The 1,075,893-nt window shown below is 48.8% G+C and overlaps 387 protein-coding genes across 387 annotated transcripts in view; 175 read left to right on the top strand and 212 right to left on the bottom strand.

The window, feature by feature from the left end:
* Positions 1 to 1,915, top strand: part of N7484_004745 (uncharacterized protein) — a gene marked incomplete at both ends in the record, with an annotated part of 2,523 nt that extends 608 nt beyond the window's left edge. Inside the window, one exon of the mRNA XM_057115165.1 lies at positions 1 to 1,915. This exon is cut by the window's left edge and continues 608 nt beyond it. Coding sequence (XP_056975305.1) covers positions 1 to 1,915 — 1,915 coding nt within the window.
* A 638-nt stretch (positions 1,916 to 2,553) lies between these two features.
* Positions 2,554 to 4,011, bottom strand: N7484_004744 (retrograde cargo receptor ERV46; the record flags this gene model as incomplete). The annotated part of the gene is made up of 3 exons (XM_057115164.1): positions 2,554 to 3,499; positions 3,564 to 3,744; positions 3,819 to 4,011. 3 exons carry the CDS (start codon positions 4,009 to 4,011, stop codon positions 2,554 to 2,556), a joined length of 1,320 nt encoding a protein of 439 aa, XP_056975304.1.
* Positions 4,012 to 5,984: 1,973 nt separating this feature from the next.
* Positions 5,985 to 8,042, top strand: N7484_004743 (putative nuclear RNA binding protein; the record flags this gene model as incomplete). The annotated part of the gene is made up of 1 exon (XM_057115163.1): positions 5,985 to 8,042. One exon carries the CDS (start codon positions 5,985 to 5,987, stop codon positions 8,040 to 8,042), a length of 2,058 nt encoding a protein of 685 aa, XP_056975303.1.
* A 252-nt stretch (positions 8,043 to 8,294) lies between these two features.
* On the bottom strand, positions 8,295 to 9,830 carry N7484_004742 (putative MFS transporter; the record flags this gene model as incomplete). The annotated part of the gene is made up of 5 exons (XM_057115162.1): positions 8,295 to 8,522; positions 8,575 to 8,647; positions 8,700 to 8,892; positions 8,942 to 9,516; positions 9,586 to 9,830. 5 exons carry the CDS (start codon positions 9,828 to 9,830, stop codon positions 8,295 to 8,297), a joined length of 1,314 nt encoding a protein of 437 aa, XP_056975302.1.
* A 968-nt stretch (positions 9,831 to 10,798) lies between these two features.
* On the bottom strand, positions 10,799 to 16,170 carry N7484_004741 (uncharacterized protein; the record flags this gene model as incomplete). The annotated part of the gene is made up of 4 exons (XM_057115161.1): positions 10,799 to 14,466; positions 14,572 to 15,420; positions 15,469 to 15,543; positions 15,600 to 16,170. The coding sequence occupies 4 exons, from the start codon at positions 16,168 to 16,170 to the stop codon at positions 10,799 to 10,801; spliced, it is 5,163 nt and encodes a 1,720-aa protein (XP_056975301.1).
* Positions 16,171 to 17,540: 1,370 nt separating this feature from the next.
* N7484_004740 (alpha/beta fold hydrolase) lies at positions 17,541 to 18,347 on the top strand (the record flags this gene model as incomplete). Its single annotated transcript, XM_057115160.1, has 1 exon — positions 17,541 to 18,347. One exon carries the CDS (start codon positions 17,541 to 17,543, stop codon positions 18,345 to 18,347), a length of 807 nt encoding a protein of 268 aa, XP_056975300.1.
* Positions 18,348 to 18,906: 559 nt separating this feature from the next.
* Positions 18,907 to 20,597, bottom strand: N7484_004739 (uncharacterized protein; the record flags this gene model as incomplete). Its single annotated transcript, XM_057115159.1, has 6 exons — positions 18,907 to 19,135; positions 19,440 to 19,562; positions 19,628 to 19,798; positions 19,854 to 20,015; positions 20,082 to 20,493; positions 20,540 to 20,597. The coding sequence occupies 6 exons, from the start codon at positions 20,595 to 20,597 to the stop codon at positions 18,907 to 18,909; spliced, it is 1,155 nt and encodes a 384-aa protein (XP_056975299.1).
* A 1,173-nt stretch (positions 20,598 to 21,770) lies between these two features.
* N7484_004738 (RraA family protein) lies at positions 21,771 to 23,144 on the top strand (the record flags this gene model as incomplete). Its single annotated transcript, XM_057115158.1, has 1 exon — positions 21,771 to 23,144. One exon carries the CDS (start codon positions 21,771 to 21,773, stop codon positions 23,142 to 23,144), a length of 1,374 nt encoding a protein of 457 aa, XP_056975298.1.
* A 330-nt stretch (positions 23,145 to 23,474) lies between these two features.
* N7484_004737 (HpcH/HpaI aldolase family protein) lies at positions 23,475 to 24,494 on the top strand (the record flags this gene model as incomplete). Its single annotated transcript, XM_057115157.1, has 5 exons — positions 23,475 to 23,488; positions 23,539 to 23,686; positions 23,737 to 23,888; positions 23,941 to 24,176; positions 24,232 to 24,494. 5 exons carry the CDS (start codon positions 23,475 to 23,477, stop codon positions 24,492 to 24,494), a joined length of 813 nt encoding a protein of 270 aa, XP_056975297.1.
* Positions 24,495 to 24,789: 295 nt separating this feature from the next.
* Positions 24,790 to 27,843, bottom strand: N7484_004736 (uncharacterized protein; the record flags this gene model as incomplete). Its single annotated transcript, XM_057115156.1, has 1 exon — positions 24,790 to 27,843. The coding sequence occupies one exon, from the start codon at positions 27,841 to 27,843 to the stop codon at positions 24,790 to 24,792; it is 3,054 nt and encodes a 1,017-aa protein (XP_056975296.1).
* Positions 27,844 to 28,501: 658 nt separating this feature from the next.
* N7484_004735 (lipoyl(octanoyl) transferase LIP2) lies at positions 28,502 to 29,386 on the bottom strand (the record flags this gene model as incomplete). Its single annotated transcript, XM_057115155.1, has 1 exon — positions 28,502 to 29,386. One exon carries the CDS (start codon positions 29,384 to 29,386, stop codon positions 28,502 to 28,504), a length of 885 nt encoding a protein of 294 aa, XP_056975295.1.
* A 443-nt stretch (positions 29,387 to 29,829) lies between these two features.
* Positions 29,830 to 30,636, bottom strand: N7484_004734 (pyridoxamine 5'-phosphate oxidase family protein; the record flags this gene model as incomplete). The annotated part of the gene is made up of 2 exons (XM_057115154.1): positions 29,830 to 30,444; positions 30,520 to 30,636. The coding sequence occupies 2 exons, from the start codon at positions 30,634 to 30,636 to the stop codon at positions 29,830 to 29,832; spliced, it is 732 nt and encodes a 243-aa protein (XP_056975294.1).
* A 454-nt stretch (positions 30,637 to 31,090) lies between these two features.
* Positions 31,091 to 33,886, bottom strand: N7484_004733 (ATP-dependent Clp protease ATP-binding subunit; the record flags this gene model as incomplete). Its single annotated transcript, XM_057115153.1, has 1 exon — positions 31,091 to 33,886. The coding sequence occupies one exon, from the start codon at positions 33,884 to 33,886 to the stop codon at positions 31,091 to 31,093; it is 2,796 nt and encodes a 931-aa protein (XP_056975293.1).
* A 524-nt stretch (positions 33,887 to 34,410) lies between these two features.
* Positions 34,411 to 35,043, bottom strand: N7484_004732 (RING finger protein; the record flags this gene model as incomplete). The annotated part of the gene is made up of 2 exons (XM_057115152.1): positions 34,411 to 34,725; positions 34,774 to 35,043. 2 exons carry the CDS (start codon positions 35,041 to 35,043, stop codon positions 34,411 to 34,413), a joined length of 585 nt encoding a protein of 194 aa, XP_056975292.1.
* A 1,306-nt stretch (positions 35,044 to 36,349) lies between these two features.
* N7484_004731 (SDR family oxidoreductase) lies at positions 36,350 to 37,150 on the top strand (the record flags this gene model as incomplete). The annotated part of the gene is made up of 1 exon (XM_057115151.1): positions 36,350 to 37,150. One exon carries the CDS (start codon positions 36,350 to 36,352, stop codon positions 37,148 to 37,150), a length of 801 nt encoding a protein of 266 aa, XP_056975291.1.
* Positions 37,151 to 37,614: 464 nt separating this feature from the next.
* N7484_004730 (uncharacterized protein) lies at positions 37,615 to 38,754 on the top strand (the record flags this gene model as incomplete). The annotated part of the gene is made up of 1 exon (XM_057115150.1): positions 37,615 to 38,754. One exon carries the CDS (start codon positions 37,615 to 37,617, stop codon positions 38,752 to 38,754), a length of 1,140 nt encoding a protein of 379 aa, XP_056975290.1.
* Positions 38,755 to 39,348: 594 nt separating this feature from the next.
* N7484_004729 (4-hydroxyphenylpyruvate dioxygenase family protein) lies at positions 39,349 to 40,740 on the bottom strand (the record flags this gene model as incomplete). Its single annotated transcript, XM_057115149.1, has 4 exons — positions 39,349 to 39,483; positions 39,545 to 39,902; positions 39,954 to 40,013; positions 40,079 to 40,740. The coding sequence occupies 4 exons, from the start codon at positions 40,738 to 40,740 to the stop codon at positions 39,349 to 39,351; spliced, it is 1,215 nt and encodes a 404-aa protein (XP_056975289.1).
* A 510-nt stretch (positions 40,741 to 41,250) lies between these two features.
* Positions 41,251 to 42,051, top strand: hmgX (the record flags this gene model as incomplete). The annotated part of the gene is made up of 1 exon (XM_057115148.1): positions 41,251 to 42,051. The coding sequence occupies one exon, from the start codon at positions 41,251 to 41,253 to the stop codon at positions 42,049 to 42,051; it is 801 nt and encodes a 266-aa protein (XP_056975288.1).
* A 673-nt stretch (positions 42,052 to 42,724) lies between these two features.
* On the top strand, positions 42,725 to 43,284 carry N7484_004727 (uncharacterized protein; the record flags this gene model as incomplete). Its single annotated transcript, XM_057115147.1, has 3 exons — positions 42,725 to 42,905; positions 42,977 to 43,206; positions 43,255 to 43,284. 3 exons carry the CDS (start codon positions 42,725 to 42,727, stop codon positions 43,282 to 43,284), a joined length of 441 nt encoding a protein of 146 aa, XP_056975287.1.
* Positions 43,285 to 43,949: 665 nt separating this feature from the next.
* N7484_004726 (uncharacterized protein) lies at positions 43,950 to 44,399 on the bottom strand (the record flags this gene model as incomplete). The annotated part of the gene is made up of 3 exons (XM_057115146.1): positions 43,950 to 44,100; positions 44,159 to 44,245; positions 44,323 to 44,399. The coding sequence occupies 3 exons, from the start codon at positions 44,397 to 44,399 to the stop codon at positions 43,950 to 43,952; spliced, it is 315 nt and encodes a 104-aa protein (XP_056975286.1).
* A 1,145-nt stretch (positions 44,400 to 45,544) lies between these two features.
* N7484_004725 (uncharacterized protein) lies at positions 45,545 to 46,822 on the bottom strand (the record flags this gene model as incomplete). Its single annotated transcript, XM_057115145.1, has 1 exon — positions 45,545 to 46,822. One exon carries the CDS (start codon positions 46,820 to 46,822, stop codon positions 45,545 to 45,547), a length of 1,278 nt encoding a protein of 425 aa, XP_056975285.1.
* Positions 46,823 to 47,319: 497 nt separating this feature from the next.
* On the bottom strand, positions 47,320 to 48,240 carry N7484_004724 (uncharacterized protein; the record flags this gene model as incomplete). The annotated part of the gene is made up of 1 exon (XM_057115144.1): positions 47,320 to 48,240. The coding sequence occupies one exon, from the start codon at positions 48,238 to 48,240 to the stop codon at positions 47,320 to 47,322; it is 921 nt and encodes a 306-aa protein (XP_056975284.1).
* An 895-nt stretch (positions 48,241 to 49,135) lies between these two features.
* Positions 49,136 to 50,311, top strand: N7484_004723 (branched-chain amino acid aminotransferase; the record flags this gene model as incomplete). Its single annotated transcript, XM_057115143.1, has 2 exons — positions 49,136 to 49,196; positions 49,245 to 50,311. The coding sequence occupies 2 exons, from the start codon at positions 49,136 to 49,138 to the stop codon at positions 50,309 to 50,311; spliced, it is 1,128 nt and encodes a 375-aa protein (XP_056975283.1).
* A 775-nt stretch (positions 50,312 to 51,086) lies between these two features.
* Positions 51,087 to 52,581, top strand: N7484_004722 (glycoside hydrolase family 76 protein; the record flags this gene model as incomplete). The annotated part of the gene is made up of 3 exons (XM_057115142.1): positions 51,087 to 51,192; positions 51,239 to 51,960; positions 52,012 to 52,581. The coding sequence occupies 3 exons, from the start codon at positions 51,087 to 51,089 to the stop codon at positions 52,579 to 52,581; spliced, it is 1,398 nt and encodes a 465-aa protein (XP_056975282.1).
* A 3,466-nt stretch (positions 52,582 to 56,047) lies between these two features.
* On the top strand, positions 56,048 to 60,071 carry N7484_004721 (uncharacterized protein; the record flags this gene model as incomplete). The annotated part of the gene is made up of 2 exons (XM_057115141.1): positions 56,048 to 59,048; positions 59,101 to 60,071. The coding sequence occupies 2 exons, from the start codon at positions 56,048 to 56,050 to the stop codon at positions 60,069 to 60,071; spliced, it is 3,972 nt and encodes a 1,323-aa protein (XP_056975281.1).
* A 484-nt stretch (positions 60,072 to 60,555) lies between these two features.
* N7484_004720 (uncharacterized protein) lies at positions 60,556 to 62,504 on the bottom strand (the record flags this gene model as incomplete). The annotated part of the gene is made up of 3 exons (XM_057115140.1): positions 60,556 to 60,975; positions 61,026 to 61,655; positions 61,716 to 62,504. The coding sequence occupies 3 exons, from the start codon at positions 62,502 to 62,504 to the stop codon at positions 60,556 to 60,558; spliced, it is 1,839 nt and encodes a 612-aa protein (XP_056975280.1).
* Positions 62,505 to 63,209: 705 nt separating this feature from the next.
* N7484_004719 (uncharacterized protein) lies at positions 63,210 to 63,773 on the top strand (the record flags this gene model as incomplete). The annotated part of the gene is made up of 1 exon (XM_057115139.1): positions 63,210 to 63,773. One exon carries the CDS (start codon positions 63,210 to 63,212, stop codon positions 63,771 to 63,773), a length of 564 nt encoding a protein of 187 aa, XP_056975279.1.
* Positions 63,774 to 65,136: 1,363 nt separating this feature from the next.
* N7484_004718 (uncharacterized protein) lies at positions 65,137 to 65,771 on the bottom strand (the record flags this gene model as incomplete). The annotated part of the gene is made up of 3 exons (XM_057115138.1): positions 65,137 to 65,268; positions 65,322 to 65,600; positions 65,664 to 65,771. The coding sequence occupies 3 exons, from the start codon at positions 65,769 to 65,771 to the stop codon at positions 65,137 to 65,139; spliced, it is 519 nt and encodes a 172-aa protein (XP_056975278.1).
* Positions 65,772 to 67,858: 2,087 nt separating this feature from the next.
* N7484_004717 (uncharacterized protein) lies at positions 67,859 to 71,439 on the top strand (the record flags this gene model as incomplete). The annotated part of the gene is made up of 9 exons (XM_057115137.1): positions 67,859 to 67,982; positions 68,054 to 68,069; positions 68,125 to 68,147; positions 68,197 to 68,314; positions 68,374 to 68,473; positions 68,530 to 69,976; positions 70,029 to 70,128; positions 70,181 to 70,966; positions 71,025 to 71,439. 9 exons carry the CDS (start codon positions 67,859 to 67,861, stop codon positions 71,437 to 71,439), a joined length of 3,129 nt encoding a protein of 1,042 aa, XP_056975277.1.
* A 541-nt stretch (positions 71,440 to 71,980) lies between these two features.
* N7484_004716 (uncharacterized protein) lies at positions 71,981 to 74,280 on the bottom strand (the record flags this gene model as incomplete). The annotated part of the gene is made up of 3 exons (XM_057115136.1): positions 71,981 to 72,025; positions 72,083 to 73,660; positions 73,855 to 74,280. The coding sequence occupies 3 exons, from the start codon at positions 74,278 to 74,280 to the stop codon at positions 71,981 to 71,983; spliced, it is 2,049 nt and encodes a 682-aa protein (XP_056975276.1).
* Positions 74,281 to 74,980: 700 nt separating this feature from the next.
* Positions 74,981 to 76,398, bottom strand: N7484_004715 (TDT family transporter; the record flags this gene model as incomplete). Its single annotated transcript, XM_057115135.1, has 5 exons — positions 74,981 to 75,130; positions 75,184 to 75,469; positions 75,523 to 75,819; positions 75,874 to 76,242; positions 76,310 to 76,398. 5 exons carry the CDS (start codon positions 76,396 to 76,398, stop codon positions 74,981 to 74,983), a joined length of 1,191 nt encoding a protein of 396 aa, XP_056975275.1.
* Positions 76,399 to 76,677: 279 nt separating this feature from the next.
* N7484_004714 (uncharacterized protein) lies at positions 76,678 to 77,706 on the bottom strand (the record flags this gene model as incomplete). Its single annotated transcript, XM_057115134.1, has 4 exons — positions 76,678 to 76,946; positions 77,007 to 77,046; positions 77,106 to 77,216; positions 77,269 to 77,706. The coding sequence occupies 4 exons, from the start codon at positions 77,704 to 77,706 to the stop codon at positions 76,678 to 76,680; spliced, it is 858 nt and encodes a 285-aa protein (XP_056975274.1).
* An 841-nt stretch (positions 77,707 to 78,547) lies between these two features.
* On the top strand, positions 78,548 to 80,140 carry N7484_004713 (uncharacterized protein; the record flags this gene model as incomplete). The annotated part of the gene is made up of 4 exons (XM_057115133.1): positions 78,548 to 78,729; positions 78,785 to 78,901; positions 78,962 to 79,520; positions 79,589 to 80,140. The coding sequence occupies 4 exons, from the start codon at positions 78,548 to 78,550 to the stop codon at positions 80,138 to 80,140; spliced, it is 1,410 nt and encodes a 469-aa protein (XP_056975273.1).
* A 595-nt stretch (positions 80,141 to 80,735) lies between these two features.
* Positions 80,736 to 82,817, bottom strand: N7484_004712 (Zn(II)2Cys6 transcription factor; the record flags this gene model as incomplete). Its single annotated transcript, XM_057115132.1, has 4 exons — positions 80,736 to 80,887; positions 80,945 to 82,586; positions 82,653 to 82,689; positions 82,744 to 82,817. 4 exons carry the CDS (start codon positions 82,815 to 82,817, stop codon positions 80,736 to 80,738), a joined length of 1,905 nt encoding a protein of 634 aa, XP_056975272.1.
* Positions 82,818 to 83,902: 1,085 nt separating this feature from the next.
* N7484_004711 (uncharacterized protein) lies at positions 83,903 to 84,289 on the bottom strand (the record flags this gene model as incomplete). Its single annotated transcript, XM_057115131.1, has 1 exon — positions 83,903 to 84,289. One exon carries the CDS (start codon positions 84,287 to 84,289, stop codon positions 83,903 to 83,905), a length of 387 nt encoding a protein of 128 aa, XP_056975271.1.
* A 2,094-nt stretch (positions 84,290 to 86,383) lies between these two features.
* N7484_004710 (biotin synthase) lies at positions 86,384 to 87,677 on the top strand (the record flags this gene model as incomplete). The annotated part of the gene is made up of 2 exons (XM_057115130.1): positions 86,384 to 86,593; positions 86,712 to 87,677. The coding sequence occupies 2 exons, from the start codon at positions 86,384 to 86,386 to the stop codon at positions 87,675 to 87,677; spliced, it is 1,176 nt and encodes a 391-aa protein (XP_056975270.1).
* Positions 87,678 to 87,942: 265 nt separating this feature from the next.
* N7484_004709 (protein-S-isoprenylcysteine carboxyl O-methyltransferase) lies at positions 87,943 to 88,957 on the bottom strand (the record flags this gene model as incomplete). Its single annotated transcript, XM_057115129.1, has 2 exons — positions 87,943 to 88,031; positions 88,108 to 88,957. The coding sequence occupies 2 exons, from the start codon at positions 88,955 to 88,957 to the stop codon at positions 87,943 to 87,945; spliced, it is 939 nt and encodes a 312-aa protein (XP_056975269.1).
* Positions 88,958 to 89,629: 672 nt separating this feature from the next.
* On the bottom strand, positions 89,630 to 90,967 carry dph1 (2-(3-amino-3-carboxypropyl)histidine synthase; the record flags this gene model as incomplete). Its single annotated transcript, XM_057115128.1, has 2 exons — positions 89,630 to 90,789; positions 90,853 to 90,967. The coding sequence occupies 2 exons, from the start codon at positions 90,965 to 90,967 to the stop codon at positions 89,630 to 89,632; spliced, it is 1,275 nt and encodes a 424-aa protein (XP_056975268.1).
* A 282-nt stretch (positions 90,968 to 91,249) lies between these two features.
* N7484_004707 (hydroxymethylglutaryl-CoA lyase) lies at positions 91,250 to 92,378 on the top strand (the record flags this gene model as incomplete). Its single annotated transcript, XM_057115127.1, has 2 exons — positions 91,250 to 91,501; positions 91,566 to 92,378. The coding sequence occupies 2 exons, from the start codon at positions 91,250 to 91,252 to the stop codon at positions 92,376 to 92,378; spliced, it is 1,065 nt and encodes a 354-aa protein (XP_056975267.1).
* A 3,217-nt stretch (positions 92,379 to 95,595) lies between these two features.
* N7484_004706 (uncharacterized protein) lies at positions 95,596 to 96,192 on the top strand (the record flags this gene model as incomplete). Its single annotated transcript, XM_057115126.1, has 1 exon — positions 95,596 to 96,192. One exon carries the CDS (start codon positions 95,596 to 95,598, stop codon positions 96,190 to 96,192), a length of 597 nt encoding a protein of 198 aa, XP_056975266.1.
* A 940-nt stretch (positions 96,193 to 97,132) lies between these two features.
* Positions 97,133 to 98,756, top strand: N7484_004705 (sugar porter family MFS transporter; the record flags this gene model as incomplete). Its single annotated transcript, XM_057115125.1, has 2 exons — positions 97,133 to 97,343; positions 97,411 to 98,756. 2 exons carry the CDS (start codon positions 97,133 to 97,135, stop codon positions 98,754 to 98,756), a joined length of 1,557 nt encoding a protein of 518 aa, XP_056975265.1.
* Positions 98,757 to 99,605: 849 nt separating this feature from the next.
* On the top strand, positions 99,606 to 101,372 carry N7484_004704 (putative carboxylesterase; the record flags this gene model as incomplete). Its single annotated transcript, XM_057115124.1, has 3 exons — positions 99,606 to 99,966; positions 100,029 to 100,307; positions 100,366 to 101,372. 3 exons carry the CDS (start codon positions 99,606 to 99,608, stop codon positions 101,370 to 101,372), a joined length of 1,647 nt encoding a protein of 548 aa, XP_056975264.1.
* A 191-nt stretch (positions 101,373 to 101,563) lies between these two features.
* On the bottom strand, positions 101,564 to 103,045 carry N7484_004703 (FAD-binding oxidoreductase; the record flags this gene model as incomplete). The annotated part of the gene is made up of 3 exons (XM_057115123.1): positions 101,564 to 102,387; positions 102,440 to 102,563; positions 102,617 to 103,045. 3 exons carry the CDS (start codon positions 103,043 to 103,045, stop codon positions 101,564 to 101,566), a joined length of 1,377 nt encoding a protein of 458 aa, XP_056975263.1.
* Positions 103,046 to 104,619: 1,574 nt separating this feature from the next.
* N7484_004702 (uncharacterized protein) lies at positions 104,620 to 105,096 on the bottom strand (the record flags this gene model as incomplete). The annotated part of the gene is made up of 1 exon (XM_057115122.1): positions 104,620 to 105,096. The coding sequence occupies one exon, from the start codon at positions 105,094 to 105,096 to the stop codon at positions 104,620 to 104,622; it is 477 nt and encodes a 158-aa protein (XP_056975262.1).
* Positions 105,097 to 109,479: 4,383 nt separating this feature from the next.
* Positions 109,480 to 111,101, top strand: N7484_004701 (Glycoside hydrolase family 1; the record flags this gene model as incomplete). The annotated part of the gene is made up of 4 exons (XM_057115121.1): positions 109,480 to 109,733; positions 109,781 to 110,253; positions 110,313 to 110,898; positions 110,963 to 111,101. 4 exons carry the CDS (start codon positions 109,480 to 109,482, stop codon positions 111,099 to 111,101), a joined length of 1,452 nt encoding a protein of 483 aa, XP_056975261.1.
* A 412-nt stretch (positions 111,102 to 111,513) lies between these two features.
* Positions 111,514 to 112,743, top strand: N7484_004700 (agmatine deiminase family protein; the record flags this gene model as incomplete). Its single annotated transcript, XM_057115120.1, has 1 exon — positions 111,514 to 112,743. One exon carries the CDS (start codon positions 111,514 to 111,516, stop codon positions 112,741 to 112,743), a length of 1,230 nt encoding a protein of 409 aa, XP_056975260.1.
* A 620-nt stretch (positions 112,744 to 113,363) lies between these two features.
* N7484_004699 (beta-glucosidase) lies at positions 113,364 to 116,018 on the top strand (the record flags this gene model as incomplete). The annotated part of the gene is made up of 3 exons (XM_057115119.1): positions 113,364 to 113,433; positions 113,511 to 114,117; positions 114,173 to 116,018. 3 exons carry the CDS (start codon positions 113,364 to 113,366, stop codon positions 116,016 to 116,018), a joined length of 2,523 nt encoding a protein of 840 aa, XP_056975259.1.
* Positions 116,019 to 116,768: 750 nt separating this feature from the next.
* Positions 116,769 to 117,873, bottom strand: N7484_004698 (pyridoxal 5'-phosphate synthase subunit PdxS; the record flags this gene model as incomplete). The annotated part of the gene is made up of 3 exons (XM_057115118.1): positions 116,769 to 117,398; positions 117,520 to 117,702; positions 117,772 to 117,873. 3 exons carry the CDS (start codon positions 117,871 to 117,873, stop codon positions 116,769 to 116,771), a joined length of 915 nt encoding a protein of 304 aa, XP_056975258.1.
* Positions 117,874 to 119,083: 1,210 nt separating this feature from the next.
* On the top strand, positions 119,084 to 120,090 carry N7484_004697 (dienelactone hydrolase; the record flags this gene model as incomplete). Its single annotated transcript, XM_057115117.1, has 6 exons — positions 119,084 to 119,095; positions 119,145 to 119,266; positions 119,317 to 119,390; positions 119,441 to 119,622; positions 119,673 to 119,935; positions 119,994 to 120,090. 6 exons carry the CDS (start codon positions 119,084 to 119,086, stop codon positions 120,088 to 120,090), a joined length of 750 nt encoding a protein of 249 aa, XP_056975257.1.
* Positions 120,091 to 120,255: 165 nt separating this feature from the next.
* N7484_004696 (Acyl transferase/acyl hydrolase/lysophospholipase) lies at positions 120,256 to 132,545 on the bottom strand (the record flags this gene model as incomplete). The annotated part of the gene is made up of 7 exons (XM_057115116.1): positions 120,256 to 123,173; positions 123,227 to 125,089; positions 125,145 to 125,836; positions 125,891 to 128,114; positions 128,168 to 128,388; positions 128,443 to 131,515; positions 131,576 to 132,545. The coding sequence occupies 7 exons, from the start codon at positions 132,543 to 132,545 to the stop codon at positions 120,256 to 120,258; spliced, it is 11,961 nt and encodes a 3,986-aa protein (XP_056975256.1).
* A 1,491-nt stretch (positions 132,546 to 134,036) lies between these two features.
* Positions 134,037 to 134,518, bottom strand: N7484_004695 (DUF3140 domain-containing protein; the record flags this gene model as incomplete). The annotated part of the gene is made up of 3 exons (XM_057115115.1): positions 134,037 to 134,238; positions 134,297 to 134,413; positions 134,490 to 134,518. 3 exons carry the CDS (start codon positions 134,516 to 134,518, stop codon positions 134,037 to 134,039), a joined length of 348 nt encoding a protein of 115 aa, XP_056975255.1.
* A 747-nt stretch (positions 134,519 to 135,265) lies between these two features.
* Positions 135,266 to 136,345, top strand: N7484_004694 (formate/nitrite transporter family protein; the record flags this gene model as incomplete). The annotated part of the gene is made up of 4 exons (XM_057115114.1): positions 135,266 to 135,544; positions 135,599 to 135,719; positions 135,779 to 136,135; positions 136,188 to 136,345. The coding sequence occupies 4 exons, from the start codon at positions 135,266 to 135,268 to the stop codon at positions 136,343 to 136,345; spliced, it is 915 nt and encodes a 304-aa protein (XP_056975254.1).
* A 918-nt stretch (positions 136,346 to 137,263) lies between these two features.
* On the top strand, positions 137,264 to 138,064 carry N7484_004693 (6-phosphogluconolactonase; the record flags this gene model as incomplete). The annotated part of the gene is made up of 1 exon (XM_057115113.1): positions 137,264 to 138,064. The coding sequence occupies one exon, from the start codon at positions 137,264 to 137,266 to the stop codon at positions 138,062 to 138,064; it is 801 nt and encodes a 266-aa protein (XP_056975253.1).
* Positions 138,065 to 138,477: 413 nt separating this feature from the next.
* On the bottom strand, positions 138,478 to 140,640 carry N7484_004692 (fungal specific transcription factor domain-containing protein; the record flags this gene model as incomplete). Its single annotated transcript, XM_057115112.1, has 6 exons — positions 138,478 to 138,895; positions 138,952 to 139,058; positions 139,121 to 139,676; positions 139,742 to 140,190; positions 140,271 to 140,367; positions 140,450 to 140,640. 6 exons carry the CDS (start codon positions 140,638 to 140,640, stop codon positions 138,478 to 138,480), a joined length of 1,818 nt encoding a protein of 605 aa, XP_056975252.1.
* Positions 140,641 to 142,222: 1,582 nt separating this feature from the next.
* Positions 142,223 to 143,368, top strand: N7484_004691 (zinc-binding alcohol dehydrogenase family protein; the record flags this gene model as incomplete). Its single annotated transcript, XM_057115111.1, has 2 exons — positions 142,223 to 142,779; positions 142,834 to 143,368. The coding sequence occupies 2 exons, from the start codon at positions 142,223 to 142,225 to the stop codon at positions 143,366 to 143,368; spliced, it is 1,092 nt and encodes a 363-aa protein (XP_056975251.1).
* A 314-nt stretch (positions 143,369 to 143,682) lies between these two features.
* Positions 143,683 to 144,384, bottom strand: N7484_004690 (uncharacterized protein; the record flags this gene model as incomplete). Its single annotated transcript, XM_057115110.1, has 3 exons — positions 143,683 to 144,183; positions 144,236 to 144,277; positions 144,331 to 144,384. 3 exons carry the CDS (start codon positions 144,382 to 144,384, stop codon positions 143,683 to 143,685), a joined length of 597 nt encoding a protein of 198 aa, XP_056975250.1.
* Positions 144,385 to 145,052: 668 nt separating this feature from the next.
* On the bottom strand, positions 145,053 to 146,704 carry N7484_004689 (Zn(II)2Cys6 transcription factor domain-containing protein; the record flags this gene model as incomplete). The annotated part of the gene is made up of 2 exons (XM_057115109.1): positions 145,053 to 146,153; positions 146,210 to 146,704. 2 exons carry the CDS (start codon positions 146,702 to 146,704, stop codon positions 145,053 to 145,055), a joined length of 1,596 nt encoding a protein of 531 aa, XP_056975249.1.
* Positions 146,705 to 148,775: 2,071 nt separating this feature from the next.
* On the top strand, positions 148,776 to 150,192 carry N7484_004688 (acyl-CoA dehydrogenase family protein; the record flags this gene model as incomplete). Its single annotated transcript, XM_057115108.1, has 2 exons — positions 148,776 to 149,951; positions 150,004 to 150,192. The coding sequence occupies 2 exons, from the start codon at positions 148,776 to 148,778 to the stop codon at positions 150,190 to 150,192; spliced, it is 1,365 nt and encodes a 454-aa protein (XP_056975248.1).
* A 186-nt stretch (positions 150,193 to 150,378) lies between these two features.
* N7484_004687 (transcription factor domain-containing protein) lies at positions 150,379 to 152,864 on the bottom strand (the record flags this gene model as incomplete). The annotated part of the gene is made up of 7 exons (XM_057115107.1): positions 150,379 to 150,596; positions 150,658 to 151,164; positions 151,218 to 151,483; positions 151,567 to 152,004; positions 152,058 to 152,372; positions 152,426 to 152,532; positions 152,652 to 152,864. 7 exons carry the CDS (start codon positions 152,862 to 152,864, stop codon positions 150,379 to 150,381), a joined length of 2,064 nt encoding a protein of 687 aa, XP_056975247.1.
* A 740-nt stretch (positions 152,865 to 153,604) lies between these two features.
* On the top strand, positions 153,605 to 155,023 carry N7484_004686 (uncharacterized protein; the record flags this gene model as incomplete). The annotated part of the gene is made up of 1 exon (XM_057115106.1): positions 153,605 to 155,023. The coding sequence occupies one exon, from the start codon at positions 153,605 to 153,607 to the stop codon at positions 155,021 to 155,023; it is 1,419 nt and encodes a 472-aa protein (XP_056975246.1).
* Positions 155,024 to 155,201: 178 nt separating this feature from the next.
* N7484_004685 (MFS transporter) lies at positions 155,202 to 157,019 on the bottom strand (the record flags this gene model as incomplete). Its single annotated transcript, XM_057115105.1, has 1 exon — positions 155,202 to 157,019. One exon carries the CDS (start codon positions 157,017 to 157,019, stop codon positions 155,202 to 155,204), a length of 1,818 nt encoding a protein of 605 aa, XP_056975245.1.
* A 1,903-nt stretch (positions 157,020 to 158,922) lies between these two features.
* On the top strand, positions 158,923 to 160,703 carry N7484_004684 (uncharacterized protein; the record flags this gene model as incomplete). Its single annotated transcript, XM_057115104.1, has 3 exons — positions 158,923 to 159,127; positions 159,183 to 159,200; positions 159,253 to 160,703. The coding sequence occupies 3 exons, from the start codon at positions 158,923 to 158,925 to the stop codon at positions 160,701 to 160,703; spliced, it is 1,674 nt and encodes a 557-aa protein (XP_056975244.1).
* Positions 160,704 to 160,873: 170 nt separating this feature from the next.
* On the bottom strand, positions 160,874 to 162,449 carry N7484_004683 (uncharacterized protein; the record flags this gene model as incomplete). The annotated part of the gene is made up of 4 exons (XM_057115103.1): positions 160,874 to 161,665; positions 161,737 to 161,997; positions 162,054 to 162,151; positions 162,218 to 162,449. 4 exons carry the CDS (start codon positions 162,447 to 162,449, stop codon positions 160,874 to 160,876), a joined length of 1,383 nt encoding a protein of 460 aa, XP_056975243.1.
* Positions 162,450 to 163,513: 1,064 nt separating this feature from the next.
* Positions 163,514 to 164,736, bottom strand: N7484_004682 (RTA1 domain-containing protein; the record flags this gene model as incomplete). Its single annotated transcript, XM_057115102.1, has 4 exons — positions 163,514 to 163,822; positions 163,879 to 164,267; positions 164,322 to 164,457; positions 164,512 to 164,736. 4 exons carry the CDS (start codon positions 164,734 to 164,736, stop codon positions 163,514 to 163,516), a joined length of 1,059 nt encoding a protein of 352 aa, XP_056975242.1.
* Positions 164,737 to 165,845: 1,109 nt separating this feature from the next.
* Positions 165,846 to 168,197, bottom strand: N7484_004681 (uncharacterized protein; the record flags this gene model as incomplete). The annotated part of the gene is made up of 6 exons (XM_057115101.1): positions 165,846 to 166,007; positions 166,062 to 166,860; positions 166,909 to 167,075; positions 167,145 to 167,675; positions 167,725 to 168,122; positions 168,170 to 168,197. 6 exons carry the CDS (start codon positions 168,195 to 168,197, stop codon positions 165,846 to 165,848), a joined length of 2,085 nt encoding a protein of 694 aa, XP_056975241.1.
* Positions 168,198 to 169,073: 876 nt separating this feature from the next.
* On the bottom strand, positions 169,074 to 169,544 carry N7484_004680 (uncharacterized protein; the record flags this gene model as incomplete). The annotated part of the gene is made up of 4 exons (XM_057115100.1): positions 169,074 to 169,182; positions 169,239 to 169,283; positions 169,333 to 169,406; positions 169,464 to 169,544. 4 exons carry the CDS (start codon positions 169,542 to 169,544, stop codon positions 169,074 to 169,076), a joined length of 309 nt encoding a protein of 102 aa, XP_056975240.1.
* Positions 169,545 to 169,803: 259 nt separating this feature from the next.
* Positions 169,804 to 171,466, top strand: N7484_004679 (uncharacterized protein; the record flags this gene model as incomplete). The annotated part of the gene is made up of 3 exons (XM_057115099.1): positions 169,804 to 170,253; positions 170,301 to 170,697; positions 170,748 to 171,466. 3 exons carry the CDS (start codon positions 169,804 to 169,806, stop codon positions 171,464 to 171,466), a joined length of 1,566 nt encoding a protein of 521 aa, XP_056975239.1.
* Positions 171,467 to 171,477: 11 nt separating this feature from the next.
* On the bottom strand, positions 171,478 to 173,428 carry N7484_004678 (Zn(II)2Cys6 transcription factor domain-containing protein; the record flags this gene model as incomplete). Its single annotated transcript, XM_057115098.1, has 4 exons — positions 171,478 to 172,557; positions 172,608 to 173,081; positions 173,128 to 173,276; positions 173,377 to 173,428. The coding sequence occupies 4 exons, from the start codon at positions 173,426 to 173,428 to the stop codon at positions 171,478 to 171,480; spliced, it is 1,755 nt and encodes a 584-aa protein (XP_056975238.1).
* A 350-nt stretch (positions 173,429 to 173,778) lies between these two features.
* N7484_004677 (amidohydrolase) lies at positions 173,779 to 175,370 on the bottom strand (the record flags this gene model as incomplete). The annotated part of the gene is made up of 2 exons (XM_057115097.1): positions 173,779 to 174,834; positions 174,894 to 175,370. 2 exons carry the CDS (start codon positions 175,368 to 175,370, stop codon positions 173,779 to 173,781), a joined length of 1,533 nt encoding a protein of 510 aa, XP_056975237.1.
* Positions 175,371 to 175,712: 342 nt separating this feature from the next.
* Positions 175,713 to 177,617, top strand: N7484_004676 (uncharacterized protein; the record flags this gene model as incomplete). The annotated part of the gene is made up of 4 exons (XM_057115096.1): positions 175,713 to 175,883; positions 175,946 to 176,625; positions 176,677 to 177,136; positions 177,192 to 177,617. The coding sequence occupies 4 exons, from the start codon at positions 175,713 to 175,715 to the stop codon at positions 177,615 to 177,617; spliced, it is 1,737 nt and encodes a 578-aa protein (XP_056975236.1).
* Positions 177,618 to 177,902: 285 nt separating this feature from the next.
* N7484_004675 (NAD(P)/FAD-dependent oxidoreductase) lies at positions 177,903 to 179,299 on the top strand (the record flags this gene model as incomplete). Its single annotated transcript, XM_057115095.1, has 2 exons — positions 177,903 to 179,008; positions 179,062 to 179,299. The coding sequence occupies 2 exons, from the start codon at positions 177,903 to 177,905 to the stop codon at positions 179,297 to 179,299; spliced, it is 1,344 nt and encodes a 447-aa protein (XP_056975235.1).
* Positions 179,300 to 181,702: 2,403 nt separating this feature from the next.
* On the top strand, positions 181,703 to 183,074 carry N7484_004674 (aromatic ring-hydroxylating oxygenase subunit alpha; the record flags this gene model as incomplete). Its single annotated transcript, XM_057115094.1, has 2 exons — positions 181,703 to 182,538; positions 182,600 to 183,074. The coding sequence occupies 2 exons, from the start codon at positions 181,703 to 181,705 to the stop codon at positions 183,072 to 183,074; spliced, it is 1,311 nt and encodes a 436-aa protein (XP_056975234.1).
* A 786-nt stretch (positions 183,075 to 183,860) lies between these two features.
* N7484_004673 (putative C6 transcription factor) lies at positions 183,861 to 186,214 on the top strand (the record flags this gene model as incomplete). The annotated part of the gene is made up of 6 exons (XM_057115093.1): positions 183,861 to 183,922; positions 183,978 to 184,089; positions 184,141 to 184,196; positions 184,249 to 184,679; positions 184,735 to 185,645; positions 185,699 to 186,214. 6 exons carry the CDS (start codon positions 183,861 to 183,863, stop codon positions 186,212 to 186,214), a joined length of 2,088 nt encoding a protein of 695 aa, XP_056975233.1.
* Positions 186,215 to 186,380: 166 nt separating this feature from the next.
* On the bottom strand, positions 186,381 to 187,364 carry N7484_004672 (uncharacterized protein; the record flags this gene model as incomplete). Its single annotated transcript, XM_057115092.1, has 1 exon — positions 186,381 to 187,364. One exon carries the CDS (start codon positions 187,362 to 187,364, stop codon positions 186,381 to 186,383), a length of 984 nt encoding a protein of 327 aa, XP_056975232.1.
* Positions 187,365 to 187,817: 453 nt separating this feature from the next.
* N7484_004671 (Zn(II)2Cys6 transcription factor) lies at positions 187,818 to 190,037 on the top strand (the record flags this gene model as incomplete). Its single annotated transcript, XM_057115091.1, has 2 exons — positions 187,818 to 189,491; positions 189,549 to 190,037. 2 exons carry the CDS (start codon positions 187,818 to 187,820, stop codon positions 190,035 to 190,037), a joined length of 2,163 nt encoding a protein of 720 aa, XP_056975231.1.
* Positions 190,038 to 190,262: 225 nt separating this feature from the next.
* On the bottom strand, positions 190,263 to 191,992 carry N7484_004670 (uncharacterized protein; the record flags this gene model as incomplete). Its single annotated transcript, XM_057115090.1, has 4 exons — positions 190,263 to 191,526; positions 191,586 to 191,699; positions 191,758 to 191,828; positions 191,891 to 191,992. 4 exons carry the CDS (start codon positions 191,990 to 191,992, stop codon positions 190,263 to 190,265), a joined length of 1,551 nt encoding a protein of 516 aa, XP_056975230.1.
* A 1,713-nt stretch (positions 191,993 to 193,705) lies between these two features.
* Positions 193,706 to 194,959, top strand: N7484_004669 (uncharacterized protein; the record flags this gene model as incomplete). Its single annotated transcript, XM_057115089.1, has 1 exon — positions 193,706 to 194,959. The coding sequence occupies one exon, from the start codon at positions 193,706 to 193,708 to the stop codon at positions 194,957 to 194,959; it is 1,254 nt and encodes a 417-aa protein (XP_056975229.1).
* Positions 194,960 to 196,630: 1,671 nt separating this feature from the next.
* Positions 196,631 to 198,497, top strand: N7484_004668 (arylsulfotransferase family protein; the record flags this gene model as incomplete). The annotated part of the gene is made up of 2 exons (XM_057115088.1): positions 196,631 to 197,128; positions 197,172 to 198,497. 2 exons carry the CDS (start codon positions 196,631 to 196,633, stop codon positions 198,495 to 198,497), a joined length of 1,824 nt encoding a protein of 607 aa, XP_056975228.1.
* Positions 198,498 to 198,690: 193 nt separating this feature from the next.
* Positions 198,691 to 200,190, bottom strand: N7484_004667 (glycosyltransferase family 31 protein; the record flags this gene model as incomplete). Its single annotated transcript, XM_057115087.1, has 2 exons — positions 198,691 to 199,047; positions 199,105 to 200,190. 2 exons carry the CDS (start codon positions 200,188 to 200,190, stop codon positions 198,691 to 198,693), a joined length of 1,443 nt encoding a protein of 480 aa, XP_056975227.1.
* Positions 200,191 to 201,598: 1,408 nt separating this feature from the next.
* On the top strand, positions 201,599 to 202,464 carry N7484_004666 (YoaK family protein; the record flags this gene model as incomplete). The annotated part of the gene is made up of 2 exons (XM_057115086.1): positions 201,599 to 201,806; positions 201,869 to 202,464. 2 exons carry the CDS (start codon positions 201,599 to 201,601, stop codon positions 202,462 to 202,464), a joined length of 804 nt encoding a protein of 267 aa, XP_056975226.1.
* A 277-nt stretch (positions 202,465 to 202,741) lies between these two features.
* N7484_004665 (uncharacterized protein) lies at positions 202,742 to 203,935 on the bottom strand (the record flags this gene model as incomplete). Its single annotated transcript, XM_057115085.1, has 1 exon — positions 202,742 to 203,935. One exon carries the CDS (start codon positions 203,933 to 203,935, stop codon positions 202,742 to 202,744), a length of 1,194 nt encoding a protein of 397 aa, XP_056975225.1.
* Positions 203,936 to 205,768: 1,833 nt separating this feature from the next.
* Positions 205,769 to 207,667, bottom strand: N7484_004664 (uncharacterized protein; the record flags this gene model as incomplete). Its single annotated transcript, XM_057115084.1, has 1 exon — positions 205,769 to 207,667. One exon carries the CDS (start codon positions 207,665 to 207,667, stop codon positions 205,769 to 205,771), a length of 1,899 nt encoding a protein of 632 aa, XP_056975224.1.
* Positions 207,668 to 209,059: 1,392 nt separating this feature from the next.
* N7484_004663 (uncharacterized protein) lies at positions 209,060 to 211,043 on the bottom strand (the record flags this gene model as incomplete). Its single annotated transcript, XM_057115083.1, has 3 exons — positions 209,060 to 209,994; positions 210,070 to 210,683; positions 210,766 to 211,043. The coding sequence occupies 3 exons, from the start codon at positions 211,041 to 211,043 to the stop codon at positions 209,060 to 209,062; spliced, it is 1,827 nt and encodes a 608-aa protein (XP_056975223.1).
* Positions 211,044 to 214,013: 2,970 nt separating this feature from the next.
* Positions 214,014 to 216,579, top strand: N7484_004662 (OPT family oligopeptide transporter; the record flags this gene model as incomplete). Its single annotated transcript, XM_057115082.1, has 4 exons — positions 214,014 to 214,619; positions 214,676 to 215,065; positions 215,122 to 216,402; positions 216,460 to 216,579. The coding sequence occupies 4 exons, from the start codon at positions 214,014 to 214,016 to the stop codon at positions 216,577 to 216,579; spliced, it is 2,397 nt and encodes a 798-aa protein (XP_056975222.1).
* Positions 216,580 to 216,877: 298 nt separating this feature from the next.
* N7484_004661 (GTPase domain-containing protein) lies at positions 216,878 to 220,631 on the bottom strand (the record flags this gene model as incomplete). Its single annotated transcript, XM_057115081.1, has 12 exons — positions 216,878 to 217,200; positions 217,260 to 217,523; positions 217,607 to 217,826; positions 217,885 to 217,943; positions 217,995 to 218,079; positions 218,154 to 218,514; positions 218,652 to 218,824; positions 218,878 to 219,056; positions 219,123 to 219,178; positions 219,227 to 219,726; positions 219,793 to 219,845; positions 219,902 to 220,631. The coding sequence occupies 12 exons, from the start codon at positions 220,629 to 220,631 to the stop codon at positions 216,878 to 216,880; spliced, it is 3,003 nt and encodes a 1,000-aa protein (XP_056975221.1).
* Positions 220,632 to 224,078: 3,447 nt separating this feature from the next.
* On the top strand, positions 224,079 to 226,463 carry N7484_004660 (GMC family oxidoreductase; the record flags this gene model as incomplete). Its single annotated transcript, XM_057115080.1, has 3 exons — positions 224,079 to 224,455; positions 224,509 to 225,632; positions 225,685 to 226,463. The coding sequence occupies 3 exons, from the start codon at positions 224,079 to 224,081 to the stop codon at positions 226,461 to 226,463; spliced, it is 2,280 nt and encodes a 759-aa protein (XP_056975220.1).
* A 405-nt stretch (positions 226,464 to 226,868) lies between these two features.
* Positions 226,869 to 230,172, bottom strand: N7484_004659 (acetyl-CoA synthetase-like protein; the record flags this gene model as incomplete). The annotated part of the gene is made up of 3 exons (XM_057115079.1): positions 226,869 to 229,002; positions 229,054 to 229,129; positions 229,194 to 230,172. The coding sequence occupies 3 exons, from the start codon at positions 230,170 to 230,172 to the stop codon at positions 226,869 to 226,871; spliced, it is 3,189 nt and encodes a 1,062-aa protein (XP_056975219.1).
* A 1,022-nt stretch (positions 230,173 to 231,194) lies between these two features.
* Positions 231,195 to 231,956, bottom strand: N7484_004658 (monooxygenase; the record flags this gene model as incomplete). Its single annotated transcript, XM_057115078.1, has 1 exon — positions 231,195 to 231,956. The coding sequence occupies one exon, from the start codon at positions 231,954 to 231,956 to the stop codon at positions 231,195 to 231,197; it is 762 nt and encodes a 253-aa protein (XP_056975218.1).
* Positions 231,957 to 232,055: 99 nt separating this feature from the next.
* On the bottom strand, positions 232,056 to 233,490 carry N7484_004657 (uncharacterized protein; the record flags this gene model as incomplete). Its single annotated transcript, XM_057115077.1, has 5 exons — positions 232,056 to 232,420; positions 232,496 to 232,644; positions 232,707 to 232,957; positions 233,028 to 233,413; positions 233,481 to 233,490. 5 exons carry the CDS (start codon positions 233,488 to 233,490, stop codon positions 232,056 to 232,058), a joined length of 1,161 nt encoding a protein of 386 aa, XP_056975217.1.
* Positions 233,491 to 235,388: 1,898 nt separating this feature from the next.
* On the top strand, positions 235,389 to 236,747 carry N7484_004656 (tyrosine--tRNA ligase TYS1; the record flags this gene model as incomplete). Its single annotated transcript, XM_057115076.1, has 5 exons — positions 235,389 to 235,506; positions 235,565 to 236,061; positions 236,113 to 236,179; positions 236,242 to 236,474; positions 236,529 to 236,747. 5 exons carry the CDS (start codon positions 235,389 to 235,391, stop codon positions 236,745 to 236,747), a joined length of 1,134 nt encoding a protein of 377 aa, XP_056975216.1.
* A 1,181-nt stretch (positions 236,748 to 237,928) lies between these two features.
* N7484_004655 (hexose carrier protein) lies at positions 237,929 to 239,692 on the top strand (the record flags this gene model as incomplete). The annotated part of the gene is made up of 4 exons (XM_057115075.1): positions 237,929 to 238,025; positions 238,086 to 238,193; positions 238,243 to 238,783; positions 238,861 to 239,692. 4 exons carry the CDS (start codon positions 237,929 to 237,931, stop codon positions 239,690 to 239,692), a joined length of 1,578 nt encoding a protein of 525 aa, XP_056975215.1.
* A 2,124-nt stretch (positions 239,693 to 241,816) lies between these two features.
* On the bottom strand, positions 241,817 to 245,190 carry N7484_004654 (EF hand domain protein; the record flags this gene model as incomplete). Its single annotated transcript, XM_057115074.1, is given in 2 exon segments — positions 241,817 to 245,021; positions 245,036 to 245,190. 2 exon segments carry the CDS (start codon positions 245,188 to 245,190, stop codon positions 241,817 to 241,819), a joined length of 3,360 nt encoding a protein of 1,119 aa, XP_056975214.1.
* Positions 245,191 to 245,726: 536 nt separating this feature from the next.
* Positions 245,727 to 247,601, bottom strand: N7484_004653 (putative MFS multidrug transporter; the record flags this gene model as incomplete). The annotated part of the gene is made up of 5 exons (XM_057115073.1): positions 245,727 to 246,070; positions 246,122 to 246,795; positions 246,848 to 247,026; positions 247,078 to 247,335; positions 247,407 to 247,601. The coding sequence occupies 5 exons, from the start codon at positions 247,599 to 247,601 to the stop codon at positions 245,727 to 245,729; spliced, it is 1,650 nt and encodes a 549-aa protein (XP_056975213.1).
* A 1,269-nt stretch (positions 247,602 to 248,870) lies between these two features.
* Positions 248,871 to 249,985, top strand: N7484_004652 (uncharacterized protein; the record flags this gene model as incomplete). Its single annotated transcript, XM_057115072.1, has 2 exons — positions 248,871 to 248,978; positions 249,041 to 249,985. 2 exons carry the CDS (start codon positions 248,871 to 248,873, stop codon positions 249,983 to 249,985), a joined length of 1,053 nt encoding a protein of 350 aa, XP_056975212.1.
* Positions 249,986 to 250,320: 335 nt separating this feature from the next.
* On the top strand, positions 250,321 to 252,248 carry bna4 (kynurenine 3-monooxygenase; the record flags this gene model as incomplete). The annotated part of the gene is made up of 3 exons (XM_057115071.1): positions 250,321 to 250,441; positions 250,753 to 250,967; positions 251,052 to 252,248. 3 exons carry the CDS (start codon positions 250,321 to 250,323, stop codon positions 252,246 to 252,248), a joined length of 1,533 nt encoding a protein of 510 aa, XP_056975211.1.
* Positions 252,249 to 252,544: 296 nt separating this feature from the next.
* Positions 252,545 to 254,386, bottom strand: N7484_004650 (WD40 repeat domain-containing protein; the record flags this gene model as incomplete). The annotated part of the gene is made up of 2 exons (XM_057115070.1): positions 252,545 to 254,179; positions 254,270 to 254,386. 2 exons carry the CDS (start codon positions 254,384 to 254,386, stop codon positions 252,545 to 252,547), a joined length of 1,752 nt encoding a protein of 583 aa, XP_056975210.1.
* An 817-nt stretch (positions 254,387 to 255,203) lies between these two features.
* Positions 255,204 to 255,854, bottom strand: N7484_004649 (cornichon family protein; the record flags this gene model as incomplete). Its single annotated transcript, XM_057115069.1, has 4 exons — positions 255,204 to 255,296; positions 255,363 to 255,429; positions 255,507 to 255,662; positions 255,754 to 255,854. 4 exons carry the CDS (start codon positions 255,852 to 255,854, stop codon positions 255,204 to 255,206), a joined length of 417 nt encoding a protein of 138 aa, XP_056975209.1.
* A 934-nt stretch (positions 255,855 to 256,788) lies between these two features.
* On the bottom strand, positions 256,789 to 260,156 carry N7484_004648 (putative ATP-dependent permease ADP1; the record flags this gene model as incomplete). The annotated part of the gene is made up of 3 exons (XM_057115068.1): positions 256,789 to 257,025; positions 257,082 to 258,485; positions 258,540 to 260,156. 3 exons carry the CDS (start codon positions 260,154 to 260,156, stop codon positions 256,789 to 256,791), a joined length of 3,258 nt encoding a protein of 1,085 aa, XP_056975208.1.
* An 823-nt stretch (positions 260,157 to 260,979) lies between these two features.
* On the bottom strand, positions 260,980 to 261,510 carry N7484_004647 (FAD linked oxidase N-terminal; the record flags this gene model as incomplete). Its single annotated transcript, XM_057115067.1, has 2 exons — positions 260,980 to 260,996; positions 261,069 to 261,510. 2 exons carry the CDS (start codon positions 261,508 to 261,510, stop codon positions 260,980 to 260,982), a joined length of 459 nt encoding a protein of 152 aa, XP_056975207.1.
* Positions 261,511 to 261,539: 29 nt separating this feature from the next.
* On the bottom strand, positions 261,540 to 262,076 carry N7484_004646 (FAD linked oxidase N-terminal; the record flags this gene model as incomplete). The annotated part of the gene is made up of 1 exon (XM_057115066.1): positions 261,540 to 262,076. The coding sequence occupies one exon, from the start codon at positions 262,074 to 262,076 to the stop codon at positions 261,540 to 261,542; it is 537 nt and encodes a 178-aa protein (XP_056975206.1).
* Positions 262,077 to 262,097: 21 nt separating this feature from the next.
* Positions 262,098 to 262,852, bottom strand: N7484_004645 (FAD-binding type 2; the record flags this gene model as incomplete). Its single annotated transcript, XM_057115065.1, has 3 exons — positions 262,098 to 262,363; positions 262,456 to 262,624; positions 262,673 to 262,852. Coding segments are annotated over 3 exons (615 nt in total), but the record flags the coding sequence as incomplete, so codon positions are not given.
* A 1,483-nt stretch (positions 262,853 to 264,335) lies between these two features.
* N7484_004644 (uncharacterized protein) lies at positions 264,336 to 265,236 on the top strand (the record flags this gene model as incomplete). The annotated part of the gene is made up of 2 exons (XM_057115064.1): positions 264,336 to 265,000; positions 265,065 to 265,236. The coding sequence occupies 2 exons, from the start codon at positions 264,336 to 264,338 to the stop codon at positions 265,234 to 265,236; spliced, it is 837 nt and encodes a 278-aa protein (XP_056975204.1).
* A 472-nt stretch (positions 265,237 to 265,708) lies between these two features.
* Positions 265,709 to 267,104, top strand: N7484_004643 (uncharacterized protein; the record flags this gene model as incomplete). Its single annotated transcript, XM_057115063.1, has 3 exons — positions 265,709 to 265,741; positions 265,848 to 266,311; positions 266,369 to 267,104. 3 exons carry the CDS (start codon positions 265,709 to 265,711, stop codon positions 267,102 to 267,104), a joined length of 1,233 nt encoding a protein of 410 aa, XP_056975203.1.
* Positions 267,105 to 267,770: 666 nt separating this feature from the next.
* Positions 267,771 to 269,862, top strand: N7484_004642 (uncharacterized protein; the record flags this gene model as incomplete). The annotated part of the gene is made up of 3 exons (XM_057115062.1): positions 267,771 to 267,792; positions 267,860 to 268,644; positions 268,699 to 269,862. 3 exons carry the CDS (start codon positions 267,771 to 267,773, stop codon positions 269,860 to 269,862), a joined length of 1,971 nt encoding a protein of 656 aa, XP_056975202.1.
* Positions 269,863 to 271,305: 1,443 nt separating this feature from the next.
* N7484_004641 (uncharacterized protein) lies at positions 271,306 to 272,746 on the top strand (the record flags this gene model as incomplete). The annotated part of the gene is made up of 2 exons (XM_057115061.1): positions 271,306 to 271,392; positions 271,445 to 272,746. 2 exons carry the CDS (start codon positions 271,306 to 271,308, stop codon positions 272,744 to 272,746), a joined length of 1,389 nt encoding a protein of 462 aa, XP_056975201.1.
* Positions 272,747 to 273,103: 357 nt separating this feature from the next.
* On the top strand, positions 273,104 to 274,144 carry N7484_004640 (uncharacterized protein; the record flags this gene model as incomplete). Its single annotated transcript, XM_057115060.1, has 5 exons — positions 273,104 to 273,303; positions 273,355 to 273,431; positions 273,486 to 273,569; positions 273,622 to 273,690; positions 273,744 to 274,144. 5 exons carry the CDS (start codon positions 273,104 to 273,106, stop codon positions 274,142 to 274,144), a joined length of 831 nt encoding a protein of 276 aa, XP_056975200.1.
* A 523-nt stretch (positions 274,145 to 274,667) lies between these two features.
* Positions 274,668 to 276,680, bottom strand: N7484_004639 (sugar porter family MFS transporter; the record flags this gene model as incomplete). The annotated part of the gene is made up of 7 exons (XM_057115059.1): positions 274,668 to 274,888; positions 274,967 to 275,036; positions 275,091 to 275,755; positions 275,816 to 276,326; positions 276,386 to 276,431; positions 276,484 to 276,559; positions 276,620 to 276,680. 7 exons carry the CDS (start codon positions 276,678 to 276,680, stop codon positions 274,668 to 274,670), a joined length of 1,650 nt encoding a protein of 549 aa, XP_056975199.1.
* Positions 276,681 to 277,458: 778 nt separating this feature from the next.
* On the top strand, positions 277,459 to 278,370 carry N7484_004638 (oxidoreductase, short chain dehydrogenase/reductase family; the record flags this gene model as incomplete). The annotated part of the gene is made up of 1 exon (XM_057115058.1): positions 277,459 to 278,370. The coding sequence occupies one exon, from the start codon at positions 277,459 to 277,461 to the stop codon at positions 278,368 to 278,370; it is 912 nt and encodes a 303-aa protein (XP_056975198.1).
* Positions 278,371 to 278,647: 277 nt separating this feature from the next.
* N7484_004637 (Zn(II)2Cys6 transcription factor) lies at positions 278,648 to 280,831 on the top strand (the record flags this gene model as incomplete). Its single annotated transcript, XM_057115057.1, has 3 exons — positions 278,648 to 279,098; positions 279,163 to 279,848; positions 279,911 to 280,831. 3 exons carry the CDS (start codon positions 278,648 to 278,650, stop codon positions 280,829 to 280,831), a joined length of 2,058 nt encoding a protein of 685 aa, XP_056975197.1.
* Positions 280,832 to 281,332: 501 nt separating this feature from the next.
* On the top strand, positions 281,333 to 284,828 carry N7484_004636 (C6 transcription factor; the record flags this gene model as incomplete). The annotated part of the gene is made up of 5 exons (XM_057115056.1): positions 281,333 to 281,662; positions 281,718 to 281,928; positions 281,980 to 283,254; positions 283,308 to 283,480; positions 284,034 to 284,828. 5 exons carry the CDS (start codon positions 281,333 to 281,335, stop codon positions 284,826 to 284,828), a joined length of 2,784 nt encoding a protein of 927 aa, XP_056975196.1.
* A 241-nt stretch (positions 284,829 to 285,069) lies between these two features.
* Positions 285,070 to 286,174, bottom strand: sod4 (mitochondrial 37S ribosomal protein mS42; the record flags this gene model as incomplete). Its single annotated transcript, XM_057115055.1, has 4 exons — positions 285,070 to 285,597; positions 285,651 to 285,775; positions 285,875 to 286,058; positions 286,127 to 286,174. The coding sequence occupies 4 exons, from the start codon at positions 286,172 to 286,174 to the stop codon at positions 285,070 to 285,072; spliced, it is 885 nt and encodes a 294-aa protein (XP_056975195.1).
* Positions 286,175 to 286,798: 624 nt separating this feature from the next.
* N7484_004634 (uncharacterized protein) lies at positions 286,799 to 288,049 on the top strand (the record flags this gene model as incomplete). Its single annotated transcript, XM_057115054.1, has 1 exon — positions 286,799 to 288,049. The coding sequence occupies one exon, from the start codon at positions 286,799 to 286,801 to the stop codon at positions 288,047 to 288,049; it is 1,251 nt and encodes a 416-aa protein (XP_056975194.1).
* Positions 288,050 to 288,367: 318 nt separating this feature from the next.
* PIG-S (GPI-anchored transamidase GPI17) lies at positions 288,368 to 290,117 on the bottom strand (the record flags this gene model as incomplete). Its single annotated transcript, XM_057115053.1, has 2 exons — positions 288,368 to 289,816; positions 289,878 to 290,117. The coding sequence occupies 2 exons, from the start codon at positions 290,115 to 290,117 to the stop codon at positions 288,368 to 288,370; spliced, it is 1,689 nt and encodes a 562-aa protein (XP_056975193.1).
* A 435-nt stretch (positions 290,118 to 290,552) lies between these two features.
* N7484_004632 (uncharacterized protein) lies at positions 290,553 to 291,332 on the bottom strand (the record flags this gene model as incomplete). The annotated part of the gene is made up of 3 exons (XM_057115052.1): positions 290,553 to 290,594; positions 290,657 to 290,900; positions 290,980 to 291,332. The coding sequence occupies 3 exons, from the start codon at positions 291,330 to 291,332 to the stop codon at positions 290,553 to 290,555; spliced, it is 639 nt and encodes a 212-aa protein (XP_056975192.1).
* A 438-nt stretch (positions 291,333 to 291,770) lies between these two features.
* N7484_004631 (hemolysin III family protein) lies at positions 291,771 to 293,351 on the top strand (the record flags this gene model as incomplete). Its single annotated transcript, XM_057115051.1, has 2 exons — positions 291,771 to 291,965; positions 292,026 to 293,351. 2 exons carry the CDS (start codon positions 291,771 to 291,773, stop codon positions 293,349 to 293,351), a joined length of 1,521 nt encoding a protein of 506 aa, XP_056975191.1.
* An 867-nt stretch (positions 293,352 to 294,218) lies between these two features.
* N7484_004630 (tRNA(Thr) (cytosine(32)-N(3))-methyltransferase) lies at positions 294,219 to 295,313 on the bottom strand (the record flags this gene model as incomplete). Its single annotated transcript, XM_057115050.1, has 1 exon — positions 294,219 to 295,313. The coding sequence occupies one exon, from the start codon at positions 295,311 to 295,313 to the stop codon at positions 294,219 to 294,221; it is 1,095 nt and encodes a 364-aa protein (XP_056975190.1).
* Positions 295,314 to 296,456: 1,143 nt separating this feature from the next.
* Positions 296,457 to 297,116, top strand: N7484_004629 (uncharacterized protein; the record flags this gene model as incomplete). Its single annotated transcript, XM_057115049.1, has 1 exon — positions 296,457 to 297,116. The coding sequence occupies one exon, from the start codon at positions 296,457 to 296,459 to the stop codon at positions 297,114 to 297,116; it is 660 nt and encodes a 219-aa protein (XP_056975189.1).
* Positions 297,117 to 298,232: 1,116 nt separating this feature from the next.
* N7484_004628 (uncharacterized protein) lies at positions 298,233 to 298,637 on the top strand (the record flags this gene model as incomplete). Its single annotated transcript, XM_057115048.1, has 1 exon — positions 298,233 to 298,637. One exon carries the CDS (start codon positions 298,233 to 298,235, stop codon positions 298,635 to 298,637), a length of 405 nt encoding a protein of 134 aa, XP_056975188.1.
* Positions 298,638 to 300,510: 1,873 nt separating this feature from the next.
* Positions 300,511 to 301,278, bottom strand: N7484_004627 (NudC domain-containing protein; the record flags this gene model as incomplete). The annotated part of the gene is made up of 3 exons (XM_057115047.1): positions 300,511 to 300,542; positions 300,608 to 300,929; positions 301,030 to 301,278. The coding sequence occupies 3 exons, from the start codon at positions 301,276 to 301,278 to the stop codon at positions 300,511 to 300,513; spliced, it is 603 nt and encodes a 200-aa protein (XP_056975187.1).
* A 1,397-nt stretch (positions 301,279 to 302,675) lies between these two features.
* On the bottom strand, positions 302,676 to 302,961 carry N7484_004626 (uncharacterized protein; the record flags this gene model as incomplete). The annotated part of the gene is made up of 2 exons (XM_057115046.1): positions 302,676 to 302,725; positions 302,823 to 302,961. The coding sequence occupies 2 exons, from the start codon at positions 302,959 to 302,961 to the stop codon at positions 302,676 to 302,678; spliced, it is 189 nt and encodes a 62-aa protein (XP_056975186.1).
* Positions 302,962 to 306,815: 3,854 nt separating this feature from the next.
* On the bottom strand, positions 306,816 to 309,440 carry N7484_004625 (uncharacterized protein; the record flags this gene model as incomplete). The annotated part of the gene is made up of 1 exon (XM_057115045.1): positions 306,816 to 309,440. The coding sequence occupies one exon, from the start codon at positions 309,438 to 309,440 to the stop codon at positions 306,816 to 306,818; it is 2,625 nt and encodes an 874-aa protein (XP_056975185.1).
* Positions 309,441 to 310,002: 562 nt separating this feature from the next.
* N7484_004624 (2-(3-amino-3-carboxypropyl)histidine synthase subunit 1/2) lies at positions 310,003 to 311,685 on the bottom strand (the record flags this gene model as incomplete). Its single annotated transcript, XM_057115044.1, has 1 exon — positions 310,003 to 311,685. One exon carries the CDS (start codon positions 311,683 to 311,685, stop codon positions 310,003 to 310,005), a length of 1,683 nt encoding a protein of 560 aa, XP_056975184.1.
* Positions 311,686 to 311,961: 276 nt separating this feature from the next.
* Positions 311,962 to 313,108, bottom strand: N7484_004623 (maleylacetate reductase; the record flags this gene model as incomplete). Its single annotated transcript, XM_057115043.1, has 2 exons — positions 311,962 to 312,509; positions 312,583 to 313,108. The coding sequence occupies 2 exons, from the start codon at positions 313,106 to 313,108 to the stop codon at positions 311,962 to 311,964; spliced, it is 1,074 nt and encodes a 357-aa protein (XP_056975183.1).
* Positions 313,109 to 313,624: 516 nt separating this feature from the next.
* Positions 313,625 to 314,942, bottom strand: N7484_004622 (WD40 repeat domain-containing protein; the record flags this gene model as incomplete). Its single annotated transcript, XM_057115042.1, has 2 exons — positions 313,625 to 314,504; positions 314,584 to 314,942. 2 exons carry the CDS (start codon positions 314,940 to 314,942, stop codon positions 313,625 to 313,627), a joined length of 1,239 nt encoding a protein of 412 aa, XP_056975182.1.
* A 417-nt stretch (positions 314,943 to 315,359) lies between these two features.
* N7484_004621 (glycoside hydrolase family 7 protein) lies at positions 315,360 to 316,830 on the bottom strand (the record flags this gene model as incomplete). The annotated part of the gene is made up of 3 exons (XM_057115041.1): positions 315,360 to 316,121; positions 316,170 to 316,553; positions 316,615 to 316,830. The coding sequence occupies 3 exons, from the start codon at positions 316,828 to 316,830 to the stop codon at positions 315,360 to 315,362; spliced, it is 1,362 nt and encodes a 453-aa protein (XP_056975181.1).
* A 138-nt stretch (positions 316,831 to 316,968) lies between these two features.
* On the bottom strand, positions 316,969 to 317,301 carry N7484_004620 (uncharacterized protein; the record flags this gene model as incomplete). Its single annotated transcript, XM_057115040.1, has 1 exon — positions 316,969 to 317,301. One exon carries the CDS (start codon positions 317,299 to 317,301, stop codon positions 316,969 to 316,971), a length of 333 nt encoding a protein of 110 aa, XP_056975180.1.
* Positions 317,302 to 318,504: 1,203 nt separating this feature from the next.
* N7484_004619 (alpha/beta hydrolase) lies at positions 318,505 to 319,801 on the top strand (the record flags this gene model as incomplete). The annotated part of the gene is made up of 2 exons (XM_057115039.1): positions 318,505 to 318,911; positions 318,985 to 319,801. The coding sequence occupies 2 exons, from the start codon at positions 318,505 to 318,507 to the stop codon at positions 319,799 to 319,801; spliced, it is 1,224 nt and encodes a 407-aa protein (XP_056975179.1).
* A 169-nt stretch (positions 319,802 to 319,970) lies between these two features.
* On the bottom strand, positions 319,971 to 320,280 carry N7484_004618 (uncharacterized protein; the record flags this gene model as incomplete). Its single annotated transcript, XM_057115038.1, has 2 exons — positions 319,971 to 320,193; positions 320,255 to 320,280. The coding sequence occupies 2 exons, from the start codon at positions 320,278 to 320,280 to the stop codon at positions 319,971 to 319,973; spliced, it is 249 nt and encodes an 82-aa protein (XP_056975178.1).
* Positions 320,281 to 325,572: 5,292 nt separating this feature from the next.
* Positions 325,573 to 326,511, top strand: N7484_004617 (alpha/beta hydrolase; the record flags this gene model as incomplete). The annotated part of the gene is made up of 1 exon (XM_057115037.1): positions 325,573 to 326,511. The coding sequence occupies one exon, from the start codon at positions 325,573 to 325,575 to the stop codon at positions 326,509 to 326,511; it is 939 nt and encodes a 312-aa protein (XP_056975177.1).
* Positions 326,512 to 327,253: 742 nt separating this feature from the next.
* Positions 327,254 to 330,127, top strand: N7484_004616 (protein kinase family protein; the record flags this gene model as incomplete). Its single annotated transcript, XM_057115036.1, has 3 exons — positions 327,254 to 329,179; positions 329,242 to 329,631; positions 329,696 to 330,127. 3 exons carry the CDS (start codon positions 327,254 to 327,256, stop codon positions 330,125 to 330,127), a joined length of 2,748 nt encoding a protein of 915 aa, XP_056975176.1.
* A 203-nt stretch (positions 330,128 to 330,330) lies between these two features.
* N7484_004615 (Mg2+ transporter protein CorA-like/Zinc transport protein ZntB) lies at positions 330,331 to 331,569 on the bottom strand (the record flags this gene model as incomplete). The annotated part of the gene is made up of 3 exons (XM_057115035.1): positions 330,331 to 330,600; positions 330,663 to 331,366; positions 331,422 to 331,569. 3 exons carry the CDS (start codon positions 331,567 to 331,569, stop codon positions 330,331 to 330,333), a joined length of 1,122 nt encoding a protein of 373 aa, XP_056975175.1.
* A 1,330-nt stretch (positions 331,570 to 332,899) lies between these two features.
* Positions 332,900 to 335,136, top strand: N7484_004614 (proline-specific permease; the record flags this gene model as incomplete). Its single annotated transcript, XM_057115034.1, has 8 exons — positions 332,900 to 333,441; positions 333,504 to 333,657; positions 333,713 to 333,803; positions 333,883 to 333,918; positions 333,978 to 334,038; positions 334,091 to 334,715; positions 334,773 to 334,861; positions 334,911 to 335,136. The coding sequence occupies 8 exons, from the start codon at positions 332,900 to 332,902 to the stop codon at positions 335,134 to 335,136; spliced, it is 1,824 nt and encodes a 607-aa protein (XP_056975174.1).
* Positions 335,137 to 337,005: 1,869 nt separating this feature from the next.
* Positions 337,006 to 338,127, top strand: N7484_004613 (putative esterase; the record flags this gene model as incomplete). The annotated part of the gene is made up of 4 exons (XM_057115033.1): positions 337,006 to 337,332; positions 337,394 to 337,485; positions 337,539 to 338,059; positions 338,111 to 338,127. 4 exons carry the CDS (start codon positions 337,006 to 337,008, stop codon positions 338,125 to 338,127), a joined length of 957 nt encoding a protein of 318 aa, XP_056975173.1.
* Positions 338,128 to 339,452: 1,325 nt separating this feature from the next.
* N7484_004612 (hemolysin III family protein) lies at positions 339,453 to 340,537 on the top strand (the record flags this gene model as incomplete). Its single annotated transcript, XM_057115032.1, has 2 exons — positions 339,453 to 340,001; positions 340,076 to 340,537. The coding sequence occupies 2 exons, from the start codon at positions 339,453 to 339,455 to the stop codon at positions 340,535 to 340,537; spliced, it is 1,011 nt and encodes a 336-aa protein (XP_056975172.1).
* A 183-nt stretch (positions 340,538 to 340,720) lies between these two features.
* On the bottom strand, positions 340,721 to 342,422 carry N7484_004611 (sugar porter family MFS transporter; the record flags this gene model as incomplete). Its single annotated transcript, XM_057115031.1, has 2 exons — positions 340,721 to 341,800; positions 341,883 to 342,422. 2 exons carry the CDS (start codon positions 342,420 to 342,422, stop codon positions 340,721 to 340,723), a joined length of 1,620 nt encoding a protein of 539 aa, XP_056975171.1.
* A 3,600-nt stretch (positions 342,423 to 346,022) lies between these two features.
* Positions 346,023 to 347,096, top strand: N7484_004610 (autophagy protein 5; the record flags this gene model as incomplete). The annotated part of the gene is made up of 3 exons (XM_057115030.1): positions 346,023 to 346,142; positions 346,205 to 346,637; positions 346,693 to 347,096. The coding sequence occupies 3 exons, from the start codon at positions 346,023 to 346,025 to the stop codon at positions 347,094 to 347,096; spliced, it is 957 nt and encodes a 318-aa protein (XP_056975170.1).
* A 323-nt stretch (positions 347,097 to 347,419) lies between these two features.
* N7484_004609 (NACHT and Ankyrin domain protein) lies at positions 347,420 to 351,244 on the bottom strand (the record flags this gene model as incomplete). Its single annotated transcript, XM_057115029.1, has 6 exons — positions 347,420 to 349,709; positions 349,769 to 350,329; positions 350,390 to 350,414; positions 350,473 to 350,667; positions 350,727 to 350,791; positions 350,856 to 351,244. The coding sequence occupies 6 exons, from the start codon at positions 351,242 to 351,244 to the stop codon at positions 347,420 to 347,422; spliced, it is 3,525 nt and encodes a 1,174-aa protein (XP_056975169.1).
* Positions 351,245 to 352,474: 1,230 nt separating this feature from the next.
* On the bottom strand, positions 352,475 to 354,837 carry N7484_004608 (SAM and PH domain-containing protein; the record flags this gene model as incomplete). Its single annotated transcript, XM_057115028.1, has 2 exons — positions 352,475 to 354,679; positions 354,739 to 354,837. 2 exons carry the CDS (start codon positions 354,835 to 354,837, stop codon positions 352,475 to 352,477), a joined length of 2,304 nt encoding a protein of 767 aa, XP_056975168.1.
* A 3,521-nt stretch (positions 354,838 to 358,358) lies between these two features.
* On the top strand, positions 358,359 to 360,517 carry N7484_004607 (Zn(II)2Cys6 transcription factor; the record flags this gene model as incomplete). Its single annotated transcript, XM_057115027.1, has 3 exons — positions 358,359 to 358,470; positions 358,529 to 358,732; positions 358,797 to 360,517. 3 exons carry the CDS (start codon positions 358,359 to 358,361, stop codon positions 360,515 to 360,517), a joined length of 2,037 nt encoding a protein of 678 aa, XP_056975167.1.
* Positions 360,518 to 364,746: 4,229 nt separating this feature from the next.
* N7484_004606 (uncharacterized protein) lies at positions 364,747 to 365,460 on the top strand (the record flags this gene model as incomplete). The annotated part of the gene is made up of 1 exon (XM_057115026.1): positions 364,747 to 365,460. The coding sequence occupies one exon, from the start codon at positions 364,747 to 364,749 to the stop codon at positions 365,458 to 365,460; it is 714 nt and encodes a 237-aa protein (XP_056975166.1).
* Positions 365,461 to 371,271: 5,811 nt separating this feature from the next.
* Positions 371,272 to 372,498, top strand: N7484_004605 (uncharacterized protein; the record flags this gene model as incomplete). The annotated part of the gene is made up of 1 exon (XM_057115025.1): positions 371,272 to 372,498. One exon carries the CDS (start codon positions 371,272 to 371,274, stop codon positions 372,496 to 372,498), a length of 1,227 nt encoding a protein of 408 aa, XP_056975165.1.
* A 635-nt stretch (positions 372,499 to 373,133) lies between these two features.
* On the bottom strand, positions 373,134 to 373,898 carry N7484_004604 (putative secretory component protein shr3; the record flags this gene model as incomplete). Its single annotated transcript, XM_057115024.1, has 2 exons — positions 373,134 to 373,732; positions 373,853 to 373,898. 2 exons carry the CDS (start codon positions 373,896 to 373,898, stop codon positions 373,134 to 373,136), a joined length of 645 nt encoding a protein of 214 aa, XP_056975164.1.
* A 392-nt stretch (positions 373,899 to 374,290) lies between these two features.
* Positions 374,291 to 376,600, bottom strand: rim8 (pH response protein PalF; the record flags this gene model as incomplete). Its single annotated transcript, XM_057115023.1, has 2 exons — positions 374,291 to 376,078; positions 376,136 to 376,600. 2 exons carry the CDS (start codon positions 376,598 to 376,600, stop codon positions 374,291 to 374,293), a joined length of 2,253 nt encoding a protein of 750 aa, XP_056975163.1.
* A 1,049-nt stretch (positions 376,601 to 377,649) lies between these two features.
* Positions 377,650 to 378,443, bottom strand: N7484_004602 (putative GAJ protein; the record flags this gene model as incomplete). The annotated part of the gene is made up of 2 exons (XM_057115022.1): positions 377,650 to 378,306; positions 378,441 to 378,443. 2 exons carry the CDS (start codon positions 378,441 to 378,443, stop codon positions 377,650 to 377,652), a joined length of 660 nt encoding a protein of 219 aa, XP_056975162.1.
* An 826-nt stretch (positions 378,444 to 379,269) lies between these two features.
* On the bottom strand, positions 379,270 to 380,090 carry N7484_004601 (uncharacterized protein; the record flags this gene model as incomplete). Its single annotated transcript, XM_057115021.1, has 2 exons — positions 379,270 to 379,868; positions 379,922 to 380,090. The coding sequence occupies 2 exons, from the start codon at positions 380,088 to 380,090 to the stop codon at positions 379,270 to 379,272; spliced, it is 768 nt and encodes a 255-aa protein (XP_056975161.1).
* A 167-nt stretch (positions 380,091 to 380,257) lies between these two features.
* On the top strand, positions 380,258 to 381,783 carry N7484_004600 (WD repeat protein; the record flags this gene model as incomplete). Its single annotated transcript, XM_057115020.1, has 2 exons — positions 380,258 to 380,511; positions 380,571 to 381,783. The coding sequence occupies 2 exons, from the start codon at positions 380,258 to 380,260 to the stop codon at positions 381,781 to 381,783; spliced, it is 1,467 nt and encodes a 488-aa protein (XP_056975160.1).
* A 169-nt stretch (positions 381,784 to 381,952) lies between these two features.
* Positions 381,953 to 382,468, bottom strand: N7484_004599 (uncharacterized protein; the record flags this gene model as incomplete). Its single annotated transcript, XM_057115019.1, has 2 exons — positions 381,953 to 381,979; positions 382,040 to 382,468. 2 exons carry the CDS (start codon positions 382,466 to 382,468, stop codon positions 381,953 to 381,955), a joined length of 456 nt encoding a protein of 151 aa, XP_056975159.1.
* Positions 382,469 to 383,237: 769 nt separating this feature from the next.
* CweA (uncharacterized protein) lies at positions 383,238 to 385,453 on the bottom strand (the record flags this gene model as incomplete). Its single annotated transcript, XM_057115018.1, has 2 exons — positions 383,238 to 385,222; positions 385,363 to 385,453. 2 exons carry the CDS (start codon positions 385,451 to 385,453, stop codon positions 383,238 to 383,240), a joined length of 2,076 nt encoding a protein of 691 aa, XP_056975158.1.
* A 1,578-nt stretch (positions 385,454 to 387,031) lies between these two features.
* Positions 387,032 to 387,553, bottom strand: N7484_004597 (uncharacterized protein; the record flags this gene model as incomplete). The annotated part of the gene is made up of 1 exon (XM_057115017.1): positions 387,032 to 387,553. One exon carries the CDS (start codon positions 387,551 to 387,553, stop codon positions 387,032 to 387,034), a length of 522 nt encoding a protein of 173 aa, XP_056975157.1.
* Positions 387,554 to 389,639: 2,086 nt separating this feature from the next.
* On the bottom strand, positions 389,640 to 390,683 carry N7484_004596 (NAD(P)-binding protein; the record flags this gene model as incomplete). The annotated part of the gene is made up of 5 exons (XM_057115016.1): positions 389,640 to 389,647; positions 389,704 to 390,004; positions 390,057 to 390,167; positions 390,241 to 390,551; positions 390,605 to 390,683. 5 exons carry the CDS (start codon positions 390,681 to 390,683, stop codon positions 389,640 to 389,642), a joined length of 810 nt encoding a protein of 269 aa, XP_056975156.1.
* Positions 390,684 to 391,175: 492 nt separating this feature from the next.
* Positions 391,176 to 393,718, bottom strand: N7484_004595 (Zn(II)2Cys6 transcription factor; the record flags this gene model as incomplete). Its single annotated transcript, XM_057115015.1, has 7 exons — positions 391,176 to 391,377; positions 391,433 to 391,491; positions 391,543 to 391,625; positions 391,673 to 392,080; positions 392,130 to 392,249; positions 392,301 to 392,553; positions 392,606 to 393,718. 7 exons carry the CDS (start codon positions 393,716 to 393,718, stop codon positions 391,176 to 391,178), a joined length of 2,238 nt encoding a protein of 745 aa, XP_056975155.1.
* Positions 393,719 to 394,103: 385 nt separating this feature from the next.
* On the bottom strand, positions 394,104 to 396,285 carry N7484_004594 (uncharacterized protein; the record flags this gene model as incomplete). Its single annotated transcript, XM_057115014.1, has 13 exons — positions 394,104 to 394,312; positions 394,372 to 394,452; positions 394,502 to 394,567; positions 394,633 to 394,805; positions 394,857 to 394,978; positions 395,027 to 395,293; positions 395,349 to 395,467; positions 395,524 to 395,578; positions 395,632 to 395,678; positions 395,729 to 395,918; positions 395,965 to 395,983; positions 396,041 to 396,160; positions 396,218 to 396,285. 13 exons carry the CDS (start codon positions 396,283 to 396,285, stop codon positions 394,104 to 394,106), a joined length of 1,536 nt encoding a protein of 511 aa, XP_056975154.1.
* Positions 396,286 to 397,392: 1,107 nt separating this feature from the next.
* Positions 397,393 to 398,441, top strand: N7484_004593 (oxidoreductase, short chain dehydrogenase/reductase family; the record flags this gene model as incomplete). The annotated part of the gene is made up of 4 exons (XM_057115013.1): positions 397,393 to 397,847; positions 397,907 to 398,018; positions 398,074 to 398,187; positions 398,241 to 398,441. 4 exons carry the CDS (start codon positions 397,393 to 397,395, stop codon positions 398,439 to 398,441), a joined length of 882 nt encoding a protein of 293 aa, XP_056975153.1.
* A 460-nt stretch (positions 398,442 to 398,901) lies between these two features.
* Positions 398,902 to 401,416, bottom strand: N7484_004592 (Zn(II)2Cys6 transcription factor; the record flags this gene model as incomplete). The annotated part of the gene is made up of 6 exons (XM_057115012.1): positions 398,902 to 398,925; positions 398,991 to 399,139; positions 399,220 to 400,498; positions 400,554 to 400,838; positions 400,890 to 401,265; positions 401,331 to 401,416. 6 exons carry the CDS (start codon positions 401,414 to 401,416, stop codon positions 398,902 to 398,904), a joined length of 2,199 nt encoding a protein of 732 aa, XP_056975152.1.
* A 2,571-nt stretch (positions 401,417 to 403,987) lies between these two features.
* On the top strand, positions 403,988 to 404,360 carry N7484_004591 (uncharacterized protein; the record flags this gene model as incomplete). The annotated part of the gene is made up of 3 exons (XM_057115011.1): positions 403,988 to 404,119; positions 404,190 to 404,254; positions 404,315 to 404,360. 3 exons carry the CDS (start codon positions 403,988 to 403,990, stop codon positions 404,358 to 404,360), a joined length of 243 nt encoding a protein of 80 aa, XP_056975151.1.
* A 753-nt stretch (positions 404,361 to 405,113) lies between these two features.
* Positions 405,114 to 406,036, top strand: N7484_004590 (cytochrome P450 monooxygenase-like protein; the record flags this gene model as incomplete). The annotated part of the gene is made up of 5 exons (XM_057115010.1): positions 405,114 to 405,302; positions 405,354 to 405,474; positions 405,514 to 405,602; positions 405,695 to 405,773; positions 405,804 to 406,036. The coding sequence occupies 5 exons, from the start codon at positions 405,114 to 405,116 to the stop codon at positions 406,034 to 406,036; spliced, it is 711 nt and encodes a 236-aa protein (XP_056975150.1).
* A 1,320-nt stretch (positions 406,037 to 407,356) lies between these two features.
* On the top strand, positions 407,357 to 408,468 carry N7484_004589 (GNAT family N-acetyltransferase; the record flags this gene model as incomplete). Its single annotated transcript, XM_057115009.1, has 4 exons — positions 407,357 to 407,501; positions 407,561 to 407,690; positions 407,806 to 408,375; positions 408,430 to 408,468. The coding sequence occupies exons 2-4, from the start codon at positions 407,577 to 407,579 to the stop codon at positions 408,466 to 408,468; spliced, it is 723 nt and encodes a 240-aa protein (XP_056975149.1). The 5' UTR covers positions 407,357 to 407,501; positions 407,561 to 407,576.
* Positions 408,469 to 411,372: 2,904 nt separating this feature from the next.
* On the top strand, positions 411,373 to 411,723 carry N7484_004588 (uncharacterized protein; the record flags this gene model as incomplete). The annotated part of the gene is made up of 2 exons (XM_057115008.1): positions 411,373 to 411,598; positions 411,647 to 411,723. The coding sequence occupies 2 exons, from the start codon at positions 411,373 to 411,375 to the stop codon at positions 411,721 to 411,723; spliced, it is 303 nt and encodes a 100-aa protein (XP_056975148.1).
* A 2,457-nt stretch (positions 411,724 to 414,180) lies between these two features.
* N7484_004587 (uncharacterized protein) lies at positions 414,181 to 415,123 on the top strand (the record flags this gene model as incomplete). The annotated part of the gene is made up of 2 exons (XM_057115007.1): positions 414,181 to 414,230; positions 414,289 to 415,123. 2 exons carry the CDS (start codon positions 414,181 to 414,183, stop codon positions 415,121 to 415,123), a joined length of 885 nt encoding a protein of 294 aa, XP_056975147.1.
* Positions 415,124 to 415,194: 71 nt separating this feature from the next.
* Positions 415,195 to 417,147, bottom strand: N7484_004586 (flavin-containing monooxygenase; the record flags this gene model as incomplete). Its single annotated transcript, XM_057115006.1, has 2 exons — positions 415,195 to 416,432; positions 416,502 to 417,147. 2 exons carry the CDS (start codon positions 417,145 to 417,147, stop codon positions 415,195 to 415,197), a joined length of 1,884 nt encoding a protein of 627 aa, XP_056975146.1.
* Positions 417,148 to 417,924: 777 nt separating this feature from the next.
* N7484_004585 (uncharacterized protein) lies at positions 417,925 to 419,271 on the top strand (the record flags this gene model as incomplete). The annotated part of the gene is made up of 4 exons (XM_057115005.1): positions 417,925 to 418,083; positions 418,145 to 418,286; positions 418,334 to 418,460; positions 418,509 to 419,271. 4 exons carry the CDS (start codon positions 417,925 to 417,927, stop codon positions 419,269 to 419,271), a joined length of 1,191 nt encoding a protein of 396 aa, XP_056975145.1.
* Positions 419,272 to 420,340: 1,069 nt separating this feature from the next.
* Positions 420,341 to 422,224, top strand: N7484_004584 (glycoside hydrolase family 47 protein; the record flags this gene model as incomplete). The annotated part of the gene is made up of 1 exon (XM_057115004.1): positions 420,341 to 422,224. The coding sequence occupies one exon, from the start codon at positions 420,341 to 420,343 to the stop codon at positions 422,222 to 422,224; it is 1,884 nt and encodes a 627-aa protein (XP_056975144.1).
* A 354-nt stretch (positions 422,225 to 422,578) lies between these two features.
* N7484_004583 (MFS transporter) lies at positions 422,579 to 424,203 on the top strand (the record flags this gene model as incomplete). The annotated part of the gene is made up of 3 exons (XM_057115003.1): positions 422,579 to 422,878; positions 422,950 to 423,228; positions 423,316 to 424,203. 3 exons carry the CDS (start codon positions 422,579 to 422,581, stop codon positions 424,201 to 424,203), a joined length of 1,467 nt encoding a protein of 488 aa, XP_056975143.1.
* Positions 424,204 to 424,305: 102 nt separating this feature from the next.
* Positions 424,306 to 426,751, bottom strand: N7484_004582 (uncharacterized protein; the record flags this gene model as incomplete). The annotated part of the gene is made up of 3 exons (XM_057115002.1): positions 424,306 to 424,404; positions 424,458 to 426,155; positions 426,206 to 426,751. The coding sequence occupies 3 exons, from the start codon at positions 426,749 to 426,751 to the stop codon at positions 424,306 to 424,308; spliced, it is 2,343 nt and encodes a 780-aa protein (XP_056975142.1).
* Positions 426,752 to 427,108: 357 nt separating this feature from the next.
* N7484_004581 (phosphate transporter) lies at positions 427,109 to 429,145 on the bottom strand (the record flags this gene model as incomplete). Its single annotated transcript, XM_057115001.1, has 4 exons — positions 427,109 to 427,503; positions 427,552 to 428,468; positions 428,522 to 429,024; positions 429,083 to 429,145. 4 exons carry the CDS (start codon positions 429,143 to 429,145, stop codon positions 427,109 to 427,111), a joined length of 1,878 nt encoding a protein of 625 aa, XP_056975141.1.
* A 538-nt stretch (positions 429,146 to 429,683) lies between these two features.
* N7484_004580 (uncharacterized protein) lies at positions 429,684 to 430,827 on the bottom strand (the record flags this gene model as incomplete). The annotated part of the gene is made up of 6 exons (XM_057115000.1): positions 429,684 to 429,733; positions 429,784 to 429,909; positions 429,960 to 430,160; positions 430,222 to 430,374; positions 430,433 to 430,566; positions 430,625 to 430,827. 6 exons carry the CDS (start codon positions 430,825 to 430,827, stop codon positions 429,684 to 429,686), a joined length of 867 nt encoding a protein of 288 aa, XP_056975140.1.
* Positions 430,828 to 434,980: 4,153 nt separating this feature from the next.
* Positions 434,981 to 435,238, bottom strand: N7484_004579 (ketopantoate reductase PanE/ApbA C terminal-domain-containing protein; the record flags this gene model as incomplete). Its single annotated transcript, XM_057114999.1, has 1 exon — positions 434,981 to 435,238. One exon carries the CDS (start codon positions 435,236 to 435,238, stop codon positions 434,981 to 434,983), a length of 258 nt encoding a protein of 85 aa, XP_056975139.1.
* A 1,516-nt stretch (positions 435,239 to 436,754) lies between these two features.
* N7484_004578 (uncharacterized protein) lies at positions 436,755 to 437,390 on the bottom strand (the record flags this gene model as incomplete). Its single annotated transcript, XM_057114998.1, has 1 exon — positions 436,755 to 437,390. The coding sequence occupies one exon, from the start codon at positions 437,388 to 437,390 to the stop codon at positions 436,755 to 436,757; it is 636 nt and encodes a 211-aa protein (XP_056975138.1).
* Positions 437,391 to 437,935: 545 nt separating this feature from the next.
* N7484_004577 (glycoside hydrolase family 78 protein) lies at positions 437,936 to 440,677 on the bottom strand (the record flags this gene model as incomplete). Its single annotated transcript, XM_057114997.1, has 1 exon — positions 437,936 to 440,677. One exon carries the CDS (start codon positions 440,675 to 440,677, stop codon positions 437,936 to 437,938), a length of 2,742 nt encoding a protein of 913 aa, XP_056975137.1.
* Positions 440,678 to 441,174: 497 nt separating this feature from the next.
* N7484_004576 (NADPH-dependent FMN reductase) lies at positions 441,175 to 441,866 on the top strand (the record flags this gene model as incomplete). The annotated part of the gene is made up of 2 exons (XM_057114996.1): positions 441,175 to 441,580; positions 441,736 to 441,866. The coding sequence occupies 2 exons, from the start codon at positions 441,175 to 441,177 to the stop codon at positions 441,864 to 441,866; spliced, it is 537 nt and encodes a 178-aa protein (XP_056975136.1).
* A 200-nt stretch (positions 441,867 to 442,066) lies between these two features.
* On the bottom strand, positions 442,067 to 446,498 carry N7484_004575 (ATP-binding cassette transporter YOR1; the record flags this gene model as incomplete). The annotated part of the gene is made up of 3 exons (XM_057114995.1): positions 442,067 to 443,431; positions 443,490 to 446,141; positions 446,217 to 446,498. 3 exons carry the CDS (start codon positions 446,496 to 446,498, stop codon positions 442,067 to 442,069), a joined length of 4,299 nt encoding a protein of 1,432 aa, XP_056975135.1.
* Positions 446,499 to 447,753: 1,255 nt separating this feature from the next.
* Positions 447,754 to 449,262, bottom strand: car2 (ornithine-oxo-acid transaminase; the record flags this gene model as incomplete). Its single annotated transcript, XM_057114994.1, has 3 exons — positions 447,754 to 447,939; positions 448,000 to 448,701; positions 448,786 to 449,262. 3 exons carry the CDS (start codon positions 449,260 to 449,262, stop codon positions 447,754 to 447,756), a joined length of 1,365 nt encoding a protein of 454 aa, XP_056975134.1.
* A 537-nt stretch (positions 449,263 to 449,799) lies between these two features.
* Positions 449,800 to 451,955, top strand: N7484_004573 (GPI mannosyltransferase; the record flags this gene model as incomplete). Its single annotated transcript, XM_057114993.1, has 2 exons — positions 449,800 to 450,012; positions 450,072 to 451,955. 2 exons carry the CDS (start codon positions 449,800 to 449,802, stop codon positions 451,953 to 451,955), a joined length of 2,097 nt encoding a protein of 698 aa, XP_056975133.1.
* Positions 451,956 to 452,514: 559 nt separating this feature from the next.
* On the top strand, positions 452,515 to 453,441 carry N7484_004572 (uncharacterized protein; the record flags this gene model as incomplete). The annotated part of the gene is made up of 1 exon (XM_057114992.1): positions 452,515 to 453,441. One exon carries the CDS (start codon positions 452,515 to 452,517, stop codon positions 453,439 to 453,441), a length of 927 nt encoding a protein of 308 aa, XP_056975132.1.
* Positions 453,442 to 453,689: 248 nt separating this feature from the next.
* N7484_004571 (uncharacterized protein) lies at positions 453,690 to 454,840 on the bottom strand (the record flags this gene model as incomplete). The annotated part of the gene is made up of 2 exons (XM_057114991.1): positions 453,690 to 454,349; positions 454,406 to 454,840. The coding sequence occupies 2 exons, from the start codon at positions 454,838 to 454,840 to the stop codon at positions 453,690 to 453,692; spliced, it is 1,095 nt and encodes a 364-aa protein (XP_056975131.1).
* Positions 454,841 to 456,433: 1,593 nt separating this feature from the next.
* On the top strand, positions 456,434 to 456,892 carry N7484_004570 (DUF3759 domain-containing protein; the record flags this gene model as incomplete). The annotated part of the gene is made up of 3 exons (XM_057114990.1): positions 456,434 to 456,449; positions 456,520 to 456,663; positions 456,723 to 456,892. 3 exons carry the CDS (start codon positions 456,434 to 456,436, stop codon positions 456,890 to 456,892), a joined length of 330 nt encoding a protein of 109 aa, XP_056975130.1.
* A 544-nt stretch (positions 456,893 to 457,436) lies between these two features.
* N7484_004569 (uncharacterized protein) lies at positions 457,437 to 458,192 on the bottom strand (the record flags this gene model as incomplete). The annotated part of the gene is made up of 1 exon (XM_057114989.1): positions 457,437 to 458,192. The coding sequence occupies one exon, from the start codon at positions 458,190 to 458,192 to the stop codon at positions 457,437 to 457,439; it is 756 nt and encodes a 251-aa protein (XP_056975129.1).
* Positions 458,193 to 458,750: 558 nt separating this feature from the next.
* Positions 458,751 to 460,480, bottom strand: N7484_004568 (uncharacterized protein; the record flags this gene model as incomplete). The annotated part of the gene is made up of 6 exons (XM_057114988.1): positions 458,751 to 459,308; positions 459,367 to 459,496; positions 459,548 to 459,674; positions 459,731 to 460,003; positions 460,053 to 460,337; positions 460,390 to 460,480. The coding sequence occupies 6 exons, from the start codon at positions 460,478 to 460,480 to the stop codon at positions 458,751 to 458,753; spliced, it is 1,464 nt and encodes a 487-aa protein (XP_056975128.1).
* A 750-nt stretch (positions 460,481 to 461,230) lies between these two features.
* Positions 461,231 to 463,032, top strand: N7484_004567 (fungal specific transcription factor domain-containing protein; the record flags this gene model as incomplete). Its single annotated transcript, XM_057114987.1, has 4 exons — positions 461,231 to 461,337; positions 461,391 to 462,085; positions 462,132 to 462,942; positions 462,984 to 463,032. The coding sequence occupies 4 exons, from the start codon at positions 461,231 to 461,233 to the stop codon at positions 463,030 to 463,032; spliced, it is 1,662 nt and encodes a 553-aa protein (XP_056975127.1).
* A 297-nt stretch (positions 463,033 to 463,329) lies between these two features.
* Positions 463,330 to 465,294, bottom strand: N7484_004566 (uncharacterized protein; the record flags this gene model as incomplete). Its single annotated transcript, XM_057114986.1, has 3 exons — positions 463,330 to 464,564; positions 464,612 to 464,771; positions 464,821 to 465,294. The coding sequence occupies 3 exons, from the start codon at positions 465,292 to 465,294 to the stop codon at positions 463,330 to 463,332; spliced, it is 1,869 nt and encodes a 622-aa protein (XP_056975126.1).
* Positions 465,295 to 465,783: 489 nt separating this feature from the next.
* N7484_004565 (phytanoyl-CoA dioxygenase family protein) lies at positions 465,784 to 466,748 on the top strand (the record flags this gene model as incomplete). Its single annotated transcript, XM_057114985.1, has 3 exons — positions 465,784 to 466,071; positions 466,125 to 466,557; positions 466,615 to 466,748. 3 exons carry the CDS (start codon positions 465,784 to 465,786, stop codon positions 466,746 to 466,748), a joined length of 855 nt encoding a protein of 284 aa, XP_056975125.1.
* A 550-nt stretch (positions 466,749 to 467,298) lies between these two features.
* Positions 467,299 to 469,855, bottom strand: hxB (putative molybdenum cofactor sulfurase protein (HxB); the record flags this gene model as incomplete). Its single annotated transcript, XM_057114984.1, has 2 exons — positions 467,299 to 469,697; positions 469,756 to 469,855. The coding sequence occupies 2 exons, from the start codon at positions 469,853 to 469,855 to the stop codon at positions 467,299 to 467,301; spliced, it is 2,499 nt and encodes an 832-aa protein (XP_056975124.1).
* Positions 469,856 to 471,710: 1,855 nt separating this feature from the next.
* On the bottom strand, positions 471,711 to 472,357 carry N7484_004563 (mitochondrial 54S ribosomal protein mL59; the record flags this gene model as incomplete). Its single annotated transcript, XM_057114983.1, has 2 exons — positions 471,711 to 471,752; positions 471,806 to 472,357. The coding sequence occupies 2 exons, from the start codon at positions 472,355 to 472,357 to the stop codon at positions 471,711 to 471,713; spliced, it is 594 nt and encodes a 197-aa protein (XP_056975123.1).
* A 311-nt stretch (positions 472,358 to 472,668) lies between these two features.
* On the top strand, positions 472,669 to 475,072 carry N7484_004562 (putative mRNA splicing protein (Prp39); the record flags this gene model as incomplete). Its single annotated transcript, XM_057114982.1, has 4 exons — positions 472,669 to 472,737; positions 472,812 to 473,027; positions 473,136 to 473,239; positions 473,686 to 475,072. The coding sequence occupies 4 exons, from the start codon at positions 472,669 to 472,671 to the stop codon at positions 475,070 to 475,072; spliced, it is 1,776 nt and encodes a 591-aa protein (XP_056975122.1).
* A 551-nt stretch (positions 475,073 to 475,623) lies between these two features.
* Positions 475,624 to 478,173, top strand: prp28 (mRNA splicing protein PRP28; the record flags this gene model as incomplete). Its single annotated transcript, XM_057114981.1, has 3 exons — positions 475,624 to 475,923; positions 476,000 to 477,957; positions 478,020 to 478,173. The coding sequence occupies 3 exons, from the start codon at positions 475,624 to 475,626 to the stop codon at positions 478,171 to 478,173; spliced, it is 2,412 nt and encodes an 803-aa protein (XP_056975121.1).
* A 651-nt stretch (positions 478,174 to 478,824) lies between these two features.
* On the bottom strand, positions 478,825 to 480,432 carry N7484_004560 (uncharacterized protein; the record flags this gene model as incomplete). Its single annotated transcript, XM_057114980.1, has 5 exons — positions 478,825 to 479,330; positions 479,384 to 479,556; positions 479,610 to 479,825; positions 479,878 to 480,265; positions 480,327 to 480,432. The coding sequence occupies 5 exons, from the start codon at positions 480,430 to 480,432 to the stop codon at positions 478,825 to 478,827; spliced, it is 1,389 nt and encodes a 462-aa protein (XP_056975120.1).
* A 362-nt stretch (positions 480,433 to 480,794) lies between these two features.
* N7484_004559 (uncharacterized protein) lies at positions 480,795 to 482,732 on the top strand (the record flags this gene model as incomplete). Its single annotated transcript, XM_057114979.1, has 6 exons — positions 480,795 to 480,807; positions 480,870 to 481,128; positions 481,180 to 481,532; positions 481,586 to 481,850; positions 481,899 to 482,200; positions 482,266 to 482,732. The coding sequence occupies 6 exons, from the start codon at positions 480,795 to 480,797 to the stop codon at positions 482,730 to 482,732; spliced, it is 1,659 nt and encodes a 552-aa protein (XP_056975119.1).
* An 86-nt stretch (positions 482,733 to 482,818) lies between these two features.
* Positions 482,819 to 484,591, bottom strand: N7484_004558 (fungal specific transcription factor domain-containing protein; the record flags this gene model as incomplete). Its single annotated transcript, XM_057114978.1, has 1 exon — positions 482,819 to 484,591. The coding sequence occupies one exon, from the start codon at positions 484,589 to 484,591 to the stop codon at positions 482,819 to 482,821; it is 1,773 nt and encodes a 590-aa protein (XP_056975118.1).
* A 2,348-nt stretch (positions 484,592 to 486,939) lies between these two features.
* On the top strand, positions 486,940 to 487,146 carry N7484_004557 (uncharacterized protein; the record flags this gene model as incomplete). The annotated part of the gene is made up of 1 exon (XM_057114977.1): positions 486,940 to 487,146. One exon carries the CDS (start codon positions 486,940 to 486,942, stop codon positions 487,144 to 487,146), a length of 207 nt encoding a protein of 68 aa, XP_056975117.1.
* Positions 487,147 to 488,557: 1,411 nt separating this feature from the next.
* N7484_004556 (M1 family metallopeptidase) lies at positions 488,558 to 491,506 on the bottom strand (the record flags this gene model as incomplete). Its single annotated transcript, XM_057114976.1, has 3 exons — positions 488,558 to 488,683; positions 488,742 to 491,109; positions 491,178 to 491,506. 3 exons carry the CDS (start codon positions 491,504 to 491,506, stop codon positions 488,558 to 488,560), a joined length of 2,823 nt encoding a protein of 940 aa, XP_056975116.1.
* Positions 491,507 to 493,948: 2,442 nt separating this feature from the next.
* On the bottom strand, positions 493,949 to 496,970 carry atg1 (serine/threonine protein kinase ATG1; the record flags this gene model as incomplete). The annotated part of the gene is made up of 3 exons (XM_057114975.1): positions 493,949 to 494,109; positions 494,166 to 496,776; positions 496,845 to 496,970. The coding sequence occupies 3 exons, from the start codon at positions 496,968 to 496,970 to the stop codon at positions 493,949 to 493,951; spliced, it is 2,898 nt and encodes a 965-aa protein (XP_056975115.1).
* Positions 496,971 to 497,946: 976 nt separating this feature from the next.
* N7484_004554 (putative phosphatidate cytidylyltransferase) lies at positions 497,947 to 500,693 on the bottom strand (the record flags this gene model as incomplete). The annotated part of the gene is made up of 2 exons (XM_057114974.1): positions 497,947 to 500,069; positions 500,123 to 500,693. The coding sequence occupies 2 exons, from the start codon at positions 500,691 to 500,693 to the stop codon at positions 497,947 to 497,949; spliced, it is 2,694 nt and encodes an 897-aa protein (XP_056975114.1).
* A 718-nt stretch (positions 500,694 to 501,411) lies between these two features.
* Positions 501,412 to 503,738, bottom strand: N7484_004553 (diphthine--ammonia ligase family protein; the record flags this gene model as incomplete). The annotated part of the gene is made up of 3 exons (XM_057114973.1): positions 501,412 to 502,168; positions 502,263 to 502,898; positions 502,951 to 503,738. 3 exons carry the CDS (start codon positions 503,736 to 503,738, stop codon positions 501,412 to 501,414), a joined length of 2,181 nt encoding a protein of 726 aa, XP_056975113.1.
* Positions 503,739 to 504,785: 1,047 nt separating this feature from the next.
* Positions 504,786 to 506,583, bottom strand: sebA (putative C2H2 transcription factor (Seb1); the record flags this gene model as incomplete). The annotated part of the gene is made up of 2 exons (XM_057114972.1): positions 504,786 to 505,915; positions 506,025 to 506,583. The coding sequence occupies 2 exons, from the start codon at positions 506,581 to 506,583 to the stop codon at positions 504,786 to 504,788; spliced, it is 1,689 nt and encodes a 562-aa protein (XP_056975112.1).
* A 1,444-nt stretch (positions 506,584 to 508,027) lies between these two features.
* N7484_004551 (uncharacterized protein) lies at positions 508,028 to 508,501 on the top strand (the record flags this gene model as incomplete). The annotated part of the gene is made up of 2 exons (XM_057114971.1): positions 508,028 to 508,156; positions 508,187 to 508,501. The coding sequence occupies 2 exons, from the start codon at positions 508,028 to 508,030 to the stop codon at positions 508,499 to 508,501; spliced, it is 444 nt and encodes a 147-aa protein (XP_056975111.1).
* Positions 508,502 to 512,887: 4,386 nt separating this feature from the next.
* N7484_004550 (uncharacterized protein) lies at positions 512,888 to 513,198 on the top strand (the record flags this gene model as incomplete). Its single annotated transcript, XM_057114970.1, is given in 2 exon segments — positions 512,888 to 512,913; positions 512,931 to 513,198. 2 exon segments carry the CDS (start codon positions 512,888 to 512,890, stop codon positions 513,196 to 513,198), a joined length of 294 nt encoding a protein of 97 aa, XP_056975110.1.
* A 3,645-nt stretch (positions 513,199 to 516,843) lies between these two features.
* N7484_004549 (thioredoxin-like protein 1) lies at positions 516,844 to 518,024 on the bottom strand (the record flags this gene model as incomplete). The annotated part of the gene is made up of 3 exons (XM_057114969.1): positions 516,844 to 517,606; positions 517,698 to 517,845; positions 517,949 to 518,024. The coding sequence occupies 3 exons, from the start codon at positions 518,022 to 518,024 to the stop codon at positions 516,844 to 516,846; spliced, it is 987 nt and encodes a 328-aa protein (XP_056975109.1).
* Positions 518,025 to 518,811: 787 nt separating this feature from the next.
* Positions 518,812 to 519,613, top strand: N7484_004548 (sugar O-acetyltransferase; the record flags this gene model as incomplete). The annotated part of the gene is made up of 3 exons (XM_057114968.1): positions 518,812 to 518,972; positions 519,078 to 519,477; positions 519,527 to 519,613. 3 exons carry the CDS (start codon positions 518,812 to 518,814, stop codon positions 519,611 to 519,613), a joined length of 648 nt encoding a protein of 215 aa, XP_056975108.1.
* A 651-nt stretch (positions 519,614 to 520,264) lies between these two features.
* On the bottom strand, positions 520,265 to 520,816 carry N7484_004547 (uncharacterized protein; the record flags this gene model as incomplete). The annotated part of the gene is made up of 1 exon (XM_057114967.1): positions 520,265 to 520,816. The coding sequence occupies one exon, from the start codon at positions 520,814 to 520,816 to the stop codon at positions 520,265 to 520,267; it is 552 nt and encodes a 183-aa protein (XP_056975107.1).
* Positions 520,817 to 522,122: 1,306 nt separating this feature from the next.
* N7484_004546 (uncharacterized protein) lies at positions 522,123 to 524,566 on the top strand (the record flags this gene model as incomplete). Its single annotated transcript, XM_057114966.1, has 4 exons — positions 522,123 to 522,237; positions 522,305 to 522,321; positions 522,397 to 522,507; positions 522,572 to 524,566. 4 exons carry the CDS (start codon positions 522,123 to 522,125, stop codon positions 524,564 to 524,566), a joined length of 2,238 nt encoding a protein of 745 aa, XP_056975106.1.
* Positions 524,567 to 525,429: 863 nt separating this feature from the next.
* Positions 525,430 to 526,192, bottom strand: N7484_004545 (uncharacterized protein; the record flags this gene model as incomplete). The annotated part of the gene is made up of 3 exons (XM_057114965.1): positions 525,430 to 525,524; positions 525,577 to 525,991; positions 526,118 to 526,192. The coding sequence occupies 3 exons, from the start codon at positions 526,190 to 526,192 to the stop codon at positions 525,430 to 525,432; spliced, it is 585 nt and encodes a 194-aa protein (XP_056975105.1).
* Positions 526,193 to 526,961: 769 nt separating this feature from the next.
* Positions 526,962 to 528,527, bottom strand: N7484_004544 (phosphatase PAP2 family protein; the record flags this gene model as incomplete). Its single annotated transcript, XM_057114964.1, has 5 exons — positions 526,962 to 527,707; positions 527,777 to 527,788; positions 527,851 to 528,344; positions 528,390 to 528,416; positions 528,466 to 528,527. The coding sequence occupies 5 exons, from the start codon at positions 528,525 to 528,527 to the stop codon at positions 526,962 to 526,964; spliced, it is 1,341 nt and encodes a 446-aa protein (XP_056975104.1).
* Positions 528,528 to 529,619: 1,092 nt separating this feature from the next.
* On the bottom strand, positions 529,620 to 531,412 carry N7484_004543 (cytochrome P450; the record flags this gene model as incomplete). Its single annotated transcript, XM_057114963.1, has 6 exons — positions 529,620 to 529,811; positions 529,880 to 530,008; positions 530,063 to 530,164; positions 530,220 to 530,981; positions 531,040 to 531,125; positions 531,184 to 531,412. The coding sequence occupies 6 exons, from the start codon at positions 531,410 to 531,412 to the stop codon at positions 529,620 to 529,622; spliced, it is 1,500 nt and encodes a 499-aa protein (XP_056975103.1).
* A 634-nt stretch (positions 531,413 to 532,046) lies between these two features.
* Positions 532,047 to 533,298, top strand: N7484_004542 (uncharacterized protein; the record flags this gene model as incomplete). The annotated part of the gene is made up of 3 exons (XM_057114962.1): positions 532,047 to 532,208; positions 532,273 to 532,757; positions 532,887 to 533,298. 3 exons carry the CDS (start codon positions 532,047 to 532,049, stop codon positions 533,296 to 533,298), a joined length of 1,059 nt encoding a protein of 352 aa, XP_056975102.1.
* Positions 533,299 to 534,003: 705 nt separating this feature from the next.
* N7484_004541 (putative GPI anchored cell wall protein) lies at positions 534,004 to 535,648 on the bottom strand (the record flags this gene model as incomplete). The annotated part of the gene is made up of 3 exons (XM_057114961.1): positions 534,004 to 534,031; positions 534,088 to 535,366; positions 535,417 to 535,648. 3 exons carry the CDS (start codon positions 535,646 to 535,648, stop codon positions 534,004 to 534,006), a joined length of 1,539 nt encoding a protein of 512 aa, XP_056975101.1.
* Positions 535,649 to 537,709: 2,061 nt separating this feature from the next.
* Positions 537,710 to 539,923, bottom strand: N7484_004540 (uncharacterized protein; the record flags this gene model as incomplete). Its single annotated transcript, XM_057114960.1, has 3 exons — positions 537,710 to 538,736; positions 538,791 to 539,458; positions 539,525 to 539,923. The coding sequence occupies 3 exons, from the start codon at positions 539,921 to 539,923 to the stop codon at positions 537,710 to 537,712; spliced, it is 2,094 nt and encodes a 697-aa protein (XP_056975100.1).
* Positions 539,924 to 540,227: 304 nt separating this feature from the next.
* Positions 540,228 to 541,652, top strand: N7484_004539 (uncharacterized protein; the record flags this gene model as incomplete). Its single annotated transcript, XM_057114959.1, has 4 exons — positions 540,228 to 540,368; positions 540,418 to 540,737; positions 540,809 to 541,263; positions 541,324 to 541,652. 4 exons carry the CDS (start codon positions 540,228 to 540,230, stop codon positions 541,650 to 541,652), a joined length of 1,245 nt encoding a protein of 414 aa, XP_056975099.1.
* A 691-nt stretch (positions 541,653 to 542,343) lies between these two features.
* On the bottom strand, positions 542,344 to 543,207 carry N7484_004538 (uncharacterized protein; the record flags this gene model as incomplete). Its single annotated transcript, XM_057114958.1, has 1 exon — positions 542,344 to 543,207. The coding sequence occupies one exon, from the start codon at positions 543,205 to 543,207 to the stop codon at positions 542,344 to 542,346; it is 864 nt and encodes a 287-aa protein (XP_056975098.1).
* Positions 543,208 to 543,571: 364 nt separating this feature from the next.
* On the top strand, positions 543,572 to 545,731 carry N7484_004537 (putative GTPase NOG2; the record flags this gene model as incomplete). The annotated part of the gene is made up of 3 exons (XM_057114957.1): positions 543,572 to 543,669; positions 543,734 to 544,475; positions 544,904 to 545,731. 3 exons carry the CDS (start codon positions 543,572 to 543,574, stop codon positions 545,729 to 545,731), a joined length of 1,668 nt encoding a protein of 555 aa, XP_056975097.1.
* Positions 545,732 to 546,595: 864 nt separating this feature from the next.
* N7484_004536 (uncharacterized protein) lies at positions 546,596 to 548,863 on the top strand (the record flags this gene model as incomplete). Its single annotated transcript, XM_057114956.1, has 1 exon — positions 546,596 to 548,863. The coding sequence occupies one exon, from the start codon at positions 546,596 to 546,598 to the stop codon at positions 548,861 to 548,863; it is 2,268 nt and encodes a 755-aa protein (XP_056975096.1).
* Positions 548,864 to 548,975: 112 nt separating this feature from the next.
* Positions 548,976 to 549,940, bottom strand: N7484_004535 (uncharacterized protein; the record flags this gene model as incomplete). Its single annotated transcript, XM_057114955.1, has 2 exons — positions 548,976 to 549,730; positions 549,805 to 549,940. The coding sequence occupies 2 exons, from the start codon at positions 549,938 to 549,940 to the stop codon at positions 548,976 to 548,978; spliced, it is 891 nt and encodes a 296-aa protein (XP_056975095.1).
* Positions 549,941 to 551,312: 1,372 nt separating this feature from the next.
* N7484_004534 (C2 domain protein) lies at positions 551,313 to 555,239 on the top strand (the record flags this gene model as incomplete). Its single annotated transcript, XM_057114954.1, has 5 exons — positions 551,313 to 551,675; positions 551,735 to 551,770; positions 551,827 to 552,201; positions 552,254 to 553,741; positions 553,806 to 555,239. The coding sequence occupies 5 exons, from the start codon at positions 551,313 to 551,315 to the stop codon at positions 555,237 to 555,239; spliced, it is 3,696 nt and encodes a 1,231-aa protein (XP_056975094.1).
* Positions 555,240 to 555,879: 640 nt separating this feature from the next.
* N7484_004533 (uncharacterized protein) lies at positions 555,880 to 556,899 on the bottom strand (the record flags this gene model as incomplete). Its single annotated transcript, XM_057114953.1, has 1 exon — positions 555,880 to 556,899. One exon carries the CDS (start codon positions 556,897 to 556,899, stop codon positions 555,880 to 555,882), a length of 1,020 nt encoding a protein of 339 aa, XP_056975093.1.
* A 3,169-nt stretch (positions 556,900 to 560,068) lies between these two features.
* N7484_004532 (uncharacterized protein) lies at positions 560,069 to 562,976 on the top strand (the record flags this gene model as incomplete). The annotated part of the gene is made up of 2 exons (XM_057114952.1): positions 560,069 to 561,233; positions 561,283 to 562,976. 2 exons carry the CDS (start codon positions 560,069 to 560,071, stop codon positions 562,974 to 562,976), a joined length of 2,859 nt encoding a protein of 952 aa, XP_056975092.1.
* A 292-nt stretch (positions 562,977 to 563,268) lies between these two features.
* N7484_004531 (TFIIH/NER complex subunit TFB3) lies at positions 563,269 to 564,510 on the bottom strand (the record flags this gene model as incomplete). The annotated part of the gene is made up of 3 exons (XM_057114951.1): positions 563,269 to 564,106; positions 564,175 to 564,415; positions 564,471 to 564,510. 3 exons carry the CDS (start codon positions 564,508 to 564,510, stop codon positions 563,269 to 563,271), a joined length of 1,119 nt encoding a protein of 372 aa, XP_056975091.1.
* Positions 564,511 to 565,797: 1,287 nt separating this feature from the next.
* On the bottom strand, positions 565,798 to 567,903 carry N7484_004530 (protein kinase IKS1; the record flags this gene model as incomplete). Its single annotated transcript, XM_057114950.1, has 2 exons — positions 565,798 to 567,799; positions 567,848 to 567,903. 2 exons carry the CDS (start codon positions 567,901 to 567,903, stop codon positions 565,798 to 565,800), a joined length of 2,058 nt encoding a protein of 685 aa, XP_056975090.1.
* Positions 567,904 to 570,402: 2,499 nt separating this feature from the next.
* Positions 570,403 to 570,621, top strand: N7484_004529 (uncharacterized protein; the record flags this gene model as incomplete). The annotated part of the gene is made up of 2 exons (XM_057114949.1): positions 570,403 to 570,413; positions 570,447 to 570,621. 2 exons carry the CDS (start codon positions 570,403 to 570,405, stop codon positions 570,619 to 570,621), a joined length of 186 nt encoding a protein of 61 aa, XP_056975089.1.
* Positions 570,622 to 571,734: 1,113 nt separating this feature from the next.
* N7484_004528 (acetate--CoA ligase) lies at positions 571,735 to 574,042 on the top strand (the record flags this gene model as incomplete). Its single annotated transcript, XM_057114948.1, has 6 exons — positions 571,735 to 571,761; positions 571,849 to 573,093; positions 573,149 to 573,409; positions 573,460 to 573,589; positions 573,642 to 573,916; positions 573,980 to 574,042. The coding sequence occupies 6 exons, from the start codon at positions 571,735 to 571,737 to the stop codon at positions 574,040 to 574,042; spliced, it is 2,001 nt and encodes a 666-aa protein (XP_056975088.1).
* A 720-nt stretch (positions 574,043 to 574,762) lies between these two features.
* On the top strand, positions 574,763 to 581,715 carry N7484_004527 (uncharacterized protein; the record flags this gene model as incomplete). Its single annotated transcript, XM_057114947.1, has 6 exons — positions 574,763 to 574,859; positions 575,082 to 575,303; positions 575,681 to 579,378; positions 579,582 to 579,818; positions 579,871 to 581,529; positions 581,602 to 581,715. 6 exons carry the CDS (start codon positions 574,763 to 574,765, stop codon positions 581,713 to 581,715), a joined length of 6,027 nt encoding a protein of 2,008 aa, XP_056975087.1.
* A 464-nt stretch (positions 581,716 to 582,179) lies between these two features.
* N7484_004526 (uncharacterized protein) lies at positions 582,180 to 582,921 on the bottom strand (the record flags this gene model as incomplete). Its single annotated transcript, XM_057114946.1, has 2 exons — positions 582,180 to 582,645; positions 582,704 to 582,921. The coding sequence occupies 2 exons, from the start codon at positions 582,919 to 582,921 to the stop codon at positions 582,180 to 582,182; spliced, it is 684 nt and encodes a 227-aa protein (XP_056975086.1).
* Positions 582,922 to 583,568: 647 nt separating this feature from the next.
* On the bottom strand, positions 583,569 to 584,582 carry N7484_004525 (intradiol ring-cleavage dioxygenase; the record flags this gene model as incomplete). Its single annotated transcript, XM_057114945.1, has 1 exon — positions 583,569 to 584,582. The coding sequence occupies one exon, from the start codon at positions 584,580 to 584,582 to the stop codon at positions 583,569 to 583,571; it is 1,014 nt and encodes a 337-aa protein (XP_056975085.1).
* Positions 584,583 to 589,284: 4,702 nt separating this feature from the next.
* N7484_004524 (uncharacterized protein) lies at positions 589,285 to 590,076 on the top strand (the record flags this gene model as incomplete). Its single annotated transcript, XM_057114944.1, has 4 exons — positions 589,285 to 589,392; positions 589,462 to 589,777; positions 589,837 to 589,898; positions 589,987 to 590,076. 4 exons carry the CDS (start codon positions 589,285 to 589,287, stop codon positions 590,074 to 590,076), a joined length of 576 nt encoding a protein of 191 aa, XP_056975084.1.
* A 1,088-nt stretch (positions 590,077 to 591,164) lies between these two features.
* On the bottom strand, positions 591,165 to 593,889 carry N7484_004523 (uncharacterized protein; the record flags this gene model as incomplete). The annotated part of the gene is made up of 3 exons (XM_057114943.1): positions 591,165 to 592,155; positions 592,211 to 592,785; positions 592,840 to 593,889. 3 exons carry the CDS (start codon positions 593,887 to 593,889, stop codon positions 591,165 to 591,167), a joined length of 2,616 nt encoding a protein of 871 aa, XP_056975083.1.
* A 1,379-nt stretch (positions 593,890 to 595,268) lies between these two features.
* On the top strand, positions 595,269 to 597,109 carry N7484_004522 (NRAMP family metal ion transporter; the record flags this gene model as incomplete). The annotated part of the gene is made up of 3 exons (XM_057114942.1): positions 595,269 to 595,910; positions 595,969 to 596,240; positions 596,296 to 597,109. 3 exons carry the CDS (start codon positions 595,269 to 595,271, stop codon positions 597,107 to 597,109), a joined length of 1,728 nt encoding a protein of 575 aa, XP_056975082.1.
* Positions 597,110 to 597,377: 268 nt separating this feature from the next.
* Positions 597,378 to 598,083, bottom strand: N7484_004521 (putative SNF7 family protein (Cta1); the record flags this gene model as incomplete). The annotated part of the gene is made up of 2 exons (XM_057114941.1): positions 597,378 to 597,962; positions 598,018 to 598,083. The coding sequence occupies 2 exons, from the start codon at positions 598,081 to 598,083 to the stop codon at positions 597,378 to 597,380; spliced, it is 651 nt and encodes a 216-aa protein (XP_056975081.1).
* A 1,607-nt stretch (positions 598,084 to 599,690) lies between these two features.
* On the top strand, positions 599,691 to 603,496 carry N7484_004520 (SAPS family protein; the record flags this gene model as incomplete). The annotated part of the gene is made up of 3 exons (XM_057114940.1): positions 599,691 to 601,688; positions 601,743 to 602,411; positions 602,819 to 603,496. The coding sequence occupies 3 exons, from the start codon at positions 599,691 to 599,693 to the stop codon at positions 603,494 to 603,496; spliced, it is 3,345 nt and encodes a 1,114-aa protein (XP_056975080.1).
* A 733-nt stretch (positions 603,497 to 604,229) lies between these two features.
* Positions 604,230 to 606,435, top strand: N7484_004519 (SET domain protein; the record flags this gene model as incomplete). Its single annotated transcript, XM_057114939.1, has 4 exons — positions 604,230 to 604,246; positions 604,320 to 604,871; positions 604,934 to 605,193; positions 605,249 to 606,435. 4 exons carry the CDS (start codon positions 604,230 to 604,232, stop codon positions 606,433 to 606,435), a joined length of 2,016 nt encoding a protein of 671 aa, XP_056975079.1.
* Positions 606,436 to 606,663: 228 nt separating this feature from the next.
* N7484_004518 (NADH-quinone oxidoreductase subunit NuoF) lies at positions 606,664 to 608,308 on the top strand (the record flags this gene model as incomplete). The annotated part of the gene is made up of 3 exons (XM_057114938.1): positions 606,664 to 606,921; positions 606,998 to 607,069; positions 607,151 to 608,308. The coding sequence occupies 3 exons, from the start codon at positions 606,664 to 606,666 to the stop codon at positions 608,306 to 608,308; spliced, it is 1,488 nt and encodes a 495-aa protein (XP_056975078.1).
* A 1,263-nt stretch (positions 608,309 to 609,571) lies between these two features.
* N7484_004517 (3-ketoacyl-coA thiolase peroxisomal A precursor) lies at positions 609,572 to 611,178 on the top strand (the record flags this gene model as incomplete). The annotated part of the gene is made up of 3 exons (XM_057114937.1): positions 609,572 to 609,791; positions 609,870 to 610,314; positions 610,380 to 611,178. The coding sequence occupies 3 exons, from the start codon at positions 609,572 to 609,574 to the stop codon at positions 611,176 to 611,178; spliced, it is 1,464 nt and encodes a 487-aa protein (XP_056975077.1).
* A 265-nt stretch (positions 611,179 to 611,443) lies between these two features.
* Positions 611,444 to 612,503, bottom strand: N7484_004516 (RraA family protein; the record flags this gene model as incomplete). The annotated part of the gene is made up of 5 exons (XM_057114936.1): positions 611,444 to 611,614; positions 611,676 to 611,774; positions 611,881 to 612,230; positions 612,304 to 612,379; positions 612,447 to 612,503. 5 exons carry the CDS (start codon positions 612,501 to 612,503, stop codon positions 611,444 to 611,446), a joined length of 753 nt encoding a protein of 250 aa, XP_056975076.1.
* Positions 612,504 to 613,257: 754 nt separating this feature from the next.
* Positions 613,258 to 613,590, top strand: N7484_004515 (uncharacterized protein; the record flags this gene model as incomplete). Its single annotated transcript, XM_057114935.1, has 1 exon — positions 613,258 to 613,590. One exon carries the CDS (start codon positions 613,258 to 613,260, stop codon positions 613,588 to 613,590), a length of 333 nt encoding a protein of 110 aa, XP_056975075.1.
* A 307-nt stretch (positions 613,591 to 613,897) lies between these two features.
* On the top strand, positions 613,898 to 615,929 carry dbp9 (ATP-dependent DNA/RNA helicase; the record flags this gene model as incomplete). The annotated part of the gene is made up of 4 exons (XM_057114934.1): positions 613,898 to 614,090; positions 614,147 to 614,223; positions 614,282 to 614,760; positions 614,816 to 615,929. 4 exons carry the CDS (start codon positions 613,898 to 613,900, stop codon positions 615,927 to 615,929), a joined length of 1,863 nt encoding a protein of 620 aa, XP_056975074.1.
* A 242-nt stretch (positions 615,930 to 616,171) lies between these two features.
* N7484_004513 (uncharacterized protein) lies at positions 616,172 to 617,758 on the bottom strand (the record flags this gene model as incomplete). Its single annotated transcript, XM_057114933.1, has 1 exon — positions 616,172 to 617,758. The coding sequence occupies one exon, from the start codon at positions 617,756 to 617,758 to the stop codon at positions 616,172 to 616,174; it is 1,587 nt and encodes a 528-aa protein (XP_056975073.1).
* A 574-nt stretch (positions 617,759 to 618,332) lies between these two features.
* Positions 618,333 to 619,668, bottom strand: N7484_004512 (tafazzin; the record flags this gene model as incomplete). The annotated part of the gene is made up of 4 exons (XM_057114932.1): positions 618,333 to 619,146; positions 619,205 to 619,297; positions 619,346 to 619,403; positions 619,470 to 619,668. 4 exons carry the CDS (start codon positions 619,666 to 619,668, stop codon positions 618,333 to 618,335), a joined length of 1,164 nt encoding a protein of 387 aa, XP_056975072.1.
* A 453-nt stretch (positions 619,669 to 620,121) lies between these two features.
* Positions 620,122 to 620,593, top strand: N7484_004511 (mitochondrial 54S ribosomal protein mL60; the record flags this gene model as incomplete). Its single annotated transcript, XM_057114931.1, has 3 exons — positions 620,122 to 620,162; positions 620,230 to 620,459; positions 620,541 to 620,593. 3 exons carry the CDS (start codon positions 620,122 to 620,124, stop codon positions 620,591 to 620,593), a joined length of 324 nt encoding a protein of 107 aa, XP_056975071.1.
* A 443-nt stretch (positions 620,594 to 621,036) lies between these two features.
* N7484_004510 (uncharacterized protein) lies at positions 621,037 to 623,220 on the bottom strand (the record flags this gene model as incomplete). The annotated part of the gene is made up of 1 exon (XM_057114930.1): positions 621,037 to 623,220. The coding sequence occupies one exon, from the start codon at positions 623,218 to 623,220 to the stop codon at positions 621,037 to 621,039; it is 2,184 nt and encodes a 727-aa protein (XP_056975070.1).
* Positions 623,221 to 623,510: 290 nt separating this feature from the next.
* N7484_004509 (shikimate dehydrogenase family protein) lies at positions 623,511 to 624,401 on the bottom strand (the record flags this gene model as incomplete). Its single annotated transcript, XM_057114929.1, has 1 exon — positions 623,511 to 624,401. The coding sequence occupies one exon, from the start codon at positions 624,399 to 624,401 to the stop codon at positions 623,511 to 623,513; it is 891 nt and encodes a 296-aa protein (XP_056975069.1).
* Positions 624,402 to 624,743: 342 nt separating this feature from the next.
* On the top strand, positions 624,744 to 625,664 carry N7484_004508 (shikimate dehydrogenase family protein; the record flags this gene model as incomplete). Its single annotated transcript, XM_057114928.1, has 1 exon — positions 624,744 to 625,664. One exon carries the CDS (start codon positions 624,744 to 624,746, stop codon positions 625,662 to 625,664), a length of 921 nt encoding a protein of 306 aa, XP_056975068.1.
* A 306-nt stretch (positions 625,665 to 625,970) lies between these two features.
* Positions 625,971 to 626,725, top strand: N7484_004507 (putative pathogenesis associated protein Pep2; the record flags this gene model as incomplete). Its single annotated transcript, XM_057114927.1, has 2 exons — positions 625,971 to 626,098; positions 626,152 to 626,725. 2 exons carry the CDS (start codon positions 625,971 to 625,973, stop codon positions 626,723 to 626,725), a joined length of 702 nt encoding a protein of 233 aa, XP_056975067.1.
* A 114-nt stretch (positions 626,726 to 626,839) lies between these two features.
* Positions 626,840 to 627,859, bottom strand: N7484_004506 (sugar phosphate isomerase/epimerase family protein; the record flags this gene model as incomplete). Its single annotated transcript, XM_057114926.1, has 1 exon — positions 626,840 to 627,859. The coding sequence occupies one exon, from the start codon at positions 627,857 to 627,859 to the stop codon at positions 626,840 to 626,842; it is 1,020 nt and encodes a 339-aa protein (XP_056975066.1).
* A 292-nt stretch (positions 627,860 to 628,151) lies between these two features.
* Positions 628,152 to 630,487, bottom strand: N7484_004505 (putative pentafunctional AROM polypeptide; the record flags this gene model as incomplete). The annotated part of the gene is made up of 2 exons (XM_057114925.1): positions 628,152 to 628,358; positions 628,412 to 630,487. 2 exons carry the CDS (start codon positions 630,485 to 630,487, stop codon positions 628,152 to 628,154), a joined length of 2,283 nt encoding a protein of 760 aa, XP_056975065.1.
* Positions 630,488 to 630,851: 364 nt separating this feature from the next.
* On the top strand, positions 630,852 to 632,880 carry N7484_004504 (Zn(II)2Cys6 transcription factor; the record flags this gene model as incomplete). Its single annotated transcript, XM_057114924.1, has 2 exons — positions 630,852 to 632,737; positions 632,787 to 632,880. 2 exons carry the CDS (start codon positions 630,852 to 630,854, stop codon positions 632,878 to 632,880), a joined length of 1,980 nt encoding a protein of 659 aa, XP_056975064.1.
* Positions 632,881 to 633,647: 767 nt separating this feature from the next.
* Positions 633,648 to 634,898, top strand: N7484_004503 (FAD-dependent oxidoreductase; the record flags this gene model as incomplete). The annotated part of the gene is made up of 1 exon (XM_057114923.1): positions 633,648 to 634,898. The coding sequence occupies one exon, from the start codon at positions 633,648 to 633,650 to the stop codon at positions 634,896 to 634,898; it is 1,251 nt and encodes a 416-aa protein (XP_056975063.1).
* A 2,719-nt stretch (positions 634,899 to 637,617) lies between these two features.
* N7484_004502 (uncharacterized protein) lies at positions 637,618 to 637,983 on the top strand (the record flags this gene model as incomplete). Its single annotated transcript, XM_057114922.1, has 1 exon — positions 637,618 to 637,983. One exon carries the CDS (start codon positions 637,618 to 637,620, stop codon positions 637,981 to 637,983), a length of 366 nt encoding a protein of 121 aa, XP_056975062.1.
* Positions 637,984 to 638,814: 831 nt separating this feature from the next.
* On the bottom strand, positions 638,815 to 640,195 carry N7484_004501 (D-alanine--D-alanine ligase; the record flags this gene model as incomplete). Its single annotated transcript, XM_057114921.1, has 3 exons — positions 638,815 to 638,988; positions 639,071 to 640,008; positions 640,105 to 640,195. The coding sequence occupies 3 exons, from the start codon at positions 640,193 to 640,195 to the stop codon at positions 638,815 to 638,817; spliced, it is 1,203 nt and encodes a 400-aa protein (XP_056975061.1).
* An 895-nt stretch (positions 640,196 to 641,090) lies between these two features.
* On the bottom strand, positions 641,091 to 641,600 carry N7484_004500 (uncharacterized protein; the record flags this gene model as incomplete). The annotated part of the gene is made up of 1 exon (XM_057114920.1): positions 641,091 to 641,600. The coding sequence occupies one exon, from the start codon at positions 641,598 to 641,600 to the stop codon at positions 641,091 to 641,093; it is 510 nt and encodes a 169-aa protein (XP_056975060.1).
* Positions 641,601 to 643,982: 2,382 nt separating this feature from the next.
* Positions 643,983 to 644,594, bottom strand: N7484_004499 (uncharacterized protein; the record flags this gene model as incomplete). Its single annotated transcript, XM_057114919.1, has 1 exon — positions 643,983 to 644,594. One exon carries the CDS (start codon positions 644,592 to 644,594, stop codon positions 643,983 to 643,985), a length of 612 nt encoding a protein of 203 aa, XP_056975059.1.
* A 1,321-nt stretch (positions 644,595 to 645,915) lies between these two features.
* N7484_004498 (uncharacterized protein) lies at positions 645,916 to 648,315 on the top strand (the record flags this gene model as incomplete). The annotated part of the gene is made up of 3 exons (XM_057114918.1): positions 645,916 to 646,580; positions 646,639 to 647,481; positions 647,529 to 648,315. The coding sequence occupies 3 exons, from the start codon at positions 645,916 to 645,918 to the stop codon at positions 648,313 to 648,315; spliced, it is 2,295 nt and encodes a 764-aa protein (XP_056975058.1).
* A 92-nt stretch (positions 648,316 to 648,407) lies between these two features.
* N7484_004497 (uncharacterized protein) lies at positions 648,408 to 651,757 on the bottom strand (the record flags this gene model as incomplete). Its single annotated transcript, XM_057114917.1, has 4 exons — positions 648,408 to 649,870; positions 649,926 to 650,283; positions 650,333 to 651,281; positions 651,333 to 651,757. The coding sequence occupies 4 exons, from the start codon at positions 651,755 to 651,757 to the stop codon at positions 648,408 to 648,410; spliced, it is 3,195 nt and encodes a 1,064-aa protein (XP_056975057.1).
* An 848-nt stretch (positions 651,758 to 652,605) lies between these two features.
* N7484_004496 (EXPERA domain-containing protein) lies at positions 652,606 to 653,646 on the top strand (the record flags this gene model as incomplete). Its single annotated transcript, XM_057114916.1, has 2 exons — positions 652,606 to 652,749; positions 652,825 to 653,646. 2 exons carry the CDS (start codon positions 652,606 to 652,608, stop codon positions 653,644 to 653,646), a joined length of 966 nt encoding a protein of 321 aa, XP_056975056.1.
* A 363-nt stretch (positions 653,647 to 654,009) lies between these two features.
* N7484_004495 (putative mitochondrial carrier protein) lies at positions 654,010 to 655,521 on the bottom strand (the record flags this gene model as incomplete). Its single annotated transcript, XM_057114915.1, has 2 exons — positions 654,010 to 655,413; positions 655,486 to 655,521. The coding sequence occupies 2 exons, from the start codon at positions 655,519 to 655,521 to the stop codon at positions 654,010 to 654,012; spliced, it is 1,440 nt and encodes a 479-aa protein (XP_056975055.1).
* A 692-nt stretch (positions 655,522 to 656,213) lies between these two features.
* On the bottom strand, positions 656,214 to 656,911 carry N7484_004494 (histone H4; the record flags this gene model as incomplete). The annotated part of the gene is made up of 2 exons (XM_057114914.1): positions 656,838 to 656,911; positions 656,214 to 656,515 (listed from the first exon to the last, which is right to left on the bottom strand). Exons 1-2 carry the CDS (start codon positions 656,845 to 656,847, stop codon positions 656,214 to 656,216), a joined length of 312 nt encoding a protein of 103 aa, XP_056975054.1. The 5' UTR covers positions 656,848 to 656,911.
* A 1,183-nt stretch (positions 656,912 to 658,094) lies between these two features.
* On the bottom strand, positions 658,095 to 660,512 carry N7484_004493 (protein phosphatase regulator GAC1; the record flags this gene model as incomplete). The annotated part of the gene is made up of 3 exons (XM_057114913.1): positions 658,095 to 658,191; positions 658,303 to 658,604; positions 658,659 to 660,512. 3 exons carry the CDS (start codon positions 660,510 to 660,512, stop codon positions 658,095 to 658,097), a joined length of 2,253 nt encoding a protein of 750 aa, XP_056975053.1.
* A 9,354-nt stretch (positions 660,513 to 669,866) lies between these two features.
* Positions 669,867 to 672,652, top strand: N7484_004492 (SH3 domain protein; the record flags this gene model as incomplete). Its single annotated transcript, XM_057114912.1, has 2 exons — positions 669,867 to 669,920; positions 669,995 to 672,652. 2 exons carry the CDS (start codon positions 669,867 to 669,869, stop codon positions 672,650 to 672,652), a joined length of 2,712 nt encoding a protein of 903 aa, XP_056975052.1.
* Positions 672,653 to 673,075: 423 nt separating this feature from the next.
* N7484_004491 (uncharacterized protein) lies at positions 673,076 to 674,522 on the bottom strand (the record flags this gene model as incomplete). Its single annotated transcript, XM_057114911.1, has 2 exons — positions 673,076 to 674,439; positions 674,501 to 674,522. The coding sequence occupies 2 exons, from the start codon at positions 674,520 to 674,522 to the stop codon at positions 673,076 to 673,078; spliced, it is 1,386 nt and encodes a 461-aa protein (XP_056975051.1).
* A 740-nt stretch (positions 674,523 to 675,262) lies between these two features.
* N7484_004490 (uncharacterized protein) lies at positions 675,263 to 676,864 on the top strand (the record flags this gene model as incomplete). Its single annotated transcript, XM_057114910.1, has 3 exons — positions 675,263 to 675,616; positions 675,675 to 675,923; positions 675,977 to 676,864. The coding sequence occupies 3 exons, from the start codon at positions 675,263 to 675,265 to the stop codon at positions 676,862 to 676,864; spliced, it is 1,491 nt and encodes a 496-aa protein (XP_056975050.1).
* A 523-nt stretch (positions 676,865 to 677,387) lies between these two features.
* On the top strand, positions 677,388 to 678,326 carry N7484_004489 (uncharacterized protein; the record flags this gene model as incomplete). Its single annotated transcript, XM_057114909.1, has 1 exon — positions 677,388 to 678,326. One exon carries the CDS (start codon positions 677,388 to 677,390, stop codon positions 678,324 to 678,326), a length of 939 nt encoding a protein of 312 aa, XP_056975049.1.
* Positions 678,327 to 678,802: 476 nt separating this feature from the next.
* Positions 678,803 to 679,003, bottom strand: N7484_004488 (acyl carrier protein; the record flags this gene model as incomplete). The annotated part of the gene is made up of 1 exon (XM_057114908.1): positions 678,803 to 679,003. One exon carries the CDS (start codon positions 679,001 to 679,003, stop codon positions 678,803 to 678,805), a length of 201 nt encoding a protein of 66 aa, XP_056975048.1.
* A 1,650-nt stretch (positions 679,004 to 680,653) lies between these two features.
* N7484_004487 (MDR family MFS transporter) lies at positions 680,654 to 682,726 on the top strand (the record flags this gene model as incomplete). The annotated part of the gene is made up of 5 exons (XM_057114907.1): positions 680,654 to 680,679; positions 680,739 to 680,994; positions 681,063 to 681,138; positions 681,193 to 681,503; positions 681,587 to 682,726. The coding sequence occupies 5 exons, from the start codon at positions 680,654 to 680,656 to the stop codon at positions 682,724 to 682,726; spliced, it is 1,809 nt and encodes a 602-aa protein (XP_056975047.1).
* A 1,450-nt stretch (positions 682,727 to 684,176) lies between these two features.
* Positions 684,177 to 686,144, top strand: N7484_004486 (uncharacterized protein; the record flags this gene model as incomplete). Its single annotated transcript, XM_057114906.1, has 2 exons — positions 684,177 to 684,483; positions 684,553 to 686,144. The coding sequence occupies 2 exons, from the start codon at positions 684,177 to 684,179 to the stop codon at positions 686,142 to 686,144; spliced, it is 1,899 nt and encodes a 632-aa protein (XP_056975046.1).
* Positions 686,145 to 687,133: 989 nt separating this feature from the next.
* N7484_004485 (uncharacterized protein) lies at positions 687,134 to 687,843 on the bottom strand (the record flags this gene model as incomplete). The annotated part of the gene is made up of 2 exons (XM_057114905.1): positions 687,134 to 687,482; positions 687,566 to 687,843. 2 exons carry the CDS (start codon positions 687,841 to 687,843, stop codon positions 687,134 to 687,136), a joined length of 627 nt encoding a protein of 208 aa, XP_056975045.1.
* Positions 687,844 to 689,406: 1,563 nt separating this feature from the next.
* Positions 689,407 to 691,008, top strand: N7484_004484 (uncharacterized protein; the record flags this gene model as incomplete). Its single annotated transcript, XM_057114904.1, has 3 exons — positions 689,407 to 689,585; positions 689,745 to 689,978; positions 690,033 to 691,008. 3 exons carry the CDS (start codon positions 689,407 to 689,409, stop codon positions 691,006 to 691,008), a joined length of 1,389 nt encoding a protein of 462 aa, XP_056975044.1.
* Positions 691,009 to 691,415: 407 nt separating this feature from the next.
* Positions 691,416 to 696,050, bottom strand: N7484_004483 (uncharacterized protein; the record flags this gene model as incomplete). The annotated part of the gene is made up of 1 exon (XM_057114903.1): positions 691,416 to 696,050. One exon carries the CDS (start codon positions 696,048 to 696,050, stop codon positions 691,416 to 691,418), a length of 4,635 nt encoding a protein of 1,544 aa, XP_056975043.1.
* A 2,459-nt stretch (positions 696,051 to 698,509) lies between these two features.
* On the bottom strand, positions 698,510 to 699,367 carry N7484_004482 (SAP domain-containing protein; the record flags this gene model as incomplete). The annotated part of the gene is made up of 1 exon (XM_057114902.1): positions 698,510 to 699,367. The coding sequence occupies one exon, from the start codon at positions 699,365 to 699,367 to the stop codon at positions 698,510 to 698,512; it is 858 nt and encodes a 285-aa protein (XP_056975042.1).
* Positions 699,368 to 700,602: 1,235 nt separating this feature from the next.
* On the bottom strand, positions 700,603 to 701,404 carry N7484_004481 (DUF3455 domain-containing protein; the record flags this gene model as incomplete). Its single annotated transcript, XM_057114901.1, has 2 exons — positions 700,603 to 700,710; positions 700,766 to 701,404. The coding sequence occupies 2 exons, from the start codon at positions 701,402 to 701,404 to the stop codon at positions 700,603 to 700,605; spliced, it is 747 nt and encodes a 248-aa protein (XP_056975041.1).
* A 1,365-nt stretch (positions 701,405 to 702,769) lies between these two features.
* N7484_004480 (U2 snRNP complex subunit HSH155) lies at positions 702,770 to 706,495 on the top strand (the record flags this gene model as incomplete). Its single annotated transcript, XM_057114900.1, has 2 exons — positions 702,770 to 702,779; positions 702,834 to 706,495. The coding sequence occupies 2 exons, from the start codon at positions 702,770 to 702,772 to the stop codon at positions 706,493 to 706,495; spliced, it is 3,672 nt and encodes a 1,223-aa protein (XP_056975040.1).
* A 9,455-nt stretch (positions 706,496 to 715,950) lies between these two features.
* Positions 715,951 to 717,130, top strand: N7484_004479 (C2H2-type zinc finger protein; the record flags this gene model as incomplete). The annotated part of the gene is made up of 3 exons (XM_057114899.1): positions 715,951 to 716,414; positions 716,481 to 716,959; positions 717,012 to 717,130. 3 exons carry the CDS (start codon positions 715,951 to 715,953, stop codon positions 717,128 to 717,130), a joined length of 1,062 nt encoding a protein of 353 aa, XP_056975039.1.
* Positions 717,131 to 718,606: 1,476 nt separating this feature from the next.
* On the bottom strand, positions 718,607 to 719,912 carry N7484_004478 (putative plasma membrane SNARE protein (Sec9); the record flags this gene model as incomplete). Its single annotated transcript, XM_057114898.1, has 2 exons — positions 718,607 to 718,666; positions 718,719 to 719,912. The coding sequence occupies 2 exons, from the start codon at positions 719,910 to 719,912 to the stop codon at positions 718,607 to 718,609; spliced, it is 1,254 nt and encodes a 417-aa protein (XP_056975038.1).
* Positions 719,913 to 720,315: 403 nt separating this feature from the next.
* On the top strand, positions 720,316 to 722,600 carry N7484_004477 (Sec1 family protein; the record flags this gene model as incomplete). The annotated part of the gene is made up of 4 exons (XM_057114897.1): positions 720,316 to 720,387; positions 720,435 to 720,630; positions 720,847 to 721,058; positions 721,110 to 722,600. The coding sequence occupies 4 exons, from the start codon at positions 720,316 to 720,318 to the stop codon at positions 722,598 to 722,600; spliced, it is 1,971 nt and encodes a 656-aa protein (XP_056975037.1).
* A 172-nt stretch (positions 722,601 to 722,772) lies between these two features.
* N7484_004476 (telomere length regulation TEL2 family protein) lies at positions 722,773 to 726,026 on the bottom strand (the record flags this gene model as incomplete). Its single annotated transcript, XM_057114896.1, has 6 exons — positions 722,773 to 723,253; positions 723,312 to 724,028; positions 724,076 to 724,595; positions 724,650 to 724,736; positions 724,783 to 725,133; positions 725,186 to 726,026. 6 exons carry the CDS (start codon positions 726,024 to 726,026, stop codon positions 722,773 to 722,775), a joined length of 2,997 nt encoding a protein of 998 aa, XP_056975036.1.
* Positions 726,027 to 726,355: 329 nt separating this feature from the next.
* Positions 726,356 to 727,914, top strand: N7484_004475 (NEDD8-activating protein UBA3; the record flags this gene model as incomplete). Its single annotated transcript, XM_057114895.1, has 6 exons — positions 726,356 to 726,399; positions 726,453 to 726,554; positions 726,610 to 726,615; positions 726,675 to 726,754; positions 726,801 to 727,106; positions 727,163 to 727,914. The coding sequence occupies 6 exons, from the start codon at positions 726,356 to 726,358 to the stop codon at positions 727,912 to 727,914; spliced, it is 1,290 nt and encodes a 429-aa protein (XP_056975035.1).
* A 272-nt stretch (positions 727,915 to 728,186) lies between these two features.
* N7484_004474 (DNA-directed RNA polymerase core subunit RPC40) lies at positions 728,187 to 729,430 on the bottom strand (the record flags this gene model as incomplete). Its single annotated transcript, XM_057114894.1, has 3 exons — positions 728,187 to 729,161; positions 729,221 to 729,325; positions 729,386 to 729,430. 3 exons carry the CDS (start codon positions 729,428 to 729,430, stop codon positions 728,187 to 728,189), a joined length of 1,125 nt encoding a protein of 374 aa, XP_056975034.1.
* Positions 729,431 to 729,821: 391 nt separating this feature from the next.
* Positions 729,822 to 731,458, top strand: N7484_004473 (NADH-quinone oxidoreductase subunit D; the record flags this gene model as incomplete). The annotated part of the gene is made up of 3 exons (XM_057114893.1): positions 729,822 to 730,487; positions 730,573 to 731,293; positions 731,352 to 731,458. The coding sequence occupies 3 exons, from the start codon at positions 729,822 to 729,824 to the stop codon at positions 731,387 to 731,389; spliced, it is 1,425 nt and encodes a 474-aa protein (XP_056975033.1). The 3' UTR covers positions 731,390 to 731,458.
* Positions 731,459 to 732,571: 1,113 nt separating this feature from the next.
* Positions 732,572 to 733,633, bottom strand: N7484_004472 (uncharacterized protein; the record flags this gene model as incomplete). The annotated part of the gene is made up of 3 exons (XM_057114892.1): positions 732,572 to 732,621; positions 732,725 to 732,985; positions 733,099 to 733,633. The coding sequence occupies 3 exons, from the start codon at positions 733,631 to 733,633 to the stop codon at positions 732,572 to 732,574; spliced, it is 846 nt and encodes a 281-aa protein (XP_056975032.1).
* A 636-nt stretch (positions 733,634 to 734,269) lies between these two features.
* On the bottom strand, positions 734,270 to 735,929 carry N7484_004471 (uncharacterized protein; the record flags this gene model as incomplete). Its single annotated transcript, XM_057114891.1, has 3 exons — positions 734,270 to 735,165; positions 735,218 to 735,295; positions 735,347 to 735,929. The coding sequence occupies 3 exons, from the start codon at positions 735,927 to 735,929 to the stop codon at positions 734,270 to 734,272; spliced, it is 1,557 nt and encodes a 518-aa protein (XP_056975031.1).
* Positions 735,930 to 737,228: 1,299 nt separating this feature from the next.
* On the bottom strand, positions 737,229 to 738,134 carry N7484_004470 (PhzF family phenazine biosynthesis protein; the record flags this gene model as incomplete). Its single annotated transcript, XM_057114890.1, has 1 exon — positions 737,229 to 738,134. The coding sequence occupies one exon, from the start codon at positions 738,132 to 738,134 to the stop codon at positions 737,229 to 737,231; it is 906 nt and encodes a 301-aa protein (XP_056975030.1).
* A 315-nt stretch (positions 738,135 to 738,449) lies between these two features.
* Positions 738,450 to 739,659, bottom strand: N7484_004469 (glycoside hydrolase family 12 protein; the record flags this gene model as incomplete). The annotated part of the gene is made up of 4 exons (XM_057114889.1): positions 738,450 to 738,696; positions 738,754 to 739,175; positions 739,233 to 739,288; positions 739,380 to 739,659. 4 exons carry the CDS (start codon positions 739,657 to 739,659, stop codon positions 738,450 to 738,452), a joined length of 1,005 nt encoding a protein of 334 aa, XP_056975029.1.
* Positions 739,660 to 740,602: 943 nt separating this feature from the next.
* N7484_004468 (glycosyltransferase family 2 protein) lies at positions 740,603 to 742,954 on the top strand (the record flags this gene model as incomplete). Its single annotated transcript, XM_057114888.1, has 2 exons — positions 740,603 to 740,902; positions 740,975 to 742,954. The coding sequence occupies 2 exons, from the start codon at positions 740,603 to 740,605 to the stop codon at positions 742,952 to 742,954; spliced, it is 2,280 nt and encodes a 759-aa protein (XP_056975028.1).
* Positions 742,955 to 743,098: 144 nt separating this feature from the next.
* On the bottom strand, positions 743,099 to 745,002 carry N7484_004467 (DNA photolyase; the record flags this gene model as incomplete). The annotated part of the gene is made up of 2 exons (XM_057114887.1): positions 743,099 to 743,535; positions 743,628 to 745,002. 2 exons carry the CDS (start codon positions 745,000 to 745,002, stop codon positions 743,099 to 743,101), a joined length of 1,812 nt encoding a protein of 603 aa, XP_056975027.1.
* A 549-nt stretch (positions 745,003 to 745,551) lies between these two features.
* N7484_004466 (uncharacterized protein) lies at positions 745,552 to 746,616 on the bottom strand (the record flags this gene model as incomplete). The annotated part of the gene is made up of 1 exon (XM_057114886.1): positions 745,552 to 746,616. One exon carries the CDS (start codon positions 746,614 to 746,616, stop codon positions 745,552 to 745,554), a length of 1,065 nt encoding a protein of 354 aa, XP_056975026.1.
* A 554-nt stretch (positions 746,617 to 747,170) lies between these two features.
* N7484_004465 (MDR family MFS transporter) lies at positions 747,171 to 748,957 on the top strand (the record flags this gene model as incomplete). Its single annotated transcript, XM_057114885.1, has 4 exons — positions 747,171 to 747,251; positions 747,311 to 747,648; positions 747,704 to 748,163; positions 748,211 to 748,957. The coding sequence occupies 4 exons, from the start codon at positions 747,171 to 747,173 to the stop codon at positions 748,955 to 748,957; spliced, it is 1,626 nt and encodes a 541-aa protein (XP_056975025.1).
* Positions 748,958 to 749,143: 186 nt separating this feature from the next.
* Positions 749,144 to 751,859, bottom strand: N7484_004464 (beta-glucosidase; the record flags this gene model as incomplete). Its single annotated transcript, XM_057114884.1, has 3 exons — positions 749,144 to 750,724; positions 750,781 to 751,032; positions 751,080 to 751,859. The coding sequence occupies 3 exons, from the start codon at positions 751,857 to 751,859 to the stop codon at positions 749,144 to 749,146; spliced, it is 2,613 nt and encodes an 870-aa protein (XP_056975024.1).
* Positions 751,860 to 752,556: 697 nt separating this feature from the next.
* Positions 752,557 to 753,458, bottom strand: N7484_004463 (peroxiredoxin; the record flags this gene model as incomplete). Its single annotated transcript, XM_057114883.1, has 3 exons — positions 752,557 to 752,994; positions 753,055 to 753,236; positions 753,293 to 753,458. 3 exons carry the CDS (start codon positions 753,456 to 753,458, stop codon positions 752,557 to 752,559), a joined length of 786 nt encoding a protein of 261 aa, XP_056975023.1.
* Positions 753,459 to 754,382: 924 nt separating this feature from the next.
* N7484_004462 (uncharacterized protein) lies at positions 754,383 to 755,470 on the top strand (the record flags this gene model as incomplete). Its single annotated transcript, XM_057114882.1, has 2 exons — positions 754,383 to 754,696; positions 754,765 to 755,470. The coding sequence occupies 2 exons, from the start codon at positions 754,383 to 754,385 to the stop codon at positions 755,468 to 755,470; spliced, it is 1,020 nt and encodes a 339-aa protein (XP_056975022.1).
* A 271-nt stretch (positions 755,471 to 755,741) lies between these two features.
* N7484_004461 (uncharacterized protein) lies at positions 755,742 to 756,377 on the bottom strand (the record flags this gene model as incomplete). The annotated part of the gene is made up of 2 exons (XM_057114881.1): positions 755,742 to 756,251; positions 756,303 to 756,377. The coding sequence occupies 2 exons, from the start codon at positions 756,375 to 756,377 to the stop codon at positions 755,742 to 755,744; spliced, it is 585 nt and encodes a 194-aa protein (XP_056975021.1).
* Positions 756,378 to 757,117: 740 nt separating this feature from the next.
* On the bottom strand, positions 757,118 to 758,813 carry N7484_004460 (FMN-dependent alpha-hydroxy acid dehydrogenase; the record flags this gene model as incomplete). Its single annotated transcript, XM_057114880.1, has 5 exons — positions 757,118 to 757,204; positions 757,275 to 757,348; positions 757,401 to 758,607; positions 758,670 to 758,728; positions 758,786 to 758,813. The coding sequence occupies 5 exons, from the start codon at positions 758,811 to 758,813 to the stop codon at positions 757,118 to 757,120; spliced, it is 1,455 nt and encodes a 484-aa protein (XP_056975020.1).
* Positions 758,814 to 759,614: 801 nt separating this feature from the next.
* Positions 759,615 to 761,043, bottom strand: N7484_004459 (uncharacterized protein; the record flags this gene model as incomplete). Its single annotated transcript, XM_057114879.1, has 3 exons — positions 759,615 to 760,166; positions 760,223 to 760,297; positions 760,351 to 761,043. The coding sequence occupies 3 exons, from the start codon at positions 761,041 to 761,043 to the stop codon at positions 759,615 to 759,617; spliced, it is 1,320 nt and encodes a 439-aa protein (XP_056975019.1).
* A 2,431-nt stretch (positions 761,044 to 763,474) lies between these two features.
* On the bottom strand, positions 763,475 to 764,983 carry N7484_004458 (uncharacterized protein; the record flags this gene model as incomplete). The annotated part of the gene is made up of 2 exons (XM_057114878.1): positions 763,475 to 764,869; positions 764,924 to 764,983. 2 exons carry the CDS (start codon positions 764,981 to 764,983, stop codon positions 763,475 to 763,477), a joined length of 1,455 nt encoding a protein of 484 aa, XP_056975018.1.
* A 1,519-nt stretch (positions 764,984 to 766,502) lies between these two features.
* On the top strand, positions 766,503 to 769,693 carry N7484_004457 (glutamine amidotransferase subunit DUG2; the record flags this gene model as incomplete). Its single annotated transcript, XM_057114877.1, has 5 exons — positions 766,503 to 766,733; positions 766,819 to 766,944; positions 767,000 to 767,677; positions 767,731 to 767,917; positions 767,973 to 769,693. The coding sequence occupies 5 exons, from the start codon at positions 766,503 to 766,505 to the stop codon at positions 769,691 to 769,693; spliced, it is 2,943 nt and encodes a 980-aa protein (XP_056975017.1).
* Positions 769,694 to 770,036: 343 nt separating this feature from the next.
* On the bottom strand, positions 770,037 to 771,805 carry N7484_004456 (Arginine permease CAN1; the record flags this gene model as incomplete). The annotated part of the gene is made up of 3 exons (XM_057114876.1): positions 770,037 to 771,104; positions 771,160 to 771,566; positions 771,628 to 771,805. 3 exons carry the CDS (start codon positions 771,803 to 771,805, stop codon positions 770,037 to 770,039), a joined length of 1,653 nt encoding a protein of 550 aa, XP_056975016.1.
* Positions 771,806 to 772,445: 640 nt separating this feature from the next.
* On the bottom strand, positions 772,446 to 774,170 carry N7484_004455 (uncharacterized protein; the record flags this gene model as incomplete). Its single annotated transcript, XM_057114875.1, has 4 exons — positions 772,446 to 772,676; positions 772,733 to 773,238; positions 773,301 to 773,985; positions 774,051 to 774,170. 4 exons carry the CDS (start codon positions 774,168 to 774,170, stop codon positions 772,446 to 772,448), a joined length of 1,542 nt encoding a protein of 513 aa, XP_056975015.1.
* A 954-nt stretch (positions 774,171 to 775,124) lies between these two features.
* N7484_004454 (cytochrome P450) lies at positions 775,125 to 777,126 on the top strand (the record flags this gene model as incomplete). The annotated part of the gene is made up of 5 exons (XM_057114874.1): positions 775,125 to 775,295; positions 775,376 to 775,956; positions 776,049 to 776,523; positions 776,600 to 776,907; positions 776,985 to 777,126. Coding segments are annotated over 5 exons (1,677 nt in total), but the record flags the coding sequence as incomplete, so codon positions are not given.
* A 1,361-nt stretch (positions 777,127 to 778,487) lies between these two features.
* Positions 778,488 to 780,117, top strand: N7484_004453 (putative salicylate hydroxylase; the record flags this gene model as incomplete). Its single annotated transcript, XM_057114873.1, has 7 exons — positions 778,488 to 778,534; positions 778,587 to 778,591; positions 778,654 to 778,730; positions 778,794 to 778,851; positions 778,907 to 779,645; positions 779,696 to 780,024; positions 780,077 to 780,117. 7 exons carry the CDS (start codon positions 778,488 to 778,490, stop codon positions 780,115 to 780,117), a joined length of 1,296 nt encoding a protein of 431 aa, XP_056975013.1.
* Positions 780,118 to 780,466: 349 nt separating this feature from the next.
* N7484_004452 (argininosuccinate synthase) lies at positions 780,467 to 782,313 on the bottom strand (the record flags this gene model as incomplete). Its single annotated transcript, XM_057114872.1, has 10 exons — positions 780,467 to 780,754; positions 780,809 to 780,884; positions 780,934 to 781,013; positions 781,076 to 781,564; positions 781,631 to 781,683; positions 781,740 to 781,883; positions 781,943 to 781,963; positions 782,025 to 782,066; positions 782,122 to 782,164; positions 782,299 to 782,313. 10 exons carry the CDS (start codon positions 782,311 to 782,313, stop codon positions 780,467 to 780,469), a joined length of 1,251 nt encoding a protein of 416 aa, XP_056975012.1.
* A 3,849-nt stretch (positions 782,314 to 786,162) lies between these two features.
* N7484_004451 (putative DUF21 and CBS domain protein (Mam3)) lies at positions 786,163 to 788,386 on the top strand (the record flags this gene model as incomplete). Its single annotated transcript, XM_057114871.1, is given in 4 exon segments — positions 786,163 to 786,428; positions 786,440 to 787,303; positions 787,355 to 787,565; positions 787,592 to 788,386. 4 exon segments carry the CDS (start codon positions 786,163 to 786,165, stop codon positions 788,384 to 788,386), a joined length of 2,136 nt encoding a protein of 711 aa, XP_056975011.1.
* A 270-nt stretch (positions 788,387 to 788,656) lies between these two features.
* On the top strand, positions 788,657 to 790,562 carry N7484_004450 (uncharacterized protein; the record flags this gene model as incomplete). The annotated part of the gene is made up of 3 exons (XM_057114870.1): positions 788,657 to 788,909; positions 788,970 to 789,185; positions 789,238 to 790,562. 3 exons carry the CDS (start codon positions 788,657 to 788,659, stop codon positions 790,560 to 790,562), a joined length of 1,794 nt encoding a protein of 597 aa, XP_056975010.1.
* A 375-nt stretch (positions 790,563 to 790,937) lies between these two features.
* On the bottom strand, positions 790,938 to 792,556 carry N7484_004449 (uncharacterized protein; the record flags this gene model as incomplete). Its single annotated transcript, XM_057114869.1, has 2 exons — positions 790,938 to 792,433; positions 792,535 to 792,556. 2 exons carry the CDS (start codon positions 792,554 to 792,556, stop codon positions 790,938 to 790,940), a joined length of 1,518 nt encoding a protein of 505 aa, XP_056975009.1.
* A 2,150-nt stretch (positions 792,557 to 794,706) lies between these two features.
* Positions 794,707 to 795,714, bottom strand: N7484_004448 (uncharacterized protein; the record flags this gene model as incomplete). The annotated part of the gene is made up of 3 exons (XM_057114868.1): positions 794,707 to 795,147; positions 795,224 to 795,562; positions 795,679 to 795,714. 3 exons carry the CDS (start codon positions 795,712 to 795,714, stop codon positions 794,707 to 794,709), a joined length of 816 nt encoding a protein of 271 aa, XP_056975008.1.
* Positions 795,715 to 796,237: 523 nt separating this feature from the next.
* On the bottom strand, positions 796,238 to 800,421 carry N7484_004447 (HECT domain protein; the record flags this gene model as incomplete). Its single annotated transcript, XM_057114867.1, has 3 exons — positions 796,238 to 796,360; positions 796,418 to 800,147; positions 800,225 to 800,421. 3 exons carry the CDS (start codon positions 800,419 to 800,421, stop codon positions 796,238 to 796,240), a joined length of 4,050 nt encoding a protein of 1,349 aa, XP_056975007.1.
* A 1,139-nt stretch (positions 800,422 to 801,560) lies between these two features.
* On the top strand, positions 801,561 to 803,272 carry N7484_004446 (Zn(II)2Cys6 transcription factor; the record flags this gene model as incomplete). The annotated part of the gene is made up of 2 exons (XM_057114866.1): positions 801,561 to 801,617; positions 801,692 to 803,272. The coding sequence occupies 2 exons, from the start codon at positions 801,561 to 801,563 to the stop codon at positions 803,270 to 803,272; spliced, it is 1,638 nt and encodes a 545-aa protein (XP_056975006.1).
* Positions 803,273 to 803,443: 171 nt separating this feature from the next.
* On the bottom strand, positions 803,444 to 805,050 carry N7484_004445 (hydroxyacid-oxoacid transhydrogenase; the record flags this gene model as incomplete). Its single annotated transcript, XM_057114865.1, has 3 exons — positions 803,444 to 804,450; positions 804,506 to 804,564; positions 804,629 to 805,050. 3 exons carry the CDS (start codon positions 805,048 to 805,050, stop codon positions 803,444 to 803,446), a joined length of 1,488 nt encoding a protein of 495 aa, XP_056975005.1.
* Positions 805,051 to 805,593: 543 nt separating this feature from the next.
* N7484_004444 (Bys1 family protein) lies at positions 805,594 to 806,184 on the bottom strand (the record flags this gene model as incomplete). The annotated part of the gene is made up of 1 exon (XM_057114864.1): positions 805,594 to 806,184. One exon carries the CDS (start codon positions 806,182 to 806,184, stop codon positions 805,594 to 805,596), a length of 591 nt encoding a protein of 196 aa, XP_056975004.1.
* Positions 806,185 to 807,458: 1,274 nt separating this feature from the next.
* Positions 807,459 to 808,940, bottom strand: N7484_004443 (arylsulfotransferase family protein; the record flags this gene model as incomplete). The annotated part of the gene is made up of 1 exon (XM_057114863.1): positions 807,459 to 808,940. One exon carries the CDS (start codon positions 808,938 to 808,940, stop codon positions 807,459 to 807,461), a length of 1,482 nt encoding a protein of 493 aa, XP_056975003.1.
* Positions 808,941 to 811,237: 2,297 nt separating this feature from the next.
* On the top strand, positions 811,238 to 812,912 carry N7484_004442 (uncharacterized protein; the record flags this gene model as incomplete). Its single annotated transcript, XM_057114862.1, has 3 exons — positions 811,238 to 811,331; positions 811,391 to 812,676; positions 812,736 to 812,912. The coding sequence occupies 3 exons, from the start codon at positions 811,238 to 811,240 to the stop codon at positions 812,910 to 812,912; spliced, it is 1,557 nt and encodes a 518-aa protein (XP_056975002.1).
* Positions 812,913 to 813,318: 406 nt separating this feature from the next.
* N7484_004441 (ceramidase) lies at positions 813,319 to 814,510 on the bottom strand (the record flags this gene model as incomplete). The annotated part of the gene is made up of 7 exons (XM_057114861.1): positions 813,319 to 813,481; positions 813,546 to 813,663; positions 813,719 to 814,000; positions 814,055 to 814,195; positions 814,257 to 814,317; positions 814,394 to 814,406; positions 814,461 to 814,510. 7 exons carry the CDS (start codon positions 814,508 to 814,510, stop codon positions 813,319 to 813,321), a joined length of 828 nt encoding a protein of 275 aa, XP_056975001.1.
* Positions 814,511 to 815,839: 1,329 nt separating this feature from the next.
* Positions 815,840 to 817,126, top strand: N7484_004440 (zinc-dependent alcohol dehydrogenase; the record flags this gene model as incomplete). Its single annotated transcript, XM_057114860.1, has 4 exons — positions 815,840 to 815,990; positions 816,081 to 816,454; positions 816,507 to 816,585; positions 816,642 to 817,126. 4 exons carry the CDS (start codon positions 815,840 to 815,842, stop codon positions 817,124 to 817,126), a joined length of 1,089 nt encoding a protein of 362 aa, XP_056975000.1.
* Positions 817,127 to 817,149: 23 nt separating this feature from the next.
* On the bottom strand, positions 817,150 to 818,807 carry N7484_004439 (putative C6 transcription factor; the record flags this gene model as incomplete). The annotated part of the gene is made up of 3 exons (XM_057114859.1): positions 817,150 to 817,443; positions 817,509 to 817,980; positions 818,005 to 818,807. 3 exons carry the CDS (start codon positions 818,805 to 818,807, stop codon positions 817,150 to 817,152), a joined length of 1,569 nt encoding a protein of 522 aa, XP_056974999.1.
* A 426-nt stretch (positions 818,808 to 819,233) lies between these two features.
* On the top strand, positions 819,234 to 819,873 carry N7484_004438 (DUF967 domain protein; the record flags this gene model as incomplete). Its single annotated transcript, XM_057114858.1, has 2 exons — positions 819,234 to 819,260; positions 819,319 to 819,873. 2 exons carry the CDS (start codon positions 819,234 to 819,236, stop codon positions 819,871 to 819,873), a joined length of 582 nt encoding a protein of 193 aa, XP_056974998.1.
* A 229-nt stretch (positions 819,874 to 820,102) lies between these two features.
* Positions 820,103 to 822,270, bottom strand: bipA (Hsp70 family ATPase KAR2; the record flags this gene model as incomplete). Its single annotated transcript, XM_057114857.1, has 3 exons — positions 820,103 to 821,777; positions 821,841 to 822,005; positions 822,092 to 822,270. The coding sequence occupies 3 exons, from the start codon at positions 822,268 to 822,270 to the stop codon at positions 820,103 to 820,105; spliced, it is 2,019 nt and encodes a 672-aa protein (XP_056974997.1).
* A 748-nt stretch (positions 822,271 to 823,018) lies between these two features.
* N7484_004436 (putative translation elongation factor EF-1 subunit) lies at positions 823,019 to 825,835 on the bottom strand (the record flags this gene model as incomplete). The annotated part of the gene is made up of 5 exons (XM_057114856.1): positions 823,019 to 824,226; positions 824,280 to 824,462; positions 824,514 to 825,224; positions 825,423 to 825,488; positions 825,607 to 825,835. 5 exons carry the CDS (start codon positions 825,833 to 825,835, stop codon positions 823,019 to 823,021), a joined length of 2,397 nt encoding a protein of 798 aa, XP_056974996.1.
* Positions 825,836 to 826,341: 506 nt separating this feature from the next.
* pan2n2 (poly(A)-specific ribonuclease) lies at positions 826,342 to 830,013 on the bottom strand (the record flags this gene model as incomplete). Its single annotated transcript, XM_057114855.1, has 3 exons — positions 826,342 to 828,445; positions 828,504 to 829,801; positions 829,885 to 830,013. 3 exons carry the CDS (start codon positions 830,011 to 830,013, stop codon positions 826,342 to 826,344), a joined length of 3,531 nt encoding a protein of 1,176 aa, XP_056974995.1.
* A 970-nt stretch (positions 830,014 to 830,983) lies between these two features.
* On the bottom strand, positions 830,984 to 833,459 carry N7484_004434 (ESCRT-0 subunit protein HSE1; the record flags this gene model as incomplete). Its single annotated transcript, XM_057114854.1, has 10 exons — positions 830,984 to 831,390; positions 831,437 to 831,601; positions 831,667 to 831,858; positions 831,911 to 832,549; positions 832,601 to 832,721; positions 832,787 to 832,885; positions 832,960 to 833,035; positions 833,116 to 833,150; positions 833,239 to 833,288; positions 833,372 to 833,459. The coding sequence occupies 10 exons, from the start codon at positions 833,457 to 833,459 to the stop codon at positions 830,984 to 830,986; spliced, it is 1,872 nt and encodes a 623-aa protein (XP_056974994.1).
* A 1,380-nt stretch (positions 833,460 to 834,839) lies between these two features.
* pakA (mitogen-activated protein kinase kinase kinase kinase STE20) lies at positions 834,840 to 837,463 on the bottom strand (the record flags this gene model as incomplete). The annotated part of the gene is made up of 4 exons (XM_057114853.1): positions 834,840 to 834,944; positions 835,001 to 835,335; positions 835,393 to 835,492; positions 835,559 to 837,463. 4 exons carry the CDS (start codon positions 837,461 to 837,463, stop codon positions 834,840 to 834,842), a joined length of 2,445 nt encoding a protein of 814 aa, XP_056974993.1.
* A 995-nt stretch (positions 837,464 to 838,458) lies between these two features.
* Positions 838,459 to 840,806, bottom strand: N7484_004432 (uncharacterized protein; the record flags this gene model as incomplete). Its single annotated transcript, XM_057114852.1, has 5 exons — positions 838,459 to 839,003; positions 839,058 to 839,228; positions 839,279 to 840,132; positions 840,186 to 840,594; positions 840,653 to 840,806. The coding sequence occupies 5 exons, from the start codon at positions 840,804 to 840,806 to the stop codon at positions 838,459 to 838,461; spliced, it is 2,133 nt and encodes a 710-aa protein (XP_056974992.1).
* Positions 840,807 to 842,572: 1,766 nt separating this feature from the next.
* Positions 842,573 to 843,677, top strand: N7484_004431 (SMP-30/gluconolactonase/LRE family protein; the record flags this gene model as incomplete). The annotated part of the gene is made up of 2 exons (XM_057114851.1): positions 842,573 to 843,294; positions 843,371 to 843,677. The coding sequence occupies 2 exons, from the start codon at positions 842,573 to 842,575 to the stop codon at positions 843,675 to 843,677; spliced, it is 1,029 nt and encodes a 342-aa protein (XP_056974991.1).
* Positions 843,678 to 843,947: 270 nt separating this feature from the next.
* Positions 843,948 to 846,257, bottom strand: N7484_004430 (uncharacterized protein; the record flags this gene model as incomplete). The annotated part of the gene is made up of 4 exons (XM_057114850.1): positions 843,948 to 844,099; positions 844,152 to 844,192; positions 844,694 to 846,013; positions 846,070 to 846,257. 4 exons carry the CDS (start codon positions 846,255 to 846,257, stop codon positions 843,948 to 843,950), a joined length of 1,701 nt encoding a protein of 566 aa, XP_056974990.1.
* A 570-nt stretch (positions 846,258 to 846,827) lies between these two features.
* On the bottom strand, positions 846,828 to 848,079 carry N7484_004429 (uncharacterized protein; the record flags this gene model as incomplete). The annotated part of the gene is made up of 4 exons (XM_057114849.1): positions 846,828 to 847,194; positions 847,261 to 847,319; positions 847,398 to 847,727; positions 847,786 to 848,079. 4 exons carry the CDS (start codon positions 848,077 to 848,079, stop codon positions 846,828 to 846,830), a joined length of 1,050 nt encoding a protein of 349 aa, XP_056974989.1.
* Positions 848,080 to 849,479: 1,400 nt separating this feature from the next.
* Positions 849,480 to 851,368, bottom strand: N7484_004428 (uncharacterized protein; the record flags this gene model as incomplete). Its single annotated transcript, XM_057114848.1, has 4 exons — positions 849,480 to 850,326; positions 850,385 to 850,735; positions 850,792 to 851,191; positions 851,263 to 851,368. 4 exons carry the CDS (start codon positions 851,366 to 851,368, stop codon positions 849,480 to 849,482), a joined length of 1,704 nt encoding a protein of 567 aa, XP_056974988.1.
* A 2,860-nt stretch (positions 851,369 to 854,228) lies between these two features.
* Positions 854,229 to 855,411, top strand: N7484_004427 (CAZyme family GH43; the record flags this gene model as incomplete). The annotated part of the gene is made up of 4 exons (XM_057114847.1): positions 854,229 to 854,486; positions 854,546 to 855,016; positions 855,107 to 855,192; positions 855,255 to 855,411. 4 exons carry the CDS (start codon positions 854,229 to 854,231, stop codon positions 855,409 to 855,411), a joined length of 972 nt encoding a protein of 323 aa, XP_056974987.1.
* A 3,211-nt stretch (positions 855,412 to 858,622) lies between these two features.
* On the top strand, positions 858,623 to 862,698 carry N7484_004426 (putative RNA binding effector protein Scp160; the record flags this gene model as incomplete). The annotated part of the gene is made up of 4 exons (XM_057114846.1): positions 858,623 to 859,025; positions 859,085 to 859,332; positions 859,390 to 861,667; positions 861,722 to 862,698. The coding sequence occupies 4 exons, from the start codon at positions 858,623 to 858,625 to the stop codon at positions 862,696 to 862,698; spliced, it is 3,906 nt and encodes a 1,301-aa protein (XP_056974986.1).
* A 614-nt stretch (positions 862,699 to 863,312) lies between these two features.
* Positions 863,313 to 863,579, top strand: N7484_004425 (uncharacterized protein; the record flags this gene model as incomplete). Its single annotated transcript, XM_057114845.1, has 1 exon — positions 863,313 to 863,579. One exon carries the CDS (start codon positions 863,313 to 863,315, stop codon positions 863,577 to 863,579), a length of 267 nt encoding a protein of 88 aa, XP_056974985.1.
* A 186-nt stretch (positions 863,580 to 863,765) lies between these two features.
* Positions 863,766 to 864,335, bottom strand: N7484_004424 (uncharacterized protein; the record flags this gene model as incomplete). The annotated part of the gene is made up of 1 exon (XM_057114844.1): positions 863,766 to 864,335. The coding sequence occupies one exon, from the start codon at positions 864,333 to 864,335 to the stop codon at positions 863,766 to 863,768; it is 570 nt and encodes a 189-aa protein (XP_056974984.1).
* An 843-nt stretch (positions 864,336 to 865,178) lies between these two features.
* On the bottom strand, positions 865,179 to 866,157 carry N7484_004423 (MBL fold metallo-hydrolase; the record flags this gene model as incomplete). The annotated part of the gene is made up of 2 exons (XM_057114843.1): positions 865,179 to 865,588; positions 865,641 to 866,157. Coding segments are annotated over 2 exons (927 nt in total), but the record flags the coding sequence as incomplete, so codon positions are not given.
* A 1,036-nt stretch (positions 866,158 to 867,193) lies between these two features.
* N7484_004422 (NAD(P)/FAD-dependent oxidoreductase) lies at positions 867,194 to 868,540 on the top strand (the record flags this gene model as incomplete). Its single annotated transcript, XM_057114842.1, has 1 exon — positions 867,194 to 868,540. One exon carries the CDS (start codon positions 867,194 to 867,196, stop codon positions 868,538 to 868,540), a length of 1,347 nt encoding a protein of 448 aa, XP_056974982.1.
* A 703-nt stretch (positions 868,541 to 869,243) lies between these two features.
* Positions 869,244 to 869,964, bottom strand: N7484_004421 (cytochrome b5-like heme/steroid binding domain-containing protein; the record flags this gene model as incomplete). Its single annotated transcript, XM_057114841.1, has 3 exons — positions 869,244 to 869,411; positions 869,524 to 869,650; positions 869,846 to 869,964. The coding sequence occupies 3 exons, from the start codon at positions 869,962 to 869,964 to the stop codon at positions 869,244 to 869,246; spliced, it is 414 nt and encodes a 137-aa protein (XP_056974981.1).
* Positions 869,965 to 870,951: 987 nt separating this feature from the next.
* On the bottom strand, positions 870,952 to 874,327 carry N7484_004420 (putative ubiquitin C-terminal hydrolase; the record flags this gene model as incomplete). Its single annotated transcript, XM_057114840.1, has 3 exons — positions 870,952 to 873,771; positions 873,854 to 874,054; positions 874,112 to 874,327. The coding sequence occupies 3 exons, from the start codon at positions 874,325 to 874,327 to the stop codon at positions 870,952 to 870,954; spliced, it is 3,237 nt and encodes a 1,078-aa protein (XP_056974980.1).
* A 333-nt stretch (positions 874,328 to 874,660) lies between these two features.
* On the top strand, positions 874,661 to 877,022 carry vps27 (ESCRT-0 subunit protein VPS27; the record flags this gene model as incomplete). Its single annotated transcript, XM_057114839.1, has 5 exons — positions 874,661 to 874,728; positions 874,831 to 874,963; positions 875,023 to 875,304; positions 875,360 to 876,131; positions 876,184 to 877,022. The coding sequence occupies 5 exons, from the start codon at positions 874,661 to 874,663 to the stop codon at positions 877,020 to 877,022; spliced, it is 2,094 nt and encodes a 697-aa protein (XP_056974979.1).
* A 479-nt stretch (positions 877,023 to 877,501) lies between these two features.
* On the top strand, positions 877,502 to 879,373 carry N7484_004418 (uncharacterized protein; the record flags this gene model as incomplete). Its single annotated transcript, XM_057114838.1, has 1 exon — positions 877,502 to 879,373. One exon carries the CDS (start codon positions 877,502 to 877,504, stop codon positions 879,371 to 879,373), a length of 1,872 nt encoding a protein of 623 aa, XP_056974978.1.
* A 373-nt stretch (positions 879,374 to 879,746) lies between these two features.
* Positions 879,747 to 881,524, top strand: N7484_004417 (cytochrome P450; the record flags this gene model as incomplete). Its single annotated transcript, XM_057114837.1, has 4 exons — positions 879,747 to 879,965; positions 880,026 to 880,223; positions 880,300 to 881,385; positions 881,465 to 881,524. The coding sequence occupies 4 exons, from the start codon at positions 879,747 to 879,749 to the stop codon at positions 881,522 to 881,524; spliced, it is 1,563 nt and encodes a 520-aa protein (XP_056974977.1).
* Positions 881,525 to 881,920: 396 nt separating this feature from the next.
* Positions 881,921 to 886,919, bottom strand: N7484_004416 (BTB domain and ankyrin repeat protein; the record flags this gene model as incomplete). Its single annotated transcript, XM_057114836.1, has 3 exons — positions 881,921 to 883,619; positions 883,671 to 883,788; positions 883,838 to 886,919. 3 exons carry the CDS (start codon positions 886,917 to 886,919, stop codon positions 881,921 to 881,923), a joined length of 4,899 nt encoding a protein of 1,632 aa, XP_056974976.1.
* A 35-nt stretch (positions 886,920 to 886,954) lies between these two features.
* Positions 886,955 to 887,350, bottom strand: N7484_004415 (uncharacterized protein; the record flags this gene model as incomplete). Its single annotated transcript, XM_057114835.1, has 1 exon — positions 886,955 to 887,350. One exon carries the CDS (start codon positions 887,348 to 887,350, stop codon positions 886,955 to 886,957), a length of 396 nt encoding a protein of 131 aa, XP_056974975.1.
* Positions 887,351 to 887,650: 300 nt separating this feature from the next.
* On the bottom strand, positions 887,651 to 889,565 carry N7484_004414 (MFS general substrate transporter; the record flags this gene model as incomplete). The annotated part of the gene is made up of 9 exons (XM_057114834.1): positions 887,651 to 887,747; positions 887,808 to 888,086; positions 888,144 to 888,386; positions 888,446 to 888,821; positions 888,883 to 889,034; positions 889,087 to 889,237; positions 889,291 to 889,308; positions 889,358 to 889,407; positions 889,462 to 889,565. 9 exons carry the CDS (start codon positions 889,563 to 889,565, stop codon positions 887,651 to 887,653), a joined length of 1,470 nt encoding a protein of 489 aa, XP_056974974.1.
* Positions 889,566 to 890,140: 575 nt separating this feature from the next.
* Positions 890,141 to 891,560, top strand: N7484_004413 (Clavaminate synthase-like protein; the record flags this gene model as incomplete). The annotated part of the gene is made up of 6 exons (XM_057114833.1): positions 890,141 to 890,195; positions 890,255 to 890,356; positions 890,416 to 890,584; positions 890,649 to 890,772; positions 890,826 to 891,253; positions 891,317 to 891,560. 6 exons carry the CDS (start codon positions 890,141 to 890,143, stop codon positions 891,558 to 891,560), a joined length of 1,122 nt encoding a protein of 373 aa, XP_056974973.1.
* A 367-nt stretch (positions 891,561 to 891,927) lies between these two features.
* Positions 891,928 to 893,334, bottom strand: N7484_004412 (uncharacterized protein; the record flags this gene model as incomplete). The annotated part of the gene is made up of 1 exon (XM_057114832.1): positions 891,928 to 893,334. One exon carries the CDS (start codon positions 893,332 to 893,334, stop codon positions 891,928 to 891,930), a length of 1,407 nt encoding a protein of 468 aa, XP_056974972.1.
* Positions 893,335 to 896,001: 2,667 nt separating this feature from the next.
* Positions 896,002 to 897,438, top strand: N7484_004411 (uncharacterized protein; the record flags this gene model as incomplete). Its single annotated transcript, XM_057114831.1, has 1 exon — positions 896,002 to 897,438. One exon carries the CDS (start codon positions 896,002 to 896,004, stop codon positions 897,436 to 897,438), a length of 1,437 nt encoding a protein of 478 aa, XP_056974971.1.
* A 1,139-nt stretch (positions 897,439 to 898,577) lies between these two features.
* N7484_004410 (uncharacterized protein) lies at positions 898,578 to 901,646 on the top strand (the record flags this gene model as incomplete). Its single annotated transcript, XM_057114830.1, has 3 exons — positions 898,578 to 898,823; positions 898,889 to 898,987; positions 899,058 to 901,646. 3 exons carry the CDS (start codon positions 898,578 to 898,580, stop codon positions 901,644 to 901,646), a joined length of 2,934 nt encoding a protein of 977 aa, XP_056974970.1.
* A 978-nt stretch (positions 901,647 to 902,624) lies between these two features.
* On the bottom strand, positions 902,625 to 904,836 carry N7484_004409 (WD repeat NOL10/ENP2 family protein; the record flags this gene model as incomplete). The annotated part of the gene is made up of 2 exons (XM_057114829.1): positions 902,625 to 904,561; positions 904,620 to 904,836. 2 exons carry the CDS (start codon positions 904,834 to 904,836, stop codon positions 902,625 to 902,627), a joined length of 2,154 nt encoding a protein of 717 aa, XP_056974969.1.
* Positions 904,837 to 905,212: 376 nt separating this feature from the next.
* Positions 905,213 to 909,840, top strand: N7484_004408 (uncharacterized protein; the record flags this gene model as incomplete). Its single annotated transcript, XM_057114828.1, has 6 exons — positions 905,213 to 905,254; positions 905,302 to 905,587; positions 905,653 to 906,639; positions 906,705 to 908,444; positions 908,504 to 909,154; positions 909,215 to 909,840. 6 exons carry the CDS (start codon positions 905,213 to 905,215, stop codon positions 909,838 to 909,840), a joined length of 4,332 nt encoding a protein of 1,443 aa, XP_056974968.1.
* Positions 909,841 to 910,205: 365 nt separating this feature from the next.
* N7484_004407 (uncharacterized protein) lies at positions 910,206 to 910,601 on the bottom strand (the record flags this gene model as incomplete). Its single annotated transcript, XM_057114827.1, has 1 exon — positions 910,206 to 910,601. The coding sequence occupies one exon, from the start codon at positions 910,599 to 910,601 to the stop codon at positions 910,206 to 910,208; it is 396 nt and encodes a 131-aa protein (XP_056974967.1).
* Positions 910,602 to 915,927: 5,326 nt separating this feature from the next.
* On the top strand, positions 915,928 to 917,304 carry N7484_004406 (putative integral membrane protein; the record flags this gene model as incomplete). The annotated part of the gene is made up of 5 exons (XM_057114826.1): positions 915,928 to 916,083; positions 916,144 to 916,180; positions 916,237 to 916,681; positions 916,749 to 916,816; positions 916,874 to 917,304. 5 exons carry the CDS (start codon positions 915,928 to 915,930, stop codon positions 917,302 to 917,304), a joined length of 1,137 nt encoding a protein of 378 aa, XP_056974966.1.
* Positions 917,305 to 918,066: 762 nt separating this feature from the next.
* N7484_004405 (uncharacterized protein) lies at positions 918,067 to 920,039 on the bottom strand (the record flags this gene model as incomplete). The annotated part of the gene is made up of 5 exons (XM_057114825.1): positions 918,067 to 919,341; positions 919,418 to 919,520; positions 919,580 to 919,624; positions 919,675 to 919,843; positions 919,931 to 920,039. 5 exons carry the CDS (start codon positions 920,037 to 920,039, stop codon positions 918,067 to 918,069), a joined length of 1,701 nt encoding a protein of 566 aa, XP_056974965.1.
* Positions 920,040 to 920,426: 387 nt separating this feature from the next.
* On the bottom strand, positions 920,427 to 921,131 carry N7484_004404 (peptide-methionine (R)-S-oxide reductase; the record flags this gene model as incomplete). Its single annotated transcript, XM_057114824.1, has 2 exons — positions 920,427 to 920,800; positions 920,870 to 921,131. The coding sequence occupies 2 exons, from the start codon at positions 921,129 to 921,131 to the stop codon at positions 920,427 to 920,429; spliced, it is 636 nt and encodes a 211-aa protein (XP_056974964.1).
* Positions 921,132 to 921,488: 357 nt separating this feature from the next.
* Positions 921,489 to 923,183, bottom strand: N7484_004403 (uncharacterized protein; the record flags this gene model as incomplete). The annotated part of the gene is made up of 2 exons (XM_057114823.1): positions 921,489 to 923,084; positions 923,154 to 923,183. The coding sequence occupies 2 exons, from the start codon at positions 923,181 to 923,183 to the stop codon at positions 921,489 to 921,491; spliced, it is 1,626 nt and encodes a 541-aa protein (XP_056974963.1).
* Positions 923,184 to 925,253: 2,070 nt separating this feature from the next.
* On the top strand, positions 925,254 to 926,621 carry N7484_004402 (GPI anchored serine-threonine rich family protein; the record flags this gene model as incomplete). Its single annotated transcript, XM_057114822.1, has 6 exons — positions 925,254 to 925,305; positions 925,359 to 925,437; positions 925,498 to 925,638; positions 925,697 to 925,855; positions 925,939 to 926,333; positions 926,449 to 926,621. The coding sequence occupies 6 exons, from the start codon at positions 925,254 to 925,256 to the stop codon at positions 926,619 to 926,621; spliced, it is 999 nt and encodes a 332-aa protein (XP_056974962.1).
* Positions 926,622 to 927,055: 434 nt separating this feature from the next.
* N7484_004401 (uncharacterized protein) lies at positions 927,056 to 927,942 on the top strand (the record flags this gene model as incomplete). Its single annotated transcript, XM_057114821.1, has 2 exons — positions 927,056 to 927,808; positions 927,871 to 927,942. The coding sequence occupies 2 exons, from the start codon at positions 927,056 to 927,058 to the stop codon at positions 927,940 to 927,942; spliced, it is 825 nt and encodes a 274-aa protein (XP_056974961.1).
* A 236-nt stretch (positions 927,943 to 928,178) lies between these two features.
* On the bottom strand, positions 928,179 to 930,408 carry N7484_004400 (WD40 repeat domain-containing protein; the record flags this gene model as incomplete). Its single annotated transcript, XM_057114820.1, has 7 exons — positions 928,179 to 928,228; positions 928,284 to 928,359; positions 928,417 to 928,617; positions 928,671 to 928,956; positions 929,006 to 929,942; positions 930,044 to 930,186; positions 930,404 to 930,408. 7 exons carry the CDS (start codon positions 930,406 to 930,408, stop codon positions 928,179 to 928,181), a joined length of 1,698 nt encoding a protein of 565 aa, XP_056974960.1.
* Positions 930,409 to 931,013: 605 nt separating this feature from the next.
* gem1 (ERMES complex Ca(2+)-binding regulatory GTPase GEM1) lies at positions 931,014 to 932,969 on the bottom strand (the record flags this gene model as incomplete). The annotated part of the gene is made up of 2 exons (XM_057114819.1): positions 931,014 to 932,905; positions 932,960 to 932,969. The coding sequence occupies 2 exons, from the start codon at positions 932,967 to 932,969 to the stop codon at positions 931,014 to 931,016; spliced, it is 1,902 nt and encodes a 633-aa protein (XP_056974959.1).
* A 982-nt stretch (positions 932,970 to 933,951) lies between these two features.
* Positions 933,952 to 935,392, top strand: N7484_004398 (SYLF and SH3 domain-containing protein; the record flags this gene model as incomplete). The annotated part of the gene is made up of 4 exons (XM_057114818.1): positions 933,952 to 933,994; positions 934,079 to 934,182; positions 934,244 to 935,301; positions 935,371 to 935,392. 4 exons carry the CDS (start codon positions 933,952 to 933,954, stop codon positions 935,390 to 935,392), a joined length of 1,227 nt encoding a protein of 408 aa, XP_056974958.1.
* Positions 935,393 to 936,885: 1,493 nt separating this feature from the next.
* On the top strand, positions 936,886 to 939,855 carry N7484_004397 (putative telomere silencing protein Zds1; the record flags this gene model as incomplete). The annotated part of the gene is made up of 3 exons (XM_057114817.1): positions 936,886 to 936,891; positions 937,122 to 939,563; positions 939,628 to 939,855. 3 exons carry the CDS (start codon positions 936,886 to 936,888, stop codon positions 939,853 to 939,855), a joined length of 2,676 nt encoding a protein of 891 aa, XP_056974957.1.
* Positions 939,856 to 940,636: 781 nt separating this feature from the next.
* On the bottom strand, positions 940,637 to 942,289 carry N7484_004396 (Zn(II)2Cys6 transcription factor domain-containing protein; the record flags this gene model as incomplete). The annotated part of the gene is made up of 3 exons (XM_057114816.1): positions 940,637 to 941,356; positions 941,445 to 942,167; positions 942,233 to 942,289. 3 exons carry the CDS (start codon positions 942,287 to 942,289, stop codon positions 940,637 to 940,639), a joined length of 1,500 nt encoding a protein of 499 aa, XP_056974956.1.
* Positions 942,290 to 942,843: 554 nt separating this feature from the next.
* N7484_004395 (uncharacterized protein) lies at positions 942,844 to 943,961 on the top strand (the record flags this gene model as incomplete). The annotated part of the gene is made up of 2 exons (XM_057114815.1): positions 942,844 to 942,962; positions 943,019 to 943,961. The coding sequence occupies 2 exons, from the start codon at positions 942,844 to 942,846 to the stop codon at positions 943,959 to 943,961; spliced, it is 1,062 nt and encodes a 353-aa protein (XP_056974955.1).
* A 994-nt stretch (positions 943,962 to 944,955) lies between these two features.
* On the top strand, positions 944,956 to 946,227 carry N7484_004394 (uncharacterized protein; the record flags this gene model as incomplete). Its single annotated transcript, XM_057114814.1, has 1 exon — positions 944,956 to 946,227. The coding sequence occupies one exon, from the start codon at positions 944,956 to 944,958 to the stop codon at positions 946,225 to 946,227; it is 1,272 nt and encodes a 423-aa protein (XP_056974954.1).
* Positions 946,228 to 946,349: 122 nt separating this feature from the next.
* On the bottom strand, positions 946,350 to 947,717 carry N7484_004393 (NAD(P)/FAD-dependent oxidoreductase; the record flags this gene model as incomplete). Its single annotated transcript, XM_057114813.1, has 2 exons — positions 946,350 to 946,545; positions 946,627 to 947,717. The coding sequence occupies 2 exons, from the start codon at positions 947,715 to 947,717 to the stop codon at positions 946,350 to 946,352; spliced, it is 1,287 nt and encodes a 428-aa protein (XP_056974953.1).
* A 191-nt stretch (positions 947,718 to 947,908) lies between these two features.
* On the bottom strand, positions 947,909 to 950,243 carry N7484_004392 (Zn(II)2Cys6 transcription factor; the record flags this gene model as incomplete). Its single annotated transcript, XM_057114812.1, has 6 exons — positions 947,909 to 948,388; positions 948,438 to 949,330; positions 949,386 to 949,693; positions 949,742 to 949,846; positions 949,893 to 950,123; positions 950,182 to 950,243. The coding sequence occupies 6 exons, from the start codon at positions 950,241 to 950,243 to the stop codon at positions 947,909 to 947,911; spliced, it is 2,079 nt and encodes a 692-aa protein (XP_056974952.1).
* A 503-nt stretch (positions 950,244 to 950,746) lies between these two features.
* On the bottom strand, positions 950,747 to 952,099 carry N7484_004391 (uncharacterized protein; the record flags this gene model as incomplete). The annotated part of the gene is made up of 4 exons (XM_057114811.1): positions 950,747 to 950,881; positions 950,940 to 951,228; positions 951,285 to 951,838; positions 951,893 to 952,099. The coding sequence occupies 4 exons, from the start codon at positions 952,097 to 952,099 to the stop codon at positions 950,747 to 950,749; spliced, it is 1,185 nt and encodes a 394-aa protein (XP_056974951.1).
* A 1,878-nt stretch (positions 952,100 to 953,977) lies between these two features.
* On the top strand, positions 953,978 to 955,771 carry N7484_004390 (uncharacterized protein; the record flags this gene model as incomplete). The annotated part of the gene is made up of 5 exons (XM_057114810.1): positions 953,978 to 954,163; positions 954,232 to 954,354; positions 954,409 to 954,459; positions 955,021 to 955,033; positions 955,095 to 955,771. 5 exons carry the CDS (start codon positions 953,978 to 953,980, stop codon positions 955,769 to 955,771), a joined length of 1,050 nt encoding a protein of 349 aa, XP_056974950.1.
* Positions 955,772 to 956,067: 296 nt separating this feature from the next.
* N7484_004389 (SNARE domain- containing protein) lies at positions 956,068 to 956,536 on the top strand (the record flags this gene model as incomplete). Its single annotated transcript, XM_057114809.1, has 3 exons — positions 956,068 to 956,093; positions 956,178 to 956,286; positions 956,378 to 956,536. The coding sequence occupies 3 exons, from the start codon at positions 956,068 to 956,070 to the stop codon at positions 956,534 to 956,536; spliced, it is 294 nt and encodes a 97-aa protein (XP_056974949.1).
* A 4,361-nt stretch (positions 956,537 to 960,897) lies between these two features.
* Positions 960,898 to 962,915, top strand: N7484_004388 (arrestin family protein; the record flags this gene model as incomplete). Its single annotated transcript, XM_057114808.1, has 4 exons — positions 960,898 to 960,959; positions 961,018 to 961,161; positions 961,222 to 961,540; positions 961,608 to 962,915. The coding sequence occupies 4 exons, from the start codon at positions 960,898 to 960,900 to the stop codon at positions 962,913 to 962,915; spliced, it is 1,833 nt and encodes a 610-aa protein (XP_056974948.1).
* A 1,161-nt stretch (positions 962,916 to 964,076) lies between these two features.
* N7484_004387 (PH domain protein) lies at positions 964,077 to 965,858 on the top strand (the record flags this gene model as incomplete). Its single annotated transcript, XM_057114807.1, has 4 exons — positions 964,077 to 964,193; positions 964,295 to 964,420; positions 964,487 to 964,579; positions 964,650 to 965,858. The coding sequence occupies 4 exons, from the start codon at positions 964,077 to 964,079 to the stop codon at positions 965,856 to 965,858; spliced, it is 1,545 nt and encodes a 514-aa protein (XP_056974947.1).
* Positions 965,859 to 966,408: 550 nt separating this feature from the next.
* N7484_004386 (uncharacterized protein) lies at positions 966,409 to 967,498 on the bottom strand (the record flags this gene model as incomplete). Its single annotated transcript, XM_057114806.1, has 2 exons — positions 966,409 to 967,036; positions 967,089 to 967,498. 2 exons carry the CDS (start codon positions 967,496 to 967,498, stop codon positions 966,409 to 966,411), a joined length of 1,038 nt encoding a protein of 345 aa, XP_056974946.1.
* Positions 967,499 to 970,359: 2,861 nt separating this feature from the next.
* Positions 970,360 to 971,441, top strand: N7484_004385 (lactoylglutathione lyase GLO1; the record flags this gene model as incomplete). The annotated part of the gene is made up of 3 exons (XM_057114805.1): positions 970,360 to 970,393; positions 970,453 to 971,199; positions 971,266 to 971,441. The coding sequence occupies 3 exons, from the start codon at positions 970,360 to 970,362 to the stop codon at positions 971,439 to 971,441; spliced, it is 957 nt and encodes a 318-aa protein (XP_056974945.1).
* Positions 971,442 to 971,894: 453 nt separating this feature from the next.
* Positions 971,895 to 975,174, top strand: N7484_004384 (transcription factor domain-containing protein; the record flags this gene model as incomplete). The annotated part of the gene is made up of 8 exons (XM_057114804.1): positions 971,895 to 971,981; positions 972,046 to 972,128; positions 972,271 to 973,254; positions 973,310 to 973,518; positions 973,573 to 973,705; positions 973,756 to 973,974; positions 974,032 to 974,187; positions 974,241 to 975,174. 8 exons carry the CDS (start codon positions 971,895 to 971,897, stop codon positions 975,172 to 975,174), a joined length of 2,805 nt encoding a protein of 934 aa, XP_056974944.1.
* A 212-nt stretch (positions 975,175 to 975,386) lies between these two features.
* Positions 975,387 to 976,864, bottom strand: N7484_004383 (uncharacterized protein; the record flags this gene model as incomplete). Its single annotated transcript, XM_057114803.1, has 2 exons — positions 975,387 to 976,650; positions 976,710 to 976,864. The coding sequence occupies 2 exons, from the start codon at positions 976,862 to 976,864 to the stop codon at positions 975,387 to 975,389; spliced, it is 1,419 nt and encodes a 472-aa protein (XP_056974943.1).
* Positions 976,865 to 977,226: 362 nt separating this feature from the next.
* N7484_004382 (uncharacterized protein) lies at positions 977,227 to 979,945 on the bottom strand (the record flags this gene model as incomplete). The annotated part of the gene is made up of 6 exons (XM_057114802.1): positions 977,227 to 978,243; positions 978,297 to 978,488; positions 978,537 to 978,642; positions 978,691 to 979,216; positions 979,269 to 979,455; positions 979,511 to 979,945. The coding sequence occupies 6 exons, from the start codon at positions 979,943 to 979,945 to the stop codon at positions 977,227 to 977,229; spliced, it is 2,463 nt and encodes an 820-aa protein (XP_056974942.1).
* Positions 979,946 to 980,979: 1,034 nt separating this feature from the next.
* nimX (cyclin-dependent serine/threonine-protein kinase CDC28) lies at positions 980,980 to 982,152 on the bottom strand (the record flags this gene model as incomplete). Its single annotated transcript, XM_057114801.1, has 4 exons — positions 980,980 to 981,235; positions 981,288 to 981,451; positions 981,514 to 982,022; positions 982,116 to 982,152. The coding sequence occupies 4 exons, from the start codon at positions 982,150 to 982,152 to the stop codon at positions 980,980 to 980,982; spliced, it is 966 nt and encodes a 321-aa protein (XP_056974941.1).
* A 1,059-nt stretch (positions 982,153 to 983,211) lies between these two features.
* gmdA (putative general amidase GmdA) lies at positions 983,212 to 985,095 on the top strand (the record flags this gene model as incomplete). Its single annotated transcript, XM_057114800.1, has 4 exons — positions 983,212 to 983,490; positions 983,546 to 984,427; positions 984,491 to 984,902; positions 984,971 to 985,095. 4 exons carry the CDS (start codon positions 983,212 to 983,214, stop codon positions 985,093 to 985,095), a joined length of 1,698 nt encoding a protein of 565 aa, XP_056974940.1.
* A 250-nt stretch (positions 985,096 to 985,345) lies between these two features.
* N7484_004379 (CDR ABC transporter) lies at positions 985,346 to 992,691 on the bottom strand (the record flags this gene model as incomplete). The annotated part of the gene is made up of 17 exons (XM_057114799.1): positions 985,346 to 986,462; positions 986,517 to 987,099; positions 987,429 to 987,531; positions 987,580 to 987,624; positions 987,682 to 988,135; positions 988,194 to 988,483; positions 988,532 to 988,780; positions 988,841 to 989,402; positions 989,471 to 989,548; positions 989,609 to 990,266; positions 990,334 to 990,381; positions 990,439 to 990,563; positions 990,766 to 990,888; positions 990,939 to 991,616; positions 991,679 to 991,904; positions 991,952 to 992,123; positions 992,176 to 992,691. The coding sequence occupies 17 exons, from the start codon at positions 992,689 to 992,691 to the stop codon at positions 985,346 to 985,348; spliced, it is 6,027 nt and encodes a 2,008-aa protein (XP_056974939.1).
* Positions 992,692 to 995,449: 2,758 nt separating this feature from the next.
* N7484_004378 (short-chain dehydrogenase) lies at positions 995,450 to 996,714 on the top strand (the record flags this gene model as incomplete). The annotated part of the gene is made up of 5 exons (XM_057114798.1): positions 995,450 to 995,525; positions 995,602 to 996,062; positions 996,125 to 996,305; positions 996,402 to 996,512; positions 996,581 to 996,714. 5 exons carry the CDS (start codon positions 995,450 to 995,452, stop codon positions 996,712 to 996,714), a joined length of 963 nt encoding a protein of 320 aa, XP_056974938.1.
* Positions 996,715 to 996,746: 32 nt separating this feature from the next.
* N7484_004377 (uncharacterized protein) lies at positions 996,747 to 997,659 on the bottom strand (the record flags this gene model as incomplete). Its single annotated transcript, XM_057114797.1, has 2 exons — positions 996,747 to 997,301; positions 997,444 to 997,659. The coding sequence occupies 2 exons, from the start codon at positions 997,657 to 997,659 to the stop codon at positions 996,747 to 996,749; spliced, it is 771 nt and encodes a 256-aa protein (XP_056974937.1).
* A 1,012-nt stretch (positions 997,660 to 998,671) lies between these two features.
* N7484_004376 (Transferase) lies at positions 998,672 to 1,000,114 on the bottom strand (the record flags this gene model as incomplete). The annotated part of the gene is made up of 1 exon (XM_057114796.1): positions 998,672 to 1,000,114. The coding sequence occupies one exon, from the start codon at positions 1,000,112 to 1,000,114 to the stop codon at positions 998,672 to 998,674; it is 1,443 nt and encodes a 480-aa protein (XP_056974936.1).
* Positions 1,000,115 to 1,002,234: 2,120 nt separating this feature from the next.
* Positions 1,002,235 to 1,003,001, top strand: N7484_004375 (uncharacterized protein; the record flags this gene model as incomplete). Its single annotated transcript, XM_057114795.1, has 2 exons — positions 1,002,235 to 1,002,494; positions 1,002,551 to 1,003,001. The coding sequence occupies 2 exons, from the start codon at positions 1,002,235 to 1,002,237 to the stop codon at positions 1,002,999 to 1,003,001; spliced, it is 711 nt and encodes a 236-aa protein (XP_056974935.1).
* A 459-nt stretch (positions 1,003,002 to 1,003,460) lies between these two features.
* On the top strand, positions 1,003,461 to 1,004,228 carry N7484_004374 (Serine hydrolase FSH; the record flags this gene model as incomplete). Its single annotated transcript, XM_057114794.1, has 3 exons — positions 1,003,461 to 1,003,470; positions 1,003,532 to 1,003,606; positions 1,003,678 to 1,004,228. 3 exons carry the CDS (start codon positions 1,003,461 to 1,003,463, stop codon positions 1,004,226 to 1,004,228), a joined length of 636 nt encoding a protein of 211 aa, XP_056974934.1.
* A 797-nt stretch (positions 1,004,229 to 1,005,025) lies between these two features.
* N7484_004373 (type I polyketide synthase) lies at positions 1,005,026 to 1,013,411 on the top strand (the record flags this gene model as incomplete). Its single annotated transcript, XM_057114793.1, has 13 exons — positions 1,005,026 to 1,005,196; positions 1,005,252 to 1,005,332; positions 1,005,383 to 1,005,446; positions 1,005,500 to 1,005,771; positions 1,005,822 to 1,006,164; positions 1,006,215 to 1,006,305; positions 1,006,361 to 1,006,431; positions 1,006,489 to 1,006,574; positions 1,006,624 to 1,007,308; positions 1,007,359 to 1,007,509; positions 1,007,583 to 1,008,567; positions 1,008,625 to 1,012,167; positions 1,012,239 to 1,013,411. 13 exons carry the CDS (start codon positions 1,005,026 to 1,005,028, stop codon positions 1,013,409 to 1,013,411), a joined length of 7,716 nt encoding a protein of 2,571 aa, XP_056974933.1.
* Positions 1,013,412 to 1,013,705: 294 nt separating this feature from the next.
* N7484_004372 (MDR family MFS transporter) lies at positions 1,013,706 to 1,015,640 on the bottom strand (the record flags this gene model as incomplete). The annotated part of the gene is made up of 4 exons (XM_057114792.1): positions 1,013,706 to 1,014,037; positions 1,014,099 to 1,014,827; positions 1,014,922 to 1,015,336; positions 1,015,416 to 1,015,640. 4 exons carry the CDS (start codon positions 1,015,638 to 1,015,640, stop codon positions 1,013,706 to 1,013,708), a joined length of 1,701 nt encoding a protein of 566 aa, XP_056974932.1.
* Positions 1,015,641 to 1,016,157: 517 nt separating this feature from the next.
* N7484_004371 (uncharacterized protein) lies at positions 1,016,158 to 1,018,478 on the top strand (the record flags this gene model as incomplete). The annotated part of the gene is made up of 2 exons (XM_057114791.1): positions 1,016,158 to 1,016,607; positions 1,016,661 to 1,018,478. The coding sequence occupies 2 exons, from the start codon at positions 1,016,158 to 1,016,160 to the stop codon at positions 1,018,476 to 1,018,478; spliced, it is 2,268 nt and encodes a 755-aa protein (XP_056974931.1).
* A 4,132-nt stretch (positions 1,018,479 to 1,022,610) lies between these two features.
* Positions 1,022,611 to 1,022,910, top strand: N7484_004370 (uncharacterized protein; the record flags this gene model as incomplete). Its single annotated transcript, XM_057114790.1, has 1 exon — positions 1,022,611 to 1,022,910. The coding sequence occupies one exon, from the start codon at positions 1,022,611 to 1,022,613 to the stop codon at positions 1,022,908 to 1,022,910; it is 300 nt and encodes a 99-aa protein (XP_056974930.1).
* Positions 1,022,911 to 1,026,980: 4,070 nt separating this feature from the next.
* On the top strand, positions 1,026,981 to 1,027,376 carry N7484_004369 (uncharacterized protein; the record flags this gene model as incomplete). Its single annotated transcript, XM_057114789.1, has 1 exon — positions 1,026,981 to 1,027,376. One exon carries the CDS (start codon positions 1,026,981 to 1,026,983, stop codon positions 1,027,374 to 1,027,376), a length of 396 nt encoding a protein of 131 aa, XP_056974929.1.
* Positions 1,027,377 to 1,029,828: 2,452 nt separating this feature from the next.
* Positions 1,029,829 to 1,030,581, bottom strand: N7484_004368 (GNAT family N-acetyltransferase; the record flags this gene model as incomplete). The annotated part of the gene is made up of 2 exons (XM_057114788.1): positions 1,029,829 to 1,030,085; positions 1,030,152 to 1,030,581. The coding sequence occupies 2 exons, from the start codon at positions 1,030,579 to 1,030,581 to the stop codon at positions 1,029,829 to 1,029,831; spliced, it is 687 nt and encodes a 228-aa protein (XP_056974928.1).
* A 973-nt stretch (positions 1,030,582 to 1,031,554) lies between these two features.
* N7484_004367 (ATP-binding protein) lies at positions 1,031,555 to 1,034,869 on the bottom strand (the record flags this gene model as incomplete). Its single annotated transcript, XM_057114787.1, has 8 exons — positions 1,031,555 to 1,031,799; positions 1,031,853 to 1,032,137; positions 1,032,189 to 1,032,392; positions 1,032,458 to 1,032,682; positions 1,032,741 to 1,033,047; positions 1,033,119 to 1,034,378; positions 1,034,438 to 1,034,724; positions 1,034,785 to 1,034,869. The coding sequence occupies 8 exons, from the start codon at positions 1,034,867 to 1,034,869 to the stop codon at positions 1,031,555 to 1,031,557; spliced, it is 2,898 nt and encodes a 965-aa protein (XP_056974927.1).
* Positions 1,034,870 to 1,035,864: 995 nt separating this feature from the next.
* On the top strand, positions 1,035,865 to 1,038,087 carry N7484_004366 (uncharacterized protein; the record flags this gene model as incomplete). Its single annotated transcript, XM_057114786.1, has 5 exons — positions 1,035,865 to 1,036,046; positions 1,036,113 to 1,036,356; positions 1,036,435 to 1,036,557; positions 1,036,616 to 1,037,132; positions 1,037,201 to 1,038,087. 5 exons carry the CDS (start codon positions 1,035,865 to 1,035,867, stop codon positions 1,038,085 to 1,038,087), a joined length of 1,953 nt encoding a protein of 650 aa, XP_056974926.1.
* A 581-nt stretch (positions 1,038,088 to 1,038,668) lies between these two features.
* N7484_004365 (uncharacterized protein) lies at positions 1,038,669 to 1,042,234 on the top strand (the record flags this gene model as incomplete). The annotated part of the gene is made up of 2 exons (XM_057114785.1): positions 1,038,669 to 1,039,957; positions 1,040,011 to 1,042,234. 2 exons carry the CDS (start codon positions 1,038,669 to 1,038,671, stop codon positions 1,042,232 to 1,042,234), a joined length of 3,513 nt encoding a protein of 1,170 aa, XP_056974925.1.
* An 892-nt stretch (positions 1,042,235 to 1,043,126) lies between these two features.
* N7484_004364 (uncharacterized protein) lies at positions 1,043,127 to 1,043,675 on the bottom strand (the record flags this gene model as incomplete). Its single annotated transcript, XM_057114784.1, has 4 exons — positions 1,043,127 to 1,043,268; positions 1,043,327 to 1,043,383; positions 1,043,435 to 1,043,526; positions 1,043,592 to 1,043,675. 4 exons carry the CDS (start codon positions 1,043,673 to 1,043,675, stop codon positions 1,043,127 to 1,043,129), a joined length of 375 nt encoding a protein of 124 aa, XP_056974924.1.
* Positions 1,043,676 to 1,044,188: 513 nt separating this feature from the next.
* Positions 1,044,189 to 1,045,529, bottom strand: N7484_004363 (isoaspartyl peptidase/L-asparaginase; the record flags this gene model as incomplete). The annotated part of the gene is made up of 1 exon (XM_057114783.1): positions 1,044,189 to 1,045,529. One exon carries the CDS (start codon positions 1,045,527 to 1,045,529, stop codon positions 1,044,189 to 1,044,191), a length of 1,341 nt encoding a protein of 446 aa, XP_056974923.1.
* Positions 1,045,530 to 1,046,131: 602 nt separating this feature from the next.
* On the bottom strand, positions 1,046,132 to 1,046,855 carry N7484_004362 (protein transporter TIM17; the record flags this gene model as incomplete). The annotated part of the gene is made up of 5 exons (XM_057114782.1): positions 1,046,132 to 1,046,173; positions 1,046,250 to 1,046,423; positions 1,046,489 to 1,046,539; positions 1,046,595 to 1,046,723; positions 1,046,787 to 1,046,855. The coding sequence occupies 5 exons, from the start codon at positions 1,046,853 to 1,046,855 to the stop codon at positions 1,046,132 to 1,046,134; spliced, it is 465 nt and encodes a 154-aa protein (XP_056974922.1).
* A 2,435-nt stretch (positions 1,046,856 to 1,049,290) lies between these two features.
* Positions 1,049,291 to 1,049,594, top strand: N7484_004361 (uncharacterized protein; the record flags this gene model as incomplete). Its single annotated transcript, XM_057114781.1, has 2 exons — positions 1,049,291 to 1,049,492; positions 1,049,515 to 1,049,594. The coding sequence occupies 2 exons, from the start codon at positions 1,049,291 to 1,049,293 to the stop codon at positions 1,049,592 to 1,049,594; spliced, it is 282 nt and encodes a 93-aa protein (XP_056974921.1).
* A 4,659-nt stretch (positions 1,049,595 to 1,054,253) lies between these two features.
* On the bottom strand, positions 1,054,254 to 1,059,119 carry N7484_004360 (uncharacterized protein; the record flags this gene model as incomplete). Its single annotated transcript, XM_057114780.1, has 13 exons — positions 1,054,254 to 1,054,560; positions 1,054,656 to 1,055,355; positions 1,055,685 to 1,055,821; positions 1,055,873 to 1,055,926; positions 1,055,977 to 1,056,012; positions 1,056,063 to 1,056,151; positions 1,056,201 to 1,056,235; positions 1,056,290 to 1,056,337; positions 1,056,396 to 1,056,508; positions 1,056,580 to 1,056,667; positions 1,056,726 to 1,058,339; positions 1,058,646 to 1,058,789; positions 1,059,068 to 1,059,119. The coding sequence occupies 13 exons, from the start codon at positions 1,059,117 to 1,059,119 to the stop codon at positions 1,054,254 to 1,054,256; spliced, it is 3,417 nt and encodes a 1,138-aa protein (XP_056974920.1).
* A 6,076-nt stretch (positions 1,059,120 to 1,065,195) lies between these two features.
* On the bottom strand, positions 1,065,196 to 1,067,017 carry N7484_004359 (uncharacterized protein; the record flags this gene model as incomplete). The annotated part of the gene is made up of 2 exons (XM_057114779.1): positions 1,065,196 to 1,066,856; positions 1,066,924 to 1,067,017. 2 exons carry the CDS (start codon positions 1,067,015 to 1,067,017, stop codon positions 1,065,196 to 1,065,198), a joined length of 1,755 nt encoding a protein of 584 aa, XP_056974919.1.
* Between the last annotated feature and the right edge of the window lie 8,876 nt (positions 1,067,018 to 1,075,893).

Here is a 1,075,893-nt window from a genome sequence, read left to right as displayed (position 1 = left end):
GGGTCGCAAGGAGAGCGTGGTCGCATCATCCGGAAGTGAACAGGGTTCTCCAGTCGAAGGCAAGCCAGAATGGCTTGATTCTGTTAGTACAGGAGATGACACTGATGGAGCTGCAACCGATGATAGTGCAGTACCACCCGAGCGGTCTGACAGAATAACTTCGGATGTTTTGTCGGCGCGTGACAGATCGCCTTCTCCTGGCATATATGAGCTTCCTCAACAGCCGAGGGTTACGAGACGATCAGTTACCGAAACACCACAAACATTCAGTAGCCTCCGAGCCAAATTTGATGTTCCGTTGGTCCCAGAAGAACAGCACGGTATTGAGCCTGCGCCTATGGCTGAATCTGAGTTTACGGTTGAAAATGCGGCAGCCTCCGAATTGGGGCCAGTCGCTGAATCCACGTCCATCTCTAAGTCTGAGCCTATCGCTGGATCAGAGCCTGGTCGCATGGTTGAGCTTGAATCTGAGCCTACGCTCACTCAATCTAGCCCCGCGCAGCCTCAATTTACTGCAACCCCCAAGGTTCTTGAAGAACAGCTTGAGCCGACGATTTCAATTCAAGTAAATGATGAGCCTGCTGAAGTAATCACCAAACCGGGTGAGCCTGTTAACGACGAGGAAAAGGGGTTCGGATCCTCGTTGGCTTACGCGGACCATGAGTACAAAAAGGCTGAAAACGAACTTGTAAGCAAGATTGAGCTGCCTATTGAGCCAAAGATTGAGAACACCGAAACTGTGTTGCATGAAATTAAGCCTGAAACCCCTGCGAATGACCCAATCAGCCGGCATGAAGCTATTCCTGTTAACTACGTTTCCGAGGCTGATGCTTTGGAGCCCAAAACTACTAAAGATGAATTGTCAGAGCTCAGCGAGGAACATGCTTCGTCCGAGCTCGACTCAATGAGTGACGATAAGCTTCCTGGCTCTATTCATATTGAAGCTGAGCCTACTGAGCCTACTGAGTCTGCTGAGCCTACTGAGCCTCCTGAGCCTGCTGAGCCTGCTGAGCCTACTGAGCCTACTGAGCCTACTGAGCCTACTGAGCCTGCTGAGCCTGCTGAGCCTGCTGAGCCTACTGGGCCTACTGGGAGTGACATGACCCAACCCGGCCAAGGTCAGGCTCAAACAGGGCCCCGATCATCCAAGGATGAGCCACTGGGTGACATCCTTGCTTCTGAGTCTGAAAATTATCCAAATCATTCATTTTCATCCACACCTGAATCTTTTCATTCCGCAGAGCCCCACTCGCCATCCGACTCAATTTCCACCCATGCTACTTCCTTGGGTTCTCCTGGCACGGTGCACAAATTTAAGATGACACATGACCAAGATTCTACGCCAGTTTATCCGACCACAAACACAATACCATCTGATACGGTCAACAACAGCGCAGTCTCTAATGTCGTCACAAATTCGACAGAGGAGTCCCCTATTATTAACAGATCTCAGACGGCTCGGGAAGATCCGCCTCGGCCTTCATTGAATATTCCGTCAACCTCAAGACAACCCAACCTAACATCTGCTTTTCCCTCGGACCTCACTCAAATGAGTTCCGAGTTCCGTCGCCGAGCACAGGCAACCAGACAACGAGATGTTTCCCCAATGCCAGCCCCTTCTAATATATACCAGCCGACCCCTGGAGAAGAATCCGCCTCGCTAATCTCCAAAGCTTTGACTCTTGTGCTGGTACCACCCATTTCCCTGTTCATCATTTTGCTCCATATCGCCGCCCGCATTGTCATCAACCCATCTGTCAATTCTACCAAGGCCATCTCTCAATCCGGGTCACAGTCATCTTCCAAAATCAACGTGCCCGAGGATGACTTCAGCTTTCCTCTGGAGCGTGAACCATCATCTGAATACGAAGATGCCCAGATGACGAAGAAAACTGATCCATGGGAACTTGACTAGCCTTTGGCTCTGTGACCATTATTTGTTTTAATATTTCCTTCTTCTTCTGTGTGACTTTTGCACTGTTACTGGATTTAATACTTCTCCTTGCTTGTATCTGACATGACGACGTCATTTTGTTTATGATTATCTGGACACCGGCCATGTACGGCTCACGGGTTGGACTTAAGGCATATGCCTATGACATTTGTATTCTAGCGCTGCATACCTAATACGAGACCTTGGGTCAGACTCTGATTATTTGGACATCAAATTTGATTTGTATTATAAAAATGCTCAGGTGGTCTTGCCAGAGACTTTCCCGGACAAGGCCAGTTTATACGTTTTAATTGTATGGCCTTCCAGCTGAGCTAGCATTCAAACCTGAGGCGATTCAGGAAGCTACAGGAGTTATGTAGGTACTGCGAAAAAGACGATTGCTATTTGATGGAGGGATACATACATGAACCCATGGTACAAAAAAAGAACAAAATCAATGTATATAGGTATCCCGAAAACGCCACAAGTGCCAACTTCACTTCGCCGCTCTCCCCATGCTTACAGACAAAAATGCCTAACGGCGGCTTAAACAGAGACAAATCGACATGTCCTTATTTGCCTTCTTTTCATGTGAGACCAAATTTAAGCACCAAATAGATCTAGTTTGAGTGAATCTTCTTAATGCGCATGCCACCCTCGTAGAGGCCACGATCTAGGGCCGCAGCAACTGTCAGGGTACCACCAATAATAGCACAAACACCAGTCAAGAAGCCTGTGAAAGACTTAGGGCGGGTCTCACGGTTTATCACCTTCATGGGAGAGATATCGTAATTGAAGAAGACACCGGGGATACCACCCGCAGCATGCAAACGCTCCTCGTGTCCGTCAGCAGCATCGTTTCCACCCTTGAGAGAGCGCTTGTGCGAGGTGACAGAGTACTCGTGGGCTTCAATGCTGCCCTGAGATCCATAGGCGAGGCCGTGGCTGCCGAGAGGAGCCTTATCATAAGCACTGTGGATGGCAGACGAGAATGTCGGGTCCCAGCCCAGAGGCAGGTAGGACGTCGAAACGATCTTCAGGAAATACATAAAGTTGAAGTCGGGCACGTCGGTGGTCTGAGAGGTTCCATCAAGTGGGTTGATATGGTGATCCTCGGTCCATTGCCAACGGTCAGCAAGCTCAACAGGTAGCTGGGGACCAAATCGGAGCTCGTGAATCTCGTGCGCCATTGTGTGCATGTTTTCGGCGCCTGATTGACTGTCCAGGAAATAATTTTCCAAATCGTGGGCGTGCATGTTCATGTTTGTGAAGCTGCGACCGGGCGCAATGTGGAAATTTCCGACCACTTTGTTGACTCGAAGGACACCCTCAATGCGACATCCCTCACGACGCTGGGCCTGCAGTTTCTCGCCGTATCCTTCCCTGGTGCATTGCTCCACGTTCTCTCCAATACCAAAGGCCCATGACTTTTGCGCATATGCCTCACGCACTTCGTCGCAAGTGTTGCAGCAGCCTTCCTTGGCCGCATTGGCGGGCGCGGTTGCTCCGTAGCACTCACCGCAATAGTTAGGGTCTAAGTGTTTGGCGGCATCGGCGGGGGAGTGTCTGTATGTCGCGTCAGTTGGTACTTTGGCGAGGCCCGAGCGGTACACCAAGGAGTGACACTTACAGATCCAATGATTGGACGTCAATGACCTTGCCTCCCTCTGCAGCAGAGGCCAGGCGAACCTTGTTCACACCGTGCGCAACGCCCACTTGCTGCTCACCAGAAACATCCATGACATCCAGTGTCAGAAGCTGGCATGGCAGCCGGGGGAACGTCATGTTCAAGTGGATCTCCATTCTCTCGCCTATATACATAGGCATTTAGCGTCAGTCGACTCTCCATAAGATCCAATGGCGTGTATGCATTTATGTCTCATACCTCTCGACTTGTCCACGATAAGCTCCGGGTGTATCACAATTCGGCGGTAGTCAGCCCACTCTCCCCAAACCAACCACAAGACGACTAGCAAGGAGGCAATTGTGATAATACCGCCGGAGTTGGTACGAATGCGCGCATCTTCGACGGTCTTGGCGAAGGCATCTAGCCTTGTGAATCGCGACTTTGCGGGCATCTCACCAGGCAATTGACGACAAAGGAATGAGTCGCCAGGCCTATAGGAATAGATGAGATTGACACGTAGTCTGCAGGTTAAAGAGAGTTTAAGTTAGCGGAGTCCGAGAAGAACGCGCAAGCTATTAATCGAGTAGCTCAAGTATGGTGATTGCGCCGAGGGATATGGCAGAACAATGTAAGGGGAGCCATGGTCGGGTCGTACCTGAACCGGATGAGATTATTTGAGTGCCCTTGGTGCCTGAGGAAGTCCCGGCAAGCCAGTCATGAAGCAGAACTGTTGCAAGCTGGTCCGTTCGATCTTGAATGTATTGGAATTACTCCATTCTGAAAGGACAGAACACAACCCCTGATTGGTGGGAAATGCTGACTCAGGGTGGTATCACATGACCATCTAACCATTCCTCAAAGAGGCCATATCTTCAGGTACTATTATTTAGATCGTTCAAATGAATCTTGTGGATTACAAATTATCCCCTGGTTTTCAGGTTACGCATATATAGCATGATATGTATTATATAATAAATATAATTCTAGAAAACAGGTGTCACAGTACCACTACATGACCCATCCGCCATTCGGTAAGGGATATTCTATGATGATAGAGGGGTGCCCCACTACATTTCCTATAGTGTACTTGAAAGGTATAAATTGCCGAACTTATGTCATTTAGGTACTATAGTGGTCTTCGGCCAGATCTAGGAATGCCAGATAAATTTATTGTAGTGCCTATTAGATAAGCTAAAGGTTTTTGATAGTTATCATATATCAATAGAAAAGGTTGCCTGGTTTCAGAAATCAATGGATATTTATTGGGACGCTCATCGGAGACAGTCCGCATCGACTGGGGTCGGAATATGGTTATCACTGGTCCATGCTTTGGATATATTGTATTGGGAAGTGAACTAAGCAAGACCATATAGAGGTGAAGCGCCATTTCTATCGTAGGGCACAAGAGAAGAGCGCACCGGCATCACCAGGCTCGAGCACATTATGTTTGGAGCTGTGTAGCACAAACCATGCTGGCGTCTATGCTGTCTATTCCGGGGCTGCATCTGGTACTCGGAAAGTAGGCATTATACAGCTGAAGCGCAACCTGGGGAAAGAACGGAAATCCAAGGTTAAAAATCGGGCCATGGGAAGGATGAGAGCTCTGCCGCCGAAGTTATATCGGACGAAAATATATATTAATCAAAACAGCAATACGTCAAAGCCCCACTTACTCGGATTACTCCCAGATCATCCAAGGAGAATATGATAAAGCCAGGTCAACATTCTTTCTGGAAATTGCAGCCCGTTATATCCTATCAAAGGGTGATACTGCATTCCGCACGTTCAACGGACACATGTTCAATTGAAACACGCGGAATTCTGGATCCAGGCCGATCCCGATCCACAAGACGGGGGTCCTGGTTGTGGGAGGAGAGGGGAAGTACCTAGATATGTAGGGCAATTCTTTGATCTTTCAAGTACCTTCATTCAGGCGCCTTGGATGCACCTGGGCAGGTATACATATGCATGTAATAAAGAGGATTTTGAGGGGTAGACAAGTGTGTAGCAGATACATTGAAATGGGTAGGGCCCCACATAGAAACGGAAGTCGCAGGTACCACAACAAACATCCGCCCTTGAAGTGCGGAGTCATGTAAACAGTAAACAAATGCCCCAGAAGATCCAATTTCCCACCCAGGTCTTTTCAACATCCTGACTATATCCTGCGACTGACTGCGCTCACCTTCTACTCATAATTTCTTCTTTTTTCAGGGGTTTTCGACGAATCGTTTTTAGCGCAGTGAAATCTTTCCTCAAGGGCACCGTCCCTAGAGTAGGGATGATGAACGACGTGCCCAGCGTGATGGTGAGCTCCCTTGCACATTTCTGGTCCTTGATCCAAGGAGATTGTGGTCGCATTAAAGAAACAAATAGTTCTGACTTTTCCGCGACCAGATCCAGCGACCCGACAGCCCAGACGATATGAACATGGACATCGACTCCGTGCCCGCCCAGCAACGCTCCTCGCGGAAGCACCTACGCAGCAGTGACGATGACGACAATGATCTAGATTGGAGCTCTGATGTATCTGGCCAATTTGATGATGCCGAAGAGCCTGACCTTGAAGACTGCAAGTCCCCATCTGCAAAGTCCGCGAAACGGCGCCGGTCCAACGACTGGCCGTTGCCGGACGAAGCAGCGGACTATGGAAGCAACGGCAGTCGAAGCTCGCGCAATGGAAACACATCTTTGGGACCCAACTACAAGGCCTCACCTCGAGCATCGCCCCGGGGGTCGGCTGCATCTCTGCGCAACAGACATAAGGCCTCTACCAACAGCCCTCGGTATCACCTGACTCGCCGATCTCGTTTCGTTGAGGCGAACATGAGCGATAGCGTTAGCGAGAAACCACCCAGTATTTACTTGCGCGAGAGCAAAGGGCCTGGCTCGCAGAATCGGGCATCTGGAATTTTTCGATTTGGCAAAGCAATCGCATCCGCTTTCAATCCATTCGGTGGATGGAGCAAGACCTCGCCTGAGAACGCAAACAAGTCCCCCCAGAAAGATGCGCTCACCCAAGCCGAGGAGGCCTATGCCAATCTCAAGCGTGCTGGCTACAAGGGGACGAATAAGGGATCCTACATGCAAAGCCAAAATGTCAACCCCTCTAGCGCCGACCAGACCTGGCAAGCAATTCAAGACAAAATGGGCTATGGTAGCCCCAAACGAGATGCAGGCTTCCAATGCACGCCATTGTCACCCATCCGCTCACCTTTGCGATCCCCATCAAAGTCTTCCAAGCGCTCGTCCTTTCAGGATCTACGTATTCCATTCATGAAGACTCACGAACAACCACCCGCGACATCTGCATGTCTAGATCACCCGTCCGAGGACTCTGAGAACCAGGGAATTCGGAGACAAAAGTCCCGCAAGGAACTCTCACGCGAGTCGAAGCTTCTAAAGAAGGTCAGCAACCTCGAGGATAAGCTGGAGCGTGCGCGTCGAGAACTTCGTCATATCAGTGGCAATGAGGAGCGACTGCCATCGCCAACCCTAGACTATCGACCCATGAGCCTGGAAATGGACCCAGGCAGCTACCCGCGAAAGTTTGTCCCAGGCGCACTTCCAACAGTGCCATCTGAACGTTTGCTAGATCAGCAGCCCGTGTCTCAATCTCCCGAACTTCAGGCCTTTGTCTCTGAGGAAGGAAGAGGTGTTTCGCCGGAATCTCAGTCCACGGCTAAGTCTCCAAAACGGCGACCATCGTCAATGGGTAAGGAAAGCTCTTCCCGCAAAAGGAAGTCAACAGTTCCTGAACCAATCGCTAGTCGGAAACCTCTTCAGCCCAATCCGACGGACCATATTGACGAACGCCCATCCGAATTCGACTACTTAATCGACGCCGGTCTACTTAGCCCCCCACGCTCGAAGTTGCAGAAATTCGAAACCGGCGACAGCCCGGGGTCCGTGGAACGCAAACGACATGACCATGGAGCTTCCGCGGCACAAGACGCAGATTCAATGCATAGAAGGTCTTCATATGTCACCCGAAAACCCTCTCCTAGCGCCAACCGCTCACCAATGTCAAAGAACATAAGATCACCGCCTCGTCTTCGTATGCAACGTAACCGGTCAGAATTGCGCTCCTCTTTCTCCACGACCTATACTACCCCAACCTTGAAATCGGATCCCATCGCCTACGACTTTTCTTCTCCCCCACCACCATCTATTGAAGCCCATCAAGCCTTTTATCTTCAGCCGCACCGCCAAATCGACCCAGATCATCCGGCCCGCGGTTCACCCACCAAAGCGCGACCTAGCCCAAGACGAAGGCATAGTTACGACATGGACATTCCGCCTGTGCCTCCTCTGCCTAAAGAACTACGAATGAATGCCATCAAGGTAACCGAGTCGCCCACCAAACCACACAACCCTGTCAGAGACTCTGCTCCGCCAGTCCTATCTCAACAGATACTGCCGGGTCTCAATGACCAGGCCTCGAAGGAAGAACGCTTCCTTTGGCCTGAGGATATCTTTTAGTGTGTGACAACGAGCAGAAGCTCGGTCACTTTTGAGGGGCCACTTGTGATTGCTTTGAATGATTTTACTCGCCAGCAGGTGATGTGATGAGGTTATGACTTTACATTCTGATACCCGGGATTTAGCTTGAGTCCCTGTCTTTCGTGGTTCTTGCGCTTCTAGTCAATGCATTAAAGCGATATGATTCAAGACAAGTTCGGTTCTTTAGTACTTTAATAGAACGCGTAGACACAATACAACGGCCAAAACAGTCTAATCCCGATGGAGCCCTGCATCCTTGGGGAGCAGCAACCAGCTCACGCCCGCAGCACCAAGCAACCCGACTAATATCGGCTGCAGCACTTTGACGCCGATCTGAGCCGCGATAATACCCGTAATTGCAGGGAATATGGATCCACCAATTTGTCCCAGCACAAAGACAAACGCGATTGCCGGTGACACAATCTCCGGGGCGAAAATTTTGGATCCAACTGATATGCCCTATGATAGTAGTTTACGTTAGAAAGGACCACCAAAGGAACACAAAACATACCGTAGCGAAGAATGGTCCCGAGAAGAAACCCAACAAGCTGACAGCCACAGCTTCAGTGATAATATTTGGGACTCTGGGTAATTGTTAGTAGCTAGTACATGTAGCAGAAGGGAAGAAGGGCTCACAGCCAGAACACCAGCTGTAGTCCAACGCATAGCACGGCGTATATGAAGATCATGCGTCGTTCTCCGAAGCGATGGGTTGGCTCTGCAAGAATTAATCGGCCGAGGAATCCGCCTCCGTAATACCCGGCAGGCACATATCCCATGTCTTTGACATCGCCGTTACGGACTTTGACGAGGTACTCGACCATCCATCCTACCAATGTCAACATCAATACCATCCCAAGCTTCAACAAAGGACTCACCACCGGCAGTAATCGCTGCGCCAAGAAAGAAGAAGAAGAACAAACTCAACAACCAAACACCCGGTGTACTTAAAGTAGCTTTGATCTCCCGTAGAGCATTACCCCCCGTAGATCCTACTCCGTCCATGGAATTCTCCTCCCGCCGCCTCCTCAAAGCCATGCGATCATGAAACGAGATCGCAACGAAGGCCATATTAGCAACACCCAACCCCAAAGGAAAGATATAAAAAAGATTCCATTGAGAGTCCGTATTAGCCGAAGCGACCGCCGTAGCGACAAACGGACCAGCTAGACATCCGGCCATATACATCGCATGGATAAATCCAAGCCAACGGTGCGCGCCACGTTGGGACGAGACAAAGGTATTGGCATGCGTATCATTGAACGCCTGACCAAGACTTGCAAGGAGGAATGTCACAGCATAGAGTGGGAATGGCGGGAGCCAGGTGCGGAGCACATGGGCCAGAATCTGGAGTGCCGCGCCTAGAGATAACAGCGCACCTAGATCAAGGTATTGGACGATAAAGCTGTTTAAGATAGCTGCGAAAAGCCAGCCGAAGAATGTGACTCCGTATCTATATCAACTGTTAGTGGCGGTCATGCGTGGCTGTGGACCTGGGTGGTCCACGAGTGTGGACACTTACAGTACTGCCACCATATTTGTGTCAATGTGGTAGGAGCGGATGATATAGGGTATAAGAGAGCCCAGACTTCCATCGTTGACGCCGGCAACGAAGAAGGAAACCCCGGCGCTGAAGATTTTTGGGTAGAGCCATTTTGTTGATTGGATTGGTTCGGATTCTTGGAGGATAGTTGATTCCAGTTGGGGTCGAGTATTTGCACCTCGAGCCTGAAGAGTAATTGTTTCTGTGTGGGTTTGGGTACTCATGGTGAAAGTTGAAAGTGACATGGGACTCGAAAAAAACGAACCTTTAAAAGAATAAAACGGAGGCGGCAAGTCGGGCCGTCTTTGCGCAATGGAGAACGTGGGGAACGGGGGGAAGTTTTGGGCGGGGCGTAAACCAATGCTACGAGAACGAGCACGGGAATTAATGCACAAGTTAAGTACGCGAACCATGGAGTTGTAACACCGAAGCGCCAGACATGAATTTGAAAAAAGAACATACACATGCCAGCTGACGGAAGACCTTCAAACTTTTCACCTGCAGGTGCAGGCCGAAATTGAGCGTCATATTAATGGGAGTTCTTAGCCCCAGCCTAGGCTGACTTTCACCTCCTAGGCCTTACATGCCCAGGTTTTCGATTCAAGCCCAGCGACACGCGATCATAGCTATTCAGCCCCGTCTACCGGTAGATCACACAACTTTCGTACCTATTCATACCATACGTAAAGGAGGAAATGATACCCAAGGGGACCACGCTGAATTAAAACGAACTATGAACGCGATAGTCGACACTCAATGCTTTTTTTTCTATGCCTTAATAGCTCACTTCCTGTAATGCGCCCAAGGTGTTGGTCATTCTTCTTTAACCTGTTTGTTGTTGTGCCAATATATATTTCTTGACGTGTTTAGTTCACATGTTTTCTTACACGGATCCACTATTAGTGGCACCCCGCTTTGTACCCCACACTTCAAAGCCCCGTTCGAGCCGCCATATAGTCATTGCTTGGCTCAAATCAACGAACAGATAATTGATTATATCGACTCAAGAGTTATGAGGTACACTATTATAACATATATAATACGCGGCTTACATGGCCCGAAAAGAATGTTGAAATGGTGCTAAGATGAGGTTCTAAAGTGGTTATGATAACCAGTATGGAAGAATACAAGGCTCGAGACAATCGAAGATTCAGATAGACATCTATTTCATGCACATTTCGAGAAAAAGCACCTAAACAGGGGACACTGCTTCAACCACCTTCGTAGATTCATCCTCTTCAGGCTTCTCAGGCTCCGGATCAGGCTCCTTGTTCTCCCAAGTATGAGAGGAATCAGAGCACTGGGCTCCAAAGCCGACACACTGTAGGCAGACATCGAAATCATAGCAGTCCTTGCAGTTCTGGTAAATATCACCCTTCGCTATTGATCGGGTACACACATCACACCAGCGATCTGCTGGGTCGTATTTGGCCAAAGAGCATTTGGTTTCGGAATCGACTTCGGAAGTTTTAACGTTTGCTGTGCCGATAGATCGGCCCACCAGGTCCATCACTTTGTCGTTCCCACTTCCAAGAGCCCACCAGAATAGATCTCCACCAAGCTCACTATGAGTAGGAATTTCGGACGTGTTCAATGAAAGCAAATATTCCACGGCTTCTGAATGTCCCGATCTAACGGCCAGGACCAACGGCGTGGCACCGTACTTATCCCTGGAATCCACAGAAGCATTCTTCGACTGTAAGAGCTTCATGACGGCGACATGACCTTTCAAAGCAGCGAGAGAGAATGGGGTCCGACCGCACTGGTCTTGAGCTTCCAGCTCGGGATTCGCATATTCGAACAACATGTTGCATGTTTCTATGTTTCCAGTTATCGCGGCCGTATGTAAAACCGTACGTCCTTTGTCGTTTGCAACCTCGGCATCAGCGCCACGTTGCAGAAGTAACTTGACTATATCAGGACTCCTCGTCGCTGCCGCCATGAGCGGGGTCCATTTGTCGTTTCTCGCTATATTGACATCTGCGCCGTTTTCGAGAAGAAGACGGACAATTTCAGTATATCCATGGACCGAGGCACTGTATAGCGGTGTCGCATTGACGAAATTTGGCATCGAAATGTCAGCTCCATTTGCCAAAAGTAGCTTGACGGCTTCTATATAACCTTTCGAACAGGCTGTATTGACCGAAGTCCACCCATATTTCTTCTGGGCATTAATATTTGCTCCACTATCGATAAGTAGCTTCAAAATCTCGGTCGACCCTCTGAGGGTGGCACAGTAAAGCGGTGTTTGCTTGTTCCTGTTTTCTGTTTCTAACGTACTTTCTGCTCCTTTCTCAAGAAGCATCTTCACAACCTCGACGTGTTCGTGATCCGATGCTGCATTCAATGGGGTCCATCCGTTTGCATCACTCTCTGTTAGGCTAGGCAGAGGATCTTGCGCAAGAAGAAGTCTGATCACCTCCGTATGACCATTTGAAGAGGCCACATTGACTGGGGTCCATCCATTCTTGTTTGGCATTGTGTAGTCGGCGCCCTTCGCAATAAGAGCTTCTACCACTTCAGTGTGGCCAGCCCAGGCAGCAGAATATAAAGGAGTCATTCCAGTAGTGTTCTTTGCTTCGATATCTGCACCGTGCGCAAGTAATAGATTGACTATCTCAAAATGACCACTCTCAGCCGCTGAGTTCAGTGGGGTCCATCCATTTGTATCAGTAATCGTAATATCGGCTCCTTTAGCCAATAGCTGCTTGACAACATCGAGATGGCCATTTGAAGAAGCAGCGTTGATCGGTGTCCAGCCGCTCTTGTGTTGAGCATTGATGTTCGGTCCCCTCTCTAGGAGAAGCTTCACTATCTCGCTGTAGCCACCGAGCGAAGCGCTGTACAGAGACGTCATTTTGCTTTTGTTAGTTGCCTCGATATTGGCGGTCGTTTGAATGAGCATTTTCTCGATCTCGAGATGACCGTGGTCGGCTGCTGCGTTGATTGGTGTCCACCCAGTATTATCCGGATATTCGAGGTCGGGGTTATGTTCGAGAAGCATCCTGACAACTTCAGTGTGGCCATTTGAACAGGCAACATTGATGGGGGTCCATCCATTCTTATTGGGAACGTCGCACTTTGCACCTTTGTCCAGAAGCATTTTCAACACCTCGGAATGGCCATTTAATGATGCACTGTATAGAGGCGTCATGTTGGTATCATTGGCGATTTCTATGTCAGCTCCATGGTCGATAAGCATTTTGGCCACTTCAATGAAACCATCCTCAGCTGCGCAGTTCAATGGGGTCCATCCATGCTCATGCTGTACATCTGTGCGCGCCCCCTGTTCAAGGAGATACTCTACAACCTGTGGGTGGTTTCTGAGTGCAGCGCTATAAAGCGGTGTCATTGATGTGGTGTTGGGTACTTCAATGTCTGCACCATTTTCGACGAGTATTTTGACCACCTCTAGATGGCCACTCTCTGCCGCGGAATTTACTGGTGTCCATCGAGCGCTGTTTGGGATGCTGATGTCTGCGCCTTTCTCGATTAAAAATTTGACGACTTCAAAATGTCCCAGGTCCGCAGCCACATTCAGTGGGGTCCACTGATCCTCTTGCGTGGAGACGTTTATATCGGGGCTGTACTCATACAGAAGTCGAACGAGTTCGAGCGAGCCATTCCGCGCAGCGGTATAAAAGGGTACTCTACCAGTGTTAATGGGGATCTTGATATCCGCACCCCTGCTCAGAAGCAATTCAACCAGCTCATTATGGCCTCCATCAACTGCTGCATGCAGTGGGGTCCATTTATTGATATGTTGGGCATCAATATTAGCTCCGTGATCAAGAAGTAGCTCAGCGATTTTGAGGTGCCCCCCAAATGCGGCACAATAAAGTGGTGTGGCCAAACGACGGGTTGCCGTTTCGATGTCAGCCCCGTTCTTCAGAAGCAGCTTGACTACTTCGTAGTGACCATTGAGGCAGGAGAGTGCAAGTGGCGTTTTCCCCTCATTATTCATGATTGTCAGATCGGCCCCATTTTCGAGTAGCCTCTTGGCGATTTCCAAATTTCCTCTTCCACAAGCTGCGGCCAATGCTGTCCATCCCATGTTTCCTTGTTCGTTGATTCTTCCCTTGTAATTGCGGATGAGCAAGTCCACGGTTTCATCCAAACCCATCCACGCTGCGTAGTATAACGGACAGTCTGACGTGTTCTGGGAATTCAAACGATCACCATCTGGCGTGCTTGGCGGAGATGCCTCTTCGTTGTCTGAGCTTTCACTGGTCTCTTCAGACTTTGTATTGGAAGCCTCTCCTTTGCCACCATCTTTATCATTCAAATCAAACCAGTTTTTCCATGAACCCCAACTGGGGTTTTCTGTACTGAAGAGCTGGTTCACAAGTCTGATAAATCGCTCATCTTTCATATTTCCGAGAGAAGCGTGCTGCTGCCATGAGCCAGCAGCATAGTTTCGAAAAGCAGTCAGCACATTTTTGCCTCCCTCCTCATCCGGGCACTCAGTCCAAACGTCCTCGCATTGCACATAACAGAGACACATGTTGGCAAGCAGTGTGCTTTGCATTGCTTCTCCGGAAACTTTCAAAGCCGAATTTATTTGTACAATTCTTCCTTGAGACGGAATGTTGGAGAGAAGGTATTGCTTGACCGAGAAATGCGCCAAGTGAACTGTTCTCAGCCCGGCCTGAGTCTCTGCCTGGGAAATTCGGATTTCTACCAGAGAACCACAGAGATCTAGGATCTCCGTGTTGATATAATCATCATCGACGTTGTCCGGAAGCTCGTCTACCCGCACTTCTTCGCAGTCATCACTTATCAACAGTGCTGCGGTGATTTCGTTCACCGTCAATGGCCTCAAAGCAAAAGCTGTCCAGCGCAAGAGCGAAATTGTCCTGTCTCAATCCTCTTCAGGCAGCTGTGAAATCTTCTGCCAGTTGCGCTCGTATGTGTGTTCAAGTCCAGTGGGCGTAGAATTGATGGCTTGTTCAATTTTCTTTTGACTCTTGCCACTGCGTAGACAATCCTCTTGCATTTTTACCCACAGGAACTGTCCATTGCAGCGATCAGATAGTTTCATCGCGATATCTTCTTTGGTAGCCTCTGTACGATTTGACAGCTTTTTGTTGACAATGCTGCGTGAATATATTTCGGTGTCAGAACGGACATCGTCGGGCCTGATCTTGTGGCGGTAGATAAGAACATCATCGTGATCGTCGTTGGAAAGAGAGTTCCGGATCTCTGGTTCATCACGACTCACGATAAGAATCCGCGTTTGTGTGCCTCCTACCGCATTTTTGAGGGTCTCCAAGAAATTGAAGACAGAATCGCCTTCGTCATTCTTCAGCCCATCGCCAGCCCAGCCGCATTCATCTAGCCCATCTATGATGAATGTACATTGAGGGATACTTTCCACAATGTCTCGCAATAGTCGGACTATGTCCCCACGGGTAGACTTCTGGCCTTGATTTGCGGACGCCCTCTGACGTATCAAGCCAAATGCAATAGCGTTAGACATTGTTTGCGAGATCCAGGAACGAATGGCGATAAATGGGTCCCGTCTGCTTTCGAAGTCCGATGAAAAGAAGAAATGACCGACTGGGGCCTTCGATGTCGAGGTCATGTGCTCCACGATTCTTGCACATAAGATTGACTTTCCAAAGCCAGCAGGGCCGTTGATCCAAAGCACTTTTGCGCGTTCGGGAAAGTGCGAGGAAGACCAATCCTGGAACCAATCCCGACTCAGGGCCCATTCGCAAGTGCCTTGGATCCTCTTTCCTGCTGATATCTCAAACAATTCATTTTGAGAATTGGGGCCGAGTAACCACGGGTGAAGATCACGTTTGATTTCGTCTGTTCAGTAAGTGGGGGAATCGCAACGGCAGGTGAGAAACAACAAACCTTCAATCTCATTCTCTATGCCACTCAGAATCTGCCCAAACTCTGTGATCCATCCACCTTGATCCATGGCGTTACCTGTTTGCTATGGTCAGGAAACGGGCAAGAGGGAAGTGTCGTCATGTAGCTCATACCGCTGGGCTTATACATATCTTCGCCTTGACCAGACTCTACAGGTTGCGAAGACCCATCATTAACTCGCCCTCCAGAGACAGGAACCAAATTATGAAGATTATCCACAAGAGAACAGAATTGGCCCACTTGCGCCATCTTCTTGGCTTTTTTTCTTAATGCCCAGCTAATCTTCTCCCGCTTCGACTCGTGTGGGGCAGCCGGACGACCTTGTCTCGGCCACAGTTGATCCCGGAAAGACTGACGTTGTTCGATGGGGGAGACAGGCCCTAAAGCAAGGTCATCCGCATAAGTGCAAACCCCTTGGATTGCAGACAATAATTTCTCAACTATTGAGTAGGTCCGTGGATCATCCAGCAGCTTGCTATGCTTCTCCATCAGGGTGTCCCCTTGCAGGCCCACAGCCTGACCCCATTTTTGCAAGCGTAACCTTTGCGCTTCGAATTGCGCGCTTATAGACCGAGACTCGATACCGAATTCCTTGAATGAGTCGAACTTTTCCACAACCTCTAGGCAGGTGCTGAACAACCCCGCCAGACCGATGATACCGACGGCAAAGCTGACTGGATCCATTGGAGTGCCAATTATCTATAACGTCAATATCAACCGATCGGAATGTCGACAGGGTCTTAGCGAATTAAGATTCGGGTGCCATCCGTGGTTGTGTTGTTATAAGATCTAAGTGGGGTCAGGCTCGCTTGGTACGACATTTATCTGCCCTCGGTAGAAAAGGGGCAATACGCCGGAAACATCAGCCATTGTGGATTTACCTTCGTATTCAATTATGATTGTTGCCGGGCTATGCTAAATGCTGACGTGCAGTAGCTCAGGTGCTCGGGTGTCGAGCGCTTCAAAAAGGTTCCCGTGGGCCTTTGCTGATCACCATCGCTGCAGAACAAAATTTAAGATGCATGTACATTGGCTAGACAGGGCAAGTATTTCCGATCTCGAACGATGACAGTTTCTGAGAAGGTATTACAAATCAGCATGTTCTAATGCATTTTCTCTAGGGGATGGGCAGTACAAAAGTAATCTTGTCGCAACTGAGTGATTGCTGATAAGCCCCTCTTATTGAGGGGCCAAAAAGCAAATTACCTTGTCATCCAATAAAGGCGATAGCTTCTCGTATGCGCTGCAAAGGTGAGCCTTGGGGTAGTGTATTGATTTCAGTACTCCGTGGGTAGCCAATATTGTAAAATTTGCCCAAGTGCCAGATTCGCATGATGTATGTTTTTGAGTATTCTACGCGGGGATTTCGAGGCTAATCTTCCGCGCGTGGTGTGTTGAAATAGGCCAATTAAACTTCGTACATTTCACTCATGCTGTACATCGAAAATGCGACTTATAATCTTATTTTGAAGGCAATTGGAACGTCTGGATTGGTTGATGGTGGCTTTACGCCAAGCAAAAGGATACTTAGATGTACAAATCCCACCGCGATACGGGTAGAAACCCTGCAAGCCATCCAAGTACGTTCCGCCCGGTGTCTTCAGACTTTTATCGAGATAGATTGGCAATGATTCGCCAGGAAGCTCGCCAATTCTTGGGCGCGCTTCTTCCATCTTGGCATGATCGTTTAATAAACGGTGATAGTATAAGATTTTACTGACTGATAAGCCGAGTGGCAAAGCATATCGCATCAAATGATCGTCCTTCGGGTTGCTCGGAGAGATCAAGGGCGACACTAATCCCAAGATTACAAACCTGCTCTCCAAATATTTTGGACACAGTTCAATGGAAACATGAGCATTGCCAAGAGGTCATTGCAGTCTTAAGCTTTGCCATCGAGATCCGGCGAAACGACTTTTCGCCGGGCCAACGTGATTTTTACCGTTCCCGTTGCCACCGCCCTTATTAATCTCAAAATGCATGTTTCTTGGGACAATTTATGAGATAATCCATTAATCACTCTCGTTCATCACACTCGTTGAATACAAACCAGCATGTCACTCACTTATGCAACGGTCCCGGTCAAGGTCCAAGGCGTATGCCTTAGTCTGTCTACAATCCACAGCCTCAAAAACGGACCACCAATTCTATTCTTGCACGGATTTGGCTCGTGCAAAGAGGACCTAGCTGATATCCAGCTTCACTCAGACCTGGAGCAACATGGGTTCATCGCTTTCGATGCCCCGGGCTGCGGGCACACAGAAAGTGACAAACTGTCAGCAACAGACATTCCCTTTCTCGTTGCAACAACAGAAGCACTCCTGGCGCACTTTAATATCGCCCAATTCCACCTGATGGGTCACTCAATGGGCGGACTCACTGCACTCCTTCTCGCACATCGCAACCCAGACCGAGTCCTGAGCTTCGTGGATATCAAGGGCAACCTTGCGCCCGAGGACTGTTTCCTTAGCCGGCAGATCTTCACCTTTCACTCGGATGATCCGGCAGATTTCTTTGAACAATTCATCGATCGAACTCGGAAGGCACCGTCTTTTGCTAGTCCGTTATACTCAAGCACCCTCCGTGCACGGGTGCGCGTTGAGGCGGTACGACCAATTTTTGAGTCGATGGTCCGCTTATCGGATGAGGAGGATTTGCTTGGAATGTTCCTTGGGCTATCGTGCCCGAAGATGTTTATGTATGGGTGGGAGAACCGGGGACTGTCGTATCTGCCACGGTTGAAGGAAGGGGGCGTGGAGTTGGCGGAGATCACGAAGAGCGGGCATTTTCCCATGTACTCCAACCCTGTTGAGATGTATACGCGGATATCAGTGTTTCTGAACAAAATTCGCCCGAACTAAGCCGACAAATTCTGTACATATCTTAGGTTGTCTCGGGATAAAAGATAGACTAGATTGCAAGCGCTTAAACTGAAGAGTCTATTGTACACTAGTTGCCTGGGGAAACCCCAAGATCGCAGCCGTAGCTGTATCTTGTCCCGGCCTTAGAATCAATGCTCCCCGGTCTATTCAATACGTACATCGCAATGTTTGCTTTGCTGCAGCAGCAGATCTACTGCTTTGATAAAACCAGGTATGCATTAATGCGCTTCAGTTATCTATCTTATCTAAGGAAGGTTTTAAAGAAATCTTTGATCAGGTGCGCAATGGATTGACCAGCGTGGTCAACATAGTTCTCGCATTCAAAGTCAGACCGATTCGACGGATCCCACTGCCCTGAATCTGTAGATATATGAGCATTTACGCACCGCTACTTCGTAAGTTGAATTCCCTACATTTATATCGAGAAATCGCATGGGGTAATCGAATTGCATGGAAGCTCAAAAAGACGTCACAGGGCTGCTACACCAACAGCCCGACACTGAATCATGGAATAAAAGTAGAAGCACCAAGTGCTTGCCTAGTAGAGAGAAGCCCAGATGATAGCTATAATCGGCGGTACAGCACCGATGATAAAATTTATGGAAAAGGTCCGGTGAGCCCCGTTTCCCTGAGTCACAACATCGGTGCTGCCTGAGCTGTTTGAGCCGGTTTCCTTACTCTGAGTCGACGTCTCGGACGCTGTGGCACTACCACTCAAGCTGCCCTCCCCCATGCTCCCTGCGTTGCCAGAACTACTAGTAGTACCACTAGAGGAAGCAGCAGCAGCAGCAGTAGCAGCCGCAGTAGAGGTAGTGATAGCACTTGTCGTCGTGCTTTGGTCCGTCACTCCAACGTCTTGCGGGAACTTGTATTCTTGGCAAGAATTATAATCCTCCCAGTCACTCGAGTTGTCATCTTGAGTTAGCCACAGTTGATAAAGTGTATCGTTACAAGGTATTATAGGAGAGTAGGACAAAGAGACCCATCCTAGATCCTCCATATCTGGCAGATAAATACTATATTGATGCTTATTAGACTGCCGACCGAAAGAGTCAGAAGTGGTTGACGAACCTGTTTAGCTTGCCCCAGATGTAAAAAGAAATTGCTGTTTGAATGGTTGAATAGACCTCAAGAGGAGTCTCTGTGTTCAGTATAACGCGCAGGTCCGTCTTTCCCAAGGAGCCTAGGCTGAGGCTACAAAATGGTCAGCAAATATAGAAAATGGAAACTTATTTAGGGGTTTTCTGGGAGAAGCGAACCTAGATACACCACCGTAGACCTCGAGTGTGCCGTTTAGCATGTGGAGATTTGGAGCGTCGAAATCAAGTTTTTCATCATAGCCGTCTTCGATGTTGATCCACAGCCCCTGGCTGTGAACAAGCTCGGTTGGTTCTATGTACCCTACCACTTCCAGCTTTGGCACAGATACACTGAAGGAATTTGTATATCAGCAGAATTATTGGTGCTCATGGGAAAGTAACCAACCTTTTCACCGCCCCTGCGATCTCAAAGTAATCCGTCTTCTCGAGAGATGGTAGGTCCACAACAATATAAGGGAAAACTTTGTCGTCGCCATAAATTTCACAAGTCTGCGAGCCACAGAACTGAGAGCTCACAGTCACCGTTTGGAGCGAGGAGAGGTCCGTACTGTCGCAAATTTGAGCAAAGTTCTACGACACGTCCACCGAGCAGAGAAGCAGAGTGCAGTCATACCTTGTCCAACTTCCACGGATTGACAAACTATTAGCCTCGGACAGTGATCTCAAATCGATCGCCCCACTATCCGACGACTGAACGAACTCCACATCTCCTGCCACCTCGAGCTTCGGTAAAGATATATCTCCAGAAAGGCCAAGGAGATGGATATTTTCAATCATTTCAAGATCAGGCATCTCAAACCGACTGAGCCCTTTCGGGCTGTCCTCGGCAGTGGAGATGTTTCCATGGAACTCAGTCATATCATTGAGGATAAAGTCGCCTTCGTAGTCAGACTGAATGATGATATTACCATTCAGCGTCGTACATCCTTCAAATAAATCAAGTTGTTCAGGGGTGTGTAGCTCAAGATTTATCAAGACGTCCTCATCCCCACCGTTAACAATGCATTCCCGTGCTTCGGCTCCAACTAACCGAGATCAGCAAAATCTTATAATAAGCCAAAAGAAACATACCAAGATATGACTCTGATCCGACCAAGGCGATTGCCAACAAAATATGCAAGTACTTCATAGTCGCCGATGGATAGCAATGCAGGAAAATCAAAGGCCAATAGGGAAATCAGCCTTTCAAATAATATAGCGCGTGGGTAGTCTTTCACTTACGCAGGAACAGTGGCTGTAATCGAGATTGCCCCATGCTACGCTGGGTCTCCACGGACCGTCTTGGCTAACTGTATATGGTGAGTGCCGCCAGAGCCTTTCGGGCGCCAAGACGGGGGTGGAGGGCTTCCATTCGCCAGGACTCAGGGACAGATGCGGCGTCTCTTGGCAGTCTTGGCTTTCATTTTGAATCAAGCGCCAGTCCGATATTCGGGGGCTCATGATCCAATGATGTTATGTCGTGGGGGTCAGTGCGGCTGAGAGAGAGACTGAAGTCATTTTGTGGATTTCTGATATTTGATCGTTGGCTATCTAAGGTAGAGACTTCATCGTGTAGTGATTGACTTGCCCTAGGAAGAATTAGACTCGAAATAGCACGGGAATCCAACTGCTGAGAGCTAGTAGCCATACCCCGACTATCATACCGACATGCCCGTTTCTAGGACCGAGAAATAGCATAGAAACCAGAAAGGTAGCTTGGGAGCCAGTAGTTTGTGCATGGGTATTCCGTGGTTGTGTTCAAAATGGCGTTCAAGGTGATGGGGAAGGCAGTAATTACTGACTCGGTGGAGAGTGAGGACAGCGAGACGCACGATTCAACGATTCCGTATCTGTCTCGTCAGGTAATTTACATTCCTCTGCCGAGCAGGCTGATCTGTGACCTAACCGAGACTTGCAAAAAGTAGAACCCAATCTCGTATGCTCTATGTCATGAAACTCAGAGATCCCGCACGTCAAAGTCGTGCTATTGTCGATAGCATTTAAGCTGTTTCCGGGATTTGTCTACCGAGTCCACACTTCGGCGATTTTCTCGGTCCCCGAAGATGACTCGGCATTTGAACAGTTCACCACTCCATTTGCGAACAGATGCGGGGACATCGGCAGTAGACACCAGATGCAAGGAAATCATGACAAAGATTGGAGATTTTTTTTCGCCGAGTCACGGTATTTGACGCAAATAATAAACCCTTGACATCGCTCGCTCAAATCATTTTCACTGTCTTGATAGATATCCCACCAGCGAGCGTATTTCTGCATAAAGCTTTCTCATTTCGACTACCAGGCTGTCACCAAAGTAAGCAAAATGAGTGGACCCAAAATCTTGGACAGACTTTCTGCACTCGATACCAACACCGTATCTGATGCCCTAGACTTCCTCGGTCTCAAAGGTGCCACATATGGCCTCCTCCCACTCTGGGACTGCCCAAAGATTGTTGGACGCGCCAGCACAGTCAAAGTGGGCCCGAAGACAGATGAGGCTCCTACAACCCATCTCTTGACCCCCGTTATAGATGCTGTCACAACAGACGATCGCATTCTCGTTATCTCTGGGGGTCTAGAGGGAATTTCGTGTTGGGGCGATATCATTGCCAACGCATCGAAAGTCAAGGGCATCCGTGGAACCATCATTGATGGCATGAGTCGGGATATCGATGGCAGTCGTGACGCCGAATACCCCGTGTACGGCCTTGGTGTGACCATGATCAGCGCACGCAATCGACTGGTACAAGTTGATTCGGGCACACCCCTGAAAGTACGAGGCGTCACGGTCCACCAAGATGACTATGTGATCGCGGATCGATGCGGGACTGTCTTTGCCCCGTCCGCACGCATTGAGGAGATTCTGGACTTAGCTGAGAGGATAGACCGTCGGCAGAACGGTATGGTTGAAGCCGTTCGAGCTGGCCGACCCGTTTCTGAGGTCATGCACGATAGCCAGTTCGAGGCTATTAACGTTAACAAGTCATCGCACAAAGTGAAGGCGGCCCAAGCTGTTAAACAAGGCCCAAGGGATCCTAGTGCTGAGGATCAAGAGTTGGTCGTCTTGTTTGCTGGCTCAGACACCCCTGCCGTCTCTGATGCACTTGACAAACTTGGTATCCCTGGACAGGCGCTCGGTATCATGCCTTTGACTGATTACAAAAAGGTCACTGTCGGACCAGCCTTCACAGTCCGCTACGTGCCAGCCAGTGATCCACCAGGAAGTGTTGGCGACTTCATTGACGATGTGGCCATTGGCGATGTAGTCGTCATCGACAATGGTGGTCGCACTGACTGTACAGTCTGGGGCGATATCATGACACAGTACGCCGGCCTCCGAGGCATCGCAGGTTCTGTTATTGATGGTGTCTGTCGCGATGTGAACCGTGCTCTTGAGGATGATTACCCTCTCTTCACGGCTGGACGCTGGATGCGAACGGGCAAGGACCGGGTTCAAGTCGGAGGTGTTAATGAGTCAATTGGTATTGGGAAGGTCCGGGTCAACTCTCGCGATATTGTGGTTGCCGATGCGAACGGTGTGGTTATTGTTCCGCGAGCTCGGGCTCGCGAAGTAGCTAAAATTGCACGACAGATTGAGGAGAGCGAAGTTGGTATCCGCGAAATGATTGCTGCGGGAGCCACGATCGCGGAGGCGAGAGCGAAGTCCGGTTACCATACGCTACAGCGGAAGGGATAGATCTGGAATTAAATAGGCATTGAGACAATTTCATTTTGGAAACAACACACAGAAAATTGAGGAAAGTCGGTTTAAATAAAAAGTTTAGGAACACATTCAATCAAGTCCTAGTCGCACACTTCTTGGGAATTGTCCTAATCAGGCTCATAGAAACCGAAGCTTCCTATTTCGAGGTCCAAGGGAAAGAAGCCCACGGTATATGGGTCAGTACCCGGTTATAGTGACTCAAAATGACTTTAAAATGAATTCCCACGCCAAAAAATCGAAGAGACACCTTTGCCACTGGTCTTGAGCCCCACTCGGCATATTGATGTTTGCCCGGTGCTGCCAATGCTTCTATCCGGGTACTTCTAGAGCCCAGATCATTCTTAGATGAAGAACACTCTTAGCATAGAGTATGCCCACCAGTCATGATGGCCTCTACACACAACCCACAGTTGCGTCTGCTTAATGCTCTGCGAGGTGGAACAAAGCCTATAATGACCTTTTTAGGGCTCCCCTCTTTCCGCACAGCACAAATTGTAGCCCAGACCGGCCTCGACGTTAGTATAACGCCTCTACAGTTTGGATTCCTTTTACTAAAACTGGCCAGGGAATCATCATCGACTGTGAGCACGGTCATATCAGCGATGACTCGATGCATAGCTCGACAGCCGCAATCGCAGCAATGGGAGTGTCGCCTCTTGTTCGCATCAGAATGACACACTCGGATTTGATTAAAAGAGCATTAGATGCTGGTGCACAGTAAGTATCTCACATGTCGAGATTTCAATGCCACTAACAATGATCCGAAAAGTGGTATCGTTGTCCCTCAAATCAATACCGCTGAAGAGGCCAGGTCTGTTGTCTCTCATGCCAAATTCCCTCCACTGGGTGTTCGGGGACAAGGCTCAGCGTTTCCAGCAATCGCTCATGGGATTGATATCCCGACGTATATGAAAACGGCCAATGAAACTATTATCACTTGTATCCAGATTGAATCAATAGGAGGCGTTGAAAACGTTGATGAGATCTGTGCTGTACAAGGTGTGGGTAAATATTTGTTCCATTCTACCTTAGTATGAGATACTCGCTGAGACTTATCCAGACATGATTCTGATTGGACCAAATGATCTTGCATTGTCCATTCTTGGCTATGTTCCTGCGAAAGGGAGCGAGGCTGAGTTTGTCAGCGCCATTGAGAAGATTGTGGCCGCGGCTAGAAAACATGGTAAATGGGTCGCCCGGTTGTCGAACAATGGCGCTTTATGTAGAGAGCATTTGAAGGTGTTCGATACTGTGGCTTTGAGTTATGATATTCGGGCAATCCAGAGTTGGTACACAGCTGAGCTCCAGGTTGCGCGGTCATAGCTTTGATATATGTTTACGGAATACAATAGAGCCATATTGAGATATCAGCTACTAGAATTCCATAGAACCGACATTACTAGTGCTTATCTACGTAGGAGGTAGCTGTGAAGCAATGTAATCTAATTTTATTTATATTTTGATGCCCAGCAAAATGTAACTTCAAACCTGAACATAATCTGGAGGCAGCCCTGTCCTTCTCATTTCCCGTGGGTTTCCATAAAGCTATTTCGCTATTATTTCTTTTCTTCTTCTTTTCAATGTTTTTCTCCATAGAAAGCAATGGCCTGACAATCTCTTAGATCCTCGACACCCAGCTTGCGATGTCCCCAAAGACTGGACTTTGCATCTCTGCCAGTTCATTCGAGACCCAAGTTTGAGCCTTCTGGAAGACAAGTTCCCACAGATCCTCAGAGTCCTGATGATCTCTCTTCAGCTTTTCCATGGCCAGCATGGTAGCGACAACATTCTTCTCTCGGTCCGTAAAGGGATCTTGTTTGCCAAAGGTCTGTAGTAGAGCAGTAACTTTGTCGCAGGTCTCATTCATACCATCTTCCATGACATCAAAAAACTGCTGATTCCAAACCCAGCTTCCCTCAAAGGTCTGTAATGCAATCAAAGAATGCACCTTTGAACTGGGGGGCTCAGGTGCGGATGTCTGGGCGTTCCCAAAAAGACCTGCTGCGGTTGGCGAGGAGGCAGGTTGACCGAACGAAGGCTCATTTGGCGAGCCTGAGGTAGGTGCTACACCGCGCCCAAACCTGCTGGTCTTCTTGTGTGGTTTCTGCTGAGTTGGTGGTGGCGGTGGAGGGTGTTGAACTGATCCAAAAAGTCCACCTGAAGAGGAATCAGCGCTTGCTGTCGTCTGGCCGAACATGCCTCTACCTGTTGCTGGTGCTCTTGGAGAGTTGCGGGCATAGTATCCCATGGGAGCACTGTATGTTGAAGCTTGGCCAAACGTAGTCCCGCTCGATACTGCCATTTGCGCGTGCTGCATCTGCATGCGCCCAGGTGGTGGTGGAGGTATTGAAGATGCTGGAGTGGATCGGGTATTTCCGAAAAGTCCACCTGAAGAAGGACCTGTGCTCACACTGGATAGAGCCATATGCGGTGTTGCCATTGCAGGATGGTGGCCAGTAGATCCAAACAATCCACCTGGCCGAGTGCTAGTGCTTGTTGAGGACTCAAATTCTTCGTCCTCAAATTCTTCATCAGGTAAGGGGGTTCCTTGAGCACACATCATGGTAGCATGGCCAAACCCGCTCCATCTAGAAGCAACGGGGACTCGCATTGTCCCTGCCTTATATTCCTTTGGCTCTTGGTTTCCAGACCCCTTGGCCAGATCAGGGTCGTTTTCCAAAGCAACGAAGGAACAGTACTTGCCCGTGATCTGGTACTTGATACCAAGGTCCTGACACTCACGAGCTACGATCTCCTTCTGAGTTTGTGAATGGAGCTGATTAAATGGGTTGCCACTGGCATCTTTCATGTTTTCCAGCCAGCCGTGTCGCTCTTCGAGTTCAACGACGGCTTTGCGAGATGCAAGCTGGTGAATCGTCTCTCCTTTCCCAATATCAGTTATGGGAATCCGCAAGCACAGAGGGCCCTGTTGGGATGTGGCGGTGAATATAAGAGAACGAGGGATTCTGTCAGATTCGGGATCCAGGAGGAGATATGCGGTTGTTCTGATGAATGGGTAAAGGGGAGGGATCTTGTGTGGGGCTTGGATGACCTTGGGTGAGGAGAACACGGGAAGTGTGTCCGCAAAAGCTCCTTCAAGATCCGAAATTGACTCTGGCTCCTTAAAATCATCGCTGAAGAGGGAAATGGGCGGCGCAGCAGGCTCGTCAGCACCACTGGTGACTGTCACTTCGGTCGGGGAAGGGCTGACAGGATTGACAAGTTCATAATCTTGATCCACCGTGTTATCGTAGTCAACCTCCAGTTTGTAGTCGTAGATATGAGGGGTGAGAGCTCCCTTGAGCATCCGGACGATACTTTTGTCTAGCTCTTCGTTCTGGAGTACCGACTGAGAAAATCCCTGGCCAGCCCGAGCAACACCTTCGATCAGGGCGTGGGATGCTGCATGACCGATACCCAGAGTGAAGAAGCGAGCGTTATGACGGTTAGAAGTCTCTCGAACAATTTGAAAAAGTGAATCTTGGTCCATTATCGCGCCATCAGTAAGCAATAAAACTTCTAAGTCTTTCCCTGGAAGGCGATTTTGCAAGGTAGCCTCCACGGCCGGCTGCATGTTCGTACCTCCCATATCAGCGCCAATACTATCAACCAGGGAAAGAGCCTCCTGGAGGCTTGATTTGTCATATGCTTTGCTGCCGGGCCATAGAAATGAATACCCTGTTCCAAAGGAGCAAATATTGAAGCACACCCCAAGAGGCAAAGATTTTAGGAAAACCTGGAGCGCATTTTTCAAAGTGCTGATATTGTCTTCCATGCTCGCACTTCGATCAATCACGAAAACTATCTCCGGCTTTGAAGGTGGTAAACTGAATTTGGGTACCAGCGTAGCCATCAAGGCTCGCTGGCCTGGAATCGTCGAGTGAGATTCGAGAAGCGCGCGAGGATTATCAAGTCCATCAGCTTTGGCAACTAGGACAAAGTCGCGTACCAGTAGAGCTTGGCACTTGTTGTCTAAACGCAGGGTAGCAGAGGCCTGAGAGGGCTCAAACCCACGGGCATCTGGTGCGGTAGAGGAGACTCTACCAAGGGAGACTCTGGGGGAGTGGCTTGGGGATTGAAGTTCTCGGATGACTGATGTTTTTTCCAGCTGGATATCAGCCGTGATAGAAATTCCTTCCAACTGAGCTGGAAAGCCAGAGGCTTGCTCGGAGGTTGGCATGGTCATCACGTTTTGATACCGAGGGGCAATGGAGTTAGGCAATGTGTAACGGATTCCGTCGACTTGTGCATCCTGCTTGAGTTCTCCAATAAAGGTAATTTCCAAAGTCACTTTCTCGCTGGCTGGAACATTACCCAGGCGGATGGTGAAGACGTCGCTTTCAGTGTAAGATTGATCCATGATGGCAGCTGACTCGTTTCTATCCACAGCGTTTTGGTAGTCAGTGTTAGCCTGTTCCTTGGATTTGACTTTGCTGTGAAGAAGGCGAGTGCCGACATGGCACTTGAAACCGACAACACTGACGCCATCGTAGAGAGGGAATCTGTAGGAAGCCTCTTCCAGGATACAGTTGGAAGGGTTGACAAAGGTTTGTGTCAACGTGGTACGAGCTGCGGTAGAGAAGATGGTTGCATGGGCTTTGAGGGAGACCTGGGGCAGATATTGTAAAATATTTCCAATGTACACACAACAGCCACAATTGACTTGCGCCATGGTGGGCGAGTGATGCTTTCTTTTTTTTTTTTTAAACAGTATATATCCACGGGTATTTCCTGTGTATCTGATTTGATTGATTCAAAAAATTGAATGGCTTGGTTGGAAAATATTGTCGAGGAACTCTGAAAAACCTGATTGATTTTGATGAAGAATAATGAAAAAGAATAAAGACAGAGCAAGAGGAAGAGCAAAAGGTAGATATAGACTTTTTAAAAGGTCCAGGCATCCATACAGCGGATCCGAAGCGTTCCCGCAGAGCTGTGCTCCGCCCGTTGCCTGGAGTTGCCGTGACTAATGCTTGTCATAAAATGAATTCTGATTCGAAGAGAGAGTTCAATATGACTCACTATTTGTCCGGCTCATTCTTGATTCTCGTAAACCAAACAAATGTGTTTTACATAAGTGGGCATACTGTAGATCCTTGTCGTTCAGGCGCCAGCTCCGGCTTTCAATTCTCCGGAAGCTCTTAGATGCGTAATTGACAGCAGAAGCCTCATTTAGGTTATTTTCTAATGCAGATGCCTATGCCTGTTACAAGAGAGGCAGCATGTTTTTTAATCAAAGTCAAATTCTACTGAGCGACATTTTCCAGACCGGTACTAGAGAGCGCAAAGTACACCAAACTCCATTTATATACATCTACAGTATACCCATCCTATAAACACCTCATCAAGTCCTCCTCCTGAACTTGATAGACCTCATCAATCTTCTCTCCAGTCTTATCCCCACAAGCAAAATCTCGATTAACCCGCTCAACAAACCTTTCCACAAATTCACTAGCAACCTCATCAACAGTCACCCCATTAACCCCAACCCCCTCCAAACTAGTAACCTCCTTCCCCTCCAGCCCACACGCAACAATCTGCTTGAAGAACCACATGGGCTCCTGCGTAACATTCAGCCCCACCCCAAAGCTACTGATATTGCGCCGCAGATGCACGCCCACAGCTGTGATCTTCTTTGGCATCGGCCCAGCAGAAGAAGCAGGGTCTTGAACCCAGACGCCCGGATCCTCAGTCGTGAATCCGTTCACGCCGTACCGTTTTAGTACATCGATGACGCTATTCTCCAGAACACGGATATGGCACCGGGGTGTTAGCCCCAATCGGCGGAGATCCAGGATCGTGTATGCGACCATTTGGCCTGGGCCGTGGTACGTTGTTTGGCCGCCGCGGAGGGTGGGGTGGTACTCTGCTTTGGGGCCATTGGAGCTGGAAGGTGTGAGGATGGAGCGGATTGGTTCGAGGGGTGGTGGGAGGGAGAGGTGGGTTGTTGGTGAATTGGGACAGGTATTTGAGGGTGGGAGATCGCGACGACCGGTTGTGTAGACCGGGTTTGGGGTGAACGTGATGATGGTTGGGTCTGGCGGTGGCAGGTGTGCGTGACCCGGGAGATTGGTCTTGATGTCTTTTTGCGAGGGTAGGGAGCCCGGGGAGGTGAGCTTTTTGTGTGTGAGGAAGCGGCTCGTGAGGGCTTGTTGGAGGCTGGACACTCGCGCGAAGGGCGTGGTGTGTGGGAGGTGGAGGTGGGCGAGTCTCATGGTGATTATTTCAATCGCGAATTTATTTAGAGTGTCGTCGGTATTATTCTCCGTGATTCATTGTAGATTTGGAGATTGGGTGATTTGGTTTCCCTCGGAGTTGGAGGTCAAGAGGATTTTGAGTTGCGGAGAAGCTGGGAGCTCTCCGATAAGATAAGTCATGACATATGTAGACTATGACGATCACCGAGACTGAAACTACTATGGTTTCTATTACGAATTGAATATAAAATTTGGCATTTCGTTGCTGATTGCATCTTACTTCATTTTAGTATGTTGATTGAGACATTGCATCATATAACAATAGAACAAAATCGCGGACACTGGGCTTTTCTGACTGGTCCCACTATAAACTCGAATTCAGTAATGAAAAAAGACTCGCTTCATAAAGCAATCAATAGGTTTATCTCAGATCTCCTTGCGGTGACAGAAAGCCTATCCAACTATGAGGAAACACCATTGACCAGTCCCTCGTGTTCATTCGCTGGGGGAAGCAAGATCCAATCCCGCACACCACCCTTCCAATCCGCAATGCGACCCTCGCGGACCTGGACGGTAACAACCCGTACGTCACTATCAATTGACATACTGGGACGGCGCGCAGTCAGATCCGTTCGCTGCTGTTGGCCAAAGAGGGACATTTCCTCCTCCTCAAACGTGTTGTTCTCAAGATGACGCTCCTTGCACCAAGACTCTTCCTCCGAACCAGGTTCCAGGAATCGCGCTTCTCCGGTGATAGTAGTGGAGATACTGGAGAGGGCACTGGTGTTCAAGTTGAGAAGTAGGCTTGCCAGTGATGAGCGGGTAGCGGCGGGTGGGGGAGATCCGTCACGCCCACCCTGGGGGTTTGGCGCACGGGTTGGCGGGCGGTGGGAGACCCAGTCGTGGACTAGCAGGGATAGGCGAGGGTTGGAGAGGAGGTGGTTGGTCTTTCGGGATGCGGGGTTGGTGGTCATGATGATGGTAGGGTAGGCGTCGAACGGGGTTGAGGGGAGGTAGGTGTAAGACATAAGAGAGATATGGGGAGTGAGCTTATCGTCACATGTTGCCAGATGGAGCTAATTGATGGGTACGGTCAGTATTGTTGGGGGTTTGAAATGGGAGAATGCGCTGGGGATTGGGAGGTCGCATACGAAGCGGGAGTTCTTCAGGCAGGCGACTACCTCCGAGGGCAGGCAAGTTGCCTCATGGGGGTGAGTAGTCGTGGCAGATGCCTCGTAAGAGAGAGGAGGGTTGATGGAGTCAGCCATGGTGACTGGATTGCAAGCTAGTTTGAGCTTAAGAGCGGAGGAGACCGGGATGGAGGATCGATCTGTCGAGGGCGGTGTCAAGGTGGGCTGAAGGTGGGCTGATAACAACGTCATCCAATTGGATATTTTATGAACAGTGCGGCTAAGGTTGAATCTACATTATCTTGTGGAAACCTATGGAAGTTCTACAGAGAGGCTCATATTCATATTAATATTTTCATGTCTTTGCATTCTTCAAAAACTAGGCTATCTTTACATTAATGAGGTTCGATCAGCTTCCTAGGCATATAAGCACATGAAGCCGACCCTCAGAATCAAATATCAACACCAACTCCATGTCATAACTCAGAAACATAGAAATAAAAAGTAATGTGATCAGAAACGTTTCGTAAAGTCGTATATCGTTCAAATATATTGAGCTTTTTTCATCGACCAGCGACGGGTGGGACCTCGTTTACTCATCGTAGAGATCCATATCGCCGCTACCATCCTCCATCTCAGCAAGAGCGTCATCTGAGTCGACCATTTCTTCATCATCGTCAGAGTCGCTTTCGCCAATCTCGTGGTTAGGCAGGACGTCGATGCGCCCATCAATCATGACCACGCGAGCACTTTCGCCATCTTTAATACTTCCACGCAGGATGAGAACGGCAAGGCGGTTGAGGACTTCCTTCTCGATAATGCGGCCGAGGGGACGCGCACCATAGGCAGGGGAGTAACCAGAGGCACCAAGGTAGTCCTTGACTTCCTCGGTACATTGGATAAGGACGTTGCGACCATTGTGTTCCAGACGCTTTTGAACCTCAGCCAGTCGTAGATCAACAATCTTGCGGATCTCCTTCCTGGTGAGACGGTTGAAGATGACAGTACTGGAGATACGGTTCAGGAACTCGGGAAGGAAGTAGTCACGGAGAGCGCCCATGACCAGCTCGCGGGTTTGCGGATCAATGCGGCCGTCCTTGGTTGTAGGCCGGGACAGGTACCCAGCACCCAAGTTGGAGGTCATGACAACAATGCAGTTCTTAGCATCGACAATGCGGCCTTGTCCATCGGTAATACGACCATCGTCCATCAGCTGCAGAAGAACAGTGAGAACTTCCTTAGCGGCCTTCTCGACTTCGTCAAACAGGAGGATAGAGAAGGGACGACGGCGCAAGCTTTCGGTCAATTGACCACCAGCATCATGACCGACATAGCCTGGAGGTGCACCAATCATTCGACTCAGTGAATGACGTTCCTGGTATTCGGACATGTCGAAGCGGATCATGGACTTGGGGTCATCGAAGAGGAACTCCGCTAGGGCCTTGGTAAGGAGAGTCTTACCAGTACCCGAGGGACCGCAGAATAAGAAGCTGGGAGGTGAGTTCGGATTGCTGAGACCAGACCGCTGAAGTCTGATTGCATTGGAGACAGACACGACAGCCTCTTTCTGACCGATGACAACTTTGCCAAGGTACTTTTCCATATTGAGCAGCTTGTCTTTTTCGGTAGTCTTGAGTCTGGTGACAGGAATACCGGTCCATCGAGCAACAATTTCGTTGATTTGGTCGGGGCCGACGGCATCGGCGAGGAGAGCTTCACCAGCGTCACCTTGGGCGGCACGACGCTCAGCATCAGCGCGGGCTCGGTCGGCCTCAAGACGCTCAATAAGAGTCTTGGTTTCGGGGATAGCGTAGTATTCGAGATCAGCCGCGGTGACGGTGTCGCCTGAGCGCTCTGCTTCGTCACGCTTGACCTTGAGGGAGTCAAGCTTGATCTTGGCATCTTGAACTTCCTTGCTGCGTTGCTTTTCGCTCTCGTACTTCTGGCGCATGGGGCGAAGTTCTTCGGCGACATTGGCTGCTTCTTGCTTAGCGGCTTCCAGTCGGGCTTTGGATGCCTCATCCTGTTCACGCTCCAAAGCGTGGATTTCAATCTGAAGCTGTCGTAACTTGCGCTCGAGGGTATCCAAAGCTTCAGGCTCAGACTCTCGAGTCACACGAACTGCGGCGGCAGCTTCATCAATAAGGTCGACAGCGGAATCGGGAAGACGACGGGCTGTCAGGTAGCGGGAGGCGAGAGTTGCTGCACTGACAATAGCACCATCAAGTATGTTAACACCGTGGTGGACTTCGTACTTCTCCTTCAGACCACGCAGAATAGAGATAGTCTCAGAGACTGAAGGCTCCTTCACCAGGACTTGTTGGAATCGCCGCTCGAAGGCTTGGTCCTTTTCGATGTACTTGCGGTATTCACCCAGGGTCGTAGCACCGATACAGTGCAGTTGACCACGAGCCAGCATAGGCTTAAGGAGGTTTGCAGCGTCCATTCCACCTTCGCCGCTAGATCCAGCACCCATGAGCAAGTGGATCTCATCAACGAAGAGGACGATGGTTTCCTTGGAGTCCTCGATTTCTTTGAGGACGCCCTTCATGCGTTCCTCAAACTCGCCACGGTATTTGCTGCCGGCTACTAGGGAACCGACATCGAGAGAGAGGAGTTTGCATTGGGCCAGATTGGCAGGAATATCCGCATTGACAATGCGGCGGGCCAGTCCCTCGACGATAGTTGTCTTACCCACACCAGGCTCACCAATGAGGACGGGATTGTTCTTGGTTCGCCGACTCAGGATGCGAATAACACGCCGAATTTCCTCCTCACGGCCAATGACAGGGTCAATCTTACCCTCGCGAGCTAAAGAAGTCATGTCGATGGTGAACTTCTTCAGATTCTCGCTCTCACTGTCCGCGTCTGCGGTCTTGGAATCCACGCGCCGTGTACCACGGATTTGCTGCACAGCAGTGTCGATTAATTTAACATTAGGGATATTTGCGTCAGCCAGGGCACGCTGGACTTGGGAGTCCTGAGCTGTAGCCTGGATTAAATGGTCGATCGCCACAAAGCTGTCTTTTTGAGTCTTTGACAACTCGGTGGCTGTGCGGATCACCTTAGCGAGTGCGGGGGAGACGCTGACAGACTCTGGAGGGGGGTCTTGACTCGGTAACCGAACCAGCAACTTCATTAATGAACGATCCAGTAGCTGAGGGTCACCGTGGGCTTTTTCCACCACTTGGCGGAAAAGTGGCGCGGTCGCAGCATCGTGTGAGGAGTGGCCGGCGGGTTGTTGATCGCCGGCATCGTCTTGGGAGGGATTTAGCAGTGCGACTGCTAGGTGGAGAGGAAGGATTTGGGAGTGGGCATATTGTTCGGCCAGAGCGCTGGAATCCAGCAAGGCCTTGTTAGCCCGGTCTGTGAATTGGGCGCCGTTCATTTTGAACGGTTATGTATCGGTATAATCAGTTGAGATGGGTTATGTGAAGGTAGAAAAGTAGTTGAATAAGTTGTGAAGATCAGTTCAAGGGAGATCGTCAGTTAATAATGGTCAGATGTGGATTACACGCCGATGATGTCGTTAATATACTTAACTTGGGCACCCGCTGATGCCTCATGACGCCACGACAACCGTCCACTGCGTTCCAGAAGATACCGGAACCACGTGAGAACCTTCGATGGTACAGGTTGTTTGATTGGTCGACACTCCCGCAAGCGGGTCCCCGCTTCCCATTAGGGTAGCTTATTTACTTGTCAAGCACTTTTATAGATCTGATAGCTTAATGATATAGAGTCTCTTACTATCCCAATGATAAGTGACACAACTCTATTTCTTCGTAATGAGATAATCGTTTCAAGCACCTCCCGAAACAACATCCATATTTGTTTACCGTCTCACAAATGATACATTTCGATCATTCTACAATGTTCTAGTCTCTTCTCCATTATACAACTCACCTAAACCTATATCGCCCAATGAACATGTCGCTCCGGTCGTCTATCTGGACGATGAGGAGAATTGCCATTTCCGGTAGTTGAACCGCGCTGGTCCGAGGGAAAGACTTCCTTCCTGCAAAGTGGACAAGTGGGACTTCGAGTAAGCCACCGTTCAATACAAAGATAATGGAACAAATGTCCACAAGGCAGGGTAGTGATCCTTTTACCGATCTCCGGAGGGCTGAGGCAGATGGCGCACTCCACTTCTAAATCAATGATTTGTTGATCAACGGCCGTCTCGGGCAAGGCGAGGAATCGATTGGGCGTCACAGGCTCCTCTGGCTGTTCTTCGGTTAGTAAATCTAGTTCCTCGTTAGTCAAATCTCTTACAGGTAATTCAACATTGAGTATTGATGCGACGTCCACTAGCCTCTGATAATACGCTCTGAGTACCCTTTCATCCCCACGGTTGGTCAGCTCCTCGACCTCCCTGTTTGAAACACCTCCAATCATATAGTCAAAAGCATCAGGGGAATCGACCACAAAAACGGTGGGTGAACTGACTTCAATCTCTGTGGGGGAATCGACTTCACTGTCTGTGTGATCACTCCCGTCGTTCGGAATCAACTCCGGTGTCTCTTCCCGAACGTCCTGGGACATCGTACTAGGTGATGATGACCTACCTACCTTCGACTAATGAGCTTTCTGAGACCTTTGGCTAGGAATTGGAATATTGCCGGAATAATAAGAATACTTGTTGACAGATATGAATCAGGAATGATGACTCGATACCAGGGTAGAATTGTTGTTTTTATATTCATCATTAATATGCACACTTCCTTCATTGTCTGTTTTCATTCTTTGTGTCCCTTTGAAAACAAGAGAAGAATCCCAATACCATCATGTAGTCATTACATGCATCGATCCAAGGTGTGATCCATAGTAGAAAACAAAGACAACAATGAATGAGCAGGGCCTTTCTAGGACTGAACAACCTTTCGCGTCGAGAAAAATGAAAACATCTTATAAGCTGAAACTTCAATGTCATGAGCAAGTCTTGGATATACTTCCATTCTGATTGTCTTTGTCATTTTGTCTTGGTGAGACCTTCCTGGCAAGAGGAAATAATTTTATCGAGCGAAGCTGAAACCAACCCATTGAAGGACCTAGGCATTCGTTTTCATTAGTGACTTGGCAAAAATGACTCAATTGATCGCAAAGGAGATATCTTCTATAGAGTTCCAATGTTGGAAGTACTATGATATAATTCCATTGAACTTGGCATACTATGACCGTCCCTGCGCATCAATCCGTTAAATGTGGGGCGATCGGCCAACTTCCACGCTATGAGATCACCAATCCTAATCGCACGTCTTCATAGTCAAGTTCTCTGTACCTTATTTAACCCAAAAATTGGATAAAATTCAATTGCAGTTGACTTTTAAATAAAGCTTTTTTTAATTATTATCTGGTCTGGTAGAATTGTTCTGGATCTGACATGCTGGTCTGGCCGTACCAAGACTGCTAGGAAAGTCATGACATCATTGGCTCCGCCTGCGCCCGCTCTAGTTATTTCCGGTTGATTGCCCGATGACTGCCCGGTGTTGTTGACCGGGGCAGCCAAATTCGGTGTGCAAGATCAAGAACAAGGTATCAAACCCGGCTTGCCGGGAGATCAAGTGGTCCTCACTGTGGCAACAGACCAAGCCCATAACAAAGTGGGTACTCCATTATGAGGTCATGGAGCTGACTAGAAACAGAAGGAGGGGTCTGCACAGCGCTTAATCAAGGCAGCCTCTCACAATACGGTTGACCTCATCCTCCGAGCTTAGTTTATAACTTACCCCTCTTCCCTCTCACTTCCCTCCATCCTACATCTCCTCAATCCTCCTCAAAACAATTACCTACACAACCTACTACACAACCTACACAACCTTTTACACTTTAATAACACACTCTATTCACCATGCCTATTCCCGTTCCCAAGGGCGAGCACCTCCAGGACCTCTTCAGCCTTAAGGGCAAGGTCGTCGTCATCACCGGTGCCTCCGGTGCCCGCGGCATGGGCATTGAGGCCGCCCGTGGCTGCGCTGAGATGGGTGCCGACCTCGCCATCACCTACTCCTCTCGCCCCGAGGGCGGCGAGAAGAACGCCAAGGAGCTGGCTGAGGCCTACGGTGTCAAGGTCAAGGCCTACAAGTGCGACGTCGGCAACTGGGAGAGCGTGTCAGAGCTCGTCAACAACGTTATTAAGGAGTTCGGCAAGATCGATGCCTTCATCGCCAACGCCGGCCGCACTGCCAACAGCGGTATCCTTGATGGTTCCGTCTCTGACTGGGCCGAAGTCATCCAGACCGATTTGACTGGTACCTTCCACTGCGCCAAGGCCGTCGGCGCTCACTTCAAGGAGCGCGGCACTGGCAGCTTCGTCATTACCTCTTCTATGTCCGGCCACATCGCCAACTTCCCCCAGGAGCAGACCTCCTACAACGTCGCCAAGGCTGGCTGCATCCACATGGCCCGTTCGCTCGCCAACGAGTGGCGCGACTTTGCCCGTGTCAACAGCATTTCTCCCGGATACATCGACACTGGTTTGTCGGACTTTGTGGAGAAGGACGTTCAGGACCTGTGGAACTCCATGATCCCCATGGGCCGCAATGGTCAGGCTAAGGAGCTGAAGGGTGCCTATGTCTACCTTGTCAGCGATGCTAGCTCTTACATGACTGGTGCCGATCTCCTCATTGATGGCGGTTACTGCGTGCGGTAAACGCATCTTGCACATAAAACGACTTTGAATTCTCGGCTGGTACCAAATCTTTGACGATAATGTTGCTTCGGAATAATGAATGAAGAAAAGCATATAATTTGCTATCTAACTTTGTGTTTGCCTCGTAAGAAGTAAAAAATGTAGCATACTACGCATTAGCCACATCGCCAGTATATTTAATCTGAGTAGCTATTTACCGCACCGTCGTGGCTACTGACTGGGTAACAAAGGACACAAAGGAATGTAAAGATATCTCCAGAGTCATATTCAATGGTGAATTATGAAAGGAATCTCTCAAAGGACCCATATGAGACTTGAATAGACAATGTTCAGGTAAAACATGGGCGTGAATAACACTAATGGAACTCGTTTGTAGCTCTGGTCTGATACTTTCCATTTAAAGAGGCGTCACCTTTCAGGTATCATAGGATAGAATCATAAGCGCCAAACTATGATCTGGCAATATGTCAAACAATCGACCTTTCGCACGATTCAGCCTTGGGGTCCCAGGAGGCAAATTCATGGAAGAATACCCACGATCAGTTAATGAGCTGAACCGCACAGAGGTCAAGTTGCTGACAGAGATTCTGCATTTAAACAACACCACTGTATCTCAAATCCAGCAAGTCCAAACCCTCATCAAAGCCCTTCCAAAACGCCTTCACCGTCAACAAGTGTCGTTGTCAGGTCTCAAGATAAAGCCTTCGGGACTATGTGATCTCCACCGACTCATGAATGCCGACGTGCTCCGCGATATCTTGAACCTTGTCCAGCGAGAAGTAACGCGATGCTTCCAGCCATTCGATCGACACCCTCAACATGTTATGCCTACCGAAACATATATTTTGAATAAGTTGCGTGCGTTGAAGGGGATGTGGACCAAGCCCGTATTAGGTAGCTCAGTAGCGGCGGGCGCCTGGCCGTACCAGATCAACGGATGTGCAGCATGCATGCTCGGTCATATTGCAGTTCAAAAAGAAATTGTTCTTCTGCTCCGTGTCGTACTGCAGAGTCGGACGAGAACGGGAAGAACTCATCGCCCACGGAGACTCATGATGTTTGTGGATGAGTGTATGAATCGTTTCTGTCATGAAGACACCGAGGAGATATTTTTGATTTCCAGCAACTTGGCGTATCGCATGAAAGCTACCCGAAAGGCTTGTAGCAAGGCCCGTGGTCAGGCGAGTCGAAAGGGACTTCGACCGAAGGATGGTGGGCTGGAGAATGTGCCGGAAACCTCAGCAGCAATTGATGGCCAAGACGGTGCCCATGTAGGAGACAGAGTGAAAGGTTCTCAACAGAATGTACCAACCCAGGGAACAAGGGTCTCCATGAACACCGAGGCTGAATGGACAGCACAGTCAGTGCCTGGGAGTTCGGGGTTGATATACGCCAGGTCTCCTGCTTACTATCAAAATATAGAGCAGTCGGATGACACTTACCTCCACCTTATGCAGTATGATATATCAAAGGCATGCAATGAACCTTTCTATAACCCTTGGCTAGGTGAGGAGGTTGACAGACGCGATCAGTTCGATGAAGAAGAGTCCAACGGTTCAGAAGATGAGTGCGATTCTTCACACGAAGCTAGTACATGTACATAGTCTTTTTTAGTCGAAAAAAAGATAATGTACGTCGAAGGTATTAAAAAAAAGAGAGCAAAAAAAGGAGAGATATGGTTGTCTCACCAAGTAGCCCAATTCCTTGTAACAGGACGGTGTATTCTGGCGACGCCATCCCAGGGTGAAAGTGTCTCTGCAGAATTGCTTCCCTCAAGGGTCACTTTCATTGCTTAGCGCCAAACAGCGTCGCGGATTACTCGCGCGAGTGAAGTGACGACCCCAGGATTCGTACCAGGCACCAGTACCTGCTGGTCAGGTGACCGAAGCAAGGTTGCGGACTTGGCGGTGAGCCTTCCACTAGGTTATCCATGACAGATTCTAGTTTGATGCCAATTTTTAATAGATACACCAATCTTTATGCTTACTACCATTATGCGGCACTTTCAGCTCCTGTCACTTAATACGACGCTGAAGATAATTATGTTCTCATGCACAGAAAATAAAGGTATCAAAATTAATCGTGAAGTAGATTGAAGATGCACGGTATTCGCTAAAACAAAACATCCCCTAATGTCCTCGCTTCGCAACCTTTCCAGGTCTCAATTCTTTTTCTGAAGCCTCTACCCAGTCTCAAACTTAAATCAAATTTCCACGAAGCTCTTGCTCGCGCTCAATGGCCTCAAACAGTGATTTGAAGTTTCCTGCTCCGAAGCCGGAGAAGTTATGTCGTTGAATAATCTCCATGAACACTGTAGGACGATCCATTAAATGCTATAGTTCCAAATTAGCAACGTCCTACCGTAGATAATGAACGAAGCAATAGCAAGCCTACCTTAGTAAACAGCTGCAGCAAGTAACCGCCCTCGTCAAAATCGATCAGAATATCCAAACTGCGGATTGTCTCAAAATCTTCATGCAGGACGAGCCCGGACTTCTTCAGGCGAGCCTTCATGTCGGTGTAATATGTCTCAGGGACCTTGATGAACTCCACTCCACGAGCCTTCAGGTTGGTGATGTCGCGGATAATGTCGTCGGTCAACAGCGCGATGTGCTGCACGCCAGCGCCGTTGTAGAAGTCAACGTACTCCTCGATCTGCGATTGCTTCTTTCCCTTGGCCGGTTCGTTGATCGGCATCTTGACCAACTCATTTGGGGATGACATGACGATACTCTTCAAAGCGGAGAATTCACTGGAAAGGTTAGTGTCACCTCTATCTTCAGTGAAGCTGTTTTGGACCTACGTGCAGATTTGGCTGTCGTCTACGGACCAGAAACGGTGGAATCCCAGCGCCTTCTCGTAGCTGATAAAGCGTCAGTATTCCCCTTTTTCACGGTTTACAAAAGAGATGGCTGTATATGGACTTACTATTCGCAAATCTTGTCCATCTCATCCCAGTCCTGGTTGCCAACACAGTGGTCGATCCGTTGAAGCTTCACACCAGGCAAGAATTTTGAAACAGGGTCCTCGGTGCCCGCTTCCAGACGGTAGCCGGGTAGGAAAGCGCCCTGGTATGTCTTTCGTTCGATCAAAGTGTGCGTAGTCTGACCATATGTCTGGATGGTCGCAACCTTGACTTGGCCACCCTCATCCTTGAGAACAGTGGGAGTGGAGACGGACTTTGCTCCGTTCTTGACGGCAGCGAAGTAGACAGCATCCACATCATCCACTTCAAATGCAACATCCTTTACTGCATCGCCATGTTGCTCGAGATGGTGGTGGATCTCACGAAGCTGGGCTTGTTCTTCGGTAGTGAAGCGGTCGATCTGGTCCAAAGAGCGGAGAGGCGAGGTGAGAATGAAAGTGATATCTCCGTTGCGAATAACATGGGAGCAGATAGAACGGTTTCCTGTTTCGAGGCCGCGGTAGGCAATACGCTCGAATCCCATTCGGGTGATGTAGTAGCTCGCAGCTTGCTTGGCGTTTCCAACATACCAGTGGATGTGATCGTAACCGCGGTAACTGGTAATAGAAGATGCCTCATTCACCGTGGAAGGAGGTGGAGTAGTGGAGATAGCCGAAGGAGCCATTCTTGTGCTTTGTCCTTTCGAATTTTCAGTTTTCCGTTGTGGTATAAGACTCTTCGTTGTGTGTTAAGATAAGATGAGAAGGGGTGAAGTGAGATGATATGGAAACGACGCCACAAGTTCTACTTTATAGGAACCACTAATACAACCTCTATTAACCGTACCGGAGAATTATGCGGATATCTTATTGCACCCATCATCATTGGTGCTATCATTGCAAGCCAAAGAGCCGTGCCCCAGCTCGGCTGCGGCCGCATCCTGAAATTCCCTAGAATAGCCGGTAACAGCCGGGCTGGATTGCTCGCGGATATTGGCTGCCCTCTCATCATGACTTCCTTATTACTTCCTTCTGCTTATTCTCCTAATTAATCTTTGCACTTCCTATCCTATTTCAATATTTTGGAATTTGAGATTCTATATTCTGAAGCCTCATTTCCTTCGCCTGGTGGCTATTCTACCCGTGGTAAACGATTCACAAACAACAACTTCACTACCGGAGTCGACACATACCATATGACATCAGTCGCAACTTCTCGCCCATCGTTAAGCTCTAACGATGCGGCTGTCCTACAAGCTTTGTTTGATGCCGAATCTTCGCCCTCTTCCGGAGTCAAAGTTGACTCATCACTCCCTCCATGGCCAGCAACCGTGAACCTGTCACAAGAAGACCTACTCGCGGTTAAGAATCGCGAAATCGAAGTCATTCGCGAGTTACAACCAAGCATGAATCCAACCCCCGAGAACGTACAATCAGCCATCAATAAATTCGATGATCTTCTTACTCAATACCCAACTTACCCGCCCGCATATACCAACCGCGCCCAGGCCTTGCGCATGCTGGTCGATCTTCAGTCCAAAGATACCAATGAAAAAACCGAGACCGACTCAGACGATGCCTTATTCACACCGCAGGCTGCAGATGTGTCTTCTCGAATCTTAGCAGACTTGGGTCAAGCAATCGCCCTCGCCACCCCCGCTTCACCAGCAGACCCGGTATCATCAGGACAAGCGCGGCTACTGGCTGATGCGCACACCCACCGAGGATATTTGCTTTTGAAAGCAGCGCGAGTAAAGAAGAGTCAGACCTTGCAGGATGAAGCTGTGGGTCCAGACCGCTTGCGAGGACTTGGGGCAGATCAACTCGAGGAGATGTCGAGCCGGGATTTCTTTTTGGGAGGAAGATATGGCAATAAGGTTGCGCAGCAACTAGCAGTGCAAACAAATCCGTATGCAAAGATGTGCGGCGCGATTGTTAAAGAGGCCATGAGGAAGGAATTCGAGGAATTTGAGGGGCAAATACAGCCCTCGACATAGCTCAGTTGCTTTAACACTTCGTAATCATTCTTGGCGTTTGGAATTCTGCATACAGCGATGATAAATGAAGCATTTCCCCTTTCAATAGTGTCCATCTCATCACTCCTCTTCATGCTTACAGACATCATGGATGTGCTTACGTGATGCCAGCATCCGATCAAGCTTATCGTGATCCGAAAACCAACTATGCGGGGCACTTTCTGTTCGGATTTATGTAGAAGTGACCAATGCAGGGATATGTTACTGCTATCGGTTTACCTCATATGCTACGTCTATAGCTTCTCTGAAGCCGACGGCCGGCGTATGACAGTGAGCCGACCCGGTTATGCCGACTTCGACCCGACAGGCATCGATATGGGAATCTCTCCGTGAAATTCGGGAAAGTTCATCTCACCTAGTAGCGACACAGTATTTGAAGTTTCATATTAGATTTTTTCGAGGTTAAATCATTATAAGAAGTCTGGGGTCGTGAACGTCCATGATTTTGTACGACTCGATAAGATCGGATGCGGCCGCGGCTATCGGACCGACGCATCCCCCACATGAAATAGACTGAGGGAACGGACCTTCAATGACATATGAGCAACTCCAATTTCAAAAACTGTTTCTCTACTTCTTCTTCAATTTCCCGCTATTATTAGATACCCAATTCCACAATAAGCAACCGCACATAATGTCATACGAAATCCAGTACGACACTTCTCTCGCCCCGCCTCGCGCGGCTGCCATCGTCAGTTTCATGCAGGAATTCTACCGTACCAGCGACACCGAGTCATTGCACGAGAAATATGTCGAAAACTTCACAGCCGATGCCACTCTGATTATGGGTCCGAAAGAGGCCAAGGGCACTGATGGTATGTTTCCGACCCGAACAAGCCGAGCATCCACTTCAGCTGCACTCCATACTCACCTCGGAAATCTTTAGGAATTCGTACTATTCGACACGGTCTCTGGACTCATGTTGCGTCACGGAAGCACACTCCCACTCGCATTTTCTTCGGCGGGGAGAATGAGATCATGCTCTATGGTGGAGTGAATTACCGTCTCAAGGCTGACCCGGAGAATGACGTTTATATTCCCTGGGCTGGACGGGTGGTATTTGCGCCGCAGCAAGAGGGTGAAGGTGTTAAGATGCAATTCTACCAGGTTTACTTAGTAAGCCTTTCTCAAGGTATCTTTATTCGAACTTTACTGACGGCATAGGATCCATCCGCGCAATCCGGCAAGAAATAGGTGGATTTGCATTTAGGGTATTCCCAAAATATGAATCTGAATGACGAATGAGGAATACAGATGCAATCAATTTTCAAAGGATATTTCCACTGGATATTTTCACTTCAAACATTTGATTGGTATTCAAGTCTGCCATGACTTCAAGTTTCAAAGATGGACAAGCTAGCCAGAAGCCACCATTTCTTCTTACAGTAGAGCTAAGGGAATTGTTATTTTGGTCATTTTTGTATCGAAGGATAGGGAACACACGCCAAGGAAGCAAGATACAGTGCAATACGTTGCCAGTTAGATAGTCATTCATGGGACATGGTATAGATATACTTACACAAATTTCCGGTCCTGTGGGATTCAGAATCGCTGGACAGGAGTAGGCGTCAGGACAACAGCCAAGCCGTGATCCTGATGTAATGCACCTATTATTTAGCGCAAGAACCGCAATTTGCACTACTCCCACTCAAATCAACACAAGTTCCAGAGCAGCATCCAGGCATTATACCACTACATGGGGGTGCTGTGCAAGAGCCACAGTGATTTAGGTCAGAGTTGGTGTTTTTGCATGATCCTGAGCAACAACTAGGCACTGAAGAGTGGCACTAATCGGAAGTCAGCTTATCTGCACCTGCATTGACCGGGTAAACTTACAGCGTTACTGCATGCTCCACAATTCAAATTGTTGCTGGACAAATCTCTGCAAGGTCCAGCACAACAGGCTGGTTGTACGCCTGTACAGGCATTGCTGCAATCTCCACAGTTCTGGACGCTAGTGTTGATATTTGTGCAATTTCCGGAACAGCAGCTGGGTTGCGCTGCAGGACACTGTAGATTTTTATTGTTTGCCCTCGCTATAAAGCTTGTAGACCTGATGACAGCTTACTGTGTTGTTACAAGTTCCACAATTCGCAGCATCGAGGCCAAGGTCGCGACATCTTCCAGCGCAGCATCCTGGAATAGATCCAACACACTATCAGAAGTTCATGTTAGCACCTAGACATTCAATCTTAATCGGATAGGATCATAATCAAGACATGTCAGCCTTACCGGAGGAGCTTCGCAAGATGCACAGTGAGCGGGGTCATTAAACAGATCGGTACATCCTCCGTCGCAGCAATAGACATATTGACCGCTGCACTAGCCAAGGGCGACGGATTAGTTCTTAGTCCAAAAATTTATGATCAAGTGTGCTCTCACAGTATTGTCACATGAGCCGCAATTAGGCCTGTTGCTGGAAAGATCAACACAATTTCCAGAGCAGCAGCTTGGTTCTATTGCCGGACACAGATGAGCCGTGCACGAAATTGAACATAATCCACAGTGAGTCAGGTTATTGCTCAAGTCCACACAGTTATTGGTACAGCAGGTTGGCGTTGTCCCTGTCGTACACTATCAAAGTCCTTGCAGTCAGTGAATCGAGCGAGCCTAGGACGATATAATAGTACTGGTGATCTTACAGGTATATCGCATGTCTGCAGATCATGTACGAGCGGTGTTTTTAAGCCCTTGGAACATGCAGACTCGGATGCAGTCTGGAAGTCTTGGGTTAGATCAGAGTCTCTTCAAGTTCCGTCACTTCTAATACCAAATTCTTCGTTAAATCTTCAACAAGTGTGTTTACTTACATTATCCCAAGAAAAGGACTCGCACTGAATCCTATTTCGGACATTCGGAAGAGGCTAATTAGCGACCACCGGGTTCGCAATGGTTCGAGTATCATGGAAGGTAAAAAAGACAGCTGTCTGTTGATCAGAAAACCATGTTCAAGCTTTGGGCAGAGAAAAAATGAAGATGGAACGCCTCCGAGTCATTGAACTCGGTCAGTGAACGATCTAATCTTACCACATATCAATAGCGAGGGCGTCAATAGCTTCGCCGTCTCGAGTATCGCCATGGCAAGTCAAACATTGTGGTATGATTATGATAGCCTCTCTCTGTCGTTTGAGATATTAGAAATTGAGGAACGTAACCCCGAAAAAACAAAAATAAAATCATGTTATAATGCACTGCTATCTTCAAAGACATCGATAACAAACAACCATCCCCGTGTCACAGCTACAAGGGGCAATGTAACGGTTTGTTGAACCACATCGGTAGTCTAGTCTCCATGTTACATTACCATGGACGCATTACCAAAAGCTTCGACCGTTGAATCAGTGGCATCTAAGCTTTCCTTACAATCCAAGCATGTAGAACACGGTGCTAAGCTACGAAAACCCCATTAGGCACTTTGCACGGGACCGATGTTTGATTTGGGGGTATTGTAAGACTATTCTGTGGCTAATATCGTCACAGGTGTCCTTGTACTCAACATAAACGTCTCCTCCGCCACCGTGACCGACACGTCCACTTTAAGCCAGTTTATGATTCGAAGATTATAAACATCAAAACTGGGGGTAATTGGCTGCACTTTCTCAAGCCGCCTTCCCGCAACACTCAACCCATCTGAATGAAGAACCATCTGAAGAACACTCCCAACATCAACCGTTTCTTCCCCCATGGCAACCTCCCAAGGAAAGTCATCCATCCTGCGAACGGCGTCCTTTAGGTGCAAATCCTGGATGCTAGAGTGGCCTCCAACAGACTTAGTGGGAATTGAACGAGCAGAGTTGGTGGGTTGGTTATAGTCTGCCTCAAGGGAGGCTCCATGGTATTTGACAAAGGTACATGTTTCGATAGAAATTGAGATAGAGGTAATCCAAGCTGTTCTTTGAACAGTCTTGATCTCCTTGCTCGTATCATTCCCTTGAACGATGATGAGGTTCAGGGGTAGAAACGCAGGGTTGTCAAGTTGAATCGTACTCGGAAGGTAAACTTCAACTTGGAAGTGGAGCTCGGGCACTTTAGAGGAACCGAAGCGTTGCTGTGCCCTTTGCTTCATAGACAAGTTGGAGAGACCAAGATCCGGGACTAAGCGATGGCCTCGAACTTTCCGCTTGAATATTTCCTGCGTGATCCCGAATTCATCAAACTCCTGCAGAGGTCGATGCCTTAAGGTGATCGGGTAAATTGAAGTGTCTTTCCTTTCGATATCGCGCTGCCCAGAAATGCTCTTTTGTAGATATCGCAGTTCGGCCTCGAGATAGTAATCGATCCACGCAGTCGACGTGGCTACACCACTCCGACCAACTGAACTGATGGTTCCTGGTAAGTAGTCATAAGAGATATCATATTTTCCGTATATCCTTCTTGGGGGATCAGGAGTAATCTCAGTTGTAAAAGACCAAGAAATGGGATTTCCGCCCTCCGGAATTTGTAGGGGACCTTGGAAGATAGGATAATGCTTCGCGAGAAGGACCTGTTCAGAAGCAACAGACTGAGTGGTCACACCAGCTGGATCTGTAGAAAATGAACCGCTATTGCCTGCACCAGACCGACTAGTCTGTATACGACCTCTCAAAAACACCTTCAGGTCCGCATTGGAAGTGTCGATGGGTGAGCAGCGAACCACATCGCCGATGACTGTGTCACCTGGCGCAAATGTCCAGCCCTCGGGCGCAGCCAAATCGATCCGGAGAGCATCGTTGCCCACCTTTACAAGTGGCATTCTCCTCAAAGGGGTTTGTGCAGTAACAGCCCCCCTTTAGTCTCCGGTAGACTGTAGATACGCTAAAAATAAATCGTGTGCCGGATCATTTGCAGGGGAAGTGGGGTAATAGTTCCGCACCTCGCCGCGATTGATTGGCAGATGAGACGAGCCTCTTCCATTAGGTATTGATGCTATTTTCCATTGGATGCCCAAAAGTAAATTGCGCTGAGCCTGGATATTAGGATTCGTCATTCTCCATGCAGAAATGGAAGCCTGTTCAGCTTCCCGTGTTTCTAACCAGGTAATCCTACCGCAAAACGAGCAAGGATCTATAAATTCGTGACTAGCAAATGATATCTATAGATGAAATTATGGTACAATCTTGGAAGAAAGCTTGAGGATAGAATATGCACGCAGCATAATTGGATGAGCTTTCAAGGCTCTACGAGGGTATGAAATTTCCGAGAACACAGGAGGAATGTCAAAGTGCGCCTCAATGCACTTGCAGTGTCTTCTCAGACAATGCCGTAGCCCATCCACCAAACGCCCCAAATCAACGGTCCCAACGATCCCAAGACCGCTGGGCCAAACGTCATTTCAAGTATGCACCAGATCCATACCGTCCCATATGCAGGCGCCTTCTTCATCACAGCGTAATTGGGTTGCTCATTTGTAATAGTAATCAGGTGCATACCCAGCGTCACCGCGACGGGTAGGAAGACAATGGTTCGGAGAGTCGGGGGTAATATCAAGCGGCGTAGAAATGAGAATGTAAATTTGTCTCGTGTAAGTGGGAGAAGGTAAACAGGCTGCGGATTCAAGAAGCTCCATCGTGGAAGCCGGAAGGAGACGATGTGGCCGTGAATGAAGTGAACAAGAAATGTGAGTAGAGGGAAGGTCGTCGTAACAGCATCCTTGACCAGGCGCGGAACATTCGTGGATTCGGCGTACATGTAGGCAGCCAGGTAGGCAAGAGTGAGGTGGAGGGTTGTGAGAGGGACAGAGAGCAAAACGGTATCGAGGAAGGGTGGGAGGGGCTCGTCGGTCTCGGAGTCGTCTTCATCATTTTTGTCTTTGGGTTTGGCACCTCCACTGTGGGGGATATTCTGTCCTCCGGTGTTTTTCACGATCTCACTGCTGATATCGCCATCGGTCTCCACCAGAGCTCCGGACGCGTCCACCGTCACGAATCGTGTCCCCGTGGACTGGGCAGACTGCCTTGTTTTCCTTGTTGATGCTGGTATAGCTTTTGAGCCTGCTATCTGGCCGCGGAGCTCATTTTGACGCTCTTCAATGATGTCATACAGTGTTCTATGCTCTTTGGAGCTCGTGGAGGGGTCGTCGCGTGAGGGGATGGAGAGAGGAATGTCGGATGCGGTGGCAATTGACTCGGTAGCCGCAGCACGGCGCTGCTTTCGATTTCGTGGAGGACTCATGGGTCGAGATTTTGGAGCTGTGGATCAAGGATGTAGAATTCAGAGATGCGTGAATTGATCACTGGGCAGGAGGAAAAGTGTGTGGAGCAAGGGACTCGGCGATAAACCCGGGGTTAAAATGGCACTCTTTGTATGCAACGCCGAACCAGTAGATCGATTAAGCGTGAAGAATTTGCCAATATTCAGTAAATTTCTCCGCTATGAATATGCCGGAATCGTTGGGGGGCGAATCGACTATCCAGATGTCCCAAACTGTGGTCAATTTGTGTGAGATCGAAGTGCACAGGTGTCAACTGAGACATTTCACTGTTGGTGCCTAGTTAACCAGGCATCATAAATATGCATGAACCATTAATTCATGGTCTATCCGAACCTGTCCACGGGTACATCTAAATATCCAAAGCTTTCCTCCATAGACTAGCGTTGAAGTAGTAATAGTGTGCAAATTTATCTGCATTGAATATTTTGTTGGATTTAAGTGGCGGGATATATATATGGAACTTGCGGTGAGAGTCTTACTACCCAGCCCTCATTAGCTCGTTAAAACAGTGAAAACAAGCTCGAATCAAACAACTAGAGGACATTTCAAGATGGAATCAACTTTGGAAGCCGAACAGCTTCGAAACACCTCAGTGGCTGAATCAGTCTCAAATGTTACTCACCGTTGATCTTGCTGATGAAAAGGATTTAGGTTGCCATTGGGCGTTGGGGAATGAGTGCCTGATAGCTGCCAAGGTGTAAGATCTGTCGGAAAAAGTGAATTACGAGGAAAGTGGCGGAAGTCAGACTTCCCGTCTCATGGCAGAAACGATTGGAGTCATTGTGTCACCAGAACCAGTATAAAAGCCATGTACCCCGCGGGTCCCGCAGATCCCCCATATCTCCATTCTCCACCATGTTTCCCCCACCACCTGCAGCTCTCGATTGGAAGGACATTGGCTTCAAAGTCCGCGACGGTAGGCTCATCCCAGTCCAAACGAGACTTAATATCTAAAAATTCACAGTTCACGGCCATGTCGAATGCCACTTTTCAAAGTCCGGTGGAGGCAATTGGTCTGCCCCGCAATTCGTCGCTTCGCCTTTCCTGTCAATCCACGGCATGGCGCCCGGCCTGAACTACGGACAACAAGTCTATGAGGGACTCAAAGCATTCCGCCATGCCGGGGATAAGAAGATCACTATCTTCCGCCCAGAGCGTAATGCAAAGCGAATGCAAAATTCCGCCGAGGTGGTTTCCATCCCACCTGTGCCGGAAGAGCTATTTATCGAGGCAGTGCATTTAGCCGTGGCAGCCAATGCCGAGTTTGTTCCGCCTCATGAATCCGACGCTGCGATGTACATCCGTCCTTTACTGTTCGGGTCTTCTGCACAGCTGGGCTTGAGCCCTCCAGATGGATATACGCTTGCTGTGTTTGTCATGCCGACCGGCGTCTACCATGGAGCTAGCGCAGTCGATGCCCTGATCCTCGAGGACTTTGATCGCTCCGCTCCTCACGGAACAGGCGCCGCGAAAGTCGGGGGTAACTATGCCCCTGTACTACGTCACAGTGATCGGGCGCGTAATGAAGGATTTGGCATTACGCTGCACCTTGATAGCGCGACGCGAAGCGAGATTGATGAATTCTCAACATCGGCGTTCATTGGGGTTAAAGGGAGCGGTACGGACGTTACGATTGTGCACCCCGATAGTCCCAATGCTATAGACTCGGTCACCGCCGCATCTGTGGGCGAGATTGCCCGGAATTTGGGCTTTCGCGTGGAGAAGCGCCGTGTTAGCTACGATGAATTGGCTGATTTCGACGAAGTTGTTGCGGCGGGAACAGCGGCTGCCCTGGTGCCGGTGCGGAGTATCACGATGCGGTCGAAGGGAGACAAGTTTGAATACCGTTCCGGATACAATAATGAGGGCGGTGAGGTCTGTGTAAAGCTCTTACAGAATCTACGCGGTATTCAGTCGGGACAGAAAGAGGATACATTCGGGTGGAATTTTGAGGTGCAAGCTCCTCCCAAGGGATGGACAGAGGATGGCAGCACTGAAAAGACGGAGTTCAGCGGCGCGAACGTGCCTTGATGATATCAGTGAACAGGTTCCCTTGTTTCCATACCAGATATTAAAAATGTTGTTCTGTGAAAGGGGAGGCCATACTCCAGGTCCTCCCTTCCGGAAAAGGGATAGACGTGACAGCATCGGAATGCGATGTTGCAGTGTATTCGTTTGCGGCCGCGAACCACACTAACATCTTTACCCGTGATCTTTCGAATTTGATTGGCTTGAACGGATCGAATCGATTCTCTCCCCCCAATGCCTGTTGCTTATCGATCAAATATCGCGACCTGGGAGCCCCTGCCCGCATTCCTCGCCGATCCTCACCGTAAACTCGAACCATGGAAGCCACGATACAATGACAGCTCAGGGTCACACCTCAACGGATTTTGGTCTGATTGCGGGCACATTTAACAGGTCCATTGTAGTCGTAGATCCCTATGCGGTTCATTCGTGGTACCTTTTTATCCACTCTTGGTCCAGGGCGGGAAGGCGACTCGAGGGATACACGCCTTGTTACCATGCCAGCACCCCATTGTTTTTGGAATGTGATTTACGATCCACAAGACCCCTCTTGTCGGCTAGACGTAGATGCTACGTATGGCTGCCTCTGGTTCTAGATTTCCTCTCTTTTCTAACCTTTTGCTTGAGAGGCAATCCAGAAGCCTGTGATACCCGTGCAATTGAATTTCAACCGACATTTTATTCGATATCCATACAACTGGAAGATAAGAGACAAACTAGGTGGCTCTGTTCCGATCAACTGCGAATCACCCTCCTATTATAACACATAACGGCCCCGATGCACATGTTCGGCTCTTCTCAGCCCTCATGGGCGAGAATATTAACCGTCGCTCTTGCGGGAGCATCAACAGCTCGAGCCGTTACATTGGACGTTGAAGATAGCGGTATGTGCACATGGATTGGGAATCGGAAGATACTTCCACGATTCAGTGATTGATTTCATCGCAGATTCCATCAAAATAGCCGCAAGACAAGTAGCCACGAACATGATGTCCTACTATACCGGAAACAGGCCCGGTGACAACCCGGGAAATCTACCAGATCCATACTACTGGTGGGAAGCTGGTGCAATGTTCAATGCATTGATCGACTATTGGTTTTATACAGGCGACGATAAATGGAACGACATTACCACGCAGGGTCTACTATGGCAGGCGGGCGATACTGGTGCTTTCATGCCCAACAACCAAAGTAAAACAGAAGGAAATGACGACCAAGCTTTTTGGGGATTTGCAGCGATGTCCGCTGCGGAACGAAACTTCCCAAACCCCCCCTCTGACAAAATGGGCTGGCTCGCCATGGCCCAGGCAACGTTCAACACACAGGCGCCTCGCTGGGATAACTCGTCATGTGGGGGCGGACTACGGTGGCAAATATTTACATGGAATAACGGGTATAGCTACAAGAACACCATTTCTACTGGCGGATTCTTCAATTTGGCTGCGCGTCTTGCGAAGTATACCGGAAATTCGACATACCAGGACTGGGCGGAGAGGGCTTGGGACTGGACCGAGGACGTCGGATTCATGACACACGACTATCACTTCTGGGATGGTGCAAGTGATTTGACCAATTGCACTGAGATCAATGAAATCGAGTGGACCTACAACAACGGTGTCTTCCTACTCGGTGCGGCGAACATGTGGAACATAGTAAGTAACATCACTCTCTTTCACTAATCAGCCCGACTGACTGCATGGCAGACCTCTGATCCCAAATGGAAAAATCGTGTCGAGAGAATTCTTGAATCGTCTGAAGTTTTCTTCTCAGACAACCCAAAGAATGTCATGTTTGAACGAGCCTGTGAGCTAGTCAACACATGCATGGTCGATCAACGATCATTCAAAGGCTATCTCGCCCGCTGGATGGCGGCCACCACGCAATTAGCCCCATTCACCTATGACACAATCATGCCCAAGCTCAAAGCATCCGCAACAGCAGCTGCAAAAGCCTGCGATGGTGGACCGGAAGGCACTACGTGTGGCCTCAAGTGGACAGAGCAGAAATGGGACACAACCACAGACTTTGGCCAGCAAATGGCGGCTCTCGAGGTGATCCAGGCAAACCTCATCACGAAGGTTGCTGCACCGGTCACTAGCGATGATGGCGGTACTAGCAAGGGCGATCCTAGTGCTGGTGGAAAGCCCCCACAGCCTACACCCGATGCGTTGTCATACCCCATCACAACGGGTGATCGAGCTGGGGCCGGTATCTTGACGGCCATGATGATGATCACTCTTGGAGGATCTGCTGGTTGGCTTATATGGGATTGATTGCTATTTACTTTCAATGGTTCGTTTCTTCAAGGGTTCTCCTTCGTTTTTATCTTTGTTTTTCTTTTACTGCAGAGGTCAACGTCGGCGTGGTGCAATTTCTTGCGCAGCGCTCGAGCCCTGTATATAGTTGTCGCATTCAAATGTACTCAGTTTGGTCATAATGAATATGGATCGATTTCTTCGAATATGATTATGGAGAAACAAAAGCACGTTGGTATTAATCGTAAGCTATAGAAATTAACCAATCCCGGGCATTTTCGGAGATTTTACCGCTCGCATGAAATTCCGCAAATTGAAATTGGAAATGCACAGCCGAGATAAAGATGAATGACGAAAAGCGGGGGAAATTATACGGGCTTTGGTCAGAGTGCTTTGGCACCTAGACCTAGCCAATGCCAAGGCACACAGTAGACAATGCTCCACACGAAAATATAACGGACATCTGTTTGGGTAGCCCTGTAGTAGACGCAACTGTGATTCGACAGCTGTCTTCAGGTCCTGATATCCGCACCACTCTACCGGGTCTCGTCTGACCAAAACAAAATTCGGAGATTTGACTGCCACCCGTGCCTGGAAGGCCCGGGATCACCATCAAGGCCTTCCCTCCCCCCCGGCCGCTTCCCCACAGGAAAAGGGGCTGGACTTTTATCTGGGTCGCTCGCTCGGCAAGTAGACGTCACGATATATACGGGGCAAGGCTGTTGCAGGGACTTGATTGCACACTTTAGCGAGGCAGGAAGGAGCAATGCAAATCTCCAGGGCGATGCTGGGGACCCATTGCGTGGCAGCGCGCATCATTTAACAGTTTTCAGAAGTGGGGGTGATGTCACAGTAAATAGTCTTGGCCCCCAAGGCCGTGAAATGATCGGCTTTCGAGCTATTCCTAGATGAGGCGGTAATCAGCGCTCTGATAGGGCCAGAACCATCGAATCTCAGATCGTGCTTGTTGCTAGAAATGGTCAATGGCTGCCACGTGAGATCAAACAGATTTCGAAATAGCCCGATGGATAGTTTGTATCTTCATTGTCGACCAGAAAGGTCATAACAAGGTGGGCTGTTGCTTTGGGGCTTGGTGGATCTAGCCGAACCAAGCTAGAGCCCGCGAAGGACCCGTGGGTTGGAGTTGGAACCTATCTTTGGATATTTAATGGACGCGCCGCTGGGTCTTTTTATATTTATAGAAAGGAAGAACTAATGATCGACGTTGGTATAAGTTATGCTCGCTCTATTATCGCGAACATGGATTGAACGTAGGAACCGTGGGGATTTATGCATCTTAGTAATTCATGCGGAGTTTTCGAAGTCCGAAAGACTGCATAGCTTAACTGTTAGGCCTGGCACGACCGATTTGAAACAAAGCTATAGAGGCTGTCAACAACATTAGGCTCAACAACCGAAGATGAAACACAACGATGGAACTTTCGCGAAGTACGAGATATTGGACAAGTGGCCTTGCCACGAACGATTTATCGCCCCAAGGTACAGGATGCATAAGGTTGCATATATCCACCCTGGATACAAACAGTAATGTAAGAGCTATACCGTGTTTCGCAGGGGAATCCTGCCCCATTGCCACATCGATTTCGTTGCCCCTTGGGTTTGAATCCCGGCTGGGATGGTGACTGCGTTTCTTGGGTGCTGATAGGTGTTTGAATTCTCACTGCCGGGGAAACCTGAACGTTCGACCAGTAATCATTATTCTCTCTTGCAAATGATAGGCTCCTTCGCTTGACCAGTAGTATTTCAAGAAATCCATAAATTATTTGAGGTCGTGTTGGCCGGTCGGAAAATTTATGCAGGACTGCGCCGCAAGTTGCCGTCCCTATCTATACATAGCTCCCTAGCTTCCGGTAGTCTAATCTATGGATAGCATGGGGTTCCCCAATGATTCCAACGGTCCAATGAAGGCCTGTTCACTAAGTGCGCCAAGGCAGATTTTGCTAAGCACATTGTACTATTTAGCAGTAGGACCCTGTTAGCCTCCGCATGAGGTTCCTGTATATGGCAGTTTGCCCGAATAGGCAAGGATTAGGATGAAACTGTCTGTGCTTGGGGGCAGATGGGTATTCGTCGGACTTTTGAAACCGATGGTGGAGTAATGGTTCTCCCGAGGGATTTGGAGGGATCGAGACGATGTCACAGATCGTAGATCAGGCAAATCCTGCCTACTGGAGAGGTTCCTGGATAGTTTCACACATCTCACTCAGGAGCGCTAGGGAGTGTAAATCCCGCCATCTCGAGTATGGACCGTGTCACGGTGCCACTTCAACGGTTAGTAATTAGAACTAAGTATACTTCAGTCCACGGTGGAAGTTCCACTTACCGGGGCGGTACAATATTCCCCGCAGTTAAGTGGTGGGTTCGCAAATAAATGTGGAGTCCCATATTTACCAAGTATGCAACTCGGTATTCGTGGCGAATCAATACGTACCCATTGGGGGCCCTGGCCCCTCAGGGCCAGGGCCGACAAACAAACATTGTACAGTCCAGAATGTTTCACACTTACTCCGTCCATTGCTGATTGTGAACTCGATCGCAGATCACTATGACACTCAACTAGGAAAGATCTCAAGTAGGAAAGCTGTCAAATCCCCCCGATCAGCAACCACATGGTGCACATGGCCGTGGGTTTGTGGCGCAAGAGCTGATGGATTTTAATTTGTTGTTTTGGATCTGACATGTTTCCTCATGCGTGTTAAATGAGTGGAATGTAACCCTGATTAGGATATAGGCACGCCGATCAAGTAATGTGTAGATTAAGCTGAGTGATACCACACCCGGCACATCCATCCCAAGAAACGAGATTATGCGATTATACGCGTTATGGGAAGTTTATAAGGATCAAGCGTCTGAGTACTCGAAATGGATTCTAGTGCGAACAGATGTATGCAAGGAAGGGTGTTACCCGAAAGGGAAGATTCGGCCCCCAATACGAACTGTATTGCCTGGCGTATTGCGGTATCCCCTTAGTGACACACAGAAGTGGGCCCATTGAGCACCTGAAGAGCCCAGCAGCTTTTTCCAATGATATCAGCGCTGTCTGCGTGAGTGCAGGTACTGCATGACTAGCCCCCAACCTAACAACTTCCCCCCTAAGACAAAAAACGCTTGCTCCCGGGGCTACTTTCAAACCTCCTCCTTCTCTTTGTCGACATCGAAGAACAAGCCACTGTTTCTCCCGTAAACAACCGCGTTCTTTGTTCGAGTAAGCGACCTTCGATAATAAAGTCACCATTGCTACTACGAATCCACATTCCCGGGACTATCGGGCCCCGATCGCCGGTAGGTGAAGACTCCACTATCCAACTCGAAAGAGAGACAGAGCGAGCGGACTCGACAAATCATTTAGAGACGTGAGGGACTAATGATCAATGACAGAAGTAGATCTACGAACGATGCTCCAGGGTTAGGATAACGTCCCACCCTCGGAGCGAAATCTGAACGGTGGAACCCAACCTCAAAGATGGTATCGCCGGTCACATTTCCGTACACTCAACCAAGCGAGGATTCCATCACAAAGGACAAGGCGCTGAAGCCCCTTCGTCCGCCACCACTGAGCCTCAAATCTGAAAAGAACTTCCAGCTGCCAAGGATCAAAGCCGTTCGCGGCAGCGTATCCGAGGCCGACGAGGGGACAGAAGTACCGTTAATGATCGAACTGGCGACTCATAGGCCAGCTGCACCTGACGCTTTGGCAGGGAGGTCTTACGAGTGGATCGACATGGATGTATCTAAGGATGCTTCTAAGAGCCGACCGTGGGAGGGCGACGTGGATCGTCCCGTGTCCCCTCCACGATCCCTCCGCACGATTATTGACTTGGACTCGCCACTGGGCTCCGACGAAGAATCCGATATTTCTCCCATCTCTGACGAGCGACCTGCAGACCACTCAAGTAAGGTTCTGGCTCGCTTCTTTCCGGAGTTGCAGAGCAATTTCGCGGTGATGGCCCCCGAAGGTCTGGATACGACTCCGAAGCCGAGGACCGGTCGCTCACGAGTTGAAAATGAGATTCAGGCGCGGGTGAAGAGCCTTTATCACAACTCGGGCGATAACCTTGGTCAAATCTTGGGCTCCCCTACCCCGTCCGATGAGAACTATCTAAATAGACCCGGATCGTCCGACTATAGCAGACAGACGTCGATGCAGAGCTTCGGGACTGATCTGGCATTTCGGAAAAACAAGTATCGAATGACCACCGATTCCTCCAATTACTCCCCAGTTCAGGCAGGGGTTTTCAACGAGTCGGCTTCGATGCGCCCGAGAGCCTCCAAACGGATGAGCGCAGCGGGACCGGTACCGACCCGATTAAACACCACGACCTCGAAGAATTCGAGTTCGAATCTTCGGGATATGAGGAATAAGCCACTCCCCCTTGCACCTCTCGTTGAGCCGATTTCGACCGATTCGCATCACAAGCATCACGATCATAAAAAGCCGTCCGCCCACCGTCATTCTTCACCACAGTGCACAGACTGCACGCCCCAGCAACACGTTCCCCACTCAGCCTACGCCAGTCGCAACCGTCAACCCCACCGGTGCCAAACATGCGGACATCGGGACAGTCGTCGCCGCGGTAGCCCCAACTCGCCAGAATATCGCCAAAATTCACGGAATCACCAGCGTCATGTGTCAACCTGGCAACAAGCTGCAGATGAGATGGAAATTGAGTTGAGTTTGGATGGGATGAAGAGGCGGTTGGTGTTGGAAGGCCCACTCCAGATCAGTCGCAACAATGGCGAATTGGTAGCGGCGCGGCCCGCGCCCCTGCCTCCATCCCAGAAACCTTACTCCGAATCGAACCAGACGAAGGGGAGTCGAACTGGGAGCGTCACTTCTCGACGGGATAATCTCGGTTCCACCAAAAAGGGCCACAAATATAACCGATCAAAGGACTCCACCGACTCCAACAAAGCCAAAACCCCCAAGGCCAAGGATGAATCAAAGAGTCGCTGGGGCGGGAACTCCAAAGAGGGCACAAAGGGTGATCTGCTGAAATTGAAAAAGTCTTTCTCAATCTCCAGGGCAACGTTCACCCGAAAGCAAAATCCGACACGGTCGGACCAGCATCGGCTGAGCACGTTGAGCTCACGGTCGGAGACTTCAGTGGACCCACAGGCCGATCATGCCAACCCGACTGACAAAACACGCTTGTCCCTTCATCTTTCACAATCGGATCCTAACATTGAAAAGATATCGGATGAGGACGATCCGTTATCTAACAAACGGGACGACCTCCTGCTCCAATTGCCCCGTTTACAAACTGATAACTTCGGGTTCAAGACTTTGCTCGACCAGTTTGCTCCTGACACCCAAACTGCCTCGGACAACCCCGCAAACTCCAAATCCTCCTCTCTGCAGACTGACAGCTTGGGCTTCACAAGCGTGTACGAGCAGCTCGCTCCTGCACGACGGTCTCTTTTGACCAGTCAAGTGCAGTCCCCGTGGCTCGACGACACCAGAGATGCCAAAGAAGTTATCCCGTCATTCACCCTTCGTCAGCCCATTGTAAGAGATGAAAAGATGGTTGCCACAACCAATAGAATGCGTCACTCTGCTTTCGTCTCCACTTCCAAAGCGAGCAGTGTGTACTATCCACCGGAGCAGGTCTATGAACTTGCCGCTGGACCAACATCTCCGGAATCCGTCAAGGCACGAAGATCTGCCTCCACTACCGAATTCAAGGTGACCTTCCCCTTGACTGAGATCGAAGACTCGATTGTTGAGATGATTATGGAGAAAATTACATCGCTCGATGATCTTTTCAATTTCGTCTTGGTAAACAAGCGCTTCTACCGCGTATTCAAGAAACGTGAACTGCCGATCATCAAGAGTGCGCTCTATCAAATGTCGCGACCTGCATGGGAGCTGCGTGAAATGAGCCCTCCGTGGACTACTGAGTGGCAACACGTTTTGGATCCAGATTCCCAGGTACCCGAGTACACGCCGTCTCTCTACCTGGATCGGTATGCTCAAGATATTTATACTTTGGCTCAACTCAAGTCCATGATTCTCATGCGATGCGCCCCTTTCATGCGCCGCGATACTGTACGTGGCTTGGCCGGATTAGACGACCAGCGTGCCGAGGAGGTCGACAATGCATTTTGGCGAATTTGGACATTCTGTCGCATCTTTGGTAGCGGCAAGGGTCGTGAAAACGACCTTGAAGGCCAGGTAGATTGGTTAAGAGGAGGAGTGAAGGCCCGGAAAGCCCAAGGCTCATCTTCCTCCATGACCGAGCCCTTTGGTATCAACAACGTTTTGTTCGAACCGCCCGAGGGATTCGCTCATGGCAACTATAGCGGCCTCACGCCAAGGGAGCTATATGATATGACTGAGATCTGGACCTGCCTTGGAGTTTTGGTCCAGCCCCTTCATGCGAAGTGCATTGAGGCCCGCAATGTTGGTATTTTCAATGGCATAGACGTGCCCGAGGACGACCCAGTCCGCGAGGAGACCATTCTGGGTAAGTCGAACGCCAAACACATGCGAAACAGGATGCTAACACTTGAGTTTAGAGGAATGGACATCCTATGTTCTCACCCTTGGCTTGTCCGCAGTCTTGATGGTCAGCTCTCTGAACCCTACCGAAACCACGGCCATCACCTTTGAAAGAGCGAACGCGGTCGGCCTTACCAAGTGGGACCTGACAGAAGGTCAGACCACCCGATCATCGTTCATGAAGGAAGCAGTATCGCGCGTTTACGACGACCGGGAACGATATTCTTTCAGTCTGCCCTCTGGCTCAGCCGATAGTCCATGTGAACTGCCATCGAACGAAGTGACGACCCGCGAAGAAGATAGCGAGCGTCGACAGGTATTTTCCCAGGAAATTCGAGTCCAGCGCCGTGAGGGAAGGAACCAGCCGTACGGGGGTGACTCCTTCGCAATGGAGCGACCCATGTCTACATACAGCACCATCCTGCACAGCCTCGGAGGTAGCATCGGAAGAATTGTCAACGGAGCCCCCTCTGTACCACCAGTACCCCCTCTCACCTTCGATCGGTCATCAACCTCAACCGGAAGTCGAAGCCCTCCCCCCCCTGGAACACCGAACTATGCGCCAGGAACTCCCCAGCATGCGCCGGGCACACCCACCCACTCCACTCCGAACTACATGCTTGGTACCCCAGGTCAAATACCCACATCGGAACCTAAAACACCCCTCCTCCGCAGCCCCCCACTCTCAGGCTCCTTCATGCCAGCCCCTCTCCAACCCCAAGTCCAAGACCCCGTCGACCGGGCCATTTCCCACATGGTAAATGAGCTCGGTTTCTTCGAAGATGACGTTAAGTGGGCCTTAAAAATCACCGATACTGGTGAAGGAATTAACGTCCAGGCTGCTGAGCAGCTGCTACAACAACAAAAGAAGAAGTCCGATCGGAATCCGTTCGTGGGTCGGGGACGGAACAATCATGGGAAGAACCCCTTGCTCATGTCTGTCATGAAGCAGCAGGGTACCCAGGAATCAGGTTGGCGATGGGCCTAGGGTGTAACTTGTGCCATCAATCTTGTACACTCTTTGCCACGAATTATCATGTGTTTTTAGTCTTGCTCTTAGCGATGTGCGGATGATTTGATTTCTTTTGTTGAACCTCATACCAGAATATACAGGATATCGGAATACAAAGACTTTCAAAGACGATTATTCTCTCTTCAATGTTTCCTCTCTTATGTACTGGACTTTACAGGCCAGATTGTGGATGATGGACCCCTCATTCAGTCTTTTCCACAGCACGGCCAGATTGCAAGGTACTTCTACAGAGAGCTGACCCATACAAGTGATATTAAAAAGTTTTCAAGAGCCAATTTTACGCAATCAGAAATTTCTCTTGTGTACTTCAGGTTTAGGCTCTACCAAGAGATGTTGATGATATTAAATACTTGAAAATTTCATTAACGTAAAGGAGTACCCAATCTTAGTGTATCATCGATATGCAAATCCCAAACACATACGAGCAATCAAAGTATTACTACTTGGCTTTCGCCTTTTCTTTCTCAGCCTGCTCCAATTCCATCATGTAACGCAGACGAGCAACCGCCTGCTCCAGCTCTTCTGGGGTAGGCATGTTGACAATCATCAGGTACAGAACATCCTCCCGGAATAGCTTGAACCTGTTGCCCTGTTCCTTCTTTTTTCTGTTGATCTTCTCTCTGAGTGTTTCACTTGGAGGTAGACCCTGAAGAGCCCGTTTCCTATCATTCCGTTCCTTGATTGAAGAGGCTGCTCGCTCAATCAGACCAGGCTTTTTCTTATGTGAGAACTTGCCGCCAGTGAGAGTCGAGATAAGATCTCCACTGTTGGCTGGGTGATTAGGGTCATTGTAACGTGAAGTAAATGGCTTTCGGTTTTCCTCAGTGATAGCCAGAGCAGAACCCTTGTGCTCATTTTCCTGTCTGCTGTTAGCTGCATTCTTTGGGTTTCGAGAGATATGACACTCACGAATTCGATCTGTCTTCTTCTATCAATGTACTCTCGAGCCCATGTTCGTCCAGTCTGGAATGTCGACTTGGCCTCCTTGCCCTCCTGTATGCGGAGCGCAACTCGGTCGATACGGGGATAGATCAGTGGTGCGCATTCTGGAAGCTGCATCTGGCCACGAGTTCGACCACTTTCCAGTCTGAAGCCCTTCATACGTGTCTTCCATGCGTTCATCTCGGGGTGTTCCTCGCTATTAGTGAATTTTGCAATGGTCTCGGCGGCGTCGAATCCTGCTGTAGAAGGTGCCGGACCCGCTTGGGGGTCGCCCTCCTCTCTTACACCTGATTCACTTACGTTGACCTGCTCCATTGTGAACATGTCGGCGAGTGGGTCCGAAGCGGCGCCGTTCTTCTTCTTCTTTGGCTTGGGAGGCTTCTCGGTAAACTTCATGATCATAGCGTATTGACCGCGCGGCATGAAAATTTCTTCATTAACCTTGTCCAGGTAGTTGGTTGTACGCTTGCGGATTTGAAATTGCATGGCCGTTTCCGCGATGATTTGAACGGCCATTGCAGTCAGAGCGACTGACAGCATGGGGGAATAGCCAGTGATGTCGGCTGCCATGACGACGACCTGTAGCCAAATAGAAGCCTGTTATGACGGTAAATATTAGTATACAGTGTGACGAGTAGTGACAGAGGGGTAACAAACCTGACTCGCTTTGTGGAAGTCACTGATGAACTTCAAGAACACATCCTGGCCAATACCACAGTCTTGCAACACAGGTGCATATGCACGGACGAATCCGCGCTTCTTTGCACCGGGTCTGCGCTGGGGAATAATCACCGGGCATGGAAGCTTTTGCTTAGGTCCAGGTGGACCTGCCATGGCCACAAGCTCACGGATCATACGTTGTGTCTTCTTCTCCTTGGTATCCGCAGAGTCTTCAGCATGGATTGCATCGGGGTCATCCTCGGTGTCCCTCCTAGGGAGCTGTCCAGGAACACCTTCAAGCTCATCGTATGCTGGCAATGCCTCGGACACCTCGTCGAGCTCCCATGCCTCCTCATCCCCGGCATATTCACGGTCCCTCGTTTCACTTTGGACAATACTGTCATACTCGTCTCCCGAGTCATCAGCGGCCTCGTAGGGATGGTTCCTGCTTTTCTCGTCCGGGTAGGTGGATTCGCTATGCCGCCCTTCGCCCGGTGAGTAGGCTGGGAGATCTTCGTCCAAGCTCAGATCTCTCAAGTGCTCATGGCCATCTGATTCACTTGCGGGGACGGTAAGAGGGGTATCAGAAGGGAAACCGCGAGGGGTATCATAAGCAGAAGAAGCGAAAGCGGAGGCAGAAGCAGATGCAGAAGCAGACGCAGAGGCTGAGGCAGAACTAGAGCCCTGCTCTGAAATAGAGTCTTTGTTACGGTGTCGGGCAGCATGAATGGCTTCAGAGGTGAAGCCGATGCCCGAGCCGATGAGTCTTGCAAGTCCTTTACCCATGGTGGGGGCCGTAAATGTGACTGTAGAAAGCTGTTTTTGCCAAACAGCAGACCTTTTCTATGGGGTGTTTTACATTCTTTATATAGAGTTGGGACGGGGGCTGTATTGCATAGGTCTATTTTCAGCCAGAACTCCCCCCATCACACATCACCCCCTCCGACCCACTAGCTTTTCCAGATCAGGGCACCAGGATGCTAATCTGCAGCAGGAAGATGGAGGACTGCATTTCCTACTGAAACGAGACAAGCCTTTTACAAGGATTAAGCGCTACGCCCCACCTTTTCTTTGTCTCTAGCGCTGCAGTGGGGCCATCTGATTGGACTATAGCAGTATCAGAATCCGCCCCCAATCTCAACTCCGTATGGCTTCGTCACCCTGAGATGATAGGTCAAAGAAATCGATTACGGTCTTTCATTATCCACTTGAAACCACGCATTCACGGCCCCCAACACCCTATATCCCTCATATTACACCGTCTCCCATCAGCCCACGATAGACTCACGCCGATCACTCTCCGCCCCCAAGTACATAAGTCACATGACTGGCTGCACAAGCGGCATGAATGCCCCGCCGTAATTTATTTGGCATCGCGATGCGGATTCATTGCCGATCGCCATTATCAACAATACCCATCTCCACTGCTAGTTGATATTAAAACTACGAAGTTCAATCGGGTAGTGTGGTCAACACTCCCCATACCTCAACATGGCTTCCCAACCACCGCAACAAGACACTTCTAGCCAACGAAGAGCCGACTTCGAAAAATTCAAAAACTACACAGCCTACACCTTCCTCGTCGCCTCACCAGTCCTAATTGCCCTCCCTCCCCGCAAACTAGACCACCTCACCGTCCTGCTCATTGGTGCTTTCGGCTTCTCTGCGAATCACGTCATCCGCGAACAAACCGGGCGCAGCATCGTCGAGCGGATTGAGTCCCGCATCGCTCGACCGCGCATCCTGAACGATCTTCCCTCTGAACGTGCGCAAGAGGTCCAGATGCGGTTGCGTGCGGCGCGAGAAGCACAATTGCGTGAAGGTGGTATGCCAGCCGATGAGTTGGAGAAGTGGAAGGCGTTGCAGAAGCAACAAGATCAGGGTATTGCGCAGCGGGTATGGCTGGGTGGAGAGAAGGAAGGATGGATGGAGAGGCGGATACAGGAGGAGCAGAAGGCTCTTGAGGAGGGTAAGGGGTATGGAGATTTGATTTCGGAGTATGTTTGGGATGTATGGAGTTGGGGGAAGAACAAGGAGGAAGAGGATGATGATTAGGCGAAATTATCACCTGATCACGACCTTCTATTTGCCGTTGGTGATTCAGCTTGGTCTAGCTAAGTTGGTCACTATTTGCGCCTGTCACTATATCTTTGCGCTTGTCTTGTACCAATACTTTGTCGAATCAGCATCGGGAACGGGCGTTTGGTCTTCTATTGCTGCATCTTAATCTTCACGTCATATTTCTCCACTCTGGATGACAGCTATGTCTATATTAAGCTTACAGTTTACAATCTATAGGGCTGAAGCCCAGAAGGAAGTATTTTCAGACTGTTTCATTCCCGAGACTTCGATATATGCAACGTGTAATGTAGACAATCAATTGTACAGGTCATATGAAAAGTAACAAGATATCGCAGATGAGAAAGTTTGACTTCGAAAGTAACCAGAAACACCATTGTGGCCATGACTCCACGCAGGCAAATCTGATTGACTCGATTGCGACGAAGTTGAATGTTTTTGCAGGCTTCTCAATGTAAAAAAAAGAATTGTCAACAATCATCCTGTCATAATAGGTCGTGAGTGTTCACGAGGTTAACTAGAAAAGCTGTTGTGGCCATGACTACACGCGAGCAAGTCCGTTAACCATGATTGTGACTTGACAATGTGAAATATAACAATGTAACTGACACATGAAGATTTAATCAATGCAGATATCAAAGTCCCGGGAATGAATCCCCAAACGAACGCAATCTTTCCAACCCATATGCCACCTGAATATCCAATCCGTTGTTTTTGTTTTCGACATCCTCCATTTGGGCCGCTCACTTGATAGTGTCACGGGGACCAGGGGAAACTCCGCGGGCTTGGATGAGGTGCACGCACGGTAAAAACCCTGGCCAGGATACGAGTTCTCAATCCAGATCCACACATCTCCCCTCACACAAAATATATGAGGGCCACGCTGCGCTGATCAAAATGGTAGAAATTTGAGAATTTGGTTGATTGTAGAGACTGATCGGGGCAGCGTGGACCTCAACAAAATTCAATGCCGCAGGTCCTTTGATAGGATCCATACGGTGACTGATAATTGAAACAACAAATCTTCTCAAGGACATGAGCCCCGAGCCGTCGACATCCGGCGCATCGGCGGAAATCCAGGTTCTACGTCCCCCCGGATGTCGAAGACGTGTCATAGTGGAATAATGGTTCGTGAGGAACCAAGGCCATTCTGGGCTCTGAGTGATACTCGAATTCAACTTGCAAGACGGTTTGACAGATTATCATCTGAACTTTGGAGCGGGCACAAATTCATTGCCTCGGCTCTCACACCTGTGGAAAAATAAGCATATCGAATCTAAGACCGAATAAGAGCAAAAGCACTTACATATGTATACATGCATGGAGTTCAAGTTCAGAATCAATATCGAGTGACTGGGTGTCCATGAATGGCAGATACTGGAACGTGGAATTCGTTCCGTACCCCAAGTGATGCATCCGATGTTTCATCCGATGAAAAGACATCGACCATTTTCACATCACCATCTGCTTCCTATCCAACATGTTAGCTCATCTTACACAGACCTTGGAAGAGTGAATACTTACATAGATGCCATTGGGTCGTCTTTGACCGTTCTGGTAATTTTCATTTGAGTTTCCACCATAGACTTGTTGACCAGCGGATTCATCTCGCTGGTCAAACTTGGGATGCCGATTCCCCCCAGCAGTCACAAGCCAGGCCGGCCTTGAACGTTGCTGATTCCAGGGGTGCCCACGGCTTCTGTCAGGCTGACCTGTGCCCTGGTACTTGGCACCATCGTGGTTCCGCGGCCTTTGGTACTGGCCACGGTTCCAGGAATAGTGCTGGTTGCCAGGATGACGAGGCTGTTGATTTGTTAGATTAAATGGGCTATCACTGTCGATGGAGAACCTCTTAAGATCACTTACGTCGCTACCAGAGGAGCCTTTATCCTCATGGACCAATGGTCGCCGCTCATTGGTAAATGCTAGCCCGTCATTGCTCCAGTTTTGCCAGTCCCTGCCCTGGCGGTTCATGTGATGATTGTAGTGATTCTGAGAATCTCTGTTATTCGTCGATCTTGTGCCATTGGCCATTTGATTTTCAAGATCTCTGCCGCCGCGACCACGCCCATTTCTGGGTCCTTGGTGGCGGTTGCGTCCGTTGTAAGGCATCTCAGATTGACGGTAGGGAGGCATCTTCGCTTGCTGGCGGACGCAATTTGGGTTCCAAGACTTTCCTCCCTGGGGAGTGTAGACAAGGGAAGCTCTTTCGTTGCCTCGCAAGAGCTGAATTTCGACTTCAGGGGTTCCCAGATTGATCTGTTTTTGAATTCCAATCAAAGAAACAATTTTGACGATTTAAACCTTTTGGGCTTTTTGAACGATTGAACACGCAAAATGGTTTTCTCAAGAATCAACCTGACCCCCTACAAGTTCAATCACTTCGAGGCAACTTGGAGCTTAGGCCCACTTGAATATGGATGATCCCCAAAGGAGTACTGGTGCAAGGGTGGATATGGTTTTTGTTGGCTGAACTGTGGATGGATGATCACAACCGAAGCTTCGGGCAGGGTGGAGTGGAATGACTTTGATACCAATGAGGGTTTGACTTAATGTTGGAGTGCACGAGACCAATGAATGGTCGTTTGACTTAGATGCACGTGAAATGGTTTTTATCTGACTTGACCTCTCGTAGAAGAGAGATGAAGCAAGGTGAAAAAAAAGTTGAGAGAAATGGGGCGGGGGAGGTGTATATATACTGATATCTCCGACGCTGGATTGGGAAGTTGATCTTTGGAACGAGGTTTTTGATATCTCGATCGAGTTTAGTCGCGGTATGGAGTGAGTCAACCAGCTGGATATAGACCCGACAGTCTAAATACAGCTCCTTTAGTCCAGGTTTAGCACCGAAGGTCTCGAAGTAGACCCGATGGCGTTGAACGGAAAGGCGTACTAAGCCACAAAGAGAAGTGAGAAAGAAGTGCACATTCGAGGCAAATTTAAATGAGTCATTTGTGTGTGATTGCTTCTTTTGTACTCGTTGTTTTCAAGGACCGGCCTTTATTCAATACATCCCAAAGACATAGGTGCTTGCATTTCTTGCTTTGTCTGTTATGCCCTAAGTAAACTTATGTTCCAAATGAAAGGCTCAGACAATGCAGGCTACTAGAACAATATTCATATTTGAATTCGAACAAAGCATACAAGAGCATAGCATTAGTATTGTCCTAGTTGGGGCCTTGTAACAAGAACAGAAAACACTGTTGATAAATATGAATGTCTTGGCCCGTAACAAGTGCCCTAGACTGTCAGTTAAGGCTGGATGAAAGAGCAGTCCAATCAGCGGTGGGACTTCTCATCACAGACAGCGTTCGAAACTGACCGGTGCAGTGGCTTGCATGGTGATTTGATTTTACCAGCCCTCTACGTACTTATTCGAGTAGGTGTGGTCCGAGGAGTTGCATACCAAGGTTCCCTAAGGTGCGGGAGCGCACGGGCAAAGCCGGGCTCGCTGCAGTGTTCCTTGGACGTGTATAACGTTTTGCTTATAGTTTTAATTATAGATCTACCCAAACCTTGAAACCTCGGCTGAAGCGACCTCACGTCGTACAGTAGCTATTTGGGCATCTACTTGGGTACCCCTCTGACCCCCCTTGTATATCTACATGGATACCTGCGTGGACTCGATGATTAGGTCTGATTCTGGTCTGTAGAAAGAAGCATGCAAGTTTCGCATGTAGAGCCGTTCTTTAGAATTGACTTTTTCCTGGGCACAGATCAACTTCCCTGCTTCCGCGATAAGCCAAAAAGCAGTCGAGATTCCCATGGACTGTTGCATCCCGCCAATCACCGCTCGTTCCCCAACACGAACGGGAGACCCCACTGGTGCCGTCATTGTCCCTTAGCTAGTGACAGCTCCAGGCCTAGATATGCTGCGGAGTAAAACCTGCTGCCCCTCCTTCCCTGATTCTTCCTTCCTTTCTTTTCTCCTTCACCTTTCCATCGTTTCCCCCAGACTTTTGTGTTCTGTTTTCAAGGTCCTCCATTCTATCTTTTGTATAGTTTGGACTCGGAGTCCATTGTTATTTTTGAGCCGATCTCTCCGGGATCCCGGGTCCACCATGGTGCTGATCGACAAGCATGAGTATCTGTCCGAGGAGGAGAAGCGCCTAAAGGAGGACCGCGAACGCACTCGCTATTGGAAGCGATGGGGCCCTTATGTGGCAGAGCGACAATGGGCGACCGGTAAGTCCGATCGGGGAATGTGGGATGTGGGCCGGGATCGAGCTAATGATCTCATCGTTGTCGCGATCTAGTCCGCGAGGATTATTCGTAAGTCGAACCACCAGAAAAACCTTCTAGGAGGGCACAATCTAACTCTACGCAGTGATAATGGTGATGCTTGGAGCTGTAAGTCAGCACAGTTTAGAATGGCACAAACTGGCAACTAACCATCTAGACTTTTCCCATGACCATGCCCGGTCGCGTACCTTTCGCTGGGGTGAAGATGGCATTGCTGGTGTCTCTGATACTCATGGAATCCAAAATATTGCATTTTCCTTCTGGAATAAGAAAGAGTACGTCGGTCGGGAGAAGTACCCACCTGGGCATGCCGAGGTACTAACCAGCACGATAGTGAATTCCTCAAGGAGCGTCTGTTTGGCCTGTCCAACCCTCAAGGTAACCACGGTGAGAGTGTAAAGGAAGCGCATTTCCATGTGGATAACACCCCAACGGTAGGGTCATCTCGAGTCAACTAGAGGTGACTGCTCTGACATGACCCTTCTTTTAGCATTCGTACATGAAGTTTCTCTACAAATACCCTCAGAACAAGTTTCCCTACGAGGAGCTGGTTGAGGAGAACGCGAAGCGATCGCGTTTGGAGCCAGAATATCAAATCCTCGACACCGATGCGTTCAAGGACAACCGGTACTGGGACATTTTCATTGAAACTGCCAAGGAGGGGGATGATGCGGACGAGCTGCTCTTCCGGGTTATCGCGTACAACCGTGGCCCGGACCCTGCTCCCTTGCACATCGTTCCTCAGGTCTGGTTCCGAAACACCTGGTCCTGGGGCTACGATAAGCAAGGTGAGAAACCAGTCATTAAGGAGGAAGGCCCAAGAGTTGCCAAATCCAATCACCACAAGTTGGGTGAGCGCTTCGCGTGCTTCGCACCATCCCCACCTGTGGGCTCTGGAGATGAGGATATCCAGCCGGAGTTGCTCTTCACGGAGAACGAAACCAACAATGAAAAACTATGGGGCACCAAGAATGACCAGCCTTACGTGAAGGACGCTTTCCATCGCTACATCGTCGATGAAGAGAAAGCCGCTGTGAACCCAGCCAAGGAGGGAACGAAGCTAGCGGCTTGGTATGCCTTTGACGATGGTGACGAGGTTCCCCCGGGAGAATGTGCGGTGGTTCGATTCCGTTTCTCCCTGAAGAAGAACGACTTCGTGGATGAGGAAGAGCTCGATGATGTGATTGAGGCGCGTCGCGCTGAGGCTGATGACTTTTATCAAAACATCAGCCCCCTCCCCATGAGCGATGATCTCAGAAATATTCAGCGACAGGCTTTCTCAGGAATGATGTGGTGTAAGCAGTACTACAATTTCATCTGGGATCAATGGAGTAATGGTGACCCGGCCGAGATTCCCCCACCGCCAGGCCGAAAGGGCATTCGCAATGAGCAGTGGCGCCATCTGCACATCGACGATATTCTATCGATGCCAGACTCATGGGAGTATCCATTCTTTGCCGCTTGGGACACTGCATTCCACTGCATTCCTCTCGCGATGATGGATCCTGATTTTGCTAAGAAACAGCTTGATCTAATGACTCGTGAATGGTACATGCATCCTAATGGTCAGCTGCCTGCCTACGAGTGGAACTTTGGTGATGTCAACCCACCAGTGCACGCATGGGCTGTTTTCCGCACTTTCAAGATTGAGCGCAAGATGTATGGACGACAGGATTTGGATTTCCTTGAGCGTGTTTTCCAGAAGCTGCTTCTGAACTTCACCTGGTGGGTCAACCGCAAGGATTCGGATGGTAAGAATGTGTTCGAGGGTGGTTTCTTGGGTCTGGATAACATTGGGTTGTTCAACCGCTCTGAGCCGCTGCCAACGGGTGGTGTTCTTGAGCAGGCTGATAGTACGGGTTGGATGGCTTTCTACTGCCTGTGCATGCTCAACATCGCCCTGGAGCTGGCTAAGCACCGCAGAATCTATGAAGACAGTGAGTCTCTCCATCTTATCCAACTGAGGTGACATCCTTTAACATACTTCAGTTGCATCCAAGTTCTTCGAACACTTCATTCTCATCAGTGATGCGATGACATTCCGCAACGGCGAGGACAACATCCAGTCCCTGTGGAATGAGGACGATAGGTAAGTTCTGACATACAGACCCCCCAATGAGCATATTGGCTAACCAGAGCAGCTTCTACTATGACGCCATCTCCTACGGTGGTCCATGGACTCAGCAGCTGCCCATTCGGTCCTTGGTGGGGTTGATCCCGCTGTACGGCGTGCTTACCCTTGAGCCGGAGCTGATCAACAAGTTCCCCTCGTTCAAACGACGACTGGAATGGTTCGTAGAGAACAAAGCCGATGTTGCTGAGCGTAACATTGCCAGTATCAAGCGACGAGGCAAGGACGACCGACTGCTCCTGGCACTCGTGAGCAAAGACCGCCTGGAGAAGATTCTGAAACGCATGCTTGATGAGACCGAATTCTTGGCTAAGCACGGCGTTCGGTCCATGTCCAAGTTTCACGAGGATAACCCCTACTCGATGGAGGTCAACGGTGAGACCTTCAAGGTGGGATACGTTCCTGGCGATTCGGACAGCGCCGTCTTTGGTGGCAACAGCAACTGGCGTGGACCGATCTGGTTGTGCGTCAACTTCCTCCTTGTTGAGTCACTCCTTCGCTTTTACATGTTCTATGGCGACTCTTTCAAAGTAGAGTGCCCGACTGGCTCCGGCGAGTACATGCATCTGGGCCATGTAGCTGAGGAGCTCCAGCACCGAATGCAGCATCTCTTTGCTCGAAATGACGAGGGACGTCGTGCCTGCAATGGTCAAAATGATCTTCTTGATTTTGATGAGCACTGGAAGGATTACATGTGGTTCAATGAGTTCTTCGATGGCGACACTGGTCGCGGTCTTGGTACCTCCCACCAATGCGGTTGGACAGGATTGATCGCAAAGATCATTCATGACACAGGGTGAGCTCAAACCACTCAATCTCCTTTGGAATACAAGTATATAACTGACTCTTTCTAGTATCAACTGCCGTCTCCCCCAGACCCCACGGGGTCCCTTTGCCGCTGCCTCCCACTACTTCGACGACATCTTCTCGCGATCCGGACGCGGCCGTGGAGTTGGCTCCAGAAGACCATCTGTCCGCCGCTCTTCCACAAACCGGTCTATCGGAAACCGGAGTGACTTTAACTCGACTATCGCAGGCGATGCCACCCCGGCGGCATCAACTATTTTGGACGACGAAGAAGTCATGAGCCCGGTCAGCCGACGCGGAAGCACGCCTGGCCTCTCTACCAATGGCGACGGTGAGCGTGAGGAGCACATCAACAATTACGTGGAGAGCCAGCTGCAACGTGTGCGCAGCTCCGCTTCAATTGCGACTTACGAAGACGAGCTTGAGACGCAGGCTGAGAAGGAGAATGGACACGGTCATTGATTTGGCCCTACATTTGGCGATTAGATCAGATTAGATCAGGAATCTCCTTTCGTATGTTATGTTACGCTTTACGGCCTACATTTAATAGATGTCATTTAGGATATCAGAGTTATACTTAAATCTGCCATATACCGTTTTGTATGCTTTGTTGAACGTGCTTGTATAACCTTAAGATACATATATGTTTATAGCGTAGATTTTGTCCTCTGGCTACGTGTGTGGACATCAAGACAGGAAACAGAAGATTGTCAGAATGTAGGTGAGACCCTTGTAATTGACACCAGTTTCTGATTGTACTGGAACGGCTCAGTGTCTAGAATACATTGAATTGAGAAGATACAAAGCGACAAAACCCTTGTCATTCGCCTGAGCCATGCATTAGAAATTCAGCCCCGTCGCAGCAAGTTGGTTAGTTGCACAATTATTGGTTGTGTTTTATGTGAAGCGTGAGACCAGTCCGGTGAATTTTGTTTTTATTGGAAAAGAATAAAAAGGGGAGTGGGACTTGGACTGGCTCATTTGGCGTTGTAACGTGAATCGATCATGATGTAGGAAGGAAAGCATCTGCGGGGAGAGAACCCTGGGCCTGATCCAAATGATGTTAGTAAAGTGTTTAGGGTGTGATGTTGAATGTGAGACTTACCTTCAACTGCTCAAAGTTGTTCCATGCGGCCTCAAGATTCCATCCGTTGCTGGAGAGAGCCATTTCAGAATACTGGATGGTCATACCAGACTTCGCACTGATCTGCAAAATCAGCTGTTCCTGCTGAACTTGGGTATCGGTCTTCCCAGGGCCAGGCGCACCGTATCCCTCTGGGAAACCGGGTCGAGGGGCAACGGGTACAGCCGGGTTAGCGGCAGGGGCGGTAGGAGGAGCCACAGCACCTGGAGCAGCGATAGCCTGAGGGATGGGCTGAGGGATAGCCTGAGGGATAGCTTGGCTCTCTGGGCTCCAAGCTTCATGTCCGCCGTAAGCGCGAAGGGCGAGGATGTCGTTGATAACTCGGATGCCACCGGGACCATTGCCAGGGCCAATGATGAAGCTTCGATCAAAGCTGCGTGTCTCCATTTTTCCGCCGAGACTCTCCTCGAACTTGCCGTGAATCATAACCAAGAGTCCACCGACACCAGTCGCGCTCTGGCCAGTTTGGTCTGGAAGTCCAGGGACTGGGTGGCATTCCACGAGGCACTCCTCGGGGTGAGTAACCATATCGCTGTGGCGAGTGGGCGGTAGAGTGCTCCACAGTTCACCGATCTTCACCTTGCCAGTGTAGGTGCGTGACATTCGTGCGGGGAGGTGGCTGATCTTCAGGAGGTTCCGACTCTTCTTGAGGTAGGGTTCCCAACTGGCAGTATCGGCCTGGGCGGCTTTGGGTGCGCTAGTGTTGATGTTGATAGAGAAACTCGAACCATCGTCGTAAAAGCTGTTGAGAAGTTCGGCTCGATTGCTATCGTAGCCAGCGAAGAACGCGCGAATGAAGTTTTCTGCGATCTGAGAATCATCTTGGAAGTGGGGTGGCTGGACAGGAATGGGCGTCTTCTTCTGGGCCGCCACCTCTTCCGGCGTGCGAACCTGGACGTTGTTCAGGGTTTGCAGTTTGGGATACCACTTCATCATGGTGTTCTTGAAACTTTCGTCGGTACTGAAAGGGTTTCCAGTCAAGTCCAGGAATTCAAGATCGCGGAATTTCCAGCGCCAGCCGATCAATGAGTGGGCATCCTTGAAGTTATTGTTGGAGAGATCGAGGTTCTTGAGGCCAGGAATTGTCACAGCGAGGGTGGTCACGACGCTGATGTTGGCAAGTTGGTTGTCCGCTAAGCTCACGCTTTCCACAGCCTCGCGTCTCTGCTTTGCGTCGGGGAATCCCATATTCCATACCTTCATCAGAGCCGGGAAAAACTTAGACTCTGTTGATGCTTGGTTGAACATTCCCATGGCCTGGAGATCTGTGTCGGTGCCCAGCTTGGAGAGATCAAGAAGTTTGGTCTCAGGGAAGTATCGTCTGGCGAGAATCGCAGTCATCTTGGATTTCACGTCCACTGTCTCCGGAGAGAGACCATTGGCAGCGCTTATCTCGCGATCAAGCGCCTCGGTCGAGGAAGGATCGTATGGGGCCACGGTAATCTTAGCTCCAGCGAAGGTATTGCCATTGATTTTGGACATTGGGTCTGCCAAGTCCGGTCTCACAGATACAATAAGTGCGTCACCTTCAACTCGCGACTAATCGAATGTTAGCCAGGCGCAAAGAACCTTGAGAATCACAGAGTCATTTAAGCCAAGAAATGACAAGAACCCCAGGAGGTAGCGACCGTCGTCTTTCCAGGAAAACAATATTCGACCAAAGAGCCAACGTCGGACCGGGTGCTTGTCGAGGTTTATATATGGTGGCCGCGATCTCGAATATTACAACATACCTTGGTGATTTTTGCGCGAGATCCTGACTTGAGTGTATTCATTCGTCGTTCGAGGTATGCAATGAGACTGTCAACACCATGGTCGCGTCTGGATGATGCCTTGCTGTTCTTCCAGCCACGGACGATGTATTGTTCCAGTCTGTCTGCATTGGTGTTCTTGCCTGATCGAATGCTGAACGAGTCCTGGGAGTTGGAGATAGCCTTCTGGATCGCATCGATGTTCCTGTCGCGTGTCTGCGTCCGACCAGATCCCGCGGATCGGCCTGCGGGGGTCCGCCCAGTGTTACCTCGGCCTCTCTTCGCCCCTCCACGCGCGGCGCTTGTATCCATGTCCATGTCTCCATCCCGGTCGGTGCGCGTTGGTCCCCGCTTTCGGATACCGCCGCGGTCTGCGCCACCAGAACGACGAGACTTCATGGTTTTCATCTTGTTGGGGTACGGTATGCAGCAGTAGGTGAATTTGTCGCAAATGGCAGGAGAATTTGGGAAGAAATGATCGGCCTAAAGACCTGTTGATGGATTGCGCGCAGCGCGCCTTGGTCAAGTAGGAGAGCTCGGTCGCATATAACGGATTGGGTGTTGGTGGTGTTTTCGAGAATGCGGTGTAGCAATGGAGAGCAGAAGGAGTACAAAGGAAATTTGCAGGAGAGAAATAGTGGAAAGTTAGGCAGCGAACCTACCCCAACTGTTACAGTGAATTCCTCGAACAAAAAAAATGACGTGCAGGTCACATGAGGCGGTGAATGACTCCCCTCGTGAGTCATGTGCTTCCAGCGGACCAATCAGCATCCAGAGTTTCCCATCTGTACAGTACTAGTCCTCTTTGGCTTCACTTTGTCTTGACTACCCAAATCATCTTCGCTACTTGTACTGACTATTGTGGATGGACCGGAATAATGGGTTCCTCTCCACACCGAAGGATCTCTCTTATCATCTGGATCTGGTGACTACGCGATCTTAAATAAACAACATTTGAAATCCCAAAGTGTCAGCGAAAAGGCTGAAAAATATATCTTCACCAGATCAGGTACTGTATTTGATTCGCATGTGCAATAAGTACCCCTATTATGTACAGTACCTATATAGAAACAATGAAAAAAAATTCCGACCAAAAAATACGGTCTTTCTATGCTCGAAGGCGCTCACCCTCTGTTTCATCCTCTTTCAGAGCCAAGTTTTGTAAACAAGGCGCATAGAACAAATGTCCACGCCACGCTCCTAGCGCTGTTCGAAACGCCACCAAAACCCACAATAACAGAACAGCGGCACTGAGAACCTAGAGAGAGTCATGTTAAAAGTGTGTCGAGGTTAAACAAGCATGGTACATACTGTTCCAAAGACCTTGAAAAACATGAGGTCCAACTCCTTTCCTAACTCCATTGTATTGGCTGCATAGACACCCAGCGGGAATGTAAATCCCCACCAGCCCATGTTGAAAGGAAAAGGACAACTGTATAAAACAGTCACAAGGGCGAAAACCAGCCAGATGAGCCCAAAGCTCCACATCAGTAGAGATATAAAGACGCCAAGTACATGAGCCATCGACCCGGCAATGGGATCGAGAATGTCGGAGTCTTGGAAGAGTTCCCGAGCTACTTTCCCAATATAGACGATACTGCAAGTAGTCAGCCCCCATTTCCATGGAAAAGGATAGCAAGAATATCTTACCCAAAACCACCAAAGCCTAATGGCCCCAAGGGCAGGAAGCAGCTCACGATGGCCTCGCGTGGAGGAAGCTTGTGCACCGCCAGTCGCTGATAGTAAATGACGAGTACTGCCAATGCTAAAGGTGTACCCATTCCCCATAGGACAAAGGAAACTAAAAGGGTTCCCATTGCGTGAGTCTTGTTAGGTAGAATATTGGCGACCTCTGCACCTACGCCGGCCGCGACGATTGTTGCGGCTATGGGTAGCAATTGAAGCGCTGTGATCCGGTCTAAAGAGGTGATATACTTTTGCGATATCCTAGCAGCCATAATCAGTGATGTAATGCAAAAAGGAGCTCAGATTGACCCTCACAATATAAACGACAGTGAAAGTGTCACCGAAGCTGCGGCGACAACATCCACTATCCATAATGCCCATACAAAAGACGAAGCCCATTCTCCCCAGCGGGGAACACAGACAAAAACCCACATCTCAATAAGAGTAGCGAAGCCCATGGGAACAGTCGCTAGGAAGAGCGAGTTTGTCGGATCTTGGATCATGACTCGCCATATCTCGGGATACAAGATGTATCGCACGAGAGAGGTGATGAAGGCCAGGGCGAAAATGACAGCATTCAACACGAAAAAGACAATGGAAATATAGAAGAGCACTGGCGAGGAGAATGGAATGGAATTAAACAAAACCGAGACAATTCCGGTGCCCATAGTGACTGCAAACCACCTACAGTCATCGTTAGCGGTTACTCGCCCGAGAGCTCATGGTATGTATGTGTCATGGATGCGCATACGATGGGCTGAAATTGCGGACCACTCGTCGCCAGCCGACATTGTATTTAGCTGGACCCTTAGGCACCACGGTCTTTTCAGATTTCGCCATTTGCGACTCAGAGCAGGTTTAAAGCAGTCGATGGAGAAGTTGACCTTGTTAACGGGGTTCCGAAGCTTGCTGAGATAATGGGCCCGCGGCCAACCCAGTGGATCCCGCGGGAGCCAAGGCCGAATCTACAACACGCGAAAAATTCCCGACAACATTGAACTCGGATTGTGGACATGAAAATCATAGTGAATATTTGAGAAGATAGTTCCAAATCTCTATAACAGCTTAAATAAATCATAACGCCAAAATGATTCCCGCTTTCCGCCTCATCCAAGTTATTTACCACGCGCCGACAATGCCAGCAATGGGAATGTCGATGCCACTCGTGTATGAGCTAGCATCGCTGAGGAGATATACATAGGCGCCACCTAGCTCACGCGGGTCAGCTAGACGGGGCATACCACCGTAGTACTGCATCTTCAGGTCCCAATCCGGTGCAGTCTCAACGTAGTATGTCATGGCGGTGCGAACGAAACCGGGGGAGATGCTGTTGACGCGGATGCCGTGCTTGCTCCACTCCATGGCGAGGGTGTGGCACATGTTGCGAACTAAGAGTGGATATCTGTTAGAATTGGTATGAAATTGGTCATTCGGCTTCAAAAACTAACCGGCAGCTTTGGTTGCTCCGTATGGCGCAGACGGGGCGGCCTTTTAAGTATACCAGATTAGCATCATTTCCCAAAGGGCTCTGCCGAAATAAAACTCACTCGATTGGGACGGTAAGAGGTCATGCTGGAGGTCATCACAATTGAGCCCTTGATGCCGAGCTCGATGAACTTGCGAGCAGCAATCTGGGCACAGAAGTAGGCACCATAGACCTATAGAATTCGTTAACAAAGGGCCTTCAAGTACTTGTCAAGAAATACTCACATTAAGGTTGAAAAGCTTCTCCAGCTCAGAGCGATCAAATTTCAAAGCAGGCTGGTGCTTGGTCATGCCTGCATTGGCTACAAGACCATCAATTCGGCCAGTCTCCTCAACAACCTGGTTGATAGCCTTCTCCACGCTCTCTTCAGAGGTAACATCAGTCTGAATGAAATTGAAGTTGGGGTAGCGCTTCTGCAGAGCTGCGAAATCCTCGCCAGGTTCCATCAGATCAAGAGAGTATACCATCTTTGCTGAATTAGCGAGGCACACCTCCGCAATACCTAGACCAATACCGCGGTTTGCACCGGTGATGGCAACAACCTTCTGGCCCAGGGTAATCTGCCAGTTGAAGTCCTTCTGCGGCATAGTACTGAGGTAAGGAGCAGGAGTTTCGACCTTGGCGGCATCAGCCGAAGAGTTCTCGGTAGCTACTGGAGGCATGGTGACGATGTAGGAGAGGAAAATTTTCCAGATGAAAGTCGCTAAGTGAATTGCCTAAAGATACAATGCGGAGAATGTTGACCGTTGTTGGTGGCATGCTGCAGCTTTAATAGAAATTCTTGGAGCATGATCAGCTCCCCGCATTGCCAAACAAGAAAAACCTCCACCCCTCCAGGTACAACCGGGCTTATGCTTACCCCGGGCTCGGAATTTTGCTTCGAATCGAGGCTCGGGTCGAGGCGTGGGTGGTTTAGACTTGCCGAATTCATCTGACGTCACTATACTGGGTTTCGGCCAGACTTGGGAATGCTAGACCCATTCTGGCGCTTATTAGATAAGTCAAAGGGCTTCTCATGTTACTTATCGATGGGCATGTCCGGTTCATCAATCATATGTGTTTGATGGGTCGCATCTCGGAGACACCCCGCATCAACCAGGGTCGGAAAGGGTATGTGCACTTGTAGAAACCCGTAAAAGGTACCATGGTGTATCTCAGCACTCGGAACTCCTGCGAGAAAGGATGTGTCGTATTGGCTGACAAAAGTCCCACGCGGGTGCCTCGAGACGAGACGAGCGGCACGCCAATAGCGATAGAGTTTGTGGGGACGCCGCATGGCTTCGTGAATTGCGGAGGTGGATCCTATCAACCCCAGTCTAGTACCGGATCAGGGATACCGTATGGAATGATGGATAGCCAGGTAGACTGCCGTCATCACTGATAGTGAAGCACGGAAAACTGATCGTCGGCCGTCGACGTACAAGGGTACATAAATATCCTGTTCGAGAGGTTCGACATGCTCCCTGCAGAATTCATTAAACACTATTACCCTCTGCTTCAATCATGGATTACTTCGACAATGAAGATACATCCGGGAAGGAGATCTCCTCTAATGAGATTGAACATGCAGTTGCGGATGAGAGCTGGACCCCTGAGGAGGAGAAGGCTCTGGTCAGAAAAGTTGATTTGATGCTGTTGCCGGTGATATGGGTCATGTACCTGCTTTCCTACATGGACCGTACAAAGTGAGTCGCAATCCGTGCCGTTACTTTTCTCATATACTCACAGTATCGTTCTCAGCATTGCCAATGCAAAGGTATCCGGAATGGAAGTGGACCTTAACTTGACCTCGAACGAGTATTCAGTCGCCCTGGTGGTGTACTTTGTAGGCTACGTTGTATTTGAAGTGCCTAGCAAGTGAGTCAGCTGTTTCTCCTGGACTACTCCAGCAGTCCACTAACCGTGGCTTCTCCATAGTCTCGTTTTGGCTCGCACTCGGCCTTCGATCTTCCTCCCTGCAATCATGGTTTTGTGGGGCGTCCTCACCTGTCTCATGGCCGTCATCAAGAGCTACGCGCACCTTGTTGTTCTTAGAATCCTCGTTGGAAGTGTTGAGGCCGGATTTGCGCCTGGTGTTCTCCTCGTTCTATCATCTTGGTATAAGCGCACCGAGCAGTCCAAGCGGTTTGGTGTGTACATTTCAGCTGCAGTTCTATCCGGAGCCTTTGGCAGTCTCATTGCTGCGGGTATTGTGGATGGTCTAGAGGGCGCCCATGGTCTTCGTGGCTGGCGGTGGTTATTTATTGTTGAGGGTGCTGCCACCATTGGCTGTGCTTTGATTTCCATTTTCATCCTTCCTGACTTCCCTGCTACCTCGAGAGGTCTGTCTGAGCGCGAGAAGCACATTGCTGTGGCGCGGTTGGCGACCGAGAACGTGACTGCGGTGACAGAAGATACTGCCCTCTTGAGCAATTGGGGTGCTGTCAAAGTTGCCGTGAGAGATTGGCGCACCTGGGTCTTTGTTGTTGGGTACATGGTAAGCACCCCTGTGGCCTACTCTTTCCCCCTTTTTACTCATCCAAACTAATCACCCTTCCTCACCAGGTTATTGTTGGATCCAGCACCCTCACCTACTTCTACCCAACCCTCGTCAAAGGCCTCTTCGGCGATGCCTCCACTTATAAGATTAACCTTCTCACCGTCCCAATCTATGGGGCGGCTTTTGTCGCCACTGGCTTCACATCATACTTCAGTGACAAGGTGCCAAACTGGCGGGGGCTGATTATTGCCTGCTGGTTGACCTTTTCTCTCATATGTTCGATAATTGTGTGTGCAGTCTACAACTACACGGCCCGGTATGTCTTGCTTGTATTGATGGCATGTGGTCTCTGGGCTACCAATGGAGGTACATTAGCATACGCATCATCAGCCTTTGCTGGCATGCACCCGAAGGCTCGAGGTGTCAGCTTGGCCTTGGTGAATGCGATGGGAAATTTGGCGCAGATCTATGGATCGTACTTGTTCCCGGACTCTGATAGCCCCAAGTATATCATGGGCTTCTCGGTCATCTCTGCGATGCTAGCGCTGGGAGTGGTTGTGTTCAGTGCTTTGCACATCTGGTTCCGCCGCCGCACAAAGTCGTATGTTGAGGAATGATTCCAAGATTCTTTGTCTTATTTTTGTTTGAGCTACGGTATATAATGGCCTCTGGTTTTAGGCTTTTTTACACGACGAATGAACATCATTTATATGGAAAATACATATTGAACGTAGTCCTATATACGTTGCTTTGTTGTACACATAGAAATAGTTAGGCTCTGTCACCTGGGCAGACCCGAAATAGAATACAATGAGAGGTTGGCCTGTGACTTGGAAAACCAGTGATCAAGTCCCTAAGTAGGTGATCTTTGTGCTTGAGCCTCGAGAAAGCAAGTCCCTTCAGATTTGAGAGACGGCACAATTTTCAACAGAGGATCCTAATCGCCTGTATTTCCGCGATATCCAGTTCCCAGTGAGAAAAGGCCACTCAGCGAATAAGTCATTGCCACTTTCGAGTGGAAATATAAGGCACGATCAAGTCCTTCGTGCACTGCACAGGATCATGAAGGTTCGGATAATTGGACCATTTTCCCCTATCCCATGGGCGAGATGAGAGTTTCGGGGAGATTGATGTATTCCTGGAATGTAGGAACCAATGAGGAAAAGTCTTTCATAAACCTCGGTGACGGAATGTTTCGAGTATCAATGTGTCTCATCTCATGAGATCATGGAACGAGTCTTTCCCATATTCAAGCTCAAGTTCCTTTCTCAGTGATTCCAAAGGCCAGCGAACTGTGCGCTGACAAGAATCGAGAAGTTCTAAAAGGGCCAAGCGTTCATGTGGAGTGTAGACACACATCCCAGCTGGAGCGAGCTAATTAGAAACTATGACCTATAGTGTCGAATTGAAGAAAGACTTACCTCCGAAAAGGGTATGCAAAGAAACGATATTTGCAGCATGATCCTGAGCACTCACTGATCGTGCAATTCCGCAAATGGTGTTTACGGATAACGTTAAAAGTTTCTGTGCCGCCCGGAAATCGTCCAGTCCTCCCGAAGATGGCCTGTGAAGGACTACTAAGATTCGGGCCAGGCTATGAATTTGCAATGCTCCTGCATAGGGTGCCGGGTGGACCCAGATTGGTGGGAATGTTTCAATAGTAGAGATGACGGGAAGTGGACTGTATTCGGGTGGTAGATGATCATGCCATTCCTGCAGCATGTAAAGCAGCTCACTTCCACGTTCCAGGCGACGCTCCAAGTCTGAAGCCTTTTCTTCCTCTTTTGACACGTAATTGACGCATTGCGCAAGCAAATATGTTGCTCGTGTTGCAAGTTCGGAGGCACTGAGTACTGACAGTGGCTTCTTGGGCCTCCAGAAACTGAAGACTCGACGTCGCTCGCGCATGGCAACCCAGACATCCTGTCGAATCCAAGCCCACCAGACAGCGGATCGAAGCCCTCCTGATTCACCATCGTTATCTTGAAATCGCTGGATCCAGAAAACGCCTTTTAAGTGTCTTTCCCAGTCCTGATTTGATCCATCGATCATTTCGTAGGTGCTGATAAGAAGTGCAGTGGCGATCAATTCATGACTGCGAGTGTAGGAGGAATTTTGCATGGCTTTGTTCAAGTAATGGAGGGATTCGTAATAATACTGGACAGCCAGGTTGCGATCGATGGCAGTCTCCCCCACTAAGGCAAGACCTAAACCTTCTGACTCATATTCTTGCAGTGAGCGATGGCGTGCAGAAAGGGCCAACAAGGCTTTCATCAACCCGGAATTTCGGAGAGCTAAATGTGGAACAGTAGAAGCAAAATGGCTCTCCGGATCATAAAAGTCCAACCACTTGCTTGCAACACGCACAAAATGTTGGAACAAATAATGTTCCAAAGGTGATAATTCGATTATAGACCCTAGACTCCACGATGATGGTGTACTAGATACCACCGGTTCTACCTCCGCGGGCTGTGAAGCCAATCGTCGCGCAATTTCCGGATTCTGCGGAAATGCGGCCGCATTAAAGCTTTGGCTCTCCCGAAGCGTTCGAGGCTGTAGATTGGAGCTATTGCGTGGATCCTCTCCAGTATCTACATGTGCATGGGAACCGTGCCGAGCAAAGTGCTCAGGGGGCGACAAAAGAAACCTGTCGTCCGCATTTGCCGCGTCCGTAGCTAAGAGTTCAAACCAGCTCAGGGGCGCAGCTCTTGATGAATAAGAGCTTTCTGTCCCCGGTGATGGAACATAGCCATATGGTGACCTTGCTGCTGAGACAACTGCACTTGCTGACCCAGGGTTTTCAGACGCGATCGTGCTGGTGGTAGGCCGCGATCCTAGAAGCGGGCTCTCCTGCTGAATAGGCTGTTCCTGATCGCATGCATCGACCAATATCTGAAGAGGCTGATGAATGGAACTTCGACCATTCATTTCCCCTACAACCGCAGCCCCCACAGGAACTTCGGATGCCGGCGGCTCTGCTGTAGCACGACTGTAAGGCGACTCCCGCGGTGCATATACACAGGGACGCTGGCCTTTAGCACAGGGGCCACACTGTGGTTGTACCTGATAGTCTAATTAGATCATTCTCTTGGCTTGATCGATAGCTTGTGGAGAGCGGCAAATACATACTTCGTCGCATTTGACATGTCGCCTCTTGCAGATTAGACTATATTACGCGTTAAAGGACATGAAAATGGTCAGATCTGGGGAAGAAACTGACCAACCAGTGGTCGCACGGAGCCCGCGACCTCGGGATTTGCGCTTTTGCCGAATGGCGCCCTGCGGCTTCGCCATAGCGCGATATTGGGCGCATCTAACGGTGAAAAATGATCGCGTCGAGGTCAGCGGGGGAAAACCGCACTGTGGGGAAGGTGAAACCTTGATCGGTGAGTGGAAAGTGGAGTTCGCGGCAAATTGCTTTGAAATTCGCGACAAGAACTGTACATTCAAAATTTGCCTCTATGAGGTTATATTTATATAACTGTGCGCAAATGGACTCAATGAGAATTCAGCAAGTTAATAAATTGTAGTATGATCGTTCAAAAATGCCTTTTCTCTCCTTGTGCTGTGTTACGGCAGACGACATCTTCTCTGTCAAGGAAAACCTTGGAAGTCGTTATAGCAGTGAAAGCACCGTGAATGACAGTCCATGTTTACCTAGTAAAGTGTTAACCCAAAGTAAGTACCCCAATAAAGTCTATACCCAGTTACCCATTGGACTTTGAGAACGCGAGACAGTCCACATAGGCGGAGCCTCGAGACGAGGAGCCGACAAAGAGCCAACGAATCACAACACTCATTGATCTCTCTTGCCATGAAAAGATCTAGCAAGATAGATAGATTAACCCTGTTCTCCACGATCTAGTTTGCTCTCCACATCTGGGGTATGTTCTTCCAGGGGTATCCGAGCGTCCTATTAAGATGACGTATTGATCATACTCGACATATCATAGAAGGGGCCGAGTTGGATGAAGCCGAACAAATGGGCTGCGAAGGCACACGACTTATCAAGCCATTGTTTGCTAATCAAATGGAGAAGAAAGCCTTGGGAAAGAGTGCATTCCAAACTTTCACAGCTTATGCTGATCGGGAGATTCCCATACGATCGACCCCCGACGTTCCTCCACAACCCCATGAATCTTATTCATGGAATTTCAAAATTGCCTTGGCCCTATGGCTTTCAAGCTTCGCACCACTAGAACCCATGAAAGCAGTATGTTTGGCTGTTAGTTGCTCTATGAAGGTGGAATTTGAAAGTAAATAAACTGACAAAATCGTTACATTAAAGTAGATACCAAGAAGCTCCATTCATGATACGTTCTGCTCATCCAGTCGTGAATAACCCAAGAGCCCCGTTCCAAATTATACCAAGATCATAATTATACTTTACATTCCTGGTGGGTCACAATCCTCCATTCGCCATCAGAAGCCTGACTCCACGTCGTATGCGACGTCGCCCGGTACTTCTTCCCATCTCTCTCTGCATGGACCTTGCATGTGACTGTCGCCGCCATCAAATCAATGATGAAAATTCGAACTTCATCGATCCGATAGGTGTCAAATCGGTGAAACGGAGCCCTCAACGCCTTTCTGAATTTGTCGTGGTCCTCCAAGGTGAGGACCTCTTTTTTCGGGAACAAGAAGTTGGCCTCAGGGTTGCTTAATTTGATTAATTCGGAAGCCGGATCGGCGCATGTGAGAGCTGTCCAGAGCGCAAGTTCTTTATCGGAGACTTCCTCTCGGATTCGGTCGTGGATGTCAGGCATTTTGAGTGGAGGTGGAGGTGGAGATGCGAATGAAGATCTAAGTTGATGGGCGATAGTTGATGAGCCGTGTGTCATAAACCAGCAGAGATTTGGAATACATACCAGAGTAGGACGGTGGGCGATATCTACAGGCAACCTTGGAAGACGCAGGTTAGGTGACTTGGAGGCTCTGACAGTTTTATTCAGTTGTACACTTGGGGAGCCAGGCAGATTAAATGACGTCAGTGGGATGACATGACGGGCTTTAATTTATTTTTGGCGATCAGCCACTGATTCGGTCATACAGGCACCGTTGTGGTCCTTGCAAGGTGTCTTTTGCCCCACGACAACGGCCAGATCGTGTCACGGTGGCTTGTGCCCGCGCGTCATTCTGCCACTGCGTCATCGGCCTGGTGATGCTTCATGTTGGCGATACCTGTCCCTGCTGACCGACAACCGATGCCTTTTTTTCTTTCTTGGTGGCATCTAGATGATGCCAGAGATAGGCTGTTATGACTCTACGACAAATAATCCAGTACACTTGAGGCATCATATTTATCAAGAAACCCCATGTGCGTAGAACGACTTCGGGGTGTTCCACGGTTCCAAGGTTGTCACAGGAGCGAGCAATCACAAACCGTGGAACCTGTCATGATGGCTGACCATGAGTGCAGTCAGAATCTCATTGTCTCTGGACGTTAAGTTTAACTCTGATGTAAATATACTAGTCCTGAAGTAAACCATAGCGCATGTCCCTTGATGGGGCAGATATGGTGAGAAACGGACTGTGTATGGTGGGGGCCCACCAACTCAACGTGGGAGGCCGGTTCCTGTTGAATAATTAATCCCCACCGTATCCATTGAATTAATTATACAGTTGACAAACCGAAAGTGAAAATATTTTTGGGCTGATAGTCTTCAGAAGAGAATATAAGCTAGACCTTGTTCACCATGCAGGTTTGTACGTTTTCTGCCTGAAAAGCTTTCTTGGCGTAAAATCTAGCCTCAGGCAACATAATATACTGTACTAATTCACCCGATACCAGTCCCCACAGAAAGGGTCCAAAGGAAAGCGGATGTGTGCAACAAATGAGCCCAAACAAAAAAGTAATCAGAGTATAAGTCATCCGGATTAAGCTCAAGGACCAATACAAATCACGTTGTAGTACATGCCTGCGTAGGCAAGGGAGGAGATCTATGATCGCCAGGAACAAATTGACCCTGATTGGTATTGCAAAATTTTGAAAAATACAAACAATCTTCTCTAAGGCTTTTTTTTCCCTTTTATAATTTTTTTTTTTTTTTTTTTTTTTTTTGGCTTTTATCCGATTGCTCACATGCACTTGCATCCCAACCTATCTAACCGAAATCGCCCCGAATGATGTCCGAAGCGAGTTGACTCGGTGACTATTTCGTACTCCAACCGAAATGATTCACCTAATTGCAATGGAATCTGGAATTAAACCCCAGATTTTCTCGGTAGAATATTATCTCCATAACCCACTCGCATAACGCGGCTATTCATTCTGGAGTTTCCCTTGAACCGATCCTGCACGGGCCGTCCTCTCCTAATATAATGCCGATCATTGGCCGGTGAAGGCAGTGGATCTCCCGCCTCTAATTCATGACGCAAATGGAGAGCTCAACGAACGCGGGTCGCCCACACTCAAAACCGCAAAAAGCAGTGAAACCACGCTGTTCCTGGATACCGGAAAATAAGCATAGACCAACCTCGGTTACCTACGGGCCGATATCGTTAGAATTGAGTTCAAGGTTGAAGATCGTGGTAAAAGAAAGGAATGACTCTCCGAGGGAAACCCACGAGAGCCCGTTGTAGAGCTTGCTTGTTGGGGCCAACGGGCTGGACTCAACCCTTTCCCTATTTCACCCGTCTTGTAATGTATTTCCGGTATGATGCCATCTGGTGTTCTGCAACACTTAAGGTTGGCCGTAAGATCCAATGATAATCATCAATCCGCGGTCCTACCTTCCCCACATGATTGTCGTAACCGTCGAGCCGGTGAATGTTCCCCTCCTTCGGCTCATCAACTCCGTATAATCGACTTCCTTTCCTCTTCTCCTTCCTCAAATCGATTCTCCCGCACATAATTCAGAATGTCTCTCCCCATTGCGCGGGGTCTACCACGGACCGTTCTGCGGTCCTACGGTACCGTCCAAGGTCCTCCCAGCGCTACCTCGCTTGCCGGCCGTATCCCCAATGTCCTGATCGAGGCAACTGCTGCGACAGCCCCTCGCACCAACTGGACTCGCGAGGAAGTTAGCCAGGTCTATAACACTCCCTTGAACCAACTCACATATGCATCGGTAAGTGTAGACCTAGTCGCTTACCAACGAATTGATGCCCTAATTCGTGCCTCGGGACGTCAAACGCTGTAGACTCGGATGAGCCTTAAACGCCCAAATCAATACTGATAGCGTATAGCAAGCATTGCACCGCAAATTCCATGATCCATCGGCCATCCAGATGTGCACATTGATGAACATCAAGACCGGTGGATGTAGCGAGGACTGCTCATACTGCGCCCAGTCTTCAAAACATAACACCGGCTTGAAGGCTACCAAGATGAGCCCTGTGGATGAGGTGCTTGAGAAGGCACGCATGGCCAAGGCTAACGGCAGCACCCGATTCTGCATGGGCGCCGCCTGGCGTGACATGCGAGGCCGCAAAACCAGTCTCAAGAACGTCAAGCAGATGGTCTCGGGCATTCGTGACATGAACATGGAGGTCTGCGTCACACTGGGCATGATTGACCAGGACCAGGCCAAGGAGCTGAAAGAGGCCGGTCTGACAGCATACAACCACAACCTCGACACCTCACGCGAGTTCTACCCCACGATTATCACTACCCGCTCGTACGACGAGCGTCTGCGCACTCTGGACCACGTTCGAGATGCCGGTATCAATGTTTGCTCTGGTGGTATTCTCGGTCTCGGCGAGACCGACGCCGACCGTGTTGGTCTTCTGCACACTGTTTCCAGCTTGCCTTCTCATCCCGAGTCTTTCCCTGTGAATGCTCTTGTTCCGATCCCTGGAACACCGCTCGGTGACCGGAAGATGATTCCCTTTGATCGTTTGCTCCGGACTATCGCTACCGCCCGTCTTGTTATGCCTGCCACTATCGTTCGTCTTGCTGCCGGTCGCATTGCGCTATCGGAGGAGCAGCAAATTGCTTGCTTCCAGGCTGGCGCCAATGCTATTTTCACTGGTGAGAAGATGTTGACTACCGATTGCAGTGGATGGGATGAGGACCGTGCGATGTTTGACCGCTGGGGCTACTACCCCATGAAGAGCTTTGAGAAGCCGGAGGTACCGGGTGCCGATAAGACCACTGCGACCCCACCCCCCACTGAGTCGGAGACTGCTGCGCCGGTCGCAGCCAGTGCATAGATCGATTAAAGACGTTTGTTTGGTTTCGCTCATGTTCACAATTATATGGTCATCTTGATGGTGCCGTCTCCCCAAAGAGACTCGCAATATACGGAATAGGATCACTCTGTGGTTTACTGTTCACATATCCAAAACCTCCTTTTCCAATATCAAACATTGTATTATACAGTAGAGCGTAAGTTATACAAAGAAAAAAGCCGAGCCTAGTCACGGATCCAAGCCGGTCTGTTCATGCTCGATTTTCAAGATCAAGGGTATCGATGTATCAACGAATCAAGGGAATTCCAACCGGAGTCGATTGCCTGTAGTGGACATACTCAGCACCGAAGAACTGAATCAAAAATCTCTCCTCGCCTATAAAGCCAAAATGTCAGCAACTCGCCACAGCAATGGAAGATTAAGAAAAGTCTCAACAAAGAAAACCACTCACGCTTAATTCTCGTCGAAAAGAACTTCCACAACACCAACGAGTACGCAAAAAAGCACACTACATTCCCAAGCACCAATTGAGTCCCCAACCCCCACCAAAAGAACCCAAAGTAGCTTGGATGCCGCAAAAACCGATATAACCCATGCGTAACAAGCATATGTCCCTCCCTATGCTCCGATTGCACGTGGTGATTGAAATTACTAGCCGCCTGCGCCATGGCAAATGACCTAATCAACTGGCCAACCGCCATGAGCAGCAATCCAACAACCAAAAGTAGCGGAATAGATGTCCCCAACACAGGCTCCTTCACATAAAATAATTTGCCCAGCGTAGATTGTCCAGGCCAGAACACGTGCGATACGATACATTCCACGATAGCGGAACCATGTGCGACATTATAGGCCCACCCATTACTGGACAGAAGAAAAGCATTCACGTCCGCGGCGCGCGTGTTATAGGTAGCCGTGGTGTAGAACTCGAGGAAATGGAAAACACTGAGTGAGGCGACGAAGAACGGGACGCGCCAGAGAGGCGTGGGAAAGACGATGCTTAGGAGGACGGTTGTCATGATTGTAATACCGAGGGACGTGCCGATAAAAAATGCGCGCAGGGAAATTCCTGATAGCGATTTCGAGCCTTTTGGGTAATTTGAGGGGTGGGTGTCTCGGTCTGCGGAGCTGTCCTCGGATTCTTCGGAGGGGGTGCTATCGCGTCGGCCTGGAACAAGGGAGGATGGATGCCATTCTTGGGCTGGGGTTGGGTGCGTGATTCGCTCCATTGGCCAGGAGATGTTGGGGTCGCCTTGAGTAGGCTCTGAGCCTGATGTGATGGAGTCGATTATGGAGGCCATGGCGTGGGGTCCAGGGATAGCTGGGTCAGGGAAGGTAGTCTGGGGTGTCGTAGGAAGTTGGCACTTGTTTGTGGTTGACCCTGTCGGCGAATGGCTATCGAGGGCCTCTTATAGCTGGGCTCATGCGCGATTCATTGTAAGCTGGGCGGTGGTGGAGAACAATCGGAACTTGGAGAGATTGTTGTTCTTTTTCTTTGGCAGGTTCCCCACATGGCGCCTCCTTAGCGCTGCCTAGATCGCCAGGGACTGTTAGGTGTTGGCGCTATACATTCTGTGATTTTATGATCTACTGTTCTGATTCATATTCTAATAGAACTATCGGAGCCCTTTTTGTCCAATGGAAACCAAGAAGGCGCAAATGATTTGCTCGTGGTTTTAGCGACGCTGTTGGACGCAATGATCTAGTACAAGCAGAGAAAAGGATTTCGTACTCGAGTGTTGTAGTGTCAATTGAACGCTTATCTTTGTCATATTGAGTAGGCTTTGTATTGTTTCAATGATGTTCGTGACTCCATTTCTCACTAATGTGATGAATTCGACTATAATCTTCAAGGTGGCATCTTTATTTCCCTATTCCGGAGGCCAGACCCGCTGTCCTATGCTCTATAGTTTCCAAGGCTGGGGAGGGTATATACTTTCATGTCATGAATATGGGCTAAAGCGCTTGGGAGATCAAGCTGCCCCACTAACAGCCTGCTGAGGCTTTGTGCGGCCCAATCCCTCCTTGGCATAGAAGTCCATAGGATACACTCCCTTATTTTCAGTGTCCCAGTTCTCACGCACACCAAGAGCAATAAGCGCCTCATAAGGTGTAAGCAAGGGGCGGGAAAATGCATAGCCCCAGTCGATGCTGAGTCGAGGACATGCGATTTGCACCCAGCATTCGACATCTGACATGGAAGCCAATTTACCCGGGAAGATCTCACTCAATAGTAGGTTTACTACAGGGATACCACGCTCAGCCAAATGACGCTCGATCATGGCCATGGTGTTGGGGTTTCCTTGACGGCCCAGTGAGCCCAAGATGATTCCCCATTTCTTGGCAGACTTTGCGGTAGCAATAGCATCGCGTCTGATTGTGTGCATCTCATCGTGATCATAACTCTCTCGTGTAAGAGTGCGCGAATATGGGTCGTATCGGTATGCGGGAATGGTGGGATTGTGGATCATGGCAGATTCGAGATGGAAGCGACCGTCTCCGAGATAGAGAATGACATCAATTTCGGTTTCAGAAAGCTGTGGGGATGTGCAGCCAAGAATCTCGCCCTTGGAGAGAGGCATGATTTGAGGAACAACAACGCGGAATCCCGCACGCTCAAGAACAGGCTTGAGACCATGGAGGGTAGCGTTAAATTGGATGGTACCGACCGTTGCGATGGTTTGCCCGGGCTTGAAGTTGCGTTCAAGAGTGGCAATCAGATGAGTGGTATCAATGCTGATGTCCACGAAGATGTATAATGTCTTGATTTTAGTCACATCCACTGGAATAAGACAACTGTGGGCGTAGTGAACGAGCAGGTCACAGCCCAGTGCGCGGGCAGTATAATCGTCAATGCAGCAAGCACCGTAGGTGACATCACCCATAATCAAAGTCTCTATGCCGGGGCAAAATTGTTGGAGAATATCGGAGATAGTTGTAGCGAAGATCAAAAGCCCCTCCGGAAATTGTAGAGCCACACGCTTGGCTTCGGATGTGCGAACACGATGAATGGTCTTAGGGATCTCGAAGGAGTAGTTCTTGGGAAGCAATTCAATAGCGGCTTGGATATCGGGATCATTCAGAATCTCTGGTGGAACCTGATTGAGAGTTCTGGGAGTTCGGCGGGGTGCAGCTAGTACAAAAGAAATTGATCAGCGCTGCTTTGCACCATGTATGAGGGAATATTGTATAATACCTTTTTGAACAGCCGTGGACTCGACATCTCCAGTTGTCGGGTTGGGTTGAGCCTGCGCTTCGGCAGTACGTCTACCGACGAACCGCTTCTTGGGCTGACGGAGTGTATTGTCCATTTCAGAGGTGTTTTCAAAGTGATGGAGGGGTGATCTGGATTGATAAGACGACTTTTCCCCCCGCGATAATCTTTTTTTTCTGCAAAGGCGGTGTGAGTGGTGGGACGATCACGGACACAAATACACGCTAGGCCCGGAAAGGCCAAGTGCTCTCCGCATCTCATGAGCTCCCCCTCTCAGTACTCTGTCCTTCTATGCTACTCCAGTTTTCCTCCTGTCCGACTTAGGATTCTTCCGATCTTCACACTACGCTGGTATCTTCTACTCATTGAGCTATCCACTATGCTAGCTCGACCTCGATTGCGCTTCTTTACGGCACTTCGATCGCCCATATCTACACGGCGGCTTGCGACCGAGTCGCGGCTAGCCTCGGACCATGTTCGCATCGTTGAAGTCGGTCCTCGGGATGGATTACAGAATGAAAAGCAGTCTATCTCAAAGGAGACTAAATTAGAATTGATTCAACGACTGGCCAAGACGGGCGTTACCACCATAGAGGCAGGGTCATTCGTTCCGGCAAAATGGGTGCCGCAGGTGCGAATTTCTGTCCGGCTGAGAACTCAGAAAATCACTAACGCTGCTTAATCAATCTATTTAGATGGCCAGTACTTCAGAAATCTGCGAGAAACTTCTTGTGTCGCCACCTTCTGCTCAACATACGATTGCCTACAACTACCTTGTCCCAAACATCAAGGGACTTGAAAGCCTAGTGAGAATCATGGATGACACGGGTGTTCCGGCGGACGCGACTGGTGTTGATTCAAAAGCTGCCACTACAACAGAGATATCTCTATTCGCAGCAGCCACCGAAGCATTCTCAAAAGCCAACACAAACTGCACCATTGCTGAGTCGCTCGAGCGTATCAAGCCAATTGTCACATTGGCGAAGGCCAGGAACATTCGGGTGCGTGGATACGTCTCCGTGGCCCTGGGTTGCCCTTATGAAGGTCCCGAAGTCAATCCCTCAACAGTGGCGGATATAACTGCGACGCTACTGGAAATGGGCGCCGACGAGGTTTCAGTCGCCGACACCACAGGCATGGGCACGGCGCCAAGGACCATGGAACTTCTACAAGCCTTGAAGGCTGCTGGCATTGCCAATACAGACTTAGCACTACACTTTCATGATACCTATGGGCAGGCTCTGGTCAATACGCTTGTGGGACTGGAACATGGAATTCGTATATTTGACAGCAGCGTTGGTGGATTAGGTGGCTGCCCATATTCTAAGGGTGCGACTGGGAATGTTTCGACGGAAGATCTCATCCATACGATTCATAGCCTTGGTATGCACACAGGCGTCAACCTGGAGGAAATGTCGCGCATTGGGTCATGGATTAGTGGGGAGCTTGGGAGGGTGAACGACAGCCGAGCAGGCAAAGCGACACTAGGTAGACTATCGGAGCAATGAAACACTGCCTTTCATATTCCCGATTACTTTGACTGGGCTTTTCATTTTGCAATTGATACAAAATCCACCTTCCCAGCTGTCGTGATATTGAATGAGGTTTCATCGTTTCATTGTTTGGAGAAGCTTGACTGAGCAGATTCTTTCAGTTTCCGAAAAGCAGATCAAATGTCCATAACTCTATCGGATGATGTTTAGCAATCGAATTTTGGTGATACATTTACAGCAAGTTTCCGGTATATTACTGGTTTTCCACTTTTACCACCAACATATTATTGATCCCATAAATTCCGAACCGTGGTCGCCCAGTAGAAAGAGCATTGAGATTTCTTGAACAGGACTGTAAAGGCTGGCCTAGGCTACCACAAGTCACATTGCTAATAGAATAACTTCCGAGGGAAACGAGAAAATGTTACAGGCTGTTCTTCCTGCACCTTCACCTGGCCCTTAAGCATTCGATTCTAGTGCCACTGGCACATGGTGATGTAGGGGCTGAAAGGGAACATTTTGGGTGAGGAGACCCAGGGCTGGTACAAACACACAAGACTCGGCCCCATTTAAGCGGACGCCTGAAGAGCGAACTATCAGAAAGTTTAACTGGATCATGGGTACTTTGACAAATTTTGAGTCTTTTTCATGATCCTTATTTATGGAGGAAAGTTCCATAAATTTCCATCGTCCCGGTGTTCAGCAGTTCCAGCAGGCGAGGGACATGGCCATGAGCCTTGGCTATGAGAGAGTGGCGGAGAGACCACCTAAGTCATTTCTGGTGCCGGATTGAGTGCTATAACTGCCGCTTGATCATCCGGATAGGACCTTTATCGTTTGCCTTTTACAGTGCCCGCCGATATCGCCTTCTATGTCAAAACATATAGAAGCTGTTTCAAATTATAAGCATACTATTACATATACTGATAGCGTCATGGCTATCCGTTTTGCATCTAACCAGATGTTAAATACTAGCATTTTAGAATATCAGTATGGAGGATACGAGGGCCTATAATGGGTTACGAGCTAAATCTGGTGCTATTCTTCTAACTCACTCGGACCTATACCTTTGCGGCTTCATTTACTTATACATCCGACCAAACGACCGCCACATATACCGAGACAGCTGATTGCTCTTTCACAAAATACTCTGAGTCGGCCTCTTGCTCATGGAGTGCCTCAATCACTGGTTCATCATCTGGCGGAAATCTTGCCTCTTCTACGTCTTCTTCGACCAAAAATATTCCAACTGAGTCGATCACATATTGGGCATTCTAGGTCAATGGCGGTGTTGTCTCCTTCACGGCGCCTCAGGCAACCAAGACCGCTGATGCTGCTGTTGCTCCCGCAAAGCCTTTGATTACCGCTGCACCATTATGCGCTGTAGCTGCAGCTGCCGCTGCCATGTTCTAATGGAATACCTAAGTTCTTTTTTTGTTCGTTCATATTGGTTGCAATCTATTCCAGATCGGGGGCGACGATTCAGTGGAGAATCTTTTGTCAGGTTAAGTGCTTATTTTCATGCTGAATGAAACATGTCATTATGATCAGTTTAGATGTAGAGTACCGCGACGACCTTTTTTTAACGTGTTCTACCGGCCATGTTGCAGAGGAGGCGACTTCCCCCAATGGTCAGAACATAAGAAGATGGATGTTAACAGCGTGATAAAGAGGGTGAGCGCAATGGAAGGCAGTTCTGATCAGCTTTGGAATTCATTATTTAAACATAAAGCTACTGCCATAGAAACGAAATCATCTATTCTAAGTAGGAACTAATCGTTTACGCTGTCTTCAACACGGTTTCCATAGCTTAGAAGCAAAGCGTGAATCTCTGGTAGTTAAATTTATTCCAAATCGGCTGTACGCTTTTGGGCAAAATGTTTGGGCATGCTAGGTACAGGAAAAAGCACGGCCCCCACGAAATCTTACTTGCGGGATCTTGGTCTCAGGCCGATCTGGTTCCTGGAAGAGACTAATAGCACCCACACAGGACCGGCCGAGTAGAATATGTGAAAGACCTGCTGATTTCAATGCCTGTTCTAATGATTGAGAGCCACTTGATGGTGGAGCTAAGGAATGTTGTGCTCGAGTTAGAACGCTTGGGTTGAATGCATACATGATACGCCATGGTGGGCATGCTAAAGAGTATTATTGAAAATATAATCATTTGTCTACTACTCACTACCGATTCATTCATCAGAATACTACGACTTAACCTTAGAACGGATACTCAAACACTAGACCGGCCAAATCAAAAATTGATGTCACATATGATTCGGGGTTGAAAGAGCCTCCATATGTTTCCTGACGTGGAAGGCGATAGCGGTGAACACTGTGTTGTTTGTTCATTATTTTTTATTGATAATCATAGTGTATAGTTGCAATTAATTATTGATGAGATAATTATCCAATAGAGAGAAAGGAGCTGTAAGCAGATAGAGTATATTTGTAACGATTCAGGGCCAAAAAATCCACTCATCAATGTATAGAAAAGCCTCAATAGTGTACAGTAAGGGTGTCTCCTCCAATTTAAAATCTAACATACAGACCAAAATCCCCGACTCATGCGTCAGAACATCCTAATTGCTTCACTTATTATGCCCCTTAACCATCTCGGATCTTGTCATTCACTCATTTTAGTGGTCGAAAACACCTGCCGGAATCTGTGTTCCGGCAAGTTATCTGTAGAGATCTGCTTCGTCCAAGTTGGGTAACTCTGACACTCGAAATACATTTTCTTATCAGCTTTGAAGCACTATGAACACTAAAATGGTTATTCATTGGTCCTTTCGAAAATTGATAAAAGCCATGCGTGCTGAATTAAATTAACAATACATAGCCTCGGGATATGTCCTCATTGTTATTTCGTGTTTCACAATCCCTTTCTGGGAACGTTTCATACTTTGTATTGTTGTTCTGATTCGGTACTAAATGCCTTTACAAATCTTCGGAAGGAACAATGAAGCACACAATGCTGCTGTCAGGCCCCGAAAGAAACATTGATCTAATTATTTCAAAGAGCGCTGTATTCTCAAGCAATCAAGCTTTTGTACTTTGACAAAGGGGAAGGTCAAAGGAACCATGTCACTATTTTCCAGGGAGCAAGAAGCATTGCGATTATAAATGAACCACCCTTCCGGCTGGAACAATAGCATTGAAACAACTATTTTGCAACTTTGCATCTCCAATAGAGTCATTTTGCATCGTCCATTCGAATCAAAGTTTCACCACAATGTTAGGTATGTTCACCAATCCCTTTGCGTATGATGTCGTGATCTCAATCGAAGTGGAAGACTTCCCCAAAGCCCGAAGAACCCTTCATAAGCTTCTCATGGAATGGAGCAGGAATCTGAAAGAGTTAGACGACCAGTGTGTCGCTGCGATTGCTGCTATGGCTGACATCCTACAGGAACTCGCTGCAAAGTTCGATATTATCAAAATGATAGCTTACGAAGAAGGTGCAAAGCCAGGGCGTTGCTATGGTTTGAAGTGCGATGTTATTAGATCTACGCTTCACGAGGTCCGGAGGCGGCTTGAAAAAGATCCAGAAAGTAGATTACAAATGGCAGAGGTTTTAGATATGCTCAGCAAGCACATCGGAAGACTATCGCTGAGTGGGTATACTGCTGAAAATGTTTTTGCGATCAGAATGGATAAAATGATCGATGTTGTGGGGAAGAGATTTCAAGAAACATGGCCTGAAGAGGATTGTGAAGGCGAGAGCAAGTTCCTCGAGCTGTATGCCATCTGGAATCGTCTTTGTGTGACTATGCCCTCTTGTGGCTGTCTACAATGCGGCAAGAGGCGGCTGGCGAATGCTGAGCGATAAGTGTTCGATTTCTTGACAGATTCTACTTAAAGCCAACAGGGACAGTAAATCTATTCTTATCGTTCTTTGGCATTTCAATGAATGAAGGTCTAATTCATCTGAGTTCAAAGTGCATGTTTATATGGTTGGCCTAGGACTTAGGATTGTGTGCACGAGCCTGGAGAATGCCTCGTCATACGTAGCATTTCAGATTTGTGAATTTTCGGAGATCCGACTTTCAAATATCTTCTCAAATTGGCGAGATCAGCCACCAAAAAGAGTTCCAATCAGCATGACTTCCCTCCGAGGAGTGGGTCTCTCGTATTACCGAGGACCGCCCTCTGCCCGAGCGCCAACCAGTTTTCAAGGCTCAATGCGAAGGGCCACCCCAATAGACCTAGAATTTTAAGTAATCACGGTACTTTTTGAAACACGTCTTTGAAAAAAGCATATATAACCTACTAGGCTTGGCTGTAGATCTAGAGAGACTGATACTGTACATTAGAGCGCTGGCCGCAACCGACCACACCGGCCGGGTCCACTGGGTAGGTTGTGGGGGAAACATAATTCCCCGCGTTTTACACACAAGCACAGAGAGTGGGATTCCGGGCACCAATTGCAATTGCGAAACGGTTGCGTCTTCATCGAGAATAAAATGAAACTATTAGCAATCGCTCACTATGGCGTCCGGGGTTGCATAATACCAGGGTCGCAAGGGTGGAATCCCCCGGAATTACAAGGGCCCCGCCAGATCGTTTGAGTGTGGCATTGATGTTGATCAACGGCGGACGCCGATGCCCGCACAAAATCACCAGCTTCGGTTACGTATGGTCCCGGTATGGGACCTGTGAGCCTAGGTTAACCTGTTAAGGACCAAAATTTCGCATATAGGGGCCCGCTTGCCACTTTATGCTAATTCTTTCTTTACTACATATACATCATCCTTAAAATAAGTCGCATCATGGGGCTCAAACCGTATATGGGCCTAAGGGGCAATGCCCTTCTCCGGGCGGCTGTCATGCTGGTCGTGTGTCCGACCTTCACCTGCTATGGATACAATATGAGTGTTGCAGGTGGTTTATTGACTCTCGAGACTTTCAATGCCCAATTTCCAAGAATGGATACACTGCATGGTGATGCTGCGACTAAACATGAGAACTCTACTATTCAAGGTTAGTGCGGCTGAGATATGGTTTAATTGACTTCGGAGTCCGGGCTAACACGTGGGCGTCATGACAGGCACGGTTATCGCACTTTACACTGCAGGAGGTATCTTTGGTGCCCTGTCCTGCATCTACCTCGGCGATCTTCTTGGCCGACGGAAGGTCATTTTCATCACCAATTTCATTGCTGTGATCGGCGCCATCCTCATGGCTTCCTCATTTCAATTTGCTCAATTTATTGTGGCTCGATTAGTCCTTGGTCTTGGAATTGGTGGTTATCTTGCGACAGTCCCGGTTTGGCAGTCAGAGATTTCCCCTTCACATAAGAGAGGTTCTAATGTTGTCACCGATGGAATTTTCGTTGGAATCGGTGTTACCAGTGCATTATGGATTGACCTCGGTTTCTATTTTATCAAAGGCAACTCGGTATCCTGGAGATTTCCGCTCGCCTTCCAGATTGTACTGTGTCTCATCGCTATGACGTTTATTATGCTCCTCCCGGAGTCGCCTCGTTGGCTCATCAAGGAGGGCCGAATCGAAGAAGCCCGGGAAGTTCTTCAAGCTCTTCTGGATGTTGGATCTGATTCAGAAGTCATCACAAATACTATCTACGAGATTGAAACATCTCTAGCCAAAGCCGGGGCTTCATCCTGGCGCGACATGTTCACTATGGGCGAGCAGCGACTTTTCCACCGCGCATATCTCGCTGCAACGGGTCAAATGTTTCAGCAAATGTGTGGTGTTAACTTAATCACCTACTACGCTACTACAATTTTCCAGCAGTATCTTGGCCTGGACGCTGTTCGTTCTCGAATTTTGGCTGCCGCGATGGGTCTGACACAACCACTTGGCGGCTTCCTCGCCTTCTACACAATTGACCGCCTAGGTCGTCGTCCTTTGATGCTCTGGTCTGCGGGCGCCATGTCAATATGCATGGCGATCCTGGCTGGCACAACTGGGCAAGAAGGCAATACGGGTGCTCTCGTGGTGGCAGTGGTGTTCCTATATGCTTTCCAATTCATTTTCACAGTAGGCTACTCGGGCCTGACATTCTTGTATGCCGCAGAGATGGCACCACTACAAGTCCGCGCCGCAGTGAACGCCGTCTCCACAGCCACTGTGTGGGCCTTCAATTTCTTACTCGCTGAAATCACGCCGGTCGGATTTGACACGATCTCCAACCGATATTATATTATTTTTGCCGTTACAAATGCGGCAATCGTGCCCTGTGTATATTTCTTCTTCCCCGAGACCAAGGGGCGCACTTTAGAGGAAATTGACGAGATCTTCGCGCAGTCCAAGTCCATATTTGACCCTCCCCGTGTTGCACGTCGTATGCTCCAGGTCCAGGTTGGCCAGGCACAGTCTGACAATGGCGATAACAACACTTCTAGCGATGAAGCTGTGAAGATGAAGGTATAGGTCCTTGTGATCCATCCGAGTACGGAATTGGTCTGGCCTACCAAAGTGAATTGAGTAAGTGACCTAGGGGCTATCTCCCCTCGTTTACACGACATTTCCATACCAATATATGATGAATGGGCTTCGACCCGAATGAACTTCTATCTCGAATGATCACCAAGCTTCTCTGGTGTCTAAGTAATTTATAGTATGAGGGTTTTCTGTAAGCGTTATATACTCCCGTTCAAAATGCTGATCATCGAGGTTTGAGGCCGACACTCATGTATGGCTTCCGGCCGTGATATTGAATCTTCTGACTGGTGGTGGGCGCTCGGGTTCAAAGTGGATACCGTCCACACGGGAATCATCACTAGGTACCTGTTCCTGTTTAGTACGTCATAACTCAACGACTTTATCCATGGATATGATTGAACAATAAATCAAACTTGGGAACTCATTCCGAAGCTCTATTATACTTATAAATGCGTAGATGTGACATCGGCAATAGATCTGGTCACCGAGCGCCGACACTCCCCGCATTCTATCCATTTCTCCAAACCCGGAGCTCCAAATTGCCGATCAGCTCGTCTCCTTCACCAATGAAAAGCTCCACTTGGCTCTTTATCTCGGCAACCATTATCTATAACGGATAAAAAGACCATAGCGGAATGGCGGAATGCAATCTGACGGGCGATAAAAGAGCAGCGTGTCCTGAATAGCGCAAAACCTGCAAAAATCCGATAATCTAGAGACCGGAGAGTTGTCTCGTCAAGACAAGTATACTTCATCCTCGTATTTGATCCGTGATTGAACGTCAATTCCTTATCTGCCCGTCCTCATTTTACGCCTTTCCGAACTCAAGACCACGAAATGGAAACATCTCGTCGCCCGTATCTGAAGGACCTCGCCCACCGTGGCGTCATCCAGGGTGCCACCATCTCACCTAGTGGAAAGAATTCGGACTTCTGTCACTACTTTGGCGGCGTTCGATACGCTCTTCCTCCCCTCCAGCGATGGCGACGAGCTCGCCGCTTGTCGTCGAATTTCAGCTACGGCACTAAACAATCGCCTGGTCAGTGCGACAGCGGAGCGGGGTTATGTCCGCAGCCCGGCTTCCTACAACTCTCACCTGAGAACCCGGACGCCTGGTCGGAGGATTGCTTCCAGTGCAACGTATGGGTTCCAACAGGCCAGCCCCCTCAAGGTGGATGGCCTGTTTATGTTTTTATCCGTACGTAAACACTCAGTCAATTCCCTATATCCGAGGGAGAGAGACTAATCTGCGAGTAACAGATGGTGGCTGGCTCCAATTCGGCTCTCCAAATGGCTTCAATGCGGGGGCATTGCTAGGCGAAACCGATTTCAATGCTGTGGTCGTCATGCCTGCATATCGCGTGAATCTGTTTGGATTCCTTTATTCGGCTGAGTTAGCAGATGATGCCGCGTCTGTCGGCGAAACAGTTGGTAACCATGGATTCTGGGATCAGAGACTGGCATTGGAATGGACAAAGGAGAATATTCAATTGTTCGGCGGAAACCCCGACAACATTACAATCTCCGGTTACTCTGCGGGTATGATCAAGCTTCTATGCGATCAACACAGATCCGAACTGACTTGAATTCCGAATAGGTGCCAATTCTGTCTTCCACCAGCTCGCATATGACCTCCGTCAACCAGATTCACAGGCCATCATTCGCCAAGCATGCATGTTCTCTAACTCACCCGCCGTGCAGCCAAAGAGTCCAGCCGAGACACAAATACAATTTGACCAACTGCTGACTGCGCTTGAAATTCCGCTGACTCTTTCTGGGAACGAGAAGCTGGCCAGGCTCCGGTCGCTGCCAGCCAAAGCCCTTCTCGACGCTGGGAAGACAATCGATGTGCATCAATTCAGACCTACTACTGACTCTGGTTTCGTCCTTCCAACACTCTTCGAGTCACTTGATAATGGCGAGTTTGCGCGCCGAATGCTTACTCGGAAGATACGCCTAATGTTAGGCGAGTGCCGCGACGAAAGACATTTATACGCTGTTTGGTTCCCGCCCAAGGCAAACACATTATCTGCACTCCGGACTCGTCTGGTCGCCGACTACCCCGAGCGGATTGTCGATGCTGTGCTCCCATTGCATTACCCTAATGGTCAATTCCCGTCTGATTGCAAGGACTGGGTCTCTGATGCCTGGGGGAAGATCTATGCTGATATGCAGGTTCATCATATGCAGCGTGGATTCATGCATGCGCTTACGTCTAACACTGGAGGTGTGGACGCTTCGAGCCTACTGTATAGGTATCGCATCGAGTACCGTGCCAAGTGTATGGATAAAGCGCTGCCCATCGAATGGGGTGTAACGCACTCGTCTGATTACCCGCTGTGGTTCTGGGGTAACGGAGATGTTCTCAACTCGACTGAGAAGAAGAACACATATGAAGCTTTGATAGGTCCCTTGGGCCGCTTCGTGCAGGGCCCGACTGCGGCTGGTCAAGATGGATTTGGCTGGGGAACTAGCGGGCAACAAGGCGTGCGAACCTTCAAGCCAGACGGAACGGTCAAGATTGAACGTGATGCAATGTGGTACGAGGGTGTGAAAGTGTGGAAGAAACTTAGACAGGCGGACCAGTCTAAGCCAAAGCTGTAAATAAAAACTCCTTGCTTAATTATAGTTACAGAACTAAGTCCCCGGTTGGAAATGCCCTCAATATGGAACTCCCGAGGTCTACAGGCGTTATATACATGCATAAAAAACATGACCAATGTAATATTGCAGTGAACAAAACAATCATCCAATTTCCCCAGTGCGCAGATACACTTCCCCAAGCCCTGAGCTGATCACAGCTTCCACTCATGCACATTTCTCAAACCAGTTGTTCCCGACTTGTCGTCTTCATCCAAATATCCACAAACACGACCCTTGGGATCCCATTTGCGCCGAATAGTCATCAGTCTTTTGGCATTATCATCGGCCCAGAACTTGGTTCGGCGGACCTGAAAGTCGGAATCACCCAGGTATGCTCCGACAGACTGTCGCTCAACCTTCTTCATCACATTCTTCACCCACGCTTGGCAGCGCGCATCGTCAGATTCCTCTTCCCAGACTGTATACAGCGCAAAGTAATGATCGGATTGCATGCTGAGAGCCATGTCTGGTAGCTTCCGGCGACTGCACGGGTTCATCGGATACCATAAAGCGAATGCTTTTCGATGGGGTAGGGTAGTGAATGCTTCCTCCAGTACCGCGGGGACATCAGCGTCATCTTTGATGTATGCATTTTCAGCACAGTAGCGGTGCTTTTCAGGATTGGCGCTTTCCTGTTTATCATATTGCTGTTCGAGACTATCTTCCCTGCAGAACCATTCATCAATGGCCCCACCGGGACGAGTATCTTGTGCTGGGCGGAGTGCTTTCTCTGCCTCTTCGGGAGTATCTTTCATAACAACGAACAGAATGAAGAAGCACATTTCCTTAGAGCCTTCTGGGTAGTGCGAGATCGCGGCAATCTCAGTGTCATTATCGAAGGTTTCCGTGATTGATAGGAGCCAGTCAAATGCCTTTCGGTATTGACTGATCGGGTAGACATAGCCCGAGGAACGGAATCCTCTCTTCGGGTATGGGATCAAGCTGAGGTGGAATTTGGTGACAACACCAGGGAAGCCTTTTGTGAAAATTAGTATATATTTTTTGATGAGTAAATACATTCGACATACCAGGACCAGCTCCCCGAGCCGCCCAGTACAGATCCTGATTCTGAGTCGAGTTACAATGAATTAACTCGCCCTCGGCAGTGACTACATCCAAACCCAGAACTCTCTCACATGCCCATCCCCAGTTCTGCTTCCAAGTCAGCAACTGATGTATTCGTAGTCAAGATCTCCCAAACCTACTCGGCAATTCCAGCCCATGCCACCCTGAAGCAAAAACCCGCCCAACCCCACATCTGGACAATGGCCACCGGGGAACATCAATCCATGGTCCTTGATCAAAGCGGAATTGAGCTCGCGGCCAGTCATACTCGGTGTGGCCCTTGCAACTCTTTTATCCGCATCAACATCCACCTGTTTGTAGTTGCCGAGATCAATCAAAATAGAATTGTCGCGAACACTCCACGCAGCCCAAGAATGCCCACCCGATCGAACTGCCACCCGGCACTTCATCTCAACAGCCATCTTCACTGCTTTGACGATATCATCTTCGCTGGTGGCCTTCACGACAGCGAGGGGGAATCGCGAGGGACGACGGTGATTGAACACGCGACCAACACGCGCCTCCTCATAGGCATCCTTAGTGGCGGAGTCTCTCCAAATTATCTCCATAGTGATGAGATTGTGCTGTGAGTGTGTTCTGGGGGGGTTGTAAGATTCGGATTTTGAATGGAAATTCGTGTGATCTGGGGTGAGGGGCTGGGTATTTGTACCACTCCGGTCCCCATGGTCTGGGTTCAAGGATCGAGGGCCAATTGAGACGTGGATGGGTGTTCGGGTGAGGCGCGGTGAGGGTCATGGATGTGGAGGATTCCCCGTGGGGTTGTGGTGCGTAATTGTGGTCCACATCCCGATGAGGGGTGTTGCGATTGCTACAGAACACAAATTGTTAAAGCGAATACAACACAGGTGTATGGCCCGGCGGTTTGGTTTAATCTTTCAAGTCGTTATCACCGATGCGCCGCCTGATGTAGCCGTAAGTATCTATGTTACACGTCTAGTAGATATGAACTGATGTCATCTCAGCAAAATAATTAAAAAATGATTCATAGTTCCAAGGTTGAACACATGATACAGACACATTATACAGGCAGCTATGAAGCCCATCAAGATTGAATTCCGAGTCTATGCCAGGCGACGCATTTGTAAAGTTTCAATTTTCGAGCTGGGCTAGCTTCAAAGCAGGCATTATACTAGCTAAAACAAAATCAGATCCGGGAACTATTGTACATGAACTCCTTGAAAGATTAGGGATAGAGAACAAAGGAAAGGCTAGTTTCACCCTATTCCGGCGCTAAAGTCCGGAAACCACCATGTCGTCTAGATTGCCCATGTAATCTATTTTTTGAGTCTAGGTGGATGTTTCGAACTCATAAGCACTCCAAGCTACCTCGGAGTGGCACCCTGGGCTCACTCGTGGAAACTTTGGAATCAGGGGGAGGCCATTTAAGAACGGGGCATACACTGCATCACCTGCCGGGGTTTCTGGGAATGAAACTGCTGAGTGTTTATTCACGCCATTATCGGCCTCGTCACAGGAGGACTGGATCGATGGTGTAATCTGTTGTACAACAGGTTTGGAGACAGCCGCTCCGATTCTTGGTGCCGTTCGATGTGGGTTCAATGGTGACCGAGTCGTCCCCAAGGAAATCTGCCGTAAACGCGATGGACAAACTTTCAAGACCAGTTTACCCCTCTTTCTTTTTTTCAACTCCTTGCTATACTTGCTTTGTATGGTACTCCAATTGCAAGTGCCCTGTATGTTGAATCTTTTCTTGTATTGAATACCGACATCTATCCAGGGCACTCCCCGAAGCCGCAAATCATGCACAAATAGGTGCTTTTCAGTGTCTCCTGCTAGTCTCCCAGCTTTGTGGTCTCTGGCCGTGCAAGTGCCAATTAGGTCCTCGAATGACCTCGGAGTTGTGGTATTACTGTCTCGGTCATTCACGGAGGTAATTGGTGGTCCGTCTGCAGGATCTTCGTGGCATGTTTCTTTGCTAGCGCTTGTTACAGATGGATGCCGGGCTGCAGGCAGTTGACCCAGACTGTTCTTCTGAAGCTGAAATTCCTCAATGACCGCGTTCTTCTCGTCTATCGCTCTGGAAAGGCAGTGTAGCTTCTCGGCATCTGTCAAAAGTTGGAATTGTAAGTATTTAATCGAAGTGGGAAGGAAGGTGAAGGTGTCAACTGCCAATATACTCACCGATAGCCAGTAGGTTTGCGATGCGAATGTATTCAGCCTTGACCTTTTGTCTCTCGTTGCGTTCTTCGTACCAATCAGATTGGCTCGGCACCTTGTTCACATTCCAATTCCGCTTCTCCAGAAGTTTCCATTGCCGTTTGGTGATAATGTATTCATAATCCCCCAAGCGGCCGCGATAGACGTCATTGGGGTGGTTTGCTTGACAGAAAAGCCCCGCTTGAATGGCCGATATGACTCTGCTCCATTTGATAGTGGGAGCATTGTGACTGCAGCCTTCTTGTCGAACCGCCACTGGGCCCGCTTGACCAATTTCAGTCTCCATCCATTCGTCAATCATTCTACATCGCGTCATCTCTTGGAGATTTTGAAGTACAAAACTTCTGTTGTCATCGGTGATGGCCTGGTAGTTTTTCGTCACTTTGTTCAAGAGCCCTGAGAAGGCTTCGTAACTGGGCATGAGTGTTGTGTAACTTTCCACTGCATGCCCTTCTGGACAACTTCCTAAGTCAAAATCGTACTCATGAAGCAGTCCTGCCGACCTTTGGGCTCCACTAGCGAGGGGATTGAGATCCGTCTCAGTGGGCATGGCGTACTTTTAATGGGTAAAGAATACCCCGTCCACATATGCCAAAGGCAGTTTGATTTCGAATGGAGCAACGAGCGGACCAGGGAGAAGTATGGAAATGCTAACAAGGTATTTATAATACACAAGAGCAAAAGCATAGCCCCTGGCCAAGGCGTGTATTTATGCGATTTCATTTTGTGCCTAAGGAACGAGCCATCCATCTGGCTGGGAGTCGAAAGCAGAAATCTTAGCAGGACTAAGCTTGTGTGGCTTATGCACACGCACCCTGGTCGAAGGAACGGAACCCTGTCAAGGAGGTGGTTTCAAATGTTAGTAGCCCTCTCAGTCCATTCTATCACAAAATAAGCATCCGCTACAAGGTGCCAAAAACGGTGACATTGCCGCTCAAATCTTCATCCGTATAAATATTCCCACGTTGTAACAACGAACACTGCAACTCGTTTTTCGATTCATATAACGCACATGGGAGAAGGTTTGGTGTCCCCTTGGTTTCCCCTGAGGGTTTTATTTGAAAAAGCAAAAACGAAAGTGAACAAAGAAACCAACGCCACAGAGCCAGCCCTGCATCTCGCGGAAGACGGCCCAGGAGCCTGGCGGGTAGACGTACACGTGGACTATTCCCCACCAAGAAATACTTGATCGCCGATCATTTGTAAGAATCTGTATACTGCTTCACATAATGCTGACTAGGATGCTACTGCTTTGGTTGGAATGAACATCGCCCTATTAATTTCGCCGATGCAGATCAAAGGTAGTAGAAAGTCTCTGGGAAGGTGAGATGTTGCAAAAAAGAATGAATGAAACGTAAACGAAAAAAGGGAAAGGGGAAAGGGGGAAAGGCAAAGGCCTCGAGCAGTTGGCTGAAAGAGCCATGTTTGGGGGCCAAACGAGAATTCAAGGACTATTAAGACAGGGACTCGAATTTGCCTGAGCAATCATTGGCTGATATTTTTCTGAGGTCAAATCCAACTCACCTCACCCATCTAGACTCGTCTGATCACTTGAAAATCGTACACGTTCTTTCATAGACTTTGTAAATATCACTCACCTAGTCAAGCATGACTCGTCCATGCATACTCCATCCAAATGAAGCGATAAGGAGTGAGACTGATCGCCACGGGTGAACCACTAGCAGCCTCAGGGCCACGTCATCAGGTCAATTTTTGATATGTCACATTCGACTCTACAGCTCAGCGGTCCGCCATTCCTCCTAAGCATCCTGGTCATGTAATGTACTTTTACCGCAGCGACCGTGGGAATATTCATATGGATCAGACATCCAAACAATATCAGCTTCTGTGCTCTTTCTCTGTCCTCTGCTTGTGCATGAGCATATCCTAGTCGTGTTTATTCGCCTCAAGCTATACTCACGGAACGTTCCAGTATTCATGGATGCTCCCAGGTAAGCACGCAACATCAAGTCCCGGACAGCAGATTTTGACATCCGCTTTGTGTCCCAGCCTACTAGGCACATCTCAGCATGAATTGTATGAAAGGTCTTTTGGAAACATCAACTCACTCTGGGATTCATAATAGGTCCCCAGTTATTACAAAGCCATGTCTACACCCGAGCTTAGACATCATGGATTTTGTTGAGTATTCCATGGCATCTGACTCCAAATCAGATAGCCAGATGCAAAAAAGACAGCCTCTAGTCCTCCTAGTATTGTTATACGGCTAAATAAATATTAATAAGTTGAGTAAGTCACAACTCATCAAATGAGGATTTTGCTTTCAAGCACAATCCCAGCAGTTCCTTGATGCAATGTTCAAAGAAAACGTTCAAGGGTATGAAATCTCCACGCTAGGCGCTGAGGGTTAGTATTACTGCCCATACAGATGGGTTCAGGGGCCTTGGGAACTAGCTCTGAAATCTTCCAAAATGCGGGCTTTCCTTTTTATAAGTCATCAAATTTACATGACTTCCAATTTTCTTTACGTTACTTCTTGGTCTACTGACATAGCATTGGACCTTTTACCAGGGATTTCCTAACTTCTTCTCAAATCCTCATCCCGATAAGCCTGATTCATGGGCATGCCAACAGCACATGCCTGTAACCAGTTCATGAGGAAGCCTTCTTAAATCATCCATCAATATCAAGTCGCCAATTAGGTACTAGAAACCGATCACTGCTATTTCCCCCGCCTCTTGCTTTTGGCAATGTCTACTCCTCGTCGCCATGCCCAGCCAACTAAAGTCCACAATTGACTAAACTAAGTTGTTGATTTATGAGTGATTAATGGTCAATAGGCATGAACATAACGTCACCTATCCGCGGCTAATGCGTGGACCCGAGCCAGAATTTCACGATCAAGTGGACATCTGTTAGGTAAACTGACCATCTGACCTATGGCAGTGAAAAAGGAACTATGGCACTAGAAAGTCTTTTTATCACGGACAGGCCGTATTTTAGGTTCGATATCACGAACTATAACGGGGCTTTTCCTAATGTCAATCAACCCTATCCAGCTGTACTAGATGATGTGGTGTACACATCTTTGAACCAAGACAAGATGCCCGGTCTGGCTCCAGGTGTAGCTACATATTTATCAAAGATCATCAATGGGTATGTTGCAGCCTTAATTATCCCTTCTGAAGAATACAAACGTTTACTGTGGGTTGAATATAGACGTGGATTCGAAATGTGGATTGTGTACTCTGATGGAGGCCATGTTGATTCACTACCGTTCAATCTTGGGTCAGGTAATAAATGCAATGCCGGCTCAAAAAATTGATATCTGGATATGCGGATTCTTCGCAAAGGAGCGAACTATCATTATGGCTGCTTGGGATTAATTTACTAGTTTTTTGCAACGGCAGAATGTTAAAGTGGAGACAGTTGTGAGGCTTTTATTTTGTAATTACATGAAAGTGGAACTCCATTCCAAATGTTGATTTTTACCCACGGTCGCTTATTATGCCTGCAAGCTCCTTGAAATCTTATTTTATTACAAAAGGTCATTGTCCTAGTGGTCTATGATGCTGCTTGTAAGATAGGACCTCCAAAGGCATGTCCAATGAATGGATATGTTATACCCCTCACGAAGGAAGAGAAAAAGAAGCCGAGGTGAGGCTTTGGGAAGTAGATTCATAAAAGTATTGAAACGGAGCCTGCACTACAAATTGATGGAACAGTAGACGTAGAGTTGCCTATTAGGGCCTTAGGATGGAGGGCTTTCTAGAATGCCACACCCTCTAAAGCCCAAAATAGACAGTCCCGATAACACTAATCTCAAACAAAGAAAATGCAAAACTTTCCCTTTGGAGTGACGCGCTCTAGAATTCAAAGCCTGGAATCAATTATCGTTATATGCAGAGACCAAGAAAAGGCATAGCGAAACATGACGCTGACGTTTGCAGGCGGGCCGATACTTGAGGGCATTGTTCGTGGGGTGGGTTATTAGACCAATGCAGTGCGAATGAGTGGCTCAGATCCGGGATCATAGGGATTGGGCTCTGCTTCGCAACATTTGTTGATCATCCTGCGCAAACGCATGCGCCATGAACCGAGGTGACCTTCTCACCATCACCAGTGATAATCCACTCAATATGATTGGGGCGGCCGAAGAAGCCAGCTCACAAGGAGTCGGTGTCACATCTACTCTTCCCTTCAAGCAAGATTTCTCGCACGGAATATGCTAGGTCATGTCCTAGTCAGCGGGCATTCACAGTAGAAAGATGCGTAAGATGAGAGTTCAGTGGCGCCCCGGACATTCTCCGAGGATGTGAGCCGAACCATTTCAACGCGCAGGTCAAGCAAGCAAACATTCAAGGAAAACCATAGGTAGCATCGGGTTTTCGGCAGGCATGCAGGGCGATCGGCGCCTTCATATGATCCCGGTCGCGACAAGGCTAGGGTAATCCCGAACAAAAGCCACCAGGGGAAAGGAGCCTTGTGAACCGCATCGGACACGCTTTGTCGTCCGGCCTTGGACTAAGCGTGGGACGGGATGTCTCTAGGGGGTTGAACCGGGATTCCTAGAGCTTTCGCGGTGAACGGGCCGGGCAACCGTTGCATCTGCCAGAGCCAATCTGACGCGCGATCGCGCAGTGGAGCCTGCCACCATCTGGGCGCGGGATATGCTCCGGATCGCGGAGAAAATTCCTGTCACGATAAGGAAGGTCTGAGCTGAGTGTTTCGCTTTTGGGCTCCCTTGATTCAGATACATTGTCGACACTTTCATAAATAAACGAATACCCAAAGGCATGGATTGAGGCGACAATCTCAAATTCTGGAAAGAAAATCGACCAACATGGGATCCATTGTGCAATCCACTCTACCGCCCGATTTCCTTTGGGGCTTCGCGACCGCTGCTTATCAAATTGAGGGTGGTGCTAATGAGGATGGTCGTGGACCTTCGATTTGGGACAAGTTCTGCAAGATCCCTGGCAAGATCGCTGGTGGCGGTTCCGGAGATGTGGCGTGCGATTCTTATCACCGAACCCACGAGGATATTGCCTTGTTGAAGGCATGCGGTGCTCGGGCATATAGATTCTCGATTTCATGGTTCGTTGAAAATAACTAAATGATGAATTGTCTTCTGACTGTCAAAGGTCTCGAATTATTCCACTTGGTGGCCGGAATGACCCCATCAACAAAAAGGGTGTACAGTTCTATCAGAGATTTGTCGATGATCTGCACGATGCAGGAATTACGCCGATGGTCACACTCTTCCATTGGGATGTCCCTGAGGAATTGGACAGACGCTACGGTGGGCTTTTGAACAAGGAAGAATTTGTCGCGGACTTTTCGCACTATGCCAGGGTCATGTTCGAGGCCTTTGGCTCCAAGGTCAAATACTGGATCACATTTAATGAGCCATGGTGTAGCAGTGTTCTCGGATACAACACTGGGGCCTTTGCACCAGGTCATACGAGTGACCGAAGCAAAAGTGATGTTGGCGACGGGTCAACAGAGCCATGGATTGTGGGGCACAATATTTTGATTGCACACGGAGCAGCAGTCAAGATCTACCGTGAAGAATTCAAAACACAGGACGGTGGTGAAATTGGCATCACCTTGAACGGTATGTGACCTGTGTTTCACAACACGCTTTCCTGGCTGACGATGGTCAAAATTCAAAAGGCGACTGGGCAGATCCATGGGACCCAGAAAACCCAGCCGACGTTGAAGCGTGCGATCGCAAGATCGAATTTGCTATCTCCTGGTTCGCTGATCCCATTTACCATGGAAAGTACCCAGACAGCATGATAAAGCAACTGGGCAATCGACTGCCAAGCTGGACTCCAGAAGAGATTGCGCTGGTTCATGGTAGTAATGACTTTTATGGAATGAACCACTACTGTGCCAACTTTATTCGCGCCAAAACAGGAGAGCCCGAGCTTGATGACATTGCAGGAAACCTGGAGCTTCTCCTCGAAGACAAAAATGGCCAGAGTGTTGGCCCTATCACACAGTCCCCTTGGCTCAGACCGTGCGCAATAGGATTCCGAAAGCTGCTAAAGTGGCTTAGTGAGCGCTATGGGTATCCCAAGATCTATGTGACAGAAAACGGAACCAGTGTGCTAGGTGAGAATGATATGCCTCTCGAGCAGCTCCTAGACGACGAGTTCCGTGTGAAGTATTTCCGAGATTACATTGGCGCCATGGCTGATGCATATACCCTTGACGGGGTTAATGTCCGTGCTTATATGGCTTGGAGTCTGATGGAGTATGTATTCCCCGCTTTCCATCTCGCAAAACATACTAACCATGGACTTTTTTTTTTTTTTTAGCAATTTTGAATGGGCGGAAGGTTATGAGACTCGTTTTGGTGTGACCTACGTCGACTATGAGAATGACCAGAAACGTATTCCGAAGAAGAGCGCAATGACTATCAGGACTATTTTTGAAACCCATATCGAGAAGGTGTAACTCACACATGCCAAGAATTTTTTATGATTTATCGAATCTCACAGAATTTGTTTCACGTATCCTTCCCCTTCTTTCTATTTTCCGCGTTAAACTCAAACTTGTCGACAATGAAATTTAAAATAGATCTTTCTCCTCGTTACATCTGGACAATTATCTGCTTTGGCTAACCTGTGCATATGATGCTCAATATCTCAAACACTTTTGAAGCAGATCTGGTTGGATCCTGTGCGACTAGCCCTATATTCAAGCATATCTGCCGGCCTTGTATGTAGCACCATCCGTCTCCGAACCTGCAGTTACACTGCTCAGAAAGTGAACATTTTGTAGAAAAGCCACCTCTCCACACTAAAATGCCGCATAATAAATATCTTTTCCTTACTAGGAAGATGCTTTGCAGATTGAATAGGTCATCATGAGGCTCTTCAAAAAGTTACGCCGAGTCATCGATAGAAAATTCAATACTAGGTCTAGTCCATCACACTCATATTCACATGCACCATCCGAAAGGACACACAGTGAAATCCAACAAGGAAGATACATCTTTCCCGCCGAAAGCGAACAGCACGAAGCCACCATCCTCGGCTTCCCATCTCGTTCTTCTCTCCCTCCCGACAAATACGACGCAGTTTGCATCGAGCTAGCAGAGCTCGCTACTGCCATCGCAGAATTTGAGCCAGTCCGCATCTATGTGCGCCCGGATGACAAGACCCTCTTAGATCCCCTGCTCCAAAACACCGGCAAGGATCTTGGGTGCGTGACCATCATCCCTTGCCCAATTAATCACTGCTGGGTCCGCGACACGGGACCAGTCTATATCCGTGACGCGACAGGCAAATTCTCCGATCGACGTTTCGCTGTAAACTTTCGCTTCAACGAGTGGGGTGGCAAGAAGCCAGACGGTGATGGGCTATGCTGGGGTCAGCGATGGCCACCGTTGGACGATAAGGCGCTCCAGGAAAACACGGACTTTGCACGTTGGGTCATAGATCATGACTTCGAGCCTGCCCCCGTGACTCGGATCGATTCCCCATTCCGTGCTGAAGGAGGTGCGTTCGTGACGGATGGGGAAGGGACATTGTTGATCACGGAGAGCAGTATTATCTGTGACATGCGCAATCCTGGTATGTCCAAGGCTAGGATTGAGGCTGAGCTGAAACGATTGCTGGGTATTCAAAAGGTCATTTGGTTCCCCGGTCGACGTAAAGTGGATATCACGGATGTGCATATGAATACCAAGGCGCGCTTTATTCGACCTGGTGTTATCGTCTACTCTAAACCTCATGACACGGCTGCCGATGTATGGAAAGACATCTCTGTGGAAATCAGGGAGCTGCTAGGTCGCGAGCGGGATTCAAGAGGTCGAACTCTGCAGATCCATACTATTGAAGAGCCGGATCCTCGGGGCTTGACCAATGGTGACGACGATAAGCTCTCGGCTAGCTATGTCAATTTTTACTTCGTCAACGGGGGACTGATAATCCCAAAGTTTGGAGACGAAGAGAGAGATCAGAGATCTCTTGAGCTTTTATCATCCCTCGTTCCCGATCGAGTCGTTCGGCAGGTATATACAAACGCCATTCCTTTGACCGGAGGTGCGTTGCATCGAGTGACCCAACAAGTACCATCTATGGTGATAGACTAGGAATCTTTTATCCAATTCAAAGATAATTCTAAGTAGTAGTTAATTTCCAGATATGCAAAAGCATTCTTGTCTGCGTACCTCGAAAAATGACGTGTGAGACTCGACAGTTGTCAGTGTACTGCTAGATAGTTCGGAATGTGTTTACCCGTTGGCACGGCTGGATTGTAAACCTTGGCTGGGCAGTGGTAATTGCAACCGAGCAAACCTTGGGACCTCTGCAACCCTCTGCATAGTTTGCTATTAGTTAACTAATCGTGTACGATTACTAAGTAACGTGGGTCTGCGGGCCGAGCAACCGATGTGAAGCAAGTGTGTGTAGGTCAGGTGCCTCCCGGCTAAACTTCGGGCGAGGGGATAACTCCGTGGCGCTTTGAGCAGGGAGCTCGAGGTCCACTTACGTCTCCCCCCGCTTGAGCTCTGTCGGGGAGATTACGATCTATCCCATTACTTCCAAGGTTCGATCATAAAAGGCCGTCATAATCCCCGCTCTCCTTGATCAGCAGCAATAGTCAAAAATTTCGCACTTGCCCTTGTCAATAATAGTGGTGGCTTAAGCATACCAGAACCTGTGACGAACTTAAATATAAACTTCCGATCTAACGCCAAAGAGCCTCAACATCATGGCTCCTATTGATGTGGAGAAAGCTATTGAGGAACTCACATTGGGTGAGAAGGTAGCCCTCACAGCTGGTAAGTTTCACTTCATCCTTCGACTTCTGCCCTCACTAACCCCCGCCATACAAAACAATGCTAACCTACCACAACAGGACGCGATTTCTGGCACACAGTACCCATTCCGCGCCTAAATATTCCCTCACTGCGCATGTCAGATGGCCCAAATGGTGTTCGTGGCACCCGTTTCTTCAACGGTATTCCCGCAGCCTGTTTCCCATGCGCCACCGCCCTGGGCGCAACCTGGGATGCCGAGCTGTTGTCGGAGGTCGGCACATTAATGGGCGATGAAGCGATTGCAAAGGGCACCCATATCGTCCTGGGTCCCACAATCAATATTCAACGATCGCCGCTCGGCGGTCGCGGATTTGAGTCTTTCTCCGAAGATGGTGTGCTCTCCGGTACTCTTGCAGGGCATTTCTGCAAGGGTATGCAGGATAAAGGTGTCGCTGCGACACTGAAACACTTTGTCTGTAACGACCAGGAGCACGAGCGAATGGCTGTGAACAGCATTATTACACAGCGTGCTCTGCGCGAGATTTACCTGCTTCCGTTCCAATTGGCTATGCGGATCTGTCGGTCTGCGTGTATTATGACTGCTTATAACAAGGTCAATGGTACACATGTTAGCGAGAATGAGTTTTTGATTACTGATGTTCTGCGAAAAGAGTGGGGATGGGACGGTTTGGTTATGAGTGACTGGTAAGTCCACCTTTCAACCAATGAACCCGGCGATTTCTGACATCTCCTTTCGCAGGTTCGGTACCTATAGCACATCTGACGCAATAAATGCTGGTCTCGATATCGAGATGCCAGGAAAGTCTCGCTGGCGTGGAGAAGCTCTTGCACACGCCGTTTCGTCCAATAAGGTAGCCCAGTTCAAGTTAGATGAACGTGTGCGCAACATCTTAAGATTGGTCAACTATGTTGAACCCTTGGGCATTCCTGAAGGAGCGGATGAGATCGCGTTAAACCGACCCGAAGATCAAGCATTAATGCGTCGCGCGGCCGCAGAGTCTGTGGTTCTGTTGAAGAATGAGGGTGCCACCTTGCCATTGAAAAAGGACCGGTCGCTACTTGTCATTGGACCTAACGCCAAGCAGGCTGCCTACTGTGGTGGTGGCTCGGCTTCCCTGGCACCTTACTATACTGTGACTCCGTTTGACGGCGTCTCAGCGAAGAGCAATGGTGATGTCAAATTCGCTCAGGGTGTCTATTCTCACAAGGAATTGCCCCTTCTCGGTCCCCTCATGAAGACCGAGGACGGCAAGACTGGCTTTACTTTCAAAGTATACAATGAGCACCCAAGTGCTGGCACAGAACGCACTGTAGTGGATGAGCTACAGCTCATTAACTCGCTTGGATTCTTGATGGATTATGTCAACCCTAAGATCAAATCCATGACCTATTATGTTGATATGGAAGGATATTTTACGCCTGAGGAGAGCGGAGTCTACGACTTTGGCGTGACGGTTGTCGGTACTGGCCGCCTGCTTATTGACGGTGAAGTTGTGGTAGACAACACCAAAAATCAGAAGCAAGGCTCTGCTTTCTTCGGCACAGCAACAATCGAGGAGCAGGGTGAGAAAGAGCTCAATGCCGGACAGACTTACAAGGTTGTTTTCGAGTTTGGCACCGCACCCACTTCCGATCTGGACACCCGTGGAATTGTAGCATTTGGTCCTGGTGGCTTCCGCTTTGGCGCTAGTCGTCGCGTCAGCCAGGAAGAACTGATCTCCGCTGCCGTGGAGCAGGCAAAGACAGCTGAGCAGGTTGTTATCTTCGCAGGTTTGACAAGCGAGTGGGAAACAGAGGGTTACGACCGTGACCATATGGATCTACCCTCGGGAAGCGACGAGCTGATCACCCGCGTGTTGGGCGTAAACCCGAATGCCATCGTCGTGATTCAATCCGGCACACCCGTGACCATGCCATGGGTAAATGACGCGCGCGCAGTGGTGCAAGCCTGGTTCGGCGGTAATGAGTGCGGCAATGGTATTGCAGACGTGCTCTACGGTGATGTGAACCCGTCCGCCAAGTTGCCGGTCACCTTCCCCCGTCGCCTGCAAGACAATCCGTCCTACGTGAACTTCCGCTCTGAGCGCGGCCGTGTTCTTTACGGTGAAGACATCTACGTAGGTTACCGGTACTTCGAGAGGAGCGATATTGCCCCCGCATTCCCCTTCGGTCACGGTCTATCTTACACGACCTTTACCCGATCGGACTTGAGTATCCAGACCGTTCCCGAGCAGGCCAAGTACTCCGAGTCCGGAGAACCTATCACCGCTGCTGTCACAGTTACCAACACTGGCTCCATTGCTGGTGCTGAAATTGTCCAGCTTTGGATTGTTCCCCCCAAGACTGATGTCAATCGCCCTGTCCGTGAGCTCAAGGCTTTCCAGAAGGTGTTCCTCCAGCCCGGTGAATCCAAGACCGTGCAGCTTTCTGTTGAGAAGAAGCTCGCGACGAGCTGGTGGGATGAGCAGCGTGAGCAATGGATTTCCGAGAAGGGTGAATACGAGGTCTTGATCACTGGTACTGGCGACGAAGAGCTTCGAGGTCAATTCGAGGTTGGCAAGACCCGATTCTGGCTAGGGCTGTAGATGCTACGACTAATGATGACGCTATCGATGATTTGAGATGATGTTCCTTGGGAATAGTGATATAGAATGAGATACAATTATGACACTATTAGGCTCTTTATAACAACAGTTTCCATTATTCAATCTTCAAATATCTTAGCAATGCCGGATATGGATGAGCCCGGAAAGATCGATCTCTGTTTTTGATTACGTACGTACGTAATGTTACGGAACATTACCCGCGCCCTTGGGAAGCAGGGTGATCCACAACGGGTAGTCTCGGTGAAGAGAATAGATGGCGAATTGCCTATTGGATGCGTAAGAGGGGCAATAGAGGGGCAAAGCAGGCTCCACGAAAAAGGTGGATCTTGGTGTGTTCTGTTGCCTATCGAAATCGATATCCCTCTTCAAGTCATTCCCCAGAGCGTTCGGCGATCGGTCGGAGGGAGGAACCTATCATATCCTTGCATCTTGTTTCTCCATACCTACCAGTGGCATGTATGACATCCCTTTGGGGAATGGGAGGCGACATGTAAATTATCATTGGGGCCATATGCTCCAGATCTTGGAATCATCTCGTATGAAACTCGATCTGGCCTGACACTCTTACAAGGTTTGCATGTTCATCTGATCTACCAATTGACTTCAAATAATCATAATCTCTAAGATTTTTGTGTATCATGCAAATAGATCGGCTCGTGACTCATGTACAGCGAATTTTGAAGGCCCGAATAAGACCGAACGTAAAAGAAACAAACATGTGAAGACAATCTACCATCCGCGACCGGCCAGCTTATCAGCCTCGGGCATCTTCTGCACATTAATACCGACCATGGCCTCGCCGAGGCCCTCGCTAACCTGAGCAAGAACCTTGGCATCCTTAAAGTGAGTAACAGCCTGCACGATAGCCTTGGCACGCTTAGCAGCGTCACCGGACTTGAAGATACCGGATCCAACGAAGACACCATCGCAGCCGAGCTGCATCATCAGCGCAGCATCAGCGGGGGTCGCAACACCGCCGGCAGCGAAGTTAACAACGGGCAGACGACCCTGCTCAGCTGCCTCACGGACAAGCTCGTAGGGGGCCTCGATCTCGCGGGCGAAAGCGCGGAGCTCGGGCTCAAAGTCGGGGCTGGACTTCAGGATACCGCGAGCCTTGGCGATCTGAGCATTGACAGTGCGCATGTGCTTAACAGCCTCAACAACATCACCAGTACCAGCCTCACCTTTGGTGCGGATCATAGCGGCACCCTCAGAGATACGGCGCAGGGCCTCGCCAAGGTTACGGCAGCCGCATACGAAGGGGACCTTGAATGTGGACTTGGTGACGTGGTAGACATCGTCAGCGGGGGTGAGGACTTCGGATTCATCGATGTAGTCAACGCCAATGGCCTCGAGGATCTACGCAGCGTGGGTGGTTAGCTTTGCGATTTTTCCTTTACCCCGCGACGGGAGCGTCGATCCGCCACTTCACTAGCGCAAAGTCGCATTGCGATCATTTCAAAGAATTTCCTTCACGTACCTGGCACTCAACAAAGTGACCAATGCGAGCCTTCGCCATCACGGGAATAGTAACGGCCTCCATAATCTCCTTAATCATGCCCGGGTCAGACATGCGGGCAACGCCACCCTCAACACGGATATCGGCGGGGACACGCTCCAGCGCCATAACGGCTGCGGCGCCGGCCTCTTCGGCAATGCGGGCCTGGGGAAGGAGAAGTTGTTAGCTGTAGATTCCAGGGAAAGGATTCGGAGAATTGCCTCAATGGCTTACCTGCTCAGCATTGACGACATCCATGATCACGCCACCCTTCAGCATCTGCGCCAGGCCAGCCTTGACAGTGAAGTCATTGCTGAAGGTACCGTTCTGTGCCATTGTGAAATGTGGGAAGTTGTGAAGGAAGGGGTAAAGGTTGGAAAAAGAAAGAAATAGGGAAAAAAATGGGAAGAATAGAAGGTAAGCTTGACTTTAAATTAAAAGTTAGACAAGAGCATGTGAGTCAACAGCGACAGAGTACCATGACACCTCAGGCCAATCAGGTGGGGAGTGCCCCTCGTGGAGCAATTGCCGTTAAGAGTGCAACGCACCTTCCATAGTTAAAAGGTCTGCGAGATCGGGGCCATCAAGGTTTAAAGTTACCCGAGGATACCGGCTTTTGCCCAGGAAACATCTCGTGACCGTATTCCTGACCTGTATTTTTTCAACGCCGAATAATCTGCGCATTCAAACCACCTAGTTCTGTGTTCGATTTATCAAGCTATACGACTCAGATCAATGTGGAAAATATTACAACAGCCGCCTTGGATCCTGTTATTCCAACTTTTGCAACCTTGCAACACGTGCAAGGGATGCGGAAATTCTTCCCAGATTTCCCTAGTGTTCTCCCAAGGTTTGTTATTGCGGGAGAAACAGCCTTGGAAGGCACCATAATCACAATTGAAGTAAATTAATCGTTGACTCCAAGGTTAAGTTCCAAGGGGTCAAGTCCCCGGGCGGGCGAGGTCTTTTCCAAGGTTTCGGGGACGTGAAGATTAAGTTGGTAACCGTTGTATACATATTGGCCGAATAATGGTGAACTCGGCCCAGATCAAAACTTCGGCTGCCCAGGACATGTATCTTTCAAAGCATCCGTTGCTTCCGAAATCCGATTCCAACGTTCGAAAATTGTTTATTTTCCAAGGTCTCATAAATTAAGCTCCAAAGCTCCAAAGCTCTTCTGTATTTTACCCCAAAATCGCTTTGTGAGGTTTGCTCAAGCCAAACTTGGAAAAGAAAGCTCGGGGACAAAACCAAGCAAGGCTCGCACGAATTTCGAGCTCCGGGCTTAAGAAGCAGACCGCAGCAAGAATGGATATCCTATAGACCGAGGTCGTTGAAATTCCAGATTGATACAAGAGAGATCGCTCGGTTGAAGTTACTGGACTTGGGTGGCGGAGATTAGTGTCGGTCTAGGACGCTCGGCCGAAGCAACATGAGGGACCAAGTCCATAGCTAAATCCGACGCAGGTTGTTGAGGGGTAGAAAGCGGTGAATTGTCAACTGTCAGGTGACAGAGAGGCTGCTCAGATATATAAAGCCGTCTGAGATGGCATGTGAGGTTTGATAATCTTGACCACTACCAATCAAAATGGCTTCTCTACCTTGAGTCATGTTGCTACAAGGGTGTTAAGCATGAAGGCGTTGCCAAGGGAAAGCTGTCCCAAATTGCTGGCATTGAAGCATACACCGTCTATCCTGAATACCAATCTACAGACAAGGCAATCTTAATGTAAGTGTTTGATTCTGCGGTGTGCTTAACACACACTGACTGTATCTTAGCTTGACCGATATTATTGGACATCATTTTATTAACATTCAGCTGATCGCTGCCCAGTCTGCCGCAAATGGCTATTGTGAGTCTTTCATGCCTGTGTAGGCAAGAAGTCACTAAGTATAATGATAGTTGTCGTGATCCCCGACCTGTTTGAGGGCGAACCCGTGCCACTGAACAGGCCAGGCGAATTTGATATGGAGAAATGGCGTGCCGGGGCATTCAACCCCAAGCGCATCGCACATTCGCCACCAAATGTCGATCCAATTGTTGATAGTTGCTTGACAGTCCTGCGGGGTACCTTTGGATGCAAGGTAGGATGGCCGTCCTCCATACCGAATCTCTGGTTATTAACCTTTAATAGACAATCGGGGCCGTTGGATATTGCTTCGGGGCGAAATATGTAGTGCGGTTCCTCCAGCCAAGCATAAAGGTAGATGTCGGATTCATGGCGCATCCTACCAACGTCACTGAGGAGGAGTTGGCCGCGATCAAAGGTCCTCTGGGAATCGCTGCTGCTGAGACTGATCGGTTGTTTTCACCCGAAAAATGTCACAAGAGTGAATTAATTATTCAACAGACGGGATTGCCCTACCAGATCAACCTGTATAGTGGTGTGGATCATGGGTATGTTTACTGAGAATCAGATAGCTGATCGAGATGACTGACCCTCATCGTGAATTAGATTTGCGGTGCGCGGTGACCTGAGTAAGCGTGTCGGAAAGTACGCCAAGGAGACTGCGTTTTTGCAAGCTGTTCTGTGGTTTAACGAGCACATGTGAATCAAGATGAGGCTATAGTTAGATTTAAGAACAGGTTATGCTTGCATGTTATTGCGCACCATTAAAATCACCAGCAAGGATAATGGCAGTCGTCAGCTTTCGCAGAGGAGGAAGTCTAATCTTCATAATTCCATTCACACTATCTACTTAGACTGAATGCGAATATTACCTCTCTCCCTTAACCAATCTGGGGAGCAAAACCTGCCCATTTGAAGCCTTCCGTAAGTACATTCCAAGTAACGTGCTCATCCCTGCCTTCTCAGCAAGATCCACCCATTCCGGAATAGATACCACTTCGAATTGTTCCCCTGTTCTAGTCTCCATTGCCTCTTGAAATTTCCCCTGTTCAAACACAAGTTCCCCAGATTCAAAACGGAATCGGACACCTTCGTTTCCTGCAGACAAGCCAGACTCATGCACAGCTTCCACAATCTGTTCCGCCACCAAATCCACTGAGATCAAATCAAAGCCCCCAGGCCACGACTTGGTGTCTGGGATCTTCTTCGTCTCTTGGGAATATCGCATGATGTTGCTCATCATATCGAGCTCCGGCGCATTCGCCCCTGAAACGCTGGATGGGCGGTGAATCCAGACTGGAAGACCGAATTGTTCACTAGCCCGCTCCAAGTATACCTCACATACCCACTTGGCTGCCATATAGCCATCATCTGGAAGGTTGGGAGGACTGTATGCAGCGAGAGACGATTCTCCAAAGCTGGGTAGGGATGAAAGTCTGGTAGCAGTCGCAGACGATACGAAATGGAAAGGAATGCGACGTGGCAAAGCAAGCTTCACAAGCTCCTTCGTAGACGCCACATTTGTCAATTTGAGAGATTGGTAGGTCTTCATGAAAGAAACATCAGCCCCATTGTGGATAATGATATCGGCGTGACTGAATATTGAGACTGCTTCAAATTCCGATAGTCCCAGCTTTGATGCCCCAAGATTTCCTTCGTGCACATGGACCTTTGGATGCGCAAAAATGTCGGGTAGTTCGTTGGGTGAGCGGCGGACAGCAAGGCAGTGTACGGCTTGAATCCTTTCATCATCCAACAAATTACGCAGAATCTCCTTCCCGACGAATCCAGTTGCTCCTGTGAGAACCACCACGCTGGTCCCGGAAGGCGCCTTTTGGTTGGTAATGGCAGGAAGGGTGTCTTGAGAAGATAACAGCAAGCCGTTGATTTCTTTTTCCCAATCGACAGGTGTTGCAATATTGGCAGATGATCGTTTTCCTACCAGAGAGGCCATGTCTTGCAGGGAACTCGCTTCAAACAGCTGATGTAGAGACACTGATACGTCGAGCCGTTCCTTGATCAAAGATTGCAAGTTAATGAGGGAGAGAGAGCTTCCACCACAATGGAAATACTCCGATTGTGATTGGATTGAGTGATGAGAGATGAGATCTTGAGGGATCGTTTCTTGCCAAAGCTGACGGAGAGAAGCCTCCAAAGGTAAAAGGCTGTCATTCTTGGTTTCCTGGCACGGGTTATTTGGAATGACCATGCTGTTGACGATCGACCGGTCCACCTTTCCGGACGTGTTCTGAGGCAGAGTGTCGATTGGAATTATCGCAGCTGGAAGCATGTATCGTGGAAGCGGGAGGTCTTGAACAAGCTGATCTAAAAATCTTGCTTGGACTTCGGTTGTCTCGAAATCATCCAAAACAACAAATGCAACCATAAAGTTTCGACTGGGATCCTCAGTGGAGGTTCGAGGGGAGACGATCACCTGCAGAACTTTGCCCTTGGAAGCCCTCAGGATTGTGGCCTCGATTTCCTCGACGTTGATGCGTATTCCGTTCAGTTTGATTTGATTGTCACCATTGATACGACCCATGAGAACAAGACCCCCATCGTCTGTCAGTCGAGCCCGGTCACCAGATCGATGAATGTTGACCCATCCTTGGCTTTGGAAAGAGGCACTAGAGTGATGGTCCAACATGAATTGCTCCTTGTTTTTGTCTGCATCGAGATAGCCCAAAGCAACACCGGCTCCTCCGATCACCAACTCACCAGGTATGCCAATAGGAACCGGATTCAACTTTTCGTCGACAATGTAGACCGAGTTGTTGGGCAAGGTATAAAGAGGCAGAGAGTTCTTTTCGCTCCTGACATCAAAGTCCATGTATGGGATTTCCACCGAGCTGCAGACTATTGTTGCCTCGGCTGGACCATAGATATTGATAAGTCTCAATTCTGGCTTCGCAAGACATTGAAACTCGCGCATCAATCCGTCGGAAAGAACTTCACCACCACAAATTGCAAGACTCCAAAGACTGTCTTTTAACTGCGAGCCTCCATGACGAAGCCAAGAGAAATACTCTGTAGGCGTTGCGGCTGTGACGGTCACATTCTCAGATTGAATGAGACTCGCAAGTGCTGCAGGACTAACCCGATCTTTAGCGTCAGCAATGACCAATGTTCCTGCATTGCTGAGTGAGAGTAGAATTTGAAGAAGGGACATATCCCAGGCACAGGATGATTGGTGCAATACCGTCTCCTTTGCTTCCCGAATACCCCAAGACTTGCTGACAACGTGAATTTGATTCGAAAATGCCGAGTGGTTGATCATAATGCCTTTGGGTACGCCAGTCGAACCGCTTGTATACATAACAACGGCTAGCTGTGTGGCCTTTGCCATGTTTGACGCGGGGATATCGGAGGTTTTCTCGATACAAGACACGTCAAGCGATTGTGTTGAGGCGTGCAGTTGGTCGATATCTTGTGCAGTGGTTGCATCAGTCAGGATCACACAAGGCGCAGTCTCGGAGACTATAGTTGATAATCGATGTATTCCAGACTTCTTGTCCAGAGGCACGTATGTTCCACCGACATGCCAAATTGCCATCATTGAGCAAATCCAATTCGCAGCCGGAGATTGGAAAACCCCGACAGCATCTCCAGGACCTACGCCTCTTTGAACCAATGCAGTTGCAATACTGGACACTCGACTAGAAAACTGCGAGTATGTGAGCTTAGCCCCTCCTGGTTCTCTCAGAGCGACTCGGTTAGGGTGTGATGCCGAAACATCGTTGATTCGATGAATTAAGGTCTCGGGCCATTGGCTCTCCATTTCACATCCTGCGAATAGTAAGCATTTACAAAAGAACAATGAGCTGCGTTTATGAGCTTACCTCGACCGACAGTCAAACCCCTCTCAATATCGTCCTTTGAAAACAATGGTGGCCAGAAAACCCTCGTGGCAGGATTCTGAATGAATGCTTGTAGGAGGCTGTGATAACTGCGAAGAAGGATTTCCGCATGTTGCATCTCATATAGATCTTTTTGAACCAGCAAGTGAATCGATGTCCCTTCATCACCGTTATCTAAAACGTCAAGATGAAGATCGTAGGAGATACCGCCAGTCGTCAATAAAGACCCACTGGCAACACACCCGCAAAACTTGCGAGATTCTGCAATCCCAGGACGATAATTGAAAGACACTTGGAACAGCGGACCGTGGGATGTAGATCTAGGGACACTCAAATCAGAGAGAATGACGTTCAATGGGATATGAGCATGTGAGAACGCCTGTTGAGAAATGGACTTTGTATCTTTTAACGCCTCTCCGAACGATTGAGAAGGCTTGCGATGGAACCGGATTGGAACAAGATTGAGGAACAACCCAATGCTCTGCATAACATCTGGATCCGTGCGATTACCATCTCCAAGGCCGATACATATGTTCTCCACATCGAAGAGTCGCAACAGAAGAGTTTGCCAAACTGCAAGATGGAAATGATACGGAGTAACTTTGAAGATGCCTGCGCAGTTTTTGATTCCATCTGAAAGCTCCTTTTCTAGACGCATGGAAACATTGTGCGTTCCGATGTCCGTAACAGTGGGCCTAGCGGGCACACGAGAGAATGGAAGTAGAGGCGCGACCGGGGGCATATCCGTGAATTCCGCTCTCCAGTACTGGAGGCTCTTTTCCCAGGCACCACTTTCATGATCACGCAACTGCCTCAAAGTGAAGTCGGGGTATTGAAGCATATCGTACGACAGAGACAGTCCTCTGTATGCCTTCTCGATGTCCGACCAGAATATCTCGAAACTGATGCCGTCCATGTTGATGTGATGGAAGCCACAAATTAGCCAGTGTTTATCGCCTCGCAGGGAAAGTAGCTGTATGCGGAAGGTTTCGCCATCTTCAATATTGAAGACATGAGATTTCATCTGATCTTTAGAAGTCTCAACCTCTTTCTCGTCACTGATCAAGCTGCGCTCTAGTCGCAGCGAGGACTTGGTCCAAACGCCCTGCATTCCTTGCTTGTCCTGACTCAGGAAGAAAAATGTTCTCAATGCTTCATGATGCTGGCCCACTGTTTCAACTGCTCGGGCCAAGTCTTCAATCCGCAAGTGTCCCGTTAGCTCAAAGGCTAGAGTGACATTGAATGCAGTCTGATCCTCAACGAATGATTTTAGAAAGTAGAATCGTGACTGTCCGTGCGACATGGGAAGGGTTCGTTGAATTTGTCGTTTTTGATCAAGATCAACATCTGTGACATCCTCAACAGAGCTTGCAGATGAAGATGCCTCATCATTCTGCTCCGAGCTCGAATCACCGGCTCGGGCAGATGTCACCGAACTTGCACTGCCAATATCATGTGATGGAGAATACTCCAAGTGGAAGGCCTTGATATCATCACTAGACTCTGAGGTCGGCGTATCCTGTGCAGACTCAGGTTCCAGGGAGCCTATCTGGGGTGAACGAGGAGGCATAGTTACAGGAGCTTTCGAGACAGCTTCCTCATCCTTCTTCACGTTAGGAATCAGCGTATCTTGCAGAAGATTGGCCGCCGACTCTAAGAGATCTCGAATTGATGCTGCATTGAAAATCTTCAGCACTGGCATATCAACGGCAATCTCCTTGATGAACCAAGATCGAAGTTCTACAGCGACAAGTGAATCGACACCCAATTCATCCGGACTCAAGTCCAGAATCGCTTTGTCCGGGTCGGTCTGAAGGGCAGATCGCAGTTTGATTGTGAAAACGTCTTCAATATCCGGTTAACCTTGAGCTCCTCTAGATTCAAAGAAGGGCCATCATACCTTGTAGAATCTCCAAAACCTCTTCCTTGGAGGTGGCGTCGAGCAGTTGCAGTCTAACAATAACTCCCGATTTGTTTTTCTTGCCCGTCGCAGCAAACGAGTTGGATTTTATTACCAAATGCTGGAAAATGGGATTTGCGACCCAGTTTTTGGACTCGTCCTCGTCAATCCTCAATGAACTACACAGCTCTGAGCTGCCCGTTCTTTCAATGCAGGAAAGAACTCCTTCTGCAAATACCTCCCGGAAGTCTTGCTCCGACATCCAGGTATGACCGACTCGGTATAGATATGATTGTTGGTCCATGTTCAGCTCTCGTGTGACATAGCCATTGCCGACAATGGCTCCGATGTTGATGGCGTACCCGGCTAATCCACGACTCCGACGCTGTGCGGCTAAGCTAGCCATGAACATGTTTGCAGCATTGTATGCGACTTGTCCAGGGTTTCCCGTGATCGAAGCCATAGACGAGAAAAATACCATGAAATCTAGAGTGTCCTCAGAAAAGAGCTCATCGAGCAAAATACTACCTTGAATCTTGGGCTGCAGAACTTTCTCAAGCCGAGGAAGGTCGAGATCTAGGAACATGGTGTCTTGGAGAACCATGGCGCCCTGTGCAACACCGCCAATTCGTGGCATTGAGTTGACAATCTGATCGTAAGTGCTCCTCACAGACTCACGGTTTGTAATATCACTGATATTGTTAGAATAGGGCATATCTCCAGATTTGAACACAGGAATGGCTTACTTGGCAAAAACGCGGACTGTGCATCCGTTCCCAGCCATTTGGAGTATCCAATTTGGGTCGATCTTTGGATTACGACTCGACAAAGCAATATACCGGGCACCTTGGCTAGCCATCCACTGGCATAGAGAAAGGCCAAGTCCTCCTGTGAGCCCAACGAGCCAATATGTTTTGTTTTTGTCGAATTTGACAATAGATGTCGCGGGGAACACCTGAAGCGGCAGGTTCTTATCCTCCCAGGTGAGGAGAGCCTGTTTACCCGAGCTTGGCTGGCTGTCGATAAGACCTGCAAGGGTGAGATTTGGAAGTCTGTTCAGATTGACGGGGCCCTGGTCAATTTGAACCTTAGACCACAAATTCTGTAGCTGGAAACCGACATCATCTTCTCCAGTCGGGCTAGGGGAGTAATTGGAATATTGCATTGTCAAAGTGCGCTCGGTTTCCAGTCGGCACTCATCTGGCAAGCTATCCTGAAGGCGCGACAGCACGTCATGGTCGCCAGCGAAATTGAACAACCTGACGACATTTGGTGGTGTCATTGCCTTTATTTCACGTCGCGCAGAGTTTTTGTGGATAAAGACCCAGGGCTGCGAACAGAACCTGTTCTCTGTGGTGAAAAGAACCAGCCGGATACCTCTTCGCGTTGCATGTTGTTCAAGCACCGCCGCCAGTGAAAAATCGGGTTCCAGGACAGCAATGGTACTTCCAGGGAGGATATTTCGGAAGAGCGCCTGGACAATGAAATGTGAGTAAAGACTTATCATCGACTGACGAGGTTCGTTCTTTGAGCTCCTGCATTGCACCTGCCAAGATGTTGGGATGTCTATGCAGGAAGAAAGAGTTTCCGAAAGTGCGACTACATCAACACCTGTTTCACACTCTTTTCCAGCAACCAGAAATAGATGATCTGTTTCATTGATCATGAGCGGGCGCAGCAGAGATTCCGTGACCTGGATTCGCACGCGACTGTCCGATGGCCCGGAGCACGGGTATTTTCCTTCCAAGACTTGATAGTAACCATCGGATCTGTCTACCACGACAACCGAGGACTTTCGCTGCACACTCTTCACAACAAGCCGTTTGGAGGAGTTATACCGGTCATTTCTTTCGGTGTGCAGTTTTAATCGAGGGATAAAAAAGCTCCCATCGCGCAAAGTGATCTGCGGTTCTCTGTACCACAAAATCTCTTGGAGGTGGCCTTTCTGCTCCCAGATGTCCGTAGCATCAAGCTGTAAGATCTTTCTGGATATAAGATCCGAATTTGCATCCTTTAGAGAGTGAAGGTTCATGAACTGCACTCTTAGATGAGGCATTTCAACCTGGAGTGTCCGTTGAACACCAACGATCATGTTGGCAGATGGGTTATCACCTTGTGCACCGTGACCGACCCATAGGATGTTTTTGCTCTTCTCGAAAAGCACTTTGAAACCTTTCAAGTTTTGTCGTGACATCGAAAGAAGAGCCGGCTCATCTAACTCAGACAAGCAGAGCACAGAGCCCATGACTCGAAGGTCTGCCGAGGAAATATCCGCCAATGAAGAGTAAAACACGATTTTCTTGTAATGACTGCCAATTGCGTGCCTTACATCCAAGGCTAATGAGGTCGTGAAAGAGCTTTGGCCGCCGATGATCGTCAATGATTCGATCCCCAGTGTCTCATTAGTGGGAGCTAAGGGGTTGCGCAAAAAGCTCAATCGTTGATCGACAGCCTGAGTCAACATTACCGAAAATGGAACGGGTAGACCTGGTGGCGAGTTTATAGAGACATCACTGCCTGAGAATCCAGCTTTTTTCATGCAATCATCCCATACCTCGGTGGATACACACGGTGACAAAGTACGTCCCTCGGAATGACCCATCCACCATGCTGGAAGTCCACCAAAGATGAGACCAAATTTCATCACATTTGGGTTCGTCAACTCCAAAAGCAACAAGTAGCCGCCGGGTTTGATGAGACGGCGGACATTGGATAGTGTTTTCTCAATATTGCTTGTCGCATAGAGCGCAAGTGAAGCAATCACCAGGTCATATGATTCTGGGGCATATCCTTGTTCTGTAATATCGGATTCAATGTCCAGGACTTTGAATGCCATCTTGGCCTGGTGCTCTTGAAACCTGTCTTGTGCCTCATCGAACTGACCATCCAAGATATCTGTGTAGGTGTAGGAAGCAAAGCCCTTGTTAATCCCTCGCAACACCCATTCAGTATTCTCCCCAGCGCCGGCACCTATACTAGTGTATGAGCAATGGGTCATATGCTGGGCCTCATTTTGAACTTACCGATTTCCAGAACATTAAGATGGGGATAGCGATTGCTGATCTGACCGCAGATTCGGGACATGTGTTGCAGGTAAAATTGGATTCCAGATGATTCAGAATAGAATTGGCTCAACATGTTGTCTTGCATGAGAATTTCAAGTAAGTTGACTTCCCCACGGACAATCAAAGGCAGTGCCTCGCCAACTCGCCTCATGATTTTCATATCAATGCTCTCCGGATATCTAGAGATGTTAGTTCCCTTCAGCAGGAATTAGGAAACCCTGAAGTAGAATTACCTGGAAAGCAATCGCGCAATGTCGGTCGCAGTGTCGTCACTGCACTTCGATGGGACCCAGGGGTGCTGGTCAGATTTCACGATTGAGACACAGTGGCTGGAATATGACAGAAGATGACTGTGGTGCGTTTCGACCGCTGCATTTTCGGACTCATCAATGGATAGGTGGAGATTTTTCAAATAGAAGTGCGCAACACGCTCCATTGCTAACAGCTCTGCTTGATTTGTGAATTCCACGTCGAAATCAATATCACACGCTGTCGCCTCTTCGGAGGCCCACTGAATCTCGGTGAACATTGGAACATCAGTAGCTGCTGTCAAAGGAGTGAGAGGAGTTGTGTGGAGCCCTTGAAGTTGCACAACTGTGTATTGGCCATCGGATGTGTATAGGTCCACATCTCCAGAAAGCTCGGAGAACCGAGCACTCACGACCGAAGAGTGAAATTGAAGGTTCGAACCAGGACCTGCCAATTCCAAGCAAAGGGCCGGGTTGATCCGGATGCTGTCAATCTTGGTAGGGAGGTAGAGAGTGCGCAGACGACCATCGCCAGGAAAGGAGTACGCTAGCATAATTGCCTGGATCGCACCATCCAGCGATCCAGGATGAACCAGCAAATGCCCTCCTGTGCTGCCTTCCATTGGAACCGCGATGTCCCCAGTAGCATGATCCATTTTCCTTTTCAGGTTTGAAAGCGCGTGAAATGGACCCGTGTAACCGAACCCAAGGTCGGAAACAAAGTTGTAAAATCGATCAGTCTCAACTTCCAAGAATGAATCCTGGGATTCACTGCCCAGTGGTAGATCAGTATAGCTTGGATTACCGAGAGTAACCTTGATCTTAGCAGAAGCATGCAGCGACATGTTTGAGGATCCTCTGTTTGCATCGGAGTAGCAGTTGAAGTCTGCCGTCACGGAGCCATCCTGCTCATCAGAAATGTTCAAAGCATATATAACCTCAACCCCGGCATTCTCTTCTAGCACCAGGGCTTGGCCAATGATGAAATCCTGCAATTCAATCAACTTAATTGATGGAATGCCGTAACGTTCATTCAAAACCTCCACAGCTGCAGATATATAGCCTGCTGCTGGAAACACCATCTGCCCCTGTACTTGGTGGTGGGTGAGCCACGGAATTTCTCGAGTATGAAGGTAGTTTCGCCACCGGATCTCTTTCTGTGTGCCATCTGCACATTGGACTCCGAGCAGAGAATGAAACTTCTCGCCGCCCTCTCGAAATTCTGTGGAGAGGCGAGATTCATGCCAGTAAACTCTATCATGATCCCATGCATAGGTTGGTAGTCCTGTCACAAGCCGCCTTGACCCACCTGAAAGGGTCGAGTTGTCAAATTTCGCAAAATCCACAGCATTTTCGCCGAGAGATATCCACAGTGCTCCGAGCGCAGACGCTAAAGCCTCTCTGCTATCCTTTCCCCGGTTACATGTTCCAGTATAGGGAATCTCGTTGCCAGAAACCTCTTGAATTGTTTGTAAAGCTGGACCTTTAAGTGCCGGGTGAGGGCCAACTTCGACCGCCATATCAAAAGGTCCGAGTGCAGCTGTTGCATAGCTCATAGCCTGTGAGAAGAGAACGGGATTGACCATGTTGTTGCTCCAGTATGTGTCCACCAGGCTATCAGTAACATCTTCGATGTTCTTCCCATAGACACTGGAGATCCATGTTGTACCAACATCCGACCGATTTTGGATACTGATTTTGCAATTTTGAAGGGCTTCAATATACGGAGCGGCGCACGGTATCATATGGTGAGAGTGATAAGCTTTATCAACTTTGAGCAACCGCGCAAATTTCTTTTCATCCTCAAGCACCTCCTTTGCCTCCTCGATGGCATCCATGTCGCCAGAAAGCGTGACACTGGCAGGGGAGTTGCTCGCGGCGACACAGATGCGCCCCTCCAAAGTCGGCATCTCGCAAAGTTCCCGGGCATCTTCAATGGACGTCCCAGCCGCCATCATTGCTCCTTTGACCCCATTGGTGTCACCGGAGTACTGCAAAGCCCACCCACGATAGTAGGCGATTTTGATTGCATCTTCTGCAGTGAGGTACCCAGCAGCATAAGCAGCCGAGATCTCTCCCGATGAATGGCCGACTACAGCAGTGAATACAATACCAGCCGCACGAAGTAGGTCAACCAACATTACCTGAATCGCCGTGCAAAGGGTTTGCGAGAACATAGCCTGACCTATGCGAGATGACGTAGCATCTTTCAGTATCTCGTCTTTGAGCAGCCAATTAGGGCGATGCTCTTGTGGGAGATTCTGAAGAGCAAAATCAAGGCGGGCAATACACGCGGCCCCCAGGGTTGACCCAAGCAACTCTGCTCCCATTCGGGCCCATTGAGCACCTTGGCCAGTGAATACACCTAGCAGCTTGGCACGTTTGATGCTTGATGTTTTGGAAGCCGGCGTAAAGTCCTCGGGTGACTGTGCAGCCCTGTCCAACTTGGCAATGAGATCTGGAACACCGGACGCTGAAATTGTCACTCGGACTGGAAGCGTAGAGCGACGACAGTTCAGAGTCCATGACAAATCGCGCAAATCCACTTTTGGCTGACCCTTTAGGTATGCGCAATATCTACCCAGCGTGGTCGCAAGTGACTTTTCTGACGAGGCGGAAAAGTTGAATGGTGTGAATGGAGGAGAAGTGGAGTCTACTCTCGCACTGCCATTTGAATCTTCAAAGGATTCCAGGATCGCGTGAGCATTTGCACCACCAAACCCAAAGCTGTTCACACTGGCACGGCGAACTACATTATCTGGGAGTTGGGGCCAATCCTGGGCCTTCTGTATGATTTGAAGATCATTATAGAAGGGTTTCACATTCGGGTTCAACTCGTTCAAAAGGAGATTGGGAGGAATGACACCATGCTGCAATGCCAGTGACGCTTTGATTACTGCCGCCAGCCCCGCCGTGCCTTCCGTGTGTCCAATTATAGTTTTGATAGATCCCACGAAAAGCGGCGGCTCTTCATCAGACTTTCGAGAATAATTTGCTTTAGGTCCGAAAAAGGCTGTGCTAATGGCTTCTGCCTCGACCGGATCTCCAGCAGGGGTTCCTTGAGTAACCTGTCAGTTTCAAAGTTTCCCATTGCAATTTCTAATTCTCAAGGACATACCTGTTCCATGGGCCTCGAAAAATTGAGGGCGATCACTAGCTTTGGTTATGTCAAGTCCCGCTCTGGAGTAGGTGGACCTGATCAAGTCCGCCTGAGCATGCGGGTTGGGCATCGTGATTCCCTTTGTTCGCCCATCTTGATTGGTTCCAGTTTCGCGAATTATACACTCGATATTGTCACCGTCGGCGAGTGCAAGGCTGAGTGGCTTAAGAACGACAGCCGCAATACCGTCACCTCGAGCGTATCCGTCTGCACCCTTGTCCCACATGCGCGATCGTCCCGTGGGGGAGAGCATTTTCAACTTACTCTCAGCGACATACTGCTCAGGGCCAAGGAGGAGATTCGTTCCAGCTGCCACGGCCATTCTTGTCTCTCCGGCACGCAAGCTTTGCACTGCTTGGTGCATCGCAACCAGACTTGAAGAGCAAGCGGTGTCAATGGTCATGGATGGACCATGCCAATTGAAGAAGTAGGAGATGCGGTTGGAGAGGATACTTCGAGCTGTTCCAGACGCGAAATATGCAGGAATGCTCTGAATATCTCTGCCTATGAGATCCGAATAGTCATTCGTCATCAAACCCACATACACACCAGTGTCAGAGCCTTGCAATTTCTCCATTGGCAGCCCGCCTGCTTCAAGACTCTCGTATACTGTCTCTAATAGCAGACGTTGCTGAGGATCAATTGCATTTGCTTCCACAGGTTTGGTTCCAAAGAACTGGGCGTCGAATAACCGGTGGTCATCCGAAAGGACATATGAGTGTCGGACATTGCTTGTTCCATGATGAGAGCTATCTGGATGATAGAAGGCGTCGGGATTGAATCGAATTTTGGGTATTTCAGTCAAGACATCTCGGGGATCTTTGAGTAATTCCCAAAGCTTGGATGGGGAAGTAGCTTCACCGGGGAATCGACAAGCACTTCCCACAATCGCAATGGGCTCCCCTCCTGTTTGACCGTTCATGGACATTTGAGTGTTGAGGTTTCGCAGTATCTCAGGTAAAAATTAATAGTATGTAAAACAATATTGGGAGTGGAGATACGGAAAGTGAAAGTGACAACAACAGGTAAAGTATCACTCTCGCATGGCCTTTATCTTGGAACCAAGCTGTGATGAGGGATTCATCTCAATATATCGAGGCTCTTGTAAATCACGAAACCTTGAGATTTCCATTCGGATGACCCTGAAACCATGTAAGCTTAGTAGTAGTAGTGATCCACTTCTTCCAGTCTGATCCGAACCGACATGGCGCTTCATACATGTGGAATCAAACCAGACGAATCAAATTGTTATACTCCCATATCAAAGCAGAATGGATACACAATCTGGGCTGAACCTGCGTCTGCGGGATCTTTCGCGCTTGCATGATGCATCAAGCCGCCTTGGCAGGTCCTTTAAAACCCTCTTAAACGCACGACTCAACAGTGATCAATTTTGATCTGGACGAAAGCCGAGACCGACTCCGACTCCGATTGAGTGGCTCTTGTCGAGGATGTGGTGACCATCTGAGATAATCATCTAATACACGACTTGATGATATGGCCGTGTTATGCTCTCGGGATTTGCTCTCGGTATTTGCTCTCGGGATTTCTAAGGGCTGGTTTGTATTGCCTATTCCCCCTCTACAGCTTGATAGCTTGATATCGCGATATGTATTGTAAACGGTCCGACGCCTTGTCAGGCACCGGATCACCATTTCGCGGCTGTTCTAGTGACCTGGTCGCCTCAGATTTTATTCCATCCTTAATCAAAAGAGAAGGTTGCTGGGTGGAATAAGGGTGATAGTGGAAGCACACATGGCCGCCAAATTTGTAACGCCACGCCCGAATCAGCTTGATTCTGAACGAAGGGCAAATTCTGCAACTCCACTACTGCGAGGAAGTACGGAAAAGGCCAATTATTCGTGTGACTTTTTATGGAAATAGGACACTCGAGAAAAGCAATGATGAAGCAACTTTGACTGAGGGCGCGTAGCGAAGTCGTTCGGCATCGTTGTCTTCCACAAATTATCGTGCACGGACAATTTGATAGAACGCTTCGTGTGACATCTTGAAGTCTTACAGTAGACACTTATTCTTTAACGTGTTTTGGCCTCATGGCCAGCTAGCATGTCATTAGGGGATCCAGGCTCTTAGACTCCAAATTGCAATGGCCACAAGCGATAGTCGAGTTGTCATGCATTCAGACCTGAGATCTGACCATGTATGTATATAGGTAACCAGTTTAGTGGCCATGATATTGGACGCATCCAAGATAAAATTTGTTTTGGGGACTGCATCGGCTAGAACGCTTGGGCATCCAAACAATGTACCCAACCACACGCACACTCCCAATGCGCCGCGTGAGGGAATGTCACCAAATCACGTGATTAGATGGCGCGTGGGACGGGGTGTGAAAGAAACAACGTGAACATATCCAATTTCTCTAGGTGCATAGTCAAGATCTCGTCCACGTTGCAATCTAGGCCTTCAACGCATCATGTCCCCAGTTCTTGAGGGACCGATAGCTTTTGCTATCGGGGTTGTGTTTCACGCCTTCCTCCTGGGCTAGGTGGCGTTTGCAGTAGGAAACCACACGTCGCATATGGTCGATCTCTGAATCCGAGTAACCGGATGGATCCTCGTCGGGGTTGTGTTCAAGGATTTGTACAATCTTCCGACCACTGTCGTACTAGTCAATCTTGACGTTCCAGGCCCCGGGGACAGAAATGTCTGATCTACCTTTCATGGCCAATGGTCTCCCCTGAATCGTTAGTCCATCCCGATGAAGTCGACTGCTCCTCTTTGAGCCAATCACGCAGTTCATTTGGGCTCATATTGACCAGGTCATTGAATTCCCTGTCAGATAGGCTCTTGTTAGTTCGGTTTTCAGGCTGATAAGGCCCGAAAGTTGAAGAAAAGACACTAGTCTTACCTGATCACGGTGTCTCTGTCTTTCACCATGCTTACTTCTTATTTTGAAAAGCAGAGGTCTTTGGTAGTAAATAGTCTACAGGTTGGTGGCTGCGATCATTGACAAATGCAAGTGCAGACCCCTATTGTAGCCATGAAATCTGTGGCAACACAGACTGGTTTTTGACGTCATGACATTAGCCTTTCGCTTGCCCCAGCTGTGCCGCACTGGGTATTGGCCATCTGAGTTCTCAAAAGCAAGGAAATCTCTGTTGTCAACCACTTCAACACAAACAAGCATTTCTCCTTGATCCGCGGAGAAAGCACACCTGGAAATGCGGCGCGCCTCGCCAAGAACGCCAAGACTGATAAAGAATGTAGATATCACTGGTCGCCTGGACCAACCGTGGAAGGATCGTCGCATTGCAGCTCCACAAACATCTCCATCACATCAGCTTACTACGAGATTCTTCATCTTTTCCCCAGGCCTTAGAAGAGGGCTACTGCGCGTACAACAACCAATATTTGAGCTTATCTATATCCAATGATGTTCGTAGCACTTGCCATGTGGGCCAAGTTCACATTTTCCTAATAGGCTAGCAAAAAAGGGAACGATTCCAGTAGGTACCCACTGCGGAGTAAATATGGAGTAATATATAAAAGGAGTATTGGTTCTACCAGCGCGTCGCGTGCCCCTTATTTTTTCTTACATCGGGTGTTTGTACTTTGGCGATTGTCTTCCTGGGTCTGATTCTAATCTACTGTAGTTGCGAAAAATATCGCAACTCATCAGGCGTTATGTCATTCGACGCACTCTCGCCCCGAGAGGCTATTGAGTCCGTCGTGAGGGCTGGAGTACACAAAGGCAACATGCGATTAGACAAGGTATTTTTAAGTTCTGTCTCTGCTGGTTGCTTGCTTTCATTTGCCTGTGGTACTGCTTTAAGCACAAATGCCTCCCCATGGTACGCGGAGAACGCCGCTGGATTGATACGCACAATCAGTGCATTGGTTTTCCCCTATGGATTGTGCATGATCATATTGACTGGTGCTGATCTTTGTACTGGGACATTCATGGTAAAATATATCCGCATACACCCTGTACCAGTCATAATGCTAATAAGGAGCCAGTATACTACCGTTGCGGCCTTGCAACGACAGCTACCCTGGTGGAGGATGTTGATCCACTGGGTAGTCACATTCCTAGGGAACTTGGCCGGAGCATTGTTTATGGTAGCTATCATCTTTGGCTGTGAGTAATACCTCGAAGACAATGGATGTTTTGGACCCCACCTAATTACCGATCGTTAGATGGTGGTGTTTTCGAAGCCGACCCATTCAAATCGACTGTCATTACATTTGCGACAAAAAAGCAGGTTACCCCTGACTTCCACATGGTATTTCTGCGTGGAATTGGTTGTAATTGGTTAGTTTGTCTGGCATGCTTTTTGGGCATGCAGGGACGTGATCTCGCATCCAAGATAATGGGCATCTGGTGGCCTATTTTTGCTTTCGTTTCTCTCGGCCTTGACCACGTTGTCGCCAACATGACATTCATTCCCCTTGCGATCTGGTTAGATGCACCGGGAATATCCGTTGGCCTGTATATCTGGAAGGGCATCATTCCCGCTCTGATTGGAAACATTCTCGGCGGTGGTCTGTTTTGCGGTAAGTGGAACATGTCTCGCTTCGGTATTGGCAGCACTAATAATGGAGCTAGGAACATTTTATTGGTATATGTATCTCCTGGATATGAATACCGTTTCGTTTCCTGGTTTGAAGAAGAATCGAGGTGAGACACAAGTTGGCACGCCACAGAGTTTCTCCAAAGAGGGGGATATTGAGGCAACTGCCGGCATCTCAAGCTCGCGAGAATAGTTCTTGAAGCGACATCTTATATAACGCTTGTTATCGCCGGGCTGAGGAAAGAAAAACGTCTTAATCTTTGATTGTCTTATGAATTGTAATTTTCGTTTTTCTCGGGGGTCATGCTTGTTAATTGCGTTGATTCTTCAAGATACCACAGGGCAGAGCGTACCAGTTTTTATGTTGCATCAATCACTCCTGATCTAGCCGAAACTAACTCAGTAGGTTGCAAATTGCATCGAAAGCTTTATTCGGGATGATATGCCTGGATTCGAGGTCTTCCGTTTTCATTTTAACAATGTAATCCATCGGTCTGTTCTCATTCCGAAATTGAAGTATTTCAATTGTCTATCATTGCCTGGTACCTAGTAATGCACTATGTCGCACCGTTAGTGTTCAAGTCTTCATCACCTGCTACTAAACTATACTCGAAATATATTATGCGTTTGGAATGCTTGTCCACACATTCGCTCCATTTTCCAAAGTCCACTGTCGCAGATCCATACTGATACCTGTTCAAAGGCTAAAACTTCGGTGGAAGTATGATTCGACTACTTTGAGACCTCGTAGGTGAGAACAAATGGAGACAAAACATGGCACACAGCTTTGTGGATCAATTGACCAATCACAGTGACAAACGGGACTTGGCAGCCTTAGGCGTGAAGCTTGACTAATATTTGTGCGAGGCAGGGGACCACGTCATTGGAACATAGGAACCATTGGACGAGATAAGATGCACCTTCTTAAATAAGGACGACGTCATCTCCCGTTCCGGTCCTGTTAAAAGCCCGTCCACAATGGCTGGCGCGCCTTTGGCAGGAAATTCCATGAGAGTGGCCCCTCGCCCCGCCAACCCCGCCGAGTCACCGAGTGACGAGAGAGATCCTGCAACGCTGTAAGACTCGCTTTTTCAAATCACACACATCAGCCATGGCCACCGGACAGCCCAACCTCCTCAGCTTTCCTAGCACAAACACGCTAGCGGAGCAATTGCGCCCTTACGTTCTCGCCAGCCAGAATGCTGCTCTAAGCCGCCACGATAGCTTCCGCATCGCCGTCTCCGGTGGCTCCCTGCCTACGGTGCTCGCCCGCGCCCTTTTAGCCCCCGGCAATGGCACCCCCGAAGATACCCCTCAGTTCTCCAAATGGCACATCTTTTTCGCTGATGAGCGTGCCGTGCCCCTCGACCACGATGACAGCAACTATCGCTTGCTGCATGAGGAGCTTTTGAGCAAGATCCCAGCGGAGCTCGGAGCTCCGACCGTGTACCCCATCAATACCGAGGCGGTTGAAAAAGATGATACTCAGGAACTGGCCGATCTGTACCAAGAAGACTTGATGCGGGTATTTGCTGCCAAGAACAGTGTCAAGCTGCCTATTTTTGACCTGATTCTTCTGGGTTGCGGTCCTGACGGCCACACCTGCAGTCTATTCCCTGGACATGAGCTCCTGCGTGAGAAGGATGCGTGGGTCGCAGCTGAGAACAACTCACCTAAGCCCCCGCCCAAGCGCATTACTCTTACGCTCCCCGTTGTTACATCTGCTGTTCAAGTCGCATTTGTCGCTACTGGAGCCGGCAAGAAGGATATCATGAAGGCTATCTTCGATTCCGAAGAGGGTCGCAGCCTTCCCTCAGCCTTGGTTAACCAAGGCGGTGGTGAAAAGGTGAGCTGGTTCACCGACCACGCAGCCATTGATGGAGTCACCTTCCCCCGTCGCGGCAGCCTGTGAAGGGAGATGTTGGTGTCTTGGTAGACAAAATAAATGGTAAAAGCCGGGTACTAGGGATTCATTACAGCCCTTGCTTACATGGGCATTTGGGGCAAATGATGTAAATCCCTTTTGACATTCTGCGATTGGGCGTGAGTCTGTGGTTTCCGAGCCTGACATGCAGCTCGAAGTATCACCCGTGCATAATATTATGTGCTATCTGCGTATTAAGTGCTGTTTTAAAAGGACGAATACCTATCAGAGATCTCGATCATAATCAATTAAAGTACCCTCAGTCAATTTTACCTTACTATCTTCCTGTTGCCAAGATTCGACGCAACTACAACTTTGCTAAATTAATTTTCTACTTAAAAGTCTACCCTATTCCCTAGGATACAAGCTATATTAAATCTTTCGGCAAAGGTTATCATTGATCAATTTTGCTGTGGAAAAGGAAATACAGGAAGCCAAGGCTCCGCTTGCGTAGCAGAATATCCTCCAGCCCATGGCATCAACCCAGCTCCCTCAATGCCTGAGCCGACAGCAGTATCTGCCGGTTGCCATGTCCACCCTAGATCTGACATGAACAGTGTCTGCAGCTCTTCAAGGCTTGCTTGTCCAAACTCAACATCGTTTGAGGCACCTGATCCTGGGCCCTCAGTAGGAGCGCCGGTGGTTGATTGATCGAGATCAGGGTTAGATTCAGGAATGACACTATTAGGCGCAGATGAAGTGGTTGCCTTTTCTGGGGCATGTCGTTCCGGTATAGATTTGCGTGCCATACGGAAAATAGATAATGGATTGAGCACATAGTCTGGTGCACTTTGGATTGGAGTACCAGGGAGACTTTCACTATTTGTAGTGTTAGCAACTTATGAATCTAGTTGACTACGATGGATTATATCTACCTTGGGTCTTCGTCGCCTGTTTGGTATGGGTCATCGGGAATGCTGTTCCGGGCGACTACCTCGGAACCGATGCCCGATCGGTCGAACATGGTCTCTGCTGCGGAACACTATAGACGAAATATCAGTTGACAATCAACACAAATAGATCCGACAGTGCTTAGCGACTCACTAACGAGTTTGCGATGACACTCAGAGATCCCATCAATTTCAAGGCATCGATATTGCTCTTTAAAAGTGGCAGAGTCTCCGCGGTGATTGTTTTTGTTTCTTCAGCACGGGGGTCAAGTATTTGGGTCAGATGGTATACCATGATTCGACAGCTATCATATGTAATAGTCGGGAGCCATGAATCTGCCAACGCTCTAGTCCCATGCTGAGCTGTCTGGCCAATTATGGTCGCCAATGCCCTCGCAGCATCGAATAAGACTTCTTGCAAGTGTCCCAGAAAAGCGTGTTGCTCTGGAGGAAAGTCGAAGGCGGCACGAAGTTTGTAAAGCGCCGGTGCACCCAGTCGGTATAAGTCGCATATTGTTTGATAATGCGCGCAATGTAATACGCAAAGAGCGCCAAGCTGAGCCGAGTCCTTTCGAATATAAATTGCATTCGGAGTAAATTGCAAGCTCGCCGGCAAGGACTCATACCAATTGCGACAATCACGGTCCAGAAGTGCAAATTCGGACTGTGCTTCCCAAGGAACCATCGCTTCATCGAGATGCTTGATATATCTGGGTCCCAGGTAAGCAAGTTGCAGCGAAAGAGAAGTCATGCCCAAGTTAGTCCAAAGGCTCACCTCAATACTCTTTTCCGAATTGAAATATGGCGAATAAAGTATGCCATCATTCCCATATTTGGCATCAGTGCATCGCTGTCGAGCTCACCTGGTATAAATTTCAGCCAGTTCCCAGGCTCCAAAGTCTCCGTGAGACATGGAATTTGCTGAATGAAATTCCTTTCGTTGCAGGGTAATTGGATCTTCATATCTTTCTCATCGACCAGAGTAAGTTGGTCCACCCCGCTACCAACAAGGGCATCCATAATATAACAGCTCCACATTAACCTTCGCCGGGACTCCCTGGCCGTGACAGAGGGCCCTACCTCAATATTCTGGCAAAGAACATCGGTATTGTATTCCAGGTTAATTTGGAGTGCTTGAGTCATTCGTGTTATAAGTCCACTAAGCATAAATGCATTTGCAAAATTTCCCATGCGGACGGCATGATCATGAAGCAGGACTGATGCCTATAATTTGCTCACTGTTAGATCTAGCTGGCAACATATGTCATGATACTTGAACTTGCCATTAACTTCTCGATGGTGACTGTATCAAGCGCCTCGAGAATTAGCTTTTGGGCGATCTTGGCCCATTCAGCTCCAGCCATAAGAACAGATTTTGTTGGAAGTGGAGACATTGTTTCACTGTAAGATAGTGCATGAAATCTTGAATTCGATGATCAGGTTTTGTCATCAAATAGAATATAGCAAATGGGGTCTGGCTTACTGGGCTCCCAGTGCACAAATTATGTGCAAAAGTGCATGGCTTTGATATCTTTTCGGGCCATCTTTGTCAAGCCTTTGAAGAAATGAGGGCCTGTGAATAAAGGCGAAGCACCGCAACGGGTGGATGTTGTTGAAGAACTCTTCGACTAAAAGCCCAATTTTGCTTCGGTCGGGCAAATGAGATGCAGTCAGCCTGATGAAACAACATTAGTCAAGGAAGTCACCACGATAGACTCTTAAATTCAATAGTACCAATGTAAGGGGCCAGTTGCGGGCTCTATGGACTCTTTCAAGAGAGATTGGCCAAACAGACTTGGGGAATGTGGAGAAATATGGCCAAGCCGCGTAGTTTCATGCTCTAGCTGATTGCTTGGGGACCGATCAGGGATAAGTGAAGGAGTTGAGATGGGCTTTTTGCTGTCTGTCGAGATATCCTCAACGCGCTGAATCCAACCTGGCTGTGAGGATTCTGAATAAAGACAATCATGACCTTTCTCTAGACACCTTCGGCACGTCGGTCGCTCCCCCGAGCATTTAGTTTTGCTTGCACGACAGGCCGTGCATGACCTATAAGTTCTCTTTCGTTTGGAACTCTCTGTTCTGTGTTTCTCAATTTCTTGAGCCTGTGAATTTGGGGAAGCCCCATATCCTGAGCAGACCAGCCGCAGTCGTGCACAATTTCCACATTCACCTGGCTTTTCGTCACATTTGACCTGTTTCCAAATGAAACGAAACGGTTAGACAGTTATAGGGCCAGCGAATGCACTGAAACAACCTACTTTCCGTGCACGGCAGGTACGACAGCCTGTCAATATTAGTATATTGATCTTCACACTTTACATATTCTTCACTTACCAAAACGTGAGCGTGATGGTTTTGGGGCAGTTTTGGATCTCATGCCTGTCATCAGCCATGTATTCACTTTGCGAGTTTTCCGAAATCATCAGGGAGGCATTTCGTTGAATAGGTGTCGGGTCATCGGCAAATAACGGCCTATCGGCTGACGTAGAGGCAGGTGGTGAAATCCATGTGCTAAATGACGAGATGGAAAAGCGGAGAATGCGGGGCTGGCGTTTTGGGTTCACGATCTACAAAACAAATCATTCGTGAACATGACTTTCCTAGTCTCTCACTGTCTCTTCAGTTGAGAATATCCATTAATACGTAGTGTATCTTTCATAATAAATAGTCAGACGTCTAGGCTTGGTCTGAATATTCATCTCAATTCTGGAAGTTGATCGATGGCCGGGGGCCGTATGTATATACATCGCTCACTTCCTCTGGTCTCTAGCTATGAAAACTTATGCCAAACACACACCTAGTCCACATTCAGGCCCGCATCCACGGGAAATATTTTTCTTGATTTGAATCCATGGCTCGTGGGTGCTATAATCTTCCAAAGTTCCAAAGTTCCAAGGTTCTATGACCTGGGCGACCCACTGACATCCGCAACAAAAGTACTTTGTCAAGGGCATTGGGCTACGCCCACCGCTATTTCCTAGAGTCCTGCAGATGCAGCTTCATATTAAAGACCGATTCTATCGAACTATGGAAAATTTCCAATCAGGCGAAGTTTCAGGTTCAGCGCTGTCGTACACAAACAAACGTTATGTTTTTCGCACGCACTGACAATTGGGCACCTGGACGCTTCGAAATACGGCATGCTTATAACCCTGAAATCTCCGAGATCCTATCTCGTCCAACTTATCTCATATACCAAGCGGGACGTTCAATCACAGGCGATACTTTTTTGTTGTGAGCACTGTTGTCCACAATGGAGTCCACCTTCGGAATCCCGCCTTCTCAGACGGTGATACTTCAGCATGAAGCTGGGGTCCTGAAAATAACCCCTGGCATGCCAGTGCCAGATATTGGTCACAACAATATGCTTGTGTCTGTCGAGGCAGTGGCTCTGAATCCTTGTGATTTCAAGATGCCTCTCAGATTCCCCACGCCGGGTCTCTGGGATGGTTGCGACTTTGCAGGCATTGTTGTGTCGCTGGGAAGTCAGGTCGCTGCTGATGGTCGGTTCAAACTGGGAGACCGTGTTTTCGGAGCGGTTCAAGGCTCAAAACAATCCGACCCCCAATCCGGGGCATACTGCCAATATCTCCGTGCAGATCCGGATTTTACGTTCCATATGCCGAAGGACATGTCCTTTGCCACTGCTACCGCTCTCTCGGGAACAGGAATTGCGACCCTCGGAGTTGCGCTATTTTGGTCGCTGCAGCTGCCAGGAAAGCTGGATGGTCCAGCCAGCAAGGCTGAGGATGTCCTGATATATGGCGGGAGTAGTACCATTGGGCTAGTCGCGATTCAAATGGTGAAGCTGTAAGTCATTTTTGTCTTGTCCTATAATGACCTCCTTGAGCTAACGCCTTGCAGCTGCGGCCATCGGGTCATCACAACGTGTTCCCCTCACAATTTTGACCTCGTCAAATCCTACGGTGCTGATCTTGTGTTTGACTACAATTCTCCAACTTGTGCGACGGAGATCCGAGCCGCAACTAAGAATGCACTTCGATTTGTACTTGACCCATTCTCGGAAGCCAAAACATTGCGCTTGTGCCAAGAAGCAATGGGTCGTACTGGTGGCCGGTACTGCGCCCTAGAGCAGTACCAAGAGAGTCTCTGTACGCGAAAGACCATAAAACATGAGCTAGTGATGGGAGGGGCTATATCCGGGGATGGTGTTGAGCTCCCAGAGCCGTATGGTATCCCGCCTCGCCCAGAGATCGGAGAATGGGCTCGGAAATGGTATCAATGTCTTCAGCAACTGATCACAGAGGGAAAGCTCAAACCTGTCCCTATGGAAACCATTCCGGGGCAGTTTGAGGGCATAATGAACGGGCTGGACATTCTCAAGAAAGGCAAGGTGTCTGGAAAGAAGCTTGTTGTTCCCATGTCAACTCTTGAGTAGCTACTTTATGTACAAGCCTATGAATGGATGATACAGAGTTTTGTTGGTTCTAAAGATTGTGCTATCACGTGCCCGACAGCAAATCCTTAAGGTTATTGTCTATACAAGAGGTCAAATTGTTTAACATTTTGTAATACCCCCATGCAGGGAATGGAAGATTAAAATTTCATGAAAACCATATAGTTCGAAGTGAAGAAACGAATGTAGAGAACCTCAAAGATGGGAGACGAATCATGAATTCTACTATGGAGTCACCAGCAATTCAGTTCCCCCTTCCACGATACCGCAACAACAGAGTGAGTGACCACTGACAACTAGCATTGGTAATCATAGACCATTCGAGCAACAACCGGCTCATTCTTCTGGGAGTTCTTCGACGTAATGACGTTACGGGTGAAGTATCGTTTCCCATTGATCATCTCAAACCCCCAAACCACTTGCGCAGTCCAATCCATCTTCGTGTTATAAGCAGCCTCATCAATAACCATGTTTGAGGAACATCCGTCTTCCAGTCCCTGACGAAGCACATCGTCCTTGATCTCTGCGGTATTTATGTACCGCAACAGCATGTTGATATCCCCAAAGATTGGAAGTGACATGTCTTGCCCAACTCCGTTTACAGGATAGGTTGTTTCACTATTGAATCCACCAGGATGGATGGTCTGCTTAATGTGCAGTGTCGTGACTGAGCTGATGTCAGATGAGGAGTCGGTTGCGCCTTCGCTGCTAGCGTCCGACGATGAAACCGACTGGCTGATTTGCAAAGTGAGGTTGGCAAAACGGAGGACCTTCCGGGTAATCCATGGTACACCTTGCTATTTTCGTTCAGCTATTTATGAAACGGATTCTTTGGGAGAATATGCATACCACAGCAAATATTTGATCGGGATCATCGGAGAGCTTCCTATTCTAAGATAACTGTTAACAGACTATCCAAGCACATTTAGCTCGAGGAAGCGTACCAAGCTCCATGTTCCAACAAGGTTGGTGACATTTTTGGAGATCGGAGTAGCCATGCTTTCTTAGATGTATTGATTTTATTGGGGCTTAAAAAAGCAGTTTTCATGGATTTTCGGCATTCATGAGAGGGGAGCCGGTTCAAATATCAGTACCCAAACTTCTGTGCGAAGCACATGTAAGACCTCATTTCGGACTCGGTATCGGTATCGGGACTTACGGGGCTAAAGCTGAATATTCGATTCATCAGTATATCGGACTCGGTGATTCATGGACTTCCATTCAGTTGTGATGTTAATTTGGAGAGGCACTCGGTAGTTTTTGAGACTTTTCGCCGTGTGGTCATATGCGAATATGAAATGCAACCACGAAAGGAAGCATGATCAAGGCTCAAAGTAAGTTGATTCTCTGGAAGGTCAAATGGATGTAGCTTTGAAGTTTGCTAGGGTACTGGGTTGCGATTATATCTCATTATCTAGCCAAGGTTCGTCATTATATTTTCTATTATCTTACCGACACACCAGCTTGAATATCCGACCATTTACTAGTAAATCCAACCAAGAAGCATACCAAGTAGACTTATCATGTGTCCACTGTGGACCAGTTTACTTATACCACTCATTAAATATTCTTGTGCTTGGCGCCCATGTTGGACAGAAATCAAATGGCAGTACATCCCTTGTCACACCACCACAAACCCTTTGAAGAGAGCCCGGACAAAAAGTTATCATACACAGACTGAATCATTCACAAGTTTTCGCAAACAACTCATTGTCTCTTTCAAAGGGATCCCACCCTCGATTTGTTCTTGGGTCATAATATGGTCTCGCACGGAACTCAAGGGGCCATTTGCTAAAACAGACGCAACAGGACCCGTACATCCATCCACGTCACTGCAAGGCATTCCCAGAGCCCGTTCAATTTTTGCCAACATATTAGTGCTCATGTCAATCCAGACTTGAACTTCTACTGTGAGGCTTCTCTCCATTTGGAATTGACCGTGCTGAGAGCTTGGCAGCAGAAGGAATGCAGCAGCGTCGGCGGGTGGAACGAGAAGAAAGAGTTGATAGAGCTGGCTAAATATAGCACGATATACGCGAATAAGATGGCAGTAAGCTGTAAGCATTCCCATGGAAGTGGATACATCATATTCTGGCGGTGATGAATTTGTCGTTTGATCTGATGAGGGTGGCTTGATCGTGCGTTGGCATGAATCATGAGACGATGATGTAGATTCAATTCTTTTCTCCACGCCTTGTGGGAACGCCCTCGCATCCTCAAACATATTTGGTTCTGCGTTTGAAAACTCAATACTTGGAATGAGATTTAAGGAGTCTTCCGATGCGCCAATCCCAGATTGAAGGATCTCTAAGAATTTTGTAGAATGGTCGAGCATGCGAAAGATGGGGATCTCGAGCTTTCCCCCCGGCGAGTTCATGATATCGCCAAGAAAGGCTGAGGGCTGCGAGATATCAGACCCAGACTCCAATAGCTCGAGATCATCGATCATCTCCAAGTTGAGCTTGAGGAGCCTTTTGCGCAAGTCGTAATTGTTTGTTGAGGTCAATTCAATTGTGCCAGAAGACCCTTGCTTCTCATTCTCAGCGACGGAGGAGATTCTGTCCCACGGAACATCCCAATGACTGTCCACGAGGGATGGGGGCCCCGTGTTCAAGAGTGCTGGGGGATCCGATGGCATAGACGACGTAGCACTGATGTGAGATTCATCTTCAAAATTGAAGGAAGGGTCCATTACGAGTGTATGGGACGCCAAAGGCTGATGATCCATGCGACAGTCAGGCTCGAAAAAGATGTCGTCGACTGGAGGCTGCTCATAACCAGATTAGTGATTTATCCCTCTCAAAGGTATTGCTAAATGCTCACCATAGGATAAACGCCGGTAGCCCAGGATAGCTGCTGCTCATTCCAATGATCGAGTTGAAATGGCGTAGAAGGGTAGGCAGCGGCCTGAAATCCCATATCCCCTGTAAAAGGGGGTAGAATCTCAGTATTCCAAGGTAAAAAGCTCTCTGAATATGCCCAGCTGTCGTATTTCGGGTGGTCAGACTTATGGAAGCTTCCGGATGAAGCAGGCTTTTTCACTTTCGAGTTGAAAGATTTGTGCAGAATAGGAATAGAATGTCGCTCGGAGCCCATGAACCTTGGATCTGGGCCCTCTGGGTAAGAGCAATGACCGCTTTTTGAAGATAAATAGTTTGAAGAAGGGTGGTTGACACTTGTCGTACACACGACCTGAGCTTTGAGACATCTTTCGCATGATCTGCCATTCACATGATCACGTTCACAGCGTAATTTGAATCCGCGACATCTATCGCAAGCTGACCTTCGAGATTGTCGATAATTAAGAGCTGGATGCATCTTGATTGAAAACTCAGAATAGGTCAACTGTTGTTTGGGGATAGTACTGCACAGGCGTCAAGTATATGTAGGTAACTAGATGTGGCGGAATATGCACCTTCGTGACAACCTTGAAATTCATAAGAAGTACCGATCCTCCGCCATATACTTCAGACATGACCAATTTGAATATGATCTACTTGTAGATTAGACCAAGAGAGAGGGCTAGCAGATGTTTACCTAGCTGTGTTTGAAATACATGGCCACGGTACTGGGTCTCTCAACATGTGTCAATGGCGGGGCCAGAACAAATTCTCCGCTTGTTTAGAAGCGCTTCCTCGTTGAACGTTACGTGCGATAAGTTTAACTGTTCTTTGAAAATCTTGAAATATCTTCTTTCCATTCGACTGAAAGACAGGAGAAACTGAACAAAGCGTGAAATACGGTTACGCGAATAATATTTGTAACCTATCAGCATCTACGAAGGCGGATGCATATCGAGTCCCCACCAGAACACAGATGACAAATTTTGACAGGAACCTATTCTTCAAAGTATTACACAAAGCAACGCATGTAAAGAAGCCCTGAGGGTGGATACACAAGGACAAGTGGTTTTCTCATATGAACGGGAAACAAAAGCAAAACTGATGTTATGGAGAAGACCAACTCAGGCCATTATGACAGGTTCAATTTATCAGGGATACCATGTGAGTTCCTGTATGACAAGAAAGCACTGACAACACATTGTAGAGAGCCCAGGGGTTTGGTTTGGGAATAGCCGCTGAAGTCGTACATATATCCCAGGCAGCCGGAAAAATTCAAATCAGAACCGACCAGGGATGGTGCTGGAAACTCTGTTGTGGGTTGACCTGCTAGATCGCCCATCTAGTATACGCCACTGCCCTTACGCCGTCGTTTTGAAAATTCCGAACCAACCGCGGTACTTGAGTTGTACTGCGCCTGTAGCTTTAGCCCAAACGGCGAAATGAGCGTCGAGGACAAAAATAGGTCAAGGCGCAAATAGATCGCTTGGCAGATAACGCAGTTCTTCCAATTCTATGGGTTCCTGATGGGCTCATTTCACTTGCGCGTGTGACACAGGGTATAAGATTAGATATCCTGGTTCTCGTGAAACGCCTCTTGCATTAACTATACCGTAGAGCACGTTGATTGGGCCCTCTTCAACCTTGTACTGTCTACCCGCGTGCAACGTGAGCTAGCCATGGCGCAAACGTGGGCCTGTGCCATGGTTAGGTTCGTGAATAGTTTGTTTTGATACTTGGTACCAACTCGTCGGAAACGCCCAAACGAGCTTTTTTACGTTGCTATTCCTGCCTAGATGCTGTATCACAGTCTTTTGCCATTATAGACTTGACAAGATTTGAAAATGATGTTGCAGATTGACGGCTGAAACATGTCCAGAAGCATTTGTTATCCAGTTCGCCCCTTTGAGTTCCTTCGGCACATAAGTGTGGTCGGCGCTCTGCTGCAGGAAAGCGAAATGAGGCGAATCACTTGATTAGGTGCAAATAAACACGTAGCAGTGCCATAAATCCTGGCTAAGAAAGCCCACATATCCAGTTGCCATGTACTATCTTGTATATGAGGTCTTTGACACGACTTCCTTCCAATATTGAAGAGAATGGCAGTCACTGCTAGAAAACAGTTTACGCTAGCACTGATTCTCGCTTGTTGCCATTGCTTTCATTGGGCCGAAGGAAATTCCAAATGTTGTGCATGATAACCTGCCCCTATAGCCCAAATCATGATTGACCAGGGGCTGCAGGCTATTCAGGGTAACAGCCCGTTTTTAGACTAATTTATCGAATGACTCCGCAGGAAGCGTGGATTGGCCAAAGCAAATATGCGATCAATATTCTCCTAGTACTAATCGCTACCTACTTTGCTCACCAAGAAACTCACGCGCTCGCATAAACACTAGCATAGATGCTGAGATGGAGAGGGGTGTAAGCCGAGGTCCGCCCAGCGAGAATGCGGGGAAGTCGACACTGGCTACTTTGTATGTGGAGATACACCGTGAAAGTATCATCATCAAACCGCGACAGAAAGAATCCTTCTTGTGGACAGCGATATGAATTTTGATTTACCAGCTGAATTAAAGTCTCACCTTGAACTCATAGATTCTTTTATCAATTCCACAATTCTTCCCCTCCAGCATTCTAATGACAACAACCGGTTCTTCGACCATAGACGAGAGCATTCTCGAACAGACTGGGACAATAAAGGCAATCCGCGCCCAGAATGGGAGGCGCTGCTGAGTCAAGCCCGTAATCTGAGCGATGAGGCAGGCCTTTATCGTTTCGCACTCCCCAAAGAATATGGGGGCGAAGAGCATCCCAATACGAATGTTTGGATGTCAGCAATTCGATACCACCTAGCCTCACATCCGGCATATGGAGGCGGGCTCGGATTGGCAAATGACTTGCAAAATGAGCATAGCATCGTGGGAAATTTCCCTGATATCTATATGATCCACCATTTTGGCAGCGAAGAGCAGCGCCGCACTTTGATTCCAGCTCGCTTGCGCGGCGAGTTTCGAACAACCTTTGGTCTGACAGAGCCGGACCACGGGAGTGACGCTACCTTCATGTCGACTATAGCTCATCGCGACCGTGGCGGCTTCGAGATTACCGGAATGAAGAAGTGGCAAACCGGTGCGCATAATTGTACTCATCTCATTATCTTTGCACGTACGTCTGGCTCACCCGGATCTGCCAAGGGTATTACTGCCTTTTTGGTTCCACGGGATACACATGGGGTTCGGATCCTAAGTTATGAATGGACAATGAATATGCCGACGGATCATGCAACGGTTGAGCTGGATCGTGTCTGGGTGCCAGAGACTGCCATGTTAGGATCCTTGGACAATGGTTTGGCCATTGCGCAAACGTTTGTGCATGAAAATCGTGTCCGACAGGCGGCTAGTGCCTGTGGTGCTGCGCGATTTTGTCTAGAAAGAAGCATCATACGCGCTCGCGAACGCAAGATATGGGGAGAAGGTAAAACGCTGGCGGATAACCAAGCAATTCAATTCCCGGTGGTGGAGCTCATGACTCAGGTAGAAATGTTGCGACTGTTCATACTCAAGACAAGCTGGGAAATGGATCGTCTTGTTGCGTCAAGTCGGGTATCAGGAAACAAAGTGCCACCATGGGTTGAAATCGAGCGCAACCTGAGTGACCAGGTGTCGATGTGTAATTTCTGGGCGAATAGGTTATGCTGTCAGGCTTCTGATAAAGCGATTCAGGTCAGTCTCCAATTATCTTCGCGCTGTTTGGTGGAAAAGGCTGACTGAATAGATTCACGGTGGGGATGGGTACTCACGCCATTACCCTTTTGAGCACATTTATCGACATTTCAGACGGTACCGGATCACCGAGGGGGCAGAAGAGATCCAGATGCGCAAGATAGCTGCATACATTTTCGGATTTATAGGACCAAAGAAAAAGCAGCTGGACAACGAGGAGAAGTTGAAGGCTAAAATTTGATGGTCTCGCCCACCAATTTTGCTTAAGACAATATTGCAGCATATTCGAGACAATAAATCACTTTTATTTGCATGGTATCTCTGGTAAACAAATCGCTGAAAATAACCGTCTATAGTCGATATAAGACAGCAATGAAAATCCGCAGTAGCACAAAATACTAAGAAAGAAGATGTCACTAGGTCAACATTATAAGACGGGCGGGGCGACAAATGAGTCCGGGATGCCCTCGAAAACCCAGTTGAGAGAGTCGAAAACTTCAGAGAAACCAGCCTCGCTGAAAAAAGCCCCGCTCTCATCAAACTGAGCTGGTAACATCAATGATGGGTCTTCGAGGGAAATTTCCTGTTGCCGGGCCATGGGTCCCGGTGCCGTGGTGATGTCCATATTTGCCGCAGCGGCAGCCGCTGTAAAATTTAAGTGTCAGCATGAACTATTGAACTACTCAAACCTAAATGGGTAGCCTACCTTGCATTTCTTCCATGCTCTTCACTGGACGGAACCGCTGTCGCCAGCGCCATACAGTATCGTAGACATGGCTCATACTCATCCGGCAGCGAACCTTCAGTTGAAGGCCATCTTCCCCAGCTGGCTCTGGGCCAGTTGCATTCCACATTTGAGCAAGAATGTCAGCAAGGCGGATAGGTCGATCGTGATCCATGACGCTGATCCGGCGAATAGCCGAGATAGCGCCATTGAATAACAACTTTCCGTGATTGAAGTCAATGTGTCTGTTGAAGCTGCTCTTCAAAAGCTTCATCAAAGCAAAGGCAGCGGAAACAATCATTTGAAGAATGTAATTGGTCGAATGACCAATAGGCTCGCTCGGGTCAGTTTCAAGGTCGAAAACCCGTCCCAAAAACGAAGTAGTTGCGATGAAAAGCTTGGCAAGATTGTCGCTCTGTGCGCTAGAGCCCAGGAAAACAAAATACCGGAAATGTAGCTCGGCCGCACGTAGGTGAATCATGTTAATTGCTTTTGGAATGTTAGCTGGGTTGTGGGACACGTCGAAGCCGCCGGAATCCTACCAGAGATTTCCTGTCCAAACTCAACTTCCATATCTCTCAGTTCACTCTCGAGTATCTGGACAACTACAAGCTTCTCCCTACTGGTGAATTCACCAGGATCAGGCTTGCTACTATAGAGAGCTTTGGTCACCCGATCACAGAACTTTTCAATACGCAACCGAATAGCAAGTTCGGGGGGCAGATGATAATCAGCGTCCTTCAAGGAACCAGGCTCAAGAGCCCAGTCGTACATTGTGCTTGGGGGTTGTCCGTAACCAGTCGCAACGCTTTCATACAATTAGCCAAAGGAAAAAAAAAAAGAAAAAAAGAGAATGCTTTTCCTTGTGCCAAGATGGCGGGGAATACATACTTCTGGGCGACCATGTTGCAGATAATCCACGTGTGCAAGCGATCCTTGAGTGCTTCGCCTTGAGCACCCATCTGGAATGTCGTGAACTCTTCAGCCTGAACTGGGCGGTGCAAGCCCAACTGCATGGCAATCTGCATCATCAGACCACTAAGCATAAATGTAGCATCGGTCCGTTGACTTGTGGTGGGAAGAGGCCATGTGCATAATACACACAGTGCTTTGACTACTCGATAATCTTGGGGGACATTGGTGATGGTCGACCACAAAAGACGGCTAAATGGCCCTGACAATGCACTCAAAAGACCTGGATCAGACGGGGATCGTCGACTAGCCACACATACAATCGTCCACGCCAGCAAAGGACAACGACCAAGATAGACCTCGGGGGGCTTTGGCAGATTCAGAAGCGGAAGAAATGGATGATAATACTTGAAGTATCTTGATATGAGAGTTAGCTTGGTATCATAACCCGCTTTATATGAGAAACATACTGTTCAAATAACCGCGCCACGCGCGCTCTTGATAGGGTAACATCTTCGAGTCTCCATGGTGTATTTTCGTCTTGTGATATGATAGAGCCAGATCTATGCATCGTGAGAGGCGTTGAGATAGAAGGATGGTTCTCTACTGGAACGGACACCGGGCGTGACCGATCGATCGCGGAAGATTCACGCCGGCGGAAACCTTCTTCTGAAGTCTGTGACATCTCATCACCTGTATGATGTTCACCAGTCTGCTCATGTTCAGGATTGGTTTCAAGTCGACGACGGAGATCAGCAATTTCTTTTTCCATTTCCGCATTGCGTCTAGGCATTGTTTAGTGAAATCCATAGTTGGGGAGGCCTAAAAGACATTTTACCTTCGCTTGGAAATACGTTTAAAGGATTGTTCAACTTTGCAATCAATGCCTAGCCTGCGGCAGCGTGAGCATGCCGCGGCAGGAGTTTGTACAATGTCACATCGTAGCTGATTATGGTCGCGGAAATATCAGTATGGCACCAGAGCAGTATTGGGTATAGGGGGCGATGTGGGCACGTCTATTTGGGGAAGTGGAACGAGGGTCGGAGAAATGGCATGTGGCTCACCTTCTGTTGCTTACACTCATTACAGGCCTTCCGGCTTCCACCTCGGCGCTTGCCCGTGACAGGCGGGGTCCTCTCCATCTCGCCTGATTCCGGGCTTCTCTGCATGAAATTAATGCCCGGGGTCGGGCGGGGAAGACTGGGGGACCGAAAGTCGCTTTGGGGAATCAAAGGTAGGCCACTCGGTGCCAGCATATTCCGATAGTCTAAGTCCATTGGGATCGGCCTTCGTTCGCCCGATATAAAACCCCATCGAACGTGAGCAATTTGCTCGTGATGTCTATCTGCCGGAAATCGGAGAAATCAGCGCAGGTGAGGAGGCTTTAAAAGGGGGAAACACCCAAGGATTCGTCGTGGTGGGGCCGCTGTCCGGATGATGATTTGATGGAATCAATGAGCGGCAGTCGGCAGTTTGTGCTGAGTCACCCTGAAGCCTGAGGCAAGAGCTCGCTCCAGGCAGCAAGGCGACACGGCAACAAGGCAAACATTTATGCTTCCCTAAGCTGCGGGATTTGCCCCTACATACTTGTGAATGATATTGTATGTAATTCTTAAAGTATTCAAATCCACATTTGTCGCTCGATAGATTGCTTTACATTTTTATCCGACTTTTGATCAGCTCCAAGCTATCTCATTAAAAACCAGGTCGTGTCTACGGTACAACAGACTGGACGGGTTTTTCTTTATAGTGAGGCTATCTTTATTCGCTATGGATCGGGCATCCCTGATCTTACTGTAGCCAATGATCGGTCAAGGGGTGACCATGTTGGCATGATCGAGTGGATCGAGTGGAGCAACCCTGGAAAATGAGGGGGAATCAAGGGATCCGCACATATGATACGCCGTTGCGACCGGAGCAAAGGATTTGGCCCAGGGCATCTGGGATCTTTTTGGTCTCTTCTCTCTTTTGAGAAAATGAAAAGTTCTTCCAGGCACTTTGCTTCACACTATCCGTCATGGCTCGACTAATACCGTTGCTTGCGCTCGCCCTCGGGGCGGCCGCATATCAGGAGCCGTTATCGTTCGACGAGGCCGAACAGCTCAGTAAGCTGCGCAGTGCGATCAAGAATGTTGTCGTGCTCGTCCAAGAAAACCTCTCTTTTGACCACTTTGCCGGTGGTCTTACCTATAATAGCAGCATCGATGGCTTAGTGAATCGAAAATATTGCAATCCAGCAAATATATCCATGCCCGACACATCCCGCCAAGTTTGCGCGGCCAATACCGCACAGAACATCGCTGCCGATGATCCCAATCACAGCATTTCTGGTATTAATATGCAGATTTTCGGATCATATCACCCTCCTGCGCTCGCAGAATCGTCCATGAATGGTTTTATCACGGAGCAACGACTTTCCTACCGACTGGAGCGCTTGCAAAAACAACAGGAGTTGGACAGGCCTAGCAGACCTGCAATACAACATGATGAAACACGAGGAATGTCACCAGAAATGATCGATCTACTCGAACGCGAACGTGCGGCTGAGGTCATCGATTATTTTACACCCGAGCATATTCCCGTCTTCAATGCGATCGCCGAGAACTATGTTCTCTTTGATCGATGGTTCGCCGCCGTTCCCGGGCCTACCAACCCTAACAGAGCATATCTCACATCGGGTACCTCCTACGGGCATGGCAGAAACGATGAAGCCTTCCTCAGATCAGAAATGCCACAAAGATCAATTTTCCAACAATTGTCAGAAAAAGGAATCAGCTGGACAAACTACGAGGAATCAACAAGATCGAGTCCACAATTTTTGCCCGACGCAATGTTTTACGAATGGACCGCAAAGTCTATCACAAGCAAGACAAGTGTGAAACCGATTGAGAACTTTTATCAAGATGCAGCCAATGGTGAATTGCCGCCGTTCACATGGATCAACCCCGAATGCTGCCACTATACTTCAATGCACCCACCTTCTCCCATCAATATGGGTGAGAACTATATCAAGGGCATTTACGAAGCACTACGGAACTCGCCTCAATGGAATGAGACACTGTTCATTCTGACGTGGGACGAGCATGGTGGATTTGCGGATCATGTGCCCCCTCCGATGAAAGTGCCCGCCGGTGACAGCCTGACATACACTGAAAGAGCTGCTGACGGCGGTGACTATACATTCCACTTTGATCGTCTGGGCGTGCGTGTTCCCACAGTTCTTATTTCTCCTTGGGTTGGAAAAGGTCTTATTCAAAACAAACCTGATGGAGACAGCGACTTTACCCACACTTCTATTCTAAAAACCCTCTCTGAGCTTTGGGACTTGGACATCCTTACACCTCGAGTGGAGTGGTCGCCTTCCTTCAAGCATTTGATTACAAGTGAATACCGGGATGACACACCCGAAAGGCTTCCTGAGGCAGCAAACTTTTAGGAGCAAGATCATACTGGCGTCAAATTATTATTATGTAAAATGTTTATACATTATCTTCAATCAGGATGGGGGTATTTAATATGGTATCACAAATCATAACCTGAGGAGAACGAGAAACCGGCGCGCGGGTTTAAACTTTTGGCGATTCAATAGTGAATCTGAGATGAGCGTACAAGTCTCACTTGCGGCCGAAGCCAAAGAATTTTGATACGCGACCTTGGGCTGAGTTCGATTGTTGTGTGATAGCAGAGTTGCGCGTGTTCACACGATCGATATCGAATGGATTCGCCTCATATGTTTCGATGCGCTCAAGCGATGTACGGGAAGACATCGACGACTGATTATCCACCGAAACTCTCACGGGCTCTGCGGCCTGCTTCTCCGAGTTTTCATCTGCGACTCCTTCGGTCTCTTCCACCTCGCTTGTTTCGTTGGCCTTCCGGTTCAATGCACGCATGAAGTCATCTGCCTCAGCAGCGTACTTGCACTTGCGCCGAATAGCAGGTCCATAACGATAGAAAATGAATGGGAAAGGGACACAGGCTAGCGAAAGGAAGGCGGGCACACACGATGCCCAGTGGATTCCCAGATTGTTGTACATGTATGTCGTGAAGAGAGGGAATCCGGCACCAAAGCAAGATCGGATAATCGAATTTGCGGCAAGGACAGATGCTGCGTAGATTGTGTACGCATCGATGAGATAGTTCATGATTCCCAAGAAGACAAATACCATGCCGAAACCAAAGGGCGCGGTAGCGAGCACACAGACAATCCATGGGATTGACGGGTAGTTCGTCCATGCAAACCAGAACAAGCCGATAGGAATAGCTATACCACCGAGCATTGTTGGCGGCAGGCGTGCTTCAGGAGGTGCGAATCCGTTGTGTTTGATGTGGATGCGAATGTAGCGTTTGTTGTCGTACATGTTCAGACCGACGGCGATCATCATTCCGATCATCACAGAGAGGAACGGCAAGCTGCCGACTCCTTCACTCCATCCTCTTATCTCCTGGAAGACAATGGGAAAGGCATCGAAAAGCATGTATAATGTGCCATACACGATCGCCATGTAAAGAGAGAGCAAAAATACAATAGGCTCGGCGAATAGAAGGATCCATGGTCGTTTGAGAGCAGTGGTGAAAGCGTCCCGGGCAGAAACCTTTCCGCGATCGATATCCAGCTTGCTGCGATAAACCTTTCCGGTTATTTCAGACAAGCGCTCTGCCCGCTTACGGAGCAAAACCGGGGCGTATGTCTCTGGAACGATAAGACTTCCCAATATCCAAATCAAACCTGTGAAGACCGCCAAGAATCCCTGCACCCATCGCCAACCAGCGTTCTCGCTCAGGAAACCTCCAATAACAGGTCCGAGGGTAGGTCCGAGGAATGGTGCTCCAGCAAAGAGACTCGTGGCCAACCCACGCTTCTCGGCAGGGAAGATATCAGCAATGACACCACCAGCGTTGGTAAAAGGGGATGAGCCAAAGGAACCGGCAAAGAAGCGGAGGATGATAAGGGAATATGCATGCTGAGCGCCGGCTGCGCCAGCGCAGAATGCAGCGAGTGAGAAGAAGGTGATCAGAAAGACTATCTGACGTCCAACAAGCTCACTCATAGGGGCCCAAAGCAGAGGGCCGACAGCAAATCCCAAGACAAACAAGCTCACTCCCAGCGTGGCGACTTCTTCGCCCACATGCAAATCTGTAAGCACTTCATTAATTCCACCTGCATATGCCGAGGACGATAGCGAGACTGCGAGTGTTGCAAATGCGACCAAAATAGTATATGTCCATTTTAGGCCAGTGGAAAATTGCATAGGGTTGCGAGGGTCATCGGGGATCCATTCAACAACAAAAGGCGAATCTTCGGTACCTGCGCCAGCGTAGGGATAATCGATTACTTCGGGTGTGCAAACGCCCTGGTCGGTCAGGATGCGCCAATAGGGGATGTGTTGTGGTCTTGGCGCCTCGGGAGAGCCTTTCTCCGCTGGAGACATGATGAATGCGACAAATTGTTAAACCGGTAGTGGACTGAATAGAGTGCAGGGCGGAAGGGTGGGCTCCATTCTTTAAATAAAGTCCACGATTAAAACAATCATGCGTAGATCAACCCATTGCCTGACCAATATTTTACAAATTTCACATACCGTATCAGCTGAACTAGATGGGTAAACAATTACGCTTTCTGATTTGCTATGCGCCGATATATTACCCCACTAGGTGGAGTGGGCTTGCCGCTTTTCCGGGACCACAAAACCATTCGGTTGTGTTATCGGCAAGCCGATCGATCGGATCTGTATGCTCAGGGCGACTGCCGTGTGCCTCGGCGCTGGCAGACAGTGTATGGTACAGATGTGTGACGGACCCACCTCGGGTTGATCTCTGCTCAGGTGCCGATCCATGTACTCTATATTCTTAGAGATAATACAGGGTTCGGAAGTTGCAAATTCAAGGGGGTGGCGCACAGCGTCTATTCGTGGATTTCTTAGTGAACCTTGGGCATTTGCCCGAGCCAAACGGCACTATGCCCTGCGCCCATAGATACTTGGAAGGCCTCTCATATTTAACACATCTGTCTGAGGTTGTGGTCTATAGATATCAGTGTAAGTGAAACTATCCAGGCAGGATGCTGAAGGGGGCAACACTGTTCGTATCTTTTGAGCCCTGCCCGTGGCCCAAAAGCCTAGTGGGTGAAGCAGCGAGCATGGGTGCAAATCGCCGGCAGCGTCTTACGGCGGAGCACATCCAACCTTGGAAGGTCCCTTATCTGAGATGCGAAAGTGGAAGAAAAAAAGGGTTCGCTGTATTACAGGTGGTATCCCGGACCTTGGAATGGGTCTACAGATACACTGCATATGAATAGGGTAGAAGACCTCAGGGTGGTCTGCAGCAAGAATTAAAAACGTGATCTTACGAGAAACCACCTGGGCACGTGGTTATCTCAAGTAGGCAGTAGGCTCTGAGTCAACTATTCTTCGCATGAATGTGGTTGTTCCCCGCACCTGATGTAGCAATGGAAGCAATAAGGTCATCGATAGTACTGCAGCAAAGGTTTTGGATGACTCGATGATTCGAACTGAGTAATTCGCGAAGATACACGATGTAGGTATATAACAGCCAATCATCGTTGAAATTAACCTGGCTCTCGACCTCGGGAGGGTTATATCTCTTCGTAGTTCTCAAGTTACTGTAGAACATGACATAATGGAAGATGGTTTCATGAAAGAGTGTTTAGTAGTTCGCTGTATCTATATGCCACCTTCAAGGGCATTTACATGTGCTGAAAATAAGCTCAGATCTTGAATGATCCCTGGGTGGTACTGAGTGTGACAAAGTGGGCAATTGGGATTAATGTACAAGACCATAGGAATATTTTATTTGAGTGCGTTAGTCTCTCCCAACTCTAGTGGGGTGGAAAACACAAAGAAGACTCCACTCAGTGTTAGTGTCAAGTCAAGGCAAATTCTAACTTTTTCCCTCCATGACACGCCTTCGGAGCCTCCGATCCGAGATCACGTGATCCATACAATTGTCCTCATGCTGTCAGTTTAAATTATTGATGAACTTCAACTTCTTGCTATATCTGGCCTCTACGTAAATATACATATCCAGGCGTCGATTTAGAGCTCTGGCAAGTAGTATCCTGGCGTGGATCTTGTTGTCTTGCCTTTCGGTTCGATTTACCTAATAAAATTCGTCTCCGCGTGTCGAGTATGTGGGTCGCCTGGCGTGACCCACTCTATGCAAGCGAAAGCGGAAATTCTCCAGATGCTCTTAAGAAAAAAAAAAAATCTTATCTCGTGAGCTCCCTCCCGTGCTATACCCTGATCGCTTCTGGACGCCAGTTCAAGCTCCTTTAAGCTTGCTTGACCGCAAATACCCCGGTCGCTGTGGGCCAAGATGCCTCCTAGGAACGTCACTTCGGTGGCGCCAGCCAACAGAAATTCGTCGACTTCTTACGTCTCTGGCATTGACTTCGGCAACGAGCAAAAGGTTTCTCAGGACATCAAGGTCGCTGATACCGAGCAAAATGATGGCGAGGAGTCAGGTCCCGGACAGCTGAAGCGCCGCCTCAAGAGCAGACACTTGCAAATGATCGCTATTGGTATGTCTCTACCAGTGTTTCAGTGAAGTTTCCTAGAACTAACAATGATTTATAGGTGGAACTATTGGAACTGGTAAGCACCGGTTGAGGATTTTCGATCGTCAATTATATACTAAGTCTATTAGGTCTCTTCATCTCGAGTGGTACTGCCCTCGCGGAATCCGGCCCCGCCGGTGCGCTGATCGCATATATCTTCATTGGTACAGTCGTCTTCTCTGTCATGGTCTCCCTCGGTGAGGTCGCAACCTTTATCCCCATTACCGGTGCCTTCACATCCTACGCTGCCCGATTGATCGACCCCAGTCTTGGCTTCTCCATGGGCTGGATCTATTGGTTCAACTGGGCCTCCACATTCGCTGTCGAACTTACAGCCACCGGAACGATCATACAATATTGGCGAGAAGACCTGAACATTGCGATCTTCATTGGAGTCTTCTGGGTCTTGATCACGGCTTTGAACTTCATGCCAGTAGGATTTTATGGCGAAGTTGAGTTTTGGTTCTCTACGATCAAGGTTGTGACGGTCATCGGCTTCATGATCTTTGCGATTTGCGTTGATTGTGGCGTCGGAAAACAAGGTTACTTGGGCTTCCACTACTGGAAAGAACCCGGTGCTTTTGCGACTCATCTTGTTGACAACCCGCCGTCCCTGGGCAAGTTCGTCGGTTTCTGGGCCGTGCTCATTCAAGCCGGTTTCTCTTACCAGGGAACTGAGCTGGTCGGTATCGCCGCTGGAGAGACCGAGAATCCCCAGAAAACCGTGCCCTCGGCCATTCGCAAGACCTTTGTCCGCATTGGTCTTTTCTTCGTTTTGACCATCTTCTTTATTGGCTTGGTTGTGCCCTACACCAATGACCGGCTCGCAACAGCCCAAACTAACGGCTCTTCCTCGCCTATGGTTATCGCGGCTGACCTCGCCGGTATTGCTGTGCTACCAAGTCTGATTAATGCCGTTCTTTTGACTGTTGTTTTGTCGGCAGCCAACTCCAATGTGTACAGTGGTAGCCGCGTTTTGACTGGCTTGGCTATCGAGGGATTTGCGCCCAAATTTTTCGCCCGCGTTACCAAGAAGGGTGTCCCCTACGTTAGTGTTGCATTCACCGCTGCGTTTGGTCTCCTTGCTTTCATGAATGTGTCCAACGACGCAGGAACAGTCTTCAACTGGCTCGTCAACCTCTCCAGTGTTGCTGGATTCATCACCTGGTCATGCATCAACGCATGCCACATTGCCTTCATGCGCGCACTTAAAACCCGGGGAATCTCACGCGACGATCTTCCCTATAAGGCGGTTGGCCAGCCGTGGCTGGCTTGGTATGGTCTGTTTTTCAATATTCTGATTGCCATCACCAACGGATTCGCCTCATTCATCGGTGGCTTCAATGTCTCTGATTTCTTCATCGCCTATATCTGTGTGATCATCTTTGTTGTGCTTTATGTCGGACACAAAGTGTGGACACGCTCAGCTTTCATCTCCCCTGCCGAAGCTGATCTTGACACTGGCCGAATCGAGTTTCAGAAGGAGATCGAGGTACCTCAGCCCTGGTACTGGAGTCTATGGGGTTGGATCACCAAATAAATAAACTAGCGTAGCAGTTCGTGTTGTGAACTTGCATTTTTAGTGTGCGACATGGTTATTGATGTTTGAATTGAAATGCATAATGTATTTACCATCAACAGCTATTTTATGATACTCTCTTCACTCCTGATTTCAGTCGTAGGTTCATCTTTTTGTTTACAGCACACCAGTCATACCCACTTGAATTGCCGTGCGGCAATTGACACGCCACCTAGTAGCGCTGTGGCCCCTGTACAAACAACAAGTGTGCCATAGCCACTCCCATAAACGCCATATGCAGAGCCTTGCCAGTTATCCGCCTTGAGCAACGCCTCACTAAGCGGTCCACTAACCAAATTACCAAGCCCTCTTCCGAACTCCATGAATGGATAGATGACGCTCACATCAGCTGCTGGGTTAGCCCGCCCAATTTCTTCAGCCACTCCAGCCCACGTCGCCGTATATCCGCCCGCCAGGAGTCCATATGCAACGCAAAAAAGGTAGAGGATTGGAACGTTCATAGCAAATCCCCAGAGGAAAAACACCGCCAAAACCGTGCCAACGGTTGAAATGAGGATACATGTGGTGCAATGGTAGCGATCAGAGAGAAATCCCATAATAACGGAACTAAAGACCCACGACAGATTGATCAATGTGACAGTGAGCGAACATACCACCTCGCTTGCCCCTAGGTTGCGGGCATAGGTGGGGAGATAGATTGTTGGCAGGAAGAATCCCAGTGCTTCGACAGTATTTCCAAGCTGGTATATGTTGTACTCTCTGCTGTATAGAAATCTCAGGTTGAGTCTATCATAGCTGGGTGTATTGGAAGGTGGCCGTCGAGGCTTGTGCCAGTAAAGGAACGGTACAGCCAGAATAAACAAAGTAACGGCAGAAACTCGTAAAGTCGTTTCGACTCCATATCTACCCAGAAGCCATCCTATAAGTGGAGGGAATATGACTCCAGAGACTCCTGATCCAGCCTGTGTACAGAATTAGCGTCACTTTCACACATATAAAAAGGCAATTTCGAAACTGATTATAGATTCCATACCAGAGAGATCCCAAATGCCAACCCTTTGCGTTTTACAAACCATTCTGACATATATAAAATAGATGGTGTATATGAGAAGCATGCACCGATTCCATAAGCCACCCCTTGGGCCAGAATAAGTTGTGTGGTGTTGGAAGCGAATGAACTCAGTGCTAGGGAAACACAGACAATTACAATGCCCACTGTTGAAACCCAACGGGCGATTCGGGGAATCAAAATCATCATCATAATCGTAAAAGGAGCAAGTAAGTATGCGATCCCCTGTTTGAATTGTTAATTCCACCAAACATAGCTTTGACTGGGAGCGAAAACAATACCATAGCACATGTTCCAATCACTGCTATGTTTTTAGATTCTTTGAATGGCTCGTGCACACTATAATAATCCTGGAAAACGCCAAATGAGAAGGCGTATCCTTGATTAGACATATGCTTGTTAAATTCCTTTCACTCATTCTCCATTTCTGGTTTGATTGACTTACCCCATACTAATGCTTCCAGCATAGTAGCGGCTAGAAGAAATAGCCATGCATGAACGCCTCCATCAACTTGAGGCAAATATTCTTCATTCATATCATCTTTCAACGCGGACTCCTTGTGTAGAGCACCGGGTGGACGTATCTGATATCTGTCGCTAAGTGGGCTGGTCCGACTGCCGCCAGAATCCCTTGAGCCTAATGAGGAATCATTATCCTCAGAATGTGATGAAATCATGCCGAAATGGTGCTGATTAAATGTCTCGGGGAGTGCAATGGTTCTCTATATAGAAACTTACGACACAAGGGAGAGGAAAATGCACAGGCTTGGATCGGCTTAGTAAATGACGAGGCCTCCACGGCATGCTCTTCCACCAGGTTGCTCCTTGGATACGTATCTCGGTGCCCGGGCGGAACCACATATCTTACATTCTATCACTTTAGCACTTGCTCGGCCTTATCATTTTTCGCCCAAAAATCTCCCATTCCAGGCTACATTAGAGTAAGGCATACTAACCTACGTTGGTGGACTTGACGCTTGGGCAGTTCGCGCAGGCTCTGGCACTGATCAGTGGCTCTGTGTCTGCTTCAAGGGCAGGAGAAGCAAATTTTGGGCTTTTCCTCCCTGGCTAAACCAGACCACAAGAGCATTGTCCTATTCTGCAGTTATTTCACCAGTCACAGGGACGAACCAAGGTTTCAGGAACCAGGAGTGGGTGCTGGGCGCATACCTAGGGATGGCAGAAGGCAATGGAATGTTGATCAATGCCACACACAACACCATCAATCCCGTCTTAAATCTTCTATTCGTCTTGAGGAAGACAGATGGTGCTTCGTTGGTGAAAAAAGAAAACCGCGCAAGGGGTGTTTTTAGCTATCAGATCGTTTCTTTGTGTCGAGCTATCTACAGCTATGGACTTCGCTTAGGAGAGAATTTTTGCGATTTATATATGTTATTAAGCCATGACTAAGTAGGCAATGTGTCTTGTCTCGATGGAATAGCAACCTTGTGAACTACTTTGCATCTTGAATATGCGACAAAATTTTGGTCCAAAGAAATCCCATACATTGCGCGAAGCGTTGAATATTGCCCATCACACCATCTAAGAAAGAAATAACTCTAAAAAACGCACATTCAAACACTGGCCTCCAGGGCCACGTATTCGTAAAATCAATACCTTTCACTCAAGCCATTCCACCTTGGCTTGAAGAATAGAAACGTTGCCGAGAAAGCAAATTCGTTAACAAAAGGAAACAAGAAAATATGGCCGTTGTCATCGTGGTGAGACCGCATTATGATCATCAAACATAGGCACGAGTGGGTCCCATCTCAAATTCTTCAACGCTTCTCATAGCCTCCTCCTTCTGGTGTGCCTGATCCTTCTGCATCTTTTTAAGAATCTTTTGTTGTTTCTTCTCCGCACGGCTGATCTTCTTGAACTTTGAACCTTCTCCCTGGAGTACGCGACCGGGATGAAGGAAGTTCACAGCAAAGAGAGCCAGCAGCATCGGTGAAGCATCAAAGACATATTCATATACCTCGTGAAGCAGAATAGGGTTTGTGGTCGAGTAGCCCTGGGCGTATTGAGCCAGGCGGAAGATAATACGAACCTTTTCGAATAGTCAGCTTTTTTGAAAAAATCTATACTGACATGCATATAACTCACTGTGATCATTGCCAGTGCAAAGTAGATGGTGTAGAAAAGGTATCGCCACGGGAATGGGCTGTTGGTCATCTTCTCCGAACGGTACCCCATGCGCTCCATTCCGATCATGGTTAGGTGAAGTTGGATCGTCAAAACGGTAAAGCCAATGATGAAAAGCTCTTGAAGTCCGATGCCACCCATGTAAATGTGGATTCCTAACAGGACCACATCTTTTTTGGTGTTCTCGCCTGTGGTAAAAGCTGCGCCAACCATCTGAACGAAGAAAGCAAAAATATCAAGACAGACAAAGATCATTCCAAATCGGCGTGCAGAGATGCCCCGAAGCTTCTGGTCGGGGATAAAAAAGTTGATCATGCGACCAAGCGTCATGTAAAGGAAAGCGTTAATCCCTGTGTGGAATTAGTGGTCGACCATTCACAAGCTCTGTCCAAGGATTTGCTCACAAATTGGGGCTAATAGGAAAAACATCGTGTATAAAGTGTTGATTATGTTAGAAGATTGATTGTGGGTTTGAATTGAGCGGAAGACGAATGCAGTGAGCTCCCACAGGCCACCCAAGATAATCACCAATGCATATTTCTGTCAAAATGTTAGCCACAGTGGCACTTGTCGGAACATTTTCAAGTCTCCTACTTTCTTATGTATGATCGCTTGGGCTACATGGGCCGAAGTGGTTAATCCAAAAAGAACGCAGAACAGAATGGCAGCAGCCAAAGATGGGACATAGTAAAGTTTCACTCCGCATGCATCTGGAGGTAAATACCCATTTTTACCGGCCACCATGTTGATGCATGTCGCCGTGGATGTGGCGGATGCCGTGGTGGTGGATGCCATGAGGCTAGTCGTTGAAGTAGCCATAACTGTAGGAGTTTAGATTGTTGATTATATGAAAATGAATGGCATTTCAGCTACAAGGTATATATACTGTCAATGATCTGGGGTTTTCCCCTTTTGGTTAGCTCCATCGTTTTGCATATCTACCAAGGTAGGCAGTAGGTACCTCAAAAAGGTGGATGGGGCCCACCCCATGTTAGACTGTTTTAGGACCGTAAGATCTCAAACAACGTAACCAATGGTATCGCGGGCTCATCGGGAATTTGTTACGTGGCGCGGTGCCAGACCTGCGTAGGTATAAAGCCCGTCCCGGAGCGGAAATGATTGGTTCATTCATTTACAGATCATGGATAGATCGTCACCAAGAAACACAATACGCTCAGTAATGTGGCTAGCCATCATGCGCCAAGCATCCCATTCCAGGCACACTTGCTTTCATTTTATTTTGTAAATGATACCTTCCCTTCCTGAAAGATATCAGCTAGTCTAGGTGTTTCGGAATCGCCTTTCGGCCCCAGTGCCTAACCAACACCGGTTTTTGTCGAATAGGAAACAGCAAGAATCGCATGGATTCCGATCCTTGATGTTTTGGGGTCCAGTAAAATCAGACCCCCAAATCATGAAAATGGCACTTTACCTACAAAGGCTTAGTGCAGTTGCCAAAGTCTTAGCGTTTCCTTTTTGGGTAATGATGTCTCCATCTATCGTGTTCGTTTCCGGCTTGCCATCCGCCCCGGGGGCCATGTTAAATAGAGTCTGGGATGAAGATCCATGAAGATCCCAACCCAAATCACAAAATCCTTTTTGTTTATCTAGTGTGCCTTAATATATCTATTTTAGTTCATCACTTTGGATTATTCATATAATCCTAAGTTTATCCGAAATACGCGTAGCTCTACGCAAGCACAAACAACTTCATTTACACGTTAAATTTACCCCTAACACGCTCTCGACTCAGGAAATATCCCTTTCCGGGACTATATTTTTTACTCAACAGTGATTTCCACAGGGCGCATTGCCTCTGTCGCTCAAAAAAAAGAAACCATATATTTGTTGATGGAAAACGGTCATTTATGTGGATAGGCTGTTCATACGGGGTAACCGCCTAGAAGAAATGCATTGACAATATAAGGTCATGACAAGGAAGACAAATACAAAAATTCTCGACGAATAAGCCACTCTTCAACTATTCCAGCGTACACATGAGGCTCATACACGCCAGTCAGCTCTTTCAATCGGCCTCCACCCAAGCGATATGGGTTCAGGCCCAGGTCTCGCATGAGCAAATCATTGTACTGTTACAATGGCTTGTTAGTCTCACCTTAGAAGAGAAGCGAATAATTACTCACATCAATGGCACCAACCTCTAATCCACTCCCAATTAACGATCCAAGGACACAGTCTTCAGAAATTTCTTGGTTCATAATCTCTTTGGGTAAATCCGCCAGGTAGAGCGATCCAGATTGGTATGATGTATTACCAGTAGAGACATTGTCAAATCCCCCGGTCAGAAATCCTGCAATCCACAATGCTTGCACCTCAGCGATGATGGCAATCGTGGAACCGAGAACAATACCGAGGGTTGCAAAAGAACGGTCTCCCTCGGCAACTAATTCTGGAGCAACCATGCGACGAAACAGGCGGTACTGAATAAACTTGTTCGGGCCGCTCCATGATGGAGCAGATTTCTCCAGCGGAACGCATCCACTATCGAGCAGTCTTTGTTTGATCGCTGGCTCGAGCGCCGAGTCAAGGGTTTGCCAGTATTGACAAAGTTTTTCAGTAGTTGCATCAAGAGGAACCTCAATAGCATTATGAGGATTATCGCTCTTATATCCAACCTTTTCCTGGGGCTCAGAGACAGCAATCCCGGACAAACCAAGGGTGAGTCGAAAGCTTGATGGGGTAGTCTTGATTGGGACAATCGGCTTATACCCAGTGGCATGAAGAACAAGATCAACGTTATCAATATTTCCTCCGTTGGTCATTGACACTGTGACACCTTGTTGTGTCCTTCCATCGTTTTTTGTAAATGGTTCTGAGATTGACTGGATGGTCGACCGGTAAACCTTCACATTTGGCGATCTGATTGTGTCCCACAGATCACGTTGGTTGGCAATACCAGCACTAGCACCACAGGAAAAGATACTATAAAATGTCAAAAATTGAAAGTATTTGATCCGAAGTATTTCCCACCTTTTGTTTGGTCGAAGAAGCTGCATCTTTGCATCTACATCATATTGTGCGAATTTCTCCATCTCCCAATCTATTGACTTCCACAGCCAACGCATCCACCATCTTCCAAAGGGATTTCCGTGGAAAATGCGAGCCAACCATGAGCCATTACTACTCACCTTCCAGTTCTGTATAGAGAGGCGTTTAGGTGCTTCATAAGAGCACGGGCTCAGATAATGAATGAACCTCGTGCTTACTGCCTTATCACTGGCTACAACATCTCCATTTGGAAGAGAGGATGTTGGAGGAACCATCCATGCTGGACCCGGGCTATTCGCTCGAATAATCCAATGTACCTCAACATGACTTTCCGGAGTAAACTTCAGATGCAATGTAGGGTCCTTTCGATGGAGTGTGGCGAAGAGATGAACTAAGTCAAAAGAGGATTTCGCTCCCCCATAAACAACAACAGACCGTACCTTGTTCGCACAATATTTCTGTGTCTTTGTGTTTTCCACAATCGCATCAGGCTTGGGGAGTGGCTGGTAATCCAAATTCGCGCGAGACCAGCCCCCAATATCCTTGGCGTGTATGACATGTGAGGAATTCTTCGTGGGGCTTTCGAGTCCATCCGTTTTCGGTAAGTTCGGAACCGAGGTTAGACCGGTTGCCAAAATTAACTTGTCGCATATTAAGTTGATGGTTCTTTCATGACCGGACTGACATCGGTCTGCAATAGCAACGTTGAGGCTCCATTGCTTGGTTTCGAGGCGACTGATACTGTTGACCTGATACCGGTTAGCCTGGCGAATATCAACATGATTCAGAATATTGAACCTTCGAATTCAACTTGATGTGTTTTTGGAGGTCCCATTTTGCGACCCATGAGTGCAAGTAGCGATTGATCTTCCAACCAGGAATAAACCGTGAGCCACCTTCGCTTTGCTCACTGGGGACAACATCGGCGAGAGACAGATCACTGAACTCATACAGGCCGTACGAATTTTGGCTGAGCAAATTCGGATAAAGTCGTTCCTCAGCCCAAGTACCTCCAATATCTGAGGCTGCGTCGAGCACGAGTAAGTGACACCCTTCTGTATACTTCACATCATAACCGTCCTGCGTAAAGCACGATGGAATAGTCTCCGGCTCAGCCGTGGGATCGATATTATCTCTACCTGCATAAGCACCCTTGACCTGTAAGTAAGTCTTCGCGGCAACAAGGCCGTAAAGACCTGAGAGGGTTAGTGCTGGGTCGCTTGGTTTGATGGGGGCCACGAACCTGCTCCCACAATCACCACTCGCTCCATAGGTCACTATTGGGAGACAAAATGAACACAGAAGTTTCCGATGGATACTTTCGTAGTCTGAAAGCAGACGCTTGCAGAGAAATCTTCAAAGGCGCAATAGGGAATCAATTCTAGTGAAAACAATGAATGGTCTTGATATTGTTCAGGTGGGGCCGCGACAACAATCAACCAACCTCGAGAGGAACAAATTGATACTTACCCCTGGCGAAGGCACAATCCATGAATTTGCTCTAAGGAGAGACCGTTTGTTTGTCTTGAAAAGGTGTGATTTTTGAGTATGAACCTCCCCTCTTTTTCGGATTCCAATATTCTCAGTTTTTGATTTCTTCTCCTCATTCTCCAGGAATGAAAGGACGGATATAAAATCAATTTATCAAGACCAAACCTCCAGAGTGCTCAAGCTTCTTTACTAAGACCTCAGTGGGCAATCAACATTGGTCAGGGTGCGCCACGACCTAAAGACCTGCCTTTGAATATATATCGCAAGATCTGACCTCGGGAGATGGGTGTAGGAACCATTACAGATAATCTATTGAATACAACCTGGGTACCTATCCATGAATTAAGATTGCCTTACCCATAGTAATTGCTATAGCCTTGAAACTGTCTGGGTAGTGCTGCGACCTTGAAGGTCACTCTGATCAACTGAGGCGTAGTTGATCCTCGGCCGACAAGCGCTCAGGCTTACCGAATCGGGCGTGCTCCACCTAATCAACTTGAACATCTATAGGTAGTCGAATGACCATTGCTACCTGGTAATAGAAGGTATGAAACAGTAGAGAAAATACATGAACATTCATTAAAATTCTATCTATATTCAAAAATGGCAAGCCATCGTCGTCGAAGGAAGTCGGTGGTTTCGGCATGGAGACAACACTAGAAAGGACGCTTCGCATGGCAGTAAATGGACTCAATAGGTACCGGATCGGTGTGCGAATGGTCACCAGGAGGGAGCAATGAGTTTCGACCAGTGCAGGCTGGGCCACTGTGAAAATTGAGTCAACAGGTATACCGAATGAGCATGGGGCTTGGCCCACTTACGTGAAAACACGGCAGTATTTCTTCACAGAGACAGTGAGAACCTCACTGTGATGAAATTAGAACTAGGAATATCGAGTTGGGGGAGATAACTCACTCTTGCTCGACTTCATGGCAATCATCCAATGGCACATCGATACCCTTGCTGTTTTCCATGGTTTCAATGCCGACCTATGAGCCATGTTAGCTCCCCGAAAGATGCGTTGCAGCCATATGAGGGGCACGTACCATTGTGCGTGTTGTATCCTTGGTTGCAGAGACCGAGAGGAGCATGAAGCTCAACAGAGCAAGTTGCTTAAGTCCGTACATTTTGGAAGCGCCGGCTCGAATGTCAATAGAACTTGGATTGGAGGATACGTACAGGAGATGCAGACATCCGTGGCAGAAAGTCCAATTTAAAAAAAATACATCCCTTGCTTCTAACAAAGAATAGGGAGAAACTCCTGCACAGGGTCGAAGGATCGGAATGTATGACGAGGTTTGACCCTTGACTTGTTGATGTAACTGTTAGCATGTATGCCGATCGCCAGCCTTCCCCACAGTTTCTCACTTCTCCCCTTCAACAATCATGCACCCTCATTCCAAACGACGCCGCCTTGCCAACGACGATCAATTCTTAACTACGCTGCATGGAGGCCCTTCCGGCCTGATGTCTCCACAGTATGCACATACTATGAATGCTGACTGGCCATCCAAACCACAGCAGGGCCATGCTCCTGCACATACACCCTCCGATTCCACCGACGGCCCTACCTTTGCCTCCCCACTTGGCACCACCAATTGGGGCCATGACGGGTTTTCGCATGATCCGGGATTCCTTGCATCGCAGGAGGAACTGCGATGTATGCTTTTCACGATCGCCCAGTCCGCCGCACCAACACGGGCACCGAGTCCAGATGAACACGAGCAGGGCACCGAGGCGCCGCAGGGCGGGGAACAATCACATTCACGACCGGCACTTTCGAATGCCCGTCGAGTCCAATACCTGAAGAACTACGTGGGGCAAGTTGCGCCATGGGTGAGTGAGCTCTGTGGAGCTATGGTCTGGACGCGACCGTGAAAAAGTCGGCTGATGGGTTTACAATGCAGCTCGACATGTTTGATTCCCAGTGCACATTTCGAGTACAGATTCCTGCCCTCGCTCGGACATTTCCTGCGCTTCTCAATGCTATTCTAGCCATATCCGCCCGACAAATGGAAAGGAAGGAAGGGACCCAGGACTCATTCGATAGCCTCGAGCTGTACCAGGAAGCGATACGCTTACTCAGTCCCTTGCTGCAGATGCGGGATCCCAAGGTCGTGGCAGCCTGTGTGCTACTATGCTGTCTCGAGATGATGTCTGCTCGTGCGCAGGATTGGCGTAAACACCTGGAAGGCTGCACTGCACTATTCGAGGCCTTTGAAATACACGGCTTCAGCAGTGGAATATTGCAGGCAGTATTTTGGTGCTATGTTCGAATGGGTGAGCAATACAATGAGTGCTATGGTTGAAATTGTACCTAACAAGTGTAGATGTATGCGGCGCGCTGATCTCTGATGGCACGGAAAGCACGCTCCTTCGCCCTAGCAAGTGGCTTACGCCGGATTGTAACGAGGATGATGCTGCTCGTTTGTTCCAAGCCGCTCATTCTCCGGATATGCACGCCAACTATGCCGTTTACCTGTGTGCGAAAACGTGCGAGCTAGTCTCTGACCGTACCCAATTTGTAGAATTGGGTGCCCAGAATGGCTGTACTGGTGAAAACTTTCATCGCCGCTGGCTAAACATCTGGGAGGACCTGCAGCAATGGATTGAGGATCGCCCTCCAGAGCTGCTACCAGTACACACTACCTCCACTAAGCCATTTCCGCATATCCTCTTCCTGCACTGGGCGGCCATTTCGTCCAATCAGCTTTATCATACTGCATGTATTCTCCTCCTGAACACGATGGTCAAGAGCATAAAGTTGAGACCAGCACCAGCTGTCTCTGCGCTATGGCATGCCCGTCGCATCTGCGGGATTTCCCTTGCAAACCCTCACCAGGGATGTTTGAACAACGCCATTCAGCCCCTATGGATTGCTGGTCGTCTTTTCAGTCACGTCTCAGAGCATACGATAATTATTGATATCATTCGCAGGATAGAGGCGGAGACTGGCTGGGGTGCTTGTTGGCGCATTCATGATCTCGAGTTAGCTTGGGGATATCAAATTCCGCGTCGCCGTCGGATATCTACCCGACGAGAGGGATGAGGATGGATTCCTTATGGTTCAAGAAAACCCCAGCCCTTCTCTAGATCATGCAATTGATCTCCGACATCCCATCCCGTGATCTCCCGAATGCTAGAAAATCCACGGATTATTTTTCGCTGCTGGGTTTCGTGTGTCATGCGCCGAGCTGCTGTCAGAAATGACGCCAGCAGACATGGATCCCAGCATTCGCGCCTCTCGTTGTTCAAAGCTATGCTGCAAATCCTCTGGGCATGCCACAGTGGTGACATTGTCGCGGAACGGAAGTCTGTCAGACGCGCAGTGCGCGGCCGGCTAAGTAACAATAGCAGCATGGCAGTATGGTATAGTTGATTGCTAAATATTCCAGCTCCATTAGCAAAAAGAACGACCGGGAAGTCTTGCACCGACTCGATTCCTTTATCCACCTCGAGTTCAAGCATGGGCTGGAATCCTTGCGGCCGTTCTTGATACCAATTGTCAAGCTCTTCCGCCAGTTTCATCCAAGTTTGAAGTGGTGGGCTTTGCGGTGATGGGTCTTCGTTATGCATAAATCCTACAGCCCGTGCACAGAGCCACAGAGGACGGTACGCGAAGCAAAAGGTGAAGGCAAATGGATCTATCCCAAATTCTGCATCTGCGAGATATGGGGGTGAAGGAGGAAGAGAGATTTGAAGATTGGTATCGGTGGCTAAAGCTGCCCCAAGATCTGCGACCAATGGGCTGTCAGTTCTATCTTCAGTAGATGGTAATGTGACGTTGTACGTACCAAATCTTACCAACAGCCAGTAGATTGCCGAGTTGAAGTCTCTGCCAATAGCATGTGGACTAAGAGCTTCAACGAGCTCTGTATCAATGCTCCTTTGCAATGACCAAGCCCTAGGAGTGTCTTCGATGCAACTTCTTGTCGCATCCAGGACATGCAAGAATGCCATGGTAGTGATATCCATCTGTAGGTTTGGGGCCTGTAGGGGGCCCCTGTCGATTTTACATGTTGGTTGTATATTCATCGATGCCCCAGAGACTGCTAATAGTGAATCCCACACCGGGTGTGAGACCATCGCTAGTTGCAAGCCCTGGATACCGAATGACTGCCCAAGGTCACATATGTCCAACTAAATAAAATTTAGCCTCTGATTGGCCTTTCCGTCTGATGTGAACTTACCCATGGTGCCACGTTATATCGGTAATGACGAAGCAGTTCTAGCGTTTGCGTTGGAGATGAATTTGATTGTGGATCATGAAGGCGAGGAGTTGTACCCGGAGAGAACACTGTGCCAATGTTGGGCAGCTCTATAGGCGTCATAGCGTGGTTCAGCTGAGCTTCCCTCACAATCGGGGAAGTTGTAAAATCCGACAGGCTCAAGTTGGGCTCCATGATATCAGTCCCACTCGATCCTAGCGCTAGCAATCCAGCCACTGCAGTTTCATCATTATCACTGAAAGCCCTGGTCCTGGATTGTGAAGGTCCATCATATGGCCATGTTGACAGGGCGGCGTCAGGAGCCTGTGGCTCTTTAGATAGACTCGAATTCGGAGTTTCGAGTATCGTTTGATCAGGTTCATTACCGGCAAATAGCGATTCCTCCCCAAGTATGTCGGCATCATCGCCTTCCTTCTCGGGGTCTTCATTGACAAACTAACGCTGGGTCAGCAGTGATTCTTCCGCAGTCTCATCAACCTACCCGAATCGCGTCATATCGAGCAGATGGAGTCTCTACTTCAGACGCTGGAACAGTTTGCGCATTCTTCGTCAAGAATGTCAGTTGGGGACCATACTGGCATTGGAAGTTTCGATCGATGCAGTTCCGACACCGCGGTTTGCCCTCGTCGCCTGTAGGTATTTTGTATGAGAATGTATATACTTATTCCAAATTCGAATGAAGATATATTCGATCACCTACATTTCCTGCGACGAATGCGACAGCGCATACATCCTGTTCGACACCGTGTAAGCCGCCGGGCGCTCTGTTTGTTATCCGACATGACGATGATTATGCCCAGGTGGGAAGTGCATGCGCTCAAACGAAAGAGGAAGGCCTAAGCACCATCACGTGGAGTCTAGGCCCAAGGTATGCTTCCAGTGCATAAGTGAATCTACTTCATAGATAGAATTATTTGGATTTGTCAGATATCACCGCCCGGATGGTCTAGTGGTATGATTCGCGCTTCGGGAAAGTCCCAGATTATGGAATAGTCTATTGTGCGAGGTCCCGGGTTCAAATCCCGGTTCGGGCCCATCATCAATCATCATTTCTTTTTGGTGAGTTTGCATTATTTTTGAACGATGATTTAATTAATACCCTCGAAAATAAATTTCTACCATTATCTGATATTTATACGTATGACCAACCCTCTCCAAGTTTGCCGCCAATCTTAGATTCTGGCACACGATCCTTGTTGCAACGAAGCAAAATCCCCTGTATGGCGTGCTGTGCTTGGTCAATGATCACTCTCTCTTTTTCTCTTCCACCATTTGCAATTTTTCCGTCTTCAACGAGGATTTCACCGTTGACAACGGTCATGTCTACATCACGACCAGTGCAACCATGGACAACAGTTGTAACAACACTGACCGCGTGTCTTTGGACCTCGGTGTTCCAAGGTGCAGCTCCAACTCCTCCGCAGCCATATGGATCGAGCACCACAAAATCTGCCTTTTTCTGCTCTTCGAGACTACCAACTTCGGCTTCCAGTCCTAGAGCTTTGGCCCCGTTGATTGTCGCCATTTCCAGTGCTGTCTCTGCCGGAATCAAACTTGCATCATTGTTCACCCCTTTGTGAAGTATGCCGGCCAAGTGCATCTCCTGGAACATATCATAATGATTCGAGCAAGGAGCCCCGTCTGTTCCCAAAGAAACATTCACAGGGGGGTCATGTGCAAGCATGGCTGGAACTGGAGCTACCCCGGAGGCTAGCTTGAGGTTCGATGTCGGGTTATGAGCCACAGAAGTCCCCGTGCTGGCGAGTAAAGGAATGTCAATTTCCTTGTCAAGGTTGACCATATGGGCCAGAACGAGGTTATGTGTTCCGTTGTCTTTACTTGACTCTTCGCTATGCTCTCCACAGAGCTTTGCATCCCGGATAAATTCCATGGCACTGCAATTGTAGGAATCATGATAGATGTCACGGTCCCTTGGAGCTTCAGCACAGTGCATGGTCGCCGATATGCCATGTGTGGCGCATGCTTCCCCTAATTCAAGATACTGAGAGATCGGTGCTCCGCGAGGGGTACCTGCGGCGGCCCAGACATGAGTTCTGCCATCGTGACTACCGTGGTATGTCTGGTGTGCTTTGACAAGTTCAGGAATTGACATGGCAAGCAGATCTCGATCTCTTGGATCCGATATTGACAATTGGCGATTAGTTTCCGTGAACTTCACTAATTTACCCTGTATGAATACTTAGCAACAAGCGATTGAGTCAAAGCACATACACCAGGTTCACATACCAGGCAGCCTCTGATTCCCATTTCTCCCACGGCTTTGCAAACCCGATCGAATCCAGCGCGATATGTCAACATCGGATCAAGGAAGCAGGTCGTTCCCGTCTTTAACATTTCCATTACTGTTAGGCGTGCAGCATTGACGCCATCATCGCCCTCAAAAACAGCTTCCAATGGCCATATCGCATCGCATAACCAATTATGAAGCGGCAAATCTTCCGCCAAGCCCCGAAGGATGGACTGAACGAGGTGAGCGTGTGTGTTGATGAGCCCAGGAATGATTATTTTGCCTCGACAGTCAACCTCACGCGCTCCATTCGGTAGGACACTAGGATATGGGCATTTTCCAACTGCTGTGATTCGGTCGCGATCAACTCGAATATAACCGTTGCATATTATCTGGCGCTTTTGATTGACGGTAATTATGGTAGCGCCATAAAACAACTTGCACTCTAGTGCAACAACAACGTCGGTGACAGCCATCATGAATTTCAGTATGTGTCAGAACAAGCTTGACGATCGAATTGGCAAGTATGCGCAATGCTTCGTTTTTGATGTGTCCCATTCAAAAGCCGGGGAAATCGGGGACCCCAGAACCTCGGCCGACGCTAGGCAATCGGATCCTTATCAACATCCTTGCGCGGATAAGGATAGTATACGAGATACAATCCGCGCCATGAGATATGATATAACATTTCGACAAATAGAACTGTTGCTGATTATCTTCGTGAGCTCGACGTAAGATGGTATATATGAGCGGCTGTCAGGGTTCAACTTTTAGTTAGTTCACTTATGTGGCTTCGCTCCGCACCCAGGACAATGATCATGGAGACTAATCGGCGAACGCCGGAGAAGGAGGACGCCAACACACCAGTGACTGTGTCATTTGAAGGCGACAGAAGATTCCAAGTTCTTGAAATTACGCCGATCGCCGAAACCCAATGGCAATATCTTCGCCGTTACTTTACCACATGGGAGGGATGGGTCGGCAATTATGTACTTGCACACCCCATGCGCGTTACTATATGGTCCAAATTTACTAACATCTATTTGTAAAGGACTACCTCTATCTTGTTACCCCAAATATTTGGCCGCTCAACAAGCGGTACAAGGATTACGAAGCACCGTTTTACGGCTTGAACGATGAGGTGCCGATCATTCTCACAATCATTCTGGGCCTACAACATGCCTTGACAATGATCGGATCCATTGTGTCGCCCCCTCTTGCCATTGCAAGTGGTGCATTCTATCTCAATTCAGAGCAAAGCCAGTACCTTGTCTCAGCAGCATTCATAACCACCGGCGTTGCAACAGCTCTGCAGGTCACTCGAGTCCATTTAACGAGAACCCCATTCTACATTGGAACCGGCCTACTATCTGTGGTTGGCCCTACATTTGATATCCTCGCAATCGCCTTTAGCTATGCGGATATGCGCTATGCCAATGGTACATGCCCATCCTCATCAGATGGATCAAAACTACCATGTCCAGATGCTTGGGGTGCGATGCTGGGTACCATGCTATGCACTGTCTGGATCCAGATCTTGTTATCATTCGTCCCTCCAAAAACGCTTAATCGTATTTTCCCGAAGATTGTCACTGGAACTCTCCTTTTATTAGTTGGAGTGTACTTGATCTCGAGTGGCATGGAAAACTGGGGCGGAAGTTCGAATTGTGATGGTGGAACAGGCTACTACAGTCTTTGTCCTGATACTGCCGCTCCGAAACCACTACCATGGTAATTATCTCTCCCATCCTCACACCTGGCAGAAGTATTAATGTATGATAGGGGAGATCCGAAGCTCATTGGGCTTGGCTTCAGCGTGTTTGTCACCATTATCGTCGTTGAGCTTTTTGGCTCCCCGCTAATGCGTTCTGCATCTGTCGTTTTTGGTCTCGCGATGGGATGCGCAATCTCCGGTGCCACGGGCTACTGGTCCCGTGATAATATTGATGCGGCACCAGTGGCAACTTTTCTCTGGGTCCATACATTCAAGCTGTCAGTAGATGGCGCACTGGTTCTCCCTCTTCTGATTATGTTCATCTGCGAGGCTGTGAGCTGCATGCCAGATATTCTCGCCACTGCTGAAATCTCCGGCGTCGATATTGATGGGATTGAGTTTAATAGCCGAATTCAAGGTGGAATCCTTTGTGATGGGATAGGCAGCTTGATCAGTGCCTTGGGTACCGGGCTGCCAATGGTCAGCCAGGCAGGAAACAATGGTGTCATTTCTCTTACCGGATGTGCCGTACGTCTTCCAAGCCATTATTTATTTCGTGATTACTGATTTTCTGTCTAAATAGAGCCGCAGAGCGGGTTGGTGTGCGTCGGCTTTTCTGATCCTTATGGGTATATTCGGCAAGTTCGGTGCAGTGTTCGGCTCCATGCCCCCATCGGTGCTGGGCGGCATGCAAGTGTTCCTCTACAGTACTATTACCGTCGCCGGTATCCGAGTGCTCAGCCTGGTACCATTCACCAGGCGTAATCGGTTCATTCTTACGGCTGCGTTAGGCATTGGCTTTATGGACATTGTTTCCCCGAGTTGGTTCGACAAGGTCCTGGATTATAGTGGATCAAATGTCAACTTGGAAGGTTTTGAACAAGGTATCAGCCTAATCGTGGAGACACCGTTCATCATCGCTGCTGTTGTTGGCGTGTTGCTGAACTTGATTCTACCATACGACGTCAAACAGACGGATGGGCTTCAACAATCAGCACTCCCTGCCTAGTAGTTACAATTGAATAAAATAATGATCAAGCTGCTTATATCCTTGTTGTACATCTCAACATCTGCATGTGCTCTGCACAACCGGTATATGAACACGGACCGTGATGCGGGCCGGATGAAATTCTACAGAACGGGCAGCCAATGGCCTGCCCCACTCTGGATGTCATTGTGGGGACGGGATCCAATACGGACCGTAGGGAATACATTGTCATCAAGCGGTATAAGAATCCGAAGGTCCAACTCGAATTGTTGCTAAAAACCACACTTTATTAACATTATCCTCGCAATGGATAAATCAGCGCGTATTGTTATCGTTGGAGCCGGTGCTTTTGGCCTTGGCACTGCTCTCAAACTCAAGGAGGAAGGATATACATCAGTCACCGTTCTCGATCGCTCGATGCCCCCAGTCCCAGATGGTTCGAGCAACGATATTTCACGCATAATCCGTTTCGACTATGGCGACGCTATATACGCCAAAATTGCCAAGGAGGCTTTTGACCTCTGGAAAACCCCGGAGTACTCAGATGCCTTTTACCAGACACCATGTCTCTGGGTATGTCAGGAGGGTACTCCCGAACAGCCAGTTCAACCGCGAGCCCAGGAATATAGCGCAAAGACAAAGCGTGTCTTAACAGAAATGGGCCAGCCATGGCATGCAGTCAAGAGTGTGGAGGAAGCTAAAGGACTGTGGCCAAAGCTCACTGGGAAGCTGGCAACTCCGGGCTTTGATGGATTTTACAACACATCTGCTGGATGGGCTGATGCTGGAAAAGCCATCAGTCGCCTTGCGTCTCGATGTGTTGCCGCTGGCGTGTCGTTCATCACTGGTCCGAGTGGTCAGGTCGAGGAATTTGAGAAGAACCACGATGGCAGCATCAAGGCTGTTCGCACTGCCAATGGTAACAGAGTCAACAGTGATCATTTTATCGTGGCTACTGGTGCATGGACTTCAAGCTTGGTTCCTGCCTGGAATTCAATGCTTGCAGCTGGACAAGTTGTTGGATACCTCAAGCTCACCCCCCAGGAAGTTGCTGAGTTGAAAGACATTCCGATTTATTTCAACTTCTCCACTGGTTTCTTCTGTTTCCCACCGCACGATGGGACTGGCTACCTGAAGGTTGCTATTCACGGTTATGGCTACACACAGCAGTCAACAAAAGCTGGCGTGTCTGCACCCGGTGCATCTGCTGTTGCCTCGCGGGCCAATTTTGTTCCCGAGGATGGAATGAAGAGACTTCTAGCTGGTATGAAAGACATATTCCCTCATCTCGCTCCGAGGGGCTTTGAGCGTGCTGGGATTTGCTGGTACAATGATACCCCCACCGGTGATTTTATCTTTGACTTCCACCCCGAACATAAGAACCTCTTCATCGCAACTGGTGGCAGTGGACAGTGAGTGGCCCAAATTGCCCAGCTCCATCACTGTCTTTAACACTCATCTTTAGTGCGTTCAAGTTTCTGCCAGTGCTCGGAAAAAATATTGTTGGAAGCTTTCAACAGAATCTTCCCCAGGAACTGCTCAACAAGTGGAAGTTTCCGACCCAGTTCAAGGAGGCGTTCCAGGGCGATGCATTTGCGGGCGATGGGAGCCGTGGTGGACCAGAGAGGAGAGAGTTGACGAACAACGAACGAAGCACTTTCGATGTTGCTCTTCGTGCGTCTACACGCCAGAGCAAGATCTAATCAATATTTCTCTATCGAACGCATACAGTGCGACTCCGAAGGTCATTCCCAAGCCTATGTGTATTTTCACATGCTTTTAAATGAGATGTTTGAAGATAACAATGCTGCTACTATACTATACAGTTTAGGAGTGCACATGTGATGAATTTGTGTACCAATCTCTCTTAGGTCAACCAGCGAAGAATGCTCAAGGTGCCTCAGCTGCAGGAGAGGCAAGAGTAGAAGTTACTTTTGATTTGAGTTCTATCTTTTCTCTTTTCTCCACTTTCAGCAGGTCTCGTGAGCACAGAAGAGAAGCTTTTGTGATATCAATTTAGCATCAACCGATACGTAAAATGCTGTACGCTAAACTTTTTGTCTCAAATGTTAAACCCAGATCTCAAAAGAGCTGCAGCTAAGGTATCATAGAGAAACCAACAGTACTACCACATTGCAGGTCATTGTGGACTTACGTGGTCGCAATGGGGAAGGGTGTGAGAAACAGATACGGGGTGCTTCCAACTGGTCGATTTTTGAATCGAGATAGATAATTCTTAGGAAGAACGAGATGCTTCGAAGCCCAAACGTATACCCATAGGGATTAATATAGATCCCCGGAACCAGTACTACTTTTCTGATAACAAAATGCAGCCAATAAAATCAGGCAACGTCTCTTCATGTGCAAGCATTCAAAGGAATCGGGTGCAGGGGAAGGTCATGCCTGATCTGGCCTGGGTTCCCCCGATTTACCCTGCGCCCCCCAACTCCTTAACCCATCGGCGGTCACTCTCCGCTTCCGCCGGCGCTCGGCGCGGTGGACCGCAATGCCAATTATGATATTTGTTCATCCCATGATTATGCCTTTGCAAGCCACTGGAATAGAAATGGTTGTAAGGTACGCGAGTGGCAAATCTCAGTGTCAGGGGGAAGCAAACAATGCCAAAGAAAGCTAGGTCGAAACCGAAGCCTGATACTCACTGATAAGCAATTGAACATGGGAGAAATCGTGTAGATCCAACCTGATGCTGAGCTCGTGATCAATTGATCCAAGCGTGTTTGAATCTTATGGCTGTGTTCTCTAGATAAGACGCGATCGTATATTAGAACTACAGAATTTCGCCACTTAATTACTTTGTCTCTAAGTTTTAGATACGATCGAGATGATTCAACGGCTCATGTGATCGGGGAACAGCGCGTCGTGCGGGGTGAATCATGTGTTGCGCCACAAGTCTCTGCCGTTCATTTCTGAGACAATCCGTTCAAACCCTGGGGCAGAATACACTAGTATTTCAATTACAATATGGAGAGCAACTATAATCGAATTTTTTTTTTTTTTTGGTTTTTTCATGGTGAATTTGCCAGGTGCGACCATGTCTTGATTGTGCTGGGCGACAAATCACCTACTCTTCGTGGACCTAAAATGGAGAATATGTTCCTCTCCATATCACGAGAATGCTACCTGACTTTCTCTTATATATAATTGAAATGATCTATGTGTTGCTTTGACATCTAAGTAGCCCAAGGATTGATCAATTGCACACTATTATCCATCTAATAATCATAAAAAAATAGATGGGGGTTTTGAGGCTTCAGTACTGGCAATCCTACACACCAGAGACCGCTATAAGCTACGCAAGTGCGAGGCTCTTTTCCCACCTCTTCCAAGAGACACTGTTCCATAGTAATGGTTGTGAGTAAGCCTTACTGTTTCCAAGACCTATCTCTGTGAAAGAGAGTGAATCGGGGAGACTCTACGCAGCCCATGCTTTGGGGTGTCTGTGGACTATACATATTACTTATCATGGATGGATTCATCTATCCAGCCTCCCCCAAGTAGATACTCTCATTAGGAAGTAACCTTGGGAGATGGGAATTTGACCGATTTACCACTCCCCGAATTATTTATAGAACATGATTCTTTGACTTTGGGGTCGTGTCTTCTGGCTCTGTAACATGACACTGTTGTCATGTTTCATTCAGAGTTGGTGTATCGAGGGTGCGCAGTGGTGGTGGTTGAAAGAAGGAGAGAAGTCCTAGAGTCACGTTCCTATGGTTGATTTGTAGCTGCGAATACGCTGGCCAAATCATATGAATTAGCACAGTTTCCCCTATTATCAAAGAGAATACGGTATACGGACCGACAAAGCGGGTGGCGTAGAGCAGAGACCCGGCTAAAATACCGCTCGCCGTGTTATCTCTTTTTGTGACATTCAAGTCCCGCAAAGTTGATTCGATAGTGCATGTCATTGACACCCGGAGCCAGATACAGGAGCCGATCACAGGACCGGCACCGGCTTCTAGCCGTGGGTCCAGCACCGATCACAAATGCCAAGCCTGTGCTAAGTATATATGATGCCCTTTCTCATCACCAAACCAGGAGATCAAAATCTAGAAGCAAGAGTTTTCAATTTAAATCCCCACGACATGACATCAATGCTAAAGAGCTATCTGGGTTACAGCGACCCCGCGGGGGACAAGGCTCCCCTGCAAAATTCCCTCGCAAGAGCTCTTCCGGCCAATTGGTACACCTCTCAAGAGATGTATGAGCTTGAACGACGAGCTATTTTCTCAAGAAAGTGGCTCTTGACCACGCATAAGCTGCGCCTTGCAAAGACTGGTGACTATCTGAAATACGACATCGCGGGATTCCCTTTCATCATTGTCCGCGATCGCGATGGGAATATCAACGCGTTCCACAATGTTTGTCGTCATCGCGCATTTCCAGTCGTCGCAGATGATGCAGACAGCGGAACAGCACGAATCTTTGCTTGTAAGTACCACGGCTGGTCTTACGGACTGAACGGAAAACTCGCCAAGGCACCAGGCTATCAAGAGCTGGAGGGATTTGACAAATCAAAGAATGGACTGTTCTCTATCCATGTTCATGTAGATGGCAATGGTTTCATTTGGGTCAATCTGGATAGTGCAGAGAAACCGGAAATTTCCTGGGAAGACGACTTTAAGGGGATCGACTTGCAGTCGCGATTCCAAGACTTTGATTTCAGCGAATACCAATTTGACCACACGTGGGAGATGAACGGCGACTATAACTGGAAGATTCTTGCCGACAATTATAATGAATGTTACCACTGCCAAACTGCACACCCTGATGTTCCATCGGTGGCCACCCTCGAAGCTTACGATGTTGATACGAAGAATGCTAGTATAATTCACCACCCTGGTGCCACAGAGGAGCAGATCGCCAAGGGCATGAATATTTGCAGCACCTACTACTTCCCGAATGCCTCTATGACTGTCTCGTGAGCTTGCCCTTATGCTATCATTCATCTTGTCGGAACATCTTTGCTGACAACCAAAAAGGCCACACTTCTTCTTCATGCAGCGCTTTGTTCCCATCTCACCAACTAGCTGTGCGATGCGCTATGAGGTCTACCGCCACAAGGGCTCAAGTGATGAGGACTTTGAGCACGTCAACCAGATGTTTAAGCGGATCATGGCCGAAGACAAACAACTCTGTACCGAATCCCAGAAGAACTTGAGTAACGGAGTCTTTGTCAACGGTGAACTTCACCCGAAGCTGGAGAAGGGGCCGCTTTACTTCCAAGGCATCGTGCGAGACCTTGTTACCGAGTTTCACAAGCGTGAAGAAGAAACCGGACGGCAGATTTGGCCATCCCGCCAGGCCCTTCCTACCACTGCCACCACAAGTCAGGAGGACATGGACTTCTGTACCAATTTGACCACCCAAAAGCAGGGGGCGGATTGCTCTACACAGGCTACCGGGTGCTGTGGGGGAGGATGTCAGACAGCCGGTAATCAGGCTCTTGCTTACTGATTGTGTTTTCCACGGTCGCATTTTGGCGTGATTTTGATGTTAGCGTTCATTGGCTTCTACCCGTTAGTCGTTCACGAATAATGTGCCACATTTTTATTTAGCTTATCACAGGCCCTTCCTATTTTTGAATCAAGCATTTAAGGTCAGTCATGCCTGAAACGATATCTAAGGTTTCTTTGAATATGAGACTTTCCCAGCAAAGATCTGCTATCAAGAGTGTAATCTGCGGGGTCCTTATCTTGACAACGTCACTAGAACTTCAATCAACCTTCTTGATTGGGAATGTCAGATAACGTTACGAAGAGATAAAGACCCTAATTTTGCTGGAAAAAAAGCATAACTTACTCACATATACGGAGGACGCCATTGGTACGAATCGGTCTCCTAGCATGGATCTGCGACCAAGATTCTGTATCGCGGCATTTTCGACTTAGTTGCGGGATAGATTTGCCCCTTTGAGTGGGTTAAGTTACATCGTAAGCCAAAATCCCGTACACAGACCGTTTCCAACCTGGACACTTGGTTCTGCGGGGACAGCCAGTCAAAGCCTGAACTAGCCCCAAATAGGCTCTCGGCGCGATCTAGAATGCGAAAACGAGACTTTCCCATCGCTATCGCTCCGTTCCCCGCACCGATCGTCATTGCCATCTCCTTCCCTCCAATACATCCTCTGACGTTATTTCTTTTGTTGCTAGCCCCAGCTATTTGTCTTGCAAGACTTAACCAATACATCATTCACAACATATTTCTTTTTCCATAGAATAACCTTTGACGTATTCAGACCATATGATGCCACGGGACGGCAATCGTGGTAGATTGCGATCTCATGAGGCTTGTCTTAATTGCAGGTAAGTCGCGCCTAGAAAATATTCCTTGTTTTTATCCTGATTCCTTGACAACTAGGAGGAAGAAGACGAGGTGTCCGGCTGAGAAGCCATCTTGCTCAAGTTGCGTTCGCCTCAATCAGCCATGTCTTTACACTACTACCTCCAAGGGCTCGCGCGGCGGACCATCGGTATGATAGTACTCTTATACGCTCTGTACCCCACAAACTAACAGCTTCAAGGCCGATCGGCTGGCATATCTCGAGGAGAAGGTCAATCTTATTCTCAGCGGCAAAGGGTAAGAGGGAAGACCTGAACACTATCTGTCTTTCAATACTAACGTTATGAAGATCAAGTCCTCCTGATCAAAACAAAGTCAAGCCGCAGGACAACCAAGAAACAAGCTACTCGATCCCATCAGGTCCATCATCGAACGAGTTCAGTGGTAATTTGAATGAGCCTTTCCTCGGGCTTGGCTTTGAAGACACGAAAGGCCATACCCCCTCTCGAGTTTCCCGGGCAATCGAACTCTATTTTCAATACTGTCATCGACAACCGATATGGTGCTTCGAACGGGAAGAAGTGAAGGATCCAAGCTACCTCTCTGAGGAACTTGTTTGCAGCATTATAACATTGACCTCGCGTTTCTCTCAAGATCGCGACGAGGTACAGCAATATGGGGATACCGCACGGACATTGGTAATGCTTCGTATCGCGAATGGGACAATCGAGCTTGAAACGATCGAAAGCTTGTGTCTTCTGTCCTATTCTTCCTTTCTAGGTAGGATTGCTCTATGCTCGACGGGGAACAAAGAAGGGACTCTGACAAATTCTAGATGGAAACGGACCACTTGGACGATTTCATCTCGGTCTCGCTCTCCAGCTTTGCCGCTCCGCAATGCTGGATCTTAACTCTACGTACGGGATCGAATGCCTATCTGCCGAACGCAAGAAAAGACTCTTTTGGAGCCTCCAGTCACTCGAACAGACTTACGGGCAAATGGGTGGCTTACTGAGTGTTCAAGCTGAGGTTCTACGTTCTTTTTATCTTTCTACGGGTAGCGAGCAGGTTATCGAGAATCCGGCTCACCACCCCCCGCCACTGCCTAATGATACGATCGGCTGCACAAGTTCATCCGACATTGGAATCTGGAATCTAGCCCTTCATTTTGGATGGGTATGGAATCGTGTCAGGAGCTATGTGTTTGACTGTGCACAAAGTAAGTTGACAGAGCCATGGCGGCATGACTCGATGTATGCGATGGTCTTGTCCGACCTCACTGAGCTCGAGAACAAATTGTCACTTTGTCACAGATATGACTCGGTCAAGTTCTATGAGCGTCGACCAGATGAACTACGGGTGAACCGGGATTATTGGGCCTCTTGGCTCAAGCTCCAATTTACCTATCACACTATTCTGACAGTGTTGAATCACCCTTTTCTTTATATTGTGGCTTCCCAGTACAATCACAAGTTGACGATTCCAAACACTTTTTGGCGAAGATCCTCAGAAGTGGTCATGCTACATGCCACCTGGATCGTTCGCATGATTGACATGGTCTCCGATAAGAAAATGCGATTAATCGATCCGTTCTTCGGGCACGCCGCTGCTATAGCTGCTACAGTGCATCTTTATTTCTGCTGTGCCGCCGATCCCAGATTGAAGTACAAGTCCAAAACCGACTTTTCAAAATGCAGGAGATTCTTGAAAAGCTTTGTTTCATTTTCCCCTGCCTGTCAAACCCTGGTATGCTGATCCCATTCTTACTAAGGGTCTTCTAATTAACCCAATATGTCAAGGACCGGACACTGGATAAAATGACACGCATTGCTTCCGGCTCGGATAAGGTAGACTTTGATTGGGAGCCCTCGAGGATTCATCTTAGCATTCCTCTGATGTGGGACGTGCTACAAATCAAGTGTTTACCAACATTTGACGAGACACCTACAGCCGGACTGCTCCATCCTTCTCTGATGCCTATGGTTTTTGAAGAAGATAAGGAAAATTCATCTTCCACCCTCGAAGTTATTGTCGCCATGTCTCCCGACATCACGGTGAATACTACCGACGGCGGCTCGGCCGCACACATACCACCTAAGATGCCCCGTATCGCTACCTCGGCGCCAACCTCCCCAATCGCTCCACTTGGCGACAAGCTCGTGGCCCCTGCTGACAGTCTTATGGCTAATACCCCTTGGCTATGGGCCGACCCTTCACAATTTGTCGACATGGAGACTCTTGGATACCCCGAGTCAGAATCAACGTTGGGTAACATTGACGGATTTTCCACATGGTGGGATTTTGGAAACTTATAACGAGTATCATATTCATTTCATCTCTTTTCCTACTTGACGAGAGTTTCAGGTCCACAAACTACCACTCCCAAGCGCTATCACAGCTTCTCAATGAAGCAAATATCTCTGACTAGTGCCCGGATGACCCCAACGCGAACAAGCCAAAGAATCTGAAAGCGCCCTCCTATCATGCCGCAGTGACCGTCTTCAACTTCTCCTGCAACGCAGCAAAATTCCTCTTCATCGCACTGTCGGTAAATTGAGCCCCGGTCACCATTGGATACTTTTTCAGTGGCCCTTGGATCAACGCATCCTTGCAGGGCTGGTTGAAGTATGCAATACTATACCTATCCCCAAAATAATCACCCGGCTCACACGGCGCCTTGACCCGATGAAAGGTGGACTTGAACCGATCATCCGACCAAGACATGAGTAAGTCCCCAATATTGCACACGATCTCCCCGGTCTTGGCCTCCACCTTGGTCCACTCGTCCCCGATTCCAAACTCCGTGACCGATTCGCGCCCCGGACATATCTCCAGCCCACTTTGCCCCTCTTTCTGGAAGAGTAATGTCAGAAAGTCCCAATCGGCATGTGCCCCAGCGCGATGATACACTTTGCCGTCCGCTTCCTCCGGCAGTGCAAAGTAATGAAGTAGTCGCATGGTGGTTTGAGAGTCTGGTCGTGCCACATCGTGGCATTTGATGAAAAAGTCTTCGGAGAATCCCAGACCTCGAGCGAAACATCGCATTAGTCTTTCTGAGACGCCCTGCACCCGATGCATGAACTCCAGGGAAGTAGTTTGGAACCCTGCGAGATGCTCGTCTGCAACCCATAACCCCTTCATGTTGTCTCCGTATTGCAACTGATAGGATTCCTTACTGTCTGGTTTTCCAGTAGATGGTCGAATCTGTGAGTTCTTCTCCCACCCCACATTGTTGGTATTCCAGGGTACTGTTTTCTTCGTCTCGTCTGGGAGCTCAAAGAAGCTCTTAGATGTCATGAACATGGATTCAATGTCTTCTTTGGAAAGGCCGTGGTCAATGAGTGTGAAGAATCCAACGTTCTCCGCAGCGTTGACTAATTCGGTGGTAATTTCATCGATGCGATTGTCGAAGTCCTTGAGAGAGATTTGAGGAATCGGGCGGTCGACATATCTGGTTTGAGCCATTTTGCGATTATTGACGTGACACAGATACTTGAGAGGGTTTTCGATGCAAGTAGAAGGTAGGGAGTATCGGTCCCATATAAATAGATCGATAGAGTAGTTACGTAGGGCTGTCATATTATTGAATCATGGTCTCGTCTGACCTATCAATCACCTCGGCCGAGGCGGTCGGCCGAGCACCCCAGGATCCACGAATGTCGTACTAATTACGAAGACTGATTACAACGTCGGGAATATTGGCACGGACGTTGAAAGCAGAGGCCGATGATTAGAACACTCTTAGTCTTCACATCTTATTCCATACGAGCATGTGAGGTGGGTTAATTGGACTTCGCCCTCTTCATCCTCAACCCCAGATAAGAAGATCCGCTGCTGCGTAATGCCGAGGATTAATTGGCTCTTGGCCCCTCTGTCATAGATAAGCCAACGCTCCCTTGTACATCTACTTTTACAAACATGATCTCCGGAGTCCACCGAAAGCGTCTAGCATGTGTTGAATGCACAAGACGCAAAGTGAAGTGTGACAAGATTCTTCCATGTCGCAACTGTACCAAGAAAGGAACACCATGTACTCGGCCGCGCGAGCGGACCTCGCCGAGCCACAGCGCTGCTCAATCCGAGCGCATTGAGCGCCCTATCCTGGCCCGGCCGACGACTGATTCTGCAGTAGATACTGAAGGGATTATTGAAAGGCTTCAGTCAAGGGTGAATGAATTGGAGGCGGCACTGAACGAGTCCAACGAAGCCTCTTCACGCCCTCGAATTCTGAGACCCGATCCCTCAGTCAACAGCACTTCGTTTTCGCCGGCAGAGTCACAGAGATCCCCTTTCTCTGTTCGTAATTCGGGTCATGTTGATGCAGAGAATACGCCCAGGGAGGTGGAAGATGCTGCAACAATACTCGAGTTCCTTGCATGGGGCCGTCGGAAAGACCCTACCTATCAAGATGAGATCGCAAGACAAAACAATATCGACCATTCGCCTGGCGATATACCCGCTGAAGACGTATTAGAAGATGCTGGCGTGTCAGGATTATCAGCAGCAGCCCTATGCCAGGCACTACTTCCGACTAAAATCAAGGTTTACCAACTCGTTCACTATCACTGTGACTGCCTGCTTTGGTATCACGGATCGTTCCATGCGAAAACCTTCCTAGCAGAGCTGGATTTATTTTATGAGAAAGACGAGGGTCAGATCACAGGAGCTGGAATTCGTCTACAGTGGATAGCGCTCCTCTTCGCCGTTCTTACAGGGTCAATGGCATGTGCGCCGAGACCGATATCTCAGTCTTGGGGTTTTCGCGACCGAGAGAAAGACACTCTATCAAAACGATGGCTGAAGGCTACAATAGCATGTCTACATCAAGCAGACTATATGGCCTGTCATTCTATCTACTCTGTTGAAGCAATTGCGACACTCACCATGTCCGCTCATATGCTAGGGCACTCGAATGGATTTTCGGTGCTACTAGCTTCGGCTGTTCGAATCGCACAAGGACTTGGTTTACATCAGCTGGATGAATCTAGTGATGCCTCACCATCTGGTCTTGTCGATCGGGAGATCGGCCGACGGGTCTGGTGTCAGCTCTGCATCCAAGACTGGTTTTCAATTCCCTTTACCGAGAGCTACTTAATCCATAAGCTGGGATTTGGTACAACAAAGCCTCAAAACTGTGACGAGGAAATGAATTTTCTGTCAGATGATCATCCATCTGTGACAAGCTATTCCCGTCTCTTCTATGACATTGCCGCTTTGATGCCAGGTCTACAGGATGATATCATCTCCTGTAATACTCTTTATACTCGATATGAGGAGGTACTGAAATATGATCGTCGTCTGCGCACGCTAGCCACCCAACATCTTCCTCGCTATCTACAGAATGTTCCGTTGGATCCTGATTGGCCATGTTACGTTCCATGGGCACGGAAAAGTCTCGCTATTAGCTCCGCGCACAAGGTTATCATGATTCACAGAAAGTTTTTAAGTTTGAGCTTTTCCAACCCAATGTTTGAATTCACGCGAAAGACTTGCGTGGCTGCGTCACGCACGATAATTAAAGAGCAGAAGGAAGCGAGTCGATGTGGTGGACCTGTCTTGTGGATACATCAGGCATTCAGTGTTACAGCAAGTGTAAGTGAGGAGTTCAACATGGTTCACACCTGCTTTAACTGACTGACATTCTTGCAGATTATTTTATGCCTGGATATGTTCCACCAATCGGTAGCAGATCGCCAATCATCCGAACATCAACAGCTGATCGAAGACGGAATTGAAATCCTATCGCATTGCGAATCAGACATGATTGCCCAGCGTGGTGTATCCCTATTGAGGGCGATGCTCGAGGCCGAGCAGTTAAGCAAACGCGGAAGATATCTTGTCCCTGAGTTGCGGAGGCCTTCAGTTCTCCCCGGTTCTCCGTCGCATGAGAATGGGCTTGACATCGCAGACATTATTCGAGCTTTTTATCAACATGATCGCGCAAGTTTACCTGGTCGGTCCAAGTCACTTTTGCAAGTTCCATCTGCTGTGAGGGCAGCAAATCATAGACATTGGTCTGAGATCACAAGTATTGAGCCGGCTGTGCTATCTGGAGTTGATATGATGGCACCGCTTGGTGTTGATTACACTGAAGGGTTGGAGGAGATTCTAAATCTAGCAACGAACTATCTGAACTGAAAACTGCATTTATTGGGTGATATGGGAATTTTCTGGGGAATATTGTGCTATGTATTGGGCCTGTGGCCAGAGATACCCAAAGGTACTAGTTAAATGCTGTATGAAATGTAAAAAATCACCGGCCAGCCGGTCCGAAAAATCAAGCTCCTTTGGAATGAAGAAAGAGAAAATATAAGAAAAGAAAATCTATGTAGCGCATCCCGAAAGACCGGGCGTTCAAGTCTATTAATTAGTCTTGCGTACTTGTGTAACGGGCGCTTCGTATATACGAGAGCCATGGACGAAATATTGCACAATGGCAAAGATGACGACAACGCCGAACACTAGAATCGACCAGTTCATATCGACAGGGGTCGGGTTGTTGGCAGTGGGGAAGAACGTAAAGATAATCGAAAAGCAGAGCCAGGCAACTGCAAATACGTTGATCGGCATTCCAAACCGACCAAGTGAGAAACGAGAAGGTGGTATTCCGCCTGGAAGGCGTCGGGCTCGGATAAAGGCCAAGATGGAGAGAATGTAAGTTGTGAAGAGTGCGGCAATCATGACAGATGCAACTGCGTTGAAGGCGGCGGTGGATCCAATATTGATCAAACTGAGCAAGACAGTAATGATAGTGGAGACCAATACAGAAGTGACCGGAACCTGGGTTCGGCTGTTAACATGCGACAGGGCCTTAGAAAACGGTAGAGCATTATCGCGGGCAAAAGCGAAGGTCTGTCGAGAGGCTGTAGCAAGAATACTGATAGCGCTGCAAACTTCCATCACAAGAATGATCGCCGCTACTCCATTGGTGGCTGCCATGGATCCAGTGGCATGCTGAACAGCGGGGATGAACGAGAACCCGCTCGCCGGGTCAAGCACGTCGGAAATGGGTCCCATGGTGTATAAGAGGGTAATGAGGATGACGAATCCCAGACTACCGTTGACCAAGGCGGTAGAGACCATGCACCAGGGAATGACAAAGGAGGCATTTTGGACCTCCTCGGCCATGTGAGTCGCAGCATCAGGTCCAGTCCATGAGAAAATCGGGGTCAACTGGCCCACGAGACAAGCTAGCCCCATGCTGGACCATCCACCCGAGTTTGAGAATTCTTTCCATACAACCTCGTTCGGGGCTTTTCCAGATGACATTCCCCACATTGTAGCTAAAACTGCGACAAATCCACCCAGGTGAAGGAACAAGATGACACCCTCGAGAGAGGGCAGAAATTTCGCACCGTATGTGTTGATGAGGGTTCCAACGGCCGCGATGGCAATTGTCAGAAGAGTCCCGTGCCAGCGGTGGAAGTCGTATACATAGCCGGTATCGCCGGAGTAGTTGAAAACAAGCAGTCCCTGGATGAGAGTACCACACAGGAAGCAGATACTGGCAAAAGCAGCTTGCCAGCCCAACACTGACAGCCATCCGGTGAGGTAGCTCAGGAACCGTTGCGCTCTTGGAGGGCCAAATTCGCTGACCCAGTGGTATTGACCAGCGGACGTCGGTGAACTGGAGAGTAGTCAGAACCTATTATGGATGCGTGGCAACTCATCAGTGGTAAGACGTACACAGAAGAGATCTCTGCCATCGAAATGACCGCAGCAAAGAATCCAACAAAGGAGCCGATGTAGACATAGATCATGCCGGCGCGACCGCCGTCAGTCAGGCCATAGGTACTCGTCCTACGGTTGGTCAGTATGCAAAGTCCGATGCGATCCGAGTTATCGCAATACAACTCACAGCAGAATCGACTCCCAGGTAGCCATCAGGGTCGTCGTGAACCCCAGGATCGAATAGAATCGGAAGTTTCTCTATCGCGGACTAGTCAGTTCATGCGCTCCACGCGCCTCCCCACACTCCAGTTCCAACGCACCTTCAACTGCTGGACCTTGCCCAGGCGCTGCATATCCCAGTCATCCTGATCTGTAGATTCAACAGCAGCCTCATGGGCTCTGAGCTCCTTGTCGCGCGACATATTTGCGTGAGAAAATAAGAATCAACGAAGAACCAAACTTCACAGAAAAAAAATTGGAGATCAGAGGAGAACAGGGGGTCTTGCAGAAACCGGGCAAATAGCCAATCAGCGACAATGGAACGGTGGGCGGCGCTTCTCCGGGTGGAGTTTAAATCGATTGATCAGCATATCATTTTTGCCTAGTTGATCGCTAGTGCGCTATGACGCATTTCCCGATTTTGAATTATTGGCTCCTTGTCCATGTCGTTTTAACGAGCGGGATTTTGACTGGAGTCTTTCCCCTCTTGCATGCGCATCCACGTGGAGCATTGATGCATGGAATGCTTTGACCAGGGCCATTGCGTGGTGCTGGCGTGGTCACACCTCTCGGTCAAAGGGGTACAGCAGCTCCGAGCGTTGCCGTGTCTGTGCTGTGGCGGGCTTGGCCAAGTCTCGACCAACTAAACTCGAAGCTCGATATGACCATTGTATGGATTTCAGGTGATCCACTAAGGACAACCATGGGATTCCGGGTGGCGCCGCCGGGCCAACTCAGAGGGAAATGCAGACTGATCAACACTTTTTCTTATCTTGAAAGATATGAGTAAAAGTAACATGTGAAAATGCAGGATGGATCAAAAGTGCAGTGTGTTTGTGGTATAGAGCTGTGCGCGCCAGGCGCGCAACACAGCCTGTTAAAGTTCTGACCTGAGACGCGAACACTCAAAAATGGGTTGAGACAACTCCACTTCTCATCAGTCTCTGGGTCAAGTCTAATAGTTAGTGCCATGTTTCTTAATTATTAAATGAATAGCTTTTCCTTGTACTGTATTCCGGATATATTCTTCATCTACCTCAGATTTATGGTAGTCGATGATAAGCGACCGTATGGAATAGCAATGTAAAACCTGTCCGCATACGCATCTATAGTATGTCACGTTAGTCCCACCCGTGGCTAAAATGGCTAGAGAATGACCGCCTTGCATAGTCAGTTGAAGTGCGATAGACTCAGGTTTGGGCAGAGATGAGAGCTAGAATCAAACTTGGATCTAACCATGACTGTCAGTCGCCGAGTACATAGTAGATCATGAAAAGCCTCCGTCATCCCTGGAATCTCTCCCGACCGTTCCTCCACTTGGCACCCTCTAGAGTAATACTGACCTAGGTCTTTGATCAAGTCTTCCAATCATCCAATGAATAAAAAGTAGCCCAGAGAGACCTTCTAATGATGCAGTGTCATTATAAATGGCTATCATTAAACTTAAATTAATACACATGGAGCTCCACAACACCTGTGCAGGTGCCTATCAATGCCGGTTGTGGTCCAGGCTAATCAGCATGCAGCATCACCAACTTCACGAAACCCAGTAGGCGAGTGTAGGTATAGATAAACCAGTTGGATGTTGATCCGTCAAGGTGAGAGATTCTCACTAGTGTTATCTTGAAAGCTCAATCAAAGCCAAGTCCTATTCCAAGGTCCGCACTCGAGGACTAAGGTCCTGGTCTTCAAGTCTAAGAATTCCCGATTTTCAAACATTGTTGTGTAGAATCGAAATGACTAGCCACAGCCTTGTTCCCATTCATTTTGTCGCTTGGCTTTGTTTTTGGACCCCACTGGGCAGCCCCGTCCAAGGCGGTGCAAAATGGGGGCGGACCCTGGACCCTTCACCATCGGCTTGATAAGATCAACTTCCAACATCTTATAGGAACTCCTTGAGGCAAGAAAAAATCAATATGCCACAGCATTACGCTGCTGGGAGTCCAGCCTTACAGTTCGACCTCGCGGCACCAGCAGGATGGGCCTATGCACCCGGCGACACTATTATCGGCAACTTGGTTCGAAAAGTACCAATTGTTACCCCCAATGCCACCATAAAACTATCCTTTATCGGTCGCGTTAAGGTCAAGATAACCGTACGGAGAGGAAACAATAACAGATCGGTTTATCGCGACAACTGGCAGCTCGTGGACTTCAACGAGATGGTCATCTTTCAGGGACCCTTGCATCTTGCCGAGGGGAGCAATGAGTCACTGAGCTGGCCAGTCTCTGTCAATATTCCATATGAGCCCATGGAGTACTGCAGACGAAACCATAGCCAGAAGTGCAGTTTCATCCCACTCGACATAGACCATCCTCTTCACCACATTTTGCCAGGGTCCTTCTATTCCGAAACTACAAGATGGGGGAGTAACCCTAGCTCATCCGAGATTGTGGAATATTATCTCCAGGCTCGCCTGGAATACAATTTTGGAGGAAACAAAACATCTCATGAAGCCATCCGTCCTATCACCCTCCGGCACCCAGTCACACAGACTAGTGGTATACCAAAAATGATCAAGCAACCAAGACTCGTCTCCACACACCGACTGCAGTCGGGAATGGAAGATACAGACCTGTCGTTCAAGCAGAATGTACAAAAGTTCTTCTCCTCGTCAAAGGTGCCTGCCTTTCATTTCGACCTGCTGTTTACCGTCCCGTCGTCCCTTCAACTGGACGACCCAACCCCAATGCCTCTGCAATTAGAGATCATGCCCAATCTTGAGAGAACCAGCGACAGCATCAAGGATGTTGCGCAAACTATCCGCATTATGAATATTGAAGCATCGCTCCGCGTCAAGACCCATTGTCTGTCAGCCGGAAACTTTACAGACTCGGTCCACGATAATGAATATGACACAAAGCTCGGCTTCAACCTACAGAGCATCATCGCAGCTCTCGATCAACCATTGGTCATTACCACCGGGAAAGGAAACGCACCCTTAAATCTCGGCAATCTGTTCCAACTGACTCTTCATAAAGCCGGTTTCAAAGCTGGAAACCAAACGTTGCCTTTGGACGCGTGGAGAGGAACCGTCATCGGGCCATCTTTCACGACATATAATATCCAGCATACTCACACACTGGAGTGGAAGCTTTATGTAGATATTGCAGGAGAGAAGGAGAAATACAAGATTTGGGCGCCGGTGGAGATCATTGCTCCGGCATGACTGAGCTATTGTTAGTCTTGTTCTGAGTTTCCCTTTTCTCTCTCTCACTTCTTTCTTTTTCTTTTTTTTCTTAGCTTTGTTGTATGTTGATATCATACCCAGATCAAAAGAGATTCGTGACCAGCAATGGCTATGATTAGTTCCAGGCATTAGTCAAGAAGAATTTGACTATCTGTTAATAAGGGGGCAGACAAGGGTAAAGGCGCACGGACATTCTGTCAGATTAACGGCATAGTCGTTGAATTAATTAATTGGCTAATTTGATGCCATAGGTTTTAGACTTGAGCATCCGTGACGGACCTCTACGGAGTATTATTTCCATGAACCCGTCTATCAGCTCCACAACTTGGCAAGATTGACAAAAAATAAACAGCTGTGGAACAAAAGAGAGACAAATTTGAAACGGTCAAATCAGCAGCCTCCAATATAAGTATTGGTCCCACTTGAAGAAAATCTAGAAGCGTATGTAGTAGACTCCGCTATTTGGTACGCGTATGTAAACAGTGTAGAAAAGTGGCTGAGTAGCTATGTGGCGCTAGACCAGTGTACCTAATGCGGTAAGTTAAGTCGTGACCCTGCGGGGACATCATCTCGCTACAATGCACCAAGACAATTAGTTCACCATTGCATTCTCCGGTTCTTGGTGTCCACTATATTTTACCCTGCGGAGTTAGTTGAAGTTGACAGATTGGAGCGCTATAGCCGAGTTCAACAGGAATGAACACAAGCTTATCCTAATCAGGGTTCCCCGCCCGAGTTGACTGATCGAAAGCAATCTGAACGGGTCCAAGTGATGGCGCATGATTGCGCATGAATGGCATAAGGGGTCGTAAGATGTGTATGCACAAAATACAAGGAAACTATTTCGTTTAGTTTGACTCCGCTCGTACTGCGTACCGCCCTCCGTTTTGGGAGTTCAGAACGGAAGGTAGGTGGAGACAATAGTTTCTCCTTTTCCCACTTCCAACCTTGGAAACTGAACGGATTCTCAAACATGAAATCTGCAGTCTTCCCTGTCATAAAAATTGTTCATTCATAACTTTCCTTTTATTTCAATTGTTTTTTTGCCTTAGCGACTCGAACCCACAGATATCCATGACGGCCAGGCGCTGCCAAGTGCCAACCTGATTGGCCGTAGATTGCCAAAACGAACCCACATCCGACACTTCAAAGCGCCACATCTCGCCGGTTGCAACGGAGGACGCGTGGGCGATGGCGCTACGGTCCCTGGGGTCTTGACGGGACTCGCTGCGAAATGAGACCCACAGTCCCCTCTGACTGGTCAACTCGATAAGTGGTTCAGTCGAGGACATCCACAGATAATCAAATAAACCCCGTCCGGGTAAAGGAAAACTGGTTCAAGTACGCAATCCCGCCAGACGAACTCCACCCTAAACTTGGCAAGTGGAAAACCTTCTATGGAACGCCGAATCAGGGTACGCACCGAAGGATGTGCACCACGTTTTGGGCTAGGGAATCTCTGCTTGCGGGGAGGCCCAGCAAGGGGAGGGTTTGTCCCGGATAGTCGGCGAGGCAAGGTTATGGAAGGGGTGGCGTCGCGAATATATCTGCTGAAGTGATCCCCATCCAATTTCCGCTCCGCTCCTTTTGACACTTTTTGCATCCCATACCCCCCTGAAAGAGTCGTTGTCGAGGACTTGCAATGATCCAATGTTCATGCGGGCTTCTTCCGCCACCCTGCGCTTAAGCTCTTGGCTTGGCCGCAGCGATCGACCACACAGACTCGGTTCTCGACGTTTATTACCGGCGCTTCTACTAGCCCTCGGAGGATTCGTTCTATTCTACCTCTTTGTAGTGCCACAACTTCTGAGATTCCGATTTCGACTTGGTATGAGCAGGTATGACTTGGGATTTTATGGATTTGGTCCTTCACGAACATACCACTCTTTCGACGAGGAGTCCCCAATTGTTGAGATTTCTCCGGCCGGTGCAAAATGCGACCAACGATATACCTTCCTTGCCCCACGGGGTGATTCCGTTCGACACCCGGGGCCAATGATTCTCGACGCCCAGGGCGAGCTTGTTTACAAAAAATACAATTGGGGGACGACTCAGGATTTTAAAGTTCAACACTACAAGGGAAATGATTACGTCACTTATTGGCAGGGAGATGAAGAAGACGGACATGGGCGCGGATCATGGTATATGGTACGGAATTGGAAGATTTCTTCTAATCTCTTATTGGCTGCAGGGACTAATCTTGGATTTGGGACAGCTCGATTCAACCTATACCCCTAAATACATTATATCCCCTGTTGGCATTCTTCAGGGCGATCTTCACGATCTCCAAATCACAGTTAATGATACCGCGCTCCTCACCATTTACGAACCCATCCCGGCCGATCTGACGTCCGTTGGAGGTCCCGAACTCGGTTGGCTTTACGAAGGTGTCGTGCAAGAAGTTGACATCGCGACTGGCGAACTACTATTCGAATGGCGATCGTCGCATGCCTATCCCCCTGAAACCAGTTATGAACCACTGGGCGATAAGGGTCACGAACGAACCCTCGGCTACGATTACTTCCATATGAACAGCGTGGACAAGAACGATGAGGGCCACTATCTCGTGTCTGCGCGACACACACATACGGTTACCTGCATCGACTCAAATGGTCAGGTACTCTGGACCCTGGGCGGGAAATACAACGAATTCAACGACGATGGCTTTGCAACTAGCTTCAAATGGCAGCACGACGCTCGCTGGCGCGGTCCTGACCGGATCACGCTCTTGAATAACGCGGCTAACGACAACGGAGACCTGTCTGCGGTTAGCCAAGGTCTCCTAATCGAGTTGGATATTCCCGCGCGCGAAGCCAGGGTAGTGACAAGATACGACCACCCGCAACACATGATGGCCGTTACACAGGGCAACGTGCAGTTGCTCGATACCGGCAATGTTTTGGTTGGCTGGGGCCATAGTGCCGCGTTTACCGAGTTCTCGGCCGATGGCGAAGTCGTCTGCAACACGCACTTTGGCGCATCTGCCTATTTCACTTTTGGCCGAACAATGTCATACCGAGTCTTCAAGGACAATTGGGTTGGTATGCCGGATACTCTGCCCGATGCCGCGATGGCAGGGGACAGCGTATTTGTCAGTTGGAATGGAGCGACTGAAGTCGCTTCATGGGCTCTCGAAGCCTGGGATGGGGACAGTCTTACAAATATGACATTTTCTGTTGTTGACGAGATTCCACGTTCTGGATTTGAGACTGAGGTTCCTTTCACGCCTGCCGTCACCTCTTACTTCCGTGTCGCCGCCGTGAATGCGAACGGTGAGGTCATCGGCAGGACGGAAGTTGCCTCACGAGGCTCGGAGCCCCCGACAAGCTTCTCTTCCGACCATCCGTGGGGCGTAACAATCATTATGATCTTTTCTCTTGGTTGTCTTCTGTGTGGATTATACTGCGCTGTGTTCCGTCGTTTACGGCGCCGCAGACCGGATATGGGCGGATTATACCAGCTGGTTACGCCCAAAGAGGATGAGGAGACTAATGAGCATGGCCATCTCCCGATCTAAGTCTTACGTGGGCGCCGGCGTCCTTGATACCCCTTGGCTTCTCATATAGAATTGCATATTTGTCCATATTTGAATCGAATGCATCTGTACAAACAATATCATGATCAATTTTCCAAACCTGGCATTTATCACATTAAACCTCGGAACCATGTCCGTCTATTGGGTATTAAGTACTGTACAATCTATAAACATTTTAAAAGATTCTCTTAATGCTAGGCTTCACCCACATCGGCGCCTCACACCTATTGTCATCGCGCCACCTTTGGATCCCCGGATTATCCCACCCAGCCGTGAGTTTATTAGGCGAGACCTTCTTCCCGGCCCCAAGACGTATTGTGCGAACAAACACGCATTGCCCAGCCGAATCCCAAGTAAATGAGAGACACGCATCACTATCTTGGCATGCTTGTCGACACGCGTCCAATGAGCCATGCGCTGCAGACTCCGGCGGTTCAATATGCCCGCCAAAGTCACCGTTGTCCCATTCGACTCGGTCTGGCAGTGCTCCTAATTGAAGATAATCGACTAGGTCGGAATATAGGACGGGGCTCTAGATTTGAAGGTCAGCATTCGTATCCGTGATGTCATCACCAACGGGCAATCATACCGTTCTGTCCCGCTTGCTCTCCCATTTAGCCAATCCCGTCATATCGGAGAACAAGGATTTATGCAAGCTGATAACGGGTTGACACCAGTGCTTGGCGTCGAAAGGGATCCCATGTAAAGGATGCGCATTAAACATGGGCCACAATCCAGATATGTTGATTCCTTTTTGATAAAGTGCAAATCCAAGTACCGAGTCTCCACAGCAGTCGCGATCCACCACTTCCATATAGCGTTCGCTGACAGAGGGCTCGAGATATTCTCCGTATTCTCCGATTTCACGCTCTGTCAGGATCTCGACGGCCGCTCTAGAAAGAACGAAGCCAGAGCCTCCATATGCGAACCATACTCTTTGTTCGTTTTCCAGCCAAAACCCTGGCGAAGGCGAACCGAAGTACAAGGGCACACCTGCATCAAACTGATCCAGTAGTCTAAACAGATTATCCCAAAATATATACGTATCTGTCTCGAGGAAAACGAACCATTCAGCGGTGGGATTCGCTTCCTTTGCACGTTCAATCATCGGCAAGAATTTGAAGCGATCTAGCCGCCAACCCTCCGCACCACCGACGTTCTTGTCGCCGTTTCGCAACGCTTCGTACATTTTGAAATCGGTGACATTCAATTGTTCAGCAAGGGGTGCCAGATCGGCGAGAACGTCGTGCACGCGATGTCCGTGGAGCTCGGTCGCACGGTCCGAGACGACAAGGAGGTTGGAGATGCAGCGCGTTACTGAGTTCATGGAGGCATCGATGCGGTCTGCGCTTTCCGTCGCGCCAGTTTTCAAGACCACCTGGACGCGTTCGAGAATGTTTGAAGGGAAGTCGGCGCATATGTCTTCCGCTGTAAATGGACCTTTCGATTTATACTTTTGAAAATGGGTGATTGTCTGCCAATTCCAAAAATCCGGTTCCGGATCATTGTTTTCCGCAGGCAATGCGGGTAATTGATGATCGAGACTTTTTTTCCAGCCATATGATGCCAAAAGAAGGGTTATGGACAGTGCTAGGAACACGGCTAGCAACTTAAATTTGGACAAGTTGAAAAGTCGCGTAAACGGCTTGGTGGTTTGGAATGTGGGTGTAGACATCATAGATGATCGGCGGGCATCGGCCCGCGATAAATATACGAGGTGATGCTAAGAGAGCCAGACTATGGAAGTCAATGAAAGGGCACAGTCAAGAGGGAAAAAAATCGTCGAGGATGATCGGCACGGAATGAAATAATGTGCAAATCAGAGCAGTAGAGGATCCAGGGTCCATAGAAGAGCGGATCCGGCAATGGAAAAGCTCTCCACCATAGGAATTAGCTTGATGGAATGGATGTGCAACGGAGAGGCATTGGAGCTTGGAAGCAGAAGAAGTCTTAGATTAATGTTAGAAGCTTCCGGTTAAGAATCCTTGGATAATTTCCCAAGCCAAGCTATCATAAACTGGATTCCAACTCATGACGAGGGCGATTGGCTCCATTGAGCCACATAACTGGTTCACAGCAGAGAATAATGGGTCTCCAGGACGCGCGAATCCACATTCATGCCAGAATCTTGGAATTATACCAATGTCATAGGTGGGAGCCGATTTAGTGCCTGGCGCGATTGGTTTAGCGCTGGAGGGGTTTGGTAGCCTGCAAGTTAGTCTATGCCTCCATATGTGCTACTCTGGTGCCTCTTTACACTAGGGACAATCACGGCAATGCGATACCGGTATTATCTTCCGGCACTAAAGCAGCCCCTAGGACGCCGAAGTGCCGAATCCGTGTTGTGTCGGTCAAGACTGCTACAGTAGTATCGGAAGCTGCTTGGATGTATTCTGCAGCAACAGAGCCACCAATCCTTGGCGGTTCACCTATCCGTTATATAACCACCGCCCTGGGCATACCGGTATGATTCTAGATGCAGTCTTCGTGGTCATCCCACTTATCTCCGCGCATGGTGCTTTGAGATTCCCTTCATCCATGTATCTTTCGCTCGAACGGAAGGGTTATCGCTGCAACATGCAGGCTTATCCCTCCGGTGAGCCAGGCTCGGGGCGATCGCCTCGACATTTCTTGGCACATTCGGGGTTCTGGTCGTTTCACGTTCGATTGCGTTAGTCGCACGGGTCCAGGAACCGGGTAAAAATCGGAAAGCTGTGAGCTATTTCTTTTGTATAAAGACCGATGTTTCTCCCGGGTTCTGCGACACGTTAATACTTCAGGAATGACTGCATCAAAGTCTCTATAATCTACAATCAGATAGAAAGGGACCTGAAGAACCGACAAACTCCGCACGGGTCAGCCCTACGGTAGTGGAGAAGAGTTTTCTTAGCCAATGTCGTGATTGAGCGGGAAATCGGTTTAGTTCGCCGCGGCAACTCCATTTTCCCATTCCACCGCACCTTTTTCCCCTCTCACGGTCTTTTATTCCCTCGGAATCCCCTCAAAGCCTCTTCCACTGTCACCTCAACCTCTCCAATAGACCCCCCAGCCACTCTTCGCTTTGCGCGCTCATAGGGACAAGAATGGAGAAACAAGCGGAGGCCCCGACACCGGACCTGGAGGCCAGTCCCTCTTCGGAGATGCGCAATACGTCAACAATCACGCGCCGATGGAAGCAAGAGTTGAACCCCAGCCATGCTGATCTGGTTTGTTTGCTCCTCTGTTTCTTGACTGGTCTGTGCGACAGCAGTGCCTATAATGCGTGGTCCTGCTTCCTGGGAATGCAGACGGGTATGATTCACCGAACACAAGCCCCCGAGAACACGTATTGACCTTCGACCTTGTGCGAGCAGGTAACACCATTTTCCTTGGTCTCGGTGCATCCAATCAGCCAACCAGTAAGCCATGGGGCTGGCTCAAGTCCCTCGTCTCCATCGCCTCCTTCTTCTCCGGCGCAATGATCTTCTCCATCTCCATGCGCTCGGTCGGCTCCCTCCGCCGCGGTACCCTTTTTGTGTCCTTCCTCGTGCAGACAGCCCTCATCATCATCGCCGTCGCTCTCATCCAAGCCGATCTCATCCCACACAGTTCGAATGATTCGTCCCTGGATGGTGGACCCCTGTTCCTAGAGCTCATCCCCATTGGACTGCTGGCTTTCCAGTCCGCCGGTGGGATGACTTGTAGTCGCGCGCTGGGATACAACGAGATCCCGACGGTCGTTCTTACAAGCGTCTACTTCGATATCGCGTCCGACGCAAAGATCCTCCAGAAGCCGACCGACAATGTCAAGCGCAATCGCCGTATCGGAGGTGTGGTGTTCTTGCTCATCGGTGCCATCGTGGGTGGCTGGTTGAGTCGCAGCAGCGGCGGTATGGAGTCTGCGCTGTGGATGGCAGCCGGGTTGAAGCTCGTTGCGGCCTTCGGTTGGTTGTTCTGGAAGGCCAAATAATTTACTAATATTGTCCCTCTTATATTCTTATGTGGCGCCTCTTTTCAACAAGCGAGAAAGTCCTTCGGGAAACGAATGAGCTAATTGATATATACATTATAGAAGAATAGCGTGTTATTAGACTTTGCAAAGATATACCTCGTCTGCTAATTCTATCAAAATCATATTGAATATCATTCGCGGCCCGCTAAACTCGCACTAGTATTCAGAGAACGCTCAAAATAAACCCACTCATGGCAGCCATCAATCTTGGAGTGTAATTGCTGTCCCGTGCATATCATAACCATCTTTCGGGCACTTCCGGAGCGTTTTCTTGCTCGAAATGTGTGATCTCCTTGCGTATATCATCCATTTTGCTCAGAGCCCGCAGCGTCAAATAATGCTCCGCACCAAGCTTGTTCGTCGAGATATCTATGATGCCTTTCTGCACGAACTGAGCATCATGCAGCCGCTCTTGCTTGAGACAAAGGAAAACAAGATTGTCCATACTAGCCAAAATGGTTGGATGATCTTCACCGAGCAGCTTTCTCTGAACCTCCAGTACATGCAGCTGCAGGGCCTCGGCCGCTTCCCATCTGTTTGAGCGCAAGAACATATCTATCAGATCATTCATACTATCCACCGTATTAACATGCTCGGGACCAAAAACCGCCCTGGAAATATCTACAACTTGAATCTGCAGTGTCTCCGCCTCTCGAGCACGAGCGCGCCCTAGCGCCAGAAAGACCTTTACCAGGCTCTTCATGCGCTCGAGAGTCGTTGGATTCCCCTCGCCGAGAACGTTGATACTTCCATTGACTGCTTCGCGAAGCGCAATCTCTGCTGTTATCCACTTTTCCTGCATTGCGAGTGCCGTGGCGAGATTACTGAGGCATTCGAGTGTATCTGAATTCTGAGATCCCCAGACTTTCTTCGAGCTTGCCGCAAGCTCGGTGTATCCAGCTTCGGCATCTTGGTATCGACCTTGTTTCATGTATAGCATGATCAACTTTGCCTGTCGGCGTAGGGTGTCGGGGTGCTCATGTCCAAGAATTCCTCTGCTTTCGGCTAGAACTTCCGTGCTCAAGGCTTCCGCCTTTTGCCAGTGACCAGATGAGTAGTGAGTTTGACTCATAAAGTCTTTGGTGGTGAGAATTGATGGGTCATTTGCGCTTAATTTCCTATTTTGCTCGTCCATTGCAACTTGCATCATCTGTTGTGCACCTGAAATATCCCCTCGTTGGAAGGCAAATGACGCAGTGTTGTGGATGAGGGTTATCCATTCCGTGAATAACTCGTTCGAGCATTCTCTTGGTAGGTCTGTTATTGCGGTCTGGGCGTGGGGGAAAAGTAGTTGACATGTCTCCCAGGTCTCTGCGGTAGGAGCTGGGAACTCCTTGCTGATTTTGGTAAGAAAGGTTTGCTGCCATCCATCCAATGCTTCATGTGCTTTAAGCCACTGCTTGATGCCGTATTGGACAAGGTTGTGCATTCTGAATGTCTTTCCAGTGTTTTCAACAGCAATTAAACAGAAGTCCTTCAACACCTCCACATCATCCTCGAATCCATCGACAATGGTGAATGAAGAAGCATCCGAGGCGTCCTCCTTCTCAACCCTGACCTCAAACTCTTCAATCTCAGGTTGATTTCGCAGAAGATATTCGGGAATGCCTTGCTCGTCAAAGAAGCTTGTCAGAAACAGAAGACCTGCTGCAGATGGTCTGATTTCGAGAATGTACTCGATTGCCAATTGACATGGTATGACTAGGCACTCTCTCATATTCACGTGATGTTGATCAATATCAGCAAGACTAAGTGCACTGAACTCGCTGTTGCACAGATCGTCGACATATCGCCCCACAGAATAACTAGCCCCTCGATAGTTGATATAAGCTGCTGCAATGACAATCCCGAGCTGTAGAAATAGGAGCTCCTCAAGAGCCATGCCGACCGTTTCGTTGTCTCTTTCCTGGTGTTTCAACTTCGTCTCCAGTAGGGTTTCAGCATAGGTCATTCTCATCGGATGGATTAAGACAAGATCTCCTCGTCTATCAAACTGTTCCACAACGTCGAAGCTTCGGGTCGTGAGAATAATCGTTCCATTTGGACACCGACGAAGAAGATCAAATAGGGAATCGGGTCCCCCAAGGCCTGTTTCGTGAAAGAATCGGGCATTATCGATGTGATCCAAAACAAGCAACCATCTTCCTGATCGCTGATTTTGCAACCAATCACACAGAATGCCAAATTTATTGGTTTCGGGATTCCTATACCCTGGAGCCTTGACACGTTCAGCAAGGTTTGCACAACTTTGCTGGAAGCGCGCTGGAGTGCGTGAGTTGATCCATAGGACCCATATATCAGGCGACTTCTCACGCATTCTGTATGAGTACTCGATAGCTAGATGGGACTTCCTTTTCAGTATTAGCCGTTAAGTCTCCCCCTCGGTAGTTCTTGACGAACCCTGTCCCACCTGCGCCAACGAATATCACTGGACGCTCTGTTTGGGAGGAGCATCTAAAGTGGACTTGACCGATGAGGCCTCCGACATCAACGAAATCTGGATCGCGCGGAAAGGGCACGGTGGAGAAAGGAGATGGCGTCGACTCAAGGTTTAAAGAAGACATCTTGAAGACGCTCTGGCTGCGCTCTGGTCTATGTGGAGTAGATACGGATACAGTAAAGCTGAAGGTGTTCTCCAGGGCATAGACCTGTGATAAGGTCACAAAATATATTTGGTACTTTTGTGAGGCATAAGGCAGTGGGGTGGATTCGATCTCAGAAATCTAGGCGGGCAAAGCGTCAATAAATACTCGAACCCAGTCAGCCTCAGCCTCATCATGTGACTGTAAGGTATAAAATGCCCCGCATCTCTGCAAGGATGCCCGGTTTAAGTTGCTTGTTTAGTGTGGTTTTGTGTTTCTCGCGTGCTCTTGCGGTATTTGCGCGTTTAAACCACACGCCTGAGGTTGAAAACACGTGAATATGAGCTTATTATATATCTATTGTACGAATTTAATCTTATGGGTACGACTACCTAACCGTAGGCCTGGGAGACGGAGATCGATAACTTCCCCGGTCATCAAAGGTTTTGAAAACTTCTTTGCGGGGATTGAAATCCAATTCCGATACGTCACAATCGTTACCAAGGTCTCGAAGGTTTTCTACAGAGCCAAAACTGAAGTTTCCAGTAGACGTTGGACTGAACAAGGGACGACGAGGGATAGGCGGGGATCTTGAAGGCATCGGAGGCGAATAGGCTTCGAAGCTAGCTCTGCCCTGGGGAAGGGAACGAAGTAGTCAGCACAGAGGATCTTTTGATTACTTAGAATGCACTTACTGGCAATTCTTGGGGGCTATCCGATCGGACAAGCTCCTTGGATGTAGTATGTCTGGACGTATTCCTGTCGCTCGAAATGGGTGTAAAAGACTTCTCTGTTGGTCTTTCCAGAGACCGCTGCTCTTGGAAGATAGAAACGTCAGACCGTGACATGTTGCCTTTCATTGTCTGAAATGAATATCGCCAGCCCACTCCAAGACCTTTGGTTCTCTCGCCTTCTGAGTATGGTGACTCGATACGGGTTTCTTCTTGTTTGTGATCTTCTTTTCGGAACAAATTCGACCACCTGTGTCCCTTTCTGTGTACTGAGGCATCAGCAGACAAGCCAATTTCATCGGTGTCTTTCGATTCGGATGATTCGCTGATAGATAATTTTGAGCTGTGTCGTTCTGGTTTTGTAAAGGCCTTAGTACTAAGATCGCTGAACCTTCCGCTCAGCTGAGTGAGGTTGCTGGACTTCCGAGTGCTCTCTGAGGCAGCAATGCTTGTCACATCACTTGGCGTCATGTCTTCCTGGTCATGAAAGTTTGTCACGTTATTGAAGAATGGCTTAATCATATTGCTCAGGTCCTGAAGGGCTGCAGCGCTCATCTGGACGCGTAGATGTAATCGATCGCATTCCAATTTTGAATCCTTCGAGGACACCGACTTTTGCAAGTTCTTGATATGCATACCAAGGGTATTAAGCGCCTTCCTAAGGTCTCCTTGACTAGCCGCAAGGGCGTCCCAACGATCTCTCATGATTTGTGCATCAATCAACTGTTGCTGGCTATCACTGACTGCCTCTTGTGACAGCTGGACCAAAAGCTCCACACCTGTCTTGACTCCACGAAGCGCGCGGCTCGTAGTCATCAATCTTGTTTTCTGCTCGGCAAGTCGAGCTGAGATATTTGTCGCTTGGCTCACTTCATAGACCAAATACTCCACAAATTGTTGAAGGTTCTTTATATCAATTGAGATATTCATACGCCAGACTTCTTCAGGGGCAATAGTTTGCAGAAGCTTTTTGGCGTAAACTGAAGCAGACGCAGCAGCATATCCTTTCCACGCATGGTTGCTGTGCGAGTCGGCATAATTGCAGATGCCTCGAATATGCAAACAAGGGAATTTATTTTCCGCACTCGCCGGCTCCTCCTTTGAGCATAGGACACCGAACTTCTTCCCGATATTATCTCTCACGCCAGCATTATTCGTGAGCTTGTCCGTCGAACCGATTTTCCCGGAATGTACTTTTATGCGATCATAGTCAGGACGCTTGGGCCGAGATACGAGCTTTCTTTCATCGACGGAAGAAAGACATTGAGAAGAATCGTGTTCGTAGTCAGCTATCCAAAGATGGTCGATACATTCTTGCGGTTTTTGATAGTCATCTTTGATTTTCTGTGTCTTGGTAAATGTTTTCTCCAGCAAATTGTATAGGTCTAAGCCTTCATCTAGCTGAACTGCAAGACCTTGTGTGCCTGTAAAGAGAGCCCGGCCTGCGGGTTCGACATGCCCGGAACGCTCGAATTCACCGGTCGCGGTACTCCTGTAGCGAATGATTTCAGTGCCAACCACAATATCCCCCAATCGTATGTCATTACCCAGGGTCGGTATTCCTCCCGCGATTCCCACGATGAGTAAAAGGCGAATCATGGGAAAACTGCTTCTCATGTCATCGGCTGCATCGGAGGCAGAATTGATGCCACACTGCGCATTTTCGAGGCATGTGATCAATACATAATGACTCCCGATGCGCCCGTAGGTATAGGTGTTGCGATCGCCCCGGGGAAGAACGAAATTTGTGGTGTCGAATTCCTCATCCAAGACTTGTCGGGCTGCCGTGTATTCTTTTCTGATTGCAGTGACCCAGCCGACAGTGAAGTCACCATGCGACGGAATCATTATGGGCAATCCCTTCGCCACGGGGATTAAGCGGGGAGCACTTGGGAAAAGGGACTGGCTGGGGGTTGTTTCCAGGTTTAAGCCAGGTGCAGCTTTCCCACGCAGCTAAAGCCATCTCGCTTCTGGCGCGCTAGGATCAGTGTGGAGGGAATCGCGCTCAGCCGCATTTACCAGCTAGAAGAGGAATGGCCTGTGACCAAGGTGCAGGTAATTGAGAGTCGGCCCGATCCTAAACCTCACTGATTCGTCGCCTTCATTTGACACGTCATGAATTGAATAGGGGTAAAGGTGGTTCGGGAGGGGCTTACAGGGATTCTACTATCAAAATGGGTTAGCGGTGCAGCAGGAATCCGGTGGGCTTGGGGCCAATTCAAGCCCCTCGGCGCCTAGAGCATTCGATCTTGTAAATCGAGCTCGCTTGCATCTTAGAAATCGGACATCGAGAAAGAGGAAACTGGTTTTGGCTAGAATTGTTTGTTTCCTGATGGTTGTCTGATAATTGTCCGCGGACGCATTAAGGCAACTAAATGGCCCCCAGATCCCGGCCAAAGAGGTGGAATCTTCTCACATTACACTATGCTAGAACATGCAGCATTCAATTGTCTCTCACGGGTCAATATTGTGATTATTTAAAGCGTTCTGTTATTGAAATGCAGAATTTACAATATACACCTATACATACACGTTGCCTGGTCTACATGTCCTCCTACCTCTGACCAATCACAACATCAGGAAGAATGATCCACTTCTCAAAGTCCCACTTTAACTCCTAATTCACTCAAGTGCGAGTGTATTAAAACTACGCCATGATATTTGTATACTGTAGTTTCCTATTTATCTGATATAAGCGCTTCACCATGTACAATGCTGTAGTGCAATTAGGTCCAGATGGTTAAAATGATTGAAATTCTGTTATCCCTGTAGCCATTTACGATATATATTCCTGCTTGCCATTTGGAATGCAGAAATATTCTTTTCTATAAACCGCTTCATTGAAAGCTCTTGCAATTCCCAAAGTAATATTACCTGACTTTTCTCCCGGTAACGCTGCTTCGCTGCTTTCTAATCCAAATTCTAGAAGACAATTCGAAAATCAAGGATAATGATACAAGTAACTCCCAGGGCGTCTGATAGGTCTATTTCGACTAGGTAGCATGATGAAGATGCTGACCGGCCCAATGATATTGACTGGATCGGTAATTAGGGTGGGTCTCAGTGAATCGGATCACCGTTGTTATTCCCTCCAGTTCGGAACCTCCGGGATCTCCTCCGGTGATTCATGAGCCATTCATTTCCATGGAACCTGGTGAATCCAATTTTATAACACTATACTATATACTGCAACCATGTCTTTTTACACTCCACGCCTCTAGAGTAATATACCAGGGCAAACTATATGACGGTACCCTTCACCTGCTTCTTATCGACGTTGAAGTTCTTCCACATGAGAATGGCTGGAATACCCAGTACCAAGATGCAGGTGGACGCAATGCAATTCATTCGCTGCGAATAGCCCCAAGCATAGGCAGCGGCGTCGCGAATCGGAGACCCAACTGGGTACTTCAGTTGTGTAACGAAAGTGCCCTTGTAGATATCCTCAGCATTAGCTTGCTGATCTGCGGGGAGACGGCTGCGGAGCGCCCCAAGAAATGTGTTATTGTAGATCGCGGCGCAAACAGCATATCCGATCGAGCTTCCCACATTGTTGAATAAACTGATCAAGGAGAGTGCCAATGGAATGCCTTCACGATCACCTCCTGCCATAGCAGCCATGTCATTTCCAATGACCATAGTACCACCGGCAAAAGCAATAAAAATTTGGCACATGATGATATATCCGATGTCCTGATCAGCACCGCGGAAGTAAATCATCAGACCTGACCCAAGCATCATGAGCGGCAAACCGAAGCATAAACATGCCCACTTGAAATGCTTGGTCTTGTAGATGTACAGTCCCATGATCACGGACCAAAAGCAAGAGCCAACGTTGTAGGTCTGCATCAGATAACCAGCCTTAGTGTAGCCGAGGTCATATACAACGAGCAGGAATGCTTGGAAGTATGTGTCCCATAGATCGAAGTTGAAGAATAAGACAAGACTGAGCAGACAAGCACCAGCGATAGAGCGATTTTTGAAGATTTCCCACCGAATGAAGTGCTTCCGAGCAAAGTATTTCTCCCAGACACCGAAGGCAGGGAAGAGACAGATTCCAACTACAATCATGGCGATGAATTTGGCACTGGAGTATCCAGCGAGGCCGTAGGATGTCAAGCTGAATGGCAGCAGAAAGAGAATAAACGCAGCCATGATGATGCAAGCACCAATTACTAAATGCAATTGTTAGCAAGATGAGAAGAAAAAGACAAAAAAAGAGAGAGACAAGGTCAAAAAGATGAACATACCGTCAAACTCGTGGATATAGTGAATAATGGATTGCCAAGTGGTCCGGCCACTTGGTTCTCTCTTGAACACCCCCAGCCTCTGGGCTTTCTTCTCGTAAAATTTGAAAACAGCACACAGAGGGACAAAGACAAACGGCTGCACAATGGCAAAAACTCCAAATCCCCAGCGCCATCCTGATGTCTCGATAAAAGAAGTCACTGCCAATGGAGCAGTAAAAGCGGTGCAGATGAATGGGGTTGTGGAGAAAGCAAAGGCCCAGGCTCGGTTGCGCAACCCGGTGGTATCCGCAATGAAAATTTCCAAAATGAGATAGATGAAGTAGTAGCCAACCCAATACAAAGTGTATCCAGCAGCGAACGAGTTGGGCCCATTGCAAGCAGCCAGGATAACCATACCAATGAGATAAATTACAACCGAGACGAACAGACCCTCGGCACGGCCCCACAAATTCAGGGTCTTTCCCAGCGGTAGTTTCAACACGCCTCCCACAATGGCCGAGGTAATATAGGCCGTGGTGACCTGTGGTCCAGCATCAAATGAACCTAATACATATTGCGACAGGTTTGACAACATAGTCTGGTGGAAAGCCAACATGAAGTAGCAGACCCAAATCCTAATCAGATTGGTCGAAGATTAGCGCTAGTCCGTTGCGGGGAAGACCCCTTTTTCTTTCTTTCTTTTAAGCCACAACGTACCAGCCATAGATTCCGAACACGACCTTCTTGGTATAGACGAGTGCAGCAGCCTCAGCTTTCTGAAGACCATAATCGGCATTTGCATTGATCTGGTCAGGGTGTGCCTGAACCTCCTTTTCATCGTGCCACTCTAGAGATTCCTCACCCGGGAGATGCGATATGTCGTTTGCAGGTTGTTCTTGTTTAGTAGTATTATCCTCATAAACTGGAGTTGGTAGAAACGATTTTGAGGTCCGGCCATTTTCATCGCGGCCCCGGATAGTGTCGATGACACCCATATTGACGGGAGAAATTTGAATATCCCCAGTGAATGGTGTCCCGATGATCTATAGGTGAGATAGAACACCAGGGCGGGTAAAGCGAAAGGTCGACCAAGAAACAGGCAAGGAGGAAAAGATCAGCCTTTATGCCTATGATTTGGAAAATGGTCTAAAACTGGAGAACAAGTTCTGAATTCGCGCTTAACTCGGTTTCTGGAACGGTCTCCACATCGTTCTTTTTAATTCGTCTTCCGGGGCGTACGAGCCCTGTCGGAGTGTGGCGGGATCAGATAATTGAAACAGAGTTTGAGTTCGTTTTGGCCCATAATTGACTGCCAATCATCGGCGACTCCGAGCTTTCTTTGATGTACAGTAGAATATGGTGTGCCGATCTCGGGTTCAAGGATCACGAAATTGTTGTATGCGATCCCTTCCCTTGACGGAAATTGCTTGGTGGAGAAATTCTACACATTAATCGATTACTGTCGTTTGGGCGCACTGTCTTTGCTCGCGACCTCTTACAGTACAGTTGAATGGACCAAGCCGCAATTCATGTCTGCTTGTTCATTTTTAAACTCTTCGGCCCCCACAAACACAATCTCTCTACAAGGTTGGCCAGTACTTAATTATCTACCTAAAAAGGTATCGGATGGATCATCACTGCGATAATTTTACGTGATTGGATTGCAAGCAAGAGAAACTTTATGGGGGTCGTATACACCACTACCGCCACGGTCCGACCGTTATATGCAACCGGAAGGACTCCCATGGTCGCGCAACGTCAATTCACTGAAAATTCTTTCTTCCATGGTACAAGCCTTGTGCTAATCGATTATCTGATCGTTCTTATCTGATCTCAGCGTGGCGGCAGATCTACAATCTGGTGAAAAATTACGTACAGTACTGCACTTTGATTGACATCATGATGATCGAACCTCGTATTCCGTACATCTGATCTCTCGTCTAGCCTACTCACTGTAGCATCACCATTCTTGTCGTGTTCACAAGTCACTTATAGAGCCCCTGCTTAATGTCACCCCTGTTTCTCCTAAGAAACGACGATGCACTTTGCTTCTGGGTGAGGGTGAGTAATGTCTCGTTAAGACTGGTCGAGTAGTTTCCTGTGCGAGGATGGGCTTGGGAATCGATAGTGTCGAGTGATCACCAGAACTGATCTTTGGAGAGTTAAATTTATCTGATCTCATAGGTTGAAGGGACTCAGTTCTGTTGAGAGGTCAGGTGATGCTCTCTGGTTGCCTGGATTCTTGCTTGTCTCTTGTTTCTTCTTGTTTCCTCTCCTCTCTTCTATCCATGTCCCAATAAAACAGCTTTCTGTTCGCTCCGTCCCTTCTGACCCCATTACTGGTGTTCTTCTTCTCTTTCCCTCGCCTCGGGCGAGTCTCCTCTGATCTTTCCCCAGCGATTCACGCTGATAAGTTTAGAGGTGGGGCATGAAATTTCAGATGTTTATTGCCTGATAGCTCCCCAGCCAACCATATCGATTGAGTGGCTGACACCCTGGAGTTCAACCCGTTGCATTGATACCCCGTTGTTTATCAAGCCGTTCCAATGCATGAGAAAATGGCTTAGTCAGATTCTTCTGATACAATAATAGGTCCGCTTTTGATCAAATACATTCGCTACTGAGCCTGGGTAATAATTACTTGGTAGCTGGCTCGTAGCTCGGAGCATCAATGAACATTTCAACAGGGTTCTTAGTAGAATGGGTATCTGAGCAAAAAGGGTCTACTGCCACATGCGAGCCGCTGTCAGCAACATAGGAATCTGTAAAAGCATTGACCATAATGAAGAACTACATTTCGGCTTCCAAGGTCAACTTACATGACCTGGATCGGGCCATTGAGAAGACCACATCGGGTAAGCATGCTGTGATCACTGGCATCATAAGCCGAGGCGTGACTCACTGTGACTCATTTAGGCAGCCATTAAAGGACACCATTTTATCAACCTGGGTACGTCGTGCTTGGGAATTCCTAAGATCTTACTGCAACTCTTACCCTTCCGTGTTCAAAAATACCCTAGAACATGAGCTCATGGGTAGAAACATTCTCAACGATCCGACCCAGCACGGTCGGTCATAGCATTCTCTTATCATGGACGGTTAGCTACTGGAGTCTTTTTGTTGAATGGGTGCCAGCCGGCCGAGAAATCAGGATCTTTTCCAGTCACATACAAATGATGCGCTGCGTGACCTTCGATTGAGAGTCTGTTGAACCAGAAAAAGCAGCCAACCGGGCATTTCAATTCAAATGGGTAAATAGGACCGAACTTCGATCGGCTAGAAACAAAATACTGGAGACCCAGCACTGGAGCCATTTTTGCCGAGCGGAGTCAGTCTCTCAAAACGGGATCTAGACTGCTCTAGATCATTGCTCGGAAGTCTTTTAACAAGCAAGAATCGCTAATCTCTCAACACAACCATGGATACTTCTATGAAAGTATCGAGGTTCTTCATGAAATCATGCGGAGATGCGTCGGAATCCCGGACAGAACGAAGATACGCCCCGCCTTTCTCCCCATTGCCGAGATAAACACGAGTGAGGAGCCAATCCCAACGTACCCAGGACACTGGAGATAGCTTATTTCGGAGCACGCTACATGTGTTAGCCGCAATTGTGCAGAATCTTTCAACAGAGACCTCGTGGCGGATCTATGAGTCGCCGAATAAAACAACATCTATTCTCAACGACGGCCGATGTTATCACATCACCTATTGGTGGTCGGATAACGCGGCATGGCTCAATCTAGGGATTTTGAGGCAAATCGATATGGTCACCGTTATCATACCTGGCTCAAAGGAATTCACCATCCATCGATAATTCGGCTTTTCGGCCCAGAGCTCGAGTACGAGAGTTCTCGCGCCGCTAGACGGCATATGCACGATGGCAAAGAGTATCTATAAATTAGGGCGTTTTCCCCAAGAATTAAACAATCAGTCTAGGTCTACTTCTGATTCTAATGACCAATATGGCGGACGGACTGGAGGATAGTCCCGTCTGCACGCCTGTGGAGGACATGAACATTTCAGAGAAAAAACAGGATTTCTCGTTGACTGAGAAACCGGACATTCATGATCTTGAAGTTGCTAAAGGCTTTGTGGCTGAAAAAGATTTCGAGGGACATGTCACAGACGTACCCCTTGGAGAGGGTATTGTCCCCGATGATGATGACGAGTTCATCGATCCTCGTCTAAAGGATTATCCCATTCCTTTGGTGGCCAAAACGGTCGACCTTCGCAATGACCCAACGCAAGTCCATTTGCTTTGTATTCTATTCATTATCACATTCACTAACATTTTACATAGGGAGCCAATCTTAACCTTTCGGTTCTGGGTCCTATCCACATTTTGGGTTCTCACTGGTTGCGCCCTCTCTACCTTTTATTATTTCAAGCCTTATTATAACAGCATCACCAGTTATGCCGTTCAATTGCTGGCCTGGGGAATGGGCGACGCTATGGCTCGATATTTGCCCACGAAACAGTTCAGCTTTTTTGGATGGAAATGGTCAATGAATCCCGGTCCTTGGAATGCAAAGGAGCACGCCTTAATAATCGTTGCTTATTGGGGTAGTGTGAGTGTGCCCTCACTTCTCTCTGCATGCTGTGTCGCTGATACAATTTGATATAGTGCTACATGGCCATTGGATTAGGCCCCTTGTCTGCCATCGAGCTTTACTACGGCGAGAAGCTCAATGCTGGGTGGTCGATCTTCTTCCTACTGGCCTCACAGACAATTGGATACGGCTTTGCTGGTCTGTTTAGGGATGTCCTTGTACGACCACCTTCTATGTACTATCCCGGTGTACTGCCCAATGTCTCTCTATTCAACGCAATGCATAGTAGCCCATCGGCAACCAAGAAGGCCTTAAAGTACTTTGCCATCGTTGCCTGTCTCACCTTCATTTATGAGTGGATACCGGAGCTAATTTTTCCACTTTTGGGATCACTTCCATTGATTTGTTGGTTTGGTCATGGCAATTGGAAAGCGTTTGTCTTGGGTTCAGGTTACTACGGATTTGTATTTCACCCTATCGCACCATTCATATACAATGAAGCCGTGCTAATTCATGATAGGGCATCTTGGATTTCTCTCTTGACTGGAACTACATTAGCTTCATGTATCCATACTACACCCCGCTCTGGTCGAGTCTCAACTCTGGTCTCTTCGCCATCTTCTGTATCTGGGTACTTTATCCAATTATATACTTCACCAACACGCTGAATGCGCAGAATTTCGCCCCCATGGATACAGGTACCTACACGGCAAATGGCAGCACTTATGACGTTACGGCCATCATTGATTCCAACAATCAAGTGAATCAAACCGCATTGGCTGAGTATGGATCTCCCTACTGGTCTCCGTCATATGTGTTCTTTTGGTTCTGGACTTTTGCGGCGCTCACAGCTTCGCTGGTCTACGCAATCCTGTGGTACGGAAAGTCAGCGTGGATCGGTATAAAAGATGGCTGGCAGAACAAACGCAGCGATTATGATGACCCTTATCTCAAGCTCATGTCCTTCCGAAAGCGGGTGCCTCACTGGTGGTATTTGACGTTACTTGGTATCTGTGTGGTGATCGCCATCGCTCAGGGATATGAGGGTAACATGAAGCTTGACTGGTGGGGACTCATAGTTATCTGTCTCTTTTCATTCGTGTTCACCTGGCCCAACGGTATTCTATGGGCCGTAGCCAATATTCAAGTTGGTATGGGTTCTTTTAGCGATCTGCTTGCCGGGCTCATGTTTCCGGGACAGCCCACAGCGGTACTTTCCGGCTATACCTATGGGTACTGTGTGCTCGAGCAGTGTCTCAACTTGATTTCGGACTACAAATTTGGCTTTTACATGAAGATCCCGGAGCGGGAGATGTTCTGGGGTCAGCTTTGGGGCACCGTTCTGGGTCCCTTTATCAACTATGGCTTCATGCAGCTCATTGTCGATCGTGAGAGGCCCTTCTTGATCGGTCAGCGCACTTCTGCGGCATGGGATGCAGTCGAGACCCGGTACTACTACTCCAGCTCTATCATTTGGGGCATCCTGGGCCCTAAGACCTTTTTCAATGAACGGTACCCCTGGGTATACTATTCCTTCCTTGTCGGTGCTCTGTCTGTTCTTGCGGTCTGGTTTGTGCAGAAGTGGAAGCCCAAGTGGGACATGGAGCGTTGGTTCAACCCGACATTGATGTTTTATGGGGGCTTCCTGTTCCCAAAGTATGAGACGGTGAACTTTTTCACTTCTTTGTTGGCTTGTATTTTGTTCATGGGCATTCTTCCACGGTACTGCCCAGTGTGGTGGCGCAAGTACAACTACTTGACTGGTGTCGGTTTAGATTGTGGAACACAGTTGATGACTTTGGTAAGTCACATCCTTCCCCTTCTCACGTCTGGCTAGACTCTCATATTTGAACTTTAGATTTGCATATTCGTCGTCAATCTGCCTAATCTAAGCTTTCCTGCCTGGTGGGGGAATAACGCTGATGCAACAGACCGGTGCTTCCCGCCTGCAGATCTACCTCCATATGTGATGAACTGATCGAGAGAACAAAGGAGAGGGGGCTGTTCTTTTTAACTTGGACGTGTGGTGCTTACGATGTAGTGAAAGTATATTAGCAGAGCAGTCGCAATGACTTTCTATCTTCTTTTCGGGGTTTCATTGTATTTCCTGCTTTTTCACTGTGGTAGCTCCCTTGTTAGGGTAATAGTACGGAGCCGTAGATTCATGGTTTATGTACCACGCCCATTGGATAAGTAGATCAGTTGATTGAGATTGGCCAAGGCCTGCAATAAAGATTACAATAAGACATATTGAGCGACACTCTTTCCCCTTGCAATCAGGGTTCTGGATTGAGCTCCCGCACAATAGTCTGGGCCCTTTCCAAGATGTCTTCTGTCGCCTGAAATCGACATCTAAGCGCCTCGGCTACTGTAGTCGCTTTTTCCGCTTCTGAAAGACGACCTTCAACCGCAATCACAGCGTTCAGGTCTCTCACCAGGCATTCTACTTCCTCAGTGACTTTCCTCTGTAGCTCATTGAAACACTTATCAAGGGCCTCGATATATTCTCTGCCAGCCACATTAGAGAGATTGGCAAAAAGCATGGAATGCGTCAAATGGTCATTCATGATGTTTTTCCGGCGTCTGTCACTTCCCGTTCCTAAAAAACGATGAGTAAATGATACGAAGTGCAATACATTGTACAAGGGTCTGACAAACCTCCTTCTTGGTTGGTCCTGGCGTATGCAGGCTGCATCAGGCCCGAAATATACGAGCTGGCATGCCCATAAGCCATGTCTCGCTTTGTGTTTCTATAGACCAAGTCAGAATAGTGTTTGCGATAACCCATGGTTGGGAACTCATACTGTGAAATTTGCTTGATCTTCTGCAAGGAATTCATCACATGATCTTCAACACATTTCTTTCTGAGATCCATGCTTCGTTGCAGATTTTGGAGGGCGCGCGGTGCAAGATGGATATGCGCTATACGAGATTGTCAGAGAATCATTCCATGACACCGATTGCTGGAGAACCAAGCTTTGACGTTCAAAAGAGTAACAACTTACCATCAATTGCTCCGCGGCATCTGCTGAAAACGTTGAAGGAATTATTCGCGAAGGTCGCTTCCTGCATTTGCAACCAATTCTGTATATTGTCCCAATTGTGGATGAGCTGATCCTGGGCTGGTAGAAGTAGTTCGTTATTCCAACAGCGACCATTGGGTACAGCCGCGGTCGCATGTTCGCCAAAACGCCGACAAAAGGCAGTATACGTGCCATGGGCCCACTAGTGATATGATTAGAGCTGAAGTTCATTGTCAAGAAATCCGGCGAGGAAAACTCACGCCTGCCCATTCGCGGCTGATCCCAATACTTGCTGTCGTCCAGTGGGTTTGAGATCGCCCTAAAACTCTTATTAGAGACGTACCGGACCTCACTCAGCGAATGAACTCACTGATCATGCTAGTAATATATTCGTCGTAAAGCCTAACCAACCTCTGGCGCAAGATATGAGCCAGCCCTTGATTTGAAATGAGTTCCTATTCAAAATCAGAACACTCAAAATCTTGAAATAGGCTACCAAAGGCCTAGTATGCCTTTAGGTTGAAGATACCCGTTGGAAATCATCCTGCGCATTTTCTAGAACCTGTCGAAGGATAGAGGCATTTCCACCTGTGACAGAATCCGACCCAGACAGAGCCCACTGACGCAAAGATAAGAGCAGGGCTGGCACTTGATGATTCAAGAATTCCGATGTTGAGCGCATCAGGGCCTCGGATGGTACGAGTTGGCAGTAGCGGCGCAGTTCTCGAATCCCTGCCAGGTCAACGTACGCCTCCTCCTCATTGTTTCCGCTATAACGGTATTGGGAATAGAGTGTGTTGCTAATACAAAAAACCCTGACATTTTGATGTCTTGCGATGAGACCCTCTGATACTTGTAAGTTTCGCCGAGTGATGAGAAGTCTTCTCATACTAATCAACGACTTGGTAAGCAGACATCGACCCGAGCATCTTGCAATTTTTGACTTACTCGAGATTTAGCTGTGTTTCCTTCTCACTGCTACATATTCAGCAAAAGAGATTCCTCCATACTGGCATAAGCGACCTACCGTAGTTCGAATAGTTTGACCGCAAATTCTGCTCGCCTCGTATTAGATGCTCGCCGTGCTCTAGACTCGGTTGATTGAATTTTCTGTTGGACAGCCTGGATGTCTTTATTCATTTCCTTTACTCGACGAGCATGTGCGTCACCTGTACGAGATACTTCTTCAGGTGAAATAGCCTTAGAAGACAGATCAGTAAGCACATTCCTGCTGGGTGAGCTGCTTCCAATACCTCCGACTTTGTGCAGATGATCCGTCGCGGCTGATCATCTCTGCATCTTCGCATAATGTCTTGAATCGACGGGTTTGTGCAAGCTCGGTCGATGTCGACCACAACAAAAACTTCATCACAGCCATGAGAAAGATATCTTTCAGTCGCTTGAACTCTGGCAAAGTTCAGATCGCTGAAGCCTAGTACAAGTAAGCGAAAATCATTACGCTGAGAGGAAGATGACCTTTGGAATTGGGTTTGCATACCGGGTAGATCAGCCAGCACTAAGCCAGTTTTCAGAATGGGTGACTTGAGATATACTCTGGAACAACATCAGAAATGTTATTAATCTTGCGAATACCTCACGTACCTAATCAACTTGATGAATGGCCAAAGCGCCGGTTTACCTTCACGAGCATTACTGCCGGTCAGCATGTCGAGGGTGTCTCTGCACTCCTCTATATCACCAGCAATAACAGAGTATTCGGTCGCATCAAGCCCACCAGGTCGGTGTACCAAGCCAGCAGAGGCCCATCGCTCTAACTGTGCGAGAAGACTGAAATGAGCCCCATCGTAGTCTTCCGAGAGGTGCTCCATAGTTAAACCTGGCTGGTCATTGAACAAAGATTGGAAGGTTTCCCAGACTCTCTTGGCGTCATCTTGACACTTTGTTTGCTCATCATACGACTTCAACTCCTGAAAAAATTGGGGAACATGGCATTGACGGAAGATTGTAAGAAGCTCTTCTAGGAGGTTTTTCATCTCTTCTGAGGTCATGAAGTCCGCTTCAATCGTGTAAGGCCCGGTGTGATTGTCATCAATATGCCGGAATTCAGTCACGACGCAGGTGCAAGCCACACCTTCGCTACTCTGTAAATCCTTGTAAATAAAACTGCGTGGTATATATGAGAGATTAATGAGGCAGATGAAACATACTGAGCGTGACAAGCTTTTTTGATCTAGCAATGAGTTTATCAAAGAGCTTTTTCCTAGCCAAGAATTAATATTCAAAAGATCAGTAAATGCCATGAGCAAAGAACCATACCAACACCAGAATCACCAATGAAGCCCACAGTTCGAGTTTCTGGATACTCAAACATGCTCATTTTCTTAGCCTGTTTAGAGAGGCTGTGAAGAGCAGAAGAGTGATCTTGGTTCAACTCGGAGAGTCTCATGGTGTCTGCCAGAAATGCTAATTCGCTTTTGACTGCTTTCAACCCATTTTGAAGTCGGTGATTGTAGACGGGAGCAGCAGGAAGGGGCTCTTCACGTATATCAACAGTTGGTGCTTCAGCCGTTTCATCACTGCCGCTACTTTCGTCACTATCTGAGTTTTCTTCATTCTCGGAGGCATCGTTCTCAGAAAGAGGAGATTCTTCTCCGTTAGTCGAGACAGGAAAAGCCCCTGGAACACTTGAATTGGCTTGCGCAGAATTTGAAAATATCGAATGATTTCCTCTGAGACTTTGCCTACCATGAGATGAAGATAGAAACTCAGGCCCTGGACTTGGAGAAGCATTATGCTGCTGTCTATAAGTTGAAGGCGAGCTACCCGGGCTTAGCCATCCATTTTGTGACCTAGATGGAGTGGAAAGCAGCGAGCCTGTGGAATCGTTGAGACTCAAACTCTGGAAGAGAGGGATCGATCGCGGAGTTTCTGGGGTCAAAACTGAGTTTGCTTCGTTACTGCTGTCTCGAGATGATGACGAAGGGGTGAAAGCCACTGAAGATTGTGAGCTGATTGAGAAGGTAAATTCAGAAGATGGCACGGCCATTGTAATGTGAATGTTTACTGAAAGGTATCGAACAAAATGATTTTCGCCCTCAGCTAGAAGGGAGTACCAGGTTATAAGGGGTTCAAGATGGTTGGTATGTACGACGGACCCCACATCCTCGAGCAGGCTTTCTTGCTGCTAGTAGACGCGCTTGTGGGCTGTACATTAGCGCCGTGTTTCATCCACACATTGGCTCCTACATATGCCAGAAATGGTTCTTCTCGGGAGTAAATGAATTTTCTTTTACTGACTATAAAGTCAAAGCTAATTAATGCAACATACTGTGGGTAATACGGATCATCTTGAACGACAGAAAAGATGTCGAAATTTTTGTGGTCCATGGAATCATTTTGGCCCCCATTAGGTAGCGGATCCATGTGCATTCCAACCCCTGTGAAGGCGAAGCAAAGAACACTGTCGTAAGAGCCAATAAGATCTACGGCTCTAAAATTGTTCGTCCTTTTGCCATGAAATGCGTTCTGAATCCCGGAAATGGCGGCAATTTCGGAAGAATTAGGAACTCGACTCTGTAGTTAGCATATTGGGCGGCTGGAGACTTGAGGAATAGAAGATGCATTTTTCTGCCGCCTGCTTCAAACTTGAAGCACAAGCCCCATGGAGGGCGCCTAATGATAGGTGAGTTTTCATTCGCATCTATTTGCTATTAGGTTGGTTTCCCAAACACCTGAGAATATTGCGACCAACTGGTTGGGGACACTGAAACGTGAAGACCAAGGTATTGCGGACCCTCAGTCTCTTGAGATCCAAGGTAGTGTTACAGACCTAGATATTGATAAAGGTTCACGCAAGACTTATAGGCAAACCGGAACCAATCAACTCAGCTCACCCAAGAACATATTGATAGCATAATTTATAGACCATTCGAAACCGATAGAAGGCCAGATTCGTGGTAGCATCTCAGATATCATTCGATAGTAAATGTTGGAAGGAAGAATAGGTCCTCTTTAAATTATAAAAAGATGAGGGACAAGTAGGTAGCTAGGGGCGCTTTACTATTGGACATCAAGCAATCTAACTCTTTGGCTCTGACTTTTTATCTGTTCTGTTTCCCATAAATACGTGACAAATTAAGTCGTTGTGGTTAGCTTTATTCCAACACAAATACGTCGGAGTGGTGCATATAGGGACAGCATTTCCAAAGCTATAATCAAGGAAGAGCATGCTGTAGGGCATTATGGTCAACCATCTATCATATAGGTTATATCTTGTTTCCATCGTACTATCTCAGGGTGTTCCGTATTGTTTTTATAACGATTATATTTGGAGACAGGGCCGAAAAGGGCTCGTTGGATGTTTTATGTTGCCATAGGGAATGTAAGAGATGAACTTGAAATACGTATTTGAGGCTCTGATGTAATATGTACTACATAGAAACCTATCATAAGCTTCCTCGATATGTAGGCATGGATCTGAATTCAAAGCTATTCCCGCTCGGCCAGTGGATTTAATTAACGCGTAGTATTAATCTCAACGTCAATTCTATATCCATGCACCGGTCAATTGGGCATTACGGACTTGGAGATATTTTTCTCTTAACAACTGTTTGTCGAAAGGAGTGTAGTTAAAGCATATGCGAATTATCTGCACCCTTTTTCTGTGGAATTCATTCGAATCTGTACTGAGTTAACTATGAAGAGGCTCCGTGGATCTTCATATACGTAATTCTAAGACGGACCGTCGGCCGTCTTATTGTAAACCCGGATAGTCTTCGTTGAATTGGCATCATCTTTGCAAATATTCTCACGGGCGTTAACAGCTTGGCCGATAAACCTCACTCGCTGTCGGAATCTATTGAATAGAACATTGGAGATAGTCGTATGAGTTGACCGGGTTGTATACAATGTGGCTGTGCGACCTCTCGTCAGCCTAGTACAGATCAGCCTGTGTAAGCCACAAGATTCGAGATTTGACCAGCTCAAAATTACTAGTTTTAGTGTGTTTTAGCTGGCTTCAAGCCGCTAAGCCATTTATAGACTGGTATACCGTTATCAGTCAAAATCTCATCAAATATTCTCACTTTTCTCTCGTACAGAAGAAAACACCCCATGCCTGACTACCATTGGCTGCACCGGGTAAATTCCTGTACTGTAATTTGCTGATGGCCCTCGGTGATGCCGTTAAGGTCTCAATTTTCGGTTTGTTTGGTTTTATTAATTTTTTTGTTATGTTCTTTTCTTATCTTGTTCTGTTTCTTGTTCATCTGAACGAAATCTTGAGTTCCTGCCTAAATCCAACGTATTATCTCTTCATTTTCTTCCTCGGTCAAAATTACATGGTGCATTTACGCTTCTATTGGAACTCTACTTCGTAAATAGCCCTTTATTCCTATAATGCAGGCCGAGTGAAGTCCGGATCGCAAAGGCAGGTTTACATCAGCCTTAGGGAGGGGAAGACTATGCTTGGCATTCGAAACGTGCCGTAACTGAGGCGTAAAATACGTAGAGGTATTTAGAACCGAACATCTGGGGCTGCGGGGGCAGCAAGGGAAATCGGGATTTTTTAGACGACCCGAAGATACCGAGACGTGGCTAGCGTGGATTTGTTGGCGATCCCCTCCTCCTTAGCGATATTTTAAGAACAACCAGCAGACGTTGAGGTTTCAGCTCAGCCCTCACCGAAATATCCGCTACGTAAACGTTCCTAGACTATAATTTTGGACGAGGCAGCAGCAATCAAGAATTCAAAATCAAGTTCTTGACGAGTTTTTTTCTTTTTATAACAGTAGAGCAGAGCAGCATCTCTATGTGGATTCTCAGCCGTTCACACACTTAGTCTTAACAGACTAGTGGTTACTAGTAGGTCGTCGTTTCAGCCAGCCTCCCGGCGAACCACGAACTAGGCTGAAAGGGGGGAAGGAAAAACGCCAAACTTCACCACTTCAAAAATGTGGCTTGGTTCGTGCCAGAGGTTTGCCGGCTATTCCGAAGGTCCCAAAATACAAACAGATCTCTCAGCGGGGTTTATCTGTGTTAAGACCGTGTCCTCACTTTTCCTCCTTGCGTGCACTAAGTGCATAATTCAACGCTCGATATTTATTCGTTCTCGTTTCTCTACGAAGCGTAAAGAGGCAAGGTAGTCTTTTATTGAATTGTATAAACTCATATCACGGCGATTGGAAAGGAAATAACATTTTTGAACGTTTCAAGAAGCAACAGTTCAAACCCCGTAATCTAGATTCTCGTCGGTATAAGATAAAACAAATTTTAGTCCGGGAAGGGACAAGTACAAATTGGCCGATATTATGTTTCCTACCTTATTCCCCTTCATCCTAATTTCTCTTTGGTTCGCTTCTGTTCTGGCATCGTGATAAAATCATCTATCTCAAAATCTGCTTGACAGACCAGTTACTTCTCTTCTGTCTTTTCGTCATACATCTATCTTGAAAGCAAAATCACAGTCTGATTCTCATTGTGGGCAACAAGCAACATGGCAGAGCTTCTCCAAGAAATGTCTTCATACACACCACTTGAAGCTGCAATTCCTCCAGTGCCTACAAATGAGATTCTGACTGATCTTCAATGGGAGACACTTCTGGCTTTGGCTGATACTGTCATACCATCTGTCCGCGTAAGTGGAGACGCTTCGTCCAGCCAAAAAGCTGTCACAGACAGCCAATTTGAATCTGCTGTGTCGAAACTGGCGGTAAACATCAAGGCGTCCAACGCTACAGACGTAGCCAGGGCCTATCTGCAAGAAGATGTCTCGTCTCTTCAAGGATTCAGAGATGGTCTGCAGTGCCTCTTTGCAAACGACGTCCATGAAGAAGGCCGCAAAGGACTGTGTATGATATTGGATGTTCTCAAGTAAGTCATTTGTGTCGTGCGACGGGAAACTTTGACTGTTAAGCATCCTACAGCACTCGCGCGGGGGCACTTCTCCTGACTGGTTCGATGATTCCAATCCAAAAACAACCATTGAAAGTCCGTGAACAAATTTTTACTGCATGGGGGTCTTCTCGATTGCCCCCTATTCGTCTCATCCACAGATCTTTGCTGGCCATGTTCAAGAAGACATGGATGATATCTAGCCCTACATTGCCGATCGCTGTGGGAATTCCTCGGGTTCCCGTGCACGGGAAGCCCGCCGACGGTTTCGAATACGAATTTCTACAGTTTCCCCCAGGCAACGACCTGGAAATCATCGAAACAGATGTGGTGATTATAGGCAGCGGCTGTGGAGGTGCTGTCACCGCTAAGAACCTTGCTGAAGCAGGTCATCGCGTTTTGGTCGTCGAAAAGTCATACCATTACCCATCGAGCTACTTCCCCATGGAAACCAGCAAAGGTCTTGTGAACATGTTTGAAGGAGCGGGCTCAGCTCTTACTGATGATGCATCGGTTGCCCTCTTCGCAGGTTCAACCTGGGGTGGTGGCGGCACGATCAACTGGGCCTGTTCACTGCAAACCCAAGCCTTCGTACGCAAGGAGTGGGCTGATTCAGGCTTGCCCTTCTTCACGTCCGCCGAGTTCCAGAACTCCCTGGATCGCGTCTGTGATCGTATGGGTGTTAATTCGAAGCACATTAAACACAGCCGGCAAAATCAAGTCATTCTAGATGGTGCTCGAAAGCTCGGATATGATGTCGATGTCGTTCCACAGAATACTGGCGATGAAGAGCACTACTGTGGATATTGTACAATGGGATGCGCCGCGGCAGGCAAGAAGGGACCAACTGAAACCTGGCTGGCGGATGCAGCAAAGGCTGGTGCGATCTTCATGGAAGGTTTCAAGGCGGACAAGATTACCTTCACTGAAACAGGTGGATTTTTGAGCAGAGAAAAGATTGCCACTGGTGTGGAAGGAACCTGGACCCCGAGAGACTCGTATCTAGTCCCGGAGCAGGGCAATGCTACAAAACGGAAGATTGCGATCAAAGCGAAGAAAGTGATAGTGTCATGTGGCACTTTCAACAGTCCTCTTTTACTTCTTCGTAGCGGCTTGCAAAATTGGAACATCGGTCGAAATCTTCACTTGCACCCAGGTACGTATTTTCAATGGGTTGTTCAATGGAATATTTCTAACTTTTTGCATAGTGCTCTTTGGCGCCGCCGTCTTCGACGATGAGATCCGACCTTGGGAGGGCTCTGCTCTGACCACTGTGGTCAAGGATTTCGAAAACCTTGATGGCCGAGGCCACGGTGCTAAGGTCGAAACAACCGTCACACTGCCGCCACTTTATCTCCCAACCTTCCCCTGGCGTGATGGACTCGATTACAAGATGTTTTGTGCCAATCTAAGCCACATGACAAGCTTCATCTCCATCACCCGAGATCGAGATAGTGGGCGGGTCTATCCAGATCCCGTTGATGGAAGGATACGTGTACAGTACACGCCTTCGGCATTCGATCGACAAAGCGGTCTGGAAGCATTGATTGCCAGTGCGAAGATAGCATATGTTTCCGGCGCAAAGGAATTTCACACTTCCTACGCAGATATGCGACCGTTCTATCGATCCGAGCGGACTTCAAAATCCGACGAATTTGATGAGGGTGTGAATGATCCGCAATTCCAGAAATGGGTTGATGAACTCCGTCTGAAATCGCCTCTCAATGTCGAGAAATGTTTCTATTCCAGTGCACACCAGATGGGAACATGCCGAATGGCTAGCACTGCAGCCAAAGGTGTTGTTGACCCCGAGTGCCAGGTCTGGGGCGCCAAGGGGCTATATGTGATCGATGCATCGATTTTCCCAAGTGCTAGTGGCGTGAACCCAATGGTCACCAACATGGCTATTGCTGACTGGGCCAGTAAAAACTTATCAAAGAAAATGAGGAAAGAAGAAAGCGCTGAAGCCCCGTCTGCGCGGCTGTAGCGAGATCAGTTGGGGAATGTAAGGGGATGGCCATGATTTGCGGACTTAATCAAATTCAATTGTTACCATATGAGCAGATGTTGATATCTTTGAATCATTTCTACCTTCGAAATTTTTGTTATTGAAATTCTGTGGTAATTTCACAATATATTTTATCGACCAGTTATTTTGGAATGTGACGTAATATCATCAGTTGATGAATGTGTCGCGAGGCATTGAACTATTATCTAGGGACGATTGTGCCCAGATGAGGGTTGAGATCCAATGAGTCAAATACTGATGACAGTTGAGCAATGAAGGCTTTATGCATAACTTTAATTCATCATTTATATGTTAGGTCTATCAATAGTTGCCAGAATCTAGCTTAGCCCCAGGTACTTCGATTGAAGCGTCAAGAATACATGCTCAAAACTTCCATTGTTCACACCAATGTCTCATCAACTGGGGTGAAACCGCCTCCATCTGCCGCATAGTGGAGCTGTACTCTTCAGTGCGCGTTGTTGCAAACGAGTAAGCGTTTCCGGCGCCCGTGGCAGCCAAACGGAACGTATCGAGCAGCTTCACCGCAGGATTTTGCTCCACATCCCCAGCATGCACCTGGCTTTTCTCCAAGGCATCTACCCATTCCTTCAATGGCACCACTTGCTTAATGCGCTCGCCATAGAACTCGCGCAAAGTGGGTACCAGATTTGGCCAATCTGTGACATTCTTATTCAACGCATGGAAGTACCCGTGGAACTCATCCACAGACACAGGGGCGGTCACCCCAGATACCTCCAGCACCACATTGGCAACGTCCTCTACCGGCACCCAGCCTAGGTGGCCCATTGCGCCCAGAGAATCAGGCAGAAGTCCGAGGTAGACGGAGCTGCGCACCAAGCTGGGCACCCACTCCTGTGGATTCCATTGGCCTTGTGCTCCACGCGGACCACCAACCTGTCCGACCCGAATGATGGCTCTCGACACGCCAGATGAAGTAGCTGCGGCGTCAAGAATCATGCTACTGGCGAGTTTGGATTGACCGTATCCCGTTCCAGCGAGAGACCAGTCTTCCAGAGCAGTTTCCGGCACGACTCCGTTTGGTTTCGGCCAGTGGTCCACCGTGCCTACGCTGGAGATGAAGGTGATTGGCACATTTTTTTGGGCACGCACAACAAAGTCGACTAGGTTTCGAACTCCGCGGAGGTGTGGTTCAAAGGAGGCAATCGAAAGATTAAAGTTGACGGGCCAAGCGTTATGGATCACGCGGTCTGCCTCTCGTGCGAGTCGGTCGTAATTATCAGCTGCCAGACCGAGTGTCGGTTCGGCCAGATCAACCTGGAGGAATTCGGCCCGCGTGAAGTCCGTCGACAGGCCTCGGGATGCACTCGCCTCGGTTTGGCGGGCCTGGCCGTCGGCGGCTCGGTTCAGACAGAAAATGTGGCGTACTCGAGGATTCGCTATGGCTATGTCCAGTAGGTAGGAGCCTATCGTGCCGGTAGTACCAGTGATGATGAGGACTTGACTTTCGTCAGCGGGAGCGGGCTTGTTGGGGATAGTGGCTGGGAGATTTTGGGTGTATTTGTCCACCAGGGCGCGACAGACTGCGCTATCATCCGCCACGGCGGCGGCGGAGGTGGGGGATGATACAAGAGAGTAAGCGTATTTTGCCAGTTGCGTGATCGTGGGGTAGGTGTAAATGGTCCGCGGCTCAAGGGCGGATTCACTGAACTGCACACCGGCTGCCGCTAGACTGACGCGAAGGACCCGTGCCAGTTGAATTACTTGGAGTGAGTCAACACCCGCAGCAAAAATATCATCATCCATGCCCAGTGTAGGTAACTTGGTCACGCTCTGTATCGCGGCGTGCACCCCATTGACAAAAGCTGGTTGAGATGAGATATCAAGGTCGACTGCCAGGGCCGTCACGTCACGCCCGACCTCGAAGATCTTCTCAATATCGCTCTCGTAGACCTTGACCGTCATGGCACGTTGAATGGTACCCTTTCCGGCGCGGGGAAAGGGGCGTTCCGGGTCCGATAAGAAGATATATTCGCGAGATATACGGCCGTGAGCCACTGTCTCGATATTGACTTTCTCAACGATGGGCCAGATTTCATCAATGAACCGCTGTTTATCTTGTTCAGTCTCAGGAGGCTGGACCGGCTCGATGAGTAAGGCGGCATGGAATTGTTTGGTACCAACAACCTGGGCACCAAGGACTCCCGCGTGGCCCATGACGGCGCCTTCAATTGTTGTCGGGTTGAGCTTCTCTCCGGTCGAGAAGACAATAATGTCATCGGCCCGACCCACGTAGGTCCAGTGGTTAGCCAGAGTTGGGTGCGGTCGGTAAAGATCCTTGGTGCTGAACTCGTCTAATTCAGGGAAGACATAGAAGCAAGCCTGCAGCCCAGGGTGGTCCTTATTCTGACGAACAACGACTTGCTCATATGTTCCATCACCGAAAGGTCGCCAGTCAATGCCTATCATCTCCGTCGGGATGATAAACCACGCCCAAAGAGCGGGATCAGGCTGTGAGTAATAAGTGAAGTAAATATATCTGTTTAGCTTTAGTATTTTTTGGGTCAAAACTTGCATATAGGTCACTTACTCAGTTGAACCTATGGCATTGACCAAGTGAACCCCCTCGCTTAGCAAGTGGTTGGCTGGGACGGGAGCTACATTGCCTGCGACGAAAGAATATCGGAGTTAGCGCAGCGCTTCAAGATTCCTGTATGTAGTGAGACTAACCTCCGGCGAATCCTGCAACATTCAGCTTTCTAAGCTCCTCTATGGCCACCGGCGAGCGCGACATCTGTTCCAGTGTAGCTGGGGGCATGAGTGTCCACCCCGGGTTCGAGTTCTGCAACCAGTCAACAACATTGTCGCCGGTGATCGGCACCGATGGGTCACGGAACGCAATTGGTGCATTATAATAAAAGCCACACAAGGTTGAGGTCATGATACCTGCGGTGTGGAACAGAGGGAAGATGAGGAGGTAACGGCTATTCTCAAAGCTGGTCCACGTCGGCAGCCATGGCAAATTTCCCTCATACGGCGGGACGGCCCGGTGCAGATCGTTCAAGGCAAGCTTGCCCTGGCTGATGACAATCGGCTTGGGAAGGCCGGTGCTGCCGCTTGTGTGCAACACTACATAAGGGTCCCATTCAGCCTCAGCGAAGGTCTTGAGGTATGGAAATGGCGCCACCTCCTCAGCAACCCATTGTTCCCATGGTGCGATAGCCTCACTCTCCATGCCTGGTCGCCCATCCACCCATGGCTTAACCAAGGATGCGTACTGAGAATCATGGTATAGTAGGTTGCAATTGGTCTTCTCGAACAGGTTTAGCTGGGCTTGAACCGAGTTACGTGGTGAGATGAACAAGGCTTGGTAGCCGGCCTTAACTGCACCGACCACAAAGACTGTGTACCGCGGATCCTCTAGGCCGATGTAGGCGACAGTGGGAAACGTCCTGGGTTCCGGTTTTCCGCCTTTTTTAATGAGCATGTGAGCTACATAGTTGACGGCGTTGGCAACTTGAGCCCAGGTGATGACCTTCCACCCATCGGTAGGGCGGCCAGGGGTCCGTGGGATTGAAAAACACTCGGCGTCTGGAGTTGCGCTGGCCGTCGCGTCAATAACATGTGGCACCAGACGCTTTCCACACTCTCCTCCATGGAGAGGAGTGACGGCTGGATCCACAATCGTTCCAAAAACGTTCACGCTCATTGTGTATGCGTCCTCCCAGTTTTTGGCGTTCGAGGTGAGCCGAAATAGATAAGATGGACTTCGAGGCTATTTATTCCATGTTGGTGGATATCGACCGCTGGCGCATGTCCAGCTGTCAAACATTTCAGCTCCGCCAAGTCAATAGCGTTCTCCAGTCAAGGTTAGCACGGATCCACTGCTCTGTGTGTCTTTCGAAAAGTGGCATGGGTTGCCGAGCATTCGGTATAAGTACAGTTGGTTGACTTCAGAATTACTAGCGCCAGTGTGTTTTAACTACTGGCGTCCCGCTATCCCTATTCCATCTTAGCGTATCCCTCCATAGGCAGCACGTGGATGTTCTTGCTCAATATTTCTCTTTTCCTGACATACGCTGATGTGACTCTTGGTTCGGGCTTACTGTGGCGTACTTTACCTTCTATCGGTTCCCCTTATCACGTATCTTTCAAAAACGCCTTGGCTTTTTTACGTCCGCACAGGAGCACTGAGCATGAGAGTTCTCAATTTTCTTTCTTTTCTCTTTGTTATTCTCTGCTACAGCCCATACTGATATGCAGGAAGAAATATAAATAGCATTACGATCAAGAGGGAAGAAAATTTAGGACAGACGAAGCTTAGATACTGCAAGACGGAAGGGTATTTCTAATTCAGACAAACATACTTTATCCCCTAGTTGTAAGTACGAGTGTCTGAAGCCCATTTACGGTATATTCTACCCAGAGCTAGACCTGTGCAAGGCTTTAACTTCTTGAAGGGCATGCAGCATCAAAATATCGTGGCGAATGTCGCGCCGAGGATGTGACTTAATTGGATATTAAGGGTACAATCTCCGTATGGGAGATCAGAACCAGAAAGGCGGCGTGAATCATACTCGCAAAGGTATTTTTTTGGTACTGAATTAAACCTGCGCTACGAAACTCATTAAACATGAAGTCACTGGGTTATCGCAGCTTCCCCGGGATCCTTCCGAAATACTTCAGGCTTCAACAACAGTGCGCGACCTTTCCGAAGCTATACGACTACGTTCATTCCACGCGTGGAAATGGGGTATCCCGATAAGCGGGAGGCAAAATACCCTCTAATGCCGCTTTTATCTGAAGCGCCAGGGTGCGTGAATGCCATCGGTGCTGTTGCGTGTAGCCACCCATGATCCAGAAATTGTCAAGGCCTAGATGGCGCTTCCACATGCCGCGGATTTCGCCTTCAGAGTCAATGCTCCATGTTGCGTCTAAGCGAGATGCGATCTCTCGAGGGCCCAGAAGATGTTTAATCCCATCATCTACGCCACTGGATACCCCATCAACAGCAGATGCGCTTGCCAAAATCTCTGCGGCAGTGTCACGCACATTCGCATCGGCGTACCCAGTGCACCAAATGATAGCATCTGCGTCAACGCAGCTACCATCAGAGAAACGGAGGCCTGTCTTCGTATACGCGACAGGCTCGGCATTAGCCTTGATACCCACCTTGCCCTCTTCAATCAATTTGGTACCACCAACGTCGACATAATGCCCACCTGCGCGCTCGAGCAGGTTGTGTATCAAGGCGCAGTTGGGGTCTCGACTATCAAGGACAGGAAACCCAGCTGCCTGGAGAGCTGCATAACGCTCTGGCTCTGCTGATGCAAACATTGCAAAAAGGTCACGCCCTAGTTGACCCTCTATTACTGAGGGCAAGGATAGGAAAAGTTTATCTGCAGCTGCAACACCGCCATCATAAGCACCAAGACTGCTTTTGTGACAAACATAGTCCAACGGAACGATATACGTTGGGGAGCGGACGTTCATTGTCGAATTGAGACCTGTAGCATGGCACTCTTCGAGAATATCGAAGGCTGTATTCGCGGACCCGATAATCATTACGGTCTTGTCTACTCAGTGGAAGCCTCATAAGGAACTCCTTTGCAGATTGCTCACCTTGACACCCTGCTCCTTCAATGCCGTAGCATTCTTGTATTCAGCTGAGTGGATGCTAATGCCCCTATAAATTTCTCTGTTTGCTATAGTCGGTAGATTGGGCTTTTGCGATCCATAACCCGTCGCCAGGACAAGCTGTTTGGACACTGCTGTCCTCTTTCCATGTGGAGTTTGAAAGTTAATTTTCCATCTCTTCGCGCTCTCATCATACTGAGTGGATTGAATCTTAGCCGAAGTTATCATGTTGAGATTGAACTTTTCCACATATTGTTGGACCTGCGACGCCAAGTTCTGCCGTGTAAGGAAATTGGGAGTTCGGAGCTCTTCACCATACTCTAGTTCTTGTCAGCATTTCGTTTTTCTAGACTTGAAGAATTAATTTGAACAACAGCATGGAACAGCAGCCTTACCCATATAAGGCATATCGCAGACTGAAGTCGGAATATGAAACTTCATGCAGTCATATCGAAGAGCCCAATTGTCACCGACACGGGGATTTTGCTCAGCCAAGAGACTATCTACGCCCAGTGCCTTGAGACGGGCTGAAAGAGTGACGCCACTGTTCGAATCAATATTAGCAATAACACACTATGGCAATGGCTTCTAATTGTTCCATCTTACGCGTTTCCACCGCCAATTATGAAGACGTCCGTGTCAAAGCTCTCTGCATTATCGAGTTGCCTTCGAGGGGACCGAAGCAGTATCTCATCCTCGGGTTGTATATCCAAACTCTCGAGCCGAGTAAACAACACCCAAATTTTCCACACAACTTTGTTGTACCCAGTGTCTTTCACCGGCAAGAGCATGACCTTTCCACGGCAAGTTGTAGCTGGCGAGCTGGTTTGGAATACAAGAGGACAGTCAATGAATTGCTATCGAAGTTCAAGTTGTGAGGTCAACTATTTGCAAACTAAATCCAGTAGGTTCTTGTGTTACACTTACAAGTGTTGGCGTCACTGGCAGGAGCATAGCCGACCCATCTATCTCGATGCCTTTTGAAATGCCTCTGAGCTTTGCCGTTTCCAGCAGACCGGCTGCAATAATACCTGGAGTATTGAATGTACGCAAGTGGTAGGTTAGAGACAGCTGGTCCTTCCAGTATGCCTGGTCGGCATAGAAACAACTCTCCAATGTTTTAGCATCATCAACAGCCAAAGCAGCGTTGAAAATATCCAAAACCGCCCGCGCTTGGCTCGTTGCTTCATCACTTGTCATTGAAGTGGAACCGATCAATCCAGGGGCAAGGGTGGGAAGAGGCTGCTGGTCCATCATTTTGCGCAGATCTGCCCGCGGTGGGTACTCTTTGTGACAGAAGGACTTTGTACCGGCTGTCATGATATCTCAGTCTCAATTGTACTTAACTCATTCCACAGTCCATAGAAGCGCAAGACTTACTGGTAGCCATGATTCAATGTTGATGTCGAGCGTGGAGGGTCACTTGTACCAGGAATTTCAAGAGCGCCTGTGGTGTAAAGTGTGAGAGAAAGGTCAGCAAAGGTTGCGTAAGATCCGTCAACTGCCGATACGCATTCCTGACTATTAACGCATGACACAGAAGGCGGTATTAATGCGACATGGAATCTTATGATTTCGGGGACTACCTCACTCCGACTCTGAGCCGTTTCTTTTTAGGTTGATTCTCGATAGACTGTTCCTGCTTGTTGGCGTGATACAAGGTATACAAAGCCCCCCGCCATGCCCCTCACAAATGCCTCCCTCCAAAAATGGGCTCCACAGTTGGGGCAGAGGAACCAATTACCGTAGGATTTTAATGGACAGTACTTTTGACACCTCGGGTTGTGCCGCTGCCGCAGGATCCATTGATCCCACCTCGCTTTTTCCACGACAACCAGATCTGAACAATGAAAATTCCTTCCAGAGGTAAACGGATCGCCCACAGCTTTGAATATCTTCATATCTCATACCATTTGCAATGGCTTGTGCAATAGCTTGGGGTAGATACTGTTTTGTCTTTTTTTTTAACTTTTTTTGGGATATTCTCACGTACCGTCGCCCCTTAGGCCTTCTCCGGTTGGAGTGCTGTGGAGTTCAAGGCCGACAATCCTCTCGATAATACTAGGGGAGATTTATGTGATGAGAGAAAAAATGATTTGCATCTTCTTGAACTGTTCAGCACCAACTTGGGGGATCTAGATACACTATTGCTCACATGCCCTTGTGTTCTGAAAATGTCACAGAGATACAAAAACATTGCTTGGTCGCGACAACCTTTGGAATGGGTCACTGAAGCTTATCCTTATACCGCTTCTGCTAGTGGATGCTGTCTCCATTCCTTGGTTTAACGGATGATTGAGATATTAGGAGATTAGGAAAATGACGTTGAATGTAAGAAATAATATTTTATTATAAGCTCGAAGAATCATGTCCTAGGTGATGTTACTTGACTCTCACAGAGCTATCATATGCCTATTCGGGAGCTCGCCACTGAATATCGGCGTCTATGTTTGTGATGAGTGTAAGAGAGACGGTGGATGTGGGAAATGGCTGAAGCATAAATAAAACGGGACGTTCACTGACATGCACTGTAATGCCACCTGGGCCCCCATATACACCTCTTATCAATAGTTCAGTTTGGGATAAGATTGAACTGCTTGGCCAGCTGGGGGCATAAAAAGCCTGATCGGTATCGATATACCGTATTGCTCTACTCATTAAGTATTGTTGTCGTGATGATCACAATAGAGAGCCTAGTGTGAGAGTAAATACTACGTGTAGCCTTTAGATACCAGGATATGAACTTGATAGTATCGCTCAATACATGCGCCTTGTCTACTTAATGACAATTAACACTGCATCGCTGTCAACCGATACACAAAAAAGGGGTTTACTTCCCAAAATATCTACGAAGAGGGCTGCGGAACCTCGATGTACTGCGGAAAGCTTCCGGAAACCCCTCGGAAGTCTCCGAGTATCATGGGCCCAATGTTGTTACCACCTGACACGTTCCTTGATAAAATCCCGTTAGAGAATCGTGTCATCAAGTATGACTCATCTGTGACTGCAAGATATCTATACAAATTCATATCTAGACAATCTTTACATGACGCAACTGTTGATACCCCTGCTTCTACCGCCTGTGATTCCTACATTATGATTGGCGTATATTTTAATCGCCGGCAGAGACGAGGGGTTCTGCCATTTTCTGCCATATTTGACCGCACCTTCTGAGTCAAAATTACATTCGGATCAAATATTATTCCGCTGGTCCCACTTGAGAAAACCATCCCACCATCCCACCAGCCATCCCTCTCCCTGTGCTCACAAGTATCATACTCCGTCGCGATGGAACTGACAGCGAAAGAACGATTCGACCTCATTCGCGAAAATCTCGCGGAGGTTTTGAACCCCGAGATCATTGAGGGCATCCTCGCGGAGGGCCGCAACCCCCGTATCTACTGGGGTGAGTCAGTTTAGATACACAGGCATTGACACCCTAATTAACCTTTACTTGACATTAGGAACGGCCACTACCGGAAGGCCTCACGTCGGATACTTCCTCGCTGCTTTGAAGATCGCTCAATTGCTCCGTGCCCAATGCGATGTCATCGTCCTGCTTGCCGATATCCATGGCTTCCTCGATAACCTGAAGGCACCGCTTGAGCTTGTCGAGAACCGTGCTCAGTACTACGAAAAGATCATCACGGCGATTCTCCAGTCTGTCGGCGTCCCCACTGACAAGTTGACATTTGTTCTTGGTAGCTCCTACCAGAAGAGCCCCGAATACGTTATGGACGTGTACCGCCTTTCAAGCTTGATTTCCGAGTCCGATGCTAAGAAAGCTGGCGCGGAGGTCGTCAAACAGACTGACAATGCTCCTCTGAGTGGTCTTCTGTACCCGGTGCTCCAGGTGCTAGACGAGGAGCATCTGAAGGTTGATTGCCAGTTCGGAGGTATGGACCAGAGGAAACTCTTTGTTGCTGCCACAGAATGGCTACCTAAGCTCGGTTACCGAAAGGTATGGCTCCTATACATTTGAGGATGTACATCGGCTTACGAACAAATTTAGCGCGCGCATCTTATCAACCCTATGATCAGCGGATTGAAGGGTGCTAAGATGAGTTCTAGTATTGAAGGTAATTCCTATCTGGTTTAGAATGTTCCGCTAAACGTTGCTACAAATACTAACACCCAACAGATAGCAAGATTGATCTTCTAGACTCCGCTGATAGCATCTCGAAGAAGATTCGCAAAGCGGAAGCAGCCCCTCGGGTCGCTGAAGACAACGGAGTTATCGCACTTGTGGAATACGTTCTCCTGCCTGCCGCCGAACTGAAGGGCAAGAAGGAGTTCATTGTCGAGCGAAGAGAGCAGGAGCCATTAATCTACACTGATATCAAGCAACTCACAGCGGACTACACCAATGATATCGTATGTTTCATATCTCTATATCATTCCCTATCATGATAACTGACTTTCTTTTAGTTAACGCCACAACTCCTCAAGCCTGCTGTGGCAGCGGGTCTGATCAGCCTTATGGCACCTATACAGGCGGCCTACGAAGCCTCCGCGGAATGGCAGGAGATTACTTTGAAGGCCTACCCGCCCCCGGTTGTGCAAAAGAAAGTAAAGAAGGTCAAGGACAAGGGCACTCGCTTCCCAGGTGCCCCAGCCCAAGACCAGCCTAAGGCCTCTGAAGAATAGCATCTCGGATAGGCTGTACCTATTACGTACTTATCAAACCAAATATGATTCATCCCGAAATTAAGCGACATGACACATTCCAATTACTGGAGGCCATTTCTGTTCATAAAGGAAAATCAAAACTCAAACGCAAGTTAGCTAACGCTTCGAAACAACATCCATTCAAAACAGAGGTGGACTTTGAGCACAAACCTCGGGATAAAGAATGCACTTAGTTCCCGATTATACCGCAGAGTAGAGCTGGCGAGGGTCTCGACGGAATATTGGCGGAGCATTGGCGCCAAGTATGGCCAAGAACCTTCAATTCGGGGCCTTTGCGCCCGCTTAGTAGGGTCCAATCGACTAGCCTATGCGGTGCCCGTCCAATCCATGCCAAGGCTATCGCAGAGTTACCACAATAGAGACCTAAGCCACGCTGTGCTTTGTATTCCTCGCTAAACCTTCCATTATCATCGCCCCCATGAAAGTCAACATCTTGGCTCGAAATTTCATGAGGATCGGCAAGGCATCTTGCTAGCAGACTATTTTCCTAGCCATCCATATTGTCCCTCGGTTCTCGTCTTTGATATTTCCAATTTGTGAATCCCAATGGGCATAAAACACCCTGAAATCTACGCATGCCCCATGTTCAAAAGTCGCAACTTTATCCTTTTAGCTTAAGCAAGCCTTCTTTCCAGATATTGGCGTTGCAATCCCACCACGACATCATGGATATTAACCATGTGCCATGCATTTTGCCCCAATTTCACGTCTTGGCTGGAAGCCTAAGGAATACTGCTATATTGGCGGTTGATTTTTCTATCCAATCAATATGCTATTTTTGATGGACCGTAGCAGCCAATGACGCAAGCTAAGATGTTTCCCCTTAGACGCGGTTCATGTGCAGGGTGTTAGTGAGTTTTGGACCTCGATTTCAGCCTATCCTGGTGCAGTTACACTATGAGGCGGAGTCGTCGGATGTCCTTGATGAGCCCCATTCCCCAAGCCAGATCCCCACATGTATCTGGAGCCTTGTGGACATAAATACGGGGTATTCCGAAGTGGTTGAATGTTTGATTTCTTCCTTGCCCATCTTGCTTTGAGTCTACTATATTCGGCTTTCCAATCTTTTGGCACGGAATTATCTCATAAGTTCACCACAAAGGTCTAGGAAGCATTGGACCAAATAGTGAACCCCCAACATGTCTTCCCCTCGATTTGCCGGCTTGTCTGGCAAATGGCTCATGAGAGCTGTGACGGCTTGTGCCACAATGGGATTTTTATTGTTTGGCTATGACCGTATGTTCACTACACTCACATCACCCCGAAGAGTACTCACATGAATTCCAACGTATACAGAGGGTGTCATGAGTAGTATCATCGACGCCGACCCCTTCAATGATATTTTTACCGCAACCAAGGACAATTCAACCATGCAAGGTGTGGTCACTGCCATCTACGAGCTAGGTAAGCGTCAGATCAACGATATTTCATAACATGACTGACCACGTTGCAGGATGCCTTGGAGGAGCCATTTTTAGCTTGGTCTTTGGCGATTGGCTTGGACGGCGCAAATCAATCATGCTCGGTGCAACTGTCATGGTCATTGGCGTAATTATCCAGGTCACTGCATTCAAGGGCCACGTCCCTCTGGCCCAATTTTGCGTGGGCCGAGTTGTGACAGGTGTTGGGAATGGAATGAATACTTCGACCATTCCAACCTATCAAGCTGAGTGCTCGAGATCCACCAACCGTGGTCTTCTTATCTGTATCGAAGGAAGCACAGTCGCTATTGGCACACTTATCTCTTACTGGATAGACTTTGGGGCCTCATATGGTTCTCCGGATCTCACCTGGCGTTTTCCGATCGCCTTCCAGATTGTTTTTGGTCTACTTATTATTGTCGGAATGTTCTTTCTTCCGGAATCACCTCGTTGGCTCTTTATTCAGGAACGATACGAGGAGGGTGAGACGATCATCGCCGCGCTTGCCGCTCAAGAGATATCTCATCCTGATGTCCAGCTTCAAAAGACTATTATTTTGGATTCAATCAGAGCGTATGTTCTACAATTACATCCCGACACTTGGAATTCCGAACCGCGTTCTGTCAATTCTCCGATACTGATTTTCATAGTTCTGGCCAAGCAGCCAAGTCGACGCCGATGTCTGCTGTCTTCACGGGCGGAAAGACGCAACATTTCCGACGTATGCTTCTCGGATCCTCTTCTCAATTTTTTCAACAAATTGGCGGATGTAATGCTGTCATATATTACCTTCCAGTTCTTTTCAAGAAATCTCTCAACCAAACGGATTTCATGTCAATGATTCTAGGTGGCGTTAACATGATCGTTTACTCGATCTTCGCCTGTATGTCTTGGTTCTTGATTGAAAGGGTCGGCCGTCGTAAGCTTTTTCTCAGTGGCACCGTTGGACAATGTCTATCAATGGTTTTGACATTTGCCTGCTTGATCCCCGGTACACCCGGACCAGCTAAGGGTGCAGCGCTTGGTCTATTCATTTACATCGCCTCGTTTGGGGCGACCTGGTTACCTCTTCCTTGGCTTTATCCAGCGGAAATCTCGCCAATTAGGACCCGTGCGAAAGCAAATGCTCTATCTACTTGCACGAACTGGACCTTCAATTTTCTCATTGTGATGGTCACACCAATCATGGTACGAAATATTGGCTGGGGTACGTACCTGTTTTTTGCGTGCATTAACGCTTGCTTTTTCCCCGTCATATACTTTTTCTATCCCGAGACTGCTGGTCGATCGCTGGAGGAGATCGATGTGATCTTTGCAAAGGGGTACTCAGAGAATATTAGCTATGTGCGTGCTGCAAAGGAACTACCCTTTCTCTCCAATGAGGATATTGAGCGAGCCGCTGTGCAATACGGATTCGTTCCTGCAGAAGCTGGCGTGACGCCGACGGCCTCTTCTAGCAATGAGGATATGGAGAAGAGTTGATTGGAAGCCGGGTGAGATGTGTCGCGGGAGTGTATATGTATGCGACGTGGCAATATATTTATTTCCCGTTTGGCCTTTTGAAACATTAATGTCGTTTTCCAAGAGAGCCGTGAACATGTGAAATAGCCTTATAGCTATGTATTGTGATGTGTAAATCTGTGTTCTTCGGGAACAAAACGCTTTGCTTTTGTTTTGTTCTCTCCCTCATTCCACCCCTTTGCCCTTTCCTGGAAGCAGCGCGGTTAACCATTGGCTCCCGCAAAACACGCTCAGCTCCACCACTCCCGTGTGTACGACAGTGTGGAAACAAAAAAAAGACAAAAAAGAATGACCAGACTGGGGCTCGATCCCAGGACCTTATCGGTGTTAACGATACGTGATAACCAACTACACCATCCGGCCAATTGATATATCACTCTACGGAAACCACCTTTAAGTAAATACGTGAATTTGGTGACGACCAGCCGCTAAACCTAATCTCATAATTCACGAGGGTGCCAACGAGATGCGATAACCAACTACACCATCCAGCCACTGACAAACCTTGAAAAGATCTCACGTAACTTACTGCTAGTCATGCGTAATATGACTTTTCTAGAGATTATTTGAAGCAGGGAAGTGAAACAGATATCACACCACATCCGGAGTTGCCGCATAAACGACCAGCTCCACCGAAGGAAATTCTTGGGTCATGAGTCTACTTGAAATGCCGTGGAGTCCAACTGATCCTTTGGAGAGTACCGAAGCAGATTCATCGACCAAGGAGCAGTAGGGTTCTTCACACAGCCATGGCATTATAGAGACTGATCCTCCTTTTCTCCTTTTTAACTCACCCTCCTTTTGTTTAGGCTGTTCTTGACTTGTTCGCCTTTTCTTTTCCTGTGATGTTACGGGAGAAGCCTACATTTCCTGATCAATAAGACATGGGGCTGAATACTGCTGCATAAACCTACTGTATTATCCCGCCTGATTTATATGCGAACCTCTGCCAAAACCTAGTATGAGGGGTTCTAGGTGGATTTCCCATGCTCTCTTTTCCAGGAATTAATCTTGACGACTTCTGCTTGGAAAGTTTATTATACCCTTTCCGCCTAGCATAGTATCTTCTTAATAGATCTCATCTAGCATTATCTTAAATCTTTCTCTAAGACAGACCTCGGATATTCCACGGTGGTTTAAGGTCAAGATTTTTTTATAAATCTATACTATTCAGAATGAGCATATCAAGGGCTTAAAGACCGGTATACTTATTAAAACATACATTAAATTTAATCGTTAGTTAGCGGCTTATTTCTGTTTTAATATTTAGGCTCTAGGCTAGGTGTGGTAAGGAAGGCCGTAAGGTCTTCGAACTTGAATATGTGCGGTAATAAGTGTCTTAATATATCCATTGAATTTTTACCTCAGATCTACTCCCAGGTGTACACATATCTGTAAATGTCCAATACAGCCCCAATTAACCTCCTTCAACATTCTCTGCAATCTCCTCCAGAGAATCCAGGACCTTCAGTCGAAGTTTTAGAATAGCGATCAAGTCACCTTGCGGGTTGGAATGCAAAATCTGTCTTGATAAACTCTAGGGACGAGATAGCTAGGGGGGAAGGTCTCTAATATTGTGAGTTTCTGAAGCAAATGTGGCTGAGGCAATGCGTGATCAGCTGCCAAGACGCGGTTCTCTCGTATAGATCCGCCGTGCTCTCGACTATAAAAGTTAGTCCTAGTAATTGAGTAATTAGTGTCTTTCCGCGACAGCAGCTGATTGGTGATTTCAATCCTTAGTTAGGTGATGATGATCCCGGACCGGTTCGTCTGACATACATTAATACAGCCGCGGGGCTCATGAGGCATGTTGTCTGTGAGCTGCGGTGCTTTTGTCAATAAAAGGTAGCTACAGACCAAGCAGCTGCTCAATACTCGTGGTGCCAACAGGTGACTTGAAATGACAAATCGTAATGCCCGAAAGGGATCAGTGATTCAGTGGACTATGCATAGGTTCGCACAACCTGGGCAGCCAGTCTTACAAAATTCCCAACCAAAGCCCTGGAGTGATTCCGAAGAAAAATAAATTCACAATTCTTTTAATGTACACGGATCGAAAGTTCCAGAAGAGTACCTGGGCAGTACTCAAAAGCTAGCCATTTCTATCCAACTAGCCACAAATGCCAGCCGGCGCCCCTTATCAGCTGCCATTCGACGGGCAAACTCGTCATAATTGAGTCTTCCACCGTTTCCACCACGTTCCTTGGCTTCGCGCTCGACCTGATTCAGGTATGCCCAACGGGCAAGGGTTCGTGAGGAAGGCCGACGAGGGGTGCTAGTGATTCGAGGTGGAGTGGGCGATCTTTTTGGAGGGGGAAGAGGCTGCATGGGAGAGGGAGGGAGAGTGAGTTTGGGGGCGGTTTCTTCAGCTCCTGGAGAGGACAAGTGGGGTGATGATGGGGCGGGCAGTGAGGTTGTGCCATTGGGCTCAAGGCGAAGTTGTTCTGGGAGATCAGAGTTTGAGGTATGAGAGGGTGATTCGGTGCCTGGCCCATCGGTGATGACTTGTGGCTCGTCGCGGAAAGAGAGCCGGGGGCGGAGTGTTTCTGTTTCCGGACGAAATTGTGGGAGGGTTGGATCATAGTCGTCAAGCTCATCAATGATCGGCCTTGAATCCTCATCGGAAGAATCACTGTAAGACGCGGCATCGGAAATATCGAGTTGGCCATCCGGATGGGAGGAGCTGGTGACCGAAGCAGTGTCGGAGTCATCAAAAGACAGATCTTGGCCATGCTCAAATTCACTCTCGGGGTCGGCAAAGTGCGTAGGTTCAATATCATCATCCGATGCCACCGCACCCGTAGACGTAGGTGCAAATACTGGTGCTATAGTGGGACTTTGCACAGCGTAACCGGCACGTTGCAGCAGTTCATCAAGAGACCTTTCATTTGTAACATCTTGAAGGTCCTTCTCATCTATTGCCTGTTCAGGTTCCTTGAGAGGTGGCGGGGGCGGGGGAGACATTCGCACGAGCTCAATCTCATGAGCCCACGTCTTGCGATCCGCACGGGTTCGATAAACCTCCATGAGCAGATCTTCCTTTTGTTTGAAAAGGAGATCAAGAAGCTCATTGAAGCCTTGCTGCGTGACTTGGTACAAGATCTCCTTACCGGCATCTCTTTCAACCTCTGGAATCTCGAAGCCACCCCATCGCTCACCAACGGGAATGCTCCTAGAAGATGTGGACGGGTTGGATCGAACGTCATAGTCGTCAGTAATATCATCCTGGAATCGAACCTTGGAAGAAGAACGTGAGCGAGGTGATGGTGGGTGTGAGTCGATTGGCGATTCATCTATCGACTCGTCGTCGCTCAAGTCGTCGAAAGTAGGGTCTCGTTGATATCCTTCCGGGATGGTGGCGCCGTCTTCCTCGTCGGTATAGAAAGCGCGACGTCGCCAGCGTTCGTCAATTCCATTTCGGCGGGTTTCGTCAATTCTTCTTTGATCTTCTTCGCGCATTCTGTTGTACACTGTTGTCACGATGCGGGCCCTATCGATCGGATCGTTGATCTCCTGAGGGGGTACATACGTTCCGAGGGCCTCAATAATATCCTCCTCACGAATATGCTCTGGTGGTGGCCAGCTGCCACTAGCAACCGACGACCCTGATTCATCCGAGTCACTGCCATCTTCATCTTCATCGTTGTCCCCACCACCTGTTTGGCCGCGCTCCACGATGGACCGACGACGAATCGACACAGTACCTGGGAGCTGCAAAGTAGATGGGAAAATCGGCCTCGTTCGACCGAATTGTTCTCGAGCAGCAGCGTCTCCCACAACCGAGTGTCGGTCCCCAGTATCGTGACCGTCTCGTCGTAGGATTCCACCATTATCGGAAATTTCCATGTCACCCTCAATATTAACACGCTTTCCTTCACCAGTTCGCGAAATCTCACCAGACGGAATGTTACCAGGAAATGCAGAACTAATGGGCTGGCTACCAAGAACAACATCGCGAGCTCCGCCTTCAAGGAAATCATCTTCCATGCCGGCGACCATATCACGGGTAAGTTCTCTACTGAGAGTATAGTACGCTCGGAAGACTCGAAGAAAGTCCTTTCGCTCGACATACCCATCGCCGTCGATATCATAACCACGGAAAACACGTCGCAACCGCTCATCATTGCTCTTATTGTTAAGACTGGCCAACCCCTTCAGAAATTCTTCAAATCCAATGAGGTTATCACCATTGGTGTCATAAAATGCAAACATGCGATCGTAAATTAGACTTGGTGGAGGTGGTCGAATAGATGTGTTGGGCACAAAGCACCGATCAAAAGTCTTTCGATCAATGGCCATGTACAGCTTGTTAGGATCATCTGCCCATTCATAGTTTGCAAGACAACGGAACTGGTCCCAAAGCGCATCAAGCTCAGTATTTTCAAAGTTGGTCTCTCGGGTTAAGCGTTTCGCCAGCGGCCGTGGAAGGCTTCGTGGGAGCATGGCAGGTTTTCCAGGATACCAGACAGGTTGTGATTGACGCGGATTTCCCAGGAACGGCGCTGGGATTCGAACCTTGTAGAACAAGTGTGTTTTGATGTGCACTTGCATTGCCTCACATGTCTCACACAAATCATAATCAATGCAGTTGGCACACCGATAGCGGATGCCCTGAATAGGCATGGCTCCGCAGCTATTGCAAGTGACACCTCGATGAATGTAGCCATCTCTGCGTGCCTGGTCCTCCGCAATGTGATACAGCAAATTGAGCAGGTTTTGGCCTTCCCGAGTAGGCGATCCATCGTTGTTCCCATCACGCCAAGAGAAAACGCTCTGGTCGTCTACACCTGCCTCTCCACCATCAGGATTCGGAGGAGCCACGTCGGGGAAAGTCGACGTCGAAAGGGTGACACGTTCGCCATTTTGTCTTCGCCGACGCAGTTCATCTCCGTAGTTGTTATCGGCGTTGAACCGGATAAGCGCCCGCTCGATTCCCGCACTTGAGATTCCTCGTCGTTGGAGCTGCTCAGTCAGGTACGCCCGCTCGGGCGTGTCTTCAGGAAGGGTATGTGAGGCGGGGAAATCAAGTGCAAGGAAAGATTCCAGAAAGGTGTCCTCCATCATCTCACGCATACGCTCCGCATGGGCAGGCGGGACACCGACTTCCTCCATCAGTTGGTCACGGGTTGCTAGCAATGATGGGAGCAGGCCGCTCTCCACACGCCGACCATCTTCTGTCTCGATCCGAAATGTTCCGTACACACCATTCTGACGTTCCAGTTGCTCCAGATGAGTGATTGCCCGGTAAGAAGGGGTTTCTGTGATTGCTAGCTCCTCGGCTTCGCTTCGTCTGGTGCGGCGCACGGCGCCTCGGCGGCGGAGGGGGCTTGTGAGGTATTTGGCGAGACTACATTGTTATGAATGTAGAGAAGGGCGTAGGCTGCTGCAACACCGGTGAACAGGTACAAGATAGGTCGATACCGTGTCAGTGACACTGGCCCGGAGCGCGACTCGGACATGGCGGAGCTTAAGCAGATGACAGCTGCAGGTAGGGTGTCACGGTGAAAGGACAGTCATAATTCGATGCCGATCGGGATTTGGTATTTGAAGAATCGCAGGAGACACAACGCCTCAAACACTCAGTATTGAGATCGAGGTTGAGGTGTAATGAAATTCGAACTTCGTGGAAGATGAAACGTCACGGGGGCGGAGCCCCAGAAATTAGGTGTCACATTAGTTGACTAACTACATGTGCACTAAACTTAGCTACTGAACACACACACCCAATACGAGTGTAATTAGTTACGCCGTGAAAGACAACCATTTTATTTTCGCTCATTAAGTCAACATTGGAAATATTATATTTCTGACACACACCTGCATATTGCAATCGATCATAAACAATTTTCTATGCTCAGACCTAGTGTCAGGGAGGGAAGCATGCAACAATTTTGGGCTATGAGTCTAATGCAAAGATTGACCACTCAATTATGCAACGCTGAAAACAGAGAGTATCATCATTATGGACAACAATAGCTTTGACAAGAATGATTGATTACCGTTTGAGTTTGGCTTCATTCATAAAGCAGGCGCTGAAAAGGGCAAAGAACACCACAACAGTTAGAAAGCTAAAGCCCTTGTTAGTCGCCCAGGCATAGCAGTTGCGGACAATCTTAGAAATCTCCGGATCCAGCTTATTGATGTAGTTAAGACTCTCTCGAACTCCATTGACGATTTCATCAATGTTTTTGCTGTCATGTAGGTCCGATTGAAGCCGTCCTCGTAGAAGCTGTTGAACTAGACCTGATGACAGTGAAATCCCTATAACGGAACCCAAAGATCGGAATAGGTATGAGCAGGCTGTAACGACTGCCTGATCCTCCATTGTTGAATTTGATACTGGGAACACATTAGTAACGGGGGACTTTGCATGACATACACAAAACTCACTCAAGCCAATCAAAGTCGATGTGACCCCGGTTCCATTGCCAAATGCTGACATGACCATTCCAACAATCATGCCGATAGTGCTCGTCATGACGCCGCCTGAGAAAAAGTAGATCAAGAAGCAGCCCGAAGTCAAAGATGAGTATGCTGCAATCGTGAGCCAGTAATATTTCCCTGTCCACTTCATGATGAGACCAGCGAGAATCGACCCGGTTGCACCGGACAGAATGCTCGGTAATAAGCGCAAACCAGCGCCAGAGGCAGATACACCATCAACGGCCTGGAAATAAAGTGGGATGTAGAATAGAACGGCAAACCAGCCTCCGAAGCTGAAGAAATTGCAGCAATAGAGGGAGAAAAAAGTGCGGTTGAAGATGATGTGGCCCGGTGCAAAGGGCTCAGCTGCGACATATAGTTCCACTAGCACGAAGAGAACAAAGAAAATCGCTGACAAGCTCAGTGAAACGATAGTTAGTGGCATCGTCCATGACACATTGCTGCCACGATCCAAACCAACTAGGAGGCCTAGGACAGCACCGACGAGGACAACCGCGCCAAGGAAGTCAACGCGCTTTAGCTTCGCCTTCCAGTCTGTGTTTTCGTGGGTCGGAAGCTTGAGCATAAGGGATACAGCAACAATAGCCAGGACGCATATGGGAAATTGTAACAAAAAAGCCCTGTGTTCCGTTGATTAGAAGATTGTCATGGATTTTGGGTAAATCGACATACCAACGCCAGCCGATGTAATCAACTAGGATCCCTCCTAAGGGTGCGCCCGCGGTTGATCCAGTGGCATAGACGAGATTGATAATGCCTTGCCAGAGACCTCGGTCGCGCAGGGGAACAAGGTCACTCATTAAGATACTGACAACAGTGGTCATACCGCCACCTCCAATTCCTTGGAAAACCTAACCCCATGTTAGTCGAATACGTCGAAGGGCTGCTTAATATTGACATACGCGCGCCGCAATCAGCTCATAAATATTACGTGCAAGCCCACAGCCTAGATTTCCAAGTCCAAAAACGGCGTAGCCAAAAAGCAGACATTCCTTTCGGCCAAAGATATCGCTTAATTTTCCGTACAGCGGTTGAAATGAGGTCAAGGTCAGAAAGTATGAAGTGGCAATCCAGCTGGTCAAATTGAGAGCTTTCAAATCACTACCAATTTGTCCATAGCTGGCCATAATGATGGTTTGGTCCGCAGCTGACATGAATATCTACACGTCCATTAGCCGACGACTGTGTGAGTTGGCGGGGAGAGCCAGGGCATGGATCAGGATGGTCTTACACCTAATGAAATTGCCGGAATAAAATACTTGAGCTGTACTTGAGCATCTGGAAACGGCTCCTTGGCCTGATCCTCATCACAATTTCTTGGTTCTGCCCATTCCTCCTGGGGGATGTCTATTGCTCCAGTAGTGGCAGTGCCGTTGCCGGGCACCAGCAACGGGGAGGTCTCGGAAAGGACACGCTCAGACGCCATGATGGCAACACAACTGCCACGGATATCTTCACACCTTTAAGCGTACAGTGTCTGTTTGAGTCGCAATTGTGAATCAAGAGGAAGAAACACTGATTTATTCATAAATCCTCACTCACGTGGTGATAAGCGGCCTTCCCCCGCTCGTCAGAACGCGAAGAGTAGTTGATTGAACCAATGAACGACTGCAATTCGTCGCATTTCTCCCCGCTTGCGTGCTCAGGCCCCGTCGGCAAATTTGGGCCGGATAAGGGACTGATACAACGCCGTTAGCTCGGCTGCCAATAGTCCACCTAAACACCGCGACAATTGAATACCATTTTTCCTTTATTTTCTCCCGAACTTGATGGATACAGCAAACAGAAAAACAAAAGTATCGGCACCTGTATGTGATTCTCCTTGCAGAATTTTGCATTAGAAACGTGGGATTTGCACATCTCAGTAGGAAGTGTGGGACCGCAACCCCACCTATCATAATCGGTGTACGATGTAATAGAAGATAAACAACTAGTTTAAGGACCGACCATGTACGGGTTTTCTTTCTGAAATATTGCCTAACTCATAACTATTGACAGTTTAACTGAATAGGGGCAAGAAAACGCGACTCAGCAGGTATCACTACTCATTTACCTTCACATTAGGTACAGCAATCTTAGTATGATCGGGTCTTGAAGCAGCCGAGTGTGAGTCAAGACGTAATCATCTAGGTATTAATTCGAAAATCATACTCTGAATTTAGAAATACTCCTAGATGCTGAATGTGGTTATCAACCGACACTATGTGGTGTTCAATTAATAACGTCCGTAAATAGTAGCCTGATTGATGATGCCAGAAGCGATGAGCATTACGATAATTTCCTTCGATAGACTTGAAGACACGAGTGTCTGTGTCTGCAAAGTATGCTTCGAGATTGCTATGTTATCCCCCGACGGTATATCCGTGAGCTCTTTCACCTATGCCGCGAAACCTTTCAAAGGTGAATGGGTTCTGAGAAATACTCTCGACTGGAAAAGGATGACACAATCAAGTCTAAGATGAATCTTCCAGTCATATAGTTTACTATTGTAGTTCAATATCCTATAGTGTTGCCCATTCCTCTAGTTTTCAGCTCAGATATTTTGCATAGGTGCCCAGGGAGCAGTTTGTCTTTCTCACCTTTCATCCCAATAGATCGTTCCCTCTCACCTCTTCTTTTCTCACGAACGCGTCCTCGCTCCTCACATTTTCACACGCCCACTCTTCATCAATTAGTATGTTGACAGCCAAACAAGATGTCCACCCTCACTGGAGAACTACGGGATCAAGAATCCGAGATAGTCAACAATTTCTTGAGCTCAAAATCGGCAATTTTTGCCAAACTGCTGAAGGTTCAAGACGAAGTAAGACGCGCCGGATTCTGTTACATCTCTGTGTTATGATTCAAGCCTGATATATCTCTTAGGTATGGAAGTGTCCTAAAGCCGATGAATACTTCAGGAATCAAAAGGCGCGTGCTGTTCAATCCGTGTCCGAAGAACAAAAGGCAGGTTTTTTCAATATGATGACGAGGATCGGTGACAACTTCCAAGATCAAGAGAAGTTGATCCCTCCTCCGTGGAAGAGAATGAACTTTGATGTTCTTGATCTTTGTATGGCCCCTGGAGGCTTCTCCGCTACGGTCTTGAAATACAATCGTTTCGCACAAGTGTGTGCCATCAGTCTACCCACGAACGAAGGTGGACTTGAGATTTATCTTCCAGGCTGGCAGGAAAAAAAACGGCTCAAAGTTCAAATGTTGAATCTCGCCATGCTTTCCGCAGAGCTTGGGTTTCCGGACTTGGCCTCAGCGGATCAACCCTCGACATCTAAGTTTTCGAATCATATACCGTATGCAGGACAAAAATTCGACTTGATTTTTTGTGATGGACATGTTCTTCCTTCAGCTGATCCAGAACAGGATTTGACGTCCCAGCGTAGACTTGCAGATGCTCAGAGTGTCATGGCATTGCAAAGAGTCAAGTCTGCCGGGACCATTGTGGTGCTTTTGCACCAGGTCTACAACCCGCGGGTTTTGCGGCTTCTGGAAGCATTTGACAGATTCTCCCAAATCACACTTTTCAAACCGCCCTTTTGTCACGCAAAAAGGACTTCATTCTATCTCGTGGCGAAAAATGTGGACCCTCAACATGAGGTCGCGTGCCGTTTGATTCGGGATATGAGAAATTCATGGAGGCTACGTACGGGCAATGCTTTTGGTCTAGAGATTCCTAAAGATCTCAAGGAGCCACAAGACGAAGAGGAGTCTCTGGAAGGTATCATGCAGTCATTTGGAGCGAAATTGATCACCCTCGCCGAGCCTTTATGGAAGATTCAGACAGAGGCTATGGAGAAGGCATTCTTGCGATGAAAGAAATGATGCTGGGGCGAAAAGTGTATAACTTAGGGAGACTGACCGGAATAGTATTGCTAATGAATAATACCATTATTAATTTCAAGCGATTGATGTGCTATTATGCTACTATAATGTACGTCGAAAAGGGACTAGTCCTAGTTAGGACAGATCTAGAGCCTCAGGCACAAAGCGGGTCAAAATGGATGACTAATCCCCGGTCGATCGATTTGGAAAGATCACTGAATCAGGCAAGGGCCGATACCGCACCACGTGATTGAGGTGTGTTCCGGGGTTCTCCAGCATTCAGGAACCTTGCTCTGCTCTGAACGAATTTCCAATCCAGCTGCATCATGGCTGCTGTCACCCCCAAGCAGAAGGTGGTTGTGGTGGGCGCGGGACCGGTTGGGTCCTTAGCGGCGCTCTATGCGGCTTCCCGCGGCGACGAAGTGGAGGTATATGAACTGCGCGGAGGTATGTGTCGAATTCCAGTCATTTGAGTTATTTCCTATTGCGAGAGAAGAGCGCAAGAGAATGCAAGTCAATTTGAGCTACCAAGAAAAATCCCTCTTGGTGGTGCGGGCTACATCCTGCCGATGACAATGAATTAAAATTTATTGCCATTCGATCCGGACTCCCATTGCGACATCAATTGATTGGCTTTGGAACCAGAAGCCAAGCAAGAATGGATTCTGCGTTTCCAATGCACCCTGTGCCTCGTGTCATCCCGCGAAAATTTCCGAAGAAAAGTCAATAATTTGTGCCCCTGCGTTCCGTCTCCGTAGATCTCCGTGACCCGACTACTGTGCCGTTGAACTTCACCAAGTCGATCAATCTGGCTCTTTCAGAGCGCGGAATCAACTCTATCCAAGAGGCGCACCGGGACGGACTGGTTGAAAATGTCCTCCGCAATACGCTCCCGATGCATGGGCGGATGATCCACGGCCGAGACAACGGCGCATTGTGGGAAGCCGCTCAAGCCTATGACATTCACGGCCGGGTATGCACATCCATGCACAATCCAATGATTTGCAGCCCCCACGTAACACTAAGTTCGGCTAAATAGCTAATCATATGTGTTTAGGCGATCAACGCGGTTGACCGTGGCGCATTGAATAATGCGCTTCTCGACGAGCTAGAGCGGACACCCAACGTCAAGCTCTTCTTCAACCACAAACTAACTGGCGCAGACTTCTGCACCAACAAGGCCTGGTTTGAGCGCCGCATTCCAGGCGACACACCCCAAGCCGATGATCTGGGTATCGCAGGTCGAGTCCCCGAGATCGAAGTCTCCTTCGACTGCCTCATTGGCGCAGATGGCGCTCACTCTGCCAGCCGTTTCCACATGATGAAATTCGCGCGCGTCGACTACCAACAAGAATACATTGATACTCTGTGGTGCGAATTCCGCATCCCACCCACTGAGCACGGCGAATTCGCTATTTCTCCGAACCACCTACACATCTGGCCAGGTCGCGAATTCATGTTCATCGCCATCCCCTCTGCCGACAAATCCTTCACATGTACCCTCTTCGCGCCAGCCGCACACTACACCGCCCTTCAGAACTCCCCACAAGCTCTCCAGGCTTCATTCGATGAGCATTTCCCTGGCGTCTGCCCCGAATTGATTGACCCACAAGCTCTGGTGGAGCAATTTGCTGTCAACCCGCACTTACCCCTCATCAGCATAAAATGTAAACCGCACCATTACAGCTCTAGCGTTGCGATCATCGGCGATGCCGCACACGCCGTACTTCCATTCTATGGTCAAGGTCTGAACGCCGGGTTGGAAGACGTGCGTGTACTCTTCGAGCAGTTGGACAAGCATGGCGTCTACGATTCGGATACGAGCGTGTACACCCGTAGCGTGCGCCGACAAGCCGCCTTCCAAGCGTATACCAATCAGCGATGCGATGATACATATGCCATAAATGACCTCTCGAAGCAGAATTACCTTGAAATGCGTTGGGGTGTCAAGTCGCCGCTGTATAAGCTACGGAAATCAATTGAAGAGACGATTGACCAGCGGTTGCCCTTCCTTGGGTGGAAGACGCAGTATGCGCGTGTCAGCTTTAGTAACCAGCGGTACTCGGAAGTGGTGGCTGCTGTGCAAAGACAAAGTGAGCTACTGGGCCTGGGTCTCAGCTCGGCTTTGGTTGTCGGTGTGGGCGCTTTGGCTCTGTTGCTGTTGAAGTACCCACGGGAAGCTTCGCCCTTCGGATTTGTGCGGTGTGGCTTGAAGCAGCTGGCGAGATCTTGGAGAGAGATTGTGCACAGGTGAGAGCTAAACATTATATGAAAATAACTCGCATTATCGAGTCTTCAGCGTTGAAACTTGTCGACTACATTTGTACCTTATCATGATAGACTTACTTTCGGCACTTGTTTGTGCCAAAATTGACCTGCTGCAAGCCGTTTCTGAATATCGCTACGTGAAATGATCTTTACATCACTCGTGAGGACCAACATAAGTCCAAAAATTATGCAATCACCATGAAAGGAAAAAAAATACCAAAGATGGATTTTCAACGCCGCGAGGCTGGTATAAATGCCCAACTAAACCAAAGAAAAAATAGCTTAATCCCAGTACTTGATCAGGCCGTCCAGACCACCAGTAACCACCTTGCTTGTTTCTTGCGGATGCCAGTCCAAACAGGTAATAGCGCCACCCTCTTTCCCACCAGCCAGAATCTTATGATACATCTTGCCAGTCTTCCAATCCCAGAAACAAACATAGCCGCCACTATCACCGGAAGCAAGGAATTGACCGTCAGGGGAGATCTTAATATCAATTCCATAGCCGGCGTTATTGTGGCCACGGAAACTCTTCTTGCGGTTTTGGCGGAACTTATCAGTTGCCCCGTAAACGACAATCTGGTTATCGCCTGATTGGAAAGCGACGTATTTTCCATTGGGATGAGGTGTAGCACGAGTAAGAGCGAACATGTAGGGCTCTGCGATGAACTTAATGGGCACGGGAATACCATATTCCCACGCACGCAGCGACTTATCATCCGAGGTGGAAATGAAGCGGCGGTTATCGTCAACGAACGTGATGGTGTTGACAGCAGCCAAGTGGTGATCGTATTCTTGGACTAACTCGCCAGAGCGAGTATCAAACTGCACAATCTTCTTGTCGGACATACCGGCCAGGAACTCGTGCGAGTGTTCAGGACTTGGGTTGAAGCGCACAACGTGCGGCGTTTTACCTGTCGAGAACCGGCCCAGACATTTCCCGTATTCCGTATCCCATAGCTTGATCTGTCGGTCGTAAGAGCCGGTAAGGAACGTCTTGCCTGTCGGGTGGAAGTCTGTGTCTGAGATGGCCTTCGAGTGGCCTGAGAAAGTACGTAACAGCTCGCGCGAGTGGTATGCATCCCAGATCTTGGCTTTTCCATCGGCGGCAGAAGAAAGGAGCAGATGTCCTGAGCCAGGGAAGAAGCGAAGAGAGGTGATGGCTTTGGTGTGCGACTTCCAGGTGTGGACAAGCTTCTTGGGCAGGTAGTTCTTGATACTGCCAGGCTCCTTGCGCAAGTCGATATCCAAGTCCTGAGGAACATGCATATATGTACGACCCTGGTAATCGGCCTCCTCTGATCCGTGGAATTCGGTGGTCTCTTCCTTGGAATAATCGCCCGCGTAGTCGGTGGCCTCTTTGCTCATGGCCGGCATGAGTGCCGCCGGGGCGGAGGTCTCATCGCCTTCTTCCACGTACTCCTCATCGCTTGCTAACTCGCGCTCCTCATCCGACCCAACCTCGATATCCTCGTATTGTTGTTCAGTCTGGTATTTGGCCCACGGACCTAGGTACGCGCCTTCGCCCTCGACAATACTCGAATCGCCCTTCCTTTGCCGCTTTGCGCGCCATGCAGCAGACGCCTCCTTGGGAATTTTCATCTGAACGATGTCTTTGCCACCATATTGCGCAACATTGTCCATATTTCCCACGAACTGATCCGGGCGAGTCGGGTTGCGGGTATATCCCAAGCTCTGGAAAGTGCGATGTTGCGCAGCGAAAGTAGACTCACTAATAGCAGCTTCCTCGGCGAACCCAGTTGGGACATTTTTGCGCTTGATACCATTTCCAGCGCCGACGGGTTTGAATGGGTTGACGGGTCCTTGCGAAGGTCGTGTGAGATCATCGTAGGTGGCGTTGTAGGTGAGGGCTTGCGATGAGGTGTTGGCGAGAGTCATCTGCATGTGTGCTTGATCCTATGGGATTGTTAGTATTATCTGTGCACCAAAAGAGAAGGACCTTCAGGGTTTTGAATAGAAAATAGGGATGGGGGTAGGGGACCAAACCTCTGTATTGACTTCTGGTGCAGCAACGACCTTGGTTGCGGTCGTCACCGAGACTTTGGGCACATTGGCAGTGTCATCATCGCTGGAATAATACCCAGCACCTAATAAGCCTGACATTGTCAATATGCGTGAGCGAAGTTTGAGAAAATCAACCTCGATCACAAGATGAAAGTTAACGGTGGTGGTTTGGCGGTGGAAATCTACGGTTTTCGGCAGAATTCCCGAATGAAGACCGCAAAGCGTAGTTTATGACCTCAGATGCAAAGACCAACCTGCAACGTAAATGATAACTTAGCAAATGCTTTTTTCTTTTCTTTTCTTTTCTTTTTTTTTTTTTTTTTGAGGAAAGAAAAAGCAAAAGCAAAACAGACAATTACGGTAGACATGCGCCATCTATATCCTAACCTGATGAAACAAAATTATATGGACCAAACTGGGTATCGTACGCTTTCATTGCCAAACCGCTCGGGAGGTATATACAGCTCACAGGCCGAAAGACATGATAAGATAACACAGGAGGACAACAAATCATGGAAATGAAGTACAAAATGAACAAACACTGAACAAGACGCTGAGGGGAGTACGAGAGCCTCTTCCAAACGCCTGCACAAGCAACCAACACTCACACCACCGGTAACTCTCTATCGTCGCCGCACCCGAGGTCCAGCCCTCTATCTCAAGAATGGAAGCACAATTTCTCTCATATAGGGCATTAGTCCATCCCTCCTAGATAGCCAGGGTAACAAATGGAATCGTCAAATCGTGGCTGCCCAAATAACCTGGTCGCATCGTATCTTGCAGACGGTCGACTTTAGACGCGGGCATCGATTGGGAATGCTGATGCGGATATGTGAGGGAATACAATGCCGGCGAATAATGTCTTGAGCTAGCGAGAACGACCATGGCGCATAGCATTATCAGTCTTATCGCGAATTCAGTGTCCTTCGTCGCGAATCAGAGCAACAATCATGCTGTAGAGGTAGAAGAAGAACATCAAGAGGCTGAAGCCGAGTTTGATGAACGATTCCTATTAAACAAACGGGTTAGTCACCATTACGTGCCTGAGAGAATGACACAGGAGTTCAGGACTAACCTTCTTGTGCACATTCAGCTTGCGGAAGATCTCAGTCGCATCCAGGAGGTGCTGGTTGTCATAGATCCTGGAAAATAATATCTCGATTAGCTCTTCGGCTACACGTATTGATGGGAGAGCTCAGAGAGCGGCGGCAAAACATACTTCTTTGCGTTGAAGGCCAGGAGAGGCAAATTCAAGAAGATAGCGAGCCAGTAGCCATTAATGACGAAGAGGAAGGTCAGGAAAGCGTGAACGGCTGCTTCGGGGATAATGTAGGCGTTAAGACGGTTGCAAAGGTCGATCGGGTTGATGTAGTCACTGTGGGAAAAGGGGAGGCGAGAATTAGTCAAGCTCAGGAAACCGCCACAGATCTGTGGAATACTACGCAATTGTGGAAGAGAGAACTCACCACTCCAGATCACTGTACATAATCGTGAAGAAAACCTGAAGGAACAGGTTGACGGCATTGATCAACACCGCCAACAGGTAGAGCCACGCTTCACCAGACATTATGGGCAGAAGAGTCGGCGAAGAGGATTGAGGAAGAGGAAAAGACTTTTTGAGAGGGTTAGCACCGATGCAGCAAAGGAGGTGGTAGATGCAAATGTTGGGGGCTGCTTAAGCGGAGCGGAGCGCAGAGCCGGAATTGGAGATGATTTTTGTGGGGTTTGAGGGCCTGAGAACACAGAGGAACCAAGCAAAGATATTCGGACGGAGCGCACTCACAGATCAACACCTGCGTGATACCTAAGCTCTCGGGTGGAGACGCAGACGAGACGCAGTGCAGGGAAGTGAGGAGGTGGATCGGGACCGTATTATTGCAAAGTATTGGGTTCGTTGGATTAGCGAAATCGAGCCAACCTGAACGGGCGGCGGTGGGCAGCAACTGGCGCGGGCATTAGCGTCATTGGGAAAAGTGGAGGGGCTGGGCAACCACGTACTTCGTACACAGGAAGCGAACACCAAGCTTTGGAAGCTCCAGACGAGAATTATGATGAATGAAATGAGCTGTGATTTCCTAGAGATTCCTGAGAATTGCCCAGGTGGAAAAAGGGGGACAGTTAAGAAGCTCGATGAGCCGCGAAAAATGACGTCGCACACGTGTTCTCGGATGCAACCCGTGTGTAGACTTGCTTTTCACATGTGGAATGTAGCTAGTGGAAAATGCTTAAAAGTTTTGATGGGTGAATATCGATCATTATATGACTACCAGTATGTACGAACGGGCCCAGAGCTTAGATTATATACATAAATGGAGCCGCGTTCTTTGAAAGTCAGAGCGGTCGCGATATTTGACATTCTCATACACCGTAGCTGGCTAGACACCCAATGCTCTAAGCAATAATTCCTCAGGAGAAACAAAGACATAACGCCCGAAATCAATACATCGTGGGGGATGGAAAGCCGAAAGCGATCGACAACGTTGGGTCAAGGCCCTCTATGCCTACCGTTTCTCGACAAGCAGGAAATGCATCGCTGCGTATGCAATTATGATAAAAGCCCCTGAAATGACGGCAAGTCCAATGACATCATTCCAGTAGGCGAGTGTGTTGAAGCCAAATGCGCTCAGGATCGAGGCACCGGGCACTTCGATGTCTAAGCCGTACTTGTGGTCGATCAGTGTCAGGAAGGTGACTTCGTTCACAATGAGTGCTTCAAAGCCATAGTGGAAGATAGAGAGCTATGCTGAAGTCAGTAATGTACGAGAGAAAATTCGGGGTATAAAGGTAAACCTACACTTTGCAACCACAGAGCGGACGAGGGAATGGCATCATGATTCAACAAAAGACCGGCGAACAGTAAGCTGAACAGCATTACCAGGCTACCAATCAAGTTGGCAACGCCACCATCACGGAACACAATACCGATAAACAAGCAGATGTTGGCAGCCGCAAGGTTGAACAGAACCAACACCAGCATGAACCGAAGGAATTCAGGCCATGCGGGGATCAGCCCGGTCATGGGGTAGACAATAATGCCCATGATGATAGGTGGGAGGAGCCGCAGGGGCACAATGTCGAAAACGACCTTGGATGCGAAGTAGGTGACCGGATGGTAGTAGCCATTTGCTCGTTCTCGAACAAACAAAAGCCGTTCAGTTGAAAACACCGTGAGACTTGTCAAGGTGCTGAATCCGAACAAAGCGAGAATGAAAAAGAAGAGACCAAGGCGGTTCTGGAAACCCTTTATATCGTCGGTCAACCCATAGAAAAGGAACCCCGAAAGCACAGCGAGAAGTATGGAGATTGCATAGTGGGTCAGCATCAGCATCGGGTTGCGGTAAAGATTGCGCCACGTGCGCTGTGACAAAATCAGGAACTGTCGCCCCAAACTGATACGAGCAATCTTGGGCGGTGCAGAACCCTGCAGATGAGAATTCTGGGACCCATTAGCAGCCTCAGCACTTTGAACAGCTGTTACAATCTCATCGTGGACCGAGTGGAAAACGTCAGAATCAGCGTAGCTTGCAACGAGAATATCAAGGTCGCTCTGACCAGGGGCTGGAGGTGGTAGCTGATCCGGATCATCGAGGATCTGTGGGGGAACGTTTCCTGGTTGGCGAGAAAGACGCAGCCATTGTTGCGTATTCTCGGCCACATCGAGCGTGGCATCTTCTTCATCGGTCTTGGGTGTAGCCGGGGGCTCGAGATCTTTATGGTCCTTGCGGCGGGAGTAAAGCTGACGATCTTGCTGTTGCTTGAGAGAAACTCGACGATTGTGTTTGGGTCGTCGACCTGCCTCGGTGGTGCTACTAGAATTCTCCTCGATGCTGACATTGGATACGCTAGCAACGGACTTGATAGCCCTCAGACTACTCGAGGCAGTCTTGGGTGGCCGTCCGTCCACGGAACCGACTTCGTCAGTGTAAGAGCGTGAAGAACCGGCATGCATAGTCAAGTCGACGAGATAGTCCGCAATGTTGAAACCTGGTGGGCATGTATACCCAATTTGGTCGAAATACTGCTGACATGTGGAGAATGGCCCAGAGTAAACGGTTCGGCCACTTGCAAGCAAGACAAGCCGGTCGAATAGGGCGACAATGTTTGAACGGGGTTGATGGATGGTGAAAATGACAGTGCGATTATATGTCTTGGCCAGAGTGACCAAGCACTCAACCACGTTAAAGGCGTTGTAAGCATCCTGGAAGAATTGATCAGCTACGGAATCCCTGTCGCAAAGTATTGTTTAACATACCAATCCACTGGTGGGCTCGTCCAAAAACAGAATGCTTGGGCTAGTGACGAGTTCGCAAGCTATACCAACTCGGCGTTTTTCACCGCCAGAGATGCCGCGACCGCTACCTTCTTCCGATCCAATTAACTGGTCTTTGATATGGTAGATCCCCAACTGCTTCTCGACTTCCAAAACTCTCTGCTCCTTAGCCGCCAGACTCATGTCCCGGGGTAGTCTCAAAAGAGCACTGGTCTGGATGGTCTCATGAACGGTCAAGGTTGGCAGCATAGTGTCCTCCTGGTCGACGAATCCAATCATGCTCTTGTAATCATTGTCACTGATTTTTTCTCCGTTCACAAAGAAATTACCATGAACTGCCCCACGCTTGTTCTTGCGAGCCAATATATCGAGGAAGGTCGTTTTTCCAGCACCAGAGGCACCCATGATTGCGGTAATTTGTCCTGGGGTCGATGCACCTTGAATACCAGAGAGAATCTCCTTGCCATTCAAGTAATACGACACATTATCCCAGTACAAAGATGCAGGACGGTGTTCGGCAAGTAACCTCGCACTGTCATCGTCTGAGTCATCCGACAGGGACAGGCGCATATAACCACGGTTTGCGGCCCGGCGAGACAAGTACCACACAACCAAGATAACAGCGACAACGAAAAGTGCACATCCAGCAATAACACTGGCAATAAGGGGGGTGTTGATCTTCTTGATGGGACGCTGATAGCCTGGGAGATCAGTTTTGTACAGACACTCTCCAGAGTCACAAGTTAAGGAAATAGTAGGGTCGCCGAAGACTGCACTGATGAGGCCGTTCATTTGCGGCTCGGAGAAGACACTTTTGCTCCCTTTTGTGTCGGAAATGGTCTGAAAAGTGGCTGGGCCTTTGATAACTTGGTCGAGAAAGTCACCGAGGTCGATGGATCCGTCCTGGCCGCAGAGGAACCGGCCCGGGACACACTTGCACTGGACATTCTCACATTTGTAGCTGGTGGTGTTGGTCTCAAATCCGGTCTCCATGCCCCATTCACAGGTATCTAGACCACAGTAGAAAGACTCCTTTTGGTCCACCCAGAATTGAAAATTGCAGGTATGGTCCTCGGCTTCACAAGAGAAGGTCACCTGCGGCTTCTGCTTCCCCAGTTGGTCAAGAATCTTCCGATTGGTGACATCGCACATCTGAAAGTTCTGCTTGACAGTAGAGCCTGACTTATAGCACACGCCATCTTGACCTTCGGGCATCATCGCGTTACAAGCGCTATCCTTTTGACAGACGTTGCAGTTGACACCGCCCCAGCCATCCTTGCAGTCACAGGTCGCGCCGGTTCGTGGCGGACGATTCTCACCATCGGCGAGTGAGCCACAGGTAGGCACAGAGCAGTCATCTCCTCCGAATCCAGCGGGACAGGAGCATTTGCCATTGAATTTGTTGCAGGGAGCGGAATGGGTGCAGTTGTAAGAGTCTAATTGGCAGTTGAAACAGGGAGGGCAATCGGCAGGTCGGTCATCGAAAAGGGAGACGGATCGATAGAAAAGATTTGCGTCGGAGAAATCCTCCCATGCTGCTGTAGGGATCGCCTGAGAGGCAAGCGCAATCCCCAGGATAAATGCCGGAGCTGATCGCATCATGAGCGGAGGATAGGTTAAGTACCCCGTTCCAAACAGCTGCAGTACCGGCGATCAAAGTAGGAATGCGAGAATCGCCGGGAAGGATTGATGGCGAACCGAAGTTTTGAGCATGGGTTGGATGGGGGAAGAAGGACTAAGTGCGGAGTGAAGTTGTAAGATGACGATGACGCGGGCGGAGAAGCTGCCTCGTTTGCCAGGAACAAGCCCGTGCAATCAGCCACACTGTGATTGGGGGTTTGTTTGGGCCTCTTTCGTGCAGGTACCTGATCGACATGAACTTATACTTTCAACATACCTTCTGTTTTTACAATATCGTATGCGTGCCCTTTGGACCATACATATGTTCGACTTGAACTTGTCTCGACGGTTGGTTCCATGTGGGGACTCCACATAACCGGCTTCGCACCCGAGGATACGGAGTAAGATGAACCCACTACGAGAAAGACCAGAGCGATGGAGCTATGTTCAATCTAAGCAATATTGACGGAAACTGCCTGTTTACAGTATCAACCAGTGAACAATGATTTACACGACTGGGCTTGGATTCTACGTGGCTTAGTCAGGTTCGGTCTCCAAGGCTGTGACTGCGCCGCTGGAAATGTTTTCTTTTCTCCCCAAAAAATCGAACCACCCCCCAAGATTAACAGTGTCCCATCAACAGCTATCGGCTGTAGTAGATACAAAACTGGATAGTTGGCGTCACAGTCAGCCATATGCTTATCGAGTTGCCAAACGCCTAGATGTAGGTTCCACTTAAACGATGACGATCGGTGTGACACTCTGCCTTGAAGTAAAGTCGCAAAGGTCATGCAATACAGTTCTAGAACCCATTTATGACTGCAATTGTTAATCCAAGAATTGAACTCCCGGAAATTCTCGACGAATCAGGTTGAAATATCGGTAACTCACTCCTTAAGTCATAATGCCACATATCACTACCAAGTCCACTCCAAGTGTAAAGGCTCTCACTAGGGTCATGCTTGCGCTTGATTTCAAGAAGTCGATCGCAGTTGTCGCCATAGAGATCGAGCTTCCATGTAGAACTGAAAGGATTTCCTTCGTTCATGTAGGCACCCGTATTAGGGGCCCATTCTCTCCAAAAAGGCTCTTTATATGCCTCATACCACTCGGCACCCCTTTGCAAGGACTCATTCGCGTCACCAGTTGCATTTATCGATGCTCCATATATCATGGCATGTGCATACGTCTCACGCCAGGCCGGGAGCACACTTCCACGCATCTCTTCCGGGACGTTAGCGGGACCAAGGCCAGCTTGCAGACCGAATAGAAGAATCGATCCAGGACCATCATCATTGTCAAAAATTCCTCGAAGGTATGCGATCAAATCCATTTTGAGGATATCTGAAAGCTCGCGACGGCCTAGGAGATGGCTTGTGATAGGCTGACAACTCCGGCATTGATACTCGAGCCGGAATGAGTGTAATAGCCCTTGGTAGTAGGTGCGATCAATGCGAAGTTCAAAGAGCTGCCATGCGTCACATTTTTGATCTGGTCTGCCAGCTTACTGATGGTGACGTTCATCTCAGTAGTGGTCATGTTGAAACCAGTCAAGCTAATAGATGCAGCGGCACCTGGGACAGTTTGATCCAGACCCAGTAGAGTCTCGACATTCTCCTTTGCGAGGGCAGTTATAGTGGCCGTGAGACCACTATTCATGATGTCCGGAATGCAGGAGACCACATGAGCCAAGGCATTCCAAGATCCAGTCTCGCTAGCATTGGACTGATATCCTGCGTAGAACTCAGGGCTGCCTGTAACCATGTTTTCAGGGACGGGGTGTGTCTTCAGAACATATTCAGTTATCACACCAAGCTGCCCTCCTCCTCCGCCACGAACAGCCCAGAAAAGGTCTTTGTTTTGCACAGTCTTTGCAACAAGGCGACGGCCTTCAGTCATGATCCCAGTAACCTGGTAAACTTAATCTGATTCAAGGCCATAATGACTAGACAGCCAGCCGTGACCACCGTTTTGGATCAAGCCACCAAGGCCAACTGTAGAGTCCTCGCCACCTGCGATAGCTCTGTTCACGATGTTTGCCGCAAGGCCCGCAGAGCCCCAATTGTTTCCACTGCCAAGTACCATCACGTCTGCAGTCTCGTTGCAGCCAGGTAGTTTCCAAATTGGTTTGTGCTCGGCGTTCTTAATTGTGAGACCAAATGGAGATCGAAAATGCACCGGTGGAACTAGATATTGTTTAGTGACGACATTCATGTTCATTATGATCGAGTTCCCTACCGGCCATTCAGATCGTGTCCAGTTCCCTTCACAACAATACGAATATTGCGCTGGAAAGCCCATCTCATCGCAGTAGCAATCTGCATTTCTGTCGTTGCATTCACAATATACTGTGAAAGGCCACCAATGGTGAATCCCCTAGAATTTGTATATCCAGTCGCACCTGGCGGTAGACGGGAACTGTTGGTGTAGATCGGGTAATCGATACTCTCCGGTCAAGCAGAGTGGTATGAAGCATAAGTCCAATGGCTCTTCACATCGGTGTAATTTTCTGGTGACTGGAATGGATTGCCGGGGTAGCATGACGATGCTGCAGGGGAATTTCTGAGGAGAGTCCCCTGTAAGGTGTGGCTAAGTGCATTCCATTCGTAGGTAGATTGCCAGTTCGAGTCACTGGGAGAAGTCTTGCAATCTGGGCTGGCAGAAAACGAATCTGAAACTGTTGGAAACTGCCAATGAGCTCTATACTCCATTAGTCAATAGTGTTGGATCAAGGCCAGGAGCGGAATTCAAGGGTCTCACTTATGAAACAAAGATGCCTAGAACTCTATTATGATGTAAGATTATCTAAACTAGAGCTGGTCTTAAGTAAGAGCATTAGTATACCTATACCTTTTCATTCGGGCGTCTTGTGTGCCTCATGTTATCCTTATATGCATCGAGGACATGCATACTAGCGCATTGGCGGCACAGGGAGGCCTATATACGCGAGTCATTGGTTTGTGGGGATTTGAATGGCCCCAGGGAATTGTCATCGCTATATTAGAATTCAATAGATCGCTTATCATCGATCTCACGTGAGCCGTGTACGCACGAACTATAACTTGCGCGTGGAAGTGAATTTCTTGTCAAAGTTCTATTCAATCCTTTAACCACTGACGCATCGGATCTGGCCATCCTTTTGTTTCAATTTCTCGCGCTTTTGGTTTGCCAGGATTTTCAAGTCCTGTCCCAAAAGGCACAGGAGTTTTTCCAACGTAATAGTTTGAAAATGCCAGGGGGATTGTGGGACTAAACACTACGAGAATTTGCCATTAATCCCTGCTCTAGAGGACCCATAGCGAATATGTTTCACCGCGTGGCATTGACAGGGGAAAAAAAACTATAAAAATAGACGTGAACCGTACTCGTATTTTTGCACATCCACTATAGTGGGGCCGTATAGACACACGGAGCAACTCCGCCTATCTTCCAGCTAACATTATTTTCATCTTCATGCTATACTTCATTTGAAGATGCCAGGTCAAATACTGATGCAAATCTTATCTTCGAAAATGTCAATATGCAATTGCACGTCGTATCTCAGACCTAGAGTAGGAGACAAAGTCGTAACAAGCCTTCAATTGCATGCCCAGGCGTTTCTTGAACATTTCTTGATCTCAAGTTATCCGTTGATGCCTAGATATCCATTTGTGGGTAGATTTTGTGGGTTGGGTGGCTTCAAGAGGGTCTAAAATGCCAAGTAAACAAGCCACATTCTCTTACTATGTCGCCGGTTGCCTATACATATTCTTCAGCATAAGAAAAAATTAAAGGGGCCTATCATTGTTAAACATGGTCCTTAAGATACCGAAAGGATCAAAAACAATATTTATACCTGAAGTCCACGAGAGATCTGCGAGCTCAATTGCTTTGTGCTTCTCAATGATCCAGGGCTTGTGAAAATCAGTCGCCAGAATGATCAGCTCGATCGAAGTGCCATCAATTGATACAAATTTAGCTTTGTTTGCATCTCTCCGTCTACTCTGGAGTCAAAATGCTCTCTCAGCTTTTATTTCTCTATTTTATCTACATTGCACAGGATCTTTGTTCTTTGATATTGTTCACCACATGCTCCACCATTGCAAAAAGTCGTCCCATCCTCTTTTCCAACATCTGGCACGAGTTCACCGTTACCACCACCTCTTCTTCACACGCCATATGCAGTTCGACAAAAAGTACCTTCGACAGAATCAGTTTCAGGCATTGCCACTTGAGCTTGTACTTCAGATTATTGGAACAATTCTGGGGTATATCTTTGCCACCTTAGTGACGCCCACTACTCTGGTGTGGACCACGTCAGCTCATCTTTGTTTCATGATTGGCATTCAAATCATGAGAACCGCCTTTGTTATTGTCATGAGCGGCCGAGATTCGAATCACCTTGTCTATGAAATTACACCCAAGGACCCCAACTGGATTTTCGTTGGCCCAGAGTTCCACGCACTCCATCATGTCTACCCCGATCGCTACATTGGCTCGTTCGTCAAGATTCTCGACTGGATATACGGTACTGCCTATACATTCAGAGGCAAACGCTTTGTGATCACTGGAGCAAGTGAAGCATTTGGCCAGGCAATTGTGGCAGAGCTCAAGCGTGAGGGGGTAGACAGCATTCAAAGATTACAATTTGGTATTGATTGGGACCATGATAACTTTGAAAATGCGATCCCAGCGCTTTCCAATTCCGACGTTCTGGTCCTAGCCCACAATCTCAAAGACTATGCTGCAGGTGAATTGGACTGCAGGTCAGCTATTCGTCTCATCAAATTATTCAAGAAGCATAAAGCCAACAACCACGCTGGTCCAACACTTCCAGAAGTATGGTATGTTGACAATGAGATTGGGTTTCATTCTTCTTGGGGAAATCTACAGACTCCTTACTCTCAGTCAAGCCAAAAATATCTACCGCATGCTCGCTCTTTTTATGATGACCCCGATATACTTTACCGCCACATCGTCTCATCGCCGTTTGACTCGAGTGCAAAGTCTGGTGTTTCAGCCGCAGCCCGCGAAGCTAGTTGTGCAATTTGGTGGATCCGAAGGGGTGCTAGATATGTGATAGGAGCATGTAGAGGAACTGCCTATTTGAATTACTTCAAATTCATTCTTTGCATTCCTTATGCGCAAGAAACTTTGAAAGATGATTCCGATAGAGCCAAAGATATATAGCATCGCTTGTTTGGGTGACAAACCTATCAATTATTCCAGATTCAATTGGAAGCATTCACTTAAGCTTTACATAAGTATCTTTGAGTACTATTCCAGGAGCCTTTAGTATCCAAGTCATGGCTCTTGCACGCTGTACACACACCTATGACACGTGTATCATGTGACAACCAATCCAAATATTCGAGAGTGGACACTCCACGTGATGCGGGGATCGGGCCAAAGCCCGAGATGTGAACAAATTCCCTTTTTCCTTTCAATTCCTTCATAACTGGAGAATTTGCATTTTGCAGAAGAGCATAACCCACAGAAAATTTTGCGATCTCAGAAATCTTTGTGTGGGGTCCACCTCATAAGCCGACATTATGGTGAAGATCGAAGAGTTCGCGGTTGAGCAGGTACACTCCCCGCATTCCTGTATGACTCGGCTTTCTTTTCTGTTCTTTTCTTTTTCTTCGTTCACGGAGATACCGTTCGCCAAAGACTTTACTAAAATTTAACTAGTGGATGGACAAATATGAGACCACCGCCAAGTATAATACAGCTGAGACCTGCTGCGCATCCCTCTCGATCGACGATCTCCGTGAGCTTTCCGAGGACAAGGACACCAACCCCTTGACCCAGCTTCAATCCACCAAACTTACTTATGGTGCGATCAGAGGCTCCGATAAGCTGCGCCAGACTCTTGCCAACTTGTACTCCGCGAAGACACCCACCCCATTACCGAAAGACAATGTTTTGATCACGGCTGGTGCTATTCAGGCCAACTTTCTAGCTCTGTATACCCTGGTTGGACCGGGAGATCATGTTATCTGCCACTACCCAACTTACCAACAGCTTTACTCAGTTCCCGCATCTCTGGGAGCTGAAGTGAGCCTCTGGAAGTCGAAGGAAGCTGATGGCTGGAAGCTCGATATTGAAGAATTGAAAGGACTCATTCGTCCGAATACCAAATTGATCATTATCAAGTATGCCGTAAAATATACGAATCATATTGCTTGAGCCAGACTAACTCTATTGTTTAGCAATCCCCAGAATCCCACAGGAGCAATCGTCCCGCGCGACCATCTCGAAGATATTGTTGATATTGCCCGCGAATCTTCTATCACCATTTTGGCCGACGAGGTGTACCGACCTATTTTCCACAACATTAGTCCCATGGACCCGCAGTTTCCTCCCTCGATACTCTCTCTTGGATACGAGAACACCATTGCAACCGGTTCCACCTCGAAAGCATACAGTTTAGCTGGGCTGCGCGTGGGATGGATCGCATCGCGAAACCGGTCGATCATTGAAGCTTGTGCCAGCTCTCGAGACTACACTACCATCTCCGTTGGCCAGATCGACGACGCCGTGGCCAGCTTTGCTCTGGCACCGGAGTGCATCCATAATCTTCTCCAACGAAATATTGACCTTGGCCGAACGAATCTTGAGATTCTGGAGAAATTCATCGAGGATCACCGGTGGGCCTGTTCTTGGGTGAAGCCCCGTGCTGGGACGACTGCCTTTGTTCGGTTTAGCAAGATGGGGAAACCGATCGATGATGTGGCTTTCTGCGAGAAGCTACAGGAAGAGAAGGGAGTTATGTTTGTACCAGGTAGCCGGTGCTTTGGAGGAGGGGAGGACTTCCAGGGCTATGTTAGAGTTGGATATGCCTGCGAGACCGATGTGCTCAAGCAGGGTCTTGATGAGCTCCGAGAGTTCATGGACGAGGGCTATGAAGATGTACCGGCGTTGAAGAAGAAGAAAGCACCACAATAACCATATTTGATGTGACATAAATATTGCACAGACAACAGAACCTGTTTCAATATTCCGTCATAGTGTCTGTGCGGAGAAAATTACGGCAAAGCCCATCAATGGAAAGAAAAATATGATGGCATGCCTTGTGGATTACTCAAGTCTATCAGACCAGCTGAGCCATGTGAAGGCGGTACTTCTGTCTTGCTCCGCGTCGTGCACAGACAAAGCAACAACTTGTCCTGAGATCTCGATGTGACTTGTTTCCAGGGAAATATTCCTTTTATGCAAAAGAAAAGACAATCCATAATTGATTGATTTCCACGTAGTCGTTAAAGATCCCACTTGTAGCAGTACTATCAATGTGGGGCGTAGTACAGTGACGCGTTTTAGCACTATGCCGCTCCAGCCGGATCGGCGCGAAGATGCCGAGGTATCTTGGCAATAATCTCACCTGGACAATTCGCTATCTCTTTGTTGTTTCATCGCTGGCCCCCATCAGTCGTATTTCGTTATTTTCTCAAGCCTGTTGACGAAAGTTTACCCACCCGCCGCTCTTGAATCCGTTTGCCCCATAGGGGTACGACCTTGCCACACCAACCTTATCTATCGTTTTGGACAAAGAGCTTCAACTTTCAATCTTCCAAGGTTTGATCCGACAGCTGAAAACTGGCCATTACAGCCAAAATGCCGTTGCCTTTCCTGTCTGGTGGGTATAAATTGCTCATGAGTTCTAAATAAAGATCTATCTGCTAATGTTTGCTCTCGGCTTACAGATGTGCCTTTGAGCATTGCTCTGCCCGCGGCCGCAACAGCTTTAGCATACCTGAACGCGAAGCATTCACTCTTCTATGATGTTAGCCTCCTTAAGTCAATGTTCAAGATGATGAAGAAGAGGAACTCAGCAGAAAAGAGCGATCGCCTGAACCTCTTCTATGTCCTCGAGAATCACGCCCTCTCCCCCAGCACCGCCGACAATGATTTCATCGTTTATAACGGCCGAACATGGAGTTTTCGTGAAACCTATAATATGGCCCTGCGCTTTGCCAATTGGTTCAAAAATGTACACAACGTGTGTTCCAAAGAGATTGTTGCCATCGACTGCATGAACTCATCCACGTTCTTGTTCATGATTCTTGGGCTCTGGAGTATTGGGGCGGTTCCTGCCCTCATCAACTATAATCTGGCTGGCAAGCCTCTAACCCATTCCCTCAAGGTGTCAACTGCCAAACTTGTGATTGTGGACGAGGAAGTCCGCAATAAATTCACACCGGAGCTGATGGAGTCATTGGCCTCTCCAAACTTCCGTGATGGGAAAGGCCCGACTGATGTAGTGTTCCTGACTCCCGACGTGGAGGCCCAGGTCTTGGAGATGGCGCCAATGCGGGAGGAAGATACGGCTCGTGCTGGTCTACTCCCGCGCGACATGGCCTTGTTGATTTATACCAGCGGTACCACGGGTCTTCCCAAACCCGCAATCGTCAGCTTGCACAAAGGCTGGTCCAGTACTTGCTTCGTAGGAAACTGGATGAGTATGACCTCTGCAGATCGCTTCTTTACGGTATGTCCCCCACCCCGATATTGGAAAATCGAAGCCCAACGCTAACTTTAAAAGTGCATGCCTCTGTATCATGCCTCCGCAGCCCTGCTTGGATTCGTCGCCACCATGCATGCAGGCGCTACACTGATTGTTGGTCGCAAATTTTCTGCACGTAACTTCATGAATGAAGCTCGTGAGAACAACGCAACAATCATCCAATATGTCGGCGAGACTCTTCGATACATTCTCGGCGTGCCACCCCAGATCGATTCGGTCACGGGTGAGGATCTAGACAAGAAGCATAACATTCGCATTGCATTTGGTAACGGCCTCCGTCCTGACATCTGGAATCGATTCAAGGAACGTTTCAACATACCCACCGTTGCCGAATTTTACGCTGCTACCGAAGGCACAGCCGGGGCTTGGAATCTCTCTTCGAATGACTTCTCAGCAGGCGCCATTGGCCGGAATGGAGCTATTGGAAACTTCATTTTCGAACGAAACTCTGCCATTGTCGACGTGGACTGGGAGAACCAGGAACCGTGGCGTGACCCGAAGACTGGCCTCTGCAAGAAGGTTGCTCGAGGCGATCCTGGTGAGTTGCTATTCCGGATAGACCCTACCGACCCTAGCGCAGCGTTCCAGGGCTACTTTGGGAACTCCAAGGCTACCGAGAGTAAGATTGTGCGCGATGTCCTGATCAAGGGCGATGCATTCTTTCGCTCAGGTGACGTGATCCGATGGGACAAGGATGGTCGCTGGTACTTTTCCGATCGACTGGGCGATACTTTCCGGTGGAAGAGTGAGAATGTCTCTACCAACGAGGTTGCCGAAGTCCTCGGCTCTCACCCGGAGGTGCACGAAGCCAACGTCTATGGCGTGGCTCTCCCGAATCATGAGGGTCGTGCCGGATGTGCGGCGCTGGTCTTGAACCAGCAGCTAGCTAGCGGTAACGCTTCTGGTCCAGCACTGAAGCCCTCGCCTGCCACGCTTGAAAGCATTGCGGCGCAAACCCTAAAGAATTTGCCACGCTATGCAGCTCCGCTATTCCTTCGGTTCATGCCCGAGATGCAGTCGACTGGGAACAATAAACAGCAGAAGCATATCCTGCGTACCGAAGGTGTAGATCTAGCCCAGGTCTCGAAGAACGATCACCTGTACTGGCTGCAGGGCAACTCTTATGTTCCATTTGAACAGAAAGACTGGGATCGGTTGAATGGTGGCCAGGTTCGACTGTGAGCTTGTCATTGATATCGAAGATATAGCGTATTCTTTGTTTATTTGGTTATTTTGGGAACTCTTGTTCTTACAACTCTTGTTCTTACAACTCTCAGCTTTTGTATTTAGATACCCTCCCCACTGTCCTTAATGACATGTCCACAGTATTTTCACCATTTCCATTTAGCCGGCGCAAGTTTGCGCGCGCGGTTAAGTTTTTTATTTCAACTATGTCCTAGGATGTCGATGTGGGGCTACGATTCGATGGGCTATTGGGCGTTTTATTTTATTTCACATGGAGGAATGCCATTCCCATTACAGGAATTACTGATTAAAAGCTATCGCACTCCCCTAACAAAGAGGTCCCCCAACATGCCTTACACTCGAAGAGTGAGGACCCAACAGAGACACAGAGACAATCAACCGTGTAAATAAGTATTAAACAAGTCAAGATTGATATCCGCCAAAGAATGGATACAGTAGGTCGCAAGGGAAAATAAAAGGGGCCGATTACCGTTCGAGCTAGTACCGAGCTAGCAGTCAAACAACAAAGAACGAGCAGGGATGGCGTAGTGAATTTTCCGTCAGACTTTTAGATACTGATTGCAAGATGTAGATACTGAAGTGGCGTGAGCCTCTTCTTCTCTACTTCCCACAAATCGTTTCATTATGGGATCCCATGGAGCCCGAACCAAGAGCGATTTCCAGAGCTTCAAGGCGAACCCAGAACTCGGAATACAGAACTTGAGGACGAACTATGAGAAATGACTCTGTACAGAGGTCATCATTCGGAAACAAACACCTCCAGTCTTCGTGACCACACTGACAATCCTTTGTTCATGTAACTCTCCCATGCTGCCATCACCTCATACCGGCAAACGAGAAACTGAAGTCGGGAATCTGCTCATAAAGTGTCAGGTGACCGTTAGATTTTAAGAGCAGGAAAGTGCAGAGTCCAGAGGGTGCGCGAGAAGAGAGGAGGAAGAGGAAGAGAGGAAAAGAGCGAATTTATAAAAGACGACAAACACAAAGTGCGAGTCAGTCACTTTCTTTGTTTATCTGCAATCACACTAGTGCAAACCAGTTGATCCTGTGCAAATGTTTGCTTTCACTGTGGTTGTCCGTTTAGCATCGCATCGGATTTAAGCTTCGCCAAGGAAAGACCCGCGCTCAAATCCGAGGGGGACATTCATTACGATTGATTAACACTTGATACGCAAAACAGTAGAGACCCCGGACTCACAAGGTCTGAGCTTCAGTTCATGCTAGATTCACCCTGCAGTTGCCATGCGGAGGTGCGGAATTATTATGGGACGCGTTCCGCTAATCCTTCCCAGGTCCCCGCAGATCTGCAGATCGGCTATACTTGCTTTGCTTCTATCCCTTTCCACCTTCGACCCTGCATCATCTTTCCCCGTTAGACCTGGGCACCTTGAATGGACTATTTGAAGCCCTTGGTTCATCATGAATGCCGAGGAAATGAAGCTAGAAGCTTCACGGCACAATGATACCTCTTCTAGCTCGGAGGAAGTCCAGACAGATTCTCCTCTGGTATGTCTTTCACCACCATCAAATGCTGGGATGCTAACAATGTCCTCTCCAGCATTGGCCCTGGCTTCGCAAACATGTTATATTGATTCAATGCAGCTTCTTCGCTGTCTGTCCCGGTTTCACAAGCTCTATCTTGATTCCAGGGACCAATGATGTCGCTCAAGAATTGGGCATCACCTCCCAAACAGCAACCTATCTTATAGCAGTCCATGTCCTCTTCCTTGGGCTCGCACCATTCTTCTGGATTGTTTGCATGAATGCCTATGGGCGCAGACCAATCCTAATTACAAGCATGCTATTATCCTGTTTCGCTGCTCTCGGTGGAGGTTTCGCCAAGACGTACGGCGGCCTCATGACAGCACGTGTATTTCAGTCGTTCGGAATCTCAGCAGGCTTTGTTCTACCAGGCGTCATTGTGGTGGATCTCTTCAGTGCAGAGCAGCGAGGGCAGAAAAATGGTATCTGGGCACAAATGGTGTCGATCGGGGCGCCCCTCGGTGGAGTGATCGGCGGGCCCGTGGTTCGGTATGCCGGGTGGCAATGGGTGATGTGGTTGACTGCAATAATGAATGCTGTTCAAGCAATGTGCTTTATTTTGACATGTCCTGAGACATCATACAGTCACCGGAAACATGGACGCGCCCGGCTTCAACTACAATATGTCTTGGAGCCATTTTTGATTCTTCAAGCGCCGCATATTGTTCTCGTTGCATTTGCCTATAGTGTGACTTTCGCCATTGTTTCTGTGGGGCTCGCGACCATTGTACCCATTGCACTCGAGAAAGAATATGGATTTGGTGCGGTCGCGCAAGGGCTGTTCTTCTTCGGGCCTTTGATTGGCGCTGTGATCGGCGAGCAGCTAGCAGGCCCGGGGAGCGATTGGATTATGAAGCGAGAGCGACGACGTGCTGCTGTCGCTATCAACAACAGGCCAGAATATCTCGAGCGCCGTCTCATAGTTGGTCTTCCTGGGGCTGTTATGGCAGTCGCTGGGATCTTGATCTTCGGCTTAACACTGCAAAATCATACCCACTGGATAGGGCCATGCATTGGATTCGGAGTAGCAAATTTTGGGTTGCAATTGGCTACGACTCCCCTGAAGACTTATTGTGTCGACTGCTTGTCCTCCCATTCGGGTTCTGTGCTTCAACTCATCAATGCCATTCGCCAGATTATTTCCTTCACGGTGCCCTTCTGGAGTCCCGAACTGGCGGATCGCCTTGGCTATGGATTAGGGTACGGGATTGAAGCAATAATTTTGGCTACCATCTTCACGGGCTGTCTCCTGGTGTTATATTGTGGTGCCTCTTGGAGAAAATCATTGTCAATTAAAGGGCTCGTAAAGGGCCCCTAGTGTTTATAACAGCATGAGCCAAATGTTCAACATAATTTCAGTCAATAAAAAGTACTCGGAGAAGCCATGATCAAGGTGATCATATCAAAAATTTCCGAATTGTGTCATTGGTCTTATTTAAAGTCGGTTAAAACAAATTCGGGACCCAATGGCGCCGCAGATTAATTACCCGCCAAAGCTGGGGTTCCCGGCTCAACTCCGATGGCATCGGACGAGAGCGCACCGATGACAATGGCGCGGGGTCTTGTTGGCCGATCTCAAGTGGATCCATGCTCAACTATTAAACAGCAACCAAGAATTTCCGAAAAACTGACTTAAGTTCACAATTTCGAAGAAAAGAACAAAAGAGTCGCAAACATGTCCATGAACTTTGATGATTGCGGCGTTGTCCGCGAGGGATTCCCCCGCCCGTTCCCCAACACCCCTTCCAATGTCCTTGAGCAACTCCGTATGGATGGCAAGGTAGTCGTAATCACTGGTGCGGCGGATGGAATTGGATATGCCGTAGCGGAGGCTATCGCTGAGGCTGGTGGTCATGTGGCATTCTGGTATAACTCGTGAGTGATAAATACGGGCTCAATACATCGATGTGAACTGACAGGTGGTAGAAATGATGTTGCAATCCAAAAGGCGAAGGACTTGGGTACTTCGCACAATGTGAAAACAGCCGCCTATAAAGTTGATGGTGAGTCGGTAAATACCCAGGCATTGAATACCGGTATGCTTATTCTGAATACAGTCTCTGTCTCCACCGACGTCCAAGAAACCATTGCGAAGGTAGTAAAAGACTTTGGCAAAATAGATGTTTTCGTTGCGAATGCAGGTTCGTTGCAAGAGTATCTCTGACTGAAACTTAAATTAATGATCGTGGGCAGGAATGGCTATCTCTAAACCTATCTTGGAGCAGACCCTCGAGGAATATCGGAAACAGATGTCTGTTAACGGTAAGGATATTCCCCGATGAACATCCTGAATCATTGACTAAGTGTTTATCCAGTCGATGGTATCGTCTACTGCGCAAAATATGCCGGTGAAATATTCCAAAAGCAAGGCTTCGGCAACCTGATCATCACATCAAGCATGAGCGGACACATTGTCAACGTGCCCACTGATCAGCCTGTGTACAATGCCACCAAAGCATATGTTACTCACTTTGGCAAGTCCCTTGCCCGTGAGTGGCGTGAGTTTGCTCGAGTGAATATCGTTTCACCAGGCTTCTTCGATACTAAGATGGGTGCTAGTGGGTTTGCTATCAATGAAGCATATCGGATGTCCGCCTTGGGGCGCCAGGGCCACACCAAGGAAATCAAGGGCCTGTACCTGTATCTTGCTAGTGATGCCTCCACATATATGACAGGCAGTGACGTGCTTATCGATGGAGGTTATGTTTTGCCTTGAGGCATATATTTACGATTCTGAACAAGAAAAATTACAGACATCATATTGATTTCAATCATTACCGTTCCACTTGGAAATGCAAAGAGATAATTTCTGTTGATATGCATTGATTGGGTCTTCAAAGATACATAGATTGTGTGCAAGTGACTTAAAGATCCACCCGGCATATATGGGCAAAGGTCCGGTCGTGGAATGTATGAGTATCCCATTTTGCGATCAGTCGGCCTCCTGAGTATTCATTGCCTACGACTTTTAGGGACTACAATTATTCTCCTTTATAGAATAATTTGATAATATATTTGTAACATTCGTATGACTTGGACTAGTAAGCTAGATGTAAGTAACCAGAACTATAAAATTCACAGAGTTTTTAATGAAAGGGCTAATCCACTAATTTGATACATCTTGGGTGCAAATTATGTTCAAAATGAGATAATTTGCCTTCATGCAGCACAAATAAAATCCAATTAAGAATGGTTCCAGTCTCCAACGATAGTGAACTAGTCAAACCATATCATATATCTCAGGCATGCTCAATCTGCGAAACGCCAATATCGAGATCTTTGACATCCGAGTCTTCGGAAACATCAACCGAAATTCCAAGTCGCCGCCTGATATTTGCCATTCTTATCATATCAGCTTCCCCTTGGTTACCCCCGAAGATCTTATCCATTTCCTCTATACCAATGCCCCGGGTCTCTGGGACAAAGAGATAAACCCAGACGATAAGGAAGACGCAAAATGCTATATTTACAAGTAAGCCTTTATCTTAAGTGAAAACAGATAATCAAAACAAAGGAAAGGAAAAGAAAAGAAACTTACCAAGGAAGAAGTAGAAAGTGCCAAATTTGATAGCACCCAGCATCCTTGGATAGATCAATGCTACAATGAACTAGGCTTCATTAGTATTGTCACCACAAGTTCATAATCAGCACACGTTACTCACGTTGCTCAGCCAGTTAGTGCCAATGGCCAGCCCCACAGCTTGTGATCGAACACCAGGCGGGAAGATCTCAGAGGGGATAATCCAGTTAACACAACCGATGCTGAAGGCAAAGTTTGCGATATAAGCCCACACGAATGCAGCACAAGCCCATCCAGCAGCCGGATGACTCCCCCAGGACCCATTGTATACGGCGTATATTGTAGCAACGAGCAGTTGAGATATGGACATCCCAATGCCGCCAACGATCAACACCTTCTTGCGACCCCATTGGTCCATGAACAAGATAGCAGGAATCGTAAAAACAAAATCGATGATTCCTACCACGCCAGTTGCAAGCAAGTCAACTGACTCACCAGTCATGCCGATATTCTCGAAGATTTGGGGTGCGTAGTAGATAATAGCATTGATACCTGTGAATTGTTGAATAAACTGCATCAGGCATGCGATGAATAAACGTCGGTTAAGATGCCGAACTGTTATAAGGGACTTGTACCTCTCCAGAGTTACCTGGAGCGATGTTATTGCATGCGGGTAGAGGACTGAAGTTGTCTCGCGATCGAATTGCACCGCTGCTTTGATTTCGAGCAACTCGAGTCTGATGCGGGGGTCTATATCTGGAACACGGCGAATACGGAGCAGTGTTGCCTCTGCTTCCTCTTCACGATCTATCATGCGTGTTACAAATGGCAAAATACTTGTTTTGTGGACGAGACTGGGAAACTAACCTTTCAAAAGCAGCCACCGGGGGCTGTATGGCAAAAAGAATGTACCCACTAATAGTACCAAGGAAGGAATACATTGCAACGCGAGGGGAAGCCTCCAAGCGATTGGAGACTGACCATCCCCCGTTCCTCCAATATGCTGTGTGCCGTAGTCGATCCAGAAAGCAATCATGATACCGAAAGTAATGCTGAGTTGTTGCAACGAGACCAAGCTGCCTCGAACATTCGACGGAGCCAACTCGCTAATATATAGCGGGATAACCATGGATAGCCCACCAATGGCCAGGCCTGCGATGAAACGACCAACAAAAATCATGGAGAGGTTTTTGGCAGCAGCTTGGATGATTGAACCGACAAGGAAGATACAGTTGGCGAGAAGAATGGACCATCGACGTGAGAGGCGGTCGGCAATAGGACCATTTGCTAGTGCACCAACCATGGCTCCCAGAGTAAGGACTGCTACCATCCATCCTTGAAGTGTTGAGTTTGATGCAAGAAGGGGGAATTGTTTGCCCTGAAAAGGGGAGGTTAGGCAGGTGTGCATTGATGAAGTGGAGAATGTCAGTCACTTACAAAGTTATTCATCACCAAGACTCCACTAATGACACCTTGGTCGTAACTGAAGAGCCGTTTAGTATGGCTCCATAAACCTAGTTGATTATAGCTCTTACCCAAAGAGCATGCCACCGATACTAGCAAAGACCGCCATGAATAATATGTAAGGCTGACGCAAAAGTGCCCGGATACCTAGAGTATTGGTGACTTAGAATGGAATCATATCCATGATGAAGCTTTTTCAATACTTACCAGTCTCTCCATAAGAGATAGTCATTGCCGCCGCGGCTTCTGATGTCGTAGGAGACACCATTGTGATAATAGACCTCTCGTGGGAAGATCTATTTGCAAAGCAAAATAGACAGAGTGATCGATAAATTCCAACTTGGAGCCCATGGCGGAGATGCGGAGGACTGTCAACGTAAATATATGGGGCTGGTCGGGTGCTTCCTCGGCATCAAAACCTGGGGAAGGCCAGAACAACGCGTCGCAAACAAAGCACGTCGGAGCAGAATTCGCCGACAAACGACCACCTACACTTCTCCCTTCTGAGAAACAGTCATATGATAGGATTCATTAGACATAGTAATGCACTCCCGTTTCATAAATGCCAAACAACTAAAATGTTCCCATAGGCTGATGATTTCATTTGAACAACATGATTTCTACCACAGCAGATAGCCATTTTAGCCAGAGAAATGCCTGCATAATTTGTGAGATTGTTATAGAGTATATCCGCTATTGTCTTTTTCTGTCGCCCGTCTCCCATGTATAGAGCAGGGAAATCGTCGGGCTGCAGTGCACCGATGAAAGCGGAGCAGTCGGGGTCGGGATGACGCCGATGTATGTAGCATGATTCAAAAAGCAGTCGCCCAGTCTGCCTAGGAAGACAGTGGTCCGGTGAATATTGTATGTCAAATAGAGCTTGAGTTATTTTGCTTACTTGGGCATTGAAATAACATGACTTCTCTTTCTTGACTTGCTTCTCTGGGCGCAATCAACCTTTCGGTTCGCCATAGCTCTCCTCAAGCTTTTCCCCGCACTCCCAGGTTCATAACCCCACAACGACGTACCTCATTCTGCGCAACAATATGGCCCCTACAGACGAGATCACTGAGCGTGAGGCTCTCACTTCTCGGGTCGTCCCCTCCATGGTGTTCAGTGACGGCAGTCCTTCGTCGATGACAGCTGCTCCTAAGGTCCCAGTCGAGAGTGACCCTTCAGTCGGGGCTCAAAAACGCTTTTCTGTCCGGGGCAACGCAGTTGTCACCGGGGGTGCTGGTACTCTAGGTCTCCGATCCTGTGACGCCCTCCTCGAACATGGGCTGGAAGGCCTCATGATCCTTGATATCAACCCGGCCAATTCACAGAATGAGATCGCCCAAATGCAGTCAAAATTCCCGCATGCTAAGATTAGCACTCAGAAGGTCGACGTTACCGATGAAGAAAGCGTTCGTATTGCAATGGAGGAGACTGTCAAAGAGCTTGGATCTATTGATACACTTGTTTCGTTTGTTGGTGTGGTAGGATGTGTTGATAGTCTTGATATGCCCATCGCGCAATGGCGGAGAATCCTCGACATCAACACCACAGGCTCATTTATTTGCGCTCAGGCGGCGGCTCGACACATGGTGAAGCAAGGAACGGGCGGTTCGATTACATTTGTGGCATCGATTTCCGCGCATCGCGTCAATTATCCTCAGCCTCAGGTTGCGTACAATGTCAGCAAATCAGCACTCCTGATGCTTAAGAGCTGTCTGGCTGCTGAATGGGCTAGGTATGGTATTCGGACCAACACTGTTAGCCCGGGGTATATGGACACAATTCTAAACGAAGGCGATGGTATTGCTGAGCATCGGCGTATTTGGGCTGAACGGAATCCTAGTGGTAGAATGGGAAGTCCATCGGAATTGACAGGCACGATTGTCTTACTTGCCAGCAGTGCTGGCTCATACATAAACGGTGCGGATATTGTCGTTGACGGGGGTGCCATTGTGCTTTAAAGCATGCCTGAATAGCTAGATCATTTGAAATTTAGAATACTGAAACCATCTTTATTTAACAACTGCGAAAGCCGAAACTATTATACGGATGAGGAAATTTGACTTGACAATTATGAAGACCCTGTTTCCACTAAGTGGGTAGTTCTTTTAGAATTGCCTTGCTACTTATGCTTCGGTGCTTCCCGTCGGTCGACTGCACTCCGACACTCCCGCTTCCACTTCAATGACGTGAGGCACTCTACTATGCAGGAAATATTTATGCATGTACCCATTCAAAATGCCGAAAATCACGAGCAAAGCATTAAGTTCATCTGCACAGCGAGCATGCATCAACTGTCAGAAGAGAAAAACTCGGTGTTTTCGACCAGAGAGTGGACCATGTTCCTACTGTACAAGGAAAGGGAAGACGTGCAGTTTCGAGAGTCCACCGGATCGAACTCCATTGACTAGGAAGAATCTAGATCTCGCTGAACATCGGTGCGCTCAGCTCCGATCACTCTTGCGCTCGCTAAACCCAGATGTTGACATCAAAGCTGCTTTGGAACAATTTAGCTCTGAACCAGGCGTTGCGGATTCGTCAACTTTAGAGAGAAATATAGAGCTCACTCCCGATAGCTACGAGTGGTACGAGGGGTCATTGTCTCCAGAGGAAGCGTCGCCAGACGGTGATGACGCCATCGCCACTGATGGGATGGCCACACTTTCAACAAACGACTCGGGCTACTTGGGTATGTGAGCGCAGGCTCACTCCGGAAACACAGACATCCTTCGGTTGACTAACATGTTTTTCAGGGAGTAGCTCCGGCTCACGACTTTTGGAAGAGATAGACCCCACAATCACAAATAGGACAAGGCAAAGAGGGCGACGCAGATCTCATCGAAGGTTTAACCGACCGGGAATCCCACTTCCTGAGTCCTCAAGTTTCGCGATCTGCCATGCTACTAGCCATCTAATCGATGCTTATTTTCAACTCTACAATAACCATTTTCCCATTCTGCATGAGAAAACATTCCGCGATAAGGTCACGGCAAGCCAGCAACAAACCCCGCCAATCTCCCCATGGCGTGTCACGTACTACATGGTCCTTGCTATTGGTCACTGGGCATCGAGCAAGGAGTCGGAGCATCAACAGTCAAGATTCTATGCGGCTGCACGATCCAGCCTTTCGATACAGATGCTTGAATCTGGAACCGTGGAAACGGTGCAAGCATTCTTGCTCATGGGGAACTATCTCCAAAAGAGAGACCGAACAAATACCGGCTACAACTTCATTGGTCTTGCATATAGAATGGCGATTGGGTTGGGCTTACACCGAGAGCCTACTGGGATAGAGGACACCATTGGACATGAGAGGCGACGGCAACTCTTCTGGACCATATATTGTTTTGAAAGTGGATTCAATATCACCACCGGTCGTCCCCCCACAATTGTGGATGGGTTCATTGACATTCGACTTCCAAGGAATGTTGATGATAAGGTAAGTCAAGTATCCTTTTTAGTCAAATTGGAATGTATCTGGTACTAATATTGACTGGAAAGGCTATCGCATTAACATCGCAAGTTCCGCCGGAGGTTGACTATCCAACAACGTACTCAGCAATCATCGCCCAGGCTCAGCTAGCCAAGCTTGCTGATGCCACTTATCACGAATTCCTTCTAGCCAAGACCGCTGGAACTCGAATTGAGTACAGACTAGCCGAGTCTATGGAACGCGATCTCTTCTGCTGGTATAAAAGCTTGCCAAGCTATTTTACTTCGATGGATGTCCCCTCGTGGTTTCGTGGGCCACGAGCTGTTGTCCTCTGGAAGGAACAAAATTTGCGGATTCTACTTTGGCGTGGCAGTCAAAGACAACACAGCTTTCTACCGACAAAGATAAACGCAGATGAAAAGTGCCTAAATGTCGCTATGGATAGTATCCACGACATTGCTACATTTTGCACTGTTCACGAAAGCAATCTGTATCAAAGCCTGGCGTGGTACGCCACGTATTTCTTGTTGCAGGCCACATTAGTCCTCGTGGCTGGTTTTCTTGACAAAACTTCCCCAATCCAGCCAGAGTCATCCGAGCTGCATCACTCAGTCTTTCAATCTCGAAACTGTCTCAGAATGCTAGCTGCTAGAAACAAGTCCGCGGCTCGCTATCTGGAGATGCTCGATCTTATTTGCAGTCAAGTCCAGTCCCCGGTTCCGGAGTTGGAGCTAGATCAATTCGCATATGACCTTTCCCACATGCCGATGGGGGCAAGCTTCGGTGACCCAGGGAGCGATATGCCTGGTCATGTACAGAACTTTGTTGATCTGCCAAGTGAAAATGATTTCATGCTTCCTGGAGAAAATCAATTCACATTGAATGATGATGATACCACTGATCCAAACCTGCGCATGCTTATCAACCAGGTTTCTCAGGATTTCACCGGGAGTATGCCTCTTGATCTTCTTTTCAATGAAATCGGATGAACTATTCCGCAGAAAATAGCTAGAGACCATTTTCTGTATAACAATGCGACAGTACCCTATATTCTAAGGATTTTTTGTTGACCAGCCTTTTCCCTGGCTCTAGTAAACGAGATTCAACGGAGATAAAAAAAAAGCGGAGACCGAGCATTGCGGGAGCTTCACATCTCTCATTTTTGCTTGCTACCCCTCCAACGCCGGACTTCGCACAAAGTGGACACTGAAAACCTTGCCTATCGGCATTAGGCGCGATATTCTACAATCTCTCGCACTTGCTTTTCCGGATACTATTATTAGGCTACATTACCCATGTCCGAGCCTGTTAATAACCCGGACCCGCTTACTGCGGAGACCAGGGCACCTAAAAAGCGAACACGGGTCCAGCTTTCATGCACCGCATGCCGGTTTCGAAAGTAATGATCCATAAGCATAAATTCGGGGCATCAAGATACTAATCAAAACCACAGGTTGAAATGCTGCCGCACTTACCCATGCACCAACTGTATGAAGCGTGGCGAAGCGGCATCATGTACTTATGTCGGTCGCGGACCTCGAGCCAAAGCCCAGCATGAGCGCTCTAGTCCAACACTTGTTCAAGATCGACTACAGCATTTGGAGAACCTGGTTATGTCGCTGGCTCAACAGCAGAAGCCCAGCGATCAAGTTACTGACTTCAATACTGGATTGCCACAAGATATCCTGGGCTATGACACGCCTCCTTCGGCAAATGACCGTGAAACTAAATCATCGCCTCGTGATACAGGCACTTTGGTTATTAGTGATGAAGGCACCAGTTACATTGATAGTGCGAACTGGCGTGCTATTCTAGAAGAGGTCTGTATATTACCGGTACTTGGTTGGTGGAGAGAGGGCTGACTTGGATATTCAGATCAATGGAGTGAAGGAATATTTGGACGAACAAGAAGAGAATTCTGACAATGATGCTCCTGAGGAGGATCCATATGATGATTCCTCACCAGTGCTTCTGCTTAGCATGTCGAGGAAGGTCACCAAGCAAGAAATTCTTGTCGACATTCCCGTACGATCGATTGCCGATCGACTAATTTCTCGCTTTTTGAAAACATTTGAACCATCAATAGGTATGTCAAAGTCCTTTACAGAGGTTGAGTGTGTGCTGATATGGGAAATAGTTGTCATCCATGTCCCAACATTTCGCAAGGAATATGAGCAATTCTGGAACAATCCTCAGGACATGTCATTTACTTGGATTGCATTGCTGTATGCAATCATGGCCTTGTCTATCTCTCTCCTTCGTCGCAGTGAGGAGCCATTTCCTATCAGCGAGGTGGATCCGATGAGCCTGTGGGATGTTTTCCGCAGAAGAGCTTCACAGTGTCTTGTCCAGTCGAACTACTTAGTTCCTGGAAAATACAAGCCCGAGGCGGTCTTCCTCTATTCACTTTCCGAATTTCTTCGCACTCAGGATACTCAGATTGGAGTGTCATATCTCCTTGGAATTACCATTCGACTTGCGCTGCACATGGGCTACCACCGCGACCCGAGTCACTATCCCAGCTTATCCGCATTCGATGGGGAAATGCGCCGGCGTTTGTGGGCAATGATATGTCAACTCGACACCCTGGTCTCATTCCAAAATGGTCTCCCGCGAACCGTACAGCCTTACTACTGTGATTCTGAGATACCTTCCAATCTATTGGACACCGACTTTGACGAGAACTCCGTCCAGTTGCCACCTGGTCGACCGGATGAAGAGAGGACGGCTTGCTCGTACACACGATCAAAATCACGTCTCATGGCAGCCTTTGGGCAGATTTGCGACTCGGCCTATACGCGAGAGCCAGTATCATATGATGAAATCATGGCAATGAATCGTCGTCTCGATATAGAACACGATCGACTGCCTTCATTTTTCCGTGCACGACCAATGTCCCAGTCTATGGGCGACCAAACAGATCTCATACTATGGCGGTATAACCTGAATCTAATCTACCAAAAATCCCGTATCGTCTTGCACCGTCGGTATATCAACGAGACACATGGTAAATACGCCAATTCGCGAAGGATCTGTATCGATGCGGCCAGTGCGTCGCTGCGACACCATGCTGATATCTGGAGCGAGTCATTGCCAGGTGGACAATTATATTCAGAGCGTTTCCTACTCAACTCCCTTCAAAACACCGACTTTATGCTCTCCGCTATGGTTCTCTGTCTAGTGCTGTCGCATGCCAACGACAGTGGAGATCCTGCTCGATTACAGACGCGGGAGCACAAGGAACTCCTGCTGCTATTGGAGAATACACACAAAATTTTCAAGCAGACTCCACGGCGGTCTACGGATACCCAGCGGGCATTTGTCGCGCTGAGTATCATGCTTAGCCGAGTGCAAGGCCGCAGCCTTGAAAGTCTCACCTCAAATATCGAGGAGGATACGAGTACAATGGAGAGTACGTATTCCCCTAATGCGGTGTATTAATTTCACTACTGACCCTATAAGTAGCTCGAAATCTATTTCAACCAATGCCCACGATCAACCAACAGCAGTACCCGATGGTTTCTCTGGGGGACATGCAAGCTACTAACACAATGTATACTGACGCTTCCGAGACTCCGTCATATTCTTCTCTGGGTGTGATTGACGATATGCTTAGCACGCCTGCTCAGTTAGACTGGGTATGTTATGGCTTTGGTGCAGTACATTAAAGGAACAAGCTAACCTTGAGGATTTCTTTTTAGCGTCTGTATGATGGCCGAATGTATGGTTTTGACACAGCTAACCAGGACAACCTGTGGTCGGCCGGGCCTTGTATTGATTCCAATGGTGTGGAGTTTGCTTTTCCTCCCAATATCCAATAGAATCGCTTGGGTAGTGCCAGACATTGTTGCACACATCTCTGCGTGGCTTGATGACTCCTACAAAAATATATACCAACTATTCCGACCATAATGATAGTATAAGGTCAGAAGTTTAATCTGATGTCGGATAGGTATCCACACTATTTAGTACCTCATATAAGCCAGTCCTAAGTTTTGCCTTAAGTGTATCATTTCGGTCGTGATGACGAACCTTGAAATCCGGATCTTATCTCTTCTTTCTGCTGGTATAGTGCCCAGCCTCGGCCGCAGATCCCGACCCGTGGACCGGGGAACTTTTTCAATTCGTACCAAAACCTCGAAGCTTCAACTCGAGCGACACACCGCAGAAACCTCACTCCTCTTACCATAGACCACCCCTCCACCTCTCATGAATCCCACCCGGGCTTTGCGATTTCAAAATCGCACAATCACCACCCTAGCACGGCCTCAATGCGCCTCGCTGCGAGCAGCCCTTCCAACCAACACAATCTTGAGGGAACACCAACTCCCCTCACGCCAGTTATCACCGTCATGCATATACCAATTCCAAAAACGATCCTTCAATCTCTCATCGCTCTCCTCATTCCTACCCTCCGGCAACAATAACGGCGACAACTCGCCAAAGCGCGTCCTAAAGGCCTCCCGCACACTTCCCTACTCACCCGCCCCCCTCTTCAAAGTGATCTCCTCCGTCGAAGCGTACTCCGAGTTCCTGCCATTCCTCAATGCGTCAACAGTTACAGCGCGCGACCCCCAAACGGGTTACCCGACGCAGGCATTCCTGACTATTGGATATGGCCCGCTTAGTGAGACCTTTACTTCGCGCGTGGATTGCGATCCCTCGAAGGGAGTTGTGGAAGCACGAAGTGGTGCGAAGTTTGGGAAGCCTGAGAGTAGTGCTGGTAGTAGCAGCTCGTCGGGTCTTAGTAGCTTCTTCCCCGGAGCGAATGAGGGGATCTTCGAGTACCTCTCTACGCGATGGGAGTTGACACCACTTGATGTGAAAGGTGGATCGCCGCAGACTAAGGTGAACTTGAAGGTGCAATTTGAGTTCCGGAATCAGTTGCATGCTACAGTTATGGGCGCGGTGGAGGATCAAATGGCCGGTGTGATGATTGAGGCGTTTGAGAAGCGAATGAAGGAGAAGCATGCGGAAGGCCAATAAGCATAGATGCCTTGGATACATTGTATCGGCGCTTTGTACATTATATGTGTTTTTCTTTGTACGGGATAGAGTACATACAGCCCTGGAAATTATAGAAAGATATAGACCATGAGTGCCATGTTAATTTCTATGGAGATCCGCTGTACAATTTTGAAAACAAAAATTTAGAAATGAAAGGGAAGAAATAGAACATGTTAGTATATAATACAGATTATCCAAACATCAAAGGGGGTTTATCCGCTCAGGACATGCTCAGACTCCGAGCTTGGGCCATCGAAGGATTCGATCGCATAGAGCTGATAGCGTTGTAGTTGTCGAACACAACGTCCCAGTTAATCCGATCCCACCAGCGCTCCAAGTACTCCGCCTTGCCGGCAATACCGTAATCCATCATCCAGGCGTGCTCCCAAGTGTTCACGCACAGAATGGGCTGCACATCAATAGCACCGGGGGCTAAGCTCTTCTGGTTCTGGGCATGAGCGCCCATCGAGCCGGCGAACTGGTTGCCCAGCTGGGTCTCGGGGGTGTGGGTGGCCATGTCGACGGGTTGGCGCCGGGAGTGGGCGGCCGGGTAAGGGGAGCCGGCGTTGTAGGTGCAGAAGATCTGCATCATGCCCTCGCGCTCGAGGTTCTTGGCGAGCCAGACGAAACCGGGGCCGAACATGGAGTTGGCGGTGGCCAGGAAGTCGAGCTTCAGGGACTCAACAGACGAGCAAGTGTCGACGATGTCTCGGGCGAACTTCTCGGGGATCTCAGTAGTTTGGGGGGACTGCATGGTGTTAGACGACAGTGTACACTAGATGCACGGGCTGTAATACTGACCAGGCAGTTGAAGAAAAAGTGGTTGTTGTGAGCCATGGAGGCGTAGTTGAAGACCGAGGCCATCTCCGCGCGCCGGGAGTACTTGACCAGCAACTCTCCAGGCTTAGCATCCGCGTCAACGGTGTCTGTACACAAATTGAATCAAATCAGTATTCAATTACACGTATATCCATTGAAAGAACCCGTCAGGCCATTCAATTGTCCGCAGTATGAGCTGGACCGACCTTGTGTCAACAGGTTGAGTTTGTCCACGAGGAGGCTCTGGTATTGGGTCCAGGCGAAGTCAAAACCCTCCGGTGACATGAAGTCCGGAATACCATTCTCCTTGTAATATTTCTCATTCTGCAATTGAGGGATGCGATGGAGAGCACGGGTCTGGAAGCGTGGGAGGGCGGAAGAGATAGGTGTCTGGAGAGCAACGCGATCAGTTTCTATTTGCGCGACGGGGGCAAAGGATGCAAGCCAGCCGATCATACCTGGACAGAAGCCGCGCGCAGGGCGGGCCGGGCAAGTCGGCTAAACATAATGTGAGATAGGTGAGTGGACTTGATCTACTGAGCTTTCCCAAATCTCGAAGAATTTCCCTCCCGACGCACTTCTCCATCGGGACTAGCGTGGCTTATATCATCTGCCCACTTTGAACCAATCAGAGGCCGTCCAACTACATCTGCATCTACCAGTGTTTCTCTAAGCGCCCATCTATCGTCCAGTGGGTCATGCATTCTTCAGGGGAAGGATCTAGTTTAGCGCCCATCCTACTATGATGCGATCATGTAGTCGAATATGAAACTCACGAGCACTAGCTTGGGCTCCCGGCGCGTGCCCAGAATAGATTATATGGAAACTGGGAAATGAATGGGCACTGACGAGGCTTCTTCTTTGTACGAAGTCGCCTGATTTTATTTTCTGTCTCCTGTTCCCTTTCAGTTTCAGCTTATCGTTACTCTCTTTGTCTATTCGTCTGTCGCTATCATCCTGGATTTTATCTAATATCCTTCTTCGTGATCTGTTGCTTCTTGTCCTGCATTTGAACCAGATATCGGACAAGCGGTGATCATTCCTTCTACTGATTCTTCAGATATCTCCGTCAGACAGACAGACTACTCTGGGGCACATCTATACTGCCAGACCACGTTCGAAACGCCATCATGGCTAGATCCGCTGCCGATACCATGGCCAAAGGATCATTTCTTCTCTTTCTCTTGACTATCATGACTTCCGTGAAATCAACACATGCATTTAATGGGTTTGAAATTCTTCCAAGAAGCGATTCATGTCCCAGTTCATACGACTCGTGTGGAGGGAACGTCCCCTCGGACTTTTGTTGTCCGTCATCCTCAACCTGCCTCGTTCTCGACAACGACACTACAGTCCTCTGCTGCCCATCCGGAAGTAGTTGTGACTACATATCACCTATCACTTGCGATATCCAAGAGCAGAACGCCACTACTCACCCAAAAGCCTCCGTCAAGACAACACTGCTCGATGAGAGTCTCCCGACATGTGGCAAGTTATGCTGCCCATTCGGATATACTTGTGAGAATGACAGCCTTTGCCACATGACAAACTCAACAACCGAAAGTACAACTACAACTACAACTTCAAGTACCACAACTTCAAAAACATCAACCTCAACAGCCTCATCAACCACCGATCTCTCGGCCTATGGTGCAACCTTCACACCAGTCTCCTCGTCCATCTCTTCAACATCGCTAAACGCCGACTCAACCTCTTCTTCCAACTCAACCATCACCACTTGTCCCTCCTTCCCAAGCAAAGCAGTAATAGCAGGCTTCTTCCCAGGAGCCCTATTCGGCGCAATCGCTGCACTTCTGATATCAACGTGCGTCCGCCACCGCGCGGACAAGAAACAACTAGCGAAAATAAACCAAGACACCAAAGCAACAGCACACAACTGGTCCAGCCGATCTTCCTCAGGCGCCGTTCTCGGAATCTCAAGCCCCATAGCCTCAGAGGATGCATCCTACCGCACAGACTTCCTCCTCCGGAACCCAACCGACAAGCGCTCATCGATGAGTTCCCGGTCCATGCGTTCTATGCTAAACCGTTCTGGCTCTCGGGTTCGCAGTCTGTTTTCGACTGGTGTACCTGGACTAGACAAAGACGTGCCTCCACTTCCTACCGCATCGGAGCTTCCTGTGCAAACGAATCCTGTGACACCGCCTAGACAGCGTGAGCCTAGTACCGAGAGTATCAAGGTGTATTCGCCACCTGCGGTGTTCATGCAGTCGAGACGGTTTCTAGGGCCGGAGCCGTATCCAAGCCGTATTGCGAGGCCGTCGACCACGTTTACAGATTTGGTGCAGGCTGTTGGGTTCAATAATGAGTCGAAGGGGGACCAGTCTTTCAAAGTGCATGAAGTGAGGAAGATTACCTGATAAAGTTGCCCTCGGAGATTGTAGTTGAAAGCTTGGTTCTCACGTTCACTTTTGATTTGATTTAGCATTTTGTTTGGTGTACAACATTTGCGATTGTTTTAGATATTTTCCTTTGTTCATATACCTGTTCCACATGTTTAATTTGGCAAAGATTTGGTACCTCAGTACTAACAGTGTTCACTGCTCAGGCAATCGTGTATTTGCACAGCCAGTGTAGCCGGGATAAGAGGTGTTAACTTATTGAAATTGTTCGGCGGAAGAAGTTGGATTTAATTGATGTATACATATAGCTTCTAGATGCATGGGGAATGAAATGATTTACTTTGCCGAAGCCTTTCTTGCTTTCCATCCTGCGACAATTCGCTTCAGCTCCTTCAATAACCCAACAACTAAAGGCACACCAATGGGACCCAAGAGAGGCAAATATACTGCAACCTTGTGCTCATCTGGGAAATAGACCTGACCAACCATGCTCTTTTCAAAAAAGCTACGCTCTGCTTCAGTCTCAGCTACCCGTGCACTGGCAAGAGCGGCAGCAAAGCGGCCATCTCGAAGATAAGAGCAAGTAGCAGAGAGGTGGATCAGGGTAGTGGAGACCGAGGAAGCGACAGTAGCTGGGATAGGAATGGAGGGAAGAGATTCTGTGAGACGGGCTAGAGATCCCATAGTAGATGACGCGGAGAGAAGGAGAGTAGCGGCTCGGACACGAATGAGGGTTTGAAGACGGAGAGGTAGCGAAGAAGGGGTAGTGGGTGTGCCCAAGAGAGTCAGCAGTTGGTGAGAGAAAGTCATGAATGCCGGCCGTAAAGAATCTTGTGTGAGGTGTGTTGGGTTTGACGGGCCGCCCATACTTGCGGACAGTGTTGGGTTCAGAAGAAATACACCACCCCACTGCGGCACGATCCAGCTCGAAGCCCGGTTCTCCTTCACGACAAGCGGGGATTGAGACGGGGCTGGCACATAAAGAATGAAATTGAGGGTTGGGCCGCTGCCAATGCTAGGATTGAGAGGCCACTCGGCAGCATTGATGAATGCGCTCAAATCCTCCTTCTTCAGTGTCCAAGCAGCTTCGGTCTCGTCATAGACCGGTTGAGGCGCCATAGGTGAAAATGTTGCATAGAGCTGAACCTGAGTATCGATTGTAAAGTTGCTGATGGGAGCAAATGCATGGAGAAGAGGGGATAGGTACTCCTCGACAGCAGCCTCAATCTCCCAAGATGATGGCACGGAGCCAGGAGTGAACAGCGAGAAGGACAAGTGATACGTGTCGGCGTATTTCATGGATCGACGCAGTCGCCGGCTGATGCTCTCCGAATCAAAGCCAGCTGTGCCACTTGAGAGAATGTGGGCAATAGTTGCCTTCTCCTCGCTATACAATCCTTGGAGCTCCTGCGCAATAAAAGCCGACAGAGGCGGGTTTGAGGAGGATGGAAGAGGAACTTGGTTTGGTGGGTAGAATACATCCAGCTGTGTAGTGTCTGCATGAAGTTCTGATCGAGGGGCGGCCAAATCATTCTGGGGGAGCACCCGAACAGTCAACGCAATGTCCGCACCTTCTCCGACTTGATCAAAGCCTCCAGTGCTCTCTTCGCCATTGGAGGGAGATGCGCTGGTGTCATTCGCCAATTTGAGCCGCAAGTGGTGCGCGGCGAATTCATTGAGATCGTCAAGGGTATGCTGTGTGGTGCGGAGGAGGTGCTGGGACTCGGAAATCTGCATTGCAGGTGCTGCAACATGGATGTCTAAGGGAAAGACAGGGCGACATGTCTAGTCATGGGATATTAGCCATCTTATTGTTTATCGCGGCCACCCTGGTGAGGTGCTGTACCTTGCCATCATCCCAATCTACCATCTCCTGAATTGGTAGGTGTGCCCGATAGATCGATGTTGTCTTCCACCATATTGGAAATCCGAGAAAGATGATCACAGCCCAAAACGCAGCAATTACTCGGAATCGCGTCTTAGTGGCCTCGAGGGTCTCGGGGGGTGGAACGCGCTGGGCGCTCGATTGAGGGTTCGACACGGCCGAAGCCTTCGGAGACTCGCTGTCTCCATTTTTGGCGGTCATGCTAGGGACATGCTTTGTGCCGTGAACCAACACAACACTCAAGCAGTAGAGAGTGAACGAGTGTTGTTGTTGTCAGGGAAAGGTGAACCTTGAAAGGCGGAGAAGGGACCAGGTGGCGCCGGTTAAATCATTGTCTACCACTAAACCATCAGGACTAATTGAAACATGTTCCTATGTATATGACATGTCTGTGTAATCAAGGTAATATTTATTCTAGTTGGGGTACAAAGAATTGAATGAATATAATTCCTAAATAATATACGTCGCTTTCAACGCTCGGGAATGGTACATAAGAGTTCGTATGACCCTCAATCGGGTAGATTATTCAGACTAAACAGTATTCCACGTAAATCACATAGGGTATCTTAACATATAACGCCGTTCTAATGTGGCGGTCAGGCCTTTTGGCCATGGACCTTGCAGAACCCATCTTCCCTAGTATTCCTTCTCGAAGATTTTTTGGATAGGTTTGGCAGCCTGCATTGCAGAAGTCAGTAATGAACAACGAAAGCAAGACTTGAACAACTGCAGGCACATACATCAACGAATTTCTCGAGGTCCTGGTCCAGATTGGCCAGATCATCCTTGCGCTTCTTGTTCTCGGCGATCAAGGCCTGCTTGTGTTTCAGCAACTCCTGGCGAGCCTGCTCGAGTTTCTCTCGCTCCGCATGCTCGTGGTTAATGCGCGCAATCATTAATTCATGCTCATTGGTCTCGCGGTGCTCGGGGAAAAGTTCGAGGAATTCCTCGACAGGTATTAACGGAAGTGAAAGGTACTTGTGGCTGTTGCGCGAACATTGTAATTAGCAAAGAAAGTTTCACAGGGATAGGAGGTGGTATGCAAGGCGCCGAGTACACTTACTCGTAGGATTCACAGGCTGAAATCTCGCCACTCAGGTGTTTCTGCTCGTAATACAGGTTCTGCAACTGGAGATGTAATCGGTCGATCTCCTGGCGGGCCTCGGCGGTGGCTTGTTTTGTGTCGCGCACGCGGAAAAGCACATCACGGTTCTGCCCGCGCAGCTGGGCGAGAAGGGCAAAGAGGACCTTCTGCTGTTTCGAGGCAGCCAGCGATAATTCATGGGCTGAGGTTCCGGCGGGGATGGAGTCTGGATTCAGTAGGGCTAGGAGTTGTTGGCATTGGGCGAGAGTCTCGGCGCTGGTGCTGAGCACGGGCAGCAATGACTGGTCGGTGATGATCTCGCTGATAGCCATGATTTTTTAATTCGTGGGGGGTTCAAGTGGCAATTAACCAGGGAAATCTATTCAATGAAGAGAGTTTTGGGGGACCGATCAGACTAACAAAGTGGGGAAGGAGGAAGAAGTGGGAACGAACGGATCAATCAAATGACGGCACCGCTCAACCCATGTGAATGCTGGGCCGAGTGTGGTTGGGGAAGACTTTATCCCGAACTTTTGGTCTTTCTTCCTTTTCCGTTCTCACCCCACCTTGCAGATATGTTGTGTACATAGGGGACTCGCCGTTTTCTCTCCTTAAACTTCTCAACGGGTTCAACGAGCCACCTCTCACTTCTCCCTGAACCGCTCAGCTTCCCGGATCACTCCGGCCACCCCCGTTCCTGAACACAACCCCGTAACCCTGGAGGTTCTCGGATTGACGCTACACGAATACTCCCCTGGCTCGCCACAGCGATGGCCTGCACAGCATCTTCCATGACAGTGGAAACATATCCGGAGGGGTTGGAGGCGGAAGGGGCCCACTCGTCCTCTGTCGCAACTCCCACCGAGGGAACTGGTCTCCTGCGAGACCGACACCGAAGACACTCCTATCATGCCCCGAGGAAGCTTTCCTGTGATTATCAAGATGCAGATACAGTCTTCATCAGGGTGAGAATCACCCTCGCTTTTCAAAGAAAGTCACCTGTCTCTAACATACCCTCTCTATAGGTCGAACTCTTCCTTGCGGAACTCGAACGCCGAATGCACTGGATCGAACAATACCGCAAGTCCCACATGGATCAGGTCGACGCCAGCCTCAAACGTGGATATGCGACTTTGGAAGCCGTACGTGATCAATGCTCCATTGCATCTGGTGAATTGATGGGCAGCGGTAAGAAGCGGGCCAAGATCTTAGTGGAGACTTTGGAGGACGGATACCATGAGGCACTGGCGACCAAGGAGACGTTGGAGCAAAAAGCACAGGCGGGCGTCCGATTGATGGAGTCATTCTTGTCAGAGCTCGAGTCGCGAGCGCACGCCGTCCGGGATCGCGGAATATACGGCACCCTCGATGACGGGTGGAAGGCTGTGGATTCCAGCCTAGTTCACGCCCGTGAGGTGGTTGACGAAGGAATGGAACGTGCTCGCCGCGCCCGGGATTTGCTCCGGGAGAACATTGAATCCGCTCTTAGTCTGGCTGAGCAGAAACGCTTGATCACTTACTCGGATTTGCCCCATCCGTGGAGAGTCAACCCACATATCCTGAAAGGATACCGTTTCACGACATCTAAGGTTGATTGCGTGTGCTCCGTCTTCTCTTTCTCGAATGAATGGGTCAACATCTGGTCCCATGTTGTCGGTCTTCTTATCGTCCTTGCTATCGCTTTCTACTTCTACCCGCTTCACACCAATTTCCACCTCAGCAGCAAAGCCGACGTGTTGATTGCTGCAGCTTTCTTTGCTGCGGCATGCAAGTGCTTGGTCTGCAGCACCATCTGGCACACAATGAACAGCATTGCCTCGCAAACTTTGATGGAACGCTTTGCTTGTGTGGACTACACGGGCATCTCCATGCTGGTAGCCGCTTCGATCGTGACCACTGAATACACTGCTTTTTACTGTGAGCCTGTTTCGCGATGGACGTACATTCTTCTCACGTTTTCCCTGGGTATCGGTGGTGTCATCCTCCCTTGGCACCCGACCTTCAACCGCCATGATATGGCTTGGGCCCGTGTGGCGTTTTTCGTCACACTTGCTTTGACTGGATTCGCCCCCCTGGCACAACTATCTTACACCCGCGGTTTTGAATGGTGTCTCTACTTCTATGCCCCGGTCGTGAAGAGCATTCTCGTGTACTTCGTCGGTGCCTGTGTCTACGCCTCCAAGATCCCCGAGCGCTGGAAGCCCGGTCTGTTCGACTATGTCGGCGGCAGCCACAACATCTGGCATTTGGCCGTGCTAGGAGGCATCTTCTTCCACTACCACGCCATGCAAGACCTGTTCGCAAATGCCTTCCAGCGTGCGCAGGGAGAATGTCCTAATCTGACCTCATGAGCGTGTCCTTTTACATATTGGATTGACACTTGCATTTACATTTTGCTTCTTCATGTTCATGACAAATCATGACAACAAAAATACGGGGATAAACGAATGGACCCCAACGTTTCTTCTTTTGCTTCTTAGATCTGGATTTTTCCGACGGTCTATACGAGGTCTGTCGATATCTTATAGACATTTTTACATAAGCCTTGACCAGATGGTCTTCGGTTGCATTGGGGGAGTTGCTTGCACATCTTCTTCGTTATTTTCTATTTCTCGAATCTCTCCAAAGTACATTCCCTGGGAGATTTGCCCCTGCTCGGTTGAGCTGCCTGGCTCTGATAATGCCCAAGTGGGGGGCCTGCATATTCATTTGAGTTCTTGTATTTACTTTGCGGCATCGGCCGACGTTTCGGTTTTTTTGATTTTTTGTCTTGTCATAATTTCTACTTTGCTAGACCAGACTATCTTCAATTTAGAAACATTTCTTTGTCAATCCAATGCTTGGCATTAGACAAGCATAGTTCTTCTCTTTCATTGGGTTTGTGTGTATGTTTCAGGGAAACCAAAGTCTATCAAAACGAATTCTATATGCAAGTATTTTATCGTCAAACTCGTAAATCCATGGCTCATATGTATGCTTCCGATGACTATAAACCTCTTGGGTATTCTGTATTGCGGAAATACCCTTTTTTCCAGAAGTCAAAGCGCCGAGTGGCCTGTTGGTCTTACAGGGCAGGACACCAACGCCCAACATATATGCAACTGACTGTGGAAGGCACAGCCAACACTGCCGTTGAGCCATCGGTTTTGTGTTGGCAAGAGTGTCCAATTCCCTGCCAGGGGTGTTCAAAATGGTGTAACGGAGCGCGACACCAAATCTCACTCAATATTTCCAGCATTAGCAACATCACCGCCACGCTTGCGGAAATGACCTTGCATCCAACAGCGGTACATCTTCAGCTTGGTAGAACGGTTCACAATGAGGCGTCGATCAGCTCCTAGATGCTTGACCTCGAATGAGGTATTAGCCTCCGCAAGCTGAGACTCCGAAAGAGGGTTCTCCAAATCGACCTGAAGACCCTTCTCTGGTGTCCATCGACCCCACATCTGGACCAACTCATCGTGATCAAAGAAATAAACACGGGTACCATCACCGCGAACATAGAAGTTCTCCTGCATGTAGCGACCTTTCTTGAAGCGCACCTGTGCCAGATCTCCACGTCCATAATCACGGAACAGGACTTGGCCACCGGGCTTCAAGAGACGGTAGATATTGCGCAGAGCAAGGTCCCACTGGTTCGGGTTTAGCGCGGAGAAGATAAAGATCAAGATGATGACATCGACAGAGCCCTCAGTCAGACCAGGCGGCAAAGAGTCACCGTTCTCGTCGGGCACCGCAGCAGCGTCCCAAACATCGGCAACCATGTACTTCGGATTATACTGGTCACTCTCCCGCATGACCTGTACAGCATACTTCGAGAAGTCACAAGCATGCACCTTCAACTGTTCGTTTTCATTATTCCGAATCAGGGGAAATGCAGTGTTGCCCGCTCCAGCGCCAACCTCTAGCACAACCTGGGGGCCGGCGTCCTTCTTCGTCACCTCTGCCAGCACCGGGAACTCCTGCTGCAACCATTTGCGGTCCTTGAAGAAGTTATCGGTGTTGTTCTTGTAGAACAGATTCCACCACTTGGCGGGGTCATTGTTGAAACGATTTTGGTCGAAGTCGGAGACGGGCGCAGCGCGCTGCTTCTCGTATTGGACCTCGGCGAAGGCTTTGAACTCATCGTCGGGCTCAACGTGGTCCCAGGCATTGAACTCGAAAACGTTGTCACCCTCTTCTAGGTAACGGGAGCCAAATTGGAACGGGTCGGCGCGCTTCTGGTTGTTGGAGGGGTCGTGAGAGCGGGAGGGGGGCACTGTTGGTGGTTGGACATTCTCGATGAATTTGTGAATATCTTTCTCCGATGACATTTTTATTTGGCGCGATGTATTAGCGAGCGTATGAAAGGACGAAGAAAGAAGGAAAAGTCCGTTGGAGAGTGGGCTTTGAGTGGCGCGGGGAAGTCCAAAAAACGAAAATCTACAAAAAATTTAGAATGGATCGGCGGGTACCTGATTATGTCAGCTCTTATCGGGACTTTGGTTATCTCTCCCAGAGGCTATTGATTAGGATCTATAGATCATGATGTAGGTTTCATGACCAAAAAGTAAAGTGGAATTTGGGCATAACCTAAGTGAGTTACCTGGGAGTAGCCTCGAGGGCAAAAGAAGAGTAGGGATGGCTCGGATGGAAGGTGTAGTGAGAATAGCATCGTAACAAACATGCGGGGGGATTGTGAATGGCATCGTGGAGGAAAAGGGCTGGACCCACCTCACAAAGATATGAGCATATCTTCCATAAAGGGAAGATCAAGGATCAAATATAACTGCTTAACCCTCGTGGCTAAATAGCACGAACACTGCAAGAAGCCTTCAATTGGATTTCATCGCCAACGAAGGTGGGGGCACAAGAGAGAATGCCTAATTCGATCTGTATTGTGTCCATTCCAAAGCACGAGCTTCAATGAGAGTCTGCCTGCCTGATTAATATCTTCTACTCCAATAATATCATTATTATACCCTGTCCTAGTACATATATTGGATGCTGATGATCACTATATCGTCGTTAATCTACATTTGGTTAGTTTCGAGTTAAAAGACACGTTCTTGCCTCAGGCGTAAATGCTGACATTATCTACCAATCAGCATGACCGGGAATTTGGATGCCTGCAGCAGCCTCATTGTCTTGCTTTGTTGTTCCCTTTCTTTCTTCTTAACATGTCGTCGTGACTGAATCACTTTATCTGGGACAGGTTATTGTTGATTTTGCTCCTTTGTAGGAGTCTGATCAACTGGAGTGTGGAATTCTCCCACTTGCTGGCCTTATCTTGCTGATCCATTGAGGCTCAAGTGTCCCAATCCTTATTGCGCCCATCCAAAGCGACATACCATAGGCTCTTCAGTCTTCGTTCTCTTATACTCTACAGACTTTGCAAATCTTTTGACTCTTTCCTTTTCTTTAAACACTTTTCTTCTACGCCAAAAGCAACAGAAAATACCCTTCTCAGCCCCGCCATGTCGTTCCTCTCGGGCCTTTGTGGCTGCTTCTCCCACGACCATGCTTCCCCGCACTCTTCATCTCAACCTGAGATGCAAAGCACCAGACAGCACCAGAGTCACACCCATAATGGTATCCAGACTGGTCGCTTCACCCTCTCCGGCGAGGGCCAGTTCATTCGTGCTGCGAGTCCCAGCGAACCGGATTGGCACGGACCTCCGCCGGCTGACTCGGACGGAGGCTATGCCAGCGTGGTTCCACTTCCACAGTACACGCCACGACCGATGAGCATCCACGAGAAGACTCTCGAAGGAAATATGCGTGATCCTGCGATCTCTTCGGACTCCAGTCCATATCCCGCCGACGAGAAGAACCGCAACCTCTACGATGAGGATGTGAGTTCTGATGGCGCTTCTACTTTCTCGTATCCCAGTAGCTATGGTAATACATCGACTGCGACCCGAGAAACTCCGCCGCCGCCGTACTCTCCGCGGCACTCGGCTATGCTGTCGAGGTCCAGGTCTTTCTCTATTTCATCTGCTATGGCCGTGACCATCAATCCCCCGCCTATGGCCAGGGTGCACGGTGGCCATGGCGCCCGAACGACGGCACCTTCGTCTGAAGCGGATGATGTCTCTATTCGTCGTCATCGGAGGGTCTCGTGGGAGAGCCGATGAAGAAGACGAGAATATCAAACCATCAACGCAACATACTACATATTCTTTCGATTTTATCCGGCATCATTGTCATCTTTGTATTTGAGCCGCATATGATACTCGAGCTGGACTCATGTGTCATGGCATTGCTGTGCCTTGCTATCTTTGCTTATACACGCTAGGTTGGCTCATTTCACTGTTTGGTGACAACTCACTGCATACGACGCGACGATTGGCACATCTTTTTTTACGAACGGAAATATGGGGTATATTGGGATATTTAATAATGATGATAGATATGGCGGCATCGGAAACCCTTGTCAATATTGTGGATATATAAGGATACATAGTGTATACCACCACTACCTAATAACGAAATGCCTACTTCAATCAAATCGAATCACCTTCAAATATTATCAAACGGATTTCAAACATGGCTAGAAAAAATCATATCCAGCACGAAGGTATACCGCAAAACGAAGTTCGCGGAACCTGCAGCGCCGCCTGCTTCTGTCCTTGTGTCCGCACCTCCCCAAGACACTTCTCCACGGTGTGCTTACTTGAGGATCTCAAAACGACTAGATCCTAATCATTTTCTAATCGCGAGCAGCCCGAAGTGCTCTCAGACAAACCACGCACGTATGTTAATATATCACTTCTCGATCTAAAACCCGAGCTGGTCTCTCGGGCGATCAACTGGGAAACTACGTTACGACACTGATGAGCCTATAGCGCTGGAACGGCACACCTGAGATATATGTCAAAGATCGGAGCACTTTAGTAATGGCCGAACATGACGATAAGCAATCCTAGGGTTGTATGTTTATTTGATTGAATGGTGGTCCTGCTAGATCCAATCGACCTCAAAAACTGCTTCTCCGCCTATTTCTGGTTCAAACGGTCGTGAATTACATGCAGGCTTCATGCAACACTGCCCTAGGGCTCACAGAGTTTCGCTTATTGGAAGTGTGCCACGCATCCCTAGATTGGGTTGACTGGAACATCTCAGCACCCACACATGCCTATCTAGAGAGCTCCACAGCCTTGGTGTTACCTCGATACCCCAAATCTGCCAGCAGATCAAGCTTAGCCTACAGACAAATATTCCGCTATACCGCCACTCTCGAATATATCAAGATGCCCGAAATACCTTCTTCGACCATCAGAGTCGGTGACTTCATCCTTCTTGAAGGTCGGGCCTGCCAGGTCATCAGAATCGATGACTCTTCAGACCAGCCAAAATACGTCGGCGTGGATATTTTCACTAATCAGCTGCGCGAGGAAACCGCCTCCGGATCGATTATGATGGGCCCTGACTTCAAGTACTATCGTCCTTTAGACATGTCGGATGGTTTTATAACCGGTATGGATGACATGGGCACTGTGAAGCAAGAGATACTTGTTCTAGACGTGTCGAATTTGTGGAGTCGACTTGTACAGGCGTTTGAGTCTCGTCGTGGCCCTGTTTGGGCTTGGGTTCTTACTGATAAAAATAAGGAGCTTGTTGTGAATTTTGATACCAAGCTTAGACTTAGAAGGTGAATTATTCTCAAATATTTCCAGATATGTCTAGCTATGCACTCGAACTGGTACAGCTTAGGTTCATCTTGCCAGACGAGAAAGTATGCACCATATTTAAAAAGTGTACCCAAGCATGTTCAGTTTCGTAGGACGGAGTGTCTTGTTTGAATGTTGACACTTAAAGCACGCAATTTTATGGTCTTGGAAACCTTAAGAGATACCGGACGCTTGTCTAAGCATACTTGGTTCACGCTTGTGTATGCTTCATCCAGATACTAGGGCATATATAAGGATTTTGTTTTTGCATGGAAATTTCTTGGCTAGACGGTGCCTTGGAAGTATTGTTCTCGGGGGAAATATTTCCAGTAGGTGATCTTGAAAATCCAAGGTCGATTATGATGTGTATAAAGCCAGGGTAAGGATCATCAGGTTTAGTCGAAAATCCTTTGATGTATTTATGGCGTCCAGAATAGTACAGTATGTAGCCATCGACGAACAACGCATCAACCCTAAAAAGGCAATCCGTGTCTTGTTTCACCAAATGAGGTCATTGACCCCATTCTCGGTGCCAGCCAAGCCAGTAGTGTCCGTGCCCTGATGAAAGCTCGTACCTCGAAATGGCGATCTTCTGAGAACCATGCTGTCCTTGCTTTTGGGCCGCAAAACTACTGTACATATCTCAACTGTTTCAAGGCTGAGCCGCAAAGATGCACTGAGGTCCACTCCATAACTTCACCCAAACAATCGGGATCCGCCTCGTAACACAGGCCAAAATATCAGGTTTTGCCACCTTAAGTTCCAAGTTAGTTCATGCATAGTCGGCGGGCTGTGGAGATGATTTCCTTTAACTGCTGTCCTTGCCGATCGCCCACGCGTCTGCAATCTCCGATGGAAATCCCGATCTTTATATTTCCTCGACGATCTCTGCACCTGTCAGCGAGTGGTATTTGAGATTCGGAACCCGGAATATCCATGGCCCTTTCCCCCTGCATCCCCACCTAGCTAGGCTCCCCGAGCGGGTCTCGGATGGATGCATCATATTCATGGCTGCAAGGACTTTGCCGTAACCTTGTTTTAAAGGACCCGGGTGGAGCTGATTGTTCTAGAACATCGGCTTTTGTTTTTATGGAAGTGTTCCTATACGTCAAATTCTATGAAGGGGTGCAGATTGCCAAGATGGACCGGGACAAAGCTGAATGTAAGTGCGGTGTGGCGCTGGATGGAGCGCGTATACATGTATGTTTACCGCCCTTTGGGGAAGAATGACATAATCGTTGTCCTTGAGTGATGTAGATCGATCTAGGCTCAGGTCGCAAAAGGGAATCCAGAACGCCCGACAATATTATTCGATTAGTCAGTGAAGAGAGAAGAGGGAGGCGGAGTAGATACATGTAGTGCTGTGCCTGGCCTAAATAGGAAACCGGCATTCGATCCAATCGGGCAATACTGAATGAGGCTCAAAAATGACTGAGTGAAAAGATACGTCACACAACTCTCGTGATATTATTATCTGGCTTCTGAGCATTGGCGTTCCGGCGCTTACATGATCATTGCAGTGACGGTGGAGAGACCTGGGGAAGAATAAGAAGAGACTGATCAATGGAGAATGAGTGTATTGGAAGATGGGTTGGCATAATATCCTAGGCCATATGAGTTATCACTTCCATCTACTGTTCCACTCAAGCTGTCCGTCTCTTGGTAGATTTTTCTCGTGTACGTTATAGCCTTTGGTAAATAGCAGAATTGAGGAAATATAGATCAAATTGTTGATCATAGGAATGGGAGAGACAGGACCGCAAAATTCATTGAAAACCAACCATGCTTGATGCATATTAGTCATGATTCATACACTAGGGAATCGCTTTGTCTAGGACATTCAAATATACTAATTTCCTTAACTGATCTGAGCATTAGAGAAATCCATCTCTGCGAAAACATTAGCCAAAAAGTCACACAGTAACCCACCGGTACTGGGAGCAATCATAACTTACCAGGGTGGTCCGCCTTGAACTTCTCCAAAAGCTCCTTCTTCTTCTGTTCATCGCTGGTCAAGCCACCTGCCTCCTTCTGGCGCTGATCGTACATCATCTTCTCAACCATGGCGCGGGTCTCGCCGTCGAGGTCACTCAGACTCGAGTTCTCGGGTGTAATCTTGGTGACATCGATCTTGGGTGCGCCCTTCACAACATGAGGCCACCACTCCACTTTGTTTACTTTGTCAAGGTGGATGATGACTTCCTTGCCCGGAGCCACAGAAGTTGTCTCAAGGGTCCAAGATGATTCGTCGACAAGAATGGGGTGGGGGAATTCGCCCTGAACAAATAGAGAACTTAAGCGTTAGCCGATGATTGGATTGTCCTGGGGAAGTGGTTGACAAAGAGGATAGCGGGGGCAGGGTAGCTGAAAGACCCACCTCGAGAATAGGCTCTTGGCCTTTAATTGCAACGCTAATCTTTGACTTGGTCAGGGTCACCACCATGTCCCGGCCCTTGATATTGGAAGGGATCGGCGCGGACACCTCAAGGTCGCGAATGGTCTGGGTCCATTTGTAAGGGAGCTGGGCCTGCTCAGCGGCCTCGCGAGCCTGGCGCTCCTTCTCCTGGAGATCGCGTTCAGCCCGTTCGGCCGGGGAGAGATTCTGGTCAGAATCGGCAGAGGACATGATGGAAAAGGCTTGTTGATGGCGGGGAAGTGAGGTTCGATGCGAAGCTTGGAATAATTACGGGTGGGGTGCCGAAGGGCCGCAGAACCCTAATTTGTGATTGGTCGCCTCGTATCTTTTTATGGATCCCAACTTTATACTCCCCAGCTATCAATCTCCATGAAATCGGAATCTGTCACAATGATTCTAGACCGTATACATGTCTTACACTGTGGAACTGGATTCCAGCCTCTCCCATTCGGGACGCATCCCGAGCGTCGGCCCACGCCATACATAGCCGCGCTATACGCGTCCCGTATTCCCCGCCTCCTTGCATGAAAAGCGATGTAGACGTCCAAGACAGGAGATCGGTTTTGACAGATCCTAGAATGAACGACAGCTCGGCCGGCCCTAACGTCCTTGTCAAAGGGGGTAAAAGGGGGGCAAATCCCCTCCCGATTTGACTGATCGGCAAACGGCACGGAATGCTGTCAAAAGAGAAATGGTCTGCAGGGGGAGCCGATCGGCATTGAAGTCGACACGAACTGTTCCGAGGGGCTTTCTGTGTCTTTCTTTTTTCTCAAATGCTTCTTTGCCGCTAAATGCCGAAAGGATTCTGCTTACGACGTACCCATAGAATACGCTAGCCGGTCGCCTGATTTCACCTGGGTGCAGGTGAACCTTCACACCGCTTGTAGCAATGGCATTGTTGGCGATGGCGTAGCTGAAAGATGCACAGGTCAGTTGTCCCGACTGTTGGTCCGACGAATGGGGATGCAAGTCAATGACGATCACTGTACTGTGAGTGCTATCTACAACAGTCAATGTATGCATGCGACATTGACCGAGTTCGTTATTGACTGCAGGCGAAAAGCGTGCATTGAGAAGAAAGTAAATAGTGGCAAAATCGAGATGAATGAAAAAAAGAAAAGAGAAGGAAACTAAATGCCGAGGCACCCGGTGCTTCATGTGTGTGAAGGTTCTGAATCACGTATAGTCATTGAGTAGGAAATCGATTCAATTTCTGGCTTGTGCGTAACGATCGACCAGGGATGTTCCCTCGGATATGCAAGCCGCGCCTCAAGTCTCCTTTCTAGGAGATCTTCATTCAACAAAACCAGAACCAAATCAATGACAGCAGATAACAAACAAAAAGAAAAAAAAATCGATTGAGCATGATGCGCAAATGCCGTCCATATCCTCGATACCCCTCCTTCTAATCCGCATCAGATTCACAACTCCATAAAACGAATGTGGCCGTGGAATCTGGGTGTGCCCCATGCTTCAGTCGCCCGGGATATGCAACGCCATGAAAGAAAATGATATAGACAAGAAATGAAAAGAATGTATCCATCCTGAACCCCCGAGGAACTCCGTTCATATTGCATAGCGACCGTGACAGAGCGTTATAGTGGAAATCATCGGCCCGAGGACTGGCTTTGCTGGTTTGCCCTTCTCTTCTCTTCCTCTATAGTCAAGTGTCAGATTATTGCTCTCACTCCCTGCATATGACATATCATATGTCATAGATGATGGATTTGGGGAGTTCGCGATCATGGTCATACCTCGGATTTGCTGAATCTTCAAGTTGGTATCTTCCATCAGCTGGGCCCAGTGTGCTTGGTAGGACTCGACACTGTCGAGCGGCTTGCCGTCCTTGCCGACGGGTGTTGGTTTGACACCTTGGGACTTGACTTGATCCATTGTAGAAGATGTGTGGTAGAAGTGGATTGGAATTGTGAATATGAAAGGCCTTCACAAGAGATGAAGATTGCGTCTTCAAGTATCTGGTCCGAGACTGTGTTGGAAATCAAAAAAGTCCTGAGACCCCAAGGCCCCTTTATATACACATGTGGAATCCAGTGACAGTGTTAAATTCCAAAATTCCAAAATCCCAATTAAATTAAAATGATCGAAAGTGGAAAGAGATTCAAAAATCATTAAAACATTAAATCCAAATTAAATAATCGCGAATGTTTGCTCTGGGGCAGAACCCGGTCACGAGTGTCACAGCCGCAGAATATCTCCATTTTCTTTTTCTTTTTTGTTTCCACGATTTTCACAGCCGCTTACGACCATTACGACATTCAGGTTGGGCTTAGGCTGAGTTGGCTAGTCCTCCTTGGGAAGGGGGCAAGGCTGGTATTGTTGGCCCCAGCTTCACCGACTCTCCTCGCGCCCCTAGATTCGTCCACGGTAGAACGGTCCGCATAACCTCAAGGTAAACCCGGGCTGATCCCGGTTCATACAGGTTATTGGGCATAAAGTGGACAGCCGTCATTGGTCGTTTCAAGGGGGAAAAGTCAGAGTAGACATGACAAAGCCAGGGGGGGGGAGCTGTCCAGTGAGCTTGAGGGTCAAAGCTGAGATCTCATTTCCGTGCAAACCATAACCAAAGCAGAATATATCATCATCACTAGCGGATGATACTAACAATCCTGATATGGATTAGAAAAAGAAAAAACCAACGAAGAATCAGGGAATAAGGAACCCAGTAGAGTGGCGCCTTAGATGTGCTTCCCCACTCTTCCTTCTTTCCCCTCCAACACCCCTGGAACCTATAAGAGGTTGATGTCAGAGCGCAGGCTAGTGACTGTGCGTGCTGTGACAATGGAAAGCTCAGGTAACCCGCAAAGTCCACCACATCCCAAGGGCACCTATAGGATACCTTCCTGAGGAACCGCACCCCCGTACCAATCGGGGGGCTTTGTCACCACATCCGCGCCAGCCGATCTGATATCGGGAGCCTAAGGGGGAAAAAGGGGGAGGGAAATTCTAGATCAGCTCCAGGTGGATAGCTCAAGTTCCAAGGATAGTATATGGTCCCCCCCGGGTGGGTACTGCAAGGCCAAAGTAGAGGAAACCGAGAAAGGGGGGGGGCCAAATACAATAGAACGCATGATAAATGCAGCCGTCAGCATAGTGGTACCCGGGGAAGCGGATTGGGTTGATCCTTAGAGATCGGCGCTCGGTCCGCTCGATCGGTTGTTCTCTCTGATACAATCATCAGCTGTCAAGTAAGTCGCTTAAACACAGCCGGCGCGCGTCTATTGGTTAGATTACTCTATTCACCGCCGATAAGACGGTCCGTCGCAAGGCCGGGCTGTTGCATGCTATCCCGTTTTTTAATTGTTTTATGGTATTTTATTCCCTGGAGGGGTTGAGTCAGAACCACGTGGTGGCACGCATGGTCACCGTTGTTGTCCTTGACCGCATCATCTACCCAAGTGCACCCAGACACGTACTCTGACCTGAAGTCCGAGTGCAAAGGGGTCATTGGGTGGAATTGATGTTGGCACGTTGCGGTATAGGACACGGACCTGTGTATCACCGCTGCCCCCGGCTATCAGATGACCATCTTGATGCCCTTTGTACGTGCCTCATGCTTGTACTCCATCATGCTTTGATAGCCGATCTTTACCTGACTGCTGGGAACTTGACAGCACCGCGCACCGCTTTTACTCCGGTTATCGCCAGTTAACTATGCAGGGTGGCTGCGTGACACTCGCGTCGGACCTTCAGTACGACACTCGCAATCATGTCCGTTGTCATAGGTGAAGACAAATAGAGTTTCCGAAACAGTTCCATTCTTCATTATCGTGAGAATCTTGCTTGCCGAGGGTGTAGTCTTGCACTGATCGGCTAACCTTTGATTATTTTCTACGTAGATACTCCGGTGTTGACCACGCAAACCCTGTTAATGTGCAGGCTCTTGGAAAGATGAATATAGCATTGTCTGTACATCCAACATCTATAGAGGCCAAGCAGGACGGTCAATTTTATACTATATTATACATTCATGTACCATCTACCACCCGCTCTCCACCGACGGAAGCCAAAACAAAGCCCCATGGAAGAATCACAGAATCCCATGCGGGCCCAACCGCCCGGCACGACAGGCGGTCAACACCGAAACAAGTCAAGGGGCTGAGTCGAAGGTCCCTCTAGTGTCGGGGAAGTCTTCTTATTCGAGCGGATGGGGCGGGTGTGCCAGCAACAAAAATACCGTGCGGGCTGGTACTTTTGTCACCTATGACAACACTTCCTGAAACCATCATGGTTTTTTTCCCCAAGGAAACATACGTCGCCTACATATCCCGAAAGGTCGCTGTTTGAGGACAAAGGACGAAAGATAGAAGGTAGCCAGGGAGGCTAGGTCAGATGCGGTGAGACCAACGGTTCGGCTGATATCGGGAACATGCCAAATGAGCCCAAAGTCTGTATACTGTAGACCTATACAGTATTCAAGACCTCGAGCCTCAGGTTATGGACCGGAGTACACATCTCCTACATTCCACCGCCATGCCACGTCAACCAAGAGATCCATTCGACGGCCCACAGCCTCCATCACAAGACTCATCGCATGTTTCTCCGATATTGGCCAGTCCAAACCGGTATTCTGATTCCTGAAGCAAGAGTCATTGTGCCCGATCACCGCTACTGCGTCATATGAGTGACAAATCCCTGATAGAGTGACAAAAGTACTGATCGCCCGGAATCAAACTTCCCCTTGTGCAGGCAGAAGTACAGCCGTCCGACTTTCGCGGCACTTGGGAGGGGCCGTGGATGACTTCTCGATTTGGATTAGTCGGTTAGTACAGTCACTAGGATTCGCATTGAACCCATGATAGGGCCATGACGGGGAAACGGGTAGACCATTTAATTTACCGGTGCATGATGCTGATATCTGCCAATTATGTAACCGACAGTGGCGGATCTGATCACCTCACCGCTGCAGGGTGAGTTAAAGATAGGCTGTTTTATAGAGTGAGTATTAAGGTCACATTCAGTGGCTTTCGAAGGTTCAATTTTGGGTACTCATCAGCTTGAAAGGCACAATATAAATTTTCGGACCAGTATTGGTCGCTCTCCACTAATAGATAATGACAATACTAATATATGGCCCTGTGAAATAGCTTCCTCCTAGTGATGAATGCTGATGAAAAATATCTGGTCAATATACGCCATGCCCTACCCACTCTAGATCACACACTCTGTCGGGGTTAACCAGCCTCGAACAGGATAAGCGACATGAAGACCGAAACGAGGACGGATAGAGGAAAAGAAAAAGATACATCGGAAAAGTAGCTCGGTGCCTGCGTCCATTGGCCAGCCACGTCGTCAGACCGATTTGTGTTCCTGCAAACCCGTAGACCTAAGAGTAGAGCGCTCAGGGCATCCATCTGCAGCTCTGGTCCGATTCAAAAGGAGGGGTTGGAACAGAAGGGGAGGAGGAATTTAGGGTGGAAGGGAAAAAAATAAATTAGAAATCCGGAAATGCGCCCCGCCATGTTGCAACGCCTGGTTGATCCACCATGAAATTCATTGGCTTGATCCGACATGCATGACTCGCTTTGCGTAAAGTGTCCCACGATGAGAGGAAGTAGATTTGAAGGTAAAAAAAAAAAAAAAGATAAATATCAGGAATGAGTACCCGCTGGCGCCGTGATATGTGGTAGTTCGCTAAAGAAACCGAGATCAAGACAGACGTAAAAAAGAATAATGTGACGGACAGTGGATGATATCAAAGGGATATCTGGACCGGTAGAAGAGTGACTCTATTCGAACTCGTAAAGTGGGGTGATATAATTGGTCCCGGCAACGAATAGAGAGGATCCCACTTCGACGTCTGAGTCCACAGGCGGTTCCAGAGAACTGCTAGGCAAAAGATCATCGGACTCGTGATTCTCGATGGGTGTGACAGGGACTCCATCGTCCGGGCCATGCTCGATATATTCGAAGAATTGACCCGCAAACTCGGCCACTTCATTGGCTACTTTGAGTTCCAAGATACCCTCTAGCACCTGCATGTCCCTTTTCCACTTGCGCTCTCTGCGGGCTTTCTCCTCCTCTCGTCGGCGGCAAGCACCATCACGAGCACGTACTTTCATGCAGTTTGGGCACAGATAATTCTCTTCGCAGTAGGTGCACTTGCAGGGAGGGTTGGCGGTCACGCAGTCCTGACAGACATACACCGCACACGCCTTGCATTCTCGGAGGGAGCTTGAGCACCGCTGTCGCTGATCCCCGTGGGAACGGTACTGCGGACAAAAGAAAGATTGACAGCCTTGCCACCGTGGCGCCTCAAATGTGGACTCAAAGTACGAGGAGGAGGGGGAGGATGACCCCGAATGATTTGACGGTGGTGCGGAGAAGGAGCGAGTGGGATTGCGAGGAAACAGAGACGGGTCGCCGGTTGGAGGGTCCGATAGATTGTCATCTATGATGATGTCTCCCTGTTGGTCCTCGATGAAACTGCTATTGGTGGAGTCAACCAGCCGCTGAGTGCGGAAAGGAAGATCAAATCCCGAAACTTGGTTAAATGATGCGTTGGGAGATGGAGGGCTGACCGCCGATCGGTTTTGAATAGTCATTTTCTCAAATGCGAGGTCCCGGTAGCCGCAGATACGCAGACGGAGACCGCGGAGGTCATGCTCGATACAAAGTGGCTTGGAGCAGCTTTTGCAATGAACCTTCCACTGTGGCGAGTCGTAGCAATCCTGGCATAGGTTCCGGGGGCATGGTGAGACTTGCCGATTGGGTGGCCCTAGTAACCACTTCATCATGGCGAGGTGTCCGGTTTCAAGAGAATAATCCGGTTTGCTTGGGTCGCCGTAAGCGTACTTTGGGAATGTCTTGCTCCACTCGCTGACGGTGTACTCAAGGTCCTCCCAGCCTTGATTACGAGGCAAAGGTACAGCGCGCACTTGGTCCACGTCCCGACTAGGTGTGCCGATGCTGATGCCCCCACCTCCGGAGAAGATAGGTTCCGTGCAACACCAATGGAACTTTAGGGCAGGATGTGACGTCGGTGCTCCTCCATGGAACAAGGGAGTGTTGTCGAGGGGATTCGCGATTGGATCCTGCATCGAGCTAGGTGAGAGTGTAGCCCCGGGAGCCCACCAGAAGGAGTTGGGGTTTTGTCCATCGTGTTGTTGTTGTTGATGATGATTTCCGGTAGATGCACCGGAGTTTGTGCGGTGAAGATAGGGCCGCTCGTAAGCACAACTGGCACACAGAGTTCTGCGGCATCCCACGCAGTGCATCAGGATACTGCATTGCTCGCATCTTTCTGCGATATCCTCCAAACAACCGTCGCATTTCACATTTTGCACAAACTGAGTATGGCTTCGACGAAGATGCGCAGGAGTCATTTTACCCTCACCCATGTCAGGCCCTTCGCCTGTGCCAATCGCCTCTCCGTTGCACCCCGTGTCGCAATTTTCCCAGAGTTTCCCATCATCTACACGAGGGCGGTGTATAGATGAATCCACTGGTCCAATCCAGTTCTTGCATCTCCAGAGTCGATCGAATACCACCCAGACTTCTGGGGAACCTTGCGGAACACGCATGGAGACATATCCGCGCCTGCGAAAACACCTGCCAGCAGGTGTTGTACACCATGCAGTATCCGTCCAGATTCCTAATTTGTGGCAGAGGTTGACGAGTTCATGAGTAGGCTCTGAATCGGAATCCTTGCGCAATAGCGACGCAGTGAGATAAGGCCGGCGACGATGATGGCGGCATCGATACGCGTAAAGGCTCTTGAGCGCTAACCGTTTAGTCGCTGGGGAGCTGCCGACATTTCTTTCCATATCCACGTCATATTGCAATCCGAACATCGTCAGATATGGGATGATGTGATACTTGAGAGAGACATTCTTGCAGCCGCGAACGGAAAGGTGCTCTAGATATTCCCTGCGTGCATGCAACACCGTCGAAATCAAAATCTGACCTGAGACGGCCGTGTTATCCAGCTCCAAGCTCCGGAGGCACCCGCTGAAAGGGATTACCACATGCATTAACAGCTGATCTAGGGCGTATGGGCGGGATTGGCGTTGCGTTTCGAAGTCTGACATGCCCGGAATGATGATCCGGCTGGCCGGCAAGCTGCCGGATGGGTAGAGTAGACGAAATGAGAGGGACCTCCATGCGATCGGGTATGAGCGAAGGAACGTGCGAAGGTAGTGCGACGTGTGGTAGAGCTTGATGATGGTGTCGGTCGGAATCTGGAGTAATAGGGATTCTATAATGGGAGCATTGGTGGTAATCACGCGCTCAAAGAGAGATAAAGGACGTTCCACGGAGAGGACTGAATTCTGAAGGGCAGTTTCAACCAGCTGCTGTGGCTCTTTCTGGGGATCGATGGCCTGTTGCTCTGCCATGATGCCGTGGTGGTCCATGGTATGGGCCGCGAGTACGTTGAAAGTCTGGGGTTCTCGGTCTTCAGGTCGAAAGGTCCAGGAACGCGAGATCGCGAGTCGGTAGCGTGAAGGCGCAGCACATCATAGGATGCAACGAATGGCTTAGAAATAAGAAAAATCACATCTCAAGATAAGCCACCATGCAAGGCCATCAGACGTGAAGTATAATCGATATGAGTGTGGGATCGCAAGGGCTCGCGGAATCCCAAGGGGGAGCGAGGGGGGAGAGAGAGGGGAAGAAGGATAAATGAGGAGTTGATGGAGAGAAGGCCCACGAATTCTCAACCCGAAACAACTTGACTTAAACCTGGAAAGGAAATAATGATTCAAAGCAAAGATGCAAATCAAAGAAAAAAGAAGACAAACTTTCCACTTTCTTACGGATGCGCCCGTTGTCGTCATGTGATGCTCTATGATCTAACCAGGAGGGTATATTGCTTCACGCTATATACATGCGAAGCCCCTTTGAAGATATATCATACCTCACTAGTGAACTAGTGTATTCGTATGTACTTGATGTCCATAGATTGACATAAACCGGCTAATGTCTCTCGCCTGATTCGCCAACCGTATACCCCCTGGCAATACCCTTGCGCCCTTCCTTGACCAGCGTACTGTCCGACTCCTCCTCATCGTATCGAATGTCAAAGTCACTGCCCAACCCCTTCCAAGTCCGTTGCGACCGTAGAAATTCGGCCCCTGGTGATACGGCACCGCCGATCATCGCTAGATCGCCCTTAGCCCGCCGGGCCAGCGCCCTAGCAGCGGAAGGCCCAGACGACCCATCGATCGCGGCGGAAGCGCGGGGTGCGGGATCCCGCATCGGTCGCGAATGGGAAACGTAGCGCCCAGTACGCAGATCGAACTCGGGCGGTGCAGACTCGGGTTCCGACATGCCATCTTCCTCGTCCATGGTTGCACCGTTTGATGTCTGGTCTGCTTCGTCTGACTCCCCATCCGGCTTGTCGAGGATGGCTTGAAAGTTGCTTTGCCAGGATCCCGTCCATACTCGTTCGTCGTCACTCTTCAGCGCCAGCTCTAATTCGAACGGTGTGATCACTGGCGTAAAGAAATCCTTGCTATCGACCAATGAGCTCTCCCAGCAGCCGATCACCACCCAGCCACCAATCTCACTGAAATTAGCGATTTTAGCGGCGTTAAGTTTGCCTACGACAAACATGTAGCTCTTCTTGCCAGCGGCGGCAATTTTCTCTTTCACATGGTCCACGATGCCCATGTAGTTCTTGACACTGAGCGTGTTGATTAGGATACCCCAGATAGGGACTGTCGTGAGGCGGGTAATCAGGGCATATCGCCGTCCCAACAATGCAGCAGTAGATGCCGGCAAAGGCTTGACATGGTTGTTGCCTGGGTTATTGGTGGGGTAGATATGAATAGCAGCCACACGAGAAGCAAGGGTCAAGAGAAGAGCGGTTGGTGGGTCGGAGATGTGGAACAGCTGCCAACCGGACAGGGTATCGGGTGCCTCCCTGACGGACTCAGGCACAGAGCGATTAGGAATGGCTGACGAAGGTTCATGGATCACCTCTGTAGCAAACACATTGCTGTATCCATCTTCGACGAGGCGCTTATACACGTCCTGAATATGAGCGGCGTAGGTGACATCGGCTGCGATGATGACTTTGGTAGTCGGATCCGTATAAGTCGTCTTAAAGGCTTCCACGACGGGGTCTATTGACAGTGGCTTGTTTGTGAAAACATATATAACTGGCAGCCTCGCAGTTGGGGACAAGCAAGACCTCCCGTAGTGCACCGCGACATCAGCATCCACATGCTCTGCTGCCACTTCATCCACGCAGCACGTACCGTAGGAGGTGTCGGCCAGGATGTACAAACGCGGCGACCAAGTCTCCTGGTAATCTACAGACAGCTGAGACACACCCTCTGTTATATTGGCTTCCGTGCCGGCTTGACAATTTGCCTGTCCCGCACTTGTCCTATTCGCGCTGGCGACCTCGTCTGAATTAAGGCCGCGGCTGAGAAGCTGAAACACCCGCGGAGCATCCGGAAGCATATCATCGGGAAATTGTAGAGCGATGCGCTTGTATCGGGCTTGGCGAATTTCCGTCAAGGTGCGTTCGATGTCGTACGTGATCGAAAGTTCGGCATCGGACAGCCGCTGAGAGGCATGGATTGGGGCGACAGGCTCGGTCAATTCAAATATGCGGTCGTCCGGAGTGGACAGCACCGGAGCTGCCTCCATAGTACCCATTTGAAATCAATAAGTTGATGTTGGTGTTGGAGGGGTAAAGACGGGAAAATCCAAAATTTTGTAGAAAAAAAAATACGATCCCCCACTTCCCCCGCCGCCGATAACCATAATTATGGATCAGCCCATTGGTAAACGCCCAACACGCCACTTTTTTTTATTTCTTTCTCCATTTTTCTTGACATTAAGGCCAAATGGTATTTGATAAGTTAAGAGGAGCAAGACTTATGTTTGAATGGTGTCAAATTAATATGAATGCATTTATTTGATCTATAGGTTGGCACTTGCCGGCTCACCCACCCAGACCCTGCGAATCAACTCACGAATCGGAGCCCGCTCAATCGCGCGTGGGTTCCAGTAAGGGTTAGAGACAGCAATATCGGCCGCCTTATCAATATCTTCCTCCTTCATACCAAAGTCCTTTAGGCCACGCTTGACCTTCAACTTGGCCAGTAAGACATTGAGACCATGGATTGCGTCGCCATTGCTGTCTGGCAGCGCATCTGCAAGCTTCTTCATGGCCTCCGGAATATTAGGCGCATTGTAGGAAATGGCGTGAGGAAGGACAGCGGTGTGGGTCTCTGCATGAGGGAGGTTGAAGCTGCCACCGAGAGTGTGGCACAGCTTGTGATGAATGGACATGCCCACGCTACCGAGACAGGTGCCGCAGAGCCAGGCACCATAGAGAGCCTTAGAGCGGGCAGTTTGAGAAGACGGGTTCTCAACGATCTCAGGGAGGGCGGATGCAAGGGCCCGAGTACCTTCAATAGCCATCATGGTGATGATTGGGTTGGTGTTGCGGGCGTAGAGCGCTTCGACTGCATTTCCAAATGGATTAGATCAGTCTCTTGGCCTTTGGGCAACTACAAAGTGATATTCAAAGCTACTTACCAGCATGAGCAATGGCATTGACTCCACTGGTGGCACTCATAGCCGCTGGCAGGGTCATAGTCAAGTCCACATCGTAGATGACGGTACCAGGCAAGATCTTGGGATCAGAACGCGTCTGCTTCAATCCATTGGCCGTCTCACCCAAGATGGGAGTCATCTCACTACCGGCATAGGTTGTGGGAATGCAGATATGAGGCAGGCCAGTGCGAATACTGATCGCCTTTCCCAGACCAATGGTACTTCCACCACCAATAGAAATCACCGAATCAGCACCCTGTGCCTTCGCATACTCGAGAGCCTTGTCAGTAATATGTGTTGGCGTGTGCATAGTAGCCTCGCTGAAAATGCCAGCCACTTGGCCCTGGAGCACATCCTTGACGCTCTCGGCCTGGCTAATCTGCTGGGGTGTCGACAGCACCAATGGAGACTTCACCTGCAACCGCGCGATCTCCTCAGGGAGTTTCTGTAGTGTCCCGCTGCCAAACACGACGCGGCCGGGGTTGGGGTTGTACTCGAAAGAATCCATTTTGAGATTTATAGTATATGGCCAAGACCATTCACGGGCGAGCCAATGCAGTCTTATAACCGACTAGCCACCCCACACCCCACCGTGATCCGACGAACGTCATACGCTACCGTGGGGCCGTGGGGTCTACCATCGGCAGTTCGAACTGAGCTTGGTTCCGAAGTTGAGTCGATTACGACCGAAGAACTAGATTTGAATTGCATTTTGGAGCTGAATCCGATTAATTGAAGACTGAAGACTCCATCCTCGGCATTTCCTCGTGGAAGAATTGTTTGATGGCCTAAAGATATTTCAAAGCTACACCCAAAAGAAGTGCGGAAATCCCCGGATACTTAGTTGACTATTAGTTCAGCATGAATAAGCATTCATTTCTCGGATATAGCTTACCCTAATTATAAACCCGCGGACATGACTTGACATTGCTACGAATGAAACACCGGATGGTCTAGGTTATTTTTTATTTCGCTTTTGGGTAGTATTCTAATATTCTGCAGGTGGGTATCAGATAATGCAGCATTAGTCCATATCGGCAAAAGCCATGACGTGCGCACCGCTTTCCTTGCGGTTGGATTTCTTCTGCTTCTTGCGCTCCCGCGCATTGGGTTTCTTCTTCTTCTCCCGATCGCTGTCATCGGAATCATCACTGTCATCACTATCATCAAGCATATGCTTCCCACCATCCATATCATCTTCTGCACCATCGGTTGCGACAGCTTCATGCCAAACCTTGACAATCTGCCCTCCGCCAGAAACCATGCGTCCCTCGACATCCCATCCCAGCCCCACAACACCCTCAGTCTCGTCATGCTGAACCTCTGACACAACCTTGTTCGATCCAATGCGCACAAACTTGACCAATCCATTGGCCAGACCAGCGGCCACGAGCTTGCCATAACCCAGATCATCTGGAGCAACAGACATTGTATCAATGGATTCGCCACCATCGTTGCTTCGCTCAACATAGATGCGCTCATCTTGATCATCCCATACGCCCTTCTCCCACAGCGTAATGATGCCGTTCGAGCCACCCACGAGCAGCTTCTCTCCGCGGCTGGTCCCGCTGCTGGGCAGTCCACCCATGTATGCGGAGCTAATCAGTTCCTCCTCCTGATCTTCACTGCGCACAAGCACACCTCGCCGTAAATCCGTCACTGCCAAAGTAGTTCCACCGGTTGTGACCCATTGCTTGCTGAATCCGGAAGTGCTGGTGTCGGAGGCAGGCAAAGGGGTCAAGGAAGAGACGTAGTCGTCGTGCGGGTGATGCGACTGCTCTGGTCGAGCGGAGACCTTGGAGTAGGGAATTCGCAAATCGTAAAGGTGGAGAGCGCTGGAGTCTGTCGCAAGCAAAAGGGTCTGGGGGGAAAGAGCGTGGATGATAGTAGGGGCATCGACAGATCTAATAATACCCGAGCCGTAAGTTAGCTTCATTGAATCTCACAAACGTCAATGCCTGTCGCATTTGCGGAGAAAATTACCCTTTCTTTTCGAGCGGAATTACAATCTTGTTTTCCACCTGGCCTGTCTCAGACTTTGCAGCTTTGACGAGCCCATCGGTACCAGCCGAATACAGCATCTCTCCATCTGTGCTAAATCCCAAGGACCGACAGCTACCCTTGTGCCGTCTTGTCCGCCACATGGTGTCGATATGACCCTTGCCACTGCGAATGGAGGAATTGGACGCCGCATCATCGTCGCTGCTGGCGTCTTCGGAGGGCAATCGGAATGTCTGGACATGACCCGAGGCTAGACCCACGGAGACTACAGGTTGTCCGGGGTGGATGGCCTGTGTGAAAAGGTCCGAGGAGAGCGGAAGTGAGCAGACCGTGTCGAACATGGTTGCGCGGGAAGTGTGACCAGTCCAAGGGTCACTAAGTCACCGAGAAAGACCAATGCTTTGTATTTTGGGGTGTTTATATGTTGTAAGTGTGAGTTCTTAAAGTTGGTGAAGCTTAAAGCTTCCGTTTTTTCTTTTTAGCGGGCCGAGGATCTTCCGTGGTCTTATCCAAGGTTCAATGACATCAACATAAAACCGTTTATTCTCTGATGTTTTCCTATGTTTTGTTCAATTGCGACAAATGAATAATCAAGCCAAAAAAAAGATACTGAGAGACTCGCTCTCGAAGAAATGAAGTTCAAAAAGTATAAAACAAGAAAAGCAAATTGCATCCAATACATCTCCAATCTCTTCTCCGCTTTGTCCCGTCACACCCACGAAATGGGTAGAGATTCCATTCTGGCCGACATTTCAAACTTATGAAGAGTAGGTGGATCCGATAGGACCAAACTTGATACCCGAGAAGACCACATTGGCCGAAGCAGATGCAGACTCAATGGTGCTCGGCGCGCCAGATGAAGTAGAGCAAGTACCACGGGCAACACCAGGGTCCGAGGCGGTCGCGTCGGTCGGGTAATCACTATCCAGCCAGAGCATATCGGAATAATGGTCATCCCACAAACTCAAAACAAGCACCATTCCTTGCTCTAAACCACTGCTCATGCCAGACATACCGCCGTGCTGGGCAAAGACATCCTCATCCCCGAATGCGGTCTTCTGCGCTGTGCAAAAGTCCGACGTGATCGAGTTTCCGGAGACGCCGCTAACATCGGATGCCGAGTTGGCAATCACTACACCGTCCTGCACGTAGATACGCTTGATCTCACTGAGTGTGCCGGTGTCAGTGCCGTCATCGGTGATGAACTGCGTGACGACCGTCATCTTCGAGTTGGTATCAACGACCTTGTCGGGTCCGAAGAAGCTGGTGTTGCCCATGCGGTAGGGGTTGAAGTCACATCCATCTGGATCGCATGTTCCACCGTAGCGGCTGCTTGAGTAGGTACCACCGCAGTCATCTTCTTCACACATGGTCTGGCCGGCAGTGTCGCAAGGGTGGGGTGTCAAAGCGGTGGAAATGCTGTTTGCTTCCCAGACGTCCATCTCTGCGCAGCAAGAGCCGTGATTGCCGATTCCCGAATTGGAATCACTGGTCGAGGGGACCCAGCCATCCACGTTGCCCTATACCAGTTAATATATGAAAATTTTTGTTATCGAAGCTGGACTCACTTGGCCATTGATGAACTTCAGATCCCGAGGGCACTGAGAATCGCAGTATCCAGTACCGTACTTGGCACCAGCAGTGTTGTTTGCGTACTGGGACATACCTCCATCTGAGTCCATGGCAACAAAGTAAAGGGCGCCGTTAAGTCCGCAAGGGAGATTGGAAACATCCACATCAAAGGTGAACTCCTTGTTCAAAAGCTTGAAGATCTGATAGGTGCTGTCATCCTCCATCAGGTATAGACGCGAGCCCACGTTGGAGCCGGTGACAAATCCCAGAGTCAGCGCATCAGCATCGGTTGTCACACCGTATGTGGACTCATAGTCTGCACCATCCAGGGCGCAGTTTGTGGCACAGGTAGTGTCATCGGGGCAAAGGGTTGCATCCCACTATTTTGAATTCAATTGTCAGTTGTTATCATACTTGCTCGATCATCATAGAACAACATACCGTGTTGCCCGTGTAGCAGTTCGTGTAATCATCGGTCGAATGCACCCAACGCCAGTTGGAATCGATAACAACTGACCCAGACTGCTCAGTACAACTACCGCTAGAAGTGCACTCCTCCCAGGTCAGGGAAGGATGGGTCTCGGTAGTATATGTGCCAGCCTGCTGGGCACGAGCAGCTGCCATCAAGGCGGAGAAAAGAAGGGCCCGTTGAGCCATGATTGGACGAATTGGAAGGAAGGATTGTGGTCAATGGATTTCTGGCCTGCAGTTGAAGAACAAAAACCCAGGATGCGAAGATGATACTCCTTTATATAACATTTGCCAGCAGATCCGCATCTGTCAATTCTAGCCATGTCAAACCCAGACAAGTTCTCCTGACACATTGACTCCGACATGACGGAGCACCAGTCCGTCGCCGAATTGGTATGGACGAAGACAAGAAAGGCCTTTCATCAAAAGGACGGGGACATCCAGATTGGGCGACATCCGTGTCGTGTATAGATTTGGATGTGGACCCTCCTCCATGATCAGGATGGGAAGGATCATCGTTAGGCTCAATAGATGTCTCGTCAGGGTCTCATGCGGAAACAGGGCGGCTAGTTCAGGACTAGTGGTTTCAATATCCACCTTAACGTACATCCGCATGGGCAAAGGCTCTTTCGATGTAGCTGTGTCGATGGTCCGCATTGTTCTCGCAATTGCGTGGATAACGTCAAAGATTTTGAGTATTAGCTTCTCTCTACATCTTCCAAGATCAAGTCCTGTCAATGGTCTCTGATTGGACTCCACGCGGTTGGCTTATGTGTAGTGCCAAGTGTCATGAGACGCATATGGGGTGGCTGAAGCCCCCCGAGTGCCACTAGATTCCATAACTGCCGAAAGGCACACATCGACCCACAGACGTAGGAGTATCCATGTCATTTTACTTTCTGGAACAATCAGAGACTTGGAGAGTTGTTCTGCATGACCATTTAGGAATAGGGCGTTTCAGATGAACCAGACCCCTCCCGGATAAGATTCACTGGGTACACGGAAAAACTAGCACAACCGGTCCTTCAATGAGAAGACGAATTCTTAGCACCACCAGCCGCCGTCAATCTTTCAACACGAAACAGAAAGGTTCTGACGTGTAGAGAGGCTCCATACACCAAACTACTCAACGCCACAATCAAGGCACAAACTTAGAAGGGTACCTACATCGGTAGGCGTCAAGCCCTGAAAAGGCTCTGTATACTGCTGCGGTCAAGTCACCTTCAGAAAGATCGATGATATGTAGAACTCTACCCAACCAACAATATGTCTGTCAATTTCAGCTCATATGCTGTCGTGTCCAGGAGAATACATTTCCTAATGCGTCACGGCAGTTTCGTTGCATTAGTTGAAGTAAAATCGAAGTAGCATGTCTGTCACTTGACTTCTGGTATTTGAGAGAAGGATCTTCATACAAATTTCCAGAAATTCCGTTGTCGATCCTTGCCTCCAAGAACTGGAAATGCTGCCCAATTTGGATTATGAGTTCCTGGGCGCTGGTCCTTTAGGCTGAATTCCGTAACCTGGGGAATCGATATGGGGATAGTGGCCGTCCATGGAAACATGATTAACTGGAGCTTCTGGAAATTTCCAACCATTGTGTATCTGGACAATCTTGTCCGGGTGACTTACTATCAACAAAGAAGTAACATATTTTCAATGTTTTGATCCGATGACGTCTTATCAGATCCTTATCGGCCACATGGGCCTCGGCCCCATCGGGCTCAGCTTTCTCTTTCATCAGTCACCTCCTTAGCAGCGTCGCACCGCGGGATCACGGTACACTTGCCCATTACTCGCTGCATATTACACCAATACAAAGTCAATCGGCTGTTACCGAAGGGTTGTCAGCAACTAACCATGGCCCTGTACCACCAAACCGTGGATTTCCTCTCCGACTCCTGGGCCAACCAGAGAACACAACTTCCCTTGCTAGCAGTGACTGGTGCTTCATTCACATTAGGCCTGCTACTTCGGTCCCTTTTGAACCGTGATGAGCCCCGTGCTGGTGTTCTTCCTTCCCCGCGCTCGACTCTCCTAGAGGGGCTCTCGGATGAGGAGAACCGCAAATTGCCTCTTCCTAACGATAACCTTCCTGGCGCGCGCGATGTTAACAGCCCATACGGCTCGCTCCGGGTATATGAATGGGGTCGCGAGGAAGGTCCGAAGGTTTTGATGGTTCATGGTATCACCACTCCCTCTATCGCGCTCGGTGGGGTGGCCCATGCGCTGGCGGACCGGGGCTGCCGTGTGATGCTCTTCGATCTGTATGTCTCCTCGCAACCACTCAGTCCTCAACTATCCCTTGGCCCAGGACGATTGCTTACATATAATGCTTAGGTTTGGCCGAGGATACTCTGATTCGCCGGCGGATCTCCCTCATGATAATCGACTTTTTACCACACAAATCATGCTTGCTCTGGCATCATCGCCAATCTCATGGACCGGTGCGGAGTCCGGAAAATTCTGCCTCGTCGGGTACTCCCTTGGTGGTGGAATATCTGCCGCATTTGCCTCATATTTTCCATACCTCCTGTCTTCGTTGGTGCTTCTAGCTCCTGCTGGCATGATGCATGACTCCCATGTTAGCTCACAGGCTCAGCTTTTGTACTCCAGAGGCATCATTCCAGAGGGTGTCCTTGGATATTTTGTCAAGAGGCGGTTGAGAGCAGGGCCGTTGGTTTCCAAGCCTAAGGATGGAAAGCTCAATGTATCAGATGCGCTGAATCAGGAGGCCCCTAGCGAAGTTGCTGCAGAAGCCCAGGTGCTGTCACGGGAATATCCCCATCTTAACGTGCCAGCTTCAATTGTGTGGCAAGTCGATCACCACCATGGCTTTGTTCATGCATTCATGTCTACTATGCGTAATGGTCCCATCTTCCGCAAGCATCAATGGAATAACTGGGCACGCCTTGGAGAGTACCTAAGCGCACAAAATGGTGGCTCGTCTGAGAACCGGGGACCCAAGGGTTTGCCGAGTGATAAGGTTCATATCTTGTGTGGCAACACCGATGCCGTTATCGTCAAGGACGAGCTTGTCACAGATGCTACGGCTGCCCTTGGTGGAAATGCAGTATTCAAGTTCTACGAGGCAGGACATGAATTCCCCAGCACTAGATACGAAGAGGTGGCGTCGTACATTCTGAAGGTGCTTTAAGATGACTATTGTGGCAAGGTCGTTCCTTTGAAGATTTCAGACATTTATATTTTCTACCGCGTTGGATAGACTAAGAATTACATATATAGACAAAGCAACATTTTTATAAACACAGGATATCAAGCTTGCTTCCTCTTTTCTCTCTCCTCTCCACCTTTCTCTTCGTCCCCTACTTTCGGCTCTTCATGATCTCATCCAAAGCGTTGACTTGGCTTGCTAGCCCAGCAAGATGAGTGGATCGCTCCGCAGCAGCTGCACCAGCGTAGTATGGCCCCTCCGAAGCTGAAGCCCGGGCAAATCGGTCAACGCTGCTGTGAATTGCGCGTGGGACCTGGCTGACATTGCTCTGGGTAAGGGCAGTAGTGGTAGCGGTAGTGGTGCCATTCTGAGCGCTAGGTTTCCAAACATCTTAGTTATCATGACCACCTTCAAGCCGATAAGAGCACTACTTACGTGGTGGAAGATTCTGGGCGAGACATAACTGCAAATCGTCTTGTTGTCTGAAGAATTTGGAGATTGGCGGAATTAAAGAATCGACGATAAGATCGAACGAATGCAGTGCAGTGATATAGATACTTTGGAATGTCTTTGGTAGTGACGATGTTTGAAACTCTGTTGGATGACGATCACACTATGAGAGCGGGGCTCTCTCCTTTTATACAAAGGATAAGGCCTGGGATGAGGCTATGCTTTAGCCCCAGGTATGCCTTGGACACACGCGAGCTCTCCAGAAGCTCGCTTCGTGGTATCCACATGGGGACAAGAAAAAAGCCCCAAAAAAAAAGAAAATAAAAGCCAAAAAGGAAACAAACGAAGCTAAGCAAAGAAAGGAATGATGAATGGATCATCATCTCGCATCGAAAGCCCACGACAGGCTCCACAGGCCATGACCCCTGTGACACCATTCCGCCGTCAGAGTCGAGGCGCCTGGGGTTGTCCGCATGAACGACTGTCTCGTATGCCCCAAATTCCTGTTCAGCGGACGCTAACCCAAAGTAAAAATAGCGTGGGAAGTGCATACCCGCCAATCCGTTTGAAACAGGCGACGAGGCGAATACGATTGGCCCGGGCTCTGCACCATAATGGGGCTACGAGGCAGGTACAAGTGTTCGATGCAGTAGCGTGAGCGAGCGGGTCCTTCCAAGGGCTAGTATTCAAAACAGTCGGCACATGGCCAGCCACATGTTTCAGCGCGGGATTAAGCTAGATGGAGTATATGGACCGTGGAATGAGGGAAGGGATGGGTGTTTTTGCCGGAAGTCTACGCAGGTTCAACGGTGATCATCGGTGAGAGATCTAACAAGGGTCCCGTAAGGGCAAGGGTAAACGTCATCTGAAAGAGCCTAGATGGTCGATTCAGGGTTGGCGGTAAATGCGCGCGTCTCGAAATGATTTTCGCATGGGATGTACACCCTTGCAAAGACCTGTTGTTTTGGATTTGGATTTTCAAATTTTTGTAATTCTGTTTTCATAATTAGAACATGTCGTGGGACCAACGTGGTTGATCACATGGAGATTCTGCATTAGGCCAGGTAATTTCGAAAATAATTATCCTTTGACTGTTGGTCAATCTAAAGGCAGCTTAGGATTGGATCCATTCTCCCGGCCACGCGCAGAGTTATGCTTGTTCATTTCCCTTTCTTGCAATAGCGTAGGATGATCCCTTGCGAGAACACGTACTATACGTTGGAATTACGGTCCAGGCGGAGATATGTACTAAGAACGCTGGTCCATACCAGCCACGTATTCTCAGTATTCATCGCCTTACGAATCATTGAACTCATTCTACACAGCCATAATACCAACCACCGGAATGCGAAGACGCCGGAACAGTATTAGTAAAGATCGGACAACACGCGACAGCTCTGCTTTAGGGCGAATCAAGGGCTCTATCTCCGAGAAAAGGGGTAACACGTGGATTGAAACTCATTTAATCTGCGTTATTTGTGTACTGTACCGTATGACGAGTCAAAACTACGGCGTGGGAGTTCCCGAATATAGAAAGTATCAGCACAGATGAGGGTGATGGCCAGCCAGTCAGTGGCGCTTGGTCGAAATCCTTCCTTGGTACAAGCTTGTCTTTTTAAGGGCAGATCAATGGCCCAGCACCGGGGCACCGGGCACTGCATTTACGAGATGAAGTGGAAACGAAGTGGGGATAGCCGAGTGGCTGAGCATCTTTACCGGGTTTCATAGGTCTATCTCCCGAGATGAGCAACTAACAGGCCATGATTGGAGACCGATGAGGGGGAATGGAACAAAAGCAAATACTGGCCCCAACCTCGTTTAGGCTAGCGGGTCGCTCCCATTGAACTTGATTGTCGGATGCGAATTCACTGCCGAAGTATGCAACTGGATGACCACAGTGACGTTCAGATGATGTCCTGTGCGGGATAGCAAAGCCACAAAAGCCATATGGGAACCGGTGTTTCAGATAATAAAGTTGCTTCTCCCACGCGTTCTAAGGGGAAAGCATTCCAAAGCGAGCAATGTTTGACGACGTTGTGGGTCCATGCAAGGCACATCTGGTCCAAGCTCCGGCAACCTTATCTCCTCATAGGGTCAGCTCCTCACTGCGCCCAGGTCGATCTCTTGGCTCATTTTATCATTCGTATGGGGCCTTCTAAGCACGGCGAATCAAGTGGATCACCTGAGAGGAGCTGGTGATCGCTCAAGCTGACGTTGGATGCTTGGCAGATACCAGCTGGGTGCTTTGTACCACCTTGTCCCGAATCGCCGGGTTCCCGCCACTGCGCGCCCGACGACAGCCCTAAAGACTGCGCTATTTTACATCGTGAAAAAAAGCAAAAAAAAAAATGGCTTTGGTGGGTCAAGTGAAATTGCCCCCATGTTTTCGTAAAGAAAAAATTCTCATTGCTCAGTTTTCTACCTATCACAATCAACAAAGAACCAAAATCGGATCCTGGCAAGGGATAGGTAGTCAATAATAGTTCGCAGGGCGTCGATCAATGCAGCAATGATCGCCCCACTGGCCCATCCCTTACAGGAGAGTTTGCTCAGCTTAACGCTTTTTCAGTCTGAAACGAAACTCTGAATCTCCCTACTTACAATCGGTATGGATTCCGAAGAGCCGCTGCATCTTGTTGCCCTCGCAACAACTTCATCTTGTGAATATACAGTTTCAAGGCCAGATCACCACCGGAAATAGCATCTAGTGCGAGATTAATTAAGTACACGACTAGGGATAAGTTACCCCTGTTGCTTCACTTCTCAAACAGGGCATCTTTAGCGAGCCCTTGCACAACCTTGGAATGGCAGCGCCCACCAACGGCCCTTTACGAATCAGAGAGCAAAGAGGGGAGGAGGGACAAAAAGAAAGACAAAGGAAAGAAAAAGGGCGTGGATTTTAATATCATTGGAGATCGGGCAGGCCGATCCCCCTCACCCACGTCGGAAATTAGGTCCAGAAGCCAATCTGAAACACGAGCCAAGGGATCACACGCTGTGGAAGTAACGCAACATTCACAAGTCAAGTCGCTAAACTCGTGTTGACGGCATGGTTTCTTTTGCTACCATAATCTATTTGGACCCGCGCGTGGACTCTATAGTCAGGCCCACAGGCAGCGAGACTAGCCTAATGCAGGAACGCCTTCTTTTACGTCCATTTAGCCTGAAGCTTCATAGGCTGAAACGTTAGCTCGTATTTGGCAGAGATTGACATATCAAGTGAAACCAAACATACTTGGTACTCCATAGTTGCCAGCCTCGTGCCTTTCGGGTCGGGATTATGAGAGTCTCCTACTTGAACAGGCGAGGCAACCTGACAAAGGCCGCGTCAACGGAAGCGGAGCACCTTTTTTCTTTTTGGTTTTGCCAGGTGGAATGACTTCACTCAAGACTGAGTGCGGATTTGATCAAGTCTGGAACATGGCTGTTTGAGAAGCTGAGACTGGGCCATGGGGATCGTCTCTGCGGAAAAGCTGGCATAGGTAGCTACTCCCGAGGCTGGATATTAGCAATCGGGAATGCTCTCGTCAAGATGACGATAGGAGATCTTTCAGGGCTCCTGTCAGCCCAAATTCTTTCTATGTTTCGGTTTTTAGATTAGCAAATCAGACCGCAAGACGCAGATAGAACATTTTTAGTGACTAATTTCCAGGGGACGTAATTCTGGGAAGAAAGGTTGTTAGAATTAATGAAAATTCATATCTATCTACCCATTACCAAAGTTCCAAAACGATATCACAACTCAACTCTCTCCCAGACTGAGGCTCTACGCAGATAGGCTATCCCATGGGTGATATTATCAAATAGGCAGCCGAAATACACCCAGGCATTCGATGAAGTTTATCTGAATAGAGCTTCGTATAAGGAAACTATATGAGAGAGGAACAGAGACCGAAGACCAATTTATGGAGCAATACCCTAAATATGTCGCTTTGGTCTTATTAGGCAGAAAAAAGGGTGTGTATACTCGATGCATACATATATCTATCTATATTTATCCCTTCTATGGTTGCTTTCTTTGAATGTTCATGGGCTACAGTATTTTTGTAAATAATTGCCCTAACGACGTTTGTCCTAAAATTGACATTTTACTAGGTGCTCAGTAGCATTCCTTGTTTTCTTGAAGATGCTTTGTTCCTGCCCAGGGTCTTACATCTCAACCAACATGGTCACCTCCATACACCTAGGCATATGAAGGAGATATATATTGGGGACTCGGGACCCCCGACTCTACTATTCAAACATCTGCTATTAGATAAGCTATCAAGAGACCATCAAGATGTCACAATTTGAAGGTAATTCTGATTTCATGACTAAACAACAAATATCCAGAGCACTGGCTTACATGGAAAGTTATGGGACCGAACTCCAAGTACAGTAAGGGGCAAGCGATAGAAACCTTAGAGGCCTGCAGAAACGCATCAACAATCTCCGTTAACGAGCCATATATGATGCTACGGTGGGTTGTTTGTTACCCTCAGGAATCTATGGACAACTGATGGAATATTGGGCATGGAGAACAAGATGTGCCAAAATGATACTATGGTAATATTGGAACTGAACAATTGCATAGCTTGAACATGAGCAAACATGATAAACTTAATAATAACACATTATAATTCTGTTAGTGGATAGGCTTCATTCGACCTGGGGTTGTTTGTGTTCGGTGAACTTATTGAAAGAAGACCAAAAGGTTCAGGGCGGGATGTTCCGCTTATCTCCGACCTCACAAGAATTGCTTCTGAATATGAGTCGCCACCTGGAAAATTAAGAAATGTCTAACTTTGTCCCATTGGAGAAGAGTAGACCAGAAGGCTTTCACGCAGTCAAATTCACACTGGAAATGAACTCTCTCGGACTAATATGATGGTGAAACTGAGGAATCAACCTCCTACACTAGACAGTATGGTGGGCCCCAGCCCCAGGCCTTGCAAGGAACTCTCATCGGAGTAGTCATGGGACTCCTTATATTCAGCGGCTTAAAATTAATTCTTCACAGACTACTTGGACCATATTGTACGAAACTTGTTATCTCCGTCATGTTCATTTTGAAGTCTGATTTTCTAAGATTTCAAATGCTTACTGTACATGTAGTCGAAGTCAGTACCGCCATGACGTAACCGCATCCGAGGTCGAGCATGATCGGCATGCGGCCAAAACCTGGATTAGACGGCCGAATTTTTGTGTCGCTTTCACCCCGGAGAACCCCAGAGTGTCAAAAACTTGAAATAAACAACCTTGACCCATCTGTGGGGGCAACTAAGTGAAGACCAGCTTACCGGTGCGCGTCGCCCGTCATAGTCATGGGGATGCAGTACGTTTATCACAAATCCGTTGCCACATTTCTCCGCGCCCTTGTTCGACCCAGACTGCATATTCATCCCAAACCAGATGACACAGTATACGTCCCATCTCGTGATGAAGGCCGAACCATCAAAACCAATATATACGGAACGGAGGAAGACAAACCAACTCCCGTCCTTATCAACTTCTGTGGTAGTGGCTTTGTTCTCCGCACCTTCGGCAATGATGACGAATACTGCCGGTTCGTCGCAGACAAGACCGAATACACTGTGATTGATGTTCAGTACCGACTCGCGCCCGAGAACACATTTCCAGCTGCCTTCAACGATGCTGAGGACGTTGTGAAATGGGTACAATCGCAGCCCGGTCGCTTTGATGCTTCCTGCATCTCGCTTTCGGGGTTCAGCGCTGGAGCCAACATCGCGCTCGCGGTAGCATCATCATCAGCGCTGTTTGGTGGCGAAGAACACAAGAGCATTTTCAATACCGTTGTTTCCATTTATGGACCGACTGACATGGCGCTACCAACTCCAGAGAAACCGTTGGTGGATTCCTCCAACTGGATCATGAAGAAAATATTTCCAAAATTCTCCCAAACTTGTCATAAATTGCTCAACCCAGGCAACGTTGATGCATACGATCCCCGTATCTCCCCTGCCTTTGCCGATCCGCACAATTTCCCAAACAATGCATTGTTCATCACGGCATCACAGTGTGCATTTGCTGTCGAGGCGGAGACTTTGTCTGAGAAAATTGATGGCATAGATGGAAAGGTCTCATTGAGTCGTCGAATGGAAGGATGCGCCCATGGTTGGGATAAGGAGGCCATTCGTGGCTCCTCTCAGTGTAAAGCGAAGGATGAGGCATATGCATTGGTAGTGGCGACCCTGCAAAGAGGCGAAACAGAGGTCGCAAAGGCCAGGGAAGCAGTGGCCTGATTTGATACCCTTGAGTTTAGATCGTGTTGTCGTGGAGGACATTCCACTCCATGGCGTGTATTGTATTTAGCCAGAATTACTGTCTTTTTAGATTGATATTAATTGCCAGACTTGTCAGGCAGCAATCCTCCCGTTCCATGGTTTAAATTGTTGCCTTGTGCGTACTCTTCCCCATTGCAACTCTCTGTCCCTTGGTAATCTTCCAATCAACTGGCACGGGCTCCTGGGATATCCCTCATATATTAGCCATGAAGGCCCATGTCAACTCCTTTCCTTCAATGCGCGTATTTGATTTGCTTCATGACCATTCTGGATTGATTCAGGGTGTGGTTCTCGACACTCCATGATGCTTTCGTTAAGAGATGTGAGCCATCGGCGTTTTAGAGATAATGTTGAACGGAACCTCGTCACAGAAAAAGGGTATGTATGTTGCCCCACCTTCAATGGCCTAAGTGTGAGACGTGGAGTAAAGCGGAGCCAGAATGGGGCAAGCAGCTGCTACCAAGTGCAGGATTGGTCCCCTCATTTTGCGGCTCTAGTGAGCATTTCTTCATACACCCATTTACTAAGCCTCCTCAAACGCGTCTCCGATGAAGTTAAAAAAGGCAAAAATAATAGCGGGTAAATATAGACACTGAGTCAGATGCTTTCCACATGACCGCGCTAAAAGTACGCTATTGGAATACGAGAAGAAGGCAACTTTTCCCTTTCATCTCCCACAGCGGCTAAGATCGATATAGCCATGGCATCCACCACGTACTCAGAATTATGCGAGGAGATATACCAACGAATCACGACCAAGCTACAGGGAACACCCGAGGACGGGCGCCGCTTCGCCGCAACAGGGACAAGCAAGGAAGTGCTGAATGATGATCTCCTGCGACGCTTTTTTGACAGCCTTGAACTTCCTGACCAGAATTTGAGGAACGTCACTTCTAATCAAGATCATTTGATCCAGAGGGTTGCCGAAAGAGACCTGTATGACTTTTTGGCCACTTTAATGTACATCACTTGCAGCATCCACGCCGCGCGAACCTTTGTGACCGAGCTTGTCTTTCACGATGTCTGGCCCGCCGAAATATACAAGCTACCGGTGAAGCGCAGTGTATTAGCCGATCTGTTCCAGGAAGAAGTTACGCCGGACAAATTCCTTGAGCATCAAGCTTGCTTTTGCCCGGTGGTGATTTTTAAGGGGAGAGAAACCCCTATTGAGAATCCAGACAGACAGCGTCTTCCCTATCTTGAGGAAACCTTCCTCAATGAAGGCTCATTTGGGGCAGTATACAAGGTTAAAATTGCCAAAGGACACTTTTACGATCCTACTTCGAAATATGCCAACGCCGATCCGATAGAAATTGCGCGCAAAGATTACATCCGATCTTCCCGAGAAAATAGAAACGAGACCCTCATCATGAAGCAAATTTTATCTGCAGAGTGGTCTTGTAAAAATATTGTGGAAAGCTACGGCAGCCTTGCAGTCGGCCTAGCCACATATAGTCTATTCATGCCGCTTGCCATGTGTGATCTGTGGGCATACATGATGCAATACACACCTCAGAAACCCGAGAAAGCGGCAATTATCAAAGCGGCACAGGGCCTTGCCAATGGGCTGAAATTCCTCCATACTGGGATCACGATGGGTGACGGCGAGAAGCTGGTTTGTTATCATATGGACCTCAAGCCCAAGAACATTCTGGTATTTGTGGAGGAGGTAGATGGAAACATCCATTATGTTTGGAAGATCAGTGATTTTGGCATGTCTCGTGTGAAAAGTGTGAAAACAGAGAAGTCCGGGCTGCGCAGCGTGGGAGAGAGAAACTTCAACGGTCCCTTTGTTCGGCGTGAACAGCCAGAAGACGGATCTGGAACAATGAATCGTCGAGAACAGTCAACCTACCTTGCACCCGAGTCTATCTCTGCGAGCCGAAATATGAAGACTAGCAGTGATGTTTGGTCTCTTGGTTGTGTCATTAGCGTCTTGTTCGCATATCTGGAAGGTGGCGCCGCTGGAGTGACCCGCTATTCTGATAATAGAGTAGCCCATGCAAAGGCAGAGGGCTATGATCGCTTCTTTGTCAGGGACGGAGGATTCAAGCCCTTTCAAGTCAATCCGGAGGTCAAGAAATGGCATGACTATCTGATTGTGAAAGCAAGACAGCGAAACCCCAATGAAGGAGCCGCTGTGCGACTGATATTAGAATATCTCGAGAACGAGGTCTTTAAAGACCAATCAAAGCGATGTAGCGTGTCTGCCGTGGAACAAATCATTCAAGCAACAAGGCTGAGTTACGAAAACCTGGAGAGACCACCAATGGTTGTCCAGAACATGCCGACAAGGTCCAATTGGATCACGAGAATATGCAGCCAACTCTTCAGTGCCGGTGGAGAAATGAGCCATGGTGTGAATAGTAGACTTGAGAGGATGTATCTGGACGACAATGAGCCTTTCAAAGGATGTGAAATCTCCCCAGATGGGCAGATTGTTGCCTTTTGGACTGACTTCAAAATATCCATCTACACATGCAATTCATTGCCCGTAGCAGAGGCGAATGAACCAGTACCGGTGGTGAAGTCAGCAGATGAATTCACAATATCTGACTGTATCTGGAAATCTGTAAGCGTGACAGATAAGTACCTGATAGCATCCAAATCAGGAGGGAACTTCGAGGTGAGTATCTGAGTCTCCAGTAAACTCTGAACTGCTCTCAAAATTTCTCACGCTCCTTCCAGTGCTACGTTTTCGATTTACAAAAAGGCCACTCGCCGGGCGAGAACCTTCGATACTTGCATCATACCTCTCTGCAATCCCTCCCAGAAATCAAACGACTAGCTCTCTCTCCCGATAGCGAGACCATCGTATTTATTTTGCGTGATCCCAATGATGAAAACAAGCCGGGAATGTTGTACCGTGCTCCAGTCCGTTCAGTGGAGAACTGTCAGTACCAATGCCAATTAGATTGGCCTGCATCAGATGCTTTACAGCTGTTTTTTGCAACAAATGATGATATATGGATCATCTTCCGCCCGCATCTTATTTCCCGTGACTGGGAGCACAAAATCCCAATCCTTCATATTTGCCTTAAATCAAAACATATAGATCCTCTCACAATTGAATTGCAAGTAAGTGGTTGCCATGAGAGGCTATGGAACCAGTTTGGCCGACTTATACTAATCGAGAGTTAAGGGATTTGACATCACCAGTACTGTGGGCATCTTTACGACCTTGGCCCCCTTCAACAAAGTCCCCGACGCCTGCGCGGTTATCACTCGAGAAGAAATGCTTCATATCAGGAGTCTCGACCCAGAGAGCACGATTCAGTCGGCCGCGGCAGATATCCATATCTATCGAGTATTGAAATTGATGATGGGCTGGGATGATAAGAGACTATATGCTGTTGGGAAACGGTCCGCTAATCACAAAATGCTCCTGTTGGAAATGTCAATGCCAGGGCAAACGAGAAGTTTAGTGATCAAAGAGCTTGCCGAGCTCCCAGGCCTTTCCGATGATGATGCATTTAGCGAGCGACTGTATTCTCAAGGAGAAAAGAAGTTCATTCTCCTTGCTGCCCTTACGAACGACAATCGACGAGCTATATATAGGTTCCGAATTATTTGAGTGAGATACAATGGAAGAAGCTTCAGTCTAGGGCGGAGCTTGTTGTGAGTTTCGTCAATTTCTAGGTCATTTGTATCATGGGCACGTTCTTCTATGTAGCCAGAATTTTCAGATCAGCATTGAACAAATAACATTCCATCCTCTATTTGCTTTCTCCCTGGTGAGTATGTCCATCAAGGCATGATCATTCCATCTACCATTTTTCAAGCGTGAAGGTTCTGGAGTTCCGTATCAACAGTGCTTGGTCCTGTAAATCGTCGCATCATAGCCTGAAAATTCCGTTGCGGAGCCGTCTGTCCTCTATCCGTAAGTCTGGGTAGTGCAACGCTATTGCGGTGCCCCAGCAAGTAGTAGATGAGGAACGTGAGGGCAGTCAGCCCGACCGAGGCAACGAAAAATATCCATATCATAGATGTCCCGACAATGGAGGAATTGACTTGGTCCATTGCGAAGAAATTCATGCCAAACATGGTCTACCGCAACATGTTAACGGGTTGAAGCCCTTTTCGGAAAGAAAGGTTGGAAAGCTACTGACTGCAATGAATGATGGCGGAAGATATAATAAGGATAGTCTGGTGATGAAGACTGCCGACTTGTTCAATTGGTAAATCTGCTCATTCTGCTCGGTCGTGACAACTTGGTCGCGAAGCAGGAGTGTATCTGCCAAAAGTCGGGCGACGGATTGTACTCGCTGCTGTAGATCCATGGAGGTCCGAGAGTGGGTACAACATTTTCGACGATGATTCTTCAGAATTTGTAGCTCGGATTGTGCGCTTGGTGACTTGTCTATTGAGCCGATGAGTGCAGAGAGCTCATCGAGCACATCTATCGCGCCCGCCAGTATAGTTGGCATTTGAAGAAAATCGCCTTCAAGTTTGGTCAGTACGTTGAGGGTATTGTATTTCAAGCTCAAAGGTTCGTCAATGAATGCGGCATATGTCGTTTTGGCTAGAGGTAGGAATTGGCGTTCAAGTTCCAACATGCGTTCTCTCCATGCCGGCAAATAAGTTGAGAACAAGACCGAGTGAAGCCAGAAAGGATTTGTCAATTTTTCGGAGCTTGCATTTTGTAGAAGTTCAACCGCTTTGAGGAATGCCTTTGACCGGGGAGTCGGGTTGATCAATATGAACGTGCTTTGCGATGTAGCGGAATCATATTTATGGTACAGGCCGGTTTGGCGGATCGTCCACTCTCTGACCTTTGCCTTGTACTCGGGGTATCTGATCGTGTAAGATATCTCTGTTTCTAATTTAGTGACTCTTCCGAAAACCCCGGGGAAGTGGTACTGTTTTACCTATGCAAGAGCCAGTGCGAGACTCGGTGTATGGTACACAGAAAACTTGCTCCAGGTCCAGACCGTATTGACTGCGCTCAAAAAAAGATAAAGGGAGCTGCCAGAACTCCAAGTTGATATTGTGCTGGTTAACGAGCTCCTCAAGCATTGGTTTTGTGATCTGCAATGGTTGCCAGGAGTTTACCTGGCAAATCGATCTTGTTCGTGTTAGCCAGGGATGATACCAGGCTTCGTGAAACTCACATCAAACGACACGAGTATGTGTGAGATTCAAGTTTTTGGAGATATGCAGATAAATTATCCAAGGTGAGAAACTCATGTTTCTGACACGAGGTGGCTGAAGTCCCGGCATCTGGGCCAACATCAAACACCTGAACTGGTTTGTTGATTTTATCAAGGCAGCAGTTTTCTATAGAAGTCATGCTTCTGGAAATCCACGTTTAGTGAACAGGTAGACCAAATTACATCAAAGATGAATGGATTTATTTGAAGGTAAAAAATCAGTCATTGTCTCGTAAGGCGTTTCTGTGCGCCATCCAGGGGGTGACCTGCGCCTCATGCTACATACTGCGCCTTGGCCCCGGGCCCCACGTGTACCACCTTGCCATCCCGCTCACTCTTCATCGCTCTCGGTTACCACTCGGGCTGGCCTGGAAGGGTGTCAGCGCGCCAAAGCATTGTTACATATTAGGTAAAAATATCTTACACGAGCTCGATCTGGGTTATAAACATGTCAGTCAAAGTCTATACAATTTGAATTGGGATCACCGCGTACAGCCTCAACTCGCCTCGGCGCAACAAATGAATATTCGTCATTCTGCATCTGCTTGAATTCAGCCTGACAGCACAGGAGCGAGTGGATCTATGGATACAAACCCTAATCTTGAAATCCTTCACATCAGGAAACAGCTCCCGCAGCCGTGCTTCAAGTCTTTCCTTCCTGAGATAGTGAGTGGTCGTGTTCTGTCGAGTCGGTTCTTGTACAGCTGCGCCCGGCATACTGATCAAACGGAATTATAGGACGCGGGGCCAAGCAGAAATCATTGACCTCCCGCGAACTCATAAAGCAAACTCTGCGGCTGAAACAAAAGGGGAATTCGCCCAGGTGGGCCACGTCACGAACGCACGGTATCGGCCAAAGAGAGGGGAAGGCTCAGGGTCTATCTGTGGCGCAGCCTTATCACCCAACAAATACGAGGTTATCTCCGCACTGTTCTCGGAATGGAATCACCATCCACCTATTGGTGCTCCTCCCCCGCAAAAGAAATTATGTCTCGGGGTCGCCCGTGTGTCACCCGGGTGCAAACCCTGATTGGTGGCCTTGAGCCGTTGCAGATAAAACCTGGGGGCCCATTCCTTGTCCTTCTGGAAGAAAACCATGATCAGAAATATGCAGCTCATAGTCGCCAAATAACTGGATTGGCACATTCCATTGCCAACGAAGCAAGGGGGAATGAACTGTCAATGTCACTTCAAAAATGACACCGTCACTCGAGCTACGCGAATGGTCATCGGAAAGCGTGGCTGTGCCTCTGCCAATCAGGCTGTCCAGCACTGTGGTCGGTGAACAGCCGGTAGAGAGCAGAGAGCAGCGGCCTGATTTTTTGAGTCCAGAGTCGCACCAGCGAGATGTTTCCAATGCTCGGAGCGTTTCAACCCAAGAAACCCTCGTAAATTCAGTGGATGAGGGCGGGTTCAAACGACGACCTGAACAAATAATACTGGTCGGTCCTCGAGAAGACAGAAAGGTAAATAGAAGGCTCAAGGGCATTCATCTATTCATGATCACAATCAATGCGACGGTTGGAATTGGCCTCTACTGGCGAGGTGGTCAAATCCTTGAGCTTGGGGGTCCTTTGGCGGTTGTATTGTCCTACTTTCTTGTGGGGTGCTTGGTATGGGCTGTCATGCAGGGTATTACCGAAATGCTATGCATTTGGCCAATCCCAGGTGCCCTCTCGGTATATGTCAGCAAGTTTGTTGATGAGGAGCTGGGCATCGCTGTTGGTATCGCATACTGGTAAGAACATTGCAGAGCCTAGCAAATGCTCAAGATCAGAGCTATGCTAACCACGACTACAGGTTTACGTACTCAATGTCTTTCTCCTCGCTTCTTGCAACGTTAGCAGCTGAATTCGACTACTGGCATGCCTTTGAGAGTCGAGGCGTGCATGCAGGGTTCATTTTTCTGGCAGTTCCAGTGACACTGGTTGCTGTCAATATGCTCAGGATCGAGGTGAGTTCGATCACTGCGAATTGGCTGAACGGAACAATCTTAATAGTCTGTGTAGTCATATGGTCTTTTAGAGGTGATAACAGGATCTTTAAAGATTACGTTCATGTTGATCATCTTCATTTTCTTGATTTTAATCAATAGGGAAGGTAAGGAGATCTCACTTCCGTTTATTGTCACTTGGTAGCTCGCTTGATTCCCTGAAAAGACAGTGCTAAGTTCTTCCAGCTGACCCAGATACTGGGGCTCCACGTGGTGTTGATTGTAAGTACATCTGGCCTTCGGGATACTATCAAAACGCTCATCGGCTTTTGAATATAAAGATTGGTCCTCGCCTACCACCTTTGACGATTCAGCTGCCAAAAATTGGCCAACTGCGCTATTGTAAGTCCTATGCAATGAGACCAATGCCTTCAACTTACTGAAAGGCCTGCAGCATGTGCATATCAACCGCAGTCTTTTCATTCGTTGGCGTCGAAGTTGTTGCTTCATCTGCCTTGGAAGCCAAATGGCCTCAGCATGACACCGACGAAGAAAATTCATCAGACAACCGCTCAAGCCGTGACAGCCCCCTGGTTGGAAGTGGCGTCAAGTTCTCAGCCATATACATATCCGTCCTTGCAACAGTTGCATACACCCTGAGCGGATTTCTGGTAAGCATTGATATTAAATCTGACGATTGCAAGTTACCTCGTGTGACTTGGGAGAGCAAGAATACGGATTGTCAAAATCCCGGCAGTCATTCAGCTTTTGTGATGATCGCCGCAGGCTCTAAAATCCCACATTTAGCGACCGTTTTCAATGTGTTCCTCGTTTTCACCTGCGCTTCGTGCGCTGCTACGAATCTCTATATCTCCTCGCGCGCGTTATTTGGTCTCACCAGCCAAATTAAAGGGGGCAAAGGCCAGAGATGGCATCTACGCATCTTGGCAAAGCTTGGTAAGACAGACCACCGGAAGGTTCCCCGGCAGGCCGTAGTACTTTCCGCTGTTGCATTTTGTTGGATTCCATTTTTGCAGCTTGTTCGGGGCTCTAAACAAGCTGAGACCTCTATTTCAATGGTAGGATTCGCTGGGACATTCCGTTCTGTTCATCCGACAGCTGATATCCGTCTCTAGTTTATTGAATTTCTCAGTGAAATGGCATCCGTTGGTAACCTGATTGTGTGGGCCTGTGTTTCTCTCGCATTTATTCGTTACCATGGCTGGTCAGTAGAAAGAATAGTCCGATCCACGATGGCCGCTAACCGCTACCAGTACCCAATTGATAATAAAAAATCCAGAGTACCTTGACCGAGAGGACGTTGCCCAGGTCGAGCGCAATAGCCGCAACTACCCATATCGCAGCCACGGTCAGCCCCTATTGGCCTGGTTAGCTTTCGGGGGCTGCTGGATTGTCTTGCTTGTTATGAACATGTCGCCATTGTGGAGTGGCTTTTATCTGCTACCTTTCCTATCATCTTCTTTGACAGTAAGAGAATGAGACTTGCCGTTGCGTCTTCCAAAAAAGGCTAATGGATTTTATTGTCTAGATTGTGGTTTTTTGTGGAATGTGGGTATTGCTAAAAGTGCTTCGAGAAGCGAAGTGGTCTTTCGTTGACTTATCACGTCCCCAGCGAGTCGCTGCGATATTGCGGAGCTTACATGAAATGCGCGCAGCCACGATGACAGACAAAACGCCATCACACTGAGGGAAGGGGTTCAAACAGACCTTATGCCCAGTATGAGATTCATACACATAATCTTGAGAACAATGTATTTTATACCCAAATTTAGTATAGTGCACAGTGCCATCAGAAAATGAAGATCCGCGATGTCATATCTCGTGGCTGTACATAAGGCTACGACTTCCTTCAGAGCCTAGCATGGATTCTGTATAGTCTTTCCAACAACATTGGCAATCGCCACAATCCACAAGCTCCGTCGCGCAATTTTAATCGCGTTAAGCTATGAGTGAAGCCCAATAAAATATATGATAATTGCGCGTCAATCGCCCACGCCCTGAATTCCGCTAATTTCTTCCCCACATCCACCTCCCATAGTTTTCCTCCTGTTCCTTAGATATGGAGCCGGAGCCATTAGAAGTAAATTGAGGGTCTAGCATGTCGAAGATAAAAGGGGAGCGATAGAACGCAAATGCTTCTGAATGTTTTGACACATATCTTACCTTTTCTATCAATATTACCTACAATCTTCTCATCAGCGAATCTCCTCATTCAAACCATTTCCAAAATTTGATGAGTACTTTGTTAAGGTTGAACCTACCTGTAGTACGCATATTCTATAGTACTGTACCATTAAAAGAAGAGTCTCGACCAAAGGCATCAGGTAGCTTTATTTGAACGATATACTAACTGGGGACTAGATCGGCTAAGCCACCGGTTCCTTCGAGTCATCAAACTTTTGTCAAAACATCCTCCGCGGTCCATATCACTTCGACCTCAGCAGAATTTGCTTGGCTGGCGCTCTCGGCTTTCTATTCAACGATAAAGACAAAGAGGGAGGCAAGACCGGTTAAAGCAGTAACCCTGCCAATGGTCCACCGCCACAAGTTCTTTGGAATAAATCACGAAATTAAATTAGTTGACTGTAAGAATTTTGGAGATGCTGCGGATTCAAAGTCCACGGCTATATTTGCTGGTACCGATATAGACTAAACTGACTAAACTAAGCCATTGATGGTGGAAGTGACATTAAATGATGCACGGGAAATTTCGTAGATCGTGAGTGGCTAGTGGCTAGAAGGTGGCGCTGACGGCGAATGACTAGAGTGGGATTGGGCCCCCTAACTGGGCCCATTCTTGCCCTCGCCATACAACATTGGACCCTGGATTTATTTTAGGGCGCAGCTCACTTGGCATTTTAGCATTTTAGCCTCAGGGTCTCGGGCGGAGTAGAAGCCTCGGCGAATTTTCTATACGATGATACGTCGGCTGTTGCTTGGGTTACACTTTCGGGCGCTTGGCGAGGCTCCAACTGGTGATTGTTCGGGGCCTATACCCAAACTAGACTAATGACCCAACGCTATTGTTGTTATTATCTAGCGGCTTTATCACGCCATGGTTGTGTCATAAGCGCTAAATCGCCCGGGGGCAAACAGTGGCATCAATCAGGCTGCCAATTTCATAAGCTCGCAAGGCTGCTCAATTGGTCAGCCAATGCTAAGCCCCTGACTCTGAACGGAAACTAGTCTCGGGCCAATTATCATGGAAATTCCTGTGACTTCGATGATACGAAGTGGGGGTCAGACTCAAGTGAATTCAATTTTTAAAGAGGCTCTGGTTCCTGGGGTTCCTGAGTCTTAGCCGAGTAGTTCCAAGGTTCTTTCACTTTCACAAATTCCTCGGTCATCATGCGACCAGCAACACCCATGAATTCGATGGTGTGTGCCTGGGTGCTGTGTGTCGCCTTGTTATCAACGTTCGTCTTGACATTTTCTCTCCCCGATTCGATTCCAAGTGCCACGATCGCAGCCGGTCGCGATGATATCACCACCTTAAGATCGCGGGCCGAGGATTCTTTACTACTCCGAATAATGCCATTAGGCGCGTCCATCACCAATGGGTATCTGTCAACCGGGCACAATGGCTATCGGAGTTGGCTTAGACAGCAGCTTCGCTACAAAGGCTGGGAGGTTGAGATGGTCGGGAGTTTAAGGAACGGTACGATGCTTGACAATGTGAGTGATCACCAAGTTCAAAGAAAGATAGAATGGAATCTCACATATTTTGCCAATGCAGTTCAATGAAGGTCACTTCGGCTTTAGAGTCGATCAACTATCAAAGGAAGCTGCGAAAACAACCCCCCAACAGCCTAATTTGATCCTGATCAAGTCAGCTTGTCCCTTCTCAATCAACAGGTATTCAAGAGCTAATGTACCTGCAGCGCTGGCACCAACGACGCCTTGGAAAATTACAAAGTTGGCCTCACAGGAGATCGAATGAGCTCTCTGCTAGACTTCCTCTTCCAAGAAGTTCCCAATACGACTATCATTCTCTCGACACTATTGCCAAACAAGAAGACGCCACAAGTCGTCGAATGGATCAGTGATCAGTATCGCGTACTTGCTGCCAAGCGTCGCAAAAGTGGCGATCGAGTCGTTCTGGCTGAGATGAGCTATGCTATTCCCTGGAATGAAATGGCAGACGCAACTCACCCGACAGATGCTGGGTATAAGATAATGGCATCAGTTTGGTGGGCCGCAATCGAGGAGGCTTTACAGGAAGATATGATCCAGCGGTTCAACTACACCATGACAGCTAAGCTGGAAAAGTCGTTAGACAACAGCACCAGCAATCCTTTTCTACCCTCCTACACGGCTCCTCCTCAGCCTACCAATACGAATAACGCAATCTCTTGTTTTCCCCGGCGAGTTTCGCTTATAGTGGTGGCTCTTATGGTCGGTGGTAAGTCCCAAAGTCTTTGTCCCCGCCTTTGAATTAAGCTGATAGCGATAGTGATGGCTTTCCTGTGAGACGCGGTTGCCCTATCGACCTTGGAAATGTTTACGCGATGCCTTTGATTCAAGCAATACCCTAGAAGTTATTGTATTATCTTTTTTTTTCCGAATATAAATCTTATATTTTTTTTCAAGGGCTTTCTCATGCAAAGTGTGAAGTCGATAAGGAAGGATTTCGACATCAGCAGACTAGAATAGACTAGTCCTTTTGAGAAGTGTCATTCCAAATTAGACGGATCCATCGACCAAGCTGCTTCCTTTTTGTGTTTTTTAATATACAGTAATGATGGATGTTGACACTAATAAACCTCGCAAGTCCAATTCTTGATTTTCACATTTTTGTATCAAACCTCATTTGTATTCAGATTACCATTCTCGCTGTCTCCTCTTCAGAATGCGGTCGATTACGCGATCGCCTGTCTTGACCATCTCCGGGGCTGATGTAATGGACATGGTGCTACCAAGACCAAGGAAAATGCATTGTCGCTGCTGCTGGGCATTTGCTACACAAGCACAGCCTCAGGTCACATACACCTTCCCATTGTCCGAATGAAAAAATTTGCTGCGGGAATCGATATCTTAGGCTTCAATACAATCGATCTTTCTTCGAGCAGATATAAGAGCATTAACTCCAAGACTTAGTGGCCCGCAGTGGTTGTTCCTTACTGCAACTGCTCTGGATGGCAAGGGCTGTTGTTTGTTGGTGATGATGTGGAAAGCCTGATAAACAACCTATTTCTTGACCTTGATTCTATTCAGGCTTCCATTCCAGATCTAATTTTGCAGTCGTTGTGGGGAATATCCTCACCCCAGCTCGATTGACATGGGTTGTCTCTTACCTGATGTTGTTTCAGCATATCAGATGTATTTTGCCCATTTTTTGCTAACTTAACCTTTGTCTAATCATTGACTGAGATATATTTTCTGCTTTTCCTCTTCAATACAATATATCTGTGTTGGCCAAACGCGGTTTTCTTGTACCTGGATGTGGTGATACAGATCTCCACATTAGGATACAGCCAAGGGGGACTGAAGCCCTAACAGCGTTGTCCACAGATCGTGACGGAATAGCGGTGACTGAATTTCCATATTTGTTTTTCAATATCATATTGGCAATTGTGTAACACGTGGATGCCATGTAGCCTGGAGTTGAGGTTCTGATAGGTCGATCACTTCACATTGGTGACCGGCCTGCATGGAACAGCCCCTAACGTCCAATAACCAGGATCCGCTGCCCCTGGTCAGCATGATCCCCTGAACCAACCCACGAGGCTGAGTTCGAGACTCAGGTCCCTATATTTTAGTTTTGATCATCCCTGCTCTCCAAAGACCATTCCATAATGCTACCATCACCACGTCAACGAAAGCAACCATCGCCTCACGTAACGCCAGCGAAGAGCCAATCACCATCCCTACAGCTAAACCTTACACCTGCTCAACGTCTGTTGTCATACAACGATGTCCCAGAATGGTACTCAGACAACCGGTACATTCTCACAGGCTACCGCCCAATCTCAAATTCCACTCAAACTTGCCTATCCAGTCTCTTCTATCTGCATAACGAATCAATCAATATCTACTCCCACCTGATCCCCGCAGTAGCATTCTTGCTTGCTGAATGCACACTCTACCACTACCTTCAAACGTGGTACCCCCACACTCCACTGCAGGACCAGATCGTCCTCGCGTTCTTCTTGCTGACAGCGACGATCTGTCTGGGGATGTCGGCGACGTTTCATACACTCATGAACCATTCGGAAGATGTCTGCAATCTTTGGTTGCAGCTTGATTTTATTGGAATTGTTATTCTGATTCTGGGTGATTTCGTTTCCGGTATCAATATGGTTTTCTATTGTGAGCATGATTTGAAATGTATATATTGGGGGATGGTAAGTGCAAATGCCGTCTGAATAGATAACAGTATGGCAGAAGTATAGATGCTAAACAAAAGCTTGTAATTTAGATTGGGACGCTTAGTGTCGTGTGTCTCATCATACTTGTGAACCCAAGATTCCAAGGCCTCCGCTGGCGCACTTTTCGCCTGGGGACTTTCATGACGATGGGCCTTTTTGGTGTCGCACCTTTCATCCACGGCATTGCCCGTTTCGGCTTCATGCAGATGATGAAGCAGTCTGGGGCTCCATTCTTTATTGCCGAAGAACTGCTCCTTGCACTCGGAGCTGTTGTTTATATTGTCAGTTCTCACATGAATTGCGGCATTGAGGAAAATTCGCTAATGAACCAATCGATACAGACACGCGTACCGGAGTCTCTAGATCCGGGGAAGTTTGATATATTCGGATCCTCTCATCAGATCTTTCATGTCTTAGTGGTGCTTGCTACGACCTTACATCTTGTCGGGGTGCTATCGGCATTTGATTACAATTACCACAATCGGATTTGTGGACTTTCTTACAACATATAGTCTATGGTATAGATTAAAGATCGAAGAAAATGAGTGAAAAGGACTCGCAATGTATGCATGCATTCATGAAGCTTGACACCGTGTCAGCTCAGTCATAATCAAAATATCGCATCTATGTACGGCTCTAATGTATCTATACAAGAGTTTATAAAAAGAAAAACAGAAAAACAAAAAATCAGGTTCTTAGACCTTCGCGGTGCTCTCATCGGAGTCACCTTGGTTCTCTTGGTGAACAGCTTGGTCCTTAACTTCAAAGCGGAACTCCTCCTCCTCTGCGCGAAGAATCTCCTTGAGCTGCGCATTCGCGCGCCAGACAGGCTTGCACTTAAACAGGCGGTCAACCTTCTCCAGAGGGATACCGGAGGTCTCGGGAATAAGGAAGAAGGCAAAGAAGAAGGCGAGGAAGGAGAGCGACGCGAAGAACATGTACACTCCGTATCCCATGGCGGCGAACATCTGCTCGGTGAAGCGAGAGACGAGGAAGTTGAAGAGCCAGTTGCTTGCGGTGGTGCAGGCCTGGGCGAGGGAACGGAAGTTGGGGTCAAAGAACTCAGAGTTGATGACCCAGGGAGTACCGTTCCAGGTTGGGGTGTAGACAGCAGTCCACAGGTAGAAGAAGAAGATAGCGGCAATACCACTTCCGTCGAGGGAAGTGATGTTGTGCTTGGTGGGCTCAACAATGTAGACATAGGCACCGATGACCCACATGCAAATGGAACCAGTGATGGCACCGACGAGCAAAAGCTTGCGGCGACCAAATTGATCGACCAGGAACAGCAGCCAGATAACAGTCATAACAGCCTTAACGACACCAAAAATACCGGTCATAATGTCGACAGTGTTGGTTTGGACACCCAGAGACTTGAAGATGGTGGGGGAGTAGTAGTTGATGGCATTGATACCAGATCCGTTCTGCCAGAAGAAGAGCATGCATCCCAAGAACAGACGGTAGCAGAGGAGAGGCCGGGAGCGAAGAGCCTGGAAGGGTTGCCAGAATCCCATACCAACGGTGGCCCGCTGTTCCTCGATAGCGGCATCAATAGCAGCAACCTCTTCGGTGATGTAGATGTCGCTAGCAGTCAATTGGCGGATCCAGCAAAGGTTGTTCATGGCTTGCGAACGCTTGTCATGCAAGAACAGCCATCGAGGGGATTCCCGCATCCAAAGAGAGCCGAGCAAGAGCATACCGGAGGGGATCAGCTGAATAGCGAAGGGAATCATCCACTGCTCGCGGTCTTCAGGAAGATGTTGCTCGACACCGTACTAAGCAATCAGGTGATTAGCGACGTAGTCCTCGAGGGGAATTTTCCAATGAATCAAGGGGCATTCCGAGACCATGACTCACATTAATCCAGAAGCCCAGCATACCACCGATCTGCCAGCCAAGCTCATAAAGACCGACGAGACGACCACGAATGGCAGGGGGAGCTAGCTCAGCGAGATAGATAGGAACAATGTTGGAGGCGACACCGGTTCCCAGACCGGACAAGACACGACCAGCGTACAGCATACCCAAACCAGTACTACTGCTAGAACCGGTCTGGAGAGCAGCACCGAGGATGAAGACAGCTGAGGAGATAGTCAAACACCACTTGCGACCAATCCAGTGGCTCAGGGCGTATGTAAGAAGGGCACCGAAGAAGGCACCGGCGATGAAGAGTGAGACGATATTTTCACTGACCAGGTCCTGTCCTGCAGAGGTCAATTCATCTGTGCCGAATTCCTTCTGGAAGGATGTGAGATCGATAGTAGTACCAATGAAGGCACTAGTATAACCGATCATGTTGGAGCCGCATGATGCGATGGCGGCGAGAAGGTAGACACGCCAGTTGTAGACGCATGACGGCGTCGGCCGGTCCTCGACGAGATGGAGGATACCACCCATGGCTGTTTGGTGTTGAACAGCTTAAGGAAAAAATTTTCGGAGTGGTTGGGAAGGCGAAAAAAATTTCGACTTTGGGATGGATAAGGAAGAGAAAAGATGGGACGGGAGCCAGGCTAAGTACGTCTCATTCCCCAGTGGGTTGTGGGTACAGAAGGTGTGTGGAAATCCTCTCGCTGACTATCCCCACAACCTGTGTTGCGTAGAACCCCATCCTCTGGGGCAGGTATGGGGTTCCATAGTGAGGCTACGCGACCTGGGAGGCGTGCTAAAATTCCCACGGGGTGGACACTGACCCCGGGGTAGCGTTTTCCCCGGTGGAAACATTCAGCCGGGGCCAACGAATTGTTGATAGTATATATCTAACCCGGAATCCATCTTCCATGGTCATGATGACCTCAAACGACTATTTTGCCCTTCTATGGCCATGCCAGGCACCATTTACTTCTACAGTTTTTGGTTTTTTGGATGTGTTGTGATGCTTTCACGTCGAGTTGGCGGTCCTATATATTTAGCCAAGAGGACTTGAGGAATTTTCCCCCCATCTTGAGTTTACCCGTTGTCCACAGAGGAGGGGCGTTGGGGAATGTTGAGGGGACTCCCACCGGTGAACGCTCTGGTTCGCCACATGGTGCGTAATATTGCATGAAGAGGGTCGGGCATATCCTTTGTCCCCGGATCAGACGGGTCAGGAATTGTGGAGAGCCAGGAACTCTGTGGGAGTAAAGGGGGAGGATAAGGGGATTGTAGAGGAACCAAGGGGATCAGTGAAGTCCCGCTTCATAAACCAAAACCCCGGGCTATCATTTTGGGGGGCACATGGGTTTGGGGTGCATGAAAATTCGTCACTGGCGTCCCTTGGCTGCGCGGGGAGAACCCTTAACCACGGCGTTACGACGGATTGTCGCCGAGGATTCCATGCGGAAGAAAGGATAAAAGCACGCTAAACTTTATGAGGAGGGTCACTGGGTAGTCACGTGAGGCATGGACCACTCTTCCCCCTGGACGTCTCTCTCATTGGCTTGACGATCGTGGAGAAGTCTTCTCCATGCCAAAGTCCTTTTCTCCATGATTCATTGCCAGGATAAATTCATAGCTGACATAAAGCCGATCTCGGGTAGATTTCAGGCTCTGGGGATTTCTTTAACTTTCTTTGACCTTATCATCATACGTAGGCCGTTAGATATTGGAAAACGCCACCGGTGTATAAACCTTATCGCCAATCCACTCGGTGAGGACGGGAGAATATAGAGCCAGGGAATAAAGTATTCCAGCTAATTAATGTCAGCCACAGAAATTCCTTTCTCTTTATTCTCCCCCGAGCCGAGGAAAATAGCTGTTGGCATTAGTCTTGTAGAACCCCATCGAGCAGCTCTGAAAGCACCAAGTGGATCCGACTGTGCCGGGCCCCGTCTCTTGTCATCACCGGTGAGGACACTTGGCTAGGTTGAATCGAGGTCAGATGAATAGCAGAATTTTCTGTTGGCCAGATCCTGTACCATGTTTCCAATCAATGACTCTAGTCGGCACCGGTGAAGCTTGCTCGAAGCGGCCCGAGAAAGTAAGCTTACTTCCAATACTTTGAGAAGATGTTTTCTACTGTACGGCCCGGAATGCCGAAGTGCCCCCGGGGCCGTGAGCTCCGTATAGAAGCCGGCATCCGAGCATTTTAGAGTCCCAGCAACAGGCTTAAAATGCCGCGTGAAAAGATAAACAATTAGAAACTATACTTGCCGAGAGTATACTTACTTCTAACTCTATACAGTTCACATCTTTCAATATAGTACATGCATAATCTACCACTACCCACGGTTCGAGTGATAGCACCGGTGTGACTAGAATCCAGGCCCTGTTAGCCAATCCATGGATGATATGCCGACGCTCGTGCAGACTCGAGCAAGGTATCTAATCATCGGTGAATTTTATCTTATACTGTTCAGTACTCATCACGGACCACAAGAAGGACCTGGGGAAAATGCCATACCCAAGAGTTGAGATCTCGCAAAGTCAGGATATATATATTTGCCCCGGACCTCAGAGCCTACGCAGATGAGCTGCGAATCCCTCAACCTTAGTGTGGCCCCAGAGGTCCTCGAAATAGATACCTATTTAGGCAAGAGATGACCTCATATAATCAGGTCAAATAAGATAGAAGCCTTCTAATTGGCATGGGCATTTTATAGGGCTACAGCACTTCAGTATTGTATAACAAATGTGCCCTGTCGTAAAGTCTTTTGCCATAGCCAACGTTTGAAATGGCCAGAGATATCCGTTGCGCAGCGCCACCAGTCATAAGAATGCCAGTGATAATCTGGAGCTAATGGCATGTCGCTTCTACTGGCTCCAGTGATTGAGTGTGAAAAGGCTCCTCGGCTTTGGCTGTCTCTACAGGGGTCAGGCTCAGAGGTCGGTGGCATATATTTCTCCTATCCGCACGCGAAACCGGGGAATGTTGGAGTTAGTTGTAATTCCTTAAGAGTACCTAGCTATCTATGTGGTTCTTGCCTCTGTCTAGAAAGAAACCAGACAATGAATCCCCTTCTCTAGTAAATGAATTTACCAAGCAGCCGGGCTAGACATGGCAATCGGCAAACTCCATGTGAATCGTACGCTTCAGCAATGGGAACTGTCTGCGCGATTGACGCAGGTACCGGACTACAGGACTTTATTACCCTTTGACCTAAAAAGGTACTACAAACATCAAGATTGACATGTCTGGAGCGGCTTTGCAGCAGAGAAGATGAAAAGCACAGATGATCACTGCCTGCGACCAGGGCCTAGGCGCCTGCTTCGTATGTTCTGGCGACGCAGCTGCTCCATGAATGAGTGTATCTCGCCTTAAGAGTTCCGATCAGACTTCGTAGACCGAGACTCGATGTGGATCTGGTCAATAAGACCAGATGTTGCCATAGACCAAAAGCCTGTGAGCGACGAGTGTCCGAAGCCTTCGATTATGGCTTTATGACAACCGGAGTATTCCTGCATCAAGTTGTTTCCTCTGACTTCATGAAATAGAAATTCCGGATAAGTATTGGAGGCTGATCAAGTGCATCGTGGACGACGAGAAGAGGAACGCGATCGGGAAGCTGTTGCTGAGCTCGAGACGGTCGCAAACATTACGGATTTGAAGAAGTTGTCGACAAAGAACACTGTGAGCTCAATCAAAGAAAGGGCATCCATTCCGTATATACATGGACTGTATATTAGGACACATTGTGGTTGGGAAGTTGAATGATGCAGGTGGTGCTGAGCCAGGGGATCTCATGTTATCCCCACAATCACGTGTGGCCGACCGTGCCAACCACCAGATACGCTCCAAACAACGTCAACATCATTGAGATGAGCCAGATCGCTGTCAAATCGCTCATAGAGCTTTTATGGAATAAAGTCAATCCAGACCATGAACTCCCCAGCAGCGGGACAGACACAATCTAGAAGCCTTGTTGTTTGATGGGACGCGCCTTGCTCTTGTGGATCAGTAGATCACATCGACTGGAAGACTGATCAGTGGTTTGTGAGCTGCCCGATGTGTGAAGATCATTAGCTGATATCCAGCTAGTATCACTATAAAACACACAAGCTTGTCTGTGGGCCCGGCCCTTCATGGAGTCCCAGGCCTCTCCTGTGGCTATCCAGCGGAGCATCTGGGATGGGCGGATACCATTAGAGATCGTTCTAGCACCTTCTGAGAGCCGAACTTACGACAAGACTGATCCATATCTTGTATGCGTCTTTGCAATACCCAGAATGGACTCCCTTCAGCCGTATTGACGGATGTTGTCTAGGTGGCCTGTCATCGTGTCTCGTATCTCCCCTCGCTGCTCCCAAGGCTTCGAGCATTCTTCTCAACCTCGTTGATCGAGCCCAACTCCCAACATCATGAAGGCTGGTTTACCTTCGAAGGTGTGCCTCTGAAATGGCATTATCCTATTGGCCTATTATTTGACCTGTATGCCGGCGCAGAGCCCGCCACGAGGAGTAACACCCCAAACCCTGACCCGCAAGAGGATGAATCACCGCTTCCATGGCGCCTGACCGTCCACTTTAGTGACTGGCCCGTCGAAGACCTCGTCAGGCTGGATCCAGATGGTATGGTCATGAATGACGCGTTTATAAACAGTGTGAAGGAAGCGGACTTCCTGCGCAACGGCACCGCAAAAGGCATCATGAGCCTTTCCAAGGAGGACTCTTCAGGCCTTTGGAAGGCTGTAGAGAATGGTAATATTTCTACACCAGGATCAAGTGCCTCACTGACTTGTGATTGCTCAAATAGTGGACCTCCCATCTTTCCAGCGTATTTCAAACACCCTTCTCCCTCCATCATCGCAGCCATTTCGCAACGTACCTGTTCGCATCTTCCTTCCACTTCCACCAGATGAGAATTCCCCGTCATTGAAGGTGGTGCAAACGCCGCTTCCTCCGTCTGTACCAATATCAAGTGTCCAGGCCAGTCAAATTATCAGCGCGCGGTCTAGCCCAAGTACGCAGCCTCAGACGGTCGGAAGTGTCTTGAACATGTTGCTTCCAAATTTGTTCCCAAGCCGGCGTACGCCAGTACTTGCAAAGCCTGTATTACACGGTGCGGTACTTCCTATGTCTGCACCAATTGAAGAGGTGGTCAGGTGCTCTGCGTATGGAGATGGCTGGGCCTATGTCGTTGTTCGAATGATGGGTTAGAATTCTACCAATTTAAAGTGAATATGTAGAACCTATAATACTAGTTTCTGTATATTGAGTAATGAGTAATGAGTGTTACCCGGTCTATCCCGTCCCAATCTCCCAACTCGATTTACTTGTGAGATGACTGCGTTGAGGATAATAAGAGAATGGATTAAAATTGACCTCGAATAACTCAACCTAAATAACACCTACCAACGAGAGCTATCATCGCTAAATCGCTTCATTCCAACATGATGCCTCAGCTCATCAGATCCAAAAGGAGAGCTTGGAAGGCGGGTATCCATCAGTGCCAAAATCAGGAAAGAACCAAAACATATACACTAAACGTCTATGTACGGATTCTCACTTCCGATTAACGTAGATTCCCCAGTAGTCTCCGGCTCAGAGGAGTCGGAATCATCCTCAAAAATGGTTGTTGCACTTTCTCTTCCACTCCGTTCGGGAACAGGGCGCAACTGCCCTTCCTCATCAAACCACAGCGATCCGAATGGATTCTTTTTCGCAAGATATAAGGCCGTTACTGGTGTTTCCTTGTAAAAGTCTTCGGGATTTTCAAAGTCACCCTTCACTGGGCCGTTCTTCTCATTGGGAATCTCAAGAGATAGGTCGGCGCCAGCATCGAGAAGTATGCGAAATAAGGGCTCGCGCCCACGCTCAGCGGCAAGGTGCAGTGGAGTCTTTCCTTCGCCACTCGGAGTATTCACATCAGCACCGTGCTGAACAAGGTACTCGACGAGAGACGCACGCGGAACAGGCGATGTTGCTGCTAGATGGAGAGGCGTCTCAGCAGAGGCCGAAGCTGTCAGCTCATTTATTGAGGCCCCGTTGCTGAGTAGTAGTTGAATGTATTCGGCAGTGCGGTCGGATGAGATTTCCGGAACCCCCGTTCCCGTATAGACGGTCTGATGGAGCGGTGTCCAGCCTTGGAGAGACATGGCTTTCACATCTAGACCCTCGTCTAGCGCCATCTTCAAAATATCGAGGCAGTTCTGGTTGGAAGGCGGGGTGAGGTGGAGGATGGTCTCACCCTTTGCTGTCTGTACATCGATTTTGGCTCCCCAGTCGAGCAACAATCGGAACATGACTTTGTTGCCGTTCATAGCAGCGCATTGGAGCGGTGTAAATCCCTGCGATGTACGAGCTTCAAGATTCGCGCCTTGGTTCAGAAGCTTACTCACAACTCCAGTATGGACACTGTAGCGGGCCTGTTCATGGAGCAGGGTCTCGCCTTGTTTGTTCCAGACGTTGATATCAGCTCCACCAATGAGGAGAAGATCAAAGGCAACCCAATGTCCTTTCCATGCAGCATACTGCAGAGCTGTAGGACCCGAAAGTGATCTCGCTTCTATGTGAGCACAGTGCTGGAGAAGCAGGGAAATGGCTTCGCAATTGTCAGTGTTGGCGGCCAATTGCAAAGGAGTGAAGCCTTCATCGTTCGCAATGTCAATGGCAGCTCCTTTTTCCAAGAGAAACAAAATGATTCGAGGACGCCGCAACTGCACTGCGATATGAAGAGCAGTATTGCCAGTATCTGGATTTTGTAAATCCAAGTCTACCTTGTGCTTGACCAATAGGGGGACTGTAGACTCATCGGTCGCAGTTCCCACGGCAGCATGGAGGCTCGAATCCCCCCTGTTGTCCACTTTCTGTAAGTCGATGTGCTCCGCGAATAAAAGCTTCATGCATTTCCGGTGACCTCGTATGGAAGCGATATGCAAAGCTGTCTGGCCCTGGGAATTGGTCGCATTGACACTGCCTCCTCTTTCAAGCAAAAACTCCACCATTTCATCGTTGCCTTGGTGTACCGCACAGTGTAATGGTGTTACACCTAAGGCATTCTCTTGGGCATTCACATTTGCGCCCTGTTCTAAAAGCCGCTTGGCTTTCCCGGGAACTCCGAAAAACGCCAGGTAGTGTAGGCCGGTCCAGTCGTTGGGATACTTTCCGAGGCCCAGCTCTGATGGCATACTCTCAGCTCTCCCTCTTTCGTAATCCAGGGGTGGCCTTCTCCAGAGAAGCTTGTTGAGAAAAGTTTTGATAAGCACTTGGAAAGTCTGCTCATCTTCATCCACTTCTCGAGCATGCAGACCCCAGTTAGCTGCAGCATAGTTGACGAGGCCTTTGTTCACGATGCGTGATGAACCCATGTCGGTATGATAACAATCATCTACCACTTCATCGGGACTAATTACTGATAGGCAAGCTTCCGTAATATCTTTCTGTGCTGATGGAAAGAAGACTCTAGCTGCAGAGCCCTCGAGGTACTCCTTCGCCGTGCGATGAACAAATCGAACAGTACCAGAGACCGCATCGACAGACAGAAGCCCCGCGGTCTGTATCTGCAAAAAATGCTCAAATGTCATTGAATCTGGCTTTGAATGGGCATCGTCATCCACAGCACTTCGAAGTTCAGCGACCGACAGCGATCTAAGTGCATAAAGAACCCAATAGACATAGCGGGTTGCCGATGGGCTGTGGCTGACAACTTGTTTCATTGATTCGCCATAAGCTTCTGCAAGGTTTTCAGGAAGGTGAACGAGGGCTCTTTCAAGTAGATTCCGATCGTTATACTGAGACAAGAGATCAAGATGAATTTTGGCCAAAAGAAATCTTTATCAAACGTGTTAGCATGGTACTATTACATTAAAGGGGTTTGGAAAGGGACTCACATCCCATGTGACTTCTCCACCACGGAATGAAGAATGTCATCCTCAATTTTGAGATCTGGATTCTTTTCTCCGATGATGTTGCGTATACTGCTATCCGATTTTGTACGAGCGAGGGTGTAGAGTCCAATATCCTCCGGTGGCGCTAAGACGCTCACGTATCCAGAACTTTCCAGCGACTTTGTGCCACTCAATTCTCGCAGCGTAACAAGAAGTTGGGCATGCTGCGGAAGTTTGTGCATCCGACTTAAGATGCGGTCTTTGTCTGGAAATGTATCGAGCCCATCAAGCACTAATAGTACTTTCGAGAAACGATTAATCTCAGCCCGGATGGCGTTTTGGTATGCCTTAGACGAAGCGCTCCCTTCCCTAAGAGCTTCTGCATTATACAGTGAAGACGTTGCATAGGACAGACTGCGCTTTCGGAATACCAGTTGGGCTAGAATGGTTTTTAGGAGATCTATGGATGATGCTTCTTTCCCACCCTCGCCTTGACAAAAGACAAAGACCGTCGCAACATCGGGTGAGGTAAATGTCTTCTGGAGAAAGTCGATAATCGTGGACCTGTGACCATTATTAACTTCTAGACCCTAGAGAAGTGCAGGCATGTTATATAATACTAACGATAAGAATGTCTTGCCCGCGCCCGCTATAGGTCTAGCATTAGTATGAAGTGGAAATATGTAAGGAGGCTTCGGAAGACTCACGAGGCCCAACACAATACAAAGTTCTGAATCCTCCTATCATCCACTGTCTAAAATTTGAGTTTTCAAATATCCAGGAGCAAGATCCCTGTTGTCGTCGGTTGCAAAGATCCGCGAGCGTGATGAAGTGTTCGGAGGACAGTCGACTCGTTAGCCCAAGGGCCTCATCTTCGAACTGCTGGTCATTTTTTAGGCCACCTAGGAAGTCATTATTACACTCAAAAGAGCAAATACTTTATCATCAAAGACTGGCTTACTGGTTTCCACGTCACGATGTCGCTTCAAATCGCCGCGAATCTGCTTGTCCAACAAAGCTCGTTCCCTTGGAAAATGAATTAGCATAACAAGCATAAAAACGGGGTTTATCCTTCTCAATGGGATCTTACTCGGAGTCAGGCTGCATAGAAAGGAGGAACATAATTTTGTATTGCTCGAATCGAGGAATATAGGTCTTGTCTAAGAGGTGTTTTCGGAAGTAGAAGGGGCTCACGCCCCCAGGTTGGAAGTAGAGCTCTAGAGACTTCATGGTTAATCTGAACCATGACAGGAGCTCGCTCAGCGCTCGAAGGCGCCCGACTGCGACGAACCATTTCTCTTCGGCCCAGCTGATCTCGTCTTTGATGCGGTAGAGAAGATCCAATAAATCCGTAAGTAGCGATAATGCTCGGATAGAGGCATCATGTGAGTCTCGTCCAGTGTTCAAGCAGCGCATCCCAACTCGTGTGGATTGGGCGGCCTGAACAAGGCTGTCGCGAACTGCAGACACATTTACCATGATGCCTGGCGACTATAGACATCGAAGCGAGTCAAGCAATAGGCAAAAGGATGGTCGTCCCGAAGGCGATGCTAAGGAAAGAATCAGGAGATCAAAACTCAATAACGTACCAGGCTCGGCACTAGTCCATGCTTACTCAATAAATCATAGGTGTTATCGTGGCTGTTACTAACATCCACCAACATGGTGCGGGCCCTGCGCGGCTGGAGGGGTAACGGCGTAAGGTGATCCTGCACCTTAGCTAGCCAGCACTGATTAATTTTTCTCCTTTTTTTTTTTTTTTTGACTGGGTCGTAATGGCGGCGGCTGGCATGTGTTCAAAGTTTCGACCCCAGACGGTCAAAAAGGGCGCCGGCATTTGAGCGGCCAGTTACACCAAGGCGCTCTCTGACTATCGCTTGTCATCACGCCAATCTCAGTCTGGAAAGACTCTCTGGCACAGTGCTTTTTCCAGCGCTAAGCAGAAATTGTCCACGAGCACCAGACCAACAATCATCCTGGGCTTGTTCTCCTTGGCTAAGCGGAGCAGCGGATGAGTGGATCCTATGCACTGTGATCACCCCCGCGATGCATGGCGAGGAGCACTGGCCCACTTATGCACCAGTGCCCGTACATGACTTAGCGCCCTCGGGAAATCGCGCATACTTTGATAACCAATGGCAGCCACAATCACGTAGGAAAAATGGAGAAATTCCAGAACGTGATACGAGCTACAGTAGTTGAAACTACCAGTTCAGGTTCTTTGCGGTCAAGCATCATAAAATCTAAATTTTATTAGCAGTATCTGTGAACGTGAACGGGGACATGTATTAATAGCCATTGATTACTATTTTTTAATATCAGAAAATTTTGTCGGTGGTTTTAGCTCGGGAATTTAGTAAAATGCACAATCGCTCTACACCGCTACTGCATTGTTGGAAAATGATTTCAATGAGTGAGAACCAGCTCTGGGTTGAGATTTTTGATACTATTGTGGTAAATGTTTTGAAACCGTGAGGTTCACATCTAGTTGAGGGGTAGCCCAGCACCCCTCAAGTATATTCGTAAATAAATGCGCCTGGTGGCTTCCTGTGCCACTAATGCTTAATAAGATAGGAAATTCATAAGCTCATCAGAAGGCTTTGCGCTGTAACAAGAAGAATGAACACATGAGAGGGTATATTGTGCAAGTGAGAAAAAGAGGGTAGGAAAGTCATGTAAATAGAGTGTCATATGAGCCACTTAAAGCCTTTAAATGGCATTGCCGTTGACATTGAGGGATGCACCACTTTCGCGACCTCGGCGAAGAGCTTTGGCCAGCATGAGCTCGCGCATCCAATCGATGCGCTCATCCCGGGTCTTTACTGCGAAGTGGTGCGACTTGGGGCCGTTGTTAAAAATCGTCTTCCTGTCAGCGAAAGCTGTGCTCGTGGGAGACGGAATCAGCGAGAAAGCAAAGGCTGTCCCTCCACGAGTGTCATCTGTGCGCTTCAAGACAGTCTTCTTGAACGCGGCGGTCAACTTGGAGCTTGAGGCAAGCGATGAGCAAGCCACAGCGTAATCATCGATGTCAATGTACTCAAGGGCTTTCGAATCCTGTTGAGCAGCCTCCTCTGTTGTGAACATGCCAAGCTGGGTGCCCCGCAAAGCAAAAGCGTGCTCATTCCATTCGTGTCGCAGAAGACGGGTGGTTTTGCGCTTCTTCATCCATCCGCTGTGGATGATGTCGTCTGTGGCTTCACCAGAAACGGTGAATGGGTTGAATCGGTAGTTACCAGCACGGGGAGTCTGCTCCAAGTCCTCTGGCGTCTCAATGGGCGTCATCATCCGGCCCTCATCAAGACGGCCTAAGGGATGGGAAATCTTGCGTCTGTGGTTATCAACCTTAGTAGATTCGGGTCGATCAATTGGGTCAATCGCTGTGCGATGAACTCCATTTCCGAAACGCATATCTGGGGGCACTGATTGCGAAAAGTTGCGCTCGATAGGGCCGAATGGAATCGCAGTTATAGGAATATCCACATCAGACATGGGAGAGGATTGTCCATAGTGGGGGTCCTGGCGATAGTAGTCCGAGGGTGAGAAGAGTTCAACATATGGAGTCCTGTTTTTTTCAGCGGAAGGCTGCTGGAATGGTGCCTTTTTCCGAAGCACTGAAGGAGTAATAGTGCGTTGACCAGAGAGAGCGCTAGCGCTTCTTGGTGATGGGCCATGGCCGCTCGGGATGCGAAGCCTCGGGAGATTGCGAAGGTTTTCGGCAAGAGTACCGGGTGAGTCGGCCTCGGGAGAAGGAAAAGTATCGATTGGGGGAGTTGCGGGATCACACGCAGGTTGCAATCGGCTCAGGCGTTGGAAGTTTAAGAAGTTACGCACGTTCTCCTGCGGATCCCGAGGCTCGACTTCATGGAGCTGCTTTTCAGACAAGGGTAATTCAGACACTTGGTTTGGACCAAGAACATCCGACGATGCGACAATAGAGGGAGTTATCTCGGACTTGGGAGTCTTGATGAGGTTGCGGGCGCACGACGGGTTTCCAGGATCGCCAGTGATGACCATCGGGGTACCAACAGTCTCGGCAGGAAGGTCCTGACCTAGGCGGGTGAGCCGGGCGTATTGTTTTTGCCACTTGCGGCAGTCCTCGCCTTTTGAGCACCTGTGAAGCTTGGGGAATGCCTGCTCAATTCCAACAATAGAGACTGAATCATTGGGACCAAGAGCTCCTGCGCGGCGGCGTCTTCGTTGACGGCGCTGGTGAAGATCTTCGTTTTCCGTTTGGGGCGAAGTCGCTTCGCAGGCTACTGGAGTAGCACTGCAGCTTCTGGAGCCCACGTCGGCTGTTGTGGAATGAGGGGTTGGCTCTCGTGAGACAGGCTCTGATGGAAGGGCTGGTGGCACATCGTTCGAGAAAGCGCCGTGGCGGAGGCTTCGAATGCAAGCCATCAATTGATGGCGCTTGCCAAAGGAGTGAATGTCAAGCTCCTTCAGGTCTTCTTGCTGAAGTTCCAATAGGATTGTGCCAGAAATGTCGTTGATAAAGAACTTCTCAATTACACCTTCATCAAAATTCAGCTTCTGCAACCAGCTGACAACATTCTGAGGGTTCCAACTCGCTACCCGTGTCTCATCAAGGTCTGATGAGTCTTCTACCACAGTCTGAAGTGGCGTACTTGGATTTGGTACACTCGGAACAGGTGTGTCTCTTCGCTCAGGCTCGAAGGTAGATGCGGAGGTATAGTAAGGAATAGCATCGCTGACTGCGTCATCATCGAAGATCAGATCGATTTCAACTGTTGACTTGATGTCCATCGACCCGTTTGACATGCGAAAAAGATGAGGACCTTCCGGACCGGATATTGGGTTTTCATCAATGTGAAAGTGGAAGGCAGTCAGTCCAGTGGAGTCGGGAGTCTTGATATCATCAGGGGTAGAAGCGGTGGTTACACTAGAGGTGTCAAGCTGTAAAGAATTCAATGAGCCATTGTTGCCTGAGACAAGGTTTTAGATTCAACGCATACCGAGCGAACACTTCGTGAGGAGTCGTCCATAGATTCAGACTGGGAATCAGAATCAATGTCTGTATCCCAAATCTCCGTAGACACCGACGGTGGGCTCATAGGACGAGTGGGCTTTGAGGTGAATTGCCCGTTCACCTTCGAGCGGATGTACTTGAGCGTGGCACGGTGATCACGTTGAGCAGCCTATGTTGACCATTAGTAAGATGCAAATGCGAGGAATATAGGTAATAGAATACCATTTTGGGGACAAGAATTTGCGAAGGTATTTAGGATAATGTTCTGCCCTAGAGGGTAATTTGCATGCAAAGTTCTCGGCTCCAGCAATAGGCGCTAAGAGCGAAGTACTTCGATGCCTGGCGTTGGTAGAGGAGGTTCTCAGACAGGGCAGCCTTGTCTGTGTAATGAAATGTTAGATAGTATATAAAATACTAAATTGGAATTTTGTACAATAGAATTCTTGAAGTTGGGAATAGAGATCTGGATTGGGGTGGGCCCTGGGTATAAGTAAGAGGACAGTTAACGAAGACGGAAATTTCCAAAAAAAGCTCACATTCAAAAATAACTATGAAGAGGAGTTCGGCCAGTGAGAAAGATGTGACGAATTGTGTATGGCATTGCATAGAGTGACTTGCGACTGGGGTTGTCAGAGAACGGTTGAAAAGCTACCCCCCAGGCCTTGAAAGCGCTTTGATTGGCTGCCTTGGAGGAGCTCACGCATTCCTAAAGGATGGTTCTATTCTCTCGTTGGATAAAGATTAAAGCTTAGGGCACGGTTCCAAATTTACCATGCGAGGGATAATCCTGCGAGAGGGGGTGGGAAAACCAGGCGAAAGGCTTACGGAAACAGCGCTACTGCAGTGATGGCCGTTCGGCACGCATCGATAGGCTCTGAAGCCCCGACTAGACAATCCCCACCCTAAGTTGGGGTGGCAACGTCCAATCATATCCAATACTTTGTCACATTAGCGCTAAGGCAGCTGGCCGGTTGTTGATCACACGGTGAAAAGTAGACATAATTGATCAAAACGGGATAGTTAATCGTCGATAATTATAGCAACAAGATCGAAATTAACCTTCATTTCTACTGACCGCGTCAGACTGTTTCCAGAAATAGAGCAATTGAGGGGAATTAAGACTCACTGACGCTTGAAATACTTGGCGTCTCGTTGCCACTGCGTGCAATAAATTATTGGTGATCATTTTGTTAGCGGTATAATACAGAATAATAGACATGAAAATATTTTCCTTGTCGCAGAAATTCTGCGTTGCACGGTTCCTAGAATTGTGATCCGTGGGGAGCTCGCACCCGTGGACGGCTTGATGTCCGCCCGGAACGATTGTGAAGTTGACTGGTCACGACAATCTAGTCTACAATCTGGATTCCAACGCCGTCTTACCGAAGGGTCGCTTACTCGGGCTCTTAGACTAGTCTATGTCCACTCAAGCCTGCATACATCATGACGTACTCGGAACAAAAACGTGCTACAACACGTGCTCATTGGGCATTATTTTCTTCAAAACCTCCGTTGGGCATGGTCTTTTTGTCCCTAGAGATACCGAATGAAAAAGTGTCCATCCAATAACAATATTGGTTTTCCAGCCAACTCTCTTAACTAGTCGAGATCTGGATTAGATGAGCAGGATGCTACGTTGTGATAATTCAAAGAGTAGATGTGTCTAAAGAGAAATAGTTTCTACTGGTCTAGATACGTTATGTATCTGGACATCATCTTAGCGTGCTGTCAACTCCGTACCTTGAATTCATTCGTGCTCCTGGCCGTATTACCATGAAGCTTCTGCTTGATATCTGAAAAATGACAATAGATGGTCAAATAATATATGAGACTGATCTACTCAGACGTAATTTCAATTTGTTCCCTGATTCTGTGCAAGGTCGGAAGCGAAAGGCATACCTTGGAATTTGAAAACACTCGGATCAGAAGATAGCGTCATCACAAATTGTGTTAAAAGCTGAAGTCTCATGTTGAATCACTGAGATATAGGTAACAAAGGATTCTTATTAAACTATCCCTGTGATGTTGGGGTTTAACCCGAGAGGTAGTTCTGGGTATCGGCAAGCGTGAAATTGCCAACGACTTAGCCTTAGCACTTGCTATGACCAAAGCTAATCTTTTCAGATCAAGTGACAGCGCCCATCGGGATGACCTTGGAAATCCTCCACCAACATTGTGATGTGACATTTCATTGGGTGGTTATGCAACGGATGAAACCCCCTTTTCCGACAAGGGAATAAAAGATACTAATTATGGACCAATAACTCAAAATAGAAGCTATAGATTCAAGTGTCTGAATATAGATCAAAATTAGGGTCACTTTACTGACTTTCCTTTTCCTAAGTGAGGGAGTTTATAAGATTTATTAATAGCAATTTCAGCCAAGAAAGGTTGAGCATATCAGCTTCACTAAGAAATAAAGGGATAATTAACACAGTTTTCGGATACCACTGGTGATATTGGCGGTTAATTCTTGCTAATTAAGGATCTTCGACTGCAGGTGCGCAGTACGACCGTCTTCAAGGTTTCCCCCGCTCGTGTTGGTTGGCTGTGGAGCTCCCATTCTGCACGACTATGGGTCCCGAACCGCTAAGGGCTTGAGGAGAGTCAGCCAATCATACCCTAGAAGTTGAAGCTTGGCATGCATCGGCTGCCGCCCCGTCACGATCCAACTCCACTGTATGTGCCTTTCGTCACCAACTGTGACCAACATTCTGGTCCAAAGCAGTTGGTCCCAGCACCAACCATTTGGCGGTCTACGCCAAATACGATCCCACAATTTTCTCTACTCACTCAATCTAGTCCCAGGTCTTTTGACTTGCTTTTTTTTTTTTTTTTTTTTTTTTTGACGCTCATTAAAATTGGGAGACACCATTGTGTACCAGTAGTGTTTGCGGGACAGATCAGATAGTCGAAAGGCTGGAGAGAGTGGATCAAGCGCACGGACAATGTGATAGCAAAAAAGCCTGTCGAGCTAATAAGCCGTCACAGACACAAGTAGCCTATTACATGTCGAGATGTACTATCTTGTCTGCAGGCTCGGACCAATGGCCCACCAGACTATCACGAATCCTACCCAGTCACTGAAATTGAGGGCTCGGGCAGCGATCCAATCCACTTGTGCATGTCAACCAACAGGAAGCAGACCCCTGCTGAAAATGTTCCCAAATTTAGTCCAGGTTTGGTGTCATTTGTCCCAACTGTAGATCCCCACCCATGTTCGCATATTCGCTGGGTTGGATCGACCAGTCCTCGCCTAGCTTGTCAAAAAATAGAAGCATCGTGAGATGCAGCTCAGATCGCAGATTAGTCCTTAAAGTCCTCACCCTCCGAGTATATCATGATGAAACAATCCGCCTTGGTCCCGTCTGTCCCAAACACCATCTCTCGATACTAGGTATCATCCTGTCTTTGATAGACAGGATAACGAGCTAGGTCTCGTCTGTCTTTTGGTTTCCTTTCTACTTCCCCTCTCATTGCCATAAGTGCGAACGAGTAGCTCCGCTGGCGGTTCTTCAATCGTTTGCCAGAAATCTCTCGCCGTCTGTTGACCAGATCAAGTCCATTGTCGCCATTTCTTCACTTTGTTGCTGGTAGCCATTCAAAATGCCCACTTCGCGCTCATCTACCACGACGGTGTCAGCGCCAACCGCCTCCGCAAGTTCTTCGGAGCCACTTGACAGGAACGGAAATAAACTACACAAGCGTTCACGCTCCGGTGGGTGAGCCACAAATGAGATTGTCGAGATAATAGAATCTAATGAGAAGTCTTCTAGGTTGCTTTACCTGTCGCTTGCGAAGAAAGAAGTGCGACGAAGGTCATCCTACTTGCAAAGCTTGCTCCAACCTCTCCCTAAAATGCGAATACAAGCGACCTATGTGGTGGGCCAGCGCAGAGCTTCGACGACAGCAGAAAGAGCGCGTAAAGAATAATATTAAGCAAACCAAGACTCTGGAGCGAAGAGGCTCTCAACACCACGGTATGTTTACAGACCAATTTATCACAAGTCGTCGGCCCCTTTTCTCACTCTTTTCTACGTTTAGATCGCGCTATAGGTTCTCTCTCTCCTTCTATGATTGGCGAATACGACTTTAGTCGTCCAGGACCATGCCTACCCGAAAACTTTGATCCTTTCGCCCTCGGGACCCAGCCGCCTATCCTTCCCCCGGGGTCCTACTTGCCACAATATGCCCCCTACGAGGTGGACGTTCGAACTGAGCGACAGACATTTGTCAATGATGTACCGATGAGACATGACTCGTCTGTTTCGACATTTAACGCCATGGGGCCCCCGCAACTTCATAGCACACTACCCAACTTCCATGGAGATGAATGGCTTGAAGAAGAGTGCTTTAATGAAGTTGAACCTCATGATACATTCGATTTTAGCACGGAGCCCGTGATGCAGGCCCAGGCAGTGGTACCGCCACCGCCCTCATCTTCCCTAAGCACTGCAAACATCCCAGTTGAGGACCTTGATAGGCCCCTCCTGGACCACTTTGTCAACCACGTCCTGCGCATGATTTTCCCTATTCTCGAAGTCCACCAGAAAGGTCTTACTCGCGCAAAAGCTATTGTTTCTGCACTTGAAAGCAACAAAGCCTACCTTCACACTTGTTTGAGCGTTTCTGGCATCCATTTAAAGAACAATGTTGGAATTGTATCCGATGAAATCGACCATGACATTATGCGACATCGATATGAAGCTATCTCAGCATTGTGCAAGGCTCTCAACAGCGATACAAACCATGAGCAAATTCTGGATGCTACTTTGGCAATGATTTTCTTCCACTGTTCCGTTGGTGGACCCGAGGATTGTCTACCTGACATCCCCTGGAACGACCATTTTCAAGCCGCGTCAAATTTGGTGAACCGCCTTGAGCTCCCCACTAAGTTATTACCACCGAGTCTGGAGTGTTCGTCGGGTACTCCGTTTAGCATGTCCCTGACAGCATGGATTGATATCCTGGGATCCACAATGATGGGAACTACGCCTCAATTTGCCCATAGCTACCGCACCAAACACCTTAATGGAACTTCTTCTGGGCTTCGGGAGTTGATGGGATGTGATGACAGAGTCATGTATCTCATCGCTGAGACTGCTTGCCTCGATTCGTTGAAGGCTGAAGGTAAAGTTGACGACATTACTCTCTGTCAACATGTTTCTGCTCTTGGTGCTCAACTGGAATACACTGAGCCCGCCGATCCAAGCCTGGATCACCCGTACACATCCGCTAGTACCATTCGCGCAGACCAATTGACAAAGAACATGACCACTATTTTTCGCCTTGCAGCTCGCATCTATCTATGCAGCCTTGTTCCCGGCTTTGACCGAAGTCAAAGCAGCATTGTTGCTCTTGTGTCCTCTATCACCGCTGCTTTGCAGTACATCCCGGCCGGCCCCTTTGGTTTTGATCGCTCACTAGTTTGGCCCCTGCTGATTGCAGGTGCTTCTGCAACTCCAAACAGTGACTTCCGTACTATCCTTTGGGAGCGTGCAGCAGCCCTCGGCGGTGATGTTGGGGACTTTGGCAGCTTTGGTCGCATGTTCCGCATCGTTCAAGAAGTCTGGAGACTCACGGATGAACCCCCAATGGCATCGCTGAGCAACTCCGAAACCAATGAGAATCAGCCTATCGCAACTCGAAGCTTTGCTCCGACATCTCCCGAGGCTGCTGCATTTGCAGGGCGATCTATTAAAAAGCAGCAAGTTCACTGGCGGGATATAATGACTCGTAATGGATGGAAGCATCTGCTGATCTAATTATATTTGATGTTTTTTCCTTCAAGGAAAAATGGAGTAATTGATTTACTATACAGGGCGGCGCTTTGATTCCCTTTTGTTTGATTTTTCGTTAGTATCTTGAGTCTCAGTCTCTCTTAGGAGGATGGAACCTGGATATTGAACAGGGCGTTTGTTTGAGATGAATATGTCTCTTTGGACACCAGTCATTGCTGGAGAACAATCAAAATTTTTGGAAAGTGCCCAATACTTTGTGATTCTCTTTGTAGCCTTCCTCCATTGTGCAGGCCCCATGCCGAGTCCTGAGACTAGTGCTCGGTAGATGTTAGCCAATATTATTTTCCGATTTGATGCCCTTAAAAACCAATTTGGATCGAAAGGCCATCATCCAACATCTGTTTTCAACAGGTCAAAGGGCTGTCTTTAATTCCCTTTTTCCGAGCATGAATTTTGGCTTCTTTTCAGCCGCGGTAAGGTTGAGATTACTTCCAATGCTGTCCTCCAATAACTCTCATTGTACGAGATTGCGGCACATTTGGACCGCTGTGAAGTGGGTATTTCCCATGTCAGACAACGGAGTTCAATGAAAAATTTGGATATCCAAGGACTGCCCTGATTCAAGATGACCACGGGTGTTCTTGTACCTTCATGGAGAGATTATCTCTCGCCGTAAAACAAGAGACCAACTCAGTGCACTATTGGTATGTGATTATCTTTCAATGTATGTTTCATTATTCCGTATGGATCTGAAGTCAGCCAAACTTTGTGAGTATAATTCCAGGGCCCCCCATCCAGCACCTGATACACTGCATGGGACTGGCCAGTGATGATGCTTGCTCCAAGGATATACATGCAGGAAGCCGGGTTTGTACCTAGGCTTTTCTCATGACTAGTTAATAGTCGGGATTTTCCATTTTCAATCTCCAGACTTAGTGTTTGATGTGTGGTTCCCAGGTGAAGTATCTAAGAGCCACGGGCGAGACATTACTGTGTCTTCTGATAATCACTCCCATGTAAGAGCCTGCCGACTCCACTCCAATCCTTAGATGAAAAAGCAACTTCATTGTTCTCAGTTTGGGGTCCTACGTGAAGCATTCTGTTAGTTCGTGAGATAGGGAGTTTGTGGCTAAAAATGTCGTCATACCAGAAATCATGCCCATGGGATTTGGAATACCCGAGTAAACTTCTTTTGGAAACTTGACTGCCTAAGTTGATTGACAATGATATCCATGAATGCTCACGGTATCCTTCGAGGTAGCATCCTTTAGTTGAGTCCAGTCCTCATTGGGACGAAACAGTATGCCACTGTCAGATAGACCAAGTTGACATTTCTCTGTATAAATGCATTAGAAAAGGTACGGATACCCCGTGAGACTGCTTGGGTGATTTTGTTTCCAAGAATTCGAATAATGAATGCTCCCTCCAGCCTAAAATGCATTAAATAGCCTTCTAGCAGACGCAAACTTTTAAACTTGAAACGGGTTGATAATAAAAATATAATTGATCGGAAGACTCGACGAAAACTCATGATCAGGACTTCACCTGGGTAGTCCATGTATCTTTCGGGAGCTTTGTGGCAAGTCTTTGGATGCATCGGTTGAAATCCTCGACTGGGTTGAAGTAGGATGAAGAAGGTGATTTTTAATAGCAACCTTGGCAGTGAAACGGGTATTAGCCAGTGAGCTCAGTGAATAAGACCGTCGTTCTACTCTTATGTGTTGTTCGAATGTTTAAAATCTCTCACTTATCTTCTCAGGCTGTGTTGATAATCTAGGGTTGCTCTGAGAGCATTGGGTGTAGCCCGCCTTTAGAGCTTAGCTAAATTGTGTTTGTCGTCAGGTAAGGATTTCATATACTCAGCTCCACACCTGAGATGCCCGTTGAGCGTCCAGCCTTCACTGTAAAATGCTTTGGGTGTAGAGCCCATAGGCCCTTTCGAATATTTCGGATAGGATACCTAAGCAGATACAGAAAAGCCCGCACCGGGAAAAACTTCAAGGAAAGGAGAATCTAGGGTGAAGCGGAGAAATGCATCGTTGCTCACATTTTAAAATAACCATGAGGAAAGTTCATGTCTGTTACCTTGGTATCCCGAGGTAGCCGCTTCCAAGGTTCATTTGCCAGTTCTGCTTGCATGATATTTTTCCATGCCATGACTCTAGACAGCAGAATGGCTATTTCGGGATAACTCTGGCGGCACTGCGTGAAGATTTCAATCTGATCAAGCTTCTATGTTCCAATCAATGAATAGATGCAAATGCAGTGTGGACCAAGAATACAAGACGTGAGCCATAATTGGTCTCAAGCGCGTGTTGTCGAGGCAACTTGTTGTTCCCTTTGCAATGCTCATGGCGCGTACAATAGCATGTAGCGCTCTGTTTCATATCAGGCTTGAAATAGCTTTTTTTAAGGTAGAAGAAGCCGGCGCTTGGAAGTCTCCCTTCAATTCCCTGATGAAATCTATCTCGCTTGGATATGAGTGGGTTATTGGTCAAATTTGGTATATTGAAGTCGCGTCTTCATTTATGGTGCTTATCTGTTAGTCGCCGATGGCTATAAATTTCGGTTGGTTTATATTTGAAATAAATACTGCAGGACATAGCAGGAGAGCCCTCTGAAGCGGCGACCTTATTTGAAACCCAACCCAGCGCGTGGCTCTCCTGGAATCTTTCACCGTTTAGAGTTCTCTGCAGGGGACAATAAAGTGTAAGTACTATTTTTGGCAGAGTGTATTAGCGAGAGTCCCTCAATATGTGGATTGACCTCTTACTGTGAGCGTCAGGATTCAAATTATTCTTTTTCTCCATTAGATTGAATTGCACGATACCTATGCATTAGGGGTATGCGTAGAATCCAAAGTCTCATCTCCTTCAAATTCTCAAAGTCGAAAGTAAATTCTTCCTCTAAATTATTTCTGTAAAGTATTCCAATGTTAGAAGGCTCTAACTCTATTGTGTGACTGTCTAGTGGAGCAGTCACGGCCATTGTTTGACTGTAGTTGTTCCTCTGTCGATTTATTTATTCGACATGAAGAAACAAGAAGATCATTCTCGCACTATTATTAGTACATAATGTTGCTTGAAGACATTCAGGGGTGGAAGAACGGTGGACTCAAAGGCTTGGCAGTCTGTTCTTCAACTTCATCGCTAATGATCCTCGTGTTTCCTTGTAAATGTGGCGGCGCGGGGGCGAGCCGCCCTTTGAGTGGAGGAACCGCGCGCTTTAGTCAGACCCAGCCATGATGGGTGAGTAAGCCGTGAAAACCCCTGGAGACAATATGAAACACACTAGCAGGAGTAGCGATTGTCTGATGGGTTCCTGAGGAGCATGTAGGCCTAAACAGTGCTTCAGATGGCGCCGGACCAGGTTATTAATCGCCGATCCTACTTCTGAAGACAGCCACGCGGCAGGAGGAATCCAAGATGAGTAGGATTTATAACAAGGGGAAAACCCATAGAACTCTTGGAAAACATTCTTTCTCTACAGACCACACAGGGGCTCACAATCTTCAGCTGGACTGAAATTCCACGCCTTTTGTCGCTCGCACGGTGACAATCTAATTGAGATCAACATTAATCCCATAGGCCGGGATTGTTGCGACCAAACTTATCTCAGACGGGCTGGTCTCCCCCTTATTATCATCCTATTTTTTTCTCTAGCATTTTTTTCTTCGTACTAACATTGGGGGCAAAGCTTTGGGCAACAAAAAGGTAGGAGAGCACACAGCGACCTGTGCCCAGTGGTGAGCGCTAACCCTTATGCAGATTAGTCCCAAAGTTGATTTCAATACATATCGATCCGTATCATTACAGTCCGGCACATTTGATACGGTACCGTACCGCTCGTTCCGTACGATACTTCCTGGTCCCACTCGAGGCCCCATTGCTCCGCCGCCCATATAGATCGACTTGGGTCCACGATTTCTCATTCCACCAACTTTGGGTCTCTCCTTATCCTCTTATCCTGTGCCACGGGATCCTGATATTCTATTTCAGACCCCTCTGGCCTTTTAACTTCTCCAAAAATTTCTCTTTTGACCGTCCAATCATCCCCCTATCTCCTCACTATTTACACGTCCATCAGTTGCGTCGTGCATTGACCCTCTTAAGCACTGGGCGCACTCTGTCGTCTTCCTGCACAATTTCCCTTCTCGACGCCCTTTGTCTTCGGAGCTTCGGGTTCTCTTCCTATATTAATCGTCAACTTACCTCTCTGCTGTCAGTCATTTTCTGACATCTTGCCCTACCACCATGGCTCCGAATAATAAGCCTGTACTCCCCCCTCTCAAGACACCTAAAACAATGACGTTCCCTTCCGAGCTCAGTCCCTTCACTGCCACTTCCACTTCCACTTCCACGCCTACCATAAAGCGTGAAGATGGATTTAGCGAGCCAAGCAGCATATCATCACTCACCCCGCCATCTTCCTATGTTGAGTTTCTTAAAGCTCTCACACCGGTCTTCGAGACTCCTATCAGTGCGGGTCCAGACTTTCGGCGATTCAACTACGAGCAAATCAACTTTGAGCGAAAGCGGCGTCCTTCTCCAATCTCGGTGCCATCCAACACAACAAGTGAGGGCCCCAAAACTACCAGTGCCGCCTTCCAACCACTATCGCCTACGACCAGCCAAAAGTCTGCCACAAGCCCGCAATCTGCAAGGCTCCCCACCACCCTAAGACGACTCCGCATCCCCACCACATGTGTCTACTCTCCCCTTAGCGACTCCCCCGGGAGCGTACGAACACCGGGAAGCGCACGTACACCTGGTAGTGCACGCACGCTCCACTCACCATTTGGGTCATCGGATTGGAAAATTCGCTACATCGAGACACCAAGAAGTGCTGGCGGAAAGTCGGTCAGTGTGCGCCAGGTTGTAACACGAACCGTGACATACAAACGGACGCACTTGGAGCCTCCACCAAAGGGAAAGAGACGCAAGACCGCGGACACTCGGGACGAATAAGTCCCAACTTGGGAATGCATGCTTTTTTGAGGGGTCAAAGCAGGTTCTGGGGTCTCTTTCCTTTTTTATCTTTTTGATAGGTCTTGGATGATTCGGCGCAAGTGACCTGCCTACTTTACGCGACTTGCGAGTGGTTAAAAGCCCAAAATCTCGCCCTTTTTCTTTTTACGACTGGTTCCGGCCGTGTTTATGACATTGTTAGAATGATTTGCATTCTGTTTCGCCATCTGGGTTGAATTCGATTTTTGGTACTGCCTAATTGACTCCTTCGCTTAGCCGGGGTTTCCTTGCGCGAGGGAGCCTGGATCAGATGATGGAGCATGGAGTTTGTGGCGTGTTTCTAGCTTTGTCCAATGTTTGTTGAGCTTTATTGTTGGTGGCGGAGAAAAAGGGCATGCAAGGCTGATTCCTTGTACTTGTGGGGCTTCTATTTGGTGCTGGAGTTTATTTGGGACCTAATTCAAATATCACAAATGAATTCTTCCACAATCTACCAACTTTGTGCTTTTGCTCATCCTAAAGGGCCATCCGAGATCATCTACTTCGTGCTGATTAACATAGGATAATAGGTCTCCTATTTCCTGGCTTGAGACCAGTGGCTTGTTTAAGTCAACGTTTATTTAGCTGTTCGTTATTCAAAATTAGAAGTATAGACACGGACGCTCCGCAAATATACAACCATTGACGTGGCTCTGCAAGGCAGGGTAAGTCGATACTAGAGGCTCACCGCATATCCAATTCGTAGGGGCATTGACGGACCCAGGATGCGTTGGTGAGGTCCGTGGGCTTCTACGAGGCCGATTTGAGATAATGGAAGGATCTCAAAAGCATAAAAGGGGATCTTTCTCATCCTACCGGAAGAGAGAACGTAGGAGCCCCAAAACAGATCGACGCATCTGGGACTGTTCCCACGTGTCAGCCGCATTAGCTGGTGTTGGGAACACTACTACAAAGACGCGAAAACCAACAAAAAGCTAACGCACGAAGGATACTAACCGGATCGAGATTGAGCTAATGCACATACATATTATAATTCCGAGAGGCTCAACCCAGGGTCAGTCAAGTCGGAGAATACAAGTCGTGTTCTTGTTCTGTTTTCTATTTTCGCCAGCCACAGGATTCACTACCCCAAGCCAAGGATTCGGGATAGCAGATGGTGGATACTTGGGCGCTTCATTGATTAAACTATATGGGAGTGCCAATCCTTCCAATATGCGCTTCCAAGGTTCACGCCCTCTATAGGCTACAGATACCGCTGACCGAGGGAACGAGACACACAATGCGCGTAAAACCCTCCTCTTATATTCCTTACACAGAATTCCAGCTTTATTGAACCCGATTAGACCATATTCCCAGCAGCTATTTTTTCCTTAACTTTAGGTTCATGGATTGAGTAGGACGCTGTGTCAGGAGGCGCAAGGCATTCTTTGTATTGCTATATGCCGAAGCTAGCAATTTGGATACCCTGGAGGCGGCAACGAACCAGATCAGGTAAATTTTGCGCCACGAGGCCTTATCCCTGTTGAAACAATCGAAGTGCATGGGATCTAGCCTGATAAATAAACCCCTTTACTTGAGCCGCGCATCATACCGTTGACTCGAAGGATTTTGTCCAGCACAGAAATCCCGCCCCTGATCTTGAAAAATCCAGAAGTCAGCCAAGGTAGCGCCCCTTGGGTACTTTCCATAAGCCACCGCCCCCATTGTTTTCATTCTGGACTGGCGGTATAGAGGTTTAAGGCCGATGAAGCCCGATTTCATGGTTTCTGACATTGTTGCGTATCGTATGTAATATATTAGTAAGTTTTGTATGTATTACAGGATCGTTTATACGTATTTAAACCTGACGAAAGGATCGGGGAATACACAAGTCAAGGAGACATGCATCTAGGATCACGAGATATAATGTCACTTTTGCCCTTACTGGAGAACTATGAGTGTATATTAGACTTACAGTTTGAACATTTAGAAACCCCCGCAATGAACCTTGGGGATACCCATGGGTCCAGCGCCCTGCTTATGAGTACTTATTATCACTATAGATAAAATGAGCAGAATTCTCCATTCTAAATTTGTGGACGAAGTAGGGGTTAAGCTATGCGCAAGCCATGCATAGATTCTACCATTGTACCGCAATGAAGCATTTTATTTTCGGCAGGGGTTGAACAGTCAGCCCCAGTAGGTACCGACAGTATGGTAACAAATGTTGATAGTATTATCGTAAACCTGCATATTTCATGTTGATCCTATAGCAGAATGGCAGCAGTAAATTTCACCTTTGGGAAGTGGTAAATAACAGTGACCCTGAATATCTTACACACCTGTCTCGAATGTGAGCGCAACGAGCCGCTAACAATCCCTTGAGGTCCGATTCCAGGTAAAAGACCGACGAAGTGTGGTGGGCCTCCTGACCTATTGAACTTTCTTCCCCTCTCACGAACAGACAACGTGAAGGGACAGGCCAGATGGTACGAGTAACGGTAAAAAAAGTATCGCAAAAACAAAGAAGCCCCATATTAAAACTTCTGTCCAATCATAGATCATAGCCCTGTTACGTCAGTCCCACGGCCCGCTCATCAATCTCATCTAAGCGCCGGCGCTAATCTGAGTCCGACCTAGCGTGTGACCTAGCCTGTGACCTAGCCTGTGCTTCGAGGGAGGAACCCGCAATTATTTCGGCACCATTGGTTCATTTAAGTGGGGTCATCACACGGAGATCAGCTTGTCAAGGATGCCACCTCGGGTTTTCATGGATGCGATTTGCCTCTCGATTACATCCCTCCTGCACCTGTACATACGGAGGGGTAGACTATTTTTAGGCACCCCAGCATGGCGGTCGGACATTAGGTTTTGTGCTTCGCATTCCTTAGTTTTGACCAATAGGCGATCGAGTATGCCAAGTTGAAATCGAATCACTGAGCACCGGACAGTATTCAACAAATCACCACCAATGTTTGGACATGATGATTGCAATGGTTTGACCAAGTGGGATTCTCTATCATTGGGAACGCTGAATGCATGCACAAGTGTCCCGTCACAAATTCCTTCATGCAATTGAAGCACATACAGGCACCAAATAGGGAGGGGGTAACAGCGGCCGTCACCAAAGCTGCAGCAGTGATGTATACATTTCTCGTGAAGACTCCATTTTTAGAAACGCTGGTTGCATGCAAGGACCACGCTCCCGGTACGAAGTAGACACCCTATGTTAACAGACGTCATCTTTCTAATTTCCACCTTTCATTGATCGTCCACGACTCAAATCTTAGGCTGCAAGATTATACTCGTATCCAGCTAGCACCGAATCCTAGTGCCTACAGTAGTTATCTTCTAAGCGCTGAACCGGGAGTTTTCTCTTGGATGGTGCAACTAAAAAAAACCCCTGTAACAGGATTTGTCCCACATGTACCCCAACACTTTGGTCCGAGATCTACGTGCAGAACCCCCTACTTGATAGCAAAATTTCTATTTTTGACATCCACTCCAATTTGAACCTCATCTATTCCAGTGAACATTGATTTTGCTCTAATGATCACCGGCAAATACGCTGTTTGGGCGTTTTGAATCTCAATCAGTGACGCCTAGGTGTACATTTCCACCGAATTGTATAAACAGCATATTCATAATCTAAATGAACCGAGGGAATTCGATTTATGGTTTTTGACGCTGCCAAATTTCTGGAATGACTATGTCAAAATTGACTACATGTGACAAGTTCTCCAACAGAGAAAACATAGGAACGCTAGTTGTGGCTGCTCACGGGCGGCAAGCCCAATTATAATAATAGCAATACTTGCGTTGAAATGATTTCGGAAAGCAACAACGCTACGAATGCGAAACAACCACTGATTTTTGAATCTGGTGGCACTCCAAAAATATCTCCAGGTAGGTGGGTAGCTTCCTCCAATTTCGAATGGTTCTTCACATTGGGTTAGCTGTTACCTGCATGCTACGGAACGGAGCTCTCATAGACTAGCGCATGCCCCGCTTGATAACCCTGTTGAGATATACAGGGCTGCATATCTGTATTTTATATATTGTTTCCAAGGTCTATCTATTACGTTGATTGGCTTTCGCTGCACTGCGCTTTTAGCCCTGAAAGGCATTGGACCACTCACCTTCTCCTTTTCACCAGAACTCTGTTGATCATTCCCTCGCGCGCCCTCGTCTACTATTGTAACCACTATTTTTGGAAGCGAAAGCCTGTTTTACTGTTAATTTTAGATATTTTGATCCCCGCATTGCGTTGAGTGTGTCGTACATCCAAAGCTAAACGTTTAATTTTCTTGATGCTCTTCTCGCCCCATTATTCAATTCCACGCCACAGCGTCGTTGTGATAGCGCAATATGTGTATCTTGATGCTTGTTTCTATTTTTGTGTCCAATCCAAATCATCCAGCATGGTTTTTCTGTTCTTAAAACCACACATTGTTTCAGAACATGGCCTTCAGTATGATACAGTATCATACCATATCCACTGTCTACACATATCTTACAAAACCTCACTGGCGATTAATTTCAGTTCTAAATTAGGATATCATTTTGATTCTTTGACTTAATCATGTGCCATTCTCGATGCGCGGGCCATGGTATTGTAATGAAGACGAAGCCGATCATTTTGGCATAGCAGCGGCATTGCGATGCCACATACTGGGCATTCTTGCGTCACTCCGAGAACTCATTACTGATGTTATGTTCAGAATATACCATTTGCTTATGTAAAGTTTATGTCAGTTTATACGGCAAGTGAGCCTTGGATACAGAACACTTCTGACTTACAGGCATTGATCTATACGGCAGTCAATCAATTTTCCCGAAAGAAAGAATCTCTCTGCGCGCGGAGTCTTTCTAAGAAACCCCAACATTTTAATGATTTATGAAACGACCTTGAGGTTATATTAGGAAGTATACGTATGAATGGCTGGTCATTGACTCGAACATGAAGGTGAGCGAGGGCACTACTAAGTATACTCCTCATAGACCAAGCTTCACAGTAACTGATTTTGTAAAGAGCAGCCAAATATTGGTGTCCATTTTGGCAACATTCAGCTGCTACGTTCATTGTTTCAAATTACCACTACGTAGCCCCCAGCAAAGAAAGAAGATACTTTTGATCATTTTGTTGATTTTGACATTGCTGTCATCAGCTTGAAGCAATTCATTGGAAAGGGAGCACATGGGAATGCCAGCACAGGATTGGTTACTATAAGATGCGTCTTCGTCACGTTAGATCACACTGCATTGCCAAAAATAGACCATTCCGGAAAAACCATGCGGGGTCGAACATCATTTTCCAGCCGGAAAGCCCTTCAAAGACATGAAGTCATCGGGGATATGTAGTGTCAAAAAACCAGGAATAAACTTGAAATGTTGAATGGCATTGGACTCATATTCATATTTGCTTTGCCATCGGCTCAAAGACTGAAGAAAGAAGTGGCTTCTTTGGCTTCGGAATGAATTCTAAAATTAGACGCGGGGCAGGCAGAACCATGCGAATGGTTTACCCCTGCGACCTCAACAAATAGCAGACGAGCGATCGTAGCTAAGTCTTACTTGAAAGGGTAAAGATCCAAATTTTACCCGCCCATGTTTGAAGCCGGCATGGAGACATTTGAGTGGAATCCCGTGATCGACCCGCCAATTCCCCTCCTTCCTCCAAGCCCGTAACACCTCTCATCTCAACTCAGGCCGGCTCACTACGTGTCTCAGTAATCCCTTCTGTCAACCGGTGCTAAGCCCGCCCAAGTACCCTTCCCGAGTGTGTGTTCCGTGCGGCCCCAACCCGAGAGACTTTTTTCCCGGACCTGCATCATGTCTCGAGCACCGCCCACCTTCACACCGGACAGCGAATTCGCGGACCAGAAGACCCCTCGCGGTTTGAATGGTAGCTGCCTCTCTATCACTGCACTGGCTCGATTCGAGTTTGAGGCTGGTAAAGGCAACGAAGGCACAAAGATTTTGATGATTGAATGGGAGGATGATGACCTGAACCGATCTGCAGCAGAGGGATCATGGCATGTTTCGTGGACCGGCAAGACTACGGTTATCCCCGCCGATGATCGACCAAGTGATAGTCTCCGCCGTTTTTACTTCCTTCTACCGCCCAATGTCACCATCCCACCTGTTGTCACCTTGTCCTATGAGCCCCGCGCCACAGCCGAGACCGGTGACACTCCATTTGTCCCCAAATCTGGCCATGATAGCTTCCAGCTAAATCCATTGCCCGCCATTTTTCCACCCGAACTCGGCGCCACTGGTCGTGCGGCTGGCAAAAAAGGCGTATTGCATACAATCTGGGCAAAGAAGCGCCTCCGCGTTCTTGATCGTGAGATTGAGGAAGAATGCCTCAACAATGTCGAAGGAGTTGCCCTGCATATGGCCGTACAGGAAAAAGAATGGATTGAAACAAATTTTGGAGTCATAATTCGCGGCGGCGAAGTTGTTTCGACCAGTCACGACCCTTCGACTTCCACATCCCTGCACCCCACGGGCCCTGCGACGCCAGTATCTCCCGTCAGTGGGAGAAAGTTGACCGACAAGCTCAAGGGATTGAAATTGCAAACGAGTGAGAAGGACTTGGCAGTATCGGGAAATGACAGTAAATCACCCACCTCTAGAATACCAGATCTCAAAGACTTAACCACAAAAATAGGCTCGGGTCCAAACACAGCCCACTTGCTGTCACCACAATCTCCTGATGTCGCTGTATCCTCTTTCAGCTCGTTTAGCAATGTTGCAAGCAAGCAGGAAACTCTCATTCCAACACCAATTACCAACCCCACGACTACTCCAAGCACGCTGACAAACCCAACCGGTGCCGAGGGGCTGAAGACTATTGCGCATTTCCCTCCGTCATCCTTGCAAGCAGCTCAGCAAACTATTGAGCAAGGAGGATTCGCATCCATGGACTCGATGGAATCTTTGGATTCGATGGTTCCACTTGTCCGTACCTCCAGTGGGGAGTCAGAAGATCTCTTCGCCAAAGCACTCAGTCCTCGCTCCCCTGACCTCCCTCGAAGCCCATTTTCATTCCGTTGACATCTTTCATTTGTGGCACCATCTGCCAACCCCTATCCCTTGTCATTTTCCTCATGATCTGTCTTATGATTCCCCTTCTGCGATGTGACGACATACTCCATCATTATACATACGCTACATCTACTTTCTTTTTTAGCCTCAATCCATGCATACATTCGCATCTCATGTCATTTCCTTTTACCCCATTTCATATCATTTCTCGTATAAAAATACCATTATAGTGAGCCACATGGAACCCCGTGTACATAGACGAGACCGGGCCGCACACCGTGCGGATTGAAATATCGATTTTTCCGCTCCTACTCTGCTTTTGCTTCCCTATATTCCGGTTCAGTCATATCTCTTTTTGATTTTCTCGCAAGGTCAATTGAGGTAGATACGAAGAAGCCATCCCACAGCAAACGGGAATCACATGACCATTGCTCAATGCAAACCATCGCTTCACTGTTAGCCATAGAATACAACTGTTCAGACAGGACAAGCCACCACTACCACCATCGGCCATTGTCGGGATACCCAGATACTCATCCGATCGCAACCAAATAATATTTCCAGCGAATGCGAATAACAAAACCAACACAACATAATCCAAAGAAAAGACCCGAAGAGGATAAGATTACTCAACAATCAAGAGTCTAGTTTCCCTTATTCTTCTTCTTCCCTGACTTGGTCTCGACCGCAGACGAAACGGCCTCCTCTTCCTCACCCTCACTATCAGTCTTCTTGCCCTTAGCAACCGACTCATACTCCTGCTGATCCTTCAGCTCGGCATACCACTGCCCAGCCTGAAGCACAAGAATACCAACCAGCACGAGAGCAAGAATGGTATTACTAGCACTCAGCACCTTAAGCGAGTCCTCGCGGCCGAGGATCTGATCGCGCTCTTCGGGGCTAGTGGCAAGCGCGTCGCCGTATTTTCCAGCAGAGGCGAGGCGCAGACCCTTGACGATGTTGGCGATGTAGACTGTCACGCCGCACATGTAGAGAACGAGGGAGGCGCCGTCGAAAAGCATGTTGGATTCGGAGGGCTTGTAGAGCTTAGAGATGAGGCCTGCGAGGCCGAGGAAGATGACAATATGGAGAATGCGGGGGATGAGAGGAGGGCTGGCGTGGAGGAATTGGAGGTGCGCTTCTAGGTAATCATAGTGCGAGGCCGGGGTAGGTGTTGTGGACCACAGGATTGGGTAGTCGTAAGGGAAAAGGGAGAAGATGATTCCAAGGAAAAAGCATGTTGCTGTTGTGAAGAATTAGTTGTCAATGTTGCGTTCAGTGCGGTTGAGGTGGGATTGAGCTCGAGGACGTGATGATCCTTTAGGATTGGAGGTAGGCATTTGAGGACCCGAGGGGAACTCACGGCAGACAATCAGGAAGGTCGCGAACGACCCGCTTGTGAGGGGCATGGTGAAAATGATCTTGGATGAAGATCGTGGAGAAGCTGAGAGGAGAAACAGGGGGAAAATGAGGTTGATGGGTAAGCGGAGTTGCCAAGGGAAAATCGCTCCGAGATACCGATAACGCTAATCATTATCAAATTGGCTCTGATAGGCGTAGATTAAGTAGTTCTACCATGAATAATAATGTGGACAAACTGATTGCTCCGTATAACAGATTCATAGTTATAGTACAGGGTCAGGTTGCAACGCCAATCAGATCACCAGCGCCGGGTGTCCATAAAAAAAATGCGAATAGTGGTATCTTCCAGAAAATTTCCCAGCCCCCAAATGCAAAATGTACATGTTGAAAATGTGAAATAGAGGTATCAATATAATAAACCCAATAATAATAGTATGCTTTACCGCTGGTATCGGGGTAATGACTCGTCTGCATGCGCTGTGCCACCCACGAGTTGATCGTCTTCGTCGAAAACCGGGGCGCTGGGGCCCTCGCCATTGCTCTCCTCAGGTGGTGCACTAGGAGCGCTGACCTGCTCCATTAATCGCTGGCGTTCAAGCTCTAGCTTATCATCACCCGGGCCAGAAGGTTCACTGGGCTCAGGGACACCGCCATTCGCAACCACGGTCTGCAGTGATGATGCAGACGGGACATGAGACATTACATCTGTATCCGAGGACACGTGCTGATAGTCCTGCAGATGATGATCTTCGGGCAAGACTGGCGCGGTCGGCACCGCCAATTCAACTGATGACCCTGCTTCGTCTTCGTCGGGCGGTTGACTGGGTAGGAGTGCTTCCTCGTGGCGTCGGATTCGAGTCTTTTCATCGACAGGCTCTTCAACTTCAGGATGTGCAGTCATGGGCCCAGGAGGTGAGAATTGTTGTACGTAGTCCTCAGGATACTCTGCCCAAGCTTCATCGAGGTACATTTGTTCCTCTTGTCCATACTCTCCAGGACTTGCCTCAGCCCACTCCTCCGCATCTCCATTATTAACAGGGTTCGAAGATATAGGAGCTGCTTGAGATGTAGTCGATTCGGCAGCAACAGACGATGTGCGTTCAATGGTGCCCTGACCACGTTTGGAATCTTTGGTACCAACAACCACTTCAAAGGCTACGGAAATGACGCCTTTCTCTCGACGGATTCGATCCGTATCGAGGATATTGCCCGCCCAGTTGGCAGTGATAGCGCTGCCTTTGGCATCCGCCGGATTCAAAATTTGTCCACTGGGCGAAAATGTGCTGCCACCCGAAACCATGTTGAAACGTGGGATGAAGCGATCTGGGGAAGTAATTTTACCACGCAAATCGACCACAATCTCGACATAATAGCGAAAGTTGATCATGGCACCCGGCACACGAGTGATGGTGGGGAATGCGTCTTCAGGAACGCGAATCGAGGTTTTCACAATAGCAGTCAAGTTAGTAGGATCCACGATCAACGGCGCAAACGACTGAGATAGGTCCTTTCGGAAGGTGCTGCTGTTGCGAGTAGTTCCGAGGGTCAATCCGCCGAGCCCAGTACGAGAGCGTGGGTAGCAGTCTTCATAGACTGGTTTTTTTCCATTCGCGTTACTTCCAATGGGGATGGACGGGTGGAGATCGATGCGGCCCTGCCGATATAGAGTAATAATGATACCATGCGCACTGCGCACTTGTTTGCAATGATTTATGGTGACTTTGATAGGCAGCGTATCCCCCGGTAGCACGCCCGCGCGCAGAACTTCCGCCTTGGCGGTTATGGTTTTCTCCGAAACAGAGGGGGTCACACTGCGGCCTTCGCTATTTCGCCCCCCACCTGTACTTGTGGATGAGCTTGGGTCGCTAGCGATTTGAAAGCTCTGGCTGCTATTGCTAGGTCGGCTGGAGGAGCTGACATTGCTCGGAGACGGACTGAGTGGTGGTCGGTGGTCCACGGAGCCAGCTGCGCTGCTGACCGGGGTATCTATGGAGGAGGTGTCGGGGGCTGCTGTGGTGTCGGAGGAGGGAGATTTGGTTTTTGCTTTGGATCTTGATCGCTTGGAAACGGGTTCCAGGGTAACGATGCGGGCTTTGGGGGCGGGGAAAGGGGCAATGTCGATGTTTTCAAGTAGATTCACTCGTCTTCGGCAGGTAAGTGTAGGATTCATGGTGGTCGGTCGGGTAAGGGTGGATGTGAGTGCATAAGCGACGGTGCCTCGTTCGAACTAGACAATGATTAGCATGACGCGGTTTCACGCGACTCCGAAAGCAGGACCACTCACATTAATGCTGCTGGGTAAAGCGTATGGGGGAAGCGTCATCTCGAAACGAAACTTATAGATGCCCTCTTTTAGGCGGCCGTCACCACAGAGTACTACTTCATCTTCAAACAGGGTCGCCAATCCGTTGCCCATGTATTCTGCACCTCGTCGGCCACGCCCGGGGCCAATGAACCCAATATCCGGATTGGACTCCCCCGCCGGCACCGCGTTCTTGAAGACCTTGACGTAGCCATGGAGACAGATAACAATATGTGTAATGCGCACTGGCCGCAGCACGGTCACAATGACGGTGCCTTTGATGGTATCCCCTGGAAAGTATGAGCGCCACGGGTCATCTGGGTCGATGTAGAAGTCGGTGATGCTTCGATTGCGTGACCCAAGGGGAGAGCGAAATTTTGAAAGAAAGGAGTTGGTTTTCCGGCTGACCGGCGGGGTGGAGGACGTGGGAGGAGGGTTGGAGGACATGACACGCAGCCGCTACTTCCTGCATCCATACAATATGGCGGCACTAATGAAGCAGGGAGGAGAGGAAGACCTCGAAGGCGAGTCACGAGTGACTAAGGAAGGATATAAGTGAAGCCCCTGGCCTGCACGTTTTGGTGGGGCTGGGCTGGGGTCGGACGGGGGAGGAGTGACTCGAGTAGGCAGAAGGGCAGGCGAGATCGATTCAGCGACACGTCCAGCGGCAAATGGTGCAGCGTGAGCCTATAGGCACAGTTCGGTTCCAAACGCCACGGTATGTATCCGGGTGTCCACACGCGAAATAAGAATCCCAGGTCCAGAAGAAAGGAATGGGTCGTTATGCTCGAGGACCACCGAACCACATTGTTTCCGGTCTCACCAAAGCGCACGGTTAAATCGCGAAAGTTCCCCCGGAAAATCGATAGGGTTTCGATTGGCAGGTTTCTGGATCGCGACGATGAATGCCGACTGAAGTGATTGATGATATCGAGGAGATCGGTGGTGGTTCGAATGGAGAGGGGGGCCGAGACGTGAGGCTCACTCTCGAGAGGGGGCCAGACTGAAGTTCGGGAGAAGAGGCGCGACGGACGGAATGTGGGACCAGGTGTGGCGCACGATGTCAGGATTAAGGAGGTGTATATAGCAATCAGAGAGAAAGGGAGGGGGAGAAGGGTGTGAGGAGAGAGAGATTTGGTCGATAAGCGGAGAAGGACGAGACCCAGCGATTCTTAAATTGGCAAGTCAAGCTTCTCGGGAAAAGGCACTAGCCAACTACAGTCATGGGGCTTTTTGGTATGGATCACTTGGTCATGATTACTCCAGGTTTATAATCGCATTTCTTCGAATTACTCGAGCGTCCCCATTCCTATGTCGGGGATGAAAGGCGCCCCAACCTGCAACAGTGGTGAAAAGCTTAAGTCGGGATCTGCTGAGGAGAAACCAAATGGTTGATTAGGCTAAGCTTTTTCACTCTTTCATCCAGATTTCCACCTTTCAGTTAGTACTACCGCGGGTATAAACATAAATCGTAATCATCATCATAATCCGCATGTCTACTCCAGCTCACGCAGCCCCCCATCCACGTACTCGTCTCCATAACATTCATGCAGTACCGCGGCGACCATTTGCGGGTCTTGGGCCAGTTCACGCAGATACTGTTCCAGAATACACAAATTATCCGTCCACTGCAACGCTTGCTGCCTGAACCCCGCTAACTCCCCCTGCAGCATCAGCACCCCTTTCTTACACACCGAGTCGCCCAACCCCATCTCTGCGACCCGAAGCCGATGTACTTCTGCTGCGAGCTCGGCTTTCGTGACCAGTAAACTCTGGCGCGTGTCGATCCCGACTTCATTCTCACCCTCAGAGTCAGATTCGTGTCGTTGCGCAGTTTCAGCTAGTGCCTTTTCCCACTGGGCACAAGATTTCTTCACTTTCTCCACTTCCGTATACACCCGGGCCAACTGCCGCTCCCGCTCGACCTTTTCGTCACTTCCGAAGCTCCAGTACCAGTTGCCGCTGCCGATCTTGTCAACTCGGATTTGATCCTCGTCAAGCAAGGCCTGGATATATTCTTTCACTTGGATACTGTTGATAGATGCCACGGCAGGTAAGCTCTTCTCGAGTTCTTTGAGTGTGTAACAGGTTCCCGTGGTCTGCAGGTGAGTCACAATCAATGCCAGTTTGTCGGCCTTGGACAACTTGGGTGGCTGGTTCACCTCAATAGTTAGAAATAAAAAAATTAGATAGAACTGGTGACGCGTCAAATCGACCGTTTGTATTCGTTGTGTTCATCCCACACCAGGCATTTTAGTCAATCGAACCTAGGCAACGGGCCACGTACCATGATGTCGTAGGATGGGGCACGACCCACTGAGGCGTTGCCGTCTGAGGTTCTACCTTTCCTGGCTCGGTAGGGAGAAGCTTGGAGGTAAGCTTTCCCGCTTTAGGATAGACATGGGGTGGTTAAGCATTCATGGGTGGAGGAGTGGAGGAAAGCCAAGTTTTCAAGTGGCTTGTATTTGGGAAATCTGCTCACCTCTCCACCTGTGGATTAAAATCTCCGGTCTTCCTTACGTTAGCAACGGGGGGGGTTATTATTTTCGATCTATGTATTTACTACTACGTAGTATACTACGATTCAATATTAAGTGGTCCGAGCCTAAAATCTGTACTCCGTGATTTGCTTCATAATGTAGGCGGGGTTTTCTAGCGCTAAAATCGACCCGTCATCGAGAGCGCACATCCCAATCGACCGTTTCGTGGGCAATTTGGAGATGATAGGCCACACCTCGGGATGTACGCCATCCACGCCATACTGCCCATGGGCTTAGAGTCGCCTCGCAGCAAATCCTTGACCGTCTGATTGATTTCAGCATGTAACGATACAGATATACCCCGGCGCAGTCAAGCGAAGCGCCCAGTGGAAACCCGCATGGGGCATTAACAACCAAGCTACCGTGGTTTCTTTCAACCACATGCAGGTAACTCTGGCGTTCTGGCATATTCCGGGTGTCCGCCCGTCTCTGGTTCGGTACATAAAGTCCATATTAGGGTGTTGACCGAGTATAATGCGATCCTCTGGCATCTTGAGTCGCTTAAGCCCCGCAGATACCAGCGTCACATCAGGAGCATAAGCAGATAGTGGGATAAAAAGCATACCCATCCTCCAATCAGGCAGGCCCCTTTCTCTTCTGCTTTTTCTGCGGAGAACCACTTCTTTGTGTCTCCTCCAGTATAATTTCATGCTCTGTCTGGGGTAATATGTGACTCTCGCCCTTCTCCACTGCGTCCCGCGTGTCCTGGTTCAGGGCGGAAACATCTTCAATGGTACTTGCCCTCAGTCTCTTTCGCGAAGACCGGGGGTCATTGCCTTCATCTTCACTATTCCACATTTCCTCTGTCAGAACCATGTCTCCGTTTTCCCCAAGCTGTTCTTTGGCCAGCTCCTCCATCAGAATCCCGACTGCAAGGAGAGCAGACTCGTCCATACTGTAGAAATTGTGTTTCCCACTGTCGCGAAGCTTGTGTGTATAAAAATCGGAGGAATAGGCGTGCACTGCCGTCAAAATTTCGGAGCTCGGGAGAGGGCGATCGGCGGGGAGATTTTCATGTGCGAAATACGTAGATTCATCCTCCTCAATACTTTTCAACTTTTGCGGCATATGTCGATACAAGACCTCTTCGGGGCGGAGATCGCGACCACCTGAAGACTGTGTATCGCCCCACCGTGTCGCCCTCGGTGCCAGGAATCCATTGAGGTTGACGCGACCTGGAATCGTCAGAAGGTATTGCTAAACTTCACGTCCCGTGCGAAGACCATACCAGCAACAGAATCATAGAGATTGGCGATATGTCTGAAAGATTTGGAGTTCCTGTTGTCGGAGGTTGACAGGTCAAATCTCACATGAGATCCAGCCCTTTCTCGATTTTCATCTCGGTGGATCGAAAAATCCTCTGCAATGTAATCTTCGGCGCCAGGTTCTAGAGACATGTTCCTGGAGTTGCCGGTGCATCGCAAATGCGCCAGACGCAGCGGTAGCAAGAAGAGAAAGTCCGGAAATATGATGCGCCGGCATAACCTTAGTCCGATGAGGTCACATCAGCTTATCGCCATCTCCGCAGTTCTATTCCCTACTCGTGTTGATTCTCGATGATTGAATGAATTCCTTTCTTCTCAACAGAGCCCTCGGGACTGTAAGCTCAAATACCTTCCATGTCGCCCAAAGAACCCGGCTAGTACACAACCTCGAGCCTGCGCCTGGGATTCGATTCTCCAGCCGCAGAGCCCCGCGAAGGAACGAGTCTCGAGATGATGCCACCCCTTCTGATGAGGAACACGACCTAACGGAAGATGAGATTGCCCATAAATCTGGCGTGAACTGCCTGGCAATCGATAAATTTGAAGGCCGATAGTACGCCTGATCTCCCTATGATATTTCAATTGAGCTCTAGTTTAACCAAGACCGAGTAGTATGCTATCTGGAGGGGCAGATCCAACCATTCACCTTTGGGACCTCGAGACTAGAGGATCAGAACTCAATCACGTCCACCAGTCTTGCGCTTTGGTTAGCAAGTCCTCGCATCCGGATGCGCACACCCATGCCATCACTTCTCTGTCCATCTATCCCTTTGACCCCGAACCATCTACCATCTTCTCGACTGCCTACGATGGCACATTGAAGCTTTCAGCGCTGCAGTCACCAGCCATAACTCCTGTTCATACATTTAAATTGGATTGTACACCATATGCGCACTCGTTCTCCTCTCAACCTGGATCCACGCTGCTGGTCGCAGTCGCAACGTCCGATCCAGCCGTTCGCCTGGTCGACTTGCGGTCTGGTCTTGCAGCCCATGGTCTGCCGGGCCACAACGCAGCGGTACTTTCGGTGGATTGGGCTCCACATCGTCCCCATCTTTTGGCCTCGGGCTCCGTGGATAACCGGGTGATCATCTTCGACGTACGCCGTGGCGGCCATAACTCTGCCATTGCGACTTTGGATATGGATGATCCGGTAGGACTAGCAACTCCAAGCTCAGGCTCTGCAACATTCTTCGAGCCCCGACCGGCATTCTCTCGGCATTCTCGCGCTCACAATGGTGCTGTCACTGGTGTACGATGGACGTCTAATGGCACCCATTTAGTCACCACAGGTCAGGATTCTCGTATCAGAGTTTGGGATGCAGCAAGCGGCGCAAATACATTGGTTCATTTCGGGCCTCGCGTGCGCAACTCTACCTCATCATATCTTGCAGAGCGGGCTCCACTGGTGATACCGAAGGGATTCATGGCTCCGGGACACGAGACCCTTTTATGGCCCAATTTCCATGAGCAGGATGACCGCGGTGAGATCTTTATGTTTGAGCTTCGCGACGGGACATTCGTCAAGCGCCTTCGGGTCCCTGGTATCGCAGTTGGAGCCCAGGCCCGCGGCCGATCGAGTGCACTTAGCGCGGCGCGGATCAACGATCTAGCTTGGCGCGGGAATGGTGGGTCAGGCGAGGGACTAGAATTATTCTCTGCTCATGGCGACGGGACTATCCGTACTTGGGTATCTCGTGAGCCTGACGGGGAGCCCACCGAGGAGGAGGAAGCAGCACTTGCTGACCGTAAGCGGAAGCGCGATGTACTGGATGAAATCTACCAAGGATTCCTTGAACCAGAAGCATCTAGGGTACATATCTAGCAGTATATGCCCGCAAATCAAGAAAAATAGAATCACAATTGATCATAAATCGTTAATCATACATCGTAAAAAGCCACTAGGGCTAAGCTGACAAGTCCAGCGATAAAACAGAATCCTCCCATAAAATTGTAAATATCAACGTAGCGATCGGAGCACTTTTCATCAGCCCCTAATACGTGGCCTCGACGCCAAAGAACTGTATGAACCGGTCAGTAAAAACCATTTACCGATTGAATGGGGAGTCAATGATCCGTACCTGATGAACCCCGATCTTTTCATCAGCACCCTCCTCCAACTTGCTTTGCCCAGCAAGCTTGTCATTTTCATTCCGATTAAAGCCTTGGTGCTTGGTGTCTCTGCCATCCGAGCGACCAGGAACATTCATGTGCACTCTCTTTGACTCGACTGTAGTGGGCAGTAGATCACCAGTTCCAGTAATCACTTCGGCCGTCTGTCCACGGTCGTGGGTGGAACGCGGAATATCGACCGCATTGTCTACGTCCATGGCAGTAGTAGGACGAGCTCGAGCATCGTGGTTGAAATAAGAGGGTTCGGTACGTTGGTCTGGACGTGGGATTGAAGGAATGGTATTTTGTTTGCCAGCGTTTTGGGGGATTGAGGTGCCCGTTGGTGCCATGTCCGTCAAGGAGCCTCCAGCATTGGCGTTCGATTGTTGATGAACCATTGTGTAATGACTATAAGTTTTGTGGATGTGTTGTGTAGAGGGTTATTTGAAGGTGGAGTGAATTGGCTAGTAGATTAATCTTTCCAAAAGAATACTAGACAAAATCCCTAGGTCACAAGAACATGTTTATATGATTTTCGAAGATCATAGTTCCTGCATCTATGATCTGACATCACGGCTAACTTACCCGGATTAGTGTCATGAAGCCATGATGATATCACCACAGAAGTGTGGCTTGGCCGAAACCAAAGTATCGGTAACTGAGCCGCCTGTCAAGGGGCGCCTAGAATTCTTGCGTAAGACGAGACGAGGGAACAGGGCACGAGGACAAGGACCCTTGATTGGCGGAATGTTCGAAATCAGGAAATTGACCAAGTTCTGAGTTGGTTTGGACGAACCGGATGCAAAAGCGGATTCCGTGATTGGTTGATAATTGCGGGGAAGTGGAACTTAATCAGGCAGGTTAGAGCTAGGATTTGTGATTCTCCACGGGCTGTGCACGAAAGTTGTTGCCACGAGTCTTATGAAAGAGGAAGTTTGAAAGTTTGGGTCGGCATAGTTGCTACATGGAGAAGGATTGGGGGTGTTTGTTTAGATGGAAAAATCAAAACTCATATTTCAGACGTGTTACCTCATTAAGTTCGGAGAACATTCGGCATTAATGAAGAAATGGATTGAAGCAGAGGTACACGGTAATAGGGAAAAGAGGACACGAAAGGAAATAGTACAACAAGTTGAAATGATTGACAGGGCTGGTCGGGCCAAGATCTTACAGGATGAAGGCAAGGACACCGGCAACGGCAGCGGCAGCGGAGACAATACCACCAGACACGCGGCTAGCAGCACCGGTGAACATGACACCCTTGGAAGGAGAAGCATGGGCAGAGCTGGAGGCGAAAGCACTCTGCTCAGGGGAAACTCCGGTGGGCATGTTCAACCCGTGGCTAGAAGCAGGGGTAACCATAGGCATCATGGAGGCAGAAGAAGAGGGGGTGGCCATGGGGACATGGACAGGGATCTGAGAGTACATAGCAGCGGGGGCACTCATGGAGCTCTTGGCAGCAGAGTAAGGGTAGCTCGCGTAGGGAACGTTGGAAGAAGAAGAGCGGGCAGGGGCGGAGAATGACATGATCTTGGGGTCAGACCCGGACTCCATGGGCACAGCGTGCATGGGGACAGCGCTAGTCTGGACAACCTGCGAGACAACAGGGACCTGCTGGTAGACTGTCTCGGTGGCCTGAACCTGCTTGTACTGGGTCTCAGTCACAGTGTGGACGACCTCGTGGACCTGAGCGGAGCACTCGGGAACGTGCTCTTCCTCAGCACGGTGGGAGGGAGGAGCAGGCTCAGAGGGCGCAGGGATCTCATGGTGCTCGGGGGCCGCAGGGGTCGTGTGGATCTCGGCAGGAACACCGGCAGCGTGCTGCTGGTCAGTGTAGGTCATCCAGGGCATCTGGGGAACCTCCTCGTGGACGGTTTGAGCGGGGACCTCGTGGACTTCGTGGACCTCGTGGACCGGTGCAGGGGCCGGGGCCGGGGCCGGGTGGAAATCCCACGAAGACGGGTGGACAGTGGTAGTGTCAATCTTGACAGCGTGGTTGTCATCATGATGCTCATTCACATTGGTATCAACACCGATATGAGTGGGAGAGCCCCAGTTGATACCATCATCGTCACCGGAAGGGCCGCCCATAGCAGTTCCGCCAGAGACGATGGGAGGAGAATAATCGTCATCGTCACCACCTTCACGGTCAGCAGAATCAGGGGAGTAGGCACGACGGAAGGGGTGACCGAAATGCGGCGCAGGATAGACGTCCTCGTGCTTCAGGTCAATGGAGTGGTCATCTTGATAATGTTCGTTCACGGCAGTGTCGGTCTCCACGGTGATAGGCATGTTGAAGCTCTGGCCACCGTCATCTCCAGAAGGACCGCCAATGACAGTACCGCCACTGTGGGGGTAGAGACCACGCTTGGGGAAACCAAAGGGAGGGTGAGAAGGAGGAGGGAAAACATCTTTGTGCTTGATGTTGATGGAGTGATCATCTTCGTAATCCTCGTTCACATTCGTCTTGATGTCAGCAGTCTGGGAGATATCCCAATTGATACCCTCATCATCACCGGAAGGCCCACCCATTGCGGTGCCTCCAGCAATCACGGGGTAGCCCTCCTCTCCCTTGGGCCCGTGGGACTCACCACCGCCGGGACCTCCCATCGCGGTACCGCCAGGGGAGAATCGCTTAGTGAAACCATCAGCTGAGACCTCAAACTTGTCGGATGATTCACCGCTGGCCTTGCGGTAGGGAGCGTGACCACCAGGGCCATTGGGAGGACCAGCAAACTGGGGAGGAGGGTGGAACGGAGCAGCCTCGATGACAGGGCCAGGGTGGATGTCCTTGTTCTTCACGTGAACGGAGTGGTCATCCTTGCTATACTCATTCACATCGGTGTGAAAGATGCCAGTAATAGGCATATTGAAGGTCTGACCCTCGTCATTGCCAGAAGGACCACCCTCGGCCGTGCCGCCGGAGGGCCAGGAACGCTTGTTGAATGGGCCAGCTCCAGGGCCATCCGCATGGCCAAATGGGCCAGCACCGGGACCAAGAGCAGGACCGGGACCACCGTGACCGAAGCTGGGAGGAGGGTAGATGTTCTTGTCCTTGATCTTGATGGAGTGGTTGTCCTTGTAGTGCTCATTCACGTTTGTGTGAGTGTGAACGTCCGCACTGTATGGGCTAGTGAAAGTCCCATCCTCGTCTTTTCCAGACGGACCGCCCATAGCGGTGCCACCAACATGGGCAGGGTGGAAACCAGCCGCTCGTCGCTGGTGAAAGCCATTTTGGCTCATATCCATCCCATTCTGTTCCTTATGTTAGTATGAATACGTAGTGATAAACCGTCTGTACTCACAGCGCCTTGCTCCATGGCCTGGACCTGGACAGCAGCCACCAAAAGGGCCAATGGAATACCACCAATGAATCCCTTCATATTGACGACTTTGAAGATGTGATATTACTGCAGAAATCAAAAAGGGTATATCGTGGGACTTAGCAACAGTCCAAAAAGAACGGCTTTGATCAATTGATACAGGAAAGATAAAGAATGGCACGATCAGTCGAGAGAACTCCCTAATATCCAGACAAGAAAGAATTCCACGACGGCTGAGGCGCTGATTATGGCTTTAGTACTCCTTTGGCATTCATGATCACCAGGCATCGATTGCATGGCCGGAATGTGTATTCTCAGCCAGTAGCTGAGCCCAGATTTTTGGTGCAGGGGAGCAAACTCATCGAGAATGTTGGTGAGAATGGAAAAACAACATTTCGCGGGTTTGCAATGGTAAACACAAGCCGAATAGGTAGGTTGGGTACGTTGTGCTGCGACATTCCCCGGCATTTGGAGAGGGATGAATCACCAGGGGTTCGGTCGGTATTCTCGAGGGAGAATACTGACCAACCAGCTTCTCCTGTGTAGCTTGCATGGTTACGATCGCCCTAGTTTCCCGTGCTCCACGATGTATCGAATAGGCCAAGCCTTCAGGTTAAGCCCATGTCGTGGGCCTGAAATGAAAGGGGTTGAACTATGGCAGGTACAGACTGGCCTCTCATTCGACGTAGGGCGCGGTCTGCCACGCAACATGTGTTGCAGGAGTAGGCCAGAATTCCATATGATGTCAAGCAAGCCTCGATTTAAGGTTGTTTAGGTTACTGCAGTGCAGATTTGTAAACAATGCGACTAGGTGACAACGTATACAGCAGCGCTGGCAGACCTGGGCATTTAATAAGCTAGGCATGGCCAGAGCTTTTCGTTTACTTGGAAACTGGAAGCTGTATACTCCTGTTTACTCTTACGACCCTTAATGTCCACTAGGTGAATAAAAAGGGGAATGTATCCCGTCTTCGACATTCCCCTCCCATCGCCCTCACTAAAGAGGACCCAACGGGAGGCGAACTTCCTATCGAGGATTATTACTCTACAGAGCCGATCAGTCCCGAAAGACCGAAGGCAACAATCGCCGTGGAGGGTGTCACAAGACAGGACGATGGTCGTGGCAGGCTCTGATGCTTTTTTGATGAAGAAGAAAAAGACCAGAGGATGAGAATTTTTCGCGCGTTTTTGTAGTTGCTCGTGATCACGTGGGCGGGCCGTCGTTTCTCCCGACTGTGGGCCAAATGTGGACCCTTTCACTCTTTTACATAACACACATGCAAGTCGACCTGTTCCTACTGGGAATGAACTGACTTGATCACGTTGTGGCTCCAACCACTGTTTTCAGTAAATGTACAATGTGAGACTCGAGCAGGCCGCTCACTCTTCCCGAAAACTCTGAGCTCACGAGCAGGAAAGTAACGCAATCAGCACTGCCACACCGAGAATCCGTTTGCGCGCAAAGGCTCAATGTCTCCAAATACAAAGGAAAATGGGTTGACCATGGTTCCCCAGGTCAGCTAACGGCTACGAAGGAGTGACTGACCAAAAGGTCGACGATGTAAAGTAATGACAATCTATACTAGATAATCAGCATAAGGCCTTCGTTCTGCTGCGCAGTCGGTGTGCACTCACCAATTAACCTCCAAGTGACGTTTGCTCATCACTGGACTTCCAAACAGCACCACCCACTGCATAAGTAATTCCCAAAGCAATGGCGATCATTGTCCCAACAGTGACGACGGCAATGATGGCCTTGAATATCATGCGCTGTCGGGTACTCAAAGATTGTAGGCATGACCGAGGCTTGACATTGCCTTCCCATAGCTTGGATCGTCGAGGGCTGTCACTGCGATAGCTGTAGGGTCCTGCATTTTCAAGATCTCGCAGCCCGCTGCGGTTGCGACTCGCATTTTTTGTCTCAAAGGTGAGCTGTTCGTAGGAAATCGTGGGCGTGCCATGCGAGTAAAACGGCGAATATGGCTTAGCGCCGATCGACGGGTCATAGTCCAGAGAGCGGGTATGCTCGATCTCAATTCTGGGGGTCGACTGCACTGATCCAGAAGGCGATCGTATCTTCGGCGTAGGGATTTTCTCGTCGTTGCTCTTGATGGACGCGGCCACCTGGGCCCCAATCACCCCAAGGCCATGAAGACTCATCGCGTCGCGTGATAGGTAGTTGGTGGATGGTTCGTCCAGATCGGAAGATCCGTGGCAGATACTTCCTGGACGTCCTCCGGCTAGACGGATGCCTGAGGGGGTCGAAACGTCCGTTTGTTGTGGCAGGTGGGTTGGAGCTGGTGTCTAATGAGTGACTTGGGTTGGGGATGGCTGTTGGGAGACCCTCATACATAAACAATGTAGTGACAACCTGGAATGCGCTCAAACCCAAGCGGATTGATCATTCAAGTGACGAAAACAGACAAGTCATAATACTGAAATGTGAAAATGGGCATGTGGTGTGGAAAGAACTTTCACTCGCGACTACCTCGTCCTTTTACCTTACAACATGTCTTTCCTCACCTGATCCAAGTTAACCATCATTTTCATTCAATGCTATCATAATTACTTCTCACTACGACCTCATTGTGGCGATCTCAACTACCATCCTTCCATACTTGGTAGCTTTGTTTTCATCCCTAGATCCAGATTTTCCCGCCACCTTGCGAACATTCCAAGCTCCTGGAGAAGAAGGGATCAACTATCTCTCCAGAAAACAGAGCCTGTCATTGGCGGACCCGTATCGGAATGCCATCTCATTTGTCAATCTCGATGTCTCCTCCTTTTCCAGATCATCAGCTGCATTCGGCCACCTGCTGGCAGTGCGGGGGTCGCCGGTCAGTCTCAAATCACTGCTTCTTTGCCTGGTCTGCAGAAGAGGTGCTTCATCTGCTGTAATAGACCTATGCTTTATTCATTCCAAATGTTCACAAGATATTCGTCCGTGCTCGCCCTTGCCACGCAGTACATTTCAAGTCTTACTATTCGTCCTCCGGACCAACATATCCTGTTTTCGTTCCTTTTCAGCTGATTGCAGCCTGTAAGCATAATATATTGTGGCTGTGCCATGTGTCATGGTCGCAAAAGAAATTATATAATCGGCACTGCACCTTCTGGTTCCTGTTTGCGTTCTGTTCTCCGTCCGTTCAGCAAGTGTAACACACTGGAAAGTGTTTAGTCCACAATACCGAAGTACCTCATAACATGATTATGGTGATCAATCCTTTGTGTCTTTTGTGACCTTATAGCAATACATGCAAGCCTAGGAAGCTCTCATATCTGTTTTCCCTGCATATATATACGTCTACACGCTAGTAGAAGCCACCAGAGAACGTGTCAACTTTTGAGATGAACGCTTCTTTCACGATAACGTGCTCTGTAATAATTGCATGAAAAGAGAATATTGGCCTGCATGTGCTAGCAAGCTCAACAATCTTACCCCGGTGGTTTTTACCCCTTGAGAGCTGAGATCAAAGTTCCAGTTGATGTTGTAGTCTTTGTGCATGTGCACCGATATATATCCGTGCGGCACTCACTACCAAGGTACGCTGGAATTCCAATCTACCAAGACCAATTAATTTTTATATTTACATTTCATAAGGTTCTCAAATACATTTATGTAGGAGATATGGATCATAAGTCTTCTACAAGTAATCTTGTAGGATTATTTCTTCATAATAATTCTACTGCTTAGTAGGCATTCAAATGGATGCTGACCTTGGTACAGGCAATCCCGGATGTCCAAATGGGCCCAAACACCCCAACTCTAAGTATTGGGCGATGGTAGCATTCCGAGTAAAGAACCTTCGGTCGAAAGTCTGTCCAAGTGATGTAGGTATAGATTGAAAGATTTTGCCATCGTTGAGCTCCCCGGGTTGTAAAAATGGCCTTGGCTGATGTGCATATGGGGTCCTAGGAATGTCATATCCAAGCTTCCAATTCAATGACCGCTTGTACTTGAAGGTTTCCAAGATCTCGCACATTCAGATATTGGCATATTTCCTCGGATTTACTTTCAAAGGACTGGAAGGGGCTCAATTGGCTTGGTAGTTATTGACACTACCATGTGACCGGCGCTAAGGGCTACGTTGTATGTCATATTGGAACCACATGAAACAACACATTCCTCAAAATTACTTCAAAATTCGGTCTTTCAGAAGTAGGTCTCAAATTTGATCTGTAGTACCATATGATGTGCCATGAATACCAAAGCTTCAGTGTCCAATGAAACCGTGCCATAAGCAAATTAACAAACTGCAATGGTCAGTATTTCTGTTGGTCAAGAATCTAAAGGTCATGGGATCACCTACTTCCAATAACCCCGTTCACAGGAATATCAATCGACGTCGTATACGAAGCAGCATCACTTAACAAGTAGACATAAGCACCGCCAAGCTCTTGTACCTCAGCAAGCCTCGGGAATCCACCATAGTACTTAAGCTGTTGCTCCCAATCAGGTTGCTGTGGAACCCAGTATGTCATAGCAGTGTTGACCAGACCAGGAGAGACACTGTTTACACGAATGCCGTGCTGAGCCCACTCCATGGCAAGGGTATGCGTCATATTGCGGATGCCAGCCTTCGACGCGCCGTAGGGGGTGGACGGGACGCGCTGCCAAGAGTTATTTGAGGTTGTGAAACAAATGCCAATCATTTTGACGTACCTTGTTGGGGCGGTAGGAGGCCATGGAGGCAGTAAAGACGATCGCCCCCTTGATGCCAAGTTTGATGAATGCCCGGGCGGCACACCTGGCCGTGTAGAATGCTCCAAATAGCTGATCCATTCCCTAAGTTAGCCAAGACCAACAACGGAGAGGGGGAGAAAAAAACACAAGCAAGGTGACCCACGTTCACGGAGAAAAGCGATTCAATTTCCTCAGTCGTAAAATCCAGTGCTGATTTGTGATTTGTCCGTCCTGCATTGACGACCATTCCATGCAGCGCTCCAGCCTCCTCGACAATCTTGTCCACTGCTGTCGAGATGCTGGCTTCTTTGGTCACATCGGCTTGCAGGGCAAATAGTTGGCCTGGGAAGCGTTTAGAAAGCGCGGCAAAATCGCCGCCCGTTTCGCCGATGTCGATCGAGTAGATTCGGGCAGCTCCATTCACGAGACAGCTCTCTGCGACACCAAGGCCAATTCCGCGGTTTGCGCCGGTAACTGAGAATCGAAATTAGAATTCATTCCACCCAATTTAAATTGTAGTTACTAACTTGCGATGACCTTGGACTCGAGTGCGATCTTGGTCTGGGGCTCCGAAGGAGCTGACTGCGCTGGAATGGAGGAAGACATGATATGGAGTATTGATTTCGACTCAGACAACTCGAGAGAGCTTTTTAATTCCGATAGTCTAGAGATTGGCTCCCCGCGATTTTAAACTACAGCTTCGGAGCTCATGATTGAGCTGTCTAACGACGCGGGGTAACATTGGGCCCTCGCCTCGAGTCCAAATTGTTGTACAATGACTGTCATATCAAGTTAAGATCGGTAGTTCACTAGTGAGCTGAGCGCTGATTGGAACCGACAAAGTGGGGAGCATCGTGGACCTCGAGTCGAGCACATCTGCCCCGCACGGAGATGGTCCGACGTAATGACGGCATTGGTTGAGCAGTGATACCATTGGGGTAATAATATAACACCCTTAACACCCTCAAGTATGACCTACAATATCTATGGTACAATATCTATGGAAACCTACATGGTTGTTTATGGGGAATGTTTGCAAGGTTCTTCGGAAATATATGTACAGATGCAGTATCGTTGTATTACTGGTGATAATATCGTTCAATCCATGTCAACATCACACTCATCATCGTTATCGTAATCGCCCCAGAATTCTTTCAAGTCTTCGACTCGCCATGCAGTTGCCCATCCAGTCTCATGCTCGATCTGAATCAACGTTTCCACGATCGCTGCATGCTCAGAGTAGTGTGACATCACCTTTCCGGCTATCCAGAGAGGTTGGAGAGCATTTGTCCAACAGCCACTGTGTCGCAAATTAGTATATAACTTGTGTTGATTTATTCAGAATTGTTGCTTACTGGTGCGCATTGGAAACAGAGATAGCACATATTTGCCGCGCGTGCCATAGAACCGACTTCTTTAGACTAGTCAGCGAGAAACATGATATCTTTAGAGAGGTGGGGCATACCGGCTTCTTAGGGAGATTCAAGGTCTTAGGCTTCCGTTGTAGCAATAGAAGAGCACAAACGTGATAGAGTTGGTTGCCAGAGACTGGGTGGCGTTAGTAAAAACTAAGTGTTCTCAGGGTTGGTACCTACTGGCATCTCCGTTGCCATATAGAACCGTTGGAAATGGTCTGTTTCTTCCTGTGTGGTCAGGTGTAGCAACAGGAGCTGTAAAAACTGGTTTCATCTGGTTGGGTCGGTTCTCATACCACAGCTCTGCATGGCTGAATACCTCTTGCCAGCGGTGTACATATGAATACCCTTCTTCACCTGTAACGGACTGGCAGGACGTGCATGGATGCGGGGCTTTTGATCCATTGCCGAAAAGAACTCCAAGCGTCTCTGCACAAAGATAAACGGTGTAGTTGGCATAGGTATCGAAGTTGTTTTTTGCCGAAGACAGGAACAACAAAGATGCCTCTACACAGCTCATATCGCGAGGCCTCCAATTATGGATGGGAATAATTGTTTCTTCCTCTGAAATAAGGCCACCACAGAGGTCTTAAGCTATATTAGTGATGATTCAGTAAAAGTTCTGTACGAGACATACCCATACGTGCAAAGCACCAGAACAACGCCTGTTCTTCCTTGCCAGAGAAGCCATTGATACCAGCCGCCTGAATGAGATAAGCGCAGCCATCCAGGTGGCGGCGCCATTCTTTTGGATTACCTAGAGTCGATCAATATTATAATAGCGAGATAATTTAGAAATCAACCTTACAGCTCAACATCTCCAACACGCACAAAATGACACAAGAGGCAATAACAGGAGTTGTTTTGTTTTCCAACTCCGGCAACAGAAGATGTATAGCTTCCTGATAAAGTGACAAGCTTTCCGACTGAGACTTTTTGTTCTGCAGCCTTTCGAGTTGTCGCGCAGATAGCGCAAGCATAGAGTAGCGGAGATGAGGTGCAGTCTTGGCCATTTGAGGGAAAGTGGAAGCGAAGTGGTGATTATTATCGAACATATCGAGCTTTATTCCATTAGCAAGCGCCCAGCAGCTTACCCCGGGGATAAGTACGCACCCACGAGCATATTTCGTTCAAATAATTCTGCCACAGCATATGTTCCCGTTCAGGGGAAAGGTCAATGAATCTACCGGGTCTTGAGCGCCGGGGCTCTCTTCCTGATCTGCTGAAGGTATCCGAGTCACTGAATGGAGTTGGTGTATGAATGTGAGAAATAGATCCTCGAGGACTACACAGACTTGTTACGTCCGGCCTTGCAGTCCACAGTTGACGATTTCGCAGAGTCGTATGAAGAGCCTCATAAGTGGAACCAGGAAGAAAGACATCATTGGTAAAGTCCGCTGGATCAGAGAATATACTATGATTGAAGAGCGGCGAATGAGATTCATATGAGCCCGGCACAGACGGCTGAAACTGAGAGCTCTGCGTTAGATTTCGGAGTGTAGTGAGGTCATCTATCACAAATTCCGGACTGGAGTTCAAATAGGCATTGGAGGAAGCGTCATCATGCAGAGAAGGCGGCTCAAAATCACAGTGGAGATCGTTTGCATAGTGACCCTGGCTAGTGGCTTCAAGTGGGACAGTCCGACTAACATGTTCCTGGTTGTCGCCATTGCGGACACATTCGTGGCTGGGGTCTTGTGGTATCTGCGAGCGGCCAGATAATGGCGGAGACAACCCCTGGATTTGATCGGGGCTGGTATCTGGAGTGTGAGTCGTATCCACAGCCACGTAGGTCTGGTGGTCTTCAGGGGTGACATTGAATGTGGGCGCAGTGTCGTTGCTCTTTGTGGATGGCGGAGACAAGCCACGCTCTTCTGACCGATCGGGATTTAGACTCAGATCCAGGACCGTCTCTGTCTCAATTTGACGTTTAATACCCCGCGAGCGGGGCAAATTTGACAAGTTATTCAAAATCTTGAATTTGCTTTGACGTTTGTTATTGCTGACAGCCCCTCCTTGGCTCATGGAGGGGTGATCCGATTCCAACACCTTAATATTGGCATCACGGAACGAACCAAGCATGCGCCATTGACAGTCTTCGCCGCGACGCTTACAGCCCGTGCAGGTCGGCTTAGCTTCATCACATTTTCGCCGTCTGCGACTGCAGTTGAGACACCCAGTTCGCGTGCGCCTCTTGCGCTCTGCCAATCTTGTGCCATGGGCCATGTCTGAGATGGAAGACGAGTTATCCTTGTCGGTATCGTTACACAACAGAGGACTACTAGGGATTATGCTGGCCATTTCTGCAAGGAATATACCATCCTAGGAAGTGTTTCTGGGGGTGTTGATGGGTGTCAAATGACGGATGACGGATGCGAATAAAATTACTCAAATGGGAGCGTTTAAGCGCTCACTCGGGCCGTTCGTATGGGGAAATTCATGTTATTGGCCAACACCCCGAGTCGAGCCGATTTGTGGGGATTGGACGCGGGGGTTTCCCGAGACGTGGGGACACGGCAGAAAGGGTCGGCGTCCCCAATGATGAACTTGGCTGAGATATTACGTAGGTGGATAACGGGGAAAAGCAGAATTTCATGTTCAATATTAAGTATTACTCAACATGTTGCGCTTCTTCAACCCCAGCTTCCGTTTCCTTGCCGTAGGCGATCCGAGAATCTACATCACCAGCCATACCCATAGATGGGTTCCAGTAAAGTTTGACCTTTTCGCCGGTGAAGAGCTTGTCAATCTGCTCCAAGGTGAGATTGCGTGTCTCTGGGTAGAAGAAGTAAATGAGAGGGAGGAAGCAGAAGTTGAAAACTACCCAAAAAATATTAGCGAGACTGTTCGTTGTCAGATGTGGGAGAGTGGCTACGTACCGGCAAAGTAGATGTAAGTTCGGTATCCAATGTTTGCGATACTGACGGGAGTAATTTCAACAACCAAAAATGTACAAATCCCTTTGGCTCAGGTTAGCAAGTGAATGAAGCGCAGCTAAGAATTTCTTACAATTAGTTGCAGTAGCAAGAGCTGCAGATTGGGTTCGGACGGCTAGGGGCGAATATTCTGCGGGCACTGTCGTAAGTCTTTATTAGCACTCATCCCGCTGCATAAGAAGATTTTTTCTATGCAGCACATACAGAGCCATGGAATAGCTAGCAGTCCAACAGCGAAGAAGAAGTTGAATAAGAATAGCATCACTGTTGCAACAAGACCTGCTGCATGGCCACCGTTCCAGACGGTGCCTGCCAAGATAGCCATGCAACAACCTTGTCCAACCACCGCGAACATCATTAGTTTTCGCCGACCCAGTCTACGCTTCATTAGTGAAATGTAGGAGATAATAGGAACAAGCGCTGCATACCGATCAATAACCCAGATGGGGACCAAGGAAGAGAAAAAGTAGGCAACGCCGTTGAACCCTGACAGGAGTAAGGCAGTATTATGAGACATTCCCACCGAGTTCTCAAAGATTTCAGTTGCATACTAGTTCAGGGTCAGTCAGGACTCTTTGCTCATTGGCGGTTGACTCACGTAGGTAATCAAATTGATTCCCGATATCTGCTGCATCATCTGTCCGCCCATGCCCAACAGAGTCCGATGCAGGAATTTTTGGTCGCCGTTCTTGAAGATAAGTTTGAATGAGCCTTCAGCCGAAGCTTCCGTCTCTTCTCTAATTGCTTGCGAAATTTCCCTGACGTCGATGCCGACAACGGCGTCGTTCTCATCGATTTCCTTGGCATTGTCCTGGAGTCTCCATATGATATGGCGGGCTTTATCTTCGTTACCGTGTTTCAAAAGCTGTGACAGTGTTAGTGCTGGCCATACCAAATTGGTTTGATAGTGTTTGTATTACCCAGCGAGGAGACTCGGGGAGGAACATGACCCCAATGAAGGTCAAGATGGCAAAGAGAATTTGCAGGGCGATGGGGAAACGGAATTGGACTTCACTCTCAACGTAACTGAAGCCGTAATCTGTATTATGATCGAGTCAGAGTCAACTCATCTACCAAAGACTCAGTCCTACTCACCAACCCAATAGGACATCATGACACCAAAGATGTTGATTGCCAATTCGATAGCCAGCTGAATCGCTTGTCAATAATGCGCTCTCCGCTGCGGATTTCAAGACAACATACTCCTTTACCACGACTTGCGGCCTTACTCAACTCCGAATGCCAGACAGCTAAGATCGGGTCAGCAGTGATTCAGCATTGTTAGGAAGTGAGCTCTTACGGATAGTACTTGTATTGAGACCATTGCCAACTCCCGCAATGATGCGCCCAACAATCAGTTGAGGGATTCCATAGGCACTGCACTGGATAGCAGCACCGATACTTAGAATGACACATCCAGCCAATATACACTTGCGTCGGCCAAGTTTTTCGCCCAATATCAATGAGATAATTGCTCCCACGAAGCAACCCTGTTCAAATTAGCTTCATCTGATAGAAACTCCATTTCCAGCGTACAATTTCGTAAATAGCGACACTGTTAGAGAAGTCATAGGTTAATATGAATCAGTGACTGAGTTGGCCAAGCACTTACACTGTTCCTTGCAAAGATGAGCTTCCATGACCAGTGGATGTAGTGTCGATTTCGGGAAATCTTGTAGTGAACGCATCACCACTCAACAGACCAGACATAACACCCTGATCATAACCAAATCTATGAAGTGATGATAAGTTGAAATGCCATTTTTGTCCTCGCATTGTCTGTACTCACAGCAGAAAGCCGCTACCGGCAGTGGCCGTAATGGCCCAATGCAAAGCCCGCCCCGTGAGGAATGACATGACTAGGTCGGAGAGTGAAATGTCTCCAGAGGAGTTTAATTTAAAAGTGACCAGGCCAGAGAGGTCCTAGGCAGAGCACGTAAAATAGGAACCACGTTTATTCAACCGTGCTATATGACAGTGGGGCTTTTCAGCTCTTTATAGCATGTATAGAACTACTATCCGGGCTAACTCCGCAAATCGGTGGCGCCACAAAACATGTCGTAACTATGGGCCCGGGAAATCTTAAATGCCCCAGGGATGACGCCGTGTTTGAAAAGCGGGAAAGGTCCGTAACGCGGGTGTAAATGGGGAATCCCCGTTCAGGGAATTATCCCGCATCAGCCGAGAACTAGTGCAGTTGACTTGCGTAGGGCTATTCTGGTCGTGTGTGCCCTGGGATCCAATTTGCAAAACTACGAAGCGTTCTTAATATGCCCATGTCATGAAAAGGTCCCTCTATCCATCCAAGCCTTGAGGAAAACCTGCTTCCACTTAGAGTAGAAGATTGACAAGGACAAGACACGCGTGCCTGGGCCGAAGAGAGAAGTGGGTCGTGCCGAGTCATGGACTCGGCACCGGCTAAACCATTAAAAGCCTCAATTGCGCCAGGGCTTGGCGTTTGGGGGAATTTCCCGATTTGTAAATGTTAAGCGCCTGGTTACCACGGTTTAGTGAAGCACAATTCACTACTGATCCCCACAACTACGACTTTATTCCCCATGTTAAACCCCAATCCCCACGGTTTCGACAGGCCTTTTACCATGAAGAGTAACTCTTTGCACTCCAAAGTCGCTCACCACTACTACCAACACCCATTATCATTCCGATCGGTGCCAGCACACATCGGCATGATTTGTTGGGTTCGGGATAGAAGACTTGAAAATATGGAGACGCGGACAAAATCATTTGGTTCTGAAGCGTTCCACTGTGGTCCCTACGCTCGATTCCCTAGTTAGGTTCTATCTAACCGCTCATCTCTAGAGCTGTCACTTGATGGGATGTAAAAGGCTTTCCTTATATGAGGTGTGCTTCCTCGTCAATCCTCCCATTTCTTTTTGATAGAGCAATTTGACCCATTCAATCTCCGTCCATTCTCCTTCGCTACATATACAATAATAATTCAAAATGGCTCCCGCTATCTCCCTCGACCACACCTTACCCCCGGTTGTCCCCGAGTCGAACGAGACCCCAGCTGCTTTCGCGCCTACCAATGACCTGTTCTCCCTCGCGGGTCGCACAGTTGCGATTACCGGCGGTGGCCGTGGTCTAGGGATGACATTGACCACCGCTGTCCTCGAGGCTGGTGGCGATGTCGCTTGTATGGATCTCCTACCTGAGCCGAGTGCAGAGGAATGGGTTGCCGTTCAAAAGCTTGCGAAGTCGAAGGGCCTGCAAGCAACCTACAACACATGCGACATCACCAATGAGGAGGCCACCGAGGCCTTGCTAGAGAAGATCGCGGCCGATGGAAAAGCTCGCAATATGCCTTTGCGCGGTCTTATCACCTGCGCTGGAATTCAACAGATGGTCCCTGCTCTTGACTACCCCGTTGACGGATACCGCAAAATGCTCGACGTCAAGTGAGTCTTATGCGATACGCCGAAAAAAAAAAATTCTAATCTAACGTCTAAACCTCCAGTGTCCTTGGAACATTTATTCCCGCTAAGCATTTCTCGCGCATTTTGGTGGAGGAGAAAGCTCCTGGGAGTATTGTGATGATTGCCTCGATGTCGGGCCAGATTGCCAACAGGGTATGTTGAACTAAATCCATGCACCGAGAAACCCCATATACTAAATTTCCCACAGGGGTTGACCTGCACTGCCTACAACTCATCCAAGGCCGCTGTCCACCAGATGTGTCGATCGGTCGCCCAGGAATGGGGCCAGCATAACATTCGGGTCAACACACTTTCTGCCGGGGTAAGAATGTCATGAGATCCATTTTGAAGAGCCATCACTGATATTTAGAATAGTATATTCGCACTGCTATGACAGACGCTTTGCTCAAGGAGAAGCCTGAGGTAGAGGAGACATGGATGCGCGGTGCTCTGCTCGGTCGCTTGGGTGCCCCCGAGGACTTCAAGGGTCCCACCATCTACATGCTCACTGATGCTAGTGCCTGGATGACTGGTGCGGATCTACGCGTTGACGGCGGACACTGTGCCTCGGCATAAACCATTTGCACTCGATGGAATGATGAAATAGATGTGACATGCCTTTCAGCGTTATAGAACGGAATGGGTGCATAGGAGGGGCACATCCGATTTTGAAAAAAAAAACGAATTTTAATGTAAACAAATAAGGAATTCATATATCTGGATTACTACTATTGCATGGGCTTAGCGAAATGACTCGCACATTTTCATGCTATTTTGGACAAGATATTTTATGCGTAGAATATGTCAAATCCGTAAAGCTCACAGCACTCATATGGACCTTGTCTATCTTCATGTCACTTCGTTACTGTTTTGAGTGGGTTGACTCGGAAGCTTGAATCACTAAAACGCGCCCACGGTTCAAATAGAAAGGTATTATAAATATTTTAGTATTGACATGGATGATTTCAAAAATGAATCAGGGCTTTCAACAGCGTGCTGATCGATCATCGTGACAAGTCAGCCATCCGAGGATAATTCAAGGATACCCCAAGCATTTCATCTATGCTGTTTGTCTATGCTCCTGTCATTATCAGAGGCCCATTGAGGAAGAAAATAATGACTTACCAGATCCAATAGCTCAGGTGCGATGTGGGAGGACGGAGCTGGGGAATTCAAATAGTCAGGCTGAGGTTGAGGGAAGTTGATTGCCTGGTCTATGAGCATTGCGCCCCCAAGCTCAGGCCAGATGTTTAGGTTTGCACCAACAAAAGGATCTATGAAGTATTGAGTTAGCTACGAACCGCTTTATATGATTTGCACGACAAGTCATATTGCTTTCCAAGATCAATCATACCTATTAGAGACTCGACGGCCGGTTCAACATTGAATAAATTGGCGGTACTGGGCACATCATTTGACACGGGAGAACTTTGTTCGTTTTGAAGTTTCTTAAATACCACATCAATCGCTTGGATTGTGCTGGTACATTTGGGGTACGAGTCGCCTGCTTCGGACCAGATGCCATGTGACGTCTGAAGGGCCTGAATGATCGCAGATTTGACGGGTTCTGTCAATGGTCTTGACTTCGGGTTGTTTGTTGGGTTATTTGAAAGATCATGATTTAGTTCTAGGCAGAGGAGAGTCGTTCCCAATAAGGTGACGCCTCTCATAATAGGTGATCTGATCTTCCATCTCTCACGAAATAGGCGGCCTCCAGGTTGTGTTTCTTGATCCATCAATCGTTGGTACTCAAGAATTTTGAGAGCGGCTCCAATGCAGGTGCTGCGAGAGTATGAATACCGTTCATCAGTCCTCGAAGATGCGAGGTATCGATAATGCAAAACACATCTCGCTTTTGCAAACAAGGTTACAAGCTGGATACGATGAAGAATGGTCTCTGATGTATCCATGAGAGACTTGCTTAAAGGTCGCTCTAGTAGAAATTGTGGATTCTCCAAATACGTGTCAAGCAGGAGTTGGTCCAAACGCATGACTTCTGCATAGCTTGGCCTCCGAATCGAAGTTGAGAAATCAGTGATAATGCCCAGGACCATAGTCAGTTTGTTCTTGGCGACTAGCCACTGGCAGGGTGTCGAATACGAAATGGGGCGTGATTGCGGCAGCTCAGTCGTATCTTCATCAAAATCACTATCCAAAAGATTCCGTGGAGGTGCTGTATCTGACTGGAACTCTCGCAGTAGCCGGGGGAGCCCGACGGACAATGAAAGCATTACGTCAAGATTTGTAATCATCGCCCAGACTCTTCGTCTCATTTCACCTTGAAAAGGAGAAATGTGAGGGAAATGAGATGCGTCACGGTGGTAGCCCATGCGCTGGGCCATACGTGCAAGAATACCCAGAATAATCACGCCGTTCACCTCACCGTTTCCCATTTTATTAAACTGGGTGTTCAGAGTAAAGCATATGGTCTCAATCGTATGCGGGGGACAATCTTGGTATCCGCCAAGAACCAGGCATTGGTTTACCTTCTTGTCAAACTTTGCGATCAGCTCGTTCCGATTCTTCAAAGACTCACCCTCGCTTTGGAACATCAACGCAAGAGACATTACACCATACAACTTCCCAATCCACATGATGTGAGTCCCAGTATTATTCTCCCAGAATCGATCATACTGTTTCCAAGGGTCAGTCATGTTCCGATGGCTTCAAAAACCGAATATGACCTACCTGTCTCAAAAATGACGGGCCATGGAGCACTAGATTGCGAAGTTTAGAACAATATGGAAGAGAATTCAAAGCGAAGAAGTGTCTCTCACATGGTATAGATGAATAATTAAAAAAATCAGCAACGAGTCTGTCGCAGGTTTCTCGCGAGGGTAGCTCTTCCAGGATTTCTCTATGGGTTGCAGGCTCACAGTGGGGGAACAGCATATCTGACGAGTTATGCAGGAAGTGTGTTTGTTTTGAATTACTTGACACCTCATGCTGTACTGAGTCCTTGAGCTCGGTGATCTGTTGTTCGAATTAGCCTTCACTCAGCTGGTCAGATCCTCTTGGACTCACCCCATCTAAGATTGCGGTCCAGTGTGTATCTTGAACATATGTCGTCTTGCTATCTTGCAGTGATATGTGACCAAATGAGTCGGATGGGTCACTTGAGGCCTCTGCTTCAGCCTGTGATGTTGCCTTGTCTTCGTCCCCATGGGGTGGATTCTGACTTTGGACCCGGACAGGGGTCTTCTGGATGCCGGCATCATCCACAATACGCGAGATCAACTTTTCCAGCTGCCCAATGCGCTCTGGCAAAGTTGACTTGGCTGATGGTTGCTGCTCTTTGGTGATCCGCCCCGTCTCGCCTGCGCCGGGGGGATATGTGCAAGACAGGGAAAGACCTCGTTGACTACAAGCTCCACAAGGGTGGTTTCGATCACATCGCAGTCTATCAAATTATCAGCCTTTAGAATTCACACCAAAAATAAACATTATTTAGTCAGCGATCCATACTTCCTCCTCCTGCACATGTTGCATGATAATTGAGGCTTATCCCGTCGCCGACTTGGGGGCGGCATTTTTCGCCTTGACTCTGTCATGATGCCGATCCCCCGATTGGAAAAAATACTGCTATTCGATTTTCGGACTGTTGCTGTCGGCTGATTTCAAATGTTGCTATGAGTCGAGTAGGAGAGGTGTACTAAAGGATTTGCGAACGAGGTGGGGGGCTTGATCGTCCGACCGTCCGACCGTCCGACCCTCCGCTCCGAGATTCCCACGATCGCGACATATCAAATATGATTTATCACATTTGGCACGAGTTTCTATAACGCTTCTCCTAGGTACATTCTCGTGGTAATCCATGAAAAGGAACCATCATAAACTACGTAGATTGAAGACAAAAGGTTGCTTCTCAGCAGTTTCGCACGGCTGACAAATCGTCAACGCAGCTCAATATGAGCGAGGAACATTCCAATACTGAAATAATTGCATTCCCGACATCAGCGTGAGATATTCACCAGTATGCACCCAGAAAATACACGTCTACCTCGCGTCAGGAAAGTGAATGACGACATCTATCCTTGGCTCAAAAAGACCGAATTCGGCGACTTGCTGGGCCTCGAAACCACGCGCAATGATCGCCGGTATATAGGACCATCCTCGCCTTCTACTTCTATTCTTCGCTTATATAGAATCACCAACTTCATAAGCCCAGCACAAGGATACGTCTTGGGGTAGAGAAATGACCACCATCCATCGCAGTTGAGACCCCTGGATTTGCCGACAGCAGACGTATCATGTCCATTTCAAAATGAGACTCATCTGATCCTTTGTCCCGCCAACTGCGTGGGCAGGAAGGTGTCGCTTCATACATTCGCCGCTGGCATCGCGCCACCACTGTCTGTTTGTGATGTGTCCTATGGCATAGACGCCAGGATTACTGGTGACAGCACAGATGGTGCGTGGCCATGCAGCCCATTGCGTCTGGAAGCGGCACGGTATGCGAGGCGCTCAGAACCTTTGTCATGTCAGCATTTAGCTCCGCCATGATACTTGACAAACTCGACAGATTGGATTTCAATTAGTGCCCGTGTTATCATGTCAGATCTGAAAGCTGCCGCTGGTAATCGTACAATGAGGAACGGCACGATTTATTCATTTTGGGAGGCTCCATTTTCGAGCATAGAATTCCTCTTCCCCTCTTTTCAATTCAGACCTTCCCCTCTCTCCTTGCTGTCTCTCATTCCCACAATCCGCATTATCTCATTCCAGCTCAGGTAGTGATTTGGACCACAAGACTAATAGTATGATCTTCGCCTGGCCTGTTGTCTGTCATCGACGGAATCCTCGTAGCCAGTGAAGGCGGCAACGCGGACTAAATCCAGACCTAATGATAGTAAAGTTAGTGTGGCAGTTGAGGTGACCAACAAACTACCATGGGTATTGACTGTCATATCGAGGAATATTTTCGACTTGGTACAATGCTTGGGGCGTTCGGCTGAGATTATCTTGCGGTGGATCTATTGCCTTTTTATCATCAATGTGTCCTGACAATTACTTCTCTTGTGGTTCCAATTGCTCAAGTGTTTCTAATTAGAGTGTATGCCTGCCATTGGAATTACACGTGAAGCGGGAGAAATGCCAAATTGGCTCTTGGAGTGGCCAAAAGGGAAAGAGTCCTACCTAGGCAAGACGCGAAAAATCGAGCGAGGTATAAAATTGGACTGTAAAAGAGGATCCACATGCAGGGGAGCTACGATGATGTAACGTTCGAAAGGCGACTAGTTCATCGAATTAAACGGCTGCCTGGCTACTGTAGATAAATATAACGTCGGTCTCAAAATTGGAAACGCAGAATTTGTTCACCGCCCTTATCTTTCACTGCGATCGTCATGGTTCCCATGGTTGACAAGGCCCCGATAGTCCCATTTTCGAGACAAGAAAATAGCATCATCGTATACGTAAAATTTCTTTGGGCAACATCCTACTCGAGGACTCGGAGAGAAGGTCGGAGATTTCCGAGTGGGTTCAGCTGAGAACCCAAATGAATCTAGACGATCATATCTCACAGCCCTACCCGAAGGCCACGCTAAGCTCCGCCAAGGGTTTTACTGTGGCGCCACATGACGTGTCTGAGAACCACTTATAATGGAGAATCCGGAAACATCGGCAGGAAAACTGGAGGGCTGATGCCTAGGCTTGCTACTGTGATGTTGTCTGGTCTAGGCAGACGGCAAAAAAATCTTGTTTGAGCACAGCCAATCGTAATCGACGACCACGATGGATATGATTTGTTCCGCAGGTGGAGCTACGTAATAGGCGCAAGCTGAGCTCAGGAGAATCAGCCATGGAGATGTTCTTCAGAGCGCAGTACGGAGTACTCCGTACAATACAAGAGAGGTTTACGGGGAACCAACCAGATAGAAACATGGCTTATCATGTGTAAACCTTCGCGAGGTGGTTATCGGAATCCAATGGCATCGGTTGCAGGTACACGTGGAGTGGCATCAGGTGACCGCCCCCACTGCTCAGGGATTGTGCACAGACCACTAAACAAGATTCCCCTTAAAAAGGGGTTTCTCCATTTTCTCTTGGCCCTCTCTTGGCTGCCAAGATCATTCCTTTGTTCATAGTTCCATCACCCAATTTCTCGCAAATTTTTCTACAACATGTTCGACGCTATCAAGACCTGGTTCTCTGGCCGTGAGGCTACCGAGGAGAACAAGTGGGATGCTACCACCGTGCAAATGCAGCAGCCTAACAGCCCTGCCGGCATGAACGAGACTGTCACCCAGCAGCCCGTATGTCTTTCCCATCTTTTGACAAAATGACAAGCATTGAGATTTCAACATGCTAATATTGATTTCGCAGACTCCTGAGTCCATGAACGTGCACATTCGTGGTGGTGGTGAGGGTGAGGATGTCTGCTGCGGAGTGTGAGTACCCCTAACCAAGTATGTCGTCGTGAAGTATTACTGACGATGATTCTGGTTTAGTTGCGCTGGTCTCTGCTGCTTCGAATGCTGCGAGTGCTGCTGCTAAATGCTCTATACCCATAGCCAGATTGGATAAATGATTTATTGGTTCCGCTGGGCGGTTTTCAATTCATGTACATCGCTTATGCGACATATGATGCAAATATGACTTTTACATGTTTACCATACTTCTTGCTAATCAGAGTAACCACGTAACTCATACGATAAATTCTCACAACGCTAAAAATTAAACCTATAAAATAGCGTTGGTGCTTCAGCATCTATCTACCATATGGCGAAGTCAAGTCAGGGGTTAGCAGGAATTGGGTTTCGGGGAAGGGAATTAAGGTTGAGCATCTGGACTCAACCTTATCAAACTGCAGTAGCCAGGGTTTTCACTGTACGCCACAGCATACCAGCCACATATCCCTTGGGCTCGGTCTAGATGTTAATATAAACGATTGTGGAGACAGCGAGGGTAATACAGATCTGAGTGGATTCAGAGTGATTTTGGCCGTCTCAGAACATACTGTACGTAGTCAACATCAGATTTTCCAGCAGTCAACTTCAAATATCTTGCAACCTTCCGCTAACCGTTTGGAGCTTTAATTTCTAGTCGATGTTACATTGGCTCTGTATTTTCCTCCCCAGAATCCAATTTCGCCTTTTAATATTGCCACACTAATACCATATTGCTATTTTTGCAAAGATGACGCAACACTTGACTCTCTCATAAGGGTGTTTCTAGGATTCATGATTAGAATCGAGATTTTGACATATCCTCCGAGCGCCAAGCGGCTGATGTTTTTTCTATCCAACAATGACACGAAACTCTCTGGCAACTCTAGTTATCTCGATTCGTAGTCTCCTGAAGGAGCGGATCGAGCACCAAGAGGTCCTTAGGAAATTGATACGTAAACGTATAGCTAAGGGTATCGATAAAGAGCACCCAGACTTCTTCGACCAACTGATGAACGAAAATGATAAGGCTAAAGCAAAGCAACTATTCGTTGAGTTCCTAAGAACAAATGAAAGCTCCCTCCTTATTGCTTGAATTTAGACAACAGCCACTGCACTAGCAGGTATCACTTACTATGTCCTAGAACGACCAGAGTGTCTTCAGGCGCTACAGGAAGAAGTACGCAACTGCTTCACCAGTCATACAGATATTGACGAGGCAAGTACACGCCCTTGACTTTATGTCAATGCTGTTATCAAAGAGACCCTGCGTATATTTGTCCCTCTTTCTATAAACGTGCTGCGCGTCAGTCCCGGTGCCTTTGTGGACGGGCATTACATTTCCAAAGGGGTAAACTTTTCGCCCTTGGAAAACTAGATAAATAATTCTAGTTGTACCCGAATTTAGGTTATCTGATTTAACTGATTTCTACTTCGACATAGACCATTGTTTCCGGCCACCAATACACGCTTGGACACCATCCCAAGTATTTCACTGATCTGGAGTCGTTTCACCCGGAGCGTTGGCTACCTACTGATCATTTCCTCTAAGATTCCCGTTATGCCGGTGACAATCTTGAAGCATCAAGACCCTTCTTGGTAGGCCCTCGAACCTGCCTTGGAAACGACCTTGCATATTCCGAATTGCGTCTTATCTTGACCAAGCTTGTATGTCCGTTTTACTGGGAGACTGTCAAGGAGCTTGACTTCGGCAAAGAAGTGGACTGGGCTCGAGATACTATAACACAGTTTCTGTGGGCAGAGCCAGAATTGAGGGTCAAGTAAACAGCACAGGCCCAGCCAAACTGACCTCGATAGAGACTAAGAGGGAAGATTAAGGCGCCGATCGAGTACCACTGCTTGACTAAGATGTAACCAACCGGTGCCAACCAGGGGTGATTGATTTACATCCAAATGTTTTCTTCAATCAGTACGCAGGGATCATGCTTGAACTTCCCAGAGATTCTTTTTCTTAAACTGGTGATTCACTACTGTTAGTAGAATTATTATTTTACTATCATGCTCAGCTTACTGTGAGGGATGAATTAGTAATTCTTCAACAGTCGATAGAAAGGTTCGGGGTAAAAACTGCCATAACGCAGGGGCTTCTAGGCATTTTTTTCTTCCATCAAACTGTCTCCCGGCGACGGTCTGATTCGTGTACCAAATAGCTCCCCGTGCTAATTTACACGGTAACTTCTCTGGCGGTGACCCTTTGTTGGGCTGAAATCGCGTGACAGAGAGACCGAGGTCATGTGCGACGCCTTGGTTCCTCCTTGCGTAAGGCGAGGGCTACTGTAGGGCACTCACCGTCTTCAGTTACACGGCTGGTTTCATTGATGAGGCTGCTGGGTCATGGGTCTGAGCGTAAGCCGGCAGGTGCCGGTCCTCTGTGGCGTTTTATTGTCCTGGGGTCAGCGATTTAACCATGCTCATCGTGCATCTAAAATTGAATAAGCTATGCGCTCTACTAATATAGACTGAATATGCGTATTCAATATCCATCTTGATGTAGGACCGGGAACCGAGAATCCCGAGTTGTTATCAAACATGATCTTCAATGCGTGGACGATAACACCAATATGAAGACCCGCCTGTTCCGCTCCAAGCAGCCAATACCCATTGCTCTCCGCGACAACCTGCCGAATCGCGCGTAGCTGCCCCACCTCGCCCAATCTAACCCGATGCAACCTGTCCCCGCAGTTCCAACGAGAGAAGGGGCTCTCAACAATTTTGGGTATATTGGAAGAAGCCACTAGAATATACAACATCCCTGTCGGTACATCTGTACTAGCCCAGTTTGGCGTCTCCTGCTTTTGATTCAAATCAAGACTGGGCCACGAGAATGATGCACAGGTATGAGTTGTGCGACAAGGTGCCCGCCCCTAGCCGGATGGAGCTGCCCAATCAGGCTAGTGAAGCGCCAGTTGCGCGCCTCAGATAAGAAAGTCTGATAGACCGGTGGAGTGTCATGAACACAGCTATATGAGTCTCCTCTTTCTCCTCCTTGGAAGCTGACTCTCAGAAACGACTTCACTCTTCAATTTACAAGCCAGACCTCTCTTCCTCTCACGCCCTTGGCAAGACATATAGATCTTCATTTTACTTCTTCTTATCTTCTACATCATTTGGTGATTACACCTCTCCAACTCTCCTTAGATGGCGGTTTTCTCATTCTACCCACTCCTACTCCATTCACACGTTTATACCATATCGCTGTCCCAGCCCACTCGCAGATCCAGTAGACCCAGTACGCGGATATCTAAACCCATACTGTGAGCTAGTCGACTTTGATTTGCGAGACCGTAGTGGCAAGGCAAAGACCATGTCAATCGAGATCGTCCCGATGGCTGAGGCCGATATCGCGGGTGTTGTAGACTGCGTGCAGAGGACCTTCGCAGATGATCCCTATTTCCGGTGGGCATTCGATGCAGCCAAGGTACGAGCTACCAAAACTCCTTCCTAAAGCGACAGCGATAGCAAGGCTCTCAGCAACCATATTCCGATCCACGCTCTGAATTTCCAAGGAATTAAGTAACCAACGCCTTGTATAGTTTAAAGCTGAGCGAAATGCAGCTTCGATCGCGGCTCATCTACAGTTCAGCTTCAACTGCGGCCATCCAGTTTTCGTCGCGAAAGTGAGTCGTGCTGCAAGCGACCTCAAAACCGAGCACGAAATTAGATTAGCCCCAGGCACTATTGTTGGCTTTAGCTGGTGGACTCCCCCAGAAGATCCCGCCCTTCCCCAGACGTGGTCCGTTTGGGCACAAGAATGGCTCCTCTCCTTTCGTCAGCTCATGTTCAACATCCGCTTCGCCGGCCGTGGCGGCTTGCATGTTCGCCGATACTGGCTTTGGAAGAAGTTGCAAAAGAACGCGGTAGATGATCTCTGGACTGACCCCCGGGGCTATTATTACTGTAATCTGTTGGGTGTCAGCTCTCAGGTTCGCGGTATGGGGGTTGGTAAGCGACTCATGGAGACGATTCTGCGAAGGGCTGATGAAGAAGGCATCTCCTGCTATCTCGAGAGCTCAAAAGGGTTTCCCAATATTTCTATATATGAGAAGATGGGATTTGAGCTCAGCAAAGAGATCAGATGCGATGACGGCGGCGATGTTTGCAAGGTACGTTTTTCATGAAATCCGAGGTTCTTTGGCGACTGACTGGAGCTGCTTCAGCTTTACGGCATGACTCGCAAGCCCAGTTACAAGTCCTAATGATACGAATGACGAATTAACGTGAATGCTTTTTTCGATGCAATCGTAAGGAGGATGGGAGATTGACCACACAGCAATGGAATTGCGAGATCCGTATGAACTAACTCCAGAATTTTTTTCATTTTCTTTCTTTGATTAGTTGTCACTAAATTGAAATTTAAATCCGGTTTTTTATGAATTTTTACGAATTGACATGGGCCTAGCTGTATTTGTCCAATCGTATCAATACTCAATCGACTAATAAATGCAAGGATACTTTTCAATGACTAAATGAACCATTTGAGGATATTCACGGTGCTTGTAATTCACATGGGTGGCCAAGATTATTGACCTGGATCTCCGCATCGTAAACCGGGCGCTTAGAACCAACTCACAAGACGTCCACTAAACCAACCAATTTGAACACTAATGTGGGTGATATAACATTTCACCACTTCTGCAAGTGCAAGCACATTCTCACATCTGCTCTATGTACTTCCAAGTTCCACATTCTCAGAAATTCCTCCCCTGTTCATCACTAACCTTGTCGGCGCCAAAACCACCCCCACTTCTCTGGGTGCAAACCAGACTCAATGCCACATTCATCCAGGAATCACGGGTGAGCTTGACTCGCGATGTTGGTGAAAGGCGCGTAGCCCTGGAATGAAGTATTCCGCCCCCATTATTGCTCCACCTTGACATGGTTTTCCAAGGCGCCATGCTTTTCACATGGAGGGCATGGTTTTCTCAACGGAGGAGCTGTAACAACATAAATAGGGTCTTTCCCCCCTTCTTTGAATTCAATCCAGAGCTCCAGTGCTTTCATCGTCCTCGCTTGTCCTCCAACTGTCAGATTTTGTTCTTCACATCCTTTTGTTTTGGTGGGATACACATCAATCTACGCCTACAGATCTATACTTCGCCACAGGCATGCCTTCGACTCATCAACGTCCTGGCTGTACCCCATCCGCTATTGCATTCATCGAATGCAATATATCTCAAGGTACCACACCAGCACGCCTCTCACCATTACACCTCGCATCAGCCCGCTCCATGTACAACGGACTGCTCTATAAACGGCTTAGAAAGCCTTATCCCTCCTCCAAACTATCGCAGCTATAGTTTCAAACACATTCTGCGACCAAATTAATCAAGGTGAGTGCTCCAGCTTATTGCACTGCATCAAAAATACGAAACAAAATGGCCCACCTCTGTCCAGCCCAGCTTTGAGAGTTTATCGTCTGCTTCGCCCAAATCAGCGACAAATTCAATATGAAAGCAAAGGTAAACAAAGGTATGTAAAGGTGAAAGAGCCTGCGATCCATCAGGCTATCCATATTCCGCCGAAAAATCAGAATTCTCAATCTCAATCAGAAACAACGACATCTGGAGGGGTATACTCTATGAAGAAGAACAGACATCAGTTCTCGGCGTCGATTTTACCGGTATGTTATACAGTCTATTAGGACCACCCAGAAGCTGATGAACTCCCATGTACCATCCATCTCATGCACACCACATTTCCGACAAAAACCGACTTGCGATGTTAGACCTCAAAATAAGACGTTCGCAGTTCGTGCTCTTGAGCTCCAATCCCAGTATCACCGCTAATATATTATCCCACAGCCTCCACAATGCCGATTCTCCCGAGCTTTACATGCGGTTGAGAATTCTCATCTATTTTAATCGCCGACAGTGGATCACAGTAGGTAAAAATATTTCCCGTACTTAACGCACCTTGTTATTCAAGACTGACCGGGAATAAAAAATTTAGTACATGGATTGGCTCCGTCCATTTGCTCGGATGCGGGCGGAATAGTCATGAGATGCGACTGGGGTCATGTGTCGATGGTTCTCGGGTCAACGGCCGGTTTCTCTTTGTTTCCAGTCAACTGATGTACCTTTTTTCCTTGTTTCATTGGCTCTCCTATTGGCTGTAAATGTTTTGTTTTATGTTTTTTTAAAAAAATTCGTCTCCTGTCTTTCCTTTTTTTTTTTTTTTTTTTCCTTTTCCTTTTCTCTTGCCCATATCTTTTTTCTGTGCATATCATGTCTCTTGCGGGGTCGTCTGCCATGGTCTGTTGATGCAGTCCAACGGTTGGATTTTCTTCCGATTCGAGTCATCGATGGTACATTGGTATCTACACCAATCGGATATGTGACTCAGCCTCCAGCCATGGATCTTCATCGCGAGAGTACGTCTCCACGCCGTTGAAACAATGGGAGCCCCACTGCAGGCAGCCTTTGTGAACAGATCAATTCTCACACGGCCAATCAGAAGCAAGGACAGTGACAAGCTTTGACTAGCGACCGGAAAACACTGGATCTGATTCGGATTTTCTGCGTCAGCGCTGCTATTTCTGGACGGAAAATTTCAATTTTACTCTCAATATGTCAATTTGGATTGGGTGCTGAACTATCCAATGTAATTCCAGATGTAGTTTAATGAATTCCGCATCAGCCAACTCCTCAAGGTCCGCGTGGCGGATCAGCAGAAGCGAGAAACTGGGATCGAATCAAAGCGATTGTTCCTGTCGGTCCGCAGTGCCCTAGAGTCGAGAGCCAATCGCGTCTGCCGGTCGACCCGTAAACTGTTCAAAGAATAAGACATTGATCAGATTGCGAATATGAGCCATCGAGGCTCGCGTAAGCCTTTTCATGTCGCATATCCCTGCTCTTTGATTTTCATTCCCGTTATCTTCCCATTTCCCCTCTTCTACAGTTTCCCTTCTCCAGTCTACACGAGACCTTATCCACCCTGTACTTCGATCGGATACGAACTCCCCGCCATGCACTGACCAACGCCTCACGCCCAAGTATACACCACCACATCACCCAATTCTGGTCGAAATCAAAATCCACCTTCGTCTTCCAATTCCTCCATAAAAACACCACACCTCGTTCGCATTCTCTCCAAATCTCACCATGGGTCTCACTCGATCCGCCATCATCGTTATCGTCCTGGTTGGCTGCTTAGGCATCACTGCCATGGGCGCCGCCCTCTTCCGCCGCTACAACCCGCTGGAGGAGACTGCACGATCCGGCGATGCATCCCATGAACAGAACCAATACATGCGCCAAGTGCGCATAAGAAATTACGGACATATGAAACGAGAGTCGCTGGGTGCCGCGAAAGACCTAGAGTCGCGATGTAGGTTACTTCATCGAGTCTGCTGATCAGTGCCGCTAACCGATACAGATACCTCGGAGGAAGCATCGGGTTATTACCAGCCGTATGCGCACGAGTCACGGAGCCCATCCACGAATGTTGCATAATGAAAAAAGCAAAAATCGAAACACGATTATCATGACAGATACTTTATGGGAGGTTGGGCTTATTCCCAGGCGTCGGAAAGGGAATCAACGGTTTGGCAGGGTCCAAATCTGCGATCGCTGTTCTCTGAGGATTGGGGTCCAGTTCATGGCAGCATGGTTTTGAATCCGAACCATTCGGGATAAGATTCGATCGGTCTCTTTCTTTTCTTTTTTTTTTTGCTTTTTCGTTTTGAAGCGTTTTGTTGACTTGCATATTCTTTGTTGATCGCAGATTATGTACTGGGGAAGTCCCCCGGGTTTATGGGTGCATCTCTTACAGTGTGTTGGTTCAATATCATTAAGGATTTATGTTGATATTTTCAGCACAGAGATTCCTGAACTACGCTTTCCATGTTCTATGGAGTAAATTTGGACCCGCCAATCCCCTTGAGAAGTCCTATCGAAGCTCTATGACACAGCAGCACGCTGTATACTTCGGTTCCTAGGTTCGAGTTGGATGGATCCAAAAATCGGCCTCGGCGTAAATGACGTCAAAAGGACGACCAATTTGGGTATCCAATAAACCCAAAGCCAGAAAAAAAAGGTTCAACTTATAAGTTCCATTGACCGTTTGCAGATCATTATTTTGTGGAGATGTCGGAGCAGGTCAATCCACTGCAGCCTCTAGGCAAAGCCCTTTCTCTGGCCCTATGGAGCTTCACATCACAATGGGTCCTAGTTCCGCAAGGCACAGGAACCGTCCATGTTGTTCTCGGTCGGCTAGACTACCAGTTCAACGGTTTTTGAAATCTGGCCAAAATTGTGTGGATATACACTATTGTCTTTTTCAGCTTGTGTCTGACATTCTATCTCCTTCGCGCATTGAGTTATCCAAAGCATGTCCGCCATGAATCGCGCAGCGCACGAACCTCATTGAGACGTCCTGTTTTTTGTGCATCGCCATCAATGTCTCGGCCGCCGGTGGGCCGTGGGGTATGCCGCTAGAGTCACGTCAGTCCACGCCTCCAAATCCCCGCTATAATCATCGAATACCTCGAAGGTGACGCCGGGCTCTCAGTCGCAGGAGTCAATACAGTCCTAGTCATGTTCCAGCACTCCAGTCAGCTCAACAGCAGACAAAGTCTTTCAGGACATGATTTTCTGCGGGCCAGTCGGGCAAGGCTCATTCGCTCTCCAGGTATTGGGCGAGGCAGTACAGGAAAGCTTTGGGGCGCACCAGATATTATCGGGCTGATGAAAGAATCCATGTGGCTTTTAACGTGGGGCCACGGCGTGTTCTGGTGGTGCTTCGCCATCCTTAGCATAGGTCATACACTCGGTGCCCGGCCGCGTGGGGGGCGGAAACCCCCTTTCACATTGGCGGTGTGGTCGATCATATTCCCGTGGATACGTTGATTGGACATCTTTCTTTGACCCTGGATCTATTTATAGAGCCGTGATACTAACATGACACCGTAGGGAGTGTTCACAAACTCGGCCGTTGAACTTGAGGAATATCATGGATTCCCCACGCTCTTGCTGTTGTTTCCATCGGTCTTCTACTGATTGTGCAGGTGAAGTGAGTTGTCAATTAGCTCTTGACTATTCGAGGAATCATCACCGGTCGCATTCTCGGTCTTGAGCATGGTGGAGGGGAAAGGGTCTGGACCCGTTACCGTTAAGGGGGGCATATGATGCCTGAAAACTAAGTTAAGAGCCTGATCGCCGAGATGACTACACAAGGCTGCCACTTTCTTAGTTTTGACTTTCGACCTGAGGCAGCCTAGGATGAAACCTTCATTTCAGCTGCTCCGATGGCGAGGTTAAGCCGTTTGGGGCTGTATCGTGCGACGGCTTTTGATTTGATCGACACAGTCTCAGCCAAGCACAGCTCCACATTTACCCAATGGTGAAGTCAAAAACGAATACGGCTGAGACGTGTCCCAAGACGCTAACATATTTGGAGAGGAATAACAAAGAAATGACCGGGTTTAAGGAGAGCTACGCATCGGAGTCGGGATTCGCAGGGCTGAGGCGTTTTGCGTTTAGCCCCAAAATCTCACGCGATGAATGACGCCAACGATTCGGGATCGCACAGTATGCTCATTTCGGTCGAATTTTGGCCGCCTATTTTGAAGGAACAATCCAATCGTGTGTCCGATTTCCACGGAACCTTGTATGGGATCCTTTCTTATTTGCTGACCATGCCTCATCAGGAAATCTTAGCGTACTCGGTCGGACACGGAATTCGCAACTAGCCGATTGCCCCCACATCTTCATGGTTCGTGCGCGCGAAAACATACGAGTACGGGGGCGAGGCCATAGTGGAAACGCTTATTTATTACGGAATATGTCTTCGTGTCGGTGAAGGAGAAAAACTCTCTCTTTCCTCTCTGTGCATGACACCTTAAATGGATTTGATCTTTCGCTAGCGAACAGATCAGAGCAGTCATGATTTTCAAAATGCAGGAACCCATTATGAGCTCCAGCTCCGTAGTCTATGACAGCGACACAGCTAGCGACGAACGGTATGAATCTGCCCCGCTATCACATTCTTTCCAGAATCTAGTTTCTAATTCAATGCAGACCTCCATCGCAACCCACAAGAACCAAGATTCATGCAAATTTCAAAGTGGCCCGCCCGCCCCCAAAATCATCACTCCGTCTGGCCCCAAAGCTCCTCCTGCAAATCCAACAAGTTGCGGTCAATCATCGCCCAGTCCCGGTTTTAGAAATATGGCAACCACCTTTCCGCAAATCAAAACTCACGCGGGAATTTCCCCAGCGGCCTAAATTAAGATCTGGGGATATCTACGTGACCAGCAATGAACCTTATATGATGCATACCAATTCAATCCGAAAGGACTCGACCAATTCCTCTGAGAGTGAAGAGGATTGCAATACTCCGCATAGGGACATTATTGCAGCTTTGTGTCAATCATCGACCGGCGAGACGCCGGCATCATCTATTTACTTTCGCAATGCCCGGTCTAGTTGGCAAGGCAGTGTGGGTACGGCAGGATCGGAGAAGACGCCATGTTACCGATTTACTATTAGGAATGATCAGGAGGGGGATCAAGATTCTGGAAACCGCGGAAGGATGATCTTGCAGTGGGAAAAGAGAAGTTCAACGGGAAAAGATAATGGGCCTGATTCGGACCAATTCGTCTTGTTCTTGATTGATCGGACTGCGAGGAGGAAAAGTCGCCTTGCCACGATGACAAGGGGCGGATTGGAGATTCTTGTGCGAAAGAGCTCTATCATGGAGCACCTCCAAATATGCATGGATTTAACGGATCCTCTACCGGCTACAGGCGATGCTAGTGCCCGCGAGGCATTGGAGGCATGGTTATACACAGAGATCCTCACGCTGGGCGTGTGGGTTGCTCAACAAGAAGGATGGCATGGACTGGCTTCATGAAACAGACTCGGTTGACATATCACGACTTTAACGATACCAAATAGAATTTGATTAGCGATTATCTTGATCACCTAGTACGTAGCAATGCCTTCCTCCAGAGCCTTGATCTGCAGCGCCAAAAGACGCGAGTAGTATCTGCACAGTGCCAGGTTTCCACCCATAAACCAGAACCCAGGGTGCCCGCTGCGTTGCCAGATGGTCCGGAACTCACCCTCCGCATTCAGCCCCCACACATTGCCAACGCGATCCGCGACCTCGTCACCAAAGATGATGCGCGCCTGCGTTCTCATGTTCTGGTATCCCGTCGCAAAGACAATCTCATCGGCCTCCAGCTCCGACCCATCGGCGAACCGAATCCCATTCGCCAGAATCTCACTAATCTCCTGTCCCTGTTTGACCTTCACCTTCCCATCTACAATCAACTGGCTTCCTCCCACATCAATGTAATAACCACCTCCACGCTGGAAGTACTTTAGCAAAAGCCCCGCCTCCATGGGACCGCGATCGACCTGGAAGCCTGCCTTTGCCAACCCTTCAAGTGTCTTCGCGTCGTTCTGGTTCACGGCCTTCGTGACCTTCGTCTGCTGCAGCTTGAATAGCTCGGGCGCCACACTCATCAAATAAGTATCCGCATCTTCAGTAGGCGGCGCCGCTTCATCATAAAGGCCCTTGAGAGCGATCTCAGTAATAGAGTTGGACGAAACCACACACGTCGAACTTCGCTGCACCATGGTTACATCATAACCCTTCTCATAGTAGTCTTGAGCAATATCATGACCCGAATTACATGAGCCAACAACAATGGCCTTCTTGCCCTTTTGTCCCTCCTTTGCGCCAGGGAACTCGGAGCTGTGGCAGATTTGATCACCCTTAAAATTCTCCATCCCCTTGAAGGTGGGCAGGTTCTTCTTCCCGGAGTGTCCGGTGGCCTGAATTACATGGCGTGGGTGGAAAGTGCGTGTCTCAGTCGAGCCATCTGCTTTCGTGCGCTCTAAGACAACAGTCCATTGCTTTGCTTTCTCGTCCCAAGATGAGGACTTCAACTCGGTGCGGACCCAGACGTTGAGTTCGAGTAGCTTAACGTAGGATTCGAAGAACTCCGCTAGTTTATCTTTGGGCGTGAAGATGGGCCAGTTGGGTGGGAAGGGAATGTATGGCATGTGATCATACCACACTGGATCGTGTAGAACAAGTTGGTGGTAGCGATGACGCCAGCTATCTCCGATTCGGTCTTCTTGGTCAATTACCAGGGTGTCAACATTCAGCATCTTCAGACGTGCAGCTGCAGTCAGACCTCCTTGGCCGGCACCTATAACCAAGCACTTGTTAGCTCGGTTTCTCAAATATCTGGTAGTTGTTAGTGTAGCTCTATACATACCGACGATGAGAACAGCAGGATCTTTTTCTTCATAATTTTCACTCGCAGTACGTCGATCTTGCCAGTTCGTTCGGCCCTGGTGTGCGCCATGCTGCACTCCAACGGGTCGGTGGCCATTAACTAGTTCCTCGTGGCTGGTGATCTCGTTAAGAGTTGTGAAGACGGTGAAGATCTTCCACTCCTCTCCCTCTTGGGCAAGTCGTACAATGCCCCTGCCGTTACCGAAGCCCGTAGAAACTTTAACAAAGAACTCAATTCCGTGGACCTCACCAAAGGCATCAATCGGGCCATTATGCGGTGCTGTAAATGGAGAGGAATTGTCAAGCTCAAACTTGATGACCGAAGGGCTTTCAACAACAAACTTCGAGAGAGCTTCGGCTCCTTTCAGCGTCCGGAATTCCCATGTGAGACAGAGATGATCGCGCCAGTAACTGTTATTAATGAACAGCGACGCGAGAGCTGCAGCATCCTTCTTCACAATGCTACTGTTGACCTTCTCGATCACGTTACTAGCGATAATCTCTGGTTTTTCGGGCGTGGATGTGCACGTCTTCGGCAGAACACCGATAGGGATATCGCAGGAACCCGGTTCCACTCTATAGCGTGAGGGAAGGCTGGGCTGTGCCGTCACATCAATGGCCGTCATATTTGAAAGGTACGGGTATTAGAGTGTTTTCAGAGGGAAGAGGTAGAGAGAAAAGTGTGGGATAGAACCAGAAAGCTGAAAATGTGCGCCCGTATTTATGTGTGATTATGTGAAGAACCCCGCACGCGTGGAGTAGTGGAGTGGCTTGTACACGGTGTGACCCGCGTCGAAACTTAGTCTTTTCAGATTCCAAAGCTACTTTTACATTTAATTGCAGGGGGTTTGGCAGGATCAAGGCGCTATAGTCTTTTATATGGCATTTAACCTTGATTGACATAAGGCTGAGCCGAAGGTTCAGTGCCCCGCATTTAATCAATCTTCAACTAGGCGAAACCTGTATTGCCACCTCCCCAGATTAGCAATACGATCATGACAGTACAACAAGCAAGAAGTTCGGTTAATTGGCAATCGTTCGTGAACCTATAAATGGCGGGGAAATCGGCGAAATCGGCGATCGAGATTCTTCCCGCTAGCACTACGCCTGTTACCAAAACATTATATGTGGCTGACTCAAACACATATATTCCCAAATCATGACCCATTTCCAAGGTTGTCTTGCCAGAACCTTGTGATTCGTGGGCTTTTCAGAGCGCTATTTGGAGTGATTGTGTGCAGAATGAACGAAAGTCGGTCTCGGGAATCGGTGTCGGTGTATTCCCATGGATTTGCCGGTCGCATTGGATAGTACAAAAACCACCGCTCACGACTCCATGCCTCTATTCGGTAGAATGCGCTGCACAACACAATCCAAATCAAACTATCTGCACACTCTTCAAAATGGTCATTTCTCAATTACTCCAGTCTATAAAGTCGGTCACTTCGTCCGGTCGGGTCGATGTAGATGAGCTACAGCGGGCGCAACTATCCCAAGCATGCGATCAGTTGAAGAGTCTATGCGAATCTCCTTTGGAGAAGACCGTCAAACTTCTCTTTGCCGTCGGTCCCTCCCTAGCTTTGCCTCGTGTTAGGAGGGACAAAGTTAATGAAATCTCTTTAGGGCCATCAAGCAATGGCAATTCGCTTGGGAGTCGACCTCAAGCTCTTTGATGCCATCGCCAACCGTTCATCCAATCAGGAAGGTGGCAGGGTCACCATCAATCAGATTGCTGAAGATGTCAAGGCAGATGCTAAGCTCGTCGGCATGTTTCCAGGACTTCAGTCCAAACTTTTCGCTAATTTGAAATAGGGAGAATCATGAGATTCCTAGCGTCAATGGAAGTTCTCAAGCAAATCTCCTCTGATATTTACCTATCTACATCACTCGCCGAAGCCTACATCTCGGCATCCCCGCTATCAGCAGCGGTGATTCACTTGTAGGTTCAGTCAGTGGTAAAGACGAAGACATTGCTAATGAGTAATAGCACCCACTTCCACACTATCCTCTCCCGGCTCCCCGAATATTTCGAACAAAAAGGCTGGAATAATCCAGGCAACATCGACGATGCCCCATTCCAGGTAGCCATGGGTACCAAGTCTCGTTATTTCGACTATCTGTCTTTAAAGCCGTACTACCAAAACGCATTCAACACAGTGATGGCATCATCATACCGTCGCGGTGAGAAAAGCTGGTTCGAATTCTTCCCCGTCAAGGAAAAGCTACATAGTGAAGATCCCTCCTCTGTCCTCCTAGTTGATGTCGGAGGCTGCCACGGAAAAGATCTCCAGATCTTCCATGAGAAGTTCCCCGGTCTATCAGGAAGACTTATCCTCCAGGACCTGCCACATGTCATTGAAACAGGGGATATACCTGCCTGTATTGAAGCGCAGGGATACAGCTTTTTCGATGAACAACCCGTCAAAGGAGCGAAAGCCTACTATCTTCGCAATGTGCTCCATGATTGGCCAGATCAGCAGGTGGTGCAGATTCTGTCCAGAATCCGTGAGGCGATGAGTCCTAGTTCGCTTCTGCTGATTGAGGAAAAGGCTATGCCGGAGATGAACGTTCCCTTGATGGCTACTATTGGTGATATGAGTATGATGGTGTCGTTTGCAGCGGCGGAGCGAACGAAGAATGAGTATTGTGACTTGTTGAAGGAAGCAGGATTGGAACTATCCGGTTTTTGGGAGCCAGAAGGGGCGAGCGCTTTGCAACCTGCAGTTTTCGAGGCAAGAACTAGCCAGTAGTATACCGAGGGAGCTGCATGTCTGGTTTTAAGGTTTTCGAACTTTGCTAGCATGATAGCTATGTATGAATGAAATTGCGATGTTGTGATTATTCAATGAATTGTGTTATTTTCAAGTGATCGACCTATAAAGAATTTCAAGAATTAAGGCTTGGAGTTCGCGAGTTTGACGGTTTGGCTAGATGCACAAATGCCCTATATATATTTCCTACTGCACCCCCAAGGTCCAATGCCAACCTCTAAACAGACCTTGCGCCCGACAGTTGATGCTATTTAATGTTCCAAGTTGTATATTCTACTCAATTTATTGAAGAAAACAAGTATAAGCCAATGCTATACTATGGAATCTCCATCACCTCAACATACAATTTGAAAGGAAATTTTCAAAATTCCTGATATGTAGCAATGTCAATTTTTGGGCAGCAGACAATTTTGCTTTATGTAGCATTAGTTTGCTGCACATTACATGAACCAGCATCATTGGTCTAGTGGTAGAATTCGTCGTTGCCATCGACGAGGCCCGTGTTCGATTCACGGATGATGCAGATTTCTTTTTTGTCTTTTGCCTCAAATTAGCTCCCGGGACACCCGGCAATCTTCTATTTTTATCTCCCCCCTTAATGTACCAGATGGGAAGTCACACCGAAGGAATATTAAGCTATTGAATACTAACGATCCTAAGACCGTTAGACCTTGTACAATGGTCACGCTGAGCAACAATTGTGCCTGGAGAATTGATTTTTCATCGCTCTAGACCGCCATTAACATGCCGGTAGCCAGGAACGAGCACCCGCTAAGGTTCCGCCAGCAGGCGTCGTAAGCCCGCTCGTATTGGAGAGACGCGTTCCCGGAGCCACTTGTCCAGCTTTTCAGTCATCTTGGCAGGGCTGACGCAAAAAGTGTCGCCACTATAATATGCCTAGACTTCCGCCCAATCTGCAGCTCGCGGGGAAATCTCGCGTGCCTCCTTATCCGCCCCTGGGACCATCCTGCGTTCGCGTTCCAGCATCGAATCAAAAAAATGCTGGATCCCAAATTGACTATATGAAATTAACATTCAGGTATTCGCCATGAGTCGAACTAGACGCCAATGGCTGGGCTTCTTCCTGGCACTCTTCATCATATCCATGCTCTATCGGCACCGTCACTCATTGAATGAATACCATGCCCAACAAACAACGCCCATTAATGAACACATTGCCCCTCCGGATGCACCTAGTCCAGATATTCCCAAGCCAGACTTCCAAAATCCCGATTTTCCCAGCGAACCGCCGCTTGATAAACAATCCCACAACACCATTTGGAGCCGGCTCCCTATCCGCCATCTCGTCGTACCTTCCTTACTCCCGCCGACCCAATCGCGCCTCGGTATCCCAAAGATCCAAGCAAGCGAATCGAGCTTCTCTCAAATCACCACTTGGTTCCAGAAGAGCAGACAGGCGGCAGTCAAAGAAGCATTTACCCGATGCTGGGATTCATACAAGTGGCTAGCGTGGCAGACCGACGAGCTTACGCCCATGAGCGGCTTGCCTAGTAATGGACTTGGTGGCTGGGGTGTGACGTTGGTGGATAACCTGGACACATTATGGATCATGGGAATGCGATCGGAGTTCGACATAGCCGTGAAGGCCGTTGTCGAGATCAATTTTGAGACCACCCAGTCGTCGGAAATCAATACGCATGAGATTAATATTCGCATACTGGGTGGATTACTGGGCGCATTTGATCTCAGCGCCGATCGCCGATTGCTGAACAAGGCGATCGAGGTTGGCGATATGCTTTATGCGGCATTCGACACGCCGAACCGCATGCCGATCACCCATTGGGATCTGCACCGGGCCGCACGGCAGGAAGAGCAGTTCGCCGAAGAGATGGTCTCGGCGTCAGAACTCGGTTCCTTTATTCTTGAATTCACAAGATTGTCGCAATTGACCAGCGATCCAAAATACTTCAACGCTGCACAACTGGTCATGGAGATACTCAGCCAGTTGCAAGATTTGACCAAGCTCCCAGGAATGTGGCCGGTCGTCCTGAATGCCCGAACGGAAGTCTTTGACGGAGACTTTTTCACATTGGGTGCTGAGGTCGATTCTCTGTATAAAACATTGGCAAAGGCCGATATGTTACTTGGAGGCCGATTTCCCGTGTATCGCAAGATGTATGAGAGATCGACACGGACCGCCGCTGGACACAGTCTCTTCCGTCCGATGACTCATGATAACAAAGACATTCTTGTCCCAGGGTCAATTCGTGTGATGATGACCCAAAATGGAAAGTCTCGTACGCTATTGGAAAGTCAGGTTCACCACCGTGCCTGTTTCACGGGAGGTATGTTCGCATTGGGAGGAGCACTCTTCAGCATCCCAGCCCATCGCCAAATCGCGAACAAGTTGGTCGATGGCTGCATCTGGGCTGCCCAGTCTATGCCTCTAGGTATCATGCCCGAGGTATATGAGACGATTCCGTGTGCTTCCCAGAACGACTGCCCATGGAACGAGTGGCATTGGAAGCAAGAGGTCTGGAAAAGCGTGAACAACAGTCCAGAGCCAGATCCCGACATGGACATTGATGCCTATATCCGGGATCATCATCTGCCAAAAGGCTTCATTGCCATCCCCGATTCTCGTTACAATTTGCGACCGGAAACCATCGAAAGCATGTTCAATCTTTATCGCATTTCCGCCCGCGAGGACCTGCTCGATACCGCCTGGGGCATGTTCGAATCTATTCAAAATACCACTGAAATCATCAATGGCAACGCTGCCCTCGCCGACGTCACGACTCCGACCGAAGACCCAGTTCACATTGACTCCATGGAAAGCTTCTGGATGTCCCAAACATTGAAATACTTCTATCTCATGTTCAGCGCACCGGATGCCCTCAGTCTGGATGAATATGTCTTCAACTCTGCAGGACATCCTCTCAAGCGACCGGAGACGGAATGGATACAATAGGTCTCCACTCTTTATATTTTTCTTGCTCAATTGTTTTATTCTTATGACGGTAAGATGCATGTACATAGCGTGGGTGTTAGGGCCTGTATACATATCCAGGAAAGCTTTGCATTTGATTCGCTCAGAAGAACATACCTAAATGTATATTCTTCAACGCCAGAACTGATGAGATGAGGATCAATCACTGGCAGCAGTTGTTGATGTAAGAGTAAAATAGAGTTCCGTCAGGTCTTGATCTGCTGGCGAATCGCCGTTTTTGGATCTTATCAATTCCCCGGCCCCTGCCGAGACCGACAATCCCGAGAAAATTCCCCCACCTTTTCACGCTCTTCATAGCATTGGCCAGTCTGAAGAATGGAAGGAAAGGACCCAGATGCGGAGGTGCTGAAATCCCATAACCAAAACTCGTCTGAAGAGGCTGGTCCGGATGCTCCCAACATTCTTTCCGATGATACCGACAAGTCTGGGGAATCCGGGGAGAATGCCGAGGATAATGATTTCACCCCAAATGAATCATCGATGAAGTCCAATTGCTGGAAACCTATTATCGATGCGTTACTATGGGCGCCGCCATGGTGCCGATGGCATAAAGAGAGCCCACCCAAGTTTGGGATGCCATTAAATATCCTCTTTGCCTTTGCTGGAACGTTTACGGTATGTTCTGGACCAAAGCCGATCCCCACATATCCACTTGCGTGGTGGGACATCACTGATATGATCTTTAGGTTGCCAATCTTTATTATGCACAACCTCTTTTGGATACACTTGCTAGCTTTTTTGATGTGTCTCATGAGCGAGCATCCCTAATTCCTACCTGCAGCCAAGCTGGCTATGCAACAGGGTTAATTCTTCTCTGCCCCTTGGGTGATTTGGTTCGGAGAAGGCCTTTTGTCCTTCTTCTGACATTTATAACGGCGACTCTATGGATTGGCGTGTGTATCACCAATTCCTTCAATGCATTCCTCGCTATAAGCTATCTTTCTTCGGTTACCACTGTTACGCCGGTAAGTAGCGAAGTAGCGGACAAAAGCATATTTATCTGCATGGATTCCCCCTCCTTGGCTTGAACGTGTGCTAACCATATTTCACAGCAAATCATGCTTCCCCTGGTGGGAGACCTTGCTCCGCCAGCTCGACGCGCAACGGCATTATCGATTGTGTCATCAGGACTAGTCCTAGGCCTACTATTCGCACGACTCCTTTCAGGAATCATCGCCGAATACTCTTCGTGGAGAAACATTTACTGGCTATCCCTTGCACTGCAATATGCAATCTTCATCTTGCTCTGGGCATTCATGCCAGATTACCCACGAACCAACACCGACATCTCCTACCTAAAAGTCCTAACCTCAATCGTGCAACTATTCGTTACCTCCCCAGTCCTGGTATACGCCACATTCATGGGATTCTTCCTATCGGCAACTTTCACCAGTTTCTGGACAACGCTCACCTTCCTCCTATCTGGCGCACCCTACCACTACAACACAGTGACAATCGGACTGTTTTCGTTAGCAGGTCTAACTCCAATGTTTCTCGGTCCCTTTTATTCCCGATATGTCATCGATAAATTCGTTACGCATGTGTCTATTCTCATTAGCTTAACTATCTTGCTTACTGGAATCTGCATCGGTGCGTATACGGGTACATTTTCGGTGGCAGGCCCCATTCTACAAGCAGCGTTGCAGGATTTTGGTCTCCAGATGACGCAGATTGCGAACCGAACTGCTATATACAGTGTTGCGCCGAAAGCGCGAAGTCGGGTCAATACTGCCTATATGATTGGAGTTTTCTGTGGCCAGCTTATGGGAACTGCAGTTGGGAATCGAGTCTATGGTGAAAGTGGATGGATTATGAGTGGGTCCGTCAGTGTGATCTTTGTTGCGGTCTCATTTGCCATTTGCATGATACGGGGCCCGGCTGAGAAGGGATGGGTGGGATGGAGCGGTGGCATTCGGATTCGTCAGGTCGAAACACAGTAATTGATGTCAAAAGTGCTAGACAAAATATAACAGAAATGTTTCATGGATCTCAGTAGTGGCCGAATACTCGCCACTTCTGAATTATTTGACAATTACTACCTTCTATACGTCAAAGGCAGCTCTGGGCGGATCGAATGCACTGCCATCAACAAACGAAGGGAGATCCCAAAAATTCAACGCATCCAGTCCTAGATCAGTGAACTAGAAAAAAGTTAGTCATCTTTAAGAAATATTCAAGAGTATAGATGACTAACCATAAAGTCCGAACCTAAACTAGAGCCAAATGTACTCTCAGGCGTCCAAATACTGGATTCACCCATGGCGGTTTGTAAGGCCCCTTCTTCGGTGACTTGGGACTCGGAAATGTGTTGCTCAAGTAGGGTACGACAAGTCTGCATGCTGACCATAAATGCTTCACGAATATGGGGCCAATCCCCTTGCTCTTGACGGGAGACTGGTTGAACTTGCGCCAGAACTCCTGCTAGCAGGCAGTACCGTTTCATACTCGGGATGCCCGCCTCTAGACCGGTATAAAGATGACCCTTGATACGTTCCAGTGCCTGAATGAGCGGAAATCGTGCAGCGTTCGCGATTTGGTCAACTGCACTCGAAGTAAATGGGGGAATCCCTTCTGGGTGAGCGCCAAATTCTTCTTCGAGTTGTGTGATCAGCTCTGATGAGATGACGATCATTACATCCAGGGACAAGTGTGCTTTGAACAATCCTGATCCCGAGAGAGCAAGTCGCTGGAAGTCTTGATGTGGTTGCTGATCTGTGTCTGCGAGGCCTTCTGGCATCTCTCCATATGAAGCCATCATAAGAGCGGAGTCGAGACTGAGTTTTCGGGCGAGATAGAAACGGGGGTCCTTTGCAGCTTGAATGGTAAATGGTCGATAAAGGTTCAACAAGAAACGTCGGAGTAGAGTATCCATCAATTGGTAGTGAAACTGGGTGGGTCGGTTCTTGGATCTTCTGGTACTAGTCGTATAAGTACGAAATAGTGCTGCCATCTCTTTACAGGCCGAAGTCAGTACGCTGCCTAGCTGCAACGCGGTTTCATAGAGCTGTTCCCGACCGCACTCGTTGATAGTCCTTGCGACTTGCAAGCGGATCGGAAAAGACCGCAAGAGCAAAATTTGCAGCGAAGAGTCTGTGAAGAAATCTTGAAGTTGAATCGGAGGTAGGATTGTAGTAGAGGGATCGATATCCTCGTCGTCGATATTAGCAGGTGGTCGAGTGTCGTAATCCGTTTCAGCAAGTAACGGTGGCATTGCTGCATCAATGGCCAGCTGAATATTAAGCTCTATTATGGTAGCCCATATCCGACGCCGCATTTCACCATCAAATATCGATATTGTTGGAAAGTTGCAGGGATCACGATGTAGTCCCTGGCCGACCGCTTGGCGCAATAATGCTCCAGCCGACATCCAGTTCGATTCCTTATCCATCGCATAAGTTTGACGGCAAATAAGAAGCAGACAATACACTTGCAAGCCCTCCAGGTTTCCAATCTCCTTCGAAAATGGACCGGACAACCACCACTGTGCCGCATACACCCAGCGCTGGATCGGCATACCGAGCTCATTCAATGGCCCAGGCTTGCAATGGAAGACGGACCCGATAGCAAGGATCAACAGAAGCTTGAGTAAAAAGCCCCTAGACGCTGATTGAGGGTCTTCCCAGAAACTTTCAAATTCTTGGTTAAAGGTTGGAACATGCAAGATGCGATATATCATCCCAAGAGTGCGTAAATAATGCTGGACCAGCTGGTCGCATATTTCCCTCGGAGGCAAATCACTCAATAGACCTGGCGCGGGATCTACCAGCTGCGGTGCTTGCCGACTCTTAATACGATATCTCAGCTTGCGGATATCTGTAAGCGATTTGCTGATGGAGTTGTGTTCACTATCCGTATAGCTGGCTGTGCTTCGCACTTGGCGTAAAACACGGAACTGAAGCAAGTCAATAGAGTGAAGATATATAATGATCAAGGAAATTTCACCTGTTGAAACACAAGGGCCCAATGAGTCGTACCAAACAGCTTGGTTCTTCCATTGTCGCTTTTGATGCGAGGTGCTAGGGGGGAAATAAATGTTTGGGGCTGCTCCGATCCTCTAAGTCTGCCAGTGACGCGATCAACTTCTCCACTCAATTGCTGAGTATCTTCATCCTGGTGATGGTCTTGGCTACCGTGGGCCTTGTTTTGCTCCAGATCATGCACGCGATTCTGCAGGGCTTTAATACTGCGTTCAAGTTGCGCTATTCGAGCACGGTCGGCAGAGCTCCGGCCAGCGCCCGAAGAAACATGTTGTTCATCAGAGTGCGACGAAAGATCATGCTCACTAAATCGAGATGACTCTAGCCTAGCGTCCAGTGCAGCTTTACCCTCGTCAACATATGCGCAGTTCAGCGAGGGGTGAGACTTGATGCAGGGTCCACATGGCATTTCCCGGTCGCATCGTACCTTGCGCCGTCGACATTGCTCGCACGCTAGCGCAGGTCTTCGGCGCTTTCGGGGATTTGGCTGGGAAACTTTATAGCCGTTCATTTTCACAACTCAATCGCGGAGTATTTTGTTTTGAAATCTATGAGTATTCTCAGTTTTGTAAGTCGTGATCGTTAGTGTCGCAGAATTCCGGCCAATTCCGGCAAACTGCGGGGAATTGGTGATCGTTGACCGATCGCCAATGTCCCATCCAATCCACTTTTATTATCGATAGTTCATCAATTAACCTCTTGCTCCATTATTGTTAGTCTCTTATGATACAAGTTTATTTGAATGTCAGGGGTATCTATTCACTATGTTCATGTGAGCCGTATATATCCAGAAGCCCACCCTTTACCCCTTTTGCCCATAACACCAAAAAGACCCAAAGAAAGTACAAAGAAATATGGTAAATAAGGTCTATCCGCCAAAGGACATGGCGCGTTTCCTTGTGGATCTCCTCCGAATTCCAGCCTCTCGGCTCTTGCGTCCCATGCGACCCAAGGCCATCGTTTCAAGAGTGTAAGGTTTCCCGCCCCAAAGAATGTTGTTGCCCTTCTTCTGTTGAAGAGGCGGAATCCAGAAATGTGTCACAGCAGCCCCGATGACCATACAAGCACTAAAAACAAAAAGAACAATGCCGTGGTGGCGAGTCGATACGTCTCCGAGACCACCGCCGAACCGGTAGTAGGTGGAGAAGACTTGGACAAGGATGGAGCCCAGCTTGCCAGCGCCTGCGCTAAGTCCGTAGCAGGTAGCTCTATAACGAGTAGGGAAAATCTCGGCGGGGATCATGTAAGTTGTTGCGTTGGGACCTATGTGATGTTAGTTGAAAACCGAGGGAATTGAAGCGTTGACCCTACCGAAGTTGAAAAGGATCTGGCCGAGAATGTATAATGCAACCGAAGCAGGCGGATTGTTGATCAGACAGACGAAGATGCTTCCCAATGCAATGAAAAGTGCTGCTAGACAGAGGAAAGTGTATTTTTGCAAGGCAACTCGCTCAATGCGATGGGCGAAAACAATGAGCAGGAGACCGCCGACAAAACTGCCGATGTTCAGAATCACCAGAGCGCGGATAGAGGTCTGGAAGAACATGTCGTAAACGCTAGCTCCTGGGCGAGAGTCGGTCATCCAGTATGGCTCTGATACTGAGATATGTAGCTGGCCCCATGTCTTAGCCAAGAATTGGGGACTGGCAAGACTGATACCATAGAAACCGAAATCCATGAGCAGCCAAGCCAATGTCGTACCAGCTAGGCTGCGCCAGTTTCCTTCTGTCCAGAAGTATCGAATAATATCGGATTTTGCGAGCCGCCAGTGTGAGTTGAGAGTTGCCGGTGGCAAGTTACTGTATTCTTCATCTTCATGAATGGAGGAGCTGGCCAGGGAAGAAATGGGTGGGAGCTGAATCGAACTGCCCATGATAGAAGTAACGTTTCCAAAGCCCTGTGCATCGAATCCGGGGCTGATAGAAGGCTCGCTAAAGAGAGTGGTGGCATCGAACTCCGCGGTGACTGGGTCGTCGTCGATCTCAACGAGGTAACGAGGGCTCTCGGGAATGGCAAATCGGAAGAGAATCGCAATGGCACCGGGAACAACACCAATTCCCAGAACCCAGCGCCACATGCTGTCGACGCTGCGAGTAAGATCATCGCTGTTACTGTTCCTACCGACCGCGATCACGATTAACGAAACCAGATTGCCTGCAATTTGGCCCAGAGGCTGCATGAAGAAGACGGTGGCCATCATGCGGGCGCGGTGCTTGGTCGGAGCAAATCTATGGCTTTGTCAGTGATCTAGATGGAATCGCGTGGCAGAAACTATACGTACTCTGATGTAATGACAGCACTGAGGGGGTAGTCTGCTCCAACACCAATGCCGACACAGACTCTCCACCAGATCAACCACGTAAAAATGCTCATACTGCCGTCCTTGCCTTCGGAAGACATGACCACCCCGAGCGTCGCGGTGATCAGCAGCACCAGTTCAACACCGTACATCTTCTTTCGCCCATTCTTGTCCGCCAAAAATCCAAACAGCACCATACCGAGCAACGTTCCGGCCAAGGTGGCAATGTTGATGCAAGTCAAACGAAGCGAGGAGGTATCGTCTTGCCAATAGACGTAGGAAATCATCGGAAGGGCCATATTACTAGCAAAGAGCTTTGAAAGCACTGTCAGTGGCCATTTCCTTTCGGAGTTCTCATAGTTCCAACTCCCACTCACAGTGTAACCATCCAGGAAGAAGCCGAGACCGGCGACGAGTACGACAACCCATTGATAGCCTTGTCGGTCAATCGTTTCATAGATCTGTCGCATGCGCACATATCGATCCTGATTGTCAAGAATGTCAAAACCACCCCGCCATGCCAACCGCACCGAAGCTGCTCACCTGTTCATGATCGAAATCCCGTGCTCGATCGGTCTTGTACAACCGGGCATGAAACTTCCCCATGGTGAGCTGTTTCCCCTCAGGTTCAAAGGATGGAAGAGATTTGCATGGCAGGAAGCAGTATATGTGCTTCTCCCATGCAGTGCGGGGCCAATCGGACTGGCACGTTGAGCCTCGAGCGGACAGACCCCTGTTCGCTCTAGCGCAGGCTAAAAGAACGAGCAGGGCTCCACTTGCCGATCCAGCCAAACCCATTGATTCCTCGCTCCACGTGCGGGACTCCAGACGACTGAGACGCTGTGCGGGAGCCCCACATTGCTTGGAATCCACGCTTGACTTGACCACGTTGGGGCAAACACAATGGTGCCTTGTCTATTTAACTTTCTGGGAATCGGATAAAATGGCATTTTAAATAATAGAAAATTTAAATAAAAAATCAGAAAATTAAAATCATTGTAAAGATTTAATCTAAGCAAATGAAATGCTCGTATAATGGTATCACAGTATCACAATATGTATCACAGTATCACGCATTACGCCTCACGCCATTGACCCCGCCATGCAAATTTATACAAAACCGAAATTATTAAAAAGAAATTATTCATCCAATCGTTAGCTCCGTTGACAGCAGCTGGCAGAAGCTCTTGCAATCTAGGAACCAAGTAAGCGATCGCTCGGATCATCCGGGATTTAGCACTTACCGTCGTCGTCCAGGAAATGGATCGTTAAATTCCGCATTTTCATGAGGATGTCGAAATTCGGGTCCAGCTCTAATACGACTGGCCGCCCGGCCTTTTTGGGTGGTTTGACACTCGCAACGCAGTTGACTAGGATACGTTAGAAATCAAGTCGATAATAATGCACTTGTCATACTTACGTGGAATGGACACATATCGCTTGAGCTCTTTGCGCTGGGAGTTGGCAAAAAATAGCATGACTCGTTTGCCATTATGGCCACGAAGAATTCGGAGATTTTGACTGATGCATTCTTCGCCACGGCCCTTGGATTTGGCTTCGGCCATGCCGCCGATGAACATCAACTTAGAGCAGAGGAGAAGCTCTTGGAACTGTGCGCAGTCTGTCCTATTGTCAGCCTGATAATATTCCTGCGGGGTGGCAAATTCGGGTCGGTCGCATACCTTCCCAGTTCTCAAATTTGTAGGATAATTGAGTCATAAAGACCACCTGGGCGGTTTGGACGGTCTGGTGCTCGAGGAACGAGATTCGGAGAGGATATTCTGCGGAGTCTTTGGGGTGCTCAAGATGCGGAACTGGCAACTTGGTATTGTGAACTGCAACGTCGCTTCATGAGCCTTGGTGTGCAGTGCAGAGCTTTTTCTCGGGACTTACACGCATGCACGAAGGGAGTTTGTTGACCGAGACCTCCCCCGAGCTCGAGACATTTCAAAGCCCCCGTCGAGTCCTTGCAGACATCGATGAAGGTATAGCGTAGCTTAAAAAGTTGGCCATTCTTGACAAATGATCTGCAGGAATGATTAATTCGCGATCAGAAACAGTGTGGGGGAGGATCGAAGCACGAACATCGTCATATGTGGGTTCAGTTCAAGGCGTATCACATCTTCGTATAACTGCCATGATTGCTTTCTTGAGCCGGGGGAGGTCGCGGGGCTTTGGAAGAGGATACTGGTGGAGGCGGACGACACGGTGGAGGTTGAGACCGTGCTTTCACGACGCGTAGTAGTGCTTGCCCACTCCTGAAAATCTGGAGAAACTAACGAGTTCATGGCCGCTGGCCTCCTCGCTGCCTTTGGGGGGAGGGTTGGAGAATCGCGATTCAAGGCAATGTCACATCTGCCAGGGTAGATCCCATATCAGATTGATCGAAAGGAACCATGACATATTATTGTTCCCGAGGCCGAACAATGGATATATGAATGAGCGTGATAAGCGCTGCGGGACTCCCATCGACAGCGGGTGGATCTCGGAGGCGAACGTGCTGAAATGGCTGGCCAGGAGATCTCCCCGGGATGGATCCACTTCCAACGTATGTTATTCCCATGTGGCATTGCCTTTCGATTCAAGACACTGTCATTTCAGCCTAGACCCGGTAATTGTCGATGTCGTTCGAATACGACTGTCAATTCAGGTATCTGGGCATGGTCCAACTGCCTCTGTTGGGAACTCCCCGACCCTGGATTTCCCGATCATCTAGAAATTCGAATTCTGACATTTGGGTTTACAGATCCCATGGGTCTTGCCTCCGACCTAAGAACCATTATCCAGGATTTTCCCGAATCATTCTCGAAAAGATCTGGAACAAATCATGCCGATCGACACGTGTGGTCATAGCTTTGAATGCAAAGAGGCTGACTCGTAAGGCGCCTAAGGGAGGGGCGATGTGCGCAATGATAATAATAAGTTCTCATTGTGCATCGACTTAAAAAAAGCAATCTAGTCATTGCCTTTGTCCTTGCATGGTCACTTGTGCCCGAGTCTCCTGACATGGAGTATCCTTCTTCCATAGGGTTGATACCGAACCACGTTACCACGTATTCCAGAAGATTTACCACTGCGTAACAGCTGCCAGTTAAACTTCCACAACCACCACGCAGGGATTGAATCTCATCTCCACCATAGCAACATACCTATCAATACACGTGCGCGGCGTGACCCCGAAATGTTGGGATGCGTCCACCTTATCGCCAAGTTCTCCCAGCCACAGGACCGGAATAATCTCGCGTGTTCGGTGAAAGAGATCTGGATGCTGAAAGACCGACCCTCGCATTACGCCAATTGCTTTACATACAGGGACTAGATATCCACACCCCAAAATGGGGTAGTCTGTCCGGCGCCACATGGGGCCCGGAAGGACGGGGTTGAGACGCATGAACACTGCATCCACCAGGGGCACGCAGGTAGCCACGGTGCTCCAACCGATCTCCTTGACACTCGTTTAAAGTGGATAACAATTGATCTGTGAGCTGCTGGTAATTCCTAGTAGAGCTTCTTGGGCCCACATTGCCATCGTCATCCATAACGCCTTGGCGACCGTGCCTCCGACAGTGCCGAGAGTAGTTGTTTCACCGAAGAGCTCGACAATATGCTGCGAGCTCTGGCTCTAGTCTCCCCTTTTTTTGGGGGTTGATTAACGATGACCCTCATAGTGTCGGCTCGTTTGCCTGCGTTTCTTAAAGCTTCCCGTGGAAGTCGCTTTCGGGTAGGTTGACCCGCCAGGCCCATCACTGCCCTGCCGACGGGGCAAAGTATGCCCGAGGTACTCCTGGCGAGAACTGAGGCCATCTGGGAAGACCCCCTTAGCGAAACATACAAAAGTTCTGTCATAAAAACGCATTCGAAACCAGCTCGGAATGAGAGCTTGGCAATGCTGTCCGACAAGGCGCAGCCAAGATGACCACATACGCCATTTGATCACCATTCTTGTGCTCTTGACCACCGCATAAGCTTACTGAGAAGAGGTGGAATGGTGTGGGGCTGATGTTTTGGCATGGATTCATGGCAGGTGCCGCTACTCGGTTATAAGCGGCATTCTGTGTTTGCAAAATCCCTGCTATTTACCAGCGACCATAGATCGTATAGATCGCCGCTTGCATCTTCTCACCCGCGACACAACAACCCCAAAGCCGTAGCTCATGATTTCAAGAGATTAGGGTTCATAAGTCGCTATTTTGACAATATGCCGCGGGGTCCTGATCATTGCCAATGATTGGCCTCATTAGTCAAATGACACACGCAAGGCGAAATCACCAAGATAGATATAACTGCGCCCCGCGAAGTCTTTCTTCAGGGCTTGGCAGCCCCGGAAGACTGCTTGATTCGGTAGAATCTGCAACTCCCATGTCATACTTGTCGAAGAGCCGCTTAAGCCCTTCAGGACAAATAGGCTGCAATGCGTGGTTTTGGATACGGTCATGCTTCTGAGAATTTCAGGCATACGTAAAGGTCAGCGTGGTAGATCAGTCGACACGAAGCAATGATACAGCTAGATCAGCACGCAGTCATCCAAGTGGCTAAATGTTTTGAAACATGAGAGAAAGAGCGCGAGCCATGATCCAAGGCACCCTCTTTTACGCCTTCTGGCTTACCACAGGCAGCTACAGAGTCGATGACTCCAGAGAGGACGCTATCTTCAATAACCGATGGACGCTTGTCAAGATATTGATGACTGACTCTGTTGTTATCATGGTGTCACCCCCAAAAAAGGTAGAATTTGGGGGTTTTAAACACGAAATTAAGCAAGACATATTCATTTGTCGACACCCTACAATCCAAGGTACCAAGTCGCAATTACCAAATTGGGGGCAAAAAGTTGACCTTGGGAGATGATATTATCTGTAATATGGGGTAGGGAATTTGACATGCTCTTGACGTCAATATACACATACAAATGAAACTAAATTCCCTTTATGATCAATTTGTGTTTACCCGGACACCTTTTCCGAAGAGGCTCTTCCGAGGAAACTATACTATTCCTCACGGGACTGATTTACCACGGCCTCTAAACCTCCGACCTAATTTTATAGCCCGAACGTGACTTGTCCTTTTGCTCCATGCCGTCTAAATATATGAGCCTAGGGCTGGAGCAATGTGGTTTGAAGGCGTTTTTTATTTTGACTATACTGGGCCCTACCGCGGCTGAAAGTTCGGTCATCTCTCTCTTCGTTTATGGTGCTGACACGCAGTCCCTGATCGGCTTGGTTGTCAAGGTGAATTATGATCACCATGTCCTTCCTAGATTACCATGGCATGATATGCTGATAATTTGATGATTATCACGAATCCGAAAAACCAACATATGGCATCAATTGTCTATTCGGTCCCAATCTTCACATTGTGGAGTGCTCCCGGGCTTTCTCTATACGGAAGATCCACAAACGCTTGAGTGGGCATTGAAATCGCCATACGCTTCGTGAGCTCGCTAACGAACGTACTTGCCAACAATAGACTATAGTGCTGTTCACAGGCATTTAATATGCTCTACTGGTGGTAGCACAGCTGCTGTCTGCACTGAAACAATGCCTGCTAATGGCTCAACTTCGGTTACTAAATCTTTGACATTGAACCAATGTCAAGTCACTTTCTTGGCAATTAATATTACCGCTGGTCCTACTGCGACGTCGAAAATGCCACCGCTGCATCTATGGACACCACCTCATCGGACACTTCCAGTGGGTTTGCGTCAGGGCCTTATAGTGGGGATGCGCCTCAGATCACGGCACCTCTGGAGGCAATCTTGGGTAGACTGGTTGTAGGACTGGTGGCCTTTGCTTTGTAAAAGCATTTCTTCAGAACAAGGACCTTCACAATTTTGAGGTTCTTGTACATGTCAAAATGATGCGATGTGAAGATATCCTGTTGGAATAGCTGAAGGTCTTCTTGATATCATGTCGATTTAAACGGATCTAAGAGGCCGAACCGCACTCTTTAGATCCGGACCTGTTAAGCGTCAGGATTTCGACGAAACTCACAATAAAGCTACTGAGACACTTGCAAAATATATTTACATATAGAATATGAGGACTCGTGAAATCGACGCCGAAAATGACAGCTTTCGACGCCAGAAACGGCCTCCTTTCCATCCGTAACTTTGGAGGGCGAGCCGGCGCTTCACTGCCCGCCGTCCAGCACCCATCACTAATTTGCATCCATCTAGCGTTGTAAGTCATCATCCTACGGACCCTGATCGTTGGCGCTTGCTCGACTCATTCCATGTGGATCCCGCCTAGCTATTATACCTCCTTAACAATATTAACTACAATGGTACCATTTGAGGCTATACTTTCTAATATTACCGATATATCGACACCCGTGGACAAGAAGGAGGGGCAAATGGGCTTCAACGAAAAGACTGAAATATGTATGGATCAACTTGAATTTTTGAACCATCGTATTTTCAAACAGATAGCCAGCGGTGTAGGTTTAAACATATGGATTTCCAGGATGGAACTTCGGCTCCCCAACAAGATTTTCAATCTCCATCAAGTTCCCTTTCTCATAATCCTGGCACATACTTGGCTTAAAGGCTGTGTCATTCGGATCTTGGTGCATAACTGCATCGACGAGATCAGACTGAAGAATCACCCCATCAGCCTCAGCGATGGCCTGAATTTGCATCATCATAGGTAAGATCAAGTCGTCAATGATGTGCTGACTCATTCGCATCCGCGGCGTGTCCATCTGGAGAATAGAGGAAATGGGGCTCATTGAGCCGTTGTATGCAATCTTACGCCATCGGACCTTTGGGACGTCAGGCTCATAGATAACATCAAGTTTGCCATGCGGGTTGTAGATGTCAACATATACCTTAGCTAATTGTTACTTCAAACTTAAAGTAGCCCAAATTCAATGGCTTTAGACCTTCAGGGGCCCCGAAAAAGGTAAACCAGACACTTTCTCGTGATTCAAAACAATCCGCACCGTCGAGGGGTCACTGCGGTTTCGCAGTCGTGCTCCACAAGTATTACACCTCTTGAAGTATAGATTAAGGTATTTCATTATTGGCTTTTTTCATTCCTGAGTATGAAATCAGATATTTGTTTCTCAGCCAGGCTGGCTTCTTGCAAGAGGTTTTCAATCTGAGATGCAGTTTCTCTAGCACCTTTTTCTTCCTCAAAAAAGTCATTATTACCACCAGCGGGCCTGAATAACCTGTCAGGGGCCCTATGCACAATACTCGCCAAAAATTCCCACTTAGATGGCTTCTGTGCATGTGCATTCAAGAGTCCTCGCTTCCCAATCTTCGCTTCCAGCGCGTAGGCCGATAAAAAGCCCATGTCGATTTATCTAACAGAGCATGGCTGGCATCAAGAATACTTGTCGGGCATATTGCCGATATAAGCGGAAGGTTGCATACATTGAACACTTGCGAGTCCTCCTCATGTGTAACCTAATCTTGTATAAAAGAACTCTGGCCATCGTACTTCAATCTTAGACGAATCAAGTTGGCAAGTGTACCTCCAATATAATCCCGGATATATATCTCATCTGGTATGATTTCATGTCCACTGGCAGTATGCTTCGCCATCTCTTTCAATTGTTTGCGAAAGACATCAAGGGCTGTAAGGATGTTGCAAAATATAGGCGATGAGCAGGCTATTAATGGTGAGTAAGGACGCGTTAACAAACGGAAGGTGAGTCGCTCAACACGCGGTGTGTCACCCTCGCGCACGTTTTCGTCCGACTTTGGGGGAGACCCCACCTACATGGTTTATTTTCTTTCACCGGCCAACAGCCTTTTAAAGTCCATATTGACCCGTGGAGAATACTGCCGTAATATAGGGCTGGTGATAATTAGGAACCAGGCCGGAGCATCGTCATGAACTGCGAAGTATCTACACAAAGAATCAGGCTGGAAATTAATTTGACCTTCTCGTTGTATATATAGCCGCACGTCTCCCTGTGAATAAATAACACGTTCACACCTCTGAACTACAAACACTCAGGTGGCATCGAACTCCGAGTATTGGATATTTATGAAGGGCTTATTGAATCTTGTTTGGTTGTCAGTATTCCCTGAGGGGATGAAATTATCCACGATTATGTATTTGATGTTTTGGGAATGAGAAGTTAAAGCAGTAGATGATAAAGAGGATATAAGCAGTCCGAATCTATGGATGCAATAGAACTATAATACAAATCTTTGAATAAAAACCCCAAAACAATAGTGTCCGAGAAGAAAGCATCCAGCAGACTATTATAGAGCAATTGCAAGGCCTAACAGACCAACAGCACCAGCAAAGCTCATAGCGACACCCGCAGTCGCAACGGGTGCCCCTCCAGTCGAGGTAGCAGTTGAAGGCGAAGTGGAAGCAGAAGCAGAAGCAGTAAATGTCTCGGAAGTAGAAACAGTGCCAGTGGCCACTTTATCGCTGGAAGTAGCCCCTGTCTGAGTAGCTGTGGCGGCTGCTGTGTTGATAGCAGAAGTAATGGCAGGCGTAGCATCTCCAACCGTAGTCGCGTCATCAGAGGCTGCCGAGGTGGCACCAACGAAATTCTCAGCAAAGCCACCTTGAGCGGAAGCCCAGGCTTTCACGCTGCTCGGGAGAGCATTGTACCAGGCTGGTAGGGTGCCGGCTTCGATCTCGCTGACGAGCGAGGAGCGAGAGGTAGGATCCATGATTTCCTCGTACCATGAAGCAGGGATAGCGGTTTCCAGCACCGAGAGGATAGAGTTGGGCACTGATGATGTGGTGGTTTCGGCCGGCACGGTGAGGCTTTCGGCGAGAGCCTCTAACTGCGCCATATCATCGTCCGAGGCATCGTCCGAAGCGACGGGACTAGCCAAGGCTGGGCTGAGGAAAAGAAGGGCAAAAAAAGTCTTGAAATGCATTTTTGTATTTTGAATGTTCTTTCTGGTGAGATGTTTAGATCAAAGTTGAAATAACTGGAACTATGAAGATATAGGAGTATAAGAAGATACAATATGTCCCAAGGTAGGCTAGCAATCGGCAAAAATGACCAGGACTCGACCCTTCTGCGCCCGAAGGTCAGGATTCAGAAGACCCACTTGAAGCAACTACGATCGCTAGCCGCAAGCCCAGGCCCGTGAAGGCCCTTTCCGTACCCAATCGGAGTTTAGTTACCATATTCAAGCTCGCCTACTACTTCTCCCCCTGAACCCACTTCCAATCAAAATGACACTCATTTGTCCCATTGAACGCCATGATTCAGACTAATCTTATCCATATCCAGATTCAGGGAATGGGACACAAGAAACTAAAAATGGCAGCCGTGTCGGAGAGCCCCTGACCGGGTCTCCGACGATTCTTGGTACAAATAAGCAATTTTGAGGCTGCTCTGCGTCAGGCCCCTGAAAGTTAAATTCTTCAGATACAAATTATACTATTTAGGTACAGGGACATATGGGGTCGGCCATCAACGTATAGGAATCTCCGTCGGATCACCGCTTGTATCCTCCCGGAACAGCGTGAGAAGTGCCTTCGGCGGCCACTTTCTCGGGGTATAATCACAGTATATCTCGTACTCACCGGACGCAAATTGGATTCCTTGCTCCTCCGAGGTATCGCCATCATGCCTCTGTCTATCCGGCAAAATAACATAAGCTGTCGAATTAGGGGGAATGATCAGCTGCATGCGGAATTTGCCGGGGCCGTCCAATTTCCAAGAAGATGTTATCAACCCATACGGGCTGTCGTATTGTGCCTCTGCAGAGGTTATGCCGCCTCCAGGCACAGGTCGGACGAGAAATTTCTTCCAGCCAAGCTCCGTGGGACTGATACCACCAACGGATTGATGAAGCCAGTTAATGATTGATCCCAGTGCATAGTGGTTAAAGCTGGTCATCGTTCCTGGGTTAATGCTGCCATCGGGAAGCATGCTATCCCATCGCTCCCAGATAGTCGTTGCGCCCATGATAACGGGGTAAAGCCACGACGGACACTCCCTCTCGACGAGCATGCGGTAAGCGATTTCGGGTTTTCCCGCCATGTTCAACGCGTGGGTGACGAGTGGCGTACCAGCAAATCCAGTTGACACGCGGAATCGAGCAAATTGGACGCGTCGGGCCAGGCGTTCTCCGGCCACCCTCACCTGATCCGCGTTCTCAAAGAGCTGAAAAACGATGGCGAGAGAAAGAGCCGTCTGCGTGTCACAAGCAACATAGCCAGCTGGGGTTATGTATTTCCTTTGGAACAGGCCCTTCAGTCTCAGGTAATCGGATTTGAAACGCTGCATATCTTCTTCGTGTCCCAGTATAGCCGACACTTTGCTCATGACGTGAGTGCTGTGAACAAGATATGCGTCTGCAACGAGGACACCATCTGTCGCGCCATTTCCAGCGTCATCCGGTGGAGCGGAGGGGTCCAACCAGTCCCCATGCTGCCACAGCGAATCCGACCACAATCCATCTGGCCCGCGACGACATCCTTTGTCAAGCCACGACGTCATACTATCATACTGTGTCCGAAGTATCTTGGCATCATTCGTGAATTTGTACAAAGCCCAGGGCACCAAAACCGCTGCATCTCCCCACACAGCCTGTGGAGGGCGGGCCGGCTTGGTCAGACATACATCCGGTACAATCATAGGCGGAACACCACCTCCCTTTTCCTGCTCACAGGCAAGATCCTTGAGCCAATCTCCCAATATCCCTGCAGTGTGGTACAAATAGGATGCCGAAGGACAAAATACCTGGATGTCTCCTGTCCATCCCAGTCGCTCGTCGCGCTGAGGACAATCCGTGGGAATTGACAAGAAGTTACCTCTCATTCCCCAAAGCGCATTTTCGTGCAATTTGTTCACCAGGTCGTTGGAGCATGTGAACCAACCAGTCCTTGACATATCGGTATGCATGACCAAAGCAGTCAGATTTGAGCTCTTGAAGGGATTGATCTCATCTTCAGGGGTCCAGCCATCGACCTGCACGTAGCGAAACCCATGGAATGTGTAGCTAGGCGACCACTCCTCAAGCTCCTCCCCTGAACAGATGATAGTATCGGTGCATTTGGCATTTCGAAGGGGGCGGATTCCCAACTCGCCATTCTCGAGAACCTCGGCATGCTGAAAGGAGACTAGATTGCCTTCAGGTTTATTGAGTGATCGAACACGTAGCTTACCTACGATATTTTGACCAAAGTCCACTAAAAGCTTTCCGGTGGGACTTCTAAATATCTCTTTAGGCTCGGTTTCTTGGATGATCCGAACCGGAGGACTCTCTGGTATAACCAGTTGCTCTGTAGGAAACTGCAAGGTTCGCACAGGCGTCCATACTGACTGAGAGTTGTAGCCAGTGGAGCTCCATCCGGGTTGCTCTTGTGCCATGTCGTACACTTCACCGTCATATATCTCGCTGCTGAGAATTGGACCGACGCTGGATTCCCAGGTCTCATCTGATATTACTGTGAGAGGCTCTGTGTCATCCTTGAAATTGATTTCCAATTGCGACAACAGTGCGAGGTCTTTTCCGAATACGAAGCGGCCTTCACGCCAAAGCCGAGACGCATACCATCCTTCGCCCAGTTCGACTGCGAGAACATTGTCGCTCTGAAGCAACTTGGTAACGTCAAAGACTTGGAAGTTTAACCTCGAATGGTAGGTCGTCCAACCTGGCGCCATGAGATGATTGCCCACGGGAACTCCATTGATGAAAGCGTTATAAACTCCATGAGAGGTGATATAAAGCCTGGCTGAGCTAATTTCCCCTTTGTCTTTGGGAATTTCAAACGTCTTTCGAAAGCGGGGTGGGCGAATAGGTTCATCCGATTGGACCACTGTGGAGCTGGAGATCATCTTGGCTACCCAGTCTTCCCTTGACAGCAGCGAGGTCTCCACTGTGGACCAGGGAGACCATTCTGTAGAGCTATCAACACAGACATCGTTTCTTGTCCAAGCTCTCACTCTCACAGAAGCCTTGTCCCTTGACTGTAATGGCTCGTCCGGCCATTCAATTAAAACAGACTGGTCACTTTTGGCGGAGTAGGATTTGGTCACTCCATGCCGATTGATTTCCAACTCGTATTCTGCTTGACTCCAGGCGCGAATGGATCTGTCTTCGTTGCCAAATTTCCAAGAGATGCGAGGAGTTGGATTGCCGATTCCAAACCCATCGACACGCTGATCGAAGGTTGGTGCATAGATAAAGATTCCTCGAGTAGGCATGTTGCATCAACTTGGTCCCACGATTTTTGTTTTTGGCCTGGCAGGGGACCGGACCTGCTTTAAGTGCTTTTTCCTTTTACTTTTACCGTCGCGGGGTATTAGTTCACGAGCTTACCTATCCCGGGGAGACATCTCCGTAGCAGTCAACCAATAGAGGCAAGAATGACACAGCATCCAGGGTCTTCGGAGAGGCCAAAGCGAATTCTCCACCACTCATCGATCTTGTTCACTTGGCGAAGCTCATTATTTTGCAAGCCAATTCCGCTTCATCTTGGGCCATGATAATTACCTTCCCTTCATAGATGACATATGCCTTAGCTTTGTGGCGGATCCACGTTAGACTATCCACTCCGCGGATCCGCGGACCGTAAACTATAAATGTGAATCATGTTCTCTCCTACACCGACACCGACTTGAATGATAAGAGACTGCATACCTCCATTGATAAATAAAACAACCCTGTCACAAAGCCACCGTCATCGGGATACACCGTCCAAATGCCACCAAAACACGTCGCCATTGTAACATGCAGCACCCGCATTCCCCGCCTGAACCCCACGATAACGCAATACATCCATGACGTCCTTGCCTCGGATCCAACAATCCCCACGCGCAAAGCAACCTCACCATCCAGCGATGCCTCACCGGACACCGATCCCCGCCACATAACCCTGACAATCCTCGATCTGGCCGCCCAATCCCTCCCTCTCTACGATGAATACGTCATCCCTGCCAGTCTTCCACCCACGGACCCCACGCCACACTACTCCAAAGAACACACGCGCGCCTGGTCAAAGGTAGTGCGCCAATATGATGCCTTTATTTTTGTGACGCCGCAATATAACTGGAGCATCCCCGCCAGCCTTAAAAATGCCCTAGATTACTTGTTCTTCGAGTGGAAGGGTAAGCCGGCAGGGATTGTTTCGTATGGGTCCCGGGGTGGAGGTAAAGCGGCAGAGCATTTGCGGGGGTGTTGAATGGGTTGCGGATGCGGGTTGTCGGGACTTCAGTCGGGTTGCCTGTCAAGTTTACTGGGTTGCCTATTGGCAGATTGACAGAGGTTGAGGAGCGGGTTGAGATTGATGAGCGGGATTTAGAGGGATGGAAGGAGGCGGGGGTGGAAGGGATGATGAGGAACTTGGGAATGGAGCTGGTTTGTGAATTGGATAAGATACCTGGGCATGAATAGTGCCCAGGTAGATGGGTCGGAATCGTGTAATACTACATGTACAAAATGTTCAAGGCTGGATGAACATGGTATATTCTCATGAAGAATAGAGATTATTTGCATTTTGGGACGAACTCATATATGCTCAGTAAATATGTATAAGTTGGAATCGATAAACTCCTTATTATGTACTCTCCCCCTTATTGCTCGGGGAAAATTATTCAATCCTGGGTAAGGATATCCTGTCGCGAGATGCCGCTGCGCTCACACATAGCACGGAAAATACCATCCGACTTATCGAACAGCGCAAGCGGGGTATCCATCTCGGCGATCTGGCCCTGGTCCATCACACAGATGCGATCGTAGTGGATGATGGTGCGCAAACGATGCGCAATGCAGAGCAATGTCTTGCCCTGGAATCCCTGAGCCATGGTGCGCTGGATCTTCTGATCGGTTTCAAAGTCGACGGAGGATGTCGCTTCGTCGCACACGATGATCCTTGCATCGCGGACCAGAGCTCGAGCGAGCGCCATGAGTTGACGCTGGCCGAGAGAGAAGTTCAGACCTTCTTCGTCAACGGGGGACTCGAGGGTCAGGCGGTTGGTTGGCCGGGGCTTCGCGTCGCTGGCTGTGACGGGGGTTGTGGTTCCGGTGGAGGGCTCGGGGAGGACTGCTTCCGCATCGACACCGAGAGTGTCTTCACCAATTAGGTAGGCTCTGCGCAGGGCAGACCACAGTTCCAGATCGGCATGTTCGTTGAAGGGGTCGAGGTTGGAACGAATGGTGCCCTTGAAGAGAGCGGGGTCTTGTGGGATAATGGCAAGACGGGAGCGAAGATCATACAGACCGATGGTGGAGATGTCGACTCCATCAATTTGAATGGTACCTCCAGATAGTTCGGTCAACCGGAACAAAGCAGACATGATACTCGACTTTCCGGCACCGGTTCGGCCGACAATACCGATGCGCTCACCTCCCTGTACGTCCATGCTGAGACCCTTGAGGACTAGAGGCAGTTCGGCTCGGTACCGCATCTGAGTGTCCTTGAACTCGATGCGGCCTTTCTCGGGCCAGCTGGCAGGCACCTCAGCTAGGTGCAGGGGAGCTTCTTCCTCCAATTCGGTACCGTAGTAATGAACGCGCTCGGTGGCGTTCATATCGTTTTCTACCTCGGCAAGCTGACGAACAGTAAATTGGAGCATCTGAGCGATGGAGAGAACGTAGGACAAGATCAAGCCAGAGATACTGGGAGAGACGTTGAATCGGGATGTGACAACCAAAACACCGATCACGAAGACCATGAGGGTAGCTACACCGTCAAGTCGGACACTGAGCCAGCGTTGATTGGAAAATGTCAAGAAGTATGCACCGTTCATCACATCGATGGAGTCGCGAATGCTTCGCTGAAACTGCTTTTCAACGCCGTAGGCACGAATACATGCCACGCCGGAGATAGCTTCGCTGAACCGGGCATAAACGCTCGATCGAAGGACTGCTTCATGGCGTTTCATTTCCCGGGCGGATGCACGGTAGTAGTTGGAAGCGAGGAGGAACAGAATCACAAGAGGGACAAGGGCGATGACGAACTATCAACTGTTAGTATATAGTTTCAACTGTTTCCCGTCAGTCGATGTTGGAACTTACATAGTAGAAGTAGACGATAATCAAAACCATGACAGAAATAATCATGGTCATCGTCAATGCGTACATACGGATCGCGTCCGAAAGTTCATTGTCCATGACTTGAACGTCTTTTGAGAAGCGATTGGTGATACGACCAAGGGGAGTAGTGTCGAAGAACGACATCGGAGCGCGCAGGACACGGGTCATCGCACGCTGAAGCATCGTTCGGCTGGAATTCGTTCCGCATGTCGTCATGTAAGTCGAGAAGATGAACATGATGAGAACACCACTAACACCCAATGCAGCGTAAATACCAATGTATTCGCCCGTTGAGAACGAGGGGTATTTATCGGAAGTCCAATATGAAAGCCACAAGCTGGTGTAGATGTTGGCTACGTTCGCAAGAGCCAAGAAGAAAAGAATCACGATAGCGTTTAAGGAGCTGCCGGATGCACGGATGTAGGCCTTCCATACATTCCAGCCCACCGATGATGTAGCCTTCTCTTCTTGCTGCATCAGGACGCCCGCTGGCTTTGCCGTTCCAGCTTCCTTGGGGGTTGCTTCTTGTGCTTCTTCTACTTTTTCGCTGGCTTCTTCGGCCTTTTCGGATTGCTCATTCGAGTCCTCCTGTCCAGATGTGGCCATAAGGCGCTGGAACAACTCGTTATCGCGCATGAGGTTGTCGAATGTGTCGACTGCGTGAATCCGGCCTTCTTCCATGACCACAATGCGGTCGCATCGGTTGAGAACGTGGAGCTGGTGGGTAGCAAGGATTCTGCATCGGTCTTTCAGTAGCCCACAGATAGCCTTGTCCATGATGTGGCGGCCGACATGAGCGTCAACAGCAGAAAGGGGGTCATCCATGAGCACAAGCTCGGCATTGAAATAAATGGCCCGCGCAATGTTAAGACGCTGCTTTTGTCCTCCAGAGACCGTGATACCACGCTCACCAATCTCAGTCGAATCACCATTGGGCAAAACCTTCATATCCGGAACTAATGCACAAGCATCGATCACGTCGTTGTACCAAGTCTCGTCATACTCTTTGCCGAAAAGAATGTTGTTGCGTACGGAAGTGTTTTGGATCCAAGCGTACTGTGGGCAAAAAGCGCGGGTTGTACTCATTCGTACATGGCCCTCAGTGACACGCATATCACCAGCCAGAGCGGAGAGAAGAGAGGTCTTACCACAGCCGACCGTTCCAATAACTGCCAATAGTTCATTGCGACCAATCTCGAGGCTCACATGCTCCAATTTGAATGGTTCCGTTGGTTGTTCCTTTTCCGTAATTTCGTTTTCCTTGGCGGCTTCCAAAAGTTTTGCAGCTTTCTTGTCAACCTTGCCAGTCTTTTCCTCTTCGGTCGGCAAACGCTCCCACGTGAACGAGGCATCTTCGATTTCAATGGCGTTATGCATATCCTTGATCTGTTTGATATCCTCCTTTTGCTCTTCGGCGAGCAAGAATTCCTGGATACGATTCAGAGCAGTCACGGCATCGGTGACCTGACCGAGAACCATGGGCAACATGTTGAGTGGCATACGCAGAGAGTTGAACAGTGCAAGCGAAGAGAAGATGTTAGCCGGGTGAAGATCATGGCTTGTCAGAGCATAGGTGATAAAAGCCAGCATAGAGGCGAAGGTGGGAATCGACATCGACACACATAGGATGGCATTGCGAACTGCCAGAAGGGTCTGGATGGACCGGATCTCGTGGGTGCGAATTTCTTTCAGGCGGCCGAGGAAGCTGCTTTCCCATCCAAAGTATTTCACGAAGCGCACAGCTTGTAGAATTTCCTGTGTCAGGGATACACGCTGATCGGTGACCTTATTGATGGCTTTTCGGCGCATCACCAGGAATCGAACCGCAAAAGTGAGGAAAGGTATGCCAAACACTAGCAACGCATATCCCGAAAGGCAACTGACGCCGATGTTGACAAGGAGCAAGACCAGAGTCACGATGACCGATATAGGGGCTGTCCACACCATGTGGAACATGCCAGCGGCAAGGTTGATCCGGTCGACATCGATACTCATGAGCGCAATGATGCGGCCGTTACTCCATCCACGACCATCACCTGCCACTCCATTTGCGTCCCCTGCAGCTTTGGGGTCTTTAGCGGCAGGCTTCTTATTGGGGTCCTTCTGGAGAGCTTCCTCCTTGGCAGTCTCCAGAGCCTTGACCTCTTCTTCAGTCGCCTTTCCACCGGCTTTAGCACGCGCGGACAGTTTCATGGCCTTGTTGAAAACCAGAGAAATTAAAACCGCACGTACTTGACCACCAACCATCTGACCTCGATACAAGAATTGATTAGTACACAGACTCTGCAGTGCCTGCATAAGACTGATCCCGACAACAAACCCCATTCCGCGGCCAATGTTTGGGGAAGGAAGACCAGTCTCCTTCGCCTCCCAGGCCTCCGTAGCAAATGCAATTAGATACCGCGTTAGGTAGGGCGCAAAGACCAACAGAAGCGAACTGAATAGCTGACAGATACCGCCAAGTAAGAATTCGAAGCGAAATGTGTCGTAGAGCGCGGCGGTAAGTGGCCGTTTACTCTTCGATGCCGTACGACGTTCCAATGCAGCCTCGAGTCGACCTGATATAATATCGACGGTACGATCAGGGTTCACTGTCCAGACATCTTGAAGCTCAAGAGGACGAAGATAACCAACCTAGACATCATGTCAGCCCTTTGAAATTCACGTAAACGAATAAAAAAGACTAGATTACTGCTAGCACAAACTTACATTCATCAAGGGCGACATCCATTGAAAATACACAACGCTAAGAAATGAAGCGCCATACTCTTTTGAGGGGGTTCGTTCCTCTGGAACAGGTGGTGGAGTCTGCCATCGTAAAGGATTGAGTCGCTTGTACCATTTCTTCTTCGTTGTTGATTCCAGGCCATCAACATCCAGGCCCGGAGCCTTGGGTTCTTCACCCGACGTTGATCTAGCACTTCTAGCCTCGGCTGGAGGCAGTTTTTCATCCACGACCGCTACTTGCGGCGTGGGATCGGGTGTAGCCATAAAAAAAAATACTTCCCAGGCGACAAATCGACAGAAAAGCGAGTCCGGTAGGAAAGAGGAGACAACAAACCCCACGGGCAGAAGGATTTCAATCCAAGATAGTCACGGCCTATAAAAGAAATCTAAGCCCCGGCTTTAGTGTTAGCGCCGAAAAAAAGTGGTGGGGCCGATAAGCTGGATTCCGATGTAACTGAAACCGGAAAAGCATGGAATGAATGTCGAAGAAAGAGAGCCAAAGGTGGGAAAATGCGATCATAAGACAGCATTCGGTGAGTGGTGAGTCAGGCCCATTATCCGGTAAACTCTGAATTACATCGGTGGACATGCACGAAATCCTGGATATTGCACTTGATTCGAAAGCTTCTCGGGGAATTCAACGGGAAATTCAAGGTCCGAGAGTGACACTTGTGGAGTTATGCCCCAATACATTATTAATCATCTAGTATCGATAGTCGCTAACAAATCACAAAAGCCGAGTTTTTTCTACGGTAGCTAGTATCAGGGTTTCGGAAGGGTTCCATGATCGACTGAGGTGGACCGTTTGCTCCATTTGTCGTTCCCCAAATATTAGTATCTTACAGACCGGAGCTATGCAACGCATATTTTCTCCCAGGTCATGTGGAGACTAATGAAGAACAATGAACAAAAGTATAGCATGATTAAAGAGAAGGAAAAGAAGGAGACCAGTATCGTATTCGCATTCGCTACGAATTATCCACGGTAGTGTATCGGGAATCGGGGAGATTGGGATCCCGTCCCGATATGTAACCTGAAGCGAGTCATAATGCAAAAAGCCATCCCCTAAACCCCTTTGCGCGAACTTTGCGAAGAAAGTGAGAAGTGGAGCTCGTGGGGTTATGGATCTGGCTAAGCTCTTGCCATTTCAGCCAGTCACGGCAGCTTTGTTCGCCTAAAACCAACGGGATTGGGCCCACCAAATCCGCCACGAGGCGCAACCGAGCGCAACTTGCCGGTTGTACTCCGTACTCTTTTTTTTGCTTACGTAAAAGTTTCTTGGTACGTGTTGCTCGAATTCGAAATCTTCTGATTCGCTGCCGATAGCTATCTTGGCCGTAGCCGAGATGGCAAATCGGCCTATCTTTGTAGGTCTATATTCCATCGTGACATCGTGAAGGCAAAAAGCCGTCTGAACAAAATAACTGTCTATCAGTTTTGTGTGGCATGTCGAGCTCCAAGCACCATTGTGGTAAATCATGGTGGGCCCACACCCGGCTAATGACCCAAGTCGAGGTCTCTAGTTCTCGACTCCAATTTTAACCTTCTTCTCTGGGGGAGGGATCACGTGGTCCTCAGCGGCACCCTTCAGGTTCGGCAGCTCAATCACAGCCTGGTTGATAATATCCAGGGCCTGCTTGATCTCCTCCTCGGTAATGACTAGCGGTGGGGCAAGACGGATAATGTTCTGGTGAGTCGGCTTGGCCTAAAGATACATGTAAGTTAGCTCTCTTTTCATGGATCTGACGAATCTCTTCGCACGTACCAGCAAGCCCTTTTCCTTCATCAACATGCATAGGTCCCAGGCCGAGTGACCGTTGGTCTTAGACTCGTCAATGACAATGGCATTGAGGAGACCCTTTCCGCGCACAGTCTGAATAAGTGGACTCTTGAGATCCTCCAGGCCTTGACGGAAGATATGACCGAGCTTCTCAGCTCGCTCCACCATCTGTTCCTCACGGACAACTTCCAGAGCGCGAATGGCAACAGCACAGCCCAAGGGGTTACCACCGTAGGTTGACCCATGGGTACCAGGCTCGATCGTGAGCATGACGTCTTTGCTGCCTAGCACACATGAGACAGGGTACATACCACCAGAGATGGCCTTGCCCAGGAGGACAAGGTCTGGCTTGATTCCGCTCCACTCGTGACAAAGGAGCTTTCCGGTGCGGGCAATACCAGTCTGGATCTCGTCACAGATCAAGAGCACATTGTGCTTATCACACAGCGCACGAGCCTCCTGTAGGTAGCTCTCATCTGGGACGACGATACCGGCTTCACCCTGGATGGGCTCGACGAGGAATGCCGCCAAGTTAGGCCCAGCCTGCTCAAAGGCCTCGCGGAGGGCGGCCTTATCGTTGTAGGTGATAGGTTTCTCGGTACCGGGGATGGTACACCCGATACCAGGCAGGTAAGGGCCGTAGTGTTCACGGGATTCCGGGTCGGACGACAGTGAGATGGCGGCGAACTAATGCAAGGAACAAGCCGGTCAGCCTCCAATTATGCATACGTCATGTCTCACCAGGGGATGGAATGTGGAGGGGTAACTTACTGTCCGACCGTGGAAGTTGTTTTCCGCACTCAGAACGATCGCTTTGTTCTCTGGGATTCCCTTGACCTTGTAACCCCACTTCCGAGCGATCTTGATGCCCGTCTCCACGGCCTCGGCACCAGTGTTCATAGGCAGAACCATATCAAAGCCAAAGTAACTGGTGACAAATTGGGCGAAGCGGGGGAACACATCATTGTAGAAAGCGCGCGAGCTTAGAGTGACTCTCGATGCCTGCTCAACAAGAGCCGCAATCAATTTGGGGTGGCAGTGACCTTGGTTTACAGCAGAGTAGGCAGAGAGGAAGTCGAGATAATGACGTCCTTCGGGGTCCCAGACCGAAGTACCCTGAGCACGGGCAAAGACCACGGGCAAAGGGTGATAGTTGTGAGCAGCATAGTCCTTCTCTGCCTGGATGGCTTCGGCAGTCGAGGCAGCATGGTAATGGGAGAAAGACCCGTTGGACCCGTTGGCGGCCATGGTGGATTTTGCGGGGGAACTAAGAGGGGAGATCTGTAGGGAAGGTTGATCCACAAGAGAGAATAAGATTCGGTACAACACTGAAAAGATCAGAGATGTAGAGAATCAAAATATTTTTGTCAAAGAAAGAAGAAAAGGAAGCAAGGGGACATTATGTACTTCCGACCGTGGAATTGGCAGTGGCGTATAGGTCCGCCGCTATTCCCCTAAGTGCAAGTGCCTTTCCCTTAAGTGCAGGTTGTCGCGAGCTCTTTCATCCCTCCACTTCTACTGTTCCCTAAGCGCAGGATTACACGAGCGCTCGCGCATTTTTGCTTCTCGTCTCCATCATATTACCTATCACAATACCAATTTCTCCAATCAGCTCGTTTCTGTTACCGGCCCGGCCATTGACTCCCGCGGTCGCGTTTTTTTTCCTGGTTGATGTCATGCTCGCCGTCGCGGCATCCATCATGATAATCTGAACCCGCGTCACGGACCAGTAACCGGCGTAGGATTGGTCAAATTTATAACTAATAGCTTTCATTGGTCTCAGTTATGCCTTCTGCACACACTTCTTCCCCACGACACGTCGCTGGCACCCCGGCCGCCAACATCCTCTTCTTCCTCATCGCCTTCCGCCTTATCAATGCGCTCACGATTCGCACATTCTTCCAGCCCGATGAATTCTTCCAATCTCTGGAGCCGGCATGGCAGATCGCCTTTGGAACAGGTGTGGACAATAAAGACCAGGGCGCTTGGATGACATGGGTGAGAACGGGATGACAAGTCGCGCGACACGTCTCATTGCTGATCGCGTTTTGAAACAGGAATGGAAACACCAACTTCGATCCTCCCTCCACCCTCTCCTTTTTGCTGCAATTTACAAAGTGACCGATTCAATTGCGTCCGTTTTATGTGCACCCTCCACGCGCGCCGAACTTCTCATAGCTGCCCCGAAAACCGTACAGGCCGTTTTGTCGGCGTTGGGCGACTTCTATACCTGGAGACTTGCAAGTCGCATCTATGGCGAGGATTCTCGTGGCGCATGGGCGGCGTTGATCGCTACCATCATTAACCCTTGGCAATGGTTCTGCTCGACGAGAACTTTATCCAACTGCCTTGAAACAACGGTTACTATTGTCGCATTGAATAAGTGGCCGTGGCAATGGTCAGCTGGCTCGCCTGCTGACTGTCATGCCGGAGAGAAGGCCAAAACTCAGGCTCGCCAAGTGCTACCGGGACTTCGCCAATGCCTGTCATTGGCGGCCGTCGCTTGTATTCTTCGCCCAACTAACATCATAATTTGGATGACCTTGGCTGGACTCGCTTGGCTTCAGGTCTCCTGGAATCAGCGTACTGTTCTTGTTCGAGAGGTTTTGCTTTGTGGGTCTATGATATTAGGTATATCGGCCGTGGCAGACCGATTGTTCTACGGGATTTGGACATTTCCTCCCCTGCGCTTTCTATACTTCAATATCACACAGTCACTAGCAGTGTTTTATGGGCGTAACAATTGGCATTATTACGTGACGGAGGGCTACCCACTTTTGCTCACCACATTGCTTCCATTTGCTGTCTCGGGTCTATACCTTACAATGACCACCCGGGTCTCAGTATCCTCACATTCGGAGAAAGTACAAGCTGCGACCCGAGTACACTTGGCTACAGTATGTATCTTGATGCCATGTGTGCTATCCCTTATATCGCACAAGGAAGTCCGCTTCATCTACCCTCTGCTCCCATCTCTCCACATCCTGGCCGCACCCCGTTTAGTCCAATTCTTTTGGCCAGCCCTCATTTTCAAATCCCAGACTCCTAAGAGACTCACTCTTCTCTTTATTCTCCTGGTCAATGGGACTATCGCGATATATACGTCTGTGTACCATGCCTCTGGCCCACTGAATGTGCTTAGCTACCTCCGTGGCCAATATGAGGTTCATTCATTGCCAAATAAGAATCAATTTGGTCTCGAAGCCAGAGTTACAGCCGGGTTTCTAATGCCCTGTCACAGCACCCCTTGGCGGTCTCATCTGGTCCACCCTATTCATGCATGGGCCCTCTCCTGTGAACCTCCAGTCGACCTTGATGAGACACAAAAGGCTGTCTATCGTGATGAAGCCGACCAGTTCTACGATGACCCAACCCATTTCCTACAAGAGAATATGGCTGGCGGGTTGCGCTACCTACCTCGCCAACCAAGCTACGTGACTGGATTCCAATCTGCGAGTCAAGGTCTCCATGAGTGGCCCGATTACCTCATCTTCTTCGCCCAGCTGGAGCCAACGATGCATAGCCTGGTCCGGGGCTCTTATGCTGAATGCTGGCGTACCTGGAATACAGCCTGGCATGATGACTGGCGACGCCGCGGGGATATTGTTGTCTGGTGCCTCGACCCAACTGAGCAGGATGTGTGGCGTTCGCAAAAAGAAACAAGTCTAGACCAAAGCCACTGGACCTCCTTTGGTCTAGACATTCTTCCATCATTTCCAGACTATTCCTCATTTTCTTTCGCGTCCCTACGGGACTTTGCTGGGTCCGGTTTCTCGTCAAGCTCCTGGCCTTGGGTGAAACAGTCTCGCACTGATACCTTCTTATCACATTTCCGGCAGAAGGGTTCCGGTGTGCAAGATTGGTTTTCAGCTTGGCCGGAATGGCTGGGCGGCTCGTCTAAGAGGAAAATCGACAAGCGGGAGCGTGCACTCTGGGAATGATTGCAGGCCTCTTGGCTTGAGATAAAGAGCAGATTTCAAAGTTGTACATTTATTATATTAGTATTCTGCACATTTGAGACGATTATTAGAAATCAGATATGTATCACACCGTGCCCTCTCTCTTGTTGAATCCTAGACTTTGAATCAAACTGGGAATTTCAAGTGATTCACCTAAGGGGAAGCCCTTTTCTAAGATATGAAGATCTTGTCATGCAGGCTTCTGCACTCCCTACTTTGAAACACCTTGAAAATTTGGAAGAAATTTTCCTTCAGGCTCTACAATTTGAAATTACAGATCGGGTGTTGACATAGATATACTTGAATGCTCGATAAGCTTGGTGTTATTTGGAATTCAAGAATGCCGAGGTGACAGCTCCCCGAGATCTCGGTAGTTTCCGTGACCTCGGGGAACGGCATGACGCACCTGCTTTCGTATATACTTTAGCCCCCCACACCAAGGCTTACTGGTGGAACACTATTCTCACTACGTCCTCATTAACTAGCATATCAAATAACCCCTGCTATGAGCGTCACAATCCATCCAAGGGAGCCTCCCCCAATGGGTGAGCTGGCAACCATCATCCAGAAGTCCCTAGAATCCAACTTCGCGAACGCCACAGCTCGTGTTGTGGACTGCCCAGACCTACGCCAACCCCCTTTCAACCTCGCTGCGGCCGGTCTCTCAGGAAACCCATGTATCGCCGATATTGGTGGACAGGCCAATCTATTCCCACGCCCAAATCTCAATGCCAAGTACTCATTTCTGTCACTTGCAAAGGATATGCAAATGTCACCCACCGGGGGCTCTCTGATCGGCGCAGGCGCGGCTCCGTTTCACGACCTCGGCCATAATGCCGAGCTCGCTCCGAATGTTTCTTGGAGCTCGGAAGCGGATTTACCGGAATTTGATAACCCATCTTCGTTGAGAATCATTAATAACACTCGGGTTATTGAAGTTGACCCCGAGGGCTTGTCATCGTGTCACCATGCCACCAGTACAAATTGTGCGCTTATGATGAATTTGTATGGGTCAACTGGTGATCCGGGTCCAGTGCTTAAGGTTTCGGCGAGAGGACGAACTGGTGATCAGAACTTCACCAACTGTATTCGTCTTGGACTTCGAGATTACTATGGGAATTCGAATCCGATCAGTCTTGGCGGGGTATTTCTTCTCAAGTCTGGCAAGGCCAAATTTCATATTATGCCTGACTTTCCAGAAGATCTACCTTTTCAAGATCGAGAGCAGTTGGAGAAGCGTTGGCTCACGTATCATGTATTTGATGCCCCTGTCGTGTGCTTGACCGTAATGCATAGTGCTGATCCTGAGAGCTTGGGGTTGCGGATGGAACACACCCATTGTTTTGATGCTGAAAGTGGTCGCAAAGGCGGCCATTATCATTATGATGTTCCTGATGAGGAAGAAGTCGAATATGAGGCCTATTTGCATCCTGCTTCTATACTTTATAGGATTGATCGACCAATTTGATTATAGGTGCTGACTTGGCTTGAATGAAAATTGAAAAGCAGGCTTTGTGCAGCTCAAAGAAAATCAAACATAAATAATCATACGTATCCCGAGTTCCCAGGTAAATGCCCAATTTATGCCTACCTGGGCATTTGACAGCTCGCTATATAAGCACTTGAATAATATACAAGTTTGGAAATACTTAGATTCACCTTGACTTTGGTTTCAATATTGCAGACCTAGATATTCAAATATAAATCAATCAAACTTCACATGATATACGCACATTCCATAGAGCCAATAGTCTTAGGGTTCCAGCTCGTTAAAAGATAATGTTGACACCCGATATTCGGGTTATTTATTTGCCCCGAATAATCCTGGCAAGCATCATCCGAATAGGTCCAACACTGACCAGCTGAGATAAAATAGGACCCGGGCACGGTAAGTGTGGACGATCCGCAACTCTTATAGCCACTGTGGCCACCACCAGAATACCATTGGCACCACGGGTCAGGGCCACTATCGTCAGTGGTCAAGTCACCTCCGCTTAAGACTAAACATCTAGTCCTTGTGTTGGTATTGAACCCTCCAACAACATAATAGCCTGTTCCACCTGCATCGCAATTGGATTTGTCATATATTGCTATAGACCACGTATGTGTCGCCGAGGCCGCGGAGGCTGTTTCGGTCACTGTTTCTTTCTCTTGCGATGACGTAGTCTTTGTTGATGAGGGGGATGACTTGGTGGATGTCGTGCTTGTAGTCTTTGATAAAGTGGTAGTTGATTTCGTGGAGATCTTGCTGGTCGTTGATGATTTGGAAGTTTTACTCGTAGTCGCTGCGCTCGCGGCTTTTGCGTTGCAATTGGAGATACAAACTGATGAACTACAGTATGCCGAGGTAGTTCCACACCGACCATCAATTGAGCACTGAAGAAAGGTCAGTTCATTTGGTACTTTGTATTCATTTCATGAAGATCACTCACACAATCCTCTGAGACGCAAGGGTTCAGAGAAGCAAGATTGGACTTGGACATATCAGCAGGTCGTACTGTTCCTGGTACCTGGGGTCCGCATATAGCGTGCGGAAGAGCAACAGGCATAGCAGGAGACCCGGGACTCAGACAAATGAAGGCTCCTTGATACAAATTGTCACAGCCAAACCAGGCATACACATCGGAGTTGTACTCTTCGATCTCGGCCACCGTGATGTCGAAGGCCTTGGCAATACTGGCACAGGTGTCTGCCGCTAAAACAGTGTAGGTGTAGCAGATACCATCACTACCTGCTACAGGTATGGTACGCTTATCGAATGAGGTATACTTGGTAGAAAGAAGACCACCGGGAAAGTATGCGGCAGTGGCAGTCGATACCAGTATGGCACCCAACGCCACGAAACGACTAATTTGTGTGTATTTCATTCCGAAGGACCGTTGACTTTCAGTATTTTATGAAGTGCAAAGAGGGCGCTATTTATACCTCAGCCATTGGCTGGCAAATTCTGACTGCTACATCGTTTAACATCATTTTGGATTTCCGAGCACTAGACTAAGAAGATGATATCAAACATCTTCTGCACGTCGAGGATAGAGTACAAAGGCAGTGCCATTATTAGGTCTGTAGGCTGCATTTAAGGAGACAAGGAGTTGATCTTCCCCGGGGTAAACAAAGAAACGATTGCATACATGCTCTTCTCATCCTTTGTTCCTCCGCTACCTGTGCGGCAATTGGTTATACCTAAAGTGGTCCTCAATAGGAGTCCATTAGCCCGGAAATGGGTCTCAATAGGCTTCGTTGAAGATATTTTGACCTTGCCACCGAGGCCCAAGTCTGAAGAAAGGCATGCAATCTATTGGGGTGCCAAATAGGCTTAGTCTGAAACGACGTGCTTCGCTCAAATAGTGCCTGGGAGCCTGAGGCCTTTTTCAATTCGAGTATTCGAATTGACCAAGGCTGAGCACAATGGGCATTGATGTGATACCAGAAACTTGACCTCCAATCAAAGTGGAGCATGCACCCCATCTAATGTAAACGTGTCCGATCGACGTCGATGTGCAACTCATTGGGAAAGTTAGCACCGCTTACCCCGCTCCACACCTAAACGACTTCCAATCGCTTGTATTACCTGCGCCACATTCGAGGTCCTCAAACAATAGTGTGTGATGGACCCCAATACATGGAATTTTCAGCAATTGGACTTTGTCTTTGTTTGGCGTCCTGTTCGGATTGTACAATCTACCGTATAATTAGAATTGACTATCAGATCATAATTCATAATCCGTGTCATGGTGTTCTAAGACAAGGCGGTCAATCATTTCTGAAGAGGGAGAAGCTTGTTTATCTTGGCGCCGAGTATTTTACTCCATCAGGTCGGTAGCTCCCGGCAGCTCACATGGCATGGTCCGCATCATGTACGCTGCATACCTTAATGCAAAATTTACCACGCGCAGCTCAGCCACATTGTTGAAGTACAATGTAGACATGGCTGCGAGGTAGTCGACTCTTCGTGTTGGGGCAGAGTACACCGCTAGAGCCTTAGCTAGCGAAAGTAAAAGGACCTAGTAGCTCTTTCGCCCCACCTAGGACAAAATTACCGCTTGAAATTCCCTTGATTGGATGCCACCACAGCCACAAAACCCTTGCTCCTGATGTAATGACTGACGTGTATCTGAGAGATGGTGGCGCCTTCAGAGAGCTCCGTAGGCTACCAATACCAGGACTCAGTAAAGGTGATCTACTGTAATAGGTTTCGGGTGTTTACCATCCAGGCGCGTATAGCCATTGGGAGGTCCCATTCAATTCAGCCACAAACCAATCATTCCTTCTGAGCATGATGATGGTGAAACGGTGAGGTGGCACTCCATAGTAGTTGGGGTGATTGGCCCGTTTGCACGCCTATTCTGAATGCCCCTCCTATATGAACCCCTCTTCTCCCTCCTTTTTTGTCTTTCTTCTTCATCCTCAACAATTCTCACATCACCCTTTCACTCTCTATTCATCTTTCATCATTCATCATGGGTTGGTTCGACGGTTAGTATTCCAGAATTCCGCTCGTCTTGCATGCCAAGCTGTCAGCAAGATCTTAGCTTACCTTAAATAGGCGATTCCGATCAGGCTCAGGCCCACGAGGAGTGGCAGAACATCCCCCAGGGCGAGCACGAGGCTAAGTTCTCTCACGAGCTGCTTGCCGGTGCTGCCAGCTTCGCCGCTGCCCGCGCTTACGAGAACCACGTTGCTGAGAACGGTACGTACCCTTCGACCCGTTACCCCCTACATTTTGAACATGGCTGATACTTTCGCTAGGCCAGCCCCCTAACCACGCTATGGCCAAGGAGCTGTTGGCTGGCTTCGCCGGTGCTTTCATCGACCGTGAGGTCGAGACTAAGGGACTGGACTTTGTTGACACCGAGCGGGCCAAGTACCAGGCTCGGCAGCACATCGACCAAGTTGAGGAGGAGCAGTTCCAGTACTAGAAGTGGATAATGTTCTATGTGATTATGAAACTCTGAGAATATCATGACAATCGATGAAAACAATCAGCAAAGTATAATTGTAAAAGCTGTCGTCCTGCTCAGGCTCGGATTGTCTTGACAAGTAGGGAATGACATACTTAGTAGCAATACGAGCGGCATGACTCGCGCCATGAGTATGAATTGACTGTAATATCCATCAATTGGAGGACTAAAATCAATTCCGAGACCGATGGAAAGTGCCCACATGGCCGCGATGACCGTCGCTCCTGTCAGAATATCCACTTGCTTTTTTTTGCAGATCTTTTCAGACCCCACGAGCCCCGGACTATCTTTCTTGATCTTGTAAATCATACCCCGCTTAGGGTAAGAGACCTCAACCAGAGAAACTGACTTTTATTAGAGATGAGGCTATGAGAATATTCAAGTCCCATTGAAAATTTTTAGACGCTACGTAGTTGTTCGATGCAAGAACGGCAGTAACAGTAAGGTTGTAAGAATATTTGACACAGAGACTGCCTTCTGTTGTCTTTGGCCCTATCAGGTCTCAAATTCCATGCGGCTGGCTCGTATTGCCATACACGGGGATATCAAGAGAAGAGCCTGGATCATCAAGATTCAGACGTTCAACTCTGTGAAGCAATCTCACCATGGTATCGATCCACAATCCGAGAACTGTAGGAGGAAGATAGGTCCAAATATCACCGCAAGTACCCAACAGCGATTTGATGTTTGCACGCACAAAATCTTTAATGACGGCATTGTTTGAGAGTTGTACTTGCTGGTAAACACAGCAAAGGAGATGGTATGACGGCGGGGTTGCTTGGAGCTCTTGGAGACGCTTGTAAAGATGTGAAAAGATGACCATGTATTCCTTCAAGGTTGGAAAATCGGCAGCCTTGAGTGAAGCGAGTTCTGCTGTGAGCTTCAAATGCGTGTTGAAGAGCTTGTATCGAAGTTCATAAAGCACCACTTCCATGAAATGATCGGCGTATGCCAAATTATCTTTGTTTTTGTTGACCTTTTTCAAAATATGTGCCGGCAAGCCAGCGGCTAACCAGCAGCGCGTGTGACAGGAGAGCACATGCCAATATCCCCAAGACGCGTCCGTAGTTTTAGGGTGAGGTACGGTGGTGTCTATCAGCTTCTCTAGGCCGTTCTCTCGGAGGGCAGATTTCACACCGGCGAGCCACTTTTCATGAAGTGGACCCACGAGGACAATTGGACTGGCGAAGAATTCGTATTCCATCGATTGGTTCAAGGCGGTTCCCTGGGTGATGAGCTCATTCAGTGTATCAGCCATTATTGAAGATTTGAGTGCCGATTTAAAGAGGAACAGGGTGCAAGTAAGATCGATGTTTTGTAAGAAGTTGCAATATTGACGCGAGTCAACGTAGAGCAGCGCGGTGCGAGTAAACATAAGATATGTGAAAACAAATTGTATGAATTATATAGAACCAACTGACTGAAATGAACCCTGCAAACGTAAATTCTAAAAAATATACAGCAAACATATTCACTTTTCGGGGAAAGGGATTCACACCACCACGGGCAGTCTCGTGAAATAGGAAAAAAAATTACAATTAGAAGCTCAGGTTCCGAGATCCTTGCGAAACCCCCGTGAGTTGAAGCATTGGACAGTGAAAAGAGAAATGAGACGGGAATCCTCAAAGGCATTTGAACCTCGACAGTTGAAACCTCAGGCCCTGCTACAATAGAAACCACCCACTTGATAGGAAATAAGCAACACGTTCGAAATCTATCGGTAGTAGCACAGGAGCTAATAAAGCAGCACACTATGTCGTTGAAGTCTAATGAGCTTATTGACCGATTTCAACAACTAGCTACATCGAAATCTAGATTAGATCACTTTATCGGTAGAGCCAGGGCCGGTCGTGTTGACATGCACCTGTGTAATAACACCCACAGGGGAATCATCACCCTTAAAACCATCATGATCGCCATACAAATGACCCCTTTCAATTCCCTCAAGTGTATGGTTTCTCGTCTCCGGGATTAAGAACGTGACCAGCGTGGTAAGTAACATTACACCAGAGAATAGGCCGAGTACACCTGAAAGACCGATCGCATCTTCAACGGTCCCAAAAGCAAATGCTGTCAGAATAGCGCCGCATTTACCAGCAGCGGCAGAGATACCATGGGCTGTACCCCTAACCCGTGTTGGAAACACCTCTGCGGGGATCAGAAATGTGGTTGTATTGGGACCGGTTGTGAGGATGAACTGGGAGATCGCAAAAATTGCCATCAATCCTCCAGTGGAGGTGTGAGCGCCAGGAGAACTGATCCCAGCCCAGATCGCGTAGAGAACGCACACAGTACCACATGTATATAACTGCTGGCGGACTCGGCCCATAAAATCGGGGAGAAAAATGCCAACGTAAAATCCTGGAAGATAGCCCTGACAACTAATCAGCAACAACTCAACCTCTTTGAGACTTCAAGGGGGAGATGCCTACCGCAGCCTGGACAATTATGTTACCAATGGCGGTGTTATAAAGGGTCTGCCACGGAGTGGCTCCTTTGGCATATCCGATTCTGGTCAGGATCACACTTTGGTTGAGGTTGATTCCGTAATATGCAATATCACTTGATTTCGTTAGTCAGTATATAGGAGAATTCCTAAAGGAGCAAACTCACAATAGGAACCAGGAGGCTGCAGTTGCAATGAGCACTTTTGCGTGCTTCCAGTGACTAAAGTATTCTCGGAAATCTCTCCATTGTTGTTTGAAGCCCCGTTTTTGCCCTGTATTCTCATCGCATACGTCTACGAAAATGTCAGCCTTGGCCATGGCCTCTTACCACGGGGAGAGGGGGACTGACATTGTTTGTATGGCAATGTCTCGGCGATAGTCAACCGGGCATAGAGCGTGAAAACAGCAGGAATGATGCCAATGCCCAGCAATAGTCGCCACACCCACTCGAGGTGATTTATATTATCGGCAACCGAGCCCTCAAATGCTTTAAGTAGGACCAAGAAGACGATACTGGCGGCGATATTTCCAAGGCCAATATTCGAGAAAACGGCCAGTACCTGGATAGCTCGAGAGCCAAACGGTGATTTCTCTGCAGCCAGCGCAGAGGAAAGCGGGTAGTCTATCACCAGTCAGGATTGTACTTTCTCTGTTAGTAAGGCCCTGCTTACCAGCTCCGATCCCCACGCCGGTCACAACGCGAAACATCGTCACCCAGGCGGTTACTGATCGTGGAGTCATGCCTTTCCATGGCAGCAGAATCACCAGTAGAGTTCCGAAGATAGTCAACAGCAACTCCTTCCCATAGATTTTGTGGCGGCCCCAGGTATCACTGAGCACGCCAAAAAGAAGTTGGCCAATCACCATACCCAGACTAAGGCCTCCTTTGATGACATCGCTATCGACTGCAGAGACGCTGCCATCCGGGAAATAGAGATATCCCAGAATCGGGACCACTTGAGCATATCAGCTATACTCCTTACTGCTAGGTGATATCAAAATCCTTACCTAGTCCAATTGTCAAGTTAAGATAGCCGTCTGCGAAGAATCCCACTCCCGCAGTGATCATGAAACGCAACTTAGCTCCTAGAGAGGCCATTGTAACATTTCAATAAATGACGATTGAGAAAAAGGTTCAGAACAAAACGAGGAGACAAATGCAAGTGGCGAGTTCAGGACTTCGTGGTCGAGCATCCTGGCTTCTAACAGAGCCCAGATAGTGTCGCACGTTTTTATACTTTGGGAGTTGACGGGTGTCACTTTTGACAAGGATGCTGCTATCGGTGAGAAGTACCGTGTCAAATGCCAAACCTGGAGAGTTGGCTCAAGGCATGAGAAGATTCGATATTCAATGAGAAGGAAGAGATCCACCACGAGTAGGGCAAATGCACGGAAGGGAGCCGATCAGAGAAATGAAATGTGGATCTGCCAGTCATTGGCTGCCATTGCCCCCACGTGCCGTCGGCCACTTGCCGTGCAACTAAGCTTATAAGTCAACATCGGTGCGAAGTCCTGTGGTGATTTCCTGTCCTTTCGCTTCTCTAATTAAAATACAGCCCTAGACGCAACGTCATACTCATTGCGGGTTCCCTGGTTGGCTCCTTTGGTGAGACCTGATATCCTTATCTCTTATCGCCAGGCACTGGGACTTGCCCCGGTCGGTTGGCGGAATGGATGTATCGCTGCCCTCACCACCCGCTGTGAATGCCTTGCGTGAATCATTCGGTGATCGCAAACCCCCGGATATAACTCGTAAAATCACGGCATGTGTGGCATGTCGCAAGCAAAAAGTGAGGCAATCCGCACCCATTTTGGTGAAGGGCGCTAATGGAGGATGTATTTAGATAAAATGTCATATGCGAGACGGCCAGGCGCCATGTTCTCGGTGCAAGAAAAGAGGCCTTCCGTGCACTGTCAACAGGAGCTTACAGACCCTTTTAGAGGAGGATGTGACGTGTGTTTTTCCGCCTCAACTGCAAGGCTGGTATCAGCTGACTGAATCCTTCTAGATGGAAAGGTGCCATGGTCCACAAGATCCGGCGACTTGAAGAGGCTATTGCAAAGATCGCAAACAAAGTCGATATACCTGAATTGAAGTCACAAGTTGAAGAGCACCTGGAGTCATTAAGTCCGCCCGTGGATTTGACCAATGCAGAGCCATCAACCTTCAGTCCTGAATCCCATCACCAGTCTCAGGCTCAGGTTCAGGTTCAGGCCCCTAGTCATCCAAGGGATGATCGCGAATTACCTCGAACTTGGGAAGTTGTTATGGATCCTCGAGGGGGCCCGGCTTCTATCCCGGCTTCATGTCTCTCGGATAGCGCGAGAAGCGCACTGCCGAACAGTTTACCCAACACACGCCGCCCAGACTTAATATCGACTGGATTGATTACCTTACGACAGGCGCTGGCTTTATTCGAAGAATACCATCTACGGCTGGATCACTTTCTGTATAGAATACTGGGCGATCACATCAGCTTAGACTCGGTCAGAGTGGCTTCGCCCCTGTTAACTGCAGCAGTCTGTACAGTTGGGGCCCTTCATTCGCAGTCCCTGGCCCATTTATTCGACATTTGCTATAATGAGTTCAAGAGCCTTGTCTCGACGCAAATATTTTCTCGGACTGCGAACGAGGATGACATCAGGGGGTTATGTATCGGGGCATTCTGGCTACATGAACTTTCCTGGGCATTGATTGGAAATGGTATGTCACTCGAAGCTTACACACGACCGGGGCCTAACAAGAGCAGCTGTACGAGTGGCATCAGATATTCACCTCCACAGTGGAATTTACAAGGCTCTAAAGGGGGATAGGGAAGGCTATCTTCAGGTTCGGCTATATTACCTTGTCTATGTCTGCGATCATCATTTTTCGATTGCATACGGCCGACCACCAATGTCTCACGAAGGGTTCATAATCAAATCTGCGTCTCAGATGCTCCAGACAGAGCATGCGACTGAGGATGACGCTCGTCTCATCAGTCAAGTCCATGAGTGGTCGATCTTAAGTCAAGTATTTGACACCTTTGGCGTGGATGTAGATACGGCAATCGCGCCCCAAATAATACCTCAGCTCCGTCGTTACTCTATCGCATTGGACACATGGCTCGCAGATTGGAACGAAAGATTCAGAGAGAACCGCAACGTGGGAAATTATCCACAAAAGGGCGTGGGCTTTCATTTCCACTTTGCCAAGCTCTATCTCTGCTCTCATGCATTCCGGGGTATGCCTGCAGCCGAAGCCACCACAGAATGGTTCACCCCTGAATTGGAAGAGATCGCCAATGCTGGTGTACTTTCAGCCATGTCTATCCTCCGTGTGATTGTTTCCGACGCAGAATTTCGATCCTTCATGAATGGACTACCATTGTATTTTGACACCATGCTCGCCTTTGCCATGATTTTCTTGCTCAAAGTTGCCACAAAATATGCCATGGTCATTCGAATCGACACTGTCAAAATACTGTCTTTGGTCGCGCAAACTGTGGCTGCATTGCGAGAAATAACTCGAACCATGCACCGGCAACATTTACTCGTTGCCATTGCTGAAGGTCTGGGGCGGTTATTATCCAGATGCCAAGTACCCCCTCAAACATCTACAGACGCCATGTACCATCCTTCACCGATGGTGGATCCAAATCCTCAGTTTGATATGGCCTGGATGGAGAACATGGCGAGTTTTGATTTTCAAACACACTTTCCTGATTTAGATGAGTGGTGGTTACATTATAGTACCTCAATGGGCCCCCAAGTACCACGTGGATAATGGGCGGTTAATCAGGGGGCGGATCACTAACTCAATAATGAATTTGACAACCTAGCTATCCCGTACATGTCTATCAAGGCCAAGGCTAGATAACCCGATTGTTCTTTCGAAAACTGAACTACCGTTTTGGTTTGAACATAGGTAAATATACTATCTGGGCAAGGCTTGAAAACAGAGAAAGCTCAGGCTGACCAATTAAGAACAAGATCAAAGATATCATAGTTCCTCCAGCTCTTCCCATTTGGAATTTTATATCCCACTGGCTTCGTCATGAGAACTGGAATATGCTGCTCACTCAGGCCTCCATGTGATCGCAATGGGTGGTCTTTCAATTGTGAAAGATCATGATCTGCTTTTTTGCTCCCCATCACAGCATGAGACTTGGAAATTACAACGATGTCAGCCTCCCGATCAAAAGGCATTTCGTATTTCTCAGCTGCATCTTCTCGGTTCAGAGCCTCTTCGATCTCAGGGAGCGATTGGCAAAAGGAAAGCATGGATTGAAGCTTCGAGATATCCTTCAAATAGACACGCACGAACGACCCAAGTGCACCATGGTGCCGCACAAAGGGATCTGTGATAGGGCAAATAACCCGACTAGCGTCGGGACCGAAATTTGCGTTGAGAGCTTCTTCAAGAAAAATCACATTTGGTTCACCCGACTCATTCGACTTTTGGTTCATCCCGTGATCGCCAGTGACGCCAACGACCGGTGCCAACTCAATCAGTTTCTGTAAACGTGCGTCAATCGCACCCATGAACTCATCCGCGTCCTTGCTTCCAGGGGCATGCTTGTGCTGGATGTAATCCGAAAGAGTCAGATACAAAAAGTCGGACCTCTCTTCCTGCAGGAGCTTGATTCCGGCATCCAACACGAACAATGATAACTCTCCGGAGTATTGGCTTGGAGCCGGCTGCCCGAGCCACTTTTCAACATCTTCGATTCCATTCTCTTCAAGAGTGCAGTCTGCGGCGCGCTCGGCAGAAAAGCAGATTGCACCTTTCAGGCCATGCCCGAGGATTTTGCGCAGTTTGTCCTTTGCGGTGATGGCCCCAATCCGTACACCTCTCTGGAACATCTGTTCGAGCAGGGTAGAGCCTCGTAATAGTGAGTCATCCGTGATCATCTTTACCTCGCCGGTTTCGCGATCGAGGAAGAAATTTCCTGCAATTCCGTGGCATGATGGCGGCGCGCCGGTGATAATGGACACATTGTTGGGATTTGTGAATGAGGGCATGCAGCTTTTGGCTGCGGCATGGAACCCATTTTCCACAATGCTCTTGAATGTAGGAAGAAGGCCTCTCTTGAATCCAGAATCCAGATACTCTGGGTCGAATCCATCGATACAGACAACAACCGTTGGCTGGGTTGGGATGTGATATTCCCTGGAATGGAGGGTGAACTTCGACCGTGATTCTAGGGATGATTAGTCCTTGACTCTGGGTTTGCTCTATAACACTCACCGAGTAGGCACTGGAATGCAATATCCTCGTAGGCTTCGAGGGGAGATACTATACAATCCGGATCTTTGGCCAAGTCATCCCAGCGCCGGACTGCGAGTTTAGCTTGCAGCCATGGATCTTTCTGTGCCTCAAGGACTTCCGCCTCGGTGAATCCTCCACCCTAGTATGAATCAGCCAATATTTAGCAAACATGTAATGTGCCTTCATACTTGAAAACGTAAGGTTCGTTTGCTAGTCTCACTCAATCCGTCATGGTAAGTCTTGTCGGTGGCAACAAGATACCGCTTGGCCATGACATGTGCCCCGACTAACTTGCACACTCTCTCACTGAATCCAATCTGGCGCAGATAAGTCTCGCCCAGGACCTCATGGCTCATGCGGCCGACATACTGACCGTCCGGAGTGATCATCTTGTCCATTTTCTCTGCGGCGGGAATGAAACGCCCGACATCGTGTAACAATGCAGCAAGAATAACCTCCGGATCGTTGGTGTATGCCGTCGATTTAGTTGCAAGATAAGCACATTGAAGTGAGTGCTCTAGCTGTGTCACTCGCTCTCCAAGGTAAACGCCTTGCCCTTGAGCATGAAGGAAAGCGAAGAGAATCTTGATTGTGGCTCGGGTATGCTCTTCAACAGATCTCAGAGTCCCTGAAGCTTGAGGAATCGACATCTTGAGATTCATTTTGACGCTTCTCAGCTTTGTAGACGTAATATTCTGGTTATTCAACTTTAGTTGTGATGTCTGAGTGACCCGACCATTGAAAGCCTTCTAATAGCAAATGGCCAGAGATCATGGCAAGAAGTCCGTAGTTCGCTATGTTTGAGAATGCACGTGCAAATAGAGATGATATGATTCATCGGCCCCTCACCTCGACATGTTGAATCTCAACGAATGGAGGGCGGCTTACTCGTCGGTGCGAAGCCCGGTGGTCTGTGCGGTGCGGTAGGAACGCCTATGCTTCTATGCAGAGTGGAGACAATCCGAACCAAAAGAGGCAGTTATGGCTAGAGGAGCTTGCGAAACAGGGGATTGGCTCATTTGAGCAGTCGTGCGATTGTGCTTGGTAATTAGCTCACTTGATCATTATATATAAAGTCTTCCCCCAATCACCGTACTTCTCCGTCTCTCAAGTCGACGTTCTTTGACATTTCGACCCCCATAAGATTCCACATGAATGCCCTCACTCCAGAGCAAGTGGCCTCGTACCACAAAAACGGTTATCTTCTTTTGCGTGTCAATGAGCATCAGCTTGTCGATCCGATCGCTTTGAAGCAGTGGACCGAGGACATCAAGGGCTGGCCTCGCGTCAAGGGCAAATGGATGCCTTATGACGAGATCAACATTAAAGGCGAACGACAACTCATGCGTACTGAGCGTTTTGTCGACTTCCACCCACAGTTTAAAGAGTTGGTTTGCGGCGAGAAACTCGGCGAGATTCTCAAGGCCGTCTCCGGTGATGTCAGTACTGGGAAGAAACTCCGTGTTGTGGTCAAGCTTCTAACGTCATATAGGATATGCTCCTCTTCAAAGACAAAATCAACTACAAGCAGCCTTTCGGCAATGGCTTCCAAGCACACCTCGATGCACCGGCTTACGACCATATCGGTCGCATCGAGCACGTGACAGCTAATGTCGCCATTGATGCTGCCACCCTTGCTAATGGATGTCTGGAGGTGGTCCCTGGTTCACACAAGATGGATGTAGAGTTCGAAAGCCATGGTCGAATCAAACAGTCATGGGAAGCTGCCCATGAGTGGATCACCATTCCGCTGGATCCTGGTGACATGCTGATCTTCGGCTCGCATCTTGCGCATCGCTCGGCAGAGAATAAAACCAGTGAGAGCCGTTCTAGTCTGTATGCCACTTTCCATTCGAAGAAGGATGGCTTGGACTTGCGAGAAAGGTACTATAAGCATCGAATGGAGAATTTCCCTCCAGAGCATGGTGAGTTTTTTGAACCAGTATCGTTATTTGGGGTAACTTTCACTGATGCAATCTCAGAGCGCGTGGAAGGCAAAGATTATTCGGCTGGTTATCGCACTTATGGGTTTGCTGCACCGTTTACTCGTGCGAGCCAAATCGCTTCTGATGCTCCTGCTGCCGCTGCTATTCCTGTCGTGTCTCAGCAGTCGTAATTGACAAGCTCGAGATCGAGGAGAGTCGCCTGGGAGTGGTCGTTTGTACTTTCTTACTTAGGATGTTATTTCTGAAAATCCATCGGATGCGATATTTTTCACCTTCAGAAACAGCTAAGATCAGACGGCAGGCACATCGCCTTCGTTCAATGTCTTTATTTACTGCTTTTTGCTTCAACGTATCCCCGATACATGCCATCTATTGAGCGTGGTGGTCTTTCAGGCGCAAGGATTGTGCCACATGTCAGTCAGTCAAAGGACTGAGGTGACATATGTCACCTCTTGGTCTACCATAGGCCAGTAGCCTTAAAATTCAGAGCCTAATTCTCCCAGATGCCTTTGCTCTGTGTAACAATTTAACCTTAAATTGATGTTAATCGTAACCTCACGTCTTTCCTTCCCATTTGAGTCATTTCCAAAGTATCACCAGAGTGACCTTGACTCTACTATGTACAAAAACAAATACATCTTGACATCATCAAGAATATCCCAACATATCCGACATGACAGACATCGCCTTTGACCAAAATAGAGACCAGATAATGTACTCTTAATTTTCAAAGGTTGGTATAACAACATCTCCCACCATGATCGTCCGGCGATCTGGCGGGTCCGAACCAAAGGCCTCGGCCTCTTGATTTGGAAGAGCGGCATATTGACCAAAGTTCACTTTGCCATCCACATTCCTGGTTTTCGCGAGAGTCGAAAACGGCTCGTCACGTCTCTGTCCAGTGAACTGATCGATGCACACCATCTGGCAGCGCTGGCATGCCTCCAACACATCCATGCGAAGCTGATCTGGTCCAATGCGCAGAGAAGACCAGTGGTCCTCAATAAATGGTTGCTCTGCATCACCCATTTGAACAAGCCGTTCGGCGACGACAATGTTCCCACGGAATACATCGGCGGAAACGGCTTTGCTTGCACCTGATTTGCCTGCTGCTTTGATGAGTTCATTCACGCGATTGACTGATGAACGCGAGACCACCAAGATAGGCATCTCATTGGATAGTAGAAGAGGGCTCCGTCCATTATCACGGGCTGGTGGTGGAAGGTCAGGTGGGAAAGAGCCCGGCATAAGGAGCTTGCGGAATTTGTTCCTCCATGTGCTGGACATACGCGTCGGTCGGGAGAACCGGTCCGCCGTTTGGCTGGGAAATCGAGCCAGTGTGCATGGGACACCAAGGAAATCGGAGAAAAATGCCGATACTACTGGTGAGGCGTAGGCATGTAGAGAAACCTGATCGCCGCATACCATGGACCGTTTTGTAGTATTTGGGCAGAGAGAAGTAGATATGAGAGTTGTATCCTCCCATCCAAGAGAGATCTCGAGACTTACAGAGTCGGTCATGACACCGCAGGTAATGCGGAGGACACCACGTTCGAGATCAATTGATGGCCTAATCAGTGCCATGCGTGGGTATCTTTTCTGGTTTAGCGCTGCACCCGTTCCTTGGTGGATGAGGCACCACTCTCGATCCCATGCTAGCCCCTCTCTCTTCACTTCCCATCGTTTGCCTTCAGGGATCTTGAAGGCGCCACAACTTTTGATTGGGAACACCGAAAGGCTTTCGATGTAAAAGTGGCGGCCGACGGAATCATTCTCAGTGGCCGGGTCCACGGAAACAACAGGGGGCGCATTCTCCACATAAAACTCCGCAATGAAATCAACAAAAGAGTCAATGTCTTTCATATTTGTCATTGCACCTATGCTCACTCGTAAAACTCCGGTGGGCCGACCACCTAGGATGTCGTTATCATCACCGCAGCGCAACCCTGTCGTATAATGACGACGCAGTTCCGTGCCCGTCCATCCAAGCGAAGAGGCCGTACCGCCAGGATTGCAAACCGAGCCAGTCCTTATTTGAATATTCTGTACAGTAGCCAATTTTTCCACCTCTGTCTTGGGGATCCACTCGCCCTGGCTGTTCCTTAAATTGAACGCCAGAATTGGGCCCTGGGTGAGGGGACAATCATACGTGGACGAGCTAGGCTGATATATTTGGCAAACATGCGTTTCGTTCCAATGTGATAGGATGGACAGGCGGTCGTAGAGGCGTTTGGCCAAAAATGCAGTATGGGAGGAGATATTTGCCATCGACCCATACAAACGTTCATGGGTATCCATGGCAGCATCTAGAGCAATGATATTGTGGAATGGAAGGGTGCCATCCTCGAGGCGCTCGTGGAGGGAAGTCTCCTTCTTGGCATGCCATTGGGCACCAGCGGCTACAACCATGTCAACGGTGCCTCCGCCGAAGTACTTTCGTCTTTCAAAAACACGGGCGGCGCTCTTCCGAACTATCAAGGCACCCAAGTCTGGAAATCCAAAGATCTTGTAAAAGCTCAGCGCCGTGAAGTCCGGGGCCGCAGAGCTCAAGTCCAATGGCGCGGTAGATAACAGCGAGGCTGCATCAAGTAATGTAAATACATTTCCTCCATTGACGGCGGCGGCCGAACGGATCTCCTTGCACCATCGAAGTGGAAGGCGGCGGCCGTTCAGATTCGATTGCGCGGGGTAGGCAAAAAGTTTGGGGGCTTTTGTCTCGGATGTGGCCAATTCTGAAATCCAAGCATCTACCTTGTCATCTCCTTGCAGGCACTGGTGACCGAGATCCGCAACTTCTCGCACGCCGACCAAACTAGTGTGGGCATCAACATGGTAGCCATACCAGAAACCCCGATGGTCGGAGTCTCGGATCGAGTCCGTCACAAGCTTAATGGCTGCAGTCGCATTTGCAACGAAGACCAGATCATACTCTTCTGGGTCTGCGTTGAAGAAGCGGAGAACTCGGAGTCGAATATCGTCTGTCCGCTGGGTGGAAAGTTGCGACGATAGTGACATGGAATGGGGATTGCCAAAAAGATTTGAAGTCATGTCTCGGGAAAAAGCCTCGATCGTGGACTTCGCATAAATTGTTGTGCCAGCATGGTCCAAATAGGTCGTTTCTACAAAAGGTAGTGGCAATTAGTATGGTATTTCATTCAGTCGGTGAAAGTGGCGTACCATTTAGTAGTGGATATTCTTGTTCCCGGATGGTATCCACGTCCGCAGAGTAGCCTTGACAATAGACCGTCTGGGGCGGGTTTGGTGGGTGAGTTGCCATCTTCGCCGGTGAGAGATGGACTTTATGCCAGGTGCTGCCATTTAAAAGGGATCGAACGTGCCCGCGGGGTGCACGAGGCTTAACGGTGTAAGCGGACGACTTTCTGCGACCCATCCGCATGTATGATGCAGGAACCCCACTTGGAGATCACTGCGAACCAAACTATATATACCTGGACAATGTAAGCCTAGGAACGGCCCCCAGTTAGTTTCCAACTTCATCAACATTTTCGACAGTTATAAATAATAATAGAATATGCCAGAAATAGACTGCATCTTTGTATAACCACCGAGGGTAAGATAAGACTGCTTCGAAGGGGGAACAGATAAGACGGAAAACCAACTATACGGACCTTAGGATAGTATGGGGGAGACGGGGAGTTCCGATGAGGGGGATTGGCCGCTTGTAGATCACTTGGAACTGAGCAGGAGTTCATCAGAGAACTGTGAAGATAATGCACAGGGCACTCCATTGTTCTTATAGCGTGGAGATGCACCTGGGCACTAGTGCTGGGATCGCAAAACCAATTGAACTCGCTCGCTCGATCGACAACCCATGAACGCCCCACGGCATTGCCACTGCGAATGTACAGTAGACGAGATCATGTGACGATGGACCCCATGGCGGGGAACCGCGCGGTGGAAAACTGTCATGACCGGGAACGTCCATGCACGGCTCAAACATGCGGGCACATCTTGTCAGGCTGAGAGGGGGCCGTGGGGCGCCATTGTGGTGGATGCCAGGTGGGTACGCAGTGGGCTCCGCCGGTCAGATTCAACAGGCAAACTAGATGGCGCAGTTCGAGTACAATGCTCCCGAGTTCTCGAGCCAACCAGAGACCGGAATTGCTCATATGCAAAAGTATATCACCCTACATAACTAGTCTGTGACCAAGGATCACGGCCGTGACAGAATGGTCAACGTACTTGTAGTTCCCATTGACCACACGAGCTGGTGGCGGCCTGGGACAATCTGGTTGTGGCCTATAAGTCGTCAGCTTACCCGCCCAGCTCAGGGTCGATATGCAGTTCAGGCTAGCCTAAGAATATAGTCCTGTGATTGGGGCCATTGACAGGCATCGAGCCGTGTGGCCCCATCCGAGGTCATCCACAACAATGGCATTGTGTGCAGGGTAAAACAGAATCCCATGTGGAAAGAGGTGTCTAGTCACGAACTATTGATCGTGATGGTGGGGCATTACAAACGCCAGGATTCAGATAGCGCTGTTTTGACGGAGTATTTGGGGGCCGTCTGGCCGTCTCTTGCAGATCCTTGGACTAATATCTGCCTGGCCTATACCTGGCCCGGTATGTCGGTAATAGACTACTGTGCATGGTGCGCAGGTATTGCTTTTCCCTCGAATCCTGCCGCAAGAAAAAACTGGTTTTAGTATGAACTGCGAACCTAGATTCAGCTACCATTACCTCGGGATCAACAAAATATGGAAAGCCTCGTTTAACCGGGAATGGGTGCCTTCTCATTACGTTGCACTGTCGAGACCCACGAGTTCCAAGCTTCCAAGATTGTTGGAAACCCATTGCCAATTTTGGTGTGAACTATGATGTAGATTTTCCCAGCTGGGTTATGCACATGGAAGCGAGACAGCCTTGACAGCGGCTGTTCGGGTAAGTTCAAGCGCTGCGCTCACGCATAATATAGTACAAGTGTGATAAAAATGGCGCAAAACCAAAAGATATAACTCCCATCCCAAACCCCTGCAATGTTCACACAGACACAGACGCTTCTGCCAACCTGTAGAAGAACACGGCAAGGCGACATTGAAATAAATGGGTAACAGGATGACTCCAAAGTAGACAAGAAATTATGAGAATTGTTTTCAGCCCAAATATCCGTTTTACCGCTTGGGCCACTGGCGCCAGCCACGACCATGACCTCTCTGTGGAAAGGCGTTAGTTTCCATATGATAAGCACCGCCACGAGATTACTTACCTGCTTCCACAAACGGATCATCTCCGGCATCTCCACCATCGCCTTGCGACGATCCTCGAGTCTGGCCTCCATAGTGCGCTCCCACTTGTGACCCTTGACCTTCTGGCCAATACCAGTACCCTTGATACGCAGACCACGCTCAGCCAAACGTGCAGCTTTGTATTCTGTCGATTTGATACCAGGAGGGAGTAGTTGCTCCACGTTGTATTTCGCAGCCATTTTTACAAGGTCGGCCTGTTGTCGTAGCCCGTATCGGGGACCGAGCCACTTGCCGGTACGGAAGATCTTTTGGGGCAAGAACGGGTTGCGAGCTTCGGGGTTATTGTACAGGAGAGCCTTTGCAGGAGAGAAGGCCTCGGGATCAGGCTTGTGAGCACCCTTGACATCACGGTCGGGGGTGTACGGTGATGGAAGGGTTTGTTCGGAAGCTTCGCCCTCCGGGGGAGTTAATCGGGGTGCAACGAGCGCGGAGTAAATCTGAGGAGGATAGCGGGCGAAGAAGTTGCGGAGGCGGATTGGCAGATTGCCCACGGTACCCACGTTTACCGACATGGTGGGCAGTTGAATTAGGATGGTGTTGATGTTTAAAAATGATTAAAAGTTGAGATCGCGAAATCCCGAGAGTTGCAGCCTGAAGGCCTTTGTGCCTCAGGCATTAGTATTTCCTAATTCGTCCATTGTTCTGCTTTTTCATCGCTCTGGTTTCAGCCCCCTCGGCCTCCCGTTACCAACACTCTCCATTGTTATCAACACCCGTGATTTATTCATATTCCTGGCATATATTTGTGCACTCTGAGCCGCTTGTCTTGCGCGCGTCATCTTGTGCGCGTAATTTTCACTACGCATATCACTTGAGGCCCACCATGGCAGACTATCACTTTGGAGGTTCGGAGGAGGAGAATGCGGAACTACGAAAGCTCGAAGCGGAGTTGGTGAGCATCCCAGCGCGTCGCGTGCCCCGCGCAAATCATTTCATTATTTAGGCATTTGCTAAATCCATTCCTAGGTCGACGATCCCGATAACTTCGAAACTTGGGAGAAGCTCGTGCGCGGCGCAGAGGCTCTCGAGGGTGGCATCAACCGTAACTCTAATCCCCAAGCCATTACCACCGCACGTCATGCCTACGATCGCTTCCTCGCCAAGTTTCCGCTCCTCTTCGGATACTGGAAGAAGTATGCAGATATGGAGTTCTCTATCACGGGCACAGAAGCTGCAGAGATGGTGCGTGAGATCGTCTTCTATTTCCCGTGTTCCTGTCAAGAATGGAGTCTACATCAATTCCATGAAAACGAATACTCATTTCGTCGGATATCGCTAACTGGTCGTTAGGTCTATGAAAGAGGTATTGCTAGTATTTCTCCATCGGTTGATCTATGGACCAACTATTGCGGCTTCAAGGCCGAGACTTCACATGATGCCGACATTATTCGAGAGTAAGTACAACGAAGCTATTTTCCTTCCCTTTCCCTGTAACCGTTATCAATGCAGCTCGCGATCGCTTGGGACTTGATGTGGTGTGAAGCATGACTATGTGCTGGATAAGCAATTCTCTTGATGATGGGTGAGACACTGTCGCCTGACCATCCGGACTCAAGTGGTGTTTACTTCTCACCCATGGCTTCATTCAGGCTGCTTTCCTTCTCTTGACCTCGAGACATGATCTTTTCTTTCCTTTGCCCGGATACCAAAACCAAAGGACAAGTGTTCTCGAAGCACTTAATGCCTCCCCCATTACTCACCCATCGTTGATTTTGGATCTGTCACCACAACGGCAGAGATGACCATGATGTTTGCCACACATTTCTTCCTATCCCCTCCCATTAGACCCCCCACCCCCATGTTAAGAGGATCTAATATGCTGACCTGGAAACCTAAACAGTCTTTTCGAGCGTGGCGCCAGCAGTGTAGGCCTAGACTTCCTGGCGCATCCCTTCTGGGATAAGTACATTGAGTTTGAGGAGCGCGTGGAGGCTCAAGACAAGATCTTTGCCATTCTTAGCCGTGTTATTCATATCCCAATGCACCAGTACGCACGATACTTCGAACGCTATCGCCAACTAGCACAAAATCGTCCTCTGGCAGAACTCGCATCCGCAGAAGTGATGTCTCAGTTCCGTTCTGAGCTGGAGGCTGCTTCATCTCAGGTTCCGCCAGGAGCCAAGGCTGAGGCTGAGATCGAGCGTGATCTGCGGTTACGCGTTGATAACTACCACCTCGAGGTCTTCTCGAAGACTCAGACAGAGACAACCAAGCGATGGACCTATGAAGCCGAGATCAAGCGGCCTTACTTCCACGTGACAGAATTGGACGAGGGCCAGTTGACCAACTGGAAAAAGTACCTCGATTTCGAGGAATCAGAAGGCTCCTATCCTCGCATTCAATTCTTGTATGAGCGCTGTCTGGTTACCTGTGCTCACTATGAGGAGTTTTGGCTTCGCTATGCCCGCTGGATGACCGCTCAGTCTGGCAAGGAAGAGGAAGCTCGGATTATTTACCAACGTGCTAGTTGTCTTTACGTTCCAATTGCGAACCCTGCTATTCGTTTGCAGTATGCCTACTTCGAGGAAATGTCGGGTCGCATTGATGTCGCCAAGGATATCCATTATGCTATCCTTTTCTGCCTCCCTAGTCATGTTGAGACCATCATCTCTCTGGCCAACATGTCCCGCCGGCATGGTGACCTGAATGCTGCCATCGAAGTCTACAAGACCCAGTTAGATTCTCCTGAGGTCGAGATGGCTACTAAGGCTGCTCTTGTTGCCGAATGGGCCCGCCTTTTGTGGAAGATCAAGGGCGCCCCCGATGATGCCCGCAAGGTGTTCCAAGAAAACCAGCAGTACTACCTTGACAGCCGTCCTTTCTGGACAAGTTATCTTATGTTTGAGATTGATCAGCCTACTAGCGCTACAACCGAATCGGTCCAATACGAGCGCATCAAGAAGGTCATCTCTGATGTTCGGTCTAAGAGTACATTGCTTCCGGAGGTCGTTAGGGAACTAGTTGAGATCTACATGGCATACCTTCTGGAGCGAGGCACCCAAGACATCGCTAAGGAGTATATGACCCTAGATCGTGAGGTGCATGGACCACCATCGGTGGCTGCTGCCCGAACTGGTGGTACTGTTGTTGTTCCACCTACCCCTGCTGATGGACAACCCACTCCTGTCCCCATGCCTCAACCTACCCCTGAACAGGCGATTGCGGCACAAGACCCAGCATATGCATACTACCAGCAGACTCCCGTCAACGCTCAACCTGTTGCCTAATCCATCTGACATGTTTATTTATGACTCGTTGCGGAGGCTTTAATCCCCTGCTTCTCTTTTCCCATGGTTTCTCATTGATACCTAATCTACCAGGGTGGGTGACTTTCCTTTCACTTAGCATCACGTTTTTGCCGAACTGGCATTTTTTTCTTTCACGATTCCGTTCTAGGTTTCTTAGCGATTTCTGATTCGCCGAAAGGGCTTTGTGCAGCTTAGCTCTTGCTTCCAATGAATCTGTGTCCCATATCTCTGAGCGGAAATGCGTAAATAATACACTCAAATCGGCTGCTCCCAATCATGCCGCGCAATCTAGTAGCTTCGCGCCTATACATATTGTTTGACGTATTTTCAGTGCAAAAGCTCGTCCAAATGTGTAAGCGTTATGCTAGTAGTATGATAGTCACGGTTGCTAGAGTATTATTGTAACCTCATGGTCCATCTGTGGAACTGCACATGTGGTACGTTTAGTTCACCGTATAAATTCGATATGCGCCATCTTGAGATTCGACCGGATCTTTCACATATCACTTTGCGCTCACAACCGCGCCACGATGGACGACATCGAGATGAATGGCTCAAACGAGGCTCCTAGAGCTCCTCCAGCTCCTCCACCAGATCCAATTGAGCGCCCTCCCTCGCCACCACCACCACCTCCGGAGGATTCAGGTGCTCCTCCGCCGCCGCCAGATGCTGCAGCCCCTCCACCTCCTCCAGATGACAGACCACCTGCGCCACCTATTGAAACGACCAAAAAGAAGCAGGGGTGGGGATCTAAACGGCCAGCTCCGGCTCCATTAAGCGTGGAAGATCTTATTCGCAAGAAAAAGGAAGCAGAAGCTGCGGCTGCAAAGGTACTGTCTTATCTTAAAGCAAAGTTTCGCACCTTGATCTTTCGGACCTGTCTCTAACTTAACTTATTCTATTTAGCCGAAATTCTTATCCAAAGCGCAGCGCGAGAAACTGGCGCTAGAAAAGCGGGCGAAGGAGGTAGAGGCTGAGCGGCAGGCCAAGGCGCAAGCGAATGGGGCTGATCGAACTGGGTCTTCATCCCGGACACCATCGATCATATCAGAAGAAACGGGCAGTGATTACAGGAACTCGAATGGTAGGGTACCAACAGGACCACGCGCAATGCGTGGGGATGCCCCATCAGGACCAGCTGCTATGCGGGGCCGCAATCACGACATGGACCCTCCTCCGCCTCCACCAAAGGGAGGGAAGAAGTCTCAGGGTGAAAAAACTCTTACAAAGAAGAATGAAGCCGAGACAGAGGCAGAATTAATCAAGAAGCGATACATGGGAGCAGAACAAGCCTCAAGCTTCTCAGCGCAAAAGAAACGCAAGCGCACTACAGACAAAAAGTTCAATTTCGAATGGAATGCCGAGGAGGATACCAGTGGCGACTACAACCCATTGTATCAACACCGACAGGAAGCAAATTTCTTTGGACGAGGCCGCTTGGCTGGATTTGGGGACGATGTTGCAGACAGTTTGACGCGCAAATACGCGCAAGCAATCCAAAGTCGGGATCAAGAAGCGGGCGACATGCGCGCGAAGGAAATGCTGGACATGGAGCGCCGTCGTCGTGAGGAGAGCACACGACACCAGTTGGACAAACACTGGAGTGAGAAGGAGCTGAGCCACATGCGTGAGCGTGACTGGCGTATCTTCAAGGAAGATTTCAACATCGCCACAAGGGGTGGCAGTGTACCCAATCCGATGCGCTCATGGAAGGAGAGCCAGCTTCCTCCGCGCTTGCTAGAACTTATCGATCGTGTTGGTTACAAGGAGCCCACTGCTATCCAGCGGGCTGCTGTTCCAATCGCAATGCAGTCGCGTGATCTCATCGGTGTTGCCGTGACGGGTTCCGGTAAGACTGCTGCATTCTTGCTGCCACTTCTTGTCTATATCTCGGAACTACCTCGCCTTGATGAGAATGAGTGGCGCAAGAACGATGGGCCCTATGCTATTGTTTTAGCTCCTACTCGTGAATTGGCCCAGCAGATTGAGATTGAAGCCAAAAAGTTTACACAACCTCTTGGTTTTAATGTCGTTAGTATTGTTGGTGGTCATTCACTCGAGGAGCAAGCCTACAGTCTACGCGATGGTGCGGAAATCATCATCGCTACTCCGGGTCGTCTGGTCGATTGTATTGAGCGACGAATGTTGGTCCTTAGCCAGTGCTGCTATGTCATTATGGATGAAGCAGATCGCATGATCGATCTAGGCTTTGAGGAGCCCGTTAACAAGATCCTCGACGCTTTGCCCGTCACCAACGAAAAACCCGACACTGAAGAAGCCGAAAATCCGCAAACTATGAGCCAGCATCTTGGAGGCCGTGACAGATACCGCCAGACTATGATGTACACCGCTACCATGCCAGCGGCCGTCGAGCGTATTGCTCGGAAATATTTGCGGCGTCCTGCCATCATCACTATTGGTGGTGTTGGTGAGGCCGTTGACACAGTTGAGCAACGCGTCGAAATGGTTCCTGGCGAAGACAAGCGGAAGAAACGTCTTGGCGAGATTCTCACGTCTGGCGAATTCCGGGCTCCTATCATCGTTTTCGTCAACATCAAACGAAACTGTGATGCCATCGCCCGAGAAATTAAGCAGATGGGCTTCTCTTCGGTTACTTTACACGGTTCCAAAACACAAGACCAGCGTGAAGCTGCCCTTGCCTCCGTCCGCAGCGGTGCCACGGAAGTATTAGTCGCAACTGACCTTGCTGGACGTGGTATTGATGTCCCGGATGTTTCCCTCGTCGTCAACTTCAACATGGCCACATCGATCGAAAGTTATACTCACAGAATTGGTCGTACCGGACGTGCAGGAAAGAGTGGTGTCGCCATCACGTTCCTTGGTAACGAAGATAGCGACGTTATGTATGTCTTCCTTTCTTTATTCTTCGTGGTATGCATAAAATCGATACTAACCAGTCTATTAGGTACGACCTTAAGCAGATGCTCATCAAGTCACCCATTTCCCGCGTTCCCGAAGAACTACGTAAGCACGAGGCTGCGCAGTCCAGGCCCAATCGCGGCCCCGGAAAGAAGATCGAGGATAGTTCAGGGTTTGGTGGCAAGGGCGGCTGGGCTTAATGGCCCCGAAGTAAATCCTTACTGCAACACGGACTTTTCAGTTATGAAACAAATGAATATGAGGTCAAGAAGCCGATATTCTAGAAATGTAGGGAAGCTACCTGACCTAGAAAAACCTGAAAGGAGCGTCACGGTCATTGCCCTCTTTCGCCAATTTTTTTGTACTTTTATTAAATGGATACCACTTTTATATCTTCGTGAAATTAGGTAAAGGGTTAGTTTGCAGAGGATATATTCATGATGTGTATACGAGACACCGATTTAACTCATGAGGAGAATGCCTTCGAATCTTCAGTCTCACATCCTTGTCGCCTTGCCAGGTGGTGTCGAACCCCAAACGGACTATCTCCACTTCTGTTGACTACTTGCAGTCTCTCGCCACTAGAACGTAAGGATATGAGTAAAGTATAGTTCTGTTAGACTTGAACATTTTATGTCATTTTTGATTAGCCCTATCTCCTTCATCATGGGCAGGTAGGTGCCTAGGCAGCTATCTGATACCTTAAGCGAGAATCCTGTATTCATCGCTATATTTTGTATGCCGAAGACCAACCTCTGCATTAGTCCCCAGGTCAAATTCATCGTAACCAGGCCCTAGGAGTGTGCAGAAAGCCTAATTTGCAATATTAGCTTAACGGTAATTTTTACCTCTCAGATCCTGGAATCCTGCGGCTTCAAGATCATTCTCAATAAGTCCAGGAAGGGCAATATGATGTAATGAAACCTCCTTGTTACTTTTCTTGATCTCTTCCGCAGACGGGGAGTCCAGGTGCCCCGCAGGATCTGATTCACGGCCTGGCTGAGGAACGATGCATTCTCAGTGTATGTGATAAAACCGGCTGCGACGGAGATGTAGAAGATCCCGGGGTAGTCCTGGTCGTAGAAGCGGAGGTAGAGGGGACGCTCTGCGTCTGCTGCAGCCAAAGAGTCGTATTCGCCTGCTTCGCAACCTTCTGGCAAATAGGATGAATCAGTTGACCATCCAGTTGCTGCAACGAACATTTTCGGTTTTAGGACTGTGCCGTTGGTGAGGGTCACACTGTCGCCATCGATGAGTTTGATGCTGCAGCCGTTGTGGATTTTGAACTGGCCGTTTTTGTATGCAGGAACGAGGTGTGAACGAAGAATGTAGCCGACTTTGGCGGATGCGCCCTCATCTGCAAGTTGTTAATAGGAGCGAATATTTGATGGAGATGCAAGAATGACTTACGGAATGGAGGTCGCCATTCCGGTACTCCTTGGATCAGAGCCCAAATAAAGTGGATGAAGTATAGGATGGAGTCCACGACAAAGATTGGTAGAATTCGATATAAGACTCGGCACAAATGCAGGTCAGTCCATCCGAACCTCCATAGTGATGGCCACCACATGTCAGGAGCACCCCTATAGATTATTAGCTCAACACGCGAGAAGTTCATGCATTGTCGCTCGCGTACCAGTGGGGAGAACGTGCAACTACGTGCACATTTGTTGCATTCTGGGTGAGACAGGCTTGCTGGATAATATCCATAGCCGAGGGACCTGCGCCAACAATCAATACATCCGAGGTAGGAATCTCCTTGGCCTCACGAATGTTGTTGTTGTGTATGATAGGGAACGTGGCTGTTTCCTGGCCCGGGAATTTGGGCATATAAGGAAACATATTGTGTCCACTAAGACAAGTTAGTCAATAGTCCAACGGTAACTGAGATGGTATTTTCATACGTGCAGACAAGAACACTGCGCGTGTAAATGGTCCGAGAGACGGATTTCTCCAACCCCTCCACCATGGGACGAAGGTCAACCTTGTGCAGCATCGGCTTGATCATTTCGACGTGAGTTATATCGTGCTGCCATAGCACATGTTGCTTGAGGTGGAATTCTTCAAAGTATGCTTCACAGAACTCCGCAACTTGGTCTCTCGATGCTCGCCTCTGGGGCTCTCGTCGAGGAAACTTGACCCCATGACATTCATATTCCACGACCAAATCCTGAAGAGTTGAATATTCCGGAATATGACCGGTCCAGATACCACCTGGAACTGCCTGACGCTCTACAGCGAGGACCGATAACGGCGGATCATCTCTGAGCAGGTTCCGGAGAGACACCATGCCTGGAAGCTGTTAGCCGCGGGAACCATATTTTGGGATTCTCGGTATGAAAGACTTGCTCACCCGAAGGACCAGCACCAATGATGAGAGCATCAATGGGATTGTCTACCGAAGTACCAGCATCACCTGCAACCACCTTGTCGACGGTGGTGGGAAGTGGTATTTTCATGGTGGTTGGGCCTGCGGGGTTGGACAGTTCAACTTCACTTCGGAAAGCCAGAGAGCCAATTCAATATTTATAAAGCCCTGAAGGTATGTGCGACTCTCGGATTTAACGATGCACTTCGCATTCGCATAGAAGAACGCCAAGTGGTGGTCCACCCCACCCAACAAAAGTACTTGCAGGCTTTCCCACTTCGGTTATGTATGCGACCTTCCCTTGCAAGAATGGCGCGACGCTAACGCCGCAAGTGTCGAATCAAGGTTTGGGGAAGTTAATTGCGGGAACTCCTGCCGATAAGCCTTAACTTCAGGGGGTCAAGGGCGTCTTCAAGACCCATCCGTGGCTGTCCCTTGTCATTCACATTCATCATGAGGGAGATAGGTGGGTTATGAGGAATTCCTCTTTCCATGCGTGGTAGCGTCGGGGAGCTGACATGGTTTTAGTCCCGATCAAGGACGATGCGACCGTATTGGCGGCGCTGGGTCACAAAGAAGAGCTGAATCGCCAATTCACGCCCTTTTCCATGGCCGCTAATGCCATCATTACTGCCAGTGCTTGGGTAAGGCCCCCTAAACTTCCCCGCGATCTTGTTCTTCATCCCTTGAAAGTCGCGTGGAAACTAACTCGTGCCCAGACGGCGATCATCGGAACGTTCATTACCTCGATCTATAATGGCGGTGCGGCAGGAATGATCTACGCTTGGTATGATCTGCCCCCGGACGAAAGTGCAACTATGTGCTAATGGAATACCAGGATCGTGGATAACTTCTTCTTCCTCTTCATCGCGTTGTCCATGGCCGAGTTGACCTCGGCTATGCCAACTGCTGCGGGGGTTTACCACTGGTCGGCAGCATTAGCTGGTCCCAAATACTCGCGACCGGTTGGTTTCCTGACCGGATACTTCAATATGCTTGGATGGACCCTCGGATTGGCTTCCTTATATTCGGTCGCCGGTCTCGAGGTGACGGGCTTGTATCAGCTCTACCATCCCGAGTACATCAGTCAGCCATGGCATGTGTTCGTGGTGTTTGTCGTTCTGAACTGGTCCTTTGCGGCATTCATTCAATTTGGCAACAAGATCTTACCATATTATACTAAGTTTGGATGTATGGCATCAATGTGCTCCCTGCGCGAAAGAACTATGCTAACGCAGACACAGTATTCGTCAATGTCGGCGCCTGGTTCACTATCATTGTCTGTCTCGCGGTCCTTCCAAAATCGCATTCTACTAGTTCCTTCGTATGGACTGAATATACAAACTCTACAGGCTGGCCAACGGGCATGAGCTTCATTCTTGGACTGGTTGCTCCAGCTTTCTCAATCGGTACGATTGATAGCTCCACGCATATGGCAGAAGAAGTGCCGAACCCATCAAAGAACATTGCCAAGACGGTGATGATCCAATGGTTTGGTTCTTTCGCAATGTAAGATACTCTTCTCCTTCAATTGTGATCCTACTAATACTCGAGAAGGGGTTTCTGCCTCCTGATCGCCCTCTTCTATGCAGCCGGCGATCTGGACACCATCATGACTGCCTCCGAAGATAATTTCCCCGTCGCAGGTATCATGAAAATCGCGTTCGCTGACACAAGGTCTGCATTCGCGTGCGGTCTTGTGATCTTCCTCGCTGCTATTCCTGGATGCATTGGAGCCCAGATTGCGACCGTGCGATGTGTGTGGGCATTCGCCCGCGACGGCGCTCTGCCATTCTCTGATTTCTTCTCCAAGATTGATGAGCAGAATGTGATGCCAGCAAGAGCCAATATCTTAATTAGTAAGTCTTAATTTGAAATTGCACCAGGTGCTATCAGCGCTAACATTCTTCTCTTTTTTCTCTAGCGTTGATCAGCACTGCGTTGGGAGCTCTTTACGTTGCCTCGACAGTGGCGTTCAATGCCCTCGTTGCTTCGTACGCAGTCATGTCCTCGACTTCCTATGGTATCGCTATTGCCGTCCATTTCTTTACTGGGCGCAAGAGAGCTGCACCAGGCTGGTTCTACCTCGGTGATGGAATCGTGGGCTATGCCGTGAATGCGGTCGCTCTCATCTACATCTTTGTCTCAAATGTCTTTTTCTGCTTGCCATATGACCGTCCACCCGTCACGGCGACCGATATGAACTACACATCGCTTGTATCTTATGGCATGGCGATCCTGGTCGTCATTTGGTGGTTTATTGGAGGCAGCAGGATCTACAAAGGACCGAAATTGTCCTCGGAAACATACGAGGTTTTGGAAAGGCTGGCAGATTCTGGAACGACTGTTGAAAATGTTCAGGTGCAACCAAGAGAAAAAGCTGACGCTTGATATAGACAAGGATGAAAGATTCTATCGCACGTTCGCTCACATAGTGGATATAGAAATAAGAAATGATCGAATATAAGATCGCATAATCAAAAGAGAACAATGTCTTGCGGGTAATTCTCCAGGAATATATCCCATCGCTCGGTCGCACCGGACTCCCAGTATGCATGCATGGCTTGGCGAGCGGTTTCTACGTTCCCCATTCCGAATGATTCCATTTTAGCTATCCTCTGCTCGATGATCTTTCTCTGGACTGGATCATCGGTCTCGCATCCGACCGTGAAAACCGGCCACAATGTCAGAATATTCGATGATGATTCTCGGGGAATCATCTGGATCGTTTCGATGACCATATGGACTGCATAGACAGCCTTGGTATGGTGCTTGGGCAAGTCCTGTACACGACGGTACAGATGAAGAAGAGCCGTGTACAGAAATGCCCGATGGATACACTGCATTTCCACGGCTCGTTTCCTCGTCGCTGGATCAGGGTGATTCACCAAGGACGGATGAGCCGTCCGATTATACAGCGAATAGATCAGATTCTCCATGTCTCGGATTTCATCTAAGCTTTCTTCTCGCACTTGTGTATCGACCTCCTCATCTTCGGAATCGTCGTTCACGGCCATAACCCGCGTTCTTTTTTGCTGGATTCGCGCCATTCGCCCAATGCGCGAAATAATCGGGATCAGATCTAGCGAGTAGCCTGTCCATTCGTCGATGTAGGTATCATCGTCGTTGGACGACCAGTATCGTCCGCCAGGGTTCGAGCTCTTGCGGAGACCGGAGACACCAGCGAAAATGTCTAGTAGGGCATACCACTTAATCACGAATGTCTCCAAGGGGGTTTTGGTGTCTTCTTCGGATGAGGACTGGAAGGCGGATAGAATCAACTTGTTGGCGCCCGAGAGATGTATTCGCCATGTGCTTAGATCGCCAGAGATCACGTCTGAGGTGCATAACGCGAGAGCCGTGCTGATGGTTTCCAGTTTTCCGGCTTGTTTGGGATCTAGCATTGCTCGTCTCAGGCCATTTAGAGCTGCATTGGTAAATTTGGCAATGCTACTTTCCATTTGGACGGGCATGTTTTCGTGTCGTCGAGCGTAGTGGGAACAGGCACATGCGAGGAATGCGTTTAGGAGATGTGGATTTGACATGGCGGACTGGAGGAGGTCTTCTCGTAAAGGGTTTCCCGTTAGTGAGAGAGGGAAGATCACGTCGGCGGTTGTGTTGATGTAGTGGTGGAGGAAGAAGCGACTTTCGGGTGAAGAGCTGAGCTGCGCGGGATTGTTGGAGAGTGCATAATGTATTCGTTGCGTAAAAGGAGAGATATCTGGGAAATCAGGGTGTCCGTATCGATTTTTTTTCTGTTGATCTCGCTTGTTGAAAGGATATCGCCGAGCCAGAGATTGCGATAGCGTGGTAACTTGACTTGCATCGGTCGATGGTTTTCGTTCTGCTAATCCAGGTTCCGTAGTATAAATCAGATCCCCATCAGTATTAATCTCGCTTGGTATAAATCGTGAATGCTCCTGCTTGGCCCATTCTACTGAGTGAGTCGTGCCTAAATCAAGGACACTCGCCCCCATTGGCATTGGGCCCTCGAACATCCATTCTCCCGAACTTGCGCTCGAACTAGAGAGTGTAGAGGGCCGCCGATCGGGCGGTATTACCTGCGAAGAGGCAATACTAGCAGAAGCATTGACTGCCTCGGGTGGACTTTGAGAATCGCTCTGCGATTCACTCTGGCGACGGTTCTTGAACGGTCTCCCGCCCGTCCAGGAAAGCTTGAACTCATATTTGCACTTTTCTGGTCGGTGTTTACATCGAGTGCAAATTGGTTTGCCCTCGTCACACTGCATGTGCATTAGCCATTGTTCCCATTGTTATCCCCTGTACAGCGTGTGCGCCGGGGGTGTTAATCCTTGCTACCTTTATTCTCCTCCTTTTGCACTCCACGCACCCCGTCCTCATTTTGGAGTGGGGGCGGATCGACCGAGTGGCTGTGTGGCCCTCGGGCAAACCCGCAGAATCCATAATGAAGATCGCACGGGCATCAGCTGGTGAGGTTTGAGAGATTGTTGTCTAGAGTGATCTGACTCTCTCCCGGCCGATTATCTAACACCTGGTAAGATTCATGGGTAAACTTCATGATTCCAGAACGGCAACTTGCGCCCAGGCATTCGAAGCTAATAGTTGAAGTGGAAAGGATAATCGGATCGTAGGCCAATCAAACCCTGGGGCGGGCGGGGGAGCTGCATGATTTGATAACGCGCCAAGAACAGTAATTGGTGTGGATAAATGAAGCAAATCTGGTTGGCGGTGATATCATTGGCTTTTCCCTGGGTAAAGGATGCAGCCTTTCGTTAATCCAGGGTTCACTGTCATATTTTTGGGACCGTACCAGCCATTGTTGGAAATTGATGCATCAGATGGAGTCCAATGAGACTGGGACACGGGTTAATAAGCGACCAGTCTCTTCCACATTAGCCGGGAATTTCGATCCGAAGCCTAAAGGCAACACGGAGCATACCCTCCATCGACGTAGCCTTGTTCAGATCAGACGTGCCATCTCTTCAAATGGAAGGAGACTTGTAGTCTGCGCCGTCCCGTACCCTTCATGGGTCACGTGCTTCACTGCCCCGCTGTCAACGATGCTGAATTTCCAGTTGTTTTAACACTTCCAAGGCTGTTTGCAGAAATGTCGATGATCTCAGCAATTCCAAGATACCTATTGAGCTAGGCATTGTTAACTTTGAAGTTGGAGTTAGTTTTGTCGGTTATCGGATATTGAGATGAGCTAAGTTGAGAGCTAGTGGGACGAGGAAGCTTATAAGACTGAAGAGGCTCCTTCCACTCCACATTAAAATGGATTTTCCCCATAGTTTGCCTCCCTTGCCAATGTCCCTTCAATGCAGTCTTGTGCCACTATTCACTCTATTTCATTGGTTATGGACTGGTGGGATCGCACCGAAATACCTGTTTCGGTATAGCTCGGACGCGGCTCTGAAGAATCGCACCGAGATATACCTTAAGGGAAGTTGTCTCGAGAGATATGTAGAGGACGCACAGGTGTCATGCATTTTCGAGGAAAGCCACTTCACGTGCATGTTATCGTTTCTCAGATTGGCAGAACCAATTTCCCAGACCGCTGCAACGCATTCCTCCAGCATACATCTTCATGACTATCTACAATCGCCCAAACTTCCAGGATGATATTCCATTGTCGGCTGAAATTCCCCAAATTATACCTTTGGACCTTTCCCCACCACTCAACCCATGGCTGGCGGTCGACAGCTTCGCAGGCGGCGATAAAACCAGGCCAGGACATGGGAGCTCCATATCTCTGGTCCTGCATATCGTACTCCTTGTTCTGTTCCGCTATAGTGAGATTTTCCCAGACATTCAAGACCTCCAGCTGGGGATCGATAAAAAGGTGATTTTCAATGGCTCGGTAATAAAATATCAACAAGGCGCTATGGAATGCGCAGGCTTGTCGGCGAACGATTTCGAGCATGCTCATTGCTGCTTCAGACTCTGCTAGGTGGCAGTCGTCTGTTGCTAAGTTCCAGGTAAGTAGCTCGGCTCTTAGAGCGTTGCGTGTTTTTTGAAGCGAGATGGGTATATCTTGGCCGCCATGTCTTGAAAGAGCCTCTGCGATTTGGCATGTTCGATGAAGAAGATTGCCTAAGGTCGGAGTGACTCCGTAAATGTACTCTATGTGAGTATCACTGCTGCTGAACAGTGGTTTCTCAAGACGCCATTCATCGGTAATCTGGGTCACCTGAAGCTCGGTTGACGTGGTTCGGCCAAGGAGAGTCAGAAAATGACATATACTATTGACCTGCTGACTTGGACATTTAGAAGCCTTGGATTCGTGACACTCTCGTAGCTGTCGGCAGCCTTTCAGGTGAATCGGAAAATCGGCATCCTCGCCCGTTATAGTCTAATTTGTTAGCGTATCTACTCCGTCAGAAAACATCAAAGCCACTCACATCAATCGTCACTAAAGATAACATTGCGGTCATTTGAACGGTATATAGATGTGAATCATCGCTATCGATGAGCGCCAGTTTCAATGCTTGCAGAGCCTTGGTTCTATGTCGAAAGCCCAGACGGTTAAACTTTTCCGATCCACCAGTGAGGTTCCGAAGATGAAATGCAGCTGACGATAGTAGCCCATGAAAGATCGCAGTTGACGCCGTAAATGATGGCGCAGGATGTTGCGCGAGAAAAAGATCGGGGCGCCCTTCAAGAGCGAACGGGACGTAAGTTGTCCGCCATGGGTTCCCAGGATGAAGGACTGGTTGAAGAAGACCAGCGACATGATCTTTATAATGATACAAGAGAAGTGAGATCTCTGAGTCTTGAAAAAGAGGCAGGGAAAGCTCAGAATGAGGTGTCGATGGAGAGCTAGATACAAGACACCTGGGTCTCATGAGGAGTTCACCGTAATCATCTGGATCTATAGCAGACTCGCCAGCTATGTGAGCGCTGAAAATAGCGAAAGATCCCATACACACCGTGTTAGATGGTGCATCGATATTATCAAGCGTCGACAAGATCTTGTCGACTTCTTCATCTGGCAAGTATATCGAGCTGGTCCGATCTACGAGGGTGAGCACCTGGGTACCTTATGGGAATCATCCGAGGCATACCTACCGAGCACAAGACTTCTGCGATGAACCTTGCGGCAACCTTCTTGCTTTCCCGTAACCCAATACAGATTCACATCATAGCCAGCACATTTTAGACCGGATCGCTCACAAATGCCACATCCATTCTCTTGGCGTTCATCGCATTTCGTCTTTCGAGACCTGCAGGTCCAGCATCTGCACTATATAAGCTTCAACGCTAATCACTGTCCTCCATACGGATGGCATACCCCGTATAAGTAACTGATTTCAACTTCTTCGGCCGGGCAGGCCTAGTGGAGCGTAAGCGGGGCTTGCTCGGGCGGAGAAATCGGGTTTGCAGGTCCATCGTGGAGGGACTGGTTTACAGGCCAAGGCAACGGAGATCGGAGGGGAAATCGATTTCGTGAGCTTATCATGCCCCCGAAGTCTTGAAGTCGTAATCGGCTTATCATGATAACGGCTGGCGCTAAAATGCGGGCAGGAACCAGCTAGGTATGATTGGTGATTGATAGTACTTATGAACACGAGTCGTTCGGAAGCGCTATAAACCCCCTTCATATACCATGCCTGCCCGGCGATAGGAAATAGATTCATCATTATACTTACGCAACATGCATCTTGCCCTTCCTCCCGTGAAAAGAGAACCCAATGCCCAGAACGGGTTCAAACCTTTGTCCAAACCACTACCGAACGATGTTCAAAGCTCATCAGAAAAAGCCAGAACAACCTCTGGGCCATTCAAACGTCTTGCTTCTTTACGCTCCATCCTTCCCAGATACAAATTCTAGGGTAAGCAGCCTCTTTGTCAATCATCAATCACTCCACCTTATATTGACAGCTTTGAATAGAACTCCGGGGGTTTCCTACATTACACGCATTACGATGATATGGTGCATCGTTTACTGTGGCGTTGGCTGGGGAAAGGTTTAGCGTATATGAATTAATAACATAGATTGAAACAACCGTGATAGACGACAACGAAGGTTTTTGTATATTGTTGCCTTGCTCCCGTTCAGAGCCAAGATGAAGGTTTAACTGTAGATCTATGCTTGATAAGAAAGAGTGGAGGATAAAGCTCCGACAGGGCCAACAGACACAGCCCGTGTGCTACTGTTGAAGTCTGACTCAATAAATTCAGACACGTAAGACCCGAAAAAGACCGCCAGCTCCGAATTAATACTTACATTAATTTCACAACTTACTCTGGAGGTACTGGTTCTTGCTCAGCCAGGACTCGACATCCTCGCCGTCGCGCTGGATCCAGTTGACCTTGGCGCGGATGGCGTCAAGGCTCTGTTCAACGGCACGGTCGTATCCCTGTAGAAAAAAAGATCAGATATGCAATGGAAGAAGAAAAGTGTGGGAAGGAACCAACCTTAGTATCCTTAGAGTCGAAGAAGGCCTGAACGTCCTTGAGCTGGGCTTCAGTGGCGAAGGCACTGGTAGTCATTTGCACGACAGTACCCAGCATACCGAGGGACGGGGGAAGGCGCTGGTAGACAGTGTCCCAGTTCTTCTGGAGCCAGGTCCAACGAGCCTGAATACCGGCCGTGGAGCCGCGAAGACCGCCGAGCGGCATGTAGATATCCTGGTTCTTGACCTCGTCACCCATGGCCAGGTCGAGAGTGCGCTGGATGAGAGCCGGGTCCTCGGAGGCACCGAGGCAACGCAAGGCAGTGGTCTTCTCGTCAGAAGTAGGGGCATTGCGGAAGCGGTCCAGCACAACTTCGTACTCCTTGACGCCACCGTGCTTCAGAACGATGGTGAAAACGCTGCCACGAATGTTGGGGTGAATGGCGGAAATGTCGCCGGCAGCAAAGCGGCCGAACATGTCCTGGGCAGCCTTGATGACAACCGGATCGTCGGCCATACCGGCGGAGCCGAACATAAGAGCCTTGAACTGCTGCAGGATGTGGTCATCGTTCTCAGAAAACTCCCAGCCCAGCTCGTGAGCCTTGGCGGAGACGAGCGAACGCTGGAAAGCCTTGAGCGCGTCCTTAGTCTTGGCATCCTCAAAGAGCCAGGCACCACGCAGGGTGGCGATACGGGAGAGCATCTCAGTCCAAACAACAAATTCGGACTCGGTATCGAGACCCTGGAGGAGCGACAGCAGACCAGAGGTCTTCTGGAAACCAGAAGCAGACAGAGCACCAGAGTCGGCAATCATACCAGCACGGTCCTCAACAGTGAGAAGACCATCACGAGCAGCCTGTCCCAGCTTGCGCAGGCGCTCGGGAGAGTAGGAAGTGCGGTAGATGGCGGAGTGGTCGGCATTAAGCTTGTAGAAGTCCAGATCAGGGACCTTGAACTCACCCTCACGCTCAGTCAACATAGTAGTTTCATCGACGGAGTCCTTGGTGCGCAGGCCGAGCATGCAAGGGTAAAGGACCTTATCCTCCTCGGGGCGGACGTCACCAGTACGCAGGAAGCGGTTCTGCTTCAGGCTGATAGACGAGGTTTCTGGGTTTTCAGTGACGCTAAGGACGGGGAAACCAACGTTCTTAGTCCAGATGTCCATGACCGACTGAACAGGCTTGCCACTGGCGTTGGCCAAAGCAGCCCACAGATCACCAGTCTGGGTGTTGCCGTAGGCATGCTTGCGAATGTAGTCACGGACACCCTGCAGGAACACATCCTCTCCCAGGTACTTGGAGATCATGCGCAGTACAGACGAGCCCTTGGAGTAAGAGATAGCATCGAAAATCTGGTTGATCTCATCGGCGCGCTTCACAGGGACCTCAATGGGGTGACTGCTACGGAGCGAGTCGAGCGACAAAGCGCCCTGGAGGTTATCAATGACATAAGTCTGCCACACCTTCCATTCAGGGTAGAACACATTGCAAGAGTACCACGACATCCAGGTCGCGAAACCCTCGTTCAACCACAGGCCATCCCAGAAGTCCATGGTGACCAAGTTACCGAACCACTGGTGAGCCAATTCGTGCTGGACGGTCTCGGCAATACGCTCCTTTCGGGAGGCACCGGCGTTCTTCTCGTCCAAGAGCACATCAACGATACGGTAGGTAATCAAACCCCAGTTCTCCATAGCTCCCGCGCTGAAGTCAGGCACGGCCACCATGTCCATCTTCGGCAGTGGGAAATCATTGTCAAAGGCCTTCTCGTAGAAAGCAAGGGTCTTAGCGGCGAGCTCCAGAGAGAAGCGACCGTGTTCGATATCCTGGTCGGGGGTGGCGTAGACGCGAACTGGCACTCGGAAGTTGTTGGTCTCAACATAGTTAAGGTGACCCACGATGAAGGCAATCAGGTAGGTCGACATCTCGGGCGAGGTGTTGAACTTGACAGTCTTCTTACCACCCTCAATATCGGTCTCGGATGCCACATCCATGTTGCTCAGGCAGGTCATGCTCTTGTCTGCAATCAGGGTCACGGTGAACTTGGCCTTGAGAGCGGGCTCGTCAAAGCAGGGGAAGGCGCGGCGAGCGTCCGTCGGCTCCATCTGAGAGGTGGCGATGTACTTGGTCTCACCATTGTGCTTGTATGAGGAACGGTAGAAACCGGCCATGTTATCGTTCAGGATACCAGTGAAGGTGAGCTTCAGCTGGGCATCGGACCCCGCAGAGAGGGCGTGGTTGAACTTGATGGTAGCGGTCTGCGCATCCTTATTCATGAAAATTTCCGGCTTCGACTCTACTACTGTGCCTTTCGACAGAACGGTTGCGCTGTGGATATCGATCTCGTTGGAGTTAAGGGAGATAAAGTCGGTGTCCTCAGTCACCTGCAGGCTGAACACGGATTGTCAGTGTCACAAGCTCCCTGTAGCTGTGCATGCTTTCCCATTGTGGTTACATACTCAATAAGGACGGATCCTTCGTAGGTGAACTTCTCAAAGTTGGGCTCGAGGGTCAAATCATAGTGCACAGGCTTCACGTTGGTGGGCAGGACCTCACGGCCCTGGACATTGGTCGAGCCGGAGACCTCGTCACGACGGGAGTGACACATTCTGCGGTATGAACAGTATCTTTTGGAAGTTTGGGCGAGAGGATTGGAGCGCGGGCGAGTCGGTCTTAAAGTTGTCGCAGACCGAGGGGCGGAGTGAAAGAGGGGGAGGGGGGATCTGGCGGAAAGAAGCGGTGGCTTTGCTTTTGAATGAAGCAGCGCACGCGTGGAGAAACGTCGCATTAGGCGACCACGAATCCCCTAGAAGGGTTGAAAAGCGGGAAACAAAAAGAAGGTGGCGGGGGATAAGGCCCAATAATAATACAGAATGAAAAATTATATAGTACAATATTAATTGAACAATGAAGCATAAAGGGGAGAAATCGGTCAATTCGGAGAACAATCATAAGGAAAAGAATGGATCCGGCAGAACCCTGTCCGGGGCAGGCGGTGACGCTCGTGGATCTCTTATAAAACTCAGTCAATTCGTCCTTTCGATTTTCCTTCCTTTAACAAACGCAAGTTTAAACCAGCGCATGCCTTGATATACCACGGCAGATGACTGTGGGCCAGTATCTTCTTCGAAGAACTGTCCCGTCTTGCAAGACTATTTCTCCACTCAGTTTGAGGGGCTCATGATAGCTTCCGCTACATGAATGGGCATCCATAGAAGCATTGGGACATTTCGTTGCTAATACCCTACAATCTTACAATACATACGGAGACTTGAGTCAGCACAAAGAAATTGTATTCTAAAGTCGTCCTAAATCATGCCTATATGGGTTTATGTAGTCTTGTCGTGATGTAACGCCTGGTTCAATAGTCGTACAACCATTTTTGCCCACTTCTTCGTTCTTAGCAAATAAGGATCCCCCAATGACTGCTCAACGAATTTTCTCTGGTGGCAGTAAAATGAATCCAACCCACTTGCTGAAAACTCCGTCGGAGTCCGTGATACTACATTACTCAATGTTCCAGCCAGTCTCTGCGTGTGTGTGGGACCAACCATTCGCATCTGCAATTGAAAAGAACGGGCACATCTAAAGAGTACATAAATCACTCCCAGCCGTTGGGCACCCCTGGCACTATAACCATACAAAAATCTGCTTGAAAAACCACTTGATCTACGCCCATCCTAGCAGGAAGGCGTATGCTGTATACATTGCGATGGCTAGAAAAATGGGACTTTTGGTAGACATGTTCGAGATAATACTTTTCACCACCGTTCCTTATACAAAATCCAGCTCCTATTCTTTCCCTTTAGTTCAAATATCTATTCGCATTGGAATTGTCCGTCTGAGTCATCGATTATTTACTTTGGGATCGCACTACCCCATTCGAGGTAGTCAGCTATGCCTGCCATGGCGATAAAATTACCGTTCACTCATATATACAGCGATAGACCGAGACTTCCATAGAGCTGAAGAACGGTACCTGGCGTAGCAAAGACATCTGTCCTAGTCACCCCAATTAAATAAGTGGCGTGGCGCTGAAAACGCCTAATCTGGCGAGGATTGTCGGGCGACGCTTTAGAGACATATCCTTCGTCTTTAAGATGTTACGTAATCCATAGGCTTAGGGTTGAGTTTATACTAACTATGCGATCGACCAGGACTCGAGTTCTAAATCAAGTTAGCCCAAATCTAAGGAAAATCTGAGTTAGTGGTTCGGGCTGAATCATCCAAATAGATCGACAGGGTCTAAGCTTAGAGTGGATGACAGGTATCATGATCACAACCGACCTTTGGGTCCAAGAATGACAGGGACAATAACAATCACAAGATTTTATCAAAGTTATGCTACCTTCGCGCTTTTCAGCTTGAGCTATTGTGGGGGGGGTTTCCAATTTTCCGATTATATTACTGCGAAACTGTACGTGCTCACAGTAACTATCAAATACCGCTGCCTGCTCAGGAGCCAAATTAGAAGCAAACTATTACCCATAGAAATAAATCACGCCATTGGCTCAGTGTTTTACTTCAGATGATGCAAAAAAGCGACATTTATTGTGTTGAGCGACCTATGAAGAGGGGGCATTGATTGTATGATCGCATAATCACCTCATAAGACTACAAAACCACCGCAAAGTTTCTATACTGCCTGGATCAACCCAAAGGAATTGTATATCGAAATCATTGATGCGACATTATTGTGGCTACTTGATCGGGGATACGATGCTACGCAATGTAAGACAGGAAAAGGAGATTTCAAAGATTACCATGTCTCATCTAAGCATCACATATATGCAAGTAAATCCACCAATTCCATTCCAATTCTGATCTCCAGTCATGACCAAACTCCCAGACCTAGTGCATCGAGTTCAAAAAAGACAAAAACGATCATACAATGATAAGATGGCCAATCTGTATACCACAAGTCCAGATAAACGCCGGTAAAAAACCAATCCAGAGCAAGAAAAATAACCAAATAATAACAAATTCAAAGCCAAGGAAATGAATGAACTCCTCTTCCCCTGTGCATGGGATATATGGCGGACGCAGTAAAGTTTCAACATGAATTGAGGGCATCATAGACAGTGTGGGGTGACGTAAAGGTCACAAGTAAGGAGGTGAAAACAGACGAAAAGGACGTCTGGCCATGGTAGATTATACATGATGAACCAAGGCATTGGGGAGCAACAAAACGGCATGAATTGCTTTGTCATCGAGATTAAGGGCTATAAGATCACCGAGGTGGTGTAGCCGCTGTGGCGTGTGAGATGGGAACCAAATTGGAAGACGGCATGCGACCACCACCCAGAGAGGCCGTTGGCGCCGATGAGCGTTTGGAGAGGACAGCGAGCTTTTTACGGAGAGATGTCAGGCGGCCACGCATGCTAGAGACCACTGTTTGAGATATTTAGCACTTGACCATGTTTGACGAAACAACAGATATCACTCACATTTGACGACAACCTGGCGATCCTCCCCATGCATATCGTCCGAGGAAGTCTTGTCACTTCCGTTAGAGGCTTGATCACCCGTGACACCCGACGCCGACTGCGATCCGTCATCCTCAAGAATAGCCTCCAACATACGGATAGCAGTAACGTAAGCAATCTCACACCCGGCGAGGTCTTCACTAGTCAACTCGTTGATGGCCGCAGCCCGGCTCATCTCCAAAGCCCGGTCATACATCAACCTCTCGGCAGTAACTCCAGGGCTGACGACAACATCGGCTGATCCGTAGGAAGCCGCAGTAGATCCGACAGAACGGTTATCTGGGTGACCTGGATGATCGAGTGGCAATCGCCTTTGCGCTTCGATAAGCTTCAGTCGAACAAATTCGGCCTTCTCTAGCACTTCGTTAAACCGGCTTCGGACCCACTGGACAACGTTGTTTATGCGAGTACCGGCTAGCACGCTGGTGCCATCGCTTCGGTTCGAATGATCTCCATAGGAATCTTCTCTGTTCTTCCTTGACCACCAAGCCCCTGCGATGTCCATAGACTTTGCAAGTAATGCCAAGGCTTTGACGTAAAGGACCAGTGCTTCTTCAGAAAGAGTCACAATAGCGTCAACCGTCAAGCCATCATCACCAGAGTCATCAGCATCGGTAGCTTCATTCGGCCTCGGGGGATCAATGTTCGCCGAAGGTGCCAGCGGGATAAGCTGCTTATACTTTACTTCGGCGAATCCATAGACAACATCACTGCGGGTTGCACATTCTTCAATCACCGAAACTGTCCTGTAGTCTTCATCGAAAGCAGCGTTGGTCTTGGGGCCCTCTCCCATAAGCATCAGGCTCGCTTGAGCAGCTGGATAGGCTGGGAATGGGTTATAGGTCAGAGGTGGCGACCGCCCTCCTTTGGTGACGGCCATCGGAGGCGAAAAGCCCATGCCGAAAAGACGGCCACTGGCCATGTTGAGAGCTTTGGAAATCGCCGATGTTGCCGATGATGGGCTCTGTCCATACCGGCGCTCGTATGAATGTTGTCGCTGGTGCGTTGAGTCTGCTCGGGCACGGTTGGAAACAATTTGCATAGCTTTGGAAGCATTTCCATGCGGAGAATTTGATGATACGGTTGGCAGCCCTTGGGTGGTTGCACGCCGAGGGGGGCCACCTGTCTGGCCCCGGGCAAATCCACCTTGAATGCGTGGACTGTGCGCAAGCTCATCGGCAAAGGCATTGACTTCAACCGCCCTCTTTTCCACAACAACATAGTCTCTCTCAAATGCCACTTCTTGGGCCGCTCGTTCGTTTTCGGCCTGGGATCGGTCCAGTTGTGACTTGGAAGGCCCCGAGTACGTATTCCGATTTCGTTGTCGATCCATCGCAGTGGCCGCAGCATTTCGATCAACAAGCTCCTGTCGTCCAGGAGCTGTAGCATGAGTAATTGCGCCTGGTCGTTGCGGTGGAGTACTACCACGGGGATGCTCCTTAGAAACGCCTGACGCCGGCCTATCTGCACTCCCTGCCCGACGAATCGGTGAAGAGCTCAATGGGGAGTCTGTAGATTTGCGGCGATTGATAGATGCTCGATGGGGAGGCGGATACGTCATAGGCTCTTCTTGATCCGCAAGATACGGTGAATCTTTGTCGGATCTTGGATCGGGTCGAGGTTCAACCCTGTATGGTCTCGGCTCATTGAGGTCCTCTGTAGAGAGGCGTCGCGGCTGGGGTGCGTCGTCGGCCACCAAACCGGGGATAACATCAGTTATAACATTATTATTGAAGAATTCTGGGAAGTTTAATCGTTCCACCGGGTTACGCTTCAAGAGGCCCCGTATCAGCTTCTTCATGTTATCCGAGGCTGGGTTTTCCTCTGGAAATCGAATTCGATCCTCTCCTTTTTCAATCCTGCGGAGTAGCTCAACATGGTTTGTGGCGCGGAATGGAGGTCGTCCTACGACCATCTCATAGAGTACGGTTCCAACAGACCAGAGGTCAGCTTTGGCATCATACTTCTCGTACCGAAGGATTTCAGGCGCCATATATAGCGGGGACCCGCATAAAGTCTCTGCTAATGAAGTCGCTGGTAAGGACCTCGCAAACCCGAAATCGGCAATCTTGAGCATCGGTAGAGACTCCAGACCTGTAATCGGCTCGTAGGAATTATCGCTACCTTTGAAAGGAATGACTTGGGCCGTACCACTCCGGTACGAGGAAGGTGAAGGACAAAGTAGGAGATTTTGAGGCTTGATATCGCGATGAATGAGGTTTCGATCTCGAAGGAACTGTAGTGCGCTAGCAAGCTGTTTCAGAAAATGTCGAGTCACGACCTCGTTTAACGCTCCGCCTGGTGGATTCGGGTATTTGGCAATCATATCGCGAGTATATCGATGACCAGCAAGGGTATCACGGCGTTTAATAAAAAGTGATAAATCTCCCAAAGCACAGTATTCCATGACCAGATGGATATGTGAGGTGGATTCGTGGCAATCGATAAGCGCGACGATATGCGGATGGTGCAGCCCCTTGAGGATATCGATTTCGGAGGAAAGGTTATCTTTGAGCTTCTTATTAAGCTTTGACATGTTGACAGACTTGATGGCTACAAAGGTGCGTGATTTCTAGTATATTCTCAAAGGTTAGTGGCAAACTCAAGCAGCTTCTCAAAGGATCGCCATTCATGACTCACAGTATGAACACCCTGATAGACTGTTGCAAAGCTCCCTCGACCGATCTCATCGAGTCGTGTATATCGCCCGATAGACATCTCGGGGCGGGTGGACTCACGAGACTTCCGGGTGTGTTGGGAAGTCATGGCTGTCACAGAGCAGCGGGAAGGCTGCCTTGATACCCCACAAAGAAGCTATGAGGACGATCCGAAGTCAACCACCCCCCGACTACAACTACCGCAGAAGTACTGAAGACGGCTGGCGCAAGTAGAGGCCCATCAGGGGAGCCAGGATGGAGAGTGAAGCTGTAGGTATTCCTTGAAGGATGGAAGGACGATAAAGCAGCAGAAGAGCGACGGTGGAAAGGAGCCGAAGGCGGCGCTATGGGACGAGGCCGGTTCAAGCGGCTCAGTAATTATGATACGGACTGGGTTGATGAAGACCCCAGCTCGCGATCTAGAGGATAAATGGTGTATGCACGTTATCCAGTAACGGTTCAAAACACCCGGGAGGCAAAAGTGGTGGGTGTATAGCAGCTTGGGGGGGGGGGTTTCTGCAATAGGATATAAGGGGGAGAAGGCGAACCAAAGTTGTGGAAAATGCAAGGTCTAATGAGAGAGAAGGATGATGTGATGATTGAGGCGGGAAAGCTAGACCCAAGGACCGTGAGGGGTGTGACCGCCAAACGGGAATCAGTGTGATAGGGCGAGGGCGGTCAGGAGGGGTGGGTCACTAGATCTGATGAAATCAAGTTGTCTCGGTGAGATAATGATAGAAAGAACAAGAAATCAAGCAAGAAGAAAGATGTAAAGTGATAAATATGGGAACAAGGGAATTCAGGCAAAAAAGGGGGAAAATTAGATCATGCAGGCGCCCAGAGAGTACTCTGATCCCCAAGGTCACTAAATATGGGGAGTGATAACTGATTGGACGCGATTAGATAAAGCCCGAGATCGGCACGATAACGCCCCCCAAAGCTTATCGCTTGAGAACGAAATGGAGTAGAGAGGGCAGTTGAAAGAAAATCGTCTAGATTGAATCCATAAGTCGTTATGTAGTATACAGAATTTACAAAGGCAGATTCCTCCGCCATTCTATACAAGGATCCACTATCTCCACGCATCAAACACCTAAGCCCCGCACCAAGAGCCACAGCACCACGGGCACCACGACGTTATCATTGCAGCCAGTGAGGATCGCCTCGGTGGCGCTCGTTCCACCTGCCGCTAATCCGGCCTTGCAGAGTGTCCAGAGCCAGAACCGAACGGTCGAGGTGGGTGCCTCGACCCATTCGCTGCCAGCCACTGGCCAACCTCCCACCATCAGCCAGGCACGAACAGCCAACAATCCAACACTGACCGCTACCACAAAAGCCACACTGCCTTCCAGCGACTTTCCCCCGCCCCAAAACCATTTCAATCTTCCGTAGCGACGCCCAATAAGCGATGCGGCTGCATCGCCCATGCCAACACAGATGACTCCACTGACCATGCTGGCGTCGCGCGCAGGCACGTCCCAGCCAACCCAAGGGCCCTGGTCATTGCGAGCAAGATCAGACAATGATAACCAGAGTGGAATAGAGCATCCGATTAGCAAAAATATATGCGAAATAATGACAGGTCCTCTGTGGTCCCGCCCGTCTACATATGGCGCCAAGAAGTATGTCAGTGGCCGAGAGATGGGAGGTAGCTGGGATGCCCGGAAGAGATCTAGGAGCAAAAAGATTGAAAGTACCAGTCCCAATGCCAAGGCGCAGAAGGTCGGATCCACAAACACCGTAGGCAGAAACATCAACACCATCATCCCATGAAATACTTTGCGCCGTGTGTCAACCTCAGCGACCGAGCTGAGCTGGAACACCACTGCCAGTCCCATCACCAGTACCACGATGCAGTATGCACTCAGTAAAAGGCGAGTGTTGGCAGGTCCGAAAGTCGTCTGTCGGAGATGTTCAATCCGCCCGAACCAGCAAGCTGCATCTTCCAGGGTCGCATCCGGGCGCGGTGGCAGTTGGATCCAATACTCCAGATTCGTCATAAGCACCCAAAATCGAACTGCAGATAGGTTGCCAAACAAGTATCCAATCGCCCATCCGAATGGATCTTGACCTTGCAAGGCCTGCTTAGCCACATATATCCGGATCGGCCCCAAGATAATCACTAGTGAGACAGCGTATATGTAGAGTGCATATAACCACTTGCGGACTTGTGCTTGAGGTGCAGTCAGCGATAAGAATGACGCGAGCCCAGGCCCCATCAATTTCTTCCGCCGTCCACCGGGCGTAGTTCGGACCCGTTCTTTCTTCTGCACAGCTTCATCCAGGACGGAGATCGTATGCCGGCGGCGCTGTCGCTGTCCAGCGCGATAGTGCTTTTCAAAAACTTCCTCGGTAGTGACATTTCCTACTGCGGACATTGGTTCAGCCGAAGGGGCTTTTTCACGCATGATTTTCGCCTTGCGTGGCGTGGGAACTGCACCGGGCCCATCGCTGTCCGATGTAGGCTCATCGGAGACGCCGGTTCCGCTTAACTTCTGACAAAGACGGTGATCCATCATATTTATGAATCGCCTTGGCGATTGCGAGCCGCGTAGAGAGCGGCGAAACTTCCAGCTAGGAATACGAGCCAGTGCAACCTCCCAACGTAGGACATCCCGGCCTAAAGCAAACATGCACATCCCGCCTAGCCAAAGCAAGGCTTTCAAGATCTCCGCCTGGGGCGATGTCGCAAACAAATACAAATTCAATAATGCAGTGGTTAACAGCTGGAGCTCGGCTGGGAGAATGCTGGTTGTCAACAAAAAGTCTAAAGTGGGTATCAACGCTTGATGCAAAGGAAAAAGAAGAATCAATGTTTCGGCATCGTGCCCGCGAAGCGACAGCGGTTTGGGAATCGTAGAGTCAAGAGAAAAGTGTTCCGAAATGAGAATAGGCACCAATGTAACCATCCAGTGCGGGAGACTCAAGCCATTGGACCAGTTGTGTAACGGTATGACGGGTGCGGGGATAGACGAGAGACTGAAGATGATGTTTGGCATGATCAGGGACGGACGATAGTTCGCCAGCGATATCGAAACAAATATCGGAATGAGGATCGGGTACAGGAGCGGAGCGGGATCGAAGCTCGAGGGAACATTGAAGAATGGACGTTTAGATGGTCCATACGACTTGCGGGTCCTTGCAATACAGACAATGACAGGATATGAAGCATACAACCCGAGGAGCAGGAGACCATGGGTAATGAGCTCTGTACCACCATTAGTATAATCCAAACAATTCGCCTTTTGAAATTCACCATACCTTTTCTCCATTCCCACGCAAGAGAGTGAGCTTCTTTCCTTAGTAAAACCACCGCCCCAATCGACAAGAGAAGGACTGTTTCCAACAGCCGGCGCAAGATCTCAATCCGCCTCTTCGCCTTCAGCTGCTGAGCCTCGGCTGCCTCTCCCTCCGCCTGCTTTTCCTCGGAGCTTCTCCGGGAACCCCGACTAGACTGTCGTGCAAGTGAGGGCCACGGATGTAATGTAGGCAACCAAGCATCGGAGTCGACGAAGCCATTTCCGCCGGAGCGCAAGCCCTTACGCGGCCGAAGCGGCGGCGCAGGAAGACCTCTTAATATCCCCGTACTCTCATCGTCTGCTTCAGTACCGCTGTCGCTGGGTGTCCGCGAGGACTTGGAATAGGGAGTTAGAGGTTGGAGACGGTCGCCTTGTTCAGAAGGGGTGCGGGATCCGAGACGTCGGCTATGGTGGTAGGGATGTGGAGAACGAGTGAATTGTCGCAGATCTTCGGCGATTAATTCAGAGCTTGTGGCAGGTGTGCTACTGCGTGTGAGCACTTCCTGTTCCTCCTGGCCCCGCGGTGAATTCATAGCGCCATTCCTAGGTTCATGGGTACGTCATCCCTGGGGAGAAGATAGAACGGTAGACGGAAAAGATGAGAGGGATATTCAGAGATGGGGATGTTAGCTTTGATCCCCTCGCAGATGTGAAAGGAAAAAGGCTAGAAAAAGAAGTGAAAAAGTATAAAGGAAAAAAAAAAGTTCGAAGTGACATCCGAAGCAGAACGTGGACGTTGTTATCTTTACTAAACGCGGAAACGGATTCTGCCTTATCACATGCTCGGGCGCACTTCGTCATTGCAACTTGTTTTGCTTCAAGGGTTTATCAGAGCAATAGAATGAGATCGAAGCACGTCACGTTGCGTTTCCTTGATCACCCTGATCGTTATTTCTTTGCCAATAGACAATACCTCGAGGATCAAGATACTGTTACCCAACATCTCAGCCAAGACGCAACGTTCGACATCTGACTGAAGAGGCTAGTCTAAAAGGAACTTACGACTCTTCTATTAGCATACCCTATGTTTCTCAATAACATGCTATTGGTTGCGAATGAGACTGGCAGGTCCCTCAGTGGCCTCATACAAATGCACTGTCTTGATCGCAGGTCCACAGGTGTCCTTTTCAATGTATTCAGCTCATCACAAGCTTGACGCACCAGTAAATGGTTTCCAAGGTATATTTCGAGTTCTATGTAATTAGTTCATCATTTTCATCATTCAAACTCCTTTGCGACAATGGCCGCTAATCAAATTGAGTCATGCTCGTTCTGTATAACCACTGCAGCTTTTAATGGTTGCCCTTCCCGACCCCAAATGGACCGGCATGGCACTACCTGGCCTGGCCAGAGATCCTCAGCCACAGGTTCTCTGGTGTAAAGAATCGCCTGGGAGATACCTTGTGTCTGACAGTGTGTGCTTATAGCTGAGCGCACTCTGTCTTCCAAGGAGCCCAAGGATTCGTCGTTGATATACTCTTGGCAAATATAGCTGTATCTGCCATCGATAGTCGCAGAGGTCGAGTCCTGGTTGCTCTCCAGTTGAGCTTTTTGACAGCGGCTACCCAGGCCCTGCCATTCGATATCACTGCCTCGAGGAAGCTCATCAACTTCGACGGCAAGGAATGGCGAGATAGTAGGAGTGTCTTCGTCAAGAACAGAGAATTTGGGCAAAGTGGCAGAAACAGCTTCAGGGACGAGCTCATCCGCCCGGCCTCCATACTTTATGTCCCACGCATCAAGCTGTGGGCCCTCATCTGAGTCGTCATCCTCGGCATCATCAGGCCGTGTATGCATCTTCTTCCAAAGATGCCACGCCACCTGGGCTTGGGTCTGAATGTGCTCCCCACCCGTCAAAAATGCAACGGCTCCTAACCACCAGTCCACTTCCAATTCTTCACCAATTCGCCACAGGTGTTGGAGAGCCAGTACGGCCCGTAGACGGTAATCCTCGAGCCACGACTTTCCTTCGGTGGCCACCTCCATAGAAGCCGGTTCAAGGGGGAATCTGACCAGCAATGTAGACTATTCTGCTCTCGTCACGTAGAGGAATAGACATAGCTTGGGAATAGGGGCCGATATTTGCTGGGGCCCAATATGACCGCGATTGAACGTGGAGGCCCTGGCGCCGATTGCGCGATCCCAAGTTCACCACGAAGGAAACCATCACCTTCACATTGGACGGAAGTGAATCACCACATGCGACGGTGACTCGGGCAGGGGGATTGGGTTTCTTGAATAGCGAGACGTAAACATTATTCATCAGGGCGAAGTCTGCCATTGAGCGCAGCAACACTGTAGCAAAGACGATGTCTTCTGTCGAGCGCGTTCCCGAATCAGCAGTAAAAGACTTCATCGCAAGCTGCACTTTGTCGACAATTGCATTCATCTGCTCACCAGCATCAGGGCCAGCCTCTGGGGCCATCAAGTTCGCCATCGTCCATGTCGATGCAGATCGATAATAAGTTGGCTCGCAGACAGACCAAGCAGGCGCTGAAGCCGTATTCTTGCTAAACATCAAATCTGTGTCCGCTAACTCCGGCTCAGTCAATGCAACAGAGACATCCTTCAACGCAGCCGTAAATTGTGCATCCAAAAAAGCCGGCCTTCTCACATCCTTGGGCTCAAGTTTCTTCTCTCCCTCCTCCGCCAACTTTGGGACGCATTTCGCCCCCTTCAACTTCAAATAACCAACACCCCCCTCTCCACTCCCAACGTTCCGTCCCTCGATTTCAATCCTACTCTTCCAAAGGAAAGAAGGTCCATCCAGCGCCAAAGTCTCATACTCACCTCCCCTCACCCAAAACCGCTCCCTTAATATCCTCCGCCGCCGCAAACCTCCCCATCCCCCTTGTCATTCGTCTCCGCAATACGCGCCCTGGGTTCCCAGATCCAGAAACATTTTCCCACAGATACCCATCGTCCAATCCACCCGACGCAACCTTAATCATCCTAGCATCGCACCCCACCGCCGCCATATCCTCAAGTAAGCCCGCCTCACTAACAGCGAGGGGATCAGCATCGCGCTCAACCGGCGCCGGGAGCGAGGGATACTTCCACAACCAAGCGAGCGGAACAAGACCCAATCTACCAGCAATATTCTCGATTCTTGTCCGCTGATACGTAGACAAGATAGCACCAGCCGAAACAGCATTTGCTTCGGGATGAGCTTCCATCACCCGACGCAAGAGTGGAACGAGAGATTCGGTCTCGTCTGTTGTAGTTTCAGCTGCACTGGATCCACTCTCAGCAGCTTGGTCTGCGGTATCGTGTCGGTACACTCTGGAGGTATCGACTGCCCCGCCAGTGATGGCAGCACGGTAAAGTGGGATGCCAAGCGCGGATTCATATAGAGGGATTACGCTGTGACCGATTGTTTGGTACATGAAACTGTCTATGTCGGCTTCTTCGTCATCATTTTCGGCTGATTGGGTGTTTTGCCTTAATTCTGGATGTAAATTTGCTAATGCGACAACTTTGTGGCCGTTGCGGATGCAGTGCAGGATGGAGTAGAGGGAGTCTTTGCCGCCTGAGATTAGGGCGATGACGTTTAAGCTTTGAGATGATTGAGACGGCATTTTGTGATTGATTGTAGGGATTAGGAAATATTGGATGTCTTCAAGGTTCAATCCATCTGCCCCGAGCTGTGTTGGTCAATGTGATGCATGGGGGTTTTTTTTGTTCCTCCCCGCCTTGTCCCTCTTATCGATAGCGTGATAAGCCATCTAGTGCCACCAGTTGCCAAGTTACCGCGTTTTCTTATCACCTAGACCAATATCCTTGTGGGCAGAAGCCATAAGAGAACCCAGGGTTTCAATACGTTCTACTAAGGAGACCAATATAGAGAGAATTATGCTTGTAATTTGATGTTGCTAAATCCACACCGGATGAAGATGACCTGAGACCAACACAAAAGGGCAAATGCAATACAAGAAGGGGTATGAAAAATGGGGGGATGATGACAAGAATAAAGATGACAAGAATAAGAAGGGTGGCCAAATTAACTTATACACGAATGTGACCAGCACAAGAATCAAAGACAAAAAAGCTCGAAAAGATATTACATCGAAATAAACAATTCAACAGATGAACGAAACGGAAGCGAAGTGAAGAAGTGTAAAGGATGAAAGATGGAGATTTTGAGGGGGAAAACAAAACCAAAAACCAGGATTCAAAAGCCCCAGGGCTGAGAGTCGAACTGCCCATGTTGGTTTCGTGTTGGTTCAGGTGAAAGAGAGAAAAAGAAAAGGACAAAAGAAATGACAAAGGAAATCGAACACCAGATCCTGCCACCTGTTCCGAAGGGACAGGATGCCATCTATTTTGGTTCTTTTTGCCTTCCCCTTTCATGGATTCCGAACGCCCATGAGTAGAAAGAACTTCTCCAAAAAACAGCCCTCGGGCGTGTTTATCCCCGATTTCCGATAAAGAGATGCAAAGAACCAAAAAGGTGTCATACACCGATGACCATGTTTCCGACACCAGTGTAAATGCCCGCGGACGCCAAACCCAATGAAGACACGATTGAGCTTCCTTAAAAAGACCCAGACCGAATGTATGTTATTATAAATGCAGTAGGAAGCTCCTGGTCTCATGAAAAATCATCAAAGCCCAAGACCAGAGACTTAAGCCAAGTCACGCTTGCGCTTCTTGACCGATCGCCGGTCAGGGCTGGCCTCGGAACCAGTTTGGGATTCGTACATAACGGCCCCCAGGGCACCGGCGTCGTGTTGGTCATCGTACGACATGGCCTCACTCGAGTCCAAGACGCCCATGACCATCGATCCGGCACCGTGGGTTCGGGCGTGCTGAGCCAGGTTATCACTGCGGGAGAACTTCTTGCCACACTCGTTGCACTCGAAAGGCTTATCCTGAGTGTGCAGCGAGCGGTAGTGGCGCTTGAGGTGCTCCTGGCGACGGAACCGACGAGAGCAAAGAGTGCAGACAAAAGTCTTGGATGGGTCCTCGGTCAGAGACTGCTTGCGGCCGCGACGGTTGACCGACACAGGTGCAGGCTCCGAGTCAGTGCAGCAGCTGTCAGCTCCCGGGGAGTGGGAGTGGGCCGTGGACATGTGCTCAACCTCTTCATCGATCTGGACGTTCTTGCGGGCGGACTTGCGGTTGCTACGCTTCTTGGTCTTGGGCTCCTCCTCATCGGCCTCGGACTGAGCCGACTGGTTTGACTCGGTCCAATCGAAGGACGGCAAGCCGGTGGGAAGGACGAAAGTCTCGCTGTCATCCGAGTCCTCAATGCTGTGCTCGCTGAGGAATCCGTCATCCTCAGCCAGATATTGGTTCATCCGCTGGCGCTTATCACCCAAGTAGACGGCATTGGCGGCCGGGTGGAACTCCACCAGGCGGTTGATCTCATCATCCGAGTCGAGGTCCGAAAAGCTGTCAAAGGTAGGGAGAGAGCTCAGAGGGTCCTCGGTTGACGAAGTGTAAGAGGGAGACGGGTTCTCATTGACGGGGAGCGTCACAGAGGCGCTGCCCACAACGGCACGAGGCTCCTCTTCTTCGCAAGAGAGGGTCGGCAGGGGAGGGAGGTCCTGGGGGGTGTGCACATTCACCGACGGCTCAACTGTGAGCTGACGGGGATCGCAGAAAGAGGCGCCAGGGTGCTCAGCAGTCAAGGTCTGAGATTGGGAGAGAATGTCGGTGGGGACGGGAGAGGGGGAGGGGGAAAGCGAGGGGCAAGAGTGGGCGGAGAGCAGGTCCGAGTGGCTGGCAGTAAGTGATGGCGGGTGGATGAACACTGTTTCCAAGATTAGCATCTATCATATTTCGATCCCCCTTGCATGTGACACTTGGGCCATTATGCATGTAACTAAATTTTTGACATCTCGAGTCGGTCGATCACTTACCAGGTGTCATTGGAGGCGAATCAGTGCGTGTCCAATCCTGGTTGGCCAGAAGCTCAGTGTGCACATCAGTCTCGCACCCCTCCTTGACGCCCTCCACCTTGTCAAAGCCAAAGAAGCTGTCGTGGATCGGGGTGTGCAAGGTGCCATTGGCAGACGGGGGGCTGCTGATGGAGCTCCCAGAGGACGACAGTGGTGGCGTAGATGGGAAGCCGTACATATCGTGGCTCAGGAAGCGGGTGTCCAAAGGCATCAAGGCGGGAGAGCCTTGCTGCACAATAATGGAGGGCTTCATCTGAGAGGGCTGGGGCGAGGCAATTGGAGTCATGCTCATGGTAGCACCGCGGAAGGCATTGGTGGTGGCCATCTGGTGCATATTCATGGCCGGAGCCTGGTAGATTGGTTGCTCCATCCCCCGGGTCGCGTACTGCGACTGTCCATACCACGGCAGGTCTGATGGCTGGCTGGTGTAGTGGCCTTGTTGCTGTGTTGAGTTATCGTAGTATGCAAACGAAGGTTGTCCATGCACCGGAGTCGGTGTCACTGTGTAAGTTGAGTCCATTGTAGAAGGCTGCTGCCCCTGTCAGCCACAGGTTTCTTTCCCAATTGATCTCGTTCTCCCAACGTTGATATACATACCTGTGTGTATAGGAATGCAACCAAGTTGTATTCCAAGTATTAAGGTAGAGTAAGTTGAGGGACGAATTGATGGAGTGTCCTTTTCACGATAAGTAGAAAAGAATGTATGGGATGAGGACACGAGAATTAGGTGTAGTAGTGTTCAAAGGAAGGACAGGATCCTGTAGATAGGAAACCGGAGAGACAAGGGAAGGTGTAGTCCAAATAAGTTGCTATAAACCGTCCCAAACCCAAAACAGTCGAGAGACAAGGACTAGTGGGAAAAGGAAAGAAATAAGAAGAAAAATAAGAAATAAAAATCCCAAATCAAAAAATAAAATAAAGAGAGACACGATATGGACAGAAAGGAAGGGGAAAAAGGGAGAGCAGCAGCGGTGGGTTAAATGAGTGATCTGCTCTTCTACTTTTGCCGGGTACATACAAGCAGAACGGAGTGTGGGTCAAGACCTTTATTTGATTTTAATTATGAATTTTGGGAATTATGTTACGGTATTTTTGGGGACAATCATTTTTTGAAAAAGGAATTAAAAAAAGAAAAAGAAAATGGTATCAGTCTGGGGCGGGATTAGCAGCGTGTAACTCAGGACCAGTGGGGCGTACTTACCCAAAGGGACGGGCACTGGCCCGCCTGTGGGAACCCACATCGGTCGGAGCGCCCAAATTGAGAGTGGAGTCAAGAGCACGAGTGGTGTTACGCGCTGGAATGCGGAGAGAGGCTGTGCTGATTTAATTTCACCGAGCCCAGCATTATCGATTGTACAAGATAATCCAAAAAAGCAATAGAGCGAATAACGAGTAGACAATAATGATTCTAACCGCTCTACCCCCCACGTCCCTACCTTCTCTCGCAGATCATTTGCAGAGAACCGTCCTGTCAGGCACACCGCGGTCAAGCCAAAAATTCGGGATGGCGTGGTGTGGCCACGAGGTGCACGACGATTGGATCCAAGATGGTGACAGCGGCAATCAGTTTGCACCTCTTATCAGCGAGAGGCGGTTCCACCCATAACACCACACCAATGGCCGTGTCCCGAAGGAATTTGGGCCTTTCTTAGCCCCACGCGTGTCCCGTCTTCGTCATTTGGCTGCCAGGGCATGTCCACCGCGATCGACAATCTGAATCACCTCGGAGGCCCATTTCCCCCCCAAGTCCTTCGACCATGCGATCATCCTGTGGAAACCTTCTTTTCCATGTACTTTGGGTGCGCGCCGAAAAGAAGGTTTATCAATGCCCGAACGGGCTCAGCCATTCTCGTCGCCTGCATGAAGGTTAGGCCTCATCGCTCATTTCCTGCCGATCAAGACTATCAACGGTGGCAACCAGCGTGCGACCAGATCGTGAAACGGCCGGCATTGGCTCATTCCCAATGGCGCATCTGTTCCACCCTGGTCAGTTTCACATGGCCAGCCAAAAGTACAACGGAAAGACTCCTCGGTGCAGTGTGATGGCCGAGAAGCGTCACTTACCAGTCCAGGATTTTATCAGTCCTTATAGAGTACGATCCTATCAAAATTCTACCATACAGTATACGACATCGCTTGTGTGGGAGGGGGGGTGGGGTTTCTCGTTCTCGTATTGGAACTTAGCCGTTCGTTCAGCTGTAAGGGCTCAAGATCTCCAGAAAGATGAATTCAAAAAGGCAACATCAAAAACAAATCTAGAAATATCCACCTGTGATGTTGTCAAGTTGCGTGGCCTACTGCAGGAACAAGACTGTGGAGGCACAAGCCGAATAAGAACCACAACGAAGCTTACTGCTTTTATTGGCTGCACCATGGATATCAGCAAGGCTCGAAATGCAGTCATTGTTCGCAAATCAGCGTGGCGACCGGAGAGATAGTTCTCATTGCTGCCAATCCGCTCATCGGATTGGCTCCAGGGTCCCACGCTCATGCATTCCATGACATCGCGCCTACAGACTATAGCTGGACAGTCCCTGCTGCGATACTGGACAGCTCAGTATTTTGGGTTTTTCCCAAACTGGTGATAATGATTGGTCTAGGTACATGTCGCCAAGTGATGTGTTCCGATTGCAGTGTGATGGCACTTGACTTCTGATCGGTAGATCCGGGGAACGCACCACTGTGATCCATCAGCATGGAAAATCCGATACATCAAACTTCTTCATCACCTACACCTGCACACAGCGCCACGCAAGCAAGGTCCGGTGCCAATCTCTAGGTAACGCAAAGGTTGTGGCACAATGCTAACATGGGTTCTGTTTTTGAGTCGCGGGTTAAGTTTGCCAGAAGTTTGGGTTATTTCCACACCAGCTCCAAGTTACCCACATAAGAAAAATAAACAAACCCATCTCCAACACAAGAAAAAAAAAGTTAATACCAAAAAAAATGAAAATAAAATACCATCAAACAAAACCGATATCTTCGTCAAACCAAACCACTCACTGCATGCACGCCCTCGAGTCCAGAACCAAAAAGCATCGAGTCGCCCATCATTTCCTTCGGGGGCCCGTCCGGAGTGTGCATCAACTGGGCACCATTGGCCGCTTCTAAACATAGCGCGCTCCACATCTTGGCTGCCGCTATCCCCAGCACGGACAAAAGTGTCGGACGGGATTCCTTCATCTTCCGCTACCAATCACAGCTTATCATCTATCCAAGTGGGAAGTCACGCCGTGAAAGTGGGAAATTGGAGATGGATTTCCACACACAGTTGAGCCAATTCCATTCGGCTTGATCGCCTTCCAACTCCACTTGGATGGAGGTCCACAATTCATGAGCCCCGTGGATTGACTGGGGATACATTTTCCCCCAAGCGATAGGGTAATACTGTACGTAGAGCCATGCATGGAAGGCTGTCAATCCTTCTTCGAGAAATCCAATGATCCTGAGCTAGCGATCTAGTGAGAACCAGCCTTGCGTCGGAGGGGAAGACTATTCCCGCATTACGATCACCAAACCCTCAGTGTTGCCTGTACAAGGCACACTACCTATGCATAGAAAATTAAAGTTGTGATCATAATTTTTTATTCGCCACATGAGCAATAATTTAACTTAGTTCACGACTGTGATGGATGAATCGATTCATGCGCCCAAAAATTCGTTAATTTTGGCTTTGCTACTATTGCAGGTGCTATCGCCGTTGCCTTGGCCGCCACCGTTGTCGCACAGACAGTAAATTCCTTCTTGACCACGGGGCAGCCAATACCAGGCAAAAAGAGAAAGAAAAAAAAAAGAAAGGAAATATTAACCCTTAGAACCCGACTACGCCAACGCTATTGAACCGATATCGTGCATCCAGATAAAGATAAAACCCACTTAAGGCAAAACTCACCGGTACCAATATTAAGCTTGGAATGACCTCATCACACGGCAAAAATCAACTAACGTACACTACTACATAGTAGAGCTATAAGCTACCCCAACACTGGAGCCAGGAACGGGAAGAGCCATGCATGTGGCTATACCGGAACGAATGTGCGGACAGTCTGGATTTGCCCGGTGGAGTCAGAAAAAGAAAAACTGGAGATAGCGCACACGCGCCGACGGACGGGCGGCTCCTAGCCCCAAAGAAATGTGTCGCGGAAGGTCCTCCAGAACAGCCGAGCGACTCAAATGCGTGCAGATGGAGCTTCTTTGTGGACATTCGGGGATAACACGGGTGAGCTTGGAGCTCCTATGCTTCAGTGCTTTTGGCGCAGATAGCGGTCTGTCAATAGTGGAAGTCTTGGACCGAAGATCCCCATTCCCATTGATCCTTTACAGTTAGTTCCCATTGCCGAAGAAGCAAACTGCCTGTGTCGATTGGAAGAAAGAAAATGAACCGGAGCTATCCATTGGGAATGATTCTCGTAATCACAATTGGAGACCTCTTGCCCCCCGACCAATCAAACACCTCATGGGAAAAAAGGCTGGGGCTCTCGGGGTTTGTGATGCCACAGACCGTTGGCGATCATCCTATGCTTGTATCCGACAAAAGACACAGCGCTGGAGAGATTGATAATAGGATGCATACATACGTGTGTAGAGAGGACAAAGTACTGGAAGGCAAATTTGTTCGAGGCATCATAAAAATAATTTGAGCTGTCGAGTCTAGGCAAAAACCGTTATAACGGGAATCGGTCGGACCTCGAGGGTTGATGTGTCGGACAGCGTTGGCGCAAGGGTCCAACGGAAGTGCACATCGCGTTTCAAATGATCCCCGTCATTGAAAGCTTTTGAGCTTACGCATCAAAGCAACGCCACCACGACTCGTAGGACTCGTCGTCTGGACTGGTCGAACGTATGATTGACGCCAATTATTCAGAGCGATGGATTTATTCGCATTTGCTCGAATCAAAGACCCGCATTATCGCCATTACGGAAAACAAAGACAAAAAGACAGCCATGTGGATCTCTGAGTGGCTACAGGAATAGCATTGCTATACGTATGGTCTCCGCCAGGTTCTTTCATACGGACTACACCATCCGGCCATCCGACCAACACCCTTGCACCAATCTGATGAATAACGGCTAGAAGTTCGCTGCAGGGCCTACGCTATGATGGTGCCATCATGAAAATCCGAACATTTAAAACATGGTGGAGTGTATATGGAGTCCCGAATACAGTACATACTTTATAGATCATCATGCAATATCTCATGGTTCCAAGGTTCTGCTGAGTAACTGGGTCATGCTATCGTCCGTGATCGTCTGCAGGCATCCCTATCATAAGTTGGTCCTGAAACAGAACGGCTACCAACGCAACCATGCACGCACTGTACTTGCCGAACTTCTTCACGTTTACAGTTAAGGTTGAGAATGGATTCTAAACTTCGACTTTACTGAACTTTGTCACTCCTGCTAACCGAGAAAGAGTAACTTCTCCCGACTCGACTTGGAACACTCCGTATTTCGTACTTTCTTGGGAAAACCTTGGGAGATGGTATGCATGGCCGGACCCATTGGCTTTTTTGACAGTCTGCAGATCTTCCAAATAACAGGCACCTGGGACCCATGTGCAGCCTCTCATTCGCAAGAAAACTGGAACGGAACTCCTTCGAATCCCATAAAAATGTGGAGAGTAGAATACCACCGATACTACTACACTGTATTAGGAAGATTTTCTTTTCTGGAGGAGTAATTTCGGTCGGACCTTCCCGCTCCCAGGTAAGCTTGAAATCTGAAACACCAGGTTAACCCATTGCTAGTGGCTTCGACGGTACACGCGTTTTCCAGGCCCAAATGGCGCTAGCGTACGCCGGGGTCTTGGCTGGCCGCCCCACGCCCGAAAATTCGAGACCCTCCATAGCGTTATTTCTAATTGTCTACACAGGGGACTCTATAGCGGTGTGAAGGCCCTGTGACTATGGATATGACAAAAGTACCTCTATAGCATAGATCCTACTAAGCCAGAAGAATTATAGCATATTTTTGGTGGGATCAGAGCCCAGACTTGCAGTGAAACTACCACGATGCATGTCTGACCAGATTAGGAAATGTGTCAGTAGAAAGTCTACATACATCATCTTACACCACAATCATGAGAACTTAGAATGAGATTTTCTTTTTCTTAGAACTCTCAGCTTACGGTGCTGGTCACCTGTGAACGCTCATCAGACATGTCTTGCATTGGATGGCCCAGCCTCCACCAAACGTCTTGACTCGCCACCGTTCGATATTAATTTGAATGGAAAGGTGTTCGTCCCCGGCTACTACCTCGGGCGCTAGATCTCAATCTATTGCAACGGTCTCTAGTCAAATCCTTCGAATGGTTTGGCTTTGCGCTCAGGGCGCTCTCCGGAACAGCCGTCCCTACTCGGCTAACGGTGGCAACTCGGGGACAGTTTCACCACCGAGCATGTGTTCAAAACCAAATTAAAATGGAACAGAGTTGTATCTGCACCGGCCCAAAATAAAATGCGGGGATACGACACGAGTTTCTCGGCTAAAACCAAGTTCACGGACAGTGATCCATGGGACCGCAGAGTACACCGGGGCCAAGAGACACAGTATCTTTTACCCAATCGGGGATTTCGTCTGCTACTCCCATTATTTGGGTCTGTTATACGCACCAGGTACGCATGAATCCCGGGGGGGCCAAATTAATTGACGGCCTGTTCCGAAGCCCTAACCAACCACACAAAGCTTGAGATAACCCGCACATGTAAACCGAACCAGTCTTCGGTATCGTCTGTACTCCAACTCCAGAGAAGATTAGCACAGTCGATCGCCCAAACTTTCTTCGAGGTGAACCTTGGGTGAGACTGGCTCTTGCACCCGACACCATGCCTAATCGGGCATTTAGTCCTAGGTGTGCATTTGGTACAGAAGAGCTATGATCACCCTGGTATCCTATGGCGCTTGTAACTTGCACTTTTTTCTTGCTAAGTGGTCGAGCCAATATGTGCCCCAGGAGGATACCGCATTATTGACGGAGGAAAACCTACACTTTGACCTCCCTGGTGCCATTGTGGCGGCCAGGAACGTGGACAATGGGAAGGATTCTTTCGGTAAGATCTGCTGTCTATCGCAACCAAACATCCCTTCCGTACGGGGAAATGGGTGGGCTGCACTAATGCTGGTTCCTCGGCATTGATCCTGCTAGACCAATCGAAGTTTCTCGACTTTGTTATTTTCCCACTATTCCAACTAGTTTGAGACTCCCCGCAAAAAAAAAACCGCAATCTTCAGGCACACAGAGTTTGTCGGAATTGGTTATTTGTTTGCTTTTGCGCGGAAAGCTTCATTACTCCATAGGGACATAGTTGGCTTATCTTCTCCCCACTGGTTCCAGTTATGAGATCCGCGGTGGACCGCAAATCACACACCAGAAACTCTTTTCCGGCGCTTCTAGAGTCGGTTCGCAATTATTGTTCTCAAGCTTAATGAGGTTCCCAAAAATGCGGAGAATACGGAGAATACGGAGAAGGGATTTAGCAGCTTGTGGCAAAAGAGATCCTAAGCGTTCCTGGACCTGAAATTGTGCATTAGTGCTCCCGATCCCATGCAGGCTCCGAGCCAACAAGGTGGCGTACTTGGTCCCCAAAATTCGCTCACGATGGGGCAACCTGCAGTATGCTATCTCTGCCGGCGTAAGTCTCCGCATCTCAAAGGTGCAATAAACCCGAAACGTGGTACCTGGGGGCCAGCCCGCTGAACCACACGAACTGTGCACTGCTATCCTGGGAACCGATTCCGTGGGTTTGACTTTTTTTTGACTCAGGTACACTTCTCTTTTCACTCGCCCCCACCCACGGAAATCCGTATCGTGCTCCGTCCGCTTTTTACCCACGCACACGATAGCTGGTCCTGGGTCAAGTACTGGAGCCCACACCATGCAAGTCCCCGGTGTAATGACGAGATTCCCGCCTCCCAGCCGAAACCCTATCGGGCCCCAGGCCACTCGGTGTCCTTTTGAAGTCATTGCGCAGGTACCTTGTGTGTCTTGTCTCCAGCGCAGTCCTTGGGTCGGCGATAGCATATCCGGAGCACATCCGATTTCGGACACTGGTCCCTTTCCCTTTCACCACCTAATCGGAGCAGATCATTACTCGATATCAATATCACCTCCGTCCCCATTTATTTCTGTGAATCTCCCGACCGCAGTGGAAACTCCATGATACCAGCCCTAGCTTTTCATCGAATCACAGTGCCAAACAAATGGCGCTGAACAATTCTCCGAAGGGTGCGCCCACCTGGAGAAATTCCCGTTCCTGTTTTTTGGTCTTGTGCGATCGAGATCGACCACCCGACTCCATTTCTTATCGGATAGTTTTGCTCCCACGCGGCTCACAACCAAGGAAGTGGCTCCTGCAAAATGCATAGTCAGAATCTACCGGAAGCCTCAGACGACCCTCCGATTAATCTGCGGGTATTTGAGTGTACGTAATGATAAGAGATAGGTGTTGGGGGATGGATTTTTTTTTTTTCAACTGGACACACCTTCAATGGCAGAGACTGAAGAGAATCCACTCCCGCAATCCAGCGTGGCGATTAGATTGCATCCGCCCAGAACTGAAACCAAAATTCAGGTCCTGGTCTGAAACTTGGCAGCCGAAAACCTTCGCGCATGATTAGCGTCTGCCTTTATTTACACTTTTTACTAGATACGCTAGAAGGGGGTTAATTAAGAGGCGAGCTAGCGCTGAAGAAAATTTCCTTCTTTTTCCCTTCTGGAAGGTCGACTACGCTGTACTAACGCTTAGTGTGAACTGTGGCTACTATACGTACTGCACTACTATAAGCCTCTCCACCCTTCTTCAACGCCCTCACGCTCCTCCAAAGAACACATAGCCATTTCTACACGTGCTCAGGGTGGTGGGTACACCACCAGGCAGCGTGTGCCGGGGCCACAAGAACACTGGTTGGATTCCTCCGCTCGTGTCGAGGCGGATACAAGCGGGTCTGCCCTCGCCATTAAACGATAGAGCAGCCAAGAGATCCTCATTCAAACAGCCACCAACATCGCTTACCGGAGACACAAATCGATTAGCCAATCGTTGGGTCTAGCACGGGATGCGGGATCGTCTAACATGATTCATTCAATGAGTAATACACTACAAATCGTACCCCGTATCTAATATAGGACCGCCGACATCAACAGACCTTGGCAGAAAGGCACTACTGCCAGTTTATTTGTTTCAGCAGCTTTCTCATCCGTGGATCACAGACCTTTGTGGCATGATAGATCCATAACTGCAAAAAGGCACACCACACCACATCTCCATTCTCCAGCCTAGTCTCCATCCCATCCCCGCTGACGATGTTACACCACCGTCGAACCTAGAGTGGATTCGCGGCGCAATTGGAGAAATTTCAGCCTTGCCTACGGAGCTGCACTTACTGTTTATGGTGACCAGCGCGGCGGACTACCGCCGAGTTCCAGAATGCATATTCTTCATACAGTATCGTTATGAAGCGCCGAACATGCCGAAGCGCCGAAGCCGTATGCATCCGTTCTTCCAATTGTCCAAGCCGGGCCGGGTTCGAGGTGGATTTGTCGGCCCGCGATCGATATCTCGGATCCATTTGATCCATGGATCCTGTCGCTACTTTTGGCTGGTCTGTCGTCACCTGCTGCCTACGATGCATCTATCTGGTCGAGACGGTATCCTTTCACCGGAAAGATTTCGTCATTGTCCGTATTCCGCGGGGAACGGGTACCAGAGACCGTGACGAAATTTCAAATACAGCTTCCAGTGTTCGGCGGAGCTTGTGCTCCATATAGTGGAATAGCTTTGCGTCCAGGGTCCTCAAGAATGGGTCCAGGTCGCTTCGCTTCGCCTGAAACTCATTTCCTGCGAGCTGGTGCCTAGGGCTTGGCGGAGAGCGTACGAGTACGAGTGATTATGCGCGGAATTTGAGGTGAAAGCGGTTGAGCATCACATGCAGGTGTTTTATGCTTAATTTCTGGTGTTGCGGCGCAGGTCCCCAGCTAGCCCTAAGGTTTTTCCTTTGGTTGATTATGTTTGCAGGTCGACCGGCACGATGAAAAATCCAAAGCTAATTCTGATATTCTGATTATTCCAGCAGCTAACAAAAATCAACATGGCCTCAGGGATGGTTCTGTTAAGATCAAGCTCCATTAGGAGTCAGTCTCTTCCTATCATATGATTCCATTATCCTCATCACAGGCCAAATAATTTTTATGGAAAGAAAAAAGGAAAGCAAAAACACAACAGAAAAAAAAAAGTTGCAGTCCTTGCTTGATTATGTAATGATTATCGGTTATTCTGCGGGCTACGGAAGAGCAGATAATCCGGAATTCTGCTATAAATTTTCTTTCTCGGCGGCGACATTTCCTCCTTTCTCTTTCCTTCTTCGTGCGGCGGCGCGACTAACATTACCCGTGTTGCTTGGACATCCTTTCAGTGATGTAACCAGGTGTCAGTTGCGCCACAGAAGAACGGAATTGCACCCTTCTCCCACTTTACAGGTCTCTCTTCATTTCTCACAAGCTGACCTTCTGAAGGCCTTTTGGGTCTGGGATCGGACATACCATTTACATAGCCCTATATCTATTATTGCACGTAATTTTTAGTCAAAGCAATGGACGAAAAATTTTTCACAAGCATATATCCCCTAAGATGCCCAGATTGCTCTGTAGCGCATGCTATCATTGTCTTTGTCGCTATTAAATTCCTATTACCGAGTCTAGCCTTTGCATTTTCCTCAAGAATATCAAGAAGTTCGAAATTTTGATCCTTTTGAGTCCAACTACCATGCATTGTCATTTGACTCTTTACTCCCCAGGCTCATCGCCAATCTTCTCCAGCTTGCCCATTGAACGCTTCTCACCGGAATCGCCAATAATGCGGACCCGGTCAACACGCAACTTTTCGCTATCTCCATCTCCATCCACGAAGAACAGAACCAACGAGGTAACGTTCTGGAACTTAACAAAGCGCAAATCAACCCGAGCAGTTCCCGTCTTCGCATCCCAGTCCTCTTCCTTAATCTCCACAGTTTGCACCGCCGGGATATCGTCCGCCTCATCAAATCCAAGCACATGCGAGCGGTTGACATAAAGCTTGATGGTCTTCGGCCGCATAGGTGCCTCGTCGTCATCCTCATCAGCGACCGCGAAAGAGGTAATGTGCAACGAGTGCACCTTCAGCGTTGACTGGAGCGGGATGTAAAGCATAAGCTGCTCATCCGTATCACTCTCCACCCAATCTGCCTTTCCTTCGGCCTTGCCCTTGCCCTTGCCCGCAAGGCCTGATGGCTTAGTGCCTTCGAACAGCACGCGTGCCTCACCCCGCTCGTTGTCCCGGTTCAGAAGCTCCAGTCCCTTCGGGTCGACTTGGTCGGTCACGTCTGAGTAGCCCTTGGCTACGGTGGCACCGAACCAGCCGCCGCTGGATTCACCATCGCCAGCTGTCGCACCATCGGACTTTGTGGCTTCGGTGGCGAGTTTTTGAATGACTTCGTTTAGGCGACGGGGGTCTGCGCCGGCGACGGTCTGGGTCTTGCGGCCGTTCTCAAAGACGATGAAGGTGGGGTATCTGTATCGTAGAAGTTAGTGACAGGTTATTATTTTGCTCGTAGATCCTTCACTCGTAGGCTCAAGTCACTGAGGAAAGGTAATTCACGTACGCTCGCACGCTATACGCCTGCGCCAGGTCCTTCTGCTGATCACCGTTGATCTTAGTGAATGTGATTTGATTCGGGCGAGACAGCTGGCGAGCCAGTGAGTCGTAAACAGGAGCGATAGCTTTGCATGGTCCGCACCAGTCGGCGTAGACTATCCGGGAACGGATGAAAGTCAGTCAAGGATCTTGTTGGTGTTTGTTCGATGCTGGTGGGGGTAGGAAGGGATTCTCGTGCGGGGCGGTGTTGAGACTTACAATCGGCGACGACAACACGGGAGGAGTTAAGAAGGGTGTTAAATTGCTCGTTTGAGGATATGTTGATGACCGACATTTTGAAGGGGTGTGTTGGGGCTTCGAGTGTGAAGGTGGTGGGGGAAGAGGTCGAGGTTGTTTTGCCCGGATCCTTCAATATGTCATCAATCTTCCGGTCAACAGAGCTTAATGAACACCTCCAATCCGCCTGAGGCACCACACTTCGTTTCTTTCACATTCTTGATATGAGGCGAAGCTTTGGGATTAGTTTGTTGTTTGATCTTAATGGTTCTCAAGGTTCCTGACTCAGTGATCACCTTCGGTGTCCAGGTCTCGTCAAAACATATATATCCGTCGTTATGGGATAGACACTCCCTCGACCTCGGGACCTTCAGGGCGGGAGCAAATAACCTTTTAAATTTTCCATAGCAACATTTATAAGTACTAGACGCAATAGAGAGATATATTGCACCATATGTCAAGACCGGATTGAACCAAGAACAAAAAAAATCGGAAACAGACAGGAAATCCCGAGCCCGAGCACTTAAGGCCCGGCCTAAACCCTGGCTGGAGTACAGTACGAATGCATGTATAACAAGTCACAGAGATACACGCCAATACCAGATCCAATCGAAGCTAACTTCGATTCAAGACCAACAGTAGCCCAAAGTAAAATATGTACTTCATAAAACAACTTCCGACACCTGCTGCCTGACCTGCCCGATCAGGAAAATCAGAGCGCAATGGGATCCACATCAACGCCACAGCTCGACCGGCGTTCAAGTATAAGATCGGAGTGCGCATCTCATCTCAAACCCAGTGAATTTCAATTCTTTGAGTTCGATCCGATTTTTAACACAATCACAATGACTAGCTCCAAAGAATGGGCCAAAATGCTCCGCGGTGAGCTGTACATGCCATGGGATGAAGACCTCCAGGCCAACAGAACACGCTGCAAGCAGGCATGTGATGAGTTCAATACAGCAGGAAATGTCTCTCGACGACGAAAGGTTGAACTATGGAGAAAGTAAGATCTGACCAGCGACAACGAAGCTCCCGGTCTCATATCCATGTCGAATCGGGGCTTCTATTCAACATTAATATAGACCGAATCGCGCTGACTCTTACCAAGTATAATCGGAGACACTCGTCCCCTCCCACAAGTAAATCCGGACCCCAAAGAAGACGAAGAACTTTTCGATGAAACAGATCCCGTTGTCGATGGTCCCATCTCCGTGGACCATGGTCTGAATTTCAAAGTGGGAGCTGGCACATTCCTCAATTTTAACCTGCTAGTCTTGGATACTTGTCTTATAACAATCGGTGAACGGGTTCTCTTCGGACCGAATGTTTCGCTTTACGGTGCTATTCATCCACTTGATCCTGCCGTTCGACAGGGAATGAAGGGACCCGAGGCCGGGAAGGAGATTCACATCGAAGATGATGTGTGGATTGGGGGAAGTGTGATTGTTCTTGCGGGTGTAAGAATTGGCAAGGGTTGTACAATTGGGGCGGGAGCTGTGGTAACAAGGGTGAGTTGGTACCTTGCACTACTTTTGGTGTGGATTACTGATTGTTTAGGATGTTCCTCCTTTCCATTTTGCAGCTGGGAATCCGGCTCGAGTCATTAGGCGGATCGAGAGTAAGATGAACCCCGAACAGTGCTAGAGATTGCATTGAGATATAAAGAAGATATACCAAAGGCTGGATAGATAGGCCGTTGGTTACCGATAGCTCCCTCAAAAGGCACAATATATACTATCCGATCTGACGTTCGAATATTACCCGGGAGCTTCGGGCCCATTTGAGGCGAGCCGAAACATTAGACATGGATTCGCATGTTAGCTATTCCGCCAGATAGAAATAGAGACAGAAAGTAAGGGAAACCGAAGCCCCAAAATCTCGAACAGGGTAGACGGGCAGCGATGTCATCAGACTATCATAGCCTCATCTATCGCCGAAAAACTGACAGATAATATGCTCACATGCCCACGTGCTATAGATAGGACAAGTGGAGACAAGCAAGACACCCAGTGGCATATGACCCAGACACAGTCTCAGGATCCGGGCGAGAGAAGAAAGTCATGCTGTCTTGTCTATGTCACTGGGTGTCGAATGCGGGTGCTTGCGACGAACTCTGCGAGGTTCCGATGGCGTTCCCATGATACACCGGAATTGCAGAGCCTCGGGGTGGCCATATCGGACACATGGCAACCCACTTAACACCTCGACAGTTTCAAAGTGAGTCCGTCTGGCTCCGATGAAACGGCAATTTGTGTTGAATGAGCTTCAAGATAAGACATCTAGAAGCCTGGCCCTTCAGCCATCTTCGGCAGCAAAGAGGATTTTCATGTAAAGACTACACCCCACGCATCCGATGACGACCTCTCCATGATCCATACTTGACTCCAGATGCGCCTCTGTCACCGAGAATCCTCTCTCATCCCCACATCGGCAGCCACGATACCAGGAGCCGTCCTCCTCGTCATAATCCATGTCATCTAGATCCACCGTCTCCAGACCCGTATGGAACACTTCGGTGCTGTCCTCCGCAAACTTTGAGCGGTTTAGCCGAAGCGAGCGATCGTATTCTGCACGCAACTGCGGATCGGAGAGTGTTTTGTAAGCCGATGTAATCTCATCGATGGTATAAGATCGCTGATCACCCTTTGACGAGGGAAATTTCGAGGTTGCAGAGGCCGAACTTGCGGTGCTCGAGTGTTGTGCGACGGCGCCGGCTTTATCTGGGTGGTGTTTAAGGAGTGCTTTGTGGTAGGCGAGTTTGATCTGCAGATTCGATAGGGGGGTGGTAGAGTTGCTCGAGAAGGGGAGCTCAAGGACCCGGTAATAGTCGACCGACGACTCGGTCATCATAGGCAGTTGCCCTACAGATGGGCCTCTTCGAACGGGCGTCTTCGAACGGGCGTCTTCGAACGGGCGTCTTCGAACGTTGGTGAAGCGGGGTTCAAGGTGGAGGGCGGGCGAAGAAAAAAATTGAACGGCGGCAGCTGTAGTCAGCAGGACAGCTCGTGGTTCATGATTTGGAAATAAAATGTGATCAAGGCCACAAGAGAGAAGCTGACATTTAGTTGAAGAGCCTCGGATAGAGCTCATTCCCAGAGAAGGCAGTACAGAAATACGAAAATTGGAAAAGTGAAGATTGAAAATTGTCCAAGATATGTATTGATACTAGGATGTTCGTCGTAAAATAGTCCTGCCGCTCAAAGAAGACTGAGCACCAGGGTGGAGTAGACGCAGCCCTGCTAGAAGCTGTTTGGTTTTGATCTGCCACGAACGAACGATAAAAATCACCCAAGAAACGTCGATGCCATTAAATGGCACCTCGCGGGTTATGTGGTGTTGCTATAGAATATAGTAGAGCCCTGAAAACAGTGTGACGATCCTCACATTACAGGATCGAGGCACTTTTTCAAGGGCTCGTTCACTCTTGAGAGTGTGAAGTTGAAGGAAGAGAAAGAGAAAACGAAAATCGAAGAAATAGCAGAGCGCGCCATAGGGCACGTGACACATCACGTGTGACCCTCCTATTTTAGAAGGAAAATTTCACTATCGATAGATTTCTTTTTCTTCTTTACACTTTTTCGAACGCATAATCAACCTCCAATTCCTTTTTATCATAGGATGGCAGGTCATATTGGCGTACTAGATGAACTGGGCAGCATAAATTTCCTCGACGGCACAGGTTGGCTTCGGCTGGCTGAGTTGCAGTGGGCGATGGTATCCCCTGCTGTCCAGACATTCCCATCTTTGGACCCAAATTTGTAGACGTAAATTGATCTCAGTAGGAAATTGAGTTTCTAATATAGCAGACAATACTTGTTTACTTGGAAGATTCAAAGACGGATTCATGGTTGAGCCAGAACCCTATCCCGGTCTTTGTACCCGCGATACCGAGTCTTACTCTCGGATCTCTCTTCTAGAGCTGTTCTAGAAGCAATGTCCTTGGAGAGGTGACCAGTGGAGCTATCAATAGCGCATCCCTGAACCGGCCGCGCGTAGTTAAGCTTGGAAAGTATTTGGGACAGAATGTCCGGGGTTGCAATGCCCCTCGCAGATGATTCGGTACTCCCGTTCTCCGCCTTGAGACTTTTTCCTCTTTCCCCTATTCATCATCCTTCACGTACTGTGTGTACGCTGTCCACTCCTTTCCTTCATCATGCCGAATGGCATCAGTAAGCGCCAGCAGCAGCGCAATGAGAAGGCCCTGGCCGAGTTGATCCGGACCGTCCCTGGCAATGACCGGTGTGCCGATTGTGATGCCCTGACCCCAGGTTCGTCTCTTCCCCGCGAAAAGCCTCATAGAAGACTTTGGGCTGACTAGATTGTTCAATCATATAGGATGGGCGAGCTGGAACGTACGTTATTCCATTGATCTCCGAAATTCACTCCTTCCCCTAGAAATGGTTGTCTGATCTTCGTCTTTTGTATAGATGGGTCTCTTCCTGTGCATGCGGTGCGCCGCAATCCACCGCAAGTTGGGCACACACATCTCCAAGGTCAAGTCTTTGTCGATGGATACTTGGTCTGCGGAACAGGTTGATGTGAGTGAACCTATAAACTCTAGGATCGAAGTCCCAGAAACTGACGCCACCACTTCCTGGCCAGAACATGAAATCCCATGGCAACCTTCTTATGAACAAGATCTACAACCCCAAGAATATAAAGCCGCCAGTTCCGACCGACATTGACGAGGCCGACTCATGCATGGAACGGTTCATACGACAGAAATACCAGTACCGGTCGTTGGAGGATGGCAAGCCCAAGCCTCCTAGCCGGGAAGACTCTAGTTATACCAAGCGACACGAATCGAGACGCGATGAATACAGCCGTGATGAATACCGACGCGATGAATCGAGACGGGCTGCATCACCGGACAGATCCCCCGAGGGTTCGCCCCCTCCACTCCCGCCGAAGTCAGGCAAGTTTTTTGGGTTTGGACTTCGGTCATCCTCCTCGACCTCGAACCTTCGTCGATTTGGAACCAAGAGGGGGTCGCCGGCCAATGACCAGCGGCCCTGGTCTCCGCCACCCTCAAATAAGATCACTGGGATGGGAGCACCGGTTGCTGATGTGACGACTGCCTCGTTGGAAGCGAAGATGGCAGCGCTGCAGGAGTTGGGTTTCACCAACGACCGACGCAACGAGATGGTCCTCAAGGGTCTCAACGAAGATTTGGATCGGTGTGTTGAGACACTGTCGAGACTAGGCGAAGGAAACCCCGACTTGATCCGGGCCTGGGCTGCGAAGAAGACAGCTCAAACAAGAGCAGTATCCGCCACAGTGCCTGCTGTCGCCGTTTCTAGGCCAGAAACGGCAAACAACCCTTTCGATAGGGCTGTCTCGAACCCTGTTCCTCAACAATCGCAGCCTGCGCAGCCCACACAGCCGAGTTCGTACAACCCATTCGACCAGTTCACTCAGCCACCGCAACCTATGCATACGCCCCAGTCGGCTCAGCCTTTGGAGAACTCTTTCCAGAATCTCCAGGTATCCCAGCCCTTGTTCCCGCACTCCACTGGTGGATATCCAAGCCAAGCTAGCTCCATGCAGCAGCCTGCATACCAGCAACCGTATACCCCGCCGGTGACAGCAACGTTCTCTCAGGGTGCTTATGTTTCCTCACCCCAGCCTGTGGACAACAACTATAATCCATTCTTTCAAACAGCGCCTCAGCCGCAGGGCGGCATGGCCAGTCAAACTTATCCCAACCCGAGTGCCGCGCAGAACAATCCATTCTTTAACACAACTGCGCAAACCCAACCACAACAGCAACAGCTAGCACCGCCGGTGCCGACAATTACGGTGCCTCATCCGCCTCAACATGCAAATACTATGCCAGCGATTTCATCCAATTCGCCATTCGGCACATCTCCTTTTGGATCAACGCCTCATTTCCAGCAGCAGCAGCAGCCCCAGCAAGTTCAAAATGCTGGCCAGGGTTCTTTTAATCCTTTCCAGCAGTCCATGGGACCGCCAACCCCACAGAGTGCAGGTGGTTATCCGAATGGCCTCCCGAACCAATACCACCAGCAGCAACCACAGCAATTGGCACCCCAAGCCACTGGCCACATGGATAAAAACAGCATTCTTTCTCTCTATAACCTCGCTCCCTCGCCCAGCAACGGAGTTCCCCCACTTCCGCAACAGCCCCAGTCTCAATTCCAGCCCAACGCAGGAATGAGCCCTCTTCCGCCACTTACGCACTCTCTCAGCTCCACTCCGCAGACCCAGCCCGGATCCAACATCCAAACCCCACAGCAGAACACTGCAACCCGAAACCCATATGGGCCTACTCCCGGCTCCGGCGCTGGTTCGGGTCTAGCCGCCCAAGCAGGCGTGAATTACCAATCTTCCGGATTGGGCATCGGAATGGGTGCCAACGGCACCGCAGCCTCTGCTCCCGCTCCCGCTCCTGCTTCGGCAATGGGAATGGGCTTTGGCACTTCAAATCCCTATGCCTCTAACCCTAGTCCCTTTACTTCGGTAAACCCGAACATGCCTAGAACGCATATGAGCCAGCCAAGCGTCGATATCAACGGACTGCAGAATGGCCGACACAGCCCAGATGCTTTTGCCAGCCTGAGCGCGCGCTATGGTTGATTTGGATACCAAAATGATCAATAGTCGGACTTAGTCGACGGGGATGCGATGCTATATGCCTTGGGGGGTTCTTTTCAATGAGACGAGACGTGGCCATGTACCATTTCCTCTTTTGGTTTCTTTGCAAAAATAGATTGGGTTCCTTTGGTTCATTTGTCAAAAGTCAAGCCGATATGGAATGCTTGCAAATACTCAACTAATGATATGGATATAGATGGATCGACGAGACGTGGTTAATGTACAAGTACATGGTTTTGCGTGCATCTTGAGATTTGTCTGGTCTATTCTATTTCACTCTTTTATAGTTTCTTTTCTTATTTTTGGGTGCATCTTTCAGGGCTGTATATCATTTTATTCATTATATTTCCACTGATCTAGGCTGTTCAAAGAATCTTAAGAGCATTTGAACCTTGGACCAACTGAAGACTCTGGAGTAAAAGAAAGAACCTATGTGGCTGAAATAGATGTATGTTATGAATTGATTTTGAAGTTCGATCAGTGATTATTGTAACGAGAATTTTCACTAAGCTAGGGCTAATATGATGGGCATAATCTAGAAGGCTACTGCGAGCCATGTGTTTGTCAATTGGGTAAAGATGAAATTGATGCGTTTTACTTCCTAGACTATCAAAATATGACCAAATGAGATCTCTCAGTGTCAAAACGTATCTACCCCCCGAATCATAGTTGGTAATTTTGATGTTTGATAATCAAACGTTTTCTCCCCATTCGTGATCATCCCATATCCTCATCCTCATTATTCCATCGCATCATCATACAATCATAAAAACTAACAAAAATCAAAACCATAAATAGAACAAAAATCCCAAAACAAAGACCACCGCTAAACCCAAGGTTCAAGGCTATACAGGGTCCTTAAACGACATACGCAGGCCGCCGACTCCGACTTGAGCTCCGATGACGATGATGCCCTCCACTAGAGTGACCACGTCGCGAACTGTGACTCCGTCTCCGAACAGTAGTCTCCTTAACCACAACCTCACGCTCACGCGAATGCAAGAAAAGAGCCAGGAAAGCCGTCCAAGCAAAGAAGACGACCTCCATAATACCCATCGCAAATGAAGTCTTGAGCATAGCGCACGTCTTGTCAATGTGCAAGTGGTAATCGTTATGGACACTTTGTCCATACTCGCCGAATGGACCGAGAGATACCCAGACCGAGCCGCCGTCCCAGTGTGAGCAGCTCTGGTTTGCGATGAAGCGGAGCTCGTAGACACCGGCGATGAGTGCGCCCATGAAAAGGAGGTCCACGAATGACACGAAGAGGGCCGAGCGCTTGGTTGCTGAGAAGCGGATTAGGGTATCGATGGCCCAGAAGACGGCAATGACGCTGACGATGAAGATGACGAGGATGTAGGGGGGTGTGAGCATGTTGGCTTTGAGGTAGCCATGGACGAAGTAGGACTGATGATCATTGCGGTGTTAGTCTTTGGATACATTTTGGTTGGCTGATGAGAGACCACGGGTGTGATCGCTAGCCAGCGCGCGACTTGGTCTCATCTCGAACGAGAAGAATTTGTATTCACGTACCATGATGCCGATGATGGGGATCAAGAAGGTGATCTCCACCAGCCGGTTAAAAATGAAGAATATACTGCCAATCATCCTGCCGAGTGCCTCGTGGACAAGGGGTAAGATTGAGTTTGGATCTCAGGAATGCGACAAAATAGAGATTGCGAAACGGGCCGCTGTCGCGTCACTCAAGTATGTCGAGACCGAGAAATTGATGTTGTACTTTGTATAGGGTGGATCTCACTCTCGGGCACCTCACATGCAGCTTCGAAGCGCGAGTGGATTGAGATCACAATCTGCAGAGCACGAGAGAGAGAATATGTAAAGAAAAGAAAAAGGGAGAGGGGTTGGAAGCGCAAAAGAAAAAAGTGTGCCGTCATCTTGCGCTGACAGCGGGGAAGAGGCTGGGCGAGTAACCGTGCATGTTATGGGTGGCTGGGACGGCCAGCGTCAAAGTGCCAAGTTTTGTTATGAGTTTATTGGTTCAACGGACTAATTTTGACAGTTTGCCCTGCACTGAGCTGGTTAGTGTACCCGATCGTATTCCTTTAATTTATGACCTGCATCTGATTGACTGTTGATCACATACTTTACATGCGGTGGGTTGGAGCGGCAACCAAAGATCCCGCCAAGTGGAACCAATGGATCACCAAAACCCAATTGGCCATTAAGGTTGAAGTCAGGGAAAATAGAGATGAGAATATTCAATCCCAAATCAAATGCATATTCTAATGCTTATGAAACGCCGTCTAACATATTCATACATCAATCTCATTGTATCCCGAGTCAATGTCTCAAAAAGAAAACAGACCTTTGCGCCGAGTCATGAAACGGAGGGAGTCTATAAGCTCTTTAAATTTCCTTACACCTCCCGACTGGGCGCATCGGTCAATGATCGATCTAGGTGATCATGGCTGACAATCACGCCCGGCGGTGGACTGATAACACCAACCGGCGCAGTATGCACCTGCGACTGATACGCGTTGGGATGGTATGCGGTATTGGCATCAAACGAATTGCGACTGACAACCGGATTCTGCGTCGCCGCGTACCCTGTTTGCATCTCATACCCATTGCCGACGTCATCTTCGCTCGAAGACCAGTTCCCATCCGGATCATGGTCATGCGCGCGACGAGGATACACTTGTGAGGTATACGGGTTGCCAGGGTTGTACCCCGATGTGCCAGGATCAAGCTGGCCTGGGGATGTAGATCGCCCACGCATACTGGGCCCATTCAAGCGTTCTGCCTCAGGATTGCGCAAAGCAGTCGTACTGTCACTTAGTGCGCTGAACTTCGCTTCGATTGGGGCAGCTGGCTCGGTGCCCCAGGTGCGGATCGGGTAGGCCCGGCCCTTCCGCCAGGCCTCGGTGATAGGAGGGAAGTATTGACGGTAGGAGACTATAGCACAGATGACGCCGAGAAGCGAGCCGGTGATCACATCGAATGGATGGTGGCGGGCGTCCATGATGCGAGACACGGCAACAAGGGTTGCGGCAAGGATCGGGATGGTGACCAGTAGGGTCTTCCAGGTTTCACCCCGGTTGTCCATAATATGGAACTTGCCGCCTAGCCATAGAGATGTGTAGAACAAGCCCGCGAAGGAGGCTATAAGGACCGTTAGTAATGGTTCTCCCAAGTAAGTCTACATGGTAAGTGTCAGCGATTGCGACTCACAGCTGCTATGACCTGTACGCAACCCGAATTAGTACATTGTTGCCCAGATACCCCAATGGTCCATGCGAACGTACCTGATGGCCATGACCGAAATCCATCCTTGATCAACTTTGCCTCTCCCGTGCAGATCGTGGAGTTGGACAGACCATACGGCAGCATGTCCAGGCTTCCGTCGCGCGGCTGGCACCGGTCGATCAAGTCCGGACGCGGTTTCCCACATGCATTCTTGAGCACTTGTGTGATGAGGAAAGCCAGTGCCTGTGATAGCAAGAGACCTAAGATCCCACAGTTCATCTCCCACAAGCGATCCTTCCAGCGCCATGGACCGCGCAGCTTGCGCTTTCCGGACGCCGGGTCCAGAGGCTTGTGGTGCGAAAACAGGCCATCGATGAAGAGGGTATAGATAATGATCAAGACGAGAGGGAAGAGGCCGGAGATGCAGAGGGCATATTGGATGGGAATGCGCTCGTGGACGGCGTACGGGTATTGGAGGGAGTAATTGCGGAGGGAGAAGTGCTGGTGATATGGTTCAAGGGAGTCGAGGATCCAGAAGCCGATGACACAGGCACTGTTCAACGGTTAGAGGAAAGGCTTCCAGGAGGGGGAGGCCTACATTAAGATCACGTAGTCGAAAATGTAGCTGGAAGAAAGTTAGTGAAAGCGGACTTCGCGGGGAAACACGAACTTACGAGATGACTACGCGAGGTCGGAGCGGTCGCTTGGAGAACGGCAATTTGGCCGGAATCTCCATTTTCAGGGTAGAGGAGCGAAATCAACTCAATCCTCCGGCAAAGAGAAAATTGAAGTTGAGGTTGATCGCGTGTGCGAGGTCCGCTTTAATAACACGACGATCGAAATGTACCGTAAAAGTAAGAGGCGCATCTTGGCGACTTATACTATTTTCTGCGTATTCCAGGCACCTGTTTCAACTGGCGAGATCTATCCTATTTATGGCTCGGGTTCCTGTTACTGTACCTGATTCCTGGTTCCTGGTTCACAGTGGGTCTCTTGACTGCGCATTCAACCCTTTGGCCCGGTCCCGACTTTAGACTTCCTCATCAAAAGCCGAACTTTTTGTAGATCTTCAACTCATCCGATCCACCCCCATAGAATCCACAAGACGTGTGCCCTGCAACCGTGCGTGCCTAATTCCATTCGTTCAACGCCGCCCATTGGAGCCCGATCCACAACTAGGCAACATGGTTATTAAAGGGTCCAAGCTGGAAATTGCTGCAGCGCCTCGCGAAACATGCTTAACTTCGAGGCTATCGAAATGTTAAATGCCGCTTTTCCCAGAACAAAGTCGCTTTGGTCATTGCAGATGGTATAGTCGATGCTATGTCTGGATTCCATGCCAATGATAGAGATGGTACTTGGTCAGTCATTTTTGTTAATTCTGTATGAATTCTGTAACTTGAGGATCATTTGAAAAATATGGGATCTCATGAAAAGGCTAACAGCAGTGCCATCAGGCATTCCAAGGTCATAGCTGGACTCACGAACGCAGAGAAGCATGGTGTGATGGCTCTGGGGGTCATGCTGGACATGTGGCTTAGTTAAGGCCTACGCCACCCAGTCTCTGGCTTGACTGCCAAGCTTCATATCTCAACGGAACAACCTCCGAGATGCATTGGACCAAACCAAATTCAATATTCAGTCGCATTCAAAGGATCGTCCAATAAACTTTCACCGCGAATCTACACGACAAGGAATGTCAGCAAATTTCTTACAACAGAAAACTCGCTTATATACAAACTGAGCGGAATTAACATGGCTGAGATCATCGACTCGTTCATCTCATCAGTATACTCGAACACCTCCAATAATTTGACACCAGCTCATCTCATGCATTAGTACGCCGGCGAACATTGCAAGGCCACCCCCACTGCATAACGGTGAAGTGGTTCGTCCATTCCCACTCTTTCTTGGGATCCGTCAGCTCGAATTCAAAGTCCCGAACCATAGTGGTGATAAGCTTGGTGATCTCAAAGTGAGCAAGGTTGCGGCCGGGGCATTGGTTGTATCCCGCTCCCCACTATGGAGAAAAAGTCCATTAGCACGACTGACTGATCAACCGAGAACGCACTCGAAATGACTACTTACGTGAATGAGGAAGGAATCCATATTTGTCGTCTCACCCGTAAGCCAGCGGTTAGGGTTGAAGGTGTTGCAGTCTTCACCAAACAGCGCTGGGTTCCGGTGGTAGACCCAGGGATTAACGCTCAGAATGACCTAAAAGTATTCGTCAGTGGATATTCGAGAACCAGCAGAAAGGCATCAACATACGCCTTCTTCGAAGTATCTGTCTCCAATGGTCATTCCACTCTTTGGCACAACGCGTGGGAGCGGACTAGGAACCGCGCTGTGGAGTCGGTATATTTCTTTGATCTATCCAGGCTATTAGCATGGAGATTCATGGGAATATGAGGAGTTGGGAGCATACGCAAGCTTGAAGGAAGCGCAATTTTTGTGCTTCGTTGTACTGAACGATGGGGGAAAGTTCTCCTTGAGCCTGAGCAGCATCGATCTCCTCGCGGAGGCGCTGCAGATGCTCGGGGCTGCGAATGAGACAGTAGGTCAGAGCCTGCATAGTCGAGCTGACGGTGTCTGCCCCAGCACCGACATTAGCCACGGCAGCGCCGAAGATCTCACTCTCCGCCATGCGATCCGGGTATTTAGCACGGGTGTCGAGCCATTGCTGCATCATATCCTTGCGCATTTTAGGGTTCTCCTTGCGCGCCTTGATAGCCGCAAGACAGGTATCGAAAATGTGCGAGGAAGGCTGAATGCCTAGACGGCTTAGGAGCGGGTTGCCCAAGGTGAGATTGTGGAGCCAGACGTAGTGGCCCATCACGGCGACATAGAGAGCGAGGGCTCTGGTGTTGGAGATGGCATTTCCGATATCTGTACCAGTCCCGACAAAGCCAAAGGATTTGGAGAACGTGACCTCGCCGAGAACATCAAATGCATAGAAAGTGAACCACGTTTCGAATTTGAAGGGCTTGCCGGCTTGAGCGTGTTCCGCCATGGCATTGGTGAACAGCTCCAGGACGGCATCGACATATGGTTCGGACTTGATGATGTTGGAAAGAGCATATCCCGAGGCAATGTTGCGATTTTTCTCGATGTGTCGCTGGTGGTCCAGCTCAGACATCTGGTTGACATAGTGATAGTCTGGAAGACTAAAGATGGCATACCATGGGCCCTGTACGGACATTAGGTTCCATTGGTGACGCCTGGGCAACTTGGGACTGGCATAGTACCTTTGCAATGTTTGCATGCAGGAGCTGTCTCACTGCATCCGGGTGGGACACGCTAACTTCATTTTCTCGGATCCGCACAAAGTGTCCTATCGTATGATGAGCACTTCTATTCCCTCACACGGTCCAACCCGAGGGGTGATATACCATGCTTCTCATGTAATTTGAGTGTCGCATCTTCCAGGTGGCCTTTGTATAGCTGAGCGACCACCCAAAGACTGGAAAAGGAGCCCCAGAACGGACCGGGGATATCCCTAATCGACGTGCAGCACCGTCTAAACACCATCCGAACAATGAGCGCCCCGACAAGCACCACACCCCATGTGAGGCGGGTGTTCAGCGAGGCTATTACATCAGGAATCACGAGTGGGGCCATATTGCCCAGGAATGAATTCTGAATTCCTTCGACTCAAGTTGAAGAAAAACAGAACAAAAGGAAACCCGACGCTTTTCACAGGGGGTTCGTAGTTATAGCCGAACCCCACATGGGGAGAGGAGTGATTGCAATTTCCCGGCCTCTGATAAGTCTGTGGAGGGCGAATCAGTTCCGTGCATAAATTGCACGGAGACTCGGAAGAATCCAGAGCCTCGTCGGAAAGAACCAATTCCAGTGCATTTGTGCGCACTATCCCGCCCTTGCGGCGCTCTATGCTATAACCAGGTTGGGGAAGCAACTAGATCGCAAAAATGTGGGCGTTTGTGGAGGCGCTGCTTCAACAAGAGCCAAACATAATGTTAGCAGCATTAGTGTCATTCTTAGTGTGGCGTGCAGGATGAATGGAACCGAACACTAGAACTAAACGGGCAATCTAATTCGAATATTGGGGCCATCGTGGCAATGAGATCCACTTTACGCGGCCCGCAGACGTTCCCGTGGGAAAAAGAAGACAAGCATTGTCTGTCTCGATGACAAGTTTCTTTCGAATCGATTTCATGATTCTCCCCTGGAATTTCTCCACCAATGCGCCTTTGACCCTCTCATCCATTGAGGTGGTTATCTCAGTGCAAAGATGGCTTCAGAGGATATGGACAAGGATCGCGGGCGATCTGCGACCATAGGCATGATCATTGTGACAATAATATCCACCATAGTCGTCCTGGTTCGTCTATACGCCCGTGGGATTCTAATCCGGGAACTGGGCTGGGATGACTATCTTATTGTGATCGGACAGGTACAAGCTTCTCCCCCTGGAAATTTTCATCTCGCACAAAGCTCATTCCTGTTATGCAATGTAGCTACTCGCCTGGATTGACATGGCACTATCCATCATGGTTGTTCATTACGGGGCTGGCGAGCATCTGGCGGACCTAATCACTGATCCAGCGAAGATGGTCAAAATGTACAAGTGGCTCGTCGCTGCCCAGATGGTATACTTTTGCGCCCTCTGGATCTGTCGAGTCTCTGGTTTGGCGTTCTATGCACGTCTGAACCCCATGCCTCAGTTCAAAGTGTACATGCGACTGGCATTTGCCTTTGTGACTGCTGTATGGGTAGCGCAGACGCTCATTATTGCGCTGCAATGCATTCCACTCCAGGCATTGTGGGATTCGAGCATCTCTGGGAAATGTCTGACCTCGACACAAGTCTTCCTCTCGACCTCGATCATGACCATTATCTGTGATTCGCTCATCTTAGTATTACCGGTGAACATTGTGCTGAAGTTGCAAGTCAATTTTGCTAGAAAAGCAACTCTGCTCTTTGTTTTCTGCTTTGGTGTCTTGTGAGTGAACCCTATACTCCCCGATTGATCTTCTCCACTAACGTCTTGGCTTCTAGTGCGATCGTGTGAGTACAGTACCGGAAGTTCGAATGGATAATCCCTGAACCAATAGTTTACTAATCTGAATAGTACCTCCGTCCTCCGCATGGTTTCGATGATCGTCGCCCTGGACCACCCAACCGACGTTACCTGGTACTTCTCCGTAGTCATGGCCTGGAGTACCTCTGAAACTTCAGCGATGATCGTCGCACTCTCATTGCCGGCATTAAGGGGCTTGTTTGGCGTCCTGCGAATGAAAACCCGCCCTACCGACCAGAGCAAATCAAACGGCACGGGCTCGATTGGCCTTGCACCCGTCCCACAACCCCAAAAGCGAGTCTTCGATGGCTCGATCCATCACAACACCGTTGATATCGATACGCAAAGAGGTTCAAGTCAAGAGGCCCTTTGTTGGGATATGAAAGACGCCAATAATATCCGAGTCATGGATACAGTTCATGTGGATATTGACAACAACTCGGACCGCCATACACAAAATTGATATTAATGATTATATAGAAACGAAGATATCATTTAATATTAGGTTGGGACAATTACTAATTCCATACCACTTTGCACATATATTCCGTCATTCTAAACGCAAAAAGACATCACTGGATATCCGTCGTTGACAACTCGATTGTGCGACGCAAACAACGTCCAAACGCATTTTCCAAAAGTTCCCAGTAAATTTCCTCGAACTCTGATCTTATTAACACGGTAAACCCTGATATTCGTGTTACTCTCATCGAGGTTGCGTCAGTCGAACCCACAACTGTGCCATAGCTTCATACAAGCAACAGCGGGAGATTGTTAAACGGATTTTTTCCAGTGATACGTAGAACTTTTTTTTGCCAAGGTACAGCCGTATTTACGCCAAGTCAATCTATATGCGCAAGTTCTTTCATTCCGACTAATCAGATGTGGGAGGAAAAATGAACTTGAAAGGAATGTATTGGGTTGAAAATATACTAATACAACAATGGAGAAAGGATGTCAACTATGCACTGGACAAGGTGAAATCCCATACCAGTATAGACAGACATGTCCGCCGAGTAATTTAAATACCCAGTAGCACAGACACCCGAGTTAAAAGCCATAAAAGACATCAAGACGTTTAAGCATGAGGCATTAATAACCTATACAAGACAATGAAACCGCCCATTATTTTACCAGAGATGGACTATCGAAAAGGAGCGCTGTCCATTTAGCACTTGGTAATGAAGAGACCCAGACTAGAAGTAATATTAGTAATAGTTCACTGCCATGTTGAAGGGAGAGGAGCACTCACGGAGAGGGGTTCCAGTCGTTGAACCAGTAGAGGTCAGTGGTACCGGCCTCGGACATCTCATAGGCGACGGTCTCGCCAGCGGGGCAAGAGAAGGAGGAAACAACGTAGCTGTTACCAGCAGAGATAGTGATGTCACCAAGGTCCTCGGAGACGGAGGGAGCGTTGTTGTAGGTGGTGGAGCTGCTAGCAACCTCAGACAGCTTGGAGAAGTCAATCTTGCCATCACCGCTGAAGGTGTAGTCGGAGGTCTCGAGATCGGCCTTCTGGGGGAACATGAAGACCAGGTTACAGGTCGAACCCTCGTACGAGGACGGGATGTCGAAGTTGAAGATGGTCGAGACGGTGTCGCGAACAGTGCCGAAGTACTGGGTGCCGTAGGCGGTATCGGGGGTAGAGGAGTTGATGGGGATGATCAGGTGGGGGTACTGGTACTCGCCGGAGGTGAGGGTGGTGGCACAGCTGCTAGCAGACGACTGGGTCGCGGTAGAGGAGGCCGAAGACTGGACTGCGGTGGTGCTGGGAGCGGGAGCGACCATGGAGCTAGTGGTGGGTGCCACGGACTCAACGGGGGAAGCGGAGGTAGAGAAACCACCGGCAGGTGCGGAGGGCTGAACGCTCTGGGAGGGAGAGGGGGCAGCAGAGGCGCTGGGGGTGGAGCCACCAATAGGTCCAGAAGGCTGAGCGCTCTCAGAAGGAGAAGAGCCGCTAGGAGCCGGTGCCTGAGAGTAAGAGGGGGCAGGAGAACCGCTGGGAGCGGAGCCTGCACCTCCACTGGGAACAGGAAGACCGGGAGTGGTATTGGCGCAGCTGCAGTCAGTAACCGTAACAGTGCTGGTCACATAGATAGGCGAGCCCGAGAGAGTAGCAGCAGACGGGGCAGGCGCAGAGCCAGCAGTGGGGGAGCTGTTGACCGGGGCCGGGGCACTAGGAGCCGAGGCAGCAGGAGAGGTGTAGACTGGAGCAGGGGAGCTGGGAGCCGGGGTAGCAGCAGAGCTGCTAGGGGCCACCGGGATGCTGGAAGCAGAAGCAGAAGCAGAGGGCTTGGGCGACGACGAAGCACCGGCACCGGAGCCAGAGCAAGAATCGGCAGTAAGCTCGATGTTCTTGCACATGGTCACGGAAGTGCTGTTGGTAGTGTAGATGTTACGGCCATTGTTCTGTCCAGTCTCACAGGCAATGAAACGAGGGCTGTTGTGGTACTCAAGGCCACCGTTCGAGTTGATAGAGAAACCAGTGGTGGCATTGGCACCAGTGTCACACTGGAACTGTGTAGTCTCGCCTGGTATACGTTAGATTACCGTAGTTGATTCATCTTTTATAGGTACTCACTAGTAACGATGCAGCCACGGCCTTCGCTATCAGTGATAGCACCGCTCGAGTTGATGCAGAAGTCCGCAGCAGACAGGCTGTCGTCACCGAGACGAACCTGACCATCACTGAGCTGGCCAAGGGATCCGGACAGACTGCCGGAGGCAGTCAGGTGGAAGCAACAGCTATCGCTGCGGCCAACGAGGGCATTGGTGCCGGCCGCGAAGGCAGCGATGGCGAAAACGGTCTTCATGATGCAAATAAAATGCAAGGCGGAGAGGCTTATTGAACGAATGAACGCAGCACTCTTTGGTGGAAAAGACCGTGAGACGTTGTACTTAGTTTAAGTACGTGTCGCTTGTATCGTAGTGAAGTAACAAAGCCGAGGGTCTTTGTCCGGGGGATCTGGATGGATACTTATAACGGACAGTGGATGGGGCCACAGCGTTACGAATCAAGAGATTCTCCAACAAAGCATGGCATAGGTACCCATCCGGCGTCATCCTCCGAAAGGAATTAAAAAATAGAAACAATTTGATGTCAGCATATCCGAATCGAGTATTTCCAAAGCCATTGACCGTGGGTATGGGTGTGGATCTGTGCCTTACCTCGGACAGCAGGTCAAAGAAAGTCCGTACCAGCCGAGAGAAGCACCCGCTGTGACATGGTAGACGTCATTTGGTAACTAAGGTCCATTACCATATATGTGGAGAAAAAGCCATGCTTCATGCTCCACTACAGTGGAGCACCACCTGCTGTTGGACGCTGTTCTTTCGTGTGGTGGACCACAGTGGCCTATCATAAGAGCCATGTGCGAGATCCCCATTCTGGTCTGGATCACGGTGATTATGTACGTTGCACAGTAAACAATGCTGCCAAGGACAACGCAGGCAGCGTGAATTGCAGTGGCGAATGAGTTCCCCCGACCACGGAACCCATGCAAGATGCGTCTCCCTACGAGTAAGTTGCAACCGGTCAAGTCTCGGATCGGACGGCTCAACAGTGCCAACATCCATGGGTTGCCGGTGAGATTCTTGCTTTTGATTGATCCCCGTATGTCTACGTTGCATGGTTGGCATCGAGCAGGAAAAAGGTACAGAGGAGCCTTAATTCTGAAAAGCTATCAATAAACAATGGTTGCTTCTTCCCCGGAAAACCAAGCTGAGAGCTCTCAAGGCAGATAGCCAGGTCAATTTTCGACTACGATCTGAATGATCAAACTTTTCACACACCCAGATTAGGCTCCACGATTGCTCACAATGGCGTGGGAACCCCGAAAGACCCTGCAACCCTGCGAGATTGGTGGAGATGTGCATCTTGTTAGTATACCATACCACATTGGACTAAGCGACTAGAAAAAAAAAGTGGGCAGATGAGATACACAGCCTCGCTTTCGCCTATCGACAAATAATCATAACGGGAAAGATGTAATAAACGATTGCAATCCTGCTGGGGCCTGGAAAAGTAACAGGATTGGATCGGAGATTGTGAAGCCGGGACTTAATCATCGTTGTCCAGTGCGCAAGTGGAGCCCCTCAGAGTTTGGTTAGCCAACAGCAATGCCGGTTATTTATATTCCTCTGGTTGAACCCAGGAATGAATCACTTCTGGCTAGGCACACACAAAAAATGGTGTATCTTTCGTGGGTTTTGGCAAAACAGGCAAAGAAGTTCGAGAGACCGTGATAGGTAACATTGGTGATGTTGGTGATATTGACATTTTGAGCCACGTCACGCAGAGTCTCGATGGCTTGGGATAGAAGATTTGCATGGAAGATTTCGTAAGAAGTACACGATTCGGGACGCGTGTCCATGCCCCGATTGTCAGACTGGCGATCGGACGATCATTTTCCTTCGCTCTAGGCTTCTAGAACAGCCCCCAAAAATCAAGCAAGAGATTTGCAATTTGAAAAATCTGTAGGGTCCATGCGGTATGAGGCATCCTGTAGCTTGGTTTCAAACTCCGGGGCCCCATTGAATTCAGGTACCAGCCTCCTGCGATTTCGGCGACCGATTGCCACATTATGCCTCATAGACAACAACAAAAGTAAAAATATCGATACGACGCCACCACAAGCTGCATGCCATGTATCATAGACCCCGGTTTTCCTGTTGGCCGTTGCGCTAATGACCCCTCATCGCGCTACCGATGCCAGTGCCAAGTAAATCCGCCTGCAGTGTCGATCGCACCGGGTCTGAGCGGATGTATGCGACTGACAGGGCGAGAGCAATGTCTTTACATAACACTTTTCCAGCATATGCGTCATAGTACTTGGAATTATAAATAACGATGCTCCGAAATTTTTGATATCTGATCATATCGAAAGGAACGGTGAATCTAGCTCTGCAAACAAGGAATCCCAGTCGAAAACTAAAGTCGGATCCACATTACTGTCAAATTTCTGCCAGATGTCATCGAAAGTGGGAAGAGTCGGATCCAACCGGTTGTTCTCAGCACCGTCACCACTGAAGGCGGTTATGAACGTTGAACCCGTGCTCAATGCAGACGGTGATAGCTGGTTTCCATTCTCCATTTGATCCGTCTTGCCACTGGTCTCCGGTAAAGTGACCCTGTTCTTCCAGAGAACGGCATGGAAAGATTCCAGTATCCTTTCTGCAAATGGTGATTGATCCTTGGCCTCTTCTAAAATCTTAAACGCATGGAAGATTTCCTCTCGTCGTTCCCGATCCTCGTCCGGTTGAAGACTTTTGTTAAGACAAACATCCATCAACAGTACGATAATCGCCATACAAACACAATGCAAAACACCAGAAAACTTCAATCGTGCAAGGACAAAAGGTATCAGCTCTTTTGATAGAAGCCGCTCTGTTCGAATAGCTGTACGCGCCGCCTGTAGACACGCCTCCCGTGAGAACGCGAGATCGGGATCCGTTGCTACCCGAGACAGGTACGGAAGATGAAGTCTGCATCGTAGTGTATTGATCAGAGAGTTGATGACATAACGTTGAATAATGATTCCTGCTTTTTTTCGTGGATCCGTTTCTGGAAGTTCACTCGCATCGTAATCAAGGGAAAAGAATCGGGGCATCTCATTGGTGATATTGCATATTTGCACATCGATATGCCTTAATTTTTTATAGTCACGAATCACCAGCTCAGGTTCAGAGAAGGGGATGCTGTCAGTAATCTCACGGCACAATTCTGCCAGTCGAATCCGCTGAAGACAGTATGACATTGAAGTCGGCTGGTCTACCGGCCTGGCACCAATCGCTCCGTCGAGAAGGTCTTCGTCATCTATATTCAAAGGTTTTTCCGTGGCCATGTGTCGAGGATTAACACTATAGGTTCCTTTTTGTGGGCCTGTAAAAGAGGAAAATTGCCTTTCCGCCAGAAATTTAGACAGTATCCCTCAATCATCCTCAAGGAAAACATACCAATCTGTCCCAACTAGATACCACCACACTCTCCTGCCTATCTCCGCGTGGATTGTATCTTGACGATATACACCAGAAATCGCATTATGCGGATGGTCAATTCGATGCAGTTGCAGATGACGAGCTACTGTGATGGCTGTGGAGAAAACATACCATGCCTGCGACGTGATTCCAACGAGGTTTGTTATGAGAAAGGCCACAATAATCATAGCTTGAATATCTTCAAGGGAATCTGAGCCCTTGAGACGCGAGTACTCCAGTACTTCAAGGGCAAGTTTCATCCAGATAGTGGCCTGCTCATTCGCTTCCTTGACAGAGGAAAATAACGGTAAATGCATGTCACGTTCTGTCCAGAAGAAAGTGGTGCTCGCGAGAATTGCCAGGAGCAATGAAACATGTCCAATTTTGACAGAAGCTTTGTGATTGAGATTCTGGTAGAGTTCATCCACAAGTTTCCGCACCGAAGGAGTGTGGACCACATGGTGAATGTAGGTGATATCGGTGAGGTATTTGTCGACCATAAGTTTGGATTCCTCGTAAAAGGGAAGCCAAATACATTTAGTTGCGCAGGGTGACTCAAAACCACACTCAGCAAATGGAGCAGCAGCAGCAAAGGCTTGTTTGATGGTGCATGTTTTGAACTCTATATCACTTGCAAGGAGGGATACCTGTAGAAATTCCCATCAGTAGTTTCTTCCAGTGATTTTTCCCCATATGTGGTCGGCAGAGCATACTGTGGAAACCGGATATGTAACCTCCCCCTCCAACCATTCTACATCAGTAGCCGGGGTGGTTTCGGCATTCAAAGGAGTAGGGTATGCTTTTTGCCAAGGCCGAGGGGGTGATACTTGTTCACCCGCACCTCCTGGTTCTTTCTTCTCGATCACTATATCCTCCAATCGGCGTAAACGTTCTAATACATCGAGCTGGAAGGTACTGGTCAGTGCGTCGGGCAATTTTTCCACGTTGTTGACAGCTTTTGCTGGGCCATCCAGTTGGCAAGGAAGACCGCGGCTCGTGCAATTGGGACAGGGAAACTGTCGGCTGCATCGTAATTTTCGCGAACGACAAAACAGACAAGAGACTGGGCGTGAGCGCTCTGATCGGGACGAATGTTTTTCAACGCGTCCCATTATCAATGCCCTTTTAAAGCTTGCCGAAATTTTGCAATAACCACCGGTGGGCAGAGAAGCTGGTTGAGGTAGAGTTGAAAGCCAATCAGTAAGCGGTGACTTCCCGCGGAAGTTCCGCGGCCTCGGTTTCCATCTATATCACCCGTGTACTGAATGCACATATAAAAGCCATGGGACATTCTAAGGTCCAAGAAATATAGAGAGTACTCTAAAGCTCACATTCAGCTGTGGTCTATTACTTGCAGCTTCCAAAATTCTTTTTTTTCTTCCACCCAATACCTCCAGGGCTTGGCCTCACCTCCAAATGGACGCAGTCATCTCTCAAATTCACACCTTGGCCCAATCCGCCGATGATGCGGGTCGATTGGACATTCAAAAGGCTCTTCGGGATATTCAGATGGATATTCAGTCTCCACAAGATACGTTAATGGAGTTCGGAAACTCAGTAAGAGTTGAAACTCTATGTTCTTTTCTCTCATCACCGACACGTTTAGAATCTTCTCATCGCTATGCTCCGTCTCGGGGTAGACCTTGGAGTTTTTCGTGACCTGAGCAAGACCAATGGGTCTTTGACTGTCAATCAGCTGGCTCATATCTATGATGCATCCCCTACCTTTATGGGTATGATGAACATCTTAAAAGATCTTCACTCAACCCTAGAACGTCCTATCGCTAATTTTATCCCAATAGAAAGGGTTCTTCGCTATCTAGCCTCTACGAATATGATCATGGAGGTTGGTATCAACGAATACCGAGCAAACAAGATCACCTACGTTCTAGCTGATCCTAGAGGCGAGGGTATGGCTCAACACGGGTAAGTGGTGCTTTCTTTTACTGTCCTCCCTCTGGGCCATCAAATACGGGAACCGTAATAATTTTTCTTAGATTTGATATCTTTGGCCCTATAGCTCAAGCTATGCCCGAATTTTTCATGAAGAGAAAGTATCAAGATCTTACCAGTAACACGGATACGCCATTCCAAAAAGCTTTCAACACTAATCTAGCCTGCTTCGACTGGCTCATTCAGCATCCCAAGCATTTTGGCTCTCTCCAGAAAGTCATGACCGCACTTGAAGGTGCGGAATGGACTGTTGGTTTTGATCTTATCAAGTCAGAGGCTGAAAAGATCAAGTCCATCACCCTGCAGCCATCTGAGAGGCCATTTCTTGTGGATGTTGGTGGTGGTCATGGCCATCAATGTGTTCAGCTGGGAAAGACATACCCCAACCTTCTCGGTCACCTTGTCTTGCAAGATCTGCCCGAGGCAGTTGACAGATTGTCCCCAATTGAAGGAGTTAGAGTCGAAGCCCACGACTTTTTCCAGAAGCAACCCATCACAGGTCAGTAGCTGTTCTATTCTTGCCCTAAGTTGATCTTTGCTGTAGTTGATCTCATAATAGCTTACACCTTGGTAGATGCAAAATTCTATTACCTGCGAAGGATCATGCACGATTGGCCCGACAAGGAGGCGGCTTCCATTCTTCAGAACATTGGTAGTGTCATGGCCTCTGATGCTCGCATTCTGATTGACGACGTTGTCTTACCGGACACCGGTGCTCATTGGCAAGCTACCATGGCAGATTTATCAATGATGTTCGCCTTTGGAGGGAAAGAGCGATCGAAGAAGCAATGGGATTCCCTGGCAGAGTGTGCTGGTCTGCGAGTCGAACAGATCCACACTTATGTTGCCGCCAGCTACACGTCCATTGTTGTTCTTGCTCGGAAGTAGTATTACATACGAACATCGGGAAACTATTTGCTGATGAATACGCCGGGGTCAACATATATTTACTAAATCTCCACTTATATTCAGTTCCAATCTATACTTGCCTGTGGATTTACCATCAATGTTTAGTTGATTCCATTTAGCACTTCAGCATAGATCAAAGTGTTACATGTAAATCTAATATTGGCTAGTCGGAGCAGACATAATACCGTTCACGGATGGAGCCCTGGAATAGATAAATGTAGACAAACACTAATGGATATACTCCGGCGAAGCCAATATCATAAGTCTATGTGTGAATTCGGAGGTCCATTGTGCTCCATGGATACGACCTAGGCCAACCCCGTACCTAGTCTTGACATTGTTTTGTGGACCGAATGGAATAATCTTAGGACGAGAAAATATGATTCAAGTCAAATAAATCTCCAGGGCTATCTAGCTGGAGGTTTCCGGACGCCGTTTCCATTACAAAATTGAGTTTCCGTGCGTTGTCCAGGTGGCTCTAAGAGCTCTCTTCAACACACGCGTGCACTCGAAGTACTGGATAGGCATTCGTGAATATGGATGATAAACGGGGAGTTTTTAAACGCCATAATAATAATATATTTAACAGATCCTTTCAGGGCTTGAGTTATGCACGAAACGCAAATGCAGTAGCCTCAAATAAATATTGTACATGACACGATAATATCAATCACAGCTTGCCACCAGTGATCTGCTCACCGAGCTGCTTGACTCGGTCCTGAATCACATCCCAGCGGGCAGTCTCACTCCTCCGGGTCTGGTTGACGATGCTCTGCACGGTTTGAGGAGTTCCCAGGTTCCAGATATTCTCTCCCTGCTGGTGGTCGTTGCGCCAGGCCTCATTCTCACCTTCGGGGAACACACGGTCGATCTCAGCAGCGAGCTGCTCCTCGTTGACGATGAAAGTACGGGCATTCATATACAGAGATTGCAGGTCCTCTTGTCGCTGTGCATCCTTCTTTTGCTTAAGTGCCTCCACCCGCGCCTTGGAAAGAGCCAGACGCTGCTCCCGGTTCGGGTCCGCTAGGGCTGCGTGTCCCTTTGATTGCATCGCCTGTACAACCGTTGATCGAGTTAGGCGCTCATCTTCTGGCTCAGGTTGTTGAAGAACACGCTCTCGTCGGTTTTGGCTCTCGAGACTTCTGTTGAAAATGATTTCCTCTGCCGATGTCTTCCGCTGGTACAGGGTTCGGAGACCCTCCCGGAGGTGCTGTCTGCGCAGAACCGCCATCTTGAGCTTGAAGGCCTGCTTCTCAGGGTCATGACTCTTCGGGTTCACCTTGCGCTCGGTTTGAGGGAGGGGTGTTGCGGCATCGAGATACGCTTTGCGCGGCTTGTCGGCACGGCGAGCTGGGAAGAGCTCACGAGGCACAGGGAGCGTACCCTTGACTCTGGGCTTGACCGGGTTACTCGGCTGAAGAATTCGAGGAACATCGATGAAATGGGGGGACTCGGGTCCGACTCGAAGATTCGGGGAGGTCGCGAAACCACGGACCTGCACTCTGGCAGTCCGGCTGTTGCGGAGGGCAGACATGCTGCGCCAGTCAATTCCGTTGAATCCGCCCAAAAAGGCTAGTTTTGCAGAGCGAAATGGAAAGAAATACCAGAGAGAGATTCAAATCACGATGTATCCGGCCCGAGAGACCGTAACAATGACCGCTTGGAAAGGAGGGTACTCGGAGAAGCAAAGTCGGGAGAAACAGAAGCGATTTTGCCGTGGTCCGTGCACCGCGATTTTTTCTTGGCGCCAAAAAAAAATAGTTCTTTCCGCCTTTTTTTTTTCTTCTTCTTCTCTTTGCTCTCTGCCACTCTTTGTGTTTGGTCTGCGCCTTCGAAAAATTTTCCGAAGGTCCAACCCCTTTTTTTAATTACCTTCACATTACAGGTAGTCCATCATCATGGGTACCGGAAAGAAGGAGGCCGCCCGTAAGGTGCGGCAAGGAAAGCCCAACGATGGCATGGGCAATGTCAAGACGAAGGGTGAAAACTTTTACCGGTATGTACAAGCCATGTTTCAGTCGTGGTCAAGTGGAAGCGCAACGGACTAACATGACTTCTAGTGATGCTAAGAAGATCAAGACCTTGAACATGTTCAAGGATGGCAAAGCTCAACGCAATGCCCATGGTGAGATCACCAATGCTGCCTCCTACCAGTCTCGTGATGCTCCCACTGCTCGCATCGAGCCCAACCGCAAGTGGTTTGCCAACAGTCGAGTCATCTCCCAGGAGGCGCTCACCTCCTTCCGTGAGGCTGTTGCTGAACGGGCTTCCGATCCTTACCAAGTCCTGCTCAAGACCAACAAGCTCCCCATGAGCTTGATTCGGGACAATGACACCGTGAATGGAATCAAGCAACATCAAGCCAAGATGGAGATTGAGAACAACCCCTTCAACGATACCTTCGGACCCAAGGCTCAAAGAAAGCGTGTCAAGTTGGGCGTGACTTCTCTGGAAGATCTGGCTGGTGAGACCGCCAAGGTTCACGACAGCTACATGGAGAAGATGGACCAGGACGTAAACGATGATGGTACTCCCATTGTCTCTGCTGATGTGGGCTCCAAGGATGATGCTATTCTTACTACTGCCCGCGAGTCTGTCTTCTCCAAGGGTCAGAGCAAGCGTATTTGGAACGAGCTTTACAAGGTTATTGACTCTTCCGATGTTGTCATTCACGTTTTGGATGCTCGTGATCCCGTTGGTACTCGTTGCCGGAGCGTTGAGAAATACATCCGCGAGGAGGCACCTCACAAGCATCTTATCTTCGTGCTGAACAAGACCGATCTCATCCCGACCGGTGTGGCTGTAAGTTTCAACTCTTGCTTCAATTCTTTCCAACCCCTTCGCGTTTTATTGTTTTCATTACTTCCTTTTTTTTTTTTTTTTTTTTTCCTCAATCGGCCTTCAGGCCGTGCCATTGCTAAGTCAAGACTTCTCCTGCGATTCTATGTCGCGTTTCTCTCAATGGGAGTCTGTCTGTTACAGCTTTGGTAGATTAACACTGTCCCGCACCGACCTTCTTTCTGAAGTTAGGTTGACGAGCCTTCGTCTTGAAGGCTCGTCGTAAGGGACAGATGTGTCTTGTTTTTGAGTTGAGCTCTGCTTCTGCCTTTTTTGGTGGCTTAATAGCTGAGCTCTTAGTAACATCCCACACATTTCTTGCTTTCTTTTTTTTTTTTTTTTTTTTCATCAAATTTTCTGGTGACAATTTGCTAACATGGCATCTTTACCAGGCCGCTTGGGTTCGTCATCTGTCGAAGGATTACCCGACTCTTGCTTTCCACGCCAACATCAACAACTCCTTTGGCAAGGGTTCTTTGATTACCTTGCTTCGCCAATTCTCTTCATTGCACTCTGATCGCAAGCAGATCTCTGTTGGTTTCATTGGCTACCCTAACACGGGCAAGTCTTCCATCATCAACACTCTTCGGAAGAAGAAGGTGTGCACTGTGGCTCCCATTCCCGGTGAGACCAAGGTGTGGCAGTACATCACCTTGATGAAGAGAATCTACCTCATTGATTGCCCTGGTGTGGTTCCGCCCAACCAGAATGATACTGAGGAGGACATTCTTCTGCGTGGTGTCTGTCGCGTGGAGAATGTAGAGAACCCTGAACAGTACATTCCCGCCGTGATGCGCCGCGTGCAGCCACGCCACCTGGAGCGTACCTACGGTATCAAGGAGCCTACTGACGCCATTGACTTCCTCAGCCGACTTGCTCGCAAGGGCGGTCGTCTGCTCAAGGGAGGTGAGCCTGACTTGGATGGTGTGGCCAAGATGGTCATCAACGATTTCCTTCGTGGAAAGACTCCTTGGTTCACCCCTCCTCCCAAGCCTCCTGTTGGCGAGAAAGAGACCATGGAAGGCCGTGAAGGCCGCCTTGGAGAAATGGGTCGCAAGCGTAAGCTTGAGGAGACCGAGACCGCCCCTGAGGCCGCCGACGATGGCGAGTCATCGGATTCCAAGCCTAATGAGGAATTCGAAGGCTTTGAGGAGGATGATGACGATGATTCTATCGCCAATCTGGAGATCAGCGACGTGGAGAGTGGTGAGGAGGACTGAATGAGTCGTATCCCTGCACACCAAATCTCAAAACCTTAACCATCTGAGATGGCTTGCGCAGCTCTTGAGATATTAGAGCATACGCGCCCACCAATTCCCCTCCGCAGTCTCGTGTCAAGCCTACTTTCAAGACTTGGTTTCAACTGCCCGAAAGAGAGGATTTGCATTCTCACGCAACGTCGTGTCTAGTCAGACAACACTGGTTATCAGTGCAATGTCTGAGCTCATGAACGCTCGTGAAAGGTGCATGCCAGATACGGCCCTGGTTGAAGTCTGTCATAACTTCGAGGCGTCTCATGGCAATCTAGATACCCCCGTCCTTGTATGGATTGAATCACAAAAATTTTTCTCTTCCACCTTGCAATATCTATATCCACTTCTCACTGTAGACTATAAACGTGGTACATTACCTATTGTTAAAATGAATACCCACGACAATACTCGTCCCCAATTCTGACTGGCCTTGAATTAGGCTGGAAAAGGTGTAAAATCTATGGTAAGCGTCCACACCTGGGCATGGACCCATACATCACTTGAATGAAAGATAGTAATAAACGCTGCTACATGATCTTCTTCGAACCCAAAACAATCATTTTATCTAAGATCTACGCATCTTGACCTTGAGCTTGCACATGTTGCATTTCATGTAGTAATTAGGGCAAATGGCTAAATTGGTGGATGAAGTAGAATTAAGCTCCACTCCGCGGGCCTCGGATGTTATTAGAAGGCGTCGTTCGTAGGAGGCGCCTGCATGTTTTTGGAAGGCTGTCGAACCAAAGTTCTCGAACAAGAAAATGGAACAGATAAATTTATCTCTTTTGCTTCTTCTGCACTAGAAAAAAGTACATCGAACCAAAATACGCCATGTCTTCAAGGCGTCCAATTTATCTAAACCCCGCCGCCGCCGAGGAGCGATGCGATTACCCATTGTCCACCGGTGCTACTGAATTCCACAAGTCACTGCCCAAATATGCACCAACCCCACTGGTATCATTGCCAGAAATTGCAACTGAGCTAGGTGTCAAAGCGGTTTTTGTGAAAGACGAGAGCAACCGATTTGGTCTACCTTCATTCAAGGTTCTGGGTGCATCATGGGGCACATTCCGAGCCCTTTCTCAAAGCCTTGGATTCGACTCGGACAAGATTACTTTGGAAGAACTTTCGTTAAAGGCTAAAGCAAGCTCGATATACCTGGTTACTGCGTCCGAAGGCAATCATGGACGAGCAGTTGCGTATATGGCTAGGCTACTCGGTATTCAAGCTGAGATATTTGTCCCCCGGTCCATGAGCGAGGGAACACGTAATCGCATTGCGTCGGAGGGCGCAAAGGTCTCTGTTGTCCAAGGAACATACGATGAGGCAGTAATTCATGCCTCAAACAAAGCCTGTGACGGACAGGTGCTGTTGATCCAGGATACTGCTTTTGAGGGATACGAAGACGTCCCCGCTTGGATTGTGGAGGGGTATTCTACCCTGCTGAACGAGACCGAAGAGCAGCTGTCCCAGCTTGGTCTGTCAGCCAACATGATGGTCACACCTGTTGGGGTTGGTAGTCTTGCTCATGCTGTAGCAAGACATTGCAAATCAAAGCACATGGCCATGGTTACCGTTGAACCTGACTCGGCTCCGTGTTTGTCTTCCAGTCTCCGTGCTGGGCATTCAGTTGCCGTCCAAACATCCGCTACTATTATGGACGGTATGAATTGTGGCACCGTCTCGACTACAGCTTGGCCAGATTTGCAGCGTTCTGTTGATGCCTGCGTGACTGTTTCGTCGTACGAGAGCCACTGCGCAGTTCAGTATCTGACTTCGAACTCGGTACCCGCTGGCCCATGTGGTGCCGCGTCCCTGGCTGCACTGCGGCGTCTTGCGCGAGAAGAATCCTCGTTGTTGACCAAAGACTCCGTGGTGGTTCTTCTCAGCACAGAAGGTGCACGCCCCTACCCCATTCCTAAGGATGTGTCTGTAGAAGATGCTGTGGGCCTGACGCAAGCGCTCACTCAAATCGACTCTTCCAACCCTACTTTATCTGTGAGTGGCGGAGCAGGTGAAAGCGAGATCGCTGACTATTTGTCGGCATGGTTTGCACATCGCGATATTGAGTACCACCGTATTGAGCCCGTTGCAGGCCGACCCTCTGTTGTTGGTGTACTTCGAGGAAGCGGAGGAGGAAAGTCGCTCATGTTCAACGGACACGTGGACACAGTCAGTAACTCAAGCTATGAGCAAGGCGTGGATCCCCTATCAGGCGCCATGGGGATTAAAAATGGAGAACCAGCCATTTTTGGACGAGGATGTCTGGATATGAAGGGTGGTTTGGCAGCCGCGCTTGCGGCGCTAGCAGCGATCAAAGCCAAAGGTCACCATCAAATGCCTCGAGGAGATATCATTGTGGCTGCTGTATCAGATGAGGAAGACGCTTCCCAGGGAACCCAGGACCTAATTGCTGCTGGTTGGCGGGCTGATGCTGCAGTCATCCCTGAGCCAACCATGGAAGAGATTATCACTGCGCACAAAGGATTCGTATGGGTTGAAGTTGATATCTTGGGTGTTGCTGCACATGGCTCGAACCCTGTGGCAGGGCAAGATTCTATCATGCATGCTGGATGGTTCCTCCAGGCTCTTGAGGAATATCAAATCCATCTGCCGGAGGATGATCTTCTAGGCAAGGCATCTCTGCATTGTGGTCTGATTCGAGGAGGAGAGGAACCATCTTCTTATCCCGGCAAATGTACAATCACAGTTGAATTCCGCACAATTCCTGCGCAATCCGAAGCATCTATTCTGGAGGATGTTCGTGGACTTCTTCGCAAGGTTTCAGAAGGAAAGCCCCAATTTCAATACAATGAGCCTCGCATCACAATGTCGCGTCCGACAACAAAACTTTCACGGGATCACCTCTTGGTGCAGATGGCAGTCACCTGTGCTACTTCGATATTTGGAAGAACCCCTTCGGTTGGAACTGTCCCATTCTGGTGCGATGCAGCTTTGCTGGCTGAAGTCGGTATTCCATCGATTGTGTTTGGTCCCGCTGGCGAGGGTCTCCATAGTAAAGAGGAATGGGTGCAGGTGAAGAGTTTGGCTCAGATGGAAGAGATATTCATCAACTTGGCTCGGGACTTCTGTTCCTAGTTGAGGCAAGCATTGATTACGTTCTAAAATAGACAGATAGATGCTTGAGCCTGATATCATGCAATAAAACGTTTGGAATTTTCGTGCCACGCTGATTCATAGAAATACATGACTAGTAGCCACCAGTAACTTGCCACTCACGGGTGTACCAGCTCCCCAAACCCAATGCAAAAATAACGAGGCTACCATCACGAATAACATCCTTGCCAATCTTCATGGCTGACCGCATCCCTTTCTGGCCACCAATCAAGACCCGCCCTCCGCATAAGAGCAACTCGCCTGTAACGAAAATCATAAACGGATTCTGGACCGTGGCAGGCTTCGGCGGTGGGCTACCAAACACTGCAATAGATGATGCGATGATAAACAGAAGGTAAAAAGCTACGCCCAATGCAAAGGCAATGTGCAGTGTCTTCCATGTCCTCACGCTCTTTGGGTCTTCCTCTGTTGTCTGGAAAGCTCCGCCGATCATGTTTGCAAGGAAGGGTGGCACGCCTAGAGAGGACGCAAGAAGTGCCGCAGTCGAGAGTCCAGGTCCTCCGGCTCCTTGGGCTGGCATCCCGCCGGACCCAGGTGCTGATGGAGGCGCGTTGGGGTCACCGGGCATACCGGGCATGGGCATGCCGTTTAGGAGGGAATTGAGAAGCTTGAGAGTGGGGTCCTCTAAATCATTGGCATCGGCATCTTGGTTCTGCTCAACTGCAGGCGCTGCTTGTCGGAGCATCGCACGGAAGGCATCCTGCTGTGCCTGGAGAGCCTCTACGGACTGCTGGTCCTGCATGGATGGCTGGCTCTGGAGGGATGGGGGAGGAGAGGGAGAGACGGCGGGTTGGGGAGGTTGAGGAGAGGGTGACGCCTCTTCGCGATCTGATTGAAAGACGTCTGGTCAGCATCTGAGGCTCTATATTCTGATAGACACGGGGTATTTTTTCTAGTCGTACCTGATTGCGGGGTGCGACCGCTTAGACTGGTGATCTTGTCCAGACGCGCGGAGCCTCCCTCCCTGATTTTAGCCTCACGGCGCTCACGCCGTTGACGAGCAGCTCTCTGGGCCGGGGATTCATCATTTGTTGACATCTCGGCGTATAGATGTGAAAAGGATAGAGGTGGCTTTAATTTTGAAAGTCGCAACGTTGGAGATGTGGATCAAACTGGCCGGAGGTTGAGCAAAGCGAGCGGTACGTGATCGCGATAAGAAAATCAATTTGGCTCTTCAACCAACACCCCTACGCTCTAGAAAACCTCCGTTTCTACCACTTCGCCCAAATAAGTCATTTTCTATTCAACATCTAGCTATATCTGTTTTGTAGCTGTTACTCACTTACTGCATAAGCTGTTCTTGCCCGGGCACTTGGGCTTAGCGACCGAGTAGCCCAACAGCTATCCCAGTGCGCACCTCACACAAAGACGTCACCATTGCACTACATACACTTCAAAGCATCGGATGATATGAAATTCCTTCCAAGTTATAGTAGTCCTGAAGGATCATGGACCAACACCAGGCTCACGAACCTTCATGACATCGCCTCTGCATATCCATCAAGTACCACAGGGCCAACTCGAAGGCCGCTTCATCATCATAGATCAGCATTCAACAGTGTGATGCACCAATAAAATGGTCGCTATCATGATTCTTTGCCCTTACTGAAGCCCCTGAATCGGTAGAAGATGATCTGATCACTAGTTTGTCGATCTTTGAGCTGAGACGTGAGGGTTTCATTGGACAAATGCTAAGCGTGTACAACACCACAAACAGCCGCGATTTCATAGGCTACAGATGAAAGTTTTCTAGCGACCAGGGATTATCGTCGAATGTTTCCACGGCCAAGCAAGATTTGCATCGGTGTAGATGAGCATTGAAGTCACAGCTGCGCTGGTGACATCATGTCCTGGCCTGATCCCTTGGCGATGATGATGATCAATTATGGATAAGACAAAGAGATCGATACAAAGAATCAGTCTGCAAGTGTGCCACCGGGCATAAATTCAGGTGTAAAACGCATGGCACGGAGAGGATGCGAGTAGATAGACAACGTAGTAAGTGACTCACATCGCGGCCTGGGAAACCCACGGCCAAGGTGTTAGCTCAGATCTGTACAGTAGAGACTAATTGCAGATGAAACACTCGAACGACAAATGACAGGGCAGTTGACATCGTCATAGGATTTTCCGGGTTGATCCCACCGATGACGTAGTTCTGGGGAAGCTCTCGGCCGCTCCGTCCGCCCAACTTGACAAAGTTTTGTTCTACGTGTATTAAAGGTCCATGAGGCTTGAAGCTTTCAAACTGCACATATTCTTTTGCGTGATCAATTCCTTGAATCACGATCGACGTGGGGCTGTGAAGAATCCAATCTCTCGTCGCGATCTATACCTATGACAGCCCCCTCGAACTAGCCTGCCATACTTCACAGCTGAGAGCAACTCGGACGACCAGCTTTCCGCACTCATGGCTGAAGCTACTGGGGGGAAACGTGGATCGCCACAGCGGCATCGGGTTGGAGAGCACTGGAGTGGTGCCAATCCTGTTCCGACTGTTCAGAAATACGTCGAGAACCTTGACCACGAGAAGAAGGAGCGTGATCACCGAATCGGTGAGGAGAGTCGGCAAAAGGAGGATCGACTGAAAAAACAACAATGGGAAGATACTCGCGGTGGAAAACATTCCGAGGGCCAGGGAGATGCGGTTGCTCACAAAGCGCGCGAGGTCTCCAAGGCCAAGATGCGCACGGTGACTGATCCGACAACGGGGAAAGATATTGGAGTTGAGGATCAAGATGAGACGTCAATGGAAGCTGTTAAGAATCCGATGGTGTGTATAACTTTCAATAGAGTTGTACCGGAGATGTGATCTCACTGACGGGAATATAGTTGACGGTGCCAAATGCCAATATCGGACAGCCGACTGTAGGGACACCACCACAAGAACATCAACAACGCGTGCAATACTAACTATATATCAGGATGTGAAAACCAGTCCTGATCAAGAGCTGCCAGAATACAAAGAAAAGCAGGACATCACCGCGCCTCCTGACCCTATCGCCGAAGGAACAACATCCGATGTGCCAATTCGTGGTGAGAAGACCAATGTGCTCTTCCATCCCACACCGACAATCACCTATGCACCCATGTTCAAGCAGTTGGAGAAGCAGGCAACGAAACTATGCATCGGTATCCCCGTTGCTATCATTGTTCTTGGTAAATTCTTTGGCGCTTCTCTTTGGGGCCTTATCCCCTTGGCTGCATGCATTGCCAGCGGTGTATGGTTATGGGTACAGGAGGTCATCCGGAGTGGCAAAGAGATGGAATGGAGCAGTGAGCAGATGCGTGGTCAGACCGTATGTAATCTCCACCTAACGATAAGCGCCTCACGAACTAATTATATCCCAGGCCACCGCAAACCTTCTTCCAGAGTCTGTGGAATGGATGAACTCTTTCCTCGGTGTGGTCTGGGGCCTCATGAATCCCGAGATGCTGACTCCAATGGCCGACACAATCGAGGATATCATGCAAGCCTCCGCTCCAAGCGTCGTTGAGAATGTCCGCATCGCCGAAATCGACCAGGGCAACAACCCAATCCGTATCCTGAGCATGCGTGCCCTCCCGGATGAGCATGTTCAAAACCTCAAGGACAACATTCATGAATCAAATCTGAAAAATAAAGACCCTCAAGAAGCCGCTGCTACCGAAGAAGGAGGCAGCTACTACAATATGGAGGCTTCATTCGCCTACCACGCCAAGCCGAGCTCCGGCACAGCTTCTTCCAAGGCACGCAACATGCACATGCAGCTCGTCTTCTATCTCGGTATCCGTGGTTTATTCGGCATTCCTTTTCCCATCTTCGTCGAACTGACTGAACTAGTCGGTACCGTCCGACTCCGTCTTCAAATGATGCCCGAGCCGCCTTTCGCAAAGGACCTCACCTTCAGCTTGGTCGGCATTCCTCACGTTAAAGCGGGCTGTGTGCCCATGCTCCGACGTGGAGTCAATATCCTCAATTTACCTCTCATTTCCAACTTCGTGAATTCCTCTATTGGCGCCGCTTGCGCAATGTTCGCGGCGCCCAAGTCTATGACTATGGATGTGAGCATGTTGCTGCAGGCTGACGATATCCAGAAGGATACTCTCGCCATAGGTGTGATGTGGGTTCGTATCCACCGAGCTGTCGGTCTGAGCAAGCAGGACCGTCGCGGTAGCGAGGGCGGCGGTAGTGATCCGTACATTAACCTTTCGTTCTCGAAATACGGGAAACCGATGTACTGCACTCGTGTGATCACGGATGACCTCAATCCTATCTGGGAGGAGACTGCCGCACTCCTTGTCACGCCGGAACTGATTAAAGCGGACGAGAACTTGAGTATTGAGCTCTGGGACTCGGACCGTAATACTGCGGATGACATCGTGGGCAAGGTTGAACTGCCTATTCGGGAGATGCTTCAGCACCCGAGTAAGATGTACCCGCAGGTATCCAAGCTACAGGGTCTTGACGAGGGTAGTGAGATGCCGGGTCAATTGCACTGGGAGGTTGGGTACTTCGGGAAACCGAAGCTGCGTCCTGAGCTGCGGACCGATGGCAAGAAGAAGGATCTCCCTGAAAATCTCAAGGGAAATCCAACCTTCGAGGATGAGAAGGGCACTATCAATAATGAGGAAGAGGATGCCGTTATGCATACACCTCCTGATCCTATCTGGCCGAGTGGTATTGTGCACATTGTCGTGCACCAGATTGTTAACCTCCAGCTTGCCAATATCAAGGGCAGTGATGGAAACCGCAAGGGCAAGGAGTACGAGCCTGCAAAGCCTTTTGGAGAGAATACGGAAGAACAAGGTGGTGATCTGCCTACAAGTTACTGCAAGATCATGCTCAACGATCAGCTGGTACGTATCCGATGCTACAATTCTGGGATACAAAGTAAATTGATGCTAACCATTTCATCTGCAGGTCTACCGCACACGCCCTAAGGCCGTGAGCTCTAAGCCAATCTTCAACGCTGGAACCGAGCGCTTTGTCCGTGACTGGCGCTCCGCCGTCGTGACGGTCACCGTGCGAGACCAGCGATACCGAGAACATGACCCGATTCTAGGTGTAGTGCCCATCAAACTATCCGACATCTTCCAAACCAGCTCCCAAGTCACACGCTGGTACCCTCTCGACGGCGGCGTCGGCTTTGGACGCATCCGTATTTCCCTCCTCTTCCGCCACGTGGAGACCAAGCTCCCACCCACTATGCTCGGTTGGGACGTCGGCACCTTCGAGTTCGGCGAGAACCGGATTATCGCCAAGGACTACGGTCATTTGTCCAAGATCAAGATGCGCACAGGCGGAAGTACAGGCAAGGTTCCTCGGTGGAAAGCACACACAGAAGGCAACGATGTGATCTACGATACATCGGACGAGACCTTCCGTGATACTCTCCGCCTACCAGTGAAGCACCGCTACAGATCTCCCGTCGTCTTCGAATTCCATACGAAGGGCAAACGTGGTGCAGCAGCCTATGCCGTCCTATGGCTACAGCATCTAGTCGATAACGAGAGCACTGAGATCGATATCCCAATCTGGACAACTAAGAGCGGCGCCCGACTCACTCAGAACTACATCACGGAAGAGAACTGGCGCGCAAAGGAGGTGCCCGGCCTCGAAGACCTTACTACAGTCGGTCGGCTGCAATTCAACTGCCACTTTTCACCGGGTATCGACGAGTCACACGAACGTTTCGTCGTCGATAATGATTCCCGTGAAACTTTCGAAACATGGGAAGCTTGCGTCTCACAGGGCGTTCGCTCCCGCAGTGTCTCTATCGAAATCCCCGAGGAAGTCCAACAGAAACATGAACAGAGTCTCATCGACTCCCGTGATGTCCTGAAACATGCCCCTCCTAATGAACGTCGCCAATGGATCGACCGTGAAGGTCATGACTGGAGTGGTGCTTTTGGGCATGATCCGCGCGCGTACACGGATTCTAAGGGCCGAAAGGTCGCGGAGCCGGGGCAGGATAAGCCGCCTCATGATCCTGTTACACCGCCACCGCTAAAGGGACAGCCATCTGCGCGACAGGATTCAGCGAACGATGAGGAGCAGCATGATGAACACAGTGACTCTTCGTCATATGAGTCTGATCATGAGTCCTCATCCGGAGGACCATCTATTATTAGTGGGAGTGCAGCTACGGCTAGTTCCTCAAAGAGTATGGAGCAGTCCAATAAGGCCAATCGGAGGAGTGAGCAGCGGCAGCAGCGAGGGCTGATGCAGTGGAAGCCGGCTCGGAATGCAGCTTTTGTCAAGGATGAGGCGAAGTTTGCGCTTAGAAAGGTGAAGAAGAAGGTTGGGGCAGGTGGGCTTACGGGACGTGAGCCGGATGTTGAGACAGAGACCTAAGGGGAAACTGGACATTGATGTCATTTTTTAAGGGGCTCGTGCGATTTCCTACCCTACGTGGAAGTATAATTACCATGTCTTAGTACTACTGGTCCTCATGTGCCGATCATGGTTCTTTTTTGGTGACACTAAATGGCGTTCTACGGCTGTATTTAGCTTGGTTCCTATAGTATACGATGACGACATGTTTCGGTTATACGCTTTTCTAGACTATACTGCTCTATCACATCTAGTACGGAGTTTATACGTAACATCATGTTTGATGAGCATCTCAATCATGGCCTTGGACCAGTGGGACTTCCTAACTAGGGAACAAAGAAACCCAACGGTAAGAATCTTGGCTTATGCATCCCCCGCTTAAGCGAAGGTTTAGTGCCGCTGCGTGATGACGGAATCGGGAGTTTAAATGCGTCAAAGTGTATTCAAAGAAATTAAATTGTTCTCTAAATGGGATCCATGATACCCTGATGATCGGGTTTAAGAAGATGATTTATCATTTATCGCTTTAAAAAAAAACAAGCCGACCAGCGCCTCTAAATGAAGAATATGATTCCACAACAATGGTATATATGCATCACCATTATGCATGCGTAGATATGTGAGTCATAGTAAGTTCGTGAGTCTTCGGCCCCCAAGTGGGCTATTGATCCTGAAAGGATTGGGTTTCAGGTTTTGGTTCATCCACAGTGGAGGCAGAGGAAACCGACGGGGTTTCAGGTGTCGCAGTCGCGGAAGAAACACTCCCAGAACTGGTAGTGGCAGTGATATCGGTGTTGATGGGACCCAAAGTCCATTTCCATTCTCGGCGACGCTTGACCCGTCCCTGGGGAGTTTGCGGTGTGGAGCAACCACCGTACTGGTCCGATTCCAATCCATCGAGCAGTGCGACGGCGCGCACTTGCCGCTCTGTACGCATAGTGCGTCTTTTCTTGCGTTCCAGCTTCGAAAGCGTCGTTTTGGGCATTCCTTCGTCGGCACTAGCTTCGTCTGAAGTACTAGACTCTGACAGGGACTGGTTGGCATCTGAGTCTTGGGTGGAGTCGCGTGGTTGTGTTTCTGGCCCCCGATTTGCCTCGTGTTGTTGCACTGCCACCTTTTGCTTTGCTTTCTCCTCTTCCTCGTCGCGCACGAGATCCAGATGCTGCGCCGTGTAGCGCTCCGTCCGAATTTCTTCCTCTAGTGGGACTCGATAGCTGACTTGCTTCTTGGTGGGAAAAAAGACTCGGCGGGCGCCTGCGCCCCCGGGTCCATTGTTGGCCCCTGCGGAGATGGACCCAGATCGTCGCCGTGAGGCTGTGTCGAGAGGGGAGTTGCGCAAGATGCTTCGTACCCCTAGGGGAAGTTGGTAAGGGCGGTTGTTGAAGGGATTATTATTGTTGGAAGAGTGGTGCACATAAGGTGAGATGGGTTTGTTGGAGGGAAAGCGGTGGCTGGGGCCCTTGGAGGGAGAGCTGGTTGCGGAAGCGGGGGTTGAGATATCATAGGCATTTTTAAAAGTATTTCCAACGGTCGGTGATGCACCTGGGGCAGATGTGCAGGAGCGAGAGAGGCCGGTAGTTGACGATCCAAATGTGCGAGGGAGAGAGGTAGTTTGGAGGGTGAGTTTGGGCCGCGCGCTAATGGTTGGAGGATCACCAGCTGGTGAAGGCATGCAGGACATAGTTGAGCATGAGAGTCTCACGTCGGGGGCAGAAGGATAGAGAGTCATGAGTGTCATAGAGAAGAGGGGAGGGGAAGGAGAGATTATAGGATTATAGTAAGAGGCGGGGGTTGACGGAGCCGGGCTAAGAATAGTTGGCGCTTCTGCAATGTGACGAGAGGTTAAGTCTCCTCTTTAACAGAGAAAATAAGAACCACAGATTAACCACGACGCAGCGGGCTACTCAATTAAAGTAGTCTTGTGTCATGGAGATCTTCTCGGCGCAGGATGAATTTTTTTTTTTTCCTGCTGGCAGTGGATTTAGAACTATTGACGCCACCAACCAGCCCGGTCGGAGATGGCGATCGGCCCTTGGATTCAAAAATAACCAAACGTGGGATCTCTGGGGGCCAACTTGGTGATTCCTGTTGATCTCGTCGTTTCTCTGCGGTTTCTGATTTCCTCCATCTAGCAATCCCCTTGATCATGATCTCCTACATAGGCATTCTGAGGATCAAAACAATCCCCAACCCATTTAACGTTCTATTTAAAGATCTGGACACGAGCCCAGAGCAAAGTGGGTCTCTCCACCGCATCATCAAATGACATGAAAGTAGCCTAATGTGATATTCTTAGTTCTGCTGTCATTGGTTGACTCTGTGCCAAAAAGGTTAAGGGCCACGACAGGGATCTGGTGTAGGTCGCGCTCTTGCTTTTTTAATTGCTCGGAAAATCTCTTTAATCTATGGCTTTGTCTTATTTGCCTCTTGATCGCCTGGTCGACGGCTGATCGTATCTCGTACTATGTTCATCTCAGCTTTTATCATCAGCTTTCGCATCAGCTTTTCGCATCTCAGCTCTTCGAGCCTCAGCCTTTCCAACAGTGGCAATGTGCGCCATGACCAATAGTTGTACCAACGGCGCCAACCTTTGTTGGCTTGTAAGATACCACGGCACCTCGCACTCCTACATCTCCCGACGATCACGTCGGCACCACATTCCTCAGCCAATCTGTCCCCCTGTCTCATCCCCGATGGCTTATTGGGTCTGAGATCAGCACATAAACCTTATTGAAATCCGCCCCATCTTCTAGAAGAACCTTGACTACCGCCGTTTTTTGTCGCGCTACGAGTCATGAAGCGCCATGTACTCTGTAGAGCGGCCCCTTCGGGATGCGGGGTTTGTATCGTGAGATCCTGGATGTCCCTTCATTCCCGTGTTGGATCGCTTCCACGACCGAAATACGCTCGGGTCAGCTTGTCGTAGCACCGCTCGGCCCCTCCGATCAAAGCCAGCATGTCCATTCTTTGTCCAACTCGCATGACAGAATGACCCCAACGCCCAGGTGGACATGCATTGGGTATCGTCGCCTTTCTATTCCCGATAGTGCGTGCTACCTCCAGTGAAGCCAATTCGAGGTCATCTGCGAATTCAATCTAAGACCCTAGTCTAACCCTGCATGACAATGTCACCTCGCCTGTTTTCACTCACTATGAGAGTCCAGGGTTTTTTCCAGAAGCTCCCGTACTTTGCCCGCCCGGGCAGTCACGCACATTATCACGCATCGTAAGAGGTAAGCGTTGCGAATACTGCACAGTTGCTAAACGACCTTTTGGCCCCATGTCACCGTTCCAGTGCTCCTAAATTTGGCCCGCCATGATGTCATGAGCAACATGGAGAATACGCATTGCTTATGTGCGTATTTGCGTGGAGGTGGATTTCTTTCGGATATACTCATTCGAGAAAACACCGGGTTCACTTATTCATGGGGAAGCGTTGATGGGTCGAGTACTTATTTCCGGTATCGAGTAAGCCCTGTCAATCTTTGGATATTCATCTGTATATGTGGATATCGATTTCAAAATGGCCAGCCTACTCATGATGAGCTTTCCAACTTCAAGTTGCAACCTTATGAGACAGATATTGCATTCAAAAGTAACTGCTGTGTCATAAGTGCACTTGTTTTTTGTGGGATCCCAGGCATCCAGTGGTGTAGATTTAATCTTGAGCCAACGTGAAAAGAAACCCGCACACAATATTCTTAGCTTCTGACTAGGATATGGAACACATGATAAATCGAGAGTCCATAGGTCTGGGACGAGGTGCATCCAGAGTCTGATTTGGCCGCTCCGAGCCAATTATGCATGTAAGGAGCAGTCAGTATGTGATATCCATGGATAAGTATGCATACGGGTACACAATCAAAGGCCCCCATGCATGTGGGTTTGGACCCTGACACATCATCATCAATTTAGGTTTGATTTGCGATATACGCGAAGTGATTGCCTTGTGAGACTTGTGCCTATAATTATGATGGCTATTGAAGGTTAGCAGCCCGGGGGCCTAACCCTACTTGTGACAACATCGGATAAACTGGTCCATGGGTAAATAGGCTCAAAACCATAAATGGAATGGTAGGAACGGCTGAGGTCTCGGGAAGTCCCACCCCGATTCACCCATGGATCGGGAATACCATTCTGTGTCATCCCGATATGGTGGTTCTTGGTTCAAACACGAATCCGCCCTTACCTAAAAGTGTGCTCTCTTGCAACTTGTCAATGATTATAGGGTTATGGCTGGGTAAGGTCGGGCGTTCTTAAACTCCGAGAACGTACCTACCAACGTATTCTTATAGACGCGAACAGGCCAGGAAACACCTGGGCAAATCTGGATATGTATGTACTAACCCTTCGGTAACCTTAAAGGTTAGGAATTGGAACATTGGGATATTGAGTACAATGTTGTAAATTGCAAGTAGATAAATGAAGGCCTATTGCTCCCATATTATGAGATCAACTACTTTCAAGTAGTTGCAACACTCAAGGATACTATATATACTGAGAACCAGAATTGGTGCTCTGGTCCAGTTCGATGTTGCTTACAAGGTTTGGACCGAACGATTGAATCAATACCTGAGTACGCAAACTTTAGGGGTCCTATATATTCATGGCTTGGGCAAATACTGAAATAGGATTTGATTGTGTTTTCCATTCTACTGAGAGTTCGCTATGGTCTGTACTTCCGGTGCAGTGGGGGAAATGAAACGGCTGTACTTTCCCAGCCTCCTCGTACAACTATCGTGATTGGCGGAGACGCGCGACCAAAACATTCCGCGCCAAAACAAAACCATCAACACCCCATCCACCTCCACTTTTCTCCCACATGAACCACCCACCCAGGCTAATTTAATATGCCTCTTTCCGACACCAGTTTGACGGTGTCTGACTTCGACCCTGAACACGAAGCATTGGCGTCGACCCGAGAGATCGGTAGCCCTCGCCTCCCCAACATGCTTCCCGATATGGACGACGAACCCGACTGGGCTGTCAACACCTCCACTATTGACCGCGCATTCCCCGAGTTCTCTCAGCTACCCTCGGAAGAAGAGGCTGATGAGGAAGAAATGTTCGATGACAACAGTGAACCCTCAATGGAGCTAGGACGCGGTGTCGGCAAGTCTGGGCGTCGCCTAGACGATTCGCGAGACTCCGTGATGAGCTTCCAGAACAGTGTCCGATCTTCCTCTCCCGCCGTGCGCGTGGAATACCCTACCCCACAGAAGAGCATGCCTGCTCGTTCGAACCCCAAACGCGCCGTGAGCGAGAATCTCCGGAAAGATGCCCAATTGCGACGGGCAAACCAAGCCCAGAAAGAGCATATGATGAGCCCCCAGGTCTCCAAAAGCCAGCGCGACCAACGCCGCACCCTCTCCGATATGCACGCCAAAGTCCGGGACAACTATGAGGGTTCCTTTTTGGGAGATGAACGCCCTGCCCCGGTTGAGAACAAGTCTCGATCGACGCGTTTTGGTAACGTCAATCAATCTCAAGAGATCGCCGACGCGATTGAACGCGTCTCGCGGGAAGCATATGCGAAAGAACTTCGCAAGAGCAATTCTGCAGGTACTCGCCGGCAGGTTGCGAATGCACCACAGACCAACAACATGGGTGATACCATGACCCGCAACTCTTTCCTCCTTCCCGACCTCCCTAATATCTCCGAACTGGTTTCTGGTGTATACGAAGACGGCACCCCGGTTTTCTCGCACAGACGCTCCACTCGCTTTGTTTCTCCTCCCCATGATAGGGCTGATGTATCTCTGACCCGTGAACATATGCCCCTCGATGCTGTTCCTATCCCCGAGGACGAAAAAGCTTTGTTTGTTTCCCTCCGACTCTTGCAGGACAAGGTCTCGGAGCTTGAGAGGTTCAAGTCTGATGCAGAGAGGAGGATCGAGAGCTACCGCGAGGAGAACGCATCACTCAAGGCGGGTAGATCTCGGCACTCCGAGAAGTACGCAGTAGACGATGGAGAGAGCAAAAAGGCTTCCAAGCGGATCGCTAATGAGAACCAAAGTACGTTTTTGTCTAATTATGTCCAATGTTTGTCGGCTAACGAAATCAGAACTCGAAGCCGCCAACATCGCCCTCCAAAACCAGCTTGATATCGCGGACCGGAAGATCCAGGTACAAGAAGCTGCAGTGAAACGCCTGAACCAAGAGAGAGAGTCAGCAATTTCCCAGCTGGGTGTGGCCTACCTTGAAACTCGTGAGCTCAAGGCCGAGAACGAGGATTTGAGACGAGAGAATACAGAGCTCAGGTCTCAGCTGAGCCAAACATCTGGCAAGAAGTCTCGCGAGCAAGAGACGGCTCGTTCAGACGAGAGCCTCACTGGTTCCGATGCCGATGATAGCGAAGTGTACACAGAACGTAGTGCAGACATGAGCCGCAGCACCAGAGACCTCACTTCAAAGAGTGCTCGTTTGAACCCCAAGTCCAAACGCCATGACGACTCTCGTTCCAAGATTTCTACCCAAGTGGACAAAGAAATCTCCCGACTGGAGAAGGAGCGTGCAGAGGAAGCCCTCTTCTCCATCGACGTACCCACAGGCAAGCGCTCTTCCAGGTCGGGCAAATCTGATGCCGCTCGCCAAACCGAATCGAGGAGCATCAGGAAGCAACCCAACACTGGCAAGCAACGGGTGAAGCGGGTTGTGGTGGAGGACGTGACGGAGGCCACTGAGCAGAGCAAGGTCTCTTCCCAGGTTGAGGATCTCACCTTGTTGACTATTCTTGATGAAAACGAGATTGCTCGTCTCCGCAAGACTTTGGAAGAAGAAAGATTGTCGCGCAAACAACGTCGCTCAAGCGCTTCGAAGGATACCACCGCCGAAACCGTCAACACTACCCGCCAGAGCATCCTGAAGACCCCAATGCCGCGCAAATCATCTCTGCGCGAGCCCAAGCCCCAAATTCCCCGACCCGCTTCAGCGATTGGTGATGTCACTACCAAATCAGGCGTTACCTCAGATGGTGAAAGCAGCTTGGTTGTTCCCACAGCAGAGCGTCCTAGACGCCATTCCGATCATTCGGTCACATCCATGTCCTCGCAGCGCAAGAAGCGCCGAAACATCGAGGACATGACATCTGCTTTTATTCTTCCGGACATTACCCTCAGCCGTGTCGAGCAGGCTGCCAGTAACCCGACCCGCCTCCCAGAAGCCGATCAGCGAGCCTTGGACAACCTTGCGCACCACGAGGGCAAGAATTGCATGATCTGCAAGAACGTCCTTCCCAACGACACTTGCAACCATGAGCCTGTCAAGGTTACTAAGCCCATTCCTGTTTCCGAGCGCATGCCTAAGCCATCTCTGTACAACGAAGAGCCCACCATGCGTCCTTCCCAACCCCCAGCTGTCGCTCTCGCCACTGTGCTCAAGACACTTGAGGATGAATTGGCTCATTTGAAGATGCAGCTTGCTACATACCAAAGCGCTTACAACAATCTAGATGTGTCGCTTGGAAAGCGACAGCGAAAGACGCTCTTGGAGAAGATTGAGACTGTTTTGAGGGATATTGATATGAAATCTGACCAGATTTATGCGCTCTACGATGTTCTTGAGGGCCAGAAAGGTGGCCATGAGATAACGGAGCAGGAAATGGAAATGACTTTGGAATCCATTGGCGTTGATATGGCCGCTAACCCGGATGTGACGGGCACAACCAATAAGTCATCGCGCTTGGCAGAGTCGGATGATGAAGATGAACTGCCCTGGGAGGGCATTGAGAGCACCGCGGAGCTCACTGGACGTACTTGAAGATTGGATGTGGATTAGCATTGAAGGGTGTATTAGCGTTATCTTTTCAGGTTGTAATTCTACCGGTTGCGAGCCTTTATTCCCAACCATATTCTACTCGCCTGCCGGCCTATTGTTTGCACAAATGTATCGAGATCAATTCTTTCTTCACATTCTTTCAATCCACGTATGGAAAGTAGGTATTTGTTTAATTTTAAAACAAAGTATTCAAACGCCGTCGCTATGTGCCATATACTCCTGATGAAAAAAAGACAAGTCCCAACCACAAGAATATCCTAGTTCAAATCCTTTATCATTCCTCACCCGCCGCCATCGCAGCACCCGTCGTCGCAGTAGGCTTCAGTCCCAACCCCGAGGTAGCAGCCTCTCGCTGTGCAACCTCCTCCCCAATGAAACACCCCAATCCTGCAAACGCCTCCACCAGCGTCCGCGAGTAATACTCCCGCAGATCATAGCCTCCAGCTGCCACCCGAGTATCATTCTTCACACGATCAAGATAGGTTGACGGATAAGATGGCTGCAAGGTATAGTAATCCCGCTTCTCAGGCACATACCCCATGAAAGGATCGTATGGCTTCTCCGGCTCGGGCGTCTTGATTTTCCGCAGGCCCTTGATAAGCCCACCATCAGATGGCCCGGCCGTATCGGCAGTTGTAAGCGACGATCCAACCCGCTTCGTCTCACTGCCACGCAGCGCAGCCTGCTTCTGTCGAATGCGGTCCTCCTCGCTACGTCGCGCAGACGACTTCTTCAATAGCACCTTATGTCCTTCGCGTGCGATCGCTGCAGCGTCGGCGCTCGAACCAGCCGCAAGACGTGAGATCATGTCTTCGCGTCCGGCATGCATCTCGCGGCGCTCGTTCTCGAGTTGCTCGCGCGCGGCTTGGCGGCGGAGGCGAGCTTCTTCTTGTTCTTGGGTCATGCGTGCTGCAAAGGATGATGCTTCTTGTTCCTCGAGGGCTTGGTTTGCGCGGATGGATTGCATGTTCACTGAGGCGTATTTCTGGAGCTGGGCTTCGGTTTTGGCGACATCGATGCGGGTCACGAGGTTGGCGATCATTTCTTCGCGCTGCTCGAGAAAGTCGTCGTAGGCGCGTTTTGAGTCGAACTCTTCTTCGCGACGGTTAAGACTGTTGGATTTCATGTGTTAGCTTGCGAACTTGGGTGTCTTTTTGCTGTGAGAGGGTGGGTGGCGAACATGTGCATCACTCGCCGCCTGATATCAACCTCCCGCTCTACACCGATGTCCTCGAATGTCTGAGCCCGGAACCGGGCCTTGCGAAGCGTCTTTCGACATCCTGCTACTGGGCAGCTGGATGGACCGGATGAGAAGATCCGGTCAACGCAGGACTCGCACATCTTGTGATAGCATTCTGGGTTGATGAGGAATCGCATGTTCGGGTTGAGGTACCGCGAGGATTTGCAGACAGGGCAAACCTCTAGAAAAGTTGACTATTAGCATCTAGGTATTCTCAAAGGCTTTTCGGATCTTACCATCTTCATCTCGACGGTCGATCCCATTTTTGGAGGCCATGGCGGGAAATAACGAATGAATGAATGAGAAGATGGAAGCTTGGGACTGATGAATGATTGTAGACCCACATTGGTGCACGGACCACTCAGCCTCAGGCCTTTGTCAGCCTTTTCCCCCTTTCCTACTTCTCGGGTTGTTCACTTGTGAACCTGGCAACTCTTTCCGAACCCCAAGGTTATTCACCTCGGACTTGACCCTTTCAAGCATCATTGCCTCACACCGAAATATAACCGACTTCAACTTCCCTGCACCTGCAAACCGAGAAAGCAGCATATGACGAGCTTCTCGAACTAACCAAAGGATATACTTGATGACATTGTGACAGTCAAGTCAGCTGCTCGCCTGATTGTAACAGGAGCGAAGGGCGTGATGCGGGCCTCTTGGGTCGGTTGCTGGCCATCTGGATGTGGCATCGACTCCTTGAAGCAGAGTTTTGTGTCCAAATTGGACTATGGATCACCTGTGCTCTACTACACTGCCTACTTCTGACTGCGACATCGCAAACTTGAACAGCACATCAGTTTCCTCAACGGTGAATAACCGAAAACGATCCATTAACATCGACGATCAACCAAAGCGAACGACCGGCCACTCAAATCTAATTGAGACCCAGGTAGACTGGCTCACCTAGACTTTGGTCTAATGGACTCTTGTCACTTCCGTTTGTTCTCTTCCCTGTAGTGAGCGGAATTCATTGTGTTAGAATCTTCTAGCACATCATGGACATATCATTCTTTGGTATGGATCATCCAACAAATTCCAAGATAGAACTCAAACGAGGGAATCTCTGGCCACATCACCATCTGATCCCCATGCCGCTCTTCTTGGCCAGTCTGTACTGTGCTCGCCTGTGCTTTTTGCTGGGTAGAGTACTTACGGCTTGGTAAGGCTGGGCTGCCGGGATCTGACTAAGTGGAGATATGGTTATATTTTTCACCCTCGACATCCATGCCGTTAATATTTTATTTTGTTTTTCAAGCACGGTTATTGGATTGAGGAATTTCATATACTTCACCCATGTGAAATAGAATATAGGTTGAAGCTTCACAAAACATAATGTATAATCTATTCACTGTTGACTAAGAATTTTCAACTCATCGCTATAGAGCTTGAACAATGAAAAACCTCGGAATATAAGGATGTATTGTGGTTGTAGGGAATTGTACTCCCTGGATTCTGTGGGTACAAATTATGTTATTGTGGTAATTTCGCTGCACCACAGGAAAAGGATATCATGAGAAGCAGAAGCATGCAGGGTCATCATTGTATCGAGTATCGTCCCGCATTTTAGAGGCCGAGGGTCGAGTCCCCGGGCCAAGTGCACAGAGCACCAAGACGCATACCAACCCCGACGACGAGCATATGCGCTATGATAGCTAGAGCTTGAATCCGAGGGTCGTGTGCACCAAGAGTTATCGCAGCAAATAGGAGAAGAGGGTAGAGAATCCACGGTTTTACGGAAAGAGGTGAGCATGGGTGGAGAATAGAGACGACTTTGATCAAGAATACTGAAAACTGCAGCCCTGGTGATGATATGTACGCTGTCAAAAAATCCAGCGACGGAAATCTGCTCGGGGGTGGAGGGAGAAGTTGTTGACGAGGTATTTGTTGCTGAGTATGAATGGATTCATCAGGGCTGTGTCTCGTCGGGGATCTGGGCGGTGAAGTAGAGTATCTGGGGCGAACGACAATATCCTGATCGGGGCTGAGTGATGGCCGGCCATCCATGACTTCTGACCCAGAGGGCGAGCTGGCCCCAAACTCATTTGTGTCGAACATTGAGTCTCGTCGGAATGCCACGGGACTACGAGGCATTTTTTTGGCGGGCGAAAGGGCTCGTCTGTCCATAGAGGGCTGGGGACTATCGACAGGGCGAATTCTAGCCCCAGTAGGCAAGTCGGGGCTAGCTGAGCTGTTTCTTTTGAAGCGAAATTCATTGGCATTGGCACCGGCTTGAATCCCATTCAATACTTCATCGGCGGTGGGCCGCCTGTCAGGGTCCACAGAAAGAAGCCTTTCTAAGAAGCTATAAAGCTTCTCTGGAAGGTCAGGGCGCTTCCTTCGAGCTTGATCGAAACCGGCCCAGCTGGTGATCTCCTTGCGCAGTTGGTCCAAATCTTCTTTCTCCTCATTGATGATATCGGCACTCGCATATGGAAGTTCTGCAAAACACAGAAAATAGAGAATCATGCCCAAGGAGAAAATATCGGATTTAAATGTGAAGTTGCCGAATGGCCCATCTGGGTATTCGCGTCGAAGAACTTCAGGCGCACAATATGACAATGTCCCTGTTGCACCGGTTGATTTGCGCATCGCATTTTGTGTTTGCACCTCACCAAAGTCACTCACCAAGACTCGCATACCATCCGTTGTTTCATGAAGGAGACAGTTTTGAGGTTTCAAGTCACGATGAATGTATCCGTTGGTGTGTAAATGACGCAACCCAGACGTGATATCTCGGAAGAAGGAATAGATCTCATCCAGCTGCAGCATACGGGGCCCTGTAGGGTTCAGGTCTGGTTCGCCCTTGGATTTTCGTCGAAGGCGCGCTTTTAGTTGTTGGGCGGTGGTTGACGTCGGCACAGAGCCACAAATATAATTGTGAAGATCACCAGAATTGCAGTATTGCTGTAAGATGAAGGCACATGGTACACTGGGACCAAAGACATTTATCTTGGCGTTCTCCAGCCAGACATGGCGATACGAGACCAAATTCTGCTGGGAAAGATGCTGCAAGAGTTGGACTTCGCCCAGGACCTTCTCTAGCCATTCATGGTCGTCGCCGACAGGAACACGCTTACAGGCATATTGTCCAAGAGACACACCATCCAAGACATGCTTGACAAGCAGCACGACGCCTTTTCCTCCTTTTCCTAGCACTTTTTCCTCCACAAAGAACTTCTTGAAGTAATCCTGACTGAATGCGGCAGATGAGATTCCTTGAGACGTTGTCGAATAAGAGTTATGAGAAGGAGCACTAGTAGGTCCGACGCTAGCTGATCCATCCGGAAGAGCCGGTTGGACAAGGCGAAAATGTGGGGAAGGAGGGGTAGAGGATCTTGTAGAGCTTGGAAGGCTGTTGTCAAGCATGCGGAAGTAATTCGGGTTGACGAATTCCCCTTCAGGGTCTGCATTCGCATGTTGCCGACCCCGACTGCTATCTCGCATAGGTCGGTGACATAATGGGCAGTTTGAAAGCTCGACATCATTCTCATGCGTGTCCGCTGCATTGCGGAGAACTAGCTGTTGGGAATCATGATCATAGACGACCACGGAGTCGTTGTGTCGGCTAGCTCTCGGTCAGTCAAAAAAGCAGGAAGTAGGGACGAGTACTTACAGCACAACATCAAGATTCCCCCCATTATATGGTATCATAGACATATCGTCCGGCATGGTTGCAGGAACATCTCGAGAGTGTGAGCCTAATCATGCTATTTGGAGATGACGAAGGTGGGACCCCACAAGCAAGGGCGGTGAGACCCCAGACAATGAGAACCATGGAAATAGGATGATTGAATTCCACACCGCCATCGACCTGTATGAGTCTATGTAGCTCACGCCTATCCGAACGAGCTTACTATCGCGATTGGAATGAAGGTTGGGTGAGGTGTGGTAGTACAACAGCACATAGTTGTTTTTTTGCTTCGTAAGTCGCTACAGTTTTACGTAAGAACCAATAAATGTCAGGCGAAGAGGATAGCAATTCGCTTTATTAATACTATAGAGTCTATGCCCAGCCTTGGTTCTCACCTGATAATGCGCAATGTAGGGTCCATACCTATCCCCTCCTTCAAATCAATCTCACCAATAGCAGTCAGTCAGCTTTCTCATTTATCAGACTACATTCTCTTCCGTGATGACAATTTCTGTAAAAATTTCACAGTTGCCGCAAACATGATACAGTATAAATAGACAAAATCAAGTATTAGAATTCGTTTTGAGACCAGATTCTCAGTGGCCACGAGACATTACCTAAGATAGACACTGGGGGGAACAGGAGAGATCGTCTTTACTTGTAAATTCGCATATGATATGTCAATGATCCATCGACAGAAGATCCAACCCCGTGGGAGTCCGACGGAATGGAAAATACAGCATTGGATGATCAGTACTTTTGCCCTCATTTATAGCGCCTTCATGTGACAGAGACCCAAAGCACTGGAGGTATCTAGGGATGGGAAAAATGAGCTTTTGTTGATTTTTTGTCATATGTATGTGATTATTTCTTTTCGTAAGTCCTGTTAGTGAGAAAGCATTAGCAGGAAATTTGATGAAGTGTCCACCTAGGTAAGTGGTTGATAGAAAGCAGTCCTCGGGATATCCATTTGTATCATGCTTGAAGCTTTCATCGTCGCACCATTACTTCAGCCCGTGTTGCGATAGGTCTGCGGCCTAGAAAGGTGCTTCACGCCCATAGAGCTATCTAAATAGAGCATACAGTCACTTTCATTCACACAGCATGTATTTGTTGTATCACGCAAATTCACTAAAAGAGTGAGGCCGAGCCAGTATCTGCAATTGGTAGATCAGATAGTCATGGCGAAAGCAACAGGCAACACGGCGTTGCAGGTGTATGCCGCAGGGAGCTGCACTAGAGTGATGTTGCAGTCAGTGATAGGGATCTACCGATCTCTCTTCATTCGTGTTGCTAATTGCTCTTCAGCAGCGATATGGAAGAGGTCAAGTTGAGCAATTTGCCATGGTGTCCAGATCCACGCTGCTATAGATTGTTTAAGGCATGTCCTTCGAGCCCGGCGGAGGGTGCCCTATGTGGCATAGCGTGGCAGACATTGATGGATCTTGCATTCGTTCGGCAGAACGGGCCACATTGTACCGGACCGACGCGGAATTCATTCTTTCCCGAGTGTATTAAGAAGTCTCCAAGTGTGCCATTAACCAATAAATCGGCATCAAATCAATCTGACTCCATAGATTCCAAGGAGAATCGGATTATGGAATGATTGGGGCTCCATTCAAGGAGATAATACGGTCTTTTCTCGGTGCACCACTATTTGCTCGCCGAGCCCACAATGAAAATACACAGGTGGACTTGCCCCACGGTAGAGCAATTCTCGCGGGCTTTATTGGATATTGAGATGGCAGGCTTGTAGTGGGGGGCCGGTGAGCTGAGTTTACCGGGCGTATTTTATTCTGGTTCCCGCATGCATTGCCATGTCAAGCCCGAGCCCGAGGCTGCAGGAAAAGAGGGTTGTTGGGGCGCGAAGTGGGATGTGTGGAGCTTCTTGTATTTTTTATTTTTCACTTTTGCCTTCAGATCATGTCGAAGGGCTGCAGGCGGCAGAGAGGTGCAGCTCGTATTCCCACTGATCTTCGTGAACTAAAATCATAGGATAATTAAATGTCTTGTGAGAATGCTACATTGGCAACCTCTGGGTGTTACAGTAGTAAAGAAGTCCACCCACTTTTAATTGGGTCCCATCTAGCAGTTCACCCAGAGCCCCATTGACAATGCGACCGATGATCTCCGTGATCATAAATACTTATTTAAGAACAGGGAAAGCTTGCCCGTCCCACGTCGTTCCCTCCCCCCACAATCCCACAATCCCACTGTAATCTTACAGTTGTTTCGAAGCCACAACCCACCAACAATCTTTGTGTAAACTAACAAACCTTTTACCATACTGGTCTAGGATGGACTCCACTGTGGTGCTTAAGTGTTTGCTAGCTCTTAAATGTGATGAGGTCAATATAAGACGGAGAGAGGTTGAAAATGCCACGCGACCATGAAGCTATAGATACACCCAGTGAAAGTACAAAATAAACTTTTGACTTTGAATTCAAATCACACACTCTGCTGACTCAGCCCCCGCAGACATGCACGGGAAATGTTAAGTGGGATGGGTTCTTCAAGGCGTACTGGCTTCAAACATCATGAAATCATGGTTCGTGGTATTGACTTTTTCAAACTACGTAAGGAAAGCAAGCTTGAGATTCAATGACATCGCAAGTGGCGAGATCATCCGGATGATAGACCTAGGTCCACGGTTAACAGCACGGATTGCCAAAACACCCGATCCCGTTGCCCCAGCTGTTGCTGACCACTATGCGACCTACCCGACCCAAGCGAAGCGCATGCCAAGTGGTGCCTAGGTAATCTGGCCGATCGCTTCGGACAAATGGTGTTGGAGGACGATTGACAGGGGGGGGACGAAGGGAGGGGAAGTGGTGCTAATTGTTGACCTTTCCCCGGAGCAACGGAAGAGTCCTGTCCAGCCCCCGCATGGCCGAAGTCAAAACTACGTTCTAGTGTTTTGCCCATACAGGCGGTTGGTCGGCATTTCGCTCAATCCAGCTGAGTTTTCCGATCGTGCCTGGCTGCAGCATCCAATGTCTCGACTAGAGTCTGCATTCAGTAAAGTCCGCATTCCTCATCCACCGGGAAACGCACGGTCCACACCGCATGAGGCAGTTGGGCGCGCTAAGCTCCATTTAACTAATAGTTTTGTATTGTCAATACATCTTGTTTTCCATTCATCAACACTATATAGCGGGCAGGACGCATGGCCAGTTGTGATAATAATCTTTACTTCCTTTGGTCTATACAAGATACCGCTGAAACAAAGAGCCCCTGAGAGCGCCAGGTAGATCTTACCATTGATACGAGTTGCATATATACCGGGGATCAAAATTACCTAGCCAAACAACCCAGCCTTTAGAAGGGAGCCACTTATTCCGAGATTATCCTCGGCTTCAATCTTGGATTATCAACATATCATATTCGGCTATTCGAGATACTGAGACCCATGGAATCATGGAATTTCCAGCTACAATAAACGTCCCAAAGTTTTGAGAGCTAATCCAGCGGTAATATTGCCCTGTAAGCGGCATACTAGCTTCCTACCCGAACCAGGCGGGGGGACTTCCCCCACCCGAAAATGTAGTGACAGCGCGTACGGAAAGGTATTCATGGTTGGGTCCATCTCCACCTGCCCGGTGCGATTGTGTGGGCAATGGCCTGAATGGACCGACTACTAAACCGCCGCGGATCCCCCGTGGTTTATTTCTCTGCTTTACTCCTCCCCTTTCTCTCTTCCCTACTCCGTAAGCCGCCCCGTCCTCAGTGAGTTCCCCCTCCTTTCCCACCGAGAGCTTATTGATCCATTGTGCCTTCCATATTCTTGGAAATTGTTCTGACTCCCCACCTCTAGAGGTTTGCGTCGCTTCTCTTTGACTTCATTTCCTGTGCCTAGAGGCCCACAAATCATGTCGACTGCCCCTAAACCCGCGGTGGTAAGTTCCCGTCTCCTTTGTTGTTGCCTCACACCGCTCCAGACTCTTGGGTGTCGCATCGGTGGCTAATTCGGTCAATCCACGCAGGTGCACGAGGCCCACGAGGTCGACACTTTCCATGTTCCTCAGGCTTTCCACGACAAGCACCCCACCGGTACTCATCTGAAGGATATCGATGAGTACAAGAAACTCTATGAGGAGTCGATCCGCGACCCCGACACCTTCTGGGCTCGAATGGCCCGCGAGCTGCTCACATTCGACAAGGACTTCCAAACCACCCACCACGGCTCGTTCGAGAACGGCGACAACGCGTGGTTCGTCGAGGGCACCTTGAATGCCTCCTTCAACTGCGTCGATCGCCATGCGTTGAAGAACCCCGACAAGGTGGCCATCATTTACGAGGCCGATGAGCCCAATGAGGGCCGCACCATCACATACGGCGAGTTGCTGCGCGAGGTTTCCCGCGTGGCTTGGGCTCTGAAGAAGCGTGGTGTGAAGAAGGGTGACACAGTCGCCATCTACCTCCCCATGATTCCGGAGGCGCTCATTGCTTTCTTGGCCTGCTCGAGAATTGGTGCCGTACACTCGGTCGTTTTCGCCGGTTTCTCCTCTGACTCACTGCGTGACCGTGTCCTTGATGCCGACTCCAGAGTCGTTATCACTAGTGACGAGGGCAAGCGTGGCGGCAAGGTCATTGGTACCAAGCGCATTGTTGATGAGGCGCTTAAGCAGTGTCCCGATGTGTCTACCGTGCTTGTCTTCAAGCGAACCGGCGCCGAGGTCCCCTGGACTGCCGGCCGTGATATTTGGTGGCACGAAGAGATTGAGAAGTACCCCAACTACCTTGCCCCGGAGCCTGTGAACTCTGAGGATCCTCTTTTCCTACTTTACACCTCCGGTTCAACCGGAAAGCCGAAGGGTGTCATGCACACTACTGCTGGTTACCTGCTTGGTGCTGCCATGACCGGAAAATACGTGTTTGACATCCACGATGACGACCGCTATTTCTGCGGTGGTGACGTGGGTTGGATTACCGGACACACCTACGTTGTCTATGCTCCTCTTCTCTTGGGCTGTGCCACCGTTGTTTTCGAGTCTACCCCCGCTTACCCCAACTTCTCCCGTTACTGGGATGTCATTGACAAGTATGACGTGACTCAGTTCTACGTTGCCCCTACTGCTCTGCGCTTGCTGAAGCGGGCTGGCGATGAGCACATTCACCACAAGATGAAGTCTCTCCGTATCCTGGGTTCTGTTGGTGAACCGATCGCCGCAGAAGTGTGGAAGTGGTACTTTGAGTCCGTTGGCAAGGAAGAAGCCCACATTTGCGATGTTGGTAAACCCCTTATACTGAGAGAAAATGCGCACGTGCTGATTAAATGGACAGACTTACTGGCAAACCGAGACTGGATCCAACGTTATTACACCTCTGGGTGGTATTACCCCCACCAAGCCTGGCAGTGCCTCTTTGCCCTTCTTCGGTATTGAGCCCGCTATCATTGATCCCGTTTCTGGCGAGGAAATCACTGGTAATGATGTCGAGGGTGTTTTGGCATTCAAGCAGCCCTGGCCCAGCATGGCCCGTACCGTCTGGGGAGCCCACAAGCGCTACATGGATACTTACTTGAACGTGTATAAGGGCTACTACGTAAGGCACTCATAGCTCCCTTATGAGGATTGAAATTGACCATTTTCTAGTTCACCGGAGATGGCGCTGGTCGCGATCACGACGGCTACTACTGGATCCGGGGCCGTGTGGATGACGTTGTTAACGTCTCTGGCCACCGTCTCTCTACTGCCGAGATTGAGGCTGCTCTTATTGAGCACTGTGAGTATTTTCTGACAAGAAAAGACCAAGAATATTCGCTAACTTTTCCTAGCCATGGTTGCTGAGGCTGCTGTCGTTGGTATATCTGACGAGCTGACAGGCCAGGCCGTGAATGCTTTCGTAGCCTTGAAAGAGGGCAATGAGACCAATGATCAGGTGCGAAAGGATCTGGTCATGCAGGTCCGCAAATCAATTGGCCCCTTCGCCGCCCCCAAGGCCGTCTTCGTTGTGGAGGATCTTCCCAAAACCCGCAGCGGAAAGATCATGCGTCGCATTCTGCGCAAGATTCTCAGCGGCGAGGAGGATAGCTTGGGTGACATTTCTACAGTAAGATATCTCACATCTTTGTTTCTTTTTGTTCTATTTGAACAATGCTAATCTGTTCCATAGCTTTCTGATCCCTCCGTTGTGGCAAAGATCATCGAGACTGTCCACGCTTCTCGTCGGAAGTAAGAGAATGCTCAATGAATTTTACGATAATAATGTCTGAAAAGAGTGAGTGTCCTTGGATTCTATATTGTGTAATGGTCGGGGTTAAGTATACTAATTGCATGGCTTGCTTAGTAGGCTCGATAACAAACTCTCGGGTGGGAGGTTGACTTTTTTTTTTTATTCCGTTTTTGAGTTTCCCCTTGATGTATTTGAGATTCCCTACTAGTATCATCAGGAGCCATGTGATTTTGATTTTATCTAGGATTTGGTTGTTTTTTGTTGTAGTGTGTAGTGTAAACGAATGATATGCCTCTACTGTGAGAGGGAAGTATTAGTTCATTCCACGTCCTTCTCAATCCTGCTCATTCTCAACCTTTCGCGACTTTCCAATTTTGACATTGCAACCTCGGTACGTAAGATCCATAGCGAAAGTCTAGCCCCTCGCCACACGATATCCTGCACCACTCCGTCTTTGCATGCATCCATGTACGAGTGAGTGACGGTCGAGTCTCCCGCATCCGAGTCAGGCAGCAACCACGTGACGGATCACTGTTGCCCGTGCTGACATAAGCCTACTCCTGCCTTCAGCAAACTTGACTTGATTTCTGTCGCGTCTCTCCCTTCTCTTTCCCCACGCGCCATCCTCGTTATCACACCCATCGTCGACGACGTTTTCGTCACCCTTAACTTGCGCGAGCCTGACCTATGCACTCATAGCGTCCTCAGCTCCCGACCGACAACATGTCTTTCTTCGGAAGTGGAGGAGGGTTCGGGCAGAACAACCAGACCTCCAACTTCGGGAGCTCTGGATTCGGCACCAACAATAACACTGCAGGAGGTAGGTTTATCATATCATACCCTTGCGATTCATTTTCCCCATTGCCCTTTCCAATCCCCCTCGTTCCTCTTCATCTGTGACTTCGTTCCGCCCTTCGGTGCTCTCTTCTCAACAACAATTCGGTGCTCCTGACGTCGACCCGCCATGGCCATGACACGCGCAAGGAATCAATCCTATCTTCCAATTATGAAATCCTTCGTCAGGCCTCTTCGACATACCCAGCGGCTCTCCTCGATGCTCAGCGACGCCGCGACAACAGAAAGAGTTGCGAGGCCCAGCTTGAAACCAGTCTCTCTGACCGCGATCACCCCTACCATCTAGGCTTTGGATCAACCGGAACCCCAGCATTTGGATCTAGCAATACTGGAACCGGAACTACTGGTGGTGGCTTGTTTGGTAGCAACACAGCCAGTAGTTTCGGCGCCGGTTCTAGCACCAGCGGAGGTACGTGCTCAAGACAACAGAGGTTTGCGATTTCGCTCTTCCGGATTTCCTGAGGTGCCTCTGAATCTTCTTCGATCAACCCTTACTCTTCGCCCTATGTAATATGTATACTTGGTTGCGCCTGAGAGGTACGCTCCATGCGTGGTTTTCTGTGCCTTCCCGAGGGTATTTGACAACGGACGCTAGCGTGGATCGGCAACCTGAAGATTTCCGTGGAGCTTGAGTGGTCCACACACAAGGATTCCCTCGTCCGAATTGAGCTGCTTCTGTCTTGCACTTTTTTCTTTGTCTCCATTGTTTCATCACTGAGCTTAAATTTTTTTTTATCAAAAAAATTTTTCCTCTTCCCTCGAGCTTACTGACCTTTTCACGTATAGGATTCGGTGCCAACAACAATAATCAATCTGGTTCACTCTTCGGACAGAACCGTCCTACGAGCTTCGGAGCTACCAACACAACTGGCGGTGTTTTCGGGAACAACGCAGCTGCTGGAGGCAACGCATTTGGCTCTACCGGTGGTGGATTCGGTGCTGGAAACACAGGCGCTTTTGGTAGTAACACCAATACCGCCAACACAAACGCCGGTGGAAGTCTTTTCGGCAAAACTCCCAGCACAGGATTCGGCACCTCGAACACCGGCAGTGGCTTTGGTTCAGGAACTGGCTTCGGGGCAACAAATACTGCTGCGCCCGGCGGAGGCTTTGGCAGTACAGGTACTGGCACTGCTTTCCAAGGTGCCCTACCTCCTTGTGAGGGTACCGGAGGAACGCCGTTCAGTGCCTTTACTGAAAAGGATACCAACACCAGTGCGACCAACCACTACCAGAGTGTCAGTTTTATGCAACCATATAGCAAGTTCTCGTTCGAAGAACTAAGACTTGCTGATTATCAACAAGGCCGTCGGTACGGCAACGGAAGTGGTCAGGCTGGTGCTTTCGGCTCCTCTGCCTTCGGTACACCTGCTACAGGTGGGTTTGGATCTCAGCCAGCCACTGGCTTCGGGGCCAGTGCAACTCCCTTTGGCGGTGCCGCAGCTACGAGTGCACCCTCTGCCTTCGGACAAACACAAACTACCGGCGCGTTCGGCTCCACTAACTCCAACCCACTTTTCGGCGGAGCCAAGCCTGCAGGTTCTTTGTTCGGAAACACAGGAACCACGGCCGCGGCCCAGCCCTCTGCGTTCGGTACCGCAGGAGCAACCGGTACAGGATTTGGCAGCAGCACTGGAACCGGGGGTTTTGGCAACACTGGCAGTTCCTTGTTCGGCCAAAACCAGCAGCAAAACAAGCCTGCTTTTGGTACCACAGGCACCACCAGCACTGGTGGCTTTGGCAGCGGTGGATTTGGCTCTCAGCAGACAACCACAGCTTCCAACCCCTTCGGTAGCGCAACTGCTACAGCCTCGCCTTTTGGCGCCCAGCCGCAGACTGGAACGAATACTTTGACCGGTTTCGGAGCGCAGAATCAAACCCAGAACAAGTCATTGTTCGGTAACACGGGTAGTACTTTTGGTGCAAACAATACCCAGCAGCAATCCGGGTCCACAGGCTTATTCGGAGGCGGTGCTGCTGGTGGAAACACCGGGTCTCTATTCGGACAAAATAACCAGCAGCAGCCACAGCAGCAGCAGGCTCAACAGGGCGGTACCGGATTGTTCAATCAATCAGCCAACACCGGTGGTGGACTCTTCGGCAGCCAAAACCAACAGCAGCAAAAGCCCGGTGGTCTCTTTGGGAGCTCTACAGGCACTACTGGCGGTGCGTTCGGTGGTGGCTTCGGTGCTAGTCAACCTCAACAGTCCACCGGTGGTGGGCTTTTGAACAACACCCAAAATCAGCAGCAGCAGAAGCCTAGCCTCTTCGGCTCAACAGGTGGCACAGGTCTATTTGGTAGTACCCAAAACACGGGAGCTCAGAACACTGGTGGTAGCCTTTTCGGAAGCCAGAGCCAGCAGCAGCAGCCGGCTGGTGGTAGCATGTTTGGGTCTTCGCAACCTACGCAGGCTCAACAGCCCCAACAGCCCGCCCCTGGTAGCTTCACTTCCTCCCTCCTTGAGGGGAACCCATACGGTAGCCAGTCTATCTTCTCGGGACTGCCAGCACCCAATGCGCCGTCTCCTGGTCCTCTGGCCACTCCGCTCTCTTCCACTATGAAGCAGAAACAGCGAACCCCACTACCTGTTTACAACATGACCCCCCATGCTGCGAACCGTCTTATCACTCCCCCTAAGAGGAACCAAGGCTATGGATTCTCATATTCTACTTATGGATCCCCCTCTAGTGCGGCCAGCACGCCTGGCCTAGGTAACAGCCTGTTGGGGTCTGGGCCTAGCAGTGGCGGTCTGCGTGGCAGCGTCAATGGCAGTTTCGGGCGCAGCTTCAGCAAGAGTTACTCCACCAGCAATCTTCGCAACTCTTTCAACCCGGATTCGGATAGCATTCTATCTCCCGGTGCCCTGCAGGTTGGCAGCGGTCGTAGTAACGGCAGCAGTCTCAAGCGTCTTACGATCGATCGTAGCTTGCGGAGCGATCTCTTCGCTCGTCCCGCCAGCACATCGCCAGCACCCATCACTAATGGCGAGGATGCGTCCCAGCCAGCTGACAAGCTGAAAAAGAAGGTCAGTTTTGACTCGCCGAGTGTTTCTGGTGGTGAGCTGGTTCGCGTGGAGTCTAAGAGCCCGGAACCTACCCCCGCAGAGCTCGGATTCCTTCGTTCTACTCGCAAGAGTGGCAGTCTTAACGGCATCGATGCCATTGACCGTCCCGAAATGGAGTCCGTCAGTCGCGATCTTGCTGTCGTTCCCGAGAATAGCGAGCCCGTTCCTGCTGCCGTCAAGCATGTTACCGTTCCTACCGGTGACCCCAAGCCGGGTGACTATTGGATGTCCCCCTCAGCAGCGCAGCTCCAGAAGATGAGCCGCGATCAGTTGAAGCGCGTTGTGGACTTCACTGTCGGTCGTCAGAACTGTGGACAGGTCACTTTCAATGGTGTTGTCGACCTTACTACCGTTGATATCGACAATATCTTCAATGGTATTGTGGACATTGGTCTTCGGAAGATCACTGTGTACCCTGAAGAGTCTATCAAACCCCCCATGGGTAAGGGACTCAACGTACCTTCCACTCTACGTATCGAGAACTCCTGGCCGCGTGGTCGTGATAAGAAGAAGCCGTCCCCCATCACCAATGGACCACTCTTTGATAAACACATTGAGCGTTTGATGAAGGTGACGGATACCCAGTTCATCGACTATGAGCTTGAGACTGGTACCTGGGTATTTACTGTGCCTCACTTTACCACATATGGACTTGACTATGATGAGGATGAAGAAGGTGAGAGTCTTGATCAGAGCACTATGAGTGCAGGCCCTGACAATCACACTCCCAAGGCCGACCACCCCATCAGCTTTGAGCAGTCCGCGACCTTTTCAATCGACGAGTCGTTTGTTGGATCTATGGCTGGTATGGATGATGACACCTTCGATTTCAAGAAGCACAAGTTGGTCCCTGGCTCTTTTGGAAATCAGGCTATGGCCATGGAGGACCAAGATATGGGTTCTGAGGGTGAGACCGAGTCTTTTTTAGAGGAAGGCTCCGCGGGTTCAACTACTGAGCATGACGACGACGTCACCGAGAGCCAGCAATCTGGCGACTCGATAGTTGGATCTGATGAGGAAGGGGATATGGACATGGCGGGTTCTTTTCCCAGTCTTCATCGCACCGTGGAGCAGGACGATGACCAGACCAGTGTTCTGGAAACCACCCAGCCTATCTTCAAGCCCTTTGGCACACCACCCAAGCCTCGTTTGAACCTCAGTGGCGACTGGACTGAGCAGCTTCAGCGAACGATCAGCCCACGAAAGCAAAATCGTGATGCTCTGCGAGAAATCCAAGCTAATGCTTTCACCGACCGACATTTCTTGAACGAGGAATCACCATCCGAGAAAATGGCATCTCCCAAAAAGGGATTTACCAACAGTATCGACCTGATGAATTCGCTATTCCAGCAGCCACCAAAGAAGCAAAACGCAGCTTCTCAGCTGAAAGCTTCGAAATCGCAGCCCAAAGGCCTCGAGGTTCGCTCCCCTACCATGCTTTGCACTTGATTTCCCTTCCATTATCGACGATTCATCATTGCCCTGTGTCCATACCTCATTCTTTGTTTTCCCCTGTCAATTTTTACCCATCTTGTATCTAGCACCTCCATTCCCCATCGTCGCAGATAGTTGACCAATTTGAGATCACATGAGCTAAATTTTATTCTCTTTCTTCCGTACAGTGGCCTTACAACAAGCAACCCAAAACATTCGCTGATGATACCACACAAATGGACGAGAAGGACTCTGCTTTCCATGAGTCCTTCAAACCCCGCTGGGGTCCTATGGACACCATTATCTGTGCCAAGGATGACCTCAACGAGCCTTTCTCCGACACAAACACTCGATGGAAGGAACGTTATTCTATCTTCAGTGAGGCGAGAGATGTCACAATCCTAGGCTACAATCCACCAACTGAGGTAATTTTCCCTTCGTCCCCATGTCGAAAACTACGCTGATTCGGAACTTAAGTCCACGGAAATTCTTGATGTGCAAAAACAACAGTCTACCATTCAGCGGGTCGATGGGATACCCTTGGTCCGTCTAGCCAAGATTGATCTTCGTCAGTTTGCGTTCCAGGCGGCCCCGGAGGAAGAACGGTTGATTTGGCAGCTGGCCAACATTTTGTTCAACGATGAGATCGAGGACGACATCTCGGCCGGTGTGCCTCCGCAATTGCGATCCAAGTATGCCCATCGGATTAAGAAGGATCGGTTGACCCGCCTGTGGAAGGGCATCATTCGTGATCGACACCCTCATGATCTAGACCATATTCGCTCGCCAGAAGAGCGCGCTGTTCACCTTCTCTGCTCTCACCGAATCGAAGAGGCTTGCAAAACTTTGGTTGATAGCCACAACTATCATCTGGCCACCGTTGTGGCACAGATTGGTCGGGATGCCACCTCGCGGGCCGATATGGCCAATCAGATTGAGGTCTGGCGCCAGAACAATGTCCTTTCTGAAATGTCCGAGCCTGTCCGAGCCCTCTATGAGCTAGTTTCCGGCAATGGACTTCGCAGCGAGGGCAAAGCGGGCGGTGCTCTAGAAGACCGAGCCTCAAGCTTCGGTTTCACCGAGCGATTCGAGCTGGATTGGCTGCAGGCCTTTGGTCTGCGTCTGTGGTATGGTATCACCGAAGATGAGCCTATCGAGGCCGCCGTCTCCAAGTTCCTTGACGACCTAGCCACGGGCCTCGAGCCTGCTTTCCCCCACCCGGCGCAAAGTGCCAACACTCGTACTACTGTGCAGCCTGGCTCAGACACTCTTGGCCGTGAGTCCCCGTTATGGGTTATTCTCAAGGCATACTCGGCCGCTAGCGGAAACACAAAGGTTCCTGCCACTGAGCTCCCTGCGGCTCTGCTCCCCCAGTCTTTGTCTGGAAACCTTTTGACCAATCGCTTGTCCTTCCAACTGCATCACGTCCTCTCTACTGTCGTGGGGCAAAACAACGCGATCAAGATTAATCAAGTCCAAGTCGACCATCTGGTTTGGGACTATGCTTCGGAACTAATCGCCGGTGGAGATGTTTCCTCGGCTCTCTTTGTTCTTCTTCACCTGTCGCGGCCCGATGATCGTAAGCGTGCTGTGCAAGAAAGTCTTGCCCGATATGGCGCAGACCTTCCCGACCCCGCATCTCCCGATGGCTCTGCTACTGACCCTGCCTGGCTCCACATGACTGTTGATCTTCAAATTCCCGATTCTTGGCTTTGGGTTGCCAAGGCCCTTGCTGCCCGTGATCGTGGTGATGCCATCCGTGAAGTCGACTGCCTTATTCGCGGCAAGCACTGGAATGATGCCCATGCTACCTTCTGTCGCATCGTTGGGCCTACGACTGTTATCTCGCGCGATTACCACACTCTGGATAAGCTTGTCACCGGTTTCGGCGATGGTCCTGAACGCAAGATGCGTGGCTGGGCCTCTGGCGGTGGTATTTACGAAGACTTCCTGCGCCTGGCCACTGCACCCCGCGGTAGACGTGACCCCACTCGTCTGACTCGCCTTGTCAATGCCTTGGTGGCCGTTGGTGGCCGTGTTCGCGATGGTTCCGGCATGGACGGCCTGGAAGAGCGTGTTGCTTTCAAGGAAATGAGCCGTGCCTTAGCCGGCTGGATTACCCATGAGGATGTTCAGGTCAGTGATTACCCCAACTCTTTGCACAAATTCCCCATTTCCTGTTTACAATCTTACTAACTCACCTTTTAGTCCGTCGAGTCCTCTGCAGTTCTTGGTCTTCCCCTGACTGGTGATGCTCGCGTCCTGCAGACCGTGGAGATGAGCCGACGTTACTACGGTGTCGTTATGGCTGGTGGATTTTAAGGTGATCTTGAAAAGATAAGCGGAGCATAGATTTATCTTGATTTGACGTAATTGTCTCTCCATGCCTTTGTCATTTTTCCAGCATGTTTCAGCAATAATTTCCTTTGTACCATCCCCAACGTGAACATGTATTTTATTCAGCCAATTCTATTGCCAAAAATATTCCACCTGCTCCATTATATGACAGAGTATGTCATCGTAGATCTACCTCAGATTATGCAGCACACTACCGTGACTTCCTTGATGGAGTGTCATCAGTCCCCACGGCATTATGTCAAGGTGGAGGACTTTGGCTTTAAGGAGATAACAGTATGGAAGAAAGAGGATATTGACACGTATTAAAGATTGAAAATTGTTATTATTCTGTCGTGGGGAAAATTTTCAGGGCCTAAGTTGCCCCAAACTCATTAATACATGTATTGGAGGATTTGTGCATCTTTATGCTATATCGAAGAGACACATAATTAATCTCTCTTCTCCATCGCCATGATTGAATCCATATTATCAGGCAAGTCTTCACCACGGACGGTGTCTGTCAACAAGTTCAACTGTCCAACAAGCTGTTTCGTTCCGGCAAATAGTTGAGATAGGTTACTTTCCAGGGCCATCATAGTCATCTCCATAGACGCAATGGCCGAAAACAGCGGTTTGCTGAAGTTTTCAGGACGAAGAAGATTTGCATCAGGGGCAGCAGCAGTGAGCAGCACGGTAGGCAGGCGAAGTTTAGGCGCTCTAAGATAAAGAGGCAGTGGAACCCCGGACTTGATGGCGCCTGATAGTGTCGTGAGAAGGAATGTTACGTCATGGGACCTTGAGTCCAAGGAAGTCATGAGCCTTCTGATGTCTTCGACCCACGATTCCGAGGATGTTGGGCCGGTGAGATGGAATGAATCCGCGATTTCAACCAATGTTACGGAAAGTTGAAGTACACTGGGGATAAACTATATTAGGGCTTGCAGCAATTGAAATAAACAAGGAAAGAACGTACTTTCGCGCATGCTCGGCCAATTTATCGTAGGTGACCCTGGGGAATCTCCCCCCAGTGGTAGGTTCCCAGGCAAAGTACCAGGAGTGCTGTTTCATTGCCTGTAGCAGAACGATTTCCTTGGCAAGCACACGACTGCGTGCTTTCTCTAGGACTCTCCCGAGACTCTTCTTGTCGCTATGGTCTCCAGCCAGACCTTTGATTGGTATCGAGTTTGTCATATACACAGAGCTATAATAATGTGCGAGAAGATAAAGAAAAGATGCAAGATCTTGTCGGAAGCAAGTCTTGACTGTGGTCACAGACGGAAAACATGTAAAAATAAAAGCAACCCCGATACCACCCACAACAGCAGCCAGTCGATAAGGCGACAGCACGTACAGAGCGTGGTATTCTTGCCCGTTAGACTCGAAGAAGATGAGCCCGACTTTCTTTACCTGAAGTGGATTGGGTACGGGGGCTTTTCCTATGGTTCTGGCATATCATGTGATGGAAGTGCCGCCTGTTTTAGTTAACTGACTGAGTTAAGCAACCACTTAAAGATCTCGATTATTCAGCGAGTGATTGATGATTGGGTAAGTACATTTGTTGGCCTATCCTTTGGATTGAGATCAATAGTGACAATATTTTTTGATCTATTATTGTGACATGATCCCCGACATGTCCTTGCTTCCTTCCCAATATTCTAAGTCTCTTCTCGTGGGTTGGTTAACCGGTTCTTATATAAGGTTCAGATCAGGCTAGAAATACATGAAATGTGTAGCATACAGTACAGAATTCATTTAATGGTAGTCACCATACGTTTGAAATATCATCCTTGCTCGCAGACTTTGAATGACCACAAAAGACCCGTAAATTATCATCCTACCTACAGATCGGTCTCAATGGCGGTGGGATCCACGCCAACGGTAATGTATCCCACCATACCCTTGCTCAAATCATTACCATCAATGGGAACAACCGAGATCACAGGGCTGTAGCCACCATCCGTGTCTTCACTGAAAACACTGTCATTGGCATTGGTCGTGCGGTTAATCTCAGTATGAGATGCATAAGGCTCTAGAGCCATTATCTTCTTTTCGAGCTGCTCGTCGAAATAGATCTGACCAGTGCTAACCGTGTTACCATATGCCATGGTACCATTGCCGCGAATGGTCCAATCAGTGTGAACTTGGACGTGGATGTGAATCGCTCTTTCAATATAAAATCCTGGTGGAAATGTTAGCCTAAACGGCGGGCCGGTAAAATGACAGGGGAACCAACCGGGGAAAATAGTCTTCATCTCCATCATGCCATTGTGATCGGTCGGCCACATTCCACGCAACCATGTGGTATCATCGGTGTGGAGATCAGTGGTGCCAATGTCAAAGTCCGTGACGTTCAACTCGTTCAGCAATGTCTCGAAAGGCGTGTTGGGAGAAAGCCCAGTGAAGCTGGAGTAACTACCAGTGGCATTGCAATGCCAAAAGTCGACTAGAACCCCTTCCAATGGCTCACAGGTATTCATGTCTAGAACACCAACATCTAACCACAAAGGCACGCCAATTTGGTCTTCGGTCATATCTTGACGAAGTGTCTGGGATTGCGGCCAAATATAAGGGCCCTCAGTCACCTCAGGTGTCAACACGCAGGTGTCATTCTGGATAACATCGTAGTAGGGTGCTTCCGTCTGAACCTGAACGGTGGTGTTGTGGTCGTGGGATCGCTTGTTGATGCTTCTGTTCCAACGCTTCTCGTTAAATCGAGCAACATGTTCAGAGCATCGAGTAGATAAGTCGTGGCGCCGATCAACCTCTCGCTTTGAGATTCCGTGATGAGGGCCTGGATGGGCGAGAGCTACAGAAGCAAATCCGGCCAGGGCCACTAGCTTAGAACAGTGCATAATGAGAGGATACAAGAGAATTTTGGGTGTTTCTGTGCAATTCAAGACGGGGCCTGCTATGACAAGTATTTATGCGTCTGCAAATATTGTTAATTCAACACCTCTGGCTCGCTCATCCTATCTACAGCGATCTACATTTGCGTAAGCCTCTGGGGCATTCTGGCTTGGCATTTTATGATAGATCAATTATGTTAGTGCCTTTATCATCTTGATGAACATTAACTTGGAATAAATATGGAGACGCTTGGCGTCCCTAAGGTCTACGGATTTTAAGGTCCACCATAAACCCCGGGATTTCGGAATTACGAGGAATTGACGAATTCTTTTTGATTAACCTGATAGGCTTTTTCTTGTAGTTGGAGTAACAGGTTCCTCGGAGGTATTTAACGGTTCTGGTCGGGGATATACAGCGATTCCAAATTGGGAAATGTTTTAGTGAGTTTGATAGATGCGCACATGCACTTACCCCCGGACTTGCGAATCCCTTCCAAGGTTCTTTGGTTGTCATTTAGCAGAGTAATCTGAAAAGACATACCTACTGTATATTGGCTAACTCGGCAGTCTCCCAATGTACCTGGTGAGATGTTATTACGCGGCCGGCACTTGGCAATTCCATAGTGATGCCGATCCCTAACTATGTACCGAGTCCAATTTTCGGGGCCTGTGGGGCAAAGACTGGATATCACAACCTCTTGCGTCATGGTAATTTCAAACCCCCTACAGTACTTTGTGAATTGTGGATATGTCTGACTCGAATGTACATACAAAACCATGTATGACGCTGAAGAATCCCGAGTCAGGCTAAACATCTACATGTTCGAGGGTATCATTATGGGTTGCCCTTGTATATTGGGCTAATTGGATTGATCGCGGTTGGTCTATTTGACGGTGTCTGAGTATGGTATAAATCAACTTGAACGGTAAATTAGTCGAGGAGGAGAAGTGAGACACGTTCAAGGTTGTGCAGCAATACCAACTCAGTAGTGACTAGATAAAGCGTCTTGTAGGAAGCAGGGTTAATTGGACTTTTCTCAAGCCAGGCTCCACCATAGGCCCTTACCGTCAAAGGAAACCCCAGATGTGGAGGGCTTTTAGGCCCTTGGTTAACCTGGGGAGATCCGCAACGCGCATAGGGGAATTCTCACATCCTAGTAACCATTCAAAGACTGGGTTTCAGTCGAAATAATCTATACATCAGAAACAACAAGTCTAATCAAAATTAAAAAGATGAGGGCCTGTTTTGATACTGACCGAAAATCTTATTAATTTAGCAAAAATCGACGGCTGGCGGATTCGAACCGCCGCCTCCGAAGAGAATTGATTTCTAGTCAATCGCCTTAGACCACTCGGCCAAACCGCCTTTGATGAAGATTTGCAAGATATAATGCTATCAGAGCAAGCAGCAGGGCTGTATCATAAGCGACCAAAGTCACGTTGCAAAAGTTTGAATTGAATATTTTCCACCGCTTACGATATTTGGCCATCCATCATACGGCTATTTGTCGCGCTTTGGTACGACACGTGTTTGAGCGCTTGTTGTCTTTGAATTACACTATTTAGAGGCTATTTCGGTGCTTAGATGCCTCCAATTCGCACCTCTGACCATCCTTCACCCCCCGGTGAGAATGCCCCTGAAGGTGTAACTCAAAATGACCCACCACGCCGCCGTCGGGAGCTAGATGCAATTACTCGGACTAGAATCTGTACTCTCAGGACTACAGCCGGATGGACCTACAAACAGATTCAAAAAGAATTTCCTCAAATTCCACATTCAACACTCGTTTCTACTGTTCATAAGGAAAACAAGCGAGTCCAAAATGCAACGTGTCCGCGATCTGGTCCACCGCCTAAGCTCAACGAAGAGGATAAAACTAAGCTTCTAGAAGCTGTCGACAAGAATCCCAATATTAGCAACGAGGAACTTCTCGCACTAGTCGATCATAAGGTTAAACGACAGTCGATTTGGCGTGTTCTTCGCGAAAATAGAAAGCAGAAGAGGTTTGTCACTCATTCCGCCCAACTACACATCAATAAAACATTCCAGTTTCATCGTACGTTAACAGACATGAATGTAATCAGACTCGGGTTCAACCAATACTCTTCTAAATGAGACGTAAAGCTCAAAACGGCTGGTCGTTCAAATTCTCCTCTGGTCGAGCTTTTTGACGATACTCGTTTCGTTTGGGCTCTCTTTCCAGGTCCCCAAATGCCTCCGAATTTTGATGTAGCCGCTACAAGATCCCATCCTTCCTAGTTGTCAAATCACAATTAAGAAAGGCCAATTTGCCCTAGTGAAACTTATTAAGGATCAAGGCTGCATAATTCTTGGGGTATTCAATATAATTTCGGCATTCCGATCATACTATCTTGTTACTTTGAGAAGAAGAGAAAAAGATGGAAGGTGAATAACTGAATGGATACCTACAGACACAGTACTATATTATACTATTAGGTCTGGGCAAGTGGGCGGTTTTACGCTGGTCTCACTATACCGCTTTGGGTTTAGCTTCTAATGTATGAACCCTGTGGGCCTCCTTCCTGACCAAAAAGCCCTAGATTTCAAAACAATCTTGGGGATTAGATTCATACTGGAATTAATAAAAAAAGATACACCGACGGCTGGCGGATTTGAACCGCCGCCTCCGAAGAGAATTGATTTCTAGTCAATCGCCTTAGACCACTCGGCCAAACCGCCTGTTGGATGAAAAGCAGCCGAGATTGTGCGTCTGTGAACGTGGCAATAGGATTTGCTGCAATTTCTAAGCCATTGGCTTGAGTGTCTACGACATTCAACTGCCAGATCCTACAAGTACCTAGCCCTTATCACAGATATTTAGAGCAGGAATCAATCACCTCAAGGTGTTCTGTCGATGCAACTCTATCATTATGAGGAAATCCTCTGCCTAGATGAGATGCTTCTAACAGGCGCAAAAAAAAGTTTTCTTAGGGGGATTCTGAGTAGATGAGCTGCAGAGCCCGAAAATCGCGTTGGTAAATGCAAAATTCAATGGGTTTAGCAAAAAACCGACGGCTGGCGGATTCGAACCGCCGCCTCCGAAGAGAATTGATTTCTAGTCAATCGCCTTAGACCACTCGGCCAAACCGCCTTTTGAATAAAAGACTTTTCAGTATTGACAATATAAGGTAAAACGTCTTGAAGCACTACACTCGTAACATCCGGTTGCCGCATCCTCTGGTGGAAAATACTCCTAAAGGCAAACTCCCGTAATAGGAAATTTATGATGAATAGTTCCTCTAGTTCGAAGCTCAGTGTTATTACTATAGTCGTTCAACCTAAAACAGGTGGCATTATAAGTGTGAATCTAAATGAAAACGTCTAGTGCTTTTGGACTTGAAAGTAGGTGTACTTAGTTGTGGTCCACGACAAAATATATTTCCTTCATATCCCCGCCGGTCTCATAGATGACCTTCAAAAGCAAGCCCATCTACGTATTATAGGTTTGTATAGCCATTTTACTAACTGAATGATTGATCCCAAGCTCTGTTAGACCTCGTGTGTCGCTGCCCCTTTCATTCCTCGTCCACCCAGTCCACCTTGTGTTCTAGATGACATGATTCTGGCCAAGACGATATTATTATGCATGAACGGGAGTTGCTTGCCCTCTTACACTCTACCATGGCTGCAAGCCCTTCAAAGCGATCCTAAGAAGTGGCTCTTAGGGTGGATTTGGACTGCCCCGGAAAGCTGTTGACATGTCGGGAACTGAAAAGTGTCCCTTAAGTGCGAAAAGAAGATATGTGGAGCTCAGTAGATGTGTACAAATTCCTAGAGCCACTCCAATTGCCCCACTAAGTCTTCTAAACACCTTAAGATCATACATGGATTCCAAAGTTAGTACTGTAGCGTTTTTTTTACAGTTGGCCTGTTACTCTGTTATGATTATGGATTATCTAACCAATACTCGAAATTATCTTCATCCAATAGGCGGTTTGGCCGAGTGGTCTAAGGCGATTGACTAGAAATCAATTCTCTTCGGAGGCGGCGGTTCGAATCCGCCAGCCGTCGATTTTTGCTACCTTCATGGTGTGTGAATGTTTATATTTTGCTATATCATAATGCTCTGACAATTTCCTATTCTTTTTGCCCAAGTGTATGCAGCTCATAGCTTAAACCAAGTCTAGGCTTCTAGGCTCATATCCTTCACGGCAGGTGGCAATTCACGTCTTAATTAACTCCCATAGTTTGTTTAGCCATTCCATGACTATTCTATTATTGTATGCCAAAGTCCAGACTCAAAGGCGTAGCTATTCAAGCAATATCACTGTTTCAATGATACGCGACGTTCATCTTTCTAACATAGAATAGTAAACTAGTGCTGTGGTCTATCATCGGATGGCGGTTGGGAAGCACCCGTAGCACCATGTGGCTTGAATGCGGCGAACTGCTCAAACTATTTTCAGAAATCTAAAAGTTAGAGTTCAAACCCCAAGTATGGTTTCATTAAGGCTGTCGAAATACAAAAATTCTACTTTTCTGCGTATTCACGACAATCATACGGTCGACAAGTATATACAAAGACCAGGCCGGGTGGGCCTGCGGAGGTGCTGCGGAGCACGGCAGATCAAATTCTCCAACTCCAATTCCTCAACTTCCCCCATTCAAATCCCGCGCTTCAACCCTCCTCGACCAGCAGAGCAGATATATTTCAAGGTTACTCTTTGATTCAGGGACTATTTACCCATGCTTCGCCAAATATTTGCAGCCGCCCCGTCGGCGCGACTCGCGAGCCCGATCTCGACCGCAGCCTCCAAGACCCAAATCAGCCAACAACCGACATGGCGTCTTATTGTACGATAGATTATCCAATATTACTCTTCATTCGCCTGAACAAAGAAAGCTAATCAATGCGCTACTTAGAAACCCTCCTCAATCTCCTGCAGCCACCGCCGATTCACCACCACATCCCCAGCCCGCTTCACCACCTCCGCAATCCTGAACTACTCCTCTCCCTTCCGCCTCTCCACCGACAAACACGCAACTCTCTCTGAATTCCCAGAAGATGATCCCTACAGTCAGTACCCGCCTAAGCGACAATGGCCCCCAGACATGTCGAAGCTCTCGCCAAAGCACCAGTTCCGACTCGAGCGTAAATACCGCCGGCGTGCGGCGCTGAAGTATGCGCGGCCAAAGTTCATCAAGATGGTCACTTTGGCTCAGTGGATTATCATTGGATGTATGTTCTGTGAAAATGTGACTCTGGACTAATCTTGGTTACTGACGTGGTGGTTCTAGTTGTTGCTGTCTACGCGATCCTGTTTATGAATTGGGATACCAAGGGCACGCCGTTTGATGGGGTAAGTGCTTCTACTTTTTCACCCTTGTCCCATAGAAATATAGGAAGGCGATGTTGAGCTTTGAACTAACCACGCGTTCTTGATTTAGATTCGAGAGAGCTTCTTCTCTGGAATCCAGGCGATATTCACTAGCCCCCCGCCTCGCGGTCCGGGGAAGAGTTCAGACGAGAAGAATTGAATGGGCGGTTAAAGCGGTGGAGGATGCTCATATCTGTATATGGTCGATTCTCCGTATATTATTGTACAATACTATTTCGTCGCATAAAAATACATCACTATCACAATTCTGCTCTCAATCATGAGGCAACATATTGAGCCTCTGCTTGCTGGTCCCCTAAACCAGCTCGCGATTCACTTGGAGTTCGCTGGTGAATTATTTGCTCATTGCCACCCTGGTCCTGTGGTTGGCTTTGTTGATCTTGTTGGTTGTCCTGTGTTTGTATTTGTTCTGATTGAGGTTGCCTCAACCTTATCAAACAGACATTAGATCTCTATCCAGTGCATTGTAGGAGAACAACAACCATACATCTGACTCCGTGGACTCTCAACAGATTTATCCTTCCGAGGCCGTCCAGATCTTGGTCGTGATTGATTGTTGACGCGCTTCTTTTGTGATCGACAAGTAGACTTGATCGTCGAGAGCGGGATATCTGGATATGCTTTGTGGATGCGGCCATAAGACCACTGAGCTGTGTTTCGGAGTTCACAAATCCGAGTCCGCATGTATGGATCAAGTTCTTTACGCTTGCGAGAACTCATAGTAGCAGTGGTGAAAGGAAACCTAGATAATGGTGGTCTTTATCATGAGCGCGTCAAGATACGGATGTTCTGGGGCGGTGTGGGGATTCATAATTTGCTGGTGCCACAGTATTTATCCCAGTATATAGCATAGTAGAACAATAATTTGTTAGGAATTTATACTGCGGTTGGATGGGCAAAATTCTAGTATTAATCCAATGACGTGTCATCAATTCTCATTTCTGTCATCGATTGTCATGAGCATATCCGTTCGAAACTATACAACTCCAAACAACACCACAAATGCCAACGCCTGAGAACCAAAGAAAAAAAAAAAAATCTCAAAGAGACCTCAACAGGGCTAATTTGAGCCAGCACCTAGGAGTACTGGTACAAACTCCTCTGTAAATGAACCGTAACGCCAAGTCATGAAACGTCGAAATGGATAGACATGTTGAAAAGGGGGAGAGAAGACATAGGAGTGAAAAGAAATTAGAAAGCCAACAAGGAGCTTGCATGCTTGCTTGATTAGAGCCAGCTGCGTAGATCACTCGAAGGTGTCAATGGGCTATGGGCAGCATGGTTATCCGGGAGATTGAGAGGTAGATTCAGCGCCAGCTCCAGCTTTGGTGGCTGCTCATCAATCAGACCCTTCTTGGGGCTGCCAGGTGCAGGCTTTTTGGGCGACTTAGTAGGAGAGCCAGGCTCCCCAGAGCGAGGAGGTCCCTCACGAACCAATGTGTATGGCCAGCCATCCTCCACTGCCGCGGCAACCCAAGTGCGTAGACATTCATGGACAGAAGAGTAGAACTTCTCCTTGCACGTACGCATGGTACCACCCATGACCTTCTCAAACCCGGAGGCTCGAAGCTCAGTGCGGAGCTGATTGCGCTGATCAACCGTAGGGAGGGAGGCAATAAGGCCGTTGAGAAGATCGAGGTGGGCGGCCAAATAGTTCGTGGCATCCCACTCAACTCCACCCACATACGGAGCTGCGGGAACAGGTGGCCGAGGTGGAGGAAAGTGTCGCTGGGAGAAAGGGCGACTGTCCACTGGACGTTTTTCAGTGAAAGGATCGTCCGACTTGGGGTCTGCCTTTGGCAGTGGAATCACGTTCAGATGGTGCAGGAAGATCCAGAAGACTTCTTTCGTGACATTTGTGACTTCTTTGCACCACACGCGGTATGGTCGAGATTGGTATATATTGGCAATGAAAGATACCTGCTGGTTGCCATCAGCTGGTGACGGGTCACGCAGGTAGCCCAGAAGTCGCTCAGCACGCTTGACTGGTAACTCGCCAGGTGAAGTCGTGGAGAGTTGAGTGAAGAGGAGATTGATGATGATCCCTCGAGTTGTGAACTCGCTGGGACCCTTCTTCTCCTCGTCAAATAACATCTTCAACAAGGCAGGGAAGAGTTCAGCCTCGATGCTCGTGAGGTGTGCGAGAGCGATGGAGGTCGTGCAAAGACCTTTGAGGCAAAGCAGAGCTTCGTGGAGAAGAGTATCCTCATGATCCTCCCTAATGGAAAATTAGCTGGAAGTCTTTGAATTCGACTAAAGAAAACACTGCATACCGCCACTCCATCTTCATAATGCGGTAGATGAGCTGTACAATTTCATCCATTCCGCCTTCGGTAATGAACCCGTTGACCCAGCTTACTGTTTCATTGCGAAGCAGGAGACGTAGTTTATGCAGCTTGCCCACTTCAATTATCTCCGGTTTTTGGATCTCTCTCAGATAGTGCACAAAGTCTGATGGGTCAGCGGCGGTGTCTACGACAGCTGCCTCGGAGAGAGTCGCAGTCGAGCCACCTGGATGAAGAGTTGTGTAAACACCCACGGGTTGGGAAAGATCCACCGATCGCGGTCGAGCAAAAGTTCCACTCTCTGGGCGGGCCTTCTTGCCGGGAGACGAAGAGCCCCTGCCGAATGTGAAGCCACGGCTTCTAGACCGCGACCGGGAACCCTTGCGATCCTGAGATTTTTGGTCATCTTTGGCCTCCTTTCCACGTCCGCGGCGACTGTCAGAGGTACCAGCGCTGTTGGGGGCACCATTCTCCGTTCGGTCCTTCTGGATAAAGTCAACTTTGATATTGGTGTCAAGGGAGCGCATCTTGTCTCGCATATTATGGGGGATATTCCTCGCATCCTGAAAAGCATTAATTTGAGAATCATTCCAAGCACTGTAAGTCAACAAACATACCAATAATTTTTCAAACTCGCTTTCGACATCCTTGGAGTCGAGATGTCGGTGAACATCGGCATCTTTGTCTTTGGCATTGAACGCCGAAATTGCAGCCTGCACACGCGATAATCTCTTGGGGTTTGCATCCTTCTCGGGAGACTTAGGTGCCGGAGGCTCAGGTGCCGACATTTTCCTGGCTCTCTCCAGACCGTGACCCTTAGACGAGGCACTATCCACTCGGTCAATCGCGTTGCCATCATTCGTGGGCATGCGCTGCAAAGATCCCAGCACATCCTTCGCCTTCTTGTTGGCCGCAAAGTTCTCTGACTTGGGCCGCGGTTTGCTCTCGCTTGCTCTGGTCAGGGATGGTTGGTGATAATCATAAAAGTTTCGTTGCTGAGCGGGGCTGTAGCCCTTAGGTGTGTAGAGGGAAAGCTCGTCCGCGACACTCCGGTGCCGGTCTGCTGTTGAGTTCTGTTGGGACTGATTTGCCTGTTGCTGATACGATGGAACCGACTCTTGGGACCAGACTGGCGATGGCATACTGTCAACCAGATCAGTTGGGCTGCGGTTCTCTTTGTCGCGGCTCTGCTTTGAACCATCCTTGCGGCCCCGCTGTGATCGTTTCAGAATAGCTGAAAGACTGTTGTTCGATTTAGCCTTCTTGGGTTGCATTTCGTCGGATACTTCGGGCTCCTCGGATCTTCCATCCTTTCGCTCCATGTAGCTTCTCAGCGACTTCAGGGAGACGGCACTCTTCGTCTTCTTATGCAGGGCTCCTTTACCCTCCTTGTTACCGAACTTGGTGGTTGGAACGTGGCTATCTCCGGTATCGCGGTTTGGGATGATCTCGCCGAGTGGCAGATGACCGGGGGCGGAGGTAGGCTGCTGGGTCCATGGGAAGGGAACGGGATCGGATGATTGAATCGGAGGAAGCTGGGGCGGCATGGCATCGTCTGCGGACTGATTTCTCTTATGTTTTGACGAAAGCATGGCCCGGAAAACGGACGATTTGGGAGCACGGTGGGCATCCTCGAAAATCTGAGGACCGGAAGTAGAAGGAGCCATTGGTATCACCGTTGACCAGCAACTGTGGCATGTTAGAATATGGACCAGCCATCTCGAGGACGCGGGAAGCGACAGCGGTCAACTCACGGGGATGTTCTCAATGCAACAACAATAAACAAAAATCAAATCACGCCAAAATGAAACACCAAAGCGCAAACGGGTCTTCAAGATACCCAAGTCGAAAGGAAGCGCAATGCAGAATAAAAGGACAAATGCAGGCTTGAGAAGGATAAAAAACAAAGCCGGGCAGCCGGGGAATTTGAGTGTCTTGCTACCAACGGCCACATCGAGGATCAGATCCCCACTTTGATTTGGGTCCTAATGACTAGTACAGTGAGGCGATCCTTGGGGTTGGTTGGATGGCGGGTGGAGGAGTAAACAACGTGCGGCCTTAGTTGCACCGGGCAACGGGCGTTGGCGGTGTACCCAAGTCGTGGACATGTCACTCTGCATATCTGCATCTCTGCATGGTCTGTTTGGGTTGGCAGGGTTTCTATGGTTTCGATCCCCCTCATTTCCCTTTCTAGGGCTCTTGAAGTGTCCTTGCAGATGGTTTGCTTATGGAGGGGCTCTAGATTCTGTGTCTTAAAGACAAATATTCTAGCGTGAACTACTACTCCCTTGACGATATATGAAGCCACACCTAGGGAGCATCTGGCAGAATATTCAGAGGTCCATGAACTATTTATTCCCTGCGCCTCTGAAACACCTAGGCATAGAGCAGCCCAATTTTCGCGTCATATGACGGGACCACAATATAAGCGCAATGGCAGCTCGCGTGCGCGCCCTTTAACCTTGGAAGTTGACATCATATGCCGTTATCGCAGTCCTGTTTACAACATTCTGACGGTACCACTCCACGATTGAAGGAAAGGCCCTCTTTTCTATCACGGAAGATCCCTCATTGTTTGATACGCTGCATTTGACAGTCTTGTTATAACCTCGGGGGGGGAATCGAAATCTGGATTCGTTTCCCCGCGGGTGGAAACGCGCGATCCACTGCCGTTTGCGAACGCGGGGCATTATGTGTACACTTCTAATAACAGAACGCTCTCGGCCAGATATGGGTCCCTATTGAAATTCTTCTGCTCATCAAAATTAAATTGAGACATGCTTAAGGCAGCATTGTTCTTTCGCGTTTTCCCTTACGTATTGGTTTACACGGTGAGGATTCGGATGGTCTGGGCAGGACCCGCCACTTTTAGACTCATTGGTTCGCAGCGGGAACCACACGACGTCGTCAAAAAGTCGGGCAGTTTCGGACTCTCCAAAGGTACCTGCTCGGTTGGATATATACGCCTTTCCCCCGATTAGCTCCCGATTCTGCAAGGACTCTATTCAATCTGCTCGCCCACAAAGTCAGTTGTCCATATTTAGCCATGAATTGCCCCTCGCGTACCGATGACACTCTTCAGCATCCGGGCTGGAACCAGAGTCCGCCACCATTCAGTCCCGATATCACCACGCGGAATGACTTCAATGGTATCGCCAATTCTCGTGTGCACCGCAAGAATGCCACCGGCACTGGCACTGCAATAGGAGACGACACATTGTGCATTGACACGCAACCGATCAGTCGGCAAGACTCAGATCCCGGGACGGAAAAAGTCCCGGACGGTGAGGTGACTGCGGCCTCGGGGTGCAAAACACCCACGAGAGCCAGCGGATCACCTCGCCGTCCTTTCAAAGATTATATCTCTTCTAATGCCCTCCACTGTGCTCGCAGTCTGGTCAAGTTTAGCCGTTTCATCGGACCTGGTTTCCTGATTGCTGTTGCCTATATCGATCCGGGCAACTACTCCACCGACGTTGCTGCCGGTGCACAATACAAATATGCATTGCTCTTCATTGTGCTTCTCTCCAATCTTTTTGCCATACTCTTGCAATCGCTCTGCATCAAGCTTGGTTCCGTGACTGGTCTAAACCTGGCGGAGAATTGTCGGGAACATCTCCCTCGGTGGTTGGTCTACATCCTCTATGGCCTTTCTGAAGCCGCGATTGTCGCTACTGATATTGCAGAGGTACATATCCTATCCCATAAATGATTGTCATTTGAAACTTTACTTACAGATGAAACAGGTGGTTGGGTCAGCAATTGCCTTGAATCTACTCCTAAAAATTCCCCTCGTAGCGGGTTGCGCTATCACCTTGGTGGATGTCTTCTTCCTGCTACTCTTCTGGCGCCCCAATGGTTCCATGTGGGGACTACGCTTGTTCGAGTTCTTCGTCATGGGACTGGTCCTGGCGGTGGTCGTTTGCTTCTGTATCCAGCTTTCTCTCATCGAGGACCAATCCGTTGGGGAGGTTTTCCGCGGGTACCTCCCTTCATCTGCCATCGTACAATCGGAAGGGTAAGTGTCAAAGAACCGTTCTAACACAAGAGAATGACCTAACCTTGTATTCTAGTCTTTACCAGAGTTGTGGTATCCTCGGTGCCACTGTCATGCCCCACTCCCTCTTCCTGGGTAGCGGTGTAGTTCAGTCTCGCCTGAAAGACTTTGATGTTACCGCTGGGTATGTGGAGTCAACTGTCCCTCTGGGAAGCAACGGCGGTGAAGTGGAGTACCGACCAACCATCCACGCTATCCGAGGTTGCATGAAGTACTCGATCATCGAGCTGTCGCTGTCTCTATTTACCTTCGCTCTCTTCGTCAATAGCGCTATTCTCATCGTGGCCGGTGCATCCCTTTACGATGTTCCCGGCGGTGCTTCCGCTGACCTCTTCGGTATCCATAAGCTTCTTTCTTCGTCCATCTCCCCCGCTGCTGGTCTTATCTTTGCTTTGGCACTACTATTGTCTGGTATCTCTGCTGGAATTGTCTGCACCATGGCTGGGCAGATGGTGAGTGAAGGAATGCTCAACTGGAGTATTCGACCATGGCTTCGCAGGGTCATAACTCGCTCTATCAGTATCATCCCCAGTATCATCATCGCAGCCGCTGTTGGAAAGGACGGATTGGATAAGACCTTGAATGCCAGCCAAGTTGTTCTTAGCGTCATTTTGCCATTTGTGTCCGCGCCACTCATTTGGTTCACATGCTTTAATCGCTACATGAGTGTCCCCGTTGAGCAATCCAGGGAAACCGATGGCGAGACTGAGGTTGCGCAAGTCTCGATGCGGAACAACCTATTCACCTCCGTGATTGCCGTCCTGGTCTGGTTGCTCATCGCCGTCATGAATGTCGCCCTACTTGTTTTGATCGGAATGGGCAAAGCATGATCTACATATTGTATTGCAAGCGTTTACTATACCCCATACATAGATAGCTTTGCCAGCTCATTTTTACTGCATGGAAGAAGCGAATAGATAAAATCAAACATTTTGAACGCTAAAAATGATCATGGTAATCGCATAGTGTCAAACATATCCTTGGAGCCGAAACGGACGTCTTCACTGCTCTATAAAATCCCAATCCAACTCCATCACCCAAGACCTTGGACCTATGAACTAAAGAACCAGGTAATCCAGCTAGAATTGTTGGATGAGGTTATCCAAGACCGCCAGCAGCCTCTTTGACTTTGGCCTGCTCTGGTGGCTCATCAATAAATTGTGGTGGCGCAACTTCATCCTGTAAGAAGCTTGGCATCGCATTCTCACCCATCTCTGTCTCAAACATCGACTCCTCCCCAAGCGCCTCCAGCTCGGCATCCAAATCTGCCTCATCGACTTCCTCGGGCAGATCATACGCCCGAGATATACTCTCCTGGATCTCATTGCCAACCTCCATCAAATCCGCCATCTCGTCCTGCATACGCTCGATCTGGTCGATGTCCACCTTGCCATACTGCTTCTTTAGCTCCTTGGTCGTTGTCTTCATGGCGTCGACAGTGGTCATCACGTTCTTCAAGTTGTCCTGCATCATGCCTGCTTGCTCCATGTTCCATGATTGTTGGGAGAGCTGGTCCCGCTGTCCCTCGTATTGCTTGCGGCGCTGCAGCACCTTCAAGGCTTTCTGGCGGAGAGCATTTTTGCCGGGCCCGTCACGCATTTTGGAGAGTTTGGCTTGGTATGTTGCGAGTTCGGAATTAAGTGCGGAGAGCTTTACATCGATGCTGGCGACGCGGTCGTCTACCTGAGTGTGGGTAATTTGTTAGCTGGTTAGATAAGGTGTTGGGACTAGAACTCACCTTGCTGATTGCACCGTCTAGAGTGGGCTTGGGAGCCGCGCTCTTGGTGCCAAATAGGCGATTCATTGTGACCGACTGAGATCAAGCTCAAGGGAGGGGTAGGAGGGGCGGTTGGATGGATGAATGTTTATATGTTCCCGCTCACCAGCCTCCCGATCTGGCGATAGTCAGCTCTTTATTGGAGCGAGATGCGCAAAATTGCCGGGTTGATGTGCAATGAGTAAATAGGTAGCACTCAAAACGATCGGCCACGTTCACAGGCACCGATAATGATAATGCGGAGGGCCCGACGTCAGATTAATGCCTTAGTGCCTGGGGCATTAACTACACGTGACTAACAGCATTATAAAGTTGGGATGAAGTAGTCGTACATGAACGACCTATATTACTGATGATATACGAAGTGTATTATGACCATGGATCTAGTATATCCACCTGACATGTATGAAATTATCAGATGGTGGTCATCCGGTGTCCAACTTGGGAGTAGATTGGGCAGCGGGACGTACTGGGTATCTCGCCCCACGCCAGATCTAGCGAGAACGGGAGGTACGCGGTACTCACACGCCTAGGCCATTCAGTTTCAGATGATCTCGAGATCGATAACTGATCAAAATTAGCCCAACGAGTTAGAGGTCCCACATGAACAGGTCTTAATAGCTGACTATATGCAACTATTAAAATTCTCCGGACTTGGATTAAGCGCACGAGGTGACGCCTCCGACTCTGCAGGGCCCGGATGTGGCCTTAAGATTTCTACCACAATCCGATGCCAAGGGGACATCGTAGTCCCCCATTTCTAGAGATTCCAATCAAAATTTCTTGTTATCTTTAGGATAGGACCTTTAGAAACCACTCATATAACTTTTAGAGATTTTGTATGAGAGTTTAATGAATTTTAATGGCTCTAGTCGTAGATATAACGTTGCTTATCTGCCACTGGTCGGGGCTACGATCCCCGCGCAGATGATTACATGTGTGTGCTGTTAAGTCCGCCCCTGCACTCGTGCGAATCCCTCTAACCAGCTTCATCTCTCATCCTCTCTTGCGCCCTTCCCCTTTCTTCCTGGATGGACCGCGCCAAGAGAATATTCTACATTCTCATCGTGTGAACTCTCTCCCCTCTTCGTTATTTCTTCACTCCTCCATTTCTTCCCCTTCCCGCCCTCCCAAAACCCACACCGGAGGGCAACTGAATTCCTCTCTTCGTCACTCACTTACCAAGGTATGTACGTCTCAAAAATGTCCCTTCTGGTTACTTGGTCTTTCCCTCCTGCTGTCTTGCTTCTCCCCACCTGATTCTGCCATATCTCATGGGAATCGGATCCCGTGAGATCTAGCCGCAGCTCGGGTGCACACACCATCAGCGTCGTCATTGATGCAACCAATCCGGACATCGCGCTGACCCCCCGAATCAACAGCGCAAGCTTCACCCGATTTTATACCCTTTCGAATTTCTGGACTCTTTTCCAGTGAGAATCAAGTTTCACCCACCCCCACTTTCCGCGACAGCCCTTGTGGACAACGACGGTGGTTCACCCTGCGGAAAAATCCATTCCTTCCCGCATCCTACAGCCAACGCCCGTGTACCATAGACCGCTCCGTTACGATATTTCGGAGACTTACGACTTGAAACGTCCCATGAATCGTCCTTTCCGGCTATATACTTCATCATGTTCTGGCGTTTTGGGGGATATGCAAGTATCTCCAGCATCGATACCCTTCTCGAAAAACCCGAGGTTACCGTCGAGGAACTACTGGATGAGCCCGAGATCATCCAAGAATTGAAACAGCATAATACAAAACTCATAGAATATCTGCGCGAGGACCATGTCTTGAAACGGCTTATGGACTATGTGACAGCACCGAGCTTGGTGAACGAAGATGACGACGATGATGAAGACAATGCCAATGAGAAAGATACTGCCAAAGATGTAGGCTCAGCAGAGCAAACGGACAAGAACGACAAGGACGAGGAAAAGGAGTCGGATCCCTTGAAAAGTGTTTTGGATGCGGACGATCTGGAGAGGGTCGAAAAGTCGCGCCTGAAGCACGCCTACGTGGCCTGTGAGATTCTCTCATCAGAGACATGGACCATTCTCGAAACAATTATGGAAAACCCGGCCTATCTGCGCGACTTCTGGGGATTCCTCCGGCGACCAGCGCCTCTTGACTCTCTGCAGGCGAGCTATTTCACCAAAGTGAACGAGACGCTGCTTGATAAAAAAACGGAGGAGATGCTGGATCTATTGAAAACTCTTGACGGAATTGTACCTGCTCTGCTGCAGCACATTGATAATCCCATGGTCATGGACCTCCTGCTCAAGATCATCAGCCTGGAAAAGGCAGAGGGTGGTCAAGGCACTGTTGACTGGCTCCGGTCCCAGAATTTGATTCCTACTCTTCTCTCGTTCCTGTCTCCGGATCACCCTGCGTCGGTCCAAACATCCGCAGGCGACTTCCTAAAGGCGATCATCACCATCTCTGCAAACGCGACACCCAATGATCAATCGTGCATTGGTCCGAATAGTCTCACCCGCCAGCTAGTTTCCGCAGAGTGCGTGCAACAACTCGTGGAGGCCATGCTCAAGGGCGGTAACCCATTGACTGTGGGAGTGGGCATTGTGATCGAAGTTATTCGCAAGAACAACTCCGACTACGATCCCGAGCACCTCGGAAGCCCTGAGTCAATGCCGACGCCTTACGACCCAATCTACCTTGGTAATCTTCTTCGCGCATTTGCGAAGCATATCCCCGACTTTATGGCTTTGATCCAGAGTCCGAAACACACCGTACACGACGGAAAAACCTTTAAGACCGTCGAACGAGGCCGCTTGAATTCTGCATGGGGTGGAAAAATTGAGCCACTAGGGTTTGATCGATTCAAGACTTGTGAATTGATGGCTGAGCTGTTGCATTGTAGTAACATGGGTCTGCTCAACGAGCCCGGTAGCGACGAGTATGTCCAGCATCGGGATGCCGAGCGTGAGCGATTGATCAAGGAGGGATACTTCAACCCGCTTCGGGATGAGCAATCTGGCATGGAGTATAATGATACCACAGCAGACTTTACCAATGGATCAGCCCTGGATTCTGGATCCCCTGAAGATATCAAGGGTACATACATGGCTCGCGCCGGTGAAGAAGAAGGGTTCGAGGATGTTGGTGCCTCTGGTGTGCTGGTTGGCGAGAAGGAAGGGGAACAGCAGGCCAAGAAGGAAGCTACTCCTTTGGAGCAGATCGCAGCAGCACAAGAGGACTCGGCTGTTGAAACCCCTTCCACCTCCTCTCAAATCACCCCTGAGCCTTCCGAGGCCCCGTCATCCGCTACCGGTCTAGCGGATCAATTGAGTGAGATCCAGCTTGAGAGCGAGCAACAAAAGCCCGCACAAGTTGAAAATGAGCAACCTGCGGTCTCAGCTGAGCCGGAAGATGTCCCGCCGCCGCTCTTTGCCTCGAAGGAGCAGCCTTCGGAGCCAGCTTCTGACCCCGTGAATCAAGCAGAGGGCTCCTATGCCATTACTGAGCCCGTTCGGGAAACCAGTCACAACGATGGTGGTGCCGAAGATCCTGCCGAGCAGTACATTCAGTATGATACGGATGGGCAGCCGGTGGTTGGGGACTACTTGAAAATCAAGTTTGTTGAGAACAAGGTTGTCCCGACGATCTTGGTGAGTGATATGTGTATCAAATGTCTTTTTCACCTTATCTGATTGTATGTCTAGGGTTTCTTCTTCCGATTCCCATGGAATAACTTTCTCCATAATGTTGTGTATGATGTGATTCAGCAGGTATTCAATGGACCCATGGAACGTGGCTACAACCGGGCTCTCGCAATCAACGTTTTTGAAACCGGCCTGATCACAACCGCCATCATCGAGGGCCAGAAGCGCAGTGATGAGGCACAGAAGACAAAGCAGATTCGTCTTGGCTACATGGGCCATTTGACACTTGTCGCTGAGGAGGTTGTTAAGTTTAGTGAACGCCACCCGCCGGAGCTGCTTTCCCGTTCTGTCATGGAATCAGTCCTGAACCCGGATTGGATTGACTACGTTGAGCAGACGCTTTCCGAAACTCGGGAGCGAGACAATGCCATCTTGGGAGGTGTTCGCCCAGACATGTCAGTTGGGTCTCGCCAAGCAGCTATCAGCTCAAATCAGGGATTCAGCAACTCGAATGCTCTCGCTGAAGCAGGTCTAAATGGTGGGATTGGTGGCTCCACTTTTCAAGGATTTGATCTGAACCAAGGGAGTGCTTCTGGCGGGACATTTGGGGCTGGCGGTCCCTCTCTCTTGAGTGGGTTTGCCAGCTCGAGTGATGACGACGAGGATGAAGATTTGGAGGATCATGAAAACAGAGATGCTGCCAATGCCGACCACGGCGATTCCGAGAATGTGGGTACCCTCCTTCCGACCAAAATATGACGAGCGATTCTCGACCGATGTGCGCGTATGCTATTCGTCCACCCTCTCCTTCCATCACCCCCAATTTTGTAATAGCATCGGTCCAATGGCCTGGATGATGCTGCAAGGTGGGCGATGGGAGCTTGAGCAGAAGGCGAAAATGCTGTGGGTGACCATATGCTTGGTACGCTACGCTTTTCACCAGAGATGTATTCATTTCGCCTGCGACTCTTCTGCGTCCTTTTTGTTTCTTTGTCCATTTCTTATATTTTTGGCATAATCTCTTATATACCCTGGTGTTGCGCATTTAAAATGACGTGGTGCCTTGCCAAATTCCAGGGAACCGCTGTACAATTGTTATATGGTGTGCTTGTTCTGAGCTGACATGAGTCTTCTAGATATCCATGAACTCCATAAGCCAACCGATTCCAATTTTGCCCCCACCTCCAGCTCCTTTGAGTACTGGTCCATCCCGCGCTCGGAGACAACTGGCAGCACGCCTAGCAGCCCAAAAACAGCAAGCGGCTGAAAATGAAGATGGAGAAGGGGCGGACGACAGGGTCCATGAGGCCGAGAGCAGAGACTCCCAGTGGCCGAGCAACCCATTCGTCATTGCCGGAATTGACGATGATGCCGAGGGAGGTAACACTGCGTTCCCCAATAACGACTTTGGATCAAATGCCGATCAGACCTTTGCTTCGGGGTTCCATGAAGGCGGGTTCAGTCCCCCAGACACACTGTCTAACTCCTCTGATGAGGATGGCGACGGCCATGCAGAGGCCATGCGGCGACGTGTTCGTGTACCCCTTGAGGTTGACGAGGATGACGACGACATGGGTGAAATGGTCGGGCCGAGCGCCACCGGCATGATCGATTCAGACGAGGAGGAGGATGCCATCATCAACGAATCACTGGGTTACTCCAACCTCCCGCATCCCAATCGATACACCGGATTTCGCCGGCCACGGGCTGTGAGCTCCCACTTCGATGACGAACAAAATGATAGCAGTGATGGTGAAGATGACGGGCTGGTGGAGATCCTAGTCCCAGGCCGCAAATCCTCTACTTCAAATTAATCTCGGAATGGCTTGCCTGTCTTAATGTTACCCCTTATCTACTTTCACGTCTGCATTTCCGCGCCTTCTTTCATCATTGCGTGCATACACGATGATCTTCTTCAAGTATTAGGGAGAATTGCATGGGTACTCAGGTATTCATTTTCTTTTCTCAAATTGTTCTTACTGTTTCTACATACTTGGCTGGTTTGGGATGTTTACGTGCTGTTCTTATGGCGCGGCCTTTGTACATATTTTCCATATCTGGTTAATCTCTGGGGAGGACTACATCTGATGACCGTCGAGTCCGTCTGCATGGAGCTTATTATGTGTTTCTTTTGATGTCGAGCTGTTGTGTGCATCATGTGGTGATGTTTCATGGGTTTATGGCTCTGATGCTTTGGATCCGGTGGTTGATATCTTTGTACGATATGTTCGGACTAGAGAAGTGAATTGATGCTTTGAGTTCATGCATTTATCTTAAAACTATCATACCTATTGCTGCTATTTACTTATAGCTATCGTTGGTGCATTCCAGAATGTTGTTGTCTCCATCGAGTATGATGAACCATTGCCCAGTGTCTGCGGGCAAAAAAAGTGGGTCGCACATCCCGCCGAATCTTTCAAATGTTCACGATTCAATGATATCACTTCATGTCACTCCTAGTTGTTGATCTACAGAAAACACATTCAGCTCGAGTCAAGAAGACATTTTACAGTCGAGAAGGTCTTAAAAAGAGCAGTTGTTGGAGATATGGCTTCCCCGCCAGAGTAAGTACTATCAAGTCATCCTAGATTCCAAGACATGTATGTCATTTCAAGAATACTGCTAATATAATGGTAGAGCAATAAAAAAAGACCCCCTGGAAGCCCATACACATCTCTTAGAATGGGTTTGCAGCCAGGGTGGGCACATAAATGATAGCGTGTGTATAGCCCATGACGACCAGCGCGGCGTCCATCTCCAAGTGAAAGCCGACTGGCCCACAACAGTACCAAAGGAGACACGGGTAATCAATGCACCGCTAGGCGTGACAATGTCTTACTTCAACGCAGTAGACTACAGCTCCGCGAAGGGATCTTTCTCTTCCCATGGCGTGAAGCTACCGCAGGCCTTCATTGATGACGTGGGATTGGCAGAGACCATGACTTTCTTCCTCATCGCCCACTTTCTGCGTGGAGAGCAAAGCTTTTGGTACCCGTATCTACAGACTTTGCCTCAGCCCGGCCAGATGACGACGCCGCTGTTCTTTGGCGAAGAGGATGTGGATTGGTTGCAGGGGACGGGAATCCCGGACGCTTCGGTATCGAGATATCGGGATTGGGACAAGCAGTATGATTTGTCGATCGAGAAGTTAGAGCAGGCTGGATTTGAGGGTTTCGAGGCGTTTACTTGGTAAGTTTGCATTGTATACTGTCTATGGATATGTCCATCGATGTGCTTTGCTGACTTTATAGGGACTTGTATCTCTGGGCATGGACAATTCTCACCTCTCGCGCATTCTCCGCAAAGGTGCTGTCAAGCGCTGTAGAGGACGCTGATCTCCCGGAGGAGGGTATCTCAGTGCTTTTGCCGCTCATTGATCTGCCTAATCATCGACCATTGGCAAAGGTCGAGTGGAGAGCAGGCGAAGAAGATGTCGGCATGATTATTTTAGAAGATGCCTCGCCAGGTCAGGAGATTTCAAATAATTATGGCCCGCGAAACAATGAGCAATGTATGAAATTACCAGTCAACCTATGTGATGCAGCAGTATCAGCTAACGCAGACAGTGCTCATGAATTATGGATTCACTATCACCAACAATCCAACTGACTACCGCATTGTAAAACTGGGCGTGGCACCAGACAGTGCACTTGGCGAGGCGAAAGCTCGTCAGATCCAGATGTTCCCTCAAATAGCCGCGAAGACTGACGACCATTACTACATCTTCAATGTGTCCTACCCACTTCTCGCACCCCAGGGTCCTATGGAGCACGCAATTATCTCACCTGCTCTGCTCAATGCCCTTACAATCATGGAAGCAAATGATCGAGAGCGCAAGAAAATCCTGATCGAAGAAACAAGCATCTCAATTCAAGAAACCTACGGTACCAGCCGCAGTACACTGGCAGCACTTTCTCAGACCTGCCTTGAGCTCATCGCGCACATTCTCCAGCTGCAAGCCAGCGCTCAAGACCTGCCTTCAGAGCCGGCAAACCTCAAACAGATATTTGCAAAAATCTACCGCGAAGGTCAAATAACGATAGACAAGACTGCACTGATCATCGCGTCTTGGACTATCGCTCGGGCGCGGGAGCATGAACGCGACGAGAGCTGGGAGGGTACCAAGGCTCTGTTGAACGAACACATATCGAAAATCCCACCTGGAACTTTTTCTGATGAGATTTTGTCTCGGACAAAGGTGCGCATTATCGAGCGGCAATCACTTATCCCGAAGAACGGTGAACTATTTCGACTTGCAGAGCTCTTCCGCCTCCTGCCGAAAGACTTGCAGGTACCAAGTCAGAAGTACTTCATAGGTCGTGTTGCAAATGGGCCATGGAGTACAGATCCACAAGTGATGTTTGCTCTCGCAATTAACTTCTTGGTTGCAACGGCCACAACTGAAGACCAGGAGGTACAGCCTCTGCTTTCCTCGCGGTTGACTCAATGGGTGGAGTTTTTGATTAATGTGTACCCATTGCCCACGGGAGGTGCTGATGAGCGCGTCTCAGCTGCTCAGCAACTTCTACAAGCTCTCTCGAAGGACAGAGATGGTTTCCTTCAATTGGCTGAGCAGGATGGAGTTACCTGGTTACCCTCGGCTAGCAAATGGTTGTCTCCGGATTGGCTACAGTGGGCGTGCATAGTGGGCGATGCGGAGCGGGTGTTAATTCCCGTTGAGCCACTGCAGGTGTTGGTGACGGACGAACCAACAATGGCGAAGCAGGCAGTGCTATATGTGCCGCAGTTATAAATTAGAAATAGGTTTAATATGAGAACTATACAGATTTTGCCAACGTCACACATCCCAAATAGGAAATGGCTGACCAATACACAGTCACATGATCTTAGTCCAATCACAACGCACGTAAAGGCGGATCGTTCAGCAGAGCGCAGGAATTGCTAATTACCGCGAGCTCCCCCTTCCCTCTCTTCCATGACCGCTTGACCCTCAGCACCACACAGCTGTCAATCCGCCATCATGATATCCAGAGCGGCGGCTCCTTCCACTTCCTCCCTCTCCCACCTCTCGACCCGCTCCCTCCGCGCCCAGGGAGCGGCCGCCCGCTCTTTCGCGTCCGTGCAAGAGGCTCCTCCCGTCAAGCACTATGGCGGACTCCAGGACCAGGACCGCATCTTCACCAACCTTTACGGACACCATGGCGCTGATCTCAAGTCGGCAATGAAGTATGGTGACTGGCACCGGACAAAGGATATGGTTCTGAAGGGCCATGACTGGGTGGGTAGACTTATGAAAGATCATCCGGATTGGGCGGATGGGACGAGAAATGATGTGCTGATACTTTCAATTGCAGCTCATTTCCGAAATTAAGGCTTCCGGCCTCCGTGGCCGTGGTGGTGCTGGTTTTCCTTCGGGATTGAAATACGTAAGTTGGAAATTGAAGGGTCCCTTGGGTCCCTCAATTGCGTGGAGAGTTAACTCTTTTCATCTAACCATTCTCATTTAGTCATTCATGAACTTCAAGGACTGGGACAAGGACCCCCGCCCGCGGTACTTGGTCATCAACGCTGATGAGGGTGAGCCGGGTACTTGCAAGGATCGTGAGATTATGCGCAAGGACCCCCAGAAGCTGATTGAGGGTTGCTTGGTTGTGGGTCGTGCCATGAACGCCAATGCCGCCTACATCTACATCCGTGGCGAGTTCTACCACGAGGCGACCGTCCTCCAGAAGGCCATTAACGAGGCCTATGAGAACGGCTTAATCGGCAAGAACGCCTGCGGTACCGGTTACGATTTCGATGTCTACATCCACCGTGGAATGGGCGCCTATGTCTGTGGTGAGGAGACCTCGCTGATCGAGTCCATCGAGGGCAAGGCTGGCAAGCCCCGTCTCAAGCCCCCATTCCCCGCTGCCGTCGGTCTGTTCGGCTGCCCTAGCACCGTCACCAACGTCGAGACCGTCGCCGTCGTCCCGACCATCATGCGCCGTGGTGCTAACTGGTTCTCGTCTTTTGGTCGTGAGCGTAACGCTGGTACCAAGCTGTTCTGTATCTCTGGCCACGTCAACAACCCCGTTACCGTTGAGGAGGAGATGTCTATCTCCCTGCGCGACCTGATCGAGAAGCACTGTGGAGGTGTCCGTGGCGGTTGGGACAACCTGCTCGCCGTTATCCCCGGTGGTTCCTCCACTCCCGTCATCCCCAAATCTGTCGCCGACAACCAGCTGATGGACTTCGATGCCCTCAAGGACTCGCAGACTGGTCTGGGTACGGCCGCTGTCGTTGTCATGGACAAGTCCACTGATATTGTCCGTGCCATCTCCCGTCTGTCCACCTTCTACAAGCACGAGTCCTGCGGACAGTGCACTCCCTGCCGTGAGGGCAGCAAGTGGACTATGCAGATGATGCAGCGTCTGGAGACCGGTAACGCCCGTGAGCGTGAGATCGACATGCTACAGGAGCTCACCAAGCAGGTTGAGGGCCACACTATCTGTGCTCTGGGTGAGGCTTTCGCCTGGCCTATCCAGGGTCTGATTCGTCACTTCCGTCCTGAGCTGGAGGCCCGTATCCGCGAGTACGAGAAGGAGCTCGGTGCCGCCCCCTTCGCTGGTGGCTGGAAGCCCGAGAGCCGTGCCGAGGGCAAGTTGATCTCCCCTGGCATGTAAATGAAAAAGCTCTCCCTTCACCTCTTGTCTCCACCTTCTCTCTCCGCCCCTCCACCTTTGTCTCCCAAAAAAGACGCAGGAACAGATCAGTTATTTCCCCTACACAAACTAGATCTCTCTTAGATCTCCCTTTTCTAGGCTGGTAATGTGTAAGTCCTGCCAGCGAGGGAGGTTGTCTCCATATTTCCCGATTTCCTTATACCTGTTCGATCCCATTCCTGTCGCGTCTAGGTTCTTTCCTTTCATGTACAGTCGGTAGCAATTGATGCATTTTATGTCTTTTATTCATCCTTGTAGATGTCTCTTGTTCTAAACACTCAGGATGATTAAGGTTTAGTTTATATTGATTATTTCACTTCCTATACTGGAGCAAGCTCGCGACTAGGCTCTTTGTGGCGGCCTACGCAAACCCTAGATAGAGAGGCTCTATCGACTTTCCTAACATATAATTGATTGGCGGGTTGCAAGCCTAAATTCGATCAGATTGCCTGTTTAGTTGAAATATCGCTTCCAATTGTAGCCTTACTCGTCCTCGGTATCTACTTTATTTTGCCTGACATTATCCGAATCCCCCACAACCCTTAACGTTAATATTCAACTTGTTGGTAATTTATCAACTATCATGTCCTAGTTCTACATGTCTGCAATATTGATGTGATGCAGCTCATGTCCTTTCCCATTGAATGGATGTTGAACCTTAGGGTTTCGACCTTTAAGCCTTAACAAGAATATGTAAACAAAGACATAGCTAGCTATCTTTTCGGGTACGAGAAAATATTTTCAGGTTCCTGTGGGTGTTGTATAACCCACTGGGCATTTGCCTTTATAGATGATGATGAGGAGATGATAAAGTACTAAACAGTGTATTTTCACCTGCAGATCCTGTATATGTTTTTGAAAATATGGGAAGCCCGAGCCAACCTTTAATGCCGAGCGAGCCTAGGCTTGGTAGCTTCTGTGCTTCTATCAGAGCAGCTGCAAATCAGTAGAAGAGGGTGTGAATGGGATGAGGAACGTTGCACCTAGTCTGTTAAGACTAGGGCTGCCGAGGGTTTGACTTACCCATACAAGTATTTAATGAACACTGATGACATAGGATCAGCATGGCACTGGAAACCAACTACGTAACTAGCTGTGGACTATACTCCGGGCGTGCAGCGTAGAGCTCGGCGCACATGCTCAGAGTGGGCCCTTCAGTCTGGTTCACATGCGATCTCTCACCACCACGTGACCCCGTTGACATGGCCTCCGGCCGGAACAACCATGGTCCGATGGACCTCGGCTCTTCTGCTGCGTGAGCAGCATCGGCGAGCTTGCAACAAGGGCAGTACCACCGAGTCTCAAAGCCTACTTTATAAAAGAGGCCCCATCCGGCATCGTCGAAACCTATTCTTCTTTTCTCCCGCATTTCTGGCCCCCCAGGTTTTCCCCATTTCCTCCAAACCCCATATTCCACCATTCCTCTTTGACGTCATGTCTTCCGGTATGTATCTTCCAGCAAGCCCGACTTAGCAAATACAGTGGCGTTCGCGAGAGAATTCACGTTGACAAGAATTCACAGCCCAGCAGCGCCTGTCTCAGGTTTCCTCCCACTTCGGTGGCAAGAAGGGAGCCGCAGCCTTGACTGAGAAGCACCCCGATGATATTGTTGTCACATGCGCCCTCCGCTCCGCTTTGACCAAAGGCGGCAAGGGTGGATTCAAGGATACCGCTGCCGCTGATATTCTGGCTGGCGTGTTCAAGTCTCTTATTGCCAAGAGCGGTATCGACCCCAAGGTCGTGGAAGATGTTGCCGTTGGCTCCGTCCTCCCTCCCGGTGGTGGTGCTACCGAGTTCCGTGCCGCTGCTCTCGTGGCTGGTTTCCCCGAGACCGCTGCAGTGAAGGCCTTGAACCGCCAGTGCTCCAGTGGCTTACAGGCTATCGTTGATATTGCGAATGCTATCAAGTCCGACATGATCGAGGTTGGTGTTGGTGCCGGTGTTGAGAGCATGTCCTCCCAGTACGGGTAAGTACCATGATCAGAGAGCCCTTTATTTTTTATGGAAACAATTCTAACATGTCACTTCCTAGCCCGGGTGCCGTTACCGAATTCTCTGACCTCCTCGAGAACCACCAAGAGGCCGCTAACTGCAAGGTTCCCATGGGTGTTCTCTCTGAGGACATGGCTAAGGACCGCAACATCAGCCGTGCTTCCCAAGATGCTTTCGCCGCTTCCTCATACCAGAAGGCCGAGAAGGCGCAGGCTGCTGGTCTGTTCAAGGAGGAGATCGTCCCTCTTGAGGTCAAGTGGACCGATCCCAAGACTGGTGATGAGAAGACCATCACCGTCAAAGAGGATGACGGTATTCGCAAGGGCATGACCGCCGAGTCACTGGCCAAGATCCGCCCCGCCTTCGCTAAGGATGGCTCCATCCACGCTGGTAATGCCTCTCAGATCTCCGACGGTGCTGCCGCCGTCCTGCTGATGAAGCGTTCCACCGCTGAGCGTCTCGGCCAGAAGATCATTGGCAAGTACGTCTCCGCCAGCATTGTTGGTGTCAAGCCGCTGCTCATGGGTGTTGGCCCCTGGAAGGCCATCCCCGTTGCTCTGGAGAAAGCCGGTATCACCAAGGATGATGTGGACATCTTTGAGATCAACGAGGCCTTCGCTTCCCAGTGCGTGTGGTGTATCAATGAGCTTGGCTTGCCTGTCGAGAAGGTCAACCCTAAGGGTGGTGCCATTGCCTTTGGTCACCCTCTAGGCTGCACCGGCTCCCGCCAAGTGAGCACGCTGTTGACTGAGCTCAAGCGCACAAACAAGAAGGTCGGCGTGACCAGTATGTGCGTTGGTACTGGCATGGGAATGGCTGCTGTCTGGGTGGCCGAGTAAACGGCACACCGTACCATTATAATACCCTTCATAGCGGTTGGACCTGTTTTCGTCCACATCTTCTTCTGATGTATTAAATAGCTAGATACCACGACAGAATGACATATATTCCATTTCATCTTCCAAGATTGAGAACGCCTTTACTCCGAATTCTTCAATATTAGTTGTACAGTAATGAGTAGGTGGGTATGACGGCGGCAGGATTGATACCCCATGTTGCGGACACAAAATGAACAAAAATATAAATTCATAGTTGGTTAGGGCTCTATGCTCGGAACTTCTTGAAAGCATCTGTGACGCTCATTCCCTGTGCCACGGCATCCTTTGCCCGTTCATCCATACTGATCAATTTCGGCATGAGCTCTAAGACGGCCCCCAGTAAATCGCGTGGAACAGCCACCACTCCTTCCATCGGATCGCAGAAAATGATATCACCCTATAAGTAGCCAGTTTAGTCTACTTTGGGCTATACCAATGCAAGGGTAGTCATAACTTACCGGGGATACAGTAATTCCTCCAATAGAGATGGGCACATCGCGCGCGGCAGCCTTAGCTTCAGCACCTGTGCCGACAGTCGAAGTGGCACGCGCCCAGATCTATAGGTTATTGTTTAGTCTCAAATAGTCATATAGGAGATGTATAGCGCAAATTAAATCAAAAATTTTGGAAGAGTAAAATCCCTTCTGCAAACGAAGAACTCACCGGAAGCCCTGTGCCTTGCAGCTCCCTCAAATCTCGCACTCGCCCACTCACAACAGCAGCCTTGATACCCAAAGCCCTCATTCTCGTTGCCATGATACCGCCTGTCACAGCACAGTACTGCTCATCTGGCTGTTCTATCACAATAATGGACCCCGCGTTGGCCGGGTCTGCATCCTGGAAGTCACCTGCATAGTCTACCCAGTGCTTGCCAGGCGGAAAACCATGTTTATCGGGGTTTTCAATTGCAATAGCTGGCGGGCTATCGCTCTTATTGAGGAACTTGAATGTAGTTGCTGGAGCGGCGATCTTCCGCGCTGTGTCGTTTCTTCCGGTTATCGGAGAGAAGGGGGCTGTCGGACCGTTAGTAAGGAATGTAGATATATAGAAAAATGTTATTTCTGTCTCAGGTCAACGCTTCCTTACTGAGACCGGCCAAATATCCTGCTCGTGGTGCGGTGCCCTCTGGTGCTGTCTGCAGCTTGAGCAGGGCGTCAGATACCTGTGCATTAGGCGTTAGATTGAATTTTGAACCAATAAAAAAGTTAAAAAGCTTTCAAGGGACTTACATCACAAGCTGTATAATTTTCGATCAATGTTGCGAGCTGTTCATTGAGAGAAACCATCGCGGTTGCGGGGTGCGGGGCGGCAAGCCGAGGGTGTTGAATGAGGTTGATGGAATATGTATATACCCGTGGGCCCTAGAACTTGAGATGTTACAAAAGGAAGAAGAGATTAAAGGCTTGAAGCATTCAATCATAGATGATCGTACTGCTGATCTAATTCAGCACATGCGCGTTCCGGATATCGGACTACGACATCATCGGCCCACCCGAGGATATTCTCTGTCTTCTAAGTCCGAGATTTTCCGGAGCAACTATGTCCTGCTCAAATAGCTTCAAAGCATAAAAATCAAAGAATTTGTTGATGTATTTGATAACAGAGCCACAGCTTTGGCCAAAAAGTAGCCAAATTTGGCGTTGACCGCAACAAGCACACAATAAAATATAAGTACGACTGTCATCTAGCAAGGCGAATGAGCTCCAAGTGACCAAGAAGCCACTGGAGGTTGAACCGGCTAAGCCTGATCAGAAGCTAGGCCTACAGTCTCTGCTGAACTATGTGAAGGATAATACAGGGCAGCAAAATGTGAAATACTTGCCAGTGGGCCGAACTACTGAGGGCTATATCGACGAAATCGTCGCTTACACCAATGCTGGGTTCAATAGATGAAGTAGTGGGTGGTATGCCATCAGGTTGTTATAATTGAATGAATTATTTCATTAGCACTCGTTTTGGGGGGAGGGGGGTATCTCATATATGCTCGTTGCGTCTATTGGTAACCAGCAGTTAGTGTATTACTGTAGAAATTAACTAGTGATGGTCATTGAAAATAAGATCAAGCCTTCCGTTGCCCATAAGGTTGATGATCAGTCGGATACAGCCCCGTTGCGATGTGATGATGCCGCGCCATATTTAAGGTGGAAGCGGGGCTACAAAGGTTCTTGCCAATCAGCATTGATGATTGGTATGGAACTATTCAACAACATGATTCCAGGCTTTCAGCCTGCTGCCAGTTCTTCTGGACTGAGAAGCCTTCAAAAACTCCTAGTCAGTAGTGATGACCTTGCCCTTGAACCTGAACCCAGCATCTCGCACGGCACTCTGAGCTGCAGCAAGATGGTGCTGATGCACACCTGTTTCGACTATTGATAGGTTGCTGTTTTCTCATCGTATCAACCACGCCATTTATCAGATCAAAATATGGCTGCTACAAGAATAAAAATACTGTATTGACATACCATAAAGGTCTATTTGAACAAAGTGATATGAAGCAAAAGTTTGTCTGCATGGAGAATGGTGTTTCTTTTTTTCCGCATTGGGCCATGATTAGCTGAGTCAGCATGTTAAAATCCTTGACCGCCCAGAAAACCCTGGAAAATCTCACCGCCCGCCGAAATTTCCCAAATCAAGCAAACTACTGTCTTTCTTCTGGAGTTCAAACAGCATATCAAACAACATGAAGCGCAAACTGGATGCCAACGATGTTCCTTCTCCCGGGCCTACGGGCACAGAGGAGCAGCAACTTGATTTCGAAGCCCTTGGGTTGGACCCGCGACTGCGTCAGGCCCTGATCAAAGAAAAGTTCTCCACGCCTACTCTCGTGCAGGCAAAGGCCATTCCGCTGGCCCTCGAAGGAAAAGATATTCTGGGTGAGTGGTTCTGGCGCTCTCTTTTGGCCTGGTAGGCCTGTACTAACAAAAATTAGCTCGTGCAAAGACTGGCTCCGGCAAAACTGCTGCCTATGTTCTTCCTGTCCTCCAGGCTATTCTCCAACAAAAATCTGTATGTCAAATCTGATTCTCGCAGTAATAAGATCAAATGACTGATTGCATGGAAATAGAATGACCCCACATTGAAAGCAACCACTGCTCTTATTCTCGTTCCCACCCGTGAGCTTGCTGAACAAGTCCAAAAAGTTGTCACCTCCTTCACCACTTTCTGCGGAAAGGATGTCCGATCTATCAACTTGACCCAGAAAGTCTCCGACGCTGTGCAGCGGACTATGCTTGCCGATTTCCCTGATCTGGTTATCTCCACACCAACCCGAGTTCTTACCAATGTCAATAACTCCGCTCTGTCGCTTGAGAAACTCACGCACTTAGTGATCGATGAAGCCGATTTGGTTCTGTCTTACGGATACGACGATGATATCAATGCTCTTTCCAAGGCTATCCCCCGTGGAGTACAGACTTTCCTCATGAGTGCTACCCTCACTTCCGAGGTGGATGCTTTGAAGAGTCTGTTCTGCCGTAGCCCGGTTATTCTGAAGCTCGAGGACAAGGAAGATAAGGGCGCTGAAGTCAGCCAATTTGTGGTGAAGTGAGTTTTGAATATTTTCGATTGGGTATCCAACGTGCTAATGGTAATATGACAGGTGTGCTGAAGACGAGAAGTTCCTTCTCACATATGTCATCTTCAAGCTGCAGCTGGTCAAAGGCAAGGTTATCATCTTCGTGCACGATGTGGACCGATGTTACCGCGTGAAGCTTTTCCTCGAACAGTTCGGTATCAAGAGCTGTGTACTGAACTCAGAGCTTCCCATCAACTCCCGACTACACGTCGTCGAGGAGTTCAACAAGGGCATCTACGACATCATTATTGCTGCAGACGATCAAGAGATTATGGGAACCGCCAAATCAAGCAAGAAGGTTCCCGAAGTTATCGAGGAGGACGAGGAAGAGGAGAAGGAGGAGGAGAAGGAAGAGAAGGAGATCGGTTCCAGTGAAGACGAGGAGGAGGAAGAATCCACCAACAAAAAGTCTCGACCTGAAAAACGCCGCAAGATGACCAATAAGGAAAAGGATTACGGTATCTCTCGCGGTATCGACTTCCAGAACGTCGCCTGTGTCCTCAACTTTGACCTCCCATCCACTGCGAAATCTTATACCCACCGCATTGGACGTACCGGTCGCGCTGGTAAGGCTGGCATGGCGCTCTCTTTCGTCGTCCCGCTGGAGCAGTATGGCAAGCACAAGCCGACCTCAATTAGCAGCGCCAAGAAAGATGAGACCGTCCTCGCTAAGATCACCAAGCGCCAAGGCAAGATGGGCCACGAGGTCCGACCATACCATTTCGAAATGCAGCAGGTCGATGCTTTCCGCTACCGTATGACCGACGCCTTGCGCGCCATCACTCGGCTTGCGGTGCAGGAGGCTCGTGCTCGTGAGATTCGCCAAGAGCTTATCAAGAGCGAGAAGCTGAAGCGTCATTTCGAGGAGAATCCAGAGGAGCTGCGCCAGCTGCGTCACGATGGTGAATTGCGGGCCGCTCGTGTGCAGGCACATTTGAAGCACGTGCCGGAGTATTTGATGCCCGCCAAGGGACGCAAGGGTATCTCGAAAGAGGATGTTGGATATGTTGGGTTCAGGAAGACAAATGAGAACCGAATCCGCAAGGCGAGAGATCATAACCGGGCGAAGGCCAAGGGCAAGAAGCCTTCCGGCGGGAGGGTCGATCCTTTGAAGACATTTAATCGGGGTCGGAAATAAAAGTTGATACTGATAAAATTCGGCGATTTGGAGGATGTTAGGATCCATGCTATGATACCATTGTACAGTTATATGGAACAAAAAAATAGGAACCAGTACAGAAATATCTTTTTATTGATCAATATGTTTTGGCTATGCACGAAACCACCATTTATGCACGCTATAAATGCAAGTGTATCACCGATTCAGAAATTGGTAGTTGTAGCTGGATTTGACCATTGAGACCTTTAAGATGTGTCAGCTCAAGGAGGGCTACGCATGCCTTTGAGAAGGGTCCGCGCCCGGTCCAGCCCTTCTTTTCCAGTTTCAGCCTGCACTGCCTTTCCACGGTCATTTGCTCGATACGTGCGGATATCTTGATGCACCGACAAGGCCCTGTATACGCCAGCCCCATATTTGTCGACATCCCTCCGATATTCACGCAAGACCGGCTCAAGAACAGGTGAGATTGTTGATCCTGGGACATGGTCCTTCAGCTCATCTGGAACCTTGATTTCCCAACCAGGTGCGAGGTTGAGCGAAACCACGTTTCGCCAGGAGTGGTTCCACTCAGGGCCGTATTCCACAGGGTCTTTTCGTCCTTCGGGATATTCTGTCCACATTGGTAGTAGATGGATCCAGTCAGAGCATCCTTCCAGGTCCAGCCATTTAAGACAGAAGGTGCTGCGAGAGAGCCGGCGGAGGATTCCGGCTGCCTCGTATGATGATGGGCTGGTGCGGTCCGCTAGAGAGTGCATCAGGGAGGGCACCAGCAAATAGGGATGATTGCTTGGGCAGGGCCAGTAGGCTAAAGAGAGATGAGTAATGGTTGGTAAATCAGAGAGTAATGTCACAAGCTCAGGCCAGCTGGCTGAATAACTGTGCGGGTGCGCGAAAGAGAGGTATTTCAGATTCTCAAAGCGCATTTGTTGGCCCATGGAACGGGGAATATCAATATGTTCAGTCTCATATTCGGTGCCATCCCATGAATCTGGTACATTTTCCTCGGTTGCATTTTTAGATGCAAGGTCTGCTGGGTGGGTAACCCGCAGGGTTTTGTCTAGCTTCTTGAACGACAACCAGCGGCCTAGAGCATTGCTCAGGTCGAGCCGTTCAGGCATCAAATCTGTGTTAGGAGTGTGAACCACACTGCCTTCCAACTCTGCCCTTGTCGGGAAAAGTGCAGTGAGTCCGTTCATGTAATGTGCCAGCGGCTCTTCCTGGCTAAACTGAGCCACGTAGCTGAGAATGGCCACCTTGATATGTCTAGGCAGCTGAGACAGATAAGGACCATCATATTCCACGTGCCATGCCCAGTTCTGGGCCATTGAAGCCAGAACAGCATGTTGGAGACTGTCTTGTCTTGGGAAGGCAGCCCCGGGTAGTCTTTGTAGACGGTGGATTTGTTCAAGGTTGTTCATATTATCGGCTTCGGCATTTGTGGATGAGTCTTGAGCCCCATCAGTGTCCCCTGTGAGCCAACTTGTCGGTGGCGGAGGACCTGGAACCCTACGAGGCGGGCGCGCACCGATCAGAGTACCTGCGTTAGGCCGAGGGCGCGGTTGTGAAGGCTCAGGAAGCTCGAGAATGTTGCGCAAAGCTGGTGGCACAGATCTCTGCGATGTGAAGGAGCGAAGTGAGCCGGAAGAAGAGTTTCCTGAGATATTCCCTTGTGTACGCCGTAAATGGTCGATTAGGCCATTGACTGATGAATCGTCCGTAGAGGCCTGCGCCCTCGTGGGACTGACAACTTGAAACCGACCATTGTCATTCGCTCTTGACGATGCGAGTGTATGATGCGGTGTATTTGTTGGTTTTGTATATAACGATGTCCTGTGCTTTTTTGGCATAGAGACCGGACTTTCTTACACAGGTAAACTAACCGGATTATGTGTTGCGGAGGCGAGGCTATGAGATAATATACCCGATCATCCAGCCTTATCGCTACCGCCCCCACATTCTAAATCTCCCAGAGCCAGGGTGAGTCACATGTGAGTCATGTGCTATAAAGAACTACGCGCTAGACATGATCCTTCGCCTTTAGTTCCACCCTCTGGCTTCGCTCAGCGCCTTGTGCTGACATGTTTGACTGGCGGTGTATTTCCGCCGGAAAGTATATGCAAAGCAACGGGAAAGGGAAAATCACCTTCATGGGAATAATAAATGTCTACTTCCTTCGATCCTGCTCTGTCAGGTCAGTAGTAAAAAATAAGTTGACTTAAGACGATGTCTCCACAGGCGAAACTATGTCCTGGTAGGTGAGATACATGATTAACCAAGGCTTCAAAGCACCTGAGTTGTAGTCATTCAGGCGCTCTTTATTTCCAGGGATTTCTTCAAACTTGAGCTATGAAACCTGCTATCTTGAACCATAAAATCTATTGAATCTTGTACACTATTTACATGTTGATATACAGTTTTGGATCAGATATCTCTAACCCACGAGTCGTCTTTCATATGCCCTTCTCGCTTAGGGCCTTCCTCAAGCCATGTCTCCACAAGTCCCTCCTTAGGGTCTTCGTCTGGCAAGCCACGGGATTTGCGTACATCCAGTACAAGGTTGCGGATCTTCAGTGTAACTTCCTTGCGTAGCTCCACAGCTTCCTTATTGTGCAACAGCTCGTCACTCAGTACACCGACAGGCAGGTCTCGAGATTTGGGATCCGAGGCTTCCACCTTGGATTTCAACTTCTGCCAGCGCGATCTCATGTCCCCAAAGACGGCTTCAGTGTCGACTTTCGAACCAAAAGTTACATCGACCTTCTTGCCTGGCCGAGGCAGGAATCGAGGGAATTCTCGACTTTCATGCATAATTTGATCGAATCCTTCGATCCACATCGGAACCACGTCCGGACACTCCTTTGCCTCCAAAATGAGCCGTGCAACACCCCATTTGAAGTATCGCATGGTCTTGCGCGGAGATTGATGGATCTTGCCTTCGGGGAAGATGTGAACCCAGGAATATGAATTGCATGAATATGCGGAAGGCGCTAGATGCGCATCGTCCCCGTTGGTAGTATATGCGACGGACAGGTCGGAGAAGGGATCAACGCAGACGTTTTGGAGGCTGTAGTGCTGAAGTTCGGGGGCAGCGCGGTGGTGATCGACGGGGAAGGGACCCTTTGACAATAATCGAATAGCCTCAGTGATGGCCGGTTGGCCGAGTCCACCGAATGGTGAATGAAGGAGACGGTGTGTTGGTAACACTTGTCCCATGGTAAAGAAAAACGACAGTGGTCTGCAGTGTCTCTGGTCAGTAATAGATCACCAGCCAGATTTCAGCTCTCCGGGCGCACCTGGTCTGGTAACAGATATCGTGGCTACCGAAAGACCACCGTTTATTCCAAAATCGAGGAGGTAGTATCCCCCATAACAACGGATCGTCCATACTGTAAATCCCAACAGGCTGTCAGCTGTTTTCGTGTGCTAATATGTACCGAGGCATCCCATCGTTGAGGCTATTGAATGAAACGTACACACTGATATGGTTCGATACTAACGTGATAGCAAATTAATTAGCAATTGCACCGACTCAACTGAAACAGAATGGTGGGGAAGTACCTGTGATTAAACCTTTCGTTCTTTGCGATAGATCCCGCCTCGAGTCCAACAACTCCGTGAAAGCCTCAACGCCATGCGCATCAGCATTACACAGGCCCGACAAGAAGGCGCGACATAGTCCGGCCACACCCCACATCGTCGTGTTGGACATTGCCCGCCAAGGGAGAGACGGGGAATCACCCGTCGCGTCGGAGTCCATAGTGTTGAATGGAAGGACGCGACTCTAAAAAAAATCCATATATCGGGCCCAGACGGGCAAGAGACAAGCAACTTTGGTCAAAGAGCGCCTTGCCTGGTCAATTCAGACAGAACTGAGCAAAGAGGAGAGGAAAGTAGAAGATCACTTCCCGGCAAAATACGTTCATCCATCGGGATCACATGACTGAACCCGGGGTAAGTCGTGAAAATTTAGGACCAAAAGTCATGGCATTCTGGTCATTAATATGTAATAATATTTGTTAAATACCAAACTGTGAGTCTTAGTATGTATTCTAGACAGTTTACCATCCAAACGGACGAGTATTTTGGTGTCAATTGTTGACAGTAAATGGTGTTGCTACAAAGTATACGACCGACCGCACGGGCCAATTGCAACTCCGACTTCGAGCACGATTTTCGCCGATTCAACATTTCTCAGCATCATCACCTCAACATGTTCAAGCCCACCCAGTCCCTATTTGGAGGTCTTCTTTGGTATGATACACGTCCGATCAGTCCCGTGACGCCTTCGAAACTGACAAAATTCTTTTCCGACTAACAGGAAGACCCCGTGGCGCCTCTCTTCGCCTCAAAAGGCCCGGCAGCGCAAGCGCTTGCGCGCTGTGGACCGCGTCGTCGATACCGTCAGTGCCGCACTCGCCCGGAATGGTCAGAATACCAAGGCTGTCGAGCGGTGGTACAGGGAGATGCCCCGTGAGGAGGAGATGCTGCCCAAGGACAAGTACACTCTCTTCGACAAGAAGGAGAAGAACTACCGGAAGAGCATTCACAGTATGCCGGCTCCTGGACTGCATTTTCGATACAATCGTGGTATATTACGGGCTGTTCTAACATCTTTCTTTTTCTTTGCAGAGCTGCCCAAGTGGACTCGTGTCAGTCAGCGTGTGAACCCTCCTGGATTCTAAATCTTCATCGAGTCGACTTCCCCTACTTTTATAACCGAAATACCCTCTACGGCTCGCCAATACGGGAACTCGAGTCAGATTTGTATTATACACCCGACGCTTCGCCGCTATCATTGCATTCAATGGCTGCTCGGGGCTCAAACAACATTGGAAAGATCCGGAGTTTTTGGCAATTGCGAAAACGCGGCCGCTCTGACAGAGGATGCCGCCATTTACACATGTTCTATTACCCAGCGCTTAGATCAAATTTTTTCTCACAATTCAATTATTGTTCAAAAAGGAATGTCACTTCAGCATTCAGCCCTTGGGAAGCTTCTATGAATAGGAAAAATGGTCATGTTAGGTAACGATATCAGACAAGAAGAGACTACACGTCAGATCCTTCCTTCATACTATGAACGAATGGACAAGAGCCGCCGCTCTTGGCGAACTCGAAACACGGTTTAGGTTGGTTGTGGCTTTTCGTGAACTTCCCGGTTGATCACCTTCAACGATGCACGGCGACAATATTTGTTGACATTTGTGGCGACCTCTTTCAATCGATTCCGGTTGACCCGGCCCTCAAATAGGGCTTTACGAAGACGATATCCTCGACGAACTCTCTGCCAGTCATCAAGCTGTTCTTGCCATCCTGCGCCTCCTTCGTACCATGCGGTTTTTTGCTTGGTTGACATCTCGAATCCCTGTGGCGGCTTTGGCAGGATCCAGCAGGCGGGGTCAATATGCCCGTCCGGTGGCTCTTCCGCAGAGTCCTCGTAAAGTTCTACTGGGCGTATGATATCGGGAACTCCAGAAACCCTTCTCTGTTGATTCACCGCGGCGCGCCAACAGTCGATTCGGGGGGTATATGCTTTTTTCCGTACAATATCGGGGTACTTCGGCTTGTGTCTCAGGTCTGGCCCCGGGTAGGGGAAATTGTAGCGTGGGTCGCCCTGATTTCTTCGTGCATCGTTTGAGACTCTTGAGACGGGGTCAATTACTACCCAAGTCTCTCGGTTCAACCAGTGGTTTGCGAGCAAGGTGAAGTGGTACGGCTTTTGACCAGGTGTCGTTTCGTTGAAGACCCATATCAGTTTTCGGTCTAATTTATCTATCAGCTTCAGCTCCCAGTCACTCGGCTCGTCATCAGCTGTGCTGCTGTCCCTTAAAATTTGATACTGCGAAAGTCGATGTTCTGAGTATTTCGAGTGGTGGCTTTCTTGGTCTTGCCAGATGTCAAAGACAGTATGTCTGGCACATGCATTCAGCGAATCATGAACGGAGTGCCACATATTTCCTGAGTCCCGTGGTACCTCGAGTATTTGGTTAAGCCGCGATGGTACGGTATGATACAAGTGCTTTCTTTCATTGGCGACGTTATCTTCAGATAACAAAATTCCTTTCCTCACAATGCGTGGTTGGAACGCAAGCGAGATATTCCCAATAGATTTTTGCAAGCGCTGGCCACTTTTCTTTATCTGTCCCCCTGACACGCCTTCTGACAGACCCTGCTCTGAGACACCTTGCTCTGAGATCAGACTAGCCAACATATCTGTAATCGGTGTTCCAGGAGGACCGGATGAGTCTCGCAGATCATCCAACACTGACTTCGCGGCTTTGACCTGCATCTTAGCAGCCCAGATTTGATGTCTTCGAGCGTTTCTACGACGAAATTTTGGTGCTGTTCGGCGTGCAGGGTCCCTTAAGGCCTCGTCCCTTTGGTGCACAGCTGGTAGGTGCTTGGTTACCCTAGGGCCGCCGGAGCCATCAAACTGTACCAGATGCGAGGTATCTTCATTGCGAGTTGAATGTCTCCACAGAGATGTTTCCCGCCTGGTAACAGTATTTCCTTTCAAGGTCGAGCATTTTTCATCATCAAGAGATGCAGTTGATGAGTAGACGTTTGTCCTTGCGTCACACCAGACAATATTTTCCATTCTTTCTTCGGATGTCCCAGGGCTGATTCCTGAATGTCTGTATCTATGTGCTTCTGGTGCCAACAACAACACCATGCTCTCCTTTTTACCGGAGATTCTGCAGTAGTGATGTGGAGGCGGATCGGAATTCTCCTCAAGGGGAACCATTGGTATTTCTGCCAACAGAACTTGATCGTGTTCCGGAAACTGGAGTAATGCGCCGTGACACTCTGCTCGTGGGCCCGGATTCCAGATCGCATCCGCTGGGGGTGATTCATAGCTCAACAAAAACTTTGGCAACCATCTCTCCCGTCGTCGAGCCTTGCGTCGAGCCTGAAGGGCCTCCTGGCCAGGGTCCCACCATATCCACTGAAACTCCGTTCTCGGTGTTTCCCAAATCGTCCATTCTCGTACCCTGGCGAATAATCTGCGGAAGAACAGTCTTTGCTTTTCGCGGGTTTCAAGGGTGACCCAGCCGTACCATGTCTTTGCAAATCGAATCTGTGAAGATTTCCCTTCTGCTAGCACCTTGCCTTCTGTAAACGAGCGAATAAAATTCCCAGCCTTCCAAATCAGAACAGACAGAATGAATATCCCCACGGTTCCCGCAAATAGCTCCACGAAAATTATTGGATCAATGCGGGCATCCGTTTTGATTGGTTTGGTGGATGGCCCTTTCTGGGGGCGAGGAGGAGCAAATGAGTGGTTCTGTCGAATCGATACAGGTGCCATCTGTGGAGCGCGTTGTCCTCTCAGCGACAAGTAAGAATATCGAACATGACTTCAGAAGGAAATCAAATGTGAACTCGAATATGGCTGGAAACTCTTGTCCACGATTCTCAAGAGAGAAAGCACCTTCCCCAATACCTTCCAAGTTTGACGGGATCTATAAACATTGTGTTCAATGAACATGGCTCCAAATCAACACGAATTTTGAATTGAGAAAATCAGGAAAGTGTTATGGTCCCGAAATTTGTCTGACATTATCTATCTAGCGAAACTCTCTAGAGCATTACCCTTCTCTATAGCATTCCGGCCTTTTCCTTCTGTGCCTTCTCTCGCTCATGCTCAGCAACGGCCTCCACCATCTTGTCTTTAGGGGGCTCAAGACCAGTCCAGAGTTTGAATTGGTCGTATGCCTGAGCTAAAAGCACTTCGACTCCAGTAACGGATTCCCAGTCCTCGTGTCTTAGTGCCACGTTCAAAAGTGGTGTCTGCCTGGGCTTGTAGGACATCTCAATGCAAAGGCCCTTGAGCCCGAAGATCGAGCCAAATTGATCTTCGGTTGTGACATGTGCAGGAACAGTTCCAATGACGACGTCGGGCATGCGAGGTAGATCTTGCAGGTTTGGAAGGATGGTGATATCAAACGCGGGTGCAAAATCTTTCTTCACTTTCTCAGCCACGGACGCTGTACGATTAGTGACGTAGATGTGCTCGATGCCAGCTTTATACATTGCGTACAGTGCAGCTCTGGATGCACCCCCGGCGCCAATGACCAGTCCAGCATTTGGCTGTTGCTTTGTTTTCGTCGAGTAACTGGCAATGATGGTATGTAGTCCAGACCAATCGGTGTTGTCGCCAAGGATCGTACGATTTTCACCACTGCCCTTGATCACAAGTGTATTGATTGCGCCAATCAATCGGGCTGTATCAGTCTGTCCGGTGCAGTACTTATGGACATGTAACTTGTGTGGCATAGTCACACTTCCGCCACCGAATTGTTTGTCGAGAATCAATCCTGCAACTTCATCGATGCTTGGCGATTCGCGGATATCGTAGGTGAAGGGTAGGCCATAATGTTTGAAGCCAGCATTGTGAATTGTTGGTGAAATGCTGAACGAGATTCCACTGCCGAAGATGTGGAAGTCGGTGGGTGAATTGGCTACAGCTGGATTACTTTGCTGGGCCATTATTTACGTAGGGATCTGTGCAGGAGGGAAGTTTGAGCTGAGAATAATTGCAGCACAACAGCTCAATATTTGTGCGTAATGGTGTACCACATTTCAATATCGACTCCAACATGATCTAAACAATGGGTCCGCTTCGGTTATGGTTTTAGCCTTGATTAAATCACCCCTCGACAAGTCGAACCGCAGTAAACAACTTCACGCCGGATATGATCAAGTCCGTTTCCCGATTCGATCCCCACTGTATTAAGAAGCTTCTCCTGTCAGCCATTGTAGCTGGAGATTACCAGGCGCATCAATAATCACAATCGCGCCCATTCTTCCAGAGTCCGCATCACTGAAATCATGTGGCAACAACAAGATATGGCCCTACACCTTGTTGGAGTTGGCGTCACACATTCAATTGCACCTAATATGCACAACTATATCGCAAAAACGCTCGGTCTTCCATGGACCTTCTATGCGACCGAGTGCCCGACAACAGAAGAGCTTGTCGATCTGGCCAAGAGCCCTACCACAGCTGGTCTTGTTGTCACGATGCCCTACAAGAATATCATCCTGGAGCATCTTTGTGAGCGGGATGAGCTAGCGACCATGATCGGCGCTTGCAATAATGTTTACTACAAGAATGGCAATCCCAGACGGCTCTGCGGTACCAATACGGACTGGCGAGGAGTCAAAGGCTGTCTCTTAGAGAAAGGACCAGAGGAGGGAAGGCCATCTGCAGCATCCCCCGCATCGGCCTTGATCGTTGGGGCTGGCGGAGCAAGCCGCGCGGCCGTCTATGCTCTTACAGAGCACCTCCACTGTCCCACGATCTATGTTCTGAATCGTGATGAGGATGAGGTTGTCAATCTCATTCGAGATTCACAAAAGCTTCCAAATACTCCAAACATCATTCATGTCAAGGTATTGGAGCAAGCAGAGAAATTGCCGAGTCCTTACTATATCGTTGGCACTGTGCCGGATCTTGAGCCCAAGTCACCATCTGAGCTTGAGGTTGCTTCTATGTTGAAGCATTTCCTTTCGCGGGCGGAGAAGGGAGTGTTGCTTGATATGTGTTTCAAGCCGAGAAGAACTCGGATGATCAAGTTGGCAGAGCAGTTGGAATGGCCTTGCGTTGAAGGAACCCATGTCATTGGATATCAGATTGAAGAGCAATGGCGGTTATGGGCCGGGGAGGAACTCTGTAAGAAGTTGGATCGACAGGGCGCATGGGATGTTCTTCTCAAGGCTGCGGAGGAAAGCACAGGAATCAACTTCTAGTAAATTGAGAAAACAACATTATACAGATCAATTGATTCCAAGCTTATCGCGTACTCGAGATCTTCTCGATAGTTCAAATGACCCGTCTTCTGGTTGCACGCTTGAATTATGAACCCGTGAGTCGACCCCGTCTTAGTCCACGTCGCCCCGCCATCGGTAGATGCGGGGTGGCGATACATCTCGTCGGTAGAGACATTTGCCGATCGATAGCGGATAATCCGATCCTCGGATAACCCCCGCAAAAGGGATATATAGACCAGGGGTTTCTTGTTACTGAGTGGAAATAAATCAGAAATTCAAAGCATAATGGTCGACCTACATTCTCTGCCTGCGGGTACTTGGCCGCAAAACGCCATTCGCAACAATGGCCCGGATAACTTGGTGCTCGAGCGCGCTAAGCTGCGTGAACTCGCAGAGGGTTGGCCGTGCTACCGGTACGTAAACCTATCCAGTCAAAAGACAGACAGTTTCTCACAATACCAATCAGCGACGCTTGTGAATGGGAGAACTTCGAATCAATCTTCCATGAAGACGCGCATGTATATACCACCTGGTCTGGCCGTGTGCACTACAAGGACTTCATGGAAGTTTCCAAGGCCGGCATGGACAAGGGTGCTTTCATCATGCACCGCTGCCACGGAGTGACAACCGATATTACACCTGATGGAAATCGTGCCATCACCAAATTGAAGGCGACCATCACTCAGCGGTTCACCATTGACGGTTGCGAAGTTGATGCCGAAGCTGATTGCCGGTTCTGGTTCTGCTTCGAAAAGGTCGACGGACGTTGGGGAGCTCGGTTTGTTCGTCACTGGTATGAGAAGGATAAGCTCATTCCTGTCAGCCCAAACAAGATCCCCCGGGTGGACGAAGAGAAGCTCAACTCTTACCCCGAAGGGTATAAATGTCTGGCGTACTGCCAAGAACTCACTATGGGTGTGAAGGTGTTGATGGATATGCCAGGACACAGGCGACATGTTGGAACTATCTGCGGAGACAAGCATGATCTTCTATATAAATTGTCTAAGGACTGGCTGGATGGGAAGACCATTGATGTATAGATGCAAACAGACATGAAATGATGGCTTGAAAATTGTGAAATGTGTACTGGACACGTATTTTTAAGACCTGCACATGTCTTTGAATTTGTGATTAAATCTTGTTTGCGTCTCTGTCTAATTCAAGTTTAATCTCTCTTTCAACTTCTTCCATGCCGCAATCCCTCTGGTCGCATGCTCATCAGGGACGTGCTGGCCTTCGTCCGACATTGTTCTGGAGAACAGCTCCATAGATACAGGACCTTTATATCCGAGCCCAAAAATGATTGTTTTGACTACATCTTCCACCGGCATGTAAGCTCCACGGTCCGTCTCATAGATAAAAGTCCGCGCGTTTCGCGACCAGCTCATCCGCGCCGGTTGACCATCCACGTGGAAGGGGTGACCTGGAACAAGAGGTGATTCCATGCGCTCAGCATCAACAACCTGCATATAGAAAACCTTCGCAACATCGACTTCCTTCACTAGTCTCTCCATTGAAGCCTTCAGATCGGCATCTGCGTTGGGCGTCTTGCCTGTCGGAGAAGCCGGATCCGCCCATACCCGACCGGCAATATTGAAAGTATCAAGACACATTCCGAAGTTCGGACGATCAACACGTTTGACTACATCCCACACCTTCTCCCAAGTATCGACATGTGTGCTCCAGCACAGATTCTCATATGCGAAGCGCACCGGAGGATCGACTGCGGCACCCATGTCTGACACTTCGCGCAGGTCGGCAGCGATGATATCAAAGTCACCGGTCAACTGCTTAGCCGGTAGGAAGTTGGCAGGGATTTGAATTGTATTTGTGCCAAGAGTCTTTGCAATCTTTAACCAGAGCTTCATCTTCTCGATTAACTTCGCATGTTGATCCCTGTCCTTGAGACCTTCGTAGAACAGAAATGGCTGAAGTCCGATAATATCGAGACCACGGCTTTGACACGCGGAACTGACATGTTCCGATGCTTGCAAAATGTGCTCAGAAGTTGGTGTATCGTTTCCTGAGATCTTGCGCGCGGCGTATTCCAAATCTTCGTAGAAGATCTCGATACCTTTAAACCCCGCTTTGGCGGCTTGATCGAACTTGTAGTCGAGGTCGTGCAACCAAGCACGCCCGAGGGACACACTCATGATAGCGGGTTGGTAAGTCATCTTGTATACCGAAATATGGAACGGTGGTATTGTTTAATCGGGCTTCTGGTCGATCATTTTCACGCAAAGATTACATTCTTTAAAGCTGTTGTTAAACCTGATAGCCTCGGGTAGGTTAAAGCTTTTCCCTCGCTCTCGGTCAAGGTCATACCCGTGTGCTGACATCCTAATGACGCATTTGAATTTCTAAAAGGTTTTATTTCAATTATTCGTCTTGAATGGCTATCTCAACATTGGAATTGCCATTACTGTACAGTACACAATAGATTGGCCGTTATCGCAGGGAGCAGACTCATTGATGAACAAATCCATACTTGATGGATTGTTCCCGAATCACACGTCGCATAACATGGACCGGTGCAGGCCGCTTCGTAAACATTTCATACTGGGCGATGCCTTGTTCAATCAGAACCAACAGCCCACTCACAACAACCCAGCCTTTCGATGCACGAGGAAGCATCTGCTCCATTAGTTCCGTTTTGAAAGGACCATAAGCAACCTAGGCAAAGATCAGTTTTTGACTTAAATTATAAACATGATGAAAGAGCTTACCTCGACAAAGACACCGCCTGTCCGGCTCTCAAGCCACTGGTCCGGAATTTGAAATACCACCGGGTGCTCACTACCGATTTGGAAGGGTGGAATGCAGGGCACGACGATGGTTGGTAACCGGAGATCTGCGGGCCATGAATCTGTTGACCGAAGAATATCAACTTGTAAATTAACACCAGGCTTGGATTGAGTCCACTTGTTCCAATAGTCTGCGAGCTTTTGCGCATTCTCGGGCGTGCGATTATAAATGCAAATCCGTTGAACGCCGAGCTCGTAACAGGCATAGATCGCTGCGCGGGCCATTCCTCCAGCGCCTACGATCAGGGCTGTGGTTCCATCCCGCACTGCGTTGGCTGGAGAGAGATGTTTGTCAATGCAATCTCTAATACCGATGTGATCGGTGTTGTAACCCTTCCGGATGGTGACCCGCGACCCATCAGGCTGGACCTTTTGCTCTACGACAACTGTATTCACAGCCTGCATGTCGTTTGCATCTGGGGTGATCTCATCAATGAAAGGCAAGATTGCGGATTTGAAGGGAAGAGAGATAGTGACACCACCACGGTCTGCATCATAGAGAATCTCATGAACCGCAGAAATGTTATCAGCCTGCATCGTGTCGTAGGTATATGGTAGTCCACAATATTTATATGCTGCATGGTGCATTTCTGGCGAAAGACTGTACTTTACACTCTGTCCAAAGATGGTGAACTTCTTCTTGGGAAGAAGGAAAAATGCAGTCATTGCTTCCTGCGCTTGCTGCACAGTGAGTCCATCGGACTGCAAAGATGGTGGGAACACTGGTGATAAAGTAGGGTTCAAGCAAATTGAGGTCCGGCCGAATGGTCCCGTGTTATATACAACGACAGGAACATCCATGATGGTGGCTGCCTCTTTAATAAAGGGAACACATTGAAGATTATCTTCTGGAAATTTGGATTCACCAGTGATGCGAATTGCATCAAGTTGCAATGATCGTGTCCGTTCACGGAGAATCGAAGGCGTGAGAGGATTTCGGTGTGATCCCACTGGAGTTTTCTCATGAAAATCAGAAATGATTTTGGTAAACCCCTTTGAGGAGTTCAATTTTGCCACAAGTTCAGCACTGCAGTCGAGCGGTATGACAAGGATGTCAGGAGCAAGGCGAACAATCATTTCCAGTATTTTCTCATGAGTCCTGGAATCCAGTGATTTGGAGGAGATTGCCGCCACATCAATAATTATTGCAACGCGAGAGTGCTTTCGCAGAGTTGCGATTTGCCGAGATAGCCTAACTGCCATTCGAGTCGAATGTATATCCTGGGGCGTAATTACTAGAGCGATAGCGTCGGCACCACCTTCTAATAAGTCCAAATCCGGACTTTTCTCATCCAGCCAGGATAGAGATACTTGCAAAGAAAAGGTATGTGATGGAGAGAACAGGTCCGCGGAGAATGTCTGAGGGGAAAAATTTCCAAATATCCGACGTAGAAATGCTACGACCAGACGCTCTGTTTCCTTGAGTTTGAGGTACGCCGGCAGGGCCTGATCAGGCTGTCCCTGAGTGAGGTTAAAAAAGTCAAAGTTGGAGCACGACTCGAAGAACTCATTGCCCAATTCGAATATTCGATCGAATTTCTCCGGACTAGTGGTGACAAATTGCCGCAGGTCTTGCTCATCTCGTCTCACATATACAATGGGATGCCGTTGGGCAAACTCGGCCAGAAGCGTCTGTTGGGGGCGACTGGCAAACCCTCCGAGGCCAACTATGACACAATTTTTATCGTATTTGGTGAGGAGTTCTTGCGATATCTTCAGCTCGAGCTCGCGATATTGGGCCAGCCCGTGGCAAGCAATGAACTCTTGTGGCGAGGATTGAACTTCTTGCTTGAAATAGAAGTCGAAGTCTATGAAGCGTCGTCTCAAGGCGACTGACGCTATAATCCCCAGTGTTTTCTTGCCGGCACCGAAGAATCCTACAAGCAAAAGCGTAGCATGTGGATCATAGTTTCGATGGAATCTTCGAGCCTCATCTGTGGCCCCCAAGGGAGGACATTCGGAATTCCCATGAGTAGCCGAGCCGACAACAGAATTCATCTTGAAATTGACTTTTGATATAGCAGGTGCTACCTCTCGAGAAGAAATGATGAAGCTGAAGAATCTTCATTCAGCTGCTTGAACGTTGGTGGGGTTGATAAAGAGTTGGAGATAGTGTGTGTGTGTATAAGGACTGTTGCCTGAAGGACATCATCCTATCATTTTTTCCGATTAAATCTCGTTCTGCACTCGTGGAAATCATAGTAGGTTTTCGCCGTCTTTGCCAACGCATTTGCCGTTGGATATCGTATTGTAACCCTTCGGATAAAGTCGTCACCGATCACGTGAGTATCGCCACGCTCGATCCCGAAGATTCCAAATGCGCAGATGTATATGCTTAAAGTCATGATTGAGATGCATCGTGATGTCGAACCCACGCTCGTTGAAGCGGCAGCGCATTTATCGTGCCTGTGATCAGTGCCGTCGACGCAAGTCTAAGTGTGATGGAGAACAACCCGTATGCTCCATCTGCAGCCAGGCCAATCGAGGTTGCACCTACGAGGCAGGAGGGGGTCGACGTGGGCTACCATCTGGCTATGTGCGCAGCCTGGAGATATTTCTGGGTTTTATGCTCAAAAATGTTCCGAATAGCGAGAGTCCAATGCATAATCTACTCCGAGATTCGCGGGGCAATGGCAATTTCCTGACGAGCAAGCTTGGGAACCAGTCAGCCTCTTTTTGGCGAAAGTCCAAGCTCCACCGAGATATTTCCCAACTGCTTACCTCTGGATCCGAGGATAGCGCTTTCGATGATCAGGAGTGGGAGCCGGTGGAGCCGCGGGACCAAGAAGGACCTCTCGATGATCTTGATACCACATTATCAAATCCAGAACACAACATACCTGAGACCATTCAAGAGCTCCCAAACCCAATAAAACAGCCTCAAGACTTTACTGAAGCTCAAATACCAGAAAACACATCTGACCTGGTGGACTTCTACTTCACTTATACACATTGCTGGTTTCCTATACTCGAACGCCGTTCGGTCCTACGCGCTATGCACCAGAGCAATGGCCATCCCTCTCAAGATTCTTCATCTCACATGGTACTATGGTCATTGATCACCTATGCATCTGCTATGAAGGGAATTCCTAATACTGGGGCGCTGCACTTGTTTTCTCTCCAGCTCACCATTGAGCAACAGACTTTGGCACGATGGGACAGTCTGGACGTGGGTCATATCCAGGCTATGTTGATTATTGCCTTAATACATATCGCTATGGCAAATATTAGCCAAGCTTGGACGCTTGTTGGTCAAGCCTCGAGAATGCTAGCCACCTTACCCCTGTCAACAGGGAAGGCTCGTTTGAATCATACCATTAATGGGTGTGTCCTTCTAGACAACATTCTATCGGCCTTGCTGGGCCGGGCTCCTTGTTTTTCTCAAGAAGAGCAATCAGCATGTGTCCCGGTGGAAGAGGATGATTTGGAGGAGTGGGATGTCTGGTCTCCATCTCGCCCTAGTGCGGACGCATCAGGACGGAGAATACCATCCAGTCCATTGCGAGCATTGAGCACATTCAATCTTGTTCAGCAGCTCATGCAGAACCTATGCCAAATATTATATCAGCCCCTAGATGTTTCTCGCGTTGGAGATCTTCTGCATGATTTACGACAAAAACAGAGCATCATCTCACGAAGCCATTCCTACGACAGACGAATCCATGCCAGCCCTCCTCTTTTGATTCTTCACCTTACATCAGCATTTACAACACTGTCATTGTGCCGTAGGTTTGAGCCGGTCTCACCTAGGATTACCGACCTATGCGTTAGCACTATTAATTTTATACTCGATACTCTTGATCATTATCGTGAGACAACCGGTGCAGTCGGCTCCTCGCCGCTCACCCTTTGCTTTGCACTCCAATGCCAAAAATGTCTCGACTTTTCAAATTTTCCCGGAAAAGAAGCGATGCGAACTCGCATTTCCAGGTTTTTATGCCCTCTTAAAGCAGACCCCTACGAGTGGAATAATCACCTTGAACACCTGAATCCGATGCCCTCAAGTGGGCAAGGGACCCGGCCACCCGGGGTTCTGAATGGGCCGGTACCAGTACCTAGCATTGAAGATATACATACTTCAACTAGATCGACTACCTTCCAGCCTCAACAGACATCATCTGTCCTGGGTCTGCCAAGTCTCTCGGCATCCGCCGAATTCCCAACATCGCACTCCCTTGCCAGGCCAGGTGACGCCGAAATATACGATGCATTATTTGAAGAAATGGTTATATCATTCCCTACCAGCAGGTATTTACACTCTTCCCCCGGGATTGTACTTTTACTAATTAGTTCCTAGACAAGAGCCTTCTTTCGCGCAAAATCTAGGTTTTTACGACGGAGACTTGGATACGGACTTCCTGGCCCAGCTCCAACAGCTACCAGCGGACTGAAGCCTTCTCATCAAATGGTCTCGCAGAATATTCCGGAATCAGACGATACCCTGCAAGCCTTCTCCTCAGATGGTCTCGCATAATATTCCAGAATCGGACGATACCCTGCAAATCTCCTCCTCGATGGTCTCGCATAGTATTCCAAAATCGGACGATACCCCACATGATGCAACGATCCACATGAGGGTGCATATTACCCGTCGGCTAAGCCTAAAGCCGAAGCCGGGGTAGACGTTAAATGAATTTATCCATATACCTCCAAACTCAAACGAGTACAGAAATTCCAAGGTCCAAGCTAATCTTAGTGAGCCTTTGAAAGACGAAAAAATGTTGAATGTCAAAAAGTACACATCTGGATTGATCAGTAGTGGTGTAGCGTGCTGATGCAGAATTATTAAGGGGCATGGTCCCGGCTTTTACCAAGTAAAACCCCGAAAGTCGGCCCCGACACGCCGACTCCGAGCACTTCATATCCAACTCCAGATGTTCTTCTGCCTTGCGGACCGCCCAAAATCAGGGATCTTAGAACGGCTTATTCGCTCAGGTACCCAGTTGTGGAATTATTCCCCGGTTGCTTGGCACTTATGCCAGCCTCTGAATGCTTCAGCAACATGGGTCAACAGCCCCCGGGGCCACGATGGGTTAGCTAAGAATATAAAAGAGAGCTATAATCCGGGTACCTAGGCAGCAATAAAATTTGACTATTCACCACCAACACTGTCTACCTAATACTTACCCAATCAATTGCCTCACAAGGTCCCTTTGCCATGTCGCATGTTCAAATTGCAATTATAGGCGCTGGGCCTGTCGGTCTAACGCTCGCCCGGCTGCTTCTCAACAATCCCAGCCTCAACGTGGTCGTGTTTGAATCAGATGGGTCGCGCAATTCTCGCAGTCAAGGTGGAACTCTTGATCTGCATCCAGACACAGGTCTCGAGGCCCTAAAACAAGCAGGCCTGTGGGAGGAATTCACGAAAAATGCCCGTTACGATGGAGAAGCCTTAACTTTCTGCGATAAGAAGCTCCAAAAGTACGTCCGTCTGTCCGGTGCAGAGGGAAAATCCTCTCGCGGTCGTCCTGAAATCGACCGAGCAGCCCTCCGCGCGATTTTACTAGACTCTATCCCCTCGGAGATGATTCGTTGGGGCTGTCACCTGCGCGCAATCGACGAAAACCACGACTTGGTTTTTGACCACGGCATCGAGTCTGGATTTGATTTGGTGGTGGGGGCAGATGGTGCCTGGAGCAAAGTCCGCAGCTTGCTGTCAGATCAAAAGCCAGTGTATTCCGGTATCGGTGGATATGATTTTAATATCCCCAATGCCAAAGAAACAGCCCCCAAATGCTACGAACACACCAATCGGGGCTCGCTGTTTTCTCTCTCCGATCATCGGGCAATTTTCAGTCAGCAGATCGGAGATGGTAGCTTATATATAACTTGTTGGAGCCAAAGGCCTGAAGACTGGATGCAGACCGGCTCATGTGACATTCTCAGCCCTGAATGTATCAAAAAGATTATCAGGGAAGAATTTCACGACTGGCATCCCGAGTTGCTGGACTTTGTGGAAAAGGGAGATGATATTGTAGCTCGCTCATTGTACATGCTTCCTGTGGGTTGGTGCTGGGAACACCGCCCTGGTATTACATTGATTGGTGACGCCGCTCATGTCATGACACCTTTTGCCGGGGAGGGAGTCAATTTGGGCATGCAAGACGCCTTAATGCTGTCACAGGCTATCCTTAGGGCAACTAGCTCATCAGCACCTACTGATAAACTTCCGGCTGAGATCAGGGCCTTTGAGGAAAATCTTTTCGTGAGAGCAAAGCGGACAGGTACTCACACAATGGACATGCTGAAGTGGATGATGCTTACTGATGGCGCACCGCGGAGCACGATTGACAAATTCTCTCTACGCATGATGACTTTCCATGATAAGACTTTTCTTGAGCATTTGCGGTACCCTTTTCTTGCTGCTTTGGTCAAAGGATACTTTTCCCTGTGCAAATTATGGTATTGAGAAGTTGAGAAAAATCTCAGTACGTTGGCCGAGGTTTGAGGGGGTGTTTCTTCATGGGGAGTTTTTTGTTTTTTTTTTTTGACCCAACTGATACTACATGGAGACTAAACCAATCTGACTCTGTTATTGTCTTCTCTCGGTAGCCACTTCCAAGATTTGCATGAAATCTTGGAAATGCAAGAATGTGATATCTTCCCAACACTCCTCATCCCACGACGAGTACATCCTTTCGCCCGGGTTCCACTGGAGCTTGGTCTCCGTAATGATATCAAAGTGATATATCATATTATTTGCTCGAATTATATCCCCAGATCCGTTCTGAGGTAGGCAACAAGATATAAAACGGTGAAGATGACTATCACATGAACGAAGATTCAAGTTTGGTTGGGGCATTCTCTGCACTCCGCTCATCTGAGTCAAGGATGATCCATGTTGGGGGCATCAATAGAGCGGGATGAACAGCGGGTCTCACATACAGATTAAAGACAAAATAGAGACCAAAACACGCTTCAGGCATCAGATGACGATGGCTCCTTCCTGATTGGGTAGTTTTGGCCCACACCGCCACAGTTCTCACCAGCCACTCCTTGCATTAGCCACTTTAGACTGCGGCTGGTGTTGTGGCGGTGCGACTATTGACTCCCGCCGTGAACTAGAACGAGCCCCTGGACATATTTATATTTGATCGACACTGCAGGTCCCCAAAATAAATCATTGCAAAACAAGGTTGGTTTCTCGCCCTTTTCTTTTTGGTGGGACTTGTCCCGGCTTTGGCGTAGTCTGCATATGTAAAATATTCCTCCCTGTTGAAGATGACGATCTTGCCCGCTACCGCATCAACCCTCCGATTTACTGGGAACCTGGTGCTCGGGGTTAAGCAACCATGCGATCAGAGATTGCATCACCCGCTGCGGGGACAAATCCGGAAACTAGTTCCTGGTCCGTGCCAGATCGGCAAACTGATCGTCCAGGCCAGTACCATGACCTTAGAGGCGGATCAAACGCCAAGAAAACCACGGGCACGTATCAGGGTGGAAGGTTTTCCCCTCGTGGACCAGTAAATATTCCACGATCCTAGTCCAGGGCTCTAGCGCACACATGGTGCGTGCAGGATCCCCCTCCTGGGTTGGACAGAGCGAACCTAGTGGAGAGGTCTCGACCTTTCTCCCGGACGGGCTAAGGGTGAGGCTGATCATGCTAAACTGTGGCTAGTGTGATCTCATCGATAGGATCTGTCAACTCTAGAAAAGATTTCTGTCGCAAATCCCAGGCAACACCTTTTGGCTCTTGGGCGGTTAGCTGCAGTATTAGCTCAAGAGGGCAAGAAGTTACCGGTAGCTGTTTGTAATATTGGAAGCTTTTGTAAATAAGGTCTCGGGGAGCCCGACAGAATGGAGATCGCTTACTCATTCAAGGACCACTTGCCACAGTTCACCGTTAGGTGTGGCTTGCAGTCTCCCTAGGAGAGGCTTTATTCCTGCAAAGGATCTTGCGGTCTGCTCTATCCCTCCCTTGATGCGGTCCAACCCGCAGTTCCTATTATGGACTGCTATTGGTGGACTTGCCCAATTTATGATATGACTCAAAACATGCTGTTCAACTCGATGAACCTTTTGAAAGTGAGGCAAGCAGCAGTCCATAGTTTCACGCCACCAATATTCCCTTGGGCCCTGTGACAGCTGCGACGGGCCGTAGACGGTTCATGAAAGGAGCCGAGCGGGATTCGATGTTGAGCTTCTAGCGGATCCGTGCACCGAACTATTGGAAAAATAACAAAGAAATTACGCCTAGCAAAACCCTCAGGCCCCCACTCCACCTATCTTCTTTTCCCCTGCACCTTGGAACGTCAATCGTGCATGCCAAGGCGCGTGTCAATCTGCACAAGGCTGTCCATGGGTGAGGATTCGGTCAGCTTGCATGAAAGGACGAAGTGATATCTCGTGTGGAGAACCGGTTATTTGCTCCAGACTGATCCACTCACTAGCAGCAGATCCTCCTGCAGCGCAACCTTGGGACTTCTCAGATCTAGTTTTCTCCCCCTGCACTTGTCGATCAAACACCAGATCGTACTTCCCCCCCCACTGTTCGTGTTTCTTTTGCCGGAACGTGCTGCAGCAAGGATTCTTGCAGCTGCCAAGCGAACCCCGACTCGGCCGGAAGATCTCTTCCGTTTTTCTTTAATTTCTTGTTTTCTATTGGTCTCATTGACGATTTCTGAATTCAGATTTATGAATTTCCTTTGGTATTACGGCTGCCTTGATGGGCCCCATCCCAGGAACCTGGTCACGAATGCGCCAATCGCGTGGTACTTTTGCCGGTGGCAACTAGTGTGCATAGCGACCCAATACCTAATCTAAGATATGGATCCTAGAGATCTACAATATCGGAAGTCTCGGTTGGTGCCGGAAACTATATGAAGCCCGAACAAACCTTCTTTCCATGAAGATTCTCAAGTCAATTCTTCTCATATCTTCATGGTCACTTGGTCCTAAACTCCAATTCCCAAAAGCATAATCACTTCAACCGTTCACTCAATCTACACTTTCTACTTTTCTCCACCCTTCTCTGAATATCTCATACTTATACTTCAAACTTCGTCCTCCATTGGTGTTCAATCAATCCAAAAAAGATCTTGTGAATCTTGAAAGCCCAAGTCGCACTCTACTTCCTCGACCATCCTCAATAATTGCGTCCCATATCTATACGATCATCCAATAAGATGGCTTCTCGCGAGTTCAGCCTCTCCTTCGAGGTTGCTCCTCCGGCCTCCGTGCGCCCCAGTCAAACTTTCACCCTCCCCGTGACGATGTCAGTGCGTCCAATTGGAACACCCTCTCAGAGCGTACATGCCCTCGTACTCAATGCATCCCTACGGAACGAAGCTGGTACCGCCGCTGCTACAGGGTTAACTGGCAGCCTGACAACAAGCGTTTGCGACAGTGCAATGAGCGGCTCCGCCAAATTCACCAGCCTAGCCATCTCAACGCCTGGCAAGTACCGACTGCGCGTGATGCTAGCCACAGCGTCGCCAAATGGTATTGTTACCAAAGCATTTGTGGATTCCGGAATAATTACTGTGGCATAATGACCAAGTGGGTCCCTCTTTTTTTGAATATTCTATTTAGCTTTGCAAATTCATCCGCTTTCCCTTTTCCATGTTCCTGGATCCGAGACATCTACCCCTCCTCACTGCCTTTCCAAGCCACTTGCTGACTTTGATAAACTTAAGCTGATACCTGACTTCCCACTTTGCAGCGGCTTACCGCTCAAAACTTTGATATCACAATGGTGGATCTCGGTAGGTGGCAAGCGGCGTGATAAGGCGGGTGAGATGAAATGTCGTTATTGGATTTTCGCTGTGGAGTTTTCGGTGTTTATTCTTGTTTTCATCTGATGATCCTCTTTCTTTTTACTTTCATGACTTTATTTGGGTTAGACATTCCTTGTTAGTCTTCGGTGCCGGCCCTTTATTGGTAAAAAGCGAAGGCTAGGACCGAGTATTTAGTTTCTTCTAGATTAGTTGGACCCTGAGAATAATGGATCATTACGTTATATTTGTGACGTGTTTTACAAGACAGACTGATATTGTTGATAAATTGATTGATTTTTTTTTCTTTTTTGAAGAAGATAAAAAAGAAAAAAAAAAGTTTAAGCAAAAGGAAAATTCAAAATTCAAATGAAAGCGAAAGCGAAAGACCTGATGTGAAGAAGTGATGGTACAGCTAGGATTTCTATGGTTTCACTCGATTGTAGGGCATCGACTCAGAACAAAGACTTGAGAAAAAAAAAGCCTACTTGATGCACTATTTACCCCAGATCCCTGAGCTTTATTTGTAATTGCGGGTTCCTATTTGTAATTCGCACCTTTCCTCTGCTTCTCATTTCTTTTGGTTCCTATTCTATTTTGTTTTCCTTTCTATTCGGCCGAGCTGCCAAGCGTACTGCTGTAACGCCGAAGTTGTCCAAGTTCCTGCGCCGACCCGAGTACATACTGCAGGAAACTGGGATAATCCATACCCACACTCTCAGCTGCAAGGCCCATGAGGCTCATCTGATCATCGCGACCAGGACGTCCAGGCCCTGTGATATTCTACACCAACCTGCAAGTCAGTACTTTCCCAATTGTGTACCAGGACTGCGTTCAAAGGGCAAGATGATTCTTCCGAACATACCGGCTTCATATTGATATCAAACAAGGCAAATTTTGAACCTGCTTTGAATCGTCGAATATCAATGCGCAACGGCGCAGTCGTGCCCAGCAGCCCGGCTACGGTCTCGCATTCTTTCATGATATTCGTATACGCAGGATCCGCTCCAATCTCAGTCGCAGTCACTGCGCGCGAGTTCGCCGTCACCGCAATTCTACCGCTGTATGGCGCAATTCCATCAATATGGTTGAAGCGGGTCACAGGCGGCAAAGCCCAATGGCTTAAATGCCGATCTAAATACTCGAAACCCGGGATCGGCTCCTGAGACGGTGGCATGATCGTGACTGTTCCCTCTTCCCCGGTGAGATATTCTTCCAGCAAGACACGGGGTGACTCGTTGAAGAGGTGTGCCACATGTTCTGCTAGCTCTAGAGCGTTTTCACAGATCTTTACACCGTGACTACCCCGTCCGCGAATGGGTTTCGCAACAATGGGATAGTCATCTTCCTTGATCAACGATAAGACCTCGTCAGGTGTTTTCTGGACCGATTGCTGCGCTTGTGCGTGTCCAGTGGAGCCATTGCTAATACCCGTCGCTATCCGTGGATCATCTACAGTCCATGACCTTGGTAGATTGAGTTCACCATGCTGACGGAGTAGCTCATTCGTAAATGATTTATCATCAAATCGATCCGCACAAAGTGGAGGTTGACCAATAACTTTTACGCTAGACTCGAAGGGAGTCAATTGCGGGGACGTCTGCAACGGGTGTTCTGCGAAGAGGACTGTATTGGCCCAAAGATGCGTTGCGCCTTTTTGAATCGCGGAGATGATTCCTTCTTGGGTATCGGGAAAGCACCACTGATTCTGATCTGCGGGGTCTGGAGATTCTACCGGCGTCAGAATCGTAGTTCCGACGCATTTCAGCGAATAGGCGACATCAGCGCCAGAATCCCGATAGCCTGGTCATATCGAAGATAGTTAGCGCCTCTGATTTCCTTCGGGGCTCCAATGCCTATCTTGGCATTAAATGCGAAGCATAGATTGCGTCACTGTACCTCCCGGTTTGGGGGGCTTGCTTACACCCCCATACATTGGTGGGGGCAAAGCCTGGTAGAAAACGGCGACAACAGGCTTGGCGGAGTCCATTTTGAATACAATTTGGGCAGAGAAGCACCGAATCTGGCTGCACGCGCTGATGGAATCGCGCTGGAACGTAGCTCGCCGTACGTTAAGTGTGCAGATTGTGGGGGCCGAAATTGAAAGCGGGTCGGCTTAAATTAGGCAATCTGTAGGCAGGTCGGAGGGCAAAATTCAAAGCCCTTTTGTTTGACGGGTGTATAAGGTATTCATTTCATGTTAAGTAGAAGCTAGACTTTGCGTGAGAGTTTCCTCAGGTTATATTCGCTGATTGTTATATACTGCAATGACTCGGAGAAGTGCCGATAGTCGGAGGTGGGGCTGACTCGTCCTCGGTACTTGGATAGCCCTGATGGTCAAAGTCGGATCAGGAACGGAATTACATTTCGAGCGAAAAAGTCATATTAAATGAGATCTGTGATTCAAATTTTTCACACTCAGCACAGCTGGGGATATATTGATCTGTCACATGGTATATAAAGATATCTGAAGCGGAAGAATCCAGCACCGCTGATTCAACGAAAACGGTAGAATAAAGTAACAACCAGCACACTTAGGTGAATAGAAATCGAAGACAGCCAGTTCGTTTTCTTTGAAGAAAAGAAATGATTAAATGACTAGAGTCAGACAAAGCGGACAACACGGTGCATGACAAGTCATATCATCCCCGGGCGCTGATATACATTAGTCGATGGCGCGCTCAGGGGCGCCATCATATCAGAGGATAAAAGAAACATATCGGCTTCATGGTGGTTCAACAGTTGATTCGCACCAGTGCCTGGGGTTCAAGTTTCCATGTTGGATTCAATTAGAGCAGCCATGTTTGGTGATCGGCGCTAAGAAAGGGAGTGCCACGACTGGCGATGGGAAATTCGTAACATCAAAACCGGCGTCGATGAGGCATTCAGCTATCTTTTTCGTGGTTACGGAGCTTCTCGATACCGTCCCGAACTGTATCGCGCACACTGAAGCCACCGAACAGCCAGTCATTTGAGTGACGACCGTAGTGGTTGACTGTGCCGCTATAGCGACGATAGTCATCGCTATTCTTCTGAGTCGGAGTGGGTGCCCGCTTGGGGAAGTCCGCCTTAGGAGACTGGGGTGATGAAGGCTCGGGAGACATATGCACAGAGTCGGTGGAGTCACCACACTGATCAAAGTAGTTCATTTCAGGATTGCTCCGAGGAATATAGTGGTTGTCCAAGGAAAGGCTGTGATTGTGTTTGCGCTTAGGAATATCGATTTCAGGTGATTTGGATCCCGATCGAAATAGCTTGGAGGTTATTGGGTTGGAAAGCCGGCGGTTCTTCTTTTCGTTGGAGCGTTGAGTGCTGTGTGAAGAGCTTGTGGTGGAAGAAGTCTGAGATGCAGAGCGCTTTGGGTAGTTACCGCTCTGGTGGGAGTGAGAGCGCATTACTTGAGGAAGGGAGAGTGGAGAGAAAATTTCGGAGGGAGAAGAGGAGGAAGATATAGGGCCAGATGGAGTGGGAGTTTGAGTTCTGACGTGGGAACACGAAGATTATTTATCTGGGAATCTGTCCTCCCTCTTTCTCCGTCTAGGTGATCGTCAATGCCCTGTAGGGCAACCAACCAGATCACAGCGGGGTTGCTTCAAACCTGCGCTCGGGTTTGTCGAGGACCAACAGCGCCAATGATAGCTCGTTCACTGGGTCCATTCAGCGGACCGGTCCTCCAATTCACCAATCGGACAGGCTGAAAGTGAGCCTGCGAGCCCACTGGTAAGGTTTAGCGGATGGCCGTCGGTGAGAAAGTCCCAGATTACGGGGAAGCCGACCTTCACGGACCAATCCGAGATTGTGTCTGCCTTGGAGCCTCCTCAAGGAATCCTCTGACTCGTTAAGACCCCGCAGATTCACCGCTGATTGCATCATCACGGGCCACGTATCGTGTCCTCGTGAAATCCCACATTGATGTTGTCCCACGCAGAGCTGCATCTCCCTCTTTGACATCTCAGTCTCCATCCAGTACCTTGTTCACGGGCACGCCGTGGGTTGCATAACTCTCACCAGCTGAGGATTGTGGGCCATATTTATTTTTCGACAAGTGGAACCGGACTGCCGAGCTGCCGACCAATACAATGCCGGGGTTGGTGGTCGCCCCGTGAGCCCTGCTTATCAGTTGAATGATTACCAGTCCAATCAACATTGGACAATCCCAAACAAAATCCATTCTAGCGACCTTCCAGAAGGACTTGTGACCGAAATGCACGGGTGCCCAGTTGAGTCACGGCCCCCACAACCTGGACGCTAGCCAAGACACGGCTGAGAGGATAGGAAATCGGCACAGCAACTCCGAGTGTCCAGTGAATGACGCACGATGCAGAGTTGAAGGGTTCTTCCTCAGTGTCAATATCGATTTTTTATCCTTTCAGATCCAATGTTGAGCTTTTATTGTACGATATTTGCGGGGAATGTCAATCCGGATTGTTGCCATTGGGACCAGGTGACTCAATCTATTTACTCTAATATTCTGAACCTGCCTGCAGAGCGCCAGCTGGGTCATGCATGAAGAATGTGGTCAGCATTCCCTTTGTATCACTGACAGTGACCATAGTCTCCTGCATGGTGTGTCAAGCTTTACTTGATCTACTTTATCTACATTATGTCAATTTTCTTTGGTCAAGCCTTCAAGTCCATCCCCCTCTCACCCCTGAATATTGATCTGTCAACCCTCTCAAAAACCCTCCGAGGAGTTAATTTTGGAGTATGTAGGTTTTATCAGGCGATAATATTTTTCGACGCTGGATTCTCCATGCACAAAGGCTATATGTGAAGGAACATCGCAGGCCAACTGCTAACACGATGCAATGAACATCTGCCCACAAACACAAACACAAACACAAATTTGGACCAAACAGAGCCCCCTTGAGCGGGAAACAATTTATTCATTGTGATCAGTCTTGAAGGATCTCTATGTGACCCCACATGTGGCGTCACCAGTGCCGACCGGGTATACAGGTAGCAGTAACTGTCGCAATCTCAACGATCGTACTAACTTAAAATGTGGCTATAAACAAACACATCAAATTATCCAAGATGTATACTTCAAGAGCTCGATGTAACCTAGACTCATGTCGTATGGACCTTCTTGGGTCTTTCTCAGGAACCCTATCATTCAACAACCGTGGTATATCATGGGAAGTTATCCCTAATGAGGGTCTTCTCCGTCTAGCCAGATGAAGCAAAGAGTGCTCTTTACGCGAATTCAACACCCGCGACGGGGAAGTGGCAGCCCTGGAGGGCACTGGCGGTTTATGTAGTATAGGAAGACACTGGAGACACTTCAGAAGTTTTCACCTGCCAGATGCCGATCGTACGCTACGAGTTTTGATCAATATGAAGACTTCAGAATACCCAAGGGCTATTAGGTCTTCCTTGAATTTCCTTCTTCATCGGCCTAGTCACGTCTGCAATCTGTGGAGATATAGCTAGCTCTATGAGTTGTTGGGGTGAGTATATCTCAACTCATCATTCTACAGGTACACCCTACATTTGACTCACACGAGAGGAGCTGGAGTCCTCTGCCATTCTCTACACTCTTAAGGTGTACTTATTCTGACTTGTTTCGTTCTCCTACCTCCAGGCTTTGCACGGCTTCCTATATACCATCACTGATATCATGGATAAGGATTTACTTTCTGAACGCAGAAAAGATTACTGGACCAGCCAGGTATCACTCGGATTCATATCCTGTTTAATGCTGCATTTTATCATCCTCAGTCTCTTTGAAACAGTATTGAAACACGCCCAAAAACAAAGATCCACCTTCAAACAAATCATTCCTCCTTCAAACTGAAAAGACTCGCACTCGGCTCTCTCCACGACCGCGGCTGCGCAGAATGCGACCTCCTATGCCTCTTTTCAGCAACAAATTGCGGCGAATCGGCCACTGAAAGGGCGCCCCTTCTCTCAGTCACCATCACCGGCCTCGCCGACAGCCTTGGGGGCATCCAACCAGAAATCATGGCCTGATCTCCAGTATTCAGCATTGTCGGCATGACAAACAGGGACCGAGTTTTATCGAGCGGCGGTCGACGAATCAGCCGCCGAAGCACACTGCGATGAACATGCTTCCGAGCTTCAGCGGCTGACGCAGAACCTGGAAGATCGTCGCATCGTGGCTTCTGTATAGGGCGGGACCAGAGGCGGTGCACACTTCGTGATGGTGTCCTGACAATCCCTGCCATGTCGGCATCATCAGTGCCTGGTTCTTCCTCTGCGATGAGAGGAACGACAGTGGACTGTTGAAAGGCCCACTGTTGGCTAGCGTCAGTGATAGTTATTGGCTTGAGATTGCGAATCTCCAGGTTGGACGGAGCGCGCATGCAGAGCTCGGAGCCGCAGTGGGGCCAGGAGTGGTGTCTGCGGTGGTGCCGAAGGTTCGGCATCGTTGGGATTCGTTGGAAGGGTAAGTAGTAGGTGTAGTAGGATGAAGGGTTGTTATCCAACCTCCATTTTGAATGGAGTATATATTGTCAAAGTTTCTCACTTCTTCCAGGTATTTCTATCTGGATATAGGTTGGTAGATTAGTTCTGCCTGGCAGGGCACGACATTATAAATCGACGGGCTTTGGCTGACGCCCGCCAAGTTTCTACACGTGCCAGGCATTGTCTCTTTGAGCGCCCGGGTGATATATCATTTGCAGCCTAGGGTGACCATGAATTTCGAGTTTTGGAGGGCTGGGTGGATCAAAAGAACTCTGAAATGGGTATCTCGTAAACCTTGGCATGATATACACCGCCTGAGGGTGCCTATGTGAAAGATATATATGTAACGGATGAACCTGCACGGTGAATAGCGATTAATGAAGGATTGCCCAGGTGGAACGTAGTTCTATGTCTATATTACCAATAAAAGCACATAAATCAGAGCCCCAGGGGAAAAAGACGTGGCTTCAGTTAAATGGTGCTCGTATTTATTGAGGGCACGAATCCGAGTCGCGGAAATGACCTCCGAAGATGACTGGGTCAAGTGGGTGAGGTTATTACGGCGGACCTCATGACTATGGTACACTGCTAGGGCTGTGGGAGTATTATTGGACTGAGACAAAGATGATCTACTCAGGCACTAAAACGGTCGGCGAATTAATTATAGTAGCGAACTAGCACCTGTAGTCGGGAATGATCGTGGCAAACCGGGAATAAGGTCAAGGGCTATCTACATTAAATCAGGGATCCTGACATCAACCAGCACCAAGTGGTCGAGCGGAAACTCGACTATTTCATCTTCCTTGGTCTAGTGGTCATGATTTCCGCTTGTCATTAACACCGATAAGCGCGGGAGACCGGGGTTCGATTCCCCGAGGGAGAGGTTTCTTTTTGCGTTTTCTTTCCACTTCATGGAACATGTCTTTTTATTTTTTCCCATTTCGAAAATATTATCTGTCAAACAAAATTAGAATCATGACTAAGTGGAAGTAATTCGCTGAAAATCCTTAGAAATCCAAGATATACTGTAAATCCCGCCCCCTTTGTACCACAGGATTGGGGGCGGACACGGGTTGTTTATTGATGATGGGCACTGCATAAGTATGAAATGTCAATCATGTACAAAAATAAGCTGATCTGCATCTCCGAGCCTTGCCACAATGCACCTCGAACATGCAGGGTCCACAGCCCCTGTGCCGCACTTTACTTCTTATAATAAACCTTTATTCCTTTCTCTGTCTTTTCTCTTCTTATCATCAGGCATTGAGTGTGCTATGTGCTATGTTCTTGTCAGAGAAGATTCGTGCACCAAATCAATGGGCCTGGGTTCGGTCCTTTGCTCCAACTCAGCGCTACTATAGTGCAACAGGTGACGATACAGATGAAGCAGAGCTAGTTACAATATCCAGCCAACGGTCTATTCTCCCGGTCCCCCAAGTCGCAAAAAGAGAGACGAATACCAAAAAAGATCCGACTGTTATTGAGCCTTTCCTAGAGGAAGCGACAACTTGCAGCGACATAAACAATCCCTCAGAAAAACCCGCGTGGATTAAAGGTGTATACCTTTGTGCAAACGCAACCGCCGTTTTACTGCTACTAAATGTCATATTGGTTTCCGTAGCAGGCGGACTGGCATCGAAAAACTCAGGCTCTGGAGGATCCTCAAATTCAAAAGTTGTGTACAATGGCAGCTGCGGCATAACAGGTCAATGGAATACGGCACTTCATTTTATTATTAACGCTCTCAGTACCGGCATTCTGGCAGCGAGCAACTACTGTATGCAAACACTCATCGCTCCAACCCGAAATGAAATCGATCTGCGCCATGCAAAGCGTCGGTGGTTGGATATTGGTGGTTCCAGCTTCAGAAATCTATTTGCGATACCGTTTAATCGTCTTGGGCTTTGGTTGATTTTGATGATTACTGCCACCCCTTTTCATCTACTGTATGACCCCACAGTTACAAAGTCTGCCAGAAAAGAGGTGTGCTAACGTATCTCACAGGTACAATTCTGTCATTTTTGAAAGCTTATCCTACAATGATTACTGGACATTCGTTGGACCGTCTGATTTTGATGCTCAACAAATACGAAATCTGACTACTCCTGGCCTGGAAAAATGTTTTGGAACTCAAGGGAGCGGCATCTTCTTTGGCGGATTGGACGATAAAGGTGACGGCCAAACCATCGGTTGGGATAAAATAACGCAACTCGTCTTGGAAGGGAAGAGCGAGGCAATTTCCACTCAGCAGTGTTACGACTACCGCGAGTCATCAGATGCAGGGCATTTTCAATCAGGGTACAAGGGCCTCATTCTCCTATCGAGTGATCTGAGTATGGAAGACGGAGGGGATAATTCCATTCTTTGGGATCGTGGTACAGGTCAACAACAGTCAGTCATAGCCTCGTCGTTCGCCAACAAAGACACCTCGAACCCCTCATCTCCGGAATGCGACGTGTCATCTTATTATCAGGACCTGCCTCTTAGCGGGTGTTTAGCGTTTGAGGGCAAGAAAAACTGTCAACTGCTTTTCAATCCTACAATAGGCGTGATCATTTCCTTGACTACGCTGGTGAAGGTAATTACGATGTTTCTTGCAGCCAGAGTTCAACGGTCTCGGGCACCTCCTCTTCTTACGATAGGCGATGCAGTTGCATCTTTCCTAGAGAGGCCAGATAGCATGACGAAAGGATTATGCTGGGCCTCATTTCGCCGCATTAAAAAAGACTGGAAGCGCCATCATGCATCGTCGAACCAACCACAGCCCAGAGTATATGGACATCTATCATCGCGGAAGCATTGGAGAAGGGCATCTAGCCCTTGGGCTTGGCTAGCCACCTCATTTATGTGAGTCTTTATGTTCCTATGTTTAGATTGAATCTAATATTGCCTAGTTTTTCCCTAGGCATCGGCTTGGGCATTGGTGGTTCGGGCGGTTCAGTGCCATACTTCACATTGGACATGTTTGGAGGTCTATGGAACTCAGATGAGAATATGAAAAATTTCGGACATTTTGTCAGCGTGAACTCCTCAGAGTTGAAAGGCGTGGTGACAGCGAACAGCGTTCAGTTGGTAGTCACAGTCGGCTACTATTTCTTTAACAGCGTGCTGACTAGCATGCTGGCATCTGCGGAGTATAGTTCCTATGGGACTGAACGGAAGGCACTTCGCGTCACTTGGCCCGTCAAAGGTAGCAAGCAACGCTCATCATACTGGTTGAGTGTTCCCTATAAATACGGAATCCCAGTCCTGCTCCTCTTCACAGCAATCCACTGGCTTGTCTCACAGGGTTATTACTACGTTTTAATGATCCCTTATGGCGCAGATGATCAGCCCCTGTACCAAAAAAAGATCAGTGCAGTGGGGGTCTCATTCCTGCCCATATTTATCGCCGCCTTGCTTGCCTTCATCGCGGGCATTCTTTTGCTTTCTTTGGCCTTCCGGAGGCTTAAGTCACTTATTCCACTGGCGGTTACCTGTAGCGCTGCTATAAGTGCGGCCTGTCACCCACCCGAGAACGTTTGTCTCGCCAATGCAGCCCACAGCGAGTTGATCTGGGGAGAGACGAGCTTGCCACGAGATTGCGTTGATGATGAGAATGACGGATGCGAGGTTCGGGGGCATTGCAGCTTTACTCCACTAGATGCAAAGCCGCCTTCATTGGAGAAGTTGTACAGTTAGATATTTCGGATCCACCAGCTTTGCTTCAATAAATACTGGCTCAGTTCAATGAAATTAATTAAGCTTGTTTGCTTTGATTACCCGACAAAGAACTAAACGTAGAGGAAATTGGTCTTCCCTGGAGAACACCCAGGAATTCTTCTCGATCTATGAGCCCAAAGAAAGTCAGCAGAGCACAGGATAATTATGAGAAGAAAATCACCTTGAGTAGTCCGAAAAACTATTGAAATGACCCCTTCTCGCTCCACAAGCGTATTGGTTTTAGGAGTCCGAGCCATAATGTTCATCATATCCAAGCTTATTCCACGAGAATACGGTAACTTCGCAAAATTGACACGAGTGTTTTCCTTCGAAGAGTCAGGACAATTCGATGGAAGAGACATAGTTAGCCATTTATTGGGGACACCATCGTCCCAACGCGCAGAAAGCTGTGTTATATTTCCTCTGCGCCAAAGTTGGATTTCAGCGCCACCTTTGCCGGATTTCTTTCCCAGTATATTGCTTTTTGTTGAAAGTGAAAGAATTCGCCTTGAGTAAGACAGTTCGTACAATGGAGAAAGGGCGCTCATAAACGCACGCGAGACAGACTCGCTGTTAAATGTGATGATTGCTGGTCCTGTTTTCTTTTCGCAATGCGAGAACACGACGGGTTTGTCTGCAGCGAAGAGCTGGTTTACATGAGAAGAGACATAATCCGTGTAGGAGGCATGAGGAAATCGGACGCTGAGTGATGAGTGCTGGTAAACATAGTCCATGTCACGATAGAGGTAATAGACGTCAGAATACCGCCAGGGCGAGCTGTTATGGAAAATGACTGCAGCCTTGTACTGCTTGTGCTGGGTGCCTGTGTCGACAACATCATATATGCGGCCAGAGCTGCTGGATTCTGACCATGAGAAGTCTGGCTTGAAATTGATTTCCATAATAGCTTGTTCGAAGTCTTCGGCACCCTGTTCAGTGCTGAAATGTAGTCCCACGCCTATGTTTGGTGCACTGTCATCGTAAAGGTAAGAGTATAGGACGTTATAGTTGCCATCAGTCTTCGATCGTACTTGGCAAGCATCGGACCACTTCAGAAGTACCTGGCGCGACAGATTTTCGCGATTTATTTGAACACGGCTATGGGGCATGAAGAGTTCGATGCATCGTGGGTTTCTTTGTGCTGCGCACGGACTAATCACCATTCTTCGAGTACAGCTCCAAGCTTCGCCAAATGACCGTTCGAGAATCCGGACTTCGCACGACCTGATTATCATTGGTGGGTTCATGGGCTTCATGTTCGGAGTTTTAAGGTGTTCAAAGACCTCCACTGAACCTTTGAAAATGACACTTTCGGTGAACTCTTTCGAATCGATCGGCTCCCTCTGCCATACTGCGTCAAAATAGGTCTTGGGAATGTGAATGAATTGACCCAAATCTGCTTCAAACTGGAATGAAATTGAGACGGTTGTGTTATCGAACATGAATGGTACTGGTTCTGAGATTCGGGCCCCGGGAGAACCAGTCATATTGGCATTAGCAAGATTGATCAGCGGTGGTAGGTCATCGGGTATAACTGCAGAATAATTAGCGATGGTTTTTGTTCGAAGCTAAATGAATTGGAAGCTTACAGACTCGCTGGAGGCAAAGGGAGCCACTCTGATTGCAGAGAATGATTTTGGGCTCACTTTCGCCATCCTTGGTCGCTAAGAGGAGCATGTACGGGGCACCTCTGGTGCGTATTCGGAATTTCTTAGATCCTATCCCTGCATTGACAAAGATGCGAAAGAGGACCCTTTCTTCTTCACTACCAGAATCTTCCTGGTTGACAGCTACCCAGCGTGCATTTTCGAGTCGGAAGAAATCCAAGCTGCTTTCTGAAACTTCTTCTGGCTGAACAGGCTCCCAAATATCCAAGTTCTGGGCAGACAAACTCGAAGGCTCGGGGATATCTAAGGACGAGTACTGAGAAAGCTCATCGTTGACGCCCTATATTTCAATTAGCACCGAAAGACACATGTCGATTGCGAGTAGCTACTTCGGAAAGATCAGAGATCGTTTTGCGATTTTCATCAGTCAACAAAGTGGGAGAGCTCTCGTCTTTGAGAACAATCTCATAGAGAAGGTACGAGGCTTTAAGGAGATCAACATAAGCCTGTTGTGAGGCGGACCTAGAGTCACTCGACATAACCATACCACCTCGAGCACTAACTAGGTTATTTTTGCCGCAGTTGGCTAGAGTAGCGCGTGCCTTCAATAGCCACCAAGTTGCAATACGAAGCCAATCCCTTGCGATGAGTCTTCGGGCCTGAAGCTCCTCGTTCACCGAGGATTCGAAAACCTTCAATGTATCCTGATCAGGCTTGTGCATTTTATTTTGCGGCACATATCGTATGGGCCGAGCAAGCTGTTCCTGGAGATGAATCTGGCGTAAGTGCTGCATTGCACTCGTGACAGCCTCCATAACATTCTCATGACCAAAATCAGCAGACGATGTCTCGTCAGAATTACCCACGCTTTGCCTTTCCTGAAAATCAGAGGCGTTTTCCCATAGAATTTTGTCAGACGCGCGGCCATCAATAGAGCCTTCGTAGAGGGCTCGAGAAAACTCAAGCCTTTCCATCAACCTTTGAGAATGCGAGCGACTCTGCGTTGAAGGTGATGTCGGGGCGGTTCCGCCACAGAAGTAGCCATCAGATCCGGACATTACAGACTCAGATGATGTAGATGTATGTTTAGGCCGACCGGAACTTCGACGTTCTTGCCCTTGAGAGCTGCCTGAAGCCAGGGAAGACACTCGAGGAACAATTTGGTGGGACAAGTATGAGTCTACAAGATCGTCGTAATCCGTAGACACACCACTCCTGATGCTCAGTGGTGAGACCACCAAATTTGAATCGCGACGAGAAGCTTCGAGGGCGAGCAAAGCGTGCTCATCGTCCTTCATTGCTTGTACCATTGTCTTTTCGATATCGGCAAGGGAAGAGCTGAACGATCAATATTAGTGCTGGTATGGTTCTGGAACAGTAGTAGCTTACTTTCCAATGGGGCTCATACACAGGCTCAGATTGCATGTGTGAACGATAAGCTTAGACCTGATATCTTCAACCTGTGCTCGCTGTGTAGACCACTTGATTCTTTGCCAAAAAACCTTTCCCTCTGAGATTCCCAGCTCTCGATACCGGTTAAGAAGTCTCGTCAACCAAGTCAAGGTTTCAAAGCAACCATTCAGACATCGCTCCAGTATCAATCGACGGTCTTCGTTCATTTGCTCGAAAAATGCTGTATGGGAGATAAAGTCATCACTCAGGGTTCGCATCACACCCTGTAGCGATCCCAATCGCGTAACGAGGTTGCGAAACCCATCGGGGGCATCTTTCGCGAAAGTCTGACACTGATTGTAGACTTCCCACGTTGCCTTTGTCAAGGCAGGGATATCAGTGATCCGGAGATTTTCTTCCATGATGAAAGGGAAGTAAATATAGATCGTTGCAGAGCAAAGTTTGAACCAAGATTATCGTGCACTTCCCCGGCTCATCTTTGAGCAACACTGGGAATTCAGCTGAGGTTGTGTGCCCCGCTAAAGCAGCCCATAAGGCAAGACTGCAAGACTAACGCAAGTTATCACAATGTAGGCCGAGTGGGATGAAGGATTGCTGCAAGCTCCCGGGCGCAAACCAAGTTTGAGGAATATGGAGGTGATTCAAGTTCCTACGAGAAGATGTAGCAATAGCAGGCGGAAAAGAGGGGGAGACAAATCTGCTTGACTTCCAATCAAAGAAATGATTGTGTTCCTCTGTCATACACATTAGGCAGACCGAGAAAACAACCCATACCCTGGTTGATTGCTTCTTCTGGCGTCTGCACCGCCACCGACCCTCATGAACTTCAATGTAAGAAAAAGCACATTCTTGACATATAGCTGCGAATTCAACTGACGTCTCTTTGGTTAATTGCATAGAAAAGGCGCGTTGAGGTCATGGACCTCTTTGAATCTCGGAGCCACGAGGTATAGAGTTCTTGAATTAGACTGGAAGAACAAAGAACTGCCGAAGAACGAGTAGTGTGAAAGAAGACGGCTGCGATAGACCACACAAACCTGGAATGGAGCATTTCATCTTTCATCTATTCGAAATCTTTGCTCTCCTTTCATCGTTGTCAAAAGTATATAAATAAATGTGATATGATCACAGTCAAAGTGATGTTTACATATTTAAACTGTGTTCCAGGGACGGGAATGATCCCTAACCTTAAACCTCATATACTTCAATGCAAAACTCCACCAATATCACCGATATTACCAGCATCGCCATGTCCTCAAGCTTCCAATTCATCAGAAACCAGGTCATTCGATCTCGCATGATGTACCCAAACCTTTTCCCGACGCTCATCATGACAGCAAAGAAGTTGCTAGCCGTCTGCAGAGCTAATCCAAGCTATGTCACACCTTTCGCGGTAAGTACCCGGACACCTCAGGCACCACAGATCAAGCTCCACCAGAAATTCAAACTAATTCAATTTCCCCTTTAGCTCGCCAGCGCCGTCTTCGGCTTCACCTTCTCCCCAGAAGCCTCTCGCTGCAGACCTTACTGTAACACCTACTTCTCCAAGATGACCGACACATTCTCCGTGGACCTCCCCACGGTCATCTGTCTCCTGTTTTCCCTGGGGATGATGCCAACCGCCTACTTCCTCACCAACTACCTCCTCCCCGCCGATAAAACCAGAGGCCGCGACCGCTTCCTCTTCGCCTGGCACACTTACGATGCCCTGACCCACATCTTCATTGAGGGTTCCTTCCTTTGGGAATGCTTCACTAGCTGGGCTCCCGTCGCCGGTATCCACAGCACAGAACCCTTCTTCCTCAACCGGCCTGATCGCAATTACGGCCCCGCGTACGGAACCGGCCCCGCTGCACGTTTGTGGCAAGAATACGCCAAGGCTGATCGTCGCTGGGCTGGTGCTGATATTACGGTCGTGTCGCTGGAGCTTCTGACCGTTGTTTTGGGTGGACCGGCTGCTATCTACATCTGTTATCTGATTGTGAAGGCCAATGGCAAGCTTGCGTCGCAGGTGCGGGGGGCTATCAAGGCTAAGCTTTGGTTTGCTTCCACTGTGCTTGCAACTGCAGAGCTGTATGGAGGGTTCATGACCTTTGCGCCGGAGTGGTTGACTGGCTCGACTCAGCTTGCTACTCATGACTTTGTTTACAAGTGGCTGTATCTTTATTTCTTCAATGGGCTTTGGGTGTGTATCCCCCTTTGGGTCTTGTTGCAGACTTGGAACGAGATGAAGGCTGCTTTCGTGATGAAGGAGGGCGTTGAGAAGTCTGACCACCGGAAGAGACATTAGCAACACAAATAAGGTGATGGAACTATTGCCTAGTCTCGTCTCCCTTTTTTAAGGAACCTTTATTGATAGAACTATGAAAATCGTGGATTGTGTGACATGTTTGATTATTCTCCGAGTTTGTGTATCGCTTGGGGTTGGTATGGACATTCGGGCTTGTGTTACTTTCATATCATTTAGACTATACTTATTAGCGAAGTCGTGAATTGCTCTGGGAATATCTCACATAGAAAAACTAAGATAGACGTAAACTTCATGATATACTGTACACGCTGATATACTGGGCAACTTGGAAACCATACAAAATAGTGCTCCCCTGCTCATCCTTAAAACCATAGACCAATGCAATTGCAGTTTAGTACCTGCTTACACCTTGTGCCCTCGATCCTTCTCCCAAAACCAATGGTAGAAGCTCTTCCATTCCGCGGCCTCATCTTGAACATAATCACCCACCAATTCAGCAGTCTCATTGATCTCTTCCGCCACAGGCGAGATCTTCAGCCCAGACGAGGCATCCACACCATGTCCAGCAGCAGCCGCAGCATTCGAAGTCGCGTCCACAGCTACGTTACCGGAGTGATTGTTCAACACTTCCTCGGCACCTTCCTTGGCCCTCTCCGCGAGATCACGAGCTCCCTCAAGTGCAACCTCGCTATACTCCTCTGCCTGTTCCCGAGCACGCACAAGCAGCTCCTCAGGCGACGGGTAGCGGCGCAGAAGCGTCAGAATGATATAATAGCTCTTGACAATAGAGCCATACACAGCGTCCTTCGCTAGCATAGTGAAACCGTGCGAGAAGAACCCCTTGAGAACTTCACCAGGCAGACCGGCGTAGAGTGCGGGGATACCCTCCGCACGCGCGATAGCGATAACATTATAGACAATCTGAGGCATAAGGGCAGACAAAATGGTCTTCCCTTGGCCTGGCTTCTGCGACTCACCAGCCATAGCCTGAGCACGCGTCTTCGCCAGCGAAAATGGATAGGTAATTGATGATGCCACTGATTTACTCAACGCAGCCATCAAAAATGTTACCACGGCGGACGGTTTATCTCTCTTCGCACGCGGAAGAAGTGCACGTTTGAACACCTCATTCAAGAAGAGAGTAATCGACGGGTTCAATGTCAAGATCAATGATGCCGAGTATCCTGACCAGAACCCAGCTAGACCCTTCTCCTTTTTGATTTGTGCTGCGATATCCGCTGTTGATGGGTCATTTCCACTGGAGCCCTTTCGCGCAGCAGTCTGCTTTCTGGTGACGATGTTCGATAGCGGTGTCGTGAATAGCTTCGAGAAAGCACCTGCTACAATTCCGATTACAAGTTCGTCTAGGATAGGAAGGACAATATTCTTGGTCTTTGCTGCGCGGGCAGGGCCAAGGCGTGCGGCGATACGGCGCTGTCGGACGGTTGTATAGGCAAGGAAGAAGAGGAACGAATCGAGTATTGATTTGCAGGTGTCCTGTGCGAGACCGGGATAGAGGCCTGCAAGACCTTGATCGAGGTAGATTTTGTATGCTGCGTCGAGAATACTGGTATACTCTTCCTCTTCAATACTGTCATCATCTTTCTTGCCCTTCGCCCTTTGTTGGGTTTGTAATCGCGCAACGATGACACTGAGAGGGTAAACGACGACATTGGAAACGGCAGAGCCTACGGCACCGGCGACTGCATTGCCTAGGACTGGAAGGGCAGGTCCGCGGAGGGCTTTGGCTTTCCAGTCTTCGCTTGGGCTATGGCTTTCCCAGCGGTAGGAGGGGTGAAAGGCATCCTGTGAGACGATGTATGTTAGGAACCTGGGACAGATTGATTAACTTCAAAAGGGGAGCAGGTCATGGCATACCAGCTGAGACTCGTAAGTGAGTTTGTATTCCGCCATGATGAGGGTTGGCGTCGAGATGGGGTGGTGATTACGACTCCTGATTCTTGAGGTATAGCTGCTTATTCCCGACCGGGGGATCTCAGATGTTGTTGTTTGTATTTTAGTCCACAGGTCTAGATTGGAGCTAGGATACAGGACATAAGTGATATCCCATCCATGGATATGAAGAAAAACCTTGGCTTTTGCAAGAAATACACGCAGTGATCAGAAGCGGGCACGGTGCTTATGGGAATGGAGAAAGTACTCCATGGCCGAGGTAACTTGCGATCCATTACATCATGCCGATCATGTGGTCCGTGCCAATGGGCTGATTCTACCCACGCTACGGGATATACAGGATGCAATCAGTTCATTGCGATGAGAATTAATATTACGTGGGAAAGCATTTAGGATATTCAGCCGCAGGCATTCATTTGAAACGAGCTCAGCGAGCCTAGTTGATAACTGACTAGATCAAACCTAGGACCAATTCCCATAATTGTCGCACCAAAAAAAAAAAGAAACCCATTGAACCCTGATCTTCCCAACCGTAATACCCGATCAACCCATAAAATAAATCAAAATGTAGGTTTCCATATATCTTTGAAATGAAGATAAACAAAAAGCAACCGTCACACCGTTGAGCGCGTTAAAGAGACAAGACAAGAAAAGCCAACAAGCATATCCATGAAGTTAGACATGGAAATAATCTAGCCACCAAAACCGTACAGGGTACGGCCCTGGCGCTTGAGAGCGTAGACAACGTCGAGGGAGGTGACGGTCTTACGCTTAGCGTGCTCAGTGTAAGTGACAGCATCACGGATGACAGACTCCAAGAAGGTCTTGAGAACACCGCGGGTCTCCTCGTAGATCATGGCAGAGATACGCTTGACACCACCACGACGAGCGAGACGACGGATAGCGGGCTTGGTGATACCCTGGATGTTGTCACGCAAGATCTTGCGGTGACGCTTGGCGCCACCCTTGCCGAGACCCTTACCGCCCTTGCCACCTGTGATAGGATATTAGTATGAGTATGAAGGAGTAAATGATTAAAAAAAAAAAAAAATAAGAACAGGGAAATAAAATAAGATGTTGATGAAAGCGACAGCAAGGTCAACTTAAGGGTCGAAGAAGGGGGAGGGTTTCCCAGTTGGGTTAGAGTTGGGATGCATGTTGGCCTAAGGCACAGGATCGGGACTGGTCGCCACCAATTATCGGCCGCCAGGGGCATCACCAACTTCAACCTCACCAACGTTGAAATTCACAACAGCGACCGTGGGGCAAAAGGAACGTAAATTCAAACGAGAAAAATAAATGGAATATAAACTTACGTCCGGACATATTGGCAGAGATAAAATTAGTGATGGATTAGACGGGCGTTGATGGTTGAGAAGCGATGGTGTCGATAAACGCGTCGACGGTTGGCGATTTAGGGGATGAAGAGAAGAGAAAAAAAGAGAGAAAGAGCTAGAAAGAGGGGAAAGGCGGGAATTAAATACGTGGATGACTACGCGTGATTTTCGGGGGACGGGGGGAGGGGGGTTTAGGTAAGCCATTGGTTTTACATTCTGCAATGCGGCGGTGATTGGCAGGTGGGCAGGGAGGAAAAAGGGCGTTATGAAGGGCTGGATTGCGAACGCTTCCCTGGGCCATCACCCGCGTTGTGTCAATGCAGCGGAAATCATAATGTCTGTTTTCGGTCACGTGACTGATAAGCCCGATAAGAAACCGCCACCTCAAACTATCTACATGCCACAGCAAGGATGGGGGTGCAATGTCTGTACTGGTGTACGCGTCAAATGCACGAGGGGTTGGTAAAATAGATCGTATCATTCTGTGATATGCTCTAATATGTTGAATCTATCGAAGGAAACGGGGTAAAAAGAAAAGAAAAAAATCAAAGAGTACTCCAAGTATAGAAGAGAAATTACTATACTTACCAATCTACGGTGGATACAACCTTGCAAAACCATTGATCAAAACACATTCATTCATATCCCTCATGCAATCAAGATCACGTCGCTGCTGGGCTGTAGCGAACATCCTTATCCTGCAAACCATATCTCGCTATTCCATCACTGCATCCTGTCAAATATGTGGTCCCAGAAAACGCGAGAAAGGAAAATAAGAAAATAAATCAAGCACTAACCCCGGAACACCATGCACGCAATGAAGAAAAGCAAAACACAAACACAATGCATCGAATAAAAGAGGCGGGCGAAACTAAAAACTTTTTTCGGTAAAAAGGTGGAAGATCTGCGGATCAGGAAGAAGTGAAAATGCCTCGTGGGGGGTGGGGAAGAGGGGCCGAAAATAAGGGAATCGTTAACAGTCGTCATGCATAATCAAAACAAAATATCGAAACGGAAACCGCTTCATATCAAACGCGAGTCAATGATTTCTTCGGCGGACGAAGATCATAGTCCTCCACCAACACAGCCAACGTCCCAAAAAGGTCCCCGCGGTTTATTGTACATCGCAGGAAACCGAATCGTTCACATATACCTATGAGATGGAAGACGCTGGAAGGCCTTCAAATACCACAAGAAAGAGAGGAGAGATATCCACCTTGCGCGAAAAAAAAAAAGTCACTGTGCGCCAACCCAAGCCGTGTGTGCACCGGCCATAGACGGAATGGAAAATGAGTTGACCGAACCCATCTCAGAGAAAGAAAAGTCGAATCCACTTCAACGAAACAGTCAACGTGATGAAAAAAAAAAAGAAGAAGAATAGGATAGGCGAGGAAAGAAGTAGCCGGACTCCAAGGCGGTTTATCGAGCACTTTATGTCACTCACCCTCTTATCACAGGCGACGACGGAGAATCGTTCATGAATCCATTTTGCAGGGTCTGATGGTACGGGTACCGGTGAGACATGGGAGACGGTGAGCTGCGAGGAGAGGTACGCGAGCTCAAGGCCGCCGGTGACCGTGCACGGGATTCACGAGGTGCTTCAATGGGGGGTGACTCAAGAGGGGCCGGTGAGCCGGGAGATAGAGGGGGCGAGGGTGTTGCCGATGGAAATTTTCTGCCGGTCTCCTCACCAGGAACATTCACGGTGAATGTTTGTTTCGTGGTTGAGGACTTGGAAGAGCCATACTGTGTACATGTTAGTGTCAAGATTTGCGACATTGCGAAGGATGAATGACTTACAAAGCAGTACTTATCGACCAACTCTTTGTACACCGAGGACTCGAGGCAGGGCTTGCTAGAAACCAGTGAGGAAGGCTTCGGATTTTCTGCTGGGGCTCCGTCACAGGATTTGCTCACTGGAGAAGACTCGCCCCGCAAATTGTCTGAAACCTTCCTAACCGGCTTAGCATCAACATCGGTAGGCTGCCCGGATCGTGCTCGTGTCGTCAAGGTTGTTCGATCCATAGGAGGTTTCGTGCGCATGGCCGCAGTCAACGAGGCGCCAAAGTCGTAACGGTTACCAAATGCCTGAGGACTAGGCTTCTCCCGACGTTTCGGGGGGCCGCATGTGTCCATATCATCCGATGAAACCTTGGTCAAAGGCGAGCCTTTAGGATCATCAAAAGGGTTGGAGAAGGGTACGTTCTTGATGATCTCTGGGAAATCCCCAAAGGATGGCGGCATCGACTGGGGACGAGTGTGGGAGCCGGTGAACGTCCGACTGCGGGGAAGTGCTGGTCGGGATCCACCTGATGGCTTGCTAGAGGTGGTGACCTTTGGCGCCTTGTGGAAATCGACCTGGAAGTTCATGCCATTATTGTTGTCCCAATACTCCTGGCCATCGACATTATAGCGAATGCAGATGAAGAGAGTCTTGTTCTCGAGGTTGGCCTGGTCGTTCAATTTGATGTCGAAAGAAAACCGATCAGACCCATCATGGGCATGTTTGCGGCGGACATCGTGGCAGAAAACTGCACTCACTTCCGAGATGGTTCTCCAATAATCAAAGGTAAAGCGGGCAGCCACATGCTTGTGGTACGACAAGTTTGCCACAGCAACCGAACCGACTAAGACATTCTTATCACCTGAGAGGAACAACCGTTCTAGACGAACAGGGATTGTAGCACGAGCCGAGGAGTCCTTGGGGAAATTGGCAAGCCGGAGCTCCCAATCCCATGAAGGGCCCTGGTCTTGCTGCTGTCTAAACGGAAACTCGCTTTCGGTGTCATGGTCATCGACTGGGGATGTTTCAGCACTAACAGCCAAAGGTCGGTCAAGCTGCAAAAAGTGACGAATGTGTTCCAACTGCGAGTCGAAGTGCACTGCCTTGGCATACACCGGAGTACCCGGCATGCTGGACGGTCGACGCCGAGCCGTTGCGGGCCGGAGGGCCGGCCGAACCAATTCGCCCGACTTTTTCCGAACCATCATGGGCTTGGGTGAGGTCTCGACATCACTATCGTCGGGAGAGCTTGTCAGTGCCTCCTCATTGCGTAAAGCAACTGCGGAAATTGCCGAGTCTGTAGATGATCGTGAGTGGGAGATCTTTCGAGCAGTCTTAGATAGTCGCAAGTGATTGGGTTTAGTGTTCAGGGTGGGTAATTGTGGGTGTGGTTGACTTGAGGAGGGCCGAGCCTCGGCCCCGCCGGTTACAGGGCCCATTCTTTCTGGAGATCCTTCCTTGCGTTGTTCAATGGCCTTGAAGGCTGCCTCAAGGTCCTCCAGCTTGATTGGTGATTGGTCAGGTGACTCCGAGTCTGAGTTCGGGGCTGATTCGGGGGGCGAGATTATCGCCCCTGGTGGGATCGCAGCATGGTTCAACGGGGGCGGAGACTGGCGGAGACTAGCATGGGGGTCAATTATGGGGCCAGTCAACCGTGCAGAAGCGGGAGTATGCACGGGGGACTTGGAGCTGGATGGGCTCCTCCGGTGGCGCCGAACATACGAGGTAGAGGAATAAGATCGTGAGCTTTGTAGCCGATCTGAGGCAGAACGACTCAACCCAGGTCTCTCTGGCTGGACGTCTGTTGCAGGCCCACAGAATTCAACGTGTTGCACAGCGAGCAACGACTTCAATGGTGCAGTGTAGGGCATCCGGCCGACTCGTGTGTCTCAACACAAGAAGGGCAGAGAGATTCACAGAATACTCGATATTGGTTTCAAGGTGAAAGCATCAGATGCTGATCAGATCAGAGAATGGGGTCAGTCATTGCTTCTTTTAATTTGACGGTGTGGCGAGATGGCAAGTTGGGAGAGAGGCAAGAGACACAAATAGTACGAAGCAGGGAACAGCACGGAGTAAGAATTGTAATGAACAGGGGAGAGGGAATGGCGTGCAGGGTGAATGCAGATGGTAGTACTGGATGGCAAGAGGAAGGCGCGGTCCAGGAGAGATGAAAAGTATCACAGCACCTTCCAAGTGACACGGAATGGCGAGAACCGACTGGTTGAGAAGGCAATGGGCGGAGGTTGCAATTGAGGGGCAGGAAGAATGGAGTGGAAATTCAAGTGGGAGGTATAATCGGGAATGCTGGAGTACATAAAGAGCTTATCAGACGTACCGTGTAGTATGCAGCCACCTCAAGGTCGTGATAGTGGCGAGATTATCAATGTCCACGGTTCGGAGAGGGAATGAAAGTCCGAAGTAACAGGAATGTATCAAACAAAGTACAGAGAAAGATAAAAGGGAAGAAAGAGGAAAATTATATATCGGATTGGATGATTTGGATCAATGATCACCTCACCCCGGTACTTCAAAAGTACCCGATAAGTTCGTAATGTGGAGGGGCGAATCAGATTTCCATACCCGGGACCGTTGGGAAAATCAAGACAAATGATTTAGCGAACCCAAACCCACTTCCCTTATGAATCCCTGGGGAAAGGTAGAAAAGGAAAAAGGGGAATGGTTTTCTGGGAAAGAAAAGAGGAAAAATCGGAGATAAACCAGGGAATTATAGCTGCCTTTTGCATAAAACCGCCGGGGGGTGGGAACAGCGTAGGGGCAAAAAAAAAAAGTGGACCAAGATAAATAAAGACGGTTTACAAGCGCCCATTGGCAGTGCGTCTGCTTTGCATCGACTCCGCTTGTTACTGTCAGTGCGTCCCGTATAGCATGGTTAGGGACACGCCAATGTGGAGACGATGGAAGTCACTTCCAAGAAAATAACTTGCATTTGATTTTTTCGGTTGGATTTTCTTTAGTTCTAGACTTTTTCATCCCATTTCCCATTTGAATTCAAAAACGCCCCATGGAGATACTAGTACTATACTCCAACGACCAGGTACCTAATCGAGTCTACCCTATAGCGCGATAATTTGAGGTTATATTATTTCTCATTCAACCCTTTTCATCGGTGGCGCGTCTGACCAAATGTTGGGTGATCTCCTTAAAAATGATCTCGATTATGTCTTCTCTACGTAGGGGCTCCGCTCACTAGCTTGATAAAGCATTTTTTGTGTTCCCTGTTTCTGGACTGACGTACTGCAATTGTATCACCCTCTCTCTCCGCGGAATGCGACCGGGGTAGAAGAGAAGGATTTCAACGGGTAATCAAACTGTGCAGGTTTAAAAAAAATAAAATTTAAAAATGTTGTTTGAGATGCCTTATCTAAGTCCTTTGCAAAAGAGGTCCGATCCCCCCGATTTTCACCCCTCCACGTCCATTGGTCTAGAATCAAACAACGATGAATTTTTTTTTCTCTCTTCCTCCGGATCCTGCGATACAATTGATAATACAAATATAGAATTATCCTCAAAGAATGAAGCATCTCACTCTGACTCCGTTTTAAGGGCCCCGCCGGATTCATAGATTCTCCCAGAATCCGTCAAAAGTTTGATCTGACTCGCCCCCAAGGCGCTGGGTCTGCGACCGCGGAATCGCATCGAACCCCCAAATTCTAACCAAGGAAGTCAATTGTACTACAAATCCTAATTTCTAATGAACTTCTTAATCCATCGGAGTTATCTAAAGTTTTGATCTCACCATGTAAGGAGGACGTCCACTTGACCTCTGCAGTGGGACGCAACACTGGATTTTCTCTACGGTTTGCCCTTTTCAGCCTCGAGGGGCTACACAGGCGCTCGATTGGAATGGAGGGGCATAAAGTGGCCCAGGCATGAAATATTTCTCAATGACATGCATAAGTGTAGGACATTTCATTGGGGTTATCTTGTTCAAAGCCCGTGGAGTGGATCGACATAGCAGCGACCTATGCACTCCGTAGTCTCCACTTGAACGTGCCGCGAAATCCGGAGCCCATGGGGCCGAACCCATTGCCCACATTAAATGACTACGAATTTTAGTCAGATTACATGTACATCTGAGATTCTCCCTGCCAAAGACATCCTCGCTGCTTATCATGTTCGACCGGATCCCACTTCGTACCATTGACTCATTCTGGCTCTGGTTCCAGGGTTATAAAGCGGCAGTGGTAATTCCACGTCGCCGCGCCGGCGATGCAACAAAGTATATGACGTCAGACTGCATTTGACAGGCCCGAGGGTTGAATCTTTTCCTTGGTTTATCCCCCCTTGGCGGGGAGGTCTGGGCCTGTTCCCCAAGCGTATCCCAGTTTTTCATGCAGCTCAGATTGTTATGTAGTATGTCTTCTCCCGTTGACTATGCAACATCAGGGTTCTAAAGAGGTTCGCGGGTGTCCCGGAGTACTATCAGCCGCAGTGAGAACATCGTGCTTCTTTAATTCTTAATTTCTTTTTTTCTATCGCGCTTCTCAAGGTCCCCAATACCTGGAAACCGTTTATCAACCCTGGCGGGATCCTAGGTTGCGAATCAATTAGCTTGTACCAGGTACTGCCGTTATCTACTATGTACTGTGGAACGTGATAAATGGAAGAGACCCAACAGGGGCTACCGCGTACCACGCCAAAAAAAAAAAAAAAAAAAGCTCAACGTAAAATCATTAGTATCGTTGGATTTGCTCGGGAAACTCTATTCCGTGTTTCACGATACCACAAGCGCCCGGACGTTATAGATACCTCCTCGGGAGGCGCAATGTCTCATTGTAAAGTGGTCATAGATTGTACTATATTGTTGAATTTACTTGACACACTATAATTTTGAAACTGTCCTGCGTCTAGATCAACCAGCCCCTTTGTTACAGAGATTTTCTTCTTTTGCCACCTTGAGTGGCAGTAAAGTGTGGTGGTGGCTTTTGGGATTTCCCATAACGCTAAGCCTCAGATTGGCAAAGCCGGTTAGCCAATAAGTCCCACTCGGAGTGGATCAGGGGAGCTCGGCTAGACTAGTAGTAGTCAAGAGGAATGGCGCAAAAAGAGTCGAGACTCTGGAGCGCGTTCATCTGACGCTGCCTTTCTACGATCTCCCCCGGCCTGCATAACCAAGGCTGCTCGTGATGTTGATCTCTCCAGATTTAATTCCCCTTGTCTCTTCCCCCTCCATCACCCCACCTATCTTGGGGTTGTCCCGCAGTTTGTACCGCAGTTTGTGATCAATGCGTCCCTGGAACACCTAGCTGGAAAACATCTAGATCGCTCGATGACGGTGATCTGTGGATGGGTCATGGCTGATAAGGGTCCCCTTTAGCCAACCCCGTCGCCTCGGTGAAGCTGCAAGGTTGCAGAAGGTTTCCGACCATGCTGTACCTACTGCAGACGATAATGCTCGTTGGCTGGTCTACCCCCTGATTTCTAACCAAAGTGATGGAATCCTCCGTGCACTTTTCGTCTGCTGTCGATTTTCAACCAGTTGACCTTGTTTCTCAGTGATCTTCTTCAACGTGACCATAACTTGGACGTTCACAAAAAAAAGAAAATATAACACAAAAAACCTGCCTTGTGGCATTGGCGCATTGGTCGCATGTATGGCACCACTAAATAACGCCTTGCACCCATGCTAGATTCATTCGCCGTGCAACCCCAGTAAGGTGGTCGAAGCGCAACTCCGAGCGGTCGGACCAGGTCCTGCCACTACCGTCTTCGTTCCTCGGATTGGTAGCTGAACCGGAGAGTTCAGCCTAAGATCTTAGTTTCTGACCTCCGAGCGCTTACTACTTACTCAACATGGTCTCAGACTATCTTGCGATCAAGAAGCTTTCGGGATTGTATTTCATTGTACTCTTTTTTTTTTTTTCCCCAATGAACCATAGCAGGATCTTCACCGCTACATAATCCAGTCCCTCAATGACCAACCCTCTTGTCATTTCCAACCTCTTTCCACTCACCGGCACGGCCTTCGATCGCTATACGGGATTCGGCTTGCATGGGCGGTATGGTGGCTGAACCTTGAATGGAAGCTCCCTTCGGCATCCAACTTGCCGATTCAATGAAATCAATCTTCCTCTCCGGAGATACGCAAACAAGAGCTTCTTCTCCCCGGCGTCATCCACTTTGAGCATGCAAACACCCCGCAAAATCTGGTCTGGCCATCTGCCACCAGCTCGCCACAAAACTGAAATTTAGATAGCTAGATGAGCAATCGTACCAGCCAAAGAAGTTCCAATCGTCATTGCTATTGGTTCATCACCTACCCCGCGGGGAGCAGTCTATTCTCGGGCTTCAAAGATGCACACGATTTGACTTCGGATATGCGAACCCCGCAGAGGGATGTGATCCGGGGTTAACGCTTACTGCGTGCGGCTCCCCTGCTCATATCTGTGGGGATTGTGGACGCGATTCGCGATAGTAATAGATCTCGCGAATGGGAGCACGCGCTGCTTAGCTGTTGGCCCTTAATGCCTTATCTCGGCTTCACGTCAATGGGAAAAGTCGGTGTGCACCCCGAGTCATTGCATTGGGAACTACTTGTACTTCTGGCTATGTATTCTTCAAGGTAAATTTGTCCTCAGCGTTTGTCCTCTGTCATTGTCTTCGGAATCCCTGTTACAGAGCTATCGGCGTTCGGGGAACACTCAGTCGTGAAATTTCCCTATCTACAGTACTGGGGCGCTCATTCTGATAATGCATTATCTCGCATCACGCCAGAAAATGAAAATCCCCCCGCTTGGCGCCTTGTATGCATTGCATCGCACACATGACCATCATTTACAACTTGCAGGGATGCTGACACGTTGTCGCCAGGGTTATCTAGGCACAACTGTTGATTGCAGGGTGTACGTAGACATGGCCCCATAACACAACTTGGCGAGAACTAAATCTCCCAAGTTTCAAAGGATGTGCACTCAGGCGCTCAGGGACCACCGTTTCTGGTCTGTGCGATGAAGCTTTAGAGAAAAATCCGAAGTCAAGTCGTGGATGTGCAACCCCCCTCGTGTGGGTCTCCCCACATCCTGTACCACAAAATAGTAACATACCCTTGCTGGATGCCTCACATACTGATTCACATACTAATGCACGGCATGCGAAACCATCCAATTGTGATAGTCGAGGTCGGTAGCAGTCCAGACTTACTGTGCCGTAGTCAGTGCGTATGATCCCGCCCATATAATTCGACGGCTAGCGCATAGACAGTGGGGCCGGTGGCTGCAGACATTAGGCAGTGCATTAGCGCGGTGAACTGACAATGGCTTCTGCATGTTAAGAGGTCAAAGCATGGCGTCATCTGTTTCGAGCAGGGTTACTTAGAGCTAGTCAGCTATCTCAGGGGTTATTTTGATTTTGATTTTGAATCCTTTTCCTCAATTTGCAAGTATACCCCGAAATTATCAAAGCGGAAAGCGGGTCCACTCTCTCTTAACGTCCATGTATACTTCCTTTTGATAATGGTCGGCTTGTCTAAAAGGGTATTCCTCGCCGCTATCTCACCCACCAAGGTTCCACCATTCGTATACTACCCTCAGACCTTGCAAGCGGCACCAAAGTAGCTCCCAGCTTGGCTATTGGTGATCATTGATCGTGTGCCCCGACCACAAATTTCACGATTTTCGCTAAATTGTCAGGTAGGGCGAGATCTGCAATATCCATTGACCCTAAGTATTTAGGGGAAACCTTATCTTATGATTCCTATACTTCCTCATATAACTGCCAGGAGAAGATTGAGTGCTAAGTCGCACATTGACATTACGCCTGCTTTATTATCCCCAAGCCTCGAAACCCGCTTGGCGGGAAAGGCGCCAGCCAAGAAGGGCGCCACTGTCGGCCTATAACGCCCATTGAATCGAGTGGAAACAAGCCACTGTTCCCAACAAACCCGATAACTCGTCCAGGACGAATCACACTCGTTGCGTGTAAGTTAGGAATCCTCGGTGGCAGTGCCATGGCGCGCTTGCTATAGCTGGCTTTCTCATTACTTTGCTAGCGCCGCAGTATGTCTCCGATTAATGAAGCTTGCTATTATAAGAATCTACTACCTAGTATCTTTGTTTGCTTTATGGGCTGTCGGGTCGACCCGGCGCAATTGCTTTTTAATATTTTCACCTAACCTATATCTTATCTAGTAGAAGTTAATTGAATGCATGCCATAATGACATATTACCTTTATAGGTAGATGTATCATTTAGTGGAGGAGTCTACAGGCAAGGAGTTCCTCGGCCATTTCTCATCATGATCTACTACCCGAACAGGTACGACAGAGGATCAGCCCCTTGTGGGGTCTGGGGTCTGGATGTGGGTAGTGCTCGACCCTCTCTACCCTTGAAATTGCGTAGCGCTAAACGTTCTTGATGCTCTGGTGCTTTACATACGCAGGCAGACCCACCCCGGGGCTTACCTACCACAAGGATGGCTTTCGGGAACCCCCACATGGATGAAGCCGAGATTCCTACCTGCCCAACTAACTACCTTGGTTGCCTATTGAGGATCACATCTCTAAACTACTTTTGTTAGAAAGCCCCGCGGAGACCAGACAAGTTGCATATGCCCTGCGCCCCCATCAAATTGCGGGGTGCATCACCTCCAATGCCAGTTCACATCGTGCTTATCAACCTGAGACTAGAGGAACCCCGCGAAGTTGCCAACGCGCCATCAATACTCGACGTCCAAGCACCGGCCTGTACGCGTCACAAGAAAGCGGAATGCTCTGGAACGCCTTCGAGAGGGTTTGAGCCATGCCTCATCGCAACAACTGGTCGCTTTCCCCTCTTTTTTCTTTTTGGATTGTTGTCCCTATGCCCCTCATTTTCAACAGCTATCATGCGCTCCTCTTTCTGTCTTGTCAGCCACATCCGAGTTTGACGATCAGACCGGCTTTCCCTACCCCGGGTGTATCTCAAATGGCCCCCAACCCCTCCTTTCTCATGGTGCAAACCAACCCTCCATGCTCTCAGCTCTGCACTTCCCCGCCCACACGGCTGAAGAAATCCCATTTCACACCTGCATTATGCGCCGGGATATCCGTGCTGAATGACCCTCTGCAGATATACAGCAGAGCCCCGGATGCACCGGTAACACAGATAAACCTCCTAGCAAAGCACATGACATGCCAGTTGCCAGGCTATAGTTCCGGCGTTCCGGTCTGGAGCGTCGAGTTTCGAGTATCTGAGCTGCGGGGTGGAAGGCAGTGTAGACGAATTTCCGCCTTGCAGTTTCAGTGTATGGATTCCGTTGTACGGGATATCCTACCAACAATTACAGCTCAAAAGATTTGACTTGAAGGCAAAAGGACTAGAGCTAACTATAGAAATGTCACCCCACTCCTGTGAATATGCAAATACGGATCATCCGTACATGAAAACCATGCGCTCGACTTCCCCTTACCTCCTCCATGTCTCTCCCACTTCCCTTTGTTGGTGGCTTGAATCTTCGTCCTAGAGACTGAGCTGGCCAGAGCCACGACCGCCACTTGGGACGTGCTACGTTTAGGAAAAACTTTATCGGCAATCTCGCCCCAGTGGCGAGCGGTCTGCAAAGCTCCGGTCGTTATACACAGGGGTCGAAGCTTGAAGTATCTTTCTTGTCACTGCGAGGTACTGTGTGGCTTTTGATGTGGTCGGACCCTCGTCGTCCGACCTGGGCATTGAGGGAACGTGTTTTGCATTGCCGCCACCACTGATCTGCGGCAAGTCAACCAGACAGATTTTTGCAGCTCGGCTGGTCGTCAATAATAGTAGAGAATGTTAACGGTTCCGAGGAATTGAGAAGAGTTTTATTTTTGAGTTTGGGGCCGTGCAATTGCATTTTTCGGTGAGTAAACTGATCTTTGAGACATTGCACTTGGGCCCCTATCATGAACCCAACTATGGACATCTTGTTTGCCCCCCAGTAGCATTCTTCTTTGTTAATATTTTTACTCAATTCATACCATTTTGCAGCTAATACTCTATCAGAAGCGCTACCGCTCCAGATGAGGTATGGATGATAGAGTTGCAATTGCAATTGAGTGATCCTAGTTTTAGGTGCGAGTCTTTGTGTGGTCGTCTTAGGATGTGACTAGATATATCTGGTTAAATCATACTCCCGGCAAATTATGAATTGTGTGAAAGCCAAACATCACCAAGCATATCGGTGGAGAGCCCAGACAGCCTTACAAGTTTCAGGCCTGGATGGGGTTTATCCTGGCTTACTCCATTCATATTTGATTGCTGTGCTAAGAACGTCTCATCAAATGCTGAGAAGCGAAAATATTCCAGTAGCGTCAATTATCGATTTCAGATACCTTGGAAATCTGGTAAGCTTGCGAAATTTCGATTTGAGGACATCTTTAGCCCTAGATATATACTGCCCAAATGGCCGGATGGTCGGAATTGGGTAGCCAGTCAACAAAGCCATGCCTGGGTATCGTATGCAACGGTGGTCGGGATATCGCAATTCAATTTCCATCAAGGATCCAGTTGTGCGACAAAGGTGCAGTGAACGCCTTGAGAGCGAAGCTGGGTTCACCCTGGAGAGAATGACCGTTGTGAGTTGGCGAAATATGCTGCTATGCCTGACTTTATATATTGTATAGGAAAGTCTGCATGTGAATCACTTGAAAAATAAAATCATCGGCTTGTAGTCTTTTTCTTCCATGAGCGACCGCAGTTCGTGCCCTGGCGTATTGGGTTGCTGAGTTGAGCTGCCTCGTGGCAAGGCCCACTCGATGTGGTGAGACCACACAGACTGGTTTGTTGCCCAGCATGGTCTGACAAGTCTCTTTGAAGCAAAGTCGTACTTTGAGAACTGATTTCACCAGATCATATCTAGGAAGCTTCTGGATGACTTTCACGAGTGCTAGAGGCTTCGACCATGTGGTGCAGTGATGAATGACAGTCTCAAGGGGCCAATTAAACTGTGACGCAATGTCGGACGATGAAACCACAACCCAACTCTTGCCGACGGGAGCCGCAAGTCAGATTTGACAGAAGAATCGTGGCAGAAATTAAATAAAGCCAATATATAAGGGAAAAAGCAAAATGTCTCCCGAGATGAGAGTTTCCATAGTTGAATGATAAATGATGGAATGAATGCGGGATCACGATAAGCTTGTGGAGATCATTTCTTTTTCCCACTTTCAAGTTTCCACCGCCTGATCCGTGGTTTCCCACATCCCGTTCCCTGGATCTGGGTGATTCAATATACAACACTCATTTCTGCTCATGTCTCAGCAGGCGCCAGGGTTAGCAGATCTAGAGAAAGAGCTGGGCTGCTCGGTATGTGCGCGAAATTCTCCTTCTAGAAGCTTTGCATTCCTTCGCCCCTTACGTGGGACTGACGCCTCTTACAGATCTGCACGGAGCTCCTCTACCAGCCCCTCACCCTCCTCGACTGTTTACACACCTACTGTGGCTCTTGTGTGAAAGAATGGTTTACCGCACAAGGGTCGCGCCGACAAGCCGGCTCCTCCCCCAGATTCACTTGCCCTTCATGCCGTGCTGATGTGCGCGGTACCCGCCCAAATGCCACCGTGACAACACTTTTGGATATGGTCTTGATGGCCCAGCCAGATCGTGGCAGATCGGAAGACGAGAAGAGGGAGATTGCGGAACGGTACAAGCCGGGGGACTCTGTCTTCCCACCACCGCAAACAGAAGCGGAAAGCTCAGAAGATGAGGAAGATCAGCGACTTCTGGAGGAGGTTCGCGATATGAGTCTTCGTGAGAATCGGACACACGCACGTCGGGAAGAGCGCCGCGAAGAACGGCGCAGGACACAACCAGAAAGCCACCGAGGGAGGAACGACAACTCCGAGAATAGGCATACGGATGATGGGAGGTCTCGGCGGAGGCGAGAGGAAGAGGCGGAACGGCAGCGACGCATAGCTCGAGCTCAGGATGACTCTGAGCATACCAGACGAGTTGAGCATCAGTCGAGTTTGCGATCATTGCTAAGCTTATCATCTGAGACGGAGACGATGCAAGAGGAGATTCTGCGGCAAATTGTTGAGGAAGGACTGCTTAATGGTATTGACACTGAGAATCTTGGCCCTGCACAAGAGGAGGAGATTAGTGAGCGGATTGCAGCTGTCCTTCGTCAGAGGCAAATGCAACAACCGAATTCTCGTCCAGCGCAAAGGCACAGACAGTCACCCGAAAGCAACCACCGTTCGCATGGGCGGTCGAATTCAGCCCACAGACCAGCCGAAACAACCACCACATCTCGAGACCATGGTGATAGACGACCGCCTATATCCAGACCACATCTACTTGGCTCAACTGCACCCCACCCGCCTCCAAGTCATCACCGACGGAACTCGGAACAGGCCGGTGGCACTCGGAGAACGTCACCCGTTAGAGTGAACCAAGCATCAAATTCGGACGACACTTTGCGACCTGCAGTTCGGTCTTCGAGCGATATGACAAGTGAGCGCCCTCGTAGCTCTCATAACGGAAGACCAAGAGTAGAATCATCTTCGCAGCGGCCACGTCGAGCAACGGAAACAGAACAACCTATCAATGATGTATGGACAGGTGGAGGGAGAGAACGGGCTTCCGCACGACATACCAACAGTCAATCCGCCACGGCCTCTCCTACCTCTGTAGTGCCGTCGAACTCATCTCATACTTCAATTCCACTCGTTCCTAATAGGTCTGATCGACGATCTAGGCCAGCGTCTTCGCGATCAAATCCTCCTCCGCCTTCAAATCTGCAGTTCACTGAGCCTTCCTTCTCATGTGATCGCTGTGGGAAAGCAAATATCCAATATGACTTACACAAGAGATGCCTCAAGTGCAAGGACGGAAACTATCATCTTTGCTTACCATGCTACCGCTCCGGTCGGGGCTGTCTTCAATGGTATGGTTTCGGTTCAAGTGCGCGGTCGACATTTGAACAAATGCTGGCCTCATCAAACGGCCAGCCAATGCCCATACGCGAAGGTGGTCACATACTCCACTCTTTCAAGTTACAGCGACCTTCGGATACTGCTCAGATCACCACAAATGGGGAGATGCAAATGACAAATGATAACCCGGCCCGCCGCCTGGAAGCCGGGCTATTTTGCGACATTTGTATGTCTTGCACGAATGAGTGCTATTGGAAGTGCAGCCAATGTAACGAGGGAGATTGGGGATTTTGCAACCGTTGCGTCAATCAAGGGCGATGCTGTACTCATCTCCTGCTGCCGATTCGTCGTCTAGCTGGCACCCCAGCCTCGTCTTCTCCATCCACCCCGACGGTTGCAGCGAACGGTCCGCCCTCTGTCCATGCTCTAGAGGCCTACAAAATTCTCTCATTCTCCACTAACTGTGACATCTGCACCTATCCAATTCCAGCATCGGTTACGAGATACCATTGTCTACAATGCAATTCTGGTGACTATGACGTCTGCACCAATTGCTATCTCAAGCTCGTGGCCACCTCAAAGATCAGCAAGGAGAATGGCCACGGTGGCTGGCGCCGGTGCGTGGCAGGTCACCGAATGATCGTCGTCGGTTTTGAAGACCATCCAGATGGCCAGAAACGGTGCATCACGAGACATCTAGTTGGTGGCCATGCTCTTCAGGATGAGCATGTCAATCGATCACCTTCTTCATCACCTGCCGCCACTGCCCCCATCGCATCTCCTGAGTTGGGTGTTGGTGACTGGAGCTGGAAAGAGGGTCACGATCGTCGCAAAAAGGCTTCTCGCACGCGGGCCTCCCTTGCTTCTTCCATCAGTAAGACGCATACGTCAGACGGGGATCCTGCATCTCAACACACAGGCACCCCCACACCTCAGTATGCCCCTGCTCTTCGTCGCTTCCCACCCGATGGAGGTGTTGGCCTCATAGTCCACGCACTGTGGTCATATTACCCCGAGGAAAAGGATGAGCTCATGTTTCCGCGTGGCGCTGATATCACTGAAGTTGAGAACGTTAATGATGACTGGTTCTGGGGATGCTATGCCGGCCGTACCGGACTCTTCCCTGGCTCTCGCGTTGCTCTTATGGGAGAGATTCGCTAAATGGCCATTTTTACATGGTTGATAACTTTGAACTTTACGCTTTAATGTTATGTACTTTCCATGAAGTTATGATCATGATCACGATATGGATGAATGCATGTATACTGAATCAATAGGAGCTATCTTTCCAAGACATTGAAGCCCTGCGTTTTTATAAAATGGAAATACTGAATACGCTGCAATATGAATGTGGCCTCTAGCATCGATACCTCAGGCCTAGATGGTCATGAGCTTACGGGTTGATTGAAATAACCAACTGTTTTTTGTATTTGTTTCATTCAAGGCATTAATTCATACTAAAAAACAAATCTAGGTACAAAACATTAGACAAATGGGTGCAACGATCGATGGCGGCAACCCCAACCCAACCCATAAAGCATGAAAGTGTACAAAATATTCATCAAGTCATGGGACGAGGTGCGACTACTCCAATAGAGCAACCATCAAGCGCTCATAGTCACCCGAAGTCTCCCCACGCACCCGCTGGATCAAGTCTTTCTTGAACTTATGACGGTAGGCACGCTTCACTTGATCTTTGTGATCCCGATTCCAGTGCAAACGCACAATTCTCGTGACAAGAGCCTCGTCCTTTGTGCCCATACCCGCCATGCATTCCTCGAGCAGAATAGCATCACGCATAGCAGGATCCGTCGCAGTCCGCACCATGTGCACGTATGCCTTCTCCATATGACCCGAGTAATCCTTCAAAATAACCTTTTCCAGCGAAGTATGATACCTCGCGCTCAACTCATGATCGATGGCCCGAAGCTCCGCATCCGACGAAGACGCCAAAATATCAAGTGCCTGATCCTTCTGCTTCGCATGCACAACAGAAACCTTAGCACTGATATCCTGGGGGTTGCAAGGCATCGACTCCTCATGTCTTCTAGCCTCCAAAACCCGCTTAAACAAGACAGCAGTCTTCATCGACAAATCATCCTCAACATCCCTTGTGAGATGACGATGATACTTGCGCTCATAAGCCGTTTTAATAGCGTTGAGATCCGCATTAGACCGTCCAAGGAGCACATCATTCATCAGCCACTCCTTAGTGCCAAGACCTACAATCGACTCGCGCGCACACTCCACATCGTAATTTAACGGCCCCTCAATCACGGCCAACAATCCCTGGCCAAAATACCCGCCCGTCTCGGATTTGACATCTTTGTACAAATCGCGACCGATATGCTGCGAGTATGTGGCGCGCACTGCGGCCATCTGGAGCGGGTCTAGACGCGCTAGTACTTGAATCAGTGCTTTCTCGTCTGTGCCGAATCCTTTCATGGCTTTGCGTAGGATGTCTGCTTCGCGCCGGAAGTCGCCTGGTGCTACTTGGCCGGGTGCGTAACCGAGAGATGGCATTGCCGGTGCGCCATATGAGCCCATGGGTGGTGCGCCGGGTGGTGCGCCGTATGCGCCTGGTGGTGGGTAGCCTGGTGCACCACCCATCATGGGAGGTGGCCCCGGGGGCGGCGCATAGCCTTGAGGTGGTCCTTGGTTGTAAGGCGCTTGGGTGGGTGGAGCACCATATCCTGGCTGTGGTGATGGTGCGTGGTGATACCCGGCTGGGGGCTGAGGAGATGGCGCATGGTATCCTGTGGGTGGTTGGGGGGAGGGCGCGCCGTAGTAGCCCTGTTGCGGAGGGGGTTGGCCGTATTGGCCCTGGGGAGGATAGTGGCCTTGTGGCGGAGGGCCCTGGGGTGCACCGTATTGCTGCTGAGGGTAGGGAGGTTGTTGTTGGTAGGCGTTCTGGGGATAACCTTGGGGAGGAGCCCCGTAGGGTGGTTCTAGATCATGCGCGTCAGCTGGGTTTATCGATCTGCGGGGCAGGTGGGGTGGGGTACTCACGAGACGGGGGATAATGCGACATGATTATTTGATTAGTTTGATGGAAAGAATTCCAAACGAAGAGCAGAAGATGAGACCCTGAGTTAAATTAAATACGACAATGGTTCTGGTGCCTGGTTCCCTCGTGTTCTCTAGTGTGGCGCAGTCAGCCTAGTGGGGTGTACAGCCCTGTGGATGCTTTTCTGGAAAAAGATCTGACGTCAATGCCCAGCCTTCTTAATCAGCCACTTCTTGACTTGAATAGGTATTCATTCATGTACTTTAATAGCAGGGTCATGTGAAAATATGACCAGTGCTATGGTTGGCATACAAACCTGGGTGGCAAACCATGACCGACAAACTTAGATCTCGGTCATCTAGACGCAATCACTCTCCGTTGTTTCAAATTCTACTAATAATTTCAAAGTCAGGCTGTTTTGTACAGATATTCTGCTTTGATTGGGGGTTTTTATTTTTTACTTTTTCTTCTTCTTCTAGCTGCACTTAATCACAGTGCATGGCTTGAGCTGACCAGATGAACCAAGGCGCCATAGAATAGGGATTAGTGTGCTATTATCTTGAACGGAACACCATTGATTCGTTGAACCTTAGGCTTGGATTGAAATCACCGAAGAAGTCACACAGGAAAGCAGCCAGTGGGGTTATTGCAGTGATACAATTTGCATGGTATTATGCTTGAATCGAGTAGGTGACAATTGTATAAATGTTAGTATTCCTCCTTTTGTAGATGGTATTTCATCACATCTCCCAAAAAGCCTTAAGATGAAGAAGCCAACTTCTCACACACTCCAGCAGATTCACATTAGGACTAAACCTGGTCTTAATCGACTCATAGCAGAGTATGATGCCAAAAAGAATGCTTATGCGGAAGAGGAAGCACGTTTTCAAGCCAGCCTTTTGCGCCGTTGTCCTGTTAACTTATGGCCCGGAGGAGCTCATAAAACTGCGTGTCCCCGACCCATTCTCATCTTTAGGGAGCATCAGAACCAGCTTGAAGAATTACATGAGGCGCTGACTGCTGGCATTACGGATATTGTCGAAAGATGGTGGACAGATCCGGAGGCACGCTTTCCAGAGCGCATGCCTCTTGAGAAGCAGGAAGAAGACCTCTTGAAAGTGAGTAAACTGAAATCGGGCTCTTTTTCTTTGAAATCGCACTGAACTTGCGATATAGTGGATTGATGAGCAAGTCCCCGGAAATGAGGCGATGAGATATCGCGAGCGTCGGGGCTCGTGGAGACCAGACTTTCTCGTTGAGGATGCGATTGGGGAGGATGGCTTAACAATGGAAAGGTTCCGTATCACCGAGATTAACGCGCGGTTCTCCTTCAATGCCTTCATCCTTGGCACGCTTGCACACGAGGGTCTGCGTGATATGGGAGTGGGAGGCAATGGCTTGGAATTGGCAACCAACCCAGAAAGGGTAACCTCAATTCCCACCGATTCCAAATTAATGCAGTTTTCTAACTTCATTAGTTGCTTAATGCTATCATCGGGCTCTTTGACCCTACTCGTCCCTTGCACCTTCTAAAAGGCGAAGAAAAGGGAATGGATATACACTTGTTCCTTCATGTCATCCAGCAGCGTTTTGGTCTCACAGCCAGACTTATTACCCCGTCACAACTCAGACTCTTGCTTCCACCTAACAATAATGGTAAATATAAACTCTGCTGTGTGGTGGAAGGTGAAGACTTTGCTGCCTTGGAGACCAGTTCTGGTGAACTTGTAGAGGAAATTCACCAAGTCGGTCTCGAGCTACATCAGTCTGAGCTACTCGCACTAGACCCCGAGATGTTGCGGCAAATAAGTGTGCGCTGTTTCAACGATATGCGCTCAATTCTGCTTACGCATGACAAAAGGATGCTAGGTATCCTAAAGCAAGAACTCAAGCCACTGGTCGCACGCGGTGTGATTACACATGCACAAGCACAGATTCTCGATCATGGGATTGCAGACACCATCCTCCCAGGATCGGTAGATTTGCAACGCCTTATTGCGCTCTGCAGGGAGATTCCGGAATCACGGGATCAGTTTCTATTGAAGCCCATTCGCAGTGGAAAAGGAGCTGGGATTGTCTTCGGCGATGAAGTGGAGCCTGAAGCGTGGGTATCGGCCCTGCAGCTTCAGTTAAACCCGCAGATTGTTGCCGGGGTATCCTGTGTAATACAGCGCCGTATCACCCCGCGTCTATATGGGCTTATTTTAAACTCATCTGGTGTCCGGGTTCAGTACCCTTTGATCGGAACGTACTTTGTCGTACATGGAAGGTTGCTCGGTCTTGGAGGGTGGAGGAGTAGTCCTGATAAAATCTGTGCTGTTAGTCATGGGGGATCCTGGATATGCTCGGTGATGTATGAGAATTGATTTGGAAATTTTAGAGCTGGATTTTGTGAGGAGTTGGCTTGATGGCACTTGAAAATTTCGGTCAATTAGATACTGTCAATAGGCAAATTTATCCCCTCAACCGTATTTTCACCTGTAGACTAAGTTGAGATCCGTATAAGTCTGTGAGCCTTTGACTCACAGATACCATTGAATCTTAGCATTGGTTTGAAGCTAAAGATCAGCATCTCACTCTTCGATGTACTCTTCAAAGCCTACCCATGGCCTATATTGAGAAATTTGTAACCTGGTGATTGGGTAGAAGGCCCATTCTGTACACGGTCTGGGGCGCACATGTGCTGTTGTGATGCATGATCAGCTGAGCTAGATGCAGCTCCACATCATTGTTTTTGCGAAGGCTTCTCCGTTGCATGTAAATATTGGTTGCAGAGTTGGGCCAGCAAACCCAGTCGATAGCTGCAAGGCGTTCCTGTACTTCCAAGGGCGATTCAGCTTATCACGCAAGAGATCATCTGTGGTCGTGAGAATCTACTCAAACCCAAACATGCAGAGAGTTCTCAGTCTCCCCACGAGCTACCGGCGCATAACCCAAGGCTCACTTACGCAGTTCAAACACAGCTGCGTAAAAAGTCAATTCATTTCAAGTTTCGCATTCGCTGTGCCTCGTCTTGTAGCACCTCATCTTGCATCAGCTGAGCACGTTCCTCATGTTCGAAATGCTTCTGAGATTCTTCAAAAACATGGCATTCTCAAGATTAGCCTGCAATTTGAAGACCAAGATAGCAAGTATCTCGAAGCTTTGATTCTCAACTTCCACAGACGCCACGGACATGGACTGCCTATATCGCACAGTGCCACACGGGGCTGGTTCTGGGATGTACGCCCTAGCAGCACCAACTTCCAGACCAAAAACCATCGCGCTCGATCGGAGACCATGGAAGAATTTCCATGGCACACAGATTGCAGCTACGAAAATCCCCCACCGCGGTTCTTCGCCCTTCAAATCTTGCAGCCCGACCGCTGTGGCGGAGGCACACTCTCCGCCATGAAAGTGAAACAATTGAGCCAGTTTCTCTCGCCGAGCACTTTGAGCGCCCTGTTCCAGCCAGAATTCAGCATCGCCATTCCACCCGAGTTCATCAAAGACACCAACCACCGAACGATCATCGGCAGCATATTAGCAACCGATGGCAAAACCCGAAATATTATCATGCGGTACCGACGGGATATCATTACTCCTGTGAGCGACCGGGCTGAGAAGGCGCTAGATGAGCTAGAACGCGCTTTGCAGCAGCATGAAGTGCAGTCGCGATCAGTTCTACACCTCACTTCTGATATGCTACCCGGAGGCTCCATCATCTTGCTAGATAATCGGCGATGGCTGCACGCACGAAACGAGATCAATGATCCCGAGAGACATCTCCGTCGAGTTAGATGGGATTCGGTAGCATTCCCTGTGGAGGCAGATATGAAAGATCCATAGTCACCGAATGTGTTGAAGGCGTACGTCATAATGTTGATCAAGGGGTATTGATAAATTTGAAGTCTACATAATTTCACACATCTGATAAGGATATGCCCCAATCATATGTTGACATCTAGAGCGGCCTAATGTACTAGATAATTGTTTAAGAGTTTTGCACCTTAAAATTTGGACTGGCAATCAATCTCATATAGCAATAGGTTTCTATTTTAGGACTATCGTGTACAAGCGTCTGTCTTTAGCCGTGTGTTTAGAGAACAACACCCCCCTCCCCCCATGGAATGCAGCCACTTTCACTCTAGATCAACTATGCTACCCTCTCCGCCTAAATCCTGATAGACTAAAGCCAAACAATCTAAATACACACTGGGATTTAAAGGCTAAGATCAGAATAAAACTATGCTAGTGAGCAAACACAGAAAGTTCAAACAGGATCATAATGCCATGAACCTGCATGGCAAATCTGGATGAAGGCTTCATGGAGCCTTCATATTCAAGAATGATTCACGAACATACCCTTCGCCGCCTCCATATTCCGAATATAGACGTTGCGCAGCGGATCTACCAAAGGCTTCCAGAGTCGACAGGTCGAGAATCTCCAAGACGGTAATCTCAAGCCCGATCTTCTGTCGGCACCAGTTGCGCAACTCGATCGCCACGAGCGAATCCACACCCATACTAGAGATGGATCGGGAAATGTTGACTTCCTCAACTGGTAACCTGCTAGTAGTAGTAGAATATTATCCCCACCACCATACATACTAGGACAGATGTGAGCGACTTTACTGAGCCCTCAGGATTTCCTGATCGAATTGATGGTAGTCTCGTGATGACCTTGTCTAGTCTCGAGCTGTTGTGAATTCTTCAAAATCGCCAATTATTCTTGCAAGTTTAACCACTCTTTCCTACGAAAATGCCATCCAGAATAGGCCTTTCACTCTTGAGACCCTCTCAATGAGCTTATCCAACAAGAGTGCATACATGACGAGATCTATGCTATTCTATATGACTGATATCATCTTGATATCGGTCGCAATGCCTTGAAATCATGAATTATACAGCAAAATGGGGGTTTCTTGCTTACTTAAGCGAAGACATCGACCTTGAGTGATTTCTCTCTGTATGTGTAATTCCAGTATTCCAACATTCCTGCCAGCCCCAAAATCAGGCCAAAACACAAGATTAGTCATCCGAGCTCGGGGCGACTGTCAGTCGCCGTACACACGGGCCGGGCCGAGTCTCACTAGACTTCGACAAATTGACCCAACCCCATTGGGCCCACCAAAACCCATTGGGGTTGGGGGCAAAATTTTGAAGTTGGGGCCGGATGCAGAGCATAGATAATGGAGATCTGGATAACGGAGCTCAAACTTATTTGGGCACTAAATACTAGCTATTGAAGCCAGAATACAGGTCAGTAAGCTTTTCCCCCTTGCTCATAACTATTGACCCTTCAAACTTGACATTTCCTATCACATTCCAACCCTCGGAACTTTGTTGCAGCCAATGGCAGCATGTAGAGTATTTCAAGAGTTAATATTTATAAAGAAGGGGTGCCCTCGTGCTGATCTATTTTTTGAGTATGCTTGTTCAATGTTGTAACCACCACATGCTGATCTTTCACGGTGTGGATCGCGAGTCATGCCTGAACATAATGAAGTTTGACAAGAAGGGCTAGGCATAGATTCCTTGATTGACCTCTAGGTTCGTTCCTCAGCAACGGACAGCAACAAATATGTGTTTAGGAACAAAGATATAGTTAGCTACGGGTCACATCATTACACAATGACGATCCGCTAACTAATTACGAAAAATTTGAAATTAAGCTAAAATTACCAGAAAAATAGGAAGGAGAAATTGAAGAAAACCTTCCCTGAGGCTCAGTGATCGTGTTAGTCCTGCCAATGAAAATGATAAGCAGATATCTGGGGTCGCTAGAAGCCAAGAGTAATGAGAATACTCCCATTGCTTCTGCCATGAATGGTCAGCGCCTTACATTGGCTCGCTCAATGACATCTCCAAAATCAGGTCCTCGTTACGGAACTACATGAATCTACCATTGGAACTTTCAATCAAACCACACGCAATGTGTTCAGTCTTCTTCTTGGTCGCTATCTGCAAGGCGTTGGTGGCGAAGGTCTCCTTGCCCACACCGGCGACGTAATCGCAGATATTCAGTTTTTATATACTAATTTTATGAACAAGTTTCACGCGCACCGAGCATTTTTCTTCCTGTCCAGAAATGGCCATGATATTGCAAGCAAAACTTGATTCCATGAGGAAATCCATATTTAGATCATCCTTTTTGGGACTTTTGCTACTCTGGCATGCTCGGTCTGGAAAACAACTATCTGTACGTCGGCTGGAATGCTCTACCGAACATATAAAGCTCCTTTTCTGTCTTACACACAGTGAGAAGAAACAAGGTCAGCACACAACTCGAATCTGTCGCCTTCCAAACCACACGGGAACCATGACACTGGGTGAAGGTTCTGGAAGAGATCCACCCCGGTCTAGCAGTGGTCAGAGAAAAGGTAGAGAAAAAACGGACGACAATAAACCAACTAAATTTGCACTGGATGGACGTAGTAGGATGTTATTTTGTGCGCTGACCACTCTGAGCCTTATGACTGCTTTGGACGGCACGTCAATATCCGTTGCCTTGCCCGTAAGCGACAGATGGCATCCATCAGGCCTTAAACGGTCATGACTCAACAGCTGATCTAAATTCGACAGATTATTTCATCGGATATCGGGGCAACAAGCATCCAGGCTTTCTGGACTGGAACTTCCTTTCTACTTTGTTCTGCAGGTAAAAAACACGAAGAGAACCTTTCTGCAAGCACACCGTCTGACCGAATTTTAGCCTTCCAACCTCTATTTGGGTCCTTCTCAGACCATCTGGGACGTAGACTGCTTGTTTGGGTGGGAATTAGTCTTTTCCTTGTCGGGGCCTGCGTTGCAGGGACTGCTCATAATACCACCTTGATGATCGTCGGTCGCTGCTTTCAAGGTGCGGGTGGCGGCGGCATTATGACTTTGACTGGTCTCGTCATCGCAGATGCCGTGCCCTTGCGACATCGAGGTACATATTTTGGACTATTCAGTGCCATGTGGAGTTTGGGATCTGTTTTGGGACCAGTGATTGGAGGTGCCTTTGCAAAAGAGTCGTCTTGGGTAAGACTTCCAATGTTTTCATTGCCCGCCTGTATCGCTGTCCACCATCAGAAGTCAGAGCTCATAATTCTGTCGCTGTTTAGAGATGGATCTTTTATATTAACTTCCCGTTCATTGGTCTGGGAGCTGCTTTGGTCGGCGCCTCGTGCGGTTCGTGGCCTCGAATTGATCATTCGTTTCGGAACTGGCGAAAACAAGTCGACTTCATCGGAGCCGCTCTGTTCACAACGAGCATCACGTCCTTTTTAATTCCGCTGACCTGGGGCGGGATCACGTACGAATGGGACTCATGGCATACAATCGTGCCCCTAAGTATTGGCGCTGCAGGCTTGTGCATTTTCGCAGGGTACGAATATCGAATGGCTTCGAGGCCACTTATTCCTCCAAGTCTTTTCGGCAACCGCACAAGCGCAATATCGTTTGTTGGCTACACTATCACTGGGATCCTTCTTTGGAGCAATCTTTATTACCTTCCTCTATACTACGAGGGTGTGAAAGGATTCAGTCCACTTCTATCTGGGATTGCCATGTTTCCCAACACCTTCACTGTTGCACCATCGGCCATGATTGTCGGACTTCTTATTGCCAAAACCGGCAACTATAAATGGAGTGTTATTTGCGGATGGATACTGTGCACCCTTGGTATGGGGTTACTCTGTCTTCTCAAAACCGATACCAATACAGCCACCTGGATATTCGTCAATATCGTAGGAGGGATCGGTCTGGGGGCAATCATCCCGTCTGTTGCTTTCGCTGTGCAAGCATCTGCTTCAGCTGAGACATTGTCAATGGCTGTGGCCATGTCAACTTTCTTTCGGACATTTGGCCAAACTCTCGGTGTGGCTATTGGCGGTGTGATATTTCAGAATCGCATGCGAACCAATCTGTCGCGATATCCTGGTTTGAGTGATAAGGCTGTTGAGTACAGCCAGGATGTTATAGGAATAGTTGATATTATCAAAGGCCTGGAGGAAGGTCCGCAAAAACATGCCTTGAAGGTAGCCTATGTCGATAGCCTGCGCACTATCTGGGCTTTCTGCTGCGGGATTTCAGGCATAGCCCTGACTTTGAGTCTTTTTACCCATTCGTATGATCTGGACCGAGAAATGGTTACAGTTCAGGCTCAGAAAGGTACTGCATCCGGTAAGCACGCATCACTGCAGATACCGAGAGGGGGACTTATATGCGCCAATGATTCACTCGAGAGGCCAAAATCCCTCTAGGATGGAAAGAACCAAAGACGCACGCATAAGCGGGTGCTGAATGACCAAGAGGAGTCAAGCGTGTCCTAGATATATATCGTTCTGTTCCGGGACATATATATATTGACTTATGTACCATTAGCATGTATTATACACCTGACAACTACAACACTTGTCCTTGCTCACTACTTGTATATATCTTACCTCCGTAACACCTCCATGGCCATCACCTACGGTATTACTACTGTCAGCAGCGGGATGACAAACTACGGAGGTTGGGACATCTCGGGGCTGTACTGAAGAGCAGGTTAAATTCACAACAATTCCGTGGTGTTTTTATAGGCCCCTGAGATCAAAGTATCAGTTTCACGACCAGAGACCTGAGAGACATCACACAGTTTAGGCCTCGCCAAAACCTATCGCAAACCCGCACTGGGCGAGGTCTACTGTCACTCCCGTAAGGGTTCGGGATAACATTTATCCGGTTCTATGCCCTCACTACTAGACTTCTTCGTTCACACCGTAACAGTGAAGTAGGATCGCGGGAGAACTCTCATAAGTTCTCTAAAAATTATATTACCATTAATCCAACGGTAGCGTATCCAGTACGCTACTTCTCCGTCATCACTCTTATCCTTATTTATCCTAGGACCTTAGTCCTAACACACGTGCTAAGTTACGTAGATTCACCTATCAGTATTAGGACTAGAAAGAGTCTAAAGCTAACGTTACGTCATACCGTAAACTCACTCCTACTATAAGTGACGGGTATAATTATATAAGAAGGGGATGTGCTTCATAGGTTTGCATTTACCTCTAATTGGAAATCCTTAGAGGTTTGGTTATAATTAGCAAGAAAGCTTTACGTAGTGAATTAATCGATAAATTTTCTAACTTAAGAAAATACACTGTTATGGAGTAGCGCGTGACGTTACTCGTAATGAATTACGCGGTAATATGGGTGCGTACTGTACAGTAGCACTCACTGTAATATGGTGGTAGGCATGCTAATCTCTATGATTAGCATTTTGTTCTTTTTTGATTAGATCGGTTTTAGCCTACCCAGCCAGTGCCATAGTAAGCACTTGGAAAGCAAGCTTAGTAAACTACAAGCTGTCAGTCATGGAAAAAATAAAGTGTAGTGGGTTCCGCATAAATGACGGTGGAACAATGTTTCACAAGGGCCGGATTCCACACCCTTCCTGGCAGCGGCTACCTTCCTGGTGGGGAACTATACAATCTACATTAAGGGTTTTCTTGGCAGCACATGAAACACTCACCGTACCAACCTGACCCTTCAATGTTATCTGCTTAAGCATGCATTGTGTTTTTGTTCGTGTCAGGCCCTATACGGGGTTTCGGCAGTTTAGCAGTGGTCGTTGGGACAGGGTTTAAAAAGAGTGTAGATCCCGGTCGATTTACACGATCCAAATCAGACCAAAAGCAGTAGCACCGACTTTCATCCCCCAACATGCGTGGGACTTTCATTCTTTCTCTGCTTTCTGCGGCGCTGGGTGCCTCTGCTGGTCTGACGACTTCTAACCTGAAAACTCACGTCGATGTGCTGGCACTCGACAGTGCCTTCAACCCCGTCAAGGAAGCCTACTGGACTGATTATCCACACCACCGTCGCACTCCTTTCGCGGTATCCCCTGATGGGAATTCTGCCTACATTGCGTATCTGGATTCTAGCGAGACCGATGTTCATATTCAGCAGTTGGACCCTACGACTTTCGAGGCTACGGGCACGACGGTGACCGTCTCTGGTGGAAAGGAAGGTGCGACAGCCCAATTACCTGGTCTGTTTGAAATAACAAGAAAACATCGTGACTGATTGGAGTATATAGCCGGAGGTCTTGTCGCTCACAATGATGGTTTCGCTGTTCTCGTCAACGAAGCTATGCCTTCGGGCACCACCAATGCGCCGCCCAGTGATACCCCCGTTGCTGTCTTGTACCGCTACACCGATGGAAAGCAGACTTGGAAGACTTGGCTGGGTGGACCGGGAGTGCATGCCTCTGATGGCCTCTCTTCCTCCCCGGACATGAACGGTGACCTCGTCTACTCTGAAAGCGAAGAGCTCTACGGTGCATACTTCGTTGTCACCGATTACACTGGGGACGCCTCCGGTCACTACGGTGACAGCATCCAGTACGTTACCAAGGCCGGAGACCTGGACACAATCACCGGTGCATCAAGCTCCTGGGGATGCAGCCACAACACCGGTATTGCGTTCGAGGATGCCGACCAGGCTCCTTTCGCCAGTATCTGCGCTGAGGACCAGGGCGCTATCTGGCTAAACACTAAGGGACAAGGCATGATGAACGATGGAGTCAAGATCTCCAACGAGAACACCACCAACGGTGCCTCTGGTGAGCCCATGGGTGGTATGTCGGGTAGTTACAGCGCGCTGGCTCGCTTTGCCGACACCACTAAGTACATCTTCGCCTGGGTTTCTCGCGGTGCCATTGATGTGACCGAAAACACCTGGATGGGCGATGGTTACACTCACGTCAACAACCGCACCAACGGCCGCAACGTTGCCATCTCCCTATTTTCGGACAAGTACACCAAGGTCGGCGACCAGGCCACCTCGGTGGTTGGCACTGAGGATGGAGACAGCCAGGTCAACTGGGTGACTCAAGGATCGAATGACTGCTCCAATGCCCACGCGGCAACCTTCGGCACCAGCTCGGCCCTGATCACCTGGGAAGAGATCTCGGACCCGATCTGTGACTACATTGCGATGGGTTGTCGGGGACAGTTTGCAGGCACTTTCTTCCAGGAGGTGAGCTCGGATGGTAGCAAGGTTGGTGATGCTTTCACCAGAAACGATGTCTATATTGCAGGTGACATGGTCACTATGTCGGATGGTCGTATTTGCTGGCCGTATGTTAGCATGGAGTGGGACCTGTCGCAGGCGGTTGGGTATGGTACTACTTCTTCCACTACTAAAAAGATGTCTTTTGCTTGCATGGGCACTGAAGAGACCACCAACACCACCACTTCTGCCGGGACCACGACTACTGCTGCTGCCACCAAGACTGCTGCTGCTGCTGTGGAGACTACTGCTGCCGCTTTGGAGACTACTTCCAATGTTAGCAGTGTTGCTATTGCGACAACTTCTGCTGCTGCTGTCGCCGAGACTCCTGCTGCGGCAGAAACCACTGTCGCCGCCGTTGCGACCATCACTTCCGCTGAAACTACTACTTCTGCTGCCGCTGAGCAGGCTGAGCAGGCTGTGCAGGCTGTGCAGGCTGTGCAGGCTGTGCAGGCTGTGACTACCTTCGCTACCCAGTCTCGTCAGTCTTCGAAGCCCAGCATCGTCATGGCTACCCCTAGCAGCGCTGTAACTGCCCAGGCCATCCCAACTGGCAGTGCTCAGGATACTCTGGACTTTATCCGAGCTGTTTTCAGATACCTCGTCGGCAAAAAGTAAGCGCTTAGTGGTTTCCTGTATACTGCGCCTCCTTATACAGTAAAGGTTGAGCCATGTTTCTCCTAGCTTCGCCTTCTCTCGTTTTCGAGCTTGTCTTAGAATTTTCTATAGCCCACGGTAACTCGGTTGAATTTTATCCACAAAATCATGTAACGTTGAGATATAATGTAAATTTGATTGTGTCAGCGCGTGGCACTGGTGGACCAGAGGAGAAAGGGAGAAAAGAGTGTACAAGTACAGGTTGTGAGCTACACGAGTACGAGGAACGACAACCAGAACATTTTCTGTATTGTGGGAGGTTTGAGAGAGGAAGAAGGAAGAAAAGAGAAGCTCTGATTCATCTACAGGAGTAGTCACATAATCTCTGATATTGCATTCACTTGAAGGCCCAGCAGACTGATTATGGAGACTGGGTCTCATTTTCAATAGATACGGCGTATATTGTGGAGTATTCCGATTGCCTGATTCTGATTTCACGGGAAGGAAGGAAGCTCTGATCATAAAATCAATTGCGCACAGAATATACAGCAACAATCCACTCCTGTAACAGCCCACCGGTCTTGGTTGAATACAATCAATGAGGTAGAGAAGATAAGTCTGCTAGTAGATAAAAAAGGCGGAAGCCCGACGGAAGTGAGGCTGAAAGGTGAGTAGATTTGATATCTAGTGAGAAGGAGAAAAGAGGGGGGTTATGACTGTAACTGCAGCTATCTGTGAAAATGACCACCACATAAAGCAAACCAGCTTTTCATTGGTTCGCAGTGCATCAAAATATCAGGAAGAAATGACCCTCGACAAGGATTATGATGGCGAAGCAACGTCTGCAAGGCGAGAGGGAGTGAGGCTGATACTCCATTCCCCAAGCTGAGAGAGTACTGGTGTACCCATGATTACGCCTTGGCATGGGATCTTAGCTGAGTTACACGGAGCTCCTTAGTGGCACCGGAAGAGCCAAGGCCCAGAAATGCAAGCAGAGAATATGGCGATCTTTAGCGTAAACGAGAAATCGTGGGAGGATCACGATAGATGACTTGCGGCCATAGGAAATCTGCAAGTAACGAATGTAATCTAGGATATAGCTCGTGAGCCGAAACCCTCGTCCACCCAACTTCCGATCCAATTCCATTATCCGGCTCATCCTGTGCATCAAACCATTGCATATCAAGCACATTCACGTAGGCCATCGTCCTAAGATTATCACCAGGTGTCCATGCATCTGGTGACGAGGCTTCTAGGACAGAGTCTAGGGCCTCTTTATCCACGACGACAGGGTATCCTTGTCGGACAAAAGCGGGACAATATTCCCCCTGAAGAGATTTCATGAGATCCCGGTGGCGGCTAAGAAGGCGGGAAAAATCAGCACTTCGTTTCCCCATAAATATTTTAGTTTAAATCGAATAGGAAGGGATCATAATTCATACCGCCAGACTTCCTCATATGAAGAATTGTCTAGCGAGGGGTCCGATTGAACATTCCATTCAAGTTGGCCTAAAAGGAATTCTCCATCGCCATTCTTGTTCTCCGTCCTAGAATCCAGTAGCCGCATTTTTGCGAATGCTTTCATCCGCTCAAGGAAACTCTCCCACCGTGTATCATCGTCGTAGTAACATGTACGGTAGAAACAGAAGCCCCATGAATTTTGGCGTTTCGTCGCCATATCATCGCGGATGCGGGTGGCATCCGTTCTGGTAGTGGCCATTGTGTACTAGACGCGAGGTGGTGGATCAAGAACTAATAAAGGACTGGCGTCGGGGATACATATTCAGCCTCTTAAATACTTGTTATCATGATTGGACAGTTGGCGACACGTGACCGTAACTCCCTCTATACGCAGCTGAAGTAGGAACTCGAAAGGTCTATAAGGACATTCATTACCGCATATGTATTTAGTTCTTCGCGTTCTATCACATATTTGTTGAGACATTGTTACTAGGAACCTATAGTTCTAGCTTCACTATTCAATTTCGTGCTTAAGACAAACTAATTTACAAGGAGAGTATCCTTAGTCTCTAGTCTCTCGACTTAGTTCTTAAGTATAGCCTGACTTAGCGCACTACCTGGCACAGCCTCATAGGAATCTACTCATAGATCCGGGTCTATATGAAGCCAATTGGCAACGGTACGGTTGCGACTGAGACTTGAGGACGAGCCTTGAGTCCTTGACTTAGCACCGCGTAACATAGTGTAAGGTGTCAAAAAATTGAAGGTCTCAAGCGAGAAAGGAGAATTTATCTGTTATAGGTACATTTTGAGAGCATCAGTTTGTTGGTTAAATGTGCGATCGCCGTTCGGGTTGCACTCAATAGAAAAGATTATCGAATTTTTGATACATTTCAGAGGGGATCCCCACTTCTGCCCGATTTGGTAATCGAAAATCTTCCCGCTAACCCATCTAAGTCGAGAGTCGCATTACCGAGGGGTCAATACGGCAGTCTAGCGACGAAAGGTGACTTTTCACGCGCTCACACCTGGCTTCTCACCCTACCTATTGCACATTCACCCTTCTCACTCCCGATCGCGTGACGCTAAAGCGGCTCTCACTAACTTATCACCCTGGTGATACCCACCGAACTACTGGCCGCACTTAAGCAACACGCCGGTTAGTTACCTAGTAGTACGGCGGTTGACTGCGAATCCTAGTTGTTGTATTTTTTTTATTCCTTTCTTGATCCTTTGCCGGTGTTCACTTCAAGACTATCCTTTGCGGCTCACTCGCTATTGCGAAAATCATATTGTAGATCTCAGGATAATTCAATCTGTCATGAATATAATCCTCAGAGTCCAAAGACCTGGTTCTATTCTTCCCAGGTCCCCAAACTGGGTACAAAATATAACGCCAGCTTTAAAGCTTCTCGAAAAGAGAAGAGATTTAATTCAGTAGCTGGTATTAGAATATTTAGTTTGCTCTTTTTGTCAAAAAAAGCATATATTTAATCGTCACAATAGGACCCTCGAGGGTCGTATGCAGTTATAAAATAGGCCACGAACTTCCTGTGCTTACTCCGGTGTAACTCGTTCATGCATAGCGAGGATCTGATATCGATGGTGAAAGGCAATATTATGAAATGAACTGGTCGGCCACTTTTACAATGCAGAACCTTCAGCAAAACTTGGAAAATTTAATTCTCTACCTTGTTCCTCTCCGGTAGCCCAGGTCCTGTGAGAGCCCATGGCATTCGACTACTAATACCCCGCAACCTTCCACCCTCGCTTCATACTCTATCCTGTCTCAAGCTAGATCCCTAAGGATTCATTTGACGCAATGCCCACGGAAACTTACTCGTTGGCAGAGGTACTGGCCGTCGCCAAAACGCACCCCTTCTATAACCCGGATGTGCAGTATCCGGCAGATGCCAAAGCGATCCAGAGAATTCGGGAGCTCGTTAACGAGCAACCGGCGCTCAATCTCCAAGATCAGCCATTGCTTACTAAGAACATACTGTAAGACAATAGTTAGAAGAATGCCAACGCTCAGAGATCCATTTCACACTCCCCCTCTCTACCACCGCCCACCCACTTTTTCATAGCTGAACGAAAAATTTTCAGCATCGCATTCTCCCTTTCTGACATTACATGTTTGCTAAATACTGATTCATTCAGGTACAAGACAATCAAACGTCTAACACATGATGTGGACTCGCAAAATACCTATCGACATAGTTCATACACGAGCATTACAGGTGGTGGCTCCGGGGGGATCCCCATGATGTTCGCGGTAGACGTGCATGAAAATCGTCGTCAGAGAGCTCAAATGGGCAAGTTTCTCAGAAGATGCGGTGTAATCGAGCCTCATGATTGGGTGCTGTCTACTCAGTTAGCCGGTGGCTTCTATAGGTGACTAGATCCAATTCCAATAGATATGCTGTCCCTTCTAACCTTGTCAAAAAGGGCCCTCGATCTCACAACAGAACTCATCGAAAATGCGGGAGGCACTATTCTGAGCGCTGGAAGCTATATGCTACCTGCGGAGGTTGCCCAAGCTCTAGCTGATTATCATGTCAACGTTCTATCTGGTGACAGCAGCCAGATAATTCGAGTGGTCAATTATATCTCTACGATGACACAACAAAATCGCGATCGCATCAATATCAATAAGATAATCTACACCTCCGAGCCGCTTACTGGTCCCCAGCGAGCATTCATCAAAAAGGTCCTTGGCGACGTGAAGATCTTCTCTATCTTAGGTAGCGCTGAGGTGGGTCCTTGGGCGATCAGTATCCCCGATCTGATGAAGGATCAAGATCCTACCAGTACCACCGACTTTATCTTTGATACTCGCAATGTGCTGGTTGAGATTTTCCCTTCTTCAGCCTTGCAGGATACATCTTTGCCTAGTCTAGATCCAATTCTTGATCCGCTGCCACAGGGAGAGTCGGGTCTTATTGTCCAGACATCCCTTCAACGGCTACGCAATCCGGTCGTACGCTATATAGCCGGTGACATTGGTTCTGTACATCCAATCCCGGATGTAGCCTATGGTATGATCCCTGAAGCCGAATACCTGCGTGTACTGCGCATGCAAGGACGCGACCGTCGCTTCAGTTTTAAGTGGTTCGGTAACTACTTTGAGTTCGAGAAGATTGATTCCTTCATGCAGGTCAAAGAACATGGCATACTTCAATGGCAAATTATCCTAGGCCAATTACAGACCTCGCCACAGGTGACTCTAGAAATGCGATTGTTCAGATCCTCGCAGGAAGAGTATCTCTCCGATCAGGCTCTTATCCAGGGTCTGATGTCTTTCTTTACTGTATTTCCTGAGAACGAACATCTGTTTCGAGTCGTGTTTCTCGAGGACCTTGGGGGATTTGAAAGAAGTGCTACTGCGGAAAAGATTATTAAATTCGTGGATCGTTGCCATTAAGTGATGGAATGGAAACTCGGGATTAAATTTCAATATAGTCTGATTGTTCATCTATTAGTCCTGCTTGTAAGATGGAAACCAACGAGTAAATCAAAAGGCCAGCCTTGGGATGCTATAACAATATTGTACCGCAATTATCATTGTATCATGATGCACGTAAACAGATATCCTCCGAATTAGTATACTCTTCGCAATAGAGACCGCGAGGTCAATGCAAGTCTTGAATCATGAATCCACCTGCCCGTAAATGCTGGATTTGGGTCTGACAAAACAGAAAAAAAGTAGAGTCAAAGATGAAAGAAAAAAAACACATGAAAAAAAAAAAGAGATAGAAAAAGAGAAGCGTTGAGGGTATCCATAAGTCATGCCAATAGTGTGAAATCATATGCATCATAAGTAATCATCATTTAGACGCTGGCGGTGCGTCTCTTAACCTCACTCGGCTTCTGTGCATATGCAATCAACATACGGAATCCAGTTCCACGTTGCTGACATTCGCGAAGAACCTTGCGGTCGTTCCACATGCCCGGATCATTGTCCCCGGTGTCGGGGAGCACAGGATCCTCGTAGCACTTCGTATACCACCACCGACCGACACGTGCCACAATCTTGGCGATTGACTCGTCATTAGCGGCGGAGGGTGAAGGGTCTGACAAAAGATCCCCCAGAGAGACACTGGTGTCATCCGAAGGCGACGATTTTGAAGCCGTTCGGGTGCTCTGGCTACCCGTCGTTCCAGTAACTGAGATAGCTGGGAGAGAGAATCCGGTTGAGGAAGTTGTTGCTGTTGCCAAGAAGGATTTGTTCGATGAAGAAGTAGTTGAGTCGGAGGATCGAACGACCATGCCTGCAACCGGGATTCGCACCATGCATCGGCGGAGATTGTCAAAGCCCTGCGTGCCTAGTAGACGCTGAACATTATCGCTGCTAGGCTTGAGGCTAATGGCTGGGTTGGCGAGGCAGGTCATTTCCTTGAGTCGTCGGACGGCTTTACGGGTGCGAGGACCCATGTTCACCATGTCCCGGTCTAGGAGACTCATTTCCAGGTAACCGCCGGCGCGAAGAACACGTTTACATTCCTGAATAATGTTATTCTGCATCGCCTCGGGGCTTGCTGCAGGAAATCGCAAAACGGTCGCGGCGAAGTAGTCTTTGGGAAACGGCAGAGGGTTTTGCAGACCGGCGTGATAGACCGTGTGGTGGTTGGTAGGAGGCTGCCATGCAGCTGGATGGGGCATCGCTGTAGAGACTGGTCGACCGCTCAAGCTGTATACCTCGGCATCGGGGTAAGTCAACGAGCAATAGAAAGACCAATCGTCGTTCCCGAGTCCATCAATCACAAGGATTCTTCCATGTGTTCCGGTCTTGACGTGGTTGTGTGCAGGGCTGAAAAGGACACGCCCGAATGATAGCCAGCGGCTGGTCATTAACGAAGCAGATCGCATATTAGTACGGGTCACAGCGTCCCAAGCTCGCTCTGATGAGCCCGGTATGGATTTGCGATCATCGCGAGATTTGGGTTCAGGACTGGAAGCTGCGGCTAGAGACTGAAGAAATGTCGATTGCTGCTCTTGGAACTTGCCTTGGGGAGACTGCACAGGATGTTCTGGGCTCCGAGGCTCCTCGTTCTCTCCGTAGCTGGCAATGAGGTTACTGTACGACGGTTGAGTTGATGGAGAGAGTGAATAATGCAAAGCAGACGCAATTCTAGAACGACGCAGACGAACCGAATCGCTACTGGACCGAATTGATGCTTCACCAGATGCAGAGGGGCCGGGGTGAAGGGAGTTTGGATTGTTCAATTCGTCCTGGAGAGCTCTGCTCGCCATAGTGGCGAATTGAAACCTCTCATCATCCTCTGGCTTGTTAGGTTCATCTGGCTTTGATTCATCTGGGGAAAGGACATCAATCAAATCATCATACTCCTTCCAGATCTCATCTTCCATAGGGGCTGTTTCTGGCTTGGGAACTACAGCTGTCACTGCTTCCAGAGGGCTGCTTGAGGATGGAGAGCTCTTTTGTGGCGAAAAATGGATAAACTCGTGAGCCGAATAAGGTCCAGCAAGAAAGTTCAAGGCGCTAACCGTCGCAGGTGCACTAAAGCCTTGTGTGTAATTATATCCCCAATCAGGCGGCTGGCTCGATGGAATGTCCGCTTGTTGCTTCCAAGGAGAGTCGGTAAAGCTTGGATAGTCATGTGGACCTTGCTGTCTATAGGCTGGTACCGATGGCGGTGATTCAACGACACTGAATGGACGAGAGAATGATCGAGTGGCCGGTGTATGTTGTCTATCGCGCCTAGAAACAACTTTAGGGATGCGACCCACAGAAGCCAGTCGTCTAGGTCGGCGATCCTCAGGGCTACTTTCAGAGTCCAGATCCATCAGATTGCGATTGAACATTGCGGTCTTCGGGGAAGAATGTCCTTCCTTCTCAAACTCGCCATGCATCTTCGGTGGCGAAGGTAGTAAGACGGACGGATGTCTTTTTCTAATATTCAGGCTTGCTGGTACCTCTACCGCTGGTACGAAGATTTCCTCTTCTGTAGGTGGCGAGTGCTCGATATTATTGATTATGTCGTCAAGTTCATCGGAGTCGGCATCCACTAGTGCATAGTGGGCAACAGGTCGGGTCTTCGGCGCTGGTGAGATCGCTGCATGGAGCTGGGCAGTGTGGGAAACCGATGTAGGCTCAGGAGCAGGGGCTTTAGGCGGTTCAGAGCGGTTTCTTTGGAATAGATTCCACCTAGAATTTTTCTCTTTCTTGTTGACTTGCTGACTCTCTTTCGTGGTCGCTGGTTGTTGCTGATTCGACGAGCCGGCGGTGCTTTTTGGGATCTGGACAGGAAGTGTTGTTGATGCAGCACTCGATAGAGATGTTTGAGTCTGACCGGCTTCTGGATTTATATACACCTCACGCTTCTTCCCTTTGGCCACTGGCATGCGCGACTTTGGTGGTTGCGGACGATCAGTGACCTCGGGTTTTCTTTCTAGACTCTGGCTCCGAGCCGATGATAAGGTAGTGCTCGATGCAGTAGGCAGCTTCGCCTCATTCAGAATATCTGTCGAGGTTGTCACCAAGGAATCCGTAGATTGAACAGTAGAAACTGTGAGAGGAGTCGGACGATGCAGGCTTGATGATGCAACACTAAGGCTGCTCATGCTCTGTTCGCTTTGGGTTCGTGAAAGGGTCGATCCACCACCGCTGATGATCACTGGCTCAAGGCGACTTGAGAGAAAATCGTCGAGTTCCAGATCCGGGCGACTTGACATACTTCCTTTACTACTAGCAATTGATCGCGGTGCGCTTCGGGTTGTACTCGTTGATCGGGTCCTGGCACCGCTGCTACTGCTTGCACTCGCTTTTCTCCCGCGCTGGCTGTATTTCCCGTATCCTTCATGACCAGTCCCTGCTACTGGACCCTTGCGTACTGGTGGTCGATTCTGTTCACCAGTGTTGCTTTCCATTTCTGGTTTCGATTTTTTGGGGAAAAGGCCAAATCGCTTGGGTGTGATGGGCTTTTTCGGCTCACTATTCTCCTTGGTAGCTACTTTAGGGGGGTCCTTGACCAACTTAGGCGATTTGCGAGTCATTACCGGGGACCCTGCTTCGCGCGATGGAATTCGAGATATGTCCTTGGATCGAAAAGTGTCCACTGAAGTGGCAGCAGAAGGGTTTGCAGTTGGGTAGGGCTGAGCCGCCGTAAGAGCTCTTTCCATAGATTCCCGTCTCTTGTGGCCCGTGGTCTTAAGGTATGGCAGATTGCTTTGAATCACTGGTGATGTCTCCAAATTCAACCGATGGGTGCCATCTCGGCTTGGTCGTGGTGGTGTTTTTGGCACACTAGCCTCGAGGGCTGTGGGGTTGACAATCCTTCTTTTATGCACGTTGAAGAGTTCTCGCTCGGCTTCCTCGACTTCCTTTCTGGCCTTTTCTACATCAATGTCAGAGTCTTTGGACGGAGAGTCCTTCGGACTAAAGTTCACGGACGACTTTCTTGGAGGCGGGCTGTGGGGAGGACCTGGGGTCTTTGTAGCAACAGGCTTGGGTATTTGTTTCGGTGCGGTGGATGCCACTGGACTTGGGCCGAGAGACCGTTGAGGAAGTGCTGTCCGGTGTGTTTTGGGCTCTCGTCGATCACTCTGTGCACTTTGAGGACTTGCATGTGAAGAAGGCGGCGAGAAAAATGGCAGTCTAGTGTGGGATGGGCTAGGCTGTCTTAAACGTCCAATTTTGCTTGAGTGCATAAGCCCCGGTGAGTATGAGGACAATGAGGTCGGCGTTGAACCACGACTCCACATGCCCGGGGACTCAGAGTACCTTGTCGAAGGGCTGCTTGCGGATGGAAAGGAATGTGTGGGAGGAAGGTTCTGAGTATTGACAGTACGGAGGCTAGCCAATTCTGCCGGGCCAGTCTTGGGCGTTTCCATGGCACTTTTCGGCGTCTTGTCACTCGAACTTTGTGAAGATGCCGAGGCTGACGGCCCAGCTGAGTATGCATCTGGTGTAGAATGTAACCTAGGATCCTTCATTTCGTTCGGTTGGCTTTCTTGCGGGATCACCAGACTGAGCTTCTGGGCTTGGCTCTGCTCCACATGCTTTCCTATCAACGGCGCCTTTCTGCGCAGGACATTTCGGGTCCTCTTAGCCGGTGGTGGTTTCGCTTGGTAGCTGGGCCTAATTGGCACAAATGCTGACGGGTTCGTGATATCTAGAGTGGAGACAGAGGGTGGAATAGGTTGGACTGGGGTTTGAGGCGATGGCGTCGACGGAGGAATTTGGAATGTCAAACCGCCAGTACTGGGCCGCGGTAGCAATGACAGTCGTTTTGAACGATTGTTAGATGGTGCCGGTGCGGGGATCTGTCTACTCCCCTCTGCACTGGAGAAAGATGATGCGCGACCTCGAGGAGTAGAATTGACTGGCCTTGCCAGTGGAGATCTTTGAAACCGAGATGCATTAGGGATGCCAGAGTTGGACGGCGGATGTGATGAATCTGCAGACGATGCCTTCGGCGGCATACGTCCAGAGTTGTACGACATGGTGTGACCGTGATTGGAGTCTCCAGTTCCCATGTTGAGACAAGTAATCGAATAGGTACATATGCATTGAAAACGTAATCATCACGCTAGTGTAGGGTATGTCGATGGCCCTAGATGTATGCATGAGCTTCATAGGTCTGATGGGACGCCATAGTATGTGACGAGGGTTCAAGACTACTGACGTACAAAAATCCAAGTCGTTACTTCCATGCACCGGTCTCCAAGACTCCGTATTAATAGTGGAGACTGGAGATAGCAGTGGATATTCGTATCTCGAAGCCAGCACACAAACTATAAAAAACGCAACTAAAAACGCAATTAGAATCATTCAGACGTGTCCGACAGATGTCAGATAAAAGATTGAAATTCACCGACTTTGTTCTGATCGGCGGAGCTGCAGCTGCTTCGCCACAGCCCAGAGCAATGTGGCATGAGAATTTCAAGCCTCGGCCACGTCAGTGGTAAGTCCATAGGAGCCTAAAATAAGTAAGATTTCTTGCTTTGATCCCATAGCATGAAATTTTAGGGAAAGAGAATAAGAAGAAAAGTTTTCAGATGTACTCCCGTCCAGGTTTTGTATTGCTGACTCGGGTGTTTCTGCCCGTTGTGGGGAAAATCGAAAAAAATACTCTTCCACATATAGAATGCCGATGGTTTAGGGATTTTCCAATACACGTCCCAGTACAAAGCCACCATTGGTGCACAAAAGGTACGTGATGAGTCGAGACTTGCACGGGCTAGACCTGTAGGAGACAAATCCTGAGCCGGATCGTGCAAGTCTGAAGCAACGGCCCCAAAGCCCTCCGCTACAAACCTAATCCTATCACCGTGACAAGATTGCGCACGGAAGCTCGCATGGGGGAGACGGCCCACTCGAGGCCTTCCCTGGCTAGAATCTACTATCGTTGGTCGGACGGATATGTACTAGGCAAAAGGGTTTCGGGGAAAGGCTATCAGCGGCATAGTTCGACATTGGTTGCGACAGTGGCGGGGTGGATTTGGGTGGCACGTTCGAACATTCCAACACTTCAAATGGTGCACATTCAAACCAAATCCTCCAGACGTTCAAGCTGAGCATAAGAGATTTGGTAAAGCTTCTGACTCGAACTGTCCTGTCAGGAACCAGAGTATGTTCACCGCGTTTGCGTCGCCTCTTTGACAACTCATCGATCGGGGACGCCGAACCCGATCTTACTGCACGGCGATCCATCCCTATTTGCTTTTATTTTTTGCTTTTTGTCGTGTGCTTATTGCTCAGCGCACAGTCCTAGTTTTTATTTGATTTTAGATTTTTCCTTACTCCAGGACTCGGAGATTTTCCAAACGTGGTCGCTAGGGGTCCCTGCAAGACCGGTACTGGTTGCAGGAGAATCTGCAATACGTCAATGAGACCTGTCTACTTACCTTGGAGTAGACGCAGTCACAGGAAAACGGGTTGCTTCGGATTATGATAAGCCAGATTTCATTTCAAACATCATGTCTCGATTAATCTATAAACCGTTATCCAGAGTCTGGTACGAAGTGGCCCGTCCCGAGGCCTTGACCAGGGAACATTCCCTTGACTCAATCCCAATAAAAAGAGATTAGTGGGGGTCGTATTCTCTACCCTATTAAATATAACCATTATGATTGTTGGGATGCCATCAACCAGTGGTATACAACGTACGACCACAAGGCCCTAGCCTAGCTGGGACCGCTGCAGCGGGCTTGCCTAGTGGGCTGTGATGCTCCACCGGGAAATCCAGCAATGAACGCCCCGGACTGCGTTGATTGACGTAGTTAACCGCCCTATATTCTTGGCCCCACCCGCCACCATTGAAGAAATGGTGCTTGGTGGCCTCGGATTCGCTGGACTGGCCTTCCATCCAAGTGGAGCCCGGCGGTAAACGCAGTACTGGCTAGGCTTTGGGGAAATGAGCCAGGGTCTTTGCGCAGACACTTGCGCCGAGTTACGAGCGTAATTGTACTTATGCGTGGGGACTCTCTAAATCCGCCCTCTCGAGCTCGGGAGTTTTTCTGTCTGTGGGTTCGTCGATCCCGAACGCCGATCTGGAGGGGCCAATCCGCCTTGGGGCGTGCGGGCGCAAGAGTGGCCAGCTGCGATGCTGCAGGAACCGGAGGCTAATGCACTTTTCAGCTGACTTCGCAAAAGGAAACACTGATGCTCGGTGCTTGGCCCTTTTTAAGGATTTGCGTCTTGCGATTTGAGATTTGCGATTTGCGAGCGGCCAGGTGATATTGTCAATCACTCCATATGATGTGATCAGGGCAAATTAATGGCAGTGATGAGATTTAACTTCCATTCATTCACATAACACTTAGCAAACCATTGATTTCCATAGCATCTTGGTTCAAACGCCCCGTAAAGACCTGAAATATGTAGACACAAAAAGAAAAGAAAAAAGATCTGATTTTAATAACAAGAGAAAGAACTAAAACATCAGCAATGCTTGAAATATTCAAGCCGCAGTCGCAAACCGCTTCTTGCGCGCCTCCGCAGCCAATCTGTCCTTGTCATTCGGGTTCTTCTGGCCATTCGAAGCGCTAGCTCCATTATTTCCACCGCGGCGATTCTGGTCATCTCCACGTCGGTTACGGTTGCGACCGTGATCACGACGCTTACCGCCCCGGCCACCTTGACCACCTTGCTCAGTGCGAGCCCGCTTGCGCGACTTCTCATCAGGGAGCGCCTGATCAAGGCCCTTCACACTTGCGCTAGCAGCGCTGTCGCCTTCGGTGGTAGTACCAAAGCGCTTGGCGCGTGCGAGCGACTTCTCAGCCTCCTTCAATGCAGTCTCCGAATCCTCGATGATGCCAAACTTCTCGGCACGGGCCTTGCGCTTGCGCAACTCTTCGTCCAGCTCGGTTGCAGGCAGACCACGAGTGTAATCAACAGCGGGCTTCTTCTCGGCCTCTGCAGCGATTTTTGCGGCAGCAGATTCGACGTCGCCGGTGGACTCCACCTTCAGGTCGTCGGTGGCAGCAGGATCAGTGTCGAGTTGCTGGTTGGGAACGGCAACCGGGTTGGCGACAGCGCCCTTGCCGCCAGCAGCAATGGCGTTGGCGCCTGCCTCAGTAGCAGGCTGCTCGGTCACGGCGGTCTCGGCGGGTACGTCGTCATCCCAGTCGATCACATCCTCTGCAGCGTCGGTCTTGGAAGCTGTGGCGGGAGCTGCAGCGGGAGCTCCCGACGTCTTCTCGTCGTCCTCCTGGATGCGGGCTACTAGATCGGCCTTTTTGCCGGTGTGAGCAAGGGAGCGGGCTTTAAGGATCTCCACAAGCTCGGCGTTGGTCTTCTTGCTGTAGTCGGTGGCCATTTTGTGTGATTGGTTTGATGGAGGTGGAATGTGATAGGAATTTGGGGTTTGGTGAAGAGAATTGGTTCGGAGGGGTGCAAAATTGATGTCGGGGGTATCAATACTAGTTCGCGATCATAATGCGACAAAAAGGCTGGTCGAGAGTGAATAAAACCGCAGTGAATGCACAGCTGGGGATGACAGATGTGGACGCGAGCAGTCGCGTCGTTCGGGGATTCCGGTCATGTGACTGTCGCCTTTTGACCCCGTAATGAACGTCAACATTCGCTCAAATATTTTTAATAAGTAAAGAAATCTTTACCGAACAACATTGTTTTCTATTATTTTCATTACTCTGGTTTACGCATCTGAATAATTTTCTTATTTCATAAAGGCTATCCTTAGCCGGAAATGACAATGTCAAGCAATTGAGTTGACAACTCAGTCCTAGATAATCCATGTGTCCCTCGGCCACCCCGAGTGGAGGGAAGCATTGCCAACATGTCTGCATTAGAGAACAATATTTTCTCATAGGTTTTATATTTGAGGCAAACTCAGGTCCAAACGCCACTGCCAGCTTAAAATTTTTCGTGCAATAAATTTGTGCATCGCCACCTAAACAGGGTACCAAGCTGTAGTGTGCTCTGCTGAAAAAAGTCTACAACGTCCGTGCGATCTGACTCAAGATATGACAGCTGTTCAAGATTCTCAAACTGGAAGGTTAGTATCTCGGCCACAAAGTTTAACGAAGTGAATGCCCGGTTTACGAGCGGTTGGGTCATAGTAGCACGCGCTGCGCCACATTCGGAACCATTGTCCTGCGCCACCTTGATTCCTTGATTCCTGAGGCACCCACTCTGGCGCTAGGCCCAAAGCGAGAGTATGATATGTACCATGCTCCATAGTAGTATACCCCACGGTGCTTCTTTGACTCGAAGTACTTCTTTGTTGCTTGCAGTCTGGTGGCTGTGCGCAAAAATGAGTAACACAACGAGCAGGGACTTTGATCATGTTGATAAAGGCAAAAATGTCAGTTTCTGGAACCACCTTGGCACCCAGGCATGCCACAACATTGGAGGGCATATATTGACATCTTAAAACTTTACATTTTGGCCAATTGCGATCAACGACTTTCAAAAGAGAGCTTCATGGATAAATTCTAATCATCGATTCTGCAAATACTTGAAATTGGGAATAAATCAAGGATATCATATAACTCTGCTTCAGAGCGATGCTCTCGTAGGTTGCAGGGATCATCACCCATAGAACCAGTATTCTGCTGCATATTGGACCTCAATAGTCTTGTTCAATCCAGCACAGGTTGATGGCGCAGATCCCTGATATGTATTGACACGGTAAACTTTCTGTATCGACGTTAGAATTTAGTAATATCTACAATCTTGATCAGGTATGTCTCACCTCAATGCCGTTTCCAGAGCAGTTCCCGGGTTTTCGATCAAGTTCCAGCCAGGCAACATTTTGGCATGTCGAACTGCTAATTTGGGGTGCATCCACTGATGCATTCTTTGTGGCCACCACCCAGTCCTGACTACCACTTAGCCTCAAGTCAAGGACAGGATATCCTGCGGCATTGAAGTAATGTTCCCCGATGATGAGGTCGGAGGAATTTGTGGTGTGACTCAAGAGCTCTGCTAGGAAAGCAAGCGATCCAGTTGGTGTCTCTCCGAAAACAGCAGGCATCTCATGCAGCAGAGTCAAAGATTTTGCTGCAATGCAAGAGGCATCGAAAAGGGTGGCTGCTGCACCGACGGATACGGGTATTGCGGAGGATGTAGAGTTTTCGCAGGTGTAGTTCTGAGTTCCCCGGCCAAGAGCAATGTATTTGAGATTCAAAGCTGTTGTAGGCCGAGGCAGTTTGATCGCCGTACCATTTAGTGGGAGGACTGCACTTGAAAGGGAGCATTTTCCTAAGGTAGTATGGTCGAGCTCGTTGGAAATTCGAGAAAACGTGGACGCTAGCCTCAAAGGGCCAGGGAGTGAAGAGACACCAGCTACTCCTACCGTCAAGAGCAGGAGGATAGTCTGAAGTGTATTCATTGTGGTGAGGGCTTTTCGAATGATAAAAGCCGAGTTCGATGGTGTGTTCCCAGGGACCGAAAGCTGGTCAAGAGAAAGATACTCTATGGGTGACGAGAGAGAACAGAGTGAAAGGTGGGAAAGAGATGTTGCTCATTAAATACGAAGAACTCTCTATATATTCTGGATGAAACAAAGAAAGAAACGAAGTCTCAAATTTGGAAAGTTATGAGTATCATCAGGCTGACTTGATATCCCACGGAAGTCTATATTAAACCCCATGACCGTGGCTTGCTTTATTAATCTGCCTCACCGGGCATTTAATTAAACTTATCTGGTTTGCATCGAGAAGTTTTGTCTGACTTTTTACGCGCTGATAAACTGGGGGTGGCTCGGAGCTAAAGATCCGAGGGTGCTAAAATCGGCCTCTTTGTTGGCTGTTGGGGACCCTTGCAACGAATGAAAAGCTTAGCAGTCATACTAGATGGATTCAGACCTGAAAGTCACAAATATAGTATTGAGTTCATAGCGGTCAGATTGTTTCCCGGTTCAATGTAACCATATCGTGCAGTCAAGCATAGATTACATCCCCACTTAAGGGCTACACTAGCCGCCAAGGTGCATCGATCAAAGCCTGGAGAGAGAGACAGTCCCGGAAGTTGTGAGCCTGAGCCTGATCTCAATTAATTCTGCCAAAGTATTTCAGATTAGCCTTGTCTTGGTGGTGATACGAGTCTTAAACACGGGCCTTAGACGTCACCGATATGGATCTTCTACGTACCGTGATGGCTCCAATGTTGCTGTTTCTATCATGTATGCCTGAGCCTCAGGTTGGAAGTCATTTCCCTACAGGTTATTCCTTAAGGTGATAATATTCAGATCTGGAGTTCTATCAACGTGCAAACTGCGCAATTTTATTCCCAAAATAGCAATTCTCCACTCACTGATACACCCAATGTGTGACATAAATAGTCTGTAAGCGCCCTCGGAGCGCCACAAACACCCAGATGACACCTTAACAGCCATTCTGCAGCATCAAGAGTACATTAAAGTCAATTTGGGACTTACTTGGAGACCTGCTTCAATTCATCGTCATAAATGTGTGGGGTTCTTCTCAATTACAAAGTAAAGTAACTGTTGACCGCAACCATGTAGAGATGACTCAACCAAAGCTAGCAAGTCACGTGATACTGCCCTTAGTCATCCACCGCGACTTGACCGGGCGACGTGCTTTTTGCACGTCGCCCGCGCCGATCCTCAGTCACACAGCTTCATCCCATCTTCGATGCTGCCGTTTACACGGTGCCTACTCCGAATGTAGCTGCGGTGACTCTTCCTACTACATTTGCGCGATAATATTTCCATCCGTACACCAAAGCTTTCACCATGTCTGACGGTAAGTTTTCTGCGCCCGCCTACCTCAACTGCTCAGTACTGACCCCTACTTCAGCCGATCTTGAAGCCGTCCGCCGGCTCCAAGCCGAGCGCAATGCTGCTGCTGCGGGCAAGAAAGGTTCAAGGACCTTTGATTCGTCTAGCCAGCGAACTGACAATTCGACCAAGGCCTCCCTTACCGAATCCTTTGATACCACTTTATACGAGCGGGACGGGGCAGACAGGTTCTCAGGCTATGACACCTCTATCGCTGTGAATGGCGACGATGAAGAGATGGAAGACGCGAATGGAGGCCATAACTTAGTCGGCCAATACACCGCAACCCGAAGTCAGATTGATGAGATGGCTCACGGCAACGGAGTCGAGGAGGAGGATATCATGCTGGGCCGTGAGAAGGCTGCACGAATCGCTGATCGGGAGACTGACTATCAAAAGCGTCGATTCGACCGAGGCCCTCTGACACCGACGCGCGCGGATCCCTTCGCTGCCAACAACCAAGCGAATGCCGAGGGGGATGGACAGACCTACCGTGAGGTTATGGCTCTTCGCGAGCTCGAAAAGGAGGAAGAGCGAGTCCAGAAGTTGCTTGCAGAGAAGCGAGAGCGTGGGGAAGATGTCCCTGAGCACCAGGCTTCCCTCAAGATGGTCGAAGGCGATATCGAGAAGACCGAGGCTGGTGCAGCTGGCGAAACGGGCGGTAGAAAGCGCAAGAAGCGTTGGGATGTGGCATCAGAGCCCAATGGAGAAGGACAAGCTGAGGAATCTGCCGAAGCAAAGAGCAAGAGATCTCGGTGGGACCAAACTCCTGCCCCTGGTGCTGCGGAGGAAGCCCCCAAGCGTCGCTCACGATGGGATCAGGCGCCTTCTCTTACTGATGCCACTCCTGTTGGCAACCAAGGACTTGCTACTCCCATGCATCCGTCCCAGGGTGGTGCTTTGCAACCAACCAGCTTTGGAACGGATCTTTCTGGTCGAAACGTCGCTTGGTCGGATGAAGAACTTGACATGATGCTACCCACAGAAGGCTACAAGATCCTGGACCCTCCTCCAGGATACGAGCCGATTAGAAATCCTGCCCGCAAAATGATGGCCACACCAGCACCTATGGCTGGCACCGTTGGTGGGTTCATGATGCAAGAGCCTGAGAGTGTTCGCTCTATGGGTAAAGAGCTTCCAACCGATATCCCTGGCGTGGGTGATTTGCAATTCTTCAAGCCGGAAGACATGGCCTACTTTGGAAAGCTTATGGAGGCTGGAGACGACAGCTCTATGAGTGTGGAAGAATTGAAAGAACGAAAGATCATGCGATTGCTGCTCAAGGTCAAGAATGGTACACCACCCATGAGAAAGACTGCGCTGCGTCAACTTACAGACAATGCTCGGAACTTTGGTGCTGGTGCCTTGTTTAACCAGATCCTTCCGTTGCTTATGGAGAAATCATTGGAAGACCAGGAACGCCACTTACTCGTCAAGGTTATTGATCGAGTGCTCTACAAGCTAGATGATTTGGTCCGACCTTATGTCCATAAGATTCTTGTCGTCATTGAGCCATTGCTCATTGACCAAGACTACTATGCTCGTGTTGAGGGTCGGGAAATTATCTCCAACCTTGCCAAGGCTGCTGGTCTCGCTACTATGATCAGTACCATGCGCCCCGATATCGATCACGTTGATGAGTATGTGCGAAACACTACCGCTCGTGCATTTGCCGTTGTGGCTTCTGCCCTTGGTATCCCCGCATTGCTCCCATTCCTTCGCGCCGTCTGTCGCAGCAAGAAGTCCTGGCAGGCCAGGCACACTGGTGTCAAGATTGTCCAACAGATTCCCATTCTGATGGGCTGCGCAATTCTACCCCACTTGAAGGGCCTTGTCGATTGTATTTCGGACAACCTTAGCGATGAACAAGCCAAGGTTAGAACAGTCACCGCATTGGCTGTTGCTGCTTTGGCTGAAGCTGCCAACCCTTACGGTATCGAAAGTTTTGACGAGATCCTGAACCCTCTTTGGACTGGCGCGCGCAAACAGCGTGGTAAGGGTCTGGCCGCCTTCCTTAAAGCGGTTGGATACATCATTCCCCTGATGGATGAAGAATATAGCAACTACTATTGTTCTCAAATCATGGAGATTCTAATTCGCGAGTTCTCATCGCCAGACGAGGAAATGAAGAAGGTGGTATTGAAGGTGGTATCACAGTGCGCTAGCACGGATGGTGTCACTGCCGGATACCTCAAGGAACACGTCTTGACCGACTTCTTCAAGAGCTTCTGGGTGAGACGTATGGCCCTTGACCGCCGGAACTACCGTCAGGTGGTGGACACTACTGTCGATCTGGGCCAGAAGGTTGGCGTCGGCGAGATCCTAGAGCGGGTTGTCAACAACCTCAAGGACGAGAGCGAGCCTTACCGCAAGATGGCTGTGGAGACTATTGAGAAGTTGATTGCCTCCTTGGGCGCTGCAGATATCTCCGAGCGATTGGAGGAGAGACTCATCGATGGTGTTCTGTATTCATTCCAGGAACAGAGCATCGAGGACATTGTTATTCTGAACGGATTTGGCACAGTGGTGAATGCCCTTGGCACTCGATGCAAGCCATATCTCCCCCAGATTGTCAGTACCATTCTCTGGCGATTAAACAACAAATCTGCCACCGTCCGGCAACAGGCAGCCGATCTCATTTCGCGCGTTGCGATGGTTATGAAGCAGTGTGGCGAAGACGCCCTTATGGGCAAGCTTGGTATTGTTCTCTACGAATACTTGGGTGAAGAATACCCGGAGGTTCTGGGCTCCATCCTAGGTGCCTTGCGGTCTATTGTCACAGTGGTCGGTATCAACCAGATGCAGCCTCCAATTCGTGACCTACTGCCTCGCTTAACACCCATTCTTCGTAACCGTCACGAGAAGGTGCAAGAGAACACTATCGATCTTGTTGGTCGTATTGCCGACCGTGGCCCCGAATCCGTCAATGCTCGTGAATGGATGCGAATTTGCTTCGAGCTGCTTGATATGCTGAAGGCCCACAAGAAGGGCATTCGTCGTGCAGCCAACAACACTTTCGGCTTCATCGCCAAGGCTATTGGTCCCCAGGATGTTTTGGCTACCCTCCTGAACAACCTTCGAGTTCAGGAGCGTCAGTCCCGTGTCTGTACCGCTGTCGCTATTGGTATCGTCGCCGAAACTTGTGCCCCCTTCACTGTGCTTCCCGCTCTGATGAACGAGTACCGCGTTCCGGAACTTAACGTGCAGAATGGTGTTCTCAAAGCCATGTCCTTCTTGTTCGAGTACATTGGTGAGATGGCCAAGGACTACGTCTACGCCGTTACTCCCTTGCTCGAGGACGCCCTCGTTGATCGTGATCAGGTTCATCGACAAACGGCGGCCAGCGTGGTTAAGCATATTGCGCTGGGCGTCGTCGGACTTGGCTGTGAGGATGCTATGGTTCACTTGCTCAATCTCGTTTTTCCCAACATCTTTGAGACGAGCCCTCACGTTATTGACCGCATCATCGAAGCCATCGATGCGATTCGCATGGCAGTGGGTGCCGGTACCGTTATGAACTATGTCTGGGCTGGCTTGTTCCATCCCGCTCGCAAGGTGCGCGTACCATACTGGCGGTTGTACAACGACGCATATGTGCAGGCCGCGGATGCGATGGTCCCATACTATCCCAACGTGGAGGATGATGGCATGGATCGACCTGAGTTGTTTATCATCGTTTAAGGCCGATTTTAATGGGTCATTTTCATTTGCTTCTCTTTGCATGACGCATAACTATTCCAAGGTTTTCTTTTCAAGGAGCTTTATGTTTGCTAGCCGGTGTTTTTGAGTTTTTTTTTTCTTCTTTTTTTCTTGCGGGACGATCGAACGATCGGCGTGATGCTGTATATCAAGATGTAAAAGTCACTAGGAATTTGATTCATAAATGATCAGCACAGATCTGGACTTGGTATCTATTCGGTGTATTTGAATGCCCAGGTAGTAGAAAAGAAAGACTTATACTGTACGAATCGAGGACTCAGTGATTCCAAGGTTGCTAATATTCAATTGGAATTGTTAGAAGACAGATGCGTCATATAGGTAGCTAAAGATATATAATTTAAGCTGCACTGGCAACCTTGGGATCGCGGATCTACCTAAGCTGTTTTATATACATCAGTTATAGGGAACCTGGAGGTGGCAATAGTCGCACACCTGAGCGATGCGAAGACAAGTTTAAGAAAATGACCAGGTAGATGAAAATGAAGTGAGTAACTTGAGCATAAAAACGCCACCGATTTAGCAAGGCGGTTACAATATATAGATCGAGATGATAGTCTTCAACTTGATCTAGTTCGCTTAAGAGTCGATCGCTCCCGCCAGACCCTGGAACAATCGACGGCCAAGCATGACAAGGCAAATTTTTGGGTAGTGATCGCTCGTTTGACACGACAATCACTGTCAATCCTGACTATCTTCTTCCTGTCCGGGGTGCTCAGCTCTGGGGTTTCGACGTCTGCAGAGCCATTTTGGTGGCTGCACCAGGATCTCGGGATTCTGGGGTATACAACTCCAACGAAAAATTATACACTACATTGTATCCAGCCCATTCACTTGATTACGGCCGAGAAGGCAGACACATTCTCTTCAGAATCTGAACACAATTAGGGGAACTCCTCGCCCCCTATCTTCCATTTCTCCGAACAAGAAAAGAAACACATTTGCCACCAGAGGATTTTATCGCAAAAATAGAAAAACAGCGCAATCACAGGAGGGGCAGGGGAATTGGGTATCAGAAATCAAGATACTCCAATTTTCCTTGAAATTTCGATCTTTCATTGGAGGTTTTTTACTTTTTTCTTTTTTTTTTTTTTTTTTTTTTTTTTGTGCAGTTTGGGTTTACCCACTAAATCTGTTGCCGCATACTTGGGGGGGGAAGTGGGATCAATTGAACAGAGTGCCAAGAAGCGTCAAATGCCTAAGCTTGCCGTGGGGACGCTTGGCGCATGAAAAGCCGCGTAAGCTCTCCATCGGACGTCAGGCGTGCCCTGTGGGGACATGCGCGAAAATCCATGGACGAGGTATCCAGCCAATAGGCGGGGTTTCAGACCCTGGTGGAAGTGGCTTGCAATTATAAAATTCTAAGATTAATGGGTTTGATTGACCATAGTTCAATGTTAGTTCAATGTTAGTCCCAAGGTTATTAGTTCAGTATAGTACAGTGAGGCATAGGGTGGTCCTTGTGGTTCTTAGTTTACAGGGATTTCCATTGCCCTGCATATGATTTCTACAATTCTAACTGTGATCTACGAAGATCTTAGAACCGGAAGATATACCATATACTGCAAAGCTGAGAAAACCAAATGCAAGAAATGATTAATAAAAATATGATACACTTAAAAAGAAAAAGAAAAAGAGATTCCATCCCGTGTCCTCGGTATCAGAATATGTCGCTGGACACACCTTCAACACAGCCTCCCCCTGAATTCGTCCAAACAACTTCCAATCATAGCTCACTCCCTGCACCGGGGAATGGAGAGGATACTCTCTACTGTACTTTGGTACCAGTCTCCATATTACACACAGACCCTGAGATAAGGGGGGAAGAAAAAGAAAACATATGCCTGTAACACAATCAACACATTGGGTCTCCATCCAAAATGCCCCTCTCATGGCCCCCCATCACTCCCCCCCTCCCCCCTTTTTTTCTTCGTGGCTTTTTATTTTTTTGGGCGGTGGATTTTCAGGGTCTACTGTCCCCATTGGGCGGCACGCTGGGGATCAAGGTTTAGAGTTTGGCTTTATTCTAATTTTTTATTTTTATTTCTTTTGCGCAGAGTTTGGCGGACTCGATATGGATACCTACATACACAGTTTTCTTTCATTGCCCGCCATTTTGTTGATAGCGCAGCACACGGCTGGGGGGTGGCTTTTTTTTTTTTTTTTTTTTTTTTTTTTTCTTTTCTCTCACTTTTAAATTGCGCGAACCGAACTACTCCATTCTATTCAGACCACTTGGACCATGGATCCGGAGAGAGTGTTCATGTTGATTATGCTTTCTGTTTACTAAAATTGTGGGGGCGTATGTAGGATGAACGCCAAAGGCGTCCTGAGCCCCCACCTCGTATATCGTATATGTACTGCTTCTTTAGACGTTAAATTGTCAAGTATATGTTTTCTTTTGCGTGATCGAGCGGAATTTGCGCTGTTCATGATGGGTTGTTTCTGATGCAGTTCTAAGCAAGGTCTTGGTATACGTATATATATATCGTACGGGTGTGCCTGTCAAGTATGCGAGATACCGCAGGTTCATGTGAGAAGCTCCGAGAGGTAATGGAGAGCTTCAAGGCCAATCAGAGCCAAGCAGAAATACAAATCTCGCAATAGGACAGGGATCAGGGATTGGAGAGGGAGACGCATTGACTAGAGTCTGCTCTTATCCCGCGTACTGTTTATGAGTCCGGGCATTTGTACAAATATTGAAAAAGATTCAAGTTATAGATCATGACCGGGCCAACTACTGTAAACATGCCTTGATACATTATCAAGTGATAATTTTGTTGCAAGGGACCAAGACCCTGCATCAAAACTCTCATGACGGCAGTACATCCAGCATAGGCGGCGAGGGGCGTCATACTCTAGTGGACCAGGTAGCCCTTTTTCGCCCGTTCCCCCCATTTTAATGAGCTCAAAGATGTCATCTTTCATCCATTTCAAGACGCGGCTCGAGTGCATCCACTGGTAATACAGTACATATAGCCCCCAAACGGGACAACAAATGACATGTGCCAAGGAAGATACGATCCGCTTCCTGCAAGTCTGTGCTAGGGGGTAGCTTGATCCTGATCCTGTGTAAGGGTGTTAAGGCTAGGTGCAGAGAACAAGCGATATTGGATGTGGAAGGGGTTGGTAACACAGTGCCCACGTTGTGTCCGTTGTACAACGCACACCGTAAGTTATGGGATTAGGGTTTGATTTGCTTGGTCCAAATGCGATCGGAAACATGAACATCAACCAGTGAGAGCTGACTCAAATTAGATGGCGGGGGTCAGCTCGATAGCCACGTCGGCATACCTACAGTACATGATATACTTGTAGATATGCTCCATACCTAACTTGGAGCTGTATACTGTATTCCAAAAACGCAAGATGACATCGCGGGCTGCGTACCCCGAGGTTATCCGTGACCATCCCAAACCTGTGAATCCAAAGCGAACTCGTACGTAATGGGCCGGGTCGTGGAATTGTCCCCTGAAGCTTACTGCCTGCCAGATGTAGGATAGTAGTTCATTCGGGGGTCCTGAACTCGGGACGAGGTGGAAATTGAATAGGACGTGTTACTTGAAGTAGTTTAGCCAGCAATACTCGGTCGTCCATTGCGATCTCGAACGGTTGGGGTGAACAGGCCTCGTGCCAGAGCCAATCAGAATATGAGAAATTCCGATAGAGCCCAATCCGGGAGGAATTGGCCGGCTCGGATCCACTTCAGATGCGGGCGTTTCAGAGTGTGATTAGCGTTGACCCTGAGAGTGGCAGTGTTCTTAGTGTGAAATGTGGATCTCCACAGGATCGCACGCAGGGATCATGTTCCTCTGTAGGGGACCAGCCCTTGATCCCCGCAAAGCCCGTTGTGTTAGTCGCCTATCACGTCATAGGCGTCAAGCCACCTTTCCCTCCCCTCCTTAGCATCCTTTTGCACGTACCGTGATAGGATTTTGGCATTGTGCATACTAACATATGCGTTATAAAAGCCTAAATTTATAATGGAAAATCATCACCGAGGGAAATGACGCACGAACCACAATATCCTCCCCAAAAACAGGGACTGCACAACCGGTTCATGTGGTTTTTTTTTGGGCCTCTTTCCCGGTTTAGAATGGGAATTGTGGTGGAGGGAACAACAATGTTTCTCATACCACGTTAACCAAGACAACGCTGCACGGGACGAGCACGCGTCAGCTCGCAGTGGAGACACGAGATATATTCCGAGTCGATTGGTCGATCATGTGGTGCCAAGCTCGGCTATCGACTATCTGCCGTGTGGTGGGTCCGCTTACCCCAATCCGGCATGATGTCGACACTGGTTCGAGGAGTCTGCACAAACACAAGAATGTGGATGAGGTGGATCTGGTCTTCCCGGTACAGTCCATAAATCACAAAATCCATTAAATCCCACAATCCACCCCCAAGTTAAACTATACGGAATAACCCCTTCGGGTGGATCTTTTGGGGATTCCGGTATCGGGTGTGGATTGGACAGAAAGGGGAGAGAGACGGGTGATCCAATCACCGCTTGATTAAACCGCCATCTGTTCGAGTCCTCCGTCATATCCTGCTTTTTTTCCTTTTTCGTTTTTGATTTCCGATTTTCTTCTGAGTGGAGGTGCCCAACTTTACCTTTTAACCAATTTAGCCGGCCGCGCACCCGCGCCAGACCTTCCTCCATTTCTAGTGGAGATTTCGATTTCCTGGATCAGCTGGAAAAGTGTGGTTCTAGTCCATGTTTCATGGTTTCTTTTCTATCTATAGAAACAGCAATTTGTTGGCGATAGCGGTACAAAATTAAGTATCAGTCAATTAAAAGCACTAGTGTACATAGAACTCTCACTTGAGTATATACCAAATGCAACGTCGGTCCGCTAATTAAGTCCGAACGGTGATGTGCACATGAGAAAGTCGGATTTAGAGGACAATCTCTTTGACGATCTGCCGTGTGGACACCGCCAAGATCGGAGCCCCGTGCAGATGACAGCCCTTTGGTGTACAGAGTGCGACTTGGGTTCCTGACCCCACTAGTAAAGCCTTCAGGTTACATATCGACATGTCGGGTGACTCGAACTTCTGATAAGGAAACCTTATATGAATCTTTCGTTATGCATCATATTAATTGCACCGTTTCGTGGAGGCGTAGAGGCACTGTAGATGAGGGAGATTGATGCTCTGTTGGCTGTAACGCCCCCTGTTGCTTACTGCCTGCGAAGTGGGTCCTCTTGGCCCATTTCTCGTAGGGCGGAATTACAGTATGACGGTCTTGTTGATCATCGTCATGACGTCGGGCAGATCTGGGATGGATGCAAGATATTCATTACACTTCTTCATGATACGCAATAATCTGGGATATGCGATATGTCTTTGATATCCATATGTTGTCGCATGCTCGACCCCTCCCCATTCCGGGGTGTCCCGCATTTCAGTTTTGTAAGCATGGGAGTATTTCTCCGACAATTCAGCGGGCACGGTGACCGCCTTTTTTGAGGTGAATTTTCAGCGCGTTTCTCGGGAGTTAAGGGTACCAAGGAGGAAAGCCGGGCTTCCGAGCTAGTTGTCCTTGGGGAGTTTGGGGAGTCTGAATTTGAGACGCGTCATGAGAGTGAGCCGTGTTACAGGCTGCACTGTTCCTGATCCGGGCTAGTGGAGGAAAAGCGGTCAGTTAGGGATTCGACCTGGCAACTTACACGGTTGCCAAGTCTCCACCACCAAGCCGTGTTGCATGGACCTCTTCTTTTCCCCCTATGGGAGTGAAAGGAAAAAGAAAAAAAATTAGAAAAAAAAATCGAATTTGAACAAGCCGAGACAAAAGATCCTGACATTTGATCTTCCCCCCAAACTCTGTTTTTCCGGCTGCGTGTAACCCATGGCTATGGTTAGCCCTAACGGTCTTTACTTTTTTTTTTATACTTGCATATTAGGTTTAGATTGTTAGAGACGAGAGATGTCATTGTTTGAGATATACTGGGGCAGGCTTCGTAAGTCAATAGTGGACTTTGTGAAACCGTGGGGGGCGAAAGCACCCCCATCCACCCACGGGCTCTCCTATTTTACCATTTGGCATCATTTTTTTTTTTCTTCACAATGAAAACAAGTAATCTCTCCTATTCAAATGATGCAATCCGTCCAGTAAATCCTACCGGTGAGATATCGAGTGGGCCAGACACGGGATGGCTTAAAGGGCGGTGCTTGTTTTTTTTTTCCCAGTTCGCGCATTGACAAAAAGCCACGAATGGATCAAAGGGGGACAATAATCTCCCCAAGCGCGTTCTGGCGCTCCAACCCGACAAATGCCTAGATTCATCGGCTTCCTCGGCCAGACCCTAAAGGGACTATTTTTTTTTTCTTCTCGTAGCGTGGGAAATCGATCTCCCCTTCCCGTAGCCACTAGTGAATGGAGAACCGCTCCGGAATAGTAGGAGACACAGCCCCCTCGATAAACAAACTATAGAGATGATCACAATATAAAACTTTGGTTCGACTTGTAGACGGTATTGGGGTCGTTTGAGATCAGTTACTCCAACTAATGTGCTCGGGTTTGGGATTAGGGACCCACGGTCGCCATCGAGGAACGGTCTTTTGACCCATGGCTAGAGTCAGACTTTCCGCATTCAGCGAACCTCATGGTTCGGAACTCAAGTCATCCATGGATGATAAGTTTTTTTTTTTTTTTTTTTTTTTTTTTGTGATAATTTTTTAGAAAATCGTCCTAACCATGGAATTGACAAGCCATTCGCCCTTGGGATGAACGGTAATGCGGAGAGGCCAATGGAAAAGGCGCTGATAGAAGCCACATGAAATTGTGTGAAATAAGGCCCATGGTTCTGACAGGAAAGATGATTTCCGATGGCTTCCTCCCGGGGCGGTGGCTGTTTCCTGTGATCCCCGGGCTACTCGGTTTAGTTCGGGGTACGAGAATCTACATTTTGTGAGTATACGCCAGAGTTTACGGACAAGTTGAACCATGAGAGTCAAAAAGGTAAGGTTCAAAGTTAATTCTCGGGAGAGGAATCTTCAGCCTCCCTCGGCTACCTCAGATCCCTTGTGATCACGAAGCTTAGCGGATTGACTGGTCTCGGGGATTTCAACCTCGGGGACCTTGGCATTGACTTTTTTCTCCAACATCCCGTTGCCACGGGCTTTCGACTAGTCCCACCGTAGAGAGGGGTTAAACCACAATGGACAACATTTCACAGTAGGCAAAGCACTTATGTGTGATGAGTCCGATTGTAAGCCCAAAGGTCACATCTGCCGCGCTATTGCAGGAGCCGCGCCGCTAATGCCCCCATGGCGGGATGTGCTGGTCCGCCCTCTGACGTCGGTGTTCAGCTGCCCCCTCGGAGTAGGCCATGGCTTGGGTGCAAAGTGATGGCAAAATACGAGGAATGACTCGTTGTACCTGTCCCGGACTTAATCCCCTTTCTTCCCCGTCGCACGGTTGACCCTGCTACGGGTCGTATGGCGGCAAATGGTAGGACCCGGAATACCTCCAGGAGAAAAATCCGGCATTCCGTCATCACGACCCGACAATAGGCTTGCGTTTCTCCCCTTTGTACAACGCCCATGGGAACACGGTGTAACGATTCTCTCTCCAATGTGGACCGGAGTAAGTCCGACATTACTGTCTATTTTTTTTTTTTTTTCTATTTCCCTTAGTGGAATTTTTGGCATCGTACATCCTCCACACTGTAACTGGGTCGCGATGAGGTAAGGCTAGATAGAAACTCCGAAACAGTGTCCCCCTCCAACGTCGTCATCATGCACATTCTTTTCCATTTTGACGCGTAGGAGAAAAAAAATCGGTAAAAATTCCTTGACCCTTTCGCAGCTCCAGAGAATGGGAACGGATCAGAATGCGGGCGTCAATAATGTACAAGCTATTGATTCGATAATTCGAGTTGGGGGGTTTGAAACCTAGTTTCGAGAATAATGATTTCAATTCAATGAATCTCTTCAAGTAAGGTCTCAATGCGCTAAACCTTCTTTGGCCCGTGTCAAGAAAGCCCCTCCTTTTGGGAGAATCGTCACAATCGTTTTTCCTCTTTTGCCTCCCAAGTCTTGATCCAATCATGCGGGTTCCAAACTAGGTCGTGGGGCTTTCCTCCCACATTTGGGTTTGGCTGAGAAGAGCCATGGCCCAGTGGCCAACCCTAACCCGAGAAGGGGTTCAAGCTTCACTGCATCGTGCTCCCCCCTCCCCCTAAATCGAAATTTGCCTTTGGACGCATCATGTTATTTGGGAAAAAAATATGTCAAGGGAACACTATCCTCTCATTATATCATATTTCCTCCATGTATCAGCCAAATCTATGTAATAAACTGGTAAAAGCATCAAACTCACCCCGGAACGGGTATACCCTTTGACGTATCGTTGGGATCTACCACTTTCCCCGCTACTTTGAAACACCACACCAGGGCGAACCTTGGTCGCTGCATCGTGAGTTTATTTCTTGGCGTCCCTTTTCTTTTTAATCATTTTTGCCTTATCTTGCCTAGCGTCTCCATAGACACGGCACAGGTGGACTAGTCTGTGCGGGACATTCCCTGACCAAATAGTCTCTCCTATATACTCCGTCACAGTGAAAAACCCACCCAAGCTGAGGTCACCGACTGCTTTTTGGGTCCCATGATTCTGCTTCTGTTCTTTAATTTTAATTTGGCTCCAGTTTACACTTGTCCGATCACGGAGAGAAGGGGAATTCTTTTTTTTTTTTTTTTTTTTTTTTTTTGCCTCTTGACCTCGTACGTATTCGACATTCTTGCGTCGTGTTGGATAAGGATTTCTTTAGATCTTCCATTCCTCAGCCTAATCTGGGAGGATTGTTAAATGTGTCGAGTATCATAGAACTATGGATATGTAATTCCATTCTATCTTATTGACTGTATTAGGACCTGAAGAGTCGACCAAATTAAATAAAATTCCTAGAAAATCAAGAGGGTCCGAGGAACTGGTTCCCGTTCGTGGAGCCACTTTTGACACTAAAGCAGTCCAATCCTGCAAGATAAAAATAAGAAACCGAATTATTTGAGATTATGGATTTTATGGGGACTTGAGTAAAATTACTGTATTATTTCCAAACGATCTGCAACCGTCCCCGAGGGACGTCGTCAGTGGCACTGGAGTGTATCGTGCACTATGTCCCTTCTTAAGCTTCGCCGATCCCCTTCCCCAGACTGTTTCTACCTCCTCCCCCTTTCACCTGCTTTTTATTCTTTTTTAAATTTGCATTAAAGTAATCTGATCTTCGGGCTTATCACTTTCTTCTTTCTACCTTTCATCTCTCTTGCCCCCTCAGATCAACACAGTCGATCAGTTTGCATTTGGACTCCCAACCTTCACACTCTTGGGGCGACAATCAACCAAAGAAAACAAAAATCCCTTTCAATCGACGCGCACATTCGGCTCGCGATTCTACGCGACCATATTCTCCATGACGATGGTCATTGAAAACCAGAACCGCCAGTACGGCGGCATGAGCTTCGACAATGTCTACCACCACAATCCACCACAATTTACAGACCCCTGGGCTACCGCGCATACCACCTCGCACTCGACTCCTCCTATTTATGCGACATCCATGGGCAACAGTGCCAGCATCCCCATCAACCCCGTCAAGTCAGAGGAAGTCGGCCGACCAACTGCCATGTCCATGCCCTACCCCAACATTCCCGTGTCAGCACCGTCGCTGGTGCCTGGCAGCAACTACACAGCTACCGGCTACGGTCCAGAGGTGATGGCAATGCAACACGACGTACCGCGCACTGGTTTCGAGCAGGCACCCACCTACACCACAGCTCCCCCCATGAGCAGCTTCGCGCCCTCCAGCTATGCGCCAGTGAGCTACGCTCCCATTCACCCTTCCCAGTCCCAAGATGCTCGCCGCATGTCGCATTCGTAAGTTCTCCACGGTCACATTTCACAGAATTACAAGGTTACATTTCTGACACGTGAAATATGCAGAGATGCTCGTGTGGGCTCCTCCCAAGCTCAACCAGGCGCTCCCACCTTCGGAGACGCGCTCGATGCCAGTCGAGGAATGGTGGCACTCAGCCAGGATTTGACTCCCCGGAACATTTACGGGCCTCGCGGGGCCCGCGGGTCGACTGATTCCTACGGTTTCCCTTCAACACACTCATCCGCTTCCTCAATTTCCTCAGGCGGCAACTACCCCTACTACAGCGCCTCCGTGGGCTCTGTGGACTCTTCCGTGACCGATTACAGCTCGAGCACTTCCGAGTCTTATGAGTCGCGCACTCTTCCCCGGCCGACTAGTCTTTTGGCTGGTAGCGCGCCCTCCGGTCCCCAGTCCATGATGAGCCAGTTCAGCTCCAAGATGCCCTCCAACACCCAAAAGAAGCACAAGTGCAAGGTCTGCGACAAGCGATTCACGCGTCCGTCTTCGTTGCAGACACACATGTACAGCCACACTGGCGAGAAGCGTAAGTTCTTCCACCGCGATATCACCCCAGACAGACACTAACAGAACTACAGCATTCGCTTGTGATGTTGCAGGCTGTGGACGACACTTCTCAGTTGTCTCAAACTTGCGTCGCCACAAGAAGGTGCACAAGGGCGAGAAAGACACCGGCTCCCAAGACGAAGACGAGTAAATTTCTCGCTCAAAACACGCAATGACCTTCTATTCTTGTACTCAAACGATTCAACTCGAGTCTTTTGAACGCTCTACCCTTCCCTACCAGCTCTGCGCGAAAACGAACGCGCCAGATATCCCTCCCACCCCACCATCTATTCCGACTACAGAACCCGCCCTTGTCTTCTGTCGAGTTTCATCCAGATCAACTGCGTTGATCTTGGATTAATTGTACTCGTGCTCCTCATTGTACAACACCGTGGATCTCATTTCTCATTTCTCATCTCTCGTCTATTCATACGCTACATACAGGGCGTTGGGAGTCACATATACCCGTGGACAGGATTCTGTCAAATTCTGGGTTTAATCGGATACGGTACAAGGGCCCTGGGAAGGGTGAGCCATTTCTGTGACGCATTTTCACTTTTTTCCTTTGTTTATCATGTTATGACCATAGAGGTACCGGCTGGTTTGCGTTCCTGGTTGTTTCTTTCTCTTCTTTCGCTAGACACTGGGAGTCACACTGTTGTTTTTGTTTTCGATACCATGGGCTTGTGATGATTCAATGCGTTCTCTATTCTTTTGGGACACTTTCTTCGTCTGTCTTGTTTATCACTGCAGACTTTTTTTCCTTCTAGTTTTCTCTTCTTCTCTACTTGCATCTGTTTTGCATGTTAGATTTCCTTTTTTCAACTATGCTTGTCGCGTGTGCGCGATCAAATCATGTTTCTCACCCTCCTTCCGCTTGGTTGGCTTGATGGTTTGACTTTTTGGTTTTTTTTATGAGGGTCGCCCTTATCCCACTGGGTCTGCGTTTCGAGGATTGCACTGGTTGTGCAATGGGTTGGTGTTGGATGTGATACCCGTGGCATTGGTGCGAAAGCGCCTCATCTGTTTGACACTTTATTTTCGGGTTGATTCTGGCGGTTGGCCTATGGTTATAGAAGCCCGCTGGTTTTAGTTCCGCTCTACAGTCGCTATAGTAAAGATTATTGTCTAATCCACAATCGAGCGCTCAAGGCAAATTCAGATTCATCTGGTTCTCTGTAGATTGTAACCGAAAAAGGAAATGATCTTCATATTCCATCTTATAGTTTCTTGGACATTGTTCTATGTAAATCAACGTGTCCAGTGCAAGCCAGGAATCTCACGCGGACATCATCGATCATGCATGAACAAGACTACTAGCACCAGTGGGTTTTAAGCGCTTTTTTATTACAGGGTTCTAGATTGAGTGGCTGACAGAAATCAATGAGGTAGCATAATTAGTCGAACGACGGCATGAAGGGCTTCAATTATGCACAAGAAGATAGAATTAGGATACTAAATTCATAGTCTAAATCGCCGTCTCGGGATCCTGCTAATATCCAAATTGCAGGAATAAGAAGAGCCAGTCCTAAACGCCATGATTTGTTGATGTTTCGCAATGAAAAGGAGTTGATGATTAATGAGTTGCACAGCACCAGGCATATCCAAGCTCTACCCACAAGTGGGCTTAACGGATCCGGTCCAACTTGGCCCGGTTCATGGCAAGTTGGTCGTCGACGTAGTCGCTCTGTACAGATTAGCGTCTGAACTACATGCTTTATGGGAGCAATGGCACTTACCTTGCCTGTGATGCGCTCTAAGTGGCGGTTCTGCTCGTCAAGCTCACGACCAGTGGCCTTGGCCAAACCGTTCAGCCGACCGGCGGCACCACTGAGAAGATCCAAGTTCTGCTCAATCTCATCTTCCATGGCCTCATCTTCGCTATCGGCCTCAAACTGGTACTTGGCACGCTCGGTGACACTGGCCTTCTTGGGCTTGGGTTGCTTCGAAGCCTCGCGGTCGATATCACGGAACATCCGATCCATTCGGGCATTGCTCTGGAAGGCTTCCGATCGGGTACCATCGCGAGCATCGCGCTCCTCACGGTGGGTGTTGAGGATCCGCTCATCACGCTCCCGACGGCGCGAGGCACTGGTGAACGGATTGGACACGTGCACAGCGAACATGCTCTTGTTCAATGTCTTCAATTCTCGTGCCTTCTCCTCAGCGAGACGTCCCTCAACTGTAGCCATATCCAAGCTCTGCTCCGCACCGTGGACCAGCTCACCCTGAGCACCCAGACGAGCCAGAGTAGTCCGACCTGTCTCCTCAGCCTGGGCCGCCACCCGAAGAGCATTCCGAGTCGATGAAACATCGCCTTGCTTAACGTGGCGCATCTCCTGCTTCGTCGCCTGGACAGACTCCTCTTCCTCTTCCTCCGCTGTCAGCTGGCGGTCCTCAAACTTGGCCATGCTGTATTCGTTGCTGCCGCCACCGTAAGCGGGTTGATTCCCCTGTCCTCCCTCGCTGTAGGGAGGCGGCGCAGCGCCACCTGGGCGCTGAGCGCGGTCCCTGGCGCCTCCAAACAGTTCATTGCGCGCCGCATCCCCGGCGTTGGGATCATTGGGGTCGGAGCTACCCAATCCTCCGTAGCCACCGGAACCATACCGGGATGCCGCTCCGGCGCCAGCGCCGGCGCTGCCACTACCGAAGCGATCACTGCCATATCCACCTTGATTACCGTAGGCGTTAGGAGTGTAGCCGGAGTACTTGTTGTCCGATGGGATGTTGTGGGGCCCGTTGCCGCCAGACTGGTCGGGCATAGGTGCCACACCAGCGTTTATCTTGGCTTTGGTGTAAGGGTCTGTGGGAATAGGCTGGGCGTAGGGGTTTGAGTTCTGTGGAGGACTCTTGTTCTTGCGGGAGCCGAACAGCGCACGGCGGTTGTTGTCATCGTCGCCATCGTTCTTATCGGATTTCTTGAAGAAGCCCATGGTGGGGGGTTGAAGAGATGCTTTTTTTTCTTGGTTGCTGATATTCGAAAAAGTCTGAGTTGGCCGAGAAGACGTCAATCCGAGAGCGAAGGGAGAAATAAACTCGTTAATCCAAGAGAAAGAACCACAGCAAGAGAAATGGGAATTAAGAATCAAAATGTCAAACAGTGGTCAGGGGAGCTGCAGGCAGTCGAGACCGACCTGTAACTTTGGTTATTGTATTATGGAAGAATACACACATTAAGCATCGAAGACACGGTGGCAATCTAGGGGCTATGACAGTACAAAGACAGCCGATCGTTTTGAGTCAGCGGGGCTAAGCCACAAGCGGCAACTTCGCCATCCCCGCGTTATTTTTGGTGTTGACGTTGTTGCCTGTCACAGCCTCCTTTTCTTTCCAGCGATGGCACCTCAGGGAGATGCTGACCACTGCAGAGACAAGGCCCGCAGGGATCTGCTGGCCCTGCTCGAGGGCGTGAGTATCACCTCCCGAGTCCCTCAGCTCTTTCTAATGGTGTGCAGGCTCGGGGAAAGAAGAACCTCGTTATCAGTCAGGAGCTAGCCGGTCCAGTCGGCCTGTTCGTCAAATTCTCCGTACTACAGGAATATGGTGTAGATCGAGTATTTTTGCTGGAAAATGCGAACATAGACTCATCTCAGCGCAATGTCATATTCCTCATCCGGGGAGAGAAGGCGCAGCATGTGCGTATTGTCGCAGGTAGGTGTTGATATGACGTTTCCTCTTGATTTATGTCCGTGGTTGGTGTATACACAATTCTTTTCCGGGACATCATTAGATTTTCGCAGACGAATCTTCTACTCGGCGAATGCTTTTCAAGTTCCCTAGAATGAGAGCAATGCCCATATATTGGCTTTCATTCCAAGTTAACTGTCGATGAAGGGTCATCAGAGTGGGCTAACAATTTCTTTTTAGAACAAATCAAACGCCTGCAAAACAATGGGAACGTGGAACATGAGTTCTTTATTTTTTTCACTCCCCGGCGGACTCTCATGAGCAATGCCGTCTTGGAAGAGGCTGGTATCACCGGCGATGTCAATATTGCCGAGTTTCCGCTTCATTTTTTACCGCTAGAGCAAGATATTCTCTCACTAGAGCTGGATAGTGCTTTCGGGGACCTTTACTTGGTATGGCATCTACCATAAAAGCAGCTGGACCCTTATTGACAATAGCTACAGAACAAGGATCCTGGATGTATCTTTCATTCTGCCAAGGCGTTGATGGGCATTCAACAGCGACACGGCTATTTTCCACGTATCGTCGGGAAAGGTGACAACGCACGACGATTGGCAGATCTTTTGCTGCGCATGCGCAAAGAGCTTGATGCAGAAGAAAGCTCCGGGTTGACAGATCCGTCCGCACGAGGGCTACTTCCCAGTGCTAGCATCGAGAACCTTATCATTATCGACCGTGATGTGGATTTTGGTACTCCGCTTCTAACGCAACTCACATACGAAGGCCTGATTGATGAATATGTCGGCATCAAGAACAACCAAGCCGATGTTGACACCAGTATTGTGGGTCAGGGACCAGCGCCACAGGCCCAAGAGTCATCCAAGACGCCTCAGCAGGCAAAGCAAGGATTGAAAAGGAAAATCCAACTAGATGCGTCCGATCAATTGTTTAATCAGCTGCGAGATGCAAACTTTGCTATTGTGGGCGACATCTTGAACAAGGTAGCTCGCCGCTTAGAAACCGAGTATGAAACCCGCCATTCTGCGAAGACCACAAATGAACTTCGAGAATTTGTCAACAAATTACCCACCTATCAGCTGGAGCATCAATCTCTTCGGACCCACACCAATCTTGCAGAAGAGATCATGCGTCTGACCCGCTCCGAGACCTTCCGGAAGATCCTGGAGGTGCAGCAGAACAATGCCGCCGGAGCCGACCCCACATATCAACATGAAACAATCGAAGAGCTCATCGCTCGCGATGCGCCCCTGAAGAGCGTGCTACGACTGCTGTGTCTTGAGTCATGCATGGCCGGAGGCCTTCGTCCGCGGGATTTAGAAAACTTTAAGCGCCAAGTTGTTCAGGCCTACGGACACCAGCATCTCCTCACTTTCTGGGCTCTGGAGAAAATGGAGCTCCTTCAGCCCCGATCTTCTGCAACCACTATGCTTCTTCCCACATCTGGATCCCAGGCGGGCACAAAGACTAATTACGGATACCTGCGGAAGAACTTACGCCTGGTCATTGAAGAAGTTAGCGAGAAAGATCCCAACGACATCTCTTACGTCTACAGTGGATTCGCCCCACTCAGCGTGAGATTGGTACAGTGCGTACTGCAAAAGCCATATATCTTATCCCTCATCAAAGGCGGAGCGCCTACGGCATCCATAAATAACGCTAGCACCGCCTCTCCCGGCTGGCTCGGATTTGAAGACGTGGTCAAGAGTGCTCGCGGATCCACTTTCAGTATCGTCCAGAAGGGCGATGACAAGGCCGTTCGGGCCCGCCAGACTCTTAGTGGTAATAATACTACGAAGGTGGTGTATGTGTTCTTCCTAGGTGGTATTACATTCACGGAGATCGCTGCATTGCGATTCATTGCGGCCCAAGAGGCGCCGCGCCGGAAGATCATCATTTGCACGACCGGTATTATTAGTGGCGATCGCATGATGGAGGCTGCTATTGAGAAGCAGAGCTTCGCGAAAGCCGAGTAGCCTCTATTACCACATCCATCTCTGATCGATCTAGCGTTTGTTATGGGTAGTTATTCTTATGATACCATTTTTAATCTTCAAAGAGTGCATAGTCTTTACATTTTGTTTGTCACATAGCGTAGTATCTGCAGATTATCTTACAAGATGATTTCAACCGTCAGATCAACGTGACTCAGTACTTGAATCCAGCATTGACACCCATCAAGCGGCCCTGATACCGCTCCGTGATCTCCCCAATTCGAATCATTACGCCAGCAGCTAAAGTTCGTACCTGATCCTGCGTATCGGCAGGCGTGTTGGAGTTCGATTTACCCGGAGCAGCAGGTGTGTTGTCGAACACCTGAGAAGCCCACTCACGCAATTCAATCACCTGATTCGCGCACTCTGTAACAAGGCGCTCTTCACCGTTCGATCCAGAGGCAATGTTCAAGTCTATTGCTGCGAGAAACAGGGTAAGAAGTGCAGCAGTGACTGTTGGATCATTGGATATGGGACTTGTGTGTAGAGACAAGAGTAGCGAGAGAGTGTCGTGGGTAAGACCCGGCAGGAAGGTAGAGTGTGGACCAGAGGTAGTGAGAATCAGGGAGAGAGTTTGAAGAAAGAGGGTGAAAATATGGGGAATCATGAATGGGTTGTGAGATGACACGGATGAGCTATTGTCGAGGGTTAGCCAAACCGAATCTTTCACCTCAGGGAAGGAAATATACATACGAGGAAAATTGAAGCATCATCACGGTAAATCGGCTGGTAAGAGGGTAGAAGAAGCCCTCGGCAAGAACCTTGTGAAGATCCTTTGCAACGGACTTCTGCCGCTGCGCAGCGCGCTGCTGGCGTTTCTTCTCAACTTCCATGCGGGTCGAGAAAGTGCGCACTTTGAGTGCATTTGGCCCTGTGACTGCATCGGCTGCATTGGCCGCCATCGGCTGTAGCGACGCTTTTGACATTTCTCTGGTAAGTGCTGAGATGGGAGAATCTTTGGATCCTTGGAACATGGCATCTAATGCTGGCGCAAGGCGTTTAGATGGGAACGAAGTATCTTGCAAAGCAGGAAGACCTAATGCTTTAGCATCGTCTTCTCCATTTCCGGAAATTTCGCGGGCGCTAAGACCGAGGGCCGTGAGCACGGCGGATCGCTGAACTTGGGACAGATCGCCTTCAAAGAAGAACGCTGCGAACCAGCGAGCCATTTTGAGGGGCTGGGAGACGATCAAGGCAATCATACTTTGCAAACGGGCTTCGTGGAATTGTGGATGATTGCTGTCATTTTGGAGACCGACAATTGTCAAAGCTAGCTCCTCGACGTACTCGGCAAGCTCGCTGCCAAATTCAATCTTACGACGGATCAGACTCGGCGCGGTGGTGATAGCGAGGTGATAACGCTCGACATTTTCGTTGTCTCGGAGCCATGTGACTAGGTCACGGATGTACCTGGTGGATGTTAGATACGCTGAGGGACGAGTGTCTGGATGACTTACACAGGTGCCGTTGGCTTGTTTCGTTGTACTAGCGTTGCATCTTCATCGTCATCCTCCGCATCATCATCAGGCTTCTCGTACGGGATGAGGTCCTCATCTTCTGTTTCATCGTCCTCATCCTCATCATCGCTGATGACCTCTACTATTCTCTGGGGACGTGAGGGCGGTTTAGGATTTTTAGCTTTCGAAGGAGCAGATGAGGGTTCGTCTGTCTTCAAAAGAGATTGGATGGACTCAAAAGATCCAACATCATCTCGAGACCTTATCAGGCTCAGATACCATTGAGTTTCTGCGCTCCGCATCTCTTCGAGGTCGAACTTCATTGATTTACCAGGCTCCTCCACAAGCTCAGACATGCCCGTTCCAACGATCATGCCCATTAATCGTGCTCTATTAGAAGACGCGGCAAGTCGATTGGAGATTGCGGTCAAAAAAGCCCCTGAGCGACCGACCTCTTTGATTTGAGAAGGACCAAGTCTACTTAGACGGCCTGCTGCCAGGAGAATGATTTGAGCATTGGCTACTTCATGTTAGTTTGATAAGCAGCATAAATTTGGGTAGGACTTGAGCAGACCATCGTGTTCGCGGTCACTATTGTGATTAATAGCAAACTTATCACCAAAGTGCTCGAGGGCGCGAATTATCAAGGTTTTGAGTGCATCTATTCATAGTCAGCGGATGAAAAAAAGCATGTTCAGCATACTCACCATTTTCATTATCATAAGTTGCTACAATGGCTCGATTAATACCAACTGGAAAAGCTGCCGCGAATCGGCCTTTTGCGAGCCAGTCTGTGATCTCTTCTTTGAAGTGTAGTCGATCACCAATGATTGTGGACAACAAAGTTGCTGCTCCATTGATAATATCCGTACATGCACTTGAGTCATTGGGATAGTCACATAGGCGAATTGATGAATATTTGATGGGGAGATCTAGGAGAATGAGTTGAAGGATAGTGAGCTGTGCTGATAGCCTGAGCTTATCAACAAATAAGCTGAACCTTTTGGAGAATGACTGATCGCGGAGAAGACTTGCATAAATCTCAGGGACCAACGAAGCTGAGAAAGATTTAGAACCTATGTTCAATAAAGCTTGCAAAAAAAAACTTACATGAATAACCCAGGCTGAGAGCTCGCTCTGTTAACGTGGCGACAAAAGACCAACCGCTTTCGTCATTGACATCAAGCTTTGAAATGAAGTGGGAGATGTTCACACCAAGCCATGATGCATAGCGACGGCCATCCCCAACCCAAGCGATAGAAGATGATTGGATTTTATTGGCCACTGTGAACGCCTCTGCTGCCGTGGACACAATCTTCCCGGAGGCAACAAGAGACACAAGTTCATTCCACGAGACCTTTTGCCGAGTATGATTATCATAAAGAGACGAGTTATCACCATAAAGACGGAACAGAAAGTCCTTGGGTTCCAACAAAGCAGCAAGAACAGATAGAATATCTTGAATAGCTGAATGACTGTTCGAGCCTTGGATTTGCTGGGAAGATGCTCGGGCAGATAGGATGAGAGATCGAAGGCGAGCCACAAGAGAGCCAATACCAGCAACACTGCTCAAGCAACGCAATAAAGCAGCTCTGATTTTTGTGCTTTTGAGTTTTTTGTCATTTCCCACAACAGATGCCCAGTGATCCGGAATGGTGGTGCTGACTAAAGTCTGGAGGATCTGAGCTGATACAGGACCAGGGACTCGAATGTCAACATTGAGTGATTTTGATCTATTAAACGGATCAAGTGCAGCTAATGCCGTCGAGATCTGCTCCGAAGAAGGCTGAGATTTCAGCACATCTATAATCTGATTCGGAGTCAGATCTTCATCCAAACCAATAATACTGGAGGGTGTAAGGGCATCGCTGCGACGAGTTGTTTCAACTGTTGCCAATGAATGATCCGGTTCTTGCTTGACGGTCTTGATAGCCGTCAAAAGCCCATCCATACTGACTGTTGCTCGTTGAAAAGATAGGTTCATGATTGTGGCATCGGATGTCTTGTATGCGGGTTTGTCACGTGTCGCGTCCGCCTCATCAAACACCGCATTGCATCTCCCTCCGCCAACGCAACTTACACCAGGACAGAGTCACGTCAATAATTGATATCACCTAAGACTCTGGGAACTTAAATCATCTCATTTCAGAATAATCCTCGCCAGGCTGCGACCCAACATCAAGAAACCGACTCTTAGCGCCAAGCGGGTCTAATCACAGCAGGCCAGAACGGTCAACCCACGCTCAGCCAACTGCTTAACCGAGCTCCCTTCTTTTCAAAATGGCCACCGCTGCTTTTGTATCTTTGGGTGAGAAAGGCCGGTGGTAAGTTTGACTTGGACCATCTAATCTTTACTACCATGTTAATACAAGCATAGGAATCACCTGTACAAGGTCCTATCCAAACCTGGCCCTTTTAGTGATGAGGACTGGGTACCAGGACAAGGGACGATAAACACCTTGGAATCCTCCAAAATTCTGTGAGATGATAAAGACTTGACAAATCTTATCCATTAATACTAATGATGACTATAGTGTGATGTTCGTCCTGTTATAATTATATCAACCCACGACAAGGTCGACGACTAATGTGTATCTAGTGGAGCTGGTGGATTAGGCTGTGAAATATTGAAGAATCTCGCCCTCTCAGGGTTCAAAGATATTCATGTCATTGATATGGGTAGGTCTATTCGTGCAACCTTGCAAGAACATTTTTACCGACATAGAACCCGCAGACACTATTGATATCTCAAATCTTAACCGACAATTTTTATTCCGCCAGGCTGATATCGGCAAGCCTAAAGCAGAAGTTGCTGCTGCATTTGTGGAGAAGCGAGTAAAGGGAGTCAACATCACGCCTTACGTTGGCAAAATCCAGGATAAAGATGAGGATTACTACATGCAATTTAAAATCATCATCTGTGGTCTTGACAGTATTGAGGCTCGCCGCTGGATCAATTCTACTCTTATCGGAATGGTAGACTTCGAGAACCCCGAGAGTCTCAAGCCTTTGATTGACGGCGGAACTGAAGGTTGGCATCTCTTGAAACTTGTTATTTGTGAATACACATATTAATTGAGGGGCTAGGATTCAAGGGACAGGCTCGTGTGATCTTGCCAACTCTTTCATCATGCATTGAATGCCAGCTTGACATGCATGCCCCTCGACCTGCAGTGCCTCTCTGTACCATTGCCACTATTCCTCGTCAGCCTCAGCACTGCATCGAATGGGCGCACCAGATTGCCTGGCAAGAAAAGCGAAAAGATGATACCTTTGACAGTGATGACATGGAGCACATCTCCTGGGTGTATAATGAAGCTCTGCAACGAGCTCAACATTTTCATATCCATGGCGTGACTTTCCAGATGACCCAGGGAGTAGTGAAGAATATCATCCCGGCCATCGCATCGACAAATGCTGTAATTGCAGCATCCACGACATCCGAGGTGTTGAAAATCGCCACCTCCTGCAACCCATATCTTGATAATTACATGATGTATGCTGGTGAAGAGGGTGTTTACACCTACACCTTCGAGGCAGAGAAGAAAGAGGATTGCCCCGTGTGTGGCAACCTTGCTCGTAAGATGGATGTGGATGCAAACATGACGTTAGGCGAATTTATCGAAAGCCTCGGCGAGAAGGCTGAAGCTCAGTTGAAGAAGCCAAGCCTTCGGACAGAGGAGAGGACACTTTACCAGCGTTTCCCGCCTCAGTTGGAGGAGCACACAAGGCCGAACCTACGACTGAAGCTGTGTGAGCTAGTTGAGAACGGCCAGGAAGTTGCAGTCAGTGATCCAGCCTACACGATCGACTTCCGCTACCGGCTTCACTTCAAATAAAGAACTCCAAATTTTACCATTCCTTCCGACCAAGAAGGATTTACAATGCCACGATGAGATGTCTAGTTTCAGTTAACTCTTAGAATTCAAAGACAGCTAGCTGCCAGCCTTCTGCTCTAACAACCAGGGTATCCGGACTCCGGTCTCGTAAGACCAACTTTTAGACCGAACTTTTCGTAAATGTACAGCTCAAACGAAGCCAATTAAAACATGCCAACGCCAGTCAAATGCATTATATAAGTAGCCGCCGCGGAATGAATGTTTCCAAGGCCTTACGCCATTAGATCATTCAGACCGCGCTTCCACCGAGCGCATTTCAACTTCAGAACCTTAACGGACTCCAGGAAAAGAGTATCACTCTCGAACTGACCGGAACTTTCCACGTTGAAAATGAAATGATCCCGCACACGGCCCAGCTTCACCTTACCCTGGAACTCCTCGTGGCGCAGGCACTCTCGGCTGACGGTGTCGTTGAAAGCATCCTTGACGACGGCCTTCTGCTCACCGGCGTATCCTTCATATCCGCTTCCAGCACGCGAAGCCTCCTCGGAAGTGACAGGCTCAAGGCCAATAACGCCCTTGGGGAAACACTTGGCAAACTTTTTCGCATCCTCGCCAATAATCGGGCGCAGGATTTGAATGTCCGGCAGGAGACGGTAGGACGCAGTTGCGACAGGGGAGAACTTGGCGTGATCGGCACCGATACCCTTCACACAGTGCAGCTCCATCTCGATTTTCTGACCGGGGCGCATCTTGGCGATCAGAATGTCGGGCTGGACAGCGCGAATCGCACCATCTCCGACAAAGTACTGTTCCTGACGACCGACAGGGCTGAAAGTGAGATGCTTGGAGTAGACATGAGCGTTGTTGTATAGCTTGCGAGGATCGGTCTCATCTTCGGCAACGTCGGTGTTCTGGGTGCACTCGATGTCAAGTTGCATCACGACGGTGTTGAAGTCGGTGAGTTCAGGGGCCGCGGATCCATCATCTCCGGGGGCCTTCTGTTCCCATTGCATCCAGTTGATTCCTTCCACGGATCCCTTCAGTGGGATAAGTCCAAGACGCTGCGCCAGTACCTCATCTTGAATGACGGAGGTGTTGTTGTGAACGTAGACAGTTTCGATTGCCAGGGTAGGGATTTCGGCCATCAAGATACGGCGGAATGCATTGGCGACGGCGGCGTCAAGTCCGATCAGTGAGAACGAGGCCTCGTACGGGTCATTGCGGTGGTATTCGACCTTGAAGTCCTGTGGTGGGGCATTGTAAGCATAGCTCTTTTTCTTCGCTGCACCAGAGGTTGACATACTTTCTTGAACTGATCGAGAGCCCATCCATGCGATTCTCCAGGCCAATGGCCCGGGAAATCTGTGGATGGGATGTTGGTAACAGTCTCTGCGTTGACACCGATGATCTAGGAATGGTCAGTCCTACGAACGGTTAGGAAAAATTGTGCATCGGCTGTAGTACTCACACGGCGACGTTGCAGCTCCTCCGGCGACGGAACAAGAGGCGCCATGGTGTGAAGGGTGGGGTTGGACAGTGAAGATGAAGATTGAAATTTAGAAGATCGGCGATAAGAATAATTTCTTGAGGTGATTTTCTAGTATATGCCTGAGGCAGGAGTGAAACGAAAGTCTTTCCAAAATTTCGACATATTACGTCGTATCCGCTGCCGCACTTGCGGTAATTTACGAAACGTTCTGTCAACCAACCAGAATTGGGCTGATGACCCGACAGCTCTTCACGTGACTGTGCCAAAACTGGAGCGCGACCTCCATCTTCATTATTGCCAGGTTCCTTTCCCGCAATAGCTAAGAGCATCCACTTTGCCTTGTTGGATGCGCCTGGATTGAGGAGCCCGTTCCGTCTTTCCCTCAATTGGTCCATCTCCCCTCTAATTCACATCCATGGCCGCCTCCTTCGCTCGCCTGGCGGGCAATGCGCCCAAAAGACTCTGCCTCCGCCCCTCCACTTCTCTTCACACATCTGTGCCTCGATCTCGCTCGATAGCCACTACCGTCTCTCGCCAACATGCCGAAGCCACCAGCTACCAGGCCACACGACTGATTCCGACTGACCCGGCCTTCACTTCCCTGGCCAACAAGGGGCTTCCCGAAAACCCCGACGCCGCTGCTCTCGAGTCCGAGGCGGAGGGTATCAATCGCAAGATCCGTCACTACACAGTCAACTTCGGTCCTCAGCATCCAGCTGCTCACGGTGTGTTGCGATTGATTCTGGAACTCAATGGCGAAGAGATTGTCCGCGCCGATCCCCACGTCGGTCTGCTGCACCGTGGTACCGAGAAGTTGATTGAGTACAAGACCTACATGCAGGCTCTGCCTTATTTCGATCGATTGGATTACGTCTCCATGATGACCAACGAGCAGTGCTTTGCTCTTGCCGTCGAGAAGCTGTTGAACGTTGAGATCCCGGACCGTGCTAAGTGGATTCGTACTCTGTTCGGCGAGATGACCCGTATCCTGAACCACCTCATGTCCGTCCTTTCCCACGCCATGGATGTTGGTGCTTTGACACCTTTCCTGTGGGGTTTCGAGGAGCGTGAGAAGCTTATGGTGAGTTCCAGAAACCACAATGACTGGTTGAGAGAGAATATATAAAAAAGAACATTCGCTTACCGAGGATTTCGTTGTGACTTAGGAATTCTACGAGCGTGTCTCCGGTGCCCGTCTCCACGCTGCCTACGTTCGCCCCGGTGGTGTGTCGCAGGATTTGCCTCTCGGCCTTCTTGACGACATTTACCAGTGGGCTACTCAGTTCGGTGACCGTATCGACGAGACTGAGGAGCTGCTTACCGACAACCGTATCTGGAAGGCTCGTACCCAGGGTGTCGGTGTTGTCAACGCCACCGATGCGCTCAACATGAGTTTCACTGGTGTCATGCTCCGTGGTTCCGGTGTTCCGTGGGACATCCGTAAGTCGCAGCCCTATGACGCCTACGACCAGGTCGAGTTCGACGTGCCTGTCGGTGTCAACGGTGACTGCTACGACCGTTACCTGTGCCGTATGGAGGAGTTCCGCCAGTCCCTCCGCATTATTCACCAGTGTCTGAACAAGATGCCGGCCGGTCCCGTCCGGGTTGAGGACTACAAGATTTCCCCGCCTCCCCGTGCTGCCATGAAGGAGAACATGGAGGCTTTGATCCACCACTTCCTCCTCTTCACCAAGGGTTACTCTGTGCCCCCCGGTGAGACCTACTCCGCCATTGAGGCCCCTAAGGGCGAGATGGGTGTTTACCTTGTCAGTGACGGCAGTGAACGTCCTTACCGCTGCAAGATTCGTGCTCCCGGTTTTGCCCACTTGGGTGGCTTTGACCAGGTGTCCCGTGGTCACTTGTTGGCCGATGCTGTCGCTATTATTGGTAAGCTTACTCACACGAACTGTGTATTGACAATTGCTAACGTTTGAATTTTTTTAAGGTACCATGGATTTGGTGTTCGGTGAGGTTGACCGGTAAAAGCGCCTCCGCAACGCAATAATAAAAAACAGAAATGGAAAAAAAGGAAGAAGACGAAATGACCCCCTTTTCCTAGACGGCGGTTCCGCCATTATGGGGGGTTGAAATCATGCAAGATGGATATCCCATCTATATGATCATCTTTGGACCCCTCAACTCTCACCCAGGTGTACCAATTTTCCCATGTTTTCTTCTCATGGCGTTGTTCTATTATGTCTTGTCGTTTCTCTCTTTTGTCTCTTTCTATTTACCCTTACCTCTCATAAGCCCTGTGTATAGTGAACTCGATTCTTTTGAGACATGCTTGTTCAAAGTATATATCCCGTATTCGAGTTACCTCAACAAGATCGTAGACCATCATTATTCATGGGATTCCGGCTAGCTTTTCTCGTGGCCAGGATGTGGTCCAGAATTGGCAGAGGCCAGTTGCGTTTCTTTCAGCGATAATACCTTGTTAAACCGGTTCGGGGAGCTGGGAGGAGGGGCTTGAGACTGCATGAGGATTACCTATGAGGCTGGGAGTCCTCTTGCTGTGACCTAACTACGCGTGTCACCTGGGCACAAACTCGAGAGAAGTTCACTCTTGCAGGGCATGAAGCTAGTTTAGCATAGTGGTACATTGGATTGTATTCAAATTATGCTCCCTGTGACTCCGAAAATTGATTTCAATCCTTTGAATTAGTCGAAGCAGTCCAGTATAATCTTCTTCGTACTAATCATTTTAACCATTGAAAGAAATGCTTGGCGTTATGCCGAGACATTAATGCGTGAGAGTTTCAGCAGCGATGAGAGTGAGATCAAATCTATCCCTCGTCCTTATCTGTCCGCTTGTAATGTTTCAAGTTCAAAAGTGCTAAGATCTGGTTGATTTGCATCTTGGATTTGAAGTGTTCTAGAGTTGACCTAACAACTCGAGACAACTCAGATATTATATGTCGTTTGAAAACGCTTAGTACTATGTCCACTTGTTCGGAATATGAGCGAATGGAAATCAATATAACACCAACTCTATAATATAATGATACTCCAAAGCCCCACCGAGACTAAGATACAAGCTGAAATACAAAAGACAAATACTGAATAGCATCGCAATCTACTCCCGGTCTCACTCATACTCACCTCACCAGAGCTATCAAGTGGGCTTCCAGGGGGCATTTCCAGACCCTCCTCAGCTTTTACCTTCTATTTAGCTTCCACCCCCTGCTCTTCAGCTTCTACCGCCTCCTCGCTGACTGTCTCATTAGTTACTGGATCATAGAATTGATCTATTGATAAAAATTGATGGTCAGCATAACTCAAGATAAAGATCAGAGTAAAGAAATTGGTGTAAATCACGTCTGCCCACATAATTGATATGAGGAATCTTTACATGTTTCCCATAATAAACACGGTTCCATACGGCATAGCCGACCCCCATGTTGATTTTCAGAACCTCATCTTGGCGTTCCTCCTCCTCCTCCTTACCCTTTCCCCCCTCCTTCGCCACGGGCTCTTTCCAAGCGTAATTCCAACTGAATCTGTCGTAAATATCTTCAGCCAGCATCAGCCGGAATATCGAGAACCTTGGCCTCAGCCAGACGATATACACATTGCGAGCTAGATAAATAGTTAGCATAGATAAAGGAAGGAAGAAAGAAAAACTCACATAAAGTCTTTGCAGCCTACCACATGAGTGTCCATATATAATCCACACGGAAGAAAATTGTTACCGAGCAAGACCTCAAGGAAATCTTTGACTGTCTTGCCTTGTTTCCTACTGCCCTTGCCCTTCCTGGCCGCTTTGATAGGTATATCGTAGCCGTGTATTGCTTGTTTGTGCATGCCCTCATACGAGAATGTTTTTAATAGCAAAAATCCATTCCAACCACTTCCCCCTTCAAGTGCTTTTCCTTTCATGTCAAAAGCGATGAGAAGTCCCCTAGTGCCAGCGGCCAAGTACGCAGTATCTTGTGCTTGTTGATGCTGGAAAGTCAACTTCATAACAGTGTGATTCGAAGGGGTGGTATCTCCCGAATCTCCTAGATTTTCTCCTTTATATATAACCTCGACAGAAAGTTTTGCAACATTCTTGGCTCTTATGGACTGGGGGATATCCTCTATTTTCGTGGGCTCCCATCTCGTTCTAGGAGGCTCTTCAGGAGGAGGCCCAGCAGGAGGCCCGAGGGCAGCTTTCTTTGCTGGTAGTCCACCACCCTCAGGAGGGGAGGCCGTTCTCTTTTTCCCGGGTACGAGTGCTGCGGCCATTTTTATATGTCGTTGGTCAATATACTTTGAAGAGTCTCTTTTTGGAATATTTAATCGAGCAAGGAGTCTTATGTATGTAGATATGAGAATATAGCTATAGATAAATCCAACAGTTGACAAGAGCAATCTATTTAAGCAGTTGTCGGTCTTTCAGAGGATAGTCAATATTGAGAGTACCTAGATGAGGTGTTTCAGCATTCGCCACAAATAGGTCGAGTAAAGAAGTAAGGTTATAGATCATCTTGAAATGAAAGGATGGAGAGTATTATCACTTAAAGTAAATATAGGATTGAACGTTCTTTGTCTACCAGGCATTCTTCTGCACTAATGACATGGTTATCCTCTAGGTAAGCATGCAATATTGACATCTACCTGCGTATAATTTAAGATGATAGTTGACACCATGGCGGCTTTATTGCATATAATTAGATCAAGCCATTGTTACATCTCCGGATGTTGAAAGGGACAAAGGGTCCTCAATTACTTTCTTCAAGAGACTTGAAATGGCTAAATTCTGAAAGATCCCTCCAGCCACTGTCTAGGTAAGCAAACGAATAACTCAGGCAGGAAATGATATTTCACGTGTACAGAAAGTGTAAATACGACAATGAATGTTGGTTTAATCGCACATCATGACTATTTCGAGGATTTTCCAAGTTCAAACAGCGTCTGATCGTGAGTGACAGTACTGTTTACCACACCAACATTCCGACTGTAAATCTCGACGCTTCCATCGGTACCAACACCCTGGAAGCTCATTGTCTGGTTGAGGCTTCCGAAATTATAGATCGGATTTGTCGTTGTCAGGTCATCACTGTAGTAGGACGCAGTACCTGCTTGCGTCGTTCGCAAACTAGAACCAAAGCTAACACCGTCAAGTGATTTTTCAACCTTTGAAAACTCCGACCCATCCTTTTCAGCCGATGCATCCAGTACTGATGCCTGGACACCATTAGGGAATACGGATGGACCCAGCACATCAAAAGTGAGCGACCGGCTGATGTTCCCGTAAATACCAAGTTCCTCCCCTGTTTCAAAATACCACCAGTCGCAGTTGAAAGGGTATTCATATGAAAGAGAATATCCAATACTGGATCCCGTTTTATCGATTCCAGTGGTCTTTTGGATGGTCTTTTGAAACCACCCGAAATCTAAAAGTTGATTGAAGTTTTCGTAAGAAATGTCTTGGCTCCAAGAGACCTCCTTCTCCCCGCTGGATGTCTTAAGTCGGCTGGTGATAAGCAGCGATCGCTTTGCAGTCGTCGTCTCTGTGAGCGTCTCGTTCGTGCCGGTAGAATTGGTTGAGACAGAGCGCGTGATGTGTAGCGAAGGAAGCGGGTCTTTGATAACTGGCATGGAGCCTGTAGTAATGTGGCCTGCTTCGTCCTCGAACAGGAAGATTTTCCCAGTGACATACCAAGAATCAGTCGTCGTGTTTGCTATGGTTGCATATTCTCCACCGTGGTCATTGACGCTAACAACGACCAGATCAAAAGTATGAGGCTTTCCATCGGAGAGGTACGGGACGAAGGCTAATTACAGCGTCAGTTTCGTTGGTTGACCCTGGGAATAAAGAGCACTTACGTGTAATGTCAATCTCATGCTCTCGTAGATCGAATGCATCGATACCCACGATCGGTTTCCAGAATCCAGGAACAATTCCTGTCCTAAGTTAGCAACGACGCAAGTATGCTCAAATGATTAAAGACGTACCTCCAGTAAAGATGACCGGGAATGGCCACGACACACCAGCAAGCATTCCGTCAATGAGGACCTGGACTTCCCGCCATGGTCCATCCCCATACAGGACCGGAGAAACATCGACAAAGGTATCGGTATCAGATGAGAAAACATTTTGATACCAAAACTCCTCGTCGGCCTGTCCACAAGCAGAGATACTGATCACTGCTCGCTTAAGATTCCGAGGTAAAGTGTAGGATACAGCAGTATCCTCACCGGGCAGCACAGCGACACTGCTGGAATTGCTGGCTCCAAGCAGGCGAGAGATTGGCAAAATCTTATCCGCTGCAGCAGGGGTGTCTGGAACTGTGAAAAATGTGGCTGTCAAGGTAGTATTCAAGATTCCCGTGTACTCCGAGTTGACAATATTTCCCAAATCGAATATGATCTTTTGTGGTTCCTTCCACAGCGGTAGGTACTGGTGCATCTCCTTGTTGTATGTGTAGAAGATTCCATCTTGGGTTGGCTCGGCGGTAGATGTTCGCCATAATTCTGTCGAGTTGAAGTACATGATAGCCAGACGGTCATACTGTCTGGAGCAGTGTGAGTAAGTCATTGCGAACGGTGAGCTACATGCTACTGGTGTGTGGGATCAAAGCTTACCTGCCCCTAGATGTCAAGTTAAACTCGATCACCACTCTATTGAAGTCGCAGTCCGGGGGTGTATAGTATCCTGTGCTGTCAGATTTTGTCTGTGTTTTCCAATGCCTTCGTAATAGACTAAATGCTCTCACCAACATAAGGGTCGCCATAGCTATTTGCGAAATCATAATCCATCAATGTTTTCGTAACAACGCATCCATATTCATTCTTCCCATGCGTGTCTGCCGATGCGGTCAAAACAGGTGGATAGACCTGAAAATCATGCATTTCTCCTGAACTTGCATCGCTTTTTCTCTTTAAATGACGTTGGCCACCTTTCGCTGCAACAGCGACAGCAAAAGAGAGAGCCGTCAGACCTCCAATTAGAGGGTGTATCAGCATTGTGTTCTGCGATCAACTCAAGAGTCCCAATATCAGAACCTTCAAATCGCTCTGCACATAGTCAGAACAATTTTCGAATCGTAAATTGCGGTCTCTGCTTCATATACCCGACTAGTACTACCTAAAAGACATGAGGACTAGCTATCGCACGGGAATCGTGCAACGTTTTCCTCCAATGGAATCCGAGCTTCAAGGAGCTACGTAACTGAACATGACGCACAGACCCCATTTACTCAACAGTTAAAGCCTTTTGTGCGACTGCAGGAATCAATTGGATGACTGCATTAGGCGTAGTGAAGCCGATACACGCCAGTGCTCGGCAAAGGAAACAAGCATCGGCTGATGCGCCACTGATACCCCTCAAAAGTGTCACCAAAGCCCGTCGATAAGAGCTCTCTTCATCAAATGCCGGCAATTGTCTCCTTTCAATCAATTTACTCCGTCGGTGATCCGGTCCCCCTCACGATAACCTATCCTCGGTAAAGATCGTCTACTTACTAAATCTCGTGACAGGTAGCAATCAATAGCGATCGCATTTTAGTCTTTCTCAACTTATCGCCGTAGTAGTCTGCGAGATTACAAAACTTTTGGTGGTGGCTGTGGACTAATTACGCTAGGCTCGTACTAACTACTGAATGTCCAATCTATACTGTAGACTCGGACATGGCAACCTTGAACCTCGGGAAAAGACAATTGATGAACCAGTTGACTGGATTTACTCAGCAAATGCCAAGAATCAAAGAAATCCCATCCTGATCCTGTTTCCAAGAGCCAGGAAAGACAAAAATTGTGAAAAGGTACAAGAACCAAACAGTATCGTTCAACGGCTTAATTACCCGAAAGGTGAACGGCAATTCTCCGAACTATTCCCCTATGATCGCCACTTCACCTTCCCAGTAATCCAACACCCCACCCCATCCCCACCATGTCTAAGACAAACCGAAATCTCGGACGGCTTCCCCATAGCCCAACCTTGTCTCATACGAACAGGTTTCTCTGTGCCGGGGTCGACGATCCCATTCTCCACAAGCCCGAATAATAACGCCGCGGCTGCTATACCCGTCGCTGGGTCCTCGACATACCCCACCGACCTGGGAAACTGCCGCGCCTCGATGAGTTGGGTCGTGGAGTCGAGAATGATGTAGGGATATAGGCCTGTCGATTCGATCTGCTCACAGACGCGTCGGATAGATTCTGAATCCGGCGTGATGTTTTGCAGGATATCGCGATTCTTCAGTGGGATCAGGGTTTTTGTTCGTGATGTGCATCCGTTTTGAACGGGGTATCCTGGTGCGAGATCTTCTTCTGTGAGGCCGAGGCTGGAGAGGATTTTGGGGATATAGCTGTGAGATAGCTCTTCCACGGTACCCTTTGGCTGCGACACGAGGATCTCGCAGGATGCTAGTGTTGCGCCGGGAAGGACTTTCGCCTCGACTATACCTGATAACGTAGATATGCGAAGGAGATCTTCAGTCGAAGCTGCGACTAGCATGCCTAGCTGGTGCAGAAGCCAGATCGCGCCTACAGTGGCATGTCCGCACATCTCCATTTCGTGGTTTGGGACCCAGTAGCGCATTCGATAGTGACACTTTGGGGTTGTGTCTGCCGGGGCAGGAAGGATGAAGCCGCATTCATGGCCGCTCTTCTGGGTAAGGGATTGCATCTCTTCTGAAGTCAGATCTTCCGCAAAGAATATCGTGGTTGGATTTCCGCTATCACTCTCGTTATCAGTGGAGTATGGGAAGACTGAGAGGTCGTAGGCTTGGATCTTTTCCATGAGGAATATTGCTTCTTGTGGGGTTTGTGAAGAGAGCTTTGCGGATTATTGAGAATTCACAATGTAGTGCGGGGATATAGTGAGTCATAGCAGCTATGGATTTAAGGTTTCGACATTGAGCACCGGGGATGGCTAGCTCTTGGGTGAAGCTATTGCTCTACGGTATGAATCCTTCGAAGGGTGAACTACAAGTTCGTATTGCGATCACAAACTTTGGCCAAGGTTCATGTGGATTAGTTGACCTGATCATTAATCTGGTCACGTTTCAATAGGTCGTAAGTAATTAGATGCTAAATGTACATAAGTCTAACCATCTCATGACTTCTTAATGTCAATGGACAGCTCTGATACCCCGAATGTGACGTTGGCGTTCGAAGAGAATGCTTCGGTACCAAACTGGAAAATACCCATGTAGTCTTCCTTTGACGGATAGACACTTCCTGATAGGGTGTAGAGATCTGTAATCAACGGATAAATATCCCCCTGGAACTGCTCCGTCGTCTCCGAGGCAATCCACGTCAGGACATTCTGGCTGTTGCTATTCGTGCCACTGTAGAGCTCGCTGAAGGAGATGGTCAGCAGGGAAGACTTGCAGGAATCGAAACAGAATGCGACTCACAATACTGTGCCATTAATCGTATGATTTGTGACCACACCTTCCGCATACCCGATGGGATCGGTCGAGGCACCAAACCGCGCAAACCACACCATGACCTCGAAGTTGGCGCTGGTGCTGTTCTGGGCAGTGGTCTTGTCGCTGTCGAAGAACATATCGACGGCAACATTGCACTGAAGGGATTCGCTGTTGAGTGTGGATAGGTCGGAGGACTCAACAACGGTGTTGCCCACGCCGTAGGTCCAGTGGAGAGCAAAGTCGATCTCCTCCATTTTGTCAAGCGCCAGGGGTAGGACATCTTCGATCTGGATATTAGGGAAGGCGTGCACAGGTTGGGTCTCGGGGCCCGCTGCGAATTGCCAGGTCACCGACCAGTCCGGTGCTGTGGTCTTGGTGGGATAGGTCTCATTGTTGAAAGTGGTCACCTGGGAGTGGTTAGCGGAATGGGCTATTTTGAAACCAGCCTGAAACAGCGGACTTACATTCATGCACAGAGCACCCGTCGTTGAGTCGGTAACACCCCACTGGTTGGGATTGACTATGAGATCGATCAGCGGCAATCCCGACGATCAACGATCGGAATGTGGATAACCACAGAGCTGGGGAAGACCGAAAGAGGAGAAACTCACGTGTATACTGCTCTCCTTGTGACGGCGGAGAGATACCGTAGGATAATTCACAGTATTGGGTGTTGGTGAGGCCATTATTCGTGGTGCTTCCAGAGCCTCCAGAGCCACCACCTGTGCTGCCTCCTGAGCTGCCTCCAGATCCGTCCGAGGTGCCGTCGCTACTGAACAGCGGCTTTTGGCCGGTCGCCGCGAGATGCGCGTCAATGCCGGCCAGGGTGCCCACGGAGCCTCCCAGTGGGATGGCGAGGAGAACGGCGTTAACTAGTAATGTGAGAGCCATTATGTGTGTGATGGGAGGAAGAGCGCTCAGAGGCAAAAGAAAAAGCCCAGGACTTGGGAGTGACTTGTTATCAGCATGGCTGGGTACAGCCGCATTGAGTTTAGCGGCAGGTACTAAAAGCGGGAACCGTACCGTTACTGTACCCTTGAATCACGTAGCGCAGGGAAAATTGAGAAAAGTGGAGCTTAGCGCCACGCAGTTGCCCCCTGCGTATGTGCTACTGAATGCGGTGACGATAAACACATGAGCCCCGCAGCTTTTTGGACCAGTAAGATCGGGCTGATCTTCTCTGTATGTGGCTGGAGTAAAGAACAGGCCTGGATCTGCATGACCAACAAATTCTATTATTATTCGGAAGAGGAAAAAAAAAAAAAAAAAAAAAAAAAAAAAAAAAAAAAAAAAAAAACACCACCCACGGATCCGAACCAGGCAACCAGTTGGATTGGTCAGGTAAAAAATAGAAATCACCACACCGGGTGGATCAGGGACCACGAATTGTGTTGGAAATCAAAAAGAGATTTTATGGCCCGATAGAGCCTATGAGATCGAGAGACCGGGCAATCATGACGAAAGCGGGTGAATCACAACGCGTGATTAGGGTAACATTACTATTTATACTGGATCAATGTGGGATTGGGATCAGGATTACGGGTCTCAATGTAATCTAATTGTGGGCTAAGCCTCCCTCCAGATCTGGATGATAAGACTTTTCGACTTCTAAGCTTCTGTCCCTGCTTCCCTGCCTCCCCGTTACTTTCTTCTCTTTCATCACTTTCTCCCCAGCTTTCGGGGGTTGGCCACATTCGTTTTGCCCTTTAAAAATACAGATTGGTCTCAAGTCTTTCTTTTGACCTCCAGAAATCCTGCATTCCATCCATCTTATCTTGACCCCCCCCAATTCGATCCTAGCGCATTCTTGCCATTCTCGGCGTGATCGCCCACCATGAACGGGTCAACGGCCACTCTATATGGCCCGGAGGAAGAGGAGATGACCACCCTTCATGGGAACCAGGGTTATCGAGGCGTGAATCCGACTAGCCCTAGCACCTTCGACTTTCAATTTCAAGATATTCCGTCTCCCAGGCCGAGAGTCCCATTTCGAGCTGGCCATACCGCAAGTCCTCGATACAGTCCGCCCGAATATGCCTCCCAGGGCTGGCTCCAGCCGACGCCTAGAACCTCTGACGTCCCCGAGGCATGGGTGAACTCTCCCTATGAGTCTCGTTCGACATCGCCGACTTTGGTATGTTACCTTTCACTGTCCGCCCGGTCGCGCGATCAGCCCACCAGAAACTAACGCACGTGATGGGAATAGTATCAAAATACCCCGGTCCAACAAAGCGCCCAGAGTTTAGCGCCACTCGTCAACGCACCCGCCTCGCCAGGGTTTGCTAAGGAGTGGGTACAGACTGGTGCCTCGTCGATTGCGCGTATCAATGACCGCGACGACGCAGAGATCTGGAAAGGATGGAAGCGGTGGATCTTCTTCCTCACCCCATTCCTCACTTTTGGAAACACTGGCATCTATCTGTTCTATCTCGGTTTGCGGATCTACTGTATTATCCAAGCACAGAATGTCGCTGGGGTCAGCTATGCCGGTGCCTGGGTCTTTGTTGCCATTGAGATTGCTGTTGCCATCCCCTCCCTCATGCACAACTGCTGGACAATGCTGGCGCTGAAGAAACGCGGTCGCGCAAGGCTGCGTTTGACTGGAAACGATTGTCCGACCGTGGATGTCTTTGTGACCTGTTGCGGTGAGGAGGATGAGGTCGTGCTCGATACCGTTCGAGGCACCCTCGACCAGGACTATCCGCAAGACCGATTCCGGGTGATTGTGCTCGATGACGCCAAATCCGCAACTTTGGAAGAATCGGTCAACCAGCTCTCCGCAGCCCATCCGAACATCTACTACATGGCCCGAGAGAAGATTCCTGGAAAGCCCCACCATTTCAAGGCGGGTAACTTGAACTACGGTCTGGATCAGGTGCACACTCTGCCAGGAGGCGCCGGCCAGTTTATGGCGGCGCTAGATGCTGATATGATTCCCGAGCAAGAATGGCTTCGCGCGGTGCTCCCCCACTTGTTGGTGGAGCCTAAGATGGCCCTTGCATGCCCTCCGCAACTCTTCTACAATACCCCTGCATCCGATCCCCTTGCCCAGAGTCTGGACTTCTTCGTGCATGTCATTGAGCCAATCAAGGATGCGCTCGGCGTTGCTTGGTGTACCGGTTCAGGCTATGTCGTGCGTCGCGATGCCTTGGAGGAGATTGGCAATTTCCCTCTTGGCTCCTTGGCAGAGGACGTCGCAACTTCGACTTTGATGCTTGGCAAAGGATGGAAAACCGCGTACATTCATGAGCCGCTACAATTTGGTACCGTTCCCGAGGACTTTGGTGGTCACTTGAAGCAGCGCACTCGATGGGCCATTGGAACTGTGGACACGGCTTTCAAGCTGAAGTTCTGTCTTTGGGGTGATGCGGTTCGTCAGATGAGCTTTGCTCAACGTTTCTCTGGATTCCTCTACGCTACCTTGAGTTTGTACACTCTTCTGCTCACGGCTTCTCTGTTTGCCATCCCTATCATTCTCTTGTGGGGCAAGCAGCTTGTTGCCTACGCCAACCAGGACGAGCTCCACTGGCTTATCTGGGCCTGTTTCGCGGCAACCCTGAGCAACCGTCTTTGTGAGTTTGCGCTGTTCATTCCCGCGGGCTACAACACTGGTCAGCGTGGTTCTCGCTACCAGCTGTGGATGTCGCCCTATATTGCTATTTGCATCGTCCGCTCTTTCATGCTGCCCAAGTGGCTTGGTGGCCAAACCCAGGCCTTCAAGCCCACTGGCTCCCTGGGCTCTACCCTTAACGAGCGTGACCCCAAGACCCGCAAGAACTTGTTTGTTCGTTTGCGCGTCATTCTCTTCAACTACATGGCTCTTTTCCACTTTGCATTCGTCTATGTTACACTCGTGGCGGTGGTCATCTCCTCTTACCGTTGCTTCGCCGTCGCGAGTGGCTTCAAGGGCGTTGTTATCTGCTTGATCACACATGCCTTCTGGCCCCCATTGACGTTCCTCTTCATTTGCACTTCTCTATGGACACCCGTCTCCTACGCCATTGATCCCCCGTCGATGCCGGAGCGCGAAGACCTCTTGACCCGTGACCCGAAGACTGGAGTGGCGCACCCAACCACCAAGAGCAAGAAGATTGCATTCGGTGGTCAGGCTGCCTGGTTTGAGCTTCAGTACACGGTCGCCACGGTCGCCACGATCCTGATCTTTGTTTACTCCTTCTTTTGGTAAATCATTTAATGTATGTAATGTATATCACATAGGGCATGCGGAGTTACGATACACGAATTTGAGATCATGTACCAAAGTCTTCCTACAAGAGTCACCACTCACTTGAAAATGGGGGATCATGTTCTCATTCTGTCTATATATCGTTCATTTTTCTGTTTTCTGGCGTTTTGGAGGCTTCTCATCCATGTCAAATCTTTCTCTCCAAGAACCATTCATGACTTCTTTATCCGCTCCATGCAATCCAACATCATACGCATTTTTCATGCTATCTAGACATACTTGCCGCCGTTGATCGAAATCAAACATGGGCTTCGGATACGTCTGTCCGTCCTCTGCGGAACCACTTCCATCCCCCGTAACCCGACATCCCCACTTCTTCTGATCGGCAATCGGCGCCTTCCAAGGCTCATAAATATACTTCTTGTCAAACTGCGCTAGTTCGGGACAATACCGCCGCACAAAGTGACCCTCCGGATCCCACTTTTTCCCAAACGCAATCGGAGAATAACAACGGTAAAATTGCGCAAAAAAAGCCGTGCAGGAAAGCCACATCCAATTCCCTATGTTACAAGCTGTCTCATCTATATTTATCTGAGCATTAGTATTCTAGGCATCCATGCGGGAAATGATTTTGGCGGGTGTGGAGAAGCCACCCGGAATTGGAAGGACTCACGATCAATCAGCAGTTCCTCAAATACCTCTGCACCTCGTTCCCAGCTTACGTAGCAGCCTCCACGCGTCAGAAAACAGGCAACACTATGTCTGCCGAGATGATGAATCCACCCTTCTTGCCTCAATTGCCGCATTAGTGCGTCAATCCAGGGAAAGCCCGTGCGCCCTTCTTTCCAGCGAATAAACCACTGTTCTGCATCTTCGGAATCAACGGTGTACCTCCGGGTATCCGCCTCGGGATCGGCGTCTGAGTCCCCGTCTACCAGGTTCTTGGACTGCAAATGCCAGTCGATCAGCCTTACGACGGGATTACCATACGTCGTGGCGAAGGCAGGACCCACTGCGGCCTGTGCAGCAAAGTACATATCTCGAAATAGTATTTGGCCAGGGAAATTGGTCGGGATCGACGATGTGGGCTTATTTTGGGCTTTGCGCTTTTTCAACACATCTTGGACGTCCCACCAGACTTTGCGCACGGAGAGAGAACCGAAGTGATGATGCGGCGAGAGGAGGGTGGTGGACTGTGGCTCGAAGTCTGCAGGTGAAGTTTTAGGCTTCTCAAATCGACCGATATATTCTTCGTTTTTGATGGACTTGGACAAAAGCTTCAGCGCCTCCGTCTCTCCGCCCCGATGCGGTGTCGTTACATTCGAGGCTTTGATGCCTATCTCTTCGAGCGTTGGTACCCCAAAATCATTCTTCGGACCCATAATGGCAGTATACTGCTTATCCTTGCTGGTTCGATGTTCCGCATTCAAGTCAGGCTCTGCCTCAACGCCGTCTTGTGTGATATTGTCCAGCTTCATCTTCTCCCAATCCCACGGATCGGGAATACTTGCTGGTGTATCCAAAGGCTTGTCGGGTTGCCCAGAATTGATCTTCTCAGCAGCCTTCTCCACTTGCGACATGCTCATCGTCGCCTTGCCCCCATTCTTTGCGACCAGCTCGTCGGGATCAAACAGATTTCTCCCCATCTTCACAATTACCTCTACTCCAGCCTTCTCTGCTAATTGCAGTACCTCCTCGTCTCGTGCTCTTGCGTATGAATCTGTGTCCTTCTCAAAGACTAAATGCGTTACTCCCCACGCCTCCCACAGTTTCGGGAGAACGGTCTGCGGCGCCTCGCGCACTACCCATAGCTTCTGCTTGGAGTTGAGCTTCTTGTAGGATTCTGAAAGATCGCTTTGACATTCTAGTAGAAAGCGCCAGCGATTCGGGCCTACTCGGGAGCGATAGACATAGTGTGGATCCCACGTCCAGATTGGAATGAAGGTTGAGGGTTTTAAGGCGAGAGCGGCGTGCAGAGCTGGGGAATCGTGGAGACGGAGATCGGTGCGATGCCAGTAAAGGACCACCCTGGACGGTGAGGATGGCATTGCCTCAGATAGTTAGTAGATCAATCGACGAGCAATTAATCAATGTGTGAATAAATTTTCAAATTAGATCGGGATCGGGCAGATCAAGGGAAACGCCGATCTTTAATTTTCCTAGATCGTGAGCTTAAAATCCATGACGTCAATTCGTATGCTCCTAGATCTCCAACTCCGGATATTTAATCTGCATCGACATCCCTTGCTGAATCTTGATTTTAGTCGAAAGTCTAGAGCAGTCTATAAACTCCCCCTAATGCTCGCTATTCGCCAGTCCCAAATTCCCCAAAACATTATTCTTCACAGCCAACAAATATTCCTCCACAAATCCGGCCTCATGAAAAACCTCATTATACCCCAAGCTAAGATGCAGCTTTTCCCTCCATGTAAAGCAATGAATTACCAACGCAGCCGTAATATTCGTATCGTTGAACCTGACAGTCTTCACCTCCACATCTCCATACCTGTGGCCCAAATACCCCTCCACAACCCCAAGACTATTGAAGTACGGCTCCGACGCAACCGGGTGCTGAGTATTAGGATCCCTCATCTTTCTCAACATCTGCTCAACAAAAACCCCCGCACAAAGAGCGCATCGCTCTCACCTGTCCACGATCGCCCATAGTAATCTTTCAATGTCTTGGCCAACTCGATCCACGATGCATGCGCTGGCACATTTAACGGTAATCCAAGTACACGATGTGAAACCGCCTCAGTCGACCCATTACTCGGTGCAGGACAATATTTCCTCAGGTCGAAGATTCCATACGACATAAAGCGTGATGCAGCTGAATGCGGATTCCGACACACCGCCTCTTCGATCACAGAGGCGTTGATGACTGGTGCCACGGTTAAGCCACGCGCACGGATCGCAGCTAGTACAGCGCTCGTTTCTTCGACTGTGAAGACAATTTCGCTGCGAGCTGTATCACCCGGCATCATCTGTGGGTACTCTTTTATCGTGAACGCTGGTGTCCCATCACTGGTTGCGGTATCGGCGTGTAGTGCTGCGGCTTGCACATCCCAGTTTGGATCCCAGTCTTTTTTCTCAGGCATACCTACCACCTCATCGAGTGATGGAGCCAGGTGATGGGCTTCTTCTCCTGTAAAGGTAGTTACTGTAGGAGATGGGCTCGCTAGCTCCGAGAGGAGATCGTGCATGAGCCACAATGATCCATGTGCATCCCAGCGCCAATGCGATGAAAGAAGTGCGAGTTCGTTGCTTTTCGGGAACCAGTAAGATGTTACTTGTGATGGGGCGATTTGAATAATTCCCCCATGAAGGAGCTCATATGCTGAAGGGACTTCTTCTACCACGCGGAACGTGGTAGCAGCCCATGACTCTAGTGCCCCTTCATCGCGAATGGGGTAGTACCGCTTATTCTGACCGCTTTGGTCTAGTTCGGTTGCGATACCCGGGTGTTGAAATCGAACTGCTTTCCAGGCTTTGCGGAGTTGGGGCACGATGTCGATTTCTCGTGGATAAGATAGTTCTGCGCTGAGCATTATCATCCAGTTTTCACGGCCGGTAGGGGTTGTCAGGTTTTTGATTTGGTTGAATAATTGTTCGTGTACGTCTAGGGGGGCTTCCCAGTAGTCTTTTCGTTGTGTCCATGGCATGGTTGAATGATTGAACTATTGCTTGCTGGAATGGTTTGGGGCTTTAGGATGAGGTGAGGTTGTTTACACGTGGTGCTCTCCTTGCTGATTAGCCCCATTTAGAGGGGTAGGTATGCCAAGCAGGCCGAACATCATATCGTGGGGGCGATTTAAGTAGTAAGTTAGTAGAAACAGAATTGCAGTGGTTGTAGATGATTTATATGGTTGGTTCTCCAATTATTGATCAATCTAAGTACCGTTAGGCCACGGCTGAAGGTCCGTCTTTACGAATGCTGTCTTGGTTGCTCTACAACACAACAGGCATTATGACTGCCAAGATATTCTCGAGGAAAGCGAGTTATAACTGGTTAGAAACTCATATTATTGCTTAGGAGTAAGAGGTACATGCAGCTAAGACGAGTGACTCATATGTCAAAGCGCTGTATAGAAGCGGGTCCAGCGGATATAACACTCCGGCGGGGATCCGGGGATTGAAAACATTTTTCTTTCTTTGAACCAACAACCACAAACCACAAATTCTATCCGCCTGCACAGGAAAGCCAAAACCTGGTCCAATGGCCTCAGATATGGAATTTATCGAGGCTCCCCCTCAGCGGGGGAAGTTGCGCATCACTGCGATCATGCTGGCCCTGTCTGTAAGATTAGCGTTGACATTTTTTTCTTTTCCCGTTCTCCACACTAAACAAGACCCTAGTTATCCATGTTCGTCGCTGCACTCGACCAAACAATCATTGCGACTGCTATTCCCACGATTGCAGCTAAATTTCACTCGGCTGCGGGATACACTTGGATTGGCGGTGCCTATCTTCTGGCTAATGCAGCCGGATCCTGTATCTGGGCTAAGCTGTCGGATATTTGGGGGCGCAAGCTTATTCTGCTCATCGCCGTTGCCTGGTTCTTTATCAGTTCTATTATTTGTGCTGCAGCAGTTAATATGCAGATGTTGATCGCCGGTCGTGCGCTGCAGGGTATTGCGGGTGGAGGACTCCTGCAACTGAACACGATCATCATTTCTGATCTTTTTAGTGTTCGGTATGTGCTGCAATCTCGAACAAAACAAAACTGAGTTTTACTAATACGCAAACAGCCATCGGAGTCTCTATCTGGGTTTGATGGAGGTCATGTGGGCTTTGGCTGGTGGTATTGGTCCGCTGCTTGGTGGTGCATTCTCAGAGTATGTCTCGTGGAGATGGAGCTTCTGGATCAATCCCCCCATCTCGGGGCTCGCGTTCATCCTTCTGTTCTTATACTTGGATGTGCACAATCCCAAGACCGGAATCGCGGATGGGTTCAAAGCGATCGATTGGTTCGGAAGCCTGTCGGTCCTCGGCCTCACACTGATGCTTCTTCTGGGCCTGGACTTCGGAGGCGAAACATTTGCTTGGAGCTCGCCGCAGGTTATCTGTCTGATTGTGTTTGGGGCTCTGTGTTCCTTGCTTTTCATCTATAGCGAAAAGCGGCTGGCAAAGTACCCCCTCATGCCACTGGACATCTTCTCCCACATCTCGAACGTCGCCACCTTGGCAGTCGGGTTTGCGCATGGATTTGTAAGTTTTCGTGGTAGCCAGATCAAAGACATACTAACCAAAAGTAGGTCTTTGTTGCGGGAGAATATTACATTCCTCTTTACCTGCAGTCAGCCAAAGGGGCATCCCCAATGCGGTCCGGTGTCTTGATTCTTCCTCTTGTTCTTGCTGAAGCATTTTCAGGTTTGATCACTGGAATGATCATCCACCGAACAGGAAGATATCGGGAACTCATCTGGATAGGTTTTGTCTTGATGACCATCGGAAATGGACTGTTGATTCGCCTGGATCCCTTTTCCTCTCTAGGAGAGATTATCGGGTACCAGCTGATCTGCGGAGCCGGCGCTGGACTTCTTTTCCAAACTCCGATCATTGCTATCCAAGCCATGGTATCCCAGGATGACACCGCAACGGCGACGGCTACCCTCGGTTTTATCCGTAACATGGCGACGGCTTGCTCGATTGTCATCGGTGGTGTTGTGTTCCAGAATAGTATGGGAGAGAGAAAAGCGAGTCTTCTGGCTACTGGCATGTCGGAGACCTTGGCAAATCAGATGACGGGTGACTCCGCTGAGGCGAACATCGAGTACATCAAAGACATTGAGGATCCTGCGCAGCTGCTGGCTGTTCGGGAAGCCTTCGCGTGGAGCATGCGGAATATGTGGATCTTGTATACTTGCATGTCAGGCTTGGGTGTCATCTGTTCTTTCTTCATTTTGAGGACTCGGTTGAGGGAAGATCATGTTGAGACTGTTACTGGGTTGAACCGTGAGAAGGAGCCCATTGTTGAAAGGCTCCCGATCCCGGCGGAATAGCGGTTTTGGCTTGCCCAAAAAAAAAGTGTATATGATTAAGAAATAAGCTGTGGAGAGCTGACAACGTACATAAAATAAGAAAGAGTCGAGTGCGACAATATGCGCCCTTTAAAGTACAGAATGTCATACAAAAATATACCAAGAAAATAAAAGCAGAAGTGGTAGGAAGGAAGGAGAGAATAATTCTCAAGAAACAGAACATCCTGCACCAACTGAACATAACACGGGAAGATCAGCAACACTTTGGCCAATCCAAATATTGACTCCCTCGCCGTCGACAGGAGCCATCCAGTCCTGCACGACCACGTCCCAGACACTAAGATCCTTGCGGGTAATCTCGAGCGTCACAGTCTGACTTTGACCAGCCGCCAGTTCCTCGGTCTTCTCGAACTGACGGAGCTGACGAGAGGGGGTATCAAGGCCCAAGCTCGAAGGAAGCTCAACATATAGCTGCGCAACAGCTTTGCCTTGCCGACTTCCCGTGTTCGTGACAGTGACATCGACCGAGAATGCGACATCATATAGGGCCGGATTACCACCCTGGCCTCCACCAGCACGCGCCCCGGGCTTCTGTGTAGTATTGTAGCCATCTGGGTAGGGGTAGGTATCCGAAGCAGTGATCGACTGGGGATCAGTGAGGTAGGGGTAGAGGTAACGCCAAATGCGAGTAAAGCTCGTTGATGACCATGCGACTTCAGAGGCATTGGGAATAGAGTTATTATATTTTGGCGTAGCTCCTTGAGAAGGTCTCGCAGGTGGATAAGTGCTGTCGATTGCCGTTACTACTGACAGCGAAGGGCTCGAGAAGTTGAACGTGGTGTATGACAGTCCATGGCCGAAAGGGTACCTTGGAGTGATGTTGGCTTGGAGAAAATGGCGGTAATCGATATAAAGGCCTTCAGTGAAGGTATCCTGGATTTGACCGAATGGTTGGTCGATGATACTCACGCTATCTGGATAGTCAGACTCGCTTTTGGGGATTGTGTAAGGCATATGACCGCTTGGACTGTAATCGCCGAAAAGGATGTCCACTAGCGAGTCACCGGCTTCCTGACCCGGGAGATGGGCCACGAGAACTGCTTTGACGGAGTCCAGCTCAATCCACTCCTCCATCACGATTTGGCCGACCGTGTGAATGACTACGACAACATTGGAGAACTTCTCCGCCGCTGCTTTGACCAGGTCATCACCGTTGTGCCAAGCATTTAAACCAGCCACAAGTCGGTCGCCCGGGTTGCCGTCAACGGTGATAGAATTTTCCCCAGAGTCGGCATTAATGAAGACTATCGCAATGTCGTCGGCACTAGCGGTGACACTAGACGGGAAAGAGTCTGTGATATAGAATGTGCAGTTCTGGGAAACATTTGCGATGGCCTCTTGGGGCGTGATGAGATATGGCAGGCTTGCTGAGCCACTACCCCATCCCATGGTCAAAACGCCCTTGTCGCAACCTTGATCGGTGCATGAGTTTAGTCCACCTGAGTTTGCGCCGGCATCGGTGCCAAACACCTTAAGTGAATCATTGTGGCTTAAAGGGAGTATACTGTCCTCGTTCTTTAGAAGGGTGATGGCCTCACGCGCAACAGCTCTAGCGGTGATGTTGTGGTCTCCTTGCACATTTACGTATTGGTTGACAACACCAGTGGGAGAGAAGAGAGCACCAGGATAAAGCTCGCCAGTTTCGGCATCCGTGTTAGACGAGAAATTAGGCAAAGGGTAATCTTCATCCTGGCCAAATTTATACCACGTAGCGACAATTCGAGTGACCTTGATGGGAAAACAACGTCAATGCCTGCAAATTGCTATGAACGGTCTCAACTTACCATGTCGTTGAGGCGGTCAAGCGGGACACTGCCATTGAGAATAGACCGTGATAAGTCATAAGCCCAATAACTGTCTCCAAACAAAGGCACAGAACCGTCGCCTGGCATAGCCATGTCAAGTCCAGCAAGCGCGGATCCCACGCCACTATAGTGACCCAGCCAATCAGTCATGACAAAGCCTTGGAAACCAAGTTCATCCTTCAGGATACCATTCAAAAGCTTGCTGTTCTGGCTGCAAGCCGAGCTATTGACCTGGACGGGATCAGATTGGGTTCGAAGGCGAAAAGACGAATACTTACATCATTATAGGCGGTCATTATTGAGCCCACGCCAGCACGAACCCCCTCCGCAAAAGGCCAAAGGTAAAGTTCATGTAGAGTTCGATCATCAATATTGGACGAATAGCCCTTTGTAATAATGCTGCTCATCCGGTACATCTCTTGCTCGTATCCAATAAAGTGCTTCAATGACGCGATAGCACCGGTGCTCTGCATGCCCTTAATAGTTTGAGCACCCCCAATGGCTTGAAGAGCTGGGTCTGCGCCAAAGCCTTCCCAATTACGACCTCCTCGAGGCTTGCGGCCGAGGGGTCCAACGACTGGACCCAATTGAACGTTGACGCCCTTGCCTCGGGCTTCCTCACCAATCCCAACACCCCGATTATACATTAGTTCTTTATTGAAAGTCGCACCGACTGTGAGGCCAGGCGGAAATGCTGTGATGTGGTCTGTCTCCCGGATTCCTAAGGGAGAATCCTGTAAGCACAGATTCGGGATGCCGAATCGCGGTGCACTTCCCGTCTGTCCGACGCAAGGCCCCATAAAGAACCCTGTTCCAGTGGTAAGGTTGACCTTCTCTGCTAATGTCATATTGCTGACAACCTGGTATGCTTTCTCATAGGCATCTGCCCAGTCAGACACCCACCCGCCATGCGGGGTTGGATAGTACGGCGGTGACGCATAATCGCCATCGTCGCGTGAGTGCAGCTGTACGGGTTTGGATTCTTCATCTGTGACAGGGGTTGCGGCCAGCAGCTGAGGCAGCAGAGGCACAAGAGCCAGATGAGACCAGCGAGTCATGGTGTACAGTGGGGCGTTTGCGTGCGGGTAACAGCAGGTTAGGCTCGACGTCCCGTCCTGCACGACTGGCAGGAAAGTCGCACGGATTTAAGTTCGATCCGATCCAGGGCTGCATAGTTCTTCCTCTCCCGTGACGAAAAAAGGGGAGGGGAATTTGGCAGATCCACGTGCCATGCATTAAATCAAGTTGTCACGATCCTGAACGGAGTAGATCGTCACTCGATGCAGGTTGAGGTGCAGTTCGCTTGCATAACCGAAGTGATAGTCTGTGACCAAAATCTCGTAAGTGGTGGATTATCTATGTGCTGTGGGCCCATATGTCGGTTTGTTCCTGGCAGAACGCGGAGCCAGTGACGATCTTCTCTCCCCGGATTATCATTTCCCAAAACAAATTCTTCAGGGGAAGCCAACGATAAGAATTGTAGTTATGATGAACCACTGCTAGGTGCCTTTCCGAAATTTCTCCGATCAAAATTACGCTTCGAGCTAATGGAAAAACCTTTGGTTTGCGCCATTCTGATCGTCAGATGGCGCAGCGCAGCTATGCGCCCTATTGCCGACGCCACTAGTCCGACCGAGGTAATTGGTACTATGATCCGTACCCTCATGTGATTAGGTTGATTTTCTGCATTGCAACATAACTCGGAGGTTGATAACGCGTTCAATTGTTTTACAGGCGATATATCGCGATCTATTTTTAGAACTTGGTGTATCGCAGGTACGGCTTGACCTCTCGGACCTCACCAAACTTCTTCTTCGCATCAGGGGTCGAGACCGATGGGGGGACGATCACATCATCGCCCACTTGCCAGTCGATCGGAGTGGTGACGCCCTTCTTGTCACCCGTCTGCAGAGAGTCGATCACACGCAAAACCTCAGTGGAGTTGCGACCGGTCGACGCAGGGTACATCATGGTCAGGCGGATCTTCTTACTAGGGTCAATGATGAAAACGGAGCGAATGGTGAACGCGATGCCCTTCTCGCTAATGTTGTCCAAGTCTTGCTGATCAATCATGTCGTAGAGGAAAGCCACTTTGCGATCGGCGTCGGCGATGATGGGGAACTGCACGTCAGTCGAGGCAACTTCGTTGATATCCTTGATCCATTCGCCATGAGAACCAATGTCATTGGCGCTCTGATGTAAGGGCCGTGTTAGCGAAAGAAGCTCTCTTTAATGCCGATTATGGAAACCCACCAAGCCAATCATCTTCACGCCACGCTTCTCAAACTCATCCTTCATCTTCGCAAAGGCGCCCAATTCGGTCGTACAGACGGGGGTGAAGTCGGCCGGGTGGGAAAAAAGAATAGTCCAGCTGTCTCCAATGAACTGGTGGAAATCAATCTCGCCCTTGGTGGTCAAAGCCTTAAAGTTGGGAGCTTATATGTGCCATTAGCATCCATTGACCATAACTTGAGCTCCGATTCCAAATTACCAATTGATCCCAGGCGCAGACGCGGCTGTTCCTGGGCGGAAGCCGCGAGGAACCGACGAAGGGCCGGCTGAGCGCGGGGCAGGGCAGAGAGCCTGGCCCATGGGGCAACACGAGGAGCAGTACGAAGGGCACGGAAGGCCATCTGAGGGGCGATAATCGAAGCCATGACTGTGGTTGAATTGAAGAAGTTCCATCCCCGCGAACAACCAACTACATCATCGAGGAGATTATCTCAGCAAGCACGCAAGAACGCTCTAACCGCATTAGGAAACAAGCTATGACAACGATAAAGCCGTGGAATCCAGATCGGCTGAATTGTGATCAAACAAGGCAAAGGCTGGATTCATTTGCTCGGCTTTCTCCTGTTTGCTCCTGTCTTTATCCCCCATAAAGATGCGGCATTGGAAGTATCAACGTTTACGCAACAAAGTACTCGGTACACCAAATGCAATGTCATTAGCTTCTCGCCTTTCCCTTTGCTTATGATGTCCTAGAGGAAGTCTGTGGGTGGCAGCAACCTAAGACATAAGAAAACACTTTACAATTCATTGCCTTCATTTCAGGTTTGAACACAAAGGCTGGCGAATTTTAGAGTGGGTCGTAAATACAATACCACGGTAGCTGGATCGCGGGCCGTCCTGTGGAGCAGTTCCTGTACACAAGGTTGACACCTGGGCAGAGTTGAACCCCCAATCCCATGAAGGATCATTACGGTAGCTTCATTATATAACACTCTATATTTTTGTTTTATACAGCAGAGCTTACAGTATGATGCCGAATCTACTCACGACAGGGAAGGCTTCGGGGGTAATCTTAGTCGCGAAGATTAGTGGAAATGCACGTACTCAAATAGTACAAAATCGCTGTTGTCCAAAAGTGTGCACGGCGCTTGGGATGATCCACTTTTTCCTCAATTAAATTGAGTTTCAGGTTCTGACCATTGGCGTTGACTGTCTTCCCGCTACGCACTAGCCTCCCCGCTCGACACCCGAGAGCGCTAAGTTATGGAACAACCTTGGCCCCCAATAAATAGCGAACAGCGCCCACGCAAGTCTCGTCTGTGTGGAATTTTACGCTATCCTCCGTCCCGATGGCTTCCACGATAACCAGTGCCCCGAGTCCGCTGACCACCACATTCACACCACCGGCGGATTGTTTCACGGACTCGTACCACATGCAGTGGTGGGATGGCGTGAACTATTACACGCCAGTGTCTGCCACTTACACGTGGTGGTGGGTTAGTCTGGGAGCCAGGGACTGGAGTACATGTTTTCCATCAGGCTTTGCGACAGCGACAACGAGCTATTTTTCGCCGGGCTTGTGCCCATCGGGCTATACAGCTGCCGGTTTATCAGAATTCTCACTCGATAGCAATATTGAGACGAGAGCAACCTGTTGTCCTAGGTATGGCAGTCCGCAACTTGCGTCGAATCTGTTCAATGGCGCATTTGTTGACGTAATTCTGTGATTAGTGGCTACAATGCTCAAACTGGCGACGCTTGGCCCTGGTACTCTAGCAACCCGTGCACCTCTTCCAATACCAACTCGGATTCAGTCTACGTATACACATTCAACGGCGCGGTGACGAGCGAAACAGGGACATTTGGGATTCAAGGAAAGGGTATCTCGATTCGTTGGCAATCGACTGACTTTGTGTCAGCAACATCGACCTCAGAAACCTTAACATCAGAAACATCGGCATCAACGACTTCGACATTCAATGGTTCAACATCAAAAAGATCAGTATCAGCGGCCACTAGCGCAGTAGGCGTTGCAGCAACTACAACCGGCCAATCTATGAGCAATGGACTTTCGACAGGCGCCAAAATAGGAATTGGCGTTGGATGTGGAGTTGCAGCCGTTATAATTATAATTGTGGCTCTTTTGGCCTATCGAAGACGCAAGGGCAAATCAGCGCTAGTCTCCGATCAGGCTATGGCACAGCAGTCCGGGCCACCCGTCGAGATATATACACCGGCACTTTATGGGAACAGCCCGCCGTCAAACTATATAGACCCGCGATGGCAGGATGGAATCTCACGGTCTGGGGGCTCTGAGCTAGCAGGGTCCCATCCACCTATAGTGGAGTTGTCATCAACCAGAAATGCCGTGGAATTGGACTCTAAGTATATGTCGACGGAGGTAGACAACCTGCGTCAATTTCAAAGCAAGAGATAACGGTCCAATGGAGATACATTGGGTAGACTACGGTAGTGGATACTAATTTTATGAAAGCATAACATATTTGCAAAGACTGCAGATTATATCCATAATAAAAATTAGGGCCGTAATTCTCGACCTTTCAGATACATGCAAACTGTATAATCTTCCACGTATTACTCCCGAGATTCGTAAAACATATGAAAAGAGGCATCCGAAGTCATCATGTAGAGTACTAGAGTACAGTCTTTTCCACAAGCAATATCAATGGCCAAACATAGGGACATGCTTATAGCGCAAGCATAGCAGCAGCAAATGCAGCCCCACCGAGAACACTACCGGCAGTGGCAATAGGCGCCGCGTTCATCGTCGAATCACCAGACCAGGTAGATGTAGCTTCTTGGTTATCACGGTTGTAGTCACTTGTGGACGCGGACGTCGGGGTGGCCTCGTTGGTAGCCGGGCCAGTAGTGGTATAAGAACGGCCCGAAGACACAGCCGCCGAGACAATGCTTGAGTATCCGTTCGCGGAGAATGGAACCCGAGTGATGCAGGTGGGTTCGTTGCTCCAGCTCACTGATGGGCCCCCGTAATCGGTACCGCTGCAGAACGGGAAGCAGTCCGAGAAGCTGACATCGGTGTCACGGTACTCATCGTAGTCCATCACACAGCAGTAGGGATTGTTGTCTTCCTCCACGGACAGGGATCCGTGACAACATCTATCGTTGCCGTTGTAGTTAATTGGTGTCCATTCATTGGGACAGTTGGTAACCAGTCGTTTTCCCAGTAAGGCATCGCCCTGGTTACGTTAGTTGGATGTTTGGTGTAGAGTGGCTTAAAGGGCTCTTACGAGGTTGAAGCGGGCATTTGCAGCTACTGCGAGCGACAAGATTGTCGGGAGAACAAGGTTCTGGATGGAAGGCATTTTGGCTTGGAAGAAGCTTGATGTCAATTGGACTGATGATTGCAAGTGTGATGAGGACCTAATGGCAGGTTGACCTCGTAGGTTTTATATTGTTCAAGGGTAGTCAAAACACCAATCTAGGAGGCGTGGAAATTCTCAAAATAGATATGTCATATTCAGCTAAAGGCGATATATTGAGATATCTCTACAAGGGCAGGGTTGTGGTACGAGGGAAGATCCGGAAAGTCCTAATGAGTATGGGTGTGGAGGAACTCCTTACGGGTGTCCATGTGGCATTGAAGCCAGAGCGCCAATTTACGGGCACTATAGACTGGCCAATGGCGAACTACTTATTTTTACATCTGACAAGTTTGACATGCAATTGGAATAACTTGTTGAGATACCCCTTGGATTTTGCCGATCATTACTGTATGCGATCTGCAAGGGACCTTGAGTAATTGAAAAGTCCCGCTAGGGCGTTCGACAAAATCTCGGAGGATGTAGATCGGATACTAAGCGCAATGAGAACCCTTGCTTTGGTCTAGTCATAGGACCTATGACGTATGATTATCGAATTGAGGGGTTTTAGCTGTGCCCGGACTCTACGTTGCTTATACGTAGTCCCGAGCGAGAGTATCTATAGAAGTAAGGATATGGTGCTACAGTAGGTAAGGCGACCGTGAAATGCATATTACTACCAAGAATTATGAAGTCTCCAATGCTACTGAAAACATACAAGAGATTCAAAATCAAAGAGACATCTAAAGCTTTGACAAATGGGCCGCCCGACAAGCTGCAAGGTTGGAAGGCCCGTCGAAGATCTGTTGTTCTACCAGCCGGGTATTGACCTAGAAGCGGTTATTAGCGAGATCGGTACAGAGTGCCGTGTGAAATCATATTGAACAGAACAGTACTTACATGTTGCATTCCAAGTTGCTCAAGCCTCTCGACACCAAGGAGTCGCATGCAAGTTTTGGTCTCGTCAGCCAAGACTAGAGAACATGGTCAGTGAAATCCCCCGGTAGGAACAGATTTCGAACTTACTCTGCAAAACTCTCCTGACCCCATCCACACCCCCAGCAGATAGGCCAAACAGCGCAGGTCGCCCAATGCCAACGCCTTTTGCACCCAAGCACATGGCCTTGACCACATCAGTGCCCCTCCTGACTCCTCCATCCACCCAGACTTCGATTTTGTCAAATACTTCAGGGCAGTATTTCCGGATTTCAAGTAGAGTGTGCACGACCGGAGGAGAAGTATCTAGAGATCTGCCACCGTGGTTTGAAAGAATCATGGCCTTAACTTGGGGCCTATGCAAGGAAGCAATGTAGGCATCCTCATGTGTTTGAACACCCTTGAGAATGACAGGAAGACTGGTGTGTTTCGCCAACCACGCAAGAGTCTCTGTCCATGTCAGAGTGGGATCCATCCCGGCAAAGGCCTTTTTATCTCGAGCTTGAGCTGAATCTCTTGGGGATGTGTCCTCTTCTGTGATTTCATCAATGACATTGCCGCCACGCTGATCATCTTCTCTCTTGCCCATCACCGGAGTATCAAGAGTCAAAACAATAAACTTGATGGCACTCAGTTTGTTGATTCGAGCAATCATTCGCTCGCTTTTAGTCCGATCTTCTTGTACGTAAAGCTGCCAGCCAAACACTTGTTCTGGGGAGGCGTTGGCAACAATCTCCTCCGGCGTCATGGAGGCGCTGTTGGAAATGATTTGCAAAGCACCGAAGCTGCGACATGCCTCTGCAATTCCTGCTTCGCCAGATGGGTGTCCCAGACGGGCCTGAGCCGCTGGAGACACGTATATAGGCATGGAGACGTTATTATCTAGCAGCTTTGTATCAAGACTGCACTTTGCGCAGTCAATGAAGATTCTCGGTCGCAAAAGGATGGAGCGGAAGGCCTCTGTGTTCAGGCGCTTAGAGATCTTGTCATCGGCAGCAGAGTAGTAGTATGCCCATGCCTTCTTGCTGATTTTCGCTGTGGCCAACTCCTCGATTTCGTCCATATTCAGAAGGCTCTCGACAGAAGGATAATCAACAGCTTTCTGTGAAATGGCAGATGAAGACTCTTTCTTGGTAACCGTCGCCGGGTCAATAGTACCGAGAAGAGCCTCAGGCTTGAGATTATCTTCCAAAGTGCCGGTGGGGTGAACTGGGTCATATTCCTCAGTCGCATCTTGGCCTGCGAGCTTGAGGATGATATTTGCACCCCCAGGGTGGTCAGCAACAAAGTTGGTCACCTAAACATGATTTGAAATGTCGTTAGGAAGATCAAATCTCATAGCAGCCGTTCTGTCCTCACATCATAGACCTTGCCATACAGAATGACCCAACAACTCTTGCTGTTATTGTGACTAGCCACTGCAACTCGGTTAGTCAGGCTGACACTTGAAGCATGTAGAGAAGGAATTGGGATACCTTCGGCAGCGTCGAATACTTTCCCCATATTGAGAAGGCACTGCGGTAAGCCAGTTGCGCTTTCAGAAGTGCCCCGAGTCGCCCTTAAAAACCAGTAGCGGTCGGAGTACTCGCCGACACATCGGAAGCAAAAGTGGGGGTTGACACCAATTGTGGCTGGAGAACTTGGGGTCAGAGTGGGTCTTTTACCTTATTCTCTGCACTATCCAATAGACGGCAATGTTTTAGCGAAAGATAAGCGGAATTGATGTTACTTCCGAGGTCAACTCTGGTCAATTCTAGATCATGTATTAGTCTATGCCATATAGAGACCATGGATCGGTTTGAAAAAAGTCTTGTCAAATGCTGGCCCACTCTATCTACAGATAAATTGGCGGTACATTAAATGGTCGGATTCTCAGAATCGATTAGTATTTGAGCTAAAATCTCCTGCCTGTAGTCTGCCGTGAAAAGGTTCAATGGTCTTCATTCCTGGGGCTCTAATGCCTAGGCATCTTTTCATCCCGAGCTGTAACCCCTGAACCTCAGTATTCGCGTCTCCACCTTTCTAATGAAGTAATCCAGCACCTGATTTGTTAGGTGTCCGGCTTGGTTCTCCAGGTCAGATCTCGTAATCAACTAATACACAATCATTATTTAAATATGTGTGCTGTATTGCAGATCTCAATCAAGCGAAGGGGATATCTGCGGATGTCAGTTGAGATCAAATTGTAGAGACTTGAATCTTGAATTCGCACATTCTCTACATTGAGCCTGGTAAGATGTCGCAGAGGAAGATAGAAGCTTAAGCATGTCTTATTCGAACTATGGATATGTTTTCACTGTCCAATTAATCCTTCAGAGTGATAGTAGTGGTCACAATCTCCACCGGCTTCCCGTCCGGGGTCTCAGTCGTCGCGAGGGGCACGGTCTCCGTGGTCTCAGTGGTATTCGCAGCTAACAGCGCGTTCAGTCCCTTCCTCTTCTGCTCCTCGGTAAGATTGGGGTTTTGTCTGATAGCCATGACTTGCTCCTTGAATACCTTGCGCTCCTCTGCTAGCGCACGGACTGCCTCTTCCTCTGCTTCAGCCTCCTCGTCGTCTTCCCCAACGACTTCACCAGCTTGGAAGTAGAATGCATTTTCCTCTTCCTCTTCCTCCTTTAGCCTCTGCTCTTCCAGCTGCTTCTGCAGCTCTTCCTGCAGTCGCTTCTCCTTCTCTTCTCTTGCTTTCCTCTCAGCTTCCATGTCAACCTTCTCCTCTCCGATCACCTGCTTGTTCTCATCAAATACGGGCCTGAAGTACTCCGTTCCAATCTCATTTCCGTTCTCGTCAAAAACGGGCTTCGAATATACTGCGACAGCCGTCTGGGTTTCAGTCGTTCTTTCAGTTTGTTTGAATATCTTTTCCAATTTTAGCATTAGCCACATTCAGGAAGCTCATTTCGGGAGATACTTACGCTGCGGTGGAACGATGGAAGTTTGTGAAGCCTGAAAGCGGCTCCACCGTAAGCGACTACACGTGCTATTTCCTCCTTTGCAGGGTCAGCTTTGAAAACAGACAATAGACAAGACGGGGATGTCAAACCTTTGTAGCTTTGTATTTTCTCCATCCCTCATTGTTGCTCTTGGAAGTTGACGAGCCATTGGTCCCGACCTTTGCAATACCAGTGGCTCCAACATCAAATCCTCCGCTGGTATCTCGGTTATGGGCACTCGTCATAGTAATGGCACATTCTTGAGTCGCCCATGTTTTTTTGATAGCCCATAGTCCATAGTCTTTGATATAGCTACGCCACTCCCCGCTGGCGAGTGTTTTCGCGTTTTTCTCTACCCATTCTGTGATAATGTCTCTGCATGGAGTGTTTAACCACTCGTTGACGACAACAGAATCGTCTGTGATGAGAGCAGCTTTGCCAGTATTGCCCCATTTGTTCTTCGCTTCGGCAGATACATCAATCGGGGCAGAGGAAAGAGCCCCCGAAAGACCTCCTGTGAGTCCAAAGCTAGCCTCGGCTTCTTTGCTCGAACTTGTGGTCTTCCAGATGTCCTCTGTGGGTTTCCCGTAGGTAACAACCTTTTTAGGAGCCGTGAAGCCTTTCTCCTCAGGATGGCCGGGAATTGAAAGGTCGGTAATCAGATGCCATTGTCCGCTTTCATCGAAAAAGCCGACCGCACCGGGGTGGAGCTCACTGAATGGTTGAGGGGTGTATAGGAAATGGCTACCTTTGCCATTGTGCTTCATGAGCTGGGCATACTCCTCGGCAATGCTGATAGTCATTTTGATGGATAGGATGAGATATTCGAATTGCTGTTTACTCCCCGCAGCTGGAGGGGCAGGTCTTAAATACGTTGAAGGTATGTGGGTCAGGACGACGAGTGCCAAATGAAAATCTACAACGTGGTTGACAATATTTGGTGCTATGATCTAATGTGATAGTCCTTGAAATATTCTCATTTTAGATCTATACCGATGATCATTCAGCCCCTCCGTTCGTGACTCGGTTCGGTACCATCTACGATCTCGGGATCCAGATCTCAGAGATCCCCTTGGAAATCGACAGGCGACCGTGAAAGAAATTGTTCATAGGAACTATCCTCCACCAGAGCATATCTCCGACATGCAGGAAATGTGAATGACCGTCAGGTATCCCAAGTAGATTGTCTGCAGCCATGATTGTTGTTTCCGACGATCAGTGGGATGGTGCGTCATAGTTGCCTTCGATGACATAGAAAGATCCACCTTATAACCCGATGCTCTGGTTTAGTGAGGTGGAGTTTCAGCGCACAAGCAAACCTTCATACGAGAAAAACAAGTGATAAGAACCTTGGAAGGTGGTCTGTCGTACATATTGGTTGGTACCTCCGGAGCTGAAGCATGGTGCCAAGGTCCCGTCCCAGCTGTTGAAGGTACAAAATAAAAACAAAGAAAAACAAAACAAAACAAAACCCGGGCAAACGGGATCGCCAAGTTCCCTGTTCGGCCTCGTACTTATTGGCCTCCACCAGTTCCCAATTTTGTCGGGAATAGTAAGGTACCTGTGGGGTCGCCAGATCCAGTCATCCACCCAAGCTGAACTGCCGTGCATACGCCAACTTCCAAGGTTATATGATGGTCAACTGAAGGCCATACTCACTTGTTAATGATTTGAAAGCATTAGGAGCGTTACAATGGTTCACTGGCAGCACATAAAGCATTGTGAATTCGAGATGCGAATATCTGCTCAATTGCCCACAATTCAGTAACCTGGGAGGTCTCTTTTCAATTATTGCAAACTCTGGATTGTTCAAAATCTATGTGGATATATATCAGGCTTATTCCCCGGAGAAGTCTTTCGAATGACAAGGTTCACAGGCATCTTTCGGAGATAGGGAACATATATTCCGACAATTGGAAAAAGGCGCGTATTTGTACCATATGCACACTGTTCAGTCGTCATCTCTGAACATCCATGTCAACATGTTTGTTTGTGAGGGGTTCATGCCTAATGTAGATTAGCGTGTTCCCAATACGGCCTAGAGGCTGTCTGTCGATGAAGCTAAGCCAATTCAGGGATTGTGACTGGTGCCTGAGGTGTCAGACTGCAAGTATGTTAAGCTCACATGTGCATGAACGTCGCGCAAGCCGGGCCATTATTTGGATGTGATTGGCGCTCATATCATATTATGGTAAGTGACGTCAATAATACTCATTATCCTGATATCTTGACAAACACTTTGTGTGAAGCCACTGACACCAACAACTATCTCCGCGCAGGCGGATCGGACCGGTCTCGAGCCAGTGTCTATACGTTACGTATCAGCCGTCCATATGAAGAGCCTATGATGCGAGTAGCATTCAGTATTTGCAAGACTAGCTTTACATTCATTTAACAATGGCATAATTATGCGGGCCTAGTAACAAGTCTCAAGCTAGTAGCTATCAGTGGTATCTAGCATCAACACGCAAACATTCCACGAGAACAGAGAGAAATGACTTCTGAATGGCCAATTAGGACTTTTCAATTCCAATTACGAATTCAACTCTAGTATTTAAACTACCAAGTTCCAGGATCACAATTTTTCGATTCCCAGCCTGCCAAGCGCCAAACCCAATACGGCTAGTCCTTTGGCGATTCGGCCGGTCAAGATGCTTTCCAGCATCATACCGGCCCTCATCAAGGTACGGTCATAATGGATGCTGTTCACCCCGTTTTTGACGATGCGCTCTTTCAATTCGATAGTGTCATTGAGTTAAATTCAAATGCAAATATTTTTATTTGGATCTAAGAACAGACAGAAGAGCCACTTAGCGCTAACAAGAAATGTAATATTAAGAAAAATGCTCCCAAACACCAAAATGCATGCGCCAAAATACTACCCAAAAGAAATAGAGAACGCTTAAATATGAAGTCATAAGTTCCCACCCGTATGATGGCATGCATGGGGGCGTCCAAGCCTTGTGTGGCTTAATCGATTTAGCGCCATTCCAAATCTTTGGCCTCGATTATTCTTCACATAACGTCATGATCGATAGCATATGCAATATAAATGTTGGAAATGAGAAGAACAAAATGTGAATAATCATGCAAATAGAGAATCAGGGCGTGGTCATAGCGGGATATGTCTTCAGAGGTTGTGGTGAGGCGTGATCTGTACAATGTTGGACCAGTGACATGTCAAAGGCTAGCTGTCGTATTTAGATTGAAGGGATGGCTTATTGAAATGGATGTTTAAGCAGTGAACATCAGACGCAAGCGGCTTGGGCCTTTCTTCTTCTCCTTCGGCCGCTTTTCCTTTTCTGACGAAGTGCCAGACTTAGAAGGCGCCCTACTGGGCGCTCTGCTTGAAGATCTGCTTGGGGCTTTGCTTGGGGCTTTGCTTGGGGCTTGACTTGGAGCTCGGCTGGGTGCTCGACTGGGTGCCCTGCTGGGAGCCTTCGAGGGCTCTTTGGTTGATCTGGTGAAAATCCCCGAAGAGCTCTTTGGGGCAGACCTGGATTGCCTCTTGGAGTGTCCCTCCGAGGGCGCGTGTGCATGCGATCTGGATGTGCGCGACCGACGAGACCGACGGGACGAGGCCATGGAAGTTTCATCATCAAATTTGAAGCGTGGATCTCTCTCCATGCGCGCCGTGGTCACATCAATTCCAGACAATGCGGCCGCTCGTTGGGTAATGAACTCGCCATCTACCGATGTTCCCATGCTGACGGCTTCAACGTCTGCCACACCACGTCTCCACATTTCAACACGACTGCCTGATTGCAGGTTGAGCTCCATCAATTCCTCCATTTCCTGCTCCTCGTCCGCAGCCACGACAGTTGGCTCTTGGGAAGTTCCAGTGGCGCTGGCTTGGATCTTCTTAATGATCTTGTACCCTCCAAACATGACTACTGTCGCTCCCAGCCCCACACCAGCAGCGATGAGGAATTGTGGGCTTGCCAATAGAGCCCAAATTGCCGGAGCAGCGGACTTGAATGCAGTAAGCGCCGTTGGCGCCATTTTGCTGGCGACATTGCTGATTTCCGCCAGAGTGAGAGCGACCGCAGCCATCGCATCGGGGTTTTTCTGGAGATGAGCTATAGTGGCGGTTGCACTATGCTGCATACAATGCGCTTCTTCCAAAAGCCACTGCGCCCGAGTTACCAGCCCGTCTAGCTGCTTTTGATCATCCGCATTCTCCACCGGAGGGCTATACTTCGCTAGCGCGACCGGGTGAGCATCCCCATATGCAAGATCCATATCAATATGGGCATCGGATTTAGAGCGGGCGGTTGTTGGTCGAGCCTCAGGCTGGCGAAGTGCGACGTCATGATGGGTATGTCTGCGGGGAAGTTCTGTTGGCGCTTCAAAAGCCGACTCGGCTCTCGAAGCACTCGAATGCAAATCTTGCTCGTACCGAGACGGCGGACGGCGATGATGCACGCTGCGACTGGATTGATGTCGCGACCTCGAGGCGCGACTTCGCCGTGATGGTGCTACTGATGGGGAGTCATCAATCTGATAGGTGGCGAGAGCTTGCAGTGCTTGCTGCTCCGCAATCTTGGCATTGCGCTCCGAGTCAAAATGGGCCTTGCGTTCGCGATATGCGGCTTTTGCTTGACTGAAGACGCCGAAGAGTTGTTTACTCTGGTGCTGTCAGGATAACCTTCGATCGATTCATTTGAATCCGGGCTAGCTTACCGTGCTAACAACCTTGCCGGACTTGTCAATCACAGCGATCGTCTGGCCGAGCGGCGCCATCGCATAGGATCGTCGACCGTCAACGATCACCTCATTAGAAAAGTTTTTAAGAACAGTGAAGGAGCGGTGTAGAACGCTAATGATTTCGCCTGGATGATCTAATGGCCAGGATATAAATGACGGTGAAGAGGAGAAAGAAGAAATGACCAAGTATAAAATGGGATAATATAGGAGAAAAGAGAATTCTTAGTACCCAAGCTGATTAAGCTGATTATTTTTAAATCCCCATGAAAAGAGATCAGCGGTCAGGTCCGATTGGACTCAGGGTCCCCGTTACTTATGGGGAAGAGTTGATGCGGGAAAACGGGGGAGGCTGGGGCGATGGCATCAGCGCGCAGGAGTTGGGCAGAGCAGCGAACAGTAGCTGCAGGACCCTCGTAGGGCCGAGTTGGGTTCTAGTGATGCGACAGGCAGAAGCGAATTACAGAAGCTCGCATCACGACAAGACGAGTAGTTGGGCGCAAAGACCGCTGAGTGGGGGGACAGGTTTGTTGGCGATCTGTGATTGGGAACGAATGAATTCCTTCCAAGAAACCATGCTAGCGGCTTGGGAAATCACCAATAGCGCCGATATGCCCCGGAGGTCGTGATAAAGAAGCGGTGACTTGATGTTTCTGATTGGCTGGAGGTCACCGCCACTGTGGCTTGTGTCGTGAAATGCTCGCATCAGCCACAGGTGCTGTGGCGGTGCTGATATGTGCGCGCACGCGATGCTCGTTGTAACTTGTACGCAGTGGTACTCAGTACGAGGATGCAGTGTTCCGTGCGTAAGGCGTAAAGAGAAGCCCTTGAAATAAGACTCAATGATGATTTGTGGCGCGATCACTGCTGTATCACTCGGTCACACCGTCTCCCAATTGGAGAATCTCGGAACAATGAACCGTAGGCATGGGCAGCTGCAGGAAAAAACATCTTGCGATGAAATATGAAACCAGCATAGGGCGCTAAAATGTAAAAAGAGATGCGGGTGAAGTCATCCGTCTTATCTGTCCACCGCTGATCTCTCAAGCTGTTCTTTTCATCTGCACTTTCCCAGCGTTTTGCAATTCATACTCTGAATTCATGGCTGTGCTTAATTTTCAGTCGCGACCTCCTGTAGCCCGACTACAATGGGAGCCAAGGTGCGTTGTAGAGTTCCAGATCTCTCCAAGATCATGCGACCGTATGCAATGGAACAAAAGAGATAATCATACTCTCTGACTGACCACCCAATAGGTCGGCATGTTGTTGGAATCATAAAAGATATTATTCAAGGGGTGGTGAGTCGAATATTTGATCGATGGTGCAATGGCTAAGATTTGCCGCACCGCCATTTCTCGTCCTTTGGATTCTACGTTTTCTTTCTCTTCATCTTTGTGTTCAATCTTCATTCTTGTCGTGAAAATAAACCCAGAGCCTCCAGTTCCAAAGATTCGTTTTCCGGGTGGATCCAATCATCCGGCGCGGGGAGATCTGGCCTCCACACAACTTCTCAAAACTTGACTCTCCCTTAAATCATTGACTGACTGGGAACCACGCAATGGATATAGTGGATTCCGGAAGCGCTTCCGACGTGGAAGACCAATCCAAGACATGGGGATCGGATGCTCGGTCTTTAGCGTCTTTAGCGCAAAGTAACGACGATGCAAGCAGCGCACAGCCGCCAAGTGATTGCGGGATTGGGCATCGCGTGCTGGCTAGTCGCTCTGTCCTAGCATTGGCCATTGATGAAGAATGTGTATTTGCTGGCTTGCAAGGTGGTGATATTGTGGTAGGTAGTCATGCTGCATTTGGTCGCTTCTTCATTTGATGTCGATGTCGTGAATTCCCAATTCCCGGTCTGACTCATTCCCTAGGCTTGGTCTCTGGAGACATACGACCTCGTTCTGTCGGTCCACGCCCACCAAGAGAGCGTGCTGGGTCTGTATCTGTCGGAGGATGGGAACCTGCTATTTTCCACCGGCGGAGACTCGGTAATTAATGTAAGTTCCTGAGTATATCCCGTCACAGAGCTCCTGGGCACTAATCCGCTCCCAGGTCTGGTCGACAAGCACATTTGAGCGACTCTATTCAATCTATCCCCATCACGATGTGGGTGATATCTTTACTGTGGTTTATTCCGCAAGTAACCAAACCATCTATTGTGGTGCACAGAACACCAGTATCCAATGGTGTGATCTATCTGAAGAAAGCTCCCTGAGTCAAACATCGGCGGCTCACCCGTCAAAGCGGACTCATCGCTTTTTCGACTCGCGGGGCCCGGACGGGACGCGTGCTCCCCGACCATCGGATGGTACCCACTCGGTTTCGGAAGGAGGTCGAGTTCTATCCTTCAAGCGAGACCACCATAAGCTGTTCGCCCATCATGGATATGTCTACTCAATGCTTCTTGTGAAGGGTCTTATTGAGTCTGTCCCTTCTGAAGAGGTCTTGTTGACTGGTTCCGGGGATGGTGCTGTGAAATTATGGCGGATCGGTCAACAGCCGGGAGCAGCCCCAACTCAAATTGCAAAGCTACAGAATGAAGACCCTGTACTCTCCATCGCTGTGGAAGGCTCTTTGCTCTACTGTGGCTTGGCGGGTGGTGCCCTGAATATTTGGAATCTTGATTCCCAGCAACTAGTCAAGCGGATTGTCCGCCATACTGGTGACCTATGGGCAGTCCACGTCATTCAAGGCGTTGCAATCTGTGGAGACTCAACAGGAACAGTCAAGGTATGTCGTACTCTTTATGTAACCTTTGTTTGTGCACCAGCTGATCCTTTTAGAAATTCAACTCCCGATTCGAGGAAGTTGGTGGCTGGGTCGCCCACGAAGGCACCATGCTTGCATCTGCTACCGGCCGAGCCAAGGATCGACACATCTATGCAACAGGAGGCAATGACAACTCAGTTGGCATTTGGGACCTGACAGAATTCTTCCTCACTCAGGAGGAGCTACCACCCATCAGCAATGGTACGTTTTATTTTGCGACAAAAAGTATTAGTCTGCTAACTCTGATTTGGCACAGATGAAATGGTGAACAGTCTCGCTAAGTTTGTCTCATATAAGACTATCTCCGCAAGTCCAAAATTCAAAGGCGAATGCAATCAAGGAGCTGCGTTCCTCCGCCGTCATTGCAACTACCTTGGTGCGAAAACAAAGCTTTTGACTACAGGCGAGGACACTAATCCCATTGTGTATGCTCGATTTGATGCCACTTCGACGGAAAAGGTCGACAAGACAATTCTCTTCTATGGCCACTACGATGTTGTGGGTGCTGACACCAATCGCCCTAAGTGGAGATCCGATCCTTATCAGTTGACTTCGATTAATGGATTCCTCTATGGTCGTGGCGTTTCTGACAACAAAGGACCGATCCTTGCGTCTCTATATGCTGCTGCTGACCTCGCTCGAACGAAATCACTCCGTTGCAATGTGGCATTCTTAATTGAAGGGGAGGAGGAATCTGGTTCCCAGGGATTCCACCAAACCGTACATGAGCACCACGCTGAGATTGGGCCTGTGGATTGGATTTTGCTCGCAAACAGTTACTGGTTGGATGACTACAACCCCTGTCTAACATATGGTCTTCGAGGTGTGGTACATGCCAACTTGGTTGTCACCAGTGATCATCCTGACCTACACAGTGGTATTGACGGAAGTGCTCTATTGGATGAACCAGTCAAAGATGTGTCTATTCTGGTTTCTACCCTAGTTGGCCGAAAGGGTCGAATCAACCTGCCTGGGTTCCACGACTCCGTACGTCCTATCACAGAAGCTGAACAGAAGCGGTTTGAGGCCATTGCAGACATCTTGCTGCCTCAACATCCCGAGATCAAAGACCGACAGGCCTTGGTGAAATCTCTCATGTTTCGTTGGCGCGAGCCATCGCTGACCATCCATTCGATGGAAGTGCCCGGCAGCAAGAATGCAACTACAACTATTGCCCGACTTGCCAAGGCTAGCCTCTCGATCCGTATTGTTCCAGATCAACAGGCGGATGATGTTGCGGCGACTCTCACTGCATTTGCCCAGGAACAGTTTGCGTTACTTGAATCACAAAACGACCTCACCGTCGAGATCACTGGAAAGTCGGATGCCTGGTTGGGAGACCCAGACAATGAAATCTTCGCCACACTTTCAGAAGCAATCACCGCAGCATGGACTCCAGATCAGCAAGATTCGAAACATCAGTACCCTCCAATGCCTCCTCCCAAAAATGCACCGAAATCAGTCACCCCCAAACCGCCTGCCCCTTCAGGCCCGGGCCTTCTTCGCAACGATTCCTCCGACAGTCTAGCATCACGCGTTGATCGTGTGATCACATCAACCACCACCTCATCCGCTGAAAAAGCGGCCGCCCGTAAGCGGTCTCTACAGTCCGCCACTGTTCCGACATCTTCCACCCTCACCCAAACAGCCGCATCCCCCGATGACCCTTCCTCGTCTCCGTTGCCCATCCGAACCAAGTCCAACGCACAGTCATCAGAGACCCCCGACTTCACAGCCGGGTCTTCTGCCCTATCCACTTCCCCTGCAGCGGTGAAGCCCATCTTCATCCGTGAAGGCGGGTCGATCCCCACAATTCGCTTCCTGGAGAAAGTGTTTTCAGCACCAGCAGCTAACCTGCCCTGTGGACAAGCGAGTGATAACGCACATTTGGATAATGAGCGTATGCGCGTGGAGAACTTGTACAAGAGTCGAGAAATTTTCCGATACGTGTTTGCTCATTTGGTTGACAAAACATAAGGATCTTTGCTCCTGGCTATATCCAAGTATCCTTGCATTTTGTATACTATACAATTTTTAGCTTCACATCTGTCGGTTTAGGTACAATAAATTTGACACATTTTCTTACATTTCGAGCCGGGGTTCTGGCATCCTCGTTTTGGTATGTTTCGTTCCTAGTTTCCGGACAAAAGGCCATGGAGCACCTGGTATTGGATAATGTACAGCAGATTAAATTCGAACAGACGGTGTGCTCTTGAATACCCCTCCACGTTTGCTTCTGATCTTCAAATTATTATATTAGCTCGTATTTATATTTATTTGACTAGGGAGAAGTCCTGGATATGTACTTCGGTGATGCTACTTAACCATTGATCCCGTGCCATATCTTGCCATACCATGTGGTTGGGATCGTCACCTCCCAGTGTTCATTCTCAATTTCAGCTCGTCCGGTGTCGAGATCTGCCTGTAGTGGAGACACTAGACTATCTCGGAAAACCAATTTATGACCGACCCATAGCACGGCAAAAAGAATGAGGCTGACATATGCCACGAAAAAACTTTTGACGTCGAAGGAAGGAATCCAAGCCGTGAACCCTTGTGTCAACAGAATAAGAATGTTGAAAAAGAGTCCATAGTAGGCCAGAAAAGGCTGAAATGGAGCTTTATAAGGCAGGAAATTACGAGCGATGTTCCGAGCCTTTAATGCTCGCATGAAAGAAATGTGGCATGCGTTCAGCGAAGCCCACAGAATGAACCCTGCAACCGTCGAAATATTGAGTAACCAGTTGAAAACTGTTGTGCCCGAGGTCGAGATATTCATGAAGCCGAGAAGTCCAAACAATGCCGTGAGCACTACTCCGAAATAGGGCACGCCACCCTTTGTTGTCTTTCTGAACAGAGAGGGGGCATATCCGTCATTAGCCAAGCCAACTAGCATACGACTTCCGCTGTAAACGTTGGAGTTGGCTGCGGAGAGCACAACAGTCAATAGAACTGCGTTGATGAGACTGGGAAGAACGTCGACACCAGCCAATTTGGCGGCAATAACAAATGGTGATGCACTTGCATTAGACGAGCTCGACAGAAGGTCTTCGTTGTCAGATGGTACAAGGAGGCCCATAAAGAATACAGAGAACACATAGAACAGGAGAATTCGGAAAAATGTCGCCCGAATAGCCTTCGGGACTGTCTGCCGTGGGTTTTCAGTTTCACCTGCAGCTAAACCGACAAGCTCTGTTCCCTGGCAAGAAAACCCTGCTTGGATGAGCACTGCCCAGAACCCAACAAATTTCGCTGTGGGCCCCGGGGTAACGAGATAGTCGACGAATGGACCTGGTTGTACCCAATTACGGAAGCCGAGGTACCCTTGATCCCCGGCACCAGCATCAATGCAGATGCCGAAGATTATGAATCCGACCACCGTCAAAACCTATGAATGCTTGTCAGCCTAGTTGAGAGCCATGACCGGGGTCTATGAAATTCACCTTTGCAGTAGATAACCAAAACTCAACCTCGCCATAGAAGTTAACCGGCAACAGATTCAATATAGTAATCACGACCCAGAAGACTGCGATAAATATCGCCGTGTTGATTGTGGAATCCCAGTATTGGATGATGAGACCCGTTGCTGTCAACTCAAGCGCATAGGTGATGGCCCAGGAGAACCAGTAAATCCAACCCATTGCAAACCCAAGGCTAGGATCGATCAGTCGAGTAGCATAAGACGTAAACGCCCCAGACACGGGCAGATATGTGGCTATTTCTCCCAGGGAAGTCATGACCGAGAACACAATGGAGCCGATGAAGATGTATGCGATGAGAGCGCCAACAGGTCCGGCATGGGCCAAGGCTTCACCACTAGAGATGAATAAACCGGTTCCAATTGTACCACCTGTAATGAAATGAAGGGTTGAGCATTCAGAGAAAGGAGAGAAGATGATTTGAGCACCTACCGATTGCAATCATCTGAAGGTGTCTGCTCTTCAACTTGCGCTTCAGAGCTGGCGTCTGTCTTTCGCCAGCCAAAGACATGTTTTCTTCATCGGAGTCATTGCACACCCCAGGATTCTGGCGGCCAGGGAGCTGTTGTCCTTTTGGTTCCTCGACGACTTTTTTCTCGGGTAATCCCATTTTGAAAAGGGGAGGCTGGGGAAGATGAAAGCGAAGTGAGAGAAAATTTACCGCGCGAATACACGAATGAATGACTGGCGCGTTGAAAGTCGAAAATACGCAATGTCAACAAGATGTAACCAGACACGAGGTCCGTTTACAACAAATGCGCAATTGGTCTTTGCTGACAATAACTATCTAGTCATAGGTTGTTGAAGCTTGATATGTCTTGATAACAATTTTTCGCTTTTTTCCAAGGCGAATCTGTCAGGTGGTAGAGCAGCCGTAGAAACGTCGATTTGACCCTCCACGAAGAAAACGGGGAAGGATTGAGGAAAACACATTTCGCTTGATCCACACTGTGGGATCCAACTATCTAGAAAGAGGGTTAGCTCCGATGTCAGGATTCCCATCCGTCGCCAATTACCCCGCATAGACTTAAAGGAACGCCTCGGCGTTTCATCCCCTCCTCTTCCCCTTTCTTCCCGCATTTGCATATCCCCGAGAGGTCTTTAGCTGTAACTCAGCGGCACCGTAATATCCGTGGTTCTAATAGAATAAAAGATGGTAGAAGCCTTGATTCTAAGCACAGTAGCACGAGGTCGTAGCTCGTCTTGAAGATTAAAACTAGGAAGAAATCTCAAATAACACTCCTAAAATATCATTCTTTAGGAAATTGCGAGTCTTGACTGATCTTCAAATTCGCTGCCTCGATCCTCGCTGCCTCCCGAATCAAGCAGTGGTATGACTTGAATTTGCGCGCTTGGACACGCGCGGCAAAAATTTCGTCTAGCTCTTCCAAAGAACGTCCCTTCATCTCTGGCATGAAAAAGTAGAAAAAGATAACACAGATGAAGTTCGATCCAGCCCAAATGTATCCATATTGAGCACCCTGTGTTATAGTTTAGTGGGGGGCTCAGTGTTACTCATTGATACATGAAAACTCACCCAGTTCAGATGCTCCGGATTGATGAAATATGGCGTACAAAAGTTCACCAGCCAAGCAAGCAAATATCCCAGAGAAGTAGCCGTCCCGACAGTCCATGCACGAAGTCTCGAACTGACTAGTTCTGTAGCAACGGGGTAACTTGCAGCACCGACGCAGCCGTTATAAAAAAACATGAACAAGGCTGTAAATGCTACCAGAGTCCTGCCCGTTGGTAGAGTATTTGGGCTCACGGTAGCAGCGATGGCACTCGCTAATTGACATAGCCCGCATCCGATGGCGCCAATGATAAGAATTGCGCGACGTCCGAATAGCTCTCGGATGGCGTACATCCCGACGTTGACTCCCAAGAAACCAAAACAGGTGTTCATGATGGAATATTGGAATGCTTTGGTAATACCGCAAACTGTAAAGAAGTATGCCTGGTAGCCTATGAGGAACCATACACCAGATGCAGTTTGGCAGCCGATCATGCAGTAGCAGAGGATGGTTCGGCGAAGGTCAACGCCTAAAAGATGTGGAGAACTTCTTTAGTATCAAAGACTTGTAACATGGATGTCGCAATCTCACCTCGGAACATATCCAGCGCTGCCACATTTCCTTGTTCGCGTTTTTCCTCTTCTACACCCTTCACCATCTCTACCCACTCTAGCTCCAAGAGTGATGGTGCCATTGTTGTGCTACTAGTACTTCCCACCTCATCCCCACTATCCCCACTCGTTTGAGATAGCATTCTAGAGAATGCTGCACCCCGAAGCTTCTCCAATGACCTTCTAGCTGCCTTGTCATCGCCACGATGGAGCAACCATCTCGGGCTTTCAGGAACGAAAAATAATGCAAAAAACAATAGCGTGGGCACGATGTAGAGACATGCGAGAGGAATTCGATAGGAAAGTCGATCGAGTCGCGTTTGCGTGTAGTTATCAACCAACGCACCCAGGATACTGCCAATATTCACCCAGTATGCGAAAAGGGCAACCATGACTCCACGCATGTGAGCCGGTGCTACCTCAGAAGTATAGATATTCGAGAAAGTGACAAGGAACCCATTGGCGAATCCCAAAAGTAGGCGTCCAAAATATAGTACGCCGGCAGATGTAGTTCCGATTTGGATCCCAACTGCGACTGCGTTGACAATACAGGCGAGCCAGAGAGCATGGCGGCGGCCTAGGTAAGCTGAAAAAAAACCTGCAACCAAGGAAGAAACGAACGATCCTAGAGTCAAAAGCGATGTGATAAGTTGTTGAACGGTACTCTTGAACAGTTTGTGATGTTAGTCAGTTCATGAAGTCATGGTAGACGAGGGAAAATATCACTCACGTCAATCGCGTAGCCTGTATCGCTACTTGGGTCACGGTATCCAAATACCTTCAGGAAACCAGGCATGGCTTGAAGTGAGCCAACGGCAGCTAGATCAAAGCCATATTGCATGTTGGCCATTGATACAAGACAACACAGAAAAAGGCACTTCCGATTCTGCCATAATGTTGTTGACGACATGGTGTCTGACATGATGGCCATACTCGAGGAAAGAATGGAAGTGGACCTTTTGCAATAGGTCACCCTCTCTAGCGAGAGAAATCAACCTATATAGCCTGGAACCTCAATGGCAACCGTGCGACCCTCAACGCGGGGGCGTCACGACTCAGATTTTACCCCGAGGGTTCGATCACTTGGCTTTTCGGGGAATGTGAGACTGATTGAAGCTTTCTTGTGGTCACACGAAGCATGTGTTCCTTGTTTTGCTTAGACTGAAGCTTGCCTCCCCACAAACCCCGCATGTACTCTTCAATGCCGGGGAACAACTGGGCCGGCCCCACCTCGCATAATTTTCAAGGTCTAAAGAAATCAAAGGCAATTATCAAGATCTTCATGGTCTAGATGTTATGCATTTGAATTATCATCCTTGAGGCAATATAGTGGGACTAAGGCATGAACTCCTTCCAAGGCTACCTATCACTGCTACCGATCCTGAGTCCTAGCTAGAAGTCCGCAGCAATGCAATTGCCATTGGAACCTTGAGAGACCAAGTCGATGATTTGTATCCTGGGATACCAGAGTTTCTGGAACGGCCATGTGGGGCAAAGTACTTTGCAGATAATGTGGCTTTCCTGGCCCCTAATTTTGGATGTCTTTCCCAGTGATACTGAGAATGATACCCCGCAACCTGGAAGGACTAAGCCCGCTTTGAAATCCCAGTATGCTCTTAAAGAGTGGGGTCGGCTCAAATGTCATTCCAATTCGAGCTAGAGATAAGTTGTAGTCCGATTCCTGTTCTTGGAGGTGGTCCAGGTGCTCATGTGGGAGTCTCGGTGTCGGTATAAATAGATCCCGTACATATCATTGCCGATGCCCACGGGTGTTCTCTAGTCCCAATCTACCACCAACATCAAGATGATCGTTGAAAAGGCAAAAGAGCTTTTGGCTCTCACCAACATCCAGCGACTGAACTATACAAGAGAAAGCAGTATGAGTTTGCCCATGGTGACCCTTTGGGGGTCACTTATTCTTGGCCTATTGCTCACAGTAGACTACGGGTATATGATATATTTGCACTACAAGATGGTGAGTACCTCCCTAACCAGAGAACAGGGTCATGTGAAAGGAGTGCCGGAGGTACCATCTAACCGTGAAACTCCTCACAGCCTCCAGGTCCATTCCCACTTCCTTTGATTGGAAACACACATTTGCTTCCTGCCCAAAAGCCCTGGATATACTTTGAAAGCCTGGCAAAAGAATACAAATCTCCCATGATAACATTCTGGACCGGTCGACGACCCACAATCTGGATATGTGACGCATGGGCAGCTAGTGAGCTCTTGGACAAACGAGCCGCAATATACGCCTCAAGGCCACGCATGGTTGTTTTCAGCGAGCTTGGAGCCGGCCAGTCTAACATGGTAAACATGTATTATGGGGATCGATGGCGCTTGCACAGAAAGCTGACACATATGGGAGTCGGCCTGCAACAAGTTCGGAATTACCGTGGCTTCCAGAATGACGAGAGCAAGGTGGTGGCCCTTGATCTTCTCCGCGAGCCTGAGGATTACGTGAAGCATTTCGAGCGCTATGCGACGAGCGTAGTTTCTATTATTGGCTTCGGCAGACGTGTAGCTGCATCGACAGATCCAATTATCACAGAGGTGATTGCAGTGATGCAACGTGCAGCTGAGTTGAATGTGCCTGGCAAGACGTTTCCCATGCTGATGGAATCGTTTCCATGTAAGTTTTGAAGACTACTATTGTGCTTCGTGCTTAGTTTTTGTTTCTGTTTCATTTCTGCTCTCCTGAAATGTATACGTTCGAATGAAAGGCTAGAGCTGATATGCAGCTAGTCCTTGCCAGGTTTCCAAACTGGATGGCACCCTGGAAGCATGGTCTAGGCCAAGGCCAGGGGCGCGGTCGACCCTTTTTCTACGCTCTGGCTGAAGAGGCTGCGACAAATGAAAATTCAGGGCAATGCTATGCGAAGAAACTATTTGATGAGGCGCCGAAACATGGCCTATCAAAAATGGAAATTTCCTCACTTTCAGGCAATCTTTTCGGGGCAGGTAGCGACACTTCAAGCTCAACGCTTGTGACCTTTGTTCTAGCGTGCTGTGCCTTTCCAAAGGCATTGACCAAGGCAAGAGAAGAGCTTGATCGCGTAGTGGGACCACACCGGAGCCCAACATTCCAGGACGAACCCGACTTGCCGTACGTGAAGGCGCTCATGAAAGAAGTTTTGCGGTGGAGATCGGTGGCCATTATTGGAGGACAGCCACACGCGCCGATCAAGGACGATCATTATAAGGTATTGGGATAATCTACACTCACGGCGTCTGAAGCGGTTAGTTCTATAGATCGATTTGCTGATAAGATGAATCTAGGGTTGGTTGATCCCGCGAAATACCTGGGTCCAGGGAAATGTGTGGGCCATTCATCATCATGAACGAGAGTTTCCGGATCCAGATCGTTTCAACCCCGATCGCTGGATGAAAGGTAGCCCTGATTCGCGCCCTTTCCCCGGTGAGAAGGGATACATGACGTTTGGCTGGGGACGGCGGGTCTGTAGTGGTCAGGGATTGGCAGAACAGGGGACCTTCATCACGGTCGCACGCCTGCTTTGGGGCTTTAATATCGAGAAAGCTCTCGACGAGCAAGGAAACGAAGTGGATGTGGACATCTTTGATTTCACGTAGGTGATCTGGCGCTGTGTGTCACCTTTGTTTTCCCAGTCAACTGATCGTCGGGATTGTCCCGTGTGCGGTTTAGCAACGGTCTCAACATGAGACCCAATCCGTTCAAATGCCGAATCACACCTCGCAGTCCGGAAATCCGTGTTACTATTGACAGAGAAGGTCAACAAGCATTACAAGATTTATCCGAATATGACGGTGAAACGAAGTATCGTATGAGTACGTATTACGCCACAGAGAAACTCCGATAGGCTCGTGTCGCTCGCGGCCATCGCGAGGAATCGAGGTGATTGCCTTGAAATTCCAAAGATAGCGCTATATTCTATACAACGTCTACATAGCCCGGCAAAGAATGTGGCCAGTATCAGCCGAACATTGAAGCTCATAGGAGGATCACCCATGGTGGAGATACCCCCCAGTGTGGAGTCTGGGCAATGCTGGACGGGTATGCATCGCGCTAGGCCATCATGTACATATCCCTTTGAACTCTGATCCAGGGACCCTTGCGTATAGAGCGGCAGGACATAATCCAATTGATATTCTCGGTATCCAGCCGTTAGGGTGGTGGACTGAATCCTTTCGGATCAAATACGAGAATGAAGCAACGAAATGAGTGTAGCCGGAATCTTAGGTGATTTGCCTCCAAGATATCGGCAATCGCATGGCAAATTACACACAAGTACGTCCAGAGCGACCATAATTTATGGAAGGTTTAATTGGAGCCGCAGATATTGTGTAACCAATGTAGTCGGCAGTAGTTGAAGCTGAAATCTGCCGTGAGATGGACTCAAGATCAAGTGTGGGGAGAAGGGAGCGCGATGGCCGCGACAGGATGTGGGTCTCGGCCAGCATGAAAGACGTAAAGATGTGAGGTTTAATTGTGAGATGCGGAGACTGGCCTGATGACTGGGCTAGGCGACGTTTCGGCAGATGAACGGTAGAAGAAAAGCCGAATAGCACGTTATCGGTTCTCCAGGAAAAATGAAAAATGGTCAAGGTGGAGCCCCGCGGTCCGATCGCTTTGTTGCCAATTGCTCTCGGGCTCCTGGATGCACGCCACAAAAACAGGAAAAATGATGAAAAGCATGTAGTGCAATGATACCGCTGAGTCCGTAGAATATAACGCTCGTTCAGATTGTACCACGGTGTAGACTCAGGAGGCAACGGAATTCCCCCGGCGCTTGACATTACCCGTTAGCCCCGCAACTAAGTACCGTCTTTGACCGGCATCGACCTGGCCGAATATAACGGTGAGACAGTACATGTAAATCACCTTATGCGTTCCCCCGGTCTGTGGAGAAGAAGGGGGTCACTTGCGAAAGATCAACGCCATACCCCAAGGGGTAAGATTATCGTAAAAATAAATGGATTCATATTGTTCGGAAAGCTGGAATGGGTGGCACGGGTGGGACGGCAAACCTTCGGACAACCAAGCTCGGAAGTAATTTTCTTCTTGAAATAGCCACCGAATTCATTTAGTCAAGCTTAGTCTTTTGTCCATAGCCCCTGTCTCTTTTCTGTTTTGCATCGCTGACCCATTTTTGCATTCGTAAAGTGCTTCATTTTGGAATCTTTCATAATGGATATCCCTCAGGCAAATGTGCCTTTGGACGTCATCGTCGTCGGGTATGAATTTTTGTCTTTGTGCAGATAGAATTGAGTTGCTAACGTTGCATAGGGCCGGTATGATTCACCATTATATGGCTTCTTTGAAACTTCAAGGGCATGCATTGACCTTTCTCTAGGCATTGGTGGCATGGCAGCGGCCTTGACACTAGGCCTGCGAGGCCATCGAGTGGTGATTCTTGAGGCTGCACCAAAGGTATGCTCTGTTTTAACCTCAAGTCCAGAAAAGGGGTAATCGCTGACTTTTGCATCAATAAAGCTCATGGAGGTCGGAGCTGGAATTCAAGTTTCCCCGAACATGTTGCGACTCTTTGATCGTGAGTCATTTCCATCGAGGATCCGAAACATGGGATGAATGCTTACCTGCACCAGGATGGGGTGTTTCGGACTTGATCCACGCCCAAGATGTTGCTCTAGAGCATATTCACGTCCGGCGATGGAAGGATGGCGCCTTACTCGGAACCATGCCCGTCAATAAGACTTTCGGACAGCAAGTGGTTATCCACCGTGCAGATTTGCACAATGCCTTGATTGAGAAGGCTTTGGAATTGAAAAATGTGGAACTGCGAGAGAACTCGATTGTCACTAGTGTCGAGTTCAGCCCGGCTTCGGTCACATTAGCCAACGGCACAGTAGTGCGTGGCGACGTGGTCATCGGGGCCGATGGGATAAAATCCACTATACGGAGCCATCTGCTGAACGATACCGCCATCAAGGCCATTCCTACCGGAGACGCCGCTTACCGAATCATGCTCCCTCGTAGTGTGATGGAGGCGGATCCAGAATTGAAAGAACTGATCGACGAGCCACAGGCGACTCGCTGGCTCGGCCCCTCACGGCATATTATCGCGTACCCCGTTCGGAATCACGAGCTGTATAACGTCGTTCTGCTGCACCCAGATCGCCAAGAGGTCGAAGAATCATGGACGACCAAGGGTTCAAAGCAGGCCATGGTGGATAACTACCAAGGATGGGACCAGAAGGTGAGGAAGTTGATTGACTTGGTTGACGATGACGAAGTCCTTGAGTGGAAACTGTGTCTGCATCGCCCTCTTAAAACTTGGATCCGGGAATCTGTGGCTCTGATTGGTGATGCGTGTCACCCAATGCTGTATGTTGAAGTCCGTATTCCCTTGGTCGTGCGACGCTAATCAGCCCCAGCCCTTATGTTGCCCAAGGAGCAGCACAAGCAGTGGAGGACGCGGCGGCATTAGGAATCCTTTTGTCGAATATCACTGCCCGTCATGAGATCCCACGTGCACTGCAGGTCTATGAAATGTCTAGAAAACAGCGAGCGGAGACGGTACAGCAGTCGGGCTCCGAAAACCGCATCACATTGCATTTCCCAGATGGACCGGAGCAAATAGCCCGTGACAAGCAATTCAAGGCGGCGGCTAGCGGCTCTAACCCAGACAAGTGGTCTGATCGTGAGACGCAGCAGTTTCTGTGGGGCTGGGATGCGGAGCAGGCTTCCTTGGATGCCTGGAAAAGTATGTCATCGTTCTTATTGATTGTTTTTCAAATACTAATCTACCTGGCTAGAAGCAGGAACAGACGAGACAAAGGTGAACGCTAGCCTCTAGACATCTCGAAGTCAATTCGATGTTTTCTCACAGCTACTACATCGTCTTGGGCCATCTCAGTAAATACTATCATTGGAAATGTACATAGTTCATCTCTACCGTGGGAAGATTTTATTACAGTATACACGGAGGATGGGGGCAATCTGTGCTATTTTGGTAATTGCAACTTTTTCTATTTCATCATACAATCATTCAAACTGGCAAACCATTCCAATATACATCGGGAATGGTAAGAATCAAGCGGGCCCCGGTATTATTGCTTCCAAGTATCCAGTGATCTTCAACCCGAAGGTTCCCATTTCCAAATACCCAGTCGGGCGGGGGATTATTTTCCTCTTCGAGGGAATTTTTACATGCGCTCACCAGCGGCGGTCTTCGCCTGGCCGTACTTCTTCAAACGGATAGCAGAGACGGTGATGAAGCCAGTAGTCTCGGCAGGGGAGAAGTCACCAATTTCATCCATGCTAGACTCCTCCATATCGTACAGCTTCTCAGTCTCAGAAGAGCGGCCGAGGACAGAGACGCTGCCCTTGTAGGCACGGCAGCGAACTTGGCCGTTGACGGACTTCTGGGAGGCAATGATAGAGGACTCAAGGAACTCACGCTCGGGGGAGAAGTAAAGACCGTTGTAGAGGAGCTGGATGATAATCAGAAATCATAACCGAAAAAATTACAGAAAATTAGAACTGACCTTGGAGTAGTTGAAGGTGACGAACTGGTCACGGAGGGCGCGAACCTCACGGTCCATTACGAGACCCTCGAGATCACTTGGATGGGTTAGTCGTTTGCGTTACATCTCATATTCGAGGAACTTACATGTGAGCAGTGCGCAGACAGGTAAGGCCAGGGGTCTCGTAGCAGCCACGGGACTTGATGCCGATGAAGCGGTTCTCAACCTGATTGGGGGTGTCAGCAATGGCTTCTCAAGGATTATATTATTGAATCAGAGGTAACTCACGATGTCAATACGGCCAACACCGTGGCGACGAGCAATGGCGTTGGCAGTCAGGAAGATATCGACAGAGTCGGTGCAAGTCTTCTTCTGGCCATTCTCAGTGAGCTCCAGCTTGACAGGAATGCCCTTCTCGAAGTGGATGGTGAAGTCCTCGGGCTGGTCGGGGGCAGACAAGGGGTCCTGGGTCAACTTCCACATATCGGTGGGGGGAGTAGTGTCGGGATCCTCGAGGATACCGGCCTCGTAAGAGCAGTGGGCCAGGTTCTCATCCATGCTCCAGGGCTTAGACTTGGTGGAGGTGACGGGGATACCCTTCTCGGCAGCGTAGGCCAGAAGGTCGTTACGGCCAGCGAAGCGCTCATAGAAGACAGGGTCACGCCACGGAGCAATGACCTTGATCTTGGGCTGGAGAGCGTAGAACGCAAGCTCGAAGCGAACCTGGTCGTTACCCTTGCCAGTGCAGCCGTGGGAGACAGCGAAGCAACCCTCGCGCTAATAAAAGAAACCTAACGTCAGTTCTCATTCATAGGAATCCAATCGCATTGACATTCCACATACGTTGGCGACGTCAATCTGAGCACGGGCGATCACAGGGCGTGCCAGGGAGGTACCTTGGGCCATTGTCAGTAGACTTCGATAAATGAGCTAGATGTAATGGGCAACATACCAAGCAGGTAGACGTTCTCGTAGACGGCATTGCAAGCAATGGCGGGGAAACAAAGCTCTTCAATGAACTCACGGCGGAGATCAACGATCTCGCACTTGAGAGCACCGATCTTCAAAGCCTTTTCGCGGGCAGCCTCGAAGTCCTCTGTGGAAGTCATTTAGTAAAGCATAGTCGCATTGCCTCGATATCAGCTTCAAATATACCTTCCTGACCGACATCGGCCACTGCACACATTATTAGCATGGAATCAATGGTTTGGAAGTTTCATAATAGCGCCCAACTCACTAAAACACACGACTTCATAGCCCTCCTCAATAAGGTATTTGACTGGATTGCCGATCAGTAAAAGCCATTGCAGGAATCACAGGGCATGGAATCGTACGGATGCAGCTGGTGTCGAGACCACCGGAGTAAGCCAGACAGACCTATTTGAACAATGAGTCAGTTGGTGCCATTGGAGCAAATAAAGGGTAGAGGGGTAGAAAATGGGATAAAGTGGCGGTCTGGGGGGATGTGTATGCTGTTCCCAACCACACACGCCTCAATTGAGTAGACATACCTTGCCCTGTGCCATTTTGAATGATGTAGAAGTCAAATTGGGGAATCGTCAAAGTTGGGGAAAATGAACTGAAGAAGGTCGGAGATTGAGTCATTCGAAAAAATGGCGGATTTTGGTGCGGGCCGGGGAAGTCACGCTTCTTGGCGCCGACACCGGCCGATAACTGATAAGAAAGCACACAAACAACCACTTTTCCCCGAATCTATGCTTCCGACACGCTATACTCCGTACAGTACTACAGTATACTGGACACTTCCAAGCAGGTTTACCCAATCTACATTCAACTTAGAGCTGAGTAGTATGCTGTTGATGACATACGCTTGGCAAATCCAAAGCTAGAACTTGCCTAACCTTGCCTATACTATTGCCAATGCTGCATGACATCCACGTACTGTAATCTGTTGAGTGATTTAGTATGACTCAGTTGAATACGTACGTCTGGCGGGGAATGTGGATGATAGAGAGAAACCATTGTAGGGTCCAAATGTCCTACGTCATTGTCCTTCTGTTTGTCTTGTTTGCACATGACTCATCAAACACACAAGCTCTATTACGAGTTCCTTCATCGAGCATGTCCTAAGTGTCTCGTATCAATTTGGCAGAGGAATTGAGCTAGTAGACTTACCTGTAACATGGGGTTTTAGCTAGAGGCATTCAAGCATGGTAACAATGCTGCTACTTAATATGTGGTACATGTATTTCGGTGTGCAAGGTCCACTGTGGAAGCAATCTTCACTTGAGTTGATCCATCACCTGACACTAAGATTTATGGTAACGAGAAAAAAAGGCTGCGAATTGTGGTTTGGATGCCACCATTACTCTATTCTGTATATTCCATGGATATATATTGGGATTCGTATCACATGACTTCAGTGGCTAAGGCTTCCAAGCTTCCGAGGGTTGAGAATCAATAGGCTTAAAACTGATAAACAATTACTTCGTTATGCACATCGGCAGATCTATCTTGTTGAGCATTTACTCTCAAGTAAGGGGTACAGTAGGTATGAAGGTTGCCGAGAACTACGATTGCCACACTAGGTATAGTAGTATGCCAAGCTACTGCATGGATGACAACAGTGCATCTAAACCCTCACAGGGCTTTTTCTTTCCCTTTCTTTGTCCTCAGAAGAAGTGAACAAAACTTACATCGATCCAAATAATTCGATATATTATAATACGTTCATAGTCAATTTCTCTAGCTTACAGAGCAATTTTCAGCCTGACAGTGGGTAGTTCGGGAGCACTCGGAAAGATATGTAAGTACTATTCAGTACCCAACTACATGAAAAGCGTCAGAACCATACCCTTGGCTTGCATATGGGTATTTAAATGACCGAGGTACATTTTTAGTTTTAACAATAAGGAGTATGATCTTGGAATACGCACATATGTAGTATTGATTGTGAGATTATCTCGGCATGCCGTTCCCGCAGCGGCTAAGGCCCACACGGTACACACGGGCCGCAAAGCTTATCCCACCAGACGTATGGTACGAGATACAAAGCCTCCAAGGTCTCCTCGATTTTCCAAACTTTGTGTCATAGGCCCCTTTACCTGGGTTAATTCTAGCTTTCATTATGTCTATCATGGGAATGCCCAATATTACGGTATAACAGATCCAAACTTTGGAAATGGCCATAAGGCTGGGTGGGGTAAGCGAAATTGCTTGGAAACAATCCGATAAAATTAGAATTGGGCGAGAATAACAAATCCTTCAAGACCGATATCTGTGGTTAGATTCTCAATGCGCACCCAACTTGAATAGACTTGGATTGGGTCGAGTCTCCCACAGTCTAGGTAACTTGCTCAGGTGGCTTCGAGTCAGGCTAGGGTCTGACGTGCTTGTTCCGTCAGAAATTTTGAAGTTTCTGTAAAGCTTTCTTTGACGGACATTTTGGAGCAGTGGTAGATGATATCATATGAGGCTTGGTCTAAGTGTCTACCAAAGTGTCTACCTTAGGTAGCTGTTATCACAGCTCGAGATCATTGGCTTGTGTGATGACTTGAATATAAGTCAAGATAAACGAGTAGTCCAGTGCTGTTGGTGTCAAGGCCATAGAAGCTAGGTAGCTAAAACATTTAGTATGTGGAGAGCCGCAGCTGAAAGGGTAGGTTGCAGAAGGACAAGAAGGAAGAGGGGGCTGTGATGGAAAATTGAAAGAAGCGCCACTGCCTGAAAAATTCTTCTTCCAATTTTCCTCTTGCTCCCTTGTCAACGATGCTTACAATCATGATGCCTTTGAACTCCGGTGTGTTCCTTGGTGTGGTGAAATCACTCGCCAAAGCCTTGGACATGCTGCTGTTGTGAGGCCTTTCGTCCGTGACCTTGATTTTGATCGCGGTCCATCGTGATAGTCTCATTTAGTTAATCAGAGCCGGAAACGGCGGAACCCCAATCACTCTTCTCCTGCGACTTCCTCCCTCGCGGCTGTCCATTCTCCCGTCATAGAGAGGTAAGACTTATCCCCGAATATGTCTGCTTTGAGTACGCATTCCTGACAAGGCGTACAGTGGGACCCAATGCGACCTTGGCGACGTCAAGCCACGCTGGGCAACGTGGCTTGAAAAAAATTGCGAGGCCTTGATGTCCAGGTCTAAAAAGGCCAGCCTGCAGCCATGTTGCTGCAAAGAAAGAGAGGTCAGAGAAGGTATGAATGCTCGAAATCAGAGAGAATTCTGTGCCCTAGCAAGGTGACACAAGAGAGAACTTCAGACTTGTTTCAAATAAGGCCAGAGAGTCAGAGATTACTTCGTCGCTCTGAAAACCTAACTCAGCGGGGCCAACAGATAGATTGAGATCTTGCGCAATAACATCAAGGAGGTGGCTGTCAATGACGCAAGCGTTGAGGTCAGGTGCCTCGCCCTGGAAGACAGCATCATCCAAGAAACCCACAAAAATCACCACTTTAGCATTATCACCGCCTCCTACGAGCTGGATGTCGATCTCATGGATATTGACGGAAACCCACTACAGGCGGAGTATCCGCCAAGCTTGAACGCAAGAGCCATTGACCAAGACGGCGTCACCTGTGAGGTAGAAGCGGACCTCCACAAGGTGTATACGGCAAAGGAACTGTTGGCTAGGTTGACTGGAGAATGAAGCCCTTGGGAAGACTGTCGAGGAACATGCAACTGACAACAAGAAAGTCGGACAGAGATGTGCCAAACTTCAGAGAGAGAAAATCTATCTGACCAAGAACTACACCAGCCTGAAGGAAAGGATGAAGCATCTCAATCAGGGCCACGCCCAGGAAACTGCCAACCTCGAACACACCAAAACGAGCTGGCCCAAGATAAAGGCAACGCTCAGGAAATGTTGGATGGCATTGGTCGATATTACCAACAAAAATTTACGATATTATGGAGACAAATATCGACTTAGCCAAGGATAGAGACGACCACAAGAGAAAGTTGACTCATCTTGATGAGTATTACGCCCAAAGGATTTACAACTGCGGAATCAAACATCGTTTGGCCCAGGAAAAAAGCCTGCCTCGAGGAAAGCTTGCGGATCTCGATTGGCGGCGAGCGCACAGTCAAGTTGGATCAATATTTCCGACAAACTGTAGGGCATGACAGCGGGAAAGCGGAAACGGGGACTTGTGGGGCTTTGTGCCGTAATCGTCAGGTGTCGACGGCCCGTGGGCTGAAACCCAATTCCCAAAGGACGTCTCTTCCCGGAGTCTTACTCTTGCATCAAATTGTCCTCTCATTATTGTTTCTACCCGCATCATTTGTGCTTACACTCACACCACAGCGATGTGCCATTTGGGGCTAGATTGATCATTTATTTGCAGTCTTCCCCGCCCCGTTCCCCCTCTTTCCCTCTCCTCTTGCGCGACCGGTAGTCTGGTGAAGACCGCAATGGTGATGAATCGTCCGACAACCTCTCTTTTCGCCGCCCGCTCAATGGTGCTGGGATTGGCGAAGTGCATATTTCTCGCATTTTTCCATCTACCGCTCACGACGGCTGCACCTGTCTTCTCAACCTCCCTCACTCCTCATGACGAACCTCCGAAAGAGCCTAATGACCCGAGTCTATGGCTGTACTTGGGATTCTCAGCGGCCCTTGTCCTCAGTGGCGGCGCCTTTGCCGGACTCACGATTGCTTTGATGGGACAGGATGAAGTGTATCTCCAAGTGATTCAAACATCTGGCGAGGAATCGGAGAAAAAAATGCCGCTAGTGTTCTGAACCTGCTGAAGCGTGGAAAACATTGGGTACTTGTAACCCTCCTACTCAGCAACGTGATCACCAACGAGACTTTACCTATCGTCCTCGATCGGACACTCGGCGGTGGATGGCCGGCGGTCTTGGGAAGCACTGCATTGATTGTTATCTTCGGCGAGGTCGTCCCCCAATCGATCTGTGTTCGTTACGGTCTGCCGATCGGAGCCTGGATGGCACCGTGTGTTCTGGTTCTGATGTATGTCATGTCCCCGGTCGCTTGGCCAGTTGCAAAATTGCTGGACAGACTTCTCGGTGAGGATCATGGCACTATCTACAAAAAGGCTGGCTTGAAGACCTTGGTCACTTTGCACAAAACTCTGGGTGAGGCTGGGGAGCAACTCACCTCCGACGAAGTTACAATCATCAGTGCTGTGCTGGATTTGAAAGAAAAATCGGTTGGAAGTATCATGACGCCAATGGAAGACGTCTTTACTATGTCTGCCGACACTGTGTTGGATGAACGCACCATGGATATCATTCTCTCCCAGGGATATTCTCGAATCCCTATTCATGCACCCGAAAACCCGATGAATTTTGTTGGCATGCTCCTTGTCAAGATGCTCATCACCTACGATCCGGAAGACTGCAAACGTGTTCGTGATTTTGCTCTGGCCACACTGCCGGAGACCCGCCCTGAAACCTCCTGCTTAGATATTGTCAATTTTTTCCAAGAAGGTAAATCTCACATGGTTTTGGTGTCAGAATACCCGAGTGAAGACCGGGGTGCCCTCGGAGTGGTCACTCTTGAAGATGTGATTGAAGAATTGATTGGAGAGTATGTTGCAAGCCGTCCCAGTTGGTTACATTTTACTGACATCAGACACAGAGAAATCATCGATGAATCTGACGTATTCATTGACGTCCATAAGGCTATTCGTCGCATGGCCCCGGCACCCAAGTCTCGAGTGCCCAAGGGGAAAATCGTTGAAGAACCTCCCATGGCGACTTCTGTTCCCGATGGAGAACTGCTCGGCGAAGATGGTACCATATCTACTCCTGCTTTACGTACTTCTGATCCCCTTCGTCGTCGCAGCTCCGTCGAAGCACCCCTCCTCGATTCCAGCTACGCAAGCCTGCAGACGACAACAAGCCAGATACGCCGAATATATGGGTCACTCAGAGAGGGACCACCGATGAAATCCGAGAACATCTGAAACATCTGGGCCCTTCGAACCTGGCGAGTCGACCTCGCCAAACCCGTTATTCTGCTGTGAAAATCAAACGCAGCGGTACCTCACCCTCACGCTCGGCCCAGACGGACTTTGAATCCGGCCAAAGCACAACTGAGTCCCAACTTCCTCCCCCTTCCGTTGCCTATCAAGGGGGCATTGGTGCAGGCCTTGTAACCCCTGGCTTGGAGGCAAAGGATGGCGCTCACGCGTTGAAAATCGGCTATGGCACCATTTCCTCCCATGACACGAGCACCAAGAGCACCAATTCTCAGCAGTTTAAAGACCTCCCCCAGGTTTCAATCCCCGACCCGGTCCACGAAGAGTGGGAAGGTCAGCCCCGCTCCGCTTCAACCCAAAACGACAGCAGTCAGACCGGTAGTATCAAGTCCGTCGACTCACGCTCGGATTTCATATACCACCGCCGTGGTCCGGCTCGGAGCGGCAGTATCACTGAACAGATTGTGGATGTTAACGGCATTCGCAAGGTTGTGCTACATACAACCGGGACAAGTTCTTCCGATGGGGAGGATAAGAATTCTCCTAAGCACACTGATCAACAGGGAGATCACCCTGATCAAGCGGAATCTCATTCCAATGCGAAAAAGAGACGTCGTCGCAAGAAGCGTGGGCAAAATTCCAAGCTTGAAAATGGCGAACATGGAGAAAATCAGCCTCTTCTCCAGTAATGACGGAACAAGGGCTAAACAAAGACCTTTTCTCCTTAGCCCTCAATGTATCTAACATGACAATTTCGATTATTTCCATCCTTACACTCCCTCCACTTTATAGCAATAGCAGCAATAACCAGGTATCGTATATTATCCAATCAATGAAGACGTTTACCCCGCGTTTTGTGTCGCCTTCCACGTCTGGTCTCGTACTTGTGAGAAATTGCTTTCACCTTAGCTTTGCAATTCCCGCGACTTCTCAGGGACTCGAAGAATCATTCACCTACAATGCCCCTGTTCAAACAAGCTTCGCCCAAGGTCCTCGTGCCTGAGAAGCTTTCGCCAGATGGCTTGGCTCTGCTGCGCAGTTCCTTGGATGTTGATGAGCGCAAAGGCTTGACAACGGAAGAATTGCTTGAAATCATCCCCAACTATGAGGCTCTTCTCGTCCGTTCAGAAACTAAGGTTACCGCGGCAGTATTGCAAGCAGCTAAAAAATTGAAGGTCGTTGCTCGAGCCGGTGTTGGCGTTGACAACGTTGGTAAGTTATCCCACTGAAAGCCAATACGCACTTTGACTTCTGACTAATTCTTTCCTGTAGATGTGGAAGAGGCTACAAAGCTCGGGATTGTCGTAGTCAATTCACCCTCCGGCAACATTGGCGCCGCCGCCGAGCATACCATCGCGTTGATGATGTCAATGGCAAGAAAGATTCCAGAGGCATGTGCCAGCCTCAAGGATGGAAAATGGGAACGCAGTAAATTTGTTGGAGTGGAGGTGAAAGGAAAGACACTGGGGGTCATCGGTCTAGGAAAAGGTGAGTCTTTGTGCTTCTTACCTTCGCACACGATATCTGACTTTCTCTACAGTGGGCTTGACCGTAGCTCGTGTTGCGAAGGGTCTTGGCATGACTGTCCACGCTTTAGATCCATATGCGTCCCCTGCAGCGGCAGCTGCTGCCTCTGTCACTATAGTCTCGTCATTGCCGGAGCTTCTGTCATCTGCCGATTTCCTGACTATTCATACGCCACTAATTGCGTCAACACGAGGAATGATAAGCGATGCGGAATTGGCACAGATGAAACCTGGTTCTCGTATCCTCAACGTGGCACGGGGTGGTACTATCGATGAAGCCGCCTTGCTCAAGGCTCTGGACTCGGGACATTTGTCTGGAGCCGCTATCGACGTGTTCACATCAGAGCCACCAGATGCTGAGTCCAGTGCAGCAAAGTTGATTGCGCATCCGCGGGCGGTTGTGACACCACACCTTGGTGCATCTACTGTGGAGGCTCAAGAGAATGTATCCGTGGATGTATGTGAACAGGTACTGGATATTCTGAAGGGGTCGCTTCCACGAAGTGCGGTAAATGCGCCTCTCATCCTGCCCGAGGAGTATCAGAAGCTTCAACCATTTGTCCACCTGGTGGAGAAAATGGGTAGCCTATACACTCAACACTATGCCTCCATGCCTGGAGGATCCATGGCCCGCAATACATTTGATCTTATCTATCGGGGAGAAGTGGCCAGTATCAATAACACCAAGCCCCTGTTTGCGGCCTTAATCAAAGGTCTCCTCGAACCTATTAGTGGTGTGGAGGGATTCAACGTCAACATTGTTAACGCTGAGCTGGTGGCCCGTGAGCGTGGCATTTTTGTGTCAGAGCAGATCTCTCGAGACCCCGAAGACAAATCATCGTACTCGTCACTCATCACCCTTGTCGCACGACCGTCATCCCGTGCAACATCTAGAGCACCTAGCATGACCGATAGCTCTGCGGAGGCACCTCAAGTGCCCCACCAGCGAATAATCTCAGGGACTTGCTCTGGTGGTCAGCCTTTGATAACGCGACTGGGGCGATTTGAGGCATCATTTGAAGCAAAAGGAACTCTTCTAATCTGTGAGAACTACGACTCGCCAGGGAAGATTGGTGTCGTCGGTAGTATCCTCGGCAGAGAGGGTGTGAACATCAACTTCATGACTGTGTCAGCTGTTTCTCCAAAGTTGACAATCAGTGCAGAGCCCAGCGTGGTACAATCCACTGGAGAGGGCACAGCTGAGCCCACCAAGGACGTAAGCTCTGGTAACAAGGAGGCTCTCATGATCTTGGGGATTGATCGAGTGGTTCCACCGCAGGTAACTGCAGACTTGGTCATGAAGAGCGGAGTCCTCACTGCCTCTACCGTGACCCTCTGAGACTATCCTTCCATTGGTAGGTATTCGAAGTTTCATGACGTTCTTTCTTCTTAACGACGCACATAGTTATGGTAGGCCCTGTCTTTCAACCATGGCAGAGATGGCCGTGGAATATGGCGATTCTATTTATACGAGCACGTACCAGGTAGAATGTAAGCAATACGAGTCATTATTTTCAACTTTTACCCGTTTCCTCATGGTAATAAGTAGTTTTTTGTTTTGGATTTGGCAATTCGTAAGTTAATGTTGCTTCGTTCAATGCAAATGCCTTTATACAACCATAACCGTAAACCCGTGGATGCATGCCAAAATGCCCCGAGAATGCTAAAGAAAAAATAAAATGGAAATGCCAGGGTATCAAGAATCAAAATCAGATCAAAACATGGAACTCCGCTTTTTATCCAACTTATTTGGTGTGCTGCCCTCCTCCTTCCGCCTAAACCCAAAGAAGCTGCTTTTCTTAGGCTGGATCTGAGGACGAGGTGGCTGTCCTGGAGGCAAAGCCCCAGTACTAGCAGGCATCTGATAAAGCCCCACCGTAGACTGTGGTCGAGGCTGGGCAAAACTGACAGTAGATTGTGATCGGGGGTCAGGGCGAGCAGGATGTTGAAGATATGGGCTACTTGCGAAAGTAGGAGCCGGTTGGCTTTGGGGGTAATATGATTGCGGACGAGTCTGGCGGGGAGGTTGTGGCGGGGGTTGAGATGCAAGATAGGAGTGAGACTGGGAGTACTGATGCGAGTTGTATGGGCCGCTGGGACGAAGCGGAAGATTTGGACGTGAGGACGACGATGGATTGGGGCGCTGTAGTCGAACTCGCTGCTCTTCCTGTCCATACAGCTTTTGTAGACGTTTTGTCTCGCTGTCCAGCTCGGCCTCTTTTCGACGTCGAGCCTTTTCCTGTTCTCGTCGCTCCGCTGCGAGCAGTTCTTGTGTTTTGCGCTCTTCTTGTGCCGCCCACTCGTCCTGTTTTCGTCGTGCCTGCGGCGCAGGGGATTGGGGATTTGCAATAGAGGGCCGTGCGGGCTCGGGCTTGCGAGCTGGGATGGCGCCTGTAGCTTGCGCCTTCGGGCTCTTGCGACCAGGGACAGCCGCCTGCGGTCTGCCGTTTGTTACAGTAGTGCCACCGGGGACGATGTGGAAAGCTTCTTTGGCTGGACCGAAGAAAATATCGCGGATAGCCACCGCCGCAAGCAACAACACGACCTCCAAGCCCTTAAAGTCCTCCATCTCCACACGGTAGAGATTCGGTTCGTAGAGTGTCAGCTCTTTAAGGCCCTGGAAGATGGCGACCGTGATATCCGGCTCACGACTTTTGTTCTTCGTCTCCGCGACCGTGGTAGATTTCCCATGGAGCAAGCATGAGAGATCCTTGGAGAGTTTCCCATCTTTGCGCCAACTGAAGCGCAACTTTGGAGTCACGTCTGCCGCTGCAGGATCACTCTGCGTCCGATCTAATGTAGAAGCCGACGGAACTCGGAATGAGCGCTGTGGCATCTCGAACTCCCACCGCGCTGGCTTGTTCCACGTTTTGGGCTGGTGACGGATCACGATTTGCTGATCGGGATTGTAGAGTTGGATGGAGAACTCGGTGGGGAGGATGGGCTCTGGAGGTGGCGCGGTGCCGCCGTTGGCTCGAATGGCATCTGCTGATAAGCTTGGTTGTGTCCATTCAGGACTCACGGCGACTTCGCCGTAGACGATGTCCGGGACGTAGGGATCGTAGAGCGCGACGCCATAGCGGTTTTGCGAGGTGATGGCTGTGGGATCGAGGTATTTGAGGGTATATGCCGGTTCCGCTTCGTTTCCATGCTGGCGATGGTAGATAGTACTCTGCTGAGGGGTCTGCGAATTGTTCTTCAAGAAGAACGCTAGGGGTGGAGTCAGTGTATGCACAGTTGAGGGGACGATGACGTAGTTTCGAAAGGAACCAGGGGAACCAGGGGAACGAGGGTATATGGGGAAGTCATACTTGGCAGATTTTCGTCAAGCATCTTGCCCTATTCCAACAAGACGTGGGGGAGGGCAAAGGAGAGAGATATAGGGAAGGAAGGAGTTTGCGTGGATGCAAGTGATCGGCAGCTAAAAATAGGCCTTGGGCCCTGATTTGTTGGTTTGTTTATACTTAAAAGGCACCAGGATTCCGCACCTCCACGGCTATGCTATTTGAGCGGATTGTATGCATATCATGCAGGGAATACCGCTGCCTATGAATGGCCCTACACAGGATCCCCGGACACGAGCAAGGCGCTTCTCTAGAAATCCCCCGCGCCCACTCTAGAACACAGATCGATTCAACCTTGCAGGCTTACCCGACGTTTCTAAGCCACCTTTCCCCACATGGCTTCCCGCGCCTTCATCCCAATATAACCCCTCAGTTCCAGGCATCTGTGGAATTAGCTTTTAGCCACTTTCGGAGTTGACTCGCCTCGGCACCTATTCTCAACGCCATCCTCATCAGAGAAACGTATATCATAGCTCCGGCTGGAGCTCTGGAAATCTACCTACGTAAGATATGATGTCAGCAACAATAGGAAGGGAGACTCACTTGATGAAGGGTTAATGGCGTTTCATCAATAAGGCATGAACCTGGTTCAGTTAGTATCCACCACTTCTCAAAGGGAATTCGGAGATGAAGGCAAACAATACCAAGGCGTCTGTGCTGATGTGGATCTTGGTTTCGAAGTTTCATCCGATAAAAACTACATGGAAAACATTAGCGAGGCTCTGACCTACCGTGTACCTTGGCTGGATTGGTTATCGATCCTTGAATATACTCTGTTATTCTCAAAGAGAAATGAAGGCGTTGGTTTTACTATGAATATTAGCAAAGACAGGGAGGAGGCTTGCCTGAAGTGATCTAGCCTGTGGCTGTTTCAGACAATGGGGGTAGGGTATACCTGAAACATGTCAATCTACATTCCATAGTCTCAAGGATGAGTCCAGAAAACCTGGTCAAGGAATATCTTCAAAGAGTCGAGCGAGAGCAACTGGTTGTTTCGTCGCTTCGTAAAGGTCTCGATGATCACATCTGGCCACAGATGGGGTGACTGACCTAGATAATCTTATAGCCTCCAAGCTGTCCAGACTGTGGCTGCCGGTGCCAGAGACCTCGATAAAGCAGAACGCCTAGTACTCGTTAGTAAACGGACCATTTTGTACTTCGAGAGAATGATAGAAATCAACCTTCTCAGGAGGGAGGGACCTACTCTGCGAGACAAACCTGGAATGAATGACCTGTCCACGAGTGCAGCAATAATGCCTAATAGTATGTTAATTTTCTAATGGGACTGGCAAGGATGGAGTACCTAGCTAAGAGTATATCTTGTATATGGTAAGCGCAATCCTCGATAATACCTACACATCATGTTAGCTGTGCAGTGATCCTATCTGGGGTCAAGAAACTCAGCCAGTGGATCTAATATGATCAATGTAAACTTCTGAAGACAGTCATCTTATAGGACGATGAGACCTGGGATTCAACATTAGCTATTGCAAAGGGGTCATTCGGGAAACAATACTCAGCCAAAGGCATTTTCTCTAGCAACCTCAGCAGTTGGAAGTAATTCGCATGAGCAGGAACTTGGGTCGGAAAAGGCCCTATTTATCAATGTCAGTCTCTGTATCTGGTAAATGCAAGAGTCAAGGACTTAGCCGAGGGCATTTAGTTAGACAATGTCATTGTGTGCTGGTGGATTGATACCCTTCTCGACGGGGGTAAAGGCATATTATATAGATGTCCTCGCACCAGCTCGACAACGGCTTTATTCCCGAGTAGCCTTTGTGTATCCTAGTCAACTTAGTCTGTGCCCATTTCGAGTTCGAGGTGGCATATATTGTAAAGTAGAGACCTTGAAAGGTTTCCAACACTTGATGAAACCTGAAGCTACAAGGATAATTCGGGTCTTTGTCACATTATTTGACCCCGAGACAAACCAAAACCCTAGACGAGACCAAGGGATGAACAATGAATCGGCGACGGAACAAAAGATCAACAAAAGGGACAAAGCACAGCCTGAGCGGCTACCTACATGAATAGATGAAGTCTTTGAAATGCTTTTGATCTATATGCATCACAATCTATCTACCGCATCTTAATGATCTTTGTGAAATGTCTGAGATAATAACAACGTCTAAGAACCAATCATACTCGCACCCCATTGACCTCTTCACCCTCAGGCACCTTTGCCGAGTCCTGCTCCGGCGTGCTAAGCTGTTCATTCCAGCTTTGGGTACCAAGCTGGTATAGCTTCTTCTGCTGTGCACGATCCGGAGTGGGACCAACCTTGCCACGGCGTTGTCGCGAATCAATAGTCTCGACGAGCGTAGCATTGTCCCCATTGAGTGCGTGACCCTCCAAATCATCTTTGTGTTCCTCGTCGGAGAAGGTGTAGGATCGGAATTCAGTGTTCGACCATCCGGTGCCCTGGTACTGGCTGTGATCCTCCCAGTCCTCGGTGAAGTAGTGCAGGAATCCGCCGTGCGTCACCATGACAATCTCCTTTTCGGGCCGAGCTTTCAGCCAGCGGCGAGCGGCACGAGCGCGCTCTCGGAGGGCTGCATTGGTTGGGGCATAGTGGCCAGTCTGAGGTACATCAAAGCGGTTAGGAATACAAAAGTTCGTGTATATAAGGCTCGAGAGGGGATTAAAGCAAACACACCTTGCTGTTCCAGCCCTCATGAACCATGTCTAGATCCACGTTCTTGCCCGCAAACTCCTCTTGTAGTGCCTTGGGGTCACTGCCGGTGTCGCAGGGCACATCCGAGGTCTCCTGCAGGTCCGGCAGGGCGATGAGTTTGAATTCCGGGTGAGCTTGGAAAACAGGCTCGAAGCTTTCTAGGGCAGTGTAGATGGTGCGGCGCAGAGGTGAGGCCGTCACCAAGTCGATCTTGTCGTGGTAAGGGAAGGCCTCCCGAAGCTTGGCGCATTGCTCATGGCCAAGGTCTGTGAGGAGCGGATCCGGGATAACATGGTTTGCGGTGCAGAGGTTGTGGACGCCCTATAAGAGTAAAGCATGTTAGAGATCAATTGATGCACAGAACCCCAAGGATCTCTGGTTACTAATGGGGAAGTCGCAGAAGCTGCATGCCGATGATCGGCATGATATGCACATACCTGAGCGTGGCGAACACAGTGAATGGTTGGCGCCATGATGTATGCAGAGAATTGGCACGTTTACTTTCGTGCTGTGGTTTCGAGTTGTTAACTTCCGTTGGATTGAGGTCGTGGACCCCGATGACTCTTATCGGAGAAACGTGGGGCAGTGGGGGGAACAGCAGGGTCGGGGAGGATCGCCTTACAGGAAATGAATGGTACCAGTGCAGGGTATGATCGCAAATCAAAGAAGATACAGAAGAGAATTGAAATGGAGAAATTGAAGATCGACAGCCCGGACTTCAGCACTCCGCCTTTTGAACCTGGTGATTGCCACGCCGTAATGGCGAACCATGCCACAGGACTGGAGCCGAGGGCCACTCACTCAAGTCTGATTCGCTCTTCATTTCGTGCATTACAAATGAACATCCTTCATATCTTTTACTATCGAAAAATACCGAATATACCTGGCAACATTGAACCGAGAACTTTTTTGGATATTGTACAATGCTGTTTGTAACTCTTAATGCATTGTTCAAGAAAATGGGTATGTATAGATCCGTTCCCTAGTATAATCATTTCATGCAACACCGAATCCTCTTGCATTTGCAAGTGCTTTGTCAAGCTTCTCCACCAAAGCTTCCTTTGAGGAATACTCCGGGAGCAACAATCGACCGAAACATGTGAGGCTAGTCGGAAGACGCTGGGAGACCAGTCAGTGTCAAAAACAATAATAGTAGCGAAAGAACACAGAACTTACCATATCCCCCACGCCGTTTTTCTGGATCACAAACATGATGCTCGAGATTCCATTGACAGGGACGCGGTCACTTGCAGTAACAAACTCCAGGAGCTGCGCTTTCTTCTCTGCCGAGTATTGCTGGACCACATTCCAGAAGTCCCGAATGACGCGGTGGTCCGGTCCAAAGCCACCCTCATAACGAGCGTGGTTCTCTAACTCCTTTACATCGATCGTCTGCAGACCCTCTACTACGGTCTTCAAAGCCTCGGGTGTGAATATCGACAGGGCAGACCGATCAAGGCAGGTGTGGAACCCGCGTACGAACGCGTCAAATTGAGGCCGAATAGACTTGTCCGTCAACCAGAATATGTAGTCTTTGACAAACTGATATCGATTCTGATTTGTTACCAAAGAGGCCTCTTCTGGGGGAGGAGCAGAAGACTGAGGCGGCAAAGACCTGGGGATAGACTCGGCCGTCTCACCCGAAGCCGACGAGGGAGGCGGATCGGTTGTCTCCTTTAGCATGGACGAGTTCAGACTCGCTCCTGCTGGGTCACAGCGTTGAGACGCATCAGCCCAGGCTGAGCATTTTGCGACATGATTGGCACGAGTAGCTTTGATTGGAACTGGCCAGGCGGCATCGCGATCAACCTTTTGCATATCAATTGTCTCAATGCCGCCGAACGATTCAAAACTGAATTCATACGTGCGCATGAAGATATCACCAACGTCACCATCTGTCCAGGATAAAAGCGCCTCGAGACCGCTAGTGAGTTCTGGCCATCCATCTCGAATATGATCCAAGTGCTTCACCTTGGTTCCCAAAAGCTTGCGGTAAAAAGCAATGGGGAAGTTGATGGGAAGAGTGATGCCATTGTATACGGCAATGGATATCAAAAGGCCAATAAGCTCAAATTTGTATAGCGGTTCCAGGGAGCAGGGGCGAAACCAGGAGATGCGGTGTCGACTGTCCATAGTAAACATGCCATAAGACGGGTCAAGGGCCTCCGCCATCAAGACACAGAAAAATTCCTGTTGAACGCCGCCATGGTCCAAGCCCTCTTCACCTTCATCCATACCCATCTGGACTTTGAGTGGCCGCATCAACTCTCGTTTCTCTCGTCGCCACAATTGGTTCAAGGAATCGGTCAAGATATTATCTCGCCGCACATTGAGAACAAAGTAGGTTGACATGGAAACCTTCATCCGTTGCAAGAGTGGAGAGTCATCGGTGACGTTGATGGCGTTGCTATAGGCTGTCTGGGTAACATGTCTGGTCGTGGTCATGGCAGCCTCGAAGTATTTCGACATAGCAGAGTAATTAAGAGCTCGGAAGTAAATGACGAGGTAGGAAGGTGGGAATAAGAAGGAATATGACATGAGATGCATCGTTCGGTTGTTCGGGAGGCTGCCTACCCATGCCACGGGCATCTCAAGAGGGTCCAGCCGCTCTGCGAGAATCGGAGTATGGAAGTCTTCGGGAAATAGGCCCAGCCTATTTCGTTCTCTGTACATTAAAGCCAATATCTGTACTACACCTCCGGTGGCACTGCTGCGAGCCATTTCGGGATTGCCATCCCATTCTCGTAAGAACAGAGTTCTCAACCATTCTAACATGACATGCGCAGGGCTGGTGGGCTGATAAGACGAACTATCGGCAGCCGATTGTTGAACGGTATGGTGCTCGCTGAGATGGTCCACAATGCGATCGAGAACGCTGACACCCCTTTGCTTCGGAAGGTCAAGGGTATAGACCTGACGTGCTTTGGATATCTCATGGTATGCGAGACGAGCAGTAAGGGCGCGAACGAGGCGATTAATCAAGCGAAGCGCAAGGTCATGTTCAAGCCTATCGGTCGCTTCGACGACCTGCTGGACTTGGCCTGAAGGTAACTTTTGCATGGCCGCAGCAGACGCTACACTCCCTGAAGAGCGCATTTGGAGGATCTGACGCCAGGTCCGTACATCAATGTCTGGAATGGAGCTGACCAATACGAAGAGGGCAACAGTGGCAATATAGGCAGCATCCACATCGGACAGATGCTCATCGCTTACTGACTCGGAGGGTCGTCGAACCACTGGCGGTGGTCCATTTTGACCTGTCATGGTTGAACTGCGCGAAGAGCGACGCGACGGTCGGGTTGAAGGGGAAAAGTCACCTGGCGGAACAAAAAGGTGGTCTAAAGTGGTCCACAGACTATGCAATGCGATGTCCCATGGACAAATGGTAAAAAGATGTTGTAAAGAACCCCGAAGATTTGAAACATCAAGGCGATGATCCGTCGCTCGTTGCGGGCATGCAGGTGGCCCCTTTTCATCCACTCCAAAAGAAGACAGGATGTGTCTGGCACTGCTGAACACAAAGAAAACACTCTGTGAAACAAATGGATATGCTTGACGCTGGCGAGATGTAGCAAATCGCCACTCTGGATTATCAAAGCTCCCCGTCGACTGAATATGATCCATTTCTTCTTTCCAGGTCTCTTCTTCCTCCGAGGATTCGACCATGATCTGGCCAAGGCCATGAATGATGTCTGGAGTGAAATGAGTCACCGTTTGCGCCAATGGAGTCTGATCTAAAGAGCGGTGACGTAAATCATGTTTGACTTTGCGGCTGCTTGGGGATGCGTTGTCAGGCTCCCCCTGTGAAGGTGGAAGACAATGATTTCCAGGATTTTCTTCCCGAGGGACCTGGTTGAGAACCTTTTCACTATCCCAAGAGACACGACGCTGGTTCTTGGAACGTTCCTTCTTTTTGGGATGTTCCATTTCGCCAATTCGGCCCCGATGCTTTTGGGGTCGATGTTTCAAGGCCGGCGGGGAAGGCATGCTAGCAAAATCGCTTGAAGCAATGTGCGAATTCACAGACACTTTTCTATTGGTATATTCAGGTTTTTTCTTCTCCTCTAGACCAGAGCGTGTGGTTTGTCGCCAATGATCCATCTCATTTAATGAAAGCCGCTTAACATGTTGGTTTTGGAATTTCAGCTCGACGGCCGAGGCTTGGGTTCCTGATGCTCGCGATGAAGGGGTGCGTGGTTGCTGATTTGGTACCAGTGACGGGGCGGGTTTGTGATTGTTGGGCTTTGCTTTTTCAAAGTCCCTATGTTGTGCTTCAAGTTCTTTGCCAGGATGGGACTGATCCGTGCCCGATTGTAGCATAGGCTGTTTGGACTTGGGTTGAAAGGAGTCTGTAGTTCGACGAAGCGGAAGCCACTCAACCATTCGGAGCGATATTGTGTCGAATAGGTTCTGTGTGAATGATTTCGGATCCTTTAAAGGCTGCTCAGCAGCATAGTCAAGGTCTTGAAAGTCATAGCCGCCGGGGTACCCGCTTGGGGAAGACGACGAGCCCGCATCATCAACCCTGTTGAACGAGCCGACCGGCTTGGATTCATCCACTTGTTGCTTACTTGCATTGCCACTTTCAGGGTCTCGACCGCGAAGGAAACTGCTTTGCTCTTCGGCGGCTGCGGCGGCGGCGGCTGCCTGGGCTTGGATAGCACGAGACCGTTGCAGGGAAATACGGTGGTAGTCTTGTACCGTCAGCTCAGATGGTATCTTCGGGGTATTGCAGCAAAGTCCGCTCTCCGCATCGTCTAGACTGGCGAGGTAACAGGCAAGAGTTCGGGCACTAAGCTCAGTGTATCGACGATATGGGCCCTCGCTGACGCGGCGACGGCGACTCGCGCATGTCGGGGTTCGGCATCCAGGATCATCACAGCCATGGAGCAGCTGATTTTTATACCTATGTCCAAGAGATTGGTCAGGGTTGTTCCTCATTGAAAGATGTCCGAAGCTTCAGAGCCCAGCACTGACACTCACCTTCGTACTAGTATGTTGAATCGTCGTCTTCGCTCATCTCGGTACCACGGCAGCACCCGTGAGGAATCTGAGACTTCGATGGTATTCTGAACAATGACGTCGGGCGCGTTTTGGGGAACTTTGGCCCGACAGTACTGTCGCTCGCCGCCGGGCTGGGAGTTTGGGGAATCGAGAGAAGCTCCGCGGAGCCTGGTCATCGTAGAGGATCCTGTCGCATACCCGGGCAAATTCGTAGACAGCGATAGGCTTGAAGGCGTTTTCGGGGCAAATGAATAGGTCTTGGCTCAAAGATCTCGACGATGCGAGTAGAGGGAAACGCGGAGGCTCTCGCTGACTGATATCATTGCCCCGGAGTCTGTTTGATGCCTGGGGCACCAACTACCAGAGGATCGGAAAAACAATTAATGCAGCTCTATTTACTTTCCATACTTTCCGAACCCAAATACGACATAGAAGAAAAAGATCTAGACAAGCAAGGGACTTGTTCTGAATCTCCCGCAAATAGCGCCTCCATGGCTTTCATTTAGACTCCTCTTGGTCTTGGTAGTGACATCGCTTAATTCGCCACTATGGCTGTCAGTGGTCGACAAATGGTGAGGTCACACTCAAGGCAAGTAGATAATCATGGGAACTGTCAATTGCACAATATGCAGAGTTTGTTGAGTACCACGCACTCGGCAAGGCGCAGTACTCGAAATTCAAAATCATATCATCGCATACGTACCCAGGCACCATGTTACTCACACTATTCCGCAGACTAGCTTGGAATGTGAAGGTAGTTGGAGTTACATGGCTGTACACCCTTATTTTAACCAATCGTCTCTCGAACTATAACCAATACGAGACCTTCGCGGGTCTTGCTATGTACGATGGGCTAGAAAAGGTGCCTAATGTAGATCCATGTCGAAGAGTGTATTGGAAGGATATGTCGAAGATGAGAAGCTTTAGTTTTCAAGGTGGTATTGACAGCGAGTGGTACCTACTGGTCTCAAGCTCATGTACATATACGTATACACAAGGGACATTGAGAATAGGGAATATCAGTTGGGAGTCGCCAATTGACTGGCCTCCATTTAAACTAGTGATTTCGTACATTTCGTGGACTAATAGCGGGACGCAACGGCAATCCTTGGCAGGTTGAGGGACCTTCTCCACTCTACGCAATAACGGACACTCTCCGGCTATAATCCACCCCGATAATTCTTAATTCTCTTCAATTTACTTTTCCCTTTAGCTCGCTCGAGGACCTCGAGATCTGTTGTGCAAGGATCAAGCGACAGATTGCGATGCAACCTCCAAGCGCCATGCTGATTGATTGAGCTCATGACACCCGACCATGGTGGGTGTACCACACAGTACAGGCTGTGCTCTCTGTCGCGAAAGACACATCAAGGTGAGAACCGTCGTTGTCTTTTCACCAATCTTCCCAACATGAACCCCCACTGAGAGTCCGGCCTCAAATACTAGTGCGACGAGGCGGTCCCCGGATGCACCCAATGCCAGCGATACGGCCGTACCTGTCCAGGATACAGGCGTACGTTCAGATTTCAAGATGAAGGCCCCAGTCTCGCACGACGAAACCGCTCTCTGCCTCGGGGACGAGGCCGTGAGCAGAATTCAGCATCGATCGCAACTACCCCCGCCTGGGCAGCTGCAGGTGCAGCTCCACATGCACGGCAGATCGAGGCGCTCGGACCTACTGATGGAGGAGGCACCGGCGTTGCGACGGTAGTGCGCGAAAATGCGATCGCGTTAATGCGCCGGCATTCGGCTACTCTTGCGCTGGACGAAAATGTCTCGCCGTCTCTGGTGCGCAAGACGTTCAAAGCCGCACAGCCACAGCTGTTCCTGGATTTTATCGGTGCATCGTTCCCCACTTTGTACTTCCATAACTTATTCCGCGCAAACGGGGGTCCGGGCTTCGCGGAGCATATTGTTCAGAATTTCGGGCAAGATGCGTATTTTGATTCGGCGGTTTGTTGCTTGAGCTCTGTTTATTTGGCGCATCTCACACAGGACCGAGCTCTTCTTCGGATTAGTCGCAGGATGTATGGTATTTCTCTGGGTGAGATTGTTCGTGCGCTTTCAATCGGTGATTTGGCTATGTCTGATAACATGCTCTGTACCGCTATGATGTTGAGTGTTTACGAGATGTATGCCCAGACATCTCCGGGTGCCTGGGTTGTGCATTCTGACGCAGTGAGAAGGCTCATGATAAGCCGTGGCCCCAGTCAGCACACTGTAGGGATAGGAAGATCGTGCTGGATTGCATTTCGAGGCTTTCATGTCGCTACAGCTATCAGTCAGGGGAAGCCTTGCTTTCTGGACCAGGAAGAATGGCAGGATTACACTACTAAGCTTATGGCTGAAGACTCTATAAAGCCAGGAGAGTGGGCAGCCTACGGACTTATCTCTGACAAGGCCTTCATGGAGATAGTCAAGTGTCCAAGATATATCAGCGAAGCCAGGGACATTCTCTCCAGCCCTACAGAGTCACTTCATGACGCTGGAAGTTTAATGCAGCGGATTGAGGATACGTCTCGCAGGCTGCACATCTTATGCGCCGAGTTGCGCTCCTGTATCAGTGCTCATGTCCAGCGCCAACAAGGCATCACTCGACGTCCGAGTACGTTCGTCGGCCCCGTCCCGGAGATCTTCCCAGAAACCGGCCCATCACTGCTTCTCCGCGGAGCAGAGAACATGCAAGGCACTCTTGGGCAGTTATGTGATCGTCTAGAAGGCAAGCTGCGTTGTCGGGTCGTTGAAGATTTCTCGCCTGGGTCAGGGACAGGCACGCTGAGCGATGGGAGTGCTGGTACACCATCGCCACAACCCGTCAGTATAGATACAACAACGCTGCCGTTTCGAATATATTCTGAGCTGGGGCGTGGTCCATCTCAAACTTCGGACCATGATGACCCCCGTGCGGTGATCTGGCTAGATCGTGTCGCTTCGTCGATGGGTGTTCTGGGTACGAAGATAATAACGGAGAATGCAGACCCTATCAAATGTATTGAAGGAGTGCCACGGGAATCGGATCCTAGTTGATTCAGTGATAACATGACGCTCTAAGATGTTCTAGGGTGCCATTCAATCTACAATTTACGACTTTCGTGATACCCAATTTTGTTTCTCTGGGGCATTCAATGTGATTTTTATTTTTACAAGGTGACAGATACACAAAGTACCAATAAAATTACCACCCAAACAGAAGCATTCCTAGTAGTCCATAGATTCCTCCAGGAGACGCCTCAGCTCGCTCCTCTCAGCCTCGAGTTCCCCACTCAAATTCGGTGCCAGCATCAATACTCGCTTTTGCGGGATAGTGCCCTCGACCAAGCCCTCGACATCCGAAGCTTTGAATCCCAAATCCTTCAAACCACGCGGCTGGTCTCCCAGCTTAACTAAGAACTCGGCAATCGCAGCACCAAGCACCTCACCCGCGCTCTCACGCTTCACATTCGAGATGTCCACGCCAAAGGCCGCAGCAGCCGCCAAGTGGCGGTCCGGATTTGACGCAGCGGTGAACTTGAAAACGGCGGGCGCTGTGACTGCAACAGACACACCATGCGGGATAATGGGGTGATCAACCTGGTAACCATTGTGCTTGTAGCCAGGATTCTGGCTCGAGATAGGGTAGCTCATGCCGTGACACAGGTGGACACCTGCGTTACCGAATCCAACACCAGCAAGGGTCGCTGCGAGAAGCATCTGCGATTGTGCCTCGTGATCATCAGGATCCCGCACGGCGCGGGGGAGGTACTTGACCGTGCTGCGGAGGGCCTCCAAGGAGAAGATATCGGAAATGGGGTTCGCACCCTGGTAAGCAGGACGGTTGATGGGGTTTGTAGGGCGTGGGGTACGCTCGTTGTATGGGATCGCAGTCCATGACTCTAGTGAGTGACAGAGCACGTCGAGGCCGGATGCAGCATGGACAGCTGAAGGCATTGTGCGAGTGTTGAGGGGGTCACAGATTCCCAGGGTGGGCTTGAGGGCGCGATGCGCGATACCTGTTTTGGCTTTCTTCTCGACCAGGTCGAAAATGGCTGTTCCGGTTGTCTCGGAACCTGTACCTGCGGTGGTGGGCACGGCTACGAGAGGGAGAAGCGGCTTGGTGACTGGGAGACCCTTGCCCAGTGGGGCGTTGACGAAGTCCAGGAAGTCAGCTTCCGGGAAAACCGTATATAGATTCATGAGTTTGGCGGTGTCAATGACGGATCCACCACCTGTTGGATTGTTAGTGGTCCCCTGCACAAATCGTCGAGTGTCCTATCCACATACCGACAGCAAGGAAGGCGTCAGGCTTGTACGGCTTTGCAAATGCAATAGCCTCCCTGATACTGTGTGACGCCATTCAATGTCAGCAGCGTATCTCAGTGCTTAGTGTCACAAGGTACCACCTACGAGCTGTCCTTGGGCTCCGTCCGGACCTTGTCAAAGATGGTAAATTGGATACCCTCCCGGGTCAAACCCTCAACAGCCTGCTTCATGGCATCAAGTTTGGTCACATTGGAGTCAGTCACAATGCAAACCCGCTTGGCACCCATATTTGTGAAATCCATGCCGACTTCCTTGGTGGAGCCAGGTCCGAACCGAATACTCGACGCCGCCATTTCAAAAGCATACTCTTTCTGACGAGAGGGATCCACCGGGGTCGCCAGATGACGGCGAACATTGTTCATCATTGAAGGAGTCTTATGGTGATGGTGGTGATTGGGATTGGAGTGGCAGGGGCAGTTAGGTGGGTGGGTGTACTGCACCGTGCGCAGTAGATTCAGCGCGCGGTTGGCAGCCGACGGGGCGACCCGGATTGCAGGAGCGACCATTTTTTTTGTGCGTATGTGTATGTTCAATGAGATACCTTAGACTGGCCAATCTGGTGAGGAAAAGGTTGAAGATAAAGGGAATTTCGGATTGTGGGAGTTGGAGAAGTGGGGAAAATGCGGGGGATTGCAGCGCAATGCGGGTTCGGACTTTTGGCCGAGGTTAGCTACCACCATTCATCATTGCCATTGAGGAGCCTTTTGTTCTGAGGAATTGGTTAGGTGGACCGTGGATTTGCTCGGTTTGGGCAATTACAATAGAGCATCACTTTTCTAGCAATTATACTGTGGGGGTGTTCATGTTCGATCATCCATTGACAGCCGAGGTATTCGGTGGATGACATCAGTCCCGAACAGTACAAAGCGCAAGCCCCAAATTGGGGATCTGAGAGAGTACACCACACATTCAATTGCCATTCAAATTCATGGACTTGCTTTCCGTTGAATCGTACCCTTGGGTCAAAACTACACGTTTCTGAGTCACATCCTAGTCCAATCTCGCGATGCCAAGTTCATGAATCCATCCAGGGATAACCCCTTAGCCCCTCAACACAATGTCAATACCAAATCAGACACAGCACTATGTACAAGAACACTGCTACCAGCAGGAGATTGGCCATTTTCCCAGGATATCGCTGGCTCCGCTGACTCTGCTGGCTGCAGCACGACAGGATAACCCTTGAAAGGATCACCAAAGATATCTGACAGATCGTACCACACCTCCCCATCACCAGACAGATTGTACGAAAATATAGTCAGTGGAGCACTTTGCCAAAGCCCATCTGGCACAGTGGTGATTTTGATCGCAATTCCACCACTCTTCGAGTCATAACGAAATGTCTCGGCATATTGCCCGTTGGGGTCCGTCGTCACCACGGGCCGAACGGTGCTTCCAACGGACCAAATGTATATGGGGAATTCGCAATTATTTTTGACCACGGCTTGGCCGACACTCGACGTAGGGGTGGCTGTGCTAGATGCTCCGAAGGGGACAAATGACTGAACCGGTGACGGAACATTGCTGGATGAGAAAACGCCTGAAGAAATTCCTGCGTGGTCTTTCTTTGTCTTGGTCCCTGGATGGGAGGCTGCTAATGTAGCCAGAGAGAGAATTGGGAAGAGGTTCAAGAGCTTCATGGTGGTAAGTATATGATTTGCCCGGGTGATGATTTTAGGACCGAGCTTGAGGGTGTGAAATTTCGGGATCAACGTCGACTTTATAGTTCGATATCCTTCTACGGAGATGTTCTTCCTTCTTTTTATGTCACATCGCGCAGAGGAACGCAACATTCTGTTCTAATTGGCAGTCTAATCCTGGTTCCGGAAATGCTCGGCGCCACATAGTGCTCTCATGGAGCACAATGAAGGGATGCTCAAGTCATACAATGTCACAACAAAATCAGCCATCACGATTGCTTGATGAAAAACACGCTGAGAATTTTACTTCCTCGCAGATAGATCTCATTGGGGATGCAAAATTGTAGAGACAAATGATCTCGGAACCTCGATTGACAGGTCAAGAAGGCCTTTGCATTCACAATCTATTCAGAATTAAGAAAAATTCTGTTATGAGAAACAAGCTTGAAAAACATTGGATCTAGGCCCAATGTCCGTCGACATCCAATCAGAGTATCCGAATTGCAATGTGCATAGACCAAGTGTATCTGGTTGTCTCCAGCAACAGCCTTGCATCAAAGGAATGTGGCATCTGACTGGCGGCATCGTGATCCGTGGCTCCCATTCCCCCTGTTTAAATCCGGGGAATGACTGGAATCTTGTTTGTAGTATCTGCCATCATCTTAAATTAGCTCAATTGCATTCAGAGCCGAGCGATTCATTCAAATGTGGCACCTGAACCCAAGCCACGCGGTGCATTTTTGAAAGCAGATCGTGGAATCAAGATGGCTGACAGTTGGTATACCTCAAAATCCTGACCTCCTTGATAAAGTTAAATATTACGGCTCTGCCCATAATTTGTCAGAAATATATAATTCATGTGGTTGCTTACCTTGAGAGAATTATTGTTCTAATCCATGAGAGACTCTGATCCCGAGCCTGACAAGCAGTCCCCCGCTGCAAAACCTCAGGCGCTTACATTCTAATGTCCTTGGCCACAAACCTTATAAACATAATCACTCATGGGCTGCACGTAAGCTGAGGAACATACATCCACTGTGAGAAGTAAGATAATTGTTTCGTTAACAAAAAGTATGTACAAAAAAAGAAAAAAAAAATTCTAGGTCTATGATCAAATACCAAAGTTACATCGACACACCACATTGGGCCACTTGGTACAACCCACGAACTATAATAGAGAGGATAGCATACCCGGTGAAAGGTTATGCTAGGAACGTCATCTCAAGCCCTGGAAGCCCTAAACAGGCCAGTCATCCTGTGAAAGTGTGAACGGCCTAGAAAGAGACTATATCCGAGGTACCAAGAACATTGTTGCCCTGGAGAGCGGCTACCTGGATGTAGTTGGTGGTCAAATTGGTCACGTTAATGGCAGTCTCGAAACCAGTGCGCTTGCCCGATGCGATCTGCTGGTTGTTGGTTGAGTTCTCCGAAGAAGCCGAGTAGACAGCCCAAGTGTCATACTCAGTAGCACCATTCCAGCTCATGTAGACGGTGGCACCGGTGGAGGTACGGGTAACATTCAGCGAAGGCTTCCAGAAGGGGACAGCACTCCACTGGAAGCGGTAGCCACGGTATGAGGCAACGGCATTGTTCGGACCGAACATGCCACTGAAGACGACATTTCCAGCACCGTCATATTCCTTGACCTTGGAGATGGAGCCGTAGGCCATGAGGACGTGGCCGCCTTGCTCATTGAGAACCTGGTAACTGCCCTGGCTGACGGAGTGGATGGGGTCATTGTGATCGCTCAGTGATCGGAGACCAGTGACTGTCTTCTTGACGAGATCGATAGCCAGGCTGACACCAGTGGTAGGGCTCTCGCTGTTTGTCGGAGTGTTGGCGTTGTTGAATAAGGTCAGGACCATGCCCTCATCAGTCTCGTTGAAGACCCGGATATCATGCTGCCACGAGAAGTTTGCATTGCCCACTTGAGTGAAGTCAGCGCCAGTGTCGCCGCTCACTTGCCACATAACAGTTCCGTTCTCAGAGAGATAATATCCAGACCACATATGACGAAGGGAGACCAGGTGACCATTGTTGGTAGGGGTAATGGCGTTGATGTGATAGGCATCATAAGGGTTCTCCTGAGTACCAGCGGTCCCGCCTAGCTTCTGGTGAGATGAGGTCAAAGGAATGTCATCTTCATGGTCAAGTGCACTCCACGAGCTGACAATCTCATTGGTGGCGATGTCTATTTCGTAGAAATGGCTGTCCAGCATCCATTCCGATGATGTACCGCCAATCGAAGTCAGGTCATGCTGGGTGACATTGTACGCGGTGACCAGAAGCGTGTTGTTTGGGGTGATCTTGCTTTCATGCAAATCAATGTACGAAGTCTTGGTTGAATTGTCCGGGGTAACGAAGTTTCCTGTCAAAGTAACGGTGTGGATTTCCTGGTAGGTATTGTCAAGGATATGGACGGAGCCATATCCATAGCCGATGTCCATCATGTCACCAGCCCAGAAAGTGATCACATCGGACCCATTCAGCTTCTGTACCATGAAATTGGAGGTGACCTCCTCCGGGCCTTCATAGACCAAGTTGCCCGCATTGTCGTAGATTAGTGCGGCCTGGCCGGCAGGCTGCACGCCTCCACGAGGACCGAGGAAAATCAATCCCGGATCAGTTGGGCCGGTCTGATTGATCTGGAGAGTGGGAGGTTGGAAGTCAATCGACTTGTAGGTGGAGTAGGGCCATGCCGCAGCAGTGACTGATAGGAGCAGTGCACTACTGGCAGTATACCACAACGGCGCCATCTTTCACAGATTTAGAGGGAAGAGAAAATATAGTATAAAAAAGTCGTAGCTCGAAATTAGATGTAGAGAAGTTGAGATAAATGAATGACAGGAGTGAGATCCAAAGCTTACTTCTCGAGCCAAGAGCAGGCCGCGTCTTATTTTATAAGGAGACACCGGTCGGCGGTCATGAAACCTAATTCCTGGTGATCATTGCCTTTAAGCCGGCAATGAGTGGCTGCTATTGACAATCTATCCAACCAGAACCGCCAGAACAAGTGATCGTCTATTGGGTTTCTTGTTCCATGGGATCGAAACCCCACGGAAGTTTGGATAGACAGGCTTAGCCGCCGTCATTGGGTGGGTCACTTCGCTTAAGGTCTTCATCTATCCGTAGTTTGTGGAACATGGCGTCGTGAAATAGTATCCGATGAACAGGTTAGGAGTTTCACCCTCCGAAGCATATTTTTCGCCGTGTTGGGGCCGGCGGTACTCCGGAAAGGCTCTTTGCCATTTGACCAGGCTACAGCGTGGCCGCATGAGGGCCCCACTGTGCTGAGATTAAGAACACGCTGGGCGTAAAATCTGAAGATCAGCTAGCCGATCCTCTTGGCAGGGTATCTCGCATGGCATTCATCAGGGGTAGAGTGGCGGTGCCGAAGACCCTTTCCCATTCTGAAGACCGGCTGTGCCGTTGAGTGGAGCAAGTGAAAGCATCGCAATTGGCTGTTCCGTTCAAAGCCAAACTTTGGAACATGCGGCAAAAATAAATCCCATTGCCCCTGAAATTACCCGGTAGCGATCGGCTAGACTGCGGTCATGGTATGAAGTTTGGAATAAAGTGGCGGGTTTTGAAGAAAGATTCTTCCCCGTCATTTCTGCCGGGCCGTCGGAGCCGAAAGATGAAGATATCGACATCTTGTCTCGATGTATATCGTATGCCCGGGCTGGATCGAGGAAATTTTGCTATTTCTGGCCCCAGAGAGCGCTGATGACCGCCATGAGTATGCGAAGTGTCTCCATATCATCTATAACCGGACCTCCTACTATACATAAGGATTGGCCACTGTATGTATCAAAGTCATGGCCTGTATCTATGGACCATATGAACGGTCAACTTAACTAATGGGAAATGCTATGTCGTGACCAACAACATTGAGGCATCAGGGGTATATTGACCCCGGTCTCGCCTACTCATACATCAGTAAATCCCACCCATGATCGAGAACCACGTAAGGGAAGGGGGGGGGGGAAGCAAAAACGTTCATCTTCTTTGGCCTCGAGTGCCTGATCAATCTCACGTTCCATCCGTGCACACGGGGTTTTTAGGTTCGAGTATGCTGCGTAGGAAGGTGGACAGTCATCGATGAAACTTGACTTGGATTTACTTCAATTCACCAGTAAAGCCATTGTGACGGAATACCAGTATTGGTTAAGGGGGACATATCAGGCTTCGGAAAGGCTACAGTAAAGCGAAAGGTTAAGACAAAGCGGTGGACTTTTTTGGCCTGGTCTACAATTATGCTCAGTTCGTTCCGAACATTAAGATAGGTCGACATCAGCTGACCTTGAATATCCATAGATGAAGTTCGGTGTCAGTGACGTTCTCGAAGTGGACATTTCCCCACAGAGATCAAGTCCGGGGTTAAAGCTGCGGGGTCCAACCCCACACACCATACACCATCGAATCCTTCAGCCTTTGAGCATGCAGGGTCTGAGCACGCCATCAAGAGACCCTTATTATAAAGTCTCATTCAGGCTATCTTCGTGCAGTTTGGTTTTTCTCACTCTGTTTCGAGCAATTCTCACCAGAACACCTTGGATTTGGACTTTGATCGATTTAGCCATAAACATTACACTATTGGAGCCCCTTGCGCTTCTAGAGCCGAGCGGGGGCTTGCTCGACTGCAAATCAGCGCCCGTGCTCAGCTGCCCAGTCTCCGCATCAGCTTGGCTCTTCACCGTGCACCAATGAACATCAATAAACATGGTCAAGCATAAACGGAGTACTCGTTTGCATTTGCGAGCCGTTCGGCTCTCGCGTGGGGCTCGGACAGTTTACCTGATCCATCTTGCTGGAACTGATAGCTGCACGATCAAAGAGCAGGGATCTTTCCAGATGACCTATCCAGCATGAAAGTCTCTTTTTCCCCTCACCGACCCCGGATTTTTGAAATCTTGTGTCCAGCACACTGGCTGCTGACAAGACATTTGGACAATACTGTAGAGGGTGACAGCGCCTCTAAACCTCCCACTAACTTTCACTTGTCTTACCATTTCTTCTTTTCACATCTCTGATCTCTCACGTTACCAACACCATGGGTCGCAGGCTTGGTCTCATCAGGGCTGCGTATCTGGTCTCGGCCAGCTGCATGGGATCTTTTGCCTTTGCCTTTGACACGGGCATCATCAGTATGCGTTACTCGCCTAGCTGACAAGAAAACAAACTAACAGCGTCTCACTTTCTATAGGTGGAGTTCTTTCCCTGACCTCATTCCAAGAAGACTTCGGGTACAGCCACTACACCAAGGCGCAGAAGACTACTGTGAATTCAAATGCGGTTTCGATTCTACAAGGCGGTGCCTTTTTCGGATGCTTCCTCATTTCTCCAATCGCCTCGTACTTGGGTCGTCGCACCGGTCTCATCATCAGCTCACTCGTTTTCACTCTTGGCACAATCCTACAGGTCATCAACACGCACACGCTGGGTACTTTCTATGCGGGCCGTGTAATTGCTGGGTTAGGCATCGGTGCCGCGACTGTCTTGATCCCGATGTTCGCGGCTGAAATGTCTCCCAAGGAGTTTCGCGGTCGGTTAGGGGCATGCTTCCAGCTTTTCTTTGCACTGGGAGTTATGATCGCTTATTGGACAACGTACGCGGTCAGTAAAGACCAGGCGTCAGGTACTAGCCAGTGGCAAACAGCTCTTGGATTACAGCTCCTGGGTTCAACGCTGTTACTCGTCGGAATGTGTACCGTGAAAGAGAGTGCGCGTTGGCTAGCGTCGAAGGGAAAGCTGGAGAAGGCGCGCGAGTCATTGAAGTGGGTGCGTGGCGGCGAAGAGACGGAGGAGCTAGAGCAGGAATTCCAGGAGATTCTGGCAGGTATTGAAGAAGAGGCTCGGGTCAAAGAGAATCTCACTTTTAAAGAGCTGCTTCTACCAGCCAACCGATATCGACTCTTCATTGCTGTCACTATCCAACTCTCGGCGCAACTGACGGGAAACACCTCACTCGCTTACTATGCAACTCAGATTTTCTCAGCTGTCGGGGCAGGTGGTGCCGCCAAACTCGTCACCGGATGCTTTGGTATTGTCAAGGTTGTGGGCGTCAGTACGTTCCAGTTGTTCGTTCTAGACCGTGTCGGTCGTCGAGTTCCATTTATGGCTGGAGCCTTTGCCATGGGTTCTTTCATGCTCATTATCGCCTGTATCTTGGCCACTCACCCAGTCGGCTCCACTACTACCTCGTCGGGTCCCACTTCTGCAGGCATCGCCTGTATAATCATGACCTATGCGGAGGCATTCAGCTACAATATGTCATGGGGGCCTCTGCCGTGGCTTTACGTTGGAGAGATCTTTTCCAGCCGCACACGTGAGGTTGGACTCACCGTTGGCGCAGCATCGCAATGGCTTTTCAATTTTATGATGTCTCAAGTTACTCCACACGCCATAACTAATATCGGATGGCGCATGTTTTTGATGTTTGCCATTTTCAACTTTGCGATTGTCGGGTACTCGTGGCTGGTTCTTAAGGAGGTATGTTCAAACCAGGGCAGTTGGGTTATAGTCTTGCACGGTGCTAACTAGATGAACAGACTTCGCAACACTCTCTGGAAGAGATGCAGGCGGTTTTTGGCGGGAAATCAATAGCAGAAAAGAAGCTTGAGGATGTAGAGCATGCGGAGCGCACTGGCGATGAGAAAAATGGTCAGTCAATGCCAGAAACAGTACACCCTGTGTCACCACCCACCATCCCAGCCTCGAAGGCATGATCGATTTTTTGTGCCCTTTTTCGGGGCTTTCTTTTGACTCGATACTACGTACCAAGGATAAGATTATCATATTATTACAGAATCGGTCTTGAAGTTTCTGTATTGCTCTCAATTTTGTTGATTATGTAGCTATTCACTTCCTGCGACGCAAATAGCAAGCTGTATCTGCACGCCACTCTGTCTATCGCCAAATGCTCTATTCTTCTAAGAATACAGGTATAATTGCTTCTCTGTGTATGATGGAAAATGCAAGGTTAGGTGCATGCATTCCGAGACAGTCACTCCTTCACCCTCGAGCAGATTCGGATGTGGAGACATAGATCTCTGGATGTTCCGGCATCATCCTAGGAAACCATATCTTATTTGAGGACGCAACTGAGCTGCCAAGAACCCTTAATTTCATGGATCATTTCTGTTTCATGAAATCTAGTTTCGGTTCAACAAGTCTTGCCATGAGAGGAGCCGGCCAGGCAAGGCTATCGGTGGGATCTTGGTGTACTTCGCCTGAAATAATGAGGTCCACCGTTGCAACAGCCACATAGCCGCCAATTGCAGTAAAGACATGCCACCTATTTTCGGTTAGAAATTGATATTTATATTTGACAAGCACGAATATTGAGTCACACAACATACCATCCATGGAATTCAAACAAAAATGCCAAGGGCAGACCGACTACGTGTCGAATTTGGGTGAGATTGCCACAGCAAAATTCGTCAATAAGCCACACACAATAGCCAAAGATAAAGCAAACTATTACTTGTTAGTCATATTGGTGTTTTGAGTCCTTTCCTGGCTTAGAACATACAGCAGCCAAAGAACGAAAACCGTTGAATCTTTTTCCGCAGGAAAAGGTCGGGGATTTGTTCGGGAATCATTTTGATCGTATATCTTGCGATCAACCATACTGCCAGCCCGAACGAGGCAGCATGCACAACGAACTCATCCATGACCATGTGAACAACCATCACGATGGTAAACATGGATAGGAGAATAGCTCCGGTGATCTTGGTACGTTGCGGGCTAGCTTGAAACGTGAGAATGCGATATAGCAAAGGCGTTGTCAAGAGGTGCATTGACAACTCATCCGCTGGATAACAGTGTAAGATAGACATCATTAGCAACTAGAAAGGTAAAGACATACACATTTGGGTTTGGTATTTAAGAGTCATATGGTAGCCGGCAGAGCAGAGGCCGACTCCAATCAAACCACAGTAGGACATCCGGCGGAGACCAGCCTGTTGCTTGTTCCGAAGTTGAACCAAGCCATATATACCAAAAACCACTATATTGAGTTGTTAACGGTCAAGGCATTTCCGGGATAGCCGAAGCCCGGGATGACATACTGTAAATCAAGCTGCTGAATGTGTTGATAAACTCGGCCACAAACCGAGTGATCACATAGTCCTACTTAGAGAACTCTGGTATTAGATGTCGAGGGAATGGCAAAAACAGGCAAATGTCCCGAGAAAGACAGGTATACCTCTTCGCAGAAGCTAAGACAAGTTAACAGCCAATCTAGGGTTGAGTCGGTCAGGATCCGAACTTACTTGAGATAAGAGGTTTGGGCGCCCCAAAAGGGGTTCGAGGAAGCCTCCATCGTCCCAATAAGAAAGCTGACGGGCGGGATGCCAATAAAGTTGTGCAGAGTTGAGTCAACTTCCAAGGATCAACTGCAACAACCCGGCCAGGGCCGCGAGCGCCCCGAGGCGCCGACCGCCCCAAGGCCCTCACGTGGCGGCAAAAAGAGCCTGACGCCTGAGTCATTAGGCAGCAAGCTACTTATGACGTCACTTGTCTTATCGATAGCTTCGGCATTTGAATCCCATCTCCACATCAAGCCTATGTCAACGCGCAGTTTCCATCTAATCCCCGCAGTCTGATGCATATCACAGTATCTCAGCGACTGACCGTATCTAATCTCATAACTTCATCTCCTCAATATATGCTGTGTCACAAAGCTTAGGACAACCGGAACGTGACCCTTGGAGCACAGTCTTCAGTAAGAACCTAGCCCTCTCTCCGTAGCACTTTGATCCCATGGCTTCTTCTAAGCCTTGCCATTCACAAGCATTATTTCTTTTCCTGGGCAGTGCCTATAGGTGGATTCAAATTACTCAAAAATCTTGCAAATTCAAGTAATTGAAAATAAGGAAAGCACTTATTTTATTATGCCGCATGAACAGCAAAGTAACCTCTCGGAGTGCCACAACCTTGACAAAATACTGTTTTTGGGGTGCCTATTTTCTACACTTTGTGGAGACAAGGAAAGAATGAACCAATATGTCCCTCCCAATGAAGGGCCAGTAATATCCCAGCCTACTGCATAACACGAAGCTTCTGCAGATTCGATGCAGATCAACCCGCATCTCCTAAGACAAAGCTTCCCCACTTCGGAGAATTGACTCGGAGAAATCGACACTCCAACAGAACCTGCTCACATGATCTATTATACCCCAGCCAGATCTCGATATACCAAACAAGCCTTCAGTGGTTGGTAATATGGAAAAATGCACAATTACTCCGAGTCTCAATCTACACTTGCTACATGTCATTGGGGCATGAACCTCTGCCAGTTGCATACCCCCACCCTAGAAGGGAATACGGATCTTGTGAGCCCTACGGTACTCCATCTAGTCGAAATCGAAACGGAGAAATGGGGAGGACAACTTTGACTTGTTGAGAGCTAGACATCCCACGCGCCACCGGAACCAATCTGATGATGTTTGCCATTCGATCGTATTCGATTTGGACCAGACTGGCCTATTGAGGGGCCATACAAATAAAATAGCAAATGGTACATGTCTATGATGAAAGATAGAAGAACATAAATAGAGCTCTGTCCTCCCACCTGTAGCAGAACAGCAGTAACCTTTCTCGAAGAAACTTCTACAGAATTTGATTTTAATTCGCATATATTACAGCAAATATGGGCTCCATCGATATCCCCCAAACGCAAACAGTTGCACTTGTACGCAGTCTCGGCGGGGAAGTTGAATTCAAAACCGATTACCCCGTCCCTTCCCCTGGCCGAAATGAAGTCCTCGCCAAAGTGCTATACACTGGTGTCTGTCAAAGTGGTGAGTATGAACTTCAAACTGTTCTCTATTAATCCTAGTAGGCGTCTTTGAAAACCTCCGGCTTACTCCTTTATCTCTATCACCATCAAGATCTCCATACCAAGTCCGGTACTGCAGCTGGCGCAGACGGAAATCCAATCACGCAAATCAAACTACCTCACGTCGGTGGTCACGAAGGCATCGGACAAGTTGTGGCTCTGGGTCCGGATATCACACACAGCACGGGAATCAAAGTGAATGGACTAGTTGGAATTCGCTTTGCGAGTCGGATCTGTCGCCGCTGTGAATTTTGTCTTGCGGGCACGGAGCAGTACTGTACCAACGCGACGAACCATCTTCATCATGAGGATGGCAGCTTCCAGCAGTATATTGCGTTGGATGCAGATTACTTGACTGTCTTACCGGATGATGTTGATCCGAAGGTTATGGGACCCGTACTTTGCGCAGGCTTGACAGCTTATAAGGTATGAACAGCAAATGCCTTCAATTCAAGCACAGTGGCTGATGACGAGACAGGCGGTGTTGAATGCAAATGTTCGGCCCGGGAATTGGCTTGTGGTGGTAGGAGCAGGTGGAGGTCTTGGGCACTTGGCTGGTATGAATCCCTTCCTGAGGCTCTGTATTCTGTAATGACAAATGACCCTTTCCCAGTGCAATATGCCAGAGCGCAGGGTGCTTTGGTCATTGGCGTGGATACAGGCCCCGGAAAAGCAGATTTCGTTCGCAGTATTGGGGCCCAAGAGTTCATCGATTTCGCCACAGAAGACCCTATCAAAAGAGTACAGGAGATTACTGGCCTGGGAGCACACGCGGTGGTTGTAACCGCGGGCAATGCCAAGGCGTTTGCCCATGCTTGCGAGATGCTCCGAGTTGGAGGCACACTAAGCTGTGTGGGAATCCCACCTGGACGGCCCTATCTCGAGACGCCAATCTGCACAATTGTCATCAAGGGACTGAGAATTACTGGTAATTTGGTTGGTTCCTTGAAGGAGTGCATGGAAGCAGTTGACCTGGTTCGGCGTGGCGTAGTGAAGCCTGTTGTCAAAGTCCGCCCGTTCAAGGATCTGCCGCAGATCTATGAGGAGATGGAGAAGGGAGATATTGCCGGTCGCATTGTGATTCAGCTCACAGATTGATTGTAGGCAATACATATTCAAGTCTAGCTATCATGCATTGCCAAGTTTCCAGTCAATTGCAGTTGCAGTGCTTGTGTTCCATTTTGATTTTCATCAACTGGCCTCAGTAGCCGGGCAGGTGCCATAACAAGAACCTCAGCCGTCTTACCACGAAGAATCGACTTGAGAATGGTATCCTGCTCTAGGAATGGCAGAAGTTTCTGATAAAGAGCATGCAAGAAGTCCTGTGGACCCAGTTCAATTCCTGGATGCGATCCAGCCAAAGTAAGAAGAACGGTGTCTGCTAAAGAATTCGCAACTTCAAAGCATTTCAACAACTATGTCGGTTAACTTGATTTCCCATACTCACCTCCCTTTGCCCCCGACCCTTGTTGTAACTTACCTGGTCTCGCCCTAGCGGCAATAGATCGGTATCCGAGAAGTATCTTAACGAGTGAAGCAGATCACGACTGACCTGTGCCGGAAAAGAAAAGGTCATCACAGCCGTGCTGGATGATGAGGACAGCAGACCCAATGATAGTGCCTCTTGCCAAAGAATTGTTCTCATCCATTCTCGGGTGATGTGACAATCAGCACTTCTTGTCGAAACTTGATTCGCGAGCTTAAAACACAGCGTGGACAGCTTGGTCTCGGTATCGGTCAAATATGTGATCGGCTCAAGTTCACCCTGAGATTTACGACGGATGGATATCTGATCGAAAGCAACGAATAGCTTGACGAGCTCTAAAAGACCTTGCACATGGGCGTCAATTCCAGGAGCATTCCTAAGAGCTTTCAATGGAGGCGGATCCACATATGATGGTGCCAACCCCAAGTGCATTGCATAACCTCTTTTAGACGCATCAGCAAGCGAGCTTACAAAAGGTGAGATTGTTTACCTCTCCGAGACCCAGAGCAACGGAAACATCAAACTCTTATTTGCAATCAAATCGTCAGCCCCATACTCAAGATCTAGCTCTATTGGTTTATCCAATCGTAGTATGCGAGCACCGGAAATAGCCTCTTGGATGTACATCATTGCCGAAGTCCGCTGGTTGACCTTGGCATGATAAACATGCAAAAAGAAGGACACCAGCAGGCTGCTAACATCAAGATGTTCCCTGTGTTTGTCACAAAGCCCTCTTATACGCAAGCAGGCTTTTGCCATGGTGGTGCTATCAGTCGTGAACGCTCCATCCACTACCGGCGCCAGATGCAACTGAGCCATCGTCGCCGCGCAGAGCGCCGTCGCAGAACAAGCGATATTCTCGGCCTCATGTGTTGTGTTCTCCAGATCAACATCTTCTAACCTTTGAAGTAGAGCATCTGCATTGACAACAGGCCAAACACTATATGAGTACTGCTGGTAAAGACGGACTATTGGGGTCAGCACCGCTTTTGATATACACCTTGGTCCGCCAGGATCAGTTAATGGCAAACCGGGCAGTTCGTCATGATAGGCTGCTGTATAGATCTCCGGCAATCCTTGCTGATCGCCTGGTATATTCAGATCTACTACCTGTGCTTCCAGACCGTGGCTCTGCTGGGCCGCTCGTCGAACTTTGGGACCTCTCTTCCGAGGCGGCGTCATGTAGGTACAGGAGACGCGCTTGACGGCATCACGACAGGTGTCACAGGGCCAAGAGCCATTGCACTTGACTTTGCGGGTGATACAAAGATCACAAGCTCTTTTAGGAGGCATGGGGTGAATGTTTTCTATGGAAGTACATACTATGGGGAGTTAAGGCGGGGCTTTCATCGGTGACAGATGAGGTAATTCCGCAGGTTTGCCGATCCTCGACTGGACCTTCCGTTGATTCGAATATGTGGATTTTGAGATTCTAGAACCACGAAAACAGATTTTCCAAGAATCAATTCTTGGAACAACTATAAATACGACCAGACGATCCTATAAAGGTCAATTGAGCTCCCATCTTCACAATTTTCCACGATTTCTCATTACCTCTCCACAGTCATACAGTACGGAATTGACTAAATCCGAAGGGTCCACTAGCTACGACATCCCACTGCTCCTCCGCACGTCCCCGGACAACATCCCCACCTTCCTACAACTTGGAATCATATTTACCCAGTCTTTACCTACTCACCAACAAATAAAGACTTAACCATGGCCCTCTCAGCACCCAGCACGGACGTAAGTCAATCCAATCATACCCAGGGATCAAGCCAAGCTAATCCAGCCAACAACATAGGCTCAAGTCCTCATTGCGCAAGAAACAAGCCCCGAGCAAACCTTCCGCTCTTTCACTGCCGACACAGCCTGGACACTAGGTAATGCCCTCCGCACTCGCATCCTTTCTCTCCCCGACAACCAACGCAAGCCCGCCCTGATCTCCATTGCACTGGCCACTGCTACAAGCGGTGGCGGCTCTTTGCACATCCTCTTCCAATCCGCCACAGCAAGTGGGACAATCCCCGATAACGAGAACTGGGTGCGCCGGAAGCGAAACACCGTGTTGCGGTGGGGCGTGTCGAGCTGGACGATGCGGCAGAAGATTGCGTCGGGGCTTGGGTTTGCTACGAGCGCGGATAACATTGAGAGTGCGTTTGTGAAGAAGTTTGCACTTGCCAGTGGTAGTGGGGGAGCTGTTGCGGATGAGTATGCTATTCACGGCGGTGGATATCCTATTCGTGTGCGTGGGGTCGATGGGGTGGTTGCCGTCGTGGTTGTTAGTGGATTGAAGCAGGAGGATGATCATCAGGTTGTGGCGGAGACTATTAAGGAGCTTATTGCGCAAGGAAATTAGATCAGGGTTTGTAATCTACAATGTACTGAAGACTAGGGTATAGAATTTACGAGATTTACAAGACTGCGGGAGGACTGAAATAGATGCAGAAGGTATCGTGGTATTTGGAGTAGTCTAGTGACTCATGCAGCGAAGGATACCAACCTCGTGCAGATTCAGGAGTAGAAACATAAAAAACGATAAACAGATAATAAACTCCATGGGTAATGCCTCAAAAAGCCAGATAATTTTACAGTTCGTCATGGTCCAAGGGCTCATCGTCCTCAGGGGGAGCAGAAGAGCCATACAGCTTGCTGGTGATCGGGTAAGCGACACTAGAGAGCTGCTCCTTCTGCTCCTCGAAGTCCTCGGCGGTGGCAGTGGCAGCGTTGTCCTCCAGCCAGTCAATGGCCTCCTTGACAGCGTCCAGAATGGTCTGCTTGTCGTCCTCGTCGATCTGGCCACCAAGACCCTCCTCATCGTTGGCCTGGTTCTTCAGGCTGAAGGCGTAGTTCTCAAGACCGTTACGGGCCTCAATCTTAGCCTTCATAGCCTTGTCCTCCTCAGCGAACTCCTCAGCCTCAGCAACCATGCGCTCGATCTCCTCCTGGGAGAGACGGCCCTTGTCGTTGGTGATGGTGATGGACTCGGCCTTACCAGTGCCCTTGTCGCTGGCACTGACCTTGAGGATACCGTTGGCATCCAGATCGAAGGCGACCTCGATCTGAGGAACGCCACGAGGAGCGGGGGGAATGTTGGTCAGCTCGAACTTGCCGAGCATGTTGTTGTCCTTGGTCATCGAGCGCTCACCCTCGTACACCTGGATCAGAACGGTGGGCTGGTTGTCGGCCGCAGTGGAGAAGATCTGGGACTTGCGGGTGGGGATGACAGTGTTACGGGGGATAAGCTTGGTCATCACACCGCCAGTGGTCTCAATACCGAGGGTAAGAGGGTTAACATCCATGAGAACAACGTCCACAGTGGCCTCGTCACCGGACAGAACACCACCCTGAACAGCGGCACCGAAAGCGACAGCCTCATCAGGGTTGATACCCTTGCTGGCCTTCTTACCACCGAAGAACTCCTCAAGAAGAGCCTGAACCTTGGGAATACGGGTCGAACCACCGACAAGAACGATGTCATCAACCTCGGACTTCTTGACCTTGGCATCCTTGAGCACCTGCTCAACGGGCTTGAGGGTCTTCTTGAACAGATCAATGTTCAGCTCCTCGAACTTAGCGCGGGTGAGAGTCTCGGAGAAGTCCTCGCCGTTGTGGAAAGCCTCAATCTCAATACGAGTGGACATCTGGCTGGAAAGAGTACGCTTGGCCTTCTCAACCTCACGCTTCAGCTTACCCATAGCCTTCAGATCCTTGGTGACATCGACGTTGTTCTTCTTGTTGTAGAGCTTGACGAAGTGGTCCATAACGCGGTGGTCGAAGTCCTCACCACCCAGGTGGGTGTCACCAGCGGTAGCCAGGACCTCGAAGACACCCTGGTCGATAGACAGAAGAGAAACATCGAAGGTACCACCACCAAGATCGTACACGATGACCTGGCGCTCCTCGGCACCAAGCTTGTCCAGTCCGTAGGCGATAGCGGCGGCCGTGGGCTCGTTGACGACACGGAGAACGTTGAGACCGGCAATGGTACCGGCATCCTTGGTAGCCTGACGCTGGGCGTCGTTGAAGTAGGCGGGAACGGTCACAACGGCGTGGGTAACGGCCTTGCCCAGGTAGCTCTCGGCGATCTCCTTCATCTTTCCGAGGATCATGGCGGAGACCTCCTCGGGAGTGAAGACCTTGGCGACCTGGTTGACCTCAACCTTGACATTAGGCTTACCACCCTTGTTGACAACCTTGAAGGGGAAGTTCTTGGCGTCCTCCTGGGTGACCTTGTCATCAAACTTGCGACCAATCAAACGCCTGTTGCAGTTGTTAGTAAGAGAGATCCCTTTGCTTCTGCCACGGTGTATTGTTGCCACTCACTTGACGTCAAAGATGGTGCGGGTAGGGTTGGCGGCGTATTGGTTCTTAGCAGCGTCACCGACAAGACGCTCCTCATCGGTGAAAGCCACGTAGGAGGGAGTGATACGGTTTCCTTGGTCGTTGGTGAGAATCTCGACCTTTCCATTTTGCATCAAACCAACACAACTGCGATAATAGTTAGCCACGTGTCATTTTGAAATTAGGAAAACGAAGAAAAGCAATGTCAAAAAGCAGTCAATGGGTTCACTTACGAGTAAGTAGTTCCCAAATCAATACCAATAACGGTGCCGTATTCCTCAACATTGTTGTCCTCAGCCTGGACGCTGCCACTGAACAGCGCCATGGGCGCGAGGAGAACCATGAGAAGGTAAAAGACGGTGGTCCAAGCGAAGGGCTTGGACGCGCCATTGGCGTTTGTGAGACCCGCCATTTTGATTATATGTGTAAGGATATGAAATCAAGTTTCTTCCTAACCAAAAGCACCCAATGGGGAGGATGCAAGAGAGAGTAAAGAAGCTACCGAGGCCGAAGCTTCACGCGCGCTTGGTGTAACAGCGCAGAGTTCAACACAAGTGCTGTACTCAATGACCCTCGAAGTGGGTTAAAGGTATGGGGTGGGTGGTTGGTCGAAGGGAAAGGAATGAGGAAAGGAAAGTGGAAAACGGAGCAAAGAGGGTACTTGTATTAAGGGTTCGAATAGCGCCATGCTGTCCTTTTCAGTGGACGCTGTTCAGGTCACTCCTCGCGCGCTGATTGGTGGAAAGCGGTTCTTCGGTGGGTCCCGCGACCAGTAAAACAGATCATCGAAATTACTAGAACAAGGCCCCATCAGAGAAGGGCACGGGTAGCCACCGTTGGCGGAACCACAATTTGAACACGTATACACTGATCAAGATGGAGCATAAGTGGCCTGTACGACTCAAAGTCTACTGTCCACGTCCACGACTCCTCAAGGTCGGGGAAACATGGGCCCGAGGATCGACAGAGCCGCAAGGACTGTGCAGAACTTCGACTCAGCAGCGGTTGATTCCAAAGTGGTAGATTACTCTCATGAATACATCTCCAAAATTAGATCCTACATTGGTGATCTAAGGTTCTATACAGTAGAATAAGATAGTAGTGCATCTCAGGGTTGTTGCTGTGATGTCTGGCCCATGCATGTAACTTTATTTCGAGGTCTATTCCAACAACCCGGCCGCCACAGTCGATCCGCCAGTTCGCAAAACAATCCTGGTCGGTGCCTCAAGGGGCACTGCAGTGTCCATCTCCACGACCACTCGCGCCACTGTGCCTGGTGCCACAATCTTGGGCCGCTTTTTAATAGGCGCACCGGACGCTTTATCTAAGGTCGCAACTAATTTGCTGATCCGGCCAGGGACATGAAGGCGGCCTCGATGAACATCCACGAGCATAGGCATCAGATGCTCAAAGGCAAGAACCTTGGTGGTAAAGCTGGTGATGGTGGGGATCGGCGAAGATGAACGGCACACCACATCGCCAGAGCGCAAATGTGCTGGATCAATATTGGCCAGGTTCAACACAACGTTTTGACCGGCCACAGCCCAGTCACTAGTCTGCCCATCTACCTCCAAGCTGCGGATCAAGCCTGTCTCACCACTGGGCATGGTCAGAATTTGGTCGCCAACTTGTAAGCTGCCGGCATCCAGGCGGCCAGAAATGGAGATCGGATTCTGCACACCACCACGGAAAACATCACCGATCGTCATGCGCAGTGGCTTATCAAGTGCGTGGGTGGAAGGTTCCGAGGTCTCCAGTTCCTCAATCAAGGTCTGTCCAGTATACCATGATGCGTGAGGATCTTCACTGCGTCGGCTGATATTGTCTCCTAGCACGCCGGAGCACGGAACGAAAGAAATGTTCTTTTCTTGAAATCCGGCGGTTGTCAAGAATGATGAGATCTGTTGCTCGATCTCCTCAAACCGACCCTTGTCCCATTGAACAGTATCCATCTTGTTGACGGCCACCACAATCTTCTGGACACCCATGCTGCGCACTAGCAAAGCATGCTCCTTAGTCTGGCCCTTGAGACCGGATTCAAATTTGCCCACGCTAGAATCAATCACCAGGACCGCAAAGTCTGCCTGGCTAGCTCCGGCAATCATGTTGGGTACAAAGTCCCGATGCCCGGGGGCATCAACGATGGTAAAGGCCGTGGTGTCGGTCTCAAACTGGTTGGTCGCAATATCGATTGTAACACCTCTTGCACGCTCCTCTGACCCCTGGTCTAACACCCATGCCAGGGCAAAAGAGCCCTTCCCGATTTTCTCAGCCTCCTTGCGATATTTGTCTAATGTTCGCTGGTCTATCGCACCCTGGTCCGCCAACAACCTCCCCATCAATGTACTCTTCCCAGCATCGACATGGCCTAGATTACGGTCAACGATGCCTTCTAGGTGACAAAAATAAAGGATGTCATACCTATTACTACGAAGTTGGCAGACTTCTTCCGTGTTGACTTGCTGTATTCCGCGAGGACATCCAAGTTCTTGCTCTTGACAGTCACTTTCTCCTCAACTGAGAGGTTATTCATGCCACCGGCAAGATCAGCTTGGCCCTTCTTGTCACCACCTGCCTTGGAGGCAGGGGTTTTGGACTTGAATCCTACACGTCATTAGGCGAGTGGACTTCAAACCTTTCTGCGAATCGCCAAACCTTTAGCTGTATTTTGGGCATTAAGCACCACATCGTCGGGGCTAGGGCCTGCAAAGTCAAAAGGTTCAGTATGGTCCTGCCCATATATTTGGAGCAAATCAACGTTCTGCGAAGGTATATGGCTAGGCTCGGCCCTAGTCGGTCCTGATTGATTGCCAACAATGGCACTAGCAAACATGGAGGGCGAAGCGCGGATCTCAGCTGCCGGCAGTGTAGGCTCTAGCTTAACACTGGACGCTTCTTCAACTTGCTCCGTGAGGCCAGGTTTTTCAACATTTGGAGCAGTTTCCACTGGTTCAGGTGAAACCGGTTTTTCGGCTGGAGGTGGTGCAGGTACAGGCTTCGCCAAACGGCGCAACCCACCCAGACCTTCAGCAGGCTTCGCGGCTTTGCTTGCAGCGAGCCTATCACGCAAAGAGATCTTTTGCTCGGTCGATGACTTTTCTGGGTTTTCAGCCTGCGAACCCTCCGGTGGGGAAGAAGTCTTGTTCCCTTCTTTCTGTTTGCGCGCTGCAGCCAGTGCAGCCAGTTTGGACACTTTGCCGCCAGCTTCAGGCGCACCACCCAACAGTCCCATTCGGGGGTATAAAGGCTCTACCAGAATATCGGCTTTTCGGTGAGATGGAACATTAAGCCAGGGAGAGTCACGAAAGAAATCGGCGGCCGAGAAGTGCGCTATCGGAGGAGAAATGGGCGCAGGATAAATCGGCACTGGGATACCAGTTAGAATGTTTACTCAGACTTCGAATTGTGTGATGTTAGTCGCGAAATTTTGAGTGTTTGAAGAATTTGGGGGGGTCACTGGGAACCCTGTAAAACACACCTTCTAAGATCATTTCACCATCCGTAAATCGAGCCCAGCCATAACACATCGAGGAACCAAAATCTTCAAACAATCGCAAAGCTTACCTTGAGCCTTGTTCTTCTGCGAGATGGCAGGCGTCTGCTGCTTCTTTACTTCTTTCTCCTTCTTGCCTAGGATCATATCACCAAATTAGTAAACGATGTTTCCGCATTCCAAGCTTCATTGAACAGCTTTGCGGCACAAAGTTTCGGGGGCTATTGATAAGTGGAAGCAGACAGGATGAAGTACCTCGTAGATAGTTGACAGACTTTTCTATATCATTATAGTAATGCCATAGCGCTTCCTGGACTTCTTCCTTCGTAGCGGTCACCGATGGCTGCCCCGCGCGGAGCTGCGAAAGGACATCCTGGGTGCAGCGCTGCAGGAATTCCTGTTCTTCGGGGTCAGGCGAGTCGTATCCATCATCAGAATAATCATCGTCATCATATCCGATGTTCTTTACTCGGTGTCTGGACATTGGGGCTTGGTGAAAGATATGAGATCAGGTTCGGAAGGCTGTGTGAGCTGGTGGAGAGGGGCGGGGTGGGGTAGTCGCTCAGTATTTGACAAGGTATGGCAATTCAACAAAATGAATGAATGGATAGCAGCTGGAAGAGAGCTAGCTTGAATCATTCGGGGGAATTAGCTTTGTCGAATAGAATGGGAGGTGCAAGAAATAAGTTGGGAAGGAGAGGGTCTTGTTTGGGCGGGAGCGGACCACGTCATTCCCCACCTGTTGCTCGGGTTGACTGAAGCGGAAACCCTAGATTCTCGAAAATCTCATATTTCGATCTACCATGAGTTAGGATTTTGGAAGATTAGATATTTTCTTTAAGAGGAAGTATTAAAATTGAGATCGTATGTATTTCGGTATTCATGAGTTACGTAGGTCCTACTTCTACACTGCCCTACTAGCCATGTGAGGTCGTCAAGACCCAGGGAGTTGGCCATAGAAATCACCAAGTCAAACGAAAAAACGCAAGTCTATCGCAATGGGCTTCCACCAAAGAAATCCCCAGCACCGGGTCCAGAAAAGCTACCATTGCTTGGTGTGAGGGCAATTGATCGCCGGAAAGCCTGGCGAGGGGTGCTAGGAGCACTAGTAGGTGCAGCATTTGCAGTGGCACTATTGGCTGCGGCGGTAGTCGCAGTAGCTATAGCAGCAGCACTTGCCTCGGGGGTAGAGGGGGTATTGCGGCCACTGTCATTCTGCATGGTAACAGCGGTGCCAGGGCGAGAAAGGACGGCTGCGGTGGCGTTCTTGGGAGGAGGGCGGAAGCCGAGTTTAGATCCTTCACGGAAGATCTCTTCCAACATTTGGTTAGCGACACCTGCATCCTCGTATTCCTGGAACTTTTTCCATAGACGCATGGCCATGCGTGCATCTTCAATGGAGTCATGGCCTTGGATGGTTTCGGGGTTCGGTTCTTCTTGGATGTACTCCTTGAACACGGCCCAGGCGAGATAACGAAGACTCAGGCGGCGATTCTTGCCAGGGTGGAAGAAAAGGTACTGGGTGTCAACGGTCTGCGACTTCGGTACTTGGATGTTGATTTTCCGGAAATCAGAGGCCAGGCCATGTCCCACGAATATACATCCCAGATTGAGAAGAAGCCACAGCTTCTTGTAGGCAGTCTTAAGTGGCACGAGATTATGCTCGCTTGTTCGTGGATCCAAGTCGCCTGGTTTAATGCCAGAGTACTGTGTGACGTAGTCGACAATCGGCTCGCGAATCATGATGTAGTCATCTATGAATGGCACACCTTCTTGGATACCTGAAGCACGCAAGACAGAGACTCGAGCAAGACCGCTCTTGTTGGGCCGCACGATTTCTTGTGATCCATCGGCCTTCACGTCTATCTCGGCTTTCTCGAGATCGACAAACTCAGTGTCGAGCGCTACAGGAGTACCTGGCTTTGGCTTTTCTTCCTCGTTAAGTGCTTGGAAAGACTCCACATGATGGCCGCCATTTGATGACATCCCACGGAAGAGTAAAGTGGTATCGAGGGCATTCTTCCACGAGTCATCAACAACATGGCGGGCATCTCGTGCCTGGAACGCCAGCACACAAGGTTGCTTCCAACTTTGCGTGAAGCCCAGTGCCTCATCACGGTCAACCTCGGTAACCAAGAAGTCATTGAATAAATGCCATCTGCTTTGCTCTTGGGGTTCTTGCTCTGAGACTGAGACGTTGACGAAAGACACCAAATGCGGTTTTTGATGTTCTGCAATGTCAATCTCTGCGACAAGGCCGACCAGATCATACACCGCCAGCCCAGGAGTATTATTCTGCATTCTTAGACGAAGATCCTCGCCCTCGAAGCACATCACTTGACCATTGTCGATGATGACTCCTACCGCATCGGGCAACCATCCAGGAATAGCCCATAGTCGACGACATATGGGATTTGTCGAAACTGCTGCATTGAGCACCAATACCAGAGGCATCCGGTGTACAGTCTTCCGAATCATAACCTGCTGGTAACGTCGGCAGTAGTTGCACCATCCACGATTCTGCGTTTCGCGTTCAATACTAGCACGCAAAATATTGGAGAATCGGAAAGCAGGGTTGCGTCGCGCTTGTTTCATGTCCATATTTGGGTAGAGAAGTTCGTTGGCGAGAGAATTTCCTGGGCGAACGGTTTCATTCTGGCAGAACATACACCGGATGGACTCAGAGGCAAACGTCGAGAGGCGCTGGTCCAGATCTTCAGAATTGGGCTGGACAGTGCGGAAGTCGCATGATATTTGAGTCAAGAAGAAGCGATTCACTGCTTGAATCGCTGTAGAGAGGGACTTGTTTGTAAGGTTTTCTTCCAATAATCCCATGTTAGAAGCCTCTCGGAAACTGCTGAATAGTTTCAGTAAATTGGTGGCTTGGCAATTCTGACCATTCGCTTTTTCCAACATGTCAAACAAGTAGCCTAGTTCACAAAGCAAGCAATATTCAGAAATGCAAGAGCCAGCTGCGTGGTGGAGAGCGAGGTTTCGGAATAAAGGAATGAACTTGAAAAGCTGAAGAAGGGAGTTGGTGAAGGAGTTTGCGATGTGAGTTTCAAGGCCAGAGAATTTGGTCTTGTTGTAAAATCTGTACTTTATGTGAGCAAATTCCAGGTTTTCCAGGTTAATAAATAGGCTTTTCTTACTGAAAGTCGAAATCGTCGACACCAAAGCGACTATACTTGATCTCGACATTACTATATTTGAGCAGGGGATCGTCATCACTTTCACCATTGATCTTTGCGCCGGCAAGTGCCTCGGCCGCATCAGCGATTGAACCGTCAGACTTTGACTTCCCGTGATCCCGAGCTTTTTCACTAAGAAATTTGGGTGCAATGAGGGCTGGCTCAGCAGTAGCCAACGCGCGAGTGTTCTCGATCTGGTATCGCCGTGTCTTTCGGGGGTTCGGAGCGCCATGACCCACCTCGGCTGGGCGCAAATATGGAAGCAAGGATTGGTCGAGTTGTGCTGGCGGGCTCCCGATCTCGAACACAAGGTGACTAGGCCACGCCGAGAACAGGCGATCGTGATAGTATGGCATTCCGATCATGTTTAGCGGAGTTTCAGGCGACCAATCGATTGGTGGTGGCCGGGTCGGCACGTCTGGCATCTCTGTTTCTTTGCTCATTTCATTGAAGTGGATCTTGGTTGGTGAGCCCCAGAGATGAATAGAGCATTCCGCGTCGTTAATGGCCAGAGCCTCTCCAGAAGGTGAAATTTCGAGTCCCAGCATCAATGTAACATTTGCTTGTCTTAAATTGACCGCGTTTGGATTCATCAGATCTACAACTTGAAGCTGCCCAGTCTGTGACGCCACAAAGCTCGTCGTGTGTAGTTTCGGGTGCATCCGAACGTATGCTGCACCAGCATGAAACGGGATCGGAGGCAAGGGCGTCAATGTCTTCAGATCATACACATTGGCTAGCGGGTCCACAATTGAGGAGCCAAGCTGGCGCACCGAGAAACCACAGGTAACCAGCAAGTCGTTTCGCGCATCCATGTCATTCACAGCAGTGCCGTGGGCCTTCCAAGACTTGACAACGCTGAAATCCAAAAGACTAAGGGCATTGACAGAGCCATTATCCGTAGCAGCACAGAGATACCGGCTCTTCTTCATGAGTGTATAATTGTGCTCCGTAGGCAACTTGTCGACAATCGTACCCTTGTCAATGTCGATCGTGAACATCACACGCTGGCAACCCGCCACTAGAATTCGGTTTGTCTGCGCAGTAAAGCTCATGCAACGAAGATCAACCATATCCTCATCTGCAATATGCCACTGGGTCAAACCGCGTCGAGTGATCATATGCACACTCTTCGAAGATAACGAGATCACACCGCGTTCGTGAAAGGCGATCTGTCGAACTATGCCCTCAGCGACCGGGTGCGCTCGCACAGAAGTATACCGTTGGAGTTCGGGTCCGTAAAAAGAAGTGATTCGGCCCTAGCACAAAAAAAGAAAATTGGCGCATAAGTTAATCCCTTGTCTTTCGCAATTGAAGTAGCGGCACTTTAATTCCAACTCACATATTCATTGCCTGCCCACAAAAGTTCCATCACATCATCAAACGCCACCGCCGTCGCATTCGTGGGCATCCCGTGCGGACTGGGCGGTGGCATTGGGATGCGCGACAGCTCATCCCAATCAGCTTCCATGATGGCGGTCTAAACCCGGTAGGCACCCCTAATAGCGTTTATTGAATTGGCGTGCCCTGTGGGATATCGTTTCGAGTCCAATAGGTTGAGGAAGTGTGCCCTTCACCCTCGTGGGAGTACGCCAGGGCCGAGCATCGTCTGCGAGGCAAGGACGCGACTGCGGGGAAGGTGGGAGCTATTGGGCAGCCAAGGGGGTGCAATCGCCCGATCTTTGTATATAGGGTTTATAAACAGGCGTTCAGACTTTAGATGATGATATATAGTACCGCTGTGGCCTATGCCAATGCAACTTTGAGGGTCAGGCTGTTGAGGGTACGAGGTCCTTGTTGTCGTCCGCCTGGAGATTGATGCAGGACTGAGGTGTCTATATTGTCACGTGGTGATATTGCTGATAACGTATCGTTGTGTTTCGGTCACGTGAGATGAGAAGTTACATACATCAGTGCAAAGAAAATATAACGTTGAACTTGCATTCGAGGGTCTCCCTGGAAGCTTTGCATAATCTAAAGCCTTTGAGCTTGAGACTTCCAAGGCCTTGTGTCGGTCTGTTCTTGGATTTGTGTATCATTTAGATATTAGTAGCTTGTGAGGCACCTGTGGCTTAGTGGAATATATATCTAATTTGACTTCGAAGCCCGTAAGACCGGGACAACGAACATCAGAAATAAAATTGCAAGTCAAAATGCCTCGGTCTAGGACTGATTTATGAGATGCTTCTGAGAGCTTATAAAGGTTGAAGGGTCAGATGTATGAAAGGAATTAGTAGGCACCTAGCTACGTAGGTATGTATGTACTGACAACATCATGATACTACAACTTGGACTAGCTGTGATTGATCGGCTAAATACACGGTAGACACATAAAGGCCTAGCAAAAAAATGAGGCAACAATTGACATCCACCACAAAAACGAAATAATGCCACTTAGTTTGTTATTCGCTACTCGTCAATCGAATAAAAAACCTAGGGAATTATCTGTAGAATGTAGCAGGGTTTGAGGGGGAAACACCGCCCTGCGGAGGCTGATATGCCTGATATTCTGCGCCACCTGGAGGAGCCGAGGGAGCGGGGTTAAAAGCAGTGTATTGCGAAGACGGCTGTGCTGATCCAGGGACCGGAGGTGGCTGGTGAGAAGGGGCTTGATGAGCAGCCGGGGAGTTGGGGTATGGAGGTTGTTGCGGCGCTTGCTGTGGTGGGTATTGAGAGGCAGGGGGCTGCTGAGCTGTCTCTTCACCCGAGTAGACAGGGGCCGAATAATCCTGCCCCTGGGATTGATGTTGGAAATGCTGGTGGCCGGCTGGTGGTGCTTGACCACTGAGAGGATAAGCTGGGCGGTGGCCAGCAGGATGTTCCACGGGAGAGTCATATACAGAGGTGCCTAATTCTTGGGGGGTGGTCATACGTAGACTGAGGGCGGTGGCTACCAGGTGGGTAAGCATCAGATGGAGGTGCCTGTTGCGGCACCGGCTGTTGCTGAGGTCCACCTGCAAACTGCGCACGAGGATCGGGTGAATGAGATGCAGGACGATAAGGCATTGTCTGCTCCGCACCATAGTATGCACTTGGTTGGGCCTGTGGAGGTTGGGCTTCTAAAAAAAAAAAAAAGTTAAACGGCTGAACTCTCAAGTAACTAGTCGTTTAAAGTTGTACCAACCTTGAGGCTGAGGGCTAAAGTATCGTTGATCTGCTTGGGGAGGGTATCCAGCAGGAGCAGCGCCAGGATAGCCATACTGGGACTGACCAGGTCGCGCATAAGGTTGTGTCGGATGAGCCATGGAAGCCTCTAGTAAAGACTCGTAGTCGCGGCGGGCTTTGATGAACTTCTCATTAAGCTGGGTAAATTCATCTGGAAGGTAATGAGCGTCGATACTTTTCAACTAGAACGAATGTGTGCTGACCTTTTTTCTGCGAGTACTTCCCAATCAACTCAATAAGCTTCGGCCGAATAGCAACGGTAGAATGGTAGAGATTGGTAATCTCCTCGTTCTCCTGCACATTAAGATCGGAGCTTCGAGTACTCAACAGGGTCAGAAGCTTCTCAACGTTCTTAATCTGACCAAAGACATCGCCCTCCATTTGCACCTCGCGCTGCAACTCCTCAACAGTGGGGTCTGTAAGTTTTTCGACATAATTGAGAGGAAAGATTCCCGTCTGGCCCCTCAAAGAACCCTTCCACCAGTCCTTGTAGACTGATTCCAAGACAGCAATTACATCACCCTTGCGGAACTGAAGCTCCCCAGGCTCTGAGGGCTGGAAATCGAACAAGGCGCGGACTCGCGAAACAGTGGCAGCTGAAGTACCAGATGGCACAGGTCCGGAAGCAGCAGCCGGCAACTCAGCTGCAGGCGAAGTAGTTTCGGGTCGCGATGCCGCAGCCGCAGCCGCCGCAGATGGCCCGGCTTGAGCGACGGGAACTGGAGGAGCCTTATCCTTGACAGAGAGAGCTAGGGCCATTTGTAGTTCCTCATCTTCTTTCTGTCTGTCAATATCCGTAATCGCGCTCTTCACCGGCTTCGAAGGGGGTTGAAGGTTGGGGTCTGTAGAATATTAGTAACGTACAATAGGCCATATTGATACACAATTCTCACTTGAGGTCTTCAACTTCATGTATGCTTGCTCCATAATCCCGAAATCTGGGTTAGATGAGAACATCTCAGTCCATTCTTCCATACGCTCCAGAATCTTGGACTTGACTTGTTGATGCGTATTCTAAAGAAAAGATACTGGTAGTCAGCGAATAAGATCCCCAAAATGCGCATAATGGCTGTGCTTACACGATCACTTGCCAGGCGCAGTAGCGCATCAGTGAAGCTTCTCGAGGCCAACTCGCGATGAATCTTAGGGCCACAGTTCTGCGACAGCGAATTACCGAGCTAAAACGTAGTTAGAAAAACAGTCACCAAGCGAACCATTGCACTAAGAGGGTACAAGGAGATATTCTGCATACCTCAAGAGTATAAAGTTGCACATTGGCGTTTCTGTGAGCCATTCTCTTGATCATGGCAGCAACCGCCTCCTTTGCGCTATACAATCGATATGAAATTAGCATGCACCCTCTCACTATACGCAAGCGGTAACCCAAGAAACTTCAGAAACCACATACCCTGATTCCTCGGCAGCAACCTTGTCACAGACATCCTATACCCCCCAAATAATATCAAATTAGCTTCTCGTGTCCTGAATCACTGCTCGCAACGCGGGCAGCTTGTCGCTCGAAAAGACGCACCAGAATGTATTCCCAGTTCTCGGATGTCAGGTTCTCGTCGGTTGCCTTGGCTGTTAGAGAATTCCATGGGTCAGAAGTCTATCGTCTCCAAGCAGGGTCTGTGGTCTCATATCCCAACAGGCTTCCACGGTACCCATAAAGGTACGAGCAGTCCCAAGATACAGGATGGCCGCAAACTCACCGACCGCATCATCAAAGGCATTCTGCTGAGCGCGAAACATGACCAGTTTTGTAGGCCCAGAAAGACCAAATAGTCAAGGTAATGTAGGGTAGTTGGGCAGTCGGGCACCGTTTCTCGGCGCTATCGCAGTTGGCTCACTCGGACCTCCTAGGAATCTGACGAGTGGACTTATGCGAATATATTTGGGGGGTGGGAATCGCAGTTATCGGAGTGTCGATAACGTTTTCTTAGCTATGCAGTACACAGCGATGGGGAGTTGGGCGCTCAATGCGGGGAGCGGGTTGAGGTGTTCCAAAGCGCGGGCTGGGCTGAGGTCAGGACAACACTGTCGAGGGAAGGTGTAGCGGGAGAAGGGATATTTTGAGTTAGAGAGAGCCCAGTAATTCACAGCTCAAACACGAGCAATTTCACGATCGATGAGCAGAAGAGAGTTGGTCTCTAGGTGCCAATGTTGTGTCCGAGCGGAAGTGGTGTTGAGTCAGCAATGACGACGGCGGGAGCTCCATTCGATGCGTATCTCGGATTTAGTACCTAGATTCTTGATATTAGCTTAGGCTGGAGAGAACTGTGTCTGCCTTGTAGGAAACTAATTATATTGCCACTTCGCCTCTTTCTTCGACTATCAACTATCAATTCCCAGATTTCTACTGCGCAGTCCTGGAGGTAGTAAAAATCATGACCGTCAGTATAGGCTGCGGCATTTTGACTAATCTGATTTGCTCCTTAGCCTGTGGCTGAATATAGACACCCCCACTGGATCCATCATTGTAGAGGTGCAGCCACCTAATTACAGAATAAGTATTTTCCAGGTCTAGCAGCTTGTAAGTACCATAAATTGTAAATTGTAATGTGAGCACATTTTTATGAACATGGCCGTCCAACACGAACCAGACCTGTACAATGTATTAGAAGAGAGGCGAAAAATAGAATGAGTGTGATATGACACAATTCAAGTAAAGACCCCTTGCGAGCCAAACGCCGTATACGATAGGACGATCGCATTTTAAATTCCACGAGGTCGACGGACAAGTATAATAATTGAGTAGACAGCTCGAGGTCGCACCCGAAACACCACATACGACCGAATTCAAAACAGTGGTGGAGTGGTAGAACTAGCATGGTGCTACACAAAACACCCCGACAGAATGACAAAGATAAGATAGACCAGCAGAGACAGATCGTGGTCAAAACAAGGCTTGCGAGATCAGATCATTTTTCATCACAAAGAGATGTTCATCAAGAAATAAAATGGTAAACAAAATCGGTACAGAAACGGGGACTGCCATGCGCATTGGGGAGGTCGGCATGCCAGAATCTAGAAGAATCATCGGAAGTGATGGGGGTATCTGAACGAGACGGGAAGAGTGGTATAAGGGAAGACAAAGACAAGATAAGATAATGAGAATGAGAAGTCGGTCGTCTAGGCACTGCCCTTCTGCGCTTTCTCCTGAGCACGGCTGATGCGAGCGGCTTTGACCAGAGGAGCCAGATGCGTAAGTGGCGAGCAGATGGACATGAAAGGATGCTAGAAAAACAGTCAATGATTGTTCCAAAGGAATGGCACAGAAGTTTTGAACTTACCTTAAGAAGATCGTGGGCTGACGCTCGCTTCTCCGGGTCTACCTTGAGGGCAAGGTGCAGGAAGTCACGGAAGGTTGTTGAGAGGCTGTGTTCATCTTTGATGGTCGGGGTTCCATTTGTGGCGATCAGGTAAAGTGCCCGCAGAGGGGACTCGGTCAGATATGGTGGCTCGCCCTCAATCATCTCAATGGCCATGATGCCTAAACTCCAAATATCGACCTTGCGACCGTACTCCTTACGGGTGACCACTTCAGGTGCCATCCAGTAAGGTGTGCCAACCATAGTGTTGCGCTTGTTTTGCGAATCGTTGATTTGCGCACAGAAGCCAAAATCGGCTGGAAAAAGTTAGTCTTGCCATTCCTATTTCAAGGTATTAAAATATCCCAACTTACTCAGCTTGATGTTACCCTCTAGCGAAAGAAGAATATTATCAGACTTGATATCACGGTGGATAACACCTTTCGAGTGCAGGTGCTGGAGTCCATTCAAGGTCTGTTTTAGAATTGTTAGCATCATCTCGTCTAAAAGTCATGGAGGTAAGGGGAAATTAAAACCTACCTCCCGGCATACTGCTGCAATCTGGCCCTCGCTCATAATATTGTAGGTGACCACGTCCGTTAGACTACCACCTTCCATATATTCCATGACTACCCACAAATCCAGGCCATGAAGGTAGCTCTCTAGGAAGTTCACAATGTTCCTGTGCTTGCTATCCTTCATCACAAGGATCTCATTGATAATCAAATCCTTCTTGGGTTGCAGATCCAGATTCATCTGTTTAATGGCCACGCAATTGTTGTTACCATTCTCATAAGCAGTGTACACACCACCAGAGGCACCCTGTCCAACCTTGTTGAGGTTGTAATATATTTGAGTAGGATCGCCCGGGTGACAGATTGTCAGTAGGCGTTGCCTCACATCCATAACGTTGCTCTGGCGCTTTTGTTGACGAGGCCTGGCTGCCGGGGGAGCTCGAGAGGCCGAAGCCGAAGTAGGTTCCGCAGAGCTCTGAGGGACATTCGTTGCAATTGGCGCCAGTTGAGGTGCCTGCGGCGGTTGGCGATGGCTCGGACTTCGATCCAGCTTCTTGGATGCGATCGCTTCCTGAGCAGCTGCCATGACTTGCTCCTGCTGTCGTTGATACTGCGTCGGAGAAGCTACCTTATTTGATTCCTGTGTCTGTACGCCATTGCGTGAACCAGAGGGTCCCCGTGGGTCGATGGGCAGCGGTGCTGTTTCGGGGATGGGCGGTGTCCCCATTCCATAGGCTTCTGGCAATCGCTGGGGGGCCGGTCCATGGGAGGTAGGAGGCTGTGGCGGGGGCCGCGCGGGTGTCATGCCGGGAGGCTTTGGAGGGGCTCGATGCGGAATGAGGCTGCCCAACGGCGGGGAGACAGCGGCGGACGTCAATGATGCCGGGGGCGGCGCTCCTCCGGGTGGTCCCTTCGGAACTGGAGGCGGCGACCGGGGGTTCTCAAAGCTACCTTCGTGATTTTGGGGGAAACGAGGACTTCCCGGCGGCGAGGGTGGTCGCCCGTTATCCTTCCCGTGTGCGTTGTCGAATTTGTGCCACACTTCATCGTCGTCGCCACGGGTGTTTTTCTCGTAGAATCGCATGATGTCCATCATGGTCTGCGGATGTTCTTCCTGCTCCTTCTTCGAGATACCATTCTCCTGCAAGAGTCGCTGCCACTCTTTGGGCAAGCCAGTGAACTGGCCAGTCTGATTATCATATCCCACATGGGTGACGTGAACCGGGTTCTCCGGGGACGAGATCTTGATGTTGCGGGGCGAGCCCAGCATGCTATTCATGAAACTGGAGAAGCTGGCCTTTTTGCTTCTCCCGCCCCGAGTGTGGCCACTCCCCTCATCGGAATGGCGCTTGGAGTTTGCAGGCCGCTCAGTCTCCCGATGTGCGAAGGGATCCATCCGGGTGGGCAGGGTGGTGAAACTCGCGGATTGTCGGAGGAAGGAGCGGTGTCGTGGGTCTGGGCTGATCGGACTGGACTGCTGGGAGTGCAAAGGTGGAGGATTATGAGGTGGAGCCAGGGAGTCAGTTGTTTCTGCGCTATTCTCATCCAAGGCACTAAGCATGCCCCGGGTCTCGAAGGGGGTTGTCGTTAATTCATCCGAATTGTGCTGATCGTAGGAGAAGCGATTCTGGCGGGCGCGGGAGCTGTAGCTGGGGAAAAACGAATGGTCGTTCTGTACCGGTGACGGACCGTCGCTATGTTGCTCAAGCGATGATGAAGACGAGCCGTAGACAGCAGCAGCGTTCGATCGAGTGCGGGTGTGTTCGCGGCTGCTGTTGGAAGAGGAGCGCGGGTAGACGGGGGCGGAGGGATGACGTTTCAAGGAAGTTGCGCTTTGGTGACTCCGAAGAATGCGTGAACCGAAGCTAGGGGACTCCTTCTGCAGCTTGCTTGAAGGACGACGGAATTTCAATGAGAACCCGTCACTCATGATGGGCGTGTTTCTCTACACGACCGATTGAAATTGGGCCGAGGTGTCAGGAGAATTTTCCAATTCGCAGAGAATCGGCAGGTTGGGAAGTACCACAGTATCAGCAAACCTGGTTTTAGGTTTGCCTTCACTCGTTGTTCGCTCACGTTCTCTCCAAAATGGAATGTCAAAAGAATGGAGAGAATCAATCCAAGACCAGGGGAAGAGGGGGCCCAGTTGCAAGTTAAACTGGCCAATGAACATCGATTCACACGTGGGAGGTGGAAAAGGAGTCGGTGGCTGGGGAGGTTTTTTTGTTGACGGGGCACGATGACGCGGGGGTTATATTGATATATCAGAATCAATTTTAATTTCCTGCCCTGGGAAATTACCATGCAAGAGTCATCACAAATCACCAAATAGTCTGGGAAACTGAGATTTGGGCGTTGACTCCCGAGAATCTAGATTTTCTGGACACGGGTCGAAGTGGACACTTGGGATGATTAGCAGTCGAACGGGCCCCTAGAAGCCATCGATTCTTCCTCTTGATACCGAGGGAAATATCTCAAGTTATTCCAAGGTTGACAGATGGACCTTGGAACCAACATTTAACAAGATTTGGAATTGATTGACGTCTTTGAAGTCCTTTTATCCACTCGGATAAATAGTCCCCGCCAAACGCTTCGTCATCTCACTCATCATCCTCGCCTAATAGGTTGCCTTCATCTCCCCCCTTTCCCCCCCCCAAAGGACACTCAACGGTTTTCCAGAAAATTCAGATTTCGGGCATAAGATAAACTGACTAAACAACCTGAAACGCCAAACCATGTGGAATGTCCATAGCCTGCAAACCCTGGATGCAGGTGGGAGTTCTTGGCATCCACCTCGGTAGGTCTCCACTGCGGCACAAAGTATATTTGGAAAAACAAACGGGCGTCAGCTTCTCCTTTAGGAATTTCATCTATATCGAGACGTTCAAGTCTGATCTATGTGACTATGGCCCATTTCCTCAATACCTATGCCTCCTGTCTCTTCTTCCGTTTCTCTAACGCATCCACCCGCTCATCAATTTTCCTAAACGACCAGCTCTCAAATCCCGGGGGGTAGACAAACGGCCGGAGATCAAATCGGTGATCGTCGGGGCTGTAGCTCTCCGCATGATAAGCCGGGGTGGCAACGGTTTGCTTGTGGCGGTTGATCTGATAGAAGTGGAAGAACAACTTCACCTTATGCGCGATCTCACGGGGGCTAAGTTTCCCCTCGCCACCCCACTCGTCCAGAAGACGAAGAAACATTCCATATGGCCCCAGGTGATCCACTTTCCTCAGCTTTCCGAAACGCGAGAGCTCATCATAGGTCATCTGCATGTCGACCTCGTCGCTTTGCACGTAGTTCGCGGTAATCGGCTCCAATTCCGCTGTAGGAACAGCATCCAGGAAGTCCACGAGAATGGGCATTTCAAAGTCCTTGGACGCCCAGTCAATGAATCGTTTGAGATCCACTTTACTGATCGAACCAATGGGGTTGATATCGGCGGATGAACAGTCGTATTTAGTCAGATCTGCCCCGATATTAGCATGCTCTAGTGCGCTTACGGATGTGGGGGCATACTTACATCCGCGGAGACATTCGTCTACGTTAGAACTTCCCAAGACCAAAAGAGAACCACCACCAGGGCGGTTACGGACCTCACATAGCTCCTGGGCGAAGTAGTAGGCAAGGACCATTCTGGACCGCGCCTGAATATTCTGAAGAGCGAGATTCGACGTGTTCGAGCCCCCATGAACTGGATGAGATGGGTTAGCATGTGAGCATCTCGGTGAAAGCAGCACCAACCCTTGAATTTCGGCTCAAAGCCTGTGGCCTGAGTGAGGATGTTCTTCGTAGAGTTAAACATGCTGTCAATGTTGACATCGGTGTGGTACGATCCGATCCGCTCAGAAAGGGCCTTCGAGCGGTCCCGGGTTTCTTTGCTGCTCTGATTTTCCATTCCCATGTAGCAAGTGCAGAAAATTTGATTGCATAGCTCTTCTGCCGTCTCGGGAAGATTCGACGAGAAGGCAGCAATCCGCTTAACATCAGTGATGACCTGCTCATTCCCCTCCTTAATCGCTGCAATGACCAGCCGACACATCGAGTAGACAATTGTCGCAGTGGCACAACTGTCAATTCCCCCGGACAGTGGGACGAAGAAACCTGCGGCCTTGGATCGCCGAAGGTAATCCCAGAGCCAGCAGGCAGGCCCTAAGGCAATCTCCTCTTCCGGAAGATGGTACCGTGCCGGCCGTGCGGCAGTAGGCCGCAGGTCGATCTCAAGGTCCAGATTATCATGGGAAAGGGAGTAGTCCACCTCGATACGCTGATATTCTGGTGCGGCAACTGCCTGCAGACCACGGGAAGGGGCAAATCTATATGCCCGGACTTTCTCAAGATCGACTGTCGCCACAACGACCTCAACCTCGTTCAGTGAAAATTGGCTGGATTGGCCCACAATGTCACCGTTGACAAAGATCATCGCGCAACCATCATAGTAAAGCCGATCTCCATCGCACCCCAGTTGGTTGGAGTATAAATAGACACCGCCATTCTTGCGAGTGGCTTCCTGAATGAGGGCAATTCGTTCATCCAGCTTTCGAAGGGAGTGATGGCTTCCACTACTGTTAGTGAAGATTTCCACTCCATTAAGTCCCCTATAGTCACCAGATCAGCATCGAAATCAACGACTAAGCGCAATGGAGCTTACATGTTAATATGGGGACTATTAGGGGTGAATAACTCTTCACACGTCTCAGCTGCAAGACAGGTGTCGATCGTGGAGAGAACAACATCACCAATGGGAACGTGGCGAGCCCCCTGGTGCTTCTGAATCCTCGGTGGAAGATAATACTGCTCCACATGTCTGGGCCTGTTCCACGGGGTGAAGAAGCGCATCTCACGGAAATTGCCATCATTGGCGAGATACAGTTTTGGGCGAAGACACAAGATCTTCCCATCCAGAACGATGGCCCGCGCATTGTATCTACAGTTCCGGTGAAGCAGCGGCAAGCCAACATCGATGATAATTCCGTGAAGTGACTCATCAGTCAAGATGGAGTACAAGGAATCCCATGAGTGCTCGTATACTTCCGTCTCTAGGAAGTGGTCCAAGCAGCCTAGTGCACAAGGTGAGCACAATGCGAGAGTATGAATATGACAGTGGGACAGGCTTACCATATCCTGGGATTTCGAGCTCGGGGCCGACGCGCAGAGTTGCACCGGCTTCCTTGGCTTTGATAATACTCTGTTTGATGCGCCTCAAATTCCCCTCAAAGTCCAGACTCCACTGGTTCAGCGCACAAGTAGCCAGTGTGACCAGGGGCGCCATTGTGCCTTGGGTGTAACAGACACAGACCCAAAATTAGAGAGCGAGGCAAGGGTTGTTTTGCCCAAATTGTACTATGCCTGTGATTGATGCACAGCAGTGACTGAGCCATTATTGGAAAGTGGCATGGATGTGGGGCAGGGCGGAACAACTGATTTCCGCGCGGCCTTGATGAGGGGGGACCCGCCAACATATCGCGGTCCTTATCTGTTGCCTTTACGCTCCAATGCTCCGAAGATTATTCTATGGCCCCCCGTGCTTCAGGTTATTTAGTTGCGATTGCCCTCGTTCATTGACTCGCGAATATGGCCAACTGGTGAGTTGCTTGTTTTTTTGGGGGAGTACATGTACCTGTCTAGGCCTCTACCTGGTATACGGACCAAGGAACACTCGCTCAATGGAAAGATCAATTCCGCCAAGGTGCAATACTCCACACATAGAGAAGCTCGTTGGTCTCCTGGCAGATGGCCCAGTGATTGTCTTGTATCTAGAATACCCAAAGATTTTTCTCCATATTTCACCCCGGTCAAGCGCCCAGAGGTGACTTCAATCCGTGATTTAACTCCTGTTGCACCACACAAATCTTTCGTCTCATGTTACCCTTCCAAGGTAACTTCTATAATCTCTCACCGATATTTTTTCTTTTTCACCTTTCCTTGGCGCCGTAGTAACTTGAGCATGGAAGAAGTCCATGGTCTGGAGATAGTCGATCAACAAACAAACGAGACCCAAGAGCCAATAAATCCAAAGCATGCACGGGCTGCCTGATGATAAGTGAGCAGCGAATGCTGTCGGTATCATCAAGCTTAGCAAAGATGCAAGGAATGAACGCCACTGCTTTCATCCTGAATATGGGAAAGCTACACCTACACCCCGCCGAAGCTCTAGAGGCAGATCACGCCTTACCTTCACACTACGCCTAGAAGGATCATGTTTGATCTACTAGTATTTGCCTTCCATGGACTTGCTTGGAGAAGTGTCGCTGACGACGTCTTCGACGACGAGCACTCAGATCATTCCTAAACGTCCCCAAACGAGAGTGATTTATTAATGCGAATCATTATTTAAACTATTCAAAGAGTTTTGCGCGGTTCTTAAAGCTTGAATAGGTGCAATTGAATAGGTGCACTTGTGAATGCCAGAGTGTTTAGCTCCGAGAGGATTAGTTTTTAGCCCCGAGAGGATTGACTTCCAGCCTGTACAGGTTCACAATTTCACACTTTTCATCGAGTGACGTCCGCCTGACCACCCGCTTGGTTATTATGTGACATTGTCTGGGTTGAATTCCTCAGGTTTTCTCGGTGCACTGGTCAAGAACCTAACGGGTTGAAAGTCCGCAAATGATATGATCCGCCAACCACTCGCAAAAATGACTAGATAGAACACGTTCGTTTCATTCCAGTCATTGAAGGGCGATAATTGAATCGGGAGTCAAGTCATGTCTCGGTCAACATTCACGGATGGTACCATAAGATAGGAGTAGATCAGTTAACCTCCAAGGCTCTGCAAGGCGAAACCTCGGGCAATTCCCAGCCGTGGATCGTGGAGCTGTGCCGATCTGATCGATTTCCGGCCCAGTGCCAGGAAGCTATAGAACCCCACCTTCATTTGGTTTGTTCACCTGCAAGAAGTGGATTCAAATGATTGCTGACATCATTTAAGCCAAAAAATCTAAGCTCCTCTCAATTTAGACGTAAATAAGCTCACGGGTTCCCCCTGAAGAAAACCCCGAGACCCTTCTTCCATCCCTTCGGAAAGTGAGACCCAGAATGACTACCACTCTCTCTCACGCGGCCTTCTCGGCCAGCACTCCCATTCCATCTGCATTCACCGTGTACGATAATGGCTTTTACAACATCCTCGGCCCCACCCCGAAGCTGGAAGTCATCCTGGAAAACAACGACTTCCCTTTTGCCCACGAGGCAAGTGTCTATGTTCCAACGACTGATGAACTGTTCATGTCCAGCAATATGTTCACCGACCCAGTCACCAACGAAACAACTATCAAGATATCCAAGGTGAACGTGACCGCAAACCCAGTCAGCGCCGAGATCCTCAACTCGACCGTCCCTATGCCCAATGGCGGCGTAAACCACAACGGGGGCATCCTCTGGACCGGCCAGGGCACGATGAACACCACAGGTGGTCTATGGCAGATGTCCGCAAAGTCGCCGAACAAGGCGGAGTTTATCGTGGGAGGCTTCTACGGCCGCCAATTTAACTCCTTAAATGATGTTGTTGTCGCCAGCGATGGCTCCTTCTGGTTCACGGATCCCATCTACGGCTGGGTCCAGGGTGTCCGGCCGAAGCCCAAGCTGCCATGCCAGGTTTATCGGTATGATCCTGCTACCAAGGCTGTGCGCGTTGTTGCAGATGGATTCGGTCGGCCCAATGGAATTGCTTTCTCGCCTGATGAGAAGACCGTGTATATTACTGATACTGCCGAGACAATTGGTGATGGAACTACTGATCCGCTGAAGCCTGCCACTATGTAAGTTGAGCTCTAGATGGTCTCCCATTCGTGCATGGATGATACTTGATGGGGAATTTTGACTAATACTATCCAGCTATGCTTTCGACTTGTCCACTATCAACGGACAGCCCTTCCTGACTAACCGCCGGGTTTTTGCCATGCCCGGTGATGGTATTCCTGATGGTCTCAAGGTTGACCAGCACGGGAATGTGTACGCTGGCTGCGGTGACGGTGTCAATGTTTGGTCTTCTGGCGGTGTCTTATTGGGTAAAATCCTGGTTAAGGATGGCACTTCGAACTTCTCTTTCGGCAAGAATGGGCAGATGTACATTCTCAACGAGAACAAGATCTACCGCGCGCAGCTGAACAGCACTCTGCGCAGCACTCTCTGGAAGAACTAAAGACGGAAGAAAATGTATAGATGAATGATTATGTCAAGTATGATACTTTTATGAGAGCTTTACTACTCTGCACGCTTTTCTTATAGGGCTGTGTTCTGGTGTTGTGAAAGCTCTGTTGTCTTCTATAATATTCTTTATGATTACACGTCAATCGACTTCCATCCTCGTACTCGCACTATGCATCCATCATCATTTTACTGTTACATCATGTCCTTCTGGCCTCTGGCACCTGCAGTGAAAGAGCGATTTCTTGACCAAAAGCGGTGACTATTAAAATTCCAAATCATACCAGAATGGGTCAAAGAAAGTCTGCTCGTCGAAAGCCAAGTCGCGGAAAAGATCCTCCGGAAACGGCATTTGACCTATGTTGTGTGCTGCCATGTCAGGTTGTTCGTTGAGGTCTTGCTGCTGGTCACCTTGTTCTACTTTCCGAATTAGCCTGACGTCAATTCATGCCAAGGATAGGTCTCTTACCCGACAGCGCCGCTAGCAATTTCGATCGAATCGTCTTCATACTATCAGCACATCGTTCTGCTACTATGCTATAGTTTTTCAGGTGATCAAGAGCTGTTTGGCACTTATCCCAAGATATTCTCAATGTTTCACGGGTCACAATGTTCACAATAGGTTGGTCAAGTTCAGCGAGAAACGTGACAGATCCAGCTGTAAATAAGTCTGTGATAAAGTAAGCCTAGGAGGTAGAAAAGACGGTAGTTCGGCGTGCCTACAAAAAACATTGTAAAACCATACGCTCGATAGGTCGTTGTTACAGGTTTCGTGCACCAAAGATATGAGGTCAATGGCCGACTGTACACAGAAGACCGAGCAATCCATGGTGAAATTTGCGTAGATTCCATTTCCTAACCTTCCAGGCTTAGGTTCTGTCTCGTTTCCTGGGTAGGATAACATCTCGTGTAATGATTGTGAAAGAATTGGCCTGTAGATTAGAATTCTCAGGTACAAAAATCTGCAAATGGTCAGGAAAGAAAACACATGGTGGATTCATGTCAATATACCTAGCTTTCAGCAAACATCTTTCTCTCAAGAACTGGTCGTCCTGTGGTTCATGGACTGGTACATCCCATTTGAGGGGCCCAGGAACCGTCAGACGGAAATCCTGGAGCTCTGCGTCAATTTGTGTGATGCATTCAATCTGGCGCAGAGTCTCCATTCGGCCTCGATCCACCGACTGGTCTCTGGTCTGTTTTTCGATATTATTGTAAAGTGTATTTAGTGTCTTTCGAAGAAGGTCATACAGCTTCAGAGTCGCAATGAACCATTCGACGCGGGAGAACAGCCCCGATGGCTGAGCGCATTCTGAGGATTCCACGACTAAATATTCATCATCGATAGGTTCTGGTAGAGGGGTGGATGGGGTGTGTGATATCATGACCGGACGACCAAGAATGGTGCTTACTGCCCTGGGATTAATGTTAGCCAAGTAATCAGACAAAATGGGATGCCAATCCTCATACAAATCCAGCATCACACAGCCATGCCATACCCTCCTCCGAACCTGTATCCCGGCAAATGATCGATGCTTGTTCCCCACATCAGAATGCAGTCCAATCCCTTGGGCCAGTCTACAGGCTGTTCCAATAACATGCCAGCATCGGTTGGGGGTACGGGAACCTTGAAGATAGTGTGCCATCAAAAGAAGAGTCTGAGTCAAGGCAAGACCACCGGCTTCGAGATAATCTACATCTAAAGCCGGCTTGCTAGTGTGGAAGAAAGCCTCGGATGTGGCCTCCCGTTCAACCTGAATAATATCAGAGAACTGGCATGCTAAAGCAAAGACAACATTCAGCCCATAGTAAAAGGTCGTGCGAGTCTCACTGTCATCCCCAAGACCCAGTCCACGGGTTGAGCGTACACTGGAGGAGAGTCCATCTTTATTCCAGAGTGATTCATACGCAGCGAGAAACGCCACCTTGTGAACAAATGGGTATAGCGAATGAATTTTGGTAAAATAGCAGTCAACCAAATGGTTTGCTAAGTGGCGTGGTGGAAGCAACTCATGAGAGTCAGCGGTATCTATCAGAGACTTCGGGCTCTCCTGATACACAGATTGACGCGAATATTGGTGGGAAAGCTCCTGTGGCGGTTTTGCTGTCCTTGATTTAACCGTGTCCTGGAGCTGCTTGATGAAAGCGATTGTGGACGAGTCTCCAAAAAACCCGCCTGTCGACTCTGGATCACTAGTGAGAGGTCTTGAGACCAGACCCATTGCAGTCACGCCCGATAAGTATTCATTGGTTGTTTGATTGGACACAGGCTTTTGGATTCCAGGGCCGTCGGATCCAAGGCGCCTTGTACCTACATTCGGCTCCGAGGATCTTCAAGTCTAATCAGCACAGAAGCTCGCAATTGCTACACGCTTCCTCGGTCATACCTCGAGTCATTTTGATTATTCTCATCATCATAAAAGCAAACCTCTCGCCGGCGTTGACACGTGCCACATGTAGGTCGATCCCCATCGCACCGGATTTTATGAGATCGACAAATTTTACATGCAACGCTGACTCTTTTCCTCTTGACAGACCTAGGCCGTGCGAGGCTTTCATCGGCTGAGTTGAACATTTGCCTTGTTATGAGCTCGTGTTCTCGGACGATGCTGGGAAACGCGACAGCTAGGTTGGCGGTGAAGCCAAACTGGCAAACAATGCACGGAACCGGGCCCCCTGGACTCGTCAAACAAGATAATTCGAGGCATCTATATTTGAACACCACGCATAGGTTAACTTCTATAGGCTCTTCTTCAACCTTCCCCGTCCCTCTCAAAATAGTTATTTCGTACTGCATTGTTCAGCTTCCATTCTCTCTTCTGTTCGAATACTATCAAAGCTAACCGAACGCAACTACCTAAAATGATGAGTTAGCTAGGTAATCTATAGATAATCTGGAGACTTAGCAGCTATTAGAAGAAATAAATGGAAACTATAAACGTCTAGACTGGTACGAATATGTAGAATGTTGACCTTGTTATGTATTGAAAGAATATTTCCGGATATATAAACATGCATTAAATAAAGACAGACGTGTCATAGTAAATAGACGAAACTCCTGAAGAGAGTAACGATATGATCAAGCGACTCAACTTGGGCTAGGGGGAGACGACGCTTTTAACGTGTGATATTAGGTGTGGCCCTATCAAGAAGTAATATTCTTAATCGGGTGAGTCTCCTTTTTGAAAAAGGTGCTATCAACTTGCAGAATATAGGAAGGATAGGTCTCTATAATCTGCTTAAGGGCGCCCCAACTATGCTCTCCATCGAGGTCAAAGGTCGCATTGGAGAATGAAGTTGTATCGATAGTGGCCGAAACGTATCTCCAGGAAGGATTGGCCGTGGAGTTGGAAATATTGGCCGTTGCACCACCGTCAACAAAGATTACAGCGGTCCCAACAGCTGGCATGATCACGGTACCGCCCATATTTGTAGAATACCAGCGGGCCGCGGAAACCCCAACCTCGGCGGACTCCCAAGCAAGTGGGTCAATACCGAAATCGTAGGCATAACTCCAAGAAAACGACGTTCACTTCGTTAAAAACATGCAAATGCAAGAAACGGGACCTTTGACTCACGGAAAGGCGGCAATATGGATGTTCTCTAGCTGTGCCAGCATCGGAAAGGTCATAGTCGGCTGGGGAGTCATGTTATCAGCATCTTTCATTGGTCGGCGCTTTCGTCTTGGACAAGAGTTGAATTGGTTAATACTTACGTGAAAATGCTCCCAACATTCGAGCATGCCAATGCGCCCATGAGGGGTGGCTTTAACGACAAGTCCAGAGGGATCACCATCGGACCAGATGTCACGCTCAGTACCTGAAGGACGCAGCTTACGCCGGTGAATCAGGGTCGATCCATCTGGCCCAATCAATGCTTGTGCCATGTATATGGCATCATCAGCAATCTCTGAGAAGCCAAAAGAACCGTACATACTGGCCCTTTGAAAGGCATCAGCTAACCGGTGAAAGTTCGGACTATTAACCGACATAGACTCAGCCACATATTGCGCGATATTCTCAGTCGTATAGGCAGTGTTAATCGCCTATCACACGTGTGAGTGGTTTTAAGGTCGCTGCAGAAACCTTCAAGCGCAGACTTACTACTGGATAGCCAGGAAAATAGAGTTCTGGGAAGGCAAGGAGGGAGACGCCGTCAATTTGTGCCTCTTCAATGATACCGATGGCCTGATCTATGGTAGCATTCAGGTCAAGGTTCACCCAAGTCTTGTTGAGGCCAATTGGAAGAGCAAAGTTTACAGGTGGTTCACGGACCGCAGCAATTTTGAAAGCCGAGGAATTAATCGATGGAAATGCATCTGGGGTACACGCCGACGCAGCAATTTGATTCGCATTGTACAGAAGTGACACAAATAAAGGGGTTGAAAAGACCTTCATCTTGAAAACCTTGAGACTTGAGATAGTGATTTAGGACTAGAGCTGCTGCTACACCTTTTAAAGGACGAATGCCCTGTGATTCGGCATTTGAGACTCGCCCGAAGTGACTCGCTAGTGGAGCCCGTTTATCGAAATATCTGGTTCTCGAGTTCTCGACGTGAGCTAATCTTATCATTCGAGCACAAGAACACAAAGTAATTCTTGCGAAATTAGATAGATCCCGCAAATGTCGTGCAAGGCAAATAGTTGACTAATTCGAATTAAAATAGATAAGAGCTAGAGATAAGCTGCAAATGAGGAAGTCTACTAGAACCGAGTTGACTAATTACTTATCTTGAGGCTGAAGTTGATAGGGAGGTATAGATAAGCATGCAAATAGGGCAAGACATTTGTGGGAGTAGCGCAAGTAGCTAGGAGGCACGGAAGCGCTTATTCCCCACGGTTTGGACTAGCCATTTATTTTCCACTGGACGGAATTCTGACTACTTATTGCAAACTTTCGATGGAAACCTTATCTATAAATTTGCCTTTCGTTACCACTGCGCTTTTCATTCAGCCCTGGCCAATGGCATTCTACTTGGTAGGCCTGTAATGCGTGTTGCGTTCGGAAAGAGCCCTTCTATCTCGAGGATTCATTTTGTCCGCATCGAGCAAGGATAGAGATAGAAATAGATATGACAAGCTTACTGCACAGTTTGGGGTACTCTATATAGCGTAGAAGAGTTGCCCATGATGTGTGGTGGTAATTATAAAAAGTAATACCCTTAACTCAGCGCCTTTTCATACCTATGTCTAGACCTGTGCAAACCGGGACCCATGGGACTAGGTGCCTGTCCAAGTCCCAACTGCCAAGATCCTATGGGACTCACGTAAGCGGGAATCCCAAATCCCATTATGGGATTCCCATGGGGTCCCATGGGTCCCGGTCCTAAATCCACAGGTCTACCTATGTTTCGGCTCGAAAGGCGTCTGATGCATACAAATTAAATCACGTGAGGCGATAAGTTGAGGAAGCATTTTGTCTGAAATACAACTACTGCGTGACTTCATACATGGTCCTTTAGATGTCCTAACGCTTCGTGGTTTCGATTAAAGACACCCGACGGTCCGCTCCAACTTCTTACTTTATTGAGGTTGCTGATGTGCACAATTTCAACGATAATTCAAGTTTTTCTTCATATCTACGCTGGTTCGGTTTGAAACTATTACTTGGATAAAAAAAAAAAAAAAAAAAAAAAAAACCAAAACCTTATAAATTGGATGCATCAATTGATCCCTAACTCTATGTTGCTGTCGAAAGTCTAAACTGTTTTCTTTGTCAACAAAGTCCCGACTAACACACCGTAGTTCTTTCCTAGGCACTTCTCTTTTCTTTAAGGGGTACGGTAGCCTTCCTTCAGTTAGATGATCGAGGCGAAATCAGTAAAGAAATTCCTGATACTCTCCGAATCATCCAACGTGGTAGCATAGCCCAAAATTCCATCTGGTCGAAGAACTACCACTGCACCTTTACCCGTCGAGATAGTGTATTCCTCATGGGCAGACCGGGTATTGTCGTAATAGATGTTTCCAATTCGGGGGATTCCAAACATCCTGTCTCCTCCATCTGGGCTATCAGCCACCAAGGTTAGGAACCGGACCATGTCTTTTGGGAGGATAGCTTGGAGCTCCTTCAGTTTGGACACTGACAGGGCTAGGCTATCATGGGTAATCAAGGGCTGTCCGGCGAATATGAGAACACTCCATTGTCCAGTGTTTCGGCTCACCTGGTACAAACGGATTGGAACGCGAGAACCAGGGGCCATGATCAAAGCATCAGGTCCCCTGCGACCGGACGAGATCATGCCAGTTGGAGGTGCTTTGTTGATGATGCTTTCACCGTAGTTGATTCCCAGGCCAAGGTTGAACAAAATTGTGTCATCAAAGAGCTTGGTGAAAAGTTCGTTTGCATTCAGAGAGGTTCCCTTGTACTCCTCGGGTACGGTGCCCGAAATGGTTGCCGAGAAAGCTTTGTCGAGCTTAATGAGGTGTTGGGCAGCGGGGCGTCTCTCGTCTTCGTATGTTTGCAAGATCCCGGGGGCATACCAGCCCTTCACCACACCTCCCAGCTTCCAGGATAGATTGATGGCATCGTGGACACCCGTGTTCATTCCCTGGGCAGCTCCGGATGAGTGAGTGTGGCATGCATCTCCAGCTAAGAGAATTCGTTCGTTGCAGAAGAATGAGTCGGCGACTTGTTGATTGATGCTGTGAATATGTTAGCTGTGCTGTCTTGTTCAACGTCTTAATGCAAAGGAGCGAATACCTATACAAGGTCCACCACTCGACTCTTTCTACCTCAAGTGTAAAAGGCTCCATTGACTTAACTGCTTCGGTCACGGCCTGCTCTTCAGTGAGCTTATCACCATATTTGGCAAGCATCTCTTCCGTCATAGCAAAGCCAATACGCTTCACGCCATGATCCAACTGAACCCATAGAACATTTCCGTGACTCTTGGATTCGATTGAGGCAAAGCCTACATCGGCATCGGGCATGTTTGTTTTGAATACACCATCAATACGGACCCATTTGTAGTGAGTACGGTCACCTTGAGTTGGAATATCCGCGATCCTTCTCACAAGTGAGTGGCCTCCATCCGAACCAACAATGAATTTGCTGTCACGGCTTAGGTCAGTATATGATTCTTCATGACAGTTGTAGCAAGGAGTTACCTATTGATCGACATCACTTCATCGGTGTCTCCCTTCCGGATACGGGAAGCCACTTTGAATTCACTTCCGCATAAGTTGTTGATGGCATAGTCCTCTAGCTTCCAGCCGACGAGCAGACGCCCTCCAAGCTTTGCATATGTATCCCGGATCACGTTCTCAGAATACTTCTGCCTGATGTTCAGGCAGTAGTCCAAGAAGGTTCCATGCATTCGCTCAAACATAACATGCCAACCACGCGAAGTCACTCTTTTACCATCTTTGTAGGTCACGCTGTTTCGAGCAATGTATCCAATTTGGTTTAGTTCGTCCAGGAGCTCTAGCTGGTCCAACATCTCTAAGGTACGGGGGTACAAGGTGGTGGCTCGGCCGTACATGGCTTGCTCGGTCTTGTCATGCTTCTCTGTAGACAAAATTGGATACTGATCAACAGGTGACCAAAAAGAAATGATCAGCCTTGGAAGGGTTTCTTACCAACAATGATGGAGTCCACGCCTTGTTTGGCTAACCCGTGGGCTATAAGTAAGCCTACCGGCCCACCGCCAATAATGAGCACATCTGTCTGGACACTTGCAGCCATCGTCGTATACCTATAGTTGGTATTATGAAGCGTAGGTAATGTAGTTCGAGGATCGATGATCTTAATTTTCTCATGAACGTCCACGGGAGTTTCTTTTATATTTAGTACGAGATCGGTTATATCGGCACCATTTTGTAATGAACAAAGACTCGGTCCGATTGGCATTGCTCCTATGGATGTCGAAAAAGGCGTAGTATTGGCTATCTAAATCGGAATGACGAATAAACCGAACGGAAGGACATAAAAATTGACAGTTGTGGGACGTAAAGATACGTAACGGCTCGTAATGATATAAATTATTCTCATGAATGCGCATCAATAGCGTGTAAATAATGTATCGGAATGTATCGGGTAAAAGTTACACAACAATAGCATTCCCTAGCCAGTTCTCAGTGGATCAATGGATCTGATGTCTTACTTGTGGATAGGTACTGGAGCATAAGTAGGAAAATATCGGATATACATAACCTCATCCGTAGGCCTCTTAAGCGAGTGAGTAGTTAGATTGTACGTCCAGGTCAACACCTACATAGTTTTCCAACAACTCCCTGCCACTTGATGGTTATGCTCACAGTATATATTTACCTTTGAAGCTGAATAAATTCAAAACAAAATGCTCAGCTGGGTCCATCTCAAGGTTCTAAAATGGCTTTCAAGTCTTTCAAGGTTTCAATGAAGCCAAAGCAAAGACCTGATGAAATGAGTGTAGTGCGGCTAAAGATATGTCAAGGTTGGCGGTATTCGTATACACTGACCTGTTCCCGAGGTTCTCCTCGTTCAACCGGTCATATTCCTTAGATACATGATGGATAAGTCGTGCCCACCTGGGTAAGGATCGCTTTAGAATGCACGTGGCTTTGCAACCTTTATACATCTCAGACAAATTATAAATCCGATTTTTCCCAATCGCTACCTAATTACAGAGGCGTTTTGGTGTACACAGACCAATTGAAGGTCGGGCCTTGATGCTTGAGGCCAGGGCCGTTTCCAGCACCCATGAATTGCCAATGATACAGGGGCAAAAGCAAAGCAGCTTATTCCAACTGTTACTGCCTCACACATGCAGGACCCAGATAGTGCCAAGCAAACATAAGCAGATGGCGTATATGTAAAGCTCCGGATCGGGCACCAATTTACGAATACGTGTCAACTGGGATATATTTACAACCGGTCGGACATTTAAGTGGTGCCATCATATCATGTCATCGTGTCATCGCCAAGGGTCACCTGCAGGTGGACAGTCGAGAGGCGCAGGAGCATCAGCCCTAGAGTAAACTATATTCTAAGTTGTGGTAGGGGCCGCATTTTGGCTGAGGGTGTGAATCATCCCTATACTTTATCTTCCCTTAGGCGAGGTGTGCCATGTGTTCTCCTGTATTTCGTCACTGCGCCCGGTGCCCAAGATGTTAATACTACCTTGGAGTTAGCCTCCTCGCGTGACTTGAGGAGTTTTTTGTCATGAGGGGTTCGTCGCGATGGAGAAAACCCGAGCGGACGCTTTATGACGAGAGCCAAGATGGCGGGGCTATTATCGCACACGGCTCTTTCTCTTTCGTATATCGGGAGTCGGTGTAGGATCTGACACTAATGCCGGTCTTAGCCTTGGAGATGGGAGAAAGAAACGAGTGGTTGGCCCTGTCTCCCGAGCTCCCTTGTCGGGTCTCGGCTTTCGCTTCCTCTTTCTGTAAGAAATGAGGGTTCCACTCCCCTGCTGAGCCCCCGACTGTGTCCTTGTTATTGTATGTCGCGGCCTTTATGTTTTCTTTTTCTTCCAAATTATTTGGGCGAGAGGCCAAAGGCAAAAAGAAAAAACAAAACAAAACAAAGGTAGATCAAAGCCGCATCACACCAGTCACACCGAATCTTCCAGGAACGATAAGCAAACGGAGCAAATCCGGGGAGAAAATCAAGCTCCTTGGCAAAAAAGGTCCAGGCACTCAGCTGGGGAATCTGGTGAGCCTCTTGAATGAAGCTTATTGGCGATAGGGCGAAGCCGAGGGTCCACACGGAATGTCGATCATTGACACTCCCCAGACTTAACCAGCGCCATTACCATAACATCTTGAATAATAGTCCGAGAGTCGATCTCGGGGACAGTTGGCATGATCTCGTTGAATTTTGATTGGCATAGCAACGCCTCCAACGATTTAGGTACTTGAAATATCAGCCATGCAAGAAGCAAAGACAAAACAACTTCAATAGTGCAAGCTGAAGCGATGATCCCTTACTTGCTGCCCACGGCCCCGATTCCCGCAGAGGTGGATCCATGCGCTTGCGCACTTCCCGATTGCGAATCATGCACATCCCTGTGAACGGCAAGGCTGTGAAAGGAGATAGGACAAGCCAAAATTCTTGTAATCTCGAGTCGGACAGGGTGGAGCTTCCCCTGTGGGGTGCGAGGCCAGGCATTACAGGATGCGAGACATCACATAAGGGATGTAGCTAAGCAACTACATTTCTGATCTCTCCAAGTGGGCCTGTTTGCCAATTACCCAGACTGTTTATGATCCACTCTATTGGTGATTATTTGCTTGCTATCCCTATTTTGGGGTCGAGCCACGTCGGGACCCCATCTGCTACTGACATGTGCCTTACATTCATAGGACCAATATGCAGCTTAAAGACAGACCTGATTGGCCTCCCCTGGTCCCAAGACCTTCCATCAAGGCGAAAAATCCACTTGGAAAGACGACATCTGCATGACCCTCCATCGCAGGCTACAAAGGACGGAGCAAATCAACATAAATTGAGCCACGTCCGCCATTGTTCGTTTCTTTCTTTTGCAGTAACATAGCCACAGCATTCTCAGCCTCGACAACCTCCTCCCATCCCGACAATCCTCTTGCTTCATCCTCCCACCATGCTCGGGCTCCTTTCTCTTTTCGTTTCATTAGTTGCGGCTTACCCTGCTCGGGGGCCGTGCACTGGTAACTGCTGGGCTCATGATCCTTCCATGATCCAGCGTAAGTCGGATGGCAAGTACTTCCGCTTCTCCACGGGCACAGGTGTAAACATCATGTCTTCGCCGGCACTGAAGGGCCCTTGGACAGACTTGGGTTCTGCCTTGCCTGATGGCTCCAACATCGCCCTGAGTGGTGCGAACAAGACTAATATCTGGGTATGTAAACAAAGAAATCTAGAAACGGATTGATTGGCATCTAACCTTTCTGGGTGTAGGCTCCCGATGTTCACTACGCCGATAGCACTTACTACATGTACTATGCAATTTCCGCTATTGGTACGCAGACATCGGAGATCGGCGTTGCTACTTCCACCACAATGGAGCCCGGTTCCTGGACCGACCATGGCGTCGTTGGCATCCCCGCAAACTCCGATTACAACCGCATTGACCCCAACTGGATCGAGATCGGTGGCAAGCAATACCTTCAATTCGGATCATTCTGGCAAGATATCTACCAAGTCGAGCTTACGAGTGCATTGAAAGTCGGCTCCAACACTCCTTACCAGCTGGCATATAACGCCTCCCTCAACCACCGCGAGGAGGGATCTTTCCTGTACCAGCACGGCGATTACTACTACCTCTTTTTCAGCGCTGGTATTGCTGGATCGTACACCGCGACTACCCCCGCCGCAGGCGCTGAGTACAGTATTCGTGTGTGTCGCTCCACTACTGGTCTCGGTGGATTTGTAAGTTTTGAAATCTCTGCTCATGCTCAAATAAGGTAGCCTCGTGCTTTGGAAATACGCGTCATAGCTAACGGAGTTTATGATCTGCAGGTGGATAAGGACGGCACCGCCTGTAAGAGTTCCGGCGGAACGATGCTATTGGCCAGCCACAATCAGGTCTATGGACCCGGTGGAGAGTAAGTGATGCGATGCCAATCTGCACTCCACAAGGCGTAATTTCTGACCAATGAACTTCTAGGGGTGTTCTTACGGACAGTGACCTCGGACCTATCCTCTACTACCACTACTATCCCCTCGCTACGAAGGAGGCTGGTGGCGATGGTACTGCAGGTTACCGTTACGGGTGGAATGAGCTTGGCTTTACGGATGGGTGGCCAGTTGTCAAGGCTGCTTAAGCACACCATAATGCCTTCATCTAGGTGATCGGTTGACCACTCCACCTTGGACTATAGTGGAGGTGGTAGGACCGTACCCGTATAATCTTTATATATTGTCTGCATGGCTCGGCTCTCGGCTGAGAGCTGGGCTGCTTACTTTCTCTTTCTGTTGAGGGTTGGATTTCCATCCCTGTTTGAGTTACCGCTTGTTTTTCTCGATACCCATGTGCGGCCTTTTGGCACGATCACGCATTAGTGTCACAGATTACTACTAATTCTAATCTACCCTGAAGGTTTATTTCAGGGAATGCACATTTAATCATTCAGATCTCCATGTCACTCAGATCTACATGTCACATAAAGGATCAAGCAAATATACCGTTCGTTTAATTGCCATTACTATGAGTTCCCCTGTCATTGCTGTCAATATGTATAATTTATAATGTAATGCGCTGTTCACACGAAGATTGCCGACAGAGTATATAATCGACATCAACAAAGAGTGGAACATCTTGATCACGCCTTCCATAATCCACAAGGGCGTTTTCATTGTACATCGTCATAGTCTGACGTACATCCAAGGCCCAGCTCCTTGAAAATTTCTCTTTCGTCCGCGATCATGGAATTCGCAAATATGCTAACGCGCAGAGCACGCAGTCATACTCCTACCATTTCGAAGATCAATGACGCCGCTGTGAATGATCATCACAAGTCTTAAGATAGAACTGAGGTGCACACTTTATTCCTGCAGAAGTTACCCGACTTTCCATCCATATTCCTGCTTCTCGGGTATTCCGGCCATTCTTGGGCTCAGATTACAATCAATCCATCGAGCGTTTCCACCAGACTCCCTACACCTGTACATTTAAGGTTTCAAGTAACCTCCCTCCTTCTTTTGGCTAATAAAGAGCTTCGGTCCTCGTGGCCCTGTTTAGTGTAGATCCTTGTCTGACGGTAGACACAAAGTAGGTAATAATGACTCCGAAGACGGTTGGATTTAACAGCGATGCTACTGGTTATGACATGAGGTTCTAGGTAAAGCAGTAGAGCTATTGTGATATTGGAAAGTAGTGCTGGTAACATTGATGGCCTGACTAAAATTGGTGAATCAGACTTGTAGAAATCCGAAATGATCGAACTTTACGCAACACTGAATCCATAGGCAAAGACAACTTAGCTAGAGACCTCATTCCCTGATTTCGTCAAGCGTGAAGGCATCACCCTTGCTGCCAGAGTAGCGATACGGACGGCTTTTCCCGCAGATATCTATGAAAATGACACAAACAATACTTGATTTCCGTATGAAAAGATTAGTTAGAAGATCAGACTTGCTGACAATAATCATTATCACCAGCCATGACCACAGGGTTATGTGAAGCCTAGCTGCTTAAGCATGTCTGGGCGTCGATAATATCGAATCGTTGAATGCTGTAGGAGCAATGGCGATTGTGCGACTTGGTCTAGAGCCAAGCCAAAATTCATGTCCATTCTTGCGTATGACCACGCTGTCTAATTCTAAAACCAGTGTACTCTATGGGTATAATGTTTCTTCGCAAATTCTGAACTCAAGACTGATAAGTCGTCAATATAATGGTTTTTGAGCAATGGGCGCTCGTAAAAATAATGGCCGGTAGACTGAGGGTATTTCCACGTACGCGATCAAGAATGTAGTGTAGGCCTCGATGCCAACCAAGTTTGGGATCTAGTCGTTTCTCACAGCAGAAAATCCGTGCTAAAGTACCTTTGGTCTCACTATATACTGTGATCACTTTTCGAAGATTCAAGACAAACTAGAGCTTCTCCAGGCCCTGTTGTAAAGTTAAGGTTGTGTGATGACATTGTCGCGATAGCCAATTGGACAGGAAGTGAAGAATGTAAAAAGACAGGGAGAATAAAAGGAGTAAGAAACAAGAAAAGCTTTCTCTCTTCCCCTCAAGTCACACGCATCTACATAGACGGGCTGAACCTAGAGATCAGGAGTTGACGCGGGCATCTTTGTCACCGGAGAATTAAGTTGCCCCTTCTCTGCGGGGCACAGTTCCGCAACTCGTATTAAATGTTTATATTGACCTCGCAGAGTTCAAGGTTGTCCATTGAAGTTGATTGAAGATTGTACTTTTTTGACGCATAGCAAAAGTAAAATCTTGCTACCACAGAAAACTGGGCCAAGCTTTTCTATTCCGAAAAATCTTCCTTATCATGTGGGGTCGGCTGTGTCCGAAGCTTGCCCCTGGGAGCAGATCATCTCTTGGGAATGCCCTGGACGAAATGTTGTAATACCTGAGTACAATTTGCGAACATGAATATGTTGAGTGCATTTAATTGCATTTTGTCATATATGAGCAGGTCAATTGGGGGCTCAGGTTCTACATCAGTGTTTGCTTCATGTCGGCTCTAATAATTGCCAAAGCGTGATCGACCACAGGCTTGGAAGTTTAACTCATGCATTATGTATTCATGCTATGCTTGGCCTTAGAGCCCATTTAGTATATCTGGCTCATCTCCTTTATGGCTATCATGATGTTCATTGCATTGAAGCCCCGGGAACAGGTGGCAAAGGTCTCCTGAGAATTTAGCAACACCAAGATTACATTACAACAATAATTCCCCTACGTAAATCTACTCATCATATCTAAGACATTCCTTGACCATTTCCACCTCAATCGCTGCTTTCTGGGTTGCGTTCGACATTGAACTGATTACAGTGGTCAACCCGGACTCGGAGAAAACTTCCCCGGAGCCTCGAGCTGGCCTTTTCTGACACTTTGTGTACTTCTGGGGTTCTCGACCTTCACCTTTCTCTCTCTTTCCACCCACTCCTCCACTCCCCCTCTCAACCCTCCCGTCCTTTTTTTTTAAATTGGGGATCTTGCCTTCGGGCATTCTGTATATTTGTCTTTTGGGTGCTTGGTCCAAATTCATATTCCTATCCCACTTCGCCCCATTCTCCGGGGAATCGCCAGCCAAGTCACCGGGCATCGCAATCAATTCCGAACTTCAATTCGAAAGTGTAGCACTGAGCTTGTAAGTCTTCCTTCTCGCCTGGCTTCATCCAATCCCCATATCGCTCGCTAGCCTACCCACAAATCCCGAGGGCCTGACTGCGATGATCTGCTTCCGTCGCAATACTGATTCAGTCTAGTTTCGATTGTAGGCTACATTTGCACGGCCCCATCGCCTCCGTTACCCCCCTGGTCCCTGATATCGCTTTCAATTGCGTCAATTCATCATGTCCGCCGAAGCGTCAAACGCCACCAATGGTGCTGCCTCCAAGTCTCTTGCCGCCATGCTGGAGGAGCAACACACTCGTGAAGACCATCGTGTCACCGTTGAGGACGTCATCGATGAGGAGGATCTCAAGCACCCGCCGCCATCATCTCTGGTGAATAATCACTCATCAGCTCCCGTCGCCCCTGTCCTGGATTCCACCACACAGGCAGAGACCGCCACTCCGTCCCCGATCTCGAAGCCTGCCGTCAAGAAGACACCGGCATTTGATGTACAGTCGGAGGAGCTATTCCCAGCACTGGGCAGTGGCCCTAAGCCTACTGCTCCCGCGGCTGCCACGTGGGGTGCGAAGAAGCCATCTGCGGCAGCCGCTGTGGCCCATGGCCAACCCGCTAAGCCAATGGGTAAGCAGATGTTCCAGAAGCAGACCGCTTCCTATCTCTAGTTTGCTAACGATTGATAGATATCCCCCGAGTGATGTCTCTTCCTGGAAAGCACGTGGAGCAGCTTCGCCTTGCTCCGTCTCAGATGCTTCCCCGCGGTCAGATGAAGAAGCCCCTCCAAGATATCCTCCGTGACATTTCGCGGAGATCCAAGGCTACTGTGAACATTCGTGGTGGTCCCGGTGGGTCCGTTATCTTTGAAGGCAAGGGATCTGTCGAATCAGTCCGCCAGGCTCTGAAGGAGGTCGCACAACAAGTTGGATCCAAGGTATGCAGACATGCCCTCTCTCAATTGAGCCATTAGTCTAACTTTTCGCTTCCGTAGCAATCCGTCCGTGTCCCCATTCCCACCTCTGCTCGAGCTCACATCATTGGCCGTCAGGGCGCGGTGGTTCAGGACATTCAGTCCCGCACCGGTGCTCGCGTTCAAGTCCCCCGCGCCGATGGCAATGTCGCTGCTGCCGATGATGATGATGACGATACCATTGACGTTCTGATCGAGGGTGATGCGGTTGCTGCTGAGATGGCTCGCCGGGAAATTGAGGCGATTGTCAAGGAGCGCGGCTCGAGCATGAGCTTACGCTTGAAGACCGTCCCGCCAGAGTTCTTCCCGTTCATTGCTGGTGCTCATGATGCGGCGCTGCGTGAGATTGAGGAGCGAACAAAGGCACAGATTAACGTACCCCGGTACGACACTTGGACTTCGCAGCCTCCTCCCCAGGAGGCCCATCCTGGTCAGGTGCAGTTCGTGCCTGTTGCTGACAAGCACATTCTCATTTCTGGAGAGCGTGCCGCAGCTCAGGAAGCTCGTGCAGAGATTGAGCGCCTGGCCGCTGAGTTGCAGCGGAAATTGACCCTTCGTCAGTTGGCTATCAACCGCGGTCAGCACCAATTTATTCTCGGAAACGAGGCCGACGCTTTGCATCAGTTCGTTGCGCAGACTGGTTGTGCGATTATTCTGCCTCCTGCGTCGGATGACAGCGAGTTCCTCACTATCACCGGTCCCGTAGACCAGATTGAGGCTGGTGTTAACCACGCGATGGATCTTGCGACTAGCATGCAAATGGCCAGCATTGACTTGTCTCGCCAACACCCCAATGCCCCTGCTGGTCCTCACGCTCACGCTCGTGCTCTGACCCAGTACCTGAAGCGTCGTCAGATCATCAAGCAGCTTGAATCGGCTTATGATGCGCACATCGCTCTCTCCCCGAGTGTCGAGGGCCCTGTCGCATGGGAGGTCTACTCTCGTGATGGCAAGAACACCATCCGCGCTCGCTCAGACATCATGAACCTTGTCCAAGCCCACCCTCCGTCTCGTCTCCGTCATGTCCCAGTTGACCCATACTTCCACCCCTACCTGCGCTCCCGTGGCGCCAGCAAGCTCCAGGGTGATTACGGTGTTCATCTCCTCGTGCCCGAGGACATTGACAGCCCCGAAGTTGTCCTTGTTTACGAGGGCCCCACATCCACTGCCTCCAACTTTGAGGTCCCGAGACAGCGTCCCACCCCGGTGGAGGTTGCCGAGTTTGAGAAGTCTTTGCTGGAGGCTCAGGCTTTCTTGCTGAGCATTCTTGGTAACCAGAGTGATATTGTTGGCGCATCGGTTTCTATTCCTGCCAAGTACCAGGAGAAGGCCCGCAAGTTCATTATCCGTGAGCAGGACGCTAAGGGTGAAGACAGCATTCCAGTGCGTGCCATCATTGGTGAGCCCAACGCCTCTAAGTGTGAGATTTCGCTGCGTGGACCCTCCGAGTCGGTCTCGGAGCTCGCTGCCAAGCTGGAGGCGTTCGTTGTGGAGCAGGAGCAGGATGATCTGGAGCGTGGCTACACGAACACCTTCGATTTCCCTCAGAAGTTCGCCAACTTCCTGATCGGAAAACGCGGCGAGAACATCAACAAATTGCGTGAGGAGTTTGATGTCGACATCAAGGTTGAGAACGGCAAAGTTGAGGTGAAGGGACCCAAGGCCAAGGCTGATGCTACCCGCATGCGTATCATGAACATGGGCAAGAAGTGGGAAGATGAGACCACTCACATCCTCAAGATTCCTGCCCAGTACCACCGTGAGCTTATCGGACAGCGCGGTACTTTAGTGAACCGTCTCCAGGACCGCTACTCAGTTCGCGTCCAGTTCCCTCGGGCGGCCGCCTCTACTGATGAGCAGTCCGTTGCCGATACTAGTAGCGATGCTGGTGTTGCTCGCAACCGCCCTCAGCAGGCAGCTGATGAGGTCATTGTCAAGGGTCCCAGCAAGGGCGCTGACTCTGCTCGTGATGAGATTCTCGGTCTGTTGCAGTGGGTCATTGATCACTCGCACAGTGCCACTATCTCGGTCGCCCAGAGCCAGGTTGCTTCGCTCATTGGTCAGCGTGGTCGCGAGATGGACAAGCTTCGAGCTGACACTGGGGCTCAAATTGATGTCCCCGCCGCGAATGATGCACCGGATGCATCAGGCCGTGTCCAGATCCGTGTTAAGGGCACCAAACAGCAGGTTGCCGAGGCCAAGAAGATCTTGCAGCAACGGGCCACCGATTTCGATGCTACTGTCACCAAGTCTATCGAGGTCGAGAAGAAGTATCACAAGGCCCTTATTGGCGGTGGTGGTATGTTTTCCCTTTAATTCAAATCATTTTGTTTGGTTTGCTAATGACTACTAGGTGCTAATATCCGTAAGATCGTCGTTGATGCTGGTGGCCCTAGCGATGGTAGCGCTGCTCGCATGGTCCGATTCCCCAAGCCTGATAGCACCGAGTCTACCATTCGTCTTGAGGGTAATGGAAAGATTGTTGACAACATCATTGCTGCCATTGAGGAGTTTGTCAAGGAGCGTGCGGATCAGGTTTCCGAGACTGTTGACGTTCCCACTGCCCAGCACCGCCTCCTGATCGGCCGTGGAGGTGACACCCGGCGCGGTATCGAGTCGAAGTTCAACGTCACCCTGGACATCCCCAAGCAAGGCTCTGGCCGCACCGACGTCAAGCTCAAGGGTGCCAGCGCTGCTGTTGCTGAGGCCAAGGAGCACATTCAGAGCCTGATGAAGGATCAGCACGCCGAGACAGCTTTTGTCCCGACTCACTTGCACCATGCTGTCGCTGACAACGGTGCTTTCTTCCGTCGACTGCGCAGTGACTACCAGGTCACTGTTGACCATGCCGGCAAGTCTGTGCCTGCCAACCCTGCTTCTGAGGAAACTCGCAGCTCTGCCAACGGCACTTCTCTTCCCTTGATTACTGATGACCCCACCGAGGCCACTGACGCCCACTCCTGGAAGGTCATTGACAACAGCATCTCTGCCGATGCTGACACCACCCCCTTCCCATGGGTCCTCAGTGGCTCTCCGGAGAATGTCGTCAAGGCCCGTGCCGCAATTGAGAAGGCTATTGCCTCTGCTTCTCAACAGTCTGCTACTGGTTACCTGATCTTGCCGGATCCTAAGACCTACCGTTTCGTTGTTGGCCAGGGCGGTAGCCAGATCAACGCGATCCGGAAGAAGACCGGCTGCCGTATCAATGTGCCTAAGGACCAGGCACGTGGTGAGGCCATTGAGGTCCGTGGCAGCTCGGCAGGTCTGGAAGAAGCCAAGGACATGATTTTGGAGGCCGTGCAGAATGGCCTGAACGGCTCTGCTCGTTGATACTTTTTTGGTCTGAATTCTTGGGAGATTCTTTGTTCAAGGCATGCACGACAGAACATATTGAACTCGAGCATATAAACCATTCTCTCCAGCGTCGGAGCAGGGCATTCTTGTGTTTATTCTTGGTTTAATCCTTTTTTTTCTTTATTTACCATGGCATTTTCATGTATTTCCTTTTATTTCAAAAGAATGATTCTCTTCTCCGTTCATGTTCAAGGTAGCTCTGGAGGAAAGCGTTGTCTAAAACTCAATCAGCCACAACATAATTGAAACGCATTGATCCCGAAGAAATAAACTAACGGTAATTAAACATTAACGCCACATGTACTCCATGTGGCTTATTCGGCCACTGTGACCTGCGATAATCCTTTCCTTGAACAGCCACCGCCATCATCATCCACGTAAACAATGACATCATCATATAGGCCACAGGTGCATGACAGTATAAGAATATCGTGCATGAATTTAGATGTTTGAGATCTCCCCCAGTCATATCTCTCTTCTGCCAAATAACTATCATCGTCCTGACTCTCTAAACGCTTCCTCTTGAACACAACTCCTCCCAGCTGGGCAGATCTACCTACTCTAAAACCAAACAATAAATCCCAGCCAATATGCCTCTCAGCAATTCCCAAGACAGCGGCTTAACAGGCGCCGCCAAATTCACTACCTCGACGGTTGGAAACTTAGTCGGCGGAGTGAGTCGCACAGTGGGCGGCGTCACTGGTGCTGCGACGCGCGGAGTGGGCGATACCATCACCAGTGCTACAGGAAGTGCAGGCAAGCCCATTGGTGATGCACTGAGCAGTGTAGGAACAGGAGTGGAAGACGGAGCAAAGAGAGTCGCAAAGGGAGTCGAGGATGCTGGGCAATGGAAATAATCGAGGGCGATATCTCTGCATTCCAATATTACTTAATCTCGCATATATATTAATGAAATAGGATTCCCATGTCTCCATTATGCCATCTCTATTCTATCGATCTATTGAATCTATACTATAATGATGTATCTTCCAGTCATAACCCCATTACCTATACAAAGTTTGGACCCAAAAAACACGCCCAAATCAAATATTCACAAGGAACGCCTTCCGATCTACCTGCAAACCCAAAGCCATGAACGCGCCAAAGCTTCCACATGTCATAAATACCGGTCCCCAAAAGGCCGGAACAAATTTTCCCACGAGAAGATACCGTCTCATGGACCAGTATCGAAAGAACCCATAGCCCAGCGACCACACACCAAGTACCTGGCATAGTCTCGCCGGCGAAACGCCACCCATAAGATGACTGGACATATGTTGCCCTGTTTGAGAAGCCGCAGAGCGAGCCTCTGAACTTTGATTTTGATTCTGACTTTGATTTTGAACCTGGCCCTGGCCCTGGTTTCTCTGGTTCGCAGCCATCTCTTCCAGTTGCGCCGGGATAGAGGAAGCAAGAGGCCCCAGATTAAATTTAGAGCAGAGGACCCGGTCAATAGCCTCTAGTCGATCCAAGGCCAGTGCCATAGCTGCGAAGCCGAGGCCGGCGCGCGTCCACGAGAGAAAGGTACGCTCGTTGGCATGGTGGTCGCGCTGTTGGGAGCCTGTGTTCGCGACTCGCGCGGGAATAAAACGGCGGAGAACGGAGGCGACCATCCCCGTTTAATCGGATTTAGGTGTTTGGAAGTGGAAATGAGGTATGCCTTTTATAGATGAAGTCTTGGAAGTAGATTTTTCGATGTAGATGAGATCAAGGCCTAGGGATCGGAGCATTTCGGGGATCTTTCACGTGAGACAATTGCACTATTTGGATTTATTGATGCCTGTATCTGGTATTGCTTCTCTTGCGTACTTCTGAACTACACGTTATCATAAGGATTTTTCAAACTGAAACATGTAATGCGGCTGAATTTTGCTTTGTATTATCTTGTTCAATAATTTTGTCGAACGGTAGACTAAGCAGCGACTAAGCAGCCTCGGCTGTAACGCTGCAGTGTTTAAGGCATTGGGTGTTCCTCTCTCCTATTGGCCAACCTGGACCCACCGTCCTGCACTATCCCCATGATCTGGACTCTTTTGATCTAAAAATCACAGATCTATAAGAATTTGTTACTTCCTGTCTGTTCATCTCTCGCTACACATGATGCTTGTATCAAAAAAGATGCCTGTTGCTGACGGCTTTGGACGTAAAGCATTGATTCGGACGAGAAGCCAGCGCTCGGGCGAGAAGGGGCTTACTCGGGCGAGAGAGGATTGCATCATATGAGTTGTATGTGTATTACCATCACGATACTGACGCAGCATTCGGCGATCGAGATAAAGTAGAATCTACCTTGAGTACAGAATTCTTAAGCTTCTGTGTGCTCAAATGGTGTGACATATAAGAGAGAATACTGCAATAGCGATAACACTGAATAACGGTGGATAGTACAATTGGAGGAACGTATGTGGATTCTATTTCTAACATTGGAAGAGTACATAGAGGATCCCAGTCGGCCTTTACCATTCCAATCCATTCAACTTCAATGGCAAATGAAGCATTCTGTACCCCGAACTCATAGGTCTCGGAAGATGGCCGGCTCGAATATTCACTTGCAGAGACTGGTGAAGAAGCCTCGGCGCATTTAACTTAGCATCACGTTCCGTCCGCAACGTCACAAACTCCTTCTCCGAAACTACATCTCCAACATGCTTGTTTTGTCTCCTGTGGTCAGCCACGCTCATCCATGGAATGGGAGAATCTCGTCCCTCCGGCGGGTAATCATGGCCAGGCCAGATCTTGACATGGTCATCGAGAGCCAGTAGCTTGCGACTTGATTCGTAGAGATCTTTTGCGTCTCCGCCTGGGAAGTCGCAGCGTGCTGTGCCAATGTCGACATGGAAAAGGGAGTCACCGCAGAATACATTATCTACTTGGAGTTAGTAACGGTATCTAGATGGGTGAGGGGTGGGTTATCGTACCTCCGATTTGATACCCTAAATGATCTGGTGTATGGCCGGGAAGATGAACAGCTTTGGCTGTCAGATCACCAATTTGGAAGGACTCGTCATCTTCGAATAGCTTATCAAAGGCAGTCCTGTACTCCTCGCTCTGGATTCCATAGCGTTGACCAAATAGCTTTTGTACTTGCTCAATGCGCTTGCCGATACCGACGGGCGGCTTGTATCCTTGTGTTTGGAAGAGCTGTTTTTGAAGGTATGATGCGGCAGTCAAGTGATCTGCATGAGCATGCGTCTCCAGAATTCTTTCAATTTTATAGCCCTTTTCTTTGATTAAAGAGAGCAAGGCATCGGCGGAGTCTGTAGTGATTTCCTGGGTGACAGGGTTATAATCCAAAACTGGGTCGATTATGGCCGCAGACCGCGTTGATGGGTCCGAGACTATGTATTGCCATGTCCCTGTAACATTTTCGAATACGGGGTGGATTGTAGGTTCCTTCGTAGCAGCGGTGCCGTAACTTGCTCGACCATTTGACACGCCTAGAAGGGTAGATGTAGGACGACGTAATGAGTTATAATGGGTACGTCTTGTGGACTTAAGATTTGTCTTTGGGAGTCCTCTGGTGGAGTATCCCTTGGTCTTGTTTGACTCCAGATCTATTAGGCTCTGAACCCGATGGCGAGGCAAGAAAGGGATGGTGGCTGACATCCAAGGTCGAGCCCCTGCCGATAAGCTATCGCAGGGGGGTTTAAATCGAAAGGACCTCATAATGCGATTCATTTGAAGCTCAGGATTTGTTAGAAAGCGGTTTTGGGCTTAGAAGTGCGAGATGTTTGAAGCATTTAGTTTTAAGTTGGATGCTCGGGCTCTTGTGGTCGCCGATCGCCACCCGGTCGCCGATTGATATATTGCACCTCGGTGAACAGCTCGGTCATACTTAGTTGTTGCAAGCAAGTTTGTTATTAAGGTGATGTCAGACAGGTGTCGGTATGGCCGATTTGATCTTTAAGCGATCAATCCTATGATTGCGAGGTGGCATACTGAGCATTGGAATACATTGCGACTAGATGTCTCTGGGAAGGACCTATATCTATGTTGGTGTCATTCTTTGATGCAATATTACATATCAATGTGCGAGACTATCTAGCATTCTATCAATCGACATATGCTGTTTTCATTCTAACACTCCAGCCAACAAAATCCTTAGATTGAACAGAAGCTTCCATGGTTGGGATACATACAGTCGTCACGACCTCAGGTGGTCGTTTTTCTCACGGGGAGTTGATTTTGCTTAATCGCCGAGCTGTCTATATGAAACTAGAAATGCCAATTTTAGGAGCTGCTTCCGGGACTACTCAGGGTACTAGGTACCTGAAGTATACAATACCATGGATCTATGGACGAAGTATAAAAACCGGGGTGTATGAGACAGTAAAGTTACCGATGATCACCTCATCGCCCGAGACCAGCGTCCTCCATTCCTCACGCAATCTTCCCTTCTTCTTCCTTCTTTATTTAATGGAACCGGCCCCTGTTTTTGAAATTTAATTGCCTTCACTTTGAGCCTATAAAAATGTTCCACCGTCACTTAACAACCGCTGCTCGTGCGGCCTCTCGCACGCAGGCCGTGCCAAGCTTCCGAAATTTCGCAACTGCCGCCCCGGTTTCGGGCACCCGCAACCACAAGGTCGTCGTGGTAGGTGGTGGTTCCGCAGGTGTGAATATCAGCCATCAGCTCCTGCAATCCGACAAGTTCGCAGCTGAGGACATCGCCGTCATTGACCCCGCCGAATGGCACCACTACCAACCCGGCTGGACCCTCGTCGGCGGCGGCCTCAAGACTACGGAAGAGCTTCGCCGTCCGATGAAGAGTCTCTTCGACCCTAAGCTCAAGTTCTATAATGATAGCGTCGCGACCTTCGCCCCAGAAAACAACTTCGTCACCCTCTCCAACGGCGACAAGATTGGTTATGACCAATTGATCGTCGCTCCCGGTCTCACTGTCTCCCCCGCCAACATCAAAGGTCTCCCCGAAGCCCTCGCCAACCGCGATGCCCCCGTCTCCTCTATCTACACCTATGACTCTGTCAACAAGGTTTTCCCCTCCATCAAGAACCTGGAGAAGGGTACCGCCATCTTCACTCAACCCGCCGGCGTCATCAAGTGCGCCGGTGCCCCGCAGAAGATCATGTGGCTCGCCTTGGACTACTGGAAGCGCGCCGGTCTCTACAACCCCAGCAACCCCTCCGGCTCGGCTATTAACATTAACTTCGCAACTGGTCTGCCGGTTATGTTCGGCGTGCCCAAGTACAATGCCGCCCTCACCAAGATGCAGCAGGAGCGCGGCGTCAACGCGCTCTTCCAACACGACCTGGTCGAAATCGACGGCAACAACGCCATCTTCGCCCGCCCCGACGGCACAGAGACCGTGACCAAGCATTTCGATCTCCTGCACGTTACGCCAAAGATGGGATCCCCTGCTTTCATTAAGAACTCTCCCCTCGCGAACGAGGCAGGCTTCGTTGATGTCGACGACGCCACGACCCGTCACAAGAAGTTCGCGAACGTCTGGTCCGCTGGTGATGCGTCCAGCTTGCCCACCTCTAAGACTGCTGCCGCTGTGACCGCACAGTCTCCGGTTGTTGTGCGGAACTTGCTCAATGCCATGGAAGGCAAGCAGCCTGATGCCGTCTACGACGGATACACATCTTGCCCGCTGCTGACCGAGTACGGAAAGGTGCTCCTGGCTGAGTTCAAGTACGGCCCTGAGCCCAAGGAGACCTTTGGCGAATGGTTCGGTATTGACCAGGCTACGCCGCGCCGCTCGTTCTACCACTTGAAGAAGGACTTCTTCCCGTGGGTGTACTTCACACACATGGTGAAGGGTAACTGGGCTGGTCCTAAGGGATGGATTAACTAGATCATCTATTTGGTTAGATGTAGCGATAATGTACTATAAAAGAGTTGAGTTAATAGACCGAATTTTTCAAATTTGCGATCAATCGAAATCATACAGATTAATAAAGCGGATCCCATCTAGAATCAAGTGATAGGAGATAACGGGGCACGAAAGCCAATGTCAACGGGCCGATGTATAGAAGCCCAAGGAACACCACTCTCCGCACCGGATCCACACGGCGAACATTACCCCCACGAGAAGGGATTAGGCGCCCAAAAGAGCAAAGAATCCCCGATTTACGAGCGGGGGTTACCCCAAACCGGTACTTTTCGGCGCTCCTTCAAGGTGAACGGAAAACTTACTCGATCTCGGAAATCGAGATTCCGAGGTTCGCAGCTCCACATTCCAAAGATCCACAACGGGGCCATATCAGACACTTGCAAGTAATTTATAGAAGTAGATCCGAGAAAGAAAGCAAGAATTAGAAAACGATCTAACAATAAGAAATCATAATGATAAAACCCTTAAGACCCGAACATTGCAAATGATATCACACCTCGCAGCGCAACCGCAACTGCGGCCAAAATAGTATCTTTTAATCTAACTCCCGAGATCTCAGATCCCTGATTATGTATAATCAAAGGTTTCTTGCAAGTTCTCCGCACACAGAGTATCCACACAGATAGTGGCACATGCTAAAACACCCCTCATCCCCTTAATTCGCTTACTGCTGCTGCTTCTGGGCCTCCAGGTAGTTGTAGGCACCGTAGGCAATGGCACCACCAATGAGGATGAAGGCGTAGAGGCCGACACCGAAGCCACCGGAAGAGGAAGAGGAAGATGAAGAGGCGGAGGAGGCGGCAGCGTTGGCCTTGGGCTCAGGGTCACCGGGCTGTGTAGATTGATTAGCCGTTGATCTACAGCTTAAGAATGGGAAGGGTGGAAGAGAAGGGGGTTCGGTAGGTAATAGATCAAGTAGGAGAGGATAAAGTTGTTAAACGTACCATGCGCTTCACGTTGCCGACAAGCAGGCCGTCGAGGATCTCGCGAGCCTCATCGGAGTGACCAACATCCTCGAAGGCCTCAGTGCCATCCTGGCCACCGACATCCAGAAGGACTTCCTCACCACCACTATCAAGTAAAGTTAGCCATGGCTCTATCTTGGACAGCGAAATAGTGGGGAGTCATGGCGGTGGGGGGTTCGGGCGGGCCGAAGGGTTTGCGATAGGGGTATGAAGTCCCGCGATCACGGAACCGTCAACCGTCACCAGAGACTCCAGACCATACGGAAGAAGGGGAAGGGAGTTCTATAGGGCGAAAACGTACGGGTGCTCGTCGACGAAGCTGGAGCAGTCGTAGACCTTGTCGTGGATGACCATGTAGAGGTCCTTCTTGGTGTTGTGGGCCTCAACCTCCTTGAGGGTAAATTCCTTGGTCTCAGACATGATGGCTGGTGAAGAGTCTAGGATAGTACGATCGCACGAGGTTAGTTTGAATTTTGGTATAGGCGAACCTGAGAATGAAGTGGGTAGAGTAGAATCGACAGGAGATTGTTTTTTTTTCTTCTGCGGAGAATGAAAAGGGGAATGGAGAGGGGAACGGGCCCCAGAAAAACTCACATAAGAAAACGGGTGGAGTAGAGAAAGAGAGCGCTGGGAAAGAGATATGTGCAAGGAAAAGCGAGAAAGTCAAAGAAAGCCGCGGATTCACAAGAGGAGAAGAGGAGACACAGATTATCATGTACCTGGGACGTGCGCCTAGGCGGTCTCTCCGCGGTGTGGGCCCTGGATGATTACCATGCCGTAGCTAACTCCCGACTTTGGCCACTGCTTTTCCACAGTTGGGGTCTCCTAAGGCTATGCGTGGCTTACGGCTACTAAAAGGGCTTCTGGTTAAATCTTGCCCGGGAATTTCACTCTTCTTGCAGATTTGTAGACTACGGAAAGCCGGGGATTCGTTGTAATCCGACGGGGGAAAGTGTGGGCGAATCAGCGGCTGCTTATTAGAGCCTCGGTGTATATGAAGGATCGTGATGATCTGGCCAGATACACATCAAATAATTATGCACTTACAATTACGCGGAATCATACGACTTCTGGCCCGAGTATTCGAACTGCAAATGAAAAGGGCCCGACCCCAACTGCCTGCATAACCGTACCCTCGGTTGTGCAGTCACGGATAAGGCCCACGGCTTCCGCGGCTGACGGAAGAAGTCCCGCCGATCATCTTTATCCTTATTTTCATCTGATTACCCTTGAACATCTTTGGGGTATACATGATGCGCCTTATATACCCATGGCGAATCCACGCCTCTATATCATGGCTAATCGTGACATGCATGGAGTGAAAATAAAAAGACACCAAAAAAAAAAAAAAAAAAAAAAAAAAAGAAAAAACCAAAAATAATGAAGCTCGAACGAAAACAAATGCGCTCATTTCGCTGGAACTCGCTCATAAAACACTATGTATGCTTGCTCATTCTGTAATCGATCGCGGGCCCGTAAGTCGCGTGGGTTAAATTCACCCACTCGGTCGTCGTCAAACCGCCGCCAGGACTGACGCTCAGCATCCCGGACAAGCGAGATGTAGTGACCACTACCCATGGATGATCCAATATGACGTAGCACGCCAAAGGCGTCGTAGTTAAAGGGGGGAGTTGTGGCGTCCAAGGCTGGGGCCGAAGAGTCAGGGCCTGGGACCACAAAGTCGTCCATTCGTAGCCCGTGCAGGGGAAACTCGATCGGTGTGTGGATCTTCCGCGCGCTCTGCGTCTTGGATGCGGAGAAGCGCTTGAAATGGACTACTAAGATCTTTGGTGCGCGGGTGATGATGATCTGCTTGGTGGCCATGCGCTTACATTTGCAGTGCGGGCACTTCCATACCTCATCCCCGCTGAGCATTTCCTCTTTACAGTAACTACGCAGGCATTGGTAGATGTCGCCCGTGCCAGTGACGGGGATCTCCACGCTGATGCTGTAAAAAGCCTCATAGGTGGTGGATGTCTGGTGACAGGTCGTGCAGCGAAGTCGACTAGCATGTTGTCCGGCAAAGAGGGACGAGATAAATGATTCCTCCCGGTGGCAATATCGTACCCATTCAATCTGCGAAACCTTTGGGACTGGCATCCGTTCGCGCTGCATCTCTTCAGAAGGAGTCAAGGGTCGGAGCTGATTGCGTTGCCAATTAATATTCAGGTCTTCGTGAAGACAGTCCACCAAGAAATCGAAGAACTCCTTGGCATCCTGCTGCCGATCAATGACCCATTCCCGGTTCAATCGACCGCAGAAGTTGCGAAAGGAAGTCGGCATGATCACTTCCACGTCATCCTTCCATAAAGATCGGATGAGGTTGGCATAAAGCCCAGGCATCACACCCTGAGACCCTTTCCAGTTCTTCTGTACATAATATCGGAACCGATCGTCGATGAAAAACTTGCTCATCATCACCGTTGCACTCAGACACTGGATTGTCGAGTTCATGTAGCAGGTGACTCCGAAATTGTGAAGACCAGTTCGAGGAAGCTTGCGACTCCGAAGAGAGCTAGATGTGTACAACGCCGTTCGATTGGCTGAGTTCTGCCGTTCCATATGGGGTTGCGCTTGTCGTCCATCGGTAACTCCACTGTAGCTGGGTCGAGGAACTGCAGGAGCCGGGCGCGATGGAGCTACGGGAACGGGAGCTGGTGCAGCATAGTTGGGGACAGGCATGACAGCTGGCCGGGAATCCGCGTGCATCATAGACTGCTGAGCATGTGGTTCAGGAAAGCGACGCAGAAAATCCTCATAATTATGGACAAATGGGGTTGAGGGCTGTTCCAACTCTTCCTGGGGCTCGTCAGTGAATTGCTCGTCCTCGAGGTATGTGCTCGTGTCGATTTCTTCTTTCTTTGATCTTTCCAACCACGCTGTCAACTCCTCGGAGTTTAGAGGAGTGAATTCTCGAAGTCTTCTCTTGCGGACTTCCAAGCTTGAATTAGCACTGGCCATCGTTGGAACTCGACCCAATGGCCGACCTGGCTTCGGGACAGGCTTCTTGGTCTGGAGTGACCCCATTATGGCAGCAGTGGAAGATGTCGCGAGAGACTGTTGTCCGAGTAGATCGATCCACGCGTCTAAGCCACCAAGCAGAAGCGCAGGAGGACGACCCCCCTTCAGGGGCTTGTATGCATTGAATTCATAAAGAGTATCATGTAGAGCTCTCAAATGGGGTGCAGATGTTCCGACGGGTGAACCTGCAAGATAGCTGACTGACGATGTGTTTTGGTCATGGTATACAACAAGGTCAAATTCGTTTCGTCGCTCGAATAATGCTTGCTCATGCTCTGGGGACACTACAAGGCGCTCCTCAAGCTCTTCTGCAGAAACATTTTCCTTCAAAGCCACCGGTTCAATGCAGATGATGGATTTGGCATAGATGTGTCCATTGTCAAACTGGTCTCGGGAACGAACGTCGATCACAAGTACATTGAATTTCCTCAAATATTCAAGAAGATCCTGGGCTGAAATTGCCGAATTGACGGGCAACTCGGGGGAATCACTTCGGGTTTCTCGTGCAGAGTTGACGCCATTGGGGGTCAGTGACCGGTACGGGTTATCGGGAGGGCCTCGGCTTGGGCTACCATGTGGGGAATTAGACAAATGGGAGTATCTTTGGGTGATTGGTCGCACACTTTCGGTAGATGTTCTTGGTGGATTTGGCGGGGGCTGCGTAGGCACAGTGTAAATTGGGCTATACGCGGGATCGGGTGCACGTGGTAGAGATGTCGCCAAAGGGAGTTTGGGGGGATGGTTGGGAACCGCTGGGGATGGCCCCATACTGCGAGGTCCCAAAGGTCGTCTGGGCGGTGATCCATAAGCGGACACATGACTGCTTAGCGGAGTGTTGGAGGTAAGGGTGGGAACCTGGCCTGCAGGTATGGGTGGAGAGCGTGTGTTTGCGCCAGGCTCGTTTTCACGATTTTGGAAGGGCTTGAGCCTTGCAAAGCGTTGTGCAAGTATGTCTTCAGCAGGCGTTGAGTTTCGTTTTGGACTGGCCTGGGGATCAGGCATTCGCTGGAACTGTGTTGGGCTCGGCATCCTCATAGAGTGGGTTGCCGCTTCGCGGTTCTCACGATCCCGAGGAGTGATAGAGCTTTGTTCATGCCCAGAGGATGCTGATGCATATAATCCCATGGGTTGTATGTTGCTTTTCAAATTGTCCTCGATAATGTCCTGTTTGATCGCATCCATCGTTCCTTGCTTGGTTCGCACCGCCTAAAGTTTCCCAAGTGTTGCGTCAGTTTTATCTGCTAAAGCGTATATGACCAAATGAATTGAAAAATTTCTAAGAGCATACCATCATCAATGCCGCAAACTCCTTGTACCATCCGGGGCGCTGAGTGATCGCTGTCTTGTAGTTCGGATGGTGGGGGATGACGTTGATGGTGATCTCCGAAGCGCGGAGGTACTGCACATATGCCTTGTCGGACTTGTCGTCGTCTGCAAGATCCCTGGCTTTCCTGATTGCCTCAGATGCTGTACTGAGGAGAGTGTCGAGCTGTGTCTAAGTGAGCAGTTGGTCCTGTGGCGACCTTGGGGGGCGTTATAGACTGACCGAGGTATCCTCGTTTACATTCAATAGAGCAGCCTGATCCTGCAGGTCCTTGATGTTCGGAAACCGGGGTCGTGTTGCTGGGGAGCCACTCTGGAAAGATCTCCGTCTGGTGACCGGGTCGGCGGAATGCATGTTGCCCCCCACCGAGTAAGGACGTCTGTCCTTCCACGGTGGTATGTTCGGTGGAGATGGTAACGCCGCTGCATCGGGGGGCATGGTCGAGGCAGCGAAGGGGTGTAGGGTTTAGCGCATGATTCTAGGCAAAAATCTATTCAAGGCACCAGGAATCCCAAGAGCGAGAGGCAGAAAGAAACAAAGGGAGGCCGGATAATAGGTAGAAGTTCAAGCCGATTCCAGGAACAAAAGCGGGTCTGGGGTGACAATACCATTCACCGCCCCCGCCGCCTATGACGCCAGGAGATGCTTAGTCAACGGCGGGCAGCCTAGGAGCTTCATCTCATCCTGGATTACCCAACACTACCAACTGACACACCCTTGTTGGTTCAATAGACTGTGCACACTTGCTGTGTATCGGCTCAGCCTTCAATCATGGCAGGCTGGTTCTCTTCTTCATCCCCGCTCGATGAGCAGATCGAGCGGGCAACCGCCTCCTCACTGTACGTGTTCCTTATCATTACCTTCTGCCTAAACAGGCGTCGATCGCCTACCTCGAATGCTCGTATGGCCTTCAATATCTTTTCAACTGATGAGTTCTATAGTGAGGATATTGCTCTTAACCTGGAAATTACAGACATGGTCCGGTCAAAAAGTGTTCAGCCCAAAGACGCTATGAGATCCTTGAAACGTCGACTGGAGAACCGGAACCCGAACATCCAGTTAGCAACACTGAAGGTTGGTTGAAAGTCGAGCACTCTGTGCATAGAAGATATTAACGAAACGTCCGTCATTAGTTGACTGATACTTGTGTCAAAAATGGCGGCACCCATTTCCTAGCCGAGATCGCATCCCGTGAATTTATGGACAACCTGGTATCACTACTCAAGGCAGAAGGGGCCCCCTTGAACCCCGATGTTCAGCGCAAAGTTCTGGAGCTGATCCAGAATTGGGCCATGGCAGCCCAGGGTCGCATGGATTTGATGTACTTGGGGGAGACATATCGCAAACTACAAAACGAGGGATTTCAATTCCCGCCAAAGACGGAGATGAGCGGTAGCATGTTGGAAAGCAATGCCGTAAGTTTCAATGCAGTGTTGGTTTGGTTCATAGGATGCTAATGTCTTCCATCAGCCACCGGAGTGGATAGATTCAGATGTCTGTATGCGGTGCAGGACCGCCTTTAGCTTTATGAACCGCAAGCACCATTGTCGGAACTGTGGAAATGTTTTCGATGCACAATGCTCCAGCAAGACTCTCCCATTACCACACCTTGGGATTTTGCAGCCTGTTCGCGTTGACGACGGCTGCTACGCTAAATTGACTTCGAAGCCCTTCCCGCCATCGGGGCTTTCAGATCGATCTGCTTTCAAAAACCACTCTATAACGAAGTCTAGCTCCATGGAGCCCCGTGGTGCCAAAGCAGATACGAGCTTTGATGATGATCTTCGTCGTGCGCTGGAAATGAGTCTCGAGGAAGCGGAAGGGCGAGGGCCGTCGGGATTTGTGCCTCAGACAGGCAATGCGCCTGAACCAGCAAAGACTACACCGGGACCTACCAACATCGAGGAGGAAGATGCCGATCTGAAGGCGGCAATTGAAGCATCAATGCGGGACATGGAACAGCACAAACAGAACCATGCGGCCGCGTTGAAGAACAATGCGCCACCGAACAATACATTCCGCGATTCATCAAGCACGCCCACTCCACTCCCCAAGAACCCGTACGAGCTTACTCCGGTCGAGGCAGAGAATATTCATCTTTTTTCCACTCTGGTTGATCGACTGCAACATCAACCGCCGGGTACGATCCTCCGCGAACCTCAGATCCAGGAGCTTTATGAAAGCATAGGCGCACTTCGTCCCAAATTAGCTCGGAGCTATGGAGAGACTATGAGCAAACACGGTATGTTGACGTTGCAGTGGTCTGGATTGGCATTTAGACTAATTTCCTTTAGATACACTCCTTGACCTCCACGCGAAGCTCTCAACTGTTGTTCGATATTACGATCGAATGCTGGAAGAGAGACTGACTAGTACCTATTCTCAACCAAACTACGGGTATGGAGCACCCTCTGGCATGCCTCAGTACCCAAACATGCATGGGATGTCTGCCTACCCAGCCGATGCAAAGTCGGGAGTGGAAAACTTTTACTATGGAAATGCTGCTGAACCGTCTCACCCCTCGACCGCTGGTTATGCGCCAACGCAGATCAATAGCGGGGCGTATGACGCACCTCCCAGTGGTATTACAAGCCCTGTGTACCCAGCACAGGGTCAACGTGGATCTGCTGTGAACGAGTCACATACCGCTGCCTGGAGTCATAATGCATATCCCTCTTTAGGGTCGCCCCCGCCTCCCAGTGGCATTATGCCTAGCAATCATGTTACTCCTGGTACTACTGGGCCACAACAATATTACGCAGCAGCACCTGATCAAGATCAGAACACAGCACAGTTTTCAGATGCGCCCTACCAGCCATCTCCCATCATGCGTCGAGATTCGCAATACCAGCCCTGTGCACCTGGAGCTCCGACACCTAGTGCGCCAGAGCCGCACTCCCCCGACCATGCGCATACACCTCAATATTCTACCATGGCCCCTCCACTGCACCAGCAACATACAGGTCCTTCACCTCAATCATACTATTATCAGCCGCAGCAGCCTGGTACGGTGCCTCCTGGATACCCACCGATGGCCACTGGCCAACCGGGACAATATCCGGACGCCGGACAACAACTCCCCGCATCCCACCAACCCGCACGACCAGTGGAGGAGAGCTTGATTGAGCTGTAGCGTACCTCTAACATATGTTTTCTTTTCCTGGCGTTCATTTCCTGTATACCAGATGATACCTAAAGACTCGTTTTTATTTTCTATTGTCTCTTGAGCAAATTGTAAAGTCCAATTGTAGCTGCCAGAGTTGCACTGTGAACTCCACACTTGATCTTCAATACGGTAATATTACCCGCACCCAAATCGCCGGAGACAGCCAACGACTTCACTTCCTTCCTTTCCTTCCATTCCCCTCCGACTTTCTTCTCTCACCCCGGTAAAATTTAAATCAACACTTCACACTTTCATCCGCGCTTGACTGGCTTCGAGCGCGGCGGTGTAGAAACTGCTTGCATTTCGACTGCTCCCAGCCTCGTTGCTTTTTTTCTCGCCTGCACGCCCATCTGCCGTGATACCTACTCATTGCCTCGGCCAATCCCCTTCGATGCCCCGTGTACACAGCTGATTACCCGCCTCCCCTGGTGCTTTCTTTTGCCGCAATGCCCACCAGCACCTCCTCCCCCGTCAAACGCCCCGGCCTCGGCCGCCGCGCCGTTTCCTCGCATGCAGTTGTCACGCGGTCCAACTCCAATAGTGAGCTGTCAGAGTCGCAGAGCTCCAAGGCCCCCATCCATAAAGCCCACCGCACCCATGTCGTCGGTGGTGGTCGCAACCATCACCGTAACCCGTCTATTGGGAAGAACATAAATAAGCTGCAACGATTTCAGCTGGGCCCTGAAACTAGCGGTCGTCATCATCAACGGAAGAAATCCGCCCCCGCAACCCCTATCGCCAGCCCCAAGGAGCGCAGTCACGTACGCTGGGACGGGGTTGTGGACGATCATCCCAAGAACCCTTCGATGAAAAGAAATAACTCCACTCCGGTCCTCCGACGAAATAACTCTGGTTTCGGCAAGAAAGCTCTGGTTACGGATCGGCCTCAGTCGAGCACCGGGAAGAAGAAGTCGGTCGGGTTCGAGCTGGGCGACGATGAGAACGACGACGCTGAATGGGAGGATACCACGCAATCACCCGAAAGTACGAGACGCAACTCGGTTGTCCCGTCCAACCATAGTGCCGAGAATCCCCAAGTCTTGGTTGACCCCCTTACCTTTGTGAAGCGCCCATATCCACAGGTGCCTCGCGCCACGAGTCTTCCGGATTCTATTACGAACCGATACCTGAGAGAGCAGGCTGACGACGAGGAAGAGCGTCAGGAGGAGGAGCGTCAGCAGAACGACGACACCGAAGAGGACCCCCAGTCGACCGAACACGGCGACATTGCTAGCCGCCTTCTTAGCCCCTCTCACTCCGCGAGAGCTCCTCCAGCCATGTCTTCTATTTCTGCGATGGCTAAGCCGACAGACTCCGCGTCGCGCAATGCTTCTTCTATTAATCTTGCTGCTGAGGGTGCCCGCCGCAATTTCTCTTCCTCCACCATTGGACTGGGTAGCATGCCCAGTGGGAACCAAGCTACAGCTACTTCTTCCTCAATGGAAGGTGGCGTCTCTCGATTCATTCCAAGCAACAAAACTAGCTTTCACGCATCATCACGGACTGACTCAGACCCCAATACCCCGTCTTCATTCCTTCCACATTACCATCCGCAAACACCACCCTCCCCCAACCGGGGATCAGGGAAGTCCACTGCTTCCCCGGCACCTAACCGAGGTGCTGATCTGTCGCGAACGCAACAGAAGCTTTGGCTCCAACGCACCGCCGCTTTGAATAATTCGCCACCCGACTCACATAGTGTTTCTACGACGGGGCCTCCGTCAAACATTGACCCCAATTTTATGGCAGCAGGTCACACTCGTCCTGTCGGTGGTCCGTATGATCCTAGCAGAGCTATGAACGGTAACGGTCGTGTAGGAGCTCCCGGGCAGGACACCGAAGCACGCCACATTCGAAAGGCATATGAAAAGTCCTCTCTCGAATTGACCGTGGTAAGACGATTCCAGTCACCGACAGGTGATAGCTTCAATCGACTTCGTGCGGTGGCCCGAGCATCCCAAGCTCTCACCAGTGCGGATCGTGGATCGGCTCTAGGCAAACCAGTAAAATCTGCCCCATCATTGCCCCTTCTGCAGCACGGAAGACAGCCTAGCCGACTCGCGTCAAGCTCAGAGTCACGATCTCAGTTGCCTGATCCCCACTCCTCGGCATCCGAAGATCACACGAGCCAGGGTGAACCCACTGACACCATACAGGGGGCTAGATCCAAACATCCCTCGCAGCGGATCTTGTCTAGTTCTGACGAGGCCTCACATAATCTCCCCGGTGACCACGACGATGACTACCCAGCCGTTGACGAGACTGGCATGATGATCCGTCGCATGTGGGAAAGTCGAGAAGTGGCCACCTCGGGTTAATGACCATTTCTGCATAATTATCCTTTTACGTTGATGAGCTCCTTGCAATTTTTTTGGCGCTGGCGGCATGTTTTTGTTTTCTTCTTTCCCAATCAGATTGAAGAATGTTCTATTTCTGGTTTTATGAAGCAGATGTCAGTGTGCATAGCTCCATTTCTGTATTTTTCATTAGATGAAATACTAATGATTCTATTGGTCTCGGGTACATAGTGTTCCGGGGGATCTTCCGTGGCCTGACACCACATTCCCCAGTCCCGAGCCTGTTTGCCCTAATGATGATTAATGCTTATTCCCAAGCTCCTGATTTGACCTTTGCTTGTACTTATTGACCTATACTCCTTCTCTCCATGAATACTGGCCAACTTTGAACATTATGGAGTTCCTTGTTCAGCTGGTCACTAGCCAAATCCTACGCATCACTTGCTATGTGATTGCCATCACCTTCATCTCGGTGTTCGTCAACATAGTCCATCAACAATTCTTCTATCGCCGCAATGAGCCCCCAGTCGTGTTCCATTGGTTTCCTATTGTCGGAAGTACGGTGCGCTACGGAATGGACCCTTATAAGTTCTTCTTCGAGTGTCGGGAAAAGGTATGTGTACTTGCTTGACAGAGATCGAAGTTTGGTCTCACGGACTCACTGAAACGCTAGCACGGCGATATTTTCACATTTATCCTCCTGGGAAAGAAAATTACTGTTTATCTAGGCATAGAGGGAAATGAGTTCATTCTCAATGGGAAGCTGAAAGATGTCAACGCGGAAGAAGTATATGGCAAGTTGACCACGCCAGTCTTTGGATCGGATGTGGTGTACGACTGCCCAAATTCGAAATTGATGGAGCAGAAGAAGGTATGAGATTTCTATCTGCTCAGTTGATAATCTTACTTCAATGATCCGATTCTGACTTGCATTGTGCTCCCTATAGTTCGTCAAATTCGGTCTCAGCCAAGAAGCCCTAGAGGCATACGTGCCCCTAATCGAGCAAGAGGTCGAGCAATACATCAAAATGTCCAGCAGGTTCAAGGACCCCTCAGGCATCATTGATCTCGGTGCTGCAATGGCCGAGATAACCATTTTCACAGCGGGTCGCACGCTGCAAGGTGACGAAGTCCGCGCAAAGTTGACGTCGGAATTCGCCGACCTCTACCACGACCTCGATCTCGGCTTCTCTCCTATCAACTTCATGCTTCCTTGGGCACCACTACCACATAACCGCAAGCGAGACGCAGCGCATTCCCGCATGCGCGAAATCTACTTTGACATCATCAATGAGCGTCGTCAGCAAGCCGCGACTAACACCGACAAAGGACCACAGGCTAAAGATATGATCTGGCACCTTATGGGCTGCGTTTATAGAGATGGAACCCCGATTCCAGATAAAGAGATCGCGCATATGATGATCACATTGTTGATGGCAGGCCAACACTCTTCGTCCGCTATCAGCTGCTGGATTTTGCTACGGTTGGCATCGGAACCCGAGATGACAGAGAAACTTTACGCTGAGCAGATCAATGCCCTGGGATCTTCTAATTCTGGCTCGCTGTCGCCATTGACATACCATGATCTTGAGAAACTGCCCCTTCTTGCATACACCATCAAGGAAACTCTTCGTATTCACTCTTCCATCCATACCCTCATGCGCAAAGTCAAGAATCCTCTCTCCGTGCCTGGTACAGAATATGTCGTGCCAACAACACATACGCTTCTGTCTTCTCCCGGTGTCACTGCGCGCGACGATCGGTACTTTCGGAATGCTATGACCTGGGATCCGCATCGGTGGGAATCGCGTGTTGACGACCAGGTTGATGAGACCGATACGGTGGACTATGGGTACGGTGCGGTGTCGAAGGGCACGCGCAGTCCGTACTTACCGTTCGGGGCTGGTAGGCACCGGTGCATTGGGGAGAAATTTGCGTACATGAATCTCGCAGTAATTGTTTCGACTCTCGTGAGAGAGTTCAGGTTTTATAACCCTGAAGGTAGGGTTGGGGTTCCGGAGACGGATTATTCGGTACGTTTCCTTGTTGTCTCTTCCCGTTGATGGATGTCTTGGTGGAGTTCAATGACTAACTTGTCTCCATGATTTGTAGTCTCTCTTTTCGAGGCCGGTGCAGCCTGCGATTGTGCGATGGGAACGTAGGCATGAGTGAGCTGCTGCGCCATAAACGTGGATTTATCAGACTCCATTGTCGGGGTAAGGTCTTTTTGTTGTTATCGTGTGTACCAAATTGTGGAAGAAAGCTTGAGTCTATGAAAGGATATTCAATTCTTTGGTTTATCTCAAAAATAACAGAAAATAGCTTCGTGTATCCCGAGCCCGGAAATAATAGTAGTTTATTACAAGCCTTCAGATAAGTGAGGATTCGTCTGGAGTCGGTGTATCCAACCGGAAATCTAAGCGCTAAAAAGGCCACAGATGGCCGCAAACATGAAAGTCGAAAGGGGGTAGAGTGTTCATAATGATGAGCTCACATGAGCTGGAGGAGGTGAGATGGTAATGTATCGACAACGAAAGTAGACGAGAATTGAACAACAGACATGTCCTCTTATCCACGGTCCCGTCCCTTGCCTCTGTTTGTGGAACCTCCACGGCGAGCGTTTTTGCTCGGTCCCGTAGAGACATGGTGTCCGGTCCCATTTGACTGTGGCACAGGTGAGGCAGAACCGTTCACATTCTTCTTTGGTGTGGCCTGACCGGAAGTTGGGGCTGAAGTTTGCTTTTGGCTCCGAGATTCAGCACCATCAGGAGCCGTGCTCTTGTTTCCACGACGCTTGCGTGAACTTCCAGACGCATTGGAAGCTTTACCGCCACGACCACCTTTGCCGCCACGTTGCTGTGGTTCGGGCTCAGGCTCAAGAAGACCCTGTACACGCTTGCTCTCTTGATCCCACCACTGCTGGAACTGTTGCTCGGCTTGGATATCTTCCATGTTATGCTTGGCTGTAGCTGCTTCCCGAATCTCGTCCTTTTCAGCCTGCTGTTGCTCCAGAATAGCTGCTATGGAGAATGATCCATAAGATGGGGAGCGAAGGTGGGTATCAGGGCGCGGAATGTGGCGAATAGATTGAATGCTAGGTTGGGGAGAGAGTTTGGGAAGACTTTGTTGGTATGGAGTGGGAGGGCCGGAGGGCGATGACTTTGAGAAGGGGGACTGTTGCATGCTGGCCGAGACTTTACGGCTCTGTGCCTGCACTGGAGTGGCCACTGGTTGAGAACGAGGTGGCGGTGTGCCAGCTACAGTTTGCCTGAGAGTCATGGAGGGTTTTTGAGGCGTCTTAACAGGCTCAGGAGCTGGTGAGTTGGACCCACTCTGGCCTGGTAGAGGACCAGATCTGCCTTGTACACTTGACGGAGTTGACGTCGGTAACTGCCATGGATTCGATGGAACATCTTTAGCCTTTTGCTGTGCGGCCAATTTTTCTTGCATTTGTTGCTGCTGCATCTTCTTCCGTTCTTTCTGAGATATTTTCGGCGTGAAGTTACCACTGCTCTCTCTTCTGGCTGTCATACCTAGGGTGAGATTTGACACCCGAGACTGGGAGGTCTCGCTCATGATATCCTGGAGGTCTCTTTTGCCATCGGATATGACAGGGGAGTTCCACGGCGCCGCAGAAGCATCAGCCGGTGATGCCAAGGTCCGTTTTTGGTGCATGGCAATTGCTTTAGATTCAGTCGGGGACTCGGCAATCATTGGACCTCGCGGAGAAAACATTTGTTGATCCAAGAAACTTCGATCTCCAAGCGAATCATCTTCAGGGATGCTTGCTCCCAATGCCGGGGAATTGGGGTAAGACCGGCCTCTATCTTCACTGAACCTTAGTCCACGCATAGGTATTTTGCCCTTGGCATCGGATGGAGAAAGAGCAGCCTCATCATCCATCTGGAACATGAGGTCTCCGGTCGACTGCTGTGGTTTCAGCATTGGGCTAGTGATGGGACTAGTCATTTCTCTTGGCACGCTGCCCTTTGATTTACGGACAGACGGAGAAGCATTGAACTTGTCATTTGCTGACGGGCGAGATCGAACGTCATATGACTCGACTTGACTCAAGCGGGATTGCAAGACCATGGCATCGATTCTTCGTCGTTGGTCCGATTTAATAGAGCTGACAATCTCTGGATATTTCTCGAACACGTATGCTTCGGTGTTGCGTCCACGAGAGATGGGATAGGAAGCCAGCTGATTCCCTTGACAGACTTTGTCGAGCTGAGCGAGGAGATCATCGTCAAGACCGTCGAGATATCTAATGATCGAGTCAATGGTTGAAATAGTAGAAAGCATCGTGGGATATTACCTGTTCGTAAGCATAGACTCAAGGTCGAGACAAATATGCTCCAGGGCAGCCTCTTTGAACTCCCCCATGTAGATAGGGAAGACTGAGTTGAGAAGATACGTGATATTGCGTGTGTTGACTATATAAAGTTAGAGATAAAACGACCGTGTCACCATGTTCAAACTCACCAAATCGACCAAGCATGTTCTGACAGATCTGTGATAGTCTATCAATCATCAACTCATTCGCCACATAAGTCACGTCGAGGAGCAAGTCGATGAAATCATCGAGAGTCTTTGTCCGCACTTCATGAAACAATTTCTCTTCAGTATCTGCATACATGTACTGCAGAACGAAAAGAAATATCGATCTATCAAAATGTTTGAGGTCAACATGAACAATCCCCGAGCGGTCTGCCTTCCGTGAGGCAAGCCATCGACCACCAGATCGCCCATGAAATAACGCATCAAAGAATGGGCATCTCTGGCACACCACCTGGCTGTGGACCTTAACGATACCGCCATTAAGCTGAACCACCACATCGGCATCATCAAAGAATGAGCTATCATTGATGGCAAGGGCCATGTCATGCTTCAAACTTGGCTCAGGGTCTAGCATTAATCTCGCGGCGCGTTCAAGGGTTGGTAAACCAAGCTGGAGAGCAAGCCGCATCACTTCTGTGCGTACTTGGCGATAGCGGGTGGCATTTTGAGGTGAGGTTTTTCTTTTATGCCATACATCGAGAACATTATCGGTGTATAGAAAGAAGGCAAGGTTTAAAACCGTGAGGAAGTCAACGCCATGGAGCTGGATCTGCATGTGACCATCTTTTCCGTACTCCACATCCAGAACATCAGGAACAGAGGAGTAATATGATGCCCGGAACTCCTGGAGTGCCTTCCTGAGAACGGGGCTGCGACCACTAAGTAAAAACTCATGCACTGGAATTCGTGCATCGGATAGAGAGCTAGTGATCCAAACAGTTCCCTCGGTACGCATAGAAAGGTATTGATCCTCCATGTCAACAGACGATAGCATGCCTCTTTTAATGGCTTCCGCAGAAGACATCTCCATTGGGGTTGTCCCCTCTTCCATCATCATCTCTACATCATCCGGAGCAGGGAGCCCAAATGGCGAGAGGGGTAAGAGGTCATCCAAAAGAGTACTTTGAGAGATATGTACTTGTTCTTTTGTCACGTTGTAGTCACGTTGGGCAACAGCATAGGCCCCAAAGGCATTGCTGCGCACGGCCACAGCTCTTGATAGACCAGGTATGCGGGCGAACTTGTAGTCCTTGAAAGTGCCTTCTTTTTTCTTTGTCCGTTTCTCCTTTCTCCAGGCGGAGCCCGAGGTTGTGCAGATAATGATCGATCCGTCTTGACCCACATCTACATCGCTAGCAGCCATGTGTGACTGTTTGGCAGACCAAGCTCTCACGGGCGGGGCCAAAGAATTACGGATTTTGGCTGGATTTGTGGTTGAGGTCGGCATCGATGGATTCTCGGGCTTATTGACCTGAACAGTAAAAACATCACCAGAGCTAGACAAAGCACAGATAGTGCTTCCACCACATGTGAGTTTGACAATGCGATTCACAGACGCATCATATCTCGTGGCCATGAAGCTGTCTCGGATAAATCTCGAGGTAGCCTCAAGTGGAAATGCCAGCTTCGAGTAGCCGTATTGCGAAAACACCCAGACCTCATGGTTTTGCAAAAGTACAGCAGTGGCTTGGTCAATTGCAGATACCATCTGAATTGGAGAGTTGAAGAGTGACGCTCCAACCCGCCGGGGGGTGGTTTGAACTTCAAGCGATCGCGCATCTGAATCTACTAAGCCGAGTTGGCCTTCGTTTTTGCCGAAGGTATAGAGCCCGGAAACGCTGAAAACCACCGAGTGGATTGACGATGCCGCTGCACCGATGATTTTTTCTTTCTTGAACGGGTTGAAAATCTGGCGAGGCGTGGTCTGTATGGGAACATCATTCTTGTTGTTTGTCCTGGGTAGGCCATATCCCAGCTGACCGAATTTATTACTTCCCCAGCTAAAGATCTCGCCGTACTCAGTGATGGCTAGGGTGTGGTCCTGGCCGAGAGCGACCGATATGACCTTCCTTCCTGCCAGCCCACCTGTTTCGATGCAGGAAAAGGTGAATCGTGTGGCTTCATCGCCCGTCCCCAGGCGACCGCCCGGCCCAAATCCACAGATGAACAGATTGGCTTCCGGATCATCTGTAATGATTGCAGTGTGTAACTTGGACATGACAGTATTCTGTATCTTCATCGGCTTGTTTCTGATCAACGTTGGCAATTCATCTGTGAGGACGGGCTCAAGCCCTAGCTCTTCTTGATATTCATGATAAAACCGATTCAAAAGATGTTCAGGGCGCTTCAATGTGATCCGTTCAGGAAACTGGCGGTCATCCTGATCCCCAAGCCCAAGGTTTAAGTTCTTGTTACTACCGAAGGTGAACACTTCATCGGCGGAGAAATCCGTTGAGGTTGACTTGAGTGAGAATCGAGCAAGATAGTTATCCTCTTCGCCGTCCTCTTCGTCATTGGACCCGGCACTCGAATCAGCATCACCGTCTCTGGAGTAGTCAACCGTAGTATCATGATTCCATGGCCTTGACGAAGTCATCCGTTTGATATCACGAGAGGTAATGGTCGCTCCATAGACATCGAACGGGCTATAGCCCTCACGATCCTTGATCTTGATCAAGCTTCCAATCTGCCCTGTTTTTTCCATCTTGCTGAAATCGGTAGCATCACGCTGGTCCCGCTCCATCAATGCCAGGGCGATTGTAGCGTTACCCGCATAAAGGGCACGGTGGAGTGCCGTCCATCCATTCTCCCAGTCCTGTGCATAAATATCAAGGAACGGAATTTCGAACAATGTGCGAGCAAATTTGGCGGCGGTGGGCTTTGACGATGAAGCAATGTGATGTAGAAGGGTCCGGCCATAGTGATCACGAGCATTGATATCGGCGCGCGACAAAGTTGTGCCTGCTCGCTGAAAGCCCGGCCGCTCAGGTGCCGATGTTCCGGGTGACGGGCCGACACTTTTCTTCTGCTTTGGAGGGTTTGGGGAAGAAGAGATCATCGACCCAGGGCTTCCAGCTTTATATGTCAGATTAGTTGCTGTTGCAGCTATGGAAGCGCCTCCGAGCCCCCCTGCAGCTCGCGGCCCCGCAAAAGTTGCGTTTGCGAGGAACTGCCGGAAGCTCTCCACATCATCTTGAATAAAAAACTCCCAAAGTTTGCTACTCATATGTGCCTGATGTGGTTGTGCCACCGAATCTCTTATCAAGCCCGAGCCAAAGCGTCGCCGTCAACGCACTGGGGTTGACTGCGACGGGAGAGCTGGGTGATAAGATGATTCCGGCTCGAAGGGAAAGGGGGAGGAGTCGATTCCCGATGGATCGACGCGTTCTTGGGCAATGAGATTTCACCGAGGGTGGCAGCAACGCGTAGTGACACCAAATTCGATTGTGGGATTCGGGGAGGGGTCGCGGCGCGGTGGCGATGTCCGAGGCGTATATACGGCTGGTATGGTATTTGGCTAGGAGATGGATTGTCGCGGAACAATTCGGATACAAAGGGAGGGGTCACTGGGACGCAATCCGTGTCGATAGAGGAGTCAAAGAGAATATTCCAGGTTGCATGGCGTTCGTTCGTCTTTATCGAGGCTCCGTCATCCATGGATCGTGGAACCCGTCGTCGCACTGACCAATGACAGCACGCACGTCCCTCCATGTCCCCCGACGAGAGGTGCGGGTCATTTCGGTGATCAAGCGCCCGTGGAGCAGCGATAGGACAGTGTTTCTTTTTTAGTCTGACATTCTTCGCCAGGTGATCTACAGGAGAAGCTCCTCTCCCCCGCTCTTGCTTGCATCACCCCGCACTCAACACTTTGCTACTTTAGTTGGGACCTCGGGTTTAATGCGCATCACTTGTATTGAAGTATATAACCAGAGGCTTAGTTGGCTATACCTCTTCTCCTCATTCCGTTTCGGCAGATTTCGGAGGCTCTCGGTCCACGATTATCTCAATATCCTCGCTGTCGGACGCTATCACGGTGGCGTTCTTCCTCTGGTCCCTACATCATAATTAGCTTAGGTGTGTAACCATGTGTTCATACGACGCATTTGGTGCTTACCGTCGATGAATTACCAGGGAAGTAATGAAACCCGCCCACAACAAGAAATAGAACACAAATGCCACGGGCCATCCCTTGATCCATTGCGGAGCCCCGTAGTGACCAGAGGTTTGGAACACAAGAAGTGGAACCCAGATCTGGAATGAGTACCCAAATGTCATCATGGACCCCAGGATGAGTGCTCGCTCTTCGGAATCATCTTTGACAACGGTGTTGACCGTAGAATAGAGAATAGGACTCAGACAGCCCGACAGACCGAGAATATACCACGCAGCAAACCTATGGCTTCCGATCAATACTCTGTTGATGCTGTCTCACATTTGCAGGAGCACTCACTTCAACCCCTTTGGGATATTCCAAATAATCATGCATAACGTTGAGAAAAGGCAACCTAAAGAAGCGATTGTATAGATGATCCAAGAAGGGTAAATTGCAGCAACAGTCGTCCCAAACCAGGATGCGACAATTTGAATGGCATAAATGACCGTTGGCAGCTTGTTGACCTGCGCAACTGAGTATCCCTCAGCTTTGAGCCATAAGTTCATATAGGACGTCGGATAAGACGAAATGATCATACAACTGGAGCAATTTGTCAATACTCTCCTGGTCTCTTTCTAAAGTTCAGGTCAGTAACTCACGCATAAGTTGCAACAAAGACCCAAATATGCCACCGCTTCAGAGACCGCTTGAACACATCGAGCCCAAGTTTACCAGGGCGACGGATCTCTGCCTTACGTGCCCTCTCCTTGGCCAAAGCAATATCACTCTCGGTCAAATAGAATGGCCGCGGCGAGTCTGGAATGCCTGGGAATATGAAGAACCCGATAAAAGCCACGGGGATGGTGAATATCCCATCAATGATAAAAAGCCACCTCCACCCAGGCATGCCCCCTACTCCCGAGAGGTTGGTATAAGCAGCAGATTGCAGGTAACCGCTAACCATGCTTCCTAGTGGGTTACAGATAAACCAGGTACCAGCACGCTTGAAAAGTTCTGGACCAGAATACCATGAGCCTTAGGTTAATTATTAGTGCAAGCTTAGCTTCTGCATGAAGTCTCCTATTAGTGGACCTACCGAGGATAAAATGAGTTCCGGCAAAGACAGGAGCTTCCAGCATTCCAACCAAAAACCGGAGAGCGTAGAGTTGGTGGACATTGGTGGCACGACTTTGGGCAAATGTACAAACACCCCAGAGGACTTCAAGTCCGGGAAGCAGCCAGCGAGCCCTTTGGGAATTAGAAAACGCTCATGATCACTGGTCATTGTACCTGAACTTACAGTTTTGGGCGTGACATTAAAAGAAGACCAGGGACCTGGAACACCACATATGCTGTATAATAACAGACATTGAAATAATTGAGTTCGTTGCCATATAGACCGAAATCCTCCTTTAGCCCACTCACATAGGCATTGCTGATGTTTGTCTGATCTACAAGATTCCCCGTGAGCTCTAGGACACAAAAATTGGTTCAAATAGCTTACCCAAATATTTGACGAAGACTATCTTGTTAGCACGACTTACGGATTTACTGATATTTGGTGTACTCACAGCATAAGCAAGCAAAAACCAGAATTGACACGTCGAGCTTGAAAAGCAATCTACCGGATAATCAGACATGGAAAAAAAGCACACAGCTCTGCAGTCTCACATACTTCCTTTCTTCAGAAGGATAAGAAGACGGATACCAATTGAAAACTTCCTTGAAGAATCCCCAGAGGGTCGGCCTTGCAAGCTTCGATGTCTGGAGGTCCGACATACTGACCAAACGAATCCGTAAATGAATGGGCGCTCTTACTGACCAAAAGAACCTACGGCAGCACAGCCGATCTTTCGGCTGTTATACCTGCAAAGGCCTGTATTCATCAGATATCAGAGGTCTAGATGAATGGCTGATGTCGGTGCAATTTCTCCACCTCCTGTCGCGATCGTATACATCGGAAGAATGCCGAAACACATTTCCCCATTGAAACAGGATTATTCTTACAGTTTTAGATAGTATTCGGTCAATAGGCGTCTTGATAGGTGCTGACACCCCTGTCTGTCAATGCAATGACTGCGACATGGTCAAGCGCGATGGCGTGCCCATGGTCCCACCCGCTCAGCTACCGACGATTAACCGTCAAGTCTCATTCTATACATAAATGACGTGCTTTGATTATCAACGCGAGATCTAAGAGGCTGAGAAGTGCGGGGTTAGACTCGGCCTAAATAAGGTCCTGCACTTTATATACGTGCTGCATAATCCTGGTGGTCCATTCCGGATCACATATTGCGCGACATTCTGCGGTAAAGAACCAACGCGTTGTACAGCCAAAGCACACGAATCATAAGATGCCTGGAAAAATAATCGATAAATATGATCATGTTCCGGTCACCAAGGAAGACTGTCAGTAAACTTGAATTTTACCCGAGCGCCATCGCACGTCTCGTGCTAACGCGATTTAGTGGATTGGGCTGAACTTGTCACCCTCGACCTAAGCCTCTTTGAACAGCCTGGCGGAAAAGAGCAGCTCGCCAAGCAGCTAGAACATGCCGTACAGCACGTTGGTGAGCATTTATAGGTGAAATGGTGTTTTCCGGGTCGCTAACGCCTGTCTTCCTATCAGGCTTTTTCTATGTAAAGGGCTTCAACATCAGCCAGGAAGAAGTCGATCGCCAGTTTGCGCTAGGTCGCGAATTTTATGATCTACCTCTCGAGGAGAAGCTGAAATACCACAACTCCAATGATCTTGTCAATGGCGAATATAACGGATACAGACCTGCCGGTCACCGCATGTGAGATGAGAACATACACCTTGGAAGCTCAACGGGTATTATATAATTTACTGACTTTGCTCAGCATGGGTAATGGCATCAAGGATAACGTTCAGGTCTACAACATTCCCAAATTTGATGGCCATCACAAGCGACAACAGCCCCCTGTCATCTCTGATCACATTGACGAAATTGAAAATTTCAGCAGAGTAAGTCCCCTTCCTCATTCATCTCAATGTATTCCAACGCTCATAAAGCATAGAAATGCCACACCGAGGTAGTAGAGAAGCTACTTCGGCTATTTGCCATCCTCCTCGAGCTCCCAAGCGAGGACCAACTGGTTCGCGATCACCAATATGATGTGAAAGGCGAGGACCATCTCCGCTACATGCACTACGCAGCGCGTAGCGCCGACGAGAATAAGAAAGTCGGCGGCCTATACAGTGCCGGCCACACAGATCTAGGATCAATCACACTGCTTTTCCGCCAGCCCGTAGCCGCCTTGCAGATCCTCAATTCCGCAGGGGAGTGGAAGTGGGTGAAACCTCAAGACGGAACTATCACAATCAACACATGTGATGCCCTTACAGCCCTGACCGGAGGATATATCAAATCAAGCATTCACCGCGTCCATACTCCTCCCGCAGATCAGGCCCATGTCGATCGTCTGGGTGTGCTGTACTTTGTCCGGTGAGTGTCAACATAAAGTCGCTTCCATGAAATCATGTTCAGCAATTCTAACATGTCAAACAGACCGAATAATCACATCATCCTGGACCCTATCACGAACAGCCCCGTACTGAATCGTCTAGGTCTCACACAAAATGCTTTCACTGAGCTTGGTCAGCATCTCACAACCGAGCAGTGGGTTAAGGTCCGACAGTCCCAGCAGCAACGTCGTAACAAGGACATCAAGATCTCTGAGGAGGGAAAATTCACATACGGAAAGGGGGACCTTGATATTATTCCCGGTCTGAAAGCCAAGATGTATGACTAAATGAAGACAATATCTGACCATGTCTATTCACTGATATACTTGAAATTGCATTGACTCGATAATCTACCTTGCTATCCTTCCAAATTGGTCAGAGCGCCTTGGAGTCCACTAATATGGAGGGCACGATCCATTGACTTGTTTTGATTTGGAAAGGCGCGATTTTTGAGCATAAAGCTCTTCCGGGGCCTGTTTCGAATTCCGAACCTTCTCGTCTTTACTTCCTTCTTAAATCCTCTTTTATCCTTGTGACGGATTGTAGATGTTTTCATTATGTTCGAATTCATTGCTGCGTCTCAATTATTAATGACTATTACATCCAAGCCCAATTAAAGTTCCTTCCGACGTTGATGCCATTATATTCCAGGGTTCAAGCCATGCAAAGTGGAAGGCTATGCCAATCCGCCAACCAGCTGCTCCGCTCCCGCTCATGTGGCCAAATACGCCTGAATGGTCTTTCCAGCCAGGCTGGAAGCGGGCGATCACCTCCATCTGCTTTGAGGTTCATAGACTGCATTCCTTCCACTCCTAGCTTTCCTGTGGAAAGACGAGTGACACGCCATGGTCTCTCCAGAGCAGAAAGCAGCGCTTGGTGTGGAAAACGCCAAACTGAACCCGTATGGTGTTTCTTCAGACCAACTGTTCCAACACAAGAGACGTCCACGAATTGAAGTGGCTCAGTCCCGGGCTTCTTACTGCTTTGAATGGTTTCGAATATCTCTTTTGCCAGATTTTCATCGATGGCATGATTAATCAATATCTCACGGATGTCGCCATTGCGGTATAGACATCCACGGGGTGTGAACTTTGTTCGTCTCACGCAAGGCTCCATATCAAATTCGTCAAATAAGGCATCAGGAGCAGTGGTAACGCATTTGGAGCCAGTAGGTGTCTCGGTGCCTCCGTAGCTTGAGTTACATAGCTTGATACTTGTCACGTCCAACTTAATCATGAGATTGCGAAGTTGCGGAAGGCCACCAAGATTGCGGTAACATTCAACCTCGGTGGCGTCTCCTTGAGTGCGATGTAGGGTGACTTCGAGTTCTTGGAGATTTGGACAGTATTCACTGATGAGTTTGAGATCGCATGGCGAAAGCTGTGCATTCTTGCCGGTTGAAATGACAAGTTTGGTTAAATGACTTCCATGATGAGGAAGAAAGCCCTCGAGGGGGTATTTGCTGTTCCAGTTGTGAAGGGTCAAGGTAGATAGAGGGGGAAGGCTGCATAAAAAGCGAGTCTCGGGGGTATCATATTGACCGAGGCGCCATGCGAGGCGGGTAGCGAACAGTGACAAGTTCAGTTCTAGTGATTCAAGGGATGCGAAGCTGCAGTCCTTGGCCAGGAACTCCAAAGCCTGGTAGCGCAGAGGACTTGTGATCCGGAGAGTACGAAGTGCGGAGAAATCGGTGCAATCGTTCCACATGGTCACTGTTTCCTTGTTGATGCTTTTGTTTTCATCCCCACGGATACCAAGGTAGTGCAGAGAGCCCCGTGTGATTTGACTATCGAAACGATTTTGTTGCTCTCTTTGTTCATCCGCGGGAAAGTACGCTTGGTCACCACAATAGCGTGCATGAATCTCCTTCAGATGTGGAGACAGGCCGGTCACAGTATGACAGAGAGTCTCCTCATCGTACGCAGTCTCTTTCTCGGGAGAGCGATTTCCTGAAGCATTGTCTTCATGGGCAAAACCATCGAGCTTGATGCTGTAAAGGCAGGGTGATGAGAGCAATGCGAGCTCATGCGGATCGATTTGTTCCGCACCCAAGCTCCGCATCTTGAATCGGTTCAGCCATAGTCGACAACTAGAGGAGTTTTCGTGGATCGCCTTGAGAAGACATGGAGCAAATTGATACAAGCCGCCATATAGCAAGTCATTCAGTAAAGGTAGCTGTCTGAGGAGATTCGCAATCGGTAACCACATGTCGTCTGCTTCTTGTGTGGTAGTGGAGTATTGGAAAGTCGTTTGATGGGGTACTGAAGGGGTGTCAAGTACATATCGTCTTAACGCTTTAATGTCACACTTGGTCTGCGTCGATGGAGAAGATTTCTGGTTGACATCGTATCGTGGGGGCTCAATTATCAGACAGCGTACTTGGGAAAAGGCATTTACCCATTCCAACTCATTAAATAATCGATTTGTTTGTGTTGAGATTGTGTCATGATCTTCCCGGTCTAGTTGAATCTTGACAGTGTGGTAAATAAAAGGCGAAGACACCAATAGGAAATCTTTGCTGGTGTAGGCTAAAGCTCGTAAGCTGAGTGGAGACGTATGATCGAGATAAGACAATATAGTGTGAACAATCTCCGTAGGACAGCGGGCGAAAGGACAATCTGACATATTGAAGGGCCTGACAGATGTTTGAATTGGTATATGTTTGAAGGAAAGGAAATTAGAAGTGTGCCACAACTCAAGCTATATACCCACGTAGATTCTTTCAGAGACTCCGTATTTCTCCCAGTATCTTCTGTGCGCGAGGCTGAGCCCCGTTTTTTACGCGGACTCACCGACAGCTTTCTGGTGATTGGCAGGATTTTGGATGCCTAGATTGAAGGACTAGTGATAAACGCCTCTAGACATGAACTTCGCAATAGAGGATCTTCCCATATTTCAGGTGGGGCGAGTGGGTCCTGATCCGACTGGACTAATCATACATGATTGAATCTGAAAGCCTTCCGTATCCCGTATTTCGTATGTCCGTATTTTGTATTTTACACCTGGCAATCAACGCCTAGCCTCGCAATGGTAGCCTCGCCAAGCTTCTATTGGGAGCTAGAGCGTGTGGTCCGATGCGTCAACTCAAAGAAAATTATGACGAAGTCAGTTGACTCCAGCGGGATAGAAAGCCGCATACGAATGGTGGAGATGGAGATACGAAGTCCCGTGGCCATACTTTAGTCTGTGAAGATACTTCAGACCTGCATGGAAACCTATCATAATATAGGTAGCGAAGCGGGAGGTGATGTATATTTTGATTACAGTATTTTTCTCGACAATTCTAATGATATTATGTCACATCTGCTCGACCCTGCAGTAAGAAGAATTCAACACGATGAACGTACTATTTAAGAATATTCAATTAGAAGTTCTGGCCTTGATACAGGCTTCAGATTCAAGTACGAGAGGATCTATGGGCTAAGAAGGTCCTGGTTGCAATTCAGGTACATACCTGGATCCACAATCTGGTGAATCTGTGAAGAAATATATTCACGCGGACGGTCCCGATAACCACCCAAACTTGGATCGAGAGATATCTAACAGGTTCCTACGTAGGTACTTATGTATCTACTTTGACCTAATTACCTAATTCTTTATCACGTATCCCAGTTAGAGCCTAGCCCAAGCCCATTCAGCGACTTGGATGCCCCTAAGGGCGCATAATTGTCTGTTCAAATGCCTCCAAGGTGGGGGAAATTTCTCGGAAAGCAAAGGATATACCGAGGCATCTATATTTTGGGTTTGAAGATTCAAGCCGAATAGTTCCGTGTGGCTGTTTGTTTGAATTGTGGATGATTTGCTTTTCAAGGTTTCAGTTGGCATCCATCCGAGAGCTTCATTAATTCATAATGGTCCCGTGACATTCCAAGCTGCACCGTGCTATCTTTCGACCTCGAGAGTCGAGTATTCATCCTACCTACCATCAACAGCGATGAGCTCCCAAACCATATTTGCTGCGATATTTGAAAGCTCTCAAACTAAAGGTGGTATGAGTTGCAGGGATGCTTTTCAAAGTCCCAATGGCAGAGAGACCAACGAAGCTAACTTCATGCAACCATGTTTTCTCCGGGCTTTCCTTGATTATTCGTTGCCTGTGCTAATGCCCCTAGCAGAAGTAATCAACCACGGGGTTCGCTTACATCTCAACCGCTCCCATCAGCCCGGTAATGTCTGGGCTAATATATGATTGTGGCATGTGCAATCTTGGGTAGTATCTGCCTTGTCGCTATGAGAACTGATGCCGAAAATTATGTGAATAATCATATCGGTGAAGGGAATGGCCTGCTTTCCGGCCGATCATAGCCCCTGGGGGAACTCTGGGGATGCGGGGTTGCGAAGATCCTTCCAGCGATTACTCTAAGGTTTCCTGACGTGATGATCCAGGGCACAGAAACGTCGCCAAAATTCAGCTGGCTCTGGCACAAGTAATTCATTTGATATGGAATTCCTTCGTTGATGTACACTGCGACAAATTTCCCGATCCACCTGGAAAACCGGGTAAACGTTTGTTTCGATTTTTTTTTTCCCTTTTTTTCTCTTTTATGGGTCCAGGAACTGCGCGGATGGCCTCAGGGGCATTGATCAACAACCCCAAAGTTGCGCTGCCTCGGCATGATGCTTTGATCACATTCACTGCCTTTTTAGGGCATTTATTTATCTTGATTCCCACCCGCCTGGCATCGGATAGGACCCCATTGAAGCCTTGATTATCAGTATCAAGCCACCATGGTTTCCTCCGGTTCTTCAGTGCGCTTGGCAATAACGGCCTTTGTGGCCCTCATACTGGGCCTCGTATCTGCCCTTCCAGCAACCTCGTCGGTGGGTCACATGCCCTATGTGTCTCGTGGGCTTCCGAAGGCTCCAAGTAATGATCCGTTCTATCAACCCCCGGCCGGCTTTGAGTCCGAGGGCCCCGGAACTATTTTGCGTCAAAGAAAAATCTCTGTCGCTTTCCTAGGCCTTATTCCAGACCCAGTGGAAGCATATCAGCTGTTATATCGCACCACTGCTATCAATGGCTCCGCTATTGCGACTGTAACCACGATCTTCAAGCCCACCAATCCCAAGACAGATCGATTTGTTTCTTTCCATACAGCCTACGATAGTTCTGCCTCAATCTGTGACCCCAGCTACAACTACCAGCTTGGCGCGGCACAGACCGATATTATATCTTCTGCGGAACAATTGATTCTTCAGTCCTATCTGCTTCTAGGCTATATTGTGGCGTCGCCCGACTATGAAGGTCCTGATGCAGCATTCGGACCCGGTCGCCTGGCAGGAATGGGGGTTCTGGATAATATGCGAGCCGTGAGCAGCTTCGGTGCCCTAGGTCTCTCCAGTGCTGAGCCTATGATTGTTGGTACTGGCTATTCGGGCGGTGCAATTGCCACAGGTTGGGCGGCTTCTCTCCAGTCCAGCTATGCCCCTGAACTAAATATCAAGGGTTGGGCCCAAGGTGGCACTCCGGCCAATCTGACAGGTACTCTGATGTTCATTGACGATACTCCCTTCAGCGGCTTCATCCCTCCAGCCGTGGCTGGTCTCTCTTCACCTAGTGCATATGGTACTCAGTTGAACCCCGTCCTGAATAGTATTATTACCTCAAAAGGCCGGTCCATCATCGAGAAATCCAAAACCACGTGTGCAGTTGAGGATATTATCAACTTCGCTGACCAGTCGCTCTTTTCTACGAGTATCCAGAGCCTAGGCGACAGTCTGCTCTATGAGGCTACTATCCACTCCATCCTCCTGCAGTGCACCATGGGTGTGACGAAGAAGGAAACCCCTACTGCACCGATGTTTGTCTACCATGCATCGCAAGATGAGATCATTCCGTACGCGAACGCGTCGACGATGGTCGATTCATGGTGTAATTATGGCACCGATATCAAATTCACCACCTTTGCAAATGGTGGTCATGCCACAACTGAAGTCCTCGGGCTACCCGATACGATCAATTTTGTCGAGTCAGCTTTTGCGGGCACCACTCAGAGCGGCTGCTCAAGTAACACCGAGTTGGCTAGTCTTCTCAACCCCATTGCTCTGGGTGTGGAGCTGGAACCTATCCTGACGAAGTTGCTCGAGGTTCTGTCTACCCTTGGTACCAGTGACTCAAAAGTCAAGCAGAACCTTCATGTGCTGAAGGATGTGGTCAAATGGTAAAGATAGGGAGATAGGGAATCACTGGAGATCCCGAATACTGTAGATCTACAGTGGGGAACGGGAGAGATCATCCATGGAGAATACATAGTATAATGTTTGATAAGCTTCTGGACAATGAACCTGTTAATTATTTCAGGCCACTCCGTACCGTACAGTTCCAACCTCGTCACAGATTAACTTTGCCAATGATCGCTTGCGTCATTTCTCCGCGGCTCTGCTGCTGCCGAATGCGAAAAGGGGCTCGAGCACCCTGTCAGACCCCGGACCTGCTCGCGCGACCGTGATAATCTTGAGTATATGTCTGGGATTATTCTTGGAATGGTTTTCATTCATACCTTTCTTTCCAAATTTTCCGCCCTATGATGTATATGTCTCCTGTCGAAGAATGTGGTTCGCGCCATGTCGATCACCTGAAGCCGTGATCAGCTGCCCTTATCTTTCCCTAATCACGAAGCGGTCTAGAAGACTATAAGTCTATAACTATAGGAACTATGGACAAACGTATGCAATATAGATACAGTAAGAACTATGTATGCTTGCTTTTCTCGTAGATTTCTAAGTTAACATATAAATCGAGAAAAAAAAAAAAAAGAAAACATCTCAAACGGTGCCATGATCAGCTGTGGAGTGGCGTTCCAGGCTGACTTGGACACTGGACACGACCTGTCGAGTCACCCGGGTCGGGTGTGCGTCACAGACAACCTCCGCCTTTCCCCTACCGCAACTCAAACCTCAATATTAAACTACTTTCCAACCATGAGGATGGCTAGTCTTCCATAGGTTTCACGTATCTGTGTGAATCCATCCCCGGATCCGTTAATTTGATGCGGAGAAGCTCCTTGGCTCCGAAGGTCCCAAACCCCACGATGTACTCAGTGTCTCCCATTGTTTGATCCGTGATTCGCTATCCTTTTCCATTTTCACAGAACTTCCTTTAGATGGTCATCTCTCTTTCTTTGGTATACCTGTTAGCATGGCCGTCTTCGCTGGCTCCATTTTACTTGCTCTTCACTCCTGATAACGGAATCTGCCGCTGATAGCAACCGGCCCCGGCTTCCGTTTGTCGGGGTAAGCTCTTGACGTGTTGTCTCGAACTTGCTCAACCTGTCTCACTGATTGTCTCCAGAGATACGTCCATCATGCACCAAAACCCTCGGTCACCGGCAGTGCCACCGGCGGCGCCGGTGCCCAAGCTCCCCTCCAAACTCCACTCGCCTCGGAACGACCTCAAAGACCAGGAATCGACCCCAGCATCCCCAACCGCTTATATGCGAACCCATCAGACCAAGGGACTGGGAATAGAAGCTGGAGAAGGCTCTTCTGAGCCGGCTAGGGCCGCGGCCCCTGGACAAGAAGCTCTGGCCAAGCTGAACCAGATCATATCGGTAAGATGCAATGGCCTTTGAGCACCCTGATCCTGTTGCTGAGTCTGTTTATTTGCTATCTCCAGAATTACCATACCAAAGCCGCGTTAATCATTCTCCACTCTCGAGTCGAACTACCGCGATCCTATAACAAAGGCTCCAATACGCCCAGAGTGAACCGATGGGTATGTTGTAATGAGCTTCAGCCCTCTCCCATGGCATGAAATCAAAAGATCTAATTTTCCTGGATGGCAGTTTAATGTTGAATTGGATGACACTGATGTTTTGCGAGAATCGCTACAAATCTGGCGAACCTGTGACGCCACAGACCACCGACCGCCACCCCTCATAATCGAGACCTTCATAGACACGAGGGGCCTCACGAATAACGAAAGCCTGGTGATATTGGATGATAATGGGAAGCGTTGGGATGTGCAGGAATCTCTTGCTGCATCACCGATACTGGGCTCGAAGCAGTCAGGGTCTGAGGAGGTCATTCTGGAGCGATGGAAAATCGAGCTGGGGGCCTCCTCTAGCAAGCCTCCGGCCGATTTGGGCTCCATTTTGCCGACGGTGTATAAAAAAAGCATTGTCCTCTTCCGATCTTTGTTCACATACTCCAAGTTTCTGCCGGCTTGGAAGTTCTCTAGGGGCAACACAAAGGCACGGAGAAGCCCCGCACTGCAGATTAGGTATCGTGTGGTAGACGGGAGTTCTCGAACCGAAGCGCCTCTGGATAACTTGACAGCTCCGTTATTTCAGGGGGAGGGTAAAGTGGTGGATACATATACCTTCGGGGTCACGGAATCTCCAGCGGGGCCCTTCTCGGTAGAGGTCTCATACCGGACTAATTGTGACTTCCGAATTGATGATTCGGAGGCCCTGCTGAGCTCCCGCTTTATGGGCGCTGATGATGAGATCTTCCGACCTTCGTTGCCCAAAGATGATACAATTCGGGCTAATCCCGAAGTTGGTTCGGTACCTGTGGGAAGAAGGCCGATCGAGAATCCGGATCGTTCGCAGGCGTATGGGAGTCTATCAACCTTCCATCAAGTCGGTCCGGCCACCGGTGCGAGTCCTATTTCAGCATTACGTGCTGCTCGGGATGCTGGCGCAGGTTCTCCCTCCCCAACAGATTCATATTATAAGAAGTTGTTGCCTGCTGCAAAGATTGGTGCGACAGGACGAGCAAGTAAACTTGCCAGTGAGGTTGGCGGCAGTTCGAACATTGCGCGGCGCCCCTCCGTTTCTTTCCCCCATTTCAAAGCAGGCTCTCTATCTGATTCCCCTGCGTTGATTGATACTCCTTTGGGCGTATCTCCACGCACTACTTCTGCAAGAGGCTCTACAGGGACATCTGTCGATTCTCGTGTAATGCCACCTCCTTCCTCTGCGGCCTCGGCACGACGATCCGCTTCCCTAATGACCGATCAAATGATCCCTTCGTCTACCTCTGCCTCCCCAAAGCCTGCACCAATATCTAGGTTCAGTAGTTCATTCAGTCACCGGCGAAGTCGCCCGTCTTTCGGAGGCACCAACAAGATGGAAGATGAAACCTCCAGTGGGAAGGCAAGCGCGACATCATCCAATGTCCAACCAGGCTCCGGTCTACTTGCAGAGGTTACTGGAACAAGTGCTGAATCGATTCACGCAGACGATGAGAACATCTCTGATTTCCTCAAATTTCTTGACCAGAAGAAAGATCTAATGAATCGTCCACCTAGCACTGTCTCTCAGGTGTCTAGTCCTCGGAAACCCACAGCTGCTTCTACTTCCCTTGCTCGCTTTCAACAGATGCGTGACTCGAATGCTGCGCTATCGGATTCAATGTCGGCTTCGGTGCAACTTCAGCGTTCGTCTATATCCTCCAGCAAACAACTTTCTGGAGTTCCACCCATGGTTGCTGGTACTTCCATTTCTACCGCTTCATCTCCTGGAAAACCAATCTCTCCCCATACACCACACACTCCTGCCATTCGATCGCGTCTGAGTTCTAACAGCGTGGTCGATGACATCAATACCGAGCACGACCGACGAATGCCCCGCATTGCAGATGACGGGCATGACTCTCCGCTTGAGGAGAACTCTAGCGCGGAAGCAACGGCACGAACCCCATCTACAGCAGCTGCGATTGATATTCCCACCTCCCCGCGGCCTTTTGCGCCGGCCTTCCGACGTTCAAGTTCTGCAGCCCAGCGCCGACGACCGCCTCCTACCGATGAAGATGATATCTTCTCATTCGGCATGCGAAGTGTCAGCCTTGGGATCGAAGAGCACTCACATCTCAGACGCCAGAATGATCAAGAAAGCGCGGATGCGAATACTTTGCTTGAACCTGGTTCACTCAATCTATCCTTGGAAGATCCCAGTGCTCGTACTACAGCTGCAGCTGTGACTGCAGAGAACCGGGACAGCGAGGCACTCCGAGGCCAGACTGTTTCTGTTCCCCCCGCTACATGCACATCGTCAATTTCACAACCCCGTTTCCCTCGCGGCCGAGGTTCCTCCGGAGGTCCACATTCGCTGAGCTCCGCATCCAGCAGTCTTGCACGTGGAAGCACACTCCCGCATTATCTGACCGAGCGCGAGGACCGCGACGGTAACGCAAGTGGCAGCAACAGCGGCAACTCAACCATGGAAACCAGACGTAGCTCTCACCAACGCCGCCCGCCGCCATTCCAATTTGAGGATGATGAGCCATTGCTTTTCGCTATGAGCGATTTCGGTGCTTCTCGTCGCAGCTTAGAAGAGAATCGGCATGGCAATCACGGAGGAGCCGACTCTAGCGCCGGTTCTCGACGTGGCAGTGGCAGACGTGGAGCTGGGCCTCCTAGCTGGAACTAGTTGATGCCTCGACTGAATCCTTTTTTCATTTTGATCTCATCGCCTCATACTCTTTGATTTTCTTGATTCCTCACTCAACCCGCCATCTATTCTCGAATACCCATTGATACTTCTGCGCTTTGTCTTTCAAAACACTTCTTTTCATTAACGGTTGGCTGCTTCATAGACTGAACACTCCTATCAGGGTTTGATCATTTCGCTCATAGAAATTGCGTCTCATCCTTTTTTCTTTTACTTGTCTCTCTTCGTCGTGCTGTTCCTTTGTCAGCGAGGGTTTTCTTCTCTGGTACTACTTTGCTATTTCGCAACTGCATGAATGAGATGAATTTATGTTTCTTGAGAACCCGGCGCCTTGCTTTGTGTTTCTTTAGCTCTGGGTGACTTCCATTTCTTTCTCATGTTAACGTGATCTTTTTTTCCATCTTGACATTTTGTGATCTGGTCTCAAGGTTGTGTTTTAGGCAGCTTGAATATCACGCGGGTTTATCCCCCCTGACAAGTCATTTCAGCTGATCTTTGGCCTGAATTAATCCGCGTAGAATCGATATCTACAAAAGTTTTTGAAATGTAGACGGATCACTGAAACCCTACATTGAAAATTCAAGACTTTTATTTCTCCAAACTCGAGTAAAAGGTATCTAACGAATTAGGCTCTAGATGCAAAAATTTGACCCGGATCATTCAACATATGCATAATAACAGTACATATCCAGCTGACATGCTAGAAGATAAAGGGAATCCAGCTCTCCTCCAATGAGACTGAGCCATGAGGTGTCTCTTGACACAGTGACCCCAGGCCAAGGACTTTCAGCTACTTGACGTTTGAATTGGTACGGAGCCCACCAGGGCTAGTCCACAAGCATCTTTCGGTAGACATAAGTTTGGCTGAGAGATTCCCGCGGTAGGGGACGGGGCGGCGTAATGTGATGTGAAAGGTCAATGACATGGCACCTGTGGCACCAGTACAAAATCGCCATATTACATACCCCGGAAGGCGTTGTTTGAAGCACTGCGGCGCTCCTTTGAGCGGAAAGAGGAAGGAGTCTTGTCGTACTGGACCTCTGGTTTCTGGTTTTTGGATTTGGAGGCAGGCATGAAGCTGACCTCTCTCTCGCCGACGGGGCCACCCTGTCGCGAGGGTCTCGGCTTCGACTTCATGTTCTGAGCACGCGAGCCAAATGAACGGTCGCGCGTGGAGTTTGTGCGTGCTGAAGAAGACACCTGCATGCGAGGAGGACGATTTGTGCGCTTATAGTCAGCGGACGAGATCTTGTTGGAGGCTTTTTGCTTGGCCGGTCTCTCTTCCTCGCTGTCGGAGTTAGAGTCATCATCACTAGATCCAGGAACGTCATCGACAGCTTCCTGCTCCACTGCTGTGAGACCACGCTCCTTTCTTGTGGCCTGGTCAGGCACAGTGCTGGGGTTGATAAGCTGGAATTCACGGGATGTTTCGTCGACGGCGAAGTCCTCATCCTCGAACAGCTTGGTGAAACGGCTATCGCGAAGGACACCCTTATCCTTGGTCTCAGATATAGCAGGAACAGCATCGGTCATGTTTTCGTCACCACCACGCTCAAGGACACGCTGAGCCTTCTTACGCTCAGCCTTCTCCTCGGCGTTCATCAATCTCTCGGCAAGCCTCTTGTTCACCTTGACGGCAGCCTTCTTCTTGCCACGGATGCGGCTCTCGCGCTCCTTGTCGATCTTCTCCTTGACTCGCTTGGCACGCTCCTCTTCCCAGACGTACGGGTTGGCGATCAATCTCGCCTCCTCGTACAACCTCTGGGCTACGAAGTAACCGTGCATGTATGGTCGCAATAGGTTGGTACGTCCAATAAGGTGCTCCAGGTTCAGGGTGCGGAGCTGAGGAACAGTCAAGAACTTGAAGTTGTCGTAAACAGCACCAGCCTGTGAGCTGGTGAAAGCATTCGGGTCGTTGGGGTCCTCGGCCATTTCCTCCACCAAGTTGTCCAGGAAAGAACACCATCTAGGTGCCGGTCCAAGCTGAGGAATAAAGAACGAGTGTTGCTGTCGGCCCTCGTTGGCTGTGAGGAGCATTCCACTGTCCTTGCACCAGGCTACCGAGTTGATATCCACTGCGGGTTCCACAGAGGTCCATGGAGTACCATCGCGGGGATCCCAGATCTTGATAATACGCTTATCTGCCGACATGATCTTGGGGTCCATAGTTGCTTCACGGGTTGCAGTTGAGGGCTGCAAGAATTTGAGTGTATGGATGGGGAAGCCGTATCCTTGGTCCTTCTTCAGAAGAGGGACAGGGGACCGCAAGTCGTAAAGGTGAATCAGACCATTCGAAGAACCAGTTCCAAGAGTCAAGCCAGAGCGGTGGAACTCTAACGCAGTAATCTCAGCCCGTCCTTCATTGAACTGTTGGGTGGGCGGTAAAAGAACACCCGCTCGGCCCTTGGCTCTAGGATCCCACAACTCCACAGTTCCAGTGGATGTACCAAAGGCGAGCAGGTTATGACTCTCCTCCGCAATCGCACCAGTGTTGACAGATCCAGTATTAATGCCACCCTGGAGAGTGCCGCCTCCAGTGGAAGTGAAATCATCTCCACCAACATCCACCTCGAAGCTGCGCATGTACCTTCCAAGCTCCAGATTCAAACGGAAAACTTCGCCCATGCCATCCTGGTTCACGCCGACGGAAGGAATGAACGCCTCGGTCGATTGTCGGTCATATACGAGATCGCGTCCGTATCGGGGCAGGCGGGTTGTGTAGTGACATCCTTGCGGTGTGTGGAATTCAAGAGAACGGTCGGACTGGAGGTGGAGGGATTTGGTATAATCGGAGGAAAGGAGGATGAAGGTTGTGTTCAGGGCGACTGTATGCCGGGCCCAGGACAGAGACAGTTGGGGGAGATAATGAGTGTGGATTTGCGGTTTGTAAGTTCCTGATAGATTTTTTATTAGCTATGCGCTTCCACGGCCGCTGTGGATGATAAAGCATACCTGTACTCATAACCCATTCACCATCTTCACTGGCTCGGACACACTGGCTAGCTTCCTCAAACTCGAAATCTTGCAGCAACTCCACTCGGTTCGCATACTCGGGATCGTCTTTCAAGCTGCGCTTTCGGCGTCTAGCGAGCCATTCTGGGAGGGGCCGAGCGGTATTAGAGCCCGAGATGGTGTATACAGGCACCTCAGACTGGTTAGAGAGCTTCATGGCGGCGAAATTCCCAGCGAGTTGTGACTAGCGCGATAAAAAAAAAAGTCGAAGATAAAAAAAAGATAAAACCGATAGGGTGCACGTGACGTACCGCAGCGGATCTCGGTGATTGGTCCGAGCGCCCCCGTGAACTTCCCCGGAATTGCGCAGCATCTCGGTGTTTTGCATTTGCGACAATCTAGATGAGCGCGTCGCTAGCCAATACAAAGATGACTAGACCTACCTGATGGGTTTATGCTTGCGATCACCGGCTATACGCGTATATGGTTCCCGGCAGATTATGTACCAGCACTGGAAATGACTCCCAGATTCGACTGCGACCACCTCCTCTCGTTTTGTGAAGGCTACCGGGGCTGTCCGCGACCGTTAAATCATGGACTTTCCCGGAAATGCCAGTACCAATGTCCATCTTATTGTAAGTAAAACCCTCGTTTTTTGGTCCTCTATCTGACCCAAAATCAGGATGGCTTCTCCACGATCTACTGGAGGATATACACGGAAGAGACAGGCATTGCGAACAATCCACCCGAAGGCCCACCCAACGGTTATACGATTTTGAAGCATCTCAGTCGCCTAAAAGATCTAGAGGCCAAGTTACGACTTCTCAACTGCTTGGCTTCATGCCCAAGACGCCTCGGGTTGTGGGTGTTCTCCCCCACTCCGGACTTTGAAAGTTTAGGCGCTTTATATGTGAAGGAGGGAAGCGAAGTGTCCAAGAAAATTCTAGTTGATACGACCATTCTGAAAGGTAAGAGGACGAGCTGATTATTCCTAAACTTTGGAAATCTCCCCACCTATTAACTTCGAAGATAGTCTCCGCATCGGGCAGCATCGCATCCCAAGACTTGATTAGAAGTCTTTCGTCGGAGACTCAAAACCAGGCTGGACTTCAAGCTGGGCAGCAAAGACCCCAGCAGGGTCAACCCAACTCCAGGCGACCCGAGAGCCATAGTAGTTCCGCTGCTATCTATGCCTCCTTTATTTCTGCAGTTACCGGCGCAATCAGCCTACATATGATTCGCTCTCATGGTGCCTTTCCGCTCGGCTCCCGCACTCTATTCACGGCCGTGGAAAAGGTGGGATACGAAAGCCCACGTGTCGATAACGATAGCCCGTTTTCGAAGTCTTGCCTGACGTCACTGAATATCCAACTAAATGGCCCTGGGACATTGATGATTTCGACACAAACGATCTCTCAGGTCGGTATCTCACGCCTCTGTGGGCCCCAGGATGATATCGCGGATGTTCTACGAGTGCAGCCAGGTACTGATCTTTGGCTGTGTCCGAACGGAACCGTTGCACGGCTTGTTTCGGCTAACGTTGAACCACCAACGGTCCCATCGCCTGGATTGCCGGTCTCCGGAAATTTCGCGGCAAAAAAAAGACAATGGAAGTTGGATGTGGTGCAATGGTTAGTGAATTTCGGCTTGCATATTGATTCAGTCGACGAGGAGCTGTGGGTTGAGGTAGAGGTATGGGAACCCTTTTTCGCAAGGTTGGCCGGAGAGGCATGGCGGCAAAGCGATGAGCCCCAGTCTCCGCTCCCTTTGAAACGCATGCTGTGGCCCGCAAGGTTTTGCTTTAAAAGAACCTCTTCCGAAACCCAGTCTCCAATGAATGAGAAATGCTGGCCTTTGGGCCTTGCCGACGACCCACTTGACTTTGCAGAGCGATGGCCATCAGAGACTGAATCTTTCTTGGCAAACAATCATTTGACACCCGCTCTTGTCGTGGATGAACCTCAACCCAAAGATGAAGACATGCCATCACCTAAAGTTGACAATTTGGATGGTTTTGAGAGTCTTTCTCGAATGGCTCAATATCCCGACCTCCCCCCGCCAACCTGGTTTACCCAACTCCTCCAGAAGGAACTGCTGTGCTTGGGTTAAACAATGTGAACCCGATGGACAATTTTAATGATGACACCGACTTTCAAATGTCCCCGGGTGCACAGCAAGACCCGAAAACCCGTCCTCACTTCAAGCTTTCTCCTGAGGTTGGCATTGGAACGGGCCATTATGATGCTAGTGATGATGAAGATCTTTTTGGCGAGATGAATGAGAGGGACTTTGGATCAAAGGGAATTACTGATGCTGATTTCAGCTTTTTCGATGACCCAGACTTTGATGACATGCAGGACGATTCCCCTGCAATTCCTATTCAAGAAGCGCCACAGCCTGTGCTGGAAGAGAGCAAGCTTGAGGAGAATACAGCAGTTAACAATGATCTACCCCCAAGCGCTCCTCCGGATGTTTCAGATTTTGTTCAAGATGTGGCGTTGGAGGAATCATTGCCCAAAGAGATTATACACGAGAATCCGCAGCCAGTCGATGAAGCCATGGGTTTGGAATCGTCCCCTGGTGACTCAGCAGACCCCAAGAGTCCAGCCATCATCAGTCCTCCATTGAGCCCTGTGGAGGTCAAGAAGATCTTGTTCTCGGGGGCAAGAAAAGAAGACACTCAACGACCTCTAGATGGCCGCGCTTTGCAAGGACACTACCATCCCGTAGCCTTTGAAAAGAAAATCGGAGACTGGAATGAAAAATATGGAGCTGCAGGTAAATTTTGGTTTGCTTCCGGGGGTACGCTTGATTCTTCAGACCAAGCTCCAAACTCCATTCCCACAATTGGGCTTCCTCATCGCAGCCGATCTGGGGTAAATGGTGCCTACGCAAAGTTTGCAGGCAAAACCGCTTCGCCAGCCACTATGGATAATGACTTCGAGGCACTTGCGGATTCAGATAGTGAAACCAGTGGTGATAGCGACGAGACATCCTCCGAACACGCCTCCGCTCCAATTATGGTCCCGTCTTTGAAGAGGAAACGAGTGCCCTCTGAGTCTGATGTTCAATCTGCTGCATCCCCAGCCAAATCCGCCGGTGGGCCTGATGTGAATGTTAGTCTGAAAGTTGAGAACTGTACTTTTCTGGGGAATTTTCTTGCCAACTTCTCAGATTGGTCCTTTATTGGTTATTTTTCGGCGTTTCAGGCACAGCAATTTCCCGCTCTTGTGCGAAGAGAAGACCAGATTTCCATCGCTCAGCTGCTCGTTGACCAGATCACGCAGTCCTCGTTGGATCATTCGCTTGGTGGTTGCATTGGCCTCTTCGGACTCGAAAATGAGAGCCTGACTTGGCGAACGAATCTCGAAGAGACCAACTTCCTAGGTGAGGTTGCGAAGCTTGATCTCAAGGCATATGCGTCCTTGCAAGAAGAGGTGACTGCAACACCTGCGCAGCAGCAGCCTAGGGATTCCCCGAAAGGATCTATCTCAAAGGTAACTGCTCCGCACGTACGTATGCGTCGGGGCAAAGAATACCTGGAAACCCTTCCGCCTGCCGTTTCGTTCTGGGAAACATTTGGTCTTGAGCCTGCCCACGGATCAAAAGATATATCGGCCTATTGTATTCATCCTGGCGTCGCGACCAAAGCAGCCGATACATTTTTAAATCGATTTGGCCTTCATTATCAGAGTTGCAATCTAGGGAGTCATACTAGAGGCGACAAATCTATAGCTTTTGAGAAGGGACTTCGATCATGGGATTCAGACTCTTCAAGTTATGCTTCCATGATGCAAACTCTAAAAAGTCTTTGTGAAGAACTCGGTATGCCAGAATTCTCTTTTAACAACATTGATGATTTTTTTGCTGACGTTGTCGACCAGGAGCCGATCTCTCTCAGTACTCACCTAGCACAGACAATTGTGTCATTTATATCGTCAACCCGTTCTCTCATGCTGCAGCACTTGCTGATATATGTGCCGCGTTCTGGAATCTTTTTCAACAAATGGCTGCCGACGCTGACCGTCAACAGGGCCAACCAATCAATGAGGTTGCGCTGCAGATTATTCCGATAGATTTCATTATGTCTGAGGATTCTATGGTTGTGCCTACTCAGACGGAGTACCTTAACCTAGCCTTGGAAGTTTATAGCCGTTGTCGGCCGAAGGACACTAGTCCAAGCCCTTTGCTTAGTGCTCCGGCGGTCCTTTTAGCTGATCCTTTGCCAAAAACCATCAATTTCCGTCTTGCTTCCGACAAGGGTTCGCCTCTGCAAGATGGGCGAAGCCTCCATATCGCCTACTCCAAAAGCTCAGATCAGCGATGGTTGTCTGTAGCATGGTCCGATAGCAGTGGCAGCCTTCAAACGAGCATGTCGTACTGCCTGCGTTATCGCAATCGCGGCACGGCTAGAGCAATCGCAGAAGTGCGCAATGAGATCTGGGCTGCTACGCGGCACATTATGGAGAGGTTCCAGGCTCAGTGGAAAGTCATTCTAGTCAATTCCGAACCTATTGATCCCGATGAAGTGGAAGGTAAATTTCCTTGCAAATAATGTCCCCATCCCGCTCCTTTGCTAATCTAACCCTCACTAGCGTGGAGCAATCTGGCCGAGCAACATAATAAAATACGGCCAGGATCCATGGAGCTGGTTATAGTGGCGGTCAACACTGTTCCCGATCTATCCCTCGAACCAGCTGCCTCTCAACTTACGCCCAGCGTTCTCAACCCACATTTCTCCTCTACTCCCGTCTCGACTCCGAACCCAAGTGTCAGCATTGCTTCGCCCGAGCAGACTGGTAACGCTCCGACCCCCAGTGCAGCCTACAACGCACCTACCCCAACCGAGCCCTCCTTGGAACCCGATTCAGATGTCGTTCTTACCGACATTTCCGATGAATCCTGGGCAGTTACTCTATCCCATCGTCTGAACAGTTCTCCACATGTTACCGAATTTCGCCCCGCGCTGGCTAGCGGGTATCTTCTTCGCCGCAAGGGCGTCACCGACGGTGAAGGCGTGTTCACAATGACCGCCAATCTTATTCATTCACAACGGCCTGCTGCATTACACGAAGCTCTTCTCAAAGACATCTTAGGGATGTATCGGGATCTTGCATCCCTGGCCCGGGCAAGAGGCATGCGCAGCGTTCAAGGCAACACGCTGCCATGGCATATTGCCACCGCATTACGTGCGCAAGAGCTCCTGAGCTATGTTTTCTAAGATACAACATCATGGTCTTATCCGGACTGGACGGCGTTCTGGCTTAATTCTTTTTGTCTTATCTTCTTTCTTTGTTTTAGTATGTAGATGAATGGTTTCATGGGTGCATTGCATGCATTTTTTTTTTTTCATCTTCAGGGAATGTGGATATACCATTGGCGGCATAAGTTTGATTTTTGTGAAAGTGAATGATACGACTATATTTCTTCCATTCAGTTTTAGTGCTGACCCCTATTCTGGGGTTAAATTAGTTCGAGGACTCCCCGAGGAACCTGACTAGCTCATTCGCACGGAGCAGTACATGGCCTCTTGATTAATGAAGCAAAGTTCGCTATGTAAAACAGTTGATGAATAATTTTTGACGCTCAGAAAAGCAACTCCTTGCCCGCAGCCTTGAATCTCGAAACCATAAAGCCCGGGCTGCAATTTGCTTCCCAATCCTCATCGAACCCCGAGTTCGGGTTGTGTGGGTTGAATGTTTGCTTCGTTGAAAACATGAAGCCGCCGCGAGGCTCATCCTCTAAGCTGGGAGACTCGGCATCGCTACTTTCCGAGTCACTGCACGGGCACGTAGAGGTCGTCCGGTCCCCTGGCGTGGTGCAAGGACAAAGGCCCAGGGAGCGATTGCACGGGACACATTTGTAGTATGCCCGACTGGTAACACCGGAGCTACCTGGGCGTCTGGATAGACGCACTCCTGGGAGTCCGCATTGTGGGCATTTCCAGCCTTGTGAAGCACCTTCGAGCAGTTGGATAGTCATGATGGTAGACGGAGGACTCTGTCGCATTGACTAAGATACTGTATAAGTGACTGATAGATGGAAAGAGATATGTACTACTCACACTGAACTAGAGCTGAGTAAAATAAGGCAAATAAGGTCTTGGGGTATCAAAGTATAGAGGAGCTTGTTTGATACTCCTAAAAGTCCGGGGAACCGCTCATTTTATAAACATTTTGCGGGGGAGGACGATCAGAATGACGCTATTTGGATCAGCAAAGGTAGAGAAATCCTAATATTGAGCAATCGTCATGGGATCCAAGTCAATTCATGTACAATCACGTAAAAGTAAGGGGTTCTAGACTCAGGCGTGATCACGAACGTCAGGGCTGACTGGATCGGGTAGGTAAACCCCCGAGGTAAAGCGAGATTTTAGGTAATATCGCGCAAATTGGTCAAGTGACCTTGCACACGTGGAAGCTCTTGTGTGTCCCCTTGTTCCATTTTACGTTTCTCTTAGTAAATAGGTTTCTATTTTCAGAGAAATGCAGAAAATGGCTCGGGAGGCCGCCGGGCCGGGGTTGAGTTCGATGATTCCATTTGCTGTGGGGACCGAACATTCCCCGCATTCTGGGGCGATTCCAAGGTTCGAGTCTCCAACTCTCATGCCCCTTTGTATACGGACACACACCGCTCAACGTGACTTCAACAATATAAACAACCTGACTAATCTCACACGGACTCATAGTTGATCCAAGTGCACATACCCCCTTTAATGCCTACGTACTCGGTTTTTCTGTTGAGCCCAACGGGCAAGTTTATGCATTGGTCATCGCTGAAGTCATATAGGTTCAAAAGCAGCGCATGTCCATAACAAAGCGTCGTCAAAAATACATCGAAGGGGAAAAAAGTAACATCCAAAACCAAAACCAAGCAGAAACAAATAACCTCATCAACTCCGAAACAATCAAAATCGGAGGCATGCATGCGTGTATATATGGCCCAGCAGGCCCAGCATTGTACAGGAAAAGCGCAAAGTCTCGTCAAAAACTCCAAATCGGTATATGGGCTCGTATAAGGGCTCGTCATGATGGTTGCGTGAAAAAAAGAAAACAAAGGCGCAATTGGGATATCATATCTTTTTCGTGGCGGGTGGTCGGCGACATATCGGTATTGCGATCGAAGGAGATAGAGATTTGGACATCGATCGATCGACGCAAGAATTGACTTTTCCAGAGAGGTCACCCTCCCTCTACACTCTCTTCATCTGCCTCCCTCTTTTTAGAGAAAAATGAGATGCGATGCTGGACTGCAAAGATAGCGAATCCGGCAATGGCAAGGAGGATGAACAGCACGATGATGATGATCGCGATGGTAATGTTGCGCTTGACCATCTTGTCTAGCAAGGACCTCCAAGGGCCGAGAAAGAGTAGGTGTGCTTTTGAGAGGTTCCAAATAACTTGTAGATCGGAGGCAAAGAAAAGCTGCGCTTCAGAGGTATATAGAGTGGTTGACAACTCTCCCGACCGACTTGGTAAGGTGATGCGATTCAAGGTGACACTCAGCAGTGCGTTGGCAGCGATGAGGGGTATATTGTATACTCCGAATAGCCAGGTGTAAATATCACGGCACTTTCCCCTCTCTTTACGTGGAATGTGGGAAAGCAGCAGGACGTAACAAGTTTGATTTGCAGGGTGAAATTGAGAAAAGAGAAAAATGTGGCGACCGGACTTTGAATGGCGTTTTTAAAAACGATGAATCCTTCCCAGCCATGTGCTTTTCGCGGTGGCTGGGGTTTGAGATCTGGGCCGCGTGGGTACACATACAGTTTAGCGCCCGAGACCAACTACCTGATATCGAGCATCAAGTTTTAAGGGAAAAACAGGGAGTCCTTCAATTTAATTTATAATCCATATTGATCAACATTGATGGTAGAATACGGTACGTGGAGCAATTATGGATAAAAGCAAAGTCATGTTGGAAATATCTAGACGTCAAGAAGGTACTGAATGGTTCCCAGGCGTGGGGCCCCCTAGTGCACTATTCGAGGTTATGTGTTAATGGATCATGTATTCAGCAAATGAAAATCTTGTTATAAGTGCCCGGATGGTCTAGTGGTATGATTCCTGCTTTGGGCTAACATCCTAACTGCAGGAGGCCCCGCGTTCGAATCGCGGTTCGGGCCTTCTATTTTTGCGCATCCTTATCTGATGCATTATTTTAACTGTCTCTTTTTCATCTTTGAAATACTGCAAAGTGCTCAAGATTTCGTTTTTTAATACCTTTTTGGGTCATGAAAGCCACACCTCTATGTGTCACATATATAGCTTATTAAGATAATCAGTGCCCGGATGGTCTAGTGGTATGATTCCTGCTTTGGGTTAACATCCTAACTGCAGGAGGCCCCGCGTTCGAATCGCGGTTCGGGCCCTCCTTTCTTTTTTTGCTTTTTACTTCCATCTACCAATGGTTTAAGCTTAAAATGCAATGAGGTGAACGTAGCCCAGAATTTGTAATAAACCACGTGGCCACCCGGCAGGTATATCCACGCAAGGGAAACAATAGGACTTAGGTAAAGCATACACCATGCCCTACAAGGTGAATGCAATGGAACAAAGAGCCGCGAGGGTTGGAGATGGATAAATAGTTAGAAGAATACAAGGCATGATAGAAACCGGAATCTTCCGTTCAGATGTTTCCCATTCAGTAGCAAATTTGGAAGTTGCGACGCTTTGTGCTTTGTGTCCAGGTGTAAATATGAAACAGCGCTACTTGGTGAGAATGCCGTCCCTTAGGTTCAATACGGCTTTCCAGTAGATGTCGTATAGTATGCACGCCTAGGTCTAGTAGTATCCACTCCGAGTTGCACTAACTCAACCCCACTTGATTGGCCGCGGAAGTCGCAAGTCTTAGCTTAAATAACCTTTGATATTTTCGAAACCAAAGCCGAAGTCCGCCGAGTTTTAGCCGTAAGGCTTGCAATTAATTAGCATTTTGACTCCCTCGTGGCTACGGGGCCTGGGTCACCCCTGCATTGATCACCCAGAAGGCCCCAAGGTCCACAGCTGAAGGGTGACGTACAGAAACCCGAGGTCCATGTTTATCTTTTCCTCTTTCAAGAGATGAAGTGAGGCCAGTGAGCCATGGATAATCGAATGCTTAATGCCGGAATAGACAATCACTTGTTTCCTACAAAGGATTTGCTCTGCCTACCTAGGACCTAGATAGCTACTTTCCAATTAGCAACCAGGTATAGATTTACGGCAAGAAGCCGAGAAGTTAATGTTATCATTGAGTGGCACCTACTATAAAGATGTAGTAAGTGCATCCCGAGGTCCTCTACGCGCAAAACTGAAAGAGTAGGTGCAATTGGGCATTCCTGGGCACTCATTTACCTGTCTGCCTTAATTCCATCTTGACCACAAACTTCATCAACGCTAGCCCCTCCTTCACTCCAAAGCTATGACAAATGACACAATGCCGCAGACATCCGAGCTAACGGGCGTCAATAGTATGGATGTATTATTGATTGCATCTACCGGATATTCAGGCACAATAGTCCGAACCCGATGACCACGAGGACAATCCTGATCGATGTGAAACATTTCAGGTTATTCCGTACAGGGATCGACGCTGCATGCTGTGGCTGTTTTCTCCGCATCCATACGGAGTCCACAGATTGTCCCTCTCCCTATCCACATTCTACCACCCTTCCCTAGCGCGAGGGGCACATGTGTACAGCAGCGGGGCACCTCCCGTGAAGATCTTGGCCAAAAGGGTTTTTAGATGACCAAGAAACGTTCAAGAACACCTGGGTAAGTGGAGAACGTATTTTGGCAAAAGTCTTGGAATCACGATGATCGCAAAGCCTCAAATGGCGGCTCCACCGGGAATTCTGGTAACGAAGCGCGGACCGTGCGCGGCTAACAACTTGTACCATTTAACCATGCGGACGGAGAACAGAATTCTCGCCCGCGATCGACATGACAGATAACTCCCGGATGAGCTGGGTTGCGTTGCACCCGCAATCAATGCGTCAGGACACCGATTCTTGAGTCTTCTGAACGGCCAAAAAGGTTGCAGAGAGGCTTTCAGAGCTACCAAATTCGCTTTTGATACTGGGCGCTTCGTGCAGCTCTCGTCCAAAGACTCATCTCCGAGGTGGCAGGGATCGTTCTTTCTCTTTGTTCCCGGCCGCCACCAAATCCCACGCTATTGAAGCTATCGCCCGCCACTTTTTTTGGGCGGGGATATTTTCTCGGTTGACAGGCGACGCTTGCCCTGATCCCGGGAAAACGAACATCATACCCAACATAGGCAGTGGAGACCCGAGATGGCATACTAGTTGTTTAGTCGCGGCTGGGCACAAGAGTTTGCAAGTGCACGGTGATTGGTTTTTTTTTTTCCCCTTTTTGGTCCCCGATCCCGGATCCCATGATTGATACATTGTTAATTGATCCTTTAGCTACATTGTGATATTTCCTAGGGTTTGCTTAGCAGAAAGACGCGAGGCCCTCGTCTAGACTTGGGATGGTATCCACTGGAAATTGGCAATACTGGGAAACTTTGACATTATGCTCTGAGCGGGATACACCACGGGCTGACCCATGGAACCGAAGCTGTCTACCGAGTAGAAGCCGAGAAGAGGGAAAATCAAAAGGGAAAAAAAAAAGACAACATCTCCACCCTCGTTCACGCTACTGAGCTATGACTGGTGCACAAGCAGCTCCGCTCTCAAATGGGTCATGTCCGTGCATCGTTGACTTCTCAGGTTCATAGTATGGTTCGTTGCCCAGAGCTCCACTTCTCGAAAACGCCCCCTGATGAACAAAGAAAGTGCATGATAGGGCGTAATTGACTCATTTCCACTGTGCCCCCGTCGATAATCAACGGTCAAACTTTGTTCAAGTGGTTCGATACCCATTCGAGTACTTCGTGTGCATGGAACCTGTAATGCATAGGACACAGACCAGCTCACTGCGCGTGTGGATTTGGTAGTAGACAATATCATTTAAAAATCCAATACTTCCTCAATCTCTCCCCTAATCTGATCATTAGATCCTCCTCTAGTCCCCACTGTGGCTTACTGGGCTTTCCACTTCACGATCCTAAAGCTGGCTTGGTGCGCCTCCAACCCTTAAATCCTAGCATCTATACTTTCCCCTTTGGGATCGAGAGAGGAACCTTATTTGCCAGGCTCAACCCACGATCGTCATTTATCCGCTTCTGGGTGGAATGCAGTATTAAAGGAAGTGGTCCTGGCTTCGATCTCCCCTCTCGACTCTTTTCTTTTTTTGCTGTCCAGACCCATTGGATCTACCTCGGTGGATTCTTGCATTCGTTTCACTACACACTCCTTCATGCAACGATGACTACTCTATCCACCGTTCGAGGCCGTGAGGCCCTTGCGTGCAGCACGGTCTTTACCTGTCTGGCTACATTTCTAGTGGCCATTCGTATCTACACCCGAGCATTCATGGTGAAGCAGATGGGATCAGATGACTATGCTATCCTGGTTGCCTTGGTACGAGCGAATTCCAGAAACACAGACATATAAATTTGTCAGACTAACGTTGCCCCCTAGGCTTTCTCATGGGGTTTCTACGGATTGTTCGTGGGTGGTAAGATCTTTAGCCCTAATGCACTTCAGGTCGAGTGACAACTAACACCCAACTAGAGGTTTACCACGGTATGGGTGCCGATTATGATATTATTCCCCACCAGACATACGTGACCCAGATGCTGTGTTTCTGGGCCTCCGTTCCAATCTATCAGACCAGTCTGATTACTACCAAATTGTCGATTCTCCTCCAGTACCGACGAGTGTTCTCCACAACACCGCGTATGCGATTGGCTTGCAACTTGCTCATCGGCTTCCTGGCCATTTACGGAACCTGGACAATCATTAGCGCCTGGGTCAACTGCATTCCTATTAAGAAGTTCTGGGATCCGACTGTTGCGGGCTTTTGTTTCAATAAAGAAGCACTGTGGTTCTCGAACTCTGCAATCCACATCTTGACCGATCTTTTGATTCTCATCTATCCCATGCCCGTCATCCGATCTCTTCAATTACCCAGCAGACAGAAGATTGCTTTGATGGGCGTCTTTGCCCTAGGTGGATTGTATGTTCTGGTCCCCATGCAGCCACAACTTCCCCAACACAGTCACTAACGCAATTCTTCATTCCAGTGTTATGATCACCAGTATCCTTCGCTTGAAGAGTCTCCTCGTCATCTCCAACTCCAGTGACCCAACCCGTGAGTAATGAATTTTCCCAACAGCCCAACTGAACCTATCTAATTAATTCCCTACAGATGACAACGTTGGCGCTGCTGAATGGTCCGCAATCGAATGCAACGTCGCAATCATCTGCGCCGCGCTCCCAAGCACACGAGCCCTCTTGTCTAGATTACTCCCCCACATCTTCTCCACGCGCAGCAACGGCTACCGCAGCAAGACACGACCATCACGCACAGGCCGGAGCGCTCTTACTGGCACACATACCAACGTACAAGCATCCGTTATCGGAGGGCGCGGCCTCGACCACCCAGAGTATGATCTGGAGAACCTTTCTCCGACTGGCTCGTCTTATGATGGTTACTCCAAGGAGCAAGAGGCTAAGGCTGAATTCTCAGGCATCAAAGTTACGACATTCGTGACGCAAGAGTCGGTTTCTACACCGGCTGACAACAACGATTCTGGGAGTACGAAAGACCTGGTTCATACTCATCGAGAGAGTTTCTGATGCTTTCTCAACCCTTTCCTCCCTCTTTCGTCTTCCATCTTCTTCTATTTTTCATGATTTTGCGTCTTCATTCTTTTCTTTTCGGTCTTAGGGTGGATTTCTCCCTGTTCGCTTATTGATGACTTGGTCATCACCTCTTTCACTACGAGATACCTTTCCTTTTTGTCTTTCTACCTTTCTCCGTTTTTGCATGTCTTACTATTATATTTTGGGCGGTCTTCTCTCTTTAATTTGGGTTACGAGAGGAATGATTATTTATGTCAGGTTAGGGTGGGTTGGATTTTAGCTAGATATTTTTTTGCATATACCCCGTCGGAGAGGCCGACTTGATTCACAAGAAAGAAATATCGAGATATTTGAATAAACATTTGACATTCATGACATCATCCCATCTATGTAATAATAATAAAAAGAGCTAGACTGGATAACATGAGCCATGGTAGTAGAATTCATGATGCATTACCTACTATCCAGGGAGCTGGGAAGAATTAAGACCATTGGAACAAGTATACACGCCAAAAAAAATGTAAAGATGAGACCAGCCCATTTGCATCCGGGATATGCCCGCAAGATTCAACAAGGTAAATAAAAAGGCGGATTAGAACAAAAAGCGGTGGTCTGAAATCATCAAGACGTAAGTCTCAACCGATATAGACACCAGTATGTGCAAACCCAAAGCGTAGAGTACTACCACTAATGCAAAGCCAGAACCGTGCGAGGTGCAATGATTATTTCAATTTCCTATCGAAATGAAATACCCTTTTACTCCCATACATTGGAGAAGAGGTCGTCAGATCCACCAAACCCGCCTGCCGGCTTGGATGAGTTGTGAGAGGTCGTAGTAGTTCCAGAGGAGACGGGAGCAGCGCTGGTCCATCCGCCAAAGTCTTCATCAGCAGCCACGGCCGGGGTCGGCTTGGATGCCGCACTGGGCATACCCCAACCACCTCCAATATCATTGGCAGTCAGTGTGTCGGGAAGTTTCATCATAGATGCACTAGAGGCAGCAGGTGGGGAAGCAACTGGTGCTGGGGCAGGCTCAGGTGTGCTCCAAGCATTACCACCCCAAGGATCCATGATGCCCGCAGCGGCAACGGTGGCAGCGGGGGCCTGTGGCTTAGGGGGCATAGGAGGCTGGAAAGAGGGGGAAGAGAGGTTGAACGCAGAGCTCATCTCCTGTTGCGGGGAGACAGGATTGGGCTTAGGTGGCGCCGCCGGAGCAGGGGGCGGGGAAGAGAGGCCGAAGAGGTCGTTAGAAAGAGATGACGACGGGGGGTTTGGCTTGGAGGGCTTGGGCGGAGGAGGTGAGGCAAACCCGCCAAAGCCGAAATCTTGTGAGTTCGAGGAAATAGATGTTGTTCGAGACTGAGGCTTAGGTGCAGACATAGTGGGGGAGGCCAGGCTATCAAACAGGTCGTTGCTGGCCGATCCCGAGGGCGAAGTGACTTTGGGAGCAGCGGGGGTGGACTTCATGTTCGAGAAGCTCGTAAGATTGGCGAAAGGAGATGGCTTCTCAGCCGGCTTAACCGGGGGAGGGGAGGTAGTGGAAGGGAAGCTCAGGCCACTGAAAGCGTCTGTCAAGCCGCCCATGTTGGAAGATGCGGACGGGCCCGCTGGATAGGCCATATCACCGAAGGAGTTGTTCCGCTCATGCTGAATGGGAGCAGGCTGAGGTTTCGCGTACAAGGACAAAATTGACTGCTTCAAATCCGGCCGCGACATGCCACTGGGTGCGGCAGGTGTAGATGCAGTGCTCGTTGGGCGGTTGGCCGCAGCTGGCTGGGTGCTGCCAAAGAAGTCGAGGCCAAGCAATGAATCACCAGGTTTCTGAGTCTTTAGCTGTGGCACAGGCTGAGAGGACTTGGGTGGCGGACGAGGGGTGGGTTCGGTAGTGCTGGGACGCACTGGGGGAGATATATCGTCACCAAACAGATCGATCGACGGTTGTGGGCGGCGCTGCAATGGGGGTTGACTCGGTGCGACTCGTTGAGAAGCGGAACGTTCGATCTTAGCCTTTTCCTGTACAACCGCGAGAGGCTGGTCGGTCAGCGTGCTATCCCAAGTGATTCCAAGCGATTCCAAAGCCTCCGGACTGTATCTCAGGAACACTCACCACATCGTCATCGTCACCTTCAAGAGTCGAAGGGTCTGGCATCGGTCCATCCATCACCCAGCGCTTGGATTCATACTTGGTGCGGATGAAGTTTTCGATCTTACTATTGATATACGCCGTCAGTAAGCCCGACCTAGGCTCAATCAATTGGCAGTCACTCACGCATCAGATGGAACGTGGCCGGGTGCTAGTTTGTCTTCCCAGTATCTGTTTACCGTTAGCAACGTTACCCACACGGTCAATTGCTTGTAGCTGACTTGTTTGCTCGCCCATTGCCCCATTTCACCACGCTCTGGACTTGCTCATCGGTCCAGGTATCGAGATCCACGGACTTGACCCGACTGATGTGTGTGCCCATTCCACGGTGAATGCCAGAGCACCGGATACAAACAAAGACACCTAAGTTCCATGACGCCCATCGCGGATCTGAATTGAGCAGAAACCATTAGTTTTCGTATTCGTATTGTGGGAGCCAGCTGGGCGCGTGGGCGGGCAATCGGAGTGGACACTCACGCTTGTTGCGCTTGCAGTCGGCACAGATCTTGTTGGACTCGAGTTTCAGCAAACTCTTGATTGTCTGCTGGTTCTGAGCAGCCTGGCCCGGGGTCGCGCGTCGAGACATGATCTTGAGCGTTCTCGGGAAAGAGTTGTCAAGGAAAGGAGGAAGCGCAAGTGGCGGGAAATGGGAACTGGAGTGAACAATGCGGCCTAATCTTGGCTCGCAGGGGTAAGTACGGTGGGTCAGGGCTGCCACACCCGCAGTTTGACGTAGATAGATTTGGAAATTGCATTTTGGATATCTTTTCTGTGTAATAGGAAATTAAGTGATATTACGAAGTCGCATTTCCCGCAGATTGTGTACAGTGTTTCAGTGATGTGGTTGGTCTGTTGGCAAGCCTGTGATCAATGGCCGCCAGGGTCCTTCTATGTGCGCATATAGAGTACCTCGTGGAAGCCTTATTTTCTTTTCTAGAACACCTTATATTATGGTTAAATTATCTACATCAAATTACGCCTTGGACTTGCCACTGGTACCTTCATCCTCTGTGAACCGCAGACTGACACTGTTCACACAGTGACGCTCATCGGTCGGGGTCGGATACCCTTCACCCTCGAAGACATGGCCGAGATGGCCTCCACAGTTGCTGCAGGTAATCTCGGTGCGCTTCATACCAAAAGTGTTATCCACATGTCTCTTTACAGCACCGGGAATAGAGTCAAAGTAGGCTGGCCAGCCACAGCCAGACTTGAATTTGTGATCGGCCTTGTACAGCGGAGCGTTGCAACCGGCGCAGTTATATACGCCCGTTGATGGAGAGTGGGAATCATATTCACCGGTCCCGGGACGCTCTGTTCCCTTCTCACGAAGGATTCTGAACTGTTCTGTATGTTCAAGCAACGTTAGCAAGAATGACTTCTCCGATGACTTGTTGCTGGGGAGTCAACACGCACCAGGACTCAGAACCGCCCTCCATTCAGCCTCGCTTCGCTGATCAGGATACGACATGTTTTCTTTTGTTTCGTCTGGCTTGTTTGAGCTGAAGAAGGCGCCAAAGAATGGAATTGTTGGGGCTGCTCGGAGTACTTTGGAGCCCGCCGTCGGACGAGTGTTGCGGGCGGAGGTGGAGTGGGGTCGGAGCAGGGTTGCGGACTGAACGAAGGCGCGATGCCGAAGAGGGGCCTTTATGACAATACGCGCAGCTTGAGATCTCATGGAGGAAGAATGATTGATATTTGTGCTCAGGGAGCTTTGTGAAGAAGAGTGAACCTGAGGCCTCCCGGCTTTTTACGTCATCACTGCGGGGAGCGGCGAATGCGAACCATGGAAGATGCCAGAGTCTGGGGACATTCGATCGAACAAGCGAGAGCACCTCGCTCATTGAGGCTTATATTAAAGAGCAGATGTGATAGATAGATCTGACCGACTTCCACCCTGACTAACCCAAACGACGCCATTGCTATGTTGCGGGTATCCTGTACATAAGTAACAAACAAAACATCAACATGAGACGAATGTATCCACAACAAGTCAAACAGATAAGTTATCTTAATAAAATCATGGAAATCAATCTCAGCTCCGAGCCCTTCCCGTGACAACGAGAAATCCTCGATCAACTTCCACTCGCCACCCTTCTCGCATCAGCATTTTGCTAACAGCGGGACCCAGGCGAGATGTGCCATCATGGCTGTGGTTACCGACACCAGTGACGATCTTGTATCCACCATGAACATGTTTGCCGCCCCCACGAACATGCTTGGTATCTCCCAGATTGTTCCACCAGGCTTCAACCCGTTCGCGGGTAATGCGGACAGCATTGGTCACATTGATCCCATGTAGATCAAGATCGCCGTTGGTCGACTGCCGAGTCACAAGCCTGTCTGATGCTGTCGCCAGATGATTCATCGCGAGTGCGCGCTGCTCTTGTCCCCGCTCGCGATAGACTGCACTTGCACCAGCAAAGAGGGGGTTGGACTTAGCGCGACGGGCGGCCTGGCTTGCTTGCTGATATGCAGAGACACCTGCCGCGAAATGAACTTCGGCGGCGGCCCGAGCCTGCTCGTAATCGAACGCACTTGTGGGAGCTCCTCGACGACGGGCCGGACCATGATCAACTTCATCATCTTGCGTGAGATCAAGCGGAGCTGCAGACAGTTTGATGAGATCATGTGCTGAGCATTGGAGCTGCTGAACCATCACTGCAGCTAACTCATTCGTTGCCGAGATAAGGTTGCAGGTTACTCTAAGTAGCCCGATCAAAGTAGCTCGCGGAATTGTTGGATAGTCATGTGAGAGCTCGGTCACTTGTGCGAGCATTACTGGGTCATCATCAACCACACTCGGGTCTTGGGGGGCCTCAGCAAGAGCTACTGCTCGGATAGTCGCTGGCAGTGACATTCCATTAGCATGATAGGCAGAGTTGACTTTTTCCCTTGGTAAATCTGGGGCCCGGGAGCAGATGAACTCGATATCAGCCTTGCCAGCCTCCCATTTGTTGACAATCGCAGGTTCTGAATACGCCCTCTCCTCTAGAAGATGTGCCTTTTGTTTCTTATTGCGTTTCTTCTTGCGTCCAGATTGACGGCCGGCATCACCACCATAAATATCGAAACCGTCGATGCCTTTTGGGATGAAGATTTTGTCATCATCCTCGGCTGCTTGCGTTTCATCAAAGAAGGACAGATTCAAGAGAACGTCCATTGCTCTGTCAATATCTTCGCTGCTCGTCTTTAATGCCTGAGCCACGCTCAAGCGAGTCATTGTGGGGAACATCTCCAAGAGGGCATTCGTCTTATCGTCGAGTGTCGCTCCGGTTAGCTCAAGAGATCCGTCGGCCGCAATTGTATATACGGCGTGCGAAGTATTCTTATCACGACTATCATCAGAGATGCTAGTGACATCAGTTGCAGTGCATAGGGACTCATAGCCATGGACCGAGGTTCCAATTTCTGAACGCATCCCGCTCATGTCGAAAGTTTCCAGACCATGATCATTTGCAGTACCAGATGGATCAAAGGGAAGGTTCTCCTGTTCAACGGCTAGTTCCTTGATGGCGTTCAAGGATTGTTTAAGCTGGTCGATATTCTCGGGTACCGTTAAGTCATATTCGGAGGCAATCGCGGCGAACAATGCAGAGTCTACGGGTGGGCAATAGCTCCTTTCAAGTTCCTTCAAGAGTATAACAAGTCAACTCCAAAATGTTTTCCATTTTCCGATGGTGTATGAATCGCCACTCACTGCCCAAATGTCCTCACTAGGATCCCCCATGGCTCAATATTAAAGGCGGTCAATGGCAGAATAGCGGGGTACCACGATATGCATTCCTGAAATGATTTCTCGGCTTTCGATAGAAAAGTCAAGACCACTGGAGCTTTGCGAATTGTCGCACGCAAGCACATGGAATATGTACACAGGCAGGATGGGTAAGGAAAGTGGCAGTTTTAGGTGTGAACATTTGAAGGGTGTTGGAGAAGTAACATGCAAGACTGACGTTGTTTTTTCTGCCGTGAAAACATGACCGCCCTCCCCCACGTGGACACCTTGCATTTAAGGTCCACGTACCTAACTAGTTACCTCTTACCGTCGTTTGACTTCTATACCTTACGGATCCAGCATTTGAAGTTGTTCTGCTGTGTTTCTCCCTGTTCCAATTCTGCCAAAGAGAAAGCGTCTTGGCTCCAATGTAAGGATCCAATCCGGGATCCATTGGAACACCCAATGGACCTTTAGAATTCATGTATCCATAGCCTACAATGTCAACATGAAAGTCAATATCATCATAACCGTACCTCACCTTAGTTAGGCATCTCCTTGCTCAGGCACAGCACACTTAGATATACACAGTTCTGAGGTTGGTTTTCATAAGCCTAATATTGTGTGACAGGCAATATATGAAATTTCCAAGGTTGTAAAAAAGCATCATCCGCCTGGGCAAGTCCTAAAATCTCATCCAGACCCTGAGATTCCGTTATCTCATCTCCTGGGCAGATATATAAAAATGGCAACAAAATCTTGAATATCAGTCCGACCATGATGGAGGCGTCGGAGAACACAAATACGCGTCAGGTCTGGATGGGGGTCACTTTGCCAGCAACAATCATAACAAGGATCTGAAGTGCAACCTTAGCCGACGAACATTTGAAGTATTTTAGTTCCTACTAGCGATTACCCAATCACGGCTATTCCGAATTCGTACCCATGCTGTACGAGTACAGTCGGTCCATGTAGGGTGCTGGCCCCAAGGCAACCGCGTTTGACTCGCCCACCACAGTAGCCAAAGAGCTACGATATGCAATATGACAGCCTTAGAGATAGACGAACTTCGGTAGAGCTATAGCGATCTCACGATGACATTCCCGTGTTGCGTGAGGGTAGACGTCAGGTTGAAAACATAAATGGGCTCGGCCCTTGCCTTTGTGGTACAAAGATCCATGGTGACTTTCCGAGACCATGAGCAAGGGCATCCAGCTTTTCCGACGTGCTAAGGCCTTCGGATGTATTCCTTGGCGGTTCTCTTAGGTTTTCAAGCTCTGGAAAAGAAAATTCTGAGACACTTGGTTGATCTGATGTGGCTTAGGTTGGCTGAATTACCCCTGTGTTTTATGTTTGATCTGTCAATCGCAAACAAGGAATAGCTTCCAATAGAGAGACAAATCGCCTCTGGTGGCTATAATCAGCAAAGTTGATCTTTATGTAATAAAGACTGCGTAACCACAGTCGTTTGCGAGTAAGGCCCTGTGATCAGTACTTGTTGCGTGCTAAACGGGCTGCAGCGGTGCCCCCAGGGGCCATGTACCCTAGCCAATTGTCTGGGCAGTAGAAGGACCAAGGTGCAACAAGCCATCTCACTTTCAATACAGACAGGCACTGCGCAGAAACTATGACGCGCGGCCGGTTCAATTAAATAGGTTGTGTGGCATGAAGTCGCCGGTTCGAGATTTCCATTCGGACCAAGATCAATCTTTTGGCAAGCTACGGCATCCAGAATCTTCGTTTTTCTACCATAAACTATACATGTTCCCGGGGCTCAGAAGATACAGCCCCTGCCTTTTGCCTCTTGTACTCCTTCCAATCTGGAAGCATGAGACATGACGCGAGTAAACATAACAAGTACCCTGGTCCAAAAATAAAGATTGGCATGGCATGAGGAGGACCCTAGGAGACCCAAGAGCTCTTCCATGTCTCTGAAAATCTTATAAGATATTGCTCTCTCGGTCGGTTTTTCAGATTTGTTTCTTCTTTCCCAACCTTCTGGCCTATCATCTTACTCGAGGGTCTTATCCATTATCTCCAGTTCCTTTCTACAGCATAGCCGGTGGTAAAACTTGATCCATCACAATGCGCATCGCCTTCTCTTCTTCCCTGTTGGCCTTCGCCGCCACAGCTGCAGGTATGACTATGAATGCTTTCGAGGATCATCAAATTTAACGAAATTTCCACCAGGTCTCCGTATCCTCAGTCCAGCCATTGATCAAAAGGTGGAGCAGGACGACACCATCACAGTCCGATGGGAGGCCGTGTCGTGAGTGAATGTAACTTGAATGGTTTCATGAGCCAAGAGAATATTAAATCGGATATCTAGGACCGATCCCCCGAAGATGGATATTTATCTGGTCAATCAGAATGCGTACCCAAACACCCAAGAAGTGATTGCTACAGGTGTAGACACCAGCCTCGGAAAGTACACCATTAAAGCCAAGGATGTTGGTGATGTTGACACTGGGTATGTGAAACTTGCATTTCCGGAGACCAAAGCCTCAAATATTGATTTCACAACGTAGTGGCGGTTACCAGGTCAACTTTGTGTCCACAACCGGTGGCGGCATTCTGGCTCAGTCGCAGCAGTTCAAAGTGACGCCATCTAAGGCTGAAGCCTCTAGCTCTGGTAAGATGACCAGTACTGCTAGTGAAAGTTTATCCACTTCTGCCTCTATCTCTGCGTCGACTTCTATGATTTCTGATTCCTCATCATCGACTGCGATGAGTTCTTCGACTTCTGCTTCTCATACTTCTTCTCCGACAGCTTCTTCTACTGCTTCTTCGAGCGCTACTCACACCTCCACCAGTGCGTCTACCTCTGCCACTTCTCCTTCATCTACTGCTTCACCTACTTCTACTTCTGCCCATACCTCATCTGCTATGACGAGTTCTACCAGTGCGTCCACCCCTGTTGCGTCTTCCAGTTCTTTCTCAAAAAACACAACCCCTTCAAGCACTGTGTCAGCCACAAGCTCTTCGCACTTTTCCATGACTCACTCCTCTACATCAGCCCATTCCTCTTCCATGTCGTCCACAATGTGGACTTCCACAAAGATGCCCTCTTCTACTATGTCCTCCTCTTTTGTGTCTTCCACAAAGACCCCATCTTCTTCTATGTCATCGTCCTCTTTCTCTCGCACTCCTTCTTCGTCTCGCACCGTTAGCTCCACTATGAGTGGTGAGTAAATGGTGCCATGTTGTGGTTTCCAAGTTTTATTTGCTGTTTTGAACCACTTATCACCGTGTTTTCTCCATACTGACTTGGCTCTATTAGCGAGCTCTTCCACTACGGCCTCCATGGAAACGTCAACTACCACTAAGCATGAGAAGACCGCGACTTCCACAGAGAGCGCATCGGCTACCAGCACCTCGAACGCAGCTGGCTACCTGATGCCCCCGACCCAGGCCGGTGGCCTGCTGCTGGGACTCTTTGCTCTGGCTCTTTAAGTACCGTTGTGGCTTTTTCCGGTTGTACTGAGAGCGACAAGTTATTCATTTAACCCTTTTCAAAATATACGACGGAAGAATGTGATGTCTATGATGAGCTTTTCTAACATAGTGCGGGATAATGATGAGGAAGATACAGTTTGATTTGCGCTTTATTCGTGCGTTGATGGAAATCTGAAATCTAGTTTTGCTTTTATGACCATGGACCTATGCTATGTCCTTTATCTTAATACGAATTGCAATAATGTTCAAGTCTTGGAATGCTTCCGAATCTAGCCAATCAAGTTGATCCATTTGAACCTCGGTAGAAACGTCGATCATTTCGGCTTCCCCGCAGTGCAATTGATGCAACATTTATCTTTCCCTCCAACTAGTTTTAATTCTCATTTGAACAGACTCATAGCTTTCTCACAGATATACCGCTTACCTTCAAAATGCCTGTACTCACTCTCCACCTCCTCACACTCAACAAGGCGACAGATGCCCAATCATTCATTCACCAGCTCAAGCAGTCCACAACCAAAGTCATCGTCGCCTCACGTCCCCGACACACCGTAATCCATCCATCCATTCTAGACAACAGCCCGCTAGCCACAACAAAATGGGACCTCCTTCTTCTCCTTCAGAATGCCTCGGCACCGACGGAAGATCCAATTCCATCTACACTCCGCCAATCAATCGGCACCGAATACAAGCTCACTACTGGAATACCATCAAAGCTCATCACCAGCTATCCCGCCCGGGATGCCGAACTCAAAGCCAATGCATCGTCAATTCCACTTACCGGATCCCTAGATAAGATTCTAAATAGCGAGACAAAAACCACATCCCAAAATCTAGAAGTCTCGCCCGAGCTCCTAGATTTCATGACCACAGTCTCAAAAACACATCCGGGGCCCGTCACGATGCTGAACTTGTTACATTTCCATCATCCCAATGGTAAACAGAACTACTACCAGTATGGCCAAGCGTTTGTGCCCGTCGCAGGGAAACGAGGTGGAAGTGCCAAGTTGGTCGGGAATGTGGTACCGCCTGGCCAGGGCCGGGATTCCCGGGGCTTGAGTGATCGGCCTGCGAGTGAGTGGTGGAATGAGATCTCGATTGTGCATTATCCTTCTATTCGGCATTTTTGCGATATGCTGGCTGGTGATGATTATCAGGCCATCAATGAGAAGTATCGGTTGTCGGTGAGTGGATTTATCACAGTGTGGTGCGCAAGTCGTACATATTGATGCTGACCACTATCTAGGCCCTTCGTGATACGTTTTTGTTGTGCACGACCGAGTTTGATGTAGAGGAAGCGGGCAATGTCAAGCTGTGATACACTGGTTAGAGGTGCAGTTCTACGGATTATATATACTACACTATGGAACATGGTGAAGCTTGTAATGTGTTCGATGAGCTGGGTATCTGGGAAATACGACAATGAGACATCCTACTCCTGAACGCTGAAAAAAAAGATTGCAACCTTAGATAAAGCCAGGTCGACAGTAACTCGAGACTCTGCATAACAGAAATTTTCCAAAGGCATAATCACGCCACGCTTAGCATCACTGGTCATGACTTGACCACGCTGTCATGAGGGCGATCCCAGGTGCGAATATGTCCTTCACCCAATCAATTAGTACATTCGCAACAAAAGGTCTAGAGATTGATTCATACCTTCAAGTGAGGAAGTCATAATGCAATCCTTCTGAAAACCTAGCCAGCAAATGGGATCTTCACCGACGATTTTAGACTATATCGCAAAGTTAATTTACCGAATAATATGCAGTTCGCTAGATATATAGCGTACCATAATAGGAGGCAGAAGAGCAGTCCGCGATCGGGGTTCAACAGGATGGCTGGTCAATGGCTCGACATCTTCGTATGTGTTGTCTGTTCTTTCCGAATCGGATCTCATGCGATTGCCCCAACTGTCAGCACGGTGGCGATGTGTGGACTGGGAGCTCGGTGCGACAACACTGGTACGTTGTCTGGTGGAGTTTTGATGATGCTGTTCAAGGATATTAGATAAGAGGTCACGCCAAAAATGGACAACAAACGAACCGCACGAGGGCGATGGAGCATTCCAACGCTGAAATCCCAAAGAAGTAATCTACAGTCATCACCGACACTTCCGAATCGATAGGTCTTCTGGTCACAGCGCCAAGGATCGAAGGCTACTGACGACACCCACGAGTTGTGGCCTTGACATCTGGCTACAATTTTGCGTTCGGGGAATGACCAGATCGTCACAAGATCATCCTGGCCGCCCGTGACGATGTATTTCCCATCGGGTGACCAACAAGAACAGATCAACCCACCATAGTAGCTTCTGAAAATATCCAGAACCCTAGTTCTTTGTTAGCGACGGCAGTTGGACAGAGATGTTGTAGACCTACTCTTCTTTCAAGTAATCCATGAGACGCAACGAGCCATCCTCCATAACGATTGCTAGATGCCGCTGATCTGGCGAGAACGAAAAGTGAGAAATTTTTTGACTGGCCAATTTCCATAATGAAACAGGATTGGTCTTCTGGTTTCGCGAGTTGACTGATTTAAGAATCTCCAAGGGGTATTGACTGGGGTCTCTCTCCGGGATGCCGGTGGTCTCTGATGTGAACAGCGCATCCTCCTTTTCCTTATCATAAACCACCAAAACACCGTTGGCATGCGAGGCCATGAACAGATTCTCGGATCCAGGAAGCCATTTGATATGAGTCACAGGTGAATTGTTGATCACACCGTTTTTATTGATTCGGGCATACTTTTGCGACAGAGGCTCATACCAAATGATGTCCCCCGCAGAAGACCCCATCACAATATCCAAGTGAGAGGAGGTCTTGGTCAGCTCGTTGATATCATGGCACAGCATGTGAGCCTTGGTAAACAAAACTTTCGTGAGATGCTCTTCCTTTGACGTCGAGGTGATATCGAGCCATTGAAATGCACGATTGATGTTGGCAAATGCAAAAGTCCCATTTGGATCGCGTTCACTCAGTCGCTTGGCCGATGTCTCGTGAGTGATCACCCGTGAAACAAAAGACGAGCTACTCTTGATGATATTGTTCTTAGGCTTTCGTCGCTTCAATGCATCCTTTGCAGGTGGTACTGGTGCCGCAAGCGCTGGGTTTCCATCTCCGAATTGAGGAGCGGAGACGGCTCCCTTGAGAAATATCGGTGGTTTCTTGCGAGGATCAAGGCTCACCAAAGATAACTTTACGCCAGATGTGGGGGGATTAGGAACCGTCGCAAGAGGGTTGGGATTGATAATCGGGGCCTCGGAGGGATGAGGAGGGGGTGTTGCCAGGAGGAGGTCGTCTTTAAGTGTGTAGGTTCCTAATGCGTTGCCCAGCAGTCAGCAATATGGTCTTTTTGGAGGTTGAAGGATGTGTAATAAGACGTTCACTACCATCATCGTGAGCGGCTCTCAGACGTACCTTCTCCAACCTGCAGTGGACAGCCACCTTCCGGGTGGCTAATGGTGTTGTTTGTCTCGACGACTGGGACCGCCATACCATTTGCCGCCCCTGCCGCGTAGGCGACAGGGATAGTATAGCGGGGAGGTGGAGGTGGTAGAACACTGTTTATGCGGTTAGTTCATTAGAGCGAATAGCACGAAAAAACAACAATGGTGACAGTAACAATGGCCTCATTGCATAGATATCAATGTCGACACATGACGTGTGTCGCATATCAGTGACTTGGGGCGGAAATGCGACTATGACGTCTCGAAGATAGTGATAGCTGTGCAGCAGCGGAGAAAGACGGGAAATTAATATCAAAGGGGCTTGTCTTACAACATGGCGATTGGATTGTTGAACTATAGTCCCAATTCTGACCAGATAAACCTGTGCAACCAACCCACTTGCAATTCGGACTCGCAATCGGACACCGACTTGTGATTCGACAAAGTCCTCTGATTGGCACCACAGCTAATGCAGGGAAGTATAGCGCCGGACTACGTTTCTTTTTCCTCCGAGCCGAACAGGTGAGGATGATACAGCTTTAGCTCGAACAGGTCAGGCACAGCCCGGTTCGTTCGGATGAATTCCCAGTCTTGAACGATCGAAAAGAGACCGATGTCGCACAGATGCTGCGTGAAAGCGTAAAGATAGATATCCTTCCCAATGGATAGTGGGGAACGAAGAAAGGAACAGGGGATTGTGAGGAGAAGAGGAGACGTAGAGATCAGCGAGACGACGGTCCGGGGTAGAAGGCGAGCGGAGAAGTCTCGTGCCTGGCGGGCAGGCGGGGCTCCCGGGTTAACTCCGGGCGACCGAGAGAGATTTAGGCATTTAATCTGCATCACTTTACATATAGATCTAAAATATCAATGGGAGATTGAAAAGAGACAAATATTTCCATGGGGTATTATTATGATAGTTTCTACATGCAATTCAACCAGGCTCAATTCCCACTGCCACTGACTCGGCGCCATATCATCACGGCAGCCGCTCCGGCACAGGCCACCGCCCCAAGCGCAATACCCCACGACATCCACTTGCCCTCAACATCTTCTTCGCTACGGGGAAATGCCGTACTAGGCTCCATCGCGGCCTCGGCAATGTGAACAAAAACTTCTTGGATTGAACTCCAAGTGACGCTGACATGCAGTGGTGGGCTGGGCATGTTCAGTATGGCTGTGTACTCGTGGGGTTGGTGCTCCGCCCTTTGGGTGGTACGGTCTAGGTCGGCTTTCAAAGCAATGAAGACACTAGGGAGTTCTTCTAGATGAGGGTACTTGGCCCGCAGCGCAAGAATATATGCAAAAGAGTCTGGGTCCGATGAGTCGTATGTGTAGGCGACCACATCACACTGGTCAAGCAGTTTCGTCTGGTTTTCAAGAATAGCGGGCTCTAACTCGCCCATCTCGTCCATGATCAGATAGCATTGTTTGCCACCAGGCAGCTCGACTGTGTTGACCGCGGTGCGGGGCTGAATAGTGGGATGGTAGGTCGTATTGAATCCACGCGAAAGAAGAGCGTCAAGTAAGGCGGATTTCCCCGACCCGGGGGCTCCAAGGACGTGGCATTGCACCACATTTCGCCCGACTCGACCAGGGCGCCGGCGCCGTTTACGTGGTCTTGTCATTTTCAATGCGGCTGTCGTGGAGGGGTTGCTTCGGTCAGAAGACTCAAAGCCAAGATAGGCCAAATATTCTAACGTGGTCTTTGGGGACATAAAAGTGGTCATACTCCATTGGGCCAACCAGCCCTGGAGTGTCACATGTCCAGCTTCATTGCGGACTGTTGAAGAGGGGAATGAGCCGTCAGCCCAAGATGCTGGTAGGCCAGGAGTCGGTGCAAACAAGGATGACAACTCAGCATCGTTCAGACCACCATCATTGTCTTTGTCTGACAGAAGGAACAAATTCACAAAAAATCGGTAACCCTCGGGAGAAAGTTCTGCGGATGCAAAAGGTGGGACTTCGAAGCGAGGATGTAGGAAGCTCTCTTGAAGTGAAAGGTTATCGGTGTACTGGAAGGCTCGCAGGATAATCCAAACGGTCTCATGACGCCCTTTCTCTGCATAGAGCTTATTCAAATGAATAAATCCGGGACAGTCAATCCCGGAATCGGTTACAGATTGGGGATAGGTCTTCTGAATAGTTTCCTTGATGTGGGCCAAGTCCTCTTCGCTCAGGGGCTTCCCAAAACATCTAGTCTGAAAATCTCCAATTTCTTTATCCGATAGATATCCATCGCGGTCTTGATCACTCAGGTAGAAAATGCGCTGCAGCGCTGCCACTGCTGCCGGTTTCAATTCAGCCTCCTTTGAATCAAACAATGGCGCGATAGGATGGGTAACGGCTTTTTGGCAGACAAAGAAAGCTTCGTTGACGTTACGATGTTCACGAGCGCTCGTGCGAATACAGGAATCAATTTCCTTGAACTCGGACATCAAAGGCAACATCTCCTCCTCAATGACTTGTGCCTCATTGTGGCTCTCTGCCAGGTCTGATTTGTTGGCGCATAGAATGACGGGCACATTGACTCCAAGCGACCTAAAATATGGCAACCAGAATAGTGCGACACGCTCATAGCTATAATGGTCGGAGTACACTAGGAGGATGACGTTGCATTTCCGGATCTCGCGCGCCAGGTTGGTCCGTTCCTGCGGCAGGGCCGAGGTGTCGACGACCGTAGTTGTTGTTACATTCTCCGGGGTTCCGATCGTAGGAGGAATAGTAATTTGAGGAAGGACAGGCTGGATCTTGTTTGTGACGAAGACACCTTTAACCAGCGAAGTGATTAGGCTGGACTTGCCGGTGCCTTCGTCGCCGCAGACACAAATCCGAACTAGAGAAAGATGAGTCAATAGCGCGTCAATGTTGACCTTAGGAACCATCATACCTGTGGCCATCTGCAGGACGACAAAAATGGTTACAGTCGAAGCATTACCGAATGACCGGCCACAATCCGGGGTTCCAAGGATGTTTGGGAATGATAACGAGAGTTGCGTCGGGGCCGCGGCAATAACCAGTCCCACCGCTTTAGCTTTGAACTACGTAATTTCCAAGGTTGATTTCAACCACCACATGGAGTTCATGCTTTTATGTGTTTGTATGTAGACTCATCTACGAATTTGATTCGCAATATGTTCAATCTTGATATGGCTTCCAAAATACCTACATCATTCAGCGGCATCCGACAGTGCCTCCATCATTTTTCATTGACATCCAACCAGGCATGTGCCTATTTATATTTCCAGCAGGATACATATAGAAAAATCAGGTCCTAATGACTAAGTGTAGGTTTATTTAATCTGGGACATGCAATTTTTCGTGATTACTGTACTAATTTTCAAGCACACGATTGACTAGGGAATACCGGGTGTATGTACCTAGATAGGCAATGCCAATTTACTACAATCGGCGAGATCGCTTGCCTCTACGGCTTTTCTGGGGCTGGGAGACGAACTGAAGTATTGATTGGAAGGCAATATAGAATACGGACCTGGGGGCCATTGATTTTGACTTTGTGGTTGAAGGCTGCCGGCGGTTCCAAGCGAGGCTGTACATGATGACTGCGTCACTATGTGTTGGAGAAAGAGGGGATTAGGCAGGACCATCTTGAGTATAAATATGCCCTTTGAGCAAACGATACAGACTCGTCATTTTTCGGTGATAGTAGACGGAGAAACAGATCTAGGTACAAGTTCAGGGTTTAACTACGTACAGGTACAGCACCAACCAGCCGTTGTCCCGCGTCCGGCATTGGGCCCACATTCAGCCCCATCTTCCTGACTAACCTGCCCGACCTTGGGAAGTCCGATCAACAGCCTCCTCGCCTTGTCAGCCTTTTCTCCTCTCGGTCTTCACTCATCCTCTTTTGACACCTTCAGGATGCCTCTCGGGATCCACAACCCCCTACCGTCGTCTTTGAGCAGTATGTATTTCACTTTCTGCCCTGCCCGCTTCCCCGCAATCGCTCGCGGCATGTCCGGCTAACTAACTACCTTCCGATGACCAGGTGAATGCAAGAAGGCGGCAAAGATCTTGACCTCTTTCGTGGATCCAAAGCAGGCTTTCGGTCCAGACAAAGTCATTCCACCGGATGTTCTGGCCGGTGCAAAGGTGAGTGAAATCCCTTCGACGCGGGGTTGGGGTTGACCCGCTGACATACGACGTGTTCCAGGGCTTGGCGATTTTGACGGTTCTGAAAGCCGGATTCATTGGCTCTGGTCGCTTCGGTTCGGGCATCGTTGTCGCTCGCCTTGCTGATGGCTCCTGGTCGGCTCCTTCCGCTATTATCACCGCTGGCGCGGGTGTTGGTGGCCAAATCGGGTTCGAACTGACTGACTTTGTCTTCATCCTAAACGACGCCTCGGCTGTCCGCGCATTTTCTCAATTCGGCACACTTACACTGGGTGGTAATGTCTCGCTCGCTGCGGGACCAGTCGGTCGAAATGCAGAAGCCGCTGGTGCAGCCAGCACAAAGGGCGTCGCAGCTGTCTTCTCCTACTCAAAGACCAAGGGACTTTTCGCCGGTGTCAGTCTGGAGGGTAGTATGCTAGTGGAACGTAAGGATGCCAACGAGAAGATGTATCAAAGCCGAGTCTCGGCCAGCCAGCTTCTCACTGGTACCGTTCGGCCACCACCATCTACCGACGCCCTCATGCGCGTTCTCGATTCACGTATCTTCCAAGGCAATGTCCGGGCGCAGGGCGATGCGATGTACAACGACGTGCCGGTCTACGACGATAGTCATGACGATGTGGTCTGGGAGGGCCGAAGAGGCTCGGCCTATGGCCAAGGTGCGCGACGGGAACGATCGAACACCCAGGATAACTATGAATATCGTGATAGTCCGCGACGCACAAACACATGGGCAGACGACACCTATGATCGGCCAGCAGGGGGTCTAGGTCGCTCGGCAACAACACGCGCTCCTCCTCCCGATACTTATGACAACTACGGACGCAGCAGGAGCAATACTTATGACAACGACGACTATTCCTACTCGGACCGCCGGCCGACCCGGCCTAGTGCACCCAAGCCGGTCTTTGGGCAAAAGACGGGTGCAGGTGCGGGACTGCGGCAGGATCAGGTGGTCGCACTTTACACATTTGACGCGGACCAGGAAGGTGACTTGGGATTCAAGAAAGGTGAAATCATCACAATTATCAAGCGAACAGAGAAAGCAGAGGATTGGTGGACCGGTCGCATCGGCGATCGCGTCGGTATTTTCCCTAGGTAAGCATTGAAGATCCCCCTGTCCCCAAGACATGAGCATGAGTTTCAGGGGGCTGACTGCATTCCCAGCAACTACGTTGATACCTCCTAAGTTTGTCATTTGCAAATATGATCATCCAGTCCTCCTTACACATTGTGGGCATATGAAGACATGATCGGATAGGGGTGAATGTTCAGTTGGGGGCGTCTGTGGATTCGTGTCTTTTCTCCCTCATTTTTAAATTCCCACTTGCGTTTTGTCAATTTATTTCTTCTTCCATCACACGAGCGCAATTCTTGTTCTGGTTCCTCTCTGTTCCGGCATAGCACCCGGTCCAAGGTGCGTTGGGATTACGTTTTTGCGCAGTGGATCCTTCCGTTCAGCACGTTCTTAGAGTCCTCGTTCCGCCTTTCTTTTATCGACATCATTGCGTGCAAATAACGTCGAGTGCTCCCTTCATACCTAGTCTGAATAGACCCATAAACTCCCGTTGAAGTACACATAATTTCCGGAAATGTGGCAATAGCCCCAATACTTTCACAGATTGTTCCAAGGTTTCTCACCATTGCCCCGGTGCCCATGTAGAGTGACACGGCTCCTTCCCTGTGCTTAGATGATGACTTCAGGGAAACACTAAAAGCGGCCCCTGAGCCCTAGACCCTTGTATCTTCAGTGTACCAGGTTGATTTTGTGCTACTAAGAGACCCTCTTCTTGCAAGAGGAAAATATATATATCTCTGAGTAGATATGCAAAAGGGAGCAAAATCATGACATCAGCAAGCACATACAGTATATACTTAGTTGATCTTGAAAGTTGAGTCGTGGTCCAACCATGATCTGGCGATCAGCGATCAAGGAAGAGGTCAATTTGTCTATGACTCCAGCCCGGAATGGTCGTACTTGGCTCACGTCCGACAGGGTTGAAATCTGAACCAAAGTGAACCACTAGTATGGAACAGTATATGTTGCAGTTATATTAATACAGCTAGGGTCAAATCTTGGGATGCTTAAGCTTATGCTCACAGTTCTAAATGAGGCAGATAGGGTACAATGGCAGGCACTAAGTCCCTTAGAAAGACTTTATATGGCTCCTCTTTGTCGATCAACAACACTGGGTCAGTAAGTGATCGTCCCTTGGGCTAGGCTCTATGGCCCGTTTCTGTTCGTTTTCGTGAAAAGTGGGGACCCTAGGGAGAAAATGGAGAAAAGATGGTTGCGCGAAACCAGTAATAAGTAATAGAAAGTAGAGGAAAAAGAGAAAGACTTTATATTAGAAAGACAGGAAAAACACTAAGAGAATGAGAGACAAATTAAAAATGTCAGGTGCTGTGACCACTTAACTCCGCCCGCTAAATTATCACAATTCCCCAACTTCTCCATTCTTTCTTCCGATTCTTTACTCTGGAGACCTTTCCACCTTTTCTTCTAATGACGGTTGGTCTAGTGCCACCCTCTCTTTTTCGTTCCGTTTCCCCCGCTTCGATGATCGTTCTGTTTCTCGTGGTACATTGAGCCTTCTGCCCCCCCCCTCCCCCCCTCCGTGAGAAGGCACCCCCGTCTTCTGGGTTATTTGGGCTCTTTTGGTTCCTGTGGAGCTGGTTCCCATGCAGGTGCGTACTTGTGATTCTATATTGCTTTCCTCTCTAGCTCTCGCCTTTTCTTCAAAGCCTTAGCATAGGCCGCGATGATTGCCCATTTGCCCCCCTCGTCACGCACACCGGGGACCCCTCCAACACCCTTCCCACACGTGCTTCGCGATTACGCCCCATTGAATAGTACCCATAACCTGGAAAGCCAGCGTCATCATCCATGCTGACTACATTTTTTTCACCGTGACCAGGCTTCCACGAGTGCCCCTGAGGCTGGCGGAGGACACGCGACGAGGAGAGGCCATGCAACCCATCTGTCGATTAGCGATCCTAGCCACCATGTGACGGAGGCGATTGGACACATGTATGATGATGACTACGACCGTGATCTTAGGCGTTTGAGCTATATATCATCTCCCCATCCCGAGTCCATCACGACTATTCCGCGAGGAGCCGCGAATTCCGAGCTTTCGCACGCATCCCAACAAAATTTGCCAGTCGAGGGTCAAAAGCAGACAAACGGACATCTTCGCCCGCCACCGGCCTCCCACCGGTCCTATGATCGAAGCAGCGATCCAGGCTCGCCTGAGCTAACTCGATCTCCCTCAGAAACCGCGAGGTCCTCCTTCCCTCTCAACGATGTGGACTACGAATCAGATCCCGCCGCGGTAGTCCAGGAACTGAACAATCTTGCTGCCATTCGGCGCATGTCGATGGATGTCGCGGCTGCTGGTGATCCCGATCTTCCATCGTTTGGCAGCAACCTTTCCATTCCACCCAGTCCACCCTCTCCTTCCGCCGACGAAAACGATGCGTCCCGTTTGTTTTGGGTTCCAGCGAGTTTACATCCAGAATTGGCACCCGGGGAGTTTAAATCATTTCTCGAGAGTAAAGCCGATTTGATCAAACGAAAATCGGGCGACTACTCCTCTCTCGGACCGGAACGACCAGGGTCCCAGAGCAGTCTTCGGCGGAAGCGGTCAATGTTGTCGAAGCAGATCGACAATTCTGCTGGTTATACTGATGGTGCAGAGCGGCTGGAGCGCCAACGTTCGCAAGCAAGTAGGCGAGATGGGATGCTGGGTCCGAACCTGCAGGAGTTGGAAACTCTTGTTGATGACACTTCGTCAAATAAAGATACATTGATCCGGGATATGCAAAATGCAAGCATTAATGCCAACGAGGATAAGCCAATTCTACCGCCAGCGCCCCCAGGACATAGCTTGCGGCGGTCAACTCGAACACAGTACCGCAAGGGTAGCTTGAAAAAGGGCGAAAAACCTCCCTATTCCAAACGAATAGGCCGGGGTCTGTCGGAGTCTGCCGACTCAGCTCCAGCAATTGTCCCTTCCCCCGATAATAAAGCCATACTTGGTCTCACCCGCGTATCATCAGATTCCGCCCCAGCAACTCGAACAGCCAGGACCCCATCAACATCCCGAGCCCCAGCCTACACTCCGGCATCTACGAACAATTCAGCATTCGACTCAATTGTTGACAACCCAGAAGCCGAACAGGAAGCCTCGTCAGCTGGCGCACAGCTGGATGCTGCATACAACCAACCAGACGCCGAAGCACAAGCGAACGCTTCTACCTATGCCCGACAATGGCAGTCACGTACTAACCCCAACGGGCGATCTACCAATACACCATCTACTGAACCAACTGTCCCCTCTATTGTCGAACCGCAAACCAACGAATCTAGTCGCTCATCACCTAACCCGCCTTCACAACCCAGTCGCTCGTCGGACCGCGATGTAACATCCCCCTACTCATCCAAGTCAACACATTCGTCCGTGGATTCGACCCCGGGTAAACGATCATTAATGGGCCCGAGTCGACAGGGTCGAGAGACAACCCCGACGCTCAATGATTTTGCCAATAATCCCCAGATGATACCCGGGAACAGCACTCGTACAGACAGCCTATCGTTCATTCCGACCATTCCCGAAGAGCGCAGATCCGAAGACCGCAAGGCAGAGGGCAAGAAGTCTAAGAAGGAAAAGGAGAAGGAGAAGGACGATGGCAGTCGCAAGTCAAGCTGGCATTGGATGAATCCAATGAGAGGCGAAGAGAAAGACAAGAAGAAGGATAAAGACAGTGACTCGAGAAAAGCCAAGTCGAAGATTGCCGACAAGGTTTACAGCAGCAATCCGCGTTCTGAAACACCATCCCAGTCCTCCTTGGATAGTACCCCCAAAGGCCGTGCAAGCCTCATCATCGACCGCCTTGACCCCAAATTGGAGGAAGAGCGACGGAAGGATGGCGCTCGAAGAGCCTCAGGAGACAAAAAAGAGAAGGATGGCATATTTTCCTCGATTTTTGGTGGTGGGAGGAAAAAGCATGGTGGGGAGGGTTCTCATCACCGAAAGAACTCGTCTCGAAACCTGTCTCCCGACCCCCCGATGCGCGAGTTTCGGGCAGATGTTGACTACCCTTGGACTCGTTTCTCGATTCTGGAAGAACGAGCGATCTACCGCATGGCCCATATTAAGCTGGCAAATCCTCGTCGGGCTCTTCACTCCCAGGTGTTGCTGAGTAATTTCATGTACTCGTATCTGGAAAAGGTACAGCAGATGCATCCCCAGATGGTGGCATCGTCTGGATCATCCAGGCCATCTAGATCTCGAGAACGTGAAAGAGAACGAGATCAGCAGCCGGATGAATACCTTCAATACCAGCGATATCAAGAAGTAAGTTGAAACTGTGCTCCCGACTAGAAGATGAGTGACTGACCCATGAAACTTGTCTTCACAGGCACAAGAGCAACAGCAACAACAACAACACTACGGGGATACTGCATATGATGAAGCGTCCATGTACGACTACGACGATGATCCACGGGATCGCTACCAGGCCCACGGGCATGATAAGCATGGCTACGAGAACGGCCATTCTTACGGCTCGGACCATTACCAGTATGGGCACTCATCCTTCGGTGACGATGTGCAACTGGATGACGACGATGACGACGACATGTGGTGAACCAAGCGCCGGCGTCTCCACTTATTCTATTCTTCTTTTGCCTGCAATTTTGTTTTCTCATTTTCTGCAGTCCACAGAAATACCCATCCATGCGTTTGTCAGCCTTGGTTGTTGCTAGAAGCCTGTATACAAGCCCTATTCTCTTCAGCCCTTTCTTCCACGTCCCATTATTCTTTTTGAACTTCTTGACATTCTCCATAGCTGTTACTGGCCCATGGTGCCAGTCAGCCATGGGTTCGTATTTTTATGCACCATGCTAGGTCTGCTATGTCATTCAAGGAAACGCATTTTGAGTGTTGTCATACTCGCTCTGCTGTTTCTAACATGGTTATTGTTGATCCTCCAAATTGATCAACAATGGCCCTGGCCCTGGCTTTGTGCACTGCCATATAGTTTGTTCACACACATGGTCTGATTTCTCTCTTCGCATAGCGTCTGGGGTTTGCTTTTTTTTGTCCTCATCGTGCTTTTTTTTTCGCCTTGAGTCTACTTCGTGTGTTCATACCATAGGGACTATTTTTGTATCCTCGTCCGAAACCATTACGTCTTCACCCTTCCCCCATCCCTCTTATGAATTGACGGACAACCTTACTCTACTCAGCTTTGAGATCCAGAGCACCATATTCCAGTACATTTAAATCTTGCGTTAAAGCCAGGCGACGATACCCAGTAAATACCAAATCATCAAATGGATCTCAGCGGTAAGAGGCTAAGACTCGCTCTAAGCTTATAAGCTATGTATTCAAACTATTCAGACCTCATCAATTTTATAGGCAAACATCTATAAACCCGAATAATAGCTCTCCCCATTGATTCGAAAGGGAATACCGAGCCTTAAATGCTCAGCCGTCCACTCCAGTTCCTGGGACAGATAAGTCGGATCCCTCATTCTAAAATCCCCACGATAGTCATTTAGTGCGACCCTGACCTTTGCCTTCAACACGGGGTCACTAGTAGCCGCCCACGCAGCCGCAAGACAAATAAGAAGATAAGCTGCGCCAACAGGTCGATAAATCGCCGACCGCTCCGCGAGTGCGAGAACCTCTTCTGCAAGCTCTGTGGCATCAGCAGAAACAGAATCACCGTCATAAGCATTCGTCACGAGTGCCCCAAGCATACAATTGAAAAACAATGTCACGACTAGCCCGACTCCATACGTGCGTTGGTAATGTGCATAGAAGAAATCCCTGACTGCTTTCTCGGCCCTCTTGGAGAAGCTCGTCATGTCAACGGATGAGACATCGTTCTCGATTGCTCGAGCCTTCAGCTCCAGAAGATTTACTTGGCATATTTGGTATAATGTCAAGATCTCAGCGCGAATGAGGGTCGCATCGGTGCCTGTTTGTAGGATCTGACGGCCGCGGCGCATCAAATCAGGCCCGCGGGCGAGACATCCCAGAATTCGGCCTTCGGGCGTATTTTGATCGAATTCACTGGTGACGAGATCGTCCCATTCTGCCTGAGTGAGGTTGATTCGGTCGTTGAAGAGGCCCTCGAAGAGCTGAGACGTCATTAGTATTCTACAGTATGTATGCAAGGGATCCGAGCAACAGAATGCTGGGGGGCGGAATGCGGGGAAGGGAATTCACCACACTGCCGCGTAACGACAGGAATAGTTTCTTCTCGAACAGGTCACGCGGTTTGCATTGTTTTCGGGCTTGAAGGATCTGTGCTGCCCCTTCCGCATGCCCAGACCAGCATTGTGTAGTCTGACCCAAGAACAGTTGACAAATCAACAAGACCATCACCGCACAAAGCGTGTTGGATGATCGCGCATGGACTCGATCATCTAGATAGATGCGTAGTGTCTTTAATGCCTGCGCGTAACTTGCCAAGGCCTCAACGGTCGCTCCTTGACGATGAACACTGCAGAACCCAGCATGCGCAGTTGTCAATGCCTCGATCGAGCGGTCAAGCGCTTCATTCGTGCCTAGTCTTCGTGGGATGTCTTCCAAATACGCACCGAACGTCCACCAAAGGTTATACCGTAGATCAGTGGATGGGTTAATAGTTTTAATAAACCGATTCGCCAATGACGAGAGGTCATTAGTAAGAGTCGCTGTTGGAGAATCTGGCGGAAGACGAATATGCATCGGCTCAGGTTTGGTCGGCATAGCAACTATAGAAACGAACTCCGAGGCATTACTGATCGCTTCGGGGGAGTCAGAGTCCATTTTTTGCACTTGAGGACGAGAAGAAACCGCAAATGCAAAGCGCTTGTCCTGTTGGAACTTAAACCGCTGTTGACCCGACCCCACGCATGTTATTTTCAGGCGAATGCAGCGTGAACAGGCGGGTTGTTTCTCGTCACACTAGAGGGCTTGTAAGTACGTTTTTCTCGGAGAGTAAATCTCGCCTATGCTGATCTAGGCTTTACTTTTTTCTTTTGTTTGCGACATCCATCGCATGCACGTCCTGTCGGGACCCCTGGCATGTTGGAATCAGGGAAAGCGCGGTAAGACTTGTGGGCCCGACCCTGAACGGTGTGGGGAATGCGGATCGCCGTACGGAGTACACGGAGCAGAGGTCTCAGGAAATGCTGTTGATGGAGATGAACGTCGCTGGGTGATACCAATTCTGGTTACACTGGGTTGACAACGCTAAAAAGCCATAACGAGGTTATTTGAAGATGATTAGAAGTTGATCATCCGTCATTGTGTGGTGCAGACTAACCTGATCAGGCTCCATGTGCCGCCGTCCAGGCTGAGTCCTGCCATCCTGATTGGTCATGGCTGCAAGTACAGATGGGAAGCCCGTGGGGGCGGTTTGGGTCCTACGGGTCTTTATCTGAGTTTGATCGGGTTGTGTGGCTGTGGCTGATATTTCGTATGCTCAGCCTTAGAGGCCGGAGATCATTGCCATTTTGGGTTCCATGTAGCGCGTCTTCAAGTGAACGTTTAAGTGCTGATATGGTTAAAAGACTACATAAAGTCGAGATTTTCCCATCGATGCTGTGGTTAATCATTCTTCAGCGTTCTGTTTTGCATCATGAGTTCCCATACAGATGACCCGGTCAGCTACTATCTATACAAGCCCAGCCATGTATTACCTGCGGTGTTCGCCGCAATTGTGGGCGTTTCAATGCTGTTGCACGTTTTCCAGAACTTGTATGTCTTCTGCTTGACCGATTCCTACAACCTATACTAACAAACTCGTCAAATAGTCACTATAGATTCTGGAGAGTCACATTTTTTATCGCGTGGGGAGGAGTCCTTTTCACGACTGGTTGGATTCTCAGATGTATCTCCAGCTACCACCCCGGCAACCTGGACCTCTACATCGCCCAATCGGTTTTCATCTACTTAGCACCACCTGTCTACTCAGCCGCTGCATACAATATTGTTGGTCGACTCATGAATTACGCTCCCATGCATACCGTCCTCAATCCCGATCGCGTTCTTATATTCTTTATCTATGTCGGTGCCGCAGTCGAGAGCATCACAGTTGCAGGTGCGGCTAGAAATGCCGCAGCAGGCTCCGATCTAAGCAAATACAAATCCGGTGGGATTCTCATCGCCGCAGGACTCGTTCTCCAGGCTGTGGTAGAATGTCTAGTCGTTTTCATCGTCGCAACCTTCCACAAGCGCGCTTCACGGGCTGGAAAAGTCCCACGCAATATTCGGACTCTCTGCTTTACTCTGTACGGTACTTCGACCTTCGTCTTGCTGCGCTGTATCTGCCGTGCCGTCGAGGCATTTGAGATGTTCGGAAACCTGGGCTGCCGCGAGAATTGTGGGCCTATTCTCAGCAATGAATGGTATCTATATGCGTTTGAGCTTGGGCCAATGTTGATTTTCACTTATTGGCTTAATATCCTGCATCCTGGTCGATTTTTGCCGAGGGAAAAGAGCCGGTATCTCGATACTGATCAGTCTACTGAGCGCTATGGACCTGGTTGGATTGATCGCCGGCCCAGATGGGAAACTTTTGTTGATCCGCTTGACGTTGAAGGTATGATCAAGGGCCATCCTTCTCATGATCCGTATTGGATGAGACCTGAGGACTGGCCGATTTGTCAAGATGGCAGTTTCGCGGAGGGGACTGCTTCCAACAAAAGGACAAGGACTGAGAGTAGAGAAGCTACTGTTAAAGCCCCTGAAGTTTAATGTTTTGCGCTTTTATGAACAATTTACATTAGAATTGTACATGTGACCAATCTTTCAAAGACGATTCAACCGTACCCAAAGCTTGTCCCCACTTGCCGTTGAATCCAATCATACAGGAAGCGAATAACATGCAAACAGTACCAATGATGTTTAACTAAAAGACAAGTACTTGCATATCTCGATGCACGGTGGAGCCGGAAGCAAATGGTTGCTTCCATCTCGGGTGCGAAGCTGCGTGGGGCCGAATTGGATACTTGAACTATGGTGGAGACGAAAAGCTCCGTCCTGACGTGGCATATTTGTCTAAGCTCGAGGATCTGCGGTATGTTATAATGCGGGGTTGAGGAGAAGTTTCTCCGATCACCTTAACTAACTGGAAGCGGAGCTTTTCCTACTTGATTACAATCTTTAAGAGAGTTGGGAAAATATATACGTCCATGGTGCTTTCGCTAATCTTAATTATGTAGCCTTGTGAGAGAGATATGGGAACCTCCACCTGTCCACCAAGAGGTTTCCTCGGCGTTATACGTATATACTTGAGACCATCAGGATGATAGCGAATCCGGGGGCTTTTTCGCGGGGCAAGGGGGTAACCTCGGGCCTTAGAGTGGCTTGCTTGCATCAATCAAACTAGGGAAACGCCAAAGGTTGTAGGTATGCGCTCCAGATTGCTCCAATACATGTTCGATGTAAATCCATGAATGTGGAGCCGAATCCATTGCCCCGTGTTGTTTTATTCGCATAAGACTTCATATCTGAGTGCCTGATGAAGCCTTTCTTTTACAAATGCCCGGACTCGAAGGCCACATTGCCGATAGAGGAATCAAATTGGATCGTGACTATCACCAAGCCAGAATGCATAGCTCATGTAGCTCAAATATATAAATACTGATCCAAAATTGCAGTTGGAATATCTGTAGGATGCCGAACCACCTAGACCTATCCTGTGAACTAAGGTTCCCACACACGCGTGAACCTGACTTGGCTCTCAAAGATGGATTGCATTACCAGCCGTCGATTGGGTGCTCTTGTGTTTGCCATCATTCCTGGATTCTTGGAAATCACGTCTGCTGCCCCCACTTCATTTCCATCTGCATCTACTACGGTAGCATCGTCGTCGACAACCGGATTGCCCACTACCGCCGCGTATTTTGTCGACGGAACTACCACAAGCTTCGCGCATACGACACTCACGGCTACTGGTACGAATGAGGGCGTGATTATTGTAAAAGAAACAGGCGTTGCATATGTCTCGGATTGTACTTTGATCAAGGCTGGAAACACAACAGCCGAGGAAGATAGCTCATTCACAGACTTGAATGCTGCCGTTGGGATAGAGACAGATGGCACTATATACATCACCAACAGCAAGATCATCACCAATGGAATTGGCGCAAATGGACTTCATACGTATGAGGATGGAACAACAGCCTATCTTTCCAAAGTCCAAATCCACGCCGAAGGGGATTACTCTCATGGAATATACACAGGCGGAGGTACTATTTACGGAACCGACCTCACTGTCAACACATTTGATGACCATGGAAGTGCCATTGCCACTGATCAGGGTGGAGGCTTGATTGTAGTCAAGGATACCGTTGCCAACACATACGGGGCTTTGTCTGCTCTTGTTTACTCGACTGGAAACATTACCGCAACCTCCTTGTCCGGTGTATCTGACATTGCCCCTGTCGCCTGCATCGATGGATCCAATTCATTTACTCTACACAATCCATCTGTTGCATCCGGCACTCAGAATAACGGGGTATTCCAGGTTGTGAGCACGGTGGCAAGCAACGGCACGATTGACACAGCCTACGCATATGTCACAGGTGGTTCTGTTGCGGAGACGAATGGCACATACAGTGTTCTGTTTGTGGCAAATATTCAAGCGTATGTCTACTTCACGGCCGTGGACATCACTACGAAATCAGGTATATTGGCGAATATCACTGCGGACAACGATTTTGGAACCTCTGGCGTTAATGGAGGGACTGTCGACTTGTTCCTGACTGATTTGAACATCTCCGGTGATATCTTCGTCGATGATATAAGTGTGGCCAATATATACTTGGTTGGATCGCATTGGAGTGGAGCTATCAATCCCTTGAACTCCACGGGAACTGTTTTTGTCTCTGTGGATGCGGATAGCACGTGGACTCTGACTGGTGACTCCAACGTGGATACGATTGATATGAAAGGCAAGGGCTCGAATGTTCACCGCGGCCAGTATGATCTGAATTACGGTCGCAAGACGAGAGGCTGAATGGCGAGCGAGACGCGAGATAATGATTGATTGGAAGACTCCCTTTATTACTGAGAAGTTCGTAAAATCACATTGATTCTTTGAGAGACTATTCGTAAACATTCACCTTTTCATATGGAAATTTACAATTTCGCCTTCTCAACTTGCGTAAGCTGTCGCAAAGGAGGCCCAGCTCGGCTTCCATCGCCCTTCATGGTATAAGCAGCAGAGTTGGCAGGTGTTGGTGCCAATCGCCACTTCTCACGCAGCTCCTGCGAGGCCTTATTCTCAAAGCAATCTGCAATATATTTGCCAAGAATTGGCAGGAACTTGAATCCACTAGTAAAAGTTAGTATGATGTTTCAATTTTACAATATCCCTTGGAAAATATGCTAGTCGTGCGGAAGGAGAGGAACTTACTGTCCGGCTCCACCTGTAGCCACAAAGAGACCTTGCAGTTCAGGGTGGTGATCAATAATAAAGTCACCCTTCGGGGTGTCAGTGTACCAGCAAAGTCGACGGTTCATCCACGGGCGGTCACCAATCTTGGGGAAGAATTGACGGAGACCTTCGCGTAAGCCTTCGTCTGCGTCTTCAGGAAGATATCCTGTCTGGGCATTGCTGCTTTCAAGCTTGGGGGATGAGACACTCCGAGTGACTCCATCGGCTTGGACGGTGACTTCGTTTGCGAAGCCATATCCATGACGCGCGAGCTTGAGAACGTCGGAGCCCGGGTAAGGCGGGAAACAGAATACCCCAGAGCTCATGTTGATCATCACGGGGGTCGATTCCAAGGATCGGGCCTCTTCTGGGGTAAGTTGAATAAAGCCGACAGGTTGTCCCGAGGATGAGGCGGCGTGTGCAACATCCAAAAGACGGTTGGTCCATGCTCCAGTGCTGACAATGACCTGGGATGCGAGCAAGAATCCTCCATTCAGAAGGTTGACACCCACAACTTTGGATCCCTCTCGGCGCAGGGATTTCACGGTCCCGCGAGGTCCCGAGATGATAGAGATTCCTTCCACGCTGCATCGCGAAGCCAGCTTCTGAATGCTACGGGCAGCATCAGCCCATCCGCCTCTCCGGTTGAGATACCCGTTCATGCCGGCGAGATCAGCCTGAATGTTCGGATATGACTTGAGCAACTGGGTAGCGTCTTTGAGATCCTCCACAGTGCCACCATTTGCGAGGACTGTTGCTTTGGAACTCTCGATCCAGTCGTTCCGGGGAGTCTCGGATAGCAATGCAAATCCTGATTCGTAGTACTCTTCTTTGTACTCTGTCGTCCAGCCTTCGTAGGCTTCGCGGGCCATTTTGCAGTACACCGGATCAGCATAGTCAATTCGGATAATGCGTGACAGATCAACACTGCTACCATCTACTACTGGAGGCGAATAACGATCCAAAAGTGTGATATCGGTGTATCCGCGCTGTTTCAATTCTAAGGCGGCGGACAGACCGAAAACGCCAGCGCCCACGATGATAATTGAATCGCCCTTCGAGATAGCCATTTTGACCATATTTTTGGAGGACAAAGGAAGTATAGTCTAGTAAGAATACTCTCAGATTCTTATCTTATAAAAAGATACGGTGTGGAAGGAGATGGCAAATCCGGTTCATTGCCGGTTCTTGGCATCCGGAGAACACGGAAGCGGCCCGTATCCCGGACAAGGAGCATATTGTACAATTTTCTTAGATCCTTTCATGAAGGATTCAGGCTTAGCCAATCCTCGAATGCTTTATCGTAATCCTGCATTTGCAAAAGGAGCGTTTCTCCACCCGCGAAGTCCAAGTTTTGGTATCTGGCGAATCCCTGAAATTCCATGCCGGACGGCTGAGAACTGGATCCTTGATGCTCAGCCTGCTCTGGGGGGTATGTAACGCATTCTGGTGCGACGGTTTTGTGTCCTGAAATCCCAGCCGATCCAATAAGGGTAAAGTCGCGTTCAGCAATCAAATCATCCGATAGTAGTCCTAGCTCGCTGGGCTTCTCCTTGGCCATTATAGGGCCGAACATGTCACCAGTGGGATCTGGAGCTCTGCTTGCACGGGAATAGACCAGAATTTTCCACATCAAATGTAGATTGACGGACCATTTTGTATCAGATTGTGCTTGTATACTAGCGTCGGCTGTCTGACTTCCAGGCGAAATGCTGCCATGAAGCTGTTCCAGTTGCCGGACCTGTTCAAGAATCAGTATAAGCACGACGGATAAACTCGAGTAACTTCACCTGTCGATCAATGTGTGGCCAGCGACGTCCCATTAGGCGTAAAAATCTAAGGCATTTCTCGAAGCCAGTCTGGGCCTTTCTACTGAAAGTTTGGTCGTCGGCGAAGCTATGTTGAAGATAAATCGTCGCAACAATGGCGACACAATGGCCCAAGGTGGGATCGGATACCTCATAGCCTTTTCTTTCAAACAATTCTAGAAAATGAATTATCCAGCCCGAGTGGAGGGTGAGCTGCTCAAAGGAGTTGCGGAGGAATGACTGGGGCATAGTCCTTCTAAAATTCCTCAGTCGCATGGAAAGAAGAAAAGGATGGTTCAATAGACATGGAACTGCATGCCAGACTATTTGGTAGAATAGCCAAGGGCCCCAGTAAGCACGATTTTCCTGTAAGTCAGTCGGATTATAATCTGGGAATCGACTGGCATGGAGTCTGAATTTCAATGGCATGCAACTCTCATGCTCGGTGTGCCAATATGTGATTGTCGCATAGTCTGACTGCGGGAACCAGGGAGGATTTGTGTCGCCCCCAGCATTGCCCATAGCATATTTGCAGGCCAATGCCCATAAGTCAGTAGTATGCATCACGGCTGCATTGATACCAATGTCACGGTTAGGGTCACTCCCACCTCTTCTGGAATCCATTCTTGGTATTAATGTTTCGAAGATAGGAGTAGCAAGCCCCGTAGAGATGGACCGGTCGAGAACCCCTTGAGTAGACCACTGCTTTGAAGGTCCTTGGAGATTTTGGAGCATTGTCACGCTTGCGTAGCACAATTTTCGCTCATCTTGTTCTGTTTCAAGATATTTAAGGAACTCAAAGCTTGTCGGTCTGATGTTTCGCATGAAGTAGTCTGCCATTCTTGTATAGAATCCTGCCCGGACTAAGTTTCCAGCTATGTGTGATATTATCAGTACGCTGTGAATGATGAACTCTGGCTGGAATCATACCAGTGAATTCCAACATGCTGAGAAGACATAGTGCTTGAATTGTTGAAAGTTCAAGATTCCCATCCGCAAGACGTTTCATGACCATCTGGCAGGACATTTCTGTCTTTGAAGTGATCTCTTGTTCAATTGGGAATTCCTTGACGCCGTTTCCCCTGAATCGAAGGCCCAAGGCCTCGATTGAAAGCACAAGCTCCGGATCTCTGCCACACAGAGATGTCGCAGAGATCCCTTGAGGAAACAATGGCAGAGGCTGCGAGTTGCAGAAAGTGAGATACAATTGCACAGCTGATTGATCATGGGAGCCGTCTCTGGCACTAATCAGTGAAATCTCTATCAAACAAGAAATTACTACTTACCTGACAACACGATTTGTAGGGAACGAAGCAAAATGTGCTGGCGAATATGTTGGAGTATCCCTGGTATCCGAAGATCCGGCCTCGGCTAGGGGTTGCTGACTGCCACTTTGAAGGTCAGATCGCAACTGGAAACAGCGCCTGCGGAACATACGTAGTAATATAATCAATCAGCTGTTCAAGCTTGCTCTCAATGCGAGAAACGCGGTCCTCCTGTAAATTTCTGTAAGCCTTGACCATAAGAATATCGTGTGGAAATATTACCATATTTTTTGCAAAATCAGACCCCTCTTCTACCGCCTCGCCGGCATAAATACATTTCTGACCCAGACGCTCGCAGTAGGAACAAATCGGCTTTTCTCCGGGGCATCGTGACTTCTTGCGCCTGTTTAAAGGTGAGGTTAAAGGGCGTTCAGTTGAACGAAGTGCTCTGTTGTGCTCACCGGCAAGGCTCACAGGCCTGGCGAGCGCGTTTCGACGGCCGCTCGTCAATAGGCGCCATCATGTGTAGACCTGGCTCATGACCGTAATTGAAAGACGAGCCAGCTTCAGTGATATAAAATTATGATTTATTTTTCGATGGGTTTGGGAATTCTAGGTGCCCGGGTGGTAGTTATCGGAAGGAGTGTCGGGAGAAAGATTGTATAACTCGAGGAAAAAGTGTGTGGAGTCAAGTGGGTCGGAGACAAGGTCGCATACAGCCTCAGTGGAGGTGAACTTGGCCGAATCTCTCAACAACCACCTTACTTGGGGACAAGATAGGTGCTTATGGAATGTGTTCAAAAGTGAAACTCACTTCTAGGGTTCTAATTCACTAAGCTGGAATCCATTCAGCCGCTCAAACGGCCATCCTGCTGCGTTTTTTAACTCTAACCATCAAGGGCGCAGCTAAATCACTAATCCCAACACTGATTAATTCCGGAATTTTCCCATTGAAATAATTTTCCACTACTCGCTTCCGCTCAAACTCATCAGCTAGCTCAAATTTAAATTCACTCAACAACGTGCTTAAGAGTTTGTAGATAGTCTAGATTTAACCTCAATTTCAGGCTTATCCCATCGGGATGGATCAAAGTAATCATGGTCCGGTCCCCAGACTGCCGGATTATGGTGAAAGGCATGATTGCACACGGCGATCGAGGTCTAAATCGATTAGCCGCTAACATATGTAAAGTATCTAGACCGGTTGAATTTGACTCACCCCCTGAGGGATATGATTTCCAGCAATGGTTATCCCTCCAGGCATCATGACACGCCTGGCAAGGGGCATTGTGAAAACTGGAGTGACTCGAAAATTTTCCTTCATGCAATTCCGGAGATATGGCAACGATGCCTCAGCCATGGTGACTGAGTAAGCACTTTCGCTCGGGTTCAGAACAGGGAGATTTGTGTCAATCTCTGCAACACACTTTGCCATGGTACCTGGATGGTGTAGTAGATGATAGAATAGCAAGGCCGTTGTGGCACTGGTAGTGTGAGTGCCCGCTATACTAAATTGCGACCCCATCAGCCTTTGAACCCTCCCGGTATTTATGAGGACACGTACATGAACCCAAATGCTTCTGTTTCCAGATCAGTTTGGCTCAGGCGCTCACCTGAGTCGGGATGCTTTGCCATGATCAAATTTGTGAGAATGTCCTTCCTGTCCGAAGTCATATCATTTGATCCATCCTGCGATCGAATGGTGTTCAGCCGAATGCTAACACATTTTGAGGCAAGTTCAGCACAGGCCTTTCGACCATTGAACAAGGCTTTAAGACCTCTATGTGGGATTAATGGAAGCCATTTCTTCAACCGGGCGGTCATGCTTGGCCAAGCTCCCGTGACTGCTGCCAGCAAGCTATGGTCAATGACGGGCGGAACTCGAGTTTCATCGTCAGAAATTTGAACCCCGAATGTCTGACTAAAGGCGAGATCGCCTAGCGTGTCAATAACATAATAGTTCAAAGCTTTCTTGAGATCAAAGACTTCTTGGCCTGAGGCATAGGATGATATCTTCTGGCGGAGGATCCGAATATTTGTGTCGAGATGTTGCTCCATTTCTTTCACGTAGCTCATAGAAAAGCTATGGGACATCTGGCGGCGTCGAATGGAATGAGCCTGTATGATCAATTAGATATGTATGGAGAGTTCCTCGTATAAGGGGAAAGATACATTTTCATCCCGCATGCCAAAGACGTTAGGATGGGCTGCGCCGTAAGCATCGTAGAACTCGGTTTTGGGCATGAAACGAGCACCTGACTGATAGATTGATTTGATAGCATCCTCATCGGTAATGCTCAGTTTGTCTGGGCCATATCGAACAATTGAGCCGTATTTTTCATGTAGTTCGGTGAGGTGGTAAGGCTGTTTCAGGGTCATGAATTGATGCACCTGCCATAGATCCGTAAGGCAGGCCAAGAAAGGCCCAGGATATTTCGCCAGGGGATGAAAGAAGCGCTGGAAGATGGCATAAATAGCAAAATAACAGAATAGAATACCAAAGGCAAACTCCAGAGGGTAATTGAAAATTTGGAATATAGTCATTGTGTTGGGAATGGCATAAACTACTTTCTTTTGGCTTCTGTTCACTGAACAAAATTTCAAGTTCTCAGACTATGGTTTTATACGTCGAGCATTCAAGTGGCATCCCCACAATGCTGGAAGACCTGCTTCCAAGACCACTAACTTGCCAGTCGAACAAGGTCTCTGACCTACATGCGTTCCCCGCATTTTCATGCTGAAGATGTGGGGAATCTGCAACCCCACCATTCTTGCCCACTAAACCTCAAATATGTCCTGATGTCAGCCCTTTCGATCTAAAGTGGCGTTATATCTAATACCCTTAGGCTCAAGTAACACTCGCATTCTACTGCAAGATTATCACAGTCTTTCATGTCAACCCGTATCTCGGCCCAACCTTGGAAAAATATGCCGATCTGGCCAGCTCCTAAGGAACCGAAAGTCTATATGAGTCCGAGGGTACCATTACTACCAGGAACAATAAGATTCTTCCTATTCCAGTGTCTAAATGCCGAAGTTGGCGAAACGTTAGGACTTCTCTTATGCCTGACAAACAAGGCAACCAACTTAACTCACTAAGGGGATTAACCCCGCAAATCGGCCGTCAACCGGCTCTAGGAATCCTTTTGGCCGAGATTTTGTGGGCACTTTTGCTCCTTCCCCATGCTTGAATCACCATGCGGCAGCGACGAAAATTAAATCCACATAGGATATCCTGTGCGCATTGCGAGAAGACGTTCTCCAAAACGGAACATCTCAACCGCCATCAACTAGCCCGTACGTCGTTCCTCGGTCATGGCAGTGGTACAGCCACTTGAAGTGAGAATTTTTCTAAATTTGAATAAGACACCGGAGAAAGACCTTACAAATGCTCTATCTGTACAAAGCAGTTTGCGCGAAGGTGAATTTCGCTGCCTCGGGTTCTGTGTTTTTGTTTAATCTTCTTGTTAGGGATGTTCTCCTGCGCCATCGTCGAAATCATAAAACCGAAAGTGAACCAAATATTCCTGTAATCCGTCCGCATTAAGTTGTGGAGACTTAAAGCTAATTCAAATCAAGCAGATACTTCCGTTAGATCCATTTGAACAGCCAGTCGCGTGTGGCCCTGGCTGCGATCCTGCCATTGATGATCATGACCATGACATTTTAATCCCAACTGGGATATCGGATCCAACAGGTATACCTGAAGATGACCACTCTAGGACTATGCCCTTATCAGGGTTGAGTCAGTCATTCAGCGGCCAAGGTGACTCCAATATGGAAATGTTAAGCGTTCTCTTTAATTCTTCCTTTGAACAGTCATTACACCCATTGGAATTACCGGGGGCCACACCAGACTTATATTTGAATGATAGCGTGCCCGACATGTTTCCAAGTGCTGATTCATACAGTCCACACGGTATAATATCAAACCGAGGCGGCATTGATGGAATAACAAGCAAGATCCAAAAAGTATGGCCAGCAAGCCCACAGCATTCAGACTCAAATACCAGGCCTTATCTCTGGCAAGAGATCGCATTTGGGTCAATGGAGAACATATTTTCCAGTTGTGACCTTACGGTGGGTGTGCTGGACCCTGCATTGGAGGCGCCCACTGGGATCAATGGGTTGGAAATCAGCCTCACAGACAATTCGAAGGCACGACTTCGAAATCTTAAAAGAAAGCTTCTAGTCTGTGGATGTAGTGACTTTATGGACGAGATTAAATGTGGTCATGAATATCTTTGTATCAACACCATGGAGGTTTTTGAGCAAGGGCTCTATCTCTACTTCCGCAAGTATCAGCCTTCGTACCCCATTCTTCATTCCGTCACTTTCAACGCCGATAAAGTCTCTGAATTGTTGCTCTTTGTCATGTGCATGATTGGTCTTTCTTTTTACAAGACAGAAGATGCCGTGGACTTCATTCGAAAAACATATCCGGTATGTCAGGTTGAAGTATATCCGTGACTTCTAAGGGGCACAACTGATATCCTGGTTCCAATTCATAGGGGATCTTGGATCAGGTCTATGCTCAACTCATTTTCGCAGCCGCAGACAGTCAGACACCCGCCGATCTTCTAAACTACCTTGTGTTGGCTCATCATACGCTTTTCCTTTTCATATCCACCGGGGTTTGTCACCGACATCTTTCTCTACAAGCCCTGTGCTATCTAACATGTCAACAGGGGAAACTTCTCCCAGAAAAGTCTCGATCCCTTTATCTGTATGCCACTACAGTAAGAGAATCCAGAGTATTGTTTTTGAACATACCGAAATACTGATTTCAAATAGACGGCAAGACAATATGGCTTCTTCTGCTCAAGGTTTGATCAGACTTATAACATGTTATTTTCACCACATATTGAAGAACGTGCTCGATGGATTGCTTGGACTCGGGCCGAATCAACCAAAAAGTATGGCAGTGTTTGTTTAAAGACCCCATGATAATCAGGGGAGCTGACAATATCGATATAGTCTGATAATTGGTCTGGTTTTGCACGACTCTTGGTTGTCAGAGCTCTTCTCTATGAGCCCTATAATCCGAACCGACATACTTGTACTCCCACTTCCTCTTGAAACAGTTCTCTATCAAGCTCCAACGTCTCAGAAATGGTCTCAGCTACTCACAGAGACCTCTCACGCCAATCAAAGGCTTGAGTTATCATCTCATCACTTCCATTTACCCGACCTACAGGGGCCAATACATGTATTCTCCATGTACGGATTGTTATGCTCTGTCCTTCTTCGCGTCTCTACAGATACCCGCCGATTGATTCTTAGCTCGGACTTGGTCCCAGCCGAGCAACACCAGTACGTCCCATGGAACATTTGTCGTCTCGATAAGCGAGCTAGTATTGTCTCCCCCTCCTAGTGAGCTTGGTTCAGTTGTACGACACAAGCCTCCGCGAATCTAATCCCAACTGCATTGTGATCTGGCATAGCGTCTGTATGCTGCTCACGGCTGATATCAACATTCTTTCCCGCGCTGCCGGTCGCGATGGCCCCGAATCCATGTCCGACGCTCGGCGAGATATTACCTGCTGGGCTTACACCCCTGCTGCCCGAAGAGCATGTCTTCATGCAGCTCAGACATTTCGCACCTTATATCACCGGAAACCTGCAGATGGTACCGCGTTTCAGTCTGTTCGAACTTTGTTTATGTCTGCTCTGATTCTTGGTTTTTATCTATTGGCCAGCCCAGTAAATGCCTGTTTAGAAGGCCAGAGTGACTGGGATAATTTTGATCTCGCCAATTCGGTTGTCGATTGGAAGGTTATCGGCGATGAAGGAATCTCGAATGATGGAACAGCCAGTATGGCACCACATGATTCAGCGAGATTGGGGGATGCCGCCGTCCGGTTCATTCGCTTTGGTGGGCCGATTCTCATTGATGGCAAGAAATATGAATATGGAGCTCGCAATGCCCAGCGGATCTTATTGGAGTTTGCTGGTCTGCTGGATGAAGTGGGGACCCACTGGATGGCGAACTATGCTCGGCTTCTGTACATGGTCCATGACACGATGGCAACGCCATCTACTAGATCTTAGATAAAACCAAACTGTTCTCATTATGAGATGAATCCATAAAATCATAGTTGTCAGCATGAGAGGAATTCAAAAACCAAAATCTTGAGTGTCATTATGATCTATACCTCCCATGAGCATAGATTGCGGTTTGGTCACCTGACCTGTCACCAACCAGCGTCGGCTCCGCTGCTTTCCCCGGACGAGCCACTCATCACCCCAATCATTCTTGCTTTCTCCCCACCAGCCACATCCACATTCTCCGAATTCCCTCAACGCTCCCTGAGTCAATATTCAGATTACGTGCAATACCATACAAGATGAGCGACGCCTACGAACGTGAGCAGTATGTTCTCCCCTTTCCTTCGAGCTGCCGAGCCACAGACACTGCGCTCCTGCGGTCACTTTGTCGCTGACTTGAATCTCGCAGGCAAAACAATGCGCTTCTGAACTCTCTCTCGTCCAAGGTCTCCGCGCTCCGACACGTGACTATCGACATTCATGATAATGCCCGGGATCAAGACTCTCTCGATAACTCGGTATGTTTCGCCAAAGGGATATTTATACAGAAGGGTGCTTTGGAAGGACATCCAGCTTAGTCCAACTGCTGACACCACTTCAACTGCCCAGAACGATGTCTTCTCTTCCATGACAACGAACCTGAAAGGCAGCGCATCCCGGCTGACAAGGATGGCGAAACAAGGCGACACGGTGGCGGTCCTCAAGATTGCAGGCATGGTTATTGGAGCCGGTGTCCTGCTCTACATCATCTTGGGCTGGATTTTTTAGATGGCCTTCAAACTACATTCCACTGTGATGTGAACCGCCGACGACACTTCCTTTCCTATATCGACTACTAAATCTACGCCACGGTCGAGGATGCTCTTGCTGGCTCGAGATGTGCCCCCGTCCTTGCATTCGACGATTCAATTCTAGAAAACCCCCAGCCCCACCCACGCACCGAATCTCGAACCTCATTCTGTCGTTTAACGCCCATTCTCTACTGATCCGCGACTGGTTCACTCCTTGCCTTTATTCAGGATGAAAAAGTCCCGGAGTAATCGCTTGTCCGATTATGAGCGAATCCCTACCGACCTCGACAGCTTCAAATCTCTAGATTGATGCTTAATGAACTCTATATAGCAACATGCGTGGAGTTGTTTTTTTTTTGGTGCGACGCAGATATGCTTGCATTATGTTTTTTGGGGCTCTTGTTTTTTATCCCAATTTTGTGTTAGTAGTCCTTCTTATCATTATCATTACTGAACATAATTCTTGCCTGATATCTGTCGTCTGGGCTCTTTAAATACACTGTCAACGGGTCGGTAATCTCACCACTCAATGGAAATATAGCTCGTGTTCAAGTCTCGGGTCGCTAAACAAGTCGGCGACAATCTCTAAGAACACTTTTTCGCCACGGTAATTCGTATGTTTAACAGTATACTAATGCAGTATACATTTCAGACGGCAGTCCTTGCTATCTTTGATAGTGCAATAAGCCTCGAATACTGTAAGGCATTTTGTATGTAATTGTCGGCAAATATCCCGCCATCGTACAATCGTACAATCGACCCTGGCAACTTTTACTGCGTGATTTTACATTGCAAGATCTCGGTACACCAATAGCCGTTCTCCAGTCGATCAGTCCATCAGCATACAGTGGTAATCAACGTGGTTATTGGTTGATGTATCACATCAAGTTCCAATCATGATAAGAAAAGAACGCATTGATCAAGCACCTCCGCACGGGCAAGCGGCAGATTCCATTGCATGATCCGATAGCTTCATGCAAATGCAATGCATATGCTCGTGCAAATGAATAACATCTCGAGCAGCAGCACACGACACGCGCGAGGTGACACCACGAACCATGTGGCGCAATCATATGGCACGATTGGCGGCTCGGCAGCGCAAGAATCTTTATCCCCTACGTCTTGGCAGCAAAGATCGTCCCGAGCTGTGTTTAAATTAGTTCCCGTCCAACTCGGCTGTTAACTCCAGACATTGAAGATATCGCGTCGATCATCGGAGGGCCGAAAAGTGACCACAGTACATGCCAAAAAGCAAAACCGAACTCCCGTCATTCGGCATATCAATCTACCGAAGGGCCAAACAGCAACGTACAGCTGATGGTCTGACCATCGTTGCAGGGGGCTTTCTGCACTGTTGTCGGAGTACACGGAGTACTCCGTAAGTGTTTATTACTGCCGCATTCGCTTTGTAGTTGCCGATTCTCGCCTTCCGAGTCGAGCCCGTCAAAACCCTGTGGCGCCTGAAAGCTCCGTGGTGGGTCGTAGCTATGGGTCATAGCTAAATGTACTCAGTCTTTGTTTTTTTGGCGCGTGTCCTATCTCTGAATATCAATTGGTGACTAGTCGTTACTGTCTCCACCTCTCGCTGTCGCAGTATTCTTTTTCACCTCTTAATGATTTCGGGAGGTTAGACGCCGCCACTGATAAGGCTGGCCCATGCGCCAAGGAGAGATTTCACTTGCTGTTCTTTGAGCTGAAAGCGTTTCTCCGGCGTTGTTGTCCGGGTTTTTGTTCTTGCAGTTGGGTAGCTACGTTAAAGCTGTGTCGGTTTGCTGGCTTATTGGGTCTAGACCTGCATAGAAACTTAAGCTTGGAGTTCATCTATACTTTGTAGATCAGCATGATCGAAGACAAGAGTTTGGATGTCTCCGCTTTTCCATGGAGCTATAGTATGTTGTTTTCAAGAATACATAATAATTCTCTTCTTACCTTGTATTCGAGAGTTCCTATTCAGTACAGACTGCAAATCTGAAGCTAGGGGTAAGGGTATCATAGAATTCGATTGTATGTAATTCTTTAACGCAATATTCTGTATGCCCGTATGGGAATGATAAGGACGAGGCAACGCTATCTATGAATGGGTCTAGATGATGCGATACCTAGTACCCGCTCACCTTGAAACAGGATCTGGTTCTGGAACCCAGTTTCACCGACTGCTGGATCCAGCGGGTACGCAATCAATGGCCAGGAGAATCTCCGATCTCTGCCAAAAAGCTCACCGTCAATGATCTACTTGTGGGTCCCGCAGACCAAGAAAATTCAATTTATAAAAAAAAAAAAGAAAAAAAACCCTGAGGACCTTGGAACCGTGCCCAAATTTTTAGATCTCCTTATGGAAAAAAATTCAACATTACCCGTTTTGTACATCCACTCCAATTTAGCCGGCTCTATTGTGTCATTATGAGGGGCCATATTATCATTCTTGACCATATCTTCCCCGAATAGTAAAAAAAGGAAAATCACTATTATTCAAAGCCACAGTGGACAATCACCAAGATCTGAAACAGCATGTTCTATTCTAGATCGTCAGGAGAAGTCGGATGGCAACACGGACGCGCAATCGGGCAGAGAACTCGGGAGGCAGTCGGGATTCCGATGGAAGCGGGAATGCCCGAGCATCCATGTGAAGGGATCCCGACAGCTCCCGTGGTCGGCAGACCAGGCCGAGACCACGAGGCTTTTTTGCTTTTGCTCAAGGCTGTTTTAGATGGCTTACATGACAACCAATCTTGTAAATGGTTCTCTTTATTGGTCATGATAGTAAGAACTGTGAGCCTATAGGTGGTCTACTGCAGGGGGCGTGCAGACGCCACCATAGACACATTAGACGTCTCTCATGAAGGGTCCAAACGGGGCGCAATGTCTTATCTCGTTCAAGACTAGGTACGGAGTAGAGTGAGCCTACCCGTAGAAGTCAAAGTAACAGGACCAAGGAAAACCACACACGTCAGTTTCCAGCCATCTCGTCATTTGTATCCAGGGAACCAGACTGAGATGGTGTAGCCGGTGAACAATTTGACACCTAGGCAGTGGAGCCGATTAGTGGAACATTTACCACTGGTAGAGGCAGCTCCCGCTCGAACCGCCGCTAGGGACTTCAAAAACGAGAAAAATGGACGGGTAGCTCCGAAAAAAGGAAAGACAATCAAAGAAAATCACTACAGGTGGGGGGAGTTTAGGTGATAGCACATGCCATCCAATTGAGAATTTGACCACCCTCCACTCTCAAGCCAGTCACAGATCTACAACATATGTGCATGCCATGTCCACATGGCTTTCCTCAGGCGTGATGGCGATGGCAATTGCCTATTTCTCCGTGGTGCCATGCACTACACCTCTTTGTGTGACCTAGAAGCGGGGGAATATGTCCGTGGTCAATTGTAGGCAGCGGCTAAGCACAATCACAGCTGATCGGCTTGGTCTCGACCTTCAGCTCCAGCCTCGTAGTACCGGGTGCACAGACAATATACTGTAGGTGTGAGTTTCTGTACTTGATGTACGACAATGCTGCGTTTCACCATGGCGTAATCTCTATTTTCTGCAGAGCAACCTGCATTTGAGTGGAGTGCAGAAATTAACGATAATGTCGTGTAACATGCATGTTATGCATCTCAGGCACGATCGTCCCAAAAAGAGGATCGATCGCGGGAAGGGCGATCCCGAGGTTATGGCGTGATGGGTTTTCTGGGTAAACGAAGGCCCCGAGCATCGGGCAGAAAAGGTGAAAACGTTTATCGGTAGTCATAGTGGTCTAAAGTCCCAATTGTAATAATAAAATCAATACAGAAGAAATAAGAAAAAAACACCACTTGATCACTAAATGTATACAATTCTTCACACGTGCTGTTAATACGCTTGACCTTCATATGATCCCATCGCTGACGTAAAGATCAACCTCGTTTACGCTTTCCACTGGTTTTTGGGGGGTTAAACTGCCCGCCTGCTTATTCTCTTTTTCTTCTTTTTTTTCTCCTAGAATTCTCCTTGTTTTCCCGACAAGAGTTTACCCCTATTCAATAACGGCAAATGCTCCTTATCGCAGCTTAGTCACCTCGCATCATCTCCGTTCTTTATTGCCACCCAATTTGCAACCGAAAACGGCACTTCTCCACTGTACAGTGGGACCCGTTTGGTCGGACCGGCCTGCGATTCTGGACATTGTCCGGTAGATCATAGAGGGTTTTCGCTGGAAAAAAAACCTGTCATACCTGGTTTATTTTTCTCCTCTTCCGCCGTTCTTTATTCACCTCTTCCTTCCCTTCCCGCTATTGCCATCGTGCATATTCTGCCCTTTCAACTTAACCTGCTGCCGGATAGCTGTGGCGGCCATACCTCAAAATGGCTCTCAGCTTCTTTAGTGGCGGCGGGAGTGCAAGCAATGCCAAGTATTTCGATATCCGGTATGTGGAGTCGAATCACTAGTATGCAGACGGGACAGCATCTTCTAACAGTTCTCAGATTGAACGAGGACTACATTGTCTTCCGTGGCGGCGAACATGAGGCTGCCAGCGCTCACCTGAAGGGGACCTTAGTCCTCTGCCTGTCGGAGCCCCTCGCGATCAAGCACATCCGATTAGAACTGACGGGAATGTCTCGTGTCTGGTACGTGTTAGGTCACTAAAATGACCAGGGAAATGAGGATTTCAGCTAATGGAGTCCTAGTTGGCACCTACCATCCAGCTCGACCGCCGGCGGCCGAAAATCTTGGAGAGAGCGAGTGTTCTACGACAAGACTTGGAGATTCCGGGACCCCGGCAAGGGCAAGACCGAAATCCTGGCGGCAGGCAACTACGAATATCCATTTGACGTGGTTCTCGAGGGGTCCATGCCGGAGAGCGTGGAGGGGCTGTCGGAGACTTGGGTCATGTACCGCTTCAAAGCCGAGATTGGTCGCAAGTACGCCAAGGACATCGTGGCTCGCAAGCCCCTGCGCATTATCCGGACCCTCGACCCGAGTGCTCTGGAGCTTTCACATGCTATGGTAAGTTGAGTCACAAATTTTTTGTCTATGGTGGGGTTGAGCGGGGCACTGACAATGACGTCTATAGTCTGTGGACAATATCTGGCCGAACAAGATCGAATACTCCATCAGCACTCCGACCAAGGCGGTCATTTTCGGAACTTCGATTCGAGTGGATTTCAAATTGATACCGCTATTGAAAGGCCTGCGCATCGGACAAACTACATCACAATTGATCGAAAGTCACGACCTCACCCTCAACCCGGAAGATCCCGACTCTATTCGCAATACCTACAAAATCACTCGCACGATCCTGACCGATGAGCACGATGTGGATCAGGATAATATCGAGGTCATCGACGAGGCGGCCGAAGGCTATCAATTTACCCGTTATCTGGACATGCCATCAACATTGACCAGGTGTCTACAAGATACAGACACGAAGGGCATCAAGATACGTCACAAGTTGAAGTTCCGCATTCAACTCCATAACCCCGATGGCCATATTAGTGAGCTACGTGCCACGCTTCCAGTGTCAATCTTCATCTCCCCCAACGTCGCCCTCGATGATAACAACAATATCCGTGATCCATCCGCTCAAACCGCTCACTCGGCCCATCAAAGACGAGCCGCAGATGAGTTCGCTGCTCACCAGGCTCCTCCTCTATACGGAGAACACCAGTTCGATCAATTATACAGCGAGGTGGATCCTAATGGCTACCGCACCCCTGGGCCCGGCAGTGGACCAAACACACCCTTCGGTCCCCTCAGTCGGAATATCTCAGCCGACAACCTGGCCTCCATGAACGCTTTGACAAATACTGATATTTCGGCTTCCGCTTTGCATAGCCGTCTTTCGAGTCTTAACAATGCCGCTCGCCTGGGTAACCTGTCGCCCAATGAGCCATCAAATGACCCCCCTGCGGAGAGCCACCCCAACTCAAGACAGCTGAATGTTCATTTCAATGATTACTTCGGTCCATCGTCTGGTTCGAATTCGCACAGCCCGGGCAGCCCTGAGCTCTCTCGCCGAACCTCTGATGAGGTGGATCACGAGCACATCCCATCGGGTATGGCGACTCCTTTCCACCCTCAATACGCTGAGGTGGAGACTCTGAGCCGAGTTCCCAGCTATTCAACTGCAGTTCGTGCTACCGTGGGCTCTTTTGATTCGCACCTCCCCGACTACAACGCCGTCATTGCGAGCAGCCTGCCGACCACACCGCTGCTTCAATCTCCGCAACAGGCCTACCTTCGAAGTGGTCGCAACAGTGGCCGGGCCAGTGGTATCTCTACGCCATTAGAGGTGAATCGATCTGGCTATTTCAACCCAAACGGCGTCAATGCTGATGATGCCGAACGCAGACTCCGCTTAGTACAAGCCCGCGCTAGATAGTGTGAGAGGCCATACCATCTTCCGACACCACAATTCCGATCAATACGTCTCACTTTAGCCATTCCACACCAAAAGTCATCTCTCCAGTGCTGGACACTGGAGGACATCCCCGCTCCTCCGCCTTCTCTATCTTGCTCTTCACTCTTCTCAGAACCCATGTCCCACATTGTGGCTTTGATCCTCTCCAGCATTCGACAGATATGGGTTTAAACCCTTTACTTTCTCGGCGTTCGGGCAACATTAGACAGGATTGGGATATCTCATAGACGGTTCCATGACCATTTGCTTTTTTTTTTGAGCCAGCTGTATGGGAAACTAGACCGCAGCACGAGTTACGCATCAATGCCTAGTTCTTACTACTTTCATGTACTTAATATTCTGTCATTTTGAGACCCATGGTTATTTTTTCAGAAATGGGTTAATTACAATGATCTCGCTACTTGATCGTGCCCCTCATTCTTTCTCGATCTAGTAAAAACCACTGCCGATCTGCACTCTTTCTGCGCCCGGTCAAGGCCAATAATGCGATTGTTGGAATGCAACCTCATCCCGCACTGAGCACCAACTCCGTACCTGGAAAAGCTTGGAAGGATCCACCCGTGGCGTTCAGTTCCATGAACATGGTTCCAGGATGTCTAGCGTGGGCATAAACATCATTGAGTACAAAGCTACATCTATACTCTGGAGGTTGTCAGATTTCTGGCTTTTAGAGTTTGATTCCAAATCAAACCCAATCAAGTAGATCATTGGGTATGGTACATAAGCGCCACAAATGCGGGCAATGACTTCATCGCCGGTTCGATCATCAACATCAGTTAAGAATGCGGTGTCACTCCATACTTTCCATCTTGCAATCCTCCTTGCCCCACAAAGAACGATTTCGATCTTCTTGCGAGGCGCTTGCATTTCACGACTAGTTCGGTTCTAGACTAGCGCTACTGGGCTCCCGGTTTTTCTTCAGCCACAGGAGCCACATATCCATACACTTCCGCTTCCGCATCCCGCATTTTACATCTCCCCTGGATCAGAAGATCTTGACGAGCGCCAAAGCTTGAGAAACGCATTTTTAGTCTCATCGTTGTTGTCTGGCCGTGGCCATTTCGTCAACCTTGTTCTCTCCCCTTTCCTCCACCTCTTATCCGCCGCCCGCCGCCTTGCGTCATGGCTAGCCCCGTGGAGCACAAGCTCCCCCAGCGATCCGGCACCGTCAGCAGCAGCTTCACTCGCCGCACATCCTTCAGTGACGATGAGGCTATTCCGGATACCGATAGCAGTGAGGTACGTTCAGAGCACCCCGGAGACCCTCACTGCCTGAGCTATCAGGGACAACCCCGCGTTCGAACTGTTCAAAGCGCTAACACATTGCTTCTTCATTCCAGACCAGCAACCTATTGATCGAGCGTCTTCGTGCTTGGAAGCATATGTGTGGAAACCTCGAGGACTATGTCTCGACCACAGCCAAATTGTCCAAGTCTCAGTCGAAGGACCATGAAAAGATTCTCAAGGTCGGTGTTTAGTGTTCCCCGCATTCAAGACCCGAAGACTGACTAGGCATTATGGCGGTGTGACAGACTGTCAGTGAACCATTGAAAGAGGCTCATCATTTTAGTCAGTCTGAGGGCGGCATGGCTGGTCTCTTCAATAATATGCGCAACAACGCTCAGGTACGATTTCACTATACGCACACAACAGAGTCCGTCAGTTGCCTTAGATCTAATACACACTTATCTGCAGGGAATGGTCAACATGTACCTCGAAACCGAAAAGAACCTGAAAGCCACCGTGCTCCCTACGCTCGAGCGCCTCCACAAGGAAATTAAAAACAAGTCGAAGGAGCTCAAGACAGGAGCAGCCAAGGGAGCAAAGGCCGTCGAAAAGGCTCGCAACGCGACGCAGAAGCACATCGAGCTTTTGGGCCAGCACTCCGCCTCACACGACTCTGCTATGGGCAGCAAGATTGAGCAAGCACATGATCCCTACCTGCTTAAGCGCCAAATCAACCATCGCCTCAACAAGCAGGTGACCGAGGAGAACAACCACCGCCAGGACATCCTGACAGTGCAGAACTCATTCCAGCAGTTCGAGGCTCACGTCCTGCAAACCGTCCAGGCTGCCCTGGAACAATTCCACCAGATCATGGGTGGCCAGCTGGACCGCCAGCGCGCCATGTATGCCGACGTGCTCGGCGCCGCCCAGCGCATCCCACCAGACTTTGAATGGATTAACTTCTGCGTAAGCAATGACGCCAAGCTCGTGAACCCAGACTCCCCACCCCGCGAGTTCGCCAATCTCACTTTCCCAAACCAAGACCACCGCGCAACCAAGGCTCTCCTCGAGGGAACTCTCGAGCGCCGCTCTCGAGCCGTCATCAAGGGATACAGTTCAGGCTACTATGTCATCACACCTGCACGTTACCTGCACGAGTTCAAGGATGACGATGACTTCCGCCGTGACCCCTCCCCGGAGCTGTCACTATACCTGCCCGACTGCACCGTTGGCTCGATTGACGGTGTCAAGTTCAACGTCAAGGGCAAGGATATCTCCAGCAACAAGGTTGGCAATGCCTTCCACACCACCACCGAGCTTAACTTCAAGGCTTCTACCCCTAGCAACGCCGAAAAGTGGTGGTCCGTTCTCAAGGAGTGCACAGGTGGTACTAATGTCGCTGCTGTCGGTGGCACTGCTGCTGCTGCTTCCACCCAAGCTTCTCCCGTTTCACCTACTAACGACCCCACAAGCCCCACTGGCAGCGTCTCTGGAAAGGCTAACCAGCCTCCAACATATGCTGAGAAGGAGAAGGATGCCCAGTCGCCTGCTGGCTCCCCTTCGGAGGTGAAGACGCCCGGTTCCGTGAAGCCTATCAGCCGCACCGCTAGCTCAGGAAGCAGTTACTTCACAGGACCCACTGGTACTGCCGCGGGAGAGAAATCTGAGAAGTCTTGAGCGATGATGATACTTCTTGAATAGTGTCTATGGTTTCCATTCTCATTTGGTCATTGATTTGGTCTACACTGCCTTGGACTGCATGTTGGGTATCTCCAAGATGCATTGCGAGCTCCTATTTCTTCTCCCTTTTCACTTCTACTTTTGTTTTTGGGATCATTCTGCTCGTTAGACCTGAGCGCGCCCTGAGTCAATTCAGCTGGTCCCTTGATTGCCAGTGGGTGTACAATTTTGGAGATATATATTGTCCTAATAGTCCGCAAATACAATGATTTTGACGAATACTGTACTTCCAACTCTAGCTGTCTTCGTGATATTACCAAGGATTGATTGGACAAATGACACAATAACTTGTTTTGAATAGCTTGGTCCAAGACACTTTCCGCTTGCTATAATTGCTAACAAGGAACACCCAAATTCTTCATAAGGTCATGTATGTAATACACTCGTGTACACATTTGAACGGATTGCAGTACTCTACAGTTCGAATGTACCCCGCAGTAGGTTCCAAGACCAGCCTGCCACCAACTGCAATCCAGGATACTTTTTCTTAGAAATCCTCGGGACTCTCCAAATCACGCAGCTTCTGTCCGAGGAATCGACCCAGCGCAGCACATTTTGATTCCAACGCCAACAGTACGGAGGGGGAAGCAGAGAGATTAAGACTGGCGAGACGTGCAAGATCGGCGCTGCGATCTATCTCATGTTGGGCATCAAGGGTGCCGTTTCGGGCGGGGGGATTCGGGGACGGCGGTGCTGCGGTTGGTGTGCGCTGCCCATCACCTTGAGATCCATCTGACGTGGCACCATTCCCGACGGATGGATCTGCCGAGGCCCCACCTTCAGTTAGATAGTCAGGATCGGCTCCTTTTTGCGTGGTCTGATCGATTTTGTTTGGCCCAATTGCGGCAAGGAGAACCTTGTCGGCGAGGCGGGTCACTACCGCCACGGAGTCATCGAGTTCGAAGACGATGGAGCCCACGTCACCTAGCGACATGGACTGGGCCGTTACGTAGGACGAGGGATGACTAGCGGGGTTCACGCCAGTGAGGTTTCCACTGGAGGCAGTCTTAGCGTAACATGTGTATGCAGCGCCGTAGGTTGCGCTGAGATTCCGGAGTTGACGGGATGGGAGTGAGGAAGCGTAGGCGAAGACTGCGCCATTGGTTGAGAAAACACTATGTCGACCATGAGCTATGAACAAGGAGTCAATAAGAGGGGGAATCATACAGCATTGTTGTGATCTCTGGCGGGCAGAGATTGTCCTCCAGAAGGTCGCCCAGCGCCTCTGAGTCCAGCATCTTGATATCCGGTAATTCGGGGAGCATGATGTCGGTATTTACTTTGACCCGGACCTCTGTCGTATTCTTCGTGGATAGCCGTTGAGTCTCGACGACCCAGTCCTTGGGTGGGGTATAAGAGCAGTCCTCGGGGAAGAAGAAACAATTATCCTGAAAGTCCTCGTCGTCGTCGTCGTATTCGATAGGTTCTTCGGAGGCAGGGAGGAGGTTCTGCGCACACTGCACGTGAGAGCGAGCCCAATATGGAACAAACGGGCAGTCGTGGGGCGCAAGATCGGGTTTAACGGAGAATAACTCGGAGACTGGAAGCGGTTCGAATTCAGCCATCTTCAGACCCATGACCAGACAGATACGCGCACGCGCGGGGATTGGAGAGCACGTGTCTCTTTCTTTTCCAACGAGATTCAAATAGGATAGGGCCGGGCAATATGTTCATAGCTGGGGCTGGAAACGGGGATATGGGCAGGATATGACTGTAGAGCGCGGACTCGTGTTGACGATCTCTCCCTGACTCAGACCTTCCAGTCCAGATGACAAGTCGCGTGAAAATCCCGCGCCCGGTAGTACAAAGCCAAGCCTGGGGGATAGAACGGCGAGTTTTATACTTGCCAGGATAGGAGCGTGGTCATGCGATGCAGCGAGGCTCCGCACCCCGCCACAGGGTAGAGCATGGGGGTCGAGGAACGTGGGCATATTTGGGACGATGATTGGAGGAAGGGAATGCGAACGAGAAAGGGTTTAGGCAACATATGCAGGCGTGCTAAGCGCGGGAAAGAAAAGAATTCGAAACAGAAATGCGAGCGTGGAAGGGCCGCAGAGCGTTCCAGTGAGGCATTCAACACGAGGGATGGGGGAGAGAAGCCAATGATAAGCGCCGGACGATCAATTCGGGGCGGGAAGAGGGCTTGGGATGATGCGGAGTGCAGAGAAGGAAATTTTAAAAGCACGAACCTGGCCTGTGCGAAGTTGAGGGCGTTGCCCGGGTGGATATGCAGTTGCGTGTGAGAAAGAGGGGAGTTGAAGGAAGGGAATTGACGATCCGCAAATGGTTATGCTTTGACCGGGCCGAGATGTCAAGCTCCGGCCAAGACGCATGGATCTCAATTCATCATCTAACGATTAGACCATCGTATCATGTAATTGCATTCGAGACCTTTGTCTCTTGTGGCTGATAGGACCTTCTGTTGGATTGTGGACGATAAGGCTACAGCTTCCGATTTCCAAAGTACCCGAGCTAAGCCCCGGTGCCGCCCCCGGCAATCTTTTCCTGATCGCGCCCAAAGCACCTTGAAGAACCCCCTGGATATTGAATACCGAATACCTAACTGTTTGGCGCAGTTTCTTGATCAGAGCTCTAGCGAGATAGGCTCAGGTACATCATCCGCTCCCACGTAATGCGGGGAACACGGACAGCGCCGATCCACCAAGAGGCAAACCAGTGTTCCCCTTGAATGCCCCAGAATGTGGATACCTGATCCGCGACCTGTGCTCTGGCATATGCTTCGTTTCGTTCCAAGTTGACTCCGCGTACATGCATCGATGTATGCTGTCGTCACTCACTTCCACTTGTGTCTAATGAGGGATCGACAGGGTTTCCTACGTTTAGTAATTAGTGACACGCTATTCCCGCCGAGCTGTACTAAATTCGCCATCATAAGTCCCTTCGGCTTAACTTTATCTAGGAGAGGCAGCATGTGGTGGCGCCGGTCGCTTCAGATTGCGTTCTTATTCGCCACCAGAATGCAGGTTTCCATAGCACTATAGCTACACTATCTACTACCGTAGTCAAAAGTATTTCCCCAAATCAGTCTTTGGGCCTACCCCATCAATTATATAACACAGTATTCATTAAACAGTTCACCACACCACCATATCTTACTGAAATTCTACATAATTACGCATAGTTATTGATACGCATCTAACACACAGAAATATCTACCCTAAGCTTTCTAACCTCTAGTAATTGTCTCCTTTATACCAATACATTAGTTTTTACGTATATTGGCGTCCTGCATTGCCTTCTCTCGGCAACCAGGGATATCGCATGAATCTCTTTGCCTCATCTCCACGTATGCTTGAGGAAACACTCAATGGTCGGGTGCATTCTCTACCAATAGTGCCATAGCTGCCGTGATCAGTCTCACCATCTACCAGCAAATAAATCGCCAGCCTGAAACTGAACTGGTACGTCTCCACCGGCTCTATCGTATGATCGAGCTACGGCGTGCGACCACCAGCACTGCAACTACTGAGACATGTACAGCGCACTTTGGAATTCTTTTCTTCCGATGGTGTATCATTTTCATGCAACTTTTATCAGGCTCGGTGTGTGTTGAAATGGCACACGACTCTATTTCGCGGGGATGCAGTGCCCGTTCACTCGATACTATGCGACCTCGACATTAGCAGCGAACATCCTTGGATATCATCTGTTATGCTAGTGCTGTTTGGATTCCTACGGCTACTGAATGAACCAGAGAGATGTGAATATTTACCATTGACCATCTTGACTATACGGAGATCTTTCTGTCACTTCTTTATTGCCTACGACACATTCGGCCGAAGCTGCGCCAAGATGTTCGCTGTCTCGGAATCCAAGTCAAAGTTGCCGCCCATGATGTAATATGCCTGCTAGTCAGGCACATGTAGTGTGACCTGTTGGCAAGATGTGATAAGCAGGAGGAAGTCACCAAGTCTTTCCGCTGAAGAGTCGCTTGGTACCCGGGTTTCCTGGAAGGTAAACTTTTAAGGGAACCAGCGTTACCTAATCTAGTACTCTTTGACAACCCCCACGGCCTTCTATAGTTGTGTTTAAAATCTCACCCCCTGCAGGCTCCTTTGCTCCCGTACTACCTCCTTTTTGACTCTTTGCAGGATGCTACGTCCCCATTTGAATGAGCGATTATATTCCTTGGGTCTGGGGAAGGTTCTATCGACAAAGATCATCACGTGAATGCACCATGACTCAGCACTAAACCCAGTCCCATTCTCCAACAACTGGTCAGCTATGTAATCGATCTCATACTCTCAAGCCCCACTTCCCCTCACGCTGACAAAACGCCGTCATTTTTCTAATGTGGCTTCGCACACCAACTTTGTCTCAAAGGGTCCTCAAACCTCGCTTTGCTGGTAAGAGATCGACTTCCCCGGATTTTCTCGAGCCAATCATACTAACGAGCATAGCTATACGAACCTACACCATGGCTACCGATCCCTCCACCTACAAGTTGAACCGTTTGTGATCCTTGCCTGCAGCTTCATCCCTTCCTAATACTAATACAATGACTCCTTAGACACCATGATCCGGGTCAAGGACCCGAAGCGATCAGTTGAGTTTTACAAGTTCCTCGGCTTGAGTTTGCTCAAGAAGATGGATTTCCCCGAATGGAAGTTCTGCAACTACTTCATGTCTTATGACGGCCCCAAGTCGCTGCAGGGAGAAACCCATTTCACCGACCGCAATGCCAACATTGAGCTCACCCATAACTATGGTACTGAGGACGACCCAAACTACAGCGTCGTCAACGGTAATACTGAGCCCCACCGGGGTTTCGGTCACCTTTGCATCTCGGTCGACAACATCGAAGCTGCTTGCAAGCGCATTGAGGATGCTGGTTATCCCTTCCAGAAGAAGTTGACTGAGGGGCGTATGCGTCACATTGCCTTCGCCAAGGATCCCGATGGATATTGGGTGGAGATCATCCGTCGCGGTGAAGAGGATGCTGGCACCACCACCGACCCAGGCACCTACCGTCTCAACCACACCATGATTCGGGTCAAGGACGCCGAGGCGAGTCTCAAGTATTACACAGAGTCACTGGGTATGACGCTCGTTCGCACCTCTGAGAACCCAGAGAACAAATTCAATCTTTACTTCCTGGGCTACCCCAAGTCCAACCCTGAGATCAAGGAAGGTGTCAGGAACCCCGTCTCTGAGTGGGAGGGTCTGCTAGAGTTGACCTGGAACTACGGCACTGAGAAGCAGGAGGGCCCTGTCTACCACAACGGTAACACAGAGCCCCAGGGATTCGGCCATATCTGTAAGTTCCACCGTGTTACCCCTCGGTAATAGTCTGGACCAATCTAATGTTAATTTTCCTCTCCAGGTATCGCCGTGGATGACCTCACAGCGGCTTGTGAACGGTTCGAATCACTGGGTCTCTCTTGGAAGAAGCGCCTGACCGATGGTCGGATGCACAATGTTGCATTCCTGTTAGATCCAGACCAGTACTGGGTTGAGGTGATTCAGAATGAGCGGATCAAGCCCACTGCAAACTGGTAAAGGAATGATAGTTCTGAAAAATCACTGGTCATACTACAGAAGGAAGGAAGTGTTGTAAATAGTTTTTTTTATGATGCGTTGATGGCCTAGATGTTTCAATAACAAATCCAGATCTAAATCGCCCAATAAACCCAAATTCCAGTGTAAACGGGGCTGCAGCTTATCAACTAACGTATCATAGGCGGACGCTGTGGACCCTTTCCCCCGCCCCCCAGGACGAACATTTTGCTGGTCCAAACCTTCCGGAAATTCAGTTCATCCCAGATTCAGATCAAGCATACGTCTGAAGTGATGGATACGATACTGATGCAGGATGAGTTGACACGCTACACTGGGTGAAGCCTCTTTGATCTCAAGTTCCTCTGACTCAATACGTCGACCGCCGCCCCCACACTTTAAATCGACCGGCGGGATCCCGAAACCTGGAGGCAAACCCCCGGGAAAATCCTCAACATGTCGCCCGATCCTGAGAAGCCGAAAAAGGCACCGAGGAAACACGTCACAACGGCCTGCGTACCTTGTCGTGAGAGTAAGATTCGGGTATGTATAATTATTCCTTTCCTGAGGCGCAGGGATCGGCGGTATCTAATTCTCACCCTTGCAGTGTGACGGGTCTACGCCATATTGCCAGAATTGCCAGCGCAAGGGCAAAGATTGCAAGTACCAGCATGGTGATGATAAACGAAAGTAAGTAGGAACTTTAATTGTGCTTCAAGCGTATAGTCGGCAACCTAGTGCGAAGATGGTCCCTAGTGTGACGCGGGGCAGATGCTCGATTACGCAAATTCAAGAATCGGGGAAACATGCATGGCTAATGAACGTATATTAGAGTATCTCTCCGAGCTGCTACTGAGCTCTTCTCGGCGAGAATAGATCAATTATGCCAATTTATTCATGACCAAGGACTGGAGCCCCCACCCATGGAACCAGAGGATGAGGCTGGCATGGACAGGGTGCTAGACACTCTTCAAATCCCACGTGGAGTCATGAAAAGCAATAGTAATACGGGATATGATGAAAAATCTGAAATCGAGTCCAAACCGCCAATCATCCCAAGCACATCTCCGGTGCAGAGTTCACCTACTTCGACTCCAAATGGGCAGATGCGACCAGCAAATGAATCAGCGACCCCAGAGTCGCATGCATCGCAGGGAATGGTGCCAAACCAGCAATTACATTCCACCATGGAGCCCTGGAATGCGTTCGACATGGTACGGGGCGCTCCTGACAACCAGAACTTCGTCCACTGGGGATTTACGCTTCCAACAGCTGAAAGTCTTGATACCATCTACGCAAATATCAACAATGGATCCGGAATGCAGGTTAACACTGGTCTGGGTCCAGATAGCTTACAGATTGGTATGGACATGGCTCAACAACCTGGTGTGTTACTCGGCCAGCTGCCAATGGAGCAACACCAGGATTCTGATAGCGACGAGGAAAACGAGGCCGAGAATGACGTGATTGAACAGCTATCTAATCGAATAGGCACATTGAAAATCGCAGGAGATGGCCATTTAAGGTTTTACGGTGCGACTTCCAACCTCAACCTGGTGGACGTTTCTGCTACGCAACAACGTCAGAGACCAGATGCTCGCACTGTGCGTCACGATGGTCAAGATATTCTTAATCATCTTCGGGTTGGCCAACCGGTTGATCAGGCCCTAGAGGACCACCTAGTCGAGCTCTACTTTACTTGGCAGAATCCTAGCATCTATGTGGTTGATAAGGAAATGTATATGACTGCACGGTCAAAGTGGCGCAATGAATTTGACGACACGCCTTTTTATTCGGAGGTTCTGACCAATGCTATGTCAGTCATGCTTCTCCCTGCTTATTTGATGTATCTGTGTACTGACTTCTACCAGGTGCGCCATCGGAAGTGCGTTCGAGGCACGTTATCATCCTACTTTCATCACATTCCCAAAGTCATTAGCGGAGTTCTTCGCAGATAGGGCCAAGGCACTCCTAGAAATTGAACTCGATTCCCCCTGCGTTGCGACTGTTCAAGCCCTTGTGCTCATGAGCTGTCATGAAGGAGCGTCCAACCGCGACGCGCGAGGCTGGCTGTACAGTGGTAAGTGACAATGATTGGGATAATCAGAACCTTGAATACTCATACTCTATTTAGGCATGTCCATGCGATTGGCCTTTGATCTTGGTTTACATATTGATATGAGGCTATACGTCAAGCAAGGAGATATAAGCCAGCGTGAGGCTGATGTGCGACGTGCAGCATTTTGGGGAAGCTACGTTGCGGACCAGTAAGTTATGCTACATTCATTCATAAGTTACGAGTCTCTGACGTTCAAAGTTTCTGGGGATTCTATCTTGGTCGTCCATTCCGGATGAACGCAGGAGACGTCAGTGTACCCAAGCCTGCGTCAGGTCTTGGCCCTGAGAAGGAGACAGTTTGGAAGCCATATGGCCTTCAAGATAAAGAGATTGATAGTAACTTGAAAGACCCCACAGAGCTCATTTGTAGACAATTTGTGGTTCTATGGGAAATGATTTCACCCGTCGGTCATATACTGTGCGTTCTCTCCCCGGAACCTTTCATAGTTCGAGCTTGTTGCTAATACTCTTCTAGGTACGGGTGCTCAGACATATCTCGCCATGATTTGCAAAGACTATGCTTCCAAGTCACTGAAGATTTATTTGCTTGGAAAGCCAACCTTCCCTCAAATCTCGAGATTGATTTGGACGACACTACCACTCCGATCCTTCCTCATCTGCTTGTTCTCCAGTGAGTCATTTGATTTCAAGTAATAATAACACCAGAGACTGATGATCTTCCAGTATGCAATACCACCAGATCGTCATTTTCTTCCACCGTCCCTGGGTCTCAAAGAGCTACATTCAGCCCCGTAGCCCTCGCCAAGGGCCTGGCTATCACCACGCACGACGCATGTGCATTGAGTCCGCTACAGCCGTCGCACGACTCCTACAAATCTACGAGAAACACTACACCTTCAGAAGAATGACCAACCAAGTGGTGGCCATAATTTTCAGCGCCGCACTCATGCTACTCTTCGTCACTGTCTCTAGCTCTCCCTTGATGCCCACGAAAGTTGGCGAGATCAATCAACCTCACCCCCGAAATGCTGAAATGGTCGCATACCTCAATCTTTGCTTCCGCGCACTCGACGAATTAGGCCAATCATTTGAAAATGCTAAACGAACCCGCGACTACCTTGTTACCCTCCAACGACGCTGGCAAACTCACATGCGTCGATCTGGTCCCCGTGCCAAACGGCAAATCAGTAGTGCGAACCTATTATCAAGCTCTGCACAAAAGGCATCTACCAATTCAGCACATACCACACAAGGTACAGAGTCTTCGCGCAAGAAGTCTCGAGTCATCAATACCGATGTACATTCCCAAACTACTCGACAAAATCCCACATCAAACGTCAATCCTGCTACTCTTGGTGATTCTTCATACCAACATACACAACCGCCCACATCTCATCAGAATCAGCATCGAAACCCTTATGCTCAGCAGCCTTTCACGGCACAACAAGCTGAAGATTTTGAATGGGTTCCAGCCTCTGATTTAAATCTCTTGCCTGGAAACCATGGCTACAGCACCAATCGAAATTCTTTGGGCAATATATCGGCACCGCAGTTCCCCGGTGATCCGAGCATGAGCATGCTTCCTGATCTAGGAGATATTGAGGGCTGGTGGGGGTCACCTAATGGGACTTCAGGATTAGGAGGGCCGAACTTATAGAGGGCGAGCTTGGTGCATGTAGTCATAGAATTCTTTCGTTTTACTTTCAAGAACCCTTGTTTATAATCATGTAATACCGGAGAGCATTGTCACCGAAGTTGTGCATTGTCATGCCTGTATCATTATAATTGGACTGACCTTGCTTCCCAACTCACAGTGAGATGTTGCTTGAGTATACTTGTAAGGTGAATTAAAACTCCATTGAAAGATACCTAGTCATCATCACTGCTCTCTTTAACAAAAGCGTCCTGAAAATAATTTGCCAATTCCTGCCCAGGAAAGTTGTCTACTCTTGAAAGAGTCACTATCCGCTCTCCAACCCCTTTCTCACGACCCCAGAAACATGCCTTCCGCATAGTGGACACCATTTCCTCGCCCTGCTGCTCAAGTACCGTAAGCTTCGCAGCTGTACCTTTGTTGCTCGAAGTGATCTGCGAACCAGCAGATGAATTCCTCAAAAAGACGCGTACCCACGGCAAAGAAACTTGCAGTCTGCCAATGCCATGATCCGATCCGGTCCAGATCTCATTATTAAGTCCATAATCCAATCCATACGGCGGCCAGCGAGACAGCGCCTTTCGACGACGAACAGGTGGATCAACATCTCCGTCGGTGTCTGAGCCAGGGTATATGCATGTATCCCATGAAGGACTTGTAGGAGAATCATATTGCTCAGATGGCATCTTGCCGGGGTTCTTCAACACTGGAATGGGATACCCCGGCCCCGTCAGATACTGAGGAAATGTTTTCGGAATGTCCCGTCCCGCAGAGCGAAGAAACAGGATTGGCGAAGCAAATGCGTCGAAGCACCGCTCAAAAGATGTGAAAAATCGTTCGCGTGCCTCGAGAAGGGGAACTAGATCTGCAGGGGCGGATTTCCGTCTTGTTGACCGTTTGTGTTTCGTTGACCCTCCATGGTCTGTAGTGTCTTCGTGAGCACAGTGCTCATCCAGTCCAGGCCAATCACAAACAGGCTCATGGGCGGCAACAGCGTGTACGGATTGCGGTTCTGTGAGCGCCAACATTAATGCCAGTGATCCACCGATGTGTGAGCCGAAGACTCCAAGCTTGGCGGATCGGAGATTATTTTTGATCCAGTCAAATCCGGCGAGAGTATCATGTACTGGGGTCGGATATTTGTGATACTCTGCTATTTGGGCCTTTGGATTTGGCTCTGCATCTGATTCTGTTCGTCTAGTCGTGGGGGATCCCTTGTCTGCTGCCCCGAGGCGATAATTGACTGTTACCACCGTAGCAGAAGTCATAGAGGCCAAAGCCTGCTGTGGAGAAATTCCATTTGAACTAGCATGCCTCAATTCTAGATTTCCCTGAGAGTTGAGTTGAGGATCATGATCGGATTCGTTCTGCACTGATTCCTTCCCCTCAGAACCCGGGCATATGGGACCGGGTGGGAGGTAGAGAATCACCTTCGACCCAAGAGGTGCATCGTGGTGAGCTTTCTCTGGTCGCGTAACACTATTCAAATATATAAACCAAAGTCTCTAAGGCACTTTTGGGGCTCAGGGCTATCTTACCTTAATGATACAGATCCATTGTTACCGATCGGAAGGGACAATGTCTCGTCGCGGCAGCCAGATAAAAGTCGAACGCTGCGGAGACATATGTGTGCTTTGAAGCCAGTCTGTTTGGGTAGACGCGCTAGGCGTGAATGAAAAATCAAAGCGCGCATCGCTGTAGGAGTTGTTCAGTTGCCATCCGTCAAAATAAGGCCGGTTCCACGTGACGTCAGTCGATTTTCACATAAGCTTAATGTTATACTGTACATGAATACAATTTGTTATTTTTGTTTCAACGAACCTTAGTACAATTTGACTGAAACGTGAAACATTCGAACAACTAGCCATGGGTTACGTATCAATGAAAAGTTCGAGCTGTTCAATTTCTAATGACAGAGAAAGTCAAGCATCAGGTTTAGCATAATATATAAACTGAAAGGTCAACATTCAAATATGATTACATGCAACGCTGTACAAACAACAATTTTGCCTCAAGGATACAAATTGCGTATAAAATACCGACCTATGTCAAGACTCATGCAAATGTATGAGAATGGTTCCAAAAGGATTTCTCGAGGGTCGCAGACGCAGCTGGGTCATCAATGTCCAGAGGAGCCTCCGTATCGTCATCCGGCACCGGTTGCATGACCTCAAGGCTGAGCTTGGGGTCCTTGGAGTAGACACGCAGACCAACCACACATACTGCATTCCATGGATCGGCAGCAGGTCCCTCAATCTCAGGCATCCGGTTGGCAGATTTGTTGTCTGCTTCGTCAGGTGGCATGTCGAGATCACTGTCAAATTCAAATCCTTCCAACAGCTCCAAGTCGCTGAGGTCCAAATTATCAGTAGCCAGACGTGTATTCAGGCTTGGTCGTGGCGAGTCCGTCCGCCTAGGACGGGGACCACTGGATGCATGTCTAGCATGCAACCCATTGAACTGGATAGTTGGCACCGAGCTGTTGGGAGTCGGGCGCCGCTCACTACCATCACTGGATATGCTCTCTGTAGGGGATGCAGTGGGCTTCTCGCCTAGGATCTGGGTGATCTGCGAGGGCATCGGGCCGTTCACCGGGCCATTGTTCATAGGGCCATTCTGACGGGCTGCCATGCGCTGTTCTCTTGCAGCCATTTTGCGCTCACGAATCCATTCCTTTTGCAGTCTTTTCTTGGTTTCATCACGGAGCTTCTTGCGCTCGCGAGCTTTCTTCCTCTCTTGCTCGTAGCGTTCCTGCTCTGTCTCACCTACCAGGCCCTTCGCGTGGGCCAAGTCATACGAGAGACCAACCTGTACTAGTTTCTCCCTTCTAGTTGAGGCGAGACGGCGAACAATCTCCTCAGTCGGCTCAACCTCCTCGTTTCGGAATGCGGTGACCTTCATCAGAACATGATAGCGGCCCGGGTCAAGGTTGATTTCAGCGTTGACAGATCGGCCCATAAAATGGCTGCTGTGACTGCGCACCATGTAATCCTCTTCGCCCTCCTTTTGAATGCGGAACTTGAGAACAAAGGTATACTCGCCGGCGAGTCCCTTGTAGTATCGGGTATCAAGCTGCTCTTGTTGTCAGTAGTCGTCTCGTGTATAAAAGACGAGACATCGCATACCTGGGAAAGAACAATGACGACCGGGCCACCTTGGGTGACATTCATTATGAATTTCGTGCTGTGATAATCCGCCGACCATGGAACATTCAACGTTGTCCATTGTTGTGTGATAGTCCACTCGGGCCCAAAAAGACGAGTGCGGTCGAAGTGTTGATATTTCCGAAGAAGATCTTTATAAGAGATCCAGAAGAACTAGTCTTGGGTCAGTGACTGTCCTACAGCACGATCCAATGCACATACCCCATCGTTACCAAATTTGTGGCCTAGAAGCTCCATCCACTCTGCAGTCCACTGCTCAGATCCATCACCCCAGGCACCGTGCCATTCTTTCTTTCCCCAGGGGTTCCTGAATCGATCAGCAAAGGGTCTCAAAGGAGTGAACAACTTTACTTACCGCAGACGAAGAAGACGATGGCCCTTGATCTCTCGCGCTTCCATGATCGAGTAAGAATGGTTCTCCGAAATCCCCTTCCGGTCTCGTGGAGGGCCTTTGTACTTCGGATCCAACCAATTGGAAAAGAGACCTGTTCCACAACCAAATAAGAACTCCTCGTTGACTTTCATCAGTTCCTCCTTCCAGAACCGATCTTTGTCCAGAATATCGTTCGATAGAATCTCCGAAGTGACACCACCGGTCAAATCTTCAATAGCTTCACCAACAAATCCACCTTCAATAGCTGAATAATCACCATGCGCTTTGGCAAATGCCTTCTCCAGCAAAGGCAGCCAAGTCTCATTCGGATCAACACACTGTGCAAAGTACAACGCCCGAGAGCCCGTCTGCCAGACTCGGCGGTACTCTTCTTCAGCATCCGTGCCAATGCTATCATCCCAAAGCGGACGCTCATCAACCGACTCGTCGTAATCAGCCGCACGAAGATATAGTTTATCATCAATAATGCATTGCTGCCACTCTCCATCTGTTCATGGTCAGACTGGTATCTCAGGTGCTTGCCAAGGGTTGGAACTTACCGCGATAGAACACAAAGCCATAGATTCCAATAGTCTGATTTCGAGCAACACAGATCTTCTCAATCAACTCCTCCTTGTTACCCATCGTACAGAGCGCAGCCATCAACCAGCAATCCCCATCACAGCCCTGGCGCACATCAGATGCCGTCGGCCCATTGATAAAGAACTGAGGCTCGACAAAGATTTCCTAGAACTCTATCAGCACTGATTTCCAATCATCAAGCTATTTTGCCAAAACACACCGTCACCCTCTTCACTCCTCGAGGCCTCATCTCCTCATTCGTCTCATCCAACCCATGCAAATAGTCCTTCCGCCCAGATTTCAGATCCACCTCGATATCAAAATGAGGATCCGTATACTTCTGGTTCACCCGCTCACATTCCTTCACAATACGGTCAACGGACTTCTGGCATTCGCGCTTCGCTTGCTCATACGACTTCACAGCCTCTTGGCCCCGAATCACACCGTTGGGCACTCGCTTTGCGCGCGTGCGAGCATAAGGATTATCCGGCAACACCGTGTACACCTTACCAGGGTACTTGGTGTTGAATTGTTCCCAGAACTGTTTGACGGATTCCTGCGGGGGCTGGCAGCGGGCCCGGTGTGGAGGGCGACTGTTAGACCGAGACCGCGAGGAAGCAGCGCCATTGCAGTACATCTCATCTTCGAACTCCATGGTGGCGGCCTTGTGCAACAAACACGACTTGCAGAATTATTGCAATTTTCTTATGATAGTTGAAATAAGTATATGAGGAATAGGGGGAGGATATGCGTTATCGGGGTCTTTTCAGCGCCCTATATCGCACTAAGATGCAGCTTTGGCGACGATCACATCGAAAACCTGAAACGGAATGCAGGTGCACTTCTTTGATACAAAAGGTATGTGAAAAGGATACCGTGTCTGAGACTCTATGATTACGATTCATTTAAATAGTGACACTAATTTGCATTGCACGGCCACCCCGGCGTCGCCGGTGCCGAGACTATCGCGCCCATCAGCACGTATAGGAAACCGACCATTCAGGTTCTCAGGCCTATATCGTAAGGCTGCAGGTGCGTGCGTTAAACTTGCCGTGGGCCCGCGAATGAACAGGCGTGGAGGCTAAGCCTAGCGCTTATGGCCCCCAACTCTGTATTCCCCCAGGTTCAGCTGGCGAATGTCTCAAAAATCCCGGGCGAATCAGCCGCATGGTAGGATTTAAAATAATCGGCCCCCAAGAACTGTGCCTCGTGGAATCTATTAAGGGGTTTGCAGAATGGGATTGGAAAGGTGCTGTGCCCAGATGCAGGTTTCTGGGTCCAAAAAGGTTTCCAAGAATAAACATTCGTGTTGGTGGGGCCGAGTCAGCTCAACACGGGAATAGTATAGATTTACGAGTTCTGATTGGGAGAATAGAGGGTGATCCATAGTAGAACATGATCATGGAATTAAATCTGGGCTGAGGACTTCGACCACATTGGGGAAACCTGATGTTACATCTCGTGGTCACTGTATATGATGATCTGTTTTAACCCATACGAAAGGGGTATGTACGCCTTGCATTGACTAAAACTGGTGATAAAGTAATCCCTGCCCTCCTGGTCATTCCCCGATGAACGCCAAATACAAAAAGAAAAAGAAAACACAATGAAAAACATGTCCCCGGGGAGCGCATGCCACCCGTCGTGAATAAGGTTACACGAGAAAAGTAATGTCCGAGTCAGAGTCGCTTAGTGGGTGCCATTGTGATTGCGACCCGAGTAGTGGGAGCTCCCATGTCGGAAATATGGGTGCATGCAAGCCTGCTTGGCCGAAAGTCGATGCGCCGGATCATATTCGAGCAGAGCCTCAAGAAGCTCGCAGCCAGCCGGCTCCAGACCAGGAACGAGGGGGGTATCCGGACGCTTCCATTTGGGAAAGGTGGCCTTGTAATCGGGGAAAGAAGTGACACCGGGCCACGCCTCTTCGTCGGGGGTACCAAGGACGCTAGACAAGAGTTAGATCACAAAATCAGTGTGAACAGACAAGATGAACCAACCGGAAGATTTTGAAAATCTCGTCGATTTCTGAGTCACCGGGGAAAAGAGGCTTGCGAGTGCACATCTCAGCGAAGATAGCACCGACGGACCACATGTCGACACCAGTGGAGTACTGACGGCCACCGAGCAGAATTTCCGGAGAGCGGTACCACAATGTCACAACCTAGAAGCCAATTAGACATCAATTCCATGCCTCCTTTTATCCAATTGTGTGGGTATACTAACCTCGTGGGTGTAGGTTCGCAGGGGAACACCGAATGCTCGGGCGAGACCGAAATCAGCCAACTTCAGATTGCCCTCGACATTAATCAACAGGTTCTGCGGCTTCAGATCACGATGGAGGATGCGGTGACTGTGGCAGTAGCGAATGCCCTCCACCAGCTGAGCCATGAATCTCTTAACCATGGCTTCACCGAGACCCAGGTTGGCACCCATCATGGTACCATCCGGAAGAGCCTTTCCACGGCCACCCTCGCTGACGGGCAGGGCCTCCATGTATTTCTTCAAGTCGAGGTCAAGGTATTCGAAGACGAGGTAGAGCTTGTGGCCGTCGGCGTGGACAATGTTCAGCAATTGGACGATGTTGGGGTCCTGCATCTCTTTGAGGAGGGAGATCTCGCGGATGGCGGTGCTGGGAACACCCTCATCTTCGGCCTCGAGACGGATCTTCTTGAGAGCGACGATACGATTTGGATGATTGAGTTCACGGGCTTTATAAACAACACCGTAGGTACCTAGGGGGACGAGACGACGCGTGAGTTGGGCATAAATTAAGGCAAACTTAGGAGGGATCGATCGGGCCACACAATCCCGTCAACCTCACGTACCCTCGCCGATTTTCTCGATTTTTTGGTAGTTCTCCATGGTGAATGGGGCTTTTTGTCCTGCTCTGTCCTCAATCTCGTCAGAAAATTGCAATGGGCTGGGGGAGGGGGGAGGAAATGACGCAGTTTGGAACAATGGAGGAAGGATGAGGGAGAAGCAAGGAGCTCTGGGGATAGGGATAATGAGTCCAATGAGACGTACATGTTAGTAGTTGAACTATGAAACCACTGGAGGCTTGGGCTTCAATTCAGGTCCCCACACCAAGAAGATTTAGTCTGAAAGTTCTTTTCGCCTGGAAAAGTAAGATTTGGATTGGTGGTGTTGAAGGTGGGGAGAAAAACAAACAGTGGCCCCCGCGTCGCGGGAAGGCGGTCAGGTCAGTGTATGGACTGAATGGCTAGACCAACTTCAATGAGGTTTCCTCTTTCTACGTTATTCAAGCTTTTTTTTTTTTTTTTTTTTTTTTTTTTTTTTTTGAATCAAAGAGACTGGGCAAGTCTAAATATGCTCTATGTTCATGTGCGTTGTTATTTGAATAATCCATGCCGAGAGCCAATCGTGCAAGTCGGGATGCAGGCATTGGAACATTGGACAACTTTGAGCACCAGTGAACTTTGAAAAGAACTCATTGGATTTTGTTGGGCTAAATACTTCAATCGAGTTCTCGGGCTACAGATGTCTTCTTGGTGGCCAATTGCTACATAGAATTAAAGTTAATGTTTAATGCGGTATCGGACTGGATATAGATCCCGCATCGGGTGACAAGAGTCACAAACTGTCGAAGACGAGTGATGATCTACAACATAGAAGACGTCTATTCGTGCATTTACATTCTTGGGGATAACGTAAAACTCTTTATCTCTAGATATTTCGTGGAAAGACCAGATTAATGCAAAAGCAGACACCTGGAAGTGTGATTCTTAGCAAATACGAGGTCCCCCGTCGGTACCTCTCCACGTTGATATGTACCGTCTCCAAATGACCCCAACAACCCCGCTCAGAGCGATAAGAACAATGCCTAAAAGCATATATGAAAACTGTATTCCCCTGATAAACACGATATTGAAGGTTCTTCTGTAGGTAAAACGTTACATCACCATGGCAGCAGATTCCAACTGGCGTTCCCAGGGCGCAGCCAAGCGTCAAGCTACCCTTGATGCAATTCCTGAGAAATGGCGAATCCAAGGCCCCGTTCCCCCTGCAACAGAAGTTCGCGATGTCACAGGGCCTTATATCCAACAGTATCTCAGCAGACGTGAGATCGAGATCACCGAATCTGATGCAGTTGATATTGCTGCACAAACTACCTCCGGTAATTGGTCAGCTGTTGAGGTGACAGAGGCTTTCTGTCACCGTGCTGCACTAGCTCATCAGTTTGTAAGTCAATACTCAGAGAAGCATACTGCAAACATTCAACTAACCCTTATAAAAGGTCAGCTGTCTACATGAGATCTTCTTCGATGCAGCCATTGAAGATGCGAAGAAACTCGATGCCTACTTTGCAGAGCATAAAGCTCCAATAGGTCCATTGCACGGCCTCCCTGTCAGCCTAAAAGACCAATTCCACGTCAAAGGAGTCGAAACAACGATGGGTTATGTAGGCTGGATCAACACGTTTCAAGGCCAATCCAACGACCCACGTTGGACGGTAGAAGAAAGCGAACTTACCAGAGAGTTACGCAACCTCGGTGCAGTTCTATATTGCAAGACCAGTGTCCCTGCAACCCTGATGGCCGGTGAAACGGTCAACAACATCGTCGGTTATACCTGGAACCCGAAGAACAGACTTCTATCTTGTGGCGGCAGTTCTGGTGGCGAGGGAGCACTTATCGCTCTGCGAGGATCTCCGGCTGGCTTCGGTACTGATATCGGGGGCAGCGTTCGTATTCCCGCGGGTTTCAACTTTTTGTACGGGATACGTCCGTCTGCTGGACGGATACCGTATGAAGGCGCTGCGAACTCGATGGATGGGCAGAATTCGGTATTATCCGTCATCGGGCCGTTGGCGCATACAGCGCGCTCTTTGACGTTTCTTTTCAAAGCTATTTTGAGTCAGGAACCGTGGTATCATGATCCGCTTGCCTTGGAGCTGCCATGGCGTGATGAGATCGTGCAAGAGACGTGCTCTTTGATTGAGCGGGCTGGGACCGGTGTGCCGAGTCTTGCATTCGGGTTGATGAACCATAACGGCGTGGGTCGTGTTCATCCACCGATTGCACGGGGCATGAAGCTTGTCGAACAGACTTTGAGACGACTGGGCCATAAAGTTGTGACATGGAACCCGCCGTCTCATGCCACGGCTCATGAACTAGCTGTGTGTATGCCCCGTTCGAGATAAGCTGCAGTTTTTCGCGAGTATTCTAACTAACAGTGATAGAAACAAATTTACGATATGGACGGTGGTATAGATATGGTATACCATCTTGGTTTGTCTGGTGAGAGGAAAGCACCACAGGTCCTTCTTTCTGAAGGAGGCACCGAGTTAAAGGCATCTGCAATTGCTGCTATCAACGTCGCGAAGCGGGAGTACCAGAAACAGTACATGGATTACTGGAATAGCACTGTCGAGCTTACCGGTACAGGACGCCCGGTTGACGGAGTCTTTTGTCCACTGGCATCACATGCCGCGGTCATCCCTGGTCAATATGGTAACGTCGGCTATACCAGTATCGTGAATGTACTGGACTACACCAGTGTAGCCATTCCGGTGACCTTCGCGGATAAGACTGTGGATGTTTGTCCAGCAAGCAAATCTGTCTCGGAGCTGGAAGATTACATCGAATGGGATTGTAAGTGTTTTGTTTCTATTTCGCCCCTGCAAGTGAGCCTAGATGTGATCCAGTTAACGGTCATACAGATGATGCCGAGACATATGATGGTGCTCCTGTTGGGGTCCAGTTGATGGGGAGACGTTTACAAGAAGAGAAAATCCTGACACTTGCTGAGTATGTCGGGAAAGAAATCACCCAGAATCTGAGCTAAAAGTAACTCGAATTGAACGACTAGCTCTATTGGATATTCAGTATGGCGAGAACGATATTTCAGCTTAAACCTATGTATAATCGAACTGATTTGTTATGAGTGAAATGAATTTCTGGCTAAGTTAAGTATACAAAGGGTATATGCGGTGATATCATCCAAAAGGCATCCAAACATGTCCATTCGTATATGAGAAACCTGTTTAGCTCGTGGAAGACGGATATATATTCATCGCCAAAAAGCCTGAATCCAATTATACCCTAGAAGACGATGGAGGCGTTTGTCCTGAGGGCGCTGCCAGATTAGAGAGAATAGGGGTGGAGGAAGAAGGCCAAGGCCCCGATGGCCTGGCTGACGACGGAGCCGAATCGGAAGAAGGCGCGGCTGGGCCCTCAGACCCATTCATCAAACGAGGACGCTTAGTGTGCGGGGCTCCGACGCCGCCACCCGGTGGGCTGCGGGGATCTGCATGCGAATATGGAGACGCGTAGTTTGCTGAGGAGGTAGGCGTGGAGGCAGTGCCTGCGTCTGGACTCATGGCAATGGCGGACTGCAGAGGTCGCAGGCGATTAGGATGAGATGAAGTGTCTTCGCCCGGTCGGGGAGGTCGCACATTAGGACTTTGTTGCTGGTTATTATCTAAATCGGCCATTGAGCCACCACCAGCATAGCCCACTCCAATTCGACCCATGCCTTTATCGTGCATGACAACACGTTTCCACTTGCTGACAACATGGTCGTAGTCCCAGCGCGTGGAATCCGGGCTGATCTGGCTCTCTTTTGCATCTAACTCTCGAGCTACATCCCGAGAGAGTGGAAGGGTGTCAGGAGGGAAGAGGGCGAACTCGCGCGGCCACTGGCATGACCCGAGTCGCTCCACCTGGGCTCGCAGCTGATTTGCTTCTTGTTGGACCCGGGCCAACTGCTCATCCACGGACTTGCGCTGCTCGGCTTCACGGGCAAATGCGCGGGTTATCTCCAGTTGCCATGCTTCGCGACGAGTCTCATGGGGAAGGGAGTTCCAATGGTTGAAAGCAAGCTCTAAATGTCTCAGCCCTAATTCCTCATGTTGTTGTGCGGTTCGATAGATCATGTTATGATCCGGACTTGCTCCCAGGTGTTTAGTATGTGCACTGGGGTCTCCGGCGATTTGATCAGATTTCCATTGAGCAATCTTGGAGCGGAGTGCTTGACGGATGATGTCAAGGTGTTCCACTCCAGGAGCTTGCAGTGGAAATGAATTTGGCGAAGAGAATGGGTGGGAGGCGAACAAGCTCGGCGGGGGAGGGAGAAGTTGGAGACATAGGGAGGGGAAGGTCTGGGCTTGGATATCGAAGTCGAATGGCGACAATCGAGGTCGGAAACGCGAGCTAAAAAGATGATCATGAGATTGCGGCCAAACGAAAGATAGAAAAAGAACTTACGTGGCTGCCTTGATGTTGTCCAGCACCTCGTGCAACGCCAGCTCAAGCGCCTTCATCGTATCCGGGTTGTTAGCATTGGCTCCTCGGCTCGAGTAACCCGGAAGCTGTAAGGAGCCCGCTCGCGACTGAGATGGCATTATGCGAGGCCCATCCAACACGCGACTTGGGTTAGGAATATCATTGATGACGCCAGTAGCATGCCAAGTCGGAGTGTTGAACATCATGCGCGGCGGGGGTTCGCGCGCCTTCGATGCCGATTCTCCAGCAGATGTGTATGGGTCGGTCGAGCCCTTTTTATGGACGCGATCGGGACTCTCGTCACGCTTGGCGGAACTCGTGCGGGCCTGCCGACGAGTGATCCCACTGCGGATGCGACGAATCTCCTCGACATCGTGGATGCCATCCGGCTTCTTCTTAAACAAAAACTGGTCAAGATGGCGACCGAGTGACGAGGAAGTGAATGGTTGACCGCAATACTGGCAATTCCGGTCCTTGGAAGCTAAATTGCCGCCGGATTTCGAGTTCGACTGGTCATCGGCCCGCGAGCCCTCAGGCGATTCCCTGGGAGTTTCTTCCTTCATGGCTAAACGTGTCAAGGGGGAAGGGGATGCTGTGTATGGGATCTGATTGGAGAAGAATGGGCGACGAGGTTTGTAATTATGACAGCATGGCAAAGAGCCCTAGTATTGTTTTTTTCTCGCGAGCGATCAGCGCTGAGAAAGAGGGAATTAGATTTGGAAAATTGGGGGCGGAGGTAGAAGAGGAGGCGCCAAGCTTTTCGCGGAGGAGCTGCCCCGTTTCAGCTCTATAGATCTCTCACTATTTCTATCCAGATTTTCATTGATAACAACATCGTTTTGCTTCAAACTAGGACGTCCAGATCTCAGGTCTTGGCTACTTTTCTTGTCTTACGTGCACTGAACCACCGTTTCATATCCCGTACCCCGTGGAGATACAACCAGGAGAATAGAAAGACCAACAAGAAATTGAAGATCACATAGGCCCAGAAGATTCCCTAGCGATGATTAGACCAACTCAAACCCGATCAAGCATGATGACTCACATAGTTTCTCCATTTGTGAGAGTAGAAGACATTGTAGCTAGCAGCCTAGATCGCAAACAATCAGTATGACCTCCCCTTCGCAAAGCAATTGTGATAACTTACAAACTGGTCCCCTGTAGAGTACTGACAGTAAGCGCACATCCCATTTCCAGCGTCACTGACATAGCCACCGGCCTCCCGGGCATAAGCGCCTGCATATTCCTGGCAGGTCAATCCAGCAGGTGGACTGAAGTGGGCCTCTTCCCGTTCAACACAGCGAACAGGGACATTATGTGTCACCACGCCGAGGAAGCCTTCTAGGAGATAATGAAAGGGGGTAAGCCAATACATCCACGATTGCCAGAAATGAGGTAACGCGGCATAAGGGACAACGACACCGCAGAATGAGACGACGAAAGTAAAGAAAGTGGGGACTAGCAAGGAGGCAAACAGCTCATTCGGTGCAAAGGCTGCAATGAACTGTCCAAAGCCAACATAGAAACATTCAAACAGCATGAGCATCATCCAAGTATAGCCGGAGCTAAATGAGTCGCGTGGGAACCATACTCCCCAGTACCTGTGTTCTGTGAGTTGCCTGATTCTATTGATTTTGGTTGTGATCGGCATGTTCTTACCAGCAATTGAAGTAGACGGATCCCGCCACAATCGAGTATGGCAGTTCGGGTAGGATTGTGCTCACAACAAAAGCAACCCAAGAGTAAATTTTGGAATTGGCCTCGCGAGACTCATACAGGCCTCGAGCATGAAGGTATCGTGGTTGTAGCTGTTGAATCAGCGGCGGTGAGATAGTGAGTGTCATGAAGATAGAGAAGAGTCTCGATTGCATGTCGATATAGCTGTTGCCAAGGTGCCAAAACGTAAAGGTGTTAAAAAGACCGGTGAAGATATGAAGCATGAATTTGCCCTCGTTGAATGTTAGTACATGAAATACCCAAACGCAGGCTGAACTTACAAGTATGTAGTCCGGGAGTCTCCAGTAGGCCACAAAGGTTCTCTTGGTCACTGCCACAATCTGAACATACAGAGGCATTGCATATTCACGGTCATCTCTGGTCTCCTCATTTTCTATCCCTTTGCGAGAGTTAATGATGCTCTCCAGCTCCGTAGAGAGATTCTTAGACTCTGGCGAGGAAGCCCACACGTCTCCCCAATCTTGACCTTTGTACTCTGGATTTCCCGCTCCAATCACTTCGAGCATGTACTAAGATGAAAAATGTGAGTGATGCGTCTCAAGAAATTATGTCAGGCATAGAGAACTGACCTCGGCCGGATTGGCATGAGGTGAGCATTTATTGCCACCATTTCGTTCGAAATATTCAATCAGCGTCTTCGAGTCTGCTCCGAGGGCACCATTGTATACCACTCGCCCGCCACTCTGAAGCAGAAGCAGTTCGTCAAATTCTTCAAAAAGAACGGCAGATGGCTGGTGGATTGTGCAAAGAATAGCCTGACCAGCATCTGCCAGTTTTCGAAGGAAGCGAACGATATTGAATGCTGCTAAGGAATCCAGTCCGGATGTAGGCTCATCCAGAAACAGTAGCAACTCAGGCTTACTGGCCAACTCAACTCCAATGGTGAGCCGCTTGCGTTGCTCCTGAGTTAATCCCGAGCCTGTTGATCCGACTGTGGCACCAGCTATGGATCGCATCTCTAGCAGGTCGATCACTTTCTCGCAGTAATCGTATTTTTCCTGGAGTGGGACTTCTTTGGGTTGCCGCAGAAGAGCGGAGAACCGCAGGGACTCCCGTACTGTGGCCGTTGGCTCATGTATATCCATTTGTTCAGCGAAGCCTGTCGCGCGTTGAAAACTCTTTGGAAGAGGACTATTGATGTAATGTTAGATCCCGAAGTTAAAATCTGATTCCACTGCTGGGAAATCATCCAGACTCACTTTCCATCAACAAGAAAGCTGCCGGTCACCACACCAAAATTGATGCGCTGAGCCAGTGCATTGAGAAGCGTGGTTTTCCTGGGGGGGAGTGGAAACATTTAGTCTTCGTTCATGTTGACAGGAATTTGACCAACTGACCCTGCACCCGATGCGCCCATCAAGGCTGTAAGCCGACCAGGCTTGACATAACCGTTCACATTTTGGAGAAGCTTTCGATGTCCACCTTTGAAAGGAATTGTATAGTTCACATTCTGCCACGTGAAAATTGACGTGTTTTTGGCGAGATCTTGTACCTTTTCATTCGTTTCATCGTCTGTCAAGTTCGCAGAAGGTGTGTTTTTGTCCGTGGACTCTACATCTGCCGGCCTTCCTGAATTCTCGATAGCATCTTCAACTGCCTTGGGAACCTCGCCTCTTTTGAAAACAGTGACTGAGCCTCCTCCTTTATTTGGTTTTTGGATTTCCATCCCAAGCATTGTCAAAAAGACGAAGAAAAGAAACCAAGCAATGATAATGCCAAAGTTTCTCCATAGATGACTGCGGGAATATGTGTAGGCTGCTTTTATGTAGTCCGATCCGTGGATCGTGAGATCGTCAGGAGAGCTGCCTTGAATTGCGCAACCTTGATGACCAGCGCTCGCCGTTGGGCCAGAAGGGACAACGTATGGCGCTTCGCATTGGATTTCAAGATTGTAAAACTCATTGGACATCATTGCTTCAAACGCATATTGAACGGGGTTGATCCAAATAAGCCATTTCAGCCATGGATGCATCTTCCAAGGTGGAATCAAGTATCCTAATACGCCTTTGTTAACACCTGTATGGTAAATATCTAGGAGGATACTCGTAGACAGTATATTTACCTGTGTATACGACCAATGCCTGAATGGAAACACCCGTAATCCGAGTAGCTTGATAGTAGTCAGCAACTTAATGATGGAAATGGACAAGTAAAGTTGTTGTCTCACCGATATCCAATGAAGCGCAGAGCGATCCTAGAGCACGGAAGAAAGAATACATTGTCATGGTAAGTATGAAAATGAAAAGCAGGTTAATAAAGAACTGGGATGGTGTTCGGGAAAGATCCGCCATGCTGGATTTTGATATGTTAGCTTTGGACTCATTTTTATTCTGGAGATACTTGCAAGTATACTATTAGGTCGAAAATGACAACCTGAATAAACACCAATGGAACATCAACAACAACCTGGGCCAAGGCATATGCTGCTGGACGATAGAAAGAGCTATTCAAGGTGAGTGATTGAATTCCAAAATCTCACAATGTGAAGACCCACAAGCTTTTATGTTTCATTAGAATCGGCCTGCTCTCGAAAGCAGCTGTAAGTTCCGCGAGTGCAAGCAGAGAATTGAACAGGAGGATGAAGAACATGACACCTCCTCTTGTAAACAACCCGGAGCTGTATATCATCAACATCATATCACCAAAAGTGTGACAGGAGAAACAAACCTTGTCTTGGGAAGATTATAAAACAAGCTTCCCACAATCAAAGACTGAAAAGTGATGACTCCCCATTTGCCTGCCAGAGCTGCCCGATCTCCAAACATCACGAGGAATTGACGGTGAGTGAGAATCATAACCTGCTTCCAGAATGGGACTGTATAATTTTTGGTTGTCATATTCTGTCTCGATATCTCTCTCTCGTGCTCGTTCGCTTTTAGCTCGTTCTCAAAATCGTGGATGTCCGCGAGTGTGGTTTTCGCGATATCACTTTGACGGTAGGCTGCTTGAAACTCTTCTGCCGTACGAGGAATTCGATTTTCCCATCCAGGCTTCACACGCCTTGCGTGCGGGTCACTGACGGATGTCAGGAAATCTGGGGTTGTCCATCGTGGTGGGCACTCGAAACCCAGGTTTTCAAAATACGTCTTTGCATCGTCCGAGCTACCAAAAAAGGCACATTTTCCGTCTTCAATGAGAACGACTTTATCAAAAAGGTTGAACAAGTTCTCCGAGGCTTGATACAGAGCAACCAAAGTTGAAACTTGGGCTGTGTTGGTCAAACTTCTTAAGCTTTGCACATACTCCAGTGCAGTGCTCGCATCTAGTCCTCTTGTGGAGTTGTCCCAACATTGAGTGCTGGCTTTAGTCACCATAGCCTCTCCAATCGAGACGCGTTTTTTCTCCCTTAATCAGGTAATAAAAATGTTAGCGACTCCTTCACCTCTGCCTTTCCTTGACTGACGTACCCTCCAGAAATGCCTCGAATGAGTTCGTTACCAATTCTGGTTCCCATCGCATGCTCGATCCAGAAGAGCTTGGCAATTGCAGACAGGAACGTCTGCTGGTAGTCTTTACGACTCTCACCGGGAATCCGAGACTCTTTGTCCGGTGTTCGAGTCTTAAGGGCAAATAGCAGCGTTTCTCGCACGGTCAGCGTAGCGTAATGAAGGTCATCCTCCGGATTATAGGAGACTGTCCTGTTAGCTTCATAAGTGAAGGCCTTTGATCTATTTCCATACCTTCAGAGCGATAATTCTTGGCCATTGCGCTAGCTTCTGTTCCTCCATATAGAACATCACCATCAATGCTTTCATATCCATATCTTTGGTTGCCAATGACCTTTAGAAATGTAGAACATCCTGAGCCAGGTCGACCAAGGACCAGAAGCATTTCTCCGGGGCGAACGCAGCCCTTTTAGCGAACCGTTAGAGTGCGTATTTCGCATCAGAAAAATAGAACATACTGTAAAATCATCCAGAATGGTTCGGGTCTCAGGTTTCCCCACGCCACCACCCTTCCTTTCCCGAGTGAATAGCTTCTTGATGAGCCTAGGTATACCAAGGAAGATGTCACCATTGGTCGGTTGTAAAGCGGCGCCAAGGCCTAAGCCTGTCACAGTAAGATCTTTCCAGACTACTCCAGCATGTCGTGTCTTTTCTTCTTCGGAACTGGCCTTCCGCTCATGGCCGAACATCCGTGAAATCAGTTTTTCGATCTGTGCCCATTCTTCACCCTCATGGCCCGAGGCTTGACTTTTTCGCTGAGTGAGTGTCCGAGTCAGGGCAGCTTCACTGAGTTGAGCGTTGTTTGTATCATTATCAGATCCTTTCGAAGATGCTGTTTGATTACCTGTGAAATCATTATGTTCGTCCGATTGGGAAGAAATGCTAGTAGTTGTCGAGTTGGATTCGCGCGGATATGTTGCCTCTTCCCTAGCAGCGAGTGTTCTGTCACTGTTTATTGAAATATTCGGATCCATGTCTTGTTGTGGGAAATTAAAAGGAGGCTTCTGAGATTTGCGCGTTAGAGCGCTGTCTGGTGCTAGACCTTTAACACTGCCTTTACTAAGGTAGAGATTTTGCGAGCAAAAACAACCCTCTGACGAATAATAATTTCTTACATTAAGGATACACAGATAGCTCAGCACACTAATAAAAGGGTTGGCGCATGCACATTACGTCAAATATCAGGTCCCTCAAAAAGTCAAGATAAGATTCTCGTGTTCGGCCTCGGAGCGTCGACTCTGCCGACCACATCCCCCTAAACCCGCGTGATTCCGTAAATCTGGGAACCAGTAACTAAACATCTCGCCAGAATGACGAAGTAAGCTTAATGTTCTCGATTATGTGAGGTGCATTCCCCGATCTGGGTTGTGCAACCGTGCGGATGACTCCCCGGATCGCAGGGTTCAGGACTGGCGGAGTTAGCAACTCCGATCATGAAGTCATCGATAAACCCTGATATCCATTTGGTTGGAATTTAAATCTCCTGCACCCGGGGAATATTTATGATCTCGATCCTGTTTCACAAGCGTTCTTCCTTGGCAGTGAATAATAATAATATTTTATATTATTATCATTGACTTTTGAAAGGTTCTACGTTGTTTCAGCTGGCCCCTGTCTTCCGATAATGTTTTTTGAAGTCGTACGATGGTTTTTCAGCGCCATGGGATGTTTCACTGACAGGTACGACCCAAATTTAGTGGTCATCGCTGTATGTTAGAATGGTCAAAGAGGGAAACTTGTGTATCATATCCGAGATTTCATTAGGTTGACAGGTCATGTTGCTCGTTTGAGATCATCGTCAGATTCCCGTCACCCACTCATCACTTAATATATACACAATGCATGTTTCAAGATTATTATTCGAAAGCAATCAAGACGTCTCTCAATAGTCTCAACGCATGGCATTTCTCAATTTAGGCGTAATCAGACGAAAAATCGATGTATTTCACTATGGAAAAATACGCCCCCAGCAGAGAGAACTTCAACTTTAGATATTGAAAACATGATGACAGATTCGTCGCGAAGTACGCCATTATTATAGCGTTATCAGAGTATCTAGTTGGCCTATGGAATCGCCTTCCAACGTTACCTTACAATTTATTAGAATATTTCGCTCCCATTCAGAGGCAGATCCTCATGTGATACAACTCTGCAGTCCTGGTGGAATATCCTAGTAGAGTCCGTGTTTGTTTAGACATTTCAGTCAGCTGAAAAGTTTCTCCTTTTCCATCAACCACCACTGATTGGAAGCGGCATACAGAGAAATTAAAGTTTTAGCTTTATCTATATTACTGCCAATTGGGTATTACTAGTTTAATTATTCCCTCTGAACCCAGAATTGAGGTCCCGAACCTTAGAGGTCGTCAAAAATCCTAGCAATTTTCGACATGTCTTCACGAAGATAAAGAACTGCCCAACAACCACTTTGCTTGAGGCAGCATAATGGTATCTACGATATGTCATGACACGACCAGTGACCACATCGACAATCCCCTCCAGGTAGCTGCAGTAAAGATAGCGAATAGCCAGGGGAAATCTCATCTCACCACGATCTTCAAATTGAAATCATACGCCTTTGGAAACAAATTTCTATGGCATATCTTGCGTGGGATTGACGACAGCTAAAGGATTTATGGAAGACGCAAGCACAGCGAGCGGCTCCAGGAACTCTACAAGCGGGTAGGTCTCTTTAGCTCGTTGTTCAGGGGAGAGAATGTCAGTGCTTACTCTGAACGGGTGCTAACTACTTTGCAGCTTTTGGTGATAAACATTTCTGAAGTCAGTTGTGGATGCTTTGGAAGCAAGTGAGATCGAGGTGGAATCTGAAGCGCCAATTTTGATTTGGGGAAAAGCGCACTTGGAGTTGGGCCAGTAATTGGTGCAGAAAGATGCTAACGCTCAAGAGACGAGTAAGTGCTAAAGCTATGATGCAACGGACCGAAATATAAGATGCGAGGAAGGATGTTTGACAATGACTATGTTAGATGAGGCTGTTATATCGAGAGACAAAGGTCTTTGACAGAAGAGAAGATCTGCCTATATCTTGGTGTCCACCACTAGAAGTTGCTAAAAGAGAGTACATTTGCTTTCTTTTTAGCCGCACCAGGCCAAAGAACGTGGCTCCTTGCTCTACAATTCTATTGCAACTAGGTTTGATGGACATGATTCAATCACATCCATCAGCTAGTGGGAAAACTTTAATACAACACCTTTTATGCCCAGTCTATGAGCAGCCATATTGGTTTTCCGTGGCCAGTGATTAGTTATATGGAGAAATTGCGATCATGAAAGAGGGGAGAAAAAGTAGAATGCTATCATGCAGGTGAGAATAAGTGATTCGTCAAATAGAAGCTATGGAACCAGTCCGTGGGATCCACTGTCTTTGTGGGGCTCGGTAATATTCCGACTCTGATTGGATATCACTCTAACCGCGACCCGCAAATGATCGGAGCTGGGCCATGGCGAAGTGTGCACACGAGTCCTTCATGGTCAAACAATGTCGATTTGCTGTAGCATTTCGATGCCCCTTTGCGTTGACCCAAGGCATTCGGGGATGTACTCTAAAGTCCGTCCGCCTACCGATCCATTATGATAAATCCATTGATTAACTCCGGGTCATCTGATTGCAGAAATCATTTAAAGACGCACATTGTCGCTTCTTGTTTGAACGTTCTCAATATGAAAGTTCTTCTCAACACAATTTGGAGAACATTTCTGGCCAATCCACCCATGATGACCCCCTTCACGTCTAATTCTACTGGCGAGGAAGTCTGCAAATATTTATCCTCTTACATCAAGGCGAGCAAAGGTATAGTCCCTTGAGTGAACAAAAATCGACTCCCTCTCTCTCTCTCTGCTCCAAATTGATAACTGACCTAAGGCAGTCTTGATAACTGGTGTTACTCCAGGAAGTATAGGAGGTGAAGCAGCGATTCAAATCTCGCGACATGCGCCGTCATTGCTTGTCCTCGCAGGCCGCAACATTCAGACCCTCCAGGAGCTTGACCAGAAAATCAAGTTAGATACACCCGGTGCTAGAACAAGGCTCCTGGTGGTTGATCTCAGCTCTCAAGAAAGTGTTCGCAAGGCCGCTGAAGAGGTCAAAGCCTATTCTGAGACTCTCGATATCATGATCAACAGTGCCGGTGTAATGGCCACCCCATACAGTGTCACTAAAGAAGGTTTGGAAATGCAATTTGGAACGAACCATATTGGTCATTTTCTCTTCACAAACTTGGTTCTAGAGAACCTCATAGATCGAGGTGTTACAAATGTTCGAGTGGTGAACGTTAGCAGTCTTGGGCATAAGAGAGGGCCCGTTCGGTTTGAGGATCCTGGATTTGAGGTATGCATTGTACTTCTTCATTGGAAACACATGTTTCAAATGGTTAACTTTTTCTAAAACAGAATGGAAAGTGCTATGACAAGTGGCAGGCCTATGGACAGAGCAAGACTGCCAATATGCTTTTTTCCGTATCGTTGGCCAAAAAGCTTGGAGCAAAGGGTGTGCAGTCATTCAGTCTTTACCCAGGACGAATGGTTACCGGAATTGTGAGGCATCTATCCATGGAAGATTGGCTCAAGGCTGGTATTTCTTCCGTTTCTATATTTTTTTTTTTTTTTTTTTTTGGTAACTCTGACCTGGAAGTGAATCGAATTTGCTAACTTTGGATGCGACTGCCAGGATGGAAGCACCCAGATGGTAGCATGAATAACGATCCTAAGCTAAAATGGATAACCACAAGCCACGGCGCGGCTACACTGATTGTAGCAGCATATACTCCAAGCATTCCTAGTATGTGTCATATTTGGCGTTGGATTCCTTGCGTGATGGAATCAACAATACTAATGGTCCGTGTACAGGTGAAAATGGGTCATACATGGTCAACTGCAAGATCAACAATAGCGAGGCTGCGGATTACGCCCTCGACCCACAAAATGCAGAGAAACTGTGGAGACTTAGTGAGGATCTTGTTGGCCAAGAATTTCGCTATTAATGGCAGGAGGAGTTCTCAAAGTTTCCAATGCTTCATGCAACCGCAATGTAATCATTCCTCTTCCATCCTCGACTAATATTCTGTGAAGCCACAGACGTTGCTGTTGCAAATATAGCAGTTCCTAATCCCTTCGCAGTAGTCGCGTCGGCTTGACTTTGGGAAATATAAGTAACAGACTTATGACAGAGTGAATCAGCCAATTTCATTTTCTCGTTGAAATCTTTGGGGAGTTGAGATTGGCTTGACTGTGCGATAGTCTCTAGCGCCTCGAACATGGATGTATAAACGATTACTAGCCCCAGCCAGTAGAACAGTATAAGGTGTATGCTAGAAATATCGGAGAATATTATTGCTTGAGGCTGGTCGTGTGTGTTGATTAGAGTGGATGAGGCTGGGCCGGCGCGGGTCATGAATAGCGGGTGATCGTTCTCCAGGACAAGTTTATTATACCAGTGAAGAAGGCGTCTCTCAATATTCATTGACATAATCAACATCTCATCAGCCGATGTCCAATCCAAATCGTCAACATCTTTCTTTTGTCGAAAGTCCCAGAGTAGTGTAATTGCTTTGAATAGTATTTCGAGAAGCTGATCGAATAATTCGAACAAAGAGCCTGATTGTAGATGGAAGATTGGTGGGCGACTTTGAGGGCCATTGATGCAGAGGCAAAGGACCTTACTATGTCAGCACATAAGGTGTTCTATTCCGGAATAATATGCAGCATCTTACCTCGATGGTACAAAGCCGGCGCAAGTCGTGGACATTGAGCGCCCCGGCAGGAAGATGAGATTGCCACATCAGATTGCAAGCCGCCTCCACGTGTATCTGCCATGCTTTGGTCTGATCCGGGGGCGAATCATAAGTCTCATAGAGAGCCAAGATCATTCCAGTGCGAATGAGATCGGTAGGATCGCCTATTTGTCTCAGCTCTAATATTTGCTGCATGAGTAGACTATAAGAATGTCTACTATAATGCGATAGCGTATTGTCTTTCCGAAATCTGGCGACATGCATCAACACCAGAGCAGATAATGACTTATTGACGAGTCCTGACTGCGAGTCAACCAGCGAAGACAAAGTCTCAACCCAATATACTGGCGACTGATAAGTCGTGAAGGCAGATAATCTTGGAGGGAGATAGTCATCCATGAATTGAGAGAGTAGCTGTCTTTTGTCCTGATTTGCTACAAGAGACAAGTCGCTCGGCTTGGAAGGAGAGTCAATTCTCTCTATCTGACTGTTTCTGCCATGTCCACATCTCCGGTTGGTAAATAGACAGCAAACAAGGCAATGAAATTACTTACACTTGCCTATATCCGCCGCATACTCTACCGGATGACTGACATCGAAAGCATTGCGGAGTACTTTTGTCACACTACGGAGATGGACGCATGAGCGTTCTGCCCATAGTAAAAGAGAGACCCGGCCTACCTTGACTTTTCTTGCAATGCATGTTCGACAGCTCTTAGCGCGCCAAGAGCTCCGTCCCATTCTGGGTCCTTGGTTGTGTCTGAGTGGTCCTGTTTTCTTTACGGTGTCATTTGTAAACTCGTCAACTCTGTGGTGTTGCGTTATCGCCGCACGTACAAGTCCTGTGCGATCCGCTGAGTAATTGCGGAATGTTAATTAACTAAGCGAGGACCATGAAGGTACTAGGCATGATAAATCCTGGAATTGATGATTTATTTCCTCCTGCATCGCTATCTACCCCTTTCCTCTCCAAAATATCTGAAAATTAATTAGCACTTTCATGTTGCTGCCTGAAACAAGTATTTAAATGCATCAACAAAGCACGAAATTCATCGGGGACCGTAGCCTCTCTGCCAGACGATGTTAATACAAAGGAGTATACAGAGAGGTGAGAGCTGTGACAATAATGGTAATCAAACTAGTAGAATTGAATAGTCCGTGATATCAGACGTACATGCACAAACAGGGTCATCGTTAATCGGCTGATTTATCTACTACCATCGATAGCATCGACACCTCGGTACTCGAAGTACTTATTCCATTCAGGGTCCTCAATCAAGGCTTGCTTCAGACTCATCTCATAAGAAATGGAGAACTCAGGTCCCTCGTCCGACTCAAGAGACGGATTGCGCGACGGATAAATAACCATAACACCTTGCGTCAATCGATCAATCAGGTGACGGTACAGCAATGGCTTGCCGAAGCCAAAGTCGGCGCCAGTGATATTAGCATCGCGATGATCCGTCTGGAGGTGTGATAATGGTGGATGCGCATCGATGCGGATGTTCAACGCGGTTTTATCACGCACAGTGGCCACCACATCGAGTGTCTGATCGAGAGCTTCTTGGGTGATACTATTGGTCAGCGCACGTATGTATGACGCTAACCTGGACAAGGGCCACTCTGAGATGACCTCTGCTGCTGTCGGCGACTGCACGGGCGCAGCATTCGATAGGGCGCCGGCCATGACGTTGTGCTGAATACGCGCGGGCGGCTTGGGGCTGTGCATCCTTCGCCTCATATCAATAGCCTCGCACCAGAACAAAGGGGCCGATAGATCTTGTTTGAATGCTGGGGCCCGCAGGCGTGAAATTGTGCGCCAGATAAATGCGGAGAAGGCGTCGTACGTGGAGATCCAGGATCCGTCGGTCGGAGAGGCGAGCTGCTTGAGCTCAGCTGCTTTGCTCTTGGGCAAGTGGAAGAACAGCATCTCTGCTTCAATATGGCCAGGGTGTCGCTCTGGAGCCGGAGGGCCATCAATCTTGGATTCCTCGGGTACCTCAGCCTTAGTCAAGCGGGACAAGTCGAGACAAGCGGGATCCCAGGAGGGGGCAGGTGTATTGTTGACGATTGCGAAGCAGTGCTCGGCCAGCTGGTGGGTGAGGCCACTCCATCCCATGACATCGTTGCTGTAGTGGTGGTGGTGCATGATAAAGATCAGTCCACCTCGGATGAAATTAGCCTTATAGGCTGCCACCACTGGGTGATTATCTGGATGAGCTTCAGGTTTTTCTCCGTATGTCATTGGAGGGACACTCCAGCGATTGAGGTCACCCAGTGCTGAAGTGCCGAAATTGGCTTTCTCAATCTCGTCAAAAGAAGGATAGTCATCGCCATCCTCAGCAGAGTCTAGCCACTGAACAACAAACCGAACAGTGCTGTCCTTTCTTTTGACAAAGGAATGGCCGCCTGCGACATCCTTCTCGATTGTACCGCAGATATGGCGAACTTGACTCAGAGTCTTCTCAAGACCGGCCTTCAATAGATCTGCCACTCGGCTCTTATCAGCATCATCCAGTCGAAAAAAGAGTGCGTAATTGTTGTAGGTGCAAACGGTCAGGTAGTCGAGCGTCGAGACTTTGAATCTCTCCTCCTCTGGGTCATTTTCCCAACCATATGGGTGGATATTAAAGACCTCTTCTTTGGGCATAGCTGTTAATGAATGCGAATAATGGGCACGGAGGAGGTATTGGAGACAATGGCAAGGTCAATGTGCAGCCCTTAGCCCGCAGCCCGCAGCCCCCAAGCTTTATGTGGGCCAGGCACCGGAACGCCTGGTGACTGAGGCTTCCAGAGTTACCCCTCTCTCATGTCAATAAATGAGGATTAGCGACGGATAAAAGGATCCGAGGACTTGGTGCCGCAATTCTACCTCTTTCGGAAGCCCAGGCAGAAGCGCTATACCAAGATGCTAGGGATATACCTGATTGCGTGGCGCCGTGTTACAGCCATAGATACGCAATATCGGTTCGCCGTCCAGAGTGTTTGCCTTTCATTTGTCAACCTTCCTTTGAAATTTCTGCTAGGTCCAAATACCAACACAATAGGAACCATCGAGCTTATTTCTCTTGCAACAATGACCGAATTCTTCACATGCAATTGTGATCTTCGCATTCAATTGTGTACATGAGATGGTCTTGAGCACATCATTCCTTTCAGAGTGGCTCACGGAAGGCTTGAGACCACTTTATCATGCTACAATGGTCAGTAGTGAAGGATTTATTCGAGTGCAAGGCTTGAAGGCGGGTCCACTGACATTGAATCGAATTGTTAGTGGATGTGGCGTGTAGGTCTTGTTTGAGACACGGTATATTAAAGGGGCCAATTCTGTCTTGTATTGAAATTAAAGACAAGGGTGCTGAACTCGCTTAGTCGTGATGGGACTGTCAAATACCCTAGTTATGTTGTGTTGGCGAATGACGTTCGCGCTTGCACTCTTAGCACCACTCTAGTGGATACATTGATACTAGGCCATGAAACGTGGACCGAACGTGCCGGGAGCGGGACGTTCTGTGGAAAGTCTATTGTCCACAATGGACTGACTTCCGTCAACCTTTTATTGTCATCTCCGTGTAGAAATGAACATCTTCTATATCCTCAAGTGAAGACGAAAACTTTACATGATATGGCTGGACTCATTTAATCAGGTTGCTAGTATTACATAGCATGTCGGTGATCATTAATGAGGTACCCATTAGCATCCTTTTTTCTTACACTACGTACTTTTTTACCCTCAGAGAATTAATTATCGCATCAATACACACGGAAAAATTTTTGGCCCCGAGGCTGGCCCCATTTGCTCCATTGTAATCATTTTAATTGGTCTCGCACCTAGTATAAACTGGGAATTAGGATTTGCCAGGAATTAGATCCCTGTAACCCAGCATATACCTCGGTCTGAGAAATCCGGTACCATGCAGACTTGTATGGTTGGCCCCTTACAAGGCCGCAGGAATGACAAGGTTCTCCTGAATATCAAATGTAAAATTCCGGACTGTCAAGTTGAGGGTCCGTGTTACGAGTCTTGACAGCATTAATACCTTTGGAAAGCCTAAAAGGCCTGAAAAGAAATCTGCCATCCAAAGGCGCCTCTCTGGGCTTATATTACACAAACAATTGCAATGGACATGGACGGGCCGGCTCTAACGCCACCAGCTGGGGTCACTTCGGATTTCGACAACCCGCCAAACAATAACCCTCTCGCGGTCGGCGTACTATCCACCTGCGCCGCAGTTGCTACATTATGTATTATCATCCGTGTCTATGCACGGGTAGTGCTATTACGCAAGGTGCAAATTGAGGAAGGTATGTGTTCTGGACATTCAGGTCATGGGCATCTTCAGAATAATCATCACTGGCGGTCATTGGATGATGACTGACAAATCGCTTCTCTACAGCTTTAACCCTTTGCGCATTCGTTCGTTTACCACCACAGGGTAAAGTCGTGACAATTTACTAATTATGATCCAGGGATGCTATTGGGGAGCTCTTTATGCAGAAATCTGTCTAATAAAAACACCTGGTTATTTTGTTCACCAATGGAATGTTCGTTTGAAGGATATGATCCCAACTCAATATGTGAATTATCCCTTTGAACGTGCTATCCACTATTCCCAGGCTGACTCTTTGCAGTATGTCTTTCTTTTTGGAGTGTTTTACTCGATCGTTCTGCCTCTGTTGAAGGTAGCCATTCTCACCGAGTGGTGCCGCATGTTTGCCCCACGAGGCCGTCAATCCGAAGGATATTTTTGGTGGGGGTGTGTGGCCGTCATGTTCATTCAGATTGGTTCTGGAACTGCGGCCGTGGTTGCGTTGAACCTTCAGTGTATTCCACACAACGCAATCTGGGATATTACAATTCAGGCGACAAGCAAGTGTTTTGATCTATACAAGCTCCAAGTGGCATCCGCGAGCATTCAGCTGGTATCCGATATTTTAATCCTCTTGTTGCCACAAGAGGTAATTTGGAAACTGAAGATGACTTGGAGGAAGCGCTTGGGAGTGTCCGTTATCTTCGGACTGGGATTGCTGTAAGTTATGCACTATACCAGTGGCTCCATCAAGATTGACATGAAATGTTCCATAGTGCCTGTATTTCCGCCGCCTTTCGACTCGAAACAACAATCAAACATGGAAAAGCTGCAGATGCTGTTTGGACTTTGCCTCCCTTGGCCTTTTGGGCAACCGCCGAAATGACCTGTGGCTTCTTCATCGTCTCTCTGCCATCTATTCCTAGAATCCTGAAAGAAACAGGGCTTGGTCTCAAAATCAAGAGAGCATTTGGGATGACTACGGGTGGAAGTACCTCCAAGAAGAACTGGGAGAGTGACGCAGGAGTTGGCTTGAGTAATCACAGTAGACTGGGAGGAAATTTGGAGAGCAGTGCTTACTACAAGTTGGACCACCTGAAGACATCCGAGTCCACGGAACATCTGCACAGTGCGGAAGGAGACGCGGGTATCGTCCGCACAACGCAGATCACTGTTACTCAGGACACTTCAAGCGAAAATGAGGATAATAAGTATAGATATCGATAGATGTCAGTGAAGAACGTTGGCACGGTGATAGTATAGGGGCCCATTAAAAACCAGTACAGAGCAGGGACCTTAGAACTACATTCGAATTATGGTTTCTGTTTCCTTTATGTGTATAGATAGGTACGTCTCGAGGTAAATAAATTACTGTATGCTGTTTCATTTGCACGCACTCTCCACTAAATCGATTTCACCGGGACATCCAAGGTTTCAATGTTACCCGCAGTGTTTCCCGCTCGAAAATGCTCTGTTCCCAACGCACACTGATTTTACAATTCAATTGCCCATACATGTAGTTTCAAACAGGTCACTCCCTCCCTATCAATTGCAAAATCGACATTCGGGAAAACATGAGATTTCTTTGCCTTCATGGGAGGGGCACGTGCTCCAAGGTCAGTTCTCTTAAAATTTGCGCAAATAATCTACGATCAAACGGTATCTGATGACGGGCAGATTTTTGAGATGCAAACGGGTATGTTGTAGGGCTTTGAGCTCCTGATTAATCATACGCAATTCCCTAATGCTGTCGATAGCAAGGATCCGAGAGGAATTGGATGGTCATGAGTTTGTCTTCATCGATGGCATGGTTTCAACGGAGCCAATCGCAGGTTTGTTTGCTCTAACTTTACGGTAGTGAAACACGGGGGCAAAGTGCACCGGCCTAGCTAACGAATGACAGGTGCCACTGCCTTGGCAGAGGAATGCTACGGTTATCTCCCAAGCAGAGTTGACCCGAGTCAGTGCTATGACATGGTGGCAGGCTTGGTGCAATATGTCCAAAGCCAAGGACCTTTCGACGGAGTAATGGGGTTTTCTGAAGGGGGGATTGTGGCTGCTATGCTACTTGTGGAAGATGCCAGATATCCTTTCGCAGGATTCAAATGCGGAATCTTCTTTAGTGCAGCACTGCCCCTGGACCCGGATGTTGTTCGCACTGGTATCGTTCGATGTATTGACCCAGTTGCCGACGGTGTCCTTCTCCACATACCCACTACGGTGGTAATCGAGGAGAATTTGGTTCGTCTACGGGATCGTTCACCACTGGCCCCATTGTGGCTTCAGGAAGACGCCCAGGAAGCACTTATCCAAATTTGTGATGAGGCTTCGCGCGAAGTGGTCCGGCATAATCTAGGGCACCATGTCCCTGGGTCGAAATCGGTGGAGAAACTCGCGGAGACGTTACAGGCGATTGAAAGGACAATTGAGAGAGCTGGCGATATATTCAGTTAAACAGTTAAATTTAGAATTTTTTCGAGACTGCGACAAAATTGGCATGTAATCACAGTCTTTGAAAAGCCACCCTGTCACATGGATTGCGCAATCACCGAGCCGAGAGCGATCGATGAGGCTGCACTAAAAATCCTTCAGAAATCCTTCGGGGAATGCCAACTTGATGAAACAACCGTTCAATTCACCCGCCTTGGCAACGGATCCCCACTTTGCTAAAGTTCAGGCTACGCTCAGGTTGTTTTCGAGGTCAAACACCTAAGATGGCCCCCTTTTGACCAATCATTGGCCCTACTCTTCTAGCCAAGTAATGTCTATTCTGTATTTGCTCCAATCGAATTTGGTGGCGTGTATAAATATACGTGGTTATAGTAGAGAAGTAGCAATCATGCCTCTATGAGCTACGGTGCGAAGTCGGGCATGGTGAACACATTATGATATGGCTAAAATTAGTCGGCTACGATTTCAAATAGTGGAAATTATATACATTAACTACGTAACAATTGAATCCTGTTGGGGTCCATCAGCTCGCTGAAAATTTTGATATCTGGGTGTATGAGAAATCAGCAGGATCTCGATCAACCTTTTTTTAACCTTTCACCTCTTGCCTTTTCTCTTCTACCTTCTACCTTTCATCTTTCGCCTGTCACTTTTCACCTTTGATCTTTCACCATCGATTCTTTTCTTGTACTGATCTTTCAGAAGTACGAAGTTCACTTCATCATCCTGCATGCATCTCATAACTTTATTCTTATTCAAAGCAAGACATAGACATTTTCAAAACTCACTCTGGTGCCAAGATGTCAGTAGCTGAGGACATTGCCATCGTTGGATATTCATTCAAACTACCACAGGATATCAATGATGATATCTCATTCTGGGATGTTCTCAAGAATCGACGAAATTTAAGAACTGACTGGCCAGCTTCGCGCGCCAATTCGGACTCATTTCTGAAAAACAAAACCATTAAAGCAAGGCCATCGAGAATGAATCTCCTTAAATTACGGCTGCTAATGTTTGAAATAGTTTCCCGCTCATGGTGGGCACTTTCTCAATGAAGATGTCGGCGCATTCGATGCCCCGTTTTTCTCAGTCACGGCCCAAGAGGTAAAGTGATATCAACTCGGGAGCTTGCAGTGTCACTAAATATCTTGAAGGCGGCTTCAATGGATCCGATGCAACGGTGGACATTGGAGGAATCATACCGAGCATTTGAAAATGGTGGGTAACAATACTTCAACATATTGAAACGCGTATTTAATCAATTAATACAGCTGGAATTCCTATCGAAACACTGAGAGGCTCCCGAACTGCCGTATTTTCTGCTTCAATGTTGGAAGATAACGCGCGAATGGTTGCCATGGATGCTGAAAATACGGAACGGACTGCAGCCACAGGGCATTCTGTTGCATGCGTCATTCCCAATCGCGTGAGCTGGTATTTTGACCTTCGCGGACCCAGCATTCACGTCAATACCGCCTGCTCTGGTAGCTTGTCGGCTATTGACATGGCTTGCAAGAACATGCAAAGCGGTGATTCCACTTGTGTAGGTCTGATGACCGATATATTATTTGCCATTGACTAATGATCGAGAAGGCTCTTGTGACTGGATCCAACTTGCTTCTTGACCCATCTATCTTCCAGATGCTTTCAGCCCAAGGCTTTCTTTCTCCGGACAGCTTATGCTATAGTTTTGACCACCGTGCAAATGGATACGCTAGAGGAGAGGGAACTTTGGCCTTGATTCTCAAGCCTGTCTCTGCTGCGATCCAAAACGGCGACATGATTCGAGCCGTTATTCGTGCCTCGGGATCAAACCAAGATGGCCATACCCCAGTACTGACACAGCCAAGTCCTCAATCACAGGAAGAGTTGATTCGTCATGTTTACAAGCGCGCCGGTCTTTCTTTTGACGAAACACGGTATGTGGAGGCACACGGTAAGTTAATCAAAATGCGGATACTTTTAGATTTTTAACAGACGATACAGGCACGGGAACACCAGTGGGTGACCCCATTGAGATGAAAGCCATTGGTCGGGTCTTCCGAAAAACCCGCTCTTCTGAAGAGCCTCTTTATGTGTGCGTAGCACCATATATCCTGATGTTAATATCACCAAAGCTAAATAGACTCCAGCGGTTCTGTGAAAGCCAACATTGGTCACCTTGAGGGAGCAAGTGCCTTGGCAAGCTTGGTCAAATCAATTTGTAAGATCTATCAACAATCGAACATCACAAAGCCAACACTCATTATTTTCGGAATAGTAATCTTGGAGAAAGGGATTATCCCGCCCAATGCTCTCTTCGAGAAGATAAATCCAACCATCGATGTTGATTATTACAACATCAAGGTAATATTGTTCTGATCATGATAATATGACTGGTATTAATGATTTATAGATCCCAATTGAGAATACCCCTTGGCCAACTCCAGGTCTTCGTCGGATATCCGTCAATTCTTTTGGCTTTGGAGGCTCTAATACCCATGTTGTTCTCGACGATGCCCTTCATTACATGCAAGAGCGTGAAATTAAGGGTAATCATTGTACAGCTTTCGCTCCTGGCTCCTCTACAAACGCGCATCCATCCCACAGTGGTCAGGACATGTTCGTTCTTTTGGATAGAAACGGTGCTGATAATGGATCAACATCCCCAATCAGAGAGAATAGCCCAGTCTCACCTTCCCAAAAAGTCACGACCCGTCTCCTGGTATGGTCTGCTGCGGATCAGAAGGCATTGGATCGCACAATGGAAGGCTATGAAATTTATTACAAAAATAATCGGACAGATGGCCTGACCAAGCTCGATCAACTGGCTTTCACTCTATCCACGAGACGGAGTCAGATGCTATGGAGAACCTTCTCTGTTGTTAATCCAGGAAGAGTAATTGAGGCAGAGAAAATTTTGTCGCCCGCCAGACCGATTCGAAGCTCAATTGATACGGGCATTGCGTTCGTATTCACCGGTCAAGGAGCTCAGTATGTGAGTATGGGTTCCGGACTGATGCAGTATCCAGTTTTCCTCAGCACCTTGAGAGAAATCGATGATATTTACAGGAGCCTTGGTTGTGAATGGTCCATTTTCGGTAAACTGAATGTTGAACGAATGTAGAAGGTTTGCTAACTAATATTTCAGACGAACTTCATAACAAAGAGCATATTGACAAACCCACTTACAGTCAGCCTATATCCACAGCTATTCAGCTCGCATTGGTTGAGCTGATGGAAAGCTTTCGTATCACACCCAAGGCTGTTGTTGGTCATTCATCCGGCGAGATTGCTGCGGCGTATGTAACTCCCTAGACTTTCATCTGCAAGACATTGAAGAGACATGGCTGCTAATATGGGTCAAATGTATAGTTATACAATTGGCGCTCTCTCTCTATTTTCGGCATGTAAAGTTGCATACTTCAGAGGTCAACTCACCGGAAGGGGAACAATTGCCCCGGGAGCAATGCTGTCGATTAATCTGGCCGACAATCAAGTCGCGCATTATTTGAATGGCATTGACAATGTCATAGCTGGGTCTCTCACCGTTGCTTGTATCAACAGCCCCCTTAATTGCACAATTTCAGGCCCTGAACATGTAATCGATGCAGTCAAGGTGCAAGCAGATCATGATGGCATTTTTGCGCATAAACTCAAGGCTGGGGTAGCATACCACTCACCGGCAATGGAGTCAATTTCCAATGATTATTTGGCATTGATTGGAGATCTCGAGGGAATTGACCGTCAAGACCCCAAAGTGACAGCCCTGATCCCGATGGTCTCTTCAGTTTCCGGCAAGGCTATCCGCCCAGCTGACCTGGCCACAGCACAGTACTGGGTAAATAACTTAGTATCTCCAGTCCGGTTTGCTGATGCTATTCAACGCCTTACCCAGGAATCATCCTCGCTGAAGTTTGGCATGAAAGCCATTACAGACTTAGTTGAGATTGGGCCTCACCCTGCGCTGAAAAGACCCGTGAACGATACAGTTCAACAGGCTCACAATCGCAAAAAAGATATTCGATATGATAACGTTCTCCATCGGTCTCAATCAGCGCTGCAAAGCACTCTCGAACTTGTTGGACGATTATTCTGCTTCGGCCACAAAGTCTCCCTTTCGGCCGTCAACCAGCAAACATATGATGCACTGCCTCCTTTTCTTGTTGATCTCCCAAAATATCCATTTGATCGATCAAATCTTTATTGGGCAGAGTCCCGTATTAGTCGGGATTTTAGACTACGAGAGCCCGTAAACGGGGAGACTCTTGGCGTCCGAGTGGCTGATTGGAATCCTTTGGAACCCAGGTGGAGGAATTTCTTGAGTGTGGAATCTACGCCTTGGATAGAAGATCACAAAGTGAGATTAATCGACATCCTTCTATGATTCTGGTATCCATGCTAATTTTGAGCCCAGATCAGCGACACGGTGCTCTACCCAGCAGCGGGAATGTTGGTGATGGCCATTGAGGCGACCCAACAAATGATTCCCGTCGATCGTACTGTTCGGGGCTACTTGGTGAAGCAAGCTGAATTTTTAAACCCAATTATAGTACCTAAGTCTTGGGAAAAGCGCACCGAAACACAAGTTCGTCTGCGACCATTGAAAGGGACACCCACGGACAAGGCGTCGTCATTTGAAGTCACCATATTCTCCTATGCACATGAGCATTGGACAGAATGTTGTACTGTGATAGTTCATGTCGATTATGGCGGTTTGTTATCGAACGAAAAAGACGACATGCTACGACGCCAATACAAAAAAGCTGTCGATGACTGCAGCCTGCCGCTTGATTCGCAGGTTTTATACCTTGAAGCTGCCGTGCATGGTCTTCAATATGGAGAAACTTTTCAGTTGTTGCAGGATCTCTATTGGGATGGCAAGAACAGTGCTCTGGCACGCGTCGATGTATCCAAGAAAAAATTCGAAACGAGCAGTCTGGTACACCCAGCGGTTTTAGATCAGGCATTCCAGGTTCTTCGAGCGAGTGCCGGCCAGCAAAAAGCCGCCAATATTCCGGTTCGCCTTCTTAACGCATGGTTCTCTGCTTCAACTTGGCAGAATCCGCAAACTCAGAACATCAGATGGCTTGGTGTTGCAGAAAGCGTTGCCAATGGTGATCATGTCCTTGTGACTGGAGAGCGAGGCAGCCTTTATGCGTTTGCCGATGACGGTTCAATTTTGTGCCGCATTCAGCAGGCTATAATGGCCACTGTGTCCAAAGAAGAAGAGGAGGAGAACAAAAAGCTGTTATATGGCATTGAGTGGAAGCCGCAACTAAGCCTAGTCAGCCCAGGTCAATTGTCATGTTTGTTCCCTCAGAGATTTAGCGAGGAGGCTGGTTTCGTGGCAAATTATACCAAGATGTGCTCGGTATTAGATCTTGTCTGTGTGCGTACAGTGACAAGTATAAACCGTGCCATGATTCCTGAAAGCTTACGCCGCCATTTTGAGTGGCTTGAGCACCACGTGAATAGCCTGCAGAATTCCGAGGCAATCGAAGCAGGTCACTTCAATGATGCCCGAATCGAAGCTCTTTTATTTGAGGCTGAAACGGCACTTCCAGCTTGGAAGCTTTACACCGCATGTGCCCGCAGACTACCAGGAATTCTAATGGGACAGATCGATCCTCTCGAGGTTGTCTTTAACTCGGATCTGGCCGATGTCTTCTACGCAGCTCTCTTCGAGAATATCTGTGCAGATGGCCGGCTTGCCGGAGTTTTGGATCTGGCTGCTCATGAAAACCCTGCGTTGAGAATCCTCGAAATTGGTGCAGGCACTGGCGGCATGACCGCGCAGGTTATCGCGGTTCTAGAGGAGCGTGAGTACCGAACCGGGGCACCAAGCTTTGCGGAATACCACTATACCGATGTTTCGCACGTATTCTTGGAGCGAGCACGGACTCGTTGGCCCAATTTGCAAGCTGAGGGCCGCTTGAAATTTCAAACGTTAGATATTGATAAGGCTATTGAAACCCAAGGTCTCGAACCGTCTTCCTATGATCTGGTGGTTGCTGCCAGTGTGTTGCATGCCACGCCGGATCTGGAGAAGACCATTCGAACTGTTCGCAAAACTTTGAAGCCTGGCGGTCATCTTATTCTGCTCGAGGCCATAAAGCCCGAAGATGTTGCCACCAACTTCATGGCTGGGCTGGTCCCTGGCTGGTGGGTAGCCAGTGAGAAATGGCGGCCGCATTCCCCAGCTGTATCCGAGTCTGTGTGGGACCACTGTCTTGGCAACAATGGTTTCTCGGGCAATGATTTGGTTATCCGAGACTATCAAAACGAAAAATGCCATGTCGTTAGCATTATAGTGAGCACAGCTGTGGAAGACAAATCAGCACCTCAGCAGGCTGAGGTGTCAAACGGCAAACTAGTGCTGGTGATCGATCAGAAACAGTCAGGTCAGCAAGTAATAGACTTGGCAAATCAAGTCTGTGAGCATCTTGGTTCTGAAAGATTCTCTTCGACTGAGATTTGCTGGTTTTCTGCAGAGCATCTTAAGAATCAATTCGCAAATTCTACGGGAGAGGACACTGTCATTTGTCTGGCGGAGGTAAATAACCCCTTGCTTGCTACGCTGTCTGAGGATGGTTTCGCAGCTTTGCGGCAATTAACCAAAAGTGCCTCTAAGCTACTTTGGGTCGCCATTTCCAGCTTAGACGCAGGGAACATCGCCGACTACAGCGTTGTTCAAGGTTTTCTGCGCTCGATTCGTGCTGAGCAGCCAGATTCTCATATTGTGAATCTCAACATTGAAGGTGAAGAAGATACGGCGACATATGCAAAGTACATCGCTACCATCTTCGATAAAAGCTTTGTATCTTCATCCTCCAAAGAGCTGGAGTATGTTGTGCGAGATGGTATTTTCATGACAGGTCGTGCAGTTGAGAATATGGGCGGGAACAAAATGCTTCAACCACTTCTCGCGCCACAGCTAGGACAGAGGCCCTGGGCAGAGGTAGGAGCACTGAAGCTCTCTGTGGGCATTCAAGGGGCCCTTGAATCGCTTCAATTTGTGCAAGATTCCGTATACGAGACTGCTATCGGTGCTGAAGATGTCGAGATCGAAGCCCATGCTTGGGGTTTGGAGGAAAGGGACGTTCACAACGTCCTGGGCCAGAATGGTAACTTCAGTCATATTCTCGGGAGCGATTGTGCAGGTGTAGTGACTCGAGTGGGGCATCACTGTGACCCATCCATTCGACCTGGTGATTGCGTCTACATGTCGGCTGTAGGTTGCATGCGCAAGTATCCTCGTTCGCCCCAGACAGGAATCGTGAAAATACCCGTTCACTTGTCATTCGAAGATGCGGTGTCAATCTTTCACCCGGCTATGGCAGCCTATCATGCTTTATTCGATATTGCAAGACTGAACTCTGAGCACAACATTCTTATCCATTCAGCCGCCAGTATCGTGGGTCAGGTCGCAATCCGCCTGGCCCAAAACCAAGGTGCCCGTGTCTATGCAACTACTGCATCATCTCATGAAAAGCAGCTTCTCGTCAACCAGCTTGGTATTCCTGCAGAGAGAATTTTCGACAGCCTTGTCGATTCCTTCGTCGCCGGTGTGGTGCATGAGACAGACGGGAATGGTGTCGATGTCGTCTTAAATTTCTTGGAAGGTGAAGAAATCCTGCGAGCTTCTGTCAGTTGTCTGGCACCCGGTGGTCAGCTTGTTGAGCTCAGCCGTGCCAACGTGGAGAGCAATGCCGCCTTACCTTTAGGGCTTTTTGCCAGAAATATCTCTTTCTCGGCCTTTGATCTGGGGCAACTTCGTCCCAAAGTGCTGGCCAAGCTACTCAGTGTTGTAGTGAAGATGGTTGGAGAGGGCGATATTCAGCTTCCGGAGTCAATTTTGACTTATGATGTGTCGAGCATTGTACAAGCATTCAATAGGCTTAAGGAGGTGGAACTTGGCCGCGTTGTGATTATCCCAAGGCCTAGGGATGTGGTTCCGGTAAGTTTGACCCATTTTATTCATTCATGCTGTTTTGTATCTTCAAATCTGACAAGCGATTTTCGGCGTAGCAATTCATCAAAGAGCGACCTTTGTGGAAATTTGATCCCTTGGCATCGTACATGATTGTTGGAGGATTTGGTGGCCTTGGCCGAGCAATCATGCAATGGATGGCTGACAGAGGCGCAAAGAATTTGATCATTCCCTCTCGAACCGGCGCGGCTTCTAAGGCCGCTGCAGAAATATTCAATGAGCTAACATCTCGTGGCGTTAGGATAGTAGCTCATAAGTGCGACGTCTCCTCTTCAACCAGTTTCTCCCAGATGGTGGTTGAGTGCGCCCAAACCATGCCACCTATCAAGGGTTGTATCAACGCGGCAATGGTATTACAGGATGGCATCTTCCAGGAGAACATGAATTTTGCAAAGTGGGATTTGACGATGAAGTCCAAAATACAGACGTCGCAGAACCTCCATCAACTGCTTCCTGACAATCTTGACTTCTTCGTTCTGCTCTCTTCTTTGGCTGGCGTTGTCGGTCAGATGGGCAGTTCCAATTACGCAGGTGGTTGTTCGTTCCAAGATGCCCTGGCGCGTCATCGCGTAACTCGGGGCGAAAGAGCGGTGTCTATTGATATTGGCTGGATGCGCAACATTGGTGTCATTGCCGAGAATGAAGCTTATCAACGCCAACGACATACAGCCGACGACATGCGGCCAATCGAGGGGACAGACCTGTTAGCCTTACTGACCATGATCTGTGATCCGAATGCGCCCCTGCGAAAGCCAGCCGATAGCCAGATCCTGCTTGGGCTGCGCACACCTGCAGATGATCTTGTTCAAGGTCGGACCCCGTCTGCTTTGCTTGATAGGCCTCTTTTGGCAGCTTTCTCATACCTTCGCAATTCTGCTGCTTCCAATAGTCATGGCAATGCTGATAAATTTACGGTTGCCCCAGCCACGCTGTTCCGACAGTCCACCGACTCGGCTGAGCGTGTTCAAATTGTGCTCCATGCCCTTGCAGTCAAGTTGGCGCGTATTATGTCAATCTCGCCAGAAGATGTCGAGCCGAGCAAGCCACTGTCCATCTATGGTGTCGATTCACTGATGGCAGTGGACCTGCGAAATTGGATTGGCCGGGAGTTCCATGCCACCGTCGCTGTATTTGACATCATGGGCGGAGCACCACTTGCCAGTATTGCTGAGTTGGTAGTTGCAAAAAGCAGAATCGATGGCTGTTCTTGAGGGGAAAACATGAATTGATGCGGAGTGTAGGGATTTGGCCGTTGATATCTAGGGTTTCTTGGGCTTAAAACAATCCTCAAATCTCTCATTCCACTAGAAGGACTTGGGGTAATTATATTCATGTAAGAAGGAAATGTATAAAAAACAAGTGGCAACCTTGGAACATAAATCTAAACATATTGAAACCACGCGGAAAGATTATACTTCGCATCACACCCGAGTAAGTCCAAATTAAAAGATGCAAAGTTTAGGACAAATATGCTACCCAAAGCAGAAAGCACATGAGCAAGACATTTACACAGCCACACTGATGGGGCCATCCGCAGAGCCTTCTGCCACTGCATGGGCATCGATTTTCTTAAAATTGTTGAAGGGGCTGAGACAAAAGGCGATTCCCGCTGCAGCGATCGAAATTGCGTAAGCGACCTTCAGACCTGTCATATAAGCAGGCAGAATAGCAGTCATCTGTTCGGTTGTAAAGACGTCTCGCAGCTCGCTCGCACCAGTCGAAATCACTAAGGCTGAGTTGATGCTCGGTGCGGTTGCGGCAAGTTTGATAATAATCTGGTTGACGAAGGCAGCTTGTGCTGCAGCCACAAAAACCGCACCCCCAACAGTCTGGAAGACTGAGAAGAAAACCATGTTAGCGAATTTCCACTCAGATAAACTAGTAGTCCAGCCACTCACAGACTATAACGCCCGTCACGGTTGCAATATCACTGGGAACCACTGTACCATGCACCGCATTGATGGGGACCTGGTAGGCCAATCCCCATCCAACTCCACCGACGATTTGGTATCCAATCCACTTGCCTGTGCTTGTACCAATGTTCAACGTGTACAACAGGGCCGAACCGATGGCTGCAAGGACACCACCGACAACCATAAGAGGAGCGGTATGACCAGTTTTGGTGATGCTACCACCAGAGACAATGATAGCTAACGACATCGAGACAATCAAAGGAAGATTCCGCACCCCAGACATAGTAGGATTGACGTTTTGAACACTCTGGAAGTAGTAAGGAAGGTAATAGACTATAATAAAGTACGAACCTGCGAATAGAAACGCGTAGATTGAATTCACGAGGATGAGGCGGTTGGACATCAAGCGTGGCGGAAAGGCAGCCCGTTCTCCTTGAAACCATTCCCACCCGATAAAGGCAATGATCATGAGAGGAAAGCCGACAAGGAGACCGATCACAGTACTGGAGTTCCATGCCTTCGTCTGTCCACCAAACTGTAGTGGCAAGATGTATGAAGTTATGGTACAGATTAGAAGGATCGTTCCGATAGGATCTATCTGTAGAAGTTTTTCCTTTAACGTAGCTTTGGTTGTCGAAGCTCTGTCGGGTGTATGGAAGAAGAAAATAATGGAAGCGGCTGCGAGGCCTCCAACGGGCAAATTTATGTAAAAGCCTAGAAGAAAAGATAAAAAGGGAAGTCAGCCAAGGTCAGCGTCTACGAATCAACAACTGTTTTAGTTGATCAAGTCAATAGCAGAAGAACTTACACCATCTCCAAGTTACTTTATCAGCGAATGCACCACCAATAAGGGGTCCAACGACCGAGGCTATACCGTAAGACATGCCAATAATACCGGTGAAGAGTGGTCGTCTTTTTGGACTAGCAATGAAAGCGATTATAATGAAGACGCCACTCCCAATACCAGCTGCGCCGATACCAGCAATTGCACGACCAACAATCAGTGCCACGGAATTTGGAGCCACGCCACAAATCAAGCTTCCAAGCTCGAAAATGAAAACCGCAAGCAGGAACGAGGTTTTGAGCGGGAAGAATTTGTAAATCTTTCCCCAGGTTGACTGGAATCCTCCAGTAGTCATCAGGAAAGCCGATCCATACCAACTGGCATCATCGAGGCTGTGGAACTGATCGGTGATTTTTGGAATAGCCGTCGCTACGATCGTCTATTCATTGAATACTAACATTAGATTATGGCGCTTCAAAGAGAGACTCGCCTCCTCACTGAGGAATTTAGGGACATACCATGTCGAGAGCAACCAGAAATATGCTCATACCAAGAGCCACAACAACGATGAGTAGCTTAAGACCATGAGGATACTGTGCTTCGTCGTTCAGTTCCGGTTCTTCAGTGGCTACCTTTACCGGTAGGTCAAAAGGCTCTGGGTCATTTGGGGCATTCGTTAATGATGACTGCGCGCTTGATTCTATGTTCCTTCGCTCCTTTTCCACGTTGAATGTTGAACTCATTTTCGCCAATAGTGATGGGATGTTCCCAGTCGATGAATCCTGAGGAAAGTTGTCCTCGATACACCAGATCAGATTGAAGTAAAGATAATTTCAAATGAGACGAGGCTTTAAAGGACTTACAAATGATTTGAAAATTCTATATTACAAATGCCTGTCAAATTTGAGCCTATCGCCGCCAGAGCTTGTTACTTCGGACGGAGAAACGAGTAACGAGTCATTGGTCCGCCACCGCATTTTTCGACCACCGTGCAGCGGGGCTCAGGACGCACTTGAAAGAATATAGAGTATAGGCTCATATTACACGCTAAATGTAAGATATAGTACATCAATGTAAATACTGAGGGTCTTCGTCCGCCGCATGTTATATTTCGCGGCGGTCGAATGGCATCCGCTGAGTCAGCTGTCGACTTCCCCCGCCGGTGATCCGGTCTCCTAGTCGCTCTGTTTACCTTGCATCATCTTACACGGCCTCCGCAGCCAAGAAACTATGCTCGACTGACTGACTCTCTTCTTTGACATGGATATGGACTACGAGCTCATTGCCGAATCAGAGGCGAAGCGGAGGAAGATCCGCAAAGGGACTAAGAGTTGCTGGGAGTGCAAAAAGCGCAAGATGAAATGTGTGTATGCAGACTCCAGCTCTTCAGCTGATGGCGATGCCATCTGCATTGGCTGCCAGCGGCGAGGCTTCAAGTGTGTGAGCCAGGAGTTTGAGTTTGTTGGTGGAAAAGAGAACGCAGGACATTTCGAGAGGAAGGGACGACACCACACGAGCGGTAAAGATAGAGATCGCGTTGCGAGGGTTGAGACCTTAGTTGAGGAACTAATTAGGAAAGTGGACCGCCATGGGGGATTAGAAGTACCTGCCACTAGCGGAATTTCCGCGGCTCCAGGTCATGGAATACCTACTGTTGCACCAATTGATCAACAATCTTCAGATTTCTTGACTCCATGCAAGCCTTCGGAGGTACGTATATTTTTGAAGTCCAGTGTATGGTGAACTTTCATTTATTTTATCAGGATCATGGCCCGGCTGAGGCTGAGGGGAAATATTCAAAGCTATCTCAAAGATTGCACGGATCATTGCCCTCACGACAAGTCATCGAGATAATATCTAATGCCCGCGGTAATAAAGCCATACTTTTACATGAGGTGCTGAGCATTCCATATGCTGTCCTCGAGCAGAATGGCCTCAAGTCGTCAAACAGTTTACTAGAGATGCCTAAACCGAGTTCGCATCCAGTGCTGATCGCAAGACATATGCTTCAAATTGCTACTTTCCTCCAGCATGTCAACCCTAATTCTATTGGGGCGATAAACAGTCTTCCGGAATCACTTCCTGCACTGATGAAAAGATTGGCAGGAACGGCTATTGATTTGGTCACGACAAATGACGAGTTTTTTGGTAGCATCGAAGGACTCGAGTGTGTTATGATGGAAAGCATGTACCACCATAATGGTGGAAGTCTACGACGAAGCTGGATAGCGAACCGGAGGGCTATGGTCATTGCGCAAATGATGAACCTCCACCAAAGTCAAAGCCGAGCAAGATACAAGGCTCTTGACCACAAAACGAGAGCTCATCCACAGTTCATGTGGTTTCGAATTGTCTCCCTCGACCGAAATTTGTGTCTACTGCTGGGTCTTACGCAGGGCTCCTTTGACCAGAGTATGGCCACTGGCACAGCATACAGAGATGACATCCCTATGGGCCGCCTTGAGCGGATGCATTGTACCATCGCGTCTCGCATATTGGAGCGCAACGAGTCTGACCCGTACGCTAATGGCATTGCCCTGACACTAAGCCTCGACTTGGAGCTACAGAAAGCGGGTAGAAGCATGCCTAGCAAATGGTGGCTTATGCCGAATCTTGACAGTGTCATGGAGGACCCACAGGCTCTCTTTCTGGATATGGGACGCCTGTTCAGCCAGTTATATCATTACAACTTGCTCAATCAGCTCCATCTGCCTTACATGCTTCGTTCATCACCGGAACGGAAGTACGAATATTCCAGAATGACCTGCGTGAATGCCTCAAGAGAGATTCTCTTGCGATTTATTATGTTTCGTGGCTACAACAAGAATAATTTCTGCTGTCGGACAGTTGACTTTTTTGCACTGATGGCCGCCATTACACTACTCCTGGCGCATCTCGATAGCCACCGCTTTTCGCAGACCACCAACCTCTTAGCGCATCAATATTTTAGTGATCGTGCCATGATAGAGCAGGCTCAGTTGAACATGGACAAAATCAGTCGTGTTAACGGAGATACTTTAAGCGCCCAAAGTGCAGAATTATTATCTAAGTTGCTGGCCATCGATTCTGAAACAGCGGATGGTGTCAATACGGAGAGCGTCAGCGTTCAGACTCCAGAAATTGCAGTGTTGCAGTCAAGCGAAGACGAAAATGGCGTTGTTCGGGTGCAAATACCTTACTTTGGCATCGTCAGTATTGCCCGTCAGGGCGTTATTTCCAAGGAAACGGCCAACGCACAACCTCCTTCAAACAATGACCAAGCCTACGCTACGGTTATTGGGTTGCATAAAGCGCATAACACCGAAGGTTCAGAAGCTACAGTGCGTGATCTGAGCTCTGATCGTTTCGATGGAAATGCATTTCCTAGGTCAATGACCGAAGCAGATTACAACTCTATCGACAGTGTTAATTGTCCGCCTGTACAGGCTACATCGCCATATCAGGGAACCATTTCTGAAGCCCTTCTACGGAATCATCAGGATCCTGAGCTAATTGCCGGGGTGGACGACTGGGCATTTCAAGGTGTCGATATGGCTTTCTTTGACAGCTTAATGAGAGGCCTTGACAGCGCAGATAGTTGAGAGCCCTGGGACAATAGCGTTTGAACTCAAAGATGCAGTAGTATTATACTAATTTTGGTTTTTGCGCTTGAAACAGTCAGTTCATGTTGGTTGAAAATTTATCACAATGATGATAGTGGAATCTCTAATATATATGTCAATGTCAAAATCCGGCGCCTAGCACTCCATAGACCAGTCTTGGATGTTATTTAAGTATCACCAAGTATGAAGTCCTTAGTTAATATAGAGGATAATCTACTCTTCTATATTCATCCCATACTTGGTTGATGGCACAATGGTAGCCAATAATGGCTATAAAGACTTTCATAGGAATGAGCGTAGAGAAGACATTAGTCCAAAAATTGACAAGCAGAAAGCTCTAAGACGTGACAGATCTACTGGTCATCATAGCGTGTCAAAAAAGGCAGAATTACTTCACATTGAATGTTAAGGCCGGATCTTAGGGAAAGATAAAACCAGTATCTAATCCTAGTCATTTCAGTTCCCATGTACGGCGGGTGCCCTGACTCAAGACCGAAAGGGCTCTCGTGCGGGTAATCTGCAGGTCCTAGAAAATAGGGCTGTCTTATCTCAAGGATGTTGGTCAGAGCTGAGAAAAATAACGGGGCCGGACGAGTGAGTGCAGCGTAGATGGCAGTCGCGGAGTCGCGGAGTAGCCAACGTGTCACATACGGAAAGCAGGGGGGTGGCGTAGCTCGGTGATCTGGAGCAATAGCACAAATGGCTCACTCACAAGTCTTGGGGGGGGGGGGGAGGGCGAAAAAAAAATAAATGGAGGTTGTGTTTGTGGGAAGGACAGGGTTTAATATACCACCACACGCGGCGAGGTGTAAGGACACACAACGCTAAATCGTCAGAGTCATAGTTTCATTGTGGAGTCAAAATTTCTTGGCTTATCCGATAGAGGGTAATCCAGGATTCAGGGTGGCAGCGGAAAGATCAGAGGTGCGTGGTGCTATGAGGTCTATCGTGGTGTTTCCGTATAGTCGGTTTTATAGTGCTAAGCTAAACTCCAAAGTGACTTCGGGCGTAATTCTCTAAAAGACCTAATGTCAAGGCTGGGCCAAAAGACATTTACTTAACTAAAAGGGCCCTTAAAGGTCAGTCCACCCTACAGGACGTCTCCCGAAACTCTCGCAAATTGATATATCAGTTATAACTATCAGCTTAAACAACCATAGTTTCCGGAGCATATAGCAACAGGAAAACTTCCCCTCAATCAAAAAGACCAATTTGTCGATTAGACTTCATTAAACTTTAATATGCCACCATGATATCCAGCGCGCAGTGTGGTAACGAAAGTTACTCTGCGTTATTTTCATTGTTATTTGCGAGTTGCGGCCCCGGTTCGGAGCCGGTCACGGGACCAAGATTTTTCTGTTATTCAGCATAGATACCTTTCCGGAGCATCCTTTTGTTTTTAGTTAGTGTGTGCAACCTGACCCACAATTTTACCAAGTTGTTACTCCAATCATTACCAAGTGTTTAATCCCTTTTCAGGTGATCCAGCTGAAGGCATGTCATTTTGGTGAGGCGAGAGAGAATCTCTTGTGCGTGGAAGATCTGGTTGATCCTTGGTGGAAGGACAGATAGTGGGGAGAGTGTCCTGTCGGAGTACAGAGCACCCTGCCGCCGCGAATCAGTCAACATAAGGGAGGAGCTCATGGATGAGCATCTCAATCCAACGTAGATTCCAGCACCTGTTCGATCCATATCACCGAGAAAGAGACGGCATACCGGTGTAAGCGTGAAGTCTACTGAATCATCAACTTTATCAAAAATTGCGAACCAGGGCCGAAACCGGGCCAGAACATTAGACCGAAGCACAGCAGAAACAACAGAAACATTAGAAAATCAAAGTGCCTTTCTAGGTAGTCGATCACCTATAGTTGCGGCCTAGATTGAAAACACTAGTCTAGATTGGGCTAAGCCTCCCGCGAATTCGCCCTACTTATATTCCTTATCTACAGTTCGACTATCTTATCTTCTCTCCTCTCCCTCTGGTTCATCCGCATCACTCCCTCTTTTCTTTGACAGACCGTTTCAATATTTGACTAAAGAAGTTTTTCATTCAGGAAAGACTACGTCCTCTTTGCCGTCGGCAAAACCTGACCTGGATCTGTCTAACCTACCTGAGTTACCCGATTCTGATTCTGATTACTAGTCTGATTCTATTGAACCTAATTGTTCTGAACCTATTATACGCAATCGTCATTTTATTATGCCTGTGTTTGTCGCCCCAACTTTTGCTGGGAATCCGGGCGATAACTTGAAGGTGTTTTTAGGGTAGTGTAAGCTGCAATGGCTTAGAATGGGGTTAAAGGAAGATGAGTTAGAGGAAGCGCGAGTTTGTTCTGTCATTTCAGGATGTACTGGAGTGGCGCGAGATTATGTGGATAGCCTGGATTGGGAGATCGTAGACCACTTTGATACGCTTTATGTAGCCCTTATGACTCGGTTTCTGTGGGTTCCGCGGGTGGAAGACACACAAGAGTATATGACGAAGATGTGTAACTTGAAGCAGGGTAGTAAGACACTTTATGAATATGCCGAAGAAGGTGCAAAGTTGAAGCCTTTCCTCCCTGAAGCTGTTCGATTATTGATGGCACGATAATGGATTCAAGGATTGTTAAACCCTATGACGGTATATGTAGTAACTGCCTACTATCGAGCGGCGATGGAATAGGGGACAGCCACTTTTAAAGGTGTGGTGAAAACTGCTAAAGACTGCTAAGGAGAAGGAGGTAATATAAATAGTAATCATACATCGGATGCTGATAAGATTACGGATGCGATTACTAAGTTATAGAAGACCATAGAACAATCATTCGATAAACCTCGTTTGAATATCTCGAATTAATAGCGTCCGCCTCGACAGATGCCAATAGCTACGGGTGCTGCTTCTACACCTCCGAGAGAAAGAGAGGGGAATGACATTACCTGTTGGAGATATGGCGGTGCGGGACATCGGTCGCCGGAATGCACTAACTAAGCTCTGCCAGATGATGAACGTGCTAGGATTCGTTAAGCTGATATTGCACGACGTTATAACGGGCCAGTAAGGCTAGATCCCCCACTATCGCGGACGCTTGGATAAAACCCGCGTGCGGCCTAGGTCCTGGTTACGGCTACGGCCTGGGTTAAAGAAGTGGTTGATGAGTTAGAGATGCAATTACAGTATCCAGGGACTTATGTAGTGGATTACATTCCTGAAACGGATCCTCGTTTATAGCGTTAGAATGATATCCTAAAGTTCAATCTTATTAATGTTAATTTCGACACTCATCGTGTGCTTAAGGTGAAGAGCGGGGATGCTGCTACTATAATAAAGTAGGCTTATAGTGACAACGGCGCGGAAGTGAACGCGACAAAGCGAAACCATCCTTCGACTGCCACAGAAGTTAAACCGGGACAGCAGGCGAGATAGCGTAGAGAGCCGAGCAAACTGCGAGGTATTTAAGGATTAAAGGGCGACCGTCTTAACATAATGAGCATTATTAATGGCGCGAGTTTTCAGATGTCTCTGGCTTAGCTGCTTGATGTATCACCTGCTATGAGGTAGGAATTGACGAAGCTCCTATAAACTAATAAGAAAGATAAGGGGAAGAAGCCTGCGAAGAGGTCGAAACCCACTCCTCGTGCGGCCTAGGTTAACATAGTTTAGTATCAAGAAATCATAGGAATCAGCAACGCAGTCTAGTCTAACTTAGAGGTAAGTAAGAGAGACGTGTAAGAACACGATGATGCGATGACCAATACACGTGAAGCTACAAAGCTATTTTATGCGGATGCGGATTTGTTTTCTATAAGCATAGATGATCGTGTGAGGGGACTTAAGATATTAAGGGCTTTAATTAATGGGGGGTCTACGTCGAATCTCGTTCCTTAATATTTAATTAATGCGTTGAGATCGAGAACGATCACGCTTCATGGCGGGGTGATGGAAGTCGCCATAGGTGAGAAAAGTGCAGTACCGCATACAGTGTAGATTTGTATGGAGTTACAGGGGACAACCTAGGTTGTTGCGGCCCTAGTTATACTAGGAAGAACCAGTTACTATATTCTACTCGGTCGGCATTAGATGCATAACACCGGCGTTCGAGGAGATTATAGACTCGGGACTTACTCTATTATGACTGATAAAGGGGAAAGAACTAAGCTTTGTCGAGCGGGATATCGAATGTCGAAAGACATTGACGAACCTACAAAAGTGCCACTATGGGTCACAGTTAACGCCGCAGACAGGGAACCCTCGGAGGAGTATGATGAGGATGATGATGACTCGGATGAAGATGTTAGTGAAGGAGAAGTCGACCGTGCTTTGAAAAAGGCATTAAAGCACGATTACCAGATTATCCACGAACACAAACATGTTGACTTAGAAGACTCTGCTAAGTATTCCGGAGACACTGAATCGTTATCGGGAAACTAGTATTAATTACGCCGGAGCCCTTATCTCCAGCGGACGCGACATTATGTTATTCTTAGATAAGGGATGAGAGCATTCTTAATACAAGAGCGATTGACTTTGCGGCCCAGGTTCGGGATCGCTAATATTTAGTTATCCAGAAAAAATTAACCTCAAACTTGAAAAACAATTTGTTATTCAGTTACAATAACGTTAAGAGCATTTTATCACAAGGTCGAATGAATTCAGAGTTATCTTATATCTTATCTACCTCGCGGCTAGACTAGATGTAGCAGGAGATTTTTGATCACGGCTATGTCGGATTTCTAACTGAGGACCGACTAATGTACTATCGGCGGGAGTTATCCACTGATGAGGATTAGATTCGTGAGTGGATGAGGAATCACCCAGCTTTAGCTGGTGATGTCCTGGATAAAAAGCAAGAGGAGTGGTTGATGGTAGCGCGGGTCCTGTATACATGGAGAGATTTGTTTGTTGATGATGTGGTGAAAATGCCCCCGACGAAGCTGATTGAACATCGAATACCAACTTACCCTGATGCGAAGCCAGTTGCCGCCTGGATTCCGATGTTTACTCCTGAAGAAATTGCATGGCAATATATAAACCTTCCACTGATAGAAAAAGCCGGAGTGATTGCTCGATGTGTTTCGTCTTGGTCTGCGAGGACTAAATTCGTACGGAAAACGGATAAAAAACGATTACGAATGGTACATTAATACATTCCCGTTAATCGAGTTACGATGAAAATGAATTATCTAATGAAGCGAATTGAACCTATCCTTAATATGGTTGCACAACGGAAGTGGAAATGTTTCTTGAAATGCGATATAGCCAATGGGTATTGGGTAGTGCCCCTAGCAAAAGAACATTTATTTAAGATAGCCTTCCGATTAACTTTAGGATAATTCTGCTACCTTCGAATGGGATAGGGACTGATAGGAGCACCTGGCATATATGCCCGGTTGAAAGATTTGATGACTTCTTAGATTCTAGAACCTCATGGAGAGCTGGGTTTGTTGGATGGGGATGCAGGGTTTGCCTGCTTTATAGATGATGATGTTGGTGCTTTCGAAACTGTGGAATCGATGACTAGGTTTATGTATGATTAATACTTTCCGAGATTATTGTGGGCCGGATTGACATTAAGCCCAACGAAAAGTTTCTTTGGACTGTAGCGCACTTATCTTTTGGGATATGAACGAACCCTTTTGGGGATACGCCCGTCGGCGGACAAGCTCTAAGCACTCCTCTTATGGCCCCGGCCAGAATGCGAAGCGGATCTTATGCGATTTATCTATATTCTCCCGTTTTTGAAGGTGTATATTCCGGGTCGGGCGGACTTGGTTGCCATCTTGAAGGAATGTGTGAAAATAACGGGGAAGGGGAAATAGCGGCGGGTAGTTTCATTCGACTGGACTTCGAAATAATAGAAAGCTTTCGACTAAATAAGGAAGTTCTTCTCGAAGATCTAACTGGTCGGAGGGGATCTAATTCTTTAGTATCATATGGCTGTGGATGCGTCAGATCGTGGGCTCAGTGGAGTGCTATTCTAGATGCGAAACTGGGTAATAGGCACCCAGTCTTGTCTGGAGACCCGAAAAGATGAGGATGTGGTGATATACATCTCTTTTGCACTCGCGGACGCCGAAACCAGATATTATACCACGGAGAAGGAGAGTCTGGCAGTTCTTAGATGCTTGGAGGAAGTGCGATGGCTGGTTCTTAGAGTGAATTACCTAGTCATTTTATACACTGATCATCTTGCGCTCAAATCTTTATTAGGTGTAAATTCTGAAGCTACTGGACGCATCGCAAGATGGCAGTACCGTATCTAAGAATATGACCTTGATCTCTAATATATACTGGGAAAGACTTAAGTGGTGGCTGATGGCTTGTCGAGGCTGCCTTACTAGACTGTTTATTTAGATATTAACGAGGATGGTTTTATGACACCTAAAGTTGGCATCGGGACAACTGTGAAGTATTATGTGAACGCGAGCGAGACAAACCGCGAAACTGGCCCATAATGGGAACGTAATCTATTCGATCGGTACATCAGCGATATCTGGTATGGAGAAGTTCTTGAACGGCTATTAAGCGGGTAGATAATCGCAAAAGACTACCGGTATCACCTTATTTATGTTAATGGAGTTAGTTACCTGGCATACCGAGAGAAACGAGGACACTACTCAAAATGTGTACGATAATAGTTTCTTCCTGATGTTCTATTTAAACTTTATGATGTGCACGGTCATTTTGCGGCCTGGATTACATTAAGCCGAGCCATCGGGAAATATTACTAGCCAACGAGATATTAAGATATCGAGTAATATTGTCGAAGCTATGCATCGTGCTAACTTGTGGGTCCAAATCTCCCGAAGGAACTAGCGCATTTAATTGTAATACTAGATCCGATGGTTATGTTCGGGATTGATTTTATTAGTCCCTTTAACCCGCCATCTTCGCGAGGCCATTAGTATATTCTAGTAGGTGTTGACTATATGTCTCGATTTACCTAGGGAATCCCAACGAAAGAAGCAAAGGCTTCGACATCAGCTACTTTTATGAAAGAGGATATAGCCCGGTTTGTGGGTTGGCCTTCAGTGGTCTACTCGGATAATGGATCGCATTTCACCGGATAAGAGTTTATAGCCCAGCTTACGATCCACCACACAAAACATGTTACTACCCCGGTGAGGGCACCTTAGGTTATCGGGCTTACGGAGCGACTCGTCCAACAACTGATTTATATTTTAAGAGCATTGGCAGCGTCCTAGACGAACATTATTATAGAATGGGATATGTACGTGCCGATGGCTATATAAGCCATCAATTCTCGAAAGTTACAATCACACGGATTTAGCCCAGCACAAGTTCTATTCGGTTTTCAACCCTCGTACTTTAGTACACCCAACCTTGAAACGGATATCATGGCTAAAGCCATCCAACAAACCAATCTTGACGGTGAATCAGAGCCAGTCGGGGTAGACACTATAATCGCAGTGGGTCACGAGCGGCTCGACTTTACAAGATCCATCGTTCAATAGCAATTCTTATAGAAGAGTGAAGCCAGAAATATGCAGAATATACGCCGAGAAATCAACCCTAGTGATCTAGTTCTCCTTCGGGATACAGGTCTAGATTAAGTTCACGGTCAGAAGCTCAAAGCTCGATAGAGGGGTCCATATCGTGTGGCCAGAGTCCTGAATCAGGGCCGTTCTATATATCTTGATGATTTAACAACAGGTCTCCATATAGGAAAGTATTATCTGAATCACATCAAGAAATTTGTGTCGCGAGAACGAGAGAATCCAGACGATATTGCAGAAGCGTAACATGTTATAAAGCAAAATTCGATCCAAAAAGAATTCATAAGGGAAGCGATGCGACAAAGCAGGGTGAAGCGAGAAGTAGAAGGGTTTGACGTATAAGTGACAAAGAGGAGAAAGCCAATATGGGCGTTAAAATATTATTAACTTTCATATATAGATTGTGAGTAGTTATTATTTTCTACTTTGTAGACACCAGGCGAGCATATTTAAGGCGATCATCATAGAGATTGAACCTTTAACTTATCACTACTCATTATGGTATATCATCTTAATTCTTCAGAATCCATCAGTGTTCTCTATACCTACCTACCTTTATAAACCCGGACCTTAATGGACTCTTAAGTTTACCCGAGGAACACCATAAGTAACTCGGCGAACGAAGAACTCGATGATGAAGTGGATTAGGACGAGTTCGTGGAATTTGAGGATGAAGTGAGAGATTAGAATGAGCCTAATCTACTAATAGGAGATGAACTGCTTGAAGTTACAGAATTACTAATTACAGAAACTACGACGACAAAAGACCCTATCCTCACACTTCCCGTAATTAATCCTGATATAATGTCCGATCCGTTAATGCCCGATTCGACTGTGCTAGATTCGGTCTCAGCACCATTAACTCAGCGATCCGACAATTTGATAAAGAAGATCCTAATTTAGCGAGAGGAAATAACCGAGAGTATAAGCGAAATATCTACGGACTAGATTAATAGGCCGGCTAGGGAGAGTAGTAGACACACCATGAGACCCCGTCGACAGAAACATAAACAATTCCGTGTCGGAGACAAAATTAAGGTAGAAGTAGGACCATCGCTCATCGATCACCTTATTAATCCAAAGTTAGTGCTAGAGAAGAGATACAAACGGTTCACGGCCTTCTATAACATCGATACCCTGCCCGAAAAGTTCGCAAAGCTAGACGAGGAGCATCGACGTATTAAGGAGCTTAGTGACATTAACATTATGGACCTGATATGGTTTAAACCAGTTTTGCGCAAGCAATTTCAAGTCGCATTTGACTCTGCGGGTCAGCTTCGGAAAAAGCACTGGCATTTATTAGACAAAAAGGACAAGAGTGGTAAGGATGTTTTTCCTCCAGAACTCAGGAAGTCCAATCGCCGAGACGATGCGATCTAGGATGCGGCTATGCGGAATACAACTATGCTGATAGCTAGTAGTCAACCCCGACTCAAGAAAGCTGTGTCAACGAAGGTTACTCGGGACTTAAAGGGCAAGTATATGAATCCTAGTTAGGCAATAGACGAAGGACAGGATATTCAAGAGGACCCGATGCTCAGTGAAAACGCGGTCAAAGACATCGATATGATCTTGGCCAGAGCTCATAAAGGTCGAGGCTTTAAGGACAAACTCGTCAAGGAAGTTCAAACGGCACAACAACAACGACTAGACGTGATCCAAGCTCTGTAAATCCAGTCCGCGCAAAATGATCGCCAACATACGGCCCTGATTCGCCAAAATAAAGACCTGATTTGCACCAATAAGAGACTTAGAGAACAATGTCGAGAGTTCCGCAAACACATTCAAGAGTTCAACGAATACCGAATACAACATGGATTGAGTGCATTAGAAGAAGACTTTCTTTCGGAAGACAACCAAGAAGAACGAGATCCAATAAAAAGACCCAGAACGTGTGGAACTTCGTCTGAGATTCCGACAGAAACACCTGAAAGGGTTCCAACATCGCAGACTGAATATTCAGCTAAGTCTCCCCTGTCTACGGCCCCGGTTACCGAGAGTCCTGAAGATTCCAACCAACATGACAACACCGGATCAGCATAAGAGTGAGAAGCAGCCACAGACATGATTTCCCAACATTTGATTTCCAAGTTCTACCACCAATTCTTGCGGTCCATTTCTATTTATTTGGTGGAGGAGACACTGGTTGCTGAGCGCACCAAATTTCCATCTAAGGAAATTTCCACGACTCGGGCCCCTGTGGTAACGAAAGTTACTCTGCGTTATTTTCATTGTTATTTGCGAGTTGCGGCCCCGGTTCGGAGCCGGTCACGGGACCAAGATTTTTCTGTTATTCAGCATAGATACCTTTCCGGAGCATCCTTTTGTTTTTAGTTAGTGTGTGCAACCTGACCCACAATTTTACCAAGTTGTTACTCCAATCATTACCAAGTGTTTAATCCCTTTTCAGGTGATCCAGCTGAAGGCATGTCAGCAGGTTGCACCGGGGTTAATATAAGTTTACCGACGGGAACTATAAATCTCATGGGCCATTTTTACGTCACCGCTTTGAAATAAAGGGGACTTGTTGCTCTAGCCAGAACGCAACTGCCTACTGTTGAAGTATCAAAGTCATGCCTCCTGCTAACCAATATAGATTCGTATTATAGTCTCTATTCTACACATTCTTGACTGATCAGGCAAATGCGACGTAATGTAACATATCAAGAACGGCAATTCATTATATGTCACGCCATCGCTATTTTTAGCGCACTATCTGATTGTAAGGTTACATTACCCAGGTTGTTGACCATACCTACATCCTAATAACGTCACACCTCTGATTCACACTGTTGTAATATGGGTGAAGACTATGAGCGAAGCCGCATCATCGGAATTTATTACGACGATATTACAAAAGAACACTAAGCCAATTCGCGGTCAATTTCATCTTCCCGTTATGTATATATAGCTTCTTTTTTCTCTTGAATCACTCTCCCTCAAGGAGCAGAATACCTAAATTGCTTACTTTACATTTTCTTTTGGCAAGTATCATAGCGACCTTAGATTTCGCAGAGTGAGTCATGTTCTGATTCACTGTATTCTCGGTGTGAATAGTTGAATAAGGTTAAAGAAAGTTGACAATAAAGTATCAGTTGCGGAGAATCGTGAAGAAGTGAGCAATGAAACCACTGCCGTGTCTTTCTGCTTTCATTTCCTTCTGTACAACTGTCATGGCTGCAAACACAACTCGCTATTACACGGATCCACCACTTGGGGCGATTATACTACAGGAAAGACAAAATTTGAACGATATGGTTCGCAATAACCCTGAAACGGTTCTCAACCCTGAAAATGGAGGATACTACCTGAAGACTATGGAAGGGGAGGTACTAGCAATAACAGCGGATGACCTATGTGTAGAATTAGACGCTGCTTTAGCAAGCGTGGATAGTCTGGACTCTGCGGAACATGGAAGTAACTCTACGGAGCATGGAAGCAAAGAGTCAAAAGAATTGGAGTTAGGAAACCAGTGCACCCATCCTCGCTGCTTTAATTCTATCAACTGTCTTTCTTTTAGTCATTGCTACGTGTGTCTAACCAGGGGAAGATGTATTTGAACTTCGATGGAGTTCTATTTATTTTGGTTCAGGCTGTGTATAGCGGTTTAATTGACTGATATATTGAATTTGATTCGCTGTGTCATGAATTCTACTTGTAGGGTTAAATATGCTACGCTGTAGTAGATATAGAGTGGGCAAACTTTGCATGGAGAAAACGAGGCCAAACCTAGAATGCTGGTCGTAGGTGTACGGACTAGAAATTTAAGGGTAGTCTAAAGCAAATCAAGAAGAGTATCTAGAGGCAAAATCTAAATAAAAAGAGGCTTATGTCAAACCCCTGGTTCCTGGGGCTCTCTGATCATCAATGCGAACTTCTGACTTCCCTCTCCACCACGCTCCGTATAATCCAGCTGTATTTCCTCAACGATCTGCCACCCATGCTTCAAATATGCCGGCACTCCTTCCATCGTAGCTTCCAGATATATCCGAGCGTTATTGGCGTCTGCTTTCTCGATACCCCATTTGAGAAATGCACTTCCTACTCCGATTCTTTGGTACTCTGGTAAGACACATAGTAGTTCAAGGACTAGCAGTGTTGGTACCAGTCAATATCGTAGAATTTCCATATAGAGTAGCAAATGGGTTGACGAACCGATGTCGGTCTCCTTGAGGTATAAGTTCCTACTTCGCTTTATCATTTCCTCGTAGAATGTGTAGGTGCCTTTGTTTAAGTTTGGGGCATATGCCCACATATTCTGCATTTGCATCTGTGCCTCGTTGCTCAAACTTGTGTCCACGGCTCTTTCGAACTCGTAAATAGCCGGTATATTCCAGCGGCTGTATGCGATGATGTCCCCGGTGTGAGAGTCGACACCCGTGAGAATATGACACTCGGGTTTGGCGAAATACTCGAGAGAAGAGACTCTTTTGAACGTGTGAACTGCCAATGGATCACATCCCTTGTATGTACTGCGCATATAATTGGATGAGGGGAAAGAGCGAATTTCAACGCTCACAAGTGCACTCAGATCCGACGCATTAGCGTACTTTATTTCAAGAGGCACAGATGGACTTAGTGCCATATTTTATTGCGACTGCCGTGAGTGAGAAGGTTCAGTTCCAGTACAATAATATGAATTTGTACACTGAATGAGTCATTTCTCGCTTTCATGACGCATCAAAATAATTCACTGGGGTGCGAGCCACCCGCCCGGTCGGGCTACCTCAAAACGTATTGTAAATACGATCGTTTATCTAAGCAACTACCGGATTTATACTAAATCTTTTGAATCAGGATATGTCTTTAATTTATGAGACTTCCAGGTGCAATGCCACAGACACTAGACGGCGTTCTTGAGACGGTTGCTGGAGTTGTGCTAATCGCACAATCATTCCCATAGACTGCATTGACCTTTCTCCTTCTCTTGGTCATTTTTTATGTTTTACAAAAGTTCTGCCTGCCCCATACCTTACGCTAAATCCAGTACTTGAGACACTCGCTGCCGAGCAACAGCAACTGATCATCTTTGCGCGGTTATCCTTGCAGCGGAAATTGTCTCTCATTCGATTGTTCGACGAGTTTACTTTAATGGCAGATGTAGAGACGGAGGCCACGATGATAAATTTGATCCGGGAGGAACTCCAAGACAGTACGGTTATTGCAGTGCAGTGGCACATCGACTGAACACCATTGCAGATTTTGATCTCGTGTTGCTCACGGAGCACCGGGTCATTGTCGAGTACACACACTCCCTTTCTTCGAAGAGGCCAGGTCTGTGAGAATCTTGTTTCTGCTTACTGAGCCAGAGATTAGGGACAATGGTAACTGTTTTCAATGAAATGTTAGTACTCAGAAATGAAATGTTAGTACTCAGATCTTAGGAAATTTGTGATTTCATGGCTAGCACCCAATCATTCCCTGCACTAGGTATCATGCAAAGTTGACGGATGTGCCGCTTGTCCACCGTGATAGGACCGGTGTATGCCTGTTAATGGTGTGAAACTCATCACATTATTGTCCTCTAGGAATCTCGGACTCTCTATTGGCCTACTGTGTTAGATCATCCGAGCGTTACGAGTCTCAACCGTTCTCAAACCACCCCCCGAAGCTCCAGTGGCATCGTTCCTGATCCCTGCCGCAAACGCCAGACTCTCTTCCTTCCCGCGCACCGCTTTCAAGTACGACTTGAAATTATGAGACATCGTGACAACCTGGCGAAGATGGTCATCCGTCAACTCCGGGATGTCTTTCCCTTCCTGCTTGGCTTGGAAGCAAGCAAGAGCTACGGCAGTTTGGAAGGCTTGTAAATGTGAGCAAAAGAGCAAGGTCGGGTCAAGATGTAGCGCGGCTTACCATTTCGTATCTCACGGCCGTTCCAGTTGAGGGCTCGGAGATCGTCCGACCTCCGAACAAATTCTTTGGCATCATAAGAACAACGGATTTCCTGACCCTCATCTTCATGGTTTTTGGACAACTTCTTAAAGTAGCCATCCCAGATCTGTTTTCGCGAATCTTCATCGAGTGGATCATATCCGATCTGCACGTGGATTCGGGACATGAAGGCTTCGTCAAAGCTGCCCACGCGATTGGTCGTCAGGAAAAGAATACCTTGGAAGTAGTCGAGGGCTCGCAGAAAGACTGAGACACGTTAGTTTCACTTTTATGCCGCCGCCTGGATGAGCTGCTTACTGGAAACAATGCTGTTACGTCGAAGATCCTGGGGGGATCGAGTTTCGAGATAAACGTCGGCTTCGTCGAGAAGAACGATTGCGTTCCATTTTCTCGCATTTCGGAAGAACGAAAGCAAATTGTACTCGAGCGGCTCTGGCTCATGGCCCAGATCGGCAGCAGTAATGCTCAGAAGAGGCCGACCGGTGTACTCCGCCACAGACTCTGGCAGAATCACCATTAGTTTATGGATTGTTCACCTCTACGCGGCAAAGAGCTTCGGTACATACCAGCGGTGAGGGTCTTTCCCGTTCCGGGAGGACCATGAAGGAGCAAGATCTGTCCCTCTCCTTTCCCTTGAATAAAATCGGAGGAGAAAGCCTGCGTATAAGTTCCCCCGAATGTCTCGCAGACGGCCTTAATCAATTGCTTGTTGCTTTCTGGCTTCATCACCAGCGTATCAATGATGCCCTTGTGTATCTTTGGATCCCTCAGCCCGGATACTTCTAGCACATCTGTTTCGGCAATCAGCAGCGCTTCCCTCAAATCACCTCAAATCACGTTCCTACATACCCCATGCGCGATCTTTCAGCACGTATCCATAGACGTGCGACCAGCAGAGTAGATACTGGTGGTCACTCAAGGTAGGTTTTGACGTCAGATCAATAATGTCGTAGTCATCGAAGGTACGCCGTTGGACGACGCGATGCAAATTGTTGGTCTCGCATGTTTTGCATAGGCATTTGGGTTCCCGTGTTCGTTTGCCAAGATCAACCCCATAGACTTCTTCAATTGGACGATGAGCATATTTTTCCTCTTCAAGTTCCTTCAATTTCCATGGCTGACTCGTGTGATCAATGATGACTCGCGCTTGCTTGAACTGTGAAACTGTGAGATTGAAAGGCGCCAGGAAATGAAATGCCGGGAATAGGTATTCTACGGGACGCTTACCTGGCGATTCCCTTGCAGCCTGCTTGGACCATTGTATTCTTGAAAAGTAGGTGTCTTCACCATGTTGACAAATTTCTTCCCTCGATCTATCAACTGCTCACGGAGAGGATTCTGTGGGTCCTCCTCAACGTGAAACTGAACTGGAAATAGAGGAAGCGAATTTATCTCGCGTGGACCGTCAAAGACCGGGATTTTGACTTGTCTAACCGAGCGGCCCAGATATTGGCCATTGAAGTTGAGATTCCAGACATTCACCGTGTACGGGAGTGAGCGGGCGAAGGGGGAATGCCACTGTACGCCTCCCTCGAACGATTCAATCACATAGGCATTCAGCTTTCCTTCTTCTTGGACGAACACGTCAGCTCCAGATTTAAGCAGGAGCCAGAGAGAGCTAAAAGTGACCCTGGGGGTTTCGTCCTTCCAGAGCAGCTCCGCACTTTTCAAGCCCGTTTCCGGTAGATTGTCGAGATATTCGAATAGAATGTCAATGTGTTCCCTACATGTGGCGCTGTATTCGTTGTCATGGATCTCACTCACTTCTTCTTTATACTGAAGCAGTCTCTCTCGATAATGATGAAGGTCAGTAAAAGGATAGACAAATTGGCCCCGTCCAAGATCACTCTCCACGAGTTTGGCGCGATATTCCACGGGCTCAATCATGTCTGGGAGTGCCTGGCATCCAATGATGGCCTTGAGGGCATTAAGGAGGATTGGCGAGTGGACGAAAAGCACTGGACTGCCAATCGTATCATACATGGTCTCCTCAACGTTGGTCACCGTTCTATTACTGAAATAGACCTCCCTGTGCTCCTCAAGGATGGACTTTGGGGTTTCGGTGAAATCCTTCAACAGGCTCGTCTTTTCGCTATGCGCTTTGGTTTCACGGCGGATATAATCACCATCTCTGTCCGGAGCCAGGTACTTTGCCACATACACGATTTTGCTGAGTTCCTTAGCCTTCGCCTCGGCTTCAATCTCCTTGTCAGTTTCCTCCTCCTCCTCGCTTTGAGACTCTTGTTTTGCAAGCCGTTTCTCCTTGCGGAGTTCATAGATCACATCCAATGTGAATTCAATCTTGAACTCCCATCCAGGTGATACCAGTCTTTCCCAGTGAGTCGAAAGGACATTTGAGCGCTCGGGCTTGATTTTCACAATGGAAAATGATTGCCCAGGGCCCTCTTCCTCGTCGTCAAGATACTCTGTCAGCCATTCAGCGACATATACGTCAACGAAGATATTTTTGACTAGTTTTTTGACACCCTGCAAACATTCAAAGTGTCAGAGCGGATAGTGAAGCGGGTGATTCGTCAATAGCTTACATTCCAAGTTTTGGAGTCCTCGTATGGGAGGATCCAACGTGTGCCAAAAAAATCAACAAAGACAACGTGAAGTGGGCTTTTTGGGCTATTCAGGATCGCCGTAGTTGTATTCCCGTCGACTCCAGTTTCGCTGGTATCGGGATTGTGTGTGATGCCTTCTCCGGACAAAGGCGGCTCCTCCTTGACCTCGGGTGTAATGTTCGGACTCACGGCCTCGATGGCACTGGCCTCTGCGGCATTGTGTAAGGCATCTGGTTTCTGGTTTGCATTTGCAACGCTATCATTTACTTTCTTTGTTAGCTTTGATCGAGCTCTGCAGCTCTGGATATTATTTGGAATGACCTTACTGGTTGCAAGCAAAGCAACTGCCTGGTCCATCGTTGCAGAGTGGTCCTCATAAGACTTGATCTCTGGGATGCTCGGCCCGATCATGTTGTCCATCACTCAAATCACTCAGAATGCATGAAAAAACAGAATGAGAAGAAAAAAGCAAAAGCCAATTGAAGCGAGGCTTTTCACAAAAAGTTTTCTCAAGTGCTAAGTGCTAGTTCTGCACTCAACACACGTGGCGGGCTCGATCCGAATATTTATAGGCGGGGAGCTGAAACGACCTCCGTAGTGGGGGCTCGGAGCAGAATGGGTCATTTCATGTCAATAGGGCCTAGTGGATGGAAGCCAGCAGCCTCCAAGCTATTTCGACATTGTGGACTGCGCGAGCGCCTTATCAGTCAACTTGCATGTCCGTAAACATTTCTGGCTCCCCCCTCCCCCCCTCCAGGAAACAATAGAGATCTTGCTATGGAAGTCATGAAACCATGCATGCACAGTGCCCCACGATATTCTCTCTTTAAACCATGTATTGCAGGAACAGTGAGTCTGCTTGCATACACGCGGCAATATCACTCTGCAGATAACGGGTTCACGCGTTCTGCTTACAGCGAAAACCGCTTGCCAAGATACGCTTATGCAAGTCAGCCCAGCCCCCACTGCAAGGCAGGATTTACGGGTCAAAATTGCCCAATGCCGGAAGAGTCCTTCACGGCTAGATTTGCCATCCTGTTCCGAAACGTGGAAGATGTAGAAGATGTGATAACCTATACTTATGCGCCCGCCTTGAATTCAGCTTGGTTTCACCACGCGCAGGTGACTTGAACGAGAGATTTTCTTGCAGGTTTGGTTGAACCTGATCATTCTGCTTGATTTTACTCAGAAGGAATCGATTGCAGGTATGTATTCAAACACAGTGGATCTGATGGCTTGTCAGCTGAAAGTGATTGGCCCCGAGAAGAGACACATCACAACACGAATCGGGGCTCGGAATGACGCTGCTTTTCCTGCACGGGAATAAGACCAATTGATCAGGAAGATATTCACCCGGTCTACCTACTGAGTAATGATAGTTCTTTCCCACGCAGCAGAGTCATACTATGAATCCAACGATGGAGTCACCAAGGCCGAGTCTGGTGCGCCGCTTCACTGCTGAACTCAAGGCAGACTCCAACTTAGCGTCTCAGGTCAAGTCATACCAAGAGAACCTGGATGCAGAAACCCAGGAGCAGGGTAAACTACATATGGATATTATCTATCATGGCCAACTGCCAACAGAGAGGTACGATAGGAGAAAGGGAATGTCTTGGGCTCAATGAAATGAAAAAGGCTGATTATGCTCCTTCAGTCCTCTCGATGGACTCGAAATTGCACGCCAAACCCTTCAATCCAAGTGTGATGAGTTCTTCAGGCACCAAGAAGAGAAGGCAGAAGCGGACAGAAAAAGATCAGGCGTGACACGATTCTTCCATGGAAACGCGACCGGGCAGAAACTGGCCAAGTACATCAGTCGTCGTGGCCAGCTCACAGTGGATCAAGTCCCTTCTATCACCAATGAGTTGGAAGCTCAATGGGTAGAATCAAACAGCAAGGTAAATTTAGCAGTACTGGAGTGACGTGGACCCTATGAGACTCTGGAAACAGCGTTACTAACCAAAGGGTTCTTCAAGGCGGCGACAAACTTTGTAAAGATATGCAAAGTTCTCGACTCTCATAAGCAAATCTTTGAGATTTTCCCAAGTGAAACCGCCTATACATCTGCTCTGTGTGGCGCTGTCTCAATGATCATCCAGGTAAATCTATTGGCCGGCCGTGCAAGATATCGGGTTATTCTAACTTCTGGGTTCCAAGGCCTCGGTGACTTATTCGGATATTGCAGAGCAGCTTTCGCGTTATGTCAAGGAGCTGTCGGAAAAAATCGCTCTTTGTACGAAGTGGCTCGACCTCTTTAAAACCCCTGAAATGCAAGCACGCCTGTCTGATATCTATACGCAATATTTCGATTTCTTTATCAAGGTGGCGACCTGGTATTTGAAGCCCAAAGCTTCGAAAATACTTGATTCTTTCAATTCCAACTTTGCGACTCGCTACAAGAGCGCGTCGGAATCAATCAAAGAGTCAATTCAAATGATCGACGACCAAGCTCGGTTTGAGACCGTGCGGGAGACCAAACAAATGAGACCGCATTTCGACCGCGCAATTGCCCATCTTGAGCAGCTGTCTTTGGCGACTTTGGATAGCGTTCGAAAAGGGCTGAGAGGGAAAGAAGATGAATACGAAGCTGCCAGAACAATGTGCACCCTTTTAGAGCAGATGGACGAACGCAATAGGCAGTTGGAGGAGCGCAGTATTCAAATGCAGGAACGCAGTAAGAAATCTCCTCTCCTACTCAGAAAATATTTTCAAGCGTCGCTAACGGCCCTGGACCGTATCTAGTGTCTAAAGAAATAGACCGTATACATCTATTGTATGAGCGGCAGACTAGAGAAACAATAGCCATTGGGAACACACCGATGAACGAGAGAGAGATCTCAGAGATCGAGGATGTTCCTCAGAAAGTTGACAGGGCTGAAGCCGAGCTGGTCTGTCGAAGCCTTCTCACGTCCCTGATAGATCAAGTGGGCGGCAGTGATGGCATCAGACTCGCTATTCAAACGGGACGGCTTGCTGCTAAGCCCGCTATTATCCAAATACTTGGAAAATGGACACAAGCCACATCGCATGATGCTCTGAACCTTTGGATTATGAGTCCCCACGAGCATGGGGTACAGAGCAGCGCACAACTTGCCGCCCTCGGGGTCATTTGGACGGCGATTCAAGCCCGGGCCCAATTTGTATCTTACATCTGCCAACGACCCCAGTACGGGAATATCTCAGGTTTCCAGGACGTCGAAGATCAAGCCAGTGCTCTCGGGATGGTCTACAGTCTCATATGCCAGCTGCTGCAATTTCAACCGCCAAATGACAGAGTGCAACTGCTACCCGAGATGGTCGATGGACTCACGCAGCCGGGCAAGCGCTGGACAACTGGATTGAAGGTGCTACAATATCTGCTGGAAAACACATCTACTCTGCGGTACTGTATCATCCATGGGATCAATCTCCTTGAGGGCGATGCGCAGGATATGTGCCAGGAGTTCGTGGACCTGCTCTTTGCGCATTCTAGAAATGCCGAGTGGCCTCTTCGGATTCTTCTTACTACCTCCGGGCAGTCAAGGGTGCTTACTGACTCAGTGAGTCTGGAAAACAAGGTCATTTCTCACAACACATTTCGTCGAACGAAAGTGAGTCTGGTATCTCAATATGTCCAAATGGCCGAGTAGTAGCGCTGTGTGTAAGCTAGATGACCAGAAATGTGGTTCGTGTGGGGTTTAAAGCGGGGCCTAGTAAATACCAAAATCAAATCAAACAAAAAGAAGCAAAAGCAGGAATTAGGTAGTGGTCGCCACCTGTAGGCAATGACCAAAATGCTGAAGTGTCTGTTATCGTGCAACTGGAGGTTTAAGCCTCGCGCGGATCCGACTGTGTGCTCACGTTTGTTTAGATTCAGGAACAGTGAGGGAAGAAAAGAATTCCAATAGGATGAATCGATTCTCCGGCTACTGTCTACTATGAGAGAGGACCAGTTCCTTGGTGATGTCCCCCTAGGCATACTTGATGAATAAATTTTTCTCAATCAGCTCCCATACCTGCTCGGCTAAAATGTACTGGTGAAGACTAAATACTCAGCCTTCCTCTCGTATCAAGGAAAGCTGGCTGCTTACTCTCAGCTCCAGTAGCTTGGCACTAGGAGAGCCATACCCCGCTTCATCACAGTCTATTTCTTTCTTCCTGATGATGCTCATTCGGATATTCGGACTCTCCATCACTTACATCGTTAGCCCTCTTCAGGAGATTGATCATTATGGCAGACCCGCTTTCCATCGCATCTGGAGTTGCTGGGCTGTTATCGCTCGGTATCCAAGTCACCCAGTCTCTGGTTGATTTCTATTCTGCATTCAAACATCAAACTAGCGATATAGCCAAGATTACGCAAAGTTTGGAGAGTCTTTTGGCTATTTTCAGGTCCCTTGGAGGTGCTCTCCAAGATCGCCAGCCTGGGACGGATGCACTGCTTCAAGAAATCATGAAATCTACGCAGGGTTGCCATGCCATCATAAAGGAGCTGCAGGCTGAGTGCCAGAAATTTCAGAAAACCTCCGCTGCGGGTTATACCTCCCGGATCAAATTCTTTGGACGCCAGGCAACTTATCCATTCCGGAAAAGTACTCTACAGAAGCTTGAAGAAGACATTGAAGAGATTCAGGATCGCTTATCTCTTGCTTTGAACGTGCTGCAGCTGAAGAACCAGAATCGGCTTGACGATGGAATGTCTGACCTCAAATCTCTGCTCAAAAGTACGGCAGCGAATCAGATATCATCCACAATTTGTGAATGGCTTCAGGCCCCAGATGCGAGCATTAATCATAATGATATATGCCCTAAGCGGCACACGGGGACAGGGCTTTGGTTCATCCAGAGTCCCCATTTTCAAGATTGGCTAGTGAAGCGCAAGTCTTTTCTCTGGATCAATGGCTTTGCCGGATCTGGAAAATCAGTCCTGTGCTCGACGGCAATTCAACATATGCTGCATGAAAAAAACAATCGGCAAAACGGCGTCGATGTTACGATTGGTGTAGGGTATTTCTACTTTTCATTCAATGACGAGTCGAAGCAAGATATTTCCGGAATGCTACGTGCTCTGTTGGTACAGCTATTGGCACAACTCTATCACTGTGAAGAGAGTTTGGAAAAATTGCACGCACTGTATAGACACAGCAGTCCTCCAGTGGATGCGCTACTTGATTGCCTTCGAAAAATCATATCTCGATTCAGCGAGACTTATCTTTTGATTGATGCGTTAGATGAAAGTCCTCGTGATACTAAAAGGGACAGCGTTTTGAGTGCGATAAACGCGATGCAGCAGTGGGGCTTGCCCGGTCTACACCTTTTAGTCACTAGCCGTGATGAGGTTGATATTCGCCAAGCACTAGCAATCTCTGACGACCAAGATATCTCGATGAAAAATGTTGAGATAGATAAGGATATCGTCAACTTTGTTTCCTATCAGCTCAACAATGACCCAAAACTTCAAAAGTGGAAGGAGCGCCATAGTGAGATCCAAGATAGATTGACAGAAAAGGCACAGGGGGTGTAAGTTACGACAGGTAGAGAGCTAATAAAGGCTTTGGCTAACATATTAACAGATTCAGATATATAGAGTGTCAATTCCTGGCGCTCAAACGGGCTCGAAATCGGAATCAGCTTGACGAATGCTTAACCTCTCTGCCCCGTGATCTAGACGGAACATATCAGCGAATTCTATGTAGCATTGACGAAGAGCATATCGAAGACGTGCGGCGATTTCTAACCGTTCTTTGTGTTTCCAATCGACCACTCACTATCAAGGAGTTGATCCATGCGCATGCTGTGGATCTGAGGGAACCACCGCACCTTGACCATGGTCGGATATATGAGGAAGAAGATGATCTTGTCGAAGTCTGTCGTGGTCTAATAGAGCTCTCAACAGTTGAGGACGACACAGGACTAGAAGTCCGAATCGCTCGCATAGCCCACTTCTCCGTGCAGGAGTACCTCGAATCAGAGCGTGTTGTAAGGTCGGAAGCAGCAAAGTTCGCAATTCGAAAAGAACTAGCCAACACAGAGATGGCACAGATTCTCCTAGTGTACCTCTTAGAGCCAATGCTCTCTGACGGAGTATTGGATATGGCGAAGCTTGAAGAGTTTCCATTGGCGCACTTTGCTGCTATGCAATGGTTTCATCATTATGGCAGCCCTTGCCAAGACCTAGTGCTGAGACTCTTTGCGGGAAAGACAGACTCTTTTGTGACATGGGTACGTCTACACGATTTAGATCGTCCATGGAACACATCTGTGGAATTTGAGCGTGCAGTCGAAGATATACCGCTGCCTTTGTACTACACGGCCCTTCTTGGACTACATGATGTCTTAAGTGCCCTTATAGCAAATTTAGGAGATGAAGCTAGCATATCAGATGCTGTTCATGCGACAGGTGGAAAATGGAACAATGCGCTTCTGGCGGCAGCATCTCAAGGACATGAAAAGGTGGTAAAGATTCTGCTCGATCGAGGCGCCGATGTGAATCTTCGAGTGGGAGGAACCAATCCGATTCTGGAAGCATCGTCTAAAGGTCACCAAAGTGTGGTGCAGATGCTGGTCGATCATGGTGTCGACGTCAATTGCCGAGGCGGACGAGATGGCAATGCTCTTCTAATGGCCTCGACTTATGGCTATAAGGAAGTAGTGCAGATCCTCCTTGATAATGGTGCGGACGCCAATGATTCAGGTGAAAGATATTGCCACGCACTTGTAGCGGCCTCCAGCAAAGGCCATGACACGATAATCCAGTGTCTTCTTGATCATGGTGCTGATATAAACGCTAGAGATGGACTGTATGGCAGCAGCTGCGATGCGCTCCAGGCTGCAGTGTTGAAAGATCATAGAAAGGTGGTTCAGGTCCTGCTTGATCGAGGTGCTGACGTGAATCGTCTAATTGGACGAGATGGAAACGCACTCCAGGTTGCGTCCTCTAAAGGTCATGAGGAGTTGGTACGGTTACTACTGGATCACGGTGCTGATGTGAATTCGCAATGCGGACACTTCGGCAATGCACTACAGGCCGCCGTATTTCACGGTCATGAGAAAGTGGTAAATATACTCCTTGACCATGGTGCCGACATACATAGTCTGGGTGGGGCATATACGAATGCGCTTGTGGCAGCAGCATCTTCGGGTCACGAAAAGATACTGCAGATGCTGATAGATCAAGGTGCTGATATACATTTTGAAAGTGAACTTTTTGGCGATTCGCTCCAAGCGGCAGCATATGGAGGCCAAGAGAATATGGTGCAAAGTTTGCTGGATCGAGGTGCCAACGTGAACGCTCAAGGCGGAACATTTGGCAATGCGCTCCAGGCCGCGTCACACAAAGGCTGTACGAAAATAGTGCAGAATTTACTGAGCCATGGTGCTAATCCGAAGGCTCAAGGAGGATCATTTGGTACTGCACTCCAGGCCGCATGCGTTAGAAACAGTGAGGAGATAGTGCGGATCTTGCTTGATCTAGGCGTTGATATAAATGCTTCAAGCCCGAAATTTGGGTCCGCGCTCGAAGTTGCATCATCTGAAGGCCATGAAGGCTTAGTACAGATGCTGCTTGATGAAGGTGCCGACGTGAACGCGCAAGGTGGAGTATACGGCAATGCTCTTCAGTTCGCATCAGCCTATGGACACGAGAAGGTGGTACATATCCTTCTAAATCGAGGTGCTGACGTCAACGCCCAAGGTGGACGATATGGAACCGCGCTTTTGGCAGCCTTAGCTAAAGATCAGGGTAGAGTGGTGGAGATTCTGCTCGATCGGGGTGCTGATATTAAGCCAATCTTATAGGCCGACAAATGCGAGCCAACTATGCGCAGATATACATTTCCTTAAGCTCCATTAAACATAACCACATTAACACACCATGGTCAAATTAGCCAAACAGTAGTAATAACCACTCAAGCAAGCCGCACGAAAGAGACCAGCGTCTTGGTCAAATTGATCGAAGTAAGCTATCGAAGTAAACTCTGTTCCAGTGCACTTGTGGCAGCACCTTTTCATGGTAAATACGGAATTTCCAGATGATTAAAGATTGGCAGAGCCTAGGAGCTCGGTGATCTGGAGCAATGGCAGGATACCTCACCCGTAGACTGAAAGGAGGAGGACGAAAAGGAAAATATGAAATGATGGGGCGGAAGGGGAAGTCGGAACAATATATACCGCCAAGGACAGGAGGCTAAGGACACCCGGCGCTAAACCTAAACCGTGATCTAAGAATCTAGTTCGAATTTTTTTAAACTCCACCACAGCAGTCCGATATGGTGTAGTGGCTAACATCGTCGTCTCTCACACGACAGCCGGGGGTTCGATTCCCCCTATCGGAGTTTCTTTTTGTTTTTGTTCGGACGATGACTGCTCTTTTCTTTACGGAATCACCCTCTGTTGTACAGGCTCTAAATTAATGACTGGACATGATTTGGTGGCTTTCGACCGTTCATCAAGTCAAAATGATCACATATCAACTTGGGGGCTATGGGTCGACATTTTTCAGCTGTAAGACTGGGACGAACATGCTTTTAGAGTATTAATTACCAATGTCTCTTGTGTTCTAAATTCAATGAACCAATGACGGTCAATTCATCCGAACAATCCCAAGAAATTGTTCCTGCGCAGCATCTTTCAAGAAAAAGAATAGTATGATCTAGGTAAAGGCAAGTGTAGATATTTCATAGGCGGATATCTATTCATCGTCATAAATGGCCGAGCCATCATAACAGTAAACGCTCACGGTCTTGTTCTGGATCTCCTCCTTGCTGAAGCTGCAAACGCCGGGATCCTCCATTCCAATGTAAAGTGCATCCTTCGCCTGGCATGTTTTGTCGCTAGAAAGCATCATTAGTATCGTGTCCGCTTCTTATGAGGGGATCAATTGCAACTCACGTGTAGAAGTCGCAGACAACGTCAACTGGAAGTTTGGCTCCGTTGATGTTTTTTTGCCTAGTGGTCATGAGCTTCATTTCTAATCCGGCATCTTGGGGCTGTGCTTACAATTCCTTGGGGAGCAGAGTGCAGGTTCCATTTGCTGGGATCTCAATCGTTTTCCCAGCGCATGGTTCCTTAGAATAGAGAATGGCTGGAGGCTGTGATAATATTTCTTCCTTGAGCTTTCGATCTACCAAGAACACAATTGAAAGAGAATACATACCTTGGGTGTTGCTGTCGTTGCTGGTGTTGCTGCAGAAACTGCACAGGAGAAAAGCGTGAGAGCCAGGAGCTTGTAAGACATCATCTTGAAATATAGGTATAATAAAAATGAGGATACAGCTCAAAGAGGTTGGAACAAGAAAGGTAATGTAGGGAAGGTAAGAGAATTTAAAGTATATTGACGACCTCGAGGATAGATTCTTAAATAATGGACCCGGAATGATGATGGCTGGCTACGGATGATCATCGGTTATACAGAAACAAGGTCGTATGCAAGGGGTGCATATATTGGCTTTATACAGGACATCCTATTGGGGGAAGTTGAAGGTACACGGATGTTAAAATGGAGAAAGTTACACCGAGAGAACTAGGAATGACATAGATAATGCAGACACTGGGCCATCGTTGAGGTCGTCAAAAGACCAGCCCACGTAATTTGTAGGGAATACTAGGTACCTTACATTTGTGTTGAAATGAAGATTTTTTTCCAGCCCTCAAAGCCTTGGATACGAGACCCTGGTTTATCTAACATTCAATGAGGTTATCTCTAAGGTTAACTAGAACAAAACCTTGTTGTACTCTAAAGAGACCCCGGAGTTTATTGGTATTCCTCTCGGAAAACCATAATCCTCTCACTCTCTTTTCCATTGCTATCCTCTTCAATCCATGCACGCCACATTCCCCCAGAATTGAAGTCAAAAACGACCTTGCCCCGGCGCAATTGTCCACCAGCAGCCGGTGTGGAATCGGCTTCAATGCCGATAATGCCACCCTCGCCCTCGCCAGTAATGTTCCATCGCTGTCCAGCAGAACGTTGTAGCTCACCACCAGGGCCAGCTACCGCAGTAACAGCATCAGCCAGAGTAAGACCGGGGGCAGAAAAACGCAGCATTGCAGCTACGGTATGCGCAGCCGCAACACGAAGGAATGAATCACCATTTCCCGTTCCTGACACTGCCATAGCACGTTTCTTGGAAGTATGAGCAGATGGACCCTCGTAACATACGGCGCGCTTTTCGGAGCCAGGGTCTGCCCGGTCTATCTGCGAGCCAGTTGGAAGAGACTTATAGGATAAAGCACGGGAATCCCTCAGGAAGGGAGGCAAACAGTCCGCCAGCCAGCCTTTTGCTTCCTGTAAGTAACCTCCAAATGACAGGGAAGAAGATGCTGCCGCAGCTAGTTTATTCTCCGACACAATTTCATCCCATGACTCGGCCCAAAAGCCAGCACCAAGAGTCGGAGTATCTCCAATTCGACCGGGTAATTTATTCGTCATCCCACCAGTGCTGGTAGCAACGGCCAAATTCCCCCACCGATCTAAACAAACACAGCCGACAGTGCCCTGGCTAAGTGAGAGGGGCTCCGCCTCTCCCTTCAACCCCCGCTGATGCTCGTCCCAGCGACGCTTTGTCCAAAACCATTCGTTGGACTTGAACTCTAGTCCCCATTCGCGGGCCAATTTCTCTACCTGGGGACCGTGTAGTTGAGAGTGCAAAGAGCCGCCATCATTGCTCCTTTTGCCATCCACATGGTACCCAGTGCGTAGGAGAGACTCGCGCGCAAGACGAATAGGGTGTCGGACATTCTTCACGCCCATTACGCCCGCGCCGCGCTTTATTGTGCCTTCAAGATTGGCGGTCAAACTCTGTACTGATGTCACCATCACGGAGGCCTCCATCTCGATTGTCCCCGCTGTAGTGAAAACGCTGCCCCGTCCGCAATTGAAGAGCTCATCATCTTCCATTAGGGATACGGCATGTACCGCGGCATCGAGAGCCGAGGCACCGTTGGTGAGGAGTGCATGGGTGGAGCGGAGATAAGACTGTAGCGAGGCGTGATAGGCGGCGTAGAGTTCCGGTGGAAGGGTGGCGCGTATAAGATTTCCTGCACCTCCGTGTAGGATCAATGCAGGTTTGAAAGTTGCTGATGTTTTAGACATTGCCGCAACTGGGAGGTGAATGTGCTTGCAGGATGTGGTGTTCGTGAGGGGAAAGGAGTCGGTGCAGATAAAGCGGAGTAACGGAGATGCGCGGCTAGAAGTCCGCTTGAACCTGCATGATAAAGATAAGAATCCCTGCAAACAGAATGTCCTTTCACCGTCATATAATATCAAGATCATCGAAGCCGGAATCAATATATGCAGAGTAAATGTGTATTATGCTGTTAGCGATGCGTTAATGTACAAGAATCCACCACGGACCCATCTCCAAACCGCTTTTTTCATCAGAGTAGAGAAATTCTTTTGGGTGGGCCACCCGGCCACGAAACGAACACATGCGCCGGTCTTAGGAACCAGCCATGTTGATAAACCCGCCGTCCACAGAAACACATTGCTCGGAAACACAAGCCGAGAAGGCGGTATAAAAAGCGTAAAGGAAAACGAAAACAGGAACTCTATGCCATGTCGTTTTAAAATGATGAGCAGAACCGAACACCTGAGAAGAGAGACTCAATGTGGGGATGTTATGAAGACAGATATCGAAGAGAAGTAAGGGCCGTCGGCCAAGAGTATGAATCGATCGTATTGATGACAAGGGGGGTTTAAGCAAGAGCCTTCTGCTCAGAGGGAGGAGGAGGAGGGAGCTAAATTCAAATCCATGTTAGTGAGAAGTTCATAGGCCAAAGTCAATCACATTTCTTCGCAGGAAGCTAAGCATACCTCGAGCTTTGTGTTGTCGGCCATCATTCGCTGGAAACCAATACCGACACCCTCGATAACGGCAAGGAAGACAGCACACATGATGGCGGAATTACGGGCGGCCTTAACACCACCACGGACGGCAAGGGCACCACCGGTAAAGAAACCGGCGGTAATGGCGTTCCAAGGATCTTCCTAGAATTTCCCCAATTGTCAATGACATGTTTTCTCGGTATAATGAGCTTCGTCGATAGACATACCTTCTTTCGAATACCCTTAATGGCGCAGTCGAATGTTGAGAACAAGCCACCCTAAAGATGTGTCAGTACAAGTTCGCACTCCTGAACATTTGTGACGCAATCATACCCAAACACCGAAGTTTCCACCAAGCACAGGCGCACGAGCCTTGATGGCAGTGAGTGCACCTATCCGGCGCTCACCATAGGGGCTGTTGCGGAAACCCTTAACACCGTGCCAGACAGCACCACCGATGGCCTGGAAGCATCAATCAGTATCCGATCTCATCGCGACTGACGCTACGCGTCGACCAAAACATACACCCATGCAGAAAGCACCACCAAAATCGCTCAAGGCGACCCAGGGGCAAGGATCCCGAGTGTGATCCATTATGTGTTAATGTGAGGAAAGGTCGTGTGATAAGGGGATGACGAGTCGGAAGGCCGGGATAGTGACGCGATCACTCGGGAACGGTAGACGGCGTCTCGAAGGTGACGGGAGTAGACGAGATCGTTAATGTGAATTGAAAGGCCGAAAGATCGACAAGTGGATGGCAGTCCGGGCCAAGTAATGGAAGGTAGGCTGAACCAGCAACAAGTGGATGAGATAAGGTCGGGGCTGCGGGTCGACGACTTTTTCTTCGATTTTGCGGACCGGGGTACACGTGACTACACGTGACAGTCTACCCGGTTGCCACCGAATTCACTAACTTTTCCCTTGAATTGTGATTCGGGTGCTTCAGGAAGAAGCCATGGTTGCTCTACAAACTGCTCCGTCCGGGGTCAAAGGGTAAAACTCGGGCCTATACGATCGTGCATGACATCTCGGTGGCAGTGCGACCGAGGACCATGTTTCGTATTTTCCCGGTTTTGCCCACTCGGATCGGATATGCGGCTCTCCATGTATATACATGTCTAAGAGATCTAAGAGACTGCACCGCAACGTTAGGTGATAATACATGGGGCATCGACAATAGCTATTTTCGATGCCGTTTAACATACCTCCTGGTATCTTGGTGATTAGAAACACACTCACTGTACAATATGTCCACTTGGGACTCGTAGATCAGCTTCTTTCTAATATCTACAGAGTATCTACCCCACATCAACTCCTACATTCTGTTCGGAGGATTTTGTCCAAGGCTCACAAGTCCTTTATCCAATTTCAACCATCAAATATCTCCACAATACCGGCTATTACCGCCTTTTTACTTCTTCTCTTAGTCTTCGGTGGCATCGCTCCTTCTATATTCTTATTCTCATTGTCGATGTGTTTTTATGACCTTGTTTCTAACCTGTCTAAATCCATATCTAATCTCGACCATTGTTTAAGTACAAAGAGGCAAGCTCATTGCCCGAGCACCGGAACTTTGGCGAAGAGACCCTGTCATAAAAACCCAGAAACTCAAAGAGACTTGTATACGAAGAATACTGAACAAAGCCCCCGAATCATAAGCGCATTGATAGTAATTGGTCATTGAGTGCAACATGCGATGGATCTTGAATGCTTCGCTTGACTCAACAAACAAGGTACATCCGCCGTCGCTTTTCTCCTCACTGTTGGAAATTTCAACAACACTGGACTCTCGAGCATCGGATAAACTAACCAAAAAAGGCTATATTGTGGCTCCACCTATCTGTTGGGCCAGGAATATACATAGACGGCACTGAGAACGGAAACTTTCCGCTAACAATAAACTGCACTCAGAGCTTGGGTCTTTCCCTGTCGATTGAACACTTCATTCTTTTGTGCTCTTTTCTTTCCTCCAACCAAAACAAAACGGTCATACAAGATTATTGAGCCACCTGTCTGAAGTATACTTTGTAGCTTCTTTTTTTAAGCAATGTGATGCGCTTATTCAATTCCAGGTCCGAGTGCCGATCGCGCATTGCGGATGTTGTCTCCCAATGCAGCATATACCGTTCAATGAGGAGATTTGACTGCCAGTCTGTAGACTTCAAGGTCCCCCCGGCAAGACTCGACCAAGTTAAATCGCTACCTGTATCTTTCTCTTGGCATCTCATTCCAGCAAGGTAGTGGGAAACATCCCGGAGAATCAAAGATCCACATCATTGGGTTCTTGCCCCAGTCTTCACATTGATATTTGCACCTATGACACAGGAAGTATTAGTGATTCTAGTCGGGAAATCTTCGTGGAAGTTATTTCCATTAGATCCTCTAGATTAATGCTACTCGTGAAGAGCAGCCTAAACGATTGTTTTCGGGCTTTGAAATCGAGCTTCGTCTCCAATGGAAGGCTACAAATATGATAAAAGAGCCTAACAGTCTAAGAGATTGATCACAGAATAACAGGTCGTTCGGACCTTTTATCACCTTACGTTGGCGCACTCTTTCGTCTCCTTGTGTATTTTATAGAGCCCTCGTGAGTTAAGGTTCTGTGAACAAGGATGGCTCGTAATTCTTGATAACGCGAAGAATACTTCCTGACATCTGGTATGAAGGATTGGTGGCCGCGTAGTCAAGAAAGGGCGATATTGATAGCAGCAAGCACACGTCGTAGTACTGCGGGTTTACAAACTTTTGCATGTTCAGTCCAGTATACTTGAGATAATAGGAAAAAGCTTTTCTTTACATACAGTGCAACGGCCAATAGCCTCCAACATAGCCGGCTCGCACAGCACATCATCTTTAACCCCGCACTAGAGATTTAGACCACCTCTCACTTCATACACCTCGATTCACGTACACGCCTGCGGCTTTCAAAATGACGAAAGTAACACATACTGCTATTCAACAACATGGTGATAACTCTTCGGTCCCATTAGAAATTTTTGGAGAGGGCGAAGCTGTCTTAAAGATTGGGTATGTCAGACCTTCTCAAAGGATATGTGGATATTGCCCTCACGTATGAGCGTGAGCAGGAGGAGATTGCAGTCTCCGAAGGCTGGGCTGAAAATGCCGGATGTATATTCCATGACCACTTCACACTAGTTGGTCCAGAGCATGACCCAGCCAGTGTCAGCCAAGCAAAGTGCATTGAGGAAGCATTCGATCGAGTCGCCTCGAGTCAATCACTTTTTTACAACAGAAACGATGGATCAGCAACTATGTGCAAAGAACGAGAAATCTGGCGCCGATGCCATCGTTGTCCATGGGAGGAAAGTCTGATTCTTCGAAATGGTATATCAAAACTACCTATAACCCGGCAGATGCAGTGTCTTTTGCGACTGCCACCGGGGCGTATCTACTGACGGACCGCTCGACTCTCCTGAAACAGGTCAGTCGGCGTACTGTGGCTAATTGGGCCATTTTCTTTGAGCCTACGGATCCTTTTCATCCACTCATGAATTCATGTTACGCCCTTCATATGCCACTGGGTAAATCTAGCACCAGCAGAGAGATAACCAAATTCCTCGAATATTTGAAGTCTGATAGAGGCCAGGAAGTCATTGCAACTTATGGAGTGGATAAGGTAGGGATTCCATTTTTTGCGTCTGTTGATCAGGGAGTCGCGACGACCCCGCTGGTTGGTCTGCGTCGACGTATCGGGAACCTTTGAAGATATATAATGACTGTGGACTGGGTTAAGCGATGGATCACGACTAGGTACCCTTTCAAATTAAGTATTTATATGCTCGCTAGTGCCTGAGCATATATAACGATCCATACTTGCCGTACATATAGGTGCGCTTGACCATGAGATTACTCTCTTAGACTTGCATTGTGGCGTGATCAGTTTTCAAATTGACCAATGGATGTTTTTGAAATTCTCCGGTTTATCCACGTCGATTTGAAAAGTCATTTATGTAGACATGATTTTAACCTTAATTCCATGTGAGGGGTGATAGCTCAGTTGGGAGAGCGCACGACTGAAGTTCACTACAGTCCGACATTGTCATCGTGAGGTCGCCGGTTCAATCCCGGCTCGCCCCATTCTCATTCTTTTTTATCTATTTTTGTGACCCACACGCTAACTATCATCCTCATAAATCCCCGTAGAGTTTCTGTAATTGGGGTAAGTCCTACCTACCATACATTAGGGTAACCGAAACCAATCAATATTAATAAACAGTGCAAAGCCATTAAGTATCAAAGTCTCATACTATGGTGATTAAAGCGCAGACTGAAGTTTTTTTTTTTTTTTTTTTTTTTTTTTTTTTAAAGTCCTGCCTGCTGAAGGAAGCTTCGGGATCGACCAAATTATCACCTAACTAGACTTTCACCTTTTTTTTAAGATTGACAAACCCCTTTAAGTTCTCTCATCTAAAGGGGTGATAGCTCAGTTGGGAGAGCGCACGACTGAAGTCCACTACAGTCTGACAATTGTCATCGTGAGGTCGCCGGTTCAATCCCGGCTCGCCCCATTATATGCCTTCTTTTTTTGTCTTCTTCTAAATATCAATTATTATTATGGCCACGCAAATGTCCACAAACTGACCTTTAGACGTGACTAAGTTTTGCAGACTTGAAAATTTCGAAAGCCTATTATTTAGAGAAATGTTGGCCATGTAATCGTAAATTGGGGTGATAGCTCAGTTGGGAGAGCGCACGACTGAAGTTCACTACAGTCCGACATTGTCATCGTGAGGTCGCCGGTTCAATCCCGGCTCGCCCCATCTTCTATTTCTTTTTTTTTTTTGGGTTCCAAACTTTCACGATTCTCTATCTACCATGCTCCATTATTTCCCCCACCATCTCCCTCCCTATTTTTACCTGATAGTTATCTGATTGTTTTGCCCTATGTGTATCTTTTTTGTAAAGTATCTTCTTATCTTTAAGCATTATTCGATTGCTGATAGCTATCTAACTGAAGTCGTTGATTTAGGATCTAGGGCTGTTTAACGAGATAACAATGGACGATAACGTCTCACTTCGGTTGAAGTTTTGTGGTAAGGGTATTGGTCAGTGGCTATTAAATACATGTGTTTTCATTTTGTAATAGATTTGTAGGTTATGGATGCTTCGGCTTCCCAGTTGCTTTTGAGGAGAGTGTTGATTTGGAGTGCTTCGTGGTATCGGACATGGGTGGTTATAATTTGAATATCGAGCTATGACCTATTTCTCAGAATCGATCGGTCATTGGTTGTAAAACCATTGTCCGACCAACCTAGGCAAACTAGAATACCCGTATCTCGAAAACCGTGTTGACTTATACGTTGTTTGAAGGCGAATCAATTGGAAATTACTAGGTAGACAACTAATTAATTATTATCTCCATTGTTCATAACAAGCTCCTCACTGTCGGTCATATAATACTCTCTACATCAAAAAGGAATGAACCGTGATCTCCTATAAAGTTCGAGTAAATCGTTCATGGAATAGGAATCATGGCCAACTAAGAGGGCTTAGGGGAATCCCGAAGCTTAAATATTCAGGAGATACTCAGGATTTAATATGATAATAGTAAAGTCGCGGTTTTCCCCGTCGCCTCATTGTATCTTTTTTTTTTGAGAGAGGATCCTGGCCCTTGGCCATCCATCCTTTTCTTCAAGGTATTTGGTTCCTGCAAATTCTCTTCTTGCTAAGAAATCACCTGGTGCATGATATACTAAGTAGTACCGATGCTAATATCTCATTTAGGCTGCCATTACCGTCTGATAGAGCGTTGAAGCCAAGAGCAACTCTGCCGGTCTAGATGAGAATGCGGAAGAAGCAAAGAAAAGCGAGCAAAAAAAGACAAGAAAGGTAGTCACATATGCGCGACCAGAACCAAGAACAAAAGAGAGGCAAAGAACCTAGAAGAATGCGGAGACCGACCTGTCGAGTGACGAGCTTTTTGGACTCCTGGGCGGGCGATCTTGCTCCTAACAATGCAAAAGCAATTGGAAAGCTATATGTCACTTAGAGCTAGACATTGTCAGAACTTTCAATCAAGTAATCACCAGGAGTGCTTTTACGTCTTGGCCATCGCTTTAGTTTTCCAAACCAGCGAAGATGATACATGGAGGCAGCCGGGTTCGGAGATAGCCTTAATCAAAAGCATAATTATGTTTACACGTTACACTTCATTTCATCTCTTACTCTGATCTCTACTCCATTCACCATCTTTGGTGTTCTTTGTGGCATTGAAGCTCTCTAATTGAACACCACGAAATTATCTAAACATCCTCACTAGCCGCATTCAAAAGAGCGCAGTAATTGTAATTCAAAAACCATATATCTCAAGTATTAAGCAAATACATGTCACCTTGACTATAATCAAAGTAGAAATGTGATACATGACGCTTCTTTTAAGCCGAGATCAAGATCAGAAAAGGCGCTAGCTCAGTGGGTAATACTCTTAAACCGCCTTCGCATTCCAGGGTAGCCTCATGTAAGTCGGTAACTAGGTATATGCTCTATAATATTACTACTCAGAGCCATGACCCTGTCCTACCCCAGATATGATAAGTGAGGCATTCAACTAATAATTATGGTGTTCAAATATAATGCTCTGTGGTATTGGCCCTCTCCGGTGTGGTTCGAAGTTCGGGTGCGTGCACGAATTTAAGGTTTTTTGACAATTTGACAAAGGCTTTGAAAATTCGCACTCGCTTAGATTTGCAAATCTCAGACTTCTCTTCATATCAAGGGGTGATAGCTCAGTTGGGAGAGCGCACGACTGAAGTTCACTACAGTCCGACATTGTCATCGTGAGGTCGCCGGTTCAATCCCGGCTCGCCCCATTGAAATCTTCTTTTTTGCCCGTCGACTAAAAGGTAGTAAGTAACATAAATACACCTAGGTCTGCATTCTAAGTCTCGTTGCCTTGAGCCTCGTTAGACAACCCTTATCATAAAAATGCGCGGATAACAACTACACTGATTAATTATCACTGCAGATTTCTCACCTATGCCTTTGTTTCCCCATACTTTAGAATCGGTTTGATTTCCATCTATCTACCTTACACACTCTCTCATAACCCGTAGATATGATAAACCTCCCTTCGAACCAATTAATGACGATTTGATATTTCCTCCAACGTAGAAAAGAATCATGTTTACAATACACATACTCTGTCTCACCCTGATGCGTGCTGGATCTTCAAAAAGCGTCACACCCTTCTTCTGGGAACCTTTATCCAATCATTCAATTGAGGTCAAACTGGCAAATATGAAGGCGGTACTTCTTGCCAGTGCCGACGCAATTGAAAGGAACCAATAATCCGACCATTGTCGCAGCTACAGCCGCCCGCTCCATATGTTCACAGTAACGGACCAGGAGATTTCCCAAATGAATTGTCCCACTCATTAGCATACTGCTTGAACATGGCGTGATCCCCATCTGTCTGGCCCAAAGACACAGGCTGGGGTTTCGCTAGGAACTCTATTTTACTACATGGGGCAAATAGCCACTTTACCTAACTAGGGCTTTGAGAAATTATTTGAATGCAGCTTCTATCAATAGGCCTATTGGATCATGAAAGAGGCTGTCGACGACTCAAATGGCAAGTAGGTGATTAGTGGAGTCATTTTTATATAGACAACTCTTTGCTTATTTCTGCTGAAGGTCGTGATACGGCAAAGAATAGAAGAGAGTTCATGGAGTGGGTGCTTGGCTTACTCAAATTCAAGCAACATGTTCACACCTATAAATGTTCTGATTAGGACACAGAATTTATACAAATCTGCATTACGGAAGATGCGAGTGACATCTTTCAGGTAATATTGGTCATTGGGCCTTGTGGAATTTATAGATACTAGCTGTAGATCTGATAATAAAGATAGCGACCAAATTTTACCCCAGCAAATGAACGACTTTCCCTCTCGCGCGCTTGAGGTATCTAGACATGTAAGGTCCATGGGAAACATCAAGTTACTGATGATCATAGATGGTAAGGAAAAGACTTCACAGTCTGAGCAAGGCTCCGCGACAGGACGGAGCAATAGATATCCGCCACAACCGTGTCTCATTCAAAGCCAAAATCTTACCAGGCTTTTCGAAGCAGAAATTGGCAACGCCTCCAGGAATAAGCATCTTGCCCAGAAGAACACCACCTGGAGACCAGACATGAATACCATCACCGCAGCCACTATACACATTACCCTCAAGATCACATTTGATCCCATCCGGAATGCCGTTATCTGCCATAGCAAAGACACGCCGATTTGTGAGAAATGGCTGTCCATAATGGTAGACAACATCAAAGGCATAACTGTTAACATATTAGTTGCATCGGAATCTGTTATAGAAAACTTGGAAAAAGGAAAAAGAAAAGCAAGACGCGACAATGCACGAGGAGGAACTAACATAGTAGCCGCACGACTCCAATCAACACTTCCATCTCCCTGAACGGCATCCGTATCGGTAACATAAACAACCTTTTCGTCAGGCGAGAAAGAAATCCCATTAGGCCTCCCAAATCCATCTGCCACGACTCGTACAGACTTGGTCATCGGATCATATCGATAAACCTGCACCGGTAAGTCGGGAGTCGGACGATACCCCTGTTTGAATCCATAGATAGGATCGGTAAACCAAATTGATCCATCACTATGGATAACCACATCGTTGATAGAATTGAACTGCCGACCGTAGAAGCTGTCTAAAATGGTTGTGCATTGATATGGTGCTTCTGTTGCCATGTGAATCAGGCTAGAGGGTCGATCGAATGTTCCTTGGCTGCAAAATAGGACGCCGTTTTGATAGTTTACACCGCCGTTTGCCATGGGAATGTCTGGGTGGATTTCTTCTTGGACACATGTTGTGTTGTCGTTCAATTGGATTTTCGAGATTTGGACTCGTTGGCTGCCGTCATGTGCGTGGATGCGATTGCTGGTTATGAAAAGCTGATCTTTAGAGGCGATGTACACCCCCGCTTCGTGGGCGAAGGGGTACACGTTGTTTTCGATGTAGGATTTGATTTCTGGGGTTGGCCCTGTTATCTGCTCAAAGGCGGGATGGAGGTGTAGGAAGCTCATAGCGGGGCGGTCAATTTCAGAAAGCTTTGCTGTACTTGGTGATGTGTAGAAAGAACAATTCTTTAGTTTTTGGTGACTGCAGTTTCAATCTTCATCTCGGAGGTGCTCCGATTATGGCGGGGTCTCTACTGGAGTGGGACGGCTATCGCAGATCGGGAGGAATACCGAGAATGCCCAGCAAGGAAAATCAGCTAAGTAGTTCAGATTGGATTTTCGGTAACTGATAAAATGTGCTACTTTCCTACTTCTTCTTGGAGCTCGATCCACCAGGAGCAGCAGACCCTATGCGCTTGAATTTACGGGGGTCTGCTTCTTTGTCAGTACCGAACAAGAGCGATGTTGGAGGGAAGCAACATACCTTTCCGGCTCATCAAAGCTCGATTTCTGGTACCCTTTCCTCCTTCCCAGAATCCACTGCCAGCTTTACCGACAAGTACTGCTTTGCAAGTCCCGCAGTTTTCTGGTCTGAAGTGCTGCTCTCGCGAACAGAAGCCACTGGGTTGTATTAGCATCAAGTTAAATGATTGAGATTGAGAGCGTTCATACCAGATCATGCGATTGGCGTGCTCATTTGGATGATCTGTTTCTGCGTCATGGCATCTAGTTCGATTAGTTCGTTTCCCAGCTAACATGATCAATACCAGACATACTTATCACATGGGAACACCTTTGCACAACAACTGAATCTGCTTTGTGTAAGAATTGACTGCCATGGTTCGAGATTATAGCAACTTACCTGAACCAGCGGAAACTCTTCGAGTAATGTTGACAACGGCCACGCCGGGGAAGCTCCTGACCAGCAACGATCCCAAGAACCTCTCTAGGCTGTAAAGTCTTTAGTATGAGCTCATAATTTTTCACTATGCACTCTTACCTTCTTTCTCAAAGAAAGACCTGAGCGTGAGGAGACTAAGAAAATGTGAGCTACTTGGACTGCATGAAAGGTAGCTTCAAAAAGCTTACTTGCAGCAGTTCCCACGACCAAGAATTTGACTTCAGGAACCTTGAAAACTGTAATTTGTCAGATTGAAACGAGAAACCAAGGCACCAAGAGACGATAAGACCATACCCATTTTTTTGTGACAATGACGGCATATAGCCATTGCGCTCTCTCCGCGGACTGCAGATACCCCAGGCGCATGGTATGGAGTTGAGCATTCAGAGCAAGTCGGGATGAAGTTGCTACACTCGAGATCAGCTACTGCTAAATGTGACGAGTGTGCTTTGAATGCCCAAGTAAGTCAATTACTAACCTTGGAAGAAGATCCACAATGGTACAGCCATCCAAGTCCAGATACCCAGCACGATTGGCATGAGAATGCATCAATTGCTTACGGAAACCTAATAAAATGTATAAGTTCGAATACACCAATAGCAATTAGTTTCGATGTCGACTTACCAATACTCATAGAGTTGGCGCACTTCTTGCATGACTCAATTTTCGGCGTATTCTTGGGATCTGTGATATTAGGGACATTCTTGATATCCATAGACTCCTTGCATCTGTCACACTTGATTGTGATAGCAAGATACATGAGCTCCAAGAGTTCAATTCCATAGAGCTCGAGGAAAGGGAATGAGAGCGCAACACCGCGACCAGGCGTATCCACAGCTGCTGGAACAGGGGCGCCTCCGTCACTTGTATCATCCTCATCTTCTCCAGAACCTTCATCGAAGCTTGAATCATCGGTCGCCTCGCTGTCACTGTTGCGTTCCGGTACAGACCACTCAAGTGGACGTGGAATGATGTGCAAATGCGGTCGATCTGGGTCTTCCACTCCTTGAGTAGGATTTGAATGTTTATGCTCGGGAGACGCTTTTTCGATGACCGCTTGAGTATGCTCATGCTGAGAGTACTCAGCAACTTCAGGTAGAGCTGTTTTGGCAAAATTGTGCATGTTACTTGCCAAGTAGTTGATCTGAGAGACCAGATTCAACTGGGGATTCTTTGTCACCCATTGTGCGAATCCAACCTCCACGGATCTTGCCTCTGGGCTTTCAACACCCTGAATCTCAATTGAGGAGCTTTCAAGTGGATACAACTGAGGGACCAGAAGCTTCACTGTTTTAACTGTTTGAAGCTGTCCTGGAAGACGGTCTTTCTTATTCGGTTGAATCGGAATCACGAAAGAATTCTCCGATCGCTTTTGGAACAAGGGAAGCCTCCCCAGACGTGCTTCGAGCTGTTTCGCTTCCGTTGATCTCCGCTTTTCAGCTTGAGCTCTTTCCTCGGTGGTGTGCGTTTTTCTTGTAACTGGTGTCTGTAGTTGCGTTGCAGGCTTGGTGGCATTCACAGGTACTGGCTTTGGCAACACAGGCAGTTCCACTTGACGTTGAGGTACTGCATTATTTGGGGCAGGCCCTGGAGTAGCCGTACGGTCGCCGACATTGGCCACAAACGTGAGCTTAGGCCCCCTTTCAAGAGTGGTAAGAAGCCTTTCTAGTTGCCTATCAAGACTATTCAGCCAATTGAGAAGCACTCCTCGACCATTTGTGCGCAATGTAAAGTCAACGATGTCATCGAAACCTCTCGCAACATTGGCTTGATATGCAGTTTCCATTTCAGGGTTAGTTACAGTGATTGTAGGCCGTCCTGTACCAGGATATGACTTTGGGACACGCAACACGCATTGCAGCTTGTCCAACTCAAATGGGAAATCGGGATCAGAGGGAGCCAATCCAAATTCCAAAATCGATCCATCGCTATTCGTCGTTTCCTTTGGCTGGAATCGTCGTCTCAATTGGTTTAGCTGAAACTCTCTCGGGTCTTTTTGCTCCGCTTTCGATATTGGCCTTTGAGGCTGAGCGACATGTGAAACTGATGTGGTTGTGACTGGTTTTGACTGCCCACCAGGGATAGCCGTATGATGGGTTCCAGTGCCGGCCTGATGGTCTAGATTTTGATCAATATTGACGGGAGCAGGCAACCCGGACTGCTGATCAGCCGAAGTCACACCCTGCTTATTGGTGGGACTAGCGTGGATATACGGGCATTCCGCCCCAGCGCGACAACCTAGACCGAGGTCAGCATTGAGGTTTGACAGCCGAAGTATTTTTTTTGATTCAATTTCCAATCGCGCAAAAACGCAGATAGGAATATGACAAACAAGACCAGCAAAGATAATCGCATTTTTACTCAAATATTGAGCCATAGACTGCCACAATATCTCAGTCGGTCAAAGCCCAGCATTCTTCAAGTTAGTACTTGCATACAGTTGAGAGAAACTGTATCCAAAACACTATGCAATACAGAAGATAGGGAAAAACGGAAATGGCTAAACCCAAAAGACAGGAAATTAAGACGATTGAGTGTACGTACCCTTCTTGGACGCAAAATAACGACATTTGCCAGTTTTTTTGGTTGATGATTGGCGAGCAGCCTTCGACTCCCGCGTGGATGTAACGCCATGCGACGAAGTTGGGATTGACAACTCATCACTTGTCAAGGGTAGCTGTTCCGTCTCTGTAAAAAGGCCATGAGCGTGTGATCAAAAAGGTTGCGGGTCGCCGTTAAGGCCACACCCGTGAAGCGAAGGCAACAGGGCAATCCATGGGCGGCCATGGTGGCTCAACGTGCGTGGAGGTGAGTCTGCATGGACCTGCTGTGCCACACAGGGGAGGGGCTTGCAGGAAGATAAAAACACGAAAGCAGGTCGGGCTCGTGAAGGAGGTCTCAAAGGGGGGTCAAGCCACCAACGACACCATGTGTATCAGGCCCAATAAAAACAGGACGGGACTTACGATGGACCTGGGGCTCCGGACCCGCCGCGTTGTCAGTTGACCCGTTCTCCATATCGATGGGTCTAGGTTAAGTGGACGTGAAATAATGGGTACGAAAGCCCTAGACAGGTTGAGGCGAGGTGACGTTTGAAATGCCAACGCAGAGATCGGGTGACCTTGCTCGGGATCGACAGGACCAGATCTGCAGCGCACAACAGGTAAGCCGCGGTGCGCGAGCAAGAAATGCCAGGGCACAATAGAATACAGTAGTGTGTTGCGATTAAGAACCGGGATTGGCGGAGGAGCGTGCTCTAAAAAAAGCAGGATTAATGCTGATAGAGTGAAGATATAGTGTTTACCGAAGCTGGTGGTGCCAAGACCTTTTGCTGAGTTTGTTCTCGACGTGGGGTAGCCATGGTATATCCACTATGATTCAATCTGACTCACCACTTCCCATGGAAGACTCATGAAGATAGCAGAATGTGACTCAGATGAAGCGTAGACGGAGGCAATTTCTCTCGTAGAAGACCAATTACGACTCAAGAATTTAATCTCATATTACAGGACCAGTTAATAATGTCAATTTCAATTGAGAGGCATAAGCCTGCACAATCACATAATCAAAGCCTCAGGCTGTCAATGCTTTATGTACACAAACCACGCAAATAACTTTATTTGTTCTTAATAGTTCTCCGTAATTCTCGCTGCTTCAGTTTTCACCTCGCTTTCCCCACCAGAGCAACATTATTGCTCACATCGTTCTCCAACGGATTACCCGAACAAGAAAAGATCTCGCAACTCCGCGGTTTTTGCGGTCAGGTCGCGCGTTACGCGGAGAAAGATGAGGGGTTCGGCTTCCAGAACTCCGCCCGACTGCACACTAGTGACTAGGGCACGCCTCCAAAGGGTTATGCGTTTAGCCCCGCCTGCACCAAAGTACCTAGAAACCGACAGGATGGTCCCCCGTCGGTTAGAGCAAGGGGCTTACGGGATCAGATGAGGTGAAGATATTCCTTGAATGTACCAAAAAGATAAGTATCCTGCTGATGCAGGGACAGCTAAGTATCTCCCTAAAAGGTTACCTCATGCGTCAGAATGATTAATTATTATCATGAGTGTAAGGTGCAATATCGAGTCGGTAAAAATACACCGGAGTAAAGGACATAATTTGCCACAAGTTATCAGATGACAGATGGGTTAATTAAAATAAATGGATCTCATTATCAGCAATGAATCGGAATGCGATCTGGTCTTTCCGCAGATCAATTCCAGATACAAAGTTTGGACCGCATTGCCGCGCTTAAGGTTAGAACGAAGCCGGCGAACGGGATGTATCAGGACTGCTTGCAGGGAAAGTCATTTTGCGGCACTTCAACCTTAGCCGAGAAAAAATGGGATGGTCACACCCCCTACTCTGCACTGGTCGATACCCTGTCTGGTGGCTTTGATAGACTCCACTAGTTGCATTGGGGTTCCCCGGCCTTAAGGTAGGCTCGGGGACATTTCAACGGTCGGAAAATTATGGCCGATGTATTATTGCTTGAATGAAATGTGCGATCTCTCAAAAGCTCTTTGTTCTCATCAAGGCTAACTTCGCATATTCTTATATCATATAGACTTCCTTGTCATGTACCCCAGGATGCATATCTAACAAGGGCATTAATGCGACCGGAGTGTATGTACAGTTTTACATACCGCTCCACTATGTAATACCGAGAAAAAGCTTACCAATGGTAATTAAATACTGTACTGTAAATTTCCTAAAGCAGACGACATGATCCCAAAGCAGCCTAGCGCCATCTAGGTCATGAAACGCACCAACCGGATCACCCTTCCAGAATCCTTCCAGAACAAGCCCTCGGTGCAACCTTGAAAAACCATGGGATTGTTCATACCACGCTCACAAGAACATCCGCATTCGGATCCGGCAATTAAAACCGGTGACTGCGATTTCGATATATGATTGCGACGTTCTGATCCTGGAAATCCTCTGGACATGGAGTTCCCGTGCGTGTGTGGCTTGCATGGTTCTACGCAGTGATGATTTGTCGGAGGACAGAGCTCCTCAACCCGGTTCACGTGAGGCTCGACCCACGCGAAGGAAGACCAATCACGCCGCACTCAATTGTCGTCTTTTTCCCGCGTGGGTGGAGGTCTTCCGTACTGTATACTCCGTACGACAGAGTTTACAACCAATTCGTTTCCATGGTCTGTGCAATCCTGCTACGGACTAATTGATAGCTTCGGGCATAGGCCGGAGACCCGATGCCCAACGTATCGGCATCCCGAGATCAGGGCAGCAATGGTGATAGGGTTTCAACTAAAGTTAGTCGCCTCCCCCTTTTCGATGTTCTGGCCGGTTGCTCTGTTATTCGCAGTATGCTCGGAGAAACCCAGGAAGAAAAAAGGAATGTCACCGGTGAAACTGGGTACGCGCTGAAGACTGACACGTACAAACACGCGTGTAGTTGAAGGAGTCTCACCGAGAGATGTATAAACCGGTTTACTTTGGGTTATTTTTCTATATGATCCACCTGGAATACTGTCCTCCATCCTTAACAAAGCGCATCATGCATATGTGATCTGAGGTCTCGATCGATTCTGTAGTACATAACACCGCCTATTATAGACGCGTGTCATCAAACCAAGCAGTATTCGGATACGTTTCAAATATTCAAGTGTGATAGCTATGGAAATTCCTGCATGTGTGACCCGTTGGTTGCGATTGGTCGAGTATATGCATTGTGTATAGCTTCAATTTGATATCGGACCGGGGATTGCAAAAATCACCAAGAGGTGCATCATCGGCATGCCGAATCCTATGACGCACACCAAATCGAACTAGCCAACAAAATTGCAGTTTTCATTCTAGTTCCCGAGTCCACTTTTCCATGATGTCGTTGCTTAGCCTGTGAGCCTCACCGTTATGCTCATTTAGATGGTGAACAAACACCAATGCCTAAAGGAGCAATGCCGGCCCCAGATGTCAATGTTACTAGATCATACACATTATGTAAACATAACATTACGAGTGGGACCTCCCAGAAGAAAAAAGACGCGGACATTGTGCGAATCATGCCCAGTACCAAAGTTCTGGTAGACCCACTGTGAATCCACTTAGTTTTGAGCAGGCGAGCTGAGATCGAGGCACAAAACCGTTCCCCGTGCACATTGGGTGGATATTTGGGGATTCAATAGCTTGAATAGGCTTAGAGGTGTGTCAAGGCCTGGAGGTGGCTGGAAATCTTCCCGCACCATTACTTAGACGGTTAGAATTGGCCGGCTCGACGGGATCACCGTATAGCCGTGACTAATTAATCAGATTAATAAGTCGATCATGCACAAATGGCCAAAGAGAAATATCAGCAGCATTCCGAAACACATAACCTCGTGTTTGGTGTCTTCCTCGGTGAAAGAAGACCATGTTTCTTGTCAGTTGTGCCCTGGATCACCATTCCGAATCTAAACACTTGGAGACGATTTGCTGCATTTTTTTTTTATTGAAGACCCACGAATGTCGGGCATGGTCGGAGACTTGTCCAGTCACAGCTCGCAGCCTGGGGAAAGAGGATCCCGCAGGGCTCGAGTCGGGCGTTTTAGGAGAGAAAAGTGTGGGGAGTTTGGGTGGTTCCACTTGGGGGCTCGATTCAACACACGGGTATGCTCAAAGAGGCAAGCACCGGGAGGCTATGGTTACGTCATTTGCAAAGTGTTTTGGCACCGGGGAGGACCGATAAAGTATAGGTACTAGCGCCATGTTGTTCAGAATGTTCAACCAAGGATTAAAAAGCGAGACCGAGGCAAAAAGATACAGCACGTATCAGCGAAAAGCTGAGGCGTCAGGTGGAAATTCCCCCGGGAGTCACGAGGATGCCCGTGATCTCCACAGTTGAGACCACCCGAGGGAAAGATAACATCAAATCCGCTTTATCGTGCGGGAAACCATGCAAGTTCATGTCCATGTATCTTATGAACCAAGAATAGCTTCCGCTATTCCTGCCTTTTTGAGATCGCCAGCGCTTCTAAATTGGGACTTGCCTCATGCAAAACTATGAGTCTATCCGACGAACTTAGAATTGCTACCTGTCCCCCGCATCATAATGAAAACATGCATTGTCATGATGAGGCTACACCGGGATCTCTATGCGCAAAAGTATCTTAAAGTGCATCTAGATATCCGCCGAGTCTAGGCCCTCCTCATCACGGCATCTCCGATCGCCGAACATACTGGTGTGAACCCCAGGTTCCTGTATCCATGCATGTGTAGCTCAATCCGTTGCATAGTACATGTTCTTTCACCGTCCGGGGATTACCAGATCTAGTCAAAAAAAGAATGCCCCCCCCCCTCCATCAAGGACTGAGCGCTTATCTCGTCGAGCCGTATGCCAACCAGCTCCACCACCACTCCTCACTGCCTTCCTTGAGAGCTCTGGCTGCAGGAGCTAATGTAGAACACATGTCATGGTCCCGCATGTGAAGCGAACAGTGCGGTGACAATCAATATACAGAAATGAAGAAAAGGCCCCGGCCTAGAATCTGGCGACTCCGAACTAATTTTTTTCCTGGCTTTGTTTCCCAACTTCCCCGAAACCTCGTACTTTTGCTCTTAAGCCCGTTCGCATCTTACTTCTCACCAAGGAAGATCGGAGCGCTGACATTTAGCTTAGCCCCTTGTTTTGTTTTTCTTTAGACTGAATCCTTTTTTTCGTCCACCTGACACCCCCCTTTTCTTTTCTTTTCCCGTTAGCTTTACGCCGCTTGAAGATCTTCGATTCCTGACCTTTGTGTCGGGTTCCCCAATATCGTAATTTTATACCCACCTAGGCAGGTAGTAATAGGAAATGATTGCGACATTCAACAGTGATCTTCGTTCAGTACCGCCGTTTAACTGTAGATAGCGTCCTTCTTAAATCATAGCCCTACACAGTACGAAGAATAGCATGCACCTTGGTTACTCATGGCATCCCATGGACGCCACATGGAGAAATGAAGCCAACCCCCAAACACTTAATCAAATCACTAGTTTACATGAATTCCGAATCCTTCTACCCAAGCTTCTAGCCAAGAGAACCATCCTCGAGAATGAATCGATCCTTCCTGCGTGTAACCATGAATTCATTATGACTAACTACGTAGTAATCAGTTCCCACCCTCCTTCACTGCTCTTTGACGTGTCAACGCCACCAAGCCTCCTAGAAACGCCCGGACTCCCACATGATTTTTATCTGGCGCCGATAACGCAGGGATGTGGGCTTCGGGGAACTTCCTCCAAATACACTTCTGCAGAGCTGTTAGTCTCCTGGTGTTAGAGCAGTAAATACTTTTGTTTTGGGCATGGACAAGGACATGGACCTCGTCCAGACCGCCAGTTCAAGCGAGCTTGATGCGATGCATGGCGCCAGCCCTCTTCCAAGATTTAAGATGGTTTTTTTTTTCTTGGTCTATACTGTCTACTAATTCTTTTATAGATACGAGATGCATGAAGAGGAAGTTTATTAGAATATTTCACTTGGTTCGTTCATTCCAAGTTTTTGTTTGGCGCTCAATTATTCATGAGTAGCGTACAGGGAACAAGTGGTCCAGGCGTGCTGCACAGGACTCAGAAAACAGAAGAAGCATGGTATCTGGTATCGAGTAAAAAATAAAACCGTTCCCCTAGTACTGAAAGCTAACATGTTTGCCGCAGCCATGATAATATATGAAAGGTCTGCAATGCGCCAATGATAAACCCGTTTTTTTTGTTTTCGAACTTGGTCATGAAGTCTTTCGGGAATCTCGTGGTAGATTAAGGGCAAGCCCGTATTCATAAACCATTGGAAAGCCCAGGAGGAATGACGAGAGATTGAGCTGTACATGAATATTAAAATCGTAATGGGTGATCGTTCCTTGGAGGTGGTCCAGAAAGATCCAGACAGGGACACGCCCAGTGAATGCTTGTATGGTAAAACACACAATAACCCCAAAGCCGATGAATCCCAGATCGGGTAAAACAAATCCATAAATGCGCCTAGATGCAATGCATGTTCATGATCGTACGTGTCGGTGAGAAAAAAAAATGAAAGGAGTCGCTCGCGAACAAGACGGGTATCGAGAGGTATCAAGAATCGGTAGCGTGTCGGTGAGAGTGAGAGAGTTCACAGGTGTATCATTTACCAGCCTTTGACATGGTACTCCCATGGACCGTAGTCGGTGGCATAGTTAGTCCATGAGCCGTTCTTTGAGAAGTCCTTATCCCGAGTCTGGCTGGCGTCACCAGGGGCGGCGGACGGACCTGCGCCCGGAGTTCGGTGAGGTCCCTTCGGCCCAGGGTACTCTTGAAGGTTCTTCACGTCATGAGCAGTGTGTCGTCGCTTCAGGAAGGCGTTGGCAGTAGCACTCTTCTGCTGGCGCTCCCACAAGAGATGTTTGCGAAGGGACTCTGTTAATTCGGTCGCAAGCATGTTGCGACGGGTGGTGCGAGGCGAGTGAGCAACTGACTGCGTGGGTGGAGACTTCATAATGATGGGCTTTGACCGGGGAACGTCGGGACCACGCATGGTCAAGGTTTCATCATCCTTTGCTGGGGGCGAAGCGGGAATGGACGGGCCATTGGGTGATGTCAACCGGGATCGCTGCAGGGCAGGACTGGATCGGAATGCATTCGCTTGTCTCATGTTGGTTGGCTGGTGCATCATCATGGTAAGAAGCGATCGGCGAGAAACGAGATTGGGTCGAGAATCCACACGTTGGAAAAGCTCCGGTCGCTCGTCCACGCTGGATTTCCCGCTTTCTGTAACCGAGTCCTCCCAATCCGAATCTTCGTCGTCTTCGATGGCACTTTCCGAAACCTCATCATCGGTCTCAATCGCATCCTCGTCGAGGTGACTTGGGCTCTTTGGTCGGAAAGCAACTTCATCGCTAAATGATGCAACCTTCTTCGTGGGGCTAGGGTTGGTAGTCGTAGGTCGCAGCAGTCCACCGGTCGCATTCTCTTGGGTTGGCTTGGTAACCATTCGTTCTTCAAAAGAGCTCTCATCATCATCACCAGAAGATCCACCCAATGTAAACATGCCTCCCTTTTTCTTCAGCGCTGACGGTTTGAGTTGAGTGGTGGCACGGGATGGACTGGGATCGACGGCTAATTTAGCCTGCGACCGATAGGAGGAAGAGATCATCGACGGCGAGAAGCCCCGGATGATGCTGGGTGACTTCATCAATTCCGAGGCACTAGGAAGGACACCCGAGGACGAGACGCTCGTATCCGATGCCGTATTTTGAGCTCCATCGCTTTCGTTGCCTTCGGGGGCAGTAGTCGAACAAGACTCGGTAGATTCGTGAGCTTCTTGGAATGGACGGGGAAACACGGGAACTTGTCTAGCGGTAGAGACTGAAGGAGGAGCCGGGGTAGGAGTAGATGGGCGGGGTGTGATGTCAACAACAGGGGCGGCGGGCTCAACAGTGGGTATGGGTTCAAGGTTCTTCTTCTCCTTGATGTTGAGTACCATGCGTTCCAGATCCAGTGATGTGATGTGCTTCTCTTTGCCTCGGCCGAGGCTGGCCAACGAGTCTTCACGAACCACAGCAGGGCGGTAGTCGGAGAACTTGGGGCGTTTGATGTGTGCTTCGATGCGTTCGGCTTGGTCGGACGCGGCCGACTCAACACTGGCGGAGAGCTCCGGGAGATCACCGGACTCAGAACGAAACTTGAGCAGTCCAGATGTACTCTTAGAGCTTTCGGGCTCAACGCAGAAGGTCTCACGAGTCCACAATCGCCAACTTAGGTTCTCGAGCCTGCGGCCCTGGTCCATGTAGTCGGCACATTTAGAAAACACTAGAAGTTACCTGTTAGCCAAACCAAAAACGATCATATTGACCATACGATTCCCTTTAAGACTTACCCATCCACATGCCATGAAGGCTCTGAGCATTTGCGGTATCAACCTTGTGAATATTATCCGCATCCACCGTCAAGACGGGGGTTGTGAGAGGCATTGTAGAGGCGCCCAATGTATTTTGGGAGCGACTTGGATCGAGTTCGAGCAGAAATTGGTGTTCCGGGGTTGCCGTCTTCCCCGAGAGTGGTCGTACGGCGGTTGGAAACGGGTGGTGAGGGTTCTCGAGTATTGTGCGGGTGAGAAATCGGCCTTATAGAATCAAAGTCTGGGCCCAACAAGTCTTTGCAGGGAGTCAATCAATCAATATCTGGGCATAAACGTTGCAATCGATTGCTTCGGTACAGAATAAAGCTGGTCGCGAGGCGGAAGGCAAATATCGAATTTTGGAGTTCAGATTTGATGGTCTCAAATTCCGTCAGGGCGCCACCGATGTTCGGATGCGGAGAATCCTTGGCGGTAGGTAAGTCGGTGCGAAACGCGTTGAAAGAGAGATTGACGCGTTTCCTTTTGAGGATGTTGGTAAGTGAAGTGAAGATGGTGGTGAGTGATTGATATGGGAGAAGAGAGAAAGGGAGGAGAAAAGGGCTGTCGGAACGATAATAAGAATGACGGGGGCGGCAGTGGAGTAAAGTGGAAGAGGGGGAGATTGTAAAATATGGAAAAGAAAAATTCAAAAAAGAAAATTGGAAAATTGGAAAAATCGAAAATCCAAAAAATAAAAATCAAATTAAAAAAAAAGAAAAGTATTTTGGAACGGAAAATGGAAATTTAGGAAATGAAAGAAATCCAAAAAGCGTAATATTACCATAACTTTACGCTGCGAAAACACCCACCTGGCAAACCCTGGACCCGGAGTCGGTGAGCAGAGAAAATTCAGTTGCATCACGGGGCCCCCGAAATACGGTACAGCCATGGTACTTGATCTGTGCACGGCGTTATCGGACGTACCCCGGTACCTTTTCCGTACCCAATAACATTGCCTCGTTGACTCCAGATGTCCCGATTTCCTGTCCCGGGTAACATACACGCATACAGACAGCGGATACAATACCGGTCTGTTTCCGGAACTTCTGCTCCATCTGTCCATACCTCTCTCCTGGGGATCCAACTGCGAATTCCAACTAGGCAAACGAGGGAACGGTACATGGTCGCCTTTCCATCTGAAAAGCAAAGCGGGAAAATAATTAAACATTTTTAGAGCCTGTGACCTGTTGGGCAGGACTATCTTGGATCATGATGCTGATTCTTGTCATAGTGTACAGGTCAGAGGAAGATACATAGTCCAATGGTGATAATGTACTGGTCTAAAACGAAGGGAAAGCCTGGACCATCTTCTACGCCACTGGTCGTTTGAACAAGCCCTCGCCACTGTAATTTACTGAGGGACTGATATACATGATGGCCTACTGACTGATGAATTGTCGCACCATCGACCATTGGTCGCCTAAGGGCATTAAGGTCCGGCTGACTCGCCAACTGATAGGTGTCGCGGTTAAGCTATTCTCGTCACGGACGCTTCCCTTTGCTGAGCGCACCACATACCGGGGGGCCAGCGAGAAAGATCTTTTCTTTTGGGCCTCGGTCTTGGATATTATTCCCTACAATCCTCAGCCACGTTGATGGTCAAGCGACCAAAAATTCTGGGGTCTGACTTGCTGGCAACGGCTAACATACTAAGCCGGAATTCGGGGGATGAAACGTTCAGCCCCAGGTCATGGTCTTTCTTTAGATTTTCTTTATTTTTATTTCTATTCGGACTTCGGGGTAGGATAAATTTCTGGGGAAGGACGCCGGCCCAAAATACCATCTACACTACGCAGCGATCCGGGAGAAAGGGATGGGTCGATTGATTGACTCTCAAACTAGGCCACATACCGGGGAACCAATGTTATACTTCCGTAGATCACACATTGTGGCCTTGGTTTCATATTGAACAAAACATCAGATGGCGCTTATCCGATTCAATTTGGTTCTGGTTTGCATGTTTTATTCTACGTGTATGATTCTCCAGAAATAAATTGTTTGCCTTCCACGCGGGTCGGTATTAGCGTTGACATTTGCTGTTTTTCTTTTGCATCTCGCGAACAGATCAGGTGGGATAGACTTTGTCAGCCACCGTGCCAAAGGGGGCAAAAGAGAAAAGGGGAGGTTTACCGCCCCTTTGAGTCCTTATCTTCCGAGATGCCACATCCTGGCCAGCGATGAACCTCCAACAGAACACGGCAGCCCTAGTGTCACAGTCCGCAGTCACGAGTCTGCCAGCTGGCATCGAGGGCGAAGTAGTCAGGGGGGAAAGGATCAGCGTACCCTCAGGATCAGGCTACGGAGGCGGACCTGCATCGAGAGAGGAAGCACTCCCTCATCTTGAGGGGCAAGCGGCTGTTCACGGGGTCGAGAGAATAGAGTCCTTGTCTGGTCCGGACTGGCGGATATTCGAACAGCCTTTGGTCCCCACTGGAGATTCCCACTCAACCCGGGAGACTGGGCCATGCAGACCGATCGACCTTGACGCGCCATCGAAGTTCAGTTGCACGAAGTGCACGTTTCATCCATCATGTGATGTTCCAGTCAAACCAGAAGCAGCGGAATCGCTGCCTTGTTGGAAATGTAAAGCATCATCTGCGAGTCTGCTTTTCTCTGTGTATTTGTCTATCTGCCTTCCGCTTTTTTGACTTTTTCCTTTTCCCTGGATTTGTGGATTTGTTTAATCTGGGGTGGACCGGGGTGTGGGGAGTAGTAATCACGAAATTGCGGGGATGCATAAATAGTCGGTCAGCCCAGGGAGGCAAAGAAAACCCTTACCATGGGCCGATGGTCGTTTGGTATCGGCAATCACCCCTTATTTTGAAATGAGATTTGATGATAAATACCGTGCAGAATAAGGCGTAGTAAATAATCAAAGGAAAGAAAGGGGAAAAAAACAAAAAAAAAAGAAAAACTTAATGATACTATCTACGAAGGAATACGTATACCACAACCCTCACCTTCTGATTCGATCGAAACAGTTCGCTGGTAACAAGACTATTCCCTGCGGATGTACGACTACGCCAATATCACCTACAGCATGCAAAGCACTTATTCCAGGCCCGCTTGTGCAGCCTAAATTTGGGTTTGGAGGGTGATCGCTGCTGACCTGCTCTCGTCAACTGCACAACGATTCTATCAGCACGTCATGTGCTGGTCGAAGCGGTCAGAGGAGACAGGAACAAAGGTGTGCGAGTATGGTTGTACGGGTACGCTGGAAAGGGACAAAATAGACGAATCAATTCAACGTATTGTGAGTGGAGTTGTCAAGGGAGAAAGGAAGGCAATAGAAAGGAGGATGAGGCGCTGATCTACCTAACGGAGGGATCACCTGATCTCGCAGCAGGTTTCTATCGATTTGAAAGGTCATCTTGAAGGACTTTCCTAAGACTATTGAGGACCTTAAAAGCGTGTCCGCCTCAGTGTCCTGTCTCAGTCTCATCATTGAATTTCCTTATTTCGGGTGGTACGGAGAATGTCGATTTGAAAACTGGAATTACTCGAGACACATCAATATACTAGCCCAACAGGGCTCCACCAATGACCTGAAGGCTGCCAGTAATGCAGATTGCATTTGACGAGGGCATCTCACCATGGAACGCCTCAGCTTACACACCTCTAGTCCTTCTCCGTAATCCGTCAGGATCCCGGGGAAATAAGATCATTCGGAATTTGCCGTTACGGAACGTTAATTTAACCGAGGTAGTTGGCGGGATAATTAGACTGCTGAGGCGACGTGTATTTTTTCGAAATTTGCATCAAGTCAACCATAGCCCAAGAAGTTTTACATCTGTATCCTAAGAAGAGCCGCCACAAATACCGGTGTTTTGCCAGCGATGCATGGCCGAGGCGTGGATCAGAAGATGGGGCCGTAGGAAGAACAGCTGACCGGCCCCCAGTTCGTCTCGGAGCTCGCCTTGGAATCGTAATTGTACTGCACAGTATTCGGTACTGACAATACTCGCAGTAATTCGCGAAATTGCTAAGTCACTTTTGAATGGATGAGTACCAGTGGCAAGGTCACGAGAGCACATCACATGATGTGCAGGAACGCCCTCGGCAGGGGCTTGTGACGGTGACGTACTTCATACCAATACCTGTCTCGGCTTTTTACAGGGGCTCCATTCGGCGTCGCTAGTTGTTTCTGGTGCTTGTGTGAGGCAGGGCGGCTGTGATGACAGTTACCGGTCGGTCCCAATGGTTGTGAATCAGGGGTCTCCATGTCAGGTGCCGGCCAATTTGATATTCTCAGGGATTTGAGCATCCGGGGGATATGCTCGTTGATCTCATAGTTTACATATTGACGAACTATGTTCTATCTTACCAGGATTGTCCTACGCTTCCCCTCGGGCATTTTGAATGGCCTGATCTCACTGTGGAAGTCATATACGAAGCCCTTGAATTGCCCCATGCTCGACGTCGATCATTGACTTTTGTCGGATTTCATTACCTGAGTATGTGGCTGGCATAAAGGAAAAATACCATATGTCAACCGCTGGAAAGGGCAAAGGAAACCAAGCCTGGGAAGTGACTTTGCAAGGAGGCACGGCATCTGAGTTACTACATGCCTCGGCTTGACCTTCAACTAATATATTTGCATCAAGTGTGATAAAGCGTGACGCCAATGAGTGACATTTCCTGCAAATAAACAACATTTGATCCACAATGTATGCCATGACAGGCCGAAGAAAGAAAAAGAAAAGAAGGAGAAAAAAAGGGGATAAAAAGCAAAATTATAACTTGTGCCACGATATCCGCTAACTACGGGCTGTTGATGTTGGGTCGACCTATGAACATCCAAAACAATTTAGTCATAGTGATACGCACCAGAGTGTGAGGAACGACGGGTCCCTAAGCTCTCTCTTTGTATCACACAAGAAGCAGAGACGGCGAATCACATTCCATGTCGTAGCCGCCCTATCTTCGGACCGTCTCCCCCGGCCTATCCTGAAGGCATCTGCCGCAAGACAGGAAAGGGCAGTTCATCGTAGGGATACAAACACACGTCTAACGGTGGTATTTTTTGAAGCTTCCGAATACTTAAAAGTCATGAAAACGTCCGAGTCGCTGATTCGTTCACGCAAGGGATGTTGGTGGCGGGGAAGCGGGAGTGAAATCTGAACATGGTTTCTAGACGGGGTCAGGTGAGAGTTGCTGATCGGGAACAAAGTCAATCTGGATTCATTCCAAAGATGGTAGCATCTCACTGCAATCCCGGAGATCCCTTCCGTCATCAGTGTCGGATCGAGACTTTTGAGCTTTGGGTCTAAAATTGTACTGGCTTATCGCCTCTACTGCTTTAGTGTTATTTTTAATCTAATGATCGACTCAAGGATCATATATGCATGTGACTTTCCCTTCCAAGGGAGAACAAAGGTCAAGAACATTGGAATCCGAAGCATCTGTGAAATCCCTAACAATCGATTTTAAATAGCTAAATAGCTGAAACCAATGGGTTTTCCTTTAGTCCAACCGGATGTACGAGCTGCCTATCCGCGATCAATTTACAATATCACTTCCGCCAGGAGTCTGCAAATCTCAAGCTCTTGGTATGATTTGCGTTGCCTGGTTGTGGTTCGTAGTTTGTCAGTCACATCGTCCCATCGGTGAGGACTAAAGCACTCATACGGGCCATGAAAGTATGTGATTGGCTCTGAAATCTTCTGTCAATAGGGGTCAACTGCCCGTTATTTTTAAATTCATACACTACAGTCAGCTCTATCCAAATAGTTTAATAGCATTTTCACATAACAACGCTGCTCAGCGGTTGATAGACGCCAGCGCTAGAATACCGGGAAAAGTGCAGGTGAGCTTCCCCTTGTATGCATGTGTGCACTCCAGATATGTGAGCTAATCTGCCATCCCCTTCCTTGTAGATCCGTACCGGGTATTGGGGAGCCCTGGCATGCCTTTACTGCCATTCTCCGACGCTATGGACCCACTATCATGGCTAGACTAAGCCATTTCTCAAAGAATTCTTTATGTCTCTTTATACTTTTGCAGCCACCTCGTCATTTGATAGTATATATCGACGCGAGGACAAATCTTCAATATTGATGCATTACTATATCGGGCTAATTCCATTATCCAGGTTCTGCCAGTTTCGATGAGGAAATGGTTGAAAGAATCGCGCAGTATGAACCCATACATAGTGTCCCTATTCGCACCTGATTCGGCTATTCTACACCGGCCCCTTCCACTGAGTCAACATTGACCTGTTGGCGCGAGCTAAACTGCCATAAACTTGGAACCAACCTCACCTACTCTTGATTTGTCGCCCGTAAGCTACATCAAGAAAAGAAACACGGGTTTTTAGCCGACGCCATGCTTTAGAGCTACCACTTAAGCCCAAAGGGGCCCCCAGTAATCCCTTCCCTAGCTTCAAGCATAAGCACAAATATAGTAGATCACCCTGAAAACCAGCATAGCAACGGCCAATAACACCCCACAGAATTGGACATGGGGCTGAACCCTGGGAATAGACCATGTGCATCACCATTCAAACTGGGGTGAGGGGTGGTTCTGTTATCTTCTGACAGGTCGCATTGCCATTTGTGTTTCCACCCCTCACATTGGACGGGGCTACAGCGGCTCCTCTAGAACAGCCCCGAATCCCGCACGATCTGGCGGTTGTCGGTGTGATCGTGGCTGATTTGGCTTACATACTGCCGCTGATGGCGCTTTGTTTGCTGATCTGAAAGACTCTTCATGGTCATGAGGGCGGGGGCCGGGAATCTAGACCCCCCTTTTTTCCCCTGGTCGATCGAACTAGGGCGGTTCCAGTGCTGATCAGAAGCGTCAAAGACGCCCGTCTGTGCCCCAGCCCTTTTTTCTTTTCTTGAATGGGGTCTGCGTGACCGTCTGAGCCGTCTTTTTGGCTTCTAGGCGCTGATGTATTTTTGTAGTCGCCCATTCAGGTTCTGGATCCTGGGGTTTTACACTTTATGCTTGATTTCTTTGACAGGCTGTTACCAGGTTTCGGCATTTTGTTGGTATTTGGGCTCGTAGGCTAGGTAATTTTCCCGCCAACCACAGTGTTTGGATTTTAGGGTCGCGACTTTGCGATCGTGATATGACTTTGCTCTTCTGGATTTGAAAGTCTAGAATGATCGACCAAGTCGTTTATTTGGTTCCCAGGTTGTGCGACGAAGTTTTTAAAATATGTCTCGATTGTGGGCCTCCCGGGTAGTTTCTTGATCTATATATATCCACAATGCATGCCAATCGCACTGTAGTAGAGATCTAGAATGAATCAATTCGAGCTTAAGCTCTCAGATATGAAGAACTCGAAAGAAAGTCACCTCCAGGCACGTGGGTATTCTCGTATTCAGCTTCATTCGCGATTGCTTCGAAAATTTGAAGAGAACGGAATAACGGGGACACGAGACATCAACTCTAGACCTCACCTGGTGCCCTATTGAAACAAGGATTTTCAGCCCAGTATGAAAAATTACCTACCAATGCAAATGGTAGTGAGACAAGGATTCCTGTTGGCACATGAAGTTGCATGAAATTTTCAGACAAGAGTATTGTCAGAGAATACAATTACATACGAAGTCGACTGCTGTTTTCAGTCTGAAGTCACCGGAAATGGTCTATTCTAGCAAAGGCGACCGGGCAAACCGATGTGACAATGATCGACGAACGTCAATATGGTAGGGATAAACGACTTGGGCTCTGATGTGTTAACGGTTGACAGGTTCGTCGTCGTGTGACAAGCACAACACCCGAACAAGCGGTATAGAGCGAGAACCGATGACCGAGAGAGCGGCAACTCCGCGGTCTCATTCCCAGCAAAAGCGAACCGTCACGAGAAAGACAAAGAGAGCATAAGACCTTACGACCTAACGATGTGGTTACCGCGAACCGATCGAAGCCACGTCAATCTGCTCGTCCATGTGAGCGAAGGGGGCGGGAAGCGATGAGGCTGATGACCGCCATAACGATTTTGGCCAGAGCGCTTGCATCCTTCTCTTTATCTGCCTTTTGTCTCACCCGTTGGCTTTACACGACCGGTCATCTGAACTGGTTTGTGTCTCCAACTCCAAATGGACCCAGCAGCGCGGCTATGTCGACTAGAGCAGCGCAGAAATAGAAGGTATCCAATGACGAGTCGTCCTATTCGAAATTTGACAAACTCCGGAGGCCGCGCCTTTCATCCCGCACTGGAACGCAGCAGCCACATAACCACCTTCCCGCCGGAGAAGCAGGTCTCACAGATTCCAATCTTGTCCCGATGAAAGAAAAAGAAAAAAGCTCACCAGATCAGACTTGCGTACCTGTCAATGCGGTCACACCGGAGGATGAGTTTACATCTGGACCGATGCCAGAGCTTCAACCCAAATCTATTCCTGATGCATGCAACTTCGAGCTGACATTGCTGGTGGCGTCCATAGACTGCCTGCAGCCCTTTTCAGCCCGACCTACCACAAGACTTGGGCTACTTTTATTTGATCCGCAGTTGCCGATGTGTTTTTGGCGCCATCCTAGAGATTGTGCGATAAGGTCATCTCCACATGAAATGGCATGATTTGGAGATTTTCCTCCCTGTTGATATTCCAGAGCAAATTCTCCGAGTATAAGTATAAGTGTTAATTAGTGTTATAAAAGTTTCTTTATAGTCCCTACGAGAGCGTAAAATGGCTACACTTGCGAATCGCCCTATCGCTTTGGGACCTAGATTGAACCCTTCCAGATATTGGTTGACATGAGAATGGAAAAAAGCCATCTCGATCTGAATCGAAAGCAATAGAAGCGATCTAGACCATTATACCGGTTCCACAATGCCACATTTCGGATAAATCACTGAGCCGCAGTGGTGGGCGGTTTTCAAAACTCTGTGAACCACGAGTCGCGGGGAACTGGGGTCATACTTCCCCCACGCGGTGTCACCTCTCCAGGCCAGATCAAACCCTGGATCTTCATAGTCAAAATATAGGGAAGAGTTTG

This window comes from Penicillium longicatenatum (genome assembly GCF_028827895.1).
Source record: "Penicillium longicatenatum strain IBT 33135 chromosome Unknown contig_2_segment0_segment0, whole genome shotgun sequence".
NCBI classification, from domain to species: domain Eukaryota; kingdom Fungi; phylum Ascomycota; class Eurotiomycetes; order Eurotiales; family Aspergillaceae; genus Penicillium; species Penicillium longicatenatum.
This window is presented reverse-complemented; position numbering and strand designations above follow the sequence as displayed.